This window comes from Homo sapiens, chromosome 5 (assembly GCF_000001405.40).
Source record: "Homo sapiens chromosome 5, GRCh38.p14 Primary Assembly".
Taxonomy (NCBI): Eukaryota; Metazoa; Chordata; class Mammalia; order Primates; family Hominidae; genus Homo; species Homo sapiens.
In genome coordinates, this window is record NC_000005.10 from 146,442,892 (window position 1) to 147,545,590 (window position 1,102,699).

Here is a 1,102,699-nt window from a genome sequence, read left to right on the forward strand (position 1 = left end):
TAAACAAATATTACTTATTGATGATTTTTAGTTGCTGCCTATGCCATGGTAAATAGTTCATTTATGAAATCTCAGGGCAACTCTTTGTTTTCCAAATAAAAAGGTCGAAGCTGTGAGAAGTGACTTGCTCAAGATTGTACAGCCAGTAGTTGATAGAGCCAGGACTAGAATCCTGACCTAATTTACCCCGAAGCTCATTAGCAACCTCTATCCATACTGCCTGTGAGGGAGCTAGCAGATGCATCCAGCCTGGGATTCTCTATTTCTGAGATCTCTTTAAATATTTCAAAGACCAGTATTTCCAGTTAGGAATAACATAGCTGCACAGTTTATGGGTTAATAAGTGTGTTATTAGGAGCTGGGGGCTTCAGCCAGGAAAACAGTCTTTTTAAAGCATTTACAGTCTAGAGGGAAGAGGAAGAAATGATACATTGTGATTTGGGTGAGACACAGGATTGAGTGGTCTCTAACTGGCTTTGGTGTTAGACACACACGTGTTTGAATTCTGGCTTCCCCTCTTTTCAGCTATCTGAATGTCGCCTTGCATCAGTCCTATCATCTGTCTGAGCCTCAGTTTCCTCATTTGTAAATTGGGGACAATACATCCACCTTGCAGGGCTGTTGAAAGGACTGGAAATAGTGTATGTAATGTACCTCCTATGGATTTAAGATAGGTGCTCAAAAATGGCAGTTATTTTTTTAAAGCCTGATTCTGCATTGGAACCAGTTCTCAAGAGCCAATTCTGATGAGTGTCTTCACAGCAGGACCTAAGCCCTGATGAATTAATTTGTCTGAAACCAACATTTTCTCTTCATTTCATCTTGATATGCTAATTTTGGGGGGTCAATAATTCAATGGTTACCAATTAAGCAAGGATGGTATTTGCTATTCTGTTCTATATAGTTGTGTACATTATCAGTATCCAAATAGTTATCAAGCTTTGACTATCGGAAAGTCCATTTGGTCTCTTAAAAGATGCACTGAATCTCTTCAATTCCTTTTTCATTTTGATTCAATAAAATGGTTCACTCTAGAAAAGCTGTGTAGACATAGTTCAAGTCAGAAATTTGCAATATGTTATAAATAACTATTGAGCCAAACTACCTGAATTTGAAGGACATTTTTATGGGGATACACTATAGCAATGAAATAATGAAATATATACATATATACACATATGATTATCATTACATGTGATAGATATACATATGTATATACTTAATCTATTTAAAAGATTATACTATAATATAAATATCTTAAAGTATATTTAGATAAAAATAACATAATAAAAACTATCAGATAATAAAATTTTTAATACCTGCAAGGAGTTTCTTCAACTGACAGTTTGTTTTCATTTTTTATTTGAGATGAAGTCTCACTCTGTCACACAGGCTGGAGTGCAATGGCGAGATCTCAGCTCACTGCAACCTCTGCCTCCCAGGTTTAAGCGATTCTCCTGCCTCAGCTTCCCAAGTAGCTGGGACTATAGGCACGTGCCACCATGCCTAGCTAATTTTTGTATTTTTTCAGTAGAGACGGGGTTTTGCCATGTTGGCCACGCTGGTCTCGAAATCCTCAGGTGATCCACCTGCCTCGGCCTCCCAAAGTGCTGGAATTACAGGCGTGAGCCACAGCGCCCGGCCTGTTTTCATCTTTTATATATGCTAGTGACTTATTTTCTATAAGCTTTCTATTTTGAATCTTTTTTTAGTAGGAATTAGTTTGTAATGAGCCATCTATACCAGTATTATTTTCAGAATATTGACCAGAACTTGGGGATACACACTGATGTTGAAAAAGGGATCTAACTCCCAACTTTTAGTCAAACTATAGTTTGTTCAAATGCCACACCTTTTTTTTTTTCTTTTTTAAGACAGTGTCTCACTCTGTATCCCACGCTGGAGTGCGGTGCTGCAATTACAGCTCACAGTAGCCTCGACTCAAGTGGGCTCAAGCGGCCCTCCCACCTCTGCCTGTCAAGTAGCTGGGACCACAGTCATGCACCACAATGCCTGGCTAATATTTTTGATTTTTTGTAGTGGTGAGGTCTCACCATTTTGCTCAGGCTGGTTTCAAACTCCTAAACTCAAGCAGTCCTCCCGCCTTGGCCTCCCAAAGTGCTGGGATTACAGGCCTGTGGCACCACACCCAGCCTCAAATGTCACATCTTTAACAAAATTTTCACCATGCTCTCCTCCAATTACTCATGCTCAGAACTGTGTGAAGCCTTTATCACAATTTATCATATTTAATTGATTTTGAATATTTAACTGGAATTCAGTGTAGAATGGTGTTTTTGAATTAAAATATAATTCACATACAATAAAATTCACCTTTTAAAGTATACGAGTTGGCTGTATGCAGTGGCTCACACCTGTAATCCCAGCACTTTGGGAGGCCAAGGTGGGCAGATCACTTCAGCTCAGGAGTTCAAGACCAGCCTGGCCAACATGGCAAAACCCCGTCTTTACCAAAAATATAAAAAATTAGCTGGATGTGGTGGCGGAGGCCTGTGGGAGCTACTTGGGAGGCTGAAGTGTGAGGATCGCTTGAGCCTGGGAGGCGGAGGTTGCAGTGAGCTGATATCATGCCACTGCACTCCAGCCTGGGTGACAGAGTGACACTCCCTCTCAAAATAAGTAAATAAATAAATAAATAGTATAGAATTCAATGGGTTTTAGTATATTCACAAAGTTGTGCAACCATCAGCGCCAATTCCAGAACATTTTTATCATCCAAAAAGACATTCCATATCCATCAGCAGTCACTTCCAATTCCTCATTCCCCTCTACCTCCTGGAAACCACTGTTCTACTTTCTGTCTGTATGTATTTGCCTGAAATGCAATGCAATTTCATCATATTTCATGTAAATGGAATCATACAACAGGCGGCCTTTTTGTATGTGGCTTTTTATGTCTGAACAATATTTCATTGTACAGTTATACCATGTTTCTTTTTTTTTTGAGACGGAGTCTCGCTCTGTTGCCCAGGCTGGAGTGCAGTGGCGCGATCTCTGCTCACTGCAAGCTCTGCCTCCGGGGTTCACGCCATTCTCCTGCCACAGCCTCCCGAGTAGCTGGGACTACAGGCGCCCGCCACCACGCCGGGCTATTTGTTTTTAGTAGAGACAGGGTTTCACCGTGTGAGCCAGGATGGTCTTGATCTCCTGACCTCGTGATCCGCCCGTCTAGGCCTCCCAAAGTGCTGGGATTACAGGTTTGGGCCACCGCGCCCGGCCTATACCATGCTTCTTAACCATGCATCAGCTGATGGTCATTGGGTTGTTACAATACTTTTTGGCTATTATGAATATTGCTGCTGTGAACATTTGTGCACATGTTTTTATGTGGATCCAATTATTTAGGCTTACAGTATTTAAGAGTGCTGCTTTGCTACTACGCTGACTGGGGTTAAGACCAGGCTCTGCTATTTAGTAGATGTGTGACCTTGGGCAAGTTACTTAACTTCTCTGTGCCTCAAGCTCATCTACAAACAGTGACTATGTTACCCACCTCCTAGCAATTTTTGAATCTTAAAAGAGTTAACGTACCTGACATACTTAGATCCGGGTTTGCTACATGGTTAGGTCCAAGTAAAATTTATCTATTAGTATTATTTTAATATTTTTACGACTTTAATAAAAGGGCTCATCTTCATTGTGCCTTTGAAACCCCAAATCCAAAACTTTTTTTTTTGTTAATTAGAAAAACTAAATAAATATTCAGAATTGTCTGGTATTCTGGGTGTGCTAATTTCAGACAAGCACATTTTGAGATCGAGGGAGACGTGGTTAAGCTGTAAATTGCAAAGAGGCTTGCCTTCGCCAATTTACCTTTCTTAATGCAGCAACTTATAACACCTATTGGCTTGCAACGGTTTAGTATAATTTGGGAGGTATTCTTGTAATTAATAATATATTATTTAATAACATGGATATAGAGCTGAGTGGTGACTTAAGACTCCTGCTACTGTAAAGCTAGGAAATAGCGGCTTTCCACAGCAACTGTGCAATCGGTTTAGGCGCGGCCCAGGTCGATTTTGATTGGCTTGCCCAGTGGAAATGCTCTCCGCCTGAGCTACTACTGGCCAATATGGCTCCACAATTGGCTCTCCTGGAAGCCGACAGACACGTGGCTACCGCAGGCTGAGCCGAACTTGGGAGGACTTAGTTCTGCTTACCGCGAGAGGGCGCCGGCGGTTCCTCACTGCTAAAATCTCATTTCCCATAAAGCCCCCGAGTCACCAATCAACTGGCTGTCTTCATACCGCTTTCAAAGTCGGCGGGCGCCTTGCCCAATAGCAAAGAACATATCGCCCCCATTTCGAAGATTGATGGAAAGTTTGACCAACCGCATCTCAGACTTCTGCTGTCTCCGCCTCTCTCGTTGGGGATTGACGATTTTTCTAGCCAATAGGAGACGTCGGGTCGGCGGGTGGATGAACGCGGCCCTCTGTAATGGCGGAGCGTGGCGGGGACGGGGGCGAGAGTGAACGATTCAACCCGGGGGAGCTCAGGTAAGGAACGCTGCCCTCCTTCACATCTCTGCTCACGAGAGCCCCAGAGGCTAGACGCTAGACCTGCCATGTGGAGATCCGGGGCGGACGGTGGGTAGCGGAGCCGGGCGGCCCGGGCCGGGACCGCATGGGGTTTAAGAAGGGGGAAGGGGAAGGTGGCTTGAATGAGAGCCGGGCCCGGGCTGGGCCAGGGCCTCCTGCGCGTTCCCTGGCTGCTTCCTAGTGCTTTCTTGGGGCCTCGCCGCCTCTCGCGGCCTGCAGCCCTCTGGCCGGGCGCGGTGCTCCCGCCTTTGGGCCCCGCCTCAGCCGCGTGTCGCCTCCGTCTCGGCCGACCTGAGTCTGTCCCCAGGCCGCGCTCCGCTGCGGGCCTGATTTTCCTCATCGACGTCTCTGCACTCCGCAGTTACTTTCCCTGTACCCCTCGCCACTTCTGGCTAAGCCTTCTCCACGCCCTCCGCGGCTCTTTGGGCTCCCCACGTTTGCCCTTTCATTTCATCCCCCTCATTGCTTGCCTTTCTTAACTTCTGTGGCTTTTCTTCCTTTTTTCATCCCTTTATTCCTTATTATCCTGTAGTTGTGAGTAACAACAACAGTAGCAACCCCTTATTAGGCACTTACCGTGTGCCAGTAAACCCTTTACTTAGGTTTGTCTCATTTAATCCTCACAACCACCCTTTGGAGTAGTTGCTATTAACATTTTGCAGGCCACAGACCAGAGGGGTCTTCAGTTGTTACTCGCCCATCTTACAGGTGAGATAACAGCCTCGTGGAGGTTGAGTCAGTAGAATAAGATTGCATAGGCGGATTTGTGGCTCCAGGAAGTGGCTTGAACTCAGGCAGTCAGGTTTCAGAGCCTGCAATCCCAATTGGCGTTCTATTCGTCTACTACTCATGCCATTTCCTTGAACAGTGCAGTGACCTTTTTTTCCCCTGGAACCTCAGTGTCTATGAGTTTGTAATTAAAATTTGGTAAAATGAGAGTGACCTGGAGAAATCTTTTGGTCAGTGGTTTTTGAGGAAAAGAGGTATTATGCTTTATGTGTATTTGGTACTTTGGTTTTTTTCTGTATGGGAGAAATGGCATTTCAGATGTTCAGCTCCCATTCTGAATTGTGCTGTTGTCAACGTTTGAAAATGAAAAAGAGCAGGGTAGATTATGAAGACTCTGTTGATACTGTCTTGAACTTAAGATGAAATTGTGTAAGGAAATGGGTATTGTTATTCAAGGTTTTAGAAGAGGAAAATGCCTTTCAGATTCTGTATGGTCGCACACACAAATCTCCACTTTGGCAGAAATGAAATTTTGTTTTATTTCAGAGATGAATCTGAAATCCTTTAAACTCCATATGTATACAGTATTAATGAGTGATCAAGGTGAATTGTCAGCATCTTTAAATATTAGCGATGCCAAGTTTATTCCTGATTTCGATCTTAAAGGGAGGTTACTTAGCTAGTTTCAGATGGATTTATTAGGGAACATTCTTTTGCATTTTAGAAAGTATCTTTCTAAAGCTTTAAAAAAATCCAAATGGCTTTATTAATAGTCTAGACACTGTTGCACAACTGATTTGAATAGAGCTTTAATTTGCAAATGAATTTGCCCTGTTGCAAATATTTTATACCGTAGCCTCTTGGATTGGAAGTTGCTTGCAGAGCATACTGTACAGATCTTTATTTTAGCATTTCTCATGAAATTAGGTGTGTATGTGGCCTCTTTGATGGCAGAAGTTGGGGCTTAATTTTTGCATTATATTTGTAACCTGAATGTACTTCATGGTGTGTCTGTCATAACCGCCTGGCAAATGAGATGTTCTGTAGTTATGTTGTAAATAAATGAAGATAGGAGATTTAAAGATACTTCACTTATTGGGCCGACATTTATTGTGTGCTACATGACAGTTGCTGACCTAGGTGCTGGTAATAGTGCCCTGAACCAGACCGAAAAAAGAGGTTTGTCCTGCAGGAGCTTCCAGCTTAAGTAAGAGCCATCTAAATTGTAAATGAAATCAACCACATCAAATGATTAAATCTGCCTGTAAGTGTGAAGTGACTTACACAAGGTCACTGGGTAGTTGGCAGGGTCTGGACTAAACCTCAGGTCTCCTCAATCATAGTTTATACAATTTGCCCCCATATATCGGTAGCATCTTTTTATTTCTTGCCCCTCCAGTTAAAGTATTGTCTTTAGCATTGGGGAGATTGCATATCTGGATAGAGAACTTCTATTGTAGAAAAATACCTTATGTTTGTATTTCCATGATGTTCTTGTGAAATATTTTTGTTCCTTCTATTCATGCAAGTAGGCTTTTGTTTTTCAGAAAGGTTGTAAGTGGTAGGAATGCAAATCACAATAGATGGAAAATTTATAGACGTTCCAAATACCATTAAAGTAACTTCCAGAGTCATTTGTATAGATCCTTTCCCTAGAGCCTTTGTTTACCTATCAATACTTAAGATACTTGCAATCTAAATTTCCTTATCTATAAAATGAGAATAAGAATATTCTGGTGTTATCACTGACTAGCTGCCTTAAGAAAATATTTTTCTGTGCTATCATTTCCTCTGTAAAAATGGTGTCAAACTTACCTTATTGGGCTGTAGTGAGGATTAAGAGTTAATACGGATAATGTCTGTATAACCATGCTGGTATATAGGAACTTTACTATCATTATTAAAACAATAATGTGTTTTAATGTGTTGCAACAGTATACTAAAGGGAACTATATACTAGTGGCTAAAGATAATACAGAAGTAAATGGGAGATTTCTTCATAGCATTTATCATAATCGAAAACTCAAATTAGGAATAATGATCCTGAGAGGGCCTGTAGAGGCCAGAAGTGGGAAAACAGTTTGAGGTGACATTTGAACTAGAGGCTGAGTAATGAGAAGGAGCTAGTTATGTGAAAATCTGGGGAAGAACATGCTCGGCAAAGAGAACAGGTGCAGAGGCTTCAAAGTAATAAACTTGAAATATTTAAAGGAAAAGACTAGAATTTGTGGAAAGGTTAATGTGGGCCAGGTTATACAGGGCCTGATATAATAATTATAGTAATAATAGCTAACATTACTAATATTAATATTATTTAACACTTACCAGTACTATTACTGTCCTAATGTTACAGAAACAGTAATGATAGCTAATAACTTAGATAGCACTTACATACTAAGCACTATTCCAAGTACTTTATTAGCTCATTTAATCCTCATTGCAGGTTCTGGTGAGGTTGTTGTGATGAAGCAGTATAATATAAAGAGCCCAGCCCATGTTCTGTGCGTAATTAACATCAGAAAATGGCAACTTCAGGCTATTCAAAAAAGGAAATTATGTGAATTTTGTCACCATTTTAGTGGCAGACTTTTGAAAACCATAACAAATTAATAATGAAATGCCTTTTACAGATAAACACTGCTAGGTTTTGTGGGGGAATGAAAGTAATGATAGTTGAAGTAGTTTACTGTGTACCAGCTACCACCCTAAATGTTTCACCGGGATTATCTCATTGAACAGTGATATCAGATACCTTTTCTGTTCCTTACTCATTCACATCTGAGGAAACTCAAGGCTCAGAAATTATGTAACTAGCCTGACAACAAAAGACGGAGTCCTAACAGGGCTTTTTTATGGTTCTGGATCTTAAATGCTTAACTTCAAGCTGTAACCAGGAAGTATGAAATTGTACAGAAATGAATACTGTAGACTTTTTGAAAAAAGGAGAGGCAGATGGAAAGAAAATCTAAGAGTAGGGTACATTATTAACTCAAGCCTGAAACAGAGTGTCTTTCCTTGGTGATTATCTTTTTTTTGCCCTAAAAGTTTGGACATTCCTTCAGTAACAGTGGCCTGTGTCTTTTGGGGATGCATATAATTTGAAAAAGACCTTCTGATTATTTTGATGCGATCCATATTCCTTTTTTTTTTTTTTTTCTTTTAAGACAATGTCTTGCTCTGTCTCCCAGGCTGAAGTGCAGTGGTGTGATCTTGGCTTACTGCAGCCTCCACCTGTCAGGTTCCTCCTGTTCTCCTGCCTCAGCCTCTTGAGTAGCTGGGATTACAGGGAAGCACCACCACACCCGGCTAATTTCTGTATTTTTAGTAGAGTGGGGGTTTCACTATGTTGGCCAGGATGGTCTCGAATTTCTGACCTCAGGTGATCCACCTGCCTTGGCTTCCCAAAGTGCTAGGATTACAGGCGTGAGCCACCGGGGGGCGTCCGGCCCATATTCCTTTTTAACTCATATTTTCTAACCTTTGGATTGTAGGATCATTTGCAAATTTGATTAAATATACTTGGTGTAGTAGTTCTGGACTTGTTTACAGTCCTGGTTATACCAGGACTGTAAACAAGTCCAGAAGGCAAATTAGTTTTTTTTTTTTTTAATTTTTTAATTTTTTTGAGACTTGAGTCTCGCTCTCTTGCCCAGGCTGGAATGCGGTGGTGCAATATCGGCTCACTGCAACCTCTGCCTCCTGGGTTTGAGTGATTGTCATGCCTCAACCTCTCAAGTAGCTGGGGCTACAGGCATGCACCACCATGCTTGGCTGATTTTTGTATTTTTAATAGACTCAGGGTTTTGCTATGTTGGCCAGGCTGGTCTCGAACTCCTGGCTTCAAGTGATCTGCCCACCTCTGCCTCCCAAAGTGCTGAGATTACAGGCATGAGCCACTGCTCCTGGCCTAAATTGGTTCTTTATTAGGATTTTTTTGGTGTGTGTCAGAATTGAACGATGATGTGGTAAATTTAGAGAAAGTTCAAAGGGTAATCTATAAGCAGAGGGTTGAAAAATGTCAGAAAGTTGAAAGAGCCTGGTAACGAGAGACTATAAGAATGATTATTTTCAAATATATAAAGAATATAATTGTTAATTCCTCTCTTGAGGACAGAAATGTAGGTTTTTTATGTATAATGTAGATGTATAGTAGCTACTGGGAATACCATGATAGGTACTCAGTAAATGGGTGGAATTGTAAAAATAATTTTTTTAAGATCCTGCATACGCTACTTGTAAGGTAGTTTGGGTACTGTATCACCTAGGTATTCAGTGGTTCATGCAACAAATACTAATACTAATATTTATTGAGCCCTACTATGTACAGATCTATGTGCTAGGGATACAAGAGTGAACACAATTCCTACTCTGAAGGAGCATTTGCCTGTGTTTGAATCCTCTCTTTATTTTCTTTATTTATTTATTATTGAGACAGAGTTTTGCTCTATTGCCCAGGCTGGAGTGCAGTGGCACAATCTCGGCTCACTGCAACCTCCACTTCCCAGGCTCAAGCAATTCTTCTGCTTCCGCCTCCCAAGTAGCTGAGATTACAGGCGTGCACCACCATGCCCGGCTAATTTTTTTGTATTTTTAGTAGAGATGGGGTTTCACCATGTTGTCCAGGTTGATGTTGAACTCCTGACTTCAAATGATCTGCCTGCCTTGGCCACCAAAGTGCTGGGATTACAGGCGCGAGCCACCGTGGGCCACCTGAATCCTGGCTTTAGTACTGAACCAGTTGTGTGGCCTTGGACAAGTGACTTCTTTGCTTTAGTTCTTTATCTATAAACTGAGATTAATAGTATCCATCTCATTGGGTTGTTTTGATGATTAAAAGACTTAATTTTTGAAAAGAGCTTAGAGCAAGCACTGCCTGGCTCATAGTAAGCACTTTTAGGAGTTAATAATTCTCTTTACAAAAGCACTTGGGGGAAGAGATAGATAATACTATCTCATGTGATATTACTTATTTGCTTAAATGCTGTGGAGAAAATACATTAGGGTGTTGAGAGTGAGGGGTGGTGGGGCAGTGTGCCCTACAGGGAAAGGCTTTCCCTTTAGGTAGAGACTACTAATGATCTGCCAAGTGACCCCCCTGCCCCCTTTAAAAACTTTGGAAGTAATTTCAAATTTACAAAATGTCGCAAAAATAAAGCTAGGGTGTTATTCAATGTTAATATTTTACCTCTTCTGCTTTACTATTTGCGTGCACACGTGCATCCTCTTTGTTATTCTGAACTGTGAGGGTAAGGTATACCTATGGCTTTTTACCCTTCAATACTTCAGTATTTTCTAAGAATAGAGATATTATTTTACTTAACTACAGCCTAATTATCAACTTCATAAATTTGTAATGATATAATACTTTAATCTGTTGTGCATATTCCAGTGTTGTCAGTTGATCTGGCAATGCCCTGTATGGCATTTCCTCCTGTTAGTACAGAATCCAATCTAGAGTTAAAATTGTGTTGTTATTGGCCGAGCGTGGTGGCTCACGCATGTAATCCCAGTACTTTGGGAGGCTGAGGTGTGCAGATCGCCTGAGGTCAGGAGTTCAAGACCAGCCTTGCCAACATGGCAAAACCCTGTCTCTAAAAAAAAAAAAAAAAATTGTGTTGTTATGACTCTTTAACCTTTTTTAATCTGGAGCATTTCCACAACATTTCTTTGTCTTTTATGGATAACATTGACATATCTGAAGAATACACATCCCCCTTTTAATAGAACATTCCTTCCGGCCAGGCGCTGTGGCTCATGCCTATAATCCTAGCACTTTGGGAGGCCGAGGAGGGCAGATCATGCGGTCAGGAGATCAAGACCATTGCCAACATGGTGAAACCCCATCTCTACTCAAATACAAAAAAAAAAAAAAAAAAAAAAAATTAGCCGGGCATGGTGGCGCATGCCTGTAGTCCCAGCTACTTGGGAGAAGAATCGCCTGAACCCGGGAGGCGGAGGTTGCAGTGAGCCGAGATCATGCCACTGTACTCCAGCCTGGCAAGAGAGTGAGACTTGGTCTCAAAAAAAAAAAAGAAAAGAAAAGAAAGAACATTCCTTCCTTATTCTGAGTTTGTCTGATACTTTCCTCGTTGTTAGATTGAGGTTATACATTTTTGGTCGGAATAGGTGATGTCGTGTCTCTCTCAGTCACACATTATCTATCTGTCCTTCTTAGATGATAATTAGTTTTGATCACGGGGTCAAGGTATTGCCTAATTTCCTTATTACGTAGATTATGTAGAGTGTTTTTTTTTTCATCCTTTCTTGCAACTTTAAGCAGCATGTGGGTAAATACTTTAAGACCATCAGATAACCCTCTTGTCTAAATTTTTGCCTAGACTCGGCATCCATTGATCATTCATCCAAAACTAGATCATCCATTGATGTAAGTTTTTTTTTTTGTTTTTTTGGTTGTTTGTTTGTTTGTTTGTTTTTTGAGATGGAGCCTTGCTCTGTTGCCCAGGCAGGAGTGCAGTGGCTTGATCTTGGCTCATTGCAACCTCTGCCTTGCGGGTTCAAGTGATTCTCCTGCCTCAGCCTCCCCAATAGCAGGACTTACAGGCGTGCGCCTCCATACCTGGCTGATTTTTGTATTTTTAGTAGAGATGGGGTTTCACCATGTTGTCGAGGTTGGTCTCAAACTCCTGACCTCAGGTGATCCACCTGCCTTGACCTCCCAAAGTGCTGGGATTACAGATGTGAGCCACTGCACCCGGCCCATTGATGTAGTTTTTATCATGACGGTTGCAAAATGATGACTTTCCAACTCCACTTAGACTTAAGAACCTTTTAAATTTGATGGATGTAATTAGAGATCAGTAGCTACATTTTTGTAATTTTAAGAAAGAAAAATTTATTCCTTGCTTTCCCATGCAGGATGGCCCAACAGCAGGCCTTGAGGTTCCGAGGTCCGGCTCCCCCACCAAATGCAGTGATGCGAGGCCCACCACCTCTGATGCGACCTCCTCCACCTTTTGGTATGATGCGAGGCCCTCCTCCACCACCACGGCCGCCCTTTGGACGTCCTCCTTTTGATCCTAATATGCCGCCAATGCCTCCTCCAGGAGGGATACCTCCACCTATGGGCCCTCCACACCTCCAGGTAAAGAATGTAGAGGTTGCCATTTCTTTGTTGGCATCATTATCAATATTATATATGGGTTTTGAGTTAAAAACTTACATTCTTAAATAGTTTCAGTTTATAGGAAAATGGGAGCTAAAGAGAAGATCCATATATTAATATGTTTCTTCTGAATTAGTGGTAGCAGTAATTACTATGGAAATTCAGAATAGGACTTTAGATGGTGATAGAGAAGTATGTGTATAAAACCAGGATTCAATAGTTTTTACCTACCTTTAGCTCTGTGAATTGGCTTTAGTAATGCATCTTCTTTATGGGAAATGAAGTTTGAAATTTTAAGATATTTTTGAGTGGAGAAAATTTATTTTCAATGATATATGTTGCCAGCAAGTCTAAAAATATATGTGTATATGTTCCTGAGTAAGTCTTCCTCCTGGAAATGGTGCCTAGGATAGAATCTGGAAAGTGACAGCAAACACATTTTATAAGCACATAGTTGAATTTTTTTTCTCCCCTGGGGGGAAAATAGGGTTATCTTACTCTTTTTGAAAACGATTTATTATGGGATTTCTTTAAATAAAAACATTTATGGTATTTTAACCTGGGGCATAGATCCTTCTCCAGTGTATCCAGACTTACTGTCTGAGGTGAGGTCATGAAGGTATGAACTCTCAAATGTCTCATTTTGGGATTGTATTCTTTTTGAGTATGTATCTATGTTTTCTTAGTTTAGTCTGTATAATTCTGAAACCAAATAAATATAGTGGTATCATCTGCCTTCCATTAGCTTAGACAGTGAAGAATGAATTATACTAAAAATGGAAGAAGACAATGATGTGCCATTTAAGTGATGTTAATTCTGTTTAGGTAGGGTTGTGGTTATGGAAGAGACAGGTTTTAATACTTTGCTTAATAATTTTATGGCCTTCCTAATAACGAATAGCCTCTCCTTCCTTTAAACACACTGTTAAATGGTTTTATATTTGCTTCAAGGTTAGAATAAGAAATAGTTTTTTTAACTTATTCTGGTATAATCTTTAACGTGAATTTGTTCTAATTTGTGACTTTAAGAGTTAAACCTACTTTGGAGTATTATAAAATGTAATGGACTAATGTAACCCTCTCATTGAAATATATCAAATGTTGTGCTAAGATACTTTCTAATGTTGTCATGCCTTTCTTGGTCTTGGATAATTGTTTGGCTTTATATTAAGTCCAAGTGATTTTCAGCCAAGGGCTCATGAAACGTATTTGGGATAGATATTTTATATAACCTAGATCTGGTGTGCTGACGCTTGAAAGATACTCAACTGAATCCAGCAAAGATTGGAGTATGGGAAAGACATTTTTAGGAAAATAAAGTACAACTTCACACTATTAGCATAGTTTGAGTTCCATTATCCAGATTAAGCTGCTTTTGATAATTGAATTTTAATGTTACTTACAGCTTATAGAGGAAATCTTTTAAATCCCTGCTCAAAATGTTTTTATAATGTCATAATGTCAAATTTTTAATTTTGAAACTCATTTTTATGCACAGTGAAAACTTTTTCTTGAAGGATTCTTCAAGAAGCTGTGGAGACAGTGATGTGCCTGGTATTAAAACAGGATATAAAAATCAATTTTTTAAAAAAAGTAATCCAGCGCCCTGTGTGTGAAAATCAGATCATGTAGAAAGGAGAAAGCAGAATTCACTGACAGTGTTATAACCCAGAGTTGACCACTATTAGTAGTTTGATGTGTTTCTTTCTAGTTTGTTTGGTAATTTTTGTTGCAGACATTTTGCTTCTATGACAGGTGAATGTGTTTGAATAGACTATAAAACTAGTTTCTCTTACAGTGTTTTACTTTTGAATAGAATTCAGTAATAATTTGGAGGAAAAGTAATTAAAGTGACCATTACTGTTTTTGTGAATTAACAGAGACCACCTTTCATGCCTCCTCCCATGAGTTCCATGCCTCCTCCTCCGGGTATGATGTTTCCACCAGGAATGCCTCCTGTGACTGCTCCTGGTACTCCAGCACTACCTCCTACGGAGGAGATATGGGTTGAAAATAAAACTCCAGATGGGAAGGTAAATAATAAAATATATTTAAGTTGTCATTTGTTGACAGAGGAGTAAAACTTAAAGAGTTCTGGCAGATTGAGGTCAGTGATACTGTCATTTAAGAATGAGCCCTGGGTGAGCAGGGAATGGGGTAAGACTTCAGGAGAAGCTGACTGGATTTAGTTTTTGTGCAGCAGATATAAGGTTGCCTGGAGTGCTAACACACATTTACCTGTGATTCTGGAAGCTTCTGGTCACATTGGTACCATCTGCCTAGCACATACCAAATTCCAGGCTCCTAGAAGGAAAGCAGGTGTTCAGCGTAGCTGGTTTAGGCACATCGAGCCATTCTTATCAGTAAGGGAATGTCAACCCTCCTGAAATCCAAGTTCTTGGACTCCAGATAAGGGTCAGCAGGGCTTTCTACAGATAGCTGTCTCAGGTCTGTTATGTTGAATTTCTGCATAAAACATAACATGGGTTTTCCTTTGTGCTCATTATAGAAAATTGGGCTGTGGGGTGGAATTACCTATTTTTGTTGTTTTGTTTTTGTTTTTTGAGATGGAAGTTTCACCCTGTCGCCCAGGCTAGAGAGCAGTAGTGCAATGTTGGTTCACTGCAACCTCTGCCTCCTGGATTCAAGCAATTCTCCTGCCTCAGCCTCCTGAGTAGCTGGAGTTACAGGCACCTGCCATCATGCTCGGCTAATTTTTGTATTTTTAATAGAGACAGGGTTTCACCATGTTGGCCAGGCTGGTCTCGAACTCTTGACCTCAGGTAATCCCACCCGCCTTGGCCTCCCATAGTGCTGGGATTACAGGCGTGAGCCACTGTGCCTGGCCCTAAGTTATTTTATTTTATTTTATTTTTTATTTTTTTATTTTTGAGATGGAGTCTCGTGCTGTCACCCAGCCTGGAGTGCAGTGGTGCGATCTTTGGTTCACTGCAACCTCCGCCTCCCGGGTTCAAGTGATTCTCCTTCCTCAGCCTCCCAAGTAGCTGGGATTACAGGCGCCTGCCATCACGTCTAGCTAAATTTTTGTATTTTTAGTAGAGACAGGGTTTTACCATGTTGGCCAGGTTGGTCTCAAACTCCTGACCTCAGGTGATCTGCTCACTTCAGCCTCCCAAAGTGCTGGGATTACAGGTGTGAGCCACCGCGCCCAGCTATTTTTTATTTTTGAGATGGAGTCTCCCTCTGTCACCCAGGCTGGAGTGCAGTGGTATGATCTCGGCGCACTGCAGCCTCCACTTCCTGGGTTCAAGTGATTGTTTTGCCTCAGCCTCCCGAGTAGCTGGGATTACAGATGCCGGCCACCACACCTGGCTAATTTTTTTATATTTTTAGTAGAGATGGGGTTTCACCATTTTGGCCAGGCTGGTTGGTCTTGAACTCCTGACTTTAAGTGATCCACCTGCCTCTGCCTCCCAAAGTGCTGGGATTACAGGAATGAGCCACCACGCCTGGCCCTACGTTATTTTTAAATAGCTTTAAAGATAAAATATGGTTCCATTCTTGTTTTTAATAATAACTGACAGATTTTATGATACCATTGATTTTTGCTTCCGCTGCAGGTTTATTATTATAATGCTCGGACACGTGAATCTGCATGGACCAAGCCAGATGGAGTTAAGGTTATTCAGCAATCAGAACTGACACCTATGCTTGCAGCCCAGGCACAGGTTCAGGCTCAGGCCCAGGCGCAGGCTCAGGCCCAGGCGCAGGCTCAGGCCCAGGCACAAGCTCAGGCCCAGGCTCAGGCTCAGGCCCAGGCCCAGGCCCAGGCCCAGGCCCAGGCCCAAGCCCAAGCCCAGGCCCAGGCTCAGGCTCAGGCACAAGCTCAGGCCCAGGCCCAGGCTCAGGTCCAGGCCCAGGTCCAGGCACAAGTGCAAGCACAAGCAGTTGGAGCTTCCACCCCTACGACCAGTAGCCCAGCACCTGCAGTATCCACTTCAACATCATCATCCACCCCTTCCTCTACCACTTCTACCACAACAACTGCTACTTCAGTTGCGCAGACAGTATCAAGTGAGTACCACTCAGCATGTGTTTTTATATAGGGGCTAGAGACATGAACAAGTAGGGGACTACATTTCATATTGATCCCAGTGTTTCTGGTATTATCCTTTAATACCAGAATTATTTAAAATACATTTTTGACACTAAAACTTTTGGGTTAGAGGAAAACAGGAATTTATATTAACAGGAGAAATTATTTGCCCAGTTGCAGTTTATGAAGCTAAATTGAGAAAGTGCAAAGTTAGCTGTTCCACTTGGCCAACAGTAATGCCGGGCATTGTGGGTTTGCAAAATAAGTGTAAGTCTTGGTCCCTACCTTACAGTTTCCAGTATTCCTAATCGAGGAGGCAAGAATAACACGTGTTAAACAATTAGATATTGGTGTGCAAAACTATACAGTGAGAAAGATGTAAGAATTTGAGAAGTGGATAAATGAGTGGGTGGACTACATGGGTATTTATCATGAAGGAAACGGAGTAGGGTTTAAGCAGGTTCACAGGTAAGGAAAGGATTTTCAGGTAGGAGAAGCAACATGAATAAAGGTCAGGAAAATGATAAATGTAGTTTATGGGTTTTTAGGAAACTTCTGAGGTGAGAGGGTGTTTTTTTTGAAGGGTCTTAAGAACTAGGCAAATAGGTGAGACAGGCACTGGGGGCCTGTATAAATGCAGTATTTTGGAGGATTTTTTTTGGTGTTGGTTTTTTGGGTGGTGATGAAATAAGGGAGGTTTATTAGGAGCTTCTCAGTAATCTCTTTTAGAATAGTTTCTAGACTGGGATGCGAGTAGGTGAATTGAGGAGTTGCCATAGAAGGGAGCAGTCAGAAAGGCAGGAGAATTTTCAGGTGTAAACTCACAGAGGCCCAAAGAGTAGATCTTTTCTGAAAAGGTGAGAGTCGATTAATAGCAGATTTCAGAGATTAAGAGAGGGACACAGCTATTAATTTGCTTAAAAGATTGTTATTAATGTGACAATATTGCTTTCTTTTTGGGGGGTTTCTTTCTTTTTTTCTTTTTTCTTTTTTTTTTTGTATCAATATATGGATGTTGCTCCTTACTCTGCAGGTTGAGACTAAGCCCGAAAGTACTTAAATAATGATTTTTTTATTTGATTATTTGTTATGGCACTTGTCTCAAGATACACAGCTGTCCCTACAGTGTGATTATAATTTGTATTATTTTACTACCAGGATAATTGATAAGAATAAAGAAAAAATGTGGGGTTTTTTTGTGATTACTTCAGGGACTTGGGAATTATTAGTGTGTAAGAAATACGTATAAGAGAGAAATTAATTCACATTGGCTTCAAATTTGAATTTATTTTATTGATAAAAAGCAACTGAAGCAGTCAAGTAAGGTACATATAATATGGGGATAGCCTTTAAAGATCCTCTTAATGGTTTTTAGACATTTTGTAGCGGGGGAATGTACTGAACAGGAAAATATGAATAGTGTTTTACAAATCTGTTTGCTTTTGTAGTGAAGGTGAATTTTGATATGAAAGTATAACAGTCATACTAGCTAGTCTGTTAAGGGTTGTTACCTTTTTATAGGTTTAGTGCTTCCCAAACCTCTGTGGCAAGGCAGGAGACTACCAGTTTTTATGGGAGACCTGTGGTAGTAATGGGAGAAGGGGATTAATAAAAGCAATGTAGTTTTATGTGGAGGCTCTGTGTTGCTTACATTTTCTTTCCTGCGTTCTTAGAAAGGAGAAATAGTAGTGCTTCGTTTTGTTTTAGGAAAGGTGATGAGCTAGATAATTTAACCATACTATATATAGTCCATGTCTGTTTTCAGAGTAGTGTGTCAGTAAGCTCATAGCTGTCTTGTGTCCTGTTTGTCAGTTTTGCTTTACTCTTCAGTGATTGGGAGGACTTTATTCCCAGAAATATAATATAGCAAAATCATATTCTTTTTACTGCTTTTAAACATCAATTTTGATGTTGTCTACGTATTCCAGTGTGTGTTTTTATTTTACTTGATTTAGTATCATAAAGTGTTGTCTTACTGCAATCTTAATATTTCTCCATCTATTATATATAGTCACTTGTCTTTTTTAGTTAAGATCTGAGGCTGGGTTAGTATATTTTGAGGCCTAGTGCTTCACTAGCTACTTTAGCAAATGAAGTTAGTGGGAATTTACCCACTGAAGTCTTAGATACCATTCTCCCAGTTTCCCATTATTTTATTGCTTTTGTTCTTTTCCTGTCGTGACTCATGGCTGCTAATCAAATTCAGAAAATGCTGTGCTGGAAAGTAAGAGGAATGGGTTGTAAATATTTTTTGTCATCTCCATTGGTGTTCTTTTCCACTTGAAATTTGATGCCCTTATTTATTTTCCTGACTATAGTACTTTGGATCACAATTTTAGCAATTATCTGAATACTATAATAATATTTAAATTTTAATTTTCTGAGCTACAGTATAGATCTGTGGGGTAAATGGGACTAAAAATTAAGAATATATTTTAATCCCAGTTGAGCATAAACTCATTTTGTGCAAGTTTGTGAAAAATGATGAAGAAATCCTACTTCTCAGGGAAGTTGGGAACAATGACCAGATACATTTTCAGCCAGTATAGTAGATTACAAATGCTAAATGGTATATGTATGGGACTGGGCAAATGTTGCATGTACTTTGTATTTTTCACACTGTTATAAAATTATATTAATATGATACTGTACCCTAAGGCTAGGTCTATGCTAGACCAACAATTCATTCCTGGGCCCCTGAAGATACTTGTTTGGCCCTGCTGTCTATTTAGCCAAGGTGAGTCCCTCATTAACAAGTACGAAATTGCTCACATCTTCCCAGCCTAAGTGAGTTTTTCATTATTAGAAGCTAGAAAAAGATACTGACAGATTTTGTTGTCAGTTGGATTATTGGGTGATTTGTATTAAATAGTGTGCTTTTGTTTAGAACAAAGTTGGCATAAAGATTGGGAAAGCACTGTTTTCATTTTATTTCATTTGACAAATTCATTCTTAGTCCGATACAGGTAGACATTTTTTTCTTTACATCAAAAAAAGATGAAGTATTTGTTACCAATGAATTACCAAAATGAATTTTATTTTGGAACTAGATGGGTTATGAATAAATAACAAAATTGTTTTGTAACATGTGAGAATTGAAACTGAAAAGTATGAAATAAGGATTTTAGTTTTTAGTTTGATTTTAAATGCAATTACTAGGAATGGGATGTTTTATTTTCGATATTTAAAAATAATGTGTTAGCAGAACCCAAATGATCCTGAATTTCACATTTTCCTGGTCTCTCACAATGGAAACCTCAGTTTAAAAAAATTTTATTTTTTTAAAATAATGAGAGAAACCTGAGTTGTTTTTGATTCCATTCATTCATATCCAGTTAGTCATTAGTTATTTGCTTATCTTTTTCTGTTCTTTTCTTCCTATGCATCTGTGAGGTTAATTCATCAAATGAAACCTGTTTATTACTCTTCCATACAGGAACCTTTAGTTTGCTATATACCCATTTACCTTCATGAAATCACATAAATAATGTGAATGCATTCTTATAAAAAGTTCAAAGTCTAACAAAACGTATATATTAATAGTAAAATGTGAAAGAGGCATTCACAGAGGGTAACTACCATTAATGTATTTTGTCTTGTATTCTACTAGATAATTTTCTCTATATTTACCTAAGTTCTGCCCTTTTCCTATCCATTTAAGGGCATACTCCTTAGCCTTTTGTTCAAGGCTTTCTAATTTCTGCTTCTGGCCTACCTTTCCAGCCACACAACTCACTAGTTTTGTTGGTATGCCTACTGTTTCACTCATTAATTGCTTGCCTTCAATTTTCTAAACAATTCCTTTTGGTTCTTTACTCTTTGCCTTATTCATACTTTTCTCACTGGTTTATTTTTTTCTTCTACCCCTTCCTGCTGTTTTTCTTGTTGAAATCTTAATTTTTCAAGGCGCAGCATCCCAATATAAACTTTTCTATACCCTCTCACAGTTAGAAATGTTCTTTGGGTCTTGATTTTTACTCCTATATGTTTATCCCATTTTACTTTGTATTCATTTTTGTATTTCATTTAAGTATTTTCAAGCTTCTTGAAGATAAGACCTTTTGACAAATTTCTTGCAGTGCATAGAATGGTCCCTTAAATACTTAAATTACTGAATGTGTAAATGATGAATGAATATAGTAAAATGATTTATGAAGGAGTGATACATGTTTTTGTTTTATCTTTTATCAGCACCCACAACACAAGATCAGACCCCAAGTTCTGCTGTTTCAGTTGCCACGCCTACAGTTAGTGTTTCAACTCCTGCTCCTACAGCCACACCTGTGCAAACCGTTCCCCAGCCGCACCCTCAGACGTTACCTCCTGCTGTTCCTCATTCAGTACCTCAGCCAACAACAGCAATACCTGCTTTTCCACCAGTAATGGTACCTCCGTTTCGTGTTCCCCTTCCTGGCATGCCAATTCCACTTCCAGGTAAACCAACAGATTATAATGGTCTTTCCAGCTATGTTTTCATATTGTCAGTTAGTTTGTTCTCATGTGTCTGTTGCGTTTGAAATTTGCCTTGAATCTCACCTGTTTGAAACGTTTTTGAAAGATTCATGGCTAACTGCAATATTTTCTCTTAAGTTTTGGTAAATGTCCTTTTTTTGTTGTTGTTTACATGTCCTAAAATTAGAGCCACATTTAAAGCTACACTTATTTTGGATAATGCCCTCAATGAGTTAAAAATGATTATCTTTTCATGTAAATAATGTTCTAAATGCAATATTTTTGAAGGGTTGAGTTTATGAAGTTGAGAAATCACGTCACAATAGCTAACACAAGTTGGATGATTTATATACAGTGCACTGTTGTAAGCATGTTACATGCATTAACTCCTTTAATTTTTACAACCCATGTTACGAGATAGGTACACAGACAGGTTAAATTACTTGCCCAAGGTCACATAGCTAATAAGTGATGATGTTGAGATTTGAGCCTGTGCCCTCCACATCCAGATAGTAAGCTTTTAATAACTATGTTAATACTGGGAAGAAAATGTGAGTGATTTAACTATAAAACAATTCATATAAAACAGGAACTAGAAGGTTCCCTTGTAACAATTATGAAGTAAAGCATAATGTGCATCATTTAAAAGTTTAAATTGTTATGGTGAATTAATGTGTTATATTGTCTTAAGAGAAGTCATTAAAACTAGAGAAAGAATTAAGAAATATTGTGGAGTGGAATTCTTACCATAGGGTTTAAAAATGATAGTGTTGGGCATTCCAAATTTGAATGCATTAGTTTTTGTCAAACACATTTAATCCTTGATCCATGGTTCATTCTCCTTGTGTTATAGTTGAAAGTATTGGTACCTTAGAGAGGTCAGGTTCACAGGGCTAGTTTGTAGCAAAGATGAATAGAACTTAGGCCTCTTGTCTCTCAAGTTCACATTCCATCCACTTATTGCTACTTTCTTATACTCCTTTCTGTGTAAGAATACAGTTGTGATACAGCTATTTCTTAGATTTGCACACATCTTAATTATCACTATTGCACTGGTTGTCTTTTTCTTTGTGACCACTCTGAAAAGGACACCTTCAGATATACCTTGTCAAGAAAGAAACCAAAAATTTCAGGTTTTTTTTTTAATTTGGAAAACCTTGTATACATTGTTGATGTAGTGTTAGATAATTAAATGCCCATTATGTGGTGTTTAAGAAATTCAAATCATTTAAAAAGAAAACAAAAGATGTTTTCCCTACTATTAGGGATTATCCCTTTTCTAGATTAAATTTAAGACAAGCAGCTGGATACTTTTCTCTATGTGTAATTTTTCTGGGAAAACTAAATCATAGATGGAGAATAGCCTGATATTTGTCACAACCTCTTTTTGTAATTTTGGTCTGCTTTAGGGTTAAGGACAGTATTAAGACCAGATCGTGGATTCTGAGTGATCTCAAGGAGTTGGGGTTGCTCATTTTGTAGAGGGAAGATTGAGAGGTAGCATGATAATGTTGTTGAAGTATTTTGAAAGGCTGTCATTTGAACAACTTTTGCTTTTCTTTAGAGGTTCTTATTAGGACTAATGGATGAAAGGTACACAATAGCAAAATGTATTTCTATAGAAAGTAGAAGTTTCTCACAATAAAATCCCTCTGGCTCTAGCTTCATTTTGATGTCATATTTTCCCCAAAATATGATGACATATTTTGATGTCATATGGAGCAAGCATATCCTTGCTCCATCATTAAAAAGATTTGGACAGGTGGTGGTGACCATTTGAGTCACCAAATGAAGCAGTACCTGTGAAGTTTGGCAGTAGAAGTCATTCAATAAACAGTAGCCATTAGTGACATTTTGGGGGTCAGTTGGAAGAGAACTTGAATTGGATAGTCTAAGATTTCTTTGGAGAGAGTGAGTGTCATACAAAGTGATATATTAGGCTGGGCACGGTGGCTTACGCCTGTAATCCCAGCACTTTGGGAGGCCGAGGTGGGTGGATCAGCTGAGGTCAGGAGTTCGAGACTAGCCTCAACATGGAGAAACCCCATCTCTACTAAAAATACAAAATTAGCCGGGCGTGGTGGTGCATGCCCAGCTACTCGGGAGGCTGAGGCAGGAGAATTTCTTGAACCTGGGAGGTGGAGGTTGCAGTGAGCCGAGATCGCGCCATTGCACTGCAGCCTGGGCAACAAGAGCGAAACTCTGTCTCAAAAAAAAAAAAAAAAAAGATATATTAGCATCAAATATTAGTTTGTTTATTAAGACTTTTTGGTATTGATATTTGTTCACTTTTCTCATTTTCCCTTTTAACTCAGTCCTACAAGGTGTTTAGTAAAAAACAAGGACAAAGAAGACTTGTTTTTTTCTTCCCCAAATCTTTGGTTTTACAAACAATGAGATTTGTGTCTCCTGGTTTTTGCCTTTTAATTCAATTCAGCAATAAGGTGAATGGGAAGGATTTGTATGTAATTTGTCTTGGAGGCTTAATTTCTCTTTGAAATAGTATTGTATGGGTCTAATGAGGATGATTGAGGAACGGATGGTCAAACAAGATAAAGGGAAGGAGTGGAAGAATTAGGTAAAATACAAGAGTAGGGGGTGGAGTTTGGATAAATGGGTCTAGGATTATAGGAGTTCTACTTCTAAAACTATAAAATCTTATCTGGAATTTTAAGAAACTTAACTGTCTGTGACATTGGAATCATCCAAAATGCTGAGTGGAATTTTCTTATTTCTTAGATAATAATTTGAGGACAGAGTTGTAGGAAAATTGAACAAAAGCTCCCTCTAAAAAAAAAGGTTAAAAATTTAGATTTTTATTTTGCGAGTATTCACAATCTGCATGTAATCACTTTGAGAGAAACTTCAGTGTATCTTTTTAGCATGAGAAGAAACACAGGACCTTTCTATATGGTCTGTATGTTGATAGTCAAATAGAAGAGTTCTGCGAGCCCAACTGATTTTTAATAATGGTGGTTAAGCCTATGTATGAATAGATTTGATTTTCTTCTGCATAAGTTGTATAGTTAAAATTATTTATTGGAAGATGGTTTTGGAGAACAGTCTTTGAGAGTAAAGTTCGTATATTCATAAGAATTGAATTTCCTGTGCTGAGTTTAGTAGGTTCAGTGCTCCTGCAGATGGCAGTATTTATACTGATTAAACTTAATCCATGCTGTAACTTCCTTAACCAAATGAATTTTTCCATTGCTTTCTTTCAACATTAGGGAAAATAAAATTATACATATAACTTTATTCAACATGCTTTCATGATCCAATGTTTTTATTTTAGTTTAAAAGTTAATAGAAAGTTTACTTTATTCTTTATATAAAATAGTAATTAAGAAATAAAGGTACTTTTCAATAATTGACACTATTTTTGTTTGCTTGTGTGAACATAGTTAAATTGTATACAAACCCAGGAGTTTAATTTTACTTTTAGTCTCAGAGGTAGGAGAAATTTTTTTCCTGTCCTTTAGTGGGGAAAATAGTTTATTGTTACTATTTTTAATTTTTATAGAGTACCAACTAAGCTTAGTTTTTTCAGCTGAAAAAAATAAAAAAGTAAAAATTATTGCCCCTATACTTTTCTTCAGACTTTGGCCTTTTCCTCTAAAAGTTTTTAATTTTCTCAGTTAATCAGTCTTAGTTTTGCAGCTTTTCTTTTCATTCCCTTTTTAAAAATCACCATTGTAATGCATCATGATGAGTCTTCATTCTTCTAAGAACTGTACATAATTTTCATTCTTTAATACAAGTACTACTTCTTTAGTTAGCTTAAATGATAGAAGTTTCTGCAGCCATCAGCCCAAGTAGTCATTAGTGGTATTAAAGGGGCTGTATGTTTCTTAATGTTTTAGCCTGCTTCCACAGTGTTCTAAGGCCATGGGGTTCCATAGAGCAGGCACTAAACATGGATATTTTGGCATTAGTGAAATGCTACCTTCCTCTTCATCTTTGCCTTTCTTTTATTTAAAGTATTATTTGCAGTGGAATATTTGGATCCATCTCATACCTTACTTTCTTCCTCTCCTCACCACCCCTAGCTTATTCCTTTTTTACTTCTGCATGGTTGTACTCCATGCCTCAGCTCCTGCATGTAGTTTCAACTTAGCGGCAGCATAGAGAAAGTGTCTTGTCAGTGTCATGCTGCATCTGCCTTTTACTGGTATCTAAGCAACAGCAGCATGGGTTTGATGTCCTGTGGGAAAATGTCCCACATGAGAATTTGTTATGTATGTGTAATGAAGGGGCTTTCTTTTGTTGAATTTAAACTCTTAAGACTCCTTCAATATGTTCAGAGCTGGTTTGATAAAAAGGTAATTGATGGTATCATTTAGAATTAGTGTCATTGGATTTGGCAGCACTTCCCACAAAATGTCAAACAGAAAGAAATTTTACTCCATTCTTGGTCTTTTTCATTGGAAATAGCATTCTAAATTGTAGTGGTAAATTATTTCCCTGAATCCCAGTGGTAGCCGACATACAATGGCAGCTTTCCAACGTATGCTTGCTTATCCATTTTACAGGTGTAGCAATGATGCAAATAGTCAGCTGCCCGTATGTAAAGACAGTCGCTACCACCAAGACCGGTAATTTTTAAAACCATCTTAGTTTGTTTTGTCTGTAAGTTGGCATGGTAGTGAATGTTGTTGTTTATCCTTTTATTTATTTTTTGCCCAAGTGAGTGGATATTTTTATATTTTTCTTTTTAATGAGCAGTATAAATGCAGTTGTCATATTTGGCCAACACTTAATTTTCCCAATTGCCTGTAGTATTAGCTTCTTTGGTTCACAAAAACAAATAAGGTCAGATCACTTTATATCTTAATTTATGTAATAAGTGTAAACAACTTCATTCTCATATTCATAACATTTAATTTTATTTTTGATGTGTGTTTTTAAGTTAAATATAAAAAAACATTTCCATGTGTAAAGTGATGTGATTATGCTTGCATGCTAGTGAGTATATGTGTGTGAATACATGTGTATAGTATACATTTACATTTTAAAGTTATTGAAGTAAGATAACTACCTGAAACTTAAAATTCAGTATAGGATTTGAGGACTTTTTTTTTTTCCAGTTTTGATTCACATATCCTTATTTTAATAGTATTTTATTTATATATTACCAGCTTATTTAGCTGTCTTGTAAAAAATATAAATCTTGGTTTGTCTTCTAAAAAGTAGACGAGCTTTGCTTTCTCTTAGGAAAAGAGTAAACAAAGGGTATAAGGATATTTGAGTTAATCATTTAGAGTCGATAAACTCAGTCATTTGCTATAAAACTGAGAATATTCATACCCTTTTAGTTACCTTAAAATTAAAAATAATTTTGCCTAAGGAAATATGTGTAGTAAATATGTTTGTTGTCTTCATTAGAATTTGATAAATTATCTTCATAAAAATAGATTTCTATTCATAAGTAGAGAATATACCATGTTTTTAAATATTTATTATGTTAAGACTTTGTCATAGGTGAGATCCAAATTTCTGACTGTTTTTAAGGGTTGAATTTCTGTGTCTAATTGAGTTTAGGCATTAGAACTAAAAATCCAGGGAAATAGAATTAAGTGGTATTTTTATGTCACCTTTTTATATGATTTTTGTTTTGTTCCAACTGGTCCATTCATTTATTAATATTTAATAGAAAGATTTAGCTCATATTTTAGAGTTTTATTTTGTATTGCGGTTTGATACTTGGATCTAATTTTTTATTATTCTTTTTTTAGGTGTATTGCCAGGAATGGCCCCTCCTATCGTACCCATGATACATCCCCAGGTTGCTATTGCAGCTTCACCTGCTACCTTAGCTGGAGCAACAGCAGTTTCTGAATGGACTGAATATAAAACAGCAGATGGGAAGACATATTATTATAATAATAGAACATTAGAATCAACCTGGGAAAAACCCCAAGAACTAAAGGAAAAAGGTATATAGTGGTTTTAATGACTTGGAAAGTAGTATAAACTGTAATAAGTAGAATGGTATTTGAAATTCTGAGTTAATTTCTTTTTAACATATTTGAGGGATTTTCTAATTACACAGTCATTGGATTGTTTATTTTTACTGAATTGATAAATATTTATTTTAAAAACTAGTTCTACTTACATGTTTGTCATCATTTTTTTCCATCTGGAGAAATGGTTATATGTACGTACATATGTATGTACATATTTTTACTGTTAGGAATTTTCTAATTATATTGCATAATTATTGTAATCATCATTGAGATTGATAATACAGATCAGGAAGGAATGTGTTTTTTATATGTGTTCTGAAGAAAAAAATTTAGGCCCTTAGGGTCTTAGATGTAGAAGATTCATAATTTTCTATATCACAAGCTGCTATTATTATTGTTGTTTTTAAAATTTGAGACAGAGCCTCACTGTGTTGCCCAGGCTGGTCTTGAACTCCTGGGCTTAAGCAATCCTTCTGCCTCAGCTTCCCAGGTAGCTGAGGATTATAGGTATGTGTCATTGTGCCCAGCTCACCAAACCCCCTTTTCTATTCCTAAGTATCTTAGTATCTTATCCCTTTTAGCAAAATGAATGATTGCTACAAATGATATATGAATGACCTGAAAGATTTAATGTGCCTTCGAAGTCAGTAGGTCATCTTCAAATCAGATAGTTACCTGATTGGTATAGCAAGGTATTTGAAGTTGTGCATTACATAAGATTCAAATCAAAGATATAAGGAAAGACATTTTATCTTCATGGTTAATACTTGGGAATGGAATATCTTAATGGCTTATTCTCTGAAAGTTCTTAGAAAATTACGTCAAAACCTTTGAGTGACATTATCTTAATTTTTTTCATAGAAAAGTTAGAAGAGAAGATTAAAGAGCCAATTAAAGAACCCTCTGAAGAGCCTCTGCCAATGGAGACGGAGGAGGAGGATCCTAAAGAAGAGCCTATAAAGGAGATAAAGGAGGTAAAGGGCCATGACCTGTTAACCTGGGAGCCACATTAATTGTTTCCTACAGCTTACTTGTATCTGAGTATCTATTGGATAGATTTAAAAATAATTGTTATAAATTTGATCTCTGAAATTTTAGGATTCTTGCAAGTTCTTAATTCAGTTTTTTCTTTGAAAGTGTCATTAAATTACTTCTTGTACTAAACTGAGATCCATAGAAAGACAGGGCCTTGGACCAGAGCTTGGACCTGATCTCTAACCTTCTGACTTATAAACTGAGTGGTATTTGTTAAAATTATAAGTGTAACTTCTTACTTGGGGAATGTTAGATATATTTTATCTGTCCTTTCTGCTGTTGTGTTCTTGCATAGCATGATCCATGTATAGCACTAAAAGAGTTTTTTATTCAGTGAAGGATCAGTGGTAGTCGTGTTTCAGTAGCAGGAAAGCTAGCAGAAATAAGAAACAACCTTAAATGAAGAGGTATGTACTGTAGTTCTCCATATCTGCTCCTAAGCACATGGTTAGTGAGTCTATAAGATAGGACAAGCTGCTGCTGCTGGGTTCTGCTATTGTGAAATTCAGCTCTTTCTGGGGGATGAGGATTTAGAACTTTCTTCCTACTCAGAGTCTCCTCTTATTCTAGCAGCAGATTTTGTGTTGATTGCACTTTGAGCTGTTTGCCTTCATGTTTTTGTGGAACATTCAGGTATTGTTAATGTGATACTAATTAGAGTAATATCATTTCTTGTAGGAGCCCAAAGAAGAGGAGATGACTGAAGAAGAAAAGGCTGCCCAGAAGGCAAAGCCAGTTGCTACTGCTCCTATTCCTGGTACTCCATGGTATGTATTTGGCTCAAGTAGTAATTTTTTTTTTTTTTTTGAGACGGAGTCTCACTCTGTCACCAGGGCTGGAGTGCAGTGGCACGATCTGGGCTCACTGCAACCTCCACCTCCCTAGTTCAAGCGATTCTCCTGCCTCAGCTTCCCGAATAGCTGGGACTACAGGCACACGCCACCATGCCCAGCTGATTTTTGTATTTTTAGTAGAGACGGGGTTTCACCATGTTGGCCAGGATGGTCTTGATCTCTTGACCTCGTGATCCGCCCGCCTCGGCCTCCCAAAGTGCTGGGATTACAGGTGTGAGCCACCGTGCCCGGCCTCAAGTAGTAATTTTTAAAAATCATACTTGATTGTTACATGGTTTATTTTGTAGAAAGAAAAAGTACTTTAAAAAGTGTATGTCAAATATGTTTTTATCTACTGAATATTTTGGCCTTTGTTGTATTTGAGTTATTCAAAACTGAAGTTCAATTACTACAAGTGTCTTCCTAGTACTACTCTCCATTAATGTGTATTCTTCATAATTATAGACATGACCACTGTGAGATCCTGAATCTACTTTTTGTTTAAAATATTTTAAATTTGTTTTTGCATGTTTACTCACTATGCGATTACATTTATAGAATTGTGTAAAATTATGTCTTTCAATCTAAGTATGGCATACCTCATTTTATAGTGCTCCACTATCTTGTGCTTCATAGATACTGTGTTTTTAAAAATTGAAAGTTTTGTGGCAACCCTGTATCTAACATGCCTCTTGGTTTCATTTTTTCAACAGCATGTGCTCATTTTGTGTTTCGGTGTTACATTTTGGTAATTCTTGGGATATTTCAAACTTTTTCATTATTTTTATATCTGTTACAGTGATCTGCGATCAGTGATCTTTTATGTTACTGTTGTAATTGTTTTGGGGTGCCACAAACCACACCCATGTAAGATGGTGAACCTAATTGATAAACGTGTGTGATCTAACTGTTCCACCGACCGGCTGTTCCCCATCTCTCTTCCTCTCCTCGGGTGTCCATTTTCCCTGAGACACAACAATATTGAAATTAGGCCAATTAGTAGCCCTATAATGCCCTCAAAGTGTTCAAGTGAAAGGAAGAGTCACATACCTCTCACTTTGTGTGTGTGTGTGTGTGTGTGTGTGTTTTGAGACGGAGTCTTGCTCTGTCGCCCAGGCTGGAGTGCAGTGGTGCGATCTTGGTTCACTGCAACTTCCGCCTCCTGGGTTCAAGCGATTCTTCTGTCTCAGCTTCCCAAATAGCTGGGATTATAGTTACACGCCACCACGCCTGGCTAATTTTTTGCATTTTTAGTAGAGATGGGGTTTCACCGTATTAGCCAGGATGGTCTCGATCTCCTGACCTCGTGATCCGCCCACCTTGGCCTCCCAAAGTGCTGGGATTACAGGCATGAGCCACCATGCCCAGCTACATACCTCTCACTTTAAGTCAAAAACTAAACATGATTAAGCTTAGTAAGGAAGGCATGTCAAAAGCCGAGATAGGCTGAAAGCTAGGCCTTTTGGGCTAAATAGCCAAGTTGTGAATGCAAAAGAAGGAAATGAAAAGTGCTATTCATGTGAACATAAGAATGATAAGAACCTTATTCCTGATAATGGAGAAAGTTTGAGTGGTCTGGATAGATGATCAAACCAGCTACAACATTTCATTAAGCCAAAACCTAATCCACAAGAGATGCCCTACCTGCCCTCAGTTCTGTGAAGGCTGAGAGTGGTGAGAAAGCTGCAGAAGAAGAGTTGGAAGCTAGTAGAGGTTGGTACATGAGATTTAAGTAAGAAGCCATCTCCATAACATAAGTGCAAGAGGAAGCAGCACGTGCTGATGTAGAAGCTGTAGCAAGTTATCCAGAAGATCAAGTTAAGGTTATCGATGAGGGCAATTACACTAAACAAGAGATTTTCAGTGTAGACGAAACAGCCTTCTATTGGGAGAACATGCCATCCCAGGACTTTGATAGCTAGAGAGAAGTCACCGCTTGGCTTCAAAGGATGGGCTGACTCTCACCATCTCTCTGGTGACTTTAAGTTGAAGCCACTGCTCATTTACCATTTTGAAAATCCTAGGGCCCTTGAGAATGACGTTAAATCTACTCTGCTTGTGCTTTATAAATGGAACAGCAGAGCCTGGATAACAGCATATCTGTTGATAGCATGGTTTACTGAGTTAAGCCCACTGTTGAGACTTACTGCTCAGAAAGAAGTTTGTTTTTTTCCTCAAAATATTGCTGTTCATTGACAAAGCACCTCTTCACCCAAGAGCTGTGATGGAAATGTACAAGGAGATGAATGGTGTTTTCATGCCGCTAACAACATCCAGTCTGCAGCCCATGGATCAAGGAGTCATTTTGACTTTCAAGTCTTATTACTGAAAGTAATAAGGCTATAGCTGCCATAGATTGTGATTCCTCTGGTGGATCTGGCTATAGCTGCCATAGATTGTGATTTCATCAGGCTATAGCTGCCGTAGATTGTGATTCCTCTGGTGGATCTGGGCAAAGTCAATAGAACACCTTCTGTAAACAATTCACCATTGTAGATGCCATTAAGAACACTGGTGATTCATGGGAGGAGGTCCAGATATTAACATTAACAGGAGTTTGGAGGAAGTTGATACCAACTCTCATGGATGATTTTGAGGAACTGAAGACTTCAGTGAAGGAAGTCACTGCAGATGTGATGGAAATAGCAAGAGAACTAGTATTAGAAATGAGCCTGAAGATGAGCCAGAATTGCTGCAATTTTATGAGAAAACTGTAATGGGTCAGGAGTTGCTTCTTATGTATGAGCAAAGAAAGTGAATTCTTCAGATAGAATCTACTGGTGAAGATGCCATGAACATTGTTGAAATAATAAGGGATTTAGAATATTACATAAACTTGGTGGATAAAGCAGCAGCAGGGCTTCCATTTTGATTGATGCCAAACTTTAAGGAAGCTGTACTGTAGGTAAAATGCTATCAAACAGCATTGCATGCTACAGAGAAATCTTTTGCGAAAGGGGGAGTCAATTGATATAGAAAACTTCATATTTGTCTTATTTTAAGAAATTGCCACAGCTACCCCAGTCATCAGCAACCACCAGCCTCATGAGTGTTCAGCCATCAAGAGATTGAGGCAAGACCCTCCACCAGCAAAAACATTATGATGCCCTGAAAGCTCAGATGATAGCATTTTTTTAGCAATAAAGTATTTTTAAATTATAGTATGTACATTGGTTCTTTTGGACATAATGTTGCACACTAAATAGACTACAGCATGATGTAAATATAACTTTTGTATATGGTGGGATACAAAAATTTTGAGATTTACTTTATTGCAATATTTGCTGTATTTTGTTGGTCTGGAGCTGAACCCACAATATCCGAGGTACGCCTGTCTACTTCTTTTTTTCTCTTATCTTGTTTTTCCCTTTTCTTCCTTTTGCCACATCTGTGCTTCATTTCCTGTTCCTGCTCCAACTTATTTAATCTATATACAATCCACACATTGCAATGATTTGGCTTGTTTCTGAAGTCTTGTAATCTATAGGTTCCCTTCTGACTTCTTTTCCTTGTTTTTGTTATTGAAGAAATAAATGTTTTTCCTATAGTGTTCCCAAGTCTGGATTTGTCCCCATGGTACTGTCTAATAGGATCCTCCATTCCTGAATTTCCTACAGACAGGCAAGCAGGTCTAGAAGTGTGATCAGATTCGGATTTAATCTTTTTGGCAAGCCTAGTTCATAAGTGATGATTATTATTGTGTAGATCAGATGTTTTCAACTAGGAGTAATTTTGCCCCTAGTGGACGTTTGGCAATGCCTGGAGACAATTTTTGGTTGTCAAAACTTGGAGGGTGTTAGTGGCATCTAGCAGATAGATGCTAGGGATGCTCTAAACATCCTATTATGCACTGGACTGCTCCCAACAAGAATTACTTACCTAGCCCAATATGTCAGCAGTGTAAGATTGAAAAACTCTGGCCAAGATTGATTAAATCATTAACCCGATTAAATCATTAACCCATTTATGCTGAAGGTTGCAAATTTTTTTTGTGAAAAATCAGACCTTGGCAATGACCTTGAGCAGTAGGATATAAATCCCACAAGCTTAGCGTTCCAATAATGGAACACTAGGCATAACTGTGTTAAGGGTTGAAAGTAGTGGTAATGTATTTCTTTTATTCCCTTTTCATTAACTGGGATGCTTATAGAGAGATACTTCCCCTTATCACCATTGGTCACTTAGAGGTACAAATTGTATAGGAAGGGAAGGGCTTAGCAGTTTTCAGAATAGTGAGTTGGTTTGAGTATTATTCATAGGTTTAAATATATTTTCTATGTTTTTAATCTATTGCAGTTTTTATCCTTATTGATGTTTAAAATTGTCTCATCTTTGGTCAGGAGAAGCCTCTTGCGCTAACTTTTTAGGTTTTTTTTTGTTAAAATCCTCTGTAGCTTCCCTGCTTTCTGCTGTGACAAGATGTTCTAGGCTTATCTTGTATATATTTCCTGTCTCAGACCTAGACTGAGCCATTTCTGCAGGGGGCTCTTGGCACTTTTGTGGGAAGTGGATAGTTTGCAACTGAATTAGTCATTATTTTTAGACTTCTTTGGCAGACCCAGCTGGAAGATATACACATTCAAAGATACAGCATGAGTTGATACCATTACTTGCCATTTAGATCTACCTGAAGATTTTTATTGAACCTCATCATCTATCTTCAGTATCTCATTTCTTGCTGAAAATACTGTTTCTCAATGATAGTGACCTAATTACTCATTTGCTTTTCTCAGACATGTCACTGAGTAACAATACCAAAACTATCACTAACAATATAATTACTGAAGATAGTTTTTGTTGTTGCTCTAGGAATGTATAATCAAATTACTGTGTTTTAAAGGCACTTGGAATAGTTGTTTTCTGTATAATTTCTATATAATTATTCCACTGACTGTTACACAGGCTCATTTAAAAAAAATAATTATGGAAAATATTTACTTGGTTTCAAAGTTATAAAAACAGTCTGTATTCCAAGAATATATTCCTGGGTTGTGGTTTCTCTGTTTGAGTATTGTACATGAAAAGCTAGTAACCAACTCCAAACCCCCTCAATTTGGAGCTTCGTGGTCCTCATTAATTTTCGGACTTGGGGGTCCGTCCCCACCTCCTCTGTTCTTCAGATGAGATAGTTAATTATTGATTTTTTATTTTATTTTTTTGTGACAGGGTCTTGCTCTGTCACCCAGGCTGGAGTACAGTGGCACGATCATAGCTCACTGCCCCAGCCTCCTGCCTCCTGGGTAGGTGGGACTACAGGTGCATGCCATCACGCCTGGATAATTTAAAATTTTTTATTTTTTGTAGAGATGGAGGGTCTCACTTTGTTTCCCAGGCAGGTTTCAAACTGCTGGCTTCGAGTGATCCTCGCACCTCAGCATCTCAAAGTGCAGGTGTGAGAAGTACGGGCGTGAGCCACCATGCCCAGCTGATCCATCTTCTAATTCACTGATTGTTTCCTGGCGTCTCCATTCTGTCTTGAGCCAATCCAGTGAAATTTAATTTCAGTTATTTTTAATTTCTAAATTTTCCTTTTGGTTTTTTTTTTGTAGTTTATATTTCATTACTGAACTCTTTTCATTTATTTTAAGTGTGTTTTTCTTTATCTCAGGGAGGTATAGTTATTGTTGCTTCAAAGTTTTTTACTATCTTAACATAGGAGGCTTAGTCTGATCATTTCAACTTGTAAGTTACCTTGGACTTGACAACTGTTGATTAATTTGATGATCAGGTCATATAGACTTAGTTTCTGTTGGGGTTTTAGCTGCCATGCTACTGCAACCATGCCACTCTGCAACCAGAGATCACCCTCAGGGCAGAGCTACGAGGTGGGTGAAATGGGAGATTTACTCCCTTGCAGTTGTTTCTCTAAATTTTGGCTGTCCTCCGTATTGCTTTCTGTTTATTCATTAAGACTATACTATACAGAGTCTGAATGTAGTTGTGGTTTTTTTTTTCCTTTGAGTTTTCTAACTGTAATTAACAGGACCAATGGCTTGTAGTGCTTGTAGTGGGCTGCAGTGTATGATGCCCTAGTGCAATTGGTACTTTACTTTTTTTTTTTTTTTTTTTTTTTGAGACTGGGTCTCACTTTATTGCTCAGGCTGGAGTGCAGTGGTGCGATCACAACTTACTGCAGCCTTGACCTCCCGGGCTCAGGTGATCCTCCCACCTCAGCCCTGAGTAGCTGGGTCTACAAGCTCGTGCAATCACATCCAGCTAATTTTTTTAATTAATATTTTTTGTAGAGATGGCCTTTCACCATGTTGCCCAGGCTGGTCTCAAACTCCTGAGCTCAAGTGATCCTCCTGCTTTGGCCTCCCAAAGTGTTAGAATTACAGGCCTGAGCCACCGTGCTGGGCCTTCCCTTTACTTTTTATTTTAGATATAATTAGATCTTAAAGTCTTCATAGAAGGTTGCATTTCAGTATGTAGTTTTGGTTTGTTAAGAAATATTAAGAACTATAGTAGCTAGGATGCTATGTCTGTTCTTTAGCTTTAGAACTGCTTAATAGCATTATTGTTGCCATTAAACTCATTCTTTCTGATAGTTTAAAATTTAGTACTCTCAAATTGAGTGTGCCAAACCAAATTCCTAAGCATTTTAATCTCTGATCACAAATTGCTTTGCATTTCTTGGTTTTCTCAGTTAATATGTTGATCTGTTATTTTTGCTTGAGTCATTCAGTTATCTTGTAAAAACCATGTTTGGTTCTCTGTAAATAACTATTGGTAATAAGAACATGTCGTTCTTCAGTACCCTCATCTCCCTACTTGTAACAGGCTGAAAGAAGTCCTAGCTGTAAAATATGTTCTGTAACATAAGAGAATGATATTTTGCATCAATTCTTAGGTGTGTCGTTTGGACTGGTGATGAGCGGGTCTTCTTTTATAATCCCACCACTCGTCTTTCTATGTGGGACCGACCTGATGATCTGATTGGCAGGGCAGATGTTGACAAAATTATTCAGGAGCCCCCTCATAAAAAAGGAATGGAGGAATTGAAGAAACTAAGTAAGTTTTAAATTAGGAATTTATCCACTGATTTTAACATTCTTTTCATATTTTGATAGAAAATGTGGAAGGCATTTAGAAACCCTTTATTTTTCAAAGAATATAAGAAGCATTCGAAAAAAATAGACTGCTATCCTAGTTTGAATGAAATAATAGAGATTAAAAATATGGAGAGAATTTGGATAAGATTGTGCTTTGTAAAATATGTGTGTCTTTAATTTATTGTCCTACTCAAGATTTTCAGTTAGTCCAAGATATGGTTGGTAGTGTTGCTGCTTGCTTAGTGCTTATCAATACTACTAAAATGCTCCTCGGTGGGCCTTTTAGCACCTTTTGTGACTAGTAATATATTTCTTGAAATAATACATTACAAATTTTTTAAAAATACAAAATCTCAATCTTTTGAATTAGATGGTAAGCTCCTTATATTCCTGAGACTAGACACCTAAACCTTACTAAGAGATTATCTTTTAATCTATCTCATATTCAGAGGGCATACTAATATATTGAGTACAGATATTTGTACGTAATTTTTGTTGTGTATTTCTTATTGGTAATTTGCCCTTGTGTTGATATGATTGTGTTTTTATAGAACTGTGGCCCGCAAGTGGTATAGAAGCAAGATAAATGAATTATTTAATGCTTCTAATGAAATAAATCCTAGTGTGTATCATTTATAGTCATTGAGACATTTTCATGCATTATATATATGCTGAATTATAAGTAATTTCTGAGTCAGTGCCGCTTTGCCTATCTAGTGCTGAAGGTACTAGGCTCACCTTCAGCAATACTTGTTTTATAGGTATGATAATAATACTTTATAACTATGGTATTGAATGATGTTGAAACAATATGTGATTTTCTTTTGTTTTTCGTGAATTTGTTTTTAAATATTTGATTCATTCATTTGATAAATACATTAACGTGCATTGTTAAAAGGTACTGTAAATCCTGAATCAAGAAAGCTTTATTTTATATATTTGTAAATTTAAGGTTTGGGCAAGAAACATTTCAAAATGAATTAAATTTAATGTAAAGGGAGGATAAATAGAGGAAGTGTAGAATTATGCTTTGTTTAATGTTTTATAAAGGGATGAATATTAAGAGGTGAATATATTATGTAAACAGTAATTTTTAAAAAGAAAAGTTTGTGAAATATATGCAAATGACTTTGTAACAATATTTGAAATGTTTTTGCCAGGGCACCCAACTCCGACAATGCTGTCGATCCAAAAGTGGCAATTCTCTATGAGTGCAAGTGAGTGAACTAACCATAAATTGCAGCTTCTTTTTAATACTATTAAAGCAAGTGTTCTGGTAGTGATTAGCAGAAGGATTCATTCCTAAATATTTTAATTAAATTTTGTCTTATAGTTAAAGAGGAACAAGAATTAATGGAAGAAATTAATGAAGATGAGCCTGTTAAAGCAAAAAAACGGAAGTAAGTAATACATACGATTTGATTGAGGTAGATTATATCTTTTAAAAGTCGATTTGGTAATAATTTGTGATTGGAAGGGACAGGTAATGTGAATGTTGTTAGGAGGCATGATTGCTCTCTTAGGCCTGATAATAAATAGCTTTGTTTTTCATTGTAGAAAATGTGTCCCTTCTTTTGCTAGATTTGTAGAAGATTTGGGTATTCATATATGTATTATGACTCCAAATGATAGTTTTGGAATTAATTCTTTTTGGAAATTTATTAGGTCTCAATTTTATGAAAAGTTAGTTTCCTCCCTCATTTAGACCCCAATGGATACCATTCCAGAGATCTCATAAAAACAGACACAGACTTCTCCCTCTTTATATGGTTATCTTACGACTTACCTAGTCCTTGAGTCTGGTCATTAACTCCTTGGTGAGGAGAGAACCCATAAGCTTAGGAAGTGCTCTGCGAGAAAGAGACTGCTAAGAAGTAGAGGCATTAGCTTGGCCAGTGCTCTAGAGTTGGGTAAAATGTAAATGTTATGGCGGGGGGAAGGATGGGGTAGAGGGTATGCATGTATGGGGAATGGGACCATTATTTAGCAGCAAAAAGGAAAGTTTGAAGACATTAACAGGAACTGGTTAATTGTAGTCCTTATCTGAAAAGGACAGATTGAATGCAGCCAAATTATGGCAAAGAAATCAGTAGGACAACCCCTATAAAGGGTAGTTCTTTTAAAAAAAATTTCTTTATTGGCAACAACATAAAAGATATGAAAGAATCACTCATAATTTATCAGCGTAACATAGCTATTCTCATTTTTGCAATTGACTTTTTAGTTCTTGACCAAATGTAATTTTTATTAGTTGTGATTAACTGATTTTGTGCTTTTTTTTTAAAAAAAAAAAACCTAGAATAAGACATTTGTTTTGTTAATTATTATAAATGACTGTATTCATTCTGTTTATGTACCATAATTTTGGATGTTCCTACGATGTTAAACTTTTAGGTTGTTTTTAATTGTTTGTTCTTATAGACAACTCTGTAAGGTTTTTAACTGCTTTTATCAGGAGAATGTCAAAGAAGTCCTTTATGTGGATTGCCCGAGCTTCTCTATTTAGGTACAAAGCTAAAAGCCTGTTTTTCCTGGCTTAGTTTTTCTTTTATTTCCTTTATTGAGATAGATAGTGATAGTTTGTATTGTGACATTTTCATTTAGTATAGTTCTATAAAGGTTATTTGTTTTTATTAGTTACTTCTTGGATGTCTTTTAACTCTAACTATTTAAATAGTTTTAAAATTATTATTATAAGAGGGTATATTGTTTGGCAAATTGCTTTTACCTGTTTGTTTTGTGCATATCTTAGGTCACAGACTATCTCGCTAAGTTCCTGCAGGTCACGGACTATGTCTTCTATTTCTTTTGATTCATTGCCTAAGTTGCTAAGTACCTCTCACTTGCATTTGTGGGTTAGCCTTAGTTCCATTTAAATCTCTGGGGCTACCTACAGTTTCCTGTATAGCATGCTTTTGAATTTCCACATGTTCTGTTTTCCTAATTCCCTTAAGTTTGTATAGGGAATAAGAGCCAATTTTTAAAATATACTTAGCAGATCATATTTAAGAAGGAAGATCTGCTAAAATACACCCAGATATTATTGAATTACATACTTTTTTGGATTATTTACGTGAATGGGCCTTTTTCATAGTGCATATATTTGAGAGGTGCCGTGATTCCATGTTTACAATTTCACTTGAGTACCACACAGAAACAGGGTTGCCCTTACACCTGAGGTGCATTTTTGGAGGAACAAGAAGTAGTTTAGTCATTGATGAACAGTTCTAATTCCACCTAACTACTCCTGGGCCCATGTTGCTCTCTGGGACCTGTCCTTCAACTTAAATCTCAACTTATCACCCAGAAAGTGAGTAATAAAAAGTCAGGTAGGTAAGGTATATATCTTACATATTCACTTGGCCAAGATTGCAGATATTTTAGTTTTATTTTTAAAATGAATGTTTGAGATTACTAAAACATTATACCACTTAATACCAATTTTTATTAGATTTTACAAAATATTTTATGTGTTTATAATGTAAAACATTTTGGAAAATACTGTTTTTTCTATATTTCAAGAACTAAAAAAATTATATTTTGTGCTGTTTGATTCTGACACATAGAGGTTTACTGCAGTGTTAAACTTTTTTTTTTTTAAGTAAGGTTGCTCCCTTTTTATGTTATTAACCAGTGTCAGGGAGAGACAGCCCATTAAAGGTGTATTTTTTTCCTAATAATGTAGCCATTGTAAATCATTAGAAGCCCATTTTAATTTTGTTATTATGAAAGTTATTTATCCCTTAGAGTTCATTTGAAACCCTCAATATAATTTGTTTTTGCCAAAAATATGCTGCTCAGTAGTGAGTCTTGAAAATTCCTTTGATTTTAAGATTTCTAATAAGATCTGAGAATTAATATTTTGTCAGTTGATGTCTTATATTTTATTTTTTATAGGAGAGACGATAATAAAGACATTGACTCAGAGAAAGAAGCTGCCATGGAAGCTGAAATTAAAGCTGCCCGAGAAAGGGCCATTGTCCCTCTGGAGGCTCGAATGAAGCAGTTCAAGGACATGCTGCTAGAGAGAGGGGTCAGAAAACAATCTTTGGGGGAGATATTTCTGTTTTGTATAAGTAATATAAATATGTCTTGCTAAAAGGTCAAATCTAAGGTTAGTGCTCATGTTATGGGGGGGGATAAGGGGATTTTTAAAATTACTGTACATTTTTTGCAACAGCCTTTTTCTTGGCTAATCTTATCATATTTAACTAAATGCCATTTTACTGTCCTTTTAAGTACAAATAACACTTAACATTTATTGGGTCATTAAATTGTGGTGAGTAATATAAGACGAGTATTAACATTACAGAATGGCGGACTGCTTGGGATAGGTAAGGTATATATGATTATTCTTCCTTTAATATCTTGAGAATGGCTTTTGTTAAAGGAGAACTGATACTTTGTGATATTATTATTTGCAATTTAATTGAGAAGGGATTTCAACTATTTGGTTATATTCACAGATTCATTTGAATAAGTAAAATTGTTCAATTTTAAATCACAACATTGTTCACAAGATTGGAGCAAGCATGAGAAATCAAAATATAAATCTTCAAGGCTTTTTCTGATGTACTGATTTTTAAAATGTCACACAGTAGTAGTTATTTTAATGAGTAATTAAGTGTCTGTTATTTCTATATAATATAGGAATGTTCAGAGCCAATTAGTGTGGAAATTTGCTATTGCTAGCCTCCCACTGCTTGTCATTTATTAGTGATGGAAACTTCAGTATGGTTTTATGTCTCCTTTATAAACAGATATCCTGTAGATTTCAAGCAAAATTATGACCTTTATATTTTTAGAGGAGACTTAATTATGAGGCAATACGTTTTTATTTTAAAGGTGTCTGCTTTTTCAACGTGGGAGAAGGAGTTGCACAAGATAGTTTTTGATCCCCGGTACTTACTTCTCAATCCTAAAGAGAGAAAACAGGTAAAAGGAAAATGGCATTAACTAAGAATGTATATCTCTTGCCAACATAGTTTTTAAATTATAAGGAATAAAGTACCATCCCTTTTTTTTCTGATACAGCATTTCAAAAATATAGTCTTGCATCTTAGAACATATTATGTGTCTGTGTGTGGACATTTCTACTTCAAAATTCTTGGATATTTTTGCCCTTATGAGCATGGCTGTTGTCTTGTAAACATTTTGTCCTTATGCCTCATATACCTAGGTTATGTGTAGTATGGTTTTAAAATTGATTTCAAATGCATTTACTAATTTGCTTGTTTGGGCCAATGATGCAAATTTAGAGTAGAAAAATAGCAAAATACAGATGAGTAAAAAGGATAAAAAAGCTACTGTAATCCCAACTAATAGATATGACTACCGTTGAACACTGGTTTATTATTGAATACTGAACAGCCTTCTTGACCATTATGTGTCAGTATGTACATATATATGTGTGTGTGTGTCCTGTAGATAGTACTTGAACATAGGTTTATGTCTTATACACAACTGCATATACAAAGTTCACATCTAAGTAGCATCTGTTAAAATATCTGTTTCCATCATAAACTCAGAAAAACAGTGGATACTTAAGGGTCCCTGTTGAATTAGTGTTGCTTTTTATTCCCATGATGATTCAGTGACACATATCATTTCGTGATTGCCTCTTCTAAAGCATTGCACACTTCCAACTTACTTAATTTCTGAATTACCTGAACTATCCTGACACTGATCTCCATAAAATGGTGAGTATGTGGAACCACTTGCTATAGTGCTGTTAAGCTGTAAGATTTCATTTGGTAACAGTAGTGCCCATCTTTGATATTTTTAATGTAACAATTGAAATAATTCTTCACATGGTGTGTACCATTATGCATGTAGGTCTAATCATGGACTTGAATGAAGGGAGAAAATTTACAATGTGCCAGATATGTATTTTAGTACTTGGAATAGAAAGACATAACTTCCTTAATGTATTTGCATCTTCATTTTAAGCTTTGTATCTTTTTTAAAAAACAAACTCTGTGTGAGTTTTTTATTCTCATTTCAGTTTATGGCTCTATCAAAATTTATAAATTAGCCTTGATTCCTTACTTTTCCCACTTCCCCTTTACAGTCTTATCAGCAAATCTATAATCTACCTTCAAAAAATTTTCAAAATCTCACCTTTTATTAATCATTTCCCCCATTAACACCCTAATCCAAGCCACCATAAACAACCCTTATCATCTGTGTAGCCTATTGTTGATCTCCTTCATTCCATCTGTTCTTGTTCCTCTTTAGTCAAGTTCTTTTTCCACACAGCAGCCAGGCTAATTTTAAAGTTTAAGTGATACTAAATTAAGTCACTGTTCCCTTGCTTAAAACTGTTTAGTGCTTTCCATTTCATTGAGAATAAAATTGAAGCTCTTTTCATGGTCTCTAATATTCTACATAGACTTACCCCTGTATACCTCTTGATGGTCTTTTTTAATGTCTGTTGATTACAGCCACACTGGCCCTGATATTACTTGAACAAGCCAGTCATTCTGGTGTTTGCTATTCCTTCTGCCTGGACTGTTTTTCCTCCAGGTGTTAGTACAGCCAGCTTCATTTCATTAAGGTACTTGTCCCAGTGCCTTCTAATCAATCTAAGTATTGTCTCTTTGCCTTTTCTAATTTCTTTATGGTGCTCATGGCTCTAATTGTATAAAATTATGTTTTTATTATTTGTCTCCTCCTCCTGCAAAATATAAATTGTATGAGGCTAGAAACTTTGTCTTCATTGCTTTATTTGTAGTGCCTGGAACATTGCCTAATCTAAATATCTCTGAAGGCTTTAAAACTTTTATGACGTATTCCTCCTGGTACTGAGTGTTATAGTGAAATTAGAAGTAACATATTGAGAACTATAGTTCTTTCCCAATTTTTGAAGCATTCTATAAGCTGATGGTGGTATCTCCTTAATAGAATTACGTTTGAAAAGAGAAAATATTATTCTAGTGTTCTGTTTTCAATAAAATCTCTAGTTAAAAGTTCTCATGCCATTTATTTATTTATTTATTTTATGCATCTATTTATTTAGAGATGGAGTCTTGCTCTGTTGCCCAGACTGGAGTGCAGTGGCGCCATCTCATCTTACTGCAGCCTCTGCCTCTCAGGGTTCAAGTGATCCTCCCACCTTAGCCTCCCAAGTAGCTGGGATTACAAGCGTGCACCACCATGCCCGGCTAATTTTTCTATCTTTAGTAGAGACAGAGTTTCACCATGCTGGCCAGGCTGGTCTTGAACACCGGACCTCAAGTAATCCGCCTGCCTTGGCCTCACAAAGTGTTGGGATTACAGGCGTGAGCCACCACGCCTGGCCTTTCATGGCTTTTAAATAGAATTCTTCTCTCAACAATCAGAATGTAAGAACTGAGAAGAAGTAGTAGTTAACATTTGGCATTTAAAAATAAACACGTTTTTTGAATACTTGGTTTTATTATTTGCATAGGAGTATAAAATGAACAACCAGAAAGGTGCTAGGTTGCACATTACACATTTGCACTTTGTAATTTCATATTTGCAGTTTGTGCTTTGATTTAGAAAACACTAATAACTTCATTGGAAATGCCTTGTAATACAAAATTATATTTCAGTTGTCCTTTTCTAGTTATTTGTAGATTCGTGTACATTCTGTATCATTATAAAAGATGTATTTTATATAATTGTAACCATAAATTTTAACTTAGAATTTTCTTTTGATAAAGTTTACTTAAGGGGTCTGAAATGTTTTTGTTTTATTTGTTATGACAAATTTTAATTGAATAACATTTTCCATAAAAACTAGACCATTTGCATAAAGGATGCTACTAGGTTCTGACATAGATAGTCGTTATGCTATTAACACTTTAAAATAAGTTCTCTCTTATCTTATTTCAAAATAAACATTTTAAAAGCTTTTCCTCTAAGAACTGGAAGAAGACAAGGATACCCACTTTCACCACTCTTAGTCAACATAGTGCTGGAAGTCTTAGCCAGAGCAATTAGGCAAGAGAAAGAAATAGAGGGTATCCAGATTGGAAAGGAAGAAGTCAACTTGTTTCTTTTTGCAGATGACAGGATCTTACATATGGAAAAACCTAAAGATGCTACTAAAAATCTCTTAGAACTGATAAATTCAGGGTGGGCGTGGTGGCTCATGCCTGTAATCCCAGCACTTTATGAGGCCAAGGCAGGCGGATCACATGAGGTCAGGAGTTCGAGACCAGCCTGGCCAACATGGCGAAACCTCATCTCTACTAAAAATATCTCTACTAAAAATACAAAAATTAGCCAGGGGTGGTGGTGCATGCCTTTCATCCCAGCTAGTTAGGTGGCTGAGGCACAAGAATTGCTTGAATCCAGGAAGTGGAGGTTGCAGTGAACCGAGATTGTGCCATCGCACTCCACCCTGGGTGACAGCAAGACTCTGTCTCAAAAAAAAAGAACTGCTAAACTGATTCAGGAAAATTACAGGATATTAAATATCCAAAACAATAGTGTTTCTGTACACAGTGAACTAGCTGAAAAAGAAATCAAGAAAGCAATCCCATTTACAATAGTGCCAAATAAATAAGATAACTAAGAATTAAATTTAACCAAACAAGTGAAAGACCCCCATAAGGAAGATTATAAGATACTGATGAAAGAAACTGAACAGGATACAAAGGGAAAGACATCCCAAGCTCATGGATCAGAATAATTAATATTGTTAAAGTGGCAGTACTCTCCAAAGCAATCTACAGATTCAGTGCAATCTGTATCAAAATACGAGTGACATTCAAAACAGAATGTCACTGGAAGAAAAAAATCTGGATAGGCAAGGTGGCTCACGCCTGTAATCCCACCACTTTAGAAAACCAAGGCAGGAGATCACTTGAGGCCAGGAGTTTGAGACTGTCATAGTGAGATCTCTCTACAAAAAAATGCAAGAACTAGCCAGGTGTGGTGTCGTGCACCTATAGTCCAAGCTACTTGGGAGACTAAGGTGTGGGGATCACTTGATCCAGGAGTTTGAGGTTACAGTGAGCTATGACCGCTACTGCACTCCAGCCCAGGCAACAGAACAAGACCCTGTTTCAAAAAAAAAAAAAAAAAATCCTAAAATTTTTGTGAAACCAAAAAAGACTTAAAATAGCCAAAGCAATCCTAAGCAAAAAGAACAAAGCTGGACGTATCGTAGTACCAGACTTCAAAATATGCTAGAGAGCTGTAGTAACTAAAACAGTACGGTACTGGCATAAAAACAGACACATAGACCAAAGGAACAGAATAGGGAACTCAGAAATTAATCCATATATCTATAGGCAACTTATTTTGACAAAGGTGCCAAGAACACTCACTGTGGCAAGAACAGTCTCTTCAATAAATGATGCTGGGAAAACTGGAAATCTATATGCAGAAGAAATGAAATTAGAACCCCACCTCTTAGCCTATCTGAAAATCAACTCAAAATAGATCAAAGACCTACATATATGACCTGAAATGATAAAACTACTAGAAAAAAACCATAGAGGAAATAATTCCAGACATTGACTGGGAAAAGATTTTACAAATAAGACCTCAAAAGCACAAGCAAGAATAAACAAATGGGGTTACATCAAATTAAAACAGTTCTCCATAGCAAGGGAAACAACAGTGAAGACATCCTACAGAATGGGAGAAAATATTTGCTAACTACTTATTTGATAGGGAATTAAATGTCCAAAATGTACAAGGAACTCAGTCATCCCAACAGAAAAAAACAGATCTTACTAACAAATGGGCAGATGATCTGAACAGACATTTCTCAAAACATACAAATGGCCAATAAATATATGAAAAAATGCTCAACATCACTAATCATTGGGGAAATGCAAATCAAAACAGCAGTGAGGTGTCTCACTCAGTTAGGATGACTTACATAAAAGAGGAAGAAATAACGAATACTGGCAAGGATACTCAGAAAAGGGAACTCTTTATATACTGTTGGTTAGAATTTAAACTAGTATATCCACTATGGAAAACAGTATGGAGGTTCCTCGAAAAACTAAAAACAGAACAACGATATGATCCAGCAATCCCCCTATCAGGTATGTATTGAAAGGAAAAGACATCATTATATTGAAGAGATATCTGTACCCTAATGTTTACTGTAGCACTGTTCACAGTAACCAAGATACAGAATCAACCTAGGTGTCCAACAACAGATGACTGGATAAAGAAAATGTGGTTAGCCATAAAAAAGAATGAAATCCTGTCATTTGCAGCAACATCGATGGAACTGGAAGTCATGTTAAGTGAAATAAGCCAAGAACAGAAAGATAAACATCTTATGTTTTCACACATGTGGAAGCAAAAGAAAGTTGATGTCATAGAAGTCAAAAGTAGAACAGAGGCTACTGAAGGCTGAGAGGGGTAGGGAGAACTTGGGAGGATAGGAAGAGATTTGTTAAAGGATACATAATTAAAACTGGATAGGAAGATTAAGTCCTGGCGTTGTGTAGCCCTGTAGGATGACTGGTTAACAATAGTAAGTAGTTTCGAGTAGCCAGAAGGAGGATATTAAACGTTTTTCCAACACAAATGATAAATGTTTGAGATTGATATGCTAATTACCTTGATCTCATCACTACATGATATGTATTTAAACACATTTCGATTGCACATGTATTGAAACACAGTAACCCCATGAATATGTACAATTATTATTTGTCAATTAAAAAAATCCCTGCCCTTGAACTCTAAGAGAAAACACCAAAATAAACTTTTAAATATCTCATTTGTTATTCAGAGCTTTTTAATATTGACAGTATTACAGTATGGTAATATGTTACCAACATGATTACTCGGAATTGTCAACCATCTGGGCCACTGTTACTGAATAATTTGTCATTGAATCAGTGTGAAATTAAAAATATGAGAATCAAATAATGGAGACTTACTTTTAGTAAATGTATTTTGAAACAGAAAAGATAAAATCATAAGTGAAATTTCACAAAATGAATATATCATGATCCAAAAAATGGAACATTCCAAGCACTCCAGAGCTGCCTTGAAGGCTTAAAGGGTATAGCCCCTTAATATACATTTTTGTTCATGCCTATAAAAGTGAACTTAACAGAATTATTTTTAAAATTTACTCATTTTCATTGTATTATGAAATTTTGTTCATGAGTTGAAGTTATCAGAAAATAACCACTTAACATAGGGAACATAAAGCCAAGCGTATTGGAAAGCATGACACAAATTAGGAGCAACTTGGAAGCATAACACAACCCCTAATTTTCTATGAGATATTAATCTTAGAGAGTGATTCCTAACCTTGGTCTGGGGTAGCCCAGCAGAGGGAATACGAAGTTCTTTCTAGATTCTCAAAGGAAAGTTAATACAAATTCCCTTGAATTTTAGGTATCATTTAATATTTTATTTATAAGTAAGTATATACTGAGAAGGGAGTTGGAAACAACTTTCTCCCTCTCTTCAGCATGCAAATACTTTCAAAAGGTTTTCTGCAATGCTATACTTAGAGGAAATTGAAGATGACTTACATGTCTAGCAGGGGACTGGTCAGGTAATCACAGATATGGTAGTCCCTCCTTATCTGTGGAGGATATGTTCCAAGACACCCAGTGGATGAAGATTGGTAGACATATGTGGATTGACTTGGGAAGATGTCGAAGGTATTTTGGAACATTTTGTTGTACTTGTTATAAAGATGTTCATAGAGCTGTTCCCTACATAGTAAGTCTTTTCCTTTTTGTAGCTTCTTGAGAGAATGTGCAGGGAAAGTTTATTTGAGGCCTAACATACTTGGAAAAACCCTTATTGTACCCTTATTTGGAATTGTTTGGCTAGCTAAAGGCATTGCTCTGCTTCTAGTGTTCGTTGTTTTTGAAGCCATTCCTATTCCTTTATATGTGAATCTGTTTTTCTTTCTCTATAAGTATGTAGCTCTCTTAGTCCCTAGTATTCTGAAATGCCATAGTGGTATTTTTCCTAGAGGAAGGGTCTATTGTGCTCAGTACTTGGCTGACCTTTTCAGTGTGGAAACTCAGCTCTTTTAGTTACGGGAAATTCTCTTGTGTTACTTTAAAAAATTTGTTTCCAGTTTTCTCTGTTTTTTCATTCTGGGACAGAATTTGAATTTGCCTTCATGGATTGGTTCTTCAACTTTTTCTCTTTCCTGTTAATTACCTTTGTCTTTTTATTTAACTTTTTGGATAATTTCCTTGCCTTTATTAACCAACTATTTAGATTTTTAAAATTTATTGTGTCTTTTAATTCCTAAGAGTTCTTTTATGTTTTTTGAGGTTTTTCTTGCCTTATGGGTGCATTATCTTAGCTCTGTGAGGTTGTTTAGGAACATTTTTTTCTTTTATATTTTTATTTTTCTGTATAGTTTCTGATTCCACTAAGTTTGTTCTCTTTAGGGCTCTATTTTTCATGTTGGAGAGTTTCCTTAGATGTCTTGTAGACCCTGACTACTTAAGTGAAGCACTAAAATGCTGTTTGGGTACTCTTTTTTTTTTTTGCATGTAGAGATGGGATTTTGCCACGTTGCCCAGGCTGGTCTTGAACTCCTGAGCTCAAATGATCCTCCTGCCTTGCCCTCCCAGAGTGCTGGGATTACAGGTGTGAGCCACTGCCCGGCCTATTTGGGTATTCTTAGCATTTAGGTGGGCCCTCGTGCTTTGGGGCTGTACTGCAGAGTGGTGGTTCTCAACCACGAGTAGTTTTGCCCCCAGGAGACATTTTTGTCACCATTGAAGTGAGTGCTGCTGGGATCTAGTGGGTAGAGGCCAGGGATGCTGGTATACATCTTGCTCAAAACATCACTGTGCCAAGGTTGAGAAACATGCTGTAGGGTGAGTTAGGCTGGTTTGTTGAGAACCCCTGGAGCCAATGTTTTAGGCTGGTCAGATTCCCAATAAAGACTTCTAATCTGGCTGGAGGGCACAGATCTCTCTGCTTCGGATCTGAGAGAACTAACTGTGTCTTAGTATTTGGTATGTGTTTGGTTAATCTCCATGTTTTTAGTTTGGTTTGCCTTATTCCCAATTCAGATTCCCTTAGTTCAAAGACACTCTCTTTTACTTTCTAGAGCAGGCAGTCAGCAAATTTTTAAGAGTCAGATAATTTGTATTTTAGGCTTTGTGGGCCATATGGTCTCTATTGTAACTTTGCAACTGCTGTTTTAAGTGTCAAGTACCTGTAGACATACGTAAGGGTATAAGCATGGCTGTTCAGTTAAAGCTTTATTTATGGAAATACTGTCATTTGAATTTTATTTAGTTTTCATGTGTCATGAAACTTTGTTTTTCCCCTCAACCTTTAAAAAATGTAGAAACTATCCTTGAGCTGTATAAAAACAACCCGTAGGCCATAGTTTGCCAATTATTTGCTTTGGAATAGTCACTTGCCTTTTACATTCAGAAGTGGCAGTGCCCAGAAACATTAAGTTGGTGGGGGCATCTGGCAATTTAACAACTTATTAAATAGCTTTTCATCCTTAAAATACTACTTATTTTAGCTATGCCCCATCCTCACCTCCATAGGTATCTGATGCTGTCTATTCTTGAGTTGTTTGAGGAGATTCTGGTTTCAGAAAAAAAAACTTGAGTTGCCTCTTTGTTTTTCTTGACTGCTAGGTTATGTTGAGTGCTCTCATATCTGTCACATCCTTTTCCACTTGTCCCATCAGCTTTGCAAGTTGCTGGTTCTTTTTTTCTCAATCATTGTTGGGTTATGACTTAAAAAAGAAGTTCTTCTGTCATTTTGTAGGGTGTGAAGTAGGTGGTAAATAGATGATCAGTTCATTATCTTGACTGTATTATTAAGTGGGGGAAATATAGAATAGATGTAAAGCATGATTACATTTTAGTGAAAATACTTATGTCTTAAGAGAAGCACGGAAATAAAATATACTACAGATTCCATACCATTGATATTTCTTTCTAAAAGGGATTTGGGAAGACTGTGATTTCTCTTCCGCATTTCTAAATTTCTTGACATGTTTATAATAATCATGTATTTATAATCGGGAAAAAAATTAAAGAGGCTTTTTGCTGTTTTCTTTTGTTCTTGAAGCCTAAGTAGAGAGCTGTGTGCTTGTGTAATATCTCAGTGAAGCTTTAAAGTGAAACTTGGTATAGATTATCTGTGTATAATTATCTACAGTTAATATATTTTTCCTGGTATAGTTTGGACAAAGACATTGTCCAATAATTTGGTAGTTAAATTACCTATATGAAAGATTGACTTGTCAAATTTGTTGATTTTTATAATAGGTGTTTGATCAGTATGTAAAGACCAGGGCAGAGGAAGAACGCAGGGAAAAGAAAAATAAAATAATGCAAGCCAAGGAAGATTTCAAAAAAATGATGGAAGAAGCAAAATTTAATCCAAGGTATGTGGTTTGTTTCTCTTAAATATCAAAGTGTATTTATTTTCTCCTAAGATCAGTTTTTAAAAATTAAAAAAATAGATATTTTTTGACTATTTGGGCACTAAAAGCTCCTTATTTGATTATCGGTTTTTGCCAAAATTTCTAATCTTTATTTTTTACTATGTTTCCTTTAGAGGAATCCTAAGTGCTCTAAGAAGGGTACCTTTGATTTAAGTGCTTCCCTATGGGAATAAGTTCTTTAGAAACTAGTATATGATAGAAAATCTGTGCCTCATCTTTGTAAAGTTTTATACATAATGAGTTGCAGAGGAGGAACATTATTTTGATTAAATTGAAGTGGTGAAGGACCTTTTACCACTTCAATTTCAAAATTTTCTAAGTGTCTAGTTAATGGTCATGTCTGACATTTTGAATTGATTGGTAATATGTATTAAATACATGTAATGGGCTGAAGAAAATGAGACATTTTAAATTTATTTGCCTAGTTTTATAGTAATAACAGTTACTGGGTATTTTATGTGCTTATTTGCACTTTAAAACATATATGTATGCATTTATACATTTACATGTAAACATGACTGAAAGCATATAATTTTATATATATGCATACAGATATTCAGTCTTCAGAACAGGTAGTTTGATTTAGGTACTTACGTGATACCTGTTTTATATGAGATAAGCAAATTAGGTAGCTTGCCCCAGTGAAGCTGGGATTTCAATTAGATTTCAGTGTTGCACAGAATTGTATAGGTAGGGGGAATTATTCTTATTTATGACTTAGATGTAAGAGTAGTGGTATTAGGTTACTGGGAATACCTCAGTATTCTAAAACTGTCGGGTAGCATCATGGAGTCTCTGGGTTAAATGGCACTTATTATAAACGTTCATCTTATATAAATAGTTAATTTTGTCTGTGGAGGTAGGAAAGAGTGATGTTGTTTAAGAAGAATGTTTAATATAGTTTTATATTTGAAATATGGTATTAAAAGTTTTAGAAAATAAAGCTAATAGAGTATTTGTGATATGAAGAATTTAATATTCTTCAGGGGTAGTAGAGGTTCAGACTTTCCAGGGAGTCCTGAGTTTTTTCTGAGTCAAAAGAGTGAGATCATGAGTCAAAATAGTTGAGTCTCTGTTATAAAAGACATTTTGGGGGGCAGTTGAGGTCACTTGGTAAGAATTGGATATTAGATGTTAGAGAATTAGTAATTTTCTTGGGTATTGTGGTTATGGAGGAAAAAGGCTTTACTCTCAGGAGTTGCATGTTGAAATATTTCTAAGTGAAGTCTTAAGATGTCTGCAGCTTATTTCCAAAGCATTCAGCAGAATATATTTATTAAAACTCCATATGGGTCTGTGAATAATTGAAACTCCAAAGAGATTTCCCTTGGTAGATATGACTAAGTCTTACCATATCGTAGTACTCTACTGGTGTTCTTTTCAGGCAGGTAGAATTGTTGAAGTGATCTGTATTATGCAGGTTACTTCATAAAATGAAACGATCAGGCACTAAGGGCATTGTCCTGTATTGTTATATTGATACATCCAACTCTGGCATAGAAATTAAGACCATTTTTAGTTCTAGAAGAATGCAAGGAGGAAAAACTTTAAAATGAGAAAATGTTGTCTGTTGGCCTAATTTTTTTTTTAAAGTGGGAAAAAATATTGCAGAACCTTTTAGTAGAGCTAGTAAATATAGAGCACCAGAGTTTGTTCCAACGGGAAAGAAAGGGGGAAATTACTGAACTGTGCCTGTCTCTTGTATGTCGTTTTTCTTTTTAATGAAAATTTAAGTCATACCTCCCACAGTCAGTTTCTGGTCACTACTATCTCCCTGTCACTCACCACCAGCCATTACCTACTTCCTTCCAAAATATTTTTTATCCTGTTTGTTTTAAAGTAGTTTTTTCACAGTTAAGAAATAAGTCATATGAAAACATCTCCATGGGAATCTAATGCTAAAAGTTCACTTCTGTCTTTTCTCATAAAAAGTGTCAGATATTTTACCTATAAGTAATAGAAATAAGTCTAAAATAAATCAGTTATCACTTTACACGTTGATTTTCCACTTTTTAAAAGGTTTTTTCTTTAATCATAGTTTATGCTTTAATCATAACAATGCAAGTTTATTATCCCTTATCCCAAATGCTTGAGACCAGAAGTCTTTTGGATTTCAGATTTTTTAAAAAAAATTTTGGAATATTTGTATTATACTTACTACGTGAGCATCCCAAATTCAAAAATCTGAATTGAATGTCTTGTTGGCACTAAGTAAGTTTTGGGTTTTGGAGCATTTGGATTTCAAATTTGGGATGCCCAACCTGTAGTTGCTTTTTCTATCTTAAAATTATAAACTGAAGGGCTTAATTTATCATGAAAATAAAACATTTAATGGACTACATATGATCCCTTTTCTGGAATATACATTTTTATTTTACCATGCCATTTTATTATTGTTATGTATCTGTTGTTCAAACCAGGTTTGCAATATATTCATTGTTAAAAATGTTGAATTAATGTTGGATATTGATTAGTATTGGTTGCATACAAAAGATTATTAGAATCTAGCCTTGGCCAGCAAAGCTTAAAAATAATAAATGTTAGCTGTGAGTGATACTCTTAACCTTCAGTTGATGTTTTAAGTTCTAAATTGAGATTAACTGGCCAGTTTTTTGTTTATAATTAAAACTATAACATAATCTTTGTTTTAACACAAGAGAATGTTTTATTTTTGCATTTAAATAACTAAATAGCTTTTAAGTGGGCTAATCTTTATTTTTTTTCTTCTAAAACCATGCTAAATATAGGATTGTTAATTATAAGAGTAAATTCTTGGCCAGGCGCAGTGGCTCGCGCCTGTAATCCCAGCACTTTGGGAGGCCGAGGCAGGTGGATCACGAGGTCAGGAGTTTGAGACCAGCCTGGCCAGTATGGTGAAACTCCATCTCTACTAAAAATACAAAAATTAGCCAGGTGTGGTGGTGGGCGCCTGTAGTCCCAGCTACTTGGGAGGCTGAGGCAGAAGAATTGCTTGAACCTGGAGGCGGAGGTTGCAGTGAGCCAAGATCGCGCCACTGGTTAAAGCTTCAAATATTTAAACTATATACCAAATATATGAAAGCTTTATAATGCCTTTTATTTATGGAGAAACTTCTTTTTTAAAACTTAGGCTCATTAGCCCTCATAAGCCTCATCCTTTTATTTAACCTGTTTGGAGTTTGCTGAGCTTTTTGAATTTATAAATTGATGTTTTCCATCAAATTTGGGAAGTTTTTGGCTAGTATTTTTTCTGCCCTAATTCATTCTTTTCTCTTTTGGGATTCTAATCACACATATATTAGTGTTTGATATTATCTTACATGTCCCTGAGACTGTTTCCCCTACCTCAGTCTTTTTTCTATCTCCTCTTTGGATTAGATAATTGTTAGTGATCTAACTTCATATAATTGACTCCTTATTCAATTGTCAACTCTCATGTTAATCCTATCCAGTTAATTTTTTTTCATTAGTTTTAGGTTCTTTTTAATATTTTCTGCATCTCTGCCAAAACTCCTTATTTGTTCATTCATTTTTAGACCATGTTTTCAATTCTTTGAACCTGTTTTTCTTTGATTCTTTCAGTGTAATAATAACAGTTTTGTTTAGTTATTTTTTTAAGAGGCAGAGTCTTGCTCAGTTGTTAAGGCTGGGGTGCAGTGGCTCAGTCACAGCTCACTGCAGCCTCAGATTCCTGGGCTTAAGCAGTCATCCTGAGTAGCTGAGAATATATGCGTGTGCCACCATGCCCAACCAATTTTTAAATTTTTTGTAGGGACAGAGCCTCACTATGTGTTTTTTTTTTTTTTTTTTTTTTGAGACAGAGTCTTGCTCTGTCACCCAGGCTGGAGTGCAGTGGCGTGATCTCAGCTCACTGGAACCTCTGCCTCCTGGGTTTTTCTCTTGCCTCAGCCTCCTGAGTAGCTGGGATTACAGGTGCCTGCCACTACTCCCAGCTAATTTTTTTTGTATTTTTAATAGAGACAGGGTTACACCTTGTTGGCCATGCTGGTCTTGGAACTCCTGACCTCAACTGATCCACCTGCCTTGGCCTCCCAAAGTGGTGAGATTACAGCCATGAGCCACCACACTATGTTTTTTTGTTTTTGTTTTTTTGATTCAAGGCCTTGCTCTGTTGTCCAGGCTGGAGTGCAGTGGCACGATCTCGGCTCTACAGCCTTTGCCTCCCAGGTTCAAAAGATTATTTTGCCTCAGCTTCTCAAGTAGCTGGGATTACAGGCGTCAGCTACTGTGCCTGGCTGGAGTCTCACTGTGTTGCTTAGGCTTGTCTCGAACTCCTGGCCTCAAATGATCCTCCTACCTTGCCCTCCTGACGTGCTGGGATTGCATGCATGAGCCACTGCACCTGGCCAGTAATAGTTGTTTTAAAGTTATTGTCTACTTAGAACGACATCTGGACATCTTGGGTTTGGTTTCTATTGACTTCAAAAAATTTTTTCTATGGATCACGTTTCTTTGTATATTTAGTGATTTTTGATTGAATATTGGACTTTGTGGCTAATATATAGAGACTCTGGAGTCTGTTACCTTTCATTGAAAAGTGGATATTTTTGTTTTAGTAGGCAGTTTATTTACTGGTTGCCACCTTAATTTTAGGCTTGACTTTATGTTTTGTTAATGTGAATCTCTGAAAGTGTAATATGTTTCTTTTAGCCTTCCAGCTCTGTTTTCCTTGTGGATCTTTTGTGGACTTTGTTGGCCTGATCCTATTCTCCCTTTAATACTACTGACTCTCTGTTATCTCTTCTATGCTCTTAACCCTGTAGTAGCTTGATATATAGAGTGATCTTTCCCTGCTGTTACACAACTTGGCCTTAGCTGTGGACTCATGGGTAATCGCTAAGTCAGATTTTTCTTGGGTACCCTCTCTTTGTAGATTCCTCTTCACCCAAGCTCTAATCTTTGCTTCCTCCAGTTCATTAAGACTATGGTACTCTAGTTGGACTTGAGCTCTCTCTGCACCTCATAAATTTCCCTTCTTTCAGGCATTTCAGTCTTACTCTTTCTGTTGTCTACTCCTTGAAATCGGTTGCCTCATATACTTTTGTCCAGTTTTATAGTTGTGTATGGAGAGCTAATCCAATAAGAATTTTTCTATTATGGCTGGAGGAAGGACTTAGCTTCATCGCAGAGTGGAAATTGATGAGCTCTTGTCTCTTGAGGCATGCAAATTCTTTACTCTGTGATCTCTTTCTTTTTTTTTTTAATAATAATATTTATTCTCCTAATTCTATGCTGATAGCATACAAATCCCTTAACCACATTTTTGCTCATTACCTCTTTTTACTCCTTTCTGAAACTTACTGTTCACTGTTAGGTAGATGTTGAGTCCCAGTGTCTCTTTGTCATATACTCTTGTTGGAAAAATGGTATCTTCTGCTATGCCTTTATACAAGCAGAAGTAACTGCCAAAGTTAGCACACTTGTAATTTTGTTACAGAGCAACTTTTAGTGAATTTGCAGCCAAGCATGCTAAAGATTCAAGATTCAAAGCAATTGAAAAGATGAAAGACCGAGAAGCCTTGTTTAATGAGTTTGTGGCCGCTGCTAGGAAGAAAGAGAAAGAAGATTCGAAGACCAGAGGTGAGAAGGTAAGATGGTTTTAGTTCCAGTGGTGTGATTGATGGGAGTGTGAATGGGAAAGGTCTATGCTGGTGTTATGTTTCTAACCTTATTCATTGGCATAAATAATAGGACGTACATGGACTGTTCTTTTAAGTTAACTTTTATAATTATTTATGTATGTATGTATTCTATCACTTTACTTACATAATGCTTATTTTAGTAGCTTCACTAAACTATATACTTTTGCTTTAAATTGTGTTAATATTAAGATGCCTGGTAAACTCAGAACAGGTTGTTAGGACTGCCTGCTCAGTGGTGCCTTCTAAGATTTCAAGATTCTTTATAGGTTGTAATATTTGAATTTCAAAAAGCTTCTTTATCTTTTTTGCCCTCTAAAAGATAGCATTTTAGTGACTTTCTATTCTTTCAGTAAACATATCTTACATATAAATTATTGCTTATCAGAATTAAAGGTCAGCTATTAAAGATTAATGAATTCCAAATGTCATTTGATAGCAGTGTCAGGAGTGGAGAGGAGCTTACCACTGGGGAGGAAAACTAGTAGGGAGATGACCCCAGTGGTGTGTGAACCATCAAAACATGCAGCCACTCTCCTTAGTGTCCTGGTATGCTTTGTGAATGTAGAAAAATAACCTCTGGAGCCTAATCATTCTTGACATTTAAAATTGCCTCTTATTCCAGAAAGTTATAATATTACAAGTTCTATTAAGAAATGTTGTTTGAAAGTAATGCTACTCCTGGGAAGAAGTCTCTTTCATTCAAAATAGTAACAGTATTAGCTAAAACAGCTTTTATCAGAAATACCTGAAACCTCCTAATTATCCGATTTATTGGGCTTCCAAGTGAGTTTTCCAGAATTGTTTCACTGTTTACTTAAAAAATGATTATGCTTCTCAGAGGAAATGTGTAAAATCAAATTCTACTACATAATTTTATATGTTGAATTAGAATCATGTTAATGAATTATTTGCTACTTTTGATTTTAGAATAACCTATTTAAGAAAACCAAGTAAATAAGTGATTGTTTGATTTTGTATGATTGCTTTTATAGAAATTAAATGTATTTATATTTGCATTTGTAACTGATTTTCTTTTTCTAAACACTTTTTTTATAACTATTTTATGTATTCTGTTTTATAACAAGTGGATAGACTTTACAGTTTTGTGCTGTGCGGCCTGTCAATCAGTTCAGTGACAGCTGTCAATCACTGACACGCAAAGTGTTATGGGATTCCCTAGTGAGGAAAGAATTGGTATCTCTGTGTGGTGACTTTAGCCTCCCGAGTTCCGGTACTTTACATTTTTTTAGTCTTTTTCCTTATGAAGTGATGAGAATTGTGCCCAGAATGTGTTAATTTTAAAAAAGAAATTAAATAGATATGACATCTAAATTAAATAAATCTAATATTTAATATATTCAGCTTTATTTTATTTTGGCTATAAAAATCTTAATTCTTTAAATTACAGGGTTGGCTTTATACCATTACTAGATTAAAAAAAAAAGGCAGGAAATTGCTAAAGTGAAGCTTTCTCAGCCAATTTAAAGAATGCAAAATCAGTGAGTGACTAGGCCATCAAAGCAGAAATCTTTAAAGTAAGGGTTTAAATATAGTGGATTTTATATTCACATTTTGAGCACATTTGGTTAAGGGGCTTTATCATTTTTCTTTCATGACTTCCACTGTATTGTGTATACTGTTCTTAAGTATATTGTGTATACTTAAAAAAAAAAAATCACATTGTAACTGAGTAATTAGATAGCAAGAGCAGTACCAGTAGCATGGTACGAGAGTTTATTTCCTTGTTCTTGTAATTCTCCAGCTGGTCTTTGTAGCATTGTGATAGTTGAATCAATAGCTGAACACTAAAGGTTTAAAACTAATTTTAAAACTAATTTTGAAAACCTGTGAAGAACATTGACTTCTGGTGAAATTCTTGTTTTTCTTAAGTAGCATTTTGACGGTAAAGTCATTCTCACAGTAAGAGCATCATTTTCATGTAGTTTTTACCACTAGTTTTCCATTTTATTAAAAAGTGCCTGTAAAAGTCTACTTATTGACCAGGAGTGGTGGCTCATGCCTGTAATCCCAGCACTTTGGGAGGCTGAGGCACGAGGATTGCTCGAGACCAGCCTAGGCAATATAGCAAGACCCCCATCTCTACAACAAAACAAAAAAATAGCTGGTTGTAGTGATGTGCTTCTGTAGTTCCAGTTACTCTGGAATCTGAAATGGGAGGATCGCTTGAGCCCAAACAGTCAAGGTTGCAGTGAGTTTTGATGGTTCCACTGCACTCCAGCCTGGACAACAGATGGGATTCTTTCAAAAAAAAAAAAAAAGAAAAAAAAGTCTACTTATTTTGTTTGCCAAAGTAACTATTCTTAAGCTATTTTATTGTAATATATTATTATAACCAATTTTTATAAAATTGTGGTTCAAATACTTTACCTTTTGAAATAGCACATTTGAGGTTGTATGTAATTGGAGTTAATACACTGTTACAAAATTGACATATTTTTCTCTTCCCTCTCTTTTAAATTTCCTGTGCATAAATTATTTTTGTTATAGTAAGGAATGGGGAGAATAATAAGGCCTTGAATTGCAGCTAATGGTAAATGACATTTTTTTGACATTTATGCAGCTGTCAGGCAATTGTTCTCATACTGATAGCCTTAGTAAGCCATTTATAACCTGTCATGGTAATATCCACAATGAAAGGAAGTTAAAGTTTAATTTTATTTAAAGTTCACTTGTTTATACATCACACATTTAAAAACCTATATGATAATCCTTACTTTATAGGTTTCGTGTCTAATATATGAAAATTGTTTTAAGCTAATACAAATTCCTGTGGCTTAGAAAGATTCCTATTTGATATAACTTGCATGTTTTATTTAACATAAATTTTGTAAATTTTGCCTTCCAGTTGTCAAATGCATCTAGGAATTTGGTGTTCATCATGTCAGATACAAAGTAGACAAGATGAACAGAAAAATTTAAGTTACATCACTACATCAGGTGGTTTCTTAATCAGTGTCTGGAAATACTGGGTTTATGAGTATTTCTTATTAGTTCAAAGTGAAAGGCCAAGTTTAGTAGTGGAGAAATCCACAGCCAATTAGCTGTTGTCTTTAGAAACATTTCTGATGCAGATATTCTGTTTCTTATAACCTTAAAAGTATTTTCCAGAAAGAACATCAACTTCACTTTTTTTTTTTTTTTTTTTTTTTTTTGAGATGGAGTTTTGCTTGTTGCCCAGGCTGGAGTGCAATGGTGCAGTCTCAGCTCACTGCCACCTCTGCCTCCTGGGTTCAGGCAATTCTCCTGCTTCAGCCTCCCAAGTAGCTGGGTTTACAGGCACCTGCCACCACACCCAGCTAACTTTTTGTATTTTTAGTAGAAACGGGGTTTCACCATGTTGGTCAGGCTGGTCTCGAACTCGTGACCTCAGGTGATCCACCCACCTCAGCCTCCCAAACTGCTGGGATTACAGGCATGAGCCACCATCTCACTTTTAATCCTCCAGTAGGAGAAATGAAGTTGTAAGGGGAAATGATAGTGTTAGACTAGGCAGAAGGAATGATTCATATATTTTTGTGCATACACATTTTAAATCCTGATTCCCATGATCAGGTGGGAAGGTACCATTTTCAATTCCTACTGGAAGGGAGGGGTTCTTAATATGGTCAGAATCCTTTGTTGAAATGACCTTGGTTACCTTGGGTATCTTCTATGGTAGGAGTACAAAGTAGTATACATGGGATTAAATTTTAAAACAATTAGGCCCTCAGACATACATAAAAATAACTATCTCATTTACTCCTTTCCTCACCTATTTAAATAAATAAGAAATACAGTTTTGGAGAGGGGTTTTAAGTAGTTGTATATGTTGATACTGAAGGATTAATGTTTAATACCTTTGGTATAATGTTTTTAACTTGGTATTTCAGTTGTTGAGTATAATACTGGATAAACACTTAACATTCTGAGTTTATAATGTTATAAACATTACATACATGTTTAATGCTAAAAAGTGTAGAAGATCTGAATGCAATTTTTTAGTAATGATTAATTATGAACATAGAAATTCTGTAACTTTCTCACATATCAAGGTGTACAGCTGCCTTTTTTTCACCAAAATATAAATTTTTACCCTATTTTGATTTCAGACATTTGACAGTATAAGTTTGTAATGACTTGCAGTGATTTTTAAATGTCCTATTAATTTCAATGGCCAAAATTTTTATCCATCTAGTTTTTAAATAAATCATTTTTACCTTGTTGATATTAAAGAATTGTCAGCTTCATAAGCCTGACTCTTAGCTAAAAAGAAATGCAGCTCGATGTAAATTTATATTCCCTATGAATACATGGCAGTTCTGAGATCTAAAGTTATCAACAATCTGAAAAAGCCTTTTTCTATATTTTAATAATTTCTTTATAAAATATTATTTATCTTGAATTTGGCAAATTTTAGATGAAAGCCTATATGCTTGTCGATGTTTACATTTCTAGTAAAAGAACACTTCTGATCTTTTACTGTAATTCTACTCTAAATGCCTATATTTTAAAAGTTATTATTCTCATATTTAAGGTAGGTGAACTTTTTTTCTAGTTGTAAATATTTAAGATATGATGAATTTCTCATGGTACATTATTTTCCCTCCCATCCCACTACCTGTTTTAAAATACAGATTAAATCGGATTTCTTTGAACTATTATCTAATCATCACTTGGACAGTCAGTCTCGATGGAGCAAAGTAAAAGACAAAGTAGAAAGTGATCCACGTTACAAAGCAGTAGATAGTTCATCAATGAGAGAAGACCTTTTCAAACAGTACATTGAAAAAATAGCCAAGGTAACTGTTGTGTTTACTTGTATTGCTTTCATTGAATAATACAATTCTTGTGTTTAAGGGTATATGTTGTTGTTGGGGATTTTTCTATTGGGGGTTTGGATTTTTTCTTGTTAGTATTCTTAACATAAGAGTCTAGTTGATTTGGAGATGAGAGGTACACAGTGTTTAGGTATATTCTGGGCAAAAACTAGATTTGGAATTTTTTATTTGGCAAGCTAGTTATTCTGTAAAAACATATTTTGATGGAGTTGGTAAGAAGGATAATGTAGTTTTTGCTTTTACAGAATTTAGACTCAGAAAAAGAAAAGGAGCTTGAAAGGCAAGCCCGCATTGAGGCAAGCCTTCGAGAACGAGAAAGGGAGGTTCAAAAGGCCCGTTCAGAACAAACAAAAGAAATAGATCGAGAGAGAGAGCAGCACAAACGAGAAGAAGCTATCCAGAATTTCAAAGCTCTTCTGTCTGACATGGTATACGTTAATCTTTTACTTTTTTTCTCTAAAGTACTGGATATTGGAAATTTATTATGTTACTGTTATGAATATTTTAATGTTCTTTAATTCTGAGGGAGATAATTTGCTAAATTAGAAAGCATTTAAAAATTGAATACTTGGTATTAGTACTGTTAGTATAGGAAAAAACCCAAGTTATTCAACAAATTCAGAAGTTAGGCATTTTGCATATATGGAAAGTCATAATCATTTAGTCTCACAACTTTATTATTTATTGTTCTTGATGAAAGTCATTGTAAACTATTACACACTTACCTGCCATAGTGATAAACAAAACGTGCTGAACACAATTTAACCTTTTCGTTGATGATTTAGGGCCATCATTGTGATGATCAGTTATACTTGCAGATGGTATGAGATTGTAGGACTGGAGGTGTAACTGACTGCAGGAGATACCCTGAAACTTTGTTGAAAATCTTTCTCCCTTACCCCTCAGAGTTGTTGAGGTATGTAGGGTTTTTTGTCCCTACAGTGAATGACCCTAGACTACCGTCCTACTTGCTAATATATTTTGGAGTTGGGGGTGGCTTCTCTTTGTCATATCTCTCCTATGCTATTTCTTTTCTCTTTTTCAGTGGAGCTTGCTACTCTTGTCACTTCTGATTTCTTCCCTTGCATCTGTTTCTTACTCTACCCAGGAGTATCCAATCTTTTGGCTTCCCTGGGCCACATTGGAAGGAGAATTGTCTTGGGCCACACATAAAGTTCACTAACATGGCTGGGCACGGTGGCTCATGCCTGTAATCCCAGCACTTTGGGAGGCCAAGGCGGGCAGATCACTTGGGGTCAGGAGTTCAAGACTAGGCTGGCCAACATGGCGAAACCCCGTCTCTAATAAAAATACAAAATTAGCCGGGTGTGGTGGTGCGTGCCTGTAGTCCCAGCTACTTGGGAGGCTGAGGCAGGAGCATCACTTGTACCTGGGAGGCGGAGGCTGCCGTGAGCCGAGATCGCGCCACTGCACTCCAGCCTGGCGACAGAGTGAGACTCTGTCTCAAAAAGAAAAATGTACATTAACACTAATGATAGCCAATGAGCTAAAAAAAAAAAAAAAAAAGGACAAAAACATCTCATAATGTTTTAAGAAAGTTTATGAATTTGTGTTGGGGTACATTCAGAGCCATCCTGAGTTGCATGTGGCCTGTGGGCCACGGGTTGGAAAACCTTGTCCTACACCCTGGACAATTACAGTAGTTTCCTAATTTCTCTCCCTACCTCTAACATTCCCTCAAATTTATCCGTTCTGTTGCAGTCACAGAAGTCTTCATAAAAAGCTAATCAAATTTTGTCACTCCCCTGGTTACTTGCAGGGGATGAAGGTTCTCTTTACTCCCAGCAGTTTCCTACAGGTCACATTTAGCCTCCTTAGCATAATATAAAAGATTGTTCATTTCTTACCTCCCACCTTCATATTTCCTTAACACCTTTGCTTTCTTCATTGTTCCTTGAACTGTAGCCTTGCTGAACATGCTTAATGAACCATACCATCCTTCCATTGCTCACGGCAGTCCCTCTACCTGATATGATTTGGAAGTGTTCCTGTTGCAGTGACAGACTTTCTCGTTCTTCAGGGGTACGCTCAAGTATCTCTTCTGTGAGGCTACTCCTGACCTATCTAGGCAGATTCGATCTCACTGTTCCTTAGACCACCCTTGTGCTCAGCATATGACTGCAGCACTTATTACCTGTATTTGCAGTTATTTGCTTACATGTTTATCCTTTTTGTTTTTTTATTTTTTATTTTTTTGAGATGGAGTCTCACTCTGTCACCCAGCTGGAGTGCAGTGGCATGATCTTGGCTCACTGCAACCTTTGCCTCCTGGGTTCAAGTGATTCTCCTGCCTCAGTCTCCTGAGTAGCTGGGACTACAGGCATGCGCCACCACACACAGCTCATTTTTGTATTTTTAGTAGAAATGGGGTTTCGCCATGTTGGCCAGGCTGGTCTCGAACTCCTGACCTCAGGTGATCCACCCACCTCCCAAAGGGCTGGGATTACAGGCATGAGCCACCGCACCCGGCCTTTTTATCCTTTTTTTTCCTTCTAAGTGAGCTCTTTGAAGGAAGGGATAACGTCTTATTTTGTAATCTTATTGCAAAGCACGGTATATATCTGACTTGTATTTAGATGCTTGGTAAGTGTTGGTTAAATAAATGTTTTTGTATTTTTGTTTTCTTACCTTTCTGTTATTTTAGTCTGTGTTTCTTCACATTGGCAGTAGTGTGGCTTAACTTTTAATGCCATTATCACCAATGAAGCATATCTTTTTGCTGGTTGGTGAGCCAGCCAGACCTGTTATGCCTTCTATTATACTGTCTTCTTCTTAAAAATTGTTTTGAGAAGTCATAATTGTATATACTTACGGGGTACAGTTGCTGTTTTGATATAGGTAGATAATATGGAATGATTAAACCAAAGCTGTTTAACATATTCATCACTTTGTTTGCTTATAATTTTTTGTGGTGAGACACTTGGAATTTACTCTCAGTTATTTTGAATGTAGAATACATTATTGGCTTTAGTTAACCCTGGTGTGCAGTAGGTCTCAAAACTTATTTCTGCTGTCTCTGAAACTTCATTATCTTTGACAAGTAACTCCTCATTCTCTCCCTTGTCCTGTCTCCTACCCCCTAGACTTTGGTGACCATCTACTCTCTATTTCTATGAGTTCAACTTTTTTGGATTCCACAAATGTGAGACTATGCAGTATTTGTGTTTCTGTGCTTGACTTATTTCACTTATGTTGTCCTCTAGGTTTATCCATGCCATAAATGAATAGAATTTTCCTCTTTTTTTAAGGCTGAGTGGTACTCCATTGTGTATATTTATTACATTTTCTTTATCCATGTATCTGTTGATAGACACTTAGGTTGATTCCATATCTTGGCTATTGTGAATAATGCTGCAGTGGACATGGAAGTGCAAATGGACATTCAGATAAGTCTCTTTGGTGATATATATATAATTTTTTCTCTTCAGGTACGTTCTTCAGATGTGTCATGGTCTGATACTCGTAGGACCCTCCGAAAAGATCACCGCTGGGAATCTGGATCCTTATTGGAAAGAGAGGAGAAAGAGAAGCTTTTTAATGAACACATTGAAGCACTTACCAAAAAAAAGAGAGAGCACTTTAGGCAACTTCTGGATGAAACTTCTGCAGTAAGAATCTCTTATTTTTCTCATTTTAATCTGGATGAATCTTGTTAGTAATTTCTTAAAGCAAAGCATTGATATGATTTTTAGTGTCATGGTCTTTAGATTCATTACTGGAATGCATCTTATGACAATTCTCTGATTTTAAAAAATTATGGTATTCTTATTTATTTAGAAATGCCTATTCTTTGCAGTTTTCACATTCATAACTGCTCCCATAGTAATTCAAAATGTCCTTAGCCATGTGGTCAGTGATCCCTCCTAATAATAGATTTAGCAAATTTCTTCTTTTGATCCATTTTCAATTTGGTACTATGGCCTCTTGTTCGGCAGTTTGTACGCTTTGTTATCCAGGTTTTGTTCCTTTTTATTTGCTCTCTTTTTGGTGATGGTTTCTTCAGAAGTTATGATGTTTGCCCATGTAAATACAGGGTTTGCAGGTGATTGTCTTAGGCCACCTTGAAAGTATGGCCATGAAAATAACTCTTGTGGCAAGCCAACAAAAAGAAATTGCATTAACGCTGCTTCCCTGTCCCTAACTAGTCCAGTTACGCTTGGGCATTACAAGAGATCGCAGGTCAGTGTGTAATATTATGTACCTATGTGCTGCAGTTTGACTCCCTAAGTAAAAGTGAGTTGTATTTATGTTTTTTATTCATGTCTTTTCAAAGATTACCTTAACATCCACGTGGAAAGAAGTAAAAAAAATCATTAAGGAAGATCCTCGATGTATTAAGTTCTCCTCCAGTGACAGGGTAAGAGGATTTTGTGTCGAGATTTACTGTCAGTCTATAAATACTTAAATCGGGGCCTAACAGCACTACTATCTTAACCAAAATGAAGTTGATTGTTTTAAGTGAATTACTTTTAAGTGTATGAGAAGTAAATCTGAATTTTAAGTTTATGTATTGTTTCTTGCATGATAAATTAGCAAGACAGCACAATAGAAAGTTTAAAATTTTAGTACTTGGGGTGAAGCTTGTATTTTAGGATCTTAGAAATTTAATGAAGCTGCAGTTTTATTTTAGTCAGGTACCACTAGACAGACATATTTAGGCTGGCAATTGGTACCAAACTATCAAAGCACTTGACTCTTAAGCCAAACAGAGCCCTGTAATGAGATCGCTAGTTCTCATATGCTTCAAGGTCTGAAACAGTGAATGATGTCAAGAAAAGTGTTGTTTACTACAGTCCATTTTATCCCTAGGCCTTTTATTTGTTTTCTTTTACATCATTCCCCTTTCCTGGTTGGTTTCTGTAGGTCTGGGCATCTTTTATAAAAACTCATAAATCTAATATTCTTCCCCCTCAAAGTCTATTGGATTGTAGATGTTTGGACCATAAAATATGCATGACTGGGAAAGAGGGGTAGACCCAGTCTCAGTTTCTAACTTTTCTGACTGTTTAGAATTGATAATAAAGTCTTTTTTAAGTCCAAAGAGTTTATTCATCTTATTACTTTTGGCTTGCCAGAAAGCTAAATGCTCATTACTGTGTAAGTTAAGTATTGAGTGTTAACCTACAGTTGCTGTATCCACAAATTACTCTTTTTGTTCTTGAAGTTAAAAATACAGTGTGCAGGAAGTGAACACTTAATCCTTAATATCCTTATTTTTAAGTGTCCACCTCATGAGGTTGTTGTGAAGATTGAAGTAGATGATCCTCATAAAATGCTCAGCAGTGTAGCACATAGCAAGTTCTCAAGTTTTAGCCACTACTAATTTATGATTCCTCATTCTTTCTATTTGCCGCAAAAATGAGCCTTGCAAATTGTGATTTAATGAATTTTATATATGAACAAAATGTACCCTGTTGCCTTTTTCTTTTGAATTTTAAATTTTATTATGTGACTTACACATTACTGTTTAATAAATAATTGATGTTTATTTTGGAATTAGTGGGTTTTATTTCCATAATCTCAACTTTTTTTTTTTTATTAACAGAAAAAACAAAGAGAATTTGAAGAATATATCAGAGACAAATATATCACAGCCAAAGCTGACTTCAGGACGCTTTTGAAAGAGACCAAATTTATAACATATAGGTGTGTGCAATGAAATGTTTCATATTGGCAGTCATTCTCTTTACTAGTCTTTACTCTAATGGTCAGAGCATTCTTTGCATTCACACACATGTTGACATTATTAATTTTTAGGGATAAGAAGATACCAACTTCTGTCCAAAGTCAAATACAGCCCATATCTACCATACTTTTTTTTTTTTTTAAAGAAAGGGCCCAGATGTCAATTCTTATTTTGTGTTACCCACCCATCCAGTTTTGAATACATACCTTTTTTTTTTTTTTACTTCACCGCTTTTTTTAGGAATACCCTCAACTATATAAGAATTGTATTTCATGAAGAGACTTTTAAAATAATCTTTCACTATCAGTTATCTTTGCCTCCTCTGAAGACTATTCAGTGTGGTTAGATCATTCTAAAGCATGAAATCATCTATTTAAGCTCAGCATAAACATTTTTTTTTCCCTCAGAGGAAAGCATTTTGCTGGGTACATTTAAATAAAAATTGTAAATTATGAAATCAGAGCCTTTAAACAAGATTTCTCTGTAGCAAACCCAACAGTTCTTCACCCCTAACAATTTATCATCAGGAAAACAATTTCGCATTGCTTACCAGTCAGTATGCAGGAAACCATTTTTGTTTCATGCTCCAGCTTTTCTTCTTTAAGAGAGAAATTTGAAACATCTTAATAAAGGGTATGTGCACGGGAGGCTAGATAGTGCTGAGGGTGTGGTTTTTAGATATTTTGTCATTTGGATTTTTTGGTCAGGATCCTTAATGTTTTGCATCAGCTTGGGCTTTTAAATTAGATGTGAAGTAAGACTTCTTTCTACATTTTTATAGTTAATTTAGTGAAAGATGTGAAAGTGAAAGCTTGTGAAAGATGCTGGGATTGGCAGCCCCGCAGACTGAAGTCCTCTGTTCATCCACAGAACAGGTACAGCACGGGCAAGATTTACCCACCCACCCTCAGCCCTGATCTGGAGGGACCACCACTAGGGGTGGGAGGGTAATTCAGCTTCTGAGGCCCTTTCACTCCTTGGAGTCTTTGCTGAGGCGACTTACAAAGGTGACCACTGCCGTGAAATTTTTCTTAAAAAAAAAAAAAAAAAAAAAAATGGAAACACAATTAGGAACTAGATGGACATTTCCAGCTCATTTCTGAAAGACCTGTGAACAGCAGTCAGTAATTCTTGGACTTCTTTTTCTTATTTCAGATCCAAAAAATTAATCCAAGAATCAGATCAGCACCTGAAAGATGTAGAAAAAATTTTACAGAATGACAAACGGTATCTAGTACTGGACTGTGTGCCAGAGGAGAGGCGTAAACTGATTGTGGCATATGTTGATGACCTGGATCGCCGGGGTCCACCCCCACCTCCCACAGCATCGGAGCCCACGAGACGATCAACAAAATAATTCTAAATACTCTTCCATAGGGGCATCTATTCAAAATGCTTGCATGAGCCAATTTTCAGGTTTTTACATATATGTGCATTAGTCAACCTATTGCGAAACCATCTGACAAACAGAAGGAGAAGCATTTGTGAACAGTTTCTGAACAGAACACTTTGGAAATATTTATGCTTTTCTTTGTGTGGCATGACTGACATACATACTCAAATATAGGCTGTCTCTAGTAAATCTTAAAATCTTGAAGCTAAAATTCATCCTTTTATGAGGTGTGGAAGTCAGTGACTTGGTGACGTTCTTCCTAGCAGTGTTAATACATGCAAGAAGTAAGAGCATTTGTGGCTTGAACTTGCCAGATGCAAATACCACAGACTCCAAGAAAACCCGAGTTGGGGTTTGTTTTGTTTTGATTTTTTTTTTTTAAAGCGGGTAAAAGAGAAAACACTGAAAATTGAATTCTTATCTTCCAGAGGCTACAATTATTATAATGGACAATACTTTTACCTTTGTCTCTAAAGATCAGATTAGTTTTATTTGTTCACTTACGTGCTTTGATTATCCCCTCTGAATTATAGACCGAGTCTTGTTGTTTAGCCTAAGAGAAGATTTATGTAGTAATTTCTTCTCAGGTATGGAACCACGGTCATAACTAACATGTTGGCCAGAATAGAACCACTGGTTAAACATATTTTATTCACCATTAAGTGATCTTTATCAATATTCTGGATTAGACAACAAATTACCTTTCTGGGTGTTTCTTGTAAACTATACTCCTGTTTGAATGTTAAACTTTGTTGCTAAAGTTTAATTTTAAGATGTTTGAATGTTCAGTTTATGTATTTGAACTACAATAAACCAACCCTTTTTATATATCTGTATTGTATATGATTATTGTTACTTAATTTTTAAGAGCTTATTTTAACCTGTTTTTAAAAGCAGCAAATAGAATTTCCCACAAAGTAAGTTGACTCTAAATCTTAAGTATTACCTAGTTTTTAAAGGTTTGAATATAATAATGCAGTATTTGCAGTATAAAAAGGAAGGAATTTGTAGAGAATCATTTTGGTGCTCAAGTCTCTTAGCAGTGCCTTATTGCCTCATAGCAAGAAGATGCTGGGGTTTTTTTTGTTTTTGTCCTTTGTATTAATGTATGATGGTTTGCGCCTTTTTGGCATTCTTTCAACATGTCGTGTACATCACACCATGAATCAGTTCCTAATTGATATATCTAGCTTTACCTCCCGAGTTAAAAAAAAATCTTTTTATTTTATGCCTTCATAGGTTGCTCGTTTCAGAGTGCCACATAAATAAAATGTTTAACAAAATATATATGTTAATAGAATAATTTATTTTCCATTATCTCATACCGACTATGATTGTAACAAATCCTAGAAAGAAGGAATACCAACAGATCTGTATTTGTATGTTGTGTGCATACAGTCACAGACACACACATTCACATCCATGTTATATAGTTCATAGCTTAAATCTATTAAGTGCCATGGAAATTTTGTGAACTCTTTATGTAGGAACCTGGCATTGATCAGACTAAGGTCTTCAGCTGTAAAGTTGATAAACAGGATATGTTTTTTCTTTTTATGCGTACAAAGGATCTTACTCTGTCTCCTAGGCTGGGGTGCAGTGGTGCCATCATAGCTCACTGTAACTTTGAACTCCTGGTTTCAGTGATCCTTCTGAGTAGCTGAGACTGCAGGCATGCATTACCATGTCTGGCTTTTTTTTTTTTCTTTTTAAAATTTTTTTGGAAATGGTTTCACTCTGTTGCCCAGGCTGGCCTCAAACTCCTAGCCTCAAGCCATTCTCCCACCTCGGCCACCCAAAGTGCTAGGATTACAGGCGTCAACCGCCACACCTGGCCGCCTTCTGTTTCCTTTTTTTTCTTTCTTTGAAGTTCATTTTATAAGTTCATTGAGTGATTTTTAAGTACTGTGAGGAATGAAATTGAAGTGCTTGCCAAAAGGAGCACAACTATTATGTAGTATGTAGAAATACGACTGTCTCACAAGGGTAAAGTTTCCAGAATGCCTTATTTTGTTATTCTGAATTCCACATAATATTGTTTGCCCACTTACTACGTTGTTTCTCACAGTAGAGAAGTGAGAAGAAAACAGTTTGGTGATATCTGTTCTAATTTCCTACTTTTGTCTTAAAGTATCTGGGTTTGATCAGATAAGATACAAATCAAACTTCTCTAAGCAGATTTTTTAAGGGATCAAGTCGGGACTTAACTTTGTGTATCAGGTTCTTAATGAAAGGTTCATTGTAATTACTCTTTGTTCCAGTGTCTGCATCTTGATTTGGTGCTTGTTAGCAAACTCTGAAAATCAGTTCACCTTGAGACCTGTTCCAGTGTTAAGGTCAAACAGCCCCATAAAGCTCCATTGTTCCTAATAATGATTTTGGAATGATAATTCAAGACAAAGACAGCTTTAAATCTCCAAAAACTATCGGAAGTAAAGCGTAATTATTTTTATTTCTTTACAAGTTTAAAGTGTCAAACCCTGGAAGCTTACATCCTAAATTTACTACATATAATGAACATAAAAATTATTTATTCAAATAATCACAGACAATGATAATCCTTTTTATAACTACCATATCACAAGACAATATTTTGGATTCTTGGGTTAAATTTTACTTTATTTGAATACATGAGCTTCAAATAAAATTTGTAATGAAGGATGTAAAAAGAATACAGCCCTACCTCCTGTGTTAAAAAGCAAACTATGACCACTTATGAAAAAGCAAAGAATCCGGAAACCCATAGACAAAAAGCAAAATCTTTTTTTTTCCATAACATATCCTTTATATTTCAGATTCTCCATGGCTTGGTTTGCCCTAAAGGCATTTCTATTCTGAGGGAAACTTTCAGTGAAAATACCCGAGTTCCATAACAAAGTAATCAAGAATCATGGGTGAATGTCATTATACTTAAAAGGGGCAGAAATATATCATAATCATGTTTTATTGGGTATGTTTTACCTTGCTATAAAATGAATGGTTATTGCCTGTTACTCAGATTTTACCGTATGTCTGGGTACACAGTTTTACTGCTTTCTGCATTGCCCTTATGCTTTTTATTTTGTATTCTTAACCAAATTCTGTCTTGGTTTGTTGAATTTTCTCTTTTTGATATTAATCTCTTTCTCAGGTTGCTAGATTATTTTTATAACTTAGCCTATAGTATTTTAAAAGTTGAGTAGGGTTCAAGTTCAATGTTCTGAGTAAGGGTAAGTTTAGTACCATTAACAAGAAAGATCACCATCTCCATCTTCTATTTGTATTTGAGGAGTAATCTATACCTATATCATTAACCATGGTTTATCTTGGGAGAAAGGAGATATTAGGAGGAACACATTTCTGCTTATAGAAAAATAACTTTCCCACATTTTGGAAGTGAAGAGAGGACATTTTTTTAAGTATTTTTTCCCCCATATCAGACTACTGAATGTCATTGGAAAGCTGCTACAATTCTTAGACTTAGAAACTGAAGACTCATTCAGGTAGCTTTAAAAAGTTCACTGAAGCAGGCTTTAGTTTAAGTTTGAATTTATTTAAACTTGGCCAGAACCAGCCATGGCTTGAAATGAGTCCAGAATTGGAATAAGGTGCTGTTTCTTTTTCTTTGACCTTCAGTCATGAACATTATGATACGGACTTTTCATCAAGTAAATTAACACTTATTAAGTAAATGAAGAACGCATTAAAATTTATCATTAATGTGTTAAAAATCTCAAGTGAAAGTAGATTTTGAGCTTTGGTTATGTGAAATACAATTTAGTAGGTAAAATTAGGACTAGCAGGTCCTGGGTGAAACTGAAGGTAAAGGGGCTCAGCTTTGACAGAACCTCTACTGCAGGCTCCAGCCGGTCCACTACAGGGCTGGTCCTAGGGGGTACCCAGTAAAACCACTGTGAACAAATGACAGAATAGCCAGGCTGTCTAATCACTTTGACAGCAACATCTTTACACAACACTTAAATTGTTTGGGAAGCCAAGTTCTAATTCTGAAACAATTATTACTTCTAACATGGTTCTCTACTTACCACATTGCACATTTGGAAAGTGTAGATTGTGAAATATTTTTATAATTCCTAATGGTAATAATTATATCAGTTTGTAAAGTCAGCAATATTGATAAGCAGCAGTACAAGTAAATACAATAATCACAGTTTGTTTTGCTTTGAAACTTAAATCTATTTAACACCTTCCCCTGTCTCTTGATCTTCATGTTCCCAGGGGATAGGGTCATTGTCCTGTACAGAAGGGACTGTGTCCCTCTCATGCCAAAACTGCTCTACGTCAGGAAGGATGGGAATCTCTGCCTTCTCAGTTTTCCCTTTGCCAGAGGAGGGAGAGCTGGGTTTCTCTTTTTCTGGTATGGATGCTGGGGATTCTGGAGATGGAACCTTGTCAGGAAGACCCTCTGAGTTGCCAGCTGGTGTTTCCTGAGACTCTGAGACAGTTGGAGGTTTTTTGGTTATCATCCATTTCCATACACCTTTCAAGCCTTCCCTGAACTCTTCCGACATCACAAGAAAAATGAGAGGATTTGCTGAAGAGATGGAAAACATCAAGACTTGAGACAGGGCTATGAAACCTTGTGGTGGGGCCGGGCCTGCAGCCTTCAGATGCCATACCCACAGCCAAGCTACCCATTCGGGGAGCCACAAGAGAGCAGAGATGATGGCAATGCTCAGCAGCATCACTGTGACTTGCTTTGAGCGTATCTGGTTTCTAAGATTTTGAGTCTTAGTTCCTCGTTTTTTACATTGGTCATAAGCTCTCCAGAAATAAAAGCTGGCAAAAAATAATGGAAGGCCAAATGCCAGGAGTGGGTAGAGCTTACCAAACATCGACATAAACTCTTCAGCCACAGCTGGTACATCCACGAGGCACATTTCCACACCTTCATGATGCCTGATGGTGCTAAAGAACCATTCCGGCAGGGGTAACAGGCTAGCCACAGTCCAGATGGCCACCAGCACTGACCAGATGGTGTAGTTGTGGATACTCACTTGCTTGGCTGGGTCACTTGCATACATGAAGCATACTTTGGCCACCACAACGATTGTCAGGCTCTTGGCTGCCATGCATGTGTGGATAAACCAGTCAGAGGACTTGCAGACAAACCAGCCTAGATCCCAAACACTTTTGGAGTACGCCGTAGCTCGGATAGGTGCAGAAAACAGCAGGAGGGAGAGATCAGCCAGGCTGAGATTCAGAATCAGGGAGTGGATCATGGATGGCTTTCCTTTCCAAGCATTGTGAAGGAGGATGCCAATCACACACAGGTTTCCCACGAAGCCCACCAGGCAGACAGCCACCAAGAGAGCCGGGATGATGGTTCTCCAGTCCTGGGAATCAGAGGGCAGGTACCCTCCGGCAAAGTGGAGGTGAGCAAAGGACACATTCATGCTGCTGGAGTTAGAGTCTGCAAAGGCAGCTGCCAGCATCACTCTTCACAGCTTCTTACAGAAGTTAGATTCTTATTTAGGTTTGTCTTTCTGCCTGGGCTCTTTTGCATAGGAAATAAGTACTCTGTCGTCAGTGTCAAATGACACTTCTGGATCCTCCCCTTGCTTATTTCCTGAGAGCAGAATGTGGAAGGAGGCTGGCTGTTAAGCTCTTCTCTGCTGCATACAATATACTTGTGACTGTACCGACTGTCAGATAGCAGGAGCACATGGCTGCTGCTCATTAGCAAGTCTAATACCAAATCGTCAGCCCTGTGGAGTAATACAAATATACCCATAAATGATGAATGAAGAGAACATACATGTAAGTGGCATGTGTTCCTTGGGGGGTCACTAGAGCCAGTCAAGGCAATTATTTTCAACCAGCTCTTCCTAAAATCTTGACTGCTGTCTGTAATTTAGTGAACACTACATCTGAACCAAGTTCTTTGAACTTCACCTGATGGCCGGATCCAGTGGGTCTGGAGTAGGGCCCAAGAAATCATTTCTAACAAGTTCCCATGAGACTCTGATGCTGCAGGTTGGGAGACCACACTTTGAGAACCACTGTTTTAAACTGAGAACTAAAGCTTCCCCTACCCACTCTGCAGAGATGAGCTTCCTCTTCTTTTCCCCAACCCTTACAACCACCTCAGTTCCATCAACAGCTGGCTGAGTTCAAACACAGCTGGATAATGAAAACAAGTTAGAAGTCCTATTAAAAAAATCTAATTATGGATGACTCTCAGTTTATTCTATTACGAGTTTTTAGAAGCAATTTTACAGCTCCAAATTAGAACTGCTTTACATACTAATAAGACTTTTCAACAAGTGATGGTGATGAAGGCAACTGCATGATGAATTAAGCTGCTTTTCAGAGAGCATTCCTAGAGGATTTACCAAGACAAGAGAAATGAAAGAAAAATCAATATCTATGTGGAAGGCATTTAAGAGATTTTTTTAAATTATATTTTAAAGTTGGTAAAGATTTTGTGCTGGGCACACTGGCTCATGCCTGTAATCCCAGAATTTGGGGAGGTGGAGGCGGGAGGATTGCTTAAGGCCAGAAGTTCGAGACCAGCCTGGGCAACAAAGTGAGACCCCTGCCCCCACCTCTACCAAACAAACAAGAAAAAAAAAAAAAAGAAAAAAAAAAAAGTCAGCCATGATGGTGTACACCTGTAGTCCTAGCTACTTAAGAGACTGAGGTGAGAGGGTTGCTTAAGCCCAGGAGTTCGAGGTTGCAGTGAGCTATGACTGTGCTGCTGCACTCCAACCTGAGTGACAGAGTGATCCTCTGTCTCTAGAAATAAAAAAATTCTCAGATAAGATGATTTGGTAGAACTAGCCCTGAAATTTTAAAATAAGCAATGGATACTCTGGGGGGATTAGAGGAGCTCAAAATGTTCAGAGAATGGGGTTTGTGGGGTTGATATGAAGATACATGCTACATTGAGTGTGGCTAGTCAGAAAAGCTAAAGCATGATATACAGGAGAGTATGCTGCTGCATTCAGATCTCTGGATTCTGGTACTGTGCTTTCACGTTTTTCGCAAGTAAAGAAGGGTCTGACGTTTTAAAATTCTTCAGTGTCCTAGAAAATAAATAAGTAGTGATCAGTATAGCTATTGGGACAGTGGTCAGTGGTGCTGGGTTCCTTTGTTTCCATTTCTATTTCCTTTTGCTTTCCTTCCTTTTACCTCTGGGAAGTAGTTGTTCCTATAGAACAGTAAATTGGGGCAACACCTTATTCCAGCAAGGCACAGTAACTCCCAGTAACTACTTAAGGATGAAATATCCTTGAGTCTCAACAAGCATCACTTTTGGGTGTGAAGAGGCCCGCAACGTCTTACAGGGAAGAAAATGGGGGAGGGAGCAGAGTGATGTTTTGCAGATTGTAGACTACAAGGAAGGTAGTTCACTTGATGTATGTGGAAGAGATTCATTCAGAACCAAGAAACAAATATACTGCTTCACACTGTGGCTTATATATTCAAGATTATGATATTCAAGCCTCCTGAAGCTGTATAAGATAAAAAGCTAAATGGGTTCAAGCCACCTTTAATACCATGGAAATTTGATTCTTAATAGACAATTGAGGGAAACTAAAGACTGTCATGTGGTACTTCCCAAGTCTATTGGTACTGACTCAGGGAAGCATCTCCTGGTGCTCCAGCTAGAGATAAAGTCTTTGGACTGAAGGATAATGAACTTTCTCCGCTCTTTTGGGGGAAATTTATTTTAACTTTTTATTTAAAAATAATTGCTTCTGGGCACGGTAGCTCACACCTGTAATCCCAGCACTTTGGGAGGCCAAGGCAGGTGGATCACCCGAGGTCAGGAGTTCAAGACAAGCCTGGCCAACATAGTGAAACCCCGTCGCTACTAAAAAATACAAAAATTAGCCAGGTGTGGTGGCACATGCCTGTAGTCTCAGCTACTCGGGAGGCTGAGGCGGGAGAATTGCTTGAATCTGGGAGGCTGAGGTTGCAGTGAGCCGAGATGGTCCCACTGCATTCCAGCCTGGGTGACAAAGAGAGACTCTGTCTTAAAAAATAAAAAAATAAAAATAATTGCAAATGTATAGAGAAAAAATGCAAGAAGAGCACAAAGAATTGCCCTATATACTTCATCTGAGTTCACCGATTAATTATTTATTGAGACACAGTCTCACTTTGTCACCCCAGGCTGGAGTGCAGTAGCGCACTCTTGGCTCACTGCAAGCTCTGCCTCCTGGGTTCATGCCATTCTCCTGCCTCAGCCTCCTGAGTAGCTGGGACTACAGGTGCCCGCCACCATGCCTGGCTAAATTTTTTTTTATATTTTTAGTAGAGACGGGGTTTCACCGTGTTAGCCGGGATGGTCTCGATCTCCTGATCTCGTGATCCGCCCGCCTCGGCCTCCCAAAGTGCTGGAATTACTGGCTTGAGCCACTGCGCCCGGCTGAAAATTTCAACATGTGATTTTGGAGGGCACATAAAGATTCAGACCATACTACCCAAGTTTCACATTTTACTTTGAATATTAGCCCTTGTATATCTGAGTATCTGATGGATGTTATATGTGGCTTGTATCTACATTTTCTTCATTTTAAAATTATTTCCGTATAAAGGATAAATGTAATTAGCAAACATAAAAGAAGTCTTTATTTGCATTATAAGTGGAAGTTATTTGAATCTTTGTTTATAGCATATTCACTTAAAACATAGAATTCAGTTGTAGATGTGGTGAACATTTGTCAGGTTTCCTTATTTTTATTTATTTTGGGGAGGTGCCTAGTATATGAACCTCTCCTGTTGGATAGAAGGGATTCTGGGGAAAAATGATATGGATGGGGTGGATAGAGCAGAACAATTAAAAACAATTGAGAATTATTTGAGATGGAAACTGGAAACAACCTCATCCCCACAAAATGCTGGAAACAACCCAAATGTTTATCAGCTGGTCAATAGATAAACAAGTGGCTACCTTCATGCCATGGAACATTATTCAGCAATAAAAATGAATGATAAATTCAACAATATGGATGAAAAAAAGCACTATGCTAAATAAAAACATCCAGACCAAAAAAAAAAATACCTACAGTAAGATTCCATTAATAGGAAATGTCCAGAAAAGGCAAATCTATAGAAACAGGAAGTAGAATAGTGGTTCCCTGGGTCCCGAGGTGTGAAAGGGGAGTGACCGCAAATAGGCACAGAGGATATGTTTGGGGTGATGAAAATGTTCTATGATTGCATTTTATGGTATGCAAATTATACCTCAATAAAAGCTCTTTTCAAGAAAGGAGTTATTTGGGATGGAGAAAAGGTAAAGAGCAGATTTCCCTGCTCTTGAAATGCTGAGTAGCCTCCAGCAGAATGGATATTCTATTCTGAGACTTTTAAATTTATTTTTATTTTTATTTTTTCTGAGGGCTCTGTCGCCCAGGCTGGAGTGCAGTGGCACGATCTCAGCTCACTGCAACCTCAGCCTCTTGAGTAGCTGGGTCTACAGGTGCCCGCCACCATGCCTGGCTAATTTTTTTGTATTTTTAGTAGAGATGGGGTTTCGCCATGTTGACCAGGCTGGTCTCAAACTCTGACCAAAAGCAATCCACCCACCTCGGCCTCCCAAAGTGCTGGGATTACAGGCATGAGCCACAACAGCCTATTCTGACTGATTTAAAAAAATAGTTTATGAAGAAAGAGACTGTGGCCTAGAGGGACCAAGCGAAAGGACAGTGCTGGGTGAGAAAGGATATGAGGGGAGCAGGGAGAAAGGGAGACTCAGAACGTAGAGACACAAAATTTGCTGGGTCCCTCTGATGCCTAGTGTCCCTGGCTTTAAATGGTCTTTCAGAAAAGCCTTCTCTAATTCCACACTTAAGCTAAGGCTGTAGCCACAGAGCAGCTGCCAACCCCAAATGCGTCAGCTGTGTCACTTTCCTGACACACACACCACTCATAGTGATGTTGCCAGGAGGTTGGCTCTGGACATTGAGAAGCAGTCATCAAACAACTGAACATCTGAGCTGTAGGCATATATATATATATATATATATATATATATATATATATATATATATATGTACACACACACACACACACACACACACACACACACAATTCTGCTTTATATGTAAGTTACAGGGGACCTCATTCAGCTTAATCTTCAAAAGAACCCAGAAAAAGCAAGTTTGTGGCCAGACTTTTAAGTGGCTTCTGGTCAAAACAGGGCTAAGAGTGACCTCTTACTGGGGCTGGGCAAAGTTTACCCTGTAGCTTATTTCCAGAGAAGGGGTAATAACAATGGCAGTCATTTACTGAGTGAGTCATAAGCTCCACCTACTGAGCTAAGCATTCCAGGCACTTGGACCTTCATGACAACTCCTGGAGATGGGTACGACGACCCCAATTTACAGATGATGACATGGAAGCATAAAGAAATGCAGTATCTTGCCTGTGGGTCTGTAGATCATATAGGTAGTAGATGACAGAGTTGGGATGGAAACCTCTGGAAGTCTGACCCCAGAGCTGTTCTCCCAGGGGTTTCCATCCCAACTCTGTCATTTACTACCTGTGTGATCTCTTCCATGATCCCACCCCACCAAAGAAGCTGTGGGAAGTACTGTTCTTTAAGCAATGCAGTTCTCAAATTAGTATAGTTTAGTTCAATAAGCATTTATTGAGCCTTTGACACTGAGAATATAAAGTGCATGTACCTCCTTTCCTAACGTGAATGCTTACTGAGCTATTTTCTCTGTGCCAGGCACGATGCTAGACTCTGGGAGCCCAGGATCATAAAGGGTCCCTTTATTTGAGGAGCTACAATCTAGTGGGAGAGATGAATAAACAAATAAGACATTTCAATGACAGCTAGATTGTCATTGAAGAGTACTGGCTGCTGTGGATGCCTGGAAGAGGGACGCCTGGTCCAAACCAGGAGCTGGGTCTGGTGGAAGGGTCAGGCAAGGGCTCCCTGTTAGAAAAGATATCTAAGCTGAGGCCTTAGTCATGCACCCGCTTACTCATCTCTGCCAGAGCCTTTTGAAGCTTATCATTGTTGTGTACTCAGTACCCCTGTATTAGACGCACCAGAAAACAGCTATTGCTTATCAGAGGAGTTAGCGTTGTTTATTTCAGGGCTTTGAGAGTTAACCTCTTTGTCTACCTATAAGTTTTCAGGCTCTGAACATTGCAGGTGAAGCTCCTGGTGAAACAGAGTGGATTCAGCTGGGCTTTGCCAACCAGCTGCAGTTGGCTAGCAGGTTGAAGTGTTTGAAGAGCGTGCCTCAGCTCCCTCTGTGGACGCTGCACGAGTGAGCCCTCAGCTTTGCAGTTCTGCACCAGTTTCACTCCTACACGCAATGTTGGAAAGGCCATAATACACAGTCAGTGTTGCTTTCTTTTCAGACTGCTTTGCTTTGCTGAGGCTTCCTTTCTCTAGTCCCCAGGTTGTGCTCCTTTTTGGACTACAGTTATTTTGTTTTTGTGGAATATCTTTGGCTGTGGGACCTTCCTGAGTGACATGTCCAGGATTTAGTGTCTGGTGTCCTGGAGTGTTGTTCCAGAATACAGGTGCAAGCCAAGTGATCTTCATCTCTAAGGTAAGTGTCTGCATAGGTGTGGCGGGGTCTGAGTGGCTACTCCTACAAGAGACCTCCCTCCTACTTTTGCTGTTGGTTATGTAGCCCTGAAGTCCTGCTGTAGGAAAGATGATGGAAGAAGATTGATTGTGCCGTTAGTTACACAGTGGTCATCAACTCTGGAGATGTAGATTATAATTTTATCATGTTATTTAATTGATAAGCCATTTATTATTGATATGCTTATGTTTTCAGACTTGATGGTCACCCTGTATATTCTTTTTTTTTTTTTTTTTTTTTTTTGAGACGGAGTCTCGCTCTGTCGCCCAGGCCGGACTGCGGACTGCAGAGGCGCAATCTCGGCTCACTGCAAGCTCCGCTTCCCGGGTTCACGCCATTCTCCTGCCTCAGCCTCCCGAGTAGCTGGGACTACAGGCGCCCGCCACCGCGCCCGGCTAATTTTTTTGTATTTTTAGTAGAGACGGGGTTTCACCTTGTTAGCCAGGATGGTCTCGATCTCCTGACCTCATGATCCACCCGCCTCGGCCTCCCAAAGTGCTGGGATTACAGGCGTGAGCCACCGCGCCAGGCCCACCCTGTATATTCTAAATCCCACAGAACTGGGTTTGTGAGAGCCAGGTGCTGGGAATTGGGAGATCTGAACCCTATTTCCAAGAAATGAGACTGTTATATCAGAAAGAGGCTCTTTTGAATGATCTGGGCCAAACTTTTCTTTTCCACATGTGGAGACAGATGCTCTGAATGTGTGCGTGACTTGTCCCATGTCAGCAAGGCACAGGCTGGTGTCCAGGAATCTCAGCTGCCAGGTGGATGCATCTTCCTCTCTACCCTGTCCTGCACTTTTTTCTGCCAGGTGTGTTTTTTTTTGGTGGTGGTGGTGGGGGGTCTATGTTAATAACTGCTCATTTAGACTTCATGGAGAACAAAATTTGGACATAGATGCGATGGCTCTTCGGAAAGCAAAAGGATGGTAGGAACATAAGGAGATGACTGTATTGTGTCAGCTTAGGTAGAACTTTCTTTTCTTGAAAAAATCCTTCATAGTCATATCCAAACACAACTGTGGTTGATATTTTGATGCACTGCATTCTTTTAACTCCCCCTTTTCATCCCAAGAGTTTGTTTTTTTTAAAGTTGTTGTAATAAAATAATAATTGCAGCTATGATTTTTGTTACTATGCAATGAAGGGCCCTAGTCAGCCAAAAAGACCCTAGAGAGCTAGTGGGGATTGATTTCCTCCACCAAGAAGATGACATGGTTCCCTAAAAAGGAGTATATTGTTTTAAAAGAACAGAGACTTTTCAGCAAGTAAAGTGCTAAGATACGGGCCCAGGATGGTTAAAATCTACTTTAGACATCATAAGCCCGTTCCTGGCTACAGGTGTTTTGTTTTTGTAGCGTATTGCCTGCTTTAAGTTCTTACTAAATGACATGTTCTTTTATTTAGGGAAAAACCTAGTTGTTAAAAAACAATAAAAATTCCATTGTCATGACAACCTTGTACAGTGAATTTTGTCATGTTCTTTTGTTTGAAAAACAGCTTTATTGTGATATAATTAATATACCACACAGTTTACCCATTTAAAGTGTACAATTCAAGGTTTTTGGTATACTACTATTTTCATACCTTGCCCACCCTGTGGGGCCGGTGTGATTGTGATGCTCTCTTCAGCACCAACGAGAGTGGTTTCCATGACTACAGAATCCAGCAGGTGGAATGGCATCTTCACACATGTTGCAGACATCCTAGGACCAGATGAGCTGGGGAAGGAATACACAGTATTCCAGTTCCAACTCTAACTTCATAGCTTGGCGGCATGTTAAGAAAGGAGCTCCATTGCCTTCCTTGGGCCCCAAACTTTGCCTGCCTTAAGTGCAAAAATGCTTCTGAAAAGAGAGCGTCTCTGTGAAGGGGAGTAATAGTAAAACAGGATTTTAGCTGTCATGTGAGAAGCTGATGAGAATTTGTAGACCAGCGAGTCTTAGTCTTTGGTAGAAATATCTGGAGTGTTGGTTAGTCTGACAGTCTCCTCTAAAGATAAATGTCCAAACTGAAGACTCTTCAATCATTCAACAAGAATCTATGAAGCCATTCTAGAAGTTATGGAAAAATCAAAGATGTGGGACTAAGGTCCTGTCAAGTCTTCAAACCCACTCTGGGGAGACAGGATGGGCTTTGGTGAAATTGTCATCTGTCATGTTACATAGGAGGATATGATTAGAAATGTTGTAAAGCAAGTACCAAATTCATGTCATGGGCCAGAGGTGTTCTTTCTTTAATTGTGAAAAATTTTTTTCAGACCACATCTCAGGCAAAAGTCCAGTGTCTGCAATATATAAAAGGAGAGCTATATGGTTTGAAGCAAGCGTTGGAGTGGAATCATGATCCCATTTTCCAAAGCTCCCTCACTTACTGTTGTGGCCCTTGAGGAACCTCCCTGAAATGAATTAATATTAACATATTAATGGTATATGAATCACTGATAGAGTCTAGAAGGAGGTTTAAAAGCTCAGAAGCAGGAGTTTATGAATTGGTCAGGGAAGGCTACATGGGAAAGGTGAGATGTGATACCTCTCAGATATCTCTGCATATTTTCAAGTACAATTTATATACATACATAATTTTGGAAAGATCCTATTAGATGCCATTGAAAATTTGATTTTCTTCTTCATATTTTGTCATAAATAACTTTCTGTGTTATCAATATAGATCTACATCTTTCAAATGGCTGTTGAGAATTCTCTTTTATAAGGGACAGAGTATAGGCTGGGGAAGAAGGGGCATGCTTTAGGATCTCATGTCTACTCAGAACCAGCCTCAGCAATTATTTTGTCAAAAGAGCTATCCTTGCCTGTAAACACCAATGACACTGGAGACCATTCAATTGGCTTTAAAACTTGCTATAGCTTTTACATTTTCTACATATGTGGGCACAGGAGCTACATGGAGAGTTGAATCATGTTCAGGCTTTGAATTATTTGCATAATCTAGTTCAAGCTCTTTTCTTACCCAGTCTTAAGCAAGTGATAAATATGACAGCATGTACTCTTGGGCAAGGAACCGTCAGTAGGTCTTCAGCAGTCTCTTAAAATTATTGTTGCTGGCTTTTTTTCTTTGTGTTAGAATATATATATATAAAAAGGTAACTATGTGAGTTGATATGTTAATTAGTTTGATAGTGGTAACCATTTCACAATGTATAATATATGTATAGTCTGGTTTCTGTATCCATGGGTTCCTTATATGTAGATTCAACTAACCATGGGTTGAAAATATAAAAAAAAAACCTGTCTGTACTGAACATGTACAGACTTATTGTCAGTATTTCCTAAAACAGTATAACAACTATTTACATAGTATTTACATTGCATTGGTTATTACAAGTAATCTGTAGATGATTTAAAGTATACAGGAGGATATGCATAAGTTGTATATAAATACTATTAGGTTGGCACTTTTGTACCAACCTAATAGATACCATTTTATATCAGGGACTTGAGCATCCTCAGATTTTGGTGTCTGAGGGAGGTCCTGGAACAAATCCCCAGCGGGTACTTAGGGATGGATGTATATTAAAACATTATTTTGTACACTTTTAATAGATACAATTTTTGTCAATTATGCCTTCATAGAACTGAAAGCAAAGATTTAAAAATTATTATTGATGTAGTTCAAATAGTAATCATAAATACCCTGCCCTTAAGGAGGGCTTACTAAGTACCAGGTCCTTTGTATACCATTCACACAAACTCTAGGATTTAAACACTTTCACTGTGTCCATTTTCTAGATGAAAAGAAGTAAATGCAGTAACTGGTTCCAGGTCATATGGCCTGCAAGTGATAGGCCTGGAATTTAATTCCAGGCAGTCTAGTTTTGGCATTTAAAGCACTAACTTGTCTCCAAAATAGGATTTCTTTCTAATAAGTGTAATACTAGTGAATGAGTTATCCAAGGGAGGTATGAGATCAGCTGCTGCTGACTGGCAGAAATGTATATAATAGGATGCTGTCTGCATTTCTCATATAGAGTGGTTATTTCACTGGTTGTGCTGATTACAACCCAGACATTTCCTTTGAGTCTCCTCTCATCTGCAGCCTTATTTACTGTAAAAATAGTAGTTTGGGACCAGGCGCGGTGGCTCACACCTGTAATTCCAGCACTTTGGGAGGCCAAGGCAGGCAGATCATGAGGTCAGGAGATCAAGACCATCCTGGCCAACATGGTCAAACCCTGTCTCTACTAAAAATATAAAAATTAGTCGGGCGTGGTGGCACATGCCTGTAAGCCCAGCTACTTGGGAGCCTGAGGCAGGAGAATCACTTGAACGTGGGAGTCGGAGGTTGCACTGAGCCAAGATCGCACCACTGCACTCAAGTCTGGTGACAGAGCAAGACTCTGTCTCAAAAACAAAAAAACAAAACAAAAATAGTAGTTTGGTAAATAATCTTCCATAGATCTCTTTTAAAAAAAATTTTTTTTGAGACGGAGTCTCACTCTGTTGCCCAGGCTGGAGTGCAATGGCATCATCTCAGCTCACTGCAATCTCCACCTTTTGGGTTCAAGTGATTCTCCTGCCTCAGCCTCCAAGTAGCAGGGATTATAGGCATGTGCCACCACACACAGCTACTTTTTGTATTTTTATTAGAGACAGGGTTTTGGCATGTTAGCCGGGCTGGTCTCGAACTCTGGGCTCAAGTGTCCTCTTTGGCTTCCCAAAGTGCTGGGATTACAAGGGTGAGCTACCACACCTGGCCTAGATATCTTTCTGCATGCTTATAAATACATTATTATACACATGTTTATAATTTTTGAATGAGATTCTACTACATTTCATTATAAATTTGTTTCTACAAACAGCCTTCCTTCTTTTCATTAAGTTCCACCCTTCCTTGCTTGGAATAAATGGACCAAGGAAGCTATTTTAATGAAATTTTAAGCGATTCAGTGAAAATATTTGGTTTTCAAGCTTCTTTTAAAATTTTTATGTATTTAGTTCTTCAACTGTTTATAGTGGAATTACAGCAAAATCTGAATTTAATTAAGATATAAAGAGATAGGGCAGTGTGAAAAGCATTTTGCTTCTCTTGATCTAATAAAAAAATCTCTTCAAAATGCCCTAGTTCACTTTACTTAGTTATCTTTCTTTAACCTATTGAATACCCTCTGCTGTAGGGTCATCATTCTGAAGGTGACTGTCACCTTACAGGTTATGCAGGGGAACTTCGATGCCAGTTCATGCCTGTAACTTGTGTGTAGTAGTTGTGTAATTTGTGTACAGTAGCTATGGCTACTGTAACAAAGTGACACAAATTGGGTGGCTTAGAAAACACACATCGTCTCACAGTTCTGGAGGCTAAAGTCCAAGATGAAGGTGTCATAAGTTTGGTTCCCTCGGAGGGCTGCGGGGGTGTGCCTGCTCCATGCCTCTCGTCTAGCTTCTGGGGGTTGCTGGCAATCTTTGGTGCTCCCTGGCTTGTAGATGCATCACCCCAATCTCCACTTTCATCTTTACATGAAAGCAAGATTTTACTTTACATGGCATTCTCACTGTTTCCAAATTTCCCCTTTTTATAAGAATACCAATTATATGGGACTAGGATCCACCCAGTGACCTCATTTTAACTTGATCACCTCTGTAAATACCGTATCTTCAAATAAGGTCATGTTCTGAGATATTGGGAGTTAGGATTTCAACATAGGAATTTTTAGGGGAACATAATTTGATCTATAACATTGTGTTTTAGAATGAAGCTGAGTCACTTGGTGATGTCCCTGTTTCTTGTAAAAGGCAAGTCAAGGCAGGGAGAGAGGGAAGATATTTGATGAATCAGATAAATCAAGGTTTTAGATTTTTCTATTATTAACACAGTGGAAGCAATGGAAGTCTGAGGTATGGCTCACGAAGAGTTCATAATCTATACAGGTAAAAGGAAGCCATTGATTGTACGAGGTAGTGTAGTTGAAGATGTCTGCAAACTTTCAAGTGTCAGACATATGCATAATTAATGACTGCCAATGTTTTGTGCATTTGCAAGGAATATGACAATTATCATGAATAAAACGAGGGATCCATTCAGCCCCAAATCCTCATTAGTGCTCATACAGTATGTATAACTTTGCATTCTCATTTATTTGTATTTTCCTCATTTCTAGTCATTTAAAATAATATGTTCATGTAATTGCACAATTCCACAGCTCTACTGAGATGCTGCTGCCGAGTCTGAACCGTTGATTAGTGGGCACTGCCCCCTTGTGATAACTGAAAATGCTGATTGTTCAGCTGATGGAGAAAAACTGAATTTGGTGTTCGGAGGGCAGTTTGTGGTCACAGTGAGTAGCATATAAAAGTAGAGGTTGAGAGAAAGCTAGGGACTGTAATTGAATGGGACATGGATGGAGCTATTGAAAAATATTTTTCCTGTAATCCCAGCACTTTGGGAGGCTGAGGTGGGTGGATCATGAGATCAGGAGATCGAGACCATCCTGGCTAACACGGTCAAACCCCTTCTCTACTAAAAATACAAAAAATTAGTCAGGCATGGTGGCGGGTGCCTGTAGTCCCAGCTACTCGGGAGGCTGAGGCAGGAGAATGGTGTGAACCTGGGAGTGAGCCAAGATAGCGCCACTGCACTCCAGCCTGGGCGGCAGAGCGAGACTCCATCTCAAAAAAAAAAAAAAAATGGAAAATATTTTTAATTAGCATAAGCATATTTGAGTATTATAGGCAGAGGAAAATGAACACATAGATAAAAAATGATTCAGGATGTCTGTGAGAGAGGAGGTGTACAACCCTCTCCTAAATTGTGGTTTCAGAACCAGTGGCGTCCGCACTGCTTGGACACTTGTTAGAAATGCAGAATCCCAGGCCCCACCCAAGACCTCCTGAATCAGAATCTGAATTTCACAAAAACTTCAGCCGATTCATCTCCCTGGCAAAGTGTGAGATTCTCTGGTGCACAGCAGAGCGGAAGTGTTTGGCACATGGACCTTAGACTTATTGGGTTGGAATCCCAGCTCTGCCACTGACTAGAGTGTGGGAATTTACACACTCTATTTGGGAAGTTACATTTTTGGGCCTCAGTTTCCTCAGCTACAAGTGAGGAATGATATTAATACATTTCTCATGGGATTCTTGTAAGGCCACCATCACCACTGCCATCACCATCATTGCTAATGTTTAATGAGGGTTTACCACATTTCAGGCAATGCTGAAGCACCGTTCATGAATTCATTAGTGAGATCACGAAGGATAAACACCTGCCAAATGGTACGCGCTCATCAACTGTTAAAAACTGACATTTTTGAAACAGACAGGAGACAGGCGAATACTGGGTAGAAGAGGGCAGTTCCCTGGCAAACACCTCACTCTCAAGCATGGAAACCTGCAACCTTAATGGGAACAGGCATTCCTGATTTTGTGCCCAAAAGTTGCCTTTTGGCCTGCCACACCCCACCCCATCCTGTACCCATATAAACCCCAAACTCCAGGCTCCACAAGCAGATGAGGAGATGAACAGGGGAATGGCAGAACAGCGTGCAAGAGAAAAGAGAAGGAATGTCTGAACACTGAGAGGAGTTTGGCCGGGGACGGTCAGAGAGGAGATCAGCCGCTGGATGGCCAAACGTCAGGGGAAGATCATCTTCCCACTCCATCCCCCTTCCAGTTCCCCATCCATCCCAATGAGAGCCACCTTCACCATTCAGTAAAACTTCCACATTCATCCTGCAAGTCCATGTGCGACCTGATTCTTCCTGGATGCCAGACAAGGACCTGGGTACCAAGAGGCACTGAGCTGTTTAACACTTAAGCCGTCCATGGATGGCAAGGCTAAACTGTAACAAAAGCCAGGCCCACTTGGGCTTTGGGAGTTGCAGTCACCCACCCCTAGATGCTACCATGGGGCCAGAGCCCAGGGGCACTCACTCTGGCTCCTGCACCTGCCGATCTGTGTGCTTCCCCTCCTGTAAGGGATTTGAGCCCACAAGCCACACCCCTGTCACATGTCCTGCAAGAGGGGTTGGGGAGTTCTCCTGTTTCACTTTTGGTTATTATAATCACTATAAAGCATGGTGTTTGAGCAAGTATATTGGAATGGACTATCTCAACTGAAGAACTAAAGACTGTGGCTTTGGCAAGTGGAGGCAGGATATTGAGGCCTGCTGGGAGTAGTAGTTTGGAGGGCTGAATTCTGAACCCCGGACCCACTATTTGGATTATTGATTATCGCAGAAAGGATGCTTTCTAATGAAATCAATTTTCAGAGAGCTTGCATAATCTAGAAAAGAACAAGAAAAACTGTTTAAAATTGTGGTTCTCAAATATTTTGGCCTTTGGACCCCTTTACACTCTTAAAAATTATTGAGGATCCCAAAGAGCTTTTGTTTATGTGAGTTATATGTATTAATATTTACCTTATTAGAACCTAAAGCTGAGGAAAATTTAAAATATTAACTGATTTTAAAACAATAGTATCCAACCCATTACATGTTAATATAAGTAATACTTTCATTAGAAAGAACTACACTTCCTAAAACAAAAACATTTAGTAAGAAGAGTGAAATTGTTTTATGTTTTTGCAGATCTCATTAACATCTGGCTTGACAGAATGGAGCTAGATTCTCTTATCTGCTTTTGCATTCAATCTGTTGCAATATCACATATCATGTATCCTCTAGAAAACTCTACTCTACGCTCATGAGAATGAAAAAGGCAAATAACATTTTAGTATTATTAGAAAATGGTTTTGGCCAGGCACGGTGGCTCATGTCTGTAATCCCAGCACTTTGGGAGGCTGAGGTGGGCAGATCACCTGAGGTCAGGAGTTTGAGATGAGCCTGGCCAACATGGTGGAATCCCATCTCTACTAAAAAATACAAAAATTAGCCGGGCATGGTGATGTGTGTCTGTAATCCCAGCTACTCAGGAGGCTGAGGCAGGAGGATTGCTTGAGCCCAGGAGGCGAAGGTTGCAGTGAGCCGAGATTGTGCCACTGCACTCCAGGCTGGGAGACAGAGCGAGACTCTGCCTCAAAAAAAAAAAAAAGAAAATGGTTTTGATCTTGTGGTCTCCTGAAATGGTCTCAGGGACTCCCAGAAAACTAGGAGTTTAAAAGATTAAAGCACCCTCATTGTAAGCAAACATATGTGTAGTTGAAGACAAACAATCTATTCTTTTACATTAATTAAATGCTTACTGGGACAGACCTCTGCTGGGATTCCAAGTTGTATTTGAGTGAAACAGAATTTCTGGAAGAAGGGTAATTCTCAGTTTTCGTGAATTCAGCTTGTTCTTATCCACTGTGGGGTTTACCATGCCACCACAGGAGTCTTTGATTAGGGTGCACTTGACAATTGCCTTTCGATTTCCAGTTCAGCTACAGAAAATTTGCTTGGCTTTTTGGTTTCTTTGGCTATTCCTGCTGCTCGTTGGGAATGTGGTGATTAGCTTGCAGGGTATGATCAAAGCATTGATTAACTTTCGTGTCATGTTTTATCTTCTAGAGAGAAGACGATGGTAGTGAAAAATAGACCAGAAATCTCTCTCATTGAATATTTGTCTCTCAAAATACAGCTTTCAAAGAGTATTAAGGTGGAGTGGGCTATAAAATCTTTGCATGCAGATTGGGAATGCCCTATGAGGTGGTGATTCCTCCCTGCTTGAAGAGTTGTACTTCGCAGTAACTCAGTGACAAAGAGCCTCCTGTTTTGTTTTGGCCCCTGCAATGACTATTGTGAGCACCATGCTCTGACAAGAAGTTTAACACCACAAGCTTTGGGATGGCTAAATGCAGTGTAGCTCATGAAAACTTTGGGACCAAATTAATATGCTTTAATTTGGAAAATATGTATTGGGAAATTATTTAATACATAAAATATTTTTGGGAAAGATTAAAGCTTTGTTATGTAAATAAAGCAATCCTGAATTCTCACAAATTTAAAGTATAACCTGGGGGTGGTGGTTTGTGCCTGTAATCTCAGCTACTCTGGAGGCCAAAGCAGGAAAATTATTTAAAGCCAGGAGTTTGAGACTGGCCTGGGCAATATAGTGAGACCCCATCTTAAAAAATTATTTTTATATATATAGAGAAATACATAAATTTACGTCTATTATATATATATCTATATATGTCTATATCTATGTATATATATATAGATATAAATTAGCTTGGCGTGATGGCGCACGCTTGTAGTCCCAGCTACTTGGGAAGCTGAGATGGGAGGATTGTTCGAGCCCTGAAGTTTCAGGCTGCAGTGAACTGTGATCGTGCCACTGAAATCCAGCCCGGGCAACAGAGATTGAGACCCCCCCTCTGTCCCAACCCCCTCAGAAAATCCAAAGTATAATAACAGAGAATTTTTTATTTGATATTTGGTATCCCCATTCACTTTTTTTTTTTTTTTTTGAGATAGAGTCTCACACTGTTGCCTGGGCTGGACTGTGGAGTGCGATCTTGGCTCACTGCAACTGCCACCTCCCAGGTTCAAGCGATTCTCTTTGCCTCAACCTCTCAAGTAGCTGGGATTACAGGTGCTCACCACCAGGCCTGGCTAATTGTGTGTGTGTGTGTGTGTGTGTGTGTGTGTGTGTGTTTAGTAGAGACGGGGTTTCCCTATGTTAGCCCTGCTGGTCTCAAACTCCTGACCTTATGATCTGCCCGCCTCGGCCTCCCAAAGTGCTGGGATTACAGGCGTGACCACTGCACCTGGCCTCCCCATTCATTTTTAAGTGATGGCCTGTTAAGGTCAAATTTAGTCTTTCTCTCTCTCTCTCTCTCTCTCTCTCTCTTTCTTTTCTTTCTTTCTGACAGAGTCTTGCTCTGTCACCCAGGCTGGAGTACAGTGGCATGATCTTGGCTCACTGCATCCTCTGCTTCCCGGGTTCAAGTGATTCCTGCCTCAGCCTCCCGAGTAGCTAGATTTACAGGCATCCACTACCATGCCTGGCTAACTTTTGTATTTTTAGTAGAGACTGGGTTTTGCCATGTTGGCCAGGCTGGTCTCCAACTCCTGACCTCAAGTGATCCGCCTGCCTCCATCTCCCAAAGTGCTGGGATTACAGGCGTGAGCCACCATACCCGGCCTAGTTTACATTTCTTGAATACATATCATCTTATGCTGGAAGGTCAGGAATATGGATAAAGAGAACTTTGATTTTTAGTGGCTGATCTAGTTGCAGGTGATAACAGGCCTCAATAATTTGGTAGTTTTCTACAGTTGCACAGATTTGGCCAACAGAGGGCGGCAGAGTCCAGTACCTTGAGAGCACAAATGCTGTGTAACCTGTGTGACTTCCGTGCTTAGCTGGTGTGGGTGGTGGAGACCTTAGTGAACTGGAGAGGAGATCTCAGATCTTGAGAGGACTGGCTTGCATTTGATTCTAGCTGATAGTTGCCTGTGGAGAGAAAACCCTAGTGTTGCAGGCTCGGGGCTTATGATTTTTCAAGAGATGAAAACATTCCAGAGTTCTCAGTGAAATTTTCTGATTTAAAAATGTTGCTCAGGGAGGGAGAGCATTAGGACAAATACCTAATGCACGCAGGGATTAAAACCTAGATGACAGGTTGATAGGTGCAGCAAACCATCATGGCACATGTATACCTATGTAACAAACCTGCACGTTCTGCACATGTATCCCAGAACTTAAAATGAAAAAAAAAAAAAAAGAAAAATATATATGCATTAAAGAAGATAGATTATTAAAAAAAGTTGCTCAATTTCTTTTAAAGCATTGCTTGGGGAAAAGAAAAATAAAAGCTGCCAGTGCGTTGAATTTGACCTATGGTCTTCCCAGCCCTATAGTATCCTAGGAATGTGATTGACAGCCCAGACTTTTTTGTCTCTTTATATAAAAGGACATTTCCATAGCATTTCCTCAAAAGGGAGGAGAGGGGAATACTACAGAAAACAAAGGTAGAGCTGCTTTAACATTTCAGGGGAAATTCATGCAGTCTCCACTGGGAGGAAAATTTCAAGGTGTTAAGAAATTTTTGGTTTGGAATCCTGAAGTATAATAGAAGTTGACCTGTTAGACAAGAATTTTCCTCCAAATAATAAATTACTTTTTGAGCATTTATTATAAAACCATCACTTTTCCTACTGCTGTGGGCAGGACCACACACTCCAGGTTTTGTGGGATTGGTTGACTTTTAAATATTCTGTCATGTTTCCCTGTAACCACTTCCACACTTGTCAGTATGGTTTCTTGACTTTTGATTTGGGTACTATAGTGACCCTCTGGCTATACTCAGGGTTTGCTTTCAATTCCTGCTGCAGCTGCCTCCTAATAGGCCTATCTGCCTGGACACTGGCCTCCCTCAAGATTGTCCTTTCTCACCACACAGAAACCACAGCCATTTTTTCAAAACTCAGATTGGATCAAGTCTTTCCTACTTCAGTGTTCTTCCCTTTCACTCTTAAAATCCTTCAGTGGCTTCTTATCACACATTAGGTTAAAGATACATAGCTTGAGCTGGGCATGGTGGCTCACGCCTGTAATCACAGCACTTTAGGAGGCCAAGGTGGGTGGATCACGGGGTCAAGAGATCAGAACCAGCCTGGCCATCATGGTGAATCTACTAAAAATACAAAAATTAGTTGGGCGTGGTGGCGCATGCCTGTAGTCCCAGCTGTTTGGGAGGCTGAGACAGGAGAATTGCTTGAACCCAGGAGGCAGAGGTTGTAGTGAGCCGAGATTGCACCACTGCACTGCAGCCTGGTGCCAGAGTGAGACTCTGTCTCAAAAAAAAAAAAAAAAAAAAAAAGTGCCTGGGAGGCTGTGGTGGATGGATCACGAGGTCAGGAGTTTGAGACAAGCCTGGCCAACACAGTGAAACCGTGTCTCTACTAAAAATACAAAAATTAGCTGGGTGTGGTGGTGGGTGCCTGTAATCCCAGCTACTCGGGAGGTTGAGGCAGGAGAATCACTTGAACCCGGGAGGCGGAGGTTGCAGTGAGCCGAGATCGCACCATTGCACTCCAGCCGGGGTGACAAGAGTGAGACTCTGTCTCCAAAAAATAAAAAGATAGATAGCTTGGCCCGTGCCTCTTCCTCCTGATTTTTTCATCTTTCACTCCAGCCACCTTGGCCTTGTGTTTACCATGTTTTCTTCCACCTGGGAGCTTTGGAGCAAAATTATTTTAGGTGCCCTCCTCCTCCCAATAGTGCTTTGATTAAGGTTATACAGGCAAAAAGCTTCCAAGGTACATGATGAGAAAATTGAGTGAAGATGATGTTGACAAAGGTGTTTTTGAGTTAGGATTATTCTTTATCATTTATTTAGAGCCATGAGGGAAAAGGTAGAGAATAGTGACAAACCAGGCACTATAAAATTGGAGTTAAATCTGTGCTGATTATCTTATCAACATAAAGTTGAATTTTTTTTTTTTTTTTGAGACAGGCTCTTGCTCTGTTGCCCAAGCTGGAGTGCAGTGGTGCAATCATGGCTCACTGCAGCCTCGACTTCCTGGGCTCAAGTGAACCTCCCACTTCAGCCTTCTGAGTAGCTGGTAGTACAGGCATGCACCACCATGCCTGGCTAATTTTTTAATATTTTTGTAGAGACAGAGGTCTCCCTGTGTTGCCCAGGCTGGTTTCAAACACTTGGGCTCAAGCAATCATCATGCCTTGGCCTCCCAAAGTGTTGGGATTATAGAGATGAGCCACCATGCCCAACCTAAAGTCAAATTTCTAAGTGCTCTCTTAAAAAGAGCAAAAACACTTTCCTGTATATTCAGTGGTTGGTTTTGATAGTTACCTTCCAAGGATTGTGGGCCTGCAACTTTGAAACTACTAATATATAAGGAAAACATCATTTGTTAACATGTTTGTTGAAGGAAATTGCTAAATTTGTGATATTAATCACAGATCTTACGTATTAGCTGACTGATTCTTTCTGTAATAATCCAAATAATAAATTCAAAAACAAATTGGAACAAAACCCCAACTTCTCATGAATCTCATATGCACCTTCCTGCTCCTAGTGGTTTAGGTGAACACTGTCTTAGATTACTTTCTGTGATGGCGGAAGTGTCCTGTATTTCCACTGTCTGATTTGAAGTGTGGCTAGTGCAACTGAGGAACTGAATATTTAATTTTATTTAGTTTTGTTTTAAAGCTATTGGCTACCCTATCAAATAGTACAGGTACAGATTGCCTGGTTGTTAAGAAAGTATCTGAGGCTGGGCGTGGTGGCTCACACCTAATCCCAGCACTTTGGGAGGCCGAGGCAGGCAGATCACCTGAGGTCAGGAGTTCGAGACCAGCCTGGTCAGTGAAACCCCGTCTCTACTAAAAATACAAAAATTAGCCGGGTGTGGCCATGCCTGCCTGTAGTCCCAGCTACTTGGGAGGCTGAGGCATGAGAATCACTTGAACCTGGGAGGTGGAGGTTGCACTGAGCCAAGATGGTACCACTGCACTCCAGCCTGGGCAAAAGAGCAAGACTCCATCTCAAAAAAAAAAAAAAAAAAAAAAGTATCTGAAAGACTTTCCTTCTTTGGAATTTATGTTTGCAAGTCAAAATACAGGGGGGACTGTAACAGATTAGTTTCAAAACACCTTATTTTATCACAGGGTGTGTGTACATGCAGGCCCCACAGCCTGGAATATGATTTTTTCCCTTCTTCCTCAGAGTAACTTCTCCTTATCCTGCAGATCTTTGTTCAGGCATTGATTCCTCTGGAAAACTTTCCCTGATATTTCATGTAAGATCAAATCTCCTATTAACAACACCATGCCTATCTCCTTCACTAGAGCAAATTCATATGTTGGAGGGAATGACGCAATGGAGAAGGAAAGATGGATATGCTAGGGTCTTGGCCCCCCATGAGTGGCAGTGGAGTCGGGAAGTACAGAGCGCAGGGGATCCAGATGGCATGGGTGGGAAAAAGACTTCAATGGGGAGGGTAGTCCTCTCTTGTGATGAGAAAGCAGAGGCAGCAGAAGGTGCAGGTGCAGGGGAGGGTTTTGCATTTGGAGGTGGCGACTGTGGGAGTTGCTGTCTGGCTCCCGTTTTCTTGATTGAGTTGGGGAACAGGGGTGTGGGGGGATGGTGGCAGTGAGGCCCTCAATTAAAAAGGGGGTTGAGGGTGGAAGGTTTGAGGAATTGGGACAGATTAAGACCTGGTTGCTCTAAAACAGCAGAATGGCCTTTGAGAGTGGGGATGCTGATTTAAAATGACACCAGCCTGCCTGCTCATGTAGGGCATCTAGCAAGGTGTGGCTTTACAGGTGTGGGCTTAAAGCAAGGTGATAGTTGGGCTATTCAGGGTTGGGGTTTTGCCAAATCTGGGAACGAATGAGGACAGACATGTTAAGAGCAGGAAAGTTTCCTCCCCATTTTTGTCCCATCGTCGATACAGCCGAGGCTTCTTCCTGATCTGAAGTTGGTGAACTTGAGTTGAGCATGGAGTGAGAATTTTAGTGATGCACCCCACGTCCTTCTACCACTGCTCCATTCACTTCCCATGTCACTGTTATTTGAGGAAATACCCCGAGCAGCAGAATGTGAAGTGTGCTTTCTTCCTGGGCACGTGGCTGCCATAAGATGGAATTGTACCACATCCCTTGTGACACACAGGGCTACCGAGCATCCTGCTCACCTCTGTCACTTCTGTACCTCTCCCTCCCACCTTAGAAATACTGATCATGAAAGAGAGACTAGTTCTCTGATGGGAAGGTGATTGAACCTCACTCACCTTTGCCTTCTGGGGCCTCATGATTCGATGACTACAAAGCCCTGCACATAGCTTGGCTGAGGTTCATTTTTATCAGGAAGGAACCAAGTTTACTGTTTGTGGGATGGTTTTGGTGGTCAGTCCACAGGTGAAGCGTCTCTGATGGGAGTACCCAGCTGACAGGGTAAGAGTCCCCTGGGGAGGTGGTGGCTAAAATGACCTATCTGGCCATTTGTGTCTTCTACAAGGTGCAGTGAGGAGCAGTGCTGGAGTCCCTGAGGCCCTGAGCCCCTTCAGCGGCTGCTTTGCCAGCTGTCTCTTTAATTTAAATGGATATTTCCCTTTTATTTTAAAATCAATTTTAGTTGTGCAAATACATGAATGAATTCTTCTAAAAATTTAAACATGGAGATGGAGCTAAAGCTTGATTTTCCTTGGACTGCTCTCTATACTTGCAGTCCTCTCCTCTTGTTCCCAAAGGTAACAACTAATGTTAGTTTAGTGCACGTATGTGCAGACTGTTGGATTTGCCTACTGTATGATTTAGGATTACGTTCAGCTGCATATGATAGGAAAATCTCTAATAACACTAGCTGAAGTCAGAAGTTTTCTCAGATAAAGTCTGGAGACAGGCAGTCCAGGGCTGATACGGTGACTCCACGATATTACCAGCAATCTGGGCATCACTCTGCCTTTGTTCACTGTCTCCACCCTCAAGGTCACCTCCTGGTTCAAAATGGTGATGAAAGCTCCAGTCATTCTATCTGCAACCCAGGGCAGACATAGAAAGAAGGGAGGGAGCCTTATTTGCATTCACTTCTAACTACATCTCACTGACCAGAGTTCAGTCATACAGCCGCATGTGGCTGCAAGAGATGCTGTGAGCTGTTGTCTTTCAGCTGAATTCATTGCTACAACAAATAAAATTGTAATTCTATTATTAAATAGCAGAGAGAAGGCAACTAGCAATCTCTGCCATGCAAATGTGTGTATAAAAGTAATAGCATTAATTTTATACCACACATATAATTTGGTAGCTTGTTCTTTCCAGCACAATGTGTTTTAGAGGTCTCGGACTATTAATACACGTAGTTCTACATTTCATTCAGTGTTGCATAGTATTTCGATTATAAAAATATAATTTGTTTAGCTATTTCCTCATGAGCAATCATTTATTTCCAGCTTTTCCCTGTTAGAAAACAGTACTGTAATGAACACCCTTAAATATTATTTCTTGTGTACACATGGGTGTCATATTCCAGAACAGATATTAAGTGAAATTGGGCCAGGCACGGTGGCTCATGCCTGTAATCCCAGCACGTTGGGAGGCCAAGGCAGGCGGATCACGAGGTCAGGAGATTGAGACCATCCTGGCCAACATGGTGAAACTCCGTCTCTACTAAAAATACAAAAAATTAGCTGGGCATAGTGGCACATGCCTGTAGTCCCAGCTACTCAGGAGGCTGAGGCAGGAGAATCGTTTGAACCTGGAGGTGGAGGTCGCAGTGAGCTGAGATCATGCCACTGCACTCCAGCCTGGGTGACAGAGAGAGGCTCTGTGTCAGAAAAAAAAAAAAAAAAAAAAAGAAGTGAAATTGGTGGATTGAAGTTGATGCACGTTTAAAAGATGTATTAAAAATGCCTCTTGGCTGGGTGAGGTGGCTCACGCCTGTAATCCCAGCACTTTCGGAGGCTGAGGCGGGTAGATCACCTGAGGTCAGGAGTTCGAGACCAGCCTGACCAATATGGTGAAATCCCATCTCTACTAAAAATACAAAAATTAGTCGGGCATAGTGGCGTGCACCTGTAGTCCCAGCTACTTGGGAGGCTGAGACAGGAGAGTTGCTTGAACCCAGGTGGCGGAGGTTGCAGTGAGCCAAGATTGCACCACTGCACTCCAGCCTGGGTGACAGAGACTCCTTAAAAGAAAAAAAAAAAAAAGCCTCTCAACTGGCTATAGCGTTTTACACCCGCTCTCTCCCCATCAGTGTATGACAGGTCTGTCTTACTAACTTTGCCTGTACTTAATATTACATTACTATGAAGTTTTAAACACTTTATACTGGCTCCAAAGAAACGCCTGCTGAGACATAAGAGTTTGCCACCGGACCCATAAGTTCATTTTTAACGTAAAACTTCAAACATCCTGTCTATGAATTAACTTTATCATTAACTTTGCTTCTAATTTAAATGTAACAGTCTATTTTACAGTCACAGCTTGATTATCACTGGAACAGGATTTGTGTCCATCAGAGAGAACTGTGTGCTGCGGGCCTATGACTAAGCACTGATATTTACTGAGGGCTTACTGTAGGCCAACACCCTTACATGCTATGCTCTTTCCATTGTTATTATTGATCTCCTTAATAACTATGTGCTATTTTCCCCATTCCCAGAGACAGAAACTGACACATGAGAGAGGTTAAGTAAATTGTCCAGGTTGCACAGGCAGAAAATGGTAGAGCTGGGATTCAGACGCAGCTAACCAAGGTCTCTTTACCACTCTGAAATACTGTATCTGCCTATAGTATTTCAATGTGAGACACACAAACCATTACTGAGTCTCTCCACATGCAAAGAATGCTAATGACTAGCTGTGTGTATGCTGAGAATAGGGAGGGGGACAAAGGGACAAACAAAGGAGGTGAAGATCTTAGCGTGGCCCAGTGATTGCCTTCCAGGTCTAACTCCTCTCTGGTGAGAGAGTGTGCATGACTCGCTCTGTACTGGCTGTAACATCTTCTACCAATAATGACCTTCCATGTTGTAATGAAAACTATGTGTAATGGGAATTCCTGGGGTGAAAGGATCCTCTTGCATGGAATGAAGTAGGTTGGGTCAATTTATGGGGAAGCCACCATCTGCAAAAGCCTTCTAACTCAGCTCCCTCCTTTCACTTTTGTTCTACTTGACAGCCAGAGTGATCTTCAGAAACTAATGTCCCTAAGTTCTTATTTTTTTTTTTTTTTTAGATGGCCTCTCACTCTTGTTGCCCAGGCTGGAGTGCAATGATGCAATCTCAGCTCACTGCAACCTCCATCTCTTTGGGTTCAAGTGATTGTCCTGACTCAGCCTCTGAGTAGCTGGGATTACAGGCACCTGCCACCATGCCTGGCTAATTTTTGTATTTTTAGTAGAGACGGGGTTTTACCATGTTGACCAGGCTGGTCTCGAACTCCTGACCTCAGGTGATCCATTTGCCTTGGCCTCCCAAAGTGCTGGGATTACAGGCATGAGCCACTGAGCCTGGCTATGTCCCTAAGTTCTAATGACGCTCACCCTCTCGCTGGAATATGCTGGTACTTTTTCCCACTTTAGAGTCTTTGCATTTGCTCTTTCTCCAGAATGTTCTTCCTGGAGACTTCATGGCAGCCTTCCAGTCACATGCAGGTGCTGGCTTAACTTTTCCCTCAGAGTGGTGGTCCCTCAAATGTTCCTGTTATTGCAGCTAAAGTCACCCAGCCACTCTTCTGTTGTCCCCTTTTAGTCTCTTCACAGCACGCGCCTAAACGTTCTTGCTTGTTATGTCCATGTTTCACATGCCTGCTACACCAGGACACGAGCACATGGGCTCCTCTAGGCAGAGCCCTTGTCTTGTTCACGTTGGTGTTCCTGCCCAGGACAGAGCCTGGCATCAATGCGTGGGGCTCCGGCAGATAAAGGCTTAGTTTACTTGTAAGTTTGTTCCTTAAACTCTGATTGTCATTTACACTGTAAAGGAAAAGTAATAATATGTATTATAATAAAGAACTATTAAATGCTAAACATTGTGCTAGCTACTTGACCTATATGATCTTACACAAAGCTCACAATTCCCATTGTGCAGATGAAGAAACTGAGGTAATTAGTGTAGTCAGAACTTGAGCCTAGATTGTCCCTCTAAAGCTCTTGTCCTTCTCACTGCCCTAGAATTCAGTGTTGCTAGCAATTTTCTACTCCTGGGATGCGATAGAGTCGGGTTCTTTAAAGATCCACGGGCAAATAGTTCCCTACATAAAAAATATAGGGGTGGAGTGAGGTAGGGGGTGGTGTTATCAAGCCAAATGCCTTCAAGAAACCCTGGATGCAGTCTTACCCCACCATTGGTAAAATGAAATGACTCCCTTCTTCTTGGTGTTTGGGTTGTAGTTAATCTGATATTTATTTCAACCTTTTACAGGAATAAAAATAAGAAAGCAGTCACACATTTTGTTGGTATCTTTAGAGTGGGCGGCATGGCATCTGCCCTGCTTGGCTCCTGGCTTACCCTGTTTTGCCACTAAGTACATTTTCCTAGGCCGGCCCCTCTTGGCAGGAGATCACACATGTGTTATGTTGGTGTATTTAAAAAGTGGGTAATTCATTTGTTAAATGAATACGGCAATTATTAATTTCAATTTATCCTGTTTATTGGGAACAGCTGTTCATTAACATTTATTTAACTGCTAATTTTAGAGCCAAACTAATTACCTCAAATACACAGCGCAGTGGTGTCCTGTATAGAGGAGCGCTCGCTCTAACTGCCCTGTGTGCCAGAATAACTAGCTGGCCCTCGTGGGTGCCGTTCTGCAGGTGACCAGGTGGGGGCTCACCTCAACCGGAGATCGGACTGCAGGCTGCAAACAGGTCCGTGGGGCACAAATCTATCTACAAAGTATCTTAAGGCCAGAGTGGCAAATTGTCCCCAGGGGCCAGGAAAGTCGTAAAAATGAATGAAATGGGAAGGTGAAAGAACTTGCACCGCCTCACAGGTCTATCTTTGTTCTATTACTTTTGATCAGCATAAAGTTATAAGAATCTTTCTTTACAGCAAGAAAGACGATTTCAAGCATGATGATAAATATCATTGTCCCTAACCCTGAGTTTCCAGAAGACACTGTTGGATTCTTTAAAGATCCATGAGCAAATAGTTCTCTAAATAAAAAATATAGGCGTGGAGTAGGGTGGGGGGTGGTGTCATCAAGCCAAATGCTTCCAATAAACGCTTGGTACAACCTTATGGCACCCTTGGTAAAATGAAATGACTCCCTTCTTCTTGGTGTTTGGGTTGTAGTCAGTTAGCTGTTTATTTTTTACAGGAGTAGAAATCTACCTTTTACAGGAAAATAGGTGGGCACAGTAGCAAACTGGAGAGCACACAGTTGGAAGGGGGTCTGGGGGGTCAGTTGGGGTCAGGATGGGGGGTAAGGACATGAGGATTGGGAGCTGCCTCTTAGAGGAGTCAGTTGTTGTCAGCTGGGAAGCTGGGGCCCTTTAATTTTTCAAGGGAAACCAAATACATGGATTTTTATGTGGAATTTCCTAAATTTTAGATATTAGCTCAAATTTTATTTATTTATTTTTTTACATAGGGACTTGCTCTGTCACCCAGGTTGGAGTGTAGTGGCATGATCATGGCTTACCTTGACCTTCTGGGCTCATGGGATCCTCCTGCCTCAGCCTCCTGAGTAGCTGGGATTACAGTTGTGGACCACGACGCCTAATTTATTTATTTATTTATTTATTTTTTGTAAATACAGGATCTTGTTTTGTTGCCCAGGCTGGTCTCTAACTCCTGGGCTCAAGCAATCCTCTTGCCTCAGTCTCCCAAAGTGCCTGATAATGGGTATGAGCCACCACGCCTGGCTTAGCTCAAATTGTAAAAGTATACTGTGTAGAATAGCAAAATACACCTGTGGCTTGAGGCCTGCCCATTTGCAGCTGCTAAATTAAAAGTTTTCTCTGTGGGTAATACTCAGGTGGCTGGTGAATAGACATGTCTTCTGAGGCCAAATCTAATTTATTTGGCTTTCAATCATTGTTTTTTTTTTTTTTTTTTGGTCTAGACAACTGTCTCTCTTACTAAAAAAATTAATGTTAAGCAAAATTCTTAACATTTCCGTGCTTCATTTTCCTTATTTTTAAAATGAAAGAGTTGGATTTTGTTTGCTTACTATTAATCTACAACTTTAATAGGACTTAAAACTATACAAGAAACACAAAACTTACAGGGGACATTAAAGTGGTAAAGCAATTTTTATGTAGGAGCCGTTTTATTAAATACTTTGGATCTTTTATTTTTTTTCCTCTCTTAAGGGCAAATCCCTTCTTCTATAGACAAGACCATTGTCAAAATGCAGATCCCAGGTCCCCACAAGTCTGAGCCTGTATGGTTGGCATCTGGTGGTAGGCACCCCAGTGACCCTGATGCAGAGGGGCCTGGAGCACACTTTGAGGATTTGTGCTAGATTTTGCTTGTTGGCACTCAACATCTGTTTCCATCGCTCTCTGTGTCCCCAGACTCCTCCATCACAGGGACCAGAAGTCTGAAAACCTACACTCCCCTGACCCTTTGGCCACTAGGATTCTAGATGCAACTTAGATTCTGGCAAGTAGGAGCCCTTGAGATTTTGAAGGTAGAAGGAAGACAAAGGCCTTTTTTTTTTTTTTTTTTCCTGAGATTTTGTGCTGCTGATATGTGTGAGTGCTGGCAGCAGCTGGGCTCCAGGTTCATTCTGTGTTATTTAGCTTCATGGTGTGGGGAAGCTGTGGCTTCAGCAGTGGCAATAGCCACACAAGCCACAATGGCCTGGCCTCCTAGTGACAGTCACTGCTCCTGTCCTCTGGTTGGTGGCTGTGGTAGTTTATAATCTGGAGGTCAGACCCTGTTTCAGTCACCATAGGCAAAGTTCTGCTGTGGTAATAAATAACCTCCTAATTTTAGGTGGCTTATTTCTCATTTGTGCTGTGTGCCTACTGTGGATTGCCTTGGGGCTGTGATTTGTGTCTCCTCACTGTAGGATCTGGACTCATGGAGCAGCCATCAACTTGGTCTATCATGCTAGAGGGGTGCAGAGGCCTACAAAGACTGTGCTGACAACTAAATGGTGTGACCTAAAAGCAAAACATGTCATCTACTCTCAAAAATCAATGTTCCTGGCTGGGTGCGGTGGCTCACACTTGTAATCCCAGCACTGTGGGAGGCCGAGGTGGGTGGATGACTTGAGGTCAGGAATTTGAGACCAGCCTGGCCAACATGGCGAAACCCCATCTCTGCCAAAAAATACAAAAATTAGCCAGGTGTGGTGGTGCGCACCTGTAGTCTCAGCCACTCTGGAGGCTGAGGTGGGAGAGTCACTTGAACCCAGGAGGTGGAGGTTGCAGTGAGCTGAGATAGCGTCACTGCACTCCAGCCTGGATGATGGAGTGAGACCCTGTCTCCAAGATCAATGCTCCCAGCAGCACCCAGCACCCAGTACCACCCAGCACCCAGCACCCAGCACCATAGCATGAACTCAGGAGGGTACTATAAATGCCCATGAATTAGGACGATGGTTTGGAGATCTTATTGCTAGGAAAAGGAAGCCCTTGCAGTATTTTATGCATACAGAGGGAAATAAACATAAGAAATGTATAACCCTAAAAGGCAAGAAAAGTCACTTGTCCCATCCAACCACAAAGGGACTAGGAAGTGTTCTCAGAAGGTGGAGAGCTGGAAATACTTGGTGATGACTACTTATAACTCCCACGAAAGCGTAGAGGCAGCCTTTTAAATTCCATTCACTAACTCTTCCAGTGATTTCGCAAATACCTATCTCTGAATCAAACCCCATTCTTCTCAAGATATCTAGAGTGGTTTTGTTTCTTGCCTAAACTCTGACCAGTAAATAGACATTACCTTGTACCTACACTATATATGCTATCTTGAATTTGTGTTAGCTAACACACTGTTTTAGATTATGTTAGTTGTAGTATCTTTTAACACCTCGTTTATGCAAACAGGAATTAAATCAATGACTAAAGCTTGAAAAACCCTCATCCCCATGCATTAGCAGACTTCTGCATCCACTCAATTTGCTACCTGCTCTCTGCAATTATATAGTCTCTTCAATGAAAAGCTTATTTATATTTGTTCAAAGTAGCCTGGGTTTGTGGTTTTCTCTACCAAAGAGGGCTCAGTTGTGTGAATATTGATCTAGAAGCACCTTTTGGTGTTGATTCCCAGGTTAATAGGTCTTGCTGAATTTTACTAGCTTGTGCCTAAACACAGATCTTTACCAATAAATCAAATTAACCTCTTCCTTTTCTCTCAGAGCTCAGTTCTCCCTCCTCTACTGTTACTCTCAATGGTGCCACCATTTTGCTAGACAGGCTGCATATATCAGTTTATTGGGAATGGCTGCTAGGAGAACTGTGAGAAAGATTTCTGGGACCTGAGAAGAGGAATGTGGAGATCAGTCATTGTTTTCCATGAGTACAGTTGGATGGAAGTTGGCCAACTTCATCAAGTCTTCAGCTACAACCAAACTGGATTCCTTGCTGTTCTTAAAGACATCTTTCTCCTTTATCTGACTTTATTCCCTTCATTACATCTACCTGGGCTATATTTCTTCACTTTCTCACCAATCCAATTTCTACTCCCCCTTAAGACCCATTGAAAACTTTCTTGATTTATCATGGATCTTAGCCATTTTTGTTCCCCACACAATGTTGAGTTCATAGTTGCTACATAAATATTTGTTTAATGAATAAAAAAAAATGACTTCTTTTGTTGCCTTAAACAGCCTAGATATTTTTTCTTAACTATTTGTGGATTGTTTTGTCTTTAAAGTTAGATTGGCCACCATTGAGGGGAGTGATGAACCAGACCTTAAATTCATTTGTATAATCTTCATTGTCTTGCCTATAGAGACTTAAACAATAATACCATTTCCATTTGAGAATTTTTGCCCTGAAGGTTGTTGGCACACCAGGGGTGGCTCTAGAAATATATATACTTATCAGACTATTACTGATGATAATGTTCAGAGACTGAATTTCCTAGGAAGGAGGGAGGGTAAGGAGAGTTGGATCACAGCCTGATAAAATATCCTTTTCTCCACCTAACCCTATCCACTCTTCACCTAGATACCAGTTCTCATTCTTCAGTCCCCAGCCTGTTTGTCATACCTACTTAGAGAAGTAGCTCTAGCTCCCCTCTAATAGCAATGATAACTTTTACTACTTTGAATTTCTTTGGACTATCCTTTTCTCTTTCTAGCCTGGAAACTCCCTGAGGTACCTGGCTGCCTTTGTTCTTTTTTGCATCCCCAGAACTCACTGCAGTTCCTGGCATATAGCAGACATTGAATAGTTATTGTTTGGATGACGGAATGACTATCTAGTACGTTAACTCTGAACTAAATTAATTTTTTTTGAGTTGGGAGTGGTAGCCCATGATTGTAATCCCAGCACTTTGGGAGGCAGAGGTGGGAGGATCACTTGAGCCCAAAAGTTTGAGACCAGCCTGGGCACCATAGTGAGACCCATCTCTACAAATAACTTAAAAATTAGCCAGGCATGGTGATGTGCACCTGTGGTCCCAGCTACTTGGGAGGCTGAAGCAGGAAGATTGCCTGAGCCTGGGAGGTCAAGGCTGCAGTGAGCTGTGATCACATCACTGCACTCCAGCTTGGGTGACAGGGTGAAACCACGTTTCAAAATTTTTTTTTTTTTTAAAGAGACAAGGTCTTGCTATGTTGCGCAGGATGAGCTCAAACTCTTGGGCTCAACTGATCCTCCTGCCTTAGCCTCTTGAGTAGCTGTGATTATAGGCATGCACCACTGTGCCCAGCCTTAAATGAATTTTGATTAATTCCCATAATTTAGCATTATTACTATTACAACTTGGATTACAACTTGAATATATTAGGACAGATCAAATATTTAGCAAGATGGGGAGTGTGGAATAGGATATCTCTAAATAATTATATGTTCTACATTATAGTAACCTTTAACTTGATACTAAATTTTTCTTAATTTCACTAAATTTTACCCAATACTAAATATGACTTTATTTTCAGGGGTTGGGGGAAGACTGAAGGCCCTTCTGAGCCTTCCAAGAGCTCAGGTTCATCATTTACACACCATCCTATACTTTGACTATGAGGAAGGACCATGCAACACAAAGACAGTTTAGGACTGCCAGAGGCAACTCCCATCACACGTTTTAAAGAGAACATTCACTAGCCAGGAGAATTGCTTGAACCCAAGAGGCAGAGGTTGCAGTGAGGCAAGACTGTGCCACTGCCCTCCAGCCTGGACGATAGAGAGAGACCCTGTCTCAAAAAAAAAAAAAAAAAAAAAAAGAACAATTCTCTTCCTCTGTGATAACAATGACTTTAGGACTACAGTTTTCCAAGGTACTATATTTCACTTTTAATTTTAGCTATAAGCCATTGACTAATATGACTTGAACCTATGATGAGATTTCTACTCTTTAAAAAAAATCCCCCTTGTACACAGCAGAGAGATGCAAAGAATTAATTGACATGTCAGGCTTCATTTTCTGCATAGTTACACTGAGCTAATATTTAGACTTCAGCTATATTTTTGATGCAAACAATGTGCAGCCATACCCGTGTCCTTTTTAAATTACAAGGTTTGAGCCTGCACATTAGCCTCGGGAGGACCTTGGATCCGTCTTTCTTACACATGGGACTTGAGGCAAGTCATTAAAACAGAAGAACCCTCATGTGCAGAGCTGAGGAGCCTGCTCGTGGTGCAGTAGAATCTGGAAAATGAGAGGGAGGAGCTGGCATAAGAACACCAGTTTTGCTCTAGAGCAGGGATTCCCCCTTCTCTGCCCCAGTATCCAGGCTGACACTGGTATTAAGGGTAGTTCATGAGTTGGCCTTGATATTCTTGGGTGTCATTCTTCAGAGACATTGGGGCTATATGTTGAATGTCTACAGTTCTACCCTCTCCCACGACCCCTCATCATGAATTCAGCTAAAATGAGTCTATTTTTATCATCTGCCTGTATCATCCCTGGTGGCCAGAATGATAGTTGTTAAAAATAATGCTAATTATAGCAATAATAATAGCTGTCATTTGTTGGCCATCTGCTATGTTCTAGTAAGTTGCCAGGGGCTTTCCGTGCATTATCTCATTTATCCTTCACCACAATCCTGTTGTCATAGACATTTTTCATTGTGGGGAGAGTTGCCTTTGTGTGCATCTTTATGAGCATCTCCCTTTGAAAAGGAATCTAGACCTCCAGGGGTACCCTGCCTTTCCTCTCCTACCTCTAGCAGACAGGTTAGCCTCCCAGACACCTGTGCTGGATTTTTGAGCAGGAGCCAAGACACAAAGGGCAGAGGCAAGGGGTGGTAGAGTCCATCTGTGCTGCTGGCAGCAGTATCTGGACAAATATTCTTAATGCCCAGCCTTCAAGGCACTCGTGGCTCCTGCTGGCTTTCCATGCATGTACATCTGTGGTTCTGTAGATTCTAGTAAGTTCCTTTTTTTTTTTTTAACTTGAATGCTGTTGCTTGCAACCAAGTATGTTATCACATGTGTGAATCAGGTACTATCATTATCTCTGTTTTACAAGAGAGAAGACTGAAACTCAGATATATTAAGTAACTTGACCAAGGTCACATATGAGTATGTTGCAGGGCTAGGACTCAACCCACAGATGTCAGATACCAGAATCTGATTCTTCCACTGGCCTCTGCCAAGTTAGTCGACTCTTAGCTCTGTGTGCCTGGTCCATCAGACATGGTTATAGCATCTGAGAAGGACAAGAGGATAGCCTAGTCTTCAGAAAAGACACATGACTAGTTTTTGTTTTCTTCATTTAACAAGATAAGAGCTGCCTTGATTTTTCTTTACCCAGGTGGATCTATTAGATTTCCTTTCTTGAAACACTTTTCCCTCCTTTTAATGAACCAAAGGATTGCAAACCCATGAGTGATTGTTTTAAATTTTATTTTTACAGCCCAGCAAGCTAAGAACCATGAGTGATTTTTAATTAAACACCATTTTTTTGTTTCTTGAAATCTAAAGCTCCAATTAAAAATAAGAAACCATAACTGCATTAAACTTCATCACTTGAGCCCCAAGTCAGCAAGCAGCCATAAAACAGTGACATGCTGGAGATGAGTTGCATGCATTTATCAGTAAATGGGGCTATGTATGCTAATGGGCTTCAGCTTGGGAACTCCAGGCCTGGCTGCATCAGACTGGTTAAAAGCTCAATTCATTAATAGGAGCCCATGAAGGACTGACTTGTAGTGTCTAATGCCTGCTCCAGGTCCCACAAAAGCAGTTGAGTGTGTGCCTTTGCCTTTGGAAGGAATTTTGCAGAATTGTGGTTGTGAGGGGCTGGGGTTGAGTGGAGACTTCTGAGAAAACAGGATCACACTGACCCAACCAAGGCATGGGAGCAAAAGACTAGCACATATCAAATTCCTGGGTTGTGTCAATTACTGTACTAGGAACTTTATATTTGTTAGTCATTTAATTCTCAAGGAAATTTTTTGATATAGGCAGATATAGCCTATTTCTTTCTTTTCCTTTTTTTTTTTTTTTTTTCGAGACAGAGTTTCGCTCTTGTAGCCAGGCTGGAGGGCAATGGCGCGATCTTGGCTCACTGCAACCTCCGCCTCCCAGGTTCAAGCAATTCTCCTGCCTCAGTCTCCCAAGTAGCTAGGATTACAGGTGACTGCCACCATGCCCGGCTAATTTTTTTTTTTTTTGTATTTTTAGTAGAGATGGGGTTTCGCCATGTTGGCCAGACTGGTCTTGAACTGCTGACCTCAGGTGATCCACCCCCCTCAGCCTCCCAAAGTGCTGGGATTACAGGCATGAGCCACTGCGCCCATTCCAACCGCATTTCTTATAGGTAAGGAAATTGGGATTCAGAAGGGTCAGTTGCTGAAGATTACAGAGGGAGGAATAACTAGGGCATAAACCCAATTTTGACCCCAGAGCTATCTCCCATGACCTTGGCAGTTTGCATTATCTCACTGGACCTATTTTGGGGTAGAGAATCTTTAATAGTCAAAAGATTCATTAGCATGGGCTTTGAAGTTAGACAGACAGACCTTGTATCAAATCTCTTCTGCCTGTATGTCATCTGACAACCTCTTTGAGCGTCAGTTTCTGTTCATTACAGGGGATTTTAGCAAGTTTTCATAAGACACAAGCTTGCAACGATATATGGCACAGTCTGGGACACATGTTGACAATCATTGGTTGTTGATGCTCAATGATTGTTGATATTGCTGTTTTTTCTTACTCATCTTGCCTTTTAGGGTTTCTAAAGTACTGCAGGATTTCTCTTCCTAGCTCAAAGTTCTCCAGGCTGTCATCCTCTTTCGTGGGCATTTATAGTATCCTCCTGTGTTCATGCTGTGGGGCTGGGTACAGCCAGAAATGCAGTGGGAAGAGGACTGCATCGGTCAGGACTCTGTTTTTTCTTTCAATTGCACGTGATAGAAAATGTAATTCAGACAAATTTAAGCAAAAATGATCCTGAGTTTAGGCTAGAGAATATGTAATAAAAAGTTCAAGAGCAGATTTGGCTTCAGACTCTGCATGATCCAGGCTCAAACAGTGTAGTCAGCACCTGACTTCTCTTTCTCCTCTGGCTGCTTTTGCTCTGTGTAACTTCAGTTCTTCAATGAGCTCTCACTCAGGGCAGCAAGACGACAGTAGTTCCCATTCTACCTGCTCAGCTTCATGTCCTGAGAAAATGTGAGCGAACTCTCAAAGGTCCTAGGATTTGCTCTGGGATGGCCGAATCAAATGTCCCCGCCTCCATTGCCAAGCCCAGGAGAACTGGTGCATCCACTGGCCTTACAGAGGTGGGCTCTACCCAAAGAACTGGATAGAGAGGGAGGGAGGGGCTTTTCCTGAAAGGAATCATGGTGGGTCTTCTCAAGGTGATAGATGCTGGGCAGCAAATGTAACAAAATGTTGACTACAGGAGCATGGTCTCTGTCCTTTGGATACTTGCAGTCTAGAGCAGGGGCTGGTGGACTCTTTCTATAAAAGGCCAGATGGTAAATGTTTCAGGCTTTGTGGGTCATGTGGTCTCTGTCAACTACATCATTGCAGTGCAAAACAGCCGTAGACAATTTGTAGACTAATGAGCAGGACTGTGTTCCAATGAAACTTTATTTATGGACACTGATATGAATTTCGTATCATTTTCATGGGTCATGAAACATTCTTCTTTTCATTTTCTTTAACTAGTGAAAAACATAATAGCCATTCTTAGTTTGCAGGCTATACAAAAACAGGCAGCAGGCTGGATTTGGCCAATGCCTGGTCTAAAGGTAAAAACAAACACTTTTCTTCCCAGTCCCATTTCCTCCCATCACCACATCTATTTATCTCATGTATTACTTGTGAAAGGGGGAAATAGCACGGTCTGTTGGAGCATTTGGTGAGGATCAATTGCTCAAGATTTGGTGGATAGTGAAACATACTGGGTTCCAAGTGACTGAGCAGTTTTGTATACATCCAGTTTTGTGGCCATCCCAGATTATTGTATTGGACACATTTATGAATTCCTTTGCTTTGTAAGTCCTGAGAGACTTGTTAGTCAATCAGCAAGGTTTTTTTTTTTTTTTTTTTTTTTGCCTGCCAGTGGGTCTTCTGTATAGACAGAGAAGGCAGAAAGAAGGTGAAAACTTTTTGATCTACTCATAGTCTAACTTTGAAATGTAACCAAAGTAAAATTCTTATTCTGAAAAGGGGCATGGGTACATGACAGTAAAAAATTCCTGAGCTCTATCTTTTTCACGTATTTGAGCGTGGTGAAGGCCAAATAAAATAGGGTTGAAATTCAATGAGATTAGCATTTAAGGCTGTGCCCTAGAGATGCTTTGCAATGAAGTTTTTCCTTCCATAGTAAAATTTGAAAAATCAAGATAATGTATTATGTATAATTTATTGTTTTAATTTATTGCTTTAAAGATTTTTTTTTTAATCCTGAGATTATGTCTTTCCTACCTTATTATTTTTCTTTTCTAAAATTATAATAAAGGTAGGGGGTCTTTTTTTAAAGGCAAAAATAAAAATAATTCCCAACCTTGGGAATTCCATGAAATTTCTATGTAAATTCCATGAAATTCAAAGGTCTAAAATAGAAGAGCAAGGTCAACATTTTTAGGTCATATATCTTTGTATATAAAATTTTTGAGCAGGAATCCCTAGCTTATATATATTTATTTATAAGTTGTTTATTACTAACCTCATATGGATCAGATATTAGTAAAGCATAATACTTATTTTTTAATTAAAATAATAAATACTTCCACATTCCAATGGACAATTTGCATTTTAGAGGCCATTGGTTTGATTTAGACAACAAGAACTTATAATTTAATAAGGAACCTCTGAGCTTTGAAGAGTCTGAGAAAACATCTCTCCAGGGCCACCTATCCTGGCATCTTTGATGGGCTTCAGATCATTTATGACCCTCTGGGATCCTATGCAAAATGATTTATGTATATTCATTTTTCTGGAGTTGAGTCCACTGCTTAAATAGGTTCTCAAAGAGTAAGATCTGCCGACTAAAAGACAAATTCACAGATCTAGTGCAGCTGCTTTATAAAGACAGAAAAGAAGGTAAATTGCCAGGATCAAGGCAGTAAAGTCAGAACTGAAGTGGAATTTGCATTTGATGGAGTTCCTGTTTCATTGCTTTTAGAATCGCTTAGATCTCTCAGTTTCTATCCCATTCTTTGGGTATTAGAGATTCACAAACAACTACATAACACATTGGCTCATTGTAATGTGGATTTTTCAAATGCTAATAATATTTTATTGATAGACAATTTACATAGAGTAAAACACACGAATCTTAAATGTACAGCTTGAGAAATTTCAACAAATATAAACATCTATGTAAGATCACCCAAGTTGTAATACAGAGCTTTCTTATCACCCCAGAATCTTCCCTCATTTCCCTTTACTGTCAACCCCTTCCTCCTGCCAGAGGCAATCATAATGTGCTTGCTATCACTGGAGATTATTTCGTCTGGTTTTGAATTTTACGTAAATGGAATCATAAGGTATGCATTCCTTTTTTTGGTGACTAACTTCTTTCAACATAATGCATTTGATAGTTATCCAAGTTGTTGCATGTAGTAGTTCTTTGTTTTTTAAATTGCTGAGAGGTATTATATTATATAGGTATACCACAGTTCATTCATTTTCTTGCTAATTGATATTTGGATTATTTCCGTCTTTGGCTATTGTGAACAATGATACTATAGACATTCATATATACTTTTATAGACATTCATGTATGTTCTCTTGGGAACATACTCAGGAGTGAAATTTCTGAGTCATAGAATAGGTGCTATTTAACTTCGTTAGAAACTGCCACACTGTTTTTGAACGTGGTTGTGCTATTTGATATTCCCACTAGAAATATGTGAGAGTTCAAATTACTCTGTATCCTTGTCCACAACTTGATATTGTCTCTCTTTTAAAATTTGGCCACTCTGTTGGGTGTGTTGTGTTCTTTTCCTCTCCAGCCCCCATTTTAACACTTCTGAGGTTGAGATGCTTTTTAGAGTTAATATCAAAAGAAACTTACTAGCTGGAGTTAATATCAAAAGAAACTTACTAGGCAAGGAAATGAGTAGTGACAGATAAGAGGCTATCTTTGTTCATATCAAACTTGGAGTTCATAGAAGGAATCTGTTCATTGATTGTCACCTTGGCTGAGAGATTTGTTTGGTAGCATGATTTAAGATAAATGCAAATTAAACATGATATCTTAGTTCATTTGTGCTGCTATAAGAAAACACCACAGACTGGGTAATTTATAAAGAATGGAAGTTTGTTTCTCATAGTTCTGGAGGCTGGGAGTCCAAGATCAAGGTGCCAGCAGGTTCAGCGTTTGATGAGAGCCTGGTCTCTGCTTGCAAGTTGGCCCTTTGTTGTTGAATCTTCCAAAAGGGACAAACATTGTGTCCTCACATGCTGGTAGGGACAGAAGGGCAAAAGGGCCTAAAGCTAGTTTGTATCACCTCTTTTATAAGGCAGTAATCCTTATAATTAATCACTTCTCAAAAGGTCCCTCCTCTTAGCCATTAAGTTTCAACACATGAATTTTGGGGGAACCTTCATACCATAGCATGTGGATATCTCATTGTTGGTTTAAATGTCTTCAGAAATTCATATTATTGTGCAAGATTGAATCAAAAGTTATTGTATATATAAATTGCTATACATTGCAACTAAAGGCAGCAGAATTTTCTAAATGTTTTAGAATAGTTGATAGGGTTTTCTCAATTCTGAGAGGCTGGTATGACAATTCACGTGCTTGAACTTCGGGTTGACTTTAGAAAGAAGCTAGTAAACTTCCAGTGGCATATACTTCAGTTAAGAAAAATAGAAATAATGAGTTAACCAAATAGGAAATGAAGATGCAATCTTGCTATTCTTTGATTTTCTTGAAAGCATTTCTAAAAATGGTACATTTGAATGGCTTCAAAAGTAATAAAAGTAAACAGTTATCTCTTGCCCACCCTATCTCCTCCCTGGAAGCATCCAATGTTAGCAGTTTCTCGTGTGAGCTTTAGGAGATGTTCTATATAAATACAAGCAAATATGTACATTTTCTCTCACCTCTTCTTTTTCATTTCTTTTTTAAAAATACAAATGAAAACACATTAGGTATACTGTTCAATACTCTACTTTTCTCACTTAAAAATATGTTTTAATTTACTACACAATTTTACTACTATTCTTAACGTAGTGTCAAAGAGGTGAAGATTACAAGTGTGAGTCCGGGAAAGCTATGTGTTACCACAGTGCCCATAAAATTGCCCAAGGCCAAAAGCAATTCAGAAGAATCTTTACTCTCTGAAACAGGCTAAGTCCCAAACATTGCTTGGTGGGCTCAAGAAGAAAGAGGTATATTGTTATATAAGTAAAGGTAGACAGTTGTAAATTAAAAATCACGCACCTTTAATGTAATCTTTCTTTTTTCCCCTTGAAATGTTGCTACTTTGTTGATATGCACCTCTATTACCTTGGGGAAGATGAAATTTCTAGGAGTCCTTTTCTTGGTTCACTATCCAAATATTGTCTATTTCTGGTGTAGTGGTCCTGGAACCCTTTGAAAAACTGGTAAAAGCTATGGACTTTCATTCCAGAGAAATCCAGGTAGGTACACATAAATTTGACTTTAACTTTAGGGGGTTTATAGACTACCCAACGCTCATTGGTGGCAAATGTCCCTGACGTAAACACTTGGTTCTGATCTGACTGAAGAATAAAAATAGTTTGTGTTCTGTTGGAATTTTTAGTAATAAGCCTATTTTTTTCAGAAATTTTAGTAAATAAAAAGTTGATTGCATGGGGAACCTGGCACTAAACCATTCGTAGATGACCTACTTCTGGGTTGGGGTTTTGTACGTGGCAGAACGGCTTTCTTGCTGCGTCCTATTGAAAGTCAGCCCTCAACACGAGGGTTTGTAAGTTTTTAAAAAAAATTTTTCTAAATTAAAAAAAAGTCAGTTGCAAGTTTTTTGAGGGCATACATTAGACTTAATCAGCTTACAAATGATTTCCTTCTGCCATTTCCTCCCAAAATAATGTATTTTAGTTTGATCACTGTATTAGTCTGTTTTCATGCTGCTGATAAAGACATACCCCAGACTGGGCAACTTACAAAAGAAAGAGGTTTAATGGACTTACAGTTCCACATGGCTGGGGAGGCCTCACAATCATGGTGGAAGGAAAGGAAGGGCAAGTCACATCTTACTTGGATGGCAGCAGGCAAAGAGAGAGCTTGTGCAGGGAAACTCATGTTTTTAAAACCATCAGATCTCATGAGACTCATTCACTATCATGAGAACAGTGCAGGAAAGACCTGCCCCATAATTCAATAATCTCCCACTGCGTTCCTCCCGTGACACATGGGAATTGTGGGAGTTACAATTCAAGATGAGATAGTCTTAACTCGTGTCAACATTAACTCAAAAATTCACAGTCCGACATCTCATCTGAGACAAGGCAAACCCCTTCCACATAATTATGAGCCTATAAAATCAAAAGCAAGTTAGTTACTTCCTAGATACAGTGCGGTACAGGCATTGGGTAAATATAGCCCTTCCAAATGGGACAAATTGGCCAAAATTAAAAGGCTACAGGCCCCATGCATGTCTGAAATCTAGCAGATCAGTCAAATCTTAAAACTCCCAAATGTTCCCCTTTGACTCCAGGTCTCACATCCAGGTCATGCTGATGCAAGAGGTATGTTCCCACAGTCTTGGGCAGCTCGGCCCCTGTGGCTTTGCAGGGTACAGCCTCCCTCCCAGCTGCTTTCAAAGGCTGGCATTGAGTGTCTGCGGCTTTTCCAGGTGCTCAATGTGGGTTGTCAGTGGATCTACCATTCTGGGGTCTGGGGGACAGTGGCCCTCTTCTCACAGCTCCACTAGGTGGTGCCCTAGTAGGGACTCTGTGTGGAGGTTCTGACCCCACATTTCCCTTCCGCATTGCCCTAGCAGAGGTTCTCCATGAGGGCCCTGCCTCTGCAGCAAACTTCTGCCTGGGCATGCAGGCACGTCCATACATCTTCTGAAATCTAGGCAGAGGTTCCCAAACCTCAATTCTTGACTTCTGTGCACTTGCAGGCTCAACACCACATGGAAGCTGCCAAGGCTTGAGGCTTGCACCCCCTGAAGCCATGGTCCGAGTGCTACATTGACCCCTTGCAGCCACAGCTGGAGCAGCTGGGATGCACCAAGTCCCTAGGCTGCACACAGCATGGGGACTCTGGGCCCAGACCATGAAACCATTTTTTTCTCCTAGGTCTCTGGGCCTGTGATGGGAGGGGCTGCCGTGAAGACCTATGACATGCCCTGGAGAAATTTTCCCCATTGTCTTGGGTATTAACATTTGACTCCTCATTACTTATCCAAATGTCTATAGCAGGCTTGAATTTCTCCTCAGAAAATGGGATTTTCTTTTCTATTGCATTGTTAGGCTGCAAATTTTCAGAACTTTTATATTCTGCTTCCCGTATAAAAGTGATTGCCTTTAACAGCACCCAAGTAACATCTTGAATGCTTTGCTGCTTAGAAATTTCTTCCGCCAGATACCCTAAATCATCTCTCTCAAGTTCAAAGTTCCACAAATCTCTAGGGCAAGGGCAAAATGCCATCAGTCTCTTTGCTAAAACATAACAAGAGTCACCTTTGCTCTAGTTCCCAACAAGTTGTGCATTTCCATCTGAGACCACCTCAGGCTGGATTTCATTGTCTATATTATTATAAGCATTTTGGTCAAAGCCATTCAACAAGTCTCTAGGGAGTTCTAAACTTTCCTACCTTTTCCTGTCTTCTTCTGAGCCCTCCAAACTGTTCCAACCTCTGGCTGCTACCCAGTTTCAAAGTCACTTCCACATTTTCAGGTATCTTTTAGCAGTGTTCCACTCTACTGGTACCAATTTACTGTATTAGTCCATTTTCACACTGCTGATAAAGACGTACCTGAGACTGGGCAATTTACAAAAGAAAGAGATTTATTGGACTTATAGTTCTGCATGGCTGGGGAGGCCTCACAATCATGGCAGAAGGTGAAAGCCATGTCTCACATGGCAGCAGACAAGAGAAGAGAGAGCTTATGCAGGGAAACTACCATTTTTAACACCATCAGATCTTGTGAGACTCATTCACTATCATGAGAACAGTGCAAGAAAGTCCTGTGCCCATAATTTAATCACCCCCCACCAGGTTCCTCCCATGACACATGGGAGCTGTGGGAGTTACAATTCAAGATGAGATTTGTGTGGGGACATGGCCAAACCATATCAATCACTTAGACATTTTATACACAATCATGTACTTGTTAAGAGCATTTACTGTCAGAATGTCAGTGGGCAGGGGAGCTCTATGGTTTGAATGAGTCCTCCAAATTTTATGTATTGGAAACTTAACCCTCAAATTCTTATGCTGATTGAAGGTAGGGCCTTTGGGAGGTAATTAGGATTAAATAAGTTCATCAGGGTGGAGCTCCCCATTATGGACCTAGTGGCTTTATAAGAAGAAGAAGAGGGACCTGAGTTGACACACATGCTCTTGCCCTCTTGTCCTGTGATGTCCTCTGCCATGTTATAATGCAAGTAGAAGGTCCTCACCAGATGCCAGCACTATGCTCTTGGACTTCCCAGCCTCCAGAACTGTAAAAAATAAATTTCTTTTCTTTATAAGTTTTTAAATTACTCAGTCTTGGGTATTCAATTACAGCACAGAAAATAGAATAAGACGGGGAGCAAGATCTAACTCTGTTCTGCCACTTATCTAATACAGGACAGTTTAATATTTCTTATCTTCACTTTTTTCATTTGTAAAGTAAGGTTAATAGTACCTTCATGGTGTCGTGTAAGGGTTATATGGGACAATGAAGGAAAATCTGTGAGCACAGTGTCTGGCACAAATAAGAGTTCAGTTTGTGTTATCTGTCAATTCTCTCCTAATGACTAAGATTCTTAATATTTTGGAATTGTATTCGATGACTCTATATCACATTCATCATTATTTTAAAAGATAGGCAATTTGATCACCTTGAGACTGATTGAGAAGTTCAAGATCATAGAATGCCAAGTGGCAACATTGTATAATAGTTACCAACATGTAATTGGAGTTCTATTGGCCACTTGGGGGAATGGATTTTATAGGTATACTAGAAATGTTAAAGTTTATAGAACAGAATAATTATTGTAATAGTAACCTCAACATCTTGTATTCATATGTATGAGTCTCACTGCTAACTTCTCACCTCCCATTGCTATTAACCAAATGAGTTAAAAGGGATTCTAGTTATAAAAACAAGCTGAGAAATTTCCTAACATAATACATGCTTGTCTTTGGTTTGTTCTTATAATGTCTGAGAATTATTTTCCTTTTTCTTTATTTTTTGAGATGAAGTCTCACTCTGTCGCCCAGGCTGGAGTGTAGTGGCACAGTCTCGGCTCACTGCAACCTCTGCCTCCCAGGTTCAAGCAATTCTCCTGCCTCAACCTCCCGAAGCTGGGACTACAGGCGTGCGCTGCCACGCCTGGCCAATTTTTTGTATTTTAGTAGAGATGGGGTTTCACCATGTTGTCCAGGCTGGTCTCAAACTCCTGAGCTCAGGCAATCCACCCACCTCGGCCTCCCAAAGTGCTAGAATTATAAGTGTGAGCCACCATGCCTGGCCAATGTCTGAGAATTAAAAGAGGTCTTACCAGTATTCATCAAAACTTAGTTTTGGGAAATTTATTCACATTTACCCAAGATTCACTGAAAATACCATATCCCCACAATTTAGTAGATTCTCCCTATCTTTCTTATTCTAAAGACAAAACTTGTCCTGGAGGTCATTTTACTTTTTTTTTTTTTTTTTAACCTAAACAGGAAGCAGCCTTCTAAAATTAGCAGACCTTTTAAAAATTAAGCAGGCTTTTGCCAGGCTCACATTGCGTGTGTGTGTGTGTGTGTGTGTGTGTGTGTGTGTGTGTGTGTGTCTTTATTTCTGTATGTGTGCATGTATTCATATATGAATGTATGTATCTCTGTGTATCTTTTTGTGTGTTTCTGAATCTGTATTTTTTTCAGTCATCTTATGGCTGAGAAAAGGCACTAAGAAAAAAAGGTCTGAGAAGTCCATTCATCACTGGGATCTGCCTCTCTGCCTGACTAGTGGCTCCCCACAGAGTCTTAACAAGGTGCTGCTGAACCAAAGCTCTTCTCCCCCACCCCAAACCAATACTGAAAACACTATAATATGAGGCTGTTCTATCGTCTTCATTCCCAGGCTCTGCAGGACCTCCCCTCCCCCATTCATCTCTAGGCCCATCAGGGATGTGGGCAAAGGAAGCATTAAAATGGATAGATTGAGAGCCTTGTGAACACATCTATCTTCATACGTGTTGAATATTATGTCAATTATTCATCATTCACAGATATCATTGCAGGGAAAAATCACATTAAGAGGAGCCAGGAAAACTAAAGGTTATAAATTCCAATCCAGCATAGTCCCTAGTGGCTCTGGAATTCGGTGCCAGTTCCTCTGTGGTGATCTCATTGGAATGCAAGAGTCCCAGACCTTCTCTTAGGGATGTTTTTTCCCCAGCCTTACCCCCCATCAAGCATAGAGGTGGAAAAGAGTGAAATAAATCTGTAAACACAGTACTTCTAAGTTTCTTCTTAATTCTGACATCAACTTGAGTTTGATATGTGTGAAAAATATATTTTTCTCTCAGTTGACTCCTCAATGAAGTATTTTTTACAGCCCTAGATTATAATAAAAGTGGGCAATTGAGATGGCAAGAGGCACAAGATGAATATTAGAATGGTTGGCAGACAGATTCTAATATTCTGAATCTGGTGGGAGGGCACAGATTCTACCCTAGGCAGTGACTCAAGCTCTCCAAGCCTGACTTTCTTCATTTTGTGATTTAGGGATTATTCTGACTTCAGTGGCAAGTTGTGAAGAGTGAATTTGATAATCTAGATTGCATAACTCTGAGTCCCCTAACCTCATAAAGCTGCCTATTTTTTAATGCCACAGTTTGTGGGAGGGACACTGAACTGTTCTTCAGAGTTTCTGAGGATTCCTGGGTGAGGGGTGTGTGTCTCTGGAGGGCTCTGTGCTGTAGATGGTTCTCCTGGAGGCCTGGTCTGGCAGATACTGCTCCGCCTCCCTGTCTCCCTTCCTCCCACTAGATGTGACCCCTTTACTCCATTTGCTCAAAGAAGCACTAACCCAGGAACCATCTAACCATCTATTCACTCAGTAGATACTCCTTGAACTCCTACTATGTGCTATGGAGGAGCAGTTGTGAACCAGAGGGAAGCCCCTGCTCTCGTGAAGCCTGCATTCCAGTGGGAATGATGAAACGCAGGCACACGGGACATTTCAGGTACCGGTGGGTGCTGTGAGGGTGATGATGCCATGGAAGATGGGTAGGATGGGTGGTCAGGGAGGGCCCTTCCGAGGATATGACAGTGAAGGTAAAGAAAGAGCCAGTCACGTGAAGATCTGGGGAAAGAGTGTTCCAGGCAAGGGAGCTGTGAGTTCAAGCGTGGTAGGATAAAGAGACCGGGTCATTCAACAAACATGAAAGGAGAGAGTGTGGCAGGAAAGCGTGGTGTGAGATGATTAGAGAAGTGTGCAGTCCAGAGCTAAGAGTTCATAATAAGAAATTTGGATTGTATTCTAAGTACAGCTGGAGGATTTTATGTGGATGCTTGACATATTTTGGTTTATGGTGGTGGTGGGAAGGTCACTCTAGTTGCTGTGTGTGGACTAGGTTGTAGTTGTGGGGAGGAATGGGAGCGGGAAGGGCAGTTGGAGGCTTCTGCAGTGGTTAAGGTGAGAGATGACGGTGGCTTGGACCAGTGTAGTTATCAGTGGCATGATGGCAATAAATAGATGGGGTCACGAGTTTTTCTGGAGGCTCTGGAATTTGGTGGCCAGGTCTTATGTGTACAGAGAGAATCCGCCCATGGATTCAGTGTGGGCAAGAATGGAGTGAGGGAAACTGAGGATGGCTCCTAGGTGTTTTATGGGTTTTAGGTTTTGGCTACCCTCAAATCTAGAAAAATTTGGCAATTTCGGCTCACATAATATATCAGCCTTTTTCTGCCTTGAGGATTTTCTCATTAGCTATGTCTCTCCATGAGCCTCTCATCTTTTCTATGCTCTGGGCTTTCTCTTCTTATGTTCTCTGTTTTGTGGGCTGAATATTTTTGAGCAGGGATGGCATTATTTAGAGCTTTTTATTGGTAGCCTACTGAGTGCTCAAACCTGTGCTAGTCCCTATAGGGAATATGGAAAGACTTCTTGGAGCCATTATTATGCTAGTGTCCATTGTGATGCTCCTGGCAAGGGCATTCTCCTATTCCTATGACCACAGAGCTTCCCCTTCCCCTTTGCCCTGAAGATTCTCTCATGGGACTAGTGTTTCATTGAATAACATGTTGGTTATGTGTAGCATGCTGGTTACGTGTAGCATGCTGGTTATGTGTAGCATGCTGGTTATGTGTGGCATGCTGGTTACGTGTAGTGTGCTGGTTACGCGTAGCATCCTGGTTATGTGAGGCATGCTGGTTAGGAGCTCTAGGCTCAGGATCTTGATTCTGCCCTCTTTGGTTGCATGAGCTGTGCAAGCTGCTTAACATCTTTCAGGCTAACTTTCTATATTTGTAAAATGGGAAACAGACTTCTTAGGAAGATTTTAAGAGATGTCTTACAGGACCTGGCAGATATATGCTCAATAAAAAGTAAACTAGCTGGTGTTGCTGCTGTTGCTCTTACTGTTGTTTTTATTGACTTGAATAAAGGAATCTTGCACCTGTCAAAATGAAACACTACATAGTAGGTCCTGATATTTTGCCATACTCAGCTGGTGATAAGAATCAGAGAAGCCAGCCATTTGAATAACTATGATTTATTGAATTCTTACCATGTTCTAAGTTCTTTATGTATACTGTTTCGTTTAATCTTCACAACAATTCTAGGAGTCAGGTTCAATTGTTATTGCCATTTGATAGATGATGAGGGCAATGAGTCTTAGAGAGGTTAAATAATTTGCTAAAGGCCACACAGCCTGTAAAGTGGCAGAAGCTGGGACCATCCAACTCTAAAGCCCACATTCTTAGACATTAGGGGATATTGAATGAAGTGTGTGTATGTATGGGGGAATTTAAGAGAATATCAAACCATTTGTAGAGTTCTACCCAATATAGAGACCTTATCTAATGTAAGAGAACTCTGAAGACATCTCATTGATTGAATGCTCTCCCCTTCATAGCAACTTCTTCTGCGGCTTCCTTGCCTGGTGCTCCAGTCTTTGAGGTATGCTTGATGGTTCTGAATTCAGATTTGAATCATGTGTCTGCCTGGTTTTTGTACCCTTGGACAGCAAACTTAATCGCCAAGGCTCAGTTTTCTTCCCTTTTTTTTTTTAAAGTGGTTATAATGGTATCTATGCCACAGGCTTGTGGTAAAACTTAGTCTGATGAGATCTGATACATGCTGATGTTTATTGGGCACTTAATATTATTATTAGTGAAACCTGGCTAAATATAACTCTTTGATGAATGTATGTAATTTCAGGGAGTTAGTTTTACTAAAGTACTTGAAAATGTTAATTGATCTAGGATACTTTTATTTCATAGACAACGTATAGGTAAAGTCAATAACAGTTATTTTAGATTTTGTGAATTCTAGGGTAGTAGCATTAGAATGGAAGTTTTATTTCTTTTAATTGGACTACAGCCACCATTCCATAAATCTACTGCACACCTTAAGTCACCCAGTGCTCTTGCATTCATCTTTGTTCATTGCTTGGATGTCAAGCAGTCTGCCTGGAGCTGCTTATAGAGGCCTAAATTTAGAATCTGCCTACCTATAAATAAGGTCCAGAAAGATAGATGACTTCGGTCACCTGAAACTGTTATTAGAAAACACATAGACTAACCTATCAAGGGAATGAGAGGGAGGACAAGAGAGGTAGGCCTAGGGAGAGGGAGGACAGAGCTTAAAAGGAGGGGTTGTGATGGATTGTTTAGCACCTGTAAACAAAGAACTGTGCCTGGGGCTCTCCTGGCTGTTGGAAATCCAGCCCAAATGTTCAATGACTCACTCAATCGTTGTTCAGCTTGTTTAAGTCCATGCCATTTGTACATATGATGGGATTTTATGAGACATTTTACAACAATTCCCCACCAGTGTTTGGGGAAATCATGTCATAAGATTCAACCTTCTTTCTTTTTCCATTCTGAGATGGTTTCTCCTAAAATAGCTTTTATGTGCCCTGAGCAGTTGGCTACTCTGTTTCTACTAAGAAATACAGGCTGGCCTCACTGAGCAGGAGGCCCTTGCATTTGATTTTCAGAAGAGCACATGTATTTGAAAGGATTTCATTGTCCTTTGTGCCAGGAAGCAACAATGTCTGAGTCAGACTCTTCTGGGTGACCAAAAGAAAGACTCACCTTATTGTTTTGTTATTCTTTATAGGTGGTTAAGGGTATAAGCTTTGTAGTAAGATGCATTTGGATTCATGCTCTGCCTTCATGTCTCCCCAGCTCTTATCTTGGGCAAGTTAGAAACCTCTTGGAACTTATTTGTCCATCTAAAAAATGGGGATGATAACGTCATCTCATAGGTTTGTTGTGAGGGTATTTAAAATACTTAGCAGTGCCTGGCACAGAGTTAACCCCTTAATAAATGGTATTGATTATAAGTATGAGGCTGTCTTCTCTGCCTCACCTTTCTCCTTGTCTTATCTAGTAGTTTTGAGTGGCTGGTCTGTGTTTCCTTGTCATATATGATTTACTTCCTTGCATGTATCACTCTCTGAAACTATCTTATTTAAAATGTTTGTTGTTTCTCCCCTCCCACTATGATACAAGCATCATATGGCAAGCCTTTGTGCATCTGCTCATACTTGCCCACTCAGGGAGAGCACTGAGTATGCTCTCCATACATAATTATTGACTAACTCCCTTATCTGTTTCAGTAACTTTTCTTTCTTCTCCATGATTCCAATATTAAAAAAACCTTTTATTTTAGAATTGAGGGTCTAGACAAGGATGAGAATGAAAAGGTAATCATTGTTTTGGATTGGTTTGAGGTGGAATCTCAGTTTAGAAGAACTTCTTGGGGAAACTAGGATGAAGACCAGTGGGGCTTTCCCCTCCGCCCCTGTCAGAGATTGGTGTAAGTATATTCATTAGGACTCTAGTTTCAAGGCCCATAAAATTCACTGAGCAAACTTAAGCAAAAAAAGAGGTGTTCATTGTAAGGACTCAGGAATGTTTTTAGGAACTGAAGGGAATGGATGTCATCAGGCCCCAGGAATGGGTTGGAAATAGGAATTCTTTCACAAACATCTGTTTCTGCCTTTTCGCTCTGCAGATCCACTTTTGCCTCTCTAAAATCCAGCATTTTTCAAACTATCTGTGCTAACACACAGTAAAAATGAGTTATACTAAAATGAAATAAAATAAGTCCTGATTTTTTTATTATTAGATTCCACAGACATAAAATTATTCTGTTGAAGTGCTATAAAGGTTCCTAAGTGCTTCCTTACTCTCAGTATCTGTCCTTAATTCCTCGTGGACTGGTAACAGATGGCTTGTAAGCAGGCATGACTGCAGTTTACGCAGCAAATGTGGATCACTTACCCCTCATGCTCAGATCCGCACCCCTCCACAAGAAACCAGACCAAACTGAACAGTGATCTTTTAGCCTGCAAGTGTGATTCAGGCTTTGCTCAACGGTCTTTCATAATACTCTTGTCTATGCAGCTATGGCCACTAGGTGGGGGCAAAGAATAAAAACATGGCAGCCAGGGGTGTGTCCTTGTTGGGGCGGGGGAAACACTGTTAAGGGGTGAGCCGAGTGAACACCGGAAAATGGGTCTACGTAGGGAGGTTTTCAGCACTACTGATTCTATTTCTTCTGAAAACATGTCATTAAAAGACTTGTGATGCCTGGTGCAGGGGTACACTAATGGAAAGGCTTTGGTTTAAGAGACTTAGGCCAATTCAAGTCCAGCTTAAAAATGCAGAAAGTTACTGTGATATGGTAATTGCATGGATGAACTGTAAGCCATTAGAGATGAGTGATCAAGAGTGTGGACTTCAAACTGGGCATGGTGACTCACACCTGTAATCCCAGCACTTTGGGAGGCTGAGGCAGGCAGGTCACCTGAGGTCAGGAGTTTGGGACCAGCCTGGTCAACAAGGCAAAACCCTGTCTCTACTAAAAATACAAAAATTAGTTGGGCATGGTGGCGCACACCTGTAATCTCAGCTACTTAGGAGGCTGAGGCAGGAGAATCGCTTGAACCTGAGAGGTGGAGGTTGCAGTTAGCTGAGATTGTGCCACTGTACTCCAGTCTGGGCCACAGAGTGAGACTCCATCTGAAAAAATAAGTGTGGAACTTCAGGTTGGAATCTTTTCTCTCTATTTGTGTGTCCTTAGGCAAGACATTGGCTTCTCTGAGCATCAGTTCCCTTAGCTTCAAAATGAGCATAATCATTTCTTAGAGTTTTGGTAACTCACTCAGCAACTATTTTGTGGAGCACTCAGTAGCATCCAGATACTGGGCTAACACTGAGGGTGCAGTAGTGAACAAGAGAGAAATAGTTTTGCCTCTCCTCGGACCACAGGACATTATAGCAGAGCAAGCTTTGAATAATAATAATAATGACAGTAATAAAGTACTGTGATCAAACATAAGATATGGTCAAGCACAAGTGTCAAAGCTCATATGTCAAATCTTTTAGCAATCCTGATTCTGATTTAACTAATATCTGAATAATATTTACTATTTAGAGTTCGTAATCCTCTGAAGCCAGCTTTGTCCACATGTCATTAGAATTTTGCTTATGGATTTGTTTCCTTCCTCAGTTTTCCTATGTATTCTTTATGTGTAATCAAATGCATCATTTACTTTTTCTTTTTTTGAGACAGAGCATTGCTTTGTCACCCAGGTTGGAGTGCAGTGGCACAATCTCAGCTCAGTGCAACCTCCACCTCCTGGGTTCAAGCGATTCTCCTGCCTCAGCCTCCTGAGTAGCTGGGATTAGAGACATGAGCCACCACGCCCAGCTAATTTTTGTGTTTTTAGTAGAGATGGGATTTCACCATGTTGTCCAGGCGGGTCTCCAACTCCTGACCTCAAGTGAGCTGCCTGCCTCGGTCTCCCAAAGTGCTAGGATTACAGGTGTGAGCTACCGCGCCTGGCCCATTTACTTTTTCCAGAAGGTTTTAAATCAAGAAGGTGAAGAAAAAGCCTCTACTGAGAGATAATAAGGCCAAATTTATCCATTTGTTTGTTTGTCCGTTTGGTGTTTATGGAATATCTTTTGGTTGTTTGGCACTGAGGACATGGAGGTAAAATGACCACTTTTCAGTAGGAGGACAAATATTTAAATATGTAGGTGTCAATATTGTGGGGTTAGGCATTATAATAGAAATTATGATAGGTAAAATTCTTTTGTGTGTGTGTCTTTTTTTTTTTTTGTAGAGAAAGGGTCTTCTTGCTGTGTTGCCCAGGCTGGTCTCCTGGCCTCAAGTGATCCACCTGCCTTGGCCTCCCAAAGTGCTGGAGTTACAGGTGTGAGCCACTGCACCTGGCCGTGGGAGGCAAAATTCTGAGATGGCTCCCAGATTTCCTGGTGCCTTGGTGTATGCCCTCCCCTCTGCATCTGCATTCCCTTCCTCTTGAGTGTGGGTGGGACCTGTGAACATGATGGGATATTACTTCTGTGTTTAGGGTACTAACCAGTTGACTTTGAGTTAACAAAAAATGGCATTATTCTGGATGAACCAGACCTAATCAAGTGAGCCCTTAAAAGGGACTGAGCCCTTCCTGAAGTCAAAAGGGAGTCAAAGTGTGAGAGAGAAACTTTCCTGTTGACCTGGAAGATACAGACTTCATGAGCTCTATAAGTGCAAGAAAATGGGTTATCAAGTTCCATGTTAGCTTGGAAGAAGACCCCAGATCTAGCAACCTTGTGAGCAGAGGACTTAGCTAATCTTTACTCAGACTCCTGACCCAGGGAAACTGTGAGATAATAAGTCTGTGTTGTTTAAAGCCACTAAATTTGCAGTAATTTGTTACATGGCATAGAAAATGAATACAGAGGTATATATAGATAGCCATGACAGAATGACCTTTCTTAATTGTGCAAACAGATCTCTGCTGGACTATGTGGGACTGTGAATCAAACTGAAACTTCTGGATGCAGGTGGATTGTGAAATTTGTGAAGTATGAACTGTTGGTAGATTAAGGTCAATGGCAAAGAAACCAAGCATTTGAAGACTATTTCACGGATTATATATTTGTATTGTTTTAATTACATTAATATTTAATAATTTTATATGCTCCATATAGTGCCGGGTGGGGGTAAAGGGAAACAATGCAAAGATGTGTAACACAGACCTTGCCCTGAAGAAACTTGTTCTTTATTCAAGGAGACAGTTGTGTCAGCTGGCTACATTACAATAACTCCAAATGGAGATCTAAACAATTTACTGGGAAAGTATAATTCAGTCTGAAATGAGTTAGAAAAGCCTCCATTTGTTGCATTTGAACTAGGGCTTGAAGGATGTCCCCACTGATGCTGCTGGTTGCCTTTCTAAAAGCCATTTTCTGCTTCTTTCCTGGAAGAACTCTGATGTTTCTGGGGTTGGGGGTGGGGTGGCGGAATCTGTGTTTCTCCAGCATGACTCAAAGATTGATCCTGTTTGGCCTAAACCATGGGGTGGCTGACTGGGCCAAGCAGTCTGCCACGTGTTTTTGCAAATGAATTTTATTGGAACAAGTCACCCAGTGGTTTATGTATTATTGATGGCTATTTTCGTGCTACACAGGGAGAGTTAAGCAGTTGTGGCAGAGCCCATATGGCCCACACAAACTAAAATATTTACCATCTAGCCTTTTACAGGAAAAGTTTTTTGACCTCTGGTGATATGGTTAGGCTTTGTGTCCCTACCCAAATCTCATCTTGAATTGTAATCCCCAGGTGTTGAGGGATTACACCCTTGTGGGAGATGATTGGATCATGGGGGTGGTTCCCCTCATGCTGTTCTCATGATAGTGAGTGAGTTCTCATGAGATCTGATAGTTTTATAAGGCAGTTTTCCCTGCTCTTTCCCATGTGCTCACATTCTCTCTCACCTGCCTTCATTGAAGTGAGATGTGCTTGTTTCCCCTTCCACCATGATTGTAAGTTTCCTGAGGGCCTCCCTAGCCATGCAGAACTGTGAGTCAGTCAAACCTCTTTTCTTTATAAATTACCCAGTCTTGGGCAGTTCTTTATAGCAGCATGAGAACAGACTAATACACCTGGTCTAAGTCATCATGATAATTTCAATCCTCTTTTCAGTGCCTGATTTAGGAGTGGGAATGCAACACAAATTGGCCAAGGAAATAGGATGGGATCGTTGCTGGGTTTTTTTTAATAGACAAAAAGAGGCTTTCAAGAAGTTCCTGCTTCTCCTGCTAGATGTGTTTTTGACTGGATGTGATATTTCAAACTGCTAAAGCCTTTGTGACCTTAATGAGAATTAGCCTGAGAACAAGAGCATGTACTGAGGATATCAGATTGATACCTTGAAAATAACTTTTGTCTCTGACAGTGTCTTTGAGTTGCCAAATTAGCCATCTCTGGAGCCATCTTATCTCCAGACTTTTTATTCTGTGGTGTAATAATTTTCAGTATTGTGCAAGCCAGTGGAGTCAGGGTCTTCTTTATTTTTTAATTTTTTTAAGGGTCTTCTTACTTGCAGTCAGGATCAGTCATAGTGATTCTGATTTCATTGATTTCAGTAAATGGGGAAGGAGGAAAGGATGCTACAAGTTTAAGAAACAGCATGAGCAAAGTCCTAAAGCATAAATGAATATAGCTTGGCTGGGTATAGCAAGTATTTGCAGGACAGGTAACAGGGCATGTGGGGGGAAACAATGGGAAACTTGGAATCAGACTGTAAGAGAGCTAGAATGTGAGACTAAAGATTTTAAGATTTTGGAAATTTATGAGCAATAAGGTGTCATTGGAGCTTTTTGAGGAAGAAAGTAACCTTTTTCAACTCATATTTAGGAAAGTAACTGTAGATGCAGTGTAAAGGAGTGGTCCCCAACCTTTTTGGTACTAGGGTTCAGTTTCGTGGAAGATTATTTTTCCATGCGAATTGCGTGGGGCAATGGTTTCAGGATGAAACTGTTCCAACTCAGATCATCAGGCATTAGATTCTCATAAGGAACATGCAACCTAGATCCCTCGCATGCACAGTTCACAATCTTACTCCTATGAGAATCTGATGCCTCTGCTGATCTGATAGGAGGTGGAGTGCAGGCGGTAATGCTTGCTTGCCCACTGCTCACCTCCTGCTGTGTGGCCTGATTCCTAATAGGCCACAGACCAGTACTGGTCCATGGCCCAGAGGCTTGGGGACCCATGGTGTAAAGAATGGATCAGAGTGGTATAAAGTATAGGTTAGTGAAGATAGGCTTCCTTTTGCTTCACTGAATACCACTAGCCTAGAGCAAGACCTCTAGCTAGAGTAAGTCATTAGCCAGAGTGTGGTCCCTAAAACAACCGTATCAGAATCACCTGGGAACTAGTTAGAAATCCAAATTATCAGGTTCCACCCCAGAACTAGTGAATCAGAAACTCTGGAAGTGGGACCAACCAATCTTTTATCAAGCCGTCTAGGTGATTCCAACACACACTCAAGTTAGAAAACCACTGCTCCAGGCAGTTCATAGACAGCTGTAGAATAACTAGGGAGGCTTTCTTAACAAAGCGATGGCATCTCTATTTATCTCAGAGGAAGGTACAGAGTAGTTTTTCAGGGAAGTTGTAATAGTATTTGTACCATGTGGGTTAAGAATTGGGGAAGTATGGAATATTGCTAGCAATACACTAATTATATTTTTGAAGAAAAAAGAAAGTATTCCTGTCTTGTGCTGGCTTTAAAGGGGGAATGCTTCCAGCTTTTGCCCATTCATTATGATATTGGCTGTGGATTTGTCATAAATGGCTCTCATTATTATGAGGTATGTTCCTTCAATACCTAGTTTATTAAGAGTGTTTAACATGAAGGGATGTTGAATTTTATAGAAGGCCTTTTCTGCGTTTATTGAGATAAGCATGTGGTTTTTGTCCTTAGTTCTGTTTATGTGATTAATTATGTTTATTGACTTGCATATATTGAATCAGTCTTGCATCCCAAGGATGAAGCCAACTCGATCATGGTGGATAAGCTTTTTTATGTGCTGCTGGATTCGGTTTGCCAGTATTTTATTTAGGATTTTTGCATCGATGTTCATCAGGGATATTGGTCTGAAGTTCTCTTTTTTGTTGTTGTTGTATCTCTGCCAGGTTTGAATATCAGGATGATGCAGGCCTCATAAAATGACTTAGGGAGGACTCCTTCCTTTTCAATTTTTTGGAATAGTTTCAGAAGAAATGGTACCAGCTCCTCTTTGTACCTTTGATAGAATTCAGCTGTAAATCCATCTGGTCCTGGGCTTTCTTTGGTTGGTAGGCTATTTATTACTGCCTCAATTTCAGAACTTATTATTGGTCTATTCAGGGATTCAACTTCTTCCTGGTTCAGTCTTGGGAGGGTGTATGTGTCTAGTAATTTATCCATTTCTTTTAGATTTTGTAGTTTATTTGCACAGGTGTGTTTATAGAATTCTCTGATGGTGGTTTATATTTCTGTGGGTTCAGTGGTGATATCCTCTTTATCATTTTTTGTGTCTATTTGATTCTTCTCTATTAATCTAGCCAGAAGTCTATATATTTTATTAATTTTTTCAAAAACCCAACTCCTGGATTTATTGAGTTTTTGAAGGTTTTTTTGTGTCCCTATCTCCTTCAGTTCTGCTCTGATCCTGGTTATTTCTTGTCTTCTGCGAGCTTTGAAATTTGTTTGCTCTTGGTTCTCTAGTTCTTTGAGTTGTGATGTTAGGACGTCGATTTGAGATCTTTCTAGCTTTTTAATGTGGGCATTTAGTGCTAGAATTTTCCCTCTTAACACTGCTTTAACTGTGTCCCAGAGATTCTGGAATGCTTTCACACTGTTGTTGGGAATGTAAATTAGCTCAACTATTGTGGAAGACAATGTGATTCCTCAAAGACCTGGAACCAGAAATACCATTTGACCCAGCAATCCCATTACTGGGTATATACCCAAAGGAATATAAATAATTATATTATAAAGATATGTGCACATGTATGTTCATTGCTGCACTGTTCACAATAGCAAGGACATGGAATCAACCCAAATGCCCATCAATGATAGACTGGATAAAGAATATGTGGTACATATACACCATGAAATACTATGCAGCTATAAAAAGGAATGAGATCATGTCCTTTGCAGGGACATGGATAAAGCTGGAAGCCATTATTCTCGGCAAACTAACACAGGAACAGAAAACCAAGCACCATTTTTCTCGTTTGTAAGTGGGAGCTGAACAATAAGAACACATGGATACAGGGAGGGGAACAACACACACTGGGGCCTGTTGAGGGTGGGTGAGGAAGAGCATCAGAAAAAATAGCTAATGCATGCTGGGCTTGATACTTAGGTGATGGGTTGATAGGTGCAGCAAACCACATTGGCACATACTTACCTATGTAACAAACATGCACATCCTGCGCATGTACCCCAGAGCTTAAACAAAACAAAAAACCTTCACATTAACACCTGCGGAGTACTGGCTGATGACTTGGCTTTAAGTCTATTAATAGCTGGCCTTGTCATCTAAGTTGAAAGGGCTTACAAAAATCTGAACCCCTTTGAAATAAATAAGGTGAATGAGGGTCAAAAAGAAAAAGAAAAAACAAAGTATTAAGGTTACTGGCTCATTTGTATTCTGAATTTAAAAGCCCCTTATTTTATGAATGTAAAACACATCAAGTTAATTATTCCCTTGTTTTTCCACTGTAGATTAATGACGTTACATACATCAGTGACACTGTACATTTTAAAGTCTATTAATTTTATCACTTCTTGGGTCAGAGGAGAAACTTGTTCTTTAGCAGCCTCTGCTGACCTCTTTCAGGAAAATATTTATTGAGCACCTTCTTGAAGAAAGTCAGTTTGTAAAGATAAAAGAACTGTAGAGTGCTCCTGATATGGTTTGGCTGTGTCCTCATCCAGATCTCATCTTGAATTGTAATTCCCATAATCCTCACATGTCATGGGAGGGACCTGGTAGGAGATAATCGAATCATGGGGGCAGTTTCCCCCCATGCTGTTCTCGTGATAGTGAGCAAGTTCTCATGAGAGCTGGTGGTTTTATAAGGGGCTTCCCTCTTCGTTAGGCATTCATTCTGTCTCCTGTCACCCTCTAGAGAGGTGCCTTGCACCATGATTATAAGTTTCCTGAGGCCTCCCCAGCCATGCAGAACCATGAGTCAATTAAACCTCTCTACTTTCTAAACTACCCAGTCTTGGGTATTTCTTCATAGCAGCATGAGAATAAACTAATACAGCTCCCAAGTTTTTCTGCAAAGTATATGGGTTTGAAATAGAATGGAGTTTCACAAGTGAGGAGTTAGAAAAAGAGACCACACACCTAAGAATGTCTGTTTTTTTTGGAAAATTTTTATCTATTACAAAATATACTAGGAGGATGTTTACAAAGCTCATTAATATTACTGGAGATCAACTTTTAGAATTCTTGAACTAAAGCAGGGATAGAGAAGTTTCATTTCATATGCTGACTTTGATTGAACAGTAAAGATTGCTTAGAGTCCTGTTTTTGGGGAAAAACATGTCTGAGGCCCTCTCTGGGCTCAATGAGTGAGAATTCTGTGATTGATTGATTTCTGTGATGGGTGCTGAAATGAGAGAAGTTACGTTATAAGCATTAGGTGAATTGTCATCCCTGCCTTGATTTCCCTCATTTAGTCAGATGGGATGACTTTAGTTATAAGACAGAAAATCAACTCAGACTAATTTAAGCATAAAAGGAAATTTATTATCTCAGGTAACTAAATAGGCTGGGCTAACGGCTTTTAGCTCATTTTGATCTGGGAGTCAAATGACACGGGACTGGGTTTCTGTCTCTTGGCACCTTTGATAATGATCATGATGATAATGGTAATAACAGCTAACACATATAGTACTTCAATGTTTCAGATGCTTTTTATAAGCACATTACATTTACTAATTCACTTAACCCTCAAAATGAGTCTATGAGGAGGTGGTAGTATTATCACTTGCATTTACAGTGGGGAAAGTGAAGCATAGAGAGATTAAGTAACTTGTTCAGGAGTGTGCAAATGATGGACTCAGGATTAGTATCCATGTAGTCTGTTTCTAAAGCCCATGTTCTAAACCAGGCTTAGGCAAACTATGTCCTGTGTGCCAAATCCTACCTGTGCCCATTCTTGTAAAAAAATTATTTTAAGTAACTTTAAAATAAATGTATTTGTTTGGAACACAGTCACACTCATGTATAGATTGTCAGTAGATGATTTCATACTGCAATGAGAGTTGAGCAGTCACAACAGAGACTGTATGGCCTGCTATATTATTCCGTTCTCAGACTGTAATAAAGAACTACCTGAGACTGGGTAATTTATGAAGAAAGAGCTTTAATTGACTCACAGTTCTGCAGGCTGTACAGGAAGCATGGCTGGAGGCCTCAGGTAACTTACAATTATGGTGGCAGGTAAAGGGAAAGTAAACACAACCTACTGTGGTGAAGCAGGAGAGAGAGCAAGCAAAACGGGAAGTACTACACACTTTCAAACTGCCAGATCTTATGAGAACTCACTATCATGAAAACAGGAAGGGGGAAATCTACCACCATGATCCAATCACCTCCCACCAAGTCCCTCCCCCAACATTGGGAATTACAATTCAACATGGGATTTGGGTGGGGACATAGAGCCAAACCATATCATACCACCCCCTGGTCCCTCCCAAATCTCATGTTCTTTTCATGTTTCATAGCACAATCATGCCTTCCCAACAGTCCCCCAAAGTCTTAACTTATTCCAGCATTAACTCAAAAGTCCAAGTCCTAAGTCTCATCTGAGATGAAACGAGTCCCTTCTGCCTATGAGCCTGTAAAATAAAAAATAAGTTTGTTACTTCCAAGATACAATGGGGTTACAGGCATTGGGTAAATGCCCCCATTCAAAAAGGGAGAAATTGGCTAAAATGAAGGGGCTACAGGCCCCATGCAAGTCTGAAATCCAGCAGGGCAGACATTAAATCTTAAAGCTTCAAAATAATCTCTTTTGACTCCATGTCTCACATCCAGGCCACACTGATGCAAGGGGTGGGCTCCTAAGGCCTTGGGAAGCTCTGCCTCTGTTGCTCCACAGGGGAAAGCCCCCACTGCTGCTTTCTTGGGCTAGCATTGAGTGCCTGCAGCTTTTCCAGGCACATGGTGCAAGCTGTTGGTGGATTTACCATTCTAGGCTCTAGAAGACCATGGCCCTCTTCTCACAGCTCCACTAGGCAGTGCCCCAGTGGGGACTCTGTGTGGGGGCTCTGACCCCACATTTACCCTCTATACTTCCCTAGTAGAGGTTCTCCATGAGGGCTCTGCCCCTGTAGCAGACTTCTGCCTGGACATCCAGGCATTTCCATACATCCCCTGAAATCTAGGTGGAAGCTCCCAAACCTCAACTGTTGCCTTCTGCACACCTGCAGGCCCAAGACCACATAGAAGCCACCAAGGCTTGGGTCTTGCACCCTCTGAAACAATGGTCAGAGGTGTACTTTGGCCCCATTTGCCATGGCTGGAGCTGGAGTGATGGGATGCAGGGCACCACATTCCAAGGCTGCACATAGCAGCAGGGCTGTGGTTCTGGCCCAGAAAACCATTTTTCCCTCCTAGGTCTCCAGGCCTGTGGTGGGAGGGCCTGCCGTGAAGGTCTCTGAAATGCCTTGGAAGCATTTTCCCTATTGTCTTGGATATTAACATTTGGCTCTTCTTTACACATATTTATGCAGCCTTAAATTCCTCCCCAGAAAATGGGTTTCTCTTTTCTGTTGCATGGTCAGGCTGCAAAATTTCCAAACTTTTATGCTCTGCTTTCCTTTTAAATGTAAGTTCTATTTTCAGGTCATTTCTTTGTTTATGCAAATGGGCATAGGCTTTTAGAAGCATCCAGGCCACATCCTGAACACTTTGCTGTTTAGAAATTTCTTCTGCCAGATACCCTAAATAATCTCTCTCAAGTTCAAAATTCCACAGATCTCTAGAGCAGGGGCCCAATGCCACCATTCTTTTTGCTAAAGCATAGTAAGAGTGACCCTTACTTCAGTTACCAATAAGTTCCTCATCTCCATCTGAGATCACCTCAGCCTGGGCTTTACTGTCTGTGTCACAATCAGCATTTTGGTCACAGCCATTTAACAAGTCTCTAGGAAGTTCCAAACTCTTCCTCAACTTCCTGTTGTCTTCTGAGCTCTCCAAACTCTACTAACTCCTGCCCATTACCCAGTTCCAAAGTCGGTTCCACATTTTCAGGTATCTGTATAGCAGTGCCCCACTTCTCTGGTACGAATTTTCTGTATTAGTCTGTTATTACACTGCTACAAAGAACTACCTGAGACTGGTTAATTTATGAAGAAAAGAGGTTTAATTGACCCACAGTTCTGCAGGCTGTACAGAAAGCATGACTGGGAAGTGAAGGGGAAGCAGCATGTCTTACATGACCAGAGAATAAGGAAGAGAGAACGAAGGGGGAGGTATACCACACTTTCAAATAACCAGATCTCCTGAGAACTCACTATCACAAGAACAGCAAGGGAGAAATTAGCTCCCATGATCCAATCACTTCCCACCAGGTCCCTCCCCAACATTGGGAATCACAATTCGACATGAGATTTGGTTGGCGACACACAGCAAACCATATCACCTGCTAAGCTTAAAATATTTACTATCTGACCCTTTATAAGAAGAATTTACCAACCTTTGCTCTAAACAACTGTGCCATATTGGATTCTACCATTCCTAGGCTTCATATGGTGGCAAGATGGCTGCAGCTGCTCCTACTCCTAATCCTTTTTTTTTCACCTTCATAAAGAACATATCTAGTTCCCTGATTCCTCAAATGAAGCCCTAGAATTGAGTCTTGCTTGCCCTGATTGGCCTGATTTTGGTCATCACTAAACTGCCCAGCCCCACTGCTCCATCCCTGAAACTAGGAATGAAGTCAGCTTCATTCACCGTATATGGCTGGAGGTCAAGAAAGAGTATTCCATCCTAAGATGACATCTAGAGAGTTTACTGTGGGAAAAACATCAGAATTCTGGGTAGTAAAAACAAATATTGATTGTATTAATAATGGCCTATTTAGTGCATTTGCTTATTTAATTACATGAATGTAAATATTTGATGTAAATGGAAAAATTGGATGGAAATATTTCAGTAATGTGCCCAGATAGCTATGCAGGAAGGCAACTTTTCTACCCCCATCTCTCATGAGAGGCCAGTTGCTAATTAGTGGCTATTCTTTCTAAGGATTGTCCCAAAAAGATCACTGAAAGTGGGAGAGTGAGGAAGAATTCTGAAAGGAGAGAAGTTAAACCTATCCCCAACTGCTAACTTGAGCACTGCTTCCCTTTCAGTCAAAGCTGCTGCAACCTTTGTAACTTTCCTTTATCCTGTTACGTATGCATTTCTTGGTTCCTTGCCTTGTCTAGCTGCAAATATGGCACTAACTTAATATGTTTTTCATGACTCATAGTTGTCATAAATATACTGTCCTTGGTTGTGGTGCAGTGAGGCGTTTCAGGGCTCATGACATGCATTTGGGACTGTTTTCCCCAAAAATCCTAACTTATGTTGTTAGGGTGTTTGGTCCCTGTGTTAGCCTTTTAAATATCTTTTTATGAAGTATAATACACAAACAGAAAATCACAAAGAACAAATCTAGAACTTAATGAATTATCATAAAGGGAAAGTCCTTTAAAATGGTAAATTTGTAGTGTGTCAGCCTCCCTGAAGCCCCTCTGAATCCCTCCACCTGGTCATTCTCTCTTCTTTCCCTTACAGACAACCATTGTCATTAATTCTAAAGTAACCACTTTCTTGCTTTTCTTTATAGTTTTACCACCTAAGTACCACCCTAAACACTATAGTCTTGTTTTGCACATTTGTGAATTTTATGTAATTGTAGTTGGAAAACGTATATTCTTTTGTCTGATTTCTTTTTCTCAACCTCATATTTGTAAGATTCATAAGGTTGCTGTGAAGAATTATCATTCATTCCTTTTCATTGATAGCATTCCATTTTGTGGGAAGAACATACTGTTTTGTTCTACTATTGATGGTCATTTGTATTTTCTAATTTTAGCGTTTGTGAATAGTGTTGCTATGAATTTCTCTCCTGGTGTACTATATGCGCATTTGTTGGATATTTACTTAGAAGTTGGTCATAAGGTATAACATAGGGTATTATATGTATTGCCATATGTTAGTATTGATTGATTTCATTGATTTCTATATTACTGGATTATAGAATCTGAGTATCTAATATTACTAGGTAATAACAAAGAGTTTTCCAAAGTGTGCTGGGTTATAATCTTGCCACTAGTGTATGAGAGTTCCAGCTGTAATATGTCTTTGCCAACGTTTGTTAGTGTCAAACCTTCTCATTTTTTATGTTCATTGATTCTTTTGAATATTGTCTTTTGTGAATTGCCTTCAAGTCCCATACCCACTTTTCTACCAGGTTTTTTTTTTTGTAAATATGATTTGGAGAAACTATTTTTCAAAGACAGAACGCTATTCTCTTATCTCCATCTCCATGATATCTGTTGCTAATGGTCCTTGTACCTGTGATGCCTCCTCCTCTTTTGCTTTGGGTGGTCTCCTTCCCCTGTATCCTGGGGTCCTCTCCTCACTAACATATTCAGATTCTGCATTTTCCCTGGGTCATCGCCTCCATGAAGACCACTACACACTGATGACTAACTCTCCATCATATTTAGTGACATTCCAGTGATAGATCTTTTTATCTTGAGGCCTGTTGGGGGATCTCTCTTCACCTCTCTGCTCCACTGGCTTCTCAAATCCAGTATGTCCAAAATTAGACTCTATCTTTTCCTCCCCCTTGAACCTACCACTGTTTCTTTATTCTCCGTCTCTGTTCATGCCTTTGTTTATCATCTTAGCTATCAATCTAGGCATCTTCATCCACTTCTCTTTCTTAGCACTCATCAAATCACTCTCTAAGTTATATTGATTTTACTTCTTCAGTTTTTCCCTCATCCCTAGTTCAGACTCTTATAATCTCTCTCCTGGACCACTTCAATAGCTTCCTAAGTAGGCTCCCTGCCTTCAATCTTGTCCACTACAAATGTGTCATTTACACAGTTGCCAAAGTGATCTTCAAAAATGTGATTCCAACGATGTCAATTCTCTTATAATCTTCCAGCAGCACTCCACAGCTTGAGTGAAGTCTAAGCTCTCTAAATGGCCCTCTGCAATCTGGGCCCTGCTACCTCACTAGCACTTGAGACAGTCTTAGCCAAGAGTCTTTCCTTTCAGCAAAATCAAACTGCTTGTGCTACTCAGAAAGAGGTAGTGCTTCTTAACCATTGCTCATGTTTGTGCTCCCCGATCGGCCCCGGTCATCTTTGAAGGTCTAATTCACTTTCATCTTCAGGGGATTAGATGTTCTAACTCTATGTACCCATAATAATCTATGTATATTTCTGCTATTGCATACACCATGTTGTATTTAAGTCATCCTGTTGAGATGGCATTCGTATTAGATGTTATTCCTTAAGGACAGGGATTGTGCCTTGTTTGTATCTTACACTGTGACATATGATCAGGTATGGAATACTTGGTTGCTCAGATGAAGGAAAAATAATATTTAATCTTGTGGGTAAATGATATTTAATGTGATAGATACATGCAGTGAGCCCATTTGTGTAAACATGGATGTCAGTGAGGCTTGGTGTGAGGCACTTCCCCCAGGGCTACTTGCAGACCTGTCTTTGAATGGTACACCAGGCAAAAATGCTGAATGTTCCTGGGTAGGAATTAAAACTTCTTATCAAGGATGTCGACTCATTGGTTTTAGGCACATGGAAAAATAAAGACAACAATAACAATGAAATAAAACTGATTTTAGAAGTTCAAAAGACCTGGTTTCTATCCTGGCCTTGGAATAATTCTTCATGTAACCTTGGGAAGTTGTCACCATCCTTCTGGTCACAAAAGTGCCTGAGTAAGTTGAAATGTCTCCAAAAGCAATAATGTTTAATTACTGCTCACCACCTGGACAGTTATGTAATAACGAGCATGTAAAAAAGGAAGTCGTTACAATCTTATGTGGAGTCATATAACCTTATTATCAACAAAGCCAGTGGAGCCTTAATTTGTAAATGGATCCCCAATCCTGATGTAAAATACAATAAAAAAATTTACAATCTTTGCTTCCAGTTTGGGTCCTTATGCAGCTGGGAAGCATCCTCCATTTCTACAAGGATAATGAATTCCGAGATGATTCCCTGAGAGGAAAGAAGCCTGTTAATGGGACACTGAGGCTGTGTGTGTGTGTGTGTGTGTGTGTGTGTGTGTGAGAGAGAGAGAGAGAGAGAGAGAGAGAGGTCACATTAGGAAGAATTTATTGAATGCTAGATAACATGGAAAAGCTATAATTACTGTTCTTGGTGAAGCCTCTCCAGAGTTTCTCTTGGGACACCGTGGGATTCATTTGAGAACAATGGAGTTAATGAATCAACCCCGTGCTGGTCAAAGTGAAGAGCTTCTTTGAGTCATGATCCATGCCTGAAATGGTATTTCATTTTGTACTTTGAAAAAATCAGCTTTTTGAGCTGAACTTTCTTGTTCCATGATGGATACTTTCTCGGTTTCTATGATATTTGTCTGATCTTCAATGAATGTATTAATTCTCGAGTTTCAGCTGATTCTTTCATCAAGAAACATCACAAATTACCTCTATTAGTCTGTTCTTGCATTGCTATAAAGAAAAACCCGAGACTGGGTAATTTGTAAAGGAATGAGGTTTAATTGGCTCATGGTTCCACAGGCTGTACAGGAAGCATGGTGCTGACATCTGCTCAGCTTCTGGAGAGGCCTCTGGATACTTACAATCATGGCAGAAGGCAAAGGGGGAGCCAGCATATCTTACATGGCAGGAACAGGAGCAAGAGAGACAGAGGGGAGGTTCTTCACACCTTTAAACAACCAGATCTCGTGAGAACTTACTCACTATCACGAGAATAGCACCAAGAAGATGGTGCTAAACCATGCATGAGAAATCCACCTCCACGATCCAATCACCTCCCACCTGGCCCCACCTCAAACACTGGGGATTACAATTTGACATGAGATTATGGTGAGGACACAGATCCAAATCATGTCAATATATAATTAACCTTTCTGCCTTTTCAAAAATAATATGAAAAATAAGAACTGTTGTCCTTCTTCTCGTCAGGGAGGAAATGAGGGGTTTAAATAAATGCACCATTGACCACCTTCTGCCTTTTTCCTGTTAGAGTCCAGCATAGACTGAAAGGCCATTCCGCAGTGTATTTCAGATCAGTTCTGTATTGTGGCTTGTATGTAATATGACTCACTTTACTTTCCTTTACGGAGAAATAGATTGTCTTTAATATGCAACTATGATTGTTTGCTGTTCTCTTTATATATTCAGGCTGAGTCTTCATAAGCCACCTGCATTTGGAGTTGAAAACCAATGGTCTAGATGAAATATGACTTTCAATTATGCCACAGTCAGAGAAGCTGAAATAAGAAAGCCACACTGGAGGAAGTCAAGTTTATCTTATTGGAGTGAATTGGGCATGTAGAATAAAATCCAGCATTCACTCAGCACACAGCCCCACTGACCCTATTGTTCATCCCCCTCCAATTTATTGTTGTATTTCCCAGCTGCCCACAGAGCTTCCCCTGCAATATTGTGGACACCCAGGCAAATGAAAATGCCAATCTTCTCCCATCCCTGTCTTGCTGTATTAGGCATGTGCTCAGCTCTGAAAGATTTCTTTGGGGGTCTTGCCTTTCCCTAAGAACATCTAGGGGAAGGTTTGTCTCACCTCTTGTTTCCAAGTGGGAGGGTTGAGAATAATAGCTCTTGTCACTTCCCTTTGCCTTGTTATGGGGAATATTTAGTGCTGCAGCCTGGGTGTGGGGGCAATATCTTGGATGTGATAATGTTGCTTCCTGCATCAGTGAACATGGTATTGATTGTAAGCTGTCAACCTTTCTGCATGCTTTTCAGGGTCCCAGAAGGCTAACTACTGCAGGGAAGGTAATGCATCAGGCAGGGACACATATGCTCTATTAACTAACACTGCAATCTAAGCTTGATCACTTGCTTTTAACACATCTTGGCTCACTGGCTCCCAATTTTTTCTTAATTCCCTGACTCCTCTGAGCAGTCCTCTGATGCCCTGTTTGGATCTCCATATATCATTCAAACTCCCAATGGCATGCCGCTCATCTTATAAGCTTCCTGTGGGCAAGTGCTGTGCCTGACTTCCTTACACGTTTATTTGTTCATTCATTCAACAAAACTTTTGAGCACCTACTATGAGCCAGACAATGTTCTGTGCTCTGGGGATACAGGAGTGGCCTAAACAATGATGCAGTCCTCATGGAACTAAGGGTGGTTGAGAAAGCATCTCTGAGGAGGTGACATTTGAGCTGAGTTTATCAGTATATCCCCTGTGGCTGGACTATAAGTATTTGCGAAGTTTGGAAACCATATTTCCTCATTTTAGTGCCTCATAGCCTGGCTATTGGAGAAGCTCCTGATATGTGAACCACACTAAGTCCATGCATTATTATTTTTCAGATCATGCATTATTGCCCACTCACCTTACCATGTCTCCTTATTTCTCTTGGTCTGCCTTCCTACTTTTTACTAATCAGTCATACCAGAGTGTTGTGAATTCCATATATATATAGCATATGCTGTTTTGCCTCCACTGTCCTATCCTGATGTCTGGAATATGCTTTTCCTTTCTCTTCTCCTGGATAACTCACTCCCTTTATCTTTCGGATTTCACCTTGGGAATCACCTCCTCTGGGAAGCTTCTGGTCTGGATGAGTTAGTGCTCCTTTGTGTCCTCCTGGCACCCAGACACATCCATCATAGTGCATATGTTTTATAGGATTAGCAGAACTGTAGCAAGAAATGTGCACTGAATGCATATTTGTGGGCCAGGCATCCTTCTAAGAGCTTTGTGCATATTAAATCATGCAATCTTCACAGCAATTTTATGAGATAGATGTCGTTTTTATCCTTATCTCATAATGAGAAAATCGAGGCACAGAGAGGTTGTCATTTTTCTAGGTTGCTCAGCTTTTACATGGTGGAGCTCAGATTTTAACCCAGGCAGGCAGGCTGGCAGGCTCGGTATCCTGGGCTCTTGACATTCCACTGCCACCATTGCCTGTGAGTTTGTCTGCACCTCCCGCTATCTGTGAGCTGTGTGAAGATGGAGCTGTCACTGCTGCTTCCACAGACCACCCTGGCATGGGCTTGGCAGGCAGTACATGAACAATCATTAACCATTTAGTAAATGAATGAATGAATGCATGAAATTCGCCCAACTGAGCAACTGTTTAGAGTTCCAAAATGTTGCTTTTCCTTTTACCACTGAGGAAAGCCCCTGTTCCCTTCTACTCCAGCTTCCTCAGTCTTCCATGACTCCCACAAGTATGTATTACTCTGGCTGGAAGGGAGGGCATCCCTAGCCAACCAGAGCAAGAATCACAGCAATCATGGCTTGTTCCTACAATTTCTGGGTTTCTGTCAAATATGAGTTATGAAGAAGTGTCCTCTCCACTCTTTCTCAAACCAAATACAGCAGCCAAAATGATTGGAGTGGCAACTGAGAGGGCTTGAGATGGGCAAGCAGGAGCTGTTCAGTGGGCACTGTTCACCCAGGAAAACCCAGGTTGACTTTTTGGGGAATGAGCAGCAGGGGCGGGAAGGCTGGGAGTGGACTGGGATCTGTCTTGGCAGTGGCTAAGCCCCTTCTTCTGGCCTGACAGTGATCATTGCTTTGATTGCAGCTGAGGCAGGGATCAGCGGAGATGGCAGATCATGATGGTTCTGCCACCAGCAGTTTAACCAATGGGGCATGGAATATCTAAATTGGGGGACAGTTAATCAGTCATAATAAGGTCAAAGTCAGAAGTTGGAGACCTGTGAGCCACTTGACTTCACTCTCTGCTTTGATGACAGACCAAATTTGTATTCTTGGTCAGCTGTCAGGCAATATTTAGTCACAGAGAAATGGCGTGTTTGTGAGTATCCACGCTAGGGAAAATAATCAAGCCAAGGTAACTCTGCATTACCAATAACTGTGATGGAAGAAGTATAGGATCTGGAACAGGATAGATCTAGATAAAACTTCCTGCTACGTCATCTAACCCTTTTGAGTCTGTTTCTCGCTATAAAAATGGAATAATACATCTACCTATCAGGTGATTAACAATGATTTAAAACAGTGCCTCTCCCAATGCCTGTCATTGCAATAACTACTCAGGAAATATTGGTTTCCTTTTATTCTTTCCGTCTACTTTACACTTAAATACAGTGCTTAAAATAAGGTTTAATAAATATTTGTTATTGGATGAACAAAAGGAAAAAGGGGTAGGCTAGTTCTAGTATGTCGAAAATGTGTTTCTAATGGAAGGAGAGAAACATTGGCTTTCTGTTTCCATGCCATATGGATTTTGCTTCATATTCTGGTATATGTTGGTCTACCTATTGGAAACGCTGTATCATGCTTTGTTGAGCAAATTTAGTTAAAATTCTGCTTAGATGACACATTCTGAGAACCTTTTCTTATCACTCATTGATTAACTATTTCTTCCTCTGTATGACTTCTGCCCTTCATAGATATCTCATTGTAAAAATGTTTACAGTATGCAAATATGCACTTTCTCCTATGTGAGTGTCATCTCTTGGAGGGCAGGGGCCAGTGGTTTAAATATCTTAGTAACTCCAGCCCCTTGTCTAGAACCTGGCTGCCTGACACATCCCAGGCAACCAATGAATCTTTAATTCATTGAGCTTATGGGTCATTACTGGGGCTTGTTTTCTGATCAGTAACTTCCATCTACATGCATACACACACACACACACACACACACACACACACACACACACACATAATGTATGATGGGGATAGTGGATAAGAACTTTAACTAAAACTGCCTGGCTTTGTCACTTGTGAACTGTGTAAATTTGGTTGTCATTCATCTGTTTCTGTATCTATAAAATGAGAACAACAATAGTATCTGCATCTGGAGTTTTAGGGGTAAATAAGTCAATACATGTGAAATTTGTAGAACAAAGCCTGGCTTATAATAAGTGCTCAATAAATGTTAGCAACTATTGTATGTTAGAGCTGTATTTTAACAGCTCTGGCTTTAGAGTCAGATACCTTGAGTTGGAGTCCTGGTTCCATCTCTCTCGGGCTTTGTGCCCTTGGCTAGGTTGACAACTTGAGTCTATTTTCTCATTTGCAAAATGGAAATACTAATGCCACCATGGGGTCTGGGAGAGGAGATAATGAGATGAGGCATGGAAAGCAATAGTATATTACCCATCACTGTTGTTGCTATTATTAGTTTATGGTGCTTTAAACCTATCAAAATAGTTGTAAGTAAATGGATTTCTTGTTCTCCCAATAACAATTCTCTGAGCTAGGATAGATGTCTTTCTGGCCATTTTACAGGTGATGACACTGACATAGGGACTGAGTGGGTAGCTTAAGTTCCATGGTTACCAGGAGCAGGACCCACGTTTCCTGTCTCCCAGTCTCATCCTTTTTCCACTGACCAGGTTGGTTGCTCCCTTGGAAAGCAGTCCCTGAGAGTTGACTTAGAAGTTCAGGGGGAAGAGGTGGATGAAGGCATGTTGGATGCACAGTGAATCAGGTTGCAGTGTGAATGTTTCTCAGTGGTGTGTCTAGACTTCCCCCATCCAAAGACTAACCAGGCCTGACTCCATTTCACTTCCAAGATCAGATGAGATCGGGTGCATTCAGGGTGGTATGTCCAAAGACTGTGTCAGGGGATTTGTTTTGGAAGTGGGGTGGCATTATTAAAAACACACCGGCTTCATCCACACATTCATCACGGAAGAGGGAAAATTAGTAAGGGTTCCACCATTCAGGCTGTGGACTATAGTGTCATCCCTAAATCCTCATTATGAGGCCTACCAGGGCTTTCTTGAGCCCTGCAGGCAGCTAGCAAAGGGACTGAAAAAGAAATGAGGCCTGGGGTTGTCTGGGGAGGGAAGCTTTAGGCAGTTGCTCTGTAGGCTTGAAGGGAGGGAAATTATGGCTTTTCAAGTCCTTAGAAATTGGGCATTTGAGTGTGTACCTTTTATTATAATGGACCCTAGAATATTCAAAGGAAGTTTAGTGGAGATAGCTGACTTATTTCATTGGGCCACTGAGCTAGCAGAATTTTAGCTTCATCTTTATTCCACCTTGCAATTGTTCCATCTTATATATGCTGGTTGCCTAATAGAAGTTGATTTGGTTGAATTAATTACAAGATCAATGAGAGGTTTAAAGGTGCTTTTTTTTCAATGGAAGAGTAAAGGCAGGAGCCAAACTTGAAGGAGTTAAGAAGCAACTTGATTCCCACTGCCCATCTGCCTTTATATATCCCACTTCTTGATGCTGGCTAGTATCTTCCTTTTTTGTTTTTTCTAACTAATCTTCCTCCTCCTGACAGAAGAGTACGAATGTCTACCAAAGTTCAGCTTTTTGCATTACTTGTTTTTAACGTCAGGAACTGAATGTTGCGCAAGGATGGTTTTTGTAAAAGCCAGGGATGGCGTGGCTTCCATTTTCCTTCATTCAACTGACACCCTCCAGTTGTAATCTGATGGCTCTTACCAAGCAGCAGGCCTTGTGGGGTAAAGTAGTATAGGGCCCTTAGAATCGAACCAACTGTTGCAAGGTAGCAAATCAGCCTTCAAGTAGTTTTTAGTGTCAGCAGGAAAACAGACTGACTTCTATGTGCCACTAACTAAGAAATATTGCCAGTACTGGGGCTGAAAGATCACACATGTAAAATACCTAGTTCAGTACCTGGTAAAGAACAGTTAATTTGTGAAACATCGTGGTGGTTATTGCTCCCTGAGGCCTAATCTCTAGGGCTTTCCCCTCCTGTTCCCGTCCAGGAGTCTTGGGTGTTTGCTCTAATGCATCCTTTGCAGGGGATGGAGGAGAGGATGGCTGCCCTCTGCTCTTTCTTCTCTGGCAAACTCATCCTACTCTGGATCCCAGTTTGTACATCTATATGCTAAGGGTGTTGGACTAGTGTAGGGGCTTTTATTTGGAGTTCGCAGATAAACTGCAAAGGGGCCTATGAACTCCTTAAACCATGACAAAAATTATTCCTGTGTGTGTTATGGGCAGCCCTGCTGACTCTAATATGTGAAGAACCACCATCTTTGATGCCCCTAAGGGCATAAATCTTCTGTCATATCAGTTACTCAGGGTCCCAAAGTTTGATACACATGCTCCTGGTGGTTCACAAAATGATTTCAGGTGGTATGTGGGTGCATGTTTGTTACATTGATAATTATGTGATTAATGTTAGGGAAAAACCTAGCATATCAGAGTTGAAATTTCATGCATATTATTTCTTTGGAGGAGGCTAAGTCTTGCTTTTAAGAAAAGGTGACTTAAAAAAATGTTACATGAGTAATAGTACAAATGTGAGTTGATTCTTAAGTTTGAGATACAATGATTGGTCCCAACCCCCGACGTGGTACAGACAGAGGAGCTGAGTCCGGAGAAGTGGAGAAAAGGCCATAAAGGAAGTCGGTGGTAAATGTAGGCCAATAACCCAGTGGCCTTCTGCAAAATCATCACTCTCTATGACTGGCAGAAGTTTCTGACTCTCTCATGTCTCCTCCAAGAACACTGTCCCAGTCAGGACAGAAATCTTGCCCAGAGAGTTTACACCTTAGCCACTTTACTTGAGATGCCTAAGGCGAGGCTTTCCTTGCAGGAAAAATGAGAAATACTGAGAAAGTCTCGTCTTTGTTCCCATGCTCCCTCAATTCTGAGACGTACTTTTTTACATTTTAATGTTCCTGAAATTGGGCTGCATCTAACAAGACTGTTTTTACCTAAGGTGACAGTTATTTCCTTGCCAAAAAGCTATTAGTAAATGGATAGTAGCTTAGAATTGAGATAAAATGATTCTTTCACTATTTTTTCCTCCTCCAAAGCAAATTACACTTGAAAGTCAGGACTTCTAATACATCTGTAAACTGAAAGAAAATTTCCCTTTCATTGAAAAACTCTCATCTCAAACCATTTACCCTGCACTAAATGGGAGTTAGGAGAAATGAGTCATCAAGACAGATGTAGAGATATTAACCCAGAACCAGTTTTCTGGACTCCACCCATCTACTTTCCTAAGTTTATAAATCCTTTGCATGCATTTAGTGCCTTTCCTAGGGGTGTGCCACATAGAACCTTCTGGAAATGGCTTTCTAGAAGTTATAAATCTGGATCCTCAACTGGGGAAAAGGATGAACCATCTTCCACAGCTTCAAGTGGACTTCATTCACTTCATGTCACAGCTGCTTGATTTCCCCACAGTTCATTTCTGTAGAAGAGAGCCTTCTGGTCTGTTTTTCCAGATGGCGAGCTTGGGGTGAGTTAGAAGTGCCTGATTGGACTTCACAACTCAGCGTTTTTATTGGCTATTTTTGTTCTAGGTACAATGGAGGTTGATGGATTGTTACTTTTGGTTACCAAAACCAGGAGGAGGGGAGGGTGCTGCTTAGGAGAAACACCCAAAAAGAACAGACCAGCCTTTCTCAGGGACTCAGGGGTGGTGGCACTGCTTCCAACTTACTGCTTCATTTAGAACACCAGATAATAAGCACCCAGGACTCGGCCTTTAGAAGTCAATGGAATAAATAAGCTGGAAAAGGTTGAAGAGAAAAAAGCCAAGGAACATGTAAGTAGAAGATTATATGGAGCCATTTAAGAGCACAAAAAGCAAGAGTAACAAGGCAGCAGATGGAATTTGGCCCCGCCTGGCCCTGCCAAGCTCACTCTGGGAAGCACTGTGTCGAAAGTGCTCTCTTTCTGTCCCCTGAAGCATTCAAGTTCCCTAGCCAAATTCTCAGGCTGTTTCTATGGAGCTTACAAAAAAAGAGCATAGCAGGGTTGATGTGCCCTTTCCTTGTCATTCTGCATCCTCTTCTCAGCTTCATGCAATAAATCTCTGGCTTAAATGAAATTGTTCAAAGGAAAATGGAAAATGGAAAAAAAAATGGTGGAGGGGCAGGAGATACTGACTAGTTCTGGTTTTTCACAAAACAAGAAGAATTTGTCTAAGAGTAAACGGTGTTTATTTTTTGTTGATTTTTTTCAATCAAATGGAATTGCTTAATTAAAAAAAACTTATCTCTTTTCTCCTTAAATACTACAGACAACCTCATTTTATCGCAGCAGACACCTAGGAACAAAACACTGGACCCACCAGAGAAAACTGGGCAATAAAAGCATCAGAAGTTCAAGTCAACTATGGAAGAATTACTGTTAGCTGGCAGCTTTCAATTCTAAACAGAAGTGTCCCAAACCTATTGGGTTTGACAAAAGTTTCTTAGAACTGGGGAGCTGGGAATGTTGGACTCCTTTTAATTCTATTCCAATCATTTCCTGTATAGGGAAATTAAAGTCAATGCATCAAATGAAGACCCAAAGAAACATTTAAAAACTTGTTTGACTAGTATTCAGTATGTGAGATTATTAAGTAATAACTTGTCCACCTAGTTAACCTTGTCCTGGAATATATATAGGTTATTTGTAGCCGCCACTGCTATAATATTTTCTGAAGGATGCCAAGCTGTATGCAAGATCTTTTTGCTAAAGTCCAGACTGTCGACACTGATCTCGTCTTTTCTCCGCTTGCCCCCCACACACACTTTTCGGGGTTTGAGGATAGCCCGGGGCTTGCTGTTTTCCCTCGAAGCCTCAAGGGTCACATCACGCTTGGTGTTTCTGTCGAACATCCTGAAGAAGTTGTTGTAGGAGCCTGTCATGATGACACTGCAAGGCAGAGAGCAAAGGCAATGACATATCTTCACTGTCTTTTCTTTTTGGAGCAAATGATACCATGTTATGGCCAGCTTATGACACCATAGGTTTTATTAAAAACAAAAACCAAAAAATGAGAACAGGCTCTGCAGTGTGATTATTGGCTTTTTGTTTTTTTTTTGTGTTTTTTTTTTTTTTTTTTGAATCACTGAAAGCAATAGGATTTTTGGCTGGGTTTGGAAATGAGGGATGGTGAGAACTCTCCTTGTAATTTGCTTTTGCTCAATAGATTCTTTTTGCTTCTTTGGCTCAGAAAAGGTGTCCACTGGTTTTAATGATCCCAGTCCTACCTACCTCCCATCAGGAATGTGAGACTAGAATGAGGTTTGTCGAAGTAGACACACTTTTGAAAACAATAAGCAGTTGTACGTGTTTAAGGTTTGGCCACTGTCAACAGGGTTCCTGGGCCGTCTGGCCTCTAAGGCTTCATGGCATCAGTGCAGTGAGGGGAGAGATGCTAGTGGCATCGTGCACGAACCCGGGGCGCGACCTCTCCCCTGCCGAGAACTAGCTCTGAATTCGGCCTTTTTAGAAAACTTATCTACGAAATGGATGTCATCATGGTCTTATCTAGGAAACAAGTAAGGAAATTCAAATTTTAAAAGAATCTGGGATGGAGAAATAAAAAGATTTTATATGGTTTTTTTCCCACACTTAATGGACAGATGGTTTCCACATTTTTATAAGTTATCCCCTCTTAGGCATAGCTGCAATCGATCAGGAGAGTGGCAAACACCCAATGTCTTCCAGAGGCAAGGTACTGAATGTTTAATGGTGACATTTCAGACACGGTGACAAGCTGAGGTGGGGAGGGAGAGATTCCTTGGGCCAGGGCAAGTACCCCAAGTGCCATCACACGGTGGTTCCCCTGGAGTGGGGGGCTCCTACTCATTTCTGGGTGGAGCTCTGACTGGCTCCTTAAGATGGGAGAGCAGGAACTCTCGTGTATTTCTCAAATGATTTGGGATGTGTAGAGAGGTGAAGGAAAAAGCTGACAAGATTGGGCCACAGCAAGGGGGATGTGTTTTTGGGCACGTTGTCACCTGTACCAGGTAAATTAAGCAAAGGTTAGATTTTGTTACTCTGGCTCATCAAACTGATACTGTGAACTGTGTCTGTGTACTCGAGTGGACTGTTATCACCTTGTCAGGCAGGGCGCTGAGGGCTTTGCCTCCATGATCTCGTTTCAACTTCTATTATCCCCTAAAAGGGTTTTACAGAGAAGTAATTTGCTCAGTGTCACATTGCTAATTGGTGGTAAAGTCCACCCTCAAACCCACATATGGTTGACTCTGGGGCATAAGTATTCAGCCGGTTGGCCTCACTGCTTCCCATACTTTGACGTTTGCTTGCCCACCATGACCCGACTTATTTTTAAACAAGTAAGAGATTATTTTCCAAAAAAAAAAAAAAAAAGACTACCAACCTTATCTGAAAGAGAAATTAAACTTCCCAGTTGTGATGTTATAGAAAGAGTGTTGATCTTAGGATTCAAACTCTAAACTTGTTACTTTTGTCTCTACTACTTACTACTTTATGAGGTTGGGCAGATTACTTTATCTTGCTAAGCCTCAGTTTCCTTAACTGTAAAATGAGAACGATGGAAGCAATCTTGTTAGACTGTGGTTGGGATTAAATAAAATGATGTGTACGAATGTGTTTGGTATATAGTAGGTGCCTAATAAGTGTAATTTTTGAATCAAGGCTAAGATAGAGGAAAAACTTGAGCAATAATAACAGATATGTAAATAATAATATATGAATAAATAAATACCTATAAATAAATAATAAAATGAGAGGGCTGGCTTCTTTTTCCCATGGTGGATTTTGTTCTTATGTCACAGTTGCTTTGCTCTCTGTCCTATACCAACTGGTCAGTGTGACTTGGGTCCTTTGCCACGTGGAGACTCCTTCCAAGCCTGCTAAGGAGGGGATTCATTTTGGATCAGTGGCAAAGAAAGCCAAGAAACAGGTGGAGTGTGAGAGAGAGACAGTTCATATTCACTGAAAGCTTGAATCTCTGAATGTCTTGCCATAACAGAATTTCTATGCTTTCAAACACTATTATTGGTGCCACCTTCATCAAGGAACGAAATCAGCCCCTGGTAGCTTGCACTTAGTTCTCATGGAAATCAGAGAATCATTTGTATTTGTCAAACTAAAAATGAACTATTGGGAGGTATTATGAAGCACTGTTCAAATCAAAGGCCTTAAAATAGTAATAAATCACTTTGAGGGAATGTGATAAATGAGGTTGACTAGAATTCAGTTAATGAACTACCAGGGCCGTTGGCCAGGTCTCCACTAGCAGCTTCAAGGGATAATTTTTGATCTGGAAAGCCTACTTGGCATTAATCTGAACTGTTCAGGCTGGAATTTGCTGGTGGATAAGTGATCTTCATTTAGGCATGTTGACCTAGTGCTGGAGGTGTCTTGTGTGAAAAAGATAGGACTTTCTTATTAACATTAAGGTGTTATCTGTGCCAGTTCAGAAACAGGATTCAAAGGCCTTACTACATCCTTCTCTTCTTTCCAGCCTTGACTTCAAGGGTCACTAGGGGCCCACATTATGCATTTCAGCCAGGTTTTGGGGCCCAATTTTGACCTCCCTTTGGCTGTACTCTACTTAGGATAAATTCCCTGAGCCTCTTCAAGACAATCTTTGGAAGGTTCTTCAGCCACAGAGCCTTTCTTACCTGTCTGACCCATTCCACACACACTCAAATTTATCAAAAATGCAGTCATTTTCATAGAGGGAACACAGCTTGCTGCGGAGGTAGTCATGAACCTGGAGAGGAAACATATCGAGAAGGTCAGTTATTATTTTAAACAGTAATTATTTCTGCAAACACCTCCTCTTCTGATGTGAGCTGTTAAATCTTTCATTGTACATGCTCTTTGAATCAGATGGCCTTGGATCTGAACCTAGGCTTGGCCCTTTTAGCTGTAGGACATTAGGATGGGTTGATGAGCTTCTCATGTAGATGATATGGATTAATCAAGCTTGCTTGTATAGACAGTGGCATCCAGTAAGACTAAATAAGTGGTAGATTCTCATTTTCTAAGCTGATTTGCTCACAGGCATTAGAGATCACCATTCATGCAGTCTTTTATTCAACAAATATTTACTGAATACCTACTACGCACTTGAGATGCAGCAGTGAGCCAAATATCCTTGCAGTGCTTTTGACCCAGTGTCAGGTGACAGATTATATAACCAAGTAAATAAATAAGATGTTTAGATGGTGATAAAATCATAGAACAAAAGTGTATGGAAAAAGAGCCTGGGAGATCTTGTCGGGGGTGTATTATTTTATACAGGGCAAGTAGTCAGGGCTTCACTGGATGAGGTAGCACTGGAGCAGAAGCCTGCAGGAGATGAATGAGCCACAGTGATGTCTGGGTTTGGGGTGAGGGGAAGGCTCTCCAAGCATAGGAAACAGCAAACATAAAGGCCTAGAGGCAGGAATCCTGGAGGGAGTGTGGTGGGAGAGGAGTGAGTAAGCAGCTGGGGGAGAGGATGATCAGTTTACATAGGCCCTTTATTCTGAGGAAGAAGAGACCTCACAGAAAGGATTGCTGAATCTGCTGTGTTGCAATGGATCCTAAGGGTGCAAAGGCAAAGGGAGGGAGACCAGTTATAACCTGAGTGATAGATTCTGGCCTGGACCAGGGCATGAGCAGTGATGGGGACTGGTCAGATTCTCCTTTTGTTTAGGGAAAGAGCAGATAGGACTTGGGTCAACTCTGAGGTGTGGAGAGAAAAACAGGAGTCAAAGATGACTCCCTGATCTTTCTCCTGAGCAAGTGGAAGGAGTAGGTACCATGTTCACTTTTGGGTACAATGGTTTAGAGATGTCTACATGTGGAGCTGTCGAGTAGACTCTGAGGTGAAAGGTGCTGTCCTGGAGTATGTGGCGATTCTTTCCTGGTTTCTCTTTTCCAGTGAAAGCAGCCAGCATGGTTATCAACTAAGAGTGAGCAGGAGAGAGAAAGGGTTGAGAAACAGTGTCAGATTTCTGGAAGGCACCAGGGGACACTTGACGTTGTTGGACATGTATGTCAAATAAGGCTCATCAAGCATAGTTGAATATTTTTCTCCAGCTACATTCAGCAACTCAGCTGTAGATGCCAAATAGATGAATAAGGTTCAGAGAGTAGTAGCCTGGGTTCTCTGTTTTGAAGGTAATCCTTCCTGAACCCACTAGCACGGAGTGGCAATAATAACGGGCATACCCAATATGCTGGCTTGTCATTATTAGCCAGGTGCTTTATCTGTCAAAACCTCATTTCATCTCTAAAGCCATCTTATGATGTAGGTACTTTCATTCTCTTTACTTTAATGGAGCATGAAGCACAGAGATATGACATCATTTGTCCAAGATCACACAGAAAAAGTGACAGAAGGGGAGGGAACTGAGCCCCGGTATCAGGCTCTGGAGTGCACACTCTGAGCTGCACTAGCAACCTGCCTCCAGCTTGCTCTGGTGGGTCCTCAGTCCTTGACAGGAGCTGTGATAATGAACTCAAGTGAGGCTGAGAGAGAAGGAGATAGAACTGTGTGAAAGCAGAGGGAGGCTACCAAGGGCATTGGTGTTTAAGTTAAGAGTGATGATTCGATCTCTTTTTTCCTGCAACTGCGGCTCTTTCTCTTCCTTCGACTCCAACAGTTCTGCTGGATGCAGAGCTTCAGGCTCTTAGTCTTGGGCAAAGGAACGAGGTCAGGCTCATCCTATGTTCCATTAGATGTTCTGGGTATTTGAAAAGCTCTGAGTTATTTGGACAGAGGAAGTTATTTCTAACTCTGCAAATTAATTTTCCCCCACCTTTACTCTCTCACTTCCAAACAGTTCCAGGCCTTGTCAGGGTAACAGCTTCAGTGCTTTGGTGACAAGGGAATACCCCTACAGCAGTGCTCTTGGCATTGTTAGGTGCATTTGGGGGCTGCAAGGGTGAGGCTGTGTCCTGCCCTTACAGAGGCATCTCTGCTATAAACTAACTCATTCACCTTCACTAGGGGGCACAGCAGTAAAGGTATATAAACTGGGCAGTGGCAAGGTTTTTAAGGTCTAGTTCCATATGTCTGCTTTGTGATGAACCTTTCCTCATCTGTCACCATTCACCTTCGGCATTTTGTCTTATTACTCACCTGCAGTGTTTCTATAAGTGTCAAAACATGTGTGCTTTGGAAGTCACGCCCATTAGCAGGAATGACATTGCTGAGAACTCTGTAAATAATTCTTGAAAGATAGAAGTTGGGATAGATTCAAGGGAAAACCTAGTCTGAACCATTATTTCTCCACCATACCTAAGGTCTGGGTAGCTCCTATCTGCCTCCAATTGACAGCATTTAAAGAAAAAGAATGTCTACTATGAAGGTATGCTGTATTTATGTTTTGTTGCACAGAAAAAAAGTCTTCTTAGGCAAACCAGAGGGACCTTTTTCTACTAGAGGAAAGAATAAAGTGAGATGTATACATGAGCAACCTCTAGAGCTTGGAGCAAGAGAGAACTTAAAACTCATCCTATTTGATGTTCTTTCTTCATGTTCCTAGTATGACTTTTCTATGATCCTATTAATTTGTGCATGGGATTTTGGACGCCAGACTGAGTGTCCCAGTACAGTGTTTCTCATATTTATTTGTGGGAGTCCAGTGTCATATAGTTAGTGGACTGCTATGAGGCAAACAAAGAGCCAACTCTATTGGTCCGTTCTTATATTTCAAGTGTTGACAAACTTTTTCTCCAAAGGGCCGGATAGTAAATATTTTAAGCTCTGTGGGCCGTATGGTCTCTGTGACAGCTACTCAACTCTGCCATTGTGCATGGAAGCAGCCATAGAAGATATGTAAATGACTGTACATGGCTGTGTCTTAATAAAATTTACCTACAAAGACAAATAGGGGGCTGGTTTGGAACACACGTTGCAGTCTGCCAACCCTTGTTCTATGGAAAAACTTGAAAATAGCTAATCATACTTAAGTCTGCAGCCTTTTATTCACGGAAATGTGATTGAGATCTGTGAATGCATGTATGAAAATGTATAATAGTAGCATTACCTGTCTCCTTGCCCAGGGCAGGCATTATTAACTGATCTTTCATTAACTAATTTCTTTCCCACTGGACCTCACAACCTATTAACTAATTTCTTTCCCACTGGACCTCACAATCTATCATGGTGTTCTGGAGGCTCACTGAATCAGAGTTTGTTTACCATCATCTTTAAATTACTTCACGTAAAAGCTAGCTGGCTGTGTTCTAAAACTAGCTTTGTCCTAAATCTACTCTTCCTAGTTAAGGCTCCCCAGCAGCCACACATGGGTCCTAGTTCCCACTGCCCTTTCTTTTGCATTAAGGATTCGAATCCTGTAAGGTTTGTCTTATGCAGCTGGAAGAGGACACTGAGGTGACTCTAGTCCTGGGCTAAAGATGAAGGGCTGCAAATGAAAGCTTGGGGGCAAGTGATGTGGAGCCAAGCCCTGAAGTCGAGGTAGGATTCAGGAGACAGGAACACTAAATAACAGGGAGTACGATGGACCACAGGGGAAACAAAGCTATCTCCACTACATATATGGCTGTGAATTCTGGCTCCCAAACCTTTCTCCAGCCCTGCTGGAACACAGAGTCATCAAAGTCTTCAACCTCCTCTCTGAACCTTTCCTTCTTCTTCCTCTGACTGGAATTTGGATCTCCTCTGAAGACACTCAAGTGGTAGCTAGAATTTTGCTGTCACTCCACATGCCAGTGTTGGGTAGCTGGGCTCCTTGTTGCTCCAGACAACTATTCCTATTTAAAGTCTTCAACTCCTTTGAAGTCATGCCATCAAACTAAGCTTCCTGCTACCTGTCCTTCTTTCAGCCATCAAAAGTTCTGAGTCCCTAATCCTCATCCCTTGAAGCAAGTTTGTATCTCTGTCTCTCTTCCATTACTATTCCTGCCACTATTTTTAGTTATTCAGGCACTCTAGTCTCTCTCTTACATGGTCTCATCTATTCAATGTGTTTTGTCCTTTGCTTCCTTGGTCATATTATGAACCTTGTCATTGCTATCCCTGTACCTGTCATTGCTATCCCTGTTGCTGTTGTTACCTCCTGTCTTTTTAGTTCACTCCTTCTAGTATGTTGATTCTATCAATTCTTAAAATTCATTATTTCCCCTTTTCCCTACCTTCGATTCAGCAGTACATCGTTACAATCAATCACTCCTTTAGCATATATATTCAACAAGCTTGCCTTTCTTGCTCTCTCTTTCCATTGTACTCATTTGGCAAAACTCCATCACTGGTTAAATCTTACTTTCTACCCTTTGTTTACCTGTACCAAGCAGGTGAATGTGGCTGGGAAGAAACATAAAATCATACAGGTTAATTTCCCTTTAAAGCAATTATATAGATTTCAAGTGGATCCCTGAGCAACCCTACCACCCTACAACATTTCTCTTAGATGAGTACTTTACCACTTTTCTTCCTTCCCATTCAGCTAATGACCTTACTACTTATTTTACTAAAGAAAACACCTACATGTTCCCATCACAAAATTCACAAACCTACTTCATCTATATAAGAAAACTACTCTCCTTCCTTTGATAGATGAATTATCTTTGCATCTTACCATCTACAGCCAATTCTGCAATGGACTCCATCCCCTCTGGCTTCCCCCAAGGGCTTTGCTCCTTCAGCGGTCTCTCTCTAATGGTCTCTCTCTCTAGTGGCTTATTCCTATCAGCAGAAAACATGCTGTAATAACTTCCTTCAGCCAGAATCCCATTTCAGCTACCCTTCCATTTCTCTGTTCTCCTTCAGAGCAAACTTGTTGAAACAGTTGTCTGTCCTCATAATGTTCCCATCTTCAGTTTCTTGAACTCACTCCAATTGGACATTTATTCACACTGCTCTACTGCTGTTCCTCTGTCATTCAGGTTACTGATAATCTCCACTTACTAAATCCAAGTTCGTAGTCTTCTGTACTTGATTCAGCAAAGCATTTGGCAGTTGATGACTTATTTTTCCTTAAGACAGTTTCTCTATTTGGCTTCCTAGTCACTCCTCTCATCTCACTGGCTAGTTTCCCCAAATCTCTCTTGCCAAATCCTCTTCCTATTCTCAACTAGGTCATATTTTCTGACCTCTTCTTTAATTATACTAATTGTCTAGAAGATCTCATCCAGTCCTATGGCTTTAAATACCCTCTACATACTTGTGAGTGTCAGATTTATATCTTGAAGCTAAATATATCCAGACTCACATTGAAGTGTCTACCTGCTGTGTCTGTTTGGATGTTTAATTGGCTTAACAGAGCCAAAACCAAACTTTCGATTTTCTCATCTAAATAACTTGGCAACTCTACTTTTCTAATTGCTCAGGACAAAAATTTTGGAGTAATCCTTGATGCTTCTTTCTTTTCCTGTTATATCCCGCATCAAATTTGTCCTCAAGCCTTATTGCTTTTACCTTGGAGATATATCAAGAATCTGGCTACCTTCATTGCTAATACACTCATCTAAGCTACTATTGCCGCTTGCCAGAATGTTATAACTATTCTCCTGTCTCTTCCAATGTCCCTCCCACAGTTTCTCCTCCCCAGCACAACCAGAATGTTCATTTAAAAATGTCAATGATGAAAATGATCTGGAATTAGATAATGGTGGTTTGTGAGTAAACTAAGATCATTGAATTGTGCACTTTGAAAGGCTGATTATTATGTACATTATATCTCAAGGAAAAAATGTAAGTCAAATCCTTCTGTCTAGAATCCCCCACTTCTTTTTATCTAACCCCAAATAGCTTAAAATAGGGTTAGTTTATCTCCAGCACTTGATCTTTGCTTTCATTATACTCTTGCTTGGACCTGGATTTTGCTTCTTTAAGTCCTCTCTACTTCAAAGTCTGGTCTTCCTCTTTCAACAAAACCACCCTATACAATGCCTTTTCCTTTGTTTCCTTGCATTTACACCATCCACCCAACACTTAAATCCAAAACTTCCACACAGTCTTCTTGATTCCCTCTCCCTGCACATTTGATCAGTAAGCAAACCTCACTGACTCTTCATCCTACCCATCCTTCCATCTGCACGCTACCATCACCAGACCAAATTGCCATCATCTCCTCTTATCTAAATTGTCTGTTTGGCAAACTGCAAAGTGAAACACACAGTAAAAAGTAAAACTCACAATGTTATTTCCTGGTGTAAAACTTTAATGGTCCTCCATTGTACCCAGTCCACAGGCAAAACAGCCTACTGTATATTACCAGGGCCTAGTGATCAGCCCCTTGCCTCTATCTCCAGGCTCATCCTTCTGCCTTTGTGATTCATATTCAAGGTGTAAGCACCCTGAACACACCTCATTTCTCTTGACACCAGGCCTTTGAACACACTGTGTTTTTAATTATTACACTGTAAGTTCTGAGATACATGTGCAGAACATGCAGGTTTGTTACATATGTATACATGTGCCATGGTGGTTTGCTGCACCCATCAACCCGTCATCTACATTAGGTATTTCTCCTAATGCTAGTCCTCCCTGAGCCCCCCACCCTCTGACAGGCCCCGGTGTATGATGTTCCCCTTCCTGCGTCCATGTGAACACACTATTTTAAGAGCATGCATTTCCTGACTAGTTCATGGCAGTTAAGACTCAGTTTAAGGGTCACTTCTTTGGGAAAACCTTTCTCACCTGGCTGGACCATCTCTTGCAGAGAGGCACACTCAATTCCTTGTTCATCATCTGACTTTTCCACCAGATGGTAAGCTGCATGAGAGCAGGACCATTTGTTTACCTCTATAGTGTCCATTCCACATGAAGTGCTCTGTCCATATCAATTAAATTGAATTCTAGCCTCTCCACATGTACCGTTATCTTAAATCCTGTGGCACTTATAGCCTGTACCATTTTACTGAATGTATCACCATGCATTGCCTTCCATTTTGCTGCACTGTAAACCTTTGGAAGCAGGGGCTGACTTAAAAGCTCATGAAGGGAATGTTCAATATACCTATGGGTGCCTGGGGTTCTATACCTGGTAAGTCTCGATGGGGCGGTTTTCCATGTTGAGATCCCAGACTTTGACGGTCAAGTAGTCCCTGGTCATGATATACCTCCCACTGTGGCTGAACTTCACATCCGAAATCGAAGAGATAATTTCAGAGAAAAATGATCTGTTGCTTGGATCTTCCGGCTCTTCAAAAACTGCAGAACAAAAGCAAAACAAGACAAATTTAGCAATCCTTATCAACTGACTCTAACATGTTTGGACTGGCTAGGAAGCTGACAGTGTAACTGAGAGTCTTAAGTAGGGCTGGTGTCTGCAGAATGTAAGTTGCTAATAGAGAACTGTCATCTCTCTGGTAGCGGAAAAAGCTGTCATTAGTTTCTGGATTTTAATTCTCATGGAAGGACTGGCATGGGACCCGTCCCATCATAGATCTGGCACTGACAGATCTATGTATCTAACTCTGTTTCTGTTTCCCTTGGTATCTGGGTGTCACTGCACAAAATCTGGAGTCATGTTAAGATAGTTAAAAAAATTTGTTTTACAGCTTTAGTGAGATACAATTCACATACCACAAAATGTAGAGTTCAGTAGTTTTTAGTATAATCACAAAATCATTGCTATAATCTAAATTTAGAATATGTTCTTTACCTCCCCCCAAAAACTCCATATCCATTGGCAGTTACTTTCCATTCCCTGCTCCTATAGTACTAGGTAAACACCATCTACTTTCTGATTCTCATTCTGGAAATTTCACATAAATAGAATCATAGAATATATGGTCATTTGGGACTGGCTCCTTTTACTTGGCATAAAATTTTCAAGGTTCATCCATGTCGTAGCATGTATCAGGTCTTCATTCTTCCTATGGCTGAATAGTATTCCATTGTATGAATATACCACATTTTGTTTATCCATTTTATGAGCATTTGAGTTGTTTCCACTTTTTAGCTGCTAGGAATAACACTGCTATGATTATACATGTATAAGTTTTTGTCTGGTCATATGTTTTCATTTCTCTTGTTGGCTCACGGTGTTTAATAGTGAAACTTTGGCCAGGTGTGGTGGCTCATGCCTGTATTCAGCACTTTGGGAGGCCTAGGCGGGAAGATCACTTAAACCCAAGATTTCAAGACCAGCCTGGATAACATAGGAAGATTCTATTGCTATAAAAAGTTAGCCAGGCATGGTGGGGCATGCCTGTGGTCCCAGCTACTTGGGTGGATGAGCTACTATTGGGCCACTGCACCCCAGCCTGGGCAACAGATCGAGATCCTGTCTTCAGAAAAGGAAGAAATAAAAAAAGTGGTGCTTTCTTACTGGACTGCCTTGGGTCTAAGCCTGTCATTTACTTGTTGTGTGACCTTAGGCAAGATACTTCTCTGTGCCTTAGGTTTCCTTATATGTAAACTGTAACTATGATGTCTTTTTAAAATTAACAAAATTTCTAAATTTGTATAAACTTAATGGGTACAAGTGTGGTTTTGTTACATAGATATATTGCATAGTGGTGAGGTCTGGACTTCTAGTGTAACCATTAGCCAAATAGTGTACATTGAACCCACAATGTCTTTTGTGTGGATTGTCTATTTGCACTGATATCCAGGTTCTTATTATCTCTCTCAATAGCTTCAGCTGATTTCCACTTACAGGAAAAAGGCATGGCTTCTCAGTATGTTATTGGAGCCCATCACAAACTGCCTCTAATTCTTTCTACCTTGATTTTAAGTTGGATGTATAGAGTATATCTCGATATTTCCCACTTCTATTCATTGCCTGATTCTTTCTTCACTGATCCAAATACTCTTTGATGCATATACCTCATCTACTACATATTATTTCACCCCAAATGATCTTTTCTTTTCTCTGAAGCCCTATCATGCTTGGTCTGGTCATTTATTTAGTATTTGCTCAGGTACTCTCTTACAATGGAACTATCATTTTTCACATTATTATTATTATTTTAACAACTGATGAGTTTGTTTTATCTCTTCAACTAGGACATAAGCTTCCTGAGAACAGGATTTTGGTCTTATTTTCGTATTCAGAGTCTTACTCACAAATGTTCAATGAATATTTGTTGCTTCACTGGAGCCAAAGCCAGATAAATTAACAGATTCTTTGCCTTCTGGGTGCTTAGCATGTATAGTATTCAGCTGAAACATATGCATTTGCTGACATTCAATTATTTTTGACCTACAAAGATGGCAATTGTGTATGGCTAAACCGAATAAGGGTTTATATCACAATTTTAGGCTGAACCAAACACTGGCCTGCAGGTTGCTGAGTTAACTTATCCTCCAAGACTACTTCTTTCCTGCCTGCTCAATGCACTCGCATAGTCAGTAATGAATTCTATATAAAGAACCCAAGTATATAATTAAGTTGCTGAATTAAACCGTGAACTAAGCCAAAACGTTAATTTTCACAGAACCATTGAAGAGAATAGCAACAAAAGCCCTGATCAATCAGAATTGAAATTGCAAAAATTTTAAAAAAATCATTGAAACAGAAAAACATGGCTTATTACAGCCTCTGACCCAATGTCTTAGTCTCTGCCCTCAGCTTTTGGGCTTCGGCTGAGTATTAGTGAAGGCCCCTGGATTCTGATTGGTATCTTCATAGTTGAGAACTAGATAGGAAGAAAATTTTCACATTAGTTTCAACTAACAGCTATGTCATTAGTATTGGAGGTTTGGAAATTCCAAGTAAAACACCTGATCCAGAGGCAGTAAAGTGGATGGGCTTAGTAAATTGTGCTCTGGAGTCATCAATTCCTGCCTCTGTCAGTTACTAGCCATGATCATTTTATTTACTACTCCAGCTTTAGTTTTCCCAGCTGCAAAAAGAGGAGCCACATTGCTTGGCATATAAGCTTGGTACGCAGTAGGTCCTCAGTATATGCCATCACTATTTTCATTTTCAGCATGCACTGCTTCTGTGCTGGCCAGTCATATCTCATTCAACAAGACTCTTGAGAATTTGGGACCAAGGAGTACAGAACCTGCGGACTATTTGAAAGACATAAAGAATGTTTACATTTTCTCTTCTTTAAACTCAAATCTATTTTATAATGTTTAAATTGACAACAAAATTGTATATGTTTATGGTGCCTTTCAATGTTATACATAGGAATCTGTTTCCCAAATACTTGGCATATTGGGAAGCCAGTGCAGCAACACTGTAAAGCCTCACAATGACACCTTCACAAGATGGATGTGAAATGAAAGATGACAATTCTTCAATCAACCTACCACCATTTATTTGTGGAGTGCCGGCTTTAGGTAGCACACAGAGGGCAAGGTACAGATAACATACCAGCACAGCACTTTGTAGTTCATGACATATCTATGTATATTCAAGTTTTAATAGCAGCTCCAGGAATTATTTTCCTTCCTTGGGTAATAGCATTTAATAGTATTAATAATTACTTTTGATGGGAAGCTTATAATACTGCAGGCCCTGTGCTTTACATGTTTTATTTCATTTAGTTGTTAAAACAGCCTATGAAGTAGGAATTATGATTCTTCATTTTATATATGTGGATAACTAAGGCACAGAGAGGTTTTATAACCAGTCCAGGGACACACTGAGATAGAGCTGCATTTTGAACTCACATCTATCTGACTTCAAAATCTTTGTTCTTAATCATGATGCCATGTAGAAGACCTTGCTGAGCATTCATTTATAAGTTAAGTGTCTTGTATGCACAGGCACACACACATGCACAATATAGTATATTAGCTAGAGTCCACAAGTAAAAAGTATTTCGATACGTGCCAGGCCCTGTACCAAATGCTAAAGACACAATAATGAACAAGACAGATCCAGCACTACTCCTAGTGAGCTCACAGGATAGAGGAGGGGACAAATGTTTAGCAATCACACAAATGTGGTTACAGTTGTGAATAAGTGTGATTTTACTGTGTTATCAGACGGAAATCATGGTGCTATGGAACTGGCTAGTGGAAGGTAAATGGAACACCAGTGTGTGTTCCATAAAATTTACTTCTCATGCCCCCTGCAATATCAGAGATGTGCAAAATTTGTTGAACAACAGTATCTGGTGCCTGAGTGATAGAACTTAGGACAAATCAACACTAGCCTTTCTCCTGGAGACCCTTGGCTTGGCATGACAGTAGAGAATCTGCTGACCTGCAAGGTTTCCAATTAGCTACCAGAAAATAGAGACATTGAGAGGAGAGAGGAAGAGAACTAAGGGAGAGACAAGAAGAGCTTTGCTCCCTTTGTAAGGAAGCAGTCTTGGTGAGAAACCTGATAGCCCAGTCCTAGCCACTGGGGGTATGTCAGGTTCACCAACAGGAGCGTATGTCTTGGAGACCCCAATAGTAACAGTAACAACAATAATGACATTTGCTACCACTTCTTGGTCCTCAAGCTTTAAATACATTATTGCATTTTAATGCTCAAACTTCTAAGGAAGGTACTATCACTCTTCTCATTTGTAGATAAGGAGACAGACCAGGAGGAAAGGTTCAGTAAGTCACCAGGATCATGCAGCTAGGCAGTGGTAGAGATGGGCTCTTGACTCTGCCCATCTGTCACACCACCTCCACAACAGGGCCTTGCCTTGCTTTGTCAATATTGTTTCCCTGTTCAAACAAGTCAAACCAGGATTCCTCACATTCTAGATATACCTTGTATAGTCCCACTTTGGTGCCTCTGTTGCTCCTCACCTCTTCCTGTGCCCATCCAGGTACACTGGAAAGAACATCAGACTCAGGGATGCTGGGCTGGAATCCAGGCTGGGCACAAGTCCAGGCTGGCTTTTGATAATACCTATCATCTACTGAGCTTTTGTGCTGTGTGCTCTACATGTATTAACTCACTCACTATTCATAGGTTTTAGTACTTTTCCACAAATTAGTCTAATCAGTCAACTCAGGTACAACTCACAGCTAGTAGGAACAGAGGCAGAATTTGAACTCAGTATACTTCCAGCTTATGTTCTTAACCTCTGTCCTACTCTCTCTCATCTGTGTGGCTTTCAGCAACTGTCAACTCTCTGACCCTGTTTCCTTCTCTGTAATATGAAGGAGTAAGTGTTGCCTACCAGGTCCCTCCCAGCTGTTGGATTCTAAAATCTATGAAATTCCACTGGCTTTTCCATTTCCCTTTCCTAATCCCCACTACTCTAGGTAGCCTTTCCAAAGTGACTTCAGCAAAATGTTCAACCTGTGATATGTCAGGCATTCCAGATTCCAAAGTCAAATAAGCTTGGGAAACCTCGACAATTTTGGGAGTTGACAACGCAATTACCCTATTGTTGGGGCATTATAGAATGTTCAGCAACATATCTGGCCTCTACTCACTAGATCTGCCCTGCTGACTCCATCTGCCCACATGTGGCAACCAAAATGTCTCTAGATATTGCCAAATGTTCCCCAGGGGGCATGACTGCCCCTGGTTGAGAATCACTGCTTTAATCCTACTTCAGAGTATTATTTGATCATACCTTTCTCCCCACTCCATTTTATTTTTATTTGGCAAATCATTTGCAGCTCAGTGTTTTTCTAGTACAGGCTTCCTCAGAATACACTTTGGGTTATATTGCTATAGTCAAAACAACTGAATACTGCCTTTAAAATTCCATAGGCTATCTTATGTGCCTTGTGTAGACGTGTTTTCTGTTATAACATGTACAGATATGAATAGATCTCCATGGAGCTGTAAGTATCTTGTGGGAGCCCCCTGAAAGGGCTCAGATGACTGGGTAAATAAATAAGGTTCCAGAATCTGGGGAAAATCTTGAATTCAGTTATTCAAGAATTCAAAAATAAGAGAAAGAATTAAGAAGAAGACTGCCAACTTTAGAGAAACCTAAAGTGAAACAGCATTCATTACAACTGGAGCAAGGGCAGAAAGGAGGCATGCAGTGAGCTGGTTGTGGACTCTGGGGATAGGAGAAGAGAGAGATTAGGTAACCACAGGTGCAGGCTGTTGCTGGGTGTGGCTCCTTTCTCTTGACCTTACACTGGACCTTCATTAATTTCACAGGAACTCATGCCCATGTAGAGGGGTTAGGAGGGGCCCAAGACCACTAACAGCTGATCCTGAAGGCCTGTTCACTCTGTCTTAGATGGTGTGGTGACTAACAGTATAGGTGGTTCCAAACACAGTGGCCTGGGTTGAAACTCCAGCTTTGCTGCTTATAAATGATGGAGCTTTGAACAAGCAGCTTGACTCCTTCCAAGCTTCATTTAATGGAGATAATAGTAGTACCTATGTTCTAGGGCGGTTGTGAGAATAGACGAGATCTTGCTTGTGAATCACTTAGCAAAGCGTCTGTACCCAAAACAATAGGGAAGGCAGCAGTAATGCAGAAGTAGGCATTGCTTAAGGCAAGCTTGGTGTGCAATGAGTCCAAAAGCCTAGTGTTTTTCCGTTTGAGGCAGATCTTAAGAACCAGTTGTGGTACTGATTTCTGGGTTTTCTGTCTGGGCTGCGACACAGACACATACTAGCTTGTTTCTGAACTATCCCTTGAAATACACCTCCTTGGTCCAAGTGTCTCTCATTTCAATGTCACCCCCACCCTGGCTGTGATGACGCGGGCAGATGAGAGTGAGTGTACAGGAAACAAGCCAGTGGGACATGAGGGTCCGCTCACGATGAAAAAGGAACGGGCTCGGAATCATGCGCAGGGCTTTAAATTGCTCACTTTTGCTGACATTTCTTCTACAGGGAAGCACGGCTGGCACGTTCTTCCGTTTGGAGACATGGTTGACAATTTCTCCATAATGGGGACACAACTGGCAATTTTCCTACAGAGTGAGGCAGATGGCAATTTTCCTTCAGAGACATGCAGGCAACAGTTTTGCCCCTGGAGAGAAAAGCCTCGCCGATTGAGATGCAGCCAGTAATTTTTACTATACAGAAGACACATCCAATAATTTTGCCCAGTGAGAGAAACGGCCAACAATTTTCCCACAGAGGGTAAGAACTCCCTCGGACTGACAATACTGGCCTTTATCCAGCTGAGGACAGTGAGAGAAGAGGTTTAAGATTTAATTAGTGGCTACTGTGCTACCAGGGGCCTAATGACATAGTCTCCAGACACAGATTGGAGACTGCAAATTTAGATCGTATTAAGACTCAGATGAAGGATTCTGAATTGGGAAATAATGAAACCAAGTTGCTTAACCCTTGCAGTTTGCTTTTCATATAGCCCTCCATTAATTCAACAAACAGTTGTTTGACAGTGACACTTTAACAAGACAAGGCATACAATGCATAGCGTGATGAAGAATGAAAAGTTAATCTAGAAGAAATTATATTGGTCCCTAAGTTTTACATAACTTTTCAAAATAATTCTGCATCTACTATACTTCTTTTACAACATGTCTTTTAACAACTAATCATTCATTCAAAGTTAAGAAATAATGAATCAAAACCTTTTCTTTTCCCAGACAGGAAAAACAGACCAAAAATTCATAGTGGGGAGAAGTGAGGAGCAAATGGGCTGGTATGACCAAGAAAGACTTAATAAGAAGCTGAGCCTTAAATGATCAAGAAGCACTGGATAGATAAGAGGTTAGTACATATTTTAGACTTTGAGGGCCATCTGGTCTCCATTACAACTGTTTAACTCTGCCTTTGTAGTGTGAAAGCAGCATAGACAATATGTAAACAGATGAGCATGTATCCCACATGAAGGCTTTGCATATGGACATTGAAATTTCAATTTTGTATAATTTTTATGTGTCATAAAACACTATTCTTTTTTGATTTCTTCAACTATTTGAAAATGTAAAAATACTGTTCTTTGCTAGAGTTGTAAAAAAGAAAAGTTGTGAGTCAGACTTGGCTGTATGCCATAGTTTGCTGAGCCCTGATAATGGTGTTTGAGGGGTAGGAGGGGGCATCCTATCTAGACAGGGGAATCAGCATGAATAAATGCCTGGGGTGATCAATGCATTTTTGTGGGACAGTGGGCCCCTAGGACTGGTAGCACCATGAGATCATGTAGAAGGGCTGGAAGATGAGATTTCTGCTTAAACTGCAAATTTCTTTCCTAAACTACATCTCTCAGGATGGTACATGGAATGAACTTAGGAGTCAGACATATTGGGGCTAGAACCTGGGCTTCATCATCTCCAGGTTGGATTGTCTTTGTCAGTTTTCCTTATCTTGTTAAGACGCAACTTATCTTTAAAATGTAGACATCAATATCTTATTTGCCTGGTTATAAAAATGAAAAGAGATAAAAGCAAATAAGACATGTAGCACAGGACAGGCATGGTGGCTCACACCTGTAATCCCAGCACTTTGGGAGGCCGAGGCAGGTAGATCACGAAGTCAGGAGCTCGAGACCAACCTGGCCAATATGGTGAAACCCCATCTCTACTAAAAATACAAAAATTAGCTGGGCATAGTGGCGCATGCCTATAGTCCCAGCTACCTGGGAGAAGAATCGCTTGAACCCAGGAGGCGGAGGTTGCAGTGAGCCAAGATCATGCCACTGCACTCCAGCCTGGGCCACAGAGTAAGACTCTGTCTCAAAAACAAACAAGACATGTAGCACAGTGCCTGGTACACTGTCAGAAGTCACCAAGCCCATATCGAACATTTAAAGAAGAACTAATGTCAATTCTACTCCAACTGTTACAAAAAAATAGAGGAGGGAATACTTCCAAACTCCTTCTATGAGGCCAGTATTACCCTGATACCAAAACCGGACAAAGATATATCAAGAGAACTATAAGCCAATATCCCTGATGAATATATACAAAAATCCTCAAAAAAATACTAGCAAACCGAATTCAACAATACATTAAAAAGATCATTCATCATGACCAAGTGGAATTTATCCCAGGGATGCAAGACAGTTCACCATACGAAAATCAATGTGATATGTCATATCAACAGAATGAAGGAGAAAAACCCTCAAAAAACTGGATATAGAAGAAACGTACCTTAAAATAATAAAAGTCATATATGACAGAGCCACCGCTAGTATCACGCTGAATGGGGAAAAAACTGAAAGCCTTTCCTTTAAGATTTGGAACACGACAAAGATGCCCACTGTCACCACTGTTGCTCAACATAGTACTGAAAGTCCTAGATAGAGCAATCAGACAAAGGAAGAAAAGGCATCCAAATTGGAAAAGAAAAAGTAAAATTATCCTTGTTTGCCAATGATATGATCTTGTATTTGAAAAAACTTAAATATGCCACCAAAAAACTATTAGAACTGGATGTGGAGCCAAGATGGCCGAATAGGAACAGCTCCGGTCTACAGCTCCCAGCGTGAGCGACGCAGAAGACGGGTGATTTCTGCATTTCCATCTGAGGTACCGGGTTCATCTCACTAGGGAGTGCCAGACAGTGGGCGCAGGCCAGTGTGTGTGCGCACCGTGCGCGAGCCGAAGCAGGGCGAGGCATTGCCTCACCTGGGAAGCGCAAGGGGTCAGGGAGTTCCCTTTCCGAGTCAAAGAAAGGGGTGACGGACGCACCTGGAAAATCGGGTCACTCCCACCCGAATATTGCGCTTTTCAGACCGGCTTAAGAAACGGCGCACCACGAGACTATATCCCACACCTGGCTCAGAGGGTCCTACGCCCACGGAATCTCGCTGATTGCTAGCACAGCAGTCTGAGATCAAACTGCAAGGTGGCAACGAGGCTGGGGGAGGGGCGCCCGCCATTGATTGCCCAGGCTTGCTTAGGTAAACAAAGCAGCCGGGAAGCTCGAACTGGGTGGAGCCCACCACAGCTCAAGGAGGCCTGCCTGCCTCTGTGGGCTCCACCTCTGGGGGCAGGGCACAGACAAACAAAAAGACAGCAGTAACCTCTGCAGACTTAAGTGTCCCTGTCTGACAGCTTTGAAGAGAGCAGTGGTTCTCCCAGCACGCAGCTGGAGATCTGAGAACGGGCAGACTGCCTCCTCAAGTGGGTCCCTGACCCCTGACCCCCGAGCAGCCTAACTGGGAGGCACCCCCCAGCAGGGGCACACTGACACCTCACACGGCAGGGTATTCCAACAGACCTGCAGCTGAGGGTCCTGTCTGTTAGAAGGAAAACTAACAACCAGAAAGGACATCTACACCGAAAACCCATCTGTACATCACCATCATCAAAGACCAAAAGTAGATAAAACCACAAAGATGGGGAAAAAACAGAACAGAAAAACTGGAAACTCTAAAACGCAGAGCGCCTCTCCTCCTCCAAAGGAACGCAGTTCCTCACCAGCAACAGAACAAAGCTGGATGGAGAATGATTTTGACGAGCTGAGAGAAGAAGGCTTCAGACGATCAAATTACTCTGAGCTACGGGAGGACATTCAAACCAAAGGCAAAGAAGTTGAAAACTTTGAAAAAAATTTAGAAGAATGTATAACTAGAATAACCAATACAGAGAAGTGCTTAAAGGAGCTGATGGAGCTGAAAACCAAGGCTCGAGAACTACGTGAAGAATGCAGAAGCCTCAGGAGCCGATGCAATCAACTGGAAGAAAGGGTATCAGCAATGGAAGATGAAATGAATGAAATGAAGCGAGAAGGGAAGTTTAGAGAAAAAAGAATAAAAAGAAATGAGCAAAGCCTCCAAGAAATATGGGACTATGTGAAAAGACCAAATCTACGTCTGATTGGTGTACCTGAAAGTGATGTGGAGAATGGAACCAAGTTGGAAAACACTCTGCAGGATATTATCCAGGAGAACTTCCCCAATCTAGCAAGGCAGGCCAACGTTCAGATTCAGGAAATACAGAGAACGCCACAAAGATACTCCTCGAGAAGAGCAACTCCAAGACACATAATTGTCAGATTCACCAAAGTTGAAATGAAGGAAAAAACGTTAAGGGCAGCCAGAGAGAAAGGTCGGGTTACCCTCAAAGGAAAGCCCATCAGACTAACAGCGGATCTCTCGGCAGAAACCCTACAAGCCAGAAGAGAGTGGGGGCCAATATTCAACATTCTTAAAGAAAAGAATTTTCAACCCAGAATTTCATATCCAGCCAAACTAAGCTTCATAAGTGAAGGAGAAATAAAATACTTTATAGACAAGCAAATGCTGAGAGATTTTGTCACCACCAGGCCTGCCCTAAAAGAGCTCCTGAAGGAAGCGCTAAACATGGAAAGGAACAACCGGTACCAGCCGCTGCAAAATCATGCCAAAATGTAAAGACCATCGAGACTAGGAAGAAACTGCATCAACTAATGAGCAAAATCACCAGCTAACATCATAATGACAGGATCAAATTCACACATAACAATATTAACTTTAAATATAAATGGACTAAATTCTGCAATTAAAAGACACAGACTGGCAAGTTGGATAAAGAGTCAAGACCCATCAGTGTGCTGTATTCAGGAAACCCATCTCACGTGCAGAGACACACATAGGCTCAAAATAAAAGGATGGAGGAAGATCTACCAAGCAAATGGAAAACAAAAAAAGGCAGGGGTTGCAATCCTAGTCTCTGATAAAACAGACTTTAAACCAACAAAGATCAAAAGAGACAAAGAAGGCCATTACATAATGGTAAAGGGATCAATTCAACAAGAGGAGCTAACTATCCTAAATATTTATGCACCCAATACAGGAGCACCCAGATTCATAAAGCAAGTCCTGAGTGACCTACAAAGAGACTTAGACTCCCACACATTAATAATGGGAGACTTTAACACCCCACTGTCAACATTAGACAGATCAACGAGACAGAAAGTCAACAAGGATACCCAGGAATTGAACTCAGCTCTGCACCAAGCAGACCTAATAGACATCTACAGAGCTCTCCACCCCAAATCAACAGAATATACATTTTTTTCAGCACCACACCACACCTATTCCAAAATTGACCACATAGTTGGAAGTAAAGCTCTCCTCAGCAAATGTAAAAGAACAGAAATTATAACAAACTATCTCTCAGACCACAGTGCAATCAAACTAGAACTCAGGATTAAGAATCTCACTCAAAGCCGCTCAACTACATGGAAACTGAACAACCTGCTCCTGAATGACTACTGGGTACATAACGAAATGAAGGCAGAAATAAAGATGTTCTTTGAAACCAACGAGAACAAAGACACCACATACCAGAATCTCTGGGACGCATTCAAAGCAGTGTGTAGAGGGAAATTTATAGCACTAAATGCCTACAAGAGAAAGCAGGAAAGATCCAAAATTGACACCCTAACATCACAATTAAAAGAACTAGAAAAGCAAGAGCAAACACATTCAAAAGCTAGCAGAAGGCAAGAAATAACTAAAATCAGAGCAGAACTGAAGGAAATAGAGACACAAAAAACCCTTCAAAAAATCAATGAATCCAGGAGCTGGTTTTTTGAAAGGATCAACAAAATTGATAGACCGCTAGCAAGACTAATAAAGAAAAAAAGAGAGAAGAATCAAATAGACACAATAAAAAATGATAAAGGGGATATCACGACCGATCCCACAGAAATACAAACTACCATCAGAGAATACTACAAACACCTCTACGCAAATAAACTAGAAAATCTAGAAGAAATGGATACATTCCTCGACACATACACTCTCCCAAGACTAAACCAGGAAGAAGTTGAATCTCTGAATAGACCAATAACAGGCTCTGAAATTGTGGCAATAATCAATAGTTTACCAACCAAAAAGAGTCCAGGACCAGATGGATTCACAGCCGAATTCTACCAGAGGTACAAGGAGGAACTGGTACCATTCCTTCTGAAACTATTCCAATCAATAGAAAAAGAGGGAATCCTCCCTAACTCATTTTATGAGGCCAGCATCATTCTGATACCAAAGCCGGGCAGAGACACAACCAAAAAAGAGAATTTTAGACCAATATCCTTGATGAACATTGATGCAAAAATCCTCCATAAAATACTGGCAAACCGAATCCAGCAGCACATCAAAAAGCTTATCCACCATGATCAAGTGGGCTTCATCCCTGGGATGCAAGGCTGGTTCAATATACGCAAATCAATAAATGTAATCCAGCATATAAACAGAGCCAAAGACAAAAACCACATGATTATCTCAATAGATGCAGAAAAAGCCTTTGACAAAATTCAACAACCCTTCATGCTAAAAACTCTCAATAAATTAGGTATTGATGGGACGTATTTCAAAATAATAAGAGCTATCTATGACAAACCCACAGCCAATATCATACTGAATGGGCAAAAACTGGAAGCATTCCCTTTGAAAACTGGCACAAGACAGGGATGCCCTCTCTCACCACTCCTATTCAACATAGTGTTGGAAGTTCTGGCCAGGGCAATCAGGCAGGAGAAGGAAATAAAGGGTATTCAATTAGGAAAAGAGGAAGTCAAATTGTCCCTGTTTGCAGACGACATGACTGTTTATCTAGAAAACCCCATCGTCTCAGCCCAAAATCTCCTTAAGCTGATAAGCAACTTCAGCAAAGTCTCAGGATACAAAATCAATGTGCAAAAATCACAAGCATTCTTATACACCAACAACAGACAAACAGAGAGCCAAATCATGAGTGAACTCCCATTCACAATTGCTTCAAAGAGAATAAAATACCTAGGAATCCAACTTACAAGGGATAGGAAGGACCTCTTCAAGGAGAACTACAAACCACTGCTCAAGGAAATAAAAGAGGACACAAACAAATGGAAGAACATTCCATGCTCATGGGTAGGAAGAATCGATATCGTGAAAATGGCCATACTGCCCAAGGTAATTTACAGATTCAATGCCATCCCCATCAAGCTACCAATGACTTTCTTCACAGAATTGGAAAAAACTACTTTAAAGTTCATATGGAACCAAAAAAGAGCCCGCATCGCCAAGTCAATCCTAAGCCAAAAGAACAAAGCTGGAGGCATCACACTACCTGACTTCAAACTATACTACAAGGCTACAGTAACCAAAACAGCATGGTACTGGTACCAAAACAGAGATATAGATCAATGGAACAGAACAGAGCCCTCAGAAATAATGTCGCATATCTACAACTATCTGATCTTTGACAAACCTGAGAAAAACAAGCAATGGGGAAAGGATTCCCTATTTAATAAATGGTACTGGGAAAACTGGCTAGCCATATGTAGAAAGCTGAAACTGGATCCCTTCCTTACACCTTATACAAAAATCAATTCAAGATGGATTAAAGATTTAAACGTTAGACCTAAAACCATAAAAACCCTAGAAGAAAACCTAGGCATTACCATTCAGGACATAGGCGTGGGCAAGGACTTCATGTCCAAAACACCAAAAGCAATGGCAACAAAAGCCAAAATTGACAAATGGGATCTAATTAAACTAAAGAGCTTCTGCACAGCAAAAGAAACTACCATCAGAGTGAACAGGCAACCTACAACATGGGAGAAAATTTTCGCAACCTACTCATCTGACAAAGGGCTAATATCCAGAATCTACAATGAACTCAAACAAATTTACAAGAAAAAAACAAACAACCCCATCAAAAAGTGGGCGAAGGACATGAACAGACACTTCTCAAAAGAAGACATTTATGCAGCCAAAAAACACATGAAAAAATGCTCATCATCACTGGCCATCAGAGAAATGCAAATCAAAACCACTATGAGATATCATCTCACACCAGTTAGAATGGCAATCATTAAAAAGTCAGGAAACAACAGGTGCTGGAGAGGATGTGGAGAAATAGGAACACTTTTACACTGTTGGTGGGACTGTAAACTAGTTCAACCATTGTGGAAGTCAGTATGGCGATTCCTCAGGGATCTAGAACTAGAAATCCCATTTGACCCAGCCATCCCATTACTGGGTATATACCCAAATGACTATAAATCATGCTGCTATAAAGACACATGCACACGTATGTTTATTGCGGCACTATTCACAATAGCAAAGACTTGGAACCAACCCAAATGTCCAACAATGATAGACTGGATTAAGAAAATGTGGCACATATACACCATGGAATACTATGCAGCCATAAAAAATGATGAGTTCATGTCCTTTGTAGGGACATGGATGAAATTGGAAACCATCATTCTCAGTAAACTATCGCAAGAACAAAAAACCAAACACCGCATATTCTCACTCATAGGTGGGAATTGAACAATGAGATCACATGGACACAGGAAGGGGAATATCACACTCTGGGGACTGTGGTGGGGTCGGGGGAGGGGGGAGGGATAGCATTGGGAGATATACCTAATGCTAGATGACACGTTAGTGGGTGCAGCGCACCAGCATGGCACATGTATACATATGTAACTAACCTGCACAATGTTCACATGTACCCTAAAACTTAGAGTATAATAAAAAAAAAAATTAAAAAAAAAAAAAAAGAAAAAAAAAACTATTAGAACTGAAAACAAATTCAGTAAAACTGCAGGATACAAAATCAAGATACAAAAATGATCTCAACAGCAAATAATCTCAAGAAATTAAACCCATTTACAACAGCTACAAATTAAAAACCAAGGATTTAACTTACTTACCCAGAGAAGTAAAAGGTCTCTACAATGAAAATTAAAAAACACTGATGAAAGAAAAGGAAGGGGACACAAAAAATGGAAAGATATTCCACATTCATGAATTGGAAGAATCAATACTGCTAAAATGTCCATGCCACCCAAAGCAGTCTACAGATTTAATGGAATCCCTATCAAAATACCAATGACTTTACAGAAATAGAAAAAACAATCCTAAAATTTATATGAAACCACAAAAGACCCAGAATAGCCAAGGCTATCTTAAGCAAAAAACAAAACTGGAGGAATCACATTACCTGACTTCAAATTATACTACAGAGTTACAGTAACCAAAACAGCATGGTACTGGCATAAAAACAGACATATAGATCAATGGAACACAAGAACCCAGAAACAAATCTGTATATCTACAGTGAACTCATTTTCAACAAAGGTGCCAAGAACATACACTGGGGGAAAAGACAGTCTCTTCAACTATTTGTGCTAGAAAAACTGGATATCCATATGCAAAAGAATGAAACTAGATCCCAATCACTCAACATATACAAAAGTCAAATCAAAATGGATTGAAGACTTAAATCTAAGACCTTAGAGCATGAAACTACTACAAGAAAACACTGGGGAAAGTCTCCAGGACATTGGACTGGGCAAATATTTCTTGAGGGATACCCCGCAAGCACAAGCAACCAAAGCAAAAATGAACAAATGGGATCAAGTTAAAACATTTCTGCACAGCAAAGGAAACAGTCAACAAAATGAAAACCCATAGGATGAGGGAAAATATTTGCAAACTACCCATCTGACAAGGGATTAATTACCAGAATATAGAAGGAGCTCAAACAATTCTATAGGAAAAAAATATCTAATCCATTTAAAAAAATGAGCAAGTGATATGAATAGATATTTATCAAAAGAAGACATACACATGGCAGATAGGCATACAAAAAAGAGCTCAACATCACTGATCATTAGAGAACTGCAAATCAAAACTACAATTAGATATCATCTGACCCTAGTTAAAATGGCTTTCATCTAAAAGGCAATAATGCTGATGAGGATGTGGAGAAAAGGGAACACTTGTACATTGTTGGTGGGAATGAAAATTCGAAAAACCACTATGAATAACAGTTTCGAGATTCCTCAAAAAACTAAAAATTGAGCTACTATATGATCCAGCAATCCCACTCCTTATGTATATACCCCAAACAAAGAAAATCAGTATACTGAAGAAGTATTTGCGCTCCCGTGTTTGTTGCAGCACTGTTCACAATAGCCAAGATTTGGAAGCAACCTAAGTGTTCACCAACTGATGAATGGATAAAGAAAATGTGGTACTTATATACAATGAAGTACTATTCAGCCATGAAAAAGAATGAGATCCTGTCACTTGCAACAACATGGATGGAACTGCAGGTCTTTATGTTAAGTGAAATGAGCCAGGGACAGAAAGACAAACCTTGCATGTTCTCACTTATTTATGGAAGCTAAAAATCAAAACAATTGAGTTCATGGAGATAGAGAGTAGAAGGATGGTTACCAGAGGTTGGGGGGCAGGGGGAAGTGGGTTAATGGTTAATGGGTACAAAAAAATAGAAAGGATGAATAAGAACTAGTATGTGATAGCACAACAGGGTGATTATAGTCAATATTAATTTAATTGCACATTTAAAAATAAAGGAGTATAACCAGATCGTTTGTAACATAAAGAGTACATGCTTGAGGTGATGAATATACCGTTTACCCCAATGTGATTATTACTCATTGCATGTGTGAATCAAAATATCTCATGTACCTCATAAATATATACACCTCTGTACCCATAAAAAGACGTCAACAAGTTCTAGTGTCACACACCATTTAAACAACAGGTATTGAGTACCCAGTGTGTGTAAAGCACTATGATAGGTGCTAGAGTTACAAGAGTGAGCAAGAGATATACCATGCCTACGCTCCTTCAACAAAGAGTGGGGCTTCTTATCTACCATGGCTGGGGCTTCCTCTCATCTCTCTCTCTCTCTCTCTTTTTTTTTTTTTTGAAGCAGAGTCTCGCTCTGTCACCGAGGCTGGAGTGCAGTGGCGCGATCTCAGCTCACTGCAACCTCTGCCTCCTGGGTTCAAGCGATTCTTGTGCCTCAGCCTCCCCAGTAGCTGGGATTACAGACGTGTGCCACCACGCCCAGCTAATTTTTGTAGTTTTAGTAGAGATGGGGTTTCACCATGTTGGCCAGGCTGTCTCCAACTCCCGACCTCAGGTGATCCACCTGCCTTGGCCTCCCAAAGTGCTGGGATTACAGGAGTGAACCACCATGCCAGCCATCTCTTGCTCAATTCCCCTGTAGTAGGCAGAATAATGCCATTGCCCCCATCCCCAAATATGTCTACACCCTAATCCCTAGAACCTGTGACCACGTTATGTTACATGACAAGGGGGAATTAAGGTTGCTAATCAGCTAACCTTAAGACAGATTACGTTAGATTATCTGAGTGGGCTCAGTGTAATGACCATGGTCCTTATAAGTGAAATAGGAAGGCAAGAGGGTCAAAGTCTGAATAACCGTATATGAGAAAGACAAGACTGGTCACCGCTGTCTTTGAAGATGGAAAGGTGCCATGAGCCAAGGGAGGCAGGCAGCCTCTCGAAGCTCAAAAAGGCAGGTAGCCATTCTCCCCTAGAGCCTCCAGAAAGGAGCACAGCCCTGCTGACACCTTGACTTTAGCCCAGTGAGACCCACTTCTGACTTTTGACTTCCAGAACTGTAAGGACGTTAATCAATTTGTGTTATTTTAAGCCACTAAGTTCATTAAGTATGTGATAATTTGTTACAGCAGTGATAGAAAACTATCCTCCTCCGTTTGTCAACAAAGGGAGGGCTCAAAGTTCATGAATTCCCCCTTCAACTCTGCAAAGCCGCTGTTATTATTTCCCTGCACCCCAGGGCCAGTTCCCTTTCAGCAGCTGCCCCTATACAGCTGGACAGGGAAGGCAGGCCAGAGCGGGCTGCTTCTGGGCAGAGGCCATGAGAGGCTCACTGTCCAAGGGAGCTGGTGAACCCCAGCTCAGCCACTCTTTCCTCCCAGCATTCCTGATGCTGGTGCTGTACACCCATAAGCCGACACAGTTCAGAGAAACCAGAACCCAGCGGCTGCAAAGGCAGAGCAAGCCAAACTCCTCAGAGACATCAGGGCTTAGCAGCAGAACATGAAACGACCGGCAATCCTACCATGTGCTAAATATTTGAATCTTCCCAAAGCAATGCCACTTTGTGCTCAGACATCTACAGTGACTCTGTGTGGCTGATAGCCAACAGTCCTACCCCCTTGTCCTGGTTCAGGGGCTCCATATCAAGCCCTAGGTCAGCATTCCAATATTACTCTCTACTTCATTCTGCTGAAATGCTCCATTGAGGTCTGACCCATCTACTACTCATTTGCACCAGAGTTGAATAACTCCTACCTCCAGGGTCCAGGCAGGTAGTGAAATAGATGACACATTCATGGGTAGCAATAGGGAACAGTAGGGACTGTGGCAAACTAGAGTGTCCACACCCTATAAAAGGGGCAGTTTCCACCTGAGGTCAGCAGTTCGAAGCCAGCCTGGCCAACAAGGCAAAACCCCGTCTCTACTAAAAAAAAAAAAAAAAAAAATACAAACATTAGCTGGGTGCAGTGGTGTGTGCCTGTAATCCCAGCTCCTCCAGAGGCTGAGGCAGGAGAATTGCTTGAACCTGGTAGGCGGAGATTGCACTCCAGCCTGGGTGACAAAGCAAGACTCTCTCAAAAACAAACCCAAAATACAAACAAACAAAACAAAACCATAAAGGGGCAATTTCCACTCTGCTCCGGCTGAATGCAGCCATGCAGAAATGGGGCTCCAGCACAGCCAGACTAATTTGTAAGGCCTAAATTTTTTGAGGAACTCTAATTTTTTCATGTTAGCAACTAACTAAAGAAACTTGAGCGTGTGATCAAACATACGTCCTCTGTAAGCTATGCAGGCCACACCTGTGACCTGATTAACTCCCTGCAGTGATGATGGTGATGTCTGTGGTGCACTGGCATGTGCTGGGGCTGGATCCATGCTCCTTCCCTAACCTCTCCCTGCTCCCCTGTTTCTCTGGCTCCTATTCAACCTTCAGGGCTCACTGTCTTTTTCTAGAAAAACTTCCTGGACAATCTTGGCCCACTGCATCCTTTCTTCCTTACTGGTTAATTTGGCCACCTTCTAATCTTCCTCCTATTATTTTTAAATATTATCTGTTCAGGATTCACAATGAGTTAAAAAATTTTAGTTAGGGAATTGGCCCCACAGAAAGGCAACACCAGTGACAACAAGAGCACCTGTTACCTGCCGGGCACCATCTAGGGTAAGAATTATCTCTATATTATGGCTGAGGAAACAGAGGCTTGGAGAGATAGGGACCCAAAGGACCATATGGTCTCTGAGTGAGCCCAGCATTGGAAGGCTCATTATCTGTGGGGTTAGAACTTTCTTACGAAGGAGACTCAGCTGGAATCTGATCTAAAGAAAGGGGAAGCGAAAACCTGTGTTTGGCTTAGGGTTCGCCTGTCAATCTAAAGACTGAATTTGGGCTAATATGTACAGACAAGTTCATTAATTGTGGGTCTGTTTGTCTTTCTTTTGTGAGGAATAATCATTTATTAGCCAAGCGGGACTGGTGCCTTTTTGAGAACTGTCATTCTGGAAAGATATTGATTGAAGGAGGCCTCTGAGCACATTCTCTCCAGCAGGCAGCCGTAAGGGAGGCGGCTGCAGTCCAGACAAGATGATGAGTTGGCAGTGAGCATCTCGACAGGAGCCTAATGAAGAAATCTGGTAACAGCGAGGGCTGGCTTTATGAGCGCTCATATTTGGTCTTTCACTCTCTGCAAGGTTGGTGAGTGGCAAAAGTGTCCATGGGCCTCTACCTCCCACTGTGGAATTACACATTCCTACAGCCAGTGGGCTCCGGGAACCCAATGGCAGCATCCCCAGGCCCCTGGGCCCACTCCACACATCACAGGCTAGAGACTTCTTGTCTGCCTCCTTTCTCACGTCTCTCCCCCTGAGATAGCATGCTCTCCCCTCCCTCCTTCCCTCTCATAATTTGTTCCCAACAGGTAGCTTTGTGCAGTTACTCCAAGAGAAGCCCGAACTCCCTGGGGAGCCTCTGCCCAGGTGGAAGAGCTCTCGAGTGGCTATTATTAGGGGTGATTGCTGGGAAGCTGGTTGCCATGGCACCGCAGAGGCCAGTGCTGAACTCCCAAGCTGCCCCGTTTCCAAGGCTGTCTACATAATCACTGCAATGAGAGGCACAGGCACAGAAAGGGAGAGAGGAGCAGCTCCCCACTGACAGTGATCTCCCTGCAGAGCAAGGTGAGCAGTTCACAGCTGAGTACGACAGCCCATCTTGGCATGGGCCAAGCACTGCCTGGAGGGACCCTGGTGTGAGCTGGTCACTGCTTCACTGTCTTCTCATGGATCAGGCAGTCTGCCTCTGTGTTCCCAGTACTGGTTTTCTACAGGAAAACACTGCTCCTAATCCACTGATCCATTTCTTAAAGGTTCCTGGAGTTTGCAAACATCGAGTAGTGATAGTCTTCCATCTGCCAGGCACTGCGCTAAACTCTTTATGGAGACAAAGAAATGATGCTCAGAGAGTCATTTGCCCTTGGTCACAGGCTAAGAAGAGGCAGAGCTAGGACGTAAACCCAACTCTGGCTCTATGGCATCTCATATAGCATCATTTTTCCTCCAGTCCTCTGACTAGAAAGGGTGGCCCCTTCAACCTGGTGCTGAGAACAGACACTGGCGGCCCCACACCTCTGAAGGCATGGTTCCAGCAAATAGAAATTGGACTGGCAAGGATTAAACCGCTGGTTTGGGCTTCATTAGCTATGTGATCTCACCAACCACAGAGAATTAACCAGAGTGGAGCCATCTCTTTACAGACTTAACACAATGTACCGAGGCAATGTGGAGAACAGTCACTGAATTTATTGAGCACCTACTACCTGCTCCAGACATGCCATTAACACGTGGGCTATCCTTCCCTTCCACAGTCACTCTAGAACTTGAGGCCACTGTCCTCTGATGCAGAGAGAAGAAACATTTTATAATCACTGTAGACAATAAAGGCTTTATCTGTTAGCAAGCACTTTTGCTTAATGACTTGGTCATGGGGAAGGAGAGACAGGTTGTACTTGGTCCTCATTTTGCACTTGGTTAGAGAGTAAGAGGCCTTTCCATCTCCACTGCTGCTCAGGTACTTCCTCCCAGTGTACTCTAGCACTCCCCCAGCAGGTTCTGTAGAAACACAGACCCCAAGGCCTGGGCAGACTCTACCAGAAAAATACTTGTGTTCCTCTGTGCTCTGCCTAGTACATGGCTTCCCTGGCTACCTCTCCTACAGGCCTGGGGAGGCAAAGATGGGAAGTGTTTGTAGGTATTATCTACTGACAACATTCAACTTTAGACCTCGGTTCAAGCCCCCTCTACCTTTGCCTAGATCTTTGACTTTGTGTAAACAACATGCTTTTTCTGGGCCCAATTTTCTCATCTGTAACTCCAAGTTTATGAATTGTTTTGATAATAAAATACTAAAAAATATTGAGTGTTTGCTGTGGACCAGACATTTCATTGAATCTGCACAACAATCCAGTAATGCATGTGCCATTATTGTCCCCATTTTATAGAGGTGGATACTTAGCTGTACAGAGGGTAAATCCAAGGAGTTAAGTCCAAGTTACCCACACCTGGGCTTGTCTGACCCCAGAACCAGCACTATTGACCACTATGATATACAGCCTCTTTCTATCTTCATTAAAGCCAAGTTTCCAAGCCACAGGAATCTCACAAATACCTATAACCGGCCTTTATAATTTATGAACCTCAACAGAGTATCTGAAAGCCACCTAGTGGCTGGAAGTTGCTCAGTAGGATTTGAAATTCTCTAAAAGGCAAAATTGTTCCCATATTCCAGGCTCTGCTCCCTCTCCCCCTTCCACCACCCCTTGATATTCTTTCTGAAAAGTTGAGTTGGAAACAATCACTTTCTTCTCTGAACTTCTATAGAGCAAGGTTCCCAAGTTGTGATCAAGACACAAAAGTCATGGGGCAGAGCACCATAAAATATTGTGACATTATCTTTAAAGTAGCTTATATATAACTCAGTATACCATTTTGTACTGGGGTCTATTATATAGATCATACAAATTTCAGGAATACTTCCAGGAGAAAAGTTTAACATTGAGACAATTCTGAGTTTTAGCTTATAATTCATAGCCTTAGTGTATTCTGAGATACATATCACCTTTTATCTGATGTTAGATCTCATCTCATTCACTCATACATTCAATAACTACAATTTAGTATCCATGAAATGTCAGGGATGGCCCTTGGAATCTTCCGGTACTTAATAACCTCCCTAGGGGCAAGCAACAGTACGTTGGATTAACACAAATTTGTGGTTTTGTGGCCCCACAGTGACACGAACACAAAAGATTCTCAATAAACAGAAACTGAAAAATGCTACGCGTCAGAACTTTTGGGTACACATAGGATATGCTGAGGATAAGAACATTTGAAATCACTATTTCAACTGTCTAAAACAATATTCAGCATAAACACTTTTTAGTCAGCATTTTCTCTTTCTGATTATGGGAATCTAAATTTCATATTCAATTGAAAATGAACTTTATATTAGAAACATTTCATAATTTTATATTCTCTTGTCCCACCACGATAAGTGTACAAAGGCAGTAATTGCATAAGTCTGTCTATCCATTGTGCTTAGCACAATACTTTGTTAACACTTATTGACCAATTCATTGCTTTGTTTGATTTCAGTCTTTTTCCTAAGCTTGATGATTCTATTTTTCTCATATGTAACTCTTCAATGACAATTTCACTGCATTACAGACATTTTCAAATGGCACAAAAAATGTCAGAATATGCTATTTGACCCTGGGATTAAGGATGCCCATACATGAGATCAATCCTATTTAAATCCTTATGCTCAGGTTAAAAAGAGAAGATAAAGGCAAGTATCATTATGAGCTTCGTGGGGATAGCATTCCCCTGACCTCTGCTGTCTCCAGTCTGTGCTTGATAATGATGGAAGGCCAGCAGGTGCTTTGAGTAATTCAGCAGATAAAGAGACTTGCACTGATGGGGCTGGAAGCTGCTTGAGTGGACAGCAGATCTCACAATTCAGTTACTGATGCTACCTACTGAGCTGTCAAAATAGAATTATGAGAACTGCATGGGGGGCTTGAATTAACCGATATACTTAAACATGAGTCAATTACACACACGAGAGATCCCCCCTTCTCCATCTTACAGGGCCATGCAAGTCGTGAGGATGGTTGTATTCATTATATGATGTAAGAAAAAAAACCAATCATTGTCAGTGTTTCAGACTTAATGTTTTCTAAACCCTGATTTCCTCAGCTGCAAAAAGGAAGAGATACTGCAAACTTACTGGGTTTTCAGGAGGATCAATGAAGATAAATCAATGAGAAGGGGCTCTATAAATAGCAAAGGGCTAAACAGCAAAAGGTATCAACTTTTATCATTTTATGCCTTTTTAAAAACATAAATCTGAGAGTCCACAGAATTTGTAAATTTCCCCTGCAAACTGTTGTTGTGAACTCGCTCTATGGCACCTTCATCTAGGTGTGTGCTCAGGCCAAAAAGCTGGGAGCTGTCCTTGGTGCTTTCCTTTACTTCACCCTCTACATCTTTTTTTTAAAAAAACAGTTCTATTAACTTTACACTCAAAGTACGGCCCAAATCAATTCAATCTCACCATTTCCACTGTCACCATCTTAGTCTAAGCCATGCTCATCTCTTACCTGGAGCACTTTGATAGCTTTCTGACTCTTCTCCCAGCATCTACTCTTCCTCCTGAGGCTTCATTCTTAAATAGCCACAGAGTGACATATTAAAAGTATAATCAATCATCCTCTTTACACCAAGCCCTCCTGGATTTTCTCTTAATACAGCAATATCCAAACTCCTTACCATTGCCTACAGGTCTACCGTGTGGCCCAGCCCTTCAAGTCCTTTGCACAGAAGACAATGTGAATGGGGGCTGTGTGGTGCAAGGGGACTGCCCTGTATGTAGCTCTTCCTGCCTCCTCTCATGCTATTCCTCCTTATGGTACTGTACACAGCCCAGCTGGTCATCTTTCTGCCCTGTGACCTGCCAAGCACTGTCCAGATTCAGAGCCACTCCATTTGCTGTTGCTTCTTCCCCTGAAACATTTTCACTAAATCTCAATCTTATTTATGTGTGTGTTGTTAGATTCCTTCTCCTTCAATAAAGTGCTGCAAGGGCAGGGGGCATGATTTTCCTAGTGCCTGGAACAGTGCCTGGGACATGTGAAGCAACAATAAACATTCGTTGAATAAATAAGTAGCAGTTGATTACCTTTACTTCATGGACTTCTCTTTCTTTTACTTTGCCTGCAAACACCAAAACTTATGTTCTAGTTTTCCAATTTGTAAAAATATTGCAACTTTTAAAATCTTATTTTGTGCTTTTTTATTGCCATTTTCCCACTTGTGGTGCCTAGGAATGCGATTTAATTTTAATGTTCATGTAAGTTAAATATAACAAGGTAGGTATTTTATTATACTGTGTGTGTGTGTAATGTATTCTTAATGCTAGAAATGAGCAAACAGTGGGTCAACTACTCTTTACTGTTGGCTTTTACATATGTGTAAAGAGAAGTATCAGATGCAAATTTATCAGATTGAATGACTATAGTTGTTTACCTCTAAAAGCATTTCTTTAGCACTTTCACTGTCCTAAATGCTGAGGGGGTTTGAGAAAAGAGTCTAGCCATAATAATGGTCCCATCTAGTGAGAGAGACCAAAATAGAAAGAGGTAATTAAATGTATGGTATTAAGTGCTCTGAGACAGGGCATTTAATCCTATTTGGGGGTCCAGGAAGTCTTCCTGGAGGAATGTGCCTTAACTGAAACCTGAAGAATGTGTAGGCAGAATGATGGCTCCCCAAGGATGTCAAAATCCTAATGCCCGGAACCTGGGAATATCTTACCTTACATGGCAAAATGGAATAAAGATTGTGGATAGAATTATGATGCTAATCAGCTGACCTTAAGGTGGGGAGAGTATCTTGGATTACCCAGGTGGGCCCAGCGTAATCACAAAGGTCCTTAAAAGTGGAAGAGAGAGGCAGGAGAGAGACAGAGAGATGTGATATGAGAAGGACTCATCTTCCTGCTGCTAGCTTTGACAATGGAAGAAGGGGCCATTAGCCATGGAATGTGGGCAGCCTCTGAAAGCTGAAGAAATTGAGGAAACATTCCCCCCTAGAGCCTCTAGCAGGGAACACAACTTGATCAACACCTTGATTTTAGACAGTGAGACCAATGTCAGACTTCTGACCTGCAGAACTGCAGGATGGTAAGTTAGTGTTGTTTTAAGCCACTACATTTGTGAGAATTTGTTACAGCAGCCATAGGAAGCTAATACAGAGAGAAAGAGGTGAACTTTGATTTCACTGTGGAGGGGAAAAACGGGCAGCTAATACAGAGAGAAAGAGGTGAACTTTGATTTCACTGTGGAGGGGAAAAACGGGCTGTTGGAAGATCTATTATATATAAAGATTGTATGATAAAATTCCCACCTTGTTATGATACTTATATGAATGTTAAAAGATTAATTCCTTGGCACCACAAATGGAAAAATGGTCATAAAACACAGACTTAGATTTTAAAAGTTGCAACATATTTATAAATTGAAAAAATGGAAGATAATTTTTGGTTTTTGCAGGCAAAATACAGGGAATAGGAGGCCAGTGCCCTCCCTAGGCTCTAACAGGCCAATGCCTCTTTCTGGGGAAAATATTTCTGGGCATTTCCTTGACTGGGTTCTCCTGAACCTAGAATTCAGGATGCCCCCAGGTGCTTGTGGCTGCTTTGCTAGTGATAGCTTGTTACAGGGCATGACGACAGGTAAGTTGGCCTAAAATGTCCCAAGGCCAGAGCCATCTATAACCCTATGGCCAATCTTTCCCATTCTGCATGTCTTGGGGGCTGCAGCCATGTGTGGGAGCCAATTTTGACCTTCACTGCTGTCTCATTCAAGACCCCAAGTGAGGGAGAGGGCAAGACCTGGGAAGGTGTTAACTACTAATGAATAACACTCACTTCCAAAATTAATAAGCCTTCTGGTTCTTAGCAAAATCCACTCAACTGGATTCTCCAGGATGACTAATTGACAGAACTGGTTAAATTAATCAAAAATGGAAATGAGGATGGAAGAAGGGGGAAGGGATTCTATTTTTATTCGATGGCTTGGGCACTGCCTGCTCTGTTAATTGCTGCTAAGCTTGAATGGGATAGAGCAGCTTCAGACATGGGGGTGAGGTGGGGGTGGTGGTGGTATCAGTGAATTCTGCTCCTTGCAGCAAGGCTTTTGGCTTTTCTCCAGAGTGGGAAGTGTGTGTCTGTGTGTGTGTTTGCAATCCTGCCATCAGGCAAAAGCATTTTAATAAAGGACCTTGTCTTTTTAACCTAACCAAGCTCCCCTGAAATAAATACTGTTAATTATACCTCAGATCAATACTGAACCCCTTTTGGAAGATATGCCAAATCTCAGGGGCTTTAAGATTCATTGCAGTTGCTGTCTCAGCTGATGTCTTTGGACACATTCCATCAGGGACCTGGGGAATGAGCCACAGGTTTATTAGGGAGCTCTAGTGGCTTACTTACCAGGGGTTGGCAATTAAGTTTGTAGATGAGGGTGAAGAATGAGAGTGGATTTTATGTTCTGTGTAATGGCAGAATTAATTCTATGGTTGAAAATGGTCAGGCTGGGGAATCCAGCCAGATGGGGATTGTATAAAATGGACTCTTGTGAAATTATCCTTCTGGATTTTAGAAAAACATCATGCTCTTTATCCTGTCAGATGCCCAGCAGAGGAATAAATCTTCTGGAAGCAGACCTACATGGGTTCAAATCTTAGGTCCTCCACTGTGATCTGGGGCAAGTTTCCTCACCTCTCTGTGCCTCATCTATAAATTAGAGGTACTAATACCAATCTTCATGGGTTGTTGTGAGAATTAAATGAGATACAGAAATGTTCAAAAATAGTACCCTCCCCCTCTACTACACCCACCTTTGGAGGACAATGAAATTTCTGATTTGCATTGTTGGACTGGGCATCAAACTTTGCCTTCTTCTCATTGGAACTCGGGCTGTTTCTCCAATGACTACACTGTTCACAGAAACATCTCAGATTTTTTTTTTTTTGAGATGGAGTCTCGCTCTATTGCCCAGGCTGGAGTGCAGTGGCACAATCTCAGCTCACCGCAACCTCCACCTCCTGGGCTCAAGTGATTCTCCTGCCTCAGCCTCCTGAGTAGTGGGGATTACAGGTGTGCGCTACCATGCCCAGCTAATTTTTATATTTTTAGTAGAGACAGGGTTTCACCTTGTTGGCCAGGCTGGTCTCGAACTCCTGACTTAAAGTGATCTGCCCGCCTCAGCCTCCTAAAGTTCTGGGATTATAGGTGTAAGCCACTGCACCTGGCCTAACATCTCAGATTTTAAGGTCTAAAGTGCTTATGCCATTTCCCCCTCAGCATGAAAAAGTCAGACTGCCCCTGGACAGGAAGGCTGCTTTGGTGTCATCCGAAGGAGGGGATTTCTGTGGCCAATCCTTGGGCTGCAGACTTGCCAATGCAGAAGGGCCTTGCTGCTAGAAGAGAGTGTCTACAGGCAGTGGACTTGCTGGTAGAGCCAGTGCAAGGATTGGTGCTGCAGGGCAGCCCCATCGCTACTGCTGAGGTGAACCCTGGCTCCTCACCCTGGCCCTCAAGACCTTCTCTGGCCAGATTCAGCTTCTGCAATTCCCCAGCACTAGACATTACCTCTCAATAAGATGGAAGCTCGAGGGGCAGGTGAGGAAGAAGGAAGGTCTGCCCAAACCACAATGGAATTAAGATGCTACTGCAGAACCTACCCTGTGCCACCACACACAAGATTGATTGCATTCAGCAAATGTGTACTGGGAACCTACTATGTGTCAGGCAGTGTGCTAACTGCTTTTACTTAAAGTAACTAATTAATGGACAAAGACTTCCATAAGCCCACATCCCATGATCACTTCACCCCTCTCATCTTTCTTGCCCTCTCAGAAGCATTTGACATAATTGATCCTAATGTATTTCTAAATCACTGTCTTCTCTCAGCTTACATGTGTTGGTTTTCTGCTCACTTCCCTGGTAGCTCATACTTGATCATCTGTAAAAAGCCACCTCCTCCTTTCCCCTACCCCATTGGTAAATGTCGGTGTGGCCTTCACCTCATTCCTGGGCCCTCAGTTATTCTCTATCCATACCTTCTGCCCTAATTGACATTATCCCATCCCATGGCTTAAAATAGCTATGACATGCTCGTGATTCCTAAATTTATACCTACAGCTCAGACCTCTCCCCAGACTTCCAGACTCATGTTATCTAATTGTCTGCCAGACTTCTCTAATTGGATGAATCACAGACATCTCAATCTGGACACATCCAAAAGAGAATGCTTGGTCTTTCCATGCCAAAACTGTTCCTTCCCCAGTCTCCTCGTTTCAGTGTATGGTACCGTACAGTAACTCAAGCACCAAACCTACGAGTTATCTTAGATTCTCCCTTTTCCATCACCTCTTCACTGCCAATCTCTCAGCAAGTCCTCTTAGCCTCACCTCCTAAGGTGATCCTGAATCTGCCCACTTACCACTACTTCACTGTGCCCACCCTGGTCAAAGCCATTATCATGTCTCCTCCAGACAGTGGCAACAACCTCTAAATGGTCTCTCTGCTTTCCAGGCCTGGCACCCCTTGTCTGAGAACTCTTTTAAGATCATAAACAGTATTCACTTCCTTCTTAGCACCATCTCATGGTTTCCCATCTCACTTAGAGTGAAATGCAAGTGCTCTGCTCTGGCCCATAAAGCTCTCAATGATCTAGACCCAGCCTACCTCTCTGGCTTCACTTTCCTTTTCCCCTCCCTCTCTTTCTCCCTCCCTCTCTTCCTCCCTTCCTCCCTCCCTCCCCTTTTCTTCCTTTTCTTTCCTTTCCCCTTTCCCCTTTCTCCTTTCTTTCCTTCCCCTCTCCCTCTCCCTCTCCCTTGCCCTCTCGTCTTGCTCTGTTGCCTAGGCTAGAGTGCAGTGGCACAATCTTGGCTCACTGCAACCTCTGCCTCCCAGGTTCAAGCGATTCTCCTACCTCAGCCTCCTGAGTAGCTGGGATTATAGGTGTGTGCAACCACACCCAGATAATTTTTGTATTTGTAGTAGAGATGGGGTTTTGCCATGTTGGCCAGGCTGGTCTCGAACCTCCTGGCCTCAAGCAACCCACCTGCCTCAGCCTCCCAAAGTGCTGGGATCACAGGCATAAGCCACCATGCCTGGCTGTGGCCTCACTTTCTATACTGTCCCTAGCCTACTTGTATCCATCCACTGATCTTTTTTCTCTATTCTTTGAACACACAAGTTTCCTCCTCTGTTAGGGCCTTCACACTTAGATGTTGGCTTTCTCTTTGGATCCGTCTGATAACAGGTCTTAATTCAAAGGCTTTGCCACATACCACTACTTCCTGACCCTGCTAATTTTCTTACAGCTTTTTTATCATGTCTGAAATGACCTCGGTTATTTGTACATTTGTGTTTTCTCTCATCCCTCCCCACAAGAAAGTATGGTCCTTAAAGGCAGAAACCAGCAGGTGTTTAATCAATCTTAGTTGAATAAGTAGTTTTTGGTGTTCTCTTGAAGAGCTACAGGTGGTCTGGCTCAAACCTCAACTTCATCACTTGCTCTTTGGTGGCCATAAGTGTATCTTTCCCCCTTTTAGCTAGTTGCCTCATCTCTAAGATGTGAATAATGGCAGTATGTACCTCATAGGGTTGTTATCAGGATTAAATGAGCTCATGCATGTATACTTGGCTTACTTCCTGGACACAGTAAAATGTCATGGAAGTTAGCTGTGAATACGGCTGTTGACATTACTACTTTTATGATTGCTTCTGCTCTTCCTGCTCCCACACTTAAAAGACACATGTGGTAGGGAAGCAAGACACCATCTTCACTCCAACCATAACACGATGCTTATACTATGTGCCAGGCATCATTCTAAGGCTCCACGGGTGTTATTTAATCCTCACAAGCACCCTATAAGGTAAATACTTTCATGACCCATATTTTATAGGTGAGTAAGTTGAAGCACAGAGGTTAGGTAACCTGCTCAAGATCACCAATTAGGCCATGGATACAAGCTGATAGTGGCTGCTCAACTATGTTGATTTGCCTCCCCTGTTTTGACCCAGTCCCTGAATTCACTCACTACTGTCAGTTTGGTTTGACAGAGGGGAAGAAACAAAACAAAATTGTCCTGGGCTGTGCTTACAGGGAACATCATGCTGGGCTCCTCACCGCCTTGCCTCATCCCAGTACCTATGACAGGGGCTGCTGGGGTGGGCAGGGAGTTTTGATCTTTCCTGCTGTCTCCACCCTGGAGGTAAGGCACCCGGTGGGGCTCTTCAGTCATTCATCAACTTTCTTCAAGTTATAGAAGTAAAACAACAACCTTGGAGAGAATCTAGAAAATAAGAGAACTGCCCACATTTCATGGCCCCTGACCTCATCCCTTTCATATAGCCTCTGCTAGTCTTTGTCCACATATACTTATCCTGACCTTGCTGCATTCATGGTGAGATTATCATTTCGCATGCTGCTTTAACATTCATAAACATCTCTCCACTTGCTCCATCTCTGTGTCCCCAGGTCTTTGGCAAGTCAAGTCTCTGTGGCCTTTCAAGGTATCACTTTTACTATTCCCAGTCCCACTTGAGGATTTCACCTGCTGCTTTTATGCTGCTAAACCACACCCTACTTATTGGGGAACCTCTCCCTTCAAGACTGGCTTTTGAATAGGAATCAGGTACCTCAATGCCTCTAAAATCAATTAAAGTCTGCTTTGTTCAGAAAGAAAGTGTTCTAGCTCCACAGGAAAGCCTCCAGGCATCACTGTCCTAACACACACGGACAACCTGCCTGGTGAAACTGTCGAGACCCAATGCACAGGTTTCTATCATCCTGGTCCTTTGGTCCTTTGTCTAGTTTCTCTCCTGCCTTTAATAAAAGTTATGCTCATTGTGTGCTTCCAATGTGTCAGGGGCTGTGCAAGAGCCCTGTGTCCATGACCTCTTTCCACTCTTACCTCCTGGAGGAAGGTGTCAACATCAGCACCTGCCCAGGCTTCTGGCGGCAATGAGGCCTGGAAACAATGTCTGGAACTGCTGGCTCCAGGGCTTGTGTTCTTGATGACTTTTATGTCTTTCCTCCTACTATGGGCTGAGTTGTGCCCCCCCCCCCGCCCATTCATATATTGAAGTCCTAACTCCCAGTACTGCAAAATATAACTGTATTTGGAGATAGAGCCTTTCAACAGGTAATTAAAATAAGGTAATCAGGGTGGGTCTTGATCTAATAGGACTGGTGTCCTCATAAGAAGAGGAATTTTGGACACAGACACTGATGGAAGGCAGTGTAAAGACACAGGGAGAAGACAGCCATCTACAAGCCAAGGAGAGCAGTGTGGAACTGATCCTTCTTTCGTAGCCTCCAGAAGAAACCAACCCTGCCAACACTTCATCTTGGGCTTCCAGCCTCCAGAACTTTGAAAAAATAGTTGAATTGTTTAAGCAGTGTAGTCCATGGTACTTTGTTGCAGCAGCCCTGGTAAACCAATATGTCTTTTTTCACCTGTCTTTTCCTATCTGCCTGCCTTTCCACCACAGATGTTCTATGAAGCCCCACCAGGTGCTATGTAAGTATTGTACAAATTCAGTAATTAGTGAGATAAAGTCCCTGTCTTCATAAAGATTGTATTCCAGTCAGCAAGACAGAGGCTAAGTAAAGCAAACAACTATAATGGAGGCTATGAAAGAAATAAAGAAATAGAGTGATGAGATTGAGAGATGGTAGGTGCAGATGGGGTGGACAGAGAAGTTAACTCTTAGGAAGTGACATTTTCTCAGAAACTTAAAAAGTCAGTACAGGCCAGACAGGTAGAGTGTGTGGGGGGCAGGGAGAATTCCAGGCAGAAAAGCATGTGCAAAGGCCCTGAGGTGGGAAAGGGCTGGATGTATTGGAGGTGTAGGAAGCAAGCCAGTGTGGCCAGGCTACAGGGAGCTGAGCCTGGAAATGTTGGCAGAGACCAGATTTACGGGGCACGTTGGAAAGGAGTTCAGGCTTAATTCCTTTCATTCCCCAGGTTGGTGTCCATTACACCTGGCCAGTTTCTTCACCCAGCCACCGATACTCATGCGTGGAAAGGGGAAAGAATAATCCACTCTAGCTAAGTACTGCTGCCATCAGCACCCTATTGTTTCAGACATCTAAACTGCAAACAAAGCCCTGTCACTACCGCCAGAAGTGGTAGAAAAAAATAGGCGAGGGAGAAAAGGAATCATCCTTTCCAACCCCTGCTGAGTATGCAGAGTGAGGGACATATGGAAATTAATAAATGCAGCTCTGATAACACGGTTCTCCTCGGCATTTTGATTAAATGCTGTTGGTTATTAAATACTCTCCTTCTCAGAGCTCATCTCCAAAAGCCAATGTTGCTTTTCATTTTGAACTCTGATGAACTGTCTCAATTCCGATCACACACCTCGGCTGAACTGCGGTTGACTGCAGGCTGCCGTTTGAGGAGGATGGAGAAAATCAATATGAAATGTCAGGCGAGGGGTCAGATTGAACTTGTTTTCCCAGCTGGCAGGAGCTGGGGCTCGTAGCCGCAGCAGCTGAACAAAGGGAGATGTGCACTGAAGAAGGTTGGTTCTTTGAAGGAGTCAGGAAAATGAATTTCATTTGCTTCTTAATTAGATTAGCAGGCTGGCAGCTTGCAATTCAGAACTCTGTTGGTGTTGGAATAGGGAGTGGGAGGACAGGGCTGGGCAGAGGCCTGAAGGCCAGTAGCTGGCTCCTCCGCCTCCTTCAGGACAGTCACCAGGGCTTTGCTTCTCTGGGGCTGTGTGGGGCTGAGGCTGGAGGGAGAAGCAGCTTCTGGGGCTCCCTGGGTGTGTGGCTTGACCGGCTTCCTGCTTCTGTATGACTGCATGATTCTTCCCTGGGCTCTCCCCGTCTGCTTCTCCATCCTTAGGTCTCAGCTCAGCAGTCACTGTCTTGTAGAGTCCTCAACACCTCTACTTGTACCAGCACATGCCTCTCTTTTATACATGTATTGCAGTTGCGATGCTATATTTGTTTCTGTTCTCTAACTAATGCATCTTCTCTCCTTAGACAGTGTGGTTAATGTTATGTATTAGCTTGACTGAGCCATGGGCTGCCCAGATATTTGGCTAGAAATTCTGGGTGTTTCTGTAAAGGTGTTTTTGGAATAGTTTAACATTTACATTAATAGACTGAGTAAAAGAGATTGTACTGCCTATTGTCAATGGGCCTCATCTCATCAGTTGAAGGCCTGAAGAGAATAAAAACGCTGACCCTCCTGCAAGGGAAAGAGAACTCCTCTGCCAGACTGCCTTCGAGCTGGAACATTGTATTTTTCCCCCCTTGCTTCTGGAATTGAATGGAAACACTGGTTTTTCCTGGGTCTTCAGCCTGAGGGTTTTGTTTATTTATTTTTTTGAGATAGAGTCTTGCTCTGTCGCCAAGGCTGGGGTGCAGTGGGGCAATCTCAGCTCACTGCAACCTCTGTATCCCAGGTTCAAGCGATGCTCCTGCCTCAGCCTCCTGAGTAACTGGGACTACAGGTGTGTGTCACCACACCTGGCTAATTTTTGTATTTTTAGTAGAGACGGGGTTTCACCATGTTGCCCAGGCTGTTCTCAGACTCCCAGCCTTGGGTGATCTGCCCGCCTCAGCCTCCTAAAGTGCTGGGATTACCTGTGTGAGCCACTGAGGCCGGTCTCTGATGGCTTTTAGATTAGAACACCACCATCGGCTCTCCTGGGTCTTCAGCTTGCTGGCTGCAGAGCTTGGGACTTGTCAGCCTTCATAACCATGTGATCTCATTCCTTATGATAAATCTCTTAACTTACACACACACACACACACACCCCCTACTGGTTCTGTTTGTCTGGAGAACCCTAATACAGAGAGTAAGCTCTAAGAGGGAGGAAACCAGGTCTGTTTTTGCTTACCCTTCTGTCTCCAGAGTCTGATACAGTACCTGACATAAAGTATGTGATTAACAAATATTGATTAAATAAATGAATAATGAGGCCTCCTATATCTGGCAAGAGGGTTGGGGTTTCGAACATCTTATGTCTGCAGGCCTAGAACCGGAGGAATCCAGGGTGAATAATTGTGATAACTGCTGCCGTCATTTATTGACTCCTTTGTGCCTGGCAGAGGGCTAGGATCTCACACACATGAAATTTAGTTCTTGTGAACAACCTGCCCTATGATGCTGTCCTTAATATTTCTACTTTCAAATGAGGAATCTGGGGCTCAAAATGATTAAATAACTTGCTTGAGGTCATGCAGGTACTGAGTATCAGAGCTGAGTTCTGATTCCAAAGCATCTGCTCTAAATCACTCTAGTTTTTTTTTTTTTTAACTTTTAAGTTCAGTGGTACATGTGCAGGTTTATTACATAGCTAAACATGTGTCATGGGTTTTTTTTTGTGTGTTTATTTCATCATCCAGGTATTAAGCCTAGTACCAATTAGTTATTTACCATTCTAGTTTTGAAAGCTTCTAAGGCCTTGCCCTTTTTCTATCTTGTGTTCAGTTCATCAAGCTTCCCAGTCAGTTGATTCCCCAATATCCAGAATGCATGTGGATCTGTCTGACTCCAAAGCTGAGGCTAGTGTCAGCCACACTGGGCTATGGGGATGCCAGGGCTTCCCGTGCCATCCCTGGCCTCCACCCTGGGTTGGTGGCCCAGAAAGCCCGGTTCTGCCTTCACTCACTAGAGAGGCCCTGCCTCCTTAGACAGCTCATGTCACCTCACCCACAGCATGTCCGGTACTGAGTCCCAACCCTTCACTCTCTGGGAGAGAGTTAGAGACTTTCCATCCATCCCCATTCCCACTTGTTATTTATGTCAACCCTTAGGCACACATTTATTAAATATTTCCTGACCTCTGCTTATGTGTCAGGGGTTCATATAATGTGACCAAGTCAGATTCAGTTCTTATCCTCAAGGCATTTACTATCTACAGGGGAATGACATTGAACAATTCATATCACGTCCATGTATGACGAATGCCAACCTTTAATATCACTAATGTCACTTATAACACCCATAGTTATTTTAAAAGAAAATGTTCATTTTCCCCCTTCTCTTTCTTTGGATTTCTATAGCCACCATTCTTGATCTAGGTTCCAAATTATCCTTGCATTGAGACTAAAGCAAAACCTTCTAACTTTCCTACCTTTATTCACATGACCACTGTGTTAATCTTCCATAAAACACAATTTTTATTAACTCTGCTGTCCAGCGAAATGCTCTCAAATTACCTCCCACATACTAGAAACTGTGCTTCTCCAACCGGGGTACCTGTATATATCCTTGGGCGTTAGGAAGAGGGGAGGATATGGGGGTATACTAAAAAGTACAGGAAGCCATAGGATAAATGTTACATCTTTTGGAAACACCAGTTTTGTTTAAAATTTGGGAGTGGGGGTAGAAACATAATTATTAAATTAAAGTGAAAATAGATTTTATATGGGTTAAAATGTAAAATTCACATGAATTTTTAGAAAGAAAAATAAGGCTTCAAAGAAAATCTGTTGTGGTCAGCACCTCCCCCAGGGTCGCTGGTCTCTGCCAGGCATGGGCTGTTTTGCCTTTGCTGGTAGGTTGGGCCAACCCAGAGCACATGGGAGGAACTGGATTCCTCTCTGTGCCCTCCTTCCATGGCAGCAGGGTTCATGGCTTGGCCCCACCAGAACTGTATTTGGTGGAACAGCTTAAGAAGGACTGGATACTATGGGAACCAGACTCTGGGTATAATATAAGTACTCACTGAATGCATGAATACATGACAGCATAAACTTTGGAATCTGATCTTCAAGGATCAACCTGATATGAACCATCATTGCTATTTAACCTCATTAACCCAAGATTCCCCTTTCCCCCAAGCCTGACACTTTTTATTTAACACCCTTCAAATGTTCCATTACTTTAGTAACTTCAGAATTTTGCCCATTCTGTGGTTGCTGCCAACAATACTCTTCTTTCTGTTTCCCACCTAACCAAATCCTACTTGTACTTCAACACTCAACTGCTCAGCCTCTGCCTTCCCTGTGAGGTCTGTTTCAAATGTCTCAACCGTCTCTGAATGGCCTAACCCATAATTATCTCCATCATTCACTTGAGTATTAAAACTAAACTGCCTTATACATTGTTCCTGAAATGCTTCCTGGGTGCATCTTGCCTCATTAGCCAAATTTTAAATTCCTTGAGTATAGGAGATAAGTCTTACCTTTCCATTGTACCCCTCAGAGTTCTTTATTGTAACAAATACATTGTAGATACAAGAATATCATGCAGTATCTGTGACTGAATGAATTGTAGTCTAGATCAGTGGTTCTCAACTGGGAGCAATGTTTTCACCAAGAGGGTATTTCACAGTGTCTGGAGACATTTTTGGTTATACAACTGGGCTTGGGTTATTGGCATCTAGTGGGTAAGGCCACAGATGCTGCTAAACATCCTACAATGTATAGGACAGCCCCTTCCCCGAAACAAAAATCTATGTAGCGCAAGATTCAATGGTGTACTGTTAAGAAATGCTTATCTATATTATAGTGGCTTCCTAACCTGTCTCCTTGTTTCTTTGTTCTCTCAGCCAGAATTTAACCTTTATCCTTCTGCCTTCCATCTGAACAATTTCCCTAACAACTAATTCTGATCATACTACTCCTCTGGTTACTTTTGTGGCTGTTCACTCACTTTGATGAAAAAAATTTGGGTTTTAAAAATCATGGTCATTATGACATGGCTCTGGCATCCTATAGTCACAATCTCTCCAAGAAGCCACCAGCTCCTTCCCCCAGCTGCTGTTCTAGATGGCTTTTATGTTCTCAGCCTCCCATGCAGTTCAGCAAGTCCTGTTAATTTTATTGCCAAGATCTGTGCAGTACTGTGCAGGTTACATGGATTAAAAAAAAAGATGTGTCCAGAACCCATCTGCCCTCTCAATTTCCACTCACCTCTTTGTCCAGGCCACCCTTCAACGGTCTCCTAACTGGTCCCCCTGCTATTCCTCAAAGTCATTCTCCCCATGGCAGCAAGCATGATTTCCTTAACACATAATTTGGATCACATCACACTGTTATTTAAACCCTTTTCTGATGAGGGTCATGTCTTATTTATTTTCATCTCTGGATGTTTTGGAATCGAACACAAATGTTCATCTTTACTGAAATATAAAATACGGAGCTGACTCCCACTTGTAGTTTCTTTACTCCTAGTGTGTCTGGTGTAGAAAGGGAGATCATAAGCTTCCAGGCTCTCCCCCAGCACATTGGGGCCAGTGGCCATGCCCCCCACCTCCCTTCAGTTGCTACTCACATTTGGTGTGCCTGTCACACAGGGCAGATGCCCGCATGTCACACAGCCGGATTGTCCCTTTGCTGCTGCTGTACACGAAGGTGTTGCAATGATGGGGGTGGAACTCGGCTGCTGTGATCACCTCCGTGAGCTCCTCCATGTTGGCTGGCTTAATGTCCACAATATCTGGCACAGACGAGTCAAGGAAGGAACCAGGAGAAGGAGGCAGGAACTTGGGGAAGGGGAGAATTAGCAATGGCACCATCTTATATTAGTAAAATATGTCAACATTTGCTATGCACATGGTAGATCCTCATCATAAACTTGTCCCAGGCAGATGAGGCTCAGGAACTTTAAGAAAATAGCCCAGGGTTACCCAGTAGTCAGAGGCAGCATTAGAACTCAGGTCTCTTGACTCCTCATTTGTGTTTTATCCTCTATAAACATGTAAAAGACATCCACTCATGACCAAAGTTAACTGCTTGTGCAATCAGGCTAAAATGTACCAAGTTGCAAAGATTTTGCTTCTCATTTTATAATAATGATTAAGGTACTGGTCCTATTATAACCAAATAATTCATTTTATCTGATTCCTTAATGGATTATTGGGCTGATAAGTGATATCTATAATAATAGAGTGCATATCTTCTTTCATGAAATCCCTAAGCCCTTCTTTATAATATGTTGATGATAATAATAATAGCTGCCACCAATAATGGAGCACTAGCTATAGGCCATTCACTGTACAAAGCATATCATGTACTTTATCTCATTTAATCCTTACAAGAACTCTATATAATTAGCGTTTTCCTTATCCTCATTTTTTCAGGGGTGGAAACGGATGCTCCATGTGCATAAAGAAACTTGCTTCAAGTCACATGGCTAAGTGACAACACTAGGATTTCATCCCAGGTGCAAAGTCTGTGCTCTTTCATAATTATGCAAAATTTCTCTCATGTATGATATATAAGACTTCTAGTCTCTGTAAGTTGTGATCTGCTTTTCAGCTTGTGAGGGAGTTTTTAAGTATCAGAAACAAGCCATCCAGTTGGAAAGTTTTAGGGTCCCGTGGAAAATATCCTTAGTTTTATCATCTGGGTTTTTTTTTCTCAGTATTTCCCTTTCTGATCAAGAATTATACCTCTATTTTTTAAAGACCATATCCTTGTATATTGGAATGAAACATTTAGTCTTTTATTTATGAAGGTGACTCAATGAAAATAAACCCCTTCACTGGGATGTCTGGCATGAGTGAAGGAGTGGGTTTGTACAGATCTCTTCACACCTCCACCCAGAGCTTGGGGGATCAGGACACAGAGGGGCCGAGGTACTGTCTGAGGACCCAGCAACATCCTGCAAAGAACAAGCCTTGTGATGTGGATGCTGTTACACAGTAAAGCTGACCAACAGGACTCCCACTTTTCCTAGATTTTCCTACTCGTGAGCCACCTTTGTGATTTTTGCCCTATCTGTGCATCATCAGATAGTACTTTTTACTTAACATTTTTCTTTCAGATCAACTTTAAATTGATTCACTTTTTTCTTTACTTAGCTTTATCTAAACAGTAACCCAATGTTCATAAAATCATGGGTTTAATAAGGTAGCTACATTTTAAGTAATATGCATAAAAATTGACATGTGATAACTGCAAATGCGTGTGCCAGGAGTTTATGCACCACATTTTGGACAACAATGTATTGAATCAACAAGCAATAACTTGATATAACTGCCCCATTAGACTGAGATGGATGAAAGTCTTGTATGCTTTTCATTAAGCTAGTAGCATAGTCCCCTCCTTAGAGTTTAGATGCGGTACAAGCAAATGCACTGATATTTTTAGTCCCGCTAGCACTAACAAAGTAATCATCTATGATCAAACATCACTATGCTCCTGCTACAACATTCCAACATGCAATTTGTTGCAACAATGGCTTTGTATTTGGTTGTGCCTCTTTCCCCTTCATTATCTCTTATAAACCCTATTGGGTTCTTTCTAAAATTGGCATGAGACTGAGCTAACAGTACATGTTACTACAATTTCTCCTACCAAACCCAGATGCAAATATTACTTGGGTCTCCGGGGCATGTGAGTCTCCTGGATTCACAAAATACTACCCTTCAACTCAACTTCTGCCAGAGTTATAAATATGATTGCAGTTAGCATCACATGCTGTGGAGCAAGAGCCTGTGCCCCTCAGGAGGAGGCTCTAGGCTGCAGCTCCGGTGCTCTCTCAGCCACTGACCCATGCCCTGGGCTTTATGGCCATGACGTGGCGTTGGGTAAACGGAGGTTAGTTTTCAGCTGCTGTTAGATTTCCTCATCCTCCAGAGCAAGCCTTGATATCCCACTGTGCCTGTGAACATGTTTCTCTTTTCTCCAAATAGGGAAAGAAAATCTGGTGTCAGCTTTCTCAACCTCTACCAGTATAGCTCTGAAAACAAGCTGAACTGGAAGGGATCTTCGCTGTGTGGGAGGGGGAGGTGCTACAGCTACAGTTATTTTTTCCCACCTAAAAATAAAGCCCCAAAGTAAGAATGTGCAAAAACAAAGTGCCTAAACATGTCTATGAAACCAGGCACATCCTCCACCATCAAGGATGCCAGTGGGGCTGTGCCCACGAGATCTGCCCAGAGCTGCCATCTCTGGATCTTTCCTTCCTTCACTGGACCTTCCAAGCCTACCCACCACCCAGCCCTCATCCCCAAGCCATTGGCTTCCTATCCCCAGCAGGTCTCAGTCTTCCTTTTTGAGTAGAGGGCTTGTTTAGTTTGACTCAAAGGGGTTCCAGGGATAAACCATGATTATCCCTCTTTTTAATCACTGGGATGATGAAGTTAAGAGGAAGATATGGCCAGTTGCTAATGCTGATCAGGGGCCAGGCCTGCCCTGTGCTAACACTTTCCATGTGTTGTCCCCCTTGCCCCTCATCTCAGCCTTATGAGGGCAGGATTATTAACAGGTCCATTTTACAGCCGAGGGAACTCAGATAAATTACTCAAGGTTATGTGACACAGTGGGCAGAGCTGGGATTTGAACCCAAGCTTGTCTGACTCCAGAGCCCGGGTTCTTTCTCACCATGCCACTCTGCCTCCCTTGAGGAATGGCCTCACAAAGCTGGCCAAAATGTGACAATTTTGGTTCCTTTGAAAAGACCCCCAGCTAATCTGAGAGGGCAGCCCCATCTCTTCTGGCTTTAGGCTTGTGCTCTCTTAATTTACCTACCACTTTGGTGACTGCATTTTCCAGAATCAGAATTTTTATGTGCTCTAAGATTTTTTTTTTTTTTTTTTTTTTTTTTGAAGCAGAATTTGGGACACAAGCCTGATAAGGGATTATTTGGATTTTTACCTGCTGGAGGATTTGGTGAGTTCTAGAAACATTTGAGAGAAGTCTAGTTGCTAAAAATTAAGTGACTTATGGGGATGATGGGAGAGGATATTCAACATCTGTATCCTCTAGAAACCCAGGCATTTTCCCCTGCACAACTCTAAAGGGCGATCCATGTTTTCAGCATATGTAATTTTGCCCTTCATGTTGGGAGGGAAGGAGAAAGAAGATGAGCAATTCGTGGCTCCACGTATAATCTTGAAAATGGAATGATGCATTTTGACAGTCACTTTTATTTTTTTTAATCCTTTAGAGCTCTCTATCCAAATTATTTCCCTGTTGTCCCAAATAACTAGATGGCAAAAGCAAAACAGAGCATTGAATTCATGGCTAATATACAACCCCGACAGCCAACAGATTGCCATTAAATTAACCCTGGGGCTTGACAGATCTGTTCTTCTTGACCTGACTGCTTACGGCATTTCTTATTAATGCTGAGCCCAGGCAAATTACATCTGCTAACAAAAGGGGTTAATCTGGCTCTCTGCTGGGACTCTGGAGGCAGCTCTGAGGACAGGAGGGGGCATAGCCAGCTTGGCAGCTGAGCTCCATGCTTGGAAGGCAGAAGAGGGGAAGGTGAGGGCACCGCTGTGCCAGGCAGTGGCCTAAGGCATCATTTAAAATAATAATTGAAGACACCAGGAGGTCACTCCTTAAGGGATCCACTTCAAACAAATGGGAAGCCAGAGCCACAAATGGTTCATCAGTGTGGGATGAGGGAATGGAGAGGGTCATGGCAGGATGGTAAGAGGTAGCATGGGGGCCATTCAAACATCATTTCCTAATCCCAAGTTTAGAAAAAGCTTTTTATGAAAACAAAAGTCCAGCATGATATTAGAAAAAGATTGACAACTTAAATAAATATACAGAACAAGGAAGTGATTAGATGAATTTTTATATATCTCATTAAATTGTTTTTGCAGTGAAATTTCCAAGTCTGTAAAAACCATAGTGCACAAAATTCTAACAACAGTTTGATGATGTCATTTAAAACTTATACTCTGAAAATGATGAGCTAAATGGGAAGACACTAAAACATTAGTGATAGTTCTATCAGGGTGGGTTTACGAATGGTTTTTCTTTTGATTTCAATGATCAGCACAATTTCCACATTTTCTTTTAATAAAGTTGTATTTCAGGCTGGAAAAAATCTTAGGGCCACGCATGGTGGCTCGCACCTGCAATCCCAACAAGTTGGGAGTCCAAGATGCGTGGATCATTTGAGCCTGGGAATTTGAGACCAGCCTGGGCAACGTGGTGAAACCCTATCTCTACCAAACATACAAAAATTAGCCAGGTGTGGTGGCATGCACCTGTAGTTCCAGCTACTGGGGAGGCTGAGGCAGGAGGATTGATTGAGCCTGGGAGGTTGAGGCTGCAGTGAGTGGTAATTGTGCCACTGCACTCCAGCCTGGGTAACACAGCCAGACCCTGTATTGAAAAACAAAACAAAAACTTAGGATACTTTCCATACTTATGATGTGTACTATTTTGGGTAAGGAAAGTTAGGTACAAAGTATATACAGTCTGACCAAGACCACGTAAAAGATATTACACACACACACGAGAGAGAGAGAGAGAGAGAGAGGGAGACAGACAAGGGCCCATTCACTCATTTCTTTCTTTGTGTATTCTATAAGTGTTTCCAAAGAATCTATACCCTGCCAGTACTCTTCTGGGTGCAGGAGATACAGTAGTGACCAAAGCAGGCCCCAAGCCCCCCTGATCCATGGAGCCTATATTCTAGTAGGGAACAGTCAATAAACAAGGTAAATGAGTATTATACACAGTATATTAGGCAGTGATAACTACTAAGCAGTAAAAGCAGGAAAGGGAGAGAGAAATTATGTCTCTATATGTCCTAGATTGAATAGAAGGAAGGTTCTTGGCATTGTATGTTCCCACTCATAAGTGGAAGCTAAGAGGATGCAAAGGCATAAGAATGACACAATGGACTTTGGGGACTCAGGGGGAAAGGGTGGGAAGGAGGTGAGGGATAAAAGACTACAAATTGGGTTCAGTGTATACTGCTTAGGAGATGGGTGCACCAAATTCTCACAAATCACCACTAAAGAACTTACTCATGTAACCAAATACCACCTGTTCCTTAAAACCTGTGGAAATAAAAAATTGTTTTAAAAAGAAAAAGGCATATGGTATAATCCCAACTATATACAAAATAAAATAGTCTGTGAATATGCCTGATATATAAATGGATAGAAAAAAGTGTGAGTCCATATCCTAAACTAGGCGAGCTTCCATAAGGACCATGCAGCAAGTATTTTCAGCCTTTTGGGCCTTTGCCACCGCTATTCAACTTTGCAGTTGCAGCAGGAAAGCAGCCATAGATAATATGTAACTGAAAGGGTGTGGCTGTGTTCCAACAAAACTTTACTTACAAAAACACTTTGGGATAGATCTGGTCTGTGGGCAGTTTGCCAACCTGTTCTAACCTTTTAGCAGAGTAAGAGGTGAATTGTTTATTGCTAAAGTAATTTACCAAAAAATAACTTGTATTCATGTATTATTTGTATTAAAAATAATATCAATAAAAGAATATCGTAATGCAAAAAAAAGTGGATTAGGAACCTGAACTTCTTCCCTTAGGAAAGTTTCAAAAAAAAAAAAAAAAAAAAAAAAAAAAAGAAGAAGAAAGATTCTTGGGTAAATCAGGAGTTTTAAATTGTTTTTGGCTTTGGCTTTTAAAATTTCTTTTATTTCCCCCTGAACCCACATTGTTGAATTAGCTAGCATTAAGTTAAAACTGTGATGCGAATCCAATGTATAGACAGCAAAATTGGTAGTAAGATTTTTGGTCATTTTATTTTCCCCAAATCTCTACAATGAATACATATTAAACAAAGAAAACAATAAGCATTAAAAAATAGCAGTTTCCCTGGCTTAAAATCATCTGTGAGAGAGCTGCGAGACCAGGAACCTCATCTCGATGGGTAAAGTTTGAGATAATATTGTGAAAAATACAGTGATTGTAACAAAATGGGGACCAGAGATTGGGATTCAGTTTTGATTCTATCTCCATTTTGCTAAGAGAATTTGGGAAAGTCATTTTATCTCTCTGGGTTTCCATTTCTTTGCCTATAAATGGGTGTAACCCTATCAGCCTCTAAGAATTTTGATTATTAAACAAGATAATGGAAAAGATAATTTAAGTGGTTTTACACTGGAGTGAATATTCCTTCTTCTGAAGGAAGCACATATTTCTCCAAGGATAGGGTTTATATGCATTGCCTTTGTGAGGTGACTTTCATATGCCTCTGTCCCTTTGCTGCTGATTTTGCTAATACTGACATGCGTATTTCCCCAATTCCTGTCTAAGCCAATGGAGGATAAGAGAGCCAAGTAGGACGCTTTTCTGCAGGGCTGAGTATTATAAACATTGGCCAAGCTGAAGAGTGGAATCTATGTTTACCAGGGTAAAGTACCCACATTCAAAAGCAGCTGAGGCTTTTCATATCCCACTTAAAGTCTGCCAGTACTGAAGGTAGAAAATAGTAATATCTTTGTGTGAACACAGCGTATTTGTTTGATGAGTGTGATTTCCTTTTAGGGACATGAGTTGCTTTGAGATCTTTTTCCCTTTCCATGGTCTAAATTTAATCTTTGGATATTAAGCAATGATTATGAAACATAAAGATCTTATTAGCTGAAAGGACATGTTGCTTGATGATGAGACACTGGAAATCTCCAAAGAGGACTCCAAGGGATATTCCTCTCTTAAGAGCTTAAAAAAAAGTCAATGTGTAAATATTCATGGAGTGTTTGCCAATTCCTAGGCTCAATATGAGGAGACTGACAAAGAGACACATGGTGTCATATTAAATATGTATTGGGCAGGGTGAAAGCCACTGAAGCAGCAACAGGGGAGAAACTTGTACTAGACCCCACAGTTCCCCTGGAAGCCTGCCTGGCAGAATCCCACTGAATTAAAAGGAAGCTGCTGTCCATGGTAGTAATGAGTGCTAGAACCTGGAAGCCAAGAGTTGAGGCTACCTGGTCCCTTAATTAGGGAATCGACTCTAACAGGGCTTCAGCTTGGTTGACAAATAAAATGAAGCCACTGTACAGGGTTGTTAGGACCAAGGTCAAAGTTGAAGTATCCCTAGAGTCCAGCTGGCTTCTCCCAGATAAGTCCTCTATCTCATATTCAGAGACTGGACTTCTGAAAGGTGAGGCTTCTGCTACCCTTCCCAGCCTTGCTTACTCCATGCTCCACTTCACTCTCTGGGCTTCAAAAATAGTGGCCTTCTTAGAATTCCTCCAACATGTCATACTCTCTCCTGCCACAGGACCTCTGTACACACTGAACACATGTCTCCACACCTCTTTGCCAAGTTAGTTCATAGTCTTCCTCTTTCAGATCTTAACTAATTCTTCAGCAAAGCCTTCCCTGGTCTATAGCAGGATTTTTAAAAATGCATTCATAGAACCATATTCCCTGTCTTCACAGAAATTATCTCAGTTTGTAATTATATACTCAGTGTATTTGATGAACATTACTCTGAAAGCGGCAAATTTGTTTTTTCCCATTTTCATGCCTGGCACAAACTAGGTGCTCAATTTATCATCGTTGAGGGCTAGTCTTTATTTTTACTCGATATGGGCCTATTTAATAGATCCCATGTTGGACAAGGTAAGAACTCAGGTCAGTTCATTCTTAGTCCTGCAAAAAGAGTTCAAAGGATTCTAGGTATACCATAGTTTTCATAAAGAAGCAACATCTTTTAATATAAATTTTCATTTATTGCTATTGTCTCTTGCCCTAGAAAACTACTAATCTATTAATGAGTTGTTATAGTCCTGATGTAGTTAGCCTATTAAGACGAAAGTTTGACTGCTTATGTGGGAAACTGTTACACAAGACAAGGACAGACTGGCTATGGATGGAAGGGAGAGAATTCATGACCAGTTATCATGAGGTTTAGAAATGCCTTGCTCTGATCTGGTGCTAAACACAAGGCCCTAGACCTCAGAGTTCCTGAAAACATTTAGTAACTAGGGGGCAGCATCTTGCAAAGGACACCCAACTGCAGAACCAAAGGAAGAGTCTAGAATTGAAAAGACAATCCAGATAATAAAATTAGCAGAATAAAAGCTACCATTCTAATGTTCAACTTTTCTAGTTTCCTTGTTCTCTCAATAATTATCATGATTGTGCTAGTCCTGTTTACTGAGCATTTGCTTAGCAAGGCACTACCCTAAATGTGTGCGTGCGTATGTGTGTGTGTGTGTGTTTAATTTTCATAATCCTCTCGTGATAGAGCTGCTTTCTACAGATGAACAAAATGAGAAATGGAGGCTTGGATAGATTAAGAACATGTTAAAGCTTATACAGCCAGAAAAGTGGTAGGGCTGGGTGAGACCTCTATCACTTGTTGGACTCTGAAGCCTGAGTTCTCAACCGTAATGCCAAAGTCACACCAAATGCCAGTCACAGGAAGTCATGACTGTTTTCTAACCATATCTCCAGATCCCTTGTCTCACTATTTACTTAATGCTTTACATACACTTACTTTGTAATCTAAATAGATTTTGAATATCTATGAAATTGTAGGATATGATGGTTATGTTTTTTGACGTTCACTATTGCTTAGAAGCACATTGCTTACCATCCCCAGTAGTAGCCACACTATGCTTTGGGAATCCCAAATTATTCTATCCTGAACCATGTTTCTTCTGTCTCCTTTGTGAATAAGGGGCATTGTGGAAATGAGACCTGCCTGGTGGCTGGTATTTTTCTGAGACTGTTTTGAAAGATGGCCGCTTCCTACCCCAGAGGTGGCTATACTTCAGTGATGAGAGGCTCAGTGCTTAGGGCGGTCTGGTTGAAAAGAACTATATAGATATCACTTATCATCGTTCTCATGATGACAATGATTATTTTACATATGGCTGCTTTAAGGGTGAATGGCACGGTCTCATTTGTATGCCAGCATCTGGCAGTCTGTCACACATCTGCAGAATATAACCTAAACTGCGCTGTTAATATTTCCCCTTTGCATTCTCCCCAAGGCATCTGTCTCCCAAAATGCCTAAAGAAACTCCCCTCCCCCTTGAAGGCCTAGAGGCAAAATTCAGAAAACATGTCACCTAGACTGGGGAAGCAGAAGCTCAGAGTGACAGCCAGCTGAGCCTGAGCAGATTTCTGGCTCTTGGAATAGATGGAGAGAGAAAAAGGGAACCACCACCCACACTCATTCTATTAGCAGCTGCACTGCCAGGCAAAATCTGTAGGCAGGCCCAGACAGCATGTGGAGTCTGTTCCGTGATCAACAAAATATGCCAGGCATGGTCCTGATGGTCAGTTCTCATTGTCTCCAAATATATCTCATAATTGCCACTATCTGATTAAAGCTGCCTTCCCTGAAAGCCCTTGGAGACGGTTGAGTGCTCTCCATGGTGGAGACTAGCTAGCTGTGTACCAAAACCGGGTCTTTTTATCCTGGGCACACAGCCAGACTACATTTCCTAGGCTGCCTTGCAGTTAAGAGTTAGCCATGTGGCTGAATTCTAGCCAATGGAATGCATACTTTTTTAGGGCATGGCTCAGAGGAATCTCCCACTTGTGATCTTCCATGACCTTCCCCTTTTACAGTCCTGCTATAAACATGGTAACATTGGGGAGCTGCAAATGAAAGAGGCCCGAGTTTCTGAATTACTGATTGGAGGAGGCTGCCTGCTGATGGGGATCATCAATATTAGACTTCATACGAAAATAATCTTTTATTTGTTTGAGCCATTATGGGGTCTATTCTATAAACGAACCTTCAGAGCTTTACTATAACTCTTAAAATTAAATTTCCAGGTTAGATTTTATGAACTGTCTACTGGATAGCGCTACTTTGATGACCTACTATTATTTCGAACTTGACAGGTTCAATAATTTTCTGTATGTCAGAGTGTTCCACGTACTGGAATACAGCAATAGTTCATACAAGGCCCTTGCTCTTGTAGAATTTACATCCTAACATGAGGAAACCAAAAATACATAAGTAAAAAAATTTCAAATCATGGTAAGTACCATGACAATAACAGGGATAGTGTTATTGGTAGCTACTTAAGAGTTAATGGGAAAGAGTACCTCTGGGGCCTGAAGTGACATGTAACTAGCCATGTGAATGCTGTGGGCAAAATATTCTAGAAAGAGGGAACAGCAAATGCAAAGAATGGAAGAATAAGGTTTACTTAGGAACAGAAAAGTGATTAGTTGGCTGAAATGAAGTGAATTAGGGAAGCGTGACAAGACTGGATAACAAAGATGGAGACAGGTTCCAGATCACGCAGAATCTTATAGGCCAAGTTAAATAACTTGGATTTTATTCTGAGTTTAGTGGGAAGCTACTGGAATGTTTTTTATCAGGGAAGGAATGATATTTGAATTACATGTTGAAGGGTTCGTACTGTATAAAAGAGCAAGAATGAATGGAGACCAGATGAGATTATTGCAGTCACAGTGGTGAGAGACAACAGTGGCTTATGCTAGTGTAGGTAGGTAGATAGGGATATATGCGTTGATTTGACATATATTTTAGAGGCAGGGCTCATGGATAGATGGAGTTAGAGTAGGGGAGGCTGGTAAGTGGAAGAGAAAACTCCATATTGATACCTAGGTCAATTGTTCAGTTACCTGAGTTGTTCAGTGCCATTCCTCATAAATCTCATGCCTTAGGTTTGTGAGAAATGGAGCACATGATAGGTATTCAATAAATGACCAATTTTTACTATGAAATAGAGGGTCAACATAGTGGGGGTGAAAATACTGGCCCAGCTATTCAGCATTTTTTTTTTTTACCTTTCTATATATTTTTTATTTTTATTATTTTTTTGAGATGGAGTCTGGCTCTGTCACCCAGACTGGAGTGCAGTGGTACGATCTCGGCTTACTGCAACCTCTGCCTCCTCAGTTCAAGCGATTCTCCTGCCTCAGCCTCCCAAGTAACTGGGACTACAGGCGCCCGCCACCATGCCTGGCTAATTTCTTTTTTGTATTTTTAGTAAAGTTGGGGCCTTGCCACGTTGGCTAAGCTGGTCTTAAACCTCTGACCTGAAGCAATCCACCTACCTAGGCCTCCCAAAGTGCTGGGATTATAAGCATAAGCCACTGCGGCCAGCCGACTTTTCTATATTTTAATTAAACAGGAGATAATGATACTTACATTATGGGGTTGTTTTATCAAATATGTCCTTGGGGGTAGAAATTATTAATATAAAGAGGCATGATGGGGGCTTGAGAATTGTTAGCAAAGTTCTGTTTCTGGATGTCAATGCTGGTTATAGGTGAGTTCAACCTCTGAAATTTCATCAAACTGTATAATTATAATATGTATACTGTACATTTTATCAAACTGTACAATTATAATATGTATACTATACATTTCATCAAACTGTACAATTATAATATGTACTTTTCTATATGCATAATATACTTCAATGAGGTAAAAAATGTAATACTATAAAGTTCCCATTGCAAGTGCTTGGAACTCAATAAATGTCAGTCACTATTATTTTCACTATTATGAGACAATGGAAACCAGTATGTCTGTGGTCCATGCTGTCCATACAGATTTATGAATCCTTTAACAGAGAAAGAACCTGAACTCTAGGGTCTTATCCTATTGTTGATAAAATCACCTCTAATTTTAATTCGTGACATATAAATGCCTCTGTATGAAGGAATTGATTCAGAGTCCCAATCCAGAGCTAGCCCTGGCCTCCCACTTGTAATAACAATATTTCCCTAACTTTATTGTTATGATTAAAGAGTCTCATAGGTGCCAGTGTATTTTAAAAGGGGCAAGTTCTCCGCAAATGCTAGGTGTTGCATTTCTATTCCATATTTTCTCCCAGCCCACTCGCACCTGAATACTCTTAATTCAGGCCAGTTGATTCTTGATCACAAAGAAAGGATACTAAAACTTTGATTGGTTATTTCAAAGTTCCATAGGTTAATCCTCAGGTCATCAGCGGACATGTAGGTTTCATAGTCGCTGTTGACAGATATGGAGTTGATGTGATATGTGTGTGCGTTGGCAAATACTCTTCGTGGGGTGGCCTCCACCATCAGGTCCATGGGTCTCAGGACAGGCACCTGGGATGCAAGAGAAACAAATCACTTCAGAACCAAAGATCTTCCATAGGAAAAGAGTGTGCATGCTAATATCATTTATTATCACACACAAAATAATAGCCACATTGAAGAAACTCCAAGTTAGAGAAAGAAGAGGCTAATAACGAATCACACACTGTTCTTGTTCCATTCTGTTCCTCCTCTTTCAAAAGATATCACCATCACTTAGCCCTGGTGGGAAATTTCATTCTTTATAAATTCTAAACATTTTTCTAAGCCCCTCCAGGTAGCCTCATCTCAGGGGAACTTGGCTTCCATTGTGGAGTCATTACCTTCCAGAGACATTGTTCTATTTTTTTTTTAAACATGAAATCTATTTAAAAAAGGGAGTTGTGGGAAAATTTTAGAAATGTCTAGTTCAACTTTAATCTAAATTTATCTTTTATGTCTTTTCATCTCATGGCTTTGGAAGCTATACCCCTTCCTGGCTTTGTCCTTAATCCTTAAGGGCATTTTGGGAAACTTTAGCATCACCCAAGACTCTAATCGTCCAAATTCAGCCACTAATATATAGGGAACCCAATGACATCTGACTGAGAAAATCTTGGTTTATATTTGTCTTAGAGTGCGAACCAGGTAGTGTCCACTTTTACATGCAAAACTGTCCCAGTTTGAACATTAATGATATGGTCACCTTACTGATACATAAATACTTCTCAGTAAGTATTTGTTGAATGAGTAAGAATACATGATTAAATGATTTCTTTCTGGTGGATCAGAGAATCGGCAACTAAATAGTTTCCCACACATGACCGTCTTTCTGGCAAATGTGAACAAAGACCTATCACTCTTCCTCCTTTGAGTTCTGGGTGAACTGGCTACAAAGAAAGAGAATAAGAACACTAATGCCTGAGAGGGAACAAACTAAAAAAACACCCAAGACAGACAAAACCCCACAACACAGGTGTGGTCACTTAATAGAAACAAGATAATAAAATAACCAAAGCTATTTTCTTTTCAAGCAAATCATTTCTTGCAACTGAGCCCCGACTGATTTGATACCAGGTGGTAGATTAAGACTTCAACTTCTGGATTGGCTTCAACCCAGGTGGCGAGGAGAAGAAAAACAAAAGTTAAATTTTCTGAAGTGCAGTCACCTCACCAACATAACCTTTTAGAAAAAAGAATTCTCCCAGTTCAGACTTGAGGGACTTTAACTCACCTATGCGGGAGTTTTTAAATCAAATCAATGATTCAGAGGAAACACAGAATTCTAGACAGATGTGGTACTTGATAACCCAGAAACCACAGGTGACTTGAGGTGTGGCTGTAGAAGGGTCAGGGGTCCTCTGAATACTAGGAAAGGAAAGGGAAGGAAAGTCTTTGTGGTCCCCCATCCCAATTACGGATAAGGGCCTATAGATTAAGTGTGTGTGGCAGCGAATGGGAGACCAGGGTTCTGATCAGATTCACCACTAACCAATAGGCTATGAGGTCTGGGCAACTAACCTGCTCCTCCTAAGCTTGAGCTCAATTGCACTGTCTGCAAAACAGTGACCATGCTCCCTGTGCTCTCACTATCGCAAAGGGTGGTTTGGGGTTTTGTTGAGATGATCTGACCTCCAATGCATCCTCCTACCCACTCTTTCAACAATATTTACTGAGTGCCACACAAAGTCCTGGAGTGTTCAACTGGTAAGCAGAACCAGACACAGGTCCTGGCATCATATACCTGTTCTTGTCAGGGGAGATAGACATAATTAAAAGGGCTAGGTGCGCAAAAGAGAGGATATACTGCCAAGAGGGATTTAACCTGCTCAGGGAGAACTGAAGAGGCTTCCCTGAGAATGTATGTATTGGAATGTGAAAGATGGGTAGGGATTTAACCAGGCCAGGAGGGGAGTGAAAGGGAGAATGTGTCTGAGGGATGTGCAAAGGTCCCGTGATAGAGGTGAACAAGGCAAGAGTGAAAAACTGATAGGTCACTGTAGTTGAGACAGAAGTAGTGAAGGGAGCTATTGTGGGAGATGAGGTGACAGGCTAGGTAGGAGGCAACACCCCCCCCCAAAAAGTTTTGCCATTATTCCAAGTGAATAGGGAAAAAAATGAAAGGATTTGCAATGATTGTGATATAATCAAATCCAGGTTTTGACTAGATCAGTCCAGATGTACAATGGAAAACAAGTTAGAGGAAGAATGAGGTAGAATTTTTAAAGTGAAGATCATACACTTTTGGACATCAACTAAGGGCATGCCTGAGTTAAGGCATTGCGATGGATAAAAAAGTGACTTTGCCCTGAGAAACACTACACCAAAATATTTATTGGGCATTTTCTCTGTGTCAAGTATTCTTCATACATAATCTCAGGTAATTCTTTCAAAAGCTCTGTGAAATAGGTACTCATACAAACAGAAAACTCAGGCAGAGAGAGGCTAAGTCACTGGCCCAGGGTTGCCCAGCTACAGGAAGCATAGCTAGGTTTAATTCGGGGACTGGAAAGTGAATGTTCTTTCCACTGTACCACATCACATTGAAATATCACACAGGGTAGGTATGATAAATGCTCTGAAAGTGACATAAATTGCCAGGAGAATTTATGGAATAACTAGTGTTACTGGTAGTTATAATGGTAGTGGTATTCATAGTAGTGTGGTAGTTAAGAAACCTCAATTAGGTGTTGTAGGTGTTCATGGTATTTGAACAGGGCATCTATTTTTTCAGAAATGTGTGCCATGCTTTTATAGTTTGTCACAAAGGAGCTCCCCACCTGAAGCTTGTGGTTGCTACCTGGTTCCTCTGCCGTCAAGAGGTACCAGAGCTCAAAGCAGGACCCCAAGGGTCACAAAAGAAATGGAATCTGCAGGACTTCCTGTGGCTCCTCCTAAACTCTTCCCCGGGCCTCCTCAGTTACCGTGCATTGTCTGCAGAGATTTCTTGTGGCTGTGGCGACATGGGAGGGAGCATGCAGCCAGGAACAAGAGGCATTACAGAGTGGGAGCTGCCAGCCCACAGCTTCAGCTTAATGTGATGGGCCTGCCTGCTAATTTAGGCTGACATATTCCATGATGTACTACTTAATGGGGAAGGGCTCCGTGTAGGTATCTGGGGATGGAGCCTCTAATGCTTTGCTCAGATAAGACAGGGGGGATGGAGAGCTGAATGCCGCTCGTGGTATTCCAACATCAGTCCCAGGCCTACGTCAAGGCTTGTCTGCTGCCCAGTGACTCCCCTCACAAGGAGAAAGAGGGAAGTTTGGTGGTTCAAGCAGGACACGATGGACCGATTAGGAAACCACATTGCGACTGTGTTTTTCATCTGCTCTGGCCACATTCTCCCTTTAAGGCCAGGCAGGAAGGAGATCCGGACACTATTCCCTGAGTCAGGTCCACAGTCAATTGTTAAGGTTGTCTCTGGAAACATACACGGAGAGCTTCTTGTGCCAGTCACTGAGTTTAGAACCCCTGACTCCCTGCCCCACCCAACTCCAAGGTGTTATCTCCTCCAGCGCCCTCAGTAACCAACCTTCCAAGGAAGATTCCTCTGTTTGCCCCATTTTACAGGGGAGGTGGGGGGAGGTGGAGTATCCAGTCCAATGTCACACAAAGAATAAGCTGGGGGCTAGGATCTGAAGCCAGTTAATTTGGTTCCTGAATGAGCACACCTAGCCACTACTGTGAATGAAACTATTAGGTTGAAATACAAAACTGCCATGTTTGCAAGTCAAAAATTGTGAAATATCAGCAATCTCATGCGGTTTAACCTAACACTTTGGAAAGGCTCTGTGGTGTATGGATGTGACATCAAATCAGGGAACATTTTGCCTTAGAGCCTCTTCCTAGGACATCATCTGTGTGTGTGGTGGGAGTCTTACAGTGGGAGGCCATAGTGTCTAGGCCTCTCCTCCTTCATTATTCTTGGTATTATATGCTTGCATCCTCAATAATATCATGCTGAAAGAACTATTTCTGTGGATAAGCAAAGTATGAAAGTGAGTAGCCAGGGTAGTTCTTGAAATCTACAGATGAGGTCATTGAGGTCTGAGAGGTTAAGCACCTTGTCCATGGTCACCCTTCCGGGGTTGCTTGCACAGCCTAGGTCTCTGCTTCCTGTCCCAGACTTCTGCTCCCACACACCATCTGCCTGAGCCATCCTCCACAGGACCAGAATGCCCTTTTGCCAAATGACAAAAGCAGAGCCAGACAAAATTCAGATCAGGCCAGGACGTCTTAACTCAGTTCAAACCTTGTCTGAGCCATGTTGGCAGAGTAATTGATGGGGCTAGGATCAAGGCGGAGACAAGGGATGTGCTGAGTGAACAGTGGTCAGTCCTTGGCCCTCTGAGCGGTCAGTCCTTGGCCTGTCTGCAGGTGGTTCTGTGTTGAGCAGCTGGAATTCAGTGATGTCCCCCGATTCAGGTGCTTCACCCTCCTCTCTGACCCTGGTTGAGTTTCAGCTCATTCTCCTAGGCTGCTTTCAAAGGACGCACATCCCAGCACTGTGTCTTGCCTGGACACCCAGTATTATATTAGAATATCAACCGAATAATGTCCCAAGCCCCAAAAGAGCAGCCTGAATCTAATCTGCAATAAAGCTTACAGAGATATATTTCAGTTGTAATATTCCTGGGAAGCTCTTCCCCCCCAGAGAGTGGCACGGCTTCCCCGCTCACTTCAATCAGTCCCTGCTCAAATGTCACCCCCTCAGGGAGGCCTTCCGTGACCATCCCACCTCAAATCGCACAGCCTTCAGTCTATCCTCTTCCCCAACTGACTGCTCAGAGTTTTTTAAACACTTCAGCAGTTCCTCAGTGAATTTTCATCGCTATCCTATGATTAACTTGGTAGATGTTACAATCCCTATTGCACAGATGAGAAAGCTGAGGCAGAAAGGTGAAGTTGTCTGAAGGCTCACAGTGAGTCTGAGGCAGGGCGAGTACTCAGGCCTGGCACTCCTGCCACTCCTTGACTCAGGAGTCTATACCCTTAGTCGCTTAAGGCACACTCAGATGCTTGGGAGGCAGACAAGTAAATAGATCTTTCAGCGAGGGCGATCACGCTGCCATGGAGGTCATCAGGCACTGCCCAGGCCGTATGAACCAAACGGGTCCTGCCTGGGGATCCCAAGGCAGACCTCAGAAAGGAGAAGACTACCAAGCTAGGCAGGGCTTGAAGGGTGGGTGGGAGGTCCCCAAAGAGAGGTGGGGGGTAGGGAGGGGAGGGAACTGGGCTTCAGTCAGAGGGACCAGCAGTGTGCAAACTCAGAGGAGAGACAGCAAAGTATACACATAACGATGGGTAACTGTGCTTCTGGGGTGAGGTCAGTGATTTAGTTATTCATTCAACAAATACTTATTAAATCCCTCCTCAATAGCAGACATATTCTAGGGACCGGTGCCACAACAGTGAACTCTCTGTGGTACATAAGTTCTTGTGTGTATGTGTACATGAGGAAAACCTGAGTTGGGTAAGGGGCTAGCAAGCGAGAGGTATGCTCTTTGAGGTGGGGTGGTCATAGAAGGCCTCTCTGAGGGAGTGGGGTATGAACAGAGACCTGAATGAAGTGAGAGGGGGAGCCATGCAGCAATGTGGGGAGGAGCATTCCAGCCAGGGGGAACAGGAAATGCAAAGGCACTGAGGTTGGAGTGTGCTCAGAGTACAGGAGGAACAATAGCAAAGAGCTTTTTTTTTTTTTAAGTAAGAAATGGGGTCTTGCTATGTTGCCCAGGCTGGAGTGCACTGGTGATTCACAGGCACGATCCCACTACTGATCAATACGGGAGTTTTCACTTGTTCTGTTTCTGACCTGGGTAGGTTAACCCCTCCTTAGGCAGCCTGGTGGTCCCTCACTCCCGGGAGGCCACCATATTAATGTGAACTTAGTGTGGACATCCTAACAGCATAGGGCACTACAGCCCAGGACTCCTAGGCTCCAGTGATCTTCCTGCCTCAGCCTCCTGAGTAGCTGACTACAGGCACGTGCCATGTACCTGTCAGCAAAGAGCTTTTATGGCTGGAGAGGAGTGAGTAAGGAAGCATGGCAGTTGGAGAAGATGTTGGATCAGTAGTCAGGGCCGGATCACCACCTTCACTGTGCGGGTGAGGAAAGCTCAGGGAGGTGTGGCTACCTGTGAGTAGCTGCCTGATATGGGACTCTATCCTCCCTCACCATTCCTTCTGTCTCTGCTCACCCGCTTTGAGTCTTCCTCCCTCAGGTTCTTATTATCTTTCCCGCCTCTCCTCTTGGGAAATACCAGATCATCTTTAACTTCCCAGAACGCATTTACTAACAAAATGAATGTTGCTGTCATTTGGCTTATTTGGTGACCACACCAGCGATTCTTCACAATCTTCCATGACACCTAAGTGGGGGTTGGCGGGTCACAGTGCCTTGCTTCAGAGACATGCAATTAAAGCAGAGTAGAGCCCTAGAAAACAGGAAGCCCCTGAAGCCTCCACTTTAAAAAACATATGTGAAAAGGCACAGCAAGGGGAGGCCATGGGGAGGACTCCCCTCAATGCGCCTTCATGAGAGGAGTTTTTCACAGAGAAAAAACAACAGCTGTGTTTACCATGGCAACCTCCAGTAGCTCAGTAAATTGACAGATTCAAGGCAAGACTCGGAGAAGAGAGAAGAGATGGCCAGATAGGAGATAAAGAACAGAAAAGATGAAGTCATGGAGAAGGAAGAAAAGAGAGATGTCTGTCTGTAGGATGTGGATGGATTTTAGCTGTTTAGTAACTCTAGGTCAAATCTCATTGAGGTGAACAGACAAACCTTTGAATACCATTGCTTGTTACGTACAAGCATAATCAATTATGTTATGGAAGGAGCATCCACATTCTCCTTCCTAAAATCAGATCTCAGGAGTACCCACAGGGTAGGTTCTCCTTACTTTTGCAAAAGAAAGATATAGAAAATGTACCTTAACTTATCCTGAATCTTACTAAGGTGTACTATGCAATTCATAAACACTTCTGAGAGGGACATTTGCATGATACTTTTAATCAAGGCCCCATAGACGACCCCATCCCCAGCTCATTATGATACGTACAACATAATCAACATTATGGGGTCTTTTGAAAAAATTGCTGTCAATTTAAATCCACACTTGCTCCATATCTCCTTGTTAGTGTTCAACAGATGCTCCCCATTCCCCTCTCCAAATAATTGAGATTACATTTAGACTGACAGTATATATCAAGGTCATGGGGTTTGGTGGGTTCTGTATCATCAATTAGGAAGTGCACATAGGAAGGTTATAACCACACACTGGCCCCAGATAAGGCCTTCAACAAACATTTATTGAGCATCTACTACATGCTGAGAAGTTGCCACACAGAGTATCCTTGAGAAGCTTAGAGGAGGTAGGCAATATGTAACCCCCTCCTTCTTCTTACTCAAACCACCCCTTTTGGGAAGGCTGCTTGACCTAGAAAAGACAAAGATGAGAGCGGAAGTCCTGGGTGTCCACCTCATCCTAGGTATACGGAAACCCTGACCCTGGTGCTCTGGGACCACAGGTTTGAGGCCCAGTGGAGAATCTGAGGGTGAATATGTTATCCCATCTTGAGGCACTAGACGGTAAATCTCTCAGAGGGGCTTGGAAATTCCAGATTCCGGCCTCGCTTCAAATTTATCACCTTGCCTTTTCACTGGGCTTCCTTCAAGAAACAGCCTTCATGACTTTTTAGTAACAACTGGGACCCAGACTTCATTTTCAAGGAAGAGGGAGTAAGTTGTCATAAAAATGGGAGAGCATTGGGTCCTCCTATAAATATCCTAATTCCAAAGAATACAGCTCAGTGGTACAGAGCAGCCGTCTTCAATGAGAATACCATTCCCCTAGGAACAGCAGTGGTGGATGACTTCCTAAGAACTATGTGAAAAAGTTTTAAGGAAATTCATTTCTTCGTTCCTAACTTCCATGTTCTCCTTCCTAAAATCAGATCTTCTCAGGAGTACCCACAGCCTAGGTTCTCCTTCTTCCTTTTTCAAAAGAAAGATATAGAAGATGTACTTTAACTTATCCTGAATCTTACCAAGGTGTACTATGCAATTCATAAACATTCCTGAGAGGGACATTTGCATGATACTTTTAATCAAGGCCGCATAGACGCCCCCATCCCCAGATCATTATGAGATGCATTTCTAATAAAATGTTACTTTTTATATTTATTCATCATTTGTCAGAATTATATGTTTATGCTGTTTTGATGTATTGTGTTCTATTAATAGTCAAAGCAACAACTAAACCCAGAAGATAATTTTAAAGTCTTACAGTCATATATTCATAAAAGAAAAAGTCTATTTACATCTATATTTGTCATAGAAATGATCAAAAACCTTTTAACATGATTTAGGGGAAATGCAATAAAAATAGATGTTTGAAGAAGAAAAAATAATAATATGAAGCTTTTGACTTAAAAAAAATTTGTTCACATATTCTTTTAGTGGGTATTGGTGAGTATCCAGTAATGAGGTATTTAAATCCCACTGGATGCAACCAAAAGATGATATAAAAGCTTTATTTTAAACTGCCAATGTTTAAAATACTTTGAAATCACATTTTCTGCAATTATTTAACATTACAATGGAAATGCTTAGTTACCTACTTTAAAAAGCTCAGGAAAGTACATAGCTATTCAAAATTCTTCTGGAGGTACACAAGCACACAATTTGAATGGTATAAGAGGGTTTTTAGAGTTATGTGGACTTGGGCTTGGATCCTGGCTGTGCTAATTACCAACCATGTGGCCTTGGGTTTGCTGCTTAGTCTTTCTTGATATCAGTATTCCCCTCCTTAACGTTGGGGATATGTAACATTTTCAGTAGCACTGTTAGGAGAACTTAGCATGACGATTGACACATACCATCTAACGAAGAAACATTTATGGAGACATGATTTGTGCCAGGATTGTGCTAATCATTTATGCACATCATGTTATTGAATCTTCACAATGGCCTTATGAAGTAGGTACTAAGATCATTGTCATTTTATGGATGTAACTCCTGAAGCAACACAGGTCATGAAGTTTGCCCAAGGTCATATTGTTGCCAAGGGGTAGAATTGTCCCTGGATGTCAGCTGTCTGGCTCCAGCCCCTATGGTAGCTATTATTAGCATTCTTACCATTAACTTCCAATTGTAGAAAAATGGTCCATTCTGAAAGATTGCTTGGGGAAGATTTTCTGACTTTTCTATATTGACTATGAGGTTTTAGCATCTCTTCCATCCACCAAGGGAATTCAGTCATGATTATATAATGTTAAGGTTGCTTAGGAAAAGTAGCCAGGGGAATGATTGGTCATTGGATAGAGATTAACTTTATTGAGAATTTAAAAAGCTGAAAGCTCTCCTGGTTAGGAGTTTTGCAAATAGCTCCGTCCTCATTGTCATGAAAATCTTGAACAATATGGACGCTCATCCAATTATCAAAGCAACCTGGGGGGCAGAGTCTGGCATTGTGTGTACCCATTATTGAAGGGTAATTCAGTGTAACAAACCAAATAGAGTATGTACAATGACTGTCAAATAAAATAAACCACTAACAAATTAAATTACTTTTCATTTTCAGTAGGAAGAATGCCAGTCATTTTTCATTTTAAAAAATATGCATCTTAATTCCATTTTTTAAAAACGTGAAAAGAAGCATTTAAAGGCCTCTTGTGCTATCTATACTGATGTTTATTTTCTATAGATATATTTCTCCTGGTCCTGGGGCATTTTCCCTCAAAGAATTAGTGGAGCGTTAAACCTCACTTTGGTCAAAAAACCTGTTTCTTCCATGGATCAATGGTGGATGGTGTTCAGAAAGCAGGAGTGATAGGCTGGCTCTGGCTTACAGCGACATATCAGAGCTGTTGTTTCCAGAATGAAACTGCCACTCACCAGCACCCCGCCAAAACCCCCTGGGAATCCTATCCAAATAATATAATTTTGAGATTTCCCTGCTCACACCCTTCAACAGCCTCAATATGTCCCTAATTTCTTCTTTTACTGGCTTTGTCATACAGATTGAAATAAGCCTGAGAAGAAAAACCTCTTTGAACCAAGTCAGGCTTTGTGTTTCAGGTCATTAAATATCTTAGAATTATATTCTTTCATTTGACAAACATTTATTAAGTGCCAATCACTGTATTAGGTAGTATGTGTACACAGTGAACAAAAGAGATTAAGGGGTAGAATTTAAAGTCTAACAGGGAAGAAAGACATTAATGTCTCTAAGTAAATACATTGTTATAAACTGTCACTGATGCTACAAAGAGATGTATATTGTTTCATGAGAGAAAGAAATAGGGGCTCTAACTTAGACTGAGGAATCAGATAAGTTGTTTTTAAAGAAATGACAATTCATCCCACGAAAGCAGGGCCATAAGCATTCAATCCTCTAAATCAGTGTTTCTCAATTAGGAGCGATTTTGCCACTGGGCAGTGTCTGGAGGTATTTTTGGTTGCCACAATAGAGGGGATGTTACTGGCATCCGTGTGCAGGAGCTAGGGAGGTAGCTAAACTCATTTTGATGAACAAGGTAGCTCCTCCTGAAACAAAAAATTATCTAGCTTAAAATGTCAACAGTTCCAAGGCTGAAAAACCCAAGTCTTAAGGACACTCTCCTGGAACACAGTCCAAATCTAGGGTGCATAGAAGAAACCAAGTACTAACTTCTACAATAGACCAGCAATAAGTTTCAGTTCATGAAGACGTTTTGGATTAAAAGGTACTTCATATACAAAGATATATACATATATACATAAATATATAAAATATCTATGTTTAATATCTATATTTCAAAGACATATAAAATATATATTTGAAAGACTTATCCCCTATGGCCAGCTGTAAGAATAATAAATGCATAAAAGCTGCCTGGGGAATTAATGTATATATTTTAAATTCAGTGCATCAAAAATGGTTTGCATGGCAAAAAATTTCATGCTCTTTGTGTCATTGACTTCTTTTGGCCTGACTATAAAAAGGAGAGGAAAGATACCTTTTTCTCAGAAGATAAACTCGCTAATTACCAACTCATGCAGAAACCTGTAATTCTGCCAGTTTTATCTTATTTTTTCCCCAGACACTTACTTTTTATGCCAATATCACTATTTCTCAAAGTGTGTTTCCCTGTTCACTGCCTTTCCTGTTATTTCCTTTGATGTTTTACATTGTGTAATGCCACAAGAAAAAAAGAGACATCTTAAAATACCCCAGTAGAGGAAAATTTCAATTAACATTTATAGCTGGGGAGAGTGGGATTGGGAGAGGCGGTGGTTTAATTTTTGGTTAGTTTGGTTAGGATTAAGCACAAAAATTGTTTTTGCTGTTTTTTAACTGTTATTGATGAAGTATTACTTTTTCCTACTATTAGGATAAATATCACTGAATCTTTGATCACCGAGGATTGACCAAGCCTCCGAAGTATCACACTGCATTCTGTCATTTATTACCGTGGAATATACAGAACCAAGAAGATAAATACAAATTTGATATTAACTTCAAGAATCTTACAGCTGGAAGTTACCTGAGAAGTCATTTACATTAAAAAGGTCTGGATAAACACAAAGATGCATTTCTAAGAATTTAAAAAACATGGCCTTTCATAGATATCCATAGAATGTCAGTTCTGCCTCCCACCAACAGATGGCAGTAGTAATTACTAGCAACACTTTGATTTAGAAACAAATTGACTTAAGATTGACATTTCAGGGTTACATTGTCTGATTCCCAACCTTGGCTGCACATCAGAATCAAATAAGACCTCTTGTTAAAAACTGATGCCTGCCTCCCCGGGGTGCTCTTTTGCCCTTCTGCTTCTGCCATGGGGTGATGTTGCATGAAGACTCTCACAAGATGCTGGCACCTTGATATTGAACTTTCCAGCCTCTAATACTGTGAGAAATAAATTTCTTTTCTTTATAAATTACCCAGTCTGTGGTATTCTATTATACAAACACAAAATAGACTAAGACTATGGGTTTAAAATGATTTTTATAGTTCTATACTGATTGAAGGTTTATGTTAATTTTAAAAATTCTGATTATTTTTATAATCATAAAAAGAAAATCACTTATGGAAGATAAAAATGACAGGAAAAGGGTTACTATTTATGATATACAAAGAGTTCATGAAAATTAGTAAAAAGACAAACAGCTCAGTAAAAATATGGGCAAAAATAGGAATGAAAAATTCAGAAAAAGGGAAAAGAAAATGACCAAGACATAGATAGAAATATGCCCAACTCATTAGTAAAGAGATGTAAATTAAGATTTTTAAAATCTTTAATCTTATAAAAGATTAATCTGATGAATCTTTTAATTTTTAACCTTTATGCATAAAGAATTTACTCTATGCCAGTCACTGTTATAAGTCTTAAAACTATTAATTCATTTACACTCATAACAATTTTATGAGGTAGGTATTCATATCATCCTCTTTTTACAGATCAGCATATCTGAGACACAAAGCAGTAATGTGTCCTAGCTAAAAGTACACAACTAGTACTTGCTGGAGCTGAGACAGGTACTCAGTATTTCTAGCCAAGGGAGTCCTAACTCTAAACCACTATACTATGCTGCCTCTCAGTTGGAAGTATAAAAAGAAAAATATAACATTCTATCCTGGAGATGGAATAAACAACAAGCATTTACTCATGGAAGCATAAACTACAACAAGATTTTCAGAAGGTAATCTGGAAGTAGCTGTTAAAATAACATATACATCTTTTAACTTAGTAAACCTTACTTTAATGAAATCCATCCTATAAAAACATCCGTAAATAACAATATACAGGCATGTCCCAGAGATACTGCAAGTTCAGTTCCAGAACACCACAATAAAGTGAATATTGCAATAAAGTTGGACAAATTTTTTTGGTTTCCCAGTGTATATAAAGTTATGCTTATACTATACTGTAGTCTATTAAGTGTACAATAGCATTATGTTTAAAACAACAAGGTACATGCCTGAAGTAAAAAATACTTTTTGCTAAATAATACTAATGATCATCTGAGCCTTCTGTGAATCATAATCTTTTTGCGGGTAGATGGTCTTGACTCAATGTTGATGGATGCTGATTGATCAGGGTGGTAGTTGCTGAAGGTTGAGGTGGCTGTTGCAATTTATTTTATTTTATTATTTATTTATTTATTATTATTTTTTGAGATGGAATCTTGCTCTGTCATCCAGGATGGAGTATAGTGGCATGATCTTGACTCACTGCAACCTCTGCCTCCCGGGTTTAAGCAATTTTCTGCCTCAGCCTCCCGAGCAGCTGGGATTACAGGCACGTGCCACCACGCCTGGGTAATTTTTGTATTTTTAGTAGAGATGGGGTTTCACCATCTTGGCCAGGCTGGTCTTGAACTCCTGAACTTGTGATCCACCCACCTTGGACTCCCAAAGTGCTGGGATTACAGGCATGAGCCACCGCGCCTGGCTGGCTGTTGCAATTTTTAAAAGACAACAATGAAGTTTGCCATATCGATCGACTCTTCCTTTCATGAAAGATTTCTCTGTAGCATATTATGGTGTTTGACAGCACTTTATCCACAGAACTTCTTTCAAAATTAGAGACAATCCGCTCAAGCACTGTTGCTGCTTTATTAACTTTATTAACACAGCTTTATTAATATTGACGTGATATTCTAAATCCTTTGTTGTCATTTCAACAAGATTCACAGCATCTTCATCAGAGTAGATCCCACCTCAATAAACCACTCTTTGCTTATCCATAAGAAGCAATTCCTCATCTGTTAAAATTTTACCATGAGGCTGCAGCAATTAAGACCCATCTTCAGGCTCCATTTTTAGTTCTAGTTTTTTTTTTTTTCTATTTCCACCACAACTGCAGTGACTTCCTCCACTGAAGTCTTGAGCCCCTCAAAGTCATCTACGAGAGTTGGAATCAAGTGTTTCCAAACTCCTATTAATGTTGATATTTTGACCTCCTTCCTTAAATCATGAATGTTCTTAATGGCACCTAGAATGAATGGTGAGTGCGTCCCAGAAGATGTTCAATTTACTTTGTTCAGATCCATCAGAGGAACTATTTTTTGGTAGCGATAGCCTTTCAAAACGTATTTCTCAAATAATATTTCTCAAAAATGACTCCTTAATCTGTGGGCTGCAGAATGGATGTTGTTAGCAGGCCGGAAAACATTAATCTCCTTGTACTTCTCCATCAGAGCTCTTGGGTGACTAGGTGCATTGTCAATGAGCAGTAATATTTTGAAATAAATCTAGTTTTCTAGGCAGTAGGTCTCAACAGTGGGTTTAAAATATACAGTAAACCATGCTGTAAACAGATGTGCTCTATTCAGGCTTTGCTGTTCCATTTAGAGCACAGGCAGAATAGATTTAGTGTAATTCTTAAGGGCCCCAGGACTTTCAGAATGGTAAGTGAACATTAGCTTCAACTTAAAGTCACCAGCTGCATTAGCCCCTACTGAAAGGGTCAGCTTATCCTTTGAAGCTTTGAAGATAGCTATTGACTTCTCTCCAGCTATGAAAGTCCTAGATTGGATCTTCTTCCAACATAAGGCTCTCTTGTCTACACTGAAGCTCTGTTGTTTAGTGTAGCCACCGCCACCCATGATCTTAGCTAGATCTTCTGGATAGCTTTCTGCAGCTTCTACATCAGCACTTGCTGCTTCATGTTGTACTTTTATTTTATGGAGATGGCTTCTTACACCTCATGAACCAACCTTTGCTAGCTTCCAAATTTTTTATTCTGCAGCTTCCTCCCCTCTGTCAGCCTTCATAGAACAAAAGAGAGAGCCTTGCTCTAGGTTAGACTTCGGCTTAAGGAAATGTTGTGGCTGGTTTGATCTTCTATCCATACCACTCAAACCTTCTCTATGTCAGCAAGAAGGTTATTTTGCATTCTTATCATTTGTGTGCTCTCTGAAGTAGCATTTTTAATTTCCTCCAAGAACTTTTCCTTTGCATTCACAACCTGGCTAACTCTTTGGCACAAGAGGCCCAGTGTTGGGCCTGTGTTGGCTTTCGACATGTCTTCCTCACTAAGCTTAATCATTTCTAGCTTTTGATTTAAAATGAGAAACCCAAAACACCCCATAAGAATTCCAACATTAACATCAGAGATTAATGATCACAGATCTCTATAACAAGGATAATAATGAAAACATTTGAAATATTACAAGAATTACCAAAATGTGGCACAGAGACATGAAATGAGCACATGCTGCTCGAAAAATGGTGCTAATAGATTTGCTTGTTGCAGTGTTGCTACAAACCTTTAACTTGTAAAAAACATACTATCTGTGAAGCACAATAAAGCGAAATGTAATAAAACAAGGTATGGCTGTATGTCTGAGAACACGTATTGTAGCATTGTTAGTTATAGCAAAATTTAGAAACAATGTGAATATCTATCAATGGAGAAATGATTTAATGTCATAGCTTATCTATGCTTTAGAATATCTGCAGCTCTTTCAAGGAAGGTAAATTGGCCTGGAGGGATGTGTATATTACTGAGTAATATGTCTAGTGTGATCTCAGTTTTGTAAACAAAACAAAGTCATATCTGTTCATTCATTAATGTTAATATATGTATTCATAGATACAGAGAAAGGTATGGAAAGACATACACCAAACTAGCAACCTTAGTTACCCTGAGATATGGAACCGTAAATATAGTATTATTTGACTGGATGCTATAAACAAGCATTTCTTTTGTAAGAAAAGGAAGGGAAGACATCATGTTTAATGTTTTGTCAGGGCAGGATTCTTAAGATTCTTCAGTCTGCACTGGACTCTTCTTGGGAAAACTTAAGCATCTTTAATGAGCACAACTTTCTCATTCCTGTGAGCTTAATATCTGCTTTACTGAACTGTCCACCTGTTCCCAGAGTGGACAGGGAGTCAGCCCATTCCCTTTCTTTGCACAACAGCACTTCAGATACTTGAGGACAGCTCTCAACCCATCTCCTCTCCACTTTCATAGATTATACCAAGACTCAGCCTCCAATCTTCACACCTCAATAATGGTGAGCTCAGGCCACTTGGCCTCCACAAATGCTTTGCTTCACTGAACACAATCTACCAGCACAGGCATTTATTATTCCAAAGAAGACATGTGCTTTCTGTTTCTGTATGTTAAAACAGACTTCCCTTTGTAATCGTCCATATCATGTCATCAAGTAAAATTCCCAGGTCTTTTTTCAAATGAAGTAATATACCAAGTTGAATCTATTCTATACTATTTGACTGTTTTGAACTTGAATGTGATTTCCTAACCTCTCCTCCTAGATCTGTTGCTTTCTCTTAAAATGCAGAGGTAGGAAATGGTATGTGTGTGAATGTGGGAGATGGTGGTAGGAATCTACTGAACAGTAGATTCTGGATAATTGGATTTTTCTGTCTAATAAAGGCTATTGGTCAGAAGATGAACAAATGAGTTAGGGAGGTGGAGAAGACAATGGCAATGTTCTGAATTCAGGCATGAGGGTGGGAGAGACCGTAAATCTTCTCTTCCTCAATGGCTGAGCTGAATTTGAATGTAGTGATTCTAGAAAATAAATTGTTATATGAAGTGGATGAAGATGAAATAACTCCAGAGAAGAAGGTTTGCTGGTTCCAAGGAGAGACAGCAGGAATAGGCGTGCGCGCGCACACACACACACACACACACACACACACACACACACACAAAGGAGATAAAAAGTAAACAGGATGGGATGAGCAAGAGAAGAGAGTATCTGAGAAAAGAAGCAGAAATAAGACTCTATAGAATAAAAAGATGCCAAGCTTTCAGAAATAAGAATGGAGAAAAAGAAGAAAGCAGGGAGGTGAAGTAATATTCTAGTCTGGGCTCTTTAGATTTTAAGAACAGAAACCTTCCTAAACTTACTTAAAAAAAAAACCCAAAAGGATTACTGAAGTACAGAAAAATATTACAGATCATCGAGACTGAAATGGAGCATATGAAATAGAACAGGGACTTGGCAAGCTGTTAGGAACCTCGAAAAATGTGCTTTGTTTTTCTGTTTCTCTCTTTGTCTGTCTTGCTTAGGGGCCACCTGGTCTCTTAAACGCCTTCTCTCTGCATGTCTGGCCCTTTCTCCTCTTTTTACCAATGACTTCATCTGTTTACCAGTCTGAATATGGCCTCCAATGAGTCACTCCAGCCCAGATTTTATAACACTTTCAGCCCAATTGCTCAGTGCTATCAGAAAGGAGAGAAGGAAACAAGCAGGCAGAGAAACAAAGTGGGAAGAAGGAAGCATCAGAGCCCTGTAATTGGGTCTCATCCTTGTCCCTTGGACATCCCATATTCGTAATCACATCCACACCTTTTCCTAGGATATTCCTTTGTTCACCTCACTTCTATCCACCCATCCATATCCCTAAATCATCCCAGAACCTGACTGCTGCAGTTAACAGAGCTCATCTCATTCCTCCTTTCTTATATGTACCCACTGTGATGAAGAATAATTGGATACATTTAAGAGTCCTAAAGAAAACGATTAATTCTCTAGCTTCCTTCTTCAACCTGTCACTATTTTGACAACCCTCCTGGAATCATTTTGTAACTTGAGCTCCTAGTGTTTTAATCTAGATTTCTAACAGTGTCTTGTATAAGGAGGGCAAAGCACAAGTGGTCACTATTCCCTAGCTAGAAATTTTATTTTGTTTGGAATGTTATAATTGCCTTTCAATCTTCTTTAGGCAATGAACCCATTTATGTAATTCTCCCTCATAATTTCCCCCCACTTCCCTGCCAATCTTAGAAGTGCTATGAGCCCTTTTCATGGCAATCACATTCTTTTTAAAAACTAGATCCTCAAACCATATTAGAGTAAGAATTTATCCTGAACTGAAGAAAATTACGTAATTACTTCTTCTGGAACAACACACTATTTGGGGTGACTTATGCCTGGTCTACTTTTAAGTAACACTTTCATGTTATTCACTAAAACCCTGAGATCTTTTTTCTGCAACTTTACTTTGGCTGTGTTTCCACTTTCTACACATGAACTGTTGAGTTTTCTCCCCACATGTCCCAGCACTATGCTCTGTCCTTTTAGAACTCTGAATCCTATCTATTCCCTTCAAGTTTTCAAGGTTGTCATCCATTTCTGTACTGCTTTCTGACCTCTTTGCCCCCAAATGTTGTGAACTGCATTGCCATAGAATGGAAGGAAGCAGGGCACGGGTGGCATGGACAGAGGTTATTGCCTTTGAGGACTGTAGACTCCATTAATTCATTTTCTTCCTGAAGGAAGGAATATAAATTATTTTCTCCAATAGCCAAAGCAGAGGACCTTTTTAAAAAACCATCAAGCTCTGAGGCTAACAGAAAGGAAAGGAAAACCTAAAAAGAAGGGAAAACTAATCATAGAGAGGGAAAAGAGAACAAATGTGCAGTTCATTTAAAATCACTGTAGTTGAACATCAAATTATGGTACCTGACTTCCACCTATTTTACATTCTATTTAGTATTTATTTTGCCTCTAATCTAGGAATACAATTATGTACTGAATTGTATCACATATGCATTTAATATGTGAATTCAACTATATATGCTTAGAATAATATGAAAAAAGGAAAGAAGCAAATTTAAATAATGGGTCAGAGGTCCCAGGGAGTATGAGATGGGGGAGGGGAGTTAATCTGCTCTTTCTTCAGACCAATGGTCTGGGTGGATCTCATCTCTGAGCATCGTGGGATGTTGAATAAGTTACTAAGGTTTAAGGAAGTATATTTTTCACAAATGGCCCCTCATATTGTTTGCATAGTTTATATTCTACATTATTCTTTATATCCTATATATTTATATGTATATATTATTCTATATAGAGTTAATAAAAACAAACAAATCTTATGGGTGATTTATGGGATTTTTCAAGAGTATTTTTACCAAACCTGGTGCTTGCTTTATGGGGCGACTTTGGAACCTAACCTCTGTAAAACTGCCACTTTAATGACCCTTTAAAAAGTGCTTACTGTCCCCTGTATGCTTTACATACGTTACCTCCTTTAAGCTTCACAAAAATCCTGCATAGTTGATACCATACATATTTTACAGACTTTAAAGAGCTGAGGCTCAGTGAGGTTAAATGACATAATAAGTCATGAGGTCCTCGGGATCAGCAGAACTAGGATTCAAATACCATCTGAACCTTACAGAGAATGGTCAATACCATGGCATTTTTTTCTGGTGACGTTACTATATTTCCAGTATAAAGAAGATTTATGGATTATCTAGATCTTTAAACATGAATTCCTCTTGTATTAGAGGGAAAATAAGGCTAGCTTCAGGTTTCTCTCTGCAGTAAACTCAATGTCAGAATCATAACCAAAAAATGTTCACAAAATTATGACACTTTTATATCTTTCAGGTTGTGATTAGCATAGGAGTAAAGCTCATAAGCAGGCAAAAACTCAGTGAACACAGTATCTGTATTATTTTCCATCATATCCTTGGCATCCAGGACACAGGACATTACACAGAACAAATATTCAACAAATGTTTGTTGAATGAATTTAAAAGAATTTAAAAACAAAATCAGATTTTTCTCATTCAGAGATTCCTAAACTGGCTTTTAAAAAAATCAGAATCACCTGAGAGTTCTTAAAGAGCAATAGAAAATACAGACTTCGAGATGAACTCAGTTGGTCTGAGGTGAGGCTTAGGTATCCTGATTTTTTTTTAAAGCTCTCCAAATAATTGAGGGAAAATTAGAATAGTGTTTTCTAAAACTCAGTCCTTTTAGTACCCCTTCAGATTTTCTTATCTGTTTTATGTGTACTATTATTTATTTATTTATTTATTTATTTATTTATTTATTGAGACAGAATCTTGCTCTGTGACCCAGGTTGCAGTGCAGTGGCGCAATGTCGGCTCACTGCAACCTCCGCCTCCCGAGTTCAAACAATTCTCTTGTTTTAGCCTTCTGAGTAGCTGGGACTACATGCATGTGCCACCAGGCCTGGCTAATTTTTATATTTTTAGTGGAGACGGGGTTTCATCATGTCAGCCAGGCTGGTCTCGAACTCCTGACTTCAAGCGATCCGCATGCCTGGCCTCCTAAAGTACTGGGATTATAGGCATGAGCCACTGCACCCGGCCCACTTAGTATTTTCTTTAAACTGATTTGCTTTTAGTTAACTAACTTTATTTTGATAGGGAACTTTACACTGTAACACATGGAAAACCAGTTTTCTATGAATTGTCAAAAAAGAAGAAAATTATAAAAATAAATACAATAAAAATTGTTTTTAAATTCTAGCCAGATAGAGTCATCTGAAAAGACAGAGTGTAAGGTCAGTTCTCAGTTTAAAAAAATCAAGATTTGTAAGTGTTATGAGAGAGGTTAAAAAATATTAACATCAAACTGAGACTTTGGGCTTGATGTCATCAGAATAATTTATAAAGCAAGAAAGGAGGGAATAACTTCCTCAATTATGTGATTCAATATTACTTACAGTTGTGTCTTACATCAACAGAAACACATATCCTAGACTTTGGGAAACACAATGATATACACCAAGGTAGTATGTTAGGTGATTCATGTATGTTGATTTTAAGTATTTATAGAAAATGTACTGTGTCAGGCAAAATATTGGGTCTTGAGAATAGAAAAACACGTCTCTGTCCTTAGGTTGTCCAGTGTTATTTCACATACCTTCTCCCCATTAAGAACCGCTAAATGGTGGGTTTGATGAGTTATTTGCATAAACAAATAGAGCTGGGATTCCTGTCTGGACACTGAAGGCCTCTGTCTCTCAACCATATGTAACTGCAGCTTTCAAACCTGGTAAAGGGTAGGATTGTCTTTTACATTTGCTTCCTATAATCATGACACAGTAGTGCCTAATACTTACTGTGGGCTTTCTGTGTGCCACTCCATCAAACACATTGTGTAATTTATCCCATCTAATCCTCACAAGTACTGCATGAAGCAGATACTATAAGTGACGGCTGACTTCACTTCTCAGATGAGAAAACTGAGGCACAGCTGTAAAAGGAGACATTATACATCCCAGAGAGCACAAAACTACATCCTCTGTTTTACCTGACTGGCTGAATCCCTGCCTATGGCTTTTCTTCTATTGTATTACCTGCTATTGCTATTTAAATCCCATTTGCTTATCCTGGTGTGATCAGAAAAGGAGCATGTGACTCCAAGGGTGGTCTCATTAACTTCTGGTTATTAAAGAGGAAAATGTGGAGGACTCGGGGACAGGTACAGATGGGGATGGTTGGACTAAGAATTAAGTTAAACGATAAGCAAAACGGAGAGAATAAAGGGAATATTTCACTAGAGGTTAAGAGAAAAATAATGAGCTCTTTTTTAAACACAAAAGGAGAATATAAGTGGTGAAGACGGAAGCCAGGCTGCTGGAGCTTGGCAGGGGGTAATTTATTGATCGACAAGTAAGAATGTGCCAAAAAGAAAGACATAGGGAAGCAAAATTATTTGCTGCTGCTTTCACAATGGGAGACATCCAAGGAGGCAAGAGGAGATGTAAATTTCCCAGGGGAAGAAGATTATGAAGCAACATTCTTGTTTTCGAGTCCTCAAAAGGCAAAGCATTGGTTTTTGATGTTGAACAAGGATCAAACCACACAATTGCCCCTGGGTACTGACAGACATCTGAAGCTGTTTGGGGTACAGGAAACAGAGACTAAATATTCCTGAGTCTTGAGTAGAGTCAGAGAAGTCCTGAATTTGCTCAGGGAAGGGGCTCAAAGGGTTTCTGTGGATTTTCCTAGAGAAAGGGGTAGAGTCTGGAATTAGAGGCAAAAAAATAGCTCTCAAGGATACTGCTGGAGACATGGGGGTGGGGGGAATGCTTGAAAGACACATAAAGGGTAAGCAGACTTTGTTCGCATGTACCAGATTAAAGTTACATTATCTATCCCAACACAGAAAACTGCTTGCAGAAACTGAGATGGATAAAGACAGCTAGAGAAAATGGACACCATAGTTTGGTTCAGCATGCAAACAAATAAAGATGGCAGACCAACCTCCCTCCCTCTATAAGTAGTATATGCAGCTGTTCTATTTGAGTATTCATTTAACACTTTCTTGTTAATTTCCAAGTTCTATAAAGACTCTGACTCACAACTCTCTCCGACGATTTATTTTTTCCTTCACGAGAACTCTCTAGTTTAAAATGACATTCTATTCTAGATATATTTATAGGCATGTACATTTTTTTGTCTTGAAATATAGAAAATGGGATAAACCCAGATCCTGAGATATGACACCAAATATAGGGAGGCATTTTTATTTTTTAAGGTTGCAGGGAAGCTAAGTTTACAGACTGTTTGGAATTTTATTCTCTCAACATATATGGCACTTGCAAATGCTTCTGTTCATACATTTTTCTTTCTTTCCTAGAAGGGACCAGTGCCAATAAAGCTCATCTGTCTGAGTTATGGTTTTTTCCTTCTGATAATCAGCAAGAATTATGCAAAGGCACAGTGTTGTTATCAAACAGAAATATAGAGCAATCTAATTCTACCTGATAATTTGGCATGGCACATTGTTTTTCCAGAATCTATCTTACCACAGATGCTGGCGGGATGATTTTTATAGGAAAGCAGTCCAATTAAGAGGAAAATTTCTGTAAAGTAAGTACAAATGTCTAATGTTGTATCTTAATTTGCAAACGTTAACTGGGTTAATAATGAACTTGTGCTGGAAGAAAAGATTATTTTTTTCCCTTAGTGGTCAAGACAAAGGAGAAAATATCAACAGAACTTTTTTTGGGTTTGTTTTTATCTAAGGAAAAGTAACCTATTTAGAAGATTTTTTTTTTATTGCTACTAGAAAATAGACATAAAGTCTAATATTCGATAGTGGATCCTTTAACCTGAGGGGAAATGCATGGCCCAGGCTGAGAATTCTGCATTTTTGGTGACTAATGATTGAAGCAGAGAATCTAAAGGAAGATTCAAAACTAAGACCCTTGACTTTAACAGCTTTCCAGACAACTGTACCTGCCATCAGCCCAGAGGCCCCTCACATGAGACTTAACTGCAGCTTCTTCCCTAGAAAGGAGTGACTCCTGAGCATGTAACCTTTCTTAGCTCAGTGAGAACTTGAAAGTTTACTGAGCTTTCAAAAACAGGCATTAGAGGTTGAACTCACTTACCTCCCTTTATCCACAGAATCTCAAACTGAGGATTTTTTTCATCATCATCTTATCTGCACTTGCAGTTTCCCATTCTCAGGGGAATTTTCTTCCAGCAAGGGATAGAAATATTCACTAAGAAGTCTTACATGTTGAGGTCAGTATGTCTTAGGCAAATAAACTCTGACCATACGACCAAGTTAGAAGTCTCTTCCCTCTTATCTGTCCTTTTATAAATGTATTCTTCCATCCAAAAGTAGCAACTGGAGTCTCCCAGTTATCTCTCTGTTCTGAGCATTCCTGATTTCCATCTTGGAGCTAGCTACATATTATTGAATGGTTAGTACTAAAAGCCAGATACTGTGCTAATATTTTTTTCTGATAACAAGTCCTATGAGATACTTTAAATAATATTATCCCTACTTTGTTGATGATAAAACTGATATGGTGAGAGCTTAAGTAAAAGGCTCAGAGTCATACAAAGACAGAGCTAGGATATGAACCTGGAGTTGTCACTCTAAAGCCCTAGACTCTCTCCCATGACGATTTCAACTATGGGATTTCTGCCCCTATTACACAATAAGTAGAAATAAGTCTGCCCAACACTTCTCCTGGCAGTAAGAACATTTTGCTCACAATTTTGAACAAACAATTATTCTGTTTTAAAGTATCCATGTGACTCATTCCCTCAGCTCCTACATCCCTTTGTGTACTGTCTTGATGCACTTTTTGGGTCTGTTCATATATTTCCCTTCTGGTCCTAAGGAATGTAATTGACAGCTCATACATCTTGGGTTGTGTTGTAATTTTGAGAATATGCTTCCCTTTAAAATACACCAAGGTGGAATAAAATGTCTCCTCCATCATTGGCAGCAGGAATATCTGGGCTGGACAAACATGTGGCTCCCTTTCAATGTAGGTGCCAAACTCCCTCTCAAAAGTTCTGGGAACTTAGTTTACATCTATTCTGAAGAATGAACCAGTCTCCCCCAAAGTGTTATCCACTCTGTTTAGAGTAGCCCAGAAGAAGCACAAGACTTAGTATTTCTTGAGCTTTGCTGTACAAGTTAGTAGTTACTCAGTGTTGGCGCTTCTCCAACTAGGATCTTTCAGGCTTTCACATTCAGCTAGATACTTGGTGGTATTATATTATTATTATTGTTATTATTATTAGAGATGGAGTCTCGCTCTGTTGCCAGGCTGGAGTTCAGTGGCACGATCTCAGCTCACTGCAACCTCCACCTCCTGGGTTCAAGTGATTCTCGCACCTCAGCCTCCAAGTAGCTGGGATTACAGGCATGCGCCACCACACCCAGCTAATTTTTGTATTTTTAGTAGAGACGGGATTTCACCATGTTGGCCAGGATGGTTTCAATCTCCTGACCTCGTGATCCACCCGCCTCAGCCTCCTAAAGTGCTGTGATTACAGGTGTGAGCCACTGCACCCCGCCGATACTTGGTATTTTATACAACATAAATTGTGATGAAAATCTGAGTATTGCCCAAACAACTTAAGCTTTTGAATCTTTATTGAGCATCTTCTGACTTGCTATCTTTCATTCAATCTTTGTTTTTATGTTCCCCCTCACCCCGCTATAAATACCCTGGTATCCTGGACTGTGGGATAGCAGGTTAGTTGCAATTGGTCTGTCTCAGAGATTTTTGCCCAGTGAATGAAAGGAAAATGGCAACAATAACAACCATGATTGTTATGGCAATTACAAGGTAGAGAAATCTAGGATGAAACATATAGCAAGTGCAATATTAAGCATGCTCCCTGTTAAAGTCTGGGAAAGCCTTGGTGGCTGCTATTGTTAGATTAGCAGTAAATGCTGTTAGCAAATGCCATAGAAACAAATTGCCCCTTTCTGGAGCCAGTGGGCATTTGTCTTTGTCGTTCCTCTGGGCATGGGGCTCAGTTTTCTTTGCATGGACAGCAGAGGAAATCCTGCTTTGGAGGAAAGCAGCAGCTCTTTTTTATGGTTCTGCACTGTTAACCAACCTCAGTCACTTCTCTCTCTCTCTCTCTGGCCCACTGCTTGCACAGAAAATTGAGGTAATGATTTATATGTCGTAAGCAGTTCTGACAGGTGCACTCTATCTTGGCTTCCTCCTGCCCCAGGACTAATCGGAAGCTTATCTTTTCCTTTGTGTAATAGGGAGCTGTCAGGTTCTATGACCCTCCAAACAATTCAATCACTCATGGGCGGATTCACCTTGGAGGGAGGACGCCTTGATATTGGAGAAACCCGGTGGAGGCCATGCCCTGACATGTATTGAAACAATGGCAGCTGGGGGCTAGAGGGCAACATGGCCAAACTGACAAAATGTCATTTACTTCCTAAATTTAAACTCTTCTGCCAGGAACTATCTAGGCGGCTTTTCCATGTTGGTGAACATCCTGTCTTCAGTGCAGAACATTTAGCTATCTGGGCAAAGTAGGGCTGTTCCAAAAAATGACCTGTACAGAGAAGCGAGGGCTTGCATTGCTCATGGGGAAAAAAGCGAGTTCCTTAACAAGACCTATGGTGCCCAGCATGATCTGGCCATAAGCTGCCTCACCACCTGCATCTTACTGGTACCACACATCCCCTGCACTCAGCTTCAGCCACCTGGGCCCTCCTTCCACACTGTGTTTTTCTGTGCTACCTCCTACCTGATGGGCTTTGTGCATGTCACCGCCTCTGCCTAGAACATTCTTTCTGCTCCTCTTCTTACTTTCCTCCTGCTGTGGTTTAAATATTAATTGCTCAGGAAATTATCCTCTGCTCTCCCTGAAAAGATCAAATTCTCCCCATCATCTGCTCTCCTGTACACCATTCACCTTTCCTCTAGAGGCCCCATTACACTGTCGGCTTTACATTAGGAGCATTTTATGCATGCTTTTTCCAACCCAAAGAGATGGCTAGCTCCATGAAGGCAGGAACCATATCTTTCATGTTCACTTCTATAACTCCAGGACTAATCATAGTACCTGGCTTACAGTAGGGACTTAATAAGTGCTTGTGGAATTAGTTTTTAAAATGCATAGCAAGAAACCGAGGTGGTGCTTATGTTCTTAATTGGTTTGACCGTCAAGTAGTGCAACGGCATATCTAATTGGGACTGGTGTGGCGGTCACCTCTGAGTCCATCTGCGTAAAGGATTTTAGTATGGGAAGGAATAATGATAACCAAGTGTGGCTTTGTTTTGTCACTTCTATCTTAATCTCTAACCTTATAACTCCTGAACTCCTATCTTTGTTGTCTGCTTTGTCTGCTTTGACGATCTTATGTTTCCCTCATAGGATGCTTTTCTTAGATGCTCTTTGAATTTGGAGAGCCTATGATTTAAAAATTCAAGCTTTCAGAAGTTTCTAAACATCTGTATATTTGGTTTTGAACTGGCAAGATAATTGGACAGAGTTTTCGCTTTGTATCTGGATGTTTTCGCATTAAATAGTCAGTGTCCTTATTTAATTGAATGTTGCAGAACTCTCACTCCCTGAAAATAATGAGAGGAAGTGAGATCACAGAGTAGAGAAGAAAATGTTGAGAAAGAACTCAGGCAGTTTCTAAATACACAATGGGATTGACTGTAATGTTAGGCAGGGGCAAATGAAGTACATGCCGTCACCATTTTTTTTTGTTTGTTTGTTTGCGGTTCAGGATTGCTTTATTTTTCACATTAATGGTATCATGCTATGATCTTATACTTTTTAAAAAACTCATCCCTCCCTCCCTCCCTCCCTCCCTCCCTCCCTCTGTCTGAGACAGGGTCTCACTCTGTCACTCAGGCTGGAGTGCAGTGGCCTGATCTCGGCTCACTGCACCAGGCTCAAGTAGTTCTCCCACTGTAGCCTCTCAAGTAGTTGGGACTGCAAGTGTGCACCACCATGCCTGGCTAACTATTGTATTTTTTGTAGAGCTAGGGTTTCACCATGTTGCCCAGGCTAGTCTTGAACTCCTGAGCTCAAGCGATCCACCCACCCCAGCCTCCCAAAGTGCTGGGATTACAGGCGTGTACCACCACTCCTGGCCCGCTGTGACTATTTTCAAACCAAAGATTCCTAGTCACTGGATTACAAGCCCCATGAGAGCAGAGACCATACATGTCCATCATGACTATATGTATGGAATCCTTTTTAAATAAGTGGCAGGTAAGATTAATGTTAGGTTAGACAGAAGGAAACATTTGTGAACAGTGATTTGTTTTGGATTGGCTAATGGTTCTTTTCTGCTTCAAGAAGTCTCTAAAGTAGGATAAAGCCCCCATGGCTCAGAGGGTTAAAAGCCATTGCTGTTGGGAGGCCAGGTAACATGGTGGTTAAGAGAACATTGATGCAAAAATCCTCAATAAAATACTGGCAAAACGAATCCAGCAGCACCTCAAAAAGCTTATCCACCATGATCAAGTGGGCTTCATCCCTGGGATGCAAGGCTGGCTCAATATACGCAAATCAATAAATGTAATCCAGCATATAAACAGAGCCAAAGACAAAAACCACATGCTTATCTCAATAGATGCAGAAAAAGCCTTTGACAAAATTCAACAACACTTCATGCTAAAAACTCTCAATAAATTAGGTATTGATGGGACGTATTTCAAAATAATAAGAGCTATCTATGACAAACCCACAGCCAATATCATACTGAATGGGCAAAAACTGGAAGCATTCCCTTTGGAAACTGGCACAAGACAGGGATGCCCTCTCTCACCACTCCTATTCAACATAGTGTTGGAAGTTCTGGCCAGGGCAATTAGGCAGGAGAAGGAAATAAAGGGTATTCAATTAGGAAAAGAGGAAGTCAAATTGTCCCTGTTTGCAGATGACATGATTGTATATCTAGAAAACCCCATTGTCTCAGCCCAAAATCTCCTTAAGCTGATAAGCAACTTCAGCAAAGTTTCAGGACACAAAATCAATGTACAAAAATCACAAGCATTCTTATACACCAACAACAGACAAACAGAGAGCCAAATCATGAGTGAACTCCCATTCACAATTGCTTCAAAGAGAATAAAATACCTAGGAATCCAACTTACAAGGGATGTGAAGGACCTCTTGAAGGAGAACTACAAACCACTGCTCAAGGAAATAAAAGAGGATACAAACAAATGGAAGAACATTCCATGCTCATGGGTAGGAAGAATCAATATCGTGAAAATGGCCATACTGCCCAAGGTAATTTACAGATTCAATGCCATCCCCATCAAGCTACCAATGCCTTTCTTCACAGAATTGGAAAAAACTACTTTAAAGTTCATATGGAACCAAAAAAGAGCCCGCATCGCCAAGTCAATCCTAAGCCAAAAGAACAAAGCTGGAGGCATCATGCTACCTGACTTCAAACTATACTACAAGGCTACAGTAACCAAAACAGCATGGTACTGGTACCAAAACAGAGATATAGATCAATGGAACAGAACAGAGCCCTCAGAAATAACGCTGCATATCTACAACTATCTGATCTTTGACAAACCTGAGAAAAACAAGCAATGGGGAAAGGATTCCCTATTTAATAAATGGTGCTGGGAAAACTGGCTAGCCATATGCAGAAAGCTGAAACTGGATCCCTTCCTTACACCTTATACAAAAATCAATTCAAGATGGATTAAAGACTTAAACGTTAGACCTAAAACCATAAAAACCCTAGAAGAAAACCTAGGCATTACCATTCAGGACATAGGCATGGGCAAGGACTTCATGTCTAAAACACCAAAAGCAATGGCAACAAAAGCCAAAATTGACAAATGGGATCTAATTAAACTAAAGAGCTTCTGCACAGCAAAAGAAACTACCATCAGAGTGAACAGGCAACCTACAAAATGGGAGAAAATTTTCGCAACCTACTCATCTGACAAAGGGCTAATATCCAGAATCTACAATGAACTCAAACAAATTTACAAGAAAAAAACAAACAACCCCATCAAAAAGTGGGCGAAGGACATGAACAGACACTTCTCAAAAGAAGACATTTATGCAGCCAAAAAACACATGAAAAAATGCTCATCATCACTGGCCATCAGAGAAATGCAAATCAAAACCACAATGAGATACCATCTCACACCAGTTAGAATGGCAATCATTAAAAAGTCAGGAAACAACAGGTGCTGGAGAGGATGTGGAGAAATAGGAACACTTTTACACTGTTGGTGGGACTGTAAACTAGTTCAACCATTGTGGAAGTCAGTGTGGCGATTCCTCAGGGATCTAGAACTAGAAATCCCATTTGACCCAGCCATCCCATTACTGGGTATATACCCAAAGGACTATAAATCATGCTGCTATAAAGACACATGCACACTTATGTTTATTGTGGCATTATTCACGATAGCAAAGACTTGGAACCAACCCAAATGTCCAACAATGATAGACTGGATTAAGAAAATGTGGCACATATACACCATGGAATACTATGCAGCCATAAAAAATGATGAGTTCATGTCCTTTGTAGGGACATGGATGAAATTGGAAATCATCATTCTCAGTAAACTATCGCAAGAACAAAAAACCAAACACCGCATATTCTCACTCATAGGTGGGAATTGGACAATGAGATCACGTGGACACAGGAAGGGGAATATCACACTCTGGGGACTGTTGTGGGGTGGGGTGGGGAGGGAGGGATAGCATTGGGAGATATACCTAATGCTAGATGACGAGTTAGTGGGTGCAGCGCACCAGCATGGCACATGTATACATATGTGACTAACCTGCACAATGTGCACATGTACCCTAAAACTTAAAGTATAATAATAATAATAAAAAAAACCACAGCGTTGCACACACTTAAAAAAAAAAAGTTCCCAGAAATCCTGAAGTAAATAAATTTGCTTAACTGTGTTTAAGCTAGGGTTTCCTATATTACTTGAGCCAGAGACATTTGTGTGAGACAGTGTGTGTATGCATGTGTGTACCACTGCTTTTAACAGTTTTCTGGTAAAAAGAAAATAAACTCATCTGATCACAACAACAAATTACAAGAGCATGACCCACCTTCTTCCACCCAAACAAACACAAACCTAACACCTTTCAGGTAGAAAATTCCTTTCCTTGTTGCTAAACCATTCTAAGGAAACCAGAGAATAAAATATATTTTTCTGTTGAAAACAGTCTCCTTTAACATGAAACCACCCTTGTAAGTAGTTTTCTCCAACCAAGATCTTGTTTTTATGCGTCAAAGACAAGATAGTATCTTGCTATGCACACTACCCCTAGGGAAATATTTAAAATATTTTTCTCTGGTAAGGACTGGTATTTAAAATGCTTACATCAATGCATCAGTCGAAGCCCGGCTTGCAACGTACTAGGATCAAAGTGATCATGTCCTCTATTGAGTTGGATTCCAAATCCATTTGCACTAATTATTTTCTACAAAAATCCTAATGCATAATGAGCAGAGGCCCTAGAAGTCCTCTACTGATTTCAAATTAGTTCTTTGCATAACCTAGTAGCAAAAAGGGATCTAGGCATGTATTTTTGATCTTCTATTAGTAAAGTCTAGTTGAAAAATAAATAAAAGTCAGCTCTTTACTTTGTTAACATTTTTAGGATTCTTGAGCAATGCCCTGCTTGGGTGTTGTATGCCATGTACATGCCTGCACGCACCCACACATGCACGTGTAGTTTCGGGGACCGGAGACACACCCATTGCTCTAGCAACAGTGAGCTCACACTTCAGAAATGGGACCTGGTGTGGGCTGAATGTCTTTCCCATTACGCTTATAATTCAGATAATTTCATCTGAAAAATTCAGAAAATAAAAGTATTCTCTCCTTCAATCATCCAATTATCCTTGATTTTTCACTTCCTTTGAAAAGTATACAGAGAGCCCTTTAAATGAAAAGATGGGAGAATCACTCTAATAACTTCTCATTTGAGAAAATCCTATCTGGGTCAGTGTGAATCAGGTTTGGAATGGTGACAAGATCCTTACTTGCAAAGCCCTAAAAAGGCCAGAACTCTGCCCTGTCAACCTTCCCACATCTCTGAAATTCAGACCATTTAACAACCAAGGTTAGGGAAAGACAATGTGTCAGAGCCTGTAACACTATCAGGCTTTATGGCCAGGGAATCTCAAGATAAATGGCACCAGAGGCCATGGAAACATCCAGATTTTCTTCTGTAATGTGATTCTTTTCTTTTTCTGACACTAGTGGACGTCTCAGCTTGCCACTGCCATTGAGTGTACATATGGGAGGTGTCCTTTATTAGTTCCTATCACATTCAAGAAGCCATGGACACCTTCCAAAGGGTTTGGGAGCAAAAGACAAAGAGAACTCGATCCTAAACCAGGTATAGGGTTCTGCTTATATTTACGTCTATGTTGGATCTAATTACTACATGGTAAGTGCAGCATAACAAAGGTACCTTTGGGATGAAAGAAAATATTTTATTGTCAGTGAATACACTCTGAATGCAAGGCAGCGTAGGAGAGTCAGTACAAAGGCAGATTCAAAGCATAATGAATTGCTAGTCTCTAGATGTAATACTACTTCGAACTTTTCAATATATTCATCATGCTTTCCTGAAACTCCTAGTCTCTAGGTAAAAGACAAGATGGGAAAAAAGAGGAGAAAGGGATTAACATAAACTAAGCGTCTATTGATGGCAAGATATTATGCTAAACACTTCAACAAGTGACTTTATCAGCCCAACCTCTGTAAGAAAGTATAGTTATTATTCTGGAGTCAGCTTGAACCTGGTTTAAAAATATGGCTGTGCCACTTAGTAGCTATAGACATGAGCATGTCACTATAGCTCTCTAGATCAAATGTCCTCATCTGCAAAATGGGAATAACAGTAGTACCCACTCCACAGGCTGCCGTCTGGGCATAGTGAGATGGTACCTGCCTAGCAGAAGGCCTGGCACATAATACATACTTAATAAATGTCTGCAATAGTGTTACTATTATAGCACACTGGCAACTAAGTAGGCTGTCCCCCATGACTTGACCAGGAGTAAGAAGGGGAAAGAAGTTGAGTTATAAAAGGCACTAACAGCTCACAATCACAGAATCATCATGGATGCTCATTCTAAATCAAATCACTCTCTTAGTGTAAAGGCAACCACATTTTGATAATAATGTTGTCCTCAGACTGATCTATACAGAACCTTGAGGCAGGAGGAGACAAGAGGAAAAAGGAAGGGATTTTAAAAATCAAATCTGAGAATCTCTACTTTTGAGTAGAGAGATCATTATGCCAAAGGGTCTCAAACCCATCTGATCTTCAGGATGGCCAAGAATATGGCCGAGAAATACGGGTGGGTGTCTTGGCCACACTCCTGGAGATTCTGAGTCACTTGGTTGGAGATGACTTAGATGTTCCCAGAGTCTGATGATCATCCAGCTTTGGTAAGCCATGACCTAGTTTCATGTACCCTTCCTACCCCGCCTTTTCCCAAAATTAAACAGAAAGCCCACCTGTGCCCAAGGCACCAGTAACTTTTACAATCTCCTTGAAAAGTTGTTTTCCAGCCCCTGCTTACTCATATGTGTTTTGGCTTACACTGAATATTCAGATGCATATATTAGGCATTCTATTTTAGTACAAGAGGCAGGACAGCAGCTTGGGTTTTAGAGTCATAAAGACGTGCACTCAAGTCCAAGCATTACCACTTACTAGCCGTCTAACCTAAGGCAAGTTCCTTAACTTCCCTGGCTTCAGCTATCACATCTCTACAATAAGGATAATATCAGTGCCTATGTTATAGGTTTATCTTGAAGATTAAATTAGCCAATGCATGCAAAATGTTCTTGGAACATTAGCATAAATGTTAGCTTCTCTTTTAATTCCAACTGAAGTAGTTCCTTTGGCTGACATGGAACTCAATTATCATCATGTCTCTGAACATTAGCCAAAAATATTAGCCAATGAGCAGAACAGAAACATCCCAAACTCTCATCCCCCAAAGGCGAAACATGTCAAAACACAAAGGCTTGTCAGTGAGGGTAGTGGTTAAATTCTCGTGGAGGGCTTTCTGATCCCATAACTGAAACCCCATGACACTGACAGATACAATCAGATAATGATGGCAATCAATAATGATAACAGAAATTATTATTTATTTTCATAAACACAGAGTATGTGCATCCCACTGAGTTACACACATCACATGCCAGCATTCACTTTCAGGGCAGTCAATCAATGAGAGATCTCAATATCCACCCGCCGAGGCAGGATGGGGAGGATAGAGCGAAGGTTGAGAAATTACCCATACTAGAATGACACATTCACAAAGTTAATCTAATCCAGGAGCCGTTGGTGCCATTGCAAGCCTGTGAATATGGAATAGGCTTGATTGATTTTTCACTGCAGTAGCTAAACACGCCATTGTTATATGCAACAAATGTAAGGAAAGGAAAGATGAAACCATAAAAGGATTGGATGTGAAGCCCCCAGAGCAGCAATAAATCACAAAATGAAGTCTAAAAAAATTAAAAATGGTAGAGGAAGGCTGTATCTATGTCCTAAGAGGCCTCAGTTATCAAAGCATATACCGAAAATTAAAACCTGGGGCAGTAAAGGCTGATCCTGACTCAACCAATAATTTGCACTAAATCTGGCCTGGGGTTCCCCCTCCTCCCAGAATGAGTATTACGACATAGGTACCTCAGAGGGAGCAAGAAAGCCTAAAGGCTATAGACAGACAGAACGTGCTTCATTCCCAGTTCTGCCTCTTTCTAGCTGTGTGATCCTGATTAGATACCTGGCCCCTCAGAGCCAGTTACCCTCTTTTATAAATGGGATAATCACATCCACACCACTAGAAAGAAAGAAATGGCAATGCACATCCTGTATGCCTCAAAGGATCCTTGGGAGCATCAAATGAGATGCCCAACATGAAAGCCCATCTACCCTCCAGATGCATCGTGGAAACTCCTTCCTAATCCCGTCTCCTCCCTTTGTGCTTCTTCTGAACTGCCATGGTTATCTTCTGTGCTTTTCTCAGGACAGTTATCCTTCTCCATGATTTCTCAAAGTGTGGTCCAGGGACCACCTGCACCAGAATCACCTGGGCATTTTCTGGGAGGGGCCTTGTCAAAGATGTCATTTCTTAGAGTCCAACTCAAACCTTCTAAACCAGCATCCCTAGTGACGAGGCCAGAAATTATGTTCTAGGCAGAGTCCCCGGTGACCATGAGGCACACAGTCATTTAAGAACCAATGATTGAATTCATTTTATGTTTCAGCCACTTGTAACTTGTCTCCTCCATGCCCCCTAAGGACAGAGAGTGTGTTTCATTCATCTTTGTAAGAGCCACACTTTGTAGTGCATGCTTAGTACAGTGTGTAGCATAGTAGACACTGAGATACAAAATACATGGAAAAGTCCTGTACATCAGATGTTGTCATCCTCACTGTTGTTTAAATCAAGTGCCATGCCATAAATAGTCCTAATAATAGTGAGGAACAGGAGCTCTGGAGTCAGACAGACTCTGGAGCTCTGGACTCCATTCTTGGCTTTGCTGTTTACTATTTGCAAGGCCTTAAGCCAGTACTTACCTTTCTGAGCCTCTGTTTATACATCTCTAAAATGGGCAGGATGCCTAAGTCACAGAATGATGATAAAGAAAGGACATCAAACAACTGCGCCCCAAGCCTGTCACTAAGAAAGGCTGAATATGCACAGTTGCTACTATTAGTAAGCCTAAACCAATAGTCTGTTTAATCAGTTCTCTAGGAGACAAATCAAGTAAACTGTTTCACTCAGAGGATCTCTCTTTTGGGAAAACTAGCTAGTCTTTTCAGTCAACTTGCCTAATCTCATGACCTTTTAGCAATGGTCCTCAGGAAGTCCTCATTCAGGAGTCAGAGCTGGTAAAACTGAATGCCAGTTGGCCAGTGTCTTAGACGGTACCTATGGTTGTGTCCAAATTGCCACCAATGGGATTTGCTAACATCAGGGTCATTTTAAGTGGAAAAAGTTTAGTTCTGGAGATTCATGAGACTGTGAGTGTCCTGTGCTGACAGGAGGACAGAAACAGCCATTGTGTAAAATATGATGTCATTTGATCTTTCCTTTAAAAATCAGTGCATCCCTTGTGTACCCACCCTGTGGCAGAAAAGGCTCTGCAGCCCTCACCCCCCGCCTTCCACCCCACCAAAATCTAGCTTGTATGTTAAGAGAGCTTTGATAAAACGTTCTGAGAGACATCAATCAATAATAAAACATTCCTGCCCCATGGTCAGGAATATTTTCTTAAAAAGCAGAGCTGTAGAGAATAAGATGAAAAACATCAGATTTGGAGTCATGCGGACTAGGTTTGAATTCCAGCTCTTCCGTTTTCTAGCCATGAGATTTTGGGCAAACTTCTTGGCTACTCTAAAACACGGTTTCCATTTCTGTGTAATCTGTTCACTTGACAGATATTTACTGAAAGTCTACCATGTGCCATGGATTGTTCCAGGTGCCGGAGTTGCAGGAGAGAACAAAACAGAGTCCCTGCTTTCATGGAGCTTACAGTTTACTGGGGGTGAAGAGGAGGCAGACAGCGAAGAAAATGCTAGACAGTGACAAGAGCTAAGCAAAAAAGGGCAGAGAGAATGAATGGGAAATGTGGGTGTGCTCTTTTCCATAGGATACCCTAGGAGGGCCTGATAGGTAGCACTTGAGCAGAGACTGAAATGAAGAGGAGGCTATGGCTTCAGATGATCTGGAGAGAAAAATAGAACCTAACCGAGAGAGATATTATGAGGACTATGTGATATTAAGGATATAAAATCTAGTACCTGGCACATAGTAAGCACTCAATAGATGGTTGCTATAATTATTTTTATTTGTTGTAAGGCATGTTTGAATAAAATCCATTCGAAAAATTGTATTCATCACATCACCTTCATTTTGGGAAGGTTATGACCAGTCACAGCTTGGGAGCTCATATTTGTAACAGGTAAAAATGCCGATTTCAACCTGGCCTAGGTTCCCAGGGCACTGGCAGCTGATAATAATGAGAAAAAGAATACCTCCAGGCTTACCCTGCAGGGAGAAGTATGCTAAGTGTGATTTCTCACCACCCAACTTCCATTTCAGGCTGATTAAGTCACTTTAACGATGAGCTCCCATTACCTAGAAAGAGCTCTAAGGGTCTGTTACTCCTGGGCAGCGGGAGGTTGGGGAAGAAGGGCATGGAGGGTCTTCTGAAGTAAAACTGCATAGGGACCTCAAGGCCTTTGTTTCTCCATTGCTGAGGTCAGAGATCTGGAAAGTCAATGTGTAAGTGTGTGTGTATGTGTGTGTGTGTGTGGCAGGGACAGTGGTAGCGGGGAGTGGTGGGGGGAGGGAGAGAGAGGGAGAGGAAGAGAGGGAGAGGGAGAGAGAGGGAGCGATTGATCGATTAATCCCCTCACCTGGAATAATAATGGCACTAATTATTAAGACAAACATTTCAAATGCCCAGATGTATATGTCTAAGTTTAAGAGCCTAACTCTTGATTTTTAGTCCCAGTCCTGGAATAACCAGTTGAGGGATACTGGGTAAGTCATTTTCCCTCTCTGAGGCTGCATCGGATCGAAGGGCTCAGGTCCCAGAGCAAAGTAGATCAAAGCTTGGTTCTCAGCCCTGCATGATCTTGGGTATTCTACTTAACTGCTTGGAGCCTCATTTGTTAAATGGGCATTTTAACACCCTTTGAGGTAGCTAGTGCAGATAGAGAGTGCAGCGTGGTGCATGGTATATGGCAAATGATCAATAAGTGCTAGATACCCGCATTTTCACCTGCTAAATACCTGTCCTGCCCTCCTCATTGGCTATTCTGAAGATGAATCAAGGGACTAGGTGAGAAAACGCTTGTAATAGAAATGGTACAACTGTAAGGCATTATTATTAAATTATTACCATGATTATTGCTTTATGTTAAGTTATGATATTGAGCAGGGGATATAGTTTTCATAGACATGCTTCTCATGGGCTCTTTTGGTAATGAGATTGATTTTGAAAGGCTATCTTCTATGAAAGATATAGTCACATTCTTGCTTTGAAAAGCTGAGTCTCTCAGCGCTGAAACAGAACAGGTTCATTACACAGTAAGGATTAATTAGCTGTCGGGTATTATTAAATGTTCTCACTCTCAATACCCACATAGAACTGGAAACTATGAAAGTGAGCAAGAAGTAATCATAGTACAGGGAAGGGAAAAAAAGACACAATTGCTGGCAATGCACATTTCAAGAGGAGAGCGTGTTAGTAAATTATAGTCTGATTAATATCACGTCAGCTCATTCTCTGTTTGGAGTCATTGTTCTGAATCTAGTCTTCAGGGTTGCCTGCTTTTTTTTTCTTCTACCACTGGGATCAAAAAGAAAAGGAAGCTGGACTTTTCAGTGTTTAAAGAGTGCTGTGGTGTGGATGTTTACACTGAAATGCAGGATATTTGAGAGCCTAGGAAAGGAGAGGAGGTAAATACAGATACTGGTATTTATAATTATATAGCAAATATAACATGTCCCTCCAAAATATAACAGAGGTTATATAGCAAATATAACATGTCTCTCCAAAAAATAACAGGTTCATAAAAATGATAGCTTGAAAAAAAAAATGATAGCTCGAATGGGCCTTAGGGATGATAGAGTCCAGTGACCGCAGACCCCCTTGTCTCAGCCACCAGGGTCAAGTGTTGAAAATGCAGATTCCTCTGGGCCTCCTCTCTGGAGTGGGTCTCAGGAATTTACATTTCCCAGTCCTCTGCTTGGCAGCTTAGAAACTAAGCTTGGAGGGAAGAAGTATAATTCATCAGTTAGGTTGTTAGGTTACACAGCTGGTTAGTAAGAAAGCAAGAACCAGAGTTGGAATTTTCCAACTCCCAGCCACACCTCAGGGCCTCCTTCTCTGTTTCATCTGAAGTCCACTTCATTGGCATCACTGGCTTGGCATGGGGAGGATCTCTGCTCTCGTGGAAACTGAATAGACCTTCTTTGCTCTTTATCATAGGGATGGAATTCTCCCAGGGGTTAAGCACAGATATATGAAATCCCATAGGATGCCATGGACAGTAGGATTCCACGGTGGGGTCTACAGATGTCATCTGAGAAATTCCATCCACATAGCAAACAAGGGCAAGGTAAAGTCTGGGCAGAAGTTCACGGTATAAACTCTACGTGGCACTTAATCCAGTTGTTTTCTCCATAAGATTGCCATGTCTCGAGGGGCAAAAGACAGTCTTATTCCCAATATATTGCCAGTACGGTGTTTGCCACTTAGTAAATCTCAGTGAGTAGTTTGTAGAATAAATACAACAGTATAAAAAGTATAAAAAGAAAAATAACTGAATTGTCTCATATATATAGGCCCACTATCAGTAGGGGGTAATAATAGCCATGATGACGATGATGTTATTAATACTAAAACAACAGAAGGGAACTAACATCATTGAGTGCTTTTTGTGAGCCAGCACTACACAGGCTAAGCTGTTTCTTACACAAAATAACTTATTGAATCCTCACAACAATTCCAGGAAGCAGTGACTATCATCATCCCCGTTATATAGATGAGACATTGGAGGCACAAGGTATTCAAATATAGCCACATGCCACATGATGTTTTGGTCAATAACACTGGTTCCATAAGATTATAATACTGTATTTGTACTGTGTCTTTTCTATGCTTAGATATGTTTATATACACAAATACCATTGTGTTATAATTGCTTACTATTCAACACAGGAACAGGCGTACAGGTTTGTAGCCGAGGACCAACAGGCAATGTAGTCTAGGTATATAGTAGGCTATACCATCTAGGTTTGCATAAGTATACTCTATGATGTTTTCACAACAATGAAGTCACCCAATGATGCATTTCTCAGAATATATTCCCATCATTAAGTGATATATGACTGTCATATGCCCAAGGTCACTAGCGGAAAGTAACGGAGCCAGAATTCTAACCCAGGCTGGACTGACTCAACAATAATACTCTTCACTACGCTACTTTCCAGCCTCCAAAACCCCTGCACATTCAGAGCATCAAGCCTGGATTTATGCCAAGTCCACCCAGAATGATAAGGTGGACTTACATGGAGGTTCTCCAGAGCTGAAAGCATAGGCTGATCAGAGGAAACAGAGTCGCCAATGCTTGTGAGCTCAGAAGCAGCTCAACTGAAGACCATGTGCCCATTAGGACAGGGTAAACACCTAATAGTCTAGCATGGTGGTCAGCACAGAGTCTATATTCAAAAAGTAACTGCTGAATAAGCAGATGTATCAATAAATGAATTATTAAACAAATAAACAAGTGAGCTAATTAAGCATACAATGACCATCCCATTTTGGCTTTCAAACATAGGGCAAGAACCTATTTTCCTCACATCTACTTCACTGTCTCCCTTCTTACTTTTGGTCTTTAGCAGAGCTGCTGGTGTCTGAAATCACATATTTTACACAGTTTTACAAGGCTGTTGGGGCTAGGGCTATCCCAACATGTGCCTGCTTTACTGCTCACATTGAACATGTTCATAACTGAGCTCATCATCCAGTCCTAAACCACTTTACCTTACATCTAGAGACCCTTCCCTTAAAAGATCGCTTTGAGAAATCCGTTTTTAATGCCACTTTCCTATGAGAACTTTTCTGGTCTCCAAAAACCACAGCTAATTTTTTCCTCCTTTTATCAAATTGCAACTCTCCAACACTTTCTCAATGCATTTATCTTACTATATTTAGTGCCATAATCATTTGTATATTAGTCTTACAAATCCTCTTTATCAGGCTATGTATTTCTGAGGAACAGGAAGGAAGCCACTCAGACTGAGTAGAGATCATATATTGAGGACCAGCCATAGAGGAAGGGTTTTCCATCCTTGCACTTCTTCCTCATAAGTCCACGAGCAGTACGTACTGTGTTCACTGTTTTGCAGATGGAGAAATTAAAATTAACTTGCATGTTGAAAGCTCGAAAAGGTTAAATGACTATTGGGAAATTTGGGTAAGTGGCAGAATTTGAAGCCAGGTCTGTTAGATTATTAAGTTTGTGTTCTGAATCACAAGACTGCAACTCGCCATCTGGATTCTCATCCCTGTACCTTCAGTACAGAAGGTGCTCAAGACATTTTAGATAACGTGAACAACAGAGGCTAAGATTATAGTAACGTCTGGCAGTGGCCATGTGGGCAAGTCTTCTGGGACAAAAGGAAAAGCATGGATTTGTAGTCATTAGAAGGCTTGGCACCTTTCCTGCTTCTCCATCTGCCACCAGAGAGAGACTGGGGTAGGCTGAGTCTCTGCCTACGTTCCCTCACTGGCCCATTATAGTTGCAACCTACAGTAACAACCAGCACATGGCCAACCTTAGGAGACCTGCCCCTGACTGTGGTGGCCAGGGCAGCTGTTTGCACTCACCCGCAGGGTTGTGATGGTGGCAGGATCCCGGAGCCGGCCCTCCTCATCTTTCAGATTGTAGCCTTCTGGCCTCTTATCACGCTCGCTGACTTTCCACAGCTTCACAGTTTTATCTGTAGTGGGCAACCAGATTAAGTCAGAATTATAGTGAAAAGCAAGCTCATAAGGGAGTTTTCCTGGGGGCAATGGGGAGAGGAAGAGGTAAGGATGGATAGAATTGCTACAGAAGCTGGCTCACATAAACGTTTGGCGTGCATAAATCCCATGTCATTTGAAGGCAGAGCTCATATTTCAAAACAAAAACATACATTATGCTGGGACAAATGGATTTCCCTGATAATGGGCTCTTAAATCTATAGCTTATACCTTAATTCAGCTCATTCAATAAAAGCATTTATTGAGCATTGAATAATAAGAGTGCAACATACACAGAGCTTACAATGTAACTAAGAATTTTACATGAAAAATTGGTTTAACAGTCATAACTCTGGAAGTAGGTGCTATTATCTCTATTTTAGCATCTCACCTCACTAACACATTGTCCTTACCATGTCCTAAAAGGCCCTTCATGACCTGCCCTCTCCACTTTCTCCACCTTTCTGACCCCCCTGTCCATCCTCTCCCTGCTCACTCACTGTGCTCCAGACACATGGCTTCCCTACTGCTCCAGGTACACATTAAGCTCACTAAGCCTCGGGGCCTTTGCACTTGCTGTGTCTTCTGTCTGGAAAGTCCTTTACCCTCTTTTTCGTATAATTTGCTCCTTTACTTTCCTCTTGCGCTTGCATCCCAACCTTAGAGAAGCTTATGTAATACCTACCTAAAAATGCTGTCCTCAGAACCATTCTCTATCTCCTCTCTCCTGCTTTATTTTTCTTCATGATACCTTTTACTACCTGACAATTGGTTGATTATTTATCAAATAACTATCTGTCTCTTTCACTAGAGTGTAAAATTGTTGAAGGCAGGGATTCTATCTATCTTGTTTATCACTGTACCACCAGCACCCAGAACAGTGCCTGGCACACAATAGCTGCTCAATAAACATTAGTAGGGCAAATGAACAAATCTCATCTACCTGCATAGTACATATTTCTAGCAATATTCAGGGAAATAAAATGGTAAGGAGATACACTGAAATGTTCCTTTCCTTTTGCTGCCTCTATGGAGTCTCCAGCTGGAAACTACCTTTCTCACCTTTGTACTGCCCCAGCACTTTTTACAACTTGATGACACCTGGCATTCTCTATAGCATTAAAACAGAGAACTCCTATCCCTACAGAACTCCCATGAGAACTCCCATCCCTACACCTGTCATGCAGGCCAAGGAAATGAGTAAAAAGGGCTAAAGGATCTGTGGAGCTGGAATGGCGTGCCCTACATGCAGGCTTTTAATTCAATTTTTTTTTTTTTTTTTTTTTTTTGAGACAGAGTCTCGCATTTTCACCCAGGCTGGAGCGCAGTGGCACAATCTCAGCTCACTGCAAGCTCTGCCTCCTGGGTTCATGACATTCTCCTACCTCAGCCTCCTGAGTAGGTGGGACTACAGGCACCCACCACCACGCCCGGCTAATTTTTTTGTATTTCTAGTAGAGACGGGGTTTCACCGTGTTAGCCAGGATGGTCTCGATCTCCTGACCTCTTGATCCGCCTGCCTCGGTCTCCCAAAGTGCTGGGATTACAGGCGGGAGCCACCACACCCGGCCTAATTCAATTATTTAAGGAGACAAGATCAGGCAAACAAATCATGTCTGCTGGCCACATGCTTTGGTGGGCTTGCCTTATCAGATCCAGTGTACATTTTTTATACTTGTTTTAACATATCTTTTTGAAGGCAGAACTTGGTTGCCTTCTTTGTATCTTCCTCTGTCTTGCACAAGGTAGGGTTTGGAATCAGACAACCTTGGGCCCAATCCCCACTCTGACGCCAGTCACATGTCCAAGGACGGGGATTCCCACTCAGTAGGTACATAACCCTTCCTCCCTTCCCTCTCTCCTTCCTTCCCTCCCTCCCTTTTTTCCTTCCTTCTTTCTTTCCTTCCTTCCCTTCTTCCTTCCCTTCCTCTCTCCTTTCTTCCCTTCCTCTCTTCTTCTTTTTTTAAATTGAGATAGAGTCTCACTCTGTCACCTAGGCTGGAGTGCATTGGCGAGATCATGGTTCACTGCAGCCTTGTCTTCCTGGGCTCAGGTGATTCTCTCATCTCAGCCTCCAGAGTAGCTAGGACCATAGTCACATGCCACCACGCCCAGAGAATTTTTCTATTTTTTATAGAGACATGATTTTTTCATGTTGCCCAGGCTGATCTCAAACTCCCAGGCTCAAGCAGTCTGCCCACCTTTGCCTCCCAAAGTGCTGGGATTACAGGCATGAGCCACCACACCCGACCACAACTAGTATTTCTTAAGCAACAAATAGGATTGCCAGATTTAGCAAGTAAAAAAATATAGAACACCCAGTTAAGTTTGAATTTCAGATAAGCAAAAAATAATTTAGTATGAGTATATCCCATATAGTTCAATCTTACAAAGAAAGATGGTGCCTCAGTTTCTTTATTTGTAAACTGGGGAAACAGTATCTTCCTCATGGGGCTCTGATGAGGATTAAATAAGTCACAGCATGGAGAATGTTTAACACAGTATTAGGCTTCTAATAATGGTCCGCAAATGACAGCTTTTATTAGAATTAGCAAATTGGGCAACTATTCTGCCATAATAACATGTTGCTCTGACAGCTTTAGCTTCAACCCTCAATGATGTCAGCACATCCTATTTCTTATCTGTAACACTGTCAGGGGAGAAAAGCCGTCCCTCTGGGAATTCCTTCCTCTTTTGCCCCTTGCTCCATTCCTCCACTTCTCCTCACCTGACTTTTTGCCACCACCTCCCACTTCTCATGCCTTTGGGCGGACAGATCTTCTAAGCAGGAGATGTGGATCACAGTACCATTCGCCTTGAAGCTGCCAGAAACAAATGCCTTGTTCTTGGAGGTCTTAATGAACCACATTGTGAAGTGGGCTTTCAGCAGCAAATAAGTGCCCCATTTTCTTGTATCTGGGCATCACTTGGGCTGCTCGTGTCTGACACACTGGCAAGGCTGCTAAGTGTATGATTTGTGCGCTCTGAATTGTGCCGTCACCCTGGCTTGCGCTGGAGCGAAAGGAGATCCTGCTGCATACCGAACTGCTTTTTAGGGTGAGAAAATGAACATGGGCCATATTTATATAGTCACGTGATTAGCTCTTGATCAGCTGTGGCTTAGAACATCCCCAAAATTTTAATACCAAATTTTTTTTGTTGCGTGGCTTTGGAATGTATCCCATCCCATTTGCAAAGTTAACATCGTATATTTTTCTTATCATGAATGATAAATTGCTATACAGAGAAACAGAGAAATCATGGGTATAACATGAAGAATAAAAATCACCTACAACCTCTCCAGTCAGGAACGATCATCGTCAACATTTTGCATAAATCCTTATAGTACTTTTTCTATGTACTTTGGGGGGAGAATACAAATCTGTAATATTGCATATATAGATTTTGTATTTTCTCATTTTATTTCCTTCTTTTTATTATACAAGCGATACATGGAATGTTTATTAAAATAATCATAAAGGTAAAAAAACTCCCTTAATTCCACTAGATAGAGATACCTATTATACAAATTTTGTGATTTCTTTTATATTTATGTATACAATTATGTAACTGTTTTTAGTAAACATAATATGGCATACTTAGTTTACAGTATGCATTTGCCTAATCATATTTATCTATACCAACGTCTATCCCTGCAAATATATTTATAGGGATAGAATATATTTGTATACTATAACGTATTGCATATATGATTTATAATAGTGAGAATTTGTTAACAGCTAAAGGACTAATCGTAGGAGGCTTACTAGTAAACTAAAGAAGAATCATACAAGGAAATACTATGTGGTCATTATGATATTTTAGAATATTTAACAATTGGGAAGATATTCCTATTATTAAGTGTTATATTAATAAAAACCTAGTTACAAAAGAGTTTGCAGAATATATCATATTTCCATTAAGAAACAAACAAATTTATTTGTATCTTTTTGCTTTTTACTTTAAAAGACTTAACAGTGGTTCTCTCTGGATGGGAACACTTTTATTATTTTTGTTTTTCTATATTTTTTTTTCCATGAACATGTACTAATTTCATAGTGAGAAAAACAAATTCAGTATACCCCACTTCTCATTATAGGTATTGAAGTGGAAGCAGAAAATGAGGTAAAACAATGTGTTTTTATGTCATAAATAATTTGAGAGTCTAGATTCACAATTGAATGTTGGTTTTATTTTTTATTGAAATTGTAAGTTTGAAAATATATTCTAGCAGAAAGTAAAAATTGTTCCTAACTATAATAAGATAAGCAGTATATTTTCTTAAAGATAATTGATAGTGAATTCAATCCAATTCCCCATGGTTGGGTTGCCTGGAGTCATTCTTGACTTTATTATCACACTTTTTTTCTTGACTCAGTATCTTGAAGCTTTGTGAATAAAAAAGTCTAAGGAACATGTGGCTGTTAATGAGTAATGACTTTTTCTTTCTTCTTGCTGGTTCTCTGAGTAGTTTATCATCGCTTGTGGCAGCTTTTAAACACAATCTTATCATCTATCTTCATTTTCTCTTTTGTACAGTAATTCCAATTGTCTTCCATTAACTTTTGCATGTTAACCTATTTGGCCTAAGGGGGATTCTCAACCTCAATATTAGTATAAAAAAGAAAATTACATAAGAACATGGGAATTTTTCTTAGAAGAATCATTTTGAGATGCTGTTGGCATATGAAACAGTATCCCAAATGGGAAGATAATATCCTTGTTAATCAAAAAACTATTTAAAAACTCAATTAACAGAATATTATGCTATATAATTAATCTTCATTGCATTTCACTGATTTTTTCCCATCCCCCCGCCAACAAAGTAGTTAATAAATCCTTGAGTTTTTTTTTTTTTTGAGATGGAGTCTTGCTCTGTCGCCCAGGGTAGAGTGCGGTGGAGTGATCTCGGCTTACTCCAAGCCCCGCCTCCTGGATTCACGCCATTATCCGGCCTCAGCCTCCCGAGTAGCCAGGACTACAGGTGCCGGCCACCACACCCGGCTAATTTTTTTGTATTTTTAGTAGGGACGGGGTTTCACCGTGTTAGCCAGGATGGTCTCGATCTCCTGACCTCATGATCTGCCCGCCTCGGCCTCCCAAAGTGCTGGGATTACAGGCGTGAGCCACCGCGCCTGGCCAAGTCTTCGAGTTTTAAATGCAATAATCAATAGGCTAAATTTGAGAATATAAAGTGAGTTAGCTATAGAAGACAATCAGACATTTTTCCTCTGCCTAAAGTAATTAAGTCAAAATCATCAGAAGTCTCTTTTATTCCAAGTAGTGTTGAATCTGCAAAGCCCGTTAGTGAAACTTAAATAGCAAAATTAAAAGGAAAGAAATTGAAACAAATTTATGTGGTTTGGCTTCCAAGAAATCAGGATTGCAAAACATAAACAGAACAATAAATATAGTTATGAGAAAGAATCAAACTACTTGGAGTCTGGAAAAACAGATGAGTAGAGATCTGGTCATGAGGAGATGAGATATGCTTGGATAATCCTAAACCAGCTGCGTCCGAATTGTCATTTTTTTAGACTTCTATGCTGGCTTTATATTTGAGAGATTTGGGGTTCAAATGCATTAAATAACTTTCCGCTTTTTTCCATAAGATTAATATGAGACTCATTGTAAAACTTTACAAATTAAAATGACAAAAGGAACAAATTGACAAGTTGCCCATACTGCACAAAAATTAATCATGATGAACCTTATGTTGTATTTCCTTCCAGTCTTTAAAAATATTCATGTATGTTTGATCACATTATTGACACTGTATTTTTTCACTTGAAATATGAACATTTCCCTTTCTTTTTAAATCCCTTGCTTCTTGCTTCTCGATTTAAATTAAAATGTATATTCCTCATAGACTCACATATGAGATAAAATGAATCATTCTCCAACTCATTTTCTTGGGAGAGAGTGTTTAATTTTTAAATACGAATCCTCTTAATTGTTATGCTATTCAATTAGCACCCTTTAACATGTGACTTTATGCCAAGTTGTTTTGAGCTTAGATGGCTTCTTTTAGCAAGGATTTAAGAACCTGGAGGTTAGGTAATTCCACTGTATAAAGACTTACCCAGTCATTATGTAATTTGTCTCTCTATTCAGTACCCAACATCCTCTCTCTCTGACCTATTTATGTCAACTCCTCCTCATCCAACAAATGGTGTTAAGTATGGAGGGAGATAGGAAAAGAAACCCTTTCTTGATCAGTTTTTTGATAAAGTCCCTATCTCTTCTTGCCTTGTGCTCCTATCATAGAAGTTAATTTTTGTCAGAGAGACACACAGCCATCTGCTTTACAGACCCTAAAATATATTCAGGGATTAATAACTTCTATTCAATATGCCAACCTCACAGAGACAGCATGTTGAGTTTCCTGAAATGTATTCCCAGAATAACATTCAGTGAATCTTAAGACAGGAAGTCACATTCCAAAAACACCTGCAAATAATCTGCAATAGTTGAAAACTGCAGATAATGGGTCTCACATAATTGGGTCATAAATTTAATATTTTAAAAAACAGTAGTTACTATTTATTGAGGGCCGAATCTGTGTGTGCCAGGCACTCTGCTAAGCATCTTGCAAATGTTATTTCTAAGTTTTTCAACAGCCCACACAGTTCAAAGGAAATTGAGGTTAAGAGAGATTGAAGTATATAGTTTGGCCGACTGTATCTCTGAAAATACCAAACAGGAATTCCACCTACCATTAGTAGACAGAAGAAAGTAAGCTGCATTCTGCTGGGGGAGCCATCTTATTTTATTGATTTTTTCTTCTATTTCTAAACTCTTCAGGTAATCGAACTCGGGTTCATGGCTCTGGAATGTGCTGTAAACATTGTATTCACCCCTACGATGAACCTGATTTTTACTCTGTAGGAAAGGAAAAAAATACACAACAGATTAAATCACAGTAGCCAACTGTAAAACTCGCCAACTCCCTTTTTTTTCCAGCAGTCATTGGGGGTGGGATGAGGGCAGGGCCATGAGGATGAGGGCAGGGCCATGATAGTCACTAGCACCTCTGAAAAAAAAAAAAAAAAAAAATATATATATATATATATATATATATATATATATACACACACATATAATTATACACATGAACTTCTGTACTATCATATAGTATACATAATACATACATAGAAATATTAAAATAGAACAAAATTTTAAAATCAATATAAATAGAAGTTCTAATATTTTCTTTTTGCATCCTAACAGATGCTGCAGTCACCCTTTGGAGTGAGTCATCCCACAGTGGCATTCGTAAATACTTACATCGACCCCTTAAAGAGAGTACAAAATTGTAGCATCTATGACTTTCATTGGCCTTTTAAGATCTCACCTGATTCTCATGAAATCTCTGAGGTAGGGTGGGGCAAGGAAATGGACAAAAGAGGCTCAGATATTAAATGACTTTCCCTAGGTCTCACAGCTCATAAGGAGCAGATTTGGGCATCAGATATGCCCCTGCTCCTTTTTTTTTTTTTTCTTTCCAACATGAGTGACAAAGCAGACAGGAGCTCAGGGATGCTACCTGCATCATTAAGGAATGATGAGACTTTACCTCTTGGCTTTCCTCTAGCGCTGATTATGCAATGAGCAAACAGCAGGGACTACATACATGATGAGAGAATTAAACACAAGGGCAAGGGTCTGCAGAAACAGGAAGAAAAAGAAGAAAGGAAGAGAGGAGAAAAAAAACAGGATGTGAAAGAAAGAAGAAGAAGAGGAGGAAAGTGGAAAGGGAAGTTTTATTTCAGATATTTTAGGTCCTTATTACCAAGAGCTTCAAGAAGCAGGCTTTGAAAAACTCAAAAATTCAAATATGAGTCTTATTAAACATTTGTTATAAAAGCTTGACTCTTAATAAAAGGGTTAATTTCCAAATGTATATTTCTAGGTGGATATAAAATATCCAAACCCAAATCTCAACTTACTGACCAGTGAGAGTGCTGAACCCTGGGTGTGTAATGTATTTGTGCAGACTCTCTGGGTGTGTGCCTCCTGAGAATTCACTCCTGGAGCTCACTCACTGAAGTCAAAAGCAGGTCTGCCCTAGATGATGTCACATGGGTTTGTTTCTCGGATTTAGTGCTCATTTTAATCCCAAGACTGGCCACAAAGCTTAACGCTTAACTGCAGGTTCTTTATCCTCACTGACATTTATTTTTTATTGAACAAAACTACCCTGCTTTAGAAAATGTGTCCCCCATCATTCTACGAATGAATCAGGCTTCCCAAATATTTCACTAAATTAAAATAGGTGAAACCTATAAATAGCTAATGGAAAATGTAGAGCAGAATATTACTGGCAACATGCTGCCTTGGGTAATTTATGCTAAATAGCTCCTCCGGTTCCTCTTTATCATCACTGCGAACTTAATTGGTTTTTTTTTTTTTTTTTTTTTTTAAGAAAAAGCTGGAAAAGGAGGTTTGAAAATGAGTGTTCAAAAGACTTTAAATGCTGACATACTTGGTACTATCCTGCTCATTTGCAGAGAGAGCCAGTCCACCTTAACAATACATTTATAAGAGTGTTGATTTGCTACCATCCAAATCAGACTGTCAAGTGTGTGTAGTATGTGCCAGACCAATTAGCACTAGGCAGCTCTGGAAAAGCAGGAAAAATTCCAGGTCATGAAGAGCTATTAGTTTCTACTTGCCAACCACATTTTCGTGTTTCCAGGGCCAATGGAATAGGCTGGATGCCTGATTTAATGCTGAACACTTGAATTTATATGGAACCCCGAGGGATTACGATGCCCTTATAGAAATTAATTGCAAATAATGTGCAATTACTAAATATATCACCTCTAAATGAGGCTTTCCTTTTTTGAGGGGAGGTGTACTGCAAGTGGCTTTGAGGCACAAAGCAGGCTTTAAATTGCTAGGGAAGTCTCTTGTGAAACCTTCCTCTCACACTGGGCCTCTCTCATGCTTCCCGAGTGCCCGGTGAATCTCAGAGGCAGGCAGTGGCAGATGGGAGAGCTACTAGAACACAGACTGGCCTGCTGGAAGCTCGAAGACCATGCCAGGGGAGGCCAAGGAAATCAAATTGGGCCATAATTCCATTTTGACAAACAGAAGCAGACACCAAAAACCTCAATTTATATGAAAAAGAGAAACAATTCCTAGTGAAACCCATGTCTCAGGAAGAAATGGGTTTATGAGAGTTACTGGAAGTTAGAACTCCTGCTCAGAAATGGTCCTATATGTAGCACTCAGCTCCAGGGCCCTCTGTGTCACCTACAGTGATACTGTGATGTGTGTCATAAGCTTTACTCAGACGCTAGTTTGTGGCCTTTTACCCCCTTAGGTGAGGTAAGCTATCATTTTCTTCTCTGCTGTCCCAAGTTGTCCTCTTCACATCTGTTGGCAAATAAACTATGTTTTTTTCCTCCTGCATATTCTGGCACACCTGAAATCAAGGGAGACTGAATTTCAATGGCTCTATGACAGATCCCATTGAAAAAGGAGGAGTTACGCTCAACAAGCACCCATGGAATTTTGCAGGTCAGGCGAGAAGTGAAGTTGTTTTGCAGGTGTAACATCCAGGCGTAGAAAGATAAGGCCATGCCCAGAAAAGGCTCTCTTTTACAGGGCTTTTATGAGTCTGAATGTATAACAGTTGATGTTAATGACTTTTTTGGCAGTTTTTAGTTTTCGAGCAAAGCAGCAAGGTTAAGGGCGACACATAAGGATTAAGGAACAGTAGGAGGCCTCCTTTAAAAAGTGAAGAAAATGGGCATTTTGCATTCACCACCACTTACCTCCTGCTCTCGTTGAAATATTACAACCCGACCCCCCTTGTCCCCTGTCGCTAGTAATTCTCCCGTGTGGTTGAATTCTACCGTAGAGATAATGTCAGCTGCAAAGAAGAAGACAAAGGCAATTTAAGTAACTGCACACTTACTTTGAAAGGATAGATAATAGATATACTTTTCTGTGCATTTAAGGGCTTAGGGCTTTGTCTCTGCAGTGGAATTTACAAGGATGTTATGTTCTGGGTTTTAAATGCCACCAGAAGTGGCACTTGGGAAGTAAATTTCCTAGATGCCCACACTGCACAGTGGTCTCCTGGAACATCTGGAGAGAATAAAAGGGAAAAACACATTTATACCCTTTTAAGGAAGAGAAAATTAACTTCATGATGGCTGAAGGAAATGGCTATTTTCTTTGATGATTTCTACCAACCACAGACCCTTCGTGCATCCACGGCCTTTACACCAAGAATCTTCCCCACACAGGCTTCAGTTCTGGCTATTCAAATCAGGGCTGGGGGCTGTGATGAAGCAGGGTTAGGATGCTTGAAGCTTAGACATGGAAAATGGAGGAACAGAGCACAAAGAAATCATTGGGAAAACTCTGCCAGTCGATAATTCAAGGAAGGAACTGACGAATGCTCCAGCTTGGCCCGTGCCCCTTCTTTTTTTGTGAGCCCAACACATCCTTCTGGAAGAGCATGACTTATTTCAACCCCAGGAGAAGGGTGCTGAGAAAACAAGGTCATAAGGGCAGAGAAGTGAGGGCAATTTGTACTCTGTATTTCTAATCAGAGAAAATGCACAGGCACCAGGAACTCAGATCACAGATAATTGCTGAAGGAATGCCAGCCTGCCAAGTCTTTCTTCTATGCTGGTTACCCCTGGAGGAACATGGACAGGTAAATTACCTATGATTGGATTTATTAGGGCTATTTTTAGAAAAATGTCAGAGGTTAATTCCCCCACAATTATTCCCCTGCAGGGCTCCAACAATTGCTACCAAGAGTGCAAATGAGTTAAAAAAAAAAAAAAAAAAAGAGGCAGGGGAATTATGACTATGGCCTTTGACAGGAACATTCTGAAGATAATGTCTAGGTAAGGAAAGCAAAGGGGAAACAGTGAGGTGGAAAACTAAGGCAATTACCCCTGAGTAATTCTGATCTCAAATCTTACTTTTATATCATTATTTCAGGATTTTCTTTGTATGCCTGATTTATTCAGGTAAGTAGTGTAAAATTCTCCACTTCACATATAACTGTTCTTTTCCATGTATGAAAAGGCTCCTTATGGTCATTCATTGTGCAGAAGTTAACAAAAATAAGGCATAAACCTTGGTCACTTTCAAGCTAGACACATTTAAAAGAACAATTCTTGATTTCTTGTTTTGACTTCTTAGATAATTGACCTCCTAGATAGCAAATACAAAGGCCTGCAGGGCCACAAAGTAACATAGGTGAACTAGAAGGACTATGTATGTCTCCTTTAAAGGGGCAAGAGGCTATTCAGCTTAAGCTGATTGGGGCCATGATTGCCTGTATTGCCATGTATTGCCTGATGTTCTCATTGTTTAAATATATATAGGAAGCTGGAAATCAGGACTTTTATGCAAAAATCTCTTAAAGTTTATACATTGGCAAGTATTTTTTCCAATGCCATGAGAATGAAAAAGTTAATCATATCTGTGGGCTGAATGTGGTTTGTGGGTTATCAGTTTATGACTTCTAATGTACAGAGTCTTCATTTGGAATAGGCTATCTCATTCCAATACTGATGCTCTTAACTAGAAATCTAGTTCATTTTCTCGAGAAGACTCCAGTGAATACTACCTTAAGGAAACACAAAATAAGCAATATGGTTACTAAGTTCCAGATGTAAGTTTAGAAGGTCCATTTATGTAACCAATGCCCATGAATTGAGAAGAAAGTCCAGCCAGTGAGAAAGCCAGACACCTCAAGTGAGTTATTTGACCACTTTCCTTTGTTACAGTTTGCCCATCTTAGCAAACTACTCCCATGTTTAGACGAGAGAAGGCATCTACTTAACATTTGCAGTTGCTTCAGATTGCCCTGCTTGAAAGTACCAGTGCTAAGTTACACTTCTAACATTAACCACTGCTTCTGGCTTTTCAATGAATGGTTAGCAAAGGGTTATTCATGGGGCTTCCAAATTTGGGTACAGCCTAAAGCGGGCATGTCTATTGCTTTTCACTTTTTGTCTTTGGTCAGGTACAAAGGCTGGTCCAGTTCAAGGCTCTTGAACTGCTCAAATACAAACATTTCTCAGAAAGAAAGAGTAGCAGGAAATAATGAGAGGGTGGTGGGAGCCAGGCCTGAGGTTTACAATGCCTGGCTCTTGTCTCAGAGCTACGTTCTAAAGTTCTGCTTACATGCAGTCTATGCCCTTTCACTGGACAGTGATTAATGCAGAACACTAGAGTTCTGGGTGGGCTGCAAGGGCCTTACAATGAGAACTAAAGATGGGCCTTTCCTTTTGGTGAAGTTGGGTATCAGAAGAGAGTTAAGTAGCTTTTCCCAGTGTGAGCTCTTGGCTCAGTTGCCAAGAAGATATTACTCCAAGGGCAACACTTGCTTTCCCAGGGGATGACACATACATTTTCCTTCTTCCTAGACTCTGAAAATGTCTTTACTCTCACTTTAAGACCCATGCAAGTCAAAACAAGGCAGGATTCAAGTGGAAGTCAAAGTCACATGATTTAAGCCAGTATTATTAGAATTCTGCATTATGGAGTATTAGGCATGGTCCCAGGTAATACAAATATTTCCTTTGTTTTCCAAGTGTTATTATTTTGCAATGCTATGTCTCCCTCAAGAACCTTGTAAGAGAAAGGGTGATTTGCATGGCAGGATTCTGAAATTCCTTAGCCCTCTTGCAGAGTCCTTACCTTTATTTTAATTCTACTAGCCAGCTGCTCTGTACATGAACCTGTTTATATCATGCTATTGTCTACTTCCCTTCAGAGAATAAGCCGTGGCAGCTCAAGTTAATACTTGTTTTGAACTTTCATGTTTCCTGACTCATTTATCATTGCTAAGCCAGTAGGTGTAACTGGAATACTTTACTGCCCCATCCATCTCTGCATATCTTCATCTATGACTGTTTAATAATTGATGCAAAACTCATGAATCATTATACATTCCAATTTCAAGATACTGAAACTTCTGATACAAATACTCTTGTGTTTGCAGCATGCTCTTTGGTAAGGCAGTTTAAACTGGAAAATATACTGCTCAAGACAAAATAATTTTGTGATATGGTAAGAGGATGTAGTAATAAGGTAGCAAGTTTAGAGATAATAACGTCATTTGAAATCATGATCCACAGAAATCAATTCATCAAGTTCAACATGGCTTTCACCTTTAAATTGTAAGTTTATATGACAATTCCACATTTCATTAACTGCTCAGCCTAATCATGCTGTTGATCAAGAAACTACAAACTTGAGCATTTTTCCTCTGTTGTATATAGATGTGGATAAAGTACACAATGACTAAAAACAAAAGCCAGAAACAGCTAGAAAGGTCAGATGTAGTTAAAGTGATTTTTAAAGGAAACCCTGGGTAGTGTGAAGTTTGCCTTGCTCCAAATCTATTTGTGCTGATTTAATTTCCACAAGATGGTGGCCTGGTAACCCCATTTCTAGCTCAATAGGCACTATTAAGGCTGAGTTTATTATTTTTTTTTTAAATCAATCTCAGCATCCTACAAAAGTTCTAGACTGGTAATTTCATACATAAAGTATTATTTACCTGAATAATAGATATTGACTTAACAATGATACGCATGTGAGGCTAATGATTGTGAGGCTTACGGAAACAGAGGAATCTCCTAGTTCATCCCTAGTCTCTTGCAGTATCATGCTAGGCTGGAGTCTATGCAATGCCAGAGAATTGAGTTGAGGCAGGCACCTGGATTATTAGGTGATATACAACTCACATAGGAGGGTGACTGTTTTGATAAAATGGAGACTCAGTTTAGACTTAGGATCTAAACTCAAAGTCTACAGATGGAATATCTTACTGACCAGGTCACTAGCACTGACCTCTCAACATCAATCATAGAGATGGAAATGCAAGGGTAATGCAATTTAGTTTTCAGAGCCCATTAAATGTTTTATCTTTCATCTAAGAAACATTTGGTAGATAATATCATAAAGTCATTTACCCTACTTGCATCAGCTGACTAGTTCTGCCTACTCAATACCTGGCTTTATTTCTGATGACTGGATTGGGTTTTGGTAGTTTTCGCCTTCAGCTAAGATAAGAACAGAAAATATATTTCATAGTGAATGATAATGGTGAAATGATCATAGTTACCAGGTTTGTGTTGAGAAGGTTTTGCGGGGTCACTTCTAGGCTGGGGTGCCATGATTAATGGGTAATGAATCTGGGTGGGTGGTGGGGGAGGTAGGATGTGTATCATTTGTCATCCCAGCACAGAGGCTTCTAGCTAGACTGGCAATGACTACTTTGTGGATCATTAAACAAACGGGATTCTTAGGTGTCCTGATGGGAATTACAGTTGTTCCTCCCATCCATATAAAACTGTGGTCTCCTTCTTGGGTCCTGGATCACGGTCCAAAGTCAGCATCCATTTTCTCTGATAAGGTTTACTTTACCAAAGTAACTTACCAAGTTTTGGTAACTGAAATAGTGCATTTGAGCATATTTTCCACAAATAGGGGGTTGGGGAGGGGATAGGAAAAAAGTCTGGTTATGGCCAAACCCAAATACTCCTACTGGGATTATGCCAAGATGACCTTGTTGAAAGATGTTAATATGTCATAAAATTTAGAAAATAATCAGTCAATAAAACAGTTTATGTCAAATGATTGCAATTTTGTCAAAGTGTTTTCATTTCAGAATATATCTTTTCTCTTTTTTTTTTTTTTGGCAGAGCTAGCTGAGGTTTTATTTTGGACAGAAAAACAAAACAAAACAAAACAAAAAACAATTGAATTGTTTTGTGGCTGGAGGCATGGGCAAGGGGCGGGGGTCCCCAGGCAGTGAACTCCCCCGCGGGTGGGCTGAGGGCTAGGGCTGAGCCTCAGGTAAGTCTCCTGTTCCCTGTGCTTCCTTGCACAGCAGCCTCCCTCCTAGGCTTTGGGGCAGCCGTAGGAGGGGCAGGCTGGGAGGGGCTGCCGCAGCTGTTCACTTGAGCAGGAAATCAGAGGACACCAGCTTCCCATCTCGGGTCTTGATCTTCTTCACAACCATGGCCCTGGTGGAGCTGGTGCGGCTGAAGGAGCTGGAACCTGCGCCAGAGCGAGAGCTGGAGCTCAGGCCGTAGCTGAGGCCAGAGCCTGTGAGGCCCCCATAGGCCAAGCTCACACCACCTGCATAGCCGCTGGTGGTCTTCGTATGGATACTCATGTTCTCCATCTTCCAGCAGCTTCCTGTAGGTGGCGATCTCGATGTCCAGGGTCAGCTTGATGTTCATCAGCTTCTGGTAGGCACGCAGCTGCCGCGCCATGTCCTACTTGGTCTGCTGAAGGGCGGCCTCCAGCTCGGACAGCTTAGCGTTGGCATCCTTAATGACCAGCTCCCTGCGCTGCTCCGCATCTGCGATGCCGGCCTCCAGGGAAATCCTCCCGCCTTTGAGGCCCTCAGTCTCAGCCTGGAGCCAGCTGATGTTCCGGTTCATCTCAGAGATCTCAGTCTTTGTAAGACGCAGGTCTTCCCAGCCAGCGTCTGCAGCTCCTCATACTTGATCTGATACATGCTCTCGGCCTCAGCCCGACTGCGGTTGGCGATCTCCTCGTACTGTACCTTGACCTCAGCGATGATGCTGTCCGTGTCCAGGGAGCGGCTGTTGTCAATGGACAGCACCACAGACGTGTCCGAGATCTGGGACTGCAGCTCCCGGATCTCCTCTTCATACAGCTGCCTGAGGAAGTTGATATCGTCAGCCCTTCCAGGCAAGACTCCAGCTCTACCTCGTTAATGTAAGCTTCATCCACATCCTTCTTGATGAGGACAAATTCATTCTCCGTCTCTGTACTCTTATTGATCTCATCCTCATAGTTGTTCTTGAAGTCCTCCACCAGCCCCTGCGTGTTGCCAAGCTCCGCCTCCAGCTTCAGCTTCTCCTGGCCCAGAGTCTCCAGCTGCCGCCTAAGGCTGTTGATGTAGCTCTCGAATATGTTGTCCATGTTGCTCCCAGCCGTCTTCTGCTGCTGCAGGAGGCTCCACTTGGTCTCCAGCATCTTGTTCTGCTGCTCCAGGAACCGTACCTTGTCGACGAAGGAGGCAAACTTGTTGTTGAAGGTCTTGATCTGCTCCTTCTCCTGGGTGCACACAGCATGGATGTTGGGGTTCACCTTCAGGTTAAGGGGGTTCAGCAGGCTCTGGTTGACTGGGACGGCAGTGATGCCTCCCATGCCACTGGCCCCACCATAGGCCACCCCGGAAGCTGCTGCTGCCCACTCAGGAGAAGCTCAAGGAGCTGATGCAGACACCAGGCCCACTCGTGTAGGAGCAGCTGCAGAAGGCCCGGGTGCCAGAGGTGGACACCTTGTAGGACTTCTGCACCCTGATGGACATGGTGGAGGCAGGAGTGGAGGCAGGCGGGCTGAACCAGGCGGAGATTCCAGAAGGAGTGGAGAAGCTGCTTCTTGGTAGAATATATCTTTTCTAACAGGTAAAGCAATATGTACACTTACAGAAACTTCTGTTAATGACAAGGTGGCACTTAAAATATAAAACTAAGTTTCCTTTACAATCTGACTCTCCTACAAGTAATTGTTAATGACTACACATACCCACACACTCTCTCTCTATAGACAAAAGTTTATCAGAGAGAATCCAAAATTGTACTTTTTGGTGTAGAACGTACATAATTTATTTTCTTATGGTCTTTTTCTAAATCTTCGGTATTTTCTATATTTTGCCATAACCATAAATACTTGAACAATTTTTAACTTGTAAACAATTTTAATTTGTTTTCAAACTGAATGAAAGATTTTAGCACTCATCTCAGCAGCTTTAAAACTTTTTAAAAATTTAAAATTTATATATAGGCTGGGCACGGTGGCTCACGCCTATAATCTCAGCACTTTGGGAGGCTGAGGCAGGTGGATCCCTTGAGCTCAGGAGTTCGAGACCAGGCTGGGCAGCATGGTGAAACACCATTTCTACCAAAAATAAAAAAAATTAGCTCGGCATGGTGGTGTATGTCTGTGGTCCCAGCTACTTGGGAGGCTGAGGTGGGAGGATCACTTGAGCCTGGGAGGCAGAGGTTGCAGTGAGCCGAGATCATGCCACTGCACTCACACCTGGGCGACAGAGCCAGACTTGGTCTCAAAAAAAAAAAAAACACTGTATATCTGTATATCTATGTATGTGTGTGTGTATGTGTGTGTGTGTGTGTGTGTGTGTGTGTGTGTAAAATTCACTTTTTGTGGCATCCAGTTCTAAAGGTTTTGACAAATGCATAGAGATATGTATCCATAACCACTATCATGATATAGAACAATTCCATTGACCCCAGAAAGTTCCTTCATACTGCTCTTTTTAGTGGACAATTCTTCCAAAAGAAGTAAAATTATGGGAATAAAATGAACTGATAGATATAAGAGCTTGTAAGAGTTAAAAATGCTGTGTAGATACAGTGTCTCTATTGATATGACTCAACTTGATTTGGCACCAATAATTATTTTCTTAGTACACAGAGTCAAAGATTTTTTTTAATCTTTCTGTCTAGATGTTATTACTATTTGGGATTCTGTTTGGATGGTATGGAGCTAAAAAAAATTCATCAATACACTTTTGCCAACCTGCATCCAAGCTACGTTATCCATGAAGTATTCTACCTTTTCACCTATGCCCTTGTCTAAATGGAACTATGTTTGAGTTCCTGATTCAGTAGCGTTACCTTCTTAACTTGACACTGCTTCTCACACTCATTTAGTTTGGTACTAAAGACAGAAGTAGTAAATACACAGTTCTGATTACACATGCCACATGCTTGCTATCCTTGACCTACTGTGTGTAATACGTTCTGTTTGATCCAGAATTGTTTCCTCTGTCATCCAATCAGTGTCTAGTATTTGGATACTGAATATTCTTCCTTTCATTTAATTAATTCTGTGCATACTGGTTTTATCTTCAACCTGGTGCTGGTTTACCTCTTAGATGAAAGAATACAGATAGAAGGGTCCAATAGCTCCAAGTCCCAAGCTCTTATCACAATGGCTGTTTCCTACTTAACCATAAGTGCAGTATTAAAAAATGGGCACTGCTTAAATGTCAGTCTGACCCTGTAGATCAAGCCCATTAATGGCATGTGTTATGTCATGGCAGATACTCTTGGTTGGCTACTCCTACTCAGAATCTTTCTTCCTTGCCTGCCTCCTACTGTCCCACTGTAGAGGCTGGAAAACCCACATACTTGCTTTTTAGCCTCCCTTGTGGCTAGGGGTAATTGTGTGACCCAGATCTGGCCAATGAGGCATACAGGAAAGTCTACTGGGGAAGCAGGAGCGGGACAGAGATTCTGGGAAAGAGTTTTCTTCCCTGAATAAAAGGAAGTAAGTGAGGGAAGGCCTTCTGACCGGACTCTTCATTGCTTCCTGCCTTTGTTTGTAATTAAATGTGTTCATAATACGTGGGGCTGTGGCAGCCATCATGTGACCATGAGGTAATAAGCCTATGGACTTTAAAAGGCTAAGAAGCTGAGTATGACAGATGGGAGAATGGGACAATATCTTTGATGACACTGTTGAACAACTAAAACCTACCTTAAGACAGCCTATGTCTGAAATTGTTAAACCCTGTGGTTTAAGCTACTGTTAGTAAGTTTTCTGTTATATTCATCTAAATTCATGCTACTATACATGTCTTTCCATCTTTGTTTTCCTTATAGCACTTTGCACAGGGCCAGGTTATTAATGCATGTTGAGTTGGAAACTCCCTTGCCTTACAACATATTTGCACAAACTCTCACATGCACATTTCCACTTTACTCTACCACACAACCAATTTTCCTTCCCACTTGCTTGATTCCTAGTATTAAGATGATTTGTGTTTTTCCTCCTTCCCCTGCTGTGGAGATGGTGTATTATTTTTCAACCATTCAGATATGAAAGCAGCTTACTGGGATAGAATGCCAACCCCAATTTATTCATGGTGTTCATTGTAAAATTATGACTTCAGAGGGACCTAGCCACACCCTCTTTAGGAGCCAAGCTTTCCCTGCTAATATGCAGGAAGCCCACCATGCTTGCTGAGCTGTGAAAATCCAGATGGTGGGAAGCAGGTGAGTAATGAATGCCATGCTGTTCCCCTTAAAATGCACACAGCTTCCCCAGGCTGACCAAATCTCCAACACTAAACAGGTTTGAATCAACCCAAGGACATGTGGGTTGATAAAGATTGCCTTTTATTCAAAACAAGTTCCTGCAACATAGAAGCCTAGAAGATAAAATTTTCCCATAGTTGGAACAAAACTTGCCTAAAGGGCAAAGGAGTCTTAAAAATTATAAGTCTCTGAGTACAGAAAAATCCAGTGGGAAATTGATAGCAGTCCAGACTTGCCTACATGCCTGTGTGGTTTACAGTGGAATCTGCTGTCAAGGTGTTTACCATCTGTCACCCAATTTTTCAAAAAGCAGAGGAGTAATTAACTGCTCAGGCAATACAAACTCTGTCAATCATTCAGATCTATTATCCGCACAACATGGGACATCTATGGCTGACCCCAAAGTCAGCAGGACTCCAGGTCCAAAATGAGAAAGTTCTCACATCTGTGGGGGAATGGGAGTTCTTGGGCAGGCCCTGTGCTACCTGCTACCCAAACACACATATTATGGCATCTGGCACATGTTTGGTCAGAAATTTTGCTTTGCCAGATGTTCTGAAGTCAGTAAGACATGGTATCCACTTTGTGGAAGCTAAAATTCCCCATATTTTGGGACTGGCTCAGGTATCACTTCCTTAAGAAGCCCTGTGTGACTTCTTTTAAGCCCAACACAGCTCCCTTTATTATGCAGCCTCATTGCTCCCCATACTTTGCCTTTATAAGTTATCACCACTAATCATTAGCATTTATCACAATGATATTAGAATCATTTATATGCCTGTTTCAGTCTCTTCATTGTAAACTTCACAAGGAACTTGTTCACCACTAAACCCTCAGTGCCTAGCTGAGTCTCTTAGTATATAACAGATGCTTCTCAATCTTTTTTTTTCTATGCTCACAAGTCATCAAGCAATCAATCTTTTTTCTTTAATGGATCACTGAATGGGCACTGAAGAGAGCCAATACCAAAGTGGACCAACATATAGAGAATGGATAACCCTAAACAAAGTATCAATAATCAAAATATGTATGCTGGGTAGATGTAAACATTTACTTAAGATGTGAAGCAAGAAAAAGTTCTCATTTGGAATAGTGAGTGTTTGATGATTTTAGAATGAGATACATTGCTCAATAAATAATAGATCTTGTCCTAAAAAGCCTTTGCAGCACTGTCAGGGATTCAGGGTCCTATGAATAACAGGAAGAGAAAGCAGATGGGTTGGGGGAGAGAGGATGTCCAGGTAGGGTCCTACTTGGGAGAGGGCATGGAGGTGGTAATAAGAAAGCCAAAGTGGATGAGCAAATACATCTGAGATGAAAGGACTCGATTTAATGAATGCCTATTATGTGCATGTCACTGGGCTGGGTACCAGAGATATAGTAATAAACAAACACTACTGGTACTTGCCCTTGTGAAACTCTCAGTTAGAGGACTGGGAGGTAATGGGAGGTTGGGATACAAGTACAATGTTGGGGAAAGGTTGTTCAAAGATTCTGATCATAGAGATTTTTAAGTCAAAGAATTTTTTTTTTCCTAGAGGGAAGCAGAAGTCCTTATCAGAACTCAAGGAAACACATCTCAGCCATATCCTTGCATGCAATAAATCTCTTTTATTTCTCTAAAGGACAAATTGAACACTAAATACAATGCATATTTTTGTTAAACTGTAGGTGGGCCTAAAGAAATGAATGAAGAATATGATAGGCAAGGATTTGATTTTTTCCTCCTAAAACATGAGGTCCCGATGTCAAACAAAATAAATATGTTGCTAATAGTTCACAAGGTATTATTATGTTACGATGGTTTTTCAAGGGTCTTAGCAAATAAAATGGAAAGTATTAGAAACAAGCGTGCCAGTTATAATACCATGAATCACTTAGTATTTTTTCTCTTTCTCCCTCCCTCCTTCTAGTTTCTGGCTAGGAGTTGTGGTATTTTGAAGAATATTATAAAGTATGCTCTCTTTTGGATAATATGCATATTTTAAAGCACTGAATGCAATACTGTACACACAGTAGGTAAGAGTAAAATACAGAATGAATAAACTAGTGTTGATTTTCATCAGCAGCAGGACCCAATCTTTAATAAATATTCATCAGGATAAAGGCAGTATAGTAAATACTTACTGCTTTTATCTATCCACTGAAAATCGGATATTTAGAAAATCTATTATATTTGACTTCATGGTCATGTAGCAGTTTAGATAACAATGAATAATATTAAAACTAGAAAAGTCAGGAAAGATTTAATGTTAATAGGACATAAGGGTGATCTGGTTGCAACATCTGTCACCCCACTGATCACCAGGGTTGATTTGGCTGATCCGGATGGCTAGGCAGGTGTCTCCTTCCTCCCTCACCACTCTGTGCATCCCTCCCAGAGCTGCACAATGGGTTGAAGAGCATGATCATCCCCAATAGAGGAGGACTGGTCTTCGGTCAAGGGTATATGAGTAGCTGTGTTCCCCTGCTAGAATCTCCAAACAACGTCTCAAGATTTAGGGTTAATTAATTCATTCATTGACCCATTTATTCACTCAACAAATGTACATTGAACACACCAACTACGTGTAAAGTACTATTCCAGATATTAAAGAAAGATCAATTAAAAATAGATAAGATATCTGTCCTCATGCATCTTACATTCTAGTTGTGGAGAAAAGAAAATCATCAATGAACATATTAAATTACATTGTATGTTATGTACTAAGGAAAACAAATAGAGCTGAGTAAGATGAACAGGACTGGCATTTTCAGGGAGGCTGCAATTTCAATAGGGTGGTTGTGACAGACTTCATGGGGGAGACTTGAAGGAGTGGAGGCGTTCACGATGCAGGTATCTGTAGGAAGAGTGTTCCAAAGAGATGAAACTGACAATGGAAAGACCCTAAGAGGGAAATGAACATGTGTTAAGGGATCAGTGTGCCTAGAGCAGAACAAACAAGGGGTAAATAGGTAGGAGAAATGGGAGGTTCACATGATATAGAGTCTTGTATAACACAGCAAGGACTCTCTTACTAAAAGTGAAATGGGCACAACAATGTGAATGTATTTGATGCCACCAAACTGTATACTGAAAAATAGTTAAAATGGTAAAGCTTATGTTACGTACATTTTACAACAAAAAAGTGAAAGGGATAGCTGTTGGAAGGATACTAAGTAGACAAGTGACTGCTTTTACAAGACTCAATTTGGCTACAGTGTTGATAACAGACTGTAGAGGGCTGAGGTAGAATTGGGAAGTGTATTGAGATAATCAAGGGGAGATAAACCATGGTGTAGGCTGTGGAGGTGAAGAGAACTGGCTATTTTCTGGATGATATTGAAAGTTGACCTGTGAGGATTTGCTGATGGATTGATTATAGGGTTTGAAAAAATACAAGAATCAAGGATGATCCCAAAGTTTTTGGTCTCAGCAACTGGCATGTTAGAGTTGCCATCACTGAGAATATTGTGAGTAAAGCAGGCTTTTTGAGGACCAGATGTTCAGTTTTATGCATGTGAAATGTGAGAGGTTTATAAGTACAGATGTTGAGGAGATAACTGGAAATAAGAATTTGGAGTTCAGGAGAGGGGATTGAGCTGGTGATATAAATTTGGGAGTTATTAGCATTCAGATAGTGTTTAAAGCAACAAGACCAGATGAGGTCTTGGGGAGTGAGTGCATTAAAATAAATGAAGAGGACCAAGAGCTGAACAGTAGGGCACTCCAACATTGAAAAAGTTGGGGACAGAAGAAGAAAATCCAGGGAAAAAAACAAAGAGAATGACCAGTGAGATAATAAGAAAATCAAAGAAACGTAATGTCCTGGAAACCAAGTGAAGTTCAGACAAGTGACCAACCATGTCAAATACTGCTCATAGGCAAGCTAAAAGTTTAGAGTAAAACTTTAAGCTTAGTACTGTGGAGCTCATTTTTAACTTTGAGTAATGTATAGTTTCTATGGGATGGTGGCCATAAAACTTGATCGGAGTAGGTTTCAGAGAGAATGGGAGGAGAGGAATTGGAGATGGTGACTATGTACAACTCCTTGAAGAGTAGCAAAGAAATGAGGTGAAAGATGGTAAGGAAAGTGGGATCAAGAGAGTACTTTCACAGTGTCATAGAAATAACAGCATGTTTATATGCTGGTGGGAAAGTTCCAACTGCCAGGAAAAAAATAACGATGAAGAAGAAAGAAGGTGGAATTGCTGAATGAATAAAAAAATAAATGTATAGATGAACAGGCCAGGAATGAGGACTGGTCGCCACTAACATTTGAAATAAAATCTGTACAGGTTCAAACCCTACCCACAGCCAAAATCTGGATAGTAAGAAAAATGCTATTGAAATCTTCTCTTCATATAAGGTTTAACAGGATTCTTAAAACATTTAGTATTACAAGAATTTCTCTCATATATCAGCATTTCAGAGATCCATGTGATTGCTATGAATAAAAGACCTCTTGATTTTTTTTTTGTTTCTTCCTCCTTATTCTCTCCCTCTCCCCTGACCTCACACCTCTTCTTTCTTTTCTGCTTTCCACTCATCTCTTCCTCCCTTCCCTTCTCCTTTTGAAGCTGAGAGCAGAAAGGACTCTGTTCTTTTAGCTACCTACTATCTGCCTACCAGGCAGAAGGCTGCTAACTCATATACACTTTAAAGTGATGAGAAATCTACTACAAGATCACTTCCACATGGGTAGGCTGACCTCCTTTTGGCCTTCCTTAACTTTCACCAGTATCCTTAATATCTTATAGAAACAAGTCTGTCAGAGTGGGGAAAAAAACCCTACACTCTCATCCTTTCCCTGTGCAAGATTTACAGACACATTGTAAATGGCCAGACCCAGGTGATGGTGCCAGGAACTTTCCAAGTGATTTGTAGATCTCCCTTCCAGGACATCAGTCTTTAATGGAAAACTCTTTTAGCTGCACATTCCTTTCCTGCAGTATGACTACAGGTAGAGAATTGCAACTGTCATAAAGAAGACTCACTGAAATTAACTAGCTATTGACTTGGTCTCAAGACATTACAGTCTAAGAGAAACACCAGCACTGCACAGTTTAGAAAAGCATAGTTTTTCTTTGAAACTACCATTTATTGAGTTGGCCTACTGCAAGCCAGGCACGGCGTTCGACCCTCTATATACATACACTCTCTTCCTAAATCTATAGATCCATCGTCATATATTGGATACTGACTTTGGTCATGATCTGTGCTTTGTGTTTTATGTTATATCACTTAATTGTCACTCAAACTCCATGAGTTTTAGTATCTTTCTCCATTTTTCAGTTGGGAAAATGGTGGCTCAGACAGGATAAATAACTTGCTCATGTTTGTAAGACTAGTCGTGGAGCTGGGATTTAAACCCAATTGTAGTTCCAAAGCTTGTGTTCAGAACCTGCCTTTTTGTGGGCTGCTTCTTTTCCCTCCACCTTCTATTATTTCTTGTTCCTATTCTCTTCTGTATACTATCTCTTCTTTTTTCTATATAAATTCTTTTTTCATCTTTCACTCACAGTTGTAGGTTTTACTTCTTAACACAGCAGAGTGTATCTTCTGGGCTCAGTCTTCACTTTTCCATCATTGTCACACACTCCATCAAAGTTTAACTCCTCAGACTCTCAAAGCAAATACAATCTTTGCTGACCAACTGTTCATGCCATTTCATTTATCTAATATATTCTTGTCATTAATTGTGCCTGTTGACATCTCATTCTTTGAGACAGCATGTCCCTTGTGGGCAGGATCTTCTGCATTATTATAATCTGAGGACCTAGCATAGGGACTGGCATCTAGTAGGTTTGCAAAAAACACTTGTTTACTGACTAAATAAAAAAGTAAATACACAAATCCTTCAAGGCCAGCTCAAATGTCACCTATTCCATGAAGCTTTTCTAAGCTTCATTGATTGGAAAAAATTCCTTCTTCCTCACAAAAACTGTAACTCTTTGTACTTTTACATGAGATCCATGACATTGTCACTTACATGTGTACTTGTTCTATTTTCCTAACTGAAATGTATTTCATTAAAGGCAGAATTCCTATTTTACTCAATTTTGACTCTACTAAGCACAATTAATGTTTGATGAATAAAAGAATGTAAAATCTGAACCTTTCTCTAATAATACAATTTAGCTCTTAACCTTTATTAGGAGATCTCGGACATCTTTGAGGATCCAATAAAAGCTATAAATCCTTTCCCCATAAATATGCATGTACTTATATTTGTGAAATTCTGCATCTTATTTTCATGGTACTTCTGAATCTCTGGATCCCTAGTGGGATCTGAGACCATCACTCAATACTACCCTGCATTCAGACCTTTGCTTAAACAATTCTTCAATCTGGAAATTATCCTCTTAGAACTTATCCTGTTTCCCTTCCCTTCTAACACCCAGTTGAAAATTATTCTCTTCTAGAAACCAAGTAAGGACAGTTTACATTTAAAACTTCACTAACTTAGCTGGCATCTTCTTATCAGGCATGACTCATTTCTATTGGATTATGGTCTGAATGTTGATAGATGGCTCAAATATACTTTGTGTATGTGTTATCTGTTTAACTAGATTATAAGTTCCCTGAAAACAGAATAATATTTATTTCTTTAGTAGAAAGCATCTTTTTCAGTACCTAGGATCTTATTCTGTGCATAGCAAACATGACATAAATGGTTCACAACTGGAGATTTAGGATTCTCATGGGGACAACTGACTTTGGGTTTATGTAATGCACATGACAGCTCTCTGCTTAGCTTAAAGTCACACATGTTCCATTTTTACCTACAACTTATTGTTATTTTTAATTGTTCATTGCTATAGGCTTATAGCCTGGGACACCTCTGAAATAAAACTAGTATTTGAGAAATCTAGTACCAAGGCCATTTTCAGAAATGCTTTCTCCAGGAATAGCAGATAGGAGAGGAGTGAAAATCAGATCACATTTCCATACCTCCAAGGACTCTATTTTTGGGGAACATTTCAAATACTGATTCCAACAACCTAAGTTATTGCCTCTGGAGGATATGAAAAAGCTTCAAACTTGAAAAAGTCCATAACTATTAAATGCGTTGGCAAAATTCCTTTCTTTCCAACACACACCATAGCAGGTTTCTAGCACTGACTGTGATGCATTGCTTTCTGCAAAGTTCTTGGGGAATAAAAAATGATATGTCAGTATTTTATCAGGTAACAGAAGGAACCAAACCATTAAGCACTGAAGATATAGACTCAACACTGGCCACAATCTCAAATATACCTCCTGCTTCTTCACCTGAACTTGTATCAACAGTAAAATGTACTAGACACCATTTTGGGGAAGCTTTGGGGTAATACAACCTTTTGGTAGGTCATCATTAAGAACACTTTGTGAACGGGCCCTTTCCTCCCTCGCAAACTATCCCCTGACCTCCCTCCTTACCATTTTCTAGCCCTACTTTTGCTTTCAGGATCTCATAAATTTCCTGCTTTCCCCCTTAATTTGGGGAAACATGCTTTGCCTAAACTAGTCCCCCGTCCTCCCTTTTCCTTAGCCAACATCTCTTCATTTTAAAAAATTTCAGCTTGAACAACAGCACTTCCTGAGAGTGGACTTTTCTGACAACCTATTTTAAAGTCTTCACATTGTTCTTTATAGTACTCTATCCTTTTTCTTTAATGCATCTACCATAATTCATCATTATGTATATTATGTATGTTTTTGAGTGTTTATTGTTAATGTCTGTCTCCCTTGTAAGACTACATAATTCACAAGAATTCATAATTCACAGGAAGCACAGCTGATTTTTTTTTTAACCAACGGTATTCCTGGCCCCTAGCCCAATGTTTGACACATAGTAGACATGCAAGCATTGTTCAAGGAAAGTATGGTTTTCTAATCCTATCTCTACAAAAAATACAAAGATTAGCCTGGCATGGTGGCACACGCCTATAGTCTCAGCTACTCAGGAGGCTGAGGTGGGAAGACAGATTGAGCCCAGGAGGTTGAGGCTGCAGTGAGCTGTGATCGCACCACTGTACTACAGCCTGGGTGACAGAGTGAGACCCCATCTTAAAAAAAAAAAAGTACGGTTTCCTAGAATATTTATTAATATTTGTAGCCTGATCATTTGGATTATATCCTCTAATGTTGTTCTTACACACACACGTACATTTGGTTTTCAGTTGAATTGAGTGTAGCAGAACTATGGGATCATGAAAATTTGAAAACCAATAAAATCCACATTTGCTTCATTCTAGTTAATAAGGTCTATGCTGAGCTAATCATATACACGAAAACACATGCATTATAAAATGCACACACACCCTTCTGCTACTTAAATTCCAGCCCTTGTCTAAACCAGTCTCCACCCTTTCAATTTGCAGGAAGAAAGGCAATCGAACACCAGAGACTGGGTGGGAAGATCTTTATATGCCAAGAAGTCTGACCCAGTGAACTATTTCAGTCACATACGCAGTTTGAATTGGATTGCCCGATCCCTGAGAAGGGATTTCTGGATTAGACAGTTCATTAGAGGCTGAGCCAGCTTCTAGGGCTTGTCAGTCTTTGCTCTGCATGCCTGGAATTAGCAAAGTGATGCAGTGAAGGCTGCCTGAGTGACAGCTGCCAGTGAGTCACATGAAATAATGGCTGAAATAGCAGCTACTTAGAGGCAACAACCACACCTGCAGCACAGAATCCCAAGACGAAAATGAGATTTGCTGTCCATTGAAAACTATTTACTGAGCACCTTCTATGTGCCTGACCTAGGACTTTGTCTTGAGAAATAATTCTAAGAGTTGATCAATAGCAGTCTTGTAATCCCAGGTTAAATTATAGCTTCCACATTTACTAGCTGGCAAATCTTGGGTTTATTATTTAACCTCTCTCTCTGCCCCCTACTTATTTAATCTGCAAAATGGAGATGATGATATTATGTTGAGAATTATGTACATAAATTTATGCAAAGCACTTAGAATGGTACCTGACACACATAAGCACTAAATGTTAGTATAGTATTTTACCTAGAAGTAACATAATGAATGGTTAACAGAATGACTTTAGGTGTCAGAAAGATACCATTCATCTCTGTCATTTACAAGTGATGTGCCTTTGGGCAAGTTACTTGAGTTCTCTGAATCTCAGTTTCTTTATCTGTAAAATAAGAATAATATTGGTACCATTTTGGAGGGGAATTATGAGGATTAAATGAGATAAGGATGGGGAGGAGCTTAGCATGATGCCTTGCACATTGTAGCTCCTCAATATATATAATTTGTTGTTGTTGTTCCCAGTGGATCACTCATCTGGATCCCAGATAAGGCAGAGCAAGGCTCCACAGCTCCACATCATGGGACCAAATAGCCCAGAGGATACCAGTTGGAGTGGATAGGTCATATCTGACAAGCAGATTTATTTTATTTGGACTAGTTTATTAACATTGCAGTATTAGCCCACACAAAGGTTTCCAACATTTTGAATGAGTTTCTATCATCTAAAAAGTATAAAGTTTCATTTTAAACAATTGAGATTTTTCAGTTTCTTTAGAAAAATGAAGATTGGCAACATCAAGCTGGCATTCCCATATGGCCATTCCTGACTTGAGTGGGGAAGCAGCTGCTCCCTTTAGAAGGGCATAGGTCTTGAATTTACTGCACCTCCTAACATTTCCTAGTGTACCCCCAGCCTTAGTGTCAAGTGCCAGCTCCCATTTACCCTCCTGAGGTTTTCCTCTACCTCTCTGCTTTCATCTTTTACGCTACTTTGCCTCTGTAGGCATCTGAGTTAGCAGCTGCTGGTCTTTACTGTTGAGTGGTATCCTCTGCAAACTGGTACCTCTCTACAGGGCTGCATGCAAGGTAGCAACACCTTTATCCACACAACGTTAGGTCATTTGTCAGCACTGCAAGTGCAAGTATGGAATGAAAAAACAGTCAAAACTGCAAATGCAAGTGTGGAATGAAAAAACAGTCAAATCACAACTAAGGGCTGGCCTAACCAGTAAGCTGAGCACATCCTTGGAGGACAGCCTCTTACCCAGAAGTTGACTGCATGAATTCACTATTCACTCACCCTGAATCTTCTCCAGTTTCATTTAGACTGAGGGTAGAGGATATGGGACAAAGGATAGGGGTGCTATACAACAATACTTCAAAACTTGGTTAATCTAAAATATATCATATGGACCATTAGTTCCTTAAGATGCTGTTTCTTGGGGGGAAGATGTCGAACACTGTTGGGAAATAGCTCATACACTGTCCCTCATCTTGGGGATTTATCTGGGTAAATATTGAGTTGTCCCATCAGAAAGAAGTTCACCCACAGTTCATACATTAACAGATATTTACTAAGGACTTACAGATATTTATTAAGGTTTTATTAAGGACTTGCCAGGCACTGTTCTTTTTGGTGTTGGAGATTCAGTATTGACAGTCAATATTAAATCTGAATATTGACAGATTCAGTTCAGACAATCCTGAACTCAGGTAACTTATTCTAGTGTGGAGTAAAGAAGACTTCACTCTCTTTCCAAATTTATCTGACTATAGAATGCTACTGAAAAATACTGCTTTATACATAGTGCATAGCCACTTGCAAATCCTATCTCTTGAGACTTTTCATGATAAAGGAATGATGGAGATTTTCACTTCTGTGAATACATAAGAGAATCAGACCACTCCAAAATGTTTTAGAGAAACAGATAATTTATTTTTTATTTCTTGAAAAGTCAATTAACCCACCAGAGCAGCCTTAATTTGGAAAGAACCACAGCCTCACCTGGGGACTCAGGCCTGGCTAAGTTTTCTGAGAATATCACATGAAGGGTTAACTTGACATTTACCTCCAAACTGGAGCTGTTTTTCTCTGCCTCTAATATGACCCTGTTGGAAATGTATTTGTTTTTCACTATTTAATCTTCTGCATCACCCACTGTTGATTAGATTTAATTAATTTATGTTTCTAATGAATTTAGAAACTTGCAGTGCTATAGCAGGAAAATTTTCAGACAGCATCTGGCCACCAAATGGATTGATTACCTTGTCTGCAAAAGTCTTTCAAACATCTGGGGCCTGATTTTGTGAAACATCCAGAGGCTCTTTCAAAGGTAAGAAAACCCACACAGAAGAATCTTGAGGGGAGAAAGAGAGAAGGTGCTAGAAATAGGTAGGATTCTCTTTGATTTGCAAACCAGGATCCTGGCACTCTCCCAACATGAAATCACATTTTGCTGCTCGTTGGCACAGTTTCAATGGCACCAAATAGACTGATCTGAATCTATTTTGTTCAACATCATTGGATTCCACCAGGCCCAAGCCAGGCTGCCGCCCTGTGCGCTTCTTTGGCACTTCCTTCTATGTGGAAGCTCCCAGTGATCATTAAGGCGAAACATTTACAGAAAACATTCAGAGAGAAGCACTTTGCTCTCATTCACTCAACAAACATTTATCAGGAGCCCACTGTGTGCCTGGCACTGAGCCACGCATACCTCTTAAGTAGCTCTTGCAACAACCTTGCAGGATAGGTAGGTACTGCTCTCCCATTCTCATAGATGGGACCAAGTAATAAGTAAAAATAACAATAATCATTAAGGTTAACAGGAACACTACTAATATAGATGTAGAGATATGCATACCCACACAGCAGGCTCTGTGTGAAGAACTTTACATGCATTAACTCATTTAACCCTCACAATAAAACCATAAGGTAGATGTCATTATTACTACCCCCATTTTACAGATGAGGAAACTGAGTCACTGTAAGCTTATGTTAACCCAGCTAGCCTTTGGCAGAACCAGCCTTCTAACATAGGCAGTCTAACTTGAGAGCTTTTTGCTATAAACCACTCAACTTTACTACCTCCAGATACTATTTACTGAAGACCTGCTATATGTTAGGTACTATCTTACAGCTTTTACAACATTAGATTTTAATGACATTTACGCCATATGCAGTGGATGCTATTATTCCCAGACAAGAAAACAAAAGCCTAGAAACATTAAGTAACTTGTTGAAGTCACAAAGAGAGTTAGTAAGACTTAGGCTATGGCTTAACTCAGGTCTGCGGAGCTACAAAGGCCACTTTCTGCTTACTGAGTTATCTGCTGATGAATCAGAGAAAAAATGAGTGTTGAGAACTCAATAGCTTTCTCAAAGCTGCCCCAGGAAACAAACTAAAAGTCAGAAGGCATAGCCTGGCTGCTTTGCACAGCCCAGCCCAGTCCAGAAAAGGGGAAGCTACAAAATATGCTACAAAGAATAAGAAAAACAGCTTCATCTAACAGAAGTAGGTGAAATCTTATTGCCTGACTGGTTTTTCTGGCTCAAATTCAGAGAAATGACTGACAAGCAAGTGGGTTGCCCACAGTATAAACAATAATGAAAAAGCCTGCAATGCTGAACATCTGAAATTTTTTGCAATGTTGCACAATCAGGTTAGTGCCTAATACATAGTATAAAACACAATTATATACAGTACCAGTGTTGAAGAAACCCAGTTTGACATGGTTCTTGTGATAGAATATAATTACTAAGTCTGGCCATTTCTTTTGATTAAAAAACTTACTTTCTTTGACTTCTCTCTTGTCTACTGCCACTACCTAAACATGAACAGGTCCTTGCTCCTCTTTGGGCCTTTGTATGTGCCTTTCTCTGCCTGGAACCTGGCTAATCTCTATTCATCCTCGATCCTCAGATTGTCGTCTCTTCCTCCAGGAAGTCTTCCTTGACTTTCCTATTCTGGGTTAGATGCCCATTTTAAGCACAATGTATATTTCCTCCTATTATAGCATTTATTACACCGTAAGGTAACTGTTTATTTGTTGGCCTCCTCATTGAGAGAGCATATGTTGGTTACCACTATATTCCCAGTGTATGGGTATGGTACATAATAAGTGTCCAATAAATATTTAATTGATTGGATGAATTGGAGTGAACCTCATAACATCCTCTTTGTTGGTCTCCCTGTTTGAAACCTCTCACCTCCACACTTTGTGCTACATCCCGTCAGTCATTCAGCTTTCCTTTAAACTTTCATAGTGTCATTTTAAGAAATCACTTCCCTTTGAACACTCACATAAAAGTCGGAATACTGATAATCTCTGGGCGAGGGAGAATTAAGTAAGAGTGGGCAAGAGAAAATCTTACGGAGTCCTAAAACTGTCCTGTACCTTTATGTGGGTAATGGTGACATGGTTGTATACATGTATAAAAGTCATTAAGCTGAATACAAAAGAATAATGCTCGTTATTGTGAGTAATTAACACCTCAGAATAAACACATGAATCCTTTGAAAGATCACTTGTGTTGATAGGATAAAATCCAGACCTCCTTGCCCCAGTTTTCATTGTTCTTTACTGATTGGCCCAATGGTCGATGTACTTGTTCAAACTCACTTTTCTAAAACACACGCCCTGATCTTCTAACAGGTCCTGAAACCCTTCTCACTCATTCCCATCTCTGTGCTTAAAATCATGTTTTCTTACCCTAAATGTTTATTTCTCTTCCTCCCACCTTACAAAAGCTCCTCCCCCTCTTGGAGGGCCAGGACAAATTCATCCATACAAACTCAACAAATCCACAAATCTCATTAATCCCTTTTTTCTCTGAACCTTTGACTATTTTGTCTGTTTCATTCATTCGTGCCAACATTTCCTGAGGACTGTAAGTTCCTTGAAGGCAGGGATGTTATCTTATTTTCAATTTTTATATTTAGGACAGTGCCTGGTACAATGGTAGATTCTCAATATATATTTGTTGTGAATATACCAAAGTCCTACTTACATGTCCAGACCCTGGGCAGCTATGAGTCTATACAGAGATTAAAAAGGCAGGTTGTCTATGTCCTTTAGAATGAAAACATAGTGGTGTTAAGCCCATGGACTTAGGATTCCCACATGATTTCAAATCCAGGTTTTGCAACTCACTGGCTCTGTGATCCAGTGTATTCGATGGCCATCCCAAAAACTCAGTTTCCTCAGCTGTAAAATGGGGACTGTCATAGGTTTTTTTTTTTGAGGGTTACATGAGAATATAAACATTTATTTTATTAGTGAGCTTTTATTGAATTTGTTGTTTTGCTAAATAATACACAATTCCACCCAAATAAAAGCTTATGCCCTTGATGTTATAATGCAAAGAATTCAGCATAGTGATCGACTCACAGGGAACACTGAACACATGGTAGCTATTCTTATCAGAGCTATTATAATCCAAATATATAGTTGCAGTGAGAAAAATCTATAAATTAGGAGGTAAAAATGTAGAAAGCAAGGAGAGTGGACTCGTTGTGAGATATATACATGTGCACACAAACACAGAGTGAATCTAATCTGTAACAAATTCCTTAGGGAAATTCCATCACATCCCATTAACACGGTCCCAAAGGCAGGAGCTGGGCTGATCTTGACATATTTAATATCTTTGAAAAAATTCTGAAACCATAATCATCTCAAAATGGTATACAAAAGCAAGTCTATCTGGGAGTTACATGCAAACACATTTTACCTTAGTTCTAGCTTACATAATTCTTTAATCATCATAATTCCTAGTGCTTCTCTTAAAACTTTTGACCTTAAGAGGATGATTGACAGTTAGGAAAGGGAGAACACCGCTCAATAGGGTTTTGACAGTTAGGAAGGGAGAACACTGAGGAACAAGTTCTCAGTGTGTTTTTACACACTCATTTAAAAGGCAACAGTTTAATAATTCTAATTCATATATACTTCTATTAATGCGATCAATAATTCATAGAAATTCCTCAGCAGCATTTTTAGTGACAACAGAAAGGGTAAAATATTTCTTCTCTTCCCTTTGCCTTCCTTTCCTCACTTAGTCATGCCTGGAGCCTGGAGAGCACACAATTTCAAGAAAACAGTTTCCATGGTGATTCTTCTTTTGAGTACCCGACTGTATTTTGCTCTTTCTGGAGTGAATTAATGCTTCTTATTGCTTTCATGCTAAATATATTGCAGATTAGATTTGATTTCCTTTGCAGTGATATAGTTTTATTGCGAAAATGGAAAGTAAAAACACAGCATGAAGAACCTATGTATTTCTGCCACTACACTGTCAGAAGGCTGGAAAAAAAATCCGTTTCAGAAAAAAATAACCAGCCATAGGGAAATGGATGCAGGTATCTGGAAGCTAGGATATGCATGCATGCATCTAAATGTTGGAAAGCCTGCCTTAGAAGATAATCTTAATTCTTCTATAAGTTGAAGGTGTTATAAGTTGACCATAAAACACTGAGTTACAAGACATATCGATTTTTAGTGTACTATCCTCTTCTCAGCACAGAAAATATATATCATATAGAACAAAGAAATCTTCAAACCCACAATATGGCACTTACTTTATATTTTATTAAGGAGAGCTTTGTTTCCTACTAAAGCTAAATAACTGGCCTTCTTTCACTTGTTAAAATAGTTATGTGACCTTCCTAAGATTCCCATAGCACCCTGCATTTCCTGACATAGAATTTATCACATGTACTTACTATCCACTATGTCCATCTTCCTCACTAGACTCTAAAAGGGCAGGGCCCATGTCTGTCCTGTTCACTGTTGTACCTTGTGCCTAGCATGGCACATGGGAAGCTGAAAATTATAACAAGAAAACTATGAAAGCTAACTCTGAGGCACTGAGGATTTTCTTGTAAAGCATCAGTGGGCTGGTGTGCTGGATAGAGATGGAATCTCATGTACATTATAAATACTCAAATCTTAGCAGCAGCTATTGGTTTTGATAGTCAGTCCTACCTGGAGCCTTGATCATTACTTGTCTTTGAGGCACTAAGGAGTTAAAGGGAAGAATCCATCATGCCAGAGGAGGAGGAACAAAAAGCAGGCACCATCCTCTAAAGCCTCCTTCTCCACCACTGCATCCCCACCTCTCAGAGCCTGGAGCCAAGCACTTACTGGGCGTCAAACAAGCAGGAAGAAAACTAGGATTTTGGCCAATTTAAGCCAACTAGGGAGTATTCAGCATCTATGCCAAACTAGATATGACTGTCCTAGGTGCTGCTGAGGACAAAGAGTGGAACACAGGACTTTTTGGCTCTAGCGAGTTTATAGTCTCAAAGGGATTCTTTTGGGATTGTGCAGAAGGGGAGTATGGCCAAGTATAAACACACACACATACCCTGATTATTAACAATAGTGACCATATTTATTGAACAACCCATTAGGCACACTTCTAAGCACCACATATGCATGAACTCACTTGATCCTCATAGCAAATCTGTTTATTCCTATTATTTTCATTTGACATATAAAGAAATTGAGACTTTGAAAGGCTAGGTAACTTGCCTAACATCCTAAAACCAGTTAGTAGTGGAGCTAAGATTCAAACCCACACAGTCTAGTCCTTGAGTCAATATCTTAACAACAAAACCATTCTGAATCTCAGGCTCATGGGATCTGATCTGAGAAATCTACTTTACAAAGGATTTCCCACAGTCTCTTTTGCTGTATAAATTATCCAAAGTCGCTTATGTTCATAAATGCTCCTGGGGAATCATCAGGATGCATAGAGGGCCATATACAGTTCTGGATTTCAAGAGGAAACCCAGTTCTGTGGCTATGTAAATGTTAGATTTGCATGGCTTTGTAACTAGGATACACATTATGGTAAGATTTCTCCTGGCTCAAGGAGGCGTTTCCATAAGAAGGGACAACTGGAGGATTACTGAATGCTAGGTTTCATCCTATAGAAGAGAGACACTCTAGTGTTTTGACACACTCTACAAAGGGGTTCTTTTGGAACTTCATTTTCTAAACTACCCTTCAGGGAATTCAAAATTGCTCAGCTGTATGCTGAATTTGATTCCACAAAAAACAGTGACAAGAACAAGGTCTCATTGTATTAGCTCACAGATATTTCCCTTCATTTCAGAGTGTGGATTCCTACAGCTATGTTAAACATTTATTTAAAAAAAAAAAAGGACAGGAAGGATGTGGATGAAGTCTTAAAGGGTAGGATTATGAGAGGTGTTTTTTTTTTACTTATTTAAAAATTTTATTTTTAATTGATGAATAATTGTACATATTTATGGGGTACAATGTGATATTTCAATATACATTTACATTGTGGATGGATTAAATAAAGCTAATTAACATAACTATCACCTCATATTTATCACTTTTTGTGGTGAGAATATTTTCAAATCTACTCTTTTAAGTGAAATAATAAACATTGGAGACTTCTAGAAGGTGGGAAGGTAGAATGGGGGTGAGGGATGAACTATTACCTATCAGGTAGAATGTACTCTATTTAGATAGGTGCAGTAACAGCCCGGACTTCACCACTATGCAATAGATCCATGGAACACAACTGCACTTGTACCCGTAAGTCAAAAAGAAATTTTAAAAAAATTATAAAAAATAAACAAAATACCCAAAATCTATTCTTTTAGCAATGTTGAGATATATAATACATTATTAACTATAATCACCAAGTTGTGCAGATCTCTAAAACTTCTTCTTCTTGTGTAATTGAAATGTTATATGCTTTGAATGACATCTTCCCATACCCAATTGCTCCCCCTTCCCCTATCTCAACCCCCAACTCCGAAAACCAGCCCCGGGTAACCACCATTTTACTTTATACTTCTATGAGTTTGACTTTTTTTAGATTCCACATATAAGTGAGATCATGCAGTATTTGTGTGCTTGGATGGAGTTTAAAATTTTACTTTTGCTCTTTTGAGATAATTCTATTTCTCAGTTTTCTGTAATAAGCATGTATAATTTTAAATACCACAAAGTAACTCACTCACTTTAAAAAACTTTTAGTTTCTCTGAATATGATGGCTAGGGAAACACTTACTTTTTTTTTTTTTTTTTTTTTTTTCAGATGCAATGATTTCCCAGCAAAAGGAAAGCAAGGACAGGGAATGGAGAGATACCAATGTAGCAAATGTTACCTATGAGATCTCAGAATCAGGAAGGGGAAAAATGTTTTCTTCTCAGTATTATCCATTCCACTGTGTGACTCCTATAAACAGAATATTTTTAAATAAGACCTTTTCCCCATGTTTAGTAATAAGAGAGATTATCACTTATTAAGCAGCAAAAACATTGAATAGGTGTGTTTATTTTTTCTCTCAGAAGAGAGAATGGGCTCAGAGATTATGTTCTGTACATGCTCAGAGTCACAGAGTTAACAGATCTCCGTGGGACTGCTGCACTCCACATCCTGTTGGTTAATACTTTGCTCTCCTGTCTTCGTGTGGAGCAAAATAATCCTCCAACAGTTGGGAAGTGATATGGTTTGGCTGTGTCCCCACTGAAATCTCAACTTGAATTGTATGTCCTAGAATTCCCATGTGTTGTGGGAGGGACCCAGGGGGAGTTAATTGAATCACGGGGACTGGTCTTTCCCGTGCTATTCTCATGATAGTGAATAAGTCTCATGAGATCTGATGGGTTTATCAGGGGTTTCCACTTTTGCTTCTTCGTCATTTTCTCTTGCCGCTACCAAGTAAGAAGTGCTTTTTGCCTATTGCCATGATTCTGAGGCCTCCCCAGCCATGTGGAACCATATAAGTCCAATTAAACCTCTTTTTATTTCCAGTCTCAGGTATGTCTTTATCAGCAGCATGAAAACAGACTAATACAGCAAATTGGTACCAGGAGTGGGGTGTTGCTGAAGAGATACCCCAAAATGTGGAAGCAACTTTGGAACTGGGTAACAGGCAGAGATTGGAAAAGTTTGAAGGGCTCAGAAGAAGAAAGGAAAATGTGGGAAAGTTTGGAACTTCCTAGAGACTTGTTGAATGGCTGTGTCCAAAATGCTGATAGCGATATGGACAATAAAATCCAAGTTGAGGTGGTCTCAGATGGAAATGAGGAACTTGTTGGGAACTGGAGCAAAGGTGACTCTTGTTATGTTTTAGCAAAGAGACTGGTGGCATTTTGCCCCTGCCCTAGAGATTTGTGAAACTTTGAACTTGAGAGAGATGATTTAGGGTATCTGGCAGAAGAAATTTCTAAGCAGCAAAGCATTCAAGAGGTGATGTCAGTACTGTTAAAGGCATTTAGTTTTAAAAGGGAAACAGAGCATAAAAGTTCAGAAAATTTGCAGCCTGAATATGCAAAAACCCATTTTCTGGGGAGAAATTCAAGCTGGCTGCAGTAATTTGCATAAGTAGCAGGAGCCTAATGTTAATCCCCAAGACCATGGGGAAAATGTCTCCAGGCCATGTGAGAGACCTTCATGACAGCCCCTCCCATCACAGGCCCAGAGGCCCAGGGGGAAAAAGTGGTTTCCAGGACTGGGCCCAGGTCCTCATGCTATGTGCAGTTTAGGGACTTGGTGCCCTGTATCCCAGCTGCTCCAGCTGTGGCTGAAAAGGGCCAACATACAGCTTGGGCCTGCGGTTTCAGAAGGTGGAAGCCTCAAGCCTTGGCAGCTTCCATGTGGTATTGAGCCTGTGGGTGCACAGAAGTGAAGAACTGAGGTTTGGGAACCTCCACCTAGATTTCAGAAGATGTATGGAAACACCTGGATGCCCAGGCAAAAGTTTGCTGCAGGGGCAGGGCCCTCATGGAGAACCTCTGCTAGGGCAGTGTGGAAGGGAAATGTGGGGTTGGAGCCCCCACACAGAGTCCCTACTGGGGTACTGCCTAGTGAAGCTGTGAAAAGAGGGCCACCATCCTCTAGACCCCATAATGGTAGATCCACTGACAGTTTGCACTATGTGCCTGGAAAAGCTGCAGACACTCAATGCCAACCCATGAAAGCAGCCAGGAGGGAGGCTATACCCTGCAAAGCCACAGGGGCAGAGCTGCCTAAGACTCTTACATCAGTGTGACCTGGATATGAGACCTGGAGTCAAAGGAGATCATTTTGGAGCTTTAAAATTTGACTGCCTCTCTGGATTTCAGACACTTGCATAGGCTCAGTAACCCCTTTGTTTTGGCCAGTATCTCACATTTTGAATAGCTGGATTTATCCAATACCTGTACCCCCATTGTATCTAGGAAGTAACTAGCTTGCTTTTGATTTTAAAGGCTCATAGGTAGAAGGGACTTACCTTGTCTCAGATGAGACTTTGGACTGTGGACTTTTGGGTTAATGCTGAAATGAGTTAAGACTTTGGGGGACTACTGGGGAGGCATGATTAGTTTTGAAATGTGGAGACGTGAAATTTGGAGGGGCCAAGGGCAGAATGATATGGTTTGGCTGTGTCCCCACCAAATCTCAACCTGAATTGTATCTCCCAGAATTCCCACATGTTGTGGGAGGGACCCAGGCAGAGGTAATTGCATCATGAGGGCCAGTCTTTCCCGTGCTAGTCTCATAATAGTGAATAAGTCTCATGAGAGCTAATGGGTTTATCAGGGGTTTTCACTTTTGCTTCTTCCTCATTTTCTCTTGCCGCCACCATGTAAGAAGTGCCTTTCACCTCCTGACATGCTTCTGAGGCCTCCCCAGACATGTGGAACTGTAAGTCCAATTAAACCTCTTTTTATTCCTAGTCTTGGGTATGTCTTCATCATCAGCATAAAAATGGACTAATACAGGGAAATTAAACTTATATCATTAAAAAGAGAGGTGATCAGGGAAGCCTGAATTGGCATGAGGAGTCTGACCAGGAAATGTAGCCAAAAGATATTCTCTGCATTCCAAGAAGAAACCGATGAGGCCTTCGAGGCTCACAGTGGAAAGGGTTAGAGAGGAAGATTCAGCCATGTACGAGGTGTGAGTTTGGAGAGAAAAACACAGATTAGATGTATCTTCCTGCTGAAGCCATACACAACACACCAGCTGGCTCCTTTTCCAATCCATGCTCTATCAGCTAATCCAACAATCATATTTTGTTATTCTTCTCATAAATAAAATGTTGTATGTGTGACAAAGACATCCCTGACAGGAGACTGCACTCCAAGTAAGTTAGAATGAATGGTGACAAAAATGGGATGTTTTCAGGTATACAGAATAATTGCCAGTTACTGGCACTTAAAATGGCTGCAAAATCTGTGGTACTGCTGGGTACCTGATGTTTGCTGCAGCCTCAGGACTCTGATGCCTGGACTTTTTCAGGGTCTTATAGTATCCATTGGCTTTCTGTTTATAGTGCTAATGGAAAATTAAAATTATTTTGCAAGAGACCTTAACTATACTGTACTATGAGTACTTTATGTGGCAGAGAGAAGGCCAACTTGCATTTCTGTATATTCTTCTCCTTTCCCTCTTCATTTTCCGTGGCTTCCCGTAGAGTTTAACTGACTAATTAAGAGCTTGGGCTTTGAAGTCAGATGGATCTGAGGGTCAAAGCACATTTCTGCCATCTATTAGCTGCAAAACCTTGGGAGAGTCAGTCACCCTCATTCTCAATTTCCTTCTCTGTAAAACAGTGAAGAAAATCTTTCCACTTTTCATGAAGGAGGTGTGCAGATGAAATGACATAATGCAAATAAAGGAGCTAGCACACTGCCTGACATCTGATAAATCCTCAATAAGTTTTAGGAAAACAACAATGTAACACAACTGACAAGAATTTGGACAGAGTGGGTATGTCCATTGAACTTTTTTTTTGTCTTTCCTCTATGAGAAGTTTGCCATCTCATCATGGGGTCATATTAATTTCTCTAACTATATTGTTAGCTATAGCCTTTCTTTTTGACCCCAAAGTTAGAGCGTAAATATCTCCCACTAACTTGATGATTAAGATAAGGTCCAGGAACTTTTTCCCGTTTACGGTTTAAAAACAACCTTCTGTGGAGATTTTTGATGGAATGTAGGGATATTTATGACTCAGGCCTCCTGGAAAAGTCCTTGATGCTGACTCATTCATTATCACAAGAAAGGAGGAGGCAGCTGAAATCACCACTCATTTATTCTGCTTCTAACTTACGGTGAAAGGTCAAAGGTAAGTCACTCCACATAGGGCTGAGTATGAGAATAAGAATTTCAATAACTTCTTTTGACCACAAGAGAAAACAGCATTTCTAATGCACATACATTGATAAAAATTTTTGCAAGGACCTCTTTAATACAAGTGCTATAGCACTGATAAATGATAATATTTAGTCTGAAGCCTCAGGCTTCCAGCTACCAATACACAGAAACTACGGTTTTTCCACAGAGCAAGTGAAAACCAATGGGAGGATGGACAAAAATAGAAAGGAGGCATGATTTGGAATTTCCACAGTGACTATGGCCTTGAAATCAGGAACAAAGGGCAATCTTGCAGAGGTATAAGAGGAAATATAAAAGGTTTTGTAGAACAAACCTGGAAGTGAATTCCAGTTGAAACCATGCTCATGGTAAAACATATTTTTACCACAAACAATAACAGCATTAATAGCACTGTCACCATCAGACTATAATAGGCAACAAATACAACATCAATAAAATTTATTGTATGTAAAAAGCTTAGGAATATGCAAATCAATAGAAGAGGAATACTACTAAGTAACAAGTATTTGAGTACTTTGTGTCAAGTGCTCAGCTACAAACTCTAAATGATTTTTTCATTTACTCCTCAAATAGCACTATGAGATTGACTCCACCTCCATATAGACTGTAGCTGGGGCACTCCAGGCTTATAGATGTTATACAACTTGTTCAAGACCACACAGTTAATGAAGGAGGCTGATTCTAAAGCCCATCTTCTGCTATTGCTGCTTCAGCAAAGTTGTGTTGAAAACAATGCTATCTATTGGCCATAAATTACTGATACACACTCACGGCAAAAATTATTTTTACATATTTAACATTATTCTTGGCTCTAGATACAGGATATAGGGGAGAATATGGGCCGAATTTGGACTTCTAGGTCACCATGAACTCTCAGCATCACTTCCTTTACAAATGTAAATCAGTGGGAGGTGCTGTTCCCGCAATCTGGTTACTCATATTCTTCCCTAAATATGCAAGTAACCCACTCAGTGCAAGTTATGTGGGAACATGGGATAAAACTTCCAGTATTTCCAAAGTACAGGGCTGGGTGGTCAAAAAACAGTGGCAGTATGGGACTGCTAAATGTTATTTGGTGCAATGCCAACATAAATAGTTTTGCAAGATATAAAATTAATTGGGGGTGAGGGGCTTCTTCCAGTTTCAACACAGCAGATACCCCAACAGAACTACCCTTGGCCCATATTTTAAATAAATGAATAAGCTCTCTAATTATAAATATTCTAAATGAGTAAATAGAAGACTACCCATTAACATTTGGCTTTCAGTAAGAAGTATGTGAACTAATACAAGTAGACTTGCTAAAGCTTGAGACTAGAGAGAGAAGATGACAGGATACTGAATTCCCATATTAAAGTTGTTCTAAGCTTGGGCTAGAGCTTTAGACTAACCTCCCTCCAAGTCTAGAATTGGCAACCAGTTTGAGAAGGTCATAAGTAGATCTGGGGCAAGGAAAACAAAACCACACACAGACACACACACACACAAACACACACACGTCATTTATATGGTAGCATAGGCTATAATTACTATCATGGGTGAATTCAGCTTACCAGGACCCTACTCAAGGTCTTTGCAATATATGTGCTGGAAAGTACTGATTTTGTATTGAATTTGAGTCATGACAATAGCAGCAGCAGCAGTAGTAGTGGTGGTGGTAGTAATAGTAGACAATAATAACGGCAGTAGTAGCAGTGGTGGTGGTAGTAATAGTAGTGGTAGTAATAACAGCTAACATTTATTGAGCATTTCCAGGAATTGTTTTAAGTGCTTTACATATATTACCTCATAGGGTTGTTGTGAAGATAAAATGAGTTAGGTTTTTTTTTTTTTTTTGAGACAGGGTTTTACTCTGTTGCTGAGGCTGGAGGGCAGTGGCATGATCACAGCTCACTGCAGCCTTAACTTCCCTGGCTCAAGCAGATCCTCCCACCTTCGCCTCCCAAGTAGCTGGGACTACAGATGCACACCACCATACCTGGCTAATGTTTTTATTTTTTTGTAGAGATGGGGCCTCCCTACATTGCCCAGGCTGGTCTTGAACTCCCGGGCTCAAGAATTCCTCCTGCCTTGGCCTCCCAATCTGCTGGGATTACAGGTATGAGCCTGGCCATTAGCCATTTTTAACAGATGGAGAAACTGTGTTAAATGCCCTGTATACAATATCTCATTCAGTTCTCATAACTACCTATCTACTTTATTATTCCCACTTTGCAGGTGAGGAAACTGAGGCACAGACTGGTTACTTATGGTCCTACAACTCAATAGGTTCAAGAACTAGAATTCACTTCCAGGATTGTTTGATTTCAAAGCTCATGTTCTGAACTGCTACATTACAGTTTTGGTACCAGTATTACCCCTCATCCTGGCCATATTCCAGACACCCCACCCCCTGGCCATGCTTCTCTCTCCCACTCTGTCTGTCCTCGTGAGACTGAGATGCAGCATCTTTCAAACTGAGACCCTCTGCTGTCAAATTGGATAAAATCAATGTCTACCTCAAAGTGCTGGTGTGACAACCAAATCCTATAACGTATAGAGAGGATTTGCCTGGTACCTTCCATATAAAGACCTGATGATACTTATGTTTTGGAATTCTATTAGACTGGTGCAAAAGTAATTGCAGATTTTGATGGCAAAAGCTACAATTACTGTTGCACCAACCTAAATCATCACTTTTATTACCCGCCCCTTTCTCTGCCAATAGCATTTCCTTCCAGGGATCAGAAGGAAGCTGAGGATGAATTTCTCTAGAAGAAGTAAGAAGGCCAAGGGTTAATGTGTAAGAGATGAACTGAGCTAGATGAGAGGGAAAGGAGAGGTGGAATTGCTTTGAATTTCATTGCTAGGAACCGCGATCTTTTTTATTATTTGTATAAATCACTTGGCTGTGAAGACACCACAGGCCAAGCCTCCGAGTGTGCCGATGATAATAAATTGGGTAGCACAATAAATAACAGGTAAAATCAGGCTGCCAAATGAAGCAGGATTTAGATCATTTAAATCCCAGGCTATGAGTTGTCAAATCCAGTTTAATACTGATAAGTGTGGGATAATAACTTTTAGCAAACAGTCCCCTCCCACCAAAACCCCCCCCACAATCCTTCTACTCTCTTCTCCCACCCCTTGCAAACAGACAGAGAACCCTGAGGGGATTTGCAGAATGAAAAGGCATGGTATATACTGACCAGATATGAGTCCAAGTTATTACATAATAATCCCAGAGCCTCAGCTTGGGCTGAGAGCAAATAGGAAGAGCTAATAGAATGCTGCAAGGTTCGATTAGCTGCAAAGGAGATTCTAAATCAGAGCAGGTTTTATATGATTAAATTGGATGGGGGAAAAAAAGAGTCTCACACTCAGGTATAATGGAAAAGTGGAAAGGATAAGGGAAATATAAAACCATGGACGTTGCTGGAATGGCTATGGAGTGGCCTGAGGGTAGAGTCAACGCTGAGGGACACTTGTCAAAACAAGAGACAACTTAGCCAGCAGTTCTCAGTAGCTGTGACTGTTCTTACAAGACTCACACCCACATTCAGAGATATAGCAGCAGGATCCTACCTGATGACACTGGAATTTCAGGAATAAAGAGTCATCTATTGCTTGATTTGATGATGATAACCTATTTCATTCATTCAACAAGTATTTATTGAATACCAAATATGTGGTGGGCATTATTATTTATGATTGCATAAAATAGACTGTGATGGTGACTGATTTAGTTTGGCTGTGTCCCCACCCAAATCTCATCTTGAATTGTAGTTCCCATAATCCCCACGTGTTATGGGAGGGACCAGGTGGAGATAATTGAATCATGGGAGCAGTTTCCCCCATCCTGTTCTTATGAGAGTGAGTTAGTTCTCATGAGATCTGATGGTTTCATAAGCAGCTTTTCCCTTCACTGGGCACACATTATTCTCCTTCCTGCCTCCATGTGAAGAAGGATGTGTTTGCTTCCCCTTTTGACACGATTTTAAGTTTCCTGAGGCCTCCCCAGCCATACTGAACTGTGAGTCAATTAAACCTCTTTCCTTTATAAGTTACCCATTCTTGGGTATGTCTTTATTAGCAGCGTGAGAACAGACTAATACAGTGACAATAACTAACAACTGAGCGTTATGCCCTGCCACATATTTTACATGCATTTGCTCCTTCAGTCATCACAGAAATCTTATGATCTAGTTGTTATTATTACCATCATTTTAAAAATGAGTAAACTGAGGCCCGGAGAGATAACTAACTTGCTCCAGATCGTGCAGGAAGAAATGATGCTGACATCCAAACCTCATATGTCTAAAGCCCATCTGCTTTAACATGCCTCCAAATGAAGAAGTGAATCATAGCAGCCATCGTAAGTCTTGAGGACATCTCTGCCATCTTCTTCCCAGCCCCCAGCACCACCCCCTTTCCTAGGTGTGTACATGGGTACATCCCACAATTGGTATTTGAACTAAAGTGAATGAGAATGTTCTGACTCCGGTGTAATCTGTTAATTACTATTAATACCACCATGAGGGCACAAAAGCAGGATTGCAGCTTTGTGTTTTCATCCCTGCTCAGTCATTACCTAGTGGTATACATTTCTGGATCACCTTTGGCATCTCTAGTTGGTTCTTTTTAGAACCTATAACATACATTTACTCTCTAACCCAGGACTGTTCAATAGAAATAATGTGAGCCATATATAATTTTTAATTTTCTAATGGTAACATTTAAAAAATAAAAACAGGTAAAATTAATCATATATAGCATTTTATTTAACTCAATTTATTGAAATATCCTTTTAACATGTAATGAATACAAAATATTACTAAGTTATTTTACTGTCTTATTTTCATGCTAAGTCTTCAAATCCTGGTGTGTATTTCATACTTACAGCACATCTCAATTTTGACTAGCCACATTTCAAGGGTTCAGTAGCTACTGGGGACTTCATACTGGCAGAGAGCTTTAGCTGCACTGTGAATGTTCATTGACTTGTCCTGATTAGGACAAGTGCCTTCTAGGCATATAGGAGCTGTGCCTTCTAGTAGTATTTTTTGGGTGTCTACTTCATGCAAAGACCTAGAGTGGGCATTTTGATACATATTATGCTTCATCTTGCCAGTAGCTTTCCAAGAAAACATCGTTGGCTCCACATTACAGATAAAGAGCCTGAAGAAAGTTACTGGAAGCTCCAAGACTGTAGAGAGTATTTACTTTTACCTCTTTAACACTTAGCACATTGCCTTGCACAGAGCATGATTCAACAAATATCTATGGAATCAATGGAAGGTTACTTGTCAAACCTGCAGAAGAGCTGGGATTTGAATCAGGTATGCCTGATTTTAAAGCTTGTACTTTTTGATCCATTCCGCTTTTTTTTGCCACATTAGTAATATACTAATTTGCCCCTAAGTAATATACAGTGAAGAATAAACAATGCTTATTTAGTATATAAGCCTTTCATCCCAGTGAAAAAATTTATAAATGGGAAACTCCAGTCAGGTGTTATATTTATGGTGGGTGTCACGGTCTTCTTTGAGTGTATTTGGTTTAACAAATGTTGTTGGAGGCCAGGTGTGGTGGCTCACACCTGTAGTCCCAGCTACTTGGGATGCTGAGGTGGGAGGATCACTTGAGCCCAGGAGGTGGACATTGCAGTGAGCTGAGATCACGCCACTGCACTCCAGCCTGGGTGACAGAGTGAGACCCTGTCTCAAAAAACAAAACAAAACAAAAAAAACGTTGTTAGAAACCTACTCAGACCTGGGGACTATGTTCGACCTTGAAGGTACAAAGACCATCAACACATGATTGTCACTCTCAGTGTGGTTTGGAAGATATGCCATAGAGTGTTTAGTACAGTTAGGTGATATAAAAAATCTTAGCTTCGGGCTGGGCGCGGTGGCTCACAACTGTAATCCCAGCACTTTGGGAGGCTGAGGCGGGCGGATCACGAGGTCAGGAGATCGAGACCATCGTGGCTAACACAGTGAAACCCCGTCTCTACTAAATATACAAAAAATTAGCCGGGCGTGATGGCGGGTGCCTGTAGTCCCAGCTACTCGGGAGGCTGAGGCAGGAGAACGGCATGAACTTGGGAGGCGGAGCTTGCAGTGAGCCGAGATCATGCCACTGCACTCCAGCCTGGGCGACAAAGTGAGACTCAGTCTCAAAAAAAAAAAAAAAAAAAAAATCTTAGCTTCACAGAAAAACTAGTTGGAAGTGACTTTAAACGTCATCTTATTTTATTCATAATTTGGTACTAAATTACATACTAGCAAGATTTCACCTGGGGAACTCTTGTATTCCCAACAGTAGGTTCTTGAAAGGAGGGAGAAATACATCTTTACTCCCCAAAGTATTTTGCACAGTGTTAAGCAAATGACGGTTGAACAACTCCTAGTTAACTGCCCTCAGCTCTCTGTCTCCTTCTGTGTGTACCAAGGAACCAAGAGTCAGATTCCTCATGGGCAGAGAGCACCTTGGTCAGATGTCGTTAAAGTTCTAATTATAGACCATACTTCTCAGGGAGGATATAGGTAGAGTTCTTTATTCTAGCTTATACTAGAGAACAATAAAACTAATTATACTGAGGGTTTTTTAATCAGATTAATTCATAAATTAATTCAAATATTTATTAACTATTAGTCATTAGTTGGTGTGACTAGAACTGTGAATATGATAGTCCCTGCCATTGAGGATATTACTGTCTGGTGAGGGACACAGACTAATGAAGACACATACATTGTAATATAATGCAATAGGAATTAAGATAAGGATAACATCTAAGAAGTGCACCTATTTTTTTTTTAAGAGACAGGATCTCACTGTGTTGCCCAGGCTGGAGTGTAGTGGTGTGATCACGGCTCACAGCAGCCTTGACCTCCTGAGCTCAAGTGATCCCCCATCCCCCGAACCTCTTGAGTAGCTAGGACTACAGGTATACACCACTGCACCCAAATAGTTTTTATTTATGTAAAGACAGGGTCTCAACTATGTTGCCCAAGCTGGTCTGGAACACTGGGGTTCAAACAATCCTCTTGCCTTGGCCTCCCAAAGTGCTGGGATTACAAGTGTGAGCCACTGTACTTGGGAAGAAGTGCATCTAAATGGAATTTAGAGAAATTAGGGGAAGCATCGTGGAGAAAGCATTCCAAACCCAGTGTTAAAAGACAAATGAGAGTCAGCCTGGCCAAAGGGCAAAGGATGGGGAGGAAAGAATGCCAGGGGTGGGGGACAACTCATATGAAGACTCATAGAACATGGTACATTTGGGGACCAACAGAGATTTCAATGAGACGGAAGCATGGAGTGCCAGGGCTGGGCAAAGGAAGGACACATGTTCAGAATATATTAGAGAAGTAAACTTGAGGTTCATGAGGAAGGTCTTTGTGCATGATAGGAAGAGGATGCATCAAAGATTTTAAGGAAAGAAGCTACGATTATAATTTAAGCACATTTTACTCTAGCCCTGCTGTGTTTCATGTACTTCTCACATTCCATGATCACTATTTATCCATCTGCTTCCATTTCTATCCTGAGATCCTTAAAACAAGGGCTCCTATGTTTCTCTTTGTATCACCAGTACCCCAATGCAGTGTCTGCTACATACTTGATGCTTAATACTTATTTTAATGAATAATGTCTGTGGGAATCCTTTGTAGATTTGAGGGAACTCAGTCTGCTGAGGACATACTACCAGGGAGTATCCTTAACCTAGATTCCTTGGACCTCTTGAAAATACTTGGAAAAATGTGGGTGCGAATATGTGCATTGGTTTTAGGAGTGAGATATTATCATTTTCATCAGATTCTCAAAGGAACCTAAGACCTCACAATGATTGCAAAGCACAATAAATGGGGATCCTTGGGAAATGTAGTTTGGGAGCCCTCTCTAGCTAGAAAAGACTTCTCAGAGGTGAAATGCTAAATGGTGGTTCTCACCAAAGGTAGAAAAATGAATAGGTGAAATGTTGATGTGACCTAACTTTTTCCAAGTGAAAGAGGTGTACAAGTGATAAAAGAGAACAGCTCTGTGGTGACAAGATAATGTTTGCAAGAAAAGAGAAAAGAATCTTGGAGATGATGGGCAATTTCCCTTATGTCTCCTAAGTTACTAAGAGCACCTGATAGTTAACCCAGTCTTTAAAGAAGAGTGCTCCAGGTAGAGGTGTAAATAAGGAGCTTTGAAACCACCATGGGAAGAGGCTGTTGTAAATGAAGGGCTCTTGGAGTCAGAGAACTCAAAGAAAAAGTTGTTACCTCTGGAAGAAAAAGGTCTTATGGAAGCTACCTCCCTCTTTCTTTTCCACAAATTTGGATCTGCCAAATTAATATTTTAAAATGAGATCACACACACACACACACACACACACACACACACACACACACACACACACAGATAAAAGTTCTTGATGGATGCCATTAAAATATATAGGGTAATTCCATCTCAGTGCTGAAAACCTGATGATTTTTACTCACACTGTCTGATTATTTTTTCACAATGAGCATATTTTTTCACAGATGAACATGAAAAAAAATTCCATTTTGAAAAAATGATGGTAGGATAATAATGCAAAAATTAGTGTTCTAAAAGAAAGAAGATCATAGGAGGGCAGAGTGCTGCTCAAAGTGTGTCTCATAGGCCATGAAGCTCACAATCACCAAAGGAACACATTAAAAATGCAGATTCCATCCCAGCTACTCAGGAGACTGAGGCAGGAGAATCACTTGAACCCGGGAGGCGGAGGTGGCAGTGAGCTGAGATCGTGCCACCGCACTCTAGCCAAGCGACAGAGCAAGACTCCGTCTCAAAAAAAAAAAAAAATGCAGATTTTTGGGTCCCACCCCAGTTCTACTGAATCAGATTCTTTAGGAATGGGGATCTAGGCATCCGCAATTTGAAAAATTCCCCAGGTAATTCCTATGCTTATCACAGAGATTTTGAAAAAACCTAGTTGATAAGGATGGAGCACATGCAGTAAGGAAGGTTCTTGTCTAGCAGGCAACCCCCCTTTCTCCATGTACATATGTGCCTTGGACACTAAGAGAGTACAGGACAGAGATGAGCTTAATACAGTGTCTTAACCTAATGAAACTGATTTTTTTCACCTTCTAAAACATTTTCTTATACATTAAAAATGTACTTATAATCTGAAGTTGGACATGTTGGTGTCAGGGGAAGGTATAAATTATGAACTGACAGTGCTGCATATTCATAAAAATCCCGCCTTTCTAGGAGTGGAGGGTGAAACACTCCCGGTGTCCTTGTAGATGGCATGCTTCTTGGACACCTAAGGATTTTTCTACTCTCTCACCCCTCTACAGGGCAAATGGGAATCCATAGCTAGGGGTATAATACGAAGGGCGACCGCCTCTCGGGACGTGGGGACAGAACTCAGAGCTCCGAGAATCATGCCATCTCAAGAAGGACTGCGTCACCACCTGTCAGGTTTGTGAGAGCTGCCACTCCTGCCTGTGCTGGGAGGCCAGATTCTGATACTGACAGTACACAATTTTAGGCCACATAACTTTTAATGTAGTCTATCATGTCATATTTGATACATCCTTGAATGTCATCCTAAATTATTTTTGAAGCAGAGTACAGTAAAAATATTCTGGTTCAACAAGTCTGTTTTGACAGATCGATATTAGCCTAGTATCCAAATATAAACAGGTGAACTGAATGCTGTTTCTATGCCTTTAGGTAAGAAATTATATTTGTGTTTGTGTAGGAAGACTCGTCTGGGTCTTGGGATTTTCTTAATCGAGCCCATTAGACTATCTTCTTGTAATTATCTCAGGGGCCAATCTGTCTGTGTAATGGGCTCTGGAGGAATCAAACCTTCACGTTCTTACAAAGGAAAATGTTATGTATGTGTCAGAAAAAAATGTTTTGAAGAATTACTGGCTAACCATCTCAACAGCCGCCGGGGGGAACTTTGCTGTGATACTGCAGGAAATTGTTGGATTTGAGACTATATTGCTCCAAAGGGTATTTCTTTTTTTGTGGGCTTTTTAATAAATCTAAAATGCGCATGAAGCCTCTGATGCAGGGGACTCCACACCAACTGCCTCCTTACTGTATGAAAGGATACCAAAATCTTACCGTTGGAGAGACTGCCAACACTCTGGATGGCTAGGGTTTAACTAATGACTAGCTATGCTGCTTCACTGAATTGGGCTGGCCAGTTGTTCTGGATCCTTTTACCTGAAACATTAATGTCTGAATATGGTGGCTATGTCCAACAGTTCATTATTACTTGAAGATATTCACACTATGCATTGATATTCTGATTTCTTCACCTCCCTACTTTTTTCTGTTTTTGCGAATTTTTAATTCTCTGCAGGGTAGAGAATAGATTTATAGTATAAAGGAAACTATGAAAAGCTAAGAAATAATGAAGATATAATAATAAATGATAATAATTATTATGGGTTGAATTGTGCCCTCCCAAAATTTATATGAAGTTTTAACCCCCAATATCTCGGAATGTGACTTTATTTGGAAATAAGAGTCATTGCAGAAGTAGTTGCGATGAGGTCATTAGGGTGGGTCCTAATTCAATATGACTAGTGTCCTTATAAAAAGGGGAAACTGAAACACAGAGATGGGTATGCACACAGGGAGAATAGCACATGAAGGCGATGAAGGCGAAGGCAGAGATGGGGTGATGCATCTGCAAGCCAAGGACTGCCAAAAATTGCCTAAAGACCACAGGAGGCTAGGAGAGGGGCCTGGAACTGTTTCTCTGTCATAGCCTTAGAAGGAAGTAACTTTGCCAACACCTTGATCTTGGACTTTTAGCCTCCAGAACTGTGAGACAGTACAGTTCTGTTATTTACACCACCCACTTTGTGGTACTTTGCTATGGCAGCCCTAGCAAACTAATATAGTAATACACAAACCAGGTCCTATGGTAAGCACTTTGCTTATATCATTTTACTCTCTTAACAACAGCCTTTTGGTCTGAAGATTGTCATAAACGATTGATGGGTGGAATGGCTGGGTGGGTGGAGGAAGAATTCTTTTTCTTCCCTTTTCACCATTCAAATAGGATTTTTCAACATATGCTGGACTGAAAGGACTTGGGCAGTGATGCTGGATTTATATATTCCCTTCATGTGTGACTTCACCAGAAATTTATAAAACTATCATGCGAGGCTAAAGGAAGGCATCATATTCAGCACTCCCTTCACTTGTGGTACATAAAAGATATTCTTTACAAAAGAAGGAAAAGGTGAGGTGGCTGCTACTCACCTAATGAGAAGGAATTGGGATTAAATTTAGCTTAGTGACTCTGATGGCAATTTTTACTTCTGGACTAAATGTTATGACCTTCTCCATCCCCACGTCTAATCCAGTTCAAATTCCTTGAGCACTAAGGCTCTATATGCTTTAATTTTATTATTATTATTTCCCTTTCAGATTCAGTTTAAAACTTATTTCATTTCCCTTCCTGTCAAGTTTATTTTCCCCAAGCTTCCTTTGGAATAGGCCCTTTGCAGTATAAGAAAGAAAACAGGCACTAAACTCTAAAGGAGAAACTGTTACACCAAGTCGTAAGCTAAAATGTGCCTCAAATATGGCCACAAAATTATTGAGCAAATATTGCTGCCAATCAATCTGCCTCCATAGTGGGTGGTTTACAGCCAGGGTTACCAAGATTAAAACTAGGACCAATGATGTGCAAAAGTGGGCCCAACTGACCTTATTGATTATTTCCCACTGAGAGAGAATCACAGGTTAGCAGGCAGAAATCAATTCAACTGCATTAAGTTAAGCCAAGTGTAGATTTATTCATACCATGCCTGGAAATTATAAAGTGGCAAAAAATATTTAACTATACGTAGTATACATACTAACTTACAAATATATCTTTAAAGTACATAGATGCTTGCTCCTTCCTCCTTTTCATAATATTTAAAAATCTGAAATAAAATATAGAACATAAGGCTGTTCCTGCATTTCCTCCCACACCATCCCCTGCCCCCACCCTTTTAAATAAAAGAGGTTATTTGTGAATGCTCTTAACATGGCTACTTCAGCCACACCCCAGATTTCAGGATGGAGTGGCAGAGCAGATACAGATATGTCTCCGCAGCCAAAGAAGCAATGAAAGCTATTTGCTCTTGAGGAAATCATCATTTTTGGCTTTTTAGATGAAAGGAACTTGGCCCTTAGGCTTCAGTGCACCATGGGGAACACAGAATTCATTCTCTTTCCTCCTCCAGTGACAACACACAGGCTGGGACTGAAGAGAGCTTTCAGAATGAACAATGGGTGGAAAACACTGCCCTTCCAGCAGTGAGAAATGTGAAATTCCACTCCTACCCTCACATGTGTCACCAGGGAACCATCCTGTGTGCTCCATCAGCACTGGGATATGAGCCAGGCAATCATTTGTACTCAGGGACTCAGCCTTAACCTAAAAAATCATCAGAAGAGCCTAAGAAGGGTTCCTCCTCATTCCTCATATCTGAGAAACAAAGAACAACACATTTTACTGCAAGAAATTGTTTGTGGATCTTATTGAGAATAGCTTAGAGCTTGCTTTTCCTTTAAGCAGGCTATCTACTTCTTATTCTGCCTAGCCAGCTAAGATATTTATCTCCTACTTTCATGGTCATTCACAGCCACCCAGAACTTTCAAATGCATTGCTCAGGGCCTCTGGGGGTGGCCTGTAAACCAACAAAAATACTTTTATCAAACACACCATAGAGATCAGGCAGTTAAGAGACCAAGAGTCAAATTTATATTCAGTTTAGAATATAAATTGTCCATTCCCAGTTCAATGGGAAAATAGATAATTGACCAAAACCCTTTAGTTGCTCAAAGCTGGGCACTGTGGCAATAGAAGAAACCTGTGTCTTTGCAGCTCAGTGTCAGTTGTCTTGACTCATTTTCCCCCAACTCTAAAACGTGCAGAGAAAGACAGAGAGAGAGAGAGAGAGAGAGAGAGAGAGAGAGAGAGAGAGAGAGAAAGAGACTATAAGCATGGAATGATGTGAAGAACACTGGGTCAGCCAGTGGGCCTGAGTTCTTACCCTAGTTCTACCACTTGGTAACCCTGTGCCCTTGAACAAGCTCTCAACTCTAAAATGTGGCAGGATTTCAATCAATATTCCAAGATTTTGAGATTTTTGGCCATAAAAATGGGATCTAAAGAAGATCTGATTTGCAGGGTTGTTATGGAAGATCTAGAAAGAAAATAAATATATCAGCATTTTGTCAGCTGTTAAGTGAAAGACGAATGTTAGTTATTGTCATAGGGATAAGAGAAAAATCTTTAAGAACTTACTATGAGCAGCCTGGCACAATTATTAGAGTCCTCTAGATTGGTAAGTCACTGAATCTCTTTGAACTTCAGTTTCCCCACATAAACTGCTTGCCTTCTGGCATGAAGAGAAAATGAGGTAAAGAAAGTATGCTTTAAAATGATAAATTGTCGGCCAGGTGTGGTGGTGGCTCACGCCTGTAATCTCAGCACTTTGGGAGGCCAAGGTGGGTGGATCACAAGGTCAGGAGATCAAGAGCAGCCTGGACAACATGGTGAAATCCCATTTCTACTAAAAATACAAAAATCAGCCAGGCATGGTGGTGCATGCCTATAGTCCCAGCTACTTGGGAGGCTGAGGCAGGAGAATTGCTTGAACCCAGGAGGCGGAGGCTGCAGTGAGCCAAGATTGTGCCACTGCACTCCAGCCTGGGCGACAGAGAGAGACTTGGTCTCAAAGAAAAAAAAAAAAAGATAAATTGTCCTAGAAATGCAAGCAATTGTTATCTAGAGAACTCATTTTGACTTTTGGCATTATGATGCACACACAGTTAGTTCTTGGCTCAATGACAGACTTTAATTGGCTTGGCTATGAAAACCTTATAGCGCTATTATGTGCTACACCTGTGATGGCCATGCAGCGTGTTAATCAAGACAATTAGGCTGGGGACCCAGAGAACGGCTTTCCACCACTGTGCATAATCCTCCTCACTTTGAAAGGGAAATTAACTGCTGCTTTATGGTCTCTCATATTATCTCACTTTCTTGGAGAGAGATCCCAATCAGATCCACCTTGACTAAACAACACCTATCACTGGCGCATGGGATGACACAACATCTGTATTAACTTTGACTTTGAAACAGCTTTTGGACTGGGAGTTTAAAAAAAAAAAGTCATATGTAGCAATCATTAGACAAAGCAGCCACTGGGTGACAGCCAGAATCAGAGGCCAGAAAGTTGATCTCTTTCAAGTGACATATTCCAGAGGAGAAAGGAACAGGAGGATGAGCAGATCAATTTAGCTCTCAAAGTATTTATTCTCTAGCCTGCAAAAGGAGAACAGGGCTTCCAGGACGACTCTGTCTGCTCCTCAATTTCTCACTACAATTATAAAATCTTTTGGAATTTTCTTCCTTGCGCTACCCCTGCTATCCCCATTTCTTCTAAGAAGCATGAGAAGTATATTTTGTTGTTTGGATTTCTTTCACTCTTGGGCAAAGCTGCTTGAACTGATAATTAGTGATTTTAAAAAGCAGCACATCTAAATGGTGGCTATTCATTAATCATAACATTCTGAGTTTACATGCATTTATCTTATTAAATGCTGTGAGATAAAAGTGCTGTAGGGATATTTAAACTCCCATTATGCAGATACCAAAACTGAGGCTCAGGAAGGCCAACCTAACAAGTTCATATGGCGAGTCCGAATTTTCATTCGGGTCTCTTGGCTCCAAGGCTTTTCTATAACATCGTGCTGCATATCATCTGTGGAGGAAGCATTATTCAAGGGCTAAGGACTAGGCTCAATTTATTTCTGTGGCTCCAGTACCTACAACAGTGCTTGTCACCTTCTAGGTGCTTAATGTGGAATTAAATTTTAAGAGGAGCTTCCCAAATTGCTTAATATCTTTAGAATACCAGGAAAAAAAAGGTCCAGTACCCCATTCCTAATCATCCTCTGCTATCGCTGAGTCAGAAAAAATGGCTCTTGTCTCCCAATGGTAGGCAGTTTAGCTGTGAGACCATCCTGGGGACATGGGTGTAGATAGAAGCAGATGGATCATGACAACTGGAAAGATCCCAGTAGAGCAGCTTTGGGCCTTAGTCTACTTTGCTTTGCTCTGGAAGAGGCCAAAATGAACTGTTCAACCTATAATTCCCAATTTATGCACCAAAGCACTCCAGGGCATCATGGCATACTCACAGGGATGCTGCAGGATATTTTAAATTTTGAGTGAACAATAGTGATATTAAACCTCTGTCAGATAATGTGAGAATGAATAGCATGAGGGAACTTACCACTTCAACATTAGTACATAGTATATTCCCCTTAATTACAAAGTATTTTTGCAAAGCTGGAGTTTTGGTAGTTAATATAATTAAAAACAAGCACTGCATCAAAATCAATGTGGAGCAGATAATGAAGGTGACAGTATTCAATCTGATTCCAAGGTTTGGGAAGTGGTACAGACTATTAGGGACACATAATTCCATTGTAAGCAATTGTAGTTAAGAATGAAATAAAATTATTTCTTCAATTTATGTTACTATGTTTCAAACAGTTACTACATTGTTAGTGCAAACACACTTATTAAGTAGTTTGAACCTAACTACTTAGTAAACAGAACAGTTGTGAATTTTTTTTTGGCCCAAGAACAGCATGAAAAAAATTAGGACGATACGAAGGGTGATATGAACTGAGGTACTTGGGGAACCTCTGTTCTACACAAAGCATGGTTTAACCCGAGATGTTCCAGGGCTGAACCTGCCTCTGGATTCTCTATGTGGTACAGTGACAGCCACAAAAGCAGCTCCCATCTACTGAGCTCTTGGCCAAACATAGGCAAGCTCTTAAGCATTGTAACTGCATGACCTCATTTAATCTCCAGAGCACTGTGAGCATGGGTCTTTTATGATCCCCATTTAACCGATGAGTAACCTGAGGCCCCAAGAGGCTGCCCATGGTCATTTAGCTAGTAAGTGGCGTAGCAGGAATTTAAACCCATGGCTGGTTGATTTCCAAAGCTTGTACTTTTTTTTTTAGAAAAATTAAGCTTTTAATTTTGAGATTCACATGCAATTGTAAGAAATAATAGAGAGTTACTATGGAACATTCACCCAGTTCCCCCCATCACAATGGTAACATTTTGCAAAACTATAGGACTATATCACAGCCAGGATCTGACATTGATACAGTGGAGATACAGACAATTTCCATCACTATAAAAATCTCTCCTGTTGCCCTTTCATAGCCACACCAGTTTCCCTCCAGTCCCCATCCTTTCCTTATCCCCTGGCAACCATTAATCTGTTCTCCATTTCTACAACATTCTTGAAATGATGAAATCATAAAAATGGAGAACAGATTAGTGGTCACCTGGGGTTAAGAAGAGGTACATCCAGTAGTACATAAGCTTTTGGAATTGGCTTTTTTTTCCCTCAATATTTTCTGGAGATGCATTCAGATTGTTGATTGTATCAATAGCTCATTCCTTTTTAATTGCTGAATAGTATTCCATGGTATGGACGTACCACAGTTTGATGTGCTGTTCACACATCTAAGAACATCTGGGTTGTTTCCAGTTTTTTGGTAATTATGAATAATGCTGCTATAAACATTGTGTACAGGTTTGTATATAGGTTTTTGTGTGCACATACATTTTTTTTATTTTTCAAAGACAAATACCCAGAGGTGCAATTCTTGGGTCATATGGTATTATAGTTTCATGTTTAGGTTTTTAAGAAATTGCCAAGTTGTTTTCCAGAATTTTTTCCCTAGAATATTCAGAAGGTACATTTTACATTCCTATCAAAAATATATGAATGATGGACTTTCTCTGCATTCCAGCACTTGTATTGCTACCATTTCATTTTAGCCACTGTGATAGATATGTATCTCATTGTGCTTTAATTTGCATTTCCTTAATGGCTGATAGTGTTAAACATCATTTGCTGTGCTTATTGGTCATCTGTCTATCGTCTTTGGTGAAATATCTCAGGTCTTTTGCCCATTTTCTAATTGCATTTTTTTAATGCTGTTTTGAGAGTTCTTTATATATTTTGGTAACTAGTCTTTGTCCGACATGTGGTTTTCAAATATTTTCTTCCGGCCTGTAGTTTGTCATTTAATCCTCTAAACAGAATCTTTGGCTGAGCAAATGTTTTAATTGTGATGAGGTTCAATTTATGGACAGTGCATTTAGCATAAGAACTCTTTGCCTAGCCTAGATCACAGTGCATGTAGCATAAGAACTCTTTGCTTAGCCTAGATCACAGTGCATGTAGCATAAGAACTCTTTGCTTAGCCTTGATCACAGTGCATATAGCATAAGAACTCTTTGCTTAGCCTAGATCCTGAAGATTTCCTTTTTTTCTTTTCTTTTCTTTTTTTTTTTTTTTTTTTTCGAGATGGAGTCTCAGTCTGTCGCCCAGGCTGGAGTGCAGTGGCTTACTGCAAGCTCCGCCTCCCAGGTTCACGCCATTGTCCTGCCTCAGCCTCCCGAGTAGCTGGGACTACAGGCGCCTGCCACCATGCCCGGCTAATTTTTTGTATTTTTAGTAGAGACGGGGTTTCACCGTGTTAGCCAGGATGGTCTCGATCTCCTGACCTCGTGATCTGCCTGCCTTGGCCTCCCAAAGTGTTGGGATTACAGGCGTGAGCCACTGCGCCTGGCCAATTTCCTTTTTTTTCTAAGAATTTTATAGCTTCACATTTTATATCTAAGTCTGTGATCCATTTTGAGTTCATTAAGATTAGGTTGAGATTAATTTTGTGCCTATGGGAGTTCAATTGCACCAGTGCCATTTATTGAAAGGCTGTCTTTCCTCCGTTGAATTGCTTTTGCAATTTTGTAAAAAACAAACAAACAAACTGAGTTGAACATATTTGTGTGGGTTTGTTTTTGGATTCTTTATTCTGTTCATTGATCTATGCCTCTATCTGTCTGTTAATGTTACACAGTCTTTCATACTATAGCCATATAATAAATCTTAAAATCAAGGAGACTGATTCTTCCCAGTTTATTATTCTTTTAAAAATGATTTTTAGCTATTTTGGTTCCTTTGGTTTTCCATATACATTTTAGAATAATCAGATCTGTATTTATAAAAATCTTGGTGGGATTTTGATAGCAATCACATTAAACCTATATATCAATTTGGGAAGAATTAACATCTTTGCCTCGTTGGGTAGACAAGTCCTATGCCTTTATAAACACTTTTTTATTTTAGGACGAACTAGGGTAACAAATTCAGTTGCTCAAAAGAGGCCGCATGTATCAGGTTTAAGAACATGCAGGCTTCTTGTGATAGTAGATTGGATACAGAATATTTCTGTACTGTAAGAAAACAATAACTCAATCAGATGTTAAATGACCAGGAACACTTGAGCTCAGCATTAGAAACATAATAAGGAATGGTGGGGATTGTGGCTTGCTGGAGGAAAGCCATGTCCCCTATGAATGGAGCAGTTGCTACCCAAGTCTTCTCATGGTTAAGAACATGGGCACAGCATTGCTATGGCTTATATATTTTCAACATAAGCCAGAAATCTATTTTTTAAAAAACCTAAAATGTTGGCACCTACTTTGAATTAACATAAAATAAAACAGTTCAAATACACACGTTGGTACGCTGGATCCAGCAGCCTCTCTGTGGTCTCAGAATTAGAGACAACAAAGAAGGTCCCCACCCTCAGGGAACATACACTCCAGCTGGAGCAGCAGAGAGACACCACAAAGCAGCACTGTTCTGCTCTCAACAGTAGGAGCTGAAGAGCATGCAGGGGGATCCTGAACTCTGCCCTGGGAGGTCAGGGATGGCTCCCCAAAGAAGTGGATTTACACAGCAACTCCAAGGAGAGACATTTGGAACCAAGCTGTAAGCACATTAGGAAAGAGTAAGGGATACTTTCCAGAGAATCCAAATCGTGGCATGAGGTACTCTTGAGAAGGTTAATTCAGTTGATGATTCAACATGTGCTATTTAATCCATTGCCTCCAGAGCAAACATTGATAGGATTAAATAACAGTGCAGAGCTCTACTTCCGGGCATCACAGAACATAGCGGGGAAGAGGTCATAGAGTTCAGTGTTTCTCCAAGTGTTATGTCACCTGTTGGGAATTGCAAAGCTAAAGCTTTCCAGAGGTGAACAGTTTTCTGATGCTCTTGGAAGAAAATCAGAGCCCCTTCTAATTACTCACAAGGACCTATGTGGTCTGGCCCCTGCCTGCCTCTTTAGCCTCCTCTTCTCTCCTTATTCCTGTCTTCTTTCTGTCTTTGCAGCATATCATGACTCAAGGCCTTTGCATTTTGTCATTCTTTCATTTATTCTTCTGTTTATTCAAGAACTGTTGATTGAATAGAAATAAATATTCTAGGTATTGGGAATACAACAGTGAACAAAGTCAACTCAGTTCTTACCCTCATGGAGTTTACATTCTAATGGAGGAGGAAGACACACATAGATAATATCCTGCCTTGTGTGATGAGTTCTATGAAGAAATATTAAACAGAGTTAAGTCATAGGGAATAATGGTGATTGCCCCCAGAGGGTGGGGGCAGGTCTTCTGGTGAACATATGAGAAGAACTTGAATGAAGTGATGGAGCACAACACAAAAGCACATGGGCTTTTCCAGAAAGAGAAAACTACAAGTGCAAAGAGCCTGACGCAGGAGCACATTTGGCCTATTTGTGGGTAGCAAGAAGGGGAGTGTGCTAGGGCAGAAGAGTGGCAGGAAATGGGGGTAGGGAGGAGGCCAGATCATGTGAAACTGCAGGCCTTGGTTAGCACTGTGGCTTTTACCCTCAGTGTAAGGAGGAGCCACAGAGACATGATTTGACTTACAGAGAACAGATGGTGGATAGAAATCTGTTACAAGTTTATTAGAAAAGTCCAAGTGAGAGATGGTGGCAGCTTGGACTAGTGTGGTAGCAGTGAGGGTGGGGAGAGGCTGATCAGCTTGAGACGCTGTCAAGGTAGAGATACTGTAGGGTTGCCTTGCACTTGCCTTGGAGTATGAGAGGAAGGAGTCAAGGATGACTCCAGGGGTTTTGTTCTGAGTGATACATTTATTGAGATGAAAAAAAGCAGTGCCTGTAACATCACAATGTTGGCTCCTTATCATGATTCAGGTCTCCATCGAATGTCTTCTCTTTGGAGACATCTTCCCTGACCACCCCTCATCCTATCAGTGCTGCTCATTTTATTTCTCAGAACTTAACACATATCTGAAATTATCTTATTCATTTTATTTGACTCATTTATCATCCGGATTCCCCACTGAAATGCAAGACCTAAGAGAATAAGTGCCATGTCTGCTTAGTTTATTGCAATATCTTTAGTACCTAATTCAGTGCCTGGATCTTGAAATAAGATCAGTAAAAGTTTGCTGAATGAGGTTTGCAATGTGTGAGATAAGTTAAGTCCCCAGGTTTTTGGGGTGTGTGTGTGTAGTTCTTTTCAGAGCAATCAGTTAATGGATTAAATAGTATTGATTATCTGTGGCAGGCACTGTGCCAGGCTCTGGGAAAACAAAAATGAGCAGAAAAAAAGCATTGCCTGCAGCCTCATGGAGCTTCCAGCAGCCTGGCAGAGCCATAGTAAATAATCTCACCAACAGACTTTCACTGTGCTAAAAACTCTGAAGGAAAGACACATGGAGGTATGAAAGTGTATTATCTGGGGATCTGATCACTTCGGGGAACACAGGTGAAACTTCTCTGAGCTGAGATCCACAGGAGAAGCCACTGTGGGCCTCAGGGATCTCTGAGAAGCATAGATGCTGTGGCTATGACTTCAAATTTTTCATGGAGCTTCTTGTGGAAAGAAACACATTTTGGCAAAAGCAGAACTAGTACAACCTTCTCAAGCACTGGGGCTTAGCTGGGTTCAGAACCTGGATAAGATGAGCAGCTGCTCCATGACAGAACTAGGGTTTTGTATTTATCATGACACATGTGGGTAAAAAGGGAATGCTACCTACTTAACAGGGCTGCTATGAGAAGGAAAAGTTATTGTCCATGAAATGCTTAGCACAGTGTCTGGTACACAAGAAGTGCAAAATACTTGGTAATAATTATCATCAGACTTCAAATTTGTGAGGGTATAATGTGAATACTCTCCCACACACAGAGAATAGACAGTATAGAACCTTACACAGAGCAGGACCTCAATAAGTTTGTATTGAATAAATAAGTGCTGGTTGCCTTGGTGACACACCATTTTGAATCTGACCAAACATTTTCACCAAAGATGGACACAGTAAATAAGTAGAAATGAACTAGGCCAGTTCCTTTTGTCAGCTGTCTCAGGACTGGTAGCTGACATTAATTATTGATATTACAGGGAGGGAGATTCTTGCCAGCCAAGGACACTTGGCAGCTTGAATGTAAGGAATTCGGTCTGATGCTCGGTTTTAAACTAAAGATAAGTGAGAAGTGGGAGGACCCAGAGGATTCGATGATTTTATGCATCAATAATACTTGCCATAGGAAGGCTCAGCCAGAGTCCGGGAATAGCTGCTACTGAAATGGCATTTTCCTTTTCATTGAAATCCACATGCTTGATTTGTGCATGTGACTTCTCAGCTGCTACCATAATAGAGGAAGTGGTTTTGAATTAACACTAATCAACCTGAATCTCCAGGGGCAACTTGTACCTGAAAACCTCCAAGTCCTTTGTAAACAGCAGTTAAGCTTCCCTGTCTCCTGAGGGATGAGCTTCTGGATTTTTGCTTAAATCAAGCAGAATTGTAGGAAAGAGGTTGCAATTATGAGCAAAGTGGGTGTCAGACAGGATAATTTCTCATCATAAATCCAGGCTTGAAAAGGGCCAAAAATAATCTGAAAGTCCCCAAGATATTTTGCCCACCAAAGTTCTGCCACAAGCCCCCGCCACGTGTCAGATGAAGGATGATTGGAAATTACAACAGCCGTTCTGGAGGGCAATTTAGCCATAACTGTTATAATAAGCAGACCCTTCAACTCAGCAATTCTGCATCAATGCATTTTTACTAGAGAAATCCTGGCACATGTGCTGAGGAGTAAGCAAGTACCCCCATTGCTGTGTCATCTGCAGAAGTGAAAGTCTGGGAGCGATCTCGAGGTGTACTCATCAGGAGGAGAATGATTAAATAGGTAGTGGAATAGCATGCAGCAACTAAAGAGAATGAAGTTGACCCCCATGTATTGTCATGGAAAACTAAGATTGTTAAGCGAAAAAAGCAAATTTGCAGAAGCATATGTGCACTATGCCATATGTAGTGGTTTTAAAATACATACAGAAGTTCTTCGATACTCTTTCCCTTATGAGATGCAGCTTAATTCGCCTCCACTTGAGTTTGGGCCAGACTTAGTAATTCATTTCTAGTGGACAGAATATGGCATAAATGACAAGGTGCCACTTCCAAGACTAGGTAATAAAAAGGTATTGTGGCTTCCTTCTTGATCTCTCTCTTTCATTCTTTTACTCTCCCATCACTCACTCTAGAGGATGCCAACTACTGTGTTTTAAGGACACTCCAGGAACCCTGTGGAGAAGCCCATGTGGCAGCCTCCTGTCAATAGCCAGTGATGGACAGAAGACTCCAGGCAACAGCTGTGTTGGTGAGCCATGATGGAAGCACTTCCTCCAGTCCCAGTCAAGCTTCCAAATGACTGTAGTCCTGGCTTAGACCCTGACTACAACTTCAGGAGAGATCATGAACTAGAACCCCCCAGAGCTTAGTGCCCTTGGATTGCTCACTCTCAGAAAGTGTGAGAGATAGTAAATATTTGTTATTTCAAGTCACTGTTCATGGCAGCAATTGACAACAATACACCGTTTATATAAACATAAATTTTTAAATAACTTAACAATACACACATGGAGACAAATGTTTAGAGAAAGGTTTGGCAGGAGATGTGCCATAGTGATGAAGGGGTTACCTCTGAGAAGTGGAGAGGAGAGGGATGGAGGGTGGGGATAAGATTAGCTTCACCTGTTGTGTCTCTATTTTTGTTATACATGCATTCATACATGCATTACTGACATAATTTTAGAAAGCACTAAAAGGGAAGAAATACAATGTAAAATTCTACTACTTTGGAATTTCATGGCAAGTCAGATAAAGCTGAGGTTTACCTTTGATCACCTTCAAGTAAAAGGGTTGCTTAGCAAACTCATTTAATAATAAACAAGGTTATCAGCGGAGCTCTCCAACCTACTTAAGAAAGCCAACTCCTGTCAGTTACTCTTAAAAATCACCTTAGCATAAGTCATATATAATAAATGATCATTTTTACTCATGTTTCTTATCTATTATTAAAGCAGGTCAAAGAGACCTTTCTTTGGACAACACCAATTGGCAATATTTGTATTCCCAAAGAGCATCCAAATTATTTTGAAAATGACAAAGATAAGCTCTACTGAAAAAGCCAAGTTATATATTAATGCACTGTGGTTTCATCAAATGGTTTAAAATCAAAGAGGTTTTGTTGTCAGGTAAGGTTATGGAAAAGGTATTTTAAAAGTAAACTTTGTATTGGATTTCTTTTAGGCTTGTGCTAATTTGTTTTTCAACTTCGAGCCTGGGGGTCTGCATCATTTAATAGCAGTTCCAAGGCAAGGACCCTGATCCTCGTCTGTGGCTAGACTGGCTGCAGGCACCAAAGCTTATGCATTTTCAGTGGAATTGGGTCCAGAGCTTAGCTGCAAAATGCCTTCTGGGTGACTGACCAGAAATTCAATCACAGCACATTCATTTCAAAAATCCCTTTCATGTATCATTTAAAAGCAGCCTGCATACTTACATTTGCATATCTCTGACCCTGGATTTTGGAAATGCAGGAGAAGAATGGATTGCTGTTTAATTTTCAGGATGATGGGAAGGAACAAACCAGAGGCATTTCCTTCTCTTGACTACTGAGTAGATTTAGTACTTCTGAAAGATTCTGAATCAGTAGTTTTGTAACATAAGCCGCTGTTCCATAGAGCTTGGGAATAAGAATAACTAACATTTATAGGGCATTTTATACCCTACAAAGTGGGTTACCATTCATTGCCTCATTTAATGGGCAGAGGGGCTCTTAATTATCCTTTCTGATGAGGGGACAATGATTCTTTCAATCCCAGCATCTGCAGAGATTACTCTGGTTTTCCTTTCATATGGACACACTAAAGAAATAATGATACTGCATGCTAGCTTCCTCAGCCTGGGAAAGAATACACTACGGCAGATGTGAGGTTTCTTCATTTTCCCCATGCTGCAGTGTGTATTCCAAGTTTCTTTCGATTAACTGAAAAGTATATGTGAATCTTTTCTGCAGGAAGACAGGAAAGTTAAAAGGTAGCCTCTGGGATGCCTGGGTTTGAATCCTAGCTCTGTCATTTTCTGGCTGCAAAGTCTTAAGCAAATTATTTTTCTGTTAGATATTTAAAACCCTTTAACTTATCAGTTTTCTTATCTGAAAAATGGGGCTGATAATAATAGTACCAGCATCACATGGTTTCCATGAGAATTAAATGAGTGAATTCATGTCGTGTACTTAAAAGAATGCCTGATGCATAGTCAACATTCAGTGACTGTTGTTTGTATGTGCAGTGAGCTGCATTTTAGGCTGGATGGGTAACAAGGCACATCCACCATTCATTCAATTACTGCACAGCTCTCTGCCAGGCAGGCTGAAGCTCCAAGGATATGTCAAATGTGGTTCCTCTCCTTGCAACACTTACATTCTGGTGGAGGAGGCAGACAAATTAAGATTAAGGAGGGTAGACAATGGAGAGTGGAGCTAGAGAATGAAGCTCTGAGTGAGAGTGGGGTTTTCTTGTTTTTAGGATGTGAAAGGCCAGCCTTTCAAAACACATGGGGAAGAACAGTCCTGGTGGAGGGAAGATCAGGAGTGAGGGCTTGAAGGAGGAGAGAGCATGGCAAGTGTGAGGAACTGACAGGCAATGGAATTGGGGGCTGAGTGGAGAGGGAGGGAGGTAGGCAGGTTGCCCAGGCCATGGTGGAATGTGACAGTTTTGTGCTGTGTACAAAGGGAAGCCACAGAAGGTTTAGAAGTAGAGCGGGAACATGGTTTTATATAAATTTATGACATTTAGTGAAAACTTTATATAATGGTATCACATATAAATATCTATTGCATACACATATTTAAAGATAGTACTGGCTGCCATGTAGGGTGAGGATTGTGGAACGGAGGGACCACAGTAGGAACACAAAAATAGAAGAAAGAGACACATACCAGCAGAGAACTACAACTGCTTTGGAGTTTAAAGGAAAATGGGTGGAAGGCGAGAGATGGAAGCCCCATTTGAGGTGACTTTGAAGAGGACATTGTTTTGGACATGCAGGGGTGTCTGGAAAACATAGATGGCCTCACTAGTTGCTATGTGTCTTGCACAGAGGACATAGGGGTCTTCCCTGGAGTGTCCCAAATTTAATATATGGATCTCTGAAATCTGTACAAACATGCGATATGGGGGAAGGAAAGAATACAAGAATATTGCTTGTATCCCAAATCACACTGGTACTTAGACTATCCTGTGGAACCAAACTGCAAGAAAGTTCCAGAAATAACCAGTGACTTGATCTGCATCCAAGTGGAACCCTTTGCCCTGACATCACCTTGGCTTTTGAAGGCCAAGAAAACCTACAGGGTTTAAACTTCCATTTTCCACAAAGCTTTGAGGCCAAGCGGAACTCTTCCATGCACCTTGAAGGCTTGGTCGCCTGAAATGAAGCTGAGTAGACATAAGGAGATGTCCAAAGGAAAACAACCAAGGAAGGACATGAAACCTCTCAGCTACTCAGACCTGTCCAGATATGGAGCTTGGCATTGTGATGCTATTCCTCAGTTGATTTTGCTCACATTATGGTTCTGTTTATGTGATATTCTTTGTGACAGGCCACCCCTTCCTCTCAACATTAACATCAGTGATGTCTGCTTTCTCTGGAGTTACTCATACAAGCATTCTCCTTGGCTTAGAGATTTACAAATGATAGATAACCAAAATTTCAATGATTGCCCCAAAGGCTCAATCTGTAGCAGCAAAAGCAACAGGTGAACTAGCACCAGAGGAGCTAGGTTTCAGTCTCAGCTCTACCATGAAACAGCTTTGTGATCTGGGGCAAGAACCCTCATTCTTTGAATTTCTCTTTCCTCTTGGCTAAAAGTTACCAACATTACCTCAAAGGCTTGTTATGAGGATTCATTATGACATCTGTCCAAGTATTTTATTAAATTAATAAAATACAAATACGGCACTATCATGATGAAATAACAGCAAATGTTTACATGACATTTAAAAATATTTAAATATTTTCACGAGCTATATTTCATTAGCCAATTCACTAATGAATGAGTTCCCCATTAAGTTGGCTCCATGAGACGCCACAAACTTTGTCTGATTTTTCCCCATCCTGAATCCTTAGCATCTAAAGAAGTACCAGTACCTAGTAGGAGCTTAATACCTACGGGTCAAATGAAAGAAAGGAAGAATGAACAGAAACCACTCTGGGGAATGGAAGGACACTGGTTTGCAGAAGACAGAGAATATCTTCTGTAGGTCATAGGAATAATCCTGAGCAACAGAAAAATTTAGTTATCCTACAAACTAAAATTTCACAGCTACATTTATGATAGCACAGGCCCTAATCCTGTCTCTACAGACCCCTAGGTTTTTTTACTTCCAATCCCTGCCCTCTCTTACATGGAATTTTTTTTTTCCCAAATGGAATTAAAACCTAATACTTTCCTAATGCAGTCTTTCAGTTCTCTTCTTAAGCCATCTGCTCTTTTATCTACAAAAACTTACTTATTTTATTTGAAAACTTTTAATTAGATGCTTCCAGGCAGTGGCTGAGTTAAGTTTAGAAGCTTCAAGCTTGTCTCATACTCAGCAGCTGCAGTAAGGAAATAAGGCTTATGATTTAAATTCATTATTATCTCCATGTTGATGTCATTTTTCTCCCTTGCTATTGCATTGTTCCAGGAAGTTACATAAGGCTTAAGAACCACCAGACTAATAATATTGCTTCTTAGAAATGACCTTTCAGGGAATTTTCCTTATGTGATCAGATGCTGGTAAAGCTATGATAATAAGTAATATACTTCCCCTCTACCTCACCTTTTATCTGAAGATTACTGAAAGCTTTGCAAACATTAATTAAGCCAACCTCATAACACTCAGGGAAAAAGGAATTATCCATCGCAGAAAACTAAAACTGAGTTTAAAGGCACATTACTGACATGTTTAGAGTCAGCCAATCAGCAACAGAATTCTGATTGTTCTGTCCCCACCTTCACCCCCACCTCCCCTGTGGGCTTAAGAAACTCTTACTTATCCTCCAAGACTCTGCTCAGGCATCACCTCTAGAAAGCTCTCCTTGCCTCCACCTTCCAAGTTGAATTAGGTGCATCCCTTCCTGTTGCACTCTCAACATCCTCTGCAGGTATCTTCATCTATACACACCCTATTCTTCATAATAACATATATTAATGAAGTGTCCATATGGGTGGGTCTGACTGGCAAATCCATTTCTTCCCTTTTTTTTTTTTTCATTTGTGACGGAGGGTATAAGAACAGGAAGTGCTGGTATCATAATTATTTTGAATCTATATTAATTTATATAAAAGAGCAAAACATTTGTCAACTCCAGTGCTTTAGTTGTTGTTAGTAGTTATTGTGATGTCTTACAGTTATATGATGTGCCAATAGTGTATTACAATATCATATTTGTGCCTTCCCATCCTATGACACAACTCTGAAGACAGTGAGAGCATCTGATAATCTTAAATAACTTTTGGGTAACAAGAAAGGTGTGTTTGTTTAGAAGCTAAATCTGCTTCCTATATTATGTAAAAATTAAATGATAATTGCATACAAAGCATTTAGCACAGCATGTAACACACAGTAAACACGAATAAATTCAGCTGTTGTGTAATAACATCAATAATTACTATTTATTGAGTGCATATTATGTGTTAGGAACTATGCCAAGTGCTTTATATGTACCCTCTTAATATTCCTGGCAACCCTATAAGGTATTGCTTTAATCTCTATTTTGCAGATGAAGGAACTGAAGTATATGGAATTTTTATAATTTTCACTGCATAGCTAGTAAGTAGAAAATTAAGCTTGTCTGCCTCCAGAGTTCAGCAAACTATACTGCCTCTATTTAAGCAAACAAGCAGCATTTATTAAGTGTCTTTGTGGCCACCATGTGCTATTATGGGATGAAATGAACTCTCTGCTCTCCAGCAACTCATACTCTTGCTGGAAAAGACAGGCAAGATACCCAAGTGGAAGATGTGAGGTGATAAGACTGTATGTGATGAATTATCAAACTAAACAATTTAAAGCAAATATGCTCTAGATTTAAAGGAGGAAGAGACTGAGGAGCTGCAAGTCAGAAGAGACCTCAGAAGTTAAGGTGCACCTGGAATTATTAGTATGGTCTGCATGCTCTGCTGTGATTTTGTGGGTGAGGGATGCATTGGAAATACCTGGCTGAGGGGAGGGGTGCTTTTTCAAACTTCACTCTCACCCACCCTTGACTCGCATAGTTGAAAAATTGCTGTTGAAGTTTACCAGGGGTATTGAAGAAAATATTTGAGGGTTGTCCCATCAAAAAGTGGGCAAAGGATATGAACAGACAGTTCTCAAAGAAGACATTTATGCAGCCAAAAAACACATGAAAAAATGCTCATCATCACTGGCCATCAGAGAAATGCAAATCAAAACCACAATGAGATACCATCTCACACCAGTTAGAATAGCGATCATTAAAAAGTCAGGAAACAACAGGTGCTGGAGAGGTTGTGGAGAAATAGGAACACTTTTGCACTGTTGGTGGGACTGTAAACTAGGTCAACCATTGTGGAAGTCAGTGTGGCGATTCCTCAGGGATCTAGAACTAGAAATACCATTTGACCCAGCCATCCCATTACTGGATATATACCCAAAGGATTATAAATCATGCTGCTATAAAGACACATGCACATGTATGTTTATTGCGGCACTGCTCACAACAGCAAAGACTTGGAACCAACCCAAATGTCCAACAACGATAGACTGGATTAAGAAAATGTGGCACATATACACCATGGAATACTATGCAGCCATAAAAAATGATGAGTTCATGTCCTTTGTAGGGACATGGATGAAGCTGGAAACCATCATTCTCAGCAAACTATCACAAGGACAAAAATCCAAACACCACAAGTTTTCACTCATAGGTGGGAATTGAACAATGAGAACACATGGACACAGGAAGGGGAACATCACACACTGGGGACTGTTGTGGGGTGTGGGAAGTGGGGGGTGCAGCACACCAACATGGCACATGTATACATATGTAACAAACCTGCACGTTGTGCACATGTACCCTAAAACTTAAAGTATAGTAATAATAAAATTTAAAAAAAAAAAAGAAAATATTTGAGGGTTGTAACTGTCTGGATTTTGTAGTCAGATTGCCTGAGCTGAAATTTTGGCCATGTCTCATTTCTTTTTTAACCTCAGTTTTCTGATCAATAAGATGGAAAATAATAATTACAGTATGAGGAGATGTTTGTAAAACACCTAGCATGGTGCCTGGTGTGTAACATGTTTAATGTGTGATAATTTAGTAATGTTTCCCTGGCTTGATGAGGGATAAAAAAAGATGGGACTCACTAATCTAGGATGTTTGTCAGATAGCAAACCGCATTGAGCTCTCTGCAGAGTGTATGTGGGAATGATGGCAGAGAAGGGCTGTAGGAGGAGCTGACAAGCACTACATTTCCAATCTGTCTTGGGACCTAAACCTTCCAGCCTGAAGACATCTTAGCATCTTAGCCTGACAGTATTTCTTAAACAGCTCTGACTCCAAATGGCCACTCAAACATAATGGAATGATATGATTTCATACAACATGCTCTTGGGACTGGTAGAATTCCTTTAATGGACAAAATGTTAAAGAAAAAAGTTACTGATATTGGCTAAAACAAAAGAACAGTTTACTGCAGAATATAGAATAATCTTTCATAGATTTTAGGAAGCAACAATAAGCAGTTATGAACAACGTGGACTCAATGGGAAGACTACACTTGAATTCACTCACTTCAGCATTCTCTGAAGGCATCAGTTTCCCCATCTATTAAATGGAGAAGAAAATAGTACCGAAAGCTGCACAGAAGGCAGTTATGAGGATTAAATGAGATAGTGAATATAAAACACATAACACAGTTCCAGGCATACAGTCAGCACTCAGTTCTGTTCACTACTCTTTCTATTCAAGGTGCTGTGCTAAGATTTTGGGTAATAGAGATGAAAAATATCTAAGCATTCTCACAACAGTTTTTAGTAGTTATTTCTTACATATCTACATACTCTTTGGGAACAGATTTCTGGTCTAATCCATTCTATTCATCTCCATATATCCAGAGTCAGGCACAGAACTTGAAGTACAGTCTGTGCTTAACAGTTGTGACTTGAATAAATAAATAGGGATGCACGGCACCCAACCATCATGCTTAAGAAACTCATAGGAATGAAGACAGGCACCTAGACAAGTAATTATAATGCAGTGTAATTGTTGTGGTCAAGAGGCTGTGGATTCATAGAAGGCCTGGGCGACTAGCATCATTGTCCTGGAAGCAAACCAGACCAAGTCCAGGTCTGCCCTGCTTCAGGCTGGTAGGTAATAAGGAACATGTGTGGAATATCACCAACATCTGACTACGGTCACTTTGAGTTCTCTAGTTGAGCCTCTGTCATTTGGCTAATGTGCCCCGCACATCAGTGGAGTGACCTGTGACCCGCCTGGCTCCAAGAGCAGCTCTGTGAGCCTGTTTTGCTAGATTTCTGCCTGGAGCACTTGGCCATAACAAAGTGGAGAGGAGAGAAATCAATAACAACCTGAACTGAACGCACAGTTAAAACATCAGCCTTCAACTCTGGAATCACACCCTTGTCACTGGCATCCAAAGTGCTTTTGCTCCACGACCTGCTCAGGGTCTAGTAAGCAAACATGAAGGAGGAAATGGAAATAGCTCCAGGGCACAGACAGGGAAATGTGCTATTTGATAAACGGGAACCCACCAAGGGACAGCTTCCTAGCGTATAGGATAGAAATAACGCAGCTGGTTCAAATGCTGGTTGAGGATCTTCCGGTATGTTTCTCAACCTCTCTGAGCCTCTGGTTTCTTGTTTGGAAAGGATGATGATGATGATAATCTTACCCAAGAGTGGTATGACTCTTTTGGCAATTCAGTAAGCATTAATGCATGTGACATACCCAACACACGAACTGACTCTTGGCTGGTGCTCAATAAATGGTAGCTTATTACAACTGCTTTTCTGCTGCTCATAAGGAGGTAAGCAAGACCAAATGCAGTGAAAATAATTTATTAGCCACAGAAATAAAAGCTACAGCAATTTAGGTTTCCCACAGTTCTGTTAAAAGAATGCTTACCAAGCACCTGTCATGTGCCACCTGCTATGTTAAGGACTGGGACCCAAAAATGAGTTAAGACAAGGACCCTTCTTTCCAAAGGTCTTGCTCTGTCTCTCAGGCTGGAATGCACTGGTGCTATCATGGCTCACTGCAACTTTGACTTTATGGACTCAAGTGATCCTACTGTCTCAGCCTCCCAAGTAGGTGGGACTACAGGCATGTGCTACCATGCCTGGCTAATTTTTATATTTTATTTTTTGTAGAGGGGGGTCTCACTATATTGCACAGGCTAGTCTTGAACTTCTGCCCTCAAACTATCTTCTTGCCTTGGCCTCCCAAAGTGCTGGGATTACAGGTGTGAGCCACTGATCCTGGCAACAATTTTAATATAATTATTAAAAGGAATTTCACAGAAAAGAGAAACGTACAGGTGGCAGAACACACAGAGAGGGGCAACCAGCTCAACACAGAGAAGATGGAAGCTGGTTTGAGTCTGAAGGACTTCATGGAGCCAGCCCCATGACGGAAAGTGGAAGGGGCACTCCAGCTGTGGGCTGTAGGGACCTGAGTCTGGAGGGGGGTGGGCAGGCACCAGATGACAAAAGCCTTGTGGGCCCACTTTTGAAGGAATTTACCCTGAGAAGCCAGGAGCCACTGAAGATTTTTAAGTAGGAACAGATTTACATTTGGATATATCACTTTGGCTTTAGGGTGGAATGAAAGTTATTATTTCGCAGGAGTATTTAGGGCGCTATTTCTTCATTCCTTTCCAACTCAAGCAAATACACAAGTCTATTGCCTCTTCTGGATGGCTCAAGTCAGTAATTATACAACCAAACATAACTTTTGGACCCAGAATCATTCCCCTAATGGATAAAATGTTTTAAGCAGGCATCTCTCAGCTCTCATGCTCCATTTCCCCAGAGTCCTTATCCCTTGATCACATACTTGTCTACTTCTGCTGCACCTGCAAGAGTGAGTTCATTACTCTCCATTATACATCTCCATTCAGTCATAGGCAACCTCAGTGGGAATGTCACAGGTCCCAGGCCTTTTGGTGGCTGCTACAGTTAAGATAATTTAAGTCCTTCTAATCTCAAGAGGTGATCTTGCTAGCCAAGAGATGTCTCTTTATGGAACATCTCTATCCCGAGAGAGAGAGAGAGAGAGAGAGAGAGATACACGCACACACACACGCACACGCACACGTACTCTGCCCCATCTAAACCATCCTAGTGGATCTTCCTAGTTATTGCCAAAATATTAAGCTACTTGAATCATATGTCATTGCAGTACAATTAAGAATTTAATTATCCTCAGGTATAAAAAGAGTTAATAAGGCCAATAATTAAACTCTTGGTAGAAAACACATAGAGGTTTCAGAAGAATAAGTAGATTTTGTTAAAAGTGTGTCATACATACTATTTTATGACAAATGTATCTTCTTTTTTAAGTTCCAAATCAGTGAAGATTTCTTATATGCTATAGAAAATGTGATATCAAATTTTAAAAGGTTGCTTGGAAACACAGATGTAAATAATAACTATATTTCACATTCATACATTATAAGATGTAGTTTTCATATGATATCTGAATGCTTTCACATCCCTTAGCTAGACTGAGCACAGGAAATCCACGTCTAGGCAGTGTGTGTTTTCACACCTTGTACTAGGGTAATTTTCAGAGTCATTACCATTCTGGTAAGAAAGTTTCATAAGGGCTTTAACAACATATGAGAAATAAGGAAAATCTATCTCTTTTTCCTTATTCCTCTGAGCCTCAAAGTTAAGCCTGCATTTGAAGAACAGTGCCCAGAACATGGAAGGAGCAACATAAACCACATATTATGAGAAGTGGCCAAAACCCTTTGTGTTAGCATCTGACTTATTATTGGTAACATCTAAATTGCCACTCTAAATTATAAATAGTTAAACTGTGCGCAATGTGAAATAATCAAGACCATGCTTTGTTTCTTAACATCTACTACACTGGCTCAAATACTTTTATCCAGATTCTTCCAACATGACACACATTACATTTAGAACTTGGTTTTCTCATCAGATTTGTAGAGAAGATAGTTAATGCATATTTCACACCACAGGAAGTGATTGGGGTAAACTTAATATCATAGGAGCTTTTGGATTTAGACAAAGAAACCCATTAGTTTTCTCAAACAGCCATCAGAGAGACTTTAATTAAGTCACCCTGACACACGTATGCCTTCACTGGATCACGATTTCTCATGCTGGTAACTTTCAAGCCCGGAAAATAGTCACTTTGGGAAAGTGTTTAGACTGGTTGTTTTGGACAGAACTTTTTAGACTCTCCATTTATTATCATCTGGTGATTAAAGAATTAAGATGGTGATACCTAAACATGTTCTTTTAAAGGAAAATAAGTATCATTAAATCATTAATAATTATTTGAGGAAAAAGGAGCCAATGGCATCTCTTGAAAAGCCCTCATTATACTTTCTGTAATGTGCTCCTAGCTTAAATGCAGAAAGATGTCTTTGCTAACTTTAACAGCTCATGAAAAGTTACTGTACCACATACTTAGTAGTCTTTGATGTATTTTGCTGATGATAAAGAATCAAATTCCATTCTTCCCACAAAAATTTATTCCAGTATTTTTAGGTTTAAAAAAGATGTCTGGGAAAAAAAAGAGAAAATGTCTCTAAATTAGCATTTGAGATGAATTACCATTTTCCAGAGATATCACTCCCTACAATATTCCACCCCAAATAAACCGGAGGAAGAACTGTGGCTAAATGCCTAAGCCAGGAGTGAGTGGGGAGTGGGAAAAGGCTCCAGGCAGGTGAAAAGAACCAAGTTAAAGTCTGACCAAGACTGAGGTAAAAAACACATAATTCCTTCTGATAACACAGCAGCCATTATTATAGCTAGTGTTGTGCTCAGTACTTTCCCTGAGTAATTTCACTAATCCTTGTAAGTACTTCATGAGGTGATTTCTATTATTTATACTTTCAAATGAGAAAACAGGCTCAGAGAGGTTAAGTTCTCAAAGTCTCACAGACAGCAAGTTCTTGTCTTAGCTTCTGGAACAGTGAATGCTACCACAACACCGTGGGCCCTACGGCACCATAAAAAAGCTTGGCAGAAGGTGGGGCACGGTGGCTCATGTCTGTAATCCTAGCACTTTGGGAGGCCAAGGCGGGAGAATCACTTGAGGTCAGGAGTTCAAGACCAGCCTGGCCAATATGGTGAAACCCCGTCTCTACTAAAAATACAAAAATTGGCCAGGTGAGGTGGCGCATGCCTGTTGTCCCAGCTACTTGGGAGGCTGAGGCAGGAGAATCACTTGAACCTGGGAGGCAGAGGTTGCAGTGAGCCGAGACCACACCATTGCACTCCAGCCTGGGCATAGAAGTGTCTCAAAAAAAAAAAAAAAAAAAAAAAAAAAGGCTCAGCAGAGACAGTAACAGCACAGAATATCTTAGGTAGCATTAGTTTCTCCTTGCATATATCCAGACTTCACTAAATGTTTAGGCCAAGAAGAAAATCACAAAACAGGAATACTTGAGAATATATAAAAGTGGCTCATATCCTTCAAAATTTGAACCCCGAGGCCCACCCCTTGTCTCCTGTTTGGGGAGTCCAAAGAATTCACAGACACATCAGTCATTTAGTCTGTAAGCAAATTTCATTTAATTCATACTTTGCCTGGGGTTAGCAGTCCATGGTCAGAAATGCTCCTGGTACCATATTCCTAAGACTGTCACTGACTCTGCAGCTGGTTCTTCCGTGGTATAGAGTGAATCTTTCAGTAGGAAGTGTTTCTAACAAGTTCCCATGCTGCTGAAGCCAACACAAGGCAAGAAGCTTTGAAATGGCTGATGTTTAAATTATGACTCCAATACACACATACATACACACACACACACACACCTATATATATATATTTAGTAGACTTTTTTAGAGCAGTTTTAAGTTCACAGAAAAATTGAGTACAAGCTATAGAGATTTCCCATACACTCCCTGCTTCCACACATGCACAGCCTCCCCATTATCAACAACCTCCACCACAGTGGTTCATTTGTTGCAATCGATGAACCTCTGTTGACACATCATTATCACCCAAAGTCCATAGTTTACATTAGGGTTCACTCTTCGCATTGCACATTCCAGGGTTTGGACAAATGTAGCATGACACGTATCTACCACTATAGAATCATATACAGTAGTTCCACCACCCTAAAAATGATCTGTGCCTAACCTATTCACTCCTCCCTCTCCCCAAACCCTGGCAACTGCTGATCTTTTGACTGTCTCTATAGCTTTTTCCAGAGCCATATATTTTTTAAAACAATTACCTGAGGTCCTCTGGGGAAAAATATCTTATTAGAGATTCACAATAAGCATTGTCATTTGAAAGGATCTGAAAACTCTAGCAGTTAACAATTGGTTTTCTTTTTTTTTTTTGAAACAGGGTCTTACTCCGTCACCCAGGTTGGAGTGCAGTGGCACACTCACAGCTCACTACAGTCTCCACCTCCCAGGCTCAAGCAATCCTCCCACCCCAGCCTCCCGAGTAGCTGGGACTACAGGTGCATGCCACCATACCCAGCTAATTTTTTTATTTTTTGTAGAGACAGTGTTTCGCTATGTTGCCCAGGCTGGTCTTGAACTCCTGAACTCAAACAATCCATCTGCCCTGGACTCCCAAAGTCCCAAAGAGCCACCATGCAAGTCCTAAGAACTGGTTGTAATTTTGTTGTAGCCAATGCTTCCCAAGAAATTCCTGGGGGTGAAATGGTTAACAGTTTTATTCCCTCCTCTTCTCACTATCTCCACTGTCACTCCCCAGCTCAGACCAACCTCATCTCTCACTGTCCACTGTCATGGCCTCCAAATCTGGTCTCTCCATTCACCTCCTGCTTATTTTGCATCCTTTTTCCTCTTAACACAGAGTGATCTCTTTAGAATATAAACTGGCTTTCCACTGCATTAAGGTAAAATCCAAACTTCTTCCCATGATCTATAAGGTCCCATACCATCTGACGCTGGGCCCACACCATCTGACATTGGGCCCACATCTCCAACTTTGACTATTATTTTCTTCCTCATTAACTGCAAGTCTCACTGGCCTCCTCCCAGCTCTTTCCTGTTCCTGGAGATTTGCTGTCGCATCTGCCTAGTGTTTCTGAGACTTTTTACAGCTCTTAATCCTTCAGGTGTCAGCTTAACTATCTTATCGTCAGGCAAAGATTTGTTGTTACTTTTTTTTTTTTTTGAGACAGTCTCTCACTCTGCCTCTCACTGAGGCTGAGGCTGAATTGCTCACTTTAACCTCTGCTTCTCAGGTTCAAGTGATTCTCCTGCCTCAGCCTCCCAAGTAGGTGGGAAAGCAGGTATGTGCCACCATGCCTGGCTAATTTTTGTATTTTTAGTAGAGGCAGGGTTTTGCCATGTTGGCCAGGCTGGTCTTGAACTCCTGGCCTCAAGCAATCTGCCTGCCACAGCCTCCCAAAGTGCTGGGATTACAGGCCAGGCAAAGCTTTTGTAACCACCTAAAGCACAGCCTTCTCCCTTGCCCTTCTCGATGTTACTCCCTATCACAGTAGTTTTCAAAATGTGGTCCTGAAACCAACAGCATCAGGAACATCTGGGAACTTGTTAGGAATGCAAGTTCTCAGGCCCCACCCTAGACCTGCTGAATCAGAAACTCTGGGGTGTGGCAAATCCATGTGTATTAGCGAGCCCTTCAGGTGATTCTGATACAGGCTAAAGTTTGCGCAGTTCTATGGCAGTATCCTGTTTATTTCCTACATGTTTATCGTAAACTATAATCGTTTCTTCTTATTATTTAATGCATTTAGCTTTTCTCACTAGATTTGCAAGCACTGTAAGGATCAGCAATCATTGTTGAGGTACAAGACAATATCTGAGGCTGATTAATATTTGCTGAATGAATGAATGACACGGAACATATCTTGGAAAATACTGCTTTACATAGGATCTATATTAGCTTATGGCTAAACTTCAATTGCCGTGAACCACCTTACCAATATTTCTTTCCATTCATTTATTCAACATTTATTGACATTTGTAATATGCTAGGCACTATCCCAAATGCTATAAATACAAACACGAGCAAGTCCTTGTTCTGAAAGAACTTATAGACAAGTGAGATAAAAACAGGTAAATACACAATTATTTTATTCTGATAAGTGTTATTATAAGGCCTAGAAAAACCTACCAAAAGCATTAAAAATACACATGTACTTGTCTTTGACCTAGTTATTCTAGTTCTAAAAATTAATTCTAAAAAAAACCCAGGGATGCATACACAGATTTATCAAAACGATGTTTGTCAGCATTATTTATACTAGCAAAAAAAATCAGAAATAACCTAAATGTAAAAGAATGGAGAATTTGGCTGGGTGTAGTGGCTCATGCCTGTAATCCTAGCATTTTGGGAGGCCGAGGCAGGCAGATCACTTGAGGTCAGCAGTTCGAGACCAGCCTGGCCAACACTGTGAAACCCCGTCTCTACTAAAAATACAAAAATTAGCCAGACTTGGTAGTGCACACCTGTAATCCTAGATACTCGGGAGAGGCTGAGGCAGGAGAATCATTTGAACCAGGCAGGCGGAGGTTGCAGTAAGCCAAGATCACACCACTGCACTCCAGAGTGGGTGACAGAGTGAGATTCCGTCTCAAAAAAAAAAAAAAAAAAAAAAAAAGAATGAAGAATTCAAAAATTATCCTAGACATAGGCCAGAACACTAAAAAATTATTGCAATTAAAAAGAATCCTTAATGATGTGAAATTGTTCACAATATACTACTAAGTAAGAAACTATATAATATAGTTTTTAATTCTATATAAAAATAAATGTATTGGGAAAATGTATTAAAAATGTTAACAGAAATTACTAGGTGTTATGATAACAGGTAATTTAACGTTTCTACTTTTATGCTTCTCTTTATTTCCAAATGTTTTGCAATGCACTATGATACTAAGAGAAAAATGTTAAGGGCAACAAGTCAGAGTTGAGGGAGCAAGTAAATCTGCTATGTGGGTTGGGAGGTATCATCACACAGGAGGTGTCGTCTGAGTTGGGACTTGAGAATGCATGGGAGCTGTTATCAGGAAGAGTTGTCAGTAAAGCAGGATTCAGGGAAGTGCTGAGTGCCTTTGGGGGCCAAGAAATAGCTCAATGAGGCTCAAGCAGTTGCAGAGGGGATTTGCAGCTCTCCACCAAATTTAGTTTACAGAGAACAACCTATTTACTTTCTCAAAAGAAAACAAAGTTTCATATGGACAGTGACATTCTTTTTTAATAAAAATCAGAATTTACCTATGCATGATGGGCCATCCATGCTCTACCAGGCGCATTTTGAAAAGCCACAGACAGCTTTCCTGCTGCATAAAGAATAATACAAATAAATAGAAATTATAACGTTTCACTTTGGCTGATTATGAGATAACATCAGATGGGAGAAGGAGGAGGATATATCTTTATATCTTAGACCCAAAGCTCCCAGTGCCAGAATTCTAGAAGCAGGCCTAATCCCATGGTCTGGCTCTCATCAGTGGCCAAGAAGACTGAATGAGCAGTGAAATACCTCTTTGATGCTTGTTCATCACTCAGCACCAGCACAGAAATTTCAAAGGCCATGTTAAGTGACTTGACAATCTGGAGACAGATGATAAAGTCTCAGCTTCTGATCACTAAACACAATAAATCCCTTGCGAACAGGTGCTACTAATTTTTTTTAAAAAGATCCATCTTGTGCTGTCAGTCATTTTCAGATCAACTACAAGTGAGCCTGTTGACCTGAGGTATACTCAGATTGGGCTAAAATTCAGTAAAATATGAGTTTTGAGAAGGGTACATGTGATTTAAATAGATGGGATTGCCCCAGAGATGCCTTCCATAAGAGTTACAAACTCAAGTGTCAATAGAGCAGTGGCAGATGATGAGCTGTCTACCAATATCAGTCCTGCCCTTCTTGAACAATAAGAAAGTTTTAGCTGGGCACATGATTAGGTAGAACATTTGCTAGCTTCTCTTGCTATGACAGACATGTGAGAAACTCTCCAAACAATTTTTCTATTTTTCTTCGGTATATAGCTAATCTGTGTTTCCCAATCCCCTACTGCAGTTAAAAGAGGGCATGTGACTAATTTCTAGCCAATGCAATGTGGGTGGGGATGAGATACCCAATATCCTGGCCCATAAAAAGTATTCCATGCTCTTTTCACTTGCAGGAGAAGAGAAAGGAATCCACAAACCTAGAGGAGATCAGAATGTGTGTACCTTCAGAGATACAAATTCTATTTCAAAAAAGCCACCTTACTGAAACACTTGCACATGTACACAGAGAATCATTTTCATGGGTGTTCGTTGCAGCATTGCTTATACTAGCAGAAAATTGGAAACAACCTGAATTACATCTACAGGAAAATGGTAAAGCAAATTCTGGAATATCCATACTAAAAAACATAATGCAACCTTTAAAAAGGTTCTATATGGGCTATCATGGAAAGATCTCCAAGACCTATTGCTGATCATAAAAGCAAGCTGCAGGATAATTTATCCCCTAAAACAGCAAACATTTATAGATGATTTATATGTCAGGTACTGTTTAGGGAGTGGGGATAAAGTAGTGAACCACAGACAAAAATCCTTGCCTATATAAAACTTATGAGCACGTAGAATGTATATTTTAACATCCTAAAATTATATATTAGTTAATAACTTGTGCATATATATATATATATATATATATATATATATATATATATATATATATACTTATTTCTAAATACAGAGAGAAGATCCAGAATGAGACCCACCAAATTGTTCATGGTGGTAATCTCTAGAGAGGGGAGTGGGGTCAAAGAGGGGATAACAACTTCTTTGTCTATATTCTTCTGTGTTTCCATGTTTATAGGAATGCATTTGTGAATTTGAATTCTTTTTAGTGGAATGCATTCCACTAATGCAACCAAAAAAACTGCTCTTCAGGGGCCTAGCCATGGAACTCCTCAAGGGCCACCACCATAGAAGGATGAACAATGTGTCCATTTTCCTCAACTGGTGTCTTCATCTGCTTTATTTATTTATGCCCATAAGTGAGGTTTCTTTTGATCAAAGGTTTCTGTGGCCACAAACGTTTAAGAACAGCCAACATTGCTCATAATCAGAAAATTAAAATACACAAAGGAATATGGATAGAAATCTCACTTGGGCATAACACTAGACTAATCCCATATCATTTAAGGGTTTTGATTGTCTAGCTCTTTTGTTACTAAGGCTCCTCTGCCTGTAAAGGACAAGACTTAAGCTTTTCAGATGTCAAATAGCACTCAATAAACATCACAAATGAGTTCTGATGTGGAAAATGCATTCTCAAATAGAAGAGTTTTTGTTTTATTTTAAAATTGTGTTAGCACCTAAAAGACCCCTGTAATAGTGAAGATAAAGTTAATCCAGTAATGCATTTACCATAGTAAACCTCCAGAACAGAAACACATTACTTCCCTCTGATGGAATTTTAAATCAGCGTAAGGGATTAAACAGTATTATCCAGCTGATGGAGAGCAACTTGGAAATTATGGGAAATGGCCATACTGCACAGCCGTTTGCATTCCAGGAATTCCGTTTGGACCTTCCATGATTAATATGTCTGATATAATTCTGGGGAGCTGGTGTCTTTTCTCCTTTGACTTTTTCATTTCATCTTTTCAAAAGGCTTGCACAAAGCAGAGCCAGGCTTCATGCTCTTCTTTCAGACTGTGGTTTATTATGATCTAGATTTGAATTAAAGCAGTGGAAATGGCCTCACAATTCTACAACTCCACTTTTAGTATTTGGTTGAAACAGAATGCATTCTCCATTGTATTAGCACATGCACAAAATAATGAATTATGGCCTATCTACAAAAATAAACATTGTCTGACAGATTATAGGGTGAGTGGATTGGATGATACAGAGCCTGAAGGTAATCAAAGTTCATTCCTTCTTTTGCCACCTTCCCTTTCAGCTTGCTTTCCTGAGCAGCAGGGTTTGAGAATTCTCTTTTTTTCTGCATGTTTAAATTAAGGCACAACTCAACAGCTATTTCAGATAAAATAGTCTCCCAATTTATCCATCTTTTCCTGAAATATTTTTACCGTAGAGGCCAATTTTAATTGCCATGAGTTTTTTGTTTAATGTGAATTATTTATATAATTAATCTGTTTTTCTTAGCACTTATTGACAGCCTACCTTCACAGACCATCTCTTCTCCCAAATACCTCATCCTTGTTTCTCCTATCTGTAAACATTCCCACTGCAACCCGTCGTAATAGGTAATGTCAGCCACAGAAGGAAATAAAATATCTTAGTATCCATAAGCAAAACAAGAGAGAAAACTGTATATTTTGTAGGCTTGGTGAATTCTGTGGACTTATAAGCCTTGGACTAATCCTAATCAAAATTAAATCTTTCTTTGATTTTCCTGGATACTCTAACTTGATGAATGACTTAACTGCTTTGTGTTTTAGTTTTCTGAAAATTGATAGGATAAGATGATAATACCTAACTCATGGGGTTAAGAGTTGAGTGAGATGATATAGGAAGCTATTTCACATATAATGCCTGGCATGTGGAAAGCATTTAGTAAATGGGAGCTGTTATTGCTGTCATTATTATCATCACTATCAGCAATGTGTTTTTGTCTTAAACTGACCAAAAAATAATAAAGTCTGAGAACCAGGACCAAATGTCAGAAAGGTTCTTGGATCCAGATTTTAGTAAAAATCAAGGAAAACCTCTCTAATGATGAGAGAGACAAAAATAAAGTGGGGGGTTGTATACTAACATTATTACTGAGTTTACAGAAAAAAAAAATGGATGTAAGAGAATATTATAAGGCTGGGTGTGGTGACTCATGCCTATAATCCCAGCACTTTGGGAGGCCAAGGTGGGCGGATCACCTGAGGTCTGGAGTTCGAGACCAGCCTGGCCAACACGGCAAAACCCCGTCTCTACTAAAAGTACAAAAATTAGCTGGGCGTGGTGGTGCATGCCAGTAGCCCCAGCTACTTGGGAGGCTGAGGCAGGATAATCGCTTGAGCCTGGGAGATAGAGGCTGCAGTGAGCTGAGATCATGCCACTGCACTCCAGCCTGGGAGATAGAGCAAGACTCTGTCTCAAAAAAAAAAAAAAAAGAAAAGAGAGAGAATATTATGAATAACTGTATGCCAACAAATTGGGTAACCTAGATTAACTGGACAAATTCCTAGAAACACAGACATTACCAAAACTGACTTAAGGAGAAATAGAAAATCCAAGTAGACCTGTATCAAGCAAGGAAATGAAATCAGTAATTAGAAATCTTCCAGAGAAAAGCCCAAGACTAGATGTCTTCACAGGTGAATTCTAAACATTTAAAGAAGAATTAACACCAATCCTTCTCAAACTCTTTCAAAAAAACGAAAACAAAAACACAGAAACAAAAACACTTTCTTAATTACTTTATGAGACCAGCATTACTTTGATACTAAAGTCAGACAGACAACACAAGCAAAGAAAACTATAAACTAACACATTTTATGAATACCGATGTAAAAATTCTCAACAAAATACTAGGAAACCAAGCTCAACAGCATATTGAAAGGATTATACACCCTGAGCAAGTGAAATTTATCCCAGGATTGCAAAAGTGGTAAAATGTATGAAAATCAATGAGTGTAATATACCACATTAATAGAATAAAGGAAAAAACTATGTGATTGTCTCAATTGACAAAGAAAAAGCATTTGACAAAATCTAACAAATATCCTTTCATGATAAAACCCTCAATACATTAGAAATAGAAGGGAACATCCTCAATTTGATAAAAGCCATGTAGCCCCTAAGATTAGGAACAAGACAAAGATGTCTGCTTTTATCACTTATATTCAACAAAGATGCCTGCTTTTATCACTTATATTCAACATAATACTGAAAGACCTAGCCAGAGCAATTAGGCAGGAAAAATAAATAAAAGGCACCTAAATTAGAAAGGAAGAAGTAAAACTATCTTCGCCTGCAGATGATATGATCTTACATTTAAAAACCTTAAGAACACAAACACACACACGCAAATCTGTCATAGCTAATAAAATGAATTCAGCAAAGTTGCAGAATACAAATCAACAACAAAAGAAGTTGTATTTTTATGAACTGGCAATGAACACTCTGAGAAGGAAGTTTATAAAAACGCTGTTTACAATAGCATAAAAAATAATAAAATGCTTAGGAATAAATTTAACTAAGGAGGTACAAGACTTGTACACTGAAAACTACAAAACATTGCTTAAAGAAATGCAAGACAAAAATAAATGGAAACACATTCAGTGTTCATGGATGGGAAGACTTAATACTGTTAAGATGATAATGCTGCCCCAATGTGGTATATCTGTTCAAAGTGACACACAGATTCAATGCGATCCCTATCAAAATCCTAATGGTGTTTCTTGAAGAAATGTGAAAACTGATTCTAAAATTCATATGGAATTTCAGAGGACCAAGAATACAAGAATAGTCAATTCATCTTGAAAAAGAATAAAGTTGGAGAACTCACATTTCCTAATTTCAAAACTTACTTACTGCAAAGCTATATTAATCAAAATGATGTGGTACAGGGATAACAACGGTTTTATATAACAATATAGAATTGAGAGCCCAGAAATAAACCATCATCTCTATGGTCAAATGATTTTCTACAAGGGTGTCAAGACCATTCATTGAGGAAAGAATACTCTCCTCAACAAATGGTGCTAGGAAAAAACCAGACATCCACATTCAAAAGAATGAAGTTGGGCCCTACCCAAATATGAACAAGAAATTAACTCAAAATAAACTACAAACTTCAATTTAAGAGCTGAAACTATAAAACTGTTGCAAGAAAATATAATGGCAAATGTGTATTATGTCAGACTTGGCAATAGTTTTAATATGACACCAAAAGCACAGGTAACAATAACAAAAATATATAAAATTGGACTTCACCGAAATAAAAATTTCTGTATATCAAAAGACACTATCAAGAGAGTGAAAATACAACCCACAGAATAGGAAAAAAATTTGCAAATCATACATTTGGTAAGGTTTTAATATCCAGAGTAAAAAAATAACTCTTATAACTCAGCAACAAAAAGACAAACAACCCAAATAAAAAATGGGCAAAGGAATTGAATACATGTTTTCTTATAAAAGATATACAAATGGCCAATATGTACATGAAAAGATGCTCAACATTATTAATTATTAGGAAAATGCAAAAAATACCACACTAAGATACTACTTCACATCTACTAAGATGGCTATAATTTTTAAAAAGGAAAATAAGTATTGTCAAGGATGTGGAAAAATTGGAATCCCCACACATTGCTGGAGGAATGTAAAATAATGCAGCTTCCATCCTCAAAAAGTTATACACAGAGTTAGGATATGGCCCAGCAATTCCACTCCTAGGCATGCACCCCAAATAATTGAAAACAGTGACTCAAATAGATACTTATATACCAATGTTCATGCAGCATTATTCACAATAACCAAAAGGTAGAAACACCTAAGTGCTCATCAACAGAAGAACGAATAAATAAAATGTGGCGCATATGTAAATGAAATATTATCCAGCCATAAAAAGGAATGAAGTTCTAATACATGGTAAACATGGATGAACCTCAAAAACATTCTAAGTGAATGAAGTTACACACAAAAAGACAATTATTGTATGATTCTACTTGAATGAAATATCTAGAATAGGCAAACTCATAGAGATAGAATATATAGTAGAGGTTACCAGAGACTACGGAAAGGGAGAAATGAGAAGTTATCACTTAATGGGTGCAGTTTCTGTTTGGGGTAATGAGTATTTTTGGAAATAATAGTGATAATTGCACAACACTGTGAATGTAATTAACGCCACTAAATATGCACTTAAAAGTGGTTAAAATGGTAAATTTTATGTTATATATATTTTACCACAGTAAAAAGGTAAATTAAGAAGTCTATTATAAACATCATTGTTGGTATTTGTAATGGCACCATACTATGACATATACAAAACCATTCAGTTTTTCTATGCACAATTGAGAAAAGGAAAAGTGGCCCTTATAAACTGGAACTTAAACATATTTTTGGCCAGATAGCTGGAACAGGCAAAATGTAATTGGTTAAATTGTTTGTATCAGTTCTACCTAAACATATTAATCCATGTCTATAAATGTTTAAAAAGATGAATGCACTGTTACGAGGGAGTAAAATTCCCAGCACTGAAGATACTAATAAAAAATTGTATGGTAGCCCAGCAGGGAAATTGTAGAAGGAATTTATACACATGGCAGGATGTTAGACAAGATGAGGGTCTCAAAGGCCTTCCACTTTTTAAGAGTTTAAAGTTCTATGAGAATTGTGTACAACTAGAAACTTTCCCAAGGTTAAATAATTTTCCTTTTTCCAGAGGCAATGGAAAATGGCAATTTGGGTTCCGGCATTCCTGATAAAAATTTACTGTTTTTGTCTGGTGATGTCTCTACTGAAAATATTCTTTGCTATAAATCTCTTGCCTGAAATTTCCATAGAGCTTATCAGGTTTCATAAAGCAGATCACCTTAAAATGGCTTTTAAAAATTCAGAGTGGAACAGATTCCTCTATGAAATTGTAATATGGAAAATAAAGTTCTCCTAACCCTAATTGTCTTCACAAAAGTGTTTCCAAGGAGAACACCCAGGGATATGACATAAGTAGCAAGGCCATAATAAAGATGTGAGTGTAATTTCCACACATGCTGTCAACCTCAAATATGCAGCCTACTCAGAGGCAATTTGGGTAAAAATTGTCATAGCTATTGCCAGTGTTGTCACTTCTTGATTTTTTCATCCTAGGGACTGTGTCTTATTCATTCTTGGTCTCACTGATGGTGCCACAGTACCATCTTTCAGGCATTCAGTCAAAGTCTCCTGAGTTGAATTTTCACTCTTCCTAGATTTCCTTTGTTATCATGAGTTTTTGATAACAAAGGGGATTGTGAAGAGAGGAGATGGGTCAGTGACTCAAATTTATAAAGCAGGGGTAAATGACACAGTCATCAGAATACATAACTGGGCCACAGAAGGCACATTTAAGTAACAATTTGGAAAACTCAGAATCTAATCAACACATCTGTGCTTTATATTCTCTACCTGCTGTCTTGCCTAAAATGAAGATGCTTAAATCCCCATTAGTGGGGCAGGGCTGCCCATCTATGGAAAAACAGAGCCGGACTCCAATCTGCTTTGTGTGTCTTCAGAACAGCTGCCAGCTGATCAGAAAACATTTAATGTGGGGGATCCAGTGTGGGGCAGGACGAACACAGCTGGTTGACACAGCAAGCAGTTAGAAACAACAACAACAAAAATGCCATTTGATTCGTGGGCTGAGCCAATCCATCTGGGAAATCTCTCAAAGAAAGTAGCTGGAAATGACATTTCAGCTCTGATTTTCCTAGTCAAGTCTGCACCTTAAGCCAAAGACTCAAAAATAGCACTCCATCTAGATGGTGTAAATACAGTGACACTTGAGTCTCTTCACTTTGGTCTTTTAAGAGTGATTTTAACTCTTTCAGAGATAACATGGGAGACTGAAGGGGCTGGATGCTGGAAACGAGACTGTCCACATCTTGTTTCCAGAAAACGGATTACTCTGCTGGCGGTTGATTCTTGGATTTCCTATCATAAGATCTGAACCCTGGGCCTGATGTACAGTGAGGCGTGCGATTGGCATTTGCAGAAGCCTTGACATCCCACACTGCAGTTCATGATTGGTGTCAGACAAAGAAGCATATTAAATGACTGCCGGCCCGGTGATAAGGCCGGTTATTACCGAGGTGTAGTTTCCCCAGGTCTAAAGACTCATAGTGGTACCACTGAAGCATGCTGGGGAGAAGATAAAATTTAATTAATAATTTCCTTAGAGGCCAACAGTCTATTACAACTATGTTCCTTGCTGTTCTCTGCAATGACCTTATAGCTCATAAACATTATAGATGCATGCTTGGTCATAGTCTCATCCCCGGGTTTAATTTATGGCTCAGGTTGCACTGTATAATTAGCTAGTCTGAAATGAAGGTTTTCAGATGCTGAAAACATTTAAAATAGACTCTGCATAAGGTAGGGTGTGCCTCCCTCCCTTCTGTTCAGTTTAATGCCTGTAATACATAGTATAATTTCCTGGATTAATAATACACATATGATGAAGCTGGGGATGAAGGTGAAGTCTGCTTTTGAGTTACATATAGGGGACGAATTTTGGTTTATGTTAGATTTGGAGATTCTGGACACTAAATTAGGTAGCTTTTTCTGTATTCCATAGAGTAGCTCAAACTAAGTGTTTTTAGAAACACAAAATTGCAAAACAATGATGTAACGTGGGGTTAAATTTTTCTCCACTACAGTAAAACACTTGTCTCTTTGTATGTGACTACAATTTATTTTGGACCTATTATGTGGCCAACACTTTGTAGAGCTGTGGTAGAAACAAACAAACAAAAAGCCTCAATTATCTCTGGGATTAGTGCCTCAAAATCAGAGAAGTAGTACATGTTTAATAAATATCTGTTGACTGCATGAGTCAATGAATTGATTGTGGGATATTTTATACATTAAATTATTTTTTAAAATGGGCAATGTTTATATGGTCAGAAAAGTAATAATAAAGTAGATTAAAAATGATAGTTGCTATCTTCCTAAAATTGAGAACCAATGTTTGCTGAATGCCTCCATCCAGGCCCTGCGGTACGAGGAATACAGAGAATACAGCAGTGAATACTGATTCAGACTTTAAAGGCTGACTGTCCGATAGCAAAAATGACTCCCTCAACTTGCCAGAGTCAAGCCCAAACTCTAAGTATTACATTTTCTACAATTATCTTTGGCATATTCCCCTTTCCAGCCTATGCTATATCCAAATTAGATGGCCTTTGTTCTAGTGCCTGGCTAGAATAGAGTCTGAAATACCTGTTGAATATATAACATAAAAAGAAAACTAATCACTAGGAATCCCTGTGCTGTTTGCTGTTGGTGACCCCTCTAGTTAGATATTCTTCCTCAGTTGCTAGTCCATGAGTCCATGACAATTCTCTCTGCCTGTTCTTCAAGATCTACTTCAAACACCATCTAGAATATAGAAGTGCATTGTTGGTATTTGTGTCATTTGATCACTCAGTCACTCATTTGTATATATCTCACACCTCTTTCTAAAATGGCTAAGGCATCACATGATAGAACTGCATAGAAGTAGAAGAATATCTATGCTTTGTAAAGATACAGTTTTCAGTGCCAAAGCAAGCCACTTTATTCCAATTCTCATCCACATTTCAGATGATGATGATGATATTAGTTAATACAGTTAACACTATTGACAGAGCATTTATTATTTGCTCTGGACTATGTTAACTTCTTCCTATATAATTATTTCACTTACATACATAATGCCACCATGATATATATATATATATATATATATATATATATATATATATATATAAAATTATTCTCATGATATAAGTGAAGAAACTAAAACAGACACACTAAGTAAACCTGCCCCAAATCACATCATAACAGTAGTGTGAGTATATCAACCCAGGTCTAAGTCTAAATCTTTGCTCTTAGCCACTACATTATCCTGCCTCTCTCATAATTCTCAGCTAATGACAAACAGATGTGAAAGTGTGTATATTGAACTGTATCCTTGAAGAAGGCAACTTGAATATTCCATTTGCCTGTCTGATGCCAACTACCCAAATTTGTGTAGTCACTCGACCACCTGGATATTTAGTTTACGTTAACACAAAAATCTGGATATTTGAAAAACTGTGGTGCTCAAGCAAGCATTTCAAATCTCATCTAAATTCCTAGCTTCATATAATACTCAGGCAAGGCATTTTTCATGAAAACAGAACATAAGAGATCTGAGCCAAGAAAAAAAAAAAAGAGACAAAATTTTAGACAAAAAGTATGTATTGCTTAATCAATACCAGTTAAAAAAATGAATTTTCCTGTAGCCCACCACCACATTTCACAGAATCATAGTTGTCCCAATGTGATACTTTATGAAAACAGTATATTTCAGGATATTACAACCAGACTAAATCCAACTGAAAGTCAAATAAAGGAAGAAAGACGCTAGGAATGAAATAAATTTTGGATCAATCCAGATTCATCACCAACTGATATGATTGGGATCTGTGTCACCACCAAATCTCATGTTGAATTGCAATCCGTAAAGTTGGAGGTGGGGCCTGGTGAGAGGTGATAGGATCATGGGGGCAGTTTCTGTTGAATGGTTTAACACCATTTCCCTTGGTACTGTTGTCACGATAATAAGCTCTTTTGAGATCTGGTTGTTTGAAAGTGTGTAGCACCTCCCCCACCCATGCTCCAGCGATTTGAATACTGGCTCCCCCTTTGCCCTCCACCATGACTGCAAGTTTCCTGAGGCCTCCCCAGGAGCTGAGGAGATGCTAGCATCACGCTTCCTGTACAGGCTGCAGAACTGTGAGCCAGTTAAACCTCATTTGTTTATAAATTACCCAGTCTCAGGTATTTATTTATAGCAATGCAGGAACGATCTATTACATTATCCATTGTCATAATTGAACCAGAACTCTCCTATAGCTATTGAGGATCTTAACATGTTGTTTCAAATAAAAATAAAGACACCATTCTGAACCAACTTTACATTTAGAATATGCCAGTTTCTATATTAATCCAGGAAACTCAGCATCTAAGTTTCCCCTAAAGCATCTGTTCCTGGGGTGTACCCACAAATTTATAAAGTTATAAAGCCCAAAGAGATGGCCCACATGAATTCACTTCAGCCTGAGTGATGACTACCTGATTCCTCCAGTTATTAGCAAATTTTTCTGTTTGCTCTCTCTTGATTTTTAATTCTTGCACAAGTCACATCATACATTGCAAAAGATATAATATTCTTCAAACCTAATACCTCAGTACTCAATAGTTGTTTTTTTCCTTGCCCATTTTTTTTTAAAGAGTTGATCCATAGTTTTTCAAGCTATGCTTCATGTATGGTGACCACCTTGGTTTCTGTACTTTTCTTGGTTATTTCAATATGTAAAATGCTTGAACTTAATTGAAGGGTGAGAGAGAGAAGGGAGAGGAAACAGAAGAAAGAAGGAAAAAGAAAGAAGAGAGGAGAGACAGAGAGAAACAGAGGGGGAAGGAAGGGAGGCAGAAAAGGAGAGAGAGAAAGAAAGGGGAATGTGGCTAGAAATGTGGATACAAAAGTGTCATAGAATCGATATGGAAAAAAAATCCTTTAACCTGCTATCACATATACTGGCTCAAATTCTGCTTTTAGTGAATTTCCCCCAAATATGAAAAAGTAAGTAGGTATAGGAAGAGTTTTTAAGAATATTGAAAAACTAAAAACCATAAAATGTCTGAGAATAAAGGATAGGTTAAACAAATTAAGATTAATGTCATGGGCTTTATAAACTACTGAAAATCACATGATATAAGAGTATTTGATGACATATTTGTGATCTATTCCTAATACAGAAGCATGCATGGTCATAGTCTCATCCCCAGGTTTAATTTATGGCCCAGGTTACACTGCATAATCAGCTGGACTAAAATGAAGATTTTCAGATGCTGTGAACATTACAAATTCTGCATAAGTTACAGTGTGGTATAGCATAAGCCCTGATTTCATTTAAAAGATATATGCATTGAATAAAGAGATAATAATTTCCACAAAAATGCTCATAAAACCTACCTTTGGGTGCTTTAAGCATCTGTCTGGACCCGTCATTTTCTCTTTAGTTGATTAAATAGCATAAGCAATTTAAAATTTTTCTACTTATGCTTTTTCCATTTTCCAAAGTCCATACAACTTTTATAATCAGTTAAACATCATGCTATTTTAAAAAATAATTAATGTCAGAGGCTGTAAATTTTTTTAAGACACTCCTCTAACACAAAGCACCCAAAAGGAACTTCTTGGAGGTGGATGCTTGTCTTTGCAATGGTCAACAGATACAAGATTGCAGACAACGCATTTGTAAGTCTCTGGCAGATGTTATGAGAATTTCCCATGAACCAGAAATGAAGCCTCTGAGGAACAAGGACCTGAATCACTAAATATCAATTCCATCCCAGAGCACTGCAGAAATTTTGCTACTGTCTGATCGGGGGATAGGAAGAGCAAGAAGGCTGTGCTTCTGCCTCGGAGAATGATGTTATTAACTTATCACATTAGAATATCAAGGAAGATCAGAGTATGTATATATCTTTGTGTGTGTACCTGTCTATATGAGCTTAGCACGTAATTCCCAGACCTACAAAACTTGGCACACAAAGGAAGCAGAAGCACCGAAATAGTGAAGGATTGACTGGAGTACCCCAAAATCTTATGCAATAAAAAGAACCTCAGCTGGTTAACATTTTACCCTTTCTCTCTTTAATTGTGAATAATAACATTGAATGTTTCAGCCTATTTTTCCCCAAAATGGTCTCCAACTTCTAGTTTTTTCTGTAAATAGCATGCATGATATGCAGAAGTTTTCTCAATAAACAGCTATAGAAACAAAACAAAACAAAAATTTAGTCACAACTAAAAGTGTGAGAAGAGGACAGCCTCAGTCCTCTAAATGACTGGATTGGATTCTTACATATTTAAAAAATAAATGTAGCCATTATTTTAAAGTCAAGGATGTTTCCATATTACCTACAAAATAGATGTGATGAAGAAATATATTGGCACTTATAACACTGATGGGAAAATTGATTCAACACAACATTCCTTGGGATTATTAGATATTTTTACCCCACTACAATCTTATTTATCCTATTCACACCTTCAGTAAATATCATACCTTCTCGTAATAGTAAATCAGAATGAATATCAATTAGAACTGGAATTCTAAATATATACAATCTGTAATGTATATAATATATACAGTCTGTAGGTTGCTCTTAAATATACTATTAAAAGTGCTAGTTCAAGTTGGTAAACATATCAATACAATTTCTTTTTGTGTGGCTCTCAGCTCTTCAGAAGGATGACTGCCGTGTTGATTTTAAAACATTGTCCATTTTTCTAGTTAAATAAATATTTCCACATCAGAAAAGAAGGTTCTATTATGTTAACTTTACAGAATATCAGTTTCCTGGTGAGTTCAGAATCAGACATACTTGACTTGTCAGAATCATGAAATTGTAGGATTAGACATACGTAAGTTAGATACCAATTTACAAAGGAATAAAATAGATGGAGTATCAACTTTTGGAATATATGATTGCGAAGAAAAAAGCAAACAGAAAATAAGAGTCACCCAAGAGTGCATCACACCCATGGAGAATAAAGTACAATCGTAGCACTCCATTTTACTTAGCAATAAATAAAAAGTAAATTGTTTAAATATTATTTATTGCTTTTCAACTTTATGAGATAACTCATTGAATAAACCCTCAACCTTAATAGTGGTTACAAAAGAGAATATAAACACAATCAACCCTGATGATATAAAAGGAGAAGAGTATAGAAAAGGAGGAAGGAAGTGGGAGCTAACTTTCTCATCTGACACAGTGGGAAGTCAAGATAAAATAGCTGGCCAGGCACCGTGTCTCATGCCTGTAACCCAAGCACTCTAGGAGGCCGAGGCAGGCAGATTGCTTGAGCCCAGGAGCTCAAGACCAGCTTGGGCAACATAGTGAAACGCTGTCTCTACAAAAAAATACAAAAATTAGCTGGGCATGGTAGTGCACACCTGTAATCCCTGGTACTTGGGAGGCTGAGGTAGGAGGATCACTTGAGACCAGGAGGTGGAGGCTACAGTGAGCTTTGATTGTACCACTGCACTCCAGCCTGGGCAACAGAGTGAGACCCTGTCTCAAAAACAAACAAACAAAAAACAAAAACAACTTAATAGCTTAAGTTGGTGAAACAAGAAATAGAAGTTTCATGGTGACATTTAAACTTACAAAGGCAAGCAACGGAACTAAAATAATAACTAGCAAAAATCAGAATGGAGTAATTTTTAAAAAGTCAGATAAGTTTTGGAAGTAAATCCTTATTTTTCACAGTTGAGGAGTTAATAGAAATATATTAAATGTATATATCAAGAAATAGTGATATATGCATGTTCTCACTGATACATGGGAGCTAAAAAAGTTGATCTCATGGAGGTAGATAGTAGAGTGGCAGTTGCCAGTGGTTGGGAAGGGCATAGGGGAGGGGAGAATAAAGAGAAGTAGATTAATGAGTACAAAAATATAGTCAGATAGAAGAAATAAGTTCTAGTGTTCGATAGCACAGTAGGGTGACTACAGTTATCAATAATTTGTTATATATTTAAAAATAGCTAAGAGAGAAGATTTGGTATCTTCTCAACATGAAGGAATAATAAAATCTTTGAGGTGATGGATATCCCAAGTTACCCTGATATGACGATTACACATTGTATGCATGTATCAAAATATCACATGTACCCCATAAATATGAACAATTACTATATATCAATAAAACTATAATAAATGGAAGGAAAAAAAGAATCACTCAAGATATGTAGAATACTATTGAGAAGGACTCATTTCAAAGGTCATTTCTGAGCTTTAGGATAACTCTAGACACTGTCCCCCACCCCACTTTTCTGTGATACACACATCAGGAAACACTACTTTAAATGCATTATCATGGTTCACCCAGGTTGCCAAGTGAAGCGCTCCTGGAGACAGTCAGCCAGGTGCCAATTATGAAGTTGGCACCTTCCTGATTATCCCACATCCTGATAAGGAAGACAGATGCTGCCACTTCCTGAAACCCCTGGCTGTACCCACCTGGGCCTCCTGACAACCACCAACTATCACTGAAGTGCTGTTCATGGGGGCCAGGTTACTTCCAGACAATTTAAGATATTTACATTGCCCTCTGCTTTCTCCGAGCTCTTAATTTATAACTCCTTTCTGTTTGTGTATAAACCCTTTTAGTCCTTTGCCCATATTAATCCTTCTTGGTATCATTTGGAAAGAGATGATATTGGTTTGATTCTCTCTGGCTCTCCCCACCTCCCAAACTGGTAGGGAAAAAAATGAAGACACATTTGGGTATGATGTAATCTAGCAAGTTCCTTTTTATTACAGATCAATCTTTAGAGAAAGATGAAGTTGCCTGAAAGCAATAAAAAGGTGAGGCCTGTAAAATTTTCTTTAATTCAATCATCTCAGGAAGCTTTTCTTTATAACGAAGCTAACAACAACTCTTGTTATCTATGCTTATAATAATTCCAGTCAAATGCATAAGGCTTTAGGGTTTATCTTGTTCATTTTTCATAATAAATCCCTATTTTACAGATAAAAAACTGAAGCATAGAGAGGTTAAGGATTTTCCTATGGCCATGTGGATCTTTAGTAGCAGATGTGGGATTTTAACTTTAGATTTGTCAAAAATCAAACACACACACAAAAATAGTGCTTACAACTGCCCTATTATTTTCCTTGCCATGGCCTTTGTTGAGGGTTGCAAACTCAGATGCCAGGCAGATAATCTCCATGAGGGGAGCAGGCTGGAAGGGAAATATGGCAACCTGGAATACTCCTACATGATCTACAGGGTGATCACTATTGGCCAACTCCAGCTAACTGTGGTCATGAAGGTTGTATGTACACACTGTGGCCACAGGATCAGATTTGTCAAGGGAAGATAGACGCATAGATTTTTTTAACATTTAAAAATTGTATGTTTTTCAAATGTTGGCAGCTCATTTAAAATATTTTAACTGGCTGAACAAAAGCCTTCTGTAGGGAGAGTTCAGATCTTGGGCCACCAGAGCTCTTCCTTCCTTTCCTCTCTTTTCTCTTCTCTCCTCTCCTCTCTTTTCTCCTCCCCTCTCGCCTCTCCCCTCTCCCTTCTCTCTTGTCTTCTCTTTCTTCTTGAGATGGAGTCTCACTGTGTCACCCAGGCTGGAGTGCAATGGGGTGATCTCAGCTCACTGCAACCTTCACCTCCCAGATTGAAGTGATTATCTTGCCTCAGCCTCCTGAGTACCTGGGACTACAGGCGCACACCACTATGCCTGGCTAAGTTTTGTATTTTTAGTAAAGATGGGGTTTCACCATGTTGGTCAGGCTAGTCTCGAACTCCTGACCTCAGGTGATCCACCCACCTCGGACTCCCAAAGTGCTGGGATTACAGGCGTGAGCCACCATGTCCAGCCTATTCTTTCTTTCTTTAGGCTCAAATCTTAACAGGTGTGATAATAACATGCTGCTTCAATGAAACACTGCATCTTTGGCTTTTAAATTTCTCTGTCTCTCTACTATAGTTAAGGAGTTGAGTGACAAACTGTCTTTCTCATGTCTGCTTTCGGAGGCAAAGTCAAAACTGAGCAGGCTTGGTGGAAGCCTGATTTTCCAGCTGGAAATGAGAATCCCTCCCTCTGCCTCCTCCATGCCGTTGTGTGAGCATTTGCGCAAGTTGCCTCCAGTTTTCTCATGTGGTTCGGATATATAGTGTCTTCTACTGAGTCTAGCTATATTTTGTCTTGGAGGAGGAAGAAAAATAAATCCATATTAGACTCCAAAAAATATAGCTTGGCTTCAATCTCCTCTGCCCAAATTTTGGGGATAATGGTAAATTCCACACTCACCAGCCACATTTTTTTTTTCTTTAGCACACCCTGGTTTAAAGAAAAAAAAAAAGGGAACAGTAACCTCCAAAGTAGGGAGGTTTAGGTTGGACAGAGCAACCTACAATCTTAACATTAAGTAATTTGGAAAATTACTTTAAAAATCTACGGTGGGGCTGGGCACAGTGGCTCACGCCTCCCAGCACGTTTGGGAGGCCGAGGTGGGCAGACCACCTGAGGCCAGGAGTTCAAGACCAGCCCAGCCAACAAGACGAAACCCCGTCGCTACTGAAAATACAAATATTAGCCAGGCGTGGTGGCACATGCCTGTAATCCCAGCTACTTGGGAGGCTGAGGCAAGAGAATCCCTTGAACCCAGGAGGCAGATGTTGCAGTGGTCCGAGATCGTGCATCATTGCATTTCAGCCTGGGTGACAGAGAAAGGCTCTATCTCAACAACACAACAACAAAAATTATGGTGAAGGGTACTCTTTAAATATAATCCTTTGGGTTACACTTAAACACTCTGCAACAACAGAAACAAAACTCTCTGCCTTGGGGTTTTGACTCACACAGACCTCTAAATTCATTCATCCCTCTCAGTTTCTTCCAGAGACCTTAGCATCAGCAAATCAATCTTGCTCACTGTTGTACCCCAGCACCTGGCACAAACATTGGTAAATATTTGTTGAATAAATGAATAAAATGAAAAAAGGGCTCAGATCAGTTGGGACCAAGATAACATCTATGCAGTGATTTATTCATTCAAATATGTTGGAATGAACTCAGGTCCCTAAGGAGCGTGCTCCAGGAACAAAAGGTGGCCACTGTTGAGATCACTGTGAGGCTTTTGTTTTGCTCTGTAGGGTGGAATCCGAGGGCAACAGCTGATTGTGTCTTGACAAAAGAGTAGGAAGGAGGATTTCTGAGTGAATATGTGGGTGGAAAGGCAAGAGAAAATAGCCAAAAACTTGGGGGGCAAATGGGTAAGACTTGGAAAAGAAAAAAGATGTTGGGTATGTGACATAACCCTTTCAGTCTCTCCATAAAACTTTCAGTAACATGTTCACTATCATCAATGATTTTAGAATCGAGTAACATGGTCAGTATTAATAATATAGCTATCACACATGCTTAACATAGAGAAGCAAATATAAATACAAAAATACAACAAAATCTCTGGAGCAGTCTCAGGTGAAACAGCCAAAGAAATAAAACCTTATACTTCAACATGAAAATCACTCAAAGGTACTTGGAAAACACTGTTGATTTACGCAAAGACATTTACTGAGCATTTACTATGGGCCTGGTGATGTTATGGCAAACGAGACAGTCACGGGCATGGTCCCTGCCCTCAAGGAGAGAGAGGCAATACATCTAAGAAATAGGACTGTATCAGTGATGGGGGCTCTGAAGGGAATAAAGAGGAGGTGGTATAAGATAATGATAATGGATTGGATTTAATATTAAATAGGTGGTCAGGGCTGACCTCTCTGAGGAGTGACAACTGAGCCTAAATGTGAAGGATAAAAAGAGGCCAGACATAAGAATGTCTGTGGATAAACCTTTCCAAGAAGAAAAAAGAGAGATGTGCAAATGGCCGGATGTAGCAGATGGTCAGGCAGGCAGGGGCCAGATCAGGGAGACAGAGAACATAACTAGGTCTGCAAGGATAATGGGTAGAGGGGCAAAGTCTCAGGGAAGTTGACTGAAATGCAGAGGTAAAATGTAATCACAACACAAGGGCCTTGACATGCCCCATCTCTGGGGGAAATGTTCTCAAACACTAGCCCTCCAGGGGGCAGGAAATAATGTAGTCTAGTTAATTGCCCTTCGGGACTGCTCTGTGTATGAATGTAAAACTAGGGATTATCCAGCCCCAGATGCAAATGAAAAGGGCACAGTGGGTCACTGGTTTTCCTGAAGACTCTTCTCACTTGAGATAGAAGTGAAAATGCCAATTACCCTCATTTCTGTGGAAGGGAACTGGGAGAGGAGAAACACCAGAGAATTGTGCTTCCGATTGGCTTGAAAATCATAACAACCACCCCAAAATTAAGAGAACAGGAAAAAAGCCCTTTGCTCTTGGGACCTTAAGTGATTAGAAAGAGTTGTTATTTGGCTGATTTTCACACTTCATTAGCATATGCATGATTTAATGAGGGAACATGCTGGGGGGTTGGCACGGGTGAGGGCAGCTCTTTCTACCCACAGACTAGAAACTGGGGCAGTAGCATTGGGAGCGCTTAATTACGCCAGCAAGGCAACAGAGATCAGTGCACAAAGGGGGATGAGCATATGATGGGGACTTGGAACAAGTACAGAAAGATACCCCAATGTCTGTCTTCACCTCTGAGCACACCTGCACTGAGCCATAAGGCAGCATTGCCTAATATCCCTCCCAAGGATAAATCCACCTGTGATAAACCTCACACTCTCCTTCTCTTGCCTCAGACACCTAGATTTTCTTCTCTGAAAATCCTACAATGGCAGGAAGAGTGAAGCATTATATTATGATTGTCCACATTCCATTTAGCATTGAAGAGAGGAGGAAGAAAGTGGGACAGTGTTTTGGGGACAGAATAAAATGAACTCTTGAGGAACAGTCAGACCTTCACATTTTGATTCTGAACTATACTAGAGTAGATACACAAGTGGAGCAGAAAGGACAAAAGTCACAACGAATGCTGCAAATCGGTCAATGTTTAGGCTTTCTTTTTCTCCATTCAAAACACCCCAAAGGAAGATGAAAAAGAAGAAAAGGCAAAGAGAGACTACCTGCAAAGGAAGGACTCAACTATGCCCAGTCACCTATCTTTTAGGACCTGTTTCTCTTCTTGTGTCCTTTGGAAGGACATATATATAACACAAAAAGTAAGGAGTAGAATGGTGCGGGTCTTTTTGAAAAGTGGCAGGGAATTTTACAACTGTCACACCATATCTTACATTAGCACCACGTTCAATGTCATGTAACTATCATACTGCTATATCTTAGTCCATTGGTCTATTCTGAGATATTTTGCCAATCTTTTTCTGCTTCTTATAACTCTTCAGTGTCGATCCCCCCTTTTTCTATTAAGAAAATATTATTTTTCATTTTTCAGCCCAATCTGCTGTGTGTATGTGTGTGTGGTGTGTGCACGTGTGCGTGTGCGTCTGTACAGCTTACAGGTCTGAGCTAATCGGCATATTCCCTGCCCCTGGCAACAGTGATTGGTTCAGGCATTAAAAAAAAATCCAACTTGGACCAATGAGAGTTAGGTCCAGATTTTCACTGCTACATTGAGAAGATTCCAACATATTACTTTTACTCTCTTCACACTCACTCCTCAAAGCTCTCCAAACATGTCAAACATTTTCATACCTCTGTGCTTTTGCAGATGCTATTCCACTTCTTGAATGAATGAAGAAATCCATCAGTTCTTCCATATGTTATTTTGGCTTGAATCCCCAAACCTTATGCTACCATATTTAATTTAATAAGCACACACTCACTACTATTTATTATACCAGACCACTGGCTGTCTCCCAGCAACCCATTCTTTTCTTCTTCTGCCAATAATCCCCTGACTTTCCCTTTTCTTATCCTCAAGTAAAATTTGAGAGGTGCTGATTCCTCCCGCCACATGAGAGTGAGGCCCTAATTGGCCTAATTCATCAGGTATTCCATCTTACTGAATATAGGGAATAGATTTAGGGATAAGCACAGAATCCAAACAGAGCTAATGAGATGTTAGGAGATGTTTCCTAAGGATTTAAGGAGATGTGGAACCCTGCACTATGGCAGACAATTTTCTACCACAAAGAGGCTGGAACAGCTGCTGGGTCTACATAGAAAGCAGAGGACAGAGACTATTGAACCCGGGTAACATAGCTAGGCTCTAGATCAAGCCTTACTCAAAACTAGTGTTCTTTAGATCTTTTAAGGTGTGTGTGCCTAATTTTTGATTAAGCAAACTTTTAGTAGGATTTTTTAGCCTGTTTAACCAAAAAATTACTGGCCAATACAGTGACAAAATGTTAAATAGTTCAAGAGCCCAGCCAAAAACCTGTGGGAAATTATAAACTATCTTCTGAGTCAATGCCACATTGTTCATGCATTCATCCATTCAACATGTAGTTGACCACCACTTACTATATGCCAAGTACTGTCCTAGGATGTTGGGGGTATAACAATGAACAAAACAAACAAGTGTCCTTTTGGAACACAGATTCTGGTGGAGGGAGATATGTAACAAACAATAAATAAGTAAGGTATGTAGTATGTTAGAAGGTGACTATGGGAAAGCAGAATAGGTTAATGCAGATCAGAAAGACTAAAGGTGCAAGGGGACTTCAATTTCAAATAGGTACTCAAGAAAGGCTTCATTGAAAAGGCAACACTTAAAGCCTTGAAGAAGTAAGGAAATTGGCTATGCAGATGTCTGGAAGAAGAGCAGCCCAGGTAGAAGAAACTGCCAATGTTAAGGCCTTCCAGACTGGGGAGTTCAAGCAGCAGCAAGAAGGCTACGGGACAGGCAGAAAGCAGTAGGAAGTGAGGTTAGAGAATAAACCGAAGGACAGATGATGTAGGGTCTTGCAGGCCATCATAAGGGCCCTTTTTTACACTGGGTGAGGTGGGGAGTCATTGAAAGATTTTGAACAGAAGAGTGACATGATCTGACCTAATTTTTTATAGGAATCAATATGGCTACTGTGTGGAGAAGAGATTTGGGGGTCAGTGGTAAAAGTGGAAGCAGGGAACTGCTACAACAAAGTATGTTAGATACTTGCTTGCATCAGCACGGTAGCAGTGGAAGTGATGAAAAAAGATTAGATTCTGGGTAGATTTTAAAAATAGAGCCAATATGATTTTCTGATGCATTGCATGTGGAGTGTGAATAAAGAATGACTGCAAGGTTTTTGGCCTGAAGAACTAGAAGGATGAAGTTGTTATCAACTGAGGAAGGGACAGTTGTAGGTGAAAAAGGTTTGTTCAGGAGATGATCAGAAGTTCAGTCGGAAATATTAAGTCTGCGATATTTTATTAGACATCCAAATAGAAATTTTGAAGCAGCAGTTGCATAAGAAAATATGGAATTCAGGACTGGACTAAAAACATGAATTTGGGAGTTGCTGACATATAGATACTATTTCAAGTCACAAGAGTAGATGAAATAATAAAGGGAGAATTGTACATAACAGTGGATCCAAGTACTAATTCATTTAAGTCACTTATTTAATCCCTATAACCTTGTTAAGTCAGTTATTTTTATCCTAATTTTATAATTAAGGAAATCGAGGCTCATGGATATTAAGATCACACAACAGCTTGGCCAAGAGCATATATGCTCACCTGTGTATAAAGACATAAATAGCTGAGCTGGGACTGAAACCCAGGCAGTCTGACTCTAGAGTCTGTGTTCCTGTCACCCAATATTGCTGCCTATTCCCAAGTGGAATTTTTAAATCAGCTGATACATGTTTAGGGTTAGAAATAACGAGAATATAAAGGACCTAAGTGTGGGCAACAGAGCCAAAAGAATTCAGTTCCCTGTCTCTAGGGTTATACTGAGCTGCAACTACAATGCTGAGACAAAGGTAAGGGCTGAGGTATCTAAACACAGGGAGACCAGTTTGCTCAGTGGTCCCCACACTTAGTCAAATTCACTAGATGCAGCTTTCTAGGTGACCATGCCTAGACATTGATTCAGTAGATATTGAGTAGAGCTCAGAAATTTCATTTTGACACATATCTCAGGAAATTCTGAACACTTTTTGAGAAATGCTATTATAGAAAATAGACTTAGTTTGACTCTGTCCAATAACTCTCCATTCCCAAAGACCAATAAAACTGGCCTTTATCTTAACTTCACAAGTAGGATTGTGACTGAAGAAAGATATCTGTACATGGCTAATGACTACAGCTTAGCTTGAAAAAATAGTTTGATACTCTTTATGAAGGTCTTCAGTCTTCTTTTGTCAATCATAATCAATTTCCTACTTGAACTGAAATTGATCTTTTATTTAGTCATGTTAGTAAATAAAATAACCTTGAACTTTGCAGAGCAAATGGTAGGTTTGCACTAATTACTCATTAAAAGTGTGTGAGAAATTTACATCTTTCATTTGTCAGTGGAGACCCAAGCTTATTCAGATAACTTTACCTAATGATAGTTGCAATCAAAGTGTAATAGCTTTTAACTTATGCTAACAAGTGACTGTACTTACAATAAACTGCCACAGCAGAGCTATAAATAAAATGGGTTGCTATGAATGCCCACTTCCTTTTTAGTTCTGACTAAATAGACAAGTACAGAGCTTCTCAGAAATGCGCATATAACTCCAATAATTCTACAGTTGAGTAAGCCCAGAAAAACATGGAAAAAAGAGCTGATATTTGCTTGAATCAAAGGTAACTGCACAAATGATTTCCTTCAATACCAAATGCCATTACCAACTGTTTGCACATCCTATTGCTTTATGTTTTTACTTAGGGTTTTGAAAACAGCCCTTATGAATTGTCTCTATTTTAGTGATATGACTAATCATATTAATATGGTGCAGTTTTATTTTAAGAATTTTTCCAGAACCACTGACTCATCCAATTTATTGGTTCCACTGGGAGGCAATCAAATGGGACTGGACTAATTTCTAAAACAGGAAAATCAAGACAATGAATAGTGGTGTCTTCCTCCTGCCCCCTATTTTTTTTGTGCAAAATGAAAATATGGGGGCAAAGGAGAAATAATTTCTTAATCACATTATATTAAATACTTACATAGTAATTTAGTGTAGTGATTAAGAAAATGGGTTCTTAGTTGCAATGGTCATAAGCAGGTTATCAGTTTCTTTATCTATAAAATGGGGCTGGTGAAAGTACCCACCTCATAAGGACTGTTAAGGAGATTAGATAGGCTCCCACTTCTGACTATATATCCAAAGGAAATAAAATCACTATCTTGAAGAGACATGTAAACTTCCATATTAATTGCAGCATTATTCACAATAGATAAGATATAGAAACAACTTAAGTGTCTATCAACAGATTAATTAATAAAGAAAATGTGGTATACATGCAAAACAAATATTATTCAGCCTTAAAAAAGGAAACCCTCCCATTTGTGACCACATGGAAGAACCTAATACATTACGCCAAATGAAATGAACCACACACAGAAAGACAATACTGCATGATCTCACTTATATGGGAAATCTAAAAAAGTTGAACTCATAGAAACAGAGTAGAAGGGTGATTACCAGGGGTTGAGGAGTGAGGTATTGGGGAGCTGTTGGCCTAATAAATTCCAGAGACCTAATATACAACATGGTGACTACAGTTAGTAATGTGTTATATACTTGAAATTTGCTAAGAGTAGATGTTATTCTCATCACATATGCATAAAACAAAACAGAAAAAACCACAAAACATAAGCATGTGAGGTGATAGATAATTAGCTTGATTGTGGACTCATTTCACTAGGTATAGTATATCAAAACGTCAGGTTGTGCAACTTAAATACAAACTGTTTTGTCAATTACATCTCAAAGCTGAAAAAGTCAATTTGCATGACTAAAAAACAGAAGATTCGATGGAATAACGCACATAAAATGACCAGCGTAGTATCTGGCACATGATAAAAATTCTTTGTCATCATTAGTGACTATCATTTTTATCTATGCACATTTTTATCTATGCTCAACTGGGTATAAACATGCCTGCATATAGACTATCCCTACGTTTTGTCACTATTGAACTCAGCTGCCTAGTTACTGCCTAATAAGCATCTCTGTTTCACCTCTTCCACTGTAGGCATTCAGTGTGTTTTGCTGCTGACTCAAACAATGGTACACCAACAGAAAACACCCATATAAAAATGTCATTGCAATGATATGACATCTGAGGAGGATTTTAAAATGCAGAAGCATCTTGTTCTTATCCAATTGGGCAATGAAAAAAACCAATGAGAATCTTCATGATAGGTCCACGTATGCTCCCATACGTCCAAGTGTATACATATCTGTTCCTCGAGTCATCACAAACAGAAGTCATCACAAAGGACAGAGTGAGCAGAACTTAAAACCACCCACCTGGCCTATGTGCAATGCACTTTTTACCAAGTGATAAGTTTAAGTTATTATGAGATAGAACACCACTTCCGTGGCATCTGACTGCTCTAGTAGCTACAAATGGCAAACATTCTTCTTCTTTTAATTTACACTCAGAGTGCCCACAATGTGCCATATACTGTGCCAAGGGCCCTGGGGAAAGGTAAGGCAAATAAGGCAAAATCTCTGAGCTAAAGATAAGCCACAGAATATACTATTTCTCCAACAAATACCTAGCAGAGGACCTGGCTCATAATTGATGATTAATAAGGATTTGCTGAATGAACAAATGTACAATTTGGGAAGTCCTATTTACAAACCTAGGGTAGAAAAGGAAACTAATCAAGCCAAATTTAGGAAGTCTCTGTTCCCAGTTACCACTGCCAAAAACCATTATTTGTTTTGTAGCTTCTAAGTCTGGCCAGGAAGCACATGTTTTTTCTTAGTTAGGCCATTGATTCTTAGTGAGTACCATCACCTTGTGATTATTGCTACTAATTAAGGTCCACTCTGAACTTTTATAGTAGTGAGAGTGACTTAATATACCACCATTGGCAATGAGAAGAATCAGCTTGATTTCACCAGCCTGTAACTCCATCCCATAAGTTCTCCACCTTTTAAGGTGGAAGTAGTAAATCAGCTAAACTCTTCCAAAAGTTTTGGGAGTTGACCCTTTGTTAGCTCTCAACGTTCCCACTGTGTTCTCACAGCATGAAAGTGCTCCACCATGATCCATACAATAACAGGCACTGTTCCACTGAAATCAACAGAATAAAGGGCTCTTACATACCCCTTTTCAGCTATTATTTGTAGTGTGACTACAATCATGCTTTAGCTTTCAAGACACTCAAGAACTTAAGGATGCACCATCTGTGGATTCTTGTCATCACATAAAGCAAATAATTGCTTTTTAAAAAATCCATGCCACTATTGCTAATTTTTTCATTTCCACAAGCTACCCTGCTAAACAACCTCTGGGTATTTACATAGCATATTTGATTATGCAGTGGTTTTGTGTGTACTGAACATTATACAGTGAGTCCATGTATCCTGAACTCACCATCTGGATTTTTCAAACCAACTTGCCTGCTTTCTTTTATTTTTAGCAGGAGGATGATAACACCCATCTTTCTGGCCTCTGGAGGGATTAATACTCACAAAAGCTGTAAAGCTGAAAGACTCTGCATCTGTGCTGAATATGATATAACAAGGTATATTTGTAACCTCGTGCTTAAAGAGACCTATCTACTGGGCATCTCCGACTACCAGCAGCTAAGCACATTATTGTCATCAAATGGTATTTATTGAACATGCAGTAACTGTCTGGTGAGCTCCAAATTAATGGGGGACTCCTGAGAACCTAATTTTAAAACATTATCTCCCTCTTTGTTATCTGTATTTGTTTGTTTCAGAGCCTGACATGTTAATTGGGGCTCAGGACTCCAACGCACAACTGCAATTTTCCTTTTGAAAGCAAGAAAGCGGCTGCCTAAAGACAGCTGGCTTAGCTCCTGGAGTTCAGAGGTTGGCAGGGAGCTGTGCAGCCACAAGTGCCAGTAAGTGCCATGAATACGGCAGAAAACTGGAGCTTGTCTCAGGTACAGGCTGAGAAATAGACAAACAAACCGTCAATCTCCTTTCAGAGTCTCCCTTCCCATAACTACTCCATCCGAGACAGGCATTTGTCTTATTTTTAGTCTCCTCCTCAGGAGCTTTCCATTTTTATCCCTAGTATCTTTGGGGACTTGGTGAGTCTGGTTTTGAGCCTCTAATTGGCTTTTACCCTCTAATTCTTTTTCATTCACCCAGAAGGCAAATTGGCCCTTTCCTTGTCTACTTTATCCCAATTTCTTTCACTCGGTTGCCTCATTTTGTTTTTCATCTTCCAAGGAGACTTACCCTCTTCTCTCCTCTCACGTATCACTGGAGATCTGTCAAGCCTGCCTTAACCCTGACTTCCTTAACCTTCCCCTGATGAAGGCTTCCCCAGCTGGTAATTTATTTCTCTAATCCACAGCTTCCACAGTACTTGGTTTGGATTTTCTCTGTAATACATTCTAAGATGATTTATACCCATTGATAGGCATATGCAGAAGATAAATCTTCACACACCATACAGCACTCACCAGCATACTGAGCCTAGAGCAGGAGCTTAAATTATTCTTAGACAAATGAATGCTATCATTTAAATATTATAAGTACTTTACAAAAAGAATGTTTTACCAATGATAAAATCAACACCTAACATAATCTAACAGTGCATTAACACTGAGAACAAACAAAATTATCAACAGTAGCAACTAATATTGACTCAGCACTTAAGAATGCTCTAGGCACATAGCGAGATGCTTTGCTTGGATTATCTCTTTGAATCCTATCAATAACTTGATGAGGTAGGCACTAATATTATAGAAGGGAATTGTAGCTTCAGGAATTAACTTTCTCCAGGGTATACAGCTAACAAATAGTAGATCTGGGAATCAGGTCCATGTCTGTCTGACCTCAGAATTTGCTATCTTAGCCACTTCACTTCTGTCTTCTTTTTCCTTGTGAGCCTGTTTAAAGGGATCTAGTCAGGCTCAACCAGAGTGACTTTGAGAATTTATAAAACCATATATATAAAAATAGGTGACAGATACACTGAATACTCCGAGGTGACTTTTTAATTTCTGTAGAAAATATCCTCTGATTCCCATTCCGGGGCAGCCAGAACAAAGCAATGGCCAAAGAAAGTTTACTTACTCCCCAGTTCTTAGATGGAGTTATGATTTCTTCACTAAACAATGAGGAGGCCAACCTAGGTTCTTAGAGCAAATCTTGTTTTCTAGCGATGAACATATTTCTCCTTGTCTTTGACTTAGATGTTATTTGCACTAGCCTAATTTAAATTGTTAACACAGTACAAATTTTAACAGAAAGACAGAAAGAGAATGAATATGAAAGATTTGGGCTGCTGCTGGTGATAGTGGGGAGCTCTATTTACTTTTGGTTAAATGCCAGTGCTGTAAGAGTCCAAGGTCAGTAAAAGAGGTGTGAAACCAATTAGGGTTTCTCAGCTTCTGGCTGCTGGAAGATATGCATATTGCACACCCAAAATATACAGTTTTGTAAGGAGGTATCGACAGGCTACAGTCACTCTGCCATGCTGCACAATGGCATGGTGCCAATCTAGCCTGAGACAACACATGTCCACTCATGAGTTTTGGGTTAAAAGTGCTGCAACCCAAAAGAACAGAGGTGAACAAAAGAGATTCAGCAAGACTGGGAATGAAGCATGAATCACAGATAGAGGAGATCACCATCAAAAGCTTAGGAAAAAATCTGCCAAAGCTATATAGCTCTCTGCTAATGACTATGATTGTAATTTCTGCATATTTTAACAGATGTTCTGTTTATAAAACTGCAAACGAATTTAGGGGTTATGAGTAAAGCCAGGAGGCCCTGGAGATGTTTCTTTGTATGATTAACTGACCACAGGCCATTTGTTTTACAACAAAGATGCACAATGATCCATAGTCCATGATTTATACCAGCCCATGTATACTAACGGCTGATGTCTCCATGGTACTTCTCATTAGCATCAGAAGAGGGATTGCAGGGAAACAGATTATGGGAATTGCTCTCCCATTGCTCAACACGATAGTTCATTAGTGGGTGTGGAATCGATCTGAAAAAAAACCTAAGACGATAATCATAAGCTGAAATTTGAATTATTATAACAATTAAGGAAGTCAATTCAATCATGAAAGAAATAATATGGATTTTTATAGCTCTAGGTCCATGCATCTTGATAATTGGAAATGAGAGGATTTTCTGTAATTTCCAAATAAAAGATAAATATAAATAAAAGATAATAATAATAAACATAATATTACTGACTTGTACTGATTACCTATCTATGGATCAAGCATTCTGGTGGGTAATTTATATAAATTATCTCACTTCATCCTCACAACTGTGTATTGTAAGGATCCCCGGGTACTGGTACCAGAATGGCATCAAGGTTAGGGGCATCCCAGGCTGCTGGCTATTTCTTTTCCTCCTCAAGACCCTTCTTCTTGGAGGGCACTCTCTAATGCTGTCTCTACCAAATTAATTTTCTCTGCTTCCTCATAGCCACTGCTGCCTCATTACTTCACAGCTCAGACTTGCTCTCATAGTCTCATTTCACCTTAAGTTCTCAGAGCTAAATACCCTGATGGTATTTTTTTCTGGTCTCAACTCCCAAGAGAAGAAATCTGATAGACTCAGCTAATTTTTTTTGGGGGGTGGGGGGGTGGACTAGGTCACATAAAAAGTCATAAGCCCATCTATCGATTGGTTACCTTTCTGTACTCCTGCCCTTCGGTCTAATCAGCTGTGCTTGGATGGGGTAGGAATGACTAGGGGTTCAAAATAGGGGGGCTCTCCAAGGAAGTGAAATCAGGATCTCCAAGAGAGATCCACATTCTCATGCTCATTGCAACACCATTCCCAATAGCCAGATATGGAAGCAACCTAAATGTCTGTCAACAGATGAATGGATGAAGAAAATGTGGGGTATGTGTACATACACACACACACACACACACACACACACATATACACACATGTATATATATGTGTGTATACACTGGGATATCATTCAGCCTTTAAAAGGAAGGAAATCCTGGCATTTACAACAACATGGATGAACCTGGAGGACATTATGCAAAGTGAAATAAGTCAGATGCAGAATGACAAATATTGCATGATCTCACTTATATGTGGAATCTAAAATAGCTAAACATAAAAACAGAGTAGGATAGCAGTTACCAGGGCCTGAGGGGGTGGGGAAGGAGAACATGTTGGTTAAGGGGTACAAAGCTTCAGTTATACAAAATGAATAATTTCTGAAGATCTGATGTACAGCAATGTGACTATAGTTAACATTATTGTATTGTAGACTTGAAATTTGCTAAAAGGGCAGATATTAAGTGTTCTTGCCATATATACACAGAAAAAGAGGCAACTATGTGAGGTGATATATATGTTAATTTGACTGTGGCTAATATTTTATGACACATACATCAAATCAAGTTGTATACCTTAAATATACACAATTTTAACTGTCAAATATACAATAAAACTAGAAAAAGAATAGGGCCCCTTTATAACCTTTTAAGTGGAGACTGGAGCACAGAAGATGCCCTTGGATGGGGAAATCACCATCAGTAAATACAGTTCATGCTGAGGGTGATGGGAAGATACAGGCTGTGGGGTCAGGCCGCCTGCCTCTGCCTCTTATTGGCTGTAGGACCTTAGGCACTTATGTTAAAAGACTGAGCTTTATTCACTCACCCATAAAATGGAAATATTACAATTACCTACTTAATAAGGGTGCTATGAGAGTGAAAGGGATGTACAAATGCTTAGCACAGTGCCTGGTGCAGAATCCCCACTTAATAAATGCTGGCTATTATCATAATCCCGTTAATACATTTTATTAATAACAAATTATAATTGCAATAACAACTTCTCCAGAGCTAAGCCCAAATTCGAAGATGAGTTAGTGCTCCAAGTGGCCCCACTTAACCATGCTGGAATGAAAGGGAGGAGCAGCTGCATGTGTCTGTCATTCAAATCAATGGGGTAATTCTGTTTTTATTGTGAACAGACAAAAGCTGTGTCCTCGGCTGGGTCCAAATGATGAGATTCTTTATGACTAACTGAGGCAGAGGTGATATTCTCAGACCTTCCTGAATGACCCACACAAACACCCAATGGTTCTTGGAGCTTAAGGAGTAACAATCTGACTGAGGAAGTCACCACAAATTTCATGCTCTAGTCCCAGTTTCACGCCCCCTTTTCTCGCATCCAGAGTCTTATTTCCCAAATTTGCTTTCCCTGCTCTCTCTAGAATGCATTGGATACTTCCATTGGAAATGTCTAGGTCAGTACCTAACATCTGGCATAGCTATCTCCAAATTTGTTGGATAATTAAATTCTACCCAAGAACTCAACAGGGGGGTGGCAAATGAATACCTGAGGGCACTGCCTGGCTTTGGAAATTTGAGTGCATATTATCACTATTTGTGTGTATTTGTGAGCACAAAAGAATTAGTAAGTGCTCCTGAAGCATCATCTCATTCCATCTGTTGTCAAAGTTCACATTAAGCACCAAATCCAAGGGAGCATAATGAGTTATGTGAAAATGAACTTGTGCTTGGAATTTCAGTATCCCCAGGTGATGCAAATAGGCACATTTCAGCTTGTTCTGAAGAATCCCAGGCTCTGGGACCTGAACATATGGTCTAAGTTATTTAGCCAGATAAGACATGGGATTTCCTACAAGTAGGGTTTTGTCAGCAGGTTGGTAAACAGTTTTTCCTCAGCTTGGACACTCCATATCATGGTGGGGATGGGATAAGTATATAGTGAGGTCTTTCCATAAAGGACATGTTTACAAAAAAGGAGATCAAGCCTTTAACTTGTGCCCCAAGGCTCAGAAGCCAGCACTAGTTAGTTATGCAAGTATTTTGAACCCACAGGACTTCTGGGGAATTGGAAGGAGTCCAACCTGGCTATTAGAACTAAGCTTCGGATAAATTTTACTCCTGTCCTCACTATCAACATTAATAAAATGTTCAAGGAGCTGGAACCAGAGCCATAAAGAATGTTCATGTCAGAGAAAGCAGGATACACAGGGACAAGAGGAGTGAAATTCAGCTTATGAATTGTTCCCTTCATATGCTCCAAATGCTACTTCTCTCTCCAAAACATGTTTATTCCATAGAGCGCATGCCTAATGCCATCCACACCTAAATGCTTTACAGCTACTATTATTTAGCTGAAATTAGAACACTTTTTAAGTATTAGGAGATCAAATCCCCAGGCAATTTGTAATGCAAAATTTCCCCACATTTTGTATTTCTCAGTGCTGCCTGAAACCCGACATTAGAACTATGTAAGCCCCAGCAAATGCCTCATGTCAGGGAATGTTCTAAGAGAGTGCTGGGGATTATCAGCCACATTTGTTAACTTTAGTACAATTTAGACACTTTTAAAGATAAAGGTCATTAATATTTTAACATAACATTAAGTTTAAATTCAGAACTGAGAACTGTTATGAGAATCTAACCAGTTTTAATTCGGCATTTAATAAAATTTATTTATGTTAAAAGAAATACTGGGTATCAGGAGAAAAAAACACAATAGAATGAATATTTGAAAATATTATATTCTAGCTAAGTCATGCAGCTTTATTTAAGTCATCATTAGCAGGCCTAGCAAGTTAAATTTTTCAAAGCCCTATGACATGTGCAGCTCCTAAAAATATAAGGAAAGCTTAGCCCAGTCACCCTGGGGTAATGGTAAGGAATACAAGACCAAGTTAGGCATCCCTGGGTTAAAGCCTGCCATTTATAAACTATGTGGTTTTTGGCAAATTATTTTGCATCTCTAGACCTTGGTTTTTCTATCTGCAAAGTAGGGAGAAATAACAGTGCTTGCTTCATGTAGTTGTTGTGAGGAAATCAGGTAATAATTATATAGTTAAGCTGGTTGGGCACGGTGGCTCATGCCTGTAATCCCAGCACTTTGGGAGGCCGAGGCAGGCAGATCACAAGGTCAGGAGATAAAGACCATCCTGGCTAATACGGTGAAACCCCGTCTCTACTAGAAATAAAAAAAATTAGACGGGCGTGGTGGCCAGTGCCTGTAGTCCCAGCTACTTGGGAGGCTGAGGGAGAAGAATCGCTTGAACCCGGGAGGTGGAGGTTGCAGCGAGCAGAGATCATGCCACTGCACTCCAGCCTGGGTGACAGAGGGAGACTCTGTCTCAAAAAAAAAAAATTATATTATATAATTATAATTATTGCTAACATTTATTGAGCACTACTTCCTATGCACTAGGCATTGTTATAGGCATTTTAAGATACATTATTTAATCCTCACAATAACCCAATGAAGTAGGTACTTTCATCTCTGTTTTTAAAGATGAGAGGAATCCGATGCTTAGAGAAGACCAGTGACTTGCTCCAGGTGTCACTACTAGCATCTGGCAGACCCGGGACTGGAACCCAAGGCCATCTGTGTACAAAGTTTGTAGTTCTGTTGCCTGCCCTCTCCCCTCCATCCCCTCTAACCCTGCTCTGATCCATTGCCTTTTAAATTGACTATATTTTCAATAACAACATAAACACCTTGAGAGCCAGGGTTGTGACTTGTCACTCAATAAATATTCGCCGGATGGATTACTGACTCTTCTGATGTTGTTTAGAAAGACAAAATCAGAATCTGTTTAGAAGCAATGAGGAGTCCCTTAGAAAGCTTAAACTGAAGTGAGGATGGAGACTGTGGATTTTCTGATATTATTATATATTAGACATGAATCTCTTCAAACTGGAACAAAAACTGGTAAACAGAATAATTGCAAAATATGTGCCAATGGCCTTGAAATCAAAGAGGAGCAGGTCGCCTGAGGAGAAGCATATGTTTAATGCTTCACACTCCATGATGAGTCCTGGAGAAGAAATGAGGCTGGGCAGAAACAAGGCAGCCTATGTGGGGTTCACATCCAGAAATGAAGAAAAGCATTCTAATAATTTAATTTGAGGGGAATATAATTTCTCAAACTCCAAGAGTTGCTTCAGCCTTCAGAAAAAAGCTGTTGGGTCCCAAGATGGCACCATAAACAACGGCAATTCTCCTCCTCAAGCTGTGAGGTCAGATTTTATGTGCTGGGAAGAGATTAACTTTATTGCAAGGAGAAGGATTTAATTGCAGAGAGTGATTAGCCAAATGCTTAGATCAATAGAATGCAGGTCAAACTGTGCTCAGAAATATCCATGGCTCTTATTACATAGAAAGTTGAGGACACAGAAACCATTTGGGGACCCTGAGCCATTTGTGCATGAAGTCATCTGCAAACCTTTCCCTAGACCGCAGAAGCATCCTTCTCTTTACCCAGCAATGATGGCATGCTGACTCAAGGAACATTCACCCCTCCCCCCAACTCTTGGCATTAGAGAAAGTCAATAAAACAGCTGGGATCCTTGAATGCTGTTTTCAAAAGTAGAGAAAGGATCCTGCCTGGTCTAGCTCTTTGTTGTCTAATTGCAACAAAAATCAATGGTTTTGAAAATGGAAAGCAGATAGATCATTCCTCATTTATCCAAGATATTTGAGCAGAAGATGGAGTGACATTGTCTAACATGCTTTAATTTTTGCTCTCACCAAAGCCCTCTTTATTCAATGAGTCTGTGTTTGCACTGTTCTTATGAAGAAATTCATTGATAGCAATGGAATATGGTAAAGCAGATGAGCCTGTAGTACAAATTGCACCCTAGGAAAAAAATGGAGTGGTTTAAAAGTGGTATTTTACGTAAATGATACCTTACTGGCTAACCAGGCATCCCAACAAGTTGAGACTATGCAGAGGGGATGTGGCTTAAGGGGAAGGCTGTGTTTGCCAACTGGGAGCTCTAAATATGTTGCTTCACCTGTGATCTACACCTGACAAGCAGAGGCCCCAAATTCCCTTAATTATCGGCAGCTCGATGAGTCTGACTTCCTAGTTCTTATTTATTTCCTAGAATCCAAATCACATGATGGAAAAGACCTAGAAAAGTGTCAAATCCCTACCTTGGCGAATAAAGCCAATAAAGAAGTAACATCAAGAAAAAGGCCAACTCTTTCAGAATTTTCTGGGAGGCTTGCAGATAACATTTTACTCATCCTGAAAATACATTTGTGAATTTGGTGGATGACAAAATGAACTGAGTGTGCCACTGAACATATGAAGAAGCTAGGGAGACAGTGTGTGTGATGCGCACATACACACATGTGCACAAGCAGAAACACGCCTTTATGCAAGGTCACCTAGAGTCAGTGATAGGGCTATGAATTGTGCTAAGTTTCAATCTCTCCCACCAAGTTGTTTTAAGAAACTGTGCATCTCAGGCCTACCAAGGAAATGTATTCTTCTCCCTGATAGTTTGATGCTTCATTTCCACCTTTCCTAATAAGAGCTGTCATTAATTTTAGGTTGCCTAGGACTAAAACATACCTCCAGGAAATAGCTTGTGTATAACCTTTAAGGTATTGCTCAGCTTGTAAAATGCCTCTAGAATCTTGCTTGTAATATAAAAAAAAGAAAAAAAAGAGGTACCTGACTCTTTCCATTCCTTCATGCTTTTGCTGCATGGTCTGCTATGCAGACTGACCCCAAAGTCCTTATAAAGTCTTATGTTGTTGGCCATCATCATATCCAGCCTGGAGCTTTCCCAACATTAAAAATGAAGCAACAGAGGTGCTGTGATATAATGGAAGGTACTCTGGGAGAAGAGTCAGCATACTGGAATTTTTGCTGCAGCTTAACTAGCAGTCACCAACCAGGATAGTATGAATGAGTGGAGTAATCTCTGCCCTTTTTTATCCTTGGCTGACAAATGGAAAAAGGACATGACAGAATGTCGTTTTGCAAACTGCTGAGTGTCATGTAATGCAAGACACTGCCGCCACCTGAGGAAGTATAAAAGTGCCCCCGACAGGGGAGCAGGCAATAGGGGACCTTAGTTTTAGCCTTGGCTCTACTTCTCATTGTCCCATGACCTTAGGTCTACCCCTGTGGGTCTCCATTTCCCTATCTGAAAAAGAGGGTATTGGTCTTATGACCTAGGTGCTCTGAAACCTTGTTACCCTAAGTATGGATCCTAGACTAGGAGCCTTTGGGAGACCTGGGGGCCTGGCAGAAATGCAGAATCTTGGCCTCCACCCAGACCAACTGAATCTGAACTTGCATTTTAACAAGCTCCTCAGATGATTTGTTTGTACATGAAAGCTTAAGAATCACTGGTCTTCAAGATCTCTTCCAGATTTTTCATTCTATAATTATACTATAAGTGGTCCAGTGTAGTGCACTGTCACAGAACATCTATTTCATGAGACAGTGGCATAACTTGCTATTCATGGCTAAGGAGGCATGGCAGTATGTTTTTGCTTATAGGTGTACTTCAGCACAGTCACATGAGACCAGTCAGTTCTGGCAGAGGAAAAGTTTGTCTTGGTTCTTCCCTATCTTTTTCTCTCTGATCACAAAGCTCACCAACACTGCTATCCAGTTGTGGGTTTAGATATACAAGATGATCATATTTCATATTAAAAGATAATGTCAAAGTTGCTAAGATAATAACTTATGCCAGGCACAGTATTAAGTACTTTCATATAGACCTCATTTCATACTTAAAACAGCCCTGGGAGTAGGTTCTATTGTTATGTTCATTTCACAGATGAGAAATGTGGATCTTGGAGATGTAACTTGCCCAAATTCCAAGCCAGAACGTGACAGAGCTGGGATTTGAATACAGATCTGACTCACACCAGAGTATGTGCTTAACCACCAGGGATATGCCCTCTCCAACTCCTTGGTTAAACCTCCTGGGGTGCCTTCTTTTTTTTTTTTTTTTTTTTTTTTTTTTTTTTTTTTTTTGAGAAGACAGTTTTGCTCTTGTTGCCCAGGCTGGAGTGCAATGGCACGATCTCAGCTCACTGCAACCTCCGCCTGGTGGGTTCAAGCAATTCTCCTGCCTCAGCCTCCCAAGTAGGTGAGATTACATGTGCCTACCACCACGCCCAGCTAATTTTTTGTATTTTTAGTAGAGACAGGGTTTCACCATGTTGGCCAGGCTGTTCTTGAACTCCTGATCTCAGGTGATCTGCCTGCCTCAGCCTCCCAAAGTGCTAGGATTACAGACGTGAGCCACCGCACCCAGCTATCTTCTCTTAAATATTCTCACTCCACCTTTGTGTCCTCACATCATTCTTGCTATTTCAAACCCAGTCATACAATATTTTAGGTTTGTGCCGTCCAATGGGTTAATCAGTAGCCACATACAGTGATTCAAATTTAAATTAAAAACTCAGTTTCTTATTTGCACTAGATGACATTTCAAGGGCTCAACAGTCACATGTGCCTAGCGGCTACCATGTTGAATAGCACAGATATAGAATATTTCCATCGTCAGAGCAAGTTCTATTGCATAGTGTTGTTTTAGAGAATCCAATTGCTGAAAATCATCACTCTATCACTGGCCTTGTTCTGTGTTTCACTGCTTCTCAGTATTGAAAGCTCTACTGTTAAATGCACACATTTAGAAAAGATACCTCAGAGCCCCATTCACTAAGAGGTAAGAGGCTGTCTGGAAAGGAAGAACTGACCAATCCTGAATAGCCAACAAACTGGGAGTCCTAAAACTTGACCCTGACTTCAAGTTCAAAGACAGCATCCTAGAAGCCGGGGCTCTGGCGTGTGTTGCCAGCCTTGCCAGCCTTGGCTCTCATGGTTCACTGTGACAACTCCTCATTTCTATCAGGGGAAAGAAAGTCCAATCAGGCAAGTTTTATTTCCTCTCTGAAATAAAACAGAATTGACTTGCCAAGGTATCTGCAGGGACATCAACTGTTGGGCCTTAAATTACCTGGTAACTCTTCTAGTCAATTCTACTTTCATGTTGGAGTTTGCAATCAACATTTATCTCTATAGGACAGACCGTCTGCAGGTTTCTAATACCATTTTTATTATTACCTTGTAAATGTAAAATCCTCGAGGCAGAAATGCCAGCTGCTAACACTGGTGTGTGTGTGTGTGTGTGTGTGTGTGTGTGTGTGTGCGCGCGCACCCACTTCTCCAGTGATGAATGTCCTTGGGTCCTGGAGTTTCCAACAGCAACAAAAAGACATACCAAGGACTTGCCTAGAAATTATGTATTGTATGGATCCAATGTCAGGGGCTTTGGGGGCAGCTTTCTCTAGTAGACCTGCTGAGACAGAATGACCTTCCCTTTCTCCGCCAGGGTAAAGCCTTCTATGTGGCCGTCAGGCTTTCTGCTTTGGAAATTAAGGCAAATAATGGAGACAGAAATTCTTGGCAAATGCTCACAAGCAGACACTTCACAACTGTCTCTCTGACAGGTATTAATAAATAATAGTTATCATTTATTGAAGCCCAACTTTAATTTCTCTGCTAATTTAGAAATTCATCAAGTCTCTACTAGAATAGTTCTGGGTCTCAAAGAGCAGCCAACCCAATGAGGAAGGTAGGTATTTAATCTAGTAAGCACCCAAATAAATGTATATTGACTAATTATAATAATGGCTGGGAATGAAAAAAATAAGGCACTATGGTAGCAATGAAGAAAGGAGGCCTTATTTAGAGGGAGTGGTCAGAGAAGACCCTCTCTGAGGAAATGACGTATCAGCTAAAACTGGAAGGACGAAGCAGCTAGCCTGCAGCCAGAGCTTAGTAAGCAAGGAGTGGGCCACGAGGCTGTGGGCACACAGAGACCAGATCTTGCGAGGTGAGTCTTGGTAAGGCGTTTGCTACTAAGAACAACGGGAAATGATTGGAGGGTTTGAGGCAGCAGGCTGACAAGTGCTTCATGTTTTTAGAAGATCACTCTAGCTAAAGTGTGAAGAATGGATTGGAGGTTACATGGAGCAGAGAGTGGAAGCAGGGAGACCCGGTAGGGGCTCTGTCTGTAGTGCAGGTGGGAAATGGCAGTGGCTTAGACTCACATGGTAGTACTGGGGATAGAGATAAGTGAAGAAATCTGTGAGATATCTTGGGGGAGTACAAAAAAGGACTTGCTAGCCAATCTGTTGTGTGGGGGTAGAGTAAGGAAAATCAGAAATCAAAGATGACTCTCAAGTTTCAGGCTTGAGAAGCTGGTGGGTAGTGGTGCTGTGTGCCAGAACTGGTTTTGCATTCATAATTTGCAAGCCTGACAATTAGCCTTGTGAAAGTCAGGTATTGTTACTAACATCTCCCTTTACAGATTGTGTATTAGTTCGTTTTCACACTGCTGATAAAGATATACCTGAGACTGGGCAATTTACAAAACAAAGAGGCTTAATGGACTCACAGTTCCATGTGGCTGGGGAGGCCTCACAATCATGGTGGAAGGTGAAAGTCACGTCTCATATGGTGGCGGGCAAGAGAAGACAATGAGAGCCGAGTGAAAGGAGTTTCCCGTTATAAAACCATCAGATTGCGTGAGACTTACTCACTACCATGAAAACAGTATGGAGAAAACCACCCCCATGATTCAGTTATATTCCGCTGGGTCCATCTCACAACAGGAGGCAATTATGGGAGCTACAATTCAAGATGAGATTTGGGTAGGGACACAGCCAAACCATACCAGATGCGGAAACTCAGATAGAGCAAGTAATTTGCCCAAAGTCACACAGCTGGTGAATCGTCCAGCCAGGATTTGAACGCTTGTCTATGAGCAAAGTTCATGTATGCTCTTTCCTTCACCTTCACTGCCTCATGACTGTGTTTTCTCATTCACTGACTTCCAGTCTCTATGGCTCCTGTCTTTTTTTTTCTTTTTAATATATATATTTTTTATTATACTTTAAGTTCTAGGGTACATGTGCACAATGTGTGGGTTTGTTACATATGTATACATGTGCCATGTTGGTGTGCTGCACCCATTAACTAGTCATTTACATTAGGTATATCTCCTAATGCTATCCGTCCCCCCTCCCCCCACCCCACAACAGGCCCCAGTGTGTGATGTTCCCCTTCCTGTGTCCAAGTGTTCTCATTGTTCAATTCCCACCTATGAGTGAGAACATGCGGTGTTTGGTTTTTTGTCCTTGTGATAGTTTGCCGAGAATGATGGTTTTTAGATGGAGTCTTGCCCTGTCGCCACCCAGGCTGGAGTGCAATGGTGCGATCTCAGCTCACTGCAACCTCCGCCTCCCGGGTTCAAGTAATTCTCCTGCCTCAGCCTCCCGAGTAGCTGGGATTACAGGCATGTGCCACCATGCCTAATTTTTGCATTTTTAGCAGAGACAGGGTTTCACCATGTTGGCCAGGATTGTCTTGATCTCTTGACCTTGTGATCTGTCCACCTCGGCCTCTGAAAGTGCTGGGATTACAGGCGTGAGCCACGGCGTCCAGCCATATGGCTCCTATCTCTATTAGTCTATAGTAAGTGTTTTCCTTGGCTCATCACTCCGCTGAAAGTGTTTCTTTTTTGGAAAACCTTGTCCCACATCTCCATCTGGCTACTCCTTCTTGTTCCTTAGAATCTTAGATTTGGTTTCTATTCTCCTGCCATTTGCTATCCTAATGCACATTAAACTTTATAGCAATTTCTTTATTAATCATTTGATTTTTCCCAATAGACTGTAAGCTCTGTGAACATAGGATCAACTATGTATTTTTTTTTTTTTTTTTTTTTGAGAAGGAATCTCACTCTGTTGCCCAGGCTGGAGTGCAGTGGCGCGATCTCGGCTCACTGCAACCTCCACCTCCCGGGTTCAAGCAGTTCTCCTGCCTCAGCCTCTCAAGTAGCTGTGACTACAGGCGCCCACCACCACGCCCGGCTAATTTTTTTTTTTTTTTTTTTTCAGTAGAGACGGGGTTTCACCTTGTTAGCCAGGATGGTCTCGATCTCCTGACCTCGTGATCTGCCCGCCTCGGCCACCCAAAGTGCTGGGATTACAGGTGTGAGCCACCGTGCCCAGCCAGAATCAACTATGTATTATCTGTCACTATCACACTAAAGCCTGGCACTATGCCTGACACACTGTTCATTCATCACATCTCGATGCATATTTGCTAAATGAACTCCTACTCACTGGGGAAGTTGAGATACAGACTTGCCCAGTTTAATCTAAGAGATCAGGAGCCTGGATTAGTGGTCTTATTGGCATGCTACAGGGAACTGGGCCCAAGAGCTCTGAGTTAACTTTGGACTTTTGTCACTAACTAGTTCTGTGACGTGTGGAAGTTTCCATTACCTCTCTGAACCTTAGTTTCCCTCTTAGCTCAAAACAGAGGAAAGTGAAACCTGGCACTCTGACCTCATGGGGTGAGAATAAAATCCAAATATATGTGAAACAGCTTGCAAAGGTATAAGAACTATACACATGGATGGTATCTCATTTGCCTCAAAATAACAAAGTTTCTCTTCAGCATGAAGATTCTGGAGCCTAGTAGATCTAAGGAGGCTTCGTTGTAGTACTTATCTGTTTGTTTATGTTTGGGCAAGTTGTCTTCTCTGAACTGAACTAATGAGGATAATAGCACTACTACTTTCCCAGGCCTCTTCTGAGGACTAAGTAACTCTAGTGATAGCAGTATATATATATATACTGTATATATATACAGTATATATATATATACTGCTATCACTAGAGTTACTTAGTCCTCAGAAGAGTATATATATATATATATATATATATATATATACACTGCTATCACTAGAGTTACTTTATATATATATATATATACTGCTATCACTAGAGTTACTTAGTCCTCAGAAGAGTATATATATATATATATATATATATATATATATACACTGCTATCACTAGAGTTACTTTATATATATATATATATATATACTGCTATCACTAGAGTTACTTAATGTGTGTGTGTGTGTATATGTGTGTATATATATATATATATATATATATATATATATATACACACACATTTCCATTATAAAACCATCAGATTGTGTGAGACTTACTCACTACCATGAGAACAGTATGGGGAAAACCACCCCCATGATTCAGTTATATCCCGCTGGGTCCCTCTCACAACAGGAGGGAATTATGGGAGCTACAATTCAAGATGAGATTTGGGTGGGGACACAGCCAAACCATACCAGATGGGGAAACTCAGATAGAGCAAGTAATTTGCCCAAAGTCACACATCTGGTGAATCATCCAGCCAGGACATATATATATCTACATATACATATACTATGAATGAAGCTATATATATAGTGTGTGTGTGTATATATATGTATATATGCTATATGTAGAGTATGAAGCAGTGCCTAGTGCATAGGAAGCACCTAATAAATCTTAGCCTTTTAATAATCATTAAAAAAAACCCCTCTCTTTACACACAAACACACATACCTCACATACCAATTCAACTTCTACACCAACAATTTTGGAGTTACATTATTTGGATGCATATTTTTGAAAATGTCACTAAGAATAAATATTACCTCATGCCCAACCTCAGGAGCAGCTTCTTCAAGCACAGTTACCTATAAACTTTGTACCAAATAGTATGCCCCTCCAAAACCAACAGACCCTTCTTTGTAGAAGTCAAGTGGAAGCAACGCTTAGAGGTATGAATCAGTGTGTCGCTCGGTTCCATGGAGACAAATCCAAGTAGGCACTGGCAGCTGTCCGGGTCCTCAGTGAGCTGAAGCAGGCCACATGGCAAGATAATTTTTAAAGTTTCTTAGCATCAATAAAACACCTCCTTTTTAAGAGCTCCATCTCTTAATTCAAAGTCGAAACCTTCTATTTTCCACTGCTCTGCTCCGCTGCTATTTCAGTTATTAGAACACCTGCTGTCTGAACGAGTTTGCCTCCCAAATAGCCGAATAATCAAAAGATGAGGAGACTTGCTTAAGCAGCAGGAAGGAAAACTGGTGAAAGAAAGAAAGGGTTGACAGGCAGCAAGAGGAGGAGAATCCAGGAATAAATGGGACAGAAACGGAGAGAGCAAGCAGGAGGAGTCCTGGCAAGATGGCAACAGTTTAGACCAGGACAGGAAGTGGCAAGAACAGAGAAGAGACAACACCACACTCAGGAGAAGGCAGGAGAAAAGGGAAGTAAAATTGCTAAACCCTCTCACTTGAAGAATATCAGTAAGGCAGTGGATTGTGGCAGTTAAAGCCATGACTTCGGACACATAGAACAGGGACTGAAAACTGTGCATACAAAGTATGCACTCAGTAAATGCTTTATAATAGATTATGAGCATCAGAATGGGGGTAAAACACTCCCTCCCCAAATAAATACTGAAGGTAGAGAAAACAGCTAAAAAAAAAAAAAAACCCTCCATATCCTATGGTCTTTTTTTTTCTCTTTTTTGGGGAGACAATGTTAGTTTTCTAATTTGCCATCTTCTTCAAACGCTGCTTTCTTCCCTTGTAGCTCTTCTACATGAAATCCAAAGATGACAGGTCCTTATGTTACAGTAGGTAGCTATTCAGAAATGAGCAGAGTAGGAGAGGCCTCCCCTGCAACACACACCAGGAATGTCAGGAGACCATCAGGTGATGGTCAGGCAGTGTTAACTGTCTCTCTAAAATAATAATTGGTCATGGCCAGTGCCAGGGAAAGGCACCCAATAGATGGGAAAGTCTCCCAACAGACAGAAACATCTGAAACTGGTGATCAGCAGCTTCCTGATAAGATCTCAGGAGTTGGGTGAATGGGCTCAAGCATGCGCACTAAGGCAAAATGGCAGATTACCTCCCTCTGGAACACTGGATTGGTAAGGGGAAAAGCACCTCAAGTGAGCATGTATACAACTTTAGTAAACACATTGCACATGTGGTCCCCCCCAAGTGCTGGCAGGCCACTGCTCATGCAGACAGCCCACCCCAAGGGAAGAATCAGGAAAGAACATAAGACCCCAGAGGTATGACAACATGGAAAAACCCCAAGTCAAAAGTCAAACTGCGCACTTGATCTCTCAAGTTGTCTGCTTGGCCCTCTTCCAAGTGCACTTTCCTTCCTTTCACCCCTGCCTTGGTCTCTCCTTCTGTCTTATGCCCCTCAGTTGAATTCTTTCTTCTGAGGAGGCAAGAATTGAGGTTGCTGTAGACCTGTACAGATTTGCCTCTGGTAACATACTTTGGTGCCACGTGACTCAGATACGTTCCGCTGCTAACACTTACAGTAGAAGGAGACATGGAAGCCATCTATCCTACTTCTGCAGAGCTGGAATCTCCTTCATATCATCCCTGAAGGATGTGCATGCTGGCACTGCCTACACTAGTCTGCTGGGGGAAATCCAATGCTTCCAGCAAGGTCCATTCTCTTCCTTGTGAACTGGATTATGAAAGTTCCTCCTCTTAACAAGCCAAAGCACTCTCTGCTGTTAACATCATCACTGGTCTTAAGACCTTCTGGAGTTAATTACAAAACCCGGATTTCCTCTTCCAATGTATATTCATTCAACACTCCTGCACACACTTTCATTGTATGCTTATTGAGAGCAGAGAGGCCATCTGTCAGGTTAATTTTTATCTTAGCAGGTTGCACAATACTTGACACACAGTAGGTGCTCACTAAGCATCTGAATGAATAAATGATATTCACAGAATCAAAGGATTTAGAGTACCTACTAGGGGTGGTAAACTAAATGCCTTCAGGAGTGCACGCAAGTGAAATACTTAAGAGGAAGGGCGTGGCTTGTGGCTAATTGAGGAGTGAATGTTCTGCCTAAAGGCATTTGAATTCAAATTGTTTAGAAGGGTTGATTAGCTGGACAGACCCTTTTACTGTTGGGTTGCAGCCTGCGGGCTCCTGGTTTGTGACTCCATTTTAACCTATCCCCACTTTTCCACACACACACACTTTAGGAATCTGAATAGTCTCAATTATATTCTTTACAAATGCTAACTCATGCTCAGAACATCCCTAAGGATAGGGAAAGCAAGATCATCAAAACTGTTCATTATTTAAAAATCTATTACTTTGAGCTGAAAGCTGCTTTGTTGAAATTTTTCCCAATTGCTCCTAGTCGTGCCCTTTGAGGGTGGCAAAACAAATTGACTTCTTTTCTGTTTGATTTCCCTGCAAATATTTGAAGATATTCACCACTCCTCCAACCTAAGTCTGCTCCAGATTAAAGTTCTTTCAGCCGTTCCTAATATCAAGATTATGAAACCTCCACTATCTTGACCACTCCACTATATCAATATTCCCCTCCAAAGTGTAGTGGCACACACTTACAGTATTATTAATAATAGTGGGCTCATGCCTGTAATCCTAGCACTTTTGGATGCTGAGGCAGGAGGCTCGCTTGAGCCCAGGAGTTTGAGACCAGCCTGGGCAACAAAGCGAGACTCCATCTCTACAAAAAAATTAAAAAATTGGCTGGGCATGGCAGCACAAGCCTGTAATTTTAGCTACTAGGGAGGCTAGGAGGATGACTTGAGCCCAGGAGGCTGAGGCGGCAGTGAGCCATGATTGCACTACTGCACTCCACTCTGAACAACAGAGTGAGACTATCTCCAAAAACAACAATACTGAAACATTTTGGAAAAGATCCAAATATATGACAATAGAAATTTAGTAAATTTTGGTCATCTTCTATAATAGAGTTTATGCGCCTATTAAACATTATGCTAAAGAGCATAGAAAAATATCCATATCAGAATATTAAATGAAATCACATTACAAAATGATGCATTCAACATGATTTCAATTTTATTTAAAACTGATTTGAGTAAGTAGAAAACTTAGCATGAAGACTGCATTGTCCAAAAATTACTTCAATAATCAAATAAAAACACAGGTTTTTTATTAAACATGATTTCAGAAATTAAAAATTTAAGATTGTAGCTCCTTTAACATTGAAGAGTCTTTTGTCAGTTTTTAAAGTCAGAGACCCATATGGAGGAGCTGATTCCAAAATCCATGTTCTAATTCCTTATCCCTTCTCCCCAAGATTTGAATACAGTCAGTTTGGGTGGGGCCTGAGCATATTTTTAAAAAGACTGTCAGGTGATTTTGATGAATACCAGTGGTTAAGAATTAAACTAGACAGATTTCTATCAATGCTGTCAAACAACATATACCTTTTCTTGGCAGCTGCATGACTTTTTGACTTCCTCTTGGAGTTAACCAAGACCCTGGAGGCTTGTTGTGATGAGCGTTGCTCTTGAGGGCTACTCCCCTCCCTGTATGCAGGCAGGTGGCTTTGTAAAACCTCAGGAAAGATACTGGCATTGATCCCCACACAATTCATGTTGCTACATTTGGCCCATCATCTAGAGTGTCAAGATCTTTCTTTTCTGCCTCCTCCTTCCAGCTGTGACTCATCCTAAAACTCAATCAGAATGACATTTAAGGTACTTATGCAAATCTCCTCTTTCCCAAGGTAAACATTCCCAATGTCATCAACCAGAAAGCCTAAGACATTTTTCTCTTCCCCACTGACTTGGACACCTGGCCTAGATGCTCACCACTTAGGACAGAGATGCTACCTCCATCCCACCACCACCATTTTTAAAACTTTGATGATAAATGTATTTATATGCAAATAAATTTGCATATATTTATAGTGTACAGTGTGATCTTTTAATATATGTGTGCATTGTGAAATGGTAAATCAGGCAAATTGATATTTCCGTCATCTCACACAATTTTTTTTTATTGTGAGCCTTTTCCCTTTTAATGTAGATCCTGGAACAGGATTTGAAAAGGCTCCAATTTGTTGCATAAAAGTCTCTAACTAGGGTTTTTAATGACTAAAGTAACATAGGCTTGTTGTAAAATATTTTTCAAAAATTTATGGAAACTCGTAAAATAAAAGTCTCCCCCATTTCCAAGCTCATTTTCCCAAGGCAATCACTATTCACAACTTAGTGGTATGCGCCACTTTACATCTCTCATCTAGGCTCAGTTTCATTTCTTTGACCAACGGTCAAATATTTCTGCCACCCATTTCATAACAATTTATTCTGATGCCAATTTAAAATTATCAAATCAGTTCATGACTCTGGCTCCCATAAAACACCATCCTCCCATTTGCTCACACTGCTCTGCACCAATTCCTTTTCTCCAAAGTCATGGATCCCTTTCCACCTCATGGCCTTGCCTATGCTGTTTTGTCTGCCTGGCAGGGCTGCCCTATGCCCAAACCTTAACTTTAAGATCACTTCTTCAGGGCAGCCTTCCCTGATCTTGTAAGACTGGGTCAGGTTATCTCAGCACAGCCTATGATGACTCCATTACAGAGGAGCCATCCTGCTAGGAGTTTATATACTCCTTTTGTGACTATTTGATCAAAGTACGTCTTTCCCGCCAAATTTTAAACTCTACGAGGGCATGGAAAGCTGTCTTGATAGCTGCTGTGGCCATAGCACTTAGTACTGTGTCTGGCACATAAGACAGCCAAACGATATTTGTTGAATAATTAATGAAATAAATTGCAAAGACATTCATCTATGCTAAAAAAAATTCACTGCAAAAAAAAAAAAATCACGAGGATTTTTATAATCCCTTCAACACAATCTCTGCTCCCTCTAACTTGGTGGTTGATGGGCATTTTCTCCTCACTCTTATTCCATATGATAAGATGTCCCCATCCCTGCCCCAAGATTTATAAGCCACTGAGCTCTTCTTGAAAACATATTGAAGAAACATCACCAACATTCACCCCATTGTTCCGAGGGAACTCACATATTTTGAGCACCTTACCATGTGCGGGTTCTATCCCCTTGCATCTTAAGTTATGTAATTTTCTCAGTGACCCATGATATAGTTTCATTTTTTCTACTTTACAGATGAGAAATCTGAGACCCAGAGAGACTAAGTAGCTTGGCTAAGATGATAGAGGAAGTAATGGTAGGGATTTGACATTAACAGGTTAATAGAAAGGATGCTGGCCTGGACATGAGGAGATGTGAGTTTTAGTCTATCTTCTTCCATGAATTCCTTGGGTAACCTTGAGCCATTACTTTAACCTCCAAGTTTTGACTCCCCGATGTAAAGATAGTGTCTGAAGAATTGGCACAAGGCCTGCAAAAGTTTCTGACCAAGGATAAAGTACAGCATGCTGTAAAGATGATCATTATGCCTCTTTCCCCTACCCTCAAGAACCAACAGATGGCCTTCTCTGCATTTGAAAATCAAACATTCCTACCAAGGTCAGTTATGCCTACAAATCAGTGCAGGCTTTCTTCTCGGGCACAAAATCTCCAGCTGAAAATCAGCTCTAATTCTTTCTCTTGCTCAGGCCTTGCTCTGAATAATATATTTTGAAAATGAACTATTTTGGGGCCAAGAATCTGTAAATCTGAGCTGATTCATCACTTTCACCACCAGGCTGCTGCTCTCCTGCATCTTCTGTGTTGTGAGATAAAGATGTTTTTTCTTCACTAACAGTTTCTCAGTGGGCTACATGGAGAGTTCTCCTTTTGTCATGAAAAGATTCTCTGCAAAATACTACAAAACCTAAGGATGAGCACATTCTCAAGAAATCATCTGGAGTAAATAGAACACTGGGGTGGGATGGGAGTATGCAGAGAGAGACACAACCACAGAACAGAAGAGCTGAAATGGAATACAACATGGCACCTCTCTTTGAATGTGGAGATGGCAAAGTGTCAACTCCTGACCTTCCTAACAAAAGAATAAGGAAGTGAAAAAGGTAATTCCAGAAAATGTACTATTTAAAAACTAGCTCCATCTAGCTTTGGAATAGTTATCGTTTCCTCCATAAGATTTAGCTTTCTATGTTTTTTTGTATGAATGTATATTAAAATGAATTTGCTTTTTTTAAAGAAATTACAGAGATACCCTTAAAAACATGCTAGGCAGATTTGTCAAAAATTAAAAATAGAACTACCACATGGTCCAGCAATCCCACTACTTGGTATATATCCCAAGGAAAAGAAATCAGTATGTCAAAGAGATATCTGCACTCCCATGTTTACTGCAACTCCATTCACAATAGCCAAGATAAGAATTGAATGTATAATACAATGGAGTACTATTCAGCCATAAAAAATGAAATTGTGTCATTTGCAGCAACATGGATGAGCCCAGAAAACATTATGATAAGTCAAAGCCAGGTACAGAAAGACAAATAGGCACACAATCTCACTCATATGTGGAATCTAAAAATGTTGATCTCAGAGAAGTAGAGAGTAGAATTGTGGTTACCAGAAATAGGGGATTGGGAGAGGTTGGTCAATGGGTACAAAGCCAGTTAGATGGGAGGAATAAGTTCTGGTGTTCTGTTGCACAGAAGGGTGACTATAGTTAACAATAAGATATTGTAATTTCAAAACATCTAGAAGCAGGAATTTTGAGTGTTCTCACCACAAAGAAATGATACATGTCTGAGGTGATATGTTAATTACCCTCATTTGATTATTATACATTGTATACATGTATCAAAACATCACATTGTACCCATATAGGTACAATAATTTTGTGTCAATTAAACATTAAAAAATTTTAAACACACAAAACAAAACAAAAACCATGCTAGGTAAAATGGAGCAGCCAGTTAAAGAATAAAAGCAATTGGCATGGATTCTCATTTGTGGATAATTGAGAATTGGCCAATAGTTTCCCAGGGGCAGAAAACACTCCTTCAGAAAACCTCCTGTGTTCAGTGGAATTTTAAAATGCAATATAAAAGAGCAATGTGATCACAAAAGCACACTACTGCAATATTATATATAAAAAACGCCATGCTGTTTGGGGATATTTTCTTCCCATTACTATTCCTCTAGGCTATACCTCTACTGAGCTCTAGACCATATTTCCAAATCCACTTGCAACACTGATATCTCCATGTGGAACGTCAGGCTGCTCAAACTCACTGAGTCCTAAATTGACCTCCGTCTCCTCCCCTCTCCAAATCTTCCTCTGCTGCTACTTTCTTCATTTAAGTTCCTAGGACTCCATCCGTCAAATTGCCAACCTAGAGACACAGGATTCATTCTGAGCACTTCTCAGCTGCACCATTGACCTAGATAGAAGCCCTACTAATTCTATCTCAAAATATCCCTCTCATAAATCTCCTTTTCCACGCCATGCCCTCTGCACTGCGCTAGTCCTGGGCCATACCATCTCTCACCAAGATTAGTGCATCGCCTTCTAATAGGCCTCCCTCCTTCCATCATTCCGCCTCCTTGACAGTGGTACATTCAGCCACACCCTGGCTTCTCACCAGGTCACTCACCACACATCACACACAACACAACCTTCTCACATACTAAAAAATATCCACAGAGAAACACACACAATACACAATCTCCAACACCTATATATATATCCACAGACAACACGTGCACATGCATGTGCTTACACACATGTACAATTGCACAAATCCTCAAATACATCAACCCACCTGCCATCCCTTAATACCATACTCTTCTCTCCCATTTCTAGATGTCTCTTAAGGCTATTTTTATCTTCTGAGACCTCCTTTCTTCACTGTCATACCACCCATTAATGCCCCCTTGAAGCTCTGATTTATCCTTGTAGATCAAGCTCAAAGCATGAGCCCACCCTCCCATGAAACAGCTAAGCATGGCTCTCCCTTCTCTGGTTGTCACAGCACTTTGTGGATGTATATCACAATGTACTAAGGTTTGCTAGCCCTGCCTCTAGGCTTAGCCCTGGAGTCCTAAAAAGCAGCAGAACTTAACAGCACAGGCTTTGGGGGCAAACAGAGTTGGGGTGAAACCTCAGTCATCTCTTACTAGCTTGGGAAAGTAAATTCCCTAAGCCCCCTTTTTTCTCACTTCAAAAAAAGATAATAGAGTTGAAATTAGAAATAAGTGAAAAAATTCTAACTAACACTCAGTTAAGACTCAATAAAATGGCAACTATTATTAAAACTATTTAGACCTCATGTGCCTAGTACTCTGCCAAAAAAAAAAAAGCTTAATTACATGAATGGATTTAACTTTCAGCTGGTTCAGTGTCATAAAAAGCATATTCAAGTATGATGCCACATTGTAAATTCCCATTTATGCAAAGTAAGCAAAGGAACTACTAATATTCATATTCACATTTTACCAATGGCAAAATACACACTGACAACGTAAGTAACTGTGTTCAGAACACACAGTGAATCCGTGGCCCAAGTAAGACTAGAACTCAGCCTTTGAGTGTTATTTCCGTGTAAAACATTGTCTCACATTTCAAAAATGAGTCCATCTAAAAATGATATAGCTGTCCAATCCTTTGTACTATGCTGTGTAGTTTTCCTAAATATGCTTATTTTACAAGAAAAGAAAGTTCGTAAAATAACAAATTGGTAAGATGCCAGAAGAAGGACTGGCTCCTCAATTTAGAGCAGAGCCTTGCAAATGAGGATGAACATTTGAAAGAGCGATCTTCTGGAAAGCATAACTCAGATTACATCATTTTCTTGCTTCTAAGCCCTCCAGTGACTTCTCCTTGCTCTCCAAATAAAATCACCCATCTTTTCATGGCCTCCAAGCCTCCATATGGTCTGGATCCTGCCTAACTCTCATACCACTGTTGTCTGTTTCAGTCATCATACTCAGGTTGCACTGGTCTTCTGTTTCTCATACTCTCCACATTCATTACTGCTCCAGGGCCTTTGCATTTACTATTTTCTCTCCAGGAAGTCCTCATTCCCTAAATTTTCTTCATTTTTGGTTTTTTTTTTTTTTTTGCTTTTTAGGTTGTCCTGTCAAGAATACTTCTCCATCTAATATATTTGTTTACCACCCACTCTCTATATCCTTAACTTGTCCTAATCTCTCCATACCATTTATCAACATATAAAATTCTCATTTGCTTTGTGGGTTCTTCCTCCCACAGATTATTATTAGAAAAGAGAGAAATCTTGATCTTGCTCACTTCTTTATGACCAACACATGAAACAGTGATTGATACATAGTAGATATTCAGTAAACATTTGCTAAATGAAGAAATAAGCTTCTTTTATCACCACTAAAGCACCAAGATAAGTCTTTCCGTGCCTTTGTCATCTAGATTTATATAACCTCCTTAAAACTAAAAGCAATGCAGTCCCCAAATTTAGAACTTGTAGGAAGAAGTGAGCAAATTGCAAACATCATTCTTACATCCTTGAGAAAAAAAGACTTTTGTTTTTCTTTATATTTAAGGAAAGCTGAGTCTTTTGGCAAAAGGGACTGTTTGGAGACACTCCCTCCATGTGAACCAAAAGGTTACACATGCTTCTTCTCCAGTTTGGAGCTCAGCCCCCTGTTCTGGTTTCAATCTGGAGATTTCATCTGACAGCCTGCATATCACTACCTATGGTGGACTTGCTCTGTGGCCAGAGTTTACTTCTTCTTCTTCTTCTTTTTTTTGAGATGGAGTCTTGCTCTGTCGCCCAGGCTGGAGTGCAGTGGCATGATCTCGACTCACTGCAACCTCCACCTCCCAGGTTCACTCCATTCTCCTGCCTCAGCCTCCTGAGTAGCTGGGACTACAGGCGCCCACCACAAGGCCCGCCTAATTTTTTTTATTTTTGATAGAGACGGGGTTTCACCATGTTAGCCAGGATGGTCTTGATCTCCTGACCTCGTGATCTGCCCTCCTCGGCCTCTCAAATTGCTGGGATTACAGGCGTGAGCCACTGCACCTGGCCCAGAGTTTACTTAGACGGCACACCACATAACGAGCAGAACGTGCACTGAGATGGGAAGAACAGATTTTCCAAGTAGTTTAATTTCGAGAATTAACTTAAAAATTATCTGGTAACCTCATTCCTAATGTCATAGTGCCACGTCCACTTTAAAGTTTAAAATCTTGGAAATGGATTCAATCATCCATGACAAACATATGTTGTTCTTCTCAAGCAGAAGTATAAAATAATTCTTCTCCCTAACTTTCTGAATTTTCCTTTTAATAACTTGAAAAAATAACAGCCCTTAGTAGCCCACCTGTGTGTTAACAGTGATTTTTGCAAAACATAGCCAAACAGAAGTCCCTGTTTGCCTCATTTCAAGTTAATTTGAAAAAGAAAAGTTGGCTCAACCAAACTTATGCTGTAATGGTCCTTGCTTACAAGTCAGCAAGTACCATCTGAAAGCTTAGGGGTAGCACTCCATTTCCCTCCTGGATCCCTGGTAGTAGATGTGCATGCAAAGTGAATGCAGGTACAAACACCAAGTGCTCTCCCAACAGGTTTCCACTGTCATCTTCTTCACTTATAAGCAGCTAAGCCACAAATTCCCCTCTATCAGATGTCACAGGAAGCTACACAAAGTAGGATTTGAAATGTATATATGTAATTATGTCAAATCTGATGGCAACATAATTTACTGAAGAGCAGAAAGCTTATTGAACATGAGGCTATTTCTATTCCAAAAGCCTAGAACATAGAGTCAGTCTCATCCTCCCAACCCAGCCTTAAAAATCAGATGGAGATTCATGACATGGAAAGAATCACAGGGAAGATGTTCACATTGGTAGTGAGTTTGCCTCAATTTGTGTTCCTCATGACCATCTCTAGTTTTCAGGCCAATAAGGGCAGATACTGCTGGTAGAGCAGCCATGTTATATGATTTCCAATTTGTGAGTTAGCTCTTTGGCTCCCTAGGGTACCTTCAATAGCTATAGAATTAGCATCTATTGCTTTTCATTTGGTTCTTATCATCACAGAAGAGGGTTGGCCATACATAGAATAGTTGAGTTTTGGGGGAAAGCATTGGGTAAGAGGAAGGGAGTATGCACTAGAAAAAGTAGACTCATGACACACACTGTGGTAGAGTGGTAATTTTTGAAACGGGCTTTAACAGAGATAGAAAGAAAACTGTATGAAAACTCTTCATAATAATTAATTAAGCCTCTCTTAGTCCTAAATTGAGAAAAATGCAAGAATCAATACTTTTTTTTTTTTTTTTGAGATGGGGCTGAAGTGCAGTGGTGCAATCTCGGCTCACTGTAACCTCTGCCTCCTGGGTTCAAATGATTCTTCCACCTCAGCCTCCTGAGTAGCTGGGATTACAGGTGCCCACCACCACACCTGGCTAATTTTTTGTGTGTGTTTTTAGTAGAGACAGGGCTTCACCATGTTGGCCAGGCTTGTCTTGAACTCCTGGCCTCAAGTGATCCACCCGCCTTAGCCTCCCCAAAGTTCTGGGATTACAGGCGTGAGCCACCGCACCCAGCCAAAAATCAATAATTTTAAATGTTTCATACTTATTGACATTAATGAAACCTCCTGAAAAAGCATTTAATGCAACTCCGCTGATATTTTAAATTTACGTTCCTCACATTACAAGGTCAGGTCAGTTCCCCTGGGTTTCACAGAGCCGACGTTATCACATAGACACGACTTTGTTCATGCTGTGTATGGAACAACCCTTCAGAGGGTTGCTGAGCTGTCCATGGTGCTGGGAAAGCAGCTGTTTCTCCTCTTTGGTTCAGCAGGAGACACACATTCAGAAATGATGTGTTATCTCACAGTGCAGTGGCCCACACTTCCATGTTTATTTGGAAAAAGAAAACACATAGTATCTCCTAGTATTCTGCTTTCCTAACAAGCTTTGATTTGTTTAGGCTACCTCAATAAAGTATCTCTTTTTACTCTTTTACCCTTCAGATATTAACAACCACATTGAGGTACATGAATTTGCACTTGCTTGCATTTCTATCATTGCACTTGCTTGCATTTCTATTTGTATCATAAGTGTTTTTTCTTTCCAAACAGACTATAAGTGTAAGGGTTAAAGAAATACTTATGGATGGATTGAAATAACTGAATTCAAATTTAGGCTCCTCCACCTATTAGCTGATAACCTGGTTGAGTCAAGTTACTTTTTCTGCCTCAGTTTCTTTAACTGTAAAAAGAGGTGATTGAAAGCCACTAACTTTTTGGAAGTGCTGTAGTTTAAAGTATGCAGTGCTATATTTTAAAGTATTTTGCAAACTGTGACATGCTATGACAGTGTGCTATGACATGCTATGAAAGCAAGCATTTATCATGCCACTTTTTTTGTTGTTGGTATCACATGTAGTAAGATATTCTTGACAGAGCATTAATAGCATTAATAATTGAAGTTTTTGTTGTCTCCTCCAATTCAGAACAGGCCTATGGGAATGAAGGATCCATCTCATGCCAGGGGAATCTTATGAGTTATAGATATAAGAAGAATTTCACTTGAAAGAAAGTAGAGAAGTGTAGAAGCTGTAAAATTTATATCCGGTAAATAATTCAAAGATTAATACCCAAAGTCTCAGTCATCTCTAGGCTCATCATCATTGCCACTTCCTCGGTACTTGGCATTTCTTTTTTAAAAATGCCCCAGTCATGATTTAATCTGAACACATTCTCTTTAAATGATCTAGGAATAATTAAATATCCTGCCCAACATAATAAAGGGTGGCAGAGACAAAACTTGACATCGGATTATTCTGAATTCAAATTCTCAACCATCATGCCTACAGCCTTCTAAATCTAAATGAGTCTTCTAGGTATAGGTTAAATTAGGAGCTGGCCAAAACTTCTTGGATCCCTTATTCTGAAGTAGAACCTTAGAGAGCCTAAGTCTAGCATTTTAGAGACCACCCTGAAAATAAGCTTTTTTAGGAGGAGGGGGATAAGGGAAAATTTGCTTTGTGAATCTAACCCAAGATAATCTTCAGTTTCCATGATGTAACAAACCAGAGGTTGCACAAGCTGCTGGAATCACAAGAACACTAACTTACCACCTACCAATTTACCAAGTCAGTATCCATGAACCAACTAGAACTTACTTTTTGTGCAGCATAAAGAAATTCAATTAAAATGCATTCTGGTGGCGTTTTCAAAACTCAGCAACTTTAATAATTACACCATTTAAAAATTGCATTTAGTGCCATTACTTCTCATCCATTTAAATCCTCCCCATTCTTAAAGATCCAGTTGATATTCCCCTCCCTCCAAGAACATTCACAGATGGCTCCAACTTACAGTAATTTAATCTTTCTCTGCATACATATCACTTCTGCCTACACCATACATCTGTCAACAAATCATCTATTGCCCTGGAATATCTGTTTTTTACCTTGCTATCTAACTTATATTAATTGGCTTTTCGAATCTATACCTTATGTTTTCAACCTTACTGGAACACTAGCTCATCACAGGTGCTCAATAAATATTTGAACTAAAGTTAGCACTTACATTTTATTGAAACTGCTTAAGTTTCTGCTTCTTCCCCATTCTTTTCCCCCATTTTAAGTCCACAAAGGTATGGCTACTTTTTCTGTCATAATCAATACCGTATCCTTGGGACCAAGGATATCATAGGGGCTTATGTGCATGCTTGGAATAACTACAGTAATAAAAATATGACCTAGCTGAATTGCCAGGGAATTAGGAGAAATTTTCAAATCTCTAGTTCAAGGAGATAAGCTATGCTCCTAAGTGAATTTATTTTATTTCAGATGAGAATCACTTTCAAAGTACCATTGGGAGATTTGTGTTTGTAAATTCTGTTCTCAGCTACAACAAAAAATGTAGCACAGACCATAGATCAAGGCATAGAGTAAGGTAAAATACAATACGAATAAAAGGGAAAGAGCACCCAGAACACATCGGTTATTTTCAAAATGTCTTATGTAAAGACTGAGGCATTATGCTTCAGCACAGAGCTGAGAAGAAATTTGCATGAACCCTTTCAAGAGCTTGCAAGCTGCCTTAACTCCATTTATTTATGTATTTTTCAGGAATGTTTATTGTGGTAGATGTTAGGGATAGAGAAGTGAACAAAACCAATATAGTCTTGCCCTCATAGAATCCACATTCTAACAAAATGAGAAAATAAAGGAAATTTCTCCCATTCATTTATATAATAAGTATTGATAAAGTATCGACTCCATGCACAGCATTGGGTTTCACTTTCCTGGCTTTGCTGCTCTGATATTACTGAGGGTAGAAGAGATGACACAAGCAGTTAATCTGATTTAATAAATCCTTTAATTCTGTCGGTAAATACTGGGAAGGAAAGGGGATCATGGAGAAAGAGGGCCCAGAAATAGACATTAAGCCCTTTTTCTGTCGTCTTCCTACACTTTAGTAATATTAAGACAGTTCCTTGAGAAAGAGAGCAATCTCTGCCTTGCTCAGGGGAAAAAGAATTGGGAGTCTCCATGGCCTAGTTGAAGAGAGAGAGAGAGAGAGAGAGAGACAGAGACAGAGACAGAGACAGACAATCATGTACGCTTTCTTTCATGGTGGCGTCCTGGCTGCTGCAATAGTTGCAACTCAAGGAGGTTAGGAGCAGCCCCCTCCTGCATGATCATGCATTATCCCATGAATTCTACCATCCATAATGCACATTCTCTAGTTGAAGGTTTTATTTTCCCTTTTCTTTGTTGTAATGGAATTTTCTATTATACCCTAAAATATTACTTTTACTTTTTTTAAAAAAAAAAAAGACATTCTCTTGCTGTTTCACATATAGTTCTTAGATTAATACTCAGATCCATTTAACATCATAAAAGAGAAACTTCTGTATCAATGACCAAATCAGTGGGTGAGATCTACAAACTAGAATCAGGGCTGGTGCATTGCTTTCAGAATGTTCCTTATTTATAGACAGCTTAATTGCATTAAGTGCCAAAGAATGTACTGCTTTCTTTGTAATGAGTTTTTATGGTCTTAGTGTTCAGAAGCTCAGATTCCATCTGTGACAGCAGAATGTTGTAGAATTCAGCTATTAATAGCTGCTGGTACACACTTACTCAGAGCTAAGAGGCCCAAGGCTGTAGAGACAGCCAGATGGAGATAATACCAGAGAGTGACTGTATGGACAAAAAGGATGATCTTTTTCCCCCCAACACAAAACAGACAACACTAAAAACATGACAATCCTGTTTTATTGCAAGCCAAACTCTCTGAAGAATTTTTTTCCCCCTCTTTGGAATTCTTAGGTCTGGTTCTAAATCACATTTGATTTATCACTGTTTCTGATGTTCAAATAACTCCTTACACAGGTTATAAAACCAAAAACATCCAGATGAGTTAACAACCATTATTTAGTAAAATGATACCAAGTAACCACACAGAAAATCAGGAATAATACAATTTGGCTATTATTCAAGGAAAAATAAACTTTGATACAGGACAGCCTTCCGAATCAGGAATATTTTCCTTAACATAGAGAAGAACGGGTAAGTGAGCTGAATAATACAGACCTTTTTATGGAAAGAAAAAATTTTTTAAAAAAACCTGCTTAATGTGATTTAGAGTGATTATGGCTTTAGTTCATCTTTATTCTAATAAGAGTAAGAAAATTATACTGCAAGACAAGGGTGACATGACCACCATATTTAATGTCATTACATTAATGAATGATTCTTATGGGCCAAAGAACACCAACTCTTGTTTTTTAAAAAATTATAATATCCTGCTAAGTAAATAAGAAAAAAACCTATTTTTTAATCTGTGACTCATTGGTAAATTGAATGGCTAAATTATATTTTGGTGGGAGTACAATTGTAGGTTGCCAAAGAAATGTGGGTTATATGCTTAAGCATAGAAATATTAATGGGCATGCTTGTGTGCAATGAAAAATGATATTAAAAAATGGGTAAGTGTTCAGCATATTTTGTTTCATTTGCAACATGAGTAAAATCACATTGTTCTTCTGAAGCCAAGCACAGCTAAAGGCAAGAGGCACAGATAAGGTGGGGCTGTGATGGGGAGCACTCTGCTGTCATGCTTTAAGGAAGTTTCTGGCAAACAGAGAATGTATGTTAAGTACCTGCAGTGGCCTATTTCATAGAGACACCATATAAAGAGTCCTGCAAAGCAAAACTGACTTATGTAAAAGAGGCGCAGGTTAAGGTTTCATACAGGTGGGTAAGAAAACCAGGATGTCTCAAACTATCCAAAGAATCTAAAGTCTATCCCTACAGACCTCCATTTTTTCACGTAACTACCCCTACTTTGTAGGAAGGACTTTTTTTTAAGTAAAAAACAGGCCTAAAATTTTGATAATCTATTTTCATTGCAGGCAAATTGGCTAGTAGTTTAGGTTCTAGAGTCACACTCATTGTGTTTCATGTTTGCCTCTTACTAGTTGTGTAAACCTGGGCAAGCTTTTGAAGTTGGTAAGCCTGTATTTTCTCAGAGGTAAAATAGATATTGTGAGAATACCTACATCATAGGATTGTGAGGATTATGTAAGATATTCTATGCAAAACATATAGTACAATGGCTAGTATACAGTCAATGCTCAATAGATGTTTCTTTTTTATTCTTATTTTTGTTATTTATTTACATTTTACTTCATTACTGCTATATGTAAAGTGCTTCTAATATTAGAGACATCTGGGTTTGACTTCTGGCTGAGAAACCATGATGAATCTTCTTCAGTTTACTCATCTGTCAAATAAGGCTAATCATAGATATGCCATAGGAATGTGATAAGTAAACTAAATAATTTAAGCCACACGTTTAACACAGTATCTGACACAAGCTAATGCCTATAAAAAACTAGCTGTTAGGATTTCAATCGTAGTCATATCCACTCAATAAGGTTAATGTGACACTTAAATGTGATAATGTATATAAAGCCCAACCAACAGTACCCGAACCTTAAATGTTACCTCACTCTTCCTGCATCTTGGTTAGCCACCTGCATGTATCACATAGTATTTTTAACCAATAGTATCTTCTGTATATTGGCTTTTTTTTTTTTTGAGATGGAGTCTCACTCTGTCGCCCAGGCTGGAGTATAGTGGCATGATCTTGGCTCACTGCAATCCCCGACTCCCGGGTTCAAACATTCTTGGCTAATTTTTGTATTTTTAGTACAGATGGGATTCACCATGTTGGCTAGGCTGGTCTTGAGCTCCTGACCTCAAGTGATCCACCCACCTTGGCCTCCCAAAGTGCTAGGATTGCAGGTGTGAGCCATTGCATCCAACCTCTATATCAGCTTTAATATTTACCAGTCTCCAAGTTCATTAGGTGACTTGCTACCATACTATCATTTCACAAAGCGATTGTGGTACAATTATGTACTGCATAACAATGTTTCAGTTTATGATGAACCAATGTGTGATGGTGGTCCCATGAGATTTTAACAGGGCTAAAAATATTCCTATTGCCTAGTGATGTTGCAGCCATCATAATGCCAGAGTGCAATGCATTACTCAGGTGTTTGTGGTGATGGTGGTATAAACAAACCTACTCTGCTGTCAGTTGTATAAAAGTAGAGCACATACCGTTATGTACAGTATGTGATACTCAATCATGATAATAAATGACTATGTTACTCGTTATGTATACTATACTTTTTATCATTATTTCAGAGTGTACTCCTTCTGCTTATAAAAAAAAAGTTAACCTTTATTAAAAAGTCTCTGGGTTGCTGAGCACAGTGGCTCATGCCTGTAATCTCAGCACTTTGGGAGGCTGAGACAGGTGGATTACCTAAGGTAAGAAGTTTGAGACCAGCCTGGGCAACATGGCGAAACCCCATCTCTACTAAAAATACAAAAATTAGCCGAGTGTGGTGGCAGGTGCCTGTAAGCCCAGCTACTCGGGAGGCTGAGGCAGGAGAATCACTTGAACCCGGAAGACTGAGGTTGCAGTGAGCCGAGATTGCGGCACTGCACTCCAGCCTGGGGGATAGAATGAGACTCCATCTCTCAAAAAAAAAAAAAAAAAAAAAAAAAGCCTCTGGGTTGATAGGTACAGCAAACCACTATGGCACACATTTACCTATGTAACAAACCTGCACATCCTGCACATGTACCTCGGAACTTAAAATAAAAAATTTAAAAAAGCATCAGGTTAGCCAGGCGTGGTGGCACATGCCTGTAATCCCAGCTACTCAGGAGGCTGAGGCAGGAGAATCCTTGAACCTGGGAGGCGGAGGCTGCAGTGAGCCGAGATTGTGCCAGCTTGGGTGACACTCCAGCTTGGGTGACAGAGTGAGACTTCGTCTTTGACAAAAGAATAAGCCTCAGGCAAGTCCTTCAGGAGGTATTCCAGAGGAAGGCATTGTTATTTTAGGTGATGACAGCTCCATGCATCTTATTGCCTTTGAAGGCCTTCCAGTGGGACAACATGTGGAGGTGGAAGACAGTGACATTGATAATCCTGACCCTGTGTAGGCCTAAGGTAACATGTGTTCTTTTGTTTCTTAAGGTTTAACAAACAAGTTTAAAAAGTAAAACATTAATGGGAAAGAGCTTATAGAACAAGGATATACAGAAAGATAAAAATTTTGCATAGTTGTGTGTTTGTGTTTTAAGCTAAATGTTATTACAAAACAGTCAAAAAGTTAAAAAAATTAAAAAGTTTATAAAGTAAAAGTTATAGTCAGCTAAGCTTAACTTATTATTGAAGAAAGACTTTTAAAAAATAAATTTAGCATAGCCTAGGTTTACAGTGTTTATAGCAGTGTACAATAATGTCCTTGGCCTTCACATTCACTCACTAGTCAGTGACTCACCCAGAACAACTTTCAGTCCTGAAAGCTCCATTCATGGTAAGTGCCCTACACAAGTAAGTGTGCCATTTTTAATCTTTTTTTTTTTTTTTTTTTTTTTTTTTTTGAGACAGAGTTTCACTCTTATTGCCTGGGCTGGAGTGCAGTGAAGCGATGTTGGCTCACCGCAACCTCCGCCTCCTGGGTTCAAGTGATTCTCCTGCCTCAGCCTCCCAAGTAGCTGAGATTACAGGTGCCTGCCACCACACCCAGCTAGTTTTTTTGTATTTTTAGTAGAGACAGAGTTTCATATTGGCCAGGCTGGTCTTGAACTCCTGACCTTAGGAGATCCACCTGCCTCGGCCTCCCAAAATGCTGGGATTACAGGCATGAGCCACTGTGCCCGGCCATTTTTAATCATTTATATCATATTTTTACTATGCTTTTTCTATGTTGAGATACACAAATGCTTACCATTGTGTTATGATTGCCTACACTATTCAGAAGAGTAACATGCTGTACAGGTTTATAGTCCAGGAGCAATAGCCTATACCATATAGCCTAGGTGTGCAGTAGGCTATACCACCCCAGGTTTGTGTAAGTACACTCTGGTGTTCACACAAGGATGAAATTGCCTAATGGCACACTTCTCAGAACATATCCCTATCATTAACTGACGCATGACTGTGTGTATATTAATATCACAAGCCCTTTGCAAACTAGATAGGGAAGGTATTTCATTCTCATTTTCATGCTTTAGTTAATATCAGAGAGCCACCAACTTAAAATATTTCCACATACTTCCAGCTGAAACTTCACAGGCTGCTTTCATTTTTTACTTAGTTTCTAACATTATGATTTCTGAAATTTCCACATTAGCTCATCACTTCAAAATGCCTTTAATGCCAATATATCAAGCCCATCATCAAACAGATCATCTTACATATTTGTGCAGTGTGTGAGGCTCTAAGTGAACACTTTCTACAAAGGGAATTTTTATCTACATCCCCAAGTAGAAGAGAGATTGTGCTGTGCTCCTTTCCTTCTCATGGAAGGTTTACTAATAATTTCATTGTCATCTTTAAGCCTTTCACTAGTCACAGCAAGAGTACATGCAAGGATCTAAGCAAACAAAGCTCTTAGGCTGCCTTGAAACAAAACCTGTCTGTACCATCATACTAAATTCCCCCAGCCTATTTCAACACTGGCAATGAAAACATGGCATTTTTCACCTTGACTTTACTTTCAATGTGACAAGGCAGTGTCTAACTTCAGGGCATTCCGTGGTTATGAAATCTTGACACCTCACCTACTGTGGGAATGACATGTTGAAACAGTTTCTCCATTCTCTGAGGCATTTTCATATTAAGCTCTGGTGAATGGGTATTAATGAGATGGTCATTGGAGTGTCAGGCGGGCCGTGTCTCTTCTTTTTCTGTCTCTCTCCCCCTGCCCTTCCCCATCCCATCCTCCTCCCCCACCCCCAGCTGCACAGCTGACAACTTCAAACATTTAATTACTGATCCCCTCATCCCCTAACAATCAATAGTTGGCATCCCCCAAAATCAAATAATATTCAATGTGCAGAGCTGTATTTGTTTTCACATAACACTGCAGGGAAATTAAAGATAACTCATCATGTGAATCAGGTTCTCTCTTTATGATTAAGAAGTGACTGCCACTTCCATGCACATCCTAGGGGTTACCTAACGTGGCTCTAAAATGTCCTTGGCAAATGTTCTTACTGCTTCTCCAATTACATTAAACTATGGATTGTCTAATGATTCTTTGGAAAAATATACTTTTATGATACCTTGAATGCTAAAAAGGATTCTTGTTATTTATGATAAATTACTTATCTTTTAACAATAGAAATAGTAACATGTATTGAGGGCATACACCATACTAGACAAGGTCCTAGGTGCTTTATATACATAATCCATTTCATTCTCATAGTAAGTCCATGGAGGTAAGTACCATTATTATTTCTCATGTTTTATGTAGAGGAGAACAATGACATTCTGATAGAATGGGTGACTTGACTAAAGTTACAACTAGTTAGTGGCAGAACTGGAATTTAGAATTGTTCTGTCTGAACCAAGAATCAAAAGTCTTAAACACTCCTTTACACTGCCTTTCTTGGCAAGTTGAATTATATCAAATGACTTTTGTTTTGGTTTAGCTATAAATATTTCACTTGTCTCAACTCATCTAGCACCTTTGTCATTCAGGTTCAGTTATCAAGGATCACAACTCTGATTGGTGCTCTGAGTGATAATGACTACATTTCCCATATGAAAAGTCATACATCTTTATTATTTTTATGAAAGTTCAGAGTCCTTGGATTGTGTTTTGTTGTTTTTTTCTTTAAGTTTAGGTTCTGGGAGTACACATGCAGGTTTGTTACATGAGTAAATTGTGTGTGTTGAGACTTGTCACCCAAGTAGTGAGGATAGTACCCACTATGTAGCCTTCCAATCCATGCCCTCTTTCCATCCTTCCCCTTCAAGCAGTCCTCAGTGTCTATTTTTCCCCTCTTTTGTTTCCATGAGTATTCAATGTTTAGCTCCACTTATAAGTAAGAACATGCAGTATTTGGTTTTCTGTTCCTGCATTAGTTGGCTTAGGATAATGGCCTCTAGCTGCATCCACATTGCCACAAAGGACATGATTTCATTCTTTTTTTATGGCTGTATTATATTCCAGAGTATAAATGTACCACATTTTGTTAGTCCAGTCCACCACTGATGGGCACCTAGATTGATTCTGGGTCTTTGCTATTATGAATAGTCCTGTGATGAACAAACAGGTGCATGGATTGTGTGTTAAAGGTGGATTTCAGAAATCATAATGAAAAATAATCTCGAAGATTTATGAGGATCTATTTTTTCACTTGTAGTTATACTGTAGCAGAAAAATTTTGATGACTTAATAATAATTCAATTTAATAATAAACAATGTATTATATTGTTTTTTCACTTATATTTTGAGGGAAAATATTAAAATATTTCCTCAAAAATACATCAAGAAACATACTGAAATTATGAAATATGGCCAAGTTAAATCAGAAATTTCAGGGAGTGTTTTGATTTCCCAATCCACCACTTTATGAGGAAGCATAGAGCCCACTTCAGCAGGTCAGTTGACCTGGGCCCCACCCTCATGAAGCATGTTGAGTTCTAGCAAACATGTACATCTTTGGTTTGTCACCTGTCCATACTGAACTTGGGGCGGAAAGATCACTGCTTCACACCCCTCCTTTTCCTCAGGTTTGCCAGTCTCAGAGAATTAGAACACTGCATAAAACCTTAGAACTCAGTGTATTCCAGCTCTCACAGTCTACTGATGAAGAAACTGAAGCCAAGAAAGGTAGCCACAGTGCCTGGGCCAGACAGACCCAGGTTCCAGAGCCAGCCCAACCATCTCCCACTATCCCACGCTTCCTCTCCAGCTTACACTGTACTGTACAGATATCGGTAAAGGAGTCATCATTTGTAAATAAGGCTGGCAATGTTCCCTCCTCCTAATGTTGTTAACCAGAAACTACTTTATTGTAAAGAAAACAGATGCTACTAATTCTGCATCAAAGACATCTTGGACATTATGCTAATTAGAGCCTAATGAAGTGGGTTGGCATCCCAGTTCCACCGATTTAAGCTATGGGACCAATTATGAAACTTTCCAAAGCCTGAGTTCCATTATTTGTAAGAAGGTGATGATAACACCACCAACCGCATTGGGTTGTTGGTGATATATATATGTAATAATTCATATATCTGACACATAATAAATATTCAATAAATATTACTTTATCTTATCATTTTGCTAAATTGTAACAGAAAATTCCCTATAAGGTCTTCAGAGTAATTCTGCCTACTATGCCCTCCCCATGCAGCTGCCAACAAATTTATTATAGTTGGTATGTCACTGGTTACGTTTTCCAATGTTTGAAAAAAATTCTACCTCACTCCCCATCCTTACCACACATATATCCCCCACCTACTTGGAGTATAAACTCCTGGGAAACCACTTACAATGTACAGTTTGGCTGTGGCTCACCACACTCTTCTCAAGGCTCTTCAGTATTGGGATGGATGGCAAGAATTGCATTTATTTTCTCACTTCTTTTGTTTAAGGTGCTGAGTCAGATTAAGAGATGGCACTGTCCCAAATTGCAACGAACTGGACTCCACTTGTATTTTGTAAAGTTGAGCTGACCCGGCTCAGCTCCTAAAAGAGTGCTGTTTGCCTGCTTTTCCGGGATGAATACTTTAGCAACTGCTGCTCTCTGTGTCTGGACTCACCTTTCAGAGAGACAGAGACTTTGAGGTTCTGTGGCTTTGCCTAATGAATAACCTGGTCTCTGTCATTTTCAAAATGCAAACATTTGTGGGACTCTGAGAACTGTTCTTTGTAGAAACAAGTCATTGCCAAAGTTCAGAGAGATAGCTACAGACACAGATGTAGTCTTAGGACATATTGATTAGCTTTCTGGCTAGATCTTTTTTAATGTAATGGGCATACTATCTTGGTGAAAGAAGTTGACTTTTTGACAATTTGCAGCCATGGAACTTGCCTTCTGCATCAAAATCATTGGAAGATTATGTTCCTCTGAAGTTCCTAATACCTCAGAAAACAGCTCCTGTCCATCCATTCATTTCTTCATTCAACAAATATGTATTGAACACTTGGTTTTAGGTGCTACGCCAACAACTAGCAGCACCAATAATAGTGATAAATAGTATCCTGGAAGAGTTTAAAATTTAGAAGGAAAAATAATCCACAAGTACAGACAGTTATGACTTAGGGTGATTTGATTTAGGATTTTTCAACTTTACGATGATGCAAAAGTGATACACATTCAGTAGAAAATGTACTTCGAGTATCCACACGATCATTGTTTTTTCACTTTCAGTACAGTATTCAATAAGTTACATGAGCTATTCGAACTTTAAAAATAGGCTTTGCATGAGATGATTTTGTAGTAGATGAGTTGTAGTTTAATGTAAGTTGTTCTGAGCCCATTTAAAGTAGGCTAGGCTTAGTTATGATTTTCAGAAGATTACGTGTATTAAATGCATTTTTTGACTTAAGATATTTTCAACTTAATGATGGGTTTATCAGGATACAAACCTGTGGTAAGTTGAAGAGCATCTGTATAGTATGTTAGTTGTATGGGGGTGGGAGAAGAAAGTGATGTGGCTATAAGGTGGCACAGTGAAGTGCTGGGACAGCACTGTTCAATAGAAATAAAATGTGAGACACATATGTGGTTTAAAATTTTCTAGCAGCCACATTAAAAAGTAAAAAAAGGTAAAATTAATTTTAATAATACATTTTCTCAAACTCAAGATATCGAAAATACCATTTCCACATGTAATCAATATCAAAACATTATTGTTGAGATATTTTATATATTTTTTTGTACTAAGTCTTCTAAATCTGGTGTGTATTTTACACTTTCAGCATATCTCAAATGAAATAGCAACATTTCACATGCACAAGACTCACATATCTTCTGATGGCTATCTTGTCGAATAGCACAATTCTAGGAAGTTCAAAAGGGGGAACAATTGCTTCTCAAATTGATGAAGGTAGAGAAGAATGGTATCAGAGAAACTGATTAAGCAGGGACCTGGGAATCTGAGTTGAGTTCCGGGGCATGTTTGTTCCCTAGCACCATGACCTACATGGCAGTGTCTCTTCTCATACTATTTTAAGAGTCCCTGGTAAGTAGGTTCTGTGTTCATATTCCTAACAGTGAGCCCCCTATGCCCCTGTCCTATGGCGTTAAAGAAATCTTTATATGTTGAATGAATAAATGAAAGAAGAATTTAAAAAATAGTTATCTACAGCTTGGTAGACCCTGTGTTGGTATTTGCATATAGTCTCTAATACTTATATTGTGACAAACTTTCAAGGAGCTACTAACATCACCATTTTATAAGAGAGAAATGTGAAATACAGGGTGGTTAGGGGATTTCCCAAGGTTACAGACTTAGAAGGAAGGAAGGGAGGCCGGGCTCACACCTGTAATGCCAGCACTTTGGGAGGCCAAGGTGGGTAGATCTCTTGAGGTCAGGAGTTCAAGACCAGCCTGGCCAACATGGTGGATCCCTGTCTCTACTAAAAATACAAAATTAGCTGGGCATGATGGTGGGTGCCTGTAATCCCAGTTACTTCGGAGGCTGAGGCAGGAGAATCACTTGAACCTGGGAGGCGGAGATTGCACTGAGCTAAGATTGTGCCACTGCACTCCTGCCCAGAGGACAAAGTGAGCCTCCATCTCAAAAAAAAAAAAAAGAAAAAAAAGAAGGAAGGGAGAGAAGAATGGGACAGAGTTACATAATGGGAAGGAAAGCATACAAAAAGAGGAATGAGGATAGACTAGACAGAAGAGTGAGCTACACAAGTGAGTTAAGAAAGTGATATGCTAACACATTAATGATTAATAGGTACGAATTTGTCCATCAAATCTTAAATAGTTCCTCATATATTATACCTTGGACCTCTCTTCTGTTTCTTCTGACAAGGTTTTCTTGAAATAAGAAACAAAAACAAATGACTGCCTTCCCAAGGCAAAGGGTATTTTGGGAAATCTGAAGCAGCGTTAGAGGTTTAGCCCAGTCTTCCTCACTACAGCCTCTTCAACATTTCTGAAAAGTGAATGTCCATCCTCCCTGTGAGAAAACCATCTCCCAAGACAGTCCCTGCCACTCTTTGATAGGCTGAACACTAGAAAATTCGTCCACATACTGATTTCCAACCTTCCCTTCTTATAACTTCCAATTAGAAGCTTGTTCTAATTGTGCCTTCCTAAATACTCTTCTTCATTCAGATATCATGTGCCTACCTAGTCTATTCGATCTTGTGGGGGAGGCAGGAAGGCAAACATTACTTATGCAATACTCAAGTCAAATACATATGGATTCAAACTGAGTCCTAAAATGTATATGTGGCCGGGTGCAGTGGCTCCTACCTGTAACCCCAGCACTTACGGAGGCTGAAGTAGGCAGATCACCTGAGGTCAGGAGTTTGAGACCAGCCTGGGCAACGTGGTGAAACCTTGTCTTTACTAAAAATACAAAATTAGCCGGGCATGGTGGCATGTGCCTGTAATCCCAGCTACTCGGGAGGCTGGGGCAGGAGAATCGCTTGAGCCTGGGAGATGGAGGTTGCAGTGAGCTGAGATTGCGCCATTGTACTCCAGCCTGGGTGATGAGCGAAATCCCATCTCAAAAATATAGTAAAATGTATATGCAATTTCCAAAAAATTAAAAATCATGTTTTTGTGTCATCTGGGAGGTAAGTATAAGAACCAGGGCTTGGCCCTATAAAATTTAATATTATCTCATTTTTACTTAAGAAATGGACTTGCTAAATCTGCTGACCATCCCAAAAAATCATCAGCAACTTGGAGAGTCAGCTTTACATTACAAACAAGTCTGAAAACTGGAATGATAAAAACCATGATGAAGTTCTAACTTGCTGACTTCTTGGCTGTGTTTGGACAGCCACAACTTCCCTGCCTTTCTAAAGGGGCAGAGAATAGAATGCGAAATGTCACCATTTCTACAATTTTATTCATCCTTCTTTCCAAACATTTATTTTTACTTCCTTAGGGTATGAGGAAGAGCATGTTCTAACACAATTGTTCTGAGTTGTTGCCAGGAAGTCAAGTGTATCTTTAGCATCACCTCTGGGCAAATAGTACAAACAGAGGAAAATGATGTTTGAGGCCAAATGTTGAAAACTTGAGACTTGTGTAGCTGAGCTAAAAGAGCAGAGAGCTAAAATGAAAAGTTAATTATGTTGATTCTGTTTTTTTCTATGAGAATTTCTATTTAAAGGAGCAGCAGTAGTGAAAACAGGATGGGCTTTAAGTACCAACAGCTTTGGGTTCAAATGCAGGCTTGTCAATTGCTGCCTGATTGAGTTCCCTTGAATATACATAACAAACATTTAATTGAGTGACTCCTCTGTGCCAGGCACGTTGTCCTTACAGAGCTTAAAGTCCAAGTAAGTTAATTACCCCTTGGAATCTTTTTTTTTACATCGAAAAGAAAATATAATACTATATGCAGGGCTCTTATAATTAAATGAAATGACATATCTAAAGTTATAAAGCCCAGTGCCTAGCATATAGTAGTTGCTTAATAAATCTTAGTTTCTTTTCCTTGTCTTCAGAATAACCAAATTAATCTCTCCTTTGAGTCAAACTGTGATTTAAAAGCACAGCCCTAGTACATCACTAAAAATAAAATCAACAGACAGTTCCACACATCTAGACACTCCTAAAATACCCAAAGGGGTTTGGAGGTCCATCAGCTGTGACAGGCAGACTTCAAAAAATCAGACTCAGATACTGCCCCATTCAAATAGTTCTATTTTGACTCCAATTTGTTTTTATACAAAACAAAAATAAACTGCTTTTCATTTTAATTACCAGCCAGCAAGTATAGTATATGTAGCATAGAAATCAAAGATATAAATGATGCTGCAGTATCAGAACTGCTCATTCTAAAACAATCTATTCATTGTCTGTAATGTGTGAGACATTGTGATGGTATTAGACTAATAAAAGAAACAAACACGTCCTTAATCTGATAGAGCTTACTCTGTAGGAAGGGAGATATACATCTACCTTTAGGGAGGCTAAACAAAGAGATGAAACAAGACAAATATGTATTAAACATTAGTGGCCAATATGCTGTATTACAAGCATTAAATTTTGAACTAGAGTCTCTAATGTAGGGATTCAGGAGAGGTAACAAAGTCAAGGAGACTTTTTGGGAAAAAAGTGGAATTTGAGCCTAGACACTTGAAGCTTATGGAGGATTATTCAATGCCTTCTATTATTCCTGTGCATAAAGATCAAATGCACCAAAACTCAAAGCAGAAGCCAGCTATAATAATGCCTTCTCTTTCTGAATGCATGTAGTTCTGCATGAACTGCTTCATTATTCACTAGTACAAATTTTACTTGGGTCCCATCTCATCCAAAAGGCAGCATTAACTACTCTTGGGTAAAAGGTCATTGGTTTTTATATCTTTGTAGAGTTTTTAAAGACGCTGTTCAGTCCAACTAGCTTCCACTGCCTCACATACACACAAAAGAAAGCAAAGAGAAATAAAGGAAGAGAGGGAGAAAATGCACTATTTGCATTTTCTGATTGTGAAAATTCCTCATTCCTACCTCCCAAACTTCCCTATGGGCAAGACGTAATCACAACCCAGACAGTGGATGCTTCCCCTCTTACTACCCAGAAATGGGAGATAAAGAAAATGTGGCACATATATACCATGGAATACTATGCAACCATTAAAAAGGATGAGTTCATGTCCTTTGCAGGGACATAGATGAAGCTGGAAACCATCATTCTCAGCAAACTAACACAAGAACAGAAAACCAAACACCGCATGTTCTCACTTATAAGTGGGAGTTGAACAATGAGAACACATGAACACAGGAGGGGAACAATACACACCAGGGCCTGTTGGGGGTTGGGGAGCTAGGGGAGGGATAGCATTAGGAGAAATACCTAATATAGATGACGGGTTGATGGGTGCAGCAAACCACCATGGCACATGTATACCTATGTAACAAACCTGCACGTTCTGCACATGTATCCCAGAATTTAAAGTATAATGAAAATATAAAGAAAAAAGAGATTTGATATCAGAAATCTTTTAAAATTTTAAATTGTACTTAGACTGGGCAAACTTCAGAGGTGAGTACTCTGAGACAGGGATTCATCCATACTCCCTAGCCACATCACTGTGAAGCCAAAACAACCACATTCCATTCTTGGCATGGAATACAACATCCTCCCCTTAAAGTACTGCACATTTATCTTCAGCTAAGTTGTGTACATTTGTTCACTCCAACCTTTACCTTCTTCCATCTGAAGTGCTTGATCAGCCACTGAGGAATCGACTTCATGGGAATTCATAGTCCAAAATTATATGGCCTGCTGTACATTTACAGCTTTCTTCAAATTCTCCCCGCTATGGAGAGGAGCCAGAGCTTTAATCAAATTCCTTCCCACCCCCACACATCCCCAAAAGTATAAGAGCCTATATTCTAAATCTACCACAGTCAACTTGCTATTTATTTCATTTCCAAATAACCATACTCTAACCATAATTCAAGAAAAAGGAAAAAAAAAAGACATACTTCAAAAAAATACCTCCATGCCCTTTTTTTTTTTTTTTTTTAAAGTTCAGGGTTACATGTGCAGGATGTGCAAGTTTTTTACATAGAAAAACATGTGCCGTGGGGGTTTGTTACATAGATTATTTCATCACCCAGGTATTAAGCTTGGTATCCATTCATTATTTTTCCTGGTCATCTAATTTTACCTCTCCTCCTCTGGTAGGCCCCAGTGTGTGTTGTTCCTCTCTATGTATCCGTGTGTTCTCATCATTTAGCTCCCACTTATAAGTGAGAACATGCCATATTTGGTTTTCTGTTCCTGCATCAGTTTGCTAGGGATAACGGCCTCCTTATCTGCTAATAACAACTAAATACTGTTAGAAGGTTTGTCTCTGACAGTCTCAGTTAGTAAATTATATTAAAATAATTTTGAAATGCAGTTTTTTTTCTGTTCTAATACTTTAAAATTGGCTGGGCGCGGTGGCTCACGCCTGTAATCCCAGAACTTTGGGAGGCCGAGGCGGGTGGATCACCTCAGGTCAGGATTTTGAGACTAGCCTGACCAACATGGAGAAACCCCATCTCTACTAAAAATACAAAATTAGCTGGCGTGATGGCGCATGCCTGTAATCCCAGCTCCTCGGAAGGCCGAGGCAGGAGAATCTCTTGAACCTGGGAGGCGGAGGTTGCGGTGAGCCCAGATCGTGCCATTGCACTCCAGCCTGGGCAATGAGGGCGAAACTCTGCCTCAAAAAAACTTTAAAATTATCCAGATGCCAGAATCAGTGAATAATGATCAATTTGGGTCTTGATTACATCTTTTTTTCAGTATCTAATGACACTTTGTGAGTATCATTGTAGCCTACTGAGCACTATACAAGGTGAAGTACATAAATCCAGACTTGGAAGCTTACAATCAAATTGCTTTACCAATAATGTATAATATAAAACAACTCCACCCTCTCTTTACCCTGCAGTGATAGAGTAGATAAGGTTTCAAATAGCCCCAAAGGGAACTTATTCCCAATGAGCTTAGATCTTATTTTATACATTGCTAAAATAGGGGATTTGTAACAGATTAATGTAGGATTAGAATAGTCACAGGTGTTCTCTCACACCAGAGAAAAAAGTACAAATTAGATGATATCATCTCACTGTCTATTTTGGCCACAAACTAACCCTTCACTTCTCAAACCCTCAGTTTATTCTTCTATAACTTGGGAATGGTTCTACTTGCTTCTTCTATCTTACAGAGTTATCATGACCCTGAGATAATGATTTCAAAAATATACTGAAAATGATGGTTTCCAATTTCATCCATGTCCCTACAAAGGACATGAACTCATCATTTTTTATGGCTGCATAGTATTCCATGGTGTATATGTGCCACATTTTCTTAATCCAGTCTATCATTGTTGGACATTTGGGTTGGTTCCAAGTCTTTGTTATTGTGAATAGTGCCGCAATAAACATACGTGTGCATGTGTCTTTATAGCAGCATGATTTATAGTCCTTTGTGTATATACCCAGTAATGGGATGGCTGGGTCAAATGGTATTTCTAGTTCTAGATCCCTGAGGAATCGCCACACTGACTTCCACAATGGTTGAACTAGTTTACAGTCCCACCAACAGTGTAAAATCATTCTCAGTAAACTATCGCAAGAACAAAAAACCAAACACCGCATATTCTCACTCATAGGTGGGAATTGAACAATGAGATCACATGGACACAGGAAGGGGAATATCACACTCTGGGGACTGTGGTGGGGTCGGGGGAGGGGGGCGGGATAGCATTGGGAGATATACCTAATGCTAGATGACACGTTAGTGGGTGCAGCGCACCAGCATGGCACATGTATACATATGTAACTAACCTGCACAATGTGCACATGTACCCTAAAACTTAGAGTATAATAAAAAAAAAAAAACATTAAAAAAAAATATATACTGAAACATCCAAAATGCCAGACAAATAAAAGGCTGTCTTCTCTCCTAGCTTCCTTGGATTCTTGCTCTTTCTCCACCTACACAAACTGTTGGCAGGACCCTCAGCAAGATGTCATCATGCACCTGTGAGCATTCATTTCAAGAACAGCCAACCATTTATCTGGAAAATCAGAAACCACAGATAGGGCAGAAGACCTGCATGCCCGGATCCATTCTGTGCAATTTAGTTTTTTGAAAACAAATTTAAGATTCCATGCAGAAAGCACCCTGAACACTGAAAGTATGCACTTCCTTTACAAAGAGCAGCTCAACAAAGCCAGCTGGGTTTAGCAACCCCATTTCTTTCTTTCTTTCCAGCACTTTGCATCTATAGATCAATATGTTGTCATTCCAGAACTTTCACTACCTTATTCTATCTTTCTCTCAATAACCTGTGAGGTTGCAGAACTTTCTTCCAACTTTCACTTATTGCATTTTTACCTTTAGCCTACACAGTGACCTGAGGTCAAGGCAGTCTTCCTAATCAAGAAGCCCCTTCCCCTAAAGCTCTGTAGATTTCAGAGCCCTTAGAATAACATTCCAACTCCATTCCACGGCTTACAAAGTCCATGAGATCCCACTTTTGGCCACTTCTTCATCTCACACCACTTTCTCCTTCCCTCACCAGCTTTCAGCCATGTTCACTTTTTGATTCTTTGCATATGCGACAAGCCTCAGGGCTCTTGGACATGCTGTTTCTTCTACTTGATTAGCTTTCCCACCAATTCTTGTATGGCTGGCTCATTGTCATTCTTTATCTCCCAGCTTATGTCATCTCAACTGAAATCATCTAAAGCCATCTCATCATTATCCAGTATCTCAACCTCTCTTTTGTTTTCATCATAGCATAATTTATGACTATTTCTTTTCTTTTCCTTTTCTTTTTTTTGTTTTTTTTTGAGATGGAGTCTCACTCTGTTGCCCAGGCTGGAGTGCAGTGGCACACTCTTGGCTCACTGCAAGCTCCGCCTCCCAGGTTCATGCCTGGCTAAATTTTTTTTTGCACTTTTAGTAGAGACGGGGTTTCACCGTGTTAGCCAGGATGGTCTTGATCTCCTGACCTCGTGATCCGCCCGCCTCGGCCTCCTAAAGTGTTGGGATTACAGGCGTGAGCCACCACACCTGGCCAATTTATGACTATTTCATTTTCTGTTTTATTCATGTCTCCTCCATAAAGGTGTAAGCTGAAGAACAGACACTGTGCGTGGTCAGCTCATGATTAGAGCTCCAGTGTGTGAACCATCACTCATGCTAACATAGTTGATGCTCCATGACCATACAGTGAGTGCGTGAAAAATATACATGGAGTGAAATAGGCAATTTGAGTATGTACACTAAATTCTGTTTCCCATGTGCATGTACTAGAATAGGAATGTTGATTAACTTGTTTTGAAAAAGAATTCCTCCAGCAAGTGTAAATCTAAACTATTTTTGACTAACTTTGGGAGCTCCAGACCTGTACTGTGCAACACAGTAGCCACTAACCACGGGCCACTATTGCTCACTTGAAATGACACCAGTCTGAATTCAATGTGCTGTAAGAGTAAAATATACACTGAGTTCTGAAGACAACATGAGAAAAAGAATGTAACATCTCATAATTGTCATTTTGATTACATATTAAAATAATATTTTTGATACATTGGATTAAAATATTAAAATTAATTTTATCTGGCCAGGTGCAGTGGCTCACGCCTGTAAACCCAGCACTTTGGGAGGCTGAGGTGAGTGGACTGCTTGAGCCCAGGAGTTCGTGACCAGCCTGGGCAACAAGGCAAAACCCGTCTCTACAAGAAATACAAAAATTAGCTGGGCATGGTGGTGTGCACCTGTAATCCTAGCTACTCAGGAGGCTGAGGCAGGAGAGTCACTTGAACCTGGGAGGCAGAGGTTGCAGTGAGCCAAGATTGCGCCACCACACTCCAGCCTGGGCGACAGAGTGAGACTCCATTTCAAAAAATAATAATAGTAAAAGTCAGGCACAGTGGCTCACGCCTGTAATCCCAGCACTTTGGGAGGCCGAGACGGGTGGATCATGAGGTCAGGAGTTTGAGACCAGCCTGACCAACATGGTGAAACCCCGTCTCTACTAAAAATACAAAAATCAGCTGGGCATGGTGGCACGTGCCTGCAACCCCAGCTACTCAGGAGGCTGAGGCAGGAGAATCGCTTGAACCTGGGAGGTGGAGGTTGCAGTGAGCCTAGATCTTGCCACTGCACTCGAGCCTGGGCAACAGAGAGAGACTCTGTCTCAAAAAAAAAAATTAATTTTATCTGTATTCTTTATTTTTTTTAAAAGTAGCTACTAAAAAATTAAAATTACATATGTGGCTTATGTTAGATCTCTTGGAATGATGCTGGTCTAGAATATTCCTCTATTCTCTCATCATTTCAGAGTTAATCTGATTTTAATGCTTATGACTTTTTCTTAAACCTGCCTATAATGGTATATATTGAGAGTGAAAAATATTTAGAAGTCTCAAAGCCACTGCCTTAAATTCTTATGTTATTCTACAGTATTCTTATCTCATGCAGATCTTAGAACATTGTTCAAGTATCATAAACTATAATACATCAGACTATGGGTGGGAAAACATCTTCATATAATTTTAGAATCATTATTTACACTACTGTTCAAATCCTTTAATTCTACTTCCAGAGCTACTACCATCATCTAGGCCACCGTAATCTCTCAACTGATCTGTATGACTGAAGTAACTTCCTAACTGGTCTTCTACCTCTATCTCATTGTTTTCCAACAATAGACAGTGTAAAAGTCTTACATGCTGCCTTCTTGCTTGACCTGCCTGTAGTTGTCCACTAACCCCAGGATAAAGTTCAAATCTTCAATTCAGCCTTTAATTCCTGACATAATAGACTTACTTCCTCCTCTTGCCTACTTCCTCCTCCTCTTAGGCTCCTCACACCAGTCATTCTGAACTCCACTGTTCTGTAAAGGTGCCATGCTTCTTTTGGTTTTTGGATTTTGCTCCTTTTACAGAACCCACATCCATTACTCTCCTTTTATCTGGTCAACTTCTACTCTATTCTCAGCTTAAGGTTAGAAGCAGCAGGTGTGTCTGGTACATAGGTGCCTGCCTTGCAAGGGAAAGCATCTCCTGGCCTCCAGGAACCCACCACAGGGCTTGTGCTCTGTTGGTGGTGGATGTAGAACACAAGCCACATGCCCAAACCTAGGCGTGCACTAAGCACTCTCCACAATTCTGCCACTGAATCCTCACCACAAACCTGTGAGCAGACAGCAGCAGCAGCATTTAAGTCCTGTGTGCCAAGACTTGTTTCAAGTACTTTAAATATATTTTCTCAGGCTTCAGGAAAACTCCCTAAGGTAGGTATTTACTGTTTTCCTATTATATTATTCTCTTATTATCCAATTCATTGATGGGGAACTAAAGCCCAGATGGATTTAGTAAATCACCCAGCCCCATAGCAGGGGATACGAGCTCCTGCGGCTTGGCTTGGCAGCCTATGTTGACTTGTGCAGGTGTTATCACCATTTTAGAGATGAGGAAACAAAAGCTCAGCAAGTTTAGGGAATTTTCCCAAAGTCACCATATCAGGATTTAAAAGACAAGTTAGATGCCACATCATGTTTTTCCCAATAGCTGTCCATACTCCGTCATTTTACCTGCGTTACAGTCGCCTACCAACTTACTGGCTCCCCCTACTAGACTGTATGTTTCTTATTCTTTAGTTTTTTTTATCTTATTAACAGATTTTATTTTTAAAAATAGATTTAGATTGACAGAAAAATGGAACAGATAGTACAGAGAGCTCTTCTATACCTCTTGCAGGATTTCTCCTATTGTGAATATCTTATGTTAGTGTGGTACGTTTTTATAAGTAATGAAGCAATATTGGTATGTAATCATTAACCAAAGTCCATAGTTCATTCAGATTTGCTTAATTTTCTAATGTCCTTTTTCTACTCTAGGATCCTACCCAGGATAGTACATTACAGTTAGTTGTCATGGCTCCTCAGGCTCCTTGAGGCTGTGGCAGTTTCTCAGACTTACCTTACCTTTGATGATCTTGACAGTTTTGAGGAATAGCAGTAAGGTATACTGTAGGATGCTCCTCCAGTGGAATTTATTTGATGTTTTTCTCGTGATTGAAGACCACAGAGATAAAGTGCCATTTCCATCCTATCACATCAATCAAAGGTACCTATATCAACATGCCTTATTTTCATGTTGGACTTGATCACCTGGCTGAAGAAATGTTTGTCAGGTTTCTCCACTGTAAAGTTACTCCCCTCTCCTCCAAACTGTACTCTGCACCCTTAGAAAGAAGTCATGATGTACAGCTCACCCTTAAGGCTTAGGGAGCTATGCCAACTTGCTGTCTTCCTTGAGGGTATGTTATCTGCACAATTTATCTGGAGTTCTGCATGGGAGATTTTCTCCTCCTCTCCTATTTATTCAATTATTTACTTATACCAGTATGAATTTATGCATATTGATTTTATACTTTGGGATAGAATTCAATGCTATATTTTATTGCTCGGATTGTTCCACTTTGGCCATTAGGAGCTCTTCCAGTTGATTTCGGTGTCCTTTTGACATACCTCCATCAGTGCAGGCTTTTTTCCTTTTTTTTCAGTACTTCTTTACTTTCTGGTTCTATAAGAGGCTCCAGACTCATATACTTCCTTTGCTACTAGTAGCATCAGACATTTCTTCAAGAATTCCTGGTTCCTTTTATTAAAGAATGGTTTTAGAAATCAAGATCTGGGTGCTAGTTGCTACTGGGATGCCATTTCTTTTAGGCCCTCTCAGCTGACACAGAAAGAAATATATGTGTGCATATAACCCTATGTATATCTACATAAATATTTCTATATGTAGTCACTTGTGAATATATAAAGTTAAGCAGGGGTTCTTGTTGATGTCTCTAACTTTAATTCATTACCACATGTAGCATTCTAACATCCTCCTCTTGCTTATCTGTAAATTCTCACTCCACTAGTGAGAAATGACTGTAAGCTTCTTAAAGGCAGAATTAGTGCTTTAATCACTGCTGTATCCCAAGTATAGTGCTTGGCACATATAATGTACATGTTGACTTACTGTTGAATTTACTCCATAATCTCAATTCTGGAAGGGACTACAGATAAATTTGCAAATGTTACAAAATACGGATTTCAAAGACTAAAATCACAACAATTTATTAGGGCAAACAGTACAAGAGGGTGCACTAACAAAGGTCTGATTTAAGTGCTTTTATTCAACCCAGTGAAGGGAAAATGACAGTAATACATCTAAGCCATGCAAAAAGGATTCAGGCTTCCTTGAAAAGGATTCAAGTGGCATAAAATGGTTTGTTTCTCCACAGCAATTTACATTTATTAAAATAGATAATAGGCATAATCATTGTCAAAATAGAGCTTCTACCCTGTATAATATCTTAATACATCCTCGAAGTTCCTGACAAACAGGCACAAAGCCATGGCAGATTAGAGTCTAAGTGGAGGATCACTCCAATAGCACAGCAGAAAAACCAATCTCACACTTCTAGGAAGGAAAATAAGACCTGAGAACAGCCTTTGAAGGTGGAGGGTAAAGTACAAAGGGAAAGGTGCTAAAGTGATGCATCAGCTGGAAGTATAACTGGGCTCTAATGTGACACTCTGCATTAACGATGCTAATTTATGTCTGGGTAAGCGTGTGTGGGTGACACAGAGGAATTTGAAGAGGTCTATATTATACCATGGGGGAGCTCATCTTGAATCTTTTGCCAGGGTACATGCTTTATGCAGGGACTGCTTCACGTGGGCATATATTATGTACATTTTGTGTCAGTTTCATCTGAGTAAATCACGTGTCTCTTTAGATCTATTCTAGACCCTTTCCAATCTATTCTTTGCACTGCAGCCAGAATAGTATTTTTGAAAAGCAAACTTGGTCACTTTCCCCAATCTTCCCTACATTTAAGCATTTAAATGGCTTCCTGTTACTCATAAGATAAAAAGCAAAAATGGCTCATATATTTTTGCAAGACTCTGCAAGATGTGGCTTCTGTCTAATGTCCATCCTGTGGGAACTTAAGCCACACTGGCCACCTTTCACTTTTTGAACACACACTCTCTCTACTGCTACTACCATAAAGCCCTTGTACATGCAGTTCTCCCTGCCTGGGTCATCTTCCCATCTCCTCTTCAACAGAGCTAACTCTTATTATGACTTTCGGATTTAGCAATTATTCTTTCACCAGGGAAGCCTTCCCTGTCTAGGTCCAATAATCCTCTTATTACACACTCTCAGAGTACTACTAACTCCTTCAGAGTGCTTGTCACGGTTGCAATTGTACATTTATCTTTATTATTCTTTATTAATATATTTCCCCAGAGGGTCTTGTCACTCCATATTCCTGGTATCTAACCCCATAGCTGGTATACAATAAGTGCCCAATAAACACCTATCAAGTAAATGTCTGAAAAATGACCACGCAATCTATCCATACTGCTGTAAAGACTTTCTAGAATATTAAAGTCCTCTTTGGATTCAGAAGAATATGTCACTTCACATAATAAATTTGATTGGTCACCCCAAGGATGAGTAAATAAACATCACTGCCAGGTTTGGTAGTTTCCAAATAAACATGAGGTCCTTTTTATCATATCGAAATGAATATTATTCAATATTACATAGAAGTGGACATAAGAGGACATGAAGAAACAATCTCATGCAGTAAAGGTTCACAATGGTGCCAATCATCTCCTAATCCTGTCCCTCAGAGATCTGTTTATTAAGTAATTTTTCTTTATTTCACAATATCTCAAATGCTACTATTGGGCTCAAGCTCTCATCATTGGCCTTGGATTTCATTCAACATTTAACAAATATTTACTGAGCATATTTACTAGATTCCAGGCACTGTGTTAGAGCCTGGGATACACACTAGGCAAGAGAGACAGGTGCTCACCTTCAAGAAGAGAGGATAACCAACACACAAATGAGTAAATAAAATGATTGCTGATTGCTATTAGTGCTAACAAGGAAAGAGATCCTGTTCCATGTGAGTGAGATCATGCCCATTGCTTCATCATGATTGTAAGTGATCCAAATGCCTCACTGGGATAACCTGCATCATTATTGCTTCGTGGTACCAGGTAGATCACAGTCTTTTCTTTTTACTTGATGAAGGAGTAAAGAATTTTCTGTTTTAATGCCATGGTTTCCTATAAGAATTTAAATATACTCACTTTCTCAAATTAAATAAGTGTAGGCAAAACACAAGGTATACCTTTTCTAAGGAGTCACTATAACACCTCAAAATCTCTATTGTCAGCTTTGATGCACCCCAAAAGATCAAAGTGCCTTGCTCTTTAAGATGCATATCTCAACAGAGCAGCTGTTTCATTTCAAGAGAGTCTTCATTTTTTTTTTAGTGATAAGTTTACAAGCAGTTGTTAGTGGTACAGAAAATCTTACGACATCTGTGGAGAAGTTGTAAATTTTTCAGATTGGGTTAGGATTCTCTTGATAATCATTAAAATCCTTGAGGTCTAGGATAGCATTTGGAGCATAATTTGACCTCAATTATGTGTTAAATGTTTGCTGAAGAAATGGTGATGCTTTGAGAAAATTAGCTATTTGAAGCATGAGACCAGAGTGGAGCTGAAAGAAAAAAATTAAAATTAAAGTGGCTCACTTATCAAAAACCAAAGCCACAGAGAAAGGGGACCAATAACAGCATCCTCTTCATTCCATTTTGATTAAGGCTGCAGGCTTATGAGGGGACAGGAAGCTGGGAGAATCTCAAGAAAAGAAAATGCAGTCCCTAAATGCCACAGCTCAAGAGGAATGCTCCAGCCTACTGTCTCCAATGGAGAAGAACAATCTGCAGATTGACAAAGCCCTCTGTTTACACTCCTGAACAAATAAACTAATCATGCCTTTGTTTTTAACCTAACAAATCATAGCCTGATTACAGGTCATTAGTGACCATTAATATGTGAAACTGTTTGCATTTCACTAGTATATCTGAATAACAGTCTTGCCTTTCACACTAGCTCAGTCAAGTTTCCAAAAGGAAAGCCCCGTTATCAGGCCACGAGCAGGACTTAAATTAACAATTAGCCTCTAGAATCGAACTATGATGCAGAAGAATTCATTATTTTGGTTCATTGTGGTTCCGCCTACTGTAGAACCAGTCTTTGCCTTTGTAGTGGAGACATGCTCTTTGTGCCAAAAGATTGTGTGACCACCTCTCTCCAAACATTCTCAACAATTCCCAATGACTGCTAATGTGTTGGCCAGCAACATGAACCTGCTTATGTGACAATAGTATAGACGGTCCTAAGTTCACAATACGATGGCTGATTAGAGTACAGATAAATGCAGGGAGCACATTGGGAATTATCAGAAACATAGAAGTGACAGGAAAAAGGTCTATTTGACAAAAAAGCGGAGGCAGAGTAGAGAGTATGTATACCTGAGTGAACCTGATAATCTAGAATTTTTAAAAGTGCAATTAGAGCTTTGGATTATCAGCATTAAGAGGCAAGATTCTTCAAAGGAATTGGATAATTGCCAAGCCTCCATTTCATTTTGTGCTGAGCAGTCGTCACAGAGGGGCATGGAGTGATTAACAGAGATTAAAGATCTCAGGAATGTTTGAGAACTTTCTAACATAGCAGTTGCCATTTAGGAGCAAACCCATGGTCCAACTTATCTAATGTTCTGTTGCTTCAAAAAAATGTCCCCTAGGAAATGCCACTTTTGACTACTAATGTGTTGAGGCCATAGAATTAGAGGCATTGCTAACAAATCAAGAAATGGCAGCCCATATATTGCTGCAATCATTTTTACTTTTTATTCTGGACTAGCTACCAACCACGTGATTCATGCCCCAGTTTAAAATGCATAATGATAGTATAGAGTTCCATGTAGTTTAAAAAGTCCTTTTAATCCATTATCCTGCTCATCTCTATATCAGCTTATGAAAGTTAGATTATGAATAGTATAGTAATGGTGCAAAACACAGGTTCTAAGTTAAACTTGTCTGTTTTCAAATCCTGGCTTTTCTACTGCTAATAAGGTGACTTTGAGCAAATTTCTTAACCTTTCTGAGCTTCTTTTTGCTTATCTGTGAAACAGATAATAATGATGCCTACCTCAAAAGGTGATTTCAAAACCCTAATTGAGTAACTAATGCATGTAAAGGGCTTAGTACACTACATGGCACATAATTAGTGCTCAATAAATATTAACTGCTATCATTTTTTTTTTCCACCAGCAGCAGTATCCACTATGGCCACCATCTCCATCTTCCACAGAATAAGGAAAATAAAATATCTACGATAGACTTTTTCCTGAAGTCACCCAATTACTAAATAACTGAGGTGGGACTAACCATCATCTTGACTACCATTCTCCCTGCTTGGAATACTTTTCATTCTTCTTCCCTCCTCCTCATCCTTCAGGTCTCAGTTTAGCCATCTGCTTCCTCATGAGCCCTGCTCTGAGCCCTCTTATGTCATTTCACATTCTCTTGTACTTCCTCCATCAGAGAACCTCTCATTCTGCATTATAATTGCCTGTTGTCCTGTATGTGTCCCCTACTAAACCACAGGTTCCTTAACAGTAGAGACCAGGTCTATATACTAAACCTTTGCATCCCCAGCACCGAGTACAGCACCAGACACATAGTAAGTGCACAATAAATACTTAATAAGTAAAAGGATGGATGCCAGACTCTTCATTCCCAATCTGCTGACACACATTAAATTATTATTTCACACTGGAATGGATTTTAGAAAATCAGAGAGAGCCCTACAAGGCTTCATGTCTTATACTGCTCTTAAATAATCATAATCTCATGTCAGAAATTCAAGGCAATTTTTAAAATACATAATATGTTACATATTTATGGGGTACATGTGATATTTTATTACATGCATAGAATGTATAATGATCAAGTTATGGTATTCGGGTTATTTATCACCTTGAGTATTTATTATTTCTATGTGTTGGGGACATTTCAAATTCTCTCTTCTGGCTTCTTTGAAATATGCAATACATTGTTGCTAACTACAGTCACTGTACTCTGCTATCAAACATTAGAATTTATACCTTTTATCTAACCGTATATTTGTACCCATTGACCAACCTCTTTTCATCAAGGCAGTCTTAACCAGATTCTAATAGATTCAATTTCTGAAGAAAGTAACTAAACTTGTGAAAATGACACCTTGAAGTGATTCTTACATTATATTAAAACACAAGCACGTGTGTATAGACACACACTCACCTTGTACCTCACACTGATCGCTAAGCTGTGCACAATACTTATATAGTCACCAACCCTCCAAATTTGGAGAAGGGCACTGTCTTTGTACTTTGAAGGGATTTTTCAGAAACATTTGGACTTGATGAGGCACAGTGAAAAGCAGGTATTTATCCTGGCTATTCTTCACGACAAGCTCTTAAAATTTGGACTCTGAACTGTCTCTCGCAGTTTTTATGTTTTTAGAAATTTTGAGTCTGATATGACACAAGTCGTAAAATTTGACCAAATAACAAAATACTTCCATTTTTTTTCTCCCTCCATCTTGGAGGAGGAATAGGGGGCATAAAAGTTGGAAGCTCCAGGGAAATCCACTCAAAGCTATTCAGTTTCATCTCATTAAAGTAACATCATCAAGGGCAAACCAAATAAAACTCAAACCCCCAATCAATATTATATTAGAATGCACTGAAAGTGTTACTTAGTTGGTAGGAAGGAAAAAAAATCGTACATTGAAATTACAACAGATGTAAGCCTTTTATTCAAATAGACCAGAGAGCAAAAGGTAATTTTTCAATAGCAAGGGAAGAGCTGAACTCTACCTCACATCACCAACACTATTTAAAAGCAAAACCTGCTCTTATTATTTTATATAAAAACACATTTAAAAATATCACCTGCATGGAGTCTCTATAAATGCATAATGCTAACATTGCATAGTTCCCTTAGGACACAAATGCCTCACACATCTTTATCCATAGTCTGATGGAGAATATTCACAAACATATATGCATACAGACACAAACACAGTATACATACACATACACACATACCTGCTTTTTGTTTTCTTCCCTTTTTGAACTGTGACCACCTTTTAAATTTTATTAGCTCTATGATAAAATATTTATCTAGAGCCTTTTTCCCTCTTCGTTCCTTTTATTAAAGGGAGCTCTTCTCTTCTGAATGTTGTACTCTTTGATCTCTCTCAGGGTTCATACAAACTCTGTTACAAACTCCACCTCTAAAGAGAATCTCTGATGATTCTCTTTCTTAAATCAAAATACAGTTCTTTTGTATTAAATTTTATTTTCCATTATCCCAAAATATAGCCAAATGTGGAGGCTGTAAAGCTAAAGCCTCACCACACACTGTATCGAGAAATGAATAAAAAAGCCTAGCAGAAGCCTTCATGCTACTTCATCCAAATCAAGTGTAACTACTTAGGAGTTAATAATGAAAGGGCTTTAGAATATTTGATACAGGTGAGAAGTTGTTTTTCCTACACAGTGATTTCTAGATCTATTTTCTCATTGGAAATTACCTGTTCAGTGATACCTTTTATTCTTCGTTATATTCAAAGTAAGATGCCCATATTGTCTTTCTTTGCCTCTTGACCCCAAGCTCTTTTTCTTTGTGTCTTGACCCCAAGCTCTTTTTCTTTGTTTGAGCAGTTAATATATCTACTTTGTTCTCTAGCTTATTCAACAAACCTAACATCAATAAAGCAGGCTCTATTCTTGTTTAGCCAACACTCTCTCTCCTGGTAATTTTATAACCAGTTATATCATCCCCATGTACATTTGGTCAAAATATGTTCTTGTTCTTAAAACAGTAAATCAAACTATGCTTCCTATGTACAATAACTATTTAAAAAATGTAAATTAACTTGTGTCCTACGGAACAAATTTTAAGCAACTGGAACTATTTAAAAAATGTAAATTAACTTGTGTCCCACGGAACAAATTTTAAGCAATTGGAACTATTTAACACTTCTATACTGCTACTTTATCAAGAAGAGTAGGTATAAATAATAATACGAATACCTTTATTTCCATAGGTGTTTTCATCTGGATAATTCATGCTTCATTATTGGGCCACTATTCTCTGTCTTGGGTTCTCCCTTGGCTCCTGTGACAAACATGGGGTTCAGATCCAGACTCCAGGAGGTAGTGATGCTTCAACTTTTGGTAACATACAGGTGCATTTACATACTTTCCACATACCCCCTACCATCTCTTTGGGAGAGTTTGCTCCAGGCCTGTCAAAATCCAGGCTAACAAGGTAACACAATCAACACTGTAAAAGCTTCCTTGCCTCAGCCCCGTCGACCTGAAGTGGACTGCCTACTCACTTGAGAAGACAGACAGAGAGCCACGGTCTCAAAGTGTTGCTCCTGATCATCATCAGCAGCAGTAGGATTACCTGGGAAACTGAAAAAATCAAACTCACAGGCCTATAGACCTATTCTAAGCTTGAGGGGGTGGAGCCTGGAACCTTGTATTTAACAAATACTTCAGGTGATTCTAATGCACGTTAAAGTTTGAAAACAGCTGCTGTATGACCTCTAGGGAGTTTTGAAGAGGCTGTAGTGATCAGGAGAGCTGGCTTCATATAGCCAAAGTAGGGTCCTGTGGACAGGATACTCAGCGTTTGGGGTAGGGTTTTATGGTGCAGGGCTAGGAGCAGTGGGTGAAAGAGAATGCTCTGGTGCAGAACAACTTCTATGCAATAGGAACTATTCAGGAGCAGAAGTAAGTCACCTCACTCGTTAGAAATGGCCCCATTTCTCTGCAAGCGTTCAGAAGTATGAGGTTATATCCTACGAGAAACTATGAAAAAGGTGATATAAGAAGAAATATTCAAAATAAACGTGTAAGATTAAAAAAAATTAGGCCTTAATGGGAAGCTTCAACATACCACTAATATAGAACAAAAGGTTCATAATTAGTCCATTATTGTTAATTTTTTAGTATCTTAAATTTATTATCCTTAAATATCCTGCTGATGGTGCATGGAGTAGATAATGAGTTTTAGTTTCCTCAATGTTTCATTTCATATTCAGAAAAAGAATCCAACCTAACAGATTATTTAAAAGAGATAAAATCACCACCAGCCAGTACTGATACTGGATCAAAGATTAAGGTTAGTGTATTAACTTATTTGTCCTCTGTTTTGTAATCAAAACAACTGTCTTCTAACGGTAATATCTTAAGACATATACATAACTGTACTAATTTTTTTTTTTTTTTGAGATGGAGTTTTGCTCTTGTTGCCCAGGCTGGAGTGCAATGGCACGATCTCGGCTCATTGCAACCTCCGCCTCCCAGGTTCAAGCAATTCTCCTGCCTCAGCCTCCCTAGTAGCTGGGATTACAGGCATGTGCCACCACACCTGGCTAACTTTGTATTTTTAGTAGAGACAGGGTTTCTCCATGTTGGTCAGGCTGGTCTCGAACTCCCGACCTCAGGTGATCCGCCTGCCTTTGGCCTCCCAAAGTGCTGGGATTACAGGCATAAGCCACCATGCCCAGCCAACTGTACTAACATTAATAAAAATACAGCTTAACATTTAGCAATTACTACCTACTATTTTCCTGGGACTGTCATGAGCACATTACAGGCACCGTCACTTTTAATACTTACAATAGCCTTATGAGGTTAAGCATTGTTATCTTTATTTTACAGATGAGGCACCTGGGCTTAGAGAGGTTAAATAACTTGCCCAAGGACTAGCAAGTGGTGGAGCCAGGATACAAACCCAGTCATCTCCAGAGTCTGTTTTCTTGACTACTTTTTTCATATAATTCTAAACTCTAGGGTTGGGAGGGTAAAAATGTATGTGGTCCAGTGCAAATAATACTTATGACCACTTAAGTCTTCTAAAACTACTAAAAACAACCAACTACTCACTGAATGTTTAATCTGTGTCAGGGACTGAACTAGCCATGTACAAGTATTATCTCACTTAATCCTCACAACAACCATGGAAAGTAGTTACTACTATTGTCTTAACTTTACATAGGGGCAACTGCAGTTAGAGGATTTAAGTAATGAGCCCATCTTCTTATCAAAGATTTCACTGCTTACATAATAAAATGGAAATGAGGCAAAAAAAATACACACAGTACTCAGTAAATGTTGTTTACTAGTCACTAGTAAATTAGTGACTAGTTTCTGGGGATCAGAATGGTGTTGGTGATGATCAATCCATTGTTTTTCTTACCTATTTTCTTGCTCATTCCAAATGGTAGATATCTGTGAGTTAGATACTTGAGCGCAATATACAGCCATGACATAAAAGTAAATCCACTGGCTTCTCTATGTCTTTATTATCACCAAACCCTAGTGCTTTAAGGCTTGCACCACTGTCCAGGAATGTGGTTCCAGAGACTCTTCCACTTGGCAAGAGTAACAATGAGTGACTTTAGGAATGAGACACAACCCATGCCCAAGCCCCAAAATCAAAGGTGTAAAGCACACCAAGTTGTTCCACCCAAAGAACCTTGTTCTAAAAATGTTAGTGGTCAGTGTCTTACAGAGAGTCAGCAAGCAGATGCACTTTTTTCCAAGACTATAAGATTTCATCTAGTTGGGAGTTTATTGATTTATCTGATATTCCAATATCATAGAAAGAGCTCGGTTTTATGAATCAGTCTCTAAACCTCAGTCTTTTCTCCACCATAAACTAGGTATGTGATCATAGACAAGTTGATTAACTCCACTGGATCTCAGTTTTCTCACTGAAAAAATGAGAATAAAGGAAATTTACTCTTTATATTTGTTGAGCAGAGTAGATAAGAGCTGTGAAAATGCTTTGCAGAAATACAAAACCCCTCCCACAAGTATAAGATGACATTACTATTTTACATAACTCCTTCCTTGCCTAATATTTAGCTGCTAATGTATCAACCTGTTTGGAGAAGTTGGTTTATTGAAGAACTAATTTAAAAGCAAGAGGAAGGGGCAATTCTTAAGAGTTGAAAACTATCAGCAGTGCCAAAGACAACTGAATTGTTTGATCAGTTGTTTTGATGGTTAAGAGGGAGTAAGATATTTATTACCTGGGTAACCAAATAATGTGCATGTTGCAAACCCCTGTGACATGCAGCTTATCTATCTAACAATCCTACACATGTACTTCTAAACCTAAAATAAAAGTTTTAAAAAAAGAGGGAGTCAAGAGCCAGTAAGCGTGGCAAACCCCCCAGATAAGTTCATGTTGGTATGAAATAGCCTGAGAAACCTTTCTGTGAAAGCAACAAGGAATATCACAAAACTACCATGTAAATGAACAGGACATAAATAGCAGCTCAACAACATGGGCTCTTTGGGTTTCTATTCAAATTTCAAGGTGCCAAGTCTCTTGCTTGTCTACATCAGAGAGTAGAACGTGGCCTATGTATAGATTAGAACATCAGGGAAAGGAGGTAGTATGAAGGACAGTTTTGTGTAGGGAAAAAAAAGAAATTCTATCTGAAGTTTACCTTGGAGAGATGAAGAAAATATGGTATTTAGCACTATTAAGTGTTTTTCCATCTTATTGGAGAGATTCAACCAAAAGGTATAAGAGCAAAAACACAAAAATCAGGAAAACAATTTTTCTAGTGATTTTACCTTTATCTTGGACTATGGTTTCCTCTCAAGGTATCTAGCAGATTAAAATTGCTTTGTGATGTGGCACCACCATCCTGCTTTTCCTTTTATAGCTCTCATCTTAAAACGTTTTACAGGTCCACACAAACAGGTAAAACAAAAGCCATCATGCTATTTTAAGTATACATTTTCCCTGGGCCTATCAAATTTAGAAAAGCATATTCACTCTTTCAAGTTGCTAGTTGTGGCTTGAACTGATTGCTTGATTAATCACTCAAACTCTGGCTCTAGACCATCTTACCCATGTTCCCTTTTCAGTATATCAAAAACAGAGGTCATGAGATTGCTTAGATCATGAAACCAAGAAAGGAAATCAAGCCTTTGACACAGAAAACACACCACACTTTCTAAAGCAAGATCATCTTATGAGTGGATGGTAGTATTCTCCTATGTTTCTCTGACAAAATGTACCCATACTCTGTCTTTAACAGCCTCATTGCCATACACTACACTTGACCTGCTGCCCCATATGCAGACCTCTCCAGTAGGTCCGATAGTCACTAATCCACTGACTAAACATTTTAAAACTGGCTTTGGCAAAACATGCCAGAAATTCCTTCAGGGTAATTAAAACCACCCTCTGTGTCAATAAACACAGACTGAAATCTTTCATGTGCAGAGGGGCTGGCTCTGACCCACTGGCTCTAGGACATTTTTTCTTAGATGAGTTTTCCATCATTGCAATTGATTTTCACTGACTCATCCAGACCGTTGCTCAGTCCCCTTATAAAATGATTGGCTGAGATCAGAGATATAGTCTTAGCTTTCTTGTCGCAGCCAAGACATAAGGACCAAAGGGGCTATAAATCTAAGGGCCAGGCTCATTGCTAAAGCCTTTTCACCCAGATCTTCAGGTGACAGACCTTAAAAAGGATTCTTGCTATAGAAGCTGACAGTCACAGTGTTCACTTATCACTCCTCTTCCAGCATTCAAACTGAATTTTTTCTTTTTTTTTTTTTTTTTTTTGAGACTGAGTCTCCTCTGTCGCTCGGGCTGGAGTGCAGTGGCGCGATCTCGGCTCATTGCAACCTCTGACTCCCAGGTTCATGTCATTCTCCTGCCTCAGCCTCCTGAGTAGCTGGGACTACAGGTGCCCGCCACCACGCCCGGCTAATTTTTTTGTATTTTTTGTGGAGACAGGGTTTCACCGTGTTAGCCAGGATGGTGTCGATCTCCTGACCTCATGATCCGCCCAGCTCGGCCTCCCAAAGTGCTGGGATTACAGGTGTGAGCCACCGCGCCCAGCCTAATTTCCTATATTTTTAGTAGAGGTGGGGTTTCACCGTGTTAACCAGGATAGTCTCAATCTCCTGACCTCGTGATCCACCCAGCTCAGCCTCCCAAAGTTCTGGGATTACAGGCGTGAGCCACCGCGCCCGTCGTCAAACTAATGTGTCTTCAAAGTAAAAGGAAGAACTCAGGTGAATATTCGCTACATTAATTCCCAGAGACTAGTCACATAGCAGACACTCCATGAATTGTTTCTCACCACAATGGCAGCCTTACTGTTTTTATTATATAAACAATGTATATATTTATTTAAAACTGTCATACATTATAAACAATATAAAAACAGTAGAAGTTACCTAAAATTTCATCAGCCTGAGTTATCAATATATTTTTGTTGCCATTTTTCCATGGAATTCTTTGTCTATACAAATAAAATTTTATATAAGAGAAATCATACTTTACATACCCTTTTTATCATGGATGAAGCTACCTTTGACTTTCTTTAAAATACAGCATTGTTTTTTTTTTTTTTTGGCTTGCTGCTTTCATCCCCCTCATAGCCAATATTAATAAACTTTCACATAATTTTTCTTATTGATATTATCATGTAATAACTCATATAATATGAATGAAGTTTCAGTTGCTCAGTAAATACCTGCTGAATGGTTAAAGAGTGAAAGAACACACGCATAAACACGAGTGAATGAAAGAATAAATAATCTATTATGATCTTAATTAGCCAGTACAGTTTCCAAGTGATTGCAGAAATCTCAGATCACATCTTTTGACATCTCCCCTGCATCTTTAAACTTTAGTTGGGGTAGGAGGACCTGGCTTTACCTCATTCAGAGGGACCTGCAAGTCTAAACTCCCAAGAAAAGAATATGTAACTGGCTGCTCTCCTAACTACAGAAATGCTGTTAATCTACTCTCAAATTGAAATCAAATTCAAAAACCATTACTAAGCACCTGTGTGCCAAGAACCCTACTGTCCTTTGTATGGTAAACTAGAGGGAAAGATGTGGTCACTGCCTTCTTGGAGTGTCTGTCTTGTTGGGGAGATGACGTGCAGGATCTGTGTCTTTAGATCTAGCTGTCTGAACTTGGACCTCAGTTGCCACATTCGTGAAATGGGGAAAATATCTATAAGCTCATAGGATTGCTGTGGTGATCAAACAACTTGAGGAATTCAGGAAAAACTTCACAGGAAAATGTGGACTGGAGGCAGGCCTTGCAGGTACCAGGGAAGGGGAAGCAGGAATGGCCTGGAGTAGTGAGGACCCAGCACAAGCCAGCCTCAATGCTTTGAAGATCAATTAGGAGAGACTTAAAAGATGAGAGGACAGGCAGGAAACATGAAGGTTTATAAGCACAGGAGAAAACTGTGAACAGACTAATCTTCTTAAAGGGTCAAAGAAAAGTAAATTTTTTTTTTTTTTTGCCTTTTCAGCATGTGCCAATGTCTACATCAAGGCCATTCATATGAGTGACTCAAAGGCAACCTGCTTGTCAAGTAATTGGAAAAAAAAAAAAAAAAAACCCTGGCTTACATAATGGGCTCAAATCCAAGTTTCTAAGACTTATAGGAAAAATTCTGATCAGAAAATTTCCATCTCAAATTGTGCTGAGGAAGCTTGAGGACTGAGTAAGCATGTTGCCAGCTGAAGTACAATACGATAATCAGACTGCTTTTGCTTTTTTTTTTTTCCACAGTGCACAGAGATTTGTAGGTCCTGGTGGGTGCTTACCAAGTTTCTGATCTCTGACCCCAGAAGGGGTCAGAGAACCTACAGAAAAATACATCTTGTTCACAAATGGAACTGCACCCAAAACTTTCCCTCTATATCCTATTAAGTGACCAGAAGGTCTTGACTTCTAAAACATAGTATGTCAGTTTCACCCAGGCTAATCCTACAGAATAGGAAAAGGGATTAGAAATTAGTCATTGCAGGATATGTCAGCTGGAAACACTAAACTGTCCTAATCTCTTCTGATAGTTCAGGGTTCTAGGGAAGCTCTTCTCTGCCTGTCATATCTTCTCCTTTTAAACTGGCACCATTGATGAGTTCCAGTTTGCATGTCCCTACAGATCTGCGCTACTCTAATTAATCCCACCTACCCTTGGCTCCAAGACAGAAGAGGAAGAGGATGAAAAGTAGATTTTAATATTGCACCCCCAAATCTCCATTGAAACTTGGAGTTTCTAGAAGATGCTTTAACACTTTTAGTCCTCTGAGAAGGCAACTGGGTCACCTACTAACCACCACAAATATTTATCCATTCAACTGCCCATCCATCCATCTATCCATCCATCCATCCATCCATCCATCCATCCATCCATCCATCCTTTAAATTTTATGTGCTTATCCTGCGTATAATTTTTAAAATATTGTATAAACTTTTTTAAATTAAAAAAATGCCTCAAAGAGCTTAATATTTTTATTTCAATAACCCAAGACACTTCAAAGAGGAAGAATGTTCTAAATAAATACTCAGGCTAAATGAATTGAGATTTCACACCGACTCCCAACTGTAACCCCCAAAGACTGCTGAAATGCAGACAGCCAATATACTTTGAAAGTGGACTAAAAATCGCTCACTGAAAATATGGACAGAACAAAAGTGGAAAAGGGCCATAGCAATTACAAAGGTATTCCTTGGAACAGCGATTTTAGAAGGAAATTTATTCCTATCATCTAGAAACATAATTGTTCATACCATTTAATCCAGTAATCTTGCCTTTAGAAACTTGTTCTAAAAAATAAAGACACGGTTTAGAGTCATGCCATTATTTATCTATTTCACAATTATTACAGCAATATTGGAAAGAATCTAAACTTCCATCATTAGGTGGCTAGTAAAATTATGGTTCAACTATAGAATGTTAACTACAGTGGTAATTTATAAGATTTGTACTTTTTATTTAGATTAAACAATAGTGCCAGTTTTGGGAGAAGACTAGAGATGTCTGGAAGTCTAAAGTCATTGATAGTTAAAGTCTAATTTTTTTCAGATTTGCCTGGGTTCAAATTTCATTCAACCACACATAGTATTAACCAAAAAAAAAAAAAAAAAAAAAAAAAAGCACAGCTTTCCGAAATGTCAAATTTGTACCCCATGAGAGACTAGCTCATTAAACAACCATACTGGTTGTCATACTGGGTCAATCATTCTTTGAAGTTACCTACTCACCAGTTTGAAGAAAATTAACATTTCTGGGTCACCAGGTTCCATATACTCATCTACAAATGATGCCCTGGAACCATGAAAGTAATTTTATTTAATATAGGTGGGCAACTGAATCCCAGGGTACAAACTACTCACCCATGTGCTTAATGGCAGAGGCTGAGAATTGAGCCTGCCTCTCCTCTCAGAAAGGGTCGAAGTACCTGGAGCTTTGCGGGGTAGAAGGGCAATGGGATCAAATTAAAATTCAATGGCTGTATCTTTAAGAATTTTTTCTCTGATCTTCACCCCACATAAGTTTCCTAGGATAAACTTAAGCACCTTGAAAATTTGTGACAATGTGAGGTGGAAGCAAAATATGGATAGAACAAAAGTGGAAAACGCCTACAGTAATTACAAAGGTATTCCTTGGGATAGCCATTTTAGAAGGTAATTTAGTCCTATCATCTAGAAACATAATTGTTCATACCATTTAACCCAGTAAGCTACTTTTAGAAACTTGTTCTAAAACATAACCAAAGACATGATTTAGAGTCTATAACATAACCAAATACATTATTTATATATTTCAGAATTAGTATAGCAAATATTGGAAATAATCTAAACTTTCATTATTAGGCAACAGGCAAAATTGTGGTTCAACTATAGAATATCATAGAAAAATGCTAACAGTTTGTGTCTGGGGCAAAAGCAAACAAACAAACCCTATAGATGATGTTGTTTTGCATAGAATCCTAGCATTCTCCATTCATCTCTCTCTTTGTCTCTGACACACACACACACACACACACACACACACACACACTGAGCCTGGAAGGAAATATAGCACATCAAAAATGTTTATAATGACTGTCTCTGGCACAGCTAGAAGTAAATTTGATTTTCTCTTTTAGAATTTTCTGTACAGTCAAAATTTTCATAATGAACATGTACTTTATTCTCTTAAAGGATCTTCCTTCTTTAACAGGTTTCATATTCATATTCACGTGTGTTTTTTAACGTATATATTCCCAATAGAAGGCAAGTTCTGTGAGAGCAGGGTCTACATTTAATTTTTAAATATTTTATACCTAGGTTTTTTAGCACAGTGCCTAATATATAATAAATGTTTTTAAAATAACTACTGAGTGAACTATTGGACAGACACTGATTAGAAGGGATATGGCTATGTGTGAGGACTCTAATGAGCTGTCAAACATTCATTCCATTACATCTCTAATCTCCAGCTCACTTGTTAAAACAACATGCCACCTTCCTCGCATACTTTTGCCTCCTAACATCACACAAGACTCTGCCTCCAATGAGGAAAGCCATTGCCACCCATCTCTACCTGCCAGCATCCTACCAAGGCCCCACCTCCCCACTTAACCACTTCTGGTGAGGTGAGCTTCCCTCTAGCACTTACTGCAGCCACTCACTTAGACGATTAATACTGTTTGGACCTCTATTAGGTTCCCGGTACTCTTCTAGAACAGGGGTCAGCAAATGATGGTCTACAGGCTACTCCTTGATTTTGTAAATAGAGTTTCACTAGAATACAGCCATGTCCACATACTACAATGGAAGAATTGAGTAGCTGGGACAAAGGCTGTATGGTCAGCAAAGGCTAAAATACTTATCATCTGACCCTCTACAGGAAGAGTTTACTGATCCCTGCTCTAGAACATCGACATAATTTTACAAAATGGAGATAATACCAAAGTTTCATTCTATTAGAATATTCATAGGCAATATGAGATCCAAAGTATATGTCCAATAACTTTGTACAGAAAAATTATTGTATTGTACGTCAGTTTGCTCTTAATAACATATATTTTTATGTCAGACATACCTGCATTCAAGTCCTGGGTCTGCTGATTGATACTGGGAAAGATGACACAAATTCTCTAAGCCTCAGTTTTATCATCAGCAAAGTAGAAATCTATTTTCTCTTTCACTCCATAAGTGTGTAATGAGTGCTTTTTCACCAGATACTATACTAGGAGATGGATAAACAATGGTGAATAAGATCTAAAGTCTCACCTAATTCAGCTCTAATTATACATACTTTTGAGGGTTGTGGTGAAGATTAAATTATATATATATACACACACGCAGATACATACATATATATACACACACATATATATGCACACAGAGGCATCTATATCATATATACATCATATGTAGTATACCATAGATACATAATACATAGTATATCACATAGAGTACATCCAGAATACTTAACCTGATTCCTGCTACATTGCAAGCACTCAGTATATAGTGGCTCTTCCTCATGATCATAATTACAGCAGAAGTCCTTTTAACAGACCTCCAAGTAGCTGACACTCCAAGAAGAAAAAGTGCCTTCCATTCTTTCTGTAAAACAGGCCTACAACATCCTTTATAAGTACTCACAGCTAATTGAGTAGACTAATCTCTGGTACATAGGCAAACTTCTGCTCCTTCAGGTTGAGTTGCATGTTTACTGAGAGTCATTTGTGTTTGTTTCCAAATCTCCTGATGCAAGTTATACTTGTTAGTTAATTAAATATCATGAAAGGTAATGAGAAGAATAGTGTTAAAAGGAGGATGATTGTTTCATATGAAAAGTCAGTTGAAGAATTTCAAAAGACTTGACAAAGCATTGTCAAATTAAAAGTAGGAGATATAAAAATTGGGGAACAATTACAAAAATCTAGAAGTATTCTGTAGTAAGATTGCTTCTGCGATATCTATGGTCTTGTTCAACCTCAAGGAAATCAAAATTGGGCATGGTCTTTGTCATTTGGGGGACAGTTCATGCAAGAAAAATATTACAACCCCTAATCAGCAGATCCATACTCAAAGGTAAGGTCTTGATTCTTCATCGGGCCTTTCATTGAAATTAGTAAATTTAAATGGTATGTTATTTTTTATGACTCCTTGCCTTAACTTTTCAAGTTTACTGTCAACTATTGGTCCCAAATGCATGGAGTAGAGAGGGAATCTTTTGTATTTATTTATTTATCACATATAAATAGTAACATGTTGCCTCATCCCCTGCCATATTTTTGTTGGCAAGAAAACACTCAGCAAGATGAAGTGACCTGCCCAAGGCCACAGAACTAGCATAGCCAGAGGTGTGTCTAGAGCCAGGTGGGCTCTGATTCCACCACTTCGGCCACCTCATGATAACAGAGAGATAAACAGGACACAGTTTCACGCACCCTGGCTTCTGTGGTTAATTATATTTTGAGAAGGACGGAGTGTCACCTGCCCAAATAGATGGAAAGACATTTGAGAACAAGACTATAGGCTTATACTTCACCATATGCCCCAGAACTTCCTACATAGCACTTGGCAATAAATAATTTTTGTTTGAATTGTTAAATTTTCTTTCCTACTTTATAATAGTGGAAGAAATTGGGGCCTTCCTGGTTTCTGAAAAAATTATGCTCCCTTGGAGTTTATAACCCCCACCATGGAGTATAAAATAACAGGAGAGAAATTCTATTGTGCCTGTCAGATCATGTCATTGAGAGCTTAACCTCATTGATTGGCACTTGCTCTTCCCCATCAGTGTGGCAAGATGAGCAGCACCCTGCTCACCAGATGGTTATTTGTTCCACCAGCCACCTTTGCTGAGTCCCTGATTCACTCCAGCCCAGGACTGTCTCCAGCATTCATGCTGCAAGGCAGCTCCTGCCAACAACTTTGCCAAATGGCTCCTCTCAAAGTCATGGCTGCCCAGACAGACTGGCTCCTCCATCTGCAGCAGCTTTTGGCAAAGAGAAGTTTCCCTTTCTGGCTCTGCCTCTTGGCTGCACCAGAACCTTCTTGCCAGAAGGATGATTTGACCCAGGAAGTACAGCCAGACCTGGAATTTCTGGGGTCATTTAAAGCCTATGGCCATGTTTTCCCAGTCTCACCCCTGAGGTGAACATCAGAACATATCAAAGAGACCTAGATGATCACAAATACAGAAATAATGCCTCATAGAAACTGAGAGTCAGAAAAGTCTGTAGAGAGCATGCCTTCCCTCCCCCATCTTCAACCTCATTATAGTAGCTTAGGAAACTGAAGCCCAGAGAATAAAAGTGACAAATTATGGTAGCAGGACTGGAATCCTACCCAGGTCTTCTGATGTGCATTCCACATAACTGCTTACGATACTGCATTGCCTTTCCATTTCCCCCCAGTTCATTTTCAAATCCTTGGTAGAAATTGGACCCTTGTATTGATTGATTCAGAAGAATATTTTTTAGAAAAATGAATCATCTTTTCCCTATCAACATCATAACTGTTCTTTTAAACAGGTGTTCATATACTACATTGTGATGAATTTTTGCCAAGTTTAAGAATACAGGGTTTGGAATCAGATAGACCTGGATGTGACTTCTGTTCTACTCACTGTTGTGTAACTATGGACTAGTAATCATATTATTCTGCTTTAACTTTTCATTTAAAGGGGGATAAGAACAGTATCAGCCTATACAAGTAAACTGGATTACATGAGAAAAATACTTTAAGGCTCTAAGCCTGTACTGGTGCACAGAAAGCCCTCCATAACTACCAGCAATCATTATTAATTATTAACATTCAAATCCACAATGGTTTTGGAAGACACAGTACTGGGCACATATGAATAGGTAGATCAGGTATTCTCATTCTCTACATTAGGAAATTCAGGTTCTTGGTTTAAATGACTGATCCAAGGTTACACAGAAAACAAATAGAAGACCACAGATTTCTGATTTTTTCTTGCCATTTTGCTAAGAAATGGGAACTGTCATCTCAGCTTTAAAGATAATAAAATCAGGAAGGAGGACATTTAAACAAAAACACATATACACAGATAATCACTGCAGCATCTTATGTAATATAAAAGCTGGAAACGATTTTCTATCCACAGGGAACTACTAAATAAACTGTGGTACTGTCATACTATGGAGCACCGTGCAGCCATTAAAAGGCATGAGACAGATGTAGGTGTTCTGATATGGAAAAATCTTGAAGACGTATCACTAGTAGAAAAACAAAGTGCAAATAAAACGGGCAGTGTGTACTCATTTATGCAAACATCCTCCCCAACTATATATCTGTACATGTATATTTAAATGTATGAATAGAAAGATGGCTCTGAGGAAGTCTACCAACTACTGATAATGGTAACCTTTGGGTAGGAAAGTGGGATGGGCATGGGATGGAGGGTGATTCATGCTTTATTTACTTATCATGCTTGAATCCTTTTAAGTAAGAAAGAATATAGTATTATTTGACTTATAAATAAAAACATAAAGGCAGAGGGAAATGTGAATTATAATAATGCAGTTGGCATGAACCAACAGACCTCCCAACTTGAGTGTCTCTAGCCCTAACCTGACTTCTACAAAGCTACATAAGCAATGTTAGTTTCACTGAGTTTCCTGTGTGGCTCTCCCACTGTGGTAGGGTCCTTCCTGGTGGTATTTTGTACTTAGGGACCCAAGTTCTATCTTTCAGACCACCTGGGAACTCTCAGCAGCATCTTGCTACAATATTCCCTATTAGAGACATTTACAGCTTTGCCACCCTCTACACCCTTGTGTGTCTGTAGAGGGACATCAAGCTGATCCTTCTACGTCAAGTGGAGGAGGCGGCCTGCCATTCTTTGACCACTTCAGGTTCATTGCTTAGCAAGGATTCATACCAGTGTGATAAGCAATGCTTGATGGAGGAGGTTTTCAGTTCCCCAGTGTTATGGACCAAATTGTGCCCCCCTCCACCCCAATCTATATGTTGAAGCCCTAACTCCTATGTGACTGTATTTGGAGATAGGTCCTTTAAGGAGATAATTAAGATTAAATGAGGTCATAAGGATAAGGTCTTATGGGGCTGGTGCCCTTGCAAGAAGAAAAAAAAATGCCAGAGATTGCGCTCTCTCTTTTCACACTTGCACACAGGAGAAAGGCCATATGAGGACCCAGCAAGAAGTTGGCTATACATGGGAAGAGAGAACTCACCAGAAACCAACCATGCTGGCACCTTGATCGTGGACTTCCAGACTCCAGAAATGTGAGAAAACAAAATTTCTGTTATTTAGGCAACCCAGTATGTGGCGTTTTTAAAAATGCAGTCTGAGCTGACTAATACACCAAGCACAAAGGCCAGTACACCTGAAACACATCCTCCCACAGGTAAGGTACTCTTCGCCACGCTCCGTCCAACAGACCCCATCCTTCTCAGGTTAAAACCTGTTCATAAGGGCCCCTCTAGATTCCTAAACTCCATACATCTTTTTTCCCCTTACACACAGACCCCCACCCCACTTCATTTAACATTTGTTGTAAGCGATCAAGTCATTTACCTCTAAAGCACAGAAGTGAAAGTCTGACTACCCCCATACAAGCACACACCCTTTCTCATTACCCAGGATGACCCTTTCTCCAAAGAAAGCTATGAACATTAACAATTAATATTTCCCACTATTAACTCTTTCCACAGTGAACTTGGAGCAGGAGAACTCAAAGGTTCCTGGGTTATTTCTGACAAAGTTCCTAGTGGACTTATAAAAATAATCTGTGCTTTCTGCGAGATAGTTATGTTGGGGCTGACTTTCAGCCTGATTCTAGAGTTCTATTGGAGTCAAAAGAAGGAAATTTGGTGGTAAAGATGACAAGTTGGGTGAAAGCAAAATCGTCTTCTTATTAATGGAAGATGAGGGGAACCAGCTGGAGAGCCACTCTGGCCAAAGTGAAGCCTCAGACATCTACATATTTATGTGCAAAAGAACATCTGCCATCCCACAGCTGCCTCCGTCATATTTCTCTTGCTGTGGCCCAGGCAACTATATGAGTTGTCATGAGCTGGGAAGAGTGGGTGCCTAGATGGCCCAGCGGGACCATCTCAGCTCAGCTCAGTCTGGGAGCTGCATGCTTACTGTCCTACACTGGGGATGAGTGACATGGAGAAAGCTATTCAAAAAACTCCAGCTAGTTCTCACATCTTGATTGCTCAATTCCATAAACATTTTTTTCTGTTCTTATTATATAACAGAAGAAATCTACAGGAGTAAGTCAGCTAAGAATTCTGTTACTGGGTCGTAGAATTCAGCTTCCTCCCTGTGGGATAATGGAAAAGGCCCAGAGACGTGCACTGCTGTGCTAGGAGAAGATAGATCAAGTAAATCCAGCAGCACCGACCAGGCGCCAATGGGATATATGTGGAGGGTGGAGCACAACTTGCATTTCTCCAAAAGATCCTGAGCAGCATGGGTGAGCAAAGAACATGTGCCAAGAATCCACACAGTCATGAGCTCTAATCTGGTTATGCCACTTACAAGTGAGTATGTTTGTAATACATGTGTATTTGTTATGCAAGTTCCTTTGGTTCTCTGTACCTTGAAATTTCTTATTTTAAAAATGAGGTTAATGCAACCATTCTCTCTGGGTTGTTGATGGAGATTAAATGAGTAAACATAAGAAATACCTAGGAAAATGCCTGGAATAGACAGTACTCGCGATACCTTAGTTTCTTTCCCTCAGCTAAGTGTCGAAATTGGACCCCTATTTCTTCTTAAATGCAAACGCCAAAGTCTAGGAATGTCAGTCTACAGCTGTGCTCTTTTCATTGGGCATTACCAATATTTTGACAGGACTGGCCTAATATTATTCACCCCAGGATCATTGGTACATTTCTGACCAGCACTCATAAAGGGCTTGGGATTGCCCCTGGGGACCTGGATGCTAATAATGAATACTTGCTAGTGATTTTCAATGCATTCTGGTTATTATGTTTAGTAGCAGAACATTTCCCATCCCCAGAAAGGTCATTTACAATAGTGTAAGGCAGCTACTTCTCACCTCGCATTTCAGGTTTCTCTGAGAACAGCAGAGAGCTCAAACATTCATCCATATGCATTGGAAACAGCATTCTGATCTGGCATTTGCATACAAATACCAAAGCAACTTAAGGAACTATGAGGCAGCTCTCCATCATATGACACTACCCCCTTTTATTTTTTCAATGCCTTCCCAGCATCTTCATATCAAAAGCCATTTTCATGTACCTTCCCAGCTTTATTCATTATAAGTTTCCCCTTTCTTGAGCTTATTTGGAATGGGGGATGGAGGAGGAATCTTTACTTCCTCACTTTTACTCTCTGTGGCCCTAAAAAGCTAATGTATTTCACAAATCACTCAGATCTCAAACCTGGAGACGTTCTAAACTCAACTCATCCAAGACTGGACTCTTCTTATCCTACCACATTGCTGAGAAATGGCCATATATTATAGTATTACTTGAATAATATCAGTGTGTGGTTATTTATGCTTACCAAGGCCCTATTCTATTGTGAGGTACTTTTTTGCTACAATTTCTTCATACCAAGCCAAGATCCACTTCCTTGTACTTTCTCACTCATTGGTTCAAATTTTGCCCTGAAATGTTCTTATCTGAGGCATCTCATCTATTCATACAGTTTTAAGTACCTTTAATATGCTGGTGATGTTTAATCTCAAATTTATTATCTAGTCCAGGTCTTTCTCTTGAGCTTCAGACCCAGAAATCCAATTGTCTACTTGCAAGTCTCACTGTGAAACTAGATGTCTCACTGTCTTCTCAAACTAATCAGTTTTCAGTCTGTTTCCGCTTTTAGTGATGCGCCCCATTATGCATCCATTTTCATGGCAAAATTCTGGGAGTTGTCCTTGACATCACCTTCTCCATCTGCACCCAATCATAGTAAGTAAGTGCAATGCAATCTTTCTCTATTACGTATCTTAAATCCATCTAATTCTCTCCATCTCTACTGATGCCACCATCCTGGAGCACACCATGACCTCCTAATTATCTCCCAACTTTCATTCTTTTTCATTACATGCCTGGCTCTCTAACCCCATCCTACACAGCAGCCAGATTAAACTTCTAGAAAAACAAATCTGATCATGTTTCCCTTTTCCTTAATGGCTTTCCATTCATCTTTGGATAGAGTCCAAACTCCTTGTGGTCAACAAGGCTTGATATGATCTGGTCCCTGAATACTTCTCCAGTCTTTTTTTCCCCCAACATTTTATTATGAAAATTCAAACAGACTGCAAAGTGGAAAAAAAATTACAGTGATTATCCATAGACCCACCACCTCAATTTAGTTATTAACTTTTTTTTTGAGATGGAGTCTCGCTCTGTCACCAGACTGGAGTGCGGTGTCGCGACCTCGGCTCACTGCAACCTCTGCCTCCTGGGTTCATGCGATTTCCTGCCTCAGCCTCCTGAGTAGCTGGGATTACAGGCATACACCACCATGGCTGGCCAGTGACTAACATTTTATACTTGCTTTATCATATGTCTATCCATTTACCCATCCCTCTCTCTTAGCATTAATCTTTCTTGCTTCTGGTACATTTCAAAATGAACTGCAGACTCCATTCTCATTTTTATCACTCTTCTCCCTGTTCCTAGCCATAGTCATCTTTCCATTCCTTGAATCAGTTAGGCTATTTTATCTCTCTGGGCTTTTGTACCTATTGTCCCTTCTACCTAAAATGCTTTCAGGTCTTGTTAATTGCAAATTCATCCTTTAGTTCTCAGTTTCAGCTGTCTGAGAGGCTGTCCTTGAACTCCCGATCTAAATTAGATCCACCTTTCCACCTTATGACCCCAAGGCATCTTGTGCCTTTCCTAAATATCACTTATCACAATTGGTAACTATATATTTATTTGCAAAATTATTTGTCTCATACTATCTCCTTTGCTAGATTGAAAGATCCCTGAGGACAGAGACCACGTCTGTATTGGAACATCCCGTATCACCTCTGCAAAACGTCAGTATTTGTTGAAGGAATTAAAGGCAGAATGAATCAATAATTGAAAGGAGCTACTTGGAATAGTAAACTTGTTCTTCCTTTAATATGTATAAACAAGACAGTTTTTTAAAAAGGCTTCTGAGGGAAGGTGGAACCCACTTGTTGCCAGAATATAACCAGGAAGTACATTAAGTAACAATAACAGCTATAATGAATTAAGGGTGGGCTTTGTATTAGGCATATCCCGAGTGCTTGAGTGCTTTCTCTGCATCAAATAATTTTTCTTTGGCATAGGTTCTATTGTTATTCCCACTTTCCAGCTAAGGAAACTGAGAACAGAGCAGTTATTTTAAAACACCCCATCTATGTAGAATATTTGGTCTATCTGTGGCCCCATTTGAAAGTAGGAAGATTAATCTAGAAAACTCACAGACTGCTATAATGGAGATAGGGTTTTACTTGGCTGTAACAGAAGCCTAAAAATATAGCAGGAAACCCACATATAGAGAGATTTGAGAGATGAATCCCTGGTTAGGAAACCTGGGGTTCCATATCTGAAAAAAAAAATCAAACCATTGTGTTGACTTTATTTTTGTGGGAAATTTCAACCCTACCCAAGGCCCTTCCTCTATATAACCCCATACACACACTTCAAATTTTCCCTGCAAAGGATTTTATGCCTGATGGAAATATAGCTTATACACTGAGATAAAACCATTGCAATCTTTCCCAGAATAAGAGCTGATGGTTAAAGGAAAATGAAGTAGTGCAGAATTTCCTAGTGGGAGAACCTGGCCTTCAGACACTGGCTTGAGTTTGAAGACAAGGTTTTCCATTGAATGTGTGACTTTTGGCAAATTAGTAACATCTTCAGACCTCAGTTGCATCAGTTTCCTTCTTTGAAAATGGAAATGACAACATCCATTTAACAGGGTTTAGATATATTGAAATGCTATACATAAAGAGCTCAGCACAGTGCTTGGAACATAGAAGATGCTCAAAGATGTTAACTTTAAAAGAGGAGGAAAGGTAGGGGAGGGTGGTAATTTTCATGCTCAGAATTAAAAAAAAGTCCTAGGAAATTTATTTATTAAATGCACACCATGCATTCTTTTGAGAAAGACAGAGAGAGAGAAAGAGACTGAGAGAGGGGAGCTTGGGTGAAAGTGTCCTTTAGCATTTGCATTGCTCTTAGCTGGATGAACTTGCCTGCAGTCACCACTTACAATGCAAATTGAGTTTAGAGTCCTTCACACTAACTACACAGCAAAAACCTTTCAGCTTTAAATAGAACACTGCAATGTGGAATGATCTGAGCAAACAGAAGAAAAATTCAGAAATACATGTGAAGGAGATATTTTGGAGGAAAAAAAAGAACAATCTGACATAACTGAGCAGGTAGGAGGAAAATGTAGAAATAGTAAAGGAAACAGAAAAGCAAGATCTATGGAAGGACTAGAAGCTAATTCCCCACCCAGTAAGAGGGTATAAGTTAATAAGGGGGAAGAAAACTTGTGGGGCAAGTCCCCAGTGAGGAGAATTTTTAAAAAGTCTTTTGATCTGGTGCTTTTTCAAGGTATACTAACACTTCTTAAGGAATTCATTGGAAGAACAGGGACTCTTCCCCCTCTGGCAACAAAATTGCATGAATCTTCCCTGAAACGAATAGGTCAAAACTGTAGGGAACTTCTTGTTCTATCCAACTTCTGGTATTTACATCGTTTAAGTTCTATTTTCCTTTTCTTTTCATACCTTCTCTAAGATCAGATTTTAAAACCTAGAAGCTTCTGTGAAATAAAGGTTTGTTAGTTTTGAGTGTGATTAGTATGTGTGTGTGTTTGAGAAAGAGAAAGAAATCTGAGAGGTTGATTCTCACATGCCAGAAATCTCATTGCTATAAACTCATATCTATTTTTGACTATGTGAACCTAGATATTCTATCCAGAATCAGAGTTTTCAAAAATGGAATAAAAATAAGAACAACGGTAATATCCAGGGCCCTGAAAACAATAAAGAATGCCATTTTTAACTGATTTCTTCACTTCACAATTGACACTCCTGTACACATAGCTCCACTCTGGGCATTTTCTCAGCTTGCTAAGTTTCTCTTGCCTGCATAATGTAATATACAAGAAAACATGAAGGCAGCTCTCTTTCTTTGTGGTTACAAACAGAAATAAATGTTCCCCCAAAAGCCAACAGACCCAAGGCCAACTTCTCTCTTGGATGACATGCTTAGATACAGAGTTAGTCATGTGCTATCAGGTCACTGAGTCAGTGACAAAGCACTAAGATTGAGGGAGAACATCTTACAATCAGGTTGCCATCATGCACAGAAAAAGAATCGGTAAGTATGGTGCTCTGTATAGGGGAGGGATGGGCTGCACATCTTAAAAGCCATCTCTAAGCTCCTGGAAGCCAGAGCTTACAACTCTGCTTTATCTGTCTAGCACCATGGGCATACTGGGCTTGATGCTCTCCAAAAATGATGACAAATGGAGAATATACTTTCAATAGCACTGGACATTCTTTCTGTCTAGAACTTCCAGGGATGTTTATAGAAGATGCCACCTTTACCCCCAGATGTGTGTGTGTCTTTTTATTTCTTTCAGAGCTTGAACTCTTTTACTCCCCCCATCACATTTCTCTAGCAGTCTTTTGATTTGATTAAATATTACAGAAATGTTAGCATCCAAGAATAATAATTTTAAATTAATACACCTTGCAACATTGTCCTAAAGCATTTCCACATACATTTTCTCGCATGGATATTACAATGTGATAATGCAACACTTTGTATGAGTGGCTAAGGATAAAAGGCCTACAGGTAGAAAATGAAAGCAAAAATGCAAAAGTTTTGGCACTGGGGGAAAAAAATGCCTCTACTCTCTATTCACACACAAAAGGCAGAATGAGATTCCACCTGCTGACTTTCCCTTCCTGCCCGCACAGCACTAGTGCTTATGTCAGAACAAGCTGGGAGAGAGGGAGAGACGACAATTTCACCTCTTGGCAAAGCTCAGCTTGCTGAACCCTTTTGCTTTCTGCTGGCTGTTGATTCAGCAGAAACTACTGCTGCAGAATTCATAATGGTGATTTTTAAAGGCCCCACCGATCGCGTTGCTCACCCCACGTGTCAGCCTCATTCGCTGCCCGCCAGAGCACTATTTCCCCAGCCACCTTTTTATTTTTGCTAATGCACTTCCAAAAGGAAAGAGGTTCGCCCGTCTGCAAAGGGCTTTTTGGGGTTTTGATTGTCTAAGCAGGTAACCTGGCCGGCCGGGGAGATGAATGGGCAGGAAATGAAACCTTGCCCTCCCTGCAGCCACTGAGAGACATAACATCGTTTCGCTCAGGGAGGGGGGACCAAGGTCCTACTGGGCCCCTCCCTTCTTATCTCCCCCCAAGACCCCTGCGAACATCTCGGGGAAGGGGTCATCTGCCTTCCTGGGGTCATCTTTCTGGGCGAGAGCCCCACCCTGAAAAAGCCTAATCCCTGAGGGCCATTTTAACTCCCGTGGGCGCCGGGTCCACCTGCTGCTGAACGCCGAGCTCGCCTCGCGGAGCCCGGATGGATGCGAGGTGCACTGGGGCTGCCGGGGCCAGCCGAGCCCCCGCCCCAGCCCTAGGGCCCGGAGGAGTCTCCGCCACTACGCGCCCAGCTGCCCAGGAAGCACAGTGATCCGCAACTTGCGCCCGGCCCCAACGGCGGAATGCGGCGGGGCTGGCGTTACCTTCGGTCGCATAGCTGTGGTCGCGCAGGAAACTGTTGTTGATTTTGCGGGTATCAATGTCCTCCTCCATTGACAGCAGGCTTACTTGCGTGGGAACCAGAAGCCGGCAGACAAGTATCCATGATCCCTCCCCGCAGCCAGTCTCACAGGAGAGGGGGGCAGGGGAGCCAGTGGGACTGCACCATGGTCCGAGCCTGAGGAGGAGACGGGGAGGCGGAGAGAAAAAAAATAAAAACCCGGCAATGGAGCTGTCACCTCCTCCACTCGGGTTCTGCGAGGCTGCGGCGGCTCCTCCCGCGCGGTGCGCTCACTCCAGCTCCAGTTCCCAGCGAGGATGCTGCGCCTGCCTCCGCTGCCTCCGGGTGCCAAGATACGCCGTGCCCCGAGGGGTCTGGTCCCGCCCGCCCGCCCCGGAGGCGCTCACAAGCGGGTCTGGGGAGATGCCCAACAGGTTCCCCTCCTTGGCAGCCGCTCCAAAATGCAAAAAAGATCCCTCCTCCCCCTGGGAGAGCGGGCAGCCGCGACAAAATGGTGCCTTTCTGGACCCGAGCTGCAGTGGCGAGATGGCAGGGACAGGATTCAGGCTTGCCTGGCCGGAATGAGGGTGCTGGTCCCACGGGAGGGCGGCTCCGGCAGGCGGGGGTAGGGAAGCTGGCGGGGAGCTGGGCAGGGCGCTGCAGCCGGCGCCAGCGCACTCACCCTCACACCCACACGCGCGCACTCGCAGCTGCTGCTGCTGCTGCTGCTGCTGCTGCTGCAGGAGGCTGGAGGCGGCTGGTGCATTAAAGGCGAGGCTCCTCCCAACCGCGTCAGCAGCCCCACGACTCTTTCCCAGCAGCAGTGGTGGCCGAGGCAGAGGCTGCGGCTGCTCTTTGCTGCAGTGGGGCGCATGCAGCCGCGAATCGGCACCTGGGCAGCAAGCGACTAGCTTGCAGGTTCAGGTGGAACGCATAGACGCGCTCTTCCAACCTCCTCCCCTCTCGCGCCACTCAGCTAAGGGCCACGTCTACGCTAGCACCCAGAGCCCCTAGCTCCCTGCCTTTCTCCGGACGCCTGAACTTGAGAACAGCAAAGAGAAGTAGGTTCCTTTGGATAGTCAGGAAGTCTACATCCAGGTCCCTTTTCCTCACCCTTATATGATGCATGTGGTCCCTTGGTGAATTTAAAGGGCGAGGTTTGGGGCTCGAAGCTTCAGAAAAAGAGGAGAAAGTGGGAAGTGCCGCTCAGAGCCTATCTTAAGCCCTCTAGTAGGAATAGGAGGGGGATCAGGGGCCAGAACTTTGCAACTGGTTCCCCCATTCCTAAGAGTCAAAATACCTTCTAACTGTAGGAGGCTGGTGTTCAATAAAGCATCTGTGTCTACACAGGTGGAGGAAAGCACCAGACTAGTAAACAGGATCAGTCTGAAAAAGTCCACTCTCCCTTGCAGTTTGCACTTCGTTTTGGACAAATTATTGCAGCCTCTCCGTTAGGTTTTGCTTGTGCAGGAACACCTTCTATTTGCTGTCAGCATGGAAGGTACATTGAAGCACAGAAACATAAGCATAAGAGCCCTGTGCCCACAGAGAGCCACTGCTACCCTGGGGGAATTTCAGGAGTCCAATTAATACAGAAAAGAGACCTGTCTTCCTACTTCAACTAGGAAGAAAATGTAGAATTCCCTCCCCACCCATGTTTTCCCAAATTTCAAACTCTACTTTTGAAAGAAAATGAGATTACTATTGTTATGAAACAACCAAAAACATTTAATGAAGCAACCCAAATCACTAGAAAGCCAATTTGGAAAAGACATCAACCCCAATCAGTAGAAAGCCAATTGGAAACGACATTTCCTAGGTTTCATCTTGTAGAAGGTATTCATTTCAATGGGTACCACTGTAGGGAGAGACATCAGCAAATGTTTTGCTCAGTTAAGCTCCACAAGTTTAGCTAGATGGGCCCAGAGGGACCTATGAGTTAATTATATACATACAATGCTTCGGCTAACACAATTTAGAAAGTATTTGAAGTTCAGAAAAATGGAAAAACAAGTCCTTAACTGAGGTTGGGAATTGTCATTAGATTTCCATGCAGTATGGATACTTCTGGTAGATAGAAAATGACATCTTCCTCATCTCCAGAAATTGACTGCATATCCCTGGGAGAAAAGAGCAGAAATGTTCCTTGACATAGTTATTTTGTGTGTGTGTGTGTGTGTGTGTGTGTGTGTGTGTGTGTGTGTGTGGTGGGGGGAGTTCAGTTCAACTTTCAATAGATTCTATTTTATTTTCATCTAGTGCTTAAGACTTATACACTTGTTTGTTCAAAATCCACATTTAAAATTTTAGTAACAGGTGAAGACGGGTACAAGTTGATTTAATCCACTTCAGTACAAGTTGTCGTGGCTGGTTCTTCCATGGGATGAGCTGTATCTATCACCGAGGTTCCAACATTCAGTCCTTTTGTAGTTACACATTGCAGCTTCTCTTGGATATTGGCACAATTTGGAGTAGGAGCAGAGTGGGGAAAAGCTAAGTTCATCTCTTAGTGAATCAAAATGATGAGAAGACATTGTGCCTTCGGTTGGAATGATCTTAAAATTGTTTCAGGAGGCCTTGGAATAGTATTTGGGAAAATTTCCCCTGTATCTTTCTGAATCAAGGGCTAGATTGGGACAGAGCTGTGTGATGAATCAGGTAGGCCCAGGCTCATTGGCCAGGCTGTGCTTGAGGAATTTTCCATTGTAACCAATGGGGAGAATGTCCCTTCCACAGATCGAGTCTCTGGGTTTATTTATTTTTCTTTTCACATATGCTGCAAACTTTCTCCTGCATTTATTCAACAGTCCAGGCATTTTTCCTAAGACACATGTTCTGAGAAGGCAGATTGGATAGGTCTCCATTGTTTAAGTAGATTTCAAGGTTTCCATTTGGCCAACTACTCTTTTCTAATATGAGAGAACTAGCTCATCCACCCAAAACCAAGGGGAAAAAAGCTGTTGGCTCTGTGCCATAACACAACGACCTGTGGTGGAGGTAAGGGAGTGAAAAGAGCCCTGTGCACCACTGTGGAGCTGGGGGGCGGGGTGGGGGAGAGAGTGGGGGAGATGGGAGTAGGCTGCAGAGATCAGTCTTCAAAAGACTCACTGGCCACTTCTCTTTTCCTCTAAAATGTCAAGTTCTTTCCAAAAGTGGTGGGCATTTCCGCATGCTATGTTCTTTGCCACTTCCTCATGTCTTGGCATTCAGCCTCTTAACTGTCCCTGCTTCGTTGAGGCATTCCCTGACCACACGATAGTCCTGACTTCCGGTGTTTTCTGCCTCCACATTTTTTTTTTGTCTTTTTCATGTCCTACAGCGTTTTATAATATTTGTTTACTTATTATTGTTGGCCATTTTCACTAGATCTTTTATTTTTATTTTCTTTTTTTATTTTATTTATTTTATTTTTCTGAGCCAGAGTCTCTCTGTCACCCAGGCTGGATTGCAGTGACACGATCAAGGCTCACTGCAACCTCTGCCTCCCAGGTTCAAGTGAGTCTCATGCGTCAGACTCCTGAGTAGCTGGGACTAAGACATGGACCACCACACCCAGCTAATTTTTGTATTTTTCAGTAGAGATGGGGTTTTGCCATGTTGGCCAGGCTGGTCTCAAACTCCTGACCTCAGTGATCTACCTGACTGGGCCTTCCAAAGTGCTGGGATTACTGGCGTGAGCCACCATGCCTGGCCTCACTAGATCTTTTCTATTGACTAACTGTCACTTAGTAGATGCTTAATTATATTTGTTGGAGACAAACATTTCTTAAACAAATGAATAAATTGCTGAATATCTTACTTTAATATTTAGGTTTCATACCTCCCCCCTTCTTAAAATTCATATTAAAATAATCTGTTGTGAGCTGGAAATTTTCTAGCTCATAAGCTGTATTCCTATTGAAATAATTGGTTCGATTTATTCCTGTATGCATATATACGATCAAAATTTACCAAGCAATTATGTAAAGAATTATTCTGGCCAGGTGTGGTGGCTCACACCTGTAATCCCAGCACTTTGGGAGGCTGAGTCAGGCAGATTATGAGGTCAGGAGATCGAGGCCATCCTGGCTAACATGGTGAAACCCTGTCTCTACTAAAAATACAAAAAATTACCCAGGCATGGTGGCACGCGCCTGTAGTCCCAGCTACTCGGGAGGCTGAGGCAGGAGAATTGCTTGAACCCGGGAGGCAGAGGTTGCATCGCACCACTGCACTCCAGCCTGGGAGACAGAGCAAGACTCCTTCTCAAGAAAAAAAAAAAAAAAGAATTGCTCTAGGTGCCAAGGATATAGATTTATATAAAACAGAATTTCTTTCTTCATAGAACTTAAATTCTATCATCTAATTTTAATAACGTGAACTTTCTTAGCAATACAGCAAATGCATTCTATATCGACAGACTATAGTGCAATGTTAAGTGCCAAGGCTCCGATATCATTTTCTGTCACTTATTTTTCTGTCCTCAAGCAAGTTACAAGATCTCCCTAAAGCATCATTTTCTTATCTATAAATTAGGAAAATGAATAGTATTTGTTTCATAGAGTTATTACAAGGATTAAATGAGATAATACGTGGAAAAAATACATTGCTATTACTATGAGTATTTACTTTCGTCATCATCACCATCATCAATGTTCAGCAAATGTGCAAGTACTTAACTATGTCAGACACTGGGATAGGATTATAGATTCAGCAACATCAGTGTATAAGATGTAGTCAGTCTCTGATGTCATGGAACTTAGTGTCTAATTTACAGTTTATGTAAAAGGGGCCATAGTCTTCAAAGGGGGCAGCAGAGGGAACTCTGAAAGACTGACCTATTTCAGGCTTGTGCTTTACATAGAAAAGGCCAATTACAAATACACAGCCTTCTTATGTTACCCAGTTCAGTATTGACAGCATGTGGATACATTCGTTTTTTTAACCACCCTTGTCATGGTCCCCTCCCCCAACACTCACATACCCACTCTTCCTTCCTTAGGCTAATGCTTCCTACACAGGAAACTTTTGGGTCACCCTGTCCAATTAGCACATTAAATATCTATAATTTTATTAAAACCTTTGACCTAAGCCAGTCTGGAGATTCTTAATAGAGGCTTTAGGTGTCAGACAGTCCTGGTTTGTGTCCCAGCTCAGGCATTTATAAATTTCATGACCTTTGGTGAGTAGTTTAACATCTCTGAACCTCTATATTTGCAAAATGGAAGAAAACAATAGTTGCTACTTCACAGGGTTGTTGGGTGGCTTCAGAGGTAAGGAAAGTGCTTAGTCCAGGTTTGGCTCAGAGCCAGCCTTCACTAAAATGACCCTTCTTCCTCCTGCGGTACTTCATGAGATCTCCCACTTGCAGAGAATTGGAGAGATGCACTCCAAGTCAATTGTTCATGTGAACAGAAGTGACCTAGAAACCTCAGTTTTACTGCCTATCAATCTGTCTTAATGAACAATTAGAAACTGGATACATGAAATTTTATCATCTTGCAAAAAGCCCTTTATAAACCATGAAGTCTCCTGCAAATGAAAGGAATCAGGATTATCTTCTCTTGGACTTTCTCATTATGTATGTGCAGACCTAGTCACATTTCTCTATTGTGGAATCATATGGAATTTCTCTCTATGATCACTAAGCACCAATTGCACAACTCTCTCTCTAAGGTGGTTTACGTGCTGTCTAGAGAATGACCTCTTGAATTTCTAGCAAGTTTGCAATTCCTGTTTGTGCATGCTACAACATGTAATGCCACATAAGTGATCCTTTAACGTGGCATTTAATCTGGGAAAAGAAAAGAAAACCTCTTGCCCTCAAAGTGTTGTATTAATTCTAGACTCTGGGGTCTTAATGGATTTTACCATGTAAATGTCTCTGCAACTGAAATTCAAGTACAGAAACTTATGAAAATACACAGTGGTACACTGAAGCTGGTAGGTACTGGCTATTGAGAGCTGATTTTGCTGATCACGTACATGTCTTTCTAGTTCTGCTTTGAGTGACATCATTAACATCAGAAATCTGCCATGGTAGGATATTTATATCACAGAAAATTAAAAAAAAACACTATGTAAATTCAGGGTTTTTTTTTTTTTTTTTTTTTTTGAGAGCCAGTTGTTAAACATTTACCAGCCTACCAGTAGAAACACATTACTTGCTGATGTGTCTTTCCCCTCATCTCTGTTATCGGTGCAAAGTCCCCTCCAATTTCTGTACAATAAATCTCCCAAGTTATGTCAGTTCCAGAGCATTCCACCATTCAACCAAACTTCTGCCATAATGTTAAATAACTCTTAAAATCCTACCTTTCCCTGAGGGTTTCCCATATCCATCAGAGGAAAATTGATGTCGTTGTCTGATCCTTTCCAGGTTGGTTATGAAATTGCCATGGTAGACTTGTGAGTAATTGCTTTTATAGGGCTCCTAGACCTAACAACGTAGGAATGTTCGGTCATGCCCACTCTCAAGGAATCATTCCTTTTGACTATTCAGGTTCTATTGTGACCTTAGTCTTGCCCTTGATTTGCTTCAATACTAAACAAAAATATCTACTGTGCGTGATTTCACTGACAGCTGTTTTACTTGTCTAGTTAGGATATTGATGCAAAGGGAGAAAAGTTACAAAACTCAAGAGTCTAGATCTGAGAGCATGAGATAAAACATCTTCTTGTACCTCTTACCATTCATTGGTTTTAGAGTTAAATTTAGGCTGTCCTGTGCAAGAAAGTTTTAGTTTACAGTATATTTGTTAGGTATAAGGTGAGAATTTCCAAAACCAGGTTAGCAACACTCCAGGGATATACTAGTACCTGACTACATTGCTCAAAGTAAAATTTTAGTATAATTTAAACAAGAATAACTATTGGGAAATGTCTTTCAAACCTTTAAAAAATATACCAAGAAATACCACTTTACAGAATTTATTCTAAGAAAATAACCATGGATGTGGGCAAAAATTTAGCCATAAAATTATTTCTAAAGAACATTGCTTATAATCATGAAAAACTGGAAACAACCCAAATGCCCAACAAAATAATTTGTTAGGCAAATTATAATGAGTTCATATGATGGCAAATTATTGATTCATTTATATAGTAATTATAGCTAACACTGAGCATCTATTATGTACTAGGCACTGTGGAAAGGGTTTTACTTGCATTGTCTCATTTTATTCTAACAACAGCCTCTATACAGTATCATCTCCATTTTACTGAGGCTAATAGAGGTAAATAATATAACCAAAGTCAGATAGATGAGAGCCTGGCGCCAACCCATGATCTGTCTCTACAGCCCATGCTCTTAACCACTGTGATTTGAGCTATTGTGAGTGTGTGTGTGTGTCTATTGCAGTGGGTTTAGGTCACAACAGAATCACCTGGAGGTCTCTTTCCAAACCATTCACCGCTAGATTCTTACTTGTCTCTCTTAGGGATAAATATTCTCTCAGTTGAAAATCACCACAATTGTGTTGGTGAGGATGTGGCAAAAATCAGAACCTTCAAATCCTACATTGCTTCTGGGATTGTATAACAATGCAGCCACAAATAGTTTGCCAGTTCTTCAAAATATTAAGCACAGTTACCATATGACCCAGAAATTTCACTTCTATGTATATATTGAAGAGAATTAAAAGCACGTGTTCCCACCAAAACTTGAACACAAATGTTCATGTAGTAGCATTATTTATAATAGCCAAAAAGTGGAAACAACCCAAAATGTCCATCAACTGATAGATGGATAAACAAAATGTTATATGTCCATACAATAGAATATTATTCAGCTGCAGAAAGGAACGAAGTATTGAAACATGCCACAACATAGATGAAACTTGAAAACATTATGCTAAATGAAAGACACCAGACACAAAAGATGACATATTGTATGATTCCATTTATGTGAAACGTTCAGAATAGACAACTGCTTAGACAGAGAAAGTAGATTAGTGGTTGCCAGGGACTGAGGATAAAAAAAAAAGGGGTGGGAATGACTGCTAAAGGGTTCAGGATTTCTTTTGCGGGTGTTGAAAATGTTCTAAAATTAGATAGGGGCGGCCGGGCGCGGTGGCTCACGCCTGTAGCCCCAACACTTTGGGAGGCCGAGGCGGGCGGATCACGAGGTCAGGAGATCGAGACCACCCTGGCTAACAGGGTGAAACCCCGTCTCTACTAAAAATACAAAAAAATTAGCCGGGCGTGGTGGCGGGCCCCTGTAGTCCCAGTTACTCGGGAAGCTGAGGCAGGAGAACGGTGTGAACCCAGGAGGCGGAGCTTGCAGTGAGCCGAGACTGCGCCACAGCACTCCAGCCCAGGCGACAGAACGAGACTCCGTCTCAAAAATAAATAAATAAATAAATAAATAAATAATAAAACTAAAATAAAATAAAATAAATTTGGAGCAATAGCTACGCAACTCTGAATATAATTAAAAACCACTGAATTGTATAGTTTAAAAGTTTGAATCTTATGGCATGTGAGTTAGATATCAATACAGCTGTTATTAAAGATAAAAATATCATCACCATCATAAACCACTGTTACTTATGGGGAGTATGGAGTATGCTATATCCTTAAGGTATAGCAGTGCAGAAACGCTTAAAAGTAGTGACAAAGATAGATGTTCATGATGTTCAAAAAATCATAAACCAGAATAAGCCAACTGCTACAATTTTTTGGTTAAAAAATGTGCATATGCTAAAAGGAATATATCAAAATATTAGCAATGGTTATGCGTAGTTTTCTTTTGTGTTCATGTTTTCGTTAAAATATTTTAGAACATGCATCATTTTAGATTTTTTAGATTATCATTTTAAACTTTTTTAGTAAAAAAAAAAAATAAGTATTTTTAATGCCATGAAATACTTTATAGGATGAAACTTGTATAGAAAAGATTAAACCATTTTCTTCCCACCAGGAAGTCAAGAGACACATAAAACAATTCTGGTCACATATAAAAACATATATGTGACCAGAATGTATAGAACGGCTCTGTGCAATAGAAATATAATGCAAACCACATTTGTAATTGTAAATTTTCTAATTTCCACATTAAAAAGTGAGGAAAAAAAGATGAAATTCATTTTAATATATTTATATTTGAATTTTTTGAAGATAAAATTATCTTATTTAATCTGTCAAAATATAATTTCAACATATAATCAATAAAGAATTACTAATGACATATCTAAATTCTTTTCTTATATCAAATCTTTGAAATCTGGTGTTTTACACTAAAAGACCTCTCAAATCTAGCTACATTTCTAGGGGCTGGTAACCATGGTTACCATATTGGACAGCAGAGGTACAATGGAACTGTTTCAAAATTTTTATTCCATTTGCAAAAAGAGTTTTAATGTGTTCTTTAAGAAATAAATTTTTACCTACTAGAAACTTGAATGTAATGCTAAAACCAAACCAAATAACATTAATCTGATAAGCCTCAAAACTATTTAAAGTTATACAAACTGAAGACGAAAATATATACAGACATACCTATATATATATATTATGCAGAATAGTAATTTTGAATCCAATCTGCATTTTCCCCTAAAACTAGTAAGCTGAATAAATAAATTACAAAAAGACCAGGATTCTAATAGTAAGATGATACCATATAACAAACTCAGACAAGAAAGATGTGATATATAATTCCATCACTGTTATAGTTACCATCCTAATAGGTCAACCATTTAGTTCAACATGTATACCTTCAATTCCAGCTAAGAGAAGAAGCCAAATAGCCAGATGTCACTGCCAAAAGGGCACTTTCATATCTGGGCATCTGGACACTATTATAACCAATGAAGGTGGAGAAATTTAAAGGTACAGTTTGTAGGCATCTAGTAGAGAACCATTAGTAGTCTTTTAGATTGTACTGGAGAGTAGAATGTTGTGGTCACATGATCAGTGGATTAATTTCTGAGGACTTATTGAATTAGGTATTCCATTGTCTTTAACTCATACATGCAAACAGTTTGTTTTGTATGCAATTGAGTACTCTCTCCTTCCTAATACAGTTTTTTCACTGATTCCTGGGCATTGCTCTCTCTTTATTCTCCTACTGCCTCAGTGTACACTCCTCAGGCTCACTTGGTAGCTCCTCACTGCTGTGACCTCTAAATGTATAACTACCCTAGAGTTCAAAGTTCAAAGTCCACAGTCCCACAGCTCACCACTCACATAACAACAAAACCCTAAATCTGAACTTTGAGCATAAACCTCTCCCCAGACCTCCAGAGCAATATCACCAGCAGCCAAGCTGATATTTCACAGGGTATAAGGCATCTCAATCCCTAATTCTGCCCCACAATACCCTGCCCCACCCTCCTGTTCCTTCATTCCACTCTCTCATTCCCATCTTTTCAATCCTGCCTGCTCTAACTTTGAAATATGTCCAGAATCAACCACTACTCACCATCTCCACTGCTGCTACCATGCTCCAACTATCATCCTATCTCACCATGATTATATCAATAGATTCGAACCAGTCTCTGATCCTCCTTCACCCCCAACCCCTACAGAGTAGTTTCCAGGCAGCAGGCAGAATGGTCCTTTTAAATGCAAATCACTTCATGTCACTTTTCCGCTCAAAGGCTTTTATTGGCTTCCTACACATTCAGACTAAAACTTTCTTAAAATGCTGGAAAGATTTAGCTCCAGCTATAGCTCTTTTTTTTAACTTATCAAATGCAGCACCACCAAATTTCACCTCCCCTCCCACCACCACCACTCCCTATAGACATGGAAGGAAGACAGGACAGGAAGACAGGAGAACACTCCCACTCCAAGACCTTTGCATCTTATGTTCCCTCTCTTTCAGACACCAGCATAGCTCAGTGCTTTACTTCTTCTGGTGTCTGTTCCAGTATCAACTTCACTGGGATACCTTCCTTGACTACTCTGTATAAAATAAATTAGCACCTCCATCTCTGCCCGTCACTCTCTATCCCTATATTGCAACTAGACTGTATATATTTATTTGGTTTTGGTTATTACAGCAGTAGAACATAATTTCCAGGGAGAGAGAAACGATTTTGTTCTCTGCTTTATATGCAGTACCTGGAACAGTGCCTGGCACTACTAGTTATGCTAATATATCTTTTAAAAGAATAAAAGAGTGAATATGTGTTTGCTCAATAATAAGGATGAATCACAAGGGAAAATTAATGAACAACAAACCTAGGATGCTTATGTAGTAAAGGGTTTACCCTTGCCTGAAGAGAGGCCTGGGTTTTGCCCTAGGCTTCTTGGAGGTAATCTGTATCATATATGACAGCAATGTCTTTGTTTAGGGTGAGGACTGGCTCCAGTGGAACTTAGGGTGGGGATGGCAATACCAGATGACCATGTGACTTAGGGTGGAAGCTTTGGGTCACATGGTTATCAGGTGACCTGAACACTAAGTTCAATCTTGTATATAATCAGTCAATCCATCATGTCTACATAATTGAGCTCTAATAAAAACTCTAAATACGAGGTTCAGATAAGTTTCTTTGGTTGACAATACTTTATGCATATTGTCACATGGCAGGAGGTTAATGGCAGGGGGGTAATGCATGAGGTCAATGGCAGGAGGGTAATGCATCCAACAATTGAAACGTTGCAATTGGAACTCTCCCAGGCTTTGCCTTATGCATCTCTTTCTTTGGTTTATTTTAATCTGTAACCTTTCCGTATAAGTCATAACCTTGAGTATAATCACTTTCAGTGAGTTCTGTGAGTTCTTCTAGTGAATTATCAAAACTGAGAATAATTTTAGAAACCCTCTGAATTTGTAATTGTTGTCAGAAGTTAGGGCAGTTTTCGGGATTCCACCCTCAAACTTAGCAGTTGTCTAACTCCAGGCAATGCTAATCATACATCTGGCAAAGTTATAGCTAAAAAATGGGCTTAGAGAGCATTAGGTCTAGCCCGTCATTTTGCTGATGATGAAAGCCTAGAGAAAAGATGCGACTTGCCCAGGTTACCTGGTAATTTGGTGACAGACGAGCATGAGACCTGGTGTCCTGAATCCCATGATCACATCCGCACACACACAATGGCTCTTCTTAACTTTTGTTTTGCGTCATATGCACCACTTTTTCTTAAGAAGGTTAATAAAAATTTATTGGACAATTAAGTTGGCTTAACTCTCCAGTATGTTAAGGTCAGTGTCAAGGGGAGAAATTACTACTGTCTTTCAAAACTCACCAGGGCCAGCCCTGGACAAAATTGTAAAGTAACACAGTTCCTCTTTTCTCCCTTGCCTCTGCTTTTAAGCCCTGTGATGGGCCAGGGAAGTGCTGCAGGAGGAGCTGTATCAGTCCTCCTGAGCCACGGCTGTAGAGGTCAGGTTGGAAGCCTTTATGCTCAGTTCTATTATCTTTAACCAGTTCTATTATCCTTCACCTACACCATCATGGTTTGCCACACTCTCTTTCTTTGGAGGAAATCTGAAAAGTATAGGCAGCTTTAGAAGCTTTGGGAAACAGCACGTGGTAAACTTAGTTCATCATGTGGGAAACATGTTGACAAATTCAAGGCATTATGCAAAAAAGGTTGTCAATCTGGCCATTACTGTACTAGTGTGATAAGTTACAGAAGCCAGAATTCAAGAGTTAGATGGACCTTGAACTTGTAAGCAAGGTTGTATATATTTTAAAACTCAATAAATATTTAAGGAATAAATATAGAGTAAAAATAATAATATTAAACATCCCACAAATAGAGACCTTTGCAATTTCCATTTGGTATCTGACAGCCCTACAAGGACTGAACAAAGGATGAAAACCCAAGTTTATAAATTTACAATTGAAAAGTAGCATAGGCCCTGAGCCATGACTTTAACATTTTAGGATCATAGATCCTTTTGAGAATTTAATGATTTCTCTCCCCAGGAAAACAGCAACAGCAACATAGTTTAGAGCACTTCCTGCTTCCAAATGCTGACTCATTATGTCTATTTCACAGATAGGAAGAAAAAGAGAGAGAGAGAAAAAAATAAGGCCTGGGTCCAAAGAAAGGTACACAGTTGAGTGCAAGTTTAGAATTACAGTGCTATCATGTCCCCAGCAAATTTTTTCGTAGAGAATAAAAGTGGCTGTCACAGATACAGCACTTAACTGGTAATGATATAAGGCCAGATGTGAGTCTCCTTTCTATGATGGGTCAGTAAAGTGTAATAGGCAAATGGTTAAAGGCATGATTTTTGAGAACCAGGCTACTTGAGGTCAAATCTTTACTGTGGGCAAGTTTCTTAATCATGTTGTGTTCTAATCTCATTTGTGAAACAAAGATTATAATAGGATCCACTTGTAGAGTAGTTGTAAAAATGGAATGAAATGCCTAAAGCAATGCATGGCACATAATCCACACCCAATAAATGTTTGCTCTTGGTATTAGGTGTTGGATACTGTCATTTTTGTGAACACTGTCATTGTCTACATGGATGCTAGATTTATTCACTTGTGTAGTCTTCACCCTTGAATTATGTTAGCAGATTTGCTCTTTTTAATTTTTTTTAAGTTAACTCAAAGACATGGTTTCATTATAAAGGAGTATGAAACTCATGTCAGTGGGCTTCTAATGGAGGTATATTCATTCAACATCAAATTTTTATTACCTGCCTACTATGTGCTTAGCACTAGGCTTTCTAGTTGCTTGTAAGGAGATTATGACTTGATTGCAAAGATAACTGTTAGTAATTTATGTGCGAATAAGAGACCAACCAAGTGTGAACTAACCACAATGTAAAAATGTAGAGGCATCTAGTGGAATGAGAATAGCTTTGACAGATAAAATAGATGATCAGAATACCTAACCTAGGCCTTGAAGCAAGACTGGCTACATAATTTGTGGGGCCCAAATCAAAAAAAGGGGGCATCTTTTGTTCTTAAAGTATTTGGAATTTTAAGACAGCAACAACAGAGCATTAAACCAAGCACAGGACCCTTCTAAGAGTGGGTCTTAAGACACTACACATCACATGCTCTGCCTTGAAGGATGGGAAGACTCATGGAGCGATTACCGTCATTAGCAGAGTGACACTTTCCAGACTGTCAGTCATGCCATTCACATGCCTCTGTGTCCTTTCTTGTACTTTTTCTCTGAAGCAAAATGTTTTTACTTACTTTTTCAACCTATGCAAACCCTACCTATCCTTCAAATCCCAGCTTGAGTCTGAGCTCAGAGGGAACACAATAGAATAAAAAGAGTCCCAGACTTAGAAGAGCAAAGGTCAATTCTGCATTCCATCAGCTCTAGAACTATGAGCAAATTCTCTTAACTTTTCTCATAGTGGGTTTGCACACATGCCACACAGGGGGATCAAAAGGCATCAGAAATGTAAAATAGCGTTGAAATAATAATTCCTCATATTGACAAAGAGCTTTACAATTTCCTGTAAACCCTTCCCTAGCTTCTGCAGGCTACAAATAGCTCTTGCTAAGTGTCCAGTGCCTGATTAAAATATACATGCACACATGCACGTGAGCACCTCTCTGTCCCTCCCACCACCTCTCTCTGCTTAGCATATATGATTTTTCTTATTATCTCATGTAACTTCTTAAGATCATCAGGCCTTCAGTCTTTACCCCTTCCAAGCCACGCTCCTCACTAAGTCAGTATGATCTTTCTAACTTATGGTTCCTCACTGCCTAGTGTAAAGTTTCCTAAATCCAATGGCACAGAATCAGTGTCTTTTGAGGCATTTGTTAATCAGTGTTCTGGGAAAAGAGGTGCAGTTTGAAAAAAAGCGTCATGCTATAGCCCTCTGTTGTAGGTTTCCAATGCACATGTAAAACTTCTGAGAAATCCTGCAATAAAAAAGTTAATTTAACTTTGTTCAAATCAGAATTTTTCATATTAATTTGTGCATATTTACATTTTATACAATACCTAAGTTCTGCAGAAACATTTTGTCAAATGCTGGCCTGCACTCAGGCATTCTGCTTGTTTTATAGAACCTCTAGGATCTATTGCTACCCTAGGTTTCTAGTTCATTTTCTGTCACCCCTTTCACAAACCCTATGCGCAGAAACAGTGGGCCATTTTCAGTTTCTTGAAGAACTCTGAGCTCTGCACCTGTTGTGCTCTCTGCCAAGAATGTCTTTCCTGTCACTCATCCATCCATTTATTCCCTCGTGATGTGTTTCTCTTCACTGAAGACCCAGCTCACTTGCTCTGTAAAGACATCTCTGACATTTTCAGTAACTACTGTCTCCTACTTCCAGTGGTTAACACCTCTAAAGAACTTCATATACAAAAATGATTCCTGAGCATTAATGAATGCTTTCTTTGTGTCAGTTATGTAGCTTTTATTTTGATGTAGACAACCATCTAAGATGATTAAAATAAGGTCTACTTTACAGATTAATAAATGCATGGATTAAGAAACCCACTTCTTTTTCTGCCTTTTGAGTGGTGCCCACCATCGACCTAGCTGCCCCATTCCAGAAACACAGAAGACATTTTGAAAATCTTCCTCTACCCTACATCCAGTCAGGTGTCATGTCCTATAAATCCCAGATTCCTAAACAACCTTAAAACCTGTCCATAGGCCAGGTGCTGTGGCTCACACCTGTAATCCCAGCACTTTGGGAGGCTCAGGTGGGCGGATCATTTGAGGTCAGGAGACCGGCCTGGCCAATACGGTGAAAACCCGTCTCTACTAAAAATACAAAATGAGAACACATGGACACAGGGAGGGCAACATCACATACCAGAGGCTGTCAGTGGGTGGGAGGAAAGGTGGGGAGAGCATTAGGACAAATACCTAATGCATGCGGGGCTTAAAACTTAGAAGACAGGTTGATAGGTGCAGCAAACCGCCATGGCACAAGTATACTTATTTAACAAACCTGCACATTCAGCACATGTATCCCAGAACTTAAAGTAAAATTGAAAAAAAAAAAAAAAAAGCCGGGCATGGTGATGGGTACCTCTAATTCCAGCTACTCGGGAGGCTGAGGCATGAGAATTGCTTGAACCCAGGAGGCGGAGATTGCAGTTAGCCAAGATTGCGCTGCTACACTCCAGCCTGGGCAATAGAGTGAGACTCAGTCTCAAAACAACAACAATAACAACAACAATCTGTCCATATCTATCCATTTACGCTGCTACTAAGTTAGCCTGGATCAGTATCATCTCTTGGCTGTGTTCCTGCGGTAGCTTCTGGGCAAATATTCCACCTCCATGTTACCACAAGTACAATCATTTCCTAAAGTGCAGATCTGATCATGCCAATTGCCCTGCTTAAAGTTCTTGAGTGCCTTCCCATAACTCTTAGGAAAGGAATCCAAGGCCCTTAATACAATGTAACAGATCTTTAAGGATTAGCTACTCTCTGCTTTTCACCTATATTTTGTTATTAATTAGGATCTCATAGTCTACACAGGAAGGCTTGCAGAGCCTATTGTGATTTATAGGCCTTGCCAAACATTCTTTTGCCTCTGGACTTTATTTTTATTTTTATTTTTGAGACAAGGTCTTGCTCTCTCACCTAGGCTGGAGTGCAGTGGCACAATCATGGCTCACTGAAGCCTTGACCTCATAGGTTCAAGAAATCCTCCCACCTCAGCCTCCTGAGTAGCTGGGACCACAGGCGTGCGCCACCACACCCAGCTAATTTTTGTGTTTTTAGTAGAAACGGGGTCTTCCCATGTTGCCCAGGCTGGTCTTAAACTCCAGGGCTCAAGTGATCCACCTGCCTCGATCTCCCAAAATTCTGGTATTACAGGCATGAGCCACCACACCTAGCCTGCCTCTGGACCTTTGTACACACTTTTTCTACTTCTTGAAATTCTCTTCATTCTCCTCCTCACTCTGCTAATTCATGAGCTTCCTAAATGTAGGTCAAGGATAGTGCTCTTCCTCTAGGGCGCATAGCATCTTGACATCTTTTTCTCTCCTGTAAGCTCTTTGGGGCCAGGGCTATACCTTAATCATGATCTTATCTGTACCTAATATGGTGCCGGCCCTAGAACTGGCATGGAATAGTCATTTGTTGAATGCCTGAATGAATCAAATAATGAATAAATGAGTAAATGAAAGCAAAACTAAAAGGACAGCTTGGGGTATTACAAGAGAAGGAATTTAGAGCTTCCTTTCACACATCCTCCTGCCTTTGTCCTCTATGTCAAAATACATTGTCCTCCTTTCAACTCCCCGAAAGCTCCATGTATGCTCCACCTGAAAAGCCTTTGCATCTCCAGAGTGTTTCTTCTTCATTCACCCACAGTTAATATCTCTTTATCCTTCACATTTCAGATTAGTCATCTTTTCAAGAGGAAAGAATTCTTGCTGATGCAGACAAGTCGGCCCCCTGCCATACTGCTCTCATAGCACCAAGTGTCTCCTTCATTACTTTCACCACAGTGTAGCTCTACATCTATGTCTATGAATGTTTATTTAGCAAAAGTTTCCTCCAATACTCAGTAAGCTCATGAAAGAATCATGTCTGTTTTTTATTCACTATTGGATTCCCAGTGCCTAAGTACTGACACACAAAAGTTTGTTAAACTGATTCATGAATTAAAAACAGTAGTTTTTAATCTCATCAGCAGTTTTTTGTTTGTTTCATCACCGTGTACATGCATAGTAGGGTTCAGTAGGTAAGGGCTGTTTGTTAAATGAGAGACTATAACTGATTTCTTTCCCCAGTTTATAAACAGTTGTTAACTAGTAATGGTTGAGATAAAAAATTTTGTTCCTACAAATTTAGTAATATTTGCATATTTTCATACTATTTTGTAATATGTTTATGGCTTCTCTTGAAATAAATGTCAAAAGAATTCCATCTGCCTAGCTCCTGGACTCCACCTCATTAGGAAAATAAAGAACCACAAAGTCCATCTCCACCACAGGAAAGGACAATAGCTCTAATTCATAAATTCCATAATGTGTACATAATTGGAAGACATCAAAATATGTCCTGTCACAGACCAGTCCGTGATTCTTCAATAAGAAATTATGAAAATCGCAAAACAAACTGTCCAAAGGGGTCATTACTGTTTGACAATTCATCGGGCTAAATAATATTGTCTGAGTGGTCGCCTGGCTCTGTTTGACCTTAAACGAAGGCAGAGGAACTGAGAAATACATTAAAGAAAGGCTATGGTCAGGCTTTTGGAGTTACACAAACTTTGATATGTCTGGGAAGAAGTGCTTTTTTACCCCCATAATTTTAAGAACAGGGTAGGCAATGACATTTTAAAGCCTGTTTACCTCATAATCAAATCATCCACAATTTGATAGGTGCTTACCAAGTACCAGGTATTATGCATGTCTTTATGCTCACATTAACTCTATCTCTCACCATCACCCTGAAGGAGGTATTATTAACTATCATTGAGGCAACTGAGACTCAGAGACCTGAACTATCTTAGAGAAAGTAGAACATGACTGATGTGGGGCTCAAACCCACTGTTACTTGACTCTACTCAATAATGATTCCACTTACATTTCTCTATGCAAATTTCTGTTCCAGCCTTCCACTCAGTAAGTACATACTAAGTATTTATCAAAAAGAATCAAAGTGCCATAATTCCCATAATCATTTGAAAAGAACACCTAAACAGTCACCAGGATGATTTTTCTCTCAAAGAAGCTATTCAGTTTGAAATGCCCTGTGGTGGTGAGATCTTACAAAATGATAAATAAACCCGTAGACATTTTGTTGTTTAATTTTTTAAGCCCATTTCTTTCTTCCTTTTTTTTTTCGGTGATTCACTTTCCTGTTATTCAGAACATTACACACCTACACACATCAAATAAAACTGAATATTCCAAGATTTAAAGGCGTTAGTGGGGGTTGTCAATACATGAAAGCAGAGAAGCTGTTTAGTATAATTGGGGAAAAGTGGAGGCTCAGACTGTCAAAAAAAGATGGCTTTTGTACTTTAAAACTAAAGTTCCAGGATATAGAAGTGGACCAGCTAAGAAATGCTGGCTTAGCCTCTTAAGAAGGTAATGATCCTCCTTGATTTAGAACAAGCAGAAAAAGAAAATTAAGGTCAATGATGAACTGAGCATATATTTGTCATCTCCTTTTCCCAAGATCTCTTTAAAATGATAGTAAAGAAGCAAAGCAGATACAGCCCCAGAACAATGAAAAGAATATAAAGAGGGTCATTAAGTGAACGATGCATTTCATGTGTTTCTGAGAGAAGACAGGTAAGTGGAGGAATGATGACAGATTGAGGGCACAGCCAAGGAGGGCCCCCATCTATCTTGCAAAAACCTAGAGAGAGTTAGGATTTAGAAATGCCAAAGATGATGTGGGATGAAGGGTGAAAAATGGAGCGGGTGTGAAAAGGGATTTACCTGCCCCCCGTTCCCACTGTTTAACTCTTCTCATCACACCCTGGGTGGATACAATAAAAAGTTCTTCCTTTTGAAAGAAAACTAAAATGGTCTGGGGTGGACTAAGGTCACAAGTGTGGGAGTTGGGTCTTCAGAGCAAAGTGCTCTGCATTTTGGAATTAGGGACTACAAAATACAAGATAATCTCTGTGCCTACTCACTGTATAATGAAACCCACCAGTTGGTAAGTCCTATTCATATTCATTTGACAGTTCTACTGATTCATTCTCACATATGACTTGGCAATGGAAGATCATCTACTCAATTGAGTGAAACCTACACTGTGAGGGGAAAAAAGAACAAGATAAACAAATATAAAAACATATACTGGAGACAACAGGGATACTTTTAGGGCCAGAAATAAATAAATAAATCCTAATTTGTATGTGCAGAAACATTTAAAAGGAGAATAAACCTACAATTCAAGAACCGGATGCTATACAAAGAAGGAAAACATAGAGAATAAGAAAAAAAAAACATGGAATTAAAAAATATGGCAAATTTATTTTTAAATTATTAGAAGGTTAAAATATACTGGTCAAGGAAATCTCTTAAAAAGTAGGAAAGGCCAGGCGCAGTGGCTCACGCCTGTAATCCCAGCACTTTGGGAGGCCGAGGCAGGTGGATCACCTGAGGAGTTTGAGACCAGCCTGGCCAGCATGGCAAAACCCCGTGTCTACTAAAAGTACAAAAATTAGCCGGGTGTGGTGGCAGGAGCCTGTAATCCCAGATACTCAGGAGGCTGAGGCAGGAGAGTCTCTTGAACCAGGGAAGCGGAGGTTGCAGTGAACTGAGATTGCATCACTGCATTCCAGCCTGGGCGACAAGAGTGAGACTCCATCTCAAAAAAACAAACAAACAAAAAAAGTAAAGATCAGATAGTTGTAGATATGCAGCATTATTTCTGAGGGCTCTGTTCTGTTCCATTGATCTATATCTCTGTTTTGGTACCAGTACCATGCTGTTTTGGTTACTGTAGCCTTGCAGTATAGTTTGAAGTTTGACAAACCTGAGAAAAACAAGCAATGGGGAAAGGATACCCTATTTAATAAATGGTGCTGGGAAAACGGGCTAGTCACATGTAGAAAGCTGAAACTGGATCCCTTCCTTACACCTTATACAAAAATTAATTCAAGATGGATTAAAGACTTGAACATTAGACCTAAAACCATAAAAACCCTAGAAGAAAACCTAGGCATTACCATTCAGGACATAGGCATGGGCAAGGACTTCATGTCTGAAACACCAAAAGCAATGGCAACAAAAGCCAAAATTGACAAATGGGATCTAATTAAACTAAAGAGCTTCTGCACAGCAAAAGAAACTACCATCAGAGTGAACAGGCAACCTACAAAATGGGAGAAAATTTTCCCAACCTACTCATCTGACAAAGGGCTAATATCCAGAATCTACAATGAACTCCAACAAATTTACAAGAAAAAAACAAACAACCCCATCAAAAAGTGGGCGAAGGACATGAACAGACACTTCTCAAAAGAAGACATTTATGCAGCCAAAAAACACATGAAGAAATGCTCACCATCACTGGCCATCAGAGAAATGCAAATCAAAACCACAATGAGATACCATCTCACACCAGTTAGAATGGCAATCTTTAAAAAGTCAGGAAACAACAGGTGCTGGAGAGGATGTGGAGAAATAGGAACATTTTACACTGTTGGTGGGACTGTAAACTAGTTCAACCATTGTGGAAGTCAGTAGGGCGATTCCTCAGGGATCTAGAACTAGAAATACCATTTGACCCAGCCATCCCATTACTGGGTATATACCCAAAGGACTATAAATCATGCTGCTATAAAGACACATGCACACGTATGTTTATTGCAGCACTATTCACAATAGCAAAGACTTGGAACCAACCCAAGTGTCCAAGAATGATAGACTGGATTAAGAAAATGTGGCACATATACACCATGGAATACTATGCAGCCATAAAAAATGATGAGTTCATGTCCTTTGTAGGGATGTGGATGAAATTGGAAATCATCATTCTCAGTAAACTATCGCAAGAACAAAAAACCAAACACCGCATATTCTCACTCATAGGTGGGAATTGAACAATGAGATCACATGGACACAGGAAGGGGAACATCACACTCTGGGGACTGTTGTGGGGTGGGGGGAGGGGTGAGGGATAGCTTTAGGAGATATACCTAATGCTAAATGATGAGTTAATGGGTGCAGCACACCAGCATGGAACATGTATACATATGTAACTAACCTGCACATTGTGCACATGTACCCTAAAACTTAAAGTATAATAATAATAAATAAAAAAGTAGGAGAAAAAGATAAAGCCAAAATATCAGAGATATACAAATTAGGAAATTATTCTATGAAGACTAATATCCAATTAATAGAAGTATCAGGAAGAATTAGGAAATCAAAAATAAGGAAATTATTAAAGAAATACTTGAAGAGCTATTTCCCAATTGAATAACAGGAGTGTTCGAGATTAAAAGGAGCCCTTTGTATACCCATATTGGTTATTTTAAAAGATATATAACTACATAATCATTGTGAACACTAAGGATACAAAGAAGATCCTAAAAGTTTCCTGGAGGAAAACACAGGCCATATCTATGTTAGTAACTATCAGATTGTCACTGGAAAATTTCTTCAACATTGGTCCCTAAAAAACAATGAAATGACAGCTTCAAAGTTCCATGAAAGAACAACTCAAACAAGATTTCTATACTCAACCTACCAACTGACTGAATGGCTGGGGCTGGGGAACCGGAAATTTATTGAGCCATGCCCTTCCTTTGCTAGATGCTTTATTGTGATTATTAACACTCCTTTAAAGGAAGTATTATTTTTGCCATGCACAGACAAGATCCACTAATAGGTCGACCCAAGGAATAAGTGTCAAAAATAAGTGCCACAGTCAGAAAACATACCTGAGCCAATCTGCTATTCTTCTTCCAGAGTATATCACTGGGCCTTTGAACACACAAAGACAGGCCAGCTCATAGGGAAAAGAAGATACAATGTAGAAACAGGGAGAACCATCCACTCCTGGGACTTTGAGGCAAGGTTAGACTGTTGCCATATGTAAAGGAACATTATGTCATTGTTGCTACCTTGGCAAATTTCAAAGGTTATTGTTCCAGCTTCCCTTCCTTTTCTTTCCTTTCTCCTTTCCTTTCTCCCTTTCTTTCTCCTTTCCTTTCCTTTCTTTTTCCTTCCTTTCTTCCTTCCTTCCTTCCTTCCTTCCTTCCTTCCTTCCTTCTTTCCTTCTTTTCTTTCTTTTCTTTCTCTCTTAAATTTTATTTTAAGCTCCGGGCTACAGGATGTGTGCAGGATGTGCAGGTTTGTTACTTAGGTAAATGTGTGTCACGGTGATTTGCTGTGCCCATCAACCCATTACCTAGGTATTAAGCCGGGCATGCATTAGCTATTTTTCCTAATGCCCCCCTCTCCCCGTGCCCCATCCCCATGCACTGGACACCCCCCAGTGTGTTATTGTTCCCCTCCCTGTGTTTATGCGTTCATTTCATTCAGCTCCCACTTAAAAGTGTTTAATTTTCTGTTCCTGCATTAGTTTGCTGAGGATGATGGCTTCCAGCTCCATCCATCCCCCTGCAAAGGACATGATCTCATTCCTTTTTATGGCTGCATAGTATTCCATGGTATATATGTACCACATTTTCTTTATCCAGTCTGTCATTGATGGGCATTTGGGTTCATTCCATGTCTTTGCTATTGTGAATAGCAGCTATATTTTCTTATGTAAACATAGCTAAAGATATTTTACAAATTGAGGCACACCCAGTTTTGAAGTTGAATATGACCAAGAAGCTTCCATTACAGATAGTTAACTTATTGGTGCTAACATAAAATATCTGTACAAATAAATTCAAACAGTGGCTCACTCCTGTAATCCCAGCACTTTGGGAGGCTGATGTGGGAGGATCCCTTGAGCCCAGGAGTTCAAGACCAGCTTGGGTAACATAGTGAGACCCAGGCTCCACAAAAAATTAAAAAGAAAAATTAGCCAGGTGTTGTGACATGCACCTATCATCCCAGCTACTTGGGGGACTGAGGTGGGATGATTGCTTAGGAGGTCAAGGCTTCAGTGAGCTGTGTGATCGTGTCACTGCACTCCAGCCTGGGTGACAGAGTGAGACCCTGCCTCAAACAAACAAACAAAAACCAAAATACAAACTCCCCTACATTTCCAATGCTATTTCAACCTATCTGTTGAATCTCATTCATAAGCTCATGAAACAAATATTCATTATACCTGAGGTCCTAGATGCTGTGTCAACAACACAAATTCCCTATCCTCATGAAGCTTTCAGTCTAGGAAGATAATGAAGAGAATTTGGTGAAAGAGAAGAATGCAAGCAGGAGGAGGAAGATTTACTTGGTTAGAGTGGTCAGGAAAATACTTTCCATTGAGGTAACAATTCAGTCGATTCAAATAATCCAGTTATGTAATGGTCGGTGTGATGAGTGGTTGCATTAGAAGGAAATGGAATAGTAGTGCAAACACCTCAAGATGGGAAAATGCTTGGAGCGTTCAGGAACTGAAACTGTGCCAAAGTAAGTGAGAGAGGATGGCCAAAGATGAAATTGAAAAGGTAATTAGAGCCATAATTCACGGGGCCTGTAGGCTATTGTAAGAAATTAGAAGACAATTCAAAGTGTGATGAAAAAATCTCTGAAGAGCTGAAAGCACAGCAAGGACATGAACTGATGTATGGTTGCATGTTTGACTTACCTAAAGACCTCACCATGTGCACACTCCACTGGCATCTCAGAATCAACAAACACAGACATCATCTTCCTTGCCCCCAAAGTCACCATTTCTTTCTATTCCTCTCCTCTCCCCATTCCTTTTCCAAATATTTATTGAAAATCAACTCTGTCAAAATACTTCCTGAGTCCCTATAGTAGTCAAACAGCAAAATATTGTCATCTCAGCATTGTTTTATTTCCTCACCCACACACCCACACAACTACATCCTATGAACTGTTCTGCAAAATGTCTCTCAAACTCTGCCTAGTTCAAGCTTTTATTACGACTCATCTAATATAAATAATAATAGCAATAATAATATTGCTACTACCCACAACAATTATTACAACTACTTCTAATACAAATAATGCTTACCATGGATCAGGCTTTGTTATATGCATTTTACATAGATTAACACATTTAATTGTCACAAAAATCCTGAGGTCTGGCTCTAGATATACAACTACACACGGCCTCGTTAAAGTGCTCTTAACTGGTTGCCTTTTCTCTGTCCTCTTTCTAATCCATCCTACTCATTTTATTGACAGACTAATTGTCCCCACACAAAGATCTGATCAAGCCAAAAGCCATCTGTGGTTCCCCAGTGCATTGAGAACAACATTCAAACTCCTTAAGCTGATAATCGTCCTCCCAAGATCTGGTCCTAATCTATACTTCCCAATTCAGAGCACACCTCTTCTCTACACATAACAAAGTTTTGCTACACTGGAATCAGTTTATTTCTAATTATTTTCAATGCACTAATTCTCAAATTGTGGTATGAGCACCTCTAGGGATCCCTAAAATTGCTTTAGGAGGTCCATAGATCAAAACCATTTTCATAATACGAAGATGTTATTTGCTTTTGTAACTCTCATTCTCTCATGAGTGTACAGCAGGGTTTCCCAGGCACTCTGTGATATGCGATATTACAACAGACTGCAGAAGCACATATGAGAACCTGTCTTCTATTAAGCCAGATGTTAAAGAGATTTATAAAAAACATAATGTAATGCTACTCTTCTATTTTGGGGGATATATATAGTAATTTTTCATAAAAGCATGCCATTGATGTTAATATGTAATGAGTTTATTATTGTTATTTTTAATTGAATTAATAAATAATTTAACTGTCAATAGACATTAACCACATTAATTAAAGAACTTTGAGGTTCTCAATCATTTTTAAGGTTATAAGGTGGTCCTCAGACCAAATAGTTTAAGAAACACTGTTTTTTTTGTTTTTGTTTTTGCTTTTGTTCTTTTCTTTCTTGCTTTCTTTCTCTTTTTTTTTTTTTTTTTTTTTAGAGACAGAATTTCACTCTGTTGCCCAGGCTAGAGTGCAGTGGTACAATCTTGGCTCAGTGCAGCCTCTACCTAGCAGGTTCAAGTAATCCTTTCACCTCAGCCTCCTGAGTAGCCGGGACTATAGGTGCATGCCACCACACCTGTCTAACTTTTAAATATTTTTTGTTGAGATGGGGTTTCGCCATGTTGCCTGGACTGGTCTCAAACTCCTGGGTTTAAGTAATCTGCCACCCTTGGCTTCCCAAAGTGCTGGAATTACAGGTGTGAGCCACCATGCCCAGTCAAAAGAACCACTGTTCTAATGCTTAAGAGTACATGCTTTAAAATCAGATTGACCTGGAGTTCAAATCCTAGTGATACTGATAATTTTTTTGACCCCAGGAAAGTTAAAGTTGTATCAGAATACTCAGTTTTCTCTACAGCAAAATGGGGATAATAATTATTGACCTTACAGGGTAATATGAGCAAAATGCTTAAGCCAGAGTTGGCACACAGTACCAAATGGTGCCAAATGATAGATTCTTCCCATTTCATGACTAACATAATGATCATTATATTGTCATCTTCTAAACATGCTCCGGGGTTTCCTGGCTCAGAGTAATTAGTGATATTCTTGTCTCTGCAGGGATTGTCCTCTCAGAGACTTGTCTAACTACTGAGAGCCAACTGTAGTAGGCTAGTATTTGTAGAATGCAGACATCACTCTCTCTCTCACTCCTATAGAACCAGAAAGACCAAAGTATTGTATTTGTTCTTGAGTTTCTAACTCATGAACTGTAAGAGTCTGGTGCCTAAGAAGGAGAAAAAAATTTTTGAAGATCAAAATCTTGCCTTTAAATACTGATCCACAGTTCCTAAAAGTATGAAAGGTCAGTATTCTGGGGAAGAAAAAGGAAAGAATGCAAGTTTATTATATAAGAACATTATTATAAAAGGAGACCAAAGTTTGACCAAGTGGCAGAAAGTAGGAAATCAATAGGCTTAGTCTAGAGATTAAATATCTACTCAGCCTCTCATGAGGCTTATCAAGCCCAGTCCTGGGGTAGGAGGTAACTAATGGAACTAGAGGAAAGTTGTAGAAAATTCCACAGGCAGTATTGGGAGCGTGTTCCCCGAGTCCTAAAGTATAGCCCAGAGAGGTTGTAAGCTTCTTGGAGAAACCTCATGTCTAACCAATATGGTGCTTGAGTAATGGTTGTAACCACTGATCATACAGACTGGCTGAAGACATCTGCTTGAAGTCCTGTAGCCTCAGTATAGAATGAAAGAGACTGCTAAAAGTAGCTTCATCTCCTTGAGAGAAAAGCAGAAACAGTTAAGAACACAGTGATGAACCCAAAGGTGCCAGGAGTCAAAATGAGGGCACGGACATGGTACTGGAGGTCATGGTAACACCACATTTAACAGCAGCAGGTTAACATTAACATGAGGAACCAGATACAAAAAAGTCACACCCAAGCCAAGACTGGGAGAAAACATATACAAAACATGTTTGCTAAGGAACTTATATTCAGCCTATTTAAAACAACTTTTACAAATCAATAATTAAAAGACAACCTGATAAAAATGGGGGCAAAATATCTGAACAGAAATTTTACCAAAGGATATATATGAGTGGCAAATAAGCACCTGAAAATATGCTCAACATTATTAGTCATTAAGGAAATGAAAGTTAAAACCGCAATGAAATACCATTGCATCTCTACTAGAATTGCCAAGACTAACTATGTCAAGTGTTGGTGAGGACATGGAGCAATTGGGACTCTCATACTTTGCTGGTGGGAGTGGAAAATGGAACACTGGAAAATATTTGTTATTCCCCTATAAAATTAAACACACACCATTCAATCCACTCCTGTATATTTATTAGGAAGAAATAAAAACATATCTCAATCTACTCCTCTCCTGCATATTTATTAGGGAGAAATAAAAGCATGTCCACACAAACATTTGTACTTGAATGTTCTTGTCTTAAGTTTGAAATTTTTAAATTTTTAAATTTTTATAATAGAGATGGGATCTCACTATGTTGACCAGGCTGGTGGTCTTGAACTCCAGGCCTCCAGTGATCCTCCAGCCATGATCTCACCTTGACCTCCCAAAATGTTGGGATTAAAGACATGAGGCACTGTTCCTGGCCTGAATGTTCTTAACAGCTTTATTTATAAGCCAAAAACTGGAACAGCCCAACTGCCCACCAACTAGTGAATGGTATAGTACATCTATACAATGTAATACTACTTAGCAATTAAAAGGAACTCACTCCTATTAAATACCCTCTAAATAAATCTCAAAATCAATGTGATAAGTGAAAGAAGTCAAACAAAAGGCTAAGTGCAATCTGATTTTATTCATATAACATTATAGAAAAGACAAAACTATAGAGTCAAATGGCAGATCATTGGTTGCTAGTGCCCAGTGGTGGTAGGTTGGGATTGATTTCAAAATAGCAGGAGTCAGCTTTTGGGGATGATGGAAATGTTCTCTGTGCTATCCAGTATGGAAGCTCCCAAGCCACATGTAGCTACTGAAATTTTAATTACATATAATTTAAATTAAATAAAATTTAAATGGAAATAAAAGTTATAATGGAAAGCTTGTAAGCAGGATTGAAACAATTTGGACATTTGAACCTATTTTTTCAGCTGTGAATTTTATAAGTTCTAAATAAAAATTAAGTATTTCTAGTAAAGATATATTGTCTGAGTTGAGATATGTTGGAAGTGTAAAATACACAATAGACTTGAAAGAATGGATGTGAAAAAAGACATAAAGTAGCTCCTTAATATATTCTTATATTGATTCCATAACAAAGTGATAATATTTGAATATATTAAGTTAAAGAAAATATATTATTAAAATTAATTTCACCTGCTTCTTGTACCATTTTCCATTTATTTATTTATTTATTTATTTATTTATTTGGAGACAGAGTTTCACTCTTGTTGCCCAGGCTGGAGTGCAATGGCGCGATCTCGGCTCACCGCAACCTCTGCCTCCTGGGTTCAAGTGATTCTCCTGCCTCAGCCTCCCTAGTAGCTGGGATTACAGGCATGCGCCACCACGCCCAGCTAATTTTGCATTTTTAGTAGAGACGGGGTTTCTACATATTGGTCAGACTGATCTCGAACTCCCGATCTCAGGTGATCCGCCTGCCTCGGCCTCCCAAAGTGCTGGGATTACAGGCGTGAGCCACCGCACCTGGCCTTTTTCTTTTATTTTTAATTGACACATAATGATTATGCATCATCATATTTATGGGGCACAGAGTGATATCTCAATATATGTATCTTTCTTCTACTTTTTGGAAATGTGGCCACTGGAAAACTTTTAAATTATGTACCTGGCTCACCTTATACGTCTATTGGGCAGTACTGTTCTACCTCATGACTGTGGCAGTGGTTACAACACTGTATGCCCTTGTCAAAACATATTGAATTGTACATTTAAAACTAGCACATTTTTTGAAATGTCAATTGCACTTTATGCAGCTGATTAAATTTAAAGAGACAATCTACTTCTAAGAAGACCAGCCGAGTTACACTGTAGCAGGAGACAGGATGAGTAACACAGGAAGGGGGCGCTGCAGGGACAGAGGCCTAAAGGGAAGACCAGGAAAGGCAAGAGGCTCCTTGGCTGATTGTGGTGAGGACAGAAGATAGCGCAGGATGCCATTCCGACAGGGAAGTAGGAAAGTACAGGAGGCTTTTGTGGGTGTAAAATGGAATGTTTAGAGCCTAAATTATCAGCTTAAGTCTGAAAACGATTGTATAAGCATGAATTGGCTAAATTACATTTTTTTTTCCATCAGCAGATGTAGAAGTTAAAATCTAGAAATAAAGCTGCATTTTTGCACAAGCGAGCTGGGGGATTATTACAACTACGTATTTTAAGCCATCTATGTGCATTTTCCTGAAGCTCAGCTCAAGCAGCTCTTCTCCCAGAGCTTCTTCAGGACATTGGTTAAAATGAATGTGTTCCCATATGAGCGTTCCCAAAGTTCAGCTTATATTCCTATTATGGAAAATTTCATGTACCCAGGAGCCAAAGAAAGTGGAATTAATGTCCTTACAGAAGGGCAAAGTCTACAACAGCATCTCTGTGCTGCCTGGTCATCACCAAGTTGGAGAAAGGGCTAAGGGCAGGTGTACCTGAACATCCCCCCTGAGGCCAACCCATCAGCTATAGTGTGGAACACACTGTGCCTCACACTGTTTAAGTTCTCTACTTGGGAGAAACCCCCTTTTCCATTATCCTGTATAAATGCTGTTGATTTGTCAAGGCCCAGCTAAGTTTTTGTCTTTTCCCATACCACTTTCATTTTCTACTGCTTTGAAATCCTACACTACTTTACTGTTTAGCAATTGTGAGTTATTAACTATTGGGTCCTGTGTGTTTATTCTGTCTCCTCAATCAAATGGTGAGGTTCTTGGGGGCATGCCTTTCATTTCCATAGTATGCAGTGGTTTGTTAGTCTTTCAAACTGGCTGATCAAATGTTGGCAGCATTGAATTCCCTAGAAGGAAAAACCATGTTGTTCTTCCTTATTAATAAATATGATCATAGAGAAAAACTGCCGAGCAGAACAGCAGCAGCAATGATTTTATGAGCATACCCACAGCCACGTTCTTTACATTAATTCTCACGTTTTGTCTTCTAAATCAAACTACATGATACCTATAACCATGGTTCCTCAAGTGACTGGAGGTACCCCAGGGCACCACAGTGAACTTACAGGAAAGCCAAGACAGATTTTAAAGTTTTGAGGGAAACACTTCTGTGATACACCATGCAAAATATTAGCTTGAAGTAGATCACAGTTGCAACATTAGATTGTACTACATGACAGATCTTTGTAAAGGTTGGTTGTGATGAAAACCAAGTATGGTGCAAAATTCAACATGGAAGAGAAAAGTCTGATTCCAAGTTTCAAGGAATTATGCAGTACTCAACAGGCACACATATTCTACTAGTAAGTTCTTGGTGTTTACTTAAAAATTAAATTTTTTTTTCTTTCAATATGTATATTTTTCAAAAGACTCCTAAATTTTTTGAACATACATATGTATACAGCTGTTTGGGCCTAGCTACGTAATAAAGAAATTGTTAGATTTTTTTTTTTTTTTGGCATAGGGGTGTGTTAAACAATTACTGAGACACTAAGGGCTCCATTAACAGAAAAAGTTTAGCAGTCTGCACCCTGTAAGGCTCACATCATTGTTTTCAGGTTGTAGTTGAAGAAGGTGATGACCTAGAGTGTTGAGAAACTTCCCAAAGGCCCTACACTAGTCAGTGTCAGACCTAGGATTCAATTCCAGCTTCCCCTCAATATAAAACTCATGCCTTCTTTCTTCCTTTCCCGCCCTCCCTTCCTCCCTTCCTCCCTTCCTCCCTTCCTTCCTTCCCACCCAGGGTTTTGCTATGTTGCCCAGGCTGGAGTGCAGTGCCGTGATCACGGCTCACTGCAGCCTCAAACTCTTGGGCTCAAGTGATCCTCCTGAGTTGCCTCCCGAGTAGCTGGGATTACAGGGGTGGGCCCTGGAGCTCAGATCGTGTTTTTCATCCTGGGTTTACTTTAAGATCCTTCAGATCAGCTCCTGGAGGCAGCCACCAAAGAGAAAGCAGATGGTCCATGGAGAAGTAATAGTGGGAGAAGATTTCCCCTGCAGCTAAGAGAGGGCAGTGGGAGGTCACAGAAAGTAGCAGGGTGAGTGACCTTGACTGTTTCTGACCACCAGCTATTACCACAACATAAATTTACACTGAGGAATTAAGAGACTAACTAGGGGTTCCATGGGGAGCTCATCCATCCTCCTAGACCATGACATTCCCCCACACTAACATCAGAGGGAAGAGTGGGTAACTTATCAGTAAGTAGAGCAGTTCTTGAATTCAGTTCATTTGCTTCTGGGATATTCTTGGATTTTTATTCCAACCCCAATACACTTCAAAGAATGACAATGTGACCCTTTTCTTGTCCTAATGATCTGGGAGCATTTTCCTCACCATTATGCACATGTTACTACCCTCTTAAGAGGTCAGTAAAGCTCTTCATTTCAAAACCTGATTTATTTGCATTCATAATCTCCCTGTTAGCTAGGCAATCTGCATAATAACCTGGCATGAAATATTTTTAACCAGGCTTTCCAAAATATAGAAAGAAGCCTTCCTAATAATGGAAGGCATTCACTATCTTAAACTGGAATCCATTTACAGATTAAATTTGCCAAGAGGTCAGCTTGCAGCTGCCACTGTGTTGCAAGCCCGCATGTCCTCTGTGTCACATCCTGTGACATATCTTGAGAAGAGTCAGGGTCTTTTCCAGTCTGCTGGTTCTGTGTTTCAATTAGAATAGATTTAAGAGTCCCCAAGCTCTGGTTTCTAGGTGGCTTTGCACAATATTATTAATAATTCAATCATACCTATGCTGATAACAGATTACATTTCTACCATCCCACAAAAAAGCCCAAACAGATTAAGGACTACCCCTATGGCTAATTTCTTTAGCAGTTTCATATCTGATTGACATCCATTTATCTAATTGCAGCTAGAAGATTTAATTTCCATTTCATTGGCTTAAAATTAATAGGAAAAACCTGTTTACTTTTTAAATATTTGACTCATCCTTTCTCATCTCCTGAATAATGTTGAGATAGTCCATTCTATGGGATGGATTCTACAACTTATCAGTTTTCATTCTCTGAATTCATTTCAGGCAAGCCTAGCTATTTACAATTTGAAGTCTAACATAAAATTTAATCTTTCATTGCAAGTAATTTCATTTTTCACGAGCCTAATAACAAGAAGGTAGCAGGGTGTTCATTTAGAATTTCAAAAAATTTTGCAGATAGAAAAAAATTTGAAGGCTATACAGCTATGGATGCAAAAGCTAGTTTGATCATTTATGAGCTACAATGCCCAGAATAGGTTACTTAACTCAGATTTGAGACAAGGATGAGACAAGTGTAGTGCCTCAAGTGCAAGATTTAAAGGAAGTGCTCACTCTTGGTGTTATGCAAGGTTGGGAGAGCACATGTACAAACATGCAGTGAATACCTTTATCCTTAAATTTTGTGCCATATGATTGTTGCTTCCTTTACTCTAGTCCTGGGAAGATCTCTGACCATTAGTTGCCTCATCTGCAAAAGGGTGATGGTAATAGCAACCTTCTTCATGGTGGTGTAGTAAGGATAAAATAAAATAATTCACTTAAGCACTTAGAATATTGCCTGGTACATAGTAAGCACTTAATAAATGCTCCATGATGTTACTGTTAATAATACATTACATTGTATTGTACAATTTGATCATGTTACCTATAGTCTTTCAGAAGTTTCTTACTTTTTTAAGAAAATGTATAAAATCATATTTTTAAAAAGAATATAGTATAAAATCATTAGCATGTCCCCCAAACCTAGCATAATCTGACTCCATGTACTTTTCTGTCAATATCTTCTAAAGCTCTCCCTGAATATCCCACTGGTCTTCCTTTGGGTTCTTAAATAATTTATGTTCCATATTCGTCTACCTGTCACAGGGCTTCTACATAGGCTGTTCCCAGTCTAAAATTCTTTTCCATCCCTTTTCATATAGTTAACTCTGCCTCATCTTTTATATCATAGTTCAATCATCATTTCCTTAGGGCCCAGATCAGATTGTCTGTTAGACACTTTCTTTTTTTTTTTTTGAGATGGAGTCTTGTTTTGTCCCCCAAGTTGGAGTGCAGTAGTGTGATCTCAGCTCACTGCAATCTCTGCCTCCTGAGTTCAAGCAAAGCTCCTGCCTCAGCCTCCTGAGTAGCTGAGACAACAGGTGCACACCACCATGTCCGGCTAATTTTTGTATTTTTAGTAGAGACGGGGTTTCGCCATATCGGCCAGGCTGGTCTTGAACTCCTGACCTTGTGATCCTCCCACCTCAGCCTCCCAAAGTGCTAGGATTACAGGGGTAAGCCACGGTGGCCAGCCTCTTGACTTTTAAAATAAATCACAGTTGGTACTTATGGATTTATTTTTCTGATTATTGGATTACTTTCTCTCTATGCCACTAGATGCTAAGTTAGTTCCAAGAGAGCAGAGACCTTTCTGCTTTGGTTGGCAATTTATCCTCACCACAGTAGCCTGCAATCAGTAGGTGCACAATAAGTAATTGTTTAAAGAAGGATATAAAAATAATATTGCCACTGGCTATCCTAGCCAGGGACGAGGAAGACACTTCTTCACATGGGAGACTATTGCCTTTTGGATTAAGAGTTCTTACTGCTTGTCTTCCTCATAGTGAACCCAAATACCTCTTCCCTCTATATGGCCACACCTAGGTCCAATTTTATTTCATAAGCAACCACTTTCTTTGAACATTTTATTAGTTCACAAATACTTGTCAAGTGCCTAGAATGTGTAGCACACTAGGTTTAGTTGGGTATATACAATGAATAAAGGTACACTTCCTATACTTAGGGTTTTTTCAGCACAGTGGAGGACGAATCACATGCACAAAGCTCTGATTTAAGAAAGTGTAGAGTGTATATTCAGTTCCCTAAGAGGCCAGGTGCAGTGGCCCACGCCTGTAATCCCAGCACTTTGGGAGGCTGAGGCGGGCAGATTGCCTGAGCTCAGGAGTTCGCGACCAGCCTGGGCAACAAGGTGAAACCCTGTCTCTACTAAAATACAAAAAAGTTAGCCGGGCATGGCGGCATGTGCCTGTAGTCCCAGCTACTTGGGAGGCTGAGGCAGAAGAACTGCTTGAACCTCGGAGGTGGAGGTTGCAGTGAGCCGAGATCGCGCCACTGCACTCCAGCCTGGGTGATAGAGTGAGGCTCCGTCTCAAAAAAAAAAAAAAAAAAAAAAAGTTCCCTAAGAGAGGTACAGCATACCCTAAAGAGAGTGACCTTATCATCTGAGGAATCAGTGGCCACTTCCTGAATGAGGAGATTTTCTGAGGTAACATCTGAAGAATGAGTGGGAGGTATACACATGAAGAGTAGTGGGGAGAGAGTGAGCATTCTGAAAGAAAGAATAGAGGGGGGATATTTAGGCATTCTGCATACTTGCAGAGTTGACATATCCACGATCTCTTGTTCTTTCAACTTTTCTTTTTTCTTTTTTTTTTTTTGTTTTTGAGACAGAGTCTCCCTCTGTCGCCCAGGCTGGAGTGCAGTGGCACGATCTCGGCTCACCACAACCTGGGTTCAAGCAATTCTCCTGCCTTGGCCTCCTGAGTAGCTGGGATTACAGGCGTGTGCCACCATGCCTGGCTAATTTTTTTTTGTATTTTTAGTAGAGACGGGGTTTCACAATATTGGTCAGGCTGGTCTTGAACTCCTGACCTTGTGATCCGCTCGCTTCGGCCTCCCAAAGTGCTGGGATTACAGACGTGAGCCACCGCACCCGGCCTCTTTCAACTTTTGATTCATTCATTCATCTGCTTATTAATTCATAACAAACACCAAGTAAGTCTCTTCAATGTGTCAAGTACTACCGTCATATGGAAAAAAGACTAGTCCAAGCTCTTCTGGGGATTATATGCTGGTAAGTTCAAATCCTATCTATAGCCAAGAAACTCTCACCTAACTTGCAGAAAATGTTGTTAAAAACACTATGTGTTCAGCCCTGTAGGCAGATACTTGCCTAATGCTTTATTTCAGGCTTTTTTGGAATGCAGCTGTCCTCTGGAGGCCCTGTCTGCCCATGCAGGTAAGATGTTCTGAAGGCAAGAATGAGTTTATATTCGGCGGAAATAGTCTATTTCCTGTGATTTTAGAAGCATAGAGTCAAGTGCTTAAAACAGAAACAGTGCCAAATAAATGTTTGTCCTTGTTATTATTATTGCCTCTTCAGGATGGTAGGAGAAGGCAGAGGGAAAGGATTGATGCTTTGGAAGAGGTAGTCTTCACACGCAGCCATCCCATGTTTAAGAAAGGCAGGGAGGACTCCAAGGGTCTTACTCTCTCCCATTACAGTGTCTGGCCATCTTAGCCCACACTTTCAAAGTAGCCCTACATCCAAGGCAGAAACATGCAAGGAAGTTCTATGCTTAGTAAAAATTGAAAGAAATAGAGGCCAACATATAGTTCCAGTAATGACTGAAATTCTATTTATATTCTAGGCCTCTTTACTTTTTGATTTTCTCATTTTCAATGTTTTTTTTTTCAAACATCACATTAAAACAGCTCACTCGGTCTCTTGATCTCCACTTTGCCTTTAGCTGAGGACCCCACAAGACATGGTTCTTGGTTTGTATGCTCATCTTTATTTTGAAAAACATAAACTGAATTGAGAGATGCAAAATTTGAGGAACGCTCTCTAATACCATAAATATACATTGATTGCTGCCCAATCATTCAACTTTAAGGACTAAAAGCTAAACTCTTAAATCCTTTAGTGAATTAAACTGCAAAAAGGGATACTTAAAGGTGATGGGACTATTTACTCCCCATTTACCTCCTACGTCCTACTAAAATGGACCTAGCTCAGTGCTTTTCACTTACTACTTACGTGGTCTTTGGTAGGATTTTTGTTCTGGCCAACCCAACTTCAAATCTATGAGGTTATAAGGAATCAGCAAACAAAATGACATATGGTGGAGAGCAGGTGGCTTTGAGAGGCAATATTAACTATGTATATATGAAATCACAACAACTATAAATATTTAATTTCCAATGTTTGAAAGAGAAAAGAGGGTTTCTTTGAAAGTGGACTTAGTGCATATGTAAATTAATTACAATTCATGACATTCATTATTTCAGAAAATGATGCAATAATTTAAAACCAATATTGACAGTTTGAATGTTACAATACTTTTAAAGATTTATTGCCATACATTTTCTTTTCCCGTTAAAGAAGACCTTCTATTATGAGCAAGATGAAATGCAAAATAGAGGCCACATGCTTTCTGCTTGTCAAGCTTGTGTAACTTGGACTCAGAGGAGAACATCCATGGGGTCCTTTGGGAAGCAGTGGTTAGGGTGGTGGCAGTTTACACAATTGTCCCACTGCACTGCATCCTGGTACGTCATTACAACCTATGTAAAGATCACCTCCAAAATTAATGATTTGTATGCTTTCCTGGGCACCATTCTAATCTCTGGTGATCTTCAACTTTAGTATGCATCTGTATCAACAAATTTGATCTCCTGACATAATCAGCTTTTAAAAGCACTTAAAATCTGGGAACCAATTAGGCATTCATATGGTGTAAAGGAGCTATTGCTGCAAAAAAATGTTGTTGGCCAGGTTGGCCCTAATTTGAGGATGAGACATGAGTAGATGGGGACACTGGCAAAGAATAAAGGTCATATGTTGATGAATAAGTATAGGGTTGGGTTTTATGAACAAAGCCATTTCTTTGGCTACATAATGTAGACAGCAGATTTGGTAGCCCAAATGGAAGATCCAAGACCTAGTGGGAGTTGGCATATCTTGTGTGGTACAATTTAGGGCCAGGGTACTTAAAGTCTTTCTCTAGCTCAAATGTATCTCCCCTACTAGTCCTCCACTTTCAGTATTCGAATCGACAGTGGCTTCCAAAAAGGTCATTTTCATAAAGATGTTCTGGTTAAAATGCACACATTAGAGAGCTAAAAAATCAAGATGTTGTTTTTTCTCTTTTCTTTTATTCTCCATATCAAATTTAACAGAAGATTCAAGGTTTTATGTACTACATTGCTCTCAGATATATCCTTATCTATCTTCACTACTACCAGTCTGGTCCAAGCCACCATCATCTTTCATCTGGGCTTGGTAACAGCCTCCTCACTGGTTTTCTTACATCTAATTTTGCCTCTTGAAATTTGCTGTACTCTGCCAAGTAGCCAGGAAAAAATTTTTAAAATAAATGTGAATCAGATCATGTCATTCTTCTACTTAAAATCCTCCAATGTCTGCCACTTGGATTCGGAGAAAAATTCAAATTGCTCACCCTGGCATTCAATGCAAAACATTCTTCTTACAGCCCTTTGCATGCCCAGCTCTCTCTCATTCATACATCATCTTCCCCTCCTACTCAATAAATCCAAAGAAGTCATTCTACCTATGTACACACACACACACACACACACACACGTACACATGTGTGCAATTTACATACCCCTCCCCCACTGCTATTCCTTCATAACAATTGCCACTATGTGAAATTTTAGCACTCCAGGCATTCAGCCCTCTGTCCTGAAGATGTTGTTCCTTTACCCTAAGTTTAGCTGTCACACTCAGGTGCAGAGTTAGAGAAAGAAACATAATATTTCCTTAACGACTGACTCATAGATTCACTGGCCTTTGTTCCTTTCCAGGTTACCATTCTATTTGGTTTATATATTATGCTGCATTCTGAGCCACTACAACAAAAATCACTGTTATTGGGCCCTTCTCCTCTGCCCAAATTCTTGTGCTTGCCTCCTCCTTGCTAATATTTAAAAATCATTAACCAAGACAAAAAAAATCAATTTCAACACTGTTACAACATCTTTGTCTTCTCATCCTTTTTTGCAATGAAACTCTTTTAAGAAAACTTACTGCCTCATTACTCTGAATTCTCACCCTCCAGGGGTGATGGAAAAGTCATGTTTTTAGAAACCGGACTTGTAAGACACGTGACTTTCACTTTGGGGTGAGTTATGTTTCCCATTAAACTAAAAGCTCCTTGAAGACAATACATTAGTATAGCATCTCTAAAGAAAATAAAAAATTGTATCACTTTGAAGAGGTTTGTACAGCATCTGACCCACGGTTTGTACTTAAATATCTGTTTTGAAACACCACATTACCCACAACAAAAAAATGCAAAGGGTTAGTACTTTTAAAAGGCATTTCAATTTTTGAGTTATTCAAGTTCTTTTCATCCCAGAAGAGTGAAAAAAAAGAAAATTCTAACCACATGTTACCACCGTTTTTTTTTTTTTTGACGACTCAGAGGAAGTTCTATCTCTTTGAGTATATAGTAGGTCTCATTATATATTTAATCAAATGATTTCAAGTATGAATGCTGGGCAGAGAGTGACAGAGAGAACTAAAGCAGGTGACTTTCCTTCATTCTTCTTTATCTGTCTTGGTTGCTATTGTACTCCTACAGCCAAACTCAATATCTGACACGTGACTGGCACCTGAGGTATGTGAAATAAATGAATGAATGCATGCAGCTAATACATGACAGAGTATTCCAAGCCAGGTTTTTTTCTGATTAAAAACCCGTATCCCACAACTAAACTGTATTGACTTCCCTCATCCATCTGAGTGAGTCCATACTCACTCAGCTCCAAACAGTAGCTCCAGATTCTTGCTATGTAGTTGAGTGTTTAATGTTTAATCTGTAGACTATGCCAGAATAGCAACTCTACAGGTGAAAAGCTCAGTAGTTTCAATTTTGTGACTTGTAGTAAGAAAAAAAGTTGGGCACTGAATTAAACATTTATTTAGAAAATTAAATTGAACCAGTTTGCATATCATGGCAGCCACTGATATAGCTCTGCCTCTTAATAGCTGTGTAACTTTTGATAAGTTACTTAACATCTTAATCATGAATTTGCTCATCTAAAAATTACTTATACAAATATAAGTAATTACCAAAGGTATTTTTGTGAGAAGTAAGAAAACGAAGGTAAAGTACATAATGTGTGGCATGTAATCAGGCCTTAAGTGAAGGTTATAGCAATTATTACAAATAATCCCTATATTATAGGAATTATTTGGGTTTCTGAAAAGGTGGCTGGGCAGAAAAGATGAACAATCTCTTCCTTTGAGTCTATTTGCTGATTTAAATTTAGTGGCAAAAGCAAGCTGCATCATAGTTGCTCCTGTAATAACCAGCGACATGGGCTCTACACCCTGCCTGCACAGGCTGTCTTTGCTGTGCACTATAAAGCCTTTGCCAGGCCCAATACAGTGTGAGGCACACAGTGGGTGCTCAAGAAATGCTTGTGTTTTCCGATGCCACTTTTTGATCCTTGCTATATACCCTCCTCGACTGCCATTATCTATGTTTGTGCTTTTGTCACCAAGCGCCTACCTCAGTAAAAGGTCATTCCTTGTACAGCATTATATATGAGCCTCAGAGCCAAAAAAATGTTTATTCTGCTCATTGGTGTCTATCAATTTAAGAAATCCATTTTATAAATAAGGATCTTCATTTATATAGAGGTTCAAAGTTATGCCCAAGGGCACACAATTAATGGTAGAGTTGGTTCTAGAACCTAATTGACTTGGTCCCTTCACATTTTTTATAAATAAGGTGGGTTACAAATAAATAAATATGTATCTTCTGCCTCCCAGTTAATATTCTAATACCACAGTGGCTGGCAAAATCAACCTCTTCAATTCTTTAGTTCAATCTTATTTCATAATCTATCTGTAGCAAGATCTGAGGTGAAGCAATGTGAGCAGTCTAATGAACTTAGAAATGATACATTTTGCTTTCCTCACCTTTTACTGAGTCCTGTTGTTTTATTTGCTACTCAAGGATGCGAAGTATCTGTTTAACAGTAAAGTGCCAAGCAATCTGACATCTCCTCCTGATTAAAACAGAGTCATCTCAAATACAGATGGATACATGTCATTATGCAAGCTATCTGCTTTTCAGAGCTGCTGCCTCAAACTTCCTGCAGTAAGATGCCCCCTCACACTCCCTGCAGTCCCCCATCCCTGGCACTGGCTTTCCTTGAAAACATATAATCTTGTCTACCTGCATTTTTGTATGTTTAGGCTCAAGCAAAGAATCCATTATGAAAATGACAGAACTGCCAGAAAGAATTATGACTTCACTGCTTAACAAGCTGTGAATTCACTGTGGAGGTAGCAAGGCAGAGAAGCAAAGAAACAGGAGGAAGAATATATATGAAGGGAAACTCGCCTTGGGCTCTGCACTACTGCAAGTTGAGAATGGTTTTCCCAGCCTTTCAGGATTTCCATGTTTGCTCCACCACAAACTACCTAAGTTTCTTTCCATAGTATGGGGCAGGATTTTTGCCTTTTACCTAAAGTTGGTAATACTTAGAATGATGAAGTTGATGATAATGGCAGCTTGCATTTATTGAGAGGTAAATAGGTACTAATAGTAGGCTAAGCATTTGTGAATATTATTTTATTCAATATTCACAACTTCTCTATATAGCCCTCTCATTTAAATCCTTTAAGGACTTCCCATTGCCTTTAGGATAAAGTCCAAATGTTTTAACATAGTTTATGAGACTCTCTGAGATTCCACAAACTTTTGCCTCTCTCTCAACCTCATCTAATACCACTCTGCCCCTTTCTGGATGGGTCTGGTCTCATCTATACTTTTGGTTCTTCCTGTGTTTATACTTTGTCTTGCCAATAGGCCTTTAAATATATTCCCTTGTAACCACATTTCTCCCACTAGTCACCTGATTATCTCATACCTCCCTTTAAGACCTTACTATTTTTTTTCCTGAAGAGGCTATCTCCAGTTTTCCCTGTTGTTTGCTTCCAAGGTTAAAAAAGAGGAAAAACTCTTTTGTAACTCAATACTTGAAATGACTATTTAAATTGCACCTTTTCTGCTAGATTTAACCTCTACGAAGGCTGACACCGTGTCTACTAATTCACAGTTGTTTCACTAGCCTCTAGCTGAATGCCTGACACGAGTAGACTTTGAATAAATAATTAGAAATCAATTATATGCAAAACCTATATATGAAAGTTCCCATTTCCTAGATGAGGAAACAGGTTAAGAGGAGTTAAATAACTTGCCCAAAGACATAATTAGCATATGGTGAAGCCAAGCTTTGAATCAAAGACTGATGTCAAAACCCATGTTCACAATTACTCTACAGCACTGTCTTCTCAAAATTCCCTCCAGCTATCACAGGAAAAATAAAGAATATTTCTACAGGATATTTGTCTTAGAGAAAAATTTAGTAGAAAAAGCTCCCAGGATTCAGGGAGGTGATCTTTTTCCCAACTAATTTCAGAGCTACATAAAAGAAGCTCAGTGATTTAATATCTTTCTGCACCCTGGGCCTGATGGTTTACCTCCCCAAAATCTGGTTTCTGTTTCTCAACTATAGGTGGTAGTGGATAACAGGCAACCTATAGCTACAGCTGTTAGTCCTTCCCACAGATCAACATGCAAAAGAGAAAGTGAGTTTCTCACATTCTGAGAGAGATGTTGCCCAGGCAACAAAGACAAAGCCAGAGCAACAGACCACCCAGCTGAGACAGGCTCTGTCTTCCGCACATTCTCCCATACCAGCGCCCACTTCTGTGGGGCAGCAGATGACTATGTTCATACACCCTTTTAATGGGGTGCCCCTGAAGGACTCACCTGCCACAACTGGACACAGTTGGCAAAGACATCTCCATGGACAGCCCAAACAATAGCTCCAGATTCTTGCTATGTAGTTGAGTGTTTAATGTTTAATCTGTAGACTATGCCAGAATAGCAACTTTACAGGTGAAAAGCTCAGTAGTTTCAATTTTGTGACTTGTAATAAGAAAAATAGTTGGGCACTGAATTAAACGTTTATTTAGAAAATTAATTAAACCAGTTTGCGTATCATGGCAGCCACTGATATAGCTCTGCCTCTTAATAGTTGTGTAACTTTTGATAAGTTACTTAATATCTTAATCATGAATTTGCTCATCTAAAAAATGGGCTTACAAATATAAGTAATTACCAAAGATATCTTTGTGAGAAGTGAGAAAACAAAGGTAAACTGCATAATATGTGGCACATAATCAGGCCGTACATGAAGGTTATAGTAATTATTACAAATAATCCCTACATTATAGGAATTATTTGGGTTTCTGAAAAGGTGGCTGGGCAGAAAAGATGAACAATCTCTTCCTTTGAGTCTATTTGCTAGTTTAAATTTAGTGGCAAAAGCAAGTTGCATCATAGTTGCTCCCGTAATAACTAGTGACATGGGCTCTACACCCTGCCTGGCACAGGCTGTCTTTGCTGTGTGCTATAAAGCCCTTACCAGGCCCAATACAGTGAGAGGCACACAGTGGGTGCTCAAGAAATGCTTGTTGAGGCTGTCAACCATGGGCCGTGCAGGCAGTTTAAAGCACAGTAGGCATCTGGATCTTTAAAGGAAATTGTACCGTTCTAAGAGTCATTAAATGAGTTCTTCAGGGAGGGCAGTAACAATATGCCACCTGATTGCTTTGTTCAGAAGTGCTTTCCGACTGAGTTAACCTACTAAAGATGCTGTTCTTTGCTACATAACTTCATGACTGCCAGTCCCTGCTAGGAAGTGGCTTTTCATGATGGCTTGCTGGTACGTGTGTACATGGAAGGAAGAGGCTGGCTACGGGGGAGAGAGCCCCAGAGCAGAATGAAGCTCCTGCCAACCTGTTCCAGCACACTGCTCCAGCACACTGTTGTGTCCTTTTATGCTGTGTGTGTGTGTGTTTGTTTTGTAGGGGAGTGGGTGGGTACGTCTGCAGTATCCCCTACGTTTGAAAAACAGGTCTGAATCTCATAGAATTCTGTTAGAAAATCATTCCTCAAGCATAACTTAATTTTCTGAAAGTATTTTATCCTTTGACCACCAAAACCTCTTTGGAGAGAATTAAAATGGAAAAATGTGTTAAGTAAGTACATCTCTAAATTAAACCATTTCTGCCTGGGCAGACCAAATTAGTCTTTTCTAGGGTGCAGGGTACAGTATGTTGTCTCTGGTCTTTGTTCTTCAGTAAAAGACTTCAGAGGGAAAAACTATTCTAGAGTGAATAACCTCCAAATGTTAATTTTGCAAAACTAATACTAGTGACTCATTAATATTTGTAAATCATCTAGATTTTGCTATTTTGAAAAACCCCATAAAGTGCTAATTAATAAAAGATATCATGTCTTATTAATGTTCACATAGTAATTACCAAAATCACAAATTCATCTGCTAAGTAGTCAGCAAACAAGACAAATGACTGTGCTCAGCTGAACAGATTATCAAATGCCTTTGGGAGTACAACCTGATAGCCCCAACTAAACCATGAATCAAGCAGCTACTCCTTTTGCCACATGGACAGGCAACAACAATTTCATCTCTCATGTGAGGTGGGACAGAGCAGTGGAGACATCCAGCAACTCGCATTCCCTAGAGCACACGTGCTTATGCAAGTGTCAGCATTGCTCGTGTATCTTTCTCTTACAAGCTTTTACTGACACTTAAGATTTCGTTTCTTAGAGAGACATGAGAAAAGACTCAAAAGATGTCACCTAAAGTTAAACATAATCCTGCTAGCTTCTGCATGTAAAATACATATTGGTGAGCCTTCTCAGCTCTCAAAATGGAGAAGAAATTTCATCTTCCTGTGAACTTCTATATCAGTTCATCTCTGCTTCTCTGTATCAGTTCATCTCTGTTTCTCTTCTGACACTCATTACCTGTACACATTCCACACCTCCTCCCCTAGAAAGGCATCTTAAGAACAGAGACCATGTCTCACTAGCCATTCAAGTATAACAACAAGTACTACTACTATTAATTATTTAGATGCCTACCATTTCTTATGGCTATAAATGTGCAAGTCACTTGGATGAGTGCTTTAATTTATTTAACTTTTATTTCTTCTTGTCATTTAATATTTACAACAGCCACTTAAGGTAGGTATATCTTCACTTTACCATGAGGCAAATGAGGCTCAGAGAGGCTGAGTGACAGAACTGGGATTCATCCCTAGGTCTGAAAGATTCTAAAGCCTTTGCTAAACTGTATGCTAAACTGTACCTATGCTAAACTGTACCTATCCAATATGGTGCCTAGTTGAGGGTTAAGTACATAGCAGACATTGATAAATATTGGTAGAATGAATGAATACCTTAATATCAATTAGCTTCTGCATCCCCTTGGTGGTTAAGATTAAACCTTTGCAGTTTCTACTTTTCTGTTTTCTTCCAAGTGTGCATGATATCAAGGATTATTGTTAGTACTGTGTATCAAAATGAAAGCTCACCTTACCTTTTTTATATCAGAAAATAAACACCTCTCCAGGACTCTCCCTCCTAGCTCAGAGACTGCCGGGATGATATTCACTATTGGACACATTTGATGGCTTTTCATTTGTATTGGTGTTACTCACATGTTGGACTGTAAGCTAGATGGTAGGAAGCAGCCTAGTGTTCTTGGCATCTCCTCCCAGCTCTCTTCAACATCCTAGACTCCACAGCACATGGGGCGGGGAGCTCAGGGTCTGGTGGCCACTGACTTCACAATAGTCAATGTTTCCTAATGGTGGGATAATAGGCTTTTGCTAGTTTAACCCTCTCAGCACATAGCATTCTCCCACTATCCTGGTAACAGTACCTTTACCCATATAGCCCATGTGCTTGGAGGAAGTACACCCTACTCTCAGTTCTAGAGTAGAACTCTGGGTGGTTTAAGCCCATCAGCACATCCCATTGGCTTTGCTGCAGTGATCAGTTAAAATCAGAAGACTCAGTTCAGGCCAGTGAGAAACAAGGAGGTGTTTGCTGGGGCTTCTGGGAAAAAATGCTTCCTGGCTCAGAGAACTACGAGGGAAGAGGTTCTCTCTCCCTGTTGGAGATTCATGTAGAACAATAAAGATCCGGAAGATAGTGGAAATAATTTTGGAAGTGTAATGGAATTCAGCTTTAGGAGTAAGCGAGATGTCATAGGAAGCCAAGAAGAAAAATGGAAAAAAGTATTTCATTTGATGACATAGGTGAGCCATGTAATCAAGCCTTGCTCCAAAGCTTTGACAGCTCCAGGTTTTTCCGCTACATGAGAGTCTAAATTTCTTTTTTTGTTTAGCCGGTTTTGAGCCAGATTTTCTCTGACTTGACACTAAAAGATTCTCAATATATCTAGGTGACAACTTTGATTGTTTCATGCTCATCCTCATATTTACTCTTCTTTTTCCAGAAAAACAAGTATGACAGAGGTCTGAAGGACCAGAGGGGACCACTTATTAGCTCATCACAAACTTGAAACAGGCAAAATGTACCTGTCAGAGCCTAAGTAGAACTGGATTGCATGATGTATGGCAGTGATCTTCCAGAGCGCTCTCAAGTGTGTTTGACACGAGTGAACTGTGTTCGAGTTGATTCTCCCTATGGCAGTCCCAAAGCCTAATTATGAAAACACGATAAGATCATTGCACAGTTAGACCATTGCACCATTGGCATTCCTAATAAACAGATCAGCTTAGCCCAGCACGATCCCTAGTGGGTTTGTCGGAAGCCCTTCTTGGGTTTCACAAATACTAAACATTTTCAAAGGAATTAGTGAATGGTAGGAGTGCAAATTAATTCAGCCATTATTGAAGACAGTGTGGCAATTCCTCAAAGACCTAAAATCAGAAATACCATTTGACCCAGCAATCCCATTACTGGGTATATACCCAAAAGAATATACATCATTCTATCATAAAAGACACATGCACACATATGTTTATTGCAGCACTATTCACAATAGCAAACACATGAAATCCACCCAAAGGCCCATCAGTGATAGACTGGATAAAGAAAATATGGTACATATACACCGTGGACTACTATGCAGCCACAGGAAAGAAGAAATGGTAGTTTGTTCCTTTGCAGGGACATAGATGGACCTGGAGGCCATTATCCTTACCAAACTAACACAGGAACAGAAAACCAAGTACAGCATGTTCTCATAAGTGGGAGCTAAATGATGAAAACATATGGACACATAGAGGGGAACAACACACACTGGGGCCTTTTGGAGGATGAAGGGTGGAAGGAGGGAGAGGATCAGGAAAAATAACTAATGGGTACTAGGCTTAATGCCTGGGAGATGAAATAATCTGTACAACAAATCCCCATGACACAAGTTTATCTATGTAACAAACCTGCACTTGTACCTGTGAACTTAAAATAAAAGTTAAAGAAAATATCAGCTACTTAGATAATGATGTTCTTCTCTGACACCCCTGTGCTGTCTTTGCTTACAAGGACAACTGCAACTGAAAAGCACAAAGTCAGCACAAATAAGAGAATTACAGGTTTCAATGCAAAACCATCTTCACCAAAGTATAATGGTAGCTGCCTGAAGTTGAAGTAACAGCTTGGATCTGGTCTCTTGGACTTCTGATTGTGAAGGATGGGCCCTTCCCAAGTACTGGAGATTTTAAGTACAAGGATAAGAAAGGACAGGACAACAGGAGTCACCAAAGGGGGTTATCCAGAGAGTGAGAAAATGGGATACAGTAGCCTCTTGCTTTTTATTAGGGCCAGCTTCATAGATGAACAACTTGTGCAGTCACACAGGACCCTGTGGTCAGAAGGGCCTCCTTGTTTAGGTTTATGATCTGCTTTCACCATCCTGAAATTTGAAATACTTTTTGAATAAGGGACCATAACTTTTCATTTTGCTTTGTGTCCAGAATTATGTAGGCCATCCTGCTTGTTATAGATTTTTATTTCCCTCTTTACTAAAAATCACAAGGAGCAAAAAGAATGTGTTAGTTTGCTGAGAATGATGGTTTCCAGCTTCATCCATGTCCCTGCAAAGGACATCAACTCATCCTTTTTTATGGCTGCATAGTATTCCACGGTGTATATGTGCTACATTTTCTTTATCCAGTCTATCACTGATGGGCATTTGGGTTGGTTCACCATATGCGTTTTAATGTATCATGATCTTCTTTTGGTTAACAGTAATTTAACTCCAGAAAATACAAGAAGTTTGCTCCAATATACTGCCATTCCCTCTTCCCTCCTTTGTGCTATTACTGTCCTATATATTAAATCTATACATGTTACAAACCCAACACTACAGTGTTAAAATTATTGTTTCACACAGTCCTATGTCTTTTAAAGAAATTGGGAAAAAGGAGAAAAAATATATTTTATGGAATCTTTTATACTAACATAGTTATCATTTACAGTGCTCTTCATTTTTTCCTGTGGATTTGTGCTATCATAGAGTACCATTTCCGGAAGGCCTTCCTTCCTTTGGTACATCTTTTAAAACAGGGCTGCTAGCAATACATTTGCTCAGTCTCTGTTTATCCAAAAATGTCCTTATTTTGCCCTCATTTTTGAAGGATAGTTTTGTTAGATACAGAATTCTTGTTTGACATTATTTTCTTTTTGCAGTATGGATGTGCTATTCTTCTTCCTTCTGGCATCCATGGTTTTAGATGAGAAGCCAGCTTAATTGCATGGATGCTCACCTTTCTATGGTGCGTGCTATTCTTCTTGCTGCTTTCAAGATTTTCTCTTTGGATTTGGCATACAACAGTTTGACAATGATGTGTTCAAGTGTGGATCTATTTGTATTTATCCTGCTTGGGTTTCTTTGAGCTTCTTGGGTGTATAGATTAATTTTCTAAAAAATCAAATTTTGGAAGTTTTGGCCATTATTTTTTCAAATAGGTTTTCTGTCCCTTTCTCTTCTCTCCTTCCGACATTCCCCTGACATGGTTGTTTCTGTGCTTGAGCTTGTCCCACAGGTTTTTGAGGGCCTGTTAATTTTACTGCAGTCTGTTTTCTCACCATTCTCTAGATTGAGTAATTTCTATTGATTTATAGTTCACTGATTCCTTGTCTCTCAAATCTGTTGTTGAACTCTCTAGTGAAAAATTTTAAATTACCATTATTGTACCCTTCAGCTACAGAATTTTCACCTGGTATTTTTAAAATAAATTCAATATCCTTATTAAGAATCTATTTGTTGATCTCTTGTTACCCCACTTTTCTTTAATTCTTTAAACATGGCTTGCTTTAGTTCTTTGGAAATATTTATAATAGCTGCCTTGAAATTTTTGTCCACGAATATTTGGTAACACAGAGTTTCTATTAACTGTTTTTCTTTTCTTGAGTATGGGTAACACTTTTTTTTCTTAAAAATGGGACATTTAAGATAACACATTGCAACGACTCTGAATTCTGATATTTTTTTTCCCTTTATGGTGGTTGTTGCTGGTATTTTGTTTGTAACTTTCCTGGACTAAATCTGTGAAATCTGTTTCCCCTAGGCTACTAATGCCTATGCTAGTCTAAAATATATATACATTCCTGATTTTATTTATTTATTTATTTATTTACTTTTTTTTTGTTTTCGAGACGGAGTCTTGCTGTGTCACCCAGGCAGTGCAGTGGTGCAATGTCAGCTCACTGCAAGCTCCGCCTCTCGGGTTTATGCCATTCTCCTGCCTCAGCCTCCTGAGTAGCTGGGACCACAGGCTCCGATTTTATTTTTAAACTTGGCTTGCTAGAGGTTGCTCCTGTGTCTGTATAGCCTTAGTGGTCAGCTAATGATTGAACATCATTTATGTTCAAACACCTTAAACCACTAAGATTTCCATCCTTTGCCCTTTTTCACCTATTTTCAGGTAGAGGAGCATATACAAAGTTCAGGCTCTTTTCAAGCTCCCCTGAGTCTGATATCTGCTGGACCTTTTTGAGTCTCCTATGCACATGCATTGAGACTTTGGGTAAACCAGAAGCATATAAAGGGCTTCTGTCTCTTCAGTCTCCACTGCCCATATGCACAGCCTCAGCCAGCAATATGCTGTCTCTGATCACAACTGCAACTTCAGGCTGATGGAGCTGATGGCCCTCCCAACTCACTCCCATCCAAGATGATCATTTCTATTGACAACTTTGCTTGGTGTCTGCACTGCCCAGCTCTTCAAACTGGTTGAGTCTCCTTCAACATCTACAGAGAAGCTACTGGTCATCATGGCTTGCTGTACCTTGGCAGAACCTATAGGCTGGGTTGAGGTGGATGAGAGGAGCCCTAGGTCAGAACATCTCAGATTCCCAGTGTTCCTGAGTGATGTCCCATGATTTTTAAAAAATAAACACGTCTCAGGTTGTCATAGGCCTTTGGCTGATTTCCAGAGCACAAATAGTTGAAGTTTCCAACTTTGCACAGCTCTATCATTGCATTTTGGGAAGAGGATTTACCCAACCTCCTCCTAGAGTCATAGCTAAAAGTCCACTCTTTGCCTTGGGTTTTGACTCGTCTCTCTCTTCTTCCTTCATTTTCCCCTTTCACACACTTAAGTCCAACACTTGCTAGTGGCTCTAGAGCAATAAAATCTTTCTTGCACATATAAGATAACTTCAGCAACAGATTATATAGTACTATTGATATAAACCACGCAGATTAACTTGCGGCAAGTAAAAGCATTCAGTGAACTCTCTAAACACCGCTTGCCATCTATCCTTAGGCTTGTGGCCTTTCCTGCAGGCAAGGAGTGGTGGATATCTGATGCTGCCTGCATGCTGTTACACCTGTCACAACTCTAGCACACATCACTAAATGACTGCAACTTTCTTCCCCACTAACCCTAGACATGGTCTCAGAATCTTCCTCAGACAGAACTCCAGGCAGCCATTATATGGATCAGAAGATGAGACCTTGTAGCCATACTTTCTTCTTTTTTTTTTTTTTTAGATGGAGTCTCACTCTGTCACCCAGGCTGGAGTGCAGTGGTGTGATCTCGGCTGACTGCAACCTCTGCCTCCTGGGTTCAAGCGATTCTCCTGCCTACTCTCTCCTGTTCCCTGAGTAGCCGGGATTACAGGCACCTGCCACCATGCCTGGCTAATTTTTGTATTTTTAGTAGAGACGGGGTTTCACCATGTTGGCCAGGCTGGTCTCCAACTCCTGACCTCGTGATCCACCCGCCTTGGCCTCCCAAAGTGCTGGGATTACAGGCCTGAGCCACCACACCTGACCACCTTCAAGTCCCCAAAGCTGAAATGTATAATTCATCGCACTATCTGCTGTGCTTCCACATATCAGTCAAGGCTTGGGGTTGGTTTCCTGAGGAACATGTCTTTTTTTACTTGTGCCTCAAGCTCAGCTCCTGTGACAGTTTTTCTTCTGAACCTTTGCACTTATTCCTTTGGTGATTTCATCGATTTTCATGATTTTAAATCCCATCCATTTATTGGCCCTTTTTAGGTTTATATATATATTTTTTTAGATCAGATCTCTCCCCCAAACTCCAACTCTCTACATGCCATCTCCACTTGGAAATCTAAAGGACACCTCTAAGTCACCATACCCAAAACTGAACTGTTCCCACCTGGGGCCTCTTCCACCTATAGGCTTTTTCCATCTTGATTGATATTAATTTATCTGCTCAGATGCTCAGACCAAAAAAAAAATCAAGTTATTCTTAATTCTCTTCATTCTCTCTCATACCATCAGGAAATTCTGCTGGTTTTACTTTAAAAATGAATCAGAACCCTGTGCCTTCTTACCACGGTCACTGCTACCATCCTAGTCTGAGAAATACCATCTTTCACAGGACTATTGCAACTGGTTTTACTACTTCTAACTTTGATCTCTCATATTCCATACTCAACATGGCACCCAGAGTGATCCTTAAACCCTGGTATACTATACTCAGCATCGTAGCCAGAAAGATCATTTTGAAAAATGAAGCTGATCATATCAGTTTTCTACTCAAAACATTCTGGTGGCTTCCCATTTTGCTTAGGGAAAAAGCCAAAGGCTTTTCAGTGACTTACAATACTCTTCATAGTCTGTCTTGCCACCTTCTTCAATTCACTCATCTTTCACTACACTGCCTCTTACTCCTTTCCAGCCTTGCTGGCATCCTTAATGCTTCCGGAAAACATGATACTGGCTTTTTGGAGCCTTTGCATTGGCTATTTTCTTTTCCTGAAATCCTCTTTCTTCAAATATCCAAGTGACTAATTCTCTCACTTCCTTCAAGTCTTTGCTCAGATATCACCTTCTCAATGACGCCCACCCTGTATTTATAATTGCAAACCCTATCCTTCCCATCTGTGTGTCCCCACTGCCCGCCTACCTCTCTCTTCTTCCACATCCCTCTCACTCATTCCCACATTTCTGTTCTTTTCACAGCATATTACTTTCTACTATATGATTTACTTATTTCCTATCCTTAATGTTTGTCATCTGTCTCCTCCTTCTCTAGAACGTAACTCAAAATGGGTGGGGACTTTTGTTCAGTGACATATCATTTCACAGTTTCTAGAAATGTGCCTGGCATGTAATAGACATTCAAAAAACATCTGTTGAACGAACAAGTCAGCAGTGGTTCTATGGTTCTGATATAGTTTTAGAAAACATGCACCAAATGTGAGAACACTTTCCAAAGAAATGTCAGGAGGAGCATAGGTAAAAGAAATGTCAATAGACTCCATGAAAAAGAAGAGTCCATGGCAAAAAGAAAAAAAGAAAAAAATTGATTGGGAAATGATGGATATAATATACTTATCTTGGTCAATCATGGGGTACATTAGCATAGTAAAAGTTATGAGAAGTCCTACAGGAAAAAAATGGGCTTAATTTTATTATTTAAAAAAAGAATTCAACACAAGCTCAAACTTCAAAAAAAAGATCTCTATATTACATTGTATAAATAAAATAAGCAGCAGTTTTGCGTGTGGGCTCTGGAGATAGACTACTAGGGTTTATATCTTGGCTTGCCATTTACAAGAGTTATTTGATATCTCTAAGCCTCTGCTCTTTTATCTGTAAAATAAGGTAGTATGTATATTACAGGTTTGGGGTTAGAATTAAGATAATATAAGTAAAGAGGGCCTAATACATAGTAAGAACTCCCACAATTTTACAAATTAAACAATGATATAAATGCCTGTGATCTGCCAGTTATTATCCTTGATTCTGGGGATACAGATTAGAAATCGGTCCCTGGTCTCACAGAATTTATGTTCTGTAGGCAGAAGACAGACTAGAAACGCATAAACCAATAGATGAACATTTTCTGATAGTGGCACTATTATGAAGAAAATAAATCAGGGTTATGTGATAGAAAGAGTGGAATGGAGGGCCGCTTTAGATTGAATAGTCCAGAAGGATTTTCAGAGGAGTGGTTGCTTATACTGAGAGCTGGTCAGTGAGGATCCAGTCAAGCAAGGGTCTCTCTGGAGGGACAGCAGCACAGGCAGAAGGAACAACAAGGACAGATGTGTCAAGGGAGGAATAAGCTTGGCTTGCTCAGGATTAGATAAAAAGTCCATGTGGCTGGTCATGTGGAGTGCTGGAGAAAAATAGCATTTTTTGTAGCTCTAAATAACACTAACCCCTCTGGGTCTTTATTTGTGGGATGACTTTTCAATTTATAATTCTTTCTTGGGGGAAAGAAGAGAGGCCCTGGAGGGATTGTGGCAATGGCCCAGTGGTCTGGATGGGAAGAGAGAGGCAATGATCACAGTTCTACAATTCAGGGAGAATTGACTAGCCTGTTTTGAACAGGCTTCCCAGGTTAAGGTGGTAATCTTTTCTCTCCACCATTCACAAAAAGGGCAGTGGGGTTAGGTGGACATGAAGTGTCAACTCAGAGGATAAGGGAATATGAATTAAAAATGCAGAAGAAAAAGCTTGTACCTGGGACTCATTGACATTGTGGTTTCTCTTGAACCCTGATGCTCTCATTCTTGTTGAAGCCTAAGCTCATTTCTCTTTGTCGATATTAGAATTTTATGTCTAAAATTTCTTTTTTATGTATTCTCATTCCACCTTTCTCTTTTTGGAATGCAGAGACTAGTCTCTTGGAAATAGCTAAACATCCAGGAGAATGCTTAGCAAATACCACATGGTATTACTTTTAACTTGCAAAAGCTTAATTGCTCACCATATTATAATAAAGATCCCCTCACGTGTCCAGTGAATGTAAATTCTCACTGGTGTTCCAGCTAGTTGCCTGAATATTTTGTTTGCTATTGTGCCAAAGATAATTTTTTTTTTAGTGCTCTTCTATACTCTATAGTTCTATACTCTATACTTCTATAGTTGAGCTCTTCTATGCTCAACTATAGTTGAAAGGAGGAGAAAGTGATATCTCTGTAACGCAAGCCAGAACCTTCCGCAATAATACATTGGCAAGTGGTAATGTGATGAAAATGTTTTAGGTTTAAGATGTTTCCCATCTTAGTGTTTCTGAGTGCAGATCCAATCTGCTTGTTATTCTTCTGCTACACAATGGGAAATGGAGGTAAGAAGATTGCTGACCTCCCTGCAGCTTTGAGACAAAATTTCTTGACTGCTAGCTCACAATAGGCCTTCTTGGAACTGTCCGGAAATAGCACCCTCTCTCAATAATCTCTTCTTTCTAAATGGGCAGTGCTGTTTTGATCAACTTAACCCCAGTCAAGGGTACCCTATAGCACCAATTCAAAGATTCAAGGGTTGACTGTTTGCTTATCGAGATTTACTCAGATGTCATCTTCCTTCCTTCTTGGCTTTTGAGGCATTTCATTATTCCTAGCAACTCTAGTCGAGGGTAAACAAGAGGCACTGGGAATAAAATTGAAGTCACTTTTAGCTTCTTATTAGCAGGTATGGGAAAAACCTGGGGATAAGTTGGGTGGGTGGTAGAAAGGACTGAAATTGTCCAAAGTGAGGTTTGAGAAATATCTATGTGTTCTAATTAGCCCCACCTTAGCTTTTTCTTTCCATAACATAGTTTACAGTGAGTTGACTATAAATGGAAAACACTTCTTAATTCTCTTAACAATTAATAAAGAAGTTACTTTCCTATATAATGTAGAAGACTAATTTAAAAGAGAATTGTGTGTGAGTGCACGCATGGCATATGTGTGGATGCATGCACATGTGTGAGTGAATGGATTCCCCCAACCTCCAGCAGCATATCCATGTCTGGTCATCAGCAATAATCTGAAATATTTCCTGTTATTCTTCCTGAAACACCAGGAGAATTTCAAACTCTTTGAACCTTCCTTAGTATGTTTGAACTGAATCGTTTAGATTGGCCCACCCATTCATTCAGTAACTATTTACAAACATCACTCCCTTTTATTTGTTTGTTTTCCTTAAATTAGGTCAAAGTCATCTCCAGGGAACTGGGATTCTTGAATTCAAGGCCTATTGTATTTAAGGTTTATCAAGGTATCAGCCTGTCCCTCAGCTTTCTATCCTGGTTTGAAAGGATAATTTGAATTACCAAAGATATTAAATTGATATGGTTTGGCTGTGTCCCCACCCAAATCTCATCTTGAATGGTAGTTCCCATAATCCCCACATGTCGTGGGAGGGTCCCAGTGGGAGGTAATTAAATCATGGGTGTGGTTACCCCTATACTGCTGTTCTTGTGATAGTGAGTTCTCAGGAGGTCTCATGGTTTTAAAAGGAGCTTTTCCCCTTTTTGCTTGGCACTTTTTCTTGTCTGCTGCCACGTAAGACAGGCCTTTGCTTCTCCTTTGCCTTCTGCCATGACTGTGAGGCCTCCCCAGCCATGTGGAACTGTGAGTCCACTAAACTTCTTTCCTTTATAAATTATATTTCCTTTACAAAGTGTTGGGTATGTCTTTATTAGCAGCATGAGAACAGACTAACAAACAGATCTTTGGACAATAGATTCCATGAAGAGACTGAAGACTCTAGTGGCCCAGGTGGCTGAATCTTCTCCTAGCTTTCTTCTTCTTTATATACATCCCATTTGTGATCATGATAAACAAGGTCAAAGAGCAGTGAGAAAAGGAAAACTAACCACCTAGTATATGCAGAGAGATATCAAATGCTGAAGTAGATCAAGAAGACTTCCTTGAGCAAGGGGGCAGAGGAGAAAGCTATATCTAGCAGAGATATTACAGCTGTGGAGGTATCAAAGAAGCTTTGAGAATCTGGAAGGACAGCCCAGGAAACTGTTTCTTTACCTGTACCAGCACTAAGCATGCTAAAATATTCACGTGGGAATTATATCATATGCTGTTTTAATTAAAGCTGGTTGTATTCAACCTTGGAATTGTAACTAATTCTGTTTGCTCTTTGAGAAATTCTTATATATATTTTTAATATCCTTTGCTTCAGCAGCTGAGATTTCAAGTAACAGGGATTGGAAAATAATCCCATGTGTTTCCAACCAGATGAATTTTTTGGTTGTAAAGTTATTTCCTAAGATTTTTTTTCAATTAACATATTAGATCCTTGAGGAATATCCTGGATAAACGCCCAAGTTGCTCTTTGGTTAAGTAGAATAGCACAAAGTCTGTATCCAGGGAACCCAATCCTCTGATTACAGAGCAGGTCAAAGCTGCACCTTAATTATTTCTTTAAAAAATCAAAAGATTTTGAAAATGATTATTAGGGAGTTTTTATTCCCATTCTCTCTCAGATAAGTATTTTGTCTATGACACCTGATTCTTGAGAAAAAAACAAGAGAAAAAAATAAAACCTATTATCAACCACACTTGGGATACCATTAAGGGCCACCTCACTTTATTCTGAAATTTCTACTTCAGGGAGATTACCAAGCTTCCAGAGAGAAGCAAAATGAGACCCATTTAAGAACATGTGACCTATCGTGACAAACGGAAGTTCTTTTTTTTTTTTAAGTTTTTTTTTTCTTTTATTATTATACTTTAAGTTTTAGGGTACATGTGCACATTGTGCAGGTTCGTTACATATGTATACATGTGCCATGCTGGTGCACTGCACCCACTAACTTGTCATCTAGCATTAGGTGTATCTCCCAATGCTATCCCTCCCCCTCCCCCCACCCCACAACAGTCCCCAGAGTGTGATGTTCCCCTTCCTGTGTCCATGTGGTCTCATTGTTCAATTCCCACCTATGAGTGAGAACATGCGGTGTTTGGTTTTTTGTTCTTGTGATAGTTTACTGAGAATGATGATTTCCAATTTCATCCATGTCACTACAAAGGACATGAACTCATCGTTTTTTATGGCTGCATAGTATTCCATGGTGTATATGTGCCACATTTTCTTAATCAAGTCTATCATTCTTGGACATTTGGGTTGGTTCCAAGTCTTTGCTATTGTGAATAATGCTGCAATAAATATATGTGTGCATGTGTCTTTATAGCAGCATGATTTACAGTCATTTGGGTATATACCCAGTAATGGGATGGCTGGGTCAAATGGTATTTCTAGTTCTAGATCCCTGAGGAATCGCCACACTGACTTCCACAATGGTTGAACTAGTTTACAGTCCCACCAACAGTGTAAAAGTGTTCCTATTTCTCCACATCCTCTCCAGCACCTGTTGTTTCCTGACTTTTTAATGATTGCCATTCTAACTGGTGTGAGATGATATCTCATTGTGGTTTTGATTTGCATTTCTCTGATGGCCAGTGATGATAAGCATTTTTTCATGTGTTTTTTGGCTGCATAAATGTCTTCTTTTGAGAAGTGTCTGTTCATGTCCTTCGCCCACTTTTTGATGGGGTTGGACAAACGGAAGTTCTGAGGTGTCCTAGAGTTAGAAGAGGTAGTTTTTCATAAGAAAAAAAAAAAAAAAAAAAAAAAAAAAAAGAACGTGTTTGGTGCCTGGGGAGACTTTGGCCTCAACAAATATACCTGTAGCTTTTCTAGGTTTAGCTGTAGCCTAAAATTTAAAACTAAATATTTGAAAGTTGCATCCAATTTCCTCAAAGCTGAAAGAGAAATCAGAGACCAAACTCTTTTTTTTTTTGATTGAAAGGTGTTGCTGAGGTGAACAAGGACTATTATTCTAACAACATAGAGCACGTTCTTCCAGATCACCAGCTGATAATGTCTGTAAATAAGGAGGGGTAATCTGAATGTAGAATGATGGAGAAGATAGAATTTGCCTTTGGTATGGAAAAAAAGATGGGAAATTATCACTTTTCTACTGCAAAGCATTCATACTCCATCAGTTACCATTGATTAATTTATGCATTTATTTATTTTCCCTACAATTATGTATTGAACTTATATTAGTTTCTAGGCATTGAAGATTCAACAGTAAATCAGACAGACTTAGATCCAGTCCTCAAAGTACTTAAAATCTATCTGTGCCTCTCAAAATTCATATGTTGAAATCCTAACCTGCAAGGTGATGATATTACGAACTGGGGCCTTTGAGAGGTGACTAGATCATGAGGGCAGAGCCCTCACAAATGGAATTAGTGCCATTATGTAATAGGCTCCAGATAGATCCTCATTCCTTCCATCATGTGAGGTACAGCTAGAAGGCACTGTCTATGAGCCAGAACACAGGCCCTCACCAGACTCCAAGTTTACCAGCACTTTAACCTTGGACTTTCCAGCTTCCAGAACTAGGGGAAATAAATTTTTGTTGTTTATAAGGTACTCAGCTTATGATATTTTATTATAGCTGCCTGAATGGACTATGACACTGTCTAATGAAGGACACAGACAATGATCTAAGAGTAATTATGCCATGTAATCCATGCCAATATGGGGGAATGCCAAGTAGCTCTGGGAGCACTTAGCAAGGCCACCCAGCAATATGTGGGGATGGTGGTAGGCTGTCAGGAAATATATTCCCTGAAGTGGCATTTTATCTGAGGCCTGAAAGTGTGAGCCAGGTAAAGGAGGATTGAAAGTAAAGAGGGCAAGAAAAGAGAAAAAAAGTTCTCATAGTATGTTGGAGAAACTAAAAGAAGTTTGATATGTCTTCAGTGTAAAGTTTGGAAAAGGGTAGTAGAAAACATGGCTAGAGGAGGGAGCATGTCTTAAAGCTGTGCCAATCTGAGACCTAACTTTTGAGGTCTGCATATGCTTGGACTCAGATAGAGCTGGGTTTGATTCCCAGTTCTCATCTTTCCCAGCAACTTAGGCAAGTTATGCCACTTCTAAGACTCATTTTCCTTATCTATATAATGGGGAATATACCTACTTCCTAGGATTGCTTGGAAAATTAAATGATGGAGCATATTTGTACCTGGCAGATTGGAGGTATTCAGTACATGGGAGCTACAGCTGTTGCTGTTACTACAGTCAAATAGAATGGCATTCCAACAAGGAATAATGTATCAGGAAAGTAAGCTCTGCTGCCATCAGTTTAGGCATCAGCAGAGCCACATATGTTGACATTTTGGGGTAGGGTAACTTCCTGATGTGTCTCAGTATCTTATCTTTTGAGAGTTTAGCCCTATCCTTTGTTTCAAGAAAGCAAAGATTTCCTGCTGTAAGCAGTGGAGTCATTTGATACAATCATTGTGCCCATCCATTATTACACTTTGTCCTGGTCATTCATGCTGCCTAAGAAGATGCCTAAATGATCATCCCACTCCCCCTCTGAGTGGGCATAAGAAGTAAATGAAATAAATTAATGCAGTGGTTGCTAATACCTATGTTACCTTCTTTTTGTTATCAGCATTAAGACTCCTTGTAAGCAGGAAAAGAAAAAAAAAAAAAACCCTAGACAGTTATGAAGGATGGTTTCTCAAAAAAAAAAAAAAGAAAAAACAAGACATGTCTATTGAGATTTTTACAGTCGTTTTGATTGCTTTTCACATCACTAGGCTCAAACAAACAGAACCTCTCTGTACAGAGAGATAGTAAGAGGACATGCACAAAGCACTAAAGCTCTCTCTGAGCCAAAAAAAGAAGCCTGTCATTTCATTTCGTTTAGCCCCTACGGCTGTGGGCTTGGTTTTTCTATGTTAATACTCTAACACACCTGTACTGAGAATTTACTCCTTGCCAGGTAACTGGGGATCATAGAAATAAAAGACATACTCTAAGCCCTCCCGAGGTCCTTGTTCTGTTGTGGGAGACAAACCAGTGAGCCAGGGTTTTTTTTTTTTTTTTTCTTCAATGCTGTCTAATGGACAGTCCCTGTACTAAATGCTTCATATACTTTATTAAAGTCCTCCAAATCATTCTTCGAACTAGACAGTATAAAATTCCATTTGTGGATAAAACAATTGAGATTTAAAAGTGGTTACTAGGCTAGGTGTGGTTGCTCACGTCTGTAATCCCAGCACTTTGGGAAGCCAAGGCGGGCGGATGACCTGAGGTCGGCAGTTCGAAATCAGCCTGGCTAACATGGTGAAACCCCGTCTCTACTAAAAATACAAAATTAGCTGGGCGTGGTGGCGCCTGCCTGTAATCCTAACTATTTGGGAGGCTGAAGCAGGAGAATCGATTGAACCAGGGAGGCAGAACTTGCAGTGAGCCGAGATCATACCATTGCACTCCAGCCTGGGTGACAGAGTGAGACTCCGTCTCAGAAAAAAAAAAAAAGGGGGGTTACTAGTAACTTCCCCACAGATAGATAGGTAGTAAGTGGCAGAGCTGGGATGGGGCCAGGGCAGTCTTGCTTTTGCACTTTATGTCACGCTACCTCCACACTCCTCACAGTCTGTCAGTGGGTTACTTTGATATGTGTTATTAAGGGGTTACTTAAATACTAAGTACTGTGGAAGAACTGTGGGTCCACAGAGAGGAGGGGCTTTTGACAGAAGGCAGAGAAAGAGAAAGATGGAGTCAGAACAACTTGCCAAGGGAGGTGGCCTCTGCTCTGAGATTTGAAGGCTGAGCAGGGGTTGGCCATGTAAAAGCGTGAGGAAAGGAGACATCCTTTGAGCTAGAGTGAGCCGCAGTTACACCTTCACGGAGGCTTAGAGAACAGGATGTCTTCAAGGAGCTGCAGGTCGCTCGGTACAGCTCTTGGTTATCTGCAACAATAGAGGGAATGTGTGGGACAGATGATCTGAAATTTATGTCTGTTTGGCTTCTGTATGTACAATGTTTTTATTTATTTATATTCTGCCTTGTTCCACAAAGGTTTTGAAAGAAAATTCATTACATGGTTTTTATGCAGTGACCTTCCTAATTAAGTTTTTCTCAGCACTGTCATGTTCGTCTTTGTATTCCCTGAGCCATATGCAGAGAGACTTGAACAAAAGTTGAATTGAATTTACATACTTTGAGCACTCTGTAAGCAGTTAGCAAGGGCAACTGGTCCCAGAAGCTTGTGGGTGGAAAGGAAAAATTTTACTGGGCCAAAACGTAAAATTGCTTAGATTGAGGTACCGTATTTCATGGATTCCAACACACTATTGATTATAGGGTATGCTGTTATTAAACTTGAAGTGCTATCAAAAAAGAAAAAATCCTGTTCATTAAATTATAGCACAATATAAACTCACTATCTATTGCAAGATGTACTCTGATTTCAGATATATTAAATGTGGAAAAAAATGTGTCTTTAAAGAGAAAATGCATGGTGATGATATTAACTCCCACCCCAAATGGTCAGAAATTCTAAAATGTACTGATTCCCTGGTTGACATGAGAGAAAATGAGAAGTCTTACACATTTCTGGATGGCAATTTGCCCAACAACCTAAGCCCAAAAGATTCTGCAAACTCTGACCTAGCAATTATATCTCTAAGTCTGTGGGTTCAGTTTTTCTATGTAAAAAATAATTAAAGTTAAAGAAATACTAATTTAAATTTAAAAAGTTACATTGCATTTTAAAAATCAGGTAATAAAGTATTTGTTATAAAATTACTCCTGTGAAAAAATATATTTACATTTCATGTTTACATAGGAATTAAAATCTTGAATGACATATCAAAATGTTGACAGAGATTGTCTGGATGAAGCAATTTTGGTTGATCATTTTTATGTTCTAATTTTTCAAAAATTGGAAAACTACTGGTTAGATAATAGCCTTTTTTTTTTTTTTTTTTTTTTTTTTTTTGGAGACAGAGTCTCCCTCTGTTGTCCAGGATGGAGTGATGGAGTGCATGGAGTGCAGTGGTGTGATCTCAGCTCACTGCAACCTCCACCTCCCAGGTTCAAGCGATTCTCCTGCCTCAGCCTCCTGAGTAGCTGGGACTACAGGCGCATGCTGCCACACCTGGCTAATTTTTTGTATTTTAGTAGAGACAGGGTTTCACCATGTTGCCCAGGCTGGTCTCGAACTCCTAAGCTCAGGCAATCAGATATGGGCCTTTAAGTAGACAATACACATGTGAATATTGGAAAATTAACTCCCTTGTCTTAGCAACTTTATTTTTTATGAAGTAGGCTCCTGAATCTTTCCTGTCTCATCAATGAGTCTGTCCAGGCTCCAGGTGGTTCCAACTGAGGCCCTGGTTAAAAGGGTGTGAAGATTATTTGATTCCCAATTGGAAATACAGCTTTATCACCTGGAATTTTCCCTTAAAAGTTGATACCTAAAAGGAGAAAATAAAAATAAATACTTCTACCTCAGGGTACCAGAGGGTCTGGGGAATGAGATCTTTATGATGTAATCTTAGTCTGAGGCAAACTGTGAGACCCTGAGCACATGCAAGTCACGTTCAAGGTCCTGCGAGTGGGAAAGAGGGTGATGAGCAGAAGTCAAGCTTAGGCTTCAACTTTTGCCATCGCTTAAATGGTAAATCCTCCATCTCTAAGAGTCACACTGCTACAAATTCACAACTTTTGTTTTGTAAGTCATTCATAATTCTTCATAAATGTTTTTTCTAAAAGACAAACTTTTTGGTGGCCTAGGCTCCACTTTAAGGGGAAAATGCAACACTGACTATATCTATTTATGAGGTGAACTGGACCTCCTGCTTCATAGAGGAAACATTTTTGAATGGTCAAACATAGTATTCCTGCTTGAATAGGAAAAATTGTAACAATGCATTTGGTATTTGTATTTTATCCCCAAATTAGTGAGTTGCCTTTTTGACATTTTTTTCAAGGTAGCTTTATATTTATGTATAGCTTGCTTTTAAAAAATAAGCTGTTCTTATACTTCCCAACATTATATACCTAACTGTTCCTTAATTTAAAGCTCAGCTCATGTACAAGTTTTATTTTGCAATCAAGTTTTATTTACTTGTTTATAGAGTTTGGCTTGTCATTGCTTTTTGTCAGCTCTGCAAGGTTTGAGCCATTTGTAATCTTTGAATATTTACATAGTATCTATCTACCTACACCTATTTTTTATATAATGTATGGCAGTTGTAACCTAAAAGAGTAAAACAAAGATTTCAAGTGCCATGGAAGTCTAGGTCAAGAAGAGATGAGTTAGCATTTGGTGAACAAAAGTATTCTAGTGGGCATCTACTGTCTGTCTTTCTTGCATCATTTTCTTCTTTCTCTGGATAGCAGAACTCCATGTTGATCTTTCCACTCCACTTTGTCTTAATAGAGCTACAAGTCTCAGAGCCCTGCCCTCCTGGCTGCAGATTCAGGCCTGGATGATTGAAGCGCCACATCTACTTGGCCAGGATAGTTGATTCAAATGTGAACATCTATTCCAAATCCAACAGAGAACTTCTCTGGAATATTTATATATGGACACAGAGAAAGGAGAATTTTTCTCCCTTTTTTGCTTTCATTTTGGATTGTGAGCCATAAGAATGCCAGTCAGGAGTTATACCTACTTGTTCTGGCCAGATGGAAGAAGTCCAGATGGAAGAACATTTGCTAGGGGAAAAAAAAAAAAACATAAGGCTACTGCCCAAGGAGAACATATCTAAAAAGGGAGCACAGTGACACATATTTAATGAGCCCTTAGAGACTGAATGCCACCTCTACCCTTTGATTTCCCAACAAAATCCCTTTTCCTTTTCTTCGTATAAACTTGATAGAATTGGGTTTCCGTCATTTGAAACTGCCCAAGTGCTTGACTAATCCTTGGCCCCTTAGTTATCTTCCAAATCACACTAGGTGCATACATATCCTCCCCATGCATCCACAGTTGTCTGTGTTCCACTGAATTCTCTATCATATGAGCATCCAAACAGGTATGATTTTATTAAATTAGTATCAGTGTAGTTACTCTAAAGAGAATATGAGTGATTTCAGCCTAGTATATTTTCCATAAGCCGTAGCCTTCTCCTGGAAGTATTCCTTGTTGAATAGTTCTTTGCCCTAGTGTTCAGACTTTAGTACTGGACTAGGACATTTGTCCACCGCTGGTGCATTTAGAGCCTCGATTTTACATTGCTGAAGACCTAGCACAATCAGAAGGAATGAGTTTCCTGGAGACTTGTCTTCTTTGTTCTCAAGATTACCAAAGGCCATTTTAGAAAGAAAATGATTATGAGGCTACATGAAATGCAATAAGATTTTATAGCAATCAAGCCTGACTTTGGAAGGCAGCTGGAAAACAGGACACTCCTCCTCCCACCCTTTCTTCTCCCCAACAAATGCCATATGTCTGTTCACAATGCATTCTGGCTAACTGCTATGTGGTTGACCTTCGATACTGAAAAAATACCAAAACACTTGGGACCTAATTTTCCTTTCAGCTCATTGTTATAGTCACATTTAATATGGTTGAGGGAAAACATGAAAATTATGACAAACCGGCCTGAAATTCTTTAAGGTAGTCCATCAATAAGACAGATCTCTGGATAATTCATAATACTTGTGATGGTTCAGAGAAGGAGGAGTCTTTGGGGCCCTTGAAAAATGATGCTTCTGTTGCTTAGGGGTGTGTTCAGAACCACATCAGCATTTATGTCATCTGTAGAAAAACTAAAAAACATTAGGTTGGTGCAATTACTTTTGTGCCCACCTGATAGAACCTTTCCACTTCCTTTTTCTATGAGCAATTAATTCAATTTCAGATTACTATATTGGATGCAGAACAGTTAATAGAGGAGTTTGCTAGTCCATGTGTGGCATAGCAGAATGAAGAGACTTTTTATTGCATCTGTATAGTAAATGAAATTTCCTCCCCAAATTAAAATAGCTTTTGTGTTGGTTTCTTAGGGCTGCCATAACAAAGTCACAAACTAGGTGTCTTAAATGACAGGCATTTATTCTTTCACAGTTCTGGGGACTAGAAGTCTGAAATCAAGGTGTTGGCAGGGGCAACCACCCTCTGAAACCTGTAGAGGAGAACCTTTTATTGCTTCTTCCAGCTTTTGGTGTTTGCTGCCAATCTTGGCATTCTTTGGCTTGTAGATGCCTCACTCCGGTCTCCGCCTCCCCAGTTGCATGGCCATCTTCTTCCTGAGTGTCTCTCTTATGAGTACAACAGTTATATTGGATCAGGGCCCACTCTAATTCAGAATGATCTCATTTTAACTTGATTTTTCAGATTACATGCGCAAAGACTCTTTTCAAATAAGATGACATTCTGAGGTGCTATGAGTTAGGACTTTAACATATTTTGGAGAGAACATGATTTAACCCTTAACAGCTAAATTGTTGCCTGATTGTAAAACTAATACAATTAGTGAAAAAGAGAGGTATAAAGAAGAAATTAAAAATCATCTAGATTCCTCCCACCAAAAATAACCATGTTAACAATTTGGTGGATGTCTTTTCAAATATTTCTCAAAACAAATGTTCTTTTCTTATACCGTCAGAAATAAGTCAAGTTCAAGGACAGAAGCAGTTGAAGATGTCTACAGTTTTGTGCAAATTATAACAAATGATGCTGTGATGTGTCTTTCTTCTTTCACTTTTTAGTTGCACTTGTGCAATTACTTCTTTAGGATAAATGCTTAGAAATACAATGTCTGTGTAGAAGAAAAATATGCATTTTTATACATATTATCAAGTTATACACTAGAAAGAATGGAGTAACTCCATTCCCACCAATAATGCATGAGAACTCCTGTTTCTCCCATCTTCTTTGTCCTTTAGATTACAAGTATTAGTATGATATATGTTAAAAACTTTAAATTTATGAATATTTCTATGTTCTCCTATGTGAAATTCTAAATCATGGCATTTCTTTATTCTTAGGTAATAAATGTGAATCCATAGTTTTTTTTTTTTTGAGATGGAGTCTCACTCTGTCACCCAGGCTGGAATGCAGTGGCATGATCTTGGCTCACTGCAAGCTCCACCTCCCAGGTTCACACCATTCTACTGCCTCAGTCTCCCGAGTAGCTGGGACTACAGGTGCCCGCCACCACGCCTGACTAATTTTTTTTGTACTTAGTAGAGACAGGGTTTCACCGTGTTAGCCAGGATGGTCTCGATCTCCTGAACTCGTGATCCGCCCACCTGGGCCTCCCAAAGTGCTGGGATTACAGGCGTGAACTACTACGCCCGGCCCAAATCCATAATTTTAATCTAGTATTTTCACACTTTGATAAATTTCTAATTCTGACCCATCCACACATGTTTTTAGTACAGGGTATGGAATTGCAATCCAGAGATTCTGATTGAACTGAGTTTTATTTCTTTATTAAGTCACTCAAAATTACATTGTTTGGGAATGTGAATGGGAAATTTAGTGTGTTTCCTGTTTGCCTTTCCAAGAGATCAGTTTCATTTAATCAAAGGCCTTGTACTAATTCACAGAAAAATGCATACTCAAAAAGTAATCAGGGACATAATGTTGAGCCATGGTAATAAGCAGTACTTTTAGCTTCAGTACTCATAGTTAATTGAATTTATCAACATTCTTGCTGTAACTAAACCCTTTTCTCTCCCATTCAGCCCATGAGGTTGTAAGAAAGTAAATGACATTACAGGGTTAATCTTGACTCCATTTTAATGTGTTTTCTTTAAATTGCAATCTTGGCACATTTGGGCCTTTTGATTATCAGTAGTTGAAATTACTTGCCAACCATCTTTCAACTCTTTAGAATGGACTTGATGTTAAGACCCCTGGTTTAGAGAGGCACTCATTTTTTTTTTTTATAGCAGAAAGGCATAAGCTCAGAGAGAAGTATTCTTTCCCCAGAGAAAATCTGTAAGGAGTTATATGAGAGGATCCAAATCCAGCTTACTGAAACAAGCACTGTTTTCAGATAAAATGAAGACAATATCCCTTCGTATCTCTTTCCGTGATCCTTCACATGGATTCACTATTGAGGAACACTTGCTCCCAAAATACGCCCTTCTTCACACTGGCCTTTTACTGCTAACTTTGTATTGGATTGGTGGGTGATTCTGTCTATTCTTTCAGCCTCATTGACATGTGTTCAAGGAGAGGCAGCCCCAACACCTTGTCTCAAGTGGATGACATTTCCTGTCAGTAACTTGCTATTTAGCTACAGAGACCAGCCTCCTCATCCTTATCTCTTTAAAGGAGTAAATGAATACAAATTAAAGTTTTAATCTCAGACTGTAACATCAATAGTATTTTCACTACAAGTAGTTCCATAATGGTCTCATTACTGCTCCTAAGTGCAATACGCTGAGACGTCTAAATTGCCGATTGCCACTACATATATTCTTTGAGAAAAGGTATCCAGGTAACCATGGCAATTGTGTCTCCAGGCAGGATGGGAGTGGGGTGGGAAACTATTTCATTAATTGAAGGGAAGAGATTGAAAAGAGATTTTCAAGCTTTAGATCAGAGAGAGAAAGAAAGAAAAGGTAGATCCCACAACCTTATTTTGTTTTCATTATTAGATTATGCAACCCAAGGAAACGCCAAACGATTTGAAAGGTTCAGAGAAATCACAAGATTAAATAACAGCAGCATTCTTAGCCTTTCCACATTATTACAGTGGTTGACCTGTACCAGATTTTCTTTGGCTGGGTTTTATATAGTTTGATTGAAATTCAATATATCTCCTGAGAAAGCAGAATTGTGTCCCATGATTTAAAGAGAAAAAAAAAGGAAGAATACTCACAGGAGCGGGAAGACTGTGTAGGTGGTATAAGAGCTCTATTTATTTCAAGTTGATAGCACCTGAAAAGGCTGATTTTATCAGTAAAATTCATTTGCAACCTTGCTTCCCTGCCCTTCCTCCACCCTTGGTAGTCCTCAACCTTTAAAACAATTTATTAAAGGTAAAGAAATACTGTGATGAAAAAAGGGCATCTAGATAATAGGGAAGAAGAAAACGAATGTCTGATCTGGTCTCTCAGAGGAGTCTAATAGTTTGTTTTCATTGAAAAGGTATGGCAAATTAGTGATTAGATCAGCTTCTGTTATTTAACCAAAGATGCCCTCTTGTAACTTACTGTGTTGACTCTTTGACAAATATGTTCTAACTTAAGATTTGCAAAACCCTCATTTACACAGATAGACAAACTGACTTCTAGTATACGTTAGCCATAGTTGGGGAATTATTTTTCAAATTAGGCCAACATACAGCACTTTAATGACCCATGTTAAATCTCTGTAACTCCTGATGAATACCTGCTTTGTACTTCCTACACACTATACTATCTAGTTAATTCAGGAAGAAAAATAGAAGACATTAGATGCAACTATTACCAAACAGGGTAGTGAGGACTTGGATATGTTCTTCAGGTTCCTTCCTCAAAATTTAAGTCCACTTTTCATCAATCACTGGGAGAGGCAATGTAGGAAAATTTATTTACAGAAATGAGGAAAGCAACCTAAAACTGGGTGGATAATTATTAACCAAATGGATTTTATTTTAAAACAAACATTTCTTTTCTGCCAAACAGATTTTTATCTTGGAAAGCAAATACTTTTCCAGAATTGGGCCAGAAATCATGGTCTGAATTGTAATAGTTGTTTGGGCACTGTCCAAGTCCGATATATTGACTACCTTGCTCCCCACTGCAACCCAGAGGCTTTTCGTAACAAGAAGCTAAAGTTGTGCTGCTATAGCAGCTGCTGATGATGTTTTTTAAGGGCTGTGTGCCCAGGGTGCACCCACTGGAGAGGCAATAGGAAATAAAAATAGCAATTTGTTTTCCTAAAGTTTAGAGGACAGTGGGGGAAAGCATTTTCAGCCTTGTCATCAGGGATAACATAGTTTTATATTGTGTGCACATAAGTCTAATTTTTGAAGACAGAAAATCATTGTGTAAGGCAATTCGATTTGAGAAAGAATGTTACTGATGGTATGCAAGAAGAACCATTGTTTCCAAGAATGAGCTGAGACACGTGTCAGATCTTTCTAATAGCCAGGTGTTACTATGGACCCCTGCCTAATGGTCAGTGTGTCGTCAGCTGCTGGCAACTCTTACCTTATAAAGACAAATATTGGGATTGTGCAGAGACTGAAGTGTGACCAGAGGCTGAGTGAGATTTGTTACATTTGGGCTATCGATTCTAATTCACAATTTAGTTTTTGAGCCAAGCCAGCCGTTAGTCATGTGGATTCTATAAAATGATTTATCTAAAATCTCTTTATCCCTGTGTTCCCTTTTAACGCTGTAGCCGCTTAAGCAACAGCTTTACACAAAAGGACATACAATTAGCTAGTAGCGAGTATAGCCCAACTACCCCTGTGCACACTTCAGCAATCAACTTGAAGCAGTACCAGATGAAGAGAGACAAGTCTTTTTTTCCCATCTTTCAAAGGTGGCTCTGATATCTGTCTTCCCCCTGTCCCCCCACCACTGCTTGGAGTATGATAGGACAACAGCAAGAGCTCACATGCCAAGTGATGCTTGAATTCATGGTAATTGCTCCTCCTTCCAAGTTCTGGGGTGTAAGTTAGAGTCTTTCATTGCAAGTTTCATTTTCAAAAGGCAGTGCAATCAATAGTGTTACTTTTCTGAGTCCCAAGTCTGTTGCTTAGTCTCAGCATCTCTGATGACTGTGGGTCTATTAGCATAAGCTAGAACTGTAAGTGGTGAATATTTTTATTATCTAAAATTACACTAGAACTGTTAGGCCGAAAGATTACAATTTGTCACTGAATGTGGATGTATGGAGAATTGTATGTAGAGTATATAAAATCTTTTCTATGTCTAATTTGCATTGCAAATTGAGAAGCTAACCAGAGGTCTTGAGGAAATAACATAAATAAAACATGGCTTCACTACTGTAAATGCTCAATTCATGCCAGAGGAGGCCGAAGCCATTACAGAAGGATTGTTTCCATCTAAACAATTCCCATCTCACACACTTCCCTTCTAAAGTGGCTGCCAATAGGACGGGAATTGGGTGGTTGGGGTAGGGGTGGGGGTATCCGTTTAGACAGCTTTAAAAAATACTCAGCAGAGAAAGCCTGAGAGGGTGTTTCTCAAGAAAGCCAAAGTCAAGGCTCAATCCTGCATCTTGTTTTATGTTGAACATCCTCACAACTGAAGGAAAGACAGCAACCTGCTCTTCAGTTTCAGCCCCAAGGAACCAGAGATCTACACAAGGTCAGTAATCAGACAAAGCTCATTACTAAACGTTTAGGGAAAAATTCCATAATATGAGGCAGATGCCTTGGTTAGTTTACAGACAACATTCAGGATCTCTCAAAATGTGAACTTCAACTTCAGTGGATATTTGTTATATTTCTGCACAGCATTTATGCTCTCTTCTTGTGACAACAGCACCCCAATTCTACTTTGGGGTCTATCTCTTCATTATTCTACCTGCATGTGCTTTGCGCCTACTTCATAATTTCCAAAGCCTGAATATGTGGTTTAGACATCTGTGCAGTCTGCCCTCTAGTGATTGGATCAGGATCAACAGGGACCAGCACGTGACTGAAATCTGGTCAATGAAATTCATTTCCTGTTTTTTCTGGAACTGTTGGAGAAGTGGACTGTCTCAGTCGCTGAGCTTGGTGCTTTGTGTAATGAGATGATTGAGGCTTGGAGCTGCAGCCAGAGAACAGAGCCAATGGGACAGAAGCCAAGTTGAGAGGCCAGAAGAAAGACACAAGGTGCCTAACTAAACATATGGTTTAAAGCCTTATATACCTGGGGCCAGCCCTATTTTGTGACTGCTTGATGAGGCAATACATTCTCTTGTTGCTCAAATCACTTAGACTTTCTGTGAGAGATCTAACGGCCATATGCACCTTTCTCACCACTGTCCTTTCACATCTCACCATCTACCACTTCCTTCTTTGGAGCCGCTGTAAGTGAACTTGGCTTAGCCATGCAACCCTGTGTTCTCATGAGTCCATGCTTTTGCTTATGCTACCACTTCATTAGGAATGCCCTTGCGTTCTCTTCTTTTCCTCAAGGCGAAATCCCACTAATCACCTTTCATGTTCAACCCAATCACCTTCTCTGTAAAGGGATTCCTAATGAAGTGGTAGCATAAGCAAAGGCATGCACTCATGAGACCACAGGGTTGTGTGGCTAAGCCAAGTTCTCTTCATTCATATTTTTCCCCTACTCCTCTCAAGGCAAAATTTAAAACTTGCCATGCTGTGTTCATATAATCGTTTCCCTTACCCTATAAACCCTTAACACTTTATGCAAATACTTTTTGAGACTGTCTGTCTCTCCCATGAGGCTTTAAGACTGGGGACTATGTTTATTCAACATTCAGAGGCAGGAAACATTGTTACGGGCATGAGCTGTCTTTGGATGCAGACTGCCTGGGTTTAAACACTGGCTCTGCTGCTTCCTAGGTGTTTGGCTTAAATATATTATCTACTCTGTCTGTGCCTTGGTTTCCTCATTTATACAACGAGGGATAATGTTAATACCTATTTGTCTTATAGGTTAGTTGGGAGGATGAAATGACTTAATGCATGTGAAGTCCTTGATACTGTTCCTGGAAGATGGTAAAATTTCAATAAATATTAGCTATTATTATTATATTTCTAGTTTCTAATAGTGCCTGATGTAGGTACACAAAAATATAAATGTAACAATGAAAAGAAGGCTTAAATTCTTTAAGTCTTATATATTAAGTAGAAAACAAAGGGAAAAAAAGAAATAACTTAATCTTTATAATTTTGTTTTCTTAAATTCATGTGTTCCTATGAGAAATCATGAATCATTAAAGGAAATTTGGCTGATTTGGGGAGATTTGTTCATATTCATTCATTTGGTGCAAAAACTTCTATTAAGAGGGCATTATGATTGGACTTGAGAGTTAAAATTAAGATAATATCCTTACTTTCAAGAGGCTCATGGTTTAGTAGATACATTTGACAGGTAAATAAGTAACTATAATTGAGTGAATGTGCAACAACAGAAGTATGCACACATACCATGAGGGCATAGAGTAATGTTTCCTGAAACTGCTGTACATAAGACTCATCTAAGGACTTTGCTAAAAATCACAGAATCTCAGAAAGGGCACCCATGGAGCTTCTGAAACACTGGGTTTGGGGTCATGTATCTGTACTTGTAACAGAACTTCATGGGTAATTCCTGGCATAAAAGACAGGATAATAACTTTTTGCCTGAATAGGTCAAGGAATGCTGCATGGTGAAGGTGATACATGTGCTAGGTACTTACAGATGATTAGGAGTTTGCTAACATTTGACATGAGTGGTACTATTAAGCTTCAAGAATAGTTTTTTTTTACAATCAACAAAGTGAAGAGACAACCAACATAATGGGAGAAAATATTTGCAAACTATCTATCCAACATGAGATTAATAACCAGAACATATAAGGAGCTCAAACAACTCAATGGGAAAAAAATCTAATAATTTGATTTTAAAAATTGACAAGAGTTCTGAATAGACATTTCTCCAAAGAAGACATACAAATGACAAATAGGCATATATAAAAGTGCTCAATGTCATTGATCATCTGAGAAATGCAAATCCAAACTACAATGAGATATCATCTCACCCCAGTTAAAATAAAAACCAGTTATAATGGTTTTTATCCAGACAGGCAATAACAAATGCCACTGAGGAAGTAGAGAAAAGGCAAGCCTCTTATGCTGTTGGTGGGGATGTAAATTAGTACAACCACTAGGTAGAACAGTATGTAGATTCCTCAAAAAACTAAAAATAGAGCTACTATATAATCCAGCTCTACCTAGCAGGTATATCCCCAAAGAAAGGAAATCAGTACATCAAAGAGCTATCTGGACTCCCATGTTTATTTCAGCACTATTAACAGTATCAAAGATTTGGAAGCAGCCTAAGTGTCCATCAACAGATGAATAAAGAAAACATGGTACCTATACACAATAAAATACTATTCAGCCATAAAAAAGAATGAAATTCTGTCATTTGCAACAACATGGATGGAACTAGAGTACATTATGTTAAGTAAAATAAGCCAGGCACAGAAAGACAAACAATTGAACTCATGGAGACAGAGAGTAGAATGATGGTTACCAGAGGCTGGGAAGGGTAGTGGGGATAGGAGTGGGGATTAATGGGTACAAAAATATAATTAGAAAAAATAAGTAAGAGCCAGTATTTGATAGCACAACAGAATGATTACTGTCAACAATAATTTATTGTACTTTAAAAAATAGCTAAAAGGATATAATTGGAAGGTTTGTAACGCAAAGAAATGATGAATGCTTGAGGAGATGGGCACCCCATTTATCCCGATGTGATTATTATGCATTGTATGCCTGTATTAAAATATCTCATGTACCTCATAAATATATATACCTACATTTTACCTGTAAAAATTAAAAATAAGGCAATCAGGGAACTTTGAACATGATAGATAATTTATGTTAAAGAAGTACTGTTAGCTTTTTAAAGCACCATTAAAAAAATGAATAGCTTTGCTGATATCACTGCCAAAGACAGAGCACAGAGCCTGACAGTTGTTCTACTTATCCAAAATTATGTCACATTTTTTAAAAAAAATTTAAGTTTCAAGTTGGCAGCACAGTGAATCACCTGGAAAGACCTTGAAATATGGTGACATTTGGGGCCCATCCCCTGAAGTTCAGGTTCAACTGCTCTGAGACAAGGCCAAACATCAGTACTTTTCCAAGTACTGACAGCTCTTTTTAATGCTTTTAAAAGGTAGTGAAAATAAATATACAGCCAAAGAGTCACTGTTTAGGCTGTACATAGTATCCCTAGAAAGACTCTAAGTGCTGGACCTAACATCACAGGTTGTATGCTCCCAGATGCCAAGACAGACCAAGTCTCTTGCTTGAATAAATGTCAAAAGAGGGTGACTAAAGTCATGGTATAATTTCCAAGGTTTACATGAACAAATTAATGCTGTTAGCACAAAATAGGATACAAACAACATAGGTATGCCATTTACCAGGTAATTAACAGATATATAAGAAATATTTAATTCTTAGTGCCAAAAATTTTCGGCAATATGGATAAAACACTAAAGGGTGTAAATACAGTCATCTTTAAATCCTGGTATACTATGATGGTATACAACCTCAGGTAGAGATAAGGTCAAGCATCTAAATTTGAGATTTTTCATGATTGAAAGACCCAGGCAAATGGCCCTTCTATCTAAGACCTCACTTACCACTTGGCAGTTCTTCAAATTCACTCCTGGAGATGAACTCCAGATTTAAATAAAGCATTATTTCTGAGAATGGTACTCTGGAATCTCTTTTTTGTTTGTTTTTTTTTAATATCAGCTTTATTGAGGTATAATATACAATAGAATGTATGCATTTTAAGTGTACAGTTTGATGGGTTTTGATAATTATTATACCCATGTAACCAGTAACCACCAACACAGTTAAGATATAGAACATTTCCATTCCCCGTTTAAAGTTCCTCATGCCTTTTTTTTTTAAAAATTAAGTTCCAGTGTATATGTGCAGGATGTGCAGGTTTGTTACATAGGTAAATATGTGCCATGGTGATTTGCTGCACCTATCAACCCACCACCTAAGTATTAAGCCCGGTATGCATTAGCTATTTTTCCTGATGCTCTCCCCCATCTCCCGACAGGTCCCTCCCAATAGGCCCCAGTGTGTTTTTCTTCTCCCTGAGTTCATGTGTTCTCATTGTTCAGCTCTCACTTATAAGTGAGAACCTGAGGTGTTTGGTTTTCCGTTCCTGTGTTAGTTTGCTGAGGATAATGAGTCCAAGCTTCATCCATGTCCCTGCAAAGGACATGATCTCATTCCTTTTTATGGCTGCATAATATTGCATGGTATATAGGTACCACATTTTTAAAATCCGGTCTACCACTGATGGGCATTTGGGTTGATTCCATGTGTTTGCTATTGTGAATAGTGTAGCAATGAACCTATGCATACATGTATCTTTATAATACAATGATTTATATACCTTTGGGTATATACCCAGTAATGGGATTGCTGGGTCAAATGGTGTTTCTGGTTCTAAATCTTTGGAGAATCGCCACAGTGTCTTCCACAATGGTTGAACTAATTTACATAGAATCTTTTTTTTTTTTTTTTTTTAAAGCTCCTCAGTGACTTAATGTAGGTGATCCACCCTGGCATTAGAGGATCATGGAAATTTATAATCTTTGGCACTTTTGTAATGCTAAGATTCTACAAATAAAATTCTACGTATATGAGTAAACTGAAAATATTATTATCATGATCTTCAATATCTTCCCATGGGAGTAAAGGAATAACTCTCCCTTTCTTTCTTGCCCTGTTGATTTTTTAAATCCTTTTTTTGGGATGACCAAGTCCTTTGTAATGATCACTTATTATTACAAACCAAGATAAACAACACCATAAAGTACTTGTGGTGATTTTTTTTTCTCCATCCATTCACTCTTTTTGACAGACAACAGCATCCTGCTGGGGCACCTCTTTTCCATCACTGTGTGTGATCTTAGTGAGGCTGTCAATCAGGATGCCTTGAATGTGATCCAAGTTAAAATGATCACGTTGTCTCTCTCAAGACTTTGGGTATTGAGCTGAGCTACACAAGGATGGGGAAAAAAAGTTGGGGTCGATTAATTCCTGGAATAGCTTTCAGATGGGACAGTCAATTGGATACATAGACACCCTAGCTGCCCAGTTCCAACCCTTTCTCAGCTAGATTTTCAATGTGCTGAACTACCTATGTTCTGCCAACAATGTCCTGTTTTGCTAGCTTTAGCCAGGATCAGTTTCCGTTGCTTGCAACTGAAGAACTCTATAAGGTACAATGTTATAAGAAAGGCAGTAACACCATCTGTATAGTCTGGAACCGCAGGATCTGGTCTGGTGATAGATTATAGCTAAGGTCAGTGGAAAGTGTGAGCGAGTGAGATTATGTGATTAACCTTGGCTGCTAGGTATGTGAGAGTCATAAGCTTTAGCAAATGGATGACCTGGATGGTTATCCACTTCAGACAAAATGTTAGCAAATGAATAGAAACAGCAGATAATAAGTGAGAGGGGTAGGGGACTAAAATCATAGTAAGTTTAGGCAGATAGCTGCAAAGTTTCAAAATAAAACCCATCTCTGAGGTTAACAGATAAAATATGTAAAAATGATAAACAATATTTAGAATCCCTGGCTTCACAAGCCAAAAGCTAAATGGCTGATACTCAGTTACATGCCCTCCTGCTAATCAAAACAGAGCACTGAGTTATAAACTAGAAAGTGTAGTAAGAAATGCACATGAATCTGCATCTGAACAAAACTACTGATTGTGAATAAATCTGCAACATGGCTTCTGATAAAGCATTTACTCTCCTCATTTGCTCGACCTGTAGCTGTTGCATTCAAAATACATACACATATACTTACACAGACATATTTATATTTGCAATTTATAATATGTCTGAAATGTAATACTCCAGTTCATTTGCAAGGTTGCTACCAAGGTATACGGGGTATAATTTTATCATCCAGGGCACAATGGATACACCAGCTCCAAACATAGAAGTCACTGAGTTGCCATATATTACTATAGAACAAGCATTTTATTTCAAACGATGGGAACCTCACATAAGTTAGGGGAGGAAAGGCAAAAATGAATTCAGTGGTGTTAATGGAGTTGGTCAAATACTTGTTATTTAAGTCACAAAAAGATATAAAGTGATACAAAACTGAATTTGCTAAATTATCAGAAGAAAATGAATCCCACCAAGTGAAGAAGTTAATATGGCAAAATGGCCAATGTTTATGGAATACTTAGCCTGTGTTAAACATTGCACTGAGCCCTTCAATAAACACAATCTCCATTAATTTTATAACAATCCCATGAAGTAGTTATTATTCCTATTTAACTGTTAAAAATAGGTTTCGGTGACTATCGGCTACTGAGGATGTATCCAATGCCAAACTCCTATGTAAGAATGCATACATCTAAACACAAATGTGGATATTTTAATAAGACATTCAAAGCCAGAAAATGGGTAGAGATGCATGAAAAGAGAATTGGTAGCATCAACTAGTTTGGTTGTTCACTAAGAAAGAACTGAAGTCTCCAGTATTTCTAAATTGGGATATGAATATCTACCAATTGGTATCTGTGAGGTAGACTTGGGGGGCAGGTGTGCATGCAATTTAATTTTCCCTATAAATACCACATTATGACAGCATTTCCCTGTAGAAGAGAGGATCACATAGTTTGGTTTTACCAAGAGACTTTTTTTTTTTTTTTTCAGTTTGGGGAGCCATCAGAGCCAGTCTCTCTCCCTCCTCCGAACCTCACTCCTGGAAGGTGTTTTCTTGGTATTAGTTCTCCAGGACCTCAAAATATATGAGGATACTTTAATACAACTACTGCTCTGCTAAAATGGAATGACTAACATTGAAATGATTCCCATGTCAGTTTTTAAGCAGATCAGTTGGACCTCCAGAAAATGTATGAATTGAAAAGACATGCTTCACTTAGAATAATAGTCTCCAATCTCATCCAGGTCAGGAATGGAAAACCAAACATTGAATGTTCTCACTCATAAGTGGGAGCTAAGCTATGAGGATGCAAAGGCATAAGAATGACAGTGGACTTTGGGAACTCAGTGGGAAAGGGTGGGAAGGGGGTGAGGGTAAAAGACTACAAACTGGGTGCAGTATTCACTGCTTGGGTGATGGGTGCACCAAAATCTCACAAATCTCCACCAAAACACTTACTCAGGTAACCAAACACCACCATTCCCCAATAACCTATGAAAATAAAAAATTAAAAGAAATGAAAAGAGAGCCGAGATCTTTAGAGAAACACACGCACCAGTACATATGTGTATGTATACATATATGAATATGTGTATATATGTGTGTGTGTGTGTGTGTGTGTGTGTGTGTGTTGAGTTGAGGGTATAGTGGCAATGATACTACTGAGTGTTTCCTTTACTTAGCTCTTACCCCAAAAGACATATTTTCTAATCAGTAAAATAAACCAGGTACAATCCCATAGTGTAGGTATTTCCAAACTTCACTGACCATCAGAATAAAAATAGCCAGAGTTTCTCTGAATGCTTACTGTATAGGAAGAACCATGATGAATAACTTATCTGCTCGATGGTCCTCCCAAGTAGGTATAATTTCCCTCTTTCATAGATGAGATAATAGACTCAGTCAGGTTGAATTATTTGGCCATTAACTCATCTAGTGAGAGTGAAAACCATAATTTAAACATAAGCAGTCTTTACCAAGAGCTCATACTCTACCAATTGTGCTAAAATATAATACATTATTGTTGGAGCCTAGGAATCAGAATAATTAAAAGCCCCCAGATGATTCTTATGCATCCAGCTCAATACTGGTCCAAGAATCCACTGGTAAGTCTTTGATGTGCATATCAATCACCTACAGATTTTGTTAAATTATAAATATTGATTCATTAGGTCTGGGTGTGGGCCTGAGAATCTGGATTTCTAACAAGTTCCAGGTAATGCCAATGCCTAGACTACATTTTGAGTAGCAAGTAAATAGGGCACAGCATTCAGTTATACAATGTTTTAAATTGTTCTGTAATGAAAACTATAAATTACGTCCCCAGATAAATTGGAAGCACCTGAAGTATCAATTTTACAGTATCTCCATATGCTAGTAGTACTAGACCCATAAAAAAATTAAGCCATTCAAATAATGCTTGGTAAGTAATTCCCAAGAGAAGTGCTCTTCTGACTCTTTTTAACACCCAGCACAAGAAGAACTGGAACAAAGGGGCTTGCTTACTCTCAGAGTGCAGGTGTCCTGATTTACTTCTGCATGGAAGAGGTTACAGATTCTGTCCCTCTGTCTGGTCACTTGATAGGTTGTCATTAACAATAGTCTTCTTTCTATTACTTTTTTTTTTTTTTTTTTTTTTGAGACAGAGTCTTGCTCTGTCACCCAGGCAGGAGTGCAGTGGCATGATCTCGTCTCACTGCAGTCTCTACCTCCTGGGTTCAAGCAATTCTCCTGCCTCAGCCTCCTGAGTAGCTGGGATTACAGATGCCCACCACTGTGCCCGGCTAATTTTTGTAATTTTAATAGAGATGGGGTTTCACCACGTTGGTCAGGCTGGTCTCGAACTCCTGAACTCATGATCCACCTACCTCGGCTTCCCAAAGTGCTGGGATTACAGGTGTGAGCCACTGAGCCTGGCCCAATAGTCTTCTTTCTAAGGAGTCTAAGAAAATAGTTATGAAGGGATATCAACAAAGTCATTAGAAAGCAGAACAAAGGTAAAATACACATGTTCTTTGGGATTAAAGAAATTAAGTGCAAAAAACCCCACAATTTTCTCCCATCAAATTTCCATTCAATTTTTTTCATATTAATTATTACAAGGTTTTTGCACAATTTATTCTCCTATACACTTTAATCTCATGAATGGAAAAAACTTTGCCTGAATTCTTGACTCCCATGCTCTTTGTTCTCCTATCTGATCCCCAACTATGTGGAACTGTCATCACAGAAAAATAATTGCCCTGGTCACTCCCCAGAAAGCTTGCTCAAGATTTTATCCACTTTTGTTTCACCAAAGATTTGATCTTGGGGAAAAATATATCCAACTCAGCCAGCTTTTGAAATAACCCAGGATATTGTCATCATGCATATTTTAGAAACACTTCAAACTTAAGAGTACGCTCCATCTCTTTCCATAAGTCTCCCCATGCCAAACACACAGACCAGTCCATAGACTTGAGATTATAGCTCTTTCCAGAAGACAATATGCATATGTATGTATATATCTGTCTTAGCCCATCTGGTCTACTATAACAAAGTACCATAGACTGAGTGCCTTAAACAACAAACATTTACTTCTCACAGTTCTGGAGGCTGGAAGTCCAAGATCAAGGGGCCAGCAGATTTGGTGTCTGATGAGGACTCTCTTCCTGGTTTGCAGATGGCCATCTTTCACGTGTCCTTACATCTTTACATGGTGGAAAGAGCAAGGGAACTCTCTGGAGTCTCTCTTTTGAGGGCATTAATCCCATTTATTAGGATTCTATCTTCATGGCCTCATCACCTCCCAAAGGTCCATCTCTTAATACCATCGCTTGGGGGTTAAGATTTCAGCATATGAATTTTGGAATACATAAACATTCAGTCTATAGCCATATCCTAGAGTTTCTAATACATTTTGGAACTCAAATATTTCATTATTGGGAAGACATGAATCACCAAGTCTTTCTCCAAGTAAAACATATTGTCCAATATTTTACCACTTGCAGTAAATATGTGTGTTGCCATCTGGAGCTGTGAGCTTCAAAATGGAGGGGACATACACTACCCAGGTGAGTCTTATTTAAAAATGCAGATTTCTAGATTCTATGCCCAGCAATTCTGATTTAGATCAACAGTCAGACTTAGAAATCTACATTTGCATAAGCATCCCATGTAGTCTTGCTTCAGAAGCTCATAGTTCAGAATGAGGGACAGCCATGTAAACAAATGACTGCCATCCGATATGATAAATTGAATGACAGAAGTGTGTACCATGCATAGTGCTAGCTGCAAGAGGTGGGGGCACAGTAGGAATTTTACTTAGTCTAGAGAAGGATGTTAGAGGCTTCTTCAAATAGTGTATTTAAGTTGAGCCTTGAGAGAGAAGAGAAAATTCAGTAGGCACCAGTTGATGGGATATAAACAAATAAATACATCTTTATTTGCATGATTGTTGGAGATAAAGTTAGAGGGCAGTGGGAGCAGGTAGAGGCACCTGACACAAATAGTTATGTAGGTTGTACTCTACCCAGCTTTAGGGCACCAATCTCACCATAGTCATCATAGTTTTGTACATTTGTTGCAATAACGTTCTGACCTATGGTAACACTATATCTTGAATAAATGGTCTCAGTTTCTAAGTTGTGCAAAGACCAGTGGGCCAGTGCTAGGTCTAGAGGAGAGGAAGTGGGAAGACTATATCCCTTTTTCACAGTTTTCAGTCTCACGTATATCACTTCACAAGGAACACAGGGAATCCTGGAGGAAGAAAATACTATAATTACAGCCTATGGTGTTGGCTGCATGTCAAAAAGATGTACCTGCTCAAAATATAAAGTGAACCTAGGACTGACAGAAAAGGGTCGAATAATGAGGGAAGTAGGAAAATCTGAGTTGGAGGAGGATCATCAAACATCTATTTTTTTTTTTCTCCAAATGTTGCTGCCAAGACATTAATCAAACAACCCATATCCAGTGTTCCTCAGATACAGCAACGAGCAGACATTAATCGCAGATCTCCCGAAGGCCCCACCCTTTCAGATTCCAGGCACCATCTATGAAGAGAAGTACCTTTTATTTTCCCTTGAGGATGCTCAGCTGCCACTGTCTCTAGCCCTTATCTGGGTCCTTGGAGCCCTTTACTCTATTGAATTGTCTTGATTTTCACACCAAAGCCTTCAATCCCAGAGAGATCTTTCCATTCCATTTTTGAAGGAAATATCACTAGTAGATCTGCCTCCATGAGCACTTTCTGGGTATGGCATATTTACCTTCTAAGGAAAGATGAGGAATCCATAAAATTAGTGTTAGTCATCTTACCTCTGTAACCTCTTATTACTTTATTACCGTCACTACCAAAAATAATATTTATTCATCACTCTTCATGTGCTAATGAATTTTACTAACTCTGTATTGTCACGATTTTCATTTCATCCTCACAAAATTTCCATAATGTAGCCATTATTAAACCTCATTTAGAGAGAACATCAAGATTCAGAGAGGTTATGTAACTTATCCTGAATTACGTAGTTAATAAATACTAGAGCCAGGATATAAACTCAAGATTGTCCAACTTGAAAGGCCATAGTATAAATCAGTATATGATACTGCCTCTGCCCTCTTTCCTTCAGATCATGAGCTATATCATTACTATCTTCCGAGTGCCTTTGTGTGAACTTAGCTCTTTGTATGTATTAACCAATTTAAACCTCACAACAAACTTATGCAATAGGTTCTATTATTTCCATTTCAGAGATGAGAAAACTATGGCACAGAGAAATTAAATTACATGCCCAAGATCATCCATTTAGTAAGTAGTTGGAGGTGGGATTCAAACAATTCAAAAAAGCTGTTGAGATCTTGTTTATTTCACATTTGGTTCTTACATAGTAGCCTTAATCTAACCAAAGCCAATATTTTTAAGGTGTTTTAATAAATATCTAGGAAAATATACTGACATCCAGATTTACAATTTAGTTCAGAGGGAGAGTATAGTAGAAACCTGGAAATTCTAAGTCTAAAGTCTTTGCCTTCAAATATGATAGTCCTTGGAAACTAAATAGAATTTTATAGTAAATAATCAAAACCTGCCTACCTAACATGCCTTCTAGCATTAATGTTTTCATTCAATTGTTTAATGACCGATGTGTGTTTACTGAGTGCCTGAAGCTTCAGGGACTGGGGACTCTAAGGGGATTGAGACATAATCCCTGCCTTCAGAAAGCTTACAGTCTGGTAGAGACTCAGAAGGAAACAGTGATTGTAGTATAGGTATCAAGTGCTATGATTAATTGGGAGCTCCATGAAGACAGAGTCTCTGCCTTACTCTGCTTTATCTCCACCCAGTACCTCACCTATTGCCTGGCAGAGTGAGAATACAAATATTTATATATGCATGCATGAATAAATGCATGCACTGTGGTGGTGCTGGGGAACTGCAGGCAGGGTTGGGGGGCAGGAGCTAAGTCAGCTGGGAATGAGACAGAGAGGACAATGGAAAGGTTTCTGGGTCCTTGAAGAGGTGCTTGAACTGTGCTGAAACTGAAGAAGTTAGCATCAGTAAGCCAGGCAAGGGAAGAGGAGGATGGGAGAAACAGACAAATAGACAAGAGCACTGTAAGTGAGTTGTTATGCTGATGATGGGTCTGTGCAAGGCTTTCCAGGTTTGGCTGGGGGAACATACAGAAAGGAGAACCAGCTGACATACTAAGGAAGAACAAGGGAGACTAGAAGCAGAGTAGGGAGACGACAATGACAGAGCTCAAGAGGTCAGCAGGAGACAGATCATATTTCCCAAGCTAAGCATTTTGAACCTGACTCTGAAAGCCATGGAGGAGCCATTGATAGGTTTTAAGCACGGAAATGTCATGATCACTTTTAGTTGATTGCAAAATTGTAAACCCTTCTTTCCTAACCCTCTGTAGGGATGGCTGTGTTAGATAATACTACATTGTTTCAGGACTTAATGAGTAGAGGTCATCTACCTCCAGCTGTGTTCTAGACCTACCTGACTATAATTCTCCCTCCTAGGTTCTTACTCAGATTCCCTTGGCTCTATTGAGAGTATCCAGGATAGTCCCTAGTCCTTTTTTCTGCTACAAAAGGCATTTCATCACTCAGATACTATCTGGTTACATGTGTAAAGAAAAGACATACACATGCTTTTTTTTGACGGAGTCTCACTCTGTCACCCAGGCTGGAGTGCAGTGGCACAATCTCGGCTCACTGCAACCTCCACCTCCCGGATTCAAGCGATTCTCCCACCTCAGCCTCCTGAGTAGCTGGGGTTACAGGCGCAGGCCACCACGCCCGGCTAATTTTTGTATTTTTAGTAGAGAGCGGGTTTCACCATGTTGGTCAGGCTGGTCTCAAACTCCTGAACTCGTGATCCACCCGCCTCAGCCTCCCAAAGTGCAAGATCTTTTAAATAAAAGTCGCTCAGAGTTTGAGCAGGACAGAAGACAGAAGCACAGTAATTAGAATGGAAAACCATTAGACCTGCATGAAAATGGACCAAGCAATGTAGTCAAAAACCTAACCAAATTAGATTCTGAGCTCTGGTTAATGTGTCTTTCAGGCAGGGGATCAGCCGTAGATCCTAGATGACAGATTTTTACATATTTGAGGAAAAGTAGTAACTTTTAAAATCAAATAAAAAGACAGGCATGATTTCTTGCATGCTGAAACTGCAAGCCCTTTTTCGTTGTGGAAGGTACACCTCACAGCTCCTCCCTGATGCTTTAATTTATATGATTTATAAAACCAATGTATGCCTATTGTAAAATTCCAGGAATAGAGAAAAAATAATTTTAAGTAAAAATTATTCTTCATCCCACCGGAGTCAACCAGGCTTAACATTTTTGTACAACTCTTGCCCCAGCTTTTATCCTCTTATGAAAACAATATTATTGTTATTACCATTGTTGTTTAAAGAAATATTACCTTAGTTGTATAATTTGCTTTTTTCCAGTTATACTGTAAATATGTATTTGCATTATCATTTTTAAAGCACACAGAGTATTCCATTATGCAGTTGTACCATAATTGTATCAGTATCATCTTCATAAACACTTAAATTGTCCCGATAACAGCAACAAAAACGCTTAGGAAGGGGGAAGGCTATGATGAACACCAATGTAGGTAAATCTTATGTTTCTATGACTATTTACTTAGAATAAAATTCAAGAAGTTGAATAGCTGAGCCAGTGGCATGCATGTTTAATGCCTGGGCTACATGCTGATGAATTGTCTAGAAAGATTGTATTCATGTACTATTTCACCAAAAAAGTGTCTATTTTGCTCTATCTGTAACAACTTTAAATATTATTTTTGATTCTAACTTTTGCCTACCTGATAGGTAAAAATTAGCACCACATTGTTATTTTAATATTTTGTTCCTTTAATTACTAGGAAGCTTGAACACCTTTCCATATAACTATCAGGTGTGTATTCTTTTTCATAAATTGTACTTTCTTGTCCTTCCTCATATTTGTTTGGTGATGCCTTTTATATGTTAAGAGTATTAACCCATTGAAAACCCATTTTTATAGCCTGAAATTTGGTTCAGTCATCTACAGAGAGCATTCAGCCCAAAATCTGCCCAACATCAGTACTGGATATTTAAACTTAAGCAATCCATAGTCAGGAAGACACTGGTCCCCCATGGAGGAGATTTTTTTTCAAAGGAATGGATCATAAAGCAAAAGGGATTTTCTATGGTGTCCCTATTAGTCAAATAAAGTGGTCTGACTCACTTTAGCTTTGGCAATTCCTGGTCATTGCTTGTGTGTGTCCCTAGAGAACAGAATGAATTAAGGAGTCACCATCTAAGGTGTTTTCAACAGAAAACACTTTGGCAAAAGCTTATTTAGCTAGTCTGGGATTAATTTTCTTAACCAGTTAGAACTTCAAAAAGAAGGGAATGAGTTAATAAACTCTTCGCAACATCCCTGCCCCCATACTCCCATCTAGTATGGTCTTCTGAGTCTGCACATGGCTGGGGCTCTTCTTTCCACACGTGTACTCTGAGCCCTAGAAACACTTAGGCTGTGAAGCACAATACACTTGTTTTTTTCTTTGGGTCAGTTCAAATTGATCATGCCAACTCTTCCCATTCCCTCCTCTTTGCTTCCAATGTTTCCTTTCTCTTTTGTTTTTCAGAAGAAGGTAGAAGAATTTGGTAGACAGAGAGAGAGAGAGAAAGAGAATGTGTGTGCATTAAAACCAGACAAGGAAGCGGCTGGGTGTGGTGGCTCATGCCTGTAATCCTAGCACTTTGGGAGACCAAGGCGGGTGGATCACGAGGTCAGGAGTTCGAGACTAGCCTGACCAACATGGTGAAACCCCGTCTCTACTAAAAATACAAAAAGTAGCTGGGCGTGGTGGCACACACCTGTAATCCTAGCTACTCAGGAGGATGAGGCAGGAGAATAGCTTGAACCCAGGAGGCAGAGGTTGCAGTGAGCCAAGATCACGCCATTGCACTCCAGACTGGGCAAAAATAAAAATAATAAAAAAAAAACAACCTTAAAGCAAAAAGTCCTTGGAGCCAATACCAATTGATGACCCAATCAGAGATACCATTTCAGAATTACAAGTATAACCTTATTTGATTCTCATCACCCTCAAGTTCGCTGCGGAACTTGCCAAAGGCCCAAAGCTAGATAGTGGCAGAGCTGGGACTCTAACTCAGGTCTCAATGACTTCAAACTCATTTTTATGAGATTATGTGTCTCATAAGTCACCATGCCTGCTACCTCTTGTTTTACAGGTGAATGAACAAAGGCCCAGTGGACTGAGCAACTGGCTAAGGCACTCAGACTTTCTTAGTGGAGCTGAATAGAGAACACAGGCCCCTTTACTGTGCTGACTCATCTTTGAGATGATGATGCAATTCAACAAGAAAAGATTCAATGTGTACAAATTGGATTGGGGCAATTATTCAAGAACAAATTGTATAAAGTGAGCTACACCTCAAGCTCTTTGCTTTGCTTCCCATTTAGGGGCATTTCCTATGAGTCCTTATACAACTCTCTGTGGTGGTTATAACCTGGTATCAAATCAAATCAAAATCAGAATCAGTGCAGACAATCATTGCATGAGATTTGCTGTCTTCATGGAGGTTTTGTGTAGTGAAACATTGGGCTGACATCGCCTAGGGAATTTCATGTGAAAATTCCTCCCAAACATTTTTATTCTCAGAGTTCCTCTTCTTAGCACCACCACGGAGTAGGGATCTGGAGGGTGAAGTGAGGTTTTTTCTCTCTTTCCCCTTCTCCTGTCTTGCTCTCTGCCTCACCACTCACTGGCTCCTACCTGAACTTCCAGGTTAGTCCTCCACTCACACTTGGAATTTCTTATCCTTTTGCCCTGCAGAACACTTAATTGAACATATTGTGTTAGTTGAGCATTTCTTTGGGGTCCCAAGTTTTTCCCCAAGGGGTTTATCAGCAATTATTCTGAACATATACGGCACCTTCAATTTCCTGTCTTCATTTTTTTTCCCATAGATAATGTTATTATCCCAATTTTTACTAATGTTATTATCCCCATTTTAAGAAGTCTGAAGGTCAATTAGAGTAACTTGCCAAAAGTCACACTGCTAACACCTTGCACAGCCTAAATTCAAATCCATATTGGTCTGACTTCTAAAATTCTGGCTTTGTTTAATGACATTAACTCCCTAACTCATTGTATTAAACTCTTACTATCTGTGCTAATTTCTCAAATATTGTATAAAAGGAGTTGTCCTCTAAAAAGAACAATTGTAACAGCTTGACCTTTCAGGTCTCATTCAGAAGGTTCTTACAAAGACAGCTCTCTATTATGAATAATTTACCCTTCTCAAGGCTGAATTTCCTCTGATGATACTTGACCTTCTCCAGGCATGTAGGCCATCCAAATGTAGCCCTTAAGTCAGCTGGACACTGGGGTTCAAAGATAGTTTTGCCTTGTCCATTGCTCAGTGAAGCCATTCCTAAGTATGCTCCCCAAAACATTTATCCTATTATCCTCTTAAACATGAGATTCCACGGCTAAATACGTCAGAAAACTGAGAAAACAAAAATTAAGTTGGTGTTTCCCAGTTGCATTCCATTAAACACTGTTGTGTGAGCTGTTCATAGATCTGACAGTCAAAGAAAAAAATGAAAAAACAGTTTGAGGTTAAACAATTTTGGCAAAATATAAATACTCTAATTCCCTTTTGGGAGATTTATGATAAACATTAGCATATTAACGCTTCTGGCATGTCCTGCTAAATAGTTTGACTTGGTGCTTCGCAGATTTTTTAACCTTAGGATATTTTTTTTATCTTGCAGGACCAGCCCGCAACAGCCCACTCTAGAAAAGCTTCTGGTTTAAGTTCTCAGCTCCTGTATTTATTTTTATTTTTATTTTTATTTTTATACGGAGTCTTGCTCTGTCACCCAGACTGGAGTGCAGTGGCATGATCTTGGCTCACTGCAAGCTTTGCCTCCCAGGTTCATGCCATTTTCCTGCCTCAGCTTCCCGAGTAGCTGGGACTACAGGCTCCCGCCACCACGCCAGGCTAAGTTTTTGTATTTTTAGTAGAGACAGGGTTTCACCGTGTTAGCCAGGATGGTCTCGATTTCCTGACCTCGTGATCCACCTGCCTCCGCCTCCCAAAGTGCTGGGATTACAGGTGTGAGCCACCGCACCTGACCGGCATCTCCTATATTTTTAAGGGAGTTGACAAAGGGTCCTCTTTTGGGAATCTGGGCCTGGTCCTGCCATCTATTATTTGGGTGACTGTGAACAAGTCACTCCTCTCTGGGGCTCAGTTTTCCCATCTGTAAAATGAAGATAATATACCATTTGTCTCTAACTTTCCTTCCAATTCTAGCATACCATCACCTAAACATATGGAATTGATGGGGCTACACACCAGAACATCATGACAAACTGTGTGTTTATATTTTCTTAATCTCATCCTCTTAATTGAGGCCCAGAGAGGAATAACTTACTCACAGTCACTCAGTTAGTTTGATGGCAGAATCAGGCTTAGATTCCCAAAAGAAAATCATCCACCAACTCCCTTCAAAATATATAAGATGAAAATTTAAGCCATATGTTTGTTTCCTCCAGAAATAAAATAATAATATTTTTCAAGCTATAGAATTCTTATACATACACATAATTTGTCCCTATCTGCCAGTACATCATAGAAGGTATTCCCCAGAATCACACTATCATTTACTTGTTCAGAACGTTGAGGTTTTCTCTGATTAGCCAGTTTTCAGGATAATGGGAAAGTGCAGAGAGTGGTTCAGGTGAACTGCAGTGGGACCTCAGGCAAGCAACTTTCCCTCTCTGTGACTTGTTTTTTTAATCCGTGAAAAAGAAAATAATGACAGTGTGCCCTCCATTCCTCTAAGATACCTTGTCAGAACTGTCAGTCATAGTCAGAAAACTCTGCTGCTATATGCCTGCCCTGTCCTGAGGTATCAGCAGAAGTGTCGCTGGCCCCGCTTGCTTTGCGTCAGCTTCCAGGTGAGTGCTGCATAAATCCTCCATTTGGTAGTATGAATGCTAGTATTATAAGTACAAATATAATGCCCTAATATCAGAGATAATTTACTTTGCACTAATGCACTTATCTTGATAATAATTCTTCTTAAAATCCATAGCAGGAAAGCATGATGGTTAATAGCTAGGCTCTGACATCCGATACCAGGTTTGAACCCAGCACTGTTACTTACCAGCTGTGCATCCAGGCAAAGTGTTACTCGCTGATCCTCAGATCCTTCATCTATAAAGTGGGAATCGTACGACTCACTGCAAAGCTGGTACAGCAATGCAATGCAATAATGTTTGTAAAGCTCTTTGTACATTCCCCAGGCATACAATATGTGGTCGGTTATGGCAATTAAAAACATTATCTATTTCAGACATAAAATGCAAGGAGATTGAGAAGAAAATTGTCACCATACCAAAGCCAGGAATTGGAATCCTGTACACCCATTAGAAAGGAAAACCGTAGTTGGTGTTCTTAGCTAATGGTCCTTTGGCTGCCTGCGATATTAGTGTTGGCCAGAGGCTCGTTAATGTTGTCATTGTTTATTATTGAACACTGCCACCTAGTGGATGAATTGGTCACATGCAGGTAAGGAAATCACGGAGGTTATGTCAGGTCACCTGGTCACACATGGAAGAGGCTGTTGTGTCCATCTTGTCCACACTGATTTCAGCTTGTTGACTTGCAGCCATGCCCAGGGAGATACTGGGGTGTTCCTGCTTATGTAGACTCCCCTCTATCTTCGCGCAGTTGTCAAACTGACACAAAGACCTGAGAACTGTATTCTTACACTGCGGCTATGTGAGCAGAGCCAAAGATCGGCCTCCTCTGACATGACCTAAGGCCCCTCCCTCAACACTCTAATCCATCATACCATTTTATTTTATGCAAAAGCATATCGTTGTCTGAAAACATTACTTTCTTTCTGTTTCCCATCCCCTTCTCTTGCCCCTAACTAGAACGGAAGGCAGCCAAGTGTGGGGCCATGTGAGCCTTATTCCTTTACGTATCCCTCGTACCTAACACTGGGCCTGGCACAGCGTAGGAGCACAAAAATATGTGTAGCCTATAGCATAAAAAATCAATGACAATGCCAATAATCACTGCTGTTATTGTTTATGGTTCCTACTTTTTGCCGGGCACAGAGCTAAGGTCTGTACATAGATCACCTCATTTAATCTCTATAATCAGCCTGCTTAGTGGGGGTAATGTCACCACCCACATAGGATCAGTAATTTCTAGGGCTTAGAATTGATCTTTCAATTTCAACAAGCATGGTTCCCCTTTGCTCAGTATTATAATGCCATACCTTATTTAATCCTCTCTTTTGAAATCCTTCTTATAGTTTCACCTATTTTACAGATTTGAAAGCTGAGTCTCATAGAAGTGAAGCAATTTGCTGAAAGTCACTCAGTTCAGGTTTAAAACCCAGGTCTTGTCTAATTCCAAAGGCCCTGCTGTTTTCACTGCAACATACTGCCCTCTATTAGATACATGGATAAAAAAGGGCTTTCTTAATTCGGTCCTGGAAACCCAGGCCTGAGTTTTGGTTAAGCCTTTGTAAGAAGCCTTTCTCCCAAGCTAAATCTCATATTGGTTTTTCTTGTAGCCAGGTCTTTATTGGTTTCTAGATGTCTCCTCCACGTTCACTTCAAAGACAAAAATTAGCTACAATTTATTGAAGATTTTATTATGTGCCAGGCAGGGTTCAAATGATCTCATTTAATCCTTATAACAGCCCTGTAAAATAGGTTCCATTGATATTATTCCTATTTTATAAATGAGGACACTGAGGGACAGAGAAGTTAAGTAATTTCCCCATGGTTACCTGGATTCTAAACCAGAGCGCTGGTTTGAACCTAGGCAGGCAGTTTCCTTCCAGGATACACTCCTAAGCACCAGTGGCCATCCTAGGGGACTATATCCAGGACATTTCCTTTGCTGACATCAGGTAAGGGAAGGCCCTCAGAAAACCTCAGGGGCAGCCCCACTCAGTAAAGCACTTCCCAGAATGTTTAAGCTCAGAAACTGTGCTGAAGTCAGAATACATAGAGATGCCAGGCATCCTGCAGCTAGCCCTCCTCCCTCCCGGTTTGCAGTCCCAGCCTACGGTTACTCTTCAATTAGTTTCCATCTGTGGCAGCAGCAATTCCCTAGGGGTACATGGGCCAAAAAGAGAGACCGACTCAGCCAAGAACCAGAAATATCCTCACTGCAGCAAACAAGCTAGTGATGGAAAAGAGGAAAATTTTCCCTTCAAGGTCTGGACATTTCTCAAAGACAGCCCACTCAGCTTATATAAGCCGCATGCACCACTAAAGGAACACAACCAAGGCCCCATGAATCTAGAACAATCTTGCCAATTACGTGTTAATTGAAAGTTATGTAGAGGCCATCCACATGCCCTTGGGGAAACTTGACACTGTACTTATTGAATTGTCTGTTCTGGATCACTGACCTGGGCAAAGGGGCTCAGGCAACACTCAAAGGACAGTGGCAAAGTCATTCCACATTCCATGGGTATCAGTTCAGAGTTTCCACCCTTTTTTGAACCTTTCCTCCAAATAAATAGGCAGTGATGGTGTTTAGGGACATTCTGGGCTTCCTTGTATTCATTAGTTCATGTTTTCATATATTTATGTACTTGTAAATTGACAAATCTTGTCTTGAATATACATTTGCTAAGTATCACCTCTGTTTCAGGTTAATGCCAGGTGCTGGGAACATCAAAGTGGGTTAGATACAGTGGGGTGCTGGTAAGTGATGGCCAACTGGCTTGCTATGTGTCGGGCTAACATGAATGCTGGTTGCATTTTCCTTTACATTAATGAATAAGACAAGATTGAAACTACGAAGATCTATGTCAGTGTCGTCTGTTAATGACCTGAGCTACTTCTTTGCTGAATTGAAGTGTCAATAATAGAAGAGTTCTTTAATTTTTTGTGTTGTTCACAGATACTATGACACGCTTTAAAGTTTAATCTGCATTATTGACATTTCTCCATCAGTTTCTTGAGTCTAGACAATTAACTAACAATAAATCAAGCCTTGGTTTATAGCATTTGCCAATCTTCATGTGCAAATAAGACCATCGTGGCCAATTTCAAGCTACCAATATTTTGCCACTAAGCATGGAGTTGAGGAGAGACGTACAACATGAATGTATATCATCTCAAAAGTATAGATTATAGTACAATCTAGTAATTAGGAAGAAATGAGTCTTAAGCTTTTATTATTTTCATTTTGAATATACAATATTTACTTATATAATTTGATATTTTATAATGGCTATGCTTAACAACCAGTTCAAAACAATTCAGGACGTTTAACAAGTGGCGCCAGCCAGCGGGTATTTGTCAACTCCAGCCTACCACTGGTTAGACATAGGCTCCTACTTGAAGAAGTTCACAGTTGAGTTGGGGAAAAGCTCTCATAGTATGAACTGCTTTGTAAGAAGTAAGATCAAGATGCCATCGGAGCATTTGGAAGGCAGATCCAGTCAAGAGTTGGGCTTGGGGAAAGCTTTCTGAGACAAAAATATCTAATCTGAGACCTGAAGGAAAATAGATATTAACTATATGAAGGGTGGAAAGTGGGTTCCAGATGGAGGAAGGCCCTGTGCAAAGGACTGGAGTGAAACCAGATCACAGAAACTTTTGGAAATACACAGTATTTCATTATGGCTGGAATAAAGTGCTGAAGGTAAGGTGGTCACATCAGATAAAATTGGGGGGAGGAGAGTACAAAGCCAGGACATATAAACCATATCAAAAATAGTTTGTCTTAAAGATGGTGAGTACTTACTGACAGTTTATATAAGTGAGGGCACCCTGATTGGATTTCTTATCAGATCATTCCGCCTGTGGTATAGGAAAGAGAGAGGCTAGACAAGGCTATACCCAGGATGCCACAGCCATCCAGGAGCGAGATGCAGGTTGCCTGCCTGGTGGCAGTGGCCACAGGGATGGCAAAGAACAGAAGAATCAAGAGTCATTTAGGAGGTTGTGCCTGCTGGACAAAGTGATTGATTATTTGTGTGTTTTTTGGGGTGGAAGGAGTGCTGAGGGAAACAAAGTCAAGAATGATACTCAGATTTCTGACAAAAGCAACCAAGTAAATGAATGGAAGTGGAGATGGTGGTAGGGGAACAGGTAATTAACCTGAAGGATGATGAGTTCTCTTTTAGATGGATTACATTTATCGCAGTGAATGTCCAAGTGGAGATATCCACGAAGCAGTTGAATTTATGTCTGAAGCTCAGGGCACATATCTGGGCTGGAAAATGAATTTCGGAGTTTTGAATACATAGATGCTAACCAAAGCCACGTGTATGGATGTAATCATCCAGGATGCATCAGAATCACTAAAGTTTCTGGGCCATTTACTCCACCAGCACCATCCACCCTCTTTACATCCTCCCACTGTTTTACTCATTACTGACACCCTATAATGTAGGTATACTTATTATTCCCATTTTGCAGATGAGGAAACTGAGGCATAGAGAGAACAACTATTTCCTCAAGGCTGCACAGTAAGTGGCAGTGCCCAGATTTGAAACCAGTGAGTCTGGCACCAGAACCTACACCCTGAACTATAATGTTGGTCTGCTTCTGTGTCAAAATACAGACTAAGAAGGGAAGACCAGCCGGGTGCGGTGGTTCATGCCTGTAATCCCAGCATTTTGGGAGGCCGAGGCGGGCGGATCATTTGAGGTCAAGAGTTCGAGAATAGCCAGGTCACCATGGCAAAACCCCATCTCTACTAAAAAAAATTAGCCATGCGTGGTGGCGGGCTTCTGTAATCCCAGCTACTTGGGAGACTGAGGCATGGGAATTGCTTAAACCTGGGAGGCTGGAGGTTAACAGTTAGCCAAGATCATGTCACTGCACTCCAGTCTAGGGGACAGAGGAGACTCAGTCTCAAAAAACAAAAAAAAGAAGAAGAAGAAGGGAAGACCAGAAGGTTAGACCCCTCAGAAATGAATATTTAAGTCACAGGAAGAGGAATTTACAAAGGAGATGGTAAAGGGAGGTGTGGTGGTGAGGAACTTGCGGCTCATAAGAAGGTCACCTTCTTAAAAACTCCCTCACCACAAATTAGGTAATTGAGGAGTTGCCCCGTAAAACTTACAGTCACAATGAATTTACTAACATTCTTTTCTAATCATAAAAGCAATGTTTTTTTTTTCCTGTAGGAAAATTAGAAAATACAGAGAAGAAAATAAAAATCACAGTATTCAGCTATCTAGAAATAATTGTGGTAACTATTTGTTGTATATCCCTTCAGACTTTTGATCTATGCATAGAAAAACAGAGATCCCTTCGAAACATTTTTCAAAGTCTATTTTAAAATTATATTTTGTTGTTTCCAAAGCTGCACATTTTAAAATCAGGATTTATCTTATAATCAGTGGTATTCCACAGGTTAATGATAACTTTTTGCTCCTAGTTGTACAAAGAATGCTGCATCTTTTCATTGATAGCATCATAGATTTGGTGAAATGTGGTAGGACATATGTTCATATCTTTAAAAATTGAAAATGTGCTAAAAGGTACACAGAGAAAGATCTCTTTCCCTCTCGGCATATTCCAGTGTTTCTCCCTGGAGACAGATGATATTTTCCAGCTACTTGTCTACCCTTCCAGATGCATTTTAATGCACACACAAGAAAATATAACATGTGTCCCCTTCTCTTTAAATACATGGTAACGTACTATCCACTCTAGGGCATCTTGGCCTTTTTAAAAACTTACGCTCTATGTTGGGAGTCTTTTTTCCAATTGCAAATTTTACCTTGAAAGAATGCGCCACAATTCATTAAGTCCCTAGTGATGTGCAAAGTTATTTCCAATCTTTTTCTATGAGAAATAATGCTATGATGAATAATCTTGTATATTTTGCACATACAGCAGTATACCTATTAAATTTCTTGAAATGTAACTGCTGAGTCAAGTGATAATTCAGTTGTTATTTTGAAGATATTGCCAAATTGATCTTCTTAAAAGTTCCAATTTATACTTCTTCCAAAAATGTATGAAATACTGTTTTCCTACAGCATTTCCAACATATTAGGTTATCAAACTTTTTATGTTTGTGGTACCTATAGGTAAAAATTACATCTTTAACATACTTTTTTTATTTTGGAATAATTCTAGATTTTATAGAAAAGTTGCAAAGATAGTATGGAAAATCCCTGTATATTCCTTACTCAGTTTCCCCTCTTGGCAACATCTCATATCTCCATGGTACACTCATCAAAACTAAGCAACTAACATTAATATATTACTATTACCTAAACTTCAAATTTTATTTGGATTTTAACAGTTTTTCTACTAATATTCCTGGATCCCATCTAGGAGGCAATATTGCATTTTAGTCATCTTGTCTCCTTAGTCTCACCTGGTTTCTGACAGTCTCTCCGTCTTCCTTTGCTCTTCATGACCTTAAGAGTTTTGAGAAGTCCTGGTCAGTGGTTTGTAGAATGTCTCTCAATTTGGGTTTGTCAAATATGTGTCTTATGATTAGAATGGGGTTAGTTTTTGGAAGGAACACTTCACAGGTAAAGTTCCCTCCTCATGTCATATCAGATGGTAGGTGTTATCAACATGACTTATCACTGGTGATGTTCACCTTGTGGATTTAAGGTAGTGTTTGCCAGATGTGTTCATGGTAAAGTTACTCTTTTTCCCTTTGCCACACACTTATCTCTGGATATGAATCACTAAGTCAAGCCCAAACTCAAGAGGGAGATGTTGGCTGGGCACGGTGGCTCATGCCTGTAATCTCAGCACTTTGGGAGGCTGAGGCGGGTGGATCACCTGAGGTCAGGAGTTCGAGACCAGCCTGACCAACATGCTGAAACCCCGTCTCTACTAAAAATACAAAAATTAGCTGGGCATGGTGGTGGGTGCCTGTAATCCCAGCTACTCAAGAGGCTGAGGCAGGAGAATCACTTGAACACGGGAGGCAGAGGTCGAAGTCAGCTGAGATCATGCCATTGTACTCCAGCCTAGGCAAGAGAGTAAGACTCCATCTCAAAAAAACAAAAACAAAAACAAAATAGGGAAATCTTAGTGTAATTATAATTAGCATTTATCTTATAGGTAAGGATATCTTTTCATAAGCTTAAGGACCATCTATATTTTCTGAACTGTTGACATTTTTCTGTTGAACTTCTAATCAATCTTATTTTTGTCAGTTGTTATGAGAAATAAGCCTTTTCTCTGTAATGCAAATTAAAAACTTTCACCCAGCTTACCATTTCTTATTTTTTCTGTTGTGTTTTTGCCATATAGATTTTAAAAATTTTATGTAATAAAATGTATTAGTTTCTCTTATGAGTTATGGTTTATTTATCACACTTAGAGATATATTACCTATTTCTTGATGATCTTTAAAAATGTTCTGTGGTATCCTTTTTCTGAGGTTATGTTATGTCTTTGATCTACCTGGAGTTTATTTAGGTATAAAAATGAGTAGGATTTGATTCTTTTTCTTTTTCTTGTGGTTACTTGGTTGTCCCAGTAGCAATTTATGGCCTATTTTCCATTATTTTATCGATGTGCAATAGATAATTTTGCCGGAAAAATGTGTAGGGGCTTCAGCCCTGGACAATTTAAATTCCCATGTTCTTTCCATAGAGACAGATAAAGCAAAACAACATAAACTCTCATATTTTACATTATTGTTCATATAGATTGACCTCAATATCTCCAAGCACAATTTTCATTTTGAGCCACTGTTGGCACATTGGGCTACCCTTTCTTTAACCTTACTTCAGCAGCAGCCGAAGGGCAGCGTGGCCCCAGGTCATAGCTAAGTGGCAGATAAGGGTGCAGATCCTTGAGTCACACTGGGTTAGTGGCATTACTTTAAATCTACAGTTAGAGCTACAAAATTGGGGTTATGAGAAGAATTCCATGGCTTGTAATTCCTCACGTATAACTCAACCCAAATTTGGAGAGAAATTGCCACTTGATTATATGAGAGGAGATAGTATTTGAGGCTAGGATTCTTTAAGGTGGTACATGGGCACATTGACAACAGAGGTAAGTGGTATAACCTACTTATATTTTTAAAACATCTTTGACAAGGTTCTGTGTCAAAACTCAATGAGAAACACAAGTTTCCATGTTCTTGGAGAGGACAGTTCTGTCAGGGTCAGTCACTGCATTAGCGAAGGAAACAATGCATATAGATAATAGGCACTCATCTGAGAAGACAATATTTGCAAAGCCTATAGGGTAAGGGATCCTTGTTCCCCAGAGTTCCATCCTAGGCCCATCCTTCTTTAAAATCTGCAGAAATAATCTGGAGGCAGATGAACAAAATGATAATTTTAAGGTTTTCCGTGTTATTGATTTGTTTTTTCTAGAGAGTAAAGAACTAAGTAGATTAAGTTAGAAAAGAGTAAACTCTTGTAGATCTATTTGGAATCCGGGCAAGAAAGTATCATTTGAGTTTAAAGGTAAATAACAGCAATAATGCATATTTTAAAAGAACAAAAAAGTCAAAATAGAAAATAAAGGACTCTGTTCTACAGTAGGTTTAGTTCACACTACTACTAATGAACTAATAGTACTTTCTGTGTGCTTTATACTGTTCTAAGTCCTTTAACATACATTAATTTATATAGCCTTTAAAACCAGCCATGAGGCAGGGTTCATTATTCCTCCCATTTCACACATTAGAAAATGGAGGTCCAAGGAGTATGAGTAACCAGTTGAAGGTCACATAGGCAGTAAGTGGCAGAGGTGGGTTTGGATAGGGCAGTCCCGTGCTGGGGTTGGTGGCCTGAATCACTGGGCTTGCTGCCTCCCTAGGAGGGCTCTGTACAACTCAGGCAACTGTCACATTGATCTATTTCTTCACTGGAAGAGCTGAGGGTAAGTCACATTCATCTTTGTGTTTTCAAGTTTAGCATAATCCTAGGCACAAACTATATGCTTAATAAATTAATAAATTTTGACCACTTAAAGTATAATTTAAAAAAATGTGTATGGTGAAATAAAAGGAATTTTTTTTTTTTTTTTGAGATGGAGTCTGGCTGTGTCACCCAGGCTGGAGTGCAGTGTAGCAATCTCAGCTCACTGCAAGCTCCGCCTACGGGTTCACGCCATTCTCCTGCCTCAACTTCCTGAGTAGCTGGGACTACAGGTGCCCCCCACCACACCTGGCTAATTTTTTTGTGTTTTTAATAGACACGGGGTTTCACCATGTTAGCCAGGATGGTCTTGATCTCCCGACCTCGTGATCCGCCCACCTCTGCCTCCCAAAGTGCTGGGACTACAGGCGTGAACCACCGTGCCCCGCCTATTTTTTAAATTTCATAAGTTTAAAAACTTTTGCAATTGTGATACAACACATAGAATGTACCATTTAAATACAAAGTTCAGTAGTGTTACATAAACTCACATTATTGTTCAACCAATCTCCAGGACTTTCTCCTCTTGCAAACTGAAACTCTATACTCACTAAACAACTCTCCATTGCACCGACCCCCAGCCCCTGGTGAGCACTACTCTAGCTTTATTTCTAAGAGTGTGACTACTCTTTATACCTCATATAAGTAAAATCATATAGCATTTTTCTTTTTGTCATTGGTTTATTTTGCTTTGCATATTTTCAAGATCCATCCATGTTATAGCATGAGTAAGAATTTCCTTCTTTCTTAAGAATAAGTAATATTCCACTGTGTGTATATTCCACATTTTGTTTATCTATTCATCAGTCAGTGGACATTTGTGTTGCTTTCAACTTTTGGCTATTTTGAGTAATGCTGCTGTAAACATGGGTATGCAAATATGTCTTTGAGATCTTGCTTTTAATTTTTTTTGGCTATATATCTGAAGTGGAATGGCTGGATCATATGGTAACTCAATTTTTAATATTTTGAGAAACTGTCATGCTGTTTTCCATAGTGGTTTCACCACTACAGTGCAGAAGAGTTCCAATTTTCCCACATACTTACCAACAATGATTTTCTTATATTTAAATGACAGCCATCCTAATGGGTGTGAGGTAATACTGTGATTTTGATTTGCATCTCCCTGATCATTAGTGATGTTGAACCTCTTTTCCTATGCTTGTTGACTATTTGTATATTTTATTTGGCAAAATATCTATTCAGGTCCTTTGTTCATTTTTTTAATTGGTTTTTTGTTGTTCAGTTGTAGGAGTTCTTTACATATTCTGCATATTGATCCCTTATCAGATATATAATTTGCAAATATTTTCTCCCATTCTATAGGTTACATTTTCACTGTATTGTGTCCTGTGATGCATGGAAGTTTTTAATTTTGAAGTCATCCAATTTGTCTACTTTTATTTTTGTTTCCTGTGCCTGGTATCATATCCAAGAAATCATTGCCAAATTCAATGTCATAAAGCTTCTCTCCTAAGCTTTTACCTAAAAGTTTCATTTTTTAAAAAATTTATTATTATTATTATTATTATTATTATTATTATTATTATTATTTCTGAGACACAGTCGTGCTCTGTCTCCCAGGCTACAGTGAAGTGGTGCAATCTCGGCTCACTGCAACTTCTGCTTCCCGGGTTCAAGCTATTCTCCTGCGTCAGCCTCCCGGGTAGCTGGGACTACAGGCATGCACCACTACGCCCAACTAATTTTTGTATTTTTAGTAGAGATGGGTTTTGCCATGTTGGCCAGGCTGGTCTCGAACTCCTGGCCTCAAGTGATCCACTCACCTCGGCCTCCCAAAGTGCTGGGATTGCAGGCAGAAGCCACCATGCCCGGCCAACAGTTTTATAGTTTTATGTTTTCCATTTAGGTCTTTGATTCATTCTGAGTTAATTTTTGTATATGGTACAAAGGTAAGGGGGCAACTTGTAATTTTTTCCCCAGCTGATTAGCCAATTGGCACAACACAATTTACTGAAAAAGAAGGTTTCTTTCTATCAATTTGTAACATTATTTTGTTCATATATCAAATTCTAATGTATATGTATATATTTCTAGATGTTCTATTCTATTCCATTGAGCTATTTGTCTATTCTGTTGCCAGTACCATATGGATTTATTTAATGTAGGCTAATTTTATATTCTGAGTAAGCAGGCAAATGCCCCCTCACTATTATTCTTATTTAAAATTTTCTTGGTGACTTTTGCATATTCATTCTTCCTGAAAATTTTACTATGAATTTTTAGACTACTCCTCAGCCACCCCATCAACACCTTCCTACCCATCACTCCCATAAAACTAACAAGCATAGAGATTAAAAGAACAGGATTGACGTTTTATAGTATTTGGATATTTCTCTCTATATATGTTTCTCCTGTAGTATAGCCCATTTCATATAATAACAACTTCATCTTTCTCTTTGCTACAGGCCAACAAATCCCAAACAAAACAAAAAAACAAATCTGGAGTCATCCTTGAGTGCCTTCATTCTTTCATACCCGATGTCTAACACATCAGAAAATTTTATTAGATTCGTCCTTAAAAATGGTCATCATTTTTCACCCCCCGACAAGGTCCAAGCTCCCATTATATTATCCTTGGATTATTGTAATAGCCTTTACTTTAATAACCTCTTTTTCTTTTTTAGAATTGCGATCTTGTTCTGTCACCCCAAGCTGGAATGCAGTGGGGCAAGCATAGTTCACTGCAGTCTTGAACTCCTGGGCTTAAACAATCCTCCTACCTCAGTCTCCTGTGTAACAGTCTCTTTTAATATTATTATTATTATTATTATACTTTAAGTTCCGGGATACATGTGCAGAACATGAAGGTTTATTACGTAGGTATACACGTGCCATTGTGGTTTGTTGCACCCATCAACCCATCATCTACATTAGGTATTTCTCCGCATGCTATCCCTCCCCTAGCTCCCCACCCACCAATAGGCCCTGGTGTGTGATGTTCCCCTCACTGTGTCCATGTGTTCTCACTGTTCAACTCCCACTTATGAGTGAGAACATGCAGCGTTTGGTTTTCTGTCCCTGTGTTAGTTTGCCGAGAATGATGGTCTCCAGCTTCATCCATGTCCCAGCAAAGGACATAAACTCATCCTTTTTTATGGCTGTGTAGTATTCCATGGTGTATATGTGCCACATTTTCTTTATCCAGTCTACTGTTGATGGGCATTTGGATTGGTTCTAAGTCTTTGATATTGTGAATAGTGCTGCAATAAACATACACGTACATGTGTCTTTATAGTAGAATGATTTATAATCCTTTGGGTATATACCCAGGAATGGGATTGCTGGGCCAAATGGTATTTCTGGTTCTAGATCCTTGAGGAATTGCCACACTGTCTTCTACAATGTTTGAACTAATTTACACTCCCACCAACAGTGTAAAAGCATTCCTATTTCTCCACATTCTCTCCAGCATCTGTTGTTTCCTGACTTTTTAATGATCACCATTCTAACTGGCATGAGATGGTACCTCATTCTGGTTTCGGTTTGCACTTCTCTAATGACCAGTGATAATGAGCATTTTTTCATATGTTTGTTGGCCACTTAAATGTCTTCTTTTAAGAAGTGTCTGTTCATATGCTTTGCCCACTTTTTGATGGGTTTTTTTTAATTGTAAATTTGTTCAAGTTCCTTATAGATTCTGGATATTAGCTCTTTGTCAGATGGATAGACTGCAAAAATTTTCTCTCATTCTGTAGGTTGCCTGTTAACTCTCATGATAGTTTCTTTTGCTGTGCAGAAGCTCTTTAGGTTAATTAGATCCCATTTGTCAATTTTGGCTTTTTTGCCATTAGTTTTGGTGTTTTAGTCATGAAGTCTCTGCCCATGCTTATATCCTGAATGGTATTGCCTAAGTTTTCTTCTAGGGCTTTTATGATTTTACGTACTACGTTTAAGTCTTTAATACATCCTGAGTTAATTTTTGTATAAGGTGTAAGGAAGGGGTCCAGTTTCAGTTTTCTGCATATGGCTAGACAGTTTTCCTAACATCATTTATTAAATAGGGAATCCTTTCCCCATTTCTTGTTTTTGTCAGGTTTGTCAAAAATCACATGGTTGTAGATGTGTGGTGTTATTCCTGAGGCCTTTTTTCTGTCCTATTGGTCTATATATCTGTTTCAGTACCAGTACCATGCTGTTTTGGTTACTGTAGCCTTGTAGTATAGTTTGAAGTCAGGCAGCATGATGCCTCCAGCTTTGTTCTTTTTGCTTAGGATTGTCTTGGTTATATGGACTCTTTTTTAGTTCCTGTGTAATAGCCTCTTAAGTGATAATCTTGCATTAACTTCATCCCTGTAAAGTCTATTTTCATTACAGCAGACAGGAAAAATCTTATTAAAATGTTAGTTCATGCATATCACCCTTCTACTCCAAACTTTCCAATAGTTCTCCATTTCACCTGGAGGAAAAGCTGATGTATTTAAGAATGGCTTCGTTTCTCTCTTTTCCCATTTCTACTTACTCTACTTCAGTAACATTGGTCTCCTTGCTATTTCTCTAATAGGACATATACGCTTCTACCTGAGTGCCTTTATACTTGCTGTTTCCTTGGCCTGAAACACATTTCTCTCAGTTAACTGCATGGCTTGCTTTTTTACCTTCTTAATGTTTTTGTTCATTTACATTTCTGAGAACATCTCTGGCCCTTCTATCTAATATTGCTTCTCTGTCTCAATACTTCCTTATTCATCATTTTCTGTTTTCTTTTTCTCCATAGAATTCATCATTTTATAAAATTTCACACAATTTTCTTGTTTACTTTCTGTTTCCTTCCACTAGAATATAAACTCTGTAATAGCAAAGAAATTTACTTATTTTGCTCACTGCTGTATCCTCAGTGCCTACAGTAGTACCTGCCACATAGTAGATGCTCAATAGATGCTCAATAAATAAAACTTAAATGAACCAATGAACCAATATTGAATCTTCCCACCTTGAAACACACACACACACACACACACACACACACACACACACACGCTAGTCCCTCTTTATCCACAGGGGATACGTTCCAAGACCCCCAGTAAATGCCTGAAACCACAGATAGTACTGAACCATATGTACAAATAACAAATGTAATGTTTTACCTCATACATACATACCAATGATAAAGTTTAATTTACAAATAAGGCATAGTCAGAGATTAACAACAATAACTCATAAAATAGAACAATTATAACAATATACTGTAATAAAAGTTATGTGAATGTGATCTCTGTCTCTCAAAATATCTTATTGTACCCTACTCACCTATTTCTCATTGCAATTGACCACAGATAACTGAAACTCCAGAGAGCAAAACCATGGCAGATAAAAGGAGAAAATGGTACGTGTGTGTATATATACAAACACATATGCAAACTTGTTTTATTTTTTAATATGGCTTGGTGGTTTTCATCTTCGAGATATCCACAAAATTGAATTTAATTTTTAAATTTAATTCCATAATTTATAGGTGAGATAGATTTATATTTATTGTTATGGAGAGATGCCAATGATATATTTTTATGAAAAAAAGAAATTCAGAACAGTATGTAGAACATGACTTCATTGTGATAAAAATAAAAATGTGTGCATGTATCTATGTTTCAGAGTAGACTTTCCACATCTCCCAACTAGATGTTGGGCATATACTGAAGATAAGGTAACAGAAGGAAATCTTGTAATTCAGGGAAGCAGCCAGAAGTTTTCTGAGCACAATGAAGCAGAGATGGTATTCAAAGAGAAAACCAATTAGCAGGATAAATGCTTCAGATTCTTTTTAATACTTGAACCTCTGTCTCCTTTACACCATCCCTCCCCTCCCTGCTAGTCTCATCCAGAAGGGAAATCTGATCACTGACAACCCACCCCAGAGATTAAGATTAGGAACAGAGCTGGAAGAAACAGCAACAAGGAAAAGGAAGGAGAGGAAGGAAGGCTCAAGGGAGAGAATGGAGGCTCCCATGCCTGAACTAAATGTGAGTTGAATCCCTGTTCCCTGTGGAACTAGATGGGCTGGGAAAGACTTGAACATTAAATAGATTAATCTCTCTTGTTTTTTTATGTATTCTAATTTTATGGTAATGTGGTCTCTGTTATATTGATTTACAGTATCTTTTGCATGTAATTTGAGGCTATATGTTGTCAATTTTTGGAATGTTTTATACATGCATAGGAGAATTGCTTTCTCTAATGTGTAGATACAAGATTTCATATACATACATGTTTGTTACATGACACTAGTTAATTGCATTATTTAAAAACTCTATATCCTTACTAGTTTTCTGTGTTGTAACCTATCAGTTTCTGAAAATGGAGGAGGACCTTTAAACATTTTTTTTAACCTAGATACTCAAATTCAAGAAACAATGAATCCTAAAAAGACTAAATAAAAAGATATCTACATCTAGAAAGGACTCAGTGAAACTTCAGAACATTTAAAATACTGTATTTCTTACTCATTTTTTTTTGTTTGTTTATTGTATGTCTCCCACTAGAATTTTAAGTCCCATAAGAGCAGGCAGGAAATTCTGCCTATTTTGTTCATAGTACCTGGCACATAGCAGGCACTCTACAAATATTTGCTGAAGTAATGGATTCAGTTCTTCCCCTGCTTCATTCAGGGTTCAGTTTTCTTCTTACTGAAGTTCATACTTCAATCCCTCTTTTAGGGAGAGTCTTGGGTGGTAAATTTTCTTAGTCCTCACAACTAGAAGTTTCTATTTTGTTTTTACTCTTCAATGAGAGTTTAGCTGGGTCAAGTCCTATATAATGAGTTATTTTTTTTTCTTCAGCAGTTTGAATCTATTACTTAAAGAATTTTTTTCTGGCTTTTATTGTTTTCGAGAATTCGGTTGTGAGTCTGATATTCTTTGGAAGATAACCAGTCTCCTATCTCTTGGAATTTTTTTGTTTAATTAAATATTTTTTCCTTTGAGATAATTGTGGGTTCATAAGCACTTGAAAGAAATAATACACAGAGAACACTTGTATCCTTTTCCCAACTTATCTCAATAGTAACTTCTTGCAAAACTATAATATACTATCACAACCAAATATTGACATTGATACAATAAAGACAGAGAACATTTCCATCCCCACAAGGATCCCTATGCTGCCCTTTTACATCTACTTTCCTCTCACTTAAACCCCCTCCTTAAGCCTTGGCAACTACTAATCTGTTCTCCAATCCTATAATTTTGTCTTTGCAAGAATGTTATATAAATGGAATTGAGAGATACAATATACAAACTGAGACAATGAATATGCAATAATAATAGAACTCTGACTCATAACCTCTGTAGCAACTTGCCCAGAAGTCAAACCCTAACCTCTGCAGCAGTTGGCCCAGGTGGTCAGCATTTGGTCAATGATGGAGTTTCCTTATTTTTTGTTCCTACTTCCAATTTAGGACAAATCAAGGAAAACTAAATTCTCCCCAAAGTAACCATATAAAATACTTCACTTCTAACCAGTTCTTACTTTCATTATTTTTTTCTTCCTCCTTGCTTTGAGCTTATTTGCTCTTCTTTTGCTGGGTTCTTCAGGTAGGAACTTAAATTACTGATTTGAGATATTTTCTTCTTTCTAATCTATACATTTAGTGCTATAAATTTGCTTTTCATTTGTTGCCAGGTCCCACAATTTTTGATATGTTGTGTTTTTATTTTCATTCCATTTCATATATTTATTTTCCTCAAGACTTCCTTTTTGACCCATTCATGAAGTATGTGATTTACTTCTCAAGTATTAGGAGATTTTTCTGTTATTGATTTCTAATGTAACTCCATTTTGGCCAGAGAACACCCTCCATATGATTTTAATTCTTTAAAATTAGATGACGTTTGATTTATAGTCCAGGTTATGGTCTAGGTCCCACAGGCACTTGAAAAGAATGTGCATTCTGCTGTTGTTGAGTGTAGGGTTCTATAAATGTCAATTAGATCCTGTCGGTTGATGGTATTATTGCATTCTTCCACATCCTTGATGTTCTCTGTCTAGTTGTCCTATCAATTGTTAAAAAGGGGTTGTCGAAGTCTCCAACTATAATTATAGATTTGTCTATTTCTCCTTTCAATTATATGAGTTTTGCCTAACATATTTTGCAGCTCTGTTGTGTGGTACATATGCACTTAGGATTGTTATGTCCTTTTGGTGTGTTGATTCTTTTATCATTATATAATGTCCTTCTCTGTCTCTTTAAATTTATTTGCTTTAGAGTCTACTTTATCTGATGTTAATGTAGCCACTTCTGCTTTCTTCTGATCAGTGTTTGTATATCTTTTTCCATCCTTTTACTTTAACTTGTCTATATTCTTATATTTGAAGTGAGTTTCTTATAGAGAGCATATTGTTAGCTTACGTTTTCTCAATTAACTCTGCTAATTTCTGTCCTTTAATTGGTGTATGTGGACTATTTAGATTCAATTACATTTTTATATATTAGGTTTTAAATCTCTCATTTTATTTTTATTTTTGTCCTTTTTGGTTCATTTTCTTTTTCTTAATTTCTAATGGGTTACTTGAACATTTTTTAGAATTCCATTTTGGTTTATCTATCGTGTTTTCCAGAGCATTTTTTTTTTTTTTTTTTTTTTGAGACGGAGTCTTGCTCTGTCCCCCAGGCTGGAGTGCAGTGGCACAATCTCGGCTCACTGCAAGCTCCACCTCCCGGGTTCACACCATTCTCCTGCCTCAGCCTCCCGAGTAGCTGGGACTACAGGCGTCCGCCACCACGCCCGGCTAATTTTTTGTATTTTTAGTAGAGACGGGGTTTCACCATGTTAGCCAGGATGGTCTTGATCTCCTGACCTCGTGATCTGCCCGCCTTGGCCTCCCAAAGTGCTGGGATTATAGGCGTGAGCCACTGCACCCGGCCCAGAGCGTTTCTTTGTATACCTTTTTAAACACTGATTTCTCTAGATATTACATTATATAAACAAAAGTTATCACACTCTCCTGGGGGCGTCATTTTCCCAGTTCTAGTAAACTACAGAAATCTTACCTCCCTTTACACTAGTTTATTGTCCCCCATTTATAACTATTTTAAACTTCTCTTCTACATAAATTTAGAACCTCATCAGACATTGTCATAATTTTTGCTTCAATTGTTAAATATAATTTAGAGAACACAACAGAAAAAAGAAAATCTGTTGTATTTACCCACATTTTTGTATATTGCCTTTTTTCTTCCTTCCTCATAAGGTAAGATTTCTTCTTTTATAATTTTTTTTCTCTTTAGAGGATTTCTTTTAATCATTCCTTTAGGGTTGATTGGCTGATAACAAATTGTCTTCTTTTCCAACATCTGAAAATGTCTTAATTTTCCCTTTATTCTTTCTAAACATTTTTATTATAAATTAATAATTTATAACTAAATGTATTTATGTGGTACAAAGTAATATTATGATTTATGAACACAATATAGAACAATTAAATCAAATTAGTTAACATATCCATCCCCTCAAATACTTGTCATTTTCATAATGAGGACATTTGAAATTTACTCTCTTGGCAATTTTGAAATTTACAATACATTATTAACTATATTAAACATGCAGTGCAATAGATCTCAGAAAAAGACCACCACCCAACTTATTTCTCTTGTTTACTGAGACTTTGTATGCTCTGACTATCATCTTCTCATTCCTCCAACCTCCCACGGTCTGGTAACCATCATTCTACTCTCTGCTTCTATGGGTTTGATCATCTTAGATTCCACATGTAAGTGAGAACATGTATTTTTCTGTGCCTGCCTTATTTGACTTAGCATAATGTTCTCCAGTTCCATCTATGTTGTCACAAATGATACTTTTCTTCTTTTTATAGACTAAATAGTATTCCATGATGTATATATGCCATATTTTCTTTATCCATTCATCTGTTGATGGACACTTAGACTGATTCCATAACTTGGCTATTGTGAATAGTGTGGTAATAAACATGGGACTGCAGACATCTCTTTGACAAACTGATTTTAATGTCTTTGTGAATATCCAGAAGTGGGATTGCTGAATCATATGGTAGTTCTGTTTTTAACTTTTAGAGGAAGCTTCATACTGTTTTCCATAAATTTACGTTTCCACCAGCAGTGTACAAGGGTTCCTGTTTCTCCACATTCTCACCAACACTTATCTTTGGCTTTTTTTTTTAATAAAAGTAATTCTGACAGGTGTGAGAGGATATTTCTTGTGGCTTTAATTTGCATTTTCCCAGTGATTACAAATGTTGAGCATTTTTCATATATCTGCTGACTATTTGTATTACATGCCTTCTTTTGAAAAATGTCTATTCAGGTCCCTTGCTCCTTGTAAAATTCTGTTCTTTGTTTTCTTTCTATTGAGTTGTTTCAATTTCTTATATATTTGGGATATTAACCCTTTATCAGATGTATAGTTTGCAAATATTTTCTTTTTCTTTTTTTTTTTTTTTTTTTTTGAGACGGAGTCTCACTCTGTCAACCAGGCTGGAGTGCAGTGGTGTGATCTCGGCTCACTGCAACCTATGCCTCCCAGGTTCAAGCAATTCTTCTGCCTCAGCCTCCTGAATAGCTGGGATTATAGGCATGTGCCACCATGCCTGGCTAGTTTTTGTGTTTTTAGTAGAGACAGGGTTTCACCATATGGGCCAGGCTGGTCTCGAACTCCTGATCTCGTGATCCACCTGCCTCGGCCTCCCAAAGTGCTGAGATTACAGGCGTGAGCCACTGCACCTGGCCTTAGTTTGCAAATATTTTCTTCTCATCCATAGGTTGTCTCTTTACATGGTTAGTTGTTTCCTTTACTGTGCAGAAGCTTTTTAAGTCTAATATAATCCAATCTGTTTATTTTTGCTTTTGTTATCTGTGTTTTTGGGGTCAAATTCAAAAAATTATTGCCTAAACCAATGTCATGTAGTTTTTCTCCTATAATTTCTTCTAGCGGCTTTGCACTTTCTGTTCTTATGTTTAAGTCTTTAATTCACTTTGAGTCAACACCATAAAGGCCATATAGGATAAGCCCACGGCTAACATTATACTCAAAAATAAAAGATGAAAAGTCTTCCCTCTAAGATCTTGAACAAGACAAACATGTCCACTCTCACCACTTATTATTCAATGTAGTATTGAAAGTCCTTTGTCAGAGCAATTAGGCAAGAGAAACAAGAAAAGGCATTTAAATAGAAAAAGAAGAAGTAAAATTGTCACTGTTTGCTGATGACATAATTTTATATAAAAATCCTAAGACTCCTTCAAAAAACTGTTAAACTAATTAAAAAATACACTAAAGTTGTGGGATACAAAATCACAAAAATTGGTATCATTTCTATACAAAAACAACAAACTATACAAAAAAGAAATCAAGAGAACAGGAAAAGGTAGAGCAAGATGGCATAATAGAACCCTCTGACAAGTATCCCCCAACAAGAACATCAAATTGAATAATAATTCATGTAAGACAACACCTTCACAAGAACTAAAGAAATCAGGTGAGAGATCATACTACCTGATTTTACCATAATAACAAGAAGAGGCACATTGGAGAGGGGAGGAAGGACAGTCCCACATTGCCTGTACACTGCTCCCCCAAACTTGGGCAGTACAGCACAGTGCAGAGAAAGAATCTATCAGTTTGGGAGAGAGAGAGAAAAGTGTGTGTGAGACTTTGCATTGGAACTTAGTACCAACTTGCCACAGAAAAATACAACATGGAATAGAAACCTGCAGCCCTTGATTCCAGGCCAATGTCCACAGAGGGTGTACTTAGACCTATCCCTGGCTAAAATGGAATCTGCTGCTGCAGCTGGAAGAAACTGAGCCCTGAAACACTTCACCATTGGCTGACTCAAGTGTCCTCAGGTCCTGAATAAATTGCAGCGGAAGGCAAATTGGAAATTCAAAATAGCTATTTTGAAGATGCTCAACAAATTTCAGTAAAACACAGAGAAGCAATTCAGAAATTTATCAGAGAAATTTATCAAAGATATTGAAGTATTAATAAAAAAACAGAAATCCTGGAGTAAAAAAATATGGATGAATTGAAAAGTACAGTAGAGGGTCTCAATAGCAGAACTGATTAAGCAGAAGAAATAATCAGTGAGCTTGAAGACAGGCTATTTGAAAATACACAGTCAGAGAGGGAAAAGCAAAAAGAATGCAAAAGGACAAAGAACACTTATGAGCTATATAAGATAGTATCAAAATAGCAAATGTAAGAGTCATTGCCCTTAAAGTCGGAGTAGAAAAAGAGAAATGGGTGGAAAGCTTATTTAAAGAAATAATAACAAAAAACTTTTCAAAAGAGAAATATATAAATAGGTAGGGGAAGCCCAAAGACCACCAAGTAGATACAACTCAAACAAGACTATCTTAAGGCATATAATAAACTCTCAAATGTCAAAAACAAAGGGAGGATCCTGAAAGCAGCAAGAGAAAAGAAGAAAACAACAGATAAAGGAGCTCCAATATGTCTGGCAGCAGGTTACACAGCAAAAACCTTATAGTCCAGAAGGGAGTGAAATGATATATTCAAAATGATTTAGAAAAGCCCAACAACTGAGAATACTATATCTGGCAAAGCTATCCTTAAAACATGAGAGAGATGTAGACTTTCTCAGACAAACAAAAGTTTAAAGACCTCATTACTACCAGACCTGACTTATAATAAATACTAAGGTGGGATCTTCAATCTGAAGGAAAAAGACACATGTGCAACAAGACACATGTGCAACAAGAAAACATCTGAAGAAATAAAATCCACTGACAAAAGTATATACTGTAACCACCCATATCTTTAGTGTAAGTACCAAAAGATAAAACTACTAAAAATAATAATTACAATGATTTGTTAAAAGATAAGCAATATAAAAAGATGTAAACTGAAATATCCAAAAGACAAAATGTAGGGATAAGATGAGTTAAAGAGTTTTATTTTTTGTTTCTTTTATTGTCTTTGCAATTAAAGTCAGGTTATCATCAGTTTAAAATAGCTTATTATAGCTATACATTTTTTTAAGCCTCATGGTGACTACAAAGCAAAATCTATAATGGATAAACTAAAAATAAAAAGCAAGTATTTAAAACATACTACCAGACAAAATAAACCCAAAAGAAGACAGTAAGAGAGGAATAAAGGAATAGAGGAGTTATAAAACAATCAGAAATCAACAAAATGGCAGTAGTAAGTTCTTACTACTATTTATAATAACCTTGAATATATATGGACTACATTCTCTAGCTGAAAGACATAGAGTCACTGAATAGATAAGAAACCCAACTATATGTTGCCTACAAGAAACTCATGTCACTTATAAAGACATGCATAGACTAAAAGTGAAAGGATGGAAAAAGATACACCAAGCAAGTGGAAACCAAAGAGGGCAGGAGTAGCTATACTTATATCAGATAAAATAGACTTTAAGTAAAAAATAATTTTAAGAGACAAAATGCTACTATGTATTGATGAAAGATTCAATACAGCCGGAGGATATAACAGTTGTAAATATATATGCACCCAACACTAGAGTACCTAATTATATAAAGCAAATATTAACAGACCTAAAGGAAGAAATTGACTGCAATACAATAATAGTAGGAGAGTTCAACACCCAACTTCAGCAATGAACAAATCATCTAGACCAAAAATCAACAAAGAAATATTGGAATTAAACGACAGTCTAGACCAAATAGACTTAACAGATATTATAAAACATACCACTAAAAAGCTGTAGAATACACATTCTTTTCAACAGCACATGGAACATTGTCTAAGATAGAATGTATTTTAGGCCACAACACAAGTCTTCACAAATGTTACAAAATTGAAATCATATCAAGTATCCTTTCTGATCACAGTGCAATAACACTAGAACAATAACAAGAAGAAATTTGGAAATGGTTCAAATATATAGAAATTAAACAACTTGCTCATGAAAAACTAATGGGTCAATGAAGAAAGTAAGAAGGAAATTTAAAAATTTCTTGGGGCAAATGAAAATGGAAACAAAATATACCAAAACCTATGGGATACAGTAAAAACAGTTTGGAAAGAGAAGTCATTGTAATAAATGCCTACATCAAAATATTAAAAAGATCTGAAATAAACAACCTAACATTATACCTCAAGGAACTAGAAAAATAAGAACAATATAAACCCAGAATAAGTAGAAAGAAAGAAATAATAAAGATCAGAGCAGAAATAAATGAAATAGAGACAAAAAATTTACAAAAGATCAACAAAACAAAAAGATGGTTTTGAAAAGACAGACAAAACGAATAATCCTTTAGTTAGGCTAATAAAGACAAAACTCAAATAAATAAAAACAGAAATGAAAAAGATGACATTATAACTGATGCCACAGAAATACAAAGGATCATAAGAAACTACTATGAACAACTACACGTAAATAAATTGGTAAACCTAGAAGAGAGTAATAAATTCATGGACATGTACAACTTACCAAAATTGGATCATGAAGAAATAGAAAAACTGAACAGACCAATAATGAGCAATGAGATAGGCACAGTAATAAAAAGTCTCCCATCAAAGAAAAGTCCAGGAATGGATGGCTTCACTGTTGAATTCTACCAAACATTTAAAGAAGAACAAATATCAATTCTACTTAAACTCTTCCAAAAAGCTAAAGTGAACCGAATAGTTCCATATTCATTCTACAAGGCCAGCATTACTGATACCAAAACCAGACAAGGACACAACAAAAAAGAAAACTACATACCAATATCTCTGATGAACTTAGATGCAAAATCCTCAACAAAATACTAGCAAAACTAATTCAACAACACATTAGAAAGATCATTTATTATGATCAAATAGGATTCATTCCAGGGATGCAAGGATGGTTCAACATATGAAAATCAATAAGTATGATGCATCACATTAACAGAATAAAAAACAAAGACTATGTGATCATTTCAGTAGATGCTGAAAAAGCCTTCAATAAAATTCAACATCTATTCATGATAAGAACTTTTGACAAACTGAGTATAAAGGAACATACCTCGATACAATAAAGGCCTTACATGACAAAACCAGAGCTAACATTATATGGAATAGGCAAAAGTTGAAAGGTTTTTCTCTAAGATCTAGAACAACACAAGAATACCCACGTTTACCACTTTATTTGACATAGTACTGAATATTCTAGCCAAAGCAAGTAGGCAAGAGAAAGAAACAAAGGGCACCCAAATTTTAAAAAGTGGAAGTCATATTGTCCCTGTTTGCAGATGACATGACCATATACATAGAAAATCCTAAAGACTCCACTAAAAAACTATTAGAATTAATAACTGAGTATAGTAAAGTTGCAGGATACAAAATCAACACAAAAATCAGTAGCATTTCTATATGCTAATAATGAACTATCTGAAAAAGAAATCAAGAAAGCAATTCTATTACAATAGCTACAGAAATGCTAGACATAATAACCAAGGAGGTGAAATATCTCTACAATTAAAACCATAAAACATTAATGAAAGAAGCTGAAAAAGACAAATAAATGAAAAGACATCCTGTGTTCATGGATTGGAAGTATTAATATTGTTAAAATGTCCATATTATCCAAAGTAATCTTCAAATTCAGTGCAATTTCTGTCAAAATACCAATGATATTCTTCTCATAAATAGAAAAACAATCTTAAAATTCATGTGGAAGTGCAAAAGACCCTGAATTACCAAATAAATTTTGAGCAAAAGCAACAAAGCTGCAAGCATTACACTACCTGACTTCAAAATATACTATAAAGCTATAGTAACCAAAACAGCATGGTACTTATAGAAAAACAGACCAATGGAACAAAATAGAAAGCCCAGAAAGAAATCCATGCACTTTTAACCAACTGTTTTTTGCCAAAGGTGGCAAGAATGCACACTGAGAAAAAACAGTCCCAATAAATGGTGGTGGAAAAACTAGATAGTCACATGAAGAAGAATGAAACTAGGTACTTATTTTTCACTATAAACAAAAATGAACTCTAAATAAATTAAGACAAATACAAGGCTTAAAACTATGAAACTATTAGTAGAAAATATAGGGGAAATGCTTCATGAAATTGGAGTAGGCAAAGATTTTTCGAATAAGACTGCAAAAGCACAGAAACAAAACCAAAAATAGACAAATGGGATAATATCAAACTAAAAAACTTCTTTACAGATAAGGAAACAATCAACCGAGTGAAGAGTAAAATATGGAGGGGTTGTTGCAAACTATGCATCTGACAATGGATTATTATTCAGAATATATAAGAAACTCAATGATTCAATAGCAAAAAAAGAAAGAACAAAAACTAAATAATAGGATTAAAAATAGGCAAAAAACATGAATAGACATTTCTCAAAAGAAGGTATACGAATGGCCAACAGGTATATGAAAAAATCTTGAACATCGTTAATCATCAAGAGAATGCAAATCAAAGCCACAATGAGATGTCACCTCAACCCAGTTAGAATGAATATCATTAAAAAGATAAAAAAAACACAAATGCTTGTGAAGATACAGACAAAAGGGAATTCTTGTACACTCTTCGTAGGAATGTAAATTAGTATAGCCATTATGGAAAGCAGTATGGAGATTTCTCAAAAAATTAAAAATAGAGCTACCATATGATCCAGGAATGCTATTACTGGGTACATATACAAAGGAAATGAAATCAGTATGTTGAAGAGACATCTGCACTTCCATGTTTATTGCAGCACTATTCATAATAGCCAAGATAGGAAATCAACCTATGTACCCATCTACAGATAAATGTATAAATCTATGTGGAATCTAAAAAAGTTGATTTCATAGAAGTAGAGAGTAGAATAGTGATTACCAGAGGCTAGGGATGGGAGGCGGGAGAGGAGAACCAGGAATGGTTGGCCAATAGGTACAACATTACATTAGGCAGAAATAATAAGTTCTGGTCATATATTACATAGTAGGGTGACTTTAGCAAATAACAATGTAGTGTATATTTCAAGATAGCTAGAAAAGAAGATTTTGAATGTTGTCACCACAAAGAAATGAAAAATGTTTAAAGTAATGGATATAATACTTTACACCAACTCAATTATTATACCATATACACAAGCAATGAAACATCAACTTGTACTCCCTAAATATGTACAATTATTGTTTCAATTATAAATTCTAAAATTAATTAATCAAAGAAGAAATCAAGAGAACAACCATATTTTACAATAAAATAAAATGAAATACTTAGGGATACATTTATCTAAGGTAGTAAAAGACCTGCACACTGAAAACTACAAAATATTGATAAAATAAACTGTAGAAGACATAAATAAATGAAAATATTTTCCATATTCATGGATTGGAAATATTAATATTATTAAAATATTTATTCTTGCCAAAGCAATCTACAGAGTCCATGGAATCCATATCAAAATTCCAATGTTAAAATTTTTCATAGAAATAGAAGAAACAATTCTAAAATTTATATGGAACTACAAAAAATCCCAAATAGCCAAGACAATCATGAGCAAAAAGAACAAAGAGTTATTAAACCACCTGATTTCAAACTATTACTTAAAGTTATAGTAATCAAAACAGCATGGTACTGGCATAAAACACACATACAGACAAACAGAATAGATAGCCCAGAAATGAACATATTCATGTATAGTCAATTGATTTTTCACAAAGGTGCCAAGAATACCCAATGGGAAAAGGATAGTCTCTTAAACAAATGGTGTTGGGAAAACTAGACAGCTACTTTATTTCTAAAAGATATTTTCACTGGATATCAGATTGTAGTTCTCTTTCAGCACTTGAAAAAATGTAGAGCCACTTCCTTCTGGCTTCTGTAATACCTGATGCAAAATCCATTGTCATTCATACCTCTTTGTATGGAAGGAGTATGGGTTCCTTGTTACTGCTTCCCACATGGCCTTCAGTGACTCTATGTTGCGGGGAGGGCTTGTTTCTGTTGGGTGGTAGCGACAGTTCTGACTCTCCATTAGGCCTCTTATACCCCTAATAGGGAGGACAAGGGGCACCTTATCACCGCCAGGGTGTTGGGGGAGTGGAAACCCAGCATCATCCTCATGTGGTTTACACAGACACTTCAGGGCAGGGGGCTCTCATTACAACATAGTTGGGATAAAGTCCTGGCTTCCTACATGGAATTCTCTGATCTCACCCCAGTGGGATGTTGAGATATTTCATTACAGACTTATAATTTCATTACAGACTCTTATAGGTGAAAGCATAGGCTCTCCACTCAGCCTTGGCTGGCATGGGGGCTATGGTAGATAATATTATATGTAGGATCAAGAAAAGCTGTGGCAGCTCTGTATTCAGTGAACACCTGAATTCTTTATTCTGGTGATGAAAAATCTTTTTTATTTTTATGTTTATTTTTTTAGATGGAGTCTTGCTCTGTCACCCAGGCTAGAGTGCAATGACATGATCTCGGCTCACTGCAGCCTCCGCCTCCCAGGTTCAAGTGATTCTTGTGCCTCAGTCTCCTGAGTAGCTGGGACCACATGTGTGCACCACCATGCCCAGCTAATTTTTGCATTTTTAGTAGAGACAGGGTTTCACCATGTTGGCCAGGCTGGTCTCAAACTCGTAATCTCAGGTGATCCACCTGCCTCAGCCTCCCAAAGTGCTGGGGTTACAGGTGTGAGTCAATGGTCCTAGCCTTAGAAAAAAATTTTTTTGAGACAGGGTCTCGCACTATCACCCAGGCTAGAGTGCAGTGACACCATGTTGGCTCACTGCAGCCTCTGCCTCCTAGGTTTGAGCAATCCTCCTACCTCAGCCTCCCGAGTAGCTGGGACTACAGGCTGCTCTACCACACCTGACTAATTTTTGTATTTTTAATAGAGATGGGGTTTTGCCATGTTGGCCAGGCTGGTCTCAAACTCCTGAGCTCAAGTGATCCACCTGCCTCAGCCTCCCAAAGTGCTGGGATTACAGGTGTGAGCCACTGCACCCAGCTGGTGATAGAAAAATCTAATAAGGAGTACACAGTATAAGCTTCAGGATACCAGTTTGACTCTATACATTGCTACTGTGTGATACACAGAAGCAGAAATTTACTCTTTCCAAGCCTCAGCTTTCTTATTTGTAAAAATGATGGCTATAGTAACTACCTTAAAGGACTGCCTCCTAGCTCACAACAGGGGCTCAATAAATGACACTTGCTATCATCATCATAACTGTCATCATTGTCATTGTAACATTAACTAGAAATATCCAGCACAGTTTTTTTTTTTAAATAAATGTAAGTCACATATAAACTAGATTCTGGCTCCCTACGTTAGGATACTATAATAGTTAGTAGCTGTTCTCTAAGGATCCAGAATTGCTATTTAAGCCAGGAGTCATAAACAGGCCCCAGAGCTGTGTGTGACCTGCAGAAAACTTCTTCTCATTAAAACCACTGTATTTTCCCTTGGGGTTTGGACTCACTTCAGGAATAGCTAAGCAGGTTGTGGCTTCTTAAGGTCAAGGCAGACAGTCAAAAAACCTCTTCTAGCCATTTGGCTCTTACTCGGCTGTGTCCCAGCTGGGCCAGTTGGGCATGTGACAGGGCAATGGTCCATTTCAACAACTCAGTGCAGCTCCAGCAGGCTTTTCCTACACCATATGTTGCTAGAGCCAAGCAACAACCTGGTGAGATAGTGAGGATATTTTGCAGGGAACTGGGGACAAGGGTGAAGGCTCAGAGAGGTAATAACTTGCGTAACCCAGCAAATAAGTGGCTGAGTCAGGAGGGGACTCAGTCATTCAACCTATATTTCGTGAGTAACAGTTCAGTTTGGCTTCCTCCAGAAGCCAACTCTGAGTCAAGGATCTGGTTGAGAGTGTTTTTTCATGAGAGACGATCCCAGGAAATATTGGTAGGGGAGTAGGGAAGTCAGAAAGGAACAGAAGGCCCCCAGTGAATAATGAATTCTTAAGCAGTTTAGTACAGGGGGCCACTGGAGCTTAAGCCTCCTGTAGACCATATAACTCAGCCTTATCCCACTTTAGGGTGAAGAAAGCCACTATAGTATTTATCCACCAACCCTGACAGTCCTTGGTTGAGGCTGCTCCCAGGAGTGTTAATTCCCTGGGGCCTATGACTCTCTGCCTCCAAGACCCGCTCTGCCCAACACTTCAGATGCTGATGTTTGGCAGCCAGTCAGGCATGCATGTGAATGGTGAGGAGTGAGGCTCTGCACAGGGCATTTACTTTAATGTATCATATACTCAGCACTGTGCCAACTGCAAGAGATGCAGTGGTAGTCAAGACAGACATAGTTCTTGCTCTTATGGATTTTATTATTTAATGGGAAAGACCAAAAAGTATATAGGCAATTACAATGCAGGGTGATAAGAGGTGCAATGATGGAAGTATAGAATTCTTGGGAACCTATATAGGAGGAGTCCTTGTCCCAAGACTGAGGTGGGTGCAGAAGAGACTCCCTAGAGGCAGTGGTATGTTAGTGATTTAAGTCACCACTGTCTCACCTGTCTTACCTTTGAGTTTCCACAATTCTGTTCCCTTTGTACAAAATAATCTCCATCTTCATCTGGGCGTCTAATAACATTCTTCAAGACTTACATTATATGTCACTTCTTCAGAGAGATTTTTCTGAATCTTCCCAGTGGGTTTTACTTTCAAGCTATATGTTTCCATAGTAATCAGTATTCATATTAAGATTAAATAGGAGCAGTGCCTGCCTTTTTAAATGTTGTATCCCCAGTACTTGCCCAGTTTCTGACACACAGGCAGTCATTATTTGTGGAAAGAAGGAATAAATGACCTGTCTATAGAAAAAGCTACACTCTGTGTTGAGGCTGGGGCCACAAGGAAGTGTGTATTGTAATTGGGGGTGTAACCACTGACAGGCTCTGCCTTATAAGAACTGATTCTCTATGGCTGAACGTGCAGGTTTGAATTCAGGAATGATATGGGAATTTCTAAGTTCTCTGAAGCAAATAGTAATACTCTGCCAAAAAATGGAAAAGAAATAAAGGTTACTTTTAGTATCCATCTCCCACCTTCCCACAAGTTCAACTCCATATTTCCTGCATTGCTACTACATGCCAGGATTGTCTTTTGATGACTTAGAAGAAAATTCTATGCAGCTTCCATTCTAGTGAGCAAGATAGTGAGCTTAAGAATACATAAGAGATAAAACATTCCCAAGAAGATATGAGTAAGACCAGAACAGGGGAAATGTCAGGAATCATGAGCAAAACACAAGGTGGGCAGGCACACAGGAGAGCAAGATTTCCCCTCCCTGACTTCTTAGAGGTAGCAGGAATAATTTATTACTGTTGGGTGTGCCAGAACTTCATAAGGTTTTCAAACCAGCAATATAAAACCAGCAATATAGATATGCCATGCTTCAATTTGTTCTGAGGCAGAGTTCAAATTTCAACACTCTAGTCATGATAAAAAATGAAAACACTCAATGACAATTTTTGTGAGTGGTTGGGCAGGAATAACTGGAATCCTGGAATAAGGATAAACAGTCACTCAGTTATTTTTCAGGACCAAGGACAGTAGGATGTGTGTACAGGTGTGCTCAGAAGCATATTCTCATGCAGTTATTAATTAAGCTAGGCCTATGACAGATTCACAGATAAAATGCTCTCAGGTCATCAGAGAGGAAAAAAGTATTTCTAGTTGGCAGACGGGGAAGCCTTCACAGAAGACAATTTGGGCTTTGCTTTAAATAACTGGGAAAAAATTGAGTTTAAGAGGAAGTCATTATGGGGCATAGCTTAGGCAAAATCAGAGTTTGAAAGTGTAGGGTATAATTAGATAATTAGGTTCTTCTAAGTCGTGTGATGTGGGTGGGCTATAGTTTGCATGGAAGAAAGTGTAAGGAAATAGAAGTGGAAGAGCAAGGTGGATTTAGGGAAATGGAACAACTTCAGCACCACACTGAGAAGACGGGATTGTTACCCTGTTGGCACTAGGCAGCTCCTGAAGATCCCTAAATAGGAGTATGGTTTGCCCATAGAGAATTCTCATGGCTGTATGGAAGAATGATTTCAGTAGGGCCAGAAAAATGAGTTAGGAGGCTAGAAGAACAGTGACAAAGAGGGCCTGGACTTCAGCAGTGGCAGGAGTAATGGAAAGGAAGAAACTACTGATAAGTCACTATGGTACCTGGGTGAGGACAGAGAGAAACAAGTGAAAGGCAATCCTGAGGTTTCCAATATGGGGCCCAGTGGATGGTGTCATTAACAGCAAGGAACTCAGGAGGGATCAATTCTCCCTCCCACTGTCTCCTCTCCTCACTCCATGTCCCACCAGGCCTCACACTCCTGGACCTTTCCAGATCCCCAGTTTCTCTCTCCCTCCAGGCCTGCCCTACTTGGTCAATGCCAACTCCTCTGCCCCACTGTCTTTAGGCAGACTGGCTTTATGACTTTGGGAAGAATCACTTAACCTCTTTGACCTTCCATTTCCACCTTTTAAAATTGGAAGACTCAAACACGGGATTGCACCCAACTCTAAAGTTCTAGATTTTTTCCAGTTTACTTCTACCAGTATGAAATGTACTCAGTTGTTAAACATTCAGAGTATCCCCATCTTCTCACCAGGTACTGGCATTTAAAAAAGGCATAGTGCCTTACCAAGAAACCCAGCAACAATTGTGGGGTTTCATGGAGCAGCCATGGAGATAGGTCTGAAAAAGAAGGGGATAACTTGGATTCAGAGGGGCCCTTCTGATTCTCAAATCCTTTTCCAGAGCCACTCTCTACTCTGACCCCTGGTAAAAAACACTTGTGTCTATCAACAGCAGCCATGGTATGAATGAGGGAATCCAACTGGGCTGCCTGCACAAGGCAGTAAGCCCTCCAGGTAGACATTCTGTATAAGACTGACTGAGCAAGCACAGCACCCATGGACATGGCCTTTCAGCTGTGCCTTACACATCCCTGACAATTTCAAGTACCCAACTTGAACCTACTGAATCAGAAACTGGGGATGGGGCCCAGCACTTCCCTTTTTAACAAACCCTGCAGTTGATCTTGATGCATGCCAACATGTGAGACCAATACATTAAAACATGGAGTAATAAAAGGAAAAATACTACTGCTAAATAATGCATGAATATATTCATTATTTTAAGCTAACAGTAGACTCAGTAATATAATGTGGTAAAATTTTTAGAATGGATAGAATTTAATTTTTGCGAATAAAGTAGATATTTCCACAAAACCTAGCAACATCTCTATAGACAAAGGAGGAAAGAAATTACCCAGAAGCCTTAGGTAAAAAAATTCAGGTAATTAAGGCAAATATAAGTGCTGGGTTTTGATTTACATCCTCTAAATGTGTAGGTTCCAAGACCTACTCTTTCTCTTTTTGAAAGCAATGCAAAGTTTGATTTAAATGAAATCTAAACTGAAACCCCAAAGGTAAAACAGATAATTGAGTTGTACTCTAGGGAAACAAAGAGGGGTCATATCTCTGCCTCCCACTCCTTCTCACAAGTGTGCAGAGGGCTCCAGGCAAGGCTCATTATAGCAGAAAATAACTTTAAGTCCCTCTTCACTTTACATACCCCATACAAAGGCCACAGGGAAAGTATCATATTCCTGGGACAGGCATTTTAATTAAGATGAAAAGAAAATGTGTTTTGTTGAGATTGTGTTTTTCTCTAAAAACTGAGAGTGAAGAGAAGTGAGGTAAACCTCATCTAAAAAAGTTCCTTTCAGGGAGCACAATTCAGGTGCACACAGTGAAAATGCAGGTGCTTCAATCGTCTTTGCAGCTGGGAGACTGAAGCACCTGCCCAGGAATGTGCTCTTAGTAAATATCCTTAATTGAGTCGGACAATCTGGGAAGCCTATGAAATTGCCAGCCCAGGAAGTGGGAGTGACTCAGTCTGTGTCTGTTCTGTTTGGGCAGATGCAACTAAATAAGGGGGCTTTATTGCTTCAGAGCTTTTCCTGAAAAGAGAAGCCCACCTGTATTTGCATGCACATTTGCAGCCTTCTAGAAAAACAGAAACCTGATTTGCCAGCTGTTCAGTCTTCTCAGAACTCTGTGAGTCAAGTCTCCTTTGGAAAACATCCAGTTTTACAGAAGTGTTCAGCCAGAAGGGGATTTAGGTAACTTCTAGTCCAGTGGTTTTTGAACTATTTTTGTTTTAGAAACTAAACTCTTCTTTCAAAAGAAATTAACCAGAAATAGATTAAAATGACTTTATTCCACTTGCCCCTTCAGCCTTCTCTTTTTTCCCCCTTATCACTCACTGATCCTGAGGGATTCAGCAAAACCTAGTTTAAAAACCACTGATTCGGTGTTTAAAAAGACTGAAGCCCAAGAAGCAAAAGGCCTTTTCAAAGGTAACAGGAGTAGAAAGTGTCAGAGCGGGAACCCGGGAGGCGGAGCTTGCAGTGAGCAGAGATCAAGCCACTGCACTCCAGCCTGGGAGACAGAGCGAGACTCCATATCAAAAAAAAAAAAAAAAAAAAAAAAAGAGTCAATCTCTGGTTTTGAGATCTTTCCTGTGCAATTCTTCAGGCCTATATAATTGTTTATTTGGCTGTGCATTCATTGTTTGAGCAAATGTTTATGAAACACCTTTTATGTCCAAGCACTAGCTAGCTGCTATGGACTCAGTGATAAGCAAAAGAAGATGAGGCTCCTGCCATCACAAATTCTACAGTAGAATAAAGATATTGATTAAATGGTCACACAAATAAATGTAAAATAAAGAGGATGATACTAAGGAAGGTGGTAAAAATGATGTCTAGCTTATGATTTGTGGACAGTGACAGTGAATATTGCATTAGACCAGATCTGAATCCTCCCACATTTGCCAGCCCCATCATTCTCAGCCCTGGATGCATATTACAATCCACTTTGGAGTTAAAAAACAAAATATCAATACTCAAGGCCTATCCCCAGAGATTCTGATTTACTTAGTTGGGATGAGATCTGGGTATTGGTCTTTTCCCAGGCTCCTCAGGTGATTCTCACATGCCACTAAGGTTGGAAATCACTGCTGTTAGCAATCCCTCTCAGGGGACCTTATGTGGCTTCTTCTCTATTTGATTGTATGACACCAGGAATAAACAGAAGCAAAATGATTCATCTCCCAGAAGGGAACAGATTCCCAGGAAATCCTGGTAAATATGGCATAGAACATGTTACTGACCACACTTGGTCAGTTGAATGGGTGGGAAGCAGTGCAATAGAATAGAAAGGGCCCCAAACTCACAGATAAATCCTCAGATGTGCTGCTAACATGTCCCCTTCCCATGTGTCATATGAAGGCATTGGGCCAGACCAATGGTTTACATACTGCATGTAAAGGCCACAGGGAAAGTCTTGAAACTTGAACTTCCATCAGCTTCACCTAGAAGCTTTGTTCAAATACAGATTGCTGGGCTCCACCCTCAGCCTCTGATGGATGAGGACTGAGATGGGACCTGAATACCTGCATTCCAAAAAAAAATTCTCAGGTGCTACTAGTGCTGCTGATTTAGACACCAAGGCTGTGATGATGGTGACTTTAACAGACAGAGGGATTCCAAGAGGAATCTATTCTTTAAGATAACAATCCTGTTTCTATTTACATTTTGACATTCTATTTATCACAAACTTTTGCATTACTTTTGATTCTTCTAAATATGGCATTAAGATATTGTTTATCATAACTGCTGAGCTTTTTGGCATCCCTTTACATTTTGCACCTAGGATGAGTGCCTCATTCACTTGATTCTAATCCCTGCTGTTAGTTCAATCACTGAACTAAATGACCCTCTAAGGGCTCTTCAAGTTTGAACTTCTTTAAACAGAGAGGCAGTAGGGATGGTGACAAAGAGAAAAAGCTCCGGAGCCAAGCTCCCTTGTTCCTGCTCCTGTAAATGTGTTCTGCCATTTACAAGCTATGTAGCCTTGTGGAAGTTGCTAAGCCTCTCTGGGCCTTTGTTTTTCCTTATCCATGAAGTCAAGATAATATTAGGTTGGTGCAAAAGTAATTGCAGTTTTTGCCTAGATCCCTTGCATGCACAGTTCACAATAGAGTTCATGCTCATATTGTGAACTCTATTATGATCAGTAACTATTAGGTTGGTGCAAAAGTAATTGTGGATTTGCCATTTTTAATGGCAAAAACCACAATTACTTTTGCACCAACCTAATACTTACTGATCACATAGGTTTATAGTAATTGATTGAGATAACACCCATAGAGTACATAGTGTGTGGTTTTAGCAGTGAGCACCATCAGCAAATGTCCCTTGGTTTAATCATCTCCTGAGGGATTTCCCTCCTGACTAGGTTCACACTGATTTCTTCAACGCCTAAGGGGAATCTTTATGTTTCTTCAAGGCAGCATATTATAAATCAAGTTACACAGCCTCTTGGTTTTCCTGATTTTCCAATTTGTCCCTGGTGGGTTTGCATTTTCTTTATTCCAAAGAGTTAGTGAGAGATGAAGCTGGCTGGGCTTCTGGGTCAGGTGGGGACTTGGAGAACTTTTCTGTCTGGCTAAAGGTTTGTAAATTCTCCAATCAGCACTCTGTAAAAACAGACCAATCAGCACTCTGTAAATAGACCAATAAGCTCTCTGTAAAATGGACCAATCACCAGGGTGGGTGGGGCCAAATAAGGGAATAAAAGCTGGCCACCCAAGCCAGCAGTGGCAACCTGCTCAGGTCCCCTTCCACGCTGTGGAAGTTTTGTTCTTTCGCTCTTCACAATAAATCTTGCTGCTGCTCACTCTTTGGGTCCGCACTACCTTTATGAGCTGTAACACTCACTGTGAAGGTCTGTGGCTTCACTCCTGAAGTCAGCGAGATGATGAACCCACCAGGAGGAAGAAACAACTCCAGACACGCCATCTTTAAGAGCTGTAACACTCACTGCAAAGGTCTGTGGCTTCACTCCTGAAGTCAGCAAGACCACAAACCCACCAGAAGGAAGAAACTCTGGACACATCTGAACGTCAGAGGAACAAACTCTGGACACACCATCTTTAAGAACTGTAACACTCACTGTGAGGCTCTGAGGCTTCATTCTTGAAGTCAGCGAGACCAAGAACCCACCAATTCCAGACATATTTTGGTGACCATGAAGGGACCATCGCCTATCGCCAAGTGGTGAGTACCATCGGACCCCTTTCGTTTGCTATTCTGTCCTATTTTTCCTTAGAATCTGGGGGCTAAATAACAGGCACTTGTTGGCCAGTTAAAAGCAACTAGTGTGGCTACCAGACTAAAGACGCGGGTGCCAGGCTTTCTGAGAAAGGGCTTTCTAACAACCCCCAACTCTTCGGAGTTGGGAGCATTGGTTTGCCTGGAACCAGCTGCTGCTTTTCCTGTACTTCTGGGCTGAGCCAAGGGTCAACAGAGAGGAAAGCCATTCAGCTTCAGGGTCCTGACAACAAGTTGGTTGACCCTGCGGCCATGAGCGGAACTCTCAAAGTCATGTCGCCCAAGTGAGACTCATCCATCTATCTTATCTATCCTGACCCTTGCCTCCTGGGTCCTAATGCCTGTCAAACTTCCTCTTGCCTCTCTTCTCCGAGGCTAGTCCCGCTTCTAAAAACCACTCCCTGTCTCTGGTGCTTTTCTATTTTCTCCTGTAAGAATGATTTCTAGTATAAACTCCAGGACTCTGTTACCTTCTTTAGGCACCTGGGCTCACCGATCAGAAAGACATAATTTTTGCCCAAAGCCCTGTTGTAGAGGGGATTATCTGGAATTTTAGGATCCCTCTTCAGACAAGCAGGCCTAACAAAAGCTACTCCTGAAGCTAGGATATGGGGAGCCTCAGAAATTGTATCCTTCTGTTCATATAAGTGAGGACAAAAGGCATCACTCTTCCAACTCTGGAGATCCCTTCCATCCCACAGGGTATGGCCCTCCACTTCATTTTTGGGGCATAACATCTTTATAGGAAATGGATAAAGTCCCAATACTAACAGGAGAATGCTTAGGACTCTAACAGGTTTTTGAGAATGTGTCAGTAAGGGCCACTAAATCCGATTTTTCTCGGTCTTCTTTGTGGTCTAGGAGGACAGGCAAGGGTGCAGGTTTTCGAGAATGCATCAGTAAGGGCCACTAAATCCAACCTTCCTTGGTCCTCCTTGTGGTCTAGGAGGAAAACTAGTGTTTCTGCTGCTGCGTCGGTGGGCGCAACTCTTCTGATCACCAGGGTCCAGGGACCATTGCGGGTTCTCGGGCAAGAGATGTTTCTGCTGCTGCATTGGTAAGCACAACTCTTCTGATCAGCAGGGTCCAGGGATCATTGCAGGTTTTTGCGCAGGGGGAGAAACAAACCAAAACTGCAGGTGGTTTTGTCTTTCAGATGGGAAACACTCAGGTATCAACAGGCTCACCCTTGAAATGCATCCTAAGCCATTGGGACCAATTTGACCCACAAACCCTGAAAAAGAGGCAGCTCATTTTTTTCTGCACTATGGCCTGGCCCCAATATTCTCTCTCTGATGGGGAAAAATGGCCACCTGAGGGAAGTATAAATTACTATACGATCCTGCAGGTTGACCTTTTCTGTACGAGGGAAGGCAAATGGAGTGAAATACCTTATGTCCAAGCTTTCTTTTCATTGAAGGAGAATACACAACTATGCAAAGCTTGCAATTTACATCCCACAGGAGGACCTCTCAGCTTACCTCCATATCCTAGCCTCCCTATAACTCCCCTTCCTATTAATGATAAGCCTCCTCTAATCTCCCCCACCCAGAAGGAAATAAGCAAAGAAATTTCCAAAGGACCAAAAAAACCCCCGGGCTATAGGTTATGTCCCCTTCAAGCTGTAGGGAGAGGGGAATTTGGCCCAACCCAGGTACGTGTCCCTTCTCTCTCTTTAATTTAAAGCAGATCAAGGCAGACTTGGGGAAGTTTTCAGATGATCCTGATAGGTATATAGATATCCTACAGGGTCTAGGGCAAACCTTTGATCTCACTTGGAGAGATGTCATGCTATTGTTAGATCAAACCCTGGCCTTTAATGAAAAGAATGCGGCTTTAGCTGCAGCCCAAGAGTTTGGAGATACCTGGTATCTTAGTCAAGTAAACAATAGAATGACAGCTGAAGAAAGGGACAAATTCTCTACCAGTCAGCAAGCCATCCCCAGTATGGATCCCCACTGGGACCTCGACTCAGATCATGGGGACTGGAGTTGCAAACATTTGTTGACCTGTGTTCTAGAAGGACTAAGGAGAATTAGGAAAAAGCCCATGAATTATTCAATGATGTCCACCATAGCTCAGGGAAAGGAAGAAAATCCTTCTGCCTTCTACCTTCCTCGAGTGGCTATGGGAGGCCTTAAGAAAATATACTCCCCTGTCCCCCAACTCACTCGAGGGTCAATTGATTCTAAAAGATAAATTTATTACCCAATCAACAGATATCAGGAGAAAGCTCCAAAAGTGAGCCCTGGGCCCTGAACAAAATCTGGAGGCATTCTTAAACCTGGCAACCTTGGTGTTTTATAATAGGGACCAAGAGGAATAGGCCCAAAAGGAAAAGCGAGATCGGAGAAAGGCCACAGCCTTAGTCATGGCCCTCAGACAAACAGACCTTGGTGGTTCAGAGAGGACAGAAAACAGAGCAGGCCAATCACCCAGTGGGGCTTGTTACCAGTGTGGTTTGCAAGGACACCTTAGAAAAGACTGTCCAATGAGAAACAAGCCACCCCCTCATCCATGTCTGCTATGCCGAGGCAATCACTAGAAGACACACTGCCCCAGAGGGCAAAGCTTCTCTGGGCCAGAAGCCCCCAACCAGATGATGCAACAATAGGACTGAGGATGCCCAGGGCAAGCACCAGCTCATGTCATCACCCTTGCTGAGCCCTGGGTACATTTAACCATTGAGGACCAGGAAATTGACTTCCTCCTGGACACTGGCATGGCCTTCTCAATGTTAATCTCTTGTCCTGGATGACTGTCCTCAAGGTCCATTACCATCCGAGGAATCCTGGGACAGCCTATAACCAGGTATTTCTCCCACTTCCTCAGTTGTAATGACTTTGCTCTTTTCACATGCCTTTCTTGTTATGCCTGAAAGTCCCATACCCTTATTAGGGATATATTAGCCAAAGCTGGAGCTATTATCTACATGAATATGGAGAACGAGTTACCCATTTGTTGTCCCCTGCTTGAGGAGGGAATCAACCCTGAAGTCTAGGCATTGGAAGAAACAAACTCAAGCTCCAGCCTTAAGCCTTCCCACAGGATGAAACTTTTCTTTATACATCACAGAGAGAACAGGAATAGCTCTTGTGGTCCTTACTCAGACTCGTGGGACAACCCCACAACCAGTGGCATACCTAAGTAAGGAAATTGATATAGTAGCAAAAGGCTGGCCTCACTGTTTATGGGTAATTGTGGTGGTGGCCGTCTTAGTGTCAGAGGCTATACAAGGAAAGGATCTTACTGTCTGGACTACTCATGATGTAAATGGCATACTAGGTGTCAAAGGAAGTTTATGGCTATCAGACAGCTGCCTACTTAGATACCAGGCACTACTCCTTGAGGGACCAGTGCTTCAAACATGTATGTGTGAGGCCCTCAACCCTGCCACTTTTCTCCCAGAGGATGGGGAACCAATCAAGCATGACTGCCAACAAATTATAGTCCAGACTCATGCTGCCGGATATGATCTCTTAGAAGTCCCCTTGGCTAATCCTGACCTTAACCTATATACCGGTGGAAGTTCATTTGTGGAGAATGGGATATGAAGGGCAGGTTATGCCATAGTTAGTGATGTAAACATACTTGAAAGTAAACCTCTTCCCCCAGGGACCAGTGCCCAGTTAGCAGAACTAGTGGCACTTACCCGAGCTTTAGAACTGGGAAAGGGAAAAAGAATAAATGTGTATACAGATAGCAAGTATGCTTATCTAATCCTACATGCCCATGCTGCAATATGGAAAGAAAGGGAGTTCCTAACCTCTGGGGGAACCCCCACTAAATACCACAAAGAAATCATGGAGTTATTGCACTCCTTGCAAAAACCCAAGGAGGTGGCAGTCTTATACTGCTGAAGCCATCAAAAGGGGAAGGAGAGGGGAGAACAGCAGCATAAGCAGCTGGCAGAGGCAGCAGAAAGGAAAGAGAGAAAGAGACAGGAAGTCAGAGAGAGAGAGGAAGAAACAGAGACAAAAAGAAGAAGACAGAGAGAGGAAGAGACAGAGAAACAGAAAGTCAAAGAAGGAAAGGAAGAGACAAAGAGGGAGTCAGAAAGAGAGAAAGAGAGAGACAGACAAAGAAGAAGTCAAACAGAGAGAAAGAGAAATAGTAAATAAAAAACAGTGTACCCTATTCCTTTAAAAGCCAGGGTAAATTTAAAACCTATAATTGATAATTGAGGGTCTTCTCTGTAACCCTATAACACTTCAATACCACCTTGTTGTCAGTGTAAACAAGGGAACAAGGGCATAACCCGAAAACACTGAGGCCACTGACAACCCATAGCCTTCCTAACAAAAATCCTTAACCCAGCAGGTTTCCTAACAGGGGGATCTAAATCTTAATTAATTACCATACAAAGGTCTGACCACATCTAGGAGGAACTCCCTTCAGGATAGGACGATGGATGGTTCCTCCCTGGAAATTAAGGGAAAAAGACGCAATGGGTACTCAATAAGTGATAAGGAAACTCTTGTAGAAGCAGAGTTAGGAAAATTGCCTAATAATTGGTCTGCTCAAACGTGGGAGTTGTTTGCATTCAGCCAAATCTTAAAGTACTTACAGAATCAGGAAGGAGCCATCTATACCAATTCTAAGTTAATATGGACTGAACGAGGTCTTATTAATAGCAAAGAATAATTGGAATCCCAAACTTACAAGGTTTTCAACAAAAGTAAAGTTTGCTAAAAAAGTTAACGGTGTAACATGTATTATCCTAACTTCTAATCTTATGGAAATCAGACCCTATCTGTGCCCCTCAAAGCTCAAGTCCATCAATGCAGGGGCATACAACGAATACACCTACTTATAGGGTTAGGAATGGCTACTGCTACAGAAACCAGAATAGCAGGTTTATCTATTTCATTATCCTACTACCACACTCTCAGAGGATTTCTCAGACAGTTTGCAAGAAATAACAAAATCTATCCAGTAAGGATAGTAACTACAATCCCAAATAGACTCTTTGGCAGCAGTGATTCTCCAAAACCACCGAGGCCTAGTCCTCCTCACTGCTGAGAAAAGAGGACTCTGCACCTTCTTAGGGGAAGAGTGTTGTTTTTACACAACCAAAAAAAGAGGACTCTGCATCTTCTTAGGGGAAGAGTGTTGTTTTTACACTAACCATTCAGGGATAGTATGAGATGCCGCCCGGTGTTTACAGGAAAAGGTTTCCAAAATCAGACAATGCCTTTCAAACTCTTATACCATCCTCTGGAGTTGGGCAACATGGCTTCTCCCCTTTCTAGGTCCTGTGACAGCCATCTTGCTATTACTTGCCTTTGGGCCCTGTATTTTTAACCTCCTTGTCAAATTTGTTTCCTCTAGAATTGAGGCCATCAAGCTACAGATGGTCTTACAAATGGAACCCCAAGTGAGCTCAACTAACAACTACTGAGGACCCCTGGACTGACCCGCTGGTCCTTTCACTGACCTAAAGAGTTCCCATCCGGAGGACACTACAACTGCAGGGCCCCTTCTTCACCCCTGTTCAGCAGGAAGTAGCTAGAGCAGTCATCGCCCAATTCCCAACAGCAGTTGGGGTGTCCTGTTTAGAGGGGGGATTGAGAGGTGAAGCCAGCTGGGCTTCTGGGTCAGGTGGGGACTTGGATAACTTTTCTGTCTAGCTAAAGGTTTGTAAACGCACCAATCAGCACTCTGTAAAAATGCACCAATCAGCACTCTGTGTCTAGCTAAAGGTTTGTAAATGCACCAATCAGCACTCTGTAAAATAGACCAATCAGCTCTCTGTAAAATGGACCAATCAGCAGGATGTGAGTGGGCCAAATAAGGGAATAAAAGCTGGCCACCGGAGCCAGCAGTGGCAAACTGCTCAGGTCCCCTTCCACACTATGGAAGATTTGTTCTTTTGCTCTTCACAATAAATCTTGCTGCTGCTCACTCTTTGGGTCTGCACTACCTTTATGAGCTGTAACACTCACTGCGAAGGTCTGTGGCTTCACTCCTGAAGTCAGCAAGATGATGAACCCACCAGAAGGAAGAAACAACTCCGGATGTGCCATCTTTAAGAGCTGTAACACTGACTGCGAGGGTCTGCGGCTTCACTCCTGAAGTCAGCAAGACCATGAACCCACAACTGGACACATCTGAACATTAGAGGAAAAAACTCTGGACACACCATCTTTAAGAACTGTAACACTCACTGTGAGGGTCCGCGGCTTCATTCTTGAAGTCAGGGAGACCAAGAATCCACTGGAAGGAACCAATTCCGGACACAATAGTCCATAAGGTTAATGTAATGAAATGCTGAATCTTAAACTAAACTCTTTAGAAAAGCAAGAAAAACCTTTGGATCGATTCTTCTTATTTATTGAACATCAATGAAATAAATGAACAGTACCTCCCAAAGAGGCCAAGGATCACTCCCATTTATGTTGAGGGACAAAAATATTTGTATAAAGAGGAAGCAGAGAATGACATTCATTGGATCTTGAGAGGGAAGCCATGGTTTGTGTAAATGTAGTGACTAGTTGTCAAATTTTTTAATAAATTAGTGCTCCCAACTTATGGACTTTTTGTCAGGCTCTAGTTTCTTTAGAAAGCCATGTGAGATGAAGGGATAGGGGGAGGAAACACAGGCTTATGAAGGTCTATGCATAAAACATTTATGAATAAATGTTAATTTATTCATAAAATATTTTAATTCATAAAATATTTATGAAACACCTTATGAAGGTCTATTCATAAATCTTCACCCTGGTGTCTATGCTGTCTTTCCTCATGCCTGCTACTGATCACTGTTTGTCCTAACTCAATAGGACTTTCCACTGTTTGCCAACATACTCTGTGAACCTACTCCCTTCTGCATAGGTTGAGATGTTTATCTATATAAAATGGGCTTCCATGCTTCTTCATATCAAAATCTTATTCATGCTTTGAGATCTAGCTCAAGAGTCACCTCTTCTAAGAGGCCTTCCTCAACCCCACCCCCCACTCCTATGTCCCTGTGGTTGTTACAGAGGAGTCAGCCTCATTTAAGGCACACCTCAGATGTTTGAGGGTTTCTATTCCCACACATCATCTTTGATAAGTTCTTTACATCCCACTGAAGGAGCTCAACTCTAGTTTCTGTTTTGTTGATTGTCAAACTTTAATCACAGCAAAATAACAGAAACTTAGCTTTTGGCCAGAGAACCTGATCATTCTGCTACTCAGTTCTTATGAAAAGCATCAGTGTGGGAAGTGATATTCACATCGTCCTTAGATTGCACCGTTTGGGCCTCTTTACTGATCTATGCTTGAATGGTGTGTAATCTATCTGAACTAAGAAATATTATAAAAATGATCACCATAAAATCCATTGCTGCATTACTTTTAGAAAGCTCTTAGAAAAAACTGGCCATGTGCTTTTATTACCTGCTGGAGAAATTGTTCTCATGATTGAAGATCAAGAAAAACTACACTATTTATAAGCAACTGGTGAGCTTTCATCATGTTGATAGCAGTGAATTCTGTTCTGTTTTCCTCTTTACCCTGGCTTGGAAAAAGCTTGGAGTGAACATTGAATAGAATGTTTTGATGTGCATTTTAATGCTGATCCCATTCCTGGCTTCACATTATTTTCCTAATTTTATTTACTTTTTAGTCTCACCTCTATTTTTTTCCCTTTTGCCTATATACTTCTGTAAGACACTTTAAATCCTTGTATGAATGAGGTAGGGGATACATACTTAGATAATTCATATTTCTTTGAAAGCAGATAATCTAAATCCTCTTTGTTTTGAAATTCTAATACTTAATCTAGAACTTGACATGTTGTATACAGTTTTAAAAATAATAAGACGAAGGATGAGGTGGAAGGAAAGATTAAGTTTGCTGGCAGAGGTATCTACATCCTACTTTTACATCTAGACAAATGATGGGAAAACTCAAGTTTTTTTTAGGACATGCAAGCTACACCAAAAATTTTAGAAAAACTGAAAACCTAAAGATATCACTTCACATGTTTTCAATTCATTTTAATATTGCACAGACTTTAAGGTTACATACAGATATTTGGCATACATAGACATGGCTACAAATTCAACAACTATCCCAAGTGTAAAATTATTGTTAAAGTGGTTATTTCCTAACTTTCTGAGGCACATTTATACATATTTATATATATACACACACACATACACACACACACACACACACACACACACACACACATATATATATAGGACCTGGAGATAATTTAAGCATTTTTTATACTCACTATAGCCATTCTAACACAGAGGTGTTGTGACTATTAAATGAGATGAGAATGCACTTTGTAAAGTTAAGAATCTTAATCAAGAGCAAAGTGAGGTGTGCGTACTCATAAATACACACTTTACAAGGGCATTCATTTATCTGTCAGAAGGAATTTCCAATTTTTGTGGTTGACATAAAAGGGCTATAAATATGGTGCATAAAAGCACACATACACAAACACAAACCCAGCAATACATAAAAACAAATAACAGTTGTTACTGAGTACATGAACTACTTAGAGTCAGCTAGACTAGTGATCCCCAACGTTTTTGGCACCAGGGGCCGGTTTTGTGGAAGACAATTTTTCCACAGACTGGGGCAGGGTGGAAGGGGGAATGGTTCGGGGATGGTTCAAGTGCATTACATTTATTGTGCACTTTATTTCTATTTTTATTGTATTGTAACATGTAGTGAAATAATTATACAACTCACCATAATGTAGAATCAGTGGGAGCCCTGAGCTTGTTTTCCTTCAACTAGATGGTCCCATGTTGGGGGTGATGGGAGACAGTGACAGATTTTCAGGCATTAGATCCTCATAAGGTGTGTGCAACCTAAATCCCTCTCATGCAGTTTTCATAGAGCTTACACTTGTATGAGAATCTAATGTCTTTGCTGATCTGAAAGGAGGTGGAGCTCAGGCAGTAATGCAAGTGATGGGGTACAACTGTAAATACAGATGAAGCTTCACTTTGCTTGCCCGCCGCTCACCTACTGCCCTCCTGCTGTGTGGCCCAGTTCTTAACAGGCCACGGATCGGTAGTAATCTGTGGCCTGGGAGTTGGGGACCCTGATCTAGACTCCTCTATGTGTCTCACACTTACTCCATATCCAGTTGGTTCACACATCTGGCCACTCCCAACCTACTCTACAGCTGCCACCCTGGACTGAGCTGCTTCATGGCCAGACTCCCACCATTGCTCTCATCCCTGCTCAAACATTCTTCACACAGAAGCCGGGGTTATCCTTCAGAAACCTGACTCAGGCCTTGGCACTTCTCTACTCAAAACCCTCCAGTGGCTGCCCACGTCACTGAGGGAAAAAGCCAAAATCCTTGCCACGCTCCCTTCCTGTGACCTTTCTGGATGCCTTTCCGACTACTGCCCCTTCTTCAGCCCACTCCAACCACTTGGCCTCTTTACTGTATTTTATATGTCACAGGCACACTCATGGCCTTTGATTTTGTTCTTCTTTGTGCCTGGAATGCTCTTATCCCAAATTTTCACATCGTTTATTTTCTCATCTACTCCATGTCTTTGCTTATAATGTCACCTCAGTAGGACCTTCCCTTTCAGTCCTATTTAAAATTATAAATGCCCCCCCCATCCCTACATAGGAGCTTTCCATTTTCTTCCATTGCTTAACTTTTGTCTGTAAAAATTATCACCCTTTAACATGTCATATATATCACCATATATATCACAAATAAACTATATATAACTATACAACTAACTATATAACTTGCTGTCTATGCACAAAATTATTGAAAGTATTATGTAAAATTACCTTCAGACTATGTCTATAAGGAATATATAAAACAAAATGACAATTTGAGTTCCTCTTTTCCTAATTGAATACCCTTTATTTCCTTCTCCTGCCTGATTGCCCTGGCCAGAACTTCCAACACTATGTTGAATAGGAGTGGTGAGAGAGGGCATCCCTGTCTTGTGCCAGTTTTCAAAGGGAATGCTTCCAGTTTTTGCCCATTCAGTATGATATTGGCTGTGGGTTTGTCACAGATAGCTCTTATTATTTTGAAATATGTCCCATCAATACCTAATTTATTGAGAGTTTTTAGCATGAAGGGTTGTTGAATTTTGTCAAAGGCCTTTTCTGCATCTATTGAGATAATCATGTGGTTTTTGTCTTTGGCTCTGTTTATATGTTGGATTACATTTATTGATTTGCGTATATTGAACCAGCCTTGCATCCCAGGGATGAAGCCCACTTGATCGTGGTGGATAAGCTTTTTGATGTGCTGCTGGATTCGGTTTGCCAGTATTTTATTGAGGATTTTTGCATCAATGTTCATCAAGGATAGTGGTCTAAAATTCTCTTTTTTTGTTGTGTCTCTGCCTGGCTTTGGTATCAGAATGATGCTGGCCTCATAAAATGAGTTAGGGAGGATTCCCTCTTTTTCTATTGATTGGAATAGTTTCAGAAGGAATGGTACCAGTTCCTCCTTGTACCTCTGGTAGAATTCAGCTGTGAATTCATCTGGTCCTGGACTCTTTTTGGTTGGTAAGCTATTGATTATTGCCACAATTTCGGATCCTGTTATTGGTCTATTCAGAGATTCAACTTCTTCCTGGTTTAGTCTTGGGAGAATGTATGTGTTGAGGAATTTATCCATTTCTTCTAGATTTTCTAGTTTATTTGCATAGAGGTGTTTGTAGTATTCTCTGATGGTAGTTTGTATTTCTGTGGGATCAGTGGTGATATCCCCTTTATCATTTTTTATTGCGTCTATTAGATTCTTCTCTCTTTTTTTCTTTATTAGTCTTGCTAGTGGTTTATCAATTTTGTTGATCCTTTCAAAAAACCAGCTCCTGGATTCATTAATTTTTTGAAGGGATTTTTTGTGTCTCTATTTCCTTCAGTTCTGCTCTGATCTTAGTTATTTCTTGCCTTCTGCTAGCTTTTGAATGTGTTTGCTCTTGCTTTTCTAGTTCTTTTAATTGTGATGTTAGGGTGTCAATTTTGGATCTTTCCTGCTTTCTCTTGTGGGCATTTAGTGCTATAAATTTCCCTCTACACACTGCTTTGAATGCGTCCCAGAGATTCTGGTATGTTGTGTCTTTGTTCTCATTGGTTTCAAAGAACATCTTTATTTCTGCCTTCATTTCGTTATGTACCCAGTAGTCATTCAGGAGCAGGTTGTTCAGTTTCCATGCAGTTGAGCGGTTTTGAGTGAGAATCTTAATCCTGAGTTCTAGTTTGATTGCACTGTGGTCTGAGAGATACCTGTTTGCAGACGACATGATTGTATATCTAGAAAACCCCATTGTCTCAGCCCAAAATCTCCTTAAGCTGATAAGCAACTTCAGCAAAGTCTCAGGATACAAAATCAACGTACAAAAATCACAAGCATTCTTATACACCAACAACAGACAAACAGAGAGCCAAATCAGGAGTGAACTCCCATTCACAATTGCTTCAAAGAGAATAAAATACCTAGGAATCCAACTTACAAGGGATGTGAAGGACCTCTTGAAGGAGAACTACAAACCACTGCTCAAGGAAATAAAAGAGGATACAAACAAATGGAAGAACATTCCATGCTCATGGGTAGGAAGAATTGATATCGTGAAAATGGCCATACTGCCCAAGGTAATTTACAGATTCAATGCCATCCCCATCAAGCTACCAATGCCTTTCTTCACAGAATTGGAAAAAACTACTTTAAAGTTCATATGGAACCAAAAAAGAGCCCGCATCGCCAAGTCAATCCTAAGCCAAAAGAACAAAGCTGGAGGCATCACACTACCTGACTTCAAACTATACTACAAGGCTACAGTAACCAAAACAGCATGGTACTGGTACCAAAACAGAGATATAGATCAATGGAACAGAACAGAGCCCTCAGAAATAACGCCGCATATCTACAACTATCTGATCTTTGACAAACCTGAGAAAAACAAGCAATGGGGAAAGGATTCCCTATTTAATAAATGGTGCTGGGAAAACTGGCTAGCCATATGTAGAAAGCTGAAACTGGATCTCTTCCTTACACCTTATACAAAAATCAATTCAAGATGGATTAAAGACTTAAACATTAGACCTAAAACCATAAAAACCCTAGAAGAAAACCTAGGCATTACCATTCAGGACATAGGCATGGGCAAGGACTTCATGTCTAAAACACCAAAAGCAATGGCAACGAAAGCCAAAATTGACAAATGGGATCTAATTAAACTAAAGAGCTTCTGCACAGCAAAAGAAACTACCATCAGAATGAACAGGCAACCTACAAAATGGGAGAAAATTTTCGCAACCTACTCATCTGACAAAGGGCTAATATCCAGAATCTACAATGAACTCAAACAAATTTACAAGAAAAAAACAAACAACCCCATCAAAAAGTGGGCAAAGGACATGAACAGACACTTCTCAAAAGAAGACATTTATGCAGCCAAAAAACACATGAAAAAATGCTCATCATCACTGGCCATCAGAGAAATGCAAATCAAAACCACAATGAGATACCATCTCACACCAGTTAGAATGGCAATCATTAGAAAGTCAGGAAAAAACAGGTGCTGGAGAGGATGTGGAGAAATAGGAACACTTTTACACTGTTGGTGGGACTGTAAACTAGTTCAACCATTGTGGAAGTCAGTGTGGCGTTTCCTCAGGGATCTAGAACTGGAAATACCATTTGACCCAGCCATCCCATTACTGGGTATATACCCAAATGACTATAAATCATGCTGCTATAAAGACACATGCACACGTATGTTTATTGTGGCATTTTTCACAATAGCAAAGACTTGGAACCAACACAAATGTCCAACAATGATAGACTGGATTAAGAAAATGTGGCACATATACACCATGGAATACTATGCAGCCATAAAAAATGATGAGTTCATGTCCTTTGCAGGGACATGGATGAAATTGGAAAACATCATTCTCAGTAAACTATCGCAAGAACAAAAAACCAAACACCGCATATTCTCACTCATAGGTGGGAATTGAACAATGAGAACACATGGACACAGGAAGGGGAATATCACACTGGGGACTGTTGTGGGGTAGGGGGAGGGGGGAGGGATATCATTGGGAGATATACCTAATGCTAGATGACGAGTTAGTGGGTGCAGTGCACCAGCATGGCACATGTATACATATGTAACTAACCTGCACAATGTGCACATGTACCCTAAAACTTAAAAGTATAATAAAAAATAAAAATTAAAAAATAAAAAAAAATGAATTTCATAGACTGGGTCCTATCCCCAAGATATCTCATTATGTATTTGCAAATATTCCCAAATTAAAAAAAAATCCCAAATCCCAAACACTTCTTGTTCCAAGGATTTTGGATAAGGGATACTTAACCTGTATATAGCAGGTAATTTGTTAATTGTCTTCCAACTAGAAGAACTCCAAGAGGGCAGGGATTTTTGTTGTTTTTGTTCACCGATGTTTCCTAGTACATAAAACAGTGCCTGACACAGAGAAGGTGCTTAATAAATGTTCATCAGATGAATGACTGAACCACTTCCAGACCCTCCTTTCCCCAATTTTATAGACCACATTCGTCTCATATCATTGCCCTGTTTTAAAATTCTCATTGAATTTATATGACTGTAAAAGGAAGTTCACCTTGCTTAGTTGGAACAATGTGAACCTCCTACATGAACCTTCTACTGACATTTGAATTTTCTTCATCAATATTCTTTTGCTCCATTCAAACTGATCTCCCTTGCTTTGCTTTGTGCGTGCTGTACACTTTCCCACCTCCATATCTATATTTGCCAATCTGAAGGTCCAAGTTTTACTCATATTTCAATGCCTAAATCAAAAGCCATCTCCTTCATGGAGCCTTCTCTGATTCCTCCAGCAGGAAACCATCTGTCTCTGCCTTCTCTGAGTCTTACGGTTGGCTGACTCTCATAACACAACACAGTATTGCAGAGAGCATAGCTATGGTTAAGCATAAATTTGCATGCCTTCACAGTGTGACCGTGAGCATGTTTCTTAACTCTTGAATCTTTATTCTCTTAATGTAAAATAAGAATGCTAATATAGTTAATATATTCTTAATATAATATAATATAAAATAATGTAATATACATTCTTAATATAAGAATGCTAATAGTTTACTTGCAGTATGATTATGAGATTATTTGAGATAATGGAAATCCCTTATTTTCTCAATAAATGATATCTATTTTCAGTATCATCACCATCATCTCTTCCTTGAAATACGAGTATATTATTTCCTGTTACATTGTAAGTTTCTTAAAAACATAATAAATGTCTTAATTTGTCTCTACACACACATAGATACTCAGTAAATATGTGTTAAGAGAATTTGAGAACCAAGACCATCACTTTGTCCCCTAAGTTAAAACAAAAATACTTGCTAAAAAGTTGGCCCAGCACAGAGGCCAAGGCAGGTACATTGCTTGGTCCCAGGAGTTCGAGACCAGCCTGGGAAACATGGCAAGATCCATCTCTACAAAATTTTTTTAGAAGTTAGCTGGGTGGGCATGATGGTATGCATCTGTAGTCCTAGCTACTCAGGAGGTAGGAGAATTGTGTGAACCCAGGACTTCGCGGTTATAGTAAGCTATGACTGCACCACTGCACTCCTGCCTAGGTGACACAGTAAGACTCTGTCTCAAAAAAAAAAAGATGATAGCAGTTTTGGGGGGGACAATCATCTTCTAACAAGTAACTCTATTCCTTTATGACTTTGTTTTACTTCTAAGACGTTGTTAGCATAGAATTTGAAGCTTACTAACATTAGGTTTTCTTATTTTATTTCCTTGTATATAAAAAGGACTTGTAGTTAAAAAATATCCACCTAAGCTTTTCTAAAATAAGTCTGAGAAAACATAGGGGACACAGTCACATATACAGATACATTGTGGAATCAATATATGTAGTGAGGAAAATAGAAGCAAGTCTAGGGTGCTATGGGAACACAAAGGCAGTATATTCAATCCTTCTGTGTTGGGAAAATATTTTCTAGAGAAGATGGCAGCTGAGCTAAACTACTAGAGATGAGTGAAAACTAGTCAAAAGAAGGCAAGAGAATGGGCATTCTATCCAGGCAGAAAACATGTCATAATAAAAGGCAAGAAGACTTGAAATCCAAAATAGCATGATATATGCTGGATTTCATAAGCATTTAGGCATGATCACAGCTTCTATTCCAGAGCAAGGAGTAGGAAAATGCAAAGTTGGAGAGAAAGTTGTTGGCCAAGTTACAGAATATCCTACATGTCATGCTCTAGAGCTCCATTTTGCAGGTAAAGGAGAAACATGAAGTATTTTAAATGGGAAAGAACATGGTCAGATTTAAGTTTTGGATAGATTGCTCTGGCTGCAGGGTGGAGGCTAGATCTGAGGAATACAAGAATAAAGGCAAACAAACAAAAATGCACATCAGGGCTATTGAAAAACTCCAAGCTAAAGAAATGGAATGCCCAAGCCAGAGAAGTAGGATAATACAAGAGGCGATGGAGTCAAAAACTGTGGGCAATAGAATCAGCAGGATTTGGTGATTGCTTTATGAATGGGTTTGGAGGGAGGAACCTGGGTTTCTATTTGGATGATTGTGCAGACAGTGATGCTAATCATAGGACATCTTTGAAGAGAAAGAGCAGAACACAGGCTGGGCATGTGGGAGGGAGATGACAGTTCAGTTTCAGTCACACTGGAACGTCTGTGCTTAGCATCTTAACCTTAGGGGAGGGAGAGATTCGAGCTGGAGATAACATTTGTTATCATTAGAAAACAGAGTGGTTCAAACCATGGGAGTGTGTAAACTAACTCAAGGATGAAGTTTACGTAGAGAACAGAATTCTGGTGAACACAGCATTTAAAGCAGAGGAGGAGGAGCCTACAGAGGAAGCATATTAGGAATGCAAAGAGAAAGAGAAGAGAAAAATCAAATGAAAATAAATTTGTTGAAGCTAAGAGGGTAGAAAATTTCAGGAAAGAGGGATTGATCAATGGTATCAAATGCAGCTGCAGTGTAAAGTAAGATACAAGCAAAAAAGTGTTTCTTAGCTTTGGCAAAAGGCATTGTAAATTAGGTTTAGAGTGAGAAGGAAAACAAGACAGGGTTAAGCCTGCCACTTGGAAAAGATGATGTCATGTAAACAAATGACAGTGAAAGAAAAGCTTCCAACATTCCTGTTGCTTGTCTATCCTAACAAAATTAAGGATCTTCAAGCTGGAAAGGTAAAGCAATGTCTTTAAGCAGCAATTAAGGCTCAAGATAAGTTAGAAGATGATAAAGACAGGACCATGTAGTTTTGCATGTAGGAAATCTTCCAGGCCCAGATGAATTATAGTCTACGACACACACATGCATGCGCGCGCACACACACACACACACACACACACACACACACACACTTAGAAGCGTTAAGCATCATAGATAGGAATGTCAAAAATGCTAAGAGGCTGGAAGCTAATAAAAAGAAAGGGGACCTCAGAAAACTTGTCAAATATATAAAGTACTATTATATGGAATAGAAAGAGTAAATTTATTTTGTATGACTTCGAAAGGCAGAACCTAAATAAAAGTGTAGAAATTGCAGAAGCACAGATTTCCACTGGAAACAACTTTCTATCATCCAGTCATGACATAGCCACCATGAAAGGCAGTATTTTCCTGTCTTGGAAGTATTCAAGATGAGGTTGATGGCCATCTGTCAGGAGGGATAGTTGGACTCGATTTGGAAGGGTCAATATCCAGTATTCATGCCTTCACCTCTCTTTAAAAGATCTCATTTTTTATATATATTTTTTAAAAACACTTTTCCTTATTGAGCTTAGAAAATCAAATATATTTGTCATCACTGGATTCTATTATTTCTAAGGTCCTTTCTGAATAGGAAATGTTATGTATCTAGATTCTAGAAAATATAGTAAATGTTGATGTAACGATGAGAAACCCAGCTTAGTTAACTAAATTATTTGGGACCTGGAGAGGACTGGAACAGAGTTGGTGTTGTGTTAGTTTCATTTGTCATGGGACCCCTTGCAGGAGAACAAGGGTTATGGACTGAATTAGGCAGTGCTCCATGCTGGCTTTGGACTACCAGCTTTTAAAACAAATATTTAGTGATGTCCTCCTGGTGCCAGACCCAACACTAGGTAAAGCTACTGTGGTAAAAACATGTAAAGACAGACATCAGGCAAACTCAGAACAGAAGATGATGGTGGTTATTATTTTAAAAAACTCCCTCTTGGCCAGTTAAAATGAATTAGAATGATCAAAAGCATTAGCACTGAGTTCTTGCTTTGTATAGTTCAGCCTACAAATCAAATACTGCTCTCTGTTTATTACTGCAAGATCATAATTCACAAAGGAATGTTCAGAGAGGTCAGTATTTATGACTACCCGAAGTGTTTCATTTGCAAAAATTATAAATGGAAAATCTGGCACTTAGTTAGAAATGTAGATCTTCTGGTACATAAATTTGCCCCATTGATTTTTATGTATTTCTTAAACTGTGCACTGTTGATTTCAATATTGTTTTGGAACAGATTGACCATAAATATTTAAATAACTGCTGTTCAACAAAGTTACTCAAAACAGTAGCTGTTTGAAGATACAACTGTGATCTGCTGAGGTCAAGAAAAGCAAATTAAAATAGAAAAGATTCAGAATAAATTGTTACTTGGAACTGTTTTATCAACCAAAACAGAAGAAAGTTAATAAGATCATCCTTGCAATTTATTAGTACCAAAAATATGTTTGGAGTGGAATGTATGTATACAATATCCACCACCAACATGAAGGTGGGAGGAAAGGAAGATTTTAGATTTCACAATGACCTGAATGAAAGGATTGAGCTACAAAACCTGGTGAAGTGAGATCTAATGCTGGCCAAATAGTTTTACTTTGTTTTTTGTTTTGTTTTGTTTTTTTTTAAAAAGTCTATCTATTACTTTGAAAGAGGATATGTTAAAAGCACAGAGTGCTTTGCATCTGGGATCTACTACCAAAAATATAGCAAGGTGGCTCTTGTCTTAACAACTAGTCTAAGAAATATTCTCCTATGTGACCTGAATACCTACTCTTTTCATTGTAGCATGTAAGAGATGTTAAAGCCATCACTTAAAGATGATTTAAAATATTTCCTAGAGAAGCCTTTCTCAGCCTCCGAGGCTAGATCTGATTCTTCTGTATGAGAGCTATGGGAATACACCGCTCAGATCTCGTTTCAAGGAAAACATGCTGTGAGGGATGACTGAGTATAGCATGGGTACTAGATCTGGCCATTCCTTATCAACAGAGGATTTCTCTAGAAGGCAGTCTTTGCTCTGGGCCTCCCTATTAACCTGGCCTAGATGTTCTCAGAGCTGCATTCAACTCTGATGCTCTTTCTACCCAATCTTTCTTCGTCCACCCTCTCCTTATAAAGATGTTAGAGTTGCATCACTTTCTATAGCTTTCCCCACTCAGATTTTCTCTCTCTTTTTTTCTCCATAGTCATTCCTTCTAATAAATCCTGTGACACATTCAATTCCCTCTTGGTATTTGATCCTGGAGAATCAAAACTGACACTCCATTAATGTACCCTCAGAGTTCCTTGTACCATTTATTTAAAGCCCACATATTTTGTAATGATATATTTATATGATTATTTAATAAATAATTTTCATCCTATCAGACCACTGACTTTCACTGGGGTAGGAAACATGTTGACTTCATCCCTAGGTCTACAAAACCACCTAGAAATTCATATGTGATTTATAAATATGTATTGAGTGAATATATGCATTAAAAAATAGTGATAGTACTATACTATCATAAAAGATTTGGGGGTTGCATTAAAGAAGATAAACAAAAAAGTGGTCACAATAGACTTTAGCAAGAGGAGGAGACCAGGAGGGGTGGAGAAAGAAAACAAAAAGTGAAAATAAATCAACAGTGCTTGAAAAGTTGCTTGACTGTATCTTTCTGCTTATAGGGTTTTGATAGAGATTGACAGAGAAGGTATATTCAATACTGCAAGGATCTCAGAGCTCAGATGATAAGAATCTGGTATTACTATACTTGTTTTAACTTCTAATGAGAACAGTACTGATGAGCCCAGTCAATATTAATCACATTCTTGAAGTTCAGGCATTTATATTCTTAACTGAAAAATGAAAACATTTTCCACATCAAACCAAGCAAATTCCATGAATACCAAGGGCTTAGGAAAGTATTTTAGTTCGAGAACTGTATAACTAAATTTTCCAGGTCTATTATGATATTCTATATGCTATATTGTCATTAATTCTTATAGTCACTGAAAAACTTGTGAGCTTCTTTGACACACAGAATTGGTAGTGTATGTTAACAGAAGTGGAGTTGAAACAATACTTTTTTGACTTTTGTTTCTGATCATGGTGGGGTAACTGGTACCAGACTAGCTCTTCCACTGCAAACAACTAGAAAACTGTTGTTGTACAAAATGTAGGAAAGACATCCCTATTTTTGAATATCAAACAATGAACAACACAGAACTGTAACCACCTAGAAAAGGAAAACAAACAGACTTAATTGCTCTTTCAGTTTGAAGGCCTTTGATGAACCCTGGGGTAAGAAAGGGGCACCCAAGGAAAACATGACAGTCTTACTTAGCTGAGGAGACAGAGATGATTTCAGGCAGTTTCATGCAGCCATAATTTGGAGGCAGATACTGGAGAGGTGAGAGTGGAGAAAGAGTTTGAGAAATCTGCAATAGAAGTCCTATTGAGTCTTTGGTTGAATACTAAGATGCACATGTGCAGTGTGAGACTCCACAGGCTTGGCAAAGAGTGACTATCAGTGAGCCTAAAATACTGGGGAGGTATAAATTAATCAACTATGAGAACCACCCCAAACTGAGAGAGCTTCCATGTGAGATGTTGAAGGGAGACCCAAGAAAGGCTATACCTTAGCAGCAGGGCTAAAATAGCCACAGGGTGATAGCTAATCTAGATTCATTCAAGCAAACCTTGCAAACAGGCCTTAAAAGGAGCATGATTATTAATGAATAAATTAACTGCTATCAGAATGAAGCCCAATATTTTTTAATGGGAGACATCTAGATACTCAACAACATAACATTAACAATATTCAGCATCATATAAAAATTTCTAGATATGCAAAGAAGCTATGATTAAGATTAAAATCAGTCAATAGAAGCAAACTCTAAAAATGATAAGGATGATGGATGATATCTTTAGTCAAGGACTTAAAAAATCTATTAAGATTATGTTCAATGACAACAAATAAAACATAAAAATATTGAGGGGAGAAATGAAATCTATGAAAAAAATACCTAAAGGAACTTCCGGAGTTAAAAAATACAGTGTTTGAGATGAAATTTACTGGATGAGCTTCAACACAACTCAAACACAAAATAAGTTAAAAAAACAATAAAATTGAAGATGGGGTATAAAATTATTCAAACTAAAACATTAAAAAGTGGCTAAAAGATAAATGAACAGAACATAAGTGTTGTGTAGGAAACTATCAAGTCATTGAACATACTGCAATTGGAGTTCTAGAAAGAGAGTAAAGCGTGGGCAGAAAAAATATTTATAGAAATCATAGCTAAAATTTTCTGGCCAGGCGCGGTGACACTCTCCTGTAATCCCAGCACTTGTGGGAGGTCGAGGTGGGTGGATTACGAGGTCAGGAGATTGAGACCATCCTGGTCAACATAATGAAGCCCTGTCTCTGCTAAAATAAAAAAAAAAAAATTGTTGGGTGTGGTAGCATGCACCTTAGTCCCAGCCATTCGGGAGGCTGAGGCAGGGGAATCGCTTGAACGTAGGAAGTGGAGGTTGCAATGAGCCAAGATCATGCCACTGCACTCCAGCCTGGTGACAGAGCAAGGCTCCATCCAAAAAAAAAAATCCAAATTTAATAAGAAAATAAAGCCATAGAACTAAGAAATTCAATAAAATTTGCTTAGGATAAATACAAAGAAAATTTTTCTAAGGAACATCATAATAAAATTGCTGAAAACCAATTACAAAGATAAAAATCTTAAAAATAGGGGAAAAAAGTCCATTACATACAGGAATACACATTAAGAATTACCATTGACGTCGCATCATAAACAGAGCAAACCATAAGATAATGGGAGAATCTAGAGTGTTGAAAAAAGGAAAAACAAAACCCAGTCTAGATAGAACCAGTGAAAATATTCTTATATCCCTCAAAAATGAAGGCAACATAAAGAACTTTTCAAAAAAGAAAAAAAGTTGAGTGAATTCATTGTCATGCATAAGATTTTAGATGTGAATTCATATCTAAAGAATGAGGAATAAAGGAATGACAAAAATTAGAAATGATAAAGATGTCAGTAAATATAAAAGATAATTTTCTCATTTTTAATTTTTTTAAAAAAGAATAACAATGAATTGTATTATGCCATATGTACATATATTATATTTAGACACATATGTATACATATATCATGTGTAGAAATAATAACAATCAGAAAGGGAAAGACATGCTGTTGTAAGGTTCTTACATTATACGTAAGTGGAATAATATGCTGCGACAAGTGTATTATAAATCCTAGAGCAACCACTAAAACGAAAACCAAAACAAAGAGGTATAGCAAGGAATTCAGTAGAGGAGATAGTATGCCAAAAATAATTAATATGAATGAAGTCAGAAAAAGAAGAAGCAAGGAACAAAAAGCAGATGGATAAATAGAGAAAATAGCAAGATGGTAAATTTAAAAATGGAATGAGCTCACCAATTAAAAAGCGTAGATTGACAGATTGGATAAAAATGCAAGACCCAACTAAATACTGCCTAAAAATATACACTTTAAATATAAAACATAGGTAAAAAGTAAAAGGACAGAAAAAGACCTATGATGTAAACAATAATCATAAGAGGGATATCTTAGTATCATATAAAGCAGATGGCAGGCTAAGCTATATTGCCAGGGCCAAAATGGGACAATTCATACTAACTGATAGGTAATTTTATGTGTCAGTTTGAGTGGGTTAAGGGATACACAGATAGCTGGTGAAACATTATTTCTGAGTGTGTCTGCAAGGGTGTTTCTAGAAGAGATTAGCATTGGAATCAGTAGACTGAGTAAAGAAGATGACCCTCACCAATGTGGGCTGGCATCTTCCAATCCATTGAGGGCCCAGACAGAAAAAAAAAAAGTAGAGGAAGGACAAATTTGCTCTTTCCTGGAGATGGGACATCCATCTTTTGCCCCCAGGCATCAAAACTCCAGGTTCTTGCGTCTTCATCTGCAGAATTTACACCAATGCCCCACAGGCCCCTCCAGTTCTCAGGTCCTGCACCTGGGGCTCGGAGTTCCATCATTGGCTCCCATCATTCTTGGCCTTTGGGCCCAGACTGAGTTACACTACTGGCTTTCTTTATTCTCCAAATTGCAGATAGCATATCATGGGACTTCTCAGCCTCCATAATTGCGTGAGCCAATTCTCATAATAAATCCCCTCCTCTATCTATCTATCTATCTATCTATCTATCTATCTATCTATCTATCTATCACCTACTGGTTCTGTTTCTCTGGAGAACGCTAATACACTGATAAAAGGGTCAGTACATCAGAAAGACATTAATATATTAAATGCAGATTGGCCCTATAAAACAGCTTCAAAAATGTAAATAAAAAACTAACTGAAGCAAAAGGAGAAATAGACAAATCCACAATAATATTTGGTAATTTCAACATTCCTCTCTCAGTAATTGATAGAACAAGTAGAATGAATATCAGTAATTACGCAGAAGATGCAAACACATTATTATCCAATTTCACTTATTTGACATTGAAAAACACAACACACAACACCTAAAAAAATACACATTTTTAAAAAGTATATGTGGAATATTCACCAAGAGATCATATACTGGGCTACAAAGTGAGGCTCAGAGAATTTAAAAGAACTAAAATCACACAGAGAACACTCTCTGGCCACAAAAGATTAAATTAGAAATTAATAACAAAAATAGAGCTGGAATGTCCTCCAACATTAAAAATTAAACAGCACATTTCTAAATAACCCAGTGGCTCAAAAATGTCAGAAGAGAAATTCAACAATATTTCAACTAAGCAATGATGACAAAACAGTGCATCAAAATTTATTACTTGCAGATAAAGGCACACTTAGAAGAAAATTTATAGCTTTAAATGCTTATGTTAGAAAATATAAGTTTTAAAATCAATGATCTAAGCTTCTACCACCATAAGAATACGGAAAAAGAAGAACTGAGCAAACCAAAGTGAAGAAAAGGAAGGAAATAAAGATAAGAGCCAGAATAAAAAATGGAACCACGAATAGGCCCTTTGAAAAAAACAATAAAATTGATTAACCTCTAGTTGGACTAATGAAGGAAAAAGAGAAAGAGAAAAAAAATTGACGATATCAGAAATGACAGAAGGGATCTCATTATAGGTCTTACAGACTTTAAGAAGAAAATAAGTGGGTATTATCAACCATTTTATGCTAATGAATTTTCCAGTTCAGAGGAAATAGACAATTTCTAAGATACAATTTAACAAAACTGATATGTAAAGAATCTGAAAATTCCTATAATCTACTAGAGGAATCACATTTTTAATAATAAAAAATCATCCCCAAAATGTGGATCCAAATGGTTGCAATAATAAATTCCTTCAAATATTTAAGAAAGAAATACCAATCTTATGTAAACTCGCTCAAAAAATGGAGAAGAAAGAAACAATCCCTAACATGTTATAGGAGGCAAGCATTACCCCAACGCTAAAGTCACGCGAAGACATTACAAATAAAAAAAAAACCCCGAAATAGGAGAAAATCTTTATAACCTTAAGTTAAGCAAAGATTTCTTAGATATGACACCAAAGCATGATCTATAAAAAAGACATTAATAAACTGAACTTCATCAAAATTAAAAACTTCTGCTATGTAAAAGATACCGTGAAGAGAATGAAAAGATAAACCATAGGCCATGAGAAAATATTTGTAAATCACATACCTGATAAAAGGACTTGGATCTAGAATATATAAAGGACTCTCAAAACTCAATTATAAGAAAGCAAACAATCCAATTGAAAGATGGGCAAAATATTTGAACAGACATTTCACCAAAGAAGACACAGAGGAAACTAAAACTGGAAACAGATATGGTAATCCATGACAAAATGTTAGCATTTAGAAGTAAGCAAATAAGAACATAAAAAGATACCCTGCTTCCTTAGTCATTATGGAAATATAAATTCAAACTGCAGTAAAATACCACTATACTCTTAGTAGAATGAATAAAAATAAAAAGACTTTCTCTACCAAATGGTAGTGAGAATGCTGAGGAACTGGAACTTTCATACATTGCTGGTGAGAATGTAAAATGGCACAATCACTGTAGAAAACAATTTGACAGTTTCTTAAAATGTTCCCCTATCGTATGATCAAACCATTCTACACCTAAGTACCTACTCCAGAGGGAAAAAGGATAGATCTCCATATAAAGAATTGTCCATGAATGTTCATAGCAAGTTTATTTATATAATAATAGCCCCAAACTGGAAACAATCCAAATATCCATCAACAGATAAAGTACGGTATATCCATACAATGGGACACTTCTCAGCAATAAAAAGATCGAACTATTGCTACACACAGTAACATTGATGAATCTCAAAACAATGATGCTGAGTTAAAGAAGCCAGGAAAAATACATACTCTATGAGTTTATATATATAAAATTCTAGAAAATGCAAACTAATCTACAGTGGCAGAAAGAGGGCTAGGGAAAGGGATGGATTACAAAGAGGCACAAGAAACTTTTTGAGGGTAATAGATATTTTCATTCTCTTAATTAGTGATAGTTTCATGTGTATATATCTCTCTATATATGTCAAAACTTATGTACTTGTGCATTTTATTATGTACAATTTACTGTAGGCCAACTATACCTCAACAAATTTAAAAAGTCATTTTAAATAGATAACTATTTAAATAAATATTTCTCAAAAATATACAAATGACCAATAAGCACATGAATAAATGTTCAATATCTTTAGCCACCAGGGAAACAAAAATTAAAACCATGAGAAGATACTACTACACACTCACTAGAATTCTCAAAAAGAGTGGCAATTGCAAATGTTGGCCATTATGTGGAGCAACTGGAACTCTCATACACTGCTGGTGAGAGTGTAACTACTTTGGAAAATAGTTTGGAAATTTCTTATAATACTAAATATGCACTAACCACATGACCCAGCAGTTCTACTCCTAGTATTTACTCAGAGGCAATCAAAGCATGTGTTCTCAAAAAGCTTTCTAAAACACAGTTCCCGGTAGCTTTTTTCATAATAGAAACTGGAAACCACACAAATATCTATCATCAAGTAAAAGAATAAAAAAATTTTGGTATATTCACACAATAGAATACTATGCAGTGATAAAATGAAGGAACTACTGACATGCAATAACATGGATGAATCACAAGAACATTTTGCTGGAATAAGTCAGACAAAAAGGAACGCATACAATACAAATCCATTTATATCAAGTTCTACAAGGATAAGCCAACATATAATGATCAAGTCAGTGTGGTTATACAACATTGCAAATGTACTAAATACCACTGCATTGTTCATCTGAAAATGGTTAATTTTATGTTGTATGGATTTCACCTCAATTAAAAATTAGTGGGCCGGGCGCGGTGGTTCACACCTCTAATCCCAGCACTTTGTGAGGCAGAGGCCGGCGGATCATGAGGTCAGGAGATCGAGACCATCCTGGCCAACATGGTGACACCTCGTCTCTACTAAAAATACAAAAATTAGCTGGGAGTGGTGGCATGTGCCTGCAATCCCAGCTACTTTGGAGGCTGAGGCAGGAGAATCGCTTGAACCAGGGAGTCAGAGGTTGCAGTGAGCCAACATCGCGCCACTGCACCCCTCCAGCCTGGCAACAAAGCGAGACTCGGTCTCAAAAAAAAAAAAAAAAATTTAGTGTGGATGGCTAAGGAGATTCACTCTAAATGGTCACTAAGTAATCTTTTTGGGATGATTGAAATGTTCTGTATCTTCACTGTGGTGATGATCAATGGGAGTATATATGTGTTAAAACTCCTTGAATTATACTCTTTAAAATGGGTGCATTTTATTGCATATAAATTATGTCCCAACAAAGTTCATTTAAAAATACATTTTCTCAACTTCACTTTCAATTATTGGTGCTTAAGTGTCTCTTTTGGGCGATGAGAGATAAGAGAAGTCCGTGGTTGGGGCTTCCAGGACATCTTTTTAACAAGAGGCAACTCTGCTGTCACGGACTTTGTGGCTTTTGTCTGTACTTCAGGCAGATGAGACCCTTGAAGTTGACTTTATCAACAGCTTTCCATGCTCTCTGACTGCTGGTTGGGTTTAGCCTATAGGAATTCCCAAGAGGAGATAAGAGGGAAGGTGGGAGATATTTACACACACGTACTATTTTCTGCAAGGTCTTCAGTTGGCTTTACCTCTTAACAGAAGACCTTGGCTCCTCTAGAAACAAAGAACTCAATAGGACTTCTCATTTTTCGGATTCAGTAACCTCTTCTCCCTTCTTGATCCTGCAGGACCAAGGCTAATAATAATTTAGCCCCTGATTACTGCACTATGCTTTTTAAATTGAAGAGTAACAGGTATACAGAAAGGGCACTGAATGCTGATTTTTTTCACCCATTTTACCACCACCTAGATCAAGAAATAGAATGAATACTCAAAAAACACCTTTGGATTCCTACCTCAGTCATTCCCCATTTTATCCCAAAGCAAACACCATCGTAACTTCCGATATTTTGTTTTTGAAATGTGTATAAATGAAGCAATACAGTATATTTTCATTCTTGTAAGCTGTCCTTTGTATAAATATCTCACAATTTACTTGGTCATTCTATTTTTTATGGACTTTGAGTTGTTTTCATTTAGGGTTATCATGAACAGTACTGCTATGAACATTCTTATACATGTCTTTTGGTGAATATATGTATGTGTTTCTCTTGGATATATACTTAGTAGAACAGTTGGATTTACTGTATGGGTATGTGCAGTTTTAGTGGATTTACCCATTTTCCAAAGTGGTTGTAATAATTTATACTCGCACTGGTAGCATATGAGATTTTTAGTATCACAATATCCTTAACAACCATTGATATTTTTAGTCCTTTTAATTCTAGCCATTCTGATCAGTATGTCGTGGTATTCCATTGTGGCTTTAATGTGCATTTCCTGATAATAGAATTGATTACATTTTCAAGTACTTATTCTCTTTTTTGAAATGCCTGTCAAGTCTCTTGCCTATTGTTCTATTGAGCTGTCAGAGTCTTTCTTATTTGTAGTTCCTTATAATCTGATGTTAAGTCTGTTGGTAGTCACCTGCTTTGCTAACCTATTTTTCTACACTGTGTCTTGCCTTTTTAGTCTTTTAACTCCTTTTTTTGATGAATAGAAAAATTTAACTTTAATGTAGTCTAATTTATCAATATTTCCTTCTATGATTATTATCACCTTTTATGTCATTTTAAACGTTTTAACCTACCTAAGGTTGTCAATATTTTATCTTATGTTATAGTCTAGAAAGTTTAGTGTTTTATTTTACACATTTTAAACATTTCATCTGAAATTGCTTTATGTGCCTGTGGTAGGGACCAAGATTATTTCTCCCCAAATAATTTCAAATTTTCTCCACACCATTTATTGAAAAGACCACATTTTCTCCATTGCTCTGCAATGCCATCTTTTCAAAAGATTGGCAATCCATATAAATGTGTTTCTGGACTTTATTATATTCCATTGATTTGTTTGTTTGTCCTGTATCCAATACCCAATATCTTAATTATTGATGCTTTATAAGATATCTTAATAGATGGTGTTCTAGACTGAACTGTGCCCCCCTGCAAATTTATATATTAAAACCCTAACCTCCCAATGTGACAATATTTGGATAAAGGGTCTTTAAGGAGGTAAATAAGGTTAAATAAGGTTATAAAAGTGAGGTCCTGATGCAATAGGACTGGTATACTTATAAGAAAAGGAAAAGACACCAAGAGTGGGCACGCATAAAGGAAAGGCCATGTGAGGTCAGAGCAAGAAGGAAGCTGTCTGCAAGCCAAGAAGAGAGGCTTCACCAGAAACCCATCCCGCCAGCACCTTAATCTAGCCTCTGGAACTTTAAGAAAATCAATCTCTATTGTTGAAGCTACCCAGTCTCTGATATTCTGTTATGGCAGCCCCAGCTGACTAATATAAGTGGAAAATTCCTCTACTATTCTTCCAATTGTGTTGGCTGGCTTTTTGTGCTTTACATTTCTATATAAATTAAGAATTAGCTTTTCAGTTTCCACAAAAACAATCCTGAAATTTTTATTAGAATTGCATGTTGCTGTATATCACCTAGGAAAGAATAAACAACTTTACAATATTGAGTCTTTCCATCTGTGAACATGATATATTCCTCCAGTCACTTGTCTTCCTTACTTTCTGCTAATAAAGTTTTTTGGTATTGATGTTTTGACCCTCTGTACTTAGATTTATTCCTAAGTAGTTGATGTTATGTTGCTCTTATAAATGATATAACCCCCCAAATCATTTTAAATGTTTTTTATTATCATGTGAAGATATAAGTTCATTTTACATGTTAATTAGGTATCTAAACACCTTGCAAAATCACCTGTTGATTCTAATAGTTTGCCTATAAGTACTTTCATATTTTCTATGAAAATATCCCATTAAAAAGTTCCCTTCTACATGAAGCTTGCTGAGAGATTTTTTTTCATGCTTATTGATAATATAATTTTTAAAAATTCAGTTCTAGAACTAGCCTTTAGCTTTTTAGTCCATTTACAATTAATGTAACTACCATAGGTTTATTTGTTTTATTTTGGGCTAGGAATGTATTTTTAACTTCTGAAATTTCCCTCTATTAGCTTGTAACTGATGAATTATTTTACCATTTAAAAAATATTGATTGCACCAGAAATTGCAACATACATCTATTAATTATTAAAGTCTAATTTATATTAGCTATCTTACTACTTCCCCGAAAGTCTAAGAGAGCTTAATAACTTTAACTCCCTTAATCCCTTCCTTCTGTTATTTGTGTTATTTTTGTCCCCTGTTTTAAACTTTACATGACGTTATTATTTCTGTTCATTTTTCTATCAACATACAACACTTTTCATTATGGTTCACTCACTTCTGTATTTTAAATGCATGTCTCTCCTTGCAATAAATTATCTCATATTTTACTCGTTTAAAAACATCTTTATGGCCGTGCGCGGTGGCTCACGCCTGTAATCCCAGCACTTTGAGAGGCCAAGGCGGGCGGATCACGAGGTCAGGAGATCGAGACCATCCTGACTAACACGGTAAAACCCCGTCTCTACTAAAAAATGCAAAAAATTAGCTGGGCATGGTGGCGGGCCCCTGTAGTCCCAGCCACTCGGGAGGCTGAGGCAGGAGAATGGCGTGAACCCGGGAGGCGGAGCTTGCAGTGAGCTGAGATCACGCCATGGCACTCCAGCCTGGGCAACAGCGAGACTCCACCTCAAAAAAAAAAAATCTTTATTTTGCTTTTATCTTAAGGGTTATTTTATTAGATAGAGCATTCAAGAGTGGCAGTTGGCTCCTTTCAGCATTTTAAAGCTGTGACTATTGTCTTTGGGGTTCCATAATTTCATTTAAAATTCAGCTGTCCAACTGTTTTTGTTTTCATAGTAGTATGTGTTTCTCTCTATTTTTAAGATTTTGGTTTTCTTTTTAGCAGTTCTACTATGATGTGTCTAGGCATTGCTTTTTTTTTTAATTTATCTTGACTGGAGTTAATAACAGTTCTTAAATCTGTAGTTCAATGGTTTTCATAAATTTTAGAAAAATCTCAGCTGGTATCTCCTCAAATATTGATATTGCTCATTACCTCTCTGTCATACTTCTTAGACCTCAATAAAAAATATGTTACTATGTCCCTTGTATCTTTAGGCTTTTTTCTTATTTTCTATCCTTTATACTTAGGCACATAGACCAATGGAAAAGAATAAAGAACCAGAAATAAACTCAAATACTTACAGTCAACTGATCTTCCACAAAGCAAACAAAAACATAAAGTGGGGAAAGGACACTCTTTTCCACAAATGGTGCTGGGATAATTGCCTAGCCACATGTAGGATAATGAAACTGGATTCTCAACTCTCACCTTATTCAAAAATCGACTCAAGATGGATTAACAAGCTAAACTGAAGACCTGAAACTATAAAAATTCTAGAAGATAACATTGGAAAGAACCCTCTAGACATTGGCTTAGGCAAGGATTTAATGACCAAGAACTCAAAGCAAATGCAATAAAAACAAAGATAAATAGCTGGGACCTAATTAAACTAAAGAGCTTTTTGTACAGCAAAAGGAACAGTCAGCAGAGTAAACAGACAACCTATAGACTGGGAGAAAATCTTCACAATCTATACATCTGACAAAGGACTAATATCCAGAATCTACAACGAACTCAAACAAATCAGTAAGAAAAAAACAAACAATCCCATCAAAAAGTGGGCTAAGGACATGAATAGACAATTCTCAAAAGAAGATACACAAATGGCCAACAAATATATGAAAAAATGCTCAACATCACTAATGATCAGAGAAATGCAAATCAAGACCGCAATGTGATACCACCTTACTCCTGTAAGAATGGCACTGGAACAGAGGTGTGTCTATCTCGTTTGGTTACATGAATAAGTTCTTTAGTGGTGATTTGTGAGATTTTGGTTCACCTATCACCCAAGCAGTACACTCTGCACCATATTTATAGTATTTTAGCTCTCACCCCCCTCTCCCTCTTTCCCCCGAGTCCCCAAAGTCCACTGTATCATTCTTATGCCTTTGCATCCTCATAGCTTAGCTCTCACATATCAGTGAAAACACAGATGTTTGGTGTTCCATTCTTGAGTTACTTCACTTAGAATATAGTCTCCATTCTCATCCAGATCACTGCAAATGCTGTTAATTCATTCTTATTTATGGCTGTGTAGTATTCCATCTTATGTATATATACCACAGTTTCTTTATCCACTTGTTTATTGATGGGCATTTGGATTGGTTCCACAATTTTGCTATTGTAAATTGTGCTGCTATAAACGTGCGTGTGCAAGTATCTTTTTCGAATAATGACTTCTTTTCCTCTGGGTAGATACCCAGTTGTGGGATTTCTGGATCAAATGGTAGTTCTACTTTTAGTTCTTTAAAGAATTTCCAAACTCTCCTTATTGTTTTCCATAGTGGCTGTACTAGTTTACATTCCCACCAGCAGTGTAGAAGTGTTCCCTGTTCACTGCATCCACGCCAACATCTACTGTTTTCTGATTTTTTGAAAATTATGAGACCATGCTATAGTGACAAATGAAAACCTTAGGTTAATAAAATAAATATTAAATACTCAAATTAAGAATGCAATCAGTGGACCTAAAAGCTGCTGTACTATAACAGTAGAGAAGATTACTGACCAGGAAGTCAGGCCAATAAATGTTTGGTCCTGGGCCTCCTTCTATTTTCAATTTCTACTTTTTCTCTTAATAACCACCCATGTGCATGGCTTTAACTACCATCTATACCTCTCATTCTGTTCTCTTCCCAAAACTCATGGCCTATTTGATGTCACTCCATGGAGGGATGATACACAACTCAAAGTTAATCTTACTAACTTCTCCCATTAGAACATAAGTTGCATTGGAACAGAGGTGTGTCTATCTTGCTTGCTACTGTATGACCAGTACTCATAACTTAGTCTAGAACATAGTAACAGATATGAATGACTATTTGTGGAATGAACCCGAGAAGATACTCATAGCTAGATTGTACTTCTTTTTGCTTAGATGACTTCTGACTGGAATGGGGTTGGGAAGGTTTTAGGGGGTTTGGGATGGAGACAGATGGTGGGTTGGGAGGTAATGATTCATCCTCATTCTTTGCTATCTATAAGCCTACATAGCAAGTCAAGCCTTCATCACAGGGATGCCACTCATATTTCCCTCATTGACACCATACTTAAACTTATCCAATTTACTAGCAATCCTATCAACTCTGCCTCCAAAATAATTGATCCAATATCTATTCATTTCTTTACATCTTCTCTGCTGTTGCATTAATCCAAGCCTCTGTCCTTTCTTGTCCACTGTGATAGCCTCTTATTGGTATTCTTGCCTCCTACTCTTATTTCCCTATCATTTATCTCCACACAGCAACCAAATACCTTAAAAATAACAAAAAAAATTAAGTCCTTGACCTACTTTAAACTGCAAAGGTTTCCTATTACACTGAAAATAAAGCTAAGTTTCTTACTATGGTGTTTAAGGCCATATATGGCCTAGCGCCTACCTTCCATACTGACTCTGGCTTCATCATTCTTCCCCTTGCAAACTAAGCTCTAGCCACACTGCTCTGCTTTCTTTTATGCTAACATAGTAAGCTCATTATTGCTTAAGGTCCCTTTTACTTGCTTTTCCCTCTGTCTAGAAGATCCTCTCCCCTGGTTTTTGTATGGCTGATGACCTCATGTCCTTCAAATCTTTAGCTTCCTGGACCACCATATTTAATGGCCACTCAATCTTTCATTATCACACTATCCTGTATTATCTTCTTCACATTTTTTATAGCTAACTCAAGTTATTTTCTAGAATATTTTTCCTTTTATTGTCTGTTTTATTCATTACCATTTTCCCAGCATCTAAAATAATAGTGACCCATAATAAAATAATGACCCATAGTAGGTCCTTATTACTTATCTGTGGAATATCGCAGTGAATGACAATGAAAGGAATATACTCTCAAGCTCTCATGCCACTGCTCTTCTAAATGTCATTTCTTTGGAATGAGTCCATGTTTATTTTTTCTTTACTTAAAGGGAAATAAGTAAAGTTTAAAATCCGTAATTTTTTCCCTATACCCTGTCTCTTCTTATAGAACTATTACATATTTCTTGTAATAATAATGATTGTATATGTTCAATTGATCTTTTATTCCTGTCAATGTGCTAGATTATCTCATTTATTTATTACATCAACCCTCTAAATTAGATCCTATTATAAAGTGTACTTTATAGATAAGATGTATGAGTTTTGGAATGTTTCCATTAGTTTCTCAAGACCACAAAGCTAACCAGTATTTCATTTTACTTTCTCAAGTGAACTTTAGGAACCAGGTAATGATAAGATAGACTTTGGATAACTGATGACTGAAACTTTTTTAAAACAACCCTTTTGGTAATCAGTGATGGTGGTAGAAGGAGGGAGGTGTGGGGTGGGGGGAGGAAGAGGAAGGGAGAGAGAACACTTCATATCATGACAGCCAGATAAAACTTTGGTAGCAATCTCTGAACTCAGCTCATTTAACATCATTCCCAGAAGGAAGGTGCATTAGTTCGTTCTCACACAGCTATTGTATAAATAACTGCCTGAGACTGGGTAAATTATAAAGAAAAGTTTAATTGACTCACAGTTCTGCATGGCTGGGGAGGTCTCAGGAAACTTACAATCATGGCAGAAGGCGAAGGGGAAGCAAGGCACATCTTACATGGTAGCAGGAGAGAAAGAGAGAGAGTGAGGGGAGAAGGTGCCACACTTTTCAACCATTAGATCTCATGAGAACTCTATCACGAGAACAGCAAGGGGGAAGGCCTCCCCCATGATCCAATCACCTCCCCCGAGTTCCCTTCTTCAACATGTGGGGGTTACAATTTGACATGAGATTTGGGTGGGGACACACAGCCAAACCATATCAGAGGGACAAACCAAAGTCAGGTCATTCTCTCTGAATTCCTTTGTCTTCTGTTAGAACAACCCACTAATAAGTAGACTCTCAAGGCTTTGGGTTCAGGAAAATCAGAAAGACTGACTTTGCTTGACCATTTAATCTTGGGGCTTAGCTTGACATATTTATTCTGTTATCCAAGAAACAAAATTACATGCAAAGTAGAAAGTCATTTACATCTGCCAAGGAGTTTAGTTTGAAATAGGAGAGAATGGAAAGAGAAAAATAGTTAAGAAAAATCTTAGGAAGATAAACAACCTCAAAGACCAAGAGTCTGTCTTAATATAACTGCAAATGTTTTAATGAAAACTGAAGGGAAAAAAAAACAGTTTGGATGTCTAGATAATTGATTAAAATTTTAATTTTCTACCTGGTTGTTTGGTACTATAAAAATATAATCATGCTAAATCACTTCACAAAGTGTTGTAATAAATGTTGCTTTTTCTCAATGGATTTTCTTAGAATTTTAGTGTTCTGTATTACTATTTTGTGTATAAAGTACAGTGATTATTTTTTAAAATTTCCAACTTTTATTTTAAGTTCAGGGATACATGTGCAGGATGTGCAGGTTTGTTACATAGGTAAACGTGTACCATGGTGGTTTGCTGCACACATCATCCCATCACCCAGGAACTAAGCCCAGAATCCATTAGCTATTTTCTTCCTGATGCTCTCCATCCTCCCACCCTCCACCTTCCAACAGACCCCAGTGTGTGTTGTTCCCCCAATGTGTCATTGTGTTCTCATCATTGAGCTCCCACTTATAAGACATAACATGCAGTATTTGGTTTTCTGTTCCTGTGCTAGTTTGCCAAGGATAATGGCCTCCAGCTCCATCCATGTCCCTGAAAAGGACATGATCTCATTCCTTTTTATGGCTGCACAGTATTCCATGGTGTCTATGTACCACATTTTCTTTATCCAGTCTATCATCGATGGGCACTTAGGTTGACTCCATGTCTTTGCTATTGTGAATAATTCTGTAATGAACATATACATGCATATATCTTTATAATAGAACAATTTATATTCATTTGGGTATATACCCAGTAATGGGATTGCTGAGTCAAATGGTAGTTCTGCTTCTAAGACTTTGAGGAATTGCCACACTGTCTTCCACAATGGTTGAACTAGTTTACCTTCCCACCAATAGGGTAAAAGCATTCCTTGTTCTCCACAACCTCACCAGAATCTCTTGTATTTTTGACTTTTTAATAATAGCCATTCTGACTGTGAGATGGTATTTCATTGTGGTTTTGATTAAATGCAATTATTTTACGCATTTGGAGGATTAACCCTGCCCTTAAAATCCATTGACCCATAGCATTAGAAAGACTTTTTGTGAAATTTAGTAATGGCTTAATTTGTGTCTAGATTAGCCAGTGATGGTTGCAATGGAGAGGAAGTATGAAAAAGAAAATCAACAAATTCTATTAAGCTATTGAAATGTGTCAGAAATTTTGCTAACCCCTCCATGAATTAGCTCATTTAATTCCACGTTAATCCTATACAGTCTTATTATGACTCAAGTTTTTAGATGAGCAAACTGTATGCCAGAGAGGTGAAGTAACTTTGCCCACGTTAGCATACAGTAGAGCACAGGGAACCCAGGCAGTCTAACGAGAGTTTAACCACTCCAGCATACAGCTCTTGAAGGAAACTACAGTAGCTTCAGGGAAAAAAAATTATTTTTGCCTAAGATAGTTAAATCACAGCAACAGGGGCTGTGGAACCAATTGTCTGAAAGAGTCTATACCACAGGCTTATTTAGGTAACCAGTATTCAAATCAGAAAGGGCTAAAGACAGAGTGACTTCTGGCATTATGATGCAAGAAAAACATAGCTACATGTGAGTAAATTGTTAGGCAAAAAAAAGTAGGATGGGAACTTATCCTTGAATCTCTGAGACAGACAAAGGGGTGTGTGTGTGTGTGTATGTACATATATGTATATGTATATATAGGTATGTAATTATAAATATATATATGTATCAATATATACATAAATACATTTATGTATTCAGGTTATTTGTTTCCTAACATTCATTTTTGTGCTAACATTCATTTTGAGAATTTTACATTGGGGTGTATGTGTGTGTAAAAGTATGTGTTGAGTGAGCAAGAAACTTTTGTGTATCATGGGATATGTATCTACGCCATCTGTAGAATGGCACAGAATAGTACTGAAAACCACCAATACCCTAAGAGTGGTGTGAGGAGGGATGAGTCAGACTGGGAGCAGCATTTCCTAACTGCCCACTCACAGGCACATTGCCAGAAGGCTTTATTTATTCTCTAGGTTCTAGTCTTCAGATTCATAAGAACAGATAATATTAATTTTTATAAGAATTAGAGTGATTAACTACAAGACTGTACTCTCCAGGGACTCTGTTTTATTTACCCTTGTTTACCAGCATCTAATATTCTGCCTGGCATAAAGTCAAGACCTAATAAATGTTTGTTGAGGGAATGAGTAATAAAGTTATATAATGTTTTGTATTTATTAGATCAGTTCCTGTTGGCGAATCATTGCCCTCCTGGGTCACGGAGAAGCTGGCACTCAGATTGTGTTATGGGATACTTTTAGAACCAAGGTTCTTTGACCCATTAGCAAACCCACTTCCTGGTATAGTTTTTAGGGGTTTATAGAGACATAAATTCAGTAAACAAGAAGTTATTGAGCTCTATTATTTGAACACTATCAGAGGGAACTGGGGATGGCTCATTGAACAAGCAGGCCAAATCCTTGTTCTCATAGAGCTTACATTCTTATAAGTTAAGCAACAAAATAAGTAAATGCGTAACATGAATGGGTGATAAAAGCTATGAAAAATCAGGGAAAGGAGAACGAGTTTGATGGAGGAATACTATATAGTGTCCCCTGGGGATTGAATTCTCCAGGGCCTAGAATCAATTTAATGAGAATTTTAAGTGACATTATTAAATTACTTTAAACACTTCCTTTATTAAATTACATTGATAATTTTTCAAAGATTTCAACTGCACCCAAATTATAAAGTTCTTGGGAAACTATTTTCTACTTTATGTTTAGAATTCTGTTCAATGAGTGGCTGGTGCGATAAAAGGATGGCAACAATGATCAAGAAAATAAACTTCTAGAGGAAACAAGGAACGAATTATAATAGCCAACATATTTTGGATACTTTCCCTATGCTGGTCAAAACTTTATGTTCATTATCCCAGTTTATCATCAAATGATTTCTGTGCAATAGGATTATTATTATCTTCTTTTTATGGCAAACAAGGCACAGTAAGATTCTGTAAGTTGCTCAACGTCACTTAGCTAGTAGGTAGAAAAATCCAGGATTGAACCCAGGTGGTCTGATCTAGGGCCAAATTATCCCCTTGTAGGATTAAGTAAACTGCCTCCAGAATCCAAGTTTTCTAACTGCTAAGATACACTGCTTCTTTAAAAAGTATAATGAAGTAGGAGGGCTTAAGTATTTGAGATTATTGATTTTTTTTAAACACAACTGCAACCCCCACCATGAAAAGATACAGTATTCCACAAAGACCTTTCTATTCCTTGAATACTACATTGAATTTATTCCAGCCTTTGTCCAGTCCTCTGTGCTTGCAGGTCCCTCTGCCTGGAATGCTCCCCACTGGGCTCTTCGCATTGCTGACCCTTTCCCATCAGTCAAGCCTCAGCTCAAATGCACCTCTTCAGAGATGCCTTCCCTGTCTGCCCAATTCCTGGTAGCCCATCACCCCTCAGTCACTGTAATGATTTACCCTGTTTTTATGTTCCCAGCCCTTATCACTATGTTAAAAGTTACTGATGTTCCCCATGGCTATTTTCCCCTACTAATATGCAAGTGCCATGAGGTGGGTGGCAGTATTCATTGTAATTGGTCCAGAGCCTGATCTCTGCCTGTACATCACAGAGGCTTCAAAAACACTGAAGAAATGAATGCTGTCCCTTGGGTCTGAAGACCCAGATAGATCCCGGGGGGCTCTACTTCTGTGCAGGATCATGCATCTGCCCACATTCTGTGCAGAATTAGAGTACAAGATGGGAAAAGAGAGATCTGCAACTGGGGCCTGAGAAATACTTACCAGTAAGCACCCAAATTAGCCACAACTGCTCAGAAACCTACCACGGAGACCATCTATGAAGGCTACTTGCAGGAGGACCAATTTGAAGGCAACTTCTGCAGTTAAGTATATGCAAGTTCATCATTTCAATTTTATCTGAATCTGCTTGTTCATGTCTTATTTTTAGTTCCCACCTTAATTTGGATCTAATGCTTGCCATGATTAATCAACCATTTCCTCCCACCAGAATGTAAGATGAGAGCAGAGATCCATCTGTCCTTTACAGTGCTGTGTACTCAGTGTCTAGAAGCATGCTGAACACATAGTAGGTGCTCAAGTAATACTTAATAAAGGGACCAACAAATGGCCCAACACTAAATTTCCTCTGTAGACAAAGGCAAGTGGAAGAGCAGAATGAAACATTTATTGAGTCCCTTCTAAGCCCCAGGCACTGTTTTAGATGTTTTACGTATCTTATTTCATTTGTTGACCCTGTTAAGTGGCAAGCTTTGAGAGCCTCACTTATAAAAAGCTAAAATTCATGGAGTGAAGATGCCTTTCTTCTTCCATGCCATAAAATCAGGTCTTGCTGGGCAAGTGGGTTTTTAAATGAACATTGGGTATCACTGGAAGCCTCAAACTCTAATCAGTTTGGTGAGGTCTATGCTATGACCTGATAATGTTGTTTCAAATAAATAATTATTCAAATAAATAATTTTGTATGATACCCTAGCATATCTGAGGATCAACAGAGAATTGTAATGAGAGCTTTGGCCACTGCCTCACCTATAGGATCACTTCCATTTATCATCTCAGCTCTAATTTATCTGAATCAAAGTTTAAAACAATTTCCAAACAGAAGACTAGAAATACTGCAAATAAAGTGAATTTGGAGGAGGCTGTTCCCAGCAGGTACAGAAAGCTTAGCCCAGGTCAGTTAGACAGGGACAAATGCAAGCTGGCATAGGGTCATGCTTGAGATTGGACTGGAGAAATTGTAGGAGAACCAGTTCATAATAAATGACTGTCCCAAATCCCCCGCCCTGAGCTCAAAATACTCAGGCTTGGCCCTTTACTTAGTGATGCTTCAGGGGCTCAGTGTGAGCAAACATGTAACATATACCCTGGCCCTGAATGACCTTGTTAGGTACTCCGTGTGAGGAAGGTAGCACTTACGAGAACATTCTTGAAGGTTTAATAACAGCGAAGTCTTTTCAGCTCATTCTGTGTGTAAATAGGGCCAATTTCAAGAAAAGATGAGTTTCCTTAAAAAAAAAAAAAAAACTGTAAAATAATAGTGCCATTACACATACCTCCCTCAGCCATTTAAAAATACCTTGAGGCTGGTTCTCTCCTGAGGGCTTATCAAGACACAAGCCTGCCAAGTGAAAGGTAGTCGATTCTTTATAGTGTATCCTTGAGGTGTTTTCCCCTCTTCACAGAGTTACTACTCAGGTCAGCACATTGTTCTAAGGTATTCCCAGGAATGTCAGAAACAGTCAAACCACTTTGCATGTAAGTACAGAGGCCAAAACACCACTCTGGAGTCCACAGGCTGGTTCAGTCCTGGTAGTTTACACTAATTCTCTGTGTGGTTTTGGGAAGCTCACCCAAGGGTTTTGGGTTAACCGCTCTGCAAGATGGTGGGCAGGATCTAAAAAGGGCTTCCATGTCACTTCCAACTCTGGCTGTCTGACTCGATGAGGACTGCCAAGGGCCAGTGGGTGCCCTCCTCTCCTCACAGGCTGTAGCAGCCATCTAGAAAATAGCTCTGTTCACAGGCAAGGGAGAAAATTGACATTGTTCCTTTGCTTCTGAGTTCACCTGTAAGACCCTTCCTTCAGCATTCTGCAGCTATGCTCTCTCCAACTGAGACTTAGAGAATTGGGCATTATAAACAGCAAATCTAATCCCCTTTTCTCCACCATCATTGTTCCCTGGTGCTAAGTCCAGAGTTTCCATACCCTGAACTAGACATGGAAGGAGGGAGGAGACTACGCAAAGTTCAGTGGTGCCATTTTTTTTTTAACTTTGTCATCCTAGGACAAAGTTTCTTGAAGTATTACACTTAGAGTTTTTTCCTTAGAAGGCACTGGGGTACTTCCTGAAGACGGTGATTCTTGGGCTTAGCTCAGGATCTACTGATTCAGAGCTTTAGGGGGGCTGTAAGTCCCCAGATCTTCATTTTCTTTATTTTTATTATTTGCTTTTTATTCATTTGTTTAACCCTTTTCTACCATAGCTTCATGGTGTCTAACACCTCAGTGACAAAGCTTTGTTGATGACAGTGTAATGCCCAACCTTGTTTTTACTAACGCTATTTTTAGACTCTCCCTTTCCTTTAATCACCTAGCCTTGCTTCCACCTGAATTGACCCTCCCTTAGCTAAGAGAGCCAGACAGACTCCATCTTGGCTCTTTCACTGGCAGCCCCTTCCTCAAGGATTTAACTTGTGCAAGCTGACTCCCAGCACATCCAAGAATGCAATTAACTGATAAGATACTGTGGCGAGCTATATCCGCAGTTCCCAGGAATTCGTCCGATTGATAACGCCCAAATCCCCACGTCTATCACCTTGTAATAGTCTTAAAGCCCCTGCACCTGGAACTGTTTACTTTCCTGTAACCATTTATCCTTTTAACTTTTTGCCTACTTTACTTCTGTAAAATTGTTTTAACTAGACCCCCCCCTCCCCTTTCTAAACCAAAGTATAAAAGAAAATCTAGCCCCTTCTTCAGGGCCGAGAGAACTTTGAGCATTAGCCGTCTCTTGGCTGCCGGCTAAACAAGCGGACTCAATTCGTTTCCAAGTGTGGCGTTTTCTATAACTCGCTCAGGTACAACAACAGGGTGGGGGATTGCTTTGAGATCTCCTAATTAAAAATGCCATAGGACTACCCAGATTTTTGGTTACTGAGTACAAATCTTCATTTTAAGCCAAATACTGTAGATAATTCTTATTTATGGTAGCTAACATTTGGAAACTACTGTCCTAGAAAAAGGTAGACAAAAACTTTTAGCCTTTTGCTGCTACTAACCATGATGATTATTCATTCATCCAACAAAGATTTATCATTCACTACTATATGCCAGGTAAAATAATGAGCAAAAACACAAAGTCCCTGTTCTCACGGAGCCAGCAGTCTAGCAAGAGAAAGAAATGATAAACAAATACATAATATGTCAAGTAGTAAGAAAATCTAGGCAGTGAGATGAAGGGTGAGTGATGGGAGGTGTGCTTTTCAGACAAAGTAGGCAGGAAGGTTTGTATGTAGGATGATTGTGCAAAGACAAAAGAAGTAAGGAAAAGAACCATGTGGCTGAGGGAAGAGCATTCCAGACGGAGGGAGCCACAAGTAGAAAGGCCCTGGAGAGGGGATGTACGTGGTCTGTTTGAAGAACAGCAATGAGTCCAGTGTGGCTGGAGTGAGGTGAGTGAAGAGGAGTTAGAGGAGATCAGGGGCTAATACCTTGTAGCTTGTTTGCGTTATTTCTAGGCTGCAGAATACTATACAGTCTGGATTGTGGAACAATGATTTGCAGTGATAATATATTATACACCTGTTCTTAGTCTTTTGTCCTTATTTATGCTGTAACTCCCTGTTCCTGGCTGAACTCCTGAAGACAACCTAAAATAGGTCTTTTGCTTGAGAATTGGGGCAAAGAATAAGAAAGCTTTGGGAGGGAGGTGCTATGGACTAAATTGTGTCCCCCTGCAAAGTCATAGTTTGAAGCCCCAACCCCCAATGTGGCTGCATTTAATAATAGGGCCATTAAGGAGGTAATTATGGTTAAATGAGGTTATTAGGGGTGGGACCTTAATCTAGCAGGACTGGTGGTGTTTTTGCAAGAAGAGAAACGCAGAGAAAAGACCACGTGAGGACTCAGTTGAGAAGACGGTCGTCAGCAAGCCAAGGAGAGAGACCCTAGGAGAAACCAGCCTGCTGGGACCTGGATCTGATACTTTCAGCCTCCAGAACTGTGAGAAAATAAACTACTGTTGTTTAAGCCACCCAGACTCGGGCATTTTGATATGGCAGCCTTAGCAAACTAATACAGGAGGGTAGGACCAGGAGGTCTTTATTTAATTATTCACCTATTTACTTCCTCAGACTTTGCTGCATGCTCAGTATGTGCAAGGCACTGTGCTGCTTCTTTGCATGCATTATTTTATTTAATCTCACAGCAATACTGAAGTAAGCTTTATGACCATCACCTTACAGATAAAGAAACAGAGGCTTACTTAGGGGCAGTCAGTTGGCCAGGGGACATGTTGGAGCTTTTATTCAAATGCAGGACTGTAACAGTAAAGCCTGTGTTTTCCCTACATCTCAGAAGCGGGAGAACAGAGGTGTGGAGCCAGCCTACCTGGGTCCAAATCCCACCTCTCCTGCTTGCTAACTATGTGACTTTGGGCAACTTACTTATCTTTCTGGGCTTTGGTGTCTGCATCTGTAAAATGGGGACAATAAATGCTTTCCCTTAACTAGACTGTAATTAGCACTAAGTGAGCTAATACATTAAAACATTAGAATAGGGCTAGCCACCTAAATGCTTATTACCACCCTGAAGTCACAGGGCCCTGCTTGAAGGAATTTGAAATCTTTAGGCTGTACAGAGTATGAAAACCCTCCTCATTCTCATGTTGAGTTTTCATGTGGAAAGGGCCTCAGGTTTCTTATTTAGTAGTTCTAAGAAATAGATTTCAGTGCAATTTAAAGACTTAGGCATACTTGGCATTGTCCAGAAGTAGAATGGCCAGGTTTGAGAGGGAGCAATCTCTCTGTTGCTATCTGGTCAGGAATGTTGTGAGGGGGTTCAGGGCACCTGTGAAGGGCTGGCATAGATGAATTCAGAAGTCTTCTCTTGCATAGAAATTTTATAATTCTTTCTAATGGGATGGGAATAGGTGTGCTACAAGACTGGGGCAGCTCTGTTTTCCTTGCATAATATATTTTCTTTCTTTCTTTTTTGTTTAAAAAGTGAATTGTGTTGCCTTTAGACAGGGCTTGAACTCACAAATTCATAACAGCCAGTATCATGCTTTTTTTATTTTTTAAGCTTCTGCAGGATTTTACATTTGGGGTTCTGACTCACATGCTTAAGCATCCTGTCATCTGGGTTGTAGGACGATGAAAGGATTATTAATTAAGGTAGACATGGCATCCTAACCTTGGCTTGTAAGACTGACTGTTGGTCAACTCCCCTGAGAGGGCTGCCTTGCTGTTTCTATAGGAATATATGCAGCAGAGCATATGCACAATTCTAGATGGAGGCTTTGACACAGCAGCTATATCTTGCTGAATAAACATGATATGAAAACATTCTTAGTGGTTCTGTCCTAAGTCTGCCTTTCCTTTTCTTCCAAACATCATGCTTTTGCAAGTGGTCTGCCTGGAAGAGCAAATTCACTCCTATGCCTGGAATGTTTACTGCTATTCCAAACAGAACAGAATGTGTTTCTGCCACTGCTTATTGAGAATAAAAAATTCTTTGTCTGGATGTCAAGACAATAAACAGGTGTCCATGTTTATAAAGCAGTTCTATTCAGATACAGTCACAGATAGACATTCAGGAATTTGAGGGCATGCCTAGAGCCATTTACAACTCTACATAATGTAACAGTAAGGACTGTTTCTAGTGACCACTTATCTCTGTTTTGTGTGTCCCACCCCTTAAAATACATTCATGTACTGCATAATGACATTTTGGTCAATAATCAACCACATATACGATGGTGATTCCATAAGATTTTCAAATTGTATTTTTACTGAATCTTTTCTATGTTTAGATATGTTTAAGTCTGGAAATACTTACCATTGTGTTACAATTGCCCACAGAATTCAGGACTGTAACATGCTGTACAGGTTTGTAGCCTAGGAGCAAAAGGCTATACCATATAGCCTGGGTATGTAGTAGGCTCTATGATCTAGGTTTGTGTAAGCACAGACTGTGTTTCCCCAGTGATGAAAGTGCCTAACATGCATTTCTCAGAACATATTTCCATCATTAAGCGATGCATGACTGAGTGCTAATCTGCTCTTAGCTCTTCTAATGTATTCTCCTCACAGCAGTCCCAAAAATCTTTTCATGCCGCAAATATGATATATATATATTTTTAAATGTACACCCCTCGATAATTTACAGTTGCTCTCTGGGTTAAGATGAAACTTTGTAATTTATGTTACAGAGACGTACAGGGTCACATCACTTGATAGCTTCATCTCCACTGTACCCCATCTTGGTCTCTGTGCTCCAGCTACATTGGCTTTCCCTCAGAATCTTGCTTTCACCATGACCCTCTGGGGACTGGGCCTTGCAAATGTACTCTCCTTTGCCTAAAATATCCTCTTTCTCATGCTTCCTAGTTAAGTTTGACTCATCCTTCGGATCTCAGCTCAAGTAACACTTCTTTAGGGAAGCTCTCCTGATCTTCGTGTGCATAATAAAGCCTCGTTAGATCTTGTCCTAATGTCATATCCTCTCCACTGCTGCATTTGTCACAGTTTACATTAATTTCTTAGATTAATTTATTTGCCTTCCATAAGAGCAGGAACCATATCCATTTTTACTACCTGTGAACCCATCACCCAGCTGATATCTGACACATAATAGAGATGTTCTTTATGTGTGTGTTTGTATTTTTTGAATAAATGAATAAATAAATGAATAATTGCTCTTACAAGGCAGTTGACAGAATACTGAATTTGCTCCCAAAATTTCCCAAAAAGTGACATTCTCGTGTATCAACAATAAGATCCAGAGCAGGCTTTCATACATATCTTCGAAGTCATACATTTCTTTGCCTCCTGTTTGCTTTTTCTACTAACTGTGCTTTTGCAGACACTTGTGAAGATAAAGGCCTTGGCCCTCTCAGCCCATCTTTTCTCTCAGCTCAATCTGCCAGTGAGGAAACAATGACTCAGAAAACTAATGAGCCAGTCCCTCTAATGATGGCAATGATTTCACTGCTGGTGATTTTTCTATTAGTTTTATAAAATTGAGTGAAAATGAAGGAATTGCCTTGGGGCACAAGAACCAAAGACAAAAAATAGATCCAGAAACACAAATCAAAAGAGCACTGATCAGTGTATGTTACAGGCAAACAGTAGTCAAGGTGATGTAGGTTGAAAGAGTCAAAGAATGAAAACAGGAGCCGGCATTTTCAACTAAATATTTCATATCACTAATCCTCCCTCACTATTTTTACCTGTAAAATGTGGATAATACCATGCAGACTTAGGATAATCATCCTCCTGTGATAACACAGGGAGAATGCCTGGTGCTCAGTTGGTTTTTATTAAACTTGAGTCTGCGTCCTCCCTCTGCTAAGTTCCTTATGGATTATACTAGAAACTCCTGCAAATGGGTTACCACTCCCAGCTTCTGATTTAATATGGGAAGATTTAAGATGGGGACATACTTCCCAAAGCACATATCACTTAATCTGACACCAACACCACCAAGTTTCATTATATTGTCATTTGACTCTGAGGCATAGCAGGATTAGCCAATTTCTCAAGGGACATCACATGTGAAGAGGACTGGAATCTAGATGACCCTGAACTGCAGGCCCAGGGTTCTTCCTATCACCATGTTGTATCAAAACACACAAGCATAGAGAGGGATAGGGAGAGATTTGTTAAAGGACACAAAATTACAGCTGGATAGGAGGGATAAGTTCCAGTGTTCTATACCACTGTATGATGACTATAGTTAACAATAATGTCTTAGTTACAAATATCTGGGAGGAGAATATTAAACATTTCTAACACAAAGAGAGGATAAGTGTTTGAGATGATGAATATGCTAATTACCCTAATCTGGTCACTGTTCATGGTAGGTATCAAAACTTCACTACATACCCCATGAATATGTATAATTATTTGTCAATTTTAAAAAAATTTCTTAAACTCCACCCCCCAAAATGTACACAGGCCAAGAATTGATTTCTGAGGCCTCTACTAATATAAAGAGTATTAATAATAGCTAATTTTTATTAAGCTCTTAATTTGCACTGGGTAATACACTATATACTTGGTATGAATGATCACATTTACTCACCAAAGCAATTGTCTGATATATGCAAAATTTCCCCCCCTTTTTATAGATGATAAAATTAAAGGCCAGGAAATAAAATGACTTTCTGTGTATTAGGTAGATGTTTTAGCCAATACCTGAATATAAACTCTTAAAGCAAATTCACAGCTACCTTGAAGCAAATAAGTGCTCAACATAGTTTCACTGAACACTTAGGTGGATGACAGTGACCTTGATTCTTCCCATGGCAGCCACTTTTCTGCCAGATATCAGAAGCCTTCACCAAAAGTAACCTCTTTTCAGCTGCAGATCTACTGTCATTTTAGAGAGATTTTCTCCCAGAGCCCTTCCCTTGTAGTATATTTCTCTATCCTGGCCATTGTTGAGTTCTTACCTCTGACTGTACATAAGATTCACTTGGGGAAGCTAGAAACTGAGATTCCTGGGGCCCAGTTCCAGGGGATTTAATTCAATAGGGCTGTGGTAGAGATAGCCCTGTGTATTTGCCAAGGTGATTCTCACGCATAGCCAGGGTTAAAACCTACTGTTAGAGTTGTGTGCGTATGCATTTTTCCCTCCTGCTAGACTGTATACCTTAAAGAATAGATGAGTGTTTTTTATCTTTTAATTACCCATGTGCTAAGAACAATGCCTGAAATGTTGTAGGCAGTCTTGTAGGGCAGCAAAGAGCCTGGACTCTGGAGTCAGGCAGTATGGGTGCATACCCTGATCTATCACATTTTGGCTGGGTGGTTTTCAATAGGTTACTCAGCCTTTCTGTGTCTTATCTGCTCACCTGTAAAAAATGAAAATGGGGAAAATGAATAGTACTTATCTCATAATATTTTTGAGAGATAGTAACTGTGAAGTACTTAGCACAGGGCCTGGTAAGTAATGAGCCTACAATAAATGCTAGCTTTGTAGGTAAGCAAAACATTTAATGGACTATCCTTAGTTATTGCTGTGGTGAATGCAGTGGGAAATATGAAAGAAGAATATGATGCCCCATTCATTGAATATTCACAGGCATTATGCTAGGTGTTTTACAACACTTTTTTTCACTCTCATAACAATACTTTGATATATTTTCATTAGAGAAGGAAATACACCAGTTGAGTAATGGAAGGTCATCCAGCAGGTAATTACGAGTGCTGAGATTGGAACTCAGGTTTGTCTAGTTTTGAAACCCATTTCCCCTACTTTATTACTAAGACTTAATATAAACATTCACTCATACATTCGTGCTTTCAATCCACAAATATTTATTATATGCTTAATATGTGGGAGAAACTGTTCTGCCTACTGGAGATATAGAAATGTATAAAACAGAGAAAGCCTTTGCTTTCATGTCACTTATATTCTATAGTGGGAAAGGACAGGCAAAAAACAAGTAAATGGATGTATAACAGGTCAGGTAAAAATAAGGGCTGTGAAGGAAAAATAAATAGGGTAAAACTAGCTGGGGGTGAGAGGAGAGGCAGAGAGAGAGAGAAATCGATCTTGAGAGAAAGGGAATGAGCATGTGTGTGTGTGTGTGTGTGTGTGAGATATTTTACATAGGAAGGCCAGGAAAGGATTCTCTGGTGAAGAAACATTTGAATGATGGATGTGATAAGACGCAATTGGATTCCTGATATTTTTAGGAGGTGAAGCCCAAAGGATGTACCATAGAATTGTAAGAATGATATGAGAGAAAGAAGGAAATTGAGGATGGCTCCAATGTTTTTGTCGAGTCTCTAGGAGAACAGAGTTCCCTCTTATTTCCTAGGCTGGAGAAGAATACTGCACAAACAGGGCTTTTTTTTTAGGAGGGAAATCAACAGGTCTGTTTTGAGATCTCTACTATGCATCTGATTGGAAAGGTTGGCTAGGAAGTTGGATGTACAAGTCTGCATTTTAGGTGAGAGATTGGAGTTGGATATAGAAATTAAATCAATGATATATAAGCCCATAGGAGTGGATGAGATCACTTACGAGCAAGTATATGTTAAGGAGAAGACTGATTCCTGGGCTTCAATATTTACAGTTTAGGAAGATGATAAGGAAGCAGCAGGGAGTCTGAGACTGCAAGGGAGAGGGAAACAGAGAGAAAGAGTGGGTTTTGAGGCCAAGACAAGAAATCCCTTCAGGAAGGATGGAGCAATCATCTGTCAGTGTTGCTGAGGGCTGCAGTGGGAAGAGGCCTGCAAAGGCATGACTGGACTCTGCAATGTGGTGGTCATTGTTGACTCTCACAAGAGCAATTTTGGTGGCATGATAGAAAGTGCAAATCAGAGGAGAGGTGGTGACAGTGAGTGTGGATGACACTTTCAAGGCATTTTTCTGAAAAGAGGAGCAGGTGATGGGGCAGCGGGTGAAGGAAGATACAGGCTCATGAGATCAGTGTTTAAAATGAGATGATTTATAGCATGTGTGTGGACTGCAAAACGTGATCCTGTAGAGAGAAAAACCTTGGTGCTGACAAAGTAGGAACAAGTGCAGGAGTGATGTGCTTGAGTAAGAGAGAGGGGAGATGACCCAGCTTAAAGTGGAGGCTTGGCCTTAGATGAAAGCAGGGATAATTCATGCATTGTACATAAAATTCAAAAAATATGTTTCAGACATAAAGCAATATCAAACAATGTAAGGTTTTTGTCTTCCTTAATTCTCACAATAACTCCTTGAGTTGAGCATTACTATTTCCATGTTACAGACAAATGCCGTGTGCACTTGGAAAAGACTTTAAATGTAGGTGTGCATTTATAAGATGAGAATGATGGATGAGAAAATGAGTAGTCAGGGAAAGCTGTGGGTGGAGGTGCATTTGACGTGGGCTGTGAAGAGTGGGTTGGTTCTAAATATGTGAAAGGGACTGAGAAGAGAATTTCAAACACATGAAAAATAAGAATCCATAAATATGAAAAAGGTACAAAATATAGTAGTAATGAACCCATTCTTAGCATGTACCCTGGAACTAGACTGCATGGGTTCTAATCCTAGCCCTTGCATTTAACAGCTGTGTGAACTTAGACTACTTAACTTGTCTGTGACTCGGTTTTCTCATGGATAAAATGAGGATAACAGTGTTGACCTTATAGAATTGTTAGGGATAAACACACACACACACACACGCATCCATACCTACATTGATATACACACGGTGAAATTGTGCCTAGCAAATAGTATGCATCCTATGTTTTACTTATTCTTGTATTATTATTATTTATAATATAACAAAGAATTAGAAAAATATGATGTTATTTTTCCCTCTGTGTGTGTGTGTGTAGATTTCCAGCAAACATGCTTCCGGGTGTCACTGGAAGATACTTGCTTTAAGATATGTCCTCCTCTTGAAGGAGCATTGTTGATAGAATATGGGTCAGTTTGTTTATTCACTCTCCCCACCCTCCCATTGAGTCCTTCATTTAAGAAGGATTTCTTGAGCATCTACTCAGAGTCAAGCTCTGCACTAAACCGGGATGCCAAGACTGAAGATGAGTAGGGCAGAATTCCTGTGCCCAAGTAGCTTCTGGCCACTCAGGAGACAGACATGTAAATAGACTGTTTCAATGTAATCCAAAGGCTGTTCTCATACTCAGAAGGAAATGTGCAGTGTGATATAAAGATTAAGAGTACCAATTTCGGATTCAGAGAGTTTGGACTTGAGTCTTGGCTCTACCACTTCACTAGCTGTGGTTCTGAATAGGTTGCGTCTGAGTCAGTTTCCTCATCTATAACATGGAGACAATGGCGTTTAATAAGACTGTTGTGAGGAGTGAATGAGATGGGACAGGCACAGCCCTTAGCACACAGCCAGTGGTCCACAGGGTTCATGGTGCTGAAGCTGCTTCTTATTTCTTCTTTCCAGTCTCCTTGTGGTTTGTGTGACTCATAATAACAACTTCATTTTTGGAGTTGTTGAAGACATCTTCCTAGAAAGACTTGACTCAAGCTGAGTTTTCAAGCATGGGTAGAGAATAGCAGCATGGAAATGAGATAAAGACAATTTCGGGAAAGGAAGAAGCACGTGGCAAGTCACAGTACCCTTGTCCCTTTAGGAAAAGAAAGCGTCCCTACTGATTTCTTAGATAACAATAACAGGCCCTCCAGTGCCTGGTGCCAAATTAGGTCCACCAGAAAGTACCAGGCAAGGTTCCTTATACTTCACTGACTCTCTCATTTCTGTTTTGCTTCCTTTTTTTTTTTTTTTTTTTTTTTTTTTGAGATGGAGTCTCATTCTATCGCCCAGGCTGGAGTGCAGTAGTGTGATCTCGGCTCACTGCAACCTCTGCCTCCCGGGTTCAAGCAATTCTCCTGCCTCAGCCTCCCAAGTAGCTGGGACTACAGGGGCCCACCACCACACCCAGCTTGAATGGCTTCTTTACAGCTATGATTGGAATTTTGTTTCTCCAATTCTGATACCACTTTTGTAGATGAATCCTCCCCTACCAAGGGGAAGGAGTTATGTGCTTCCTTAATGAGGTCCACAGAGAAGGAAAGACAGTCCAATCCTCTTTGCAAAACCCTGATTATGGATCTGCACTATTTGGTTGCCCTGGCTTCTGTTTGTATCTTCTTATTTCAAGTTAAAGAACATTATAATAAAACTAGTTCCTTAAAGTATGGTTACAGAAAGCTCCCCAAGCCACAATGATGAAAACAATTTTCATGCATGTAGGAGTGAATGCTTTTCAGAATATTTTTCACATATGGTTTTGGAAATTTATCCATACAACAGCCTTGGTATTTGTCATCTTTCATTCAACAAAAATTTACTAAGCACCTATAATGTGCCTGGTATTGTTCTGGTTCTGGAGGTACAACAGTTACATGTGGGTCCTGCTTCCAGTACAGCAGGGAGACAGAGACTAACAAAACAGTCACATTGGTTTGCTCATAATGACAAATTAGGGTAAGTGCTTTGAAGTAAGAAACCCAGTTCTTTAAAAGCTGTGATCAGCTGAGCATCAGGATGGCTTCTGAGCTTGAGCTGAGAGTTGAAGGTTGGAATTAACAAGGCAATGGGGCAGAAGGAAAAGAAAAGCAGCCCAAAAGTCTATGGTGGAAGGGAGAATTTTGAGGAACCAAAGAAGGCCTGTGTGTCTGGGGACCAGGCAAGATGGAGTATGTTTGACCTCAGGCAGGAGAGTCGGGCGGGGCTCAGAATATGCAGGCCCCGCTTGCCATGGAAACCATAGAGAGGTTTTAAATGTGAGTGTTTGTGTTTTAGAGTGTGGGGTGGTAAGATAATCATATTTTTAAAAATTATTCTGACTGCTACATGGAGAACCAAATCTCCTCTAATGTATGAAAAAGCAGGCGTGAGGGCTCAGAGTGAGGGAGGGGAAGAAAAAGGAACCAATAGTTGTGAACCACATATTGTTGATTTACCCTATATACAAATGTGTTACTATATATAATGTGCTTAGATAATGCCTTTGATACACTAAATACAAGTGAACGCTGGTTATTACTATTATTATTATCACCCTGCTATGTCATTTTGAATGTATTTTTTTGCAACTATCCTGTGGAGTATTGTTACCTATATTTTTAAATGAGGAAACTAAGCCTCAGAGAGGTTAAATAAGTTCTCAATATCTCTCATTTGACATGTAACAGAGCTAAGATTCAAAACCTATGGCCTTCCTGCATTAAAAAAAAAAAACACACGCGCACACAAAAAAAGCAAACAAAACAAAACAAACAAACAAAAACAATGACAAGGAGAAGTTGGGAAGACAAGCCAAGTTTTCTAATTAGGATGGTTCTATCCCCTAAGAAGCCCAGAAATTGTTGAAGCTCTTAAATTAGTTCTAGAGTTTCTCTTAAGGAGATTGTTTGGGCTATTTGTATTTATTTGACTTTCACAGAGATATTCACACACTATTCATTCTGCACTTTTTCAAATTAATAAAATGTGAAGTTCACAGCCATATTTTTTTTCTAGCACAGACTACAGGGTGACACGATTGCCAACAATATAAACACACACACACACACACACACACACAACCTCAGATGTATACTGATCACTTTTTTCCCCAGACAAACTTTAAGTAAGTGTAACCAGTTTCTGGTGGCAAAGTGATGTGTTTGAGGAAACCACTCATTGCTTAAGGTAATGTGAAAAATAAAGCAAACTTCAATATCTAAGAAAACACGTGGGGCATGGGACTCAAAAACAGACGGCACCTATCATGTGTGGAGCATTACAAAGAACTTTATTCAGTGGTAACAGTTCATCTCAACATCCTTGTTATAGATAAAACTGGGCATAGAGCAATCAAGTGACCTGGCACTGCTTTCTTGGTACCTTGGTACATAACCCATGTCTTTTCCACTATGTCCCAGAGCCTCCTCCACGATGTTAATGTTTGGCAAATGCCATTTTCCTTACCCATTGTCTTTATTAGGTTTACAACAAATTTAAATACATGCCTTTCCACCCTCCCACCCTGAAATCTGGTGATAGTGGGTGAAGCAGAAATTGTTTTGACATAAGCAAAATGAGGTTTCCATTTTAATGAAATAAATCAGTGAAATTTAATTTTCACAAACAACTTTAAAAGTTCTTGTTGTAGCAGGTTTTTTTCTATATGATATAGAATGTTTCGTTTAATTAATACACAAGACAGCAACTGAGTAGACCAAGTGTTTAAATTTTCAAAGTCTAAGCAGGCAGGAGAGGACAGGAGGACCAATCAGAAATACAAAAGTCATCTAGGCAGTTTCTCTATGGCTTTAGATCTTTAGTATTTGAAAAGTTCTCCTGGAGATTTTAGTCCATGCCATTTTTTCATTCCTCTCATCCCCTCAATATGGATAAGGACTTACTAAGTTTTTCTCCACGAGGAAGAAAAGATTTCTCAGTGGACCATTTCCTTTTGCCACCAATAAATTTTTAAAGGGAAATGTCCAACTGTAAAAAAAAAGTCCATGAGATATCAATGTCTATGAAAAATACCACCCTCAGTCTCAATTCAAGGGTGATCCCAAATGTCTACTCCCTTCCCTGAAGGTACGGATAAAAAATTACCTTATGATATAATACAAGCTTCCTTCATTATAAACACACAGCCCCCAGTCTCAGGATTCTACCTGGAGGATGAAAACAAGAGTGGGTTTTCAGAACAGGCTGGTCGCCAGCTCAGTTCCAAGAGAGTGTGGCTAGACATGAGTTGGAGTCACAACACCTCAGCATCCTCAACCCTTTTCAATCAAATGCCACTAGTAGGACAATCCTTAAGCCTGAAAAATGTCCAGCCAGTTGCTTTTCTTGAAATTGTTCTTTTTCTAGGATATGTCAGATCTAAAACACAGGCACATCACATATAGAAGGTATACAACCAGCTTCTGACTATAGAAATGTGGAATTCTGCAGTGCTTAGTTGAAAGGGAATTGCCAGAATGTTTACAAGGCACACATACACGTATGCATAGCATGCTAGGTTAGAAGGCAGCAGAGAAGGTCCCCAGAAAAAAACAGGAAATGGGGAAGGTGTAGAAGGCTCAGCCTACCCTCTCTTTAAAGCATTAACTTAGGACCCCCAGAAACCACATTTCATGTAAGTGCTGAAAGTCAGCTGTGTTCTTACTGCTCTGTAACCCAAGTACAGACTCCAAGTGAACCAATCCAACAATCAACACTCCACAGTGATGTACTAAGCTAATTCTACTTTGCTAATTGCTTTCTTGGGCATGCACCAAGTTATCAAACAGACAGTGACAAAACAGAGAGCTCGGACAGATGTATGTGGCAGCACCTACTGATTTTTGTTTTCTTGACACTGGTTCCAATGACTTGTTTGCATGTTAAATGAAACAAGGAAAATTGGCAAAATATTTCTGAGTTATTTTCTAATTAGCTGTGTCAGCTTTGAGATTACCTCTGCAACATTATTCTGTTCTTCAGAAAACACTTCCCTTTCCTTGTACAAGACAGACTGATTTCAGAAGCAGATCTAAGTCTGTTGGATACAAGCTTTTGCCAGGAATGACAGTCACCTAGTAGCTACAGAAAGCAGCATCAGCAGAACCCGTGGGAAGTCAGACACCAGCCCACTTTTCCCACCCACCCAGACACTCTCCCTCTCTGGTCTGTACCTTCTGTGTGGCAGCTGGAAGAAAGGATGGTGTTCGGAGGTCTGAAGATGTAAGGCAGGTAACGAGAGAAGCATTTCATCTTCCAAATAAAAAATAAAAATCTAAATAAAAAAACAGTCTCCTGAATCCATAAGGATTCTCTCGGCCTTTTAAGCTGGCTACATCACCAATATGTTTATGTAGGTTCTTTCCCAGATTTGCAAAGCTGGGGTGCCCGAGGAATAACTGGAGATGGGTCCCATTTTGCCATCAGCGCCAGGAAGCACTGCCTTACATTTCTGCATGCAGCTCAAACTCAGAAGCCCCCAAGCAAGCCGGGATATAGCCTCTTCATTGGCTGAAGCTCCTCTGAACAGGATTTGCTGAGTAAGTCAGTCCTGCCTGTAAACACACGCTGAAATGCTCTGCCTGAAACCTCTACCTTTTCCCGTGTGGTGAGTTTCTCTTTTCGCAAGAGAAATCCAGCAGGATATGGGAGTAGTGAGGATAAGTGACCATCTCTTATTTAGCTGAAAGATCAGATGAAACAAAGACAGCATAGTGTTCTGCCCTGGAGAGAGATGGCTGTTAAAAGGAGCCACCCGTAATGCCATGGATCTCAGGAATATTAAAGTACAGTGCAATGAAATGGGTCTCTGTCCTTGCTTAATCTAGATTTAGTTCTATTTTTTAAAATACTAAAGCCCAAACAATAGGACCATTTATCATTTAGGTGAAGCCAAAAGCTGGATTGAGTAGTCGGTGACAGAGGGCTAACACAGATAGATTCTGTGCTCCACTACTGCCTCTTTCTTCCCCTGCCAGCCTTAACAGTGAAGCAATAACTTAGTTCTGAGTTATTCACTCTCCAAATAGAAAGCCACAACGCAAGAATAGAGACTAAACCCAAAGGAACTGACCCTTCATCAATCTGTGAACCCTGATGGCATTAAAAAACATGGAAAAACTAAGTTGATACAAGGATTACACAACTTTACCAAAACTCTCACTGAGATTTCAAATGAGAGAGAGAGAGAAAAAGAGAGACAGAGGCAGAGACAGAGACAGATAGACTGATATTATTTAAGGACATGACCAACCACAAGATATAAGTAATTTGGGATGGGGAATTGGTTTGGTTTTGGTCCATGAAATAATAATGACTTTGGAAACCTTATCACTGGAAGGCAAGAAAGCACAGGGCTTCAGTTTGGGGTTTATAAGTTCTGTCAAAGACACTATTGTATATAATGAAGAGAAAGAGTCAAATGTCCTTCATGCTGCATTCAGAGGCACAAGGAAATGATTTAAATGTCCATAAAAGAAAACCAACATTTCCCTGAGAAAGATTTTTAAAAATAAAATAAAAGTGTGCCTTGAAAATCTGATGGAATAATTTTTAAGCCTTTATGGGCTCTCTTCCTTACAAAAATATTTAACTCAGCATTGGAGAAATGTGCTGGTCTCCCCAGGAGGGAAAAAACAAAGTCATTAGAGTGCCAGGACAGACCATGGTCATGTCAATCCATTCCCCCACCAGTATGCCACTTCTCTGGCCCTTGGACTACTATGGCATGGTGACAAACTGCTGGCAGTGTCGGGCCATTTAGTTCTGCAATAATCATATTACCTCCTTAGACCCAGGGACTTGGCAAGGTAGGGCCATCCTAAGTAAGGTGCTGTTTAAACAGTGCCTAAGTGGTCTGGTTTGTTTTTGTGGGTAATTTCAAACTAGTGACAGAAGACTATATGCAGGAGTGTCTCCCTAAGAGATACTTCATATCTAACCTCTGGCCAGCAGTGAGGGAGTAGAAGGAGTGTGGGCTTTGGGTTCAACCTGACCCTGACAGTTTGTATCCCAGTGCATTCACTTAATGGCCAGGTAGAAATGAACAAATTTTAACACTGCAAACCTCAGTTTCTCCTTCTATAAAATGGGAAGAATAACAAGGTTTTCCTCATGTATTCTTGAAAGAAGTGAGACAATAGGCATAGAGATCTGGCACATTGCAGGCACGTGATAAACTACCAATGTTGCTGCTGTTAGCCTTCTCTGAGCTTCTATGCCATACACCAACCTAAGAGTAGCTGAAGAGGAGATGTGCTTAAGAGGAGTGAGGCTGCAGTTAGACAGCCAGGGTTTAATCCTGCCTTTGACATTGACTTGCTGTGTGATCTTGGGCAACTTACTTAACATATTTTAGCCTCATTACAGGCCTAACAAGGATAATAATAGAGTCTTAAACGACACTGTTGAGGATATGATAGGATAGTTCATATAAAGGGCTTAGCTCAGTGTCTAGCACATTGTAAGTGCTTCCTAATTTTAATTACTATTGTCTATAACAGTAGTATCAGCCCTTAATTACAGCATATTACTTTATTTACTTACCTATCTTATCTAAATAATGAAAGTACAAACTCTTGAGGGGGAGATCAACGTCTAATTCATCTTTATATCCCTACTGCCTCACCTAGTGCCTGCACAAAGTAGATAGTAAATATTAGGTGAGTAAGTGAATCGATGAATGGATAAATCAATATATATGGGTAAAGCTTCTGGAAGATATTTTATACTTTTTATGTGGACGTGAAGGTCCTTTACAGCACAAATGAAGTGGATTTGAGCCTATCATAAAGCTGGAATATATCATTCAAACAAAGGCATTATGGAATTTATAGATAGACATGCTTCAACTTTAATTGTGTATTTCAGTCTTAAATAAATGGTAGGCACTTAGCGAATACTTTCTAAGTCAATAGTAGGCACTCAGTAATTACTTCCTGAGTGAAAAAAATACTCACTGAGGATGCTGGCCATAGCTATCCTCAAAGAACTCAATAAATACAAAACAGAACAAACAAAATGTGTCTTCTCCATTAGAAGCAAAATAAACAATGGGACTAGAACTCAAGTCCCAAATAGGCCTCTCCAAACCAGCCAATATCTCTTGACCTCAATTGAAAATATGTTTTCAATTGAAATCTAAAATGATTGATTTAGTGTAAGGCCTAGGCACCTATCTACCCACATGCAGAATGGGCAAGAGGCAGAGAGAACAAATTTGAAATTTCTTTGGACAGTGAATCTGCTGCAGGTAGTTTGCACTGCACCATTTGAACTGTTTCAGTGTGCTTCTTGTCTCTTTGATTCTCTCAGCAATCCCATTTTATAGAAGAGAAAACAGGCTGAGGGAATATAATAATTTATCCACAGGAGATCTCATATTTCCACACTGGAATCACCTGATGAGCTAATGAAGAATGCAGATTTCACAGTCCTCAAGCCAATGGATCCAGATTCCCTGGGGATAAGAAGTGATTCTTCCTTTAAAGTTTGAGAACCTCTGGAGTAAGATGTTTAATTTCATGCTCTGGCTTGACAAGTTTGGGTAACGGAAAGTTTTCCAAATACGCTTGTCCTAAATCATGTATCCAACAATTTATTGCCACCCTGACGATATATCAGGCTGAGTGATGGCAACATAGGATATGAGATACCACCCCTGCTCTAAAGAAGTGCATATTCCAGAAAAAAGAAAGACTAATGAACTGTTTTAATAAAGCCACATATGGGCTATGACAGCAGGAAGAGGATACGAAAAGATTCTTTGGGATTATAAAGCCCCAAAAAGTCAATGTTACAGATCCATGCTTTTGCATTAGGCATTATTTATAAAAAATGAAAAGAAACACCTCCTGTTAAAAGGCAATTATCTTACTGGGAGGCATAGCAAATGAAGAGTTAGCAGTCATTAACTCTGTAAGTGGCATTAGTCTCGGATATACCTAGTGTCATCACAGATAAGAGCAGGGTCACCAGGAGAGGAATGGTGTCATTATAAGGAGAAGGGAGGATCTAAAGCAATGGCAGAGGTTTCTGGAGGGAGAGCTCAAGAGCAGAAAGAGGTCTCTGAAAGGGAAACCAGCAGCCTCAGAGAAAGGAAAGATAAAGGTGACCCATTTAGGTGCCATGTGAGAAGGCCCCTTGAGTGTGGCAGAGCAGAGTCCAGTGACAAGAAATTTCTCCAGATGATTTCCGCATGTCAGGTTCTGACAGTGGCAAACAAGCAATTAATTGGGAGTTTCTTGAGTGCTGTGCTCTGAACTAGGCTGCTCTAAGCTTTTCTTTAGACTGACCTCCTGGGAGAGCAGAAGCAACCATTTCTGCCCTGCCAAGTCCAGCTAGAGCCCCTGCCTTGGGGCCAATAGACTTGGAGTCTCCTAACTGCCTGTTTTCACTGGTTCCAGTCCTGTTGCCTACCTCACTGAAGCCCACGTCTTACAGAAAAGTTACCCTGATAATTCTCTCTTTGTATGTTTTTACAACCTCTTTTGGGGGAAGTTTCATCCTCACAGTTTTTCATTTTGCTATGAAAGAAACTAAATCCCAGGAAAAAAAAATTAGCTTATTTAATATTAATCAGGATGAGCCTGCCCAGGTTTTTACTTTTAAGTCAAAGCAAAGCAAATTCCTACTCATTCTTCTAATCTTAAATAAAGTGCCATATCTCCAGGGAGAGGTTTCTTGATGCCTCAGACTGGATCAAATCCCCCTCTTACAGACTCCCACATACCATGTTCCTCTTTTAAAATACTCGTTCATTATTGAGCATATTTATTGAATACTTACTTAGGCCAGGCACTGTGCATGGTGCCAAGGAATCAATAGTAAACATGACAGATAAAATACCTACTCTCAGCCAGGTGTGGTGGCTCACCCGTCTAATCCTAGCATTCTGGGAGGCTGCAGTGGGCAGATCACTTGAACTCAGGAGTTTGAGACCAGCCTGGGCAATAGGGTGAATACCCACCTCTAAAAAATATACAGAAAATTATCCAGGTGTGGTGGTACCCACCCATAGTCCCTGCCACTTGGGGGGCTGAAGCAGGAGGATCACTTGAGCCTGGGAGGTTGAGGCTGCCGTGATCCACGTTCACACCACAGCACTCCAGCCTTGGTGACAAAGTAAGTGAGAGTCTGTCTTAAAAAAAAGAAACAACAAAAAAACAAAACAAAACAAAAAAATGAAAACCTACTCCTCTCTTCTTCGGGTATAATAACCATTCCCAACATATACAGCTCCTGAGCTGCTGTGAGGATCAAATGAGGTAATCCAATAAAGTGCTTAGAATTCTTTGATAATTGCTGTTTAGTATCTGACACCCTGGCCAGACCCTAAGTTGCAAGAAGGTAAAAATTGGACTTTTTTTATGCTGAATTCTGAGATCAAAGTTTGCTGCCTGAAGCATAAGAGGAGTTTGATAAGTACATGCTGGATTGAATTGAGCTGAATTGAGTTGAACTGAATAAAGAAAATTCTGACAATTTCCATCACACTTCCTACACCCACTAGCCAGTGTGTGAAATTCACAACTTGTTAAATTCTGACCTGAAAGAAAGAGGATCCTCTTTGTGGTTAGTTCATTTACCCATTCATTCATACAATATAATCTTTTTTAGCAGCTATTAAATGCCAGGCACTCTTCTAGGTGTTGAGGATACAGCAGTAAATAATATATTAAGGTTTAGCTCTTTGAGTTTATATTCTCAAAGAAAGAGGTAGGTAATAAACAAACATTACATGAACAAGGTTATTTTAGGTGGTGAAAAGTAGAATGAAGGAAATAAAGTGGGACATGGATTAGAGAGTGACTGCTTTGCTTGATGGTCAGGGAAGGCTTCTTGGAGGAGGTGACATTTGAGCTGAAAATGAAAGACAAATTAATGGCCAAGGAATGGGTTTGGCCCTCTCATTTACCCCACTGTAGCCTGCAATTTATCCTCACCGAGATTTCCTCTTCTAATTTAACTAACTACCTACAGATTTTAAAAATAATTTATTTAACATTTGTTTCACTGCTTTAATATAAGCTCTACAGGGACACAGGGTATGTTGTCTTTCTCGCTCATTGCATCCCTTAGACCTAGCAGAGCAGTCAGGAGTGACTTGATTCATATTTCTGATTGGCAGTCTGGACTGATGATTCAGCCAGCTCTCTTGGCATGTGACTAAAGCAAGAGAGAGGTGGGAAGCTACAGATAAGACTGAAGAGGACTTTGAAGATGGGGGTCGGCTCCATTTAGAGCAGCTGCTACCATGCAGCAGGGGAAGAAAAAAAGCCCAGTGCCTCACAACAGAAGATTTTGGCTCTCATTAAAAAGAACGAAAGAAGGAAAAGCACAATAAAGCCAAGCATGTTTTGCACCAAATTTTATATAGTAACTCTCATAGTACCTAGAAAGAGTAGACAAATAAAATCTCTTAATTTATAAAGAGAAGTCAGAGCAGGTAGGCAACAGGATTTTTGTTTGTTTGTTTGTTTGTTTTTTGGTTCTGAGCCATGGAAACATGATTTGATTTTAATAGATGATGATAATACAGTCATGTGCCATAATGACATTTCAGTCAACTGTGGACTGCAAATATGAAGGTGTTCCCGTAAGATTATAATACCGTATTTTTCCTGGACCTTTTCTATGTTTAGATATGTTTGGATACACAAATGCTTATCATTGTGTTACAACTGCCCAGAGTACTCAGGACCATGACATTCAGGACTGTACAGCCTTGTAGCCTAGGAGCAATAGGCTGTACCATCTAGGTTTGTGTAAGTGCACTCTAGGATGTTTGCACAATGACAAAATTGCCTAATATTACTCTTCTCAGAATGTTTCCCCATCATCAAGTGATGCATGACGGTAGTAGTAATAAGAGCAACCACCAAATCTATATTCATCTGAGTTCTTCATTCATCTGAGGATTCATTCAACTGAGTAGGTTCCAGTTACTCTGCTAAGTGCTACACCTAGAATATCTCATTGAATCCTCCTGAAAAACCTAAAATACATATCATTATTTTATCTGTTTATAGATGAGGAAGTTTACACAGAGACATTAAATAAAGTCAACTGCAAGCAAGTGGAGGAGGTAACATTCCAGTACAGGCTTTCCGCTTATTCCTTCCCTCAGGCTGTCCCATGCCACCGTGCTCTCTGAGTTGCCTGGTCTGAACATTATCTCCCCTACTGTCTAGTACAGGACACGGCACCAAGACTGACACTAAGATTTTGTATCTGCTTATTTGGAACTTGTGGGTATTTGATTAGGGCTGGGCAAATTTACTTCTGACCTATTTGAAAGAAAGAGTTTGCCAATGACTACCGTAATCATGTAGAAGAAATCTAGCAAAATCCACACACCTACCTATCAATGCCTCCAGAGATCCAATATGTGTTGAAAGTTTGCTATTCCTAGGACATGGTGCCAAGGACTGTGAGATTAGATGCATGTATGGGCATAGAATGTAAAAGGGAGGGAGGGAGGGAGGGAGGGAGGGAGGGAGGGAGGGAGGGGGGAAGAAGGGAAGGGGGAAGAGAGGAAGGAGAAAAGGAAGGAAGAGAAGGGAAGGGAAGAGAAGAGAAGGGAAAGGAAGGGAAGGGAAGGGAAGGGAGATAGAAAAGAAAGACTAAATTAAGTAATAAATATATAAATATTACAGAAGGGCCAAAAGAGATGCATAGTAGAAAACTCTCACACCTAAATGGAACATTGGGACAGAATCCAAGAAAACTTCCTGGAGGTGGTAGCATCTGAGATAGGCTATGAAGGAGAAGAAGAATTTGCACGTGTGAAGATATAAGTGGGAAGAGCCTTCTGGTAAGAGGTTAACAGTAACAGTTTTACTAAAACAGCTAAAATTCACTCTTTCTCCTATTTATTATAAGTTAATGGAATTATAAAACATATTTTAAATATATAAAGCAGATTTCAGTTGCTGTATTTGGGCTATGCACTTATTAGCTCTCATTTGGAAATAGTGGACTTTAATATTTCTTGTCCAAGCTGGATAAAAAATGTTCCAATTATTCAGTGTATATAATGCCTCAAAGCCTTCATAAAAAGAAAGCATTCCAAAGTAAATCCAGAATGTGCTTCCTGTTCTGCAGAAAAAAACTGTCCTATCTGCCTCCTTCCCAGACATCTCTGCATTTTAATTAAATCATGAATATTATGAAGAGGAACCAATATTCTGATATGAAACAATATTTTAAAAGGATTGCTGTGACTCTGATATCTATTTTGGCCTTAGAGCCTTCCCCAGGATTAGGCAGCATATTTCTTCTTGGACAGATGAGAATGTTAGAGGATTTGAAAGGAACGCAGCACATGAATCCAGGTGGCAAGATCTTAGTTTTCTGACCTGTAGGCTAACACTTAGAGATACAGAATAGGCATTTGAGTAAGTGGTTTTAACGTCTTTTCAAGAAAACACTTTTAACTCAGTTTTCCTCTTGATTCTGAGAGGCCATAATAGTAAATCTTTTAGGAGGTAGCAGAGGAGAAAATGTTGTACCTGTTGTTCTTACAGTAAGGGGCCAGATTTGCTCATTCAGCGAGGACCTTCCCCTGGGCGTGTCACACTGCTCACAGCAGCCTGCATGAGAGTTCTGTTTGGCCTGCAGAGTATTGTATTTTCTAATTCAAACTTCATGCCTTTAAACAGGGTATGTACTCATCAGTTCCTCTACATCTGGATTACATCTGGAGAGATTTACACAATTACCTTCCCCTTTGCTGTTTCAGTCTATGAGCTTTGCTTTATGGCAGGGTTTCTCAACCTCAGCCCTATTGATATTTTGGACAAGGTAATTGTTGTGTGCTTGTGTGGGGGAGATGGGTCTGTTTGAGGATGTTTAGTAGTGTCACTGTGCTCTACCCAATAGAGGCCAGTAGCACACTTCCCATCCCCCAGTCAGGACAATCCAAAATGTTTTCTGACATCAGTGAATATCCCCGGGGGTGCAAAATTACCCTCCCACACCCTATATTGAGAATCACTGCTTTACAGCAATACGGCCTCAGAGACCTGGGCTGTGATAATGGACACATTAATTGCATATTAGGCAGCATAACGAGGGTAAATAATATTTTGATTAGAATAAAGAAGAACTAAGATCTGTGTGTAATTCTTTATACCTTAGTTTCCTCACCTCATTCTCCCACAGGTCTAGTATACAAATCAAAACAATCTAGCATATGAAACAATATTTGTAAATGTGTTTTGAAAACTTAACTATATAAGGTTGTTGCCATTTGGTCTTACCTAGCTCTTTAGGCATCCACTGATACCAGCACATTGAAAAATAGCAGCTCTATTCCAGGATAAATCATTTAAACTATAAGGCATTCCATAAACCAAGTACACTGACAAGGAGTTGAACTTAGCAGTAAGAAATACCAGTTTGGGCAGTAGAATGAATTTTCTTGGAGTATCCTGTCTTCTTGGTTTTTCTTGCTGATTGGAAAGCTAGTATTCTTTCATTTACTTAATCATGCATTTATTCAATATGTATTTGCTAAGCATTAGCATACACCAGGCATGGTGCTGGGCACTAGGAATGCTTACACAACTTGTAGTTGTATATCAGCAAGTAGTTGTAGCAGACATGTTAGATATAATCCTGTCTTCATGCAGAGTATGGACTAGTAGAGAAAACATACAAGGAGCAAGAAAATTATAATGCATTTGGTAAGTGTATGATGGAGAACATTCAGGACCTTCTACAAGGGCCACAAAGCTCAGAGTTCAGGGTTAAGAAAGGCTTACTTGGGAAAATGAAACCAACACTGAGATTTGAATGATGAATGGGGGTTGCCAGAAAAAGAGAGAGTGAAAATATTTCTGGCAAAGGAGACAGTATGTGTGTAGTGCTGGAGGTGAGGGGATATGGCATTAGAGGACACATGGAGCAGAGAGTACGTGAGGAGAATGGTGAGTGAGGCTGGGGGTATCCTAAGAAAATGAAACCTAATGAAGCTTTTTGGGAGGCGAGTGACATATGTACACACTGGAGATGCTACTCTGGATACAGTGTGAAGAATAGACTGGAGGTGGTCAAGACAATAAGGAGAGGGGGAGTAAGCCAAAGAGGCTGCTCCAATATCCAGAGAAGAGAAGATGGTGTCCAAACTAAGATAGTGGCAATGGGGTTGGAGCGAGGTTGAGGGATTGGAGATACTGACCTATTTAGAGAAAAGAGGGAAAATGACATATGACTTAGTGATAGAGTGCATGAGTATGAGTGTTGAAGGAAGTTAGGAAGGCAGAGCCAAGAATGATTCTTGGGTGTTTGGGAGGGCTTTCGGAGGAAGAAACTGGAGTTTACTACAGCCATTGCTACTATTGACAAAAATGAAAGAGTTTATGGGGTGCCTGCTGGGTGCGGGTCCGTGAGCTAAATGCCAACAAGCATTATCTCCTTTAAATCTTGTAACATCCCTGTGAGATAGGATGTATTATTCTCAGGACCCCCAGGCTCAGAATAACCTGATCAAGGACCCACACCTGGTAATAACAGGTTCCTGATTCGGGCTGGAATCAAACCCAACAGACTGACTCCCGAGTCAGGTTGTTAAGCCTGCTCTCTTAACTACCACATAGAACCATTATTGATTCCCTTGAATGTTTACTTTCTGGGTTTAAATCATAGGTTTTCTGGTGACTAATGATAGTTTTGGAGGAACCATTCAATCATTTAAACTCTTCAAATCTCAATTTCCTCTGCCAAAATCTAGGTATTGGAATATCTCCTTCAGAGGGCCCATGGAGTGAGTAAGTTAGTGCTAACATTAATAATGACAGAGCAAGCATTTATTGAATGCTGACTGTATTCCATGCTGCATTGTAAATTCTTTACATGTATTAGCTAATTTAATCCTCACAAGAGCCCTGGATGTAGCTTCAATTATTATCCCTATGTTACAGATGAAGAAACTGAGGCACAGATACATTAAATGCCATACTCATATAGCAGATTTGCTGGAATGCAAACCTGGGTGAGACTTTCTGGAACCTGTGCTCTTCACTATGGTGTCATGCAGCCTCTGCTAAGAAGTGAGACCTTAGAAAGTGTTTGACACACCAAGAGCCTAGCACCTGGAATGTTGGATGTGCTCAGCGCTGACCATAATTTTTCTTCAATTTTAAGTTTATCAACTTTTCAATAAGTGTCAGGCACCGTATTAGACAAATAAGAAAGATATGGCCCCTGTCTTAATGCCTTTCTTGGACTGCTAGAAAGCCATTTCTAATCATGATTTTTTTTTGTATCATCAAGCCTCCCTTGCCCATGAGAAGTTGGGAAATGTCAGCAGTTTCTGAGGAAGGCTTTAGAGAAGACCAGGGAAGCCAGGCTTCATCAAGAGCCAAATACATGGCCTGAACCACTCTGCTGATGTGATTAGCCTGGGTGTTGGCCAAAAGACCACACCAAGGCCCTTGGTGGGCTACTGTCTTTCCTCCTTTAATATTTGTGCATTTAATCACCACCTAGGTTAAAGAAAACAGCTGATTGATAAAATAGAGGTAGAAAATGCTAACATCTGCTAGACGGTCAGGAGGTTTTTATTTTTAATTGAGAAAAAGTTGTCTACATTTACGGTGTACAACATGGTGTTTAAAAATATGTACACATTTTGAATGGCTAAGTTAATTAACATACACATTATCTTACATACTTATTATTTACTTATAAGAACACTAAAAATCTACTCAGCAATTTTCCAGTATACAATACCTTGTTATTGACTACAGTTACCATGTTGTACAGTACATCTCTTGAATTTATTCCTCCTATCTGAAATTTTGTATCATTTGTATCCTCAACCTCCTCTTACCCCAACCCCTAGTAATTATCAGTCTACTCTCTGGTTCTATGTGCTTGACTTTTTTAGATTCCACAGATGTGAGATCATCTGGTATTTGCCTTTCTGTGCCTGTCTTGCTTCACTTAACATCATGTCCTCTAGATTCATCAGTGTTGTCACAAATGACAGGCTTTCTTTCTTTTTCCAGGCCAAGTAATATTCCCTTTGTTTTTCCACCAGAAGGGATATCAGAGAGAGACTCTAATCCCTTAATGCCACAGGGGAACCTGAGTGGTGGAAACATTAAGTGGTAAAGTGGAAGAGGAAACTTCCACATAACTTCATTCTGTCTGTTTTCCTTTCTGTACCCCACTTTCTCTGTCTATAAGTGGGCAGATCTTCTAAAAAAGATCTCCCAGTTTCCTTCAAAGGAAATTCCCTCAAATTCCAATATGCTATGAATCTAAGTGTTTAATCGCACAGTTACCTATTTGTTCATTAACATCATGTGGGTAAATAATACTTGGATTAGGTGTAAGAAGTCCTAATTAATTGTTCATGTTTGTTGATGATGTAGAGACAACTAGCTGTCTGTAATTTTCTTCCACTTGCTCTGACATCGTGTCTGTAGAACTGGAGCCTAGAACCCTCTACAGGTGTTTATTGCTCTTCCCAAAGATGAAATATAATCTTTGTGTGCACCCAGGTGTAAATAATCTTTTTAGTAAACACATGGATCTGATGGCCATTTTAAGCTCATTTAGAGAGAGTTTACTAAACTTAGCAAATATTAAATATTAAAAAAATAATGATCCGGGTGGTAGAATGATGAGTCATTTTTATTTTCTTGTTATCTGTTTTCATTAGTATCACAGCTAACATTTACTTAGCATTCACTCTGTGTCAAGCGCCGTGCTTTGTGTCGATTATTTTATTTCATCCTCCTGACAAGCCTATGAAGGAGAAACTACTACTTTCCCATTTTACAGAGGAGTAAAGTGAAGCTAAATCAAATCAAAATAAAGTTATGCAGTCTATTCAAAGTGACACAGAAAGTCGTTTCATTGGGATTCAAACCCAGGCCATCTGTTCATAGGTCATTCTCTTAACTATGGTAAAGTCTTTCTAATGCCCTCAAGTTTCTGTTAGAAACACAAAGAGTATTACTTTATGTGAAAAAAAATGTAAGTTTTTAAACAGTAATATCTGAGTTGTTTTTAAAATAAAGTTTGTTATTTATTTTTTCTGTTTTAGTTTCATGAATTTGGTTTAAACTGCTATTAAATAGCAATATTTTTAAAAGACATCTTTGGCATGCTGTAAGATACTTTTTAGAAAAATATTCTCTCAGGTACACCTGATGAGAAGCTGCGCTTTACATGAATCATTGACTGAAGAAAGAAAAGGAATATACATTCTGAACCATGTGTGAATAATAAGCTGTAAAAAATTGCCATCAGTTTTCCTTGGAAAATAGGCACTTAATATCAATATTTGGAAATCATTACTGCTTGAATATCATTGGTATAGACCTGCCAACATAAAATTACCTGGTATATTTGATTAATGGTGTAGAGTGAGAAGCACACATGGACAAACGACTGTGCCATAATTTTGGGAAAGGTTGCTTTAAATCGTAATCAGAAAAATCACTCATGAAACAATAGATGATAATGACCCTTAAGAAACAGCTAATACAATTATGGAAATATCACCCACAGTAAAAAATAAAATGAAAAAACAACAGATCTTATGTTCCTTTAACTATAAGCTGAAAGGACATGGTCAGGTCTAAAGGCTGCCAAATTTAAGTGATCTCAACAATGCCTTGAAAATTGCTTTTGGGCGCTGAACAAAACTGTAACATTTACAAATTCCAGTGGTGATCCTGGGCAAAGATAGCACAGTGAACTTCAGACCACAGACAGCATTTTACTATGAGAGGTGAGGTATGAAGAGCTCTACGTCAGAAGCGAAAACAAAACAAAAAGAGTTGAGTTTAGAGGTGAGGTTTAATTTTCACAATACAAGTATAAGGAAGATTACGTTACTGAAAATTCTCCACTGAGGTGAAATGCCCTAGGATTTAGGTCCTAAAACATCAGAGTACTTCCATCCTTAGACTCCTGAAAGCTTCCCATTGTACCCAGAATAAAACACAATTATTTACCATGGCTTGCAAGCTCACACCTGAACCTGCCTCTGCTTCCCTCCACAACTTCAACATAAACTCTTCCCTTACTGACCAATCCAGGCATCCTGGCCTTCCTTCTGGCCATGCCTGGATTGCTTCTGTCCAGGGCCTTCACACTTGTTGTCTCCTGTGTCTAAACACTGTTCCCATGGATTTTTTGAACATGGTTTCTACTCATTATTTGGGTCTTAGCTTAAATGTCACCTCTTCAGAAAAGCCTCACAGAAAAGCCATCTAATAATGTAGCATTCCCCATTCCCTCATTTAGCCACTCCCACATGAACACATTTTATACTGTTTTTTTTTTTTTTTTTTTTTTTGAGATGGAGTCTTGCTCTGCCTCCCAGGCTGGAGTACAGTGACACAATCTTGGCTCACTGCAACCTCCGCCTACCAGGTTCAAGCAATTCTCTTGCCTCAGCCTCCTGAGTAGCTGGGATTACAGACGCCTGCCACCATACCTGGCTAATTTTTGTATTTTTAGTAGAGACAGAGTTTCACCATGTTAGTCAGGCTGGTCTCAAACTCCTGACCTCGTGATCTGCCTGCCTCGGCCTCCCAAAGTGCTGGGATTACAGGTGTGAGCCACCACACCAGGCCCATTTTATATTCTTTATAGCATATGTCATCATCAGAAAATGTCTTGTGTTTTTGTAAGCTTGCATTTTCCATTGTCCACCTCTGCACTAGAATGTGAGCTCCATTAATACCACAGACCGTGGCTATTTTGAGGGCTTCTGTGTTTTCAACACCTACTGCCCATATATATTTACTGAATAAATGGATGAATAAAATTCAATATTCTTACCTGCAACCAAATTGGTATAAAGTTATTTATACACTCTTTTTTAAAGCTCTATATAATAGACTAAAAATAAATATACTAAGAAAAAGGCGTAATCCTTACTTGAAACCTTGAGCAAAAAACCAGGAACCACCCCACAATGTCCACGTGCTTAATTATTTATTATTGGCTTTTAAATTCCATTAACTAATAGCATAGGCAGTAAGTAGGATGATGCTGAGCCTGCTTAATGAGCAACATTTACAAAAAGGCAAATGCTCTTCTCACACACCCTGGGCCCCAGCTTCAAGACAAATCCGTCTAGAGAAGCTTGGTGTCTGGATTTGCCTGAGCCAAATGTTTTACCAAGAACAAGGCCAATGACCCACCACCCTTGGCACAGTGGTAGCAATAGAACTGGTTAAGCCTTATCTGTCTTTTTTTTCCTGTAGCTGATACTATTGTCGGACTACCTTGAATCACATCCTCATTCCTTGCTGCAAAGCCGAGATTTTGTTGTGGCATCCTCCACTCAGGCATGATGATCCTATACCAAACTCAGATGCAAGCCCATTTGTATAAAGCTAGTTAGGCTAATCCCATTCTCCTTGCCAATGGATGGTTTAGAAGTGGGCATCTGCTGTGAAGTGGAGATTGCAGTGGTCCGAGATTATGCCACTGCACTCCAGCCTGGCGACAGAGCGAGACTCCGTCTTGAAAAAAATAAAATGAAGTGGGCATCTGACTTAGACTGTGGCAAAGGGGACATCAAAAGAAATTTTCTAGGGATATCTGATGGAAAAGTTTCCTTTATTTAAAAAAAAAAAATCAGAATGTCCTTTCGCTTGACATTGTTGGTTTATGTGAGTATGACGCCCAGAATTGTAGCAGTTGTCTTGGGACCAAGCTGACATTCCAAGGACAGCAAGGCAGGGAGATGGAGAGGATCTGAGTCCTCTATGCTGTGCTTCACCTAGGGAATTTATCAGCTCTGGGGGCTCCCTGCCTCATGACTTATTATGTGAAAAACTGGATTATTGCAATAACCTTTCAACCGATTCCTGCTTCTGACAGTGGTCCCTTAATTGAGCTGCTGCTAGAAAGAGCGTTTTTCAACTAGTGGCTCTCTATTTCATTCAGGCAGGAGTCCAGCTATTTATAATGGTTTATAAGGTCCCCATCTTGCATCTGTCTGCCATCATCTGTCTCCATCTTTCACAACTTCCTCCTTTGCCTACTCAACTTCAGACACACTGGCCACAAGTCCAGTCCTTAAACATACCAGATAAGCCCTTGCCTCAGGGCAATTGTACTGGCTGTTCCCTCTATCTGGAACTCTCCTCCCCAGATATTCACAAGACGATATTTTTTTTTTGCCTTCTTCAAATCGTTGCTCAAATGTCATCTTTTGCATGAAGTCTTGACCATCCTATTTAAAAGAGAACACCATATCCCTGAACCCCATATTGGTTTATTTTCTTACATTGATAGCCTCATATTTTATATTCCACTTGTTTATTACGTCTATTGTCTAGCCCCTCCACTATTGAATCTCCAGTGCCTAGAATGCCAAGCACATAGTAGGTGCTCAGTAGATATTTGCAGAAGAGATCATTCTTTTACTGTTCCAGATATTTTGATAGCAGTTTTCTGTTGGAGCTGAAAGCATCTTGAAAGCATGATGGATTTCCCTTGAGTTGCCTTGGTGTCCTATGCCCTGCATTTTCAAGACAGTCAACCATGTCTTAAACTCACAGTCAGTGCATCCAGGGGAAGATGAGCAGTAAAAAAATTTCTGGTGTAGGATTCAAAACTTTGCTTTCTGGTCTCTATAAGACATTGGACAATTTAAAACTTATCTCTAGCTGCCTTAATCTCCTCATATCTATGAAGAAAATTAGGTCTACTATCTATAATATCTAAACTAACTTTTTGTCTGCAATGTGGGATTATAAGACTGATTCTAGTTATGTCCTATGGGTTATAAGATGTATATGACCCATATATGTTAAAAGTAGAAAAGTCCTGTGTATCTGTAATGAATTGTTTTGAATGAACATTTTTATTCTCTAAAAATATCCATTATTGTTGTATTAGTGGTAGTATTGATGTTTTTTGGTTAGTTGACATTTATTAGTTACTGAAGGCTATTTTCAGTCAATAAATATTTATTAAGCCCCTGCTTGGTGTCAGGTTACTTTCCAAGATTACTCAATCACAGTAGCTGAGAATAACAACTCTGAGGTCAGACTGGTGTGTAAATGGATATGTTGTTAAACTTTCTGAGTCTCAATTTCCTCCACCGTAAAATGGGCTTAAGCTGGCACCTGCCTCATATCTTAGTGTTGCAGCAAAGGTGGAATGAGATAACGTGTTGAAAGCAGTTATTAAGGAGTCTGATCTCGTAAAACCTGATTAAATGGAATTATCATTATTATTACTCTACCCTGACCAGGTATTGTGCAGCACTTTCAAAGATCTTATTAACATATCCTTTCATCCTCCCAAGCTGGCAATCACCCAGGGAACCTGAGCAAATAGCACAAGAGAATAATTGAACCATGAATAAAATGTGGGTCTGTGTACCCAGAAGTCCTAGCTAATTCCTGTTTCTACTTTAGGTCTCATATTGGCTTCCAATCTAGCCAGTCTTACTCTAGCAAGCCTTCCCTGCTCTGTTCCTAGTGTGGGTTGGGTGACTTACTCTTTTTCTAGCACTTTCCACAATCACACTGGATTGTCATTAAAAACCATGTGGTGATGTCCTCAGGAAAGTGTACAGTGCTTAATGGAGGGGAGCAACAGGGTTTTGTCCATGACTGGCCTCATCGTCCAGCCCAGTGCCTGGCACATACTAGGTGCTCCATAAATATTTGTTAATTAAACACATTTAAAGTGATTGGCATTAGGGAAAGGGTGAAATAAATAGCCATGGAGTTTTTTTCTCCTTCTTGGCTAGGAAATATTTAATTACCTAATGCTTACAAAGAGAACAGGATGTTTGCCTTCAATGTTATGCAAAGAACCCGCTTCCCTTCCTCCAGAGCTCACTTCTCACCAACTCACCTGCAGAGTACAGCAAGCCTCCTCATATCAAGACATTCTCCATCACAGCTGAGAAAAAATGCTTTCATCTTGCACAACTTGTTCATAATCACTCCAATTTTTCTTCTGGCAGATTGGAGCGCCATGCAAAGTGAAGTTGCATAGGAAATCCCCCTGTAGCCTACTAGGTGCAGAGAAGAGATCTCCACTTCTTTTTCACACACAGAGGGAAGGTTTTCACTCCCTTCAGTGCCCGAGGCAGAGAACTTGGCTGCACAGTATCTCACATTTATTGGCATTCTGGTTTCCTTTAAATGCACTCAAAACACCTTCAGATTTTCTATCTTCTCTGCTCTTAGAATTGCCCTCTGATGTAAGGAAAGAAAGAATAGAATTTCTCAATGTGTCTCTTGGATCAAACTATTAGAATTATTTGGGATGGGCGGGGCGTGGTGGCTCCCGCCTGTAATAGCACTTTGGGAGGCCGAGGCAGGCAGATCACAAGGTCAAGAGTTTGAGACCAGCTGGGCCAATATGGTGAAACCCCATCTTTACTAAAAATACAAAAAGTAGCCAGGGGTGGTGGCAGGCACCTGTAATCCCAGCTACTTAGGAGGCTGAGGCAGGAGAACTGCTTGAACCTGGGAGATGGAGGTTGCAGTGAGCCAAGATCGCGCCACTGCACTCCAGCCTGGGCGACATAGTGAGGCTCTGTCTCAAAAAAAAAAAAAAAGAATTATTTGGAATGCTTGTGAAATACACAGGTCCTTTGACTCCATCCCAGACCTAGTGAATCAGAATCTCTAGAGGTAGAATCTAGTAATATACATTTTAACACCATTCCCAGGGGATTCATATGCACAATAAGGTTGGAAAATTATTCAGTATCCTGCCTAAGGTCACTAAGTGGGTAACTGAACCAAGTTTAAAGTGAGAGATTATCTGATTACAAATTGGTGCCTAATTAAAAATCCTCTTGAGTTGTTGATTTAGAAAGCTTCTGTCCAAAAAGACAGGATTCCTTCTGCCTGAAATGGGAATTCTTTTCATTGCCAGCCCTTCACCCTGTATTCAGGAGCGGGAAGAGCAAGGCAAGTAGGGCTCCATTTTCTATCATTTAGGCTAAGATCTGTGGGGTGAAGTTATAATTATTGTAACTAAACATCTAAACATCTAAGAAAGCGTATTTGTCAATCACTGACATCTTTCTATAAAATGAGGTGAAGGCTACAAGTCTTTTTACTGCTTTGAGACAACCCAGTTGGTTTTTATTTATTTATTTTTTTTCTGGTGACAGCAAAGAGTCACAATCACTGAAGGGAAGCTGAAAAATCATTCTTATAATCTCGAATTTCTTAAACATCCATGCAAAAGGAAACATTACTGCAAATGTTATAGTTAGAGGATTCCTCTTTGCAAGGAAGTCACAGTTGTTGGCTTTTACTTTAGGGTATATGAAATACACCTCACATCGACAGTCAAATTGATGTTTTTCTCTCATTAGAAAGCAGAATCGATAGAGTACCTCATCCTTCCCTCTACATGAGTGATCTTTTCAGAGGGAGGGAAGGAAAAAATGTGATGCCCATGTAGCAAAACAGAATAAATGCCACAATTATTTCCCATGAATAAGATGAAGTGACCTATGTTGACAGACATCAAAGAACTGCAGAGTGAGGAACAAACAAAGCACCCTAGAATTGCAGTATCAGAAAGAAAATGGTTATATGCTGTAGCTGGGATAAAAACAGAAACTGCACCAGATAATTCTTTTTCCCTTGTACAAAATCAGACACCAAGTCTCAAGAAGTTATCTGATATCGAGTGGGAAATTTTTACCATATAAAGTACTTCTAATGAGGAAATAATGTAAAATTTCATGCAATGAAATCATATGTTATATGAAATATGCCTGCTAAGCAAATCAAATACAAGCATTGCACACGGTAAATCAGAACTTTTAAATGTGTAAGTGTCTTGCAATAACTCAACTAAGTCAAGAATGTTTAGATGGCATCCTAACCACCAGCATAACAGTGTAAGTTTAGGTCATCAACAAATTGTTTGTTGACTGCATGTCCACATGATCTGCATAAGTTATGTGATCTCATTCAGTTCATTGGTGCCAAATACCATCTGCATGCTGAGGCCTCCTCAGGTTCTATCTCTATCTCTGAGATTGTCTCTCTAAGACATATATATGACTCATATATATACATACAACTTCCTTCTTGATGTTTATACCTTTGTACCTCATAGCTACTTCCTATTAATTGTGTTCAAAATGAAGCTCATGATTTTTCTCCCCAAATATCTTTCTTTTTCAGGTTTCCCAGTGTTAGTAACGGTGTCCACCAACCACCCAATTGTTCAAAGCTAAAACCTGAAAACTATCTTAATTCCTTAGTTTACTTCTCCCCTAAAATCTAGCCTATTGCCTCCAAAACATGCCTGGAGCCTGTTATCTCTTCATCTGCACCTTCTCCACTCTAATAAAGCCACATTGTCTCTCATCAGACTTCCTATAAAGCCCAAGGAATACTATTTTTGAGAATGTGTCCCAGGGATATAATCACAGTAGCTAATCATGATTAGTGAATAATGTCTATGTGTTATGTTGTTTAAAATATATTTCTAATTATATTATCATAAGAATTCTTCAATAGCTTTATTATCCCAATTTTACATATCAGGAAATAGAATCATGAAAAATTTGAGGTAACTTACTCCATTCCCATAAGTAGTGAAGCTAAATTTGAACCAGGTATTTTTAACTGTGCAACATATGCTCTTAATCACTATATCACACTGCGTTTCCTGGATAAATGTAAAGATTTTACTATTAGGTGTTCATAACAATGTTATAAATATTGAAAATCTAGGTAAATAAACTAGGGTATATGTACCTCTTATTGTATGAAAGATGATCCTATATATTGTTAAGTAAAAACATCAATTTACAAAATAGTATTTCCATTATGACTCCATTTTGGTAAAAAAAAAATTGATATTGTCTGGTGTAAACTAACCAATTCCTTGCACAGTATTTGACACACAGTACTTGTTTCTTGAGTGAATCAATTAATGATCATATATGCATAATCAAGAGGTTAGAAAAATATAAACTTTTAACAGTGCTGATCTGTGGGTTGTAGGTTTATGAATGACATTTATTTTCTGATTTTTATTGGTTAAATTTAAACTTTTCTACACTGAGAATATATTGTTTAAGTAATCAGAAAAATAAAAGAATAAACATTATGTTTTTAAAAATTATTTAAGGTTTGTCTTAAAATGGTTTCTTCCCACAAGTCTATTTTGCTCCACCAAATTTTGTGTGATATTCCTACCTCTTTGGTAGTCTGAGCATTGTAGTCTTTAGCCTAAGCACTTTTATCTGTAGCTCATTTTACCTTGTGTTCTATTTGATGTGATGCTTTACTCTTCTGGGCCATGCTCTGTCTCCTCTTCAGTGGTGCATTTCTTGAGAGCTTGGACTATATTTGATTTATCTTTACAACCCTCTCACTTTCTGAGACAGTACCCTGGATATAGTAAGCACTCACTAAATGCTTATTGTTGAACTCACAGTATCATTCATTTAAAGTCCTATAGAATAATTTGACATGTGAAGAAATTCTAGTCTGCTACTTGATACCCAAGATGCACATAAGTATCTTGCACCAAGATGCAATTTGAACATCTTATAACAATCTATTGGTAATGGCCTGATATATATATACAATACATATATATTACATACATATGTATTATATATGTATAATATATAATATGTAATATTGTATATTGTATATGTATTATATGTATAATATTGTATATTGTATATTATTATATATGTATAATATTGTATATTATATATTATATATGTACAATATACACATATGTATGCATAAATATAATATATACATATACGTTATACATATATGTATGTGTGTATACACACACACACACACACACACACACACACACACACCCACACCCACACCCCTAGCCCTTATAGCCATAATGGGTAACTATACGATTATCCCCATTCCACACCTGAGGAAAACTGAAGCATGGAGACATTAACTTGCCAAGGTAACTGGCTAGTAAGTGATAGAACTGAAATAGAAAAAGCCATTAATAGGAATAAGTAACATGGAAGGGAAAGCTGAATAATTTTTATTGACTTTGAGCGTATAGAAAATTAGGGTAGATTATGCCAATTAAACCCCTTCACTTTCCTTTCAACCAGATTTTTAACTAGTAGCAAGTGAAAGTCATTTATTAATTCACTCAACAAATACTCAACTTCCATTGAGGCAGTGCTAGTGGAGGTTAAATGACATCTAAGATATGTTGGCCAGGGAACCTCCATGCCAGTGGCTGTGTGTTTGTGACCAACCTAATTCTTCTTTTTAAAAAGTTTCTGCCTGTATTCACTATTTTAAAGTGCACTTTCCAAACAAAATAGGGATTGTCATTTTGATCCTGACTCTGACCCAATTGACAGTCAGTTCAAGCAGGCTACTTTTGTATTATGCAACACAAACATTTCAACCTATCTTCAGTTCACGTGTATTCATAATGATCGTCTAAGGGCATATGTGTAAAATGCACATTCCAGGCCCTCATTCTAGACTACTAAGTCAGAGTCTCTATTTTCAAAACAATGTTTAAAGAGCAGGGGCTTTGGAGTCCCAAAGACTGGGTTTGAAAACTGTCTCACCCATTTATAAGCTATAGTGCCTTTGGCAATGTACTTAATATTTTTTGTTTGTTTGCTTGACTTCAATATCCTCATAAGTAATGTAGGAATAAAAATTCTTACCTGTCATAAGGTTTTGGTGAACACTAATTTAGAATGAGGGTCTAATTATAATATTTATATTAATAGCTTACAAATATCGAGTACTTACAAAGTATTGAGCACTGACGCCAATGCTGTATCTGTATTATCTTATTAATTTGTCTTAAGCAAATAATAAACCTGCAACTGGTAAGACCTATAGTTAGAGCAGACACTAGAATTCTCATAATTGATGGGAAGCCAGTCACAACGACAAGATTTAAGTGCAGAGTAAGAGAATAATGGATTACTTGGAACAAGTCATCTAGACTTGTGGTGCCCAAAGCCAGTCCACAACATCAGAATTAACTGGGTAAACTCATTAAAACACATTGTATTGGCCAGGCGCGGTGGCTCACGCCTGTAATCCCAGCACTTTGGGAGGCCAAGGCAGGCGGATCACGAGGTCAGGAGTTCGAGACCATCCTGGCTAACACGGTGAAACCCCATCTCTACTAAAAATACAAAAAGAAATAAAAATTAAAAAAAAATAAGCTGGGCATATTTGGTGGGTGCCTGTAGTCTCAGCTACTTGGGAGGCTGAGGCAGGAGAATGGCGTGAACCCAGGAGGCAGAGCTTGCAGTGAGCCGAGATCATGCCACTGCACTCCAGCCTGGGTGGCAGAGCGAGACTCCGTCTCAAAAAAAAAAAAAAAAAAAATTGTATCACCCTGACCCTTGAAACTCTAACTTAGTAGCTCTTGGAGACCTCAGAGTCTCTATTGTTTAAAAAGTTCAAATGATTTTGAATCATGGCCAAGATTTAAAACAAGGCATTCACTTGAGCTTCATTTTCTTAAGATCCATAAGGTTAGAGAGTAGGTCATTTTTTTCTTTCTTTTTTAAAAAAGTTTCTAATGTCTAGCACAGTGCTGTCATGTAGAAGACACTCAAAAATCTTCTTTTAGGTGACATAAAATGGGATTGATAATTTTCTATCTGTCTTCATAGGGGCTTTAGAAGGATCTTTTGTAAGGCTCTATTTGACAATTCATCTCAAAAATAGATGAGTTTATATACAAATATAATTTTAGATTCAGTAATCCCACTACTGATTCTATATTTAAATAATAAAATCAGTACATAGAAGAGAAATCTGCTCTCCCATGTTTATTGCAGCTCTAGTCACAATAGGCAAATTATGAACTCAACCTAAGTGTTCATAAACAGATGAATAGATACATACAGTGATATATATATATATATAATATGTGATATAAAATGGGATATATAATATATATAATATACACACAAACACACACACATTTTATATATATACATATATATATATATATATATATATACATGTGCAATGGAATATTACTCAGCCATAAAAAAGAATAAAATCCTGTCATGTGGCAACATGGATAAACCTGAAAGGCATTATTAACATAGTTCACTTAATAGTGAAATAAGCCAGGCACAGACAGACAAATACCACATGTTCTCAGTCATATCAGGAACCTAAAAAAGTTGATCTCATAGAAGTAGAGAATAGTGAATAGTGGTTACCAGAGGCCTGGGAGGGTGGTAGGAAGATGGAAAGAGATTAGTCAATAAGTATAAAGTCATAGATCTGAGGAATAAGTTTTGTTCTATAGCACAGTAGGGTGACTATGGTTAACAATATCATATGGTATCTCTCAAAACAGCTAGGAGAGAGGATTTTGAATCTTCTCACCACAAATAAATGATAAATATATGAGGTAATGGATATGCTAATCATCTTGGTTTGATATCATTACACAATATACACATATCAAAACATCACACTGTACCTTATAAATATGTGCAATCGTATCAATTTCTTTTAAATATAATTTTATATGGATTTATTTATTAATTTTAGTGTGTTTTCTCCCACTTTGTAAACATAGAGTATTTGGTTTTTGGTCACCCACTATTAGATTCTCTACAAAGGAATTATAGCAAGATTTTAAATAAACTGCCTCTTTCAAATTCCTCAGATTAATCTTTGCTTGAATTACTTTTTACTCAGAATTGAAGTGCTGCAGAATGACCTGAAGTTCACATGCATTTATGCATGTTAGTTTGAGTATAGTGTTCAATCCTGTCAACTGTTCACTTCATCATTCTTTAAAACTAGTTTTAGACCTGTGTTATACCACATCTGGAATCTAAACCTACCATCAAAGCAGCAAAATCTGTTTCAGGCAAGCCCTACTGCATTCTGCTAGAAGAGCTAAACCGTGATTTAAAATACCCAGAAGTGCTATTCTAGTTCCTTCCAATTGCCTATCATCCAGTGTTTTGTAACGCAGACACCCTTAGGGAGAGTCATGGAGGTCTCCAAGCCCAGGCTTATAAAAGAAGAAAATAAAGAAAATTAAAAAGTTCTTCAGGAGGAGGAAAACTAATGCATTATCCCAGGTAAAGGGCCCTGGAATAGGAAAGTCTCCTGAGAACCAGAAAGGCAATTATATGCTAAGATTGGGATTCAATGTTCTCGTAAGTCATATGACTAGACTTGACTTCTTCAGTCTCCCTCTGCACTTCATGTATTGCCAATGGTCCTCCACATAGAATGAAAGGGAGAGAATTATGGCTGAAAGTCTTAAAATGTCTGGACTCAGAATTCTACAGCGCTGACAGATCATCCTGAAACAAGGCTTGCCTAGTTTAGCCTCTGTCTCTGCAAATCTACTTTACTGAAAGTTCATTTCAGTGCCGCTCATTGGTAGGAATAAAATAAATTTCAACAGAAAAAAAAAACAGGAGAGAAAGAAGTTATTAAATCCATTTCTAGCCTAGAATGCAATTTTGGGGTGTGTGGGGACTTAGATTCATGAAAGTAAAGATGAAAGTTTTTAATTTTGAAATCAGCACAAACTCCCAAGGAGGCAAGGAAAAGGGCATGGGGATTTCTCCTACCTTCTGTGGTTCCAATCTCGATAGTGCCTTTCACTTGGCTGAAGCACCATAGTGTGTCCTGGGTGAGTGTCCCAATTCCTGAAAACAACACAAGGAGACACTTCAGGTTAGGTAAGAGCTCCCAGTTGTTCTTAAGAGACCAACAAGAAAAGAAATATATAGCAGAATCTATGCATTTCTAAAAGGAGACTTGCACACCAGGTATCATCTCGTCAGAGAAGAGACCCTAGTGAGTCCTGAGAGGACGGTCAGTCTGCAAGTACCACGTCCTGCTGTGAATCACTGCTCTGTCTCCTCCGTTTGACCAGGCCAGGACCAGTTTGAACTGGAGCAATTGGAGTTTGTCCCTTCTCAGGCCCTGGCAGCGTCCTGGAGTGGTTACGAAGGACTTGCAGTCATCCCCTGTGTGACTGGCCCTTTTCACGGGAATACTAATGCTTTTGATTGTTTTCCTTCTGTGATGGTGGGGAAGAGAATGAGGCAGTTCGTTAAGGGGTGAGAGGAAAAGAAAGGCAACATTTTTTTTTTAAACTGGGCTTCACAGCTTGCATGGTTGAGCGGCCAGTAAGGGGTCAGATACCCAGAGCACTTCCATCTCTCTTGTTCACTTCTTGACTGCTTGCCAAAGTCAGGCTGACTGCAGAGTAGGGAAAAACAAAAAAAAAACAAGGCTGGGGATGGGGCGGGGTGGCTCACACAGAGTTTGGGAGTCAGTTTCTGACAAATGTGGCCTATTTTGTTCCAAGGTTATTTTTGTTTCAGATCCAGTTGGACATTTGATGGGGCTAAATGTTCTGGGTAATAGTGACTCCTGGTTTCTACAAATATATGTAGCCAATACTAATGAATATATCAATACATATATTAAGAGATATTCTAATTCCTTTACATATTCAAAAGAGTCCTTTACAGAACACTTCTGGATAGCAGGGGTGCCAGTTTTCTTCTCAACAGCATGAACATTCCCCTTCAATTCAACTAGGTTTCAAAATTCAAGAGAATATTGCAGAATCAAATTTTGGGAGATGGTATGAATTTAAGAATGATTAAATTCAGTAGGAAAAAAACCACAAAGTTTCAAAAACAAATTGACCTTTAAAAATGCACAGGGATCTGAGTAGTCATTTTCATTGTCAGCCATAGATTTTTATTGAATTCCTATACGGAAACCTTCATCTGCTTAGCCACACGAGAGGAGCATTGCCTCTCATATGCTCTTCTCAGTGTTGTTGACGGGTTATCTGATGGAAGTAGTATAGAGTCATCATTAAAAGTAGAGACTTTGCAATTAGGCAGGGTTTATAGTTGGGCTCTGACTTGGGACAAGTTTCTAAGCATAATGAGACAGTTTCCTCATCTTAAATGGCAATAATAATGGTACCCATCTCTCAGAGTTGTGGATGTTGAATATGATTAGCACAGTCAAGAAACTTAATAATGGATATTAGTAGTAGTAAAGATTGATTCTAAAGTGTTTCATACTAAAAAAAAAAAAGAAGAACATTGGCTGAGAAAATTTCAGGCACTGTGGTAAGCACTTGACTTAGAGTAACTCCATTCTTACATAAATCATGGGGAGGGCATTATTATCATCCCCACTTTACAGGGGAGGAAACTGAGACTCAGGAATTTTTGGTAACTCCCTCAAGGACACACCTAGCGCATGGCTAGGTTGAGATTTCAATCAAGCCTGTCTGACTTGCAGTATTCCCAGTGTGTAGAGGTTGGATACCCATTTGACAGTTTGGGCCCTTTAGCCCAGTAAGGCTTCACAGCAAGAATCTCATTTGGAAGGCTGAGCTGGAATACAGTTTCAGATATCAAGTAGTAAAGTATCAATGTCTCCTTTGAGATGACACAGGGCTAAAACTTCCTAATAAAATTAGCACCTAGAAGGGGAGAAGGAAGGCCTTTAGCAGCATTTATTAGTGCATAGACAGACACACCCACAGTGCTGATCCTTGCTTATACTTTCTGTTCTGGCCTTGGATTCCAGCATCAGACATTCTTTGACAGGTTCTTACCCTACCTTGTGAGTTGTCAGTGACCCTCTCTACACTGAGTCAATTCTGCTGTTGAGATCTGAGACACATCTGTCTTAGGGAACATTAGCTATAGATGAGATTTCTCCCCAGTTTTTGTCCTGGCACAGTTCCTATATCAATAGTTATGATTCTGGATGTAGATGCTGTTTCTATTTTCACTAAACATGTACTTTAAAGCAAGCAGACATATGCAACTCTGAAACACATACATGCATACATACAAACCTAGGCATATTTAAATATGAGCCTATGTCTAGATATTTGTACTACTTCAGAGAATTTTAGCTCTAGGAGGAACCTGGCTTATGTGTGAAATTAATTTATTTCACATCTGAAAAACCCAAATCATGGAAGTTACTGACTTGGTGAATTCACTAGGAATAATGTGACCAATTCACATACCAATGCCAGTTCCTGATGTTTACTCATAGATAGGGTTGCCCAGAGGCATAAGCTCGTTGATGAGAGTTGGTTGATTACTGTGAGGGTTCCAGGCAGCCAAGATATTGTCAGTGTTTTTGTCCAAGGCAGGCTTCCACTGGACCCAATTTCTGTCTCCCACCAATATTATTGCCAAATGAGGGAATTAGTGATGCAAAGAAAGTTTGGACCATGCCATTTCTTTCCTAAAAGTGCTAAGCAGCCGCTGAAAACACAAATGCCTGGATGGATTAGGATGTAAATGAGACAAGCTGTCCAGGTGTCAGATATTCAGTGATTTGACACTTGATCTCAGTCTGTGATCATCTCAAAAGTGGCAGGAATGAAGGAACTGGAGGATTCAGGCTTTGCCTGAAGGTCAGCAGCTATTCAGCTCCAGCTAAATGTTGCCATGAAAAATTTCAGCCCAGTGTGACCAGATTGGCTGATATTTTTCAGAAGAGGCCAGAAATCTGGATTATTATGTGAATAATCCAAATGTTCAAATAACTCCAAATTTTTTAATGTTATCAGTAAGTTCAAATTAGAAGACTCACACAGCATGGCTCACACAGCATAGGGCAAACATCATATCTGCAGGCTGAATATTGTCTTGGTGCCACCAATTTTTAAATCTCTGGTTAGAATATTTGTGCTGAAAGACACTTTAAGTAATACCTAGCTCATGCTTACCATTTCACAGATTAGGAAGTAGGGCCCTATGAGGGAAAAGAACTTACAACAGTTGCAGACCTTCAGTTACTTCAGTTGCAGACCTAGGACACCAAGGGGCCAAATCCAATTCTTATACCAGATTCCCTTTTACCACCAGGCTACCTGTCATGGCAATGGTTTGGCAAGATATCTGTCTATATTAAATGAATGCTCTTTGGGGAAGTGTATTTGATTGCTAAAGTGGGATGGTTGGGAGAATTATACCAACATAGAAAGGAAAATTTGTTTCTCTTAAATGACAGACCTTGAGAGCTTCCCTAAACCCCAGTGTTAAATGACACCTCATTGGCTATGGTAATGGTGTCCACAAGCAACATTCCCTACCAGGAGGCTGATGCAGATCCAGTGGCGAAACATCTTGGAAGGTGCTCATGCTTTTCTCCTCCACAGCTCAAAAGGGCCCTGAGTCTCACCTACTGAATGGTTGGAAGCACAGCCCGCAGATGGCATGCATGTATCTTATCTCTAGGCTCATGGAATAGACAACTTCTGAATCTGGTCAGCCCTTGGAGATCACTTGGTCCAATGGCCTCATTTAAAAGCAGAGGACACAGAAGCCCAAAAGGGGCATGGCCACACACTGAGTTAACAGCAGAGTTGGAGCCAGCCCAGGGCTCTGATGTCCTGCACAGGGCCCTTCAGAGTTGAGGCTGGCCTTTGTGCGGCCTCTTTTGTGCCAGCTCAGCTTTGTGAATACAATGAACAGAGGGTGTGACATGCAGCAAATAAAGCTCCTTATTGATTGGGAGGTGACTGTAAAGAGTTATTTTCAGGGGCTTTGTGCTAGCAGTGTGCTTCTCTCTGCAGAGAGAGGGAGAGGGAGAAAGAGAGAGAGAGAGAGAGAAAGAGAGATCCTTGCCCAGAAAAATTTTCTCTGAGAGAAATCTAATTTAAAATTGATTATGTTATAGGCTATAAATGTATATTCACCACATAGAAAGAGCCTTAATGGTGCAATCCTCTCTGTTTTTATGAGGATACTGCAATAACTTATGGCAGGCACTTAGTGTGAAATATGAATGAATGTCTTGCTGACACATCAGCCCCAATTTGGTGTAGAAATCTTTCCATCAAGGAAGCTGAATTTCTAAAAGGACAGACTTAGGTACTCCAGAGACAGTTAAAAATAAGGTCTTCAGACTTCAGTGAAAAAGAGAGGCTTTTATTTTTTACTTTCCACCTCTATACCCCGTATATTGCTTGATATTTAGCAATTGCCACTGCGTTTAGTAAAGACAGGCCACTTGTGTATCCCCAATTTGCCAGAGAGCTCATAGAACAGAAACAAGCAGAGATAGTAAGCACATCAGGTTTTAAAGTGAAACGTTTCCTTTGCACGGGATCCATCATTAGAAACATTACGGAAAAACCATCATTGGATCATTTTGCTGGGTGTAGTTCACTGGAGGATTTCGATTGGCAACCAGAAAAATTGTTAATTGGCTAAACTGACCATCACAACAGTTCGTTTACTGGAAGAAAGGGAAGGGAGGTGGAAGGAAGTGGATACATTTGGCAGATTACTAAGAAGGTAGTATCAATTAGGGATTTGTGGTGATTTGCAATAGGAATGAGGAAGGGAAGAAGTGAAGGAATCTTGGACTATTGGTGAGACAGTGGAGCTACTCATTCTTTATTGAGCTTTTGATCCCATATCCTAATAATTTACTGAACAAAGGAAAGTTTTTATACTCTCAAAAAAATAATGATGCTGCAAAGTTTCTCATTAGAAATCTCACCGTATTTTACAAATCAAAGGAAATGAAGGTACCTAATATCCTCAAACAGATCTGTGTAAATATCTGTATGGTAGATACTGAGAAAATGAGAAGACACATTATTTCTTGCCTAATGCATCCTAGCACAGCATTTTGGAGTGTAATTTAAAAGTATCCAAGATTGAAAGACTGTATTTTACTCTTCTCCGTATATACAATTATTATTTTTTGATAGTGTTCTACTATTTATAGTAAGGTTTTAATAAATAGTTAATATAGTCCTTTCCACCCTTTCTTTTTAAAAAGCTTTTGAAGGTATAATTGACATTTAATAAATGGGAGATACTTAAGGTGTGGAATTTGACAAATTATGACATGTATACCATCACCTTGAAACCATCATTCCAATCAATATAATAAACATAACCAACTACCAAAACATTCCTCATGCCTTTTTTTTTTTTTTTTTGAGATGGAGCCTTGCTCTGTCACCCAGGCAGAGTGCAGTGGCGTGATCTCAGGTCACTGCCACATCTGCCTCCTGGGTTCAAGCGAAGGGGCCTCAGTCCCACAAGTAGCTGGGATTACAGCCACATGCCACCACACCCGGTTAATTTTTGTATTTTTAGTATACACGGGGTTTCACCATGTTGGCCAGACTGGTTTCAAACTCCTGACTTCAAGTGATCCACCCACCTCGGCCTCCCAAACTGCTGGGATTACAGGCATGAGCCACTGCATCAAGCCCTTTTCATAATCTTTTTTAGCCCTTTGTCTTGCCCATACTTCTCCTTCCCCCTAATCTCAGGCACCTCTGATTTGCACTGTATCTATAGTCTGTATTTTTTGTAATTTTATACAAATGCAATCCTATGGTATGTACTCTTTTTTTTTTTGCTTCCTTTGATCAGCATTGAGATCAATTCCTGTTTTTGCATGTATCAACTGTTCATTTCTTTTTATTGTTGATTTGCATTCCTTTTTTTTTTTTTTTTTTTTTTTGAGACAGAGTCTTGTTCTACTGCCCAGGCTGGAGTGCAGTGGCATGATCTTGGCTCACTGCAACCTCTGCCTCCTGGGTTCAAGTGATTCTCCTGCCTCAGCCTCCTGAGTAGCTGGCATTACAGGCGCGTGCCACCACGCTTAGCTAATTTTTGTATTTTTAGTAGAGATGGGGTTTCACCATGTTAGTCAGGCTGATCTCGAACTCTTGACCTCATGATCCACCCGCCTTGGCCTCCCAAAGTGCTGGGATTACAGGCATGAGCCACCACGCCCAGCCTGATTTGCATCCCATTATATGGATATACCATAATTTGTTTATTCATTTACCTTAATTTAGGTTGTTTTCAATTTTTGGCTATTACAAACAAAACTACTAGAAACATTTGTGTATGCTTTTACTTTTCTTGGGAAAATACCTAATAGTAGGATGGCCAGGTCATATGATAAGCATGTATCTAACATTTTAAGAAATGCCAAGCTGCTTTGTTTTTTCCAACTGATTTTAGGTTGATGGGGTACATGTGCAGGTTTGTTGCATGGGTAGACTGCATGTCACTGGGGTTTGGTGTACAGATGATGTCATTATCCAAGTAGTGAGCATGGTATCCAGTAGGTAGTTTTTGAAACTTCATGTTTCTCCCAGCCTCTACCTCCAAGTAGGCTCCAGTGTCTTCTGTGCCCACCGTTGTGTCCACGTGTACTCAGTGTTTAACTCCTATTTGAAAGTGAGAATATGCGGTATTTGGTTTTTTGTTCCTGTGTTAATTCACATAGGATAATGGTCTCTAGCTCTATCCATGTTGCTGCAAAGGACCTAATTTTGTTTTTATGGCTGCATAATATTCCATAGCGTATATATACCATATTTTCTTTATTCAGTCCACTGTTGATTGACATCTTGGTTGATTCCATGTCTTTGCTATTGTGAATAGTGCTACAATGAACAAGTGCACATGTCTTTTTGGTAGAACAATTTATATTCCTTTGGGTATTTACCCAGTAATGGGATTTCTGGGTCAAATGGTTATTTTAAGTTCTTTGAGACACCTCCAAACTGCTTTCTTTCCACAGTGGCTGAAGTAATTGACATTCTCACCAGCAGCGTATAAGCATTCCTTTTTCTCTGCAAACTTGCCAGCATCTGTTATTTTTGACTTTTTAATAATAGCTATTCTAACTGGTGTGAGATGAGATCTCAGATCTCATTGTGGTTTTGATTTGCATTCTCTAATGATTAGTGATATCGAACATATTTTCATATGCTTGTTGGCCACATGTATGTCTTCTTTTGAGAAGCGTCTGTTCATGTCCTTTGCCCATTTTTTAATGGGGTTTTTTTTGCTTAAGTTCCTTATAAATTATGGATATTAGACTTTTGTTGGATGCATAGTTTTTGTATATTTTCTCCCATTCTGTAGATTGTCTGTTTACTCAATGGTTTCTTTTGCTATGCAGAAGCTCTTTAGTTTAATTAGGTTCCACTTAGTCTATTTTTGTTTTTGTTGCAATTGCTTTTGGTGACTTCATTATGAAATCTTTACCAAGGCTTATGTACAAATGGTATTTCCTAGGTTTTCTTCTAGTGTTTTTATAGTTTCAGGTTTTATATTTCAATCTTTAACCCATTTTGAGTTGATTTTTGTATATGTGAAAAGAAGGGGTCTAGTTTCATTCTTCTGCATATGGCTAGCCAGCTATCCCAGCACCATTTATTAAATAGAGAATCCTTTCCCCATTGCTTGTTTTTGTTGACTTTGTCAAAGATCAGATGGTTGTAGGTGTGCAGCTTTATTTCTGAGTGCTGTAATCTGTTCCATTGTTCTACATGTCTGTTTTTATACCAGCAGCATGCTATTTTGGTTACTGTATCCCTGTAGTTACAGTTTGAAGTTCAGTAGTGTGATGCCTCCAGTTTTGTTCTTTTTGCTTAGAATTGCTTTGGCTATTTGGGCTCTTTTTGGTTCCATATGAATTTTAGAATGGTTTTTTTCCTAATTTTGTGAAAAATGTTGTTGGTAGTTTGATGGGAATAGCATTGAATCTGTAAATTGCTTTGGGCAGAATGACCATTATTACAATATTGAGTCTTCCTATCCATGAGCGTGGAATGTTTTTCATCTGTGTGTGTTGTCTCTGATTGTTTTCAGCAGTAGTTTGTAATTTTCATTGTAGAGCTCTTTCACCTCCCTGGTTAGCTGTATTCCTAGGTATTTTATTCTTTTTGTGGCTATTGTAAATGGATTGTGTTCATTATTTGCCTGTCAGCTTGAAAGTTTTTGGTGTATAGAAATGCAACCAATTTTTGTACACTGATTTTGTATCCCGAAACTTTACTGAAACAAAACTTTTTCAAAGTGATTGTGTCACTAGCATGTATGAGAGTTCTAGTTTCTCAACATTCTCACCAACACTATATGGTCAAAATTTTTAAGGTTAGCCACTCTACACTATTCACAATAGCAAAACTTGGAACCAACCCAAATGTCCATGAATGATAGACTGGATTAAGAAAATGTGGCACATATACACCATGGAATACTATGCAGCCATAAAAAATGATGAATTCATGTCCTTTGTAGGGACGTGGATGAAGCTGGAAACCATCATTCTGAGCGAACTATCACAAGGACAGAAAACCAAACACCGCATGTTCTCACTCACAGTGGGAATTGAACAATGAGAACACTTGGTCACAGGGTGGGGAACATCACACACCGGGTCCTGTCGTGGGGTAGGGGGAGGGGGGAGGGATAGCATTACGAGATATACCTAATGTAGATGATGAGTTAATGGGTGCAGCACACCAACATGGCACATGTATACATATGTAACAAACCTGCAGGTTGTGCACATGTATCCTAGAACTTAAAGTATATATAAAAAAAAGATTAGCCACTCTACTAGAAATGTGTGGTATGCTACTGTGTTTTAAATATTCATTCCCCTAAATGACTATCATTTTTCTACTTATTTGCCATCTATATTTCTTCTCCTTCTTGCCTTGTTTTATTGTCTAAAACCTGCTGTAAAAATTTTAATAGAAGCACTGCACTTAGGCATCCTTAATTTGTTCCTGATTTGAGGGTAAAAGCATTCAGTTTTTAAGATTCAGTATGATGATAATTGTAGATTCTTCACAGATGGGTTTATCTGTTTACCTACTTAAGAAGTCCCATTCTATTTCTAATCTAGTAAGTTTTTCTCAGGAATACTTGTTTGATTTTGTCAAATCTTTTTCCTGCATCTAGTGAGATGCTCATTTTTTTTCCTTTAAAAATGCGTTTATGTAGAGAATTACGTGAATTGAACTTTGAATGTTAAAGCAATCTTGCATTGGGTTATGGTATATTATCCTTTTCTATATTGTTGGATTCTATTTGTTAAAATTTTATTTAGAATTGTTGCATTTATACTCTTGAAAGTAATAGGTATCAAGGAATGCTTCTCCCATAGAATAAGTTGGGAATTATTTGCCCCTCTTGAATGTTCTGGGAAGTTTGTGTATAATTGTTGCTCTTTCTTTCTTAAATATATGAGAGAATTCACCAGTGAGTCATCTAGGCTTGATGTTTCTTTGCATGTGGTTTTTAATTATAAATTCAATTTCCTTAATAGACATAATATTTTCAGGTTATCTATTTTTTCTTGAGTGGCTTTGGTAATTTGTGTCTTTTTAAGGAACTTCTGCATTTCATCTAAGTTTTCAAATTTACTGTTGTAATGTTGTTCATAATATTATTATAATTTTAATATCTGAAGACTCTGTAAAGATGTACCTCTTTCATTCCCAACATCGGTATTTTGTGTCTTTTATCTTTTCTTCCTAATCAGTCTGGCTACATCTTCCCAAAAAAACAAGACTTTAATTTTATCGATATTCTCTATTGTTTTTCTATTTTCTATCTCACTGATTTTCTCTCGGATCATTATTATTTCATTTCTTCTGCTTACTTTGGGTTTCATTTGTTTTTCATCTAGTTTCTTAAAGTAGAAGCTGAAGTCATTGATTTGAGACACTTCTTTCCTAATGTAGGCATTTAGTGCTATACATTGCTTGTAAAGTAGTGGCATGCCATAAATTTGGATATACTGGGTTTTTATTTTTATTTATTCAAAATAATTTCTAATTTTCCCTTTGAATTTTTCTTTGACCCTTGACTTATTTAGAAATATGTTATTTACTTCTGAAATCTTTGGGAGATTGTCCAGAGATCTTTCTCATTTTAATTTCTAATTTAATTCCAATATTGTCAGAGAACATGATTCGATTTACTTTTTAAAAATTTCACTGAGACATTTTATGGCCCAAAATATGGCTTATCTTGGTAAATACTCTGGATGTGTTCAAAAAGAATGTATATTCTGCTGTTGTTGAATGTTCTGTAAAGGCCAATTAGGTCAAGTCAGCTAATTGTTTGCTTAAGTCTTTTGTATCCTCACTGGTTTTCTGTTCCATCAATTGTTGTAAGAGGAATATTAAAATCTTATATAATTTGGGTTTATTTTTTCTTTTCACTTCAGTTAGTTTTTGAAGTTCTGTTGTCATATGCATTAACATATTTAGCATTGTTATTTTCTCCTGATAACCTGGTCCCTTTATCATTATGAAATGACTTCATCCTTGATAATATTCTTTGCTTTGAAATTCACTTTTATATTAATATAGCCATTCCAATTTTGTTTAGATTAGCATTAGCATGGTGTACCTTTTCCCAATCTTTAGCTTTTAACCTATTTGTACCTTTTAAATTATGTTTTCTGTGGGTAGCATAGAGTTGAATTTTGTTTTTTTAAAAAACCCAATATCTTTTATTTTATAAGCCTTTTAATTGAAGAGTTTATACTATTCACATTTATTGTGCTTATTGATATAGTTAGACTTAAATTCATTTTATTGTTTTTTACTGTGGCACCTTTTTTTGTTCCCTTTCACTGAATTCTTTTGGTATATTAGGTTTTTTTATGACTTCATTTTACCCACCTTTCTCGGTATTGAGCCACAGTTCTTAGTGGTGTTGTTTTAATGGTTGCTATAGGTTTTATAGTATTTATCTTTAAATTACCAGTCTGTCTTGTAGTGATTTTATACTACTTCATATATAGTACAAAAACTTTACAATAGTATATTTCGGTTTTTCCCCTTCCCATCTTTGTGATGCTGTGCAGTCTTCTGGCAATCCAAAGAGAAAGGACTATGGAGACCTCAGCCCTGTGTCTTTAAGCCACTGAGCAAATATAGCAATTGCCTCCCTCTAGCTTTTCACGTGACAAAGAAACAACAAAACTTCATTTGTTGAAGCCACTGCTTAGTCAGCTACAGCTGAATCCAATACCCCATATGCAAATGGAGAAAGGGGATATTATCTGTGTATAATTAAACATCATTTTTATTTCTTTCACAATATAAACCAAACAGTCATTTTTAGGTTTTGAAAAGGTAAAACAGTTCAGGACAACCCATTTTCCTCATCCTCTGCCTCACCACTTTCAACCTTTAACCAAAATTTCAAGTATCAAAGCACAATAGCACTATGCTAGAATTTATGTACAATATATTTACATCTCTGTTTATGGACTCTGAAATCCTTGAGGGCAAGATCTGTGTGTTATTTATCTTTGTGCCTTTAGAACTGAAAACATATCCTGGCACTTATTAGAAGATCAGGAAATTATTATTTGAATTACAATAGGAGAAGCAGCTCTTTAAACCCATAGTACAGGCTGTGTCCACAGGATACAAATCAGTGGTCAGATATGTGATATGACAGGCAAGCGGAAGGGAGCCAGGAGAGAGGACCAGCACTTTGTCATTGTACCAGTGTCTTGCTTCCTATAGTCCAGAAAACATCATGTGGCTCTACAGGGACAAAAGTGTCTTCTGGGTGCCTGAAGAAAACTACCTTACAAAAAGAAGCCTTAATAGATGCTTTAGCAAATCCTCCTCCACTTGCAGCATTTTCTGCCTATTAGTTACATTTCACCAAAGAGAGCAATCATATTAAAATATAGTTATCATACTTACTTAATATGGATACTTTAAAATATTTCACTTAAAAAGTCTCACTTAAAATGGATACTTAAAAATGGATATTTAAAATGGATACTGAATCATAAAATACAAGCCAAACAATGGCATGCTCATTTAATGGCAAAAAGCCAAAGAATGGCATGCTCATTTAATTTTGTTTTCTACTGTAATGATTATTCACTCATCAATTGTCTCAGATCTGGGGGTATGGTATTTTCTGGCCCATGGAGTCTAAACTCAACAGGAACCAGCAACAGCTCAAATCAGATTTCTTCTCTTGACTGTACATAAAGGTTAGACAAGATATCAAGGCATGAAACTCCCAAGTATTGCGTCATTGACAACTGAAATTGCCTAAGTGTGAGATCATACTTCTGCCCGAAAACTTGCAAGAATATCTTTGGCATGGATGTCAGTGGGATGACCAGATAAAATGGAGCCAATGAGATCAGGTGATTTTGACATTGTAAATTATTCTGTATTTTGTGATTTTATGTATTGGCAGCCATTCTCTTCAAATTACAGACACATACTCAATAAAAGTTGCTCACAGTGTGGAGTCTAGAGTATTTTAAGTAGATCAGAAAAAACTAGGGTTGAAAAACCCAGTTTTCCTGCAAGTTAGAGGGATGGATTTACAATGAGGATTTTAAAATGAAGGTTGAATTTGCAACCATTCATTTTCCACAAGCATGCCTAGACCACCTGATAAATAATACATTTTTGTATTATGCTTATAAAATATGCAAATGGGTAGAATTTGCAAATAAATGCCTTGAAGAATTTTTAAAACTTCAGAAGTAGCCTAATCCTAGGATTTGCAGCCTTCTTGTTTGTGAGGTTTTTATTTTATTTTGTGACAGCAGCCATCAATTCAATTAAACTATATGGAAAATAAAATTTGGTTGTTTGTGTTTTTTTTTTCCTTTCTGAAAGAAGAAAATGATCAAAATTTGGCAAAATGGGAAGCAAGACGCAATTTGCAAACAGGGAAATCAAACAGTGCCACATCAAAATAAGAGGGAAGGAAATCCAGCAGCTAAGCAGGTATAGCCTTACTTGTTATCTCTGTCCTTCACTCTCATTCTCAACATTCTTTCCTTGTGGTGGAAAAACGTAGATATGATTAGAAACTGCAAAGTTAGAAGCTAAAATAATGCTCTGACAGCAAACGGAAGGACAAGGTGAAAACTCAGAATCTGTAGGCATGGAAAATACTGCAAGAGATGGCCATTTCAAATATACTCCAAAGCAGCCTCTGGCAAACACCCAAGAATAGTAGGTAAGCATGACCAATATTAGCTTCTTATAAAATGAAGCTACAAATCCCCATGATGTATATGCCCACAGAGGTAACACAGATTAGAAACTTGCATACAAAAATGCATGAACAAGACTGCTGAATTGCCTTTACACGTTAGACATGTTTTCCAGCCCCGAAGCTACTGTCTGTTGAGGACATGCTCTGTGCTGGGCGAGATAAGTACAACTCAAATAGTCCTCACAACAGCCGCATGGCTTAGGTGTTTATAAGCAAAGAAACTAAAGCACAGAGAGGTTCAGGGGCTTGCCTGTGGCTAAGCGTGGCCAAGCTGGAATCAGAATTCAGGTCTGACTGAGGACTACTTGAGGGTGGAGGATGGGAAAAGGGAGTGAAGCAGAAAAAATAAGTATTGGGTACTAGGCTTAGTACCTGGGTGATGAAATAATCTGTACAACAAACCCCCATGACACGAGTCTACCTATATAACAAACCTGCACATATACTCCTGAACCTAAAATAAAAATTAAAAAAAATAAAAAAGAACCCAAGACAGAAAAAAAAAAATTCAGGTGTAATGATCCTAAAGCCAGCCCTTCTTCCTTATGATATCTTCATCAAGTGCCTCTGTTGCCAAACAGCAGATGGAACATCTGTGACCCCAATTCTGTCCTACATGTACAAGGGAAAGTTGCTGGTTAAAAGAAATCTCAGGAATCCTTTGGCAAATGAAGCATTCGTTAATAATGATAAATAAGTAAATTCAGATTTTTCTGAACTCTAAATACAGGCCAAGTACAAGAGGTGGCAGTCGAGAGGGGCATTACGGAGAAAATGCTCGTAGCCCATTTTTCAATGACCTGAATTTCTCCCCTCATATGTTTGTTCTTTCAGGCCACACAGTTCCCAGATAGAGGTAAACTTCTTTTCTGGCCGAAGCCCTGGTTACGGGAAACAGTGTCTTCTGAAACGACCAGGTGTGGGGAAAGCGTCAGCATGACTAGACATACCTGGCTCACCTGTTGAACAAGCCCCAGTGAACCAGATTCAGGAATATCAGCAGGGAGAGGAGCTTCTGGGGAAAATCCCAACATGCAGGGCATAAGCTGCTTTCTGTCTCCTACAGTTTTGTGCAAAGTACAATGCGTGAATAACAGAGAGTAGGAAGGACAATGAAAACAGCACGAGAGATGAAGCGACTGAATGTCATCGGAATTGTGCCCATTTCTCCAAGCTTTTGGGCTGATGTGGTACTGTTTCTTAATGCATCATTTATTTGTCTAATATATCATTCAAATATTTATCGAGGGCCAACTATGTTCAAGGCTGCGGGGATATGACAAGCAAGGATGTTGTTTTCATGAAACTTACATTCTAGGATAGACAGATAGACAATGATGAGATAGACAATGGCAGACAGACAATGATGAGATAAACATATATATGAGTTGTTAAGTAGTGGTAAGACCTATGAAGACAAAAGAAACTAGTTAAGAGGCAAAAAGTGCTACAGGGATACAAGTTTTCATAAGAAAGTCAGATAAGTCCCCTCTGAACAAGCAACGTTTGGATAGAGGCCTAAAAGAAGGGAGTGAGTGAGCCAGACAGCTAGGAGAAGACATCCCAGAGAGAGGGAACTATCAGTGTGAAATCCCTAAGACTGGTATGTGCTTGTGTCCCAGGAACATTAAGGAGGCTGGAGTGGCTGCAAAGAGGCAGGAGGGGAGCAGTAGGAGACAAAGACAGAGAGGCTACAGTGGCAATCAAAGCATGTCAGACAGCGCTTAAACACTCAGGACATTATCATTATAAGAATTTCTACCTTATTCTCTGAATAAGATGAGAAGCCACTGGGGACTTTTAAGAAAAGAAATCACTGGCTTCTGTGCAGAAAAGAAACAAGAGTGAAAACAGGAGGAAAAAAAAAAGTCACTAGGAGGCTAGTGCAATAATCCAAGTGAGAAATGGACCAGAATGGTAGCAGTGGAGATGGTGAGGAGTGTTGGACATTGGGTACACAACAAAGGCAGTAGTGAAGAATGATGTCAAGATGTGTCGGCTTATATGACTGCAAGAATGGAGTTATTTACTGAGATGGGGACAGGCAGGTTAGAAGATATTTCATTTGTATTATGTTTTAGGTGTCCACTAGATATAAACTAGGTGTTACATATCATCACCCCGACATGCTGTGACTCCTTACTCTGTGCAAATTTCTGTGCAAAAGCTTTCTGACTTCATAGGATGTCTGAATTTGATTAATATTCATCTTTCACACTGGAGTGCAGTTGCATGAGAGCAGTGGCTATTTCGATCTCTCTCTGTGTATTCCTAGCACCAAGCACAGTGCCTGACGAAGTACACACTCAGTGACTAGTGAATGGATGACTGAATGAAAGAGTGAAGAAGTGAGACTTCCCAACAACTCCATACAGAACTGGACCAACTGCTTCCACAGCTCATCTTGGTCAAGTCTGATTCCCATAGGTGGCATGACCGATGGAGATGCCCCTGGCATCAATGCCTCCTCTTTCCCTTTGGTCCAGGTCACACCTTCAATTCAAGGTTCCTAAATGCTGATATTATTTTACTGTTACAAAATTTAGGAGAATATGAAAAAAATACATTTTCTTCATAATATTATAGATTAATTTCCTCAATTTTATGCCACTATGGTGGCCTGATCTTAAATTTTCCATACAGGTCTACTTGAAAATTTACTCTAGGGTTCTTTTGTGATCTCACTCAACCTGCCAGACCATCCTAGCTCTACAGTTTGCACCCCCAACATCATACTCTGAAACCCTCTCATCCTTGCGCTAGCTTTATTTGTAGTCAGAGTAGTTTGTGGTCTATATTTCAGCGCAAGGAAAACTCTACTATCCATTTTCTAAGGCACAAGTTGATCTTATGCTTAAGAGTCCAGCACAAAGACGAATTTCTCTGCATTGACTTTCCCTTTTCATGAGCTCTTCAATAAAATGGGTTAACAAATGAAGCCGTTACTTTCAATTAATATTTATTCAAAACAGAATGATCTCTATGTGACTAGCTGCACCTGGGAAGGAAGGTTAACATAAGGGCATTTATATTAAAAGTCAGGAGTGGAGTCCTGAAGGGTCAATGTGAGAGCAACAAGGTTGACCTCACCATTTCCCCAGTTGGTAACCCTACATAAGATATAGGTATTAGGCAGTACACAGTGTGATTCCTGGTGTTTTTTTTTAAAAAAGTTCATCTTGCTATTTAGAGGCAAAGACATGGGAGTCAAGTCATCATCCATGGTTGACACACTGGCCAGCCTTTATTTAAAGAATAAAAAGGGTTACATGGTCAACTAAGTTAGGAACCTTCTGCTTATCATCTTTCTCTTGCATATTTACAATGGACATGAGCAGCTTAGATGCAGGGAGAAGCTTTAGATTTTAGAACACTGCTTAACCTTGTTTAATATAACATTTTTACAAACTTATTTTTATTTGTCGCTAAATGTCTTTAGAAACATGGCATTCTGTAGAAGATAATTTATAAGAGGCTGAACTAACTTGCTCTACTCAGAAGTTAATAGCATGAAAGGAAGGAAGCTGCCTCATATACCGAAGAGTGTAGTCTTTGACCAGGTTCAAAGACATGGGTTCAATTCCCCACTAACCTACTTAATGGCTTTGTGGCCTCAGGTGAGTTACTAAACCTTTTTGTGCATCTATAAATTGAAATTCTATATTGGTTTTTAAATCTAAGTATTTTACATCTAATGCATGTAAAATATCTTTATATGTAATACATATTATCCACGTTTTTATAATCTGGGCTCACCTTTGCACCTTTGTCCTTTCTAGGACTCTGTTTCACCCTTGGTCATCATCCCTGGTTTAGAGTAGCCAGATGTAGTAGATAAGAGCAGGAGCATTGGATTAAGATACACTTGAATTCAATTTTTCATTCTGCCATTTACTAGCTGTGTGGTCCTGGGCAAGTTACTTGAACTCTACGGGCCTTAGTTTCTTTATCTGTGAAACAGAACTGCAGGGAGGATCAAAATAGTTAAAGCACATGGAGTGACCAGCAGGGGGCCTACTTCAGAGTAAATGGCACAGAAAAAAAGCTGTCCCAGGATTCTGGTTTTTCATTTCCTGTCACCACACTTTTAATCTCTGGCTTGGCTGTGATCTCTTGACTTAATCCCATTGCTAAGCACATTTGATCCTGGGAGCCAACGTTCCTGACAGTGGAGTCCAACAAATCCCTTTTCCATTTCCATTCCCAAACAGTAGCTTCCTCCCTGGGGCAACTGGTGCTTATAATTTACTTCCAGATCCCTGGCCCAGCTGCAGGGAAAAAGAACAGACAACGATTTCTCTTCCCACAGCCTCCCACGCATTAGTTTTCCCTGCATGTCTGACGTTTGACTTCTAAGTGCCCTCTGGCTGTGATTACTCAGGCAAACTGAAGTGGACAGATGGAACAATTATTTGGAAAGCACAACCAATGGAAAGCAAAACAAAAAGACAGAGAAAGGAAACCCTGTACCCAACCCTGCAGTTGAGAGGAAAGAGTTTATTGGTTTAAATTATTCTTATTGCCTGCTGGCATCGATTGTATTTTCTAGGTAATTGGTCAGCTCTCCCCATTCGTCTGTCTCTGTAGAGAAATGATCTTTTCTTAGATATCGGCACTCCAGGTAGCCCTCTCTTGAAGGAATGGATGTGTTTGGGCAAGGCTTGTCTAAAAGCAAAATTTTAAAGTGACTCTGATCAATTCATTAGCTTTCATGATAAACACAAAAGATGTTATATTAATGGGAGGAAATGGATCTCTGAATATAAGAAATCAAACTTTAGAAGAAAGCATACTTTCAAAATCAAGTGTTTGAAAAATTTCTGAGAAAACTAGAATTAATGTTTCACAGTTCTGGAATCAAACTGCCTGATTCCATTTCTGGCTCCATCGCATTTTTTTTTTCTGTGCAAACTAGTATCAATATAAATTATTTAGCCTCCGAGTTTGTTTCCTGGTCCCTTCATTAGAGATAATAGCAGTACTTACTCATAGAGTAACGATTAAATGAAATAGCTGTGTGTATGTAGGACTTAGTAGCTGCCTGCTACATAGTAAATTCCCAGTAAATGGTGGCAGTTATTAATAAGTTATTAATCATAGCCTTATGTTTCAGGCTATAAAAGTTAAAGATGGAAAAACTGGAACCCCAGATGATGGCAGCTCAGGGCCTCTGTGGGGTTTCAGCTCTTATTTTTCTGGTTCAATTCATAGACTGCTGCAGCTTCCAACTCCTGGAGCACATTTCTGTTCAGTGAGAGGTGCCTGTGTGTAGAAGACCATCACATAGTATTTGAAGTTCGTTCATTTTTCACAAATATGGCGAGAATCTGATTCAATGCCAGCTGAACAATGAGTGTAGATTTGCTGTGGAAGTGACAGGCCCTAATTGGATCTTCAATGCTGAAACAGCTGTCTGGGTAGAGGAGCTGGGCAGGGGGCACATGCTTTGGCCTTCCCTCGGTGCCATCCTGCCTGAGTTTAGGGGGCTATGCTGCATAACTTAAGGTCATGTGAATTGTGTTTCAAACTTTCTTCCATTCTAGAATAGAAATCAAAGGCAGACTTTGATGGCTTATAGCCTAAATTGTTCTCACCCATGCAACAGGGTCAGCCACTGTGTAACAGAGGTCAAAGACTTTTCCTGAAAGATAATAAAAAATATTAGTAGTAACTACCACATGTTGAGTATCTATCAGGTACCCGTCTAGATGTTTTACCAGAATTATCTTATTTAATTCCTAAAACGACTTTCTGAGGGAGGAATTCTTATTAAGTCTACTTTTTAGATGAAAAAACAGGCACAAAGGAGTTGAGCAATTTGACCAGATCACACAGCTAGTGGCTGGTAGTCTGGATTTGAATCCAGGCCTTTGGATTCCAAAATCAGAAAGCTTAATTAACCACTCTGTTATCTTTTATGAGAATTAGTTTCCATGTGGGACAAGTTGAAACACCTGTTTTTCTGGAAAGTGCTTTGCCATGGTGTAGGGCCACACAACCAATCCATGAGAGCCTGCAATAAAATCCAGACTAACCCCAGCTCTGTCCTAAATAACAATGAGGAAGATGATTGATATTTAACAGAGGTAACAACAACAATTTAGTGAACAAGTTCTATACACCAGGTACCATGCTCAGCACTTGAAAATTCACACAACTAACCCTCACCGAAACTGCAGCTCTGGCGACTAATAAGCCTACATTTGCATCTAACTCTGCCACTTAGCAGCTGTGGAATTTTCAGTACGCATTTAGATTCATTCATTCTCTCTCTCTCTCTCTCTCTCATTTTCCTCATTTAAAAAGACAAAATTTGGTGTCGGAATTAAATGAGATAATGTGTGATAGATACACGGTGCCCAGAAGATGCCAGGCCTCAATAAATGTTGGCATCACTATTATCTCTTTTCTACAATATGAAGAAATACAGTCTCTCCGAGAAAGTGGATGAACTGAGCCTTCATGTCTGGCAACATCTGTTTGTAAAATCTGGGTCAGTTTCAATCCAAAGCTGAATGACTTTTTCCACCTGACCCATGGCTTTCACACATGGCCACCTGTCAGAAACAACTGGAAAACGTGTTTAAAATCTAGAGTATTTGCGCCCATCCCGGGTGATTCTGACACAGCAGGAGTGGACTTTTCAGCTGTGCTGTTGCAGGGCCCAGTTGGGGTCCACTGCTCTGGCTCTGGCCACCACCTTGGTCTCAGGGTCCCATCTCCCCTGTTCCACCTAAGGGAGTGTGGGAGTGTATCTATTATCAGTGACTGCAGAGAACCCTCTGACTTAGCCTGGGCTGCCATTACAAAATATCATAGACTGGGTGGCTGAAACAACAGAAATTTATTTTATCACAGTTCTGGAAGCTAGCTGGAGTCCAAGTTCAAGGTGCCAGCATGGTCAGTTTCTGGTGAGGTCACCCTCTTACTCTATGCTCACTTGACAGGTCAGGGGTGGGGAAGCAAGCTCTCTGATGTCTCTTTTTATAAGGGCATTAATTCCATCACGAAGGTCCTATCTTCATGAACCAATTATCTCCCAAAGGTCATACTGCTAAACATCATAATCTTGGGGGTTAGGACTTCAATATATGAATTTTGGAGGGACACCATTCAGTCAAAAGCATCTTCCTAATTAATTTAAGATGTTCTCCTTTTCCATTCTACTTCATCAGCAATAGTCTTTAAAAAAATTAAAAGATATTGGCATAACACTTGTTTGCTGGACACTGTACCCAAAAGACTATTTATTTATTTATTCACTACTTACCCTTGGTCTGCTTTCAAAAAAGCATATAGGGTGTCTTCTGGGAGTTTAAAATCCTCCCAGGAAACACTGACAAGAACACGTGAGATCGCACCCTACAGAAAAGCAGGGTCATTTTCCTGCTTTTCATTGCCCTGTTGCTATTGCTATTCACAGAAATGTAGGCATCTGCCCCTATAGCTAATACTCTTCATTTCTCCAGTCACCCTCTCTTCTCTGCTTGCTCAGGCTTTTGTTGCAGGGCACAGTGACTGAGTCATCAGCTGGCTCTGGTCTTCATGTGCCTCAGCAGACGCAAAGGGCAGCATCTTTGTCTTAGTTGGTGATCTGAATAATTCCCATCTCTATGTTCCTGAAATTAAGATGATGATGATGATGATGATAGCAAGTAGCCTTCACTAATCACTTAAGGTGTGCCAGGCATAACTTTATTTAATCCTCACAGCAACCCTAAGAGCTCCACTTCTCGTTCTGCAGAAGTGAAAGCTGAGGCTTAGAGAGGCTAAGTATGTTGCTCAAAGTCATATACAGCGAATAAATCAGGGAACCATGGAGACAGGCACTTTCTTGTTTCTGCCTCCGATCAGATTGTTTTCATCTCCTTTAATGTTCTCTCCTATTGGATGCCTCTGATATACTGGCTTAGAAATAGGGTGTCTCATTGGCCAGGTTTTCCACATCATGGAGGTGATGTAAATATATAGGGGAGCTGATAGGGAATGTCAGTCAACATGAAAAATTCAACCATCACCAGTCTAGGGAAACAATAGAGTGAAACACAGTCCTAGACCCAAGTCTCATTACTGACATTTAATATTAAAACTGATTTCAAGAGACAACCACTGGGATAGTTGAATAATTACAAATCCAATTTAATAAATGCTCTCTAATTTTATTTGTCACATATTAGAACTGGATTCAGAATCTAAAAATCACTGTTAAATTGAAGAATCTGAATAAGCAGGAGGTCCAAAATAAAGTCGAACTGACTCAATTCGATTATATTTGATAAACATGGTTTGGTAAGAGGTGTTTTCAAAACATCATTGTCCTATCCAATGTGTATTTACCAAGTAAAACACATAAGCTGCACTCCAGAAAGCATTCAAATTTAAAGACAGTAATGCATCATTTCTCCAGCATTTGTTACCCAAAATTCTTTTGCATAAACAATTTTCCTGGAGTATTATTGAAAACCTATTCTTCAGAGGAGACTGACCTGTTTCTCACTAGCATGATAGCCCCCCAACAGGGACACTCGCAGTGACTGTAGGGCCCTAAATGATAGCTGGTCCAGTAGTTGCCTCTGATGCAGACTTTAGAAGCCATATCCAAGTTGAGGTCTGAAATATTCTTGTACCTTTATAGGTATCTGTACATACACTGAATGGTAACTTTTCAGAGGTAGAAATGGAACAGAATAGCGTAGTGGTGAAATACAAAAGTTTTGAGATTAGACCCCAGCATCTCAGTCTTGGGCCTTCTATCTAGAGTGAAGATATTAGTGATATTCACTTCCTAGGGCTGTTGTGAGGGTTATATAAGAAAATGCCTTTATATCTCTTAGCAAAGCCACCAGATAGTGAGAACTAAATAGTAAGAACCACATTATTATTACTACTGTAACCACTATCAATACCACCATATTACTACCACTATTATTACTATTACCATCATCCTATTACCATTACTCCTCCTCCTCTTCTTCCAACTACCACCGCTGCCCCCATGGCAATTACAACTACACTGTTACTATCCATCTTCATACACTTTTAAAATGTCTTTTCTACATCCTCATTTTCTTATGTGTTCTTTTACTGCTTCTATTTATAATAAGAAATGAAATTGTTTTTCCTGCCAAATGAGTCACTTGAGATTGGAACATCAATTTATTTGAGCAGATGTGTGTCAGTTTTGCTGTGAATAAAAGGTCCCAATAAAAGGTCCCAAAAGGTCCCAAAATATTGCTCTGCTGACATATTTAATGAAAAACGAAGTGTGGGTTGTACATAAATTCATATTCTCAGCTCAAGTCCCACTTCCTTTCAAAAGCCTTTGGCCCACATTGATGTCTGCCTTGTCTGAAACAGCAATCATTATATTCTCTAATTCTTCCATGTTTGTGAAACTTATTTCCCCGATTAATAAGCTACCTGTAGGCAGACTTTAATACCATAAACATAATAGGCATTCCACAAATATTGATATGTGAAGATGGTATTGAATAAGTCAAGACTCTGAGCCCTATAAATATATCTATTTGTTCATGTAACCTAAAGTCCAGGGATAGGTCAGGGACAGCTGGGTCTGGGGTCTCACAAGTTGCCATCAGGGTTCAGTCTCCCTCTCTCAGATCTACTTCCCTTTCTCAGATCTGCTTCCCTCTGCTATTTCCAGGTAGGCTCATACCTTGTGTTAGGGGGCTGTGTTCATATTCTCACAGCAACAAATGCAGTGGAAAATACACTGCCTTTCCCTAGCCACTCCTACATATATCTCAGTGTAGGCAACTTCAGTTATGTGCCCACCCCAGACCTAATGGGCATGTAGTGAGCCCCATCCAATCACCTGAGCCCAGTGAAGCGGAGGAAAAACCTTCCCAAAGAAATTCTGGAATAAGAGCAATAGCCTTTGGTTGGCGAAAAAGCCTCTATAGAGATCTCGCTTTTCTTCTGTTACTGCCTTAGCTCTAAACACAGTGTAAAAAATAAAAATATAAAACACAGCAGGTACTCACAGTAAATTTTGAGATGAATGGATTTTTATGTATTAAACCTTCAGCCTAAATCCTAATCTGTTTTTCCTTCTGACTGACACTTTGTGGCTAGATCCTAAAAATGTGGAAATATTTGCTTGAAATCCACATAGTTTTAAAGTTTACTCACGCCTGTAATCCCACCACTTTGGGAGGCCGAGGCGGGCAGATCACGAGGTCATGAGATCAAGACCATCCTGGCTCACACGGTGAAACCCCGTCTCTACTGAAATTACAGAAAAATTAGTTGGGCGTGGTGGCGGGCGCCTGTAGTTCCAGCTACTTGGGAAGCTGAGGCAGGAGAATGGCGTGAACCTGGGAGGCGGAGTTTGCAGTGAGCCGAGATTGTGCCACTGCACCCCAGCCTGGGCAACAGAGCGAGACTCCGTCTCAAAAAAAAAAAAAATTTAGATTAATTCAGGGGTGGCAGACCCATAAAGTATCAGGGGTCTAGATACTAGACCCATCTAGTATCATCCTGTCATCTTAGTCACTGCCTCTTCTTCCCCAAGCCCTGGGCAGAAGGAATCCTTCTCTCCTCTGAACTTTTGCTTTACTTAGCCTCTGTATCTGCCATGGTACTTGCCATATGGCCTCTTTGTTCTTATGTGTTATCCAAGATTCCTATATAAATGACAGAAACCCTAAATAAAAAAGGACTGGGGAGAAATAAAAACCCAACTAAACAACAATTATCAGCTCACAAAACTCAACAGTCCATGCCTGGCACGGTGGCTCACGCCTGTAATCCCAGCACTTTGGGAGGCTGAGGTGGGAGGATCATGAGGTCAGGAGATCGATACCATCCTGGCTAACACGGTGAAACCCCGTCTCTACTAAAAATAAAAAAATCAAAAAAAAACACAAAACAACAACAACAACAAAAAAAAGAACAGTCCAGGCTAGTTCTCCATTAGAAATGGTTTGATCCGAGGTCCATGTGATGTCAACAGAATGGGATTTTGTTCTCCATTTCTTTGAATACATCCTTAACAGTTACTTCATTCTCAGTCCTACTGCTTACCAGACAGCTGTTACAGCTCCTGCCTTTGTCTCGTGTTCACTCTTTTTTTTTTTTTTTTTTTTTTTTTTGAGACGGAGTCTCGCTGTCGCCCAGGCTGGAGTACAGTGGCTCAATCTTGGCTCACTGCAAGCTCCAGCTCCTGGGTTCACGGCGTTCCCCTGCCTCAGACTCCAGAGTAGCTGGGACTACAGGTGCCCGCCACCACGCCTGGCTAATTTTTTGTATTTTTAGTAGAGACGGGGTTTCACCGTGTGAGCCAGGATGGTCTCGATCTCCTGACCTTGTGATCCACCCGCCTCAGCCTCCCAAAGTGCTGGGATTACAGGCGTGAACCACCGTGCCTGGCCTGTCTCGTGTTCACTTCTAATGAAAAGAGAAAAATATCTTTCTCAAGATCCAATGAGAATTTCCTGGCTTCTCATGGGCTCTAAATGAGGCTTGTGTCTATTACTGAATCAATCACTGCCCAAAGTCGTGGCATGCACTGATTGGTTTAGGTCTAGGCCACATGCTCCATCCCGGGGCTGGGTATGGAGTAAAAACAAAGCACAGGTCCAAAAATAGAGAAGGGGTCATTCCCAGAGGAATATCCAATCTGGAATCAGGAAGGGAACTATATACTGGGTTCATGGAAGCAGCAAACGTGAAATATGACTCTCCCTTTAGATAATGTGTTTACCTATCATCTTGGTCACAATGCCTAGTATAGTGCATCACACATGCTGACAGGATGCTTAATAAATGTTTGCTAGAAGGAGGGAGGAAGAAAAGTATTCACTATGCTGGATGAACCACTGATTTGACACTTGTAACAGTTTTGCATGCATAAGTCAACCCCATCTTCCTCGGAAATGCATATTTGAAATGGGATTTGGAATTTCGAAATATAAAGCTACTCATTAGTATGATTAGCTTTAGCCTATGCCAACTAGAAGCTTTCCATAAGCATTAGCTGTTTGCTTCCTTACTTGAGATGTTTCTTGGTAAAAACACCAGGGCAGAAATAATTAATGTCTGAATATGGCAAAAATTCTTAGCTCTTGGCCCCTGGAATTATACATTGAGCCCTGGAGCTATATGATGGAAGACACACAGCCCATTTTTGAAAGAATTTTAAATTGCCCCTTACAGAATCAGCTGGAGAACTGATTTAGCAGAGCCTTGTCGAGGCAATTTACCTTCCCTTTTCAACTCTACTACACTTTTGGCCCAATGAGTTTTTAATGATAATAATCGTCTCTTTGCACAGGGGTTAATGACAGAGTAAAAATAGAAACTAACCCCACTTCAGTGTTGTTTCTTCTAATAAGGTGCCATAAATATGATACGAGGTTCATTCTTGTCTCACTTTTATCTGAACATGAACATGTGCTATGGTTTGAATGCCCGCTCCAAAACTCCTGTTGAAATTTAATTGCCATTTTGACAGCATTAAGATATGGGAATTTTAAGAGGTGATTAAGTCATGAGGGCCCTCATGAATAGATTAATGCCATTATTTAGGGGAGTAGGTTAGTTACTGTGGGAGTGGGTTCCTGATAAAAGAATGAGTTTGGCCACCTTCCCCTCTCTCTCATACATACTTTCTTACCCTTCTGCTTTCTGCCATGGGATGATGCAGCAAGAAGGCCCTCACCAGATGGAGCCCCTTGATCTTGGACTTCAGAACTGTGAACCAAATAAACCACTGTTATTTATAAATCCCCAGTGGTGTTCTGTTATAGTAGCACAAAACGGACTAAGACAACTTGGGAATTAGATATTATAAATTCAGAATCACTGATTTTCTTATGCCCTCTCAAAGCCACTTAATTCTCCTTGGCCCTTCACTGTACTGCTCATCTCTTCCATTAGCTACAAAGGAGAGGTGAGCTTCAGGTCCTCCGACAAGGATTAATGAATCAATAACAGTAAATTACTTCCAAGACTGAATTCTCATAAGTTCAACTTTTTTTTTTCTAGAAGGAAAATTGCCCATGTTCAATATACTTTTTATTTAAAATTAACTTGAATTAATTCTGTCTACTCATGAAGTTGGAAGCTAAGAGAAGCTACACTGTTGAAGAGTCAGCAAAGATGTGTTTTAGAATTTAACATCACTGGTAGGTAATATCCTATTTGTATGATAAAAACTCAACTATGGGCTGGTAGCAGTGGCTCCTGCCTATAATCCCGGCACTTTGGCAGGCCGAGGCAGGTGGATCACCTGAAGTCAGGAGTTCAAGACCAGCCTGGCCAACATGGTGTAACCCTGTCTCTACTAAAAATACAAAAATTAGCCAGGCATGGTGGTGGGTGCCTGTAATCCCAGCTACTCAGGAGGCTGAGGCAGGAGAATCGCTTTAACCTGGGAGGCGGAGGTTGCAGTGAGCAGAGATCGTACCATTGCTCTCTAGCCTGGGCAACAGAGTAAGACTACTTCTCAAAAAACAAACAAACAAATACTCAACTATAGAAACTTGGCTAGGGAAACATCAAAATTCTATAAATTTTTATTTTTAAGGTAACTATAAAATCGATATTAGTTGCTAGATGGTTTGGTGATAGGTTACTGAGTGAAGGGGCTGACCTGTTCATGTGGTAATAAAAAGAATCAGATGAGATGTGGGAATTGCACTGAAAAAGGCTTGAAATGATGTTATTGGCTGCTAATTTATTTTTTAGTTTAATATACTCCATTAGACACAGGACATCACTCTGTTGAAATATTGTTTGCCACTGTCATTTTTGGAAAGATTCAAAATTGTTAATCAATGTTAAGTGTGAAAGTTTAGACCAAACAACTTTAATTAATATTCAAGGGCTCCAAAGACTACTTCTGGCTTGATGTGGAGAATTTAGGAAAAGAGTAATGGATGCCACTAGATGTCTACTGAAACAGAAAAATATGGTAGTAGATTTTGTACAGAAATGGGCTTCAGGATACAACAGGAAATAAAATACTCATTTGTCAGTGTATGAGATTCTGGAACTTGCTGCAAACAGATATGATCTATAGAAAAAATGGAGACTAATATAAATCTGTTACACAAGAACAATATCAACATTTAAAACAGATAGCATATTTTCCTAATTTTCAGAGTAATAAATGTCCATTGAATACATTTTGGGAAATTCCTAAATGTTTCAAGAAGATTAAGGCTGGTTGTGGTGGCTCATGCTTGTAATCCCAGAACTTTGGGAGGCTGAGGAGGGAGGATCACTTGAGGTCGGGAGTTCAAGACCAGCCTAGCTAACATGAGGAAACCCCGTCTCTACTAAAAATACAAATATTAGCCAGGCATGGTGGCAGGCACCTGTAATCTAAGCTACTCAGAAGGCTGACACAGGAGAATCGCTTGAACCCTGGAGGTGGAGATTGCAGTGAGCCGACATCGCAGCACTGCACTCCAGCCTGGGTGACAGAGTGAGACTGTCTGGAAAAAAATAAAAAATAAAATGATCTAATCTCATTACTCAGAAATAGTCACTTTATTTCAGTATTTATTCTTTCATTCTCACATGCATTTATTTCTTTTTTGAAAACTCTTGTTAAGTCTTTATGAAAAATTTGGAAATTCAGGGGAATATAAAGAGATTTAAAAATTATTCGTAATTCTATCAGCAAGCAGTAACCACTGCTAATATTCAGAATATATTTGCTTCCAGTATTTTATTATATATTTTTACATAGCTTTCATATAAAGTTCTGTCATTTTGTTTCCCTTAAAATTACAGCCATGCAAACCAGCAATTCCAGTCATGGGCATTTATCTCAGAAAAATGAAAACTTATATTTAAATAAAAACCTTTATGTGAATGTTCATAGCAACTTTATTTGTAATGGCCCAAAGCTTTCAACAATCCCAATGTCTTTCAATTCTGAAAAGTCAAACAAACTGTGGTATATCCATGCCATAGAACACTATTCAACAATTAAAAGGGAGAATCAGTATACATGCAAAAACTTGGATTAGCCTGGAATATTATGCTGAGTCAAAAAAGCCAATCTTAAAAAATTAGCTATTATATGTTTTTATATAATATTCATGAAATAAATTATAGAAATGTAAGGCACATCACTGGCTGCCAGAAGAAGTGGGACAAGGAGGTGCTGTTTCTATAAAAGGGTAGCAGGAGGGATACTTATGATGGTACTGTTCTGTACCTTGACTGTATTGGTCTTTACATGAATATAGATACATGTCATAAAATTACATGGAAATAAGCACACACATACAGTGGGTACATATAAAACTGGGAAAATCTGAATGTCAGTGGATCACATCAATGTCAATTTCTTGGTTATAATATTACAGTATAGTTCTACAGGTTGTTGCCATGGAGGGAACTGGGTAAAGCATGTATGGAAACTCTCTGTAGTATTTCTTACAACTGCATGTGAACCTACATCTATTTCAAAATAAAAAGCTAAGACAAATCAAAATGAAATCAAAATACAGCATAAGCATTTTACCATATAAATACAATTTTAGCTGGGAACATTCTCAGTAAACACAATTTTAATGCCTATATAATATCCTATTATTGAAACATTATTTACCTAATGATTTCCCTAATATTGGATATTCAACATTGAGATGTGTGCTACATTACCATATCACAAATAACAGTGCAAAGAATACCTCTGTGCATAAAACTATATCTCATTTCTAAGGAAATATTTTTCCTTAGAAAATTAAAAAATATTTTTCTTAGAAAAATATTTCATAAAGTCAGTGCTGGGAGACATTAACAGTTGTAATGCTAAAATAAGATCATATGGTTAAATATATTTGGAAAACAGCTTTGTTCATTCTGGGAATTAGTCTTTAATAGACAAGTTTATATTGTGTATCATCTAGTGGCAATAATCTAATCAATGTTTCCAAAACTTACTTGCTCTGGAAAACCTTATTGCAGAATAAAGATGATTGCTAATTCTTCAACTCTACTCCCCATACTCTCTGAATCTATGTGGGCTCTATGACTGCTTTGATCAGCAGACTACTGGAGAGGTAATGCTGTACCAGTTTCTGGGCACAAACTTTAAAAACGTGACAGACTCCATTTACGGTCACTTGAAACACTCCATTTGGGGAAACCCAGAAGCCATGTAAGAAACCTGAATACCTTGCAACTGCCAGATTAGCCCAAGATAACCATGTGGAGGGGCTGTGTGGAAAGAGGAAGATGCTCAGCTAGATGCCCCAGTTGGCCCAGCAACCACAACTCAGGTATTAGAAAAGTGCATGATGCCATCTTGGACACTTTAGCCTCAACAGGAACAAATGATGAAAACCAAAGAACCAAGCCAACGACCAGAATGAAGACTCCAGACATACTTTGTCAATGAAGATTTCCCAGACATCTCCAGCTATTTGAGACAACCCAGCTGAAGCCTGAGTCTTTGTGGAACATAGATGAACCATTTCCACTATGCTCTGCCCAAATCCCTAAACTATAAAATTATCAACAAAATAAAATGATTGTTTAAGCCATTAAAATTAGGGTTATTTGTTGCACAGCTATAGATAACCATTACACTTCCTCTTTATTGTCATAGACAATACAACATAGTGTTTCAGATCATTTGGCTTTACAATCAGGGCATCAAAACAGTCTATAATTTACTGGTGTGATTTTGGGACATTAAACTCCTTAAAACAGTTTCTGCTTTGGTACTATGGAAATAATAATCACTCTTATTTTACAGAGTTGTGATACTAGGATGAGATTACATCTGTAAAGTGTTCAGTACCACACCTTGTATGTAGTAAGAGCTCAGCAATAATTTAGTCCACTACATCACTGGTCAACTAGTGCCATGTTGTACAGAAGAAGAATTACTACGTTAAGGAATATGAGCGCATTTTTTGTTAAACTTTCTTAATACAGGTGTTCACTTTTCTTTCTTGAAAGTATGCAACAGTTTGTACTCATTTGTGCAGTGTGAAAGGTTGAGAAAACGTTTTTATTTTAGAACGAGGTTTGACAAAGATTTTCTGTAATGGACCAGACAGTAAATATTTTAGGTTTTGCAGGCCAGTTTCTATTACAACCAGTCAATTATGTTGTTGTAGTGTGAAAGCAGCTATAGGCAATTTGTAAAAGAATGGTCATGGTCTATAAAGAGACCTTATTTATAAAAGTTGAGGTAGGCTGAATTTGCACTGAAGGATTTAGCTTGCCAATCTTTGTTCTAGAGGTTGGACCAAGAGCGTTTTCAGCCTATTGAGACTATGAGAAATTCTGTCTAAAATTTAATACTCTCATGCCCTTGTGGGATCTGCTCCTTCAAGACAAACTGGCTACTTTGTTAGGCATGTACATGAACACCCAGAGCAGTGTAGCTTCAATTTTACCATATTACTTTCTGCAAGATTAGCCACATCAGCTGCTTCTACAAACTTTAATTGGTAATGATCTATGCACAAGGCATATGTACTCTAGTACTTGGTTAAACTTGCAATTAGGAAAGTCAGCTTTTTTCTTGAAGCAAAAGTGATTTGGATTCTTTTTTAAGCACAAAGTAGATATTCAAAGTTAACTAAAGCAGTAGGCATAATCACTAAATATAGACAGTGGGCTTCGACAGAAAAAGGCCTGGGTTAGCAAAGAAAAGGCCCGAGTTCTACTGCCAGTTTTAGCTTGTAACTAGCTGTGTGACTTTGGGGAAGTCACACCCCTGGGCCTCAGTGTGCCATAAATTTATAAAATGAGACTAATAATTCCTTCCTTAGTTGCCTCATAACATTTAGAAAAAATAAAAAATGCCACGTGAAATTTATAAATCTCATATTGTAATGTGGTGAACTATTTATTTGTCATCTTCCCGGTTAGAATATGAGGTTCTTGGGGACAGGGGTTATGCCTTATGAATTTTTAAATACCAGTTTCTTGACACAGTATGTTAGCATACTCAACACTTATTAAATGTTGGCAAAATGAATAGCTCAGTGGATAGATGAATGAAAGAGTCTGTAAACTCAATACTTAAGAGCAGAAATTAAAATGAGGTTTATTATCATGAAGTAAATCAAATCATTTTGAAAAAAAATCTGAAAAAGAGTCAGCATTATTTATACCAGTAATTTCACTGTGCCCTCTTCTTTGAATCCCTGACATATGAAAAGGCTTCGTGCTTCAAATGAATCACTGAAACTTGCTGTCAGTCCGCTTTTGTTCTGAGAGTGAATATCAGGCATAGATGTTGGCCCCACTTTTAAACTAAAAATGACTAATTTTTTCAAAAGTCATATGTGTGATTGTCATCTTCAGCCCTTGAAACAGCAATGACAGAAAAAATATCACTTTGGATGTTATGGTTAAAAGTAATATTCCTTTGAAAAACTCAAATTAAAACAGATAAATAAGCACATGTTAAGTTAGTACAATTTATGCTTTAAGACAATATCATTTAGAGGAGCAGACTTTTTAGCCTTTTAAACAGTGATACATCTCTTCTTCATTGGTCAGATAGGCCTCCCTTGAGTAAAACAGCCTTAGAAAGCTTTGGAATTCTCCACTTGCTGGCAAATCCATGGGGCTGAAGTATCTGCTGCCATGCTATTTTATATCCTATGTAATGAACTGATCAACAACTTGCAAATAAGTGTTTCTCAAAAATGCTCTTTTACATGAAAAAATCTGCATGGGTGTGGCTGTTGAATAATGGATGTGCTTAATGGAATGGACGCTAATTTTAATGCAAATGGTTTCTTTGGCAATAGTGTGGATTTTAGTGTCTTCAAATAAGAAGGAGGTTGCATTAGCCTTCCTTATCAGGGCTGTCTGTGGCTGCACTGATACTACTGTGGGAAGAGTAAATAGCCAGGATATTGGATTAAAGATTGGTAAAGATTGCCCTTAATCAGACTGACTATTTCTCCCCTGAAAATGCAGGAGGGAAACATTATTCCCTTCTCAACTCCTTCCTACATAGTAGAGTTGCCGGCTACCTAAAGGAAAGAGGATTTGTATAGAACCTGACTTTCTTGACCAGCATAACTTTGCAAAATTCTGGCAATAGATATTTAAATTTTTATTCTCCTCTGGAAGAAGCAAGCCATAGGATGGACTTGGTAGTGCCTTTTATTTGTTTGTTTATTTTGAGACAGAGTCTTGCTCTGTCACCTAGGCTGGAATACAGTAGTGTGATCTTGGCTCACTGCAACCTCTGCCTCCGGGTTCAAGCAATTCTGCTGCCTCAGCCTCCTGAGTATTTGGGATTACAGGCATGTGCCACCACACCCAGTTAATTTTTGTAATTTTTGTATTTTTAGTAGAGATGGGGTTTTCCCATGTTGGCCAGGCTGGTCTTGAACTCCTGACCTCAAGTGATCTGCCCACCTCGCCCTCCCAAAGTGCTGGGATTACAGGTGTGAGCCATCACGCTCGGCCGGTAGTGCCCTTTTGTTGTGCACATATACATCAGTCTCCAGGACAGAAAATTAAGCATACTTGATCTCTCCCATCCTTGTTCATCCAAATGTATATGATTTTAATAACAGGCTGTATTTTACAATTTCTTTTTACCCAGAGACATTTGACTTTTACAAAGATTCCATAATGTAGGTGGAATATATGTTGTTATCTTTGACTGAGAGAAAAGTAATCAAAGGAGGCAAAGTATCTTAAAGGAGCTATGGTAATTATCTCACCACAACCTATAATTCTCTAAGTGAAAATTTACTGAATGGCTTTAAAGAATGAAGCACAGGACTCATTTATTGTGTCTACAGCAGATTCTTGGGTGTCACACATAGTCACTTCTTTCCACTCCTTGCTCAGCTACAAATTACTATCCTCAGTTTCACACGCAAAACCTGAGGCAAGAATAGTGAGTTGCTCAAGGTCACACAACACAATAGTGACAGAGACAGGTAATGCTATTAATATACTTAAACCTACTAACAGAAATCTCAAGATTTGTTTCTCAATATTATAACAATTTTCACACACACAGCGAAGTTGAAAGAATTTTACACTAAACACCTTGTATTAGTCAGGGGTCCCCAGTGAAATAGAATCAGTATGATATATAGATACACAGAGAAGGAGAGAATATACATAGATATCTACATATAGATTTATTACGAGGGGTCGACTCAGATGATTATGGAGGCTGAGACCTCCCAGGATCTACCATCTGCAAGGTGGAGACCCAGGAAGTTGGTGATGAATTTCCAAGCCAAACCCAAAGGCCTAAGAATCAGGAGCACTAATGCCTAAGGGCAGGAGAAGATGAATATTCCAGCTCAAGCAGAGAGCAAATTCACCCTTCCTCTGCTTTTACGTTCTGTTCAGTTCCTCAACCTGATTCCCACCTGCATTAATGGGGGCAGTCTTCTTTACTCAGTCTAAAAACTTAAATATTAATTGTATTGGTTTTTTCTTATATTGCTATAAAGAACTACCTGATACTGGGTAATTTATGAAGAAAAGAGGTTTAATTGACTCACAGCTCTGCGGGCTGTATGGGAGGCATGCTGGGGAGGCTTTAGAAAAAACAATCATGCCAGAGGTTGAAGGGGAAGCAGGCACAATCTTTACATGGCAGAGCAGGAGAGAGAGAGAGTGAAGGGGGAAGTGCCACACACTTTTAAACCATCAGTTCTCGAGAGAACTCACTTACTGTCATAAGAACAGCAAGGGGAAATCTGACCCCGTGATCTAATTACCTCCTACCAGGCCCCTCCCCTGACACACGGGAGTTACAATTTGACATGAGATTTGGGTAGGGACAGAGAGCCAAACAGTATCACTAATCTCTTCTGGAAACACCCTGACAGATACACCCAGAAAAAAAATGTTTTACCAGTTATCTGGGCATTCCTTAGTGCATTCAAGTTAACAAATATGACTAACCATCACACACCCACATACTCACCCATATACCATTAACATTTTGCTAAATTTGTTCTAACTTGAATCTATTCAGTTATCTATTCCTCTGTGCCTTCATCAAACCATTTTATTTCCTGACACGTTTTAAAGTGAATTGCAAATATTGGAACGCTTCTTCCTAAATATTCACTGTGCATATCATGCACTACAGCTTAATATTTTATGTAAAAATTACATACAATAAAGTCCACAAAGCTAAAACTATACAGTAAGCCCTCACCTCATGTTGTTGATAGGTTCTTACAAATTGACTTTAAGTGAACTAATATACAGCAGGTCTTCAGATAACATTGTTTAGTTCAACATGGTTTTGTTACAATGACGATGAGGGGAAAAAATTAGGTCTGCTACTTGTTTCACTTAAAGTCAGTTTTCAAGAATTGATGACATTAAGTGAGGCCTTACTATTCATTCACAAAGTTTTGATAAAACTGTACACCTGTGTAATACAAACCCCTGTCAAGATACAGAACATTACCTTCATCCCAGAACATTTCTTTATGCACCTTCTTAGTCAATAGCCTCTTCCACCTTCCCATTACCAGAGGCAACCACTACTTCAATTTTTTTCACTTTAGAGTAATATTACTTGGACTAGAATTTCATATAAATGTAGTCATATAGTATGCACTCTTTTCTACTAGCTTTATTTCACTCAGCATAATGTTTCTGACAGTCATCCATTCTGTTGTGTGTGTTAGTAATTTTTTTGTCAACAGCTGAGTAGTATTTTATTGTATGAGTATACCAAAGTTTATTTATTCGTTCTTGTATTGATTAACCCCAGAGCTACTTCCAGTTTGGGCTATTAAGTATACAGTTGCTAAGGCTTCTTGTATGTGTCTTTTGTGAACTCCTATTTTTCTTTCTTTTGGGTGTATATTTAGTTATATAAGAGGTAGTGTGAACATTTCCAAAATGATTGTGTCATTTATATTACTACCAGCAACATACGACAGGTCCAGTTCCTCCACAACCGCATCAACGTTTAGTATCAGGCATCTTAATTTTAGCGATTCCAAATGGTATGTAGTCATTTCATATGGTTGTAATTTTAATTTCCCCCATGATTAATGAAGCTGAGCACTTTCCCATGTGTTTATTGGCCATTAATATATTTTTTTCAAGTGTTCAGATCTTTTAATCAATTTTGTGGGGGGAGTGGTATTAATAGGGCCTAGATACCAGCCTTTTGCCAGATACACGTTTTGACAATATTTCATCCTAGTTTGTGGCTTTTCTATTCATTTTCTAAATAGTATATTTTGACAGGCAGTTTTTAATGTAGAAGAATTATAATTTATCTTTTTCATTCTTTCACGATTGTTCCTTTCTGTAGTTTTCCCAGTAAGTATTTTGCTACCCCTGAGTTAAGAAGATACCCTGCTATGTTTTACTCTAAAGTTTTATATGGTTTATACAGGAGTTGAATTTTATTTTTTAAAATGGATATTGTTATTTCCACTTGGTTGGTGAAAAGACTTTTCTTTCTTATTTATTTTTACTGTTTAAATTTGAAAAAAGTAAGTGTGCATGAGGATTTCATTCTGGGGTCTGCATTCTGTTCTTTTGATTTATTTCCCAATCCTTCCATTAGTCTGTCTCTATTATTATATAAGTCATGAAGCCCAGTAATGCAAGTATTCTAACATTGTTCTTCTTTTTCAAGATTTATTTGAATTAAATCCTTTGCTTTTCTATATAACTTTTAGATTAGCTTACCAATTTTCTAAAAAATATATGCTGTGATTATAACTGTGATCACATTTATCTATTGGTCAATTTGGAGATAAATAACATTTTAACAATATGGAATCTTCAAATCTATGAACATTTAAGCCTTAAAAAATTTCTCTCAACAGTGTTCTGTAGTTTAGTTTTCTGCTACAATAATATTTTATTGGTACAAATTTATAGAGCACATATTAAATGTAAGTGGTATATAATGCATTGTGATCAAGTCAGAGTACTAAAGGTGTCCATCACCTGAATACATTTTTGTTAACTATATTTATCTTACTCTGCTATCAAACATTGAATTTATTCATTCTAACTGTATTTTTGTACTCTCTAACCCACTTATCTTCATCCTCCCGCCTCTCCCCCACTCACCCTTCCCAGTTGCTGTTATCAATCTTTCCACTCTCTACTTCCACGTGTTCAAATTTTTTAGCACCCACATGTAAGTGAGAATATGCAATATTTGTCTTTGGGGGTCTGGTTTATTTCAGTTAAAACAATGACCTCCAGTTCCACTCAAGTTGCTGCAAATGACATGATTTTATACTTTGTTATGGGCCAAATAGTATTCTATTTTGTATATATACCACATTTTCTTTATCCATTTATTCATTGATGGAAATAGGTTGATTCCATATTTTTGCTATTGTGAATAGTGCTGCAATAAATATGCAAGTGCAGAAATCCCTTTGATATATTAATTTCTTTTCCTTTGGGTGGATACCCAGTAGTGGGATGGCTGGATCCACTGGTAATTCTATATTTAGTTTCTTGAAAAACCTCCATACTGTTTTCTGGAGTGGCTGTACTTGCTTACATTCCCATCAACAGTGCATAAGAGTGCCCATTTCTCTGCATTCTCACTGACATTTGTTATTTTTCTTTCTTTTTAATAATTGCTGTTCTGACTGGGGTAAGATGATTTCTCATTGTAGTTTTGATTCATACTTCTCTGATGATTAGTGATGTTGAGCATTTTTTATATACCTATTGATCATTTGTATGTTTTATTTCAAGAAATGTCTATTCGTATATTTTGCTCACTTTTTAATGGGATTTGTTATTCTGTTGAGTTATCTGAGATCCTTGTGTATTATAAATATTAGTCCTCTGTTGGATGAATAGTTTTCAAATAGTTTCTCCCATAAAACAGGTTGTCTCTTCACTCTATCGAGTATTTCCTTTGCTGTTCAGAATGTTTTCAGTGTAATTAAGTCCCATTTGTCTATTTTTCTTTTGGTTCCCTGTGCTTTTGAGGTCTTAGTCACAAATTTGTCTACACCAATATCCAGGAGAGTTTTCCCTAGGTTTTCTTCTAGTATTTTTATAGTTTCAGGATTTGCGTTTAAGCCTTTAATCCATTTTGAGAAAATTGTTGTATATGGTGAGAGATAGGGACACAGTTTCATTCTTCTGAATGTAATGATCCTATTTTCTCAGCACAATTTGTGAAGAAGGTATCCTTTCTCCAGTGTTAATTCTTGTAGGCTTTGCTGAAGATGAATTGGCTGTAAATATGTGGCTTTATTTCTTGGTGCTCTGTGCTATTCCATTGATCTATGTGTCTATATTTTTGCCAATGCCATGCTGCTTTGGTTATTATAGCCTTTTAATATGTTTTGAAGTCAGATAATGTGGTGGCTCCAGGTTTGTTCTTTCTGCTCAGGACAACTTTGGCTATTTGGGATTTTTCTAAACTCCATATAAATTTTTAGGAATTTTTCCTAATTCTGTGAAGAATGAATGACATTAGTGTTTTGATAGGCATTGCATTGAATCTGTAGATTGCCTTTGGGAATATGGTCATTTTAATAATATTAATTCTTCCTAGCCATAAGCATGGGATGCTTTTCCATGTTTGTGTCATATTCAATTTCTTTCATTGGCATTTTATAGTTTTCCTTGCAGAGATATTTTACCACCTTAGTTACATTTATTCCTAGGCATTTTCTGTAGCTATTGTAAATGGGATTGCCTTCTTGAAGTCTTCTTCATTAGGTAATTATTGGTGTATAGAAACACTACTGATTTTTGTGCATTGATTTTGTACCCTGAAACTTTACTGAATACATTTATCAAATCTAAGAGATTTTTGGTGGAAGCTTTAAGTTATTCTAGATATAAGATTATATCCTCAGCAAAGAAGGATAATTTGACTTACTCTTTTACTGATTGCTCTTGCTAAGACTTCCAGTATTATGTTGAATAAGAGTGGTGAAAGTGGGCATTCTTGTCTTATTTCAGATTTTAGAGAAAAGGCTTTCAACTTTTCCCCATTCATTATAATGGTAGCTGTGGGTTTGTCTATACAGTTCTTATTATTTTGAGATATATTCCTTTGATGCCTAGTTTGTTGAGAGTTTTTATCATGAATGAATGTTGAAATTTATCAAATGCTTTTTCAGCATTATGAAGATAATCATATCATTTTTGCCCTTCATTCTGTTGATGTGGTGTGTCACATTTATTGATTTGCATATGTTGGAAATCACACTTGGCCAGGTGCGGTGGCTCATACCTGTAATCCCAGCACTTTGCGGGGCTGAGGCAGGTGGATCATGAGGTCAGGAGTTCGACACTAGGCTGACCAACATGGTGAAACTCTGTCTCTACTAAAAATACAAAAAAAAAAAAAAAAATTAGCCTGTCATGGTGGCACACACCTGTGATCCCAGCTACTCAGGAGCTTGAGGCAGGAGAATTGCTTGAACCCAGGAGACAGAGGTTGCAGTGAGCCGAGATCACAGCATTGCACTCCAGCCTGGACGACAGAGTGAGACTCTGTCTTGGAAAAAAAAAAAAAGAAAGAAACCACACTTGATCATGATGCGTTATCTTTTTGATGTGCTGTTGGATTCATTTTGCTAGTATTTTGTTGAGGGTTTCTGCATCTAAGTTCGTCCAGGATATTGGTCTACAGTTTTCTTTTATTGCCATGTTATTGTCTGGTCTTGATATTGGGGTGAGCCTGGCCTTGTAGAATGGGTTAGAGTGAATTCTCTCCTCTTCAATATTTTGAAATACTCTCAGGAGGATTGGTATTAGTTCTTTTTATGTTTTGTAGAATTTGCCTTTGAATCCATCCAGTCTTGAGCTTTTCTTGTTGAGAGATTTTTTATTACTGATTTAATCTCACTACTGATTATTGGTCTGTTCAGGTTTTCAATTTTTTTCTGATTCAACCCTGGTCGGTTGTATGTTTCCAGAAATTTATCTATTTCCTATATGTTTTCCAGTTTGTGAGCATATAGTTGTTCATAATAGTTTCTGTTAGTCTTTTGTACTTCTGTGGTGTCAGTTGTGATGTCTCCTTTATCATTTCTGATTTTGTTTCTTTGAGTCTTGTCCCTGATTTTCTTGGTTAATCTAGCTATCAGTTTATTAATTTTCTTTACCTTTTCAAAGAAGAAATTTTTCATTTTGTTGATCCTTTGTATTGTTTTTTTAGTCCTTATTTAATTTTGTTCTATGATTTTATTATTTCTTTTCTTATGCTAATTTGGGGTTTTGTTCTTGCTTTTCTAGTTTTTTGAGGTCCATTGTTAGATTGTTAATTTGTAATCTTTCTGCCTTTTGATATAAGCATTTACCACTATAAACTTCTTTCTTAGCATTGCTTTTGCTGTATCCCACAGGTTTTGCTGTATTTCCATTTTCATTTGTTTCTAGAATTTTTTTGATTTTTATCTTAATCTCTTTGTTGACCTAATGGTCATTCAGGTGCATGTGTTTCACTTCCATGCATTCATATGGTTTACAAAGTTCCTCTTGATATTAGTTTCTAGTTTTATTTCATTGGGAATGAGAAGATACTTGATGTAATTTTAATCTTTTTAAAATTTAAGACTTGTTTTTTGGCCTAACATATGGTCAATTCTGCAGAATGTTCTATGTGTTCATGAAAAGAATGTATATTCTGCAATTGTTGGAGAGAATATTCTATAATTATCTGTGAGGACCATTTGGATTTGGTCTAAATTTCAGTTTAAATCCAATGTTTCTTTGTTGATTTTCTGTCTAGATGATCTATCTAATGCTGAGAGTGGGATGTTGATGTCGTTTACTATTATTGTTTCTCAGGCTTTCCCTCCCTTTATATCTAGTGCTTTATAAATCTTGGTGCTCCAGTGTTGTGTGCATATATATTTAGAATTGTTATATCCTCTCAAAGGATCAATCCTTTTGTCATTATATGATGACCTTCTTAGTCTTTTTTTTTTTTACTGTTTTTGACTGAAAGTCTATTTCATCTGATATAAATATAGCTAGTCCTGCTTGCTTTTGATTTTCATCTCTGTGGAATATCTTTTTCCTTACCTTTATTTTCAATCTGTATATGTCTTTACTGGTAAGATGAGTTTCTTGTAAGCAGCAAATAGATTATTTTAAAAATGCATTCAGCCATTCTTTATCTCTTACACGCACGCTCTCACGCTCTCTTTATATATGAGAGAGAGTGTAGGGTCAATCTAGCAGTGGTAATGAATTCCTTCAGTGTTTGCTTGTCTGGGAAAGTCTTAATTTCACTTTCAATTATGATGGATAATTTTGCTGGACATACTATTCCTTTCTTGGAAATATCCATATGTATATATATGTGTGTGTATATATATGTGTGTGTGTATGTATATAGATGTGTATATAGCTAAATACATATATCTATATATGTGTATGTGTGTATATATGTTTATGTATGTGTGTGTATATATATGTAAATATGGATGTTTAAATATGCATATATATATATATATATATATATATAGAGAGAGAGAGAGAGAGAGAGAGAGAAATAGTAAATATTCCTCACTAAAGCGATCTTCCCACTTCAGCCTCCCTAGTAGCTGGAACTACAGGTGTGCACCACCATGTCTAGCTAATTTTTTTTTTTGTAGAGATGGGGTTTTGCCATGTTTCCCAGGGTGGTCTCAAACTCCTGAGCTCAAGGCATCTGCTCACCTCGGCCTCCAAAAATGCTGGGATTACAGTCATGAACCACCATTCTATATTTTTAAATTAAAAATATTCTGTATTTTTAAATTAAAAATATTCTGTATTTTTAAATTAAAAATATTCTGTATTTTTAAATTAAAAATATTCTGTATTTTTAAATTAAAAATATTCTGTATTTTTAAATTAAAAATATTCTGTATTTTTAAATTAAAAATATTCTGTATTTTTAAATTAAAAATATTCTGTATTTTTAAATTAAAAATATTCTGTATTTTTAAATTAAAAATATTCTGTATTTTTAATTTAAAAATATTCTGTATTTTTAAATTAAAAATATTCTATATTTTTAAATTAAAAATATTCTATATTTTTAATTTAAAAATATTCTATATTTTTAAATTAAAAATATTCTATATTTTTAATTTAAAAATATTCTAATTTTTAATTTAAAAATATTCTAATTTTTAATTTAAAAATATTCTAATTTTTAATTTAAAAATATTCTATTTTTTAATTTAAAAATATTCTATTTTTTAATTTAAAAATATTCTATATTTTTAAGTAAATAATTTAATTTTCTTGCATTCAAGGTTATCATTGATATGTGAGGTTTTGTTTCTACCCTATTGTTGTTTCCTGATTGTTTTATATATTGTTCCTTTTTCTTTTATTGTTTGTGTGATTTGGTAGATTTCTTTAGTGGTATCCATTTGAATCCTTTCTCTTCCTCCTTTGTGTGATTGCTTTACCAGTGAGTTATGTACTTCGATGTGTTTTCATGATGGTAAATTTTGTTCTCTTGCTTCCAGGTTTAGGACTCTCTTGAGCATTTCTTGTAGTGTCAATCTAGTTGTGGTAATGAATTCCTTCAGCATTTGCTTGTCTGGAAAAGTCTTAATTTCTCTTTCTTCTATGATGGATAAATTCGCTGGACATTCTACTCCTTTCTTTCAACACTTTTTTATAAATTTTATTTTATACTCAGGGGTACATGTCGGGTTTGTTATATAGGTAAACTTGTGTCATGGGGGTTTGCTGTACAGATTATTTCATCACCCAGGGATTAAGCCTAGTACCCATTAGTTATTTTTCCCTATCCTTTCTCTCCTCCGACCTTTCACCCTCCGATAGACCCCAGTGTGTTTTGTTCCCCTCTATGTGTCCATGTGTTCTTATCTTTTAGCTCCCAATTATAAGTGAGAATATGTGGTATTTGGTTTTCTGTTCCTGCATTAGTTTTCTGAGAATAATGGCCTCCAGCTCCATCCATGTCCCTGCAAAGGGCATGATCTTGTGTTTTTGTGGCTGCATACTATTCCATGGTGTATATGTACCACATTTTCTTTATCCAGTCTATCATTGGTGGGCATTTAAGCTGATTCCATGTCTTTGCTATTGTGAACAGTGCTGCAATAAACATATGCAAGCATGTGTCTTTATAATAGAAAGATTTGCATTCCTCTGGGTATAAACCCAGTAATTGGATTGCTGGGTTGGATGGTATTTCTGTTTTTAGGTCTTTGAAGAATCACCACAATGTCTTCCACAATCGTTGAACTAATTTACACTCCCACCAAGTGTATAAGCATTCCTTTGTCTCCACCACTCTACCAGCATCTGCTATTTTTTTGACTTTTTAATAATAGCTCTTCTAACTTGTGTGAGATAATATCTCATTGTGGTTTTGATTTGCACTTCTGTAATGATCAGTGATGCCGAGCTTTTTTTCATATGCTTGTTGGCTTCATGTATGTCTTCTTTTGAAAAGTGTTTATGTCATTTGCCCACTTATTAATGAGGTTGTTTTTTTCTTGTAAATTTGTTTAAGTTCCTTATAGATGCTAAGTATTAGAGCTTTGTCAGATGCATAGTTTGCAAAAATTTTCTCCCGTTGCTTAGGTTGTCTGCTCACTCTGTTGATAGTTTCCTTTGTCTTGCAGAAGCTCTTTAGTTTAATTAGATCCCATTTGTCAATTTTTGATTTTATTACCATTACTTTCATCATGAAATCTTTGCCCACGCCTATATCCTGAAGGGTGTTGCATAGGTTGTCTTCCAGGGTTTTTATAGTTTTGGGTTTTACATTAAAGAAAGTATTTAATCTATTTTGAGTTAATTTTTGTATATGATTTAAGGAAGGGATCCCGTTTCAATCTTCTGCATTTTGCTAGTCAGTTATCCAGCACCATTTATTGAATAGGAAATTCTTTCCTCATTGCTGGTTTTTCTCAGGTTTGTCAAAGATCAGATATTTGTAGGTATGTAGCTTAATTTCTGTTCCATTGGTCTGTGTATCTGTTTTTGTACCAGTACCAACCTGTTTTGGTTATTGTCACCCTATAGTGTAGTTTGAAGTCAGGTATTATGATGCCTCCAACTTTATTCTTTGTGCTTGGGATTGCCTTGGCTATTTGGCTAGTTTTTAGTTTCATATTAATTTTAAAGTAGTTTTTTCTAGTTCTGTGAAGCACTTTAATGGTAGTTTAATAGAAATAGCATTGAATCTATACATTGCTTGGGCAGTATGGCCATTTTTACAATATTGATTCTTCCTATCTATGAGCATGGAATGTTTTTCCATTTGTTTATGTCATCTCTGATTTCTTTGAACAGTGTTTTGTAGTTCTCCTTGTAGAGCTCTTTTACCTTGCTAGTTAGATGTATACCTATGTATTTTATTCTTTTTGTGGCAATTGTGAATGTGTTGCTAATTTGGCTCTCTGCTTGACTGTTGATGTATAGGAATGCTAGTGATTTTTGCACACTGACTTTGTATCCTGAGAAAATGCTGAAGTTGTTTATCAGCTTAAGAAGTTTTGGGGCTGAGACTATGGGTTTTCTAGATATAGGATAATGTCATCTGCAAACAAGGAGAGTTTGACTTTCTCTCTTACTACTTGCATGCTCTTTATTTATTTCTTTTGCCTGATTGCCCAGGATTGGCCAGGACTTCCAGTACTATGTTGAATAAGAGTGGTGACAGAGGGCATCCTTGTCTTGTGCCAACTTTCAAGAGAAATCATTCCAGCTTTTGCCCATTTAGTATGATATTGGGTATGGGTTTGTCATGTATGACTCATTATTTTGAGGCATGTTACTTCAATACCTAGTTTACCGAGAGTTTTTTAACATGAATGGGTATTGAATTTTGTTGAAAGCCTTTTCTGCATCTATTGTGATAATCACGTGGTTTTTGTCTTTAGTTCTGTTTATGTGATGAATCACATTTATTGATTTGCATATGTTGAACAAACCTTGCATCCCAGGGATAAAGACTATTTGATCATGGTGGTTAAGCTTTTTGATGTGCTGCTAGATTTGGTTTGCCAGTATTGTGTTGAGGATTTTTTTTATCAATGTTCATCAAGGATACTGGCCTGAAGTTTTCGTTTTTTGTTGAATCTCTGCCAGGTTTTGGCATTAGGATAAATGCTGGCCTCATCTAATAAGTTAGAGAGGAATCCCTCCTCAATGTTTTGAAATAGTTTCAGTAGGAATGGTATCAGCTTTTCTTTGTACGTCTGGTAGAATTCAGCTGTGAGTACCTCTGGTCCTGAGCTTTTTTGTTGTTGTTGGCAGGCTATTAATTACAGACTCAATTTCAGAGCTCATTATTGGTCTGTTCAGGGATTCAATTTCTTCCTGGATCAGTCTTAGGAGGGTGTATTTGTCCAGAAATTTATCCATTTCTTCTAGATTTTCCAGGTAATGTGATTAGAGGTGTTCATAATATTCTCCAGTGGTTGTTTGTATATCTGTGGGGTCAGTGGTAATAATGCCGTTGTTGTTTCCGATTATGATTATTTTATTCTTCTCTCTTTTCTTGTTTACAAGTCTAGGTATCAGTACATCTATTTTATTAATTTTTTCAAAAAACTTCTCCTGGATTCATTGATTCTTTGAAGGGTTATTTTCTATTTCAACCTTCTTCAGTTCAGCTCTGATTTTGGTTATTTCTTGTCTTCTTCTAGCTTTGTAATTTGTTTGCTCTTGGTTCTCTAGTTCTTTTAGATGTGATGTTAGGTTGTTAACTTGAAATTTCTCTAACTTTTTTATGTGGGCATTTAGTGCTATAAATTTCCCTATTAGTGCTGCCTCATCTGTGTCCCAGAGATTCCATTATGTTGTATTCCTGCTCTCATTAGTTTCAAAGAACTTCTTGATTTCATCCTTAATTTTATTATTTACCCAAAAGTTATTCAGGGGCAGGTTATTCAATTTTCATGTAATTGTATGGTTTTGAGTGAATTTCTGAGTCTTGATTTTTAATTGATTGTACAGTGATAGGAAAGACTTATGATTTCAGTTCTTTGCATTTGCTGAAGAGTGTTTTACTTCTAATTATGAGATTGATTTTAGTGTATGTGCCATGTGGTGATGAGAAGAACATTTATTCTGTTGTTTTGAGGTGGATAATTCTGTAGATATCTATCACATCCATTTGATCCAGTGCTGAGTTCAGATCCTCAATATCCTTGTTAATTTGCTGTCTCGATGATCTAATATTGTCAGAGGGGTGTTAAAGCCTCCCACTATTATTGTGTGGGAATCTAAAAATGTTTTTGAAGGCCTCTAAGGACTTCCTTTATGAATCTCAATGCTCCTGGGTTGGGTGTATATGTAGAGATCCTACTGAATTGAACCCTTTACCATTATGTAATGCCTTTATTTGTCTTTTTTGATCTTTGTTCATTTAAAGTCTGTTTTGTCAGAAACTAGGATTGCAACCCCTGTTTTTTTCTGTTTTCTATTCACTTGGTACATTTTTTTCCATCCCTTTATTTTGAGCCTATATGTGTCACTGCATGTAAGATGGGTGCCTTGAAGACAGCATACCAATGGGTCTTCGTTCTTTATTCAGTTTGCCACTCTGCATCTTTTAATCAGGGCATTTAGCCCATTTATATTTAAGGTTAGTATTGATATGTATGGATTTGATCCTGTGACCATGATGTTGGCTAGTTATTTTACAGACTTGTTTATGCAGGTGCTTTATAGTGTCACTGGTCTGTGTATTTCGATGAGTTTTTGTAGTGCCTGGTAATGGTCTTTTGAGGTGAGATTTGGGTAGGGACATAGAGCCAAACCATATCATTCTGCCCTTGCCCCTTCTCAAACCGCATGTCTTTTCACATTTCAAAACCAGTCATGCCTTCCCAACAGTCACCAGAGTCTTAACTCATTTCAGCATTAACTCAAAAATCCACAGTTGAAAGTCTCATCTTAGGTAAAGCAAGTCCCTTCTGCCTATGAGCCTGTAAAATCAAAAGCAAGTTAGTTAGTTTCTAGATACAATGCAGGTACAGGCATTGAATAAATGCTCCCATTGCAAATGGGAGAAATTAGCCAAAACAAAGGGGCTACAGGCTCCATGCAAGTCTGAAATCCAGCAGGGCAGTCAAATCTTAAAGTTCCAGAATGATCTCTTTTGACTCAATGTCTCACATCCAGGTCACACTGATGTAAGATGTGGGCTCCATGGCTTAGGGCAGCTTCACCTTGTAGCTTTACAGGGTACAGCCCCCATCCCAGCTGCTTTCATGGGCTGGTGTTAAGTGTCTGTGTCTGCAGCCTTTCCAGCTGCATGGTGCAAACTGTCAGTGGATCTACCATTCTGGGTTTGGAGAATGGTGGTCCTCCTCTGAGAGCTCCACTATGCAGTGACCCAGTGGGAACTCTGTGTGGGGTTCCCACCCCACATTTCCCTTCCACAATGCCCTAGCATGGGTTCTCCATGGGCTCTGTCTCTGCAGCACCCTTCTGCCTGGACATCCAGGTATTTTCATACATCTTGTGAACTCTAGGCTGAGGTTCTCAATTCTTGACTTCTGTGCACCCACTGGCCCAGCACCACGTGTAAGCTGCCAAAGTTTGGGGCTTGCACACCCACTGAAGCAATGGCCTGAGCTATACATTGGCACATTTTAGCTATGGTTGGGACACACCAAGTCCTGAGACTGCACAAAGCAGCAAAGCACTGGGCCCAGCCCATGAAACCATTTTTCCCTCCTAGGCCTCCAAGCCTGTGATGGGAGGGGCTGCCATGAAGACCTCTAACATGCCCTGGAGACATTTTCCCCATTGTCTTGGCAATTAACATTTGGCTTCTCATTATTTATGCAAATTTCTGCAGGCAGCTTGAATTTCTCCTCAGAAAATGAGTTTTTCTTTCCTATTGTATCACCAGGCTGCAAGTTTTCTGAACTTTTATGTTCTGCTTTCCTTTTAAACATATATTCCAATTCTAAACCATATCTTTGTGAATGCATAAAACATAATTATTTTAAGAACACACAAGTCACCTCTGGAATGCTTTCCTGCTTAGGAATTTCTTCTATCAGATACCCTAAATCATCTCTCTCAAGTTCAAAGTTCCACAGATCTCTAAGGTAGAGGCAAAATGCTGCCAGTCTCTTTGCTAAAGCATAGCAAGAGTCACCTTTATTCCAGTTCCTAACAAGTTCCACATTTCCATCTGAGACCCCCTCAGCCTGGACTTCATTGTCCATATCACTATTAGCATTTTCGTCAAAACTATTCAACAAGTTTCTAGGAAGTTTGAAACTTTCCCACATTTTTCTGTCTTCTTCTGAGCCCTCCAAACTATTCCAACATCTGCCTGTTACCCAGTTCCAAAGTTGCTTCCACGTTTTTGCATATCTTTATAGCAATGCCCCACTCCCAGTACCAATTTACTGTATTAGTCTGTTCTCACACTGCTATGAAGAAATACCTAAGACTGGGTAATTTATAAAGGAAATATGTTTAACTGACTCACAGCTCTGCATTGCTGGGGAGGCCTCAGGAAACTTACAATCATGGTGGAAGGCAAAGGAGAAGCAGGTGCCTTCTTCACAGGTTGGCAGGATGGAGTGAGTGCAAGCAGGAGAAATGGCAGACACTTACAAAACCATAGATCTCATAAGAACTCACTATCACGCCTGTAATCCCAGCACTTTGGGAGGCCGAGGTGGGCCTCACTATTACTCATTATCATGAGAACAACATGGGGGAAACCACCCAATGATTCAATTACCTCCACCCAGTCCTGCCCTTGACACATGGGGATTATGGGGATTAAAATTTTAGGTGAGAATTGGGTGGGGACAGAGAGCCAAACCACATCATAGCTGAATCTGTTCTGGTTTGTAGGGTTTCAGCTGAGATGTTTGCTAGTAGTCTGATGGGCTTCCCTTTGTAGGTGATCTGAAATTTCTCTCTAGCTGTCTTAAACATTTTTTTCCCATTTCAACCTTGGAGTATCTGATAATTATGTGTCTTGGGGTTGAACTATAATGTGCCATAAAGAAGACCTTTTTGCATTTTATCTTCCTCAGGATCACTGAGACTCCTGGAACTGAAAACTTGGAATGTTTCCAGGTATTATTTCATGAAGTAAATCTCTTGCTAGACTTGGAATGTTTTCATGTATTATTTCATTAAGTAAATTTTCTAATACTTTAATTTTTCTCTTTGCCCTCGGGGATACTGATACTTCAAATATTCATTTGCTTTATGTTGTCCCAAATGTCACAAAGTCTTTGCTCAATCTTTTCTTCATTTTTATGATTGTTTTAAAAGACCTGTCTGCAATTTCTGAAATCCTTTATTCTGCTTGGTCTAGTCTACTGCTGACACTTTCTAATACATTTCTGTTTCTTTCAATGAATCCTGCATTTCCATAATGAATGTATATTTAGTTCTTTTTAAACATGTCTATCTCTTTGGTAAATTTCTTATTCATATCCTGAATTGTTTTTGTGAATTATTTGTATTGTATTGCTTTTCAGAATTCCTTTGTATCTCACTGAGCTTTTCTAAAATTAATATTTTGAATTCTTTATCTTGGATTTTGAAATTTGTTTTTCTTAAAATTTATTGCTAGAGAATTATTGTGTTCCTTTGGAGGTGTATTTTTAATTTTTAATTTTTTAATTTTATTTTTTATTTATTTATTTGCTGTTTCATGTTTCTTATGTCCTTACATTGATATCAGCACATCTGGTGCAACAGTCACTTCTTCCTATTTTTGATTGCTTTCATAGAGGAGAACTTTTTACTGAAGATAAACCTATGGTATTGGTTGGGTAGGGCACTTTCACTATGATTCTGAGTATCTACAGTAGTGTAGTCTTTGTATGATTTCTTTGGCTGTAAAGATTTCCTCTATGTGTTAGAGGATGGTTATTAGTGGAGACTGTGCTGAAGTTGTGCTGGGGACTGGGATGCCAGGTGGACCAGTCTCCAAGCCCCAGTGGTGGCAGTGGTTAAGTTGAACATGACTATCCTTGTGTCCCAGGGCAGTTTATGCTGGCACCAGTGTTGATGGTTACTGGTGGGGCAATTCTTGGGGTTCCAGGTGGCTTGCTTGAATTCGATTTGTCGCAGTGGTGAACCAGGTGGGTGGGTGGGTTCTTGGGCCCCTGGGCAGCCAGGGTCGTATGAGCAATAGCAGTAGCAGTGGCAGGATAATTCTCTGGGTCCTGAGCAGTGTGTGTTGATGTTCTCAGCCCCAGCTGCAGGAATTCCTGGCCCAGCTTGCAGGTAAATTCCAGCGGCAAGTTGTGCCCTGCTCATGTCCTGGTCTCAGTCCCATTGGTGCTTACTTCCCAGCCCCAGCAGCTGTAACCCATGCCTTGCTTACTTCTCAGCCCTGCCTGCATGAGTGCTCCCATCTTGTGCACCAGTTTCAGCAGCAACATTCCAAGTTTCCCTAACACCTCAGACCTGGCTCTGCTGGGCCCTAGGACAGTGTACAGTTGGCCAAGTGCTGAGTTTGAAAATGGCACTTTGCTGTAGCTGCTTAGGTCTCAGAAAGGGTGTGGGACCTAGCATGAGCTCCCTCCCTCGTAGCAGTTCCCTGTGTTAGTTTCAGACTTGGCAGGACCAAAGGGTTCTCCTGTGGCCAGGATTGCACAATTTTAATGTGGGGATGTGGGCCACTGGAAATCTCTCGCTTACCTTTTTCCCACATTGGGAACTTATTCTTAGATCCCAGCCAAGCAGACTGCCTCTCTTCCTTCTCTTTCCTTGCTTTTCACGTTTTCTGTCACCTTTCTGTTGAATTTCATTGTTCTCTCTTGGATAATGTATTTTAGGTGTGCTTTCCTATATGCTATTTTCATTCTTCTAAGAGGAGAAGGCAGGCATAAAATGCTTCTAGTTAGTCATCTTGAAGCCCCTCTCTATTCTGAAGTTTATAGGATAGAAGTCTTGCATGCCATTTTTTCAATTTATTCCTAAGTATTTTATATTTATATTTAACGCCACTATAAATAAAATGGCTTTTTAATATCTGATGTTTTGCTTTTACTATATAAACAAATTATTGATTTTCATATATTATCCTGGTATCCTGCTACTTGCTACAATCACTTATTTCTTGTACTGTAGCTGGTTTTTATACTGTTTAGAACTTTCAATGTAAGGAATTACTTCAATTCTGGAGAGACAGTATTATTTCTAATTTTTATACTTTTTATTTTTTTAAAAAATTATTGAAACATTTAGGACCCTCTAGGATGTTAAATAGAGGCTAAATTTAATGTTAAATAGAAGTGGTTAGAATGAACATTTTTCTGTTTTTCCTGGTTTGAAGGAATGTGCCTAATAGTTCAGTAAAGGATAAAGTTAGTTGTAGATTTTTCATAAATTCCCTTTATAAGAATGAGAGTTTTCTTCTATTCTTGATTTGCTTGGAATTTTTGTAATGAATAGATTTTTAATCTTGTCAAATGCTTTCTTCATTTGCAGATGCTCCTTGACTTACGATGGTGTGCCGTCCCAATAAACCCTTCAAAAAGTAAATAAGGCTGGGTGCAGTGGCTCACACCTGGAATCCCAGCACTTTGGGAGGATGAGGCAGACGGATCACCTGAGGTCAGGAGCTCAAGACCAGACTGGCCAACATGGTGAAACCCCGTGCCTACTAAAAATACAAAAAGTAGCCGGGGTTGGTGGCGTGCACCTGTAGTCCCAGCTACTTGGGGAGGCTGAGGCAGAATTGCTTGAACCCAGGAGGCGGGGGTTGCAATAAGCCGAGATTGTGCCACTACACTTCAGCCTGGGAAACAGAGCGAGACTCTGTCTCAAAAAAAAAAAAAAAAAAAAAAAAGTAAATAAATTGTCATGTAAGGCACCGTTAGTTAGGGTCCATCTGTATTTGAAAGCATCAAAATTTTCCCCTTTATTCTGTTTCTATAATGAATTACATAGAATGATTTTAGAATGGTAAAGCAACCTTCAATCTTTCAAAGAGAACTCTTACTTGGCCATGATGTATTATCATTATAATATGTTGCTGGATTCAATTTGCTAGTATTTACGAAATATTTGTTTTCATTTCTGAAGGAATGAAATTATCTGTAATTTTCTATGTCTTGTTTTTATTTTTATTTTTATTAGAGATAAGTTCTCAGTACAGAGCCCAGGCTGGTCTCAAACTCTTGGACTCAAGCAATCCTCCTGCCTCAGTCTCCCAAAATACTAGGGTTATAGGTGTGAGCCACCACGCCCAGCTGTAATTTTCTATGTCTTTTGCAGTTTTTTTTTTTTTTTAAGAGTTTTTCTGGTCATTGAAAATGAGTTGTAAATAGTACTTCCTTCTTTGTTTTCTGAAAGATTTTTTGTAAATATTGTGTTGTTTCTTCACTAAATATTTGAAAGAATTTTCAAATGAAGCTATCTGGTCCTAGAGATTTTTGTGGTACTGTTTTTTATACTAAGTTTAGTTTCTTTAGTAGATGTAAGGCTATTCGGCTTTGGTTCATCTTTGTCAGTTTGGTTAAATTTTATTTTTCAAGGAATTAGTCAATTTCATCTGGGTGGTTGAATTTGTTAGCATGGATTTGTTTACATTACTTTATTGGCCTTTATATGTCTGTAGAATCTTTCATTCATGATGTTGGTAATTAGTTTTCTCCCTTTTTTTTGACCAGTCTAGTTTTGTTGCATTTGTTGATCTTTTAGCAAACCATATTTTGCTTTTTAATTTTCTCTATTGCTTTTCTCTTTTTCCTTTTATTGATTTCTTCTTTTAGTTTTAGTAGTTTCTTTTTTTTTTCTACTTACTTTGGGTTTGCTTTGTTCTTCTTTTTCTAGCTTCTTAAAATAGAAACTTAGTTCATTTGTTTTGTGCCGTTATAAAAACATAAGCATTTAAACCTTTACATTTTACTCTACTTTGCATCACTTAAATTTTAATATGTTGTACTTTATTACCTTTCACTTACAATTTTTTTCCCTCTTGTTATTTCTTTCTTGACCCACAGGTCGAATTTCCAAATGTTTACTTAATTGTTGTTAATTTTTATTTAAATTTCACTATGGTCAGAAAATATTCTCTATATGATGTCAATCCTTCACAATTTACTGATATGTGATTTTTAGTTAAACTTTTATTTTAGGATCGGGGTACATGTGCATGTTTGTTGTGTAGGTAAACTTGTGTCACAGGGGTTTGTTGAACAGATTATTTTGTTACCCATGTATTAAGCCTACTACACAATAATTATTTTTTTCTGATCCTCTGCCGCCTCCCACACTCCACCCTCAAGTCTGTTGTTTCCTTCTTTGTTCCTATTGTTTCTCTTTGTGTCTATGAGTTCTCATCATTTATCTCCCACTTATAAGTGAGAACATGCAGTATTTGGTTCTCTGTTCCTGCATTAGTTTGCTAAGGGTGATGGCCTCCAGCTCCATCTGTGTTCCTGCAAAAGGCATGAGCTCATTCTTTTTTAAGGGTGCACAGTATTCCATGGTTATATTTACCACATTTTTATGATCCAATCTGTTATTGATGGGCATGTAGGTTGATTCCATGTCTTTGAGATGTGTTTTCTTGCCAAGAATATAGTCTTTATTGGTGAATGTACCATGCGCACTTAAAAAGAATATGCATTCTGCAGTTGTGGGATGTAACACTACAAAAAATTAGTCCAAGGTGTTTGGTAGTTATTCAACTATTTTTATTCTTTTAAACTATTTTTAAACTATTCTTTACTGATTTTTGCTCATTTTCTCTATCACTTATTAAAAGAGAGGAGTTAAAATCTCTATGATTGTGAAATTAATAGCTCCTTCTTTACATCTGTCAGTTGTTGCTTTATATATTTTGAAGCTCTGTCAGTTGACACATATTCATTTGATGGCTGTGTCTTCCTGACTGATTGAACTTTTTAATCATTATCAATTCCTCTTTACCTCTGGTGATATCTTTGTTTTGAAATATTTTAATTCTGGTATTCAGGTACTGTCTGCAGGGTTTTCTTCATGATAAATTCCAGCTAACTCAGTGGTCCCCAACATTTTTGGCACCAGGGACCTGAGACTGAGGTAGGCGGCCCAGGGTATGGTTTCAGGGTGATTCAAGTGCATTACATTTATTATGCACTTTATTTCTATCATTATTACGTAATGTAATATATAATTAAATAACTATAGAACTCGCCATAATGTAGAATCAGTGGAAGCCCTGAGCTTGTTTTCCTGAAACTAGATGGTCCCATCTGGGGGTGATAGGAGACAGTGATGGATTATCAGGCATTAGATTCTCATAAGGAGTGCACAACCTAGCTCTCTGGCATGCACAGTTCACAATAGAGTTTGTACTCCTATGAGAATCTGATGCCGCCATTGATCTGAGAGGAGGTGGAGCTCAGGTAGTTATGTGTGTGATGGGGAGCAGCTGTAAACACAGATGAAGCTTTGCTTGCTCACCTGCCACTCACTTCCTCCTGCACAGCCTGGTTCCTAACAGACCACAGACTGGTACGATCTCTGTGGCCAGGGGGTTGCGGATGCCTGAACTAACCTGTGTCTTTATATTTAATGTGCCTGTTATACATATTATGCAGTTGGATTTTTTCTTTTTATGACAATCTCTGCTTGTAATTAGGATCTTTATTCTATTAATATTTAATGTAATTATATGGCTGGATTTAGATCTTTCATTTTTTGTTTTCTATTTATTCCTCTTTTATTTACTTTTTTTTTTAGCCTCTGTCCTTTCTATTCTGTTTTATTTGGAATTACCTGAACAATTTCTAAATTTGATTTTATCCGTTAGCTTTTTTTTCCTTTTTTTTTTTAAATTTTACCTTAAGTTCTGGGATACATGTGCACAACGGGCAGCTTTCTTACATACGTATACATGTGCCATGTTGGTGTGCTGCACCCATTAGCTCATCATTTACATTAGTTATATCTCCTAATGCTATCCCTCCCCCATCCCCCCACCCCACTACAGGCCCCGGTGTGTGATGTTCCCCACCCTGTGTCCAAGTGTTCTCATTGTTCAATTCCCACCTATGAGTGAGAACATGTGGTGTTTGGTTTTCTGTCCTTGTGATAGTTTGCTGAGAATGATGGTTTCCAGCTTCATCCACGTCCCTACAAAGGACATGAACTCATCCATTTTTATGGCTGCATAGTATTCCATGGTGTATATGTGCCACATTTTCTTAATCCAGTCTATCATTGATGGGCTTTTGGGTTGGTTCCAAGTCTTTGCTATTGTGAATAGTGCTGCAATAAACATATGTGTGCATATGTCTTTATAGCAGCATGATTTATAATCCTTTGGGTATATACCCAGTAATGGGATGGCTGGGTCAAATGGTATTTGTAGTTCTAGATCCTTGAGGAATCTCCACACTGCTTTCCACAATGGTTGAACTAGTTTACAGTCCCACCAACAGTGTAAAAGTGTTCCTATTTCTCCACATCCTCTCCAGCATCTGTTGTTTCCTGACTTTTTAATGATCGCCATTCCAACTGGTGTGAGATGGTATCTCATTGTGGTTTTGATTTGCATTTCTCTGATGGCCAGTACCCATCATCTAGGTTTTAAGCCCCACATGCACTAGGTATTTGTCCTAATGCTCTCCTTCCCCTTGTCCCCCATCCCCTGATGGGACACGGTGTGTGATGTTCCCCTCCCTGTGGCCATGTGTTCTTATCGTTCAGCTCCTACTTATGAGTGAGAACATGCAGTGTTTGGTTTTCTGTTCCTGTGCTAGTTTGCTGAGAATGATGGTTTCCGGCTTCATCCATGTCCCTGCAAAGGACATGAACTCATCCTTTTTATGGCTGCATAGTATTCCATGGTGTATATGTGCCATATTTTCTTAATCCAGTCTATCATTGATGGGCTTTTGGGTTGGTTCCAAGTCTTTGCTGTTGTGAATAGTGCTGCAATGAACATATGTGTGCATGTGTCCTTATAGTAGAATGATTTATAATCCTTTGGGTAAATACCCAGTAATGGAATTGCTGGGTCAAATGGTATTTCTGGTTCTAGATCCTTGAGGAATCGCCACACTGTCTTCCACAATTATTGAACTAATTTACACTCCCAACAACAGTGTAAACATCCTTGCAGGCTTCTGTTGTTTCATGACTTTTTAATGATTGCCATTGTAACTGGCATGAGATGGTATCTCATTGTGGTTTTGATTTGCATTTCTCTAATGCAAATCAATTAGATGAATGAGCTTTTTTTCACATGTTTGTTGGCAATATAAATGTCTTCTTTTGAGAAGTGTCTGTTCATATCCTTTGCCCAGTTTTTGATGGAGTTATTTTTTTTCTTGTAAATTTGTTTAAATTCCTTGTAGATTCTGGATATTAGACCTTTGTCAGATGGATAGGTTGCAAAAATTTTCTCCTGTTCTGTAGGTTGCCTGTTCACTCTAACAATAGTTTCTTTTGCTGTGCAGAAGCTCTTTAGTTTAATTAGCTCCAATTTGTCAATTTTGGCTTCTGTTGCCATTGCTTTGGGTGTTTTAGTCATGAAGCCTTTGACCATGCCTATGTACCGAAGGGTATTGCCTAGGTTTTCTTCTAGGGTTTTTATGGTTTTAGGTCTTATGTTTAAGTCTTTAATCCATCTTGAGTTAATTTTTGTATAACGTGTAAGGAAGGGGTCCAGTTTCAGTTTTCTGCAAATGGCTAGCCAGTTTTCCCAACACCATTTTTTTTGAGACAGAGTTTTACTCTTGTTGCTCAGGCTGGAGTGCAATGGTGCGATCTTGCCTCACCACAACCTGCGCCTCCTGGATTCAAGGGATTCTCCTGCCTCAGCCTCCCAAGTAGCTGGGATTACAGGCATGCACCACCACGCCTGGCTAATTTTGTAGTTTTAGTAGGACGGGGTTTCTCCATGTTGGTCAGGGTGGTCTTGAACCCCCAACCTCAGGTGATCCACCTGCCTCAGCCTCCCAAAGTGCTGGGATTAGAGGCATGAGCCACCATGCCCAGCTAACAACACCATTTATTAAGGGAATCCTTTCCCCATTGCTTGTTTTTGTCAGGTTTGTCAAAGATCAGATGGTTGTAGATGTGTGGCATTATTTCTGAGGCCTCTCTTCTGTTCCATTGGTCTATGTATCTGTTTTGGTACCAGTACCATGCTGTTTTTGTAACTGTAGCCTTGTAGTATAGTTTGAAGTCAGGTGGCATGATGCCTCCAGCTTTGTTCTTTTTGCTTAGGATTGTCTTGGCTATACTGGCTCTTTCTTGGTTCCATTTAAAGATGCTTTTTCTAATTCTGTGAAGGGAGTCAATGGTGGCTTGATGGGGATAGCATTGAATCTACAAATTACTTTGGACAGAATGGCCATTTTCATGATATTGATTCTTTCTATCCATGAGCACGCAATGTTTTTCCATTTGTTTGTGTCCTCTCTTATTTCCTTGATCAGTGGTTTGTAGTTCTCCTTGAAGAAGTCCTTCACATCCCTTGTAAATTTTATTCCTAAGTATTTTATTCCCTTTGTAGCAACTGTGAATGGAAGTTCACTCATGATTTGGCTCTATGATTGTCTATTATTTGTGTATAGGAATGCTCGTGATTCTTTCACATTGATTTGTATCCTGAGATTTGCTGAAGTTGCTTATCAGCATAAGGAGTTTTGGGACTGAGATGATGGGGTTTTCTAAATATACAATCATGTCATCTGCAAACAGAGACAATTTGACTTCCTCTCTTTGTATTTGAATACTTTTTATTTCTTTCTCTTGCCTGATTCCCCTGGCCAGAACTTCCAATACTATATTGAATAGGAGTGGTGAGAGAAGGCATCCTTGTCTTGTGCTGGTTTTCAAAGGGAATGCTTCCATCTTTTGCCCATTCAGTATGATATTGGCTATGGGTTTGTCATAAATAGGTCTTTGAGATATGTTCCATCAGTACTTAGTTTATTGAGAGTCTTTAGCATGAAGTGGTGTTGAATTTTATCGAGGGCCTTTTCTGCATCTATTGAGATAATCATGTGGTTTTTGTCATTGGTTCTCTTCATATGATGGATTACATTTATTGATTTGCTGATGTTGAACCAGCCTTGCATTCCAGAGATGAAACTGACTTGATCGTGGTGGATAAGCTTTTTGATGTGCTGCTGGATTCAGTTTGCCAGTATTTTATTGAGGATTTTCCAATCTATGCTCATCAGGGATACTGGCCTGAAATTTTCTTTTTTTCTTGTGTCTCTGCCAGGTTTTGGTATCAGGATGATGCTGGCCTCATAAAATGAGTTAAGGAGGAGTCCCCCTCTTTTCCTATTGTTTGGAATAGTTTCAGAAGAAATGGTTCCAGCTCCTCTTTGTACCTCTGGTAGTATTTGGCTGTGAATCTGTCTGGTCCTGGGGTTTTTTTGGTTGGGAGGCTATTAATTACTGCCTTAGTTTCAGAACTTCTATTGGTCTATTCAGGGATTTGACTTCTTCCTGATGTAGTCTTGGGAGGGTGTATGTGTCCAGGAGTTTATCCACTTCTTCTAGTTTTTCTAGTTTTTTTGTATAGAGGTGTTTGTAGTATTCTCTGATGGTAGTTTGCATTTCTGTGGGATCAATGGTGATATGCCCTTTATCGTTTTTTATTGTGTCTATTTGATTCTTCTTTCTTTTCTTCTTTGTCTGGTTAGCAGCCTATGTATTTTGTTAATCTTTTCAGAAAACCAGCTCCTGGATTCATTGGTTTTTTTGAAGGGTTTTTTCTGTTTGTATTTCTTTCAGTTCTGCTCTGGTCTTGGTTATTTCTTATCTTCTGCTAGCTTTTGAACGTGTTTGCTCTTGCTTCTCTAGTTCTTATAATTATGATGTTAGGGTGTTGATTTCAGATCTTTCTCGCTTTCTGATGTGGGCATTTATTGCTATAAATTTCCCTTTTAACACAGCTTTAGCTGTGTCCCAGAGATTCTTGTATGTTGTCTCTTTGTTCTTACTGGTTTCAAAGAACTTCTTTATGTCTGCCTTCATTTCCTTATTTACCCAGTAGTCATTTAGGAACAGGTTGTTCAGTTTCCATGTAGTTGTGTGGTTTTGAGTGAGCTTCTTAATCCTGAGTTCTAATTTGATTGCTCTGTGGTCTGAGAGACTGTTTTTTTATAATTTTCATTCTTTTGCATTTGCTGAAGAGTGTTTTACATCCAATTATGTTGTCAATTTTAGAATAAGTGCTATGTGGTACTGAGAAGAATGTATATTCTGTTGATTTGGGGTGGAGAGTTGTATAGATGTCTATTAGGTCCACTTGGTCCAGAGCTGAGTTCCAGTTGAATATCCTTGTTAATTTTCTGTCTCGTTGATCTGTCTAATATTGACAGTGGAGTGTTAAAGACTCCCACTATTATTGTGTGGGAGTCTAAGTCTCTTTGTAGGTCTCTACGAACTTATTTTATGAAACTGGGTGCCCCTGTGTTGGGTACATATGTATTTAAGATAGTTAGCTCTTCTTGTTACATTGATCTCTTTACCATCATGTAATGCCCTTCTTTGTCTTTTTTGGTTTTTGTTGGTTTAAAGTCTGTTTTATCAGAGACTAGGATTGCAACCCCTGCTTTTTTTGCTTTCCATTCACTTGGTAAATATTCCTCCATCCCTTTATTTTGAGCCTCTGTGTGTCTTTGCACATGAGATAGGTCTCCTGAATACAGCACACCCATGGGTCTTGAATCTTTATCCAATTTGCCAGTCTGTGTCTTTTAATTGGGGCATTTAGCCCATTTACATTTAATATTGTTATGTTCAAATTTGATCCTGTCATCCTGATGCTAGCTGGTTATTTTGCACATTAGTTGAAGCAGTTTCTTTATAGTGTCATTGGTCTTTTTATTTTGGTGTGTTTTGCAGTGGCTGGTATCAGTTTTTCTTTTCCATGTTCAGTGCTTTCTTCAGGAGCTCTTGTAAGGCAGGCCTGGTGGTGACAAAATCTCTCAGTATTTGCTTGTCTGTCAAGGATTTTATTTCTCTTTCACTTATGAAGCTTAATTTGGTTGGATATGAAATTCTTGGTTGAAAATTATTTTCTTTAAGAATGTCGAATATTGGCCCCCACTCACTTCTGGCTTGTAGGGTTTCTGCAGAGAGAGCCACTGTCTCTCTGGGACAAGTCTTCTCTCAGAGAAGTCTGATGGGCTTCTTTTTGTAGGTGACCTGATCTTTCTCTCTGGCTGCCCTTAACATTTTTTCCTTGGTTTCAACCTTGGAGAATCTGACAATTATGTGTCTTGGGGTTGCTCTTCTTGAGGAGTATCTTCGTGATGTTCTCTGTATTTCCTGAATTTGAATGTTAGCCTGGCTTGCTAGGTTGGGGAAGTTCTCCTGGATTGTTGGGATTCACTCAGGATGGTGGCAGAAATATTAAAGAGAAATATTAGGGAAAGTTATAGGGAATAGTCACAAACCTTTTTGGAAGGATGAAATGTTACATAGCTTGTAATATTTGAACAGGCTGAAGGTGGCTGGTTCTTACGTTAGAGCATTAGGTCATAGGGTAAATACTAGGAACAATACAGGCTTTCCCAGTTAAGTCTGTTTACCCTACCTCCATTAACTAACCTTTGAGACAGATGGCCCTCTAGGGGTGGGTGTGTGGGTGTGTGTGTGGGGTGGTGGTTTTACCATTCATAGAACTACTCTCTTAACCATGTTAATTATCCACAAATGTGTTTACTCAAGCTTCTGTTGTTAATTGCATACTAAATAAATGCCTGGAGTGTGAGCTGCTCAGGGCCTTCTTTACAGGACTCTCCTTGGAGTCTCTGAGTGGCCTCGGACCCTCAGCTGGACTGGCAAAGTAGAATATCTGTATGTTAGCATACATTTTATTCATCTGTCTTTTGGGTCAGGGTCTGTGGGCAGACCTTCGCAGCTAATGCCCTCTTGTGAGGAGCAATACCTCACTGGATAATATCCTGAAGTGTGTTTTCCAACTTGTTTCCATTCTCCCTGTCACTTTCAGATACACCAGTCAATGTAGGTTTTGTCTTTTCACATAGTCCCATATTTCTTGGAGGCTTTGTTCATTCCTTTTCATTCTTTTTTCTCTAATCTTGTCTTCACGCATTATTTTACTAAGTTGATCATCAATCTCTGATATCTGTTCTTCCACTTGATCGATTCGGCTATTGAAACTTGTTGTGTATGTTTCACAAAGTTTTTGGCTGTGTTTTTCAGCTCCATCAGGTCATTTTTGTTCCTCTCTAAACTAATTATTCTAGTTATCAGTTCCTGTAACCTTTTGTCAAAGTTCTTAGCTTCCTTGCATTGGGTTAGAACATGCTCCTTTATCTTAGAGAACTTTGTTATTACTCACCTTCTGAAGCCTACTTCTCTCAATTCATCAATCTCATTCTCCATCCACTTTTGTGCCCTTACTGGAGAGGAGTTGTGATCATTTGGAGAAGAGGCACTCTGTTTTTTTTTTTTAATTTTTCAGCATTTTAGTGCTGTTTTTTCCTCATCTTTGTGGATTTATCTGCCTTTGATCTTTGAGGCTGATGACCTTTGGATAGGGTTTTTGTGTGAGGGTCCTTTTTGTTGATGTTGCAGTTATTGCTTTCTGTTTGTTCGTTTTCCTTGCTGCAGTTTGCTGGAGGTCCACTCCAGACCCTGTTCACCTGGGTATCACCAGTGGAGGCTACAGAACAGCAAAGATTGCTGCCTGCTCCTTCTTCTGGAAGCTTCATCCCAGAGGGGCACAAGCCTGATGCCAGCTGGAGCTCTCCTGTATCAGTTGTCGACCCCTGTTGGGAGGTCTCTCCAGTTAGGAGGCACGGGGGTGAGCAACCCACTTGACGAGGCAGTCTGTCCGTTAACAGAGCTGGTGTGCTGTGCTGAGAGAATCCCTCTTGTCAGGATCAGCTGCTCTTTTCAGAGCTGGCAGGCAGGAGAGATTAAATCTGCTGAAGCTGCACCCAGAGCCACCCCATCCGCCAGGTGCTCTGTCCCAGGGAGATGCGAGTTTATCTGTAAGCCCTTGAATGAGGCTGTTACCTATCCTTCAGAGATGCCCTGCCCATTGAGGAGGAATCTAGAGAAGCAGTCTGACCACAGCCACTTTGCTGTGCTGTGGTGAATTCTGCCCAGTCCACACCTCCCAGCCTCCTTAAGACTGCCAGGGGAAAACCCACCTACTAAAGCCTCAGTAATGGTGGATGCCCCTCCCCCAACCAAGCTCAATTGTCCCAGGTCAACTTCAGACTGCTATGCTGGCAGCAAGAATTTCAAGCCAGTAGTTCTTAGCTTGCTGGGCTCCATGGGACTGGGACCTACTGAGCGAGACCATTTGGCTCCCTGGCTTCAGCCCCCTTTCCAGGGGAATAAACAGTCCTGTCTTGCTGAGGTTTCAGGCGCCACTGGGATATGAAAAAAACTTCTGCAGCTAGCTTGGTGTCTGCCCAAACAGCCGCCTAGTTTTGTGCTTGAAACCCAGGGCCCTGGTGGTGTAGGCACATCAGGGAATCTCTTAATGTGCAGATTGCAAGAACCATGGGAAAAGTGTAGTATCCAGGCTGGACAGCATAGTCCCTCACAGTTTTCCTTGGGTTGGGGAGGGAGGTCCTTCCAGCTCCTTGAACTTCCTGGGTGAAGCAATGCCCCACCCTGCTTCTGCTCCCTCTCTGTGGGTTGCACCCACTGACTAACCAGTCCCAGTGAGATGAACTGGGTACCTCAGTTGGAAATGCAGAAATCACCCACCTTCTGTGTTGGTCTCGCTGGGGGCTGCAAACTAGAGCTGTTCCTATTTGGCCATCTTGGCCCCAATCCCAGCTTTTTAAACTTGGAACCACATTCAACATATACATTTGTTTGAAAAGACTGACTGACATATTACAGGATTTGGTCTCCCATAGTACATGGTATGTTGCTCTACTTAAGTCATTCTTTATGTCTTTAAACAGGTAATAGTGCTTTGTTCACACAAAGTCTATACTATTCCTAGAGTTATCCCTGATTTTGTGTTGCTCTAACAATTTTAATTGGGATTTTTAAAGTTTTTTTTTGTTTATTTCTAACATGAAACATTTTGGGTGTTATATATTTATCTGAATACTTATTATTTTATGACAACAATCTTGTCCTGTGCCAAGATATTTTTCCAACATTTATAACCATAATTTCTGTGTCATACCTAACTGCACTGACAAACACATTGAGAATGGTGTTAAATAATCACTATAGTAAGCATTTTTATTTTGTTCCTAATGTTACCCAAAATGATTAAGCCTAGCCATTAAAATTTTTCTTCATTGTATTAACTTTAGACATTTATCTACTGAGGCATGACTTTGAAAGATGAGGACACTGATGGATTTGCATTTCCATTTATCTCTTTCATGCCAATTTATTTTCTTATTAATTTTACTTTATTGATATTTTAAATGACTGCTTTCTATTCTGTAACCTTAGCCTTCACAGTTGTTTAGCCATAGGAACTAAAGTATTTGCTGTCTTTACAGATCTGTATTTTAAATTCATCTCTCTACTGGCTGGATTCTATAGTGGAGTTTTCACAAGACAGGCTCATGAAAGTTTGTATTAGTTTACTAAGGCTGCCATGAAAAGAACAGTCATGCACTTGCATAATGACATTCTGGTCAATGATGAGCTACATATATGACAGTGGTCCTATAAGATTACAATGGAGCTGAAAAATTCCTATCATCTAGTGACATTGTATCCATCAAATATCACGCATCACTCACTTGCTTGTGGTAATGATGGTATAAACAAACCTACTGCGCTTCCAGTCTATAAAAATATAGCACAGGAAATTGTATACAGTACATAATACTTGATGACAATAAACAAAGTGTTAGTGGTTTACATATTCACTCTACTATTCTTTTTATCATTATTTTAGACTGCACTCCCTGCACTTATTTTGTTTGTTAAGTTAACTGTAAAACAGCCTTAGGCAGGTCCTTCAGGAGGTATTCCTGAAGAAAGCGTTATTGTAGGAGATGACAGCTCCATATGGGCTACTGGCCCTGAAGACCTTCTAGTGGGACAAGATGCGGAGGAAGAAGACAAGTGATATTGATAATCCTGATCTTAAGTAGGCCTACACTAATGGGTGTTTGCATGCTAGTTTTTAACAAAAAAGTGTAAAAAGTGAAAAATAAATGAATAAAACATTTTAGAAATAGGAAAAAGCTTAGAGAATAAGGATATAAAGAAAAGAGTTTTATACAGCTGTAAATGAGCTTATGCTCTGAGATGTGTTACTACCAAAGCGTCAAAAAGTTTTTTATAAATTAAAAAGTTTATAAAATAAAAAGTGATACTAAGACAAGACTAATTAATAAAGAAAAATATGTTTATAAATTTAGTGTAGCCTAACTACACAGTGTTTATAAAGTCTACAGTAGTGTACAGTAATGTCCTAGGACTTCACATTCACCCACTGACTTCTACCCCTGAAGTTCCATTCATGGTAAGTGCCTATACAGGTGTACTCTTTTTCATCTATTATACCATATTTTGACTGTACCTTTTGTATATTTAGGTATGTTTAGATGCACAAATACTTACCATTGTGTTACTATCGTCTATAGTACTCAGTACAGTAATACCCTGCATAGGTATGTGGCCTAGGAGCAATAGACTTTACCATATAGCCTAGGTGTGTAGTGGGTTTTTCTATCCAGGGTTGTGTAAGCACACTCTCATATTTGCACAACAATGAAATCACCGAACACATTTCTCAGAATGTATTCCTGTCATTAAGTGATACATGACTATACCACAAACTGGGTGGCTTAAAGAACAAAAATTTACAGTTTTGGAGGCTAGAAGTCTGAAATCAAGGTGTCAGCAGGGTTGGTTCCTTCTGAGGAAAGTGGAGGAATGATCTGCTACAGGCCTCTCTCTTCATCTTGTAGATGGCCATCATCTCCTTGGGTCTCTTCACATCATCTTTCCTTTATGCATGTCTGTCTGTATGTCCAAATTTTTCCTTGCTATGAAGACACCAGTCTTATTGGATTAGGGTCTCACCCTACTCCAGTATAACATTATCTCAATTAATTATATCTTCAGCAACTCCATTTCCAATAAGGTCACATTCTGGGATATGGAGATTAGGATTTGAAGGTATGAATTTGGTGGGGGTTGGGGGGACACAACCCAACTAATATCAGAGCTGCATTGCCCATGGCCATGCATGTTTACAAATATTTTCCTGTTGGGCAATATATAAGTGGTAATTCAGGCTCCTTTTAAACTCTTGGATAGCTCTTTTCTATTCCTCTTTCCAGGACTTTGCACACATTATTCAACTGTCATCTGGAACTGATCATTGCTCTGAATAAGACTGACTCGAGATATGCAAAGGACTCCTTTAACATTCAGCTAATTTTCTAGTTCATGTCCTAGGTACTGGTCATTTTCTATCCATTTTTTTCCAGGAATATGATGTACCTTCTTAATATACAAAGTTATATCTTCCTCTATTCCAGAGAGAATTTATTTTACTTTGCTTCCCATCACACATTTGAATACCTTTTGTACTCTGTACTTCTACAGTAACTACTGGCCATGTATTTGTTCCCCTTGCCCATCTTCTAAACATAGCATCTTTTCTCAACACACTTTTATTTTTACCTTTTACTCTTTGTATTATTGGTTGTTTTAAATAACTTGTCCTTCAGATGACTATTTTTTTCAGCAGCATCTATATAATTTCATGCTATTGCTAATAGGGGTCTCAATTTTGGAATAATTTTGTCTTCAACTTCTTTCCTCAGCTCTGCTAGCTCACTTTTATCTCTTTCTCTTGTCTCTTCTTTGGATCTCTTTTCTCCCTCTTTATTTATTTTGAATTTTGTATTTTTAAGTACACAGAGGTTATTTCTAAAACTTTCTTGTGTTAGAGCCCAAATGGCTAAAGCAAATCCTAAGCCAAACATAACAAAACAAAAACAGAGCTGGAGGCATCACACTACCCAACATCAAACTTTACTACAAGGCTACAGTAGCCAAAACAGCATGATACTGGTACAAAAACAAACACATAGATGAACAGAACAGTTTAGAAAACCAAGAAATAAAGCTGCACACCTACAACCATCCAATCTTTGACAAAGTGACAAAAACAAGCAATGGGTAAAGGACTTTCTATTCAATAAAAGATGGTGGGATAACTGGCTAGCCATATGCAGAAGGTTGAAACTGGACCCATTCCCTTTACCATATAAAAAATCAACTCAAAATGGATTGAAGACTTAAATATGAAACCTAAAACTTTTTTAAAAGCCTAGAAGGAAACCTAGGCAATACCATTCTGGACACAAGCCTTGGCGAAGTTTTCATAATGAAGTCTCCAAAAGCAATTGCAACAACAACAACAAAATAATTGACAAGTAGAACTTAATTAAACTAAAGTACAGCAAAAGAAACCATCAACAGAATAAACAAATGACCTACAGAATGGGAGAAAATATTCACAAACTATGTATCCAACAAAGGTCTAATATACGAATCTATAAGGAACTTAGACAAATCAACAAGCAAAACCAAACAACCCCATTGAAAACTGGGCAAAGGACATGAACAGACACTTCTAAAAAGAAGACATACTCACAGACAATGAGCATGTAAAAAAATGCTCAGCATCCCTGATCATTAGAGAAATGCAAATCAAAACCACAATGAAATACCATCTCACATTGGTCAGAATGGCTATTATTAAACAGTTCAAAAAAAATAAAAACCAAAAAAACAGATGCTGTCAAGTTTGCAGAGAAAAGAGAATGCTTATGCACTCCCGGTGGGAAGGTAAATTAGTTCAGCCACTGTGGACAGCAGTTTGGATATTTCTCAAAGAAATTAAACCAGAACTATAATTTAACCCAGTAATCCCCAAAGGATTGTAGATGACTCTACAAAAAGATGCATGAAATAATATGTTCAATTGCAGCACTATTCACAATAGCAAAGACATGGAATCAACCTAGGCACCCACAAATAATGGACTGGATAAAGAAAATGTGGTACATATATGCCACTGAATACCATGCAGCCATAAAAAAAGAATGAAATCATGTTTTTGCAGCAACATGGATGTAGCTGGAGGCCATTATCCTAAGTGAATTAATGCAAGAACAGAAAACCAAATATGGCATGTTCTTATAAGTGGAAGCTAAATATTGAGTACTCATGGACACAAAGGTGGGAACAAGAGACATCGGGGCCTACTTGGCGGTAGAGTTTGAGGGTCAAAAAACTACCTATTGGGTACTATGAGTATAAACTGTGTGACAAAGTAATCTGTACAGCAAACACCAGTGACATGTAATTTACCCATGTAACAAGGGAGTGCCTGCACATGTACCTCCAGAACCTAAAAGTTGAAAACGAAAAATTAAAAAATTTTTATTTTGTTTACTGAGCTAATTCTTCTTCTAAATGTTGTCTTCATTGGCTGTTTATGTGTGCCCTTTTCTTTTTTCCTTTTATTTTTAGTGGCTATACAGGGTCTTACATTGGTTTTTAATTATTACACATTGGTAGGCCAGACCACCAGACTTCCTATTTTTTTTCTCTAATTTTCCCCCTGTTATAGGCTGAATTACGGGCCCCTCTTCTGTGATCCCAACATGCTCTATGTACTTCCCTATCATCGCACTTTTTACACTTCTGCAATCACTGCCTTGTGTTGTCTGCCTTTTCCACTGTTATTTCCTTGGTGTGGAAACCACCATTTATTTACACCTCTCGGAAACTATCCAGAGCTGTGCTTTCTAATATGGTAGCTACCAGCTACATATGTCTACTGATTACTTGAAATATGGCTAGTCAAAGTTAAAATGTGCTGCAAAATACATATTGGATTTTGAAGACAATATGACAAAAGGATGTAAAATATGTCATTAATAATTTGTCATATTGAATACACGCCAAAATTTTGAATCTATTAATTTAAATAAAATATATTATTAAAATTAATTAGGCCTGTTTATTCTTATTTTTAATGAGGCTACTATGTAATTTATTGAATGACATATATTTATTTATTTCTTTTGAACAGCAATGCTCTAGTGTTCTGCCACATAGAAGGCGCTCAGTAAGTCTTCGCTAAATAATTAAGTGATTTCAAGGTATACTGCAAAAGCATCCTTTTTGATTTGCTTTCTTTGTATTTCCCTCCTAATTTTGGATAGGCCACTAGTGAAGGAAGAGGAGATAACCTGGTGTGCTTGTACTGTAGTTCAGAATGCTGATGGTCAGATGGTTGGGCCAATGGACATGTATCTTACTAGCTATGTAACTATCGGCAAGGTACTAACCTCTCTGTGCTTTATTTTCTCAAGTATAAAATGGGGATGGGGATGACAACAGAGTGTTGAAAGAATAAAATGAGATAATTTTATGAGCCATTTCACAGACCAAACTCTGCTTGGCATGGAATAAATGCTCAGCACATGTTAGCTTTATTACTTGTGCCATAGCTATTACAGCTCCCTGGTAAAATGTAGAGAGAACACCTCATTCATTGTTCTTTCAAATTCTATAGAAGGCCAGAATAGAGAATCGCTGTCTCTGTATCCTGAGCAGTTAGAGTTTCCTTGGCAGCAAGGTGTGGGGACAGTGTCAAGGTCTTAGGAGGCCAGGCATCCTGGAGATAGACAGCAATCTGATGACTTTTCCTGCCAGCTCTGGGATCTTCATACACAGACAGCTTCCCTGCCTTGGGGCACTGGGAGCTGAGCATCTGGATAATAGCAAACTTGATTAACTTTAAGCAAGAAGAGCACAGCAGAAGAAATAATGATCATAAGCTCCAAACTTACAAATTAAAATATGGAAGGCACTGTGGGTCACACACACAACTTATTTATAAATTATGCTTTCCAATTGAGTTTCTAAAATATGTCTGTGCAAAACTGATTTTTGACCCAAAAAAGCAAAACAGAGGGAAGGGAGGTAGACGTGGCTCCATGTGCATTTAATGCATCTTGAAATTCACCAGGGGACTCCCTTTTTCTTTGATCTCTTGTAACTTGGCCTGGGCTTGCAAATTAAATGCCTTTCCATTCAGATCTGTTCAATGATCAAATATGCCTGCACACCTGATTGTTCCAGGGGACTGATGGAGTTTTAATGATATTTTCTGGCACTCACTGCTAGGAGAGACTCCTGAAGGCAGCCCTCATGCAGGTCAAACAGTAGAAAAGGTTGGGTATTTCTTGGCCTTTGTGCATTTCTAGAGATGTTTTAGTTCTGAATACAACCCTGGTGCAGAATAGGCCCAACCAGCGTAAACAGAAGAGCTGTGGCATTCCTGAAAAGAATGTGGATTTCAAAGCCAAGGAAACACAATTTAGAATCCCAGTCCTAGCATGTCCTAGCTAGTAACCGCAGAGGCCACTTCTCTTTGAGTCTCTTTGAGTCAAGTTTTATAACCTGTAAAATGGCTACAATAATAGCAATCTCACCTTCTGGAAGAAGACTAAATGAAATAACACATATAACACTTCTACCATAAGACCTGATATGCAGTACGGGCTCAAATATGGTAGCAATTGTGTTTTGTTTGTGACTAACAAGAACTTTAAGAAATAAATATGCTCCTACACTACCCCTTACTATGAATCATACATAGTAAGCAGGAAATGTTTTAGCTCTACCTATTAGGCACTAATATCTCATTATTAAGTATTGAAATGAATTATTTATTCCATATTCAGCTAAAAAATCTGTATTTATACAATTATCAAGCCTCTTTTGAAAGCAGAAAACTGACAGCTTCTTGATAAAAGGAAGAGAGACAGTCTCACACCTTTCTTTGTGAAACTTAAAATCCTGTTGAGGAGCAAATGACATGCTCCCAACATTTCTTACATATTATGAGCAATTAAAGCTTTTATCATTGAGGTATACATTTTCATTCTGTTTAATTTTGATATTCAGAAAATGAAATTTTTTTGAAATCCCAGCCCTCACTCTTTAAAAATGTCACATTATATAACTAATAAGGAAAAATAGAGATGAGAGAATTTTCACATGTCATTTCATTCTATTCACAGTGGAAACAAATTTAGTCTGAGTGAGCCTAAACATGAATACAGAAGTGCTTCAGCAAAGAAGAATTTAACTGCTGTAAAGGGGGAGTAACGTGATATATTTCAGAAGTTCAAAGCTACCCAAACAATGGCATTTTTCTAGTTTTAATGGTTTTTATTTTCCTTCTTTCTTAGATTATAACAAAAAATGAAGTGAGGACATGTATAATCAATAATTTGATCTGCTGTTTCACATAATTTGTTATAATTCTAATAACAACAGCAATGATGATAATAGCATTTAAAACACTGAGTATGCCTATGATTCAAGCACTTTCTATATATTCTCTTTTTAAATACCCACAGCCACCTTAATGGCTAAAACTATTAAAACTGAATGATTAGGAAGTGATGGAGGCAAGATAAGGTAGGAGTTTATCCTGTTGCACAGAATGCATTGCTTTGCTTCTTGAAAGTACCTATATGGGCATCAAAAAGAGAAAAATTAAAAACAGAACTGTTTTGATAGATTCTTAATTATGTAGATGATTTGTGTGTTGATATGTTGGGTCTTCTTTGATAAGCAAAATGGCTCTGAGTCAGCCATTAGTGCTATTTCTCTGCCTGTCTGTGTTTTAGGGTTGGATGGCAATTGCTAATACTTCAGCAGTTTGTGGGTTCTTCTCCCCATCTTCATAAATCCTGTCCCTGCTTCTATGAAGAAAACAAGCCTAGCACCCACACACTGAGAATCAGAGCTGAGATTAGCTCTCAAATGCCAACTCCAACAATTTGTTTCTTCCTTTGGAGAAAACTGAGATACGAAGGCATAATGGGTGCATTTGCCAATGTTCCAGAGAGTTAAAGACAAATAAAAATGTTTCTGATACTTTGGAGATGGTAGGAATATTCCACTATTGATAACTTATTTAAAAATAGATAAAAGAAAAACTGTATCATAGAATTGCCTTAATCTACTACAAAACAGGGATTAATTGGAATTGTACTGAAAGACAAATGAATTGTGTATAGAAGAACAGACTAAAAAAGCTTTTTAAAATAAGGAAAGGATTAACCAAATGAAAAGGCAGCCTGAGTATTGGGAAAAAATATTTGCAAAATCCATAATATATGAATAACTCAACACAATAGAAAAAGAAAATAACCTGATTTAAAAATGGACAAAGGACCTAAATAGACATTTTTTTCCAAAAAAGATATGCAAATAGCCAACGGGTATATGAAAAGGTGCTAAATAACATCATTAATTATTAGGGAAATGTAAATCAAAACTACAATGAAGGGTGACTATTATGAAAAAGACAAGAGATAATAAGTGCTGGCAAGGACATGGAGAAAATGGAACTGTTGCACACTATTGGTGGGAATATAAATTGGTGCAGTCATTATGAAAAACAATATGGAGTCTCCTTAAAACACTGAAAATAGAAGTACCATATGAACCAGCAATCCCACTACTGGGTATATACCAAGAGGAAGTGAAATCAATATTTTGTAGGGATATGTGAACTCCCATGCTCATTGCAGCATTATTCACAATAGCCAAGATACGGAAACAACCTAAGCATCCATTGACAGATAATTAGATAAATAAATAATGTGGGGTGTGTGTGTGTGTGTGTGTGTGACGGCATCTTCAAAAAGTTCATGGAAATGCATATTAAGAAAAAACTATGAGTGGATTTCAATTTTTTTTGCACCAAAATTAATTCATACTAACTTGTTACAACATGCTTCAACAGGATGTAGTTTGAGGTCCTCAGAGATATAAGATATTAGTTTGAAAACAGGCCCTAGAGGACAACATGAATTCTGCTAAAATTGAAGCAAGAACAAACATCAAATTTTTGGCGAAGCTTGGGTGGAAGAATGGTGAAATTATTGATGGTTTATGACAAGTTTATGGAGACAATGCCCCATAGAAATCAGCAGTTTACAAATGGATAACTAGTTTTAACAAGGGATGACATGATGTTAAAGACAAAGCCCACAGCAGCAGACTGTCCACATCAATTTGCAAAAAAATAATTCTGTTCATTCTAATTGGAGAGGACTGACAACAGCAGAAATAGCAGCCAACACCAGAGACATCTCAATTGATTCAGCTTACACAATTAAAATTGAGCAAACTTTCCACTTGATGGGTGCCAAAGCCATTGCACCCAGTCTAGCTTCAGATAAAAAGCTGAGTTTGCTTGCTTTCTTTTTTCAAGACAGGGTCTTGCTCTGTTACCCAGGCTGAAGTAAGGTGATGTGATCACAGCTCACTGCAGCCTTAACCTCCCAGGCTCAACTGATCCTCCCACTTCAGCTTCTCAAGTAGCAGGGACCACAAGTACATGCCATGATGGATGGATGGATGGATGGATGGATGGATGGATGGATGGATGGGTGGATGGGTGGACGGGTGGCTGGTTGGGTGGCTGGTTTGTATGTTTGTTTGTTTGTTTGTTTGAGATGGTGTCTCACTATGATGTCCAGGCTGCACTCAAACTCGTGGGCTCAAGCAATCTTCCTACCTTGGCTTCTCAAAGTGCTGGGATTACAGGCATGAGCCACGGTACCCAGGCAGGAACAGAGTTTTCAATAGAAATTTTAAACAAGTGGGATCAAGATGTTGAAGCATTTCCCCAGAGAATTGTACCAGGAGATGAAACATGGCTTTGTCAGTATGATTCTGAAGACAAAGCACAAATCACACCAATGTCCACTAGGAAGTAGAAATGTCCAGTCAAAGCAAAAGCAGAGTAGTCAAGAGCAGAGGTCATAGCAACAGTGTTTTGAGATGTTCAAGGCATTTTGCTTGTTGAATTTCTGGATGGAAAGAAACCATAACATTTGCTTATTATTAGAGTGTTTTGAGAAAATCAAAAGCTGTAGCAGAGAAATGCCTGGGAAAGCTTCATCAGAGACTCCTTCTCCACAACAATGCTCCTGCTCATTCCTCTTATCAAACCACAATTTTGCACGAGTTTTGATGGGGATTCATTAGGCATCCTCTTTACACTCTTGATTTGTTTCCCTCTGACTTCTTTTTGTTTTTCTAATCTTAAAAAATCTTTAAAGGGCACCCATTTTTCTTCAGTTAATAATGTAAAAGAGATTGCATTGACATGATTAAATTCCCAGGACCCTCAGTTCTTTAGGGATGGACTAAATAACTGGCATTGTTGCCTACAAAAGTGTCTTGAACTTGATGTAGCTTATGTTGAGAAGTTTATATACATTTTTATTTTTAATTCCATTCCATGTACTTTTTGAAGTCTGTTCATACATAAAATGGAATATTATTCAGCCTTAAAAAGGAGATCCTGCCATTGCCACACATGGATGAACCTGGAAGACATTATGCTACATGACATAAGCCAGACACAAAAAGAGAAACACTGCATGATCTCACTTATATGTGAAATATTTTTTTAAAAAAAAAACACAAACAATGTCAAATGCATAGAAACAAAATAAAACAGTGGTTACCAGGGGTGGAAGGTTGGGAGAAAATGAAAAGAGTTAGGTCAAACGATACAATGTTGGAGATATGTAGGATGAATAAGCCTAGAGATCTAATGTACAACATGAGGACTATTGTTAGTAATATTGTATTATATCCAGAATTTTTGCTAACAGAGCAGATTTTGGGTGCTCTTGCCACACATCCAAGATGGTAACTATGTGAGATAATATGTTAATTTGCTTGACTATAGTAACCATTTTTTTATGCATAAATATACCAAAACATCATGTTGTATATCTTAAATATATACAAAAATAAATAAAAATAAGAAGACCGTAGTCAAAATTTTTCTTGCCTTTAGAGACTACCACACAACTTATTCTAACTAGTAACTTATTCACCCCTTCTTTAACTCAGTATTTAAGGCCACCTCCCCTTGGTAATAAGGAATTAGTCCCCCCAGGAGATTGCAAGAGCCACAGTAGGGCAATTGGTAGCACAGTAGCTTTAACATCTGACAGGTTTGGTTTGGCAACTCACTGGTTGTACATCCTTAAGCAAGTTACATAACCTTTTTGAGTTTCAGTTTTTTTTCTCATCAGTGGGAAATAATGGCTAGTTGGTAGGTTTATCATGAGGACTGATGAGCTATGATGTTTGTAAGTCCTAAGAAAGTGCCTCATACAAAACAGAGGCTCAGTAAATGTTAGTTGTTATGATGATTATTCATAATATCTTACACCTTGGAGTCTACAATTTGTCTTCTGAAATTATAGATTTAGCTCAGGTATTGGATCTTAGCAAATGTTCAATGTATAACCCATTACTGTTATTATTGTTGTTATTCTAAAACCTAGATTTAGTGAATTTACATTATAAAATAATTACTATTAAGTATATGTGATTATACTAAATATGAGGGATGACATACGGCACTATAGAATTCAACAGTTGGTATTAATTGAATATTGAAATGTGCATGTGATATGGATGATACCGGGTGAATAGTAGCTCAACAGACAAGGCTTAAAGAGTGTTTACTCCTTGCAAGCATAATACTAAGAATTCTAAAATCTCACTACATTATTTATTGATCCTTCATATAATCCTTGAAAGGGATCATTATGCCCATTTTGTATATAAAGAAATCTGAAGCTTAGAAAAGCTAAGTAGCTTGCTGGAGGTTCACACTTGCATATGGGTAAGACGTAATTCAAATTCACTTTCACCTGACTGCAAAACACTTGTCCTTAACCCCTAAGCTAGTGACTCAGAGTGAAGCCACTTGGAGCTCTACCCTGTCAACAGCTGCGTGTTCTTTGAAGGATATAGGAAAATTACATATGTATGCAGTGACCCTCTGGAAACTGGAAGGAATAGAGAAGTCTGAGACATTGTCTTAATCTTTTTTATAATAGTCTTATATTTAGACTGTATTTCGCTAATACAGCCTGGGCTTTCCACAAAATAATTTAAGATAATGAAGTTTCCCTGCAGTAAATATTCATCCCATTAAAAATAACTGAACTCCAGAAACAGAACAGAATAGGAACTCAGTGAATGCACTGACATAATGACAGACACTGGGAGGGACCTGGCCTTCACCGGTGTGCCATGCTGTTTCCTTTTGTTGAATGCCTCCAGTGAGAAGTCCGTGGAGTGGCAGCCCCAGTAACTGGTTAAGAATTCAGACTTGGGGGCCACGTGCGGTGGCTCATGCCTGTAATCCCAGCACTTTGGGAGGCCAAGGCAGGCGGATCACTTGAGGTTAGGAGTTCGAGACCAGCCTGGCCATCATGGTGAAACCCCGTCTGTACCAAAATTACAAAAATTAGCCGGGCGTGGTGGCAGGCACCTGTAATCCCAGCTACTCAGGAGGCTGAGGCAGAGGAATTGCTTGAACCCGGGAGGCGGAGGTTGAAGTGAGCCCAGATCACACCACTGCACTCCAGCCTGGTTGACAAGAGTGAGACTCTGTCTCAAAAAAAAAAAAAAAGAAAAGAAAAGAAAAAAAAATTCAGACTTGGGAGTCAGGCAGATTTGAGTACCAGTCCCAGGCCTGACATTTATTGAATGTACAATCTTGAACAAGGGTTTGACTTCTCTGGGGCTCCATTTCCTTATATGCAAAATGTTTATCTTTATCTATTACCCTTATCTATCTCTTTGGGGTTTGTGAGCATTAAGTGAGCTAATGCGGGTAAACCACTGGGCACCATACTGGATGGCAGAAAGCACTCAATGGTGGTAGCTGGTCCTGCGGTAAATGGCTTTCACACAGGGATGGTTCCAACAGAGATATCTAAATGCAAACAAGTGCCTAGTAAATGAACACTCAAAGGTTAAGTACTTAAACCGAAGGAGTAAAATGTTCAACGTGAGTTTATGTTTTTCTGTTAGTTCTATTCTTTGCTGAAGCTAAGGAGGGGTGGTAAGGAGCCACTGGTATTTGTATAGGGGAATCTCATTTCCTTTAGTGCAGGAGTGTGTCCATACCCGGAACCGCCCCTCGCTATGGAAACCAGCACAGGCAGTCCCACAAAGCCCTTGAATGTTTAGCAATTTCCCAAATCATAGCAACAAGCCAGAGAAAAGGATGCAGCTGAAAATAGCAAAGGTGGAGACCCAAGAGGCAGTGGGGTCACTCCTAATGCTGAGCAAGTTTTTAGTAATCTTATCTGCTATGCCCCCAGCATCTTTTCTTTTGTTAAAAAGCTGTGGCAAAAATAATGCTGTCAGCAAAATGCAGAGAGCAGTGAGTCTGATGTAAAATAATGATTCCGTTCTCTAAAGGCTCATGGTTCTTTACAGTCATTGTATACCACATGCTTTTGAGGCTGGAAGTTGACAGGTAACATCAGAGGGAAGAAAAGGAGAATTAATTTGCTTAGTCTGGACTGCTATTGAGAACCTGGGCTGTAGATTTGGCTCAGCCACAAAATCAAGACATAATATGCACAAGCCCTTTTGCCTGTGAAGCCCTGGCCTCAGTTTCTTCACCTTTGAGATGAATGGTTTCTAAAGAGAAGCTGAGCTCCATGAAGGCAGGGCTTAATGAATCCTTGGTACCTATAGTAAGGCCTGACACACAGCAGGTGCTGAATAAATCAGATATTATTGTTATCAAACTAGCAAAGTTAAGACGATCCTTTACTTTGCTATTGAGACTCCCTTCTATGAGCATATCGAAGAAGCTATGAGTCCAAAACTAGCCAAGTAACCCTTTAAAAGAAGTGACGCTGCCTTTCCAAAGCCAGGCTAATACTGCATACAGACTACACAAGGGCCAAGATGCCCAGCCCAAAGCTGAATGAATCCTTCTTAGAATCACAGGGTTGTGAGGAGCACTTGAGGTCCTCCTTCTCTGCATCACCATCAGAGCCTCTCCACTGAATGGGAAGGCTGCAGTATTTGGAGGAAGCCCAGCTGTTTGAGGGAATAGCAATAGCTAACCCTTCACAGCTTAGAAACATTGTCTTATTTGGACAGAAGTCTTGTGAGAAAGGGAAGTGGGTGGCTTATCCAATGTAGGATGAAGAAACTGAAACTCAGACAAGGTATCCACTTGATCAAAGTTAATTCATTGGTAAGTAGAACAGCCAGGAATTGAGCCTGAGAATTTAAACTCCAAGATCCCAGCATTCCATAGTAAGAAACTGTGGATCCCCATCTGTTCCCACACTATGCTCAAAGATCCTGTGTCCCGAGCAGAACAGTAATTCGTAATAACCAGCATTCATTGCTCCTAGCATTACCAGATACTGTAACTCAGGCACTGTTCTCAGCACATTACATGTTAACACATTTCATCACAGCAATGCTGTGAGGCAGGCACTACTTTTATTCCCAATTCAGAGATGAATGAAGCACATAGATTTTGAAGTAGCTTGCCAGAGTTTACCCAGCTACCAAGGGAGGCTGTAGGTAATCAGGGAATCATTAAGTCCCTTTCTCCCACTCATGAGAGAGTGTCTGGGAGGTTGGGGTTTAGGAAGAGCCCCTCCATCTTTAGCTCACCAAAATGTGCCTAGGGAATCCAAAGAGGTCTGACTATGTTTGAGGATGGAAATTGGCCAGCGTCTGTCATCTCAGGTTTGCAGCTGCCAACACCAAAGGGATATATTCCCTTTCCTTTGTGGAGTCATGCATCATGACCTCCTTCTCTATTTCCAGCAGCTGCACCCTTTCATTTTGCCAAAAGTTTTCTCACTGATTAAGGCAGGTCTGAGAGAAGAGTTGGCCTGGGATTTCCAGGAGCCTCTTCTGTCACTGGCTCCTCTGAGTGAGGATTAGATAGCAAAGGTAGGGCAAGGAGAAGGTAGGGCCATTAGAAAACCCATTTGGTTTTCAAACACCTACCATGTGACAAACACTGAAATTAGCCCATTCACTCATTCAAAATGAGTTTACTGGGCACCTATTATGTGCCAACCTGGCTGTTCAATATTAATTAATTTTAAAATACCATTGGTCATCTATAAATATGAAGCCTGATAATAGGCATTATGCGTGAGTGATGATGGTTATGATAAAATTAATATTTATTAAAAACTTACCAGTGTTCTAAGGATATGCCATTTAATGATTTAATCATCATGACTGTAAGATTACTACTATTACTGTTTCTATTTTATAGACCATAAAACATATGGCTAGAAGTTTAATAAATTAGCCAATATCACACAAGGGGTAATTTGTAGAGCCTGGATATAAAAATGACTAGAACTCAGTCCCAGCCTTAGGGGAGGCTCAGTCATTGTAACCTATTCACCCCTCACAACAACCCAGTGAGATAAGCAGTACCATTACTTGCATCATGGATTATGCCTGTTTGATTTTTACAATTTCAATTTTAAGTTCTTAGTGGGAGAACCACACATGAAATACCCATTTTTCATAGAACATGACCTCTAATGGCAAAGCAATTTTTCAGCAGATATTCGATGAAATAAGGACCTTTTCCAATGCTTAGGTTTACATAAAATCATACCCAATATACTTTAAATGTGATTCAATTTCATTTAACTAATGAGAAACTGAGGCTTAGGAAGCTTAAGTGACCTTCTGAGGCCCCATTGCTAGTAAGTGGCAAACCCAGTTTGTGCTCTTCTACCAAAGCACACTTGCAAATAGACCTGTGGAAAACTTAGTTTGTAAGGTGTCTGGAATGCTAATTGATTATATCTTTCTGGGGAAGACAACTCTTTATTCTCAACAGGCTCGATATGAGTTTTAGAGATTTCTGATCAACTCTGAGAAACTGTCAAAGCCAAACCCTGGTTTTGGTTTTCTGTGCAAACATTGACAAAAGATGTATGTATTTGCTGGGCGATAGACATTTAGGATCTAGCCCAGGTGCTGGTTTGGATGCCTGAAGTAGAACACTCTAAGCATAATGGAGAAATCCTGCATTTGTACAATAGCATCCTTGCAAAGTATGAGGAAATTAATGTGTTCTTACAAATATGTTCTAAAACGGCAAATTATTGAGGAAGTTGGGAAGCTTCAGAGATGTTCTCAAGAGAGCTGTCATTGCAGGAAATACTCATAACCCACTCTTTGGTGCCTTAACTGAAGACAAAATTTTTGCATGGATAAACTTTTCTCCTGGGGCATGACTGGCATTCTGAGCACAGACATGCATGTGTGAACTTGAGATACTGGACAAATCTTTTTAGCTCTCTGGTCCCCAGTTTCCCTGTTTATTAAATGGGAAAATATAGAAAGAAATCTTTCTGTAACATTTTCTGGGATCATGGACTCAGGAAACTTTGCAAATCTAAAAAAATTTCAGAATCTTCTCTCCCAAAATGTGTAAATTTTTGTTTCATAAGTACACAGGCCCCTGAAGCCCAGTAACGTTTCCCCTAGATGTCTATGAATCCCAAGTGTAGTCTATTTCTAAATTCAGTTTTAGGGGAAATATGTATTATTTCTAACAATCAAAGTTTTGGATTTCTTGTATGCCTGGGCAGCCATCCATTCCTGCTCCTCCACTACCAAGTGACTTAGCAGCTTATGTCAAAGTTCTAAGGGAAGTCTTTCAGATTAATAGATGTGTGCCCAAGACTAACAAAGAGATCAGCTCCTTCAGAACTTCCCTTCAATATTTAACTTTGTGAAAAAATAATCCTTTTAGTGGGAAGAGCTGCTCTACCAGGCTCGAAGAGGGTATAAGATTACCAGCCTAATAACTTTCAGGAGTAATATGCTCCTTGATGTCAACTATTTGTTGCTGGGAGAACATAAATAACTATTTTGATGCTCTTCATTAAAGAAGCAGTTATCTGGGCTTTTTATTCAGTCAACTAATATGGCTTGAGTAATCATTATATGCAAGTATTTGGGAAATACAAAGATGATTCATTAAATGACCTTTTCTTTAAACATATTACAAATGTTTTACTGGCCTTACTAATTCCAAAATATGTTTTTGCAAGTATTATTTTGCCCTTGTTTTTCACATTGCCCTATTTCCATGTATATTTCATGTATGTAGAGATATGTGTGCATGTACATATTCATGTGTTTGTGAGTTCATATTCCTTGCAAATTTATCTGCAGGAATTTGGGGAGGGTTTGACTTGAGGTTGCATTCCTTTAGAGAAAAACTGCGTTTCCTCTCTGGGTATATTACCTGTATAGTACTATAGTATAGTACTGATTTAGGAGATCTCTTTTATCAAATTCTTCTTTGGAGATGTTTTATACATTACAAGAAATATAAATTTGGCCACAAACCCACATAAGGACTAACTTGGAGTTATGAAAATCTCAAGAAAATGTTTATATATTCTTTTTTTCCCCTTCATTCAGTACTGTTTCATCCAAACACTGAGTTGATTTCTCATTTCCCCTTAGTTTGAAGATACAGCCCTTTGGGGATCCCAGGAGTTGGGATTTCCTATTTGATTCCCAACCTTTTAAGGGTTGTAGACTTTATCATCTGTTCATTGTGCAAGCTTAAAAATGGAAGTTCAATGTCACCATTTTTCTGGAGATCCCTGCTGGGATTATTTCTGTTTACCTTCATTTTTCCTCTCTGCAGTTTTCTGCTATCATATGACTTATAGTTTACCTTAAATTACTCCAGCATATAAAGCGATATATTGCAAATTTTGATGTGTGCATACATTTCATTCATACCTTCAGAATAGTTACATCTCATTAAAAAACCCTCATCATAAATCCATAATCCAGAATTGATTTCTACAAGCCCTTCAACTCTTCTTGTCATAATACATGCAAGAGCCATACTCAAATTATGATCTAGGACCAGCAGCATTAGCATCATCTGACAGCTTATTAGAAATGCAAATTGTTGAGCCCTTCCACGAACCTACTGAATCAGAATTTTCTGGGCTGGGGTCCAGGAATCTGTGTTTTAATCCGCTCTCCAGAAACAATGGGGAAGGCATGTCTTGTGACAGGAAGAGGAAAATTTTGAGCAAAGACCAAGGCTAGAAAGAGGTACATGGGAATAGTAAGTCATTCAGTTTGGCAAGAGCTTCTGTTTAGCTGGGACAGATCATTGAGCCCATATCACTGATGAGTTTAAAATTTAATTACATTCTTTTTTAGTCTCTTAATATTCTACAGGAAAATGGAAAGTAATGGAGACAGGACAGTCTTGGGATAAAGCAATGAGTTCTTTCCTAAGACCCATGGAAATAACTCAGAACACTACCACTGTGATCTGTGAAAGGCGTAAGGAAAATCCACAGAGGCTGATGCTAATATTAGCCCAAGGCTTGGAATCCTACTGATGCATTTTACAGCCCTGTGTTGGCAAAGAGCACATGGAAATGTATTTTCACAATAAAAATCAGAAGGCTTTGGGAGAAGATTGCCAAGTGCACAGATGCAGGGGATGTTAATTATTCTCATGGACAAAGCACCTAAGGACTTTGTGTGAATTATTAAAATGCTGTGCTAACTTATTGCATTTGAATGTCAATTGACTGGATATCAGTGTTAAGAGATCTTTACTTCAGGAAAAAATAATAAAATTTCTAGTATTCCCTCCCTGACAGAGCTGCTATTATTGTTGCCTTTATTGAATTACATGGTATGGAAATTGGAATGGCAATATGTCTGTACAAATACAGACACTGAGGCTTTTCTTAGGAAAAGGTGGGAGAACAAAGAGACATTAGAATTTGTATCAATGATTCTTCCTTTGAGGAAATAATGTCATCAGCTTTCCCAAGAAATGCCATCTTGACATTTAATTGTACAACATCAAAGGAAAGCACTTACACAGTTAAAGGGAGGGCTTTATTGGAAGAAGGCAGGGGACATGGGAGGCAGTGGAGTGTTCAGAGCTGCCAATAAATGACTTTCTGATTGATTCCTTATAGATGTCTGCATACAAATTAATCTCATTAGTGCCTCCAAAAACGTAGATGGCAAACACCTAACTTGTGAAGATTAAAGAAAAATAGATTTAGTGTATTCTGCAACATTTCTGGCATATAGTAGGTGCTCAATAAATGAAAGTTTTCATTTTTATTAATGAAGCAAAGATGACCAACCAAGACCAGACTCAGACCACATGGCTGACTGTCCATTGTGTTTATCTGCCCAACGCTTATTCCTTCTTCTGTTGCTAATTACGCGCTACTTCTATTTTGGAGAATGACTCCTTCCCAATTGTACAATTTTGGAGGGGAATTTTGTCATTCCCCTGCAGAGAGGGCTTGAAGTCCAAGGCAAGGTCAATCGGATGCTTCCTTTCTAGATGGTAACCAAAAGCCTGAAAGCAAGCCTGCTGAACAAAATGGACATTCATTACTGCTCCCAGATCCCCAAAGCTCTGTGATTCTTGTCCTTTCCAAGGACTGGTTCTTCAACTTTCTCTTCAATTCTTTGAGATTTCTGTTGCCTGAAAACAAATCCCAACTGATACAGAATATGAGTACTAACAACATCTTCAATATCATCTAATTCTGCTATCTTATGGAGGAGAAAACTGGGGCCCAGAGAAAAAAAGAAGTTTTTGTTGTGTTTTTAGTCACAGTGACAGAGCTGGGACTGAAGCTGTTTTGGATCGCGCGCCAGTGTTCTTTTCATTCTTCATCATGATTTCTAACCCTGGTTAAGGTGCTACCTTTCCGACAATCTGTGGACATTGGAGAAAGTTCTTCTGGAACAGTCCCCAGGTTTGTAGCAAATGTCAGCAACTTGGTGCTGTTCTAGCCACAGACGGAACTGAGCTGTGAGGTGAGATGCCCCGCCCACTTAGCCACTGCCTCATGGCAGTCTCTAGGGAGAAAAAAAAAGACCATGAAGCAGCAGGGATGGTACTCACTAATTTTTCTTTTTAAAGGAGAATCTAATGTTCTTGGCTTTTTGCTTTCAAATTATCCTGGACAAGCAGAGATTTCATTCAGGTAGCAACTGTCCATAGGACTTGTCTTCCCGCCTTCCCTTCCCCCTTCTTCTCTTCCTTCCTTTTCATTTTTCCTTCTTCCTATTCTTCTTCCCTCCCTCCAAATATGATTATAGTTTGGCTTCTCTATATACCTTTGAATATGTCACTACTTTCAAGCTCATTAATGAATGATAGGAGAGGGGAAAACTCAATCAGCAAAGAGGTAATTTTTCCTTAACTATATTTAAGATAGAAATGACTACATAACTTATATTAAGGTTTTATGACTTAAAATTTTATATAAATGGTAATAACTGATAAAATTATACACTGTAACACAGTAATTGGCAGCTCAGACTCCAGAGGCAAAAGGCACCTGGTTCAAATGCTGGCCCTGCTGCACATGAGACTGCAGACAAGTAACACGTTCTAAGGGTTCTCTTCTTTCATCTGCAAAATGGAGGTTATGAAAATAGTATTACCATGATGGACAAGCTAGTTGCCAATATAACTTACATTTCAAAACTCTTTGCTCCTTGCTCATGTCTATTTGAGACAAAAAAGGAAAAAAGTTGGTTGGGTGCAGTGGTTCACGCCTGTTAATCCCAGCATTTTGGGAGGCCGAGGCAGGTGGATCATGAGGTCAGGAGATCAAGACCATCCTGGCTAACACAGTGAAACCCTGTCTCTACTAAAAACACAAAAAAATTAGCCGGGTGAGGTGGCGGGCACTTGTAGTCCCAGCTACTTGGGAGGCTTAGGCAGGAGAATGGCGTGAACCTGGGAGGCAGAGCTTGCAGTGAGCCGAGATTGTACCACTGCACTCCAGCCTAGGTGACAGAGTGAGACTCTGCCTCAAAAAAAAAAAAAAAAAAAAAAAAAGATTAAATAGTTTCTTTCCTAGCTTTTATTGCAGCTAGGGTTAGCCAGGGGAAATGAAGTTACATTTCTGGATAGTGGGGTAAAAGTAGAAATCTGTTGGGCGATTCTCGGTAAACTCTCCCTTCCAAAAAAAAAAAAAAATTTGTGACTGCCCTCTTCCATCTTTCTTCTTAAATTAAATGAAGATGTGATGCCAGGAGCTACAGCTGCCATCTTGTAACCATGAGGAAATTAGCATGAGAGTAAGATCAAGATACTCACTGTGATGCTAATCTTGATAGCCAACTATCAGTGGCCATTTATCTCTTAATGTCTTTTTTTGTGAGAAAAATAAACTACATTTAGAATGCCAAGGTCAAGTGTTCTTTTATCAGGTGGAACCATATGAAGTTGTCAAGAATTTTTGACTTATAAAACCAACTTCATATAGTTTTGTAAAGTTAAAAATGCTTATTGACAAGTATCAATGCCCATTTATCTCTTAATTTCTTTTTGTGAGAAAAATTAACTATGTTAATTTTCAAGCATTCCTTTATTAGTTGTCAATAATTAATATTTTTAACTTACAAAAATAGTAGTTTTATACTGTTAAACTTAATGTTTGTAGCTAGAACATTCCTAATCAGTTGTTTGTCTCATATTATAAAGGGATTAATAGATATAAAGCATTTCTCATATTGCCTGGCACCTGCTCAATAAATGTTAAGTATCATATTTCCTCCATATTAGGGTACTTAAATATATCTGAAAGTAGAATAAATCTTGCAATGTAAATAATTAATGTGCTATTGCTTCTTTCCTTTTTCTCCTGAGGATGCCGTTAGTTTTTCTTATATTAGAAAATAGTTAAAAATTGATTTGATATGGTACCATGATTAAGTTATAGAATTAGCAAGCACTCAATCCACATTAATTAATCACTTTAGTAAATTAAGCTTATAATAAGTGTCTTCCTCAAAAAAAAAAGTGGTTTTTTTGTTGTTGTTGTTGTTTTTTAGTATTTGGAACAAAAACAGCATTATTTTAGTAAAGGGCTATTTTATGAAGATTTCTACCATTATTTTGGACCAAGTAATAAATGTATAAGAAATAAAGAACCTCAAAATTTTTTTGCAAGATCCTCAAAGGGTGTTTGAATTTAAGTCATTCATGCAGAAACCAGCTAATGCCAACTTGGCAATTAAAGAAAGAGCTCTCTTAATGTGTCTGGTGTTCAACAATCTCTTTTCAAGTTACTTTTTAAAATATATCTGGGGCTTCCTCTAAAACAACAGTCCCCAACATTTTTGGCAACAGGGACGGGTTTTGTGGAAGACAATTTTTCCATGGACTTGGGAGGGGGTGGCTTCAGCATGATTCAAGTGTATTACATGTATTGTGTACTTTATTTCTGTTAATACATTGTAATGTATAATTAAATAATTATTCAACTCACTATAATGTAGAATCAGTGGGAGCCCTGAGCTTGTTTTCCTGCAACTAGGCAGTTCCATCTGGGGGTAATGGGAGACAATGACAGATCATCAGGCATTAGATTCTTATAAGGCATTCGAAACCTAGATCCTCACATGCACGGTTCACAATAGGGTTCCTACTCCTGTGAGAATCTAATGCCGCTGATCTGAGAGGAGGTGGAGCTCAGGTGATAATGGGAGCAATGGGGAGTGGCTGTAAATACAAATGAAGCTTCACTCACTCACCTCCTGTTGTGTGGCCTGATTCCTAACAGGCCATGGACTGTCATCAGTCCATGGTCTGGGGGTTGGAGACCCCTGCTCTAAAAGTCTCCTTTGCACCAATGAGATTTGGGGTACCTACTGTCCTCACACCTTGTCATCCATCAACCACACTTCTTTTCATTGAAAAATGGCTTGTTTACTCAGAATTCATGTTGTATAACCAATTTTACAGAACTGCACCATCTAGAATTGAGTGCCTAATATCGTCCAGAAATGGTTCTAAGTCTGTGGTTTGTAACCCATTAGTGGATCATGGCCAACACTTTTTAGTAAGACATAGAATAAAACAGAATAGAAAATATCACAGTATATCTTAGGTAGTAAGAGTATTATTTCATGAAACTTTTTAAACATAAATAACATTTTAATGAAAATAACTATACTTTTCAAAACAAAAAAATGAGAAGAGTGTTATTGCTTTATATTTTAGTGAATCTTTTGAATGTCTGTCTTAAGAGAAGACAGCCAGATTCTCATGTCAACTTCTGCATTTGGTCTGCAGCAATTTATTGCTCTGATCGAAGTACATGAAGAAAACCCAGCTTCATTCAGACATATAGGTGGAATAGGGAGAAATGTCTTAACAACCTTTTTAGAGAGTTGTAGATATTCTTTGACACTACACCCAAGCTAGATAAGATGTTTCTTAAAGGTTCATCCTAATGGGGAATCTAAAACATTTCAACAAACTTATTGTATTCTGTTACATTAAATTCCATTGCACTTAAAAAATCTTTTATATTTCAATAGCTTTTGGGGTACAAGTGGTTTTTGGTTACATGGATGAATTGTATAGGGATGAAGTCTGATATTTTAATGCACCTGTCACCCAAGTAGTATACATTCTACCCAATATGTTTGTTGCCTGAAGCTTTAAAACATTTTATGTAATTCTTGATTGTAGGTTCAGGATATTGTTATGGAATGTAATCGAACACTTAAATGGCACTGTCCTAGGAGCTGGGGTTTCAGCACTAATGAAAGACTGCCTTTTCCACAGTGGTTTTATCCTGAAGGGGGAGGCAGACAGCAACCAACCAACCAAACAAACACACATACCTCAGGGAGGGATACAAATAGTGAAGAAGAATTGTAGGATAAGGTATAGATGGGTGGGAGTCAGGGTTGCTGTTTTAGATGGTGGTCAAAGAAGCACTCTGGGATAAGGTGACATCTGAGCAGATTCCTCAAAGAAGTGAGAGAATGCATTGTCCAGATGTGTTCCTGGCAAAGAAACAGCAAGTGCAAAGATCCTGAGGCAGAAGTCAACTGAGATTAACTGGATTTCTGTTTCTGTTCTGAAAACAGAACAGGAAGGAGGCCAGGATAACTGAAGTGGAGGGACTGATTGAGGGGACAAGGTTGGGAGATAAAGTCATAAGGGTAACAAGATTTTTGACCTTATGTATCATGTGAGGCTCTGAAAGATTACGAACCTACCACAGGCAGCTGCCACAGGCTGAATTATTATTCTTCAATGAGAGATTGTCTTTACCTCTGTTGAAGGTGCTGCTGATTCTCAGTTACCCAGGTAAATACAGGGGAACAGACACTAAAAGCACAAGATAATCAGAGAGTCGTTAATAGCATATAAAGATTTGTCTCCAAGGAATGTTCATGGCAGCATTTTCATAGGGAAAAACTTACTTCTTTTTTCTCAAGGGATTTCAGAACAAAATAGAACAAAGCATTCTTGATGAAAGTCTACTAGCCTTGTTTTTTTTTTTAAAAAAAAAAAGAAAGAAAAGAAAGAAAAAAGCTGCCAAATATTCCTTACTGCAAATGAACACCAGAGATATAAGAAAGATAAAAGCTGACACTGCTGTAAATCACATATTTAGGGGAGGAACATCCTGGCTAAAGGGCCTGGTAGTATAGACTTTGTGTTCCACACAAGGGTTTTGGCTTTACTGGGCAAGACGGGGAGCCTTCAGGAGACTACCCGATGTAACTGAAGATAACAGTCAATAGAGTCCTCTCTGAGTCACTGTAGACCTTAACATTCTTCCTTTGATCCTTATTGCATCCTCTTTGTTGTATAAGTCTCTCTACAGCTAGGCCATCAATAACTTCAAGGCAATTCTGGTATGCGTGTGAGAATGTGGCTATAGAGATTATAGAGATGCAGAAGTAGAGGTCTATTTATCTCTACTATTGTACCTAACACAGTATCAAGCACATGGTCAACTCAATAAATAGTTCATTGATTGTTGCATAAATCTGTTAAAAAGATAACCACAAAATGGTTGCTGTCACTGCATAGTTCTTAGTTCAGGAACATACATTGTTCTTTCTGAGTAGTACCAAGAATTTCAAGGGCTTTTGAATATAATGGTAATATTAGCTAACATTTACTGAATGGTTGCTATATGCAGGGACTTTGCACATATTACATACATTGTGAACAGACTTTGTATCCTGACTCTCTTCCCCCATGCTTGCTTGGAGCCCTGTCATGTCTCAGAACATCATTGTTTTCCTTACATTACACTCAGTCACACTCATCATGCACTATTTCAAGAGGATTAGTAATTAATGGGGTATTTACTAAAGAACAGAGGATAGTACTGCTCTATTCCAAACAACAAAATTTAAAGTCATCCCATCATTAAACATTTCAGTCCTCTCTTAAAATTTTTTCTATGTGACTGCTCTGTTGCTGGGTCTCTCCTCTCGTGTTCTCCCTATAACCTCTAAAACATCCACTGTGCTTGCCCAAGCAATCCAGGTCTTCCACCACAGATCAAATACTCTGTTCACCAAAGCAGAAATCCAATAGTTAATCTATGTGATTTTCTTTGTAAATCACAGTTGATTGGGGCCCACATACAGCATCCCTGCAAGGTTGGCCTTATTATCCACCAAAGGTTCAGAAAACTTAGGTAACACGTCAGGGTTGCTGCTAGGTAGTAGCACAGCTAGGATCCGAATGCCCATTGTTTTCATTCTTACACCTGTGATCCTTGCATTGGACATGCTTCTCTAGGGGCATTCCTGTCACAGCATGGACAAGGACATAGTTTCATTTACTGGGCTTGCAATGCAGCTTCAGGGGAGAGGTGGCTCACTCAGCACTGTTCATTCTGGAAACCATGGTTTCCTGTTTCAGGATCTGATGACTCGCTATCAGACCTTGGACATGTTATTTTTCTCTGAAGTTTCCATTTATAACAAGTGGACTTTGCATAAACATATGAGGTTGCTACATGGTTAAAAAGTAGGCTGTGTAAAACAACAAAATTACAAGATGTGATTTAAGGCACTCAGGGGGTTGTGACTGAACATGGAGTCCCTGTATTGCAAAGCAGTTTCTCCTCTTGCTTTTCTTCCTAACTCCACAGCTCTGCTCCTCACTCTGTAGATTTTCTTACAAGACTACTGGGATGCTTACACAGTCAACACTGAGGCATGTGAAGCACGTGCATTGTTCAAGTGTGAAGCCACCAGTGGGCACAGCTGTTATTATATATGAATAGTCAATGACAGCATATTCATATTCAAATATATAATCTGGCCCAAATTGAAATCATAGTAGAATAACCAACCAAGGATACCTAAGTCAGAATCCTCTCTGTTCCACCAATGATTGCAAAGTTTGGAAATGAAAGAAGCCTCAGGGAGAAACACACACACACACACACACAACCACACACACAACAGAACACATTTCATCTAGCTTCAGTGGATCTCTCTGAAATAGAAGCAAAAACTAAGTGAGTAAAAACCTTGCTTCAGTGGAGTATTTATTGCATACTGAACTACTCTGTCAAGTACTCAGCTTATCATTAAACATTAATTTCCCTAGAAACTGGAGCTTTCACTTCTTGTAGCTGTAGCAATTAAGGACAGCTTTGGCTGGGCAGCTCTGACTTCCCAGCATGACTAAGAGCTCTGTGGCCTTGCCTCAACTATGACACAGAGACCTTTGCTCATTTATAAGCCTTGTCATTTTTCTGGGAAATACAAGATAAATCCTGCCCAAATGCAATAACCCAGGTCAGACCTGTAAACCTAATTCTAGTAATAAACAAACTAATTGTCAAGAGGAAGCTATAGTTATTGATTAAGCCTACCCTTTTGCCCTCAAACAAAGCATCTTATTATCTCCAGGAGTGTGCTTTTTGTTTTTCATCTCTCTGTAATGTACTATCGTCATAATTGTATAAAATATAATTTTGTACTATAATCAAAAGTGTGGAGCCCAGCAGAGTCTGCAACTCCCATGTCTGTAGTGTTTATACTCAAAAAGGCCACATCATGGCTTAGCAACATGGTTTCATTCACGCAGCTGTCTCTGTCTCAGGAAGGGACAAGGTGTCACACCTGATGGGTGCAGGGACAGAGAGGTGACTTCACTAAAGTCACAAACTGAGCCAAGGGCTGCACCGAGAATAAGCATCTAGTTCCAAGCCCAGGCTATGTTCTTTATGCACTTTGTACCTGGTTCTCTATTGTCATCACAAATTCATATTTTGTAATAAAAACACACCAAGGATTTTTGACCTTATGTATCATGTGAGGCTCTGAAAGATTACGAATCCACCACAGGCACCTGCCACAGGCTGAATTATTATTCTTCAATGATAGGCTGTCTTTACCTCTGTTGAAGGTGCTGCTGATTCTCAGTTACCCAGGTAAATACAGGGGAACAGACACTAAAAGCACAAGATAATCAGAGAGTCGTTAATAGCATATAAAGATTTGTCTCCAAGGAATGTTCATGGCAGCATTTTCATAGGGAAAAACTTACTTCTTTTTTCTCAAGGGATTTCAGAACAAAATAGAACAAAGCATTCTTGATGAAAGTCTACTAGCCTTGTTTTTTTTTTTTAAAAAAAAAAAAGAAAGAAAAGAAAGAAAAAAGCTGCCAAATATTCCTTACTGCAAATGAACACCAGAGATATAAGAAAGATAAAAGCTGACACTGCTGCAAATCACATATTTAGGGGAGGAACATCCTGGCTTGGAGGCAAGGCCATGCTGACCTCTGAGACGTATCTAGGGGCCCAGCATGTGGCAGGAGCAAAGTTCAACCTGGCATGTCTGAGAGGCCACATCACAGGCGCCACAGGCCAGGCAGGGGAGCGGATGATGACATTCACATTGAACTCACACAGGAACCTAGCAAGAATATCCAGTTTTGAGAAAACATGAGACTCTGATTTATCAAGTAGAAAACAAACACCAGACTGTACAGATCAAAGCAGAGCATTTAGAAACCTCACTGATGGAGAAATGCAAATCAAAACCACAATGAGATACCATCTCACACCAGTTAGAATGGCGATCATTAAAGTCAGGAAACAACAGGTGCTGGAGAGGATGTGGAGACATAGGAAGGCTTTTACACTGTTGGTGGGACTGTAAACTAGTTCAACCATTGTGGAAGACAGTGTGGCGATTCCTCAAGGATCTAGAACTAGAAATATCATTTGACCCAGCCATCCCATTACTGGGAATATACCCAAAGGATTATAAATCATGCTGCTATAAAGACACATGCACATGTATGTTTATTGTGGCACTATTCACAATAGCAAAGACTTGGAACCAACCCAAATGTCCATCAATGATAGACTGGATTAAGAAAATGTGGCACATATACACTATGGAATACTATGCAGCCATAAAAAAGGATGAGTTCATGTCCTTTGTAGGGACATGGAGGAAGCTGGAAACCATCGTTCTCAGCAAACTATCACAAGGACAGAAAACAAAACACCACATGTTCTCACTCATAGGTGGGAACTGAGCAATGAGAACACTTGGACACAGGGTGGGGAACATCACACACTGGGACCTGTCACGTGGTGGGGTGAGGTGGGAGGGATAGCATTAGGAGAAATACTTAATGTAAATGATGAATTAATTGGTGCAGCACACCAACATGGCACATATATACATATGTAGCAAACCTGCACGTTGTGCACATGTACCCTAGAACTTAAAGTACAATAAAAAAAAAAGGAACCCCACTTATGGGAGAGAGGTACATAAGCAAAGAGCCCTGAATTTAAAACTAAGCCTTCACAGGCACTAGTGGTGTGACATTGAGCAGGTCACTTCTCTGAGCCTGGGTTTGTCCTTAGGGCTGCCCTGAGGAAGAAATGAGTTAGCGTGCAGGAAGAGTCATGTAGACTTTGGCATAGAATAAGCCCATAATATATGTTCATGAATATTGTTGATCTTCTTACCATCTATTGCAAAAGGTGTTTCCCCAATCCCTTAAGCATGGGCTATACTTAGTGAGTGACTTCTTCCAAAGAATACAGTGTGGAGAAGCAGAAAAAAGAGTAACTTTACAATTAGGAAGCCTAACATCACTTCAACTAGGTGATCCAGGTCCACAGCAGGGATAAGTCATGCCAACAGTTCACACCCTCACGTGATGTGATGCGAAGGGCACTTTACCTCAGTGGTTGTCCTCCCCCAAATCCCTAACTCCAGTCTAACTATGAGCAAAGCATCAGGCAAATCCTAGGAAGAAGGCATTCTACAAAATACCTGGCCAGTATTTCTCAAAAGTGTCAAGGTCATTGAAAACAAGGAAAGCCTGAGAAAGCAAGTCACAGCCCAGAGGAACATAAGGACATGTATTGACTCGGTGTAATGCAGTATCCTGAATGAGATCCCAGAACAGAAACAGGACATTAAAGAAAAACTAACAAAATCCAAATGAATTATGAAGTTTAGTTAATGATAACGTATCAATATTGGTTCATTAGTTGTGATAGAGCTACATGCTGAAGTAAAATGTTAATAGTAGGGGAAACTGAGCGCAAGGTATACGGGAATTTCTGTACTGTTGTTGCAACTTTTCTGTCAATCAATCTAACACTATTCTAAAATAAAAATTTATTTAAATAAACAAGAGGCTGAACTCCCACTTGCCAGGAATGCTTCAAGTGGTCTTCACACATTAGAAGGGGAAGATATTAGACTTGACACCTTCTCTGAGATCCAACTCTAAACTTGTATGAGGTCACTTTTCACCTTGAAGAGCCCCCAGGCACATCTCTTTGGCTTAGGTCTATTTTCTCAATGTGGTTGCCATCCCACTCCTCATGCTATGAGGTCTTAGCTTCTAAAGTCTGTGTGCTAATAGCAGCTTCCCCCCACCTGGTTGCTGACTTAAAAACAAGATGTCTTCACAATTCACACCTTTTTGTTTTAAAAGTCTTTCAGGGAAGCAGAAAGCAGATGAGCACAACTATCAACGGGGAGTTTTACAAGGCTTAAGCTAAATCTCAGTTCTCTTTCTGAGATGGTAACTTTTAAAAGTGACTAATGTTTCGTGAGCATATATTCAATGCCAAACACCAGTCTACGCACTTTACAAAGTAATCTTATTTAATCATCACAAAAGGCTACAAACAAGTTACCATTAGCATCTCCATTTTACAGATGAGTACATTGGGTCACAAATTATTTAAGTGACTCATGCAAGTTCATACAATAATAATGGCTAACTGGAATCCGAGCTGTTCTGTATGCAGAACCCATTATGAATGAAATTTGGCAAATGTCTCCCTCTACACAGCAAGTTGGTCATAAAATTCATTCAGAACAGAATGATGAGTCTTCAATCACTTGTCCCATGATATGGTTTGGATTTGTGACCCTACTCAAGTCTCATGTCAAATTGTAATCCCCAAAGTTGGAAGAGGGGCCTGGTGGGAGGTGATTGGATCTTGGGGGTGAATTCCTCCCTTGCTGTTATCATAATAGTGAGTTCTCACGAGGTCTGGTTGTTTGAAAGTGTATAGCACCTCCCCCTTCACTCTCTTCCTCCTGTTCTAGCCATGCAATGTGTGCCTGCATGATTGCAAGTTTCCTGAAGCCTCCTCAACCACGCTTCCTAGAGAGCCTGTGGAACCAGGAGCCAATTAAACCTCTGTTCTTTATAAATCACCCAGTCTCAGGTAGTTCTTTATAGCAGGGCAAGAACAGACTAGTGTATTCCCTTACCTCCAAAGTGTGATTCTTAATCTCAGGCTTTCCAGACAAGTCGGGAAGTAGTGGCTTCAAAATGTAAAAACACATCTTCACTAATTGACTTTTTAAAATTAATTAATTTACAACAGACATTTCCGGCTCTGCCCCATTTCTGAATCTCAGTCATCGATTGCCCTATTTCTATCTCTCACATTAAGCCCATGCCTGGGTTCAGGACTGAAACAGGAATGGGGATGGGCTGCCAAGAGTCTGTTACCTGCACTACCTCCTCATTCAAAACAGCTGAACATTAAATGCATTGATTTTCAGTTCTGGCAAACTATCCCTAGTTTTATAACAGTCTTTTTGAAATGTTATAAATCCCTCCAGATTGGTTAATGCCCATTCAAACAATCTTTTTCCACAGGGAAAATGTTCAGCTAAGGCTTGCTCCAAAATAAAAACAATAATTAGGCTCATAATTATTATTACTTATTAAGCATTTCCTAAGGAATTGGACTGGATGGGTACTTTACAAGACATGTCAATGTATACTAACAGTGATAATTAAATAAGACATTATTATATCCATTTTAGAACTGAAGAAACAAGGCTGGGTACGGCCACTCATGCCTGTAATCCATCCCAGCAATTTGGGAGGTTGAGGCGGGTGGATCACAAGGTCAGGAGTTCCAGACCACCCTGGCCAACATGGTGAAACCCATCTCTACTAAAAATACAAAAGTTAGTCGAGCATGGTGGTGCTCGCCTGTAATCCCAGCTACTAGGGAGGCTGAGGCAGGAGAATTGCTTGAACCTGGGAGGCAGAGGTTGCAGTGAGCCGAGATTACGCACCATTGCACTCTAGCCTGGGCAACAGAGTGAGACTTCATCTCAAAAAAAAAAAATCAAAAAAAAAGAAGAAACAGGCTTAGAAAGGTTACACAACCTTGTTCAAAGTCACACAGATAATACATGGAGGAGTGATAATTTGGGCACAGAATCACCTGATCTGAAGCTTGAGAATGTCCCACTAGCCTACAACACTCCTCCCATTTCTGATCCTTTCCTGGCAAGCCATGGGCTCATTGTTGTGCTGTCTTCCTAGCCTCACACAGGGCCTCTTTTTTCCTCTTTGCAATGGCCTCATCTTGTATGGCACTTTCTCAATTCCAGGGTGTCTTCTTTCTCATCTGATAACAATCACCATGTTAAGTGAAGGTGACCAAAAGTCTGCACTGGGTAACACCTGTGCATCTCACCTGGGGCCCTCTGGAGAAAACCACCTCCTATTTGTTGATAGCTAAGCACTTTGCAGCAAGCTACTTAACCTCTGAAAACCTCAGTTTTTTTCCCCTTCAAATGAACATAATGCTGGCTGTCCTACCTAATTAACATCTATCCAATGCACACTGATCATTCTTGCAGGAGTTTCTCATTCGTAACTGCGTCATTAAATAAAAGCTTGCTGAAGAGGATGGGAAGAGTTACAGGCTATGAGCATTAACTGTGCAGATTCCATGTGACAAGCAACAGGCTAAGCACATTCATGCCATTATTTAACACAACAATCTTATGGTGCAATTTGTTACTGCTCCCATTTCACAGTTGAGATCATTGTGGCTCAAAGATGGTAAAAGACATAAAATATATTACTAGAAAGGAGCAGATATTTAAGTGTATATAAAATATGTTAAAGTATTTTAACAATGGTGAAGAATGAGACCAAGAAATTTTAACTGGATATATGATAAGCAGCATTCGCCACTCAGCTTGCCACTTCGCCTTCTCTGGTCCTCTTTTTCATAAAGTTGATAACCTTCTCTTCATACTTGCCTTGATTTAAACCAAGTTTTCCTGTTAACTTTTCTTCCTAATGAGCACTTTGCCACCCTTACTACTTGCCTTTCTCTTCCACTGTGCAAAAACTCCCAGACTTTGTTGTTTGTATTGAAAAGCCACACCCTTTTGATCTTTAGAACCAATCCATAGTCCATCTTGGGAAATAGATTTCACCTCCCTTCATGTTTCTGCATCTGTAATCAGCTTCTGAAGTCAGAATGCAGAAAGGCTGGAACAAAATCGTCTGTACTTTTCACAAATGCTGATAAGTCAGCCAAGAAAACCTGAATAGTACAAATGCCCTGCTGCAGAGGTTTTGTTTGGTAGCAAGTCAGACACAGCAAGGAGACCAAAAGAAAGCATTAATAATTTTGCCTTCCTCCTGATGTGCTGAACAACAAGCAGCCCCATGTGCTATGATTTCTTGGGAATGCAGTGCACATGGCGGCCTCAACACAGTGAGTGGCCTGATACAATTCAAAGAATGAAAGTCTTGGAGCCTAAAGACCTGATTGGTTCTGCTCTTACTAGGTACACAACCTTGGGCAGGTTGTTTAACTTCTGAGTCATCAGACATAAACTGGAGCTAATATTCTCTTTAGTGATACATAGTCCAGCTTGTATATAAGCCATCCATCTAAAAGTCATCCTTGCTTCTTCTCTCTTCCTTATCCCAACACCACCCAACCTGTCTGAATTGTGTTGATTCCATGATTTAAATATTTCTCAAATTGCATATCCAATCCCACCAGCTATATTAGTTGGCATCATAATGTCCTAAACTAACACTATATACTCCTAGTCCATTTCCCTGTTCCTAACACCAAAATATCCCTTCTCAGTGCATTCAGGTGTCTTGCTAAAGTGTACATCTCATCATCCTGCTCCTGATTAAAATATAGTTCTCATTCTTTACAGAATAAAGTAAAACTTTACCATCACAGGGCACAAAGCCCTCCATGACCTGATCTTACCTGTCTGTATTAGGAATCTTTCAGATGCAAGTGACACCTCTGAAATAGCTTAATCAAAAAGGAGTACGTATTAACTTACGAAACTAAAACAGCCTGCCGAAGTTCCAGGCAAAACTGGGTCCAAAGCTTAGTCTCATCAGGAAGCTGTCTCTCACCCTCCTTTGCTTGGCTTTCCTCCAGAGTAACTTTATTCCTTATTAGGTTCTTCCTGCTTCATAATAAATTGGCCCCCAGCAGTTTCAGGCCTACCTAGCATCTATTTAGCAATCCCTCTTTACTCCAGCCTGCCCCGAGAGTGACTTTTTCTCACTAATTTTAACAAAAGTCACAAGGCAGAATCTCAGTGGTCTGTCCTGGATTATTTGCTCAACTCTTTACAAACACCGTACCGTAGTGGGGATATGATGGTTAGGCAGGCACATCCAGGAGGCACCTGAACTACATGACTTAAGATCAGGGTTACCCCCGACCCACCCACACACATAAATCAGACTGCTATCACCAAAATAAGAGAAAATGAATGGTAGCCTAGGAAAATGACACCTACCCAAAGGAACTTCTCCCCTACTCGAGGTTCCAGAGTTTAGTGGCTCAAAACAACCATTTTATTTTGTGCATGGCTTTTTGGAGATCAAGAATTTAGAAAGGGTTCAGCTGTGCAGTTCTTGGTTGGAGGCTCTTCTGTGGTTGCAGTGAGACAGATGTCAGTTGGGGCTGGCGACTCGTGGAGGCTCCATGGAGCTGAGTGTCCAAGATGGCTTCCTCATGAGAACAATTGTTGCAGCCAGGATGGAGCTCAGCTGGGCTGGGAACTGAATGCCTACACGTGGCTTCCCCAGCATGAGAAGCTCAGGGTGCATGGACTTCTTAGTCAATAGCTCTGAGGTCCAAGCACTGCATTTCAGCGCAAAGGGGGAAGCTGCATCACCTTTTCTGGACCTAGCCTCAGAAGCCATGCAGTGTCACTTTTCTGCATTCTGTTGATCACAGGGATTCTCAGAGTCAAGGACGGGGACACAGACTGCACCTCTGAACAAGAGAAATGTCAAGTAATTTGCAGCCACAATCATTTTCTATTGTTCTTCGAATATGTTCCCATCACTTCAACATTTTTTTTTTTTTGCCTTTAGGAATGTGCTTCTCTGTCTGGAATGTCCTTTTTTTCTTCTATCTCCCAAGCATTACTCACCCTATGAGACACACACCCCCTGCAAAGCTTCCCTCTCCCCACCACATAGTAGCATTGGTCCCTTTCTCTGCAACACCACATTCCAAAAGTACCTTTATAATTATAAAACTTTGTGCCTCTGTCTCTATCAGCAGGCTATGAACTCCTTGAAGGCAAAAACCAAGTCTTACCTCCCTGCTTCACACATTAACCGTCTCTTATAGGCTAATTGTGTCATGTTTGCCTCATGGCAGATTTAGATTATACAGCCAAAGAGTTTCCAAATGTTGAAGTGTTATTCAAACAAAGGTCGTCATTATCCATAAGTAAGCCTTTTACTGAAAGAATGTAATAACTTCTCGTGATAGCTTTGCACCTGACAAATTCTAAATGGATACTCCATTTAACTGTTTAAAAAAAAGTTTAAGATTTTTTTTTTTACTTTCTTTCTCTGGCTTAAATAAGAGTGACGTCTAGTTGTTTGTTCTTTATCTGTTATTTAGATCACTGTTCCCCAGGTTTTATCAACCAGTCGCCTCTCCACAAGCCTATTGTATCAGGTCAATCCTTCTCTACTTTCTTCATAGTTTTGTACCTAACTCTTTGTAACACCTGATTTTCGTGGATCTAATTCTCCTATACACCTGTGTGTGTGTATCCCACATGCACATATGTTTTCTAAATGCCAATAAATAAGTAGTAATACATTTGAAACATTGTTATATGAAACACATACAAGAAATTTGAACAGAAAAAGCACAAATGAAATGTGTTCAATCTCACCAGTAGTCTTAAAAGTGATCATGAATACTGCAACCAAAAACATTTCACACTTGTATGATAGGCAGAAATATTTAAAAGACTTAGAATTTGAAGAAATAAGATATTTTACATGTTGATGGTATGAAATGATACAATTCTTCGGGGAAGAATTGATACATTTCTTTGGGGAACTATTTGCCAACATATAAAGTTAATGAAGCTGAGACTATTTATACCCTATAACCCTGCAATGCCATTTCTTGGAATACAAAGTTATTTCCATATGTTCATCCTCTGATGGGTGGACAAATAATTTGTGACAAATATTTATAAAATGGAATGTTATACTGCATTAAAAATAACCAAAACTGTAGGGATCAATATAGATGAATCTGGAAAAAAATCACATTGAGGGGGAAAAAGCAAACTACAGGAAAACTACTATATGACAATATTTACATAAAATTTCAAAAACAAGTGAGGAAATCCTAAAAATACTTAAGCTAACATAAATTTGTAGTAAAAGCATATATACCTGACAAAAATGATAAATGCCAAAATTAGATTTGTAGTTACTTTTGCAAGTCAGAGAAGAGATTCAACGGGATTGGTCATGACATTTGTTCTTAAATGGTGGTGGATACCTCATGTTTGTTATACAGCTCTTGGTATCTTTTTGTATGTCCAGAATAATTGTATTTGTAATAATAAATTTTAAAGAGAAAAAGCTTATACTATCATTGAAAGATGTTTAAAATATAAGCATACTTGTATACTTATAAACTTATATACTTATATACATAAAATATATACTAACACACACATGCACCACCCATTAAAAAAACTCAATGATCATGAAAACATACCTGCAAAGTAAAAGAGTGGAAAGAGATACAAGAAAATGTTATGGTAGTTGTAGCAGCTGGTTTGGAATTATGATTGCTTTTAGTTTTTTATTTGTGTTTTCTGCTCCATTTTCCCTAGTGAACATAATTAGCTCTTAATGAATCCGAATTAATATTTTCTAATGTCATGTTTGTAATAAATACTGACAATCAGTCCACTTGTCCTGATGTGTCTTTAAGAGGCAAATAGACTCAGAAAAATACTCAGAGTTGCGTCTCTGTATACAATACCATTTGACCTAGTTGAGAAAACAATTTTAAAACAGGACAATATCCCAATCTTTTGTAAGCTTACCAATTAAAAACAGATGACAAAAAAGTGAAATAGGCCTATAAATTGAGCATAAAAAATTGCATTTGAATTTCGGTGCTCTTTGACATTTAGACATAAGGCTGGTCTCCACTCTGTCTTTTGATTCTGGAGAAAAGCTAATGTCTTTAACAAGAGTGTGAAATAGCTGTCCAAACATGTCATTCTTGCCACTGCCTTTATTCACACCAAATGTTCTACTTTCTCTTTCAAATGAGGAAAAGATAGCACTGCAACCTTCCCCCAACTATAGGAAATGGATATAATTGAAGCATGATTTGTGTTGGGTCATGTTTTTCACTCACCTCCTTAGTGAAGATGCCTCCCCGCCTGAGAGGAGCCAGCTCCGTGTGGGTGTTCAGTGCTTCCAAAACTTGCTATCCAGCCCACCTTGTGATATAACAGAAATAACCAAAATGGAGCAAGTTTTCCTGCAGGATTTCACTTCTACCAAAAAGAAAAAAGAATAACAGCTCTCCCAGGTTACATAAAGGACTCCAAAGGGTTCTGGAAATACAGGAATGGTTGGTAATCTGGTGGGTCATTTTACAAATACCTTAGGAGGAATTGATCATCATAGAATCCTCACCACCTGAATTGGGAGCCTTGGTGAACACGTGCTTAAAAATGTAACACCTGAATTTTATTTGGTGCTCCCCTGTGCTCTATATTGAGTTAAATACTTTACATTCAATGTCTCAATGAATCTTCCTGGCAACTTTATTAGGAAGGTTTCATTTTATTAGTTCCCATGTTACAGATGGGAAAATTGAAGCTCAGAGAGAAGTTTAGTGGTTTGTAAAGGCCATGAAAGTAGTAAATGATGGAGCTGGGATTTGGATCCAGGTAGCCTGTCTGATGCCTGAACCTCTCTGCACCTGTCTTTGGAATCATTCAGTGATCAGTGCTTTCACCTATATCATCCCTATTACTGCTCCTATAGCCATTACTGGTGGATATGGTAATCTCTGTTTACTGATGAAGTAGCTGAGTCTCTGAGAGATCAAATCACTTGCTCCCCAAAACCAGAGCTATCTAGCTTCAAAATCAATGTATTTAGCAGTAGGCCACATTCTTTTTCATAGACCCACAGCCAGGACAGAGTGATTCCAAGTCTCTTCTTCCCTCTGTTTCTCCATCTGCAAAAAAAAAAAAAAAAAAAAAGAGAGAGAATCATATTTTCTCTGTTGAAAACTGCAACAGTTTGTGTGAAGAACCAAAGAGATTCAATGTCAAAGAACTTTGAAAAGTATGAAGACATAAGGGATTCATATTTACACCCATATTTCAGCTAAGTTTCCTTATCTGGCATCAACAATTAGAAAACGCCAAGTCTCTCCCACTCGTGCTGATAAGGCTGTGACTAATAATGTATTCCCTACTTTCCTTTATAGCAGGACTCAGATCATTGTTTGTATCCAGCCTTTTCCCAGACAGCCCTGTACTTTAAGACTGATACACCTGTAACCCCAGCAGCTTGGGAGGCCGAGGTGGGCAGATCACCTCAGGTCGGAAGTTTGAGACCAGCCTGACCAACATGGAGAAACCCCGTTTCCTCTAAAAATACAAAATTAGCTGGGTGTGGTGGCCCATGCCTATAATCCCAGCTATTTGGGAGGCTGAGGCAAGAGAATTGCTTGAACCCAAGAGGCGGAGGTTGTGGTGAGCCAAGATTGCGCCATTGCACTCCAGTCAGGGGAACAAGAGTGAAACTCCATCTCAAAAAAAAAAAAAAAAAAATTGATATGGTTTGGCTGTGTCCCCACCCAAATCTCATCTTGAATTGTAGCTCCCATAATCCCCACATGCCATGGGAGAGACTCAGTGGGAGGTAATTGAATCATGGGGGCAGGTTTTCCCATGCTGTTCTCATAATAGTGAATAAGTCTCATGAGATCTGATGGTTTTATACAGGGAAGTTCCCCTACACATGAGCTCTTGCCTGCTGCCATGTAAGATGGGTCTTGCTTCCGCTTTGCCTTCTGCCATGATTATGAGGCCTCCCCAGCCAGGTGGAACCGTGAGTCCATTAAACCTCTTTTTCTTTATAAATTACCCAGTCTTGGGTATGTCTTTATTAGCAGCATGAAAACAAATACAAGATTAAGCTGCCTTCATCCCCAGGTTCAAGGGTGGACACTGACAGGTCTAAGTTAATCAAAGTAATCTCAGTCCCCTGAATATAGTGATTCTTTCAGTTAACTTTGACTTAAGACAAGCAGCCCATGTATTCCCCTAACTAGGAGATTGAATTGAATTTGGACCAATTAGGTGCGTATTGATTATATGCTATGTAGCTGAGAAGCCTGAAACCATAATAGCTATTGTCCACTGCAAGGGAGGGTGGTCATAGGACAACACTGATGATATCAAAAGTAATAAAAACTTAAAAAAATGGGCTGGGCACAGTGGCTTACACCTGTAATCCCAGCACTTTGGGAGGCTAAGGCAGGCAGATCACCTGAGGTCAGGAGTTCAAGACCAGCCTGGCCAACATGGTGAAACCCCATCTCTACTAAAATTAGAGACTATAAAAATTAGCCAGGCATGGTGGTGTGCGCTATATTTCCAGCTACTCAGGAGGCTGAGACAGGAGAATCGCTTGAACCTGGGAGGAGGAGGTTGCAGTGAGCCTAGATCAAACCATTGCATTCCAGCCTGGACAACAGAGCAAGACTCCGTCTCAAAAAAAATGTTATTTATATTATTATGCTCAAGTTTTTGACAGTTTCTGTCCAACATCTGATGATCCTCCACCCTTCTTGAAGGTGATTATTTTTAGGACATCCTCATTTAAACTTGCATATTTAATCTCTGTCTCATCCCTAAGTCATTAATATTATTGCATCCAATTACTTTATATGAAAAGGCAATCTAATCTTCGCCTCGTTGTCTCATTTCCTAAAGCACTAAAACTTCATGTTGACTTTTGGGGCACGCGGGGAGAGATGTTTCCTAGTACTGCATTTTACAAATTAATGTTTGTTAGGCATAATTCCTTGAAATGGACTTGTGCTCTCTGGGATTCATCTTACTTTGTAAGTCGGAAGCACCTTTTCCTTCACTGAGAAGTGCCACTGACTGTTTAAGACTCTACTTTTTACATGTAAAGCAAGAAATATTAGTAAAATAAGGTAAATAACTTACTTTTTAGTATTAAAATGCTGTTGTCAAAGAATTGTATGCCAATGCTCAAAAAATAGATGTTTCTTACATCTCCTTAAAAGAGGAGTTTTGAAATAGAAAACAGATAAATGGGAATGTTTTATTCCACCCCAGAGCTGACTTCGTATAAGGACTTCGGGTTTCTGCATTTGCCTCCCAACCCCAAATTTTATATTTTTGGTGGCCAATTTCTTGTGGTCTGGAAGAAGCTAATTTACATTAACTAGCTCCCAGCAATTGCCTGTCCTTAAAGGCTCTCAAATCCACTTCTTCTTTTGCCCATCACAACAGACACTGCCCAGATTCAGGGCCCCATCACTTCCACCTTGCTGACCACAATAGACTTCTCACCATTGTTTCTCACTCCTGTTTCTCGTCCAGTGTCTGCACCTTGTTGCTGCTGGAGCTTTCTTTTTTTTTTTTTTTTTAATATATATATATTTATTATACTTTAAGTTCTAGGGTATATGTGCACAACGGGTAGGTTTGTTACGTATGTATACATGTGCCACGGTGGTGTGCTGCACCCATTAACTCGTCATTTACATTAGGTATTCTTCCTAATGCTATCCCTCCCCCCTCCCCCCACTCCACAACAGGCCCCAGTGTGTGATGTTCCCCTTCCTGTGTCAAAGTGTTCTCATTGTTCAATTCCCACCTATGAGTGAGAACATGCGGTGTTTGGTTTTTTGTCCTTGGGATAGTTTGCTGAGAATGATGGTTTCCAGCTTCACCCATGTCCCTGCAAAGGACATGAACTCATCATTTTTTATGGCTGCACAGTATTCCATGGTGTATATGTGCCACATTTTCTTAATCCAGTCTATCATTGTTGGACATTTGGATTGGTTCCAAGTCTTTGCTATTGTGAATAGTGCCGTAATAAACATACACGTGCATGTGTCTTTATAGCAGCATGATTTATAATCCTTTGGGTATATACCCAGTAATGGGATGGCTGGGTCAAATGGTATTTCTGTTCTAGATCCCTGAGGAATCGCCACACTGTCTTCCACAATGGTTGAACTAGTTTACAGTCCCACCAACAGTGTAAAAGTGTTCCTATGTTTCCACATCCTCTCCAGCACCCGTTGTTTCCTGACTTTTTAATGATCGCCATTCTAACAGGTATGAGATGATATCTCATTGTGGTTTTGATTTGCATTTCTCTGATGGCCAGTGATGATGAGCATTTTTTCATGTGTCTGTTGGCTGCATAAATGTGTTCTTTTGAGAAGTGTCTGTTCATATCCTTCGCCCACTTGTTGATGGGGTTGTTTGTTTTTTTCTTGTAAACTTGTTTGAGTTCATTGTAGATTCTGGATATTAGCCCTTTGTCAGATGAGTAGATTGCAAAAATTTTCTCCTATTCTGTAGGTTGCCTGTTCACTCTGATGGTAGTTTCTTTTGCTGTGCAGAAGCTCTTTAGTTTAATTAGATCCCATTTGTCAATTTTGGCTTTTGTTGCCATTGCTTTTGGTGTTTTAGACATGAAGTCCTTGCCCATGCTTATGTCCTGAAGGGTATTGCCTAGGTTTTCTTCTAGAGTTTTTATGGTTTTAGGTCTAATATTTAAGTCTTTAATCCATCTTGAATTAATTTTTGTATAAGGTGTAAGGAAGGGATCCAGTTTCAGCTTTCTACATATGATACAAAAGCCTGGCAGAGACACAACAAAAAAAAAAGAGAATTTTAGATCAATATCCCTGATGAACATCGATGCAAAAATCCTCAATAAAATACTGGCAAACCAAATCCAGCAGCACATCAGAAAGCTTATCCACCATGATCAAGTGGGCTTCATCCCTGGGATGCAAGGCTGGTTAAACATACACAAATCAATAAACGTAATCCAGCATATACACAGAACCAAAGACAAAAACCACATGATTATCTCAATAGATGCAGAAAAGGCCTTTGACAAAATTCAACAACCCTTCATGCTAAAAACTATCAATAAATTCGGTATTGATGGGACGTATCTCAAAATAATAAGAGCTATTTATGACAAACCCACAGCCAATATCATACTGAATGGGCAAAAACTGGAAGCATTCCCTGTGAAAACTGGCACAAGACAGGGATGCCCTCTCTCACCACTCCTATTCAACATAGTGTTGGAAGTTCTGGCCAGGGCAATCAGGCAGGAGAAAGAAATAAAGAGTATTCAATTAGGAAAAGAGGAAGTCAAATTATCCCTGTTTGCAGATGACATGATTGTATATCTAGAAAACCCCATCATTTCAGCCCAAAATCTCCTTAAGCTGATAAGCAACTTCAGCAAAGTCTCAGGATACAAAGTCAATGTGCAAAAATCACAAGCATTCTTATACACCAATAACAGACAAACAGAGAGCCAAATCATGAGTGAACTCCCATTCACAATTGCTTCAAAGAGAATAAAATACCTAGGAATCCAACTTACAAGGGATGTGAAGGACCTCTTCAAGAAGAACTACAAACCACTGCTCAACGAAATAAAAGAGGACATGAACAAATGGAAGAACATTCCATGCTCATGGATAGGAAGAATCAATATCATGAAAATGGCCATACTGCCCAAGGTAATTTATAGATTGAATGCCATCCCCATCAAGCTACCAATGAGTTTCTTCACAGAATTGGAAAAAACTGCTTTAAATTTCATATGGAACCAAAAAAGAGACTGCATTGCCAAGTCGATCCTAAGCCAAAAGAACAAAGCTGGAGGCATTAAGCTACCTGACTTCAAACTATACTACAAGGCTACAGTAACCAAAACAGCATGGTACTGGTACCAAAACAGAGACATAGACCAATGGAACAGAACAGAGTCCTCAGAAATAATACGACCCATCTATACCTATCTGATCTTTGACAAACCTGATAAAAACAAGAAATGGGGAAAGGATTCCCTATTTAACAAATGATGCTGGGAAAACTGGCTAGCCTTATGTAGGATGCTGGAGCTTTCTTAAAGCGAATCTGATAATCACATCACTCTGCTATGTAAAGCCTCTCTGGCTGTCTATTATCCTTGATAACATTCCAACACCACAGCCCTTTATGATCTGGCCCTGACCTGTGGACAGACACATGTGCAGTCACTTCTGTCACCATCTCTGCTCTGTTACACTTGCTCATTGCAGCTACAATATCAGGTCATACCTTCTGACTAATAGAAGGGGGACAAATTTGTTTTCTTTTTTTTTCTTTTCTTTTTCTTTTTTTTTTTTTTTTTGATGGGGTCTCACTCTGTTACCAGGCTGGAGTGCAGTGGCATGATCTCGGCTCACTGCAACCTCCAACTCCCGGGTTCAGGTGATTCTTCTGCCTCAGCCTCCCAAGTAGCTGGGATTACAGGCACATGCCACCACACCCAGTTAACTTTTTGTATTTTTCATACAGATGGGGTTTCACCATGTTGGCAAGGATGGTCTCGATCTCCTGACCTCATGATCCACCTGCCTTGGCCTCCCAAAGTGCTGGGATTACAGAAATGAGCCACCCCGCCCAGCCGACAATTTTTTTTTTTTAATTTTTAAGTTTAAAGAAAAACTTTTAGAAAAATGAGAGGTTTTCTTCTATATATTTTACTAAGTTTTGCTCCCCTCACATATAGCACTTTCAAGTCCCTGGCATTGTTTAAGTATAGTGCAAAGTAGGAATCTAACTTTATTGTCTTTATTGTGAATACCTAGTTGACTTAGCACTTACACAACAAATATTCTTAAGGTGGTCATTGTCAATTTTTGGAATATTAGCTAAAACATCTTAGAAATGTCTTTTCAGGGGAGGCAAAGCTCTTTAAAATTTGATGCCACCCAGTTTTTCAGTGCAGAAAAAATTTCCTAAACACGATACAAAGAACACAGTTCAAAAACAAAAAAGAGAGTCAGCATATTAAACTACATCAACAGGTTCAATTAGCAAAATGAAAAGAGCTATAGACTAGAAGTATACATTTATCACCCATTTATTTGACAAAGGACTAGTATCTAGGACATATAAGGAATTTTTATAAATCAATAAAAAGAATAAACAAAAAACCCCAACACAACAGAAACATGGGAAACGTTTTTGAACAGGCCAGTTGCGGAAGAGAAAACCAGGTAAACTTGTTTAAAAAATGCTAAATTTCTTAGCAATCAGGATACTCATGTTAAAAAACATGATCAAAATGCAGTATGCACATAAAAGGGTTAAAAGGGTACATACACATCTGATATTATGCCTTTTTTTTTTTTTACCATAATGATAAAACACACACACGCTGAAAAGCAGTATCACACTCACCAGAATGGCAAAGACTAGAAGTCCGTGGGTACCAAATATTTTCAAGGACAAGAGCAGGTCCTTCATGTACCCATCATGCACTGCTAATAGGAATGTACATTAGTACAGCTGCCTTGGTACAGTACACATTTGTTTTGTTTAATGGACAATTTTGGGGGCCTTGAGGCTTTGAATATGGGTTATGGTTTTTTAATCTGGAGCAAGATCTCAGATTACAGAGTGAATAACACATGGGATTCAAATGGCTGTATTCAGAGATAAAGCAGAGGGCCAGAAAAGCATCAATCCCCCAGGACCAAGCGTAGGCCAGGAGGTCTGGATATGTGGACAGAGGAACAGAGCAGAAAGGGTCACAACAAAGGAGGAGAGAATCACCAAGGCTCTCTTCAGCCTGACTGTAGCACTCCATAAAAGTGTCTGCAGCCTCCCCTGGGGGTGGGAGGTAATAAGGATACTGAGTCAATTTCAAGCAATCAGCAAATCCCTTTAAACTAGATCCAGAATTTATATACCTCCATGTTGAAGAAGGAAGAGTCAGTATTCTCCAAGGTCTCACAGCCAGAAAGCTGTGCTACCAGGATTCACAGCTATGCTTCGCTTTCAGCTTCAATACTGGTCATTTTGTTTCAAAAACTAATCCTGCCTATTATTCCTCTTCTCTTTCAGAATGAATAAGAAAATTAACCATCCAATAGGCATTGAGTGGAATCTTGGTTATAAGACTGTGAAAAATAAATATAGCTCAAGACACTGTCTGTTTTAGTCTCAAGGCTCTTGACTTATGAAGTGGCTGGGCACTATTTATTTAAACATCAATATGTTTTGTTTCATGATTTCTCTCTCCCTTCCATGAAGATAGCCAGGCCCTTTGTGTTTCCTTTTCCTAGGAATTTTTGCAAAGGTAAAGTAGAGGTCGCTGAGGACAGCTCTCCTCTATTCCCTCCCTCCCCATTCTCTCTTCTTCCTTCTTTCTCCTTTGAGTGAAAATTTGGGCTTTTATCGTATTAGTCTGTTCTCATGCTGCTAATAAAGACATACCCCAAACTGGGTTATTTTATTTTGTTTTTGAGACAGAGTCTTGCTTTGTCACCCAGGCTGGAGTGCAGCGGCACGATTTTGGCTCACTGTAACTTCTGCCTCCTGGTTCAAGTGATTCTCCCACCTCAGCCTCCCAAGTAGTTGGGACTACTACAGCCAGAGAAAGGCTATCGTCTCTAATACATCTTTGCTGCTGTTGATCAAAGGCTTCCTGACTCGGAGACATACCTGGAGAAACAGGGGCCTAGACTCCCAACACAGGCAAGGGTCCTTCAGGCAAGAAACACAGCAGCAGGTGCTTGATCTCAGGAGACCAGACAGGCTTGGACAATGGACATCCCTCGGTACCCAGTGTGGACAGAGGCTCCCAGAACAGGCACCTTCTGGACTCTTTGGCACCTTTGTAATTGGGGTGGGGAGAGTTGGGGGGGCGGAGCTTCAATAATGACAGAGTACACTTCTCATCAATCTGGCAGGATGGGAACTTAGTCACAGTTTGATTTATGAACAACAAATGTAACATTTCTTGCACCCCCTTGTTCGTACCGTGTTAAGACTCGTACCGACTTTTACACTAGAAGTGGTAGATTGTGAGAGTCGAAGTAATCCCTAAAACTTGCCCAGCCTCATCATTTCATTGTCAAAATCAATCTGATGCCGCAAGCGGAGTGATTCCGAAGGTTGGAGGGTCACTAATGCAGGAACACACAGTAAGCAAGTATCCTGGCATTTTATCCAGCAATGTCTCCACGGCTCACGTTGCTGGTTGAAAAAGAATAGTGTCCTGAAAAGCTGGGGAATCTCAAGGCATTTTAAAATGAAAAACAAGATAAAACAAAACAACGATAGAAATGAAGCTATGAAGGCGCGGCCAAGTAACGCTCAGAGCTGTTGATTTCAGAATCAAACTCTGACTTAGACTGCCCCCTGGTGGATAGAAATAAAAGTGTCTCTGCTCTGCAAAGGGAGCTCGTAACAGATGAAAGAAATGCGAAAATCCTTCTGTTCAAATTCAGGTCATCCTTTAGAGGCTTTAAACCCTTTAATTAATATGACGCTATGACTGCTATCACAAGGAAATGGTAAAGTGTAGATGTTAACATGGGCTTTTAACAAAACTGCAGGTTAGGTCCCAGCTCTGGAACTCTGAAGTTACCCCCATCTCTCTGAGACTCATTTTCCCCCACTGTAAAATGGGCACAATAATAAGACGTTCCTTATAGGGTTGTTTTGAGGACTAAAGAAAAAAAATCTATGTAAGAGTCCTTAGAAAAGTGCTGGGTGTGTAAGAGCTCAATATAGAAACTCTTCTTCTTCTCATTGTTGCCATTTATTGCCATCGTGATAACTTTGTGAAAAATACTAATATGCACATGAAGTCTTCATAATTGGGAAAATTATCAAGGAACATGATGATGTGCATTTTCCGTATATTCTATTACTTCTGTAAGAAGTTTCTGTATATTTACCTTAATGTTTTCTGCATATTTACAGAAAGTTTACAGTTATGTCACCTAACAACAGGGATATGTTTAAAGAAATGTGTCTTTAGATTTCAACACTGTATGAATATCCTAGAATGTGCTTACACAAACCTAAATGGCATAGCTTACTACACACCCAGGCTATCTGATATTGCCTATTGCTCCTGGGCTTCAAACCTATAGCAGGGGTGTCCAACCATTTGGCTTCCCTGGGCCACACCAGAAAAAGAAGAATTGTCTTGGGCCACACATAAAATACACTAACAATAGATAAAAAGATTTTAAAAATCACAAAAAAAAACCTCATAATGTTTTAAGAAAGTTTATGAATTTGTGTTGGGCCGCATTCAGAACTGTTCTGGGCTGCAGGCAGCCCATGGGCCACGGGTTGGACCAGCTTGTTAAGCAGCGTGTTACTGCATTGAATACCATGGGCAATTGTAACACGATGGGTTTGTGTGGCTAAATATACCTAAACATAGAAAAGGTGCAGCAAAAATACAGTATTATAATCTTATGGGAACCTTCTTGTATATGGGTTATATATTTTTGTCATTGACTAAACTGTCATTATGCAGTGCATGGCTGTGTACCATTTCTGTATATTTAACTTGGCTTTCTGTATATTTACCTAAATGTTCATTCTCCACTTATAAAAACACCCTAAAAATTCTCTTACTATTGATTTTTACTTCTGTCCTTTTTTCATTCAATAAGAGTGGAATAAAAACTGAAACAGAAGTGTCAACTTGTTTTAGGCCTTATTTGTAAGGAGAGAATGACTAATTTAAAGACTATCCAGAAAACCACCACTTATGCTGCAGCATCTGTTGTATAGAGGCATTAATAAGCCTTTGTCTTCATGTCAGTTAGCTATTATTGTGTAAAAGCCAACTCACAAGTTAGTGGCTTAGAACAATAATGACTTCTTACTTGTCCTGATTCCAGGGGTTGCTTATTAATTCCTCTGGTCCATCGATCTCAGATGGCCTTGCTTGCATAGCTGGGCCCTCCCTCCACATGGTCACTCATCCTCCAATAGGCTACTTTGGGCTTATCATATGGTGGCCAAGAATTTCCACCAGCAAGACAGGGCAGCAGGCCCCAACCCCCAAGCACTTGATTACTACACATTTGCCAATACCCCATTAGCCAAGGCAAGTTACATGGCCAAGCCCAGGTTCACAGGATGGAGAGATGGGCCCCCATCTTGTTTGGAGGAGCAGCAAAATCATATTGCAAAGGAGGGTGCATGCAAGCATAGGGGAAATTAGTGGCAATTTTTATTTTTGCAAACTACCACACTTCCTGAGTTTCAGGCTCTGATAAAACACGGGGGATATGAGCCAGACAATAACAACAAAAGCCTAAATAATAGCAGCTGACATCCATGGAGTGCCTTCCATGAGTCTCATGCTTCATGCCTATGTGAACCAGGCTACTACTGAAGGCCAGAGAAGATTTTTAAGAAGGAGGCTATGGCAACATGTAGTTCACATACTCATTTTGCTGCTCAGCTCCACTCAGTTGCTGTCATGTGGGTATGAGGCTCAAGGTTGGTAGATACTCAGATTTTTCAGGAGATGGTGAAACCTGGATTGTTATATAAAATCTGCTGATATTTAAATGTTGACAACTCATTCCCTTTTGTAACTTTGTGCTGGAACTAATCATCTCTTCTGAGGGGGCAGAGGAAGACCAGTTTAGATCCTTTTGCTTGCTCATGCTGGGACGAAGTGATTTGCATCAGTATGAACACAGGAGTACTATTTTCCTTTGAAAATGCATGATGTATGAAGTGGGAGGAACCCCAGAGCAACAGCAGCACTTGCCAGGAAAAGATGCCCCAAGACTGAATGGGGCTTTTACAGTTGAGGCTTCCGGGGCATTTGCTAGAGGAGACAACACAGCACAGTGCTTACGTGTGTGGGTTTTACAGTCAGATGGACCAACTCTGCTGATGATATTCCTCTCTTCTACTTAACTTTTAAATCTCTTTCTAGAACTCAAAAGCACAACATATGGAGCCAGACTGCCCAGGTTTGAATCCCAGCTTTGCCACTTACCAGCTATTTAAATTTGCTATTATCAAGGTCTTGTCTATGTTCAAAGAGCACTTTGTATATAAAGATACAAAGTACTTTTCCCTGGGTAATTTTAGTTGCCTGCATCTCTGCTTTCCTCACTCAGCATACCATAATTACCTAATAATCATATGAATAATACAGAAAATATTCATAGAGCTTTTCACTTAAACTACCTTATGGGTTGAGCAATTTACATACATTGTCATTCAATCCTCACAACTCTAGGAGAGCAGCATTCTTTTTATTCCCATTTTATAGATGGAGAAACAGAGAATTAAGTAACTTGTACCCAATTTACACAGTTAATGAATCAGTAATGTTGTCATTTCAATTCCAACAGATCAGCTGAAGATGTTACCCAAATTGGAATCCGCAGGTTCTTGGGATGTCCAGGGACATACTTTTGAGGTCTGCAAGTTCTCTAAACATTTTTAAAATTTTTAAATTCATTTCAATATACTAAAACACTATCAGCACTTGTTGAATATTTGAATGGCCACTTCAGTCCCCGAGTTCATATGAACTGTAAGTATAAGAAACATATACTAGATTTCTGTTTTTGCCTATAATAAGCAACATTAGCAGAAAAATGAACTAGCTATGAGATTTTTTTTTCCATTTAAAAGATTCGGCACATTCCTCAACTGTGAGAACACGGCATACTACAGTGCTCCTCAAAGGTAGGGAGTATAATGGAACCACTTAAAGTTTGGTTTTTAAAATTTGATTTTTATTAACTATGTGACCTTGGGCAAGTCAATTCACTTCTCTAAGACTCCGTTTCTTAGTAGATTAAATAGGAGAATAGGGTTGCCATGAGAACAAAATGAGATGATATCAGAAGCACTTGGCAAAATACTTGGCACAATAGAACTGACAAGAGCTGATAATACGAACAATAGAACACATAAAGACAATTCTTGCCCAGTGAGTACTTGGATTCATTTGTAGATTTTGACACCATTTGCTTGGCTGTGATTCTGAATTAAGAACTTCACAGTTGAAGGGAGTGTATTTACCTCTTACACAACAGTGGTTGTCCTTCCTGAGATGACAGGTGAAATCATCCATGGTTTATACACAGCCATCTAATTTCTTAGAGCATCCTTTTATTTTAAAGAGTAACTTTTAAAAATCTGGGATAGTTTCCAATCAGGCAATTAAATTTGTTTCCCAGAATTAGTTTCTTATTTCCAATCAAACGCATTTTTTTTTTTTACCCATCTTCTCATCACATGTCTTTGTGGTCCAGAATATAGGAAATTTACTACAGATATAGCCTTATTTCATCAGGGAATAAGCATACTGACCCATGGTTTGGCAAATCACTTGAAATAATTTCACAGGAAGAAAAGTATAATATTTATTAAAATTAATATGGTTCTCAAACACCATGAATAATCCATTGAGAGTTGATGACATTTTACATAATTGTGGAATAATATAAATCACTATGCTATAAGACAATGTCTTAAGTGAAAGAAACCTGGCCACTTACAGCCAGTGCTGTACAACAAAAAGACAATGCATTTCAAAGCCTCAGATTTGGATCCCAGCTTGACTGTTAGTAGAGTGAACATAAAAATGTTTCTTTACCTTCTTTTCTCTTGACAGGCTCTACTTCCCACTGGTGAAGTGTCACCATTTGATAGTCTTAACCAGAAAGTGACTGAGACTGATGTCTCAATGGATAGAGATTACTGTAATCAATGTTTGAGGGAAAAACACAGGCCACAGGAGCATCTGTGACTTGTGCTTTTCCGAATAGGGTTTCAGGAGCTTCAGTATTTAAAGGAGAAAGAGCAAGCAGAAGGGAAAAAAAGAGAGGGAAGGGAAGGGAAGCAGTGAGGCAAATGCTTACATTCTTGTGAGGCTCTGATTAGCCTCAGTAAATCTGCATAAGGGGAGTAGAGGAAAAAGTCAATTATGCATCCATCTCAGGGTAGGCAGAAGGATGATTTCTCTTCTCATCCTTGTCCTGTACCTGTGAAGATAAGCTGGTAATGGGCAATTTCAGGGTGAGATTCAACAGAACTTGGTTTTAGGGATAGTTTATAGATAGAATATGTATCCTGAAAGATTTAGGGACCATAAGGAATTTCCTTGTGAGTAATTTGTGAGGAAGGCCATCTGGAGAGATATGTGGCCTTCCCTAGTTGCAGGAACCTGGCTTATGGATGAGGCTATGACACAGGGTTGTGAAATTACAGCTCTCTTTTGGGGAAGGAAAGAAATAAGGGCAACGTTGTGTGACCCAGTCCCCAGTTTAACATTTCCTTTGGCATAGTGATTTTGGGGTTTCAAAAATTCCATTTTCTTTCACAATAGCATACATTTTAGCAATTTCTACTCCTTTTCTTTCTGTCTCTCCAGCAGGGGAAACTCTGACCCAAAAAGCTATTATAACCATTTCAGAGTGCTTGGCATTGTACCCTTCATTCATTCATTCCTTCCTTCATTCGGCAAATAATTATTGCATGAGTACTACTGGCCGTGTACTCTCACAGCTGCTGGGGACTCAGTGGTGAGAAAGGAGGACAAGTTGCCTGCTCTCAAGGAGTTTATCTTTCATTGGAGAAGTTAGACAATAAATTCAGAAACAAATAGTTAAACAAAATAGTTTGGACTGAGTGCTAAAAATGGTGCCATTATGGCAATAAACCAATTTTATAGTGAAAGGGGCCTGTGCTAGAGGGCTACGCTAATCAGGATGGCCATGGAAATTCTTTGTACTAGGAGAGTTGGCTGCTGAGGAAGAAGCTGTGTGAGGGTCAGAGGGAGGAGATGCTAGGCAGAGGGAACTGCAAATGCACACGCTGTGAAGTATGAAGGCTCTGGGCAGACAAGAGTCAGTAATCAGCCCAGTGTGGCTGAAGCACATTAAGCATAGAGCAGCAGACAAAGGGCAACCTCACTGAGCCAGATCTCATCCAACCTAGTAAACCACGGTAATCACCTTGGATTGCTTTCCAAGCAAGGTGGGAAATCATTGAAGGATTCTAATCAGGGGACTGATATAATCTGGTTTTTATTTTTAAGAGTGATCTGGTTATTATATGGGGAATACATTGTAAAGAATCAAGAGAGGATGTCTTAGTCTATGCCCACTGCTATAAATGACCATAGACTGGGTAATTTATAAATAGTAGAAGTTTGCTTTTCACAGTTCTGCATGTTTGGAAGTCCAAGATCAAGGTGCCAGAAGGTTTGGTGTCTGGTAAGGGCCTGGTCTCTACTTTCAAGATAGTGCCTTGAACCCTGCTTCCTCCAGACAAGATGAACACTATGTCCTCACATGGCAGAAAGGACAGAAGGGCAAAAAAGAGAGCAAACAGTTCCCTTGCACCTCTTTTTTTTTTATACTTCAAGTTCTAGGGTACATGTGCACAACGTGCAGGTTTGTTACATATGTATACATGAGCCATGGTGGTGTGCTGCACCCATGAGCTCATCATTTACATTAGGTATCTCTCCTAATGTTATCCCTCCCCCCTCCCCCCACCCCACAACAGGCCCCGGTGTGTGATGTTCTCCTTCCTGTGTCCAAGTGTTCTCATTGTTCAATTCCCACCTATGAGTGAGAACATGTGGTGTTTGGTTTTTCGTCCTTGCGATAGTTTGCTGAGAATGATGGTTTCCAGCTTCATCCATATCCCTACAAAGGACATGAACTCATCATTTTTTATGACTGCATAGGATTCCATAGTGTATATGTGCCACATTTTCTTAATCCAGTCTATCATTGATGGACATTTGGGTTGGTTCCAAGTCTTTGCTATTGCCCCTGCACCTCTTTTATAAAAGCATTAATCTTATTCATAAAGGTAGGGCTCTTATGGCATGATCACCGCCCAAAGAGCCTCACCTCTTAACACCACCAGCCATGAGAATTAAGTAGCAATATGAATTTTAGCAGGGACACAAATATGGAAACCACAGCAAAGAGACCAGTTAGGAGACAACTGTACTTCAGGTAACAGATCATGATGGCTTAGACCGAGGTTACATCAGAGAAGAGAGAGAATGGAATTTTAAAAAAGGGGGTGGATTCGGTGCACATTTTAGATACTGAATGGACAGAGCCAGTATGCTATATTGTCTCTTCAATGTCTTTAGTGCCCCTGTGTTTTAAATGGAAATTGTGATTAGAATGCTCTGTTGTCTTCACCTAATTTGTAGAGACCCAGAAAAGTAAGAGTAAATTATTTGATTCTCTTGGGACAGAAGGTTAAAATCTACATTATCCAACTGATATATACTTTTTTCCAGAGTTCTCAAACTTGCTCCTGATCTCTAGAAACTTAAACAAAACACATCCTTAAGAAGATAAAACTGAATGGACATAGTGACCACAAAGGTTTTCACTATCAAGAAAAAAAAAAAAGGGAGAGGAAGCTATAAACTAAAGAAGCAGTTGTATTTGTCCAGGTTTTGGCCTGCGGAATTTTTCAGACCATGTCTTTTGGGGCAATCATATTGGTAGGAATTGCCTTCTGTTTACTCAACTCAGAAAGATTCCAGCTTCCACGATATTTTGAATAAAAGTGTATGCCCCTGTGTGCTTCTGTGTGCCACTGTGTGTGTGTGTTAACAAGGCAGATATTGATGAAGTATTTGAAGCCTCAACTGGACTGTTGAGGAGGGAAGAAATTGTGTTGAGGGTGGCTAATAAGTGTTATATAAAAGTTGCTACTTACATAGCATGTTCTTATAAATTTTCTCAGTAGAGCCTCAAAACTATCCCATAAGATAATCTTCCACACCACTTCCCATTAAGGGATAAATAAAAATCAAAACATTTTGCAGAATGCTGAAGTAAACTGAGAGAGATTTGAGAGTATCTAAATGGGCTTGGGAAATTTTTATTACATTTTATTGTAGCATTAGAAAAATAAGATACAAAGTATTAGTGATTGCTGTAAACTTTTAATTTGTGTAACCTCTAAATAGGAACTTGATGCAATTCATATTAAAGAGTTTTTGATTAAAGAGCTCTTCAAATAAGATTAGACAACTTCCCTGTAACACCTATTTGCTCAAGTATGTGATAAAAAATGTTGAAACAAAATTTTTTACCAGTCAAAGATTTGTAAAAATCGCCTACCTGTAAAGCTCTAATAGCTCCTCTCAGACTCCTCCCTAACTCATTTTATGAGGCTGGCATCATCCTGATATTGAAACCTGGCAGAGACACAAGGGAAAAAGAAAATTTCAGGACAATATTCCTGATGACTATCGATGCGAAAATCCTCAATAAAATACTGGCAAACTCAATCCACCAGCATATCAAAAAGGGTATCCACCACGATCAAGTCAGCTTCATCCCTGGGATGCAAGGCTGGTTCAACATATGCAAATCAATAAATATAATCCATCACATAAACAGAACCAATGACAAAAACCACATGATTATCTCAATAGATGCAGAAAAGGCCTTCAATAAAATTCAACACCCCTTCATGCTAAAAGCTCTCAATAAACTAGGTATTGATGGAACATATCTCAAAATAATAAGAGCTATTTATGACAAACCCACAACCAATATCATACTGAATGGGCAAAAGCTGGAAGCATTCCCCTCGAAAATCAGAACAAAACAAATCACCACTCCTATTCAACATAGTATTGGAAGTTCTGGCCAGGGCAATAAGGCAAGAGAACGAAATAAAGTGTGTTTGAATAGAAAGAGAGAAAGTCAAATTGTCTCTGTTTGCAGATGACATGATTGCACATTTTGAAATCCCATCGTTTTAGCCCCAAATCTCCTTAAGCTGATAAGCAACTTCAGCAAAGTCTCAGGATACAAAATCAATGTGCAAAAATCACGAGCATTCCTATACACCAATAATAGACACACAGAGAGTCAAATCATGAGTAAACTCCCATTCACAATTGCTACAAAGAGAATAAAATACCTAGGAATCCAACTTACAAGGGATGTGAAGGACCTCTTCAAGCAGAACTACAAACCACCGCTCAAGGAAATAAGAGAGGACACAAACAAATGAAAAAACATTCCATGATCATGGATAGGAAGAATCAATATCATGAAAATGGCCGTACTGCCCAAAGTAATTTATAGATTAAATGCTATCCCCATCAAGCTACCACTGACTTTCTTCACAGAGTTAGAATAAACTACTCTACATTTCATATGGAACTAAAAATGAACCCGTATAGCCAAGACAATCCTAAGCAAAAAGAACAAAGTTGGAGGCATCATGCTACCTGACTTCACACTATATTATAAGGGCTATAGCTACCAAAACAGCATGATACTGGTACCAAAACAGATATATAGACCAACGGAACAGAATAGAAGCCTCAGAAATAATGTCACACATCTAGATCTTTGACAAACCTGATAAAAACAAGCAACGGGGAAAGGATTCACTATTTATTCAATGGTTCCGGGAAAACTGGCTAGACATATGCAGAAAACTGAAACTGGACCCCTTCCTTACACCTTATACAAAAATTAACTCAAGTGCATTAAATACTTAAACATAAGACCTAAAACCATAAAAACCCTAGAAGAAAAACCAGGCAATACTATTCAGGACATAGGCATGGGCAAAGACTTCATGACCAAAACACCAAAAGCAATGGCAACAAAAGCCAAAATTGACAAATGGGATCTCATTAAACTAAAGAGCTTCTGCACAGCAAAAGAAACTATCATCAGAGTTAACAGGCAACCTACAGAATGGGAGAAATTTTTTGCATTCTATCTATCTAACAAAGGATTAATATCCAGAATCTACAAAGAACTTAAACAAATTTACAAGAAAAAAACCAACAACTCCATCAAGAAGTGGGTGAAGGATATGAACAGACATTTCTCAAAACAAGACATTTATGCAGCCAACAAACATATGAAAAAAAGCTCATCATCACTGGTCAGTAGAGAAATGCAAAGCAAAACCACCTTTTTTGATGAGATAAACTTCATGGGAGGAGAATTAGAAAATACAGCAGCATGGATCTTGAATGGTCTTCAGGGATTCAAATTTATAAGGTCATACTTTCAGCTTTGAAGATTGATAACTTAGAAAGGCAAAAAGATTATGCAAAAGAGTTTTCTCATTCCCTTTTCAAATGCACCCATTGATCCTGCAATCATGGAGTAGGAATTTGTTACACTTTAGCTATTGGTTTCATCAACTGAGGCAGTGGATAAAAGTTTGTCCCTATTCCAAAATCAGATGTCTGTAAGCTTTCTATGGTAGTCACTGTTGTGCCTCCTGTCTTGGTTCAAACCTCTATAGCAAATTACCATAGGCTGAGTGGCTTCTTTTTTTTTTTTTTTTTTTTGAGGAGTCTTGCTCTTTCGCCCAGGCTGGACTGCAGTGGTGCTATCTCAGCTCACTGCAAGCTCCGCCTCCCGGGTTCAAGTGAGTCTCCTGCCTCAGCCTCCCGAGTAGCTGGGACTACGGGCACCCGCCACTGCGCCTGGCTAATTTTTTTGTATTTTTAGTAGAGACGGGGTTTCACCATGTTAGCCAGGGTGGTCTCAATCTCCTGACCTCGTGATCTGCCCGCCTCGGCCTCCCAAAGTGCTGGGATTACAGGCGACTGAGTGGCTTCTAAACAACAGAAATTTATTTCTCACAGTTCTGGCGGGTAGGAATCTGAGGTCTAGGTACCAGCATGGTCAGGTTCTTGTAGGGCTCTCTTTCAGGTTGCAGACAGCTGCCTTCCAGATGTATCCTCACAGGGTGCAAAGAGAGCTGAGAGGGAGTGCTGACTTGCATCCTCTTCTTATAAAGGACACTAAGCCCATCAGGGGCTCTACCCTCATGACCTAATTACTTCCCAAAGGCCTCACCTTCCAATTCCATCATATTAGGGGTTAGGATTTCAACATACGAATTTGTGTGGAGAACACACACATTCAGTCCACAACAGTTATTATGTTGGTGCAAAAGTAATTGTGGTTCTTGCTGTTGAAAGTAAAGGCAAAAACTGCAATTACTTTGGCAACAACCTAATAATAAAAAGAACCTTTTCCTCTTCAGCTGATAGCCATGCAGTCAGACTGTCGTGGCAGTAGCCTGATAGCTGCCCCGACATTTGGCTCTTATATAAGGGGGAGGTGGGAGTTCCCGTGCTTGCTGCTGGGCAGCTGAGGGAGCAGAATTGAGGTGTGGACTCCAGGTGGGTCTGATGGTGTCATGGGCAAGGAGACCTATGTCCTCTCAATAGCAGTACACACCTGATACCCTGAAACTGCAAGGAGAATGCCTAAGAGTGGCCTCTGTGGGCTCCCCCTGACCATAATCAATGCTATTGCTCAGAAGCAACTATCCTTTCTCTGTTATCAACCATTCAGGAGCCTCTCTCCATCTGAATCTGCCTTCATAGAGTTATGCACGATCCTGAACCATCCCACGATGTGGTAAACCTGCAGATACGGAGTGGGATTAGGAGGGAACCAGGGGAGTCCTGTGTTTTGGGAATGTTCTGAAGGAGTTGCTTGCTTATATTCAGCCTGCACACACCAGTATAGCTATAATGATGGTTAATAATTACTGACTACTCTGTTTAATCAATGCCCAGGTCAGAGAGTTGTTAAATATTTTCAGCATTGCCTCTGATAATATGTACTCAGAATGATGTGGGAGCTGTGAGATACTTACAAGTATTTCCCCTGCCTAAACAGTGCTCTTGTTACTCTTATGTATTATGAACAAAGTGCGTCGTTTTGGGAACATGTACCTATTTGCAAATTTCCATGGCTTGTTATCTATAATTCTCATGATAGTCATGCAGGGCAGCTGCTAGAACTATCAGCATTTTATAGGCATTGAAACGGAGAAATTAAACAACTTGCCCAAATGCGTAGAGAGAATAAGTATGGAAGACACTGAAATGCCCACTTCATCAGTGTAGCTCTGGTCAAGAGGTAGAGAATAAATTTGATACTTTTTTGTTAAAAGGGGAAAAGGCATAAGTTAATATTTATAGTTTACCCAAGAGAAAGACAATGTACACTGTGCATTTCAGTAACTCCATTCTCTGCTCAGAATAACTGTAGAGCAGAGCACATTAATGGATTCATTCTTTCAATAAATATTTATTATTAAGTACCTTCTGTGTTCAAAGTATTGTGTGAGATGCTGATGATAGAAGATTTAGACTATGCTGTTCAGGAATGGTCTAGGGGGAGAATTTAATTACTAGGGATTCTAATAGCCTGAAGCAACATGTAGCGGCAGTTGACCCCCTTGTCTGTCCTCAGGTGGATCAAGCTGAAGACTATTCTGCAGGCTCCACAGAGGAATGGGGCTCCATGGGGTGACAAGGTCAATAATCCACTCTCCTATTATCTTTCCCTTTTTCTCTGTTTCAGTCTTCTCAGTCTTCCACTCCCCATTCCTAATCCCTGGGATCACTTTTCAAAATAGGCTGCCTGCAAAAGGGCCCTTGTTTTATGCTCTCTTCTTAAGAGGAACACAGCCTAAACAGCTGGTACAAGAAATGGATGTAAATATCAGATTCTCAGGGTGGGATTCTAGACCTGGATCACTCACTGATCAGACAGCAGTCAGGATCCCTTGGCCAGTGGTCAGTAGATGAAGATAATCCCTGGCAGTGGATGCTTCCCAATCACCAAGATGCTCAGCAATGGTGGACTGGGATAACATGGAAGTGGAAGGCAAAGCATTGGCTCATATGGTAGTAGGTTAGGTAAATGATACAGGGACAATGGTAGTTATAAGAATTGTGAAGTTAACTACTTTTTACCAAAGGCTTTAGAAGCTTTGGGAAAAAAATTTAACAGTCTCAGGCTAATTAACTATCAACTCAAGATGCACTGTGAAAGTCATTTGGGCTCCATGGAACCATTTCATAGTCTTAATCTCCTATAACCATGGGGAAACCATGCTGAAAACCAGCCCTGATATTTAATAATAAGAGCAGCAGAGCAACAAAGGAGCATGTATGAATGACACCCTGTATGGTTTGACAGCTGTCTTCCAAAATGCCACATGTTCATTGAATAAAGGCCACCATACACTGCTGTGTCCCCAAGCAACTAGAATACATGAGTTGAGATCCAAGGATGAAAATAGGATTACGTATTCTTACCAAAACTGCTAGAGACCTACTTGAATAATTTGTTTTCTGTCCCTATGAATTTAGAATTTTTTGGATTAGAAATTCAGGTTCCTGTTATTGGAACTTTGACAACACTATTCAGCAAAAGTTACTTTGAACTTTAAGCTATGACAACCATCTGGTTATTTAGGACTTCTCACACCAGTGGGCAAGGAAGCAGTAAAGTTACTATATTTGCAGGAGTTATTGATCCTGCTTACCTTGAGGAGCTGGAAGTTGGAAATCGTAATCTCTGGCTCAGGAATCTCTTGGTACTCTCAGGTGCAGTGGTAATTGTAAATGAGAAGCTGCAGTAAGCACAGTCCAACAAGTGCTCAGACCCTCTGGTTATGAAGGCTTGGATAACTCAACCACCTGACTGAGAATGAGGGAAACCTAGAATGGGTGGTGAAGGAAGGAGATGATAAATGTCAGCTATAGCCTAAGGATAAAATGCAACATGTTCTACATGCCAGTTACGTAGAGGATGTATATACATATAACATAGAAACATATCCATGTACACATGTACATGTACCTATGTATCAGAATGTTAATAGTGACTAATACTCAGTATTATGATTATAGACGATTTTAGCTTTTTAAGTATTTTGGTTTGTTTTGTTTTTAATTGACACATAATAATTATACATATTTACGGGGTACAGTGTGATGTTTTGATACATATATACATTGTGTAATAATCAAATCAGAGCATTTAGAATATTCATCACTAATATGGTCATCATTTTTTGTGGTGAAAAAATTTGAAATCTTTCTCCTATTTTGAAATATACAATATTGTTAACCATAGTCACCCTACTGTACAATATAATACCAGATCTTATTTCTCTGATCAATGGGTAACTTTGTACCTGTTGACCAGTCTCTCCTTATCCCTCCCCACTATCCTTCTCAGCCTCTGATAACTAATATTCTACTCTCTACTTCTAGGAGATTCTTTAGATTCCACATATGAATGAGATCAGGCATATTTTTTTCTATGTCTGGCTTATTTCACTTAACATAATGTCCTTTAGGTTCATTCATATTGTTGTAAATGACAACATTTCATTCTTTTAATGGCTCAATAGTATTCCATTGTGTATATGACTTTAGTTTGGGCAAGGATTTTTTGGATAAGATCCCAAAAGCACAGGCAGCAAAAGCAAAAATAGACAAATGGAATTATATCAAACAAAAAAGCTTCTGCACAGCAAAGGAAACAATCAACAGAGAGAAGAGACAATCTACAGAATAGGAAAAAATATTAACATTTTCAAATTATGCATCTAACAGGAACCTAGTAGTTAATATCCAGAATCTATAAGGAACACAACTCAATAGCAAAATACATCATCCAATTTAATAAACGGGCAAAAGACCTGAGCAAACATTTCTCAAAATAAGACATACAAATTACAAACAAGTATAAAAAAAATAAAATGCTCATCATCACTAATCATCAAGGAAATGCAAATGAAAACTACAATAAGATATCACCTCGCCCTAGTGAGAGTGACTATCATCAATAAGACACAAAATAACAAATGTCAGCATGGATATGGAGAAAAGGGAAGTATTATACACTGTTGGTGGGAATGTAAATTAGTATAGCCATTCTTGAAAACAGTAAGGAGTTTCCTCAAAAAATTAAAAATAGAACTATCATATGATCTCGCAGTTTCACTACTGGGTATATACCCACAGGAAATAAGATCAGTATGTTGAAGAGACATCCGCATCCCCACGTTTATTGCAGCACTATTCATGATAGCCAAAATATGAAATCAACTTAACTGTCCATCTCAGGATGAATGGATTAAAAAATGTGACATATATTTTGTTTTTGCTTTTATTTTTAAATGTCGATTTTACAGTAAGAAAGAGAGATAGAGAAATCAGAGAGCTGGGCATCGTTTGAAATCTAGGTGGAGAAAGTCATGGCTCCCCAGCTCTTGTGCTCTGCATGCCTACAGAATTAGCACCACTTAGATATTACCAAGGCTTAGTGCCCAAGCCGCACCTGGACCCTGAGCCACAACTAGAGTGACTGAGGAGCATTGTGCTGAAATGTGGGGAGCAGGGACTTAAAGCAGCCTTGGGCAGTGAACATTGTGGTCCAGTGAGTCCCCTAGGTCCCTTCCTCCAAACCATTCTGTCCTCAAGGCTCTGGCACTCTGGGCCTGTGATGGGAGGGGCAGCCTCAAAGATCTCTAAAATGCCTTTGGGGTCATTCTCCCATTGGAGAATTGGTGGGTCTTATAAATAGCACCCACCTTCCTTCTATTCTTCTCATCCAATGGTAGCTTAGCTACATCCTTGGTTTTCCTTCCCAAATATTTTTTTTTATTTTTAGTTTTTCACATGGCCAGATTGAGTTTTCCAAATCTCTATGTTTTGTTTCCCTTTTGATCATAAATTCATCTTTAAATCATTTTTCCGTTTTCACATTTTACTATGAGCAGTTAAGAGAAGTCACATAGCACTCTCTATGCTTTGCTTCTTAGAGATTTCATCTGCCAAATATCCTAATTCATGCTGTTAAGTTCTGCCTTCCACAAAGTTCTAGAACAGGAACATAGTTTAGTCAATTTCTTTTTTTTTTTTTATCTTTTCTTTTTTGTTTTTTTTGAGACAGGGTCTGGCTTTGTTGCCCAGGCTGGGTGCAGTGGCACAATCTCAGCTCACTGCAACCTCCAGCCCCTGGGCTCAAGTGATTCTCCTCCCTCAGCCTTCCAAGTAGCTGGAACTTCAAGTGTGCACAACCATGCCTGGCTTATTTTTGTATTTTTTGTAGATAGGAGGTCTCACTTTGTTGCCCAGGCTGGTCTCAAACTCCTGGCCTCAAGCTATCCACCCACTTTGGCCTCCAAAATTGCTGGGACTACAGGTATGCCCCACTGTGACTGGCTAGCTAATTTCTTCACCACTTTGTAACAAGAATGGCCTTTCTTCCAGTTTCCAATGAGACATTCCTCATTCCATCTAAGACCTCATCTGAATGACCTTTATTGTCTGTTTTTCTATGAGCATTCTCGTCATGACGTCTTAAATAATATCCAAGGAGATTCAGATTTTCCCTACAGCTCTTCTTTTCTTCTGAGCCCTCACCAGAATCACCCTCCATGCTCCATTCATGGCAATAAAGGCTTTTTTCAGCATTCACTTCAAAACTATTCTAGCCTCTCTCCATTACCCAGTATCAAAGTTCCTTCCACATTTTTAGATATTTGTTATAGTAACACCCCTCTCCTGGTACAAATTTCTGTGTTAGTCTGTTTTATGCTGAGACTGACTAATTTTAAAAGCAGAGAAATGAGTTCCTTCACAGTTCTGGAGACTGGGAAGTTTAATTTCAAGGTGCTAGCATCTAGTGAAGGCCTTCTTGCTGTTCCTTACATGGCGAAAGGAAGAAGGGCAAAAGAGAGTGAACCCACTACCACAGGTCCTTTTTATAGTGGCATTAGTCTATTTTTGAGGGCAGAACCCTTATGACCTAAGCACCTCCCATTAGACCCCACCTCCCAACAGTGTGGCTTTGGCAGTGAAGTTTCTAACAGATAAAATTTGGAGACACATTCGAGCCATAACATAGAGGAAGTTACCATTTAAAATGTAGTCTATTTAGAATATTGAGATTCTGAGTGACTTTTACATTTTTTATTGTGTATTTCTATAAGTAAAGGCCAAAGCAATGTTTTTCTTTTATAATAAAGAGTGATTCATTGGCATTTTATTTTTTTTCCAAATCATCTTTAATTTGGATAGAAATTGCTTTAGATTAATGGATTTATCTTATTTTTTCCTGAGACTGTTTTTCAATCAGCAAAACGACTGTTGATATAGTTAATCTAAAGATCTCTGATATGATAGATGTCTAAGAGTAACCACTCTGTGCACACTAAAATGCTAGAAAGGAAACAAACCAAATAAGTAAAGAAGGCTATTTCCTGAGAGAAGGATTCAGAGGGAAGGACTTTCCTTTCCTCTGTACCTTTCTCTATGGTTTAAATTTAAAAAAAAAACCAGTGAATATCATTTTGTTACTAAAATTGAAACCAATATTTTAACAGAACATAATCTGCACTGCAAAAGTACTAACTCCTATATGATGAAAACTGAAGGTCACAGCCAAGTCTCAGGTGTTGTAGACACTGAATTTCAACATTGGCTTTGTGACACCACAACAGAATTTCAATTACAGGATGCTCTGTGTTTAGAAAGAAGGAATATTAGAGACCATCTAATCCAAACCTCATCTGACAAATGAGTAACCTAAAACTTAAATATCATGGTCAGAAAAATGATAAAAATGTGTGTTCAATTACTAGATATTGTATTCTTTCATTCATTCGCCAAATAGATACTGAGAATCTGCTGTGTGCCTGGCACTGTTCTATGCATGAGGGAGCCAATGAACAAAACAGAAGCAATTCCAGCCATTGTGAAAGTTAGACTCTAATGGGCTCCATTGCTTAGGTCAGTGACTCTGGACCTCTGGATCCTTGAAGATGCTGAATTATCAGTGGCTCCTAAACTGTGGTGTTTCAGGGATACTATGGTTTAAATGTGTTCCTTCCAAAATTCATGTGTTGGAAATTTAATCCCCAATGTAACAATGTTGGGAGGTGGGGCCTAATGGGATGTGTTTAGGTGATGAAGGCTCTGCTCTCATGAATGGTTAAATGCTTTTATAAGAAAAACTGCAGAAGTGGGTTTTCCCTCTCTGTTCTTCTGTCATGTGAGGATACAGCATCCCTCCCCTTCAGAACACTCAGTATTCAAGGCATCATCTTGGAAGCAGAGAGATTGGGCCCCAACCTACCACTGTCTTGATATTGGACTTCCAGCCTCCAAAACTGTGAGAAAATAAATGTCTGTTTTTTCACAAATTACCCAGTATCAGGTATTCTCTTGTAGCAGCACACAACAGATTAAGACAAGGGGTTACCTTGGGTAGCAGAGGTCAGGGAAAGAAGAGTTAATAGGTAAAGCTTTTAAAACTCTCTTAAGCCAGAGCTACTTCTTTTTAGCTATTTTATATGTTAGAATTGTACCTAAATTTTTAGTTGCAGAATGGGGTTCAGCTCTTGAAAGGAAAGTTGAGATTGTCTGAACTGAAAGGTATGCATTAGAATCAATCACTTGAAGAGTACAACCCACTTTCCATTCATTCTGACTCAGAAGGCTGGATTGAAACCTAAGAATCTGCATTTTAACCAGTCCACAGATGAATCTGTTGAGGCTAATAAAAAGTTCACATTTTGTAAAATACTAGGATGTCTGGCAATGAATTAGCATATGATTCTCTAATGAGCACAGCAGATAGTTGCAAATAAAGACTTACTTTCCAGAAACACATTAATTTAGTTCATACCAATAAGTCATGGAGCATTTTTAGGAGGAGGAGTGGAGTAATATCATGCTATGAGAGATAATCATAACTTTTAGAACATAGGGAAACACTGCCCCAGTTCATACCTATGTAAACAGAGATATTTCTACAAAACTAAGTCAAATGAATAAATGTCCATGTGTGCCCAAATCTGGATTTGGCACTAGCAAAACCTAAGCTGGATTTAGTAATAATTATGAAACCATAGAGAAGTAATTTCAATATGCTGAGAGAAATGAGTGTGATTTGTAAAAATTCAATTGTACCCAAAGGAGACAAATTTTGCAATTTGGGGGATTGGAGTTCTCTGTAATTTTTATGGCTTTCCTCTTGATTATAAAAGTAATGTGTATTAGCTGAAGAGAACTTAGAAATTACAAAAAAAGGTTTTCTTTTTAAAAAAGCAAATTACCTTGGTCTCACAAAACAGCAGTGACTTCTACTGCTATAAACATTTTGCTATATATTCTTCCCAAATTAAATGCATATATTTAAAAATAAAATTCAAGATATATGTTAGTTTTTTATTTAATTTTTCAGTGTCAAGTTACAAAACAATTTTGTTAAAATATATATTTTTGGAAAAAATCAGAAAAATAGCATAATATATATGGAAAATAAAAGATCAAATCAAATAATTATATACTTATGATAAGTACAGTTTTACAGAGATATTATATTTCCATAATGCTTTATTTGAAAAATCCTACCTTATAGTAATATAATTTTTTCAAAAAAAGTACTTAAGATTTTATTTTTTTAATAGAAAATATTTTACTTTAAGTTCTGGGGTATATGTGCAGAATGTGCAGGTTTGTTACATAGGTACACATGTGCCATGGTGGTTTGCTGCACCTATTCACTCGTCATCTAGGTTTGAAGCCCCGCATGCGTTAGGTATTTGTCCTAATGCTCTCCCTCCCCTTGTCCCCCATCCCCCCCCAAAAAAGTTAAAATTTTAGAAAGACGTTTACTTCGTTCTACAGCATTAACTTTCTGAAAAACAAATTTAGAAATTATTGAATTTTCAGGTTGTAAAAAACAGCCATCATTTCTCTTTGCCCCCAGAAAAATATGGTCCTTCAATTGTTGGCAAGCCTCTTACGGAAAATCACCAAGGCTGCACAATGAGTCAGTGTCAGTGGAAGTCATGAAAGGGGAAAAAAATGTTGAACACTGGCAGCACTGTGCTCATTCCAGAAAATAGAAATAATGCCTCTCTTCATCTACAACATTATTTTCTTTGACTTTCTAGTTGCATCTGGTATAAAAGGGAACTATTTATAACACAAAGATTATTTGTGCCATATTATCAAGTTAATATACAGCAAGAGCACTGAATTTTCTTTCTTACCCAACCAATAATTTGAAAGGATGTGCTTAGCAGATAGTTATAGGCTTTAAGAAGAAAGGGGTGTCTGCTGTTAAATTAAAACGAATTGAGGAAAATAAGCTTATCTGTCATAAACCCACAGATAATAATTATGGTAGAGCAAAATGTTTATTATCACAATGTTTATATAATATTATAATTAACAAAGGAATTATACTGAAGCACAATATATCATTTATCTTCATCACTTTTGTGCCAAAAAAGACAGACACAGTAGTCTCTTTATGCCGCAGATAAAGAAGGTGTTGAATATGACCAGCAATCCAAGGCAGAATCTGAAATACAAGCCAGGTATCTAATTCCTGATTAATATTCCAGTTTTTACTCAAAATAAGCCACTTTTGCATTCTTCAAAGGCTTTACAGAAATTTCTGAAGGCAAGAAAGGGATTATATTTAGAATTCTTATCTGCCTGTGTCCATGTTCCATCTTTGTTTGATAACAAAATCCCCTTAGAAGCAAAAACAGGCAGGTATAACACATGAACGCATAAGTTGTGACTAGTATAGTTATGAGCTGACAACTAGACCTAGACTGAGAATGACCCTAGTTTAGGGCCTGAGCTTATAATGCTAGAGTTATGGGTCATTGTTTGAACTCCTATTGGCCTGATCCCTTTCTTTCTGTAGGGTGGCTAGCAGAGTGAGCACTTAGTACAGACATTCAAATGGCCAAGGTAAACCAGTGGTTTGATCATCCAATAAAGTTATCAGAAAGGTAAAACATACCTCTGGGCCTGCTGACTGCTCCTGTACTCCAGTTAGCAAAGCCTCAGAAGAATAAGGAATGAGTAAGGACATTGGTCTAGACAGTCATTCTGGGGACTTAAAGGAATGGGATAAGCATTTGCTGCAATCTTCAATCACTTGCACTCTTGCAGGTGAGGGTACTAATTAAAGTTAACGTTGAGTATTTAATGCCTGATGTTACCTTGGGCTTGTTAGAGGATATCACATTTATGATGTACCGTAGAGATACACCTTTCAAGGGGGTGGTTTGTAAGTACATAATATAGATGAAAGTGCATCAAGTCAAAATTGCCTTGAGGAAAACTGCATATGAAAACCTAATAAACATGTTTTAAAACATTCAATATTGCCAAATTTGCCTCCCCTATTGAAACATACTGTGTTTCCCCCACCCTAATTGAACACTGCAAACTAATGTAGGTAGCTTGCTTCTGGGACATGTTGCATTGGAAAAAAAGAAAGAAAGAAAGAAAAGAAAAGTAGCTTTAAAGCCTAGAATCATACTCTGTATGGAGATATGCTCCTGACTGAGAGAACAGGAAATTCTATCAAGGTTCTCACACTCACTTAGAGGCATGTATTCATTGCATGAAATGGCAATCGGAAGAGTCTGCAATATTTTAATTGCTCATTCATTTGTTCTCTTTTTCATTTCCAAGCTGCCATTCACACAATCTTGATTTCTGTTTCTCAGATCCTTCCTATCCACCAATCTGTTCCTTAGCAGAGCACAAAAATGTGAATTTGCAAACATTAAATACTCCCTTGGTATGGTTCCATTGTAGCATACTAAGCAGACATCTTCAATCAATCACAACATGACTTTCATCCCATGAGACTCAGATTGGACTTCATAGTCCTATCCCAACACAATCCTCCAGGCAACCACTACCAGCTGACCAGGACAGATGCTCTGACATGCCATATGACATTTTTTAAACCACTTAGGTCCTTTATTTTTGAGCTTCAGTCACCTTTATGGCTAAAAAAAAAAAAAAAAAAAAAATACATTAGATGAGATACTCTCCAGACCTTTTTCTGAAATTCTGTGATTTTATTATCTTTTATAGCAGAGATCAACAAACCAAGGCCTGCTGATCAAATCTATGCTGCCATCAGTTTTTGTATAGCCTTGGAGCTAAAAATGAATTTTACATTTTTAAAACATTGGAAAAATCCAAAGAATACTATTTCATGACATAGAAATATAAAGTTAAAATTTGAGTGTCCATAAATAATACTTTATTGGAAAACAGTCATGCTCATTTACTTTCATTTTCTCTATGGCTATTTTCCCACTATAATGGCAGAGTTAAGTAGTTGTATCAGACACCATATGTCCCGGAAACCTAAAATATTTACTAATTGATTCTTTACAGAAAAAGTTGAAACCAGAGTATGGTGAGAAAATTGTGGATTGAATGCCAGGTCAAAAGAAATGTTGTTTAACACAGAGGTTTAAGGATTATGAGGCAAAAGCAAGTGAAATAACATGAATATTTGTCAAAAAGTCATCCAATGGTACCCTTCTAAAATGTGAATTTCATTATAACATTTTTATTATTTTGTTATAAAATGTTTTATAAGAAAGAAGTTCCAAACATAAAAATAAAAAGGAACCAGGCCTTTACGGGGGACCATAAAGATAATCTGACATAAATGTTACAGGTTTCATGTTAGAGCTACTGTGAAATGTAAATTCAACATGAAATTTGTCAGTATTTCATAACCCAGTTAAGATGTAAATTCAACAAATACTCTGCTTGGGAAAGATGCATTGTGTTCTATTTTTCAAATTGTTCAGTTTACTGATTAAAGTATTTTTACATTTACAAAAACAACTAACGTAACTTCCATACTCTTCTATTTCATAAGCTGAAATAAGTCCCTGCTTCCCTCACAGGGATGGTAGAAAGAATCTTTAGGAAAAATGCTCTAAGTCAAAGTATAATTTTTGATATTTATGTTTAATATTAGGATAATAATTCTTTTTTAAATAGCTTAATCATATGCTTACTCATGCTTTTACAAGTCTTTGATTCAACAAATAATGCAAACTTAATCACTGTGCTTCTGATTAAGTCTGATATATGCAAAATGGAAATTGCTTATTTAATATCAACTGTCAATATGAGTTCACATTTAACTAGGTTGGAACCTATTTACATTCTAAAACCTTTTCAAACCTTTTCTTGTGTTCGAAAGTTTTGGAGCTGTTAATAACTCCATATATATAAAGAAACATAGTTATCATTAGTTGATACATAATTTGCAATTTCTCTAACTCTCATTAATATTTGGGTAACTTTCAGTTCCTATTACTGGAAAAAAACAACTAAGCGAGAAGAAAACAACAATTGAGCAGGAGAATAAACATATTAAGTGTTTAGAAAGAAGAAAATATTAAAATCACATAATTAATTAAGATAAACAATGTCTTCTGCAGAAAAGTTCATCTAACTTTCTATGGTTGGAAGAAAGATGGCTTTCAATAATGATAGAAGTTGGAAATAGACCACATTTACAGAATGCCTAAAACACAAATAAAAATAGGAAAATCGAGTTAATAATTCAGACATTTTTCAAACTCCTAATTAGTTGCATATGGATAGCTTGGATGGTGAAAGTCACATAAAAACGTCTATTATAGAATCTAGATTACCAATGTGTTGCATAATTTAAATAAGGCCACAAGTGGTAAACTTGCTTGAGTTAATTAGATCTACTCTAATATACAATAGAGCATCCAAAACAATTCAAAAATAGAGAAATTTCTGGAATAATTCTAATATAACATACCCTAATGGTGTCAGATTAACCCAGGTTTCAGTATGGTCCTCAATACCATCTCCTACGTTTCTTAATCGTACAATTTAACCTTGGTGAACTCTACATTCTGCATTAGTATATGGGATAAATTATTTACTTCATAGGTTTCTGTGCGGATTAAATTCACATAGTAGACAAGCAATAAATATTTGTAATAGTCCCATAATTTTGTAGTTTTGTTTAGAGACTGCAAAAGAATGTCAATGCATATTAATTATGAAAAAAGTAAGATCTGCATACTTTTTATACTTAAAAATAAGTTATAAATTTTCTAATATACTGGATGTAAATAGACACATATTGTAGTTCATATTATTTAAAATCGTAGTTTCATATGTACACTCTGTTAAATGCTGTGCCTTCATTGACATGTTCTTTCTTGTTGCCTGGACTATCCAGATCCATGGAAATTTTATAACTGTCATTGTGTTTTTATTTTAGCGATAAAGACGCATCTTTGTTTAACAAGAACTGGAAGTAAAACTTTGTCCCAAAAAGCAGGTACTTTCAAAGTTGGGGAAAAATACAGCAATAAGTAAAGCACTTGTTTCATATCTGTTGAAGAAATGATCCGATTATTGTGTATGGGAAGAAAGTCAGGAATTGAAAGCAAAATGCCAGACATCTAAGTGTATGTTCACCTGAAATCTTTAGGACCATAAGCAGTACTCATATTCCAATAAACTAGAAATGTTAGCTGTTTGAACCATAGAAGTAACCATTTGCACGGGAAAAACAGGGACTCTGATTTAGGGGCACCACAGTTCAAATGCCAGTTTAGATTTGTTAACTTCAATAAATTACAATTTACCTGAGTCTCAGTTTTATTACCTTTAAAGTATGGACAATAATAGCTACCTGGAATTACAGCTGTTTCAGGATTCAGTTAGTACATGTAAAGTGTTTTTTAAAGAAATGAATTTATTATTACTACACAACCATTCCCTTTCATCAGTGGAGAAAGTTTCAAATGGATTACAAATGCTATATTCTTGTCACTAAGCATTCCTCAACTATCAGTGCAACGGCAAATTTAACAAAACAAACCAGCCAACTGTTTTCAAGTATAAGGAAAGGAAAGGGGAAACCATCCCAACAACTTGAGCATAACATGTCCAGGTAGGAAAATGCAGGTCCCTTCAAAATAATCTCCCCTATGTTCCAGATATTCAACAGTTGATCTAAGAAACACAAAGTCTTACTATTCTGTGTCCCAGTTCTTTAAGACTTTGAGAAACAAAAGAACCCCAAAGAAGTTTAAGAAATCAGTAAATGGTTGTGTCCAAAATATAGATAACACATCAGATGTTGTAGTAGGGGACTAGCAATCCAGGTTTTCCCAGACTGAAAAGTCCGCATCTTGATAACTCTCTCAATCTCTCAATCTTGGGCAAACCAAGACAGTCACCTTGAGCATAGGTCATAAGATATGTTCCATGGTCATAGAATAGCAGCACTAGAAGGGTCTGGGGAAACTACAGAGTCTAGCTTTATTTTACAGATGGAAAGTCAGATTCTAGGTATGAGCTAATGACATCCCCACAGGTGCAGTGCTTACCATGAGGATCATTTCAGGCGACACATGAACTCCACTCTTCTAATTCCAGATTTCAAAATGTCATACAGGATGAAGAATGTTGTAGTAGAAAAAAAGCCTGGCTGTTATACCAGATTACTTGGGCTTCTGTTCTGTGACTCTGGACAAGTGATCTGACCTTTAAGCTCCAGTATTTTTCACTGAATATTGGTATTATTAGCATTGAATGACAGGGAGCAAATAAAGTGTTGAGCTCTGTGCCTAGCACATAAAAAAGATGAAATAAATATTTGTTATTATTATTGATAGTTTTCATCTATTTCTCCTCTTTAGTTTCCTCATTATTAATATAATCCTTATTATTATTATTTGCTACTTACAGCAAGGTGGCACAACCTAGCATAATAAGACCCTTCCTTGGATTTTCACTAAAATCATGTGGACTTTAAGAACATCAAAGAATGGTGTTTCACACTTGGAATTTTCTTAAAATAAGTCATTGAAATTGTGTCACTCTGAGCTGAATAATTTACAGACCCATTTTGAAAAGAAGTCTCTTTGACTATGAAAAATGCATGCAAATTTCTTTAGTAATTCAGCTTCAGCGTACTCCACTAGGTTCTTCTAAACGGCTCTTTTCAAAATGCTCGATCTTTACTACTCTCTACATCTTGAGCCATTTTCTATAGAGGCCTAACTATTAAGAACACTCACCAAAGGATGGCCATCCTGAAATAAAGAGGAAGTATATTTGAGATGATTACATATTCAAATGATACAGCAACAGGGTTTGCAGAACAAAGTTTAGATTGAGAAGTAATACTTCATAAATATACCCAGTATTCAGAAGATTAGGGCGTCTTTCTTTCTTTCTTTCTTTCTTTCTTTCTTTCTTTCTTTCTTTCTTTCTTTCTTTCTTTCTTTCTTTCTTTTTTCCCCTCCTCCTCCTCCTCCTTCTTTTTCTTTCATCTTCTTCTTCTTTCTTCTTCTTCTTTTTTTTTTTTTTTGACAGGGTCTTGTTCTGTCATCCAGCACCCAGGCTGGAGTGCAGTGGTATTATAGAAGCTCACTGCACCCTTGTACTTCTGGACTCAAGTAATCCTCCCACCTCAGCCTCCTGAGTAGCTGGGAGACAGGTGTGTGCCACTACACCTGGATAATTTATTTATCTATTTTGTAGAGACAGGGTATTCCTATGTTGTCCAAACTGGTCTCGAACTCCTGGGCTCAAGCGATCCTCCCGCCTCAGCCTCCCAAAGTGCTGGGATTATAGGCATGAGCCACCATGCCGGGCCTAGCCCTGCTTTGGAATCCAAGAGAGCAAAATCCAGAATTTCTCTTTCTTTCATTCCACTTTTATAGTTCAATATTTTCATTTGTTAAAAATGTAAGTCACTTTCATACTCAGGAATGTACAAAATGATAAGTTCAACAGAATTTTAGAAAACAAAAACAGTACAAGTACCTCTGAAGACTAACAGCACTCTTTCTTGGATGTGCATCAAATAGAGATGTGATTTGTGGAGCAAAGTACAGCATTTTACCCTTAATTTCATGGATACTTTCCTAGTTTGACTTATACCCTAGATTGTTTCATATTTGCCTTTTCTAAGCTTCTCAATGAAATGGCCTCCAAAAGTAGAAAAACTCACAGCTCTGGAGAAAATATCTACTTAAAGCATGGATAGACCAGACTGAGAAACAGTTTGTGTGTAAGCAGGGTAAGTTTTAAAGGGAAAAATTACTATTCCTAGAACTTCCTAACTTTAGAAACAAGATTTCAGAGTAATACACACCAAATGAAACTTAATCTTCACCCTACACCTGAAAAATGTATATTTATATATTTATGGATTTTAAAATATGTCTCTAGGTAACTTTTAAAAAGAAACATAATGTAATCAGATGCATTGTCCATTGTCAGAGCACAATCCTTGTCGTTCTATTAATTTCTGGGTCATGCGTGAGGCCAGCACATTGCAAAGACATCCTTATTATAAAAAAAAAAAGGAAAAGAAAAAAGAAGGAAGGTGAAAATGGTAGACTGAGTGCCATTTAGTTTGTTATCTAGGTAAATATCAAGTTCACTGCCTGTTCCCCTTCATGCTCCTGAGTCTCAATATAGATATATATGTATATGCTGGGGTTATGACTCTGTAGGGTGTGTGTGTGTGTGTGTGTGTGTGTGTGTGTGTGTGTGCATGTGTGTTGGGAGAGAAGGGCTAGGAAGGGAACCAGAGACCTAAGGAGTCAAATTAATTTGTTTATAGGTAAATAAGATCGCTTCCCCTTCACTTTCTATATCACAACATTATCTGATCTCTCATAAGAATGAAGTAAACTGGATTGCTGGCAAGGTGGCCGAATAGGACCAACTCCGGCCTGCAGCTCCCAGTGAAATTGTTGCAGAAGGTAGGTGATTTCTGCATTTCCAACTGAGGTACCCAGTTCATCTCACTGGGACTTGTTGGACTGTGGGTACAGCCCACGGAGGGCAAGCCAAAGCAGGGTGGGGGATATCATCTCATCTGGGAAGCACAGGGGGTCATGGAATTTTCTCCCCTACTCAAGGGAAGTCATAAGGGACTGAGCCTGAGAAACCATGCACTTCAGCTCAGATACTGCGCTTTTCCCATGGTCTTTGCAACCTGCAGACCAGGAAATTCCCTCCGGTGCCTACCCCACCAGGGCCCTGGGTTTCAAGCACAAAACTCAGCAGCTGTTTGGGCAGACACCGAACTAGCTGCAGGAGTTTTTTTGTTTTGGTTTGGTTTTTTTGTTTGTTTGTTTGTTTGTTTTGTTTTGTTTTGTTTTTTCCATACCCCAGTTGTGTCTGGAATGCCAGGGAGACAGAATGGTTCACTCCCCTGGAAAGGGGGCTGAAGCCAGGGAGCCAAGTGGTCTGGCTTGGTGGGTCCCACCCCCACTGAGCCCAGCAAACTAAGATCCACTGGCTTGAAATTCTCGCTGCTAGCACAGCAGCAGTCTAAGAGTGACCTGGGACACTGGAGCTTGGTGGGAGGAGGGGCATCCACCATTGCTGAGGCTTCAGTATGCGGTTTTATCCTCACAGTGTAAACAAGGCTGCCAGGAAGCTCAAACTGGGTGGAGCCCACTGCAACTCAGCAATGCCACTGTGATCAGACTGCCAGATTTCTACTCTCTGGGCAAGGTATCTCTGAAAAAAAGGCAGCAGCCCCAGTCAGGGACTTAGAGATAAAACCCCCATCTCCCTGGGACAGAGTACCTCGTGGAAGGGGCAGCTGTGGGTGTAGCTTCAGCAGACTTAAACGTCCCTTCCTGACGGCTCTGAAGAGAGTAGCAGACCTCCCAGCACAGCTTTCGAGCTCTGCTAATGGTCAGATTGCCTCCTCAAGTGGGTCCCTGACCCCCGTGTATCCTGACTGCGAGACGCCTCCCACTAGGTGCAGACAGACACCTCATACAGGAGAGCTCTGGCTGGCATCTGGCTGGTGCCCCTCTGGGATGCAGCTTCCAAAGGGAAGATCAGGCATCAATCTTTGCTGTCTGGCAGCTTTTGCTGGTGATACGCAGGCAAACAGGGTCTGGAGTGGACCTCCAGCAAACTCCAGCAGACCTGCAGCAGAGGGGCCTGAGTGTTAGAAGGAAAACTAACAAACAGGAATAGCATGTCCACTCAGAGACCCCATCTGATGGTCACAAACATCAAAAACCAAAGGTAGATAAATCCACAGAGATGGGGAGAAGCCAGCGCAAAAATGCTGAAAATTCCAAAAACCAGAATGCGTCTTCTCCTTCAAAGGATCACAACTCCTCACCAGCAAGGAAACAAAACTGGACAGAGGGTGAGTTTGACAAATTGACAGAAGTAGGCTTCAGAAGGTGGGTAATAACAAATTCCTCCGAGCTAAAAGAGCATGTTCTAAACCAATGCAAGGAAGCTAATAATCTTGAAAAAAGGTTAGACAAATTGCTAACTAGGATAACCAGTTTAGAGAAGAACATAAATGATCGGATGGAGCTGAAAAACACAGCACGAGAACTTCGTGAAGCATACACAAATATCAATAGCTGAATCAATCAAGTGGAAGAAAGGATATCAGAGATTGAAGATCAACTTAATAAATAAATAAACCGAGAAGACGAAATTAGAGAAAAAAAGAATAAAAAGGAACGAACAAAGCCTCCAAGAAATATGGGACTATGTGAAAAGACCAAATCTACATCTGATTGGTGTACTGAAAGTGATGGGGAGAATGGAACCCAGTTGGAAAACACTCTTCAGTATGATATCCAGGAGAAATTCCCCAACCTAGCAAGACAGGCCAACATTCAAATTCAGGAAATACAGAGAACACCACAAAGATACTCTTCAAGAAGAGCAATCCCAAGACATATAATCCTCAGATTCACCAAGTTTGAAATGAAGGGAAAAAATGTTAAGGGCAGCCAGAAAGAAAGGCTGGATTACCCACAAAGAGAAGACCATCAGACTAACAGCAGATCTCTCTGCAGAAACCCTACAAGCCAGAAGAGAGTGGGGGCCAATATTCAACATTCTTAAAGAAAATAATTTTCAACCCAGAATTTCATATCCAGCCAAACTAAGCTTCATAAGTGAAGGAGAAATAAAATCCGTGACAGACAAGCAAATGCTGAGAGATTTTGTCACCACCAGGCCTGCCTTACAAGAGTTCCTGAAGGAAGCACTAAACATGGAAAGCAACAACCGGTACCAGCCACTGCAAAAACATGCCAAATTGTAAAGACCATCGACACTAAGAAGAAACTGTATCAACTAATGGGCAAAATAACCAGCTAGCATCATAATGATAGGATCAAATTCATACATAACAATATTAAACTTCAATGTAAATGGGTTAAATGCCCCAATTAAAAGACACAGACTGGCAAATTGGATAAAGACTCAAGATGCATCAGTGTGCTGTATTCAGGAGACCCATTTCATGGGCAAAGACACAATAGGCTCAAAATAAAGGGATGGAGGAATATTTACTAAGCAATTGGAAAGCAAAAAGAAAAGCAGGAATTACAATCCTAATGTCTGATAAAACAGAGTTTAAACCAATAAAGATCAAAAGAGACAAAGAAGGGCATTACATAATGGTAAAGGGATCAATGCAACAAGAAGAGCTAACTATCCTAAATGTATATACAACCAATATAGGAGTGCCCAGATTCATAAAGCAAGTTCTCAGAGACCTAAAAAGAGACTTAGACTCCCACACAATAATAGTGGGAGACTTTAACACCCCACTGTCAATATTAGGTAGAATGACGAGACAGAAAATTAACGAGGATACTCAGGACTTGAACTCAGCTCTGGACCAAGCAGTCCTAATAGACATCTACAGAACTCTCCACCCCAAATCAACAGAATATACATTCTTCTCAGTACCTCACTGCACTCATTCTAAAATTGACCACATAATCGGAAGTAAAACACTCCTTAGCAAATGTAAAAGAACGAAAATCTTAAAAAAACAGTCTCTCAGACCACAGTGCAATCAAATTAGAACTCGGGATAAAGAAACTCACTCAAAACCGCAAAACTACATGGAAATTGAACAACCTGCTCCTGAATGACTACGGGGTAAATAACAAAATGAAGGCAGAAATAAAGATGTTCTTTGAAACCAATGAGAACAAAGACACAACGTACCAGAATCTCTGGGACACGTTTAAAGTAGTGAGTAGAGGGAAATTTATAGCACTAAATGCCCACAAGAGAAAGCAGGAAAGATCTAAAATTGACCCCCTAACATCACAATTAAAAGAACTAGAGAAGCAAGAGCAACTAAAGCCAAAATTGACAAATGGGATCTTATTAAACTAAAGAGCTTCTGCACAGCAGAAGAAACTATCATCAGAGTGAACAGGCAACCTATAGAATGGGGGAAAACTTTTGTAATCTATCACCCATCTGACAAAGGACTAATATCTAGAATCTATGAAGTTAAACAAATTTACAAGAAAAAAACAAACAACTTCATCAAAAAGTGGGCAAAGTCTGTGAACAGACACTTCTCAAAAGAAGACATTTATGCAGCCAACAAACATGAAAAAATGCTCATCATCACTGGTCATTAGAGAAATGCAAATCAAAACCACAATGAGATGTCATATTACAGCCAGTTAGAATGGTGATCATTAAAAAGTCAGGAAACAACAGATGCTGGAGAGGATGTGGAGAAATAGGAATGCTTTTACACTGTTGGTGGGAGGGTAAATTAGTTCAACCATTGTGGGAGACAGTGTGGCCATTCCTCAGTAATCTAGAACTAGAAATACCATTTGACCCAGCAATCCCATTACTGAGTATATACCCAAAGGATGATAAATCATTCTACTATAAAGACACATGTACACGTATATTTATTGCAGCGCTATTCACAGTAGCAAAGACTTGGAACCCACCCAAATGTCCATCAGTGATAGATTGGATAAAGAAAATGTGGCACATATACATCATGGAATACTATGCAGCCATAAAAAAGAATGAGTTTATGTCCTTTGCAGGGACATGGATGAAGCTGGAAACCATCATTCTCAGCAAACTAGCACAGGAAGAGAAAACCTAACACCACATGTTCTCGCCGATAAGTGGGAGTTGAACATTGAGAACTCATGGACACAGGGAGGGAAACATCACACACCGGTGCCTGTCGGGGGGTGGGGGGCTAGGAGAGGGATAGCATTAGGAGAAATACCTAATGTAGATGATGGGTTGATGGGTGCAGCAAACCAACATGGCACGTGTATACCTATGTAATGAAACTGCACGTTCTGCACATGTACCCCAGAACTTAAAGTATAATTTAAAAAAGAAAAGGAAATAAAAAATAGATAAATAAATAAAATAAAATTACCATATAATCCAGCAATTCCACTTTGGGTGTATATACCCAAATGAACTGAAAGCAGGAACCTGAAGAGATATTTGTAAGTAATGCTCATAGAAGCATTCTTCTCAATAGCCAAATGTTACAAGTAATCCAACTGTATATTAATGAATAAATGAATAAACAAAATATGATGTGTACATGCAATGAAATAGCACTCAGTCTTTAAAAAGGAAGGAAATTCTGGCACATGCAACAACATGAGTGAACTGTGAAAACACTATGATAAATGAAATTAGTAAGTCACAAAGTACAAATACTGTATGATTCCACTTATATGAGGTATCTAGAGTAGTCAAATTCATAGAGATAGCAAGTAAAATAGAGGTTTCCAGGGGTTGGGAGGAGGAGGGAATGGGAAATTATTTTTTAGTAGGTACAGAGTTTCAGTTTTGCAAGATGAAGAGTTCTATGAGTGGATGGTCATGGTGGTAACACAAGGATATGAATGTACTTAGTGCCACCAAACTGTACACTTAAAAATGGTTAAGATAATAAATGTTACGTTATATGTAAAACAGAAAAAGAATGAGGTAAACTAAAAATGTGGAAAACAAAATCAAGATGTGAGTGTCTGATTTCTTTCTTTATAATATAGAATTTGTTTAAGAATTAAACCATTTATATATTTTGAGCTATCATTTATAGAACATTTGGTGGAATACTCTGAATAACTGAGATAAGATAGACAAGGTTGATATGTCCTGTTTTAAAACAACTTCATGGAAATGTTATCTTTTTAAGACTGTATTTTTAAATCTTATATTTATGATATAGAAAAATGGATTAAAATTATATTACGACATACATATACAAGCACACACCACACACATGTCATACAGAGTCGAAGCTTATAGTATAGTGAAACTGATATTGGCTTTGCAGTAAACCAGACCTGGAAGTTTGGAAACTTACCTAAACCATTTATTTCTATTTTCTGTCCTGAAAACAGAAGAAAGCAACACACGATTTATGGGTTTCCCATGCATATTTTATAAAGAGACACGATTGAACATGGCCTCTATCACATCTAGGATACTGCAATGGCTGTTTTCTGTGCATATAGTGCCTGCCTCCTTCATAACCTGTCTACACTGAAACTCTTTGGTTTTCTTGAACATACCTAACTTTGTCTTGCCTACACAGCTTTCCCTCTGGCTGTTCATGCAGTTCCCTTTGGCTGGAAGACTCTCATCCCCTTCTCTTTGCACAACTAACTTGTACTCTATTTTTAAGACCAAGTTTGAATACTTTTTTTGGTGACACCTTTGCTGACATCCCTATACTAGAGTGGCTACTTCATTTATGTGCTCACAAAGCACCCTCACTTCTGCTATCATGACCTTGTTACCCCCTATTAAAATTGTCAGGTTTTTAGTTGATGATAATCTCCTTAAAATAAGAATCCACATTGTTTAATGTCATAGGTATGACTTTCAGCAATGATCTTTCAAAATAGTCAGTGCTGATGAGGGTGCAGTGAGATAAACACTTCCACACTTTTTGTACAAAAGATAGGCATCTGGTAATAACATTAATAAACTTATTGGGTACCCATACTGCTCAAGGCATTACACTAAGTGCTTTCTTGCATTATCTCACTTAATCAACACAATGCTTTTCAGGAGTATGTACTCTACCAGTATCTGTATATTATACAGTTTAAGAAACAAAAACTCTCAGGGTCTAAATGACTTGCACCAGCTTATGAAGCTCTAGGTGGTGAATAAGGAAATAAACTTGGGTCAATTTGATGCTAACGCTATTTTTGCTCAACAACAATGCTCTACTATGCAAGTTTTCTGGGGAGCAATTAAACTATTCACACCTCAATGCAGTTGAATAAATGAGTACACACACACACGCACACATATTAGAAACCATAACTCATATCCACTTTCCTTCTCCTTCTCAGGTAATAATATTTTTCTAATAATCATGTAATAGGGAATATTTTAATACTATCTCTAGCTTTTCTTTGCAGCCCTAGAAATAAAATGTCCCCATTACTTCCTAGGGTTGTTTCCCTCTCTCTCTGTCAATTAAATTATGTCAAACTCACAGGGGTGACTAGTAGTGAAGGCAGCATGATATGTACTGTGAGCTCACTAGAGTGCTTGCTCCTCAAGAGCAAAGACTGGTTTATTTATCTTTGTATCTCCAGTTCCCAGCATGGTGTTTTCCCCACTGTAGACAAATGATCAAAACTGTGGGAATGGGTTATTAAACAGATAATGAACTTGAGGTTACAGAATTTGTAACGGCTGTTTAGAAACTGTAAACTCCAATCACTCAATGAAATTGGAAAATAAAATGGATGATCTCTGTCAAGATAATATCTAAAGAAAAATCTTCTGTAGGAGGTTATTGTATGTACTCTCTGAATGTGATGGTATTTGTAGAAGTGAGCAAAGCAGGTAAAACTGAACATTGAGTTGGATTCAACAATTAATAGATAATTTCCTAAATATGAGACATTGTGCTAGGACCTGATTATTTTCTTATAATTAAGGAGAATTTTCTTTTTGTTATGATAACTCATCTTTTTAGTAAAGTAATTTGCATATCCAGCCAGCAGAAAATAAGGCTTTGTCATGTGTAAAGAGGGCAGAGTAATCTTACTAAAACTCAACTCTAATGAGGTCTATTTTCCTGCTAACACATCTAAAAGGCTTCCTATTGCTGCGATGGTTTAAACTGTAAACTTTTTCACAGAAGACTTGGTTTTCCAAGATCTTTCCCTCATCACTACACTCCCTACACTACAATCACACTAAACTTCTAATAACTCTCCCCAGATATTATGCTTTTTATGCCTCCATTCTCCAAACCTCGAATGCCCTCCTCTCTGTCTAGTGACACTCTATTCATCTTTCAAGACACAGATCAAATGTTACTGAGGCTTCTGGCTCTTTGAGGCAGAGATAGCTGATCTGGTCAGTGCTTTGCGAGGGCTCCCAGCCAGGCACCTGTCAATCTCAGGCTGTGGTTTCTGCCTCTATCCAAACCACAAAATCCTCAGGTCCAGTAACAGTTTCCAACTTTTCTTTGTTCCCTTTAAACATAGCACTGTAAAAGGTCTGTTTACTTCACCAGTGAATGGTTACTGCTTTGCAGTACAAGGTGTCTTCTTCATATTTTCCTCCTAAATTACTCAATGGAAAGAATGATGGAAATAATAAACATGTAATTATGTTAGCAATTTATTTAATGTGCCAAATACTGGATTCAGTCCTGTATATATAATGGTGGACAAGAGAGATGTTCTTATCCTCATGGAAGCTGCACTCAATGAGGAGAAACACAGCAAAGTTGTTACACAAGCAAAATAATGATAGCTCATGATGAGTGACATGATGGAAGGAATTAGGGTGTACAGTGGAGAATGGAGGAAGTGGTGAGGAAACAACATCAGAAGAGTTGAGGGGAGGTCTTCCTGAGCAGGAGAAATATGAGCAGACAGCTGAATGAGGAAAAGTCTAGAACTGCATTCATGCATAAGTAAGAGCCACTCAAATGTCCTGGGGTGGGGACAAGCTCAGTGTGATCTGCAAAGAGCAGAAGGGCTGATGGGCTGGAGTGGAGTGAACAGATCATAGATAAAGGTGGACAGAGTGACCGGGATTGGACAGTATCAGGCCCTGTCTAAATGCAGTGGAACCCAGCATACAGTTTTAAGCCACCAGTGATATAGTTGAAACCGCATGGTATTCAAATTTGTGTTGTAAGCCATTATTTACTTTTTTAATTGTAAAAAATTTTGTGTATCTATCTGGACAAGACTTTCTCACTGGCTTAGTCTTTACTTCATTCCCCTCTCCACTGGGGGGCTCCAGAGATTGTTTCAAGAATGCAGTCTAGTCTCCCAAGCACCCTTCTTGTGGCAGTCTCTGAATTTCCCCAAAAGCTAGCTATGTTTAAGATGGGAACACCAACAAGAGAGCATGAACAACTGAATAAATAAAAGATAAAAACACAATCAGCTCTGTGAAACAGTTCTGCATTTGACAGCATGAATATGAGGCAAAATAAGCATCACTATTTTTCTATAGAACCTATGGTATGCCGTGCCTTTACATGAACAAATACATTATGACTGGCTAGTTTTATTTTAAGTCAAAGTGACTATTCCAACAGAAGAAAGATTTAGACAACAGACATGAGAGGTATTTGGGCATAACCTGGTGGCCTGCTAATTAAAATGACCTTAACAGTTGTCAGTTTCTGAGTGTTTACTCTGTGCTGCCTAGCACTGTTTTAAGTGCAATATATATATAAAATCTCATTTAATCCTTCATTAATCCTGATATTAATCTCAAAAGCTGATAGAGATGACCATTGGTTCCTTTACTGAAAATGGAAAACTGAGGTTTAGGGCCTTTAAGTGACTTGTCCAACATCTCAGATATATTATTGGTGGAGCTGGCATTTGGATGAAAGAGTGCTTGACTCCAAAGCCCTCCATGCCAACCAGAACACCAAATTAAAGAGTTTTCCATAGACTTCAGTTCAAGTCTCAGATCACTTTCTTGCAGTTTCAATTTCCTTGATTGTTATTTCCCCAGGGGAAAAAAAGAGACTTACAGACCCAACAAATTTGTAGTGCATCTCCAATGCCATGAAGATAATCAAAATGTTTTGTGAAGTCCCCAGTGTTATACAAAGGCTATATATATATATATATATATTTTTTTTTTTTTTTTTTGCCAGGTGCCTGATTTTTGCCTAAAAAGAAAATTCTCTCGCAAAAATGAATTCCTTAAAAACTCTATTTTTTTCCTAAACTTGGTTGTGTTTAGCCCTCTTTTGCAACTTGCCCCTAATTGAACACCAAATGTTCATTCATAGTATCTAATCCTCTCTCAGGTTTTTCATAAGGCGTTGGCAACAACAGAAGGTGATAGGGCAATAGCACGGGGGGTACGTTTTTACCCAGCTCTGCCACCATCACATTGTGCAGCTTAGGGCAAAACTCTTCATCCGGACCCCAAATTTAAAGTAAACAAGTGAGTTAGTGAGAGTTAAAGATTATTCCAAGTTTTAACATACTAGGGTAGTGTGTAGCCCATGACGGGAATGAAAGAAAGAAGAGGAAAAGGGCTAGATGACAATAGTGTTATCTTGTAATATTCTTTTAATTGAATCCATTATGGGGCTCTTGACCATAAGGCGACCACTAGCACTCCAACAAGTTCAGCGGATATTTCAGGTGTATCAGGCACTATCCTAGGATCTGGTCCCAAAAATGTTAAACAAAACCAATATGATTCCTTCACTCTGTGGAACTTTACATCTCCATAGATCAAACAATGGAAATCTGAAACAGATATGTCAGCCACAGACACACTTTGTTTTACCACCTTTTGTTTCACATTTAAAAATTCTGTCCATGTTTAAAAATAAGGAAGATTTAATACAAAAGTTCTCGTTTCCAGCTTCTCTTGAAAAATCTGAATATTTAGCAGTGCTGAGCTGGCATTCCCACATGGCAGGGAAAGGTGGAGCTGAAAAGAAGTTGTCCTCACCCCACACCTAGAATAGACCCACACTCTCCATTGACCCCGCCCACCGTCACCATGACAGAGGCAACCTATGTGCCCAATCTGCGTAGGCTTAGGTGTGTGTGATTCTTGGGTTAGAGATGGAAACAATAAGAAACTATTTCAATCGTGTTGATTATTACAAAGAGCTGTATGGAGACCTGCCATGGATAAGAACAGAGAAACCGCCAGCACTTCGGTCTTCATCTCTGCCCCGTCCGGCCCCCACTTCCACCCACAGAGAGCAAGGGCAACAAAGGTGCCTGGGAAATTTGGAGGCTGGGAGCCAGGCGACCTGGGCCTACCAAAGGTTCTCTCCACTAACTGTTATGCTACACTGGGCAAGTATTTTCTGTCTTTGTGCCTCAATTCCCTGTGCAATAAAACGGAAAGAAAGAAAAAAAAAATCTACCAGACCACAGTCCTTTAAGGATCTTTCCTGTTAGGATCCTGTAAAATTCTCACCACTGTCTTGGTCTCCCGTCATAACCCCAAGGGAAGTCTTAATGGCAATCTCGCCTTTCCCTTTCTAAGATCAGCAGGCTCCGACCCGCCACCCCCATGCCCACCACCATGGCGACGCAGGACGTGTCTCTTCAGGGGAATCCGAGCCCGGGCCGGGAAGTTGGGGAGGCACCCCCATGCGATATGGAAAGTAATAGCACCCCCACTTCCCTCCCTGGATATTACGATACACATCACAGGGGGTGAAGCACCCCCCTGGGAAATAAGGAGTAATAGCACCCCACCCTCCTCCACGCCTGGCTACATGGCGGGGGGGTGAGCCACACCCCTGCGATAGGGGGAGTAATAGCAACCCCCTCTCCAACCCCTGGCTATTATGATCCACATCGCAGGTCCATCAGGCACACCCCTGCGATTCGGGGAGTAATAGCATCCCCCTCGCCCGCCCCGGCTATTACGATCCACTGCACAATGGGGTGAGGCACCCCCTTGCGATATGGGGAGTAATAGGACACCCTCTCCCCCACTGGCTATTACGATCCACATCGCAGGGGGCTGAGGCAACCCCCGGCGATATGGGGGGTTACAGCACCCCCTCTGCCCCCAACCCCCCGGCTATTACGATCCATATGGCAAGGGGGTGAGACACCCCTCTGCCTTACGGGGAGTAATAGTCCCCCCTACCCCCCTGGCTATTACGATCCACATCGCAGGGTGGTGAGCCACCCCCCGCCATATGGGGAGTAATAACCCCTTCCTCTCCCCGCCCCCACACCCCGCTATTACAATCCACGGTAGACTCACAGCCTGTTTACGATGCTGTGAGTAATATCATCTCCCCCTCTGGAAATTACCAACTATTTCACACACGGGTGTACACCCTCTGCAGTATTGGGAGTAATATCATCCTCTTCCCCTCTGAATATTATAAACAATATCACAGGAGTGTTTATACTCCCTGTGATATTGGGTGTCATATCATTGTCTTCCACGTTAAAATTAGAAACAATATCCCTGGACGCGTGTACCACTTCTGTGATATTTAAGGTATTACCCTCTTCTCTCCTGGATCATAGGAACAATATCCCTGGGGGGTGTACACTTTCTGCGATATTGGTAGTTAATAGCATCCCCTCCGCCTTTGAATATTAAAGACAATCTCACGCGGGGTGTACAACCCCTGCGATATTGGCAATATTATTATCCTTTCTCCCTGCATATTAGGAAAAATATCAGTATGAGTGTATACCTCCTGCGATATGGGGATTAATACCCTCTTCTCCTCTTATGGATATTAGGAACAATATCACAGGGGTTTTACATTTTCTTCGATATCTGGAGTAATGTCATCCTCTCTTTGTTTGAATGGTAAGAACAGTATCACAGGGGGGATGTACACCCCCTGCGATATTTTGAGTAATATTACGCTCTCCCCCGTTCCCTTGATATTAGGAACAGAATCCCAGGGTGGGTGTACTCCTCCTGCTATATGGAAAGTAACATCCTCTCCCTTCCTGGATTTTAGGAACAATATCACAGGGTGGGGGTACACAGCCTGCGATATTCAAAGTAATATCATCTTTCTTTCCGGACATTAAGAACACTATCACAGAAGGGTTGTACACTCTCTGCGATATTGGGAGTCATATCATTTTCGCCTTCCCTGAATATTAGGAGCAATATCCCCGGGTGGAGGTACACCCACTGTGATATTGGGATTAATGTCATCCTCTAACCCCTGAATATGAGGAGCAATATGACAAAGTGGTTGTACACCCACAGCGATATTGGGGGTAATATCATGCTCTCCCTTCCTGGATATTAGGAACAATGTCACAGGTGGGTGTACACCCCCTGCAGTATAAAGAATCATATTATCTTCTCTTCCTTTAGCTTTTAAGAACAATATCACATGGGGGGTGTACACCCCCTGCTCTATTGGGAGTAATATCGTTCTCTCGTATTCTGGATAGTAGAAATCATATCACAGGCGGGGTGTGCAACTCCTGTGATATTGAGAGTAATATCATCCTCTCCCAACGTGCATATTAGAAATAATATCACAGGGGGCGTATACACTTCTTCGATATTGGTAGTAATATCATCCTCTCCCCGCTGGATATAAGAAACAATATGACAGGCGGGGTGAACACCCCCCGCGGTATGGGGAGTCATGTCCCGCCCTGGTTATTAGGATCCACGGTGGACACACCACATGTTTACGATATTGTGAGGAATATCTCCCTCTCTAGAAATTACGAACAATACCAAAGGCGGGTGTACACCCTCTGCAATATAGGGAGTCATATCATCCTTTCCACCCCTTGGATATTAGGAACAATGTCAAAGGAGTGTTTATAACCCCTGCGATATTGGGAGGAATATCATCCTCTACCACGTTGAAATGAGGAAGAGTATCCCTGGAGGTGTCTACACCCCTGCGATATTGAAGGGAATATCATCCTCTTCCCTGCTGAATCATGGGAACATTATCACTGGGGGGTGTACTCTCTCTGCGATATTGGGAGTAATATCATCCTCTCCACTTTGGAATATTAAGGACAATGTCACCGGGAGGGGGGAGTGTACACTTGCTGCGGTATTGGGAATACTATTATCATCTCCCCACCTGCATATTAGGAAATATATCAGAGTGGGTGTACACCTCCTCCGATATGGGGAGTAATATCATCTTCTACCCTTCTGGATATCAGAAACAATATCACACGGGGGTGTGGACTTTCTGCGATATTGGGAATAATATCAACCTCTTGGCCTTTGAATATTAAGAACAATATCACAGGGTGGATGTACACCCCATGCGATGTTGGGAGTAATATCAGCCTCTGCCCTCTATGGCTATTAGGAACAATATCCCAGGCTGGGTGTACACCTCCTGCTATATGGGGAGTAATGTCATCCTCTTCCTGCCAGGATATTAATAACAATATCACAGGGTGGGTGAACACAGCCTGCGATACTGGAAGTATGATCATCCTCTCCCCCTCCGGATACTAGGAACAATATCACAGAAGAGGTGTTCACTCCCTGCGATACTGGGAGTCATATCATACACTTCCTCCGTGAATATTAGGAGCAATATCACCAGGCGGATGTACACCCACTGCTATGCTGGGAGTCATATCATACTCTATCCCCTGGATATTAGGATCAGTGTCGCAGGATGAGTGTACACCTACTTCGATATTAAAACTAATATCATGCTCTCCATCCCTGGATGCTAGGAACAATATCACAGGTGGGTGTACACCCCTTGAGGTATGAGGAGTGATACTATTATAATTAGTAATCAGGAATTATTAATATTAATATTAATTACTAGTACAATATTATGTAATAATAATTATTTTAATTTTACGATTATGTAGGAGTATAACTAATTGTTATTAATGTTATTTATCAATATTATTAATCTTAATATAAATTATTTTATCATCATTTTATGATGGATTTAATTAACAGTTATTACTGATATGAGTATTTCATTATTAATAATGATATTACTATGAATTATTAATCATGTGCATTATGATTAAGTCATTAATTTTGTCCTCATTATTATTATTATCAATGATTACTCTTAATTATTATTATATGTATTAATATTAATAATCAATAGTATTTTTCCTGATATCCAGTGGGGAGAGGGTGATATTATTCCCAATATCATAGAAGGTGTACACCCCCCTATGACGTTATTTTTAACAGCCAGGGGCTAGAGGATGACATTACTCCAAATATTGCAGTGGGTGTACATCCCTTCTGTGATCTTGTTTCTAATATCCTGGGTGGGAGAGGATGATATTACTCCCAATATCGCAAGGGGCGTAGACCTCCACCGTGACATTGTCTCTAATATCCAAAGGTGGAGAGGATATTTCTTCCAATTTCGCACGGATGTACACCACCCCTGTGATACAGTTCCTAATATCTAGGCGGCGACAGGATGATATTAGTCTCAATATCGCTGGAGGTGTACACTCCCTAGTGATGTTGTTCCTAATATCCAGGGACGGAGAGGATGCTATCACTCCCAATATAACAGGGGGTGTACACCCCTTCTGTGACATTGTTCCTAATAGCCAGCGGGGGAGAGGAAGATATTACTCTCAATATCGCAGGGGGTATACACCCCCTTGTGATATTGTTTCTTAGATCCCGGGAGGGAGACGATGATACTAGTGGCAATATCGCAGGGGCTGTACACACCTCCTGCGATATTGTTCTTATCCCTAAGGGGAGAGCATAATATGACTCTCAATATCGCAGGGGGTGGACACCTCCTTTGTAATATTGTTCTTAATATCCATGATGGGAGAGGATATTACTCCCTGTATCGCAAGAAGTGCACAGCCTCCTGTGATATAGTTCCTAATATCTAGGTGCAGAGAGGATGATATTACTCCCAATATCTCACGAGTTGTAAAACGCCTTCGATATTTTGCCTACAATCCCGGGGGTGAGAGGATGACATTACTCCCAATATCAAAGGTTTACATCCCCCCTTGACGACATTCTTCCTAATATCCACATTGGGAGACGATGATATTACGCCCAATACCACAGGTGCGGTACACCCGTCCTGTGATATTGTTCGTAATATCCCAGGGAAGAGAGGATGATATGACACCCAATATCGCAGGCGGTGTACACCCTCCCAGTGATATTGTTCTTAATGTCCAAGAAGGGAAATGATGTTATTACCGCAGATATCGAAGAGCTTGTACTCCCTCTCCCTTCCAGGATATTGCTCCTAATATCCAGGGGAAGAGAGGATAACATTATGTCCGATATCGCAGGGGGTTGTACACCCCACCCCCGTGATATTGGTCCTAATATCCAAAGGTAGAGACGATAAAATTACTCCCAATATCGCAGGGGGTGTACACCCCTCTTGTGATACTGTTCTTAATATTTAGGCGGGGAGACAATGATATTACTGTCCATATCGCAGGGGTGGACAACATCCCTGTGATGTGGTTTTTAATATTCAGTGGGGGAGAGGATGCTATTAATTCCAATATCACAAGGGACACACCTCCTGTGACATTGTTCCTAATATCCAGGGGAAGAGAAATGATATGACTCACAATTTGGCAAGGGGTGTACACCCCCTCCATAATATTGTCCCTAATATCCAGGGGGGATCAAAATGATATTACTCCCCCTATCACAGGGGGTGTACAGTACCCCAGTGATATTGTTCCTTATATCCAGGGAGAGGGAGGATATTACCCCCAATATCGTAGGGGTGTACACACCCCCTGTGATATTGTTCCTAATATTTAGGTGGGGAGAGGATGATATCCCAATATCGCAGGCAGTATAAACCCCTCTGTTATTTTGTTGCTAATATCTAGGTTGGGAGAGGATGATATTACTGCCAATATCGCAGGAGTTGTACACCCCACCTGTGATATTATTCCCAATATCCAGGGGAAGAGAGAATGATATTACTTTCAATAGCGCTGGAGGTGTACACGCCCATGTGATATTGTTCCTAATATCCAGTGGGGGAGACTATGATATTACTGGCCATATCGCGGGGGTTGTGCACTCCCTCTGTGATGTTGTTTTTAATATCCAGGGGGTAGAGGATGACATGACTCTCAATATTGCAGTGGGTGTACACCAACTCTGTGGTATTGTTCTTAATATCCAGGGAGGGAGAGGATGATATTACTGTCAATATGGCAAGGGGTGGACACCCCTTCTTTGATATTGTTCCTAATATCCAGGGGGGAAGAGTATGATATTAACCCCAATATCGCTGGGAGTATGCACTCTTTTTTGATATTGTTCCTTATATCCCGGGGGAGAGTCTAGGTTATTACTGGCCATATCACAGGGTGTGTACACCACCACTGTTATATTGTTTTTTATTTCCAGCAATGAAGAAATTGATTATACTCCCAAAATGGAATGGGCTGTACATCCCCCATGAGATATGGTTCCTAATATTCAGAAGGGAAAGGATGATATTACTCCCAATGTTGCAGCGGGTGTATAATCCTCCTGTGATATTGCTCCTAATATCTAGGGGGGGTGAGGATGATATTACTCGCAGTAACGCAGAGGATGTACACCACCTCTGTGATATTGTTCTCAATATCCATGGGGATAGAACATTATATTACTCCCAGTATCGCAGGTGGTGTACATCCATGCCCCATGATATTTTTTCTGATACCCAGGTGAGGGGAGGATGATGTTACTCCCAATATCGCAAGTGGTGTACAAACATTCTTTGATATTTTTCCTGCTCTTTACGGGTTGAGAGGATGGTATTACTCCCAGTATCGAAGAAAGTGTACACGCCCCCTGTGATACTGTTCCTTATATCTAAGTTAAAAAAGAATGATATTACCTTCAGTATCGCAGGGGGTGGGGTGTACACTCCGCCTGTGATATTATTTCTAATATCAAGGGGAAGAGAGAATAATGTTACTCCCAACAGCGCAAGGGATGTACACAAATGGTGATATTGTTCCTAATATCCAGGGAAGGAGATGATGATATTACTGGCCATATCGCAGGAAGTGTACACCCTTCTGTAATATTGTTTCTAACATTCAGTGGGGGAGAGAATAAAATTGATCCCAATATCGCAGAAGGTGTACAGACCCCTTTGATAGAGTTTTTAATGTACAGGGAAAAATAATAATATTATGCCCAATGTCGCAGGGGTTGTAACCCCCCCGCCCCCCACTGTATATTCTTCCTAATAGGCAGCATAGTAGAGGTTTATATTACTACCAATATCGCAGAAGGTGCACACACACCTGTGATATACTTCCTAATATCCAGCGGGAAAGAGGCTGCTATTACTTTCAATATCGCAGTGGGTGTACATCCCCCCTGTGGTTTTGCTCCTAATATCCAGGGGGGAAGAGATGATATTACTGACAATATCACAGGGGGTGTACACCTCTTCTGTGATATGGTTCCTGATATAAAGGGGGAAAGTGGATGATATTACTCTTAATAACGTAGGAAGTGTACACCCACCCTGTGATTTTGTCCCTAATAACCTCATGGGGAGAGGTGATATTACTCCCAATATTGCAAGGGGTGGACACCCCACAAGTCATATTGTTTCTTAAATCCAGGAAGGGAAAAGATGGTATTACTACCAATATTCAAAGGATGTACAGAACGCATTTCTTATTGTTCTTAATATCCAGGTCGAAAGGAGATAACATTACTTTTAATATAATAAGGGTGGTACACCCTGCCTGTGATATGATTCCTAAAATCTAGAAGAAGAGAGAATGATATTACTTCCAATAATACACTGGGTGTGCAACCCCCTTTGATATTGTTCCTAATATCTAAAGAAAGAGATGATGATATTACTCCCAATACTGTAGAAGGTATACACCGTCCTGTGATATTGTTCCTAATAACTAGTGGGTGAGGGCATGATATTATTTCAAATATCGCAGTGGCTTTACACCCCTTCCGTGATATTTCTCCTAATTTCCAGGGGGTGGAGTACGAAGTTACTCCCAATATAGTAGTGGGTGTACACCCACGCTGTCACATTTCTACGAATATTCAGGGAAACACAGCACGATAGAACTCCAAGTCTCGCAAAGAGTGTACACCATTTTGTGATATTGTTCCTAATAACCGGAGGTGGATAGGATGCTGTTAGTTTCAATATCGCAGGCTGTGTACACACACACTGTGAAATTGTTTCTAATGTCCAAGAGGGGAGAGAATGCTATTAATTCCCATATAGCAAGAGGGTGAGGCACACCCCGCCATATGGGGAGTAATAGGACCCCCCCTCCCTCCCTGGCTACTACGAGCCACATCGCTGGGGTGTGAGGCACCCTCCTGCCATATGGGGATTAATAGCGTCCCCCTTTCCCCCCCGACTATTACGATCCACATCGCAGGGGAGTGAGGCTTCCCCCGCGATATGAGGAGTAATAGCACCGCCCTCTCCCCCTCAACCCCCCGGCTTTTAGGATCCACATCGCAGGGGGGTGAGGCACCCCCGGCGATATGGAGAGTAATAGCACCCCCCTTCTCCCCCCCCCCCCCCCCCGGCTATTACGATCCACATCGCAGGGGGGGTGAGGCAGTTCCCGTGATATGGGGCGTAATAGTACCCGCTGTGCGTCCTGGTGGCTCCGGACCCGGCCCAAGCGCGGCGGGACCTCCATCCGTAGCCCTCTCCCCCAACGTCGCCCTCCCGGGGTCCTTGTCTAGTCTCAGCAGGCGGCAAACGGACCCCAGGCGTCTGGCGCTCACCCAGGAGACTGCCCAGCGGTTTCTGGAGAGAGCGCTAAGCGGAGACGCCCGCTGGCAAGCAGATCCCGCCTCCTTCCCTGGCCAAGGAGCCGCCCCTCCGGGGTAGCTGTGCGCTGGGCGGCGCTCGGACCCCTTGGCAGCCGCAGGTGCCTCCCCAGCCCAGCCCAGCTCAGTCCAGCGCAGCCCAGCCCAGCCCAGCCCGGCGCTCGCAGCCTCCGCCGCTTCCGGGCAGATAGGTGCCTTTTCTTGCTCCTTGCTCTTGGAGTTCTTCTCTTAGTCCCTGTTCCCTGGATGAAAGCATCGCTCCGAGCCTCATGGGAGGAATGAAGGAAGAATCGAGACTAGGTGAGTGGTGGTCTAGATTTAACGAATAATAACAATAAACCTGCATACTAAGGGTACTGTTGGGAAGCTAGGAAGTGCAAGGAGAAGAGAAGACAAAGGCTGCTGATCAAGATAACTCACAAAACTAAATGCAGGCTAGGGCCAATTCCAGCTATTTTGCACTCCATCCAGGTTCCCCTGCCTGGCACTGACTCATGTGCAGACCCAGACAGACTTCAATAAATATTTGCTGGGTTGAGACAAGTGAGTGGAGGTGTTTCTGCTTGTTCTCCAGCATCTAAACAAGCAAAACCTAGCTGCCTTTGATGATTGCTTCATCTCCACAAGGACTTTTTCCCCCAGGACTTAAAAAATAAAATGTGGTGTATTCACACAACGGACTGCTATGCAGCACTTAAAAAGCTAAAATCAGAGCTGTAGGGATCAGCATGCCTGTACCTAGATTTCAGAAGTATGATGGCAGATAGACACAGCAAGATGCAAAATATATCCACTCTCTCATGCCATTTAGGTGACTTATTTTAAGACACTTGTCATGTTTGTAAAATCATAGAAGGGGGACTGTAAAATGTTTATCACATCCGTGATTGTGGCTGTCTTTGGAAAGTGTGAAAGGGAAATCAATTGGACTTTAGGATTAAGGTGGAAATAATATTTCCCTAAAATGCTTTAAAAATAAAAATGATGATATAAAGATGACCAAATATAAACAATTGTTAACTGAGAGTGTTATTAACTTGGGCATTTTTCATGTTTTTGCCCCCTATTTTTAAAATATTTCTTAAACTAAGAAGTTCTGTTTTTCAAATGCAAACAAAATAAGTTGTGTCTATGCACATTCTGTGACAATGAAACCTAAAATGTTTAATCAAAAGTTGCAACTTTCTTGCATCACCTCCTATGTTTTCCAATCCTAGAAGACCACACCTCTTTATCTAGGGAGGCTTGGTGGTTAGAGAAGCTTACCTGTTGACAACCCCCAAATTACAGGCCAAAGATGAAAGGTTGGTATTAGGGAACTATTTCCCAGTTAATAATCTGATAATCGGCCAGGTCAGGGTAGACTCTGAAAACTCCCTGTGTCCCTGCAAGACAAATTTCTCCTCCTTTTACATTTCATATGCTTTGGATTTTCATTTTCATGGATGGTAGCTGTCCTCTTCACATCTCAAAATGATGCTTAGGTAACACTGCAGACCTAGTGCCTGGAGATCAGGAAGGGCTGGGGGGTTGGTAAAAGAGAGTCCTACAGCTCTACTGGGCTCTTCAGCAGAATGGAAAGGACATGTCTCCATTTTCCTGCGAGAGAAAGGTAGATTTCTTTCTGAATATGAAAAAAAAAATCTAATTTGGTTATCCACATGGGAGAGAAAATGAAAAATAATTTTAAACTGGATTGTGTATGTTAGGTGCAATGAAGAAGATACTAAACGACCACCCAGTGGTTCCATCTGCTTCCCCCTTCCACAGACACACACAAAAATGGTTCCCTGTTTGCATATTATCTTCCCACTAAAAATCACTTGGTCCGTGGTGAACAAAATTGTGTGCACATCAGAATGAAATTCTGAAACATGGAAAATTGCGATAATATTCCTTCCTCTTTCTCTTTCTGATTCGACAACTTGCAAGGTCAGTGCTTGGTATATCTTATGTTGCAGGATGACAGGCTACTTGAGAAAAACCTGAGGTGTGAAGAAAGATATAAGAATGACAGGACTGGGGTGCATTGTGAAAACTACATGTACTCAGGTTTTAAGCACAAAATAAAAGACAATGTAGCCTCTGCCTGCAGTTAACAACTGCAAATCCTTAAAATTAATGTTCTCCCGGCCAGGCACGGTGGCTCAAGCCTGTAATCCCAGCACTTTGGGAGGCCGAGGTGGGTGCATCACAAGGTCAGGAGATCGAGACCATCCTGGCTAACATGGTGAAACCCCATCTCTACTAAAAATACAAAAAAATTAGCCGGGCATGGTGGCGGGTGCCTGTAGTCTCAGCTACTTGGGAGGCTGAGGCAGGAGAATGGCGTGAACCCAGGAGGCAGAGCTTGCAGTGAGCCGAGATGGTGCCACTGCACTCCAGCCTGGGCAACAGAGCAAGACTCCATCTCAAAAAAAAAAAATTAATGTTCTCTTTAGGACCATTCATCTCTTTCTAGTGCCATCAGTGGTTCAGTCCTTACACTATCCCTCATTTGGATTTTAAATGCAATAATAAAGCACAAAGACCACCCCATTTGCTTCTCCCTAACTCACAATAAAACACTCACAATAAAAAGTGCATCCCACTTACTTCTTAACTCCCTTGTCTGCTGGAGTTAAACTCTTTTTGATTTTTTATCCTGGAGAAATGGTTGAGTTCTATCTTCCTGGGTCTCAATAATTCCACTGAGCTTCCATCAGCCACCTGTGACCACCTACCCCTACTCACTCCCTCTCTCATACCATTTAATTGGTTGCTTCCTAATTAATGACTCTCTTTGCTCTCTATTTAATGATTCTTGCTAAAGTCCATAAGGCACTTTGCCAGCAGTTGGTTTTTAGTATGAAAAGTAGCATTTCCTTAATGAGTCTGAGTCTGCCTTCCAAATGAAGGGTTTACTTACATTTTCCTAATGGGAAAACGAGCTTTTCTTCTACACTTCCTTAGGGGTTTCATAAGTTCTTTTTCAATAACTCATCCTTAACACTTTCTCCAATTCTGCCTGTAATCAATATTCCCTTCACATGTAAAGAGCTCAGGAGGAAATCAACTATTTTTTTAAAAATACGCAATAAGGAAATTCTGCTACTCTTAGAAATAGCAGGAGCTAACATTCATTCTTTGCATATCATGTGCTAGGCATTGTGCCAATTACCTTATATACATTGTCTCATTATATGTATCCATGACCATATATGTGCTAAGCATGAAATTTTCTTAAGCCAGATAGCTGAGTAGAATTTTAAAATATTATTTTGTACAAAATCTAGACCTTTACCCCATTTGGGGGATAGATCTGAAGATCTGGGCTCATGTTTCCATGTGGTGACAATCTGTTTGATCTGAGCACAATTACTTTATTTGGATGGAGCCATTGCCACCATTGTCTGCCCAATGCACTAATGTTAAATGCCCAGTCTGGCTCACTCATTTGCATCATCTGCCTGGCTCCTATAGGGATCCCAGCTTGTCACTCCTGAGGTAGACACTGTCATTTCCCCCATTCTAGAGGTGAGAGGTTACATAACTGGGCCAAAGGCATTATCAGTGTCAGTTTTAGGACTGGAACACAGGATGCTGCCTCTCTTTACCATTATGTTTTAAAGTGGAGCAAAGCCGTAGTTTTCAGGATCTTTTCTTGTTCACACATATCATTTAATTTGAGCCTCAGAGCGGCTAACAGTTTTGAGCACTTATGCTATGAAAATGTTTTGTGTATTCAGTTAAATGTATGCATATCATACATTTATGTAACTCAATACATATATATAAATGTGATATAACATACGTATGATATAACAGAGTTATATATATGTGTATTATTTAACTTAATATATAATGAGTTAAGTGTATGCATATCATAGATTTATGTAACTCAATATATAAAGAGTTATATAATACAACAGAGTTGATATATATATAAATGTTGTATATAAACATAATATATACGTTAATATATATTAACAAAGAGTTGTATAATACAACACAGAGTTAATAATATATAAATACAACACAAAGAGTTATATATGTGTGTATTATACATTTAACTTAATATATAATGAGTTAAATGTATGTCTGTCCCATTCAACTCTCCATTGAGGAAAGTACCATTATCTTCCCCAAGTTCAGAAGAAGAAAACAGAGAAATATATTGAAATTCAGCAATTTGCTGGTGTGGTCAAGTCCAACCCAGAACTTGCTTCTTTTACATTGTAGTACCCTCCAGGGTATGCAGAAACAGATAGCTAGTGCATCTTTATGACTAAAAAAGAAAATTTTTGTTGTTGATTACCCAGTAACAACAAGACAGTATAAAATCAGCATATTTTCTCAACAATATTTTCATTTTATAGTTGTTGAATAAAGTATTGCTGACTTCATTTTAAACTTTTCTACATACTTTGAAAAATATGTTGCTTTCCTCCCATTTTGTAAGTCTAGGTCTGCTATTGATGAGCCATGCAGTGTTTTCTCCTGTTGCTTGATGTTTTTATTCTGAAATCATGGTTGGTTTTCAAACACAAAAGTTTTCACTACAGTGATACAGATGAGGTTTATGTTTCCGCCACAGTCTATACTCAGGGTGCCTAGAGTATAGCATATTATTAGGGTACTATTTCTTTTCCTATCCTAGATATCCAACTAAGGCTTCGGGACATGTTTTGAGCGAAGATGGGTGTTTCTGCCCGGATAGTATAAATCGAGGATCCAGGTCTGGGCAGATTCAACCATGGGAGCGAACACTTCAAGAAAACCACCAGTGTTTGATGAAAATGAAGATGGTAAGAAATATGGGATAGTGGCATATAAAAAATAGAATTTTGCAAAATTCAAGTATATGCTTCTAGTTTCATAAGTTAAGCATAAGCATGGTCTGTAGGGCCTTGAAGGAAAAAGGCAAAGCTGCATGAGTGAGTCTGAGGACTTTGTAGGCTCATAGCTAGGTTTTACCTTCCACTTTCCATGGGACCTTTGGCAGCTTTCCTAATCTCCACTATACCAATGTCCTTTGTCCAAAGGGAGCTGCAGTTGGGCATGTGGTGGATAGTTAAATGATTTGTTTGTCCTCTGTGCTGTTCCTTGGCAGTTGAAGTTACCCCCATTGCTCATTGTTACAGAAAATACATTATCAACATGTACATGAATGATAACCAGTGCTCATAATATTATAGAATGAAGCTGTGCCTTCTGAATTTCCAACTGCCAAGCTTTTGTGTACTAGACAAATCCCATAATGCTACGTCATAGAAAAAAGAATCAGTTGTATTGGAGAAAAGGGAAACTTTCCAGGCCAGACTCAGCAAGACAAGAATAAAGGCATGAGTCCTCCTGATTCTCCCATCAGTGAGGCATGCTGGAACTGGGCAATGCCTCCTCATGTCCCTCTTCCTTCCTATATGTTAAGTCTGAACAGCATTGGCGTATGCAGGTGGCAGCTGTTTATAGGTTGTCTGGGGGAAAAAAATGCCCCAAGCCCCAGGTAGTAAGTTGTCCAGACCTCTGAGAGGGAGCTCTTCCGAGTAATTCCCAGAGAGCTCTGCTAATTGGAACAGGGAGGAAAAGAATGGACTGAAATTCAGGAAATCTGACACCAGTCCTACTACCAGTTACTTGCTAGGCCCAAGCAGCTTATTTACTGACTCTATCTTCAATTTTGTTATCAATAAAGTGAGGAGATAGGTTCCTTCCCACTCAAGAAGTTTATCATTTTGAGATCCTAAAGCAACTTTGTGAATTCTGAAGAAGCTTCTAAATCATCAAGGAAAGTTTATTGGGTTAGAATGCAAGTTTGATTGCTGAAATGAAAACTACAAATAACAGTGGCTTAAGCCAAATGGAAATGTTTATCTTTCTCATGTGACAATCTAGGCATAAGTAATCCAGGTGATGTGTGGTTCCAGCAGCTTAGGGACTCTGACGCCAACTACTTGCCTTTTTCCCTCTCTTCCCATTTCTAGAGTGGTACCCTCAGAGTGGCTAACCAACACAACAAATTCCAGCCAGTGAGAAAGGTGGAAAGTAGGAGAGGTTATGCCCACTTATTTATAGGATTTGCTCTGGCTTGTCACTTTCGTTCACTTCCACTTACCTAGATACAAGAAAGACTGGGAAATTCAGTTTGTTATCTTGGGTGGCCATGAACCTTCTAAAAATAAGGAGTTCTGTTTTATTACAAAAGAAAAGAAGAATTAGGAGTTTGTCATGATTGGGGACAACTACGTCTGCTGTAGTTGGGGCAAACAATCTTAGTTTTGAATCTTGGGATGGAAATACTTTTAAAAACAACATATGGGCCAGGCGCGGTGGCTCACGCCTGTAATCCCAGCACTTTGGGAGGCCGAGGCGGGCGGATCACGAGGTCAGGAGATCGAGACCATCCTGGCTAACACGGTGAAACCCCGTCTCTACTAAAAAATACAAAAAATTAGCCGGGCGTGGTGGTGGACGCCTGTAGTCCCAGCTACTCGGGAGGCTGAGGCAGGAGAATGGCGGGAACCCGGGAGGCGGAGCTTGCAGTGAGCCGAGAACCGGCCACTGCACTCCAGCCTGGGCGACAGAGCGAGACTCCATCTCAAAACAAACAAACAAACAAACAAACAAAAAAACCCAAAATATATGGCTGATCAGGACGCCTTGTTTCAAGCTATTCACTATCAGTTTGGAGGCCCATTCTTACTATTTCTACAGAATAGTTCATAGGAACTTTGAAATTATATAGCTGGAAAGGGGTCTTAAGAAAACTTTTTTTTCATGGCTATTGTGATTGCCTTGCTTTAACTTATCAAATAGTAAAAGCAAAGATCTAGAGACTAGTGATATTACTTAATTTTTCTGTCTCTAAAATGGAAAGACAAATAGGCTTGCTTTTCATTTAGTTGGTTTCCTCTGCTTCCTCTGGACTCAGAGCTAATGTTGTACATGAGGCTGGTCGTCAGAGAATAGGGTGGAAAAGAGAGGCCAGCTGCATACTTTTAACTTGCTGGGCTACATTTGAAGGTAGTAGAATAGCATTATGATGAGAAAACACAGAAATGCATAACTCTTCCTTGATTCAGCCAGGCTTTGTTCTTGCGGGATGCCCAAGAAAGCTACATAACCAAAGAATTGTGACAATTGGGAAATAAGATACCCCTTTTTAGTTACTTTAAAGGACTCTAGAAAAACTAGGTTGAAGGAGAGTTAGGCTTAGGGACCAGACAGGTCTTTCTTAACACCCTCTAGGTCACCACCTTTTCTGTTGTCTGGCTTCTCAGCCCAATGAGATGAACCCACTGCAGCACCCATAAAGGAAAGATCTGAGCATAGCAACAAGTCTGTGCCTCCCAAAGGTGCTAGGCTCTCTGTCTGTTTATGCAGACAGTTGCAAGGCAAAGGAAGTAGGAGGGCAAGTCCACCTACTATAAACCTGTCACTCTCTAGACATGAAGAATAGAGGAGGAAACAAGTTGGTCCTTGCTCTGTCATTGTGAACCCCATGTTCTGATGATGGAAGGCTGACAATAAAAAGGTAAATAATACATAAACCAGATAATTTCACAGTGCCTTAAAGTGCCACCAAGGAAATGACTCCTAGTGATCTTACAGACAGTGACAGTGATGGTGAGGAGGCCACTTTAGATAGGGTGGCTGCGGTTGTCTTTCTAAGGAGGTGACATTTGGGCTGAAGCCTGAAAGATGAGAAGAAGCCATCTATGAAATGACATGAAAAGAATAGTTCAAGAACAGGAAAAACAAGTCCAAAATCCAAATAATGACAAAATCAGGATTGAACAGTTGCCTATATCTTAACGTTCTCTCATGAGCACTAGTTTGCCAAAGAGACTGCATTTATTGCCATGTTAACTTATTTCTTCAAAAGATGATTGATTTGAGGAGAAAAAGTATGCCATTCTAGGGAATTTACTTTGCTTTAAAATTCAGTACATTTTGTAAAGTTCATTTGACTCTTCACATAAATCTGGATTGAGCACAAGGTAAAATTGTATCTGATTGCTGTGAAGCTCCTGACCAAGAAAAAGCAACCAAAAAGCACTGATTAACCAAACAACATTAATGCTTATGTCATTTTTGATATCCATATTTTTATATACATAATCATAATGTATAATCAAACTGGGCCAGTATCAAGGGCACTAAAATGAGCCAACTTAATTATTTAAAAAATATTGCTGAAAAGAATCCCAATATGTGATTTTTAAAAAGTTTTTTAAAATTTTTAAAAAGATTTTTTAAAAGATTTTTAAAAATATTTTCTTCAAACTGTTTAATATTTCCAATATATAGATATGAGAAAAACATTTAACCAATAATTTTCCCAAGTAATGTTTCAAGAATTCTCTCTTATGGAAAAAGTGTTTTTGTTCACTTTGAAGGTAATTAAGGAGCAAGATAAGAGGTTATTGGATGTCCCTTGAGATAAGCTATTCTTGCCAGAATTCATCCTGACACTTGTATTTCATGTTGTTCCATCTGATATCTGATCTTGAACACATAATTTTATTAGTTACTTATGTTGATCTTTATTCAGCAAAAACAAAGTAGGAGATTTTCAGGCTAGGCATGGTTGCTTACGCCTGTAATCCCAGCACTTCAGGAGGCCGAGGCGGGCAGATCACGAGGTCAAGAGATCGAAACCATCCTGGCCAACATGGTGAAACCCCATCTCTACTAAAAAATACAAAAAAAATTAGCTGGGCATGCCAGTGTGCGCCTGTAGTCCCAGCTATTCAGGAGGCTGAGGCAGGAGAATCTCTTGAACCTGGGAGGTGAAGTTTGCAGTGAGCTGAGATTGCTCCACTGCACTCCAGCCTGGCAACAGAGCAAGACTCTGTCCAAAAAAAAACGGCTTGCTTATTTGATTATATAAGATATCTTTCATAAATTAGATCTCAAATTATACTATTGTTTTGCAGTTTTAGCTTTTATGTTTTAGGGCAAATCTTAAGTCCTAATTACTTTTTTTTTATTATTGTGGTAAAATGTATATAACAAAATGTACCATTTAATCATTTTAGAATATACGGTTTATGACATTAAGCACATTCACGTTATCATACAACCATCACCACTACCCATCTTCAGAACATTTCTCTTCTCGAATTGAAACTTTGTACCTCTGAAACAATAACATCCACATTCCATCCCCTCCCCAGTCCCTGTTAACAACCATTTGACTTTATGTCTCTATGAATTTAACTACTCTATGTACCTCATATAAATGGAACATATAAGATTTGTTCTTTTGCATCTGGTTTATTTCATTTAGCATATATTTTTAAGGTTCATCCATGTTGCAGCATGTGTCAAGATTCTCTTTCTTTTTAAGTCTGAGTCGTATTCCATTGTATGGATATACCACATTTTGTTTATCTTTTCATTAGTTGACATTGATTGTCCTCACCTTTTGATTTTTGTGAATAAGGCTGCTATAAACATTGGTGTGCAAATGTCTGTTCAAGTCCCTGTTTTCAATTCTTTTGGGTATATACCTAGTAGTGGAAGCACTGGATCATATAATTCCTTGTTTGACTCTCTGAGGAACCATCATACTGTCTTCTACCTAATTATGCTTTGTGTTTTAGTAATGGGACACAGCCTGGCATGATGGGCTAGAGTATTGGAAAGGCATGCACAGGTTCAAGTCTCAGCTGTGCCACGTGCCAGTAATCTACATGTTTCTATGAGAAGAGTCAAAGAGGATATAGCCTGGTCAACCATTATCAGACACTGGAGTCAGTTTGACTAATTATATGGTGTTCTAAGGAAACTTGAGGTACCACAAGAAAAGTCTCCAAACCTAAATAATTACTAATGAATTAATTGAGGGGGAAACTTATTTAACCTTTGTAAGCCTCAGTTTCTTTGTATGTAAAATGCAGGTAATAATTGGGCATACTTCATTAGGTCTTTGTGAGGATTGAATAAATAATGCAAGTAAAACACTTAGCAAAGTATTTCCCATAAAGTAACCACTCAATTAATGCTAATTAAGTGTTATTTACTAACATCAGAGTTTCCTAGTGTGAACTCTTTGAAGTACTTTAAGTTCTGAGAAAAACAAAATTAATTAAATGCAACTCTGTCGATTCCACAGTTAATTAGACCTATTCATGTTTCTATTGACTGGATTAACAGAACGGCAGATTTTATGGATTCTGTTAAAACCTATATAAAAACACTTTAAAAGAAGCCAAGTTATTGACTGCACAAAAACATAATCTCATCTGATATCTTTTTTATCCCCCTGAGGTTATTGTATTTTTGTTTAAGGCAAAATCAAGAACTAATTGGGATGAAAATAACTAAAGTTTACTTTGTCTGATTTAAGTCCCAAACTGACTAATAAGTAATCCCATTTGATCAACAGATTCAGTGAAAACTGTCCCCCATTCTCAACTACCATATGGATATTCTGAGAAATAATTAATGATGCAGAAAACCATTTTTTGTTTTCTGAAATAAAAGAATAGACGTGCAAGTAACACTTCTTTTTAATGCTTACAACCTTTTTTAAAAAATCTACTTTATTTTCTCTATCTGAATGCACTAGATTTTGTTTGTTTGTTTTTGTGGTTGGTTGGTATGGTTTTGCTTATTGAGGTTTTCAGGCTGATTTAGAAAAAAGAAATTTTTACAGGAGAGAGTGGACTTGTTTACAATTCAGAGTTGAGGCAACAAAAAAAAATCTTGCAGTCATTATGAGTAATATGTGTATCCAAGTTTATACAAAGAATGTAAAGGTGATAAAGTTGGCTTAGTTAAATCAAGAGACAGCCTTCTTCTAGAATATTATAGCTAAGAAAATTTGGACTTAAGTTTAAAAAGCTGCTCTAAAGAGTTCATCAATGCCCTGAGTTTGCAGAGAGTTCAATTATTGCATTATTCTTTGGACTTGCTGAAAACTCAGTGTTCTACTTTTATTTGGCAACACCATCTCCTAGGATATGTGGCTGTTTCCAGTTTTCCAGCATCTTCAGTGACAGAGGCAATGGGATCCTTTAAAATGTTGGGCCAAGAAAATTGGCCACAGATTTGCAATCCAAAAGAAATAGGAGGTTGCTAAATTGATTCCAGCTATGAAGGACATCGAAAATTTCTTTTGTTATTTGACTGTCTATCATGGTCTATTTGCACTCAATTTAATAGGCAAATGAATTTCCGACTTTCCCTTAGCAGCCTTGAGTAATGCTGTCTCGTATTTATTATTTTGCATTAGAATGGTTGGAAAAGTTAAAGGAAAATTTCCCTAGCAAGAATTGGCTTCTTAAAAAAATAAGTCATCTTGGACAACCTAACATTTAGTAAAGGCATTTGTCATAAATAACCTCAAGTCCAATTTATGGCAAGGGTTTTAATTTGTAAGGGCTTTATTTCTCCATACAAAGGGATTGGAGAAACAAACTAGAAAGCCAGAAAACAGACCACAAACACTGAGCTAGTGGTTCCAACTGGAGTGTTCCCTGAGCAGTGACTTATGAATACTTGTTTAGAAGAATCAACTCAAACAAATTTAGGAAAGTCACATCCTGCCTTTAGAGCTTCCAGTGTTTGTTAGCATATTAAAGTCTCTGAAATGACCTACAATATTGAAATCTCAGTCTTCTGCTATTTTTAATATTTATTTCAAAATGAAATAATTTTTGTGAAAAACATTTTAATGTCTGTGGCTCATAATATTCTGTGGATCTCAGTTTGGGAAATGAAAGATTATAATCGTATCTACTCTTTATCTGTTGGAAACATCTTTCCATTTATTTTTCCTGCTGGTTTAATGGCAACAAATTTTTACATGTGAAATATTTGTAATGTGATTTATATGAAAAAATGTAATTTTCTTATTACACGATCAAAAGTGGTTATGCTCCTCTGTAAGTTTTTCCTTACAAGTTTTTATGTTGCATAATTTATATCTATTTGGTTTAATGAGTACAACACAAGATAGCTCAGTTTAATTCTGGGATGTTGGATGTTTCTAGTTAAAGTACAAGTTGGATTTGATGAAAATTCATTGCTTCTTTATGATTTTTTAAAACTCAAGAACATGTTAGTTAAAGAGTGTCTTCTGAACAAATTCTTGTGAAGTAGTTGCTGATTATTAAGTAACACTCATGCTACCGTAACTTTTTATACTATCCAAAGCTATAGACATTTTTAATTTTCAACTTGCAACTACCTAGGTTGAAAAATTAAATCTGCAAGCCAGTTTCATTATTCAGACAATTTGGTTATCACTTCAAGCCTACTATCTTCAAAGAAAATGGGAGTGCAGGCCTTCATGGGAGCTGACTTCTGCTGTATGGCCTTGCAAATGTCAACTCGATTAGAGTGACCAGTGTTAGCCCTCAATTCACAAACTCAGGTCCCATGAAATATACACGGATTTCTACTATGCATTACTATGTGACCATTCATGGAAGTTTCGTTTGGAAACACAGACATTAAAAAGCCAGTCATGGAATAACATTCTTGTTAAAACAGGACATTGGCAAAAAGGACTAGAAAACTTCTGGCTATAGATTTTGAATCCAATAGCCTTGCATAGGCTTTTCTGTTTCCTCCTAAACTATGTCTTCTGTCCTTTCTGGAGGCATATTTATAGTAAAATAAACAAAATTAACCTTGTTTTACACTTGAGTAACCTATACCTTTGGTTATTTACGAGAATTACTTAAAGCAGAGTTGGCAACTTTTTCTGTGATGGGCCTGATACTAAATATTTTACACTTTCCAAGTAATACAGTCTCTGTCACAACTACTCAACTCTGCCACTGTAGCATAAAAGCACACTTAGACAATGCAGAAACAAATGAACATGGCTTTGTTCCAATAAAACTTTATTTATGGACACTGAAATGTGAATTTCAAAAATATTTTTTGCATAAGATCAAATATTATTCTTTTGATTTTTTTCCAATCAATAAAAAGTGTAAAAATTGGCCGGGCATGGTGGCTCATGCCTGTAATCCCAGCACTTTGGGAGGCCGAGGTGGGCAGATCACCTGAGGTCACGAGTTCGAGACCAGCCTGACCAACATGGAGAAACCCTGTCTATATTAAAAATACAAAATTAGCTGGGTGTGGTGGGGCCTACCTGTAATCCCAGCTACTCGGGAGGCTGAGGCAGGAGAATTGCTTGAATGCAGGAGGCAGAGGTTGCGGTGAGCCCAGATTGCACCATTGCACTCCAGCCGGGGCAACAAGAGCAAAACTCCGTCTCAAAAAAAAAAAAAAAAAAAAGTGTAAAAACCATTCTTAGTTCATGAGCTATACAAAAATAGATAGTGAGTTAGATTTGGCCCATGGGGCTTATTTTGCTGACTCCTGCTCTAAGCATCTTGCAGACATTTCTTCATATGCCCTAGGAGATTTCTGATATCCCCTCATAATACCCTGGCCTTACACCAAGACTACAATCTGTTCTTTGCAGATGCTTAATAAATTCATTCTTCCCTGTCATTCAGTTGATCTGTGTGAGCCAGTGGAAATACTTGGGCCAATAAATCTAGTGTGTTTGAGGGTAAAATATGCTATTTTTGTAAGATATATTATTTAATGGCCACACAACCTAAATTCAATTAAATGGTTACAACCTGTAACGCATTTAAAATATGACTAGGCAGAATTTGCTTCCTACTAAAGACATTTATTCGATTGAGGAGCATCCAACAGTTGATGTTGATCCCCCCATCCTGCCCCACTGTTCTACTTTGCAATTTGTTTGAAAGAAATTGTCAATATATTTCTGACTTCTGAGCAAATCCATGAATCGGGATCCAGCAACAGGAAAAGAAGCTGTTGCTGCCCATTGCTTGGTTTTGGCACCAGGAATGGATAAATCCCAGACTTCCTGGGGCACGTGTTTTATAAAAGGGAAGTGCTGACAGTGCAAACAGCTGCCATCAATTGGCCTTGGAGACTACTTCCCTGGAGAAGCTCCAATTATATTCTTAAAGGACCCACCAAGCTCTTCAAGTGTTAGTGGCAACCATTTGCTGCCAACCATTTGAAATGATGAAGTAATTTTTTTTTATTAGTGGATCCTAAGTGATAGGCTCTAGAACTGATCTTCAACCTTAACTAATATCATGGCATCAGAGGGCTACAGATTAAATCAGTGGTTCCCAGTCACTCTCTGTGGACAAGTAGCAACTACGACAAAGCTTTTCTTAGTCTATGGTGGAAGAGAAAAATTAGGACAATGTAATAAGCATCCCATAAACTTATTAAACCTATTAAAATTTAATTTTAAGATTATGTCATTTTTTGTATGTGTGTATGCTTAGTATTTATGGATTGTGGAAATAGAATTTTTTTTTTATAGTGAGAACCTAGGTAAGTGACTTACCTCTCTGATCCCCCATTTTCTCATATGTAGAAGGGGGCTAATAATAGTATCTGTCTCATAGTTTTTGTGAGAATAAAAAAATTGTCCAGGTAAAATGCTTAGCTGGTGACTGGCACACAGTAATTGCTCAATAAATGTTAGCTATTATTGCTATCATTATATAATCATCATGGTTTCCAATGCCTTTACTTGGCAAATAAAAGAACAAAAGTCACCCGATATTGATCTCCCTTTTCTTCCCTAGTTTTCTGGGGGGTGGGAGGCAGAGACCGAATTTTCTGATCTGTGAAATCTGAATTTATCATTGTAATTTTCCATAAGTGCTATGTAGAGAACTCATTTAAGTTGCTGGGATGAAAAAAAATCAAAAGTGGCCTATTGTGCTGGGTGCAGTGGTTCACGCCTGCAATCCCAGCACTTTGGGAGGCCGAGGGGGGTGGATCGCCTGAGGTCAGGAGTTCAAGACCAGCCTGGCCAACATGGTGAAACCTTGACTCTACTAAAAATACAAAAATTAGCCTGGCATGGTGGTGGGCACCTGTAATCCCAGCTACTCAGGAGGCTGAGGCAGGAGAATCCCTTGAACCCAGGAGGTGGAGGATTCAGTGAGCCGAGATCTACTGCACTCCAGCCTGGGCAACAGAGTAAGCCTCTGTCTCAAAAAAAAAAAAAAAAAAAAAAAAGTGGCCTCATCTTCATTTCAGTGAAAGATGATAGTATCTGGACTCACAGTGTGGCAGTGCAGACGGAAAGCTGAGAGTTTATTCAACATTTATTTTCAATATAAAATAATTAGGTGTTACTGATGGCTTGAATGTGGGGTAAGATGGAAAGAACAAAATCAAGGATAAATCCTAGGTTTTTGCTTGAGTAGTTATGTGGATGACTGTGACATTTTACTAAGATGGAGATGCGTGGGAACGGAGGGGTTTGGGACCCTGCTCACATACAGTCTAGAGTTCACTTTTGGAGGCATACAGTGATTATGGGACAGCTAAATGATGGTGCCAAGTAGGAGCTGGAGTAGAGTATCCAGCAATGAGTGGAAACATCTGGGATGGAGACAGAAAGACACGGGTATTAATTCTACGGGGATGGCTAAGTCTGCTCTGAGAGACAGTGTGGAGACCAAGGAGAAGAGGAATCCTAATATTTAGAAACAAGGCAGTGGATAGCAATCTAGCTATGGAAAGTGGAAGGAAAGAGATAGTTGATCATCCAGTTCAACACTACTCTTGTTGTAGTTCACTTATGTTGAATGCTTCTGTGTGACTAAGTCGGTGAGAAAAATCTATGGGAGTAGGCAACATGGAGGATGTTGGTATTCACAAAAGCAGTTTAGTGGAGTGTGGAGGCCTGAGCCAGACTAGAATGAGTTAGGAGTAGATGGAAGATAAGAATGCAGATATGGGCCCAGTGCGGTGGCTCACGCCTGTAATCCCAGCACTTTGGGAGGCCGAGGTGAGCAGATCACAAGGTCAGGAGATCGAGACCATCCTGGCTAACACTGTGAAACCCCATCTCTACTAAAAATACAAAAAAATTAGCCGGGCCTGGTGGCGGGTGCCTGTAGTCCCAGCTACTCGGGAGGCTGAGGCAGGAGAATGGCGTGAACCCGGGAGGTGGAGCTGGCAGTGAGCCGAGATGGTGTCACTGCACTCCAGCCTGGGCAACAGAGCAAGACTCCATCTCAAAAAAAAAAAAAAAAAAAAGAATGCAGATATGGCAAGTATAGACAAGCTTCAAGAAGTTTGGTCTAAAAGGAAGCGGAGAAATAAACAAAGAGATGATGCCTAATATAATTCAGCTAAATGTAATATAATGGATTTTTTTAAGATGAGGTACTAGAGCATGTAATATAAATCTATTAAATTGGGTGGCCAGGAACCAGGACTGGCTCATCAGCATGGAGCAGGCTAGACGCACAGGGCCTTATATCCAGAAGGACATCACCTTTGGGTTTTAATGCTCTGCACTTGCTGTCTCCAAATTCTAACTGTCTCTTAGGCTCTCATCAACACCCACCTCCATATCCAGATATTGAGTACCTCAGGGAGTTCAATTTGGAAGCAAATGATGTGAAAATGTACTTTACTATCCAGTAACATTCTTGTTAGGGAGTGTTGGCAGAGATTGTCGAACAACCATAATGCATTTTATCATTCGATCAGTCTACAATTTAAACATAGCAGGACTGGACAGAGGCACAGGAAGATTAAGCCACTGACCTTAAGTCAGACAGTCACATGGGTAGATCCGGAATCTTGATCTAAAATGAATACCATTTTTTCAGTTATAGCTATCTTCCCAGGATGGCCAACCAGAATGCATATATAAAATTTCAAAAACAAACATTGGGAATTGCTCTTCAGCAAGAATACATCAAACACCCATTATGTGCCTAACTCTAAATCTTACTTTCAGAGAGCTAAAAACAATTTCATTTCACAGTGACATTCATCTTCGCTTCTGCCGTAACTCACATGCATATGCCTTAGACCACATTATTAATGAAGTATTGGGGGGTTCCATCTAGAGCACCTTTTCTTCCCTGGAGTTAATCATCCAGTTCAGCACCACTCTTGAGCTTTGCTTAGCTTCTTCTACCCATTTGGATTTTAAGGACAACAATTCCAATGGCCTTTATCCATGTATTTAACAATTCATTATGAGCCAGGTGAAGTGGATCACACCTCTAATCCCAACACTTTGGGAGGCTGAGGCAGGTGGATCGCTGGAGCCCAGGAGTTCACAACCAGCCTGGGCAACATGGTGAGACTCCATCTCTACCATTTTTTTTTTAATTAGTTGGGTATGGTGGCAGGAGATCAAGGCTACGGTGAGCTGTAATTGCACCACTGCACACTAGCCTGGGCAACAGAGCAAGACCCTGTCTCACCAAAAACAAAAACAATTTATTTCATCATCATTGTCATCATCATTGTCACTGCTCACTCTTCAACATTTTTTAGGTCAACTTAATTAATATGATACCTTGTGGGATAATTTTTATTTATTTTTATAAAATATTGAAGTTTTTGCCACTTTGATAACTTCTTCATTTTCTGTCCAGAGTATAACATACCAGGGAAAAGGCTCTAAAATAAGGCTTGAGGTATTAAAAAGATCTTCTGTTTAAGTCTTATGTTCCTAATCAATAACTAGAATTGGCCTGATTGCTTTCCTCAGTGGGTTTTCTGGTAGTCCTGATATGATATCGAGGCTGTCATATAGTCCTGAAATATCCTATCATTAACATTTGTGGTGGTATCTGATATAAAGGTAGATGAACTTCATTGCAGCTATTCTTAGGAAATGCGTATTTAAATGCATAGTTAAAAGCAAGATTTACAATTATAGAAGGAATGCAAATGAGTTGTAGAAAGCTCATAAAATAAAAATCAAGAAGAAAGAATTACCCATCATGCCTCAGCCCAGTGATAACCACTGCTAATATTTTTGGCTGTTTTCATTTGCAACCCCATCTCCATTCTAGCAGCCCTCATCCCTCCTACCCACTATGTTTTTCACTATATTTCTTGTTTAAATTTACTTAATTATTTGTTAATTATGTTTTTCCTCTCACTAGAAAGTGAACTCCATGAGGGCCAGGGATTTTTGCTATTTTGTTCACTTTTGTATCCTTAGCACCTACTTTGTTGATTAAGTGAATGCATTAATGATCTATTTTTAATCTGTGTATGTGTATAAAAGACACTTGATATATCTGGGATGATATTCAATATACTTTTGTATCCTCATTTTCACCATAGGTAGTTTACGTCAATTCCTTGAAATTTGTTGATTTTCTTGAATAATTTAGCAGTTGTACAATTCTAAAACATAAATATAATTTGCTTAAATATACATACCATTTTAAACATATTTAAATGTGAAAATACAGTTGAGTTCTCTTAGATTGCAATTTTGTAACTTTTGATAATCCTTTGATCCTGAAAAAAATTTTTTGGCATGAGGGAAGAGATGAATATTTCTTTTGGAGTATTTAAATCATCTCTGCAATAATCCTTTGATCCTGAAAAAAAATTTGTGGCATGAGGGAAGAGAAGAATATTTCTTTTGGAGTGTTTAAATCATCTCTACAATTAATAATATCTAAAGCAGTTTGGTTGGTTTATTTAGGTAGGATTAATTTTCAGTATGAATATTATTTAAAAAACAAATATAGTCAGTTGAATTGCTGTGGAGGTTTCTGTACGATTTACTCAAAGCTGGCTCTTTTTCTGTACGCACTACCACGCCCGGCTAATTTTTGCATTTTTTTGGTAGAGATGGGGGTTTCACCATGTTGGCCAGGCTGGTCTTGAACTCCTGATCTCAAGTGATCCACCCACCTCAGCCTCTCAAGGTGCTGGGATTACAGGCATAAGCCACCATGCCCAGCCTGCATTTATCCTTACATGATGGTGAAAAATAATGTTTGTACTTCCTTCAGAATAATTTCAAGAAGGATCCCTGGAGTCAGCTAATGATTAGAGTCAGGACTGTGCCTTAGTTGATGGCCCATATAGCACTACTGAACATGCCAGAGCTTTTGCTTATCCATACTGGAGGAGGGAGTGCTTAGAAGGCAAACGTATATCATTTTATTTTCATTCAAAATGTACTGATAGCAAAGAATTTCAATGGCTGGCAGATTCAGTTAAGGACAAAAATAATTCACAGCAGAAACTTTTTCTTGGTCTCCCTCCTCCAAGTGCTAAGCATGGCACAAGTAGATATCATGGAATTCTAGAACCCTCTCTTCATAGATCTTAAAAACTACTCTCTTTCCCTGCTTGAGTACTTTCTCAAATCTGTGTCTGTGTGCAAATTTTCCTTCTAAGGACACCAGCCATACCGGATTCAGGGCCCACTCTACTCCATTTTGATACTGTACCATCTTAACCGAACATGTTATATCTGCAACAACCCCATTCTCAAATAAATTTCACAGTCTGACATACTAGGGGTTAGGACTTCAACCTATCTTTTTGGGAGACACCTTTGGTTTGACTGCTTCTTCAACTCTTACCAGCTCTATGAGCTTGAGCAGGTTACATACTCTTTTCAAGTCTTAGTGCTTCACTTGTATTTTGGGGCTAATAAGGATTATACGAAATAATGCAGGTTAAATGCCTAGCACTTTGCTTTACATACTAAGGGTTCCCAAGTGCTTTATTATTAGGTTTCTGAATGTTATATATAAAGTTTCAGTGCTGCAAAAGGAATAGCACTCGAATATAACATTTTCTTTTTAATTCTCAGCAAGGCAACGTACTTCTATATAGAAGGGTGCACCCTTACAGATAGAATAATGGTGGGCGCACACTTGGACAAGGGAGGAGAAGGGGTTCTTATCCCCCACGCACGTGGCCCCTGCTCCTGTGTCGTTCCCCTATTGGCTAGGGTTAGACCACACAGGCTAACCTAATTCTGATTGGCTAATTTAAAGAGAATGACGGGGTGAGGGCTTTGGCAGAGTCAGGGCAGAGCAGATAGCAGGTAATCGGACTGAGTTAGGGTGGAGCAGGTGATCTGAATGAGTCAGGGTGGAGCAATCAAAAAGGTTGCTTTATGAGGAAGTTACGTTTAAAAGTAGAAGGCAGGCTGGGCGCGGTGGCTCACGCCTGTAATCCCAGCACTTTGGGAGGCAGAGGTGGGCGGATCACGAGGTCAGGAGATGCAGACCATCCTGGCTAACACGGTGAAACCCCGTCTCTACTAAAAATACAAAAAAATTAGCTGGGCGTGGTGGCAGGCACCTGTAGTCCCAGCTACTCAGGAGGCTGAGGCGGGAGAATGGCATGAACCCAGGAGGCGGAGCTTGCAGTGAGGCGAGATCCTGCCATTGCATGCCAGCCTGGGCGACAGAGACTCCACCTCAAAAACAAAACAAAAAAGTAGAAGGCAAAGAATTGAACATACTGACATATTAAGTCTTTGAAAAGAAATTTAGAACTCATATCTAACAATCCCTCCCCTTGTATTTCCTTACAGCTTTCTTTTCAAACTTTTTTTTAATATGCCTTGGCTTAGTAGTTTTGCTTCATTTTCCAAAAGAAGAAGCTTCTCTGGATAAGGTGGAGGTTAGTTAAGGGAGGTTTCAGTAAGTGACATTTTTATGAGCCTCTGCATCTACTTACGGATGCACAGTATGACACAGCACCCGACAAGAATAAGTCCACCTATTACGGCTGCGAGGGAAGTAAGAATTGAGGCTATTATTCCTTCTCATTTACCAAACTACTTTTCTAGCCATCTTATAAAGGGGTCATTTACCCCTGAGTTGCTGGCTAACTTATTGGATAGAGCAGTCAGACCATGCAGTGCCTTTCTAATACTTCCATTAGGGGCAGTGTTGTTTGGGATGAAGGTGCAACATTGAGTTTTAATTATGATGCAAACTACCCCTCTTTCTGCTACTATCATGTCTAAGGCTATTTTATTTTGCCAAGCCATCTGGCTAGTAGCCCCTAATTGCTCAGCTATTCCATTAACAGCATCTCTAGTGTAGTTAATAAATCACTGTTGGTTGTAGTAGCTGTAGTTTATCCAATCTACATTTTTATTAATTGTCACTCACCAAAATATTGACTTAAATCCTGCGGCTATTTGATTTTGGGCTTTAAATTGATCTGGTATTCCTCATGGGACCCTAATTGTGTCTAAATAGACGTGAGAGTTGAAAGACCCATAAGGGGCTTCTCTCGCTTTACGATGTCTTATTTTTCCTTCCTTTGGTTGATGAAATGTCAGGGTGAAAGGGATAGCCAATTGGACTAAAGCACAAGTGCCACTCCAGTTATTTGGCAGAGTGTCCAGTAAAGGTCCACCACAATACCACCACACATCCACACATCCGCTCGGGGATGAATAAGGGCTGACTGATTGATAAGCTCTTGAAAATTCTTAAGCTCACTGCATCCCTTCAGGTCTCCAAGGAACACTAAGTTTCCTCCCTGTCATGAGAGACACTAAGTGAACTAGTGTTGGGAGACAGAAGCTGGATGGCCCTTGGGGGCTGACCTGCAGGGTACCAGACTTCGGGATATAGCAGAGAGAGAGCTTGGAACGACTTATTACTCCAGGCTGTAGAATCCTGGAAAAGAGCTACCATGCAGCCCATGCCTGGTTGACTGGAGGACCACCCTAGTGGAAAGGGGACAATCTGGAATACTTGATCCATTCTAACCAGGCATTTGCATCTTGGTATCCTGTCTTAGTTGCCAAAGTTTGCTTTAAGTCTTTGTTTTTTTGTTGTTTTGTTTTGTTTTTTGAGACGGAGTTTCGCTCTTGTTGCCCAGGCTGGAGTGCAATGGCGCAATCTTGGCTCACTGCAACCTCTGCTTCCCAGGTTCAAGCAATTCTCCTGTCTCAGCCTCCCGAGTAGCTGGGATTACAGGCATGCACCACCATGCCTGGCTAAGTTTGTATTTTTAGTAGAGACGGTGGTTTCTCCATGTTGGTCAGGCTGGTCTTGAACTCCCAACCTCAGGTGATCCCCCTGCCTCGGCCTCCCAAAGTGCTGGGATTACAGGCGTGAGCCACCGAGCCTGACCTGTTTTAAGTCTTTAGTTTTTACAATAGCTATCTTGGTCTTGTTGTTAGATGGAGGAGGAGCAACTGTTCCGTTGTGAGAGGTTTTGGAAGAAGGCTTACAGGAAGGTGCAGGCGGTGGGGATCAAAGAAATGCATTTTAAATAATCTAATAGGGTTTGTCCCTGAAACCTCAGCCCCTATAGCATAAAACTGACTTAAAGAAGGGAACTGGCTTAGAAAAGGGGAAGAAATTTGAGAGTTTGAGATAATAACCTGTAGAGAATTATAGATAATAACCTGTATAGGTTTAGCTGACAGCTGGGGGGAGGGCTGTCTCTTTAGTAAAATGAGTGTATGGTTTTAGTAAATTACAAAAACTGGTTGGGGCAATCCCTTCTTGCTATTTAGTGGTCCACAGAACATTGGACCAACTACAGCATAAAAGCTCTACGTCGGGGGCGGGGCGGGGGGTAGGACTCTGGGTTGACATTGGGGTCTTTATTGAAATTTCCCCGGATTAAATGGTCCCAATTCACTAATGCCCAGTCTGATGACAGTCAGGAGGCACAGAGGTATTTTTTCTGAAATAGAGAGGTGTCTTTGACTTGGCAAATCCCCACAGGGTATAACAAGGCAAGCATTAAGTGCAATAGTTTGAGGCAAAATTGACTTGGTTATGTTAATAACTAGATGGTCAGCAATAGAGCCAGTAAAGAAGAAAGAGTAATAGAATAGATAAAAGAGAGTTAAATTTTTCTTAGCTTTAGTTTGGCAGGGCTTTCCCCTGGGGCTGTGGCCCACAACTCTGGAGGGGGCAGCGCTTTCTTGACTCGGGTGTGATGAGTCCATCCCTTTTTCACTGTAGAAACAGCAGTCTTGGTGGTGAGCAGCACAAGGTAGGGTCCTTCCCAGGCTGGCTCGAGTTTTCCTTCTTTCCACCCTTTGATAAGAACGTGATCTTCAGGCTGGTGTTGGTTTACCGGAAATTCTAGGGGTGGTACCTGTGCTAAAAGACTTTTAGTTTTGAGGGAAAGGAAAATGGAAGATAAACCAAGTATATAATTTCTAAGAAATGGACCTTTTGTTTTAAATGTGGGGACATCAGCAGTGGACTTTATAGTCCTTGGTGCCTTTTTACTGAGAAATTTCCTTTAGCACCTATTTTTATTAGATTTTAGACCAAAGAAGGCCAAACACCATTTTATATTTAACAGTGCTTCCTGTATGATTCTTATACCAGATAAGCTAAGTTTCACCTTTATATTAGCAAGTTGTTAAACTTAATTTTAATAAAACTTTGTAGACATATTTATCCAATTTTTAATGTCTGACCATAATGTATGATTCTTATAGACTCTTTTTAACCTTTTATAATTTTTGTTAAAGAGCAGGTTAGTGCTTTAAGAAATACCTGTTGTGCTTTTATTTTAATGTCCAGTTCACAGAAAAACTGTATGATACCCCTTAAACTTTAGCCAATATGTTTACACACAGAATTTCCTTTATAATTAACATTTCAAAACTTGCTTAAACCTTTAAAACAAAATATTTGTTTATTTTTAAACTTTTAATGTAGGTAAAAATCCACATTCTTATGGCTCCTTATAATCCTTTTACCAAAGGCATATTTTACTTTCCTTATACACCTTGCACATAAACTGTTTCTTCAATAGCTTTACATTCAGGAGGCTTAATTACTTTTAAATTATACAACATTTCTTACATAAATTCCCTTTTAAAACTTTTTTTTCCTTCACAACTTTCACAGACAATTCTTTGACATGCCTCAACTTTCTGACTTGTTGTAAACATCCCTTTCTTTAAACAACTAGTTAATTTATTTTAGGACAAGAATTTACTATATAACATTCTTTTTACATAAATTCTCCCTCTCCTTTTTTTTTTTTAAGATAATCATTCTTCTCCAAAGCCAACTTCCTTTATGTCTGTGGACAAGACTGTCTAAGGCCACAAGATTTGAAGTTAGGATAATACATGTTACACTGTTAACTTTTAGCTAAATTTACTTTTGTTGAAAACCTTCTAAGTTTGGGATTTCAATTATTCTTTGCTATTAATAAGACCTTGTTTAGTCAAAATTAACTCAGAATTGGTATAGATGGCTTTTTTTTATTATTATTATTATTCTGTAAGTACTTTAAGGCTTGGCTGAGTGCAAACAGCTCTCACGTTTGAACAGACCAATTATTAGGCAGTTTTCCTAACTCTGCTTCTACAAGTGTTTCCTTATCACTTCCTGAATACTCATTGTGTCTTTTTCCCTCAATCACCCGGGAGGAACCTGTCCTGAAGGGATTTAGATCCCCTGTTAGGAAACCTGCTGGGTTAAGGGAATTTTCAGTGGTTAATGTTAAATCATCTTTTTCTAACAGAATAGCCCCATACTTTAAGATTTTTCAGTTAGTAAGCTACATTTTCACTTTTTATATATTTTTTGACTTAGGGTAGTTCTGAACTGGTGAGGTGTGCTCACAATGAGGTTTCCTCTAAAAGTTACTTTTCTACTTCCTTCTGTTAGCAAAGCAGTTGCGGCTACAGATTGAATGTATTCGGGCCATCCGCGGGTTACTGGGTTAAGGATTTTTGATAGGAAGGCTACTGGTTGTCAGTGGCCTCAGTGCTTTCAGGCTATGCCCTTGTTTATACTTACAACAAGGTGGTACTGGAGTGTTATAGGGTCACCGAGAAGACCTTCGATTATCAGTTATAGGTTTTAAATTTACCCTGGCTTTTTTTTTTTTATTATTATACTTTAAGTCCTAGGGTACATGTGCACAACGTGCAGGTTTGTTACATATTTATACATGTGCCACGTTGGTGTGCTGCACCCATTAACTAAGGAATAGGGTACACTGTTTTTTCTTTACTACTTCTATCTCTTTCTTTCCCTCTCTGACTTTCTGTCTCTTTCTTTCTGACTCCCTCTTTGTAGCTCTGCCTCTCTTTCTCTCTCTCTGCCTCTCTCCTCTCTGTCTCTCTCTTCTCTGTCTCTGTCCTGTTTCTCTCTCTCTCTTGTTTCTCTCTCCTCTGTCTCTCTCCTCTCTCCCTCTCTTCTGTCTCTCTCTCCTGTCTCTCTCTTTCTCTCTCCTCTCTCTCTCTCCCCTCTTGTCTCTCACTCCTGGCTGTCTCTCTCTCTCTCCTCTCTGTCTCTCTCTCTCCTCTCTGTGTCTCTTTGTCCTCTCTCTCTTTCTCTCTCCTCTGTCTCTTTGTCCTCTCTCTTTCTCTCTCCTGTCTCTCCTCTCTCTCTCTCCCCTCTCTCCTGTCTCTCGCTCTCCTCTGTCTCTGTCTCTGTCTCCTCTCTGTCCCTCTCTCTCTCTTCTCTGTCTCTCTCTCCTGTCTCTCTCCTCTCTGTCTCTCTCTCTCTCTCCTCTCTCTCTCCTCTCTCTCTCCTCTCTCTCTCCTCTCTCTCTCTCTCCTCTCTGTCTCTGTCTCTCTCTCTCTCCTCTCTCTCCCTCTCCCCTCTCTGTCTCTCTCTCTCGCCTGTCTCTCTCTCTCTCTCTCTCTCTTCTCCGTCTCTATCTGTCTCACTCTCTCTCTCTGCTGGTCTTTCCTTGCCTCTGCCAGCTGCTTATGCTGCTGTTCTCCCCTCTCCTTCCTCTTTCCCTAAGGGAGCGACCGGTGGGAGTAGAGCTACTCTTTCTTCCCCCAAGAAGAAAGGGGGGGTTTATGTGAGGTTCAACTCTTGAAATTAGCGGAAGTTTCAACCCCTCAAACCAGGGATGTCTCGCCTTGCCTGTCCTCGAAGGCTCAACTCCTCAAACCAAGGGGTGTCTTCCCTGTCCTGGAAGGCTCAACCCCTCAAACCAGGGGGTGGCTTGCCTTGCTGGTCCCGGGAGGTTGACCTGTTTCCCCCACTCTGATGGTCCTTTACACACTTCCCACTCGTTCTGTCCTCTCTGGCCGCTCCCCTAAGGCAGAATCAGGCCCCTCTTAGTGTTGGCAGGCCCATGGCGGGATACGCCCTAAGCCATATGAGGCAGCTAGGGAACCGCAGAGAGGACCCACTCACTCCGTCCAGCAGTAGGATGTCACCATCCACACAAACAACACTGCAAGCAGGTCGTTTGTGATCATTCATGCACACACACACATTTAACCCTCCAGAATTTGACCACCAAGGAAGCACTTTACCGGCTGCCGCGGCTTCTCCTTCCTTGGTCTGTGCGCAGAGTCGTTGCCGCAGTATGTGAGGATCCTTTAAGCTAGGTTGCTGGCCACTTTCTTTTTTTCCCGCCTTGCTGAGAGCTTGGGTTATTCCTCGCACTGGGTGGGTCTTGATTTCTCACCCCTGAGGCTGCCACAAGGGGACGGGGTGCACCTCCTCAGGAGAGACAACCAGAGACCACCCCCAGAGGGGAATGCAATCCCAGAAGAGCCCCCAATTGTTATATATAAAGTTTTAGTGCCACAAAAGGAATAGCACTCGAATATAAAATTTTCTTTTTAATTCTCTGCCCAGCAAGGTACTTCTATATAGAAGGGTGCGCCCTTACAGATGGAACAATGGTAAGCGCACACTTGGACAAGGGAGGGGAAGGGGTTCTTATCTCTGATGCATGTGGCCCTTGCTGCTGTGTTGTCTCCCTGTTGGCTAGGGTTAGACCGCACAAACTAAACTAATTCTGATTGGCTAATTTAAAGAGAATGATGGGGTGAGTGCTTTGGCAGGAGTCAGGGCAGAGCAGGTAGCAGGTAATCAGACTGACTTAGAGTGGAGTAGGTGATCAGAATGAGTCAGGGTGGAGTAGGTAATCAAAAAAGGTTGCTTTACGAGGAAGTTAAATTTAAAAGTAGAAGGCAAAGAATTGAACATACTGACATATTAATTCTTTGAAAAGAAATTTATAACTGATATCTAACACTGAAGGAGGCTTATGCTTAGGGTTTTATGTTAGGAGTTTGGTTTAGAGCATAGCATCTTTTATTTAGAAGAAATCTAATTCTTAATATGGAATTCACAAGTAGGATTATGAGGAACCCTGAAAATTATATACAAAGTTTATTTTGTGTATTTGAATTATTTTTTCTCTTTGGAAAAGGCATGTATTCACCAAAGGAGTCCATGCTATCCCCCCCAAGCTAAGACTGCTTCTGCTCATCCTCAGCGATTCATAGTTGCCTTAGGATACATTTATAGGGGACCCTCAATTTTAAAAACTTAGCACTGAATCAGAGAGAAAACTTGAGAGGCATTTGCGAGGTTAAATGAGAGTGACCGATGCTGTACAAGAGTAGGTCTTGAAATGTGGTACTTTTCTTGGGTTATCTCGTCTTATTCTCATCACAAATGGTGAAGAAATGGTCAGCCACATTAAAGAGCAGATACTGAGATTCAGCAAGTGAGAAAACCTGTCCTGGTTCACACAGCCAGGAAGAGGCAGAGGCAGAATCCTCACCCCACTTCTGTTTGCCTCCAAAGCTCAAGGAGAGTGAGCTTTACCCTTCATATTTACTCATCCTCTTACTAATTTGACTCTTAAGATAATCCTGAGATTTAAACCAGAAAACTATTATGATCCCCTTATTTGAATGAGAATATATGTCTAAAAATGATTTTTAAAAACACTATTAAAGGTCACAAAGCCAGTGAATGATAAAGGGATTGGTACCTCTGGCTCCTATAGTTAGTTCATCCTTCAAAGAACAAAAATAGCCCCCATTTATTGAGTGCCTACTAAACTCTAGATATGTTTTTAATATATGCTATCTCATTTAATACCTACCACATTCCTGTAAGGTAGGTATCATTCATTATACCTATTTTACAGATCAGGAAAAAACAAAACAAAACAAAAAAAAACAAGACTTCTAGGGAAAGATGCTGAATAGAACACATTCTTCTACATCCATTCCTTTCTGAAGATCTTCCTAATATGACAGGTAGGGATTTGTCTTAAGATTTAAACCCACAAGGATGAAGAGACAGGCAGAAGAGCTTCACTATCAACGTTGCAGAAACTGGAAAGGAGACAGAGAACTAGAAGCAACATAACTGAGTCCTAAGCTTCTAGAAGGGGAAGGTGAGAAATAACCAGACCCATGCCGTAGAACCCTCCAAAGACTCGGGAATTGGCACTGTCACGTGCCTCTAGAGCTAGAGGTGAAGGGGAAGAGCTAAAGTAAATGACATTGTTTGGATATCTATTTAAAAACTAGTCATGTCCCTTCTACCAACTTGGAAAAAGACAAAAAAAAATTCTCCACTCCATACTATGGTTTATCCTCTGAAGAAGAAGTTTTCTTAGTGGGGAAGTTGAGTGCAGAAGATGCCTTGCTGAAAATGGAGGGATCGGGTAGATAAATGCATACTGGATACTGGGGCACCCAGCCTCCTCTTCCCACTTGGCTCTGATAATACTGGCAGCCAAGGACTCACCCTCCAGTAAAGAGAACGACAGAATATTTTCTGGAGATTTTGACCAATCCAAGAAGGAAGATTTAAAATTATCAACATTGGAGATTTTCTAATTCAACATCCAGGCCGCAGCTAGAAGCAACACTATAGAAGTTTATTGCTGGCAAGAGCCACATACTCAGAATGTCCAAACAGGGGTTTAGGTCTCCACACTTAAATATGAGCAGACAACCAAGGATTCTCAGGCTTTTGGGGAAGCCCTCTAATATGACTGATAGAGACTAAAACAAATGAACAGGGAAAAAGTTAGCAAAAAGTATAAGAAAGGTAAGAGAAAGCTATGAAAACCAAAAAACAAATAACCAGACAAAAAACAAACAAACAAAATAGATACCAAGAAAATAGCTTTCGGAGAGCAAAAATTTGCTTTGGGAAAAAAATTACAGCATGAATGGAAAAATCCAAAGAAGATTTAGAAGATATATTTAAAGAAAATTTCCAGAATAATGAGCAAACAAAGATATAAAATAAGGGTAAATATAAGAACATTTAATGGCCAGGTGAGAAGTTCTAGTTTCTAAATAATAGGTATAGAAAGAGAGAAAGAGAAAATGGAAGGGGGCAATAATTATTACATATTTTAAGAAAAAGAGTCCAGAATTGAAGAACATAAGTTTTCAGATTAAAGGAGCCTATTAAATGCCCAGCACAATGAATAAATCATAACATATCAAAACATTCAACACAAGTATATGAGACTAGAAGTTTCTAGAGAAGAAAACTGTTACATCAAAAGAATCAGGCATCAAAGTAGCTCTAGACTTCTCAACAGCAATGTGTGGAAAGGTAGAAGATAAGAGCAAAGCCTTCAAATTCTGAAGGAAACAATTTCCAACCTAGAATTCAATAGTCAGCCAAACTATTAGTCAAGTGTGAATACAATAAAAATATTTTTCATGGATATATAATATTTCAAAAAATATATCTCCCATGCAATCCTTCTTACAAAGCTGTTTTAAAATGTGCTTCAGTAAAACAAGAAAGAAGGGGGCACTGCATGCAAGAGCCAGGAATCTATCCTTAAAGAGGCATGAAGGAAAACCCCAGGGTGATGGTGAAGGGAATCCCAGGAAGACAGCTGTGCAGGAATAGAGATAAATAGTCCAGACTGGATTATGTCTGAGGAGAGACATTTTCAGGAAGATGACAATGTGCCTGATGCACCTGAGCATTATGAAAGGGAACTAGACAACTGGAGAAGGGTTTGGGATTGGATTGGGAAGGAGATGTAGAAAAGTCAACATGTGTAAACAAGACTGTTACTAATTCCAGGGAAAGCCAAAAATTGTGCAAGAAAAGAAAACTAATCATAGTTTACTACAACCCAATTGAGCCTACCATTTCTGTATTCATAATAATGGAAATACCGAATATTGATCTAATTAAAATTATTATGCCAGATGTATTAGAAAGATGGAGGCATGTTGGGATAAAACCAAAGGAGCAAGAACATGAGCTAAATCCCCATCTACCACCTTGAATATTCAATAACTAATGCCTAAAATGAAAAAGAAAGGACAATAAAATTATACTCTTTAGGGACATGGTGGAGATCACCCAATGCATATCTAAAGAGAGGTAAAAGTGGTTGCTCCTTGGCTGGGAGAGATTAGAAGGGGGGTAAGTAGATCATAGGACTGCCATTTTCTCCTTTTTAAAAAATAACAAATCTTTTAGAACTATTTGATTATTTAAGCTATATAAAGATATAGATAGTTATGGACACAAAACTTGAAAAAATGAAAACATTAAAAAGACTGAAATAGAGCAAAATATGAATCGTGGTTATCTTTAGATGGTTTTGTTTTTCTTCTTTATACTTTGCTGTATTTTTTATACTGATAGCATATTCGTTTTATATATATGTGTGTATATATATATATCTTACAATTATATATACAATTTTATATATTTTTATATATATTTATATATATACTCTTCATTGTAAACAAGAAATTGAAGCTCAGAAAAGTCAGATAAATTTCCTAATTTCAAATATCTTGTAAATGGTACAGCTAGGATTCCACTGCAAGTCTGTCTGATGTGAACCATTTTTATCTTTCATCAAAGCATTCAATCTTCGTTAAAATCCGAGAGGCAAAATTGTCATGCCTCACCATTCTCTCCCATCTCTGAAGGTCCATAGTGCCTCTTTTGTACACCATACAAAATAACACTTGATTGGTTTCATTATTTGTTTACTTATTTGTCTATCTATACATTTATTCATATTCATCTAATTTTAGAAAGATGAGAGAATGGATTCCAAAGGTACATAGATTATAGCAAAATAAAATAAAGTTACAAAAATGAAACAAGGGACATTTGATTATTCAGGTTTTGTTTTGTCAGACTGCTAAATGAGGCACACTCAGTTTTCCTTCTCTGCTTGGGGAGGGTAAGTGTCCTGGGACTGAGTCCCAAGCTTCTTATGTTTTTCCATCAGTGCCTAGGAAAGTCCTGGGTACACAGATACTCAATGAATGTTTGTTGGTTTGACTTGCCAGCAAAGCCGTGGCTCCTAGGGAAGTGACTTCAGCTTCTTTATCTTCTTGGTGTGACTATCTTAAAAGGGAGTAAGTGAGCCTTTCTTTGTAACTGACTGTATTTGAGAATGCAGCATGACAGACAAAACATTCATCTCATTCATGGAGAATTGTAAAATCCAGCAGAAGAGCTCTCTTTTTAACCAGTGCTTACAATTTGTCCTTTTTCACCCTTCCTTGGCAAATCACGCAATATTCCTTCTTAAAAATGGGTAAAGTGCCAGCCGAACTTAGAAGAGGGACTGATTCTATCTCTATTCTGACCAGGTATACGGTAGACTGTAATTTAATGTCAGCACCTTTCTGTTGCCATAATGAGGTATATTTATTTCTGTTCAAAGATCATGCAGCCCTGACAAAGCAAATACCCTCTGACTCCCACTGTTAATTATCCTTCAGTTGCTACAGGGTTTTCATCCATGTCCTCACTTAGGAGAGTTGGCGGTTGTGAAGCGGATGGAGTCCACAATCTCAGTGGCAGTTCTTAATGCTTTGAGCTCAAAGAGTGAGTAAGTCGATGAGTGAGGCTTTTAAGATGTAAATCCAATATCTGCAGAGAAATCTGAAGCTGTAATATTAGAACAACATTCAAATGAGGACTTCATTGACTAGCTCATTAAGAAGTCCTTTGATAATAGCATGTTGGTAAGACTTTTCTTAGAAGGTACATATTATAAATGATGATGTGCTAAGAAATCAACATAAAGGAAAATAGAAAAATTTTCCCCAAATCCATCCTTTTTCTGTAGAACTTTAATGATGATACCTCATTCCTTTGTAACTTAATTTTAAAAAGTTAATTATGCACCTACTATGATACGTCCAAAATGTTTTTAGGTGATGTGGATATAGCGAAGAACAAGACACACCCAGTGTCTTCCTTCATGGAGTCTATATTCTTGGCACTGTTGGTCCTGTGTGAAGTCCTAACATTATTTTGCTTAATGTTTTGGCAAGAGAGGCAACATTGGCTGGGCGTGATGGCTCATACCTGTAATCCCAGCACTTTGGGAGGCTGAGGTGGACGGATCACCTGAGGTCGGGAGTTCAAGACCAGCCTGATAACATAGAGAAACCCTGCCTCTCCTAAAAATACAAAATTAGCCAGGCATGGTGGTGCGTGTCTGTAATCCCAGCTACTCTGGAGGCTGAGGCAGGAGAATCACTTAAACCTGGGAGGCAGAGGTTGTGGTGAGCCGAGATTGTGCCATTGCACTTGTACTCCAGCCTGGGCAACAAGATTGAAACTCCATCTCAAAAAAAAAAAAAAACCAACAGGCAACATTCTGGGCTGAAACAAAGGTAATTCATCTGGTAACAATAGCAATAACATAAATAGCAGTAATAATTATACATTATTGAGTTCCTATTCTCTGCCAAAAATGGTTGATAAGCACCTTTGATATGGCTTATTTTACCTAGTCCTCATTATAACCTTAGAAGGTATATTGTATCTGGTCAAAATTGAAAGAAGAAATTGAAACTCACAGAGGGTAAATAATTAAAGTTCATAGCTAGTAAGTAGTACAGACAAACCCAAAAGCAGAGTTTCATGCTCATAGTCACCATAATGTATTCAGAAACTTTTAGGACTCATCACAATATTAAAATCATGGAACTTGGAGCCACAAAAAGTCAGATTTAAGTCCAAACCCTGACCCTGGGTAATTTAACTTTTCTGGGTTTATGTAACATATCTATAAAGTAGCAATAATAATATTACCACCTCATGCTGTTTTGGTAAAAAGTAAATAAGATAATGTATATTAAGGTATTTGGATAGTGCCTATAGATGTATATATGCTACTTAATAGACAGTAATGTAATTATTAACTATGACCTAAGATGTGGCACAGTGCAGGTAGCAGAAGTTCTATCATTAATCATTTACAGATACTTATTAAATTGCTTCAAACCCATAAGGATAGAGGCAACATGGAGGGGGAAGTCTAAGAAATTGATTGAGTCAACATTTATATAAATACTTATCTACTGAGAGCTTCTTCACCTCAGGGTTTGGGTCACTTTAAATGCATCCTCCCTGACCTCCTCTGCCTGGCTACCTTTGGAACTCCAACCCATTCTGCAAGACCCAGTTAAAATGCTGCCCATTCCTGAAGCTTTCTTATTTTCTAAAGTAGGAAGAGATTTCTCCCACCTTAGAACTCCTATAAACATCTGCAGACTAGTTCTAGGCAGCCTTTAACAAAATCCTCATGGGATCTTTGAAAATACAGATTCCCAGGTCCAGCCTCCAGAGAATCTGATTCAGATAAGGCCAATGAATCTGAATTTAAAAACATGTATTTGTGTGATTTTGATGGGTGGACACACTTGAGAATCACGTCAGGACCATTTATGTGGCTCTCAATACATATACACTACTTTATATTGCAGTTGTTTATTTATGTTATATTGCAGTTATTTATTTATGTTTCATCTCTTTTCCTGAGAAATTACCTTCCTGATAATCCAATGCAGAGATAAATTAAGAAAATCTGTAGGAAAGAATAGATCATCAAGTCCCTTGCAACATTCTTCTGAGGTTGTAATAATCTCCTCTAGGATGCTTTGCAGGATTTCCCTGGACTAGGTTGGCTTTTCCTGCTACTTTCTCCCATTACAGGTCTCCCTATGGCAGCACTGCTTATATCACTTGGAACTTGAATCTATTTTGGTAAAAAAAAAGTTAAAAATTAAATTATCAGAAGGATATTGGGGATGCCTGCAGAGTAATCAAAATAGGATCTATATTGTTATAGAGCCAGGCACATTAATGCCATCAGCTTTAGCCCTTTATGTTGTGATTTTACTTTATTCCAAATGTCAGCTTTATCCTGTTGGATGTGCTGATCTTTTTTCTCTACATTCAGCCAGTTCCATTCTCATGTTCTGGAAGCCTGTGACAGAGGGGGAATATGCATTTCAAGATCAGAAGATCCAGAGTGAAAATGATTGGAATGGCCTGAGTCACAGTTCCAATCCTAGACCAAGGCATCTGGCTAGGGATGTGAGAGATGATGAGTGACAGATACAGTGACAGCAAGTGGTTGATGGGATCTGAGTTGTGAGAGAGGGTCTGTGAAAAATGAAAGACCTGCATAAGAAGAGGAGAAGCAGAAATATGAACATTGTTGTGAGTCAGGTCTTTACCCAACTCTGTGCTGCTTATTCTACTTTTTTGTGCAAGATTGATTATGTGTGTTTAATAGAATGCAGTAAAGAACAGTGTTGGAGGGCAGCTGTGGAGTCCACTTGAGTGGGACTCTACCACTCTGCCACTTACCTACTTTGTGGCCTTGAGAAAGGTACTTAATTTCCCTGGGTTGCAGTTTGTTCACCTAAAAACGTGGCAATAATAGTAATACTGTTTCAGAGTTGGCGCAAAATTAGGATAATATATGTAACATATTTAGAATAATGATGGGTATTCCTTATATAAATGTTAGATGTTAGCTACTATGAATTTTTCTGTTGTTCCACTAGACTGTAGGACCCCTGAAGGCAGGCAACCTTGGGCTTCTTTCTCCCAGCACCTAGCACAATGGCTGTTACTTAGTAAGCAGTCAGTAATGGTGTGTTGTTGTCAGTGAACACAGACTGAGTTCAGTGAGCAATGTCTTGGAAAGCCTCTACTGCACCTAGGACTTTCAGCTATACTGAGACAGAAAAATGAAATCCTCTCTGGACTGGAAAGCAGAAGCCAGACGTGTGGGCAACCAAACTGTAACTGTTTCCATGTCGAATTGACTTTGCCTTTAGCGAATCATAGCACTGAGGAGAGTCACGTTTAAGCAGCAAATTTGTATAGCAAATTAACATGCCAAAAAAGGCATGCAAGACTTTTACTTGATTTTTTTTCCCTCCTCTCTGGGGAATTTATCTTATTTGGGTCTTATCTTGGAATTTATCTTATCTTGAACTTATTCAGACTGCATTGGTTTAATTTGCTATCAACTGGGGCTATATAGTGCACTGGAATTTAATGTGCTGTATATGTGAAATATTTACCAAATAACCACATAACCAAGATATGGAGGACCTACTTTAAGAGGAGATTCTTGCAAAGCACCTTAAAAGCATACACTCAATAATCACTATGGCGTGACTGCATACAGGGAGATAATCAGTTGTTTTAACTTTTAATTTAAGCAGTAGCAGAATGACTTTTTGGGAACTTAGGAATTTGGAAACCTTTTTATTCTATGTATTGAATATCAATTATGTAATTTAGTCTAAGGTTATATGCTAGAAACATTTCAAAAACGAAAGCAGCAGCAATGACAGCAAAAATGTGTGTCAAAAGCAATTGGTTTTAAATAGAAATACATCATTTTAACAATCTTGAAGTTTAAAAGATCCTATAAAAATCACAAACCCAGAAGGACAAACAAGAAAAGATTGATACATTTAACTACATAAAATTTAAAACTACATTACTGAAAAAAAATCTGAGACAGGGTCTCTGTCACCCAGGCTGGGGTGCAGTGGTGCGATCACAGCTTACTGCAGCCTTGACTTCCCAGGCTTAAGGGCTCATGTAATCCTCCCATCTTAGCCTCCCAAGTAGATGGGACCACAGGCATGCATCACCACACTCGACTAATGTTTAATTTTTTTGTTGTTGAGACAGTCTCCCTATGTTGCTCAGGCTGGTCTCTAACTCCTGGGCTCAAGTGATTCTCCTGCCTCAGCCTCTCAAAGTGCTAGAATTACAGGTATGAACCACTGAGCCTGGCTTTAAAAGTTTTTAAAATCAAAAGCCAAATGGACAACCTAGAAAAAATACTCCTGAGATATGTTAAACAGAGTTAATTTACTTACCATTTTTAAGTGTGCTTACATATCAAAAAATCTAATAACTCATTAAAGATATGTAAAATATATACAAAAGCAGTTTGCTGAAAAAATACACATATAAATATATGCAGCTTCACTCAGCATTAAAGAAATAAAGTAAATCAATAATTCAATCTTTTTCACTTGTCAGATGAAGAACAGTTAATGTAGTAGTGTTGGCAAGGTGGTGGACAAAAAGTTATTTTTATATGTTTTTGGTATCAAGAATATTTGATGCAACATCTTTGAAGAGCCAGTTAATAATATCTGTAAAATTAGAAAATTAACATATTCTTTGCCCAGCATTTCTACTTTTATCAACTTTGCTTGTAAACAGACACAGAAGCCCATCAAGAATGCTCAAAGTAGTTTTGGTAATCATAGATAATTTTTTTTTTTTTTTGACGGTGTCTTGCTCTGTCACCCAGGCTGGAGTGCAGTGGCACAGTCTTGGCTCACTGCAATGTCCGCCTCCTGGGTTCAAGGGTGTTGCAGGAAGTCAGAGACCCCAAACGGAGGGACTGGTTAAAACCATGGCAGAAGAACATGGACTGTGAAGATTTCATGGACATTTATTAGATCCCCAAATTAATACTTTTATAATTTCTTATGCCTGTCTTTACTGCAATCTCTGAACATAAATTGTGAAGATTTAATGGACACTTATCACTTCCCCAGTCAATACCCTTGTGATTTCCTATGCCTGTCTTTACTTTAATCTCTTAATCCTGTCATCTCGTAAGCTGAGGAGGATGTATTTTGCCTCAGGACCCTGTGATGATTAGCATTAACTGCACAAATTGTAGAGCATGTGTGTTTGAACAATATGAAATCTGGGCACCTTGAAAAAAGAACAAGATAACAGCAATGTTCAGGGAATAAGAGAGATAACCTTAAACTCTGACCGCCGGTGAGCCGGGAGGAACAGAGCGATATTTCTCTTCTTTCAAAAGCAAATGGGAGAAATATCGCTGAATTCTTTTTCTCAGCAATGAACATCCCTGAGAAAGAGAATGTGCCCCTGAGGGTGGGCCTCTAAAATGGCCCCCTTGGGTGTGGCCGTCTTCTATGGTTGAAACTGTAGGGATGAAATTAGCCCCAGTCTCCCATAGTGCTCCCAGGCTTATTAGGATGAGGAAATTCCCACCTAATAAATTTTGGTCAGACCTGTTGCTCTCAAACCCTGTCTCCTGATAAGATGTTATCAATGACAATGGTGCCCGAAACTTCATTAGCAATTTTAATTTCGCCCCAGTCCTGTGGTCCTGTGATCTTGCCCTGCCTCCATTTGCCTTGTGATTCTATTACTTTGTGGAGCACGTGATCTCTGTGACCCACACCCTATTCGTACACTCCCTCCCCTTTTGAAAATCCCTAATAAAAACTTGCTGGTTTTACAGCTCGGGGGCATCACGGAACCTACCGACATGTGATGTCTCCCCCGGATGTCCAGCCTTAAAATTTCTCTCTTTTGTACTCTGTCCCTTTATTTTTCAATGCAGCTGATGCTTGGGGAAAATAGAAAAGAACCTACGTGACTATCAGGGGCAGGTTCCCTGACACAAGGGATTTTCCTGCCTCAGCCTCCTGAGTAGCTGGGATTATAGGCGCACACCACCACACCCGGCTAATTTTTGTATTTTTAGTAGAGACTGGGTTTCACCATGTTGGCCAGGGTGGTCTCAAACTCCTGACCTCTGGTCATCCACCCGCCTCAGCCTCCCAAAGTGCTGGGATTACAGGCGTTAGCCACTGCACTCAGCAATCACAGATAATTAAACCATCTTTCAAAATCCATCAATAAGTTAAATATTTTATGGTACATTTACACAATAAAATACAAATTAGCTACTTAAAAATAATGAGATCTATATGTGATGGTATGAATGGACAGAGGCAATGTGTTATACAGAAAGGGTTTAACAATGTATGCTCCTATTGGAATGATAGTATGTTACTATTGCTGTTAGGAAGGAGTACATATATGCAGAGAGAATCTCTTAAAGGGTACACAAGGATTTGTTAATGGTTGCTTCATGGAACTGGAACTGCAAACTTGGAAGAGGAAGATAGCTTAGTTTTCACTGAATAATTGTTGTACTTAAAAAAATTTGTAATTTTTAGTTTTCAGTGGACCAGATATTTTGCTTCTGGTTTATAATGTCTCATCTTCAAAGTCAGCTGAGTTAGGTTTAATTAGCTCCATTTTACAGACAGAGACATTGTTATTTGAAAGATTGAGTAACTAGTCTAAGGTTACACAGCTGGTGTCCTCGTTGCCTGTTCAGTAGAAAGGTTTACATAAACAGCAAGGTGTGCTGTTCTCAATAGACTCACTTATGTTCATGATTTGGTACTTGCTCAAGCTGGAATCAATTTTTAGAAAAAATAAAATCTTTTGCAAAGATTTTTACCTCAAAAATAGAAAAAAAGGGCATTCCTGCCTTACCTTCTACAAGGGTCTTCTCTGAAATTCCAAGCATCAGGGTGTTATAACAGACTCTAAAAAGGGTTTCCTTTTTTCTTTCCTTTAACATTGCTTATTGCACAGCATGTTGAGACAGAGAAGATGGTAAGTGAAATAAAACAAAGGAAATAAAAAGTATCATCACTGGGTTTCAGAATCAGCATGGTTTATGCTAAGGGAAAGACTTGGAAACCTTGATTCAACATATAATTCTAAAAAGAGACAGGAAGAAATCCCACCTTGTTTCCTCTGATTCTACCTTTGGGATGGGTAGGTATGTTATACAATAAGAATAACATTAAGATGACTGCTATAAAAATAGTGGTTAAGAGCCTGGGTCCAGAATGAGAAAGGTGGATATTGAATTTACCTGAGTGCAACTAGGCAGACTCAGGTGAGTTGATTTTACCCACTCCTCCACTCAAATACTGGGTATGGCTTTGCAAAAACATTCAACCAGTTATCCACATAGTTGGTCTTAACTTTCCATGTGACTATAATGAATATAAACTTGCTAATGAGCAGAGTGTGATTTTAGTGTTTAAACTATTTTTTCCCGAATAATAGTTCCTAGATGCAGTTAATGAGCCTTATTGGGTACCCACACAAAGGAGATAGAATTGTCTGTTGGACTTTTTGAAAAACTTTCTTGGTTTTAAAAAAGGTACATTTCTAAAGGATTTTTATGTGTAGTTTTGACTAAACAAGTCTTTGCCTTACTTTCTGTTTTTAAAATCTAACCTCAACATTAATATGTCACTATACTGGTTATAACCATAACAAATTATTTCATCTCTCTGAGCCTGAGTACCCTCAACTGTATACACTATAAGGATGTGAAGATAGAAAGTGACATAAAAATGAAACATGTACTGACCACCCTCATAAACAGATCCCTCATACATATAGAATGTCTGTGCCTGGTTGATTAGTGAAGGAATGTGTACTCACCCAAAAGAAAAACTCTGAAATAAGTACTTTTAGATATTTACTTTTTCAATATTCCAAGTAATTATCACAACATTAAGGTGCATTCAGCTTTGTGTGTTAACGTGGTATACCTCCAGGCAACTTTTAGGATACTGTACAGATACAATGGCTGTGAAGGCTGGGATGAAAAGACCTGTGCGAAGCAGGACTGAGGCACTTAAGGAAGGCCTCAGAGTTACATCTCCTTTGCCTGTTTTCTTGCAGGCCACATACCCTAGCCCAGCCCTGTCAGCATGAGTGAGAACCAGGCTCTGCCTTTGCCCACACTAAACCACTACCTTCAAGGCCCCACAAAGACCCAGTGTCTCCAGACGGTCTTTCTGTCTTCTTAACACTCAGAGCTCCATGAACCAGAATGAAAGTTTTGGAACATGATCCAAGTAAAAGACTCAAGAAGTAAACACCACTAAGGTTAACTTTGCTTTAGAGGTTAGAGAAAACAATGCAAGGACACCACACCAGAGACTATGAAAACCCCAAATGTATTGAAATGATGCTGATTCCATTTACCTCCATATTGCCTGATAATACCCAGGTGCTACCATGGCAGCTTAAGGTGGTATTTGCTGGGAGCTATGATACTCTTTAAGAAGTAATAGCACTACTAGTAAAAGCAGTTAGTTCCAGGCAATATTCTATGCACATGACCCATTTCATCTTCTTATAAACCTCATGAAGTATATATTATTTTCATCCTCATTTTATAGATGCAGAAAGGGAAGCATAGACGTAAATTTCCAAGATTACACAGCTATTTATTGTTGGAACTGAGATTTGAATTCAGGTTGTCTGTCTTCAGGGACTGTGCTCTTAATCTCAGTGGTCATCAAACTTTTCTGTAAAGAGCCATCCAGTAAATATTGTGGGTTTATATACATTCTCTATTGCATATCCATTGGTTTTCAAAAATAATCCTATACAAATTCAAAAACCATTCTTAGCTCATAGACTACACAAAAACAGATTGCAAGTCCAGTTTGGCATTTACTGTTCCTATTGATCAAGGGTTTAAGAACATAGTGAGTACACTATTCCACATTCCCCTTAGGCAAATCCTGTATGTTTATAGTACTGTTAGATTTCTGTTGACAAAATAATCCACAATTCTGACTTCATCTCTCTCTCTCTCTCTCTTTCTGATTTTGTTTGAATTTATGAGGTTTAGTTGCATTTTCAAGTTAGTCTTCCTGCTAACTAGTGATTCTTTTGTTGAACATTTAAAAAGGGACTGTCAGGATTGAATAAGAGAACCTCTTCCAGTCACTTTTTTTTTTTTGAGAAAGGATCTCACCCTGTTGCCCAGGCTGGTGTGCAGTGGTGCAATCACAGATAACTGCAGCCTCAACCTCTTAGGTTCAAGTTCCCCCTGCCTCAATTTCTGAGTAGCTGGGACTACAGATGTGCACCACCATGCCTAGCAAATTTTTAATTTTTTGTAGAGATGGGGCCTCACTACATTACCCAAGCTAGTCTTGAACTCCTGGGCTCAAGCAATGCTCCTGCCTCGGCCTCCCAAAGTGCTGGGATTACAGGTGTGAGTGACTGCATCCAGCCTCTTATAGTCACTTTTAATCTATCATTGGCTTTCCCATTAGATTGTACTGTTATACAAGGAAGTGACTTCAGACAGTACGGCACTAGACTAGAGGCTGTGTTTTTCTTTAATAAAGGCATAAATGAGATGAATTGCTCTAAGGCTTTAGGCTTGTCCCTTTTCTGAGAAGTGACCTTTGGGAGGTCACATTTAGTTAAAGCAGTTTTGCTAGTATAAATTTACCAGGATCCTGACATGTAATCCTGTATCATTTTCAGTAAGGTTAAAATGGTATATGAAAGGAGGTGGTTCACAAAATGGATTAATATCAACATGGAACTTCATGCTTTCTAGGTACCTGCTGCATCCTTGGAGATTCAAAATGTCATCATGGCATTCTAGGCTAGACTGGCAGTGGAGAAATCACTGTGAGTTATTGGATTTGCTCAAGATAAAATCTTGAATTTGCAAATAAATCCTGGTCAGCTTTTTTTAACACTCTTGTGGTAAATAATACACAACTCAGATTCATGTAATGGGTGTAAGAAAATCATTGCTTTGGTTATTTCAGTATGAAACTCAAGAGAAAACTTACTGAAGTGTTTTTAAAATTATTCTGACCACAACCCAAGGTAAAACATAAGCCAAAAAACATATCATGACATAGTAAATGAAGCCAGGATTGTATATATATGTCTACTCAAGTATATGAAATGGAAACAACAGTTTCAGAGGCAGTACTATGCTTACTACATTTGAGGCATTTCTGGTATTTTCTATTCTATTTAATTAAATTTTTAGTACTTCTTATTTTAGCTACATTTATTTCATAACTCATTAATGGGTTTTGACTCACAGCTCAAAAACACTGCCTTAGAGAATCCAAATGTTCACACTATCCATATTTATAAGAAGTAATTGTTCTGGGGTTCTTGTGTATTCTTATAGCTTAGTTTTATTTATTTGCTAAGACCTGGCTAAGTGAGAACTGCAAAGAGTTATGCCTTCAACTACCTAAGCCAGGAATTTTCTGAGGTGGCAGGGGAACCAGGGTGAGCAGAAGGACATATCATCCCCACCCTCATTAAGCTTATGCTATAGTGGATGAAATAAACTCAGAAGTCAAGGAGTTTCAGAAGAGAAGTCATTCCCTTGAGTAACTATGTTAAGTACGTAAACAGCTTTAGTAGTGCTTTCTTAGTACAAGGTGTTTTCTTCTGATCTAGGAGAGTCAGTCCAATTTTTTTCTTTTGAGAAAATGGAGGCTCAAAGAGTCTGTCATTTATCTCCAGTCTCTTCATTATTTTGAGTCCAAGTACAGGATTATTTGTAATATACATGCTGCCTCACATGACTAAGTGGGTTTTGTGATAGAAAGGGAATTTGGAGTTGAGAAGAGAAAGTGATGATTAAGTCACATCATTAAAATGTTTGACTCTCAGATATCTTGGAAAGACTTTGAAGGCACTCTAGCCAAACTTTTTCCTTCAGAAGGAGCTTATCTAATTATTCTAGATAATAGAGAAAAACTAGTTCTTTTAAAGAGACAAATTATATACCATTTAGTGTTTCACAATATTTTCTGAATAAACTTAAAATCCCTTATTTGGAATTTAACTCATCTAAATCCTTATTTCAAAAACCAGGAAACAGAGTCAAACATTTTCTCAGTTATCAAGGCAGTAAACCAAAGATTGTCACCTGCACAGGAGAATCTATGATTTGTTCTTCTCATCATTATACATTTCACGAGCATTGACTCAAAAAACCATGCTACCTATAAACTAATCAACAATTGCTTCTTCTAGGGACTGAAATTTTAAAATTTCAGACGTGGAGGATCGACTCTACTTCAAAGCAAAATTCAGTGGACTTCTGCACACATATCCATTCTAATCTGTTACAAGTCTGCACTTTGGAGATTAGTTCATGCTACACACTTAGAGGTGTAATATTTTCCTACTTGGGAAAATTGAAATTACTTAGATACAAAAGAGTGGTTGTAGTAAGAAAATAGGCAAGGAGAACATTTTAAAGTGCTGATCCTCGGTAAAGCCATACATAGGATGCACCTGGGAGCAGATCTTTCTGAAGTCATTCTGTGCTCAGAGATGTTTCTCCTTACCTTGCTGCCTATGTCAAATTCTCTGTGATATGTTCTTAGAGCCCCATGACCTCTCTTCTTAACTTGCAGTGGGAGCTTGAATTTTCCATTTATTTTTGTGACCATTTAGTCTATAAGAGTCTCCGTCTTTACAGGGCCCTCACTTGACTACAGACTCCATAAAGGCAGAGATTCTATGTTTACTCTATTATTACTGTATTCCCAGCACTAAGCACTAGGATTAATACATAGTAAGTGTTCAACAGATGTTTACTGGATGATTAGATTGGCATTTTAAGGTAGTCTGAGATCATGTTTTAGACAAGATACTTCAGTTTAGTCCAATCTTTATTATTTATTAGCTACTAAAGAGAAATTGATAATTACTCATGATATTCTTCTTTTTTGTTTTACAGTCAACTTTGACCACTTTGAAATTTTGCGAGCCATTGGGAAAGGCAGTTTTGGGAAGGTGAGAACAAATTGAAATGATTAACCACCAGCAGGGTTATGTAGCCCAGGGAACAGAGGGTCCAGAAATGTTCACATTATTGAGTTGCTGGGACCGCAAGGAAAGATAATTAAGTGAAAATGTTTTTGTAATGGATTTTTATAAAATTGTCACCACAGTTTAAGAAAAGCGTGTGACAGGCAGCTACATAATGAACATATACTGTTGTCAGAATAATCTCATTAAACTCAAATCTGTTTACTCTCAGTAAACTTTAAGGCTTTTCTCTCTACCCTAAAGGAGATGAAGATTTCAGAATCATTTTCAGATTCTACCAGCTGTATGCCCAGTAATAGTTATCTTGTTTATGGAAGAGTTACTTATTTTCATGTGGGAAAGAAGTCACCCGATTTCTATTTGTTTCCTCATTTGTCTAATGTTTTTATCTTAAGAAAAATACATATTCAGTTTAATTTTTTTTGCAAGAAACTTCTGTATTCAAACCCTGATTACTAGTTTCTCAATGGAGACATACTTTAAGAGAATAATATTTCATATAAAACTTGCATTTTAAAATCATTTTCTGTTTACTTTTTCAGGCATTATACAGACCTCTAAAGAAATTTCAAAAACATGGACATCATATTTAGTGTTTTTCCAGTCCTTAAAGTCCTTTTTGGTTATATCATGTATGGTTGTAAACAGAAATTCTTTGCACAGTATTATTCAGCTTGACAGTTCAGTCATGTCTATTTCAGTCACTCAAAGCAGGATTAAGGATGTTACTTGTTATTGGAATATTCCTGACATGGAGGCAGCTATTTTCACCAAAATGCTGTCTTAAAAGCCCAAAAAGCAATACCAGGCAAAATTGTTTGAGAAAAAAGAGATCCAAGAATTGAACTGGTGCATAGAAAAGAAAATGAAATTTTTAATCTAAAATCAGAGCTAAGTGGGAGCTTTTAACATCATATAATTTGCAAATGTTAAGGATCCAAGCCACAGCAAAGAACATGTCTTGTTCTGTCTCTCATCACCATGATCCATTATCTCCCTAATCACTCTCTCACTCGGGTTTTCACCATTAGGTCTGCATTGTACAGAAGAATGATACCAAGAAGATGTACGCAATGAAGTACATGAATAAACAAAAGTGCGTGGAGCGCAATGAAGTGAGAAATGTCTTCAAGGAACTCCAGATCATGCAGGGTCTGGAGCACCCTTTCCTGGTTAATTTGTGGTGAGTAATTTTACTGGACCTCTGAATAGAGACACTCCTGTTATCGGTGGGCTAGGGGAGGTCCCCAAATGCCTCTGGGACCTCAGCCCTGGCTGGTATCCAGGCTCTTGACACAATTGCAAGAAAGAGTTCAAGGATGAGTTGGAAAACAGTGAAAGTACAGAGATTTATTGCAAAGTGGAAAAGTACACACTCAAGAGAGGGGAGCATGGGTGAACTCCAGCGAATGTCATGTAAGGGGGGGTTTGAGGCTGCTGCCATAATGGGTTTCTTTAACCAAGGGGTGAAACATTCATGATGATTCCTGAAAAAAGATGGAGATTTCTTGGAACTGTGGTGCCAGCTATTTTTACACCAAATATGAATGTTCCTGGAACTGTCATGGTGCTGGTGGGTGTATGATTTAGTATGTTAATGAGTGTATGATGAGGTCCTAGGTGAAACCTAGGTCAAATCCAGCACAATGGAGAGGACCCACAGACTCTCTGAAGGAAACGACTGCTCCTGCAGGACCCAGGCAACTCCCCCAAAACTGTGAGTACCCCAACTGTGGAGGTGGGAAAGAGAGACCCTCCTCTCCCAAACACACACCCCCACTGGAGAAGCTGAAGGTCTGTTTGCTGGAGAAGTTTCTGACTTTACCTGGAGCTGAGTGGACTTGAAGAGCCCAGTGAAATACACGGGGAGAAGAAGCAGCAGAAAGGCCCTGGGAGCTTGCTGGGTCCACAAGCAGGCCATTCCTGCCTGGCACCACAGGGATCCAATGGGAGAGGAGCGGGGGTAAAATTCCATAGGGAGAAGCAAATCTCTAGCTGAACTTGGTGACAATTTGAACAGGGTGAGAAAGCGCCTGGCCAGAACTCAGGAGAGGGCACAAATCCAGTGTGCAGACTCCGGGGGCAGGGGATAAACCAAGCCCTTTTATTTCCCAGCTGGGAGCGGGGAGCCTGGGGCAGGTTTTCAAGCAGGTATTGCTTCTCTACTTAGAAACAACCTGGGAGCTGTGTTGGCGGGGGAGGGGGGTTGGGGATGGGGGAGGGGGGTGGTGGAAAGCACGGTGGGAGTGAGACCGGCCCTTCGGTTTTCATGGGAGCTGGGTGAGGCCTGTGACTGCCAGCTTTTCCCCACTTCCTGACAATCTGCATGTTTCTGCAGAGACAGCCATAATCCTCCTAGGTACACAACTCCAGTGACCTGGGAATCCCACCCCCATTCCCCACAGCAGCAGCAGCAGCAAGGCCCACCCAAAGGAGTCTGAGCTCAGAGACACCTAGCCCTGCCCCCACCTGATGGTCCTTCCTACTCACTCTGGTATCGGAAAACAAAGGGCATATAATCTTGGGAGTTCTAGGGCCCTGCCCACTGCCAGTTTCTCCCCATAATACCAAAGCTGATGCTCTCTGGAAAAGCACCACCTCCTGGCAGGAGGACAACAGCACAAAAATAGAATATTAACCAAAGCTAAGAACCCTTACAGAGTCCATTGTACTCCCTGCCACCTCCACCAGAATAGGCACTGGTATCCACAGCTGAGAGACTCATAGATGGTTCACATCACAGGACTCTGTGCAGACGACTTCCAGTACCAGCCTGGAGCTGGGTAGGCTAGCTGGGTGGCTAGACCCAGAATAGAGATAACAATCACTGCAGTTCAGCTCACAAGAAACCATATCCATAGGAAAGGAGGAGAGTACTACATCAAAGGAACACCCAGTGGGACGAAAGAGTCTGAACAAGACTTTCCCTCTGAAAGAGCCTACCCAAGTGAGAAGGAACCAGTAATATGACAAAACAAGGCTCTTGATGCCCCCCAAAAATCACACTAGTTCACCAGCAATGGATCCAAACCAAGAAGAAATCCCTGATTTACCTGAAAAAGAATTCAGGAGGTTAGCTATTAAGCTAATCAGGGAGGAACCAGAGAAAGGTGAAGCTCAGTGCAAGGGAATCCAAAATATGATACAAGAAGTGAAGGGAGAAATATTCAAGCAAATAGATAGCTTAAAGAAAAAACAATACAAAATTCAGGAAACTTTAGACACACTTTAAAAATTGCAAAATGCTCTAGAAAGTGTCAGCAATAGAATTGAACAAGTAGAAGAAAGAAATTCAGAGCTCGAAGACAAAGTCTTCAAATTAACCCAATCAAACAAAGACAAAGCAAAAAGAATAAGAAAATATAAACAAAACTCCCAAGAAGTCTGATATTATGTTAAATGACCAAACCTAAGAATAATGGGTGTCCCTGAGGAAGAAGAGAATTTTAAAAGCTTGGAAAACATATCTGAGGGAATAATTGAGGAAAACTTCCCCGGCCTTGCTAGAAATCTAGACATCCAAATACAAGAAGCACAAAAAACACCTGGGTAATTCATCGCAAAAAGATATTTGCTTAGGCACACTGTCATCAGATTATCCAAAGTTAAGATGAAGGAAAGAATCTTAAGAGATATGAGACAGAAGCACCAGGAAACCTACAAAGGAAAACCTATTAGATTAACAGCAGATTTCTCAGCAGAAACCCTACAAGCTAGAAGGGATTGGAGCCCTATCTCTGGCCTCCTCAAAACAATTATTAGCCAAGAATTTTGTATCCAGTGAAACTAAGCATCATATATGAAGGAAAGATACAGTCATTTTCAGACAAACAAATGCTGAGAGAAATTGCCATTACCAAGTCACCACTACAAGAACCGCTAAAAGGAGCTCTAAATCTTAAAACAAATCCTGGAAACACATCAAAATGGAACCTCTTTAAAGCATAAATCACAGAGGATCTACAAAATAAAAATACAAGTTAAAAAGCAAAAACAAAACCAAAAAAATCTGCAGGACCCAGGAGACCACCCCCCAAAAAATGTGAGTGCTCCAACTGTGGAAGTAGGAAAGGAAGAGCATCCTTTCCTGAACACACACCCCCACTGGAGAAGCTGAAGGTCTGTTTGTGGGAGAACAGCTTTAGCTCTTTTTTGGTTTTTTGGAAAAAAACCCAAAGTACACAGGCAACAAAGAGCATGATGAATGCAACGGTACCTCACATTTCAATACTAACATTGAATGTAAATGGCCTAAATGCTCCACTTAAAAGATACAGAATCACAGAATGGATAAGAACTCACCAACCTACTATGTGCTGCCTTCAGGAGACTCACCTAGTACATAAGTACTCACATAAACATAAAGTAAAGGTGTGGGGAAAGGAATTTCATGCAAATGGACACCAAAAGCGAGGAGGGGTAGCTATTCTTATATCAGACAAAACAAACTTTAAAGTAACAGCAGTTAAAAGAGAGACAAAGAGGGACATTATATAATGGTAAAAGGCCTTGTTCAACAGGAAAATGTCACAATCCTAAACATATAAGCACCTAACACTGGAGCTCCCAAATTTATAAAACAATTACTAATTGACCTAAGAAATGAGACAGACAGCAACACAATAATAGTGAAGGATTTTAATACTCCACTGACAGCACTAGACAGGTCATCAAGAGAGAAAGTCAACAAAGAAACAATGGATTTAAACTATACCTTGAAACAAATGGATTTAACAGATATATACAGAACATTTCATCCAACAACTGCAGAATACACATTCTATTCAACAGAGCATGGAAGTTTCTCCAAGATAGACCATATGATAGGCCATAAAATGAGCCTCAATAAATTTAAGAAAATTCATATTATATCAACATTCTCTCAGACCACAGTGGAATAAAACTGGAAATGAACTCCAAAAGGAAACTTCAAAACCATGCAAATACATGGAAATTAAATAACCTGCTCCTGAATGGCATTGGGTCAAAAACAAAATCAAGATGAAAATTTAAAAATTCTTCAAACTGAATGACAATAATGACACAACCTATCAAAACCTCTAGGATACAGCAAAGGCGGTGCTAAAAGCAAAGTTGATAGCCCTAAACGCCCACATTGAAAAGACTGAAAGAGCACAAACTGACACTCTAAGGTCACACCTGAAGGGACTAGAGAAACAAGAATAAACCAAACCCAAACCCGGCAGAAGAAAGGAAATAACCAAGATCAAAGCAGAACTAAATGAAATTGAAACAAAAAAAAAAAAAGAAAGATAAATAAAACAAAAAGATGGTTCTTTGAAAAGATAAACAAAATTGGTAGACTATTGGCAAGATTAACCAAGAAAACAAGGGAGAAAATCTAAATAACCTCACTAAGAAATGAAACAAGAGATATTACAACTGACACCACTGAAATACAAAAGATCATTCAAGGCTACTATGAACACCTTTATGCACATAAACTAGAAAACCTAGAAGATATGGATAAATTCCTGGAAAAATATAACTCTCCTAGCTTAAATCAGGAAGAATTAAATACCCTGAACAGATCAATAGCAAGCAGCGAGATTGAAACGGTAATTTAAAAATTACCAAGAAAAATGCCCAGGACCAGATGGATTCACAGCAGAATTATATCAGACATTCAAAGAAGAATTGGTACCAATTCTTTTGACACTAAGGAAACCTCCCTAATTCATCCTATGAAGCCAGCATCACCCTAATACCAAAACCATGAAAGAACATAACCTAAAAAGAAAACTGCAGACCAATATCACTGATGAACACAGATGCTGAAATCCTTAACAAAATACTAGCTAACTGAATCCAACAGCATATCAAAAAGATAATCCACCATGATCAAGTGGGTTTCATATCAGGGATGCAGGAATGGCTTAACATACACAAGTCAATAAATGTGACACACCACATAAACAGAATTTTTAAAAAAATCACATGATCATCTCAGTAGGTGCAGAAAAAGCATTCAACAAAATCCAGCATCCTTTTATGATTAAAACCCTCAGCAAAATCAGCATACAAGGGACATAGGCCTTAATGTAATAAAAGCCATCTATGACAAACCCACAGCCAACATAAAACTGAACACATTCCCTCTGAGAACCAGAATGAGACAAGTATGCCCACTCTCACTGCTCCTCTTCAATGTAGTACTGGAAGTCCTAGCCAGAGCAATAAGACAAGAGAAAGAAATAAAGGTCATCTAAATCAGTAAAGAGGAAGTCAAACTGTCACTGCTTGTTGGCGATATGATCGTTTAACTTGAAAACCCTAAGGACTCTTCCAGAAAGCTCCTAGAACTGATAAAAGAATTCAGCAAAGTTTCCGGATACAAGATTAATGTACACAAATCAGTAGCTCTTCTATACACCAACAGCAACCAAGTAGAGAACCAAATCAAGAACTCAATCCCTTTTACAATAGCTGCAAAAAAAAACAAAACAAAACAAGACAAAACAAAAAAACAACAAAAAAAAAACAAATACTTAGGAATATACTTAACCAAGGAGTAGAAAGACCTCTACAAGGAAAATTACAAAACACTGCTGGAAGGAATCATAGATGACACAAACAAATGGAAACATGTCCCATGCTCATGGATGAGTAAAATCAGTATTGTGAAAAATAACCATACTGCCAAAAGCAATCTATAAATTCAATGCAATTTCCATCAAAATACCACCATCATTCTTCACAGAATTAGAAAAAACAATTCTAAAATTCATATGGAACCAAAAAAGAACCTGCATAGCCAAAGCAAGACTAAGCAAAAAGATCAAATCTGGAGGCATCACACTACCTGATTTCAAATTATACCATAAGCCCACAGTCACCAAAACAGCATGGTACTGGTACAAAAATAGGCACATAGACCAATGGAACAGAATAGAGAACACAGAAATAAACTCAAATACTTACAGCCAACTGATCTTTGATAAAGCAAATGAAAACATAAAGTGGGAAAAGGACACCCTTTTCAACAAATGGTGCTGGGATAATTGAATAGCCACAAGTAGGAGAATGAAACTGGATCGTCATCTCTCACCTTATACAAAAATCAACTGAAGATGGATTAAGGACTTAAACCTAAGACCTGAAACTATAAAAATTCTAGAAGATAACATTGGAAAAACCCTTCTAGACATTGGCTTAAGCAAGGGTTTCATGACCAAGAACCCAAAAGCAAATGCAATAAAAACAAAGATAAATTGCTGGTACCTAATTAAACTAAAGAGCTTTTGCATGGCAAACGGAAGTCAGCAAACAGCCCACAGAGTGGAAGAAAATCTTCACAATCTATACATCTGACAAAGGATGAATATCCAGAATCTACAATGAACTCAAGTAAATCAGTAAGGAAAAAACAATCCTATCAAAAAGTGGGCTAAGGACATGAATAGACAGTTCTCAAAAGAAGATATACAAATGGCCAGCAAACATATGAAAAAATGCTCAACATCACTAATGATCAGGGAAATGCAAATCAAAACCATAATGTGATTCCACCTTACTCCTGCAAGAATGGTTATAATAAAAAAAAAATCAAAAAACAGCAGATGTTGGCATGGATGCAGTGAACAGGGAACACTTCTACACTGCTGGTGGGAATGTAAACTAGTACAGCCACTATTGAAAACAGTGTGGAAATTACTTAAAGAACTAAAAGTAGAACTACCATTTGATCCAGCAATCCCTCTACTGGGTATCTACTCAGAGGAAAATAAGTCATTATTCAAAAAAGATACTTACACATGCATGTTTACAGAGCACAGAGTTGCAACCCAAATGCCCATCAATCAATGAGTGGATAAAGAAACTGTGGTATATGTATACATGATGGAATACTATGCAGCCATAAAAAGGAATGAACTAACAGCATTTGCAGTGACCTGGATGAGATTGGAGACTATTATTCTAAGTGACGTAATTCAGGAATTGAAAACCAAACATCATATGTTCTCACTGATATGTGGAAGCTAAGCTATGAGGATGCAAAGCAATGAGAATGATACAATGGACTTTGGAGACTTAGGGGGAAGAGTGGGAGGGGGGCGAGGGATACAAGACTACAAATGTGGTGTAGTGTATACTGCTCAGGTGATGGGTGCAACAAAATCTCACAATCACCACTAAAGAACTTACCCATGTAACCAAAACCACCTTTACCCCAATAACTTATGGAAAAATAATCCAGCACCACATTAGGTTTAGTCGGACTTAGCCAGCTTGGCTTACACCCTGGTTTTTCAGGTTCTTATCAGTCCCAGTTTATGCAGCTGTTTCAACATTTTCCTTTTGCTAGTCATGTGAAACTGCTGTCTGGAATTTTCTTTTCTCCTGCTACCACCCTTTATTATTCTTGTCTCACTTTCATCTTCATCCCTACTGTTACATAAATGCATCTTGATTTCTAGGCAAGCATTTGTCAAATTCTCATTAGGATCTTCCTCAGGGTCTTTTGTTCTCCTTAGTTTCTTTGGCTTTATAGTGAAAGAACATTTTTCTTTTATTGTCACTAACAAATACTTCTTGGTCAGTTGTCACAGTTCCCCTTGTCCTTGAGGTCAATATATATATATTTTTAAACATTGTAATTAAATATGCTGACTGGGAAGGAGTTCAGATGTCTTACTAGTTATTAGATACTTTCTTTCCCCATGAACTGCACGGGAGGAACTTTGGTTACAAAGCTTGGCCTCATCAGCTGACTTGAGGTTGATATTTAGAATTTATACGAAGCACTTTCTCCCTTAAAATAACTGGCAATAAAACTGTTGCTTTGTAGCGTATTTCTTAGGCAGCCACATATATACCTGTAAGTTAGACAAGGATAGGTGCTTCCTTTGTCAACAAATAGCTTTTGCAGAGCTGAAGCTAACTTGTATCAATGACTAGACATTAAGTGACTGTGATCTGCGCTCCAAGCTATTTCCATAATCCAAGGCATAGAAAATGGCAGAGAAGCTTGCAGTATCTGTTACCTCCTGTTCTTTTCTTGTGTGTCAAGGTCTTTGTGTGTCACCTTCATTTTATTTTACATTTTAATGCGTCCATTATGTTAAGTGGTGTTTCTTAAAGCTAATTCAGGATGACTGTTATTTAAATATGCATACCAAGAAGTTCTGACTTACCAGCAAAGAAAAAAAAGGGTCTTTATTCAGAGAATGCTAATGGAAAAATAATTGAGGTTTTACTCTGTGTTTAGGGACATCCTTCTGGAGAAATCAGTACATAAAACCTGCCTCCATCCATCTTTAATTATTACAGTTCATTTAATATACAATTTGCTCAAAGCCTCTATGCCACAGTTGAAAAGAAGATGGTTTTATGTGACTTGGAAATAGGTCTATTACAGTTTATGCACTACTCGGATATGGTAGAGTCTAATTTCAGCTTAAGCTCAGTGTATTTAATCAGTATCTTAGAGTGGCCTATTCAAAATGCTGCCATGTAAAAAGCTAAAATGGATGCAGCTCTTTCTTCCCTACCCTTAGCAATCATCAAATTGCCTTTCTTCCCCTCTCTCTGCATCCTGAGAATGACAAGATACTGTCACTTCACAACCTCCCTTTGTTCAAAGTCACATTTTTCTTCTTAAAAAGTTTAACCGACTAATTTTTTTTTTTTTAAGACCAGGGACCCATGATAAGGCCTTAGCATTTTACCTTCTCATATTTGTCTTTCATCGCTGTGTGGGCAAAGTTGATTTCATTCTGTTCCTTTTTTTAAGAAAATGGGTATTGTGAGGCTTTAAGCTGGCCAAAGATGATAGATTTTGCTGTTTGCTAATTTGGTGTCATTCCAGACAACATTCTGTTCTCCATGCATACTGACCTGGTGATAACATGACATATAACCTATTCTTTCCTTCTCACTTCTCACATTGAACCTCACAGTGGAACACTAGGCATCATTAACAATGATAGAAGAAAGAGAGGAGACTTACCTCCACCCAGTGATTCTGGTACTACATTCAAAACTAGAAACTAACTGGGAGGGGGAATTCTTAAAGTACAACAGCAACTCCCTTTGTCTTCCAAACCATGAGAAAAATCTTCACAAATCTGTATCATTCTTCCTAATAAATGCTTTTTGTTTTAGTAAGTACAATATATTCAATGTAAGTTTATCTTTCCACATTTATAAACCATCTTGCAGTGCTTTTGAAGGTGTGATTGTGAGTGTATTAGTCAGTTCTCACATTGCTATAAAGAAATACCTGAGACTGGGTAATTTTTAAAGAAAAGAAGTTTAAGTGGCTCATGGTTCTGCAGGCTGTGCAGGAAGCATAGTGGCTTCTGCTTTGGGGAGGACTCAGGAAGCTTCCAATCATTGTGGAAGGCAAAAAGGGGAGCAGGGCATCTCACATGGTGGGAGCAGGAGCAAGAGAGAGGAGGAGAGAGTCACTACACACTTTTAAATGACCAGCTCTCTTAAGACCTCTATCACGAGAACAGCACCAAGAGGATGGTGTGAAACCATTCATGAGGATCCACCCCCATGATCCAATCACCTCCCACCAGGCCCCACCTCCAGCATTGGGGATTACAATTCAACATGAGATTTGGGTGGGGATAGAGATGCAAACCATATCAGTGAGTAATTTACTTCATCATTTTTAAGTCACATGGTTATAAGATAGGGTTAATGTGTGTAACTTTACATTTATAAATGAAATGAATAAAGTGCTATGGCCAGTACCCAGCACATAGTAACAGGTGTCTTACAAATATTCGTTCTTTCCTTCCTTACTTCATGAAGTTATGACATTCTGAACTTGCCCATCTCCTATGGTTCATTGTGGACATCCAAAGGACAAATCTAAATGGTGCTTGGCCCCAGGACATCATGGAAAGCTGTATGTGCAGTGTCAAGGGGGTTATCTTCAACTCATTCTCTATAAGAGCATATGTTGCTTGTTTTGTTTTGTTTTCTATCCTCATTCTGCAAATTAAACAAACATCAAGACTCCCCAATATATTGTGTGCAATTTAATCAAGATTTTATGTCCTGAGTTTAACTATTAGATTTATCTTTACCACCCGAAAGCATTAAAAGCTTAAGAAGCATTGTATTATTTATAAAGTAACAGCAATACTTTTAAAATTTCTGCCTTCTTTGTGTACTCTATTTTATGGATATGCTGTGTAGGCCTCTCAATAATACTTTCAATAATCTCATTCATGCTAAAATGCCCCTAGCTTCTGGAGATTTATAAAATTCTAGTTTTCAGGCTGAGGGTAAACAAATTGTTCCTTTTTTAAGTGAGTTAAGATTAAAAAGTTTGTGTGTGTGAATAGGTATAAATGTATACATACATATGCATATATTTATACATTTATACCTATACACACACAAACATATGTTTTTCAATATCATATATATGTATTATATATATGAATATCACATATATATGTGTGTGTATATATATATGTGATATTTGAAAACTCTTCTGCTCATTGCAGTCAACTTGAAAAACAGAAAATTACCTAGAAAAATGAAAATTCTTCAATAATTCTTATCACCTTGTAACAATCACTTCTAACATGTTGGTGTATGCTTTTCAGTAAAATGTCTGCATTTGATTTTCTGTTTTTGATCATGCATTAGCCTCAATCATTCCTTCTTTCACCTATATGTTTACTGAGCATCGAAAACAAGTTATAATTTGATTGCTAGGTGAAATACAAGATGCACAGTTATATTTGAATTTCAGATAAACAACCAATAATTTTTAGTATATGGCCCAAATATCACGAGATATATTTTTACTGAAAATTTTTATTTATCTGAATCTGAAGTTTAATTATGCATGTTGTACTTTTATTGGTTAAATCTGGCAATCTTAACTGTAGTAGAAACCCATGCTATGGGGATATCTTGGTGAGCAGAAATAGACGGAGCCCTGATATTAATCAAATGGCACATGAATATATAAACTGTGAGAAGTATATAAAGAGAGTAAGTATGAAGAACTGTGTGTGTGGTGTGTGGGTATGTATGTGTTGGGGTTTCAGAGAAAGAAGGTAAGTAGTCTGGGGGCAGGGACGTTAAGGAGGAAAGAACATTTGGAAATAAAATTCAACCTGACTTGCCTCCAGGGACCTGGCTACACTCAGGAACAGTCTTCAAATGTAGGCCATGTTATCAAGTGAATGCTGCCAGACAGGGCTGGCATCCAGGAAAAGTAAATAAAATCTTCTTGTGCGTCTGTCTCTGAGGGCTCTTCACAAAGCCCTGGCAACCCACAGCCTGAAAACAAATAGGCCCCAGTCTTTCCCAGCATAGTTGATTCCCCAGGTGGCTTTTGTTAATTGAGATTAAACCTGTAGCTGCACACAACTCCTCAGGGCCTCTATCTCTTTACTCATGTCTTTGTCCCTGTGGATAGAAGGGGTCCACATGTGGTTTCAGGAAATTAGGACACCAGATCATCTGTTTTAACTGGAAAGAACTACCTGTACTGAGAGTGTGACAAGGTCCTTTCAGACTCTGAACATAGCCCAATAAATGGTATCAACCTTAAATAACGAGATTCTGAAAATATGATTAAGTATCGAGTTTGCTGGAGCCCAGAGCTTGAGGATGCCCACCTGGGAGCACAGATTCACTTTGCCCAGAATGTACACTCCAATTAGCAGCAGTTATAAGTGGGGTTTTAAGAAAAAAAGACAAGGCAGTTCCTAAGTTATTTACCAAAAATTTACATTAAAATAATGTAAGCTATTGATGGACTATACATTATTCTTTATATCACAAATTACAGGAACACAAAGATAATGGGTGAGGCAGCTAGTCAGGAACAAAATGGCTTTAAAATACTGTCCTTGAGCATGGGTTTGAGGCTGTGACTGACATCCCATACTCATGTTTCTCTAAACCTAATAAATTGTGCATATCTCATATAGCTCAGACTGCTCTGAGCTATTTTTGTTTTCTCATTTCCCCCCTTTTCATCAAGATTTTGCAAAGAAAGCATTGTGGATGAACTTAAGCAGTTTTGGCTCCTTTTATGTTCAGGAACTTAGTCCTGCATTGCTAGGAAGTCTTATTCCCAGATGGTCCTGTCCCACATTTGGGGGAAGGGGAAAGGATGAGTCTTAGTGGGGATTTTAACACCATCAGAAGCAAAATTGGGATGGCATCGCAGGGTGCCACAAATGAGACCTCACCCAAGTCACTAATTTATGTAGCTACTGTTGCTTGTGGGATCATCTCTAGGCTTCAGAATACCATGCAGTTAGTTTTCTCGGAATAAGTAAAACAATGAGCTATACATAGTAGAAATATAATACACATAACAATTACAATTAAAAAAAAAAAAGAATTTCTATGCCTGAATGAAAAAAATATCTATTCCATTGGAAAGTCAACTAAAAACATCATGAAGAAAATTAAAATCCAGTCCTTTCTTAGAGACTTGTTGTAGCAGGAAATAATTCAAGATTTAGATCAAATTGTAGGAAAATAATAAAAACTAGAAAACAATGGTCAGGGCTGAATTTAAAAACAGGTGTGCTATAATTTTCTTCTGAACCATAATTTCTCTCTCTTCAGTTCACTATTTCTACCCAAGATAAATGTTATCAGGACCAACATACTTGTAAAATAAGCTTTAGTATTATATTTGGCCTAATTATTTGCATTAAGTGCAACAAAAATAATGAATGGCCATGTACGCATTTTTAAGTTGGCTTTGCTGGAACTTTTTCATAAGGAATCTCAGATTAGACTTTTAAAAGCCTCTCTAAACTAGATATTGAAGCCAATAATTCACCATCAAACTGCCTGTAGCATCTACATAAATTGGGTGAATTTCTCCCTTCTTCAGGTTCTGAAATATATTGAGGTTTCTAGGCCTGTCAAATGATGACATTCTTTACTTACTGCAAGGTCAAAAAACTTGTGAGGGTACCATGTAGACAAGGTATCAGGTCAGTTTTCCAAAAGGACTATTGATTTGGCTCTATAAAGTCAACTTCAATTCATCAAAGCAGTTTGGTCATATCTGAAAGTATGTCATTTCACCCAAAGCCTTGGTAAAATGACCAGCCTTAGTAAAATGACCAGTGTCTCCAACTGTGTACTGTTACAGAAGAAAACAGGTTCTTACTGAACTTACACAAATAACAATATTGCCATAAATAAAGAGTATTCACAAATAGTTTCCAAATTCTGGAGGAATCAGGTAGAGAGTAAGATGTTTCAATTTTGCTCATAAAAGTATACTTTACTTAATTGTTGTAAGCTCTAAATAGCTCAAAAAAAATTCTTGACTTTGGAAAACAAAACAAAAAGAATCAGCAATGTTCCAAACAAAAAAAGTCATTAAAAAAATTTCAGTCCTGGCCAGGTGCATTGGCTGATGCCTATAATCCCAGCATTTTGGGAGGCCAAGGCAGGTGGATCACCTGAGGTCGGGAGTTCGAGACCAGCCTGACCAACATGGAGAAACCCTCTAAAAATACAAAATTAGCCAGACGTGGTGGCACATGCCTGTAATCCCAGCTACTCGGGAGGCTGAGGCAGAAGAATTGCTTGAACCTGGGAGGTGGAGGTTGTGTTGAGCTGAGATCACATCATTGCACTCCAGCCTGGGCAACAAGAGTGAAACTTCATCTCAAAAAAAAAAAGAAAAATTTAGTTCTCTATCAGTTCAGTTCCATGTAGTTAACTCTTGTTCTGTTTGATATTGGGTTAGCAATCTTCACGAACTGATGAACTTTTATATTAGAATTCTGAAAGTTTTTACATAATCCATTGATATGATTTCCAAAACCTTCAGAAACTTGTATTCGAGAGTACTTCTCAGAATCCTTTTCATGAATTTCCTTGAAGGATAAGCAAATTTTGGACTGTAGCTGATTATAAACCACTTTTTATGAAGAATCTAAGTAAAATAATAATTGTCTGTAGATGACAAAAGACTTAAAGCAGTCTTAGTTAAAGACACAATTGACCAGGAAATTTGGTTATGCCTGTAGCATACAACAACTTGACATAACAATCGTAATTATTACTGATCATATATACCAAAACATATTGGAACTTTTGGAATCTCATTCAATTTTGGAACAGATATTAATCATATTAATACATTTATACAAATATATTCAAAGAAAGTTAAACATCATTTCTTATTTGACAATGCTTTCTGTATGATTTAAACATATCAAATAAGCCTGATCTGCCTCTCTGTAACTTCTAGGGGACCTCATATCTGAAAAGTTATTTCGAGGTAAAAAAAAAAAAAAAAAAAAAAAAAGGACTAAATTTTAATTTGAAATATGATTTTGGAAAGTTTGTCAAATATCAAAGGTTTAAAAAACTTACTCAAAATATTTTTACAGGTCACTGTAAAATAATAGTCATTTATTTAGCCAAAGTGATAATTCCAAGATTTCAAAAGCAAAAACTTTTACTATTTGGTAGAAAGGAGACTGCGTTCCCAATCAAGAGACCTAATAGGGACAGCATGAGGCAAACTCTTCCCTCCTTTTTATAAGGAATCTCAGATTTTACCTTAAAAAGCCTCTCAAGGCTAGGTATCTTTGAGAGGTTACCTTTTTTTTTTTCTGTTTTTCTTTTTGAAGTTTAATCAAAAGGCAAACAAATCTTTTACTGTCTCTTATTAATACTATATAAAATTCTTATTCAAAGGAGAATGCCAAATTTATATTAGTGTGTTGTCAATACTAAAGCTAATTTTAATTAAACATTATAAACAAATCCATACAATCTCAGTCAGCTTTGACTGCAGAAGATAAGATTTTCATAAATCTTTTATAACCTATTACAATTTTCTATTAAAGAGAAGATCAATGTTTCAAGAAAACCCTGTGGTTCCAAAAGAGGGGCCCAGACTCTGGCCTTGCACCAGTGAGCTTTTGAGATTAATGTTCACTTTTTAGAAAAACTTATAAACAATTCTCTTCTAATTTTAGCCAACTTGATCACACACAAAATTCCTTTCACAAGATTAATCTTCCATAAACCCACAACTTGCTTAAACCTTCAGTTTTGTCCTATACTTCTTTTATTTTGAGACAGAGTCTCACTCTGCCCAGCCTGGAGTGCAGTGGCATGATCTCGGCTCGCTGCAACCTCCGCCTCCTGGGTTCAAGCAATTCTTCTGCCTCAGCCTCCCGAGTAGCTGAAACTACAGGCATGCACCACCATGCCGGGCTAATTTTTGTATTTTTAGTACAGACGGGGTTTCACCATATTGGCCAGGCTGGTATACTTCTTTTTTAGATTGGCATTCTATCTTAGGACAAAATCTACTTTCCTTTCTCCCTTATCATTTTGACCACACAATGCTCTCTTTCATGCAAATGAAAAATTACTGTCATTTCAACTCCCTTTACCAAAAACACATCTTAATTTCTTTATATACCTTATGTATAGAATTGTCTCTCTTATATCTAGTCATTTTTTTTTTCTTTTTTCTTTTTTTCTTTTTGAGATGGAGTCTCACTCTGTCGCACAGACTGGAGTGCAATGGTGCGATCTTGGCTCACTGCAACCTCTGCCTCCTGGGTTCAAGCAATTCTCTTGCTTCAGCCTCCCAAGTAGCTGGGACTACAGGCATGTGCCACCACACCTGGCTATTTTTTTGTATTTTTAGGAGAGACGGGGTTTCACTGTGTTTGCCAGGGTGGTCTCGATCTCCTGACCGCATGATCTGCCCGCCTCGGCCTCCCAAAGTGCTGGGATAACAGGCATGAGCCACCGCGTCTGGCCATATCTAGTCATTTAAATTACATACGATAACTACAATTTTAACTCTTAGGAACGCTAATTTACAGTGAAATCTGAGGAAGTAATTTTGAGCTGTTTTATGCCAGTATTTATAGATGAAAACCATTTCATAATTTTTATAAAGTTGTTTCCTCAATTATTTTGTTTATTAACAGATCTAAATATATTTAGCTTTTCTACACCATATAACTCAGACATTTTATGGTTACACAATGCTTAATTTAACATGACTTTACGATTTAGTTACTGAAAAAGATTTTTGAAACTGAAAAGTTCATTTATACACTTCTATCTCATTTACATTCATTTAATTTAGTTTATTCATTCTTAACAATTATGCTTGAATAGTTCATTAAACAAAAGTAGCCACCATCAAGTTATTTCTTTGTTAATCATTTTTATAGCCTGCAAATGTCAGGCAGTTGCCACCTAAGCAAGAACCCGAAAGCTAAAACAGAGATATTTTGCTGATCAGAAGGCACGGTGGCTTTCATTAAACCAACAGTATTAACTGGTCTTATTTACCGAAGATTTACCCAAGTTATGTGAACTAAAAGGGATTTGAGTTACTTTCTATTTTTCTGATAAAATATTTAAGTGTTTCCTTTCTCTTTTGGCCAATTAGAACTCATTCATATATTTTTGTAATAAATTTTACATACACATGACACATATAAACATGCAGACACACACAGGCAGATTTTATAGCTTTGTAAGTTTCTTCATTTGCCAGTTTTCAATAGTTTCTCTCCCACCTTTAGACTGTCAAGCCCTAAACAATTGTTAGCTAGGCAACCTTAAATTTGTACTTCTAAAGGGATGACTCTTAGCTGAAACAAAGTAAAAAAAAATAAAAATTACACTTCAAAAACACAGAGCGGAGCTCAAACTAAGGGAGCAGGTGTATATAGGTAAAGGTCCAGTTAAGACAAGATGGCCAAGGAAAGCATCTTAAGTAAAGGTAGGACTTGTATAGATTTAAACCAATGTTAAATTTCTCATGACTCAGCTCTCCCTCTCCTCCAGGTGCACAGAGGCAGAAACCCTTACAAATGGAGATTTCCTTTATCAATGTAAATTTCAATATAGCCAGCTAAATGCCAGCAAGGTATATTTTGGAGAACTGTTAGAGGCAGTGAATCTGTATGTGTCTGCAGCAACTTCAATTCTTGCCTACTCTCAAAATAAAAAATTCAACTGAGGGGCATAAGGTAGAATGAAAGACAGAGGCAATTTTTAGAGCAAAAGGGAAAGTTTATTTTAAAAGTTTTAGAGCAGGAATTAAAGGAAGTAAAGTACACTTGGAAGAGGGCCAGATGGGCAGCTTGAGAGATTCAAGCACACGGTTTGACCTTTGACTTGGAGTTTTATATGTTGGCAGGCTTCTCGGGGGTTGTTGCTTCTCCCCTGATTCTTCCTTTGGGGTGGACTGTCCGCATGTGCAGCAGCCTGCCGGCACTTGGGAGAGGCCGCATGTGCAGTGTGTTTACTGAAGTTATGTGCATGCTTACTTGAGGCATCTTTTTTTCCTTACCAGTTGACTGTTCCTAGAGGAAGGTCATATACCAGTTAAACTCTACCATTTTTGCCTCTTAGTGTGCATGCTTGAGCCTACTCGCCCACCTCCTGAGATCTTATCAGGAACCTACTGATCATCAGTTTCAGGGTTTTTCTATCTACTGGGAGATTGCCTTTTCCTGGCGCCGGCTGCAACCAAATATTATTTGAGAGAGACAGTTTAACAACCACCTGACCATCACCTAATGGTTGTCTGACATTCCTTGGTGGAGGTTGGGGGTGATCTCCTGCCTTGCCCATGTCTGCCTGCCTACTGTAACAGACCAACTTAGTTAAATAGGTGGGCTTTTCAACTTAGTTTGTTTCTTGGTGAGATGACTGACATCATTGTGAAGCTCTTTAATGAACAGGGCAAAGAAAGCCTTCTCTATGCCTGGACTCGGCATGGACAGCTCTGGGAAAGAAGAAAGCCTATTTTACCTGAGGGCCTATCTTTTATAAATATTTTGTTCAAATTCTTTCTTTTAAAACAAAGGTTCTTTTTCAATGACTTACCAAACCAATACACCTTAACCAAGGTTATGTCTAAACCAAGGATCAACTAGGCATTTCCAAAGAGTGGCAAAGTAGTCCTCACAAGATCCAGAACCAAAGACAGCTCAAAGAAACAAATGTCTTGCTCACTGCAAATAGAATACAACCCATATTTCTGTCCAGCCGTATTTTCAAGGATCTCAGCTTCTCTGTTGAGCACCTACTCACGGAGGCCCCAAAGCCCTATATGCCCCACAGATAGAGACAGGAAATCAAAAGCTGTCTCTGGAAGGGAAAAGAATCAATAACAAATGGGTACCTCAGAAGGTCAAGAGTTATACAAATGATTTTAAACAAACAGGACTGCTTTCCTGACTGGGAATCAAACCTGGGCTGCAGTCATGAAAGCAGAATCTTAGCTGGTAGACCACAGAGTGGAGTGCTTTTTTGTAAATCCTTCAGGAGATCCAAGCAGGCAGTTTGAGCATATAAAGGATTTCAACTCATTTCAGATCTGATCACAGCTGGAATGCTGTTTAGCTAATTTCCTGCATGTTAATATTTCAAAGATATGATGAGATTTGTATCTGCAAGGGATTGTGAAGTCCAGCAGGGCATTTGAAGGATATTGTCTGGGCCGGGCATGGTGACTTAAATGTGCTGGCTTAAAATCCCAGCACTTTGGGAGGCCAAGGCGGGTGAATCACTTGAGGTCAGGAGTTTGAGACCAGTCTGGTTCACATGGTGAAATCCCGTCTCTACTAAAAAATACAAAAAATTAGCTGAATGTGGTGGCACGTGCCTGTAATCTCAGCTACTCAGGAGGCTTAGGCAGGAGAATTGCTTGAACCTGGGAGGTAGAGGCTGTAGTGAGCTGAGATCACACCACTGCACTCTATCCTGGTGACAGAGCAAGACTCTGTCTCAAAAAAAAAAAAAAATACTATCTGATGTTGGGTCAAGAAATCATCAGTGTCATTCATTAGACCTGGTATAGACAAAAGTTTGTTGGATCTGTATTTTTATAATCTCTGTAGTATCATTCTTGTTCTGTAGTTGTTTCATTTGTTCTCTCTGTTTAAAAATTATCTTCCTAGGAGATGGATGGGAGCTGAGGGAATGAGCAGAAAGGGATGAGTTTAGATCACAGGAGTAGGAGGAGATGGAGCAGTTAGAGGTGAAAGAGAAAACCTCCAAAATCTTATTAAATTTAGAAATAGTTTCAAACATACTTTTGTTCACCTCTTGAATGGAGGCAATTTTTTCTTTTAGGATTTCTTTTAGAAACTTGTAGGTACTATTGGAAGTAAGTCTCTCACTCAATTTGGTTCTAAAACTAGCTTTTTCTAATTGTGTGTGCAAACAAACTAATTTAGGTATTTTAAAAGGTACCACATTTTGGCCATTGTCAGTTGGAATCATTCTGAGTTATGCTCTACTAGTTTTCTAAATATTTGCATGAAGAGGCATGGTAAGTATTCAGTATGAATCGAGCTAGCATTTCTAATGGTGGATCTCTTCTTAAGGAGGAAACCTCAGTTTTAGATAGTTGAACTGCCTTCAGAATCTGGCCAGTTTTAAAAACTACGCTTGTTTTTTCTTAAGCCACAAAGATTTACTTATTTTTCAAGAGAAACTATATTCTTCTTGGCCAAATTTTGTATTAGAGGAAAGGTTACAAACTCTAATGAATAAGACAAAGAAAACCTTAACTTCAGAGAAAAGTGAAAATCACAAAACAAAGTAAATATAATCTCTAGAGAATAACACATGAAACTCCTGTCTTTCAGTAGAGTTTCAATTCCAATCCCGCAGAGTTAAGAATGTGTATGGCTTGAATAAAGTCTGAATCCTCAACTAACCTGGGAGTATTTGGATACCGAGATGGCTGCCAGATCTGGTGAGGTTGGGTGAACCAAGCTGTTGATTCTGGTACTGTTACAGGAAAGCAGTCCTGATCCATACCCCAAGAGAGGGTTCTTGGATCTCACGCAAGAAAGAATTCAGGGCAAGTTTGCAGAGTAAGGTGAAAGCAAGTTTATTAAGAAAGTAAAGGAACAAAAGAATGGCTACTCCATAGACAGAGCAGCCCTGAGGACTGCTGGTTGATCATTTTTATGGTTTTTTTAATAATATGCCAAACAAGGGGTGGATTATTCCCTTCCCTTTTTAGATCATATAGGGTAACTTCCTGACATTGCCATGGCATTTGTAAACTGTCATGGTGCTGGTGGGAGTGTAGCATTGAGGACGACCAGAGATCACTCTCATCGTCATCTTGGTTTTGGCCGGCTTCTTTGCCGCAACTTGTTTTATCAGGAAGGTCTTCATGACCCGTATCTTGTGCTGACCTCCTATCTCATCCTGTGACTTAGAATGCCTTAACTGTCTGGAAATGCAGCTCAGTAGGTTTCAGCCTCATTTTACCCAGCTCCTATTTAAGATGGAGTTGCTCTGGTTCACACGCCTCTGACAGTACCAACATTCCAATTGTCACGAACTTGAGGGGATCACTGAAGCTCCACTTTAGATCCCATCTGGGGTGGTAAAATGTCAACGTGAAACAAGATTCAGAAAATATGATTAAGTATAGCATTTATTGGGGCTCAAAGCTTGAAAATTGTTATCCGGGAGCATAGATTCAAGTTGCCCTGAATATACTCCAATTAACAGCAGCGACAAGTGGGTTTCTACGGAAAAAAGAAGAGGCAGTTTCTAACTTGTTCGCCAAAAATTTACGTTAAAGTAACGTAAGCTATTGATAGGCTACACGTTATTCTTTGTATCACAAATTCCAGGATCACGATGATAATGAGCCAGGCAGCTAGTCAGAAACAAAATCCCAGGCATCAGTGTGGGGATATGACTGAAGTCCCATACTCCTGTCTCTCTGGGCCTGACACATTTTGCATAGTTCATATAGCTCAGCCTTCTCTGAGCTATTTCTCTCTTCTCAGTGGCTTTCCTGGAAGCAGCCTCCATCATATGTGACTCAGAGTGCTAGCATTTCTTCATGGGTTTATAAACCATAAGAACTCAAGGTGGCCTTCAGAGCCACAGCATCAACAATATTAACTTCCCTATTAGTAGTGTTCTATTACTTTGGGTTTTACATATATTATCTCATTTATTCATCATAACAACCTGGTTGATAGGGATTATTATTCCCATTCTATTCCTGAAGAAACTGAGGCTCAAAGGAGCTAAAATATTTTCCTATAGTCACACAGCTAGGAAGTGGCAGAGCGAGGACTCAAACCCAAGAATCCTGACTTCAAAGCCTCTGCTCTTCCTGCTGCACTATACCATCCCTATACACATCTCTGAGACTCCTGCAAAAATATGTAAGGAACAGGATTTATTTCATTTATTGTCTTTCATATCCCACAAGAATACAAACTGTGTAAGGCAGGTATGTCTGTATGTTTTTTATCACTGCCTCATTCCCCATCTTCCACAACAGTGCCTACCGCACAGTAAGTGCTCGATAAATATCTTTTAAATGAGCATGTGAATGAATGTGTGTTAGTGTTAGGGCTAAGGCCTTTGGCTTCTGGTTAATTGCCCTTTTTGCCATTATGCCAATGTCATTTGCACACTCACAAACATACCCTCATATAATCATATGCACTTCAGTTTCTTTGCAGGTCCTGGGTTCAGACAAATCTGAGTTTGAATTTCTGTTCCACCACTGGGTAACTGAGTGAATTTGGTCAGTTATGTTTGGTATTTTACTTAGTTTCCTCACCTGTAATTAGGAATAACAGGAATACTCATGTCAGTACTACTTTGAATGACAGTGATAAGAATATGTACTTCAAGCACCTCACAAAGTACGTGGTTGATAAATGGTGACTTTACACAACAACTGAGTGACACTTCTTCTGGCACAGGGGCCAAGGGAAAATTTCCCCTTCACCCTCTGAAGGTTCACTGAGAATCAACTGATAAAAGGCAGATTCATAGGAGAAAAAGCACACAAAATTTGTTTGCAATATGGAAATTCACAGAAAGGGGTAGATGGTTGACACTTTTATGCCATCTTGAGGTTACAGAAAGAGCTTGGAAAAATAGATTATGGGTGAAGGGAGAGAAAGAAAGTCCTGGGGCAAAGGTGGTCCTTGTTATGTAGATGAAATCTCACAAGTAGCAACTCTCAGAAAGAATAGATGATAGTCTGTGGTTGGGAGATCTGATCATGGGGAGGTCCTCAGAGAATGCCTGGTTGTTTATTTCACTAATGTATTTTTTTTTTCCTATAGATACAAATCATCTCCATGAAAGGTAGCTTTTCAGGGTTATTCCTGTGTGCATGCCTTCTTCTGAAGCACCATCTCAAGATATGTCAAATAAGTGTATTTGGGGTGAAATATTTTTGGTTTCCTTTGCTAGAAATGAAATGTCCCTGCTTCCCCATAGCCAGAAAAGATTCTTGAGTGGACAACTGCACCTAAACTTGAACCTGAGCACTAGAAAGTCTTTTGTTTTATTCTATGTTTTTATAAATTTAAATCTAATTTTTTGAATATAAAATAATACATATTTTGTAAATGTGGAAACACAGAAAGTTCTAATGAAAAAATAAAAACCTGTATTTCATCACGCAGAAATATCTGCTGTATTAGTTTTCCGTTGCTGCGGTAACAAATTGCCACAAACCTGGTGGCTTGAGACATCATAGATTTAGTATCTTACAATTCTGGAAGTCAGAAGTCCAAAATCAGTCTCCCTAGGCTAAAATCAATGTGTCACCAGGGCTGTGTTTCTTCCAGAGCCTCCAGGTGAGAATCTGTTTCATTATCTTTTCTAGCTTCTTGAGGCTGCCTGTATTCTCGGCTTGTGGCCCCTTCCTTTATCTTCAAAGCCAGCAGCATACTATCTTCAAACCTCTCTCTGACTCTGACTTCATGTTCTCCTTATTCATCTTTTAAGGCCCCTTGTGATTACATTGGGCCTACTTGGATAATGCAGGATCACCTCTCTATCTGATGATGGGCCTTAAAGTCCCTTTTGCCACAAAAGAAAACATATTTGCAGGTTCTGGAGATTATAATGTGGACAGCTTTGGGGAGCCTTTATTCTGCTTATTACAAACACTATTAGTATTTAGTGCAATTCATTCCCATTGTTTTCCCTATATTTTTCAACATATTTCACTTTTTACTATCTATGCCATTCACAAGATTGCTTATTTCAAGCAACGTTTTATTGTAATTGTTTTCTGTTATCAACATAAAGTAATCAAAAGGGTCAGAATCTAGTTTAAAGTGAGTTTATTCGAGTACAAAGTTTGAGGACAAGCCCCCCAGGAAACAGAATTCAAGGAATGGAAGTCAGAGTTCCGAAGTGTAGACATTGGGGATCATTTATAGACAAAGTTCAGGGAAGTTTAACAGAATTTCACCATCTTTCTATGTAAGGTTTAATGCATAGTTACAACAATCTGATTAGTCAAAGTGGTCTTTTTCTTTTGAGAAATGTATATTTAAACATTCTACTCTGAAGATGTAATTGTCATGGGGCCTTGGGCACCATCATGTCTGAGTTAGGTACAAGACTATAGGGAGGCAGTTAATCTATAACAAAGATCAGTGATTGGAAAGGGGAGGTCTGGTCTCTTCTAGTCATTTATAGAATAAGAACAATGAGGAAGAGAGGTAAGCTATAATCTAAGATGCAGAATTGCAGACATGCCATGCGACTCACTCAGTTTCCAGGGCTTAACTTCCCCCTTGTCAAAATCAATTTAGAAGATCCTGAAATTTTATTTTATTTTATACTTATATTATTAAACATGTTTTATTAGAATGTTTCATTGTTGTGGGGAGAATTCCTAAATTTCCTAAGCATAAACACTCTTTGTTTCTTTTCAGTATATATTTCTTCCCAGTACATGTTATTTGGACCTAAGTCTTCTGGGATGGCAATAGAGATGCAATGGAGGTCAAATTCCATCCTTTTTAGAGGAATCTATACAAATTAGAGCTAGTAAGGATATAAAAGATCATTTTATCAGGTGCATCATCCCTAAACATACATACACATTTACACACATAATGTAAAATCCTGTTAAAAGAAGACGCTTCCCAATATTCAAGGGCTGTATAGACGTGCTTTTAGATTAAGAATTAGATGCATTATGACAGATTTTGCTATGTAACAAACTGCCCCAAAACTTATTAACTCAAAACAGCAAGTATTGATGTCTCATGATTCTGTAGATTGGCCAGGAAGTTCTTCCAGTCTGGGCTGTTATGTGAGTCAGTGATTCAAAACTATCCATCTAGGCCTTGAAGGCGGGGGCTAGCCTAACCTTTTTCTTCTGCCATGAGACTAACCCTGGCTTCTTCACGTGCGGGTGGAAGGGTTCCTAACAGCAACAGCTGACAAACTTAATGAGCAAGCACTTTTTCAGCCTCTGCCACAGTCACATTTTCTATCCTATTGGCTAAAGTAAATCACGAAGTCAGGCTCAGATTCAAGGGGTGTAGAAATAGGCTCCACTTCTGATGAGTGGCACGGCAAAGTCAACATTGCAAAAAGCCAGGCAGAGATATTACTGTGGCCAGTTTTGCAAACAATCCACCGTAATACATAAAATATGTTTAAGCAGTCCACAAAATGATCAAGGAAATGGTAGAAACTATAAACACTGCAAGAACTCAGAGCCACATGATGTTATTGAGTCCTTGTAGTGCTCTGAAAGGGTTCAAGGAAGAAGTTGTTTTGGCATATGACCCTGATGAACTTGCAAAAGTAGAGAAGAAGGGAGCACAGTTTCTGAAGAAGAACTTAGTAGAGAAGTGTTATTCTGTGGCCAGTACGCAGTAATTGTTCCACCTAGAGATGTTGACTGACTGATGAACAGGAAGCTGAGTCTTTATAATGCAGATATTCACATATTCATTTACTCATCCTTTATTGAAAACAACGCAAGGAGCCACTAGAAAATTTAAGCTCAAAAGAAACTCACTGGATGGATATGGGGTAAAGATTCAGAAGCACAGCTGAAGTAGCAGGTTTCACAAAGATTAGGGACAAAGGGCAATCTGGAAATCTAGGTAGCAGGAACTATTGAATAGACTCTTAAGCTGTCTGGGCGGACATGAGTCAGCTCCAACCAATTTTCTAACCTTGTGTCACCCACTCAAGATTGAAAGTCCTGGGAGAGAATCCAACTGGCCTTGCTCAGAAAACATTCCTGCCCCTTAGCTCAAAGAAAGAATAAAATAAATGACTCCTGGATTGTTAGCCTAAGCAACTTAGATGATCATGTCATTCATTTAGATGGGGAGATTGGAGGAGGAGCAGATTCATTGTGAAAATCAGGAAAACTCTTTTAGCTCTGTTAATTTTGAACTGCCCCTTAGTAATTCAGATAGAGCTCTTGAATAGGCAGTAAGTGAATCTGGAGTTCAAAGGGAAATTCAGGGAGTATAAAGTCCAACAAAACAAAAATATGGGAATCACTGGCTGTTAGATGCCATTTAGACCAGGGACTTGAAGGGAGCACCTTGGGAAAGAGACTAGATGGAACAGAAAGTCTGAGGACTAAAGACATTGCTCTCTAATAGTTCTGGTAGAGGAGGAAGATTCAGGAAACTAGACAGAAAGACAACAGTCATGAAGCTAATCAACAAGCTATGGGTAAGTCAGGGGAGTCTGCCATCCTGGAATCTTCCAGAGAGAAAAGTTTTTCAGAAAGGAAGGAGGGAAAACCATTTCAGATGCTGCTGCAAGGTCAAGAAGAAGAAGACAAAAAGAGCAGACCCCTTACTTGAGAAGATAAATATTGTGACCTTGTCCCAGTGTTTTGGGAGGCTGAGGCAGGAGGATCACTTGAGGTCAGGAGTTTGAGGCCAGCCTAGGCAACATAGTGAGAACTCATCTCTACAAAATATAAGAATAAAATAATTAGCTGAGTAATCTCAGCTTCTTTGGAGGCTGAGGTGGGAGGATCCCTTGGGCCAGGAGTTTGAAGTGATTACTCCACTGCACTCCAGCCTGGGTGACAGGGCAAGACTCTGCTCTAAAAAACTAAAAAAAAAATTAAAAAAATATATTGAGATTGTTGCAGAACTTTCTCCTTAGGTCAGCTAAAACTGGGCTCTTGTCACATGACCAGGGAAGATTAGGCTTGCAGACACATAGAAGGGTGAGGAAAACATTTATTGGGAGAAAAGGAAAAAGAAAGAAAAACCCTCAGCAAAGCGAGAGGGAGTCTTGCCAACAACCTCCTGCCTCACAGATAGGTTACCACACGGAAACTGAAGAGGCCAGGCTCCTCCCCCTGCAAACAGCGCGAACTTCCCCTGGCTCCACCCACTTCCCTCAGTGCGCAAGTGGGCATTATTTAGAGAGAATGAGCCAGGAAAGCGCGGGCTTCATCCAGGACCAGCAGTCCGGTTTTTCAGCCTTCAGGCTGTTTTAGACTTGGAGGCTGGGTTTCTCCGGGACCCTTGGCTGTCTCCTGTCTCTATCAAGATCTTAATAAGAGCCAACTCCACATGGTGGGACAAAAGACCAAAGGGAGTAAAGGGAGAGGCTTAATGAGAAAATGAGAAATTAAATCATTTAATGAGTGATTTTATTTTCCAAGTAGAGGAGGAGAGGTACAAAATGAGTTTTGAGATTCATGTTGTGACAGGTAGCAATAGTGTCTTGCCATTTCTGTATTGTATTCCATTGTATAAATACTCCATGGTTCATTTACGTTTTTTACCATTGATAGGCATTTGGATCGTTTGCAATTTGAGACTTTCGCAGAGTACTACTATTAACATTCTTATTTGTTCTTTTGGCAAACTCCAAAATATGTGTACTTTTGTACACATGTAAACCCTAGGACCCAGTGATTTAATTCTTAAGTTTATATTCCAAAATATGTGTACTTCTTATTTTTCTACACATATTTTGGAATATAAACTTAAGAATTAAATCACTGGGTCCTAGGGTTTACATAGGTTTAGCTGGCAAACAATTTTCCAAAGAGCTTGTGCCAGTTTATACTCACATCCGCAATGTATGAAAAGTCAAGTTGCTCCAAAGCATCACCAACACTGGATATTATCAGTTTATTTAACTCTGGGTGTTCCAGCAAATGTGTAATGGTATCTCCCTGTGGTTTTAATTTGCATTTTTCTGGTGACTTATGAGTTTGGGCATATTTTTGCTTATTGACCATTTATAATCCCTTTGTTGGGAAGTGCTTGTTTGACTCTTTTAACCATCTTTCTATCGGTTGCCTCTTTTTCTTATTGATCCATGAAAGCTCTTTATATATTCTATATACAAGTCTTTTTAAAAGTTTTTTAAAAACTTTTATTTAGCACATACCAAGTCAGGTGTTGTTCCAGGTGCTGAAATGGAGGAGAAGGAAATTTTCAGAAGATATGTGGCAAAGAGAAAAAAGTGTTAACCTTTGTGATTTGTGTTATTTGTTACTATCAAGTTGGCAATAATAAATATTTATTATAATTTGTAACACATATTTAAAATGTATTATATATAATATTTTATATTGTATCATATATAAAATCAACAGATTTTAATTAATTCAAAATTCAGTATCTTCACTGACATGTGTTAGCTTCCTAGCACTGGAATGTCATTTGCTTGCTTACATATAAAGGTATAATAAATTTTAAATCTTCTGCTCAGATAAAGAAGTAGTGAATTATCTAAGATGTTTGAATGACTTAACATAAATATTTCTAAGGAAAGGGATAAATCACATAATTTTTCTGCATGGAAACCAAATAAAACAAATAAAAAGAAAGATGCGTTTATCAGTAGGGAAAGTGTCTAGAAAAAGTACATATAACTATGCCTGACAATAGGCATATAGCCTACATGTAATTGATACATTTTAGAAGAAAGTGTGGAATCATTTTTAATATTATGTATGTAGAACTCTACCCTGAGTCAGGAGTTTCTTGTCATATGTTGAGGAGGGTAGAACAGAGTTACTAACACTAAATGAGACATTGAATAACCTATCTTTTGTTTTTATGGGTAAAAAATATAGCGACCATAATATACCAGAAGTAAAAGAAATACAAATTAATATCTAATTTATTATATATATGGAATGAGCTGTGAAACTTCACCAAGAAGTCTTTCTTTGGGGCATATAAACTATTTGCACAATCTCTGACCTTCTTTTTCACTGCAATAATGGTTTTTTTTTTAACAATAAAAAATGTTTGGACTTAATGTGGTACAATTTATCAATCTTTTTCTTTATGCGTAGTGATTTCTGTGTTCTCTTTAAGAAATTTTTGTCTGGCTGGGGACAGTGACTCACGCTTGTAATCCCAGCACTGTGGAAGGCCGAGGCAGGCAGATCACTTGAGGCCAGGAGCTTGAGACAAGCCTGGCCAACATGGTGAAACACCATCTCTATTAAAAATACAAATATTAGCCGGGTGTAATGGCACATGCCTGTAAATCCCAGCTACTTGGGAAGCTGAGGCATGAGAATCCCATGAATCCTAGAGGTGGAGGTTGCAGTGTGCCGAGATCATGGCGCCAATGCACTCCAGGTTGGGCGACAGATCCAGACGCTGTCTCAAAAAAAAAAAAAAAAAAAAAAAAATCTTTGCCTATGCCAACGTGGAGCTATTCTATCCTGTTTCCTAGAAGCTTCACTGTTTTAGCTTTCACATTTAGATCTACAGTCTAGGATCAAGTTTTATTTTGTCTTCATATAAATAAGTAATTGACCCTTAGCCATTTGTTGATGAGCTTATACTTTCCTTACGTCACCACAGAACCATATTTGTTATTAATCAAGTCACCATCTATGTATGGGTTTCCTGACTCTGTTCCATTGATTCATTTGTATACTCTTGCATATTTATCACTCTGTTTTAATTACTGTAGTTTTATACTGGATTTTCAGTAATTCATCTTTGGATTATGTTGGCTACAGTTGGTTCTTTAAAATTCCATATAAATTTCATAAGTAGCTTTTCAATTTGTATTTTAAAGCTGCTGGTATGTATATTGGGTACATGGAGTCTATAGATTAATTCAGGGATAACTAACATCTTTTTAAAATATCAAATTTCCAATTCATACATTTTATATATATATATATATATATATATGTGTGTACATGCATATACATATATATGCGTATACATTTCCTTATTTATGTAGATATTCCTTAATTTCTCTCTTTGGTTTTAGTTTTTCATGTAGAGGTCTAGCGTATTTGTCTTTAGACTGATGACTAGGTATTTGATAAGATTACAAGTGGTATTATTTATCAAAATTGTATTTCTTGCTAGTTTGATGCTTATATACTAAAATACAATTGATTATTAATATTGACTTTGTGTTCAGTGACCTGGCTAAATTCTCTTATTAATTATACTAGTTGTCCCATAGGTTTTCTTGGATTTTCAATATTTACATTCATGTGATTTACTAATAGTGGCAGGTTCATTTCTTCCCTTTCAATCTTGCCTTTTCTTTCCATGCATATTGCACATGCATTGAGAACAATGTTGAATAAAAGTAGTGATAATGGACATCTTTGTCTCTTTTTCCCGAGTTCACAGGGAAGGTTTTCAATATATCAAGAGTTTATAAAATATTTGCTGTAGGCTATTTGTAGATATCCTTTATCACAATAAGAAAGTTTCTTTTCTGTCCTAAGTCACTAGAAGTTTTTTTTTTTTTTAACATGAATGAGTACAATATTTTATCAAATACTTTTGTTTTACTGAGGTCATTTCTATTGTGAGTGAAGCAAGTTGATTTGTAAATATTAAAGCAATCTTGATTTCCAAAAGTAAATGCTAGTTGGTCATGTTCTATTATCCTCTTGTGTATATTACTGGCTACAATAAAATATTTGTTTTTTATATTTTTTATATTATTATTCATACATTATTTATGTATGTTATTTATTATTTATAAATATGTATTCTATTTATATATATTCCTACATATATTTTAGGATGTACATAGACAAGTTTGAATGGTAACAAGAATGAGCCAACTGAGAGGAAGAAATTGGTAATGTAGTAAAGAGCGGGGATGATTGCCAAGTCAGGTCCTGCAGGTGGTGAGATGAATGTGACTCAGGGCACAGGTGAATGAGCTGACCTTAGGTGGAAGTGGGGACCCTTCCTTCATGTACTAGGAGAGAAAGCAGAGTTTGAAGTCTGTATGTGTGTGAGCTGCTGGGCTTCTCAGAGGGCAGATGAAATAGTTCTTATGCCATTGCCTGTGTTTTCCCTGTGGTATATGAGGCCATCCACTGAGAATGAAGGTGGTCAGAGTATAGGAAATTTTGAGATGCCGAGAAGATCTGTGAAATTAGTAGAGAATTAGAATAGGATTTTCTAAGTATCCATTTGAGACTTGTAGTTATAATTAAACAAGAATCTATCCTGCAGATTTGTATTTTTCTCCTTAGATTGCACTTAATAGATCACCAGTTCATTTTTGTTGCTGTTTAAAAGCATATTGAGTTTAAGCAGGATTGGAGTTTAATTGGGTGAGGTATTCTCACTGTGACTAAGTTTGATGAATTGAAAAGCGTAGTTGTAGAAAGGAAACTCAAGAAGGAAATTCTTGGGGAAACTTAAAGAATCGTATATATGCAATGTCACTTTTTAAGACAACTAATATTTTTAAGAATTTACTACTTTTGAGGTGCTGTACTAATATATTACATGTATAATTTCATATATCTTCAACTACTAGTTCCTGTAAATAAGTATGCTGATGATGACACGTTCCATTTCTTTCGATAGCCACAAAAACAGGAAGTGATGACAAAGCTGGATTCTAACTCCCGACTCCCAAATTCTCTAAGACCCTCAGCATTAACATATATTTTATTTTAATGTTATTATATATGTATCATTACTTTTACAACTCTTAAACCAAACATTTTAAAATTAGCTACAACTGCAAAATCAACTTAAAAATTTCAAAGAGCCATTTAACATGATAAATTAAAATATTTTAGTAAAACAAAATCACCACTGATACTTTAATATTCTTAGGTCTGAGAAAAACCATTATGTCGTATTATTCCTGCGTTCCTGGTAGCGTTTCTACTGCTGGACATCAGAAATAGAGAATAGTAGAGCCCCTGAGATAAGAGCAGAGACAGGGGAAAAGCAAAACATTTCTGAAGAGGCAGTTGGTCTAGTTTGGCTATAATCACTAGACGGGTAAAGGAACATTGGGTGCATTAAAAGTAGAGAGCCTGGGATGAAGGCGTGAAGGCTGAGTAAGAATCTCTTCACTTGGTAGTAATTCTAGTTCATCCCCCTCTGACCTGCAATTCTGAACATGGTGTAGCTTGGTCAATAAGGAAATAAATTGCCTTTCTGGCTGGAGAGGCAAAGGGTAGACAATACATTGTGCCAGCTGAACTTCCTGTCTCTCCGCTCTGGAGAAGAGCCAGTCACAATGTATGACTCAGCACGCCGGGCACCTCTCCCACGCCAGCCAGGCCTGCCCAGCCACTTGCTGAATCACAAGTGGCCATTTCCAATCCCATCAGTGACCCAAGCTCTCCAACTTAGACTAGTTTCTCTGTGATCGGTCTATGATTGTCATGGAGCACAAAAAGTATTAACTTCTAACATTTATTTTTCTTTCCTGGATGCTTGATGAACTTTATAAGCAAGAGACTGATTTAATTGTTCCTCATTATCATCTGAGCATGCCGTCTTGGCTTGCCCTTTTATATGGAGAGCAAAATGTTGTTATTCCCCTTTGCCTGATTACTGGCTGTATTATTCTCTGAGGTGGCCATCTCAAGAGATTCTGTAGAAAATAATAATAGCAAAATTTCTCCCTTGAGAAGCTTCATAAATTAAATCTCCAGAGCCAGTATATGTAAGCCGACAGATTATGAAATATGATTTAATGCTCTGTCCAGAGAAAGGTCAGGGCTTCAGAAAAATCATCATAATATCAAGAAAAACTAATCTGCAACCTGTTATATGATTTTTAAAAATCACCCCCCATCTTTTTTACTGTGCAAACTGTAGATTTTTGTTTATTTTATTTGAGGCTATAGTTTATGTCTTGAATCACACACATATGAGTATTACTTTCTGTGAGGTTTTCATGACCCCTGCAATCAAACTTGGGTCCTTCTGTTAGTTTCTATCACAGTATCCTTCACTTTTCTTTCACAATTCTTGCCATATTCTATAACTACATATTTGTTTGTTAAATATTTGTTTATCTTTTATAGATGATTGGCTTCAGGAAGAGGGAAACCATGTCCTTTTGTTCAGTCCTTTATTCTCAGCACCTTGCACAACATGAATATACAAAAAATATTTGTAAAATGACCATCGAATGAACAAGTGCTCATTAAGTACCAAGCTATATGCCAGGGGTTGCTGATGGTTAGAAATGAGCAGGGCACAAAATTCTTTGTTCAATTAGTGAGCAATTCAGGCAAAAAGAAAATATTAATGGTGATTATACAATATAATGCAATGCAGCCATCTGCCACTAGATTTCTGAAGTGTTTTGTTTTGTTTTTAAGAGACAGAGTCTTGCTCTGTCACCCAGACTGGAGTACAGTGGTAAAATCATAGCTCACTTCAGTCTCGAACTCCTGGGCTCAAGGAATCCTCTCACCTCAACCTCCTAAGTAGCTGGGACTACAGGTGCATGCCACTATACTGGCTAATTTAAAAACAGAAGCCAACAAACAAAAAACACACCTTTTTAAGACTGGGTCTCACTATGTTGCCCAGGCTGGCCTTGAACTCCTGGCCTCAAGCGATCATCCTGCCTTCCAAAGTGCTACCTTCTAGAGTATTGGGATTACAAGCGTGAGTCATCTGCACCAGGCCTGAAGCATTCTGTAATGGAGAAATACCTGGGTGCTATGGAAGGGCAGAGGGGGAAACACAGAGGAGTAACATCTAGTTTACGTTTGTCAAGGAGAGGCCAGGAAAGACTAACTACAGGGGAGATAAACTCCAACCAAGAGTCTTTAAGTCTTCCAAGACTTACGTACAAGTTTCTTATTGCTAAAATGGAAGTTTTAATGAACATTTATTTATTTATTTGAGATGGGGTTTCACTCTTGTTGCCCAGGCTGGTGTGCAATGGCACAATCTTGGCTTACTGCAACCTCTGCCCCCCAGGTTCAGGTGATTATCCTGCCTCAGCCTCCAAAGTAGCTGGAATACAGGAGCCTGCCACCATGCCCAGCTAATTTTTTTTTGTATTTGTAGTAGAGACGGGGTTTTGCCATATTGGCCATGCTTGTCTCAAACTCCTGATCTCAGGTGATCCACCCACCTCGGCCTTCCAAAGTGCTGGGATTACAGGTGTGAACCACTGCCCCCGGCCTGAACACTTACTATAAATATTATATGGTAGTTCTCTCAAATTCATTCTGTTTACTGCCCAAAAGAGCTACATAAATTCTAAGTTGTCCACATTTATGAATTTTAGATATATGGCTGTTTATTCTGGATAAACACACAAAATACACAAGAGTGGGTGCGATCACTTATATGTGTTAAAGAAGGCATTCAAGGTGCATTTTTTCTTTGGAAAAGCTTTGTAAGGCTGCTTATGAGACAGAGAAGTAAGTATTTTATAAATTCCAAAGCTTCTTGGTCTATTGATGAGTTTTTCTGCTGTTAAAAACCTCTGAAAATTTGACAACGTACTCTAGAGAGAGAAAGCGCTGAAATAGGCACTGACGTACTGCTGGTGGCAATTCAAAATGATATGCACCCTATGGAGATAAATTTGGCAATATCAAGCAAACATTACATATACCTTTGCCCTTTGTTTTGACAAATCTTTGTTTTAGCAAACCCTCTTCTATACATCTATAATGACATTAGACTGCCCAGAATACAAGAAGGCAACCACAGTGGGCCAGTACTACTACTGGGCTAGATGTGGTGGCTCACACCTGTAACCACAACATTTTGGGAGGCTAAGGTAGGAAGGCTGCTTGAGGCCAGCCTGGGCAACATAGTGAGACCTCATCTCTACAAAAAAAAAAAAAAAAAAAAAATTAGCCAGTCATGGTGGTACATGCCTGTAGTCTCAGCTACTCAGGAGGCTGAGATGGAAGGACAGGTTGAGCCTTGGAAGTGGAGGCTGCGGGGAACTATGAATATGCCACAGCACTCCAGCCTGTGCTACAGAGAGAGACTCCGTCTTAAAAAACAAAACAAAATAACAACAACAACAAACAAAGATAGATGCATAGAGTTTTTCACTGTTGCACTATTTATATTAGCCAAAAACCGGGAAACAACCTGAATATTCATCAAGTGGGGACAGGTTGAGTAATCATGTGACATACATAAATTGCAGCACTGCACACTTGAGAAAAGAAGTGAGAAATGTCTCTATTTCCTAGTGTGGTTTGCTCTCCAGAGTATACTGTTAAGTGAAAAAAGCACTGTGGCCTCAAATTTATCTGTAGATTCTATACAATCCCCATCAAAATCTCAGCTGGCTTCTTTGCAGAAATTCACAAGCTGATCTTAAAATGTGTATAGAAATCCAAGGGACTCAAAATTCAATAAATTCAAAGACTAGCCAAAACAATCTTGAAAAAGAAGAGCAAAGTTGGAGGGCTCATACTTTTCAGTTTCGAAAGTTGTTATGAAGCTACAATAATCAAGATAGGGTGGTCCTGGCATAAGGATAAACATGGAACAGAATTGAGCATCTAAAAATAAAGCCTCATATTTCCAGTCAATTGACTTTTAACCAGGGTGCCAAGAAAATTCAATGGGGGAAGAATTTGTCTTTTCAACAACTGGTGCTGGGACAACTGTATATCCAAATGTAAAAGAATGAAATTGGAACCCTACCTCACACCATGTACAAAATTAGCTCAAAATGGAAAACAGAGGTAAATATAAGAACTTAATGTATAAAATTCTTCGAAGAAAATACAGAAGTAGATGATCAAGACCTTGTAATCACTAATTGTTCCTCAGATATGACCCCAAAAGAACAAGTACTAAAAAAAAAAGTAGACAAATTGGACACCATCAAAATTGAAAACTTTTATGCTTTTTATACTTCAAAGTCACTATCAAAAAAGTGAAAAGTCACCCCAGAGAATGGGGAGAAAATATTTGCAAATCATATATCTACTAAAGGATGTGCATTTACAATATACAAAGGGGCCAGGCGCTGTGGCTCATGCCTGTAATCCCAGCAAATCGGGAGGCCAAGGTGGGTGGATCACCTGAGGTCAGGAGTTCAAGACCAGCCTGATCAACATGGTGAAACCCTGTCTCTACTAAAAATATAAAAATTAGCTGGGTGTGGTGTCAGGTACCTGTATCCCCAGCTACTTGGGAGGCTGAGGCAGGAGAATCACTTGAACCTGGGAGGTAGAGGTTGCAGGGCGTGGAGATTGTGCCATTGCACTCCAGCCTGGGCAACAAGAGCGAAACTCCATATCAAAAAAAACAAAAAAAAACAAAAAAAAACAAAAAAAAAAAAAGAACAAAGATTTCTTCCAAGTCAATAATAAAAACAGAAAATGCAATTTAAAAATGGATAAAGAATCTGAGTAGTTTTACATTAAAAGATAAATAAATGGTCAGTGAGCACTTCAAAAGATCCTGAGCATTACTAAACATTAGAGAAATGCAAATCAAAATCACAATGAGATGTCATTTCATACCTATTGCTTTCTTTTTCTTTTTTTTTTTTTTTGAGACAGAATCTTGCTCTATCTTCCAGGCTGGAGTGCAGTGTGTGTGATCATGAAAATGGCTCACTGCAGCCTCAACATCCTGGGCTCAAGTCATCCTCCTGCCTCAGCCTCTTGAGTAGCTGGGACTGCAGGCATGTGCCACCGCACCAGACAATTTTTTTTTTCTTTTGTAGACACAGTGTCTCACTATGTTGCCCAGGCTGGTCTGAAACTCCTGGGTTGAAGCAATCTTTCTGCCTCAGCCCCCCAAAGTGCTGTAAGTATAGGTGTGAGCCACCACACTGGGCCAGTACTATTCTTTAAAAAATGGGAAATAACAAGTGTTGGAGAGGATGTAGAGAAACTGGAGCCTTTGTACATTGATAGTGGGAATGTAATGTGGTACAGCCACTGAAGAAAACAGTTGGACAGTTCTTCAAAAAGTTAAACATAGAGTTTCCATTTGATCCAACAATTCCGTTACTCAATATTTACTCAAAATAATTGAAAGCAGGGACTCAAATAGATACTTGCACACCAGTGTTCACAGCAGCATTATTCATAATAGTCAAAAGGTAGAAATAACCCGAATGTCCATCAACAGATGAATGGATAAACACCACATAGTATGTGCCTATGATGGAATATTACTCAGCCTTATAAAGGAGTAAAATTCTGATATACACTACAACATGGATGAACCTTGAAATCTTATAATAAATGAAATAATCCAGACACAAAAGGACCAATATTATATGATTCCACTTAGATGAGATGCCTAGAACAGACAAATTCATAGAAACAGAAAATAAAATAGAGGTTACCAGGAGTTGGAGAGGAGGAATAAGGAGTTATTATTAAATGGGTATAGAGTTTCTGTTAGCAATGATGAAAATGTTCTAAAAATGGACAGTGGTGATGGTTGTAGAACATTCTGAACGTACATAGTGCCACTGAATTGTACTTAAAGTGGTTAAAATGATAAATTATATGATATGTATATTTTACCACAATAGAAAAAAATACAAGAAGTTACCAGTGGGGAAAAGGAGGGATTACAGAAGACAGGGATAACAGCACGACTTTTCTCAGTATACCTTGTTTTTCGTATTTGACTTTGAAAATATGTACATACTTTATATAACTAGAAAACAAAATTAAATCTTAAAACAATCCCAAAAATGGAATGTAAAAAAAATGAAACCAATTAATCTAAGTATATATCCAGTTTGTGGCATAACCACACAAAAATGAACTATTCCAAGTGACTTTTGAACAGAAAATTACTATATACCATCAGTAGAATATATCCTAATAACAAGAAAGAACAGCAAAAATATCTTAAAGTGTTTTCAGTAATGGCATTGTTGGGGGTAATGTTGATACTGTTATTTTGAAAGTGTTGAGTGTATACAGTGGGATAGAACCAACAAGTATTTATAATGATATCATTGAGAACCAAGATTTTCATTGAGGGAGAAGACTGATGAAGTTAAGAATTTCTGTAATCTTGAATGTAAACTGAAAGCATTATTATGAAATGTGTGATGTGTTTATCTTAGTTTACCTTTGAATATGTGTATATTTATAACTATACATCTATAGCAGCAGACACTTCTGTCACCCAGATTGTCTGAAACAGGAAATATACAAGATAGCCAGCAATATGTTTTCATATTCTACAGTTACAAAGCTGTCAAAACTTACTAGGGTTATGTCAAACAAAACATGATCTAACATGACTATGTTCCTACTGGCTGAAGAATGAACATTATGAACTGAACATCAATAAGAATAATGACATCAAACCCAGGAGTTCATTATAATATATTTTTAAGTATATTGATTGCTTTTGGAGGGTTCTAGGAAACAAACAAATCATTTTGAAAAGTGGTAAATAAAGGAAAGACTTCAGTTCAAGACCAGTCTGAGCAACATAGTAAGACCCCATCTCTACAAAAAATTAAAATATCAGCTGAGCATTGTGGTGTACATCTTTAGTCCTAGCCACTTGAAGGCTGAGGCTGGAGGATTGCCTGAGCCCAGGAGTTCAAGGCTGCAGTGAACTATGATGGCACCACTGTGGTCCAGCCAGGGTTAAATAGCAAGACCCTGTTTCTGGCGAAAAAAAAAAAAAAAAAAAAAAAGGAAGACTTAAACATACCTTTCCTATATGAACTGTGCCTCGGAGTAACTAAATAATTGATTAAAGCAAGTTTCTCTGTATAAAAGTACTCCAGCTAAAACATTAAGGAGAAATGATAGAATTCAAATATCACAACCCCTAAGGAATTTTTGCATCAAGACAACAATAATTAATGACTGATAACACCACACACAGAATACAGACTTATTAATTGTATAACTCCTGATCAAGTGCATACCACTATCTGTGAAATAGTTTTGCCAAAAAAAAAAAAAAAAAATCTAACCTAAACTTGAACAAGCCTCTAGATCTAACCACCAATTTTTACAAACTACAAAGAATTGTGGAATGTATAGATTGACGTGACATGAAGGCAATCGGCAAAGTCCAGACTGTGAAAATACTACAGCAAACATTTAGGGTCTTTTTTTCTTTTTCTTTCTTTTTTTTTTTTTTTTTTTTTTTTGAGAGAGTCTCCCTCTGTTTCCCAGGCTAGAGTGCAGTGGTGTGATCTCGGCTCACTGCAACCTCCGCCGCCCAGGTTCAAGTGATTCTCCTACCTCAGCCTCCTGAGTAGCTGAGATTATAGGTGCGCGCCACCATGCCCAGCTAATTTTTGTATTTTTAGTAGAGACGGGTTTCACCATGTTGGTAAGCCTGGTCTCAAACTCCTGACCTCGTGATCCACCCGCTTCAGCCTCCCAAAGTGCTGGGATTGCAGGCGTGAGCCACTGCACCCAGCCCACCCTTGGTTTTTTTCAACAAAAAATTACTAGAAATAAAAGAATAATAGTTGGTCAAGGAAGCTGTAGAATAAGAAAGACTGCCACATACATCAATGGCAGTGGGCGGGCTTTGTTTGAATCCAACTCTAGCATGCAAACATTTGATAAAAATTTCTTTATTTAAAAAGAAAAGTTTACAAAACAATCAGAAAAAATAAAAAAGATTGAGGATCTCAGGACAACTACTAGCCTAGATAATTTATAAAGATTAGATAACTGACTCATTTTTATTAGTTTCTTTCCTAATAAGGCAATATGTATTAGATATATCAGAGTAGAAGGAAATATTTTTCTTACATCTATTTGGCTTTTTAAATATAAACATATATAAGTAAAAACCAAAATGATTTATAATCCCACCATTTATGTAACTATCTTATTTTCAAAAAAAATTATGCAAATACTAGCATTTGTGTGCTTTTTTTCCTTTTGTGTTTGTGTGTTTATATCCTTTTTAAATATATCCTTTTTATGTACCTAAGCAGCTGTATACTATACTGCATACTATAGTGTGAACTTTGTTCTTTTCCTTCGTCTTTACAACATATTGTGGAAAACGTTCCATATCAGAATATAGATATGCCTTTTTGTAGCCATTGAAATGCAAAGAAAAAAAGAATATAGATCTGTCTCATTTTTTAAAAATGCTGTATAATCTGTAGCACGAATTTACTATAATTTATTCCCATGCTCCCTTATCGATGGGCATGTAAATTGTGTTAATTTTATATGATATAATGAGTATCCTTATATGTATATCTTGGCACAGTTTTTCGAGTGTATCCATAAAGTTTCTTGCAATGAAATTATAGGGCAACAAGGGTGTGGTGGCTCTTGTCTGTAATTTCAACACTTTGAGAGGCTACGGCAGGAGGATTACTTGAGGCCAGGAGTTTGAGACCAGCGTGGACAACATAGTGAGCCCTCACCTCTACTAAAAATTAAAAAAAAAAAAAAGAAAAAGTTTGGTATGGTGATATGTACCTGTAGTCCCAGATACCCAGGAGGCTGAGGTGGGAGGATCATTTGAACCTGGGATGTCAAGGCTACAGTGAGCTATGACTGTGCCACTGCACTGCAGCCTGGATGACACAGTGAGACCCTGTCTCAAAAAAAAAAAAAAAAATTACAGGCCAAATCCATATGCTTTTAAAGGATATTTTTGAATTGTTCTCAAAAAGAGGCTTCACCAAATTACCATCCAGGGTATACAAGATACCCATTTCTCCATGTCCTTACCAACAGTGGCTCTCATCAAGCCTTGGTGGAAATGCTCTCATACTGATACTTTAACGACTAAAAGTCATGACATATCTGCTTAGGTTGTAAATTGCCTCCCTCTAAACTTATACAGAGAGAATTTAGAGTGTTGTCTCAGCTTGGTTCCAGTGTTATCCAAGCCATTAACCTTTGTTTTGCCTTAGATTGTCACATTGTGGTATTTCAGTTAAAAAACAAAAACACAACTGGTACTTTTTTTTTTTTTTTTTTTTTGAGACGGAGTCTCGCTGTGTCGCCCAGGCTGGAGTGCAGTGGCGTGATCTTGGCTCACTGCAAGCTCCGCCTCCTGGGTTCAAGCCATTCTCCTGCCTCAGCCTCCCGAGTAGCTGGACCTACGGGTGCATGCCACCACCCCCGGCTAATTTTTTGTATTTTTAGTAGAGACAGGGTTTCACCATGTTAGCCAGGATGGTCTCGGTCTCCTGACCTCGTGATCCGCCCGCCTCGGCCTCCCAAAGTGCTGGGATTACAGGCATGAGCCACTGTGCCTGGCCACAATGGGGTATTGTTTTTATAGACTTTTGAAATCTGCCTTTGGAAACCATGGGTTTGCTGTGTTGTTATGGTGAATGAATTAGGTGCACAATACTAGTTTTTAAAAAATGAACTTCACACTAGGTACACCTTGAAAAATTATTCCAGAGCTATAAGAAGAGCTATAAGAAGAAAAATATGATGGGTCATTGCTCCAAAGAAAGGTTTTAAAATGTAAATTTGTACTTAATGAATAGGACAGTGTACCCTAACCTCCTCCTTGCTATTCTTCAGGGATCTCTTCTAACAAGGGCTAATGCTTCACCTAAGCTGTGAAAAGCCTGCTGTGAGCACTCCCTGTTCAGGGTCAGAAAAACACAATGAACTGTTCTATCATTTTAGGTTCTAGGACAATGTTCTCTTGCTTTTCCTTGCTCAGAATGGACCCTTGCTGGGGTAGCATCAGAATGAGGATCTGGTGCAACAGTTCTGCAATAGGAAGTAGGTTCCCCTACTATCATGGTTTTCAAGCTTTTTTGACTGCAGCCCATAACGAGAAATAATGTTTTTCATCATAACCCAGTAGATATACTCACAGAGACACAGTATATTCATAAAAAAAATCATAACGTTTAACCTTATGTTAATAGCATTTATCCTATGTTATTCAATCTATTTTATTTCTTTTTAAAAAATGCTCATCACAGTTAACTAAACTGATTTCACAACTCCTTAAAGGAATTTGACTCACAATTTGAAAAACACTGCATTGTAGAATATTTTAGAGTCTCTTCCCAACCCTCAGAGTCAGATTTATTTCAAGATGGCCCCTGTAAGACAGCTTCAAGCTTGTGAGTGACTTTCTTTTTTCTTTTTACTTCTTTACCATTTACCATGACTCCCAAATAAGTGACTCTTTTGGCTTATTTGGTAACCATGCTAATTTCTACACATAGAACCTAGAGCATTTACATAAGACCCACCCAAAGCTTGTGTTTTAACCTTGCTTCTCTCCTTTCTTTCTTTGATTCATTGATTATGTTTTCTATTGCTATCTGTTCAATCTGTGTTTCAGGCAGTGTACAGGTACTGAGGCAACAATGGTGAGTAAAAGCAAGCATGCATCCTGAGATATACTGGGAATGAAAGAAGCTAATCCAAAAGCATACAGGAAAATATTTTCAAACTTTGATAAATTCTGTGTAAGCATATGGCATTGCACGTAACAGGGGAACCGCATTTAATATGGAGTGTTGGAAAAGGCTTCTGTGAGAAGTGACACTTGAGCTAAGACTAGAAAAGTGAAAAGAATATAACCAGGTACTGGACAGCATCATGAGTGCAGGCACAGGTGACATCGTATCACAAGCTTCTAAGGCTGAAGGGGGCGTGAATTGCTAGCTGGAGAGTGGAAGGAAAAGATCTTCAAGATAAAGCTGGAAAAATAAACAGGGCCAGGCCTCATAGGTTTCTGTAGACCATGGAAAGAGGTGAAGGTTATTTTGAGCCTGGATGACATGATAAAACTCACATTGTAAAAATATAACTGCAAGGTAGAGAATGGATTGAAGAGGTCCAAGATTACGCAGACAGAGCTATGAACAGCCTATTGCAATGGTCTGGGTCAAGCATGATGGAGTAGGGTTGGAATAGGGTGGTGAACTTTTATTAGTTATCTTCCTTACTGAGCACACTTTGCAATGAATTTCAAATGCACTGGGACCAGACTTGTTAATTTTGGAGCTGTCGACTAACAAATAAGTAAGCCATGATAACCCACCAAAGAAAGTTGCAGAAATGCAAGAGCAAGGCTGTGATGAATGGTTGAGGTACAAGGAAGCTCTTACTCACTCATTTTAAAAAATCAGATGATATGAAGTTGAATATTCAAGATATTGCCCAATTGTGTTATGTTCACATATTTTACTGGGCATAGTTCTGGATAATAAAATATTTATCTTCTCTCCCTCTGAGAATTAAAAATCTGAGATGGAGGCCTCTGATGTGCCAAAGGAGAAAGATGATTTTTAAGAGCCAAACGTGCCTCCATGATTAAATACATTTATATTTCTACTGGCCAAGGAAAGCATGTTGCCTCTTGCCTGGGCCTCTTCTGTCTTTGATTAATAATCCCCTGCACATTCGAACACTGTTATTAACTTGCCACATTGGCACCTTTATCACTTTGTTCTTTGAATAAAAAGAGCTTAACCCAAGTCCCAGTAAAAATGTTCATTCAGGCTGAATTTAAGAAATATATTCTGCTCCCTTGGAGTTAAATGGAATAATAGGAGAAGAGTCCACTTGACTGTTACCAGGTTTCTGAACTACACCTGGCAGCCTAACATAGTCAACAGCAGGGAGTGAATCACATCTGCTCTGTATGCTAACCCGGTCTGAGTAGGTGGTTTGCATTGGCATCTAATTATTTTTATGGTTAGTACTCTCTTCTCCTGACTTTTGGTACCAAACCCTCACACACCTCATTATCCCTATTGCATCTGCCACTCATCCTAAAAGGCCTTGCTTACATCCCACAATCAATCATTCTTTCTCTTACCTTAGCGGAGAACAGCCTGAGGTGCAGCAGGTCCCAGATATGATTACAGTTTCACCAGTTCAATATTGTTTACTGAATGGCCTGTAAAACACAGTGAATATAATTTGTGTTGCTGCAGTTGGAAGGCTTACATACCACATTGCCTAGAACCAAAGACCTTTCCTCATGCCCAATACACCAATGGCAGAGATGACCAGCCAGTCACTGCATCGAGATGAAGAATAGTATCTCCCAAAAGGCAATACCAAGCATATGTTTCTCAGGCTTTTACAAAACACTTTTTAAGTTTCTGTCTAAACTCCTCTAAGAGCTAAATTTTTCCAAGACGTATTCTGTGTAAATCAGTCTTCAGTGATAAACAAAATTTTATTTATTGAACTATCAGGTGCTATTAATGCTAATTAGAATGTTACCACCTCAGATTAATGCTTCGTTGAATTTCTTTTTTTTCTGGTGTTTGTAAGTATTCCTTTTCTCCTTCAGCACAATGATAATTATAAAGAAGAAAATGTACTAAGTGCATTTCTCCCATCATTTGATATTTTACATTTATTTCCTCAGCAAATAATTTGTCACAAGGAAGTAATGTGCATCCCTGGGCACTGCTTGCAGGCACTTAATTCTTGATTCAAATGAAACTTTAAAATGTTTTATCCATGATGTTATGTCTAAAGAAACATGTCAAAGAAACATGTCAGAGAACTTGACTTTGAATAGAAATCATGGCTGTGCTTTGAGGGAAACAAAATAAATCACAGAGGTAGGAATGCATAGTTACAAGCTACTGTTTGTACACAGCAGAGACCAATTCTACTCTCTGTTCTCATTTCCTCTTCTAATTCCTCATCCCTACACTCCTTCCTGTGTGAAGCCCATGTCTGATCCTGCCTAATTCAGTGACTGGGGGTCACTGCAGATGCGTGCACAGGGTCCTGTTATGGGATCCGGATTCTGCCGCCTTCTCCAGACACAAGTTTCCCCTCATACCTGTTGTTCCAGCAAATCCAAGCTATTCTCCTTTCCCCACTTGCACTAGGTTCTTTCCCTAGTCTGTGCTTGCATGCATCCTATTTTTCTCTGGTATTTTTCAAATTTTACTTTGGCACCTGGAGAACGTTTTGGCACCACCATTTGTCAGGTGTTTAACTTTGTGCATTTCCTCGTGTGAATGGGAGCGTAGGTCCAGCATCGTGAGGAAGGACTGGGGTCACACTCACAGAGTGTGTCAGAGCCCACAAAGTCACTCAGTAGAAACATCAGGAGATGTTAGCGTTATTTTTCAGTTATTACTATGATCACCATTCCTCAAAATTGAGCTCTGGTTTTACCTCTCCTGAGAAGCTTTCCTTTACTTCCCCATCCCAAAGACAGAGTGAATTACTTCCTTGTACTGTGTGCTTAGTTCTTCATTGCCCTTCTTATGTGTTTTCCTTATCATTAATGTGGGACATGATCTGTTATAATGTTGCTGGGCAATGATGTTGTTAGTATAGAAAAATGGGCATGAGGATAGTTCAAGGAGTTCCCATAACTCATATTTTATGGGCCTTCTGCAATATATGGTTAGGATACAACCATTAGCAATAAATGGATAACTTGGGTTCTCTTCATTTTCTGTGTTTTATTGCTACATGAATAAACAGTTATTGAGTGCTTACTGTATGTCAAGCATGACAATAAGTATTATAATTACCCTGTTTATTCATCAGTATGATCAAATGTGGTTATTATTCCCATGTGACCCATGAGGAAACTAAAGGCCTAAGGTGATAGAGCTAGTGATAGACCACCTACTCCCAAAGTCTGAGCTCTTAGCTCAAGAACACTCTGCTCTGATCTGTAGGGTCTCATTTGTCTCTGAGACTCTTTAATGTGTAAATATATTTGATAAGTTTTCTCTTCTAATGTAATTCCAGGTATTCCTTCCAAGATGAGGAAGACATGTTCATGGTGGTGGACCTCCTGCTGGGTGGAGACCTGCGTTATCACCTGCAACAGAACGTCCACTTCAAGGAAGAAACAGTGAAGCTCTTCATCTGTGAGCTGGTCATGGCCCTGGACTACCTGCAGAACCAGCGCATCATTCACAGGTCAGTCAAGTCCAAGGAGATGGCCATGAACGTAACGCAAGGAGAGAATCCACAACTGGCTACCTTCAATAAATTCTTATTGAACATGACATTTAATCCCCGTTTAATTCTTGAAACAGTACCCTGAGGTAGGTTGATTGTCTTCATTTTGCAGATTTTGTAAAAGACTGAACACATAGAGCTTAATTTGCCAAAGGTCACAGTAAACAACAAGATCACAATCAATGAATTTTGGTACTATTTTATAACTAAGCTTAGACAAAAAGGAGAAAAGGTGACATATAGAAACCTAATAAATATTAAGTAAATAATTAAATGGAGGTAGCACATGGAGGGAAAGAAATAGAATGAAAAGAAAGAAAGTTCTTTGGGAAAAAAGCTTGAGTCTTTCTAATATTTGCTGTCCTGCAGTCTATATTAAATTAATCCCTAATGTATGTACTGCAAATGGAGGTAGAAAAAGCAATAGCAATGTCTTCTGCATTTAGAGCATTAGTAGTAAATAAAGACATACAAATAACATAAGAAACCATAAAGCTATAGAGATAATACAGAGAAAAGGATAATACTTTATAGTAAAGAAATTTGTAGTTTCAATGATGATTTTATATATAGTATCTCATTTGATCTCTGAAATAACCTGAGATAAATGATCAGAGCAGATATAATTAGACTAGAATTACATATGAAAAAATCATGGCTTGTATACATTAAATTATCACCCAGTTTACTTATATGAATTGTAAACATATCAAACATCAAAACATCTACTAATCAACATCAAAACAACTAGTGTTTACTGGTTGATGACTTACTATGTGCCAGGCACTCCTAGGTACTTTATGTACATTAGTTTATTAAATCCTCAAAACTCAGCAAAGATTCCACATTTCATTATAATATTCCCATTACACAGATAAAGAAACTGTCTCAAAGGTTTGCCAAGGACAAACAGCTAACAAATAGCGTAGCCAGGATTTAAACCTAGATCTCTCTGACCTCAAAGTCAGAATTCTATGATACCAATTCACATTACTTACACATATGAAATATATGCATTAATTGATTATACATCATTAAATGAAAAATCAGTACATGTGACTCTGCTGCTGTCATCTCTAATCCTTGAAGAATTTGCTGAGATTTTAAGTACAATTATGTCTCAATTAGTAAAAAGTTGGCTAGATAAAATATTTGACCACCACCAGTTGACATTGACCTGTAATTTATTTTTTAAACCTTTATATATATATATATATATTAGAGAGATGGGGTTTCACCATGTTGCCCAGTCTGGTCTCCAACTTTTGGCCTCAAGTTGTCCTCCTGCCTCAGCCTCCCAAAATTCTGGGATTACAGGAGTGAGCCACTGTACTCAGCCTATAATTTATCTTGATGAGTACAGAGCCTATAGATGAAGGTGAAGCATCAGAATTTATAGATTCTCTGTGCAGGTACCACAGGCCAGTTCTTTTATTTATTTTTATTTTTTTGGGCCTTGGCCCTCTACATTTAGTTTTTATTTAATGTTCCTTCTTTGGAAGGGCCTGCTTGTATTGGAAGTGTGCTCTTCAGGCACCAGATAAATGAAAGCAGACCAGTTAATTACGTAGGATCTCAGAAGTGAATTTGCACACCTGGTGTTTTTTTCAATAACTAGAAATCCTGTTCTCAAGCACTCATCTTCCCATACTGGTTTTCTGGTCCCTCATAGCTCTTTCTGAAGAGAGACTGTTCATACTTGTTAGTCTATGGAGTCCCTCTCAAAACTTTCCTGCTCGTTCATTCTCCCAAAAATTGCCAACCACAGCCTATCTTGGTTGTGACATCACAGATATCAGAAAGAAGGCAGTGACCTTGAGAAACCAGCATGGCCTCAGAGCCTTTTCACTCTCTCTCCTTTTCCTGTTTGAAATTGGGTTCTGTCCCTTCTTTCTTTAGGCTTCATGTTCTTGGTCATCAAAAGACCAATTCTCTGAGCATTTTCTCCATGTACTTAGAACTGTGTTCCAAGAGGAATTCAGGAGGGAAAAACAACAACAAAAATATTGATACAATTTTTCCCCAAGGAGCTTACTAACACCCAATACTGTTTTTCTGTTCTTTCCCTCTCTTTTTTTCTCACCGTTATCATCATTTTGCCACTTAAATCATAAACCAAGGATTAACTTTCTGGTTTTTTGCCCTTCAATCACATCCACAGTTATTACTTAGTGCCCGTTCTCAGAAGGGCCTTTTTGTACTGAAATGTCTCCTCACCATGGTAAAGGTATGGAAGGCAAACAGGATGACATTTTGAGTGCAGTGTTAAATTGAGGTGACATCCTTCTGGTGTCAAAAACTATTCAGGTGCATTTCTGTAACCTCTATGCACCTCTCCCCCCACCTCCCAGGTGTTATATTTTACAGGCTGTCATACCCTTTTGTACCTCTCCTGAGGAGTTGTGACATTTGGTGTATAATTAATTCATTTGTCTCCTTTATAAAATTGTGAACTCTGCATGTTTTGCTTTTCATTGTATAACCAGTATGTGAAAAAAATATGAGCCACATGAATGAATGATTGACCAGAAGTTCAGGCTTACAAGTAGGAAATATTCAAATATAGGACATTAAATCCAAAGGCCTCAGACCTACTTGTACCTTGGTCTTTACATTAATCATGTTATTTATCATCCAAACCAGGATACTCTGAGAGCTAAAGAGGATGCTATTAATATTAATAGCACTGGGAAGAGTCAAAAGCCATAAATAATCTAGGCAATTCAGGACCTATGTCAACATCATTAAGGCTTTTCAAGGCAGTGTTTTTTGGTTTTTTATTTTTTGTAGAGACAGGGTCTCCCTATGTTGCCTAGGCTGGCCTTGAACTCCTGGGCTCAAGCAATCCTCCTGCCTCAGCCTCCCAAAACTCTGGGATTACAGGTGTGAGTCACCATGCCCAGCTTCAAATAGACATTTTAATTCTGACAGTGTTCTGATAACCAGGATTTTCTGCTCTCAGAATACCAGATATCAATTTGAAATGGTGTCAAATAGCTTTTTAAAAAGTGTACATGGTAAAAGAAGCAGTGATCCCTTTGTTTAAGGAATTTAAATGATAATAACTTTGTCAATCTGAGACTAAGAACTCCTGGGCCAGAGAGTGCAAAAAGCAATACAGAAGAGATACAGGCTTCTGAATACTGTAATTCTTTTTTAAACCTCCTTCTTCAAAAGAATCAGCCCGATTCATGTTGTACTTGAATTCAAGATAACAAAACACCTTTTAGTTACTTAGAAAGATTAGATTGTAAAATATGTGCTGAGTTCCTAGAAATTAAAAGTGAGAATGAAAAAAAGAATCAATGAAAGTACAGTAGATCTCCCGGACAAGGAGAGACCATCTGCATAAAACTGAAGATATAAAATATGTGACTTCCTACTTTTAGATTAAAATCTACATTTTGCCTTTGGACATGGTAGAAGATTCAAAATTACCCGTAAACAGTCAGCACTACGTGGAAGTAGGAGCAGCAGTAGGCTGCTGTTTGCTTAGGGTTTCCTGGGTACCAGGCTGCCTGCTAAGCACTTGTGAGTTATTTCACTCAGTCTTCCCATAGCTCCAGGAGGTTTATGGCACTTTGTCCCCATTTCACCTTCGATGAAACTCTGGTTCTGAAAAATTACTTGCCCAAGTTTGCATGGCTATTAAGTAGGGAAAGCATCATGTTTAGGAAATGCAGAGCTCTTCACCACTCTCCAGCCTGCAGATGCTCAGCATGGCTGCAGCTCTGAGGGGAGCACGGGACACCTATGCATGGCCACCTGCCTCAGGCACCCACAGACGAAAGTGGTACATGTGGAACGGACAGACAGAGAACAGCCTAAAATTGGAAGCTAAATTGTGTGAGAAAGACAAGTACTTCAGAGAAGATAGTGTGGAGTCGCAAAATAAGTTTCATGAGAGCTCATACAGAAAACAGCCTAAAACTAGAAGCTAAATTGTGTAAGAAAGACAAGTACTTCAGAGAAGTTGGTTGGGAGTAAGAAAGCAAGTCTCATGAGAGCTCTGAGGGTGTAAATGGGACTTTTAACAGCCAAAGCACACAGCAAGTCTAGCCTAGCAAGAGGAGCTCAATGGATGGAAGTCCTCACTTGTTTCCCTGTGTTAACATAGAAGGGGGTCTTTTTAAAATTTTGTTTTCACTTCAGCTTTTCTGCCAGAAATGTCTAGTGTAGTGATGTTTTAAAAAAAACCATAAGATCTGTTTCCGCCACAAATCCCCATTAAGACATAAATGGAGTTTTATTTTGTGGATGTTTAAAAATCCATGGACTTGAACTTTTGGTAGTTTCCCAAATATGTAGAATATTCAGCTAGTTTTCTTCAATTTCAGAATCTTTCTTTTCTATCGTTGTTAAAGACACAGGGTTGCATAATAACCATTAAGTTTGAATTGTGCAATTAGACAACTTTCTTATTAGTCAAGAAGTCAAACTTTTTGTGTGAGTACAGCTTGAAAATCAGCTTTAGTTTCCAAAGAATGGCCAGTTTGAAGTATAATATTCTCTTTTGCTTACTTGAAATCTGCAAATAAATGCTTTAAATTAGGGACAAAGTGATTATTTGCTTTTATTTAAAAAATAAGGGAAACAAAACTCATTACAATCTCTTCTACAGGGTTAGTACTATTCTATTTGTTGATTGCCTCAGCCTCTCCAATGAACAATCTGGTGGAAAGTAATTATTTAATATTATAATCCAAAGACAAATTTCTGTTTACTCCCTTGTCAGATCTTAAAGTAGACTCAATTATGAATTTAAGCTAATGAGATGGATTGTATGGGACAATTAAATAGTAAGTCATTTTGGGTCAAAATACCATTTGAGAGGATGGTTGATTGTTTTTTCCCTCTGAGAATTACCCCCCACTATAACGAGGTTATAACTCACTGTTTGCTAAATTTTTATAGGAATGAGATAAAAAATCTGATTAGAGTAATTTGTGCAAGTAATTACAGTACAACAGAGAGAGTTGCAAAAATTTCATTTCCCATTGAGTACCGAAATGTTGAAGAGAAATAAAAGAAGATTTATGGCTGTGTAGAAAAACACAGGATGGTATTTTTATTTATCACCTTTGCCTTCTTTGCTGTTCTCATTGGAACCAATAACTGATTCCAGATTCATCTTAGGGACTGTATAAGATGCAGATAGAAATTATTTCTCACACATGACCTCTTGGGCTGGAGTAGCTGCTTATGAGATGTTCCTATCATTCTTCTAGAAATCAGTACCTTGACAGTGAAGAAAAAAATCTTAGGAATAATGCTTCTAGTCCAAATATTTATTCAAAAATTATTTACTGGGTACCTATTTGCCAGTGTTCTGAATGCCAGGCTCCCATGGGGAAGAAGACAATCCCCCTGTCATAAGAAGTTGTTAATATTATAGTGTGAAAAATAGTCAAGTAAACACTTCAACATTAATATCAAAAGGCTTTTAAATGTTGTGGCATGTGCCATAAAGAATGAAAGCTGTTATGTGCATATCCTGAGCGATGCATGTGTGCCTGCATGCACGTGCACGCACGCACACACACACACAATATGCTTAGTTGCGTCTTCCCAATGCTCATGGTTATACCTCTAATTGTAGCCTCTGGACCATGATATTCTATATAAAAAGCTGTCTCCCCTCTCCAATCTTAAGCCCTCATAAGTGGATACTACACCTCACTTATGTTTTAATCTCCAGCAACTTGCACTGGATCTAAACTAGAGTGCTTGCTGGATAATTCAATGACTGAACAAATGAATGAGGACAGTATGTATATGTAACCATTGGGTGAGTGCAGAAGGTAAAAGTTGCTGTGGAGGATGTCGTCTTCAGCAAATTCTCAAATTTATTCCACACATTCCTCTGTGCATCCACAACATGTGGGGTTCTGGTCTGCCTTTCCACTATGCTGGATTAGTTTTGTATGCTGTGTAACAAATTCCTACAGTCCCAGTGACCAGAAAGAACATACCTTTATCAGCTCGCAGTTTCTTTGGGACAGGTGTCTGGGCACAGTCTAGTTGAGTTCTCGGCACAGCTGCCATTAAGATGTCAGCCAGAACTGGGTTCTCTTCTGGAGGCTGAACTGGGCAAGAATCCACTTCCAAGCTCAGTCAGAATGTTGGCAGGAGGTATTTCCTTGTGGCTGTAGGACCCATGGTGGCTACTTTCTTTAAATTTAACAAGGAGAAGAATACCGTAGAGTAAGTTGGCTAGAAAGAAAACAGAGTACACATACTTGAATGATGATATATAACATTGTAACATAACTCAGTCACAGAAGTAAGACCATCACATCTGCCATGTAATGTCGGTTAGAAACAAACCATGGAACCAGCCCATGCTGAGGGGCTGGAAATTATGCAAGGGTGTGAACACCAAAAGCTGGGAATCCTGGGGGTCACCGTACACAGTCTGTTCACATTTCCTCTAAAGAAGTTGCACTGCATCACAGTTCCATACCAATTTCTGCTATGACCTTAAATATAGCCCTGAACTTCCCTGTCAAGGAAGAAGTGAGGAGGTTTCAACAAGTGATCAGTAATGATTCTTTTATGTCTAAGATTCTAGGATGATTTCCTCTCTGCCCTGGTAGGCTGCTCTTCAAAGTATGACCTCCTCATTGTTTCTCTGCTCTACCACACACTCATTCCCCTCCAAGAAGGCTGCCCACCTGTAATGACCTGTCTACAGAGCCTGTGATAGTGACTTGTGATAAATGGCTATTAGCACATTTACCAATCAAGGTCCTGTTTGCAATTCGGTTGTGGGTCAAAATTATGTTTGTTTTAACTGAGGTCTTTAGTTTATTTCAGGCAGAGATCTGGGCTGGAGTGTCACCTTTGTGTCTAATTCTCACACACTGTACTATCTTAGCAGTCACATTTTATTTTCTTGAGATGATAATTTATAGGAAAAAATAAGACATTTCTGCAGCTAATCATTTTAGTCAATGATCATTGAGTGACAGGTGAGCTCCTAATAAATAAATTTGCCAACACAGTGACACCTCAGGTTTCTGAAGCCTGTGGGAATGAGTCATCTGGAAAGATGTTTTTCTAATTCCTGGAAGTATTTCAGAGATTTTTAACTATTTAATTTATACTACAAAGCACCTATGTCACTTTTTTAATGACTTAATAGGAGCTATCACTTATTGTTTACACCAAGAACTGCGTACTGTGCTAATTGGCAGGTTCCACACACCACCTAACTTGATAATCAACAATTCTCTGAGGGGATTAAGCAACTTGCCAATATACAGTCAGTATATGGGGACCAGATTCAAATGTAGAATTACCTTCTTCAAAGGCCCTGTTCTAGGTATAGACGCTCTTACTTTCACTCTTATAATAATAAGATATCCTCAAGGTCAGATGAGCTGTTCAGTGCTGTTTACCAAATAGCATAAAACTTCAGTTTAGATACATATTTTAGTGGGTAGGTACTATATGTTAATTTGTGCTCCCTCAGAAAGATTTGTTGAAGTCCTAACCTCCAGTGCCTCAGACTGTCATCTTTTTTGGAAAGAGGGTTTTTACCCAGATAATCAAGTTAGAATGAGGCCATTAGTGTAGGCCCTAATCCAGTATGACTGGTGTCCTTATGAAAAGAGGAACTTTGGACACAGAGGAACATACAAAGAGTGAAGATGATGTGGATGTAGAGAGACACAGGGAGGATGACAGGTGAAGATGGGGGATTGATGTGATGGGTCCACCAGCCAAGGAATGCCAGAGATTGCCAGCAAACCCACAGAAGCTGGAAGAGGCCTGGGAGGAGTCTCCCTGAGAAGTTTCAGAGGGAGCATGGGCCCTGCTGGCATCTTGATTTTGGACTTTCTACCTTCAGAACTGTGAGAAAATTAATTTCTGTGTTCTTCAAGCCACTGTTTGTGGTACTTTGTGACAGCAGCTCTAACAAATGAATGTAGTAAATATGTTTCTATTGTTTTCTTTGCTGCTAATTTTTTAATCTTTGCTTCTCTAGTAGGTGCTACTCAGAGCACCTTCTGTCCTCACTCCTAACATGCTGCTTACAATACATTATGGGATAGAAGACCAAGTGACAAAACTTGTTTGTATTGTTTGTAAAATTAAACTAAACCAAGAGAATATTCAGTAAGTCAAGTCCATTGGCTTTAGTATAGGGTAACCTATTTTAATGTTGCCAGAGACTGTCTTTGCTTACTTTTGTATTTCAGGTTTGGGAAGATATTTTCAGTATCTGTAGGCTTTTTTTTTTTTTATACCACTTCTCCTGTCCAAGGTGTGTTGTTTTGCTTTTATATATCTATTAGGAAAGTTAAATCTTTTCCATTTTACCAAAGCTACATGTCCAGTATGAGAACATTTAAAGTCTAAAAATTATCTGATTACTTATATTGTATGTGTTCTGCTTGATGCTGGCTTTCTTTCAGTGTATTGATAAAAGTTTCTATTTGTTGCAGTGGAATAATAGACTTTGGTTTTAGGCTATCATCTGTGGAGTGCTTAAGAAAATGCCCTTTCTTTTTGTTTTGGTAAATCTTCTTTTCAGTAGACCACAAGCCCTTGCAAATGTTCTCTTTTTCTAACTCTGGTAGCAGAAGGACCACTTGAGCCTCAAAACAAAACGGCAGTGCAGTAATGAGGGTATTAGGTTGATGTGTTCTATTCAGCACCTGCTCCCGAGCTACCGAATAATGAATGAGCATGAATTACACATTGTGAAAACAGGAGAATCTGCCTTCTTTGTGTTGTATGCATCAAGCAGTTTCAAAAGGGCTTTGCAATTGTGTTTCTCACACAAAGCCACCCATTTGTGAAAACCCATGTGAAAAGGCAAAGAGAACTGTCTGTGTACAGGTTAACATTTAACTAGACTGGCAGAGCTTTTAATAATTTCTATAAGGTTAATGGCTTCGTTAATATGCAACCTGTGATTTGGTCCAAGTTAAATTTTACTTTGCCCAGAATACATTATAATATAAAGCTTAAGCTTTATTCTTTCAGGTTTAGTCATTTAACACATAATATTGATCAATTATGCATGTTGGACACAGAGCTCTGAATAGAGCTTTGAAATATAAAACTATGGTTTTAGTCCTCTTAGAGCTATGATGTTTGGTAGGTTAGGTGAAGTAGACACATTTTTGACTTATAAATTTTCAGCTTACAATGGGTTTATCAGGGCGTAACCCATTGCAAGTTGGGAGCATCTGTACGATGGTATAGATATATATAATGCATATAGTTTTATATCCTTTTAAGACAAAATATGAAGATATTTTATTTGCTCAAATCTTGTTACACAGTTTTCCACTGTGATATTCACATGCTGACAGAGAGGCTATTTGCATGGTGTTTGTCACCAGCAATGAACAGCAGCATTTGAGTTATGTAGTGGCTCTGCCAGTTACCAGTGGGGCAACTTGGGCAAGACACTAAGCACCTCTGAACCTCATTTGTTTTATCAGTAAAATGAAGATAGCTATACATACTTCACAGGCTGTGGTGATGATATATTCTAATGAATATACAGTCTTAAATAAAAACATTCAATAAATTCTAGCTACTCATTTATATTAATTTATTATACCCATTTGCTTTGAGTTATCTTCTTTGCAATAAGCTGTGGGAAAAACTTACTGTTCCTTCTCATACTCCAGGATACATCATCACCCAAATCATTACACATTCTTATATAACGCAAACATTAAGAAAGAACAATAATCTTACTAAAAAGCAGAGTGTGGTATGGTAGAGAGATTAAGAGGCTTTGGAATAGTTACATCAGGGATCAATTAGTGAGCTGTGTGACTTTAGGCAAATTAATAAACTGAATTTCTTTAAATTTTGTTAAATAGGTATAATAACATTATATATAAGAAAGCAGGAAAAATATGAACAGCTCCTATTATAATGCTTGCAAAATCAGGAGTGCTTAATAAATGGAAGCCACACTGCGATTTTCCAGATAATTGTGAAACAACTACGGGCCATTACAAAACCATAGGAAATTAGAAGTGAGGAGTAATTTGGAGACTGACAAGCTCTACCTTCATCTAAAGGCAGAATTTCTTCTGCAGTCTCCCTAACAAGGAATCGTTATACCTCAGGGATGGGATAGTCACTACCACATAAAGTAGTTCATTTTCAGACATGCATAACCTTAGAAAGTTCTTCTCTTGATTTACAATTAGCCTCATAGTTCTGTTGCTGCCTATTGGAGTTTTACTACGTGTACAGTCAGGCAGGGCTTCCATTCAGTCACCACCCATTAGTACTGTTGTACTAGTAATTTATGGATGGCGTCCATTCTTACTGGTCCATGTCCCATTCTGATTTGTGTTTGTGCCATTTTTAAGTGTTTTGAATATTAACCCTGGTATCAGATAAACATGGAGTCCTGACTTTTTCCATAATCATGAATAACAGTGGAATAGTTACATCAGATTTGTGTGCCACTGTGGTCCCATCTATGAAATAGGGATAATAATTGTACCTAGTTCATAAGGTTGTTTGAGGATAGTGTGGAATAAAGTATAAAAAGGGCTTAGCCTGGTTTCTCAAATATTGCAATAAATGAAACTTAGCATCATGATGCTGTCACAATGGTTCAATGATAATTGAAAACATCGATTCATCATTTAGCATCCTCAGCTTATCAGTTTCTCACTATCTAGCTCTTCTTACACTGGACACTTCCTAATTATTCTTTCAATGTTTTCTGGAAGTTAGTTGAATAATTACTGTGCACCAGATACTACACAGTAGTCCCCCTTGATGCATGAGGGATACATTCAAGACCCCCAGTGGATACCTGAATACGCAGATATTTCCAAACCCATATATACTATGTTTTTTCCCTTTTGTACATACCTATGGTAAAGTTTGATTCATAGAGTAAGAGATTAACAATAACTAATAATAGAACAATTATAACAATATGCAGAGTAAAAGTATGTGAATGCAGTCCCTCTCTCAAAGCATCTGATTGTACCGTACTTACCTATTTTTGAACCACAGTTGACTGTGGGTAAAAAGGAAAACTGCAGATAAGGGGGGATTACTATACTACGAGTTTTACATGTACCATTTAACTAAATCATTACGACTCTATAAAGTAGATATGATTATTGTCCTCAGTTACAAATGTGGAGGGCTGAGTCTCAGAACGTTCTATTACCGACATGGTTTTGGTCCCAACAGAAAACCTCATAATGGTTTAAACAATAAAAGAGATTTATTATCTTATAAAATCAGAAAATCCAGATGTGTGCTGGACTTGGAGGGTATCTTGATTCAACAATTCAGCAGTATCACCAACTAGCTGGTTTCTTTCACTCTCTTCTCTCTTTTCCATGTGGCCACTTCATCCTCAGCTTGTTCCTCCATGTGATTGCAAGAAAGCTGCCTGCTGCCCAGGGCTCCATGCTAAATTCTTTAAATCTAAAGAATCACACTCCTTCTCAAAACTTTCCCCAGGACAGCAAGGAAGCTTTTTCCTCAGAAGCCCAGAACATAATTCTTTCTGATACTCAGTGGCTTAAATTGGGTCACCAGCCCATCCCTGAACCAATAACAGGGCCTGTGGGATGGGATAACTCCTACTTAGGCCTGACTCACATAATCCTTCCCTACAGTCAGGGTGGAGTAGGTTTCCCAAAGCACACAAAATACAGTGTGTGTGTGTATGTGTGTGTGTGTGCGCGCGTGCATGCGTGCGCGTGTGTGCGCGCATGTGTGCATGAATGTGTGTGTTACAGAGAAGTGAAAATACCCAGTTGAAAACTGAAATGATGATTAAGAGAATGAAGAATGCGTATTAGAAAGGCAATCAAAATGACCATTAGTAAGCTGCACAGTCGAGATCTGAGCCTTGGTCATTTGACTACAGAATTAATACTCTTAAACCTCCACTATCTACTGCTTCCCAAATCAACCTAGAAATCCCTGGGGTTGGATAGGACCATTTGTGTTTGAGACTATTACCAACATTACTAAGTACTATACTAATATACTCATGCAACCTAAAGCATATATATGTGAAGTGTGTATATGTACCCATATATATACATACACACTCATATACTACACACAGTATAGCCTATACAGGGCTCATGTTTAATCAGCATACACTGGTCTGGCCCTATCAGTTGTATTTCAGTGTATTGGCTGATGAAGAGGTCATGCCTAAGCTTTGCTGCTACTCCAGCCCCTTTTCCAATCTCCCCCTCATCCCCCACCCCTTCCCTCCCTTGACCCAGCAACTGAAGTGCTAACTCCTGGCCCAGGAGAGGTCCTTCAGGGCACTGCTCCTGGGCTTCCATCAGCATCCCTTCTGATGAAAGGATGACTGTGCTGTTCTGGTTGTTAAATATTTTGTCCATCACCTCTGGCTATTTGTAAATATATATACTTACATGGAATACTATATATGCCCACTATATTTCAGTAAACTTTACTATGCTAAGCTCTAGAGAGTTTAGATCATTTGTCCAAGATTACATAATGAGTGACTGGGATTACAACCAAAGATTGTGAAGTACAATCTTAGGAGGATGATACCTAGTCTTTAATCATCTAACCCTGACAGCCTTTCACTTCTGCCCCCTATTCCAAACTGTTTTTCCTTATAATTTTCCCTCACTCGCTCTTAACATGGGTCTGTTTTTTGAGACCAATAGCCCATCTGTGACACCCTAAATAATATGTTACAGAATTATATGTATAATATTTTTCCCCTCTCCAGAACTTGGCGATGGCCCAATCTGAGAGACTGTTATGTGGCAAATAATTAAATACAAACTATGGACCATCAAAAGGCCATGGGACACTGAAGGAGTTGATTTTGGTTTCGATATACCGATTTCCTTGTTTGCTATTTTCATGTACATGTACCGGTATAGGATTGCAGGGTGAGCAACTTGACTCCAGGGGAGGCGCAATGAAGGGATGTAATTAGCCTGTTAACCCTGCTAATGTCTTGTAAAGTCATTCAAGTGAGAAGAGTAGATACATCAATTCTTCCTTGGATCCTGCCACAAGGAGCATTGTATTTCCACTCTGCTATTTATAGTTCTCACAGCTGGAATCAGCTGGTTCAGCAGGACATGGCTCTTTTTTATTTAATCAAACCAAGATGCAATGAAGAATTTCCAAAGTATGCATCCTAGAATTTCCCTTTATCACCCCCAAAATTCCATAGTCCCTCTGAAATCATAGGCTCGTAACAGGCATAAATCACTTCTTATTTATTACTCTTACTCTAATACATACACATACACTTACTGGAAAGTCAAGTTTCTTAGTTGGCCAATGGTAAATGTGGCGCATCTGGCACACAGGGTTTGTTTGGGTTGTTTTGGGGGTGGGGATTGGTTGTTTTGCTTTGTTTTGTTTTCTCTTCTCTTCTTAGGGGAAAAAGACATGCAGGGCTTAGTATTCCAACAATTTGAGAAACCAGGGGGCTGGGATTCATTCATTTTTATGACAAATAGTTACTCGAGCACCTACTTTATTCTTGGGTACTTTTATGAGTCCAGGGGCTGCTGCATTGAACAATACAGAAAAGAAGTCCTTTCACTTAGAACTTACGTCCTAGTGGGGGTTGGGGGTTGGGGGTTGAGAGAATGAAGCATTCTTACAAAGAATGTTAAAAGCGAACTATGGGCAGGAATTGAGGATATGAGTTTTGATGTATAAAGAAAAAGTGACAAGGTCAATAATTGGTGGTCTTAGTGTGATAGATATGCCAGTTTGGAAATTGTATTGAATAAATGCTAGTCAGGGGCTAGGCTGTAGTTATGAAAAGGAGATGATTAAGGAAGTGAGAATAAGGAAACTATTGGTGTGGGACGGATGAAAAGATTATTGGAGGCAAGTCAAGGAACTGAGAGGCCAGGGTGTTAGATGGAGCATTCATGTAGACACTGAAGTCACCAAGAATAATAAATAACAAGTAAGAGGGAATTCATCATTAGCTATCTGCTTATGATATGGATGTGTTTTTGCTGTGTCCCCATCCAAATCTCATCTTGAATTGTAGTTCCCATAATCTCCATTTGTCATAGGAAGAATGCAGTAGGAGTTAATTGAGTCATGGGGGTGGGTTTTTCCAATGCTGTTCTTGTGATAGTGGGTGAGTCTCATGAGATATGATGGTTTTATAAAGGGCAATTCCCCTGCACATGGTCTCTTGCCTGCCTCCACGTAAGAGGTGCCTTTGCTTCTCCATCACCTTCTGCCATGATTGTGAGGGCTCCCCAGCCATGTGGAACTGTGAGTCTGTTAAACCTCTTTTTCTTTATAAATTACCCAGTCTTGGGTATGTCTTTATTAGCAGTGTGAGAATAGACTAATAAAGCCAATTGGTATGAGGAGTGGGGCACTGCTGTAAAGATACCCAAAAATGTGGAAGCAACTTTGGAACTGGGTAACAGGCAGGGGTTGGAACAGTTTGGAGGGCTCAGAAGAAGATAGGAAAATGTGGGAAAGTGTGGAACTTCCTAGAGACTTGTTGAATGGCTTTGACCAAAATGCTGATAGTGATATGAATGAAAAAGTCCAGGCTGAGGTGGCCTCATGTGGAGATAAGGAACTTACCAGGAACTAGAGCAAAAGTGATTCCTGCTGTGCTTTAGCAAAGAGACTGGTGACATTTTTCCCCTGCCATAGAGATCTGTGTAACTTTGAACTTGAGAGAGATAATTTAGGGTATCTGGTGGAAGAAATTTCTAAACAGCAAAGCATTCAAGAGGTGACGTGGGTGCTCTTAAAAACATTAAGTTTTATTCATTCACAAAGATATGGTTTGGAATTAGAACTCATGTTTTAAAGAAAAGCAGGGAATAAAAGTTCAGAAAATTTATAGCCTGATGATGGAATAGAAAAGAAAAACCTATTTTCTGAGGAGAAATTCAAACTGGCTGCGGAAATTTGCATCAGTAATGAGGAGCAAAATGTTAATGGCCAAGACGATGGGGAAAATGTCTCCAGGGCATGTCAGAGGTAGCCCCTCCTATCACAAGCCCTGATTCCTGGGAGGAAAAATGGTTTCATGGGCTGGGCCCAGGGCCTTGCTGCTTTCGTAGTCTCAGGACTTGCTGCCCTGCATCCCAGCTGTTTCTAAAGGGGCCAACATACAGTTCAGACCATTGCTTCAGAGGGTGTAAGCAGCAAGCCTTGGTGGCTTACGCATGGTGTTGGGCCTGTGGATGCACAGAAGTCAAGAATTGAGGTTTGGGAACCTCTGCCTGGATTTCAGAGGATGTATGGAAATGCCTAGATGTCCCGACAGAGTTGTGCTACATGGGCAGAGCCCTTATGGAGAACCTCTGCTAGGGCAGCGTGGAAGGGAAATATGGGGTGGGAACCCACACACAGAGTTCCCACTAGGGCACCACCTAGTGGAGCTGTGAGAAGAAGGTCACCATCTTCCAGACACCAGAATGGTAGCTCCACCAACAGTTTGCACCATGTGCCTGGAAAAGCTGCAGACATACAATGCCAGCCAATGAACGCAGCCAGGAAGGGGGCTGCACCCTGGAAAGCCACAGAGGTGGAGCTGCCCAAGGTTGTGGGAGCCCACATGTTACATCAGCGTGACCTGGATGTGAGACATGGAGTCAAAGATTATTTTGGAGCTTTAAGATTATACTGCCCTGCTGGATTTCAGACTTGCATGAGGCCTGTAGCCACTTTGTTTTGGCCAATTCCTCTTATTTGGAATGAGTGTATTTACCCACTGCCTGTAACCCCATTGTATCTAAGAAGTAACTAACTTACTTTTGATTTTACAGGCTCATAGGCAGAAGGGACTTGCCTTGTCTTAGATGAGACATTGGACTGTGGACTTTTGAGTTATTGCTGAAATGAGTTAAGACTTTGGGGAATTCCCAGAACTGAGGGTTCCTCCCCATTGTAGACCATATAGGTAGCTTCCAGACGTTGCCAAGGCATTTGTAAACTGTCATGGTGCTAGTGAGAGTGTCTTTTAGCATGCTCATGTATTATAATTAGTGTATAATGAGCAGTGAGGATGACCAGAGATCACTTTTGTCACCATCTTGGTTTTGGCCAGCTTCTTCACTGCATCTTATTTCTATCAGTGGGGTCTTTGTGACCTGTACCTTGCAAAAACAGTCCTGCTGATTACTAAATTCCTATCTCACCTATTCAAGATGGAGTCACTCTGGTCTGAATGCCCCTGATAAGAGAATCCACAGTGTTCAATTCTCCCCAGTTGATTCTGAAGCATATCCAGGTTTATTAGCCACTAAGTAAAAATATATTATAGACTACTGTCAATGAAAGAAACATTTTGTAAGTTATTTCATATTTATTTTTACTTGAGAAGACTGAAAAGGTAAAGAAGTGATGCTAAAATTTAGAACTAGAAAATCTCAACTTGCTCTAGTAGGAATTTTAATAGAGCACACTAAGTTTCTTTTCATTTTCTCTCTCCTGGTATGTGAATAAACAACCTTCCATACTGCAATTTACCCTGTAGTGAATTAGATGTTACCCTATTATATTTTGGAGAAACTATATAGTTAGAATCTAAGCTTAGATAACTTATTTTTATGTTTACAAATCCACTTTCTCTTATACATTTTTCTTAAATTTTTCTCATATTCTTTCTCTGAATTTGTGGTAAAAATACCCCTTTCCCATTCTATGTCATGGTTCTTTACGAAGCTTTCTCATCCTCTCCATCCCGAGGGAACTATGTCTCATTTATCTTTAGGTTTTCTGTATCTTACTACAGTGACTTACCAGAGTAGGTAAATATCTGATGAATAAATGAATACAAGATTTAATTAAGAAGTAATCACATTAAACTAATTGTTCCCTCTCTGATCTCTGTAATATTAAGTTTCAAAGTAGTTTCTGGGAAAAGTAGTTAACACAATGATGTATGGATTCAATAAATAAGAAAAATGGTGCTCAGGGATTTAACAGAAAGCTCATAAAATGTCAAATCCACAGCAATTAATTTCTCCCAGTAAGTCCTCATAAATTCAGGCCAAGAAATTTGATACTGATCTTGCCTCTCTCAACTCTCATCCATCTTTGGTAGGGCTCCTCTGGGCCTCTTTTTCACCTGGCAAACAGTACCTGATACTCATTGGATGCAGATCTGAAAGAGGTGGAAAGAGCCCGACACCTGGTTTATCTCTAGCTTTATGGTGCAGAGAGTATTTGATGGTGTGCACAGTGCTCTGTATATACTGTTAGGATCAGCCTTCTTGAGTGCACTGGAATTTCTCTGGGTGTCATTAAGTTCTTCATTTACTGACCATGAGGCACTGGGATAGAATATGATATTAATCAAGAAACCATCCCTGACATCATGATCCACTTGGAAAACTTGCAGAAATTAGAAAAATTTTTTGAGTAGGCATTTTGCTTTGTTGCCCAGGCTGGAGTGCAATGGCTAGTCAGGGCACAGTTGTGCAATGCAGCCTCAAACTCCTGGGCTCAGGTGATATCCCTCTTCCACCTCCTGAGTGGCTGGGACTATAAGTACACACCACTGTGCCTGGCAAGAATTTTTTTTTTTAGGATGTTATAAGGCCTATAGTTATTTAATTATTAATCCTGGGGTAGTTAGTGAAAAGATTTGGACCAGTCTTTTACACACTGATGTACAGCAAGATAACTATAGTTAGTAACATTGTATTATATACCAGAAATTTGCTATATCAAAGTATCATGTTGGCCACTTCAAACACACAATTTTTGGTTTAAAATGACTAAAAAAATTAAAATAGCAAAGTAAAAAAAATTCACAGGAGAGCACAAAACCCACCTTCTTCCAATGAAGGGAGTAGTCTGGTGGTTAATACTTGGAGGATAGAATGATAGAGTTTGCAAAGCCTTGGTGAATATTATAGTAAGGAACACTCCTGAATCAAAAAATCGCATTGTACTTTATAACAGCCCTCACTTTTCCACTCTCAGATTTTTACTGCCTTTCCCTAATGTACCATTAAAGCCCTTCAGCCTAAATTCATAGACTCCATTAGAGAAGAAATTCTGAAACAGGTTTTGGGAACACATTCTCAGCCTAGTCAAATAGCTTTCATGCTGCTAGAATAAAAATACCTTAATCTTTGACAGACCAAGTCTGTCAGCTTACTCTTTACTTAAAAATATTAATGAGTAACAAGTCCCATATCCATAAACAGAACCAAGTGTGTGATAAACTGTGATAAATGTTATGGTGGAAGAAGTATCCCATGTGGTCAGAATATATGGGATTAGGGGGGATTTGACCCAGAAATGAAAAATCAGGAAGGCTTCCTGCAGGAAATGGCATCTGAGCTGTGGGGTTAAGGGTGAATCTGTGTTGTCTGAGTGCACTGGTGAGAGGACTCTAATTTAGGCAAAGCAACAGCAGGTGTGGATGTGAGGAGGCAAAAGGAGACAGGGGGTGGTTATATAACTACATTATCAACCATATTTTTCCCATTTATAGTCTTTAAGCTCACATCATCTGTGCAATTCTAGAGTTACACAAGAAAATGATGCTTAATACTACTAACATTACTTTATGGCAATGTAAATGCTTTATATGATCCAATGGACCAATATCTACATGCTTAGATACAACATGCTATAGGAAGTTTAGAGTCTGAGTTTTTGAATGAGAGAGGCCTTGGTTCAGAGCCCATTTCTTCCATTTACTAGCCTGTGACCTTGGGTTAAGCTTCAGTTTTCTGATTTAAAAATTGGGGATTTTCTGTCTCATAAATTTACTGTGAGAATTGAATGAGAAGATGAGTATTGAGAAGCTAGTACACTGTTTCAACTCCAGTTAGCTTTCTTAAGCCTTTTTGCCCCTACCCCTTAGTTCTGTTCGTTTTATTGTGAGCAACTTTCTTTTTTCTTTTTACTCCTCTAGGGATATGAAGCCTGACAATATTTTACTTGACGAACATGGTAAGTGAGTGATTTGTTTGCAATCAAGTACATGACATGCATGTAGAAAAGTTGATTGTTCCCAGCAGAGGGGTATTACACATGAAAAAGGTATTTTGTTCTATTCATTCGAGCTCTACTTACAAACTCCTCATAGACAATATGGGGGAACTTTATTACTTATGGCAGGTTATAGTACAACAATACACCCTTAAATCACATTGAATTTACCTAATGAGAAAATCATAGTCTACTCAATTTTCTTCCACTACTATATTTCTTCAAGAAAACCATCACAACTTTTCAGTGTTAGCTGGCCTTAATATAACACGCAATCACCTATTTTTTATAATGATACAGAAGGCCTCAAGCTGAGAGCATTTGGCCAGCAATAGCATCTACCTAGACATTAATGACATTATTTTGTTCTCATTGCATCTACTTTTTTGCATTCCTTCTTATAAAAGGCAAATTGGTTTTACATTTGCAAATTGGTTTTTACATTTACTTAATATCACAGAAGAATTCTTACATTTTAGGGTCATTGTAAAGACTGACCTAATACATGTAAACTACTTGATGCAGTGACTGTCACGAAGAAATCACTCAATAGAAGTCTAATATTGGTACAATTTTTATGAGGTGGTCATGGGTTTCTCCCCTTGGAAAGGAAGCTGGAACTGCTTCATCTTGTTTTATGCGGCTTTGTCTATGCTGGCACATAACTAGTATGTACCAATGTATCTCAGAAAAGATATCAAGTTTTCTGTTTAAAAATTTCAGTTTGAGAAAAATCAGTTAAAGAAAAACATAAAAAAGATAAAAGTATATGTGTTATCTAGATTTGTGATATAGGGATATGGCAATAATCAAGATGGTGATAAGTGAATGCTGAATTTCAAGAACTACTGATTACACCCTCTAGAATAAGCTTTTGCCCGTGATGATTAAATGTGTACGATTTCTTCCTAATATTTATTTTTGTGTATATTGGGATTTATTAGAATATCAGGGAAGATCTGCAGGGCACAAAAACTGTATGTTATAAATGTTAACAGTGTCAATAAGATCTTTGTTATGTCTTTAGAAGGCTGCTAGATGAGGAGAGTCCTAGATCTTAAAGGCTCCTTATTCAATTTTTACAAAAAGGATTTGCAAGTGGAACTGAAACTCCAAGTACCATCTATTGCTCATTATTTATTTACCTATTTTTGAGCCTGATTTTCCTGATCCCACCTGTGCTCAGGGGGCTAAGAAACACTGGTAATGACCTCTAATTTCAAAGCTCACTGTCATTACTTATTTATGGACTGTCCAAAAAGATTTTTTCCACTTTCTTCCAATGCCTTATTTCTTCCTTACCTTTACTGCTTCTGACATTTGAAAACAGGGTCTCTGATTCTCAGAAATGTGAGCAATGGTGAGATTTAGCATGAAGGTGACTTTCTTTAAAATACCAGCTATCCAGAGCTAGGTACAGTGGCAGGCACCTGTAGTATCAGCTACTTGGGAGGCTGAGGCAGGAGGATCGCTTGAGCCCAGGAGTTTGAATCCAGCCTGGGCAGCACAGAGAGACCCTGTTTCTTGTTGGGGGAAAAACAATTACCACTGGCTTCTCTTCTAGCCTATAGAGGCCACCTTTGTGCAACTTAGGGAGAAGTGCTCCCCCTGCCCACCACAGCTTCCTGACAGCACATGGCCCACCAAGGAGAACCCAAGTTAGGATTGAGTCCTCACTTGCTCCCTCAGCTGGGTGCCTTTGTGCATGATTTCTGCTGTTCCACCATTTATAGAGGCCTTAAATGAAGGCATATAGGTCCTATCAATCCAACACTTTCCCAGCTTTATCCTCCCTTCAGAGAACAGTGTTTTCATCCCAGGTCTCATCCATGGCTTCACCCTACTTCTATCATTAAGGCATCCTATTCTCCTTCAGTCAACTTCTTCCTCCTCCTCATTTTCTTGGTGACTTGGTCATTGCAGATGAGGAAAAACATGAAGAAATCAATTAATCTTCAAGTTTAACCACCTTTAGAGACTACCCTTGTGAAAGATTAATTGTGTAACAGTGTGGTTAAGAATGTGACTTCTGGAGCCAGATTGCCTTCATTCAAAACACACTTCACTCATTTCCTAGCCCCGAGAGCTTTGACAAGTTGCCTAAACTTTGTCTTAGTTTTTCCAGGGATCAAAAGAATACTTACTTAGAAAAAAAATCTTACTTACAAAAGAAATCTTACAGGGATCAAAAGAATACTTAATTAGGGTCATTGTAAAGACTGACCTGATACGTGTGAAGTACTTGATGCAATGACTGTCACAAAGAAATCACTCAATAAAAGTCTAATATTAGTACAATTCTTCTGAGGCAGTCATGGCTTTCTTTCCTTGGAAAGGAAGCTGGGACTGCTTCATCTTGTTTTATGTTTCTTTGTCTATGCTAACACATACCTAATACGTACCAAATCTCTACCAGATAGAATCTGTAAAAGTTGTCCTTCCCAAATAATTATTTTGATTTAAGAAGTGATATACCAAATATTCTGCTTGTCTACTTCTTAGATCTTGTGTTTAAACCATTTTGTTTATCCCTTCATCCTCAGGTAACTACACTTTCCGTGTACATTCTGCTGTCTTTCATGTGTGCAGGGGGCAAGGGTGCAGTCATGACATTTTATTCTTGGTGGAGCTGGGGCTCTGTTGCCTACAGAATACAAGCCATCATTCCAGTGTGCCAGAGAGAGAGTCTCAGTCTGCCCCTATTACCTGGTGTCTTATTTACAATGACTGCTTTCATTCTCAAGGCTTTTTAAAATTTGGTCAGTGAATTAAGAAGAGGCTTTTCTGTATTATATTCCTACCCTGAACTCAACTTGAAAATCAATTGCTTTGGGAAGGATTGTATATGAATGGTACAGAAGTGAGCAAACAAAAAAGACTGAGAGCCATTTTCTAAACATTGCCTTAGGGATCTCTTTCTGGAGATAATAATTTTTTTGAAGTTATTTACTTCGTTTGTTCAGATTCTGAAAAAGTAGGACTCTCAGACATTACTCAAGGAACATAATTAACCACTTTTCCATGAACAAATTCCTGTTGTTCACCTCTCCCCAGCTCGTTATGTAGAGCTGATCTTGTGAGAATCAGCTGAATCACAAATCAATGCCTGCCTTTTAGAGTGTCTGCTGGTGTGACTTTCCATGTGGAGCTCATATTTGAAGACCTCATTTGCCTTCTCCATCTCCATTTATAATATTTCATCCCTGATGGGCTGTCGCTTGGGCCTCATGTGGAAATTGTAGCCACTGTGAAGGGTAACCACCTATCTCTCTGGTGCCCCCTATGCGCATCCCTACAAGTGAGCTGTGTATCACACCATGCTGCTTACATTTTTATGCAACACGATTCAGTAACAGGCAGAAACTTTTATTCTTACTGACTCATATTCTTTATATTCATCTGAAAAGATTGACATTTAAAGGAGCCAATTGTACAATGGGAAATCCACTGTGTGAATATTTCTTGTACATCAGAATTTGCCTTAAAAATGTTTTTAACTTAGAGCACATCTGTACTGTTCTCCCCAAATGTCCCATTTACTAGTTCAGAGCAAGATGACATTAGGTCTTGGGTGACTCCTGACCCACTATCCTAATGTATATTTTCATTTCCTACCAATGTAAGTACCCCATCCAATTCTATCAATACCATAGTGTCTAAAATTCTTGTATTTTTCTTATTCAGGAAATGCTACAACCAGAGGAACAGTAATGTCTGCCTGACATATCAGAGAAAATGACAATTATGTCATCATCTGTCACTTAGGTTTCTTAATACCATCCTGTTACAAGGAATAGAGGCAAAAACTCAGCGTAGGAGGTGAGAAAAAACTGAGGCTGCCATCTTAACAGCCTTTTCATTGCAGAGTCTCAAAATGTACCAAAAGATGAAGTGGACAGTGTCCTTTTAAAACAACATACAGTGTAGAATACAGTAACTTATCCCCATTTAATTACTCCCTAGGTAGTGCCTAAGGATATACATTTTCAGCAAGGATCTCAGAAAAATGTGGGGCACATATTCTAAACACCTGCGAGTAGCAGAGACTTAAAAGTTGGGAGCAGTGCCAACTGATTGGTTATGGTGCCCTAGAGCACTGCGTTGATGAAAGAGATCCTCAGGCTGTGCACAGGAGCAGCAAGAAAGAGTGTAAATGATGACAACAATGATGGCTGAATTCAATGGCATCATAAAATGAATTCAGATTTTTTATATGATCCTCTATCCCAAGCAATAGAGGCAAAAAAAAAAAGGCAGAAACCCTCTCCTAGAGTGGTAAATTAGGAAGTTCTGAGGCTTGCACCTGAAAAACTTTTCACTAAAGTAGTGATTCTCAACTGGGCGTAATTTTGCTCTACTCCTTCTCCCTGCAGAGGACATTTGGTAATTTCTGGAGACATTTTTGATTATCAGGATTCCAGCCAGGGTTGGGAGGTGATATCAGCAGCTAGTGGGTAGAGGCCGGGATGCTAGCATGCATCCTGCAATGCACAGGACAGTTCGCACTACAAAAAATTATCAGGTCCAATATTTCAATGGTGCTGAGGTTGAGAAACTCTGCTCTAAGGCTCACTCAAGGCCTGGGCTAATGAAAAAAGCCAGAGAAGTCCTTCATTCCCAAGGCAATTCCTGTGTCCTTCAGTCAGCAGGAGACTGAACCCTTTCCTGTGATCCAGCAGTCAAATTTCATTTTCAAAACACAGAAGGGAACCTGGCAGATAGGTCACCATGGTAAGGAGAAGCAAGTCATGGCTGTAGCCGGACCTGGGACTAAGGCTTAGGGCCAGCACTCTGTGAAGTTCTGCCTTCATTGTTTAGCTCAGAAGCACCAGGTTACAAGATCCAGTAGAACCTGACCCTCAAATAATTTCTCCCTCTCCTTAAATAGGCATCCTGGAAGTGGACTAGAACTCTGAGCCAATCAGAAATTAACTGTTTTAGGTTATTCAGTTCTTTGATCTTGTGATACAGCACACAAAGTTTTTGGTAGATTCATAGTCTGACAAAGGGATTCTAGACAAAATTCTAGGTCTTAACTCCAGCTCTGTAACTTTTGAGTCTTTTGAACCTAGCCATAAATGACTCATATATAAAATAGGGCCTACCTCACTAGGCTAAAGGAGAAATTTTGTGCAACAACATTTTGAAAACTGAATCATGCAAGTGTAAACAGCATTTAAAAGGAAAATACTCAACATTCTTTCAACTGACGTGTAATGAGTACTCACCAGAGTTGAGATGTTCTGCTAAGCCAGGCCCTCTTTTAAAAATGTAATCTCAAACTTTATTAGGTCTCATAATCACCTGGAAGGCTTATTTAAATATTGGCGCCCAACCCACAGAGTTTCTGATTTGTTATAATAGAGTTGAGGGGGGACGGGGCGTAAGAATCTGCATATCTAACAAGTTCCCAGGTGATGCTGATGCTGCTGATCTGGGCACTACATTGTAGGAATCAATTGGCTCTAAAACCTTCTCTACCTTCCACTTCTACATGAGCATACATAATCTTGTAGCTGAGTCAGCTTGGAAATCTATGCAGACTAAAGTAGACAGTTGCATGTCTGGCTGCTCATCTGAATCACCTGTGGAATTTGTTGTTTTTAATACAGATACCTGGCTCTCCTACAAGTCCCACTGAATTGGAGTTTCAGGAGACCGAAGCCCAGGCACATGTATTTTGCAAAACTACACTGAAGTTTCTGATAATGACGGATATCAACAATTAAACGCTTACTTCTTGCCAAATGCTGTGCTAAGTCTCCTGTAATCATTCTTTCATTTAATATTTCTAATAACCTCTTGAGAAGACTATGATTATCTTTCCAACTTTACAGAGAGGATAAGTGACGTTTTCAAGGTAACACAGCTAGTTAGTGGTAGAACCTAGACTTGAAGCCAAGCAGTCTGACTCCAAGAAACAGGCTCTTCACCACAGTCTCCAGACTCACCTGATTTGTATTAAACTTTGTGAATCACTGATCCAACACTATGAGCAGGACCCATGGGGAGAAAGAGAAAAAGAAAAAACAGAGACAACCTACGCTATGATAAAGTTATTGAAATCAGGCATTGGTGCCACTCCAGCAAGAATGAGTGGCTACCTTTTTTTTAGATGAGTGCTACCTTTACTTTACTGAAATATCATGACATAAACAAAGCCAAAACACTTTCTGCACAAAATAAAATCCTGGTGATAAAGGCAGTGGGATTTATGCTTAGCAGCAGGCTGGATACTATCAGGGAGCAGACAAAGAAGTTTGATACAGGGCTTGTGGACTGTGGGCCCTGGAAGAATCTGATGACATGCCCTCCAATTACAGCTGTATCTCATCAAAACCACAGACACATGTAAATGGAAATGCCAACACTTCAAGATTCTCTGAAAGCAGTTGACTGTCATGCCAACAGCTAACATAATAGGCTTGTTTGCCTGAGCTTTTGGCACGGCCCTTTTGTTCCCTTTAGCTGTAAATGCAGGGACCCTAGAGCACCTCATAGAGTGTGTTCCCTGCCACGTATAAGTATTAGACCCACACTATATTGCTTTGAGTGTTAAAGCTGAAAGAGACCCTAGAGATCATTTAGTCTACTCCTTCTTTTTTTATGTGAAGGAAAATTTAGATCCACCTTGGAAAAGGACTTAGAGTCTACTATGTGTTAGAGGCTGAGTTCAAGGCAGAACCCAGGCCTCCTGGCTCCCAGTCTAGTGCTCTTTATAGAATCCCTTTAAAAATGAAGTTGACTGGCCGGGCGCAGTGGCTCACGCCTGTAATCCCAACACTTTCAGAGGCCGAGGCAAGCAGATCACGAGGTCAAGAGATCGTAGAACACCCTGACCAACATGGTGAAATCCCATCTCTACTAAAAATACAAAAATTAGCTGAGCATGGTTGTGCATGCCTGTAATCCCAGCAACTCGGGAGGCTGAGGCAGGAGAATCACTTGAACCCGGGAGGCGGAGATTGCAGTGAGCCGAGAGCACACCATAACACTCCAGCCTGGCAACAGAGTGAGACTCCACTTCAAAAAAAAAAAATTAAATTAAATTTAAAAAAAACCTAAAGTTAAACCCCGCCCCCCACCCACCGCCCCCCGCTATCCCTTGATAACAGTTATTTTGCTGGGAACTGATGAGGCCAACCTGAATTATCAGACAAAAAATATGTACAAAAATATTTTAGAAAAACTTGAAGAAAAGGGATGCTTTCTTGGCTAGGAAATAAATATTTGTATCCATATTCATGCCAGTTTTGTAGTAATAATATTTGCCTCTTACTTTTCTTTTCTTTTTTTTTTGAGATAGTCTCACTCTGTCACCCAGGCTGGAGTGCAGTGGTGTGATCTCAGCTCACTGCAACCTCTGCCTCCCAGGTTCATGTGATTCTCCTGCCTCAGCCTCCCAAGTAGCTGGGATTACAGGCACCCATCACCACGCCCAGCTAATTTTTTATTTTTTATTTTTAGTAGAGACAGGGTTTCACCATTTTGGCCAGGCTGGTCTCGAACTCCTGACCTCAAGTGATCTGCCCACCTCAGCCTTCCAAAGTGCTAGGATTACAGGGGTGAGCCACCACGCCCAGCCTATTTGCCTCTTTAAAAAAAATAATCCCATAAGGGATGTTTGGAAACGTGATACTTTGAGTATCTCTTGGCTGTCTCCTTCATAGTATTCATAGGCTAAAGTAACTTAAAATGTCACCAACAGACAAAAGATGCCTAACTAGAATTACCTGACCACAAATTCTTAACTACTAAGGGTAAAACTTTCTGAGGCTGAACTACAGGCTTACAATCAGAGACTAATCATTGCATATCATGAAATGGAGAATTGTTGGTTTAAGACCATATCGGCCTTGAGGATGGACTGCAACTGGCCTACAAGAATTAACAGACTAATTGGGTGTTTTCAGTTAAAAGCATGATTGTGCCACTGGGTTGAATGGGACTTAACTTTCTGTGTGGTTCTTCTCTCTCTGCAGGGCACGTGCACATCACAGATTTCAACATTGCTGCGATGCTGCCCAGGGAGACACAGATTACCACCATGGCTGGCACCAAGCCTTACATGGGTATGGGTTTCATGAGTGTCTTTTTTTTTTCTTTCCTGTAAATACCATTTATTACAGGTGGAATCATCTGTGGGGATTTGCAGCTAGAACTGGTAAGTTCCTCTCTGACTTTACCTGTGGAGCTTCTGATTTCATGGGTCTTCTCCACTAGCAAGCACCCAAGATGACTTTGATAGGAAAGGACCATTGATTACATTTTGAAAACTTACTTCGTGTGTCAAGGAAGACCGTTTGTACCCACTTCCTAACAAAAATATTAACTAATTCAATAAATACCTACTAACTGTCTCTGTGTGCTTAGCACTGTTTCAGATGCCGGTGACCCTGTAGAAAGCAACACAGACAAGGTCTTCAGATCCTGGAGCTTACATTCTAGTGGGAGCAGATTTATAAAAAAAAAAGAACCAAACAAGGCCGGGCATGGTGGCTCACGCCTGTAATCCCAGCACTTTGGGAGGCTGAAGTAGGCAGATCATGAGGTCAAAAGATTGAGACCATCCTGGCCAACATGGTGAAACCCTGTCTCTACTAAAAATACAAAAATTAGCTGGGTGTGGTAGCATGCGCCTGTAGTCCCAGCTACTCGGGGGGCTGAGGCAGGAGAATCGCTTGAATCTGGGAGGCGGAGGTTGCAGTGAGTCGAGATCGCGCCATTGCACTCCAGCCTGGCGACAAAGCGAGATTTCGTCTCAAAACAAACAAACAAACAAACAAACAAAGAAGTAGGAAACAGTAATAAGCAAAATGATAATAAGTGGCAAAGTATTATTTTAACCATTATTTACATAATACTGCATTACATACATAGAGCTATAAACTTTACAAAATACATTCCCAGCTATAATTTTAGATTTACTTGTAGTGCCACAACAATCCCATGAATTCTTCTGTTTAAAGATAAGGAAATTCTGGAGCTGGATGGTGGCATGCATCTGTGGTCCCAGCTGCTTTGGAAGCCAAGGCAGGAGCATTGCTCGAGTCCAGGAGTTGGAGGCTGCAGTGAGCTATGATCATGCCACTGTACTCCAGCCTGAGTGATAAAGTGAGACTCTGTCTCTAAAAACAAATAAATTATTTTTAAAAATAAATAAAGGTGAGGAAATTCTGCCTCAGAAAGTTTAAATGTCTTTGCATTATTTTGTGTGTAGCGAGGTGAGGAACTGGTTTTTGCCTTGACAATTCAGCATTTACTAAGGGGTGACCAAAAAGAGAGTGTTAGATGCAAAATTGTCAGTTGGTTTCACGTATAGTTGTGGTAACAAATCAACTACAAAAACTCTAAGTTCACCTGTTGGGAGCAGCCATCTATATAGACACCAGAACTAGTTGTTAGCAGAACCAGCTTTACTTCCCGTCCAGCCTCAACAATGCAAGGAGAGAGCTAGTGTCCTCGAGGGGGCACACAGTATTCAGAAAGAGGGAGTTCTCCCTCCCTTTTCCCTGTGGTTGCTCCTAAGGCAAGTGAGTCAGATCTCAAGAGAATTATCTGTAAACTCTTAGAGTGACTGCAAGAAAAGATACCTGGAATTTAATTCTTGATTAGATATCTGTGTAGTTACTGGACTTGTGACTGGTCCTGGAGTTAACACAGCCTGGTTGGCCATGGAAGTTTGATGAGTTTGGGGGCTAGTCTTTCTGGGGATCATAGCAGCAGGAGACAGGTATGCAGTGAATGTGATTTGTCTTGGGGAGAAGGGAGGTGGATTAGCTACAGGCTGTGATCCACCTTCACATGGGACCCTCCAATGACCAAGAATATAGCCTGGAAGGGAGGGAGGCTCCTGTCAGTGTGACTTCCTGAAAACACCACAAGTCCCAATAGAGCTCAACATATCAGAATCACTGAGAGTGGAGTCTAGGCATAGTGTGATTTAAAGCTCTTAGCGTAATTCCTCCGTGTAGCTAGGAGTCACAACTTCCACCACAGACCCCTAAAGAGAGATTACTCTGCAGGGTAGCACATGTGTGAGGACCCCTCTGCCTCGACTACCCTTCTTTCATGTCCTAAAACAAATAGTGCTTTCTAGGAAAAGATAGAAGGACGTGTGTGAGAGCCAGATCAATCCTCCACCTCCATACCGGGGTGGCTGAAACCAGCCCAGCAGGGTGAGTGAAGGAGCTTTGAATCAGATATAAGAATAGTTTTAAAATTCACAGAACTGAATTGTAAAGCATCTAAAGTAAATGTAATAAGCAAATAGGACTAAAACTTATTAGGCAACAGACTGAGATATCATTAGGCGAGCTCCTTATCCAGCAAAAACAGGAAGTTAGACACTGCACAGTTGCTGTCAAATGACAGAAGACTAAAAACTACTCATGCTTGGCGGGGTGCGGTGGCTCACACCTGTAATCCCAGCACTTTGGGAGACCGAGGCAGGCGGATCACAAGATCAAGAGATCGAGACCAGCCTGGCCAACATGGTGAAACCCCATCTCTACTAAAAATACAAAAATTAGCTGGGCATGGTGGCGTGCATCTGTAGTCATAGCTACTCGGGAGGCTGAGGCAGGAAAATCACTTGAACCTGGGAGGCGGAGGTTGCAGTGAGCCGAGACTGTGTCACTGCACTCCAGCCTGGCGACAGAGTGAGACTCCATCTCAAAAGAAAAAACAAACAACAACAACAACAAAAAACCTACTCATGCTTTACCCTAATTAGTTAAGATGCTTAAAGCAGGTGATGTGGTGATGTTGCTGTTTAAACTGGTGGGATTAAGTCGGGTGGAATGAATTGTTTCAGCTAGATATGGTCAGAGTAATTCAAAGGTAAAATATTTCAACTTGAAATCAAGGACAAGAGCAATGCCATTTTCTTTTAATATTTCATTCTCTTCCCCCATGTAACTAGAGAGAGAGAGAGAGAGAGGAAAAGAGAACCCCCTACATGCAGAGCCACCTCACTTTCCAACAGAAATCTTCTATGAGAAAAAAAAATGAGCCTTATTTTCTATGATATTTGAACAACTGCAAATTTCATGGCTTTCAATTACCAGTGGGGGGAATAAATCTCTTTTGTCACTTCTAAAATAATGGACATATATAATTCAGCCTATTTTCTGCCTAAAACCTATGGTACTCAAATGATAAAAAAGCATATCCAAGCCTGCTGCTCTGATGAGTTTATTCTCCAGGTTTCCTGGGTTTCCATATTAAGGGCTATTTTCTTGGAACCAAATCAGAAAATGTGCATCTGGGTTTCCAGGGTTGGTTTCCATGGTGAGAGAAGTACGGGGAGGCCACCTTTCTTTCCTCTCCCCAGTGGTTTTAAGTACAATATCTGTATAATGTAATTTTTTCAAAGTTGGCATTTCTAGTCTTCTCACAAGATAGAACTGGGAAATTGGAACCTAGGAAAAATTCTGTGCACCTTCCACTTTTACCCTTGTAATTAACAATGACTAATATTTCTTGAAATCTTTCCCTGGACCAGACAAGGTGTTAAATGTTTTACATTCATTTATTTGTTTATTTTTCTCAGCAGCCCCATGGGGTGGACTATACTTATCACTACTTTATAATGAGAAAAATCAGAAGCTAAATAATTTGGCCGAGATCACATGGCTAATAATTGAAAAGTCTAGATTTAAATCAAGCTCTGTCTGATTTCAGAAATCAAGCTTTTTCTTAAAAGGAAGATTAATGAGAAATAAAAATATATATTTGTAAATATTTTTATCTGTGGTTTTTAAATGGTTCTAAGTCAACTTAGTTAGGCTAACATATTCGAAATGTTTCTTGCCTTATTCCAAAATGATTATGTGATTGCCACACTCCTCCTTTTGGATAGGAGTCTTTCCCAGACGTATTGTGGGTAGAAGTCTGCTGTCTCTTTTTAAAAATTATGCTCCCAATGGTTTGGTAAAATCTACCAAATCTATCAGCACCCATTTTATAGTGCTTTCATAGGATACTAAGTAGCAATTCACCAGAAAGAACAAAAAGAATTCTAAAAAGAAAGAAAACTAACCAAAATACTGAATGAAGATTGGAGAAATATTCATCTACTAATACAAGATGCTGAGCATATTTTAAATCAGTTCCATAGCTCTGTAAATAATAAGACAGTATGCCAGTTCTTCACCACCTTCCATCAAGCAAGGAAGTTTTGCTTTTTACAATTTATTGTCCTCTACCTCTGTGCTCCCTCTGGTCCCTCCATTATTCCTTCTCTCTTCTCCTTTGTCTGTATGAATATAATCCAGATTACTTAGAGTTAACCAATTAAAACCTTCTCGGCCGGGCGCGGTGGCTCACCCTGTAATCCCAGCACTTTGGGAGGCCGAGGCGGGCAGATCACAAGGTCAGGAAATCGAGATCATCCTGGCTAACACGGTGAAACCCCGTCTCTACTAAAAAAATACACAAAAAAATTAGCCGGGCGTGGTGGCAGGTGCCTGTAGTTCCAGCTACTCGGGAGGCTGAGGCAGGAGAATGGCGCGAACCCGGGAGGCGGAGCTCGCAGTGAGCAGAGATCGCGCCACTGCACTCCAGGCTGGGCGACAGAGCGAGATTCCGTCTCAAAAAAAATAAAATGAATAAAATAAAAAATAAAAATAAAAATAAAACATTCTCCTCCAAATTATATATGTATGTATGTGTATATATGTATATGTATGTGTGTGAGTGTGTGTGTGTATATATATATATATATATAAATAAGTTCACTATGGACTAGCAAGCAAAAGGAAAGTAATAATCCCTTTGCCAATAGATATTTATGGTTTATTTCCAGACATTTTTTCCTAAGCACAAACACATACTGTTTACATTTTTTAAATATTCGATCATGCTAAATGTAACCTAAATTTTCATTTTATAATGTAACAATAATGATAGCATCATATAGTGAACATTTATTGTTCCAAGCACTTTGCTAAGTTTTTAACATTTATTATTAAACTCTCAACCCCATAAAATAGGTTTTACTATTGTTTAGATTTTACAAGTTAAAAAAAAATCAGGCCCAGAGAGAGAGAAAGTGATGTGTTCATAATCACACAGCCAGTGATTGGCAGAGCATGAAATTAAACCCAAGTCTAGAAACATGCCGTGCCTGAGACATGGACGATGATGTGACAATGATGAAGGTAGAATGTCTGACATTGCTAAGCTCTTCCTAAATGTTAAGCACTGTTGTAACTGCATGCATTGTCATTTAAACTAAAAACAGTTCTGTGAGGCCACTACTATCGTTACAGTTTTATTATTGCATAATATATTAACATATAATTAATGTAGTATATTGTATATATAGTACTATTGTTATAGTATATATTGTTCTCACTTCAGAAATTAGCAGACTGAAAGGTTAAGAAACTTGTTGACTGTGAAGCTGGAGACAGTCATAGGGGTCTGATGCCAGAGCCCTAACTCTTAACATGCTGCAGTACTGTCCCTTTGTTCATGTCAATAAACATGCCTCTGCTAAAATAGAAACCCACTTCTCTTAATCAATTTTTTATTGTTGAATGTTAGGTTGTTTCTCATTTTGAAATACAGATAGAGCATCCCAAATCCAAAATGCTCCAAAATCCAAAACATTTTGAACACCAACATGACACTCAAAGGAAATGCTCATTGAAGTATTTTGGATTGATTTGGGGATTTGGGATGGCCAACCAGTATAGTGCAAATATTTCAAAATCTGAAAAAAAAAATTGAAATGCAGAACACTTCTGGTCCCAAGTATTTCAAATAGGGGATACTCAACCTGTACATTTAAATTTGTAGTAAAAATCCTGTTAGCAGAATTATGTCCTGGAACTTAGTTATTTCTTTGTGATAAATTTTCATTCAATAATAATAGTGTATTCTCTTACTGAAAATCACTCAAAGAAAATTTTGTGTTCTCACCACAGAAAACAGTAATGTGGGTAATGTGAGGTAAGGCACATGTTAATTAGCTCTATTCAGCCATTCTAAAATGTATTTATTTCAAAAAATAGTGTCATATACAATATATGCAATTTTTACTTCTTAATTAAAATTAATTAATTTGATTAATTAAAAGAGCAAAAGAATTTCTGGTCAAAGCCTTTACATGTTAATAGATTTCTGTTCTGAAAATTCATATTAACTTGTACTTGCTCTGGAAGTGTCTGAAGATATTCATTTCCCTGCATTCTTATCAGTGCTACACTATCAATATCTTTAATTGTCCCAAAAAAGGTAGGTAAAAATGATATGACATTATGATATTACCACAGTATTTCTTTGACTTCTTTTGTCAATTGCCTGTTCAAATTCTTTGCTCATTTTCTATTAAGGTGTTAATACTTTTATCCTATTCCAATAGTTCTTATTGATTATATAAATAATTCTTGCCTTTTATATATTTGGAATATGAAATCCTAGGGTATCATATTTGTTGTACATTTCATTACAAATATAATTTCTCATTTTTAATTTGTTGCTGTTTTATGGCCTAGTTTTGACATGAAAAGCTTGCTAAAAATATTATCAAGCCACTCATCTTTTTACTTTGCTTTCTAACTTTGATGCTTTTCTTAGCAAGACCTTCTTACCAGATTTTAGATGTGTTTGCTTAATATTTTTATTCTGATTATGGTTTCATTTTTTTACTTAACTCAGTTGTATATTATTTTGACTGAACGGATGTGGCAAGGATCTGACTTTATTTTTGTATGATTATTAAATAATTGTTTTGAGACTATGTATTAAATAAGTCCCTTTCCATGCTGATTTGAAATATGTTCATCATAAACTAAATACATTTTTGTGCTAATATCTATATTCTGTAGATTTCAAATCTTGTAGCTTTATAGGTTAATACATGGGATGCGGGACTCTTTCTTTATTCTTTTCCAAAAATATTACTTCCACAATTTTTTTCTTGTAGATGAAATTTAGAATCATTTTTGTAAAGTTCCATGAATTAATCCCATTAAATGTATAGATTAGTGTTGGGTCCCTTTCTTTATGTCCTGACCAAAATTTAATACCCACGTTTAAAAAAATCTGAAAACCAAATGATGGAAATCCAAATATTTAATAAATATATTAAAATGTAGTCAAGCTTATTAGTAAACAAGACAATGCCAATTTAAACCACAGTGAAATACTATTACACACTCACCAGATTGGCAATAAAGGGTCAGTTATTGCCAAGTGTGGGTAAGGATGTTCAACAAAAGGAACCCTGATCTAATACTGGTCATAGTGTGAATTTATACAACACTTTGGTAAATAGTTTGGAGTTCTGTGGTACACAGAAAAGTTACACATTCTTATCACCAACAGTTCCCCTGCCAGGAATACACTCTAAAGAGATATGCACTTATAGGAATCTCACATGTATAGGAACGTTCATGACAGCATTGTTCACAATAGTCCCAAACTGAAAATAACCCAAATGGCTATCAACAATGGGATAGGTAGGTAAATTACAGTATATTCATATAGCACTAAAAGTGAACAAACTTAACTACATGTAGCAACTTGGATAAATCTTATACACATACCATTGAGTAAGAAAAGTAAGACACCAAAGAATACAAGGAATACGATTTGATTTAATAGGATTTAATTTAATGGAATTTAATAGAATACAAGGCATAGATTTTTTTTTGCTTTGTTAGTGTTTCCTTTATTATAAAGCACTGAAATAAATAAATAGGTAGCTAGCCAATTTATCCACAGTTTCTGGGAGCTATATAAGATAGGCAAAGCTAAACTATTGTCTAAAAATATGTACATAGATATTGATCTATATAGAAAAACAAGAAAATTATTAACATAAAATTTAGCACAGTGACTTCTAGGGTTATGAACAGAACAGGACACAGTGATGGGGACAAGATTCTATTTCTTGACCTGTATCATGTTTATGTGGACATTTGCTTATAACTGTTTGCTAATTCTGCAGTGTTTTATTTACTTTTCTGAATATATGTATAGAAATACATAATGAGCAATACCAAACAAAATACTCAGTGGCTTTTTTGAAGGACACTTAGCCCTTCTCTGACTCTCTTAGTACTCTCTTAGGTGCAGGGAATCTTCTGGAAGGGTTGGTGAAAGCCCTTCAATATCTTCCTGCTCTGGTTTCTCAGCTATTTGAGGGCTCAAATAATTACTCGTCTGTTATGTTTTTGTATGTTGTCATAAGGTTTCTTCTTAATGTTCCACCAAAATGCTTCAGTGCCTTGCATACCATGAATATTTTCTGAATGAATAAATGTGTATTAAAATGTTTTAATGCCTGAAAATAGACCAGGTAGAAGAGGATGAAAAAGAATACTGGATAAATAAAGCTGGAAGAAAGAAAGAAAGTGAAAAGAATACTCATGTAAACCCCAAGGATAATCCAATATGACAGATACATAACTTGTATAGAGTAATGTTTATTCTATTAGGCATTTTCTTAGCACAGTGGCTCTGATTATCCCTCAAAGTTCTTTGTAGCTTCTCTGAGTGACGTGTCTGTCACCCATCACCTGGGGACTATCTGATATGACTTGTTGTGAGATACTGAGAAGGGAGAGCAGAAATATAGTCCATCCTGTCTGTGGGAGTAGTGTGGGGTCAGGGCCATTACCTCCCAAATTGCACTGGGGGCTGTGACTTGCAGAAAGGATGCAGTGATTCATGAAAGGTGAATGCACTAGGGAAATAGCCCTCCTTATTCCTGCTGCATCAAGCTCTTATAGTCAGGGCCAGTCCCGGGCATTGGGATGTAAACACTCTACCTCTCTAGTTGGATGTTGTTCACAGGATTTTACTTAAAAAGAACATGAGTGCACTGGGTAGGGAAAACCTGTGTGTGCAGGACCCATGTCATACCAGTTTCCTTTGCCCAGAGCCAGCACTTTATACAGGAGGCTTGGGATCAACCATACAAATCTTTCAACTAGGTCAATTATTATGAATGTTTGCCTCTCTAGAAGCCTACCCAATGTTTCTGAGCACTTTATAAGTGCTAGGCACCATACTGAGATTTTGACATGGATTATCACTGTTAATTTCTAACTCTATAAAGATTGCCTTATTGGCTGGGTGCAGTGACTCACACCTGTAATCCCAGTACTTTAGGAGGCCAAAGCAGGTGGATCACCTAAGCCCAGGAGTTCAAGACCAGTCTGGGCAACATGGCAAGACCCTATCTCTACAAAAAGCACAAAAATTTTACCAAATGTGGTGGTACCCACCTGTAGTCCCAGCTACTTGGGAGGCCAAGGTTGGAGGATCACTTGAGTCTGGGAGGTCGAGGCTGCAGTGAGCCATGATTGTATCACTGCAATCCAGCCTGGGCAATGGAGTGAGATTCTGTCTCAAAAAAAAAAAAAAAAAGAAAAAAAAAAGAAAGAAAGAAAGAAAGAAAAAAAAGGAAAAGAAAAGGGAAAGATTGCCTTATTGTTCTGCTTTTGCTGTTTCTCAGGCTCTGCCAACTTGCTCAAGGTCACAGTAAGTGGTGAAGGTAGAATTTGAACCCAGAGAGCACAGCTCCAGAGCTAATGATCACAACTATTGCTTGAGCAATTGATTTGTTCATTCATTCAACAAATTTCTCTCCAGTGATTCTGAATGCCAGATTCTGTATTAGACAGTAGGAATATGGTGGTGAGCATGCAGAAGCATTCCCTGCCTTTGCTTTGTGCTTCATTCTCCCTATTACATCCCTCAGGAGTTAGGTTTATTCTTAGAAGGGTAAGTAAAAGGTTCATAGTGTGTCAAAGTGCTTAGAGAATGCATAACTTGGGGTCCTCTCTGGGGGTAAAATTGACTGTAGCTCTGCCTTCCACTGGAATCAATTGAAAGAACTACAGTTACAAAGTGTAAAGAACCCACAGCTGTTGTAAAACCTTACACTCTCCAGAATGCTTGCTCCCTCTTTTCTCCCTCCCTCATCCCCAACAGATGGCTGCAAGTGCTTCCCTTGCTGCTTCCAGGTGACTCTGAGATAGAGAGATTATCCAATGTATGCTGTACCAAATTCTGCACGTTGTCTGCGACTGTTATAGAAATTTAGATCCTTTAGTTGAAACCTTCCCAATCAAAACAAATAACATCTTCTTAGCCTTCTTGATTTCAGGGTGAGCCACATATTTGAGGCCCAATAGGACCCAAATTTTAATCGGTGCATGATCTAAATAAGCGAAGAGTTTATCCATGAAGGCCTATGCATGCCTGTGTGTGTTGACTGATGAATGAGGCTACTGAGAGAGATTAGAAAATTAGAAATGTTTGCCTGCTGTGAGCAATCTAGCAACGGATGATAAACATCCATAAAAGTGTTTATATTTTTGATCCTGGTAATTCTCCTTTGGAGGAACATGTTGAGAAAATATAATACTAATGTCTCAGGGAATCAAACTGGTTTAATTTTTCGTGTTTTTCAGCACCTGAGATGTTCAGCTCCAGAAAAGGAGCAGGCTATTCCTTTGCTGTTGACTGGTGGTCCCTGGGAGTGACGGCATATGAACTGCTGAGAGGCCGGGTACTGTAGTAGCATTTCCTCTTTGGTTATTTTTCCAGCAAGTTCTATTTTAGAATGAAAGAATGTATTGTTTGCTAAGATCCAAGCAGTTCACTTGAAAGCTGAAATCAGCTATGCCATGTGATGTTGATAACACCCCTTGAGATTTCTGCATAGGTTAATTCATTTGTCCCGCATATGGGACCAACCATGTCAATTACCATTAAATTACACAGTTAAAAGTAAAGGAATAATATGGATATTATAAACTCCCAAAGAGGGGAAATCAATACACCTCACTAAATATCTTGTGTAAATATCTGTGTTTGTTTAAAGAAAGTCATTTTGCAGTCATAGTACAGGACTCTAATTCAGACATACCTCACCAAGGCTAGTGTGAATTATTAATACAACACAATTCATGCTCTGTCTTGTTGGATTTCTATCACTTGGCTCCTGGGTTCTGGGTTCAGTGACAAATTAGAGTCATTTCCTTTTAAAGGAAACATTTCTTAAACTAAGAATCTCTTTCCCAGAAAAAAGAGATGAAAAGAAAGCAAATATGCTGAAACATATTTTATACAATTTGTGCAAACTATTACATAATAGAAATACACTCCTTAGGTTATATCTCAGTCAGCTCTGCTTACCATAATAAAATACTGCAGACAGGATGGCTTAAATAACAGACATCTATTTTCTTGGTTATGGAGGTTGGAAGTCTGAGATTAAGATGCCAGAATGGTTGGGTTATGGTGAAATCTCTTTTTGGCTTGCAGATAGCAGCCTTTTTTCTGTGTCCTCACATGGCAGAGAGAGATCTTTGTCTTCTTATAAGTCTACTAATCCCATCACGAGGGACCTACCCCCATAAACTAACCTAACCCTTATTCCCTCTCAGAGGCTCCATTTCCAAATACCATCAAATTGAGGGTTAAGGCTTCAACATCTGAATTTTGAGTGGGACACAAACATTCAGTCCATGACATTCTATCCTTGACCCCTCCAATATTCATGTCCTTCTCATATGCAAAATACATACATTCAACAGTCCCAAAAGTCTTAACTTATTCCCATATCAACTCTAAAGTCTGAAGTCCAAAATCTCATCTAAACATCATAGAAATTGTGTATGGGTGAGACTCGAGGTATGATTCATCCTAAGGCAAAATTTCTCCTCAGCTATGTACCTATAAAAGCAGACAAGTGGCCAGGCACTGGCTCATGCCTGTAATCCCAACACTTTAAGAGGTAGGAGGCAGGAGGATTCCTTGAGCCCAGGAGTGTGAGACCAGCCTGGGCCACATGGGAGACCCTGTGTCTACAACACCTTTTTTTTTTAATTAGCCAGGCATGGTGGGGCAAGCCAGTGGTCCCAACTACTCAGGTGGTTGAGGTGGGAGAATCACTTGAGCCCAGGAGGTAGAGGCTGTAGTGAGCCAAGATCATGCCACTGCACTCCAGCCTGAGCTACAGAGTGAGACCCCATCATTAAACAAAACAAAACAAAAAACAAACAAACAAAAAACAAGCAAGTTATGTGCTTCCAAAATACAATGATACCATAGCTGTGGGATAGAGAATCCCATTCCAACATTTCAAAAGAGAAATGGGAAAGAAGGAAGGGGCATCAGCTCCTAAACAAGTCCAGAACATATCAAAGCAAATTCTATTATATCTTAAAACTCGAGAATAATCTTCTTTGAGTTGTTGGTTTGCCCTCTAGATCTACACAGGCATGGGAGCAATCACTCTCATGGCTGGGGATGGGGAGAGGGGACTTGCTTAAGTGGCTCTCTACAAAGGCACTACCCACATGGCTCTCTGTGAAGGCTCTGTCTACACAGCTCTGTTGAGTGGTGGTCCTGCCCTTCGAAACAGAGGTGGAGGCAACCCTGCTCCCCAAGCCAGTGCACTCTGGACCTGTAGTGGGAATGGCAGCCCTGATGATCTGTGAATCGCCCTCATGATCCTTCTTCCTTTTACTTGAAGGATAGCACATGTTCACAGCTGGATAGCATTACGGTCCCAGCCTGTAAAATCCAAGAAGTCTGACAGCCTTTCTCCATAAATTCAAACTGGCAGCATCTGCTAGTATAATCCCATCTTTATTTCTAGCTTCTGTTGTGATAACTACTTGATTGTTCAGCTACACTCTAGTGTGCTCTTCAGAACAGGCTTGCTCATTTTCTGCAATATGGATAGAAATCTTCAATTTCTGGTTGCTTTTTGCTTAATTATTTTTTCTTCAATTCAAACATTCCCTTTAACATTTTACTATAAGCAGACAGAAGGAACCAAGTTACTCCTTCAAAGTTTTGCTTAGAAATCTCCTCGGCTGGCCTGGTGCAGTGGCTCATGCCTATAATCCCAGCACTTTAGAAGGCTGAGGCGGGCAGATCACCTGAGGTCAGTAATTCGAGTCCAACCTGATCAACATGGAGAAACCCCATCTGTACTAAAAATACAAAATTAGCCGGGCATGGTGGTGGATGCCTGTAATCCCAGCTACTCAGGAGGCTGAGGCAGGAGAATCACTTGAACCTGGGAGGTAGATGTTGCAGTGAGCTGAGAACACAACATTGTACTCCAGCCTGGGCAATGAGAGCGAAACTCCATCTCAAAAAAAAAAAAAAAAAAAAGAAATCTCCTCAGCTAAATATCTCATTTCATCACTCACAATTTCTACCTTCTGCAAAATAGTAGAACACAGTTCAGACAAGCTCCTTGCCACTTTATAACAAGAATCACCTTTCCTCCAGTTTCCAATAACATGTTCCTCATTTCTGTCAGACCTCACCAGAATCACCCTTAATATCCATATTTCTAGTGCATACATCCACAGTCTTCCAGCTCAATAACTAGTTCCAAAGTCACTTCCACATTTTAAGGCATTTGTTCCAGCAGCATTCCAATTCTCAATACCAAAATTTTAGTCTGCAATATCTGCCTTCACAAAATACCACAGAATTGGTGGCTTAGGCAACAGAAATTTATTTTCTCAGTTATGGAGTCTAGAATTCTGAGATTAACGTGCCATCATGGTTGGGTTCTGGTGAGGGCTTTCTTCCTGACTTGCAGACAGCTTCTTTCTTGCCCTCACATGACGGAGAGAGAGATAATCTCTTTCTCTTCTTTTTGTAATAAGGCCACTAATCCTATCCTGAGGGCTCCACCCTTATGACCTAATCTAACCCTAATTACCTCCCAAGGGCTTCATCTCCAAATACCATCATATTGAAGGTTAGGGATTAAATTTAGAAATTTTGGGGGGATACATTCAGTCTGTAACAGGTTGTATACTCTCAAGGTCCCAGTGATGGATGCAATCAGTGATTCCTCTAAGACCAAAGAGTTGAAGACCTGACTTTAGGAGCTTGTTTATCCCACAGAACTAAAGAATTGGGTATCTCAAGTCATCATCCAGATACTGCAGCTCTCCTCTCCTAACTTTTTGGAGTCATTCTTTCTGCTGCTGTCAATAGCCCTCTTCTTTGGTCCCACAACACACCATCATGATTTCTGCATTAAAAATGCCATCTCCCAAGTAATTAACCTATTCACAGTAAGAACAGTTGTTAGAAGTTGGGGTTATTTCATCATGGTCCAATGGCTTTATCTTGCTCAGGAAATCAAAGATGAGTGTTTCTAAAGCAAAAAAAAGGAGGATCTCACAATTGTATCTGTTTCATTCACTCTGCAGGGTCCATTTTACACCCAAACATTCATTAGTTCATTGTTTGTACTCCTGCCTTTCCTGAGGAAGTCATTGTAGCACTATTTCTTAAGTATATTCAAATTTGGATAAGTTAGTCAAATTGATGTGAAAGGACCACCCTTGTAAGCCAAATGTGTAAGTCCTACATAGGGATATTACCTGTTTTTATCTCCTGATGGGCTTTTTTTTTTCAAGTTTCTAAATAAATCCAGTGAACAAGTAGATACGCTACTCATGATTATATAGGAAAACAGAGAAGAGAAACATACACTTACTTAAAAGTAGAAACATATCTGCTCTTTCCCACTTCACCCTTAATTTTTTTCTCCCCAGCCAATTTACTCACCTTCTGTGGCTGTGCTTCTGTGTTAGACCCTTGCTAGCTGCTTCTGGGGTTCAGAGCAATTGTGCTCTGCCCTCATCTTTTATGACACACCTAGCAAAACAGAAGCAGAGGAGCGAGTTGAAACAGACAAACGACTATCTGTTATTCTTCAAACATGCCTAGGATTGTATTTAACTATCACCTATCTAAAAGAGGTATTCTCGCCTGCCTGGAAAGAATTTTGCTAAGAAAATTGTTTCTCTTCTTCCCATATTATTTTACCTCTATGCTAGTTCCCTGTGATTTGATATGTCAACTTTGACAAATTCATTTTTCTAAAGCACAGATATGACCTTTTTTGTTAAGAAAAAGAAACTACTGTTGCTCCCCAGTGCTACACACACACACACACACACATACACATACACACCCTTCACAAGCCTTATCTGCACCCCCGCCCACTCCCCACAACAAACTTCAGATGTCTTAGCTTGGCATTCTTCGGAATTAGGTCAACGTTTCAGATTTTGCTTCCATTTGTGTATTTCTGACCCTTCATGAACTCATTTTGGCCTCTTAGAACTTCTTCCTCTTCTCAAAGCATCTCTTGGGTTTTTTAACCTCTTGTTCCTTCGCCTATAAAGAGAGTTTCCAAGGCAAACCTTGGTCTTCTTTAAAAATCACTCTGCGTAAGATTTGAAATCACTAAATGAAGTTTTAATAAAGGATATATCTTCATTGCAGGGCTTTTCAAAATCTTTATAGCCAAGTATTTTGGTCATTTCTAAGAAAGGACACACTATTAAACTATTCCAGTTCGTGTTGGGGAGGTTTTTCTAGATCTCTTTATATTCAAATTCTATTCATACTTTATCACCTATGACAAAATAGCACTTTCTCTAAAGAAACATTCTCTGACCTCCCTATCTAAAGTGATCCGAATCTCTTCCAAACATTTATTTACTTTATGTATCCTGTGAATCTTTGGAATCTAAGCTTATTAGAAAATATAGAAAACCACGAAAATGAAAGCAAAAATCAGCTGTAGTCTCTAAGGCAAAGAACATTTCCAATTAAGAAATTAAACTCCCTTTGACTTTTAAACCCCATCTTAGCAGTTTGTTGCATTCACTTCCAACTTGTTTCTGTTCTCATAAGGATACTCTATCTTCAGATAGATAGATATAGATAGATGTGTTGTTTTAGCAAAAATAGAAGTATGTTTTACCTTGTTGAGCCTTTTTTTTTTTCATTTCATAAGATAAAATGTACAGCTTTCTAGATCAGAACACCTAAATCTATTTTCTTTTTAAGGATTAAATCTATAGGCATATCAATTTTTATTTTTTATCTCTTGTATATTATTAGGTTGTTAATTCATTAAAGGTAAAGTATGTATCTTATATAGGTTAGTATTATTCACAGTATTTAACTGTTTTTTTTTTCCTCAGGAGAGTCTTGCTCTGTCCCCCAGGCTGGAGTGCAATGGCCCAATCTCGGCTCACTGCAACCACCCCCTCCTCTGTCCAATCAACCCTCCCGCCTGAGCCTCCCAAGTAGCTGGGACTACAGGCATATGCCACCATGCCTGGAAATTTTTTGTATTTTTTGTAGAGTTGGGGTCTTACCATGTTGCCCAGGCTAGTCTTGAACTCCTGGGCTCAAGCAATCCACCTGCCTTGGCCCTGCAAAGTGGTGGGATTACAGGTGTGAGCCGCCGCACCTGGTCACAATATTTAACTTTAAATAGGTATATAATACATGGTTATTTTCACTCACATCCATGTGAAGAGACCACCAAACAGGCTTTGTGTGAGCAACAAGGCTATTTCACCTGGGTTTCAGGTGGGCTGAGTCCGAAAAGAGAATCAGCGAAGGGAGATAGGAGTGGGGCCGTTTTATAAGATTTGGGTAGGTAAAGGAAAAAGGGGGGTTGTTCTCTGGTGGGCAGGGGTGAGGATCACAAGGTGCTCAGCGGGGGACGTTTTGAGCCAGGATGAGCCAGGAGAAGGAATTTCACAAGGTAGTGTCATCAGTTAAGGCAGGAACCGGCCATTTTCACTTCTTTTGTGGTGGAATATCATCAGTTAAGGCAGGAACCAGCCATCTGGATGTGTATGTGCAGGTCACAGGGGATATGATGGCTTAGCTTGGGCTCAGAGGCCTGACAGTTATTGAATGAATGGAGAAACAAATCACTTAGACACCTTCTAGGAAAAAATGACCAACTATGCTACCTGCAATTACGTTTCAAAATGTAGCTTATCTGAAGAAAAGGAAGTAACATTTAATTACAAGCATCAATACAACTCAAGCACAGAGGAAGTGTGCTAAACAATTTCCTCCATACGTACAAATTTTTATTTACAGAAAAGTATATGTCTTAATGAGAAAATGTGCTCGAAAACATTCTCATCATTTCTGAGTTTGGTTTCAGTCTTAATGAATGTGTCCCTTAACTATTAATCTGCTTTGTCATCTCTCTAACTCCCTACTATCTCATTGCCATTGCAAAGGCAAAGGTCCACATCTTTTATAGTTTCATATTATCCAAAAGTGTTAACTTAGGATAGATGTGTACATAGTTTTGTACTCATTGTACATGCTTAGCTGCAATTCTTTTGCCTTTGCACTTCTGAAATACAACCATATTCACAACACATCATTTGTTCCCTTATAACATTTCACCTTTTCCACTTTGTTTATTCTCTATATGCTCACTGTTAGTTTAGATGCTGCCTTAGGCTTTTATGATATATACTGTGACTGCATACTGTAATTTTTCTCTATAGCATGTATCCCATTTATTTAAGTGTGTGTGTGTGTGTGTATACAGTCTATATAATAAATTTACATGCTTCCTTAAGTAGACTGTAGGCCCCACCAACATAGAAACCATATGTGTCTTGTTCTTCATTGTACCCTCAATGCCTAAGAAAGGTGCTGGAACATGGTAGGCATTCAATAAATAATTGGTAAATAAATAAATATACAATTCTGGTAGTTGATTAATTCAAATTAATTTTAAAATTTAGAACTGTAAAAGTAAATTAAAAAATAAGATAAAGACAATGTGATTATTTTTTAATAAACCAACAGGTCATGGAGATTTTAAAAATTAAATTCAGTCATATGGCCTTGTAAAGTAACTAGAGAAAAATGTACACACTTAAACCAGCTGCTTGTGGCATTCATCAGTTAATTCATTTGTTTATAAAATCATTTTATTTTCTAGGTGGCCCAGAAACAGTAGGTTGAGAAGCAGCAATGAATTAAAATCAAGAAGAAACACAGAAAAAAGTAAAAACACATGTGCATACACATATAAGCCTAGAAGCTTGAGTATACTAAGCCTAATCTGATTCTTAATGATAAACATGGTCTGAATCATATGGAGTAACCTAACCCTTTGGCTACTAAATTACCAATAAACATTGATAATGGTGATAAAGCATCTAGCACTCCTTTACTGATATTGAGTTAATGAGTTATTTCTACTATATAATTACCAAGACATATGATATAGCTATGGTCCTTTATTTAGTGTTGAGGGGGTAAATATGGCAGTTGTTTTTAGATCTTACTTAAAAAGCAAAAATGTTTGAATTAATCTCCCTTTCAAGGGCCACCTCCTGGCACTTCATGGTTCCATGAATAGCTGACATTGACTTGCCATGTGTAAAATTAAGCTTTTCTTCCCATCACTTTTCTTGAGGACTCATTTTGCTGTTCACTATTCATTCACATTTACATATGCCCATTTTTACCTTTGTGTCAATAATGATAAAAATCTCTCTCTTATATTGTGTCTAATACTATTAGCCACTCACTCTGTTGAGAAATTTACACATATTATCTCCTTTAATTTTTCCAGCAATCTCATGAGGTAGCTCATTTTACAGATGAAGTAACAAGCTCAGAAATTGAGTGGAGAAGTTTAGCACCAAATCCTTTTAACCTCAAACACATGATTATTTTATATTACCTCTTAACACTGATTTACTACAGGGAAAAACTTAAACCCTTTCATTTCCCCCAATTTAGGTCATCCATCAACAGTCATTTATTAAATATCTTAAAAGGGCCAGGCATGTGATCAATGTGTATATCCATATTAACTGTGCTGTGGCTAGTTAATCGAATATGGAAATTTTGTTCATTAAATAAACATGTATTGTGCACCTACTGAATGCTTGGTCTCATGAACAAGAATGATATAATCTCTGGCTGTGAGTATCTTACAGTTCACATAAGAGACATGAAATTTCAGTGTTGGTGAGTCCCCTACAAAATAATATAGATAAAGGCTGTCCTCTAGTGTAAAGCTGTGAAAACTACAGCTAATCCACAGTTTTCTTTTGTTTAATTTCTTTTCTTTTTAAATTACTTTTCTTCAAAATTAAAACTGTAGAAGAACCTGGTTCTTCCCCCAAAATTTTTTTTAAAAGCTTCTGCCTCATCACAAAATTCTCCACCCTGCCATACTCTGTGGAACCAGGGACTCATAGCATTTGTGGGACTGGAGTTGATGTTTTCTGAGCAGTTTTCTGTCCTGAGCTTCCTCATTATGTTGCAGTGAAAGGGATGGTATGGTAAAATTCTGGATTTACTTGCAATCAACCCTTACATAATAATTTTTTAGACTTCCATTTATTGAGGACTTGTCCAGTATTTCGTGTTAATACTTATATAATACCTTATAAAACAATTTCAAATCAGCATCTCAGAGGCTGATTCAGTCCACTTGAATGTTTTGTTTGGCTCAGTGGAGTGTTCAACTTTAAAATTTATGGTATTTTAGAAGCGACCATAAATTCCTAGTGTCTCTTTAAGAAAAAGTAGGGGGTCTGGCAACACAGGACCACCTACACATATGGCAACGCAAGAGTCAGCTGGACAGGGTTAGAAATTGATATAGATATTTTATCGGTTGAAAGTTTAGCTTGGAAACATTTGGAAATTTTTTTTTTCTTTTGTCCTATACAAATGAAGACTTTTACTTCTTTTCTCCCTTAAGAGACCGTATCATATTCGCTCCAGTACTTCCAGCAAGGAAATTGTACACACGTTTGAGACGACTGTTGTAACTTACCCTTCTGCCTGGTCACAGGAAATGGTGTCACTTCTTAAAAAGGTAAGAAGGAAGACTGCATGTCCAAACGAAGTAACAAAAGGAAGCAGGCTCTCTGGCTTAAGTTTAGAAGTTAGTATACAATATTGGGGACAGTCATGATAGTATACATTTGTAGAGTGTATTTTCTAGCTGTTAGCTTTCAAATACATGGCTTCATTAACTCAACTCAGATTCCCCTTGGATGTCCCAAAGCCATCTTAAACTCAAAGGACTTCTTTATCTTTGTCTTTCCTGAATATCTTCTCAGGAAATTCTCTCAGTGACTGGCTTCTCTATCCAAATCCACTTACGCCAGCCAGCAACCAGGACTCATTTGTCATCTGCGTATTCAATTCATCACCAGGTTCTGAAATTTTATATTTTAAGTATTAAAATATTTCACTTCTCTCTGTCCTCACTACTATTTCCCTGATCCAACTGCCATCAGTCTAGCCTTATAACGGGTTTGTCCACATACACTTTTACCACTCCATTCTATTCCCCATGCAGCCCCACAGTGGTCTGTTAAAGGACAGTCCAGGATATTTTCCTTATTCTTAGAATAAAGATTAAAATAATTTTGTGGTACAAAAGTTCAAAATACCTCTCAAGCCTTGTTTTGGACTTTTGGACTTTTGTCCCCCCTTTGACTACACATAAACTGCTTTGGCCTTTTTCTTCTTCTTTTCTTTCTTTTCTCCTTCTTCACTTTTACATACCAGTCTTCCTCTCACCACAGGACCTTTGCACATGCCAGTACCTATTCCTGGAACAGTGCCTCCAATCCTAGTTCCTCCAGTTCCTCCTTGAGAGCAGTACTACTCAATGTGGTTCACTGGTTCTAGTCCATGAATTTTTTCTGCAGGTCTATTGTAAGTAAAGAACTTGAGAGAAGCATTTAGAAACTTTTATAGCAATTGGACACTGCTGTAGCATCTAAACACATGATCAATGGACTTATCTTATTGAAGAGGGTCCAAGCTTGTTTGACGGTTGTTGAACTCAAGTCACAAGGTGTCTATGTGGGGTGCTGCATACTGGCAATGCATAATAAGACCACATACTGATTTCAGTGGATTGGAAATTGAAACAGACAAAAACAAACAAAAATAACTGACCCTTCTACATAGTTTGGGAAGCACAACTTTAGCTCTTAGCTCAAATATCACCTTCTTGGTGTAAGTTCACATAACACTATCTTTCCTTCATAGCATTTTTCAGTTTAAAATTATACCCAGCATTTGTGTGATCCTTGGTTACGTACCATTTTCTTCTTAGCTTCATGAGGGTAGGGACCATGTCTGACATGTGTTACCATTGTATTCTCAGCATCTAACACAAAGCCTGAGAAGTGAAATTTGACAAGTATTCAAATAAATGAGGTCCACAGCTTTCATCAGATTTTCAAGGTACCCATCTTCATCAAACAGATGAAGAACAGTTATAGCGGGAGGTCAAAAGTGTATATTGAGTGATGATACAAAACAAGAATGAGGGGCCCAAGAGGAATGGGCTTGGCCTTTTTTTTTTTTTTTTTTTTTTTTTTTTTTGAGGAGAAAATTGCACCAGTTGTGGCTGGTAATGGAAAATAGCTTTAGTGGCTAAGGAGTCATCATTTGTGTCTCTTGTTTTTGGAGTCAAGTTCCTTATTTTGGAATAGGGACATTGCATCAGTAATGTCAAAGACATAGAATGGGGGATCATTTTTCATAAGCAAATTCTGCTTAGTTCCAAGACAGCCCTGCTTCACTCCACAAATTACACCCTGAGGTTGCATGGTTGTCATCTTCAGAAGCATTCTCAAGTGGGACTGACAATGCCTATTTGAGCCACACAATTGCTGTGATGTTGGCTCAGGAATGGTTAAGGGGGCAAAAATCTTTTATCTCAATTAGTAAAATCTAGAACTATAACAGTTACTTTAGTTACACCTTATCTATGCCGCCCCCAATGTATTTTAATTAGTTGTAAAAACAGCTACAATTCTTAGTAGGAAATGAGTTCTACTTGTGAAATGTATCAACATTTGTCACCATAGGTTTTCTACTAGGTACTTTGTATAAATAGCCTCCCACTAATCCTGATTACAATCGTATGAAATACATTATTACCACTTTTTTTAAACACATGGGTAAACTAAGATTTAGAGAACAAATTTGCCCTTAGTAAGTAGAGGAGTCAAGAATCAAAGATATATTTGACTTAGTAGGACAAGCCATTTTTACTCATCACATTGCAGAATCCTACATACTGTTCATTCTAATAATGTATGATCTACATTGTTTATGGGATTAGGGATAGGGGACACTGTCTATTTTCCTTCAGTCCTACAGTTGAAAGCATTTAGAGGGAATTTGTATGATTTTTTTTTGTCCTTCTATCCTTTCTTATGGCCTTGATGTTTGCATTTTATTGGCAGCTACTCGAACCTAATCCAGACCAACGATTTTCTCAGTTATCTGATGTCCAGAACTTCCCGTATATGAATGATATAAACTGGGATGCAGTTTTTCAGAAGAGGCTCATTCCAGGTTTCATTCCTAATGTGAGTCAATCCTAACAAAGCCAAATAACTCCCATTCAGTGCGCATTACCCGGTGTGCCAGATTCACACATTGTCTCATTAGATAATCACACCAGTGTTGTTAAGAGAGCCCCAATTCCCATTTTACAGATGAGAGAATTGAGACATGCACAGGGTAAGTTTGTCACCAAAGGTCACAAAGCTAGCAAGTAGTCAAGCTGGGATTCTAATCCAGGTGTATTTGCGACTGAAGTTCTAGCTTTTAACCACTTTTTATGGTCTGTTTTTATTGAAAGGAAGTCCTAGTTCCCCAAATAGTCATTCTCATGAATCTGCTGGGGTTTTTTTTAAGTTTTCTTTGATTCTAAAGATGCAGAAGTTTGTGTCCCTAGAGATCTGAGTCAAAGAATTGAAAATTGTTGGAGTTGGGGTGAGGAATTTATTTTAGCATTTGCCCCTCATCCTTTGTTTGTTCTGTCTCAGGGATTTATATTTGTAAGGACTGATAACCAAAGACATATAATTCCCATTGGATGGATAGCCAAACCAATGGACTTCTGTGGTCTACTGCATTATGCTGGTAAGAGCCAGAGTCCAGAAGCTTAGGCCAAAGGTCCCAAGTGAGGCCACTAGCTCCTTCTCTCTGCCTAGAACTGAAATTATATGTTCAGTTGTAGGTATATTGGGCAGAATAAGAGGCTTCTAAAGGGGCCTGTAGAACCAATTCAGTTTTCTGTTTTGGCTGTCATGGCAGCTCAGGCCTGCAATCTCAGCACTTTAGGAGGCCGAGGCAGGAGGATCAGGGGTTCAAGATCAGCCTTGGCAACATGGCAAGACCGTGTCTCTACAGAAAAAGAAAAAAAAATTAGGCAGGCGTGGTGGTACTTGGGTGTAGTCTCAGCTACCTAGGAGGCTGAGGTAGAAAGATCACTTAAGCCCAGGAGTTTGAGGCTGCATGAGCAGTGATTGTGCCACTGCACTCTAGCCTGGGTAACAGAGTGAGACCCTGTCTCAAAAAAAAAAAAAAATTACTCTTAAGCCCATATGAGGCATTTGCTGTGGGAATGTGAGAGTGTGATCCTTCATGTACACACAGCAGGAGGCATGCTCCAATGAGAGGGTAAGGAGAAAGTACAAAGTGAGAGAAAGGAGAAAGCAGGGTGGTGGAATTGTACCTTATGGAGCAACAGGAGGGTAGGTCTGAGTTCTTACCTCTCCGCTTTGTGGGGTCCATTAGGGGCAACTTGTACCATAATTGACACATGACACAATGAAGGTCTAGGCACCCCAACTCTTGCTTCCCCCTCCTTCTATGTGTTGCGTCCCTGCAATTAGCCATCAATGCTGGCTCAAAAGAAGTTCTACGTTATGCTTCTCTGACTTTAGTGTGAATCGGAATCATCTGGGAAGCTCATTAAAGTGCAAGTTCTTGGACCTCACATTCTGAAATTCTGATTTGGGAAGTCTGGTTGGAGAACTGGGAAGCTGAGCAAGCAACTTAGGTGATTCTGAGTTACATGATTATTAGAGCGCACTTTCGGAAACATAACCCAAAATTTATTTTCCACTTTAGAAAAATAACTGTAAGTCGGCTTTTGTTTTTACTCATTGAGGCCTAATTGAGAGTTTAGAAAAATAAACGAAGAATATGAAAAACGATGCTGGCAATAAATAACGTAAAACTTAGAGTGGGAATCCCAGTGTATTATTCATGGACTGCTCCGTTAAGACTAAGTATTATTTTCCGTATTAGGTCTGCTGTGTTTTTCAGAATGATACAGTAATCTGAGGATTGAGCCAACTGTCTTCCTTGCAGAAAGGCAGGCTGAATTGTGATCCTACCTTTGAACTTGAGGAAATGATTTTGGAGTCCAAACCTCTACATAAGAAAAAAAAGCGTCTGGCAAAGAAGGAGAAGGATATGAGGAAATGCGATTCTTCTCAGGTAAGCAGGTCCCCACCAAACTCAGGGTCATGGGTATCCCCATGATGGCTGCAATATCTTCGAGAGCTTCTACTGGGAGGTCATTTCAGCTTCCTGCTTTTGCTGCTTAGTGAAATAGGAGAAGTAGATCAGCCGGGTTTCTAAAAGGGCAGACCAGAGCTCCTCTGAGGATCCTAGCAGCAACATTTTACTTGTAGGCTTTCCGTCTAGAGTTCTGCCATTAACTTGACTCAGTTATTTCTCTCTTCCAGTTCTCAATTCAAAATTTACAAATTTCCTGGGAGAGGAACTGTCATTGGCCAAGCTTAGGTCAGGGGATGATTCATAAAATTATGGTAAAGGGGCAGGTTTCAAAGTACACACATGGTTGTTTTGGACCTCACTCCTGCTTTGAGGAGTTTCTGGGAGCAGCCAACCCTAGAGATGATGTCTGTTCTTTGCCACAAGCAGAATTTTATGATATCAAGCCTCACAGAAGAGTGTCTGTTCACAGGAATGACGGAATTCTAACATGGTGGAGCACTATTGCTGGATTTCAGGCTGAGTTAAATTAACTTTGTAACTAAGTATATTATTCTCTGTCAGAGTCAGAGCTCAGATTTCAGTGAAGTAACTTGCAAACACTCAGTAGGATTTTATACTCACATGTGGCTCTATGAATTATAATGATGATGAAGTAATAAAGTTACTTTGCCTCTAAAGGTCATCTATCTATCCACACGACCATTTCCATTCCTCCATCAATCCCTGCCTCCCTCCATCCATTCATTTAGGCTACTTTTTTTTAGTAGCTATGATCTGCCAGGTCCTGTGCTAAAGACTGGAGTGAGAAATGATTGAGATATAATTTCTATACTCAGTGCTGTCCCTTTTCTCAAAGATTGTGTAGTCTTGTGGTAAAGATGGCTCTGCAAACAAATAAGTATCCTCCATCTCCTTAATTTCTCTAGTAGTCAGGGGCCACTATATATTTCAATGGACAATTAACCAACGTTCACATCTCTGTCCTGTTTGATCACAGAACTGGCTTCTCGTCAGATTCCCTTCAGGAAATATTTTCTAGGACCCTCCAAGGAATGCTTAGCTGTGCTGCTAACCCGTCTTGCATATTGCTTGTCTCTGAACTGTCTTCTTCCCAATGGTCTGTTCCTCATGATCATGTCATAACCAACCCGCTTCTCCAGACTTGCTCCTTCCCCTGACCTAGCAGAACTTGGCTCAAGGTGGATACAGGCCTCTCTGATAACAGGACCTAACATGTGATAAAAACCAAGAGATCCTTTTTATTACAAGTTTTTAAAGTTTTAGAAATAACTGAGCAATTTAGGAATAACTTTTGACCATACGTACCATGCTCAACATGATCTGCCCATCTTTCCTGCCACATCCTTGTACTATCCCACTCTGACCCTCACTTAAAACCCTCCAACCTCACAGGCCCTGCAAGTGTCTCACTCTCAAGCACTGAACCTTTTGTTCTTCTTCAAGGCCTTTGCCCTTGCTCTTCCCTGTTCCTAGAATGGTCTTCCCTTTCATCTTCACATAGGGGGCTTCCTCTCATTCTTTATACCTTAAATATCACCTTGTCATTTCTGTTGTTGAATTATAGGATGTTTTTTACATATTCTGGATATTGGACCCTTATCAAATATGTGAACTGCAAATAGTTTCTCCCTTAGTCATTCTACGAAGCCAGCATTACCCTGATACCAAACTGGACAAAGACATCACAAAAAATGATAATTACAAACTGACATCTGTTATGAATATAGATGCAAAAATCCTTAACATATTAGCAAGGTGTTCAGTTAGGCTTTTGACTTAAGATGTTTCTTCTTTTTTAATATTGGTGTTTATAGCTATAAAGTTCCTTCTGAGCACTGCCTTCACCTATCCCATAAGTTTTGGGATGCTGTGGTTTGTTTTTAATTCATCTCTAAGTATATTCTGATATCTCATGTGATTTCTCTTTTTGACTCTTTTTTTAAGAGTTTGTTGTTTAATTTCCACATTTTTGTGAATTTTCCAGTTTTCCTTCTGTTATTGATTCCTACCTTCATTCCAATTATTTCAGTCTTTTTAAATTTTTTGATACCTGTTTTGTGGTTTCCTTCCATGGTTTCCTTTAACTCTGAGCATATTCAAGACGGTTGTTTTAAAATCTCACTCTAGAAAGCTCAATGTTTGAGCTTCCTCAGGACAATTTCTATCTGTTGATTTTAAGTCTTTGAATGGCAATATTTTCCTGTTTCTTTGTGTGCCTTGTGATTTTTTTTCTGTTGCTATTGAAAACTCGACATTTAAATATGATAATGTGGTAACTCTGGAAATCAGGTTCCTCCTTTCTTCATGGTTTGCTATTTTTTGATTGTTGAAGGCTGTAGTTATCCATTGTTTAGCGACTTCTCCAAACAATGTTTGCAGAGATTGTCTGCTTTGTTGTGTCATCACTGAAGTTTCTGTTACTTTAGCCTGTGCTCAGCTAATGTTTTGACTGAGATTTAACACCAAGAGCATTTTTAAGTTGTTTTTCTTTTCTTAATTTAGTGTTCACTTGGTTCCAGTAAACCTTTGAGTGCTTTCCGGAGTTTTGACAAAGTTGGTTTTGACAGTATCTGCTTGTTTTTTTGATGTTTCTGTTCAGAGATGGGGCTTGGAACTGCTTACATCAGCATTTTTCTCTAGATTCTTCTAATCTTGTACCCCAGGTTCAAAAATAAAAGGTACTTTGCTTCAAAACAAAGAATAGTCTTTCTTCCAAGAAGAATCAGAAAGATTATGAACTATTTTTCTGATTCTTCACTCTATTTTCTCTCTTTTACATTAAGGCTTTTAAAACATGAGTCAATCTTACCTTATTATATTATTAACATGCTCGTTCATTCATTCATTCATTTATTCAGATGACTGTAAAATTCCTGCTTTGTTAGGAAATATTTCTGACTAGGTGGTTAATGCTATGGTTAGATACACAAAGTGCTGTGGGAATTGCTCACTGGACCTGAGTGAAGGGTTAGGATAGGCTTTCCAGAGGAGGCAACATTTGATCTGGTTCCTCCAGATTGAGCAGAGGTAGGTGAGCATACAGGAAAGGACAAGAGCATTTCAAGGCTGGCACATCTCAGGGCACAGGCAGATCTTAATGTTACAGAGGAAATAAAATGACAGGTGGTTTCTGATCATAGGAATTACCCATGCTGTGTTCAAAAGGCTTGTGACATTACTCATCCTCCCTGCCTTTAGTCTTATCTAGAGCCATTCACTGAAGGCATTCCTTCAGCAAAATCTAACAAGAACATACACCATATCAGTATCATATTAGCTATAGCTTAGCCCCATTTCTGCCCCACTGTGTGTAGCTCAGAGTCACCTTGTTACTCTAGAGCCAAATTCATCACTGTTTAGGTACCACATTAGAAAAGAGTCAAGTGTTGGCAAGGGAATTCCAATCAAGCCACAAGCCTGGAAAAGGAGCTCTCTATTCTGAGCTCTCTGAGTTCTCTATTCTGTTTAATTGGTCTATGCGTCTGTCGTTGTACCAGTACCATGCTGTTTTGGTTACTGTAGCTTTGTAGTATAGTTTGAAGTCAGGTAGTGTAGTAGTGTAATAATGCCTCCAGTCTTTTTTTTTTTTTTTTTTTTTTTTTTTTTTTTTTTTTTTTTGCTTAGGATTGTCTTGACTATTCAAGCCCTTATTTGGTTCCATATACATTTGAAAATAGTTTTTTTTTCTAATTCTGTGAAGAATGCCAACAGTCATTTAATGGGAATAGCATTGAATCTATAAATTACTTTAGGCAGTATGGCCATTTTTATGATATTGATTCTATCTGGGAACCTGGAATGTTTTTCCATTTGTTTGTGTCCTCTCTGATTTCCTTGAGCAGTGGTTTGTATTTCTCCTTGAAGAGGTCCTTCATTTCCCTTGTTAGCTATATTCCTAGGTGTTTTATTGTTTTGTAGCAGTTGTGAATGGGAGTTCATTCATGATTTGTCTCTCTGCTTGCCTGTTGTTGGTGTATAGGAATGCTAGCAATCTTTGCACATTCATTTTATATCCTGGGTTTCAGTATTTTAAAAACTTACTTCAGGTGATTCTATGTGTGCAACCATGATTGAGATACACTGTTATAGAATCTAGGATGTGATAAACTAGAAGAACATAACTAAAGTTTTGCATTTTTCGGGTGTCTCAGTTTCCTCATTTATAGATGGAGTTGGTATGTGTACCAAGTTCATAGGCTTGTTCTGAGTAAATTAGTGCATGTAAAGTGCTCCACAGAATGTTAGCTGTTGTGATGCTTTACTTTCCATTGCACTTCCTGACTCCTAGCCTTTCTTTTCCTTGGCTCTTTTTATGCTCATGTCAGATGCCTCTATTGTTTCTTTCCCCCCAGAATATCCTCCACTTTATCTTGCTCTGCTCAACATCTTTAAAGTATAGAATCAACAGACTGCCATGCCACCCAGTCTGTCTGACAATTGAGGCAAATTCCCTAAGTCCTCTTGTTCTCCTTCTGAGATTTCCACCTGCTCTAACCCCTTCCAATATTTCAGATGCCGTCTCCAGCTATGATAATTTAATCAGTGTTTGCTCTGCTCATCCTTGATATGTGAGTCCTAAGATTTTAAGCGATCATTTCCCTTCTAAGTCATGTATGACCCATTAGTCCCTCCATTCTTTTTTCTTACCCCTCATTTCATATTCTCTTTATGGCTACTCCTGTTGATGTATCCATTTGGCCACACTTCTTAAACTTCTCCACCTAAAGCAGAGGAAAAAGAACAAGTTGAACATGAACCCTTTAAGGGTAATGGGGTCTGAAGTGTCACACTAAAAGGTCATCTGCAAGTATGTATTTCATATCTTTGTTTAAATAAAATAGTTACATAGTAGAGGGAAAAAAAATCCATGTGGATTTTGCATTTCACTCAATTATAACCTTGATTTTTAATGCTAAAAATTATTTTTCCTAAAATCTTGGGGTAAAAGTGTTGCTCCAAAGAGCTTTTATCAGATTATGTTTATCCTGTAGCTGCCTGTCCCCTGTGACCGATACTGGAAACCCTCAGGATTACAAATGCTTCCGTTTGCAAGTAAGAGTGAAATACAGCAGAACTGTGTCTTCTCCTTTGTCTTGTTCCCCATCTCTCTTCTGTGCTTTGTATTGTTTCCTCTCCTGTCACCTAAACAGGCACTCTGAAAGAAAACTCTCCAGTACTGGAGAACTTAGCATATTCTAATTCCTAGGTTAAAAAAAAATAATAAATGACTGAATGATTTTTTTTAAAGAATATTTTCCATCAGAAGAAATTTGGAAGTATTTTGTTGCAGAATTTTAAAACATTTGATCTGGGTCTAATTCTGTCCTGGGACTGGTAATCATCTTTTTTTGAGGCTAAATTTTCTCATTTTGATGAAAAAGTCATCAATAGATGTTGAAAGCTGGACAGTGCAGTGTCAAAGCAAATGCTTTGCATGTCTGCAAGAAAGTCACAAATAAAGAAGGCTCTGCTGACTAAAAGAGAAAGATACTTAATCAACTCCAGTACCATTGTTGAGGGGAACATTCTATCAGGATTCAGTATAGAGAGATATTTTTAGGCTATTCACAAAATCCAGGTAGAACCTCCAAGCTACATTTACAATAATACTAGCTTTTAGATTAATTGTTGTTTTTTAAATATGTATTAGCCTCTTATACAAATATAAGGAGTTACAAATTATTATTACAATAATCTTGGCTTTCGTGATTGTCCGATGTATTTACACGTACCGAGAGCTTTATTTCTCCGTATAGTTTCAAGTTACTGTCTCGTGTCCTTTCATTTCACCTTGCAGGACTCCTTTGAGCATTTCTTACAGGGAAGTTCTAGTGGTAATAAACTCCCTCCACTTTTATCTGGAAACATCTTAGTTTCTCTCTCACTTTTCAAGAACAGTTCTGCCAGATAGAGGACCCTTGGTTGATAGGTTTTTTTCTTTTAGCACTTTGAATATATCAGCCCACTGCCTTCTGGCCTCCAAAGTTTCTGATAAGAAATCTGCCCGTCATCTTATGATGTACTTGACAAATTTTTTCTCTCTTGCTGCTTTCAAGATTCTCTCCTTGTCTTTGGCTTTAGAAAGTTTGCTTATATTGGCTGGACATGGTGGCTCACACCTGTAATCCCAGCACTTTGGGAGGCTGAGGCAGGCGGATCACTTGAGGCCAGGAGTTTGAGATCAGCCTGGCCAACATGATGAAACCCTGCCTCTACTTAAAATTCAAAAATTAGCTAAGTGTAGTGGTGCACACCTGTAATCCCAGCTACTTGGGTGGCTAAGGCAAGAGAATCTCTTGAACCCAAGAGGAGGAGGTTGCAGTGAGCTGAGAGCATGCCACTTCACTCCAGTCTGGGCAACAGAGCAAAAGTCTGTCAGAAAAAAAAAAAAAGGAAAGTTTGATTATATTATGTGTCAATGTGGGTCTTTTTGAATTCATCTTACTTGGGATACACTGTGCCTTTTTGGATTTGGGGGCTCATGCCTTTCAGCTATGATTTCTTTAAGTATTCTGTTTTCCTTTTTCTCTCTCTTCTCCTCCTGGGACTTCCACAGTACGTACACTGGTTTGCTTGATGGTGTTCCATACATTCTGTAGGCCAGGGATGTCCAATCTTTTGGCTTCCCTGGGCCACGTTGGAAGAAGAGGAATTGTCTTAGGCCACACATAAAATACACTAACACTAACGATAGCTGATGAGCTAAAGAAAAATCACCCTCAAAAAAATCTCCTAATGTTTTAAGAAAGTTTACAAATTTGTGTTGGGCCACATTCAAAGCCATCCTGAGGCACATGTGGCCCATGGGCTGTGGGTTGGACAAGCTTGCTATAGGCTCTGTTCATTATTCTTCAATCTTTTTTCTTTCTGTTCCTCAGACTCAGTAATTTCCACTGTCCTGTCATCAAGTTTGATACTGATTCCTTCCTTGCCTGCTCAATTTTGCCGTTGAAACCCTGTAGCAAATTTTTAAATTTTAGTTATTGCACTTTTCAGCTCAAGAATTCCTTTTTAGTTTCTTTTTAGGTTTTCTATATTTTTATTAATACTTTAGTTTTGTTTGCACATCATTTTCTTGATTTTCTCTATATCTTCCTTTAGCTCTTTGAGCATCTTTAAGATAGTTGTTTTGATGTCTTTATCTAGTAGATCTACTGTTAGGTCTTTTTAAGGGATAGGTTTTTTGGTTTATGTTTTTTACTGTGAATGAGCCATACTTCTCTATTTCCTGGCATGCCTTGTTATTTTTTGTATTGGACACTTGAATCTAATAATGTGATAAATCTAGGAAAATCAGATTTCTCCCATCCCCAGGGTTTGCTGTTTTTTGTTATTGTTTTTATTTTTATTTTTTATTATTGTTGTAAGCTGTCTCCATGCCAAGGATCAGCTGAGGTGTAAACATAAGATCTTCTTAGGTCTTTTCTGAGCCTGCACCCTTCCCTGGTCATGTGCAGTCACTTTCTAATTTTCCCTACACATGCAGTTGTTTTTGAATGTCCCAGCCTTTCACGTGTGGCTCCCAAAAGGAGGAAAGGAGAAAAATGAAGAGGGTGAAAAGGTGCTGGCCCTTTAATTCTCCCAGAAGTCACTTCAGCCTGAGGGAGAGTGGCTGGCAACATTGTGGGGGAGGTGCAACAACAATGGCCATCAAGCATTTTGTTTGCACCTCTGTGATCAGAAGCAGCAGTGTCGGAAGCACAGATCCTCAGAATTTGGAGAACACAGTTCTTGCTTTCCACCCTGACTCTCACAGGCTGTGTGCAAACTGCTCCGGAACATGTGTGTGCTCAGCTCCCTCCCATGGGGCTGGAGGATGAGGGATGGGTAGCTGCTGCTGTGCTAAGAGCTTAAGTTGGTCATAATTAACTGCGCTTTGCCACCCAAGCCTTCCCTGAAAGTTGCAAGCTTTCAATAGACTCCAGAGTTCTAAAATAGTGACATTAGACAGATTCTGCCAGTGCAATCGCTGTCTAGGAGGGGAGACAGATTCCTGGTGCTTCCTGTTTTGCCAGCTTCCCGGAATCTTCTTCACATAGCATCCATTTTGAAGATACTACTTACTTCTCAATTTGGGGCTATTCATTGAATAGACTGTCACCAGGTTATTGGCTGTTTGAAGATTCTCATTTGTCTGCTAACTATACCTCTATTTTTTTTCTACGTTCACCTGGAAGACATGTCTTCTTCAAGAGCACCTTGACTCTGTCCAGAAGGAGTTCATAATTTTCAACAGAGAAAAGTAAGTAATTCCTGGGAGAACAACAGCCCCAGAAATGGTGGCATGTTTCAGCCAGACTTTACTTGCAGAGAAAATATATTTTTAACATTTTAAAAATTATTTTCTAATTGGGAAAATGATGCAATCTATTATAGAAAATGTAGAAACCTTTTTTGTAAGGTATTTAACATTTTTTAATTGATAAATTAGCCTAGCATCAAGTTTTTGTTTGTGAGAAGGGAAGAGGAATTAGGATTTAAACACTTAAAAATCAAAGCCTTTTAAAAGATTTCCTTGGCTCATGCTTATTTATAAATTATTGGGCTTAATATTATTTCAAAAGCTTAAACCTTTCATTTTATTTTTCAAAGAATAAAACATCTTTTTTTTTCTTTTCTTTTTAAGAGTAAACAGGGACTTTAACAAAAGACAACCAAATCTAGCCTTGGAACAAACCAAAGACCCACAAGGTGAGGATGGTCAGAATAACAACTTGTAAAGGCCTCATGTCTTCTTCTTGGGACAATCTCATGCCAGAAACTTCTAATTACATATGTCAAGAAAAGCTGACAGTAGTTCTTGCCACTCCACACACCATGACTTAGAAAATGTGAATGAATATATTTCAAAAAAGGCAGCACAACACAGTGAAGGGTCCTGGGCCTGAGCTCCTGGGATGTCATTTCACATCAATCAACTGTGTGATCTAGAGCAAGTCACTTAGCCACTTTCTGTGCTTTACTTTATTTATCTAAAATGAGAGGGTTATACTAGACGAGCCATACCCTGCCTTTTTAGTGCTATAGTTGTTATTCTAAACCGCCTTTATTTTTATTTTAAAATTAATATATGAATATAGATTTATTTTTCCACTCCTTCTAATTATGCAGTGACAAATGGACAAATGGACACAGGACTCAGTGAGACTTTTCAGACCTCGAAAGTTTCATAAAGTGGTCAGAATGCCCCAGGCTACTTGGATAAAGATAAGGAATTCTATCAGGGAGGCATGAATGGAATCAGATTAAAAGTAACAGAGATGGATGAGGGCCTTCCAGTGATATGCGTGAATCAGCATTAGATCCGCTTATCTCAGCTGGCAGGAGCCTGCTGTGCACACCACTTCCCAGCTCCCTCTTCAACAATGTGAAAGTGGTAACTTGAAATTGGTAATAATGGGAGCATTTACACCACGGAAACTGGTAAATGCTCGTTTTTTCCCTCCTAACAAGTGAATTGCTAAATATTAGCCCACCACTCCTTCCAAGAAGCATGTTCCTTGAGGGCTAATTGTCCTCTGAAGATTAGCAGAGACCTGTATCTGGAGAGGATCAGAAAAGAATGTCATCACACTGAAAGTATGTCCACCTTGCAGTTCAGAAAAGTTGCATCTTATATGGGGTTTATTGTCTAAGTTAGAAATGAATTTAGAAGATAGTAAAATTTACCGTTGAAAAACCCCTTAAATTACCCATAAAGTATATGGGAAGTATCTTTTCTCAGTAAAGCCCAATACAGTGTCACCTTTCACTAATGAAACAAGCCATTGCTTTTGTTTTGTTTTGACTTAGTTATTTTTATTTTTGGTCTCATTTTGGCTAATACCAGATGAGCTAAAATGTTGAACAAATTATACTTGTTTTTATAGACTAGAATTACTCTTTTTTTTCTTTTCAGGCAGAGTCTCACTCTGTCACCCAGGCTGGAGTGCAGTGGCATGATCTCTGCTCACTACATCTGCCTCCCGGGTTCAAGTGATTCTTGTGTCTCAGCCTCCTAAGTAGCTGGGATCGCATGTGTGTGCCACCATGTGTAGCTAATTTTTTGTATTTTTAGTAGAGATAGGATTTTGCTAAGCTGGCCAGGTTGGTTTCAAACTCCTGGTCTCAAGTGATCCGCCCACCTTGGCCTCCCAAAGTGCTGGGATTACAGGCGTGAGCCACCAAACCTGGCCTTAGAATTACTCTTAGAACAGTGGAATGCCCACACATCCAAGACAGGCAAGTTCATGGAGACTAAGGGAACAGTGGTATCATGTCTCCCTTCTCCCTTGTGCTTACTACAAGAATGGCAGGCAGAATTCCCTACTTATTTAAAATATCACTGATGTCTCACTCTTTTTCTTTATATTTTATTTATTGATTTGCCACAAAGTTTAATTCACCTAAGTGAGACGTGCATATGATGTAACTCCACTGTACAGATACACAGATCTTTACAGAAGAACTATTTTTGGCAACCCCTATGCCCCTGGGTAGGGTCCAGAAGTGAACAGGCTTGGTGGGGGATTGTTTTCACCTCTTGGCTACTCAGAGTACCTAAACCTGTCCTTACTTATGGAGAGCATGTGTCACACCAAGATGGCAGTAAGCTGGCAACTGCGAAGACCTGACTGATGCCCATTTGGGAAGCCAGGCAAGTGAAAATGGACCGAAGAAACAGAGATGGCTGTCTTTTATGCAGGGCTTTTCCATAAAGAGGTTACACTGGGGCAACCAAGTATGTGTAGAAAGCCAGAGCTAAACTTCAGCTTGGCATTCACAGTTTTCTCTTCACTGAGCTAATAGGCCCAGAGTTTCGGGCAGAGCTGTGAAATAGTGCTTCTCTAATAGCAACCATATTATTGTTACATAATTAAAAGCCAGCTCTTTTGTTGTTTGTTTGATTCCTTTTCCCTACAGTTCCCACATCATTTGTCTGTGCTATTCTGTTTTTCTCCAAACACTATAAACTTGAAGCAATTGCCCTGACTCGATTTCAGAGAAGGGGATGTGTTGGAAAGAGCAAGAATAAGAAAGTGACCAGATTCTGCTGCAGTCTGGTAACCCCACGAGTGTCAGGGACTACTTGCATGTTTACTTCTATCCTTCATTTGTTTTGATTCAAGCCTTTATGTGCTGTGGACTCACCTCCCTAAGTAACCAGGTTCCTCCTCTCGCTGCAACCTTGTTTGCATCCTTCCCAAGAAGAGGCTTTGGGAAATTTTTCTGTAATTACACTTACCAAAGAGCCATGGAACCATTAGGATCTCCACTGTGATGAGAGTTAAGCCATAGTGCCATTTCACACGTATACATTTATGATGGGATGGGAACCCGATACAATCTCTGTAGGCTGAATCCCTAGTTTTATTTCCAGTGAGCTGCTTCTGTGACTGAAGCACCTCTGTGGGCTTTTGGGAACCATGGATGCACAGATGAGAGAGCACAGGCTCAGAGAGTAAGATGGATTTCTAGTGCTAGCCAGGTGAATGACACACAGTGTATTTCAAGTTTGAAAAGCAAAACCATGGTATCTGACAGTGCTGATTGTAATCACCTCCCACCACTGTGCATTTTAAACATGAGAACAAAAAACTTTTCCAAAATTTAAACTTTTCCTAAATCTTTGTGGTCATTGCTAGTTGTTGACATCAGATCCTTTGGTTTTATTCTATAACTTGGGCTAAACGTTAATATCCCACTAGGTGGAACATGTCTCTTCCGGAGTTGTGACAACCGAGGCTCAGAGCTGTGATTTTTAGAAAACAAGATGACTATTAAATCCTTTGGCCTGGTATTCTTGAATGTTTTTCTCCCAGTGCTTCCCTTGCCTGTATGGAGCATCTGCAAAGTCTGAGCAGGTTTTGAAGTCCAAGAGCATCCCAGCTATAAGGCTCTTGCACTGTGACAGAGCTGCCCACCTCCAGTACACCCTCAGTGACCTCGAGTAGATGCGTAGGGCAGTCAAACCCGGCAACTTATGCCACAACCCTAATTCCAGGAAGTCGTCTGCTAATGGCTAACCCACTGCCATGGTGGCACTGGTTTTGCCTGAGGTCATTGCTAGGGCAGGAATGAACAGCAACCAGCACAGAGCATTGCTAAATTAATTACAGTAATCTAATTAATTAGTAGCTAGGCTTCTTCTGATAGGAAAGTTTCAACCAGAAACCACTAGATGTTCTATTATCATAGCTTTTGTAGATTGGATGGAAGAATAAGTAGGAAGAAAGAGTATTAATGTAGCTAGTAGGGACCAGTGTTGCTGCTTGTGGCTGAGGCAGTAATGCTAAGGCTTTAGCTCTTCAAAAGCAGAATGAAAAGGCACAAAAAGCACTTCAAGCTTGTTTCTGTACCCAGTTGTCCCTGTATTGTCTACATAAAATCCTGTTTCCTGCTATCTGTCTGTGATTCCTGTTTATTACAAATTCAGTGTGTCTGACTGATATTAAACACTGATATTAAAATTTCAAACTTCACTTATCTGTGCTGTTGTGAACAGGCAGCTGATCTGGCAGCCCTCGAATGGGAAACAAGTGCTTCTGTTGAGCTGTAGCATATATAATATAAATGTGCCTATGTGTATTAAAATGTCTTCTGTAAACAATGAGCCACTGACCCTTCTTTGTCAGCTGTGTGTGTGTATGTGTGTGTGTGTAATTGTTTTCTCCAGAGATAGCATTGCGGGTGCCCAAAGTAACCCGTTCTTATGTCTATTTCCTATTGTGAGGAATGTCCCTTACCAGAAATAATATTCTGTGACAGAGATGATGTTCTGCAACTATGGAATGCAGTATAGCTTACTTGACCCACATGTATAAAAACTAAAAATCCTTACCTCTCTAGTAGTCGCATTTCAGGGAACACAGCCCAGAATTCCAGTTTCTGCCTTTCACTATGTCCCTAAGTCCATGGGCAGCCTATGCACCTCTTTCTTTAGCACTCTGCCTTCCTACCCCTCAACATCCGTGCCCCATTCCATATACCAAAGCAGCAGGCAGAAGTTCTAAGGTCCATCACCTGGGACAGAAAGTTAACAGGCAACTCTGAACTCTTGCAGCTAAAAGCAACCTCTGCTTTAGGAGAGAACAAAGGGCACTGTCACCACCTCTCAGACCCACAGTGGGTGGGCAGCCAGCAAGCTGCTGGCTCCATGGGCTTGTCCTGAAATAGTAGGCTGTTGTAAGTTTTGTGGCCTCCGAAGTTCTGCATGCGAAGTACCCTGTTGTCCAGGTCATGTTAAGTGTCCTGCTGTGTGCTTAGCAGCCATCTGAGCAAAGGGCAGGATCTAGAACTCTTCAGATTCTGAAAAGTACCAGCCTTAAGCATGTGATCTCATTTCCTCAGGTTACTTTGGCCTTTTTATCCCCCATCTCCTGCTCATGGTCGGGGTCTCCTTTGTGATGGGTTGGTGGTAGAAGAGCTGATTCCAGAAAGTTATTTGGAACCAGAGGGCCCTTTTTAGTCTCCTACTCAGCATTCTCATTCCCCACCTGGTCAACGTGACTCAGCCACTGAACAGCTCCACCCTGAAGGAAGAGATGTGAAAGTCAATGTGTATCTTTCACCATTTAAGAAGAAAACCACTTCATGCCTTTCAGACTGCTGCATCCTGAGTTTAAGTGCTGACTATTGCCTTTAAACCCACTCAAATCCTAAACAGAGCTCAGCTGCTGCCTCGGTCATGAGCAGGGAGAGGCACTTCACCAATCCTGAGTTAGAGCCATAAAATGGGGCTATAAACCAAAGCTTATTAAACATCAAAACTCGAACTTCAACTGTAAAATAATTAATTCTTTATGCACTTAGAGTAGCTTGTGACTGGGATTCTGAGCTTCTGTGTTAAAAGGTATAATCACTCTATGCTCCTGTATCAAGGGCATTGTTCTATCAGACCAACAGGGGGTCATCACATATAAAAGCAATTAATCAGAAATGGCCATCCCCTGGTATCCCATCTCCTCCCCACCCGTCCCAACTTCCACATCACCAGGCAAAACATTCATGCCCTGCAAGCTTGCGAATGGTGCCACAGCCACGGCTCTTTTTGCCTTCCTTGCATCCATCCCTCTTCAGTTATCACAAATTGATTTTCTTTGTGGAGTTATTGGGAGTCCATGTGGTTCAGGTGGCTCAGGGGCCAGGTATGTTATCCGGTGTGGCCAATTGGTCCCACGTGCTCTTCTGGCCACAGTGACTAGGTCAATGATGAGTACATGCCCCAAGCCAGACTGAATCAGTCTTTTTAGCGGGAACTATTGAGGGACTCTCTCCCTCTTCTGAGGTTACTAAGCAGGTGAAATGAAAACCTGGAGATGCTGACAACCAACTTTGTCCCACATAAAAAGAGCTTTCCTGGCCAGGTGTAATCCCAGCACTTTGAGAGGCCGAGGCGGGTGGATTACTTGAGGTCAGGAGTTCAAGACCAGCCTGGCCAACATGGTGAAACCCTGTCTCTACTGAAAATACAAAAAATTAGCCGGGTTGTGGTGGCGCGTGCCTGTAGTCCCAGCTACTCAGGAGACTGAGACAGGAGAATCGCTTCAACCCAGGAAGTGGAGGTTGTAGTGAGCTGAGATGGTGCCACTGCACTCCAGCCTGGGCAACAGAGGGACACTCATCTCAAATAAAATAATAAAAAAAGAGCTTTCCTAAGAAGGAAGCACTTACTGAAGGCACACAGGGCCGAAGTGGAAAGAAGCAACGCTCTGATGTCAGGGTCTAGCACTTAGATCCAACTACACTTGAGTCTGCCTGACTGAACTTTATAGTTGCACCAGACTTTAAAATTCCACTTTCCAATTTCCCCCTGGTAAACTAGTTTAACTTTTGCAATGAAAATATGATCTGCACAACAAATTACAACTGGATTCAGCAGTGTTTCCCTCAAAAGGGTGTAGTATAATAGGTTTGGTGGGATGCTAAAAGATGGGATGGGATAGAAGGGTTCAGTAGTCAAAAGCTTGAGAACCCTGAATTAGGCAAACTTTGAAAGACCTTTATCACGGGATTTCTCAGAGTCTTCAAGTTGCCGATATGTACCTGAAAGCTCTAAGAAGAGCAGATATAGCAAATAATGCTTCCGTACACTGATTTTACTCCTTGGGATCCATTTGATAAAGAATATACTTTGGTATGGGTGTAATTTGAGTTTTTCTTCAAGTCTAGGCTATTAAAAAGAAGCAGAAAATGCTTCCAAAACAATCAAATAGCAAGGCTTTAGGGGAAAGACCAAAAAAAAAAAAAAAACCCAAAACAAAAAGCTTTATGGCTCTGTTCTGGACTTAGCTAGATTTATCCCAAATGGCATATAATACTAAATTTGATGATCCACAGAAGAAAAAAACTTACTCATTCTCCAAAGTTTCAAAATGGCCATCAAGCTTGGTGGTCAAAACTAACAACTCAATTTCAAAAATAGAAGCCCCCAATTTTTCTCCAGACAACTCTGTTATCAGCAGATCTGCCTGCCCCTCTTACTAACCCTTTCAGTTCTACTGGGCAATTTTAATATTATAGGTGAAAATGCACATCACACAAAGAAGAAGACTGGAGAACAATGTTGGTAATTTCATAGTTATTTTAATAACCAGGTTTACATTAACAGTCACGTGATGAACTTTTTTCTTTAATGTCAGCTAAACTCAAAACACAGTTTTGTTCACGGTTCAAACCAAACAGCTCTTCACGTTCCAGAGCTGCCTCACAGCTAGCACAGATCACAGGAGATTACTGTCTGTCCATACCCACCAGACACAGAACTGAACACCCACACACCAGTTTTCAAAGAGGGAACTTACAATGAATGCTGGCTGCCCAGGGCAGCCCATGAGTGTATCTGGGACTCAAGCTGGAGTTTTCCAGGGGAGAAAGCCTGGGAAGCTTGTGGCAAGGAAGTTGGGAATTGCCCACCCTACTGGAAAGGGCTTCTCAGGGATGAGTGAAAATCCAGGCTCAGGTGTCAGCCCTTTGTGGAAACATGACACTCTCAGTATAGACAGTCGTGAAGAACAAGGCTGAGGGATTTTGAAGTAAACCCATTTTCAGGATGACTACAATCCTTCCACTTCTAGAAAACTTAGAAGTACAAGAAATAGCTCTACTACGGGTAACTGATTTAACAATTTCCCAAACACCCTTTCCACTACCCAAGCCCGTGGCCCTCAGAGAGAACCGGGATGGATTGCCATCTGGGTTCAGAGGCAATATGAGGAGGTTGGGGGGATGGCAGGGGCATCCTCAGGGTTGGGGGGCAGGCCAAGGGATGAGATGGCAAAGGACAGCTTTGGAATCAGATAGACGATCCAGCGTGCCTTCCTACACTTGCATGAGGTGCCAGTGAATTCGAAGAGGGCCGGGACTCACCATTGTTTTCTTTTCCTAAACCTTTTGTATAGGCCTGTTTGATGTGTCTTATGAAACGAAACAAATCTGAATATAAATTTTAAAATAGTGGGAGTTATTCTCGCAATTCCCAGGGATTTCTATGCTTGGAGAGTTAGTAATGGTAAGTGAAGAAAGAGAGGCTTCCTGAGCTCATGTTGTTCCTCCCAAGGGCATTTGGGGGTTGTTCCCAGAGCAAGGAAATCTTGTGCAGAATCAAAGGTTCTGGTGGAATGGTTCACTTCGGAAGTCCCAAGGGCAGTGCGGATGACCGATTTGGCCATGGAAGACTTATCTTCATGGCACAGAGAGGTTGTGCAGAGATGAGTCAGACTCAGGGGCTGAGTAACAGCAGAGCAGAGAGTGCAGAAGTGGACGCTCAGAAGCGAGTTTATGTGTGTCTTTTCCTCTATCTGCTGGCTGTGGCTGGTACTGCAACCTATCCCAAAGTAACAGCCTAGTCAATGAGGTATATGCTTCAGATCTGGCAAACTCTCTCTGCACATAAAACTGTTATTCTTAGTTCTCTGAAAGACCCCCACATCTTTGAAGTGTAAACTAAGAGCTACATTTTCCCTTTTACTACATCTCCCTTAAAAGAAAAGCACTACAAGAGCTTTAAAATAGCAAGCTTCCCTATTCTAAGGGGAAATAGTCTTTTTTCATGATTTGAACAGAAGGTAGCTTGCTAGGGGAAATCCTGTTCCTTGGCTATCTCCAAATTCCTTTGTAGCCCAGTGTGTACTTTTCTCTGGTCTTCAACTTATTCAAACCTGCAGTCAGAGACAATGGTTTCTCCTAAGCAATTAAAAGGTGTCTGAGGCCTGCTCTTCTCTTCAAAGCACTTAGTACACAGGGTTACAGGTGCTACCACTTGGATTCCCCAGAGCATGGAAGTCTGATCCCAGGTTGAACATATTTCTTCTGAAAATGAGCATCTTGGTTCTATAGATTCTTATCTTGCTCACAGGACTTGCTCCAAAACTGAATTTTCAGAAGCAGCATGATAGGGAAAGAGATATTCAACTCTGACAGACAAGGTAGATCGAAGCACCCACACTAATTTCTTTCAGGTGCCCCATGAGGAAGACTGCATCATGTCACTTCCACTCACTTGGGGAGATTCTAGGACTGAGACACAAAGTTCCCCCAGAGTTTCTGCTAATGGAAGGGGAAACAGGTGGTTTGGAATGGAAAGGTGGAACCAGGTCCACAAAATGTGCTCCCTCTGCTCAAGACTGACTTTGGCTTTCCCAGTTCCCCACTTGACTTTCATATAAGCTGAGATGACCTATTACGGTAAAAATTAGGGAACACCTAATAAAACCAACTTTCAAAAACTCCTATTTATCATGGATGTGCCAGGATCGAGAGAATCAAACACAAACTGCCTGTAAGAGAGGCCCTTCATTCTGCCTCATCTGAGCTAAAATCCTGACTTGGGATGCCAGAAGCATGCCACTCTTCTCGGTTTGCAAAGACAGAAGAGTGAGAGGTGACCTCGCCGTGTTTAGAAGGAAGCGTCTTTAAGCTGTGGGTGCCCTCACCACGTGGGCCTGTGCTATGTTCTCAGCTGCTGGCTTTTAAGAGCACCAAAGAGGCAGGGAGGGCAAGAGGAAGAGAAGTGTCATTTGCTCTGTCCCTGCCTGGCCTTCCCAACCCAGGAAAGAGAAGGATTTGAAAGCAACACTAAGAAAGAGGCCTGAGCAAACACTGGCACAATCAAGCAGGTGGAAGAAATGGTTGGGTCTTGGCATTTTAATAAACGTTCAAAGAAACAAAATTTACTTGTAGGGGACGTGACAAAGAACAGAACCCAAAGACTGCCTGCCTTCTCGGCAGACCCTAGGGAGCTGTGGTGATGTGACAGCTGCCACAGCGGCTATCTTCCATGGAAATAACGTACGTCATCAACACAATATACAACACCCCTTCCACTCACCTGACCCACCCACCTCCCTCCTACATGCCCTACCCCAGCCCCTCTGCACCCTCCACCTTGCTCCAGGCTCCCACCACCCACTCACCCCAAATAACCTGCGTCCCTTTTGTTCATTTCCCTGACGTCCCAGCTTGTCTGTCCCCTTGTCATAAGATGCAGCACTACACACGCTCTCAACACTATGATAGAGCAGACTCTTTTACCTTAGTGGCCTGTCTGATTGCATGCATGTAAATGGGGGGAGGGGAGTCAAACAAATCAAGGCTATGCATAAACAGAAAACAAAGCAATATTCGTAAAGCTAGGCAAGCGAGCGTAACATTGGAGAAACATAAGGCTTGAGGCTTATTGATTCTTTAGATCACAACCGTTTGGATTCGCTTTCCTTCTTAAATATCGGTGTACCATTTTGGCTTCAAAACAATCTCTTCTTGCTTCTGCCCCTCTCTTTGAGGAAGGCTTGCTTAACTCAGAGATGTGATATTAGAACGGCCGCCTGGGGGCGCCACGATGCGCTTGCTGGCTGAGCGAACCCCCTCATCCACTTGGGTGCCTACAGTTGGAAATAAATTCCCAGGGGGAAAAAAAAAACAGAGTGGCGGGTAGGGGGATGTGGGCAAGAGAGAAACTGGGTTAATTTTAAGAGTGCAAGATATGAAGTGCCTTGCTGGCCTCACCTCCCAAGAAACTTCCATTCCAGTCTATCAGGTCTTCTAGACTTTTCTTATGGCCCCGAAAACTAGCCTCTGGTAGGAAAAGCCAAGTTCTTATCTAGATTTCATCTGACCCAGAGCATGATAATAATACTGGGAAGAAGAACAATGACAAAGACGTGACACTCATTGTGGCAGGCAATGTTTTCCGTGCTTAACCATTATCTCCTTTAATCCTCACCACCATGGTTTGAGAGAGGTGCCCTTATCTGTTTTACAGAGGAGATAACTGAGGTTCTGAAAGGTTAGGTCACTTGCCCAAGATCCCACAGTGCAAAGCAGTGATGGTCAGGTCTTTGTGACAACAGCACAAAAAGAAATTTCAATGTGTGCTTGGGTCTATTCAGAAAGGAGCCTCTAAAAGCTTAAGAATTAAGGTAGCCAGAGAACAACAACAACAAAAAAAAAAAGGCAAAAACTTTGAAAAAAATTGCTTATGACTAGCAGAATGTGACCTCTGGCAAAGTTACCTCCAAACTTTAAACTCTTTTCCTTTGTCTTTCTTCCCCTAGGTCTCCCTTACCTCTTTCTCCCATGTTTCTGTTTCTCCCATTCCATACCCTTTCCTCATATGCTGTAATTTTACCTTTAAATGTCTTTCTTTTCTTGTTATCTTACTTCCTTCACATTTAAATTATTCATTATAGGAATGCGAATCTACATTTATTTTTCTCCATTTTAAGACTACTGGTTATGGAGCAACTGAATGATTATTTTCTAATTATATCAGAGAGTTCGTAAAGAATAGGTAAGACTAATCACATGGCTAACACATAGTAGATGTTCAATCAGTGGTAGCTAGTGTTAGCATTATTATAATTACTAGGAATGGGAGAATATAATAAAAATCCTAGGTTAGAAGACGCTACTGCAATTTGAGCATAAAAATAATTTAAGCTATCTTTTAATCTGGACAAATAAAGAAAACATACTATGTTGCATAGCGCTCATAGGCTAATGCTGGAAATCACTATCAATTCATAGAGGGGACCAGCTCCCCGACCCTGCCCCCAACCAGGGCTGATCTCTAGGCAGAATCAGTTACCACTTAAACCTGGTCTTCGGCCTGACTGCCTTGTCTTACTTTCTTACCAGGACCCCTTGTCAATTCAGGGACCCTTCCTGCTTGCCCCAGTAACCTTCTCCCTAAAGTTGACACCAGTGCTAGGCTGGAAAACTCCTTCAGGTTGAGTTCTGAGGAACACCCTGTGGCCTCAGAACATTGATCTTCCCCTTCCCCCTTCTCTTATCTTTTGATGAGCCTGTCCCACTCACCTGACAGGCTAAATCCCGACTGATGAAGATTCCTCACAGGTGGGTTCGGCCGAGTAGGAGAGCCCCGAGCAGAGCCTGCGGGGGTGCCACCTTTGGGGGTGGTGGTCAGGTCAAACACAGGCCCATCGTACATGCCCCTTGGGACGGCATGCAGGTCTGCCATCTGCAGCCAGAGAAGAGCATGTCACCATTCATTCATTCAGCATTTTAGGGTCTGTTCTAGGTATCATAAATATATTAGTGAATACAGTGTGTGGTGGGAGCTAGGAATTAACAATAATAAAGATAATTTGAGGAAGGGAGAAGTAGTATAAAATAAATAAAGGAGGATGTGATGATAGAGTGACAATGGATGTGGTCAGTGAAGGCCCTTCTAAATAGATGAGCTTCGATCAGAAGGATCAAAGGACGTTGCTATGGGGTTGGGGTTGCCAGAGGGAGGAGGTTGGAGGGATACCGGGGAGTGGTGTGGATGACAGAGAAGCCAGCAAAGAGAAGAGCAAGGGCAGACAGCTGAAGTGGGAGTGATTATGAAATAGAAGAACAGCAGTACAGCTGGAGCAGAGGGATAGGAAGGGTAGGTCATGACACGAGGTCGCAGGTCCTGGCCAGGATGGGATCACATGGGAGCTCCACCCTCACACTCTTCAGCACACACCAGGGTGGGCAGGCCTTGAAGTGAGTGTCTGTGGTCTGACCCACTGACCTCTGTCTGTGGCTGTGAACTTGCCCTGGGACTGTGGAGCCAGCCAGCAACTTCCACCCAGCACATGCTCTGCTAGGCCTTGTGCCAGGCACTAGGGCCTTTGGCCATGGGAAACACGGTACCTCCTGCAAAGGGGCTTACAGTCAACTGGACAAACACTGCAAGACCACCCATGGCAGCGGCACACAACCTCCACCCATTTCTTAACTTTGGCCAGAGGGGAGGCAATGAGGACGCGCTGCCAGAGGAGCCTGACCGTGCAGGATGGATCATCACAAGAAGTCCTGTCAGAGCCTCCTTCCCTGTTAGTGACTCAAATGCCAGCACAGAAGCCGAGCCCATCAAATGTGCAGATGCTAATGATTCTAGTGATGTGATGACTGTATCTGTACTCCCCAAAACCAAGAACTCTACATCATCAACACTTCCCTGGTTTCAGAATCTAAATCACACTCATAGAAATAAAGGGTCAATATTGGGGAAGTCTCCTTCTCTATTAGGCCCAAACTGGAGTGTGGAGCTCAAATTCCACAATCCTAGGGTAGGGCTAATACACATATATATACAAACACATATATATACGTATATCTGTATATGTGTGTATATATATATATATATATAGTGTGTGTATAGAAAGTATAATACAATAAATACAATAAATATAAATATGTGAATATATTTATTTATACGCATTTTTGTTTTTAATTATATTTATTGTATTGTTATAATACAATACACAATACAATATAAATATATAAATGTTTATTTATATATTTATATATTATTCTATATTTATATATTAAGTATATATAAATATAATACATATATTGTAAATATATATTTAATTTCTCTGCACCTCCATTTTTTATACGCATGCATACATTTGCACACATGTATGTATCTATAGACCTATATATATATATATACACACATATCTCTGTGTGTGTTTATATATAAAATCAGAGAAATAAAGTTTTATTGAAAATACAGTAGCTAAAATGTTATAAGTGTTTGCCCCTGTGGAGCAGCACTGGACAGAATGACACAGGGATGTGTCGGTGTGGATTCTCGGTTCTCACCTTCAGACTTGAAGAGTCATTTATTTTTTAAAAAAATACACTGGCCTTATTTTGAATTATTCGAATTTAAATTATTTTTAATAAAGTACTATAAAAATGTGGGAAAAGTCATTTGGGAAAAAAAGCTCTCTTTGAACAAAAATTTTCAACACCCTCTTTAATAGTACATTAAGTCTGTGTAGTTGTTCTTGGGGACAAGACTGTCACTGAATTTCTCTGTGAGAGTCTAGAGATCACAGTGCCCTGTGTTCATGGTTACTATCTCTGAGCGTGAGTGGAACACAAAGCTCCTGCACCACCTCAGAGCTCCAATGCTTTTTACCTTCCTCCGTGCTTTAATGCGCTTGTAGACATAGTCGGAGAACGGGCTGCAGGGTATGAAGCGGCCAGCCCCCTGGGTCACGTGCAGGTTGCCATCTTCCAGCATGATCTTGCCCTGGCAGATGACAACCAGAGGAGCCCCGCGCAGCTCCATCCCTTCAAAGATGTTGTACTCTGCCGCCTAGAGGCAGGGGTGAGAAGCAAAGCCACAGTAAGGGTAGAGAAAGAGGAACGTACCTTCTCTCCTTGAGACCTTCAGTGTCATTTGCTGCTGATTCACCAGGTAAGCCAGGAAAAGCTCACCATGCATCTGCAAGCATCCAGTGGGTAGAAGGCACCGGAGACAGATTTACTAAGACAAGACTAAACTTCCTAGCAAAAAGAAGTGTCCGGTCTTTAATAAGGTCCTCAAGTGGAAGTCAACTTTTGTCTTGGGTAGTGTTCAAAGAGAAGCTGGATAACTATCCAGGATGCTGTACATCACTGTCTTGTATTGAGCAGGTGGGCAGAGAGGTTATGTGGCCTTTAGGTCCCTCTAGCTCCAAATTAAATAACATGAGATGACACAATATTTAAGCAAAGGCCATTGCCACCAAAAATGGGATTTCTCCCTACCTCCTTCATTTACTCAATCAGCAAGAGGCATTACTGTACTGCCAATAATTAAGAACATCAGTTTAGAGTCAGCTTGTCTGGGTTTCAATGCTAGCTTCACCATTCGCTTGCTGCACAAATTATTTAATTTTTCTGTACCTCCAATTTTTAATCTATAAAACGGAGGATAATAGTCCCTACCTGTAGAAGACTACTATGGAAATCCAGTGAATTCAAAGCACAGTGCCTGAAACATAAGTGCTTAAAAATATTAACTATTTTTAACAACAGTGTCGAGCCCGTTTCTGTTAGGTACTGCACTTTAATTATCATCCTCCATGTGAAACTCATCGTGAAGAAGTCATCACTGCTGTTTACCAGTTATTTCCTATTCTTTCCCTTTCCAGGCACAAAGGATCATTGCACGCCCTGACTTCCGGAAGTTAGGTATAGCCACAGGACTGGCTAAGACCAGTGCCATGTGAGAGGCAGTGACGTACACCACATCTAGGGGAAGCTTTCAGAGCCAGTAGACCATTCACCAGGTCATGTTCCCCTGTCTCAGCAATCATGAAAACATATGTAGAGAGGAAGCCTCTATTGGCCTCTGTCCCTGAGTGACTGGAATGGGCAGAGCCCATCTGCTTTGGAAAGCAGGAGAAACACAGTTGAGGTTTTGAGCCACTGAGATTTAGGGGATGGATTATTATTGCAACCCGTCCTAGTCTAACTACCCTGGCACACCACATAAACACATTTCTCCTGACCAAGTTCCTTGCATGCATTCTCCATTCTACTCCACTCCCACCAGAGCGGGCCTTACAGACTGGTGGTTCTTGGCAGAGACGATCTTCACAGCATCTGGATCCCAGATGACGAGGTCGCTGTCAGAACCCACAGATATTCTTCCCTTGCGGGGATACAGGTTGAAGATCTTGGCAGCGTTTGTGCTTGTCACAGCCACGAACTGGTTTTCGTCCATTTTCCCTGTGGCCTATTGAAATATAAGAAATTATATCTATATCTATAGCTACATATATATCAATTCAGGGCTTCTGAACTCAGAGAAAGACAACCCACAAAGGCATAGAAATACAAAAAGGAGCCACCTGAAAAGCTGGTGAGCTACAGAACCTCACTCAGCAAGCTCGAATTAGCTGGGCTGTCGTGACTACTCAGGTAAAATGGTCAAACACATGGTTTAAGATAGAAGTTACTGCCCCTGAAGTATGCATTTTTTTCTATATGTTCTTACATTTACTTACTCATTTTCTTCTTCTAATTTCAAAAAGGATTATGGAGAGTTCACAGTAAAAACAAATGTGATTATAATCCCATCCTTTAGATATGTATTTGTGTTTGCATATGTTGTATGCATAGAATAAATACAAAAGAACCTTACCCAAATGATAACAATGGGTTCCCTGGGTTGTGGAATTGAGATATTTTTGTTTTCTTTCAAGTGTGTGCTTGTCTGTAGTTTCCAAATATTCTTTACTGAGCATGTGTCATGTTGGTAATTTAAAAATATATATTATCTTGGAACTATTCCAAATAGTGCCAGGATAAATACATACGTACTGCTCTGCAGTATATGAAAAAGGAAACACTATGTGAGAGAACAGACAACAATATTTATATTTTCCCTCTTTTCAAACCAAAAAGCCTCTTTACGGAAAGAATTGAGTTTAAAACCTAGCTCTGAGCTTCCTGGGAGCAAAGAAGAAAAAGAAAACTCAGTGAAATTACACTGTGTAGATTAATGAGGCTTTAGTATACATAACTTTGATAAGAATGTTTTTAGGATTTTTGAAATGAAACATAGAGCAGTAATCAACTTAATAATGAGATAATTATTGATTTTACTAAAATCTTTGAAAGAGTCTTAATTTGAATGGCTATTTCTTTCGTCAGTCCTTGTGATGTGAACAAGGAAAATAAAACAGGCCACTTGCCAGAAGACATTTAGAGACAATCACTTGTATCGCCTGAATGACCACATGCCCTCAGTACAGGGCGTCCTTGATAAGCAAGATGACTTTGGTCTAGACACAGACTCATTGCTTATCATTTCAAAGGATTATATCCAGTTCTTTCAAAAGAAGTCATAAAACTATCCAAACAAAAAGAATTAACTCACTATTATTTTAAGTACAGGCTATTCGTACACTCAGATGAAGGAGTTGCATGTCTGGTTCCTAGTCCTAACAGTCTAGATAAGGAAGCCTCCTTCAGAATGCTAGGCCTTAGGATTCATCACACTAGAAGGAAATTTTCCACACTGCCAGAGCCACATGGTTCCAGAGACATCTCAGCAAGTACGAGATCCCATCTGCACTCGCAGTGTCACCAGCCCAACTGGTGGCAGGAGGTTCTGATCTGGCCCATGGATGTTTTGGCTCTGGCCACCCTCCCATGACCTCCATGCCTTACCACAGCCTTGTCCCAGATGACAGACATCCGCTCCTCCACACCATTGGTGCCCTCAGGAATGGCTGTGAAGTTGTCCTTCCCAATTGCTTTCTGGGCAGTGCTGAAGGTGCAGTGGGCACTCCCAGATAGCTGCAGATCCCCGCTGGCAAAGGAGAAAAGCTCCACATGAACAGGGGAGATGGCTGGAGGCACACTGGGAGCTTAGAGTCTTGTGTTTACTGTGAGGGTTTGCACTCTGACTATTTGGGTTTGGAATGCCTCCTCTACCTCTTACTAGATATATGAGCTTGGATGAGTTTCTTCCCCTCCCTGGGCTCAGTTACCCCATCTAGAAAGTGAGGGGGTGGGATTAGCTCATCTCTTTTGTAGCAAAATAAAATGTACTCAAATGAGCAATGTCATGATCCTATATGTCTGCAGAGGGCAGCAACAAAGGAGTCTCCCTATAATTTTGATTGTCATCATGACCAACTATTTGAACTTAGGCAAATGATTTAGCTTCTCTGACCTTCAGTTGCTTAATATGTAAATGCTGATAAGAGTGCCTCACTCATAAAGTTGTTAGGAGAAATAAATGAGATTGTGAGTGTAGTCTTACCATAGAGCTTGGTACATAATAGGTTTTAACTACTATTACCATTATTAATATTATGACTGTATTAATGTTTAAAACAGGATGGGGAAGAGCCTGCTTTCTACGCTCAAGACTGTAAAAGAATTCCCAATACACTGTTCACACTGCAGACTCTGGTCAAGTTTATAGATGGGACTGCTCCTGTCCTCAACCCCCAGCTGGACTCAAGAGATGTTTTCACAAAACGCCTGCTGCTGGGCATTCCTGCACCAACCTGGCCAGCAAGGAGTTGATGTAGTCCGGAGTAGTTGGGTCAGGGCTCAGGGGTGGGGATGTCACAAATGCAGCCGCCTTGGCCCAGTTCTTGCTCCAATAATGGGTTCCATCTATGCCGAGGCTGGCAGTGATGGGCTCACCAAAGACTACATTTCCTAGAAGGGGCAGGAAACAGACAAGGGGTTAGCATAAAGTATATGCTGCACTGGGCCAAGCCTATTTAATTTAGCTCCTAAGCCTACCCAGGACTGTGTCTCAGAGTCAGACTGACCTGGGTTCAAGTCCATGTTCCCACCTTTTTAAAGCCCCTGCTTTCCTATCTGCTAAATGTGACCAAGTTTGTATTCTCTAGATTAAAAGAAGCCATTGGTTGTTAGATGCAGTGTTAATTCTCAAATTTTGAGGCAAATTAAAATTTGAGGCAAAAGAAAATAAAATATACATATTGATTTCAAGATTCATCCTCATTTCAGAAATACTAAAATGCTCCAGTTCTTGCTCTAGTAATGGGTTCCATGTATACCAAGGCTGAAATAGATATATTCTGAAATTGATGAAACAAGATGATGTCTACTTCTTAGGCTTGTGAAAATGAAAAGATATGGCATACGTGAAGCATCTGGCACCTAGAGGATGTTTGGTAAATATCGCTTTCTTTACCTGTTATGCCTTCCCACAGTAGGGGCCCAAAGTCCCAAATGTGCACCCACCACTGGGAATTGCTAGATGCTCCCATTATAATGATATGCTTTGGTTCCACAAAGTAAAATCCATTCCTGTGGATTAGAGACTCTCATGACTTTTTTTTTTTTCTTTTTTTTTTTGAGACGGAGTCTCGCTCTGTCGCCCAGGCTGGAGTGCAGTGGCGCGATCTCGGCTCACTGCAAGCTCCGCCTCCCGGGTTCACGCCATTCTCCTGCCTCAGCCTCCCGAGTAGCTGGGACTACAGGCGCCCGCCACCACGCCCGGCTAATTTTTTGTATTTTTAGTAGAGACGGGGTTTCACCGTGTTAGCCAGGATGGTCTTGATCTCCTGACCTCGTGATCCGCCCGCCTCGGCCTCCCAAAGTGCTGGGATTACAGGCGTGAGCCACCGCGCCCGGCCTATGACTTTTTTTTTTATCATGTTTGTTACTCCTAACATGATGACTTGGTAAAAGTCACCCAATAACCTAGGACACATCAAATATGAGACTAGCTTCTTGGATTCTGCCTCAAAAATTAGAGGCCTAACTACCCAAACCATGGAGAGGGGATAAAGGCTATTGGAATATACACTGATCTAAGCTGTTTAGCTTCTTTAAGAAGAAGGAATAGTGATATAGAAAGCAAATGCTAGCTCATAGCTAGGTGGTTGGTACCAAGTTTCTCTATGCCAAAATCTGGGGCCAAAGCTACCCTATACAGCCCTGCACTTCTTTAACTTTGGTCCTCCAACTTCCACAGTTAAATTCTCCACAAGTTTGCACTCTATGGCCAGGATCACAAATAGATTTTGCCTTGTTTCAACTCCATTCAACTGGTAATAGTTGCCTAGAATTCCATGAAGGGAAAAATTCTAATAATGCGCGGGGTCTCAGTAGAAAAGACTCATGATTAATTAGTAATGTCTGCCATAGGCAAAAGAAGGAAGCGATGGCAATGATTCACATTGGACAGCCCTGCTTTTGGGGGTGAGAGTAAAAAAAAATCCAAGTGATGAGAATTCAAGGGCTCTCCAAAAATACTTACACACTAAAGGATACAGGACCATAAAGATATGAAGAAATGAAAGTCACAGCAAGCACTCAACTACTATTGAAAGAAATAGAATCTTAAAAGTGGAAGAAATCTCCCTCTGGACTATGTTTAGCATGGAAGAGTAAAAGAAGCTAAGATAGTAATTACACCTAGATTTGAATACCAGCTCTCCCAGCTGGGAGATCCTGGACAAGTTGTGCTGCAATTTCATCTGAAAAAAGGCATTTCTGAGAAATGCCTATTTCTCAGAGTTCTTTGAGAATTCTACACAATAAAAAAATTAAAGTATTTATGTCAGTGCAGGGCACATAGCTGTTCCTCATTAAATTGTAGCTTTCTAATATTAATTCTGAGCAGCCATATAGTTAAAGAGCCCTGATGATTGGTGACTAAACACACTGAGACTTCAACCATATCCTGCTCAGGAGGGAAGTGCAAACCCTGCTACACTTTGTCTTGCAAAGAATGCTCTTGGGTGTTTCCCTGAGAATGACGGTCCATGAGTTGTTTACTGACTTCAATCTCAGCAGCCAGTTTTTCATCCCTGAAATAATACCCCCATTCCACCCCGGAGACACAGCTGTACTAGTTCTGCTCGCCAGAGAATTATGTGCCAAAAGGCTCAGGGTTAGGAATTTTTGTCCATGAAGTTTAAAATAAGACCAGCATATAACTAAAACACCCTGTCCCGAGCGGCCCTAGGTCACCCTAAGAATGGGTCCCGGGCAGAATGCAGCCTCAGCAGAGGGCATGAGGGCGGTGGGTGGTCACAGTTGGCAGGGGTGTGTGTGTGCGGCACTGGGTGAGGGCACAAGGAGTTCCTACACACTTCTTCTTTTTCTTTTCTTTGCTTTTCTCCAAGAATGAGTGAGGAGCACTGGGCTGCTTTCCTGGTTCTCGCCCAATGACTCATACCCAGTGGAGCAACCACTCCATGTCAGTTGAAACTTCTAAAAGCTAAGGAGAAAACAGCAGGCCTACGAAGAACAGAGGAAGGAAGGAGGTGCCCCAGAATCTGTCAGCTAGGAAGAGTGTCTAGACAATGTGAAAGCCTCCCCTCTTGTAAGAAAAATAGGGTCACCCTGTGCCAGAAGGCCAGGCATCTGAACACTCAGCCATCAGCGTCAGCTGAGACTATTTTTAGCTACTGCAATCACTCACACGTGGAGTTTCACAGGCCAGTTTGGTAGATGAATCACCCATGTTGGGCCTCTCTACTACCAGAATGGCCACTGGCACGCAGCAGTAGCAACCACATCACTGGGCCTGGTAAATCCTCTCACAACCCAACACAGAGCCACACATCTGCAGCTTCTCACCTGCACTCGTCCCTTACCCAGCCTCACAACTGAGCCCACGAGTCTGACACTGAGGATGAGAACCAGAAACAGAAAAGAAAGCTCTGAAAACTTTAGCTAAGCACAAGGCAAGCAAAGGAAGCCCAAGTTAACACCAGTGGAGAAAAGAAGCAGAAGTCAACAGGGAGCAGGGACACAGCCAGGGTCATGAAGGCCATGGTGGCCAATATGCTTTGGAGACCCACTCAACCCCTTCTCTAAAATAACTTGTGTTAGTCTCAGTGGCTCAGGAGGTGTGACCTGCATCTGCACTGTGGCCTCAATCCTGGCCAGATTATATCATCCCCGGGGTGTTTACTGGTCCAGGGATGAGCACATGACCCAAGCCAGACCAGTCACAGTGCTCCTAGGGACTTTTGCTTGACCTGCTGGAAAAGGTGTATTTTACTTTCCCATCATGCTCTCTGCCAAAAATTGAGGACAACAGGGGCCTCTCAGCATCTATTCTGTAACTGTTCATACTGAACATAAACCAAACAGAGGAAAGAGAGCCAAGAAAGGAGTAAGCGTGACAAACACCTAATACCATTGTTGAGGCCCCTCAATCTAGCCATACCTGAAACACCTACAATCGGTTATTCACTTGTGTTTGTTTAAGCCAGTTTGAGCAGGATCTTTGAATTTTGCACCCAATTTAATCCTGACTGATATGTCCGTTTATAAAACTCAGACAAGGTGAACTGAAAATCAAAGATCAAGGGGAGAAGTAAGATGCACAAAGTCTCAGAAGAACTGGTTCAAGCTGTGTCATCTTGGACAACTCATCTAACCTTCCTGAGCCTCAGTTTACTTAAATGCCAAGTGGGAGAAATCCCAGGATCCTCCCATCCACACAGGATGTGGAGAGCGGCTTCCTAGGGAGCAAGGCAATGAGCAAAGTAGGCACCATTTATATTACACAGGACAACCAGAGAGGGAAGGAGCCACACAGTGCCATCAGGGGCTCCGAGATCTTGGAAACACAAATCACCTTTTTTCCTGGCTTGTGAGATGAGGTCAGCTGCACTCTTGCTCATGACCTTTGTGACGTAGAGAGGGCAATTGGTTTGGCTGGCAATGGTGATGGCACGGAACACAGCCTCAGCTTCCAGCTGCAAGAAAAAGTCTCCAGGAGTCAATAGAAACATGAACCTCTCAAACTGGTGGCTCCCACCTCCACGAACTGTGAGGATGCAGTGCTGCACAAAGGTTATGGATAATTTTGGCAGGATCTGGAATTAGATAGCCTATATCCACATCTCAGATCTACCACTTCCTAACTGTGTCACTTTACTCAGCTTCCCAGTGCCTCTATCCCTCACTAGTAAAATAGTATAGCACAGCATTGTCATCTGAGAGCAATGTCTGGCAGAGGGTAAGTACTTTTTCCTTAGCCTCTGTGGTTATCACAAAGGTGACATCTGAATGAAAGCCTTTGCTCCTCAATCTTCTCAGGACAGAATCTCTGGGCAAACACAATAGCAAACCATTATGTCTAAAATAACCAGCCAAGGCAGTTAGGCATCATGGTTCCTCAAATCCTTTCCTGCAGCAGTAAGTGGTCAGCAAAGGGTTAATTTTAGGAGGCATTTCTTACGAAAATAATTCCCAGGTTTCTCAACACAAAGACTTGTTTTATAATTGATCTCTCCCATCTTACCCTAATGTAGAATTCATGTTTTCAAATATGCTAACCAACCCAGTGGCATTTATTAAGAAATTAGAAGTTTTCCCTTATTTTATTAACAAAGCAGGGTCTGAGAGCTGAGGCTCTCTCAGATGGCCTGGTTCTGAGTCCTGGTTCTGACACTTATAAGCTAGGTGACCTCGGGTACATTGCACAACCTCCCAAAGCCTCAGTTTCCTTGTCTGTAAATTGAGGATAATAGGATCTGACATGTTGGGCTGTGGTGAGGATTAAATGAGTTCATCCTTATAAAGCAGTTAGCTCATTCCTAATGGGGAAACAAGGTAAGTGCCCCTTGAGGGTTGGCTACTGATATTATTGTTGATAATATTTTCTAACCAGTTGAGGGTCTGTGTTACTCTCAAGTGGTCTACTCTCAACTTGTGTAAGTTAGTCCAATTCAGCACAGAGCAGAGACTTTGACATTCTTCCATTCAATTGGCAACACTTCATTTTTTTATGGATATGACATTCTGGTTAGCCTGTGGAGCCCAACACTTAAAAAAAATACCAAAAATAGCTTGCAGATGCCCAATGGCTGTATAATGCAAACCAGTCACTGTCCATTGTGGGTGTAGCTCAGCAGACAGACCTAAGAACTTGGCTGGCTGAGCTGGCCTCCCCCAAGCTGCACTTTATTGCATGTGGATGGGACCTTGGAGGCCCCTGGTCATATGTGAATATGGACACCTTCCTGAAGCACCCAGAATTTTGTACTCTGGAGCGGCTGTCTCTATGCCTGGGGTCCCAGCTCTCTGAACAGCATCACTTGAGGTGGTGTCTGGGTATGCTTGAATTGAACAGGGGCTGGCTCCTCCTATGATCACTCCTCCCACTTCACACCCATGCTGACCACTTCAGCTCCCCCAGGACCTCTGTCCTGGTCCCTTTGATCTCATTCCTCCCAAGCACTACAGGTTTTTCAGCACTTTGACAACATGACTATCTTTGGAAGGTTACATCACCCTCCAACTTCACCCAAATGGCCTTCCACGGCTATAGAGGTTTGCGGCTGAGAGGCTTTTTTACTAAAAAGGAGACAGGAATAAGGAGGAGGGTGGGGTGGTAAGGCTAAGGGGAGGTTGAAAAAACAAACCAAGGAACAAAAATAGACTTTGCTCTGAAATCCCCTGGCTGCTGCTGGAAATCCGTCTTGCCAGCACATCTCCACAGTGACCAGCATTTAAGAAAAACTTCAAAAACAATGCTGATTACCCTGGTCTCTTCACGATGAGTAAACCATTTTCCAGTCCTTCAAGTGTGATCAGCCAGGGGCTTAACCTCTCTGAGCTTCAGCTTCTTTACCTGCGCAACAATGCCAACCACACAGAGCAGCGGCAGCGAGAACTGAGATAACGTATGCAATCAGCACATACCAGATGAATGCATTCCATAGAAGTGACCTAGTATTATTAAGGAGACAGACTTCAGGGATGCTGTATGTGACTGGAACCCTAATCACAAAATTATAAATTATTTAAATGGCAATAAAAATATCACTAGATACAAAGGAGTTTCTGAGGTGCTGATAATCTGTTTCCTTCTATGGGTGCTAGTTATACTAGTATAACTAGTGTAACACTAGCTAAGTGTATCTGGTTTGTGAAAATTCATTGCCTCCTTAGGATAGAAACATTTTTTTCTATATGTGTTCTATTTATATTTTAAATAAGACTCTAAAAGAGACAGGATATGGGAATCATTTCTGGTTATGATTCCTTCTTCTCCCTGTTGTAGGGTTTGGAATGACAGGACAGAAACAGGACTCGCTTCACTGATATGGAGGGCCTTGACTTTGCTCTAGGTGCTAGACCCAGGCTGCCCTTCCAAAGCCAATGTGCTTTCAGGTACATGGGCAGCCAATTCCCAGCTCTGTGCTCCGTGCCAGTAGGTGAAGCTGCTGACATCTCGGAGACATGGAACCAGCCTCTAGTCACCTTTGATTTGTTGTTTGGCTGCTAAGTACAGACATAAATAAGCATTCATTTTATATATGAGAAACTTCCATACCTGGACATAATCATCACCTTATACAAATTGATGAGTATAATGTATATAAAAAACCCATTCAACATCTTATCTATATGCCAATATTTTGCAGGACTCGAAATAAGGGAATAAGTGGAAATGTCTATGAGATTCACACTGAGATTTCCTTAAGAAAGGGATTAGAAATTTAACACTCCTGAATAGCTGTGAAGGACACTCCAACTTGTGTTATCTGTAGGGAGATTAGGGGTCAGAAATAAGCATGTCTCTTACATTCCTTTCTAATTTTCTCACGGGCTCCTGAGTTAGAGTCAATCAGAAGTGGTCTTTGGAAGAAATGTTCCAATACTGCAACCTGGTACTCACATTCTCGTCGCCTTTTAACAATGTTTATTCATGCGTTGTGTGTGCACCTTCATCCCCTGTAACTTACCTCTTCTGGCCTGCTCAGTACATGGCCTTCTGGGCCAGTTATCCCCATTTCCAACATGCGGGTTTGCTCCTGAAATGAAAAAAGAAAATAGTTCTTCAATAAGCTCAAGTGAGATTTGGAAAAATTACGCTGGTATGTTCTGATCTAAAGATCTAAAGAATAAATATGCGTATGTTGAACAGATGTATTAATCCTATATTTGGAGTTGCAATATAGGGTAGACTCAACTAAAAGGATAAAAAGAAAAAACATTCAAGGGTGATTTGTTTTTATTAGAAGAAAGATAGTTGTCTGTTAGACTATTTTTTGTCTATACTGCCCTTCAAGAATCATACCAGGTCACTTATTGTTCATCTCTCTCAGTCTCAGCTGCCTCTGAAACTATACTTGCTTATCTCATTTGTTTATTCACTCATGCTCTTTAAGCCATTTCACTCAACAAAATGTATTGAGCAACTGCTTCCTCCTAGGCTCTGGGTAAGTACCTGCATTAAAGCAATGTTAGCCCCTGACCTCACGGGGCTTATAATTTAGTGCTATGTTTCCCGAAGTGTGGGCCACTCATCACTTACATCAGAATTGCCTGAATTGTTTTTGTAGAAATGCAGATTTCTCACCCATCCTAGCCTAACATATCAGAAGATGTCAGGTTGAATCCTAGAAATGCATATTTTAATAAGCCACTCAGGAGTTTTGATGTTTTAAATCTATGGCTTAAATGAATGGATTCAAAATTTAACGAAACAAAATAGTGCCTCCAAACAGCATTACCTAAGTTAGTGTCTTGGTGAAATTCTGTTTAACCAAGTTGTGGACATGGCAGAAGAAGTGCATGTCCCTTGTGGTTGATGGCAAAATTCCTCAGACTTCTAGCCTCTTTATGGAAGAAGCAGGTAGCTGGGCAGTGAGCACACACACATGAACTGATTGGAACTGGCAGAAATCCCAAGCCACCATTTCTTCAGCGTTACTGGCATTCACTCTGAAATTATTAAGACTGGTCCCTATGAACCTCTGCACCAGCAGTCCTGGCCTAGTGACCTGGGAGTACTCTGGTAATGTGTGAGACACATAGGAAAAATGGTGAATGCAACAAGCCTAGTCTCACTTTGAAACTGTGAGGCATTTAGAAAGGTAAGGATTCTTACCACCTGGAAAAGAACGTTCTGTTTTTTGTTTTTAGTAATAGAAATCTCTAAAAGAGGAGTAGAAAGGAAAATGCACATACTAAAAGCAACCATGAGAAGTGAAATGGTCACTATCTCCAGCTCTACAGAAAACAAAGAAAGGTTACAGGCTTATTTTTCCAGAAAAGCACCTCCACTTTTCATTCTTACCATTCTCACTTATTGAAACTTGAACTGAATTAAATTTCTTCTAAAGTCTAGTGAGTTTCTACTCTAAATTGCCTCCAGTCACACAAGGGTTAAGGTCTCCAACTAAAGAATCTCTGTCTTAGGTGACACTTGTGCTTCTGTCTTGTTTGAGTGCACCAGGATAATGCACAGGACAAAGCTAAGCTCAAGAGGTGGCTTCCAAGCACATTTAAATCACCAGGGGATTATTTTCAAAATACACTTGCCTGAACTCTGCTACTGACTTTTCCTAATTCCAGAATACCTGGAATTAGAAAAATTTGGTGATTCTAATGCACTGTTCAGGCTAGGAAGTCCTATTCTGAAGCCATGATGTCCCTATAGCTGAGAGATTAAGAACAGCAGTAAAGCCCCACTGATGCTACCTTACATGGGGATAGCAGTGGGCCTGTTGTGGCATTCATCACAGCTACAGTTACATCACAGTTTGGGTCATGACACAACTGTAGCTTGGTCCATGAGGAAAGGAACCCTGTCTTTTACATCTTCCCCGTCCAAGGCTTGGCGTATAGTAGATGCTCAACAAATATTTGTTGAACGAATGGCTAAAGATGCTGTCGTCTTAGACTGTTTTGCCAACTTGAAATTCTTGAAAATCATCCTTGTTTGTACCCAAAGGCAAAGATTCCTCTCTCATATACTCACTTTTGAATAAGTGCAGCAAGAAATTCTGAGTATAGCAGCTGCCTTCATTTAAACAATGTGATAAAAATCTTTCTGCTCAAGCTGAATTTAATAAACACACACAATAAACTCATCCAAATGGAAAAATGCCCCTACTCTTTTCCTGACTGAGAACAGATCTTCCCAAGGTAGGGAAATAGCAGCGGGAGGGGAAACCAGAGAAACTTCCACTCTAAGGATTCACAAGAGGAAATAAACTGAGAACGCAGACTTTGGATTGAAGTCCATCTGCCTCCTCAGGGGCTAGAATTAACTGCCAGAGAGTTTGGTTTCCAGGGAAGCTGAAAGCAGGGCTGGGACCTCTGGCTGCTGCCCTGAAAACTTGGATAAAGGGAGGAGTACAGTTCTAATATCACTGGGTTGCCTCCCACGGGACCAAGGCATTTGGGCTCTCTAAAGAAAATGATTTCATTATCTTTGGGTGTGTGGTGGAAGTGGGCGAAAGTGCTGTCAGGGTCCTGACTAATTAGCCTCCTTGGTCATGGTGAGAGGAAACTGTACACTTACCTCACCTCCCCCACCAGCAAGACAACATGGAGAGTCTGAAATCACAACAGCTGGAGCCCTGCATGGCTGGGGTACTGCCTGCCCACAAGCCTGCAGCTGGGCTTGGGAGGCAAGGGATCCCAGATATGCCATCTCTGAGTAAAGATACCCACTGAGGTATATCACCTTAGGGGCAAAGATTTCGTTTTCCTAGTTATTTGCTGTGATCCTTGGGCCAGTGACGTAATCTTTCTGAGCCTGGATGGTCTCATGTATAAAATAGGGAGGATGATAGCATCTTTAAAGGGTTGGGTGAAAATTAAATGAGAATACACCAGAAAATTTACTAGTTCCTGGCACACAGTAGTCAGTGCTCACCAAACGGCACCTGCTATCAGGAAACTAATGGTCCGAGATGAGGGGAGGCCTAGACATTGTTCCTACACCCCTGCTGACCACATTCACCAAGTTCTGGTCAACTTCTAAAATAAAAGCACAGCCCAAGTATTAGTGAGCTATGGAATGCATCTGTTTTGGCTCACTTCAATAGCTACTGCCTGGCACAAAGTGCTCAGGAAATACTCTTTGAAGGAATGAATAACGGTTTCTTGTTGCCAACATTATCAAATGGATGAAGAAAGCTCACTCTTTTTTTTTCGGGCTGTCTCCTCCTAGCAAAGGCCAATCTTGAGATGTTTCTGAGAAACAAAACCCTTCCTAAGACACATCTGTCCATCTATTCCATTAAGCAGCCCAGGAGATGGAGAGATAACTGCTTCCTTCTTCCTTACAAATGATCAATTTGGGCCTTGGGGCCCTCACTTTCGTCACTCTTTCCTCAAGTTTCTCAATATGATTTCTAGGAATCCAGTGAGACCTTTGCTCCTCATGAGACCTAAATTCTCTATTATCTAAGGCTATGAGTTCCACAGACTTGGATCCAATCTCTGGCTTCTGAGAAATGCTGCCTTACGGTCTTTCTTTATGACAGAGAATGTCTTGTAGCTTTGACACATTTTCAGAAGAGAATCAGCAAATGCTCTCCCATTAAATGTTCCAATTTGAAATCCTCCTCTTCCAGGATGCCTTTTCTGATTCTCCAACAATGGCCAGCCCTCTTTCTGTTTTACCTCATCTTCTAGTTTCATTGCTTGTCTACATTCCCCTCTGTTTCTTCCACCTAAATTGTGAGGTACCTTGGAGCAGGTTCTGTCTTTAGCAAGGTACTTATGATGGTGCCTTGCACATATTGAGAGCTCAAGCAGCACTGAAGAAATGAAGAAGAAAATGGAATGCAGACCCAAAGCACGCTCCAGGGAGCTGCACGGTGTTACCTGGGCAATGATATCCCCATTCTCAGCATGAACTTGAGCAATGGCCCCCAGCTCTCCCAGGCAGGTGAAGATCTCATAGAGCTGAAATAGAAATGAGTCTTTGTCACTCTTGCAAGCACTTTTAGCAGCCCCACAGAAGGGCCAATTACCAGAGCCCAAGCTAAAACAGATGGGATAAAGCAGAGGAAATAAGTCACTAGGGCAGAAATATATATTACATAGGCATGACCAAAGAGGAGTGCTAGTCCAAAGAAATCCCAGGAAACTCTGACTATATAAAGAACCTACCATGTTCCCTAGGCTGGCAGAGCAAATATATAATAAAGTACCACCAACTCCTCTCCTCTGCCTCTAGCACACATTTTTAATGGAATTATTTTCCCATTGAGCTGAGAGACAGTCTCAGAATTCTTCTCAACAAATGCTCTAGAAAACCACTACAGCCAGGCCAGAAACAAACACAAAAACTGAAACCCTTATCTCTTAACCTGTGAAGGCAGACATACCTTCACCTCTAAGCAGGAGGCATGGGAATTCATTTCTTGTATTTCCTCTGAAAACATAGCCTCTGTCTAAAGCAAACGCATGTCATGAATTTCTTAGGGGGAGAGTCAGAGGCAAGGCAGTAGGATTATTCCAATCAGCAGAAGGCCCTCCTGGTCCTGCAGGCGAAGAGCCTCACACTTTCACTGGGCTTATGAGGGGTTTGGAGCTTGTTTGGTAGATGGAAATTTAGGCATGTTCCTCCTCTTGCCGTTTAAGAAAGCTGCTGCCAGTGGAAACTCTAGCTCCCTGTCTGTCTTGCCATGGGCACCCTGCCTGTTACCTTATTTAAAATGTAGCGTGGACTGCAAAGGCTTCAAGAAGCATTCTGGCCCAGTGGTCTCCCACAGTGACCACAGTGATTCATGTTACAAGGGCCAAGGTCATCAACAACAATAGGAAACCCATCCAGATACCCCAAACCACATAGCAAATGGGTTGTTACCTCTGTGTTAGATACTTGATACAAATCCTTATAAGCCATATAAACCATGAAGGAGTTAACCCCTGCAAAAGAGGGACAGGAGGAAAAACAAGAGAAAGACAACATTATCATGACTGTCCTCCATCCTTTGCTCCCACTTCCATCGACCATAGCACCCAGCTGCATTACCCGGGCTCCTGTCCAACATAAAGCAGATATTTATATTCTTCAAGAGCATTTTGCTCTGCCCACCCTTGCCCCATAAAATCAACAATTCCTAACAGATGTCATAGCAGAATGGTCTCTTCTTCTGTGCCTCTTTCTAAACTCCCCTGTCCAGCATCCCCTAGCCCAGAAGGTCAATAAACTTTGTTATTGCTCAAGGCAGTAGTAGGTGGCATTAAGAATCACTCTAGCACACCAGTTGTGTTCATACCCTGGGGGCTGCACCACTGAAATCCACCACATACTAGTTCAGTGAGCTTGGGATACTTAACCTCTCCAGACCTCGGTTTCCTCACCTGTTAAATGGAAAAATAACAATACCCTACTTCATAAAGTGGTTGTGAATATTAAAGGAGAGAATACATACAGAGCTCTTAGCACCAGGCTTGGCACATATTTGGTTTCCAATTAATGGATCTCCTGGGATCAGTTCATTTTACTGTGCAGGGTGTTGGATCAGAAAGGAGAACTAAGATACAGATCCTACCCTTAGGGAACTAATGGGCAGGTTTTACCTTGTGCTTAAATATCTTAAGTTGTAAGGTTTATATGTAAAGATCTATTTAGATCTCTCCCCAAATAAACTACTAATACAGTGATTTACAGAAATAGGTGGGACTGGGGAACTGAGAATCATTTTGAGGAAAGGGGGATAATTTTGGTCTCTAACCATTAGAGCCTTCTCAGCCCACAGTATTCTGGGCCAAAACTGGGTTGTAATTTGAGAACTTCCCTACCCAGAGTGGTTCAACTCAGGGCAGTCTTCCCAAACACTACCCTTCCCAAAAGCCTCTACATTATCCATGGAATGATCCAGGCTCTTTGATAAAGAAGTGAGTGTTAAAGCCGTTCGATTTTCTACGCCGGTTGAGATGCCCAGTATAAACGCAAATACAGAAAGAAGGAGTTAATCTCACATTCTGTGTCACCAAAGATTTTGCAGGGCTTGTGGGGTAAGGAGGGGATGGAAAGAAAATATCATCCTCTGAGGGGGTCATCCTTTCCCTGCCATCCCAGGGCACACTCTTCCAGTGGACTCCTAGCATTTGTGTCTAGACTACTCCTTTGGTAATGGTTCTTGCACACTATGACATTTATTCTGTTGTTCTTCATGAGCCTGTTTTCTTTTGCCTTGGGTGTTCAGCAAAGGCCATTACTTACACTTCTCTAAGACCCCCAGGCCGCCTTACAATGCTGAGCACATTGTGCATATGTGTGCCTGTATGTGGGGGGGAGGGGTTTGCAATATCTGTTGATCAAAAAGAAGCAGAGAATGGAGGAATCTAAGAAGACAGTGGAACCTAAATCATGTACTCACTGAGAGGACACACGCTGGCAAACACACAGAAACATATATACATATACATGAACATGTTTTCACACCCTAAGCTCCCAGCCTGAGTACCAATACATCCTTGCTCCTAGAAATGCCTTAGCCTTGTCTAAGGATGCCATTGTTATATGATAGTAAGGGTTTGATCTCTACAGCAAAAATGATACAGGTTAAAAATCCCTAATCTCATAGGTCATACTAGCCATACAACCTTATGTAAGATTAGTTAGCCTCTCCTAACCTCAGTTTCTTCCTCTTCAGAATGGGCAATATTGCATGGAGGTGAAGAGCATAGAATTTGGATACACCTACTGCTTACTAATGCTATGATCTTGGGCTGCTTATTCTGAGCCTCAGTTTCTCCATCTGCAAAGTGGGGAAAACAATCACTATCTCATGGGGATCCTGTAAGAAGTAAATAAAGTGCCTGGAACATTGTGTTATCCCTACATCCAGTGCTCACACTCAAGGTTCCAGGCTCCAAGTAAAAGACAGTGACTGAAATGAGTGGATGGTGTTGGAAGGACTGGCAAGAAGAAGCTAAGAGAGGAGGGAGGACGGCATGTCCGGGCTCACCTTTGTCCTTGATGAGGTTCTGCACTTCCTGCTTGACGCTGTCATTCCAGTGGGTGATGTCCACATGCAGGGCATAGTCACAGCAACTCTTCCCATCAGCCCACTCTCTCCATTTCTCATAGGCCTCAGTCAGGCTGGACTCAGGCTCAGGCACCACATGGTCAACTGAATGACAGAGACCCCAGATGAGTCACTCTCAGACACAGCCTTTGCTCCCCTCTGCCCAGGCCTGCTCCTGCTTGCTTAGCTGTGACTGCAGAATCTCTATTTCCTGAGCATGGAATTAACTTTTGAAGGGGTTCCCTGATAGTTTCAAGAATGCTGATCACTTAAATGTCACAAAGCTATGTGATTTGGGGCAAATTACTAGCTTCCCTAAATCTCAGTTTTCTTTCCTTTAAGTTGGTGCCAAGTGGGGTGGGAGTCAGGGTGTTACTAGTGCCTTTCTTCTGAATTTATAAGATTAAATGGGAAAATGCATGTAAAGTACTTCATCTAATGCCTGGCTCATGGTAAGTGCTCAATAAATGTTAGCCATCAATGAGTGCCTACTATGTGTCATTATTACTAGTACTGTGGGGAGGTCACTGCTAGTGAAAAAGGTCAGACTCTCTTCCAAGGGCGAAAGCGAGGTTTAAAGCTAAGTTAGGGCATAAGACATTGAGGCTCTCTGCTATAGGACAAAGCTGGTGTCAGTTACATAAACCTGATACTGGGCCCGCAGATCTTATTTCCATGGAAACTTCTTGTCAAGAATCTGGTTTCTTTGAGGCCCAAATCTACTCTTTCACCCACAACCATGGATACATTTTTTTTAAACAATGGCATCTACAGTTGATGAAGAAAAGGCAAAAGTTACACTTTCATAGTTCCCCTGAACAGCTGAGGCAAAGTACAAGTAAGGACAAAGTACAGCTAAGGACAACTTTCCAGAGAGCAGCTCTGAAATATACATAAAAAACCCGGACATTTTTCAAACCTTAACCCAACATTTATTCCCACACCTACGAATTATTCCTAGGGAAATAAATGAGGCTGTATACAAAATTTTGGTTCCAAGGATGTTTGCTACTTATTTATCTAAGTGAAAAATTGGAAACAATTGAAATTGTTAACAATAGAGAAGTTAGGTTAAATACATAAATGCTTTATAAAATGGATGACTAGGAATCCACTTTAAATGTTGGGGTAGAACAAAAATGAATGCAAAGATACCCATGACATATTATTTAGCAAAAATGGAAGGTTAAAATATAATACATATACTGTGATCCTAGTTTGGCCAAATAGGATTTTAAAAATGTGTACAATATACAGCCAAACTCTAACAGCGATGTGGGATTAGGAGGTTTATTTTCTTTTTGCATCTCTAGGTTTCCTAATTTATCTATGAAGGACACAATTGCTTTTGTGGTTCTTTGTAAGTTTTACTCTCGTCACGGGGAATCTGACTTCCCTAATGCAGATGGCCAAGCATAATACAAATCTCAAGGATGCCAAACAGGTCCAACTCCTTGCCCAGATGGCAGAAAGCCAAGCCAAGATCACTCATTCCCGTAGTCTTCTATCAAAAGCAGCCTGAGTGCACTTATCGGAAAGCAAATGCGTGGAGCTACATTACTAATGTCTGGGGCAACACCAGGACTTTCATCAGCAGGCAGCTGCTGAGAAGTCAGCAGGCTTCCACCCTTCAGCTGGAGAATTGCACCCTGAATTGCACCTTTTATGGCTTTGGTGCAATTTTTCTGGGCTTCCACACCCAACTAGCTGAAGCTGAACCCTGCTTATGCTCCTGTCAAAAGGAAGTAAAAGACAGTGAATAATTCTACAGCTCAGGCTGTCCTGTGTTCTCAGGGGATGTATATGGTGTTAAAATAAACAGTGCTCTCTGCCTGACCAAGTTTGGGGCCAGCACTGGGATGGGGCCCAATTCATCAGGATTCCTTTGGGACAGGAAGGACTGCCCTGGAATGCTATTGGTTCAGTAATCCAATGGCATGCAACTCCCTAGATTTTTTTTGGAATTGCAATAGAAAAAACAAAACAAAACAAAATTTAAAAACAAGAGAAACCACTCCTACAGCTTGCCAAATGTTAAAGATATGAATTGGTCAAAATACAGCGCAGACCATAAGCACTAAATGCAAGTGGAAGTCAAAGATGCAGATGCCTCCAGCGCCAGTTGCTTTTATGACATGACCAGCGTCCCAGTAGAAGCTTTAAACCAAGCTCAGCGATTTTGAAAACCTCCACCAGACACAGCTTTACCCACTGAAGTTTACAAAATTTCCGAGAAATGTAATTCTCCATAATCCCTCTCTCCGTGATACTCCTTAGCTCCATTCACGCTGCTCTGCCCTCCTTTCTCAGACCCAAGTGGGCAGTTTTGAAATAATGTTTCATCTTCTATCCATAACTTTTTAAGTCTACTTTCACCTCTTACTAGCCCAGAGATGCTATTTCCTATTCTCCACTCATTGCAGGAGCCAGCGCCTGCTGCTAAGGTAGACAAGAGGGCAGGTGCTGCCATGACCAAGAGCCTCATGAATCTCCTCTTTAGTTACAGGGAGCTGCCCATTTCCTCAGCTCAATCTGCTTTTCTCAGGTCCCATCAGGCAACACATCTATAAACTGAACTGGGACAAGTATACAAGTTATAGTAAGAGAGTTCTGGAGATAACACATTCATTAAACACACACTTCTGAGAAACAGGAGTGTGTAAAATATGAAGACTTACTGATCATGGTGGTGCCACCTGCTAAGGCCGCCTTTGTCCCTTGGAAGAAGTCATCTACTGTGGTCATTCCCTTATATGGCATCTGGAAGTGAGTATGGACATCGATGCCTCCAGGGATCACCATCTTCCCATTGGCTTCAATGGTCTTCACTCCTCCAGGAACAATCAGATTGTCTCCAATTTGTCTGGTGAAACAAACAAACAAAAAAATGATCAAACACTTGGTCATTTAAAAGTGCAATTTCCAAGACAAATATAGTGGTATAAGGATTTTAAACAGTGTTACTTGTATTTATCAAATTAAACTTTGCAAGTGACTCACAAGCTTAGCAATCTATAAACAAAGATAGATATACACAGAAAACAATGTTTATAGTCACAGAATGATCTGATATGCCATTCGGTGGGACCACGTGTCCTGGTTTAGTACTATAACCCCAGGGGTCTGATAGTGTCTAGAATATAGTGTGTGTAATACTTTTTTCATATAAATATTTTTATTATTCCTTTCATTTTGTTCTTTAAGTTAAGGTGAGAAATAACATTTGGAGAAGAATCTAAAGAGTATAAAATAGTGCACTGTTAGAAGAGACTGAAGAAGATAATAGTAAATCATTTAAAGAACAGGTATGGGAACTCAGCTATCTTTTAAGTGGGGTCATCTTTGCTCCTAACAAAAGATTCTGTCTGGGTTATTTCCCACCTAAGTCTTCACTCCCAATTCCACCCTTTCCTGACCATTTATCAGCCAATCACAGCTGATGGCAGATTCACCAGGAGGAAGTCAAAGATGCAGATGCCTCCAGCACCAGCTGCCTTTATGACATGGTCAGTGTCCCAGTAGAAGCTTTTAGCCGAGCTGAGTGATTATGAGAACCGCCACTAGACACGGCTTCGCCCAGGAAGCTTCAGAGCATCTTAGGGAGGAATAGGGGGGAGACTCAGGCAGAAGGAAGCCAATGAGTATCTCAAAGGCAAGCCTCCAAGGAAAGTGACAAATACAACTAGTCCCCACACAATGCTGCTTATAGATCAGCCAGTATTGCTTGGCTTATACGTGGTATCACATTTTTGATTAAAATAGCTGGTTAAACATGTCCACTATGGATAACAGGGAGACCTATGATTCATAAGCCTCTATATGACCATTAAAAATCTCCTACCTTGGGATATCTGTACCTCACTGTCCATTGCATGAATATTTTCCCCTTTTATCCACGGACAGCCAAGAAAGACACTCTCTTGGGGCAGTAAGAAGTCTACCACTGGCCTCTCAAACTCCAAGTTCTGCGACTAAAATAAAGTATTCCTGACATCTCTAAGAGTTCAACTTTACCACATCACCACTGGGCCATTCCAGAGCCACCATAATTCAAAATATACTGGTAAAATGCAGCCTCTGATCCTAAGTCCATTCTAGTTCAGATACTGGCCAATTCTGTTCTCATTTTTCTCTCTCACAGGTTCTCCTTTAAGGAAAATTGAGAACCAAGGGCATGAAGAGTTGCCTGGCTTGTGTGTGTGTTTTCATCCATTTTGACAACTAGTTTAATACCAAGCCTGAAATAGAAATGGCTTCCCCCTTCGTCACTGCTCCACCAACGAAGGCCGCATTAATCCCTCAAGGCTCAGCTTCCATCTTCCCTCCTTCATCAAGTTTCTAGCAAAATCCAAGTCTAATAATGAGTGAGACTGGATGTGGGCTATCTGGATTCACAATCCTGGCTCTGCTAGCTACTAGCTGTATAACCTTGGCCAAATTACCTTACCATGCTTCAATTCTTTCCTCTGTAAAATGTAATAAAGATGCCTCCTCCATAGGGTTGTGCTGCAGATTAAATGTGAATATATGTTAAGCCCATAAAACACTGTTAGGTAACTAAGAATTCAATAAATGTCAGCTACTATAATTAATAATCAGTCCACTCCCTTCTCTGAATCTCACCTGTTCTATGAATATAATACTTGATATGCCACTCCTTGGTAATGCTAGGTCCTTTGCATATATACAGATATCTCAGTTCCCCTAAAAGACTAAAAGGTCCCGGGGGAAGACAGCATGATGATTTGGGCCTTGATAATGAGTACCATACCGTGTGACATAGCATGAGTCCAATATCTCAAAAAATTGCCTGGCACATAACAAGTATTCCACAAATATTCACAGACAGACAAACAACTATGTGATAGTTAGAGGAGGTTATTTCTGTTCTTATGCTCTGTGAGTTAAGAATGTTGTTGGAGACATACAAAATTTCAGGATTGAATTATGATCATTTAACTCAACCTTCTCTCCACCACCAACACACACATCTGATGGTTAAATTCCTCCTACAACATCCTTGGCAAGTGGCCTTTCAGTCTTTCTAATAGAAATGGCGAAAAGGAATCATCTTACACCTTCAACCCTGGTTGTAGATCCCTGAAGCACCATGTGAAGATGGATTCTAAACCTGTATTTAAGGCTCAATTGTAAAAAGTTCTGTGATCAGACAAGATCAGGCATGTTCAGGGTGGTATGGCCGTAGCGCCACTCCTATTCAACATCGTATTGGAAGTTCTGGCCAGGGAAATCAGACAAGAGAAAGAAATAAAGCGTATTCAAATAGGAAGAGAGGAAGTCAAATAGTCTCTGTTTGCAGATGACATAATTGTATATTTAGAAAACCCCATCATCTCAGCCCAAAAACTCCTTAAGCTGATAAGCAACTTCAGCAAAGTCTCAGGATAAAAATCAATGTGCAAAAATCACAAGCATTCCTATACACCAGTAATGGACAAATAGAGAGCCAAATCATGAGCAAACTCCCATTCACAATTACTACAAAGAGAATAAAATACCTAGGAATACAACTTACAAGGGATGTGAAGGACCTCTTCAAGGAGAACTATAATCCACTGCTCAAGGAAATAAGACACAAACAAATGGGAAAAAAATCCATGCTCACAGATAGGAAGAATCAATATAATGAAAATGGCCATATTGCCCCAAGTAATTTATAGATTCAATGCTATTCCCATCAAGCTACCATTGATTTTCTTCACAGAATTAGAAAAAACTACTTTAAATTTCATATGGAACTGAAAAACAGCTTGTATATCCAAGACAATCCTAAGTAAAAAGAACAAAGCTGGAGGCATCATACTACCTGACTTCAAACTACACTATAATTTCACAGTAACCAAAACAGCATGGTACTGGTAGCAAAACAGATACATAGACCAATGGAACAGAGCAGAGGCCACAGAAATAACACCACACATCTACAACTATTTGATCCTTGACAAACCCGACAAAAGTAAGCAACGGGAAAAGGATTTCCTATTGAATAAACGGTGTTGGGAAAACTGGCTAGCCATATGCAGAAAACAGGAACTGGACCCCTTCCTTACACCTTGTACAAAATTAACTCAAGATGGATTAAAGACTTAAATGTAAGACGTAAAACCATAAAAACCCTAGAAGAAAACCTAGGCAATACCACTCAGGGCATAGGCATGGGCAAAGACTTCATGACTAAAACACCAAAAGCAATGGCAACAAAAGCCAAAATAGACAAACAGGATCTAATTAAACTAAAGAGCTTCTGCACAGCAAAAGAAACTATCATCAGAGTGAACAGGCATGGGAGAAAATTTTTGCAATCTATCCATCTGACAAAGGGGTAATACCCAGAATCTACAAGGAACTTAAACAACTTTACAAGAAAAAAACAAACAACCCCATCAAAAAAATGGGCAAAGGATATGAACAGACACTTCTTAAAAGAAGACATTCATGTGGCCAAAAAACATATGAAAAAAAGCTCATCATTACTGGTCACTAGAGAAATGCAAATCAAAACCATAATGAGATACCATCTCACGCCAGTTAGAATGGCGATCATTAAGAAGTCAGGAAACAACAGATGCTGGAAAGGATTTGGAGAAATAGGAATGCTTTTACACTGTTGGTGGGAGTGTAAACTAGTTCAACCATTGTGGAAGACAGTGTGGCAATTCCTCAGGGATCTAGAACCAGAAATAGCATTTGGCCCAGCAATCCCATTACTGGGTATATACCCAGAGGAATATAAATCATTCTACTATAAAGACACATGCACACGTATGTTTATTGCACCACTATTCACAACAGCAAAGACTTAGAACCAACCCAAATGCCCATTGATGACAGACTGGATAAGGAAAATGTGGCACATATACATCATGAAATACTATGCAGCCATAAAAAAAAAGAATGAGTTCATGTCCTTTGCAGGGACATGGATGAAGCTGGAAACCATCATTCTTAGTAAACTAACACAGGAACAGGAAACCAAACACCGCATGTTCACACTTATAAGTGGGACTTGAACAATGAGAACATATGGGCACGGGGAGGCGAACATCAAACACCAGGGCCTGTTGGGGGTGGGGGAAAGGGGAGGGATAGCATTAGGAGAAATACCTAATGTAGATGACAGGCTGATGGGTGCAGCAAACCACCATGGCACATGTATACCTATGTAACAAACCTGCACGTTCTGCACATGTATCCCAGAACTTAAAGTATAATAATAATAATAATAAAAAAGTTCTGTGAACAATTAGTGCTGCCTATGATGAGCTCTGAAATGAGGAAGCATTTGGTAACAAATTTTTCCCATTCTCTCCAAATGAGAGAGCTTGCTACCTCTGAATAGAGCCAACTATATATAATAATTTTTTAGTTAATAGAAAAACATAAAATCAATTGTGGCTTATATTTTGAAGAAATTATTGTCATATATTTTGGTTTTCCCATTGTTTCCATTTTTCTTACTTCCAATATAAGAAAGTAATAATGTAAATTGGCAAGGTAACTATGAACAAATATTTTTGGTTCTTGGATTTGTTCATTCATTCATTCATTCACTCACTCATTCATTCAATGTTATTTGACTAATACATTAACTTTTAGCAAGTTATTTACACTCTATGTGCTGCTTTCTCCTCATCTCAGGAAACAGAATAATAATAGTACAGTACTTACTTCAGAGGGCTGCTGGCTGATTGAGAGAAAGCATGCAAAACATTTAACATTGTGCCTGGCACATACTACACACTCAATAAAAAGTAGCTCTTATCAAAATTTTTTGTGCTAAGTCCTGGGTTAAGAATTGGGATGTGGAATAAACAAGATATGTAAGATATGAGAGTAAGTAAGTCTCCTTACTCTCAAAGGAGACTAACAGTGTCAGAATTGCTATGATTGATGAAAGCACAAGCTGGTTTTGTTTGTTTGTTTGTTTGTTTGTTTGTTTTTGAGACAGAGCCTAGCTCTGTCACCCAGGGTGGAGTGCTGGAGTGCAGTGGCGCCATCTTGGCTCACTGCAACCTCTACCTCCTGGGTTCAAGTGATTCCCTTGCCTCAGGTCCCTGAGTAGCTGGGACTGCAGGCATACACCAGCACACCCGGGTAATTTTTGTATTAGTAAAGACAGGGTTTCACCATGTTGCCCAGGCTGATCTCATACTCCTGAGCTCAAGTGATCTGTCCGCCTCGGCCTCCCAAAGTGCTGGGATTACAGGCACTTAATTACAGCCGCCATGCCCGGCCGACCGCAAGCTGTTTTGAAAGCACACAGAAGGGAAAGCTAGCCTAGACTTGGGGGCTGGTAAAAAAAGTTTGCCTGCAGAAAACTATATGTAAGCCAATTTTTCAAAGAGAAGCAAGAGATCTCTTGTAACCAAAATCTTTAACTAGTCAATGAAGTTAAGTCATATAAAAATAAAACTAAAAGAGGCCAGACAGGGCTAATAGAATGGGTTGGATACACCCAGTCTTTTACAACATCTTTGCAGGGTAGTGTACTTTGTTTTTTGTGATGAAACACTATGTAAATCAAATCTTCTTTTAAAGTTCACTATGTAGGAAACCTACACATAAAACTTACCTGGCTGTGCCACTTACAGGCATCCAATAGTATACATTTTAGAATGTAATTATACATCCCTAATGAATTTATTTGCAAATCTTGCATGAAATCTATGTCCTATCTGTGCTCTGCCCATCTAAGTCCTATCCTTAAGTCAAGGTTCAGATTAAATACTCTCTCTACCCCAAAGCATTACTTCTAAATAAATTTCTTCTTCTTTGTACTTCTAAATCACTTATCCCGACTTCAACTCCTTTGATACCTATTGCACAAAGCCTTATATTTTTAGGGTGCTGTAATTTGTGCACATTTTCCAGTATCCTTAAGGATGATGGCCACATCTTCCACTTTTCCATGACCCGTAGAATGCTCATCAATACTTTCTGCCCAAATTTGCCCTCAGTATCTCACTTCATTCTGTTGATTAAATTAAGATTTTTTTCACTACATTCATGTAATCCAACCTCCTTTATGAGCCATTAATGAAGGAGGAAGTGCAAAACAATAAAGAGAAGAATTCCATATACATACTTTATTAAGCCATCTTCCATGTAAATATCAGCATAAAAGGACTGATCATCATTGACGATTCTGCCTCCCTTGATAAGGAGACGGTCACTCTAGAAAAGAAGGAAAACATGAGTTGTTATCACAGGTATGATTTCAGAGAAGAGTGATCTGCCAAGGTTTTCCCAATTCATTGTTCTAGATGTCTAGTAGAAACACATTTACCAAAGACATATGTGTGCTCAATGCACTCAACATTTAAAGTAGGTGTATTTGTTGGGGATCCGGTCTTTCTTGTTTGCCCTTAATTCAAATTATTCTAGGGTTTCACCTCTTGCTTCTGCAATGTATTAATATTATAGCCACCTGGAAACATATCTACTCAAGTAAGGGAGACATCCTTTATATTATATTTTCTGATTCAGTAGGCACTAAATATTTAAAGTGGGATAACATATGCCTCAGTGGCTAGTGCACTCTCTAGTACTCTGTTGACACTCAATGGTGATTCTCAAAAATAGAACTTATGGTTAGGCGTACAAGGAAAGAAGCTTTTAGAAGTATTTGCAATTACACGAGGGCATGCTCAGATCATGGTTATGTCTAAAATTCAGGATACTTACAAATGTATGCACAAGTACACACAATGTTGTAAAATGTGTAATAAAACCGCTAGAAGGGGAAAAGGCAAAGTATCTATAGTATTTAACTTACAGTGGAGAAATTATGCAGGATTTATATTTATCTCATTATACTCAATATTCCTCACATTTTCTGAGTGCATTTCTTTATTGCTTTAATTATGAGAAAAATAAAGCCTTTTTAAAAACTATAACTTAGATGAAATTTGAGTTACCCGACAGGAAACAATGCAAGTTATTAACAAAGTTAATGAAGTTATTAACAAAGTAAATATATACTTTATATATAAGTCAGGAGAGGGACAAATCAGTGTCAACCTGACAGATCACAAGTTTCATTAAATGAATGGAGCTTAGGCTGGAGTATGAGGGATGGATTAAGCTTTGTTGGGTTCATGGAGGAGAAAACAATTCCCAGGAGTCTGGCTGAGTGTAGCTACAGCATGAATAAAGAATGAGAGGGTGGACTTTGTGAAGAATTCAGCTTCACAAAGATATTTCAACTCCAACCATCCATCCATCCATCCATCCATCCATCCATCCATCCATCCATTCATCCATCCATTCATTCCCAGGTCATTGATTTTATGGAGCTTAAAGGGAAAGTCTGGCAATAGAGAAATAAAGTAAACAAAACAAATCAAGCAATCTAAAATTATATTACGTGTCACAAAATACAGGGGAGTGGGCTTGTTTAGAGGCTGGAAAATGTCTTTTCAGGGAAGAGCAATTTAGATGGAGGTGGAGGTGAAGAACTTCTCTAGGTAGAAGGAATAGCATGTGCACAAGCCTGGAGGTAGGACTAAGTTTTGTTTCTCTGAAAACCTGAAAAAGCTCAATGTGGAAGGAGCTTAGGGTTCAAGGAAGAAAGTGGCATTAAATCAGGTTGGGGAGGTAGGCAGGCTACTCATGCTGGGTTTGGTAAGAGTTTGAGTTTGAATGAAAATACACTGAGACATATGTCAGGATTGCAAGCAGAGGGGTGAAGACCTGTGTTGAGAAGTCAGCTCTAGAATGCACTGCTCAGGGCCAATGTTCTCCATGGCTATTTGACTATGAGGATTAAGAGTCACTGATTAAGGGGTCAAGGGCAGGGAGACATCATATGCAGGGCCAACCATGGTCATCATTCCCTTGATGCTGATTCTGTAGCCCCTGTTTGAGAACGTCAGCTTTCAAAGAGGATATAAAGTTTATGGAGGACGGAGCCCCAAAACCAGCTGACTTCTGGCTTCAGAAATGAAAGGGCCAGAGAATGAGATTTGAAGGTAGGCCCCATCTGGGATACAGAAAATTACCACCTAGCTTCCTCTGCTCTTCTAAGGTATTGCATAAGAAGAAATTTCATCATATCATATTGTCAGGGGAAATTATTTTTTTAAAGATACAGATCAATGAAGTGTTCCAAAACAAACTACATATGTGGCAAGGAAGATATGCCTATGAGGTCAAATACAAAGGTCCACCACACATGATATACAAGCCCCTCATGATCTGGTCTGTTAATATGTCCACCCTCATTTCTATCATGTGTGGCCTATATTTTAAAATGACAGAACATGCAGTTCTTGTCACATTATCAGGCTCTCTGTCCACTAGGCATTTACAAAAATGTTCTCTCTGCCTTCTCATATAATCACCTGGCATCTAGCAGTCATCTCCTTTGTCAAGGCTCCAAAGGGCTTTTCCTCCACGATGTGTGACCTGACCTTCCAGCAAATTTCACCTGCTCCCACTGCAAGTTAGTTGGAAAAATAACAATGTTCTACTGTAGCTGATTTATTTATTACTCAAGCTATCTCCTGACTAAACCAAAGACTCCTTTAGTCCTGGAACAATGTATCTTTTGATATTTCTACCTTAGTTCCTGGAGCTCATCCTAGACAGCTATTCCATATTGGTTGAATGAATAGGTGAAGGGTGGGACACAGGAGGTTGTATTATATCCACATGATGTAAAGGTGTCTGGGTCAGAATATTGTGGGAAGCGGCCAAAAATTAGAGTTTTGAGAAAATAAATGATGGCTTTGTGATATACTATTTTAACAGTACTGCAAAATTATATGAGGCAGTCCTAGGTCTGTGCTTCCAAACTAGTGTGTACACATTAGAAAAATACATATTCCCAGGCTGTGCTCTACATCACCAAATCTGCATTTTATAAGCTCCTTATGCAGCCATCAGGCAGCCCAGTACCAAGTCACAGACCAGCACAAGGAACCACTGCCCTCCTGCCTGCCCCCAACCCCACCCCACAGTTCTATGTGTGTCCAGGAAGGTGACAGAACATCTTCAACAGGAACTTCATAATAATAACAATCTTGGTAACTGTAAGAGTACCCTCCCTCTCATAACTCAATGCTTTCCTGATTTTCTTCATCTTCCCAGCAAAGAACTGAACTAAACTGGGTTTTGGAAAGGGGCCAGTTTCTGTCTGAACTGAGACCAGTTATGAAATATGACCAGCCTAAGGACACGCAGCCCTGAGCCACTGGTGTGATCATCACTCCCTTCAACAAGCATGAAATGTCAGCAAAGGGGCAAATGCTATATCCAGACCTGTGAACATCAGGGGGATAGTAAGCACTGATCCAAGTGGAATTAACACCATTGAGATGGTGTCATTGGAAACTTTTCAAATAGTAATTAAATAAAATCTTTCTGGCTCAATAATCAGGAATCTAAACAGAGCCCAAAGATGAATCATAGGCCTGGTGTAGGTTTCAGAGAAGAGATTAAGAAGAGTTTTCTCCATGGGCTACAAATATTAACATTATTAATTTGTTTTCACCATGCAGAGCAAAAATATCAAAACCTGAACTTAAAGAGCTCAAATAAATGCTTCCTCTATGGGTCTTCAGCTTGCCCTGCTATCCTCCCCAATTTTAACTCTTTCCATGGAAGGGGGATCCACTATAAATGGCGGCCTAGGCAAATCAGTCATCAACAAAGAGGAATCTGAAAGGCAATTCTTAGGCTTGGCACTGGGGAATGTGAGCGTGGGGTATGACATAACCACTGACCACCCCCAGGTCACATAAAATCAAACCCCACTGGACACAAAAAAGTGTTTGTCTATGAATTCATGGATGAGCCTGATAGATTAACACATGCTAAGATCAAAAGCCAACAAAATGAACAAACCCAACATCTCTGATTAAAAGTTGCTCTCTCCTTGGCAGGGACATGGATGGAGCTGGAAGCCATTATCCTTAGCAAACTAACACAGGAATAGAAAATCAAACACTACATACAATGAGAACACATGGACACAGGGAGGAAAACAACACACACTGGGGCCCGTCACGGTGGGTGGGGTGCGGGGAGGAGGGAGAGCATCAGGATAAATAGCTAATGCATGCTGGGCTTAATACCTAGGTGATGGGTTGATAGATGCAGCAAACCACCATGGCACATGTTTACCTATGTAACAAACCTGTGCATCCCGTACATGTATCCCAGAACTTAAAATAAAATAAAATAAAAGTTCCCTCAGTGATGAATATGGCTCAGTGGGCCTCTTCACCTTCTGTTCCTGGCAGCCAAGACTGCCAAGCGTCCATGAGCTGATGTCTGAGGAGGTTAAATGGTCTTGTCTACAAAGTTAGCAATCTTTCTAATGTAATTATGTATATATATAAAGAATGATGATACCACTAGGGCATGCTGTGGTAATCTGAAGGGTTTCTGGAACCCAAAATGAACGTATTCAGAGCCTGAAGCAACCCGCCACTGACCTGCCTTAGGCCCTGCACAGCTACCAAGAGCTACGTGTGTCACTGTCTTGCAGCCCAGCAGGGTTCTAGGCATACCAGCTGGCAAGTTTGGGTCCAGCTAGGTTTTGCCACTGCTGGGAGAATCAGACACACCACTTAACTACGTGTGTGATCTTGAGTTGGGACTTAACCTCTCAGAGCATCGTTTTTTTTCATCAGCCCAGAGTGGATAGTAATACTTAGCTCACATCACAGGGTGGCTGCCAGTGTGCGTGTGTGTGTGCGTGTATAATCTAGCACACAAGTAAATAGCTAATAAATATTACATTTATTCCATTAATATTATTTATAATACTTTGAATGTTTTTAAGCCTTAAGTATGTTGGTGAGAGACTATTTCTATTTTCCAAATGGGGAGATATATACAGAGAGGTGAGTGACCTTCTCCAAATGACAGAGTAGATTAGTTCCAATTTGAAGTAAACCCATGTCTCCCATCTCCTGGCACATCACTGATTTCTCCTAGGACACCGTACCAAGTGTCTTTAAACCTTATGACAAGCAGCTCTTTCTGACAGGGCTCTCTTCTCTATTTGATACTGAATTCGTTCCAGTGTCCAAACTGCGTCCAGTTCTCTCAGGTAGGTAGCTTTAGGAATTCAGTAACTTTCAAGCCACTACTGATAAAATCAGTGCAATACACCTGCCCCTTAATGGCCTGAATGTGTTAATGTAGTTTATAAAGGGATCTACTTTGCAATCCAGCTTGGCACAGGACTTTAAAGTGTGATATAAGTCTAACATCTTTTCCTTCACTAGGGTATGATACTGATTAGGAAAACTAACCATAAAAAACTCAGTGCGGGAGAAGGAGAATGAAAGAGAGAGGAACAAAGAAATGAATAAAGGAAGGAAGTAAAAAGAGAGAGAGAAAGCAAAAGAGAGGGAGGGAAAAAGGTAGGGAGGAAGGGAGGGAGGAAAGGAGGGAAGAAAAAAGAAGGATGGGGGCCAGGTGTGGCGGCTCACGCCTGTAATCCCAGCATTTTGGGAGGCCGAGGCGGGTGGGTCACCTGAGGTCAGGAGTTCGAGAGCAGCCTGGCCAACATGGTGAAACCCTGTATCTACTAAAAATACAAAAAGAAAAAGAAAAAAAATAGCCAGGCATCATGGCAGGCGTCTGTAATCCCAGCTACTTGGGAGGTTGAGGCAGGAGAATCACTTGAACCTGGGAGGCAGAGATTGCAGTGAGCCAAGATCGCACCATTGCACTCCGGCCTAGGCAACAGAGTGAGACTCGGTCTCAAAAAAAAAAAAAAAGAAAAAAAAGGAAAAAGAAAAAAGAAAGGAAGGAAAGGAGGGAGAAAAGGAGAAAGAGAGGAAAGGGCGGGGAGAGAGAACTGGAAGATGTAATAAATGCTATAAGGAATGTTAAGAATGACAGATGCAAAGTAAAATAGGGAATGAAAAGACAGAATCTTGAGCTAAAAGCCTACTAGAGATGTTGGTCTCCATTTTAGTTTTCCTCCCCTAGTCTTCAACTTAGAGAACATAAATTACCACCTTTGTCTATCTGAGGTAATGAGAACATGCCTCTCAGAGAAACCAAAGCCCTCCATGGACTTCTTCCCAGTCAATAAAGTCAGACTGAGAACAGCGCTTAAGACACATCTGTTCCACACTCCGCAGACATTCCAGCAGCTCAGAGTAAAAACTATAATCCTATAAAGAGGATATAAAATGAAGGATGAGACTCCCAAAATCAAATATTTTGTTACCTGCATTAACAAAGCACAGACTGTGACCTTCTCAGTGGGGATTCAAGATCCTTTTAAAATCCAGATGAAGGTGCAGGTGGTTATTTAAAATAAATTCCCATTTGGGCAATTAGATTTGATTTCCTAAAACACTTTCACTCTTAAGAAAACATCAGGATGGATAGACTGCATGGATGAAATCTTGTTTTTCTTCCCCAAAGCAGCATCAGTTCAAGAAGAGAGGAAAAACCAGACATTCTAAGATAGTCCAGTTGACTCAAGGTGGTATTTAGGAAAAGGTACTAAATATGCTCTCAGGAGACTCAAGTTCTCATCCTGGCTCTGTTATTAAATATGTTGCCTTGGGTGAGACATGCAGACATGAGCTTGACTTCTAGCACCAACACTACCCGTGTTTGGATAAATGACTTCACCTCTCTGGGTGGGCTTCAGTTACCTCATCAGTGAACAATGGGGACAATGATACCTTTTTCTGAGGGTGCAAACAAGGATTGTGGGGCATACTATATATAAAGGGTTGAACTCTGCTTGGCACACTATAAATGCTCAATATGTGTGAGCTACCATCATCATTATTATTTCTTACAATTATAACCAGCCATTGTAAAACTCCTCTCTCACAAATACTCAAGAAGGACTGAACTAACACTTTGTTAATCAAAATATAACAGACCTTGCCATAAAGGGAATTCCAGAGACGCCAGTCCCCAGCTAAGCCTCAGCAACTGTTCTCAGCTCCTGCCACCAGCAGCCAAGGTCAGCCAAGACTTCCCCTTTTAAACCCAACCCCACAGGGCAAGTTCCCATGGCCCCTCCAGGTCATTTTTCCTCTGGAAATAAGCCCTTGTGAGGAGATAACAATCTACACTCTTCCAGCAGGACTGTAGAGAGGGCAGTAAGGTCTTAAAGCTGCCTCCCACCCACGCTCCCTCCAGTACATGGGTGTGTTTCTAGGACCCTCGATGACAAGCATGCCATTGAGACAAACAGAAAGGCCTGGGAGAAGATAGACATCTTGAGGAGCAATGCAGTTTCTTGGCTCCGAGTCTTCATTGAAATTGGGCATAGTTTACCAGGGTTGGCTATTCCAAACCTCTGAACTGCTACAGATGAGAGTCTCAAACACTCCTCCCTTTCCTCATCACCTAAACATACTTAATGACCACTGAGGTGTGCTGGAAGTAGGTCAACCTGGGGCACTCCCTTCAAAATGCAACCCACGAAGCAGAATACATAACACATGGAAAGCACTGTCTTCACTTTCTTTATTATCTTTGGTTTAGCCCTAGACGGACAGACACAAGGTAGGAAAAACAGCAATGTGGAGGCAGCAGTAGCCCAGGGCAGCATTAATCAGGGCAGAGTGGCTGCTCTGTTGTCTGAACTGGAGAATCAAAGCCAGCTATGTGCATTCTTCCCTCCCCAGAACTTCATGTTAACCATTTTAAAGATGTCATTATCAAAGGGCCTGACAAGTGATGTGGCCTGCCCTGGGTCACAGTGGATGGGGGAATGGACTGTGGGGAGCACCCTAATCCTAGCTCCCGATAATGGTCTGTTAATCTTCAACAGCGTTCCAGACACAGATAAGTACAAATAGATAACACGCCAGAAGCAAGAGAATGTGGAGGAGAGGGACAGCACTGGACAAGAGGAGCCCTAGAGAGATTCCATTCTCAACGAGAAAGGTCAGCTGGGTCTGTGTAGCTCAAACCTCAGTCATTTGTGCACTACCTGCATGATATCTGACACAGCCTGCAATAAACTGTGCTGTTATTTGCTTAATATTATCCTTATATAAATGTATTTTAAAAGAAAACACTATCTTAGTCTCATAAATTCTAAACTAGTATTACTTGCCAAAACTAAACAGTGAACCTAGGAATGAATACAATAAAAACATCACTAAATTTTGTCTACATTCTGCTGCCTTCGAGAGGGCTCTAAAGGATGATCTTGGATCTGTTATTTTGTTAAAAAGGAAGATTATCACGGATCAGGGAGATGTTAATGAGAAACTAGTAGTAAACGGAGACTTTTTCCTTGATCTACTCAGAAGATTTGAAAAAGAACTAGAAAAGGGACAAAATTTGTCATTATGTGATTCCATGTTATTTAATGCCTTCTTCCACAACCCCCTAAAATGATCTTATGAAACAGCTGGAACCATCTCTGCTATTGAAGTATAGGTCCATATGTGTCCACATGGGCCTGTGAGAAGCAAGAGTAGGACTCAAAGTAGAGTGACGGGGACCACCCACATCAGGCAGTACAGTAGAAGGATGAGATTACTGGGGACCATGCTCTGGGTCCGAAGCTTGGGTGGATGGGGAAAGAGGCAGGGTGGGGTAGGGTCAGGTGTAGGAACAAAGATGCCTTATCAGAAAACAGGAAACCAGATATGGGTAAGTGAAGACATATGGCAAATCTTTAACTGGGCTTTTGGTTGGAAAAAATAGAAAGGTTCCTGCCTGGGAAGAAAACCAGCCTAATAGCAGTTTTTGAAGCTACCCCCAGAACTGTAGGTAGCAACTGAGGGAGTCCAGAAGCCAGGGCTACATTAGCATCTCTGCCATTAAGTTATTCTGTGATTTTTAGGCAACTAACTTGATGCTTCTTTGTGCCTCAGCTTCTTCAGCTGAGTGAAGGTAAATCTTTCTAAAAAGGTACATTTATATATCTGTAAAGTATAGATAATAATGCTTACCTCACAGGGCTACTGTGAGAGTTAAAGACATGATGCAGGGTTGGTACTCACAAAAGACTCCTGGCCAGGCGCAGTGGCTCACGCCTGTAATCCCAGCACTCTGGGCGGCCAAGGCGGGCGGATCACGAGGTCAGGAGATCGAGACCATCCTGGCCAACATGGTGAAACCCCGTCTCTACTAAAAATACAAAAATTAACTGGGCGTGGTGGCATCCCTGTAATCCCAGCTACTCAGGAGGCTGAGGCAGGAGAATCGCTTGAACCAGGGAGTCAGAGGTTGCAGTGAGCTGAGATTGCACCACTGCACTCCAGCCTGGTGACAGAGCAAAACTCCGTCTCAAAAAAAAAAAAAAGACTCCTAAGTGGTAGGTATTACACATATTACTACTGCTCCTACCACCTTGCTACAACTTCTATTCTACTGCTCTTGTAATATCGATGTACTGTTAAAATCAAATCCAAATTACAGTACAAATACAAGGCAGCTATTACCATTTTATACAAGCTGCTTGAGAAATCTGTAGCTCAGGACCAGAGTATAAAGTCCAGTACAGATTAAAGCCAAGTCAGTGCTTTAGAGAGCTAATTCATGTCCCTCTTTGGTCTGGATTTATATGATAGTTTTGTGTTTTATTACTTGTTTGTTTTGCTTTGCATTGTTCCTTTTTAGGCCTCAAATACACGTGCCATGGGTGGAAGCTCTCTTACATATGCGGACTAGAGAAGTGACATCCAGCTTCAATCAAACAGGATCTCTTGTCCCTTGAGCCCCTGGGCCTGTGCAAAAGCCAAATGCCTATTCCATCAGGAAGAAGTGCCTAAATTCAACCTAAGTCTTTATTCTAAGGGTAAACGAGTTTAATAATTCATTCCTGAAACATATGCTAGTGTAACTACTAGCCATGAAGTTGAATACAGAAGGTGAATAGAGAAGTAAAGATAAAACAGTTAGAAAAGTAAGCCAGGATCGCAAATAGTAATGTGACCTAAAATGACGAAGAGTAAAACTATAGAAAGACAGTAAAATGATCAGTGGTTACCAGTTGGGGCGGGGGGTAGGGGAACAGGGAGGGGATGAACTGGTGAGTAAGCGGAGCACTGAAGTGGCTCAGAGCAGTGAAACTGTCCTAGACGATACTGCAATGATAGACACATGACATTTTTCATTTGTTAAGACCCGTAGAACTACTCAACAATGAGTGAGTTCTAATGTAAACTGGACTCTCTTCAATGTATCAATATTGGTTCATCTATTGTAACAAGCATACCACACCAATGTAAGGTGTTAATAAGAGAGGAAACTTGGGGGTGAGGAGGGAGTGAGAAAGAGTCTATGGGAGCTCTCTGTACTTTGTGCACAATTTTTCTGTAAGCCTAAAACTTCTCTAAAAAACAAAGTCTATTAATTAAGAAAGGTGGGGGGAAGAGAGAGAGAGAGGAGAGAGGCAGGCAGAAAAATCTTTTGTCTGGCAGAGATTAAAGGATCCACAGAGGCCTTGCCTAAGTGAATCTAAGGTAAATAGCTGATTTGTACACGTGGGTATGGCCAACGGCAATTATGATCACAGCGTGTTACAATAATTCATAATTACCATTTACTGAAAACTTCTTATTTGCTGAAAACAGGTAGAAGCTTTAAGTACATGTTGTTCAATCAATCTTCAAGTGCTATGAATTATATGCTACTGTCATTCCTATTGCATTGATGAAGACATGGAAGCTTAGGGAGGTTAGCTCATGGTCCAATATTACACAACCAATCATTGGGAGAACCAATGGTATCGATGCAAGAAATGCATCTCTATAAGAGATTGTGGAGTTAGGCACCCTCCTTCTTCCAAAGCTTAAGATACTGGAATAAGGGATGCAAACGGCTGCCAACTAGGAAGTTTGACCTTTACTATGTAGTAGCCCTAGAAGGATCTTCAAAAAATAAGTAAAATAGTCAATCATAGGGTCAAAAAATCAAGCTGACAGAGGCCCATGCTGGAGATAAAGGAAGGAAAAACTTAGAAACAGCAAGTGGCAGGGGGAAAAAAAACAAAACAAAATAAGAAAAGACCTTTAGCATGCTGGGTGCCAGCAGGAAACAGATAAAATTATTAAGAAGTTATTAAGGAGAATTTAACAAAGAAATTACTTAACAAAGTGTGGGCAGTGTTTAGGGCAAATAAATGGATATGCAGCATCCAGGGCCTACCAGCATCAGGGAGCCATTGCCAAGGCCAGAAGAGGGAAAGGGGAGGGAGTGGTTATTGGAAGTGGAGACTGTAGCTGTATGGAGAGGGCTGCCTGGCAGGAGCCGTAACCTTCAGCAGAGACATGCAGCTGCCCCACAATGACCTAGTGATAGGAAGGAATCAGGGGAAAATACCCCGACTTCATTGTTCACTCTCCCTCTAATCTCCTATTGGTGCCCTAAGAGCTAAATGCAACCAGAAGCCCAAGGGCAAAGAAACCAACTAAGGCACACCATACACGGAGTATGGAGCAGGGTAGACAAAGGTGGAGAGGATATCTGGGGATGCAAGCAGGAAATACCCAGCCCAGGCCCTGAATAGCCAACAATGGGATGTGATTTAATAAACTATGATATCACCACAAATATGGATTATGATTATTATGGCCACCTTTAAATCTATATCATGAACTGAAGAAATATCTAAAATAAGTAAGTTCTGGAGCAATATGCAAAATATGATGTAGTTCTTGTCAAAGCAAACAAAAAATGCTGTATGTAAATATGTTTATTATATTTTTGTGTGAGCTGATCTGGAAGAAAGTTCCAGAAGGATGCACATCATATTATTAACATTGGATGTTGTAGAAGGAAAGGATGCAGAGAGAGGTTGTAGGGGTCCTTTTAAACTTTTTCTTCTCTCTCTTCTATTTATTTACATTATTTCTCTAGTTGCATATGCGTAATGTACTTTATAACTTTTAAAAGGAACTTAATAAAGAAAATTATAAAAAAGTAAAAGAATGTGGTAATTGCTGTGGTCCAGTGTGACAGGAAGAATATGGATTAGAAAATGCAATGGCATACTGCAGAAGAAAGTGTCAATCAACTAAGTAACTGAAGAGGAAGGGAAAGTGACGCAGATGCAGACGTGCCAAACCAGACTGAGTTTTAAAGCAGCATGTCTACAGAGGACCCATTAATAGACACAGGAAACAGAAAAAGGACTAACAAAATTGAAGTGTAAGACTAAGAATAATTTTGAGGTACTGGTCAACCATACAGCAATGTAGCAGGTCACTGAAATGGTGGCCTGGGATTTAAGAGAAAGGTCAGGTGTTAGTGGACGGGCTTGAGTTAATGCCACGCTGAAAATGGCTGTGCCAACTGAAAGGCAGAAAAGAAGGGTGGAAAGATCCCTAGAATGGGAGTCGGGAGCCAAGGATTCCGGTCAAAGTTCTGTGATCCCCTTCGCCTTTCCAAGAGGCTGTGCCGTTAATGGTACCCAGCTCCCTCTTAAGAAGCAGCTCTCTCTTTTCATCTTTTCTGACTGACAGCTGGCTTTGACAGGGCCTTTACAATGACAAAGACGTCGAGTGAATTCCCACCCTATTGCTTCTCAGAAACAAGAAACCTTTTCACCAAATCTGAAAGCCCGCCAAAATGCAACTCCCAGAGGAGGAATGCGGGCTCAGGCCTTGGAATGTGTGAGAAGCACCTTCAAATGACAGGCAATAGCTCCCCATCTATTTGTGGAGGCCACAGGGATTCTTCTTCAAGTCTGACATTGTATTTTTAAAGCTTGTGGGAGCTTCTTGGGGATTGTGGTCATAAGCACACAACCACTGGCTTATGTAACTTCCTAAAACTGTCCGTGGTGTGCAAGTCTAACAGAACACTCAGCTGTGGTGCTCCAGTCACACCAGGCGGCCATGAAGAGGGCCCCATGGAGAGTGTGGAAGGAAGGAATTGTCTCAAAGACCACAGATGTCTTCCAGTTTGCTCTGCCTTGTAGTCCAGACCTCAAAGATTAGGTCTATCATACAGGAGTGCAAAGAGGGTCCTCATTGTTAAAGCAGTCCAAGAATTCAAGTGATGAATCAGTGCCAGTTAGCCTGATGGAATGGTGGGAAAGAGAAGGGCTTTGGAGTCCTGACTGTAAAGCGAGGAAAATAATATCTTTTTCAAAGGAATGCTGTGAGGATGAAGCCCAGATTCTCAATAAATGTGAGTTCCTTTAGAAGCTAGAATCTCCCTAAATCTTCTCAGGTCAAAGCCTTCCACCTAGTGCCTACCTTCCCTCTCCTTTATCCCTGAAAAGTAACTTGACTTTTCATTTCTTTTTAGGTTGGTTTGATTCATACCACATATCTTAACTACCTTTCTACAACAACCCAAACACACCTTCTATAAAAGAATATGGGTAAGGAAAGAAAGGGAAGAGTTCGCTCTTTTTTTCTGGTTCCTTCTTGACAAAGCAGACAATGGTGATGACTGATTTTCTTGGTTACAGGCTTCCATCTGTCTGTCTAAAAACCTATACACCCGCAACTCTGCTTTCATTGGATAGAGAGGTGGTTATCAAAGCAGAGGCTATTTTTGATTCTTTGGCCCTGAACTTCTTCAAGTTGTATTGATAGATAAAACTGCAGATGCTCTGAGAACAAGGACTTCAAGAGGTCAGGCAGACCTTGAATGAAACAAACACTTGAACTAAATACAAACGAGACACCACTTAAAAATTATCAGAACTCAAAAATCAGAGACAAGTGGGTAGTTAATCCTAGAACAAAAGGTTTCTTCGCCTTCAATAAAGATCTAAGGCTTTACTCATACTAGGCACCTCCTGGAATGTATTCAAGACCGCTTACTATCGGCAAAGACCATGTTAACATTATGGGAATACATTCTCTGTGCTTAGAACCTCCAAGACTTCATCCCTTACCTGCAAAGCCATAAAGCTGCCCACTTCTCTTCCCAATGATCACTATTTAACATTCTATGAGTCTAACAACAGGTGAATAATCTTCTTTTGGAATAGTCTACTCTTTTGTGATGTGTCTCTGCTCAGAAATGTTTCAGACTGAAGTTTACAGTTACATGTTTTATGTCTATCAAAGCAAGATGTATGTTGTAACATGTATTAAATTTTGTCCAAAAAATAGCAAACAAGTTATCATCTTTGTCAGTCATCTCAGACACAGCCAGTTTTCACCTATGTGTTATCACTCTTCCCCTGTTGCCCCAAGTCTTCATCTTTCATTTATCATTCCATTCATTCAGGGGTAGACTGAGCTAGGTTTTGGTGATACAGTGGGGTATGACACAGAGTCCCTAGGATCATGGAGCAGACAGACTAACAGCCTTTTGATAACCCTGTTTCCTTGACAACTGTTCTCGCCAAACCACTTAACCCAGGGAAAGAAACATTAGTCTAAATTAATTCATTCATTCCTTCATCTAATATTTGTAAATGCCTCCTGTTCACAGTACTATTGATACAATAGTGAACAAAATAAAATAAGGCACTGCAGTGGCTGAAAGTGCAAAGAATAAGTAAGTTACTAAATAAATAGCGTAATTTCAACAGTGATAAGTGAAATTTAGAAAAAGGATAAGGGGACGGTGGAGGCTGGGAAGAGAGTCTGGGACATTTGGTTACATTTTCAAAGAGGGCATGTCTAAGGAGCTGTCTCCTGAACAGATGTGAATAATCTGAGTCCTAGGGAGAAAAAAAAAAACAACAAGTACAGAAGCTTTGAGCTGGACATGAAAGTGTCATAATGGGAGGATGGCTGATGCTGAGTCACTGACAGTCAGTGGCAGGACTGGAGACCAGAGAAGTAGGCAGGGCCACTCCACATGGGACCTCAAGAGCCATGGTCTGGGTTTTAGTTGAGGTGTAATAGGAGATATTTGAGCAGGGGAGTGACTTGGTTTGATTTACATTTTTAGAGGACCACCTGGTTATCATGAATAGAGAACGAATTTAGGGGTAGGCAAAGTGAAACCACAGAGAAAAGTTAGAAGAGTTCTTGGAGTAAGATGACAGAGGCTTGAGTGAGGGTGATGACAGTGATGAAAAATGGTGAGAAGTGGTTGGCTTAATATTCTACTCTAAAGGTAGAACCAACAAATATGCACAGCTAATATACAGTTAGCTGGGACTCGATCCCAGTATCTGTTGAAAACAATGCCTGTCCACCTCTTACCTTGACTGTGTCATTACTAAATATCCAAGTAAATTTAATCTATATATTTCAGGATTGATAGACTTCACAACTTTAAAACAGTGAGAAGGCAGCTTCGACAGAGCCATCTGCATTCAATATTGAAAGTGCTTCATAGTTCCCATATTATAACATCTGGGTGGGCCAGGCACAGCGGCTCACGCCTGTAATCCCAGCACTTTGGGAGGCCGAGGCAGGCAGATCACGAGGTCAGGAGATCGAGCCCATCCTGGCTAACACTGTGAAACCCCGTCTCTACTAAAAATACAAAAAAATTAGCCAGGCATGGTGACAGGCGCCTGTAGTCCCAGCTACTCGGGAGGCTGAGGCAGGAGAATGGCATGAACCTGGGAGGCGGAGCTTGCAGTGAGCCTAGATCACGCCACTACACTCCAGCCTGGGTGACAGAGTGAGACTCCACCTCAAAAATAAAAACAAAAAACATAACATCTGGGTTTACCAGCAGCTCAGGTTATTTTGATTATTCTTTTGGATTGATTGCATATTTATCTATCTAATCACTGAAATTATGTCTTTGTAAAACTCTGACATAGACAGCTTCCAAGTCTCCTCATGTTATAGATTTATGGATCTGGTTTCCTGCTTTAGCAAATGCAACCTAGTGACAGTTGTTGATTCTCTCTGATGGATCAGATGTCTTCACGGCCCACGGCACATCACTATGAACATTAATTCTTCATTATGTGTAGCTGTTCATTTAGACATGTGAAAGTGCAGCCATGGGGAAGACTGTACTGAAATCTAATTATGCTATCTTTTTAAATTTCCCCAATCTCTCTTTTTATCCTAAAATCAGGGGCCAAATATTTCCTGTCTAATCAATTAAGTGGATTCCAGGTCACTGAGACTTTGGAGTACATTTTTTTATTTCTCCTAACATTAAATAACTTGATAAGTAATGTTTCCTAAGCAGCTTACATTAACCTTCTTAAAAGGAGATAGAACAGTACAGTAAGTGAGGGTTTTCAAGGCTGACAAGAGGTGAATTTGGACTTAGTTCTGCCAGTTAGTTAATAATGATGTAACTTGAGGTAAATTAACTTTCTGAGCTTCAATTTCCCCATTTGTAAAGTGGGTTAATAATAACTATGATCTCGGCATGGTAATAGAATTGAATGAAATGCCATATACACAATTATGGTTGAAAATCAGTTAGCATGGGCTCTGGCCTGCCATAATTTCTTATAAATTTTATTTGGGGCTCCCTTTTCTGCTCTCTGAGAACTTCTCAAGTTTTAAGTTTTTAATTTTTTCATTCTTTGTTCTTCACTTTCTCCCTTTATGACTCTGCTAGGGCTGCCATAACAAAGTACCACAGGCTGATGGTTTTAACAACAGAAACTTATCTTCCCAAAGTTATGAATGCTAGAAGTCTGAGATCAGGGTGTCAGCAGGCTTGGTTTCTTCTGAATCCTCTCTCCTTGGTATATAGATCAAACTCCCCTAATCCTTGTGTCCTCACATGGTCTTCCCTCTGTGCGTGTCTGTGTCCTAATCTATTCTTCTTATAAAACTCCCCAGTCAGAGTGGATTAGGGCCCATCCTAATGACCTCATTTAACTTAATTACCTCTCTGAAGACCCTGCCTCCAATACAGTCATGTTGTAAGGTACTGAGGGTTAAGACTTTAATTACTGGGTAGGGGACATAATTCACTCTCCCCCTCACTCTCTGCCTTCCTCAACAAAATTACGAGAAAAGCACTATAACTTCTCATAACAAAAGTTATCAGAAGAGCAAGGAAAAATGAGTCCTATGCCTCATACTTTTTTAAACCTATTTTACCGTATGACCTTGGCAAATTATTTTCCCTTTTTGATCCACATTTTCTCAATCATTCAAATGAAGGGGTTGGAATAACAGGTCCCTTTTCTCTTCCTGCCCCTAGCCAAGCAAGGCTGTTTTTTCCCACAATTTCTCATAGCAAAAAGGGTTCTGAGATAGAGCATGCAATGAAGTAAGTGAAATGAAAAGGAAACAAACAGAACATACCTTCTTTGTGGAATAAACCCAGGATGAAGTCCCTAGAAGCAGATTATATTCAATTGCCTTAAAACCCTCTAAGTTTTCTGAGGCCCTTTCTCTCTATAAGGCCATAATTTAAACCAATTTAATTGGATAAACCAAAAACCCCACTATGAATTTATCAATATCCCCAAACAAAGTAATCTCATCAAGATTTGAGGCACAGATTCGCTTTGCGGGAAAAAGTGCATGATTTCAAATAAAGGTCTCCTTGAAAGAATTAAGTGGAAAAAAGTTTTAAAAACAAACACACATACACACAGAAAATGTAAAATTAAAACCAGCTTCCAAGCTTATAGGTTGAGCCAGTAAGGAGTGGGGAAGAACTGGCCATGTTTCCTCTCCAGCTGCGTAGCTTCAGGTCCCAAGACACAGTGTACCTCTACAAATGTCAACAGCCTCAGCAAGACAGGGAGGAAGGCAAAGGTGGCGGTGAGAAAACAAATGTGCTCATTCAAGAGCGGGAGGAAATGAGAGAAAGCAGAGTTTTCCATGTAAAATGGCACAACTAATGAAGGAATGAGTGGTGACAAGAATATAAGGCTAAGAGTAAAGACACTGGGATTTCAATCTGTAGTCTGATACTCGTGAGCTGAGTGACTTCGGGAAGATTACTCAACCTCTCATCCTGAGGCAGTTTTTAGTTTGGCTTCAACTAAAAAACAACCGACAATAAATCTGTCATTTCATTTTTGTTGTTAATGCAAAGATCTCGGAAAAAATCAAAACAATGCAAAAAAAATGAGATTCATTTAACTAGATTTTCCAAGGAATGTAATAATATATAGCTATTAAAAATTAAATTATGGAAGGATATTTAAAACATGGAAAGATGTCGTAATATATTGTGCAATGAAAAGTAAGGCATAAAACAGCGTAAACAATATGTGGAATCATTTTAATAAATGGCAAATATAGTCAAAAAAAAAAATCTAGATGGGTATACTGAAAGTTTACAGTGGTTCTCTCTGAGTAATTTCATTGTAGCTTATTTTTATTGTCCTTATTGTTTGTGATTTTGGTAAATTTTTCTACAACCAGCATACTTATTTTGTAATGGAAAAAAAGCCTTAGTTAATTTTAAAATCCTTGTGTCCCACAGTAAAACAGATAGTAGCAAAAACACTAATTAGGTGGGTACCACTTGGGTGTTGGTTTTATTATTCATAAGATGGGGCATTAGACTTAAAAAAAATATTGACCCAGCAATCCCATTACTGGGTATATACCCAAAGAAATATAAATCATCCTACTATAAAGACACATGCACACGTATGTTTATTGCAGCACTATTTACAATAGCAAAGACATAGAACCAATGATAGACTGGATAAAGAATATGTGGTACATATACACCATGGAATACTATGCAGCCATAAAAAGGAATGAGATCATGTCCTTTGCAGGGACATGGATGAAGCTAGAAGCCATCGTTCTCAGCAAGCTAACACAGGAACAGAAAACCAGACACCGCATGTTCTCACTTATAAGTGAGAGTTGAACATTGAGAACACATGGACACAGAGAGGAGAACAACACACACCAGGGCCTGTTGGGGGTTGGGGGGGTGATGGGAGGGAACTCAGAGGATGGGTCAATAGGTGCAGCCAACCACCACGGCACATGTATACCTATGTAACAAACCTGCACGTTCTGCACATGTATCCCGTTTTTTTTTTTTTAAGGAGAGATAAAGAAAAAAGTTATCTCCATGGAGACTCTGAAAGTATGAATTTTACAGAGCCATAGTAAGTCAAACCTCAAAAGAATCTTACTTAAGATATATTTAAGAGAATGGGGCATGCAGTGTGGAGTATGAAATGAGAAGGTGGCATTTAAATTCACGTTAGGAAGAATCCCTAATTGGTAGTTTTGCTAATTCAATGCAAAGATGCTGAGAGTGGTGGGAATCTCCCTGGCAAGTTGTTTGTGTAAGTATAACAGTGTGGAGCAGCTTTGGACATGCCAGAAACAAAGCCGCTCTTAACAGGAGGGCTAGAGGGCTTCCTGATGCCAAGCAGTGCTAAGGAGTCCATCCCCCTTGCAGAAGAGGGGCACCAACTGTTTTCCATGTCCCCCATAACCTACACCACTCATACCTTATAGGAAACAGGTGCAGAGAAGGACTTACCCCTGGACTTGAAGTAAGTGAACTCCAATTGGAATCAAAGTCTTGTGACTCCAGAGGTGGGAGAGGGATAAGTTATTATCCCTCCGGAGGGATAATTTAAGGTAGCACCATACCGTGGGGTTAAGAATGGGGGCTCTAAGTCACATAAACTTAAGTTTGAATTTTGGTTCCATCATTTAAGCCTTGTGTGATATTAGGCAAATTACTTAATCTCTCTAAATTTCCTCATCAATAAAATGGAAAGAAAGACCTGGTGAAAAATCTATCTACCTAATTAAGTTGTTTTGATAATTAAGTGAGATAATGAATAAAAAGCACTTTACACAGGGTACAATAAATGTGAATTATTCTTATTATTAAACTAACTTTTGCCAGAGCTTATGGTCAATAAATATCTTTTATGCAATAAAAAATAGCAAAATGCTTTTATCATACCTGATTATATTATATATGACACTCTTATAACACACATAGTTCTTCAAACACTTTCTAATCAAAGGTTTTTGGTTCCATGAATATACTTTGATTCTCCCATTTTGTCCTCCCTTTAAAAGGCTCTAGTGATTACCATTACACATAAACCTATTGAAACCATAAACTCTCTGGTTTGTACCCAGAGATAAGCCTGGTAAAATCTGTGTTAACTGGCCCCACCCCTCAAACCAAAGAATTACATTTAGAATAAAAACGAGTAATAAGAATAGCTCCAAATGTAGCTCAGAGAAAGCTGACAGGTGCAGTGGGGTAAGAGACTAAAAATCTTTTGAAACACACAGACACAAAACCATTCCATGTAAATGTCCAGCCCTAATAGGGAAACAAAAAGAACTATGAGCTGCTTCTTAACCAATACTTCCAAAATACCAAGTTTGCTTTACAAATGCAGATTGGTCTATCTAGTTGCTGCTAATAACTCTAATGACTTTGTAGTTTACGTGCAAAGGCAGAAAGAGACCTCAATTAAGATCTATGTTGTATTCTGGTTCAAAGAGTCATGGTGACAGTTTCCTCTATATGAAAGACGACATAAAGGTCTGCATTAATTCTTTCAAATCATTTGCAGTAAGAGAAATGATGTCTTTGTTGCAGGCAATAAGTATCCAGGTAGGCCCCTGAAACAAGCTCAGAATGAGCCCAGATGCAGAAGCTGGAAGAAAAAGAGGACTGGAGGCCAGACAAGAAAGAAGTCCAAGTGATGGATGGACTTTCTGGCACATGTGCCCAGGTCAGGCCCTGCATTACAATGACTTGCTTGTTCTGCTAAAGAGCTGTCATGTTTCTCTTGGCCCAGTGATCCTATGCCTTAAGAGTCTGGCCTTATTTAGAAGTTAATATTCTAGAAAGATGTCAAAGGGAAGCTTATGTACAAGAACAAATTGGTACACTTTCAGGTGATCTTCTCTCTTGAAATCATTCCTGTAGGTAAGTGTTAAATATATCCACTCATTCAGCAAATACAGAGGGCCTAATATGTGACAACCAAAGATTAAGTGCTGGAGATTCAGTGGTAACAAAACAAAAACCATCCCTATCCTCATGGCATGTACATGGCATGATTGGGCCTTTGGGGGTAGATTATTTCCATTGGATGGCAGCCATCATATTTAAAATATTAGCAAGAGCAGCTGAAAAAAGAGCCTGGTGAGCAGATACAGACTCCGAGTTGTTTTTGGTTTGTTTTCTTGTTTGTTTGGCCAGTCTAGATTTTGGGCAATTATCGCCTTCATGCCCTTATCAATAGTAGCCTTATCCTAAAGAAAGACTGTATGTGACAGCAAATGAATCATGATATCACTTTAATAATGTTCATCTGAATTAATACTAACGCTCTACTAGGCAGAGGATCTCAGTCATCATTATTCCATTTCTCCTCTGCACAAAATCTATTAATTAAGTCTACTCCCTGAATGAGAAAAAGACTGGGATTTTAAGTGTAAAAAGCAACCAAAGCCGCTTATATCCAACACAGATGTTGGCTGGTCCCTCTGAGTTTCAGCCAACAATGGTCGCTCTCATCCACTTTCTCCCTACTCTCTTTTCCCTCACAGGAAGGCCTTAGAACTCCTCTCTGTGAATTTGGAACAAAGTGAGGAGGGGCTGGCTCACAGGGTCATTTGCACTGGCAGGGACCTCAAGGATCATCTGGTTCAATGCCCTCATTTTACTGATGCAGAATCTGAGAGGGATAATAAGGGTTTGCCCAAAGTGACAAGTAAATTAGAGGCAAAGGCAGGCCTGAAGCACAGTGTGCTGATACTCCCTCCAGGGTTCGCTTCCTTATTCCGCATCCAAGAACAAGATGGTTCTTTTGCTCTTCTAGTCCGAGGAACTCTTCTCTTAAAAAATAAAATCTCGTTTTACCCTTAAAATCTCATTGTCCAGCACTTCCAGAGAAAAGAAATAGTAATTAGGCCATGAGAAATGTTGTCCTTGAATTCCAGATGTTCCAAATGGGTTCCTGGACCATTCTACTGTGGAGCTTCCCCATCTAGCTTAAAGTGCTGGGTGTGTCCTGTTAATGTTTCTCCGCGTGACTGAAGGGAAACAGACAGCCTGGCTATGTCTGGGAAGAAGACAGGGATAGAGAGTGAGAAAGGGCCTTAGACCCAGATCTGCTCTGAAGCAAGGCAGAAAAACAGCATCTGCTTTTCCACCCTGTACTCATACATGCTCCTGGGCAAAAGCCAGAAGCTAACTCAGACAGCTGGCAGAAGCAATGCATGAACCACTGTCAAGAGGACACACAACTCACTTGTTGTTCCAATAGTGATGTGACAGGGTTGGCCAGACCATCCCCAATCCTTCCACCCTGTGAATACTGACCCACATTTAGGAGCTAACAGGTGTGGACAGCTGGAGATAATGGCTAATGGCGGGAGGAGGTAGTCACCTGTGCCTATGGAACTACTGCTTTCTTGCCTATGAAACGAATTCACCTTTGCAGGGATCAATCCCAGGATCTTGCTTTTTCAGCTCTGTGACTTTAGCCAAATTACTTAGTTTCTCTGAGCCTCTCTCCAGAATGCAAAATGATGGTTAATAACTGTAGCTATAAGAGTTGCTGTGAGTTAAATGAGATAATCCATGTAGCTTTTACTAAGACAGTTAACAATAATAGCTCCACCATGCTTAGTCCCATATTTCTTACCACTGTGTTCCCTACAATCTAATTAACAGAAGAAAGTTCCTCAAGAAAAGTAGTTTTTATACTGGGCTTCATGTAGGGACTGGAACCAAAAGAAGAGGCCAAATTGAGAGGTTCATTCTATTCCACCAAACTAGCTTTGGCTTTTTTTGAGGGATGGGAGGATACCTGTGTTTCGTATATTGAAATAGGCATATGTTGATGAAAGAGGGACTTCACAGCAAAAGGAGTCTGAAAATACAGGAGTCGATTTCTCTGGGTTTTCCAAGGTCTTTCTTATTTGTTTCTCATTTGCCTAGAGAAAGTGGGAGAAAAGGCAAAGTTGAGCATTGATTTGAGGAGGGAGTAACCAGGGAGCAGTTCGCCTCTCCTATTAACATCCATCACAGGCCAGGTGCGGTGGCTCACGCCTGTAATCCCAGCACTTTGGGAGGCTGAGGCAGGTGGATCACCTGAGGTCGGGAGTTCGAGACCAGCCTGACCAACATGGAGAAACCCTGTCTCTACTAAAAATACAAAATCAGCTGGGCATGGTGGCACATGTCTGTAATCCCAGCTACTCAGGAGGCGGAGGTTGCCGTGAGCTGAGATCGCGCCACTGCACTCCAGCCTGGGCAACAAGAGCAAACCTCCGTCTCAAAAAACAAAAGACAAACAAACAAACACATATATCCATCACAAGAGGTAATGACATATTCAAATTTCCTGTCTCCTTCTGATTAGATGCACTGATTTCATCAAAGGATGAAAACATTTACACCTTAGAGACTCATTCCTACTACTGTAAACATTTTGCCGTTTTTCAAATGTAATAAGCAAACACAAATGGCCCTATAAAATATGTCAATAGGTAAAGAACAGAGGGCCCATTAGGACAGGAGGGGTTTTTTTTTCTTTTGGTTGTTGTTCTTTTCAAATTTAGTTTTATTTTTTTCCAACTGAAGAAAAAAGAGCAGTCAAGCCACTAAAAAACGAGTTATGAAGAAACAGCTGAAAGGATCTTCATAACATGTGTCACTCTAGGCTAGAAGGTGATCAGGACTAAAAAATGATACAGAGTTCAATTAATTTAGGAAAATGCCCTCTATTCAGGTTAAGGGAGAGTCTCTGTATCAAAAGTTCAAAGGCGGTCTAATGGCCTGTGTCGGACTGTCAGAGATGACAAGCATAAAATTCTTAGGAACACTGTAACGTAACTAAACAACAACAAAAAAGTTTTTATATAACGCTGTTTATTTTTGTTTTGGAAAACTCTTATTTTTACAAAATCATTTCCTAAGTAGTCTCTTTCTAAACCAGACCATTGTCAAGTCTTCTTTTATTAATTTCCACATTCCAAAGTAGTTGAGATTTTATAAATATAAATCAGCATCTGCTCTCTTGAACACATCCAGAGTTCACAGACCACTTTCATGGCCACTATTTGAGCCTCTTAGTAGCTCAGTGCAATAAGCAGGAAGGTTTTTTATTTACAAACTGAGGGTCTTGCCACATAGACTTGAATTCTCTCAGGAAATCTATTTCTTCAGAATTCCTCCCAATGCCCAGCTGGCTTGGTCACAGCTACTAATGTTCAGGGCTCTTTCTATACCTGAGGCCTTCTCCTAGTATTTGAGGAAAAGGAATAACCTGGCTAAGAATCAGCACATACCTGCTCAAAATTTAAAATAACAAATGAACACTTTAGGCAGGGCTGAGACTGGGCTGAGACTTCCATGATCAGATATCTAAGATGCTTTCCATTCTTAAGTGTTTGCTATTTTTCTTCTGTCTTTGACTCTGGAATTCCCCTTTCAAGATGCCTTGCACAGAGAGAGCTGGTTTTCTGTGACTCCTCTTCTTTTGGTTTCCTCAACTCTAGTTCTCCATCTCCTAATATTTTCCTCTAATTCTTAAATGACACCCATTGAAGCAAGAGGAATGTGTAGATCCAAAGGTCGGATTGCATTTGTCCCTTCTTCTAGCTCTAGTCTAGTTCTAGGCCCCCAGCTTAACTGCTGCAGAGATCTGGGTGTTACTCCAGTTCATAAGGTCCCTTCACTTCTCCGAAAAAGAAAATAAATTCCAGTGGCACCTACTACACTCACAATCACACCCTTTCAAGGGAGATCACAGAGCTCTGACTACACGCCCTAGACCGAACTTTGCAAGTTGTATTCCTAACTGGGGATACGTCTTCCAGCAATTCCCAAATACCACACACACAACCAAACTTTCAATGCAAAACAAATGCATTATCTGCAAGACAATGTTTACAGAAATCCAATCAGTGGTTGGAAAAGACCAGTTCTCTATAATTTGTCTCCTAGAGGGAATTCTGGAGCTGTTTCCACAACTTTCAACATCTCAGCTGCACGTGCCTCCAAGAGGCAGCTGCTGCACCATGGCAGCCTCAGCTTTGAAGCTGGACAAGGCCTAGCTTTGATTGCTAGCTTTGCCCCAATATTCTCACCAGGCAACTCTAAATAACTGACTTCACCTAACCATATTTCAATGTCCTTCCTTAACTGGGAAATGATTATCTGTGGAGGTTCTAATATGAAAATACATATAAAACACTGGAACCTAAGTGCCTAAGTATTAGGACCTGGCCCATTCCTGTGGTCAGCTTCAAGTTGTAACGTATGTCAGAGGAAAACAATAACTGTAACTTATCAAAAGTTCCTACCTGTAGAATTGATGGTGACTACTATTTCAAAAACGTGTTCTTATATGTACTTAATATAAAAGGTAGGAAAGACCATGTTGTGGGATTTGTTGACAGTGACAAGAAAAATATGCCTCCCAGCAGTGCAGATGGTCTGGAAACCATTTGCCCTACCAATGTCAAGTAACAGCAATGGTAGAGAGGCAGAGGCGGAGACACCAAAAAGAGTGTGATGGTGAGGGACATGCATTTTAATTTCAGTTGGGTATGTAGGTTTAAGTCTGGCCTCCAACACTTACTAAATCTCTGACCCTGAGCAAATTATTTTTTATTTTCTAAGATTTTTTTAACTTGTAAAATAGGGGTAACTATAGTCCCTCTCAGACAGTATTGACTGAGTCAAGGATTCAACGAAACAAGGCATGTAAGGCATAAAAAAACATAATACCTGACAAAATAAACACTCAACAGGTATGGGCTATTATTAGGAACAATTTTAAATCAATTAATCCATTTAAGTGATAATCATTATGTATCTGTAAACCAGGCCCATCGCGAGACAGTGAAGATCCCTTGCTGTGATCTGTCGAACCCCCAAAACTGCCAGTCTCTGATAATTAGAAGCAAGGCTTGTGTTGAGGTAGAACAGATAATCCACATAGCTGCCCTGAGAGGGGACAATGAAGATCTGAAGTCTTGGGAGCTACTCGGGAGAAAGGTAGCTACTCCGAGCCAACTCCAACAGGGACACAGAAATCTCCCCCTCATTTCCAGCCCTACCACAGGAAACCAATAAAACAAGGATAGTAAGAATGCCTTAATCTCAGGAGGGCAATAAAAATAGGTGGAAGGAGGAAAAAACAAAACAAAACAAAAACAACCAATCCTATCTTGGACCCAAAACAGTGGTAGAAAGTAGTTCCCAGGAAGGCAAAGGGTACCAGGCCAAGAAAGACTGCCCCCACTAGTCCTCAGATTGTAGTGACACTTCAGCTACTGGGTGGGGCTGCCTTCACAGAAAGGAATAGAGGTGGCATAGAAAATTCAATTCAAATTCCATGTTACCATTTTTAAAATGTACTAGAATTGATGGTAGGGGGTATATGTTATACTTAGATCTTTAATCATATTTGCTGCACATGAATATCTATGTCTACATTGTTATATTTACAACTATATCTAGAAAAGGTACCTCAACCTTCACAGTATATAGACAACTATAATCTTCTATAGACATGCAAACATACATAAATATTTTATTCTAAAATAGATTCCTTGTTCATGGAAATGCAAAAACGAAGCATGAGAAAATTTACAAATGGATTCCTTATCCCCAAAGACCAACATCCGCCTCCTGCCATGCCCTTCCTTTTCATCCCCTTGGTTGTTAAAACCAATGAATTCAAGGCAGCCTGGTTTGAAGAAATTCACAACCACTGTCTACTCCTGTTAACAGCTGCTGGAGATACAGCCCCAGCTTCAAGGCAGAGGCTGCTATGCAGCACCACGCCCCACACACAGAGAGAAAGGATGGAAGCCGCACTGAAAATGAAGGATGTACCCCAGGGAAGATCATTCAACCAGAGACAAAAGGGAATCCACTGCAAATCTGGTCCTGGGATTGGGGCACAACCACATTTACTGGAGCTCCTAAGGCAAGTTATCAATGCTGAATTTCCTTATCTTTCCTTAAAGGTGGCTTAAATGATACCTAGAAGAATGGGTGTGGCTCTCAATGTCATGTCACAGGCTGAGTCCAGAAGAAGAACCACTGCAGTCTAGGAGGGAAAAAAAATATCGGTTCTCTGCCTATCCCAAACAGGAAAACTAGCAAATATATACTGGATGTTAAAGCAAGTGGCAGATACATGTGGCATACCTCCAGCATAGAATAGCATGAGAGCTGTGGTTCAATCTCCTGAGTTGGGGAGATAAGTAAAAATTGAGCTTTTGTCCCAATCAGCTTTTTCTCTTTCTTTTTTTCTTTTTTCTTTCTTTCTTTCTTTTTTTGGATGATAATTTCCACAGCTCTTTGGAAAGACAAGACAGTCAGCACTAGACAATACTGTGCATTGTAAAAGACCCACGATGTTTCTTCAATAATGGAAAGTGAATGCCATCAGGTAGTGGTAAAGGAGGATCAGTTAAAACCCAAAGCCTCTACCAGGCAAAAGGATCCCTGCTGGCCTCAACTCTTCTCCCTGGGGAGTGTTTCTTCCCCAGCACCAGCTGGGAAGCTGGTAGGGGTGGGGTGCATTTGTGTGAAGTGAAGCTCAGTTGCATGAAAAAGGTATGGTGCGGCAAAAGAAATAAACCATTTGACAATAAAACATAGTAGGCGCAAGGGAGGCTTCTTCCTGCCTGCAGAGGGGAAGGTTCTGCATCTCAATCGCAAACGCACAGGATGTTCCAAGCCTAAGGGAACAAGTGCAAACAGACTCATGCCCACAACAAAACCTGGCGGACCCTGCAAATCAACTACTGTGGCAGGTAAAGCTCTGCCCTAGGGCGGCTGCAGAGCCTCCCAGGGGCCAGCTGATCACTTCCTTTGTTCAGCTTGCAAAGATGGAGTAGCCACCCATTCCCCCACTACACACACACACACACACACACACACACACACCATCCAATTCACTATAGACAAAGCACAACCGCACTGCTTCGTGCTAAACTAAAAAACGTTAGTTTTTATTTATTCTATTTTTGTAAATGACCATCCCAGCCTGCCATATGTGCCTACTATTTGGGGGCATCATTACAGCGCATCACCACGGAATCCCAGCCTTGCTGGGCGCCGGTGAAGACGCGGCTTCTGTACCTGATAATGGCACGTCCCCTCTCCACCCCGCCCTAGGCACACCCTAGCGCATCTGACACCCGCCAGTCGCGGTGTCTCCGTCTTGCACACAATGGGTTGAACACTGCATGCATACAGCGTGCGCCCGCGACAGTAAACTAAAATCTGCTCTAAAAACTCGGCCTTTTCTTTGATGTGAGGGAGAAAAGAAATGAAAAATGTAAAGTGCATCGAAGGCACACACACACACACACACACACACACACACACACACACACACACATAAAGTTGATCATTCCCACTGCAGCCACGTTAGCTGTCCAGTCCCATAAACGATACATTGAAACATGAGTCGGACTGAACGCAGGCAAGAAGGGGACACGGCGAGGACAGGTGGTCCAGACACCCTGCCACCCTCGCGGCGCAGGGGTCAGAGCCGTGGGGCTGGAGCTGGGAGAGGGGCGCGGTCGGGCTGCCAAGTACCCCTGGGGAAAGGTGTCATCTCTCCAAACCCAGCACGGCCAAAAGGATCCTTAGACAAAAAGCACACCTCAACCTGGGGCGGCAAAAACCGACACTCCAGGCGGAGCAGTGGTCCTGGGAGAGCCGCGAGCCCCGCGCTCCTGGGGAACTACCGGCGGTGGGAAGGGAGGATAAATAATCCAAAGTTCTCCGTGCCACTGTTTGGGTTTCCTCTTTGTTTTGTTTTCCCCAAACCCCAGGGTCGCTCAGTCTGTGTGGCGCCGGCTGGACTGACCGCCGCGCTCCGCCACCCGGACCCCGGGTCTCCGTCCCTCCCCGGGGACCAGGCCAGAGAAGCCGGCGGGATCCGAGCCGACCCCGCCCGCAGCGCAGCGGACAGGGAGCGAGCGAGGAGGGAGGGAGCAGCGGCGCCCGGACTCACCGTGATCCGCGGGATGTTCTTCTTGCCTTGGTAGGACATGGTGGCGGTGGTGGCTGCAGCGGCTGGCTCCCTCCCTCCTTCTTCTGCTCCGGCTCGCCCGCGCCTTCCTCAGCGCACAGCGCCCCGAGATCAGGTGGAGTGAATGGTGCGCTGGCCGCGCCGCCGCCTCCGCCCGCCTCCGCCCCCCTCCCGGGCTCCCGCGGCGGCTGCCAGAGACAATAGTAAATCTCCCCGGTCCCCCTTTCACCCCCGCCCCCCCACGCACACCCTCCTCCACCCGCGTTCACGCCCGGGTTTTGTTTTTTTTTTTCTTTTGCTGCGCCAGCTGGGACCCCATAAGACAAGAATGGCTGATCTGCGACTCCTCCCTCTTCTCTCTTATCCCTATTGATTTTCCTCTTTGCATCTGCCTCACCCACTTTTTCTTTTTCTTTCTTTTTTTTTTTTTTCTGATTCGCGAGTGCTGCGGAGTCAGGCTGCTCCACAGCCACCAGGGGGCGCGAGGGGCTTTTCGGGAGCGGAGGCTGAGTCCCGGGGGTGGGAGCATCAGCTACGCCCTCCCGGCCGCGGGGCCGAGTTGCGGGCGCCGCCGCCCCCAGCCAGCTCCTCGTCGGATCTCCTACCTTCCCCGCCCTAGTTTCAGAATGGAGACGGTTCCCGGCTTCCCTCCCGGCACCCGCTCTCCTCTGCCATGGCGCGGGTCGAATGCGGCGGCCGCGCCTTTGTTCGAGAGGAGGGCTGGGCGCCGCCTCTGCTGCTCGCGGGGTGGTAAACAGCGGCGCAGCCCCTTCAGACGCCGGAGACTGGTCCGACTCTGCAACCTGGCGGGCCTGCTGGGGTCCCCAGACCCGGAACATACACATTAGAAAATGGAAAGCCGTGACTCGCTCTCAGAGGCTGCAAGGGGCACGGTAGCAGTGGACTCAACCATTCCCTGTATTTAAAAAATATCCAAGTAGTATCTTGTTAAAGAAACTCCACTGCCTGACTGAGTCTCAGAATCAAAGAAAGAACATGAATGCTGCTCTGTGAGTAAAAAGTAGAAAACACCTGTGGAGTGGGAAGGCAGTAGCCCAGACACGTTCCTGGTGCGCAGCCATGGATTTGGAGTAGAACTGCTATTGCTCCCCATCAGTAATGAACCACGTGCACTGCTCACAATCCCGAGTTTACTTTAGGCAGGGCTGACAGACGAAGGTTTATATGTTATTACAAGCAAAACCATGGCCCTTCGGCGATGGAATACATTGTCCTTTAGCTACCTGCTAAAATCAAACGGCCAAAGGGAGACATATTTGGAGAGGCCACTGTGGGTGGGGTCTGAGTGGTGGCTGGGGGTGAGGGAGCTCCTCAACTCTCACGACAAATAATTCCAAACATAAAATTTAAGGAACCAAAAAAAGACTTGCTATGCAAAAAAAATTATAAAACCCTTTGAAGACAATTTTCCCACCGCTCCCCAATTGTCAATCTTAATGTTCTATTAAATAGAAATCCTGTATGTCACTAAGCATGACTAAAGCTGTGTTGAATCTTGAATTCACGTTTCCATAAGGCAGCCCACTGATGGCAATTCTAGACATCTTGTCATTAAAGTGAAGACGTGCTTGCGATAAAGAAACTATATAAGGCATCCACAGAAAGAGAATACAGAATACTCCGGCTTGGGCTTTCCATAAACCCGAAACGAACCAGACTGGTCACATAATCCAAGGACACACAAAGCCCCCCTTAAACACTCCCTCTCAAGTGAGTTAATCCAAGCTTCTGGTTATTTATGGTTAATTGGACTGAATGCAGTCTTCGCAAGAAAAGTCCACAGCAGTCTCCACTTTATTTCTGTGATACTCTGCAAAGGAGGATGAATGCCAAGCAAAGATCACCTCCCTATACTCTTGCAAAACACAAGGGGGAATAAAAAGACTGGGCCAAAGGCACGCCCTAAACATTTTGCTTTGTTCTTAAAGCGTAAGTGCTGAGACCACTAGCCAAGAGTTGTGAAATTACAAAGCATTCTGGGGATTGGCATGCAAATGAGCAGGATTATATTTAGAACAGAGTAAAAGGAGAATTAACTACATACTATGGAAACCAGCAGAGCTCTCTCTCTCTGCATCTTTCCTGTAGATTTTACTGCCCCAAACTTGCTGGAAAGGATCTTGCACATTTTTCTCAAGAAAAGCAAAAATATGTAGGGGACATTTACAATCCTAAAAAAAAAATACCGCTGCTGCTGCCTTTTTTTTTAATTTTACAAGTTTCTTTGCCTTTCTTACATCTGAGTTATCTCCTCTGTTACCATCATTATAATCCAGAACACTCTTTACTAAATAGATTTATACCATATTTTTGATCACTTGATTGTGTGTGTGTGTGTGTGTGTGTGTTGTTTCAAATAACAAGACTTGGTTAAGCTTTTTTGAGGTCAGGTTTGCATGCAAGAGGCCATGCTGAATGGCAATTGCAATGTGTTCTTCTGGATCCGGCTGCTGTGACCAGCCAGACACAGAAACACAGCAAATTGATTCAAGCTGTTGCCATCATCAGAAATGTACAACAAACACTATTTTCCTTGTTTCATCCCCTTCAATTATCTTTCACTTTCTTGAACCAAAATAAAGCCTCTAAGATGAATTTGAAGGAAAAAGCCTTCCTTGGCCATAAGAAAGGCAGCCATCAACACAGGATGCCTCTGTGTCTGGCCAAGAGAGAGAAGAATGGAACCAGTATGGATGTTTTCCACAGTAGAATGACTCTGAATGGTTTTCCTTGGATACACAGCAGTGCTTGGCTTTAGGTATCTCAGTAAACTGAAAGAGGGAGAGGAAGATGTAGAAATAGACTTGATTTACAGTCCCAAAGAAACTTAATTTTGGCTACCACACCTGCCACACCACAGATTTCCACACTTAAATCAATGGGTACTCCATTCCAGTTGCTCAGGCGAAAGGTTTGGCACCATCCTTGATTTCTCTCCTTCAATCATGCCCCTACTCTCCACAGACAATCTTTCAGCAAATGCTACTGATTCTATTTTTTTTTTTTTTTTTTTTTTTTTTGAGACAGAGTCTCGCTCTTGTTGCCCAGGCTGGAGTGCAGTGGGGTGATCTCGGCTCACAGCAACCTCCGCCTCCCAGGTTTAAGCAATTCTCCCGCCTCATCCTCCTGAGTAGCTGGCATTACAGGTGTCTGCCACCACACCTGGCTAATTTTTGTACTTTTAGTAGAGAGGGGGTTTCACCATGTTGGCCATGCTGGTCTCGAACTCCTGACCTCATGTGATCTGCTTGCCTCAGCCTCCCAAAGTGCTGGGATTACAGGCATGAACCACCGCACCCAGCCAGTTCTATCTTTTAAATGTATCCAGACTATGGTCTCCTCTCATGATTTGCAAAGTTTCTTCCTGTGTTTAGCCATCATTTGGCTATCACCTGAATTATTGTAACCTCCTAACTGGGTTCTCTTCCTCACCATCACTCATTCATTCATTCATTCATTCATTCATTCTCAAAATATTCACACAATATTTACCTTGTGCTTACTATGTGCCATTATTTTTATCAGTGTTAGTGCAATGGAGGTGAATAATAAGTCCCAAATATCATGGAGTTTACTTCGTATTCTTCTTATTATATAATAATAACGCATATCCTTATTACACCACCTGTCACTTGCTAGCCCCCTTTCCTGCTTTATCTTCATAATACTTTTTACCACATGACATATTAATTTATTATTGAATATTCTCCCCATCACCAGAATATAAGCTATTTGAGGGTATGTGATGTGTCTGTTTATTTACTGAATGCCTGAAATAGAGCCTTGTCCATAGAAATTGCTCAATAATTATTAGGGGAGTGAATGTAAGAATTTTTTAAAATTGCATCTGGAGAAAGATTAAATAGGTGAAGAAGAACTTTTCTGGAACTAAAGGGCATGTAGTTAGAATGTAGATTTTACAGTATCTATATTTGCTTCTCTATGCATTTTTAGAGTTTCCTGATTCTAGATTTCAGAGCAGATGAATTAAGATGGCGAAGAATCACTTTGCTAATATGATACAGTCCAAAAATTTCAGAGCAACATATGGGCCAAAGAAAGGCTCAGTAGAGTAGAATTGGTACCTGGGCACTGATTAGTTTTATGCCAATGAGGCTGATTCAGTCAGGAGAGGAAACTTTATGAGGCAGGAGAGAAGTAGGTCAATGGCTCTATGAAAGTTCCAGAATAGGCAACTCAGGTGACATTTATTGTTTGAGTGGAGGGCTTGCCCTTAGCTAGAAACAAGACTGGTTCCTCCACAGTCACTGAAGAGGAGAATATCTTTGCACAGAGTCCAGTAGCTGGGTATATTTCCGGGAAGGACTTCATGGAATTTGTCTTCTGACTCCATCTATTTTTTCTGCCATCAGCTAAGACCATCTAGGAAAGAAGGTATTGGGAGAGGGAGGAGGAGTTCATATGAAAATCATTTTCCAGGACAGTAAAGGAACTAGGAAAATATGGTATGATTATCTGGCAGTGTCAGAGGCGTGTTAACCAGAGCAACTCCATCTTGAATAGGAGCTGTGTAAAATGAGGCCGAGACCTGAGACCTACTGGGCTGCATTCCCAGATGGTTAAGGCATTCTAAGTCACAGGATGAGAGAGGAGGTCGGCACAAGATACAGGTCATAAAGACCTTCCTGATAAAACAGGTTGCACTAAAGAAGCTGGCTAAATCCCACCAAAACCAAGATGGCGACAAGAGTGACCTTTGGTCGTCCTCACTGCTACACTCCCACCAGCGCCATGACAGTTTACAAATACCATGGCAACGTCGGAAGTTACCCTAGATGGTCTAAAAAGGGGAGGCATGAATAATCCACCCCTTGTTTAGCATATCATCAAGAAAGAATCATAAAAACAGGCAACCAGCAGATCCTCGGGGCTGCTCTGTTTATGGAGCAGCCATTCTTTTGTTCCTTTACTTTCTTAATACACTTGCTTTCATTACTCTATGGACTCACCCTGAATTCTTTCTTGCACAAGATCCAAGAACCCTCTCTTAGGGTCTGGATCGAGACCCCTTTCCGGTAATAGCAGCAGTAAAGATTCCCTTCAAACGGTGACCATAAATTTAAAGAGAGACCAGTAAGCCTGGTTGTGGATGTTCCTCCAGCCACTTACAGTAGCATATGTGCAGGCAAGGAGCAGGTAGGGTGTGGAATTGAATGTGGGCTCTTTAAGATGAGTGCTGAGAAGGGAGAGAAAAACTCAAGGGAACTGAGGATGAAGCAAGGGATCTAAGCTCCTTAAGAGAGCAGGGAGAACACAGTGTATAGGGGAATAAAGGACAGTGAACATACTGAAGATTAAATAAGATTATTCTCATAAAGCTCTTAAGTCAAGTTAATTAAATGGCAGCTACTCCTAACACTATTTTTAATATTTTGATTTTTTTTTTTTTTTTGCTAAACTTATTTATGCCAGGAACTATGTCTTATTTATCTTTATAGCCCCCAGCTCTTTTACAGTGCTTGGAGTGGAGTCGCATCAATGGGAAAAGGGGGAGATTGACTGAACAGGCAGGGGAGAAAGTCCAGAATATTCTCTGTCCTTTAATCTCCAAAACATTTAAAATAAGGACCTAGCCATTTACCTAGTTTTGACCATTAAAAATATTTTTTACTTTCTAAAAATACATTTATATGTTGCTGTCTTAATATGAGAAAACATTTGCCCCTTGGTCCTGATTTGAAAAATTCAGAAAAAAAAGTTCTAAAATAAATATAGAAGAGTTTTGAAGGGGAAAATGTATATACTAGGCCTATGTGAAATATATAGGCTGTTCTTATATTACATAAATAAACATTTAATCTTAGAGCTGCCTTAATTAAGCATTTGGGTCCATTAATTTTTACCTACAACCAAACAAAGGAAATCTCAGTCATGTAACTCCAGTGTTACAGAATGAAAACCAAAGAGATGATTCACCTGCTATTATTAGATGTCTACACATTGAATACAGAAATAAACTGGTAAACAAACTAACCTCGGATACACATAAACCAAAAAAAAAAAAATTACAGCCACAGAAAAGTATTCCCACTGGCTGATTCCAAAATCAAGCTTACACTAGCTTAAGCAAAGGTATGCAATCCTACGTCTCTCTAGACAGAGTTTCTCATTCTTTTCTTCAGTAGTCATTGAGTTTGAAGGATTCTGACCTGCTCCATCCAGCTCTGATGGCAACTCATATCAAAGCCAAAGGCTAGAGTTAGAAGATCAGGTTGCGAGAGGCCGGGTGCTGTGGCTCACGCCTGTAATGCCAGCACTTTGGGAGGCAGAGGTGGGCGGGTCATGAGGTCAGCAGATCAAGACCATCCTGGCTAACATGGTGAAACCCAGTCTCTACTCAAAATACAAAAAATTAGCCAGGTGTGGTGGTGGGCGCCTGTTATCCCAGCTACGTTGGGAGGCTGAGGCAGGAGAATGGTGTGAACCCAGGAGGCAGAGCTTACAGTGAGCCAGGATCGAGCCACTGCACTCCAGCCTGGGCGACAGAACGAGACTCCGTCTCAGAAAAAAAAAAAAGATGAGGTTGTGAGATGAGGACAAATTATTGTATGCTGATCTTCATCTCTGGCCCAGCATGTTAGACACACAAGTGAAGTTACATTCATACGAGGGGAAAAACTCTTGACAGCTCTGCCTTAGGCATCATGGGGAGAGATACTATAGTCTGATGAACTTATCTGAACTTCAGAAATTTTAGAAAATACTTTATTTCCCCAAAGTTGCTGCTGTGAATTACCTTTCAGCAAGGAATCCCAGGTTTTTCAGCTATATATGTTCATGGGTTTGGGAAAAAAGGCAGTCTAGTGTGTACCATTCCCCAAAAGGTCCATGTCCTAATCCCAGACCTATGAAGATGTCACCTTACATGACAAAGGGATTTTGTGATTAAGTTAAGGATCTTGACAAGGGGAGATTATCCTAGATTATTCAGGCAGTCCCAGTGTAATCACTAGGGTCCTGATAAAGGGAGGAGGGAGGCAGGAGACTCAAAAAGAGAGGGAGTTGTGTTAAAGCAAGAGTCACTGTGTCTAGACACCAGTATCTGTCTGTGTTTAGACAACCAAGGGTGTCAGATGCAGCCATGAGCCAAGGAATGTAGGCAGCTCTGATAACACTTCGAATTTAGCCCCATAGACACAATTTAGTAATAATCCGTTGCCCAAATTCTGGATCTGAGCTAGTTTTCAGGCTTGCAATCCATTAATTGAAGGAAAAGCCAGTTCATCAGTAGGAAGGACCCTGCAACGCCATGCCTAAGGTACAAGGTAATCTTGACTCCCACACAAGTACCAATAGGAGAATCATAATTTAGACGTCTAGTCCTCCTACAAGAGGTCCTATTGATACAGGAGATAGAAAGAAATTATTTAGGCAGATAGAGTAAAAGAGTCCTCATCAAGGCTTCCCTTCTAATAAAAAGCAGCCCAAGAAAAGCAGCCTGGAAAATCAAGTTGCAAACATAGATAAGCAGCCTGGAAGCTTGCACGGGTGAATGCTGGGAGCTGTCCCAACAGAAAAGGGCTACAAGGGAGCCAGGCATGGTCAACATGGAGGCACCATTTTCCCTTTTGTTACCATGTGTACAGTAAAGGAATAAGCAACATGGCACTAGCAAGGCAGAGAACCATCTGCATAAAAAAAGATTAGGGTTGGGGAGGCCAGTTTCTCATGCCTTCTGCAATGGCATACCTAGTCCTAACCAGGTTTTCATGCCTTATGCAAATGGCACACCTGGTCCAACCAATCTTTTGTGCCCTATGTAAATCAGACACCGCCTCCTCAGGCTCACTGTAAAACCCCTGCATTTCACCATAGACCCAGAAAACCCATTTGGGACCCCTCTCTCTGCAGCAGAGAGAGCTATTCTCTTTCTTTTGCCTATTAAACTTCCACTCTCAACCTTACTCTTTGTGTGTCCATGTCTTAGTTTTCCATGGCTGTGAGACAAAGAATTTCAGGTATCACCCCAGACAACGATGCTGCTTCACTACGGCCACCTACTAATGCCACTGTAAAGTGGGAAGGGAGACTGGCAGATACAAGTTCCCAATTGACATTGATACCCAGAGCTGAAATATCAACATAGCTTCTCTGTTAGAGTAGAGACATGTAGAGGCCAGGTACTGAGTGGACTCTTGGTCTACGTTTGGCTTACATTTGGCCTTTGGGGTTCACTGATCCACCTAGCAGTCATTTTCACAGACTACCATTTATTAATTGGAATAGACAAATATGGCAATTAGCACAACTTCCACGTTGGTTTCTTAGTCTCTGGGGTAACAGCCATCAAGTAGGGAAGACCAAGCAGAAAGCTCCAAAACCGAACCCCTACCCCACCAAAGATAGAGAGTAAATCAAAAAATTTGTTTTATCCTAAGGGAATGGCAGAGGTTAGCAGCACAGTTAAAGACCTGAAGGATGCAGGGCTGCCAGTCTCCATCATATCACCATTTGATTCACTAGTCTGGATGCCACAAAAGCCTGACAAATACCAGAGCATGACTCAATCAAGAGCCTAAACCTAAGCTGCTATGATATTTTTCTAGAGCAAATGGCCTCAAGTACATTGTACATAGCCACTGACCTAGCAAATGAGTGCTGTTTCATCACAAAAGAAGATCAAAAGCAGATTGCACACACTTGGAACAGAAAAACTGTACACATGAACAATCTTGACTTAAGGCTATGTTAATTATCCTTTCCTCCACCATAATATAGTCTGAAAGATCTAGATTGTCTGGACATCTTAAAGAACATCCCAGTAGTATACTTTATTGATAACATCATGAAAATATGACTAGATGAGCAAGAAATGACAAGTACATTGAAGGCTTTGGTAACGCACATGAACTCTTATCTACAAAATGGAAGATAAAGATAAATCTACAAAGATTCAGGGGCCTGATATCTCAGATTGGGCATGCCACAACTTCTTTCAGAGTAAAGAACAAATTATTGCACTAGGGAACTCCTGCAATGAAGGAAGCACAAAGCCTGGTAGGTCTCTTCAGGTTTTAGAGACAACATATTCCATATTCCAAAATGTGTTACAACCCACATACAGAGAAGGCTGTCAGTTTTGAGTGACACCTGGAATAGGAAAGTGTTCTGTAACAGATTTGCCTGCAGTGTAAACAGCCCAACCACTTTGGCCCTATGATTCAATGACTCCTATGTTATTGGAGGTATTTGTGGGAAAAAAAAGCCACGTGGAGGTCACACAAATGCCAATAGGAGAATCATATTTAGATTCCTAGGACTCTGGAACCAGAAAATTACACACTATCTGAAAAAGAGTTCCTTTTGGACCCTGGTAAAGACAGAAGCCCTTATCAGGGTCATCAAGTGACCACGCAGCCACAAATGCCCAGCACAAGGTTCTGTCAGGTTCAACATGTTATAAGAACAGGTGGACCTAGCAGCAATTCACTGCAGATGGAAGTGGTACATCCAGGATTGGCCATGAGAAATGCTGAAGGGCATAAGTAGGCTACCTGAGCAGGTGGTCTAGTCTCCCATGTCATCCACTACTTTTGCTCCAGCACCTTTCTGTTAGCACACACCTGTGGCCCTTATGACCAGCTGATAGAGAAGAAAAAAATCTGAGCCTGGTTTACAGGTAGGCCATCTTGGTGAGTAGAGCAAGCTGAAAATAGACCATGGCCACATGACAGCCCCATTCAGGAGTGGTGCTGAAAGACAACAATGAGGAGATACTTTCCTATGGCTTCAGACAGTGCACCTAGCCATCTACCTTATATGGAAAGAAAACAAAAACGTGGCTTAAGATTATATATAGACCCTAGGCAGCGTTGACTTGGACCCGGAAGGGGAAAGATTAAAAGATCGAGGAAAAGAAAGTCGTGGGTAGAAGCAGATGGGTGGACCTAAGGGAATGGGCATGAAGAGTCAAGATACATGTATTGCATTGTTAATGCCCCCCAGAGGGCATCCATCACAGAAGAGGCACTAAACCATGAGGTACATAAAGTGACCCTGTTAGTTGACATCTGCCAGGCTCTGCCATCAGCAGCCCCAATGTGGCACAATGGGCATATGATTAGAGTAGGCACAGTGACAGGGCTAGAGGCAATGCAGGGAACCGACCAATGCTGATTCAGCTACTGGTGCTGTCAAATGTCCGTCATGCCAGCAAGAGAGAGCAACCCTACTTTCCAATCTGGCACCATCCCTTAAAGATACAAGCAGCCACTTGGTGACAAGTTGAATACACTGGGCCCCTTTCATACTAGAAGGCACAGGGATTAATTTTTACAGAAATGAACACATTCTAGGCACAGATTTGCCTTTGCTGCTGCTAGGGCCTTAGTCAACACCACTATTTGAGGGCTTAAGGAGTGTCTCATTAACTGGCACAGGATCCCACAAAACATCACATGAGACCAATGGGCCCACTCAATAACAAATGAGATACAAGAAAGGCCACATGACCACAGGATCCACAGTTATATCAAATACCATTTTAACCAGAAGCTACCATCCTGAGTGTGAAGGAATGGCCTATTGAAGGGACAACTGAAGTGCCAATTCAGAGAGGAGTCTGTGCAAGGATAGGGAGCCATCCTCCAGGGTGCACTGGACATTTTACATCAATGCCCTTTATATGGTGCTGTGTCCCAAAAGGAAGAATACATGAATGCAAGAACCAAGGGGAAGAAGCAGGAGTGATCCCTTTTACCTTCACTCCCAGGGACCCAACTCGAAATACACGCTTTCCACTTCTGCGGTTCTGGGTTATTTAGTGCCTTTTCACCAAGGAGAAATGTTTCCACCAGGGGGCATAGCAAGAATCCTACTGAACTCTAAGTTGCAGCTGCTACCTGTGTACTTCGGGCTCATGGGCCCAGAGTCTGTAAACAAGCAAGGAGAGTCAGCATCCTTGTAGGACCCTGATTATCAGGAGAAGGTAAGGCTGCTGTTACACGATAAAAGAAAGGAAGAGTATGTATAGTACCTTTGTGAACTACATGGGTTCTTATATGTACTAACTTGCCCAGCATTAATGGTATAGACAAGTACATCAGCCATAATGTACTTGAGCCTGAGAAAGCCATGGTGACCAGGGACTCTGCCCCTTCCATGTCCTAACACCAGGCAAACCATCTGGACCAGTGAAGGTACTAGCTGAGAGTGAGGAGCATCTAGAATGGTCAGTAGAGGACAATAATGGGTCTTACTGTGGTCTTAAGACCAGCTGTGGAAAAAGAGGCCCTGAGACCTCCCAAGAGAAGAGACCCTAAATCCTGAAGTTTTTGCTCCCTGAACGTACACAGAGAAGTAAATCTGAGGTCAGCTGTGGTGGCTCATGTTTGTAATCCTAGCTCTTTGGGAGGGCAAAGGGAGAGAATTGCTTGAGCCCAGGAGTTCAGGACTAGCCTAGCCAACATAGCTTTTTCTCTACAAAAGTTTTAAAAATTAGCTGAACGTGGTGGCACATGCCTGTAATTCCAGCTACTTGGGAGGCTAAAATAGGAGGATTAGTTGAGCCCAGGAGGTCAAGGCTGCAGTGAGCTGTGATCACACTACTGCACTCCAGCCTGGACAAGAAAGTGAGATCCTGTCTCTCTCAAAAATAAAATAAAATAAACAAAAAACAAAACAACAACAATAACGAGGAAGTGAATCTGAGCTATATGAAGAGTGGTCTGTAGTAGACACTTGGTATTCTACCCAGGTCTCTCTTTTTTTTTGACGGAGCCTCGCACTGTTGCCCAGGCTGGAGTGCAGTGGCACAATCTTGGCTCATTGCAAATTCCACCTCCCGGATTCAAGCGATTCTCCTGCCTCAGCCTCCCAAGTAGCTGGGAATACAGGTGCCTGCCGCCACGCCTGGCTAATTTTTGTATTTTTAGTAGAGACTGGGTTTCACTGTGTTGGCCAGGGTGGTCTCAAGCCCCTGACCTCAGGTGATCCACCCGCCTTGGCCTCCCAAAGTGCTGAGATTACAGGGGTGAGCCACTGTTCCCGGCCCCTGGTCCCTTAAGACTAAGGGATTTATTACCCCGGGTGCTCTCAACCCTTTTCTGAAAATTGCCCCTGTCTAAAGCCCCGCCGACCCAGGGCATATGACCCGATAGTTGGTTAATGTGAGCACCCAGAGGCCTGGCCTTCTAGTCAAAAAAGGGGAAGAATTCTAAAGGGTTATCCCAGTATCATGCCTGCCTATAAGGTCATATAAGGTCTGCTGAAGCCTTTGTTAAGACCACAACACGGCTTAACTTGTCCCTCTCCCTGATCCTTCTTTTTCTCTTCCCTTCCACAGATGTCGATCCAGGAACACTCCCGAATAAACTTCCTTCATCCTATTATTCTTCTCAGATCTGCTTCCCAGGATACTCAGCCAACAACAGTGAGATTGATATTAAATAAATATGTACATGGACAGACATTTTTTATTTAGCCAGCATTTTAAATTTTATAGATTTCACACTCACATTTATATTTCTTTAAAAATTAAGAGACCTGGCAATTCTGGGCTCATAGACACACATCAGTGCCCATTAGCTAGAGTAAAATATTGGCTGCCTGTTGACAGAATATGTATTCTCCAATTAGCCATAATGTCTGTTGCTTCCTCTTCCTTTACATGGGGTTTGCTGCCATTTATTTATGCCCCTGCCTGGTTTATGGTCATCTGAATTTCTGGCATCAGAAATTTAGAGACTGTTGAGTTATTTAGGAATTGGAGAATAGGGAGTCTGTGTCTCAAATGTGAAGGGTGTTGTATTCTGAAGGAGTGTTTGATATCTGTTCAGAATTAAGATGGCAGTGAGTTATCTCCAGGGAACTACCTCCTTTCCAGCCCACCCTCACTCCACCAGCACTGAGCCCTAAATCACAAGACTGAATCCCGGAACTACCTGCACCCTGTCTGTTAAAAGCCTGTCTGAGAACATGCGCCGGAGCTGCTGAATCTTCAGTTAAGTGCAGTCAATTTCACCCTTGGGTGAATGGAAGCACATGTGATTGAGTTCAGATCCCTTCCTGAATAGCACAACAGTTCACTCCCAGAAGGATGTGAAACTCACTCCTGGATGGGGACTCAGAACAGCAAGCCAACCCCAAAGTGTGAGGCTGCAATCCCACTTTGTATTTTGCAGGCTTCCCCTCCATCTTCAGGAAGGGACTTTGGCTGTGTTGTTTGTGTTTTTCCCTCCTGTTTCCTGTACTCAGCTATAGCAAATGTTCCAGGGCCATTGGCCTCATTAGTTCTGGCTCCGTTTTGCGGGGGAAAGTAGGGATGGCAGAGACACATGCCTGAGAGTCTAGACACAGATTGCACCGAGCAACTTATCCAAGGAGCCCTGGGATGAGAAACAGGCACCTCTAGCAAATGGAGTGTCAACAAATGAGTACTTTTTATTGATTTGGCCACCTCTACACACTGATCCCAAATAAGACCCTAGATTTCTGAGCTCAGGGGGTCCAGTGACCTGAGCTCACCTGGCCTCAAGTGGAGTACTTAGATAGTTTAAAGGGCCAGGCACTTATTTTTTCACTGGAGACATAAACATAAGAGGCAAAAAACAGAAATAGAGAAAGCTGTTAGATTTTCCAAATTTGTTTCAAATTATTTGACTTTGGAATTAACAACCTGAAAAACCTTAGCCTTACTTGCCTCACCTGTTAAAGTAGCTGGTAGAATAGCTGAGTGGATATGCTGACACAAAAAAGGGGAAACAGGTCTTATGAAACAGAAAAATGGGTTGATTCATTTGAAAGGAGTTGCTGGTGTATATCATTATAGTACAGGATAATTAAAAGAATAGATTTTGAAGTCCCCATAGAAGTGAGTGGATGGAAAATGAAGGAAACCTGCCCAACCTGGCCCCTAGTCAAATACTAATCTTGCCTCCCTGCTGTAATCGTACACCAAATTAGATAAGGACCTTCTGGACTGAATTTATTAATAGAGTACATATACAGAACGCCTTCCAAAAAGGCATACACAATTAATGCATATTTTAACAAGTAACCAAGTCTTCTTTTCAGTACCTCACAGCTACAAACAATTTACACGGACCTCCAAAAACATCAAGGTATTGCTGGCAAAAGAGATGAATAATTTTGTGTTATTGACACTTCATTAGATTATACCTTTCATGGGGATTGTCTTAGTCCATTCCTGCTGCTATAACAAAATATCTTAGACTGCGTAATGTACAAACAACAGAAATTTATTTCTCACAGTTCTGGAGGCTGAAAAGTCTGAGATTAAGGCATCAGCAGATTCTGTGTCTGGTGAGTGGCCTATTCCTCCTGGATGGTGCCTTCTAGGTCCTCACCTGGCTGAATGGGCAAGACAGCTCCCTTGAACTTCTTTTATAAGGGCACTAACTGCATTCGTGAGGGCAGAGCCTTATTGATTAATCACTTCCCAAAAGGCCTACTTCTTAAAACTGTCACATTGAATTTTAGGCTCCAAAATACAAATTAAGTTCCAACATATAAATTTCCAACACCAACATTTGGACCATAGCAGTGATCCTTTATAATGCATAAAAAGGTGCTAGTTAATAGAACAATGGCTCTATTGTAATGAGGGTTTTAAGCTAATGCCACTATGGAAAACAATGATTTTTAACACCCACATATCTTTGACTCACTCAGCCTTAATTAAAATTAAAGTTAAAAGCAGGCACTACTTTCTTTTTCCAAGCAGGAGTCCTGGAAATCACTTGTAGAGCTAGCTTTAAGAAACCACTATTACAAATGATTTCACAACTACAATGCACTGGATTTGCAATTTGCCTTTGTTTAGAAAGATAAGAGGAAAGCTCAGTGGATGTTTATACATCTACTACAGAATTTAATTTAAATCTATAGTTAGTCTTTATTTTGTCACCACAAAGTTAAACTTCTCTTTATGTCCCCTGACTAAAAACCTGCAGAGAACTTCTTGTAATATTGAAGGCCTATTTTAACAGGTCCAAGCTCTCCCCACTTAACTCTCTGTGACTGTAAAAGACTATCGCAAGAAACTAGATTATCAGAAAGTTTGTTGTAAAGAACCTACTCTGTAAAGGTAGAAACTATGTTTTGCCATAGAAAGTTGATTTGACTCATTAACTTAATAATTTTTTTTCTTATATATATGTATATATTTTTATTATACTTTAAGTTCTGGGGTACATGTGCACAATGTGCAGGTTTGTTACATATGTATACATGTGCCATGTTGGTGTGCTGCACCCATTACCTAATGTAAATAATGATTGTTTTATTATGACCTTGCAAGTTGAGTTTTCTTTAGGATAAAAAGATGATAAGAGCCAATGGACAGCAATAATGATATTCATATTAAATTTTTTTCAAGTAAAATAGAAAAGAACTAGCCAATTAAGTTGCGAATACAATGTACGCTATTTTCCACGACAACACCAATAAAACAGAAGAATATCCGAGGCAGCCAATCAGCCACCACCAGGGACAGAATGGCAGACTCCTCTGCCAAAATTCTTATGACCACTGGGGCACCCTCAAGCACATTGTAGCCTTGGCCAGTCCCTGGCTCTGGAGCTGTTTGCTTGATGTCAGTAATTTTCCCCTTCTCCAGTAATACTCCGCATCACTGATAGCAGCTGTAGGGCAATATCAATACACCTCCTTGACTGTTCTTTAGGTCCCCTTGCTTTCCTCTCTACTTGGCAAGAGGCCACTTGTTGCCCTGATAGGGCCCAGGTGAGAAGATATATCATGGAGCTCAGAAATGGAATCCAACTCTGCTAGTCACACAAACCAGTGTTTAAATTCTAGCTCTGCTGTAGCAACTGTGGTGCCCCACACAAGTTCTTTTAAACTCAGTTTTCTCCTCTATAAAATAGGGATAATATGGTTAAGTTAGATAGCATGAAGATTAGGTAAAATGTTGGAGAGGTCCTGATATTCTGGGAATGCTCCAATAAACTGGACTATTTAATCAGATTAATTAAAATATTGCATGATGTTGCCCAAGGCACAGAATGTTATTGAGTGAACCCAATCAAAAGATAGCCAAAAGGTGAACCTCCAAAAATTCCATGGATATATATATTTTTTGCACATTTTTCTGGGAAGAAGAATCTCTAGTTTTCTTCAGATTCTCAAAGGGTGTATGACCCCAAAGAGGTCACCCATTCTCACTGGTATAATATTGCTTCCCAATCCTTAGCTCTAGCCAGCCCTCTCCTCTTAGCCTCAGTATCATACATCTAACTGCATACAGGATGTTTCCACCTAGGTGATCCACAAGCGCCTCAGTTACAATACAGTGGCCCCTTTGGTGCACCATCTTGATCCTTCAGGAATAAAGGGCTTATGACTCCAGCTTCTGCAAAAGCTACTGGCAGAAGGCTCTCAGTTGTCAGCCACCTTTGGACATTGCTTCAGCTAAAGACATCCATTTTGTCTGAGACGTCACTGCCTTGAGGGGTGACCCACATGCAATGATACTGATGAGGAGTTGTAAAGGCCTGACCCTTATCCCAACTCAGGAGCAAGCTGAAGGTTCATCCTCTCTTCGTAACTCCCTTCAGGGTCAGCTGAGGTGTCCATTGAGGCAGCCTTCTCCCTCTACCCAATTCTGCCTCCATCTCCTTCCTTTTCTTCCCTTCCTTGGTGTTGACCTTCAGAGCACTCCCTAATAAGCCTTCTGCATATTATTCTTGGTATTATAATCTACTTTCTAGGGCACCTAGAGCACTAAACAAATCTAACATAGATTCCGGAAACTTCTCTTTACCTTTTCCGGTGCTCTGTAGCTCAGCTGGTGACACCTCCCTTCACCTGGTCATCTTCACTGGAAACCCGGGTCTCAGTGCTTGGTCCTTTCCCACTGTCTGCTCCCTCTGTCTGGACCAACCTCAACCAGTTTATCTCCTTCTTGTCTTTCAGGTCTCATCTTAAATTGTCACTTTCCCACTTACCTGTAAGTGAGTCTCCAATCATTCCTCAGTATTCTCAGACTAAAACTCAAGATTCTTGATACGATGTTTGACACTCTCCACACTTGACCTCTGCTCATCTCTGTGGCTTCATCTTCTCTTCACTCCTAACTTGCATTTTATGTTCCAGTAACCCTAGGAACTAGGCGTTCCTTTCTCACATCCTGCTGTTTCCTACCTCAAGCACTTGCCCAAATCATACCCTCTGCCTGAAATGACTGTAACCCTTTTTGACTTGGGAAACTCCAAACAATCCTTTAACACTCAGCTCAGGCATTATCTCTTCCAGAAAGCTTTTTCTGACATCTATGCAGTTTCCCCTGGTGCTTCTCAGAGCCCCTGCTGACCTCGGTCCTCCACCTATAAAGTATGTTATAATGATCTGTTTTGCTGAACACTTCCCTTGGACTCCTTGAGGATGGGTCTCTGTTTACTCATCACTGTATCCCCAGTGCCCAACATAGTGCCTGGAATATAGACAGACACTCATGGGATACACACTGAGTGACTGCCTTGAATAAATACATATAAACATGCATATATGCTACATACATGCATGCATACATACATACATAAAGAAACTCAAACCAAAGGCAAACTGTTGAAGGCAGAATCCTAAAGTACTAATGGGGAGGAGGAAAGTTCTGGGTAGACTCACTGGCATATTAACAGGATATCATCTAGATTGACCACTGTATTAGTAAAAACAGCTTATTAAAAAGTGAAAAATAATCTCAGTAAAACTATTGAGAAAAAAAAAGAGCAATGATTCAGATGTAAGCCTCCACCTAGGCTAGAATCAGGATGTCAGCTACAGTCTGTCTTTGACCCTCTGAGGCTATATTGTGATTCTCTCTAATCCTCTATTTACATTAGTTTCCTCTCCACATTTGGCCACTCCATGCTTCTTCATTCTAATCTCAGTGAGAGAATAAAATGATTTTCTCTTGGTCCCAATTTCCAATTGGAAAGAATTCGATTGGCTCTGCTTGGGTCAGTGATTACAATCTAATCACTTATGGAGAAGGGATGGAGGAATTACATAACCTAAACGTGGTGCAAGGTATCCACCCATTTGGACATAAAGGCACTTCTCAGAGAAAAAGGAGCCATTATGATGTTGGCAGAATCCAAAAAGACATCTAGTGCATTGGTTCTTACAAAGGCAGATAAGGGTACATAGAAACTCATACATCATTACCAAGGGGGAAAAAATGACAGTGTCAACTTTAGGATAGAAACTCTATAACAAGAGCGTGAGAGAATAGATTGAGATAAATTTTGCAGAAGTTATCCTCAAAAGCCTAAATATGCTTGCCTGCCATATGCCAATACATGTTTTTAGTCCAGGCGTTTACATCTCTCCCGCTCTCTCTTTCTTCTCCCACTCCTCTCAGGCTTCGAGGTTTCTGTCTCGGGTTGTCTGTTTACACGAGCTTCATTCTTCTTTTAGCTCTTCAAAGAGAGCAATTCTGTGAGACCATAGCAATCAACCTCCTCCATCTTACAGCTGAAGCACATGAGACTAGCGATGGCTTGCCCATGGCCAACACTGTAGTTAGTGATACTACTAGTATAGAGCTCCGACTTCTAATCCAGAGATCCACCATCCATTACACACTGCCTCACTTCATCCTAGAAAATAGGTTTGGGGCATAGGTTATGCCCTGTTCAAATGTTCAGTAATGCTATGCTCAGTCTCAAATGAAATAAAGTTGTTCATAACATCAGAAAGAGATGGCTAAGTGCTGAACCAGAAATAATTACTATTCTGAGATGCAAGACATAATGATGAGGTGTTATAGTGAAAGAAGAAAAAGAAAAGTCAAGGCACCCAAGTTTTAGCCATGTCTATTTTATTAACAAATTGACCCTAAGCAATTCACTTAACCTCTTTTCATTTCTTCAGTGGAGAATTCTTTGCTTCCAACCTCTTTGGGTTGATGATCAAATGAGATAATGGAAATGCCTCTGTTTGGGAAAAAATGCATTTTGAAAGGCTATATGAACACCAGGTCTGAGTATTATTTTTCCATCATGTTACAAATTTATCCAGGGCTGATATCTGCTCAAAGGCCTATTTACCATTACTGCTTTCCAAGTATGACCCTGCCTTTAAGTATCTCTCTGTTTTTCAAATTATGTATTTCTCCAGATGCATGTTTTCACTTTTCCAGGCTGATCTCGTTTGTTCATTTCCTGTCCATATTTCTAATCTCCCTAGGTTGCTCTGTACTACGTCTCTTGCTTACTGGTGTTTATAACACCATCCTATTTACCCTCATCTGCAGACATAATTACCATAATAGGTTTATGGCCTCTTTCCAAGCCATTAATAACAACGCAAAATGAAATGCATCTGAAGCTCATCTCTGCAACATCTTCCTGGAGCTTGTACCATGCCATTTTTCATTCTTGTCAAATTTTTCAGCCAATATTGAGGTCATTTTCATGGTTCAGAGAAACTCCTAACCCAACCCAAGTCTTTTTCTTTTGTTTTCTTTTTTAAATCATACGGGAACCAGACTTTGTTTCTCTTGCTTGTAATAAAATAAATAAAATAAAGTCAGTTGCAACATGCCAAAACATGAAGCAGGGCACTTAAAGTCCTGAGAATAAATGAGTAGGTTTCTATCCAAAGATCTTTTTTCACATCAATGTGAGAGGGCTCATTGTGATTTTGTCTCTGTATTTATCCAGCAAACAGGAAGACCTGAGTTTTCCAAGTAGAATTCCATATCCTTGTGTTTCTTTCCCAGTGGAGACCAACAGCCAAGTTCCTCAGTAATAAACCTGAAGAATGAGATACATAATCTTTGAGACTCACTACAAAAGAAAAAACTTTGTTGGTTTTCTCAATAAGCTGACATTAAAGTCCCATCTTTGCTTCCATTACAACACTTAGCAGCTTCTAAAGAGAAGGGAGTTTGAAGAAGAAAGAGAAAGAATATAAAGATTAATCCACAGGTGAATAAACTTGAGAAATGGTGAATGAAATGTTATCACAAACAATTTTCTTTTCTTCTTCTTAGTTTGGAATTCATTTGGGGGTTCTGTTTTGTTTTGTTTTGTTTCTGATTGAGCTCAGCACAGGATGCCTCATCTTGTTCTAAATTCTAGAATGTATTTCTTCACTTCTTGCTGAGCTCTTCTGGCAATGGACTTTTCCACCAATGGGTTTGCCCTTTGCAGTTAAATGGTGATTCAACTTCTAAGCAGTTGGAAATTCAGGTGGAATTAAACCTTGGGGACCTTTCTGAATTACTACATGGACTTCCAATTTTCTTTTTTAAATATATTTTAAATGTGACACCCTTAGAAATGCTAAATTTTTGTTCCTGAATAAAGAGGAAAGAAAAGCTGCAAGTATCTTAATACTGTAACTTAAATGCAGTGTTTGAGGCAAAGTCTCATTTTTATCAATTATTTTCATAGGTGAAAAGGCAAATTATGAATTCTGGACACAGAAACACCTGGTTTTCTATCCTGGCTACATAAAATACTTGCTTTATGAAATGGAAATACTGTCTTAATCTTTTTGAGTTTGTTTCCTTTTCTATAAAATGGGGATGAATAATACTTTCATCACACAATGTTGTTCAGATATCATGTACACAATGGTGGCTAGTAAGTACAGTGTCTGGTGCATCATAGGGGAACAGTAAATGTCATCTGCTTCCTTTGTCCTCCCATACACATAATGACAAAATCTGTCATCTTTTATTAATACACATAGTTCACTTTCTCATAACACTGTTATCAAGCAATTATGAACTGCTAAGAGGAAAATGTCTTTTCATGAATTTAATAATAATGATAATGATACTACGCAGGCAGAATCCTAAGTGCTTTTATCTGCATTTTTTTCATTTATTCCTCACAAAGGGAAGTACTTTTACCATTCCCATTTACAGAAAAGGATTTGGAAGCTGACAATGGTTAAATGACAAGCTAATTAGTGAATGGGTCAGGATTTGAGCTCAAGCAGTCTTGTGCCAGAACTTCACCCTTGTTAGCCACTCTATACTATCTTCTTTTACAACAGTGTTTATTATGAATTGGAGGTAATGATTGTATGGAGATTACATAGGGTAATGCATAGAAAGCACTGTACATAATGCCTGCCACATGGTAAATGCTTAATAAATTAGAAATTTGGTGAATAAATAAGATTTTTTGTAATATAATTAGATCATCTCATGTAATAGCCTTTTTTAAAACACTTTGTTGAGATATAACAATACCATACAATTCACCAATTTAAAGTATACAATTCCGTGGTTTTTAAGGTATATTTAGAGCTGTGTAACTATCATCACAATCTAAGTGTAGAACATTTTCATCACTCAAAAAATCCTTTATTTTTTGGAATCTGGATTTTCATAGATTAGGTTTTCTTAAAGGAGAGTATGTATGAAAAATGGCACTTTTCTCACATATTACTGGTTGGAATGAAACATGGTACAACCACTCAAGAAAATAACTTGGCAGTTTCCCAAAAGACTAAACATGCAGTAACCATACAACCTACCAGTTGCACTCCTGGGCATTTATTCCAGAGAAATGAAAACTTACATCCCCGCAAAAACCTGTAGGGGAATGTTCATAGCAGGTCTATTCATAATAGCTAAAACCTGGAAACACCCCAAATATCCTTCAAAAATTGGTGATATCTGAATAAGGCCCTGCCACCTACCTAACAGTATTGTACAGATGTTAGTTTCTTGGTTTTAATATCATATTGCTGTTATGTGAGATGTGACCATTGGCAAAAGATGAGTGAAGTGTTCAAGGGATCTCTGAACTATTTTTGTTATTTCTTGTGAGTCTGTAATCATTTCAAAATAAAACGTTAAAATAATAGCACTTCAAAAGCAAAGCTAAGTCAAGTGTTGAAGAATATACCCAGAACCGAATGCTGGCATCTATATGGTTTTTGAGATGGTTCTTAGAATTGAAACAACTTCATCACAGCAAAAGATTTGAAACAAAGATTAAAATCCTAAAACAAATTGCTCAAAATGGAAAATTATTCAAAGGAATAGAAAGAATACCTTGAAAGAACAGATGAAAGCAGAGCCTCAAAGTTAACGTATAAATAGAAACTAAATTACAGAATAAATAAAAGATGCCCTAGGAAGGTGCAAAGATCAAAGTAATTACAAACTATAGAAGTAATCTCATTTAAAGGGTTGTCTTAACATGCTATAATGAAGAAGATGACTCAAACTCTTGAAAATATTTGTAAAGGTTTTTGAGCAGACAGTTATCCTGAAAAACACCCGAAGTTAATTTATTTGGATTAAGATCATGATCACAAAGTAGCATCAATTAACATATCCTCAAAAATGAATGTATTATTATGATTCTGTTTCTGCAGATAACAATAGTAATAATGATGGGAAGTAAAATTATTAAATATCTTACTTGTACAAACTTATTTAATTCTCATAACAACCTGCTGAGGTTGATACTATTATTATGGCCATTTTCACAAATGAGAAAACTGAGGCATAATGATTATGTAACTTGATCAAACTCATATAGCAAGTAAGTGGTAGAGCTAGAGCTGGACTTGATACAGATACAAATGGTCACAAACTCGATTATGAAATTCAAAATTAAATTTAAAAAGTGAATTAACTTATAATTTTAAAATGAAAAATTAAGTCCCAATACTAATTAGTTCCATGATCATCTAGTTAAAAGAAGAAATAAACTAATTTTGTTTGAATTAACATAAAATTTCAGTTATCCAGGGTCCAATCAGAGGATAATTTTTATGACTGTAAAATAATTGATATTCGTAATGATGAGTAGAGAAATATGGTAGATTAGATCATTTAGTTCTTCCAATGCAAAATATGTTAATGCATATTTAGGAGTAAAAACAAGGGAAATGAAGACAAAAATAAGCAGGAGAGCTGACACTTTGGCTGCCTTATGGGGATTTACCCATCTTGGTAACCAAGAGTTGGAGTTTTAACGCTTCAAAGAGGAAAAGAGATGAACCCCTTTGGTCCATATCAAAGGGGGAGGAATTTGGACAGAGACTTCCATGTAAATTTTGGTCTCTCAGTGAAAAATGCAAACTGGTGAAATCTTCTCATGTATATGGAGTGATGACATGGAGCTTATTTTTCTTGGCCAATGTTCTTGATGGAGTATTGTGGGAGGAGTCTCCTCAGAATTTGTAACAATAGAAGACCCTCAGGTAAGTTTGAATTTTATTTTAGGCATTTATTTTATTTTATTTTAGGAATTCCTAAAGTGAAATATTAACATGAACAATGTTCATTGCAAAGATACCACTGGGGTATCTGGCAAAAAACAAAAGCATTAGAAAGAGACACCCTTTAGATGCTTTAGAATCAGGTTCATCAGATTCTTTCAGAAAAAGCACCAACTCACATGAGTTCACAATTAAAAATTACCAGACACATTTAAAAAATCTACTCTGAGCAAGATTTAAGACACAATAAGTACCCCCCAGTTCCCTCAAAACTTCATGAAATAAAACAATTACATAGAAAAAATAAAATCAGTATGTTTAAACGGACAAAATTCCCAATTCAGATAATATTTAAGTACAGGAAAAGAACAAGACATGATCAAAACAGAAAATGCAGATTTAAAATAGGGCACGGAATACATTGTCTGGAAGTGGGAAAAAAATAGCCAATGAAATGAAACACTCAATGAGTGGTTTAACAGCAGATTATTTACATATGAAGAGAGAATTTGTGAGCCAGGATATAACTATGACCAGATAGCCCTGGCTGAATGAAAAGAAATGGAAAGCACAACAAAGAGATTAAGAGACCAGGACATTAGAAAGATGATCCACAATAAAGTTAAGAGGAGCTCCAGACAGGAAAGAAAATGAAGAGCGGCAATATTCACAGAGATAATTTATGGCTGTGATATTTCCAGAATTGTTGAAAGATGTGAATCCTCAGATTCAGAAAGTACATTGAGTGCAGAGAAGGAAAAATAAAAACACCTAAATCTTTTTTTTTTTTTTTTTTTTTTTTTTTTTTTTGAGACGGAGTCTCGCTCTGTCGCCCAGGCCGGACTGCGGACTGCAGTGGCGCAATCTCGGCTCACTGCAAGCTCCGCTTCCCGGGTTCACGCCATTCTCCTGCCTCAGCCTCCCGAGTAGCTGGGACTACAGGCGCCCGCCACCGCGCCCGGCTAATTTTTTGTATTTTTAGTAGAGACGGGGTTTCACCTTGTTAGCCAGGATGGTCTCGATCTCCTGACCTCATGATCCACCCGCCTCGGCCTCCCAAAGTGCTGGGATTACAGGCGTGAGCCACCGCGCCCGGCCCTAAATCTTTACTAAAATTGCAAAACTGCGAAGATAAAGAAAAGATGTTAAAGGCAAGCAGAGAGAAAAGGAAGACTGCCTTTCTTAGAGCTTGTCCAGAATCACAATTTTGCTTTTTACAGCCAGGACCAGAATTCATGTCTCTTGTATCTTACATTTTGAGCTCTCTTTTTCATTATTGCTCTCATAAAAATGTTTTTCAATTAATGATTTATCCTAAGTTATGCACTACATAAGATATCTCTCAGTCTCACAGAACTTCACACATTCCCTTTGTATTCATTGGTCTGTTAGAGGGAGTTCATAGGTCTTCTTAATACACACTCTGACATTTTAATTTTTACTCCGTCTCCAGCTTATACACATTAATATCAGCTAGAACTTGCATTCAGCTCTGCATAACTACATCTGTAAGGGAGGCTGGAACATGTAGTTTTTTAAGCTGGGCACATTGCCTCTGTCAACAAAAAAATCAGGGTTGCCTCAGTAAGAAAGAAGGAGACAACTGATTATTGGTTAGACACACATCATAACATCTAAGAAGTATGGTGTAAGAAGATGGTACCTTTGGAAAGAAGAAGGCAGCCAAGAGAGTCCAAGATGCCTGTTAAGTTTTGTGGCCTTACATGCACTCCGTATGACCCTGTGTAATTTGGCCTTGACTGTCCTCTCTGCCTTTGACTTTTGCTCAACTTATGCCACTGTCTACAGTGTTTCAGGTTCCTGAGCATGCCATGCTCTCTCCTTTATTGATCCTCTGTGTGGAAATCCTCTGCCCCCCACACACACCAGCATGCATTTCCACTACCATATCATACACATATATTTTGCCAGGCTATCTCAAATGTACATTGAGGCTGTGGGGAACCTTTCTTATCCCTCAAGGTTGGTTCTCTATCTGTCTGTGGGACCTTGGGGCCCTTTGTTTCTCTGAGACCCCTACTGTACTGCCTATCATACTGTACTGTAAGTGTGTCAGGGAAAGTGTCAGCCTCGGGACACTGTCTCCCCAAACTGTCAGCACCCTGAAGACAAAAACTTTATTCCATTTCCACCAGATCAGACTTGCCTTTTGCTCATTTTTCTTTATCAAGTATTTGCACAGTGTCTGGCATCTAATAGGTGAGCAATAAATTTTTGTGGAATGTATACATTAATAAATTCTACCTGAGTACATCATGAGTTAATTAAAGGAAAAAAAAAGTGTAGACAGGCAGTAATAGTAGCTACTACTTATTGAGGGTTTTCAAACTGTGAAGCATTCTGGATTTAGAGCACTACAGGGATTATCTTACTTTTCCAACAACATATGATACACATACAATTACTGAAATGAGGGAAGTGAGGCTCAGAGAGGTTATTTGCCCTAGGTCATAGAGCTAATAAAACACTGAGCAGGGATTTAAACCCTGGTTGTGTCTACTCCACAATCAAAATCCTTAATTGCCGGGCTATGCTGCTGAAATTCAGGTCTCAGCGCCTTTGGCTGTATATTCTAAGAGATGCTGCAACATAAATCCCTAGTGCACAGGACAACTGTTTAGGAGCGCAAGTCTTGTCAACTCAGTGAAGGACATTTTATCTTGTCTGAAGAGAGAATGAAAAAAGGAGGTGAAACACAATGGGGGTTTTATTTTGGGAAAAAGAGGAAGCAGGGTGACAAATGAAATAAACTGAGAATCCCACATCAGAGCAACCACAGAGCCAATCTAAGACAGGCATCTTATCTATCAACACCATTCTGACAACCAGCTAATTAAATATCTCTGGGGAGAAAGTTCCCATCTTGACTCACAAGGGCCAATGCTGAGTCTTGAAGCCTGTTCTCCACATGGAGCTTAGCAAGGCCAGCTTCCCAGATGGCCTGATAATCCCTGAAGCAAGCATAACACCCAAGTCCCACTGTAAAACAGGCACAGGCAGCAGACTACACAGAAATCAGGCTTAGCATAATAAGAATAATATAAAGGCTTGCATTTATTGGGCACTTGCAATCAGCAAGCAACTGAGTGGTGTTTCATTTAATCCTCCAAAAGAATCTAATGATATAGGTATTATCCCCATTGTACAGTGATGAGACCAAGGCACAGCAATTATTCCTGTTATTTCCTCCTGTTTGTCAGCTCTAAGCCCAGCCTTCACCACTTTATACTCTTTGATTTCTACTTGGCTACTACTCTGCAAACTACATGACTCAGAATTCTTAACCAGCTAGCTTCCTATTAAGTTCTGCAAACAGAAGGCAGCACGTAGAGAATAAAAGGCGAAAGAAAGGACAACAGAATCTCTTTCCCGTTTGCCTGTTCCTGCCAGCATCACTCCTGTAGCGGCAGTCATCTCCGGCCTCCAGCTTCTTTTTGCGCTGTCACTCCCAGTTTTGCCACACCCTCTTAGGAGCAGTCAGGTAGAGATCCCTCCTCCAAAATCTGGGCAATGAACCTGTAGGGCAGCACCCCTCCTTATTCATTCAGCCTTGGGTGGTTGCCACTTCCTCTAGTTATTTTCTCTGGATTAACGTCTATGTCTCTTTTCGCTCTTTCAACTTCCAACATGTGTATAATCGACTCTCTGTATCAAATCCCCTCTGTCTGAAGCACCTAGTAGGGTCTCTGTTATGGTGGCTGAACCTAGACTGATATGGCTATGTTAATTATCTTGTCCAATGTCACACAGCTGGTAAGCAGCATAACCATTACTAAACCCAGGTTTTCCACAGAAGTTTAAATGGGCAGCTTTATCTGCTGTAGGAAGCTAGGACCACAATCAATACAGATTTGTTGAAATGAACCAATTTCTTAGTGCACACATCATGAATATATATATATTATTATTATTATTATTATTATTATTATTATTATGAGAAGGAGTTTCTCTCTTGTTACCCATGCTGGAGTGCAATGGCGCGATCTCAGCTCACTGCAACCTCCACCTCCCGGGTTTAAGCGATTCTTCTGCCTTAGACTCCTGAGTAGCTGGGATTACAGGCATGTGCCACTACGCCCGGCTCATTTTGTATTTTTAGTAGAGACAGGGTTTCTCCATGTTGGTCAGGCTGGTCTCAAATTCTCGACCTCAGGTGATCCACCCACCTTGGCCTCCCAAAGTGCTGGAATTACACGTGTGAGCCACCACGCCTGGCCATAAATCTATTTTTATTAAAAATAAAACATATGTATATAATGCTTTAAAGTTTACAAAAAATTTCATACGCATTATTTCATAAAATTCAGAGAGGAAATGTAGATAAGGGTGTAACTTTTGGGATTAAACAGTCCTTGGTTTAATCTCAGTTCTGCCACATAATAGCTGTGTGACAGTTGGCAAGTCACTGAACCTTGTTGAAACTGTTTTTGTTATCTATGAAATACTGTTACTAGAATCTACCTACCTCATAGGGCTGCTGTAATAATTTAAAATCATATGATAGAATACACTACAATGTAATATATTACACATAATATGTCAAGAACTGTGTAGGGTCTGAAGTTTTATATTACTTACAATCTAACAAATTAGCCTGTTACTATTTCATGGATGCTGGCAGAAGACAGGAGGTTCCTGGGTCAGAGACAAATGACTTTATTACTCATGAAAAAGCATTAGCTAGAGTTTTATGTTGGCTTTCTTTGGTTGCCCACACCTCCCAAGTCTCACAGGGATGATGCAAAAGGCTTGCTGTGGTTTGAATATGTTCACCAGAAAGTATGTATTGCAAACGTAATCCCTAATGCAACAGTGCCTGAAGGTGGGGCCTCATGGGAGATGTTTAGGTCATGAGGGCTCCACCCTTATGCATGGATTAATGGCAATTATAAAAGAGCTTGAGGCTGTGAGTTTGAACTCTTGCTCATTTTTGCCTCTCTTGCCCATCTGCCTTCTACCATAGTATGACATGGCACAAAGGGCCTTGCTAGATGCCAGCACCATGCTCTTAGACATTCCAGGTTCCAGAATCATGAGCTAAATAAATTTATGTTCATTATAAATTACCCAGTCTCAGGTATTCTGTTATAGCAGCACAAAATGGACTAAGACATGGTTCAACACAGATGCCAGATGCCTGCACATACAGTGGGTTGTGTTACAGGAGAATAATACTGATGTAGGAAGATTTGCCACTTTTACAGTAAGAGGAAGCAAAACTACTCTTTGTCTAGGGGAAACATTACCTCATCACTCAAGATTGCTCACTAAAAACATAACCATGAGAAATGATCCAGATAAAGAGCAGTCAGGGCCTCATATTTTTGTTATAACCAGCAACAACATGCAAGGATACCCAAAACCCATGGTTCCCTGCCTCTCCCAATGTAATTTACCAAGGACTTAGTAATTACACGATAAACAATAGCTATCAGTTTGGATCTCATAAAACCCAATCATGAAAGAACCCTTTTCACAATCTATAGATTTGAGGAAATCAGCTCAGAGAAGTAAAATGATTTGCTCAGGGGTAATACCCTTTGTGGAAGTGGTGGATCTGAGTGTTCAAAAATCAGAAATTATGACACCAAATCCCATGGCCATTCTTCTCCATCTAGATCTATATTTGTAAGGATAGGTGGCACACACCATCAGCTCAGATTGGCCACATAATGTGTGGAGCTCAGTGCCAATATTTCTAGAACTCTTGAATTTTAGAGCCAGAATGGCCCTACTTATAATCTATTCTAGTGATTTCCCAACTGTGTTCACCAGAGACCGTTTTTTCCACTGAGCTTCCTCAGAGGCCACCAAGGGGTAGAGGCTGGGCACATAAAAGGAAGGTTGAGAAAGTCTCTATCAAAGCAGTTTCACTTGTATTGAGCTTACGCATAAGATTACTTCTGATTTTTTTTTCTAAAAGAAGGAGGTTGTATTAGTCTGTTTTCACATTGGTATAAAGATACTGCCTTAGACTGGGTAATTTATAAAGGAAAGAGGCTTAATTGACTCACAGTTCTGCATGGCTGGGGAAGCCAAAGGAAACTTATAATCGTGGCAGAAGCTGAAGAAGAAGCAATTACCTTCTTCACAAGGAGGCAGAAAAAAGAAAGTGTGTGAAGGAGGAACTGTCAAACTCTTATAAAACCATCAGATCTCGTGAGAACTCACTATCATGAGAGCAGCATGGGGGAACTGCTCCCACGATCCAATCGCTTCCCACCAGATCTCTCGCTTGACACGTTGGGATTACAATTCAAGATGAGATCTGGGTGGGGACACAAAGCAAAACCATATGGCGGTGCTCACAGAAAATCTCACATTTAACTCAACTATAATTATTTCAACAATGGAGAAATTAAGGCCCAGAAAGGTAAAGGGATATGATCAAATTTACATGGTGAGTAACAGATCCATGTCTCACCCTCACTTTCCGAGCTTTCAGCGAATGCTTTTTAGTTAGAGCTGTTATATAATAAGAGGTACTTTTAAAAGCAAACAGTAGCAAGACACTAACAGGAAGCCAGGTGCTTTGAATTGCCTGGCCAGACATGACAATGGCCCCGGCTAATGTAACACTGTGTTTGAAATCAGAAAAGCTTGATGTGACTTCCTGATAAACTGTGTAATCAGCTGATTGACGTCCATTCATTCACTACTTCATTCCAATGTTTATTAAGGGTCTGTATATGCCAGGCACTGTTCTAACTCCCAGCTACACAACTGTGGAAAAGATAGATTTTGAATGAGTTACTCAGACTTTCTCATTTATTTATTCAAAAATTGGTAATGAGCATTTACTATGAGTCAACCCTGTGGCAGTGGTAAGGACACAGCCTTCAAAGGAATCTCAGGTGAGTGGGAAAGGGGTTAACAAGTATTTATTACACAGAATAATGAGTATTAAATAGAGGTGCATTCTGAAGCATATAGGTGGACCTCACCCGGAGAAAGGTCTCAGAAAACTTAAGATGAAGATGAGATCTGAACAAGAAGGAGTTAGAATAGCTCAGTTATCATATCTGTAAAATGAGAATAACTCGATTATCTCATCTGTAAAATGGGAATAATATCTCCCCCCCAAGGGATACTGTGAAGGCCCAATGAGCTACATATGTGAAAAGTCCAGCCTGGCACTGAGGAGTGAACATTACACGTCACTTTCCATCTCTGTCTTTGAACACACAAGAGTTGACCAGGATCTTAGGTCTGTCTCTCTGTCTGTCTGTCTGTGGCTAATGACCTGTGAAATCAGCAGCCCACATAATAAGAAATCTTTGTCTCTGGCCTCATTAGAACCAGGTTCCCGGCAAGTAACCAGTTCCAGACACTGGCCTTGGAAGGGAGCCCGTGCTGCTGGCCACTTCATTTGGGAATTTCATCCTGTTTGCAAAGATTGCACCAAACAGAATTTTTCTCCTAAAGTGGTTTCCTCCCCCATCCTCCTCCCCTTCACCAAATGATTTATGTCTCGCTGAGGGCTTTTCCCCTTCATAGCCCATCTGGCCTTCCTGCCTCAGCCTGCAGGGAGGGTGTAATCCTGTGTTTGCAGCTTTACAGATGGTTTCTATGGAAATTATGACAATATTACAGCTATTGTGGAGCCACATCACTGCTGACTGAATGAGGAGACAGGACTTGAAAGGGGAAATTTGGAATTAAATATCAACAACCTACGTCCTTAGAGACAATGACTGGTTTTCATGGAGCTTTTCCTATCAACAGTAACAAACAATAACAAACCAATAGTGTTGTTGTATTAGCAATATAAAGAAAGGTTATTTCTCAAATTCTTTGTGCAAGCTACACAGTGTAGACAGAATCAGGCCCTAAGCAAGTGCTCACTGGTAATATTCAGACATCAGAGCAAATTAGAATTTTGGATAGGGGTTAAAAAATCGAGGCATATAACTCAGATAACCGAATGCTTCAAATCTCCACCATGTCACACAAGACCAGGCTACAACTGCATATGATTTGACGTGGTTTGTTAACTGCTCTCTAACATCAACAGAAGAACTCAGCAAGGAATTGGGAAACAGAAATGCTTATTTAGAGACAAGGAGTGGTCAGCATCCATTAATAGTTTCCAAAGATTGAGATGGTAAAGAAGTAACCACAAAACCCCTCCATTTAGAGTTTCTCACCAGCATCGTTCCTTACTTTTGCTGTGGGCCATACTTTTTATATTTGTATATTTTCCTACAGCCCATGAGAGTTTTAGTCTCTTTTTTCAACTATGTTTTGAGGTTGATTTAGGCAAGATCTCTTTTTTGTAACAGAAACTGTACTGCTTTTATTCGATTGCAAAAGCAACCCACAGCATCGTAGAAAATGTAGAAAATGGAGCTGAAGGAACAGAAGAAAACACGTCACACGTTATTTATTCCTCTTACCACTGCTAAGATTTTGTAAAATTTCCATTTAATTTTTTGATTGTGGCTGAGAGCGTGAGTTTGGAGATTTAGACAAAATTCTTGCTTTGTGAGCTGTCTGAGTTCATGCAGTTTACTTAATCTCTCTAAACCTCAGATTTTTAAGCCAAAGAGCTGATCATGCCTTCCTTCAAAGGGCCAAGCGACTAAATAAACCAGGAGTACTTCCTCACAGCAATACTCTCCCATAGCATCATTTTTAATGGCTCTAGAGTACTTTCCATCATATGAATATGACATTATTTATTTACAATATTCTATTACTAAATATTTCAGTCGTTTTATGTATTCTTTACTATTAAAATGCATAGAGTGACTTATAAATAATCTCCAGTCTCTCCCTTTGTTTCCTATGTATTATGCAGCAGAGAAATTTAATTCAACTAATTTACATCAAATACGCTGAGCACAAGTGTCTGTGGTGAGAAGTAAGTGGTAGGCCCTGCCCTTACAGAGCTGAGCAGGATGGTAGGTTGGAAACAGCACTGACCTGGGAAATAAGAAATTGGAGTCTCAGCTCCTCCTCCGCAATCCTCTTCTATTAACTGTAACTTGGGCAAAAGATCTAATTTTTCCTTTCTCATCTGTAAAAATGATGTAATTATAGTATCTTCTTCCAAGGATATTTGTGAACAGAATTAATTAATGTAAAGTGCTTTAAAAAGTGCCTGGCCCAGCACTATTCACAATAACCAAAAATGGAAACAACCCAATGTCTATCAGCTGATGAGAAGATAAATACAATCTGATATATACATACAATGGAATACTATGCAGCCATAAAAAGGAAAGAAGTACTGACACATGCCACAACATGGATGCACCTTGAAAACTATGCGAAGTGAAAGAAGACAAACACCAAGGCTACATATAGTATAATTTCGTTTATATAAAATATCCAGAATAGGTAAACAAGTAGAAAAAGAAAGCAGATTAGTGAATGCCAAAGGCTGGAGGTTGTGGTGTGATGAGAAAATTCTGGAACTACATTGTTGTGATAATAGTAAAATATTGTAAAGGTACTTTATACTTCTGAATTGTACTTAAAATGGTTAAAAAGGTAAGTTTATGTTATGAGTATTTTACAACAACTTTTAAAAAGCAATGCCTGGCATATAATAAATGCTCAAAAATTTTTATTTTTCATCCTTATCACCTCTCAAGTCCTCAGTTTTCCTATTTGTAGAGTGAAAAGGGTAGGACAAAATAATCTTGAAATTGCTTCTAGCTCAGAGTTTCTATCTATAGTCTAGTTGGATGAATGCCTTATGATGGAGAAATCTTTTCATGAATATCGATTCCGTGCCTTCTCCCTCCTCTGGACTGAAAGGGGCCAGTCAGTGCCCTTCTGAGCACTCATTTCTGTAGCTGCCATCACCTCTTCAACATGATCCCTTCAAGTACCTAATAGATTTCTGACTGCTATTAACCCTGAAGAGACTCATGGTGGACACTGAGTAAACATCTGTTGGGTCCGTAAGTGGATGAAAGAATACATGAGTCAAAGAGTAAATGGAGAGCCACTGACTATCAGTGAATACTTCAAGTGGACCTAGCCCTGGCTGAGTTACTGACCTCTAAGTCAGATTTCCTGAATGGTAAGCATACATCTTCCAAGAGGTAATCAATTCACTCTCCCAATTATATCCTTTTACTGCATATTCTTGATCATATTTTTATTGGGCTAGTCATTATCTCAACCCCCAAACTCTACTGAATTTGTTGACATGTTTTAAGGGTAAGTGAGTTTAGCATTCTCCCCCTTTGCTTAACAATGCCACATGCTATTAACTCCGAGAGGCCTTCTTTTCCACCACTACCTCTCTTTTTGCAGCTTCAGGCTGTTTGCTACCTTGCCACCTCTCCTTTTTTCTAGCACTCCGGTAAAGCTTTATTTTAAGCTTGACCTCCTTCTTCCTAATCACTCGGATTTCCTGTATTTGTTTCTTTCCCACTGTCATTTCCAGGTTATCCTCTTCAACCTCCCCCTTTCTCCTGTCTTTGTTTTTAACAAGCCTTGCCTCCATTTCATAAATTTGCATTCTCTAAATATCTTGCATTGTTCTTCCTTCAATGTCAGATATGTATTTAATTTTAATTTCCTCCTCCAATTTCAGGCATCCTGAAAGGGGAACAAGTGTTTCTGAGCCTTTCAGATTGTCTTGCTTAGTTATCGTAACTACCTCAAATTTTGGAATCTTTTCATATCAAAAAGTTGCTATGACTTTGCTACTCCCTCTTGCACACATACAAACACACATACACCTGTGCCACTTTTCTTTTATTCAAGACCAGGAGTTGGCAAACTATTGTCCATGGGTCAAATCCAACCCACCACCTGTTTTTTTGTTTGTTTTAAATAAAGTTTTACTGGCATATAGCCACAACCATTCATTTACATGTTGTCTATGGCTGCTTTTACAGTATAGAGTTGAATAATTTGAACAGGTACCTTATTGTTTACAAACCTAAAATATTTCCTATCTTGTTCTATACAGAAAAAGTTTACAGACTCCTATTCTAGATCATTGAGAGCTATCTAATCCTTCATTTGAAAACTCTTAGCTGACAGAATGCATTTCCAGATACACTGCCTTCATTTCAAATCCCTCACGCCCATTTTGAACTCCCCACATCCCACCCTGGAATCTCACTAAAAAGTTCCCTTAGTGCACTACGATGGTCTGGCTTCCTGACACTCCCTGGGTGGTATATAGGATAAAATTGTGTCTCTGGATATAGTCTTCTCTCCCTATCAATTGTGTGAAAAACCATTATTCACTAACTGTTTTTTTCCTTCTCACTTAATATCCGTTTATCACACAACTTTCCATTTCATTGGTTTTATTTATTTCTATCTAAGTGGCAGGATGTGGGAATAGTATCCAAAGAGAAAACAGCCCCTCCCTAGCCCACTTCCAACCCAACATAAGCTTTACATCTTTCCTCTTTAGTCCAGAAGGTGAACACAGTAGCTAAAGCAGAAAACATCAGAAGCTAGGAGGCTCTAGAAAGAAACCAGGAGGTAGATCAAGGGAAGGAAGAAGTGAAGAGGGATTTGGACAGCGTGTTGACAGCATGCATTGCTGTCAAGTAATTCTGCCCTCAAAGGAGACCCTCTAAAATAGCGATGAATGGGCTACAGGGTCATGTGGACCTGGATGTGAGTCCTATCTCTGCCACCATCCTTTGAATATTATCTACCCTGATTTTAGCCAGTGCCTTAAAATCAGGCTGGCCCACCAGCAAGCCACAGCAGTCAATAAAAAATTATCATTACCAGCCTGGGCAACATAGGGAAACCCCATCTCTACAAAAATTTTAAAAATTAGCCTGCATGGTGGTGCATGCTGGTGTTCCTGGTTACTTGGGAGGCTGAAGTGAGAGGATCACTTGAGCCCAGGAAGTTGAGGCTGCAATGAGTCATGATTGTGCCACTGTACTGCAGCCTGGGTGACAGAGTGAGGCCCTTCTCAAAAGAAAAAAATATATTGGCCAGGAGCAGTGGCTCATCCCTGTAATCCCACCACTTTGGGAGGCCAAGGTGTGTGGATCACCTGAGGTCAGGAGTTCGAGACCAGCCTGGTCAACATGGCAAAACCCTGTCTCTACTAAAAATACAAAAATTAGCCAGGTGTGGTGGTAGGCACCGATAATCCCAGCTACTCGGGAGGCTGAGGCAGGAGAACCGCTTGAACCCAGGAGGGGGACGTTGCACTGAGCTGAGATCGCACCACTGTACTCCAGCCTGGGCAACAAGAGTGAGACTTCATCTAAAAAAAAAAAAAGAAAAAGAAAAGAAAAAATATATCATTAGGCACTTGGGGCACATCATGGTAACTGTTGGAGTCCCTCTCCACTTCTTCCTTTCCATGCTCTATCTCCTGGTGTCTTTCTAGGGCCTCCTAGCTTCTGATGTTTTCTGCTTTAGCTACTGTGCTCACCTTTTGGACTTGACCGGATTCTGCTTTCCTATTTTGATTCTGTGAGCCCCATGTTCTCAGTCTTCAGAAATTTCCTCTGTTAGACATTTTATTTTGGACTCCTCTTAGTATCCACACCAGCTCCAGGTGTTGGATCCCATTCAGCACTGATGCTTAGCTGCCACCATACCAGAAGAGAACAGCACAGGGGCGTATGGAAAGCAATCAGAGAGTCCTTGGGCTTAATCCTGACTTTGTCCATTTCTAGTTGTATGATTATAGGAAATTGAGTAATCTTTCCATGACTCGGTTTCTTTTCTGGATTATGTGGATATTAATGCCTATTTTGTAGAGTTGTCATGAGGATCAGAGACATTATTGTCTTGCAAAAATAAGTACTCCATAAATGTAATATTTCATGAGCACACACCCCTTGAACCTCATATTTGTGCCTCAAACTCAGAGAAATGTAAAATTCCAAGAGATTATTGAGGGAGGTACTTAGGTATAGAACAATTCTGTTCTGTTAGTTAGATCTCCGTTTACGACTTCAGCGTTCTTTCCTTTTATGTTTTTTTTTTTTCTCTGCAGCTAAGATTTAAAATTCTTTCTCTTAAATAATAGACACTGGAGACTCCAAAAGTGGAAAGGGTGAAAGGAGGGTGAGGGCTGAAAAGTTACCGATGGATACAATTTTCATTATTTGGGTAATGGGCAAACCTTACCATTATACAATATACTAGTGCACAACGTAGTAGGACTGCACATGTACCTCTTGAATCTAAAATAAAATTTAAGAAAAGAAAAAATATTCTAATAAGAAAAAATAAAATGAAATAAAATTCTTCCTTTCCCCATGTCTTTTACAATATCCCACTTATATGGCTCTTATGGCCCCTGCACCCCATCTACTGAATAATGTGGCCCAAGTAATGTTACTTCTGATGCCTCAACTGCCTCCATCCCAGGCTGCACTCCTCTTTCTTAGAGAATTTATATGAAAGGCTCTCCTGATTTTGCACACCCCAGAGTCCTGCCCCTAAAGTTTGAAGTAGAAAGCATCTATCCCATGTTTAGTGTTCCTGCAGCACAAAAATGATCACATGCAGCCTTTTATAGGAATTTTCCATTGATAATGAAATGAATGTGCACAAAGGTTATCTAGAAGAAGGTTTACCACCTTCTTGCTTATAATAACAAAAGAAGAGAAGGTACATATAAAACCACAACTGAAAATACAAACATAAATGTCCTATTAAAAGAAATGTATAATTAAATATGTGACATATCAAAATAGAGTACCAGATAGCCATTGTTAGTTATGCTTTAGAACATCTCTGATGCTCTGTGAAGATGCCACAATGATCGAAATCTACAAAATAGTTTAAGGTTTCTGGCTTAGCATGTTAAGAAGCTTAGAAGTCATCATTCCATCCTAAAAACAAGTAAAACGCTAAACAAACAAAAAAAATCAATAGCTTTTCTTAGACCTGGCAGAGAAGTGAGGTCACAGAGCAAACCATTTCCCCCAAAACTGGGTAGACAGACAGACAGATACAGAGAATCACATATACCCACACAGAGACCCATAAGCAGAAACTTCCACAGGAAGCAGCCTGGGATAGGAAAACTTGAACTGCAATTGGTTAATTGCTGGATGCTAGATACAGACAACTCAGAGAGTTAAAAACTTCAGATGCAGTCATGGCAGCAGCAGGGTGGTGCGGCAGGAGCATGTGAATTTTACCTTCAAGAACTCTGCCAGGACCTCATAGTCAATACTGGAGAAAAATTCCCTCCTGCTTCTGTCAGGGAGAGGAGAGAGGAACCATTTTGAAATACATTAAAGCATGCTGTTCATAGGAACAAGATATGCTCTCTGAAGAAACTATTTTATTAGAGCCTAAGCTGCTAGAGTTTTGTCAGAGCCTAACCTACTTGGAGAACAAAATAATACCCAACTCCAGCGAGCTCAGCCTTCAGTAGGGGAAGGAAAATACGCAACTCCAGCACCCTCCAGCTGTCCTTTCTCATGTAAGGTGCCAGCACAATACTGAGAAGCACTTGAAACATTCACAGTCCAGGGTCACAGGCTCACCAAAAGACTTAGAACTAATCATAGGACTGTAAAACCCTTTCTCTTCCCCTACACCTTGCCACTACATTACTAATGGCCTATTTACTAGAGTTCCTTTTACTCAGTACATGGATCCACCGCTCAACAAAAAATTGCAAGGTATACTAAAAGGCAGAAAACCGAGTGTGAAGAGACTAAAACAAGCATCAAAACAAGAGTCAGCTATGGCAGGAATGTTGGAATGATCAAAAGAAGGCATTTAGACACACTATGAATAACATGCTAAGGGCTTTAGTAGAAAAAGTAGACAACATGGAAGAACAGATAAATAAGGTAAGAAGACAGAAATTCTAAAAAACAGTCAAAAAGAAATGCTAGAGATAAAAAAAATACTGCAACATTAATGACGAATGCTTTTGGTAGGCTCATTAGTAGATTAGACAGAGCTGAGAAAATAATGTCTGAGCTTGAGGATACGACAATAGAAACTGCCAAAACTGAAATGCAGGGAGAAAAAAAAAAGACCAAAAAAAGACCAAAACAGAATATCCAAGAACTGTGGGACAACTACCAAAGGTGTAAAATGAATAATGAAAATATCAAAAGGAAAAGACAGAGAAAGGAATAAAAGCAATATTTGAAGCAATAATGACTAACAATTTTCCCCAGATTAACATCAGGCACTAAACTACAGATCCAGGAAGCTCAGAGAATAGCAAGCAAGATAAACATCAAAAAAAACCCTTACACATAGACATATATTCAAATTTCAGAAAATCAAATATTTTTGAAAATCTAAAAGAAGCCATAGGGGGGGAAATACCTTCCCTATAGCAAAGCAAACATGAAAATTTCATTCAACTTGTCTTCAGAAACCAGAAAAGAGTGAATACAAATATTTTAAATATTCAGAGAAATAAAAAACATCAACCTAGAATTTTGTGAGATCATCCTTCAAAAATGAAGAAGATATATTCTTCTACAAAAAGAAATTGAGGGAATTTGTTTCCAGTAGAGTGGCCTTCCAAGAAATGTCAAAAGAAGTTCTTCAGAGAAAAGGAAAATGATATAGGTCAGAAACTTGGATCTACATAAAGAAAAGAAGACCACCAGAGAATAAATAAGTAAAGGTAATATGAAAACTTTGTTTTTCCTATTCTTAATGTATCTAACAGATAACAGTTTATTCAAAATAACAATAGCAACAATGTATTCTGTTATATATGCTGATGTACATACATCTGCTTCTGTATAATTGAAATAAATGAAAGTGATGATACAAGAGATAGGAGAAAATAATTAGGAATATTATCATTATAAAGTACTTGCACTACTCATAAAATAATACAGCACTATTTGAAAGTAGACTTGGATTATTTGTAAATATATGTTGCAAACTGTAGGTTAACCATTTAAAAAGTTGAGAAAAAGAAGTATAAATGATATGCTAAGAAAGAAGAGAAAATGGAATCATATAAAATTCTCAGTTAAAACCACAAAAAACAGAAAAATTATAGAAGACAAAAGTAGGAACAAAAACAAGGACAACAAATAGAATACATCAACAAATACGGTATATATCCATCTATAATCCATCTGTAACAATAATCACCTTACTTGTCAATGATCCAAATACACCAGTTAAAAGACAGAGATTGTCAGAATGGATCAAGAAGCAAGGCTTAACTTTATATTAACTACAAAAAACCCACTTCAAGTACAAAGGCACAGAGATATTAAAAGAAAAGGAATGGAGAAAGAAATACCATGCTAACACTAATCAAAAGAAAGTGCAAATAACTATATTAATTTCATCCAGAATAGACCTCGGAGCAAGCGAAGTTATCAGAAATAAAGAGGGACATTACATAATGATAAAGGGGTAATCAATTATCTGAGAAGGCATAACAACCCTCAATGTGTATGTGTCAAACAACAGAGGATCAAAATACATGAGGCAAAAACCTAAAAGAACTTCAAGGGGAAAGAGATGAATCCATTATGATAGTTGGAAATTTTAACGCTTTTCTATCAGAAATGGACAGATCATGGGCAGGACGTGGTGGTTCATGTCTGTAATTCCAGCAATTTGGGAGGTGGAAGCAGGGGAATCATTTGAGTTTGAGAGTTTGAGACCAGCCTGAGAAACATAGGGAGACAGCATCTCTACAAAAAATTTAACAATTAGCTGGATGTGCTGGTGCACACGTGTGGTCCCATCTACTCAGGAGGCTGTGGTGGGAGGGAAGATCACTTGGGCCTAGGAAGTCACAGCTGCAAGCCATGATCATGCTACTGCACTCCAGCCTGGGTGACAGAGCGAGACTCTGTCTAAAAAAAAAGAAAGAAAGGAAGGAAGAAAGAAATAAAGAAAGAAGGAAAAATGGACAGATCCAGCAGACAGAAAATTAATAAGATTAATAAAGACATAGTTAAAATGGACATCTATAGACTACTTCATCCAACAAAAGCAGATTACACATTTTTCTGAGGCACAGATGAACTGTTCAACAAGAGAAGTAACATTCCGGGGTATAAAACACATCTTAACATATTTAAAAGAATAAAATCATGCAAGCTGCTCTTGGACCACAATGGAATTAAACTAGAAATAAATAACAGAGAGAATGCTGAAAAATCCCCAAATACGTGGATATTAAACAATATAACTGGCCAGGCGCAGTGGCTCATGCCTGTAAGCCCAACACTTTGGGAGGCTGAGGCAGGTGGATCACTTGAGCTCAGGAGTTCAAGACCAGCCTGGCCAACATGGTGAAACCCCATCTCTTCTAAAAATACAAAAATTATCCTGGCGTGGTGGCAGGCGCCTGTAATCCCAGCTACTCGGGAGGCTGAGGCAGAAGAATTGCTTGAACCCAGGAGGCGGAGGTGTCTAAGAAGAAATTACAAAAAAATCAACCAAATAAAAATGAAAATATAAATTATTAAAACTTGTAAGATGTAGCTAAAGCAGTGCTTAGAGGGAAATCTATTACATTGAATACATGTATTAAAAAAGAAGAAATATCTAAAATCAGTAATCTAAACTTCCACTTTAGAAAACTAGAAAAAGAAGAGCAAATTAAAGTAAGCAGAAGAAAAGATTTCTTTTCTTTTTAAATGATAGATAAATACATTTCTTTTCTAAAAACAAAAATTAGAGTATCGATCAGTACAGAAAATCAATAAAACCAAAAGCTGGCTCTTCAAAAAGATCAATAAAATAGATATGTCTCTAGCCAGGCTAACAAAGAAAAAAAGAGAAAAGATACAAATTACTAATATCAGAAATGAAATAGGGACATCACTATAGAGCTTATGGATGTCAAAAGAATAATAAAGGAGGCCGGGCCCGGTGGCTCACACCTGTAATCCCAGCACTTTGGGAGGCCGAGGCGGGCAGATCACGAGGTCAGGAGACAGAGACCATCCTGGCTAACATGGTGAAACCCCGTCTCTACGAAAAATACAAAAAAAAAAAAAAAAAAAATTAGCCGGGCATGGTGATAGGCGCCTGTATTCCCAGCTACTCAGGAGGCTGAGGCAGGAGAATGGCATGAACCCGGGAGGCAGAGCTTGCAGTGAGCCGAGATCGCGCCACTGCACTCCAGCCTGGGTGACAGAGCAAGACTCCATCTCAAAATAATAATAATAATAATAATAATAATAATAGAATATTACAAACAACTGTATACCCATAGATTTGATAAACTAGATGAAAAGAGCCAGTTCCTCGAAAGGCATAATTTGCCAAAACTCCCACAAGAAGAAATTGAAAATTTGAATAGGTAAGCCTGTATCTATTAAAGAAACCAAATCAATAATTACCTTCCAAATCAGAAAATGCCAGACTCAGATGGATTTCCTGGCGAATTCTACCAAATATTTAGGGAGTAAATTATGCCGATTCTCTACAATCTCTTTCAGAGATAGAAGCAGAAGAAATACTTCCCAGCTCCTTCTCTGAGACCAGCATTACTGTCACATTAAAATCTAACACAGACACCAAAAGAAAAGCAGAGCTATCTATGACAAACCCACAGCCAATATCATACTGAATGGGCAAAAACTGGAAGCATTCCCTTTGAAAACTGACACAAGACAGGGATGCCCTCTCTCACCACTCCTATTCAACATAGTGTTGGAAGTTCTGGCCAGGGCAATTAGGCAGGAGAAGGAAATAAAGGGCATTCAATTAGGAAAAGAGGAAGTCAAATTGTCCCTGTTTGCAGATGACATGATTGTATATCTAGAAAACCCCATCGTCTCAGCCCAAAATCTCCTCAAGCTGATAAGCAACTTCAGCAAAGTCTCAGGATACAAAATCAATGTACAAAAATCACAAGCACTCTTATACACCAATAACAGACAAACAGAGAGCCAAATCATGAGTGAACTCCCATTCACAATTGCTTCAAAGAGAATAAAATACCTAGGAATCCAACTTACAAGGGATGTGAAGGGCCTCTTCAAGGAGAACTACAAACCACTGCTCAATGAAATAAAAGAGAATACAAACAAATAGAAGAACATTCCATGTTCATGTGTAGGAAGAATCAATATTGTGAAAATGGCCATACTGCCCAAGGTAATTTATAGATTCAATGGCATCCTCATCAAGCTATCAATGACTTTCTTCACAGAATTGGAAAAAACTACTTTCAAGTTCATATGGAACCAAAAAAGAGCCCGCATTGCCAAGTCAATCCGAAGACAAAAGAACAAAGCTGGAGGCATCATGCTACCTGACTTCAAACTATACTACAAGGCTACAGTAACCAAAATAGCATGGTACTGGTACCAAAACAGAGATATAGACCAATGGAACAGAACAGAGCCCTCAGAAATAATGCCACATATCTACAACTATCTGATCTTTGACAAACCTGACAAAAACAAGCAATGGGGAAAGGATTCCCTATTTAATAAATGGTGCTGGGAAAACTGGCTAGCCATATGTAGAAAGCTGAAACTGGATCCCTTCCTTACATCTTATACAAAAATTAATTCAAGATGGATTAAAGACTTACATGTTAGACCTAAAACCATAAAAGCCCTAGAAGAAAACCTACACAATACCATTCAGGACATACGCATGGGCAAGGACTTCATGTCTAAAACACCAAAAGCAATGGCAACAAAAGACAAAATAGACAAATGGGATCTAATTAAACTAAAGAGCTTCTGCACTGCAAAAGAAACTACCATCAGAGTGAACAGGCAACCTACAAAATGGGAGAAAATTTTTGCAACCTACTCATCTGACAAAGGGCTAATATCCAGAATCTACAATGAACTCAAACAAATTTACAAGAAAAAAACAAACAACCCCATCAAAAAGTGGGTGAAGGATATGAACAGACATTTCTCAAAAGAAGACATTTATGCAGCCAAAAAACACATGAAAAAATGCTCATCATCACTGGCCATCAGAAAAATGCAAATCAAAACCACAATGAGATACCATCTCACACCAGTTAGAATGGCGATCATTAAAAAGTCAGGAAACAACAGGTGCTGGAGAGGATGTGGAGAAATAGGAACACTTTTACACTGTTGGTGGGACTGTAAACTAGTTCAACCATTGTGGAAGTCAGTGTGGCAATTCCTCAGGGATCTAGAACTAGAAATACCATTTGACCCAGCCATCCCATTACTGGGTATATACCCAAAGGACTATAAATCATGCTGCCATAAAGACACATGCACACGTATGTTTATAGTGGCACTATTCACAATAGCAAAGACTTGGAACCAACCTAAATGTCCAACAGCGATAGACTGAATTAAGAAAATGTGGCACATATACACCACGGAATACTATGCAGCCATAAAAAATGATGAGTTCATGTCCTTTGTAGGGACATGGATGAAGCTGGAAACCATCATTCTCAGCAAACTATCACAAGGACAAAAAACCAAACACTGCATGTTCTCACTCATAGGTGGGAATTGAACAATAAGAACACATGGACACAGGAAGGGGAACATCACACACCAGGGACTGTTGTGGGGTGGGGGGAGGGGGAAGGGGTAGCATTAGGAGATATACCTAATGCTAAATGACGAGTTAATGGGTGCAGCATACCAGCATGGCACATGTATACATATGTAATAAACCTGCACGTCATGCACACGTACCCTAAAACTTAAAGTATAATAATAATAAAATTAAAAAAAGAAAAGCAAACTACAGATCAGTATCTCTAATGAACAAAGATGCAAAAATCCTCAACAAAATATTAGCAAGTTGAATTCAACCATGTATACAGAAAGTTACACACCATAGCCATGAAGGTTTATCTCAGCAAGGCTGAGTTTATCTAGGCAAGGTTGCTTCAACATTTGAGAATCCATCACATTACATTACACATAATATAATCCAAACAGGCTAAAGAAGAAAAATCACATGGTCATATCAATAGATACTGAAAAAGCATTTGGCAAAATCCAATATCCATTCATGATAAAAAAAAAAAAACTTAGCGAAGTAGGAAGATTGGGGAACTTCCTCAGCTTGATAAAGAATACGCTCAAAAAAACCTACAGCTAACATCATATTTAATGGTGAGAAACTCAAAGCTTTCCTACTAAGATTAGAAACAAGGCAAAGACACACTTTTTCACCACAACTTTTCTTTGTATCCTTCCTTCCCTTCTCTCTCTCTCTCTCTCTTTCTCTCTCTCTCTCTTTCTCTTTCTTTCTTTCTTTTTAATTTAAGTTCAGGGGTACAAGTGCAGGTCTGTTACATAGGTAAACTTGTGTCACGGGAGTTTGTTGCACAGATTATTTCACCACTAAGCCTAGTACTCATTAGTTATCTTTTCCCAATCCTCTCCCTCCTCCCACCCTCCACCCTCCAATAGGCCCCAGTGTGTGTTGTTTCCCTCTATGTACCCATATGTTCTCATCATTTAGCTCCCACTTATAAGTGAGAACATGTGGTATTTCATTTTCTATTCCCGCATTAGTTTGCTAAAGATAATGGCCTCCAGCTCTACCCATATTTCTCCAAAGGACATGATCTCATTCTTTTTTTATGGCTGCATAGTATTCCATGGTGTATATGTACCACGTTTTCTTTATCCAGTCTATCAGTGAAGGGCATTTAGGTTGATTCCATGTCATTGCTATTGGGAATAGTGCTGCAATGAACATACACGTGCATGTGTCTTTATAATACAATTATTTATATTCCTTTGGGTGTATAGCCAGTAATGAGATTGCTGGGCCAAATGGTATTTCTGTCATTAAGTCTCTGAGGAATTGCCACACCGTCTTCCACAATGGCTGAACTAATTTACACTCCCACCAACAGTGTATAAGCATTCCTTTTTCTCTACAACCTCACCAATGTCTATTATTTTTTGACTTTTTAAAAATAGTCATTCTGACTGGTGTGAGATGGTATCTCATTGTGGTTTTGATTTGCATTTCTCTAATGACCAGTGATGTTGAGCTTTTTTTCATATGATTGTTGGCTGCATGTATGTCTTCTTTTGAAAGTGTAATAGACATGAACACATGTCCTTTGCCTACTTTTTAATGGGGTTGTTTGTTTTTTCTTGTACATTTGTTTAAGTTCCTTATAGATGCTGGATATTAGACCTTTGTTTTCCATTCTGTAGATTGTCTGTTTCCTCTGATAATAGTTTCTTTTGCTGTGCAGAAGCTCCTTAGTTTAATTAGATCCCATTTATTAAGTTTTGCTTTCATTGCAATTGCTTTTGGTGTCTTCATTATGAAATTTTTGCCCGTGCCTATGACCTAAATGGTATTGCCTAGGTTGTCTCCCAGGGTTTTTAGAGTTTGGGGTTTTACATTTCACTCTTTAATCCATCTTGAGGTAATTTTTTTATATGGTGCACCACTGCTTTTCAACATTATTCTGGAAGTCCTAGCTAATACAATTAGACAGGAAAAGGAAATAAAAGTTATACAGATGTGGAGAGAAGAAACAAACTGTATTTCTTTGCAGATGACATGATTATCTATGTAGAAAATACAAAAGAATTGAGCAAAGAAAAGCCCTCAGGAACTAGTAAGTGATTATAGCAAGGTTGCAGGATACAAAGTTAATATGCAAAAGTCACTTGCTTTCCTATATACTAGCACTGAACAAGTTAAATTTGAAATTAAAACATATAACCATTTACATTAGCACCCTGGAAATGAAATACTTAGGTATAAATCTAGAAAACCCTGTGCAACTGAGGTAGAAATCTAAAGAAACATGTGCAACTTAGGTATAAATCTAAAAAAAAGTGTGAGATCCATATGGGGAAAGCTACAAAACTCTGATGAAAGGTGTCAAAGAAGAACTAAATAAAGGGAGTATATTCCTTGCTCATGGACAGGAAGACTCAATACTGTCTAGATGTCAGTTCCTCCCAACTTGATCTTTAGATTCGACACAGTTCCAATCAAGATTCTAGCACGTTGTTTTGTTGATATCAACAAACTGATTCTAAACGTCATATGGAAAGGCAAAAGACCCAGAATAGCCAATGTTGAAGGAAAATAACAAAATCAGAGGACTGACAGTACCAACTTTAAAACTTACAAGAAAGCCACAGCAATCAAGACAGTACAATCTTGGTAAAAGAACAGACAAGCTTGGAACAAAATAGCACATAAGTAGACCTACATAAAAGTAATCAACTGATTTTTATGAAGGAGCAAAGGTAATACAATGGAGAAAATATAATATTTCCAACAAATAGTATTAAAACAACTGGACACCTATGTGCAAAAAAAAATCATAACACGGATCTATGCCATTCACAAAAAATAACTCCAAATGGATCATAAACCTAAATGTAAGATGCAAACTATAAAACTCCTAGAAAATAACACAGATGACCTTGGGTATAGTGATGACGTTTTTAGATACAACATCAATAGCACAATTCATGAAATAAATAATTGGTGAGCTGGACTATATTAAAATTAAAAACATATGTGCTGCAAAACATATTGTCAAAAGAATGAGAAGGCAATCCACAGACTGGGAGAAAATATTTGCAAAATACATATCTGATAAACAACTATTATCTGAATACACGCAGAACTCTTAAAACTCAATGATAACGGCCAGGTGCGGTGGCTCACGCCTGTAATCCCAGTACTTTGGGAGGCTGAGGTGGGCGGATCACCTGAGGTTAGGAGTTTGAGACCAGCCTAGCCAACATGGTGAAATCGCATATCTACTAAAAATACAAGAATTAGCCGGGCGTGGTTGTGCACACCTGCAATCCCAGCTACCCGGGAGGCTGAGGCAGGAGAATCACTTGAACCTGGGAGATAGAGATTGCAGTGAGCCGAGGTGGCACCACTACACTCCAGCCTGGGCAACAGAGTGAGACTCCATCTCAAAAAAAAAAAAAAAAACTCAATGAAAACAAATAAATGACTCAATTAAAAAATGAGCCAAAGAGCTTAACAGACACAGATGGCAACTAAACATAAGAAAAGATGTTCCATATCATATGCCATTGGAAAATTGCAAATTAAAACAACAATGAGATACCACTACACACCTAGTAGAATGGCCAAAATCCAGAACACTGACAACATCAAATGCTGGTGAAGATGTGGAGCAACAAGAATACTCATTCATTGCTACTAAGAATGCAGATTGGTAGCACCACTTTGGAAGACAATTTGGCAGTTTCTTAGAAAACTAAATGTGCTCTCACCATGCGATCCAGCAACAGTGCTCCTTGGTATTTACCTAAATGAACTGAAGACTTATGTTCATACAAAACGTATGTGCCCACGAATGTTTATAGCAGCTTTATTCATAACCAACAAATCCTGGAAGCAACCACGACATCCTTCAGTAGGTAAGTGAATAAATAAACGGCCGCACATCCAAATATTCAGCAAGAAAAAGAAATGAGCTATCAAGCCATGTAGAGACGTGGGGAAAATGTATGTGCATGTCACCAAGTGAAAGAAGCCAATCTGAAAAGTCTACATACTGTGTGATTCCCACTATATGACACTCTGAAAAAGACAAAACTATGGAGGCAGTAAAAAGATCAGTGGTTGCCAGGAGTTGAGGGCAGAAGAGAATGATGAACAGAGAGAGCACAGAAGATTTTTAGGGCAGTAAAACTAATTCCTATAAGATATTACAATGGTAGATACTTGTCATTGTATGTTTGTCCAAGCCCATAAAATGTGCAACACCAGAGTGAAGCCTAATGTAAACTATGGATTTGTGGTGATAATGATTTTTTTTTTTTTTTTTTTTTTTTTTACCAGAGTCTTGCTCTGTTGCCCAGGCTAGAGTATAGTGTCACGATCTGGGCTCACTGCAACCTCTGCCTCCCAGGTTCAAGCAATTCTCTCACCTCCCAAGTAATTGGAATTACAGGTGCCTGCCATCACACTTGGCTAATATTTGTATTTTTAGTAGAGACGAGGTTTTGCCATGTTGGACAGGCTGGTCTCGAACTCCTGACCTGAGGTGATCCACCCACCTTAGCCTCCCAAAGTGCTGGGATTACAGGCGTGAGCCACCACATCCAGCCAATGATGTGTCGATGTAGGTTCATCAATTGTAAAAAATCGACTACTCTCGTGTGGAGTGTTGCCAGTGAAGGAGGCTGTGTGTTTATGGAGACAGGGGTATATGGGAAGTACTCTCTGTACTTTCCACTTGACTTCACTGTGAATCCAAAACTGCTCTAAAAATACGAGCTTATTTGTTTTTTTAAAAAGGTGATATCTTAGTCTGCTCAGGCTGCTATAACAAAATACCATAATCTGTGTGGCTTATAAATAATAAATGTATTTCTTACAATTCTGGACACTGGGATGCCCAAGATAAGGCAGATTCAGTGTCTGGTGGAGGCCGGCTTTCTGACTCAGACGCTGCCTTCTAGCTGTGTTCTCACCTGGTGCAAAGAGCAAAGCAGCTCTCTAGGGCCGCTTTCATAAGGGCACCAACCCCATTCATGAGGGCACCACGCTCATGACCAAATCAGTATCATTACCTTGGGGCTTAGGATTTCAACCTATGAAATTGGGGGTACACAAACCTTCAGACCACGCTAAATGATAAAAAATAATTTAAACACAGAAATACTGCATCTCCTCACTTTTGGGAAAAAAATGCATGTCACAGATACACACACACACACACACACACACATATACACACAGATGGGAAGAAAATACACTCCTAGGTTAATGGCAGTTTTCTCCAGAAGATGATGAGGAAACGATGTTTATGTTTTCTTACTGCTGATCTCTTTGGTACATCTTAATTTTTCCAACATTTGTTTTTCATTGTGCACCTACATAGCTGTGGCTTAATAATGCTTTTTTTTTTTTTTTTTTTTTTTGAGACGGAGTCTCGCTCTGTCGCCCAGGCTGGAGTGCAGTGGCGCAGTCTCGGCTCACTGCAACTTCCGCCTCCCGGGTTCCCGCCATTCTCCTGCCTCAGCCTCCCGAGTAGCTGGGACTACAGGCGCCTGCCACCATGCCCAGCTAATTTTTTGTATTTTTAGTAGAGACGAGGTTTCACCGTGTTAGCCAGGATGATCTCGATCTCATGACCTCGTCATCCGCCCGCCTTGCCCTCCCAAAGTGCTGGGATTACAAGCGTGAGCCACTGTGCCCGGCCTTAATAATGCTTTTTGCAAAAATGAGTAAAGACAAAAATCAGCAGGTAAAGGGAGACGTGGGGACTCCCTTCTTATTCACAAGCTACTGGCCCACCTCCACATGCATATTTGTAAAGAGTGCTGAGCACTAACCAGCACCTGGTCTGTAGCCTCATCACAAGCCTTCAACAGTTTTGAACTGTCTCTCAAAAATTGTTCAATAAAAGGGCATCTATCACTGAAGTACTCTGACAATGGACTCATTAATGACTAAGTTGTTAGAACCACTGACTATTATCTATTTAGTCTAGGGACCATAGACTTCCAAGCACTCACCCAATTTGTTGGACAAGACAAGCCACTGGGATAAAGGAAAACAACCATAATTTATATTTGGATTTTTTGTATCTCTTCTTTTTTAGTTTAGATTTTTTATTTACATTTTATGATGATCATAAGATGTTTTCTTTTTAAAGACAGGGTCTCACTGTCGCCTCTTCCAGTCATGGCTGGCTGCAACCTCGACTTTTCAGGCTCAAGCAAACCTCTTACCTCAGCCTCCTGGGTAGCTGGGACCACAGTCGTGCACCACCATGCTTAGTTAATTTTTAAATTATTTTTAGAGACCAAGTGTTCTACGTTGCCCAGTCTGGTCTCAAACTCCTGGGCTCAAGCAATCCTTCTGCCTTGGCTCCCAAAGTGCTGGGATTACAGGCATGAGCCACAATGCCCAGCCAGTCATAAGATATTAATGTGATATTTCCATATGTAATTTATATATATGCACATATGTGTAAACATATATACACACACAAGGAATATGGAGCATGCCCAAAAAATTTTCGTTTAAAGATGCACAATCAAGAAAGTTTACAAGAAGACCATTACTATAGGGACCATTTGGTCTAGCCCATTTGTTTTAGAAAGAAGGAAACTATAGCTCAAAGGGAAGGGAGGTAACTTGCCCAAGTTGTACAGCAGGTTAAAGGTTAGGTCTGGAAACTGAGACTGCTAATACTTTATCCACTTTGATTTTCTGTTTGTTTTTGCCTAATATGTTCTTTGATGGAGTAGAACTGTCTTTTGAATGCAATGTGATTCTATGTTACAAACATATTTTAATGTTACATACTCCTAGAAGCTTAATTTTAAAAGTGCTCACACACCTAAATGGACCTTCTGCCTCTTCCATTTGCAGTCACAGATTGCATCCTCCTCAGACAGATTTCCTCTTCCTTGTAAGCTTTACTCCCTGTCTCATAGAAACATTACTTGTCAGGATAACGCCCAGTGGAAATAAATCACCAGGAGAATCAGCTGTAAGAGTCACTGACTGAAATCATCAGAGACAGTGTTCTGGCTGCCTTAAACATTACTTACAAGAGCTGTCAGCAAAACCCTGTCTCCAGGGACCATTACTTTGAGGGAACTCTGCCAATCGCAGCATTATTGAGAAGGCGTATTTTTTATGTTCCTCAAATGCCTACTGTCAAACTAAACCAAAGTTCTGAAAGGTCACAAACACTTCCAAGTTTGGGGAAGGAAACCTACTCCCAGATTCAAGTGTGGCCTGAAGGCCAGGTAAGCAGGAGGCATTTTTTCCTAGCTTTGGTACAAACTTTCATTTGTCAGAGAAGACTTATAAAATTCATTTACACACCAGGGTTTGGATTCTGATAGCTAGTGAGGCCTTTATAAGCCTAGAATTCTATTTCCAGCTGTCTCACATTGTGCAGGATAAAGAGGAGAACATCAATTTCTCTGAGTCACTTTGAAAACTTTTAGCCCAGGAAAAACAAGACAAATGACAAATGGTAAAAAGGTAACGGCCACATCTCATTTGTTTCTAGATTGTTCCCTCTGCACCCAGAGCCCTTGCCAACTTCATGAAGGAAACATCTTGCACAAAAGAGGCCCACATGGGAAGAAGGAAACTAGAAATGACCCAAGACTCCTGATAGAAAGTTATCAATAAAAACCCCTGTAATCATAATGTCATTACTTTGTTTTTGCTGGATGACAGAGTCCTTATGATATAATTTGCTCTTGGCAGGCCATATCATAATTGTCTTCCTCTTAGTAACTATTTTACTGCTAGGAAAATTCAGTGTGCATGGAAAAGCATCTTGAGAAATGATGAAAAATAAATACTTTTCACTTAGAATTGCTTTTCTATGCACTTAGTATCAAAAATTATAAATGAAAAGTTGTGTAAGCCAACCATAGAGGATTTTAGTAACATGAATGCCGAGGATTTTAGTAACATGAATGCCTATTATGAGAAAACTCTAAATACACAATTTAAGAAGGTGTTTATAGATAGGTTTGGAACCACTATATTAGCATCTAGTGATAACTCAAACCTGGAATTTGACACTCAGAGACGTTTTTTTTTTTGAGACGGAGTCTCACTGTGTTGCCCAGGCTGGAGTGCCATGGCGTGATCTTGGCTCACTGCAACCTCCACCTCCCGGGTTCAAGCGATTCTCCTGCCTCAGCCTCCCAAGTAGCTAGGATTACAGGTGCCCACCACCACGCCCAGCTAATCTCTGTATTTTTAGTAGAGACGGGGGTTTCACCATGTTGGCTAGGCTGTTCTCAAACTCCTGACCTCAAGTGATCTGCCCAGCTTGGCTTCTCAAAGTGCTGAGATTACAGGCGTGAGCCACCACTCCCAGCCTATTATTTTATATTTTTATTCTGTAAACACTTCTGTTATTTAACCTCATTACAATTTATTAAATAAACTCATTTTGTTAAGATAGAAGTTAATAATTAGGTATGCTAGATACAAAGCATATTTTGATTTTACCAAGACACTTAAAATATCTTTTGATAGCTCTGCAATCAACTTGAAAGAATAAGGATTTTGCAGCAACTGTTCTCCAAGGTTGAACAACTGGTCTCAAAGTTTCCTGTGTAATGGGCTGGTGGCACAATAGAAGAAGGGTTCTAGAGGTGTGGCAGGAAAATCTGTCCTTGCTCTGAATAATATTGACATGTCAGGAGCTGACACGACGGCCAGGCTGGTCATATTAAAATAAGGAAGCAGCCTCCCCACCTGGAAAGAACACAGACTCTGGAATCAGAAAAATCAGATTGTGAATTCTGGCTCCCCCCACTTATTATTTATGTGATTTGGGACTAAACAATTAGTCTCTGGGGTTCAATTTCCTTATCGGTTATAACCATTTTCTGTGAGGAAACGACCTTTTGAGCACTATTTAGTATAGGCACACAGAAAGTGTTCAAAAGGTGATACTATCAAATCAACAAATGGTACAAAGCTGGCAGTAGGAGTGCTGTATTATAGAATTAAGGTTTAAGATTATTATGATATAATAGAAAGATGAGCTAAGATAGTGATAAATATTATAGAAGGAAGAAAAAATAAAATCCTATAGTTAAGATTTTTTTGGGGGTGGTTTGTTTTAAATTAAATTGTACCAGCATAGAAGGGGAACATCCTGGCCTAACAGCAGCTTACGTGAAAAAAGTTTCTGAAAGCTTGAATGGCAGGGTGTTTGCCATGGAGACAATAGTAAGTCATAGATGCATATGTTCCGTAAAAGTCCAAAAAATTAAGTAACATAATGCACTTCGCCATGGTCATATCCCATCTGAAGCAACATATTCAGTTCTGGGCACTGTATTTTGAGAAAAATATTTACAAAATATGTAATATAATATAACCTGAAAAGGAAATCAGGATGGTAAAATGCTCATACAAGAGAAGACTGAAGAAGCTAGGAATAATAAGGGTAAGAAAGAAATTTAGGGAGAATGAGATAATTGCCCTCATACATGTAACGGGCATTAAAATTGAAGAGTAATAGTAATAACTAATATGTACTGAATACTACTGTGCAAAGTAGTCACCATTATCCTTATTTTGTACAGGAGAAAACTGAGGTACCCAGAGGCTAAGTTACATGCTTACAGTCATATAACTAGTAAAGGTTGGGACAGATTTCACTCCATTAATTCATCTCTAGATCTGGGAGAGATATTAGAGCTATTTGCCAAATATTTCTAGTCTTACAGGATCATGGCAAGATTGTATTCCACCAGTTGCTTTGAAGCTGAGTATAGACATGGTTTTCGGCCAATGAAATGTGAGCACACATCATGTTCATTACTTCAGCAAGGAATTAAGTGTGTATACAATTTGCCACATACTATACACAGATGTGTAGAGATGGAGCCTCCATCAAGTTAGGCACAATAATGAATAGAGCTTCCCTGTTGACTCACACTGGACAAATAGGAGCAAGAAATATGTTGTTATGTTTTTTATTAAGCTGCTGAGAGTTGGGGGTTGTTTGTTACTATGGCATCACCCAGCCTTTTCTGACAGATACAAGAGTGCACATACCTAAAAATCATTAAAATGTCTCATAATAAGGAAATATATTTACCCTTATATTTCCAAAGGTCAGAACTAAGAATAATTTGTAGAAACTACAGGTAGGTAGATTTGGGCTTAATTTTTTTTTTTTTTTAAGTAAAGTTGTCCAAAAAGTTGCTTCATGAGGTAGTGAGCTCCCTGACAATGGTTGTATTTAAGCAGAGGCCAGATGATCATTTTGCCAGCTATGTGGCAAAACAGATGGTTTAATTAAGGAGGTTTAGTGTATCAAACATTTATTGAGCACCTCCAATGTGCCAAGCATTCTAGCCACATAGATAAATCCAAATACACAATCTCTACCCTCAAGGAAATAAACAACAAGTTCAGAACTTGATAACCTCCGTGGTCTCTTCTAACAGTGTGATTCAACCAAATTAGAGATAATAACATGGCCTGGATGAAGCAGATGGCAAGCCCAAACTTACAAATGACTATGTAGCACTAGAAATCCTGCTGATGCCTAGGTTGTATTATTATTTCTCAATTAGTAGCCAAAAGTATAGGGTTTGCAAAAGGGAGGAAAACGGGAGAATTGCTAGGTTTAAAGGAGGAATATTTTCCCTTTCTCTAGTTACCATTCTTAAATCTTGCAAACCCAGCATATTATCTGGCTTACATCAGGGGTGTTTCAGCAAAGGGAATAGCACTGACTCACAGCAATTGTTACCGACCTTTTCCATCACTACTCCCGCCCGTTCCAGTCAGGAAGGGAACATTTCAATATGGACAAGTCAGACATGAAGAAAGGAATAACCTTTCTATAGGGTTCTTCTTCAGTTTAGATATCAACCAAAACATTTGCAAAATATCAGAAGTTTTCCCTAAAACGTTGGTAAGCAAGGGCTTAGGGGAATCACGCACTAAAAGGATGATGTGAAAATCACAAACTAAATGAATGATTTCAGAGGAAGCCGACATTGTTTTCCAAGTGGTACCCTTGAACAGCACTAACTTCAGCACTTATTTTCCCTGGTGGTCTTAGTAGTCAAAGGTTGGTTGGTTGGTTTGTCTAAACTTTCAAAAATCAAACAGTGAACAGAGATGCTGTTCTTTCACTAGCTCATTGCATTTTAATGGAAAAACAACTAAAACCTGAATAAGCATTAACTGTAATTGCTCTGAGGCAGACATTTCCATTTCAGGTTGTTATTCCTAACCATATTAGTGCAGAATAATACATGCGGATGGATTTTGCGGCCATTACCTAGACAAGGGTGAGGGCATCTGATTATTATTATTCCCCAACTGAAAGCTTCAGTTTGAACTCTGAAGTCTCCAGCCCTGCCAGGCCCTGCATTTTCTGAACTACATCTCTGAGTCTCTGTGAAATAGACACATAAATCAGGGCAAGCTAGATTTCAATGCCATCCCTTCAGTCAGTTCAGTGTGACATAAGTTTCTCAAAAATACACATACAGAAGAAATTGGCTTTGGCACATTTAAGAGCAGCAGGGAATTTGCATCTCATGCTAGTTTAATGTGCACTCTTAATACTCTCGTCTATTTTCTAAAATATAATGCTATTCTTGCAGAGGCAGCTGGACCCCTGTAATACCCAGTCTTGTGCCAAGCTATGTACACAAATACACTCTTTACAAACACAGATGTGAAATGCCGTGCTAAGACACAAGCGAGGCATAGAGAGAGATTCGCGTGTTTAGTCTAGAGGCTCCACACCCAAAAGTTTCAGGGACAGAGCTGATGTTTGAAGACTGAGAGGGGAGACCGCCCCTCCAGTACTTTCATCCGGGCACTATGGAGATGACCCCCATATTCCCAGCATCACTTTGCCCTCTGCCGTGGTGACCCGGGTTGAGATTTAATCTAGGGCCAGAGGGGGGCAAGACAATTGTGCTGTTGGCTACTAGAGAGAAGAGCTGGAAATCACTAAGCCTTCCCGGGCTGACACACCCACCCAGACCGGATGGCCCAGGAGTGCGGCGAGGAGGCAGGGGCAAAGGACGCGGCTCCAGGCAGGGGAACCCGGGCATCCCTTCCGCGCTTGCACGAAGATGCTGCAAGTGGCGACACGCGCGAATCCAGGGTCTGGGCTAGGAAGTCGCGCTACGCTCAGTGGAGGATGACCCTTTCCTCCTCCTTGTCCCCCAGCCCCGTGCAAAGTGAGCTGGAGAAAGTTGTGCCCGGGCCATGGCGGCCAGGGCTGGAGAAAGGAACGAAGGCAAGGAGGGAAGTGACCCGGGGCCCCCTTACCTTGTCCTTGGGGCCGAGGTTCTGCAACACCTCTTTGCCGGTGGCGCTCCGGATCTCTACCCCGGCGGGGGCGGGGGAGGCGGGCGCGGGCTCCCTGCTCTCTTCCCGGCCTTGGCCCCTGCGCGGGGTGTCCCCCTCGATCCCGGGCCGACTCCCCGATCCTCGGTCGCTGCCCTGGCCGCTCCGAGGAGTCTTCGCGCCCCGCTGCCCCACGCTGAGGGCATCGAAATCCAGCGTCTTGCTCTCGAAGGCGCCCTCCACGTTGCAGAACATGCCGCCGTATTTCTGCCGCGGGACCTGGTCCGTGGTGCCCGGCCTGGCCAGGTACACGGGCAGATCGTCTTCGTGGGAGCTGTCCCAGCCCCTCCGGCCCGAGGCCATGGTTCAAGCACGAAAGCGGCCCGCGGGTTTTTCTTCCCCAGAGGCGGAAAGGGCAGCCGCCGGCAGCGTGCGCCGAGCCACAGTGACTGTGGCGGGAGGAGGCGCCTGAGCCTTCGCGCCAGAGGCGGCAGTGCTGCTCCGATTCCTGCTTGTCCCTAGCGAGCCAGCGAGCCACACAGCCAGCTAGCGCGCGGAGCAGGGGCCCAGAGTAGCGCCGCGCTTGGCTCACTCGCTGGACCTCTCGCCCGGCCGCACCTCCTCACGCACCCCCAACCCTAACGTGGCCTCCCGGGCTGACGCAGCGTCGGTGCCCATCACAATCACAAACCAAACTTGGCGCGCGCGCACACGCACACACAGGCGCACACTGCCCGCTCGCGCAACAGCCTTGCCTCACACACTTTCGCGCAATTTAGACGTCTTAGAAATGTTCACACTCCAGCACTTGACTGCTTCACCCACACTAACTCCCTAGTTTGCCTCACAAACACAAAGCTTTCTGACGTCCCTCGTGCACAAAAACCCAGCTGACCCAGGTGGATTCATCTCAAAGCCAAGTCCTGATTTACAACTAACACATACAAACTCAAATTTACGACAGACTCACAATCCTACCCGGAACCCCGGACTTGCCTCATCCTGATCTTTAGGATGACACTCATAACTACACCCAGTTCTAGAATCTGCCTTGCAAACCCACACTCTCACATGAAGTCCTGAATTGGCTTACACACACAACACAAACACACACTGAGAGAGAAGCCCTCTTACTTCATTGAGAGTCACAAAAGCCCTTTGGCTCACATAAGCCCTTTCTTAGCTTCTATATAATATCCTAGTTTGCTTTTTACCACCCCTAATTTGCCTCATTTCAGATCACACACACACACACACACACACACACACATTCTTAGGTTTTGCCTTGCAAAGCACTCTTCATTGATGCTCTGTCCCTCATACAACAAACCCCAGATTTTAATCTCACACACTGACACAAGTCCAGGTTTACCTCAGTCGGAACCGACACTTAGATTCACACCTAAGCCCAGATTTACTTCAAAAATCACACAACCAAAGACTTTGCTTTTCATGTTACCTCAGATGTATGCAGACTTTACTTATGTACATCTGTGCTTTCATAACCTCATTCTCTTCCCCACGTCCACCCACGTATACTCTGACGCCGACTCTGCCACATAAACAGAACCTGCAAACTACATACCTTACATCATATCTGCACACACCACCTAAACCCAAAACCTGTTGTGCCGGATTTAACTGTGCTCCCTCTCAGAAAGTCACCCATTTATTTATTTAGTCAACCAACATAAATCAGGTACCCACTATGGCTTTCACAAGATGCTGGAGCAACAGTGTCGAACAAGAGAGATCGGCCTGTCCTCACCAAGAATGTAGTCTATTACCACCCATCTAGGTAGCACAGCCGTTCACTGTTCTGCTCAACTTACAGAACTTTGTTTATTTTGTGAACTAAACACTCCCCCTCCCAAGTATGGACACATACATGCTAAGCTCCATAAAGGCAGAGATCTGGTCTGTTCAGTTCACCTTTGTATATCTTGTGCCCAGAACATCTACAGGCACTTGATACATTCTTTTTGAACAAATGGAGGATAACAATAACAACGACAGCAGCACCAGAAAATGTTTATGGAGTTATTGCTATGTGCCAGTCATTATTATAATTGTTTCACATATATTAACTCATTTAATGCTCATAAGCATATGGCCGGCTTCTTTGTGCGCATAGACATACTCTTTGAAGGCATCCACATAGAATTTGATGAAATTAACCTTTGAACTCTGATTTTGGAGTGGAACAAAGGCTCCGGAAACTGGAATGTCAGTCTCAGGTCTGTGACAGCCACAAAATATTGAGGAATGGAAGTTGGCCTGAACTTAGATCAAAGACAGGTATGTTGACACAATTTAAACCTATCCCCTGGCCAGGCGCAGTGGCTCACACCTGTAATCCCAACACTTTGGGAGGCTGAAGCAGGTAGATCACCTCAGGTCAGGAGTTCAAGATCAGCCTGGCCAACATGGTGAAACCCAATCTCTACTAAAAATGTAAAAAATAGCCGGGCGTGGTGGCACCCGCCTGTAGTCCCACCTACTTGGGAGGAGGCTGAGGCAGGAGAATTGCTTGAACTCAGGAGGTGGAGGTTGCAGTGAGCAGAGATTGCGGCACTGGGCTCAAGCCTAGGCGACAGAGCAAAATTCCACACAAAACAACAACAACAACAACAACCCAATCCCCAGTGAAGAGAAAGCCACTTGCTAAACTGCCTGTGCTCTATCAGAATTATTTATGACTTCTTAAGCTGACTTCCTTTGGGCAGCTGCTCCTTCTTAACAAATGCTGGTTGGTGATGGACTCAGAATTTCCTGTGAGTGCTGCTTCAGAACAATTACAGTTAAGGGTTATCCAGGTTTTATTAGTTTCAGGCTCTGCGCTAAGGACATCCAGGCAGTATCTTAATTAATCTTAATAACCTTACCTGTCTGGTACTAGCATTTCTTTTTGTTTGAGACAGCATCTCCCATTTGAGACAGATGGGAAAGGCAGGAGTGCAGTGGCCCGATCACAGCCCATGGCAGCCTTGACCCCTGGGGCTCAAACAATCCTCCTACTTCAGCCTCCTGAGTAGCTGCGACCACAGGGGTGTGCCACCATGCCCAGCTAAACTTGTATTTTTTTCAGAAACAGAGTTTCACCATGTTGCCCAGGCTGGTCTTGAACTCCTGAGCCCAAGCCATCTGCCCACCTTGGCCCCCCAAAGTACTGGGATTACAGAAGTGAGCCACTGCACCTGGCCTATTATTTCTTTTCTACTAATGAGGAAGCAGAGGCTCTGAATGAATGTCCAAGTTACAAAAGAGTCATAACTTGAAGGAGGATACGTGCAGAGTCTGTTTACTTTGAGAGAGGGCACATTCTGAATGTAGACACACACTTTTATGTGCATATTTGCATGGGAACATGGGCATACAAACAGAACTTCGTAGTTGTACGTGAGCCCCATTGTTATAGCTGCATTGCCTCACCACTATGTCTGATGCAGTGTATAGGCACAATAATTACATTTGTTGACAAAGTATCACATTTAAAAGTAACAGTTACATGTACACATATGTGTTTAATTAAGAAAGTACAGCAGCCTATTAAAATTTTAGAAAGACTAAAATGGGAATGGCTGATCTGGCTCCAGTTCTGCAACTATGTGGCTTTAGGCAAATGTCTGGCTTAACCTATTTGTGTTTTTCTCCTTTATGTTTGCCTCCCACTGAATAGAATTATTATGGACTTCATTCCTGGAGCAAGCCATTGTGCTTAGAATTTCATAAACATTGCCTTAACCTTCATAAGAACCCCATAAATCTGAAGTGATGATTATTTCCATTTTATCCATGGAGAAAATGAGCCTTAGTGAAGTTGAGTTCTTTCCCTGAAGTATCAGTTAGTACTTCAAACTGGAATTCAAACTTCCCACTAGCTGATTCAGACAGAACTTGTGCTCTTAAAAAAACACCCATAATAGATCGCTGTCATGAGGATCCAGAGAAGTAATAAATGGGAAGCCCAAAGTTAAGGTGTTATGGAATGAAATATCCCTAAATGCCCCAGTTGTTCTTGGACAGAAGTTAACTTTGGTTAAGGCAAACACTCACATAAGGAAATATCAGACCACTCGACTCCAAGCAAAGGTATTAGCCCCATGAACACATGGCAATTTTGTCATGTCCCTTTCTAGTAAGACAGAGGATACATTACTTGTGACAATCACAAACACAAGAGCAACAGTATGTCTATAGATACTGTAAGTCAGACTACCCAGGGAAGGGGTTATCTAAAACAATATACAAACAGCAAACTATTTCTGTAATGTGGGCAAGAAAATAGTGCTTTGAACTTGTCACACGCCAAATCAAATTTGCATTTCCTGTAACTGAAGTAAATCATATGGCACTTTGTATTGAGATGACTTGTGATGTGAGCACATAGCATATCCGATTATAACTCTAGGAAAACGTATTCCGGAGGCATCTTCTATTACCTCTAGATCAGCAGAAGGCAGAAACTCCTCCCCAGAAAGCAATGATATGCACCAAGCAATCCTGATATGGCAGCACACAGAATACATTTTATGCAAAAATAAATTGCTTTGCTTTTTTTTTTTTGAGATGGAGTCTTGCTCTGTGGCCCAGGCTAGAGTGCAAGGGTGCAATCTCGGCTCACTGCAACCTCCACCTCCAGGGTTCAAGCGATTCTCCTGCCTCAGCCTCCCAAGTGGCTGGGACTACAGGCACCCACCACCATGCCCGGCTAATTTTTTGTATTTTTAATAGAGATGGGGTTTTGCCATGTTGGCCAGGCTGGTCTCGAACTCCTGATCTCAGGTGATCTGCCTGCCTCGGCCTCCCAAAGTGCTGGGATTACAGGAATGAGCCACTGCGCCCAATCACATTGCATTCTTATAAGGCAAAGTCTACCCAACAGGAGATAAAATTTTAGTTCTCACTAAGGTTATGCCTCTATCCTCAAAATAAGAAGAAAATAGAGGAGTTATACAGTTTACCTTATCAGTTAATTTAAATAATTCTAATCAAAACCTACCCTCCTTCTTTTCTTTCTTTGAGTTGCAGGAATTTGAACCTACATTATGTTGTCCCAATTTTGATGGACATGGAGATTAGAAATCTAATTTTTCATGGAGAGATGCCATATATAAATAAGGCAGTGTTTGCAAAATGTTCAGCATTCTGCCTGGCATACAGTAGGTGCCCAATAAATATTAGTCTCTCATTTCCTAAAAGTATAGATATATTATTAATATCACAGAGACTTTGCAATGAGCTTGATGGTGCCCTGTAACTTTAACTTTGCAGGATTTTATGGAACAAGTTGATACTGTAATAATGCTGGATATGTATGTTAAAAATGACTGTCATTTTCCATATACCTCCATCATACCCTATGAATTTTCCTGGCAGGCCACTATTTAATTTCAGCTCAATATTTGGTGAACAAAGTGTTAATTCTGACAAAGCCACATTTAAGGCAATAGTTACAAACCTAAAACCTAAAAACAAGTTATATTCAAATATATGCACAATGTTAAAACAATATTATAAAATATTTTCAATAATGTTAATTGTACATGCAGAAAAAATCTGCTTTTATAAAAATATATACATGTAGGGGAAAAACCTACAAGAATATATATCAAAATATTAGCAGAGTGTAACTCATAGGATTACAGGTAAGTTTTAGTTTCTTCCTTCATGCATTTCTATATTTTTCAAAGTCTTTATAGTAAGTGTGAGTTACATTTATAATCATAAAGAATGTTATTTTTAAATATGTGTCCAGGATGTTGTTTTAGATAGAAATTTATTTACTGAGCATGGTAAAAATTGCCAATGGAAAATTATTGACCCAAGCTTTTATCTCGCTACTCGATTAGGCAGATATATTATCTAAAGTGAAAAACAAAAATAAAATAAAATCAGGCCTCTCATTAGAGTCAAATTGTCACCTCGTGCAAAGTATTTCAGCAGCTGGACAGCTGAGTGGGAAAATGATCATTATGGCGAGAGTGTGAAATGAGGGCTTACAAATGTCCTCGAAGTAAATCCTTTCCACGAAAGGATTAGTTAATAGGACATGACATAATCACCTTCCTGGTGGGGAGTTGTTGGGGTTTCCTTCCCAATTTTACACACTGAGCATCTCTCTTTGATTTTAACATTCTCAAATGTTCGAAAGCCAGTTCCAAAAACAGAATTTTCTTTGGCCCTAAGTGGGAAGAAGATAAATTTTAAAGTAGCTGCAGACCGATACAATAATAGAGATATTCATTTCAAATGCTCTAATCCTCTAGTTTCCTTGATGCAGGCTCACAGGTACAATTTAATCTCCTAAATGAAAATCTCTAAGTAAGGGCCAGATGATAAAGCGAGTTACAGGATGTAACAGGAAAAAAAAAAAAAAAAAAAGCCAAGCCTATAACTTGTCCCACCTCTTTGCCAATCAAAATGGCTCAAATGTTTCCAAGATTTTTTAAATGTACCGTTATTTTTCCAGTTATTGTTTATGTTTTTTGCCCATTTACAAAACATTCTTTTTGGTTTTACATTATTTTTATAACAATCTCATCCTGATTATTTAAAATAAAATAATTCTCTCTTACCTGTTACTATTCAAAGATAAAAATAACAATAACATATTCCTTGTTTATCACTCCCTTCCTTCCTCCCTCCCTCCCTTCCTTCCTTTTCAATGACAATTTGAAAGTCCAGAAAAGCAGAGAGTAGTTTAGCAAATGCCCATGTACTCACAGTCTAGTTAACTTTTCATCATATTTTCATGTTTTTAGCTAATAAAATATTACAGAGTTCAGATATTCTTGATACCGCTTTCCTTTTCTCTTTTTCTTGTTCTCTCTGAATAACAACCACTAACCTATATTAATTATTCACATTTTTCTAAAGTTTGCTATCTATTGGAAACTGATCCGTTAATTTGGATTTTTAAGCTTGTTTTCCTTACCAAATAAATTATTGTCTTAGTTTAATTATTTGCATTTGAGACTAACCCTTGGCCAATAATGATGTACAGAAGTCCTTCACTCCTGGAAAGCTGAGGCTTACAACAATAACATTAGGTTTTCCCCTCCTAAAATAAAAGTAATCATAGTTCATATCAGGGCAGAAATTCAATCCAAATTCTAAAAGATGTGTCTTCAGAACTCTGTGCTTCTTAATCAACCAATAGTGTGTTTGAGACAGGCTAGAAAGCCAACTATTTTTCTTTTATTGGGAATATTGTTGTTACTATGAACCTTAAGTGGCTCAAGAAACTTAGATTTAACCTTTAAAAGGATACCTTTGATTTTAGTATTCCCTTGAGACTAAACTAAGTAATGCACAAAGAAAGGTAGTCAAGTAAGATGACAGTCTGAAAAGAGAAGCTCCTTTCATTCCAGACAGAAACTTGCTGACTCCAGAGATTAGGGCACATCCTGGCTCCAATATAAGCGGCAAACAGGCCAGGGTACAAATGACAAATACTGAAAGATATGAGAGGAAAAAATTGAAACATGGCGAATAATTCTTTCATTGAGAATTTTTTGGTTATGCATACATTCAGAAAACATAAATGCATTGATAATGACTTTTTAACCCAATGCTTTTGTCTGATTTTATTTTGTGGTTAATAAATAATTCCCTGTCCAGGCAGCTCCCTGGAATGCCTTATTCCTCCAGATCTTTCCTAATTAAGATGAAGGGATAGGAAATAGGATCCCTTCAATGTTTCCAAGCTTTTAGAATAAATTTATATTGGATACATGAAGGAAATATGTTCAGACAATTAGTCCAATTGTGTAGCTCCACTTTCCATGTCTTATTAAGAAATAGCACAGTATTTATGTGGAATGAATGAGAAAAGCATGGGATCAGAAGTCGGAAAATCTGGACCAGAATTCTGAGTCCACCACTAACTGAGTGAATTTGGGGGAACTACACAAGCTCTTTATTTCTCTTCCCTTATCAACAAAATGAAAATAAAAAGCTGTGGTACTGAAAACAATGTAAGATGTTTTATGCCAGGTTCTAACTGTTCTTCACAAATGTTGTTTTATTTGCTTCAGTGCCTGGCCCCAATTTCTGTGATCAACAGGTAAGCAATAAACACATGTTGAATTAGTGTTATCTGGAATTTTTGTTTTTCAGTGGTAGAACTCTATGTAGTATGTAGGGAATGATTACTAATCAGTCTTAGGTGTTACCAAAGTTAAAAATGTATTTTGGGAAACCAAATCAGATTACCTTCTATTCTAATCGTAAAGCTCTTAGACATTTGTCCCCTGAAGACACCCTTAGACAAAAGATGTAGCCAAATGTATGTATAAAACTTACATAAAAATATACTAAAAATAATAAGATACAAATATATTTTTAAATGATTAATTTTTTAGCAGAGCTCATATTAGAATTTACTCAGCTTTGATTATGCAGTGTCTAATAATTTATTGAATAATTCTTACTGTTGGCTGGCCACTAGGAATTGTTTTAACATTTAACATTTAAAGTACAATGTTAACTTGCTGAAGTGTTTATTTTTTATCAAAAAAATTCAATATGACCATACACTCAGATAATATACTACAAAATGATTAGTTTTACCAGTAGGGAATTTTTGGCTGTAAATGTTACACCTGTGAAAATATACATTGCAGTCTTTTGCAATAGGTTGATTAATCAGTTGTTGGCATAACTAGAGCATATTAAGATCTGACTGATCTAAAATTCTTAAAATCAAACACGTATTGAATATATGTTAGGAGCAGCATTTGTAATAGAAAACCTAGGGTTAAATACTATGCAAATATTATACTGGATTATTTGTCTGGTGCAGTGTTTTATCTTTAATATAATAATTTATCTATAATTTATTTTAAAATTGTAACTAAATATTAATTCTCAAACTAAAAAATTGAGTGACTTAAGAGATGGGGATAGGATTTATAAGTTGTCTATGGTCTTGCAGTAAGTCTGGTGGATATAGGCCTTGGCAATTACCCTTGTACAAAATAAAATAAGAATATAATATTGTTAAGTGGATTATTCATTGTTAGGGATATAACTGTTGACATTGGCTGGCAAGTTTATAATTACTTATTAAAATTCAATAATCAGTAATTGAAATATAATCATAAATCATATAATGATGATTAATTTCACCATCTGGATTTTTACAACCACTAATTTTTACATCTGGATTCTGAGAAGTCTTTAATTCAGCAAAAAGCATACATGAAAATATCCCATGAGGAAAATAGATCTAATTTTATTAAAAATGTAACTTTCCCATTGCTTATTTCCCTTTTGGCTAAAATCTACTATAAAAATAAAACTCTCCCCAAATTTTAGTATACCTGATGACACAGCAATCAAGTTTGCTTGTTCGTTTTTTTCCTTTGAAGACATTGAATAAAATCCAAGAACCACTTAGAAATTTGTTCTTGTAAAGAACTTTTGAATTAACCTCATTCAGCCTTTCTTAAAAAAAATACTCAGCTTTAACTATGTGATATCTAACAATGTACTTAATAATTCTTAATGTTGACTGGTTACTAGAAATTGTTTTAACACTTAAAGTACAATGTTAACTTGTTAAATCGCTTATTTCTTATAAAAATTCAATATTACCACACACTCAAATAATACATTACAAAATGACTCGTCATAAAGAAGGAATTTTTTTGGCTCTAAAAATTGCATCTACAAAAATATATATTGTAGTCTGATTTTTGACTAATTGTGGTTTTTTTTGTCCTAAAATAATGTAAATGCTAACGAGCCAAGTTCACACTCCCCAAATGCTGAGCCAAGTTCACGCTCTCCCAGCTAAGAGGAGAGGAGGACCCTGCTAGAATAACAAAAGGGAAATAGCCCATTTAGTCAATGCATTACATATTTATTGAGAACTTATTTTGTGCCAGGGAATATGCAAGGTGTTGGGGAAGTTTACAATACAATAGATAAGACAAATATTCCAATACAATGCTGCTCAGACTGTAATAAGTGTTGTCACAAGAGGAAAAGGGAGCTACAGATGAAAGCAAACCACATGCAATGAAGAATGAGTGGGATTTTAACAGAGGAAGATGGATGACATCATTCCTGGCATAGTGGGAAATTCTGGGAGAACAGTGAGCAGACTTGCTTGGCTGGAGAGCACAATGCTGTAGCTGTAGGGTAGCAATGGATAGGGCCAGGAAGATTAGATAAGAGCTCGAATGTGGGGGACCCTGAATGAAAGGCAAAAAGTTTCCAAATTTCAATGTACAAACAGTTTCATTGGAACACAGTCATATCTATTTGTTTACATATTGCCCACAGCTGCTTTCAACCTGCAACAGCAGCAGGGTTGAATAATATCAACAGAGAATATATGGTTCACAAAACTGAAAATATTAGCTGTCTCACCCAGCACAGCAAAAGTTTGCCAACCCTTGACCTACAGTGTATACAGTTTGGTATCTGTGTAGTGAAATAGATTCTCATAGATTCTCACATCTATCACCTCTGGGCATGTTTATACAGTCTGAGCAGCATTATATTGGAATACCTATCTTATCTATTGTATACATGCAGCACCCCCTTTTTTTTTTTTTTTTTTTTTTTTTGAGATAGAATCTTGCTCTGTCACCCAGGCTGAAGTGCAGTGGCATGATCTCGGCTCACTGCAGCCTCTGCCTCCTGGGTTCCAGCGATTCTCCCGCCTCAGCCTCCTGGGTAACTGGGATTACAGGTGCACACTACCACACCCAGCTAATTTTTGTATTTTTTAGTAGAGACGGGGTTTCACCATGTTGGCCAGGTTCGTCTCGAACTCCTGACCTCAGGTGATCCACCCGCCTGGCCTCCCAAAATGCTGGGATTACAGGCATGAGCCACTGCGCCCGGCCATGGCTGCAGCACTTTTAGAGGGCAGTTTGACAATAGATATCAAAGGCCTCAACATATTCAAGAAATCTGCACGTTACTTTGCATCCTTCAGGTGATTCTGCTGCAGGTGGTTCTGAAACCACATTCTAAAAAATAATGTTCTCTAGTGTCTCTACTTTGAGACTCTTTCTATTGAAAATCATTTTACAATACGTGTTACTGGTGCCTCCTAACTTGGAGAAGATTCCTAGGTCACACTTTCCTACTAGTGCTGGTGTTAGGTGAAGTATCTTCAGTAAGGAACTGTTCTTTCAGCACCATGACCTTCAGCTCCTTCTAAAAGCAGTTCACACACCTGAATGCAGTCTGGAATTATGGGTCCCTCTTCAAAGAGCAAATCCTTAGAACTCAGAATTCTCTCTTTTAAATGGTAAATAGCCTCATATTGATTGCAAATCTTACAACTTTGGATTTGTCTTAATTTCATCAGAATATTCAGACTGGTTTTAGATTTTTAAATTTTCCTCAAAGAGTGTGTTTTGACCCTCCTTTGAGAAGCAAAAACTTACAGGTTCACAGTCAGGAAACATATTCTACACATAGTTCTTATTGTATAGTATCTTGTCTTAGTTTTATTGTTTTTTAAGCTGGAAAACTTTGCTTTAAAATTCAATGTTAATTCCAGAGAGTTTAAATTGTGTTCCTTGTGTTTAGAAGGACACACACCAGCCTGTGCAACATAGTTAGACCCCCATTTTTACCAAAAAAAAATTTAAAATTAGCTGGTCATGGTGGTGTACTACTATAGTCCCAGCTACTCGGGAGGCTGAGGTGGGAGGATTGCTTGAGCCCAGGACGCTGAGGCTGCAGCAATTATGCCACTGTAGTCCAGCCTGGGTGATAGAGAGAGACCCTGGCTCAAAAAAGAAAAAAAAAAAAAGGACATACATACAATCTAGGCTGAGGTTAGCAATTTAATTTATCCAGTTGCTCCCTGTTTCCAAATCTGAAGCAAACTGATGTTTTAGCTAATATTTCTTTTTGTCCAAAGGCAAAGTTTGAGAATGCTTAGGAAAGGCTAATAAATGAAAAAGAAAAGAGAAAGTTACTGGTTAAGTAAAACAGTCTATATGTTTCTGCCATCTTGTACCAAACAACTTTTGTTCCACTTCATGGAAGCTGACAATGCAGGGGTTTGGATTCACATGAGGTGTAATCAAGGTGGTCCAGTGTGGATTACAGAAATCAGATGTACAGTATTTTAAAAGAGATTTTTATATGGATTCAGCCTATGTAGGCATGTTGTTACGCACATCTAATGCATCAGTCACTGTAGGATCTCTCAACATCATGGGAGAGACAAACAAATGAAATGAAATGCAAATGAAAATATAGCCTGCTAAATAGTACCAAAAGGGTCAGCCCAGACACAAGACACATAAAGCCATCTCTAGAGGGTAAGGGAAAGTGACTTCTGAAGAATGAGTAAGAAGAAAAGTGGTATTGAAGGCACACACTACAGAAAAGAAGAAAAGAAAATTCTATGTAGGACACCAGTGGCAAGAAATAGCTTGGCTGGTTCTTGGAATTGCAAATAGTTTCCATGAGCGAGTGGGAGAAGCAGAGTGTGAAGAGTACAGTGAATAGACATGATATATGTAGGTGAGTATGTACATACAATTTTGAACACGCAAGAATATTGTATTAGTGTAAAAATAAAAAAATGTGAAAAGTCTAGAAAAGGTGGTTCACAGAGGAACAATAGGCATAAAAGTACTCAGTGCCTGGTAATTCCTCGATAAATGTCAGCTATTTTAGTAATGCAAGTGTGCAATTTAGGTTTTCTGAGATAGGATACTTTATTTGCTCTCCAGTTTGATCTAGAACAAAGAGCAAAATCTGGGTGGGACTTAATGTGTCTTGTGGGTCAAGAAGGAATTTGATGTAATGGCTAAGAGCCAGACTGACTTGGATTCAAATCCAGGTGTTAAATATTAGTTCTGTGCCCATGGGCAAGTTTTTAAAACCTCTCTAAGCATTTTCTCATCTGTAAAATGAAGATAATAATGTCTCATTCGCAGAGCTGTTGTGAGGGTTAAATGTAATAATATATGTGAAATAATTAGCACAAATTGACTGGTGCAGAGAAAGCATGCAAAATGGTTGCTCGTGTGATTACAAAAGTAGATAGAGGACATGTGGTGGAGATTGGGGAACATTCCCAGAAGATGCATGGTGATAAGGACAATTGTCTCAGCTGGATGTGAATTCATCTTGCTGTGGCGGGTCTGTTTGTAAAGAAGAATAATCCCATGGATGAATAGGCAGCCAGCCAAGATGGCTTGATCCTCCTCATTGGGTCTAGCCAGGAAATCTGTGTGTGAGTAGAATGTGAATCACCTGCTTACTGTAAATTAATTATTATTATTCACTCAGCAAAGAGGAAAAGATGCTTGGTCAGAATTAATCATCTAAAAAACCGTTATTTTAAATTCATTACATTTGAATATGGTAATGAGACATTTGTCACTTTTATAACTCTTTGTGAGGGAGGGTGTCTGTTGTAGGATAGAAAAGGATTAACATATAATTTTTAGACTGTGCCTTTCTTTTTTTTCTTTTCCATATTTATTAAAGCCTAATATAATATCTGCTGTATATCCCCACTTTACAGACAAGAAAACAGGCTTCGAGTTTGAAGTGATTTACAAAGGAACCACATTATTCTTAAGAACATGAAATGGTGTTAAAAATTCAGACCTTTCTGACTCTAACCAATGGTTCTCACGTTAGAATCGCTAGAACTTTTTATAACTATTGAAACGCAGGGGCTGCTCCTAACGGTTCTGATTGAGTTTTTCAGAGGTAAACAACTCCCAAATATGACATTCCTTGGTTGAAAACAACCTCCCTTTTAAAGGCTTGTTATGTATGTGAGTTAAACATTTTCAATATGAATATGCTGAACTGGGAAACTGAACAGAATAATAAATGGATCTTCTTTTCTCTCCTTTGCTTTAGTCAGTTCAGGGCATTTGAGAAACAGGTTAAAAGCAGGGAAAATGAATCCAAATATTTATGCCATATTGAGGGAGGGGGGAATAGTTTTTCTCCCCCCTGACCTTTATGATGAGTCATTGATAGCCTTACTGTGGTGACTTTTTAGCCTCATCGGAGAACAAATCCCTCCATACATTCTAAATAATCAGAACATTATCTCACACTTGAATGTACTTGGTTCACATCGCTTAACCAGTTGAACTTGGAGGCTTACTACTCCAAATGAAAGGTGAACCAATTTATCTTGATTTTTTATGTCACTGAATAGACAAGAATTTTGAAAAGTGGTCTCTTGTCCTGTAAAATCGCAATGATCATATACTCTTGTATCTCCTTAGAATCACCCTCTCTCTCTTTCCCTCTATTGCACTTACTTATGCCAAGTGCTAGCCTTGGAGGAGAGATAGAACAAAGGGTGACTCAAAACTGGTTCTTCATTCAAGTGCCTCCATGGCTCAAAGACTGGAAGGGATGAGAAAATTATTCCATTTTTTAAATCTTCTAAAGCAGTGAGTCTTAAAATTGGGATAATCCTAAATCTTTTTATGTAGTTATCAAAAGTAAAGTAACTAGAAGAACTTATTAAGATATATATATAGATAGATATAGATATGTATAAAGTATGTATACTTTAAACATTTAGCTATCTTGACCTCTCCGGGCTTATGAAGTCATAATTAAGAAAACTGAGGGCTTGGCACAGTGGCTGACACCTGTAATCCCAACACTTTAGGAGACCAAGGTGGGAGGATTGAGCCCAACAGTTTGAGATCAGCCTGGGCAACAGGGCAAGGCCTTGTCTGTACAAAAAATTAAATTAGCTGCGTGTGATTGCACACACCTGTAGTCCTACCTACTCAGGAGGCTGGAGCAGGAGGATCACTTGAGCCCAGGAAGGTTGAGGCTGAAGTGAGCCATGTTTGTGCCACTGCACTTCAGCCTGGGCAACAGAGCAAGACCCTGTCTCAAAAAAAAAAAAAGAAAGAAAAAAGAAAATTGGCATTATGTGAAAAAAATAAATATGATTTTCATCTTTTACCTGTGGATATGAACAGATAAAACAGACCATTCAAAAGTGAAATTATGCATTAAAATCTTTTTTCATTTGTTCTGATTTAGACAAGACAAAAGCAGTCTAAAAAACCCAAAAAACAAAAACAGAGCAAAACAATCTATCACCCCCATGAATAAAGAATGCAAGCACTGTGATTGCTTCCCTGAGATATAATTTCTTTCCACCGCCCATAATTTGCAAAAAGCGGTGTGAATGCAGGTAAACATTTCTCCTCCCATTCCAGCTTCCCATGTGAATCTGATGCTTCCTTGTTCTACCTCTATTTCGTGGGTTCTTTATTCTCCTGTTTATCTTTATCTTCCAGACAACCAATCAGAGATATCTATAAAGGAAATTACCATTATCTGGCCAAAAACATAGCTGGGAAAATGTGAGGTTACGAAGGATTCCAAAATGACTCAGAAAATACACTGGCAGGAATTGGCTAGAAAGGATTCCATATTGTTACCTTGAAAATGGATCTCCCAAGACAAAAATGTCCCTGATATTTGTGCCTCAGCCCCATTTTATATTGGGTGTCAGATAAGAGATTTGTAGGAAATCCTGGGAGGGTGCGGTGGGGTGGAAGTGGAGGAGTGATGTCTAAAAGTGAGATAGAGGGAGACGGGATGGACTTGTCTGTCAATTAAGATCCTTGGTTTGAAAATCCCAGGGTGAAAATTTAAATGCCTTATTTGCAAAGTGGGACAAAAATTGCAGAATAATATCTCAAGTAAGCTAGATTCTACTCCTTTTTATCAATTCAACATTTTCTCCTATAAATTAAACCATGGCTATGAATTTGAGACATGTGATTGGTAAAGTTTTGCTATATTTAACCGCTAGAATTCAATGGGTTCCAGAATTTACTTACATGTCTCCTTACTGATTAATAATATACATAGATAATATTTATTGAGCTCTTACTAATGTCGTGCCGGACCCTTATTGACTCCAATAGGGATAGCACCATGTCCGAGGGGCCAAGGAAACCCAGAGCCAGCGAACAAGACATAGGATCAATTGAGGACTTTACATACAGGGAGGTCCAGGAGCAGAGGGCCCAGACAGGAAAACCACTACCGTTTGTAAAAAGGATGTAATTTATAAAGCATTTTTATTCAGCAACTTCCACCTAGCAATCACCATTCAACCCAAAACAAAGAGACCCATTTCTCTCTATGGCCTGCATTCCAAAAATATGGGCCAGGAGTTTGGATGTCCTTCATAGATTGGAAGTGAATCTCCTGGTTGGCTGTTCCTGGATCCCTTAGCTCAGAACTTCAAAGACACATTCTTCTTAGACCACAGGGTCATTCTCAGTGTATGCTTAAATTATTGCTATCAGGTGTGTCTGCTGTAAAACTGTATGTTACATATAATTGGACGTACTCATGTAATCCTTACAACATCCCTGTAAAATAAGCAGTATTATCTCCTCTGCAGTACAAAAGGGAAAAGTAGCTTGCTTCAGGTCATAGAGCTCAGGGAGGAAAAAAGTGTTAGATCTTGAACCTGGGTGTCTGACTCCAGACCTCTATTCTTAACTACTACACTATTTCCTGAACTCATATCTATGGGGATTTTCCTCTGTGTACTTTGATGAACTGAGCAACTCAGTGTAATTCAGCCTTGTTAAAATATAATTTTTGAAAACAGGTAAAATCATGATTCTCATATAGACTTAAAAAAAAGGATATGTGTTAAGAATTTTGTTTAACAAAGTAATGAGAAAAATAGAATTGTGTTAAAAATCAGTAAAATCATAAAACAGACACATTTATAGATCAAGAATATTGAAATGAATGTGCAAATATAGGCAAAAGTGGACTCTCCCACAATGAAAGATGGAAATCATTTGAAGCTCTACTGAATAGAATTTGCACGTCTGTAGACAAGAATTATTTGGCATTGCTATTATTTTCCTACAGCTTACAGAATTGTAATTCCCACCGAATTGGAACAAGAGAACCCTAGAAAGACGTGCTATAGACAATACATAGTTGTTCACTGAAGTGCAAATTTTTCCCTACAATACTTGTAATTCTCCCTTGCTCCTTAAACTCAGGAAGACTTCTATACCTGGCAAGTATAAAAGGTATTTGGGGAGATAGGCATGAATAAAAAATGTCTTAAAAACTACCAGAACAGAAATATATAAATACTTTCAATAAGGCAGAATGTTAAAGAATATAATAAAGAGAGGAGCAGTTCATTCGGCTCTGGGGATCTATTGGAATTTCTGTATAAGGGGCATTTAGGAGAGGCAGTTGAGTTGGAAGAGGGGGCTGGAGGCTATCCTGAAGTTGATTTTAGATACCACTTTACATAAAATTAACAGAGTGTAGACTATCTTTTTTAAAGAATGGGATTGGGTTTGTCAGAGACCATAAAACTCTCCCAAAGCTGTCTTGTGTACTGCCCTCGAAATCTAGAAAAGCTCTTTAGAGGAAACGTTTAGGCTGACCTGGAAGGCAGCAGGAAAATGTAAAAGTGCTATCCAGAGAGAGGGGCATCTTGATCCAAGGTAAAGACACTAAGAGAGGGGAGGTGACTTCAGAATGGGAGTGATAAGAATGAGGCAGTAAGAGAAAAAGAGTCTGCCTCAAAACCAAGTGCTCCCCGAGCCTACACAGGTCAAGGTGCCTACTGCTTTCTGTTTCCTTTGACAAGGACTTTAAAACCAGGATCTTCTTCTGTCTTAAAGCCAGAGCCCTGGTCCCATAAAATAGATACTCAATATGTATTTCCCATATGAACAAAGTATGGAAAAGAGAAGGAAGGAAGAAATAAATGAAGTATGGAACCAAATCTAGCTTTATCTAGGCCCTCTGTTTTTCTCCCCACTCAAATTTCCCAAGCTTTACTGTTTCAGGAAAGCGCTCACTACAAAGAACCACCCTTCACTTGTGATTCAGTGGAGGCCCACCTCCACTCAGCCTCATGAGTCCCTTGTCTAATTTTCTCAGTAAAACCATGGGCCCCTTCCTTTTCTTTGAAATATTCTTCATTAAAAAACATTTTTCTTATTATAATATACTGAATAAAATCATCTTTTTAATCATCCCATGCATTTTGTCTTTCACAGTTGGAAAGAAGGGAGTTCAAGACCCAATCTCTGGGCTTGAAGAACCCTTCTGTGGATTAATACAGCATAAAGACATGCAAACCCTTAATTTGTTTTAACTGCATCCTTTTGATACACATGAAAGAGCAGGGACCATACTGATGCAAATGCTTCTTATTATAACTTGGCCAAGAAAGAACTACTGTTGGTGGCTCTGGCGTGTGTGCATCTTTGTCTTTGAAACCGGGCAAGTTCAGGGACTTGTTTGAAGCTTCCCTATTTGGGGAATAAGGGATATAATGGAGGGTGTTTTTTCTTTTCCCTCTTGGATGATGGGCTAGGGAAAAAATTTGAGTTGATTAAATTATGGCATCAACAGAAAGACCAGTTTGTAGTGATAAATAAGCATGTGTTTATATTTATCCAATGAAAGTGTCCAAGATGTGGCTAGAAGTGGTTGTAAACAACAAAGCTACCTTTGGCCTACTTAAGGAAAAAACAAAATTAGGTAAATTATTGGAGGGATATCATTTAACTCAATCCTTAAAGAAAAAGTTGAAGTGTTAAGTGCCATTCTGGGATGTAGATAGTAGAAAATGAATAGGCGGGATGAATGAGCTCTGACTCCTTTCAGTGTAGATGTCCCTTTTCCAAAGACTCAAATTCCAGGAAGAGTGCATCTGATGGAGGCCTTGGATCACACGCTCACCTCCTAGGCAGAGAAGATCCTGATCAGTTGATTGATAGTTCTACAAGATTAGCCAAAGAGGGAGAAACTATGCAGCTAAATGGGGATGGGGGAGGACTGTAACTAGGAGTCAAGGATTTGGGGCAGGTAAAATAGTAGCCTTTACATAGAATTACCAACATATGACCCAACGATTCAACTCCTATGTACATATATACCCAGGAGAAATGAAAACACACATTCACACAAAATCTTATACACAAGTGTTCAAAGTAGCATTATTCATAATAGCTATAAAGTAAACACAACTGAAATGTCCACCAACCAATGAATGGATAAACAAATGTGGTTTGTTCATGCAATGAAATATTATTCAGCCATAAAAAGGAACAACGTATTGAGGAACTTTGAAAACATTATGCTAAGTAAAAGAAGTCAGACACAAAATGCCACATATTGTCTGATTTTATTTATACGAAATGTCCAGGATGGGCAAATCTGTAGAGACAGAAAGTAGGTTAGTGTTTGCTCAGCACTGCAGGAAGTAGGAGTAGGGATGAAGGAGGGTGAGGTGAATATTGGCTGGTAATGGATATCAGTTTCTTTTAGGGGAAACAAAGCTGTTTTAAAATTATATTGTTATAGTTGCACCAACCATGGCAACCGTGTGAGTATATGAAGAAACATTAAACTGTATACTTTAATTGTGTGAAGTATGAATTAATTGTAATAAAGCTGTTCATAAATAAGCAGCTTTATTATTACAATTATTGGAATGAAAAATTTGGTTGTGATTAAATTTATTGTTTTTACTTGTTGGGAAAGTAGGTAAAAGCTGCTGTGGTGTGATCTTCAGAGATGAGAAATAAGGTCACTAGTTTGTTGCAGTTTCTGAAACATTAAATACTCCTTTATATTAGGGTGTCATCTTTCTGTTAGAAACAGCTGGCCAGGCACAGTGGCTCACGCCTGTAATCTCAGCACTTTGGGAGGCTGAGACGGGCAGAGCATCTGAGGTCAGGAGTTAGAGACCAGTCAGGAGTTAGAGCCTGGCCAACATGGTGAAACCATGTCTCTACTACAAATACAAGAATTAGCCACTTGTGATGGCGCGCACCTGTAATCCCAGCTACTCAGGAGGCTGAGACAGGAGAATCACTTGAACTCAGGAGATGGAGGTTACAGTGAGCCAAGATTGCACCATTGCACTCCACCCTGGGACTCTGTCTCAAAAAAAAAAAAAAAAAGAAAGAAAGAAAGAAACTGCTACCACCAGGATGGTTTCTTAGTTAGCATTACAAGTCATAACAAATAAGTGTGGATTATTCTGTCAGGCCCTTTCAAATGTGTCGACCTAACTAAAACATGCCTTATCTGGAATAAAACTTACATGAGGCTGTGTGCAGTACTCAAAAAAAATGCCTGCTAAGAAGTGAAAAAAAGGCCGGGCACAGTAGCTTATGTCTGTAATCCCAGCACTTTGGGAGTCTGAGGTGGGTGGATCACTTGGGATCAGGAGTTCAAGACCAGCCTGACCAACATGGTGAAATCCCGTCTCTACTAAAAAAACAAAATTAACTTGGCGTGGTGGTGTCTGTCTGTAATCCCAGCTACTTGGGAGACTGAGGCAGGAGAATCATTTGAATTCAGGAGGAGGAGGTTGCCGTGAGCCAAGATCATGTCACTGCACTCCAGCCTGGGCAATAAGAGCAAAACTCTGTTTAAAAAAAAAAAAAAGTGAAACAACCTGAACTGCTGCCATTGATATACTATTGATATATTGATATATACTTGGTATAAAACTGAGGATAAGTTCTTTTTCTTCTGTGGTCCTTAGTTTCCTGATCTGGAAAAGGAAAGGGTCAAACTAGATCAGGGGTTCTCAGAGATTGGTTTCCCATTAATGGTTGTGATTTAATATTTTCTCAAATAAAATTAAACAAAAAAGTGAACCAATATAAGGAAAACTCTGGGAAAATAGTTGTATGAATATTGTGTAGATATGGCAAAAACCATGAAGTTCATATAATTACTGAAATTTGGCAAATGCTACATGATACATCCTGGTTAATTGCAGTGAGAGGTGGCAAAATGCGTTGGCTACGAAAACCATTACTTTGTAAAGCTATCTCTTTCTCTTCCTCATTTATTTGATTTATGACATTAGGTTTTTAAATAATAATGTTAGTAATAATAATGATCTTTTTTTGAGTGTCTATTATATGCTAGTCCCCACAAATGAAGGGAAAGTTCTGGGAGGCCTTATGATGAGCCTGTGGTTTAGGTGATAAAGGAAGACCTCGCTGAAGAACAGAGACTGGAAGGATGTTGGAATTTAGTAAGATGAAGGGCTATAGGAGCACTTTCTATAAGACAAATGGCACCTATGAAGGCCTAAGGTTGAAATCAAACATGCGGTCCCTTCTAAAAACTAATAAATCCTCTGGGATTGCAGCACAGAGAATGAAGAAGAGAATTAAATCAATACCCAGGGCTTACTGAGCACGTACCTCACTGCTCACACCATGCTACGTGCTTTGCTTATTTCATTCAAGCCACACAAAGGCTCTATGGGGTCAGTATCATTATTCCATTTTATAGATGGGAACTAAAGCTTAAACTTAAAATGTCTTAAGCTGAGCACAGTGGTGGATGCTAGTCATCTCAGCTACTCAGGAGGCTGAGGCAGGAGAATGCTTTGAGCCCAGTTCGTGGCCAGCCTGCGTAATATAGTGAGACCCCCATCTCTTAAATAAAATAAAATAAAATAAAATAAAATAAAATAAAATAAAATAAAATAAAATAAAATAAAATAAAATATTGCTTGTGGTTACAGAGCTAGTAAAACATAAAGCCTGGATTTGAACACAATTAGTTTGCCTCCAGAGCCAGTGTGTAAGTCGCTATACAATACTGACAGCTGACTGCATGTGAGTCATCTCAGCTCCTCCAAAGTGTGGCCATCCTTTGATTTTCCTTTGCCCAGCTAGGATGACACATTGATTTAGCAATAGAGTACTTGTTCTCTGATCCTAGATAGGAAGCCTATTGTTAAAATAAACAGACATCGAAAGCATAACCAAAACTATTAAAATTTCATAAGCAAGCTTTATCCAAGATTCAGTACTGGGGATGAATATCAAAAGGACTTATTATGAAATCAAATCTTTTAAAACTTCCATATAATTTTCTTCTCCTTAACCTAGAGTTGAGAAAGGTAAAAATAACAGAGTTTTGTTTTCACTAGGAAAATAGTATAGCCTTATTTGGGACAAGAATTGAAAATGGACCTTCAGTCAATTTTTGTGCCACAATGTGATTTGGTGCAGAAAAAGCAAGAAGTCATTCATCACTATATTTAAAGAGATTTGTCTAAAGCTATAAAACTTCTTGTGGTTCAATATGTGCTCATCGTAATAGGCTAAATCTCTAATAATAATAAATATTACTCATCCCATTGTTAATGCTCAGAAGTTCCATATTTCATACCTCCGACTGCATTGCTATTGAACAAAGGATGAAGACAGTAATACAATCTGAGAATTATACCCTACCCAATTCCAACTTCAACAGATGGAGCAACTGACCCAAATGCTTTAATTCTAGTCTAAACTTGAAAGAAAGCCCTCTCATTAATGTTTGGGCTTACTATCTTACCACTGGAAAGTCGAAAAGAAAGAAACAAAAATAAAGGCAATGTTTACCCAAGATGGCTGGGAATTGAACCTACATTTTGAATAATATTGTTATTCTTTTGGCCTTTTCCTAAGAGGCATTTTGAAATAAAGTCATAACAGCTAAGAAGCCCTATTATATTCTCTTAAGTTAAATGCTTGTTGGGAAAGAGAAACATTCAGGAAATTAGAAGATTAAGAATCTAAGTGGTTTTTCCTTTTTAAAATATGACCATTTTGATGATTTCAATACTCTACAAAGAAATGATCTGTATTCACTCCACTCTTTTCAGTTTTTACTTTTCTGTGTTTGTATCATGATTAATGGTGATTTAAGTATATGTCCTTGTCAAGAGCCTAGAGAAGATGATTTAGGATTATGAACTGTCCTTGTTTGCCCAGAAGTGAGGGATATCCTGGGATGCAGGACTTTCAGTGCTAACGTGAGGACAGGCCAAGGGAAATCAGAATGGTTGGTCATCCTAAAATGGTGTTTCTTTGGCCTGGTTACAGATCTTTGCTTAAGTAAACCAGAGGAGACTGCCATCCCTTGTCTACTAAGTCATAATCTCCTGCAAGCCCAGGCATTTTTATTATCTTCAAAAGCTTCCCAGATTGTTCTGATAGCCAGCCAGATCTGGGAGTTTCTAAGGTGGTGCAAGGTGTTCCTAAATAGAATTGTTGAATTTGTCTCAAATGGAAAATGCAACTGATATACTATTTTTTAAAAAATTATAACATCTCTAAAGTTAAATTATATTTAAAAACAAAAGCAATGGCTTCTTTAAGAAGAGAGCCTGCTATAGTCTTAACATTTTACAAGGTACATACTCTTTTGAAACTGGGCATTTGTCCAAGACACCAAAGACTAAAACATTAGCTACCTACGCAGCTTTGAGAAATTTGGGGTCTACATTTAAACTGGATGATCTTTCTCCCACTTCATCACATTTCCCATCTCCCAGGGAGAGAGAGATGGGAAATAGAACTCTAAACAACTTCCTTCACTCAGAAGCCTCAAATAAAATGCTGTCTTCTCTTGCTTCTTACTTTAGATTCCTGACTTAAAAAAAAAAAAGCTGAAGCTTATAACTTTCTATTATAAAATAACTCATACTTTTCAAAACATCTGAAAAATATTTTTAAAAAGAAAGAAAAAGCTTATCCAACGACCTTCCCTTCGACACAACCAGTCTTAATATTCTGGTGTGTTTCTTTTTTACATTATTCCTATGTATTGCTTTTTAAAAATATATAATATAGCTATGATTATACTATGTATACAACATTACATTTCACCTTTTAAAAAAATTCACCATTGTAATATAAACATTACCATGTCATGACAAACCCATCACAAAGTTATTTTAATGGCAAAATGATATTTTAAGAGGATGCATGTAGTTCATTCGACAAGGTTCTTGACTAATTTTCAAGAGCAATGCCCTAAAAATAATCTACCAAATGCTGGTAGATCATTATGAGATAGATGCCCCAAAAATATAATCTAATGAAGAATCACTGTCCTCATAGTTAACCTACAACTAAAGTCTTTCCTTTAGGTTAAAGAATGAATACTTCCTTGAGACTATTTTCTTGTTTTGGTATTTTATTGGGGTTGCTTTTAATTTAGATGATAGAACAGTCTCAGATGGAATTTTAAAAAGAAAAAAAATCACCTATAACTCCACTGCTCTAAGAATGCCATTCCAAGATGTATATGCATAAAGATATTTACACAGGTATAATCATACAATGCATGCAATTTTGTGTTCCTTTTTTCCACTTAATATTACAGCTTCTTTGCCATGTTATTACATAGTCCTTATATCTATCATTTTAATGGCTGCATAATCATCTACAAGTTATTGCTTGTGGCAACACAGTTCCTTTAGGTTTGAGAATAGGCAACAATTATGTGGAATAATTGGGAAAAAGTTTATTTAAACATGTGCTAAAGCAGTGATTTTCTAATTTTGATGCTTGATGTGCCCCAAAGGTTATCGTGGTAAGGGTGATGAGGAGACGAATCAGGGACTACCCAATCATCCTTTAATTAATGTACTTCTCTTTTAAGTTTCCTTTTTGAAAATAGGGCTTAAAAAAAGTAGGAGGAGAAAAAAAAGGATAACATTAAATAATGCAACATTTATGTAGAGCATGCCATTTACCAACTATGTGACATTGGGCAAATGCCTAAGTTTGCTTATCTATAAAATGAGGATATTAATTTTACCTCATTCATTGGGTTGTGGTAAAAAGTAAATAAATATATATGTAATAAACATATATTGTTAGAACAATGCTTGATGCACCACTGTTGTATAAGCGTTTGTTGATAAATAGAATACTGGAAAAAAAAACAACAACAACAACATCCAGCCAGCAAACCTAGAGTGCATTCAGGTTTGTGAACTTTAAGCAAGAAGTAGAGCAAGTAGAGACAGTGGTAAATCTGCCAATGGCCATAATAGCCCCAAATCAGAATAAAGGTTAACCACAGGCTTCAGGGTAAGAATACCTAAGTTTATAATTAGACTCTGATACTTCATACTTTGTGACTTTAGACAATTGATTTAACTTCTCTAAGCCTCAGTTTTTTTAATCTGTCAAAGAGTGGTAATAATATTAACTATATCTTAGAGTTCTTGTGAGCAGTAAATGAAATAATTCCTATAAAGAATTTAGCCCAAGACCCGCCCCATCTTATCTCTTCAATAGATAGTTAAAATCATCCTAGGTACAATGCATTTTTGATCAATTACTGGGTTTTTTTGGGCCACACCCACAACTTGTTTTATCTTAAAAAGTGCCAAATATGTTCCATATGGTGTCCAGATGGCCAAGATGGAAAAAAACTTTCGTTTCACTTTTCAATTTGCAAATGGACTTATATTTGGAAATCCAGGCTGATATGTCTCCAGAAGTCAGTGTGCCAAGACATTTTCTGTAATTGCAGACAGTAGAGTCTGGGGAATAATGAAGATCTTATGAAAGGCACTGCCTTAGGAGTTAGGTGATTCAATTCTGGTCCCAATTTTGTCCCAAACTTGTTATATGACCTTAAATACGTCAGTTTTCTTCCTTACCTTTAAATTATCTCCTCCTGAATATGGTGGTTGAACAATAGACAACCTCAAAGGTTTTCTTATCTCTATAATTCTTATTTAGCAAAAGGGTCTGTGCCATTTTAAGAAACCTTGAGGTGGTCATGCGCAGTGGCTCACGCCTGTAATCCCAGCACTTTGGGAGGCCGAGGCGGGTGGATCACGAGGTCAGGAGTTCAAGACCAGCCTGGCCAAGATGGTGAAACCCCGTCTCTATTAAAAATACCAAAAAATTAGCCAGGTGTGGTGAGGGGCGCCTGTAATCTCAGCTACTCGGGAGGCTGAGGCAGAGAATTGCTTGAACCCGGGAGGCAGAGGTTGCAGTGAGCCGAGATTGGGCCACTGCACTCCAGCCTGGGCAACAGAGAGAGACTCCATCTCAAAAAAGAATCCTTGAGGCATTAAGGTTTTGTGGACAAGGAGTTACATTTTACAGAGCAGTGTGTAACTTCGGTGAAGATCGTCATTTCTAGATCAGTCATGTTGGCTCCCTCTTTCCTCTCTATGGGAGTTATCACAAAATTAACTAGAATTTAACGGATAAATTCCTGAAGTTCATGAATGGCAAAAGTTTCTGCCCCTAAAAAAATATTTAATCCAGATATTTGCATTTGGAGTTCATGCATTAACTTAAACACTCCTTGTCTGTTAAACAAAATAAATTACCACCCCACCTTAACATTGCCTCTGGCTCGCAGCAGAGGGGAAAAACATTTTTGGTTTGTAATACAGTAAAATTACAGAATGTTTGCCTTATTTAGTCATGGTCTGGCTGATTCATTCCGACTGATATTGTTTAGAATGAAAACTTGACCAGATGTTCAGTTAAGTGAGCTAGAAAGATTAACTCTCAGTCCTACCATGTTATCTTGAAGGGTGGGTGTAGTCATCTCCAAAGAATTTCCTGGAGTTGGACACAAAGGTTACTGATTATGATTACAGCTAACACTTTGTTAAATACACCCAGTGTACCAAGTGCCATCCTAAGTGCTTCAAGTGTATTAATTCGTTTAGACACACAATAATCTTTAAAGAGAGGTACTACTACCCTTTTTCATGAGTGAAGTCACTGAGTCTCAGAGACTTGAAACAACTTGCCTAAGGTCACTCACCTGGTACATGATAAAGGCAGATTTGAAACTAGGAACTTTGATGTCCATGCTTTTAAAATTTTGCTGAGTCCATTGCTTTATGCAGTTTCTTGTTTTTGACCCAACATACTATAAAGACTTGAAAATACTAGACTCATTTCTAATTTAGGAGTGGGCGAAGAGGAATTTGAACTAGTATGAGTAGAAAAAAATATAGTACCTGATCCAAGGGGAAGGAAGAATGATAAATTTTGAAGAAAACACATATATACCTGATTAGAAACCTCTTGCGTTACCAAAACATCTCTACTGTTTATCCATCTTTTAAAATAATTTGAGGAGTGTGAAAAGAACTAAAGTTTAGACTTTTACTGCTTGTCTGCACAAGATAGCTGGAATGTTTTGTTGTTATGATCAAAGCCAAATGGATAATATTCGTTGCTGCTTCTTGGTTAACCTTAAAAAGAAGCAAAAAGAAATTCTTAGATTCTCCTCATCTACAGTGAAATCCAAGATATTGCTTTGTTTGGGGATTTGTTGGAATTATGATTCTGGTTCTTCACTGACATTCTTCTGAGCTTAATTTAATGTCTGAGAGCTCTTTTATCTTTTGTTAGCACATATTCTCCAATAATATAAAGAAAGCATAACACACTATCCATTTAGGTTTTAAAACAACAAAGTAGTTTGAAAAGTATGTTGATTCTGGCTGGAGCAATTTGGATAGATTCTCCCAAATCTGGGTCTGAGAACTCATAATGTATTTGAAAGGCATTACATCTAACTCAAACTCAATTCCCCATACTTTTTATCCCTTAAATCCAAGGGATTATGTTAAAAATATTTGTAATATAGCATACTTTTTTTTCTGTTCTTGTCTCAGTGACGATATTCCAATTCGTTTGCATGCAATGAAAGCTTTTGTTCATATCATTAGGATCCTGTAAAGTTGCATCAATTAGCTATGACATCTGAATACATGCAATTTTGTTGGTTTAAGCATGTGTTATGATGTGGATTAATAGCTTCAGTAATGGGACAAGAAAGATCACAAGGGTAGCAGCTTTGACACAAGTATAAAAACTCTGCTAACTACAAGCAACAATAGAAAGTAAAACTCAGATTAAGACTTTGATTAGCTAGGACATGGTTTGTCCTGAGAGTAAAATAAGCCATCTGTATTGTGCCTGTTATTTAAATACAGAATTTCTTCAATAGGGAATGATCTGTCTTTTATCACCTTAAATTTCTTTCCTTTTCGAGAGTTTGTTAATTCTACTAGAAAAAAATTATATGTGATCAATGAATAAAACATAAAAAAGTAGAAAAATTACCCGGGGTCTCACCATTCTTACACCACTTAAATTTTAGCACACTTCCACTTACTTATAATTATGTTCTGCATATCAATACTGCATCCTTCATTTCATTTATTTTTTATTTTTTAAATTTTTTGAGACAGAGTCTCACTCTGTTGCCCAGGCTGGAGTGCAGTGGCACGATCTTGGCTCACTGCAACTTCCACATCCCAAGTTCAAGCCATTCTCCTGCCTCAGCCTCCTGAGAAGCTGGGATTACAGGCATGCACTACCACACCTGGCTAATTTTTGTATTTTTAGTAGAGACAGGGGTTTCACCACGCTGGCCAGGCTGGTCTCCAACTCCTGACCTCAAGCGATCCAACCACCTCGGCCTCCCAAAGTGCTGGGATTATATGCATGAGCCACCACGCCCGGCCTACATCCTTCATTTCAAAAGCTGAACATTAAATTGTCTGAATTTTATTTGTGTATAGAAACATAACTCCTCATGGTTTTCCCAATAGTCTTTTGAGTGGATGTTGCATATTTTATCTACTTGGTCCTATATTTCTAAACAGTTAAGGAGTTTCCAGCTTCTCTAATCTAATGAATAATAATTAAGTATTCATCTTTATGCCCAAACATTTCCTTTTCAGGATTATTTCTTTAGATTAGCTTTCCTCAAGTGGAATCTCTGCTCAAAAATGTTGTATTCTAAAGTTTATTGCAAGTAAACATATTTTATCAGCTTATACTGACTTTTTGCAATAAACTTGCCCACAATTACACTATTAATTGGTTTGTCCAATGACCAAAATGAAGTTTGGAAAGCAGAAAGTCACTGTTCCCTAAAAGGATTCTGAGTTTTCTGGTGCTTTAACCACAGTTTCTGAATTTCTTTGAAACAGTTTTAACTCTCTGCTTTGGCATGTGTTTCTGTCATGTACCTAAGTCCTTGAGTTCATTCACTACAAGGCTCTGGCTTTGATCTCCAGCTCTTTCCACCTAAATGAATTTCCTCTTGTGACCCTAGTCTCTGCCTCCCTCCTGGTGGGAGTGGATGTTGTGGTTATTTTCCCACATTCTTCCCATGTTCATTCTGTTTTCTCTGTGTCAGTCCTTTGGGCAATTGGCCCTAAAGCAGCTCTAGAGGCAATTCCTGATTAATCTAATCTGTCCTACACTTGCTCACCACTCCATTGAAGCTGCTTCGATCATGTCATCAATGACCTCCATTTTGTTAAATCCAATAATCAATTCTCAGCTCTCAACCTCTTAATAGCATTTGGCATAGTTAATTACATGTTCTTCCTGGATATACTTCCTTCACTTGGTTTTCAAGACCTAATCAAGAAAATGGAAACTGCTGCTCGTGGTGGCTCATGCCTGTAATCCCAGCACTTTGGGAGGCCGAGGCAGGTGAATCACCTGAGGTCAGGAGTTCCAGACCAGCCTGGGCAACATGGTGAAACCCTCTGTCTATTAAAAATACAAAAATTAGCCAGGCATGGTGGCGGGCACCTGTAGTCCTAGCTACTTGGGAGGCCGAGGCAGGAGGATTGCTTGAACCTGAGAGGCGGAGGTTGCAGTGAGCTGAGATCGTGTCATTGAACCACTACACTCCAGCCTGGGTGACAGAGTGAGAGCCCATCTCAAAAAACAACAACAACAACAACAAACCCAGAAACTATTCTTAGTATTTGACCAGAGGGAACTTAATGCAGGGTCTTGAGGACACAGATGACAAAAGAGCTAAAAAGCCAAATGGGACATAGTGAGGCAGACATTGGCAACAGCAGAAACACAATACCAACTTGGGCTGGAGGAATAAAGACGAGAGAAGCTGGTAGCAGAGTCCATGGGCTGGGGTGACTCATCAGAAGCTGGAACTATGCATGGTTTGGCTGGCAGAAGCTGGAGCCAGGGAAGAGATACAACTACTATTAGAGATACTATACCAGAGAGGGGGATATAGCCCCTGGTTTATCCTTTGCTTTTTCTCTCCTATTTCTAGTCACTGCCCTCAGTAAACTAATCCCAGCTGGAAACCAGCTAACAGGAGAGTCTTGGAAAAGCAGCCTGCAGGTGTCAATCCACTGCAGAACAGACCACAGTGGGGAAAAGATGAGGAATAGGTTGAGGGTCGACAGGTCCAAGTCTGACACATCCAACTTCTTTTGTTTGTTTGTTTTGTTTGTTTTTTGAGACAGGGTCTCACTCTCTTGCCCAGACTGGAGTTCAGTGGCATGATCTCGGTTCACCGCAACCTCTGCCTCCCAGGCTCAAGCGATTCTCCTGCCTCAGCCTCCCGAGTAACTGGGATTACAGGCATACGCCATTACCGCCCAGCTAATTTTTGTATTTTTAGTAGAGACGGGGTTTCACCATGTTGACCAGGCTGGTCTCAAACTCCTGACCTCAAATAACCCACCTGCCCCAGCCTCCCAAAGTGCTAGGATTATAGGCATAAGCCACCATGCCTGGCCTAACTTCTTTATCCCCTACTTTACTGGTTGCTCCTTCTCAGTCTTCCAGCTGGCTCCTACTCTTCTCCCTAACCTCTTAATGTCAAGGTGTCCTAAAGCTCAGTTGTTCTATCTTCTGTTCTGGTATTCACAGATAGATGTTTAGTACCACTGCCCTCCCTCTCAGCCTTACATATAACAATTTATTGCTACTTCTCATATTTCTGTGGGTTGACTAGGCTTAGTTGAGTAGTTCTCTCTTGGGATCTATCATGAAGTTTGTGGCAAACACTGTGATTTATCAATCAGATCCCACTTTAAAAATGAAGAGCAGGTCAGGCATAGTGGCAGATGCCTGTAATCCCAGCATTTTGGGAAGCTGGAGCAGGGGATCAATTGAGCCAAGGAGTTTGAGACCCGCCTGAGCAACAAAGCCAGATCCCATATCTACGAATTTTTGTTTTTAAATAGCTGAGTGCAATGGCATGTGTCTGTAGTCCCAGCAGCTCTGAAGGCTGATCGGGGAGGATCCCTTGAACCCAGGAGTTCAAGGTTGCAGTGAGCTATGACCTTGCCACTGCATGCCAGCCTGGGTGACAGAGCAAAATCCTGACACCCGCCCCCCACCCAAAAAATATATATAGTCTCAGTTGCTGGGAGTATGGCTGACAGTTGGCCCTCAGCTGTCAGTCTCTTTCAGGAAATGCCTCAGCTTATGTAGGCCACCTCATCCAAGGTTTCCCACCCCACTCAAGGTAGCTCACATCCAGTGACTGATGATATGGGGATATAAAGCCCAGCCTTCTCATTCCTTAAGAAATTAGGTAGACACAAACCACTTATTTATTGATGGGACAGTAGAATTGTTCAGGTACAGACAAGAGATAGATCTAACAAGGTAGGCACTCCAAACATATTTGTTGAATCAATGAGTGAACTGATGATCTTTATTCAAATCCCAATTTAGTAAATGTTTGACTTTGTCAAGTGCATTTTTTTGTTTTGTTTTCTTTTTGTTTTTGTTTCTTTGAGACAGGGTCTCAGTCTGTCCCTTAGGCTGAAATACAGTGGCATGATATCAGCTCACTGCAACCTCTGCCTCCCAGGTTCAAGCGATTCTCCCACCTCAGCCTCCCCAGTACTGGGACTACAGGCATGTGCTACCACGCCTGGCTAATTTTTGTATTTTTTGGTAGAGATAGGGTTTCACCTGGCTGGTCTCAAACTCCTGGCCTCAAGTGATCTGCCCACCTCTGCCTCCCAAAGTGTTGGGATTACAGGCATGAGCCACTGTGCCCAGCCAACTTTGTCTAGTTTTTTAAATCTCTTTTAGCCTCAACTTATTTCAGCTACAAAATAGCAATAAGCAGGATTACACAAGATAATGTACATAAGGCGCTTAGCACAGCACAAGCACAGAGTAAATGCTCAGTAAATAGGATCTACTTTTATTATAGTACTTGACAGCTTCAGAGCTTTGAACAAATTGCTAAGAGACGTAAAGGGAGAGTCGACACAAAATAAGAGAATTGAGTTCACTAAGGAAGTTGCTGCTGATGATTTCACAGCATTACAGCTTCTACTTTGCCGTATTCTTGTTTATTTGTAGGTCTGCTAGAGACATCCAGAAACTTTCCTGCTAGCTGAATATATAAATAGTTCTACACAATACAAAGAACTATATAGTTACTTATATAAGTAGTCAGATTGCTGTCATATTCTACTCTGAGGACCCTAAGGTTTGCATAGAGATACCTGAAGACAATCATGCACTATAGCTCCATTTTTATATACTTGATGCATCAGGGATCCTCATAAGATTTTATTTGTCACTGGTCCCTTCCTTCAAATATTTGAAAACATATTAGCATTGGAAAATTATAGAAATATTAGTGATTTATTTATTCATAAATTTTGTAGGTGCTGGATATATAGAAAATGAATAAACAAGGATGTAGTCCCTGGCCTAATTAAGCTTAAGTCTCATGAGTGAGGAGGGTATTAAAGGAACAAATGCACAATAAATATATGACTACAAGTTGTAAGCAGCAATGAAGATGAGGTTTTTTTGTTGTGAGTTCTGGTTATTAAACTAATAAATATTTTCAGGGCTAATGGCATCACCAAATACAGAAATGACTAGTGACTAAACTTGAATCCTTTTTACATAAAAGCTTACACATTGCTTACTGTTTTGTTTGTTTGTTTTTTGAGACAAGGTCTCGCTCTTTCATTCAGGCTGGAGTGCAGTGGTGTGAACATGACCCACTGCAGCTTCAAACTCCTGAGATCATGAGATCCTCCCACCTCAACCTCAATTGCAGGCACGCCACCATGCCCAGCGAAATTTTGTATAGAGACGAGGGTCTTGCTATGTTGCTTAGGCTTGTCTTAAGCTCCTAGCCTCAAGTGATCCTCCTGCCTCAGCCTCCCAAAGTACTGGGATATAGGCATGAGCCACTGTACCTGGTGCTTACTATTTTCTTGAAAGAATCTTATTCAAATACATTTCAACATTGAATCTAAAGTAGCTAATTAAAAAAAGGAAAGAATAAAAATTCCTGATGTGCAAAGCAATGAAAATGGTAAGACAAATAGGCGTGTTAAAATGGAAGGTCTTTTTTAGTTTTTTTAAGCCTGGGAGCAGCTCAGGGTAGCCTGTGGGGTACCCGCTGTAATATGAGGTTTTGTTGCTTACTTGCTTCAAGAAATGTCTATGTTTTTAGGTCATTTTGTGGTAAGGCCAGAGTCTTCCATAGTTTAATCTCTGACCACTGATGGAGATTTCAAATTTGCAATCTTGGGAACAAAGAGCAAGGACCATTTTGGATCTAGTGGAGGTTACTTTAAATCCAAAGTTATCAAAAATCCTCTTTTTAAAGATCTTCATACTGAAGTATGAGAGCACAAATCAAAAGTGTTTTGTGTTCACAGAATTATGACAAAGTAAACACATTGGTGCAACAATTTACAGGAAAAAAACAAGAATGTTACCAAAAATCCTGCTTGCATCTCCTCAGGATCACTACTCCTGCCTGTCAAAGGTCGTTACGGCCCTGAAGTGTAACACTGTATATGCATCTCACTATTGAGTATTCAACACTATATGTGTATAAAACTATATATTCATTGTATGTAAATGAATCATACCGTAGTTAGTCCTCCATGTCTGGCTTCTTTCTCCCAACATTATTTTTGTGAGGTTTGCCCATGTTGCGCATAGCAGGAGCTCATTTGAAAATTATTATTGCTGGCTGGGTGCAGTGGCTCATGCTTGTAATCCCAGCATTTTGGGAGGCCAAGGCGGGTGGATCACCTGAGATCAGAAGTTCGAGACCAGCCTGGCCAACATGGTGAAACCTCATTTCTACTAAAAATGCAAGAAGTAGCCGAGCATGGTGGCAGGCATCTGTAGTCCCAGCTACTCAGGAGGCTGAAGCAGGAGAATCACTTGAACCTGAGAGGTAGAGGTTGCAGTGAGCCAAGATTGCACCATTGCACTCCAGCCTGGGCAACAAGAGTGTAACTCTGTCTCAATAAATAAATAAACAAGAAAATAAAATAATTGTTGCTATGTAGTGGTCTATTGTATGGATATTGCACAATTTATTTATACATTCTACAGTTGATGGATATTTAGGTTGTTTCTGTCTTGAGGATATTAAGATGAATGCTGTGAAAAATATCCTTGTAAAGAGTTTTTAATAACCAAATACATGTAATTCCACATATAATAGTATTAATAATGATAATAATTATCAATAAAAGTCTGCTGAAGGCTTACTGTATGTTAGATACCATCCATTGCTGTTAACACCTTTTAATTCATTTATTTCTCATAACATCACTAGGAGATAGGTTCTAGTATTCTTCTTTTTACAGGGTCTAGAACTGAGGCCCAGGGAAATAAATTAACTTGCCCAAAGTCATGCAGTAACTGGTGATACCTGGGTTAAGTAATAGGCAGTCCAACTTTAGAGCCAGAGTATAAGAATACTTTACTACATGTCCACAGGGAGTAGAAAATTTAGCATCCTTCTATTATCTCCAAAGATGCTTATAGTCTTACATTTTTTTCTACTTATTTCTTCCTCATTTGCTGACTTCCTCATTTCCTGATAAATTTTTAACTGTCATTCTCATACTTCTATCTGTCTTTATTCTTCTCCTGTAGGCTGGGTGTGACCCAGATGAGCCCACAGCATGTTTTCCTTGATTTCCTTAGGGTATCTCAATGAAAGGAACATGTATCACATTCACTGAAGGGAGATATGTCATATCATCACAAAGCCAATGACATGAATACTAATATAACATTTTTATGATTTTTAAATTCTACAGCCAGCCAACCATTGAACATTTGTCACTGGATGATTTATCTATAAATCCTCTCATGTTGTTATTTTCTTCCACTTCATCTTCAGTACTTTTCTCTTATATCTCCAGATATATTCAACCCCAATATGTGTATTTAAGAGCCTCTTCAACACTCTTGAATTATTCCAGAAAACTTTAAACACTCGTCTTGTTTCATAATGCACAAGGATTTAGTTCTTTTGTTCTAATTTCTTGGCCATTCAGTTTATCTCCTAGGACTTCTGTTTTCTCAACCAAAATGGATGAAAAATGGTGCTGTCTTGACATTATAGTCTGGTATTAACCGGATGAAATTCTTAGCGATGACCTACTTCATATTAGTGCCTTTCCTAGTGGAAGAAAACTTGTATAAATTCAGTGAAAATAGCTGCTGTAACAAACACCCTGCAAAACACATAGTGGCTCAAATACAAGAGAAGCTTATTTCCTGCCCATATAAAATAACAATAGTTGTTTTTGATTGATGGGCCATTTTTCTCCCAGATGACGTAGATGCCTGGGTTCCTTCCCTTCCATGACCCTGCTACCTTCATCAGATGGCTTCTAAGGTTGCTGTGCTTTTTTAGCATCGAGTCAGGGGAAGGAGAAAGAGCATAAAGAATGACAGTTCGGAGATTTTTTTATGACCTAATGACACCTAAGCACTAGACAAGCTGAGAAACATATTCTGACTGTAGGCTCAGGAAGAAGAGGAAATGCATCTGCTGAGCACCGGGCAGTCTCTGCTTCCGAGCAGTATGAAACTCTCTTCTCTCTTGCTGTGAATTAGGGCAACTCTTTCTTCCCCTCTTATGCCAAAATGACAGAAACAAAAGTATTTTTTGTCACTTTGATACATCAATAAACTCTCCATTTAAACATAGAAGAAGAAATGTGCATATAAAATAGGTATTGGGTGGTTTCAGATGCAATGAAACCAGAAGACGGGGAGAAACAAAAGGCGAAGGTTCATATGGACCAGAAGGAGGAAAAAGGGAAGAAGAAAAGCAGCTTACTGCATCACTGGCCCCAAGGTATTATTTTGCCTTAATAATGTCTTCTATGTATAAATCCTTCATGTTCAAATCACTCAACAAAGAATCAATACTTTGCAATTGTGTCCACTGAGAGATGAAGTAGGAAGGATGCCATTCACCTAATGGGAGAAATGGGAATTTCAAAGAGGTGGAAGTCATGATATAAAGGAGCATTGGACAAGAATCTGAACTTTCCTGTTTATTTTCAGTAATCGCTATAATCACTAAGCACCATGCCTGTGTGAGTGCATACACGCATACGTGTGCGTGTGTGTGTGTGTGTGTGCGTGCGTGTGTATGTTTTGGGGGTGTCATGCTTAATCTCCCACTGCCCTCTTTCTCTTCTGTTGCTT

The 1,102,699-nt window shown here is 39.4% G+C and overlaps 5 protein-coding genes, 5 long non-coding RNA genes and 3 pseudogenes across 107 annotated transcripts, besides 19 other annotated features; 4 read left to right on the plus strand and 9 right to left on the minus strand.

Moving 5' to 3' along the window:
• Positions 4,105-4,812: an enhancer, noted in NCBI's record as "NANOG-H3K27ac-H3K4me1 hESC enhancer chr5:145826559-145827266 (GRCh37/hg19 assembly coordinates)". NCBI's record gives its function as "activates a minimal SCP1, AML or CMV promoter by ChIP-STARR-seq in primed H9 embryonic stem cells {active_cell/tissue: H9 hESC(primed)}" and the evidence as "EXISTENCE:reporter gene assay evidence [ECO:0000049][PMID:30033119]".
• TCERG1 (transcription elongation regulator 1) lies at positions 4,439-69,070 on the plus strand. Of its 76 annotated transcripts, none has more exons than NR_174424.1 (24): positions 4,442-4,517; positions 12,165-12,390; positions 14,292-14,444; positions 15,993-16,446; positions 20,660-20,902; positions 25,450-25,512; positions 26,653-26,853; positions 27,745-27,857; positions 28,597-28,685; positions 35,602-35,762; positions 36,964-37,020; positions 37,137-37,203; positions 38,259-39,836; positions 40,649-40,738; positions 50,029-50,147; positions 55,645-55,795; positions 60,484-60,648; positions 60,933-61,115; positions 64,137-64,316; positions 64,854-64,887; positions 64,982-65,065; positions 66,254-66,354; positions 67,176-67,269; positions 67,550-69,070. NR_174424.1 is itself a non-coding variant. In NM_001400082.1 (24 exons), coding segments are annotated over exons 2-24 (3,291 nt in total). In that variant the 5' UTR covers positions 4,442-4,517; positions 11,627-11,671; the 3' UTR covers positions 67,752-69,070. The 76 variants fall into 76 exon arrangements, 23 of the variants coding, with proteins under 23 accessions (XP_016864467.1, XP_016864469.1, XP_016864468.1 ...); NR_174440.1 differs by lacking the exons at positions 64,854-64,887; positions 67,176-67,269 and having other exon boundaries at positions 38,259-38,309; positions 38,556-39,113; positions 39,701-39,836; NR_174434.1 differs by lacking the exon at positions 64,854-64,887 and having other exon boundaries at positions 38,259-38,309; positions 39,701-39,836.
• Positions 4,731-4,810: a silencer, noted in NCBI's record as "silent region_16488". NCBI's record gives its function as "represses an Ori minimal core promoter by ATAC-STARR-seq in GM12878 lymphoblastoid cells {active_cell/tissue: GM12878}" and the evidence as "EXISTENCE:reporter gene assay evidence [ECO:0000049][PMID:35858748]".
• Positions 67,741-67,941: a silencer, noted in NCBI's record as "peak5524 fragment used in MPRA reporter construct". NCBI's record gives its function as "represses an SCP1 promoter by STARR-seq MPRAs in K562 erythroleukemia cells {active_cell/tissue: K562}" and the evidence as "EXISTENCE:reporter gene assay evidence [ECO:0000049][PMID:32103011]".
• A 1,182-nt stretch (positions 69,071-70,252) lies between the features above and the next one.
• GPR151 (G protein-coupled receptor 151) lies at positions 70,253-73,299 on the minus strand. The gene has a single exon (NM_194251.3). The coding sequence runs from the start codon at positions 73,220-73,222 to the stop codon at positions 71,963-71,965; it is 1,260 nt and encodes a 419-aa protein (NP_919227.2). The 5' UTR covers positions 73,223-73,299; the 3' UTR covers positions 70,253-71,962.
• Positions 97,740-98,240: an enhancer, noted in NCBI's record as "H3K27ac hESC enhancer chr5:145920194-145920694 (GRCh37/hg19 assembly coordinates)". NCBI's record gives its function as "activates a minimal SCP1, AML or CMV promoter by ChIP-STARR-seq in primed H9 embryonic stem cells {active_cell/tissue: H9 hESC(primed)}" and the evidence as "EXISTENCE:reporter gene assay evidence [ECO:0000049][PMID:30033119]".
• Positions 117,284-117,939: an enhancer, noted in NCBI's record as "OCT4-NANOG hESC enhancer chr5:145939738-145940393 (GRCh37/hg19 assembly coordinates)". NCBI's record gives its function as "activates a minimal SCP1, AML or CMV promoter by ChIP-STARR-seq in primed H9 embryonic stem cells {active_cell/tissue: H9 hESC(primed)}" and the evidence as "EXISTENCE:reporter gene assay evidence [ECO:0000049][PMID:30033119]".
• Positions 120,335-179,393, plus strand: PPP2R2B-AS2 (PPP2R2B antisense RNA 2). Of its 2 annotated transcripts, NR_188288.1 has the most exons (6): positions 120,335-120,580; positions 164,078-164,329; positions 164,803-164,926; positions 177,433-177,620; positions 177,905-178,160; positions 178,349-179,393. It is a non-coding gene; the product is annotated as a PPP2R2B antisense RNA 2 (long non-coding RNA). The 2 variants fall into 2 exon arrangements; NR_188289.1 differs by lacking the exons at positions 177,433-177,620; positions 177,905-178,160; positions 178,349-179,393 and adding an exon at positions 174,045-174,156.
• On the minus strand, positions 137,851-638,629 carry PPP2R2B (protein phosphatase 2 regulatory subunit Bbeta). Of its 10 annotated transcripts, none has more exons than NM_001271900.2 (11): positions 638,366-638,543; positions 638,168-638,245; positions 435,111-435,304; positions 258,154-258,251; positions 255,088-255,253; positions 248,237-248,349; positions 207,656-207,833; positions 195,360-195,524; positions 157,400-157,569; positions 150,080-150,171; positions 137,851-147,335 (listed from the first exon to the last, which is right to left on the minus strand). In NM_001271900.2, exons 2-11 carry the CDS (start codon positions 638,215-638,217, stop codon positions 147,056-147,058), a joined length of 1,506 nt encoding a protein of 501 aa, NP_001258829.1. In that variant the 5' UTR covers positions 638,218-638,245; positions 638,366-638,543; the 3' UTR covers positions 137,851-147,055. The 10 variants fall into 10 exon arrangements, with proteins under 10 accessions (NP_001258829.1, NP_858060.2, NP_001415208.1 ...); NM_181678.2 differs by lacking the exon at positions 435,111-435,304 and adding an exon at positions 413,608-413,692 and having other exon boundaries at positions 146,613-147,335; positions 638,431-638,579; NM_181677.2 differs by lacking the exon at positions 435,111-435,304 and adding an exon at positions 592,278-592,349 and having other exon boundaries at positions 146,613-147,335; positions 638,431-638,579.
• RNA5SP196 (RNA, 5S ribosomal pseudogene 196) lies at positions 143,208-143,309 on the minus strand (annotated as a pseudogene).
• Positions 166,827-167,467: an enhancer, noted in NCBI's record as "OCT4-NANOG-H3K27ac-H3K4me1 hESC enhancer chr5:145989281-145989921 (GRCh37/hg19 assembly coordinates)". NCBI's record gives its function as "activates a minimal SCP1, AML or CMV promoter by ChIP-STARR-seq in naive H9 embryonic stem cells {active_cell/tissue: H9 hESC(naive)}" and the evidence as "EXISTENCE:reporter gene assay evidence [ECO:0000049][PMID:30033119]".
• On the minus strand, positions 213,510-213,804 carry RN7SL791P (RNA, 7SL, cytoplasmic 791, pseudogene; annotated as a pseudogene).
• KRT8P48 (keratin 8 pseudogene 48) lies at positions 263,055-264,783 on the minus strand (annotated as a pseudogene).
• Positions 288,572-289,771: an enhancer, noted in NCBI's record as "CDK7 strongly-dependent group 2 enhancer chr5:146111026-146112225 (GRCh37/hg19 assembly coordinates)". NCBI's record gives its function as "activates an origin of replication core promoter dependent on BRD2, BRD4, P300/CBP, MED14 and CDK7 cofactors, with strong dependence on CDK7, by STARR-seq in HCT116 cells {active_cell/tissue: HCT116}" and the evidence as "EXISTENCE:reporter gene assay evidence [ECO:0000049][PMID:35650434]".
• On the minus strand, positions 309,451-327,184 carry LOC107986461 (uncharacterized). The gene is made up of 2 exons (XR_001742922.2): positions 324,437-327,184; positions 309,451-323,409 (listed from the first exon to the last, which is right to left on the minus strand). It is a non-coding gene; the product is annotated as an uncharacterized LOC107986461 (long non-coding RNA).
• Positions 345,837-346,538: an enhancer, noted in NCBI's record as "OCT4-NANOG-H3K27ac-H3K4me1 hESC enhancer chr5:146168291-146168992 (GRCh37/hg19 assembly coordinates)". NCBI's record gives its function as "activates a minimal SCP1, AML or CMV promoter by ChIP-STARR-seq in naive H9 embryonic stem cells {active_cell/tissue: H9 hESC(naive)}" and the evidence as "EXISTENCE:reporter gene assay evidence [ECO:0000049][PMID:30033119]".
• Positions 353,806-354,600: an enhancer, noted in NCBI's record as "OCT4-NANOG hESC enhancer chr5:146176260-146177054 (GRCh37/hg19 assembly coordinates)". NCBI's record gives its function as "activates a minimal SCP1, AML or CMV promoter by ChIP-STARR-seq in naive H9 embryonic stem cells {active_cell/tissue: H9 hESC(naive)}" and the evidence as "EXISTENCE:reporter gene assay evidence [ECO:0000049][PMID:30033119]".
• Positions 374,029-374,555: an enhancer, noted in NCBI's record as "OCT4-NANOG hESC enhancer chr5:146196483-146197009 (GRCh37/hg19 assembly coordinates)". NCBI's record gives its function as "activates a minimal SCP1, AML or CMV promoter by ChIP-STARR-seq in naive and primed H9 embryonic stem cells {active_cell/tissue: H9 hESC(naive and primed)}" and the evidence as "EXISTENCE:reporter gene assay evidence [ECO:0000049][PMID:30033119]".
• Positions 382,232-382,432: a silencer, noted in NCBI's record as "peak5525 fragment used in MPRA reporter construct". NCBI's record gives its function as "represses an SCP1 promoter by STARR-seq MPRAs in K562 erythroleukemia cells {active_cell/tissue: K562}" and the evidence as "EXISTENCE:reporter gene assay evidence [ECO:0000049][PMID:32103011]".
• Positions 435,837-435,868: a tandem repeat, named in NCBI's record as "protein phosphatase 2 regulatory subunit Bbeta repeat instability region".
• Positions 435,838-435,867: a repeat instability region, noted in NCBI's record as "repeat instability region; expansion of the (CAG)n trinucleotide repeat (CTG relative to the plus strand of the reference genome) is associated with spinocerebellar ataxia type 12". NCBI's record gives the evidence for it as "EXISTENCE:Southern hybridization evidence [ECO:0000078][PMID:10581021]".
• Positions 471,316-476,615, minus strand: PPP2R2B-IT1 (PPP2R2B intronic transcript 1). The gene is made up of 4 exons (NR_047115.1): positions 476,501-476,615; positions 475,483-475,497; positions 474,932-475,020; positions 471,316-471,543 (listed from the first exon to the last, which is right to left on the minus strand). It is a non-coding gene; the product is annotated as a PPP2R2B intronic transcript 1 (long non-coding RNA).
• On the plus strand, positions 475,460-480,647 carry LOC105378214 (uncharacterized). 2 transcript variants are annotated; one of them, XR_944386.3, is made up of 2 exons: positions 475,460-475,545; positions 480,358-480,647. It is a non-coding gene; the product is annotated as an uncharacterized LOC105378214 (long non-coding RNA). The 2 variants fall into 2 exon arrangements; XR_944385.3 differs by lacking the exon at positions 475,460-475,545 and adding an exon at positions 480,069-480,157.
• Positions 622,410-622,509: an enhancer, noted in NCBI's record as "active region_23362". NCBI's record gives its function as "activates an Ori minimal core promoter by ATAC-STARR-seq in GM12878 lymphoblastoid cells {active_cell/tissue: GM12878}" and the evidence as "EXISTENCE:reporter gene assay evidence [ECO:0000049][PMID:35858748]".
• Positions 651,049-652,248: an enhancer, noted in NCBI's record as "CDK7 strongly-dependent group 2 enhancer chr5:146473503-146474702 (GRCh37/hg19 assembly coordinates)". NCBI's record gives its function as "activates an origin of replication core promoter dependent on BRD2, BRD4, P300/CBP, MED14 and CDK7 cofactors, with strong dependence on CDK7, by STARR-seq in HCT116 cells {active_cell/tissue: HCT116}" and the evidence as "EXISTENCE:reporter gene assay evidence [ECO:0000049][PMID:35650434]".
• Positions 734,144-792,040, minus strand: STK32A-AS1 (STK32A antisense RNA 1). Of its 2 annotated transcripts, NR_147190.1 has the most exons (4): positions 791,822-791,968; positions 759,086-759,260; positions 737,020-737,853; positions 734,144-734,598 (listed from the first exon to the last, which is right to left on the minus strand). It is a non-coding gene; the product is annotated as an STK32A antisense RNA 1 (long non-coding RNA). The 2 variants fall into 2 exon arrangements; NR_147191.1 differs by lacking the exons at positions 734,144-734,598; positions 737,020-737,853; positions 759,086-759,260 and adding exons at positions 765,779-767,386; positions 770,792-771,031 and having other exon boundaries at positions 791,822-792,040.
• Positions 792,041-792,134: 94 nt separating this feature from the next.
• STK32A (serine/threonine kinase 32A) lies at positions 792,135-959,099 on the plus strand. 9 transcript variants are annotated; one of them, XM_011537577.3, is made up of 14 exons: positions 792,135-792,308; positions 796,648-796,795; positions 835,233-835,288; positions 836,356-836,507; positions 881,007-881,180; positions 900,115-900,152; positions 908,174-908,263; positions 918,626-918,723; positions 927,763-927,879; positions 930,278-930,403; positions 932,199-932,327; positions 940,550-940,614; positions 940,999-941,063; positions 958,476-959,099. In XM_011537577.3, the coding sequence occupies exons 2-14, from the start codon at positions 796,744-796,746 to the stop codon at positions 958,511-958,513; spliced, it is 1,200 nt and encodes a 399-aa protein (XP_011535879.1). In that variant the 5' UTR covers positions 792,135-792,308; positions 796,648-796,743; the 3' UTR covers positions 958,514-959,099. The 9 variants fall into 9 exon arrangements, with proteins under 9 accessions (XP_011535879.1, NP_001274669.1, NP_001106195.1 ...); NM_001287740.2 differs by lacking the exon at positions 958,476-959,099 and adding an exon at positions 941,484-944,964; NM_001112724.2 differs by lacking the exon at positions 958,476-959,099 and having other exon boundaries at positions 940,999-944,964.
• Positions 947,917-1,067,177, minus strand: DPYSL3 (dihydropyrimidinase like 3). Of its 3 annotated transcripts, none has more exons than NM_001197294.2 (14): positions 1,066,587-1,067,177; positions 981,984-982,072; positions 975,556-975,740; positions 972,818-972,982; positions 970,705-970,766; positions 969,717-969,797; positions 965,837-965,905; positions 962,719-962,839; positions 958,649-958,805; positions 957,801-957,942; positions 956,191-956,361; positions 954,775-954,954; positions 952,668-952,830; positions 947,917-951,232 (listed from the first exon to the last, which is right to left on the minus strand). In NM_001197294.2, the coding sequence occupies exons 1-14, from the start codon at positions 1,066,965-1,066,967 to the stop codon at positions 951,144-951,146; spliced, it is 2,055 nt and encodes a 684-aa protein (NP_001184223.1). In that variant the 5' UTR covers positions 1,066,968-1,067,177; the 3' UTR covers positions 947,917-951,143. The 3 variants fall into 3 exon arrangements, with proteins under 3 accessions (NP_001184223.1, NP_001378.1, XP_011535876.1); NM_001387.3 differs by lacking the exon at positions 1,066,587-1,067,177 and adding an exon at positions 1,010,658-1,010,801; XM_011537574.3 differs by lacking the exon at positions 1,066,587-1,067,177 and adding an exon at positions 1,004,478-1,004,600.
• Positions 966,157-966,326: an enhancer, noted in NCBI's record as "experimental_81891 CRE fragment used in MPRA reporter constructs". NCBI's record gives its function as "activates a minimal promoter by MPRAs in K562 erythroleukemia cells, with activity observed for the non-introgressed 5:146788696 or rs1432857 variant allele {active_cell/tissue: K562}" and the evidence as "EXISTENCE:reporter gene assay evidence [ECO:0000049][PMID:34662402]".
• Position 966,242: a transcriptional cis regulatory region, noted in NCBI's record as "Neanderthal adaptively introgressed variant 5:146788696 (GRCh37/hg19 assembly coordinates) or rs1432857 in the experimental_81891 CRE". NCBI's record gives its function as "modulates activity of the experimental_81891 enhancer by MPRAs in K562 erythroleukemia cells {active_cell/tissue: K562}" and the evidence as "EXISTENCE:reporter gene assay evidence [ECO:0000049][PMID:34662402]".
• Positions 1,011,198-1,011,337: a silencer, noted in NCBI's record as "silent region_16489". NCBI's record gives its function as "represses an Ori minimal core promoter by ATAC-STARR-seq in GM12878 lymphoblastoid cells {active_cell/tissue: GM12878}" and the evidence as "EXISTENCE:reporter gene assay evidence [ECO:0000049][PMID:35858748]".
• Positions 1,013,056-1,013,557: an enhancer, noted in NCBI's record as "NANOG hESC enhancer chr5:146835510-146836011 (GRCh37/hg19 assembly coordinates)". NCBI's record gives its function as "activates a minimal SCP1, AML or CMV promoter by ChIP-STARR-seq in primed H9 embryonic stem cells {active_cell/tissue: H9 hESC(primed)}" and the evidence as "EXISTENCE:reporter gene assay evidence [ECO:0000049][PMID:30033119]".
• Positions 1,067,178-1,102,699: the final 35,522 nt, after the last annotated feature.

What these genes read in the sequence shown, in the direction of transcription:
- TCERG1 (NM_001382548.1), top strand. Translation starts at nt 4,459, where the DNA reads ATGGCGGAGCGTGGCGGGGACGGGGGCGAGAGTGAACGATTCAACCCG. An exon ending in AGTTGCGCAGACAGTATCAA is followed by an intron (nt 16,447 to 20,659) that starts GTGAGTACCACT and finishes ATCTTTTATCAG; the next exon opens with CACCCACAACACAAGATCAG. An exon ending in CCAAGAACTAAAGGAAAAAG is followed by an intron (nt 26,854 to 27,744) that starts GTATATAGTGGT and finishes TTTTTTTCATAG; the next exon opens with AAAAGTTAGAAGAGAAGATT.
- GPR151 (NM_194251.3), bottom strand. Translation starts at nt 73,222, where the DNA reads ATGCTGGCAGCTGCCTTTGCAGACTCTAACTCCAGCAGCATGAATGTG.
- PPP2R2B (NM_181674.3), bottom strand. Translation starts at nt 612,847, where the DNA reads ATGCTTCTCTCGTTACCTGCCTTACATCTTCAGACCTCCGAACACCAT. An exon ending in CCACAGCTATGCGACCGAAG is followed by an intron (nt 258,252 to 435,110) that starts GTAACGCCAGCC and finishes TCTTCTTTGCAG; the next exon opens with CTGACATTATCTCTACGGTA. An exon ending in CCACCATCACAACCCTGCGG is followed by an intron (nt 207,834 to 248,236) that starts GTGAGTGCAAAC and finishes CTTGCATCCCAG; the next exon opens with GTGCCTGTCCTGAGACCCAT.
- STK32A (NM_001287740.2), top strand. Translation starts at nt 796,744, where the DNA reads ATGGGAGCGAACACTTCAAGAAAACCACCAGTGTTTGATGAAAATGAA. An exon ending in TTCCAGGTTTCATTCCTAAT is followed by an intron (nt 930,404 to 932,198) that starts GTGAGTCAATCC and finishes TCTTCCTTGCAG; the next exon opens with AAAGGCAGGCTGAATTGTGA. An exon ending in ATAATTTTCAACAGAGAAAA is followed by an intron (nt 940,615 to 940,998) that starts GTAAGTAATTCC and finishes TTTCTTTTTAAG; the next exon opens with AGTAAACAGGGACTTTAACA.
- DPYSL3 (NM_001197294.2), bottom strand. Translation starts at nt 1,066,967, where the DNA reads ATGGCCTCGGGCCGGAGGGGCTGGGACAGCTCCCACGAAGACGATCTG. An exon ending in ACCTCGGCCCCAAGGACAAG is followed by an intron (nt 982,073 to 1,066,586) that starts GTAAGGGGGCCC and finishes CTTCTTTTCTAG; the next exon opens with AGTGACCGTCTCCTTATCAA. An exon ending in ATCAAGTATCTAACACAGAG is followed by an intron (nt 969,798 to 970,704) that starts GTAACAACCCAT and finishes TTTCTATTTCAG; the next exon opens with CTCTATGAGATCTTCACCTG.